This window comes from Hordeum vulgare, chromosome 3H (genome assembly GCF_904849725.1).
Source record: "Hordeum vulgare subsp. vulgare chromosome 3H, MorexV3_pseudomolecules_assembly, whole genome shotgun sequence".
Taxonomy (NCBI): domain Eukaryota; kingdom Viridiplantae; phylum Streptophyta; class Magnoliopsida; order Poales; family Poaceae; genus Hordeum; species Hordeum vulgare.
In genome coordinates this window covers 358,026,572-359,180,004 of record NC_058520.1, presented here as the reverse complement: position 1 = coordinate 359,180,004, position 1,153,433 = coordinate 358,026,572, and the positions used below count along the sequence as shown (strand labels likewise).

The window sequence follows — 1,153,433 nt, the reverse complement described above, 5'->3', positions numbered from 1 at the left end:
GCAATCCACCCAGATGTGTATTTAAGTAGCCACCTTAAGTGAACCATTAATTAACAATACTCACATCTGTCATGGAAACAGTCACCCAATCCACGTCTATGAGCATAACATAGCAATATAAGCATAACGTAGAATTAACTCCCAAAGGTTTGATAATAAACAGGACAATAGGTTCTACCTCATCATCTACTTCCCAAAACCCACATGTTAATCAGATCCTAACCATGCAATGTTTGAGGGTTGATCTAATGCAATAAAACTGGGTAGTAAAGAGGTATGATCAAAGTGTTACTTGCCTTGTTGATGGTCCGCAAAACCTAGAGACTCGTAGTAACACGCTTCGCACTCCGGATACTCTATCGTAAACAAACAATAACAAACGTAAGCACGCAAACTGGATGTACGAGTAAAACTCAAATAAGAGATCTAACCAGAAAGTTCAATTGAAGAACTCTGGTTTGCAAAAATAAACAAAACAAACGAAGCGACGAAACTCAAACTGCGAAAGAAACAAGATCCGTTTACTAATTTCAACTAGAGTCAAATTTTACAGTACAAAAATCTTGTTCAAGTTGGTTAAACAGAAAGTGGGTTTCGATACGAAGATCTGGGCGTTTGAATCACCTGATTCCGATAAACGAGCGAAAAGATAAACTAAAACGAAGATCAGGGCAGAAATCGCGGTCGGAAATAATCGTGGAAAATCCCTGAAAAAAGAAAAATCTGACGAACAGGCTAACGAACGAACGTTCGCTGTTTGTGGCTAAAGGATGAACATCGTTCCTTAAAAAGAACTGACGAACGTACGCTAATTAAATAAACCGGGAATAAAAATAATAAAACCGATGCAAAAATAGATCTAGGGTTTTTTTAAAACGGACGGTTTTCTTGCAAATACCGGGGCTACCTTTGGCGACGGGGTCCAGCGGACGGCGGCGCAACGCGGCGGCGGGGTGAGGCGGCACGGCGCGGGAGGCTAGGCAGCGGCACGGGCGGCGGCGACTTAGGGTTTGAGGGCGGGGCCGGCTGCTTATAAAGGCCGTGGGCCGGAGTCCTAGTCGGACACGGTCCGTAGGTCGGTTCGTTTTTTTAAATAATTCTGATGCGCAGAAAATGAATAAAAAGAAATACTAAACGGACTCCAAAAATACTTAAATAATTTTTCTCCGTCCTCTAAAAATATGACAGACAAGGTGAACATTTATTTGGGCCTCTAATGCAATTTTGAAAAACACATTTTTTCCTAATTCAAATAAAATAGCAATAAAACTCCGAATAAAATTATTATATGATTTTTAATATTTTTCCTCAAATTTTTCTTTATTTTGGGGAAGTCATTTTATCCCTCTCTTCTATTTCATATTTAGAAATATTTGAGGAGAAAATAATTAAAACCAAATGATCCTCTTTTCAAAATTTGGGAAAACTCAATTATGAAAATAACGAAATTCCCAACTCTCTCCGTGGGTCTTTGAGTTGCGTAGAATTTCTAGGATCAACCAAGAATGCGATAAAATATGATATGCAATGATGATCTAATGCATAACATTCCAAATTGAAAATTTGGGATGTTATAATATTTAACAATTACAACATGATCATCTCATACATCAAATATATCATATCATGTATTTGGCCATATCAAATCACATGCATACCCTGCAAAAATAAGTTAGACGTCCTCTAATTTATTGTTGCATGTTTTACGTGGCTGCTATGGGTATCTAGTATGATCGCATCTTACTTACGCAAAGCCACATCGGTGATATGCAAATTGCTATTTAACCTTCTCCAAGGACCGCCTCGGTCAAATCCGATTCAACTAAAGTTGAAGAAACACACACCTGCCAATCATCTTTGTGAAACAAGTTGCATGTCAGTCGATGAAACCGGTCTCTCGTAAGCGTACGAGCAAAGTTGGTCCGTGCCGTTTCAATCCAACAATACCGCCGAATCAAGAAAAGACTAAGGAGGGCAGCAAATTGAGCATCAATGCCCACAAACTCTTTTATGTTCTACTCAAGATATCATCTACGCATGAACCTAGCTCATGATGCCACTATTGGGGAACGTTGCATGGGAAACAAAATGTTTCCTTTGCACACGCAATACCTATCCATGGTGATGATCATCTACGAGAGGGGAGAGTGAATCTACGTACCCTTGTAGATCGCTAAGTGGAAGCGTATATATCGCGGTTGATGTAGTGGAACATCTTCGCGATCCAAATCGAGCTCGTCCCGCGATCTCATCATGATCCGTCCCGCGATCCCATCACGATCCATCCCGATCTAGTGCCGAACGGACGACACCTCCGCGTTCGCCACACGTACAACTCGATGACGATCCCCGCCTTCTTGATCCAGCAAGAGGGGCAGAGAGGTAGATGAGTTCTCAAGCACGGCGGCGTGGTGGTGAACTAATCCGGCAGGGCTTCGCCTAAGCACCGCCAAACTAGACTAGAGGAGAAACAGATCTAGAGAGAAGTAGAGGGAGCACGTGGCAATTAGGGTTAGCCCTCACCTCTAAAACCTCTAGTATATATAGGAGGGAGGGAGGGGAGGAGGCAGCCTCAAACTCTCAAGGTTTTGCCGAAATTGGAGGTGGAGGATTCCTACTCCAATCCTAATAGGAGTAGGATTCCTCCTCTCCACTTGGAAACCCTTTACACCTTCTCCACCTTTGGGTTTCTTTCCTTCCTACCTCCAATCCGCCTTGGGATTTAGTGGGGGCTTCGGCCAGCCCACTAGAGGCTGGTCCATGTCCTCCCACAGCCCATGAGACCCTTTGGGGTGGGTGGGCCCACCTAGTTGACCCCCGAAACCCATTCGTCACACTCGGTACACTCCCGGAAATGCCCGAAACTTTTTCGGAGTTCAAAACGCGCATTCCTATATTTCAATCTTTACCTCAGGACCATTCCGGAGCTCCTCGTGATGTCCAGGATCTCATACGGGACTCCAAACAACCTTCCGTTACCAACACCTATAACTCAACCATACCAAAAACATCACCAACCTTAAGTGTGCAGACCCTGCGGGTTCAAGAACTATGCACACATGACCTGAGACACTCCCTGGTCAATAATCAATAATGGCACCTGGATGTCCATATTGGCTCCTATATACTCTACAAAGATCTCTATCGGTTGAACTCTGTGTCAAGGATTCAGTTAATCCCGTATGTTGTTCCCTTTGTTCTTCGGTATGTTAATCTCTGCCGGAAATGCCCAAAATTTTCAGGAGTTTGACACGTCTCCAACATATCTATAATTTTTGATGGTTCCATGCTATTACCTTGTCAAACTTTGGATGTTTTGTATGCCTTTTATATATTTTTTGGGACTAACTTATTAACTCAGTGGCAAGTACCACTTCCTGTTTTTTCGTGTTTTTGACCCTTCTCAGAGGAGAATATTAAACGGAGTCCAAACAGAATAAAACCTTTGAAAAGATTTTTTACGAAACAGAAGATACACAGGGAGCGTGAGAACCAAGACAGAGGGCACCAGGGGAGGCCGCGATCCCCCTAGCCGTGGCCAGGGGGGCCCGCGCCTAGCAGGCTTGTGGGCCCCCTGTGGCTCCTCTGCCCAACTTATTCCGCCTATAAATCCCTGGAAAATCCAAAACCACGGCAGAGATCCACGAAAATACTTTTCCACCGTCGTAAGCTTGTCTCTGCAAGATCCCATCTGGAGCACGAACTAGTGCCCTGCCGGAGGGGGATTCAGATACGGAGGGCTTCTTCATCAACACCATTGGCTCTCCGATGATGCGTGAGTAGTTCACCATAGACCTTCGGGTCCATAGCTAGTAGCTAGATGGCTTCTTCTCTCTCTTGGATCTTCAATACAAAGTTCTCCATGATCTTCATGGAGATCTATCCGATGTAATCTTCTTTTGCGGTGTGTTTGTTGAGATCCGATGAATTTTGGATTTATGATCAGATTATCTATGAATCTTATTTGAGTTTCTTCTGATCTCTTATATGCATGATTTCATATCCTTGTAATTCTCTTCGAGTTGTGGGTTTTGTTTGGCCAATTTGATCTATGATTCTTGCAATGGGAGAAGTGCTTGGTTTTTGGTTCATACCGTGCGGTGACCTCACCCAGTGACAGAAGGGGTAGCGAGGCACGCATCATGTTGTTGCCATCAAGGGTAAAAAGATGGGGTTTATATCTATTGCATGAATTTATCCCTCTACATCATGTCATCTTGCTTAAGGCATTAGTCTGTTTGTCATGAACTCAATACAGTAGATGCATGCTGGATAGCGGTCGATGTGTGGAGTAATAGTAGTAGATGCAGAAAGTATCGGTCTACTTGTCTCGGACGTGATGCCTATATGTATGATCATTGCCTTAGATATCGTCATGAGTTTGTGCGGTTCTATCAATTGCTCGACAGTAATTCGCTCACCCACCGTAATATTTGCTATTTTGAGAGAAGCCTCTAGTGAACACTATGGCCCCCGGGTGTACTTCACATCATATTTTCAGCCCTACACTTTTACTTTGTTGCACTTTTTGCTTGTCTGCTTGCTGAAGTCACCATGACTGAAAACACCAAACTTTGTGACTTCTCGAATACTAATAATAATGGTTTTGTTAGTATTCCGATTGCTCCCGCCACTAGTGCGCAATCATATGAAATCAATGCTGCTTTACTGACTCTTGTTATGAAAGAGCAATTCTCCGGCCTTCCTAGTGAAGATGCCGCATCCCATCTTAATACCTTCATTGAGTTATGTGATATGCAAAAGAAGAAAGATGTGGATAATGATGTGATTAAATTGAAGCTATTTCCGTTCTCACTGCGAGGTCGAGCAAAAACTTGGTTTTCATCTTTGCCCAAAAATAGTATTGATTCTTGGAACAAGTGCAAAGATGCTTATATATCCAAGTATTTTCCCCCGGCTAAGATTATCTCTCTCCATAATGATATCATGAATTTTAAGCAACTTGATCGTGAACATGTTGCACAATCTTGAGAGAGAATGAAATTGATGATTAGAAATTGTCCCGCTCATGCCTTGAGTCTTTGGATGATTATACAAATCTTCTACGCTGGTTTGAATTTTGTTTCTAGAAATATCTTGGACTCCTCCTGTGGTGGAACTTTCATGGAAATCACATTAGGAGAAGCCACAAAACTTCTAGACAATATCATGACAAATTATTCTCAGTGGCACACTAAAAGGTCACCTACTAGTAAAAAGGTACACGCTATAGAAGAAATTAACTTGTTGAGTGCTAAGATGGATGAGTTAATGAAATTGTTTGCTAGTAAATGTGCTCCTTTAGATCCAAATGATATGTCCTTGTCTTCCTTGATTGAGAGTAGCAATGAAAGCTTGGATGTTAATTTTGTTGCTAGGAATAATTTTGGCAACAACAATGCTTTTAGGGGAAATTATATTCCTAGGCCTTTTCCTAGTAATCCCTCTAATAACTTTGGCAACTCCTACAACAATGCTCATGGAAATTACAATAAATTACCCTGTGATCTAGAGAATAATATCAAAGAGTTTATCAACTCGCAAAAGATTTTCAATGCGTCCATAGAATAAAAACTACTCAAAGTTGATGATTTTCCTAGGAGCGTTGATAGAATGTCTCTTAATATTGATGCTTTGAAAGTTAGATGTGCTCCTCCCAAGATAATGGATGAAACTTTGACAGCTATGCGTGTTTCCATGAATGAGTAAAGAAAGAACCGCCCAAATTCGTGCTAGACAAGAATGGCTTAAAAGGGCGTGTTCTCGTGATGAGAATCATGAAGATATTAAAGTGCTTGGTGTGACTCCCATTGAATCCTTGTTTTGTAGTGTCAAACCTAATGATGATAGGGCTGGATATGAATCCACCTTGGTTGAAAAACGCCCCAGTGATTCGGAGTGTATCTATCTTGATGCTAAAAGCATTGAAAGTGGAGTAGAGGATATCAAAACTTTGAGTAGTAATGAAACTACTACCTTGAATTTCATGGAATTCAATTATGATAGTTGCTCTTTGATTGAATGTATTTGCTTGATGCAATCCATGCTAAACTCTCCACACGCTTATAGCCAAAACAAGGCCTTTACCGATCATATCGTCGATGCTATGATGAAATCTCTTGAAGAGAAACTTGAATTGGAAGTTTTTATTCCTAGAAAACTTCATGATGAGTGGGAACCTACTATCAAAATCAAGATCAAAAACTATGAATGCAATGCTTTGTGTGATTTGGGTGCAAGTGTTTCCGCGATTCCAAAGTCTTTATGTGATGTTCTAGGCTTTATTGAGATTGATGAGTGCTCTCTTAATTTGCATCTAGCGGATTCTACTGTTAAGAAACCCATGGGAAGGATCAATGGTGTTCTTATTATTGCAAATAGGAACTATGTACCCGTGGATTTCATTGTGCTTGATATTAATTGCAATCCGACATGTCCTATCATTCTTGGTAGACCTTTCCTAAGGACTATTGGTGCTGTCATCGATATGAAGGAAGGGAATAATAGATTTCAATTTCCATTAAAGAAGGGCATGGAACATTTTCCAAGAAAGAAAATAAGATTGCCTTATGAATCCATGATGAGGGCTACTTATGGTTTGAGTACCAAAGACGACGATACGTGATTCTATCACCTTATGCCTAGCTAAGGGCGTTAAACAATAGCGCTTGTTGGGAGGCAACCCAATGAATTTATCTTTGCTTTTTTGCTTTCTGTTTTGTTGCGTCTACACCATCATAATTCTGTTATGATTGTGTTTTTTGTGTCTCTTTTTGTGTTTGAGCCAAGTAAAACCTTTATGACTAGTTTGGTGATCGTTGTTTGATCCTGCTGGAAAGAGACATAAACTTTTTGCTCATGAAATTATTTTTCATTTTTATCCAGAAAGGTCTTTTGAGTTGATTCTTTTTGCTGCTGGTTGATATGCCAATTGCCCAAACTTTCTTAATTTTTCAGAATTGTTGAGATAATAGAAGCTTACGAAGTATACAGATTGCTACAGACTGGTCTGTTTTTGTGAGATTCTATTTTTGTTGTGTTGATTGCTTATTTTGATGAAACTATGGATAGTATCGGGGGTTACTAGTCATGGAAAAGTGAGAATACAGTAACCTAACACCAATATAAATAAAATCAAGTTTGCTACAGTACCTAAAGAGGTGGTAGTTTGTTTTCTTGTGCTAATGATATCACGAGTTTCTGTTTAAGTTTTGTGTTGTGAATTTTTCAAGTTTTGGGTGATGTTCTCTTGGACAAAGGGATAAAGAGTGGAAAGGACTCAAGCTTGGGGATGCCCATGGCATCCCAAGCGAAATTCAAGGACACTAAAAAGCCTAAGCTTGGGGATGCCCCGGGAAGGCATCCCCTCTTTCGTCTTCAATCCATCGGTAACATTACTTGGAGCTATATTTTTATTCACCACATGATATGTGTTTTGCTTGGAGCGTCGTGTATTATAGGAGTCTTTTTCTTTTTTGTTGTGTCACAATCATCCTTGCTGCACACCTTTTGAGAGAGACATGCACCCATCGTGAATTTGCTAGAATACTCATTGAGCTTCGCTTATATATTTTGAGTTAGACAATTTAGCTCACATGTGCTTCACTTATATCTTTTGAGCTAGATAACTTTGCTCTAAGTGCTTCACTTAGATATTTTAGAGCACGGCGGTGTCATATTTTGGAGAAATAAGAACTCTTGATCTTCACTTATATCTTTTTGAGAGTGCTCTCTCTGAGTAACTTGGTAGTTGGCTTGTGCTATGAAAGTAATCCCAAAGGTGATATGCACCCAAAGAGGATACAATAAAACTTTCATATTCATGTGCATTAATTAGAAAGAGAAGTTTGATTCCTCTCACATAGTTTTGAGACATGGATTTGGTAATATTAAGAGTTATGTTAGTAGGGTGTTGCGAATCTAGGAATACTTGTGTTGAAGTTAGTGATTCCCGTAACATGCACGTATGGTGAACCGCTATGTTAGGAAGTCGGAGCATAATTGATTTATTTATTGTCATCCTTTGTGTTGCGGTCGGGATTGCCATGGTTAATACCTACCAACCCTTCCCCTAGGAGTATGCGTTTAGCACTTTGTTTCGATTACTAATAAAAACTTTCGCAATAAGTATGCGAGTTCTTCATGACTAATGTGAGCCCATGGTATAGATGCACTTTCACCTTCCACCATTGCTAGCCTCTCTAGTGCTGCGCAACTTTCGTCGGTACACAAAACCACCATATACCTTCCTCAAAACAGCCACCATACCTACCTATTATGGCATTTTCATAGCCATTCTGAGATATATTGCCATGCAACTCCCACCGTTCCGTCTCATGACATGTGCCGTCACTTTCATATTGCCATTTTATGATTTTAAGATAGCCAGCGAGATGTTTTAACGTCATACGCCAAGCTAGATCGTTGCACATCCCGGTACACTGCCGGAGGCATTTCCTATAGAGTGATCATCATTCTAAGCATTGAGCTTTGAGTAAATTAAAGTGTGATGATCATCATTATTAGAGCATTGTCCCATGTGAGGAAATAAATAAAATACGGAAAGACGCCAAAGTTGCCCACACAAAAAATATATATGGAAAGAGGCCAAAGAGCCCAAACAAAAAAAGAGAGAGGGGACAATGCTACTATCTTTTTCCACACTTGTGCTTCATAATAGCACCATGTTCTTCATGGTTGAGAGTCTCTTGTTTTGTCACCACCATATGCTAGTGGGAATCTTCATTATATAACTTGGCTTGTATATTCCAATGATGGGCTTCCTCAAAATTTCCCTAGGTCTTACTGAGCAAGCAAGTTGGATGCACACCCACTAGTTCTCCTTTTGAGCTTTCACATACTTATAGCTCTAACTGCATCCATTGCATGGTAATCCCTACTCTTTCACATTGACATCTATTTATGGGATCTCCATAGCCCTTTGATACACCGAGTCGATGTGACCATCTCCTCCTTTTTGTCTCACAACCTCCATCACACTCTATTCCACCTATAGTGCTATATCCATGGCTCATGCTCATGTATTGTGTGAGAGTGGAAAAAGGTTTGAGAAAGTAAGAGTGCGAAAACAATTACTTGGCCAATACCGGCGTTGTGCATGATTTAAATTAGTTGTGTGGGGATAATGGAGCATAGCCAGACTATATGATTTTGTAGGGATAATTTTCTTTGGCTTTGTTATTTCGAAAGTTCATGATTACCTTGCTAGTTTGCTTGAAGTGTTATTGTTTTCATGTCAATAGCAAGCTATTGTTTTGAATCTTACGGATGTGAACATTCATGTCACATGAAAGAAGTTACAAAGGACAAACATGTTAGGTAGCATTCCACATCAAAAATTCAGTCTTTATCACTTCCCTACTCGAGGACGAGCATGAGTTAAGCTTGGGGATGCTTGATATGTCTCCAACGTATCTATAATTTTTGATGGTTCCATGCTACTATCTTGTCAAACTTTGGATGTTTTGTATGCCTTTTATATCTTTTTTGGGACTAACTTATTAACTTAGTGCCAAGTGCCAGTTCTTGTTTTTTCCGTGTTTTTGACCCTTTTCAGAGGAGAATACTAAACGGAGTCCAAACAGAATAAAACCCCCGAAAAGATTTTTTCCTGAATAGAAGATACACAGGGAGCGTGAGAACCAAGGCAGAGGGCACCAGGGGAGGCCACAACCCCCCTAGGCGCGGCCAGGGGGGCATGCCTAGCAGGCTTGTGGCCCCCCTATGGCTCCTCTGCCCTACTTCTTCCGCCTATAAATCCCCGAAAAATCGAAAACAACGGGAGAGATCCACGAAAATTCTTTTCCGCCGCCGCAAGCTTCTGTCTCCGCAAGATCCCATCTGGGGCAACTTCTGGTGCCCTACTGGAGGGCGGATTCGGATATGGAGGGCTTCTTCATCAACACCATTGCCTCTCCGATGATGCGTGAGTAGTTCACGATAGACCTTCGGGTCCATAGCTAGTAGCTAGATGGCATCTTCTCTCTCTTGGATCTTCAATACAAAGTTCTCCATGATCTTCATGGAGATCTATCCGATGTAATCTTCTTTTGCGGTGTGTTTGTCGAGATCCGATGAATTGTGGATTTATGATCAGATTATCTATGAATCTTATTTGAGTTTCTTTTGATCTCTTATATGCATGATTTCATATCCTTGTAATTCTCTTCGAGTTGTGGGTTTTGTTTGGCCAACTTGATCTATGATTCTTTCAATGGGAGAAGTGCTTGGTTTTGGGTTCATACCGTGCGGTGACCTCACCTAGTGACAGAAGGGGTAGCGAGCCACGCATCATGTTGTTGCCATCAAGGGTAAAAAGATGGTGTTTATATCTATTGCAAGAATTTATCCCTCTACATCATGCCATCTTGCTTAAGGCGTTACTCTGTTTGTCATGAACTCAATACACTAGATGCATGCTGGATAGCGATCGATGTGTGGAGTAATAGTAGTAGATGCAGAAAGTATCGGTCTACTTGTCTCGGACGTGATGCCTATATGTATGATCATTGCCTTAGATATCGTCATGACTTTGCGCGGTTCTATCAATTGCTCGACTATAATTCGTTCACCCACCGTAATATTTGCTATTTTGAGAGAAGCCTCTAGGGAACACTATGGCCCCCGGGTCTACTTCACATCATATTTTAAGCCCTACACTTTTACTTTGTTGCACTTTTTGCCTTCAGATCTCACCTTGCAATCAATCGTGAAGGGATTGACAACCCCTTTGTAGCGTTGGGTGCAAGTTTGCTATTTTTGCGTAGGTACATCGGTGCTTCATCTTGATACTCCTACTGGATTGATACCTTGGTTCTCAAACTGAGGGAAATACTTACTGCTATTGTGCTGCATCACCCTTTCCTCTTCAAGGGAAAAAACCAACGCAAGCTCAAGAGGTAGCAGAGTTCAAAACCCATGCGGAGACGACGCGGGTCCCGTGGAGGTTCTGGTCGGGCGCGAGGATATCACCACGGAGACCTTGCCGGTGGCATCATCATCTTCAAGCTCACGCAGAAGGATGGCCTGCGACGGGGGAGGCGCGTTCGCTGGGCAGTCTTTGACGGTCTTCTCCGAGTCATCCCCGCCGGAGGCGTCATCTGACGATACCTCCACCGGACCAGAGCCCTCGGCCGGGAAGAGCTCCCGCTCATTGAAGACATGCATCGCGGCGATCAGATCGGCTCGGTCGTCGCAACGGTATAGCGGACCCAGAGCCTCGGGCAGGTCTCCAGGGTCACCGCCCAGCAAGATCACCACAGCCATGTTCATCTCTTCGGTGGAAGGTCCTGGGACCGGAGCCTGAGCTCGTCATCACCAGCCCGGTATTTCCACAAGGGCCTGGAATGGGCCTGAAGGGGCACCAGGCGCTGCGCCAAGAATTCCTTCACTATCATTCCTCCAGCCAGCCTCCTGGCGCTGATGTCATGAGAGAAGCGCTCCAGGATGGGCACGGCCCGAGGGTCGGAGAGCTTCGCCGAGCTCCACGCAGAAGTCTTCTCCGGCAGCCCCTTCGGCTCCTCTAGTCGAGGGTTGGCATCCCTTAGACTCATGAGAACCCAGCGGTGCCTGAAGTTTTCCACCTTCTTTCCGGCCTTTAGGAGAAAATTGCCGCTCTGGGCCACTATGAAGGAGATGCACGTCGACAAATGGGCGCCGTCGTGCTGGCACGGGCTGAAGAAATGGCGGAAGAGGGCTACTGAAGGCCGCACGCCCATGAAGGCCTCCCAGTAGAAAGTGAATACAGACATAAGCAAGATGGAGTTGGGCTAGAGATGAAGGGCCTGGATCCTGTAGTGATTCATGATGGCGGTGAAGAATGAGGAGAAAGGTGGCACTAGCCTGGCGGAGATGCTATGGAGGAAGAAGGGGTATACCACCTTCGACGCGGGCCGCTTCTCTATGGCGCTAGGCCAGATCAGGGTATGCCCGTTCTCGTTGGACTCGACCGCAGTCCATGGAAGCATGGCGGCAAGATCCACATCCTTGGAGAGGGTGCACTCCAGGAGCGGAGGAGCCGGGGCAGGACCTTGCGCCTCTGGCTTCTGCTTGCAGGTGGACACCATCGTTGAACTGGCAAGGGAACGACGCGACGCTGGATCTGGGAGATGCCGGTTGGAGTTTGTGATCGAGGAGGAAGAGCGATTGTGGGAGAAGGGAAAGCAATAATGGACCAACGCAACAAGCCAGACTCCAGATAACTCAAGCGGAGGAAAAAGGCAAGTGGAACCCGACATAAGCCGCGTGACGCTGCCAGACCTGGCCTACAGGCGTTAAGGGCCTGCGGCACGTCGGGCCACCCTCAAGGCTTCACCAGGAAGTCAGACCAGGCGCGCCTTGGGCCCGGGGGATACTGTCGGCGTTCTGGGAATGGGGGTACCCAGACTTGACTGCTTGCGGGCCAGGGCTGGCACACTTCATCGGCCAAAACCAACAGGCCCGGCACCCCTCAAGGCAAGGCCCTCGTGAGGGGCCAAGCCTCGCGAGGAGGAGCAACTTCAAGACCCGCAGGGGGCCTCCTCAGGACCCCTCCGGAACGACAGATATTCCGAGGCGAGGCCCAGCCTTAGGAGTCAAGGATGACGTGTAGGAAGGATAGGCGAGCAGCAGGCAGCATGGCGGAGCACTTTCCCCTCTAGTGCAAAGGGGCAAGGACGTACCGGGGTTCCCAAGTCATCTTCCAAAGGTTTCCCTTCTGGTGTAACAAAGCCGTCGCCGCCCGCCAGCAGGACAGACATAATCCCTGGACCTGACCCTACAGCACCGACAGTCACTTTGCATGCGAAGACCACCTTTGGGCAGGGGGAGCATGTTCCCCTGATCCCCTTCAAAATTGGCCATTGTGGGATCCCTTCCCGCCGAAGCGATAAGGGAAGAGGACTCGGGCTGCCACTAAATATAGAGGATAAGATACTTCGTAGAGAGGCCCCCGATTCATTCATTTGCCCACCAGCACCACACTTAGGACACCTAGCCTCCGGAGGCCCTCGAAAACTGTACTAGTTCATCCACCAACCTCCACGAGAGGCAATCCACCAAAGCAGGAGTAGGGTATTACGCTTCCCAGTGGCCCGAACCTTGGTAAACTGCCATGTTCTGTGTCTTCCTCGCCATCGAGTGAGTTCCTTGCCATCCCCGACGAGTAGTGAGTTAGGTGGGGCGAGCCTATGAGAGACCTTTGTACACGTCCCTGAGTTTGAATCTTAAGGGTTTTGCGGAGCCCAAAATCCGACAATCACCTCCTCTCAGCAGCCGACATATTCGAGAGAAACAAAAAAAGATCTGGAGGAAGGCCACCTGTATTGAGTATTCACCATGACAGATCTGAGCAGCATGGTGTGCCGGCGTAGTGAAGAGCGGGCACCGATCTTGCCACTGGGAGAAGGAAGCAGTGGCAGGGATCTCATCTGTCCTCGTTAGTGCTGAACCGTGGAGGGTCGCTGAGAATAGGAGCGCAAGAACATGGTGGTGGTGCGGCGACCCTAAGACAGTGGAGGAGCCAAGAAGCAATGCTTGCATGCCAATGGAGGAGGCTAGGACTTCTTCGCAGGGTCTCGTGCGGGAGAGGGGGCCGATGTTGATCTCGACACACCGTCAGTGGTGCATAAGGGACGGGGCCGATGATTCAACCTCGCATGACAGAGGAGGCGACGTCGACCTCGATGCAATATGAGCCATCGACACCTATGAGGGTCTCATAGGTCGGCAGAGCAGATTGAAGGCGGATGGTGGCGGGGGTGGGAGTGGGGCAGCGGTGGCGATGGCGTTGATGTGTGAGAGGACAGGTGGATGAGGGTTCGATTTGGGAAGATCTATTTGGGTGGCGGCTATTTGGTGAAAACATTCCGCGGGCCTCTGACATGGTACACGCGCAACTGACGAAAGTTTTCGGTCTCGCGCCCTGCCATAGTGTCATTATGCGTACGGATACAATGTCCTTACAAATGAAAATCATTGCTGGTAGTCTGTGTGTCCTCGTTCCTATACTTTTGCCGACAGTTTTTTTTGCCCTTAAGTACTTCTACCAGCAGTGACAACATCCCCGACACATACTTTGCGCTTATTCTACTATTTATCCTATCCTACCCCTAATTAAGTGTTGCAATGTAGTGCCATAACTTGGGTGCGGTTCTCTTCAAGCTTCAAGAGTGGGCCGATCACCTCCAAGACCAAATCTATGAACTCCAAGGCCAAAACTATGAGTATGAATCTAGGTTTCAACGGATGAGCGTTGCTGACGGTTTCAGGACTCCCGCGACAAAATTTTATTTCTATGATGGGGAGTCTACGCCGTGGAGGACGGAGGACATCCCTACTAGACCACCACCATCACCTAAGGAGGATGCTTGAGCACATGGGTATGTTTGGCTTGTCCAAGCTTGGGGGAGGTGCCCCGGTATCGTATCACCATCACTTCCGTCATTACTATCTATCTTAGTTCATCCTTAGCTGTTTCGTGATTTAGAGAAATAAATTGCTGATTTTCTTTGCTTAGTATTTTGCTTTCAAGACCTACCTACCCTTGTAATCTAGGATGCGAGTTATATAATAAGATTAGTTGAGTTTTTGTGCTTTACATGTGTCCACCCATTATCATAGCATAGCAATAAAAAAATAAAGATCATATGCTCATCTTATGAGAAGTAATGAATTCACACAAAACGGTAAAAGTGATAAAAGTTGTTGATAGTAATCAAACATAGTATTGGTCATTGATGCAATCAAAGGAACATTATGATAGATGTGAGGAGACTCACATATAAATACACTATCCTGGACATCTTTTATGATTGTGAAATTTCATCAAATACTATATAATGATCAAGTGTTTATGTTGGACATGGAAGACAACATAATGATCATGGTAGTTTATATTCACATATAAGTTATATAGTCTTGAATCCTTCAACATGTGATGCTTTCTTTAGACCCTTTGCTAGCCCAAATCTCCGCACTATAGCCAGTTTCTTGCCATGAGAGTCCACTATACCTAGCCCAAATCTCCACACTATACCCAGTTTCTTGCCATGACCCTTCAAGTGTTTGTTCATCCATAACCTTGAAACCCATTTTCTTGCCATGAGAGTCCACTATACCTACCCATGGATAGAGAAGATCCTTCAAGTAAGTTATCATCGGTGCATCAATCAATACAAATTGCTCCTAAATATGTATGATCTTTTATTGCAAGTGAAAATAAACTTTGTACGATCTTGTGATGGCAAAGAAATAAAAGAGATGGAGTGCATAATAAAGTTTGCCATCATAAGGGGCATTATAAAGTGACATTCCTTTGCATTAAGAATTTGCACATTCAAACAAATGAAAAGCACATGACAACCTCTCATTCCCTCTGCGATGGGCCTATCTTTTATCTTCAGGAGTTCAATCCTGCACTTGAGTCAATAAATTTGTATTCCTCCTACTCATAAATTCTATAGTGGCAAGCATCATGAGTTGAGGAAAGATTCATAATTATATACCCAAGTGGATGTAGATGATCATAATTTATTATTGTTGACATTATCCTTCAGGTAAATGAGTTGGCGAAAAATCATTTAAGCCCCTATCTTCCTATGTGTCATATGGAAACATGAGCTCCAAAAATATGCCTTAAGCATGAGCAATCTTAGAATATTAAATGATAGTTGAGTATGTGCACTTGCCAAAAATAAAGCTCTGACATATACTATCCTCTAAATCATCATGAATTATGATTTCCCCAATGATTAAGAACATAGTTTGTTGTTTGTCAACATACGTTTATGCTTTATACTCCAACAGTCGTGAATGGATTGTTACCTGTTTATGAGAAGTTACATGCTAAAATACTTTCTTCTATGTTATTATTCATGATGCTCTCATGTCGTATTTTATTTTATCGACTCTTCCCTCTCAAATCATGAGGCCATTATTCTCGAGTTTGGCTTTCGCTTGAGGACAAGCGAGGTCTAAGCTTGGGGGAGTTGATACGTCCATTTTGCATCATGATTATTTATTGATATTTTTGTTATTCTTGTCCATTATTCCCTGTTATTATGTAATTCTTATTCATTTTCTCTCTAAATTTGCAAGTTACATCGCAAAGAGGAAAAATCTGGAAACTAGAATTCTCGACCGAGAAACCGAGAAAAATCCAGAAAAATCAAGTTGCTCTAAATGACCTGAAACTCCATGGAGAAGTTTTATGGAAGATTTGAGAATTTCTTGGCCAAAAATATACTAGAGAAGGGCCACCAGCTGGGAAGAAGCCAATAGCCCCTGGTCGCGCCGTGATGGCTTGTGGGGCCCCAGCTGGCCTCCTGACTCCCCTCTTCTCCTATATGCCGTCTTTTACCCTAGAAAAAATCATAAGTTATTTTCCATGACGAAAAGCCACCGTCTCGAGGTGGAATCCTGGGCAGGGCCCCTTTTGCTCTCCGACAGACAGATTTTCCCGGAGGAATTCATCTTTGGGAGGGGGGAATCAAAGACATCGCCATCACCAATGCTTCGTCCTTCGCTGGAGGACCAATCTTCTTCATCATCTTCACCAGAACCATCTCACCTCCAACCCTAGTTTATCCCGTGTATTCAATCCTTGTCTCAAAACCTCAGATTGGTACCTATGGGGTTACTAGTTATGTTGATTACGTCTTGTAGTTGATGCCTGTTCGATTACTTGGTGGAAGATATTATGTTTAGATCCTTAATCATTATTATCATACCTCTAATGTTGAACAAGAGTGAGTAGTCACTATTGTTGTTGAGGACATGGGAGAAGTCCTGTTATAAGTAATCATATAAATTTAGCATTTGTTCGATATTTTGATGATATGTATGTTGTTACTTCCTTTAGTGGTGTCATGTGAACGTAGACTACATGACACTTCACCATCCTATGGGACTAAAGGAAGTCACTGTGTATTAACAAGTAGATGATGGGTTGCGAGAGTGACAGAAGCTTAAACCCCTGTTTATGCGTTGCTTCATGAGGAGCTGATTTGGATCCACATGTTTCATGCTATCGTTAGATTTATCCTAATTCTTCTTTCGTAGTTTCGGATGTTTCCAAGAGGGTGTAATCATAAGTAGGTTGTTAGTTCAAGTAAGAACAAAAACTTAGCACCCGTCCACCCTCACAACGATATGATGTATATACTTCTCGCTCCTTGTTGGTTACCCCAAGTGGAAGATTGAGATGTAGTCAGCAGCAAGTTTTCCCTCACACAGAGACTGTAAGGTTTATCAAACCAGGAGGACTCCTAGGACCAACAAGTAGGTGTCTCCTGTCCTGGTCAGCAGAAGACGTCGACCTGCACATACACAAATAACTTTGCTCCCAACGAGTACACAGAGGTTGTCAATCTCTCTGGCCTTGTATTTGGAAAGGATCAAAACACAAGCGGGAAAGTAATAGTGATTGCAACGAAAAGTAAATGAAAGCGGTAAATGATGGTGATATGGACCGGAGTCACATGATCTTCACTAGTGATGTCTCTCTCCCAAAAGACGATAAACAACTATGCTTGCGTAAACAAATCACAGTTGGGCAATTGACAGAATTATGAACGCACCACAATGCTAATTATGCCACTTGATAGTTAGAGGTTCAATAGTAATGGGCAGTACGCCAAGACAAGTAGACCATTTATTCATCAGAATATACTTATTAATCATCCACCTTGAGATATCTATCCCGAATATCTCGCCGGTATTAAGTTGCGAGCCCCACCCAAAGTGTAAACTCAAAGCAACGGACAAGTGCATTAACGGACAAGGTAAACAATCCTTGCAACCGTGGTCACAAGCACCGTTGTTTTCTCCCTCGTGGCAACAACACATCCCCTAGTCTCATGTTTCTATCACTCAAGCAAGACATCGAGGGGCATGAACCCACAATCATGCATAACGCTCCCTCTTGGAGTTACAATCTACTACTTGGCCAAAGCAATAAATAGCAATGGACAACATGCATGAATCACTTAGGAACATAATATAAAATGATAATCAAATATATAACTCATAACAATCTGAACATAATCACAAAATCCATTGGATCCCAACAAACCGAGCATAGCAATAGGAAGAGAATTACATAGATGTCGTGATCATGTAAGGCGGCTCACAAGGATTAACCATTGAAGCACAAGATTGGAGAGAAGACATCACATAGCTACTACTCATGGACCCATGGTCCAAGAAGGACTACTCACGTCACGTCCGGGAAGCGTCCATGGCGGTGGAGAAGCTCCCGAAGGTCAATCCTCCCTCCGGCAGGGTGCCAGGAAGAGGTCTCCTGACGCTCTCGATCTCAGAAGCGATGCAGCGGCGGAACGATGGAGAAATTCGCGATTCTGGAAGTTGTGGAAGGGTTTTTCTCTCGGAGGACTAAATATAGGCCGAAGGAGGGCACCGGAGGAGGTGGGCCCCACCCAAATGACCTCCTGGCGTGACCAGGGGGGAGGTCGCGCCAGCAGGTCGCCTGGACGGCCCGTGTCCCCCTCTGGACCATCTTTGGTGATCTGGAAGCTTCCATTACGCTGTTTTTATATATTTTTCGTGGGATTTTTCGATTTTCAGAAAATTGGGTAAAAGCCCCTGCAAAATAGACATCAGCAGACAGAAACTGGCACTGGGTGCACTGAGTTAGTAGGTTAGTACAAATATGTGTAAAATGATATAAAAGTGTAGCAGAACATATAACGATGTCACCCAAAAGATCATGGAACAAGCACAAATTATAGGTACGTTTGGGACGCATTGATAACCCACAAGTATAGAGGATCGCAACTGTTTTCGAGGCTAGAGTATTCAACCCAAATTTGTTGATTCGACACAAGGGGAAGCAAAAGAATATTCTCTAGTATTAGCAGTTGAGTTGTCAATTCAACCACACCTGAAAGACTTAGTATCTGCAACAAAGTTTCAGTAGCAAAGTAGTGTGATAGCAACGGTAAGAGTAACAGCAGTGACAGCAGTAGCGGTAACAGTAGCAGCAATGAAAGCAGTAGCGGCAAAGTAAGGTAGCAAGGACCAATAGGAAAAACTCATAGGCATTGGATCGGTGATGGATAATTATGCCGGATGACATTCATCATGTAAACAGTTATAACATGGGGAGATATGTAACTAGCTCCAGTTCGTCAATGTAATGTAGGCATGCATTCTCTATATAGTCATACATGCTTATGGAAAAGAACTGGCATGACATCTATTGTCCATCCCTCCTATGGCAGCGGGGTCCTAATGGAAACTACGGGATATTAAGGTTCTCCTTTTAATATAGAACCGGAACAACGCATTAGCACTTGGTGAACACATGAACTCCTCATACTATGGTCATCTCCGGGAGTGGTTCCGGCTATTGTCACTCCGGGGTTGTCGGGTCATAACACATAGTAGGTGACTACAACTTGCAAGATAGGATCAAGAACACACATATATTGGCGACAACATAATAGGTTCAGATCTGAAATCATGGCACTCGAGCCCTAGAGACAAGCATTAAGCATGGCAAAGTAGTATCAACATCAATCTCAGAACATAGTGGATACTAGGGATCAATCCCCATCAAAACTAACTCGATTACGTGATAGATCTCATCCAACCCATCACCGTCTAGCAAGCCTACGATGAGATTACTCCCGAACGGTGAAGAGCATCTTGGAATTGGCGATGAAGGAAGGTTGGTGATGACGATGGCGACGATTTCCCCTCTCCGGAGCCCAGAACGGACTCTAGATCTGCCCTCCAGACGAAGAACAGGAGGTGGCGGCGCCTCCGTATTGTAAAATGCGATGAACTCTTCTCTTTGATTTTTTTCGGGCTAGACGGACTAAATAGAGCTGAGATTGGAGGCGGTGGAGCGTTGTGGGCCCCACGAGCCTACTAGGCGCGGCCAGGGGGGGCCGCGCCTGGTGGGCTTTTGGGCTCCACGCTCCACTTCCTCCGTTGATTCTTGCGCCAATATTTTTTATATATTCCACAAAAATTCTCCATAAATTTTTAGGTCATTCAGAGAACTTTTATTTCTGCGCAAAAACAACACCATGGCCATTCTGCTGAAAACAACGTTAGTCCGGGTTAGTTCCATTCAAATCATGCAAATTAGAGTCCAAAACAAGGGCAAAAGAGTTCGGTAAATTAGATACGACGGAGACGTATCAACTCCCCCAAGCTTAAAGCCTTGCTTGTCCTCAAGCAATTCAGTTGACAAACAGAAAGAGACAAAATAAAAACTTTTATGAACTCTGTTTGATGTTGTTGTTGCAACTATGTCTAAGTCATAACTATAGTTTCAGCAAGATTACAAGCTAACCACATAAGCAAATGAAATCTAGGTCTCACGGTAAACTCATATCAATGACATAATCAACTAGCGAGCAAATAATAATAAGTCTCAAACGTCAACACTTCAATCAAAACAATCATGAAGAAGTATGAACAGATGGTATCTCGCTAGCTCTTTCTAAGACCGCAAAACATAAATGTACATCACCTTCAAAGACCAAGGGCTGACTAAACATTGTAATTCATGGCAAAGAAGATCCAGTCACAGTCATACTCAATACAGTTAGAAGCAAAGCATAAAAATGACAGAGGTGCTCTCTAATTGGTGCTTTTGTAAGAAGAGGATGACTCAACAGGAACATAAATAGACATGCCCTTCGCGAAGGGAAGCATTGATTTGCAGAGGTGCGAGAGCTCAAGCTTTGAAAACAGAGATAATAATTTTGGGTGGCATGCTTTCATTATCAACGCAATGACTAAGAGTTTTCACCATCTTCCATGCTACACATGCTATAGGCGGTTCCCAAACAGAAAAGTAAAGTTTTGACTCCCCCACCACCGATCAATCACACTCCACGACTAACCGAATACTCGGGTGCCGTCCATACCAACATCAATCCAGGGGTAGTTTTGTTTGCAATTATCTTTTCGATTTGAGCATGGAACTGGGAATTCCAATTACCGGCCCCTTTCTCGTGAATGATAGTGAATAAACACATATCGAGGATAACACGCCTAGCATGACTGATAGCCCCCTGTCACCACATGAGCGGTCCGGGCATGCAAAACAGATTATTTCTTGAAGGTTTAGAGAGTGGCACATGCAAATTTACTTGGAACGATAGGTAGATACCGCATATAGGTAGGTATGGTGGACTCATAGGGAAGAACTTTGGGTTTATGGAAGTGCATGCACAAGTAGTATTCCAGCTTAGTACAAGTGAAGGCTAGCAAAAGACTGGGAAGCGACTAACTAGAGAGCGACAACAGTCATCAAAATACATTGAGATTAACTAACACCGAATGCAAGCATGAGTAGGACATAAGTCACCATGAACATGAATATCATAGAGGCTATGTTGATTTTGTTTCAACTACATGCGCGAACATGTGCCAAGTCAAGCCACTTGAATCATTCAAAGGAGGATACCATCCTATCATACTACATCATAGTCATCTTGAAATTCATGTTGGCATCCAAGACAAACCATTATAAGTTCCTAGCTAATTAAGCATGGCATCATAAAGTATGACCTCTAAGTTGTCATTGCAAACATGTTTCTCTCATAACAAAGCTGAATCAGGAGCGATGAGCTAGTCATATTTACAAAAACAAAATAGATCGAGTTCATACCAGCTTTTCCAGGCTCAGTCACTTCATCATATATCGTCATTATTGCCTTTCACTTGCATGACCGAATGATGTGAATCATAATGAGAGTGTTCGTGCATTGGACTAAGCTGGAATATGCAAGCAAACACAAAGCAGAAGGCAAAGGAATATGGCTCTTTGACAGATAAACATGTATGCATGCGAGAGTCACTAAACATTGTAACCATGGTCTTCTACCTTGACCCAAAGAAAAAGAAAACTATTTACACGGGAAAGCTCCCAACAAGCAATAGAAGAACGGGAAATCTTTTTGGGTTTTCTCAATCGAAACAAACACACGAGAAGAAAGCGAGAAAAAGAAATAAACTAGCATGGATGATACAGTGGCAAGGTGTGAACACCGATTATCAAAGTGAAAGTGTGAGAAAGAATATAAAGTCAGTGAGAAACACATACTCCCCCAAGCTTAGGCTTTTGGCCTAAGTTGGTCTACTCCATGGCTGGTCCGGGCGATATCCAAAATCATGATGGGGGTTGTACGTGAGCACGGCAGCTACCGCCTGAATAGCTGCCTCATGGATGCGAGCACCCTTTGCCTCCCTCTCATACTCCTATGCCTCTCCTCTGGTAATGTAATATCTCCATTTTACCTTAAAGTCAAAGAAGGCAGGAGCAGGAAGGGTAATGTGGAAAACACGCTGTCGGTTAAATATTAACCGGTATAGGAGGTATTCATTGTTCCTCTCAAGGAACTGATAACGTGTCATAGCGGCGCGATCAAGGAAAGCTGTATGGAGCGGGGGATCTCCTTCGCGGATAGGTACTCCAAGAAAATTTGCTATGTGAGTGGCATAGATCCCACCAAAGAAATCCCCTTCATTAGCATTATTATTTAGCCTCCTCGCGATTATAGCTCCCATGTTGAAACTTCTATGACTCGTTACTGCGCTCTTAAGAATACTAAGGTCAGGTGCGCAGAGGTGACAATGCTCAATCTTGCCGTTAATGCATCTACCTATGAAGAGGGCAAAGTAATGCAAGGCGGGAAAATGAATGCTCCCCATGGTAGCCTGCGTAATATCTCTAGTTTCTCCAAGAGTTATACTAGAGATAAAATCTCTAACCGAAGACTTAGGAGGATCAATGAGACTACCCCAGTCAGGTATCTTGCAAATTCTATTGAAATCCTCTAAATTCATGGTATACGATTTGTCATACAGATCAAACAGTATGGATGTGTCACGGCCAGCTGAAAATTTGAATCTACGAACGAAAGAGGTAGTGAGAGTAGTATACTGTTCACATTTATCGAAAATGAATTCTTCGAGCCCGGCGTTGTGAACAAATGTATGAAACTCGTCTTTGAAACCTTCATCAATCATGAATAAATCAGAAGGCCATTCACATGGTTGTACGTGTACGTTCCTTGGTTGGTAAGGATCGGACACCCGAATCGCGAGACGGAGACCCCTCTTGCTTGAGGAACCACCATGATAGTTTCTCCTGAACATCTTCCTTTTCTGAAATTTTTAGTGACTCAAGAGAAAAGTGAACAAGGCTCAACAAAACGCATAGCCTTTACTCCTTCAAGTGCCTAGAGGCAATATCATGCATCAAAACTACTTGAGACCAACTAAAATTAGCATGCAAAGCTCAAGAACAGGGTCACCAAGGCAGCAAAAATACGCAACGAATAAGGCACTAGAGCAAAAACTAATTGGACCAATGGAGGAGTCACATACCAAGGAACAATTCCCCCAAAACAGTTTGGTGAATGGGGCCTTGCACAAGGAGATCGAAAAACACAGCAAGAAGAGCAAGAACACGGGTTTGAGCTGTGGACTGATTTTTTCTAGAGGTAGGAGAAGGAGATGGGAGCTGGAATAAGTGGACAGGGGCCACGTGGGGCCCACAAGCCTGGTAGGCACGGCCAGGGGGGGTGCCCGCGCCTCCTAGGCTTGTGGCCCACTGGTGCATCCCCCTGACTAGCTCTTTGTCTCAGAATTTTTCAAAAATTCCAAAAAAAATTATACTTGATTTTCAGGGCACTTGAAGAACTTTTATTTTCCGGACACTTTTCTAAGGGACGCAAGAAGCAGAAAACAGGAAAAACTAAAGCAAAATTTATCATTTTTCTTCTAAACAACCGAAAGTAAAAGTTTCGAACACAGGGTTGTGACTCCTAGATTCATCCATCTCATGGTCATCAAAAGAAATCGGTCAATGAGGTGGATCAAGTCTTCTTGACAAACTTTTTTCGAATCACATAAAACCGGAGAATTTTCGAATAGCCACTAGGTTACCTCAATGGGGATGTGCATGTCCCCAACAAGCAAATCATACTTCATCTTAACAGTAGGTATAGGGCATTCAAAGCTCCCAATAAGAATCGATGAGGTTTCTTCAATAACATTGATGCAATGTACTCGATATTGTTTCTTCGGAAAGTGCACCATATGCTCATTACCATTGACATGGAAAGTGACATTGCCTTTGTTGCAATCAATAACAGCCCCTGCAGTGTTAAAAAGGGTCTTCCAAGGATGACCGCCATGGCATCATCCTCGGGAATATCCAGAATAACAAAGTATGTTAAGATAATAATGTTAGCAACTACTACAGGCACATCCTCGCAAATGCCGATAGGGTAAGCAGTTGATTTGTCGGCCATTTGCAAAGACATTTCAGTGGGTGTCAACTTATCCAATTCAAGTCTACGATAAAGAGAGAGAGAGGCATAACACTAACACCGGCTCCAAGATCGCATAAAGCAGTTCTAACGTAGTTTCCTTTAATGGAGCAAGGTATAGTGGGCACTCCATGATCACCTAGTTTCTTAGGAGTTCCACCCTTGAAGGTGTAGTTAGCGAGCATGGTGGAAATATCAACCTCATGTATCTTCCTTTTGTTAGTCACAGTATCCTTCATGTACTTCGCATAAGGAGACATTTTGAGCATATCTGTCAAATGCATTTGCAGAAAGACAGGTTTAATCATTTCAACAAAGCGCTCAAAGTCCTCATCATCCTTTTTCTTGGATGGTTTGGGAGGAAAGGGCATGGTTTTCCAAACCCATGGTTCTCTTTCTTTACCATGCTTCCTAGCAATGAAGTCGTTCTTATCGTATCTCTTGTTCTTAGGTTGCGGGTTATCAAGATCAACACTAGGTTCAATCTCCACATCCTTATCATTACTAGGTTGAGCATCGTCATGAACATCACTATCGGTATTAGCATTAGGCTCATGTTCATCACCAGATTGTGTTTCGGCATCAAAAACAGAGATATCATTTGGATTCTCACGTGTAACAACATCAGGTTTTCTTGCATGCAACTTCCTATCATCTTTCTTTTTCTTCCTATTACTAGGATGACTAAATGCCTCAGTGCTAACTCCTTGAGAATCTTGTTCAATTCTCTTAAGATGGCCCTCAGGATACAAAGGTTCCTGAGTCATTCTACCACCTCTAGTGGCGACTCTAACAGAATTGTCATTCAACTCATTGAGCAAGTCATATTGAGCCTTAAGTACTTGTTCTACTTGAGTAGTGACCATAGAGGCATGTTTACTCAAAAGCTTAAGATCATTGACATTTCTATCCACACAAGCACTTAAATGACTAAGCATACGAGCATTCTGTTCCAGTTGTCTGCTAACATAATCATTGAAACTTTGTTGTTTGACAAGAAAGTTATAAAATTCATCTAAGCATAAGCTAGCAGGTTTATCAAAAGGAATATCACTCTCATTGAATCTACGAAGAGAATTTACGTCTACTACCTGTGTCGGGTTATCAAGACCATTGATCTCTTCGATAGGTGGTAGATTCTTAACATCTTCATATTTAATACCTTTCTCTTGCATAGATTTCTTGGCTTCTTGCATATCTTCAGGATTGAGGAATAGAATACATCTTTTCTTCGTAGTTGGCTTCGGAGGTTGTTCGGGAATAGTCCAAGCATTATCATTGATCAAGATATTATGCAATAGAATTTCAGCTTGTTCCACAGTTCTTTCTCTGAAAACACAACCAACACAACTATCTAGGTGGTCCCTAGAAGCATCGGTTAGTCTACTATAAAAGATATCAAGTATTTCATTCTTCTCAAGAGGGTGATCAGGCAAAGCATTCAGTAGCTGGACAAGCCTACCCCAAGCTTGTGGGAGACTCTCTTCTTCAACCTGCACAAAGTTATATATATCCTGCAAGGTAGCTTGTTTCTTATGGACAGGAAAAATATTTCTCATAGAAGTAGTAGATCATATCCTCGGGACTACGCACACAACCAGGAGCAAGAGAAGTGAACATGGTCTTAGCGTCGTCCTTTAGCGAGAAAGGAAACAACTTAAGGATATAGTAATGGCGAATCTTTTCCTCACTCGTTAATAGGGTGGATATATCATTCAGCTTGGTAAGATGTGCTACAACCGTTTTAGACTCATAACCATGAAAAGGATCAGATTCGACCAAAGTGATTAACTCAGGATCGACAGAGAATTCATAATCCTTATGAGTCAGAAAGATGGGTGAAGTAGCAAACTTAGGATCATATTTCATCGTAGCATTCAAAGATTTCTCTTTCTACTTGCGCAATAAATTCTCAAGATCATAGCTATCCTTACAAGCAAGAAAGTCTTCAGCTACCTCTCCCTCCATAACATAATACTCAGGTATATCAGGCAATTCATATCTAGGAGAGCTATTCTAACAGGTGAAACAACAGGTTCTACTTCAATAATTTCAGCAGTTTCAGAAGTATCATCACATTCAGCAGCAACTCTAGCAATTTGTGCATCAAGGAATGCACCTAGTGGCAAAGCAGTATCAAGCAAAGCATCATCATAAGCATCATGGATAGCAGAAGTAGCATCATCAAGCATAGGCGACACATCAAAATTTCTAGTAGGCGGTGGAGCCGCAAACTTACTCATAACTGAAGGTGAATCAAGTACAGAGCTAGATGGCAGTTCCTTACCTGTCCTCATAGTTGAGGGCAAGACTTTAGTTTTTGGATCTCTCAGATTCCTCATGGTGATCAACAGACGTAAATCCCAAGTGACTCAGAGAATAGAGCTAGGCCTCCCCGGCGACGACGCCAGAAAATAGTCTTGATAACCCACAAGTATAGGGGATCGCAACAGTTTTCGACGGTAGAGTATTCAACCCAAATTTGTTGATTCGACACAAGGGGAAGCAAAAAATATTCTTTAGTATTAATAGTTGACTTGTCAATTCAACCACACCTGAAAGACTTAGTATCTACAGCAAAGTTTCAGTAGCAAAGTACTCTGATAGCAACGGTAACAGTAACACCAGTAGCGGTAACAGTAGCAGCAGTGACAGTAGTAGCGGCAAAGTAACGTAGCAAGGACCAGTAGGAAAAACTCGTAGGCATTGGATCGGTGATGTATAATTATGCCGGATGACATTCATCATGTAACAGTTATAAGATGGGGATATATGTAACTAGCTCCAGTTCGTCAATGTAATGTAGGCATGCATTCCGTATATAGTCATACGTGCTTATGGAAAAGAACTTGCATGACATCTATTGTCCATCCCTCCTGTGGCAGCAGGGTCCTAATGGAAACTACGGGATATTAAGGTTCTCCTTTTAATAGAGAACTGGAACAAAGCATTGACACTTAGTGAATACATGAACTCCTCATACTATGGTCATCTCCGGGAGTGGTACCGGCTATTGTCACTCCAGGGTTGCCGGGTCATAACACATAGTAGGTGACTACAACTTGCAAGATACGATCAAGAACACACATATATTGATGAAAACATAATAGGTTCAGATCTGAAATCATGGCACTCGGGCCCTAGTGACAAGCATTAAGCATAGCAAAGTAGTAGCAACATCAATCTCAGAACATAGTGGATTCCAGGGATCAATCCCCATCAAAACTAACTCGATTACATGATAGATCACATCCAACCCATCACCGTCCAGCAAGCCTACGATGATATTACTCACGAACGGTGAAGAGCATCATGGAATTGGCGATGAAGGATGGTTGGTGATCACGAAGGCGTCGATTCCCCCTCTCCGGAGCCCAGAACGGACTCCAGATCTGCCCTCCAGAGGAAGAACATGTGGTGGTGGCGGATCCGTATCGTAAAACGCGATGAACTCTTCTCCCTGATTTTTTTCTGAGTGAAAGATACTAAATAGAGCTAGAGTTGGAGGCGGCGGAACCCCGAGGGCCCTGATACGTCTCCAACGTATCTATAATTTTGATGATTTCATGCTATTATGTTGTCAAACTTTGGATGTTTTGCATGCCTTTTATATATTTTTTGGGACTAACATATTAACTCAGTGCCAAGTGTCAGTTCCTGTTTTTTCCATGTTTTTGACCCCTTTCAGAGGAGATTTTGAAATGGAGTCCAAATGGAATAAAATCCCCGAAAATGATTTTTCCATAACGGAAGAAGATTAGGAGACTTGAGAGCCAAGGCAGGGGGCCCTAGGGGCCCCACAAGCCCTCACCCCGCGACTAGGGGGGGAGGCCGCGGCCCACAGGCTTGTGGGCCCCCTGGACCTCCTTTGCCTAGGGTTTGCGCCTATATATCCCCAAAAATTCCACAAAAAATCAGGAGATCATCGAAAGTAATTTTCCGACGCCGCAAGCTTCTGTCTCCGCAAGATCCCAATTGGGGCACGTTATGGTGCCCTGCCGGAGGGGGCATTCGGAGGGCTTCTTCATCAACACCATGACGTCTCCGATGATGCGTTAGTAGTTCACCGTAGACCTCTGGTCCATAGCTAGTAACTAGATGGCTTTTTCTCTCTCTTGGATCTTCAATACAAAGTTCTCCATGATCTTCATGGAGATCTATCCGATGTATTCTTCTTTTGCGGTGTGTTTGTCGAGATCCGATGAATTGTGGATTTATGATCAGATTATCTATGAATCTTATTTGAGTTTCTTATGATCTCTCTTATGCATGATTTCATATCCTCGTAATTCTCTTCGAGTTGTGGGTTTTGTCTGGCCAACTAGATCTATGATTCTTGCAATGGGAGAACTGCTTGGTTTTGCGTTCATACCGTGCGGTGACCTCACCCAGTGACAGAAGGGGTAGCAAGGCACGCATCATGTTGTTGCCATCAAGGGTAAAAAGATGGGGTTTTCATCATTGGTTTGAGATTATCCCTCTACATCATGTCATCTTGCTTAAGACGTTACTCTGTTCGTCATGAACTTAATACACTAGGTGCATGCTGGATAGCGGTCGATGTTTGGAGTAATAGTAGTAGATGCAGAAAGTATCGGTCTACTTGTCTCGGACGTGATGCCTATATGTATGATCATTGCCTTAGATATCGTCATGACTCTGCGCGGTTCTATCAATTGCTCGACAGTAATTTGTTCACCCACCGTAATAATTGTGTCACATCCCTGACACCTTAATCAAGTTAGCCTTGTGCTCATGTTTTCTTTGCATTGCATCTAGGAAATTTTCAACAAGAACAAAGTAAGTGGTGAAGGAAAATTCAACAAACCCTAGCCACTTCTCAAATTAAAGGAAATTTCAAACTAGTTAAAATCAATGAACCCAAAATGGCCTCAAGAAAAGTTCAATCTTACTGATAAATCTTGGAAGTAAATAAGCAATGAAGAAAACCATTTTCTTGATACTTTAAGCATTTTAAATAAATGCAAAAAGCTACTGTTTTGAAGTTTAAAATTTGAAATCAGAAACTTTGAGTTTTCAAAAATATTGGAAACTCCAGGAATGGTTGGATATATTCCAACAAATATTCTGGTGTGTTCAAAATAGTTTTTACAAACTATTTGGGAGCTGAAATAAATAGTAATCAATGGTAGTAATTAAAACAGAAAGAAAACAGAAAGAAAATGAGAAAAGTCTTACCTGTCGCTCACCTGGCCCGGCCCAGCTTCTTCATGTCGTCTTCCTCCCCCGCGAGTGGGCAGCAGGAGGTGGCCGCCGCGTACTCCAGTGCGGCCACGCACCTATGCGCCTGCCTGGCCGCCGCTCTGGACTGGCACGCGAGGGGATAACCCTCCCGAGGCGTGCCCGAGCTCATCCTCTCCTCATTCTCCCCCTCTGCCTCGTTTCTTTCTGCCGCCATTGGAGCCCGAGCAGAGCTCGAGCTCGCCGTCATTCTAGCCTACCCTTGTCCCTCCTGAGCCGCGCAATAGGTCCGCCACAACTCCCTGAAGCTTTCTAGCCACGAGCCCGACACAGAGATGCAGTGAAACGATGAGACGCAGTCGTCTTCTTCCTCGGGTCACCGAAGTTCGTCGCCGGCGTTCTTCCTCTCCAGGCCATCCCCGAGCAAGCTACGCCACCACTGCACTCCCCGTGAGCTTGCACAGCTTTTCCCCAAGTTTCCCCCTTCGATTCCTTCCTCTAGCCATGATTTCACGGAGCCCGACGAGATCCGCTGCGGGAGCTCGTCGCCGGTAGCCCTCCGGTGATCAGCTCGTCCTTCTGAGGCCACCAGCAGCTTCAGGCCATCGTGTAGATGCCGTAGGAGCTGAGTTTGGTGCGTAGCTCCCTCTGTTTCGATGACCCCAATGACGCCCGAACTTTGGCCGCCGCCAAGCTCGTCGCCGGCGTCATCTCCGGCCAGATCAGCCCCGGCTAAGTGCAAAAATGAACCCGCGGGAGACGTGTCGTTCCTCTGGTGCTCTCCGCGCAGAGTTTGGCCCCCTGTGCGCCGTTTCCGAGCCCCTCCGCCGTTCTGGTGGTCGCCGGAGGCTCCCCGCCGGCGAGGACGACCTCGCAGCCGGTGGATCTTAGCTGGCCAGAGCCACTGACGCGTGGGGCCAGCCTCTGGGAGTTTAGGATTAACAGAAATAAATTTAATTAATTTGATAAGTCACTTACATGTGGGTCCAGAGAGGTAAATTAGCTAATTAAGATTAATTCTAATCTAAAACAGACCAGAGTCAGTGACCAGTGGGTCCCACTGGTCAGGTTTGACTTTCAACGGCTAGTTGGACCTGCTGATGTCATGTTGATGCAATAAAGAGTTTTCTGATTTAAAAGAATTCCAAAAAAATGCCAAAACTTCTAAAATTCATAGAAATTAATCTGTAACTCCAATGAAAATAATTTATATATGAAAAAGTATCAAAAAAATTCAAGGAATCTGAATATGTCATTTTCAAACATGTTTGAAAATGTTACAGAACCCAAACATGTAGATTAATGAATAAGTTAATTCTTATAAATACTTTGTAGGTGGAATTTGGAAAATATTTAAATTTCACAATAAATGACATGATCAAACACTGTCCTAATTACAAACCAACAACCTAACATGTCATCCCATGCATGTTAAAAGCAAGTTGATTTGAGCATCAGGTCGAATCAATTAAAATGGTATCCGAGAATACCTCGTTTGAAGTGATATTTGAATTTGATTCAAATCAACTTCAAACCTAATACATGTTAGCTATAATAGTATACCATCTTGCACTCTCATGCCATGCTCATGCATCATCTTGATTGCATATGTTTGTTATTGATTGTTGTCATTCCTTTTGGTAGGCTCCGCTCCCCCGGATTCCACCGAATATCCGTCTGACGGATATTGTCACTCCTCTGAGCAACAAGGCAAGCAACCATTTTTGATCATCCCGATAAATCCCATCTTCTTGCTCCTGCACTTACTTATTGCATTAGGATCAAATGCTTCAAATGCTTTTGCCAAGTTAGTTGAACCCACTTCCTTTGCATGACCTATCCTTGTCACAGTAAATAGCTGAACCTTGCAACCTAGCATACCTGGTAGTTGCTTGAGCCATGATGTGCCTTATCCTGCTATGCATGCTATGCTTAGAGTTGTGTATGGTCTGTCATCTGGGAGATGAACAGAATTGTGAGAATGTGTTCGGTAAGAAAAGGTTGTGTGTTGAACCTGATTTGGTAAAGGTGCCGGTGAAAGGCTGTGTAGGAGTACATGGCGGGTTGTTTCATTGGAACCGTCCTTAGGAACTGAGTTCCGTGTATGTAATCCAAGACGAGATACTACCACATGCTGGGCCCTGAAATATGACCCCGCTCGACTTATTAATCTCTTAGTACTCGGTCCACGAGTTGCAAGTAGTTTCTGGTGTTTATAGTCATGCTGGAGGCCGTGCATGGTGATGACCTGAGAGGTGGGCTGTGATGCGGTAGGCAGTGGAACGGTGTACCAAGTGGCACCCGGATGGTGGGCTTGGGAACCCTGCACACATCGTTTGAGGCCGTGGCGGAAACCTCGGCCGGACATCCGTACGGGTTACTCTTAGATAGGCAATAAACCTGGACTAGGTACTAATGTGGTTAACGGTCGTGGCCGACTCCCTCGCTGGGCTTCCGCTTGAAGGTTGCCGAGGTGCATGACGTGCACATGGCGATAAGTGGAGAGAGCGTGTCTGACGAAGTACACCCCTGCAGGGCTATGATCTATTCGAATAGCCGCGTCCGTGGATATGGACTACTTGGAGACATATGTTGTTCATAGATAACTTAAATGGCTACTCATAAAGTTGTCAAGATAAGCGTGAGTGTCATGGACGGCATTTCCGTATGGAGACGGAATGATTCCACGATGGTGTATTGTTGTGGTGTTAGTGGACTCGTGTGCGAGAAATCAAGTTGTCAAAATTATTAAAAAATGCAAGTTGTCTAGCCACGAGTCAAATGCTGGCTTTCCGCATGAAACCCCACCATACCTTGTTGATACATTGCATGAGTAGTTAGTTATCCTAAAGTCTTGCTGAGTACCTCCGTACTCATGTTTTCTTATTAAATGTTGCAGAGGTTGCTAATGACCCTAATGGAGGGTTCTTCATAGACATCGACGACGACGAGTAGCTGGTGTCCCAGCTACGATCTGGCCCTAGGTTGGGTCTGTAGTATAGTCAAGCCATGTGCCTTCTAGTTGCACCTGTCTGTACTCATACAGTTTTAAACACTTCCGCTGGCTTGTAACTGAATGACTGCTATTATGGGTCGTGAGACCCTTATTGTGTAATATTATGTGTGTGGCTCTTCCGAGCCTCTTAAATAAAGCTTGTATGTTTATGGTTATGTTGTGATGCCATCGATGTATCTATACATATCGGTATGCCATGCGTACGTGTGTCGTACTTGATATGTATGGGGTTCGATTACCTAGTCGTGAATTTTAGTAGCACTCCTTACAGGGAAAAACCCCTTTGTGATCCAACGAGCCATGGTAGCTCGCTACTGCTCCGGACACATTGGTTGACCGGCATGTGTCCTTCTTAGCTGTTGTGTCTGTCCCCTTTGGGGAAGTGTCACGCGATGTAATGGAGTCCTTGTAGCTTGCTACGACTCGTCTACACTCGCCGGTGACCGACACTTGCTTTGTTGGGTCATGTATGCCTGTCCTTGTGCGGTACTGCCACTTTGGTTTATGACTAGACTTGGCAATCCGGGTTCTTTGACATTGGAATGCTAGCGACACTATTGCATACGTGAGTCAAAAGACGCAAACGGTCCCGGCTAAGGTAAGGCTGCAGCCGTGGAGTTAACCGTGCGTGAGACCGCAAAGGGATGGGATGTGTTACAGGCTGTATTCCTATGGCTTAGGATCGGGGTCCCGACAAATTGCTATTTTGAGAGAAGCCTCTAGTGAAAACTATGGCCCCCAGGGTCTACTCCACACCATATTTTCAGCCTTACACTTTTTACTTCGTTGCACTTTCCGCCTTCAGATCTCACTTTGCAAACAATCTTGAAGGGATTGACAACCCGTTTACAGCGTTGGGTGCAGGTACTCTGGACTTGACGAGATTCTCCTACTGGATTGATACCTTGGTTCTCAAACTGAGGGAAATACTTACTGCTCCTGTGCTGCATCACCCTTTCCTCTTCAAGGGAAAAACCAACGCAAGCAAGCCTCCGTCAACGTGTCAATTTCTGGCGTTGTTGTTTGAGAAGTAGCAAAAGGATTTCTAGCGCTGTTGCTGAGGAAGAACTTTTGTTGCCGTAGCAGGCCCCACAAGCCTGCCAGGCGCGGCCAAGGGGGCTTGCCTCTTGGGCTTGTGGGCTCCTCGCTTCGTCCCTCCACGTAATTCTTGCGCCAGTATTTTTTATATATTCCACAAAAAATCCTCGTAAATTTCCAGGTCATTCCGAGAACTTTTATTTCTGCGCAAAAACAACACCATGGCAATTCTGCTAAAAACAGCGTTAGTCCGGGTTAGTTCTATTCAAATCATGCAAATTATAGTCCAAAACAAGGGCAAAAGAGTTTGGAAAAGTAGATACGATGGATATGTATCACGTATCAACATCCGAAAGCTTAATTTCCGCTCGTCCTTGAGTAGATAAATGACAACAAAATAATTTCTGTGGTGACATGCTAACACACATATAAGAACTTCAAAGTAAAGCAAGTAAGATATGCAATTCAAGTCAAGACAATAACAAGCAAGAGTTTATATCTACTCCCTCCGTTCCTAAATATAAGTATTTGTAGAGATTTCACTAATGAACTACATACGGATGTATATAGACATATTTTAGAGTATAGATTCAATCATTTTGCTTCGTATGTAGACCCTTAGTGAAATCGCTTAAAAGACTTATATTTAGAAACGGAGGGAGTATTATTTAAATTAGCAAAGTAAGAACATAAAGGTGCAAGAGCTCTCTCTGTCCGTGACTCGAATGTCTCCAAATGGTGTTTGCGTGCAAGAATTGGGAGATGGGTTGAGATCATAAAATATTTTTTAATTGATAACTCAATCTACTAAAATTTCACACTTGGTATCCTTTGGAATCTTATTTTGACTCATCCCAAGACTACTAGTCAGGCACAAGTCAAAATGATCCTCTCCCTTTTGACTTTGAGCACTTACGCAATGGATGAGTGTAAGCAAGATATGTTGGAACTTAGGATGTCAAATAGAATTAATGATGGGGAAGGAAGACAAAAAGGTGTGAAAGGCTCACATCAATGAGGACAACCATAGGCGAGAGAAAGCCAAATGATAGATATGATGTGAGGAGTAGGGATTGCCATGTAACGGATGCACATATGAGCTAAGGTAAGCTCTCAAGTGTAACTACTGGGGGTGCATCCAACTTGTTTGCTCATGAAGACCTAGAGCTCATTTGAGGAGGCTCGTCATTGAAATATGCAAACCAAGTTCTACAGTGTAAGGGTCCCCACATAGTTATGCATGAATGATAATCTCTTTGTAGTACAAATATAGCAATGGAGTACGAGTGTGGATCTTTCAAAGGAATAGTAGTGTTGCCCACTTCTCTCTTTTTTTATTTTTTTTATTTTTTTGTGGCCTCTTTGGCTCTTTCTTTTTATCTCTCATTTGTCCTCTTTGGGATCTTTTGTTTTGTCCTCTTTGGGATCTTTTCCTCACTTAAGGGCAACACTCTATGTTTTACATGAATAAAAAGAAGATCATCACACTTTATAAGAAGTACTCAACAAAAGACAAGTGAAAACTATCATGATGTATGCAAATGTATGCCTCTGCTAGTGTAGTAGGATATGCAATGATACTAGCGCGTCATGTGGCAATAATTGGGGCAAGTCCCAACTATCATGCGGCTCTACGATCAAGCAAAAGCATGTATGACATGAAGATCAAGTCATGAGATGGTGGATGTTGCATGGCAATGTAACTCAGAAAGGCTATGGAAATGCCTTAATAGGTAGGTATGGTGGCTATTTTGAGGAAAGATATAATGAGGCTTATGTATGACAGAGCGTATCATGTCATGGGTTTGGATGCACCAGTGGAGTTTGTGCCAACTCTCAATGTGAGAAAGGGTAATGCACGGTAGCGAAGAGGCTAGCAAAATATGGATGGTGGAAGTGCCATCAATCGAATACTCACATTAGTCCGAAGACCTCATACACTTATTATTGGTAACTCTCTATCTAGTTAGGAAATTCACAAAGAGAAAAGTACCCTGAGGAGGAGTGTTTGGGGGTTTGGTTATCCTTGCGCATCCTCGACTCATGGTAACGTGAGGGTACTCTATATATTCCAACCCCTCCACAGGTTAGCGATCAATTTAGTAGCTAGAGTTCTCAACTAATTTTTAGTTTTTGAAAAACACACGGATTTCCCAAAATACGACACCTATCACTAATAGTCTCGAGCTCTTGGCACCAATAGTCCAAACATTAGTCAAATCAATACCTCAAAACTATTGGAAGTTACTACTATACTTAAATAGCATCCTCAGTTACCTACTCATGCAAGACACACAACTCAGTGCAACGAGCCAACCCTCTAAACAAGATAAGCATGATAACTCAAGAGAGTTCCAAAAGCAACCTAAGTAAAAGCTCTTAAAAAGATAAGCATGAAAACTAAGAGCTAAGCTTGACAGTAGCTATCGAAAGATGAAGAACACACGAAAAAGATAAGCATGAAAACCTATGTTGTGTTCTAGAGTGGAATGGAGTGTGTGTATCTCCCAAACAAGGTAGGATATGTTCTAACTTGTTATGAACAGCAAGCAAAACTAAAACAAACTAAAGATTAAAGAGCGGGATGCTCCAAGCATAGCACATAACATATGAAGTGATAAAAATATAGCATGGAGATGGACAAACTGATGATTGTTGATAGGGAAGGGGATGCACGGGGGCATCCCCAAGCTTAGACGCTTGAGTCTCCTTGAATATTTCTTGGGGTGCATGGGGGCATCCCCAAGCTTGAGCGCTTGACACTCCTGTATCTTCTTTCATCATCTCCCATCGCATACTTGAAAACTCTCTTCATACGAAACTCTTCATAAGATGATTAGAGTGGTTAGTACCCATGATAAAATAATTCATTACCTACTGGAAAAAAAGATTTTCATGAAAATATACTGTTTCTCATGATTGCCAAAAGGTTTTTGCAAAGGAAAAGCAAGCTTAAGATTTGCAAAATGATGAAAACGCAGAACATGGCAGAATCTGTGAAAAAACAGAACAACATGTAGTAAATAATTGTTTCGGGGAACTTCTGAAACTCAAATCAAAAAACTCAGAACAGATGACAGAAAGGGAATTATATAGGGCATGCTGTCAAAAAAAATCAGATCAAAAAGATGAACTGGTGATTTTTGGCGGAGTGTTCCGTCAAGCACACAGAATCTGTTTTTGGACAGCATGTCACAACTTTTGAACTTTCTTGCAATCGGAGGCTAAAACTTGGCACAAATCTTGAAAATAAAGATACAATTATGTTTCTATAGTAGTAAAAAGCATCGAGATCACTAAAACTGAAAGTAAAAAACTCAAGGTAAAGATAACAAGGGTTGTCTCCCTAGAGCTCTTTCTTTATAGCCATAAAGATAGGCTTAGGATTTTAATGATGCTCTCGTAGGAATAAGAGTTGTAGAACAAAAGAGAGCATCAAGAAGCAAATACCAAACACATTAAAGTCTAACATGCTTCCTATGCATAGGAATATTGCAATAGAATAATTCATTGAAGCACAAAGCAATAAGGATAGGAAGGCAAAACAAGTGCAGCTTCAAAACCTTCAACATAAAGAGAGGGAACTTGATATTATTTAAATGTCTATAAGTATATGTTCCCTTCTCATAATAATTTTCAGTGGGATCATGAATAAACTCGACAATATAAGTATCACATAAAGCATTGTTACCATGATCCACATGCAAAAAGGTACTCTTACTCTCCACATAAGCATAATCTCTAGGGAGCCCATGGTTAGGACATTTTAGCATTAAAGTTTTCAGTCTCCCCCAAGCTTGCGCTATGCTCTCTCCGTCATGAGGATATAAATTATAAACATAATTCCTATTCTCATGGACTTCGTGAAGAGGATAAAACTTGGAGTAAAAGAGAGACTGAATCTCTTCCCAATCCCGTAGGTGAGAATCATCTAGTAGCCTATACCATTACAATGCTTTTCCTTTCAGTCACAAGGCAAATAATTTCCTCATGACTCCATCTCTTGTCAAACCTGAAATCTTAAACAACTCACAAAGTTTTGTAAGTTTCAACAAATGAATACTAGGATTGACTGTTCCATCTCATGCGTAACAATCATTCCTAATTATTTCAGTTATCCCAAGTGGTATTTTGAATGGGATACATTCAGTAGGTGGAGGAGACTTCTCTAGCACAGGTGTGGTAAAGCGGCCTTCCCCAAGCACAGAACTAAGAGTGCAGTTTTCCATAAGCCTAACTAGTGGACTCACACAACTTAGTGTTCTTAGTGGAACCCATAGAATCAGCAACAAGCAAGAACAAAGCAACTATTTTTTTTTATATAAGACTCTAAAGCAAAAACTAGAAAGCAAACTAAAAAGACTAAAAAACAAGGGTAAAGGATAGCGTGCAACTCCCCTATCTTCAAGACTGGAGGCCCCGACAACGGCGCCAGAAAACTTTGCTTGATGACGAGATGATGTATATACTTCTCGCTCCTCGTTGGTTACCCCAAGTGGAAGGTTGAGATGTAGTCAGCAGCAAGTTTTCCCTCACACGGACTATAAGGTTAATCGAACCCGGAGGACTAATAGGAACAACAAGTAGGTGTCTCCTGTCCTGGTCAGCAGAAGACATGGACCTGCACACACAACAAATAACTTTGCTCTCAACGAGTACAGAGATGTTCTCAATCTCTTTGGCCTTGTAGTTTGCAAAGGATCAAAACACAAGCGGGAAAGTAATAGTGATTGCAATGGAAAAGTAAATGAAAGCGGTAAATGATGGAGGTGTAAAAAATGATGGTGATATGGACCGGAGTCACATGATGTTCACTGGTGATGTCTCTCTCACAAAAGACGATAAACAACTATGCTTGGGTAAACAAATCACAGTTGGGAAATTACCAGAATTATGAACGCACCGCAATGCTAATTATGCTACTGGATAGTTAGAGGTTCAATAGTAATGGGCAGTACGCCAAGACAAGTAGACCGTTTATTCATCAGCATCTACTTACTAATCATCCACCTTGAGATATCTATCCACAACATCTCGCTGGTATTAAGTTGTGAGCCCCACCCAAAGTGTAAACTCAAGGCAATAGACAACTACATTAACAAACGATGCGTAAGGTAAACAATCCTTGCAACCATGGTCACAAGCACCATTGTTTTATCCCTGGTGGCAACAGCACGTCCCCTAGTCTCATGTTTCTGTCACTCAAGCTAGACATCGAGGGGCATGAACCCACAATCATGCATAACGCTCCCTCTTGGACTTACAATCTACTACTCGGCCAAAGCAATAAGTAGCAAGGGAGAACATGCATGAATCACTAAGGAACATAATATAAAAGTATATTCAAATATATAACTCATAACAATCTGAACATAATGTCATAATCCATCGGATCCCAGCAAACCGAGCATAGCAATAGCAAGAGAATTACATAGATGCCTTGATCATGTAGGGCAGCTCACAAGGACTAACCATTGAAGCACAAGATTGGAGAGAAGACATCACATAGCTACTACTCATGGACCCATGGTCCAAGGAGGACTACTCACTGGACGTCCGGGAAGCGTACATGGCGGTGGAGAAGCTCCCGGAGGTCAATCCTCCCTCTGGTAGGGTGCCGAGAAGAGGTGTCCGGACGCTCCCGATCTCGGAAGCGCTGCGGTGGCAGAACGATGGAGAAATTCGTGATTCTGGAAGTTGTGGAAGGGTTTTCTCTCGGAGGACTAAATATAGGCCGAAGAAGGGCACCGGAGGAGGTGGGGCCCACCCAGGCGGCCTCCTGGTGCGGCAAGGGGTAGGCCACGCCAGCAGGTCGCCTGGAGGGGCCCCGGCCCCCCTCTGTCCCATCTTCGGTGATCTGGAAGCTTCCGTTATGCTGATTTTTTATATATTTTTCCTAGAATTTTTCGTGCTTCAGAAAATTGGGTAAAAGGCCCTGCAAAATAGACATGAGCGGTCATAAAATGGCACTAGGTGCACTGAGTTAGTAGGTTAGTCCAAATATGTGTAAAATGATATAAAAGTGTAGCAAAACATATAACAATGTCACCCAGAAGATCATGGAACAAGCAGAAATTATAGATACGTTTGGGGCGTATCACACCAACATATCAAATCATCAAAGTAGCAAACGTGAATCAACTCAATATGATGAACATGACTAGACAGAAATTCCCATGTGTCCTCGGGAGCGCTTGCTTTACATAAGAGTACTTTCAGGCCTGTCCTTTGCTATAAAAAGGATTGGGCTACCTTTCCGCACCTTTTCTACTATTGTTACTTGTCACTTGTTACGAATTATCTTGCTATAAAACTATCTATCACTCTTACCTACAGCACTTGCATAGAATACCTTGCTGAAAATTGCTTATCATTTCCTTGTGCTCTTTGTTGGGTTTGACGCTATTACTTACTGAAAGGACAACAATTGATACCCTATACTTGTCGGTCATCACGTGCGCACAGTGCTTACCCACAGGTGCTAGACAGTTGATCAGAACCGTTGTATATATTCAGGGTTCGTTTGCCCTTTTCTATACATTATAATTAAGTTTTTCAAGCACTAATTTAATGTGCATAATTCAAATTTAAACTACAAATACATGATCCAGTGCACCAAAATGGCTACGAAAATCATATATGTGTCCTTTGGTGCTTGTTTACGTCACATGCAAGGAATGAGAATGAAATACAACCGTCTCGGCGTCGGGCTCGAACTCAAACATTGAGAATCTCAGTTTTTAAATCCCAGTAAATCCAAAACTCATCCAAAAATAATGAGACTTGGCATGGTGTCATGACATGGTACATATCTGCCTTGGAATTGTTTCTGTCCATTTTGGGGCAAGCTTTATTACAAGCCGCTTACAAACCGGAGCTTCTCTCCCAAGAAGCCTCATGGTTCCGATAGGGAAACATGTCCTCCTTGTGGGCAAAATGATAATCGCTGCCTCTTCTTGCATTGTATTATTTTCTACAGGCAACATGGAACAACATGGTATTTGTGTTGAGATTTGAAATTATTTTGGGTTTGTTTGGACTTTTTTATACATTAATTGAGTTTTCTAGGGATTTAATGTCCGTATGTAATTCAAATCTGAACTACAAATAAATGCCCGAGTGCACCAAAATGGCTAGAAAAATCATACATGTTTCCTTGGGTGCATGTTTAAGTCCCACGCAAGGAATTAGAATGGATTACAACCCTATCACTATCCTGGCTCGGCCTCAAACACTGGAATCTTGATTTTGAAGTCCTCGTAAATCCAAAGCTCACCAGAAAATCATGAAACTTGGTATGGTGTCACAACATGGAACATATATATGTCGTGGTAAAAAAGTTGTCCAATTTAGGCAAACTGGAGCTTCTCGCAAGAACCCACGTGGTCCCGATAGGGAAACGTGTCCCCCTTGTGGGCGAAACGATAATCACTACCTCTTCTTGCATTGTGTTGTTTTCTACAGGCAGTATGGAATAACAGTGTATTCATGCTGAAATTTGATATTATTTAGGGTTTGTTTGGCCTTTTTATACATTAATTGAGTTTTCTAGGGATTTAATGTCCATAATTCAAATTTGACCTACAAATACATGCTCCAGTGCACCAAAATGTCTAGAAAATCGTACATGTGTCCTTGGGTGCATGTTTAAGTCCCATGCAAGGAATGGGAATGGATTCCAACCGTATCAGTGTCCCGGCTTGACCTCAAACACTTGGAATTACGGTTTTTAGGTCCCCATAAATCCAAAACTCACGAGAAAATCATGAAACTTGGTATGGTGTCACAACATGGAACATATATGTCGTGGTAAAAGAATTGTCCAATTTGGCCAATCTTTATTACAAACCGTAGCTTATCGCAAGAACCCTCATGGTTCTGATAGGGTAACGTGTCCCCCTTTGGGCGAAACGATAATTGCTCCCTCTTCTCGCCTTTTATTTTTTTCCTACATGCAACATGGAATAACATGAGATTCGTGCTGAAATTTGAAATTATTCAGGGTTCGCTTGGCCTTTTTATACATTAATTGAGTTTTTTAAGCATTTAATGTCCATAATTCAAATATGAACTACAAATACATGCTCCAGGGCATTAAAATGTCTAGAAAAATCATACATGTGTCCTTGGGTGAATGTTTAAGTACAATGCAAGGAATGGAAATGGTTTAGAACCGTATGAGTGTCCTGGCTCGGCCTCAAACAGTGGGAATCGCGGTTTTTATGTCCCCATAAATCCAAAACTCACAGGAAAATCATGGAACTTGGTATGGTATCACAACATGGCATATATATGTCATGGTAAAATAATTGTCCAATCTGGGCTAGTCTTTATTACAAACCTCTTACAAATCGGAGCTTACCGCAAGAACCCTCGTGGTTCCAATAGGGAAACGTGCGCCCCTTGTGGGCAAAACGATAATTGTCGCCTCTTCTTGCCTTGTATTTTTTTCTACATGCAACATGGAACAACATGAGATTCGTGCTGAAATTTGAAATTATTCAGGGTTCATTTGGCCTTTTTTATACATTAATTGAGTTTTCTAGGCATTTAATGTCCATAATTCAAATCTGAACTACAAATAGATACTCCAATCCATCAAAATGGCTAGAAAATATTACATGTTTCCTTGGGTGCATGTTTAGGTCCCATGCGAGGAACGAGAATGGATTACAACCGTATGAGTGTCTTGACTCAGCCTCAAACATTGGAATCTCGGTTTTTATGTTCCTGTAAATGCAAAAATCACCAGAAAATCATGAAACTTGGTATGGTCTCACAACAAGGCACATATATGTCGTGGTAAATGAACTGTCCATTTTGGGCAAATCTTTATTACAAACCTCTTGCAAACCGGAGCTTATTGCAAGAACCCTCATGGTTCTGATAGGGAAACGTGCCCCCTTGTGGGCAAAACGATAATTGTTGCCTCTTCTCACCTTGTATTTGTTTCTACATGCAACATGGAACAACATGAGATTCGTGCTAAAATTTGAAATTATTCAGGGTTCGTTAGGCCTTTCTATACATTAATTGAGTTTTCTAGGCATTTAATGTCCATAATTCAAATCTAAACTACAAATACATGCTCCAGTACACCAAAATGGCTAGAAAAATAGTACGTGTGCCCTTGGGTGCATGTTTAGGTCTCATTGAAGGAATGGGAATGAATTACATAGGTCTCGTTGTCCTAAAACATTGAGAATCTTGGTTTATAAATCCCACTAAATCGCAAACTCACCCAAAAATCATGAAACTTGGCATGGTTTCTTGACATGGCACATATATGCCGTGGTAAAAAAATTGTCCAATTTGAGACAAGGTGCACACATTAATACCCAATGCAGTCCTTTGGAACAAATAGCTGATATGTTACTATCACAAACAATTGTATTATGTGAACCATGTGTGTTCCTGCATCGATTTAAGTGCAGCCACGCGTCCCTCTTTTTATAGGAGAGTACTACCCCGGTCCTGGTTCATTGGTCCTCTTTGTATTTTGTGCAAAAATTTAACAATAGTCGACGGCGTGTGATACGTCTCCATCGTATCTACTTTTCCAAATCTTTTGCCCTTTTTTTGGAGTCTAATTTGCATGATTTGAATGGAACTAACCTGGACTGACGCTGTTTTCAGCAGAATTGCCTTGGTGTTATTTTTGTGCAGAAATCAAAGTTCTCCAAACGTCCTAAAAATTTACCGGGAGCAATTTTGGAAAATATGAAAAATAACTGCGCCAAGTTCCACCTGAGGGGGTGGGCCAGTGGGCCACAAGCCCTGGCTCCGCCACCCCCTGGTGGCGGTGGGCCGGCTTGTGGGGCCCACACGGCTCTGCCGCCCTCATCATCATCAACCTTCTTCCCTCTCCAATTCCATGAAGCTCTTCATCGTTCGTGAGTAATCTATTCGTAGGCTCGCTGGGCGGTGATGAGTAGGATGAGATCTATCATATAATCGACTTAGTTTTGACGGGGATTGATCTCTAGTATCCACTATGTTCTGAGATTGATGTTGCTACTACTTTGCCATGCTTAATGCTTGTCATTAGGGCCCGAGTGCCATGATTTTAGATCTGAAATTATTATGTTGTCACCAATATATGTGTGTTTTAGATCCGATCTTGCAAGTTGTAGCTACCTACTATGTGTTATGATCCGGCAATCCCGGAGTGACAATAACCGGAACCACTCCCGGTGATGACCCTTGTTTGAGGAGTTCATGTGTTCACCAAGTGCTAATGCGTTGGTCCGGTTCTTTATTAAAAGGAGAACCTTAATATCCCATAGTATCCTTTTGGACCCCGGTGCCACAGGAGGGATGGACAATAGATGTCATGCAAGTTCTTTTCCCTAAGCACGTATGACGACACACGGAATGCATGCCTACATCACATTGACGAACGGGAGCTAGCCACATATCTCTCCATGTTATAACTGTTGCATAATGAATATCATTCAAACAAATCACCGACCCATTGCCTACGAGTTTGTCCCACTGCTGTTGTTACTTGTTTTTCTCTGCTCTTGTTACTACTGTTGCTGCTGTTGTTACTTGTCTTGCTCTGCTGCTACTGTTGCTACTACTGTCGCTTGCTACTGTTTCTACTTGCTACTGCTGTCACTACTGCTTTTCCTTGCCGCTGCTATTGCTCGTTACACTACTGCTACCTGCTACAATCTTGATCGCTGGTCGTTGACGGGAACTGACAATTTCCGTCCACGAGGCAACTTGGCGCCATTGATACAATCGTTAGAAATAGTCTGCCGTGTCAACAAATCGTTTCTGACACCGTTTTTATCATATTACTTTGGTGTTACTACTTTGCTTGCAGATACTAATCTTTCAGGTGTGGTTGAATTTGACAAATTCAACTGCTAATACTCGAGAGTATTCTCTCACCTCCTGTTTTGGCGATCAACAAATTTGGGTCGAATACTCTACCCTCGAAAACTGCTACGATCCCACGCACTGGTGGGCCGTCAACAAGCTTCTACTAGTTTCGATTGCCGGAGAGTGCTAGTAGCATTCTTCTGGTGTCGTTACAAGGGGAAGAACAGTTGACATCAGCGTGCGTGTAACTATTTGATTTGATGGGACGAGCGCGAGCAGTGCGCCATGCACGTTCGATGAGACGTGTGTGAGTAGTCTGAGCCATTGTTTAACATGCGGATAATTAAAGCACCTCGACAGAGGGTGTTTTCTTGTGATTCCATGGCCCCACTCATCCTTAAGCATTTTATTTTCTCATGCCTCGCTGAGAACGTGATTTTAGCTTGTTTCCAACTCTTATTCTAGATAATTTAAAATGCCACATGCGACAATGGATAATACGACAACAAAATAAAATGGCAACAGATAGTGTGAGGACAAATTTAACATGGCGCGGATAATAATTTTCATACATATTCCAAATAATTTTTAATGCCACACACGGCAAGGCAGGAAAGACACATGGGCAAGAGAAGAAGCAAACGCAAACAACAATCTGGGTCGCTACTGTCTCTACTCCTTAATGGATCCTCGGGTGACGAGTTCCTCCAGCTCCTTCTTCAAATCCTCACGACTTTGCTTGACAGTAGCCACGGATTCCTGCACCTCCTGCTTGCTCTCGATGTGGAGCTTCCTCTAGTCACCCATAATTTCCTCGACGACCGCTTCCAACATTATCCCCGAGGCACTGCTCTGCTCATGCAGCTTCATCCAGCCCGCGATCTCCTCCTCCTTCTTGGCGAGATCCTTGAGGAGCTTTGCATTGTCACCCATGAGTCACACGACGAGGTCTATTGCCTTCTAAACCAAGGCAACGTTAATCTTGAGTAGGTTCACCAATCTATCGACTAGCTCCTCCTACCTATCTAGGCGAGCGAGACTAGCATCATCGATGGCCAAGGATTTGACACCACCATTTCTTCGCGTTCGTCGATGCGGCAAGTGCACTTGCAAGAGCCCTCGCCTGTTAGTGAGAGCTAGTTTGAGGGCTCCACGACGCGCCATGACATCTTTGACACGTCTCCCATGCAGTGACAAGACCTATCTAGTGCTTCCGCGGCTTTGGTCCTTGCTCCTTGGTTGTATGTCTACCTGAAACTCCTCCTACCGGTCATGGCAGAACGACTTGACATTAAAGACCTATTTTGTGGGTGATGAGGAGGAAATGAGAAGTAATTTTTTAGTGGGTAGTTTTTACAGCCCGGGGCTAAGTGTGAACACATTTAGGTTTGATCGGTGTGAACAGATTTGCAATTACTTAGTGCATGGTAATCTGGAATGTGACGAGAAACAAGCTCAAAATATATTGATGGTTCTAGGCTCCAAGCCCGAAACACACCTTCATATGGCTACGTTCAAGAGCTATTTGCAATAATTATGCATGTGCTTGCTTGCCGTTTAGGCGGCTGCGGCATGCTCTCCTCGCGTCCCTCCACGCGCTCTGCTCACCGTGTAGGCCCCAAGGCACGCTCGGGTCGCGTCCCTGCGCACGCGCTTTGCTAGCGGTTGGGGCCTACGCACAACCAATCTTGTTAAGTTGAACCATTTCTGTTGTGTTACCTAATAAAAAACAGTTCGTCTGAGCGAACCATATGACGCTCTTCCAACGGTTGGGGCCTGCCCACAATCACGTTTGGGGCTCCATATGCATGCAGTTGCGCCACAAGCGTCTCCCGATGCGGTTATGTGCTCCACGACTGAATCATGTGCTGCAAAAACTGCCATCCGGATGTACCGGTTTTCGAGGACATCTGCCCCTCATTTATACCCGCGGCCATTAACCCTAGTCTCATCACTCTTTCCATCATGCCCCACAACACAATAAGCACACCCTCGACGATGCATATAGATAGGATATCCAACAGCGTTGCAATGGAGTTCAACATGCATCTTATGGAGACCCAGATGAGGAAGATAGACCTAACGGTGGTGTACACCAATGACCCGGTCATGGTGGGGGATTCCATCAACACTATGGAGCGACTGCTTGCTGAGGATGACAAGTACAAAGTGGTCACCTTCGACCTCACTTACACCGGCGATCATGCCGGGCATGATCAGAAGGTTGCCATTGCCCAGTTGTGCATGCACCATCATGTTCTCCTCTACCACTACTGCCTAGCCATAATGCCTTGCGAGAATTTCACCAGGTTTGTCAATAGCCCCAACTATAGTTCGGTACAGTGGACACCACCAATGATCAAGCTTGGCCTGCCAGAAGCTTGTCGACATCCACGTCCACTACAAGATCTGGGGCAGCAAGAAGGAGATGGACTCCCATGCTGACCTGGCTGAGGCCATCATCGACCCCTACTACAGAGGCATGAAGGCTGACTGCGACAAGAACAAGCCTATATGGCACATGACCTGGGTGAAAAGACTGAATGAACATCAACTGTAGACCACAGGCAAGGAAGGGTACACATGCTACGAGATGTTCACGCGGATCGTTGACATGAGGAACTACCTCCTACCTGAATACGTTGAGGGATTGAGCCACAAGCATAGTGATGGCGGCAAGCTTCACGAGAAGTAAATTATGTGTTGATCGTTTCCCATACTCACTCTGTGCCAAAATATTTATACTTTTAGTAGGCTAAGTTTATTATGCATCTAATAGTGTATTGAGGTGTGCGCCAATGTTATGTGTGTAGTCACTTATGTATTTGGATGCTTAAATTAGGTTATGCAATCATGTTGTCATGTGTGTAATTGTTTATTGAGCTATGTCAATGTTATGTGTGTAGTTAGTTATGTATTTGGATGTTTATTTCGGTTATGCAATCATGTTCTTCTTCATAGAGCATGGAGATGTTTGTGCGTGAGCAAATCACATCGCATATGGATTAAATTACCAAATCTGTCGATGAAATCATCATCAATCATTGACATGGTTGTCATTGCCTAGATGATTATTTCGGCGCCAAGGCACGCTCGGGTCGCGTCCGTCCACACGCGCTCTCCTAGCAGCTGGGGCCGACGTCCAACCCAACAGCCGTATGCAGTGTCAAGTGTTATCACACACGTGTTAACATAAGGAAACATATGTGTAACCTACTAATCATCGCACATGTGTACTCGCATGCTGCCACCTCTTGAGCTTGCGTTGGTTTTCCCTTGAAGAGGAAAGGGTGATGTAGCAAAGTAGATAAGTATTTCTCCCAGTTTGTTGAGAACCAAGGTATCAATCCAGTAGGGGGAACAAGCAAGGCCCCAATCGTAGTACCTACACAAACAATCAAACACTTGCACCCAACGCTAAAAAGGGGTTGGCAATCCCTTCAGAGTTATTTGCAAGGATGAGATCTGATAGAGATAGATAAAAGATTGCTCGAACTAAAAGTAAAACAAAAGTAAATAAATACCGGCAATATATTTTTGGTATTTTTGGTTTATAGATCTGAAAATATAATATGGAAAATAGACCCGGGGGCCATAGGTTTCACTACAAGCTTCTCTCATAAAGGAAAATAATACAGTGGATGAACAAATTACTGTCGAGCAATTGATAGAAAAGTGAATAATTATGAAGATATCCAAAGAAATGATTATGCATATAGGCATCACGTCCATGTCAAGTAGACCGAAACGATTCTGCATCTAGTACTATTACTCCACACATCGACCAACTCCTGCCTGCATCTAGAGTATTAAGTTCATGAAGAACAGAGTAACACATTAAGTAAGATGGCATGCTGTTTTCTATTGTCTCAAAAACCCTCAAAACCCTTAGTATATATAGGAGGAGAGGAGGGAGAGGGCTGCGCCCTAGGGCTGCCCCTTTTTTCCCTTGCGCAAGGAGGAGAGGAGGAGTCCTCCTCCAATCCTATTTGGAGTAGGATTCCTCCTTCCCACTTGGAAACTCTTTCCACCTTCTGTTTTTTCCTTCTCAAACCTTATGGGACTTAGTGGGAACTTATTCCAGACCACTAGGGGCTGGTTTATCTCTTCCCACAACCCACAAGGTCCCTTGGGGCGTGACACCCCTCCCGATGGTCCCCGGCACCCCTCCCGCACCCCCGGTACACTACCGATGAGCCCGAAACTTTTCCGGTAACCAAAACAGGACTTCCTATGTATCAGTCTATACCTCCAGACCATTCCGGAGCTCCCCGTGACGTCCGTAATCTCATCCGGGACTCTGAACAACCTTCGGTCACCAACACCTATAACTCAACTATACCGAAACATCACTGAACCTTAAGTGTGCAGACCCTGCGGGTTCGAGAAGTATGCAGACATGACCTGAGACATTCTCTGGTCAATAACCAATAGCAAGATCTAGATGTCCATATTGGCTCCCACATATTCTACGAATATCTCTATCAATTGAACCTCTATGTCAAGGATTCAGTTAATCCCGTATGTTGTTCCCTTCATCCTTCGGTATGTTACTTGCCCGAGAATCGATCGTCGGTATCTCGATACCTAGTTTAATATCGTTACCGGCAAGTCTCTTTACTCGTTCCGTAATAAAAGATCCCGAAACTAACTCTTAGTCACATTGCTTTCAAGGCTTGTTGTGATGTTGTAGTACCGACTGGGCCCCGAGATACCTCTCCGTCACACGGAGTGACAAATCCTAGTCTTGATCAATGCCAACCCAACACACACCTTTGGAAATACATGTAGAGCACCTTTATAGTCACCCAGTTATGTTGCGACGTTTGATAGCCCACAAGGTATTCCTCCGGTGTCTGGGAGTTGCATGATCTCATGGTCATAGGAACAGATACTGACATGCATAAAACAGTAGCAATAAACTAACACGATCATATGCTACGTTCATAGTTTTGGGTCTTGTCCATCACATCATTCTCCCAATGATGTGATCCCGTTATCATGTGACAACACTTGTCTATTGACACGAAACCTTGACCATTTTTGATCAACGAGCTAGTCAACTAGAGGCTCACTAGGGACAGTGTGTTGTCTATGTATCCACACATGTATTTGAGTTTATAATCAATACAATTCCAGCATGGATAATAAACTATTATAATGAATAAAGAAATAAAATAATAACCAATTTATTATTGCCTCTAGGGCATATTTCCAACAGTCTCCCACTTGCACTAGAGTCAATAATCTAGTTCACATCACTATGTGATTGCAATGAACCTAACACACATACAGTTATGGGGTTTGATCATATCTTGCTTGTGAGAGAGGTTTTTAGTCAATTGGTCTGAACCTTTCAGATCCGTGTGTGCTTTACAAATCTCTATGTCATCCTATAGATGCTGCTACCACGCACTATTTTGAACTATTCCAAATGACCGCTCCACTATACGAATACGGTTTATTAATCATAGTTATTCGGATTAGTGTCAAAGCTTGCATCGACGTAACCCTTTACGATGAACTCTTTAATCACCTCCATAATCGAGAAAAATTCCTTAGTCCACTAGTTACTAAGGATAACTTTGACCGTTGTTCAGTGATTCAATGTTGGATCACTCTTTGTACCCATTGACATACTCATGGCAAGGCACACACCAGGTGCGGTACAGAGCATGGCATACTTTAGAGCCTACGGCTAAGGCATAGAGGATGACCTTCGTCCTTTCTATTTCTTCTGCTGTGGTCGGGCTTTGAGTCTTACTCAAATTCACACCTTACAACACAGCCAAGAACTCCTTCTTTGTTGATCTACTTTGAACTCCTTCAAAAACTTTTCAAGGCATGCATTTCATTGAAAGTTTTATCAAGCGTCTTCATCTATCTCTATAGATACTGATGCTCAATTTTCTAGTAGATCAATCCAGGTCTTCCTTTGAAAAACTCCTCTCAAACAACCCTCCAACCATTTGTCGGAATCAGGGCCCACCATCGCTTCTCCATAGTTCGTAGGTTCATTGTTGTCCAATAACATGACCTCCAAGACAGGGTTGCCGTACCACTCTGGAGCAGTACGTGACCTTGTCGACCTACTAGGTTTGTAGTAACTTGATCCGAAGCTTCATGATCACTATCATCAGCTTCCACTTCAATTGGTGTAGGCGCCACAGGAACAACTTCCTGCGCCCTGCTACACACTGGTTGAAGCGACGGTTCAATAACCTCATCAAGTTTCCACCATCCTCCCACTCAATTCTTTCGAGAGAAACTCTTCCTCGAGAAAGGACCCGTTTGTAGAAACAAACACTTTGCTTTCGAATCTGAGATAGGAGCTATACCCAACTGTTTTGGGTGTCCTATGAAGATGCATTTATCCGCTTTGGCGTTGAGCTTATCATGTTGAAACTTTTCCACACAAGCATTGCAGCCCCTAATTTTTAAGAAATGACAGCTTAGGTTTCTACAAACCATAGTTCATATGGTGTCATATCAACGGAAATATGTGCTGCCCTATTTAAAGTGAATGCGGTTGTCTCTAATGCATAACCCATAAACGATAGTGGTAATTCGATAAGAGACATCATAGTATGCACTAAATCAAATAGGGTGCAACTGTGACGTTCAGACACACCATCACACGATGGTGTTCTAGGTGGCATGAATTGCGAAACAATTCCCTCATTGTCTTAACTGTGTCCAAACTCGCAACTCAGATATTCATCTCTATGATCATATCATAGACATTTTATCCTCTTGTCACGACGATCTTCACTCTGAAATAGCTCTGAACTTTTCAATATTTCAGACTTGTGATTCATCAAGTAAATACTCTTGTATCTACTCAAATCGTCAGTGAAGTAAGAACATAACGATATCCACTGCGTGCCTCAGCACTCATTGGACTGCACACATCAAAAATGTATTACTTCCAACAAGTTACTTTCTTGTTCCATCTCACTGGAAAACGAGGCCTTTAGTCATCTTGCCCATGTGGTATGATTTGCATGTCTCAACTGATTCAAAATCAAGTGAGTCCAAACGATCCATCTGCATGGAGTTTCTTCATGCGTTTATACCAATAGGTATGGTTTGCATTTCCCAAACGTTTCAAAAGTGAGCGAGTACAAAGATCCATCAGCATGGAGCTTCTTCATGCATTTTATACCAACATGATTCAAGCGGCAGTGCCACAAGTAAGTGGTACTATCATTACTACTTTGTATCTTTTGGCATCAATATTATGAACATGTGTAGCACTACGATCGAGATTCAATAAACCATTGAAGGTATTTATTCAAGAAAATAGAATAACCATTATTCTCTTTAAATGAATAATCGTATTGCAATAAACATGATCCAATCATGTTCATGCTCAACGTAAACACCAAATAACAATTATTTAGGTTTAACACCAATCCCGATGGTAGAGGGAGCGTGCGATGTTTGATCACATCAACCTTAGAATTACTTCCAACACACATCGTCACCTCACCCTTGCTAGTATCCTTTTAATCCGTAGCTATAATTTCGAGTTACTAAATCTTAGCAACTGAACCGGTATCTAATACCCTGGTGCTACTAGGAGTACTAGTAAGGTACACATCAATATCAGGTATATCCAATATACTTTTGTCGACTTTACGAGCCTTCTCATCTACCAAGTATCTAGGGTAGTTCCGCCTCAGTGACCATTCCCCCCATAGCAGAAGCACTTAGTCTCGGGTTTGGGTTCAACCTTGGGTTTCTTCACTAGAGCAGCAACTGGTTTGCCGTTTCATGAAGTATCCCTTCTTTCCCTTCCCTTCTTGAAACTAGTGGTTATACTAACCATTAACAATTGATGCTCCTACTTGATTTCTACTTTCGCAGTGTCAAACATTGCGAATAGCTCAAGGATCATCATATGTATCCTTGATATGTTATAGTTCATCACAAAGCTCTAGTAGCTTGGTGGCAGTGACTTTGAAGAACCATCACTATCTCATCTCGAAGATTAACTCCCACTCGATTCAAGCGATTGCAGCACTCAGACAATCTGAACACATGCTCAACAATTGAGCTTTTCTCCCTTACTTTGTAGACAAATAATCTTGTCGAAGGTCTCATACCTCTCAACAAGGGCACGAGCATGAAATCCCAATTTCATCTCTTGGAACATCTCATACGTTTTGCGACGTTCAAAACGTCTTTGGCACCTCAATTCTAAGTCGTTAAGCATTACACACTGAACTATCACGTAGTTATAAAAAACGAGTATGTCAGATGTTCGCAACATCCACACACGACGCTCGAGGTTCAGCACACCGAGCGGTGCATTAAGGAAATAAGCCTTCTGCGCAGCAATGAGGACAATCCTTGCTTTACGGACCCAGTCCGCATAATTGCTACTATCATCTTTGAACTAAATTTACTCTAGGAACATATAAAAATTAGTAGATCTACAACGCAAGCTACAACATAATTTGCAAAGACCTTTTGACTATGTTCATGATAATTGAGTTTAGCTAATCATATTACTAATAACTCCCACTCAAAATAGACATCCCTCTAGTCATTTGAGTGGCGTATGATCCAAATCCACTAACTCAAGTCCGATCGTCACGTGGGTTGAGTTCAGCTTCAATGGTGAACATCTCCATGTTGATCGTATCAACTATATGATTCATGCTCGACCTTTTGGTCTCTTGTGTTCCGAGGCCATGTCTGTACATGCTAGGCTCGTCAAGTTTAACCCGAGTGTTCCGCGTGTGCAACTGTTTTGCACCTGTTGTATGTGAACTTTGAGTCTATCACACCCGATCATCACGTGGTGTCTCGAAATGACGAGCTGTCGCAACGGTGTAAAGTCGGGGAGAACACAATTTTATCTTGAAATTTTAGTGGGGGTCACCTTATAATGCTATCGCCGTTCTAAGCAAAATAAGGTGCATAAAAGGATTAACATCACATGCAAATCTGTGACAGCCCGAGACCGACATTCCAGAAGATTCCCCCTTTATTCCGTTTCCGTCGTGTGATTATTTTTATTTGTCCAATCATCATGGCATCATGCGCATCATCCCCATTGCATCGGCATCCAGTTGCCGCCAGTTTTCAAACTTGCATCCATTAGTAGTTGCCGGTTCTCTCCGTTCTCGTCGTTGCCTGTGTTTAGCCCGATGATAACCCACAAGTATAGGGGATCGCAACAGTTTTCGAGGGTAGAGTATTCAACCCCAATTTATTGATTCGACACAAGGGGAAGCCAAAGAATATTCTGAAGTATTAGCAGTTGAGTTGTCAATTCAACCACACCTGAAAGACTTAGTATCTGCATAAAAGTATCAGTAGCAAGGTAGTGTGATAGCAGCAGTAGCAACAGTAACCAGTAGCAGCAAAGTGACAGCAGTAGCAGCAAAGTAACAGCAGTAGCAACAAAGTGACAGCAGTAGCAACAGAGTAACAGTAGGAGCAGTGACAGCAGTAGAGGCAAAGTAACGTAGCAAGGACCAGTAGGAAAAACTCGTAGGCATTGGATTGGTGATGGATGATTATGCCGGATGCTATTCATCATGCAACAGTTATAACACGGAGAGATATGTAACTAGCTCCAGTTCGTCAATGTAATGTAGGCATCTATTCCGTATGTAGTCAAACGTGCTTAGGGAAAAGAACTTGCATGACATCTATTGTCCATCCCTCCCGTGGCAGCGGGGTCCTTTTAAGGTTCTCCTTTTAATAAAGAACCGGACCAACGCATTAACACTTAGTGAATACATGAACTCCTCATACTATGGTCATCTCCGGGAGTGGTTCCGGCTATTGTCACTCCGGGGTTGCCGGGTCATAACACATAGTAGGTGACTACAACTTGCAAGATAGGATCAAGAACACACATATATTCGCGACAACATAATAGGTTCAGATCTGAAATCATGGCACTCGGGACCTAGTGACAAGCATTAAGCATGGCAAAGTAGTAGCAACATCAATCTCAGAACATAGTGGATACTTGGGATCAATCCCCGTCAAAACTAACTTGATTACATGATAGATCTCATCCAACCCATCACCGTCCAGCAAGCCTACGATGAGATTACTCACGAACGGTGAAGAGCATCATGGAATTGGCGATGAAGGAAGGTTCGTGATGACGATGGCGAAAATCTCCCCTCTCCGGAGCCCAGAACGGACTCCAGATCTGCCCTCTAGAGGAAGAATAGGAGGTGGCGGCGCCTCCGTATCGTAAAACGTGATGAACTCTTCTCCTTGATTTTTTTCGGACGAAAGGGACTTAATAGAGCTGAGATTGGAGGCGCTGGAGCAACGTGGGCCCCACAAGCCTGCCATGCGCGGCTAGGGGGGCCGCGCCTTGTGGGCTTGTGGGCTCTCAGCTCCACCCCTCCGGTTGATTCTTGCGCCCGTATTTTTTATACATTCCAGAAAAAATCCCCGTAAATTTCCAAGTCATTCCGAGAACTTTTATTTCTTTGCAAAAACAACACCATGGCATTTCTGTTGAAAACAGCGGTAGTCCGGGTTAGTTCCATTCAAATCATGCAAATTAGAGTCCAAAACAAGGGCAAAAGAGTTTGGAAAAGTAGATACGACGGAGACGTATCAACTCCCCCAAGCTTAAAACCTTGCTTGTCCTCAAGCAATTCAGTTGACAAACTAAAAGAGACAAAAGAAAAACTTTTACGAACTCTGTTTGATCTTGTTGTTGCAACTATGTCTAACTCATATCCAGAATTTCAGCAACATCACAAGCTAAACACATAAGCAAATGACATCTAGGTCTCACGGTAAACTCATATCAATGGCATAATCAACTAGCAAGAAAATAGTAGTGAGTTTCAAACGTCAACACTTCAATCAAAACAATCATGAAGCAGTATAATAGATGGTATCTCACTAGCTCTTTCTGAGACCGCAAAACATAAATGCAGAGCACCTTCAAAGACCAAGGGCTAACTAAACATTGTAATTCATGGCAAAGAAGATCCAGTCAGAGTCATACTCAATATCAGTCAAAAGCAAAGCATAAAAATGACAGAGGTGCTCTCTAATTGGTGCTTGAATATGAAAAGTATGACTCAACGGGAACATAAATAGATAGGCCCTTCGCAGAGGGAAGCATTGATTTGCAGAGGTGCCGGAGCTCAAGCTTTGAAAACAGAGATAATAATTTTGGGTGGCATACTTTCATTGTCAATGCAATGACTAAGAGTTCTCACCATCTTCCATGCTACAGATGCTATAGGCGGTTCCCAAACAGAAAAGTAAAGTTTTGACTCCCCCACCACCAATCAATCACACTCCATGACTAGCCGAATATTCGGGTGCCGTCCATACCAACATAAATCCAGGGGGAGTTTTGTTTGCAATTATCTTTTCGATTTGAGTATGGAACTGGGCATTCCAATTACCGGCCCCTTTCTTGTGAATGATTGTGAATAAACAAAAATCAAGGATAACACGTCTAGCATGGAAGATACTGATCGCCCCTTGTCACCACATGAGCGGTTCGGGCATGCAAAACAGATTATTTCTTGAAGATTTAGAGAGTGGCACATGCAAATTTACTTGGAACGGCAGGTAGATACCGTATATAGGTAGGTATGGTGGACTCATATGGAACAACTTTGGGTTTATGGAGGTGGATGCACAAGCAGTATTCCCGCTTAGTACAAGTGAAGCCTAGCAAAAGACTGGGAAGCGAGCAACTAGAGAGCGATAAAAGTCATCAAAATGCATTGAGATTAACCAACATTGAGTAAAAGCATGAGTAGGACATAAATCACCATGAACATGAATATCATAGAGGCTATGTTGATTTTGTTTCAACTACATGCATAAACATGCGCCAAGTCAAGCCACTTGAATCATTCAAAGGAGGGTACCATCCTATCATACTACATCATAGTCATCTCAAGATTCATGTTGGCATCCAAGACAAACCATTATAAGCTCCTAGCTAATTAAGCATGGCATCAGAAACTATGATCTCTAAGTTGTCATTGCAAACATGTTTCTCTCACAACAAAGCTGAATTTGGAACGATGAGCTAGTCATATTTTCAAAAACGAAATAGATCGAGTTCATACCAGCTTTTCCAGGCTCAGTCACTTCATCATATATCGTCATTATTGCCTTTCACTTGCACGACCGAGTGATGTGAACAATAATAAGAGTGCTCGTGCATTGGACTATGCTGGAATCTACTGGCAAACACAAAGGAGAAGACAAAGTAATATGGCTCTTTGACAAATAAGCAGATATGCATGCGGGAGCCACTAAACATTGTAACCATGGTCTTCTACCTTGACCCAAAGAACACGAAAACTATTTACACGGGAAAGCTCCCAACAATCAAAAGAAGAACAAGAAAATATTTTTGGGTTTTTCTCAAACTAGACAAACACACGAAAAGAAAACGAGAAAAAGAAATAAACTAGCATGGATGATACAGTGGCAAAGTGTAAACACCGACTAACAAAGTGAAAGCGTAAGCAAGAATATAAAGTCGGTGAGAAACACGTACTCCCCCAAGCTTAAGCTTTTGGCCTAAGTTGGTCTACTCCCAAGGAGGGATATAACCAGCTCCAGGGTACTCCGGAGTGTACTGAGTGTGCCACTACTGTGTGAGCTCCTCTGGCTCCCACTGATAAACTCGCGTCTGTTACTCGACTGGTGGCTCGGGCACAAGCACCTGTGGTTGGGCTATGCCCCAATATGCATGGATGTCCGAGGGCATAATAATGTACCTGTCTGTATGAAGATTAAACAAAGAAGGAGCAGGCAAGGTAATAGTCTCACGAGTACCCTGACTAAATATCAGGTTATAAATCATCCTCCTATTTATATCTTTATCAAGAAAGTCATGGCGAACCATGCTATTATAATCTAGATATCTCTCAGGAAGAAGAATCTCTTCTTCCTCGACCAGTCTAATAGGTATCTCAAAATGTCTAGCAAGACGAGTAGCATAGATACCTCCATAAACAACGCCTTTAGAACCGTTCGTGTTCAACCGTTGAGCTACTATAGCGCCCAAGCTATAAGTCTTATCATGATAAAGGGCTTTGCGCAAAACCGCAAGATCTGGGGAGCTAAGGGCCCCAGCTTTCCCACGGCCAATCAAACATTTTCCCACGAATAATGAGAAGTACCGAAGCACAGGAAAATGTATGCTAGCAGCTCTAGCGCAAGACACTCCTCTCTCCTCTCCTACAACAATAATATCTATGAAAGCCTCCAAGTCCCGTGGACGAGGTTCATGAATATCCCCAACATAAGGTAATTTGCAAACATTGCAAAAATACTGAAGTGACATGCGTTGGGGGATATCACATAATTTGAACTCAACCATAGGAGGACTCTTCCTTGGATAGAAGTTAAAGCTTTGCACAAAAATATTAGTGAGGAGGAGGTATTGCGGACACTTATCTTCAACGAAGGCGGTAAGGCCTGCGTTCTCCACCAAGTAGTAAAAGTCCTCATAAAGCCCGACGGCGCGTAAGAACACATTGCTTGGCCACTCGCACGCTCGAACTTCTGCAACTCGGGGGACCGGATACTTGGGTTTCTTCTTCTCATTCCCATCATCCTTGGGGCCACGGCTTGAAGAGCCTCTTAAGAACCTCCTCATCTTTTCCTTTTTCTAACTCTGAAAATTTCTGAAATTTTTAGTGACTCTAAGGAGAAGTGAACAAGGCTCAATGAAACTCGTAGCAACTACTCCGACAAGTGCCTAGGGGCCATATCACGCATCAAAACTACTTGGGACCAGCTAAAATTAGCATGCAAAGCTCAAGAACAAGGTCCCCAAGGCAGAAAAAATAAGCAACGTATAGGGCACTAGAGCAAAAACTAATTGGACCAATCGAGGAGTCACATCCCAAGGAGCAATTTCCCCAAAACAGCTTGGTGAATGGTGCTTTGCACAAGGAGATCAAAAATCACAGCAAGAAGAGCAAGAACACGGGTTTGAGCTGCGAAACGATTTTTTTTGGAGGTAGGAGAAGCAAATAGTAGCTAGAATAAGTGGAGGGGGTGCACGTGGGCCCCACAAGCCTGGTAGGCGCGGCCAGGGGGTGCCCGCGCCTGCAGGGCTTGTGGCCCACTGGTGCACCCCCTGACTAGCTCTCCGTCTCAGTATTTTTAAAAAATTCCAGAAAAAATCATACTTGATTTTCACGGCATTCGGAGAAATTTTATTTTTGGGGTACTTTTCTACGGGACGCTAAGAGCAGAAAACAGGGACAACTAAACTAGATCTATCATTTTTCTTCTAAGCTACCGAAGGTGAAAGCTTGGAACAGAGGTTTTTGACTCCTCGATTCATCCATCCCATAGTCATTGAAAGAAATCCGTCAATGAGGTTGATCAAGTCTCCTTGACAAACTTTTTCGAATCGCAAAAGGAAACGGATAATTTTTTGAATAGTCACTAGGTTACCTCAATGGGTATGTGCATATCCCCAACAAGCAAATCATACTTCATCTTAACAGTAGGTATAGGGCATTCAAAGCTACCAATAAGAATCGATGAAGTTTTTTCGATAGCATTGATGCAATGTACTCGATATTGTTTCTTCGGAAAGTGCACCGTATGCTCATTACCATTGACATGGAAAGTGACATTGCCTTTGTTGCAATCAATAACAGCCCCTGCAGTGTTTAAAAAGGGTCTTCCAAGGATGACCGACATGGCATCATCCTCGGGAATATCCAGGATAACAAAGTCTGTTAAAATAGTAACGTTCGCAACCACAACAGGTACATCCTCGCAAATGCCTATAGGGAAAGCAGTTGATTTATCGGCCATTTGCAGAGAGATTTCAGTGGGTGTGTGCTACGACGACAGAGTTCTTCTGTCGTCTCTTGAGATTGCGTTGGTTTTTCCCTTGAAGAGGAAAGGGCGATGCAGAACAGGAGCAGTAAGTATTTCCCTCAGTTTGAGAACCAAGGTATCAATATAGTAGGAGAATCTCGTCAAGTCCAGAGTACCTGCACAAACACAAAAGAACTTGCACCCAACGTTATAAAGGGGTTGTCAATCCCTTCAAGATTGATTGCAAAGTGAGATCTGAAGGCGGAAAGTGCAACGAAGTAAAAGAGTAAGGTTAAAAATATGGTGTGGAGTAGACCCAGGGGCCATAGTGTTCACTAGAGGCTTCTCTCAAAATAGAAAATATTACGATGGGTGAACAAATTACTGTCGAGCAATTGATAGAACCGCACAAAGTCATGACGATATCTAAGGCAATGATCATACATATAGGCATCACGTCTCGGACAAGTAGATCGATACTTTCTGCATCTACTACTATTACTCCACACATCGACCGCTATCCAGCATGCATCTAGTGTATTGAGTTCATGATGAACAGAGTAACGCTTTAAGCAAGATGACATGATGTAGAGGGATAATCTCAAACCAATGATGAAAACCCCATTTTTTACCGTTGATGGCAACAACATGATGCGTGCCTCGCTACCCCTTCTGTCACTGGGTTAGGTCACCGCACGACATGAACCCAAAACCAAGCACTTCTCCCATTGCAAGAATCATAGATCTAGTTGGCCAAACAAAACCCACAACTCGAAGAGAATTACAAGGATATGAAATCATGCATAAGAGATATCAGAAGAGACTCAAATAAGATTCATAGATAGTCTGATCATAAACCCACAATTCATCAGATCTCGACAAACACACCGCAAAAGAAGATTACATTGGATAGATCTCCATGAAGATCATGGAGAACTTTGTATTGAAGATCCAATAGAGAGAAGAAGCCATCTAGCTACTAGCTATCACTACAGGAATCAGCTTCTTTGCCGTCTGCCATCACAGACGGCAAAGACTAAATCCCGGACGGCAAAGACAAAACAACAGACGGCAAATAATCTCATGGCCGGCAAAATTTCTGCGTCAGCCTATGACGGCATAGGACCTTCTTTGCCGTATGTCCCCCCAAAGCGGACGGCAAAGCTCTTTGCCGTCAGCTTTCCATAGGAGCAGTCGGCAAAGTGCTCGAGATGGCAGCCGACAGGCGTTGCCTCCATTAGGGGTTAACGGAAGCTTTGGAGTCTGCCTCCCCCTTATTCTTTTCCATCTGCCTCCCCCTTATTCTTTGTCGTCTGCTCCCCCTTACTCTTTGCCGTCTGCCTCCTCCTCCTCCCCCCCCCTCCACTCTTTGTCGTCTGCCTCCTCCTGCCCCCCCTCCTCTGTGCCCTCTTCTTTGCCGTCTGCCCACCCTGGAGGCAGACGGCAAAGAGCCTATATAGACACCCCAGGATGCACAGCTGGGTGCCATGTGGCACCTTCGCCATCTGCCAGCTGATGGCACAGGTCTTTGCCATTAGCTAGCAGACGGCAAAGAGCCCATATAGTACCTGTTTTTTTTTGTTTCATATTATTTCACAGCACACACACACACACACACACATATATATATATTTGACAGCACATTTATATAATTCACCACACATATATGACATATAGTTCACCACACATATACTTGCCAACACATATATATAATTCACCACACATATATGATATACATATAAATCAATGTACATCCCCATATATCGAAAGAACCAACATACAAAGTATTGCACTGTTTATCCATACATACATATACATATAGTTCGACATTGTTCATCAACTCAAATGAAAACTAGATGATATACATATAAAGTTCATCCATCGACATTGTTCAACTCCATGAATGCGAGCTTCCGTGCATGTAGTATATCCAATATGCAAAAATGTGAATAAGAAAGTCAGAAGAAGAACAAAATATGATGTTTTTCAGCTAATTATGTCATTTTTAGCGGAAAACAAGCTAAGAATATAATATTCATGAGCTAACCAAGGTTCTTATGCCATTTTTAGCTTATTATGGCATTTTGGAGCTAAATGGGTTAATCAAAGCAAGGATAATATGAAAGAGGAGAAGAAAGAGGAGGAGGAGGAGAAGAATAAGAAATCAAGAAGGAGGAGGAGAAGGACTAGAAGGTCCTTGGCCTTCTCCTTCTCCTCCTCCTCCTCCTCCTTCTCCTTCTTCTCTTCTTCTTCTTCTTCTTCTTCTTTCTTTTCATTTTCCCTATTTCTTCTCCTCTTCTCCTCTTGTTGGAGCTAAATTACCTAATTATGTCTTTTTGGAGCTAAATGGGTTAATTATCCCCTTTTAGAGGAAAACAAGCTAGGTATATAATATTCATGAGCTAACAAAGGTTCTTATGCCATTTTGAGCTTATTATGGTATTTTGGAGCTAAATGGGATAATTATGTCATTGTTGGGGAAATTAAAGCAAGGATAATATGAAAGAGGAGAAGAAAGAGGAGGAGGAGGAGAAGAAGAAGAAATCAAGAAGAAGGAGGAGAAGGAGGAGAAGGAGGAGGAGGAGAAGGACTAGAAGGTCCTTGGCCTTCTCCTTCTCCTCCTCCTCCTCCTCCTTCTCCTTCTTCTCTTCTTCTTCTTCTTCTTCTTCTTTCTTTTCATTTTGCCTATTTCTTCTCCTCTTCTCCTCTTGTTGGAGCTAAATTACCTAATTATGTCTTTTTGGAGCTAAATGGGTTAATTATCCCACTTTAGAGGAAAACAAACTAAGTATATAATATTCCTGAGCTAACCAAGGTTCTTATGCCATTTTGAGCTTATTATGGTATTTTGGAGCTAAATGGGCTAATTATGTCATTGTTGGGGAAATTAAAGCAAGGATAATATGAAAGAGGAGAAGAAAGAGGAGGAGGAGGAGAAGAAGAAGAAATCAAGAAGAAGGAGGAGAAGGAGGAGGAGGAGAAGGACTAGAAGGTCCTTCGCCTTCTCCTCCTCCTCCTCCTCCTCCTCCTCCTTCTCCTTCTTCAATTCTTCTTCTTCTTCTTCTTCTTCTTCTTCTTCTTCTTTCTTTTCATTTTTACTATTTCTTCTCCTCTTCTCCTCTTGTTGGAGCTAAATTACCTAATTATGTCTTTTTGGAGCTAAATGGGCTAATTATCCCATTTTAGAGGAAAACAAGCTAAGTATATAATATTCATGAGCTAACCAAGGTTCTGATGCCATTTTGAGCTTATTATGGTATTTTGGAGCTAAATGGGATAATTATGTCATTGTTAGGGAAATTAAAGCAAGGATAATATGAAAGAGGAGAAGGAAGAGGAGGAGGAGGAGAAGAAGAATAAATCAAGAAGAAGCAGGAGAAGGAGGAGAAGGAGGAGGAGGAGAAGGACTAGAAGGTCCTTGGCCTTCTCCTTCTCCTCCTCCTCCTCCTCCTTCTCCTTCTTCTCTTCTTCTTCTTCTTCTTCTTCTTCTTCTTTCTTTTCATTTTTCCTATTTCTTCTCCTCTTCTCCTCTTGTTGGAGCTAAATTACCTAATTATGTCTTTTTGGAGCTAAATGGGCTAATTATCCCATTTTAGATGAAAACAAGCTAAGTATATAATATTCATGAGCTAACCAAGGTTCTTACGCCATTTTGAGCTTATTATGGTATTTTGGAGCTAAATGAGCTAATTATGTAATTGTTGGGGATATTAAAGCAAGGATAATATGAAAGAGGAGAAGAAAGAGGAGGAGGAGGAGAAGAAGAAGAAATCAAGAAGGAGGAGAAGGAGGAGGAGGAGAAGGACTAGAAGGTCCTTGGCCTTCTCCTCCTCCTCCTCCTCCTGCTCCTTCTTCTCTTCTTCTTCTTCTTCTTCTTCTTCTTCTTCTTTCTTTTAATTTTTCCTATTTCTTCTCCTCTTCTCGTCTTGTTGGAGCTAAATTACCTAACTATGTCTTTTTGGAGCTAAATGGGCTAATTATCCCATTTTAGAGGAAAACAAGCTGAGTATATAATATTCATGAGCTAACCAAGGTTCTTATGCCATTTTGAGCTTATTATGGCATTTTGGAGCTAAATGGGCTAATTATGTTATTGTTGGGTAAATTAAAGCAAGGATAATATGAAAGAGGAGAACAAAGAGGAGGAGGAGGAGAAGAAGAAGAAATCAAGAAGGAGGAGAAGGAGGAGAAGGAGGAGGAGGAGAAGGACTAGAAGGTCCTTGGCCTTCTCCTCCTCCTCCTCCTCCTTCTCCTTCTTCTCTTCTTCTTCTTCTTCTTCTTCTTCTTTCTTTTCATTTTTCCTATTTATTCTCCTCTTCTCCTCTTGTTGGAGGTAAATTACCTAACTATGTCTTTTTGGAGCTAAATGGGCTAATTATCCCATTTTAGAGGAAAACAAGCTAAGTATATAATATTCATGAGCTAACCAAGGTTCTTATGCCATTTTGAGCTTATTATGGCATTTTGGAGCTAAATGGGCTAATTATGTCATTTTTGGGGAAATTAAAGCAAGGATAATTTGAAAGAGGAGAAGAAAGAGGAGGAGGAGGAGAAGAAGAAAAATCAAGAAGAAAGAGGAGAAGGAGGAGAAGGAGGAGGAGGAGAAGGACTAGAAGGTCCTTGGCCTTCTCCTCCTCCTCCTCCTTCTCCTTCTTCTCTTCTTCTTCTTGTTCTTTCTTTTCATTTTTCCTATTTCTTCTCCTCTTCTTGGAGCTAAATTACCTAATTATGTCTTCTTGGAGCTAAATGGGCTAATTATCTCATTTTAGAGGAAACACAAGCTAAGTATATAATATTCATGAGCTAACGAAGGTTCTTATGTAATTTTGAGGTTATTATGGCATTTTGGAGCTAAATGGGCTAATTATGTATTTTTGAGGAAATTAAAGCAAGGATAATATGAAAGAGGAGAAGAAAGAGGAGGAGGAGGAGAAGAAGAAGAAATCAAGAAGAAGGAGGAGGAGGAGGACTAGAAGGTCCTTGGCCTTCTCCTCCTCCTCCTCCTCCTCCTCCTCTCCTTCTTCTCTTCTTCTTCTTCTTCTTTCTTTCTTTTCATTTTCCCTATTTCTTCTCCTCTTCTCCTCTTCTCCTCTTCTCCTCTTCTTGGAGCTAGATTACCTAATTATGTCTTTTTGGAGCGAAATGGGCTAATTATCTCATTTTAGTGGAAAACAAGCTAAGTATATAATATTCATGAGCTAACCAAGGTTCTTATGCCATTTTGAGGTTATTATGGCATTTTGGAGCTAAATGGGCCAATTATGTCTTTTTGGGGAAATTAAAGCAAGGATAATATGAAAGAGGAGAAGAAAGAGGAGGAGGAGAAGAAGAAGAAGAAATCAAGAAGAAGGAGGAGAAGGAGGAGAAGGAGGAGGAGGAGAAGGACTAGAAGGTCCTTGGCCTTCTCCTCCTCCTCCTCCTCCTCCTTTTGGAAGGACGTGGATGTCGTCTAGAGTGGGGGTGAATAGGCACTTTAAAATAATTAAGGTTTAGGCTTGAACAAATGCAGAATAAAACTAACGTTTAATGTGTCAAGCACAAAACCTCAAACAACTAGGCTCACCTATGTGCAACAACAACTTATGCTAAGCAAGATAAACAACTAAGTGATAGCAAGATATATGACAAGAGACAATATGGCTATCACAAAGTAAAGTGCATAAGTAAAGGGTTCGGGTAAGAGATAACCGAGGTACGCGGAGACGATGATGTATCCCGAAGTTCACACCCTTGCGGATGCTAACCTCCGTTGGAGCGGTGTGGAGGCACAATGCTCCCCAAGATGCCACTAAGGCCACCGTAATCTCCTCACGTCCTCGCACAATGCAAGATGCAGTGATTCCACTAAGGGACCCTTGAGGGCGGTCACCGAACCCGTACAAATGGCAAACCTTGGGGGCGGTCACCGAACCCGTACATGTGGCAACCCTTGGGGGCGTTTATCGGTACCCGTACAAATTTCTCGGGGCAATCTCCACAACCTAATTGGAGACCCCGACGCTTGCCCGGAGCTTCACACCACAATGATTGAGCTCCGAGACACCACCAAGCTTCTAGGACGCCAATATCTAGGGTACTAAGTACCAAAGGTAATAAGCTTCTCAAACTTCACTTCCACGTATCACCGTGGAGAACTCAAACCGATGCAACCAATGCAATGGCAAGAACACACGAAGTGGTCAAGTCCCTCACACTCAAATCCCTCCACAACAACGAAAGCTATGGAGAAATATGAGAGGAAGAACAAGGAGCTCACAAAGAACTCCAAGATCTAGATCCAAGGGGTTGCCCTCACATAGAGGAGAAAGTGATTGGTGGAGATGTGGATCTAGATCTCCTCTCTCTTTTCCCTCAAGAACAAGCAAGAATCATTGGAGGGACTGAGAGTAAGCAAGCTCTAAGAATGTCAACAACGGAGGTAGAACAAGAGCTCAACGGATAGATAAGGCCAAGGGGGAAGAAGACCCCCTTTATATAGTGGGGGAAGGAATCAGACCGTTACCCCCACTTACAGCCCGAGCCCAACGGTACTACCGCTGGCTGCAACGGTACTACCGCTGAGCCCATGGTAGCGCAAAGATACTACCGGGCCAACCACTGCCAAGAAAGTCTTCGCAAAAATGACTGACGCAGTACAACCGCAAAGATGACGGTACTAAACAATTGGAGCGGTACTACCGCTCGCCAGGGGCGGTACTACCGCTGGGACAGCGGTACTATCGCCAGGTCCAGCGGTACTACCGCTCGCCACTGAAACAGCCATAACTTTCGCATACGAGCTCCGAATCGAGCAAACCCAAGCTTTTTGGATTCAGGACGACAAGAGATATCCAATGATATAGGGATGTGAGTCCTCTATGAATGAAGAACCGGCAAAAACTCCAACATCGAAAACATCATAGTAGATGCATATGGACTCCGTTTTTGATGAACTCGAGCTTGTCACGAAGATGACCATAAGCTCTAAAACTCACAAAGAGAAACACCAAACAAGAACCAAGAAGTATGATGCAAGGATGCAAATGGTTTGAGCTCTCAACGAACGATACGATCAAGCTACTCACTTGAGAGCCCCCCTTGATAGTACAGCAATCTATCCTAAACAAAAAACCTATCAAGGGCAAACCTATACCTTGCACCTCGTCCTCTTGAGCTAGATGATGTTGATCTTGGCTTCCTCAAGATGGACCACCTTTCTTGATTGCGTTGGCTTGATGAAGACTAGTTGATTGCTCCCCCCTACTCACTATGGGTGAGCCACTCTTCAGCATATCTTCACAAGTCCATTGCCACCACAATGGACGGCAAGCTTCAAGCATGATATCTTTGTGTTGATCCAATTGAACTTGCACATCGCAATCTTGATGACGATCACAACTTGACGTCATACTTCATGGGTTGTATGAGATCTTCCCTTTGACGCAAGCCCATGGAAACACACCTAACCCACACATAGAACTCTCACGAAGACCATGGGTTAGTACACAAACACGTAATGGACAATGCTTACCATACCATGGGATCACTTGATCCCTCTCGGTACATCTTGTACGCTTTGTGTGTTGATCATCTTGATTTACTCTTTGTCTGCGATCTTGATCAACCATGTGTCTCTATGACCATTCTTTGGATAATACCTTGAATACCATCTTGGTCATCATATAAACTCCTTGAGCCCAAGAGATGGACTTCAAGAAGTGCCTATGGACAAATCCTATAAATGTAACTTAAGGCAACCATTAGTCCATAGGAATTGTCATCAATTACCAAAACCACACATGGAGATATATGCTCTAACACCTTCTCTTCTTCTTCTTCTTCTTCTTTCTTTTCATTTTTCCTATTTCTTCTCCTCTTCTCCTCTTCTCCTCTTCTTGGAGCTAAATTACCTAATTATGTCTTTTTGGAGCTAAATGGGCTAATTATCTCATTTTAGAGGAAAAAAGCTAAGTATATAATATTCATGAGCTAACCAAGGTTCTTATGCCATTTTGAGGTTATTATGGCATTTTGGAGCTAAATGGGCTAATTATGTATTTTTGGGGAAATTAAAGCAAGGATAATATGAAAGAGGAGAAGAGAAACTTACCGTAGTGGTCATCAAGGAGGAGAAACACCACGGTTGCTCGCGGCGGCTTCGTTTGGAGACGGTTGCCCTGGAGAAGGGTCGTGTGATGCCGCTCGGGAGTTATTCTGCAGAAAAGATATTTTGCAATGTCTCAGTTAGCATGATGACACTCAATTAGTAATACTAGTTTAGAATGAAATTCACCGTGCCAATCGAAGAGAAGACGGGCATCGGCGGAGGGACTTGACCGCTCTTCTCGCACAGACCCTGAAGAGTGGGTCGTATTAGTTAGTAATGAAACAGACATTACACACATGATTTGGCTAATGTGAAAAAAACATATCACAAAAAGCTCGTACAGGGCCCGTTGACCCGCCTCATTCCGGTCCCTCTCCTCCTCAATCAATCATGCCGTGGTCTGGTCCCTCTCATCAAGAGCAGCCTGAAGAGCAGCCTGGCTTGCCAATCTCTCTTTCTCAAGAGCAGCCTGGTTTGCCGCTCTCTCTTTCTGAAGAGCAGCCTGAAACACCATTCCTCGTTACCACAGTAATGATCTATGGTGACACACATAATGAAATGGATGAAAGTGTTCTTAGTCCGTACAACTAACCTCGATGGAAAGTTCAACTGGCCGTGGACGATGCGTTATCTCAGGACAGTTGCTCGACTGGCGCGCCTTGATCTCCGGAGGAGTGAGTGGACAACGTATTATCCCATCTCCAATGGCTATCGAGCCATGGGGCCTCTTGCCACCAGATATCATCACCAGCTCTGGATCCAAAGGTTCCTGGCTAGGGTTAAAGTCATCCCCTTTCGTAGCCTTCCCCGCGTCCCTGTATGCCACGAGCTTCTGGTGGGATGATATGTTGGTAAAGTTATTGGGATCATCTAGGTCAGACTTAGAGAATGCCTTCGCCTTCTTGTACGAGGCAGTATGGGCCATGGCATAAAGGTCGCACAAGTGTGGCATCTCAGTCTTATTGTGATGCGCCTAAAAGAGAGGAACAAAATATTAGCATCAAGAATGAATTGCATGAATCATGAAGCAAATCACATACCCAGTTTCGTCCAAACTGAAGTAAGTTGGCGCTGCCTTGATGGTGTGGCACACCAACCATTTGCCTACGCCGATCCTTCGCATTCTCGTGGACGGCTCGCCAGCTGCCTGTGCACCACTCATCAACCAACGCCTCCCAACAATCCATCATATCCGCACACCATCTCGGGGGCACCTGTAAGTTATTAGAAAGAATTTTCAGCGCTACACCTATGAATGAAATCAAGAAAACTACGTAGAAGGACTTAAGAATAGGTAATTACCTTCATGTATTGCTCCTTCTTCAGAAACTTTCCGCGGCAATCCTTCTTCTGCTTCTTAATACCACGCGTGGCGTAGTAATCTCGAATAGCCTGCGGCCGAGCCTCGTGGCGCAAGTTCTGTAGTAACCGCCTACACTCGGCCTCGAGAACCCTGGCCACCTCCTCCTCATATCCATCCTCACACCTATAGAAGGTCTGCAATCAAACGTGAAAACACCGATTAGTACAATAATTAGCTATATTGTTAATTTTATATTCTGTAAAAGGATAATTTACCCAAAAGCTCTTGATCTCCATCTCGGCCCTTGTGTGGCACAAGACACCATCTATAATCTCCTCCGGCAGGGCCTGCGCAGCCTAGTAGTGCTCCCAGGAATATCCTAGTGTAGGAACCTGACCCTCACCAGGCAACATGACAAACCCCGGGAAATTTGTCCGGCAAAGCACACAAAGGACGGAGTTCGGCCTGCGGACTCCAAGAGGGTGTACCCATCCCCTGCAGTATGATAAGGTCAACGCATTATATATTTGAACAAACTTGAAGGCAAAAGTTAAAAAAGGGTAAATGTACTTACCTATCTCCTTCAGGTTTAATCACCGGCCTCTGCTCGCGGGTAGCCGGGGCGACCGGGAGACGTGTACTACCACGCTTGTACACGGTGGCCCCGTCCACCTACACATCGCCCTCACTATCCGTAAGCTCATCCCCGCGATCCCCGCCCCCTGAGCCACCCGGACCCTCGGTCCAATCCGGCAACTCAGTACGATCCGGCCAGGTCTCCCATCCGGGCCTCTCCACGTCGGGTGAAGCCTCCGGAACCGTAGTCTCCTCCAGCTGCTCCTGGGCCGAATGCACCTCGACCGGAGGCTGCTCCTGGACCGGAGTCTCATGGGACGAATGCCCGTCAATACCAGGCTCCTGGAACGGAGTCCCCGTAGCCTCCTCCGCAAACGGGTCGACCATACTAGTCCTATGCTCGGGTGAATGAGCTGGTGGTGGTGGCGAGGACGGCTCAACAGTCCCCCTGGATCTTCCGCGGCCACCACCTCTCCCTATACCCTTCCCCTTCTTCCCTACCTGACCAGCACCTCTCCCAGTGGGCAATGCCGCCGACGAAGAAGAACCCACGGGTGGTGTCGACAGATTGTCTGCCAAGGCTCTACAGAGAGATAGGGGTGGAAGGGAAGTACCACCCCTCGTGCGGGGCGGCTGGGAAGAACCCGTCGAGCGCTCTGGACCAGCGCCCACCATCTTTCCACACCTGGTGACCTGCCATGATAAACATTAAAAGAAATTAGTACAACATAAAAAAATTGAATAACTGACATGAATAATAATATGTACATGAATAATAAAGATTAAAATATATATAATTTAACTTTTGAATCTTACAAACTAATAATCATCATCAAAAAATGCATCATCATCATCACTATCACGCATGTCTTCACGAATGACGTGCTCGTCGGGTTCAACGGCGTGAAGTTGTGAAAATCCTTCCTTTAATCGTTGAAGCATTGACAGGTCATCCGCATCAGTAACCTCTACGAGTTCCAGGTCTTCTGGTTCCGGCTCAGGGATGGAGTCGGATTCATTGTCGCTGTCTACTTCCATGTTCTTGGGTGAAGCACGGCGGTTCTTGAAACGTTTCTTGGAAAGTCGTGTTTCTTGGAAGAATTCTCCATCATATGTGTCTGGGTTAATGTGAGGTTCATAATCCTGTTCATTTGGGAGAGGTGGTCTGACATGTGGCGGCACTTCATAAACAACATACCAACCTTCCAGATTCTTATTCGTTTGGCATGCCCACGGTAAATAGAAAACTTGGGTCGCCTGTTGAGCCGTAATATAGACATCGGGAACATCTAAATGGGTGTTTGGATTGATTTCGACTAGTCCTATATGTTCATGAGTCCTTCTAGTCTCCTTCGGCTGGAACCAATAACATTTGAAGACTACGATGTTCGGTGGGTTTTCACCATAGAATTGAAGTTCACAAATTGCTTCAACTCTTCCATAATACTTGATAACACCTTCGCCGATAGTAGAGACACCACAATCTGTAGATTTTCGGTTGGGCATAGATAGCTCTTTGCCAAAGGTACGAAAGAGATACCCGTTGATGTTGTATTTCTCAAATGAACGGACCTTATAGTCAAAACCATTAGCGGCTTGTCTCAATTCGGCGTCCATAGACTCTGAATTAGGCTACAAGTTTAATGCGAAACGGTTGTTGCATTAGCCGCAAGTTAGACCAAGAATGAAATGATTATTGATAATTACCGTTTGTTTGAACCAACAGATGAAACCGGGATAGCCGCCTCCTGTCTTTGACAGAAGCTCATACTCTTCGACGTAACGGTTGTTTGAAATATCCGGGAATAAGAGCAGTTCAAATGAATTAGAAGTTACAGGAAAATGTGCCGAGAACTCACTCGATGTACGGCCGCACTTCTATTAGGTTGTTGAAGATATACAACGAAATGTTCCGCCATTCTTCGACATCCAACGTTATTGGTTTCGAAGCACCAGCTGGTGCGAGCTTCCCTTTGAATAGGCTGAGGTTGGACCCACCTTTTTTAGGGTCTCCATCATTGTGCCGAGGCTTCGGATTATGCAAATGGTGATTTTTGGCATCGTAGTGTGCTGTCACAAAGTTTGCCACCTCCTCAGTAATGAATGCCTCAGCCATCGATGCTTCAATTCTACGCTTATTTTTACATTTAGCTCGAAGGGTCTACTGCATCCTCTCAGTTGCATAGCACCAACGATCTTGCACGGGCCCACCCAATCTTGCCTCGGTCGGTAGATGTAAAATCAAATGCTGCATTGGATTAAAGAAGCCTGGTGGAAAGATCTTCTCTAACTTGCACAACAACTCCGGTGCAAACTCCTCCATGTCTTCTACCACGCCAGGCGACAATTCTTTCGCACAAAGAACATGGAAGAAATAGCTTAGCTCGGCCAGTACTAGCCATTCATCCTCAGGAATAAAGCCACGTAACATCACCGGCGTTACCCGCTCTAGCCATATGTGCCAATCATGACTCTTGAGACCAAAGATTTTTAATTTTTAAAGACTCGCTCCCCCTCTTTAGATTCGCTGCATACCCATCGGGGAACATCAAGTGCATTTTGACCCACAAGATAATTTCACTCATAGCTGGCCTTCCAAGATTGAACCAGGCCTTTGGCTTCGACCACTTCTGCTTTCCTTTCCCTTCTCGCATGTTTTGTAACGGTCTATGACATAGTGTCTCTTGATCGACTCCAGCCTTAATATTATCCTTTGTCTTCCCATCTATGTCGAACAATGTACCAAAAATAGCCTCTCCGATATTCTTTTCAGTGTGCATCATGTCGATATTTTGTGGAAGAAGGAGGTCTTTGAAGTAAGGCAGATCCAGAAGCATGGCTTGCGAGTCCAGGCTTGTTTTGAATTATACCCCTTGAAATACCGTGGATGCTCTGGATCAGGCTCGAGGGCGTATAACTGATCCAGGATCTGTTGGCCTGTGAACACAGGTGATGCCAAGTTTTTGACAACTTTACCTTTGGTAAAGTTCTTCTTATCTTTTCTGAACTGATGGTGAGGATCCAGGAATTGTCTATGCAAGTCAAAGCAAGAATGCTTCCGACCCTCCTGCAACCAATGAAACTGAAGAGCTGCCTTGCATTGGGGGCACGGGAACCTTCCATGCACACACCATCCAGAGAATAGCGCATACGCTGGCAAGTCATGCATAGAGTACATGTACCACACATGCATTTTGAAGTTTTCTTTTCTAGCGGCATCGTATGTCTTGACCCCATTATCCCAAGCTTCTTCCAATTCATCCTTAAGCGGTTGCAGGTACACATTCATATTCTTCCCCGGATAATTGGGCCCTGGAATTATCAACGTCAGAAATATGTTCTTTCTTTGCATAATCTGCCGGGGGGAGATTGAGTGGAATGACAAATGCAGGCCAACAACCGTATTGGGTTGCCGTCATGCCGAAGGGATTAAAACCATCCGTGGTGGCACAGACTCGAGGATTCCTTGGATCTGCCGCTTTATCCTGATGCAATCCATCCAAATGTTTCCACGCTTCCCCATCCGATGTGTGTACCATCATCTTATTCCCATCCGCATCTAGTTCGGTTCTTTTGCCCAATTTGTGCCATGTCATTTGTGTGGCTATCTCTTCGACCATGAAAATACGTTGAAGTCTTGGTACGATTGGCATATACCGAAGAACACTAACTACGATTTTGGTCTGCCTCTTATCACCCATACCGTTGTCTACCACAAGATACCTGCAAGACTCGCAATTGGGACAATAGTCCAAGTGTGCATACTCCTTCCTAAATAAGACACATCCTTTCTCACATGCATCTATCTTCTCATAGGGCATCTTAAGTACACGAAGTATTTTGTCCGACTCGTACAGGTTTGCAGGCATGACATGGCCTTTGGGTAGGAAATGTCCAAATAGTGTCATCATCGCGTCGTAGCATTCTCTTCCCAAGTTGAACTGAGCCTTCAGATCCATTACTTGTGCAATTGCATCCAGCTGACAGAGCACAGTGTGCTCATGGAGAGGACGTTTCGAAGACTCCAACATTTCATAAAATGCCTTTGCAGATTCCTCCATCTCATCTTCCGAATCTCGAGCATCATCAAAGTCTTGCACCATGTCTTCGATCCCGGTACCATGCTCGTCCGTGCGACGACGGACCACCTCAGCTCTTGTGTGTTGTATAGACTCACCATGAAATGTCCACACCGCATAATTAGGCTTAAAACCGCTCCTCTGCAGGTGTTTAATCATTACAGCCTCTGTCATCTTTTTATAGTTGTCGCATCCAGGACAGGGGCAATGGTTTCTTTCCTGGCCATTTGCGAATGCGGCTTTCACAAATTCCTTTGTTTTTACAAACCATTCTTTCATCATCTCTTTGTGACTAGAGTGACCGGTATACATCCACGCACGATCACTCATCTTGCGTAGCTACTAAAGACAGAAGAAATACATTTATATATAATTTAGCATTTATATTCATTGGTTAATCAGGTTCGCCATTTTTATTACGTCCAGGCAACCTACACGCTAATAGGTAAAGATAGGTCCTAATCCCACCCGAGTATGTGTAGATTGGGTTCGTTTTCCCATGCTCTGCTCCGGATCCAACACAAAATTTCGGCAGCACCTCCCCGCTGTTCACCTGATACACGTCTCCGCAATAAACAGAGAGGATGTGCATCCGGAGAACAACGGCGGAGGCACTGACAAAATTCCGCATCAGATCCAGAGCACAGCATACAGGAAAACGAACCCAATCTACACATACTCGGGCTGTCCATGGATAATGTTGGACAATTCGTAAGGATGGCGGTTATAAATATGCAAAGACATGCATATTTATAGATGTCGCCCTTTCGAACGGGAGACGCATACTGGTCACGCATACTCATGATTGAAGAAACCTATATATAGATAGCAAGTTTCATCGGCACGAAGACCGGGACAGAGCAAATTAAGGGGGTAGGAGGAGAAGTCATTTGTGCTCACCAACAAACGTAGGGGCGGAGCTCGTCCAACGCACGTGGAGGTCGTCGAACAACTTCACATTGAAATTCACCCGATCAACACAAATATGATGTTTTTATAAGATAATCAAAAAATATGTGACCTAACTCTTATTTTCTTTTTTCTTTTTTACACTTATTCTTCTTCTTCTTCTTCTTATTCTTATTTTCTTTTTTTCTTTTTTCCTCTTATTCTTCTTCTCCTTCTTCTTCTTTTCTTCTCTTCTTCTTCTTCTTCTTCTTCTTCTTCTTCTTATTCTTATTTTCTTTTTTATTTTTTCCTCTTATTCTTCTTCTCCTTCTTCTTCTTTTCTTCTTGTCTTCTTCTTCTTCTTCTTCTTCTTCTTCTTCTTCTTATTCTTCTTCTTCTTATTCTTATTTTCTTATTTTCTTTTTTCCTCTTATTCTTCTTCTCCTTCTTCTTGTTTTCTTCTTCTCTTCTTCTTCTTCTTCTTATTATTATTATTATTATTATTATTATTATTATTATTATTATTATTTTCTTTTTTCCTCTTATTCTTCTCTTCCTCTCCTATTTTTCTTCTTCTTCTTCTTCTTCTTTCTTCTCCTTCCCTTCCTTTTCCTTTTTCTTCTTGTTTTTTTTATTCTCCTTTCTCATTTTTCTTCTTCTTATTTCTCCTTCTTCTTCTCCTCCTTATTCTTTCTTCTCCTTCCCTTCCTTTTCCTTCTTCTTCTTCTTCTTCTTCTTCTTCTTGTTCTCCTTCCCTTCCTTTTCCTTCTTCTTCTTCTTCTTCTTCTTCTTCTTCTTTCTTCTCCTTCCCTTCCTTTTCCTTCTTCTTCTTTTCCTTCTTCTTCTTACTTTTTTTCTTCTCCTTTCTCCTTCTTTTCTTCTCCTTTCTCCTTCTTCTTCTTCTACTTTCTCCTTCTTCTTGTTCTCCTTTCTCCTTCTTCTTCTTCTCCTTTTCTCCTTTACTAAACAGGAAACTAACCTAACTAAACCTAAACTAAAACTGAACCTAAACTAAACTAATTTAACAACCTAACTAACTAGCCTAACTAACCTAATAAACTAAAAAACTAACTTAACTAATTTAACATAAATAAAAATAAGGGAAAACAAAAAAATGGGGGGACTCACCGGCGGGGGCGGCTGGGCCGTCGGGGGTGGCGAGGAGGACGGGTGCGACGGGGCAGTGGGGCGTCGCCGGGGGCAGTGCGGTGGCGGGGGGCAGTGGTGGCGGCGGTGAGGTGTTGTGCGGCGGCGGCGGGCAGTGGTGGCGGCGGTGGGGGGCAGGTGAGGGGGCGGCGCAGGGGGTGGCGCAGGGGTCGGCGTAGGGGGCGGCGCAGGTGTGGCCGGTCGCCGGTGGTGCAGGAGGGAGGCGCGCACGACGGTTGAGAGAGAGACAGAGTGGGGAGCGGGGTAGTGGAGCGAGGGGCTAGGGGATAACGGCTGTCAGCTTTGCCGTCTGCCCCCGGACGGCAAAGGGCCCAACGGCGGATGGCAAAGGCTAGGCGGACGGCAAAGAGCCCGTCCGTTGGACCTGGCCAGGCCCAAGGTCTAGTGGGACCCATCTGCCCTCTTTGTCGTCCGCCCTAGGTTTCTTTGCCGTCCGCAGGCAGACGACAAAGCCCTGGCCGATGGCAAACATTATTTTTACCATCAGTGAGCCCTTTACCATCCGCTTTAGGTCAGCTGACGGCAAAGAGGGTCTTTGCCGTCAGCCAGGAGATGGCAAAGAACTGGCTGATGGCAAATTACTGTTTTCTAGTAGTGTATGGACCCGTAGGTCTATGCTGAACTACTCACGCATCATCGGAGAGGTCATGGTGTTGATGAATAAGCCCTCCGTATTCGAATCCCCCCTTCGGCACGGCACCAGAACGTGCCCCAGATGGGATCTTGCGGAGACAGAAGCTTGCGGCGGCGGAAAAGTACTTTCGATGATCTCCTGATTTTTTCTGGGATTTTAGAGAATTTATAGGCGAAAGTCCTAGGGAAGAGGTGACCCAGGGAGCCCACAAGCCTGGGAGGCGTGCCCCCCTCGCCACGGCTAGGGGGCTTGTGGGGTCCCTGCAGGCCCCCTGCCCTGATTTTCAGGCTTCCCGATCTTTTTCTGTTTTGGAAAAAATATTTTTGGCAGTTTCGTTCCGTTTGGACTCTGTTTAAAATCCTCCTCTAAAAGGGGTCAAAAACATGGAAAAAATAGGAACTGGCACTTGGTACTGAGTTAATAAGTTAGTCCCAAAAAATATATAAAAGGCATACAAAACATCCAAAGTTTGACAAGATAATAGCATGAAACCATAAAAAATTATAGATACGTTGGAGACGTATCAAGCATCCCCAAGCTTAACTCTTGCTCGTCCTCGAGTAGGGAAGTGATAAAGAATAATTTTTTGATGTGGAATTCTACCTAGCATAGTTGTCCTTTTCAACTTCTTTCATGTGACATGAATGTTCTGATCCATAAGATTCAAAACAATAGTTTGCTATTGACATGAAAACAATAATACTTCAAGCAAACTAGCAAGGTAATCATGAACTTTCAAAATAACAAGGCCAAGGAAAGTTATCCCTACAAAATCATATAGTCTGGCTATGCTCCATCATCCTCACACAACTAATGTAAATCATGCACAACCCCGGTATTGGCCAAGTAATTGTTTTCACACTCTTACTTTCTCAAACTTTTTATAACTATCACACAATACATGAGCGTGAGCCATGGATATAGCACTATAGGTGGAATAGAGTGTGGTGGTGGTTGTGAGACAAAAAGGAGGAGATGGTCACATTGAATCAGCATATCAAAAGGCTATGGAGATGCCCATTAATAGATATCAATGTGAATGAGTAGGGATTGCCATACAAAGGATGCACTAGGGCTATAAGTATGTGAAAGCTCAAAAGGTAAAATAGTGGGTGTGCATCCAACTTGCTTGCTCACGAAGACCTAGGGAAATTTTGAGGAAGCCCATCATTGGAGCCAAGTTATATAATGAAGATTCAAACTAGCATATGGTGGTGACGAAACGAGAGGCTCTCAATCATGAAGAACATGGTGCTATTATGAAAGACAAGTGTGGAAAAGATAGTAGCATTGTCCCTTCTCTCTTTTTCTCTCTCTCTCATTTTTTGGGCTCTTAGGCCTCTTTTTTTTCTCTTCTCTTTTTTCTTTTTTTTTATTTGGGCTCTTTGGCCTCTTCTTCTTTTTTCCTCGCATGGGACAATGCTCTAATAATGATGATCATCACACTTTTATTTACTCACAGCTCAAAGCTTAGAAATGAATCTATAGGAAATGCCTCCGGCAGTGTACCGGATGTGCATAAATCTAGCTTGGCATATGACGTTGAAACATCTCGCTAGCTATCTTACGATCATGCAATGGCAATATGAGAGTGACAGCTCAAGTCATGAGACGGAACGGTGGGAATTGCATGGCTATATCTCGGAATGGCTATGAAAATGCCATAGTAGGTAGATATGGTGGCTGTTTTGAGGAAGGCATTAGGTGGGTTTGTGTACTAGCGAGAATTGCGCGGTACTAGAGAGGCTAGCAATGGTGGAATGGTGAAAGTGCATCTATACTATGGACTCACATTAGTCATGAAGACCTCACATACTTGTTGCGAAAGTTTTTATTAGTAATCGAAACAAAGTGCTAAATGCATACTCCTAGGGGAAGGGTTGGTAGGTGTTAACCATCGCGCGATCCCGGCGGCAATACAAAGGATGACAATCAATAGATCAATTATGCTCCGACTTCCTAACATAGCGGTTCACCATACGTGCATGCTACGGGAATCACTAACTTCAACACAAGTATTTCTATATTCACAACACCCTACTAACATAACTCTTAATATTACCAAATCCACGTCTCAAAACTAATTGAGAGGAATGAAAACTTCTCTTTCTACTCAATGCACATGAAGATGGAGGTTTTTGTATCCTCTTTGGGTACCTATCATATTTGGGACTACTTTCATAGCATAAGCCAACTACCAAGTCACGCACCGCCGTGCTCTAAAAGATCTAAGTGAAGCACATAGAGCAAAATTATCTAGCTCAAATGATATAAGTGAAGCACAACGAGCATTCTAGAAAAATCACGATGAGTGCATGTATCTCTCTAAAGGTGTGCAGCAAGGATGATTGTGACACAACAAAAAGAAAAAACTCCTAAGATACAAGACGCTCCAAGCAAAACACATATCATGTGGTGAATAAAAATATAGCTCCAAGTAATGTTACCGATGGATTGAAGACGAAAGAGGGGATGCCTTCCCGGGGCATCCCCAAGCTTAGGATTTTTGGTGTCCTTGAATTTGGCTTGGGATGCCTTGGGCATCCCCAAGCTTGATCTCTTTCCACTCCTTATCTCTTTGTCCATGAGAACATCACCCAAAACTTGAAAACTTTACAACACAAAACTTAAACAGAAACTCGTGATATCATTAGCACAAGAAAACAAATTACCTCCCCTTTAGGTACTGTAGCAATCTTGATTTCTATTTATATTGGTGTTGGGCTACTGTATTCTCACTTTTCCATGGCTATTACCCCCGATACTAACCATAGTTTCATCAAAACAAGCAACCAACTCAACAAAAACAGAATCTGTCAAAAACAGACCAGTCTGTAGCAATCTGTAGACTTAGTATACTTTTGGTACCTCACAAATTGTGAAAAATTAAGTATGCCTGGGAAAAAATCATATCAACCAGCAGAAAAAAGAATCAACTCAAAATCTCTTTCTGATTAAAAATGAAAAATCATCTCGTGAGCGAAACGTTTCTGTCTTTTTCCAGCGGGATCAAACAACCATTACCAAGACTAGTCATAAATGTTTTGCTTGGCTCAAACACAAAAAGAAACACAAAAGACACAATCATAACAGAATTATGATAGTGTGGACGCAACAAAACAGAAAGAAAAGAAATAAATTCATTGGGTTGCCTCCCAACAAGCGCTATTGTTTAACGCCCCTAGCTAGGCATAAGGCGATAAAATCATGTATTGTCGTCCTTGGTGCTCAAACCATAAGTGGCCCTCATCATGGATTCATAAGGCAATCTTATTTTCTTTCTAGGAAAGTGCTCCATGCCCTTATTTAAAGGAAATTGAAATCTAATATTCCCTTCCTTCATATCGATGATGGCACCGATAGGCCTTAGGAAAGGTCTACCAAGAATAATAGGGCATGTAGGATTGCAATCAATGTCAAGCACAATGAAATCCACGGGTACATAGTTCCTATTTGCAACAATAAGAACATCACTGATCCTTCCCATGAGTTTCTTGACAGTAGAATCCGCAAGATGCAAATTAAGAGAACACTCTTCAATCTCATTAAAACCCAGAACATCACATAAAGACTTTGGAATCGCGGAAACACTAGCACCCAAATCACACAAAGCATTGCATTCATAGTTTTTGATTTTGATTTTGATAGTAGGTTCCCACTCATCATGAAGCTTTCTAGGGATAGAGACTTCCAATTCAAGTTTCTGTTCAAGAGACTTTATCATAGCTTCGACGATATGATCGATAAAGGCCTTGTTTTGGCTATAAGCGTGTGGAGAGCTTAGCATGGATTGCATCAAGGAAATGTATTCAATCAAGGAGCAATTATCATAATTGAATTCCTTGAAATCCAAAGTAGTAATTTCATTACTACTCAAAGTTTTAACATCCTCTACTCCACTTTCAATGCTTTTAGCATCAAGATAGATGGACTCCGAATCATTGGGGCGTTTTTCAACCAAGGTGGATTCATATCCAGCCCCATCATCATTAGGTTTGACACAAGAAAACAAAGATTCAATGGGAGTCACACCAAGCACTTTAAGATCTTCGTGATTCTCATCACGAGTTTCAGGTTTAGCAGCCATTTTACTGACTAAGGTAGCCTCTTATCAGAGATCTGGCCTACCAACTTTTCAAGACGAGCAAACTGAGAATTTAGCGCAAGGAATTCTTTGGCCATATCATCAACTTCTCTACTCATAAAAGCCAGAAAAGAATTTTGCTCCTTCAGTTCTCTACGAAAGTAACTGTTGTATTCAAACTGTGTAGACATGAAGCCTTTAACACTAGTTTCAATCTCTTCCAACATTGCATAGTGAGCATCAAAATCCCTTTGTTGGGCCATGTTTAGCAGGCAGACAAGCGGACAGAAACCAAGCAAGAGAAAAGGGCGAATGAAAAGGCGAATGAAAAAGGCAAATTGGTGAAGTGGGGGAGAGGAAAACGAGAGGCAACTGTCAAACAAAGTAAATGCAAGAGATGAGTTTGCGACACTTACTTTGATGAGTTCTTGACTTGATCCTCCCCGGAAACTGCGCCAGAAATTGTTTTGCTATGGCGACAAAGTTCTTCTGTCGTCTCTTGAGCTTGCGTTGGTTTTTCCCTTGAAGAGGAAAGGGTGATGCAGCACAAGAGCAGTAAGTATTTCACTCAGTTTGAGAACCAAGGTATCAATCCAGTAGGAGAATCTCGTCAAGTCCAGAGTACGTGCACAAACACAAAAGAGCTTGCACCCAACGCTATAAAGGGGTTGTCGATCCCTTCAAGATTGATTGCAAAGTGAGATCTAAAGGTGGAAAGTGCAACGAAGTAAAAGAGTAAGGCTGAAAATATGGTGTGGAGTAGACCCGGGGGCCATAGTGTTGACTAGAGGCTTCTCTCAAAATAGCAAATATTACGGTGGGTGAACAAATTACTATCGAGCAATTGATAGAACCGCGCAAAGTCATGACGATATCTAAGGCAATGATCATACATATAGGCATCACGTCCGGGACAAGTAGACCGATACTTTCTGCATCTACTACTATTACTCCACACATCGACCGCTATCCACCATGCATCTAGTGTATTGAGTTCATGAAGAACAGAGTAACGCTTTAAGCAAGATGACATGATGTAGAGGGATAATCTCAAACCAATGATGAAAACCCCATCTTTTTACCCTTGATGGCAACAACAGGATGCGTGCCTCGCTACCCCTTCTCTCACTGGGTGAGGTCACCGCACGGTATTAACCCAAAACCAAGCACTTCTCCCATTGCAAGAATCATAGATCTAGTTGGCCAAACAAAACCCACAACTCGAATAGAATTACAAGGATATGAAATCATGCATAAGAGAGATCATAAGAAACTCAAATAAGATTCATAGATAATCTGATCATAAATCCATAATTCATCGGATCTCGACAAACACACCACAAAAGAAGATTACATCGGATAGATCTTCATGAAGATCATGGAGAACTTTGTATTGAAGATCCAAGAGAGAGAAGAAGCCATCTAGCTACTAGCTATGGACCCGTAGGTCTATGGTGAACTACTCACGCATCATCGGAGAGGTCATGGTGTTGATGAAGAAGCCCTCCATATCTGAATCCCCCCTCCGACAGGGCACTAGAACGTGCCCCAGATGGGATCTTGCGGAGACAAAAGCTTGCGGCGGCGGAAAAATACTTTTGATGATCTCCTGATTTTTTCTGGGATTTTAGGGAATTTATAGATGAAAGTCCTAGGGCAGAGGTGGCCCAGGGAGCCCACAAGACTAGGAGGCGCGGGCCCCCCTAGCCACGGCTAGGGGGCTTGTGGGGTCCCTGCAGGCCCCCTACCCTGATTTTCAGGCTTCCCGATCTTTTTCTGTTTCGGAAAAAAATCTTTTTGGCAGTTTCATTCCGTTTCGACTCCGTTTAAAATCCTCCTGTGAAAGGGGTCAAAACATGGAAAAAAACAAGAACTGGCACTTGGCACTGAGTTAATAAGTTAGTCCCAAAAAATATATAAAAGGCATACAAAACATCCAAAGTTTGACAAGATAATTACATGAAACCATCAAAAATTATAGATACGTTGGAGACGTATCAATGTCAACTTCTCCAATTCAAGTCTACGATAAAGAGAGAGATGCATAACACTAACACCGGCTCCAAGGTCGCATAAAGCAGTTCTAAAGTAGTTGCCTTTAATGGTGCAAGGTATAGTGGGCACTCCGGGATCACCTAGTTTCTTAGGAGTTCCACCCTTGAAGGTATAGTTAGCAAGCATGGTGGAAATCTCAACCTCAGGTATCCTCCTCTTATTAGTCACAATATCTTTCATGTACTTAGCATACGGAGACATTTTGAGCATATCTGTCAAACGCATTTGCAGAAAGATAGGTATAATCATTTCAACAAATCGCTCAAAATCCTCATCATCCTTTTTCTTGGATGGTTTGGGAGGAAAGGGCATGGGTTTCTGAACCCATGGTTCCCTTTCTTTATCATGCTTCCTAGCAATGAAGTCGTTCTTATTGTATCTCTTATTCTTAGGCTGTGGGTTATCAAGATCAACTGGTTCAATCTCCACATCCTTATCATTGCTAGGTTGAGCATCATCATGAACATCACTATCGATATTATCATTAGGCTCATGTTCATCACCAAATTGTGTTTCGACATTAGAGATAGAGACATCATTTGGATTCTCAGGTGTAACAGGGTTGCTAGCGTGCAAGTTCCTATCATATTTCTTCTTCTTCCTAGGATGACTAGGTGCATTAGTGCTAACTCCTTGAGAATCTTGTTCAATTCTCTTAGGATGAACCTCGGGGTACAAAGGTTCCTGGGTCATTCTACCACCTCTAGTGACGACTCTGACAGAATTGTCATTCAACTCATTGAGCAAGTCATTCTGAGCTTTAAGTACTTGTTCTACTTGAGTAGTAACCATAGAGGCATGTTTACTCAAGAGCTTAAGATCATTGACGTTTTTGTCCACACAAGCACTTAAATGCCTAAGCATACGAGCATTCTGTTCCAATTGTCTGCTAACATAATCATTGAAACTCTGTTGTTTGGCAACAAAGTTATCAAATTCATCCATGCATAAGCTAGCAGGTTTATCAAAAGGAATATCACTCTCATTGAATCTACGGAGAGAATTTACCTCTACTACCTGTATCGGGTTATCAAGACCATGGATCTCTTCGATAGGTGGTAGATTTTTGACATCTTCAGATTTAATGCCTTTCTCTTTCATAGAGTTCTTAGCTTCTTGCATATCTTCAGGACTGAGGAATAGGATACCTCTTTTCTTAGGAGTTGGCTTCGGAGGTGGTTCGGGAATAGTCCAAGCATTCTCATTGCACATGATATTATTCAATAGGATCTCAGCTTGTTCTAGAGTTCGTTCCCTAAAAACACAATCGGCACAACTATCCAGGTGGTCCTTAGAAGCATCGGTTACTCCATTATAGAAGATATCAAGTATTTCATTCTTCTCAAGAGGGTGATCAAGCAAAGCATTCAGTAGCTGGACAAGCCTCCCCCAAGATTGTGGGAGACTCTCTTCTTCAACTTGCACAAAGTTATATATTTCCTGCAAGGCAGCTTGTTTATTATGGACAGGGAAATATTTTTCAGAGAAGTAGTAGATCATATCCTAGGGGCTACGCACACAACTAGGAGCAAGATTAGTGAACCAAGTCTTAGCATCATCCTTTAGCGAGAAAGGAAACAGCTTAAGGATATAGTAGTGGCGGATCTTTTCCTCACTCGTGAATAGGGTGGCTATATCGTGGAGTTTGGTAAGATGGGCTACAACCGTTTCAGACTCATAACCGTGAAAAGGATCAGATTCGGCCAGAGTGATTAACTCAGGGTCGACAACAAATTCATAATCCTTATCGATCACAAAGATAGGTGAAGTGGCAAACTTCGAGTCGTATTTCATCCTAGCGTTCAGAGATTTTTCTTTCCACTTTCTCAGTAATTTCTCAACATCATAGCTATCCTTACAAGCAAGAAAGTCCTCAGCTATCTCTCCCTCCATAACATAACCCTCGGGCATATCAGGCAATTCATATCTAGGAGAGCTAGTTCTAACAGGAAAAATAGCAGGTTCTATTTCAATAGTATCAGCAGTTTCAGAAGTATCATCACATATAGCAGCAACTCTAGCAATTGGTTCATGAAGGAATGCACCAAGTGGCAAAGCAGTATCAAGCATAGCATCATCATAAGCATCATGGGCAGCAGAAGTAGCATCATCAAGCACAAGCGACATATCAAGATTTCTAGCAGGAGGTGGTGTCGCACACTTAGTCATAACTGAAGGTGAATCAAGTGCAGAGCTAGATGATAGTTCCTTACCTGCCCTCATAGTTGAGGGCAAGACTTTTGTTCTTGGATCTTTCGGATTCCTCATAGTGACCAGCAGATGTAAATCCCAAGTGACTCAGAGAATATAGCTGTGCCTCCCTGGCAACGGCGCCAGAAAAAGGCACGTTGACGGGAGAATATTCTTGACTTGGCTTCCCCGGCAACGGCGCCAGAAAAAGGTCTTGATAACCCACAATGGGGGATCGCAACAGTTTTCGAGGGTAGAGTATTCAACCCAAATGTATTGATTCGACACAATGGGAAGCCAAATAATATTCTCAAGTATTAGCAGTTGAGTTGTCAATTCAACCACACTTGAAAGACTTAGTATCTGCAGAAAAGTATCAGTAGCAAGGTATTGTGATAGCAGCAGTACCAACAGTAACCAGTAGCAGCAAAGTGACAGCAGTAGCAGCAAACTAACAGCAGTAGCAACAGAGTAACAATAGCGGCAGTGACAGCAGTAGCGGCAAAAAAAAAGTAGCAAGGACCAGTAGGAAAAACTCGTAGGCATTGGATCGGTGATGGATGATTATGCCGGATGCTATTCATCATGCAACAATTATAACACGGAGAGATATGTAAGTTGCTCCAGCTCGTCAATGTAATGTAGGCATGTAGTCCGTATGTAGTCATACGTGCTTAGGGAAAAGAACCTGCATGACATCTATTGTCCATCCCTCCCGTGGCAGCGGGGTCCTAATGGAAACTGCGGGATATTAAGATTCTCCTTTTAATAAAGAACCGGACCAACGCATTAACACTTAGTGAATACATGAACTCCTCATGGTATGGTCATCTCCGGGAGTGGTTCCGGCTATTGTCACTCCGGGGTTGCCGGGTCATAACACATAGTAGGTGACTACAACTTGCAAGATATTATCAAGAACCCACATATATTGGCGACAACATAATAGGTTCAGATCTGAAATCAGGGCACTCGGGCCCTAGTGACAAGCACTAAGCATGGCAAAGTAGTAGCAACATCAATCTTAGAACATAATGGATACTAGGGATCAATCCCCGTCAAAACTAACTCGATTACATGATAGATCTCATCCAACCCATCACCGTCCAGCAAGCCTACGATGAGATTACTCACGAACGGTGAAGAGCATCATGGAATTGGCGATGAAGGAAGGTTGGTGATGACGATGGCGAGGATTTCCCCTCTCCGGAGCCTAGAACGGACTCCAGATCTACCCTCGAGAGGAAGAACAAGAGGTGGCGGCGCCTCCGTATCATAAAACGCGATGAACTCTTCTCCTTGATTTTTTTCCGAACAAAAGGGACTAAATAGAGCTGAGATTGGAGGCGGTGGAGCAACGTTGGCCCCAAAAGCCTGCCAGGCGCGGCCAGGGGGCCACGCCTAGTGGGCTTGTGGGCTCCCAGCTCCACCCTTCCGGTTGATTCTTGCGCCAGTATTTTTTATATATTCCACAAAAATCCCAGTAAATTTCCAGGTCATTCCGAGAATTTTTATTTCTACGCAAAAACAACACCATGGCAATTCTGCTAGAAACAGCATTAGTCCGGGTTAGTTCCATTCAAATCATGCAAATTAGAGTCCAAAACAAGGGCAAAAGAGTTTGGAAAAGTAGATACGATGGAGACGTATCACCCGACCACACACGTACGCGCCCGCGGCATCGTCAAAACCTGTTTTTAAAAGTGTGTATAAAATATTCTCTGATTGAGTTGAAACTCGGCGTGCGCTCTTAATTAGTTGTTGCTAGGCCGCTTGTCAAATTTCGGCGCAATGGGAGTCTGTCTGGTACCTGGACGGTCGACCGTAGAGGCACTGTATTCGGTCTATCGTCGGACTTTTTTTGTTGTTTAAAAATCGTGTCGCCGCGCCGCGCTATTTACCTCTGACCTCCACGTAGCCACTCTACGCGGCCCACCTAGCCATTCTGCGTCCGTGGCCGTCCGATTGTGATCCCGTGGTCGAAAACTGATCCGAATTCGGATAACCCTAGCTACCCCAACTATAAAACGAAGGGTCTCCCCTTCCATTTCTGCCTCCCTCTCTCCTCCTCGAAAACCGTGCCACCAATCCTAGCCAGCACAGCAACCCCCCTCTCTCTCCTCCCACCAGCGCGCAGAGCCTGCCGAGCCCATCGCCGGCCCACTCGGGCCCATCTGGAGCCGTCGTTGCCTGCCCGAGATGCCCGTGTCTGCCGAGCCCGCGCCTGTGAAACTCGATCCAGCTGCCGCTCCCGATCTGGAGCGGGGGAAGCTCGATCCCCGCGCCTCCGGCGAGCTCCTGTCGTCGCCGACCTCTCAGTCCATCCCACCGAGACACCTTCCCTCTCCACCATCTCTCTTTTCCCTCTCTCCTCTAACCTCTCTCTCCCGTTCTCTGGTCTGGCAGGAGCCCCATAGCAGGCCTGAAGCTTGTCGCCGGCAGGAATGGATACATCCTCTTGGATCCGGCGACATCCGCCCCCTGCCGAGCTTCCCCGCCGTTTCGCCCTGATCTGGCCGAAGCCGCCCACCGCCAGGAGCCGCCGCCATCCGCCCTGTGTCCTCGGTCCCAGTCGGGACAGAGTACGACGACAGCCGAGGCCAGATCTAGCGCATCGCCAGCTCCTGGACCGCTCGCCAGCCGCTCTGGGCCGGCCTCACCCCGGCCCATCTCCAATCGCCTCCCAGGTCGAGCCACCCGCGCCACCAGCCCAGTGCCCAGGCCCAGCTCGGCCTTCCGCACCGGCCCATCTCCGTTGACCCAAGGTGAGAACCTCTCAATCCAGCGCCCATGCAATGTTTAGTTACCTTGCGCCCACGTATCCAGTAGTGGGTCACTCCCAGATTCGGCCCGATAGGTTTTTTTAGAGTTTTCGAAATAGTTATTTTCAGGGATATATATATATATATATATATATTAAAACGGCCGTAGTTTCTAAACCGAGCGTCGGATCGAGATGATCTATATATGTATCTTGTGTAGTTTTCCGCGTAGATTCGTAATTTGTAAATCGGATGCATGTTTGACATAGTTTGGCTTGCCATATGCCTAGTTTAGTGTGCTGTCCTAACAGGAGTTCATCCCGTGTTATTTTCCGTGCGTGTCTGGATTGTTCGGACACCGTAGATAAAATGCTCATGCTTTAGGGACCCTATTGCCATGTATTTTAGAGTAGTTGGTTGTATTTTTGCATGTAGGGTTTAGTCGCTAGTTTTTTATTTCGTGATTAGGACATATTCCCGCATATACGTGTGGATTTTTTTTATTTTGGAACCCCTCATGTTATATATGTCTTTGGGGTAGAAAAATCCATATAATTTAACTGTGCATTTAGTTTTAGCTTTTGAGCAAGTTAGTTCGCGTGATGTTTTGCCGTGATGCCCTTTTGTTTATTTTGTGGGATTTAATCCGTTCATCATATTAAGGAGTTGTCAACTAGAGATTTGCCCTTGGATGTGTAGGCTAGCCCCTAGTATTTTGGTTGCAATACAAATCCATGTTTAGGTGTGGTTTGCTTGCTCTCAACTAGCTAGGAAATAGTGCTGATTTGGAGATGCTGAAATATTTCTAAGTCTGAAATATGTTATATTTTGTTGCTGTCTTTGCATGAGTTTATCGGGTGATCTATAGCTCTTTTGAGGTTGATGCAATGGAGTTAGTTGTAGACTTTAGGATTCTCTAGCATGCTGTCAATTTTCATGTCATTTGGAGTCCTGTAGCTTATGGTTTTGCTGCTGTCAATATGCCTTCAGATCTAAAACTGCACTTTCATAAACTGTGGTTTTCACTAAGTCTGAAACTGTGTGTGAGAAGCCATTTTGTGACTTCTTTTCCTAGTGATCCATGCTTCCATGATAGTTGTTGTTAGTTGTATGTTGTAGTGCTTCTTGCCCTCTATTGTCTCATGCCTTGGTTGAGTATATTGGATTTGTGTAGCTCATAGTTGTGGGGTGTAGAAAATGCTATGTGGCTGATTTTGGCAGTTTGTAGTGATTTCTTGTTTAGCTCGTAGTTGTTGAACCGTTGCTCCGTTTTGATCGTGTCCTATATGAAACTTGCTTAGAAGCTCGTGTAGTTTCACATTATCTTGCTGGTTGTATGTTTTGAAATGCGTGTGACTGTCGTTGCACACATATTGCATTCATGCCATCATATATTGCGGTGCTCGTATCTCTTGAACCGTAGCTCCGTTCGAGATGTTCTCTATGTGTAAATTTCTTGTAACGATATCCATTCTTGCGAACCGACGAGATGCGCTTCCATCCCTGACGAGGCCCTCGTGCCAAATTGAGGATAGAATCGCATCTTGGGCGTTACAAAATCATAAGTGACATGATATGGCCATGATCTTGTGCTTCTTGATCTCCATCATCAAAGCATCGGCATGATCTTCATCGTCACCGGTGCCACACCATGATCTCCATCATCATTATCTCCATCATTGTGCCGCCATTGAGGTTATCATGCTATCTATGCTATTACTACTAAAGCTACTACCTAGCAATATAGTAAACGCATCTGCAAGCACAAACGTTAGTTTAAAGACAACCCTATGGCTCATGCCGGTTGCCGTAGCATCGACGTGCAAGTCGATATTTAACTATTACAACATGATCATCTCATACATCCAATATATCATATCATGTCTTTGGCCATATCACATCACATGCATGCCCTGCAAAAACAAGTTTGACGTCCTCTAATTTGTTGTTGCATGTTTTACGTGGCTGCTATGGGTATCTAGTATGATCGCATCTTACTTACCCAAAGCCACAACGTTGATATGCAAATTTCTATTTAACCTTCTCTAAGGACTGCCTCGGTCAAATCCGATTCAACTAAAGTTGAAGAAACAGAGACCTACCAGTCATCTTTATGCAACAAGTTGCATGTGAGTCGATGAAACCAGTCTCTCGTAAGCGTACGAGTAAAGTTGGTCCGGGCCGCTTCAATCCAACAATACCGCCGAATCAAGAAAAGACTAAGGAGGGCAGCAAATTGAACATCAACGCCCACAAACTCTTTTGTGTTCTACTCGAGATATCATCTACGCATGAACCTAGCTCATGATGCCACTGTTGGGGAACGTAGCATGGGAAACAAAAAAATTCCTACGCACACGCAATACCTATCCATGGTGATAATCATCTACGAGAGGGGAGAGTGAATCTACATACCCTTGTAGATCGCTAAGCGGAAGTGTATATAACGCGGTTGATGTAGTGGAACATCTTGGTGATCCAAATCGCAGCCCATCCCGCGATCTCATCATGATCCGTCCTGCGATCCCATCACGATCCTTCCCGATCTAGTGCCGAACGGACGACACCTCCGCGTTCAGCACACGTACAACTCGATGACGATCTCCACCTTCTTGATCCAGCAAGAGGGGGCGGAGAGGTAGATGAGTTCTCCAGCACGACGGCGTGGTGGTGGTGGTGGTGCTATTCTAGCTGGGCTTCGCCTAAGCACCGCTGAAACTAGAGGAGAAACAGATCTAGAGAGAGAGAGGGCAACACGTGGTTGTTTTTTGTTGTCTCAAAAACCCTCAAAACCCTTAGTATATATAGGCGGAGAGGAGGGAGAGGGATGCGCCCCAGGGATGCCTCTTTATCCCCTTGCGCAAGGAGGAGAGGATGAGTCCTCCACCAATCCTATTTGGAGTAGGATTCCTCCTTCCCACTTGGAAACTCTTTCAACCTTGTGTTTTATCCTTCTCAAACCTTATGGGCCTTAGTGGGAACTTATTCCAGCCTACTAGGGGCTGGTTTATCTCTTCCCAGAGACCATGAGGCCCCTTGGGGTGTGACACCCCTCCCGATGGTCCTCGGCACCCCTCCCGACACTCCTGGTACACTACCGATGAGCCCGAAACTTTTCCGGTGACCAAAACAGGACTTCCTATATATCAATATTTACCTCCGAACCATTCGGGAGCTCCTCGTGCCTTCCGGGATCTCATCCGGGTCTCCAAACAACCTTCAGTCACCAACACCTATAACTCAACTATACCAAAACGTCACCGAACCTTAAGTGTGCAGACCCTGCGGGTTCAAGAACTATGCAGACATGACCTGAGACACTCTCCGGTCGATAACCAATAGCGGGACCTGGATGTCCATATTAGCTCCCACATATTCTATGAAGATCTCTATCAGTTGAACCTCTATGTCAAGGATTCAATTAATCCCGTATGTTGTTCCCTTCATCCTTCGGTATGTTACTTGCCCGAGATTCGATCGTCGGTATCTCTATACCTAGTTCAATCTCGTTACCAGCAAGTCTCTTTACTCGTTCCGTAATACAAGATCCTACAACTAACTCCTTAGTCACATTTCTTGCAAGGCTTGTTGTGATGTTGTATTACCGAGTGGGCCCCGAGATACCTCTCTGTCACACGGAGTGACAAATCCCAGTCTTGATCCATGCCAACCCAACAGACACCTTTGGAGATACCTGTAGATCTCCTTTATAGTCACCGAGTTACATTACGACGTTTGATAACCCACAACGTATTCCTCCGGTGTACGGGAGTTGCATGATCTCATGGTCATAGGAACAGATACATTGACATGCATAAAACAGTAGCAATAAACTAACACGATCATCTGCTACGTTCATAGTTTTGGATCTTGTCCATCACGTCATTCTCCCAATGAATTGATCCTGTTATCAAGTGACAACACTTGTGTATGGTCAGGAAACCTTGACCATCTTTCATCAACGAGCTAGTCAACTAGAGGCTCAATTGGGACAATGTGTTGTCTATGTATCCACACGTGTATTTGAGTTTCCAATCAGTACAATCCTAGCATGGATAATAAACTATTATCATGAATAAATAAGTATAATAATAACCAATTTATTATTGCCTCTAGGGCATGTTTCCAACAAATTGAACTTAAAACTAAGCATTTCTCCCATTGCCAGAATTACCAATCTAGTTGGCCAAACCAAACCAATAACTCAAAGAGACTTGCTAAGATATGAAATCATGCATATAAGAATTCAAATAAGATTCAAATAATATTCATAGATAATCTAAACATAAACCCACAATTCATCGGATCTTGGCAAACACACCGCAAAAGAGTATTACATCGGATAGACCTCTATCAAGATCATGAAGAACATCGTATTGAAGAACAAAAATAGATAATAAGCCATCTAGCTACTAGCTATGGACCCGTAGGTCTAAGGCGAACTACTCACACATCATCGGAGGGGCAATGGAGTTGATGTAGATGCCCTCCATGATCAATTCCCTCTCCGACAGATTACCATAAAAGGCCCCCAGATTGGATCTCACGGGAACAGTGGCTCCCGACAGCGGAAAAGTATTTTTGTGGCTCCCTTCGGTAATGGGGGATTATTTGGGAATCTATAGGCCAAGGATTAGGGTTAGGAGAGCTGCAGGGGGGCTACAAGCCAGGGGGCGCGCCCTTGTCGCCTCCCGGCAGGTCTCGTGCCCCCTTCTCCAAGTCTGGCACATGTCTTCTGGTCCAAGAAAAATCATTCCGGAGATTTTATTTCATTTGGGCGTTGTTTAATATTCTTTATCTGCAATACTCAAATACATGAAAAAAATAGAAACTTGCATTAGGATCTACATTAATAGGTTAGTAACAAAAATAATATAAAATAGCATATTAATGCATATAAAAAATCCAAAACAGATAATATAATAGCATGGAACAATAAAAAATTATAGATAAGTTGGAGACATATCACATGCGCATCGTGTGCGATACTCCTAGCCTCCAAAATCAACTACTTTGCATTTTGCAAAGTTTTTTTACGCACGGAATCGCACACGAATTAACGGTAGTGACAGTCTGTCTTATATTTTCTCATCGCAAATAGTTCATCCGAGTGGGCTGTTTGCCGCGTATCACACACATCTTGTTTACATGACTCGTTCATGTTCTTTTGGCTCATTGCAAACAGTTCATCTATGTGAACTGGATGCCGCATATCACACACATCTTGTTAAACTAAACTGTTTCTATTGTGTTCCTAATAGAAAACAGTTCATTCGAGTGAACCGTATGCTGTATATCGCACAAAGCTTGATCTACCTAACTGTTTCTGTTGTGTTTCCTAATAACAAACAGTTCGTCCGAGTGAACCATATGCCATATATTGCACAGGCCTTCATGTGGCTGCCCATTTTTGTTGTTCCGCATCGTCGCAAACAGTTGATTGGAGTGAATCGTATGCCACACATCACACACGCAACTCTAATCTGAATCTTGTTTGATGTCTCCACCATTGCAAACGTTTTGCATCTTTTTTGATGGGTTTTTACATCATCGTTTGTGATTCATGCATTGCACACAATTTCATTGAAGGGTCTCTGATTGTAATGTCGCATTAGCAGCATCCTGCAGTAGTGTGGGTTCATGAATTACAGCTAATTCCTGACCAGATAGAGTAGGTATCTCATGATTTGATGATCTAGGCATATCCATCATAGAAAATATGTCCTCAAAGAAAGTCGCATCATTCGACTCCATAATTGTACCAACATGCATGTCGCATACCTCATATTTTCTAATAAAAATCTATAGCCAATGCTATGAAAGGCATAGCCCAGAAGAACACAATCCATGGTTTTTTGTCCAGGCTTGCACTTCTTGGGAATTGGTATATTGACTTATACCAAACAACCCCAAGTATGTAGATAAGAGAGTTTCATCCTTTTCCTTTCCTATTCTTCAAATGGAGTAATGGTTTTATGCTTTGCGGGAACTTGATTTAGGACATGACATGAAGTCATTAACGCCTCCCCCACCATGCCTTGGAGAGACCCGGTGTGTCTAACATGGCGTTAACCAAATCAGTTAGAGTTTTTTTCTTTATTTCGGCCAGCCCATTTGACTGAGGTGAGTAGGGAGGCGTCCTCTCATGGATTATACCATGTTCCGCACAAAACAAATCAAATTCATTGGGAGAATACTCTCCACCATGATCAGACCTAAGACTTTTAATTTTCCATTCAAGTTGGTTCACTGCTTTAGCTTTATTGTACTTTAGAAGCTAAAGGCCATATATTTTGATTTCTGAAGATACACATAACAATATCTAGTGGAGTCATCAAACAACATCATGAAGTATTTCTTTCCACCTTTTGTCAACACACAGTTCATTTCACAAAGATCATAATGTATAAGCTCTAGTGGTGCCAAGTCTCTCGCCTCTGCAGTCTTATGGGACTTGCGAGATTGCTCAGCTTGCACACACACTTGGCACTTGGAGCCCTTGACAATAGTGAATTTCAGAATTAAACTCATATTACCTAGCTGTGACATGTGATATGTCTCAACGTATTGATAATTTATGTAGTATGCATGCCATATTTTCCTATGTTTACAATACTTTTATATGGTTTTAATGCACTTTATGTGATTTATTTAGAACTAACTCGGACTGACGTTGTTTTCAGCAGAATTACAGTGGTGTTGTTTTTGTGCAAAAAATAAAAGTTTTGAGAATCGCTCGAAACTTTTTTATGATATTTTCTGGAGAAAATAAGAACTACTGGGGCGAAGAACCGCTAGAGGGGAGCCACTTGTGGTCCACAAGCCAACAGGGCGCGCCGACCCCTGGGCGCACCCTGGTGGCTTGTGGGGGCCACGTGGCTCCGTTTGGCATGATTCCAACCCCAAAAATTCCTATATATATAGGAGCCCTCACAAATAAATTGAGAACTTCCACTCCAACGCCGCAACTCTCTGTATCAATGAAAAATCCATTTAGAGCCTTTCGAGTACCTCATTGGAGGGGCAAAATCATCTCTAGTGCCATCTTCATCATCCCGGTGGAGACCATGACGAGGAGGGAGTAGTTCTCCTTCGGGGCTGAGGGTATGTACCAATAGCTATGTGTTCAGTCTCTCTCTCGTGTTCTTGAGATGTCCCGATCTTGATGTGTCACGGGCTTTGTTAATATAGTTGGATCATATGGTGTTCTTCCCTCACTATATTGTTGTGATGAATTGAATCTTTCCCTTTGAGATCTCGTTATGTTGAATTGAATATTGGATTTGAGAACACTTGATGTATGACTTGCATGCGGATACCCGTAGTGAGATTGGGGTATTCTATTGATTCACTTCATATATGTTATGGCATTAACTTGCGGATTCCCATGACCTTGGGGATATATGCATAGGGGTTGATTGCACGTTTTTATAATACGTTCTTTGATAGAAATGTTGGGGTACTATTTAAAGTTCTTTGTGCTGGATTGATATGTTGAATCTGAACTTATTTGATGCATGTCGAATAATTAACGCACATATTCTTTAGGTGACATTGGAGTATCTAGGTGACATTAGGGTTGATTGATCCGTATCATAGGGGTGTTATTCTAGTACAAACTCTAGGGCTGTTTGTGACACCTATAGGAATAGCCCAAAAGATTGATTGGCTAGAATAACTTTGAGGTGGTTAGCTACCTACAACAATTTCATCTTATGTTCTCCGCTACTTATGAACTTTGGAGTGATTCTTTGTTGTACGTTGAGGGATGCTCATATGATTCTTCCATGTTAGCACCGTTGAGAGATTGCACTAGTGAAAGTATGAACTCTAGGCCTTATTTCCAAGCATTTATACGCCATTTTGCTCGCTGCTTTCCACTTGCTACCTTGCTGTTTTTATATTTTCATATTACAAAAACCTATATCTACTATCCATACTACAATTGTATCACCATCTCTTCGCCGAAGTAGTGCACCTATATAATTTACCATTGTATTGAGTGTGATGGGGACACAAGAGATTTCTTGTATTTGATTGCAGGGTTGTTTGAGAGAGACCATCTTCATCCTACACCTCCCATAGATTGATAAGCCTTAGGTCATCCACTTGAGGGAAATTTTCTGTTGTCCTACGAAATCTGCACTTGGAGGCCCAACAACCTCTACAAGAATAAATTTTTGTAGTAGACATCAACATGCAACCAAAGTTAATATGACAAAGTCGTGAATGCCAAATATTAGATTCATTATCGTGGCAAACATTATTAATAACTTTAGTGCAAATATTTGCCAAAAATAGGTGGAACAAGCCTCCACACTCATAGCCTTTTCCAACAAATTGTCCATACTTTGAAATTACAACATTATTGGAGATGAAAACCAACTTAAACCATCTTCACATAAACGAGAACCATTGACGAGATTTTTATCGATGGAGGAAACATGATGAATGTTCTTTAGGCGCATGATCTTTCCCAAAGTAAACTTCAGATCGACCGTACCGACACCTCGAATAGTGGCATGTGACCCGCTCCCTATCAGCATGGGAGAATTCCCTGTGACGTGATAAGAATAAAACATGGAGGCATCAGCACAAATATGTACATTAGCACAAGTGTCAATTAACCAATCAGGAGAATGACATACTAAAAGGATGGTAGGAAAAATATCGTACCCAGATTCGTTCATATAAGTAGCACCAATTACAATGATACGTATCCAACATATCTATAATTTTTAATTGTCCCCTGCTATAATATTATCATTCTAGGATGTTTTGGGGTGTTTATATACCAGTTAATATTATTTTTGGGAACAAACATATTAACCCACTACCCAGTGACAATTATTGTTTTCTGCATGTTTTTGGCTTTTCAGGTTTACAGTACCAAACGAAGTCCAATTGCCCTGAAAAAAATTTTGTGATTTTTTCTGGACCAAAAGCAGACCTGAAAGCATCGGGAGGAGACAGGACGCGACATGAGGGAGGCAACACACATCAGGGGGGGGGTCACTTCCCCCCTCGGGTGTCTCATGGCGTACCTCTTCGTCCTATAAATTCTCAAATAACCCCAAAACCCTAGAGAGACACCCGAAACACTTTTTTTCATCGCCACAAGTCTTTGTTTCACTGGGAGACCATCTTGAGCCATTTTTCGGTGCCCTGCCGGAGGGGGGGTTGATTACATGGGACTTCTACATCAACCTTGTGGCTCCCATGGTGATGTGTTAGTAGTTTACCACAAACCTATGGGTTCATAGCTAGCAGCTAGATCTCTCTCTCTCTCTCTCTCTCTCTCTCTCTCTTGATCTTCAATAGAGTGATCATTTCATCTTCGCTTTGATCTATCCGATGTAATCCTATTGTGCGGTGCGTTTGTTAGGATCCAATAAATTGTGGGTTTATGTTCAGACTATTCATGATAAAGGTTTGAGTCTTCTCTGAATTCTAATTATAATTCTTATTTGCATGATTATTATAGCTTCGTAAATCTCTTCGATCTACTGAAATAGTTTGGCCAACTAGATTGATATTTCTTCAATGACAACGGTTCGTTGTAGTGGGTTCAATCTAACGGGTTTCTATATCCCAATGAAAGAAGTGGCAAGATATGTCTTTGTATTGTTGCCACTAAGGATAAAGCGATGGGGTTAATTCATATTGATTGATTTCTCTTTGTGTATATCATGTCATTGTTCTCCAAACATTACTCTGTTTGTCATGAACTTAATACCTAGAGAGGCAAGCATAGAAGCTCTCTTGAAGTGGAGTACTAGTAATAGGTGCACACAAGAGTCGACCTATTTTCTTATGGACATGATGCCTATATACATATGATCATTGCCGTCAATATCACATAACTATGTGCTTTCCTATTAATTGCCCAGAAATAATTTCTTTAGCCACTGTATGCCTACTACATGAGAGAAGCCATTAGGAAAAACTACGACCCCTAGGTCTATTCACTTATAAGTTTACAAACATTATAATTTCCTCGCTGCCTTAATTTACTTTTTATCTACTTTGCACTTTACAACTTCTACCTACACACTTTACTTTCTTGCAAATAACGAGTCCAAGGGGATTGACAACCCTCTTGCCCACGTTGGGTGCAAGTGTTTGTGTCTTTTGTGTCGATTCGCTGAAGATGTGGGTTGTTTGTTACTCCAATTGGTTTGATAAAAGTTGGTTCTCTACTAAGGGAAATACTTACCTATATTGTGTTGCATCACCCGCTCCTCTTCACGAATAACCCAACACAGATAACAAGCATCAAATAACATTAGCGGACTTGCTGCTCTTCTCAAGTTCACCCTCCTCATAGCGCTTAGGACATTTGAGAACCCAGTGATTAGGATCACCACAAACATGGCTATTATCGTCCCCTTATTATGAGAGTTCTTCTTGAAGTTGGTAGAGTGTGACGGCTTGTTCTTTGCATCAAACTTGTCTTTGCCCTGAGATTTGTTCTTGTTGTTTTTGGGCTTGTTGAGACGGAAGTTCTTCTATACCATGTGCGCACTAGAAGCTCCCTCAACAACTCGAGCACGTGTGTCTTTTGCTCGTGCCTTCTCTTCAACATTAAGAGAGCCAATGGGATCTGAAACGGAAAACCCGTGTCTCTTGTGTTTCACAGAGGTAGTAAAATTGATCCACGAAGGTGGAAGCTTGGAAAATATGTCTTCGGCAACAAACTTGTCCGGTAACACACACTTTAAGTACTCAAGCTCCTTCGCGAGTGACTATCTCGTGAGCTTGCTAAACAACAAGATGCTCATCAGTCATCTTGTAGTCATAGAATTGCTCCATGACGTACAACTTGTTGCCAGCGTCTGAGGCCCCAAACTTGGCCTCGACTATAGCCCACATTTCCTTGTCGTTGTCAACAAATATATACAAATCCACAATGGAATCGTCATGAACGCTCAGAAGGGCGCCCTTGAAGAGGGTATCGATCTTCTCAAAAGCTTTATGTTGTGTAGGATTAAGATCATCCTCGGGCTTGCCCTTGGTGGCGTCATAACAATACATGGTCTGAAACCAGTAAACTCCTCTTGTGCGCCACCTCTTATATTGCACCCTCTTGGAGGTGGGCGGATTCATATGCGTAGCAAAACCACTTGGAGTAAAATGCCTATGATCAGGTTTTCAGATTGTTGAGTATATGAGCAAATTACTACGAGATTTAATTCGAATAAACATTAAATAAACCATGATGATAGTATCAGAGAATAAACTAATCATGCGGACTAGTATAACAGAGAAATAGATCAAATGTAAGGCACAAAATGGAAACATAGATTGTAGCACGATCTCAAACAGAGAAGACATGATTGCGTACGGTGCAGCGGGAGCAGAACTGCCAGAGTTGGTATTGTCCGCCATGTCATTGATGAAGAGGTTCGTGAGGTTGGGGAAGAAGTCGTCGTCCAGGAAGTAGTTGTTGCCAGTAGTCGTGCGAGTGCGCTCCCCAAGAACCTGATCGCCCCTCTCCCATACAGGACCACGAGAGGTCGGGTTCCAAAGGTCTGCTGTCCCTTCTCGCATTTCATGTCGAAAGAATGGATGGAGAAGACTTGTGTGGAGGAGGAATTTTTTGGAGAAGTGTGAAACCATATGTTGTGGCGGCGGCTAGGGTAGATGTCTGCATGTTTATATAGTGCGGTTTAGGTAGGTCATTGGAGTAAACCCACGTCCTAGTCAGTAATAGCCCCACGATCCAAAAGAATCGGAAACTGCTTAATAATCAACGCATCCGTTAATTATTAATTAATGACATATTAATTTTCCCGAGTAGCAAAAATATAGACAACATGGATAGCTTTGTCCTCGGCTTGGCTCATTCCCAAAAACCGACACGGTGCATTGTGATGTGGCGAGGCGAGTGAGCATGATGAGCGCGCGTGTAGGTCTCCTCTTCTCATGCTCGTACAAGTGCTACAAGAGTTCACCTTATAAGGTGGTGTAACTCTCTTCCAACTAGCGGTATGGGACTAAACCTTAGTCCCACTCACACCACACAAAGCCATGCAAAATGGGCCATGAGAATTTCAGATTTTGCTGGGCTTTGGTCCAAAGGCCTACTAGCAAAAATCCAACATATTTGTGGTTGTTTGGAACTTTCAATTTATCAGGAATATGGTGATATGATGAGATGTTTTTGTAACTTTTGAATCTGTGGCGTGTCCACAACCACTGTCGTTCATCCTACAAGCATTGATGCTCTACAGCTCGCTCACCTCAAAAGTTGCTATGATTGGAGATGGGATTTGAGGTGCTAATGTATTACCAATCAAAAATTTGTGCAAGTGGTGCTCATCATAGTTCTAGTCAATTAATTTGGTAAAATCTTCAATGCTCATTCTTACCGAGCCCCCGACCTTCGATCATGTCCAATTGGTCAAACCGGGGGAGGAAAAAGCATGTCAGCATATGCGAGGCGACTGCCCTGACTAATCGATTTGGCGCAAAGTGATGCAACACTCGCTTTGGTTGGTTCTGCGGATGGAGGCAAGGGCCTCACCCGACTCTTCCGTGTAGTTGACACACAATGGATTTTCACACCCCTATGCACCTCCCCACCTCACTACTCCGCAAAAAATGAAGGTACTTCATTACCCCTTAAGTTTCAATTTTCATGCGTGGTTTGTGAGGATCCAGTTTTGATGCTTGATCCACTTTCTGATTGTTTGTAAGTGCAAACTTAATTTCTTGTTTACAAGGTTTAACATGACTTTTACATGGATTGATTGGTCTGTGTGGTTGAGGCGAGCACAACAAGAAGATATGCAACATGGAGTTCACTTAGCAAGTCATGTCGATGTGCTACATCAGTTGATCTATATCCGGCCTTTGAATGTTGTTAACTTTTACAATTGACGATCTTCTGATTCTATTGACATGTTTGAATAGACAGAAGTATCTTATCAAACATGTCGAGTCATAATATGCTTCTAGCAATGTCTTCTTGAGTGAGAAATTGCTCCATGAACTCGGTAATATTGAGAACAGATTTAGGATGCATGCTTCAGAATTTTTGTAAGAGCAGTTTTAACTGACACAAACTTGAGTACACTCTTTACTCCAGTAGGTAATCTAGGATAGTAAAATTGTAGCTTCTTCTAGATTTCTCACAACATTTTTCTCTATTTTGCTTTGAAGCCACCGACTAGTTCTATGTTGCTGCACGAATGGACTATGCTTTCTTGGACTTGATTTTGGGAATAAAATTGCATCAGTTCTTCTCAACGATATTCTATCTGCTCATTTTTGAACTCACGGAATGAAAAAAATTTGAATAGGCAAGTTTTTCCATTACCAATAAACATTCTCATCTCATATTTATGACAAAAACAAATATTCATTAAATTTCACCTTGCATGCATCCATACATAACTTCCTACTGTTCCATATATTTCATAAACTCCAATTCTTCAATTGATAAAATTGACGACAAACCTTAAGAGAGAATTTTTCTAGAAGAGTTGGCAACCCTGTGCATCCTCTTTTCTTATTTATTTTTTGCAGCAACGACAAGAGGCCCACTGCGTTTATCTATCAGCTCTTTGATGTGGGGTGCCCTTTGCATAACACCTTTCACGACTTCCTAAGAATGATACAACACTAATTCACCACCAAATTTTTGTTCAAAAAATATGTGAGACCTAGTTACGAAGCTTCTTCTTGATACATTTGTTGATGCTTTAAGGCAGTTGTGTTGGTTCAATGGATTGTACTATTAATATTTGCTTTTAGCATTTAATGTAATTTTACTGAGATTCTTGCGTATTTTTGCAGAAAAGGCACGCGCACTGACTTCAATTGTTAGGCATGGACAACCTTGAATGTGACGTCTCTTCTAAAATATTGTTTTTTACATGCTTTGAAGCTATTATCTTAACTGAATTTGTGTTGTCATCTCAATCAGTTGATTTGTTCGAGAATGTAATGGATTATAAATTTTGCGATACTGTTCTACTTACCATGAACAATTCATTTGCAACGCCATAACCATTTTTTTCTTTTGACTTGTTTTCACTCTTTAGTTTACAAAGTGCTATGGTATGGTATTTTCAGGTGTAGAATATAAAATGTAATGTAGGGCTACAACTGAGAGGTACCATATGTGCTGGTGTTCTTGGAAAGAGAAAACAATGCAAAACGGTAGAGACACTCTTGTTACATGTGTTGGTTCTCAATGTTTTTAGGCACAAACCATTGGTAAACACCATCATGGTCGCTTAATATCATCAAGTGTTGTGATGTACTTTTACACTTGAAATTATCATTTTTTCATAAAAGATTATTGTGTTATGGATTAGCTCTGTTTTTCATATTCAAATGCAAAACAAACTGGTCTTGTCCATTGGTTTAGCAAAAATGTTTTTCCTTAAAGTCTACACTCATGTGTGTTGTACACAAGCAATTGTCCCTTTCAGTTATTTATGTCGGAGACTTGTTGTAGGAAACTGGAGGACTATCACATGCTCTTTATAAAATCAAGAGCAGATATGTGTTATTATTACTCTTACTATTTTAGTTGCTAACAATGAATCACCCACTATAGTACCTTGGTAGTATTACTTAACAGAATATTAATATCTATACATATACTTACATCAATACATATGATCCTATTGGAAAAATGGACAAGCATAGCAACACATGCCTTCAAAGATTAGTATAGGGGTATTAGAGATCATATTTCCGTACCGACCCAATTTGTTCGATTTTGACACCTTCAAAATTGTTTAGAACAAATTATACTTGTACGCATTGGATGAAATGGACATGCTGAGAGGATTGTCCTTCTTTTGGTATTATATGACCAAACATGAGAAATACAAAGAAGTCATTATAAGAGATGCGGAATAACGTATATTGGCCAGGTATTGTTATGGTGGGGGTTGGGGGTGGAGTATATCAACCTATTAATAAGATAAGGTAAGTAAGGAAGTGAACTGAACAACCAAATTTTTTGAATCCCATTTATGAATTATTCATTTCACTATGATAACTAAAAAGAGGGAAAAGCGTACTGAGTATAGCTCGGATGGGTAGATCCTTGTAGTGGAACCAAGTCATCGGGATTTAAATCCTAGATTTAACACTCGTCCTGTCATTTTCCTGTATTTCATTCAAACATTTCGATGATGTTCATTCAGTGAAAGAACGTTTCTGTTAACTAATAGGTGCCTATGATGACCACCGCCGGCATGGAGTCGTAGAAAGTTTTTTTTTTGAAAGATCGAGCTGATGGCTGGCATATATTGGGATAGCAGATAGGAGGGCGGGAATACAAATAGGGGGGGTTGATCAGTAGATCAAAAGACATAACAGGAAAAACTTCCGAAAAAGAGGTGGAAAAAAAGGTAGCCTGGCACAGGCGCCGGACTCCTCACGTAATTTCCCCAAACGGGTGCTCAAGGAAAACTGCTCCTGCTTGCCTCCAAAACTCAAGTGTTGTTGTGATGGAGGTGGATATGTTTGCTGCCCTTGCTATTTTGTTTCTAAAAGTGCACTCATTTCTTTCCTTCCAAATTTCTGATAGGATCAACACGATCATTGTTCTGGTTCCTTTTTTGTACTCTGGTCTTGCCTTGCTTATCATCTTGGAAATGATCTCTCTGATGGATCTTTTGTGAGTCCAAATTGTTGGGCTTAGTGAGGCGCATCCGATGCGAGATGACGCCTCCATCCATACTGTTGTTGCCACGTTGCATTACCAGAAAAGATGAGCTGCTGATTCTAGATTTCTGAGGCATAGCTGGCAGAAGTAGTTGTTTTGCCATCCACTCCTCTGCAATCTGTCGTTGCACCAAAGCCTATTTTTTGTCAGCAGCCATATGAATATCTTGAGTCTTTGCGGTGCCCAAGTTTCCCATATAAACTTGCTGATTTCCGATGCTGTGCGTCCTAGGAATTGAGCTTTGTATGCTGAGTTGGCAGTGTAAATCCCTGAGGCCTCATGTCTCCATTTGATTTGGTCACTTGAGTGCTCTATGAGCTGGACGTCCGCGTCCTGAATCCACCTGTGCAGGCAGAGGACATCCGCCCAAAGGTGCATTGTATCTCCGTGCGCGAGGTCGGCTATCCATGTGTTGCCTTGTAGCGCCTCTTTTACAGACCTATTTTTTCTACGTGAGTGCCTGGACAGCGTTGGGTATGCCGTCTTTAGCGCCCCCGAACCCATCCAGGGGCAGTTCCAGAAGGAGGCCGTGGCCCCATCCCCCAGGGTGACTGTCGTGGAGGCGTTGAAAAGAGCTCTATCATCGTCATCGCATGGCAGCTGCATGCCGTTCCATGGCCTTTGCGGACTTGTCCATGACAGCCATAGCCATCTTAGACGGAGCGCTCTGGAGAAGCGATGTATATCCAACACCCCTAGCCCACCGCTCTCCGTTGGAGAGCATACTATTGGCCAGCTAACTTTGCATTTCCCTCCGCTGATATCTTTTTCGTGTGCCCATAGGAAGCGGCGCCTAACCTTGTCTATCTCGTCGAGGAATTTTTTGGGCGCTCGCAGGACAGCTAGGGCGAAAGTTGGCAGCGCGGTGAGTATGCTGCGAACCAGGACCCATTTCCCTGCGATGTTCATTAGCTTCCCTTTCCATCCTGCTAGATTAGCCCTAATCCTATCTAGGATGAATTGAATGTGTACCAATCTGATCCTGTTAAGGGTGAGTGGTAGTCCTAGATACTTTATTGGGAAACCTACCCTCTCCCCTCCGAAGGCTGCAAGCACAGCGTCTAGGTCTAGGTCTTCACAGCGTATTGCCGAGACAGTAGACTTGGCAGGGTTGATATGCAGACCCGTGGCATTTCCGAAGTCTCTTAGGATGCCCATAATCAAGTCGATTTCTTCCTGTATGGGGTTTGCGAAAATGACGGCATCATCCGCATAGGGGCTAAGCCGTAGCGAGATATCTCTGCCCGAAAGTGGCTGGAACATGTTCATCTCAGTGGCTCTACACAGGAGCCTGTGCATGGTGTCGATGGCTAGGATGAATAAGAGGGGGGACAGCGGGTCTCCCTGTCGCAGGCCCCTTTTGTGCCAGATAGGTCTGCTCGCGGAGCCATTTAGCATTACTGCAGACGATGCAGAGCTAAGGAGTAGTGCTATCCAATCCCGCCATCTTGCTGGAAACCCTAGATGCTGCAGTAGTTATAAGAGGTATTCCCAGGAGACGTTGTCAAAGGCTCTTGCGATGTCTAGCTTTAGCAGTAGCGCGGGGGTCTTCTTTCGATGGAGAGATCTAACGGCATTTTGTACGTAGAGGAAGTTGTCTTGCGTTGACTTGGCACACAAGAAAGCTGATTGTGCTGGCGAGATTATGCTGTCGATGACCGTAGCTAGTCTTCTCGAGAGGACCTTAGCTATAAGCTTGGAGATCGAATGAATTAGACTTATCGGTCTGTAGTCCTGCACCTCGGAGGCTCCTTCCTTTTTTGGCAGAAGGACTATCATGGCGGAGTTAAACTTGGAGAAGTCTCCTCTAGTCAGGTGATAGAAACTATGAAAAGCCTGCATCACATCGTCCTTAATTAGAGGCGAGCACGTTTTGAAGAAAATCCCCGTGAAACCATCCGGTCCCGGCGCCTTCTCCAAAGGTGATGCCTTGACCGCATCCCACACTTCCCCTTCTCTGAATGGGTTGTCCAAACCTCTCCCCTGAACTAATGGTAGATCTAATGAAGCCCAGTCTATTGTGATGGTGCGGGTAGCTTTTTTCCCTAACCCTTCGTTGAAATGCCTATAGATGACTTCTTCTTTGTGCTGGTGTGTCGTAGCTATGCCGTCGCCAACCTTTAAGGTGTGGATGAAGTTTTTTCACCTCCTTGCTCTCATCTTGATGTGGAAGAATTTTGTTCCCGCATCGCCTAGCCGCAGCCATGTGAGTCTAGATGCCTGTCGCCGTCGTGCACGCTCGACCGCGGCGAGGCCGAGCATACATAACTTGAGTAGCTTTCGAAGGTCAAACTCTGCGTCTGAAAGACGCCTGTTCTCTTGCGCGACGTCAAACCTCAAGACTAATTCTGCCGCCATGTGGAATTGTAGTTTTGCATCACTGAAAAAGGCTTTGCTCCAAATCTTTAGGTCCCGTGCAGTGCGCGTCATTTTTGTAAGGAGATGACGGAAAGCGCAGGTAGACTGCACTGGAACTGCGGGAACCTAGGCCAGAAATTTTCGAATTTGAACTTGGCTGGGCGTGGAGTTGCTGTTGTGTCAGTGAGAACTAGCGGGCAATGATCGGAGGTGGCCGTGGATGCCGCATGTAGTGACGCCGAGGGGAATCGGCATTCCCATGGAAGGTTGCAGAAGAACTTGTTGATGCCTACTAGCGTCGGGTTTTGTTGCTCGTTGCTCCACGTGTAGCGGCGGTTTGTACATCTAATTTCCTTCAAACCGGCAGTGTCGATGGCCTGCGTGAATTTTCCCATGAGCCTCCGGTTGAGGTTTAGGTTATTTTTATCCCTAGCCTCGTAAAAAAGGTTGAAATCGCCGTTTATAAGCCACGGCTCCGCAGGCGGTGGCGTAGAGAATGATAGCTCGCGGAGGAACGCCTCCTTCCTGGCGTCGTCCGCTGGTCCATAGACCGAGGATAGCCAGAAAGGCTGGCTCTGTCCTAGCAAGGTGACCTTGGCAGTGATAGCAAAAATTCCTACCGCATGCGAAACTATTGTAGCGAGCTCTCTATTCCATAGGATTGTCGCCCCGCCGCTCGTGCCGATCGCCGGTAGGGCGATGCATTCTGTGAGTTGGGTTCCTCCTATCTCCTGCACTAGTTGTGAAGTCCATGCGTCTATCTTCGTCTCCTGGAGGCACAAAATTGCAGCTCGCAATGATTTTGCCATCTCACACACTGATGCCCTCTTTGCTGGTTGGTTCAGTCCTCTTACGTTCCAGCACATGATCGGTAGTAGCTTATCACTCATGGGGGAAACTAACAAATCTTCGGTGACTACATCTATTTGGCCTTGGGCCCAGAACAAACACCTCCAACATAACCGGGGATCGCCGTCGCCCACCAATAGGCCCCAAGCTACGACGGCGATAGGATACGGCCTCGCTAACCTTACACAAAGAAATGAAACCTAGCTCTAACCGGCTATCTGCCGGTCACCACCGAAATAGTACAAAGATAACTCTTAACATAACTAGACTACGGCCTTCTCGGCCATTCCGTCGGGGCCAGCCATGCGAGCCATGACCGTCAGGGCCGGCCATGCGAGCCATGACCGTCAGGGCCTCCCCGTCGAGGCGGGTGAGCTTGGCGATGACCGCAATGTCACTGTCTGAGAGAGGCTCATCGAAGCGTCGAATATTGGCCTTTGCTACGTCTTATGTCATCTTCTCCTTCGGTCCTAGCAGCCCTAGCTCCTTCACGAGATGGAGGGAGGCACGCTGCGCGACCGGGACGGTAGACGTGTTCGCTGCCTGCCGCACGCTGTGCCTGGTCGGAGTAGCCTGCGCCCTGCTCTTCGGCGGAGGCACGGACCGCCTAGTGGGTGGCACGGCCAGTAGAGGAGGCCTGCATTCGCGGAAGAGGCGAGGCTCCTTGCTGCCGCTTGCCTCCACGAGCTCGAGCTGGCTCACACGGCTCGTCACTGCTCCCAGCTGAACCTCCATCGTGTGCGCGGAGGAGGGAGTTGCCCTGTTGAAGTGGTCGTAGTCCGACAGCGTGGGGCTGAAAGTGTCTAGTTGCAGCGCCTCCCCTGCTGCCTCGGGTAGGGATCCCTCGTCGAACTGCAGCGGCTCGGCCAGTACTGCGTCTGCGGCCGCCTGCACGTCGGCCGCCATGCCGTCGACGACGGGGGAGGTCATCGGCGGTTTGTTTGCCGTTTTGAAGAACTCGTCCACCGGGTCCTTGCCCGTGGTCTCGTCGTGAGCCTCTCGCGCCTGTGCTGGCCTGACAGTGGGTGGTGGCGGAGGCCTAGACCTGCCCCGCTGCGCGTGGTGACGCCTCCCCACCGAAGCCCTCCTCTCGCCGCGGCGTCGGCCGAAGGAGTCCCGCGACCGGCGTCTTGGCGCGGGAGAGCGGCTGCGCTGCCGTGGAGCCGGTGGTTGTGGGGGGACGACCAAAGTGCGGCTACGGCGGAGAAGAACGTCCTTCCAGGAGCGCTGCTCTCCCCCCTCGGGTCACCATCCCCGTCACCGTCTTGCTCCCGGCCGCCGCGAGCCATACCCCGGCAGCCGACGCTGGCCATCGGCGCGCGGGCCTGTGTCTTCTTCCTTCCCCCACGCTGGCCGTCCTCGGTCCCCATTGTCGAGGACGCGGGCGCGACCGCCGGGAAGGGAGCGGCCTCGCTATCCGAGTCGGAGGACGGGATTCCGCTCTGCTCGGAGTGGGAAGAACGGGGGGACGGCGGAGTCGAGTCTTCTACCCGATCGACGTGGATGAGCATGGAGTACTCGGCCGTGGCAGGGGGCGGAACTACTCTTCTGTCTGGTGGGGAGAACCCCACCATCTCCTCGACGCGGCCTGCTCCCCTCGGTAGGATCCCTAGGCAGTGCTTCATGGGAATGTTTCCGACATCGTCGGTCCAAACCCAGCACGCAAACGTCTTGGTGTGGCCGCGCTCGAGCGTCCTGCTGTCGAGGCGATCAACTCTTACCCGCCTCCCGAGGATCTCCTCCGCCCCCTCAACTGACCAGTAGTGCATGGGGACGCCCTCGATGACGACCCGGACATGGAGCAGCAGCGAGCCGAAAGAGGCGTGGTCGTGCTCGTGCCAGGAGGCGACGTTGAAAACGGTTTCGTCGACCCGGATGGAGGCCCGACGCAGTGCATTCACCTGGTGTGCCGGCTGGGTGAAGATCACCAAGTAGTGCTCCGGGTGGTGCGCCGTGACGCGCAGCGAGTGCTCGGGCACTGCGAGCTGCACCTCCAGGGCCCTTCCCACCGCCATGGGGGACGAGGCGTTGACGCCGTCGGCTGCAGACAGGGTGACAGCGTGGCTTCTAAGCAAGAAAATGGCCTGGTCTACTTCCGGCGAGGGGACGGCCACCGAGCGGCTCTCCCTAGGCCGCCTCGCAGGGTCGATGTGGTGCAGCATCGCAGGCTTCAGCGACGGCATGGGTGAAGCGACCGGAGGCGGTGGGAAACAGACGCGCGCTTGCAGCGGTTGGCCAGGAGCGGGTGGGCCGAGCCGGCTGCGAGCCGAGACGGGCGCCCCCGGAGGGAGGTGGCGCTGTGGGCAGCTCCTAGCTATGTGGCCAGCTCTTCTGCAGAGAACACAATGTATCGGGTCTCTGCACTCTGCCCTGCGGTGCTTTCTACTGAGGCACCGAAAGCACCTGCCCCTGAACTGGCGTAAGAAGGCGGACGGCGCTGCAGCTAGGCCCGAGGGGCGGTTGGGCCTATTACCCGCACTGTGCTGCCCGGCGACCATCGGGTCTGACGAGGCGCCGCGTCCCCTCCGGCGAACGACCTCTGACCACTTCCCAACCTTCCCAGAAATGGCAAGCGGAGGGGCGACGACTATGGACCTGAGGCGACGGGACGGCAGAGGTGCCGCAGCGACCGCGGGGTCCGAGCACGGCGCAGAAACGGCGGGCCCTGGGGAGTGCGCCATCGGCCGGACCGGCGGGTGCGAGAGCGCAGAAGGGGGGGGGCGCGCTAGGACCGGGGTGGAATGGGGGTGAGCTTGTCTGCACCGACAAGGAGCATTCACCCCTCAGCAGGATTCGCGGCGGTGTGGGTGGATATCGCGAAGACTCGGAAGTCGAAGAAGCCGGAGGAGACGCGGCCCGACCCGCGGATCCCGCCCCGCACGAGACGACCGCGCCTGCAGGCGAGCGACCGGGGGATCCCGACGAGCACCTCGGGGCCATAAAGGCTGGTGGTTGGCCGCCGCGGCCGGAGTCGTCGAGTCGTACAAAGTCATCCCACACTGAACTACGTTACAGCGAGGAGTTGGCATTCCGTGCCTATGATGACCTACTTGCAACCACAACCATCCAACCAGCCGTGGACCCGTAGCGCCGATGGCCGGCCACCGCAGGCACGGAATGCCAACTCCTCGCTGCCACGTTCCACATCCAGCAGAGAGCCTGACGCACACCGAGCACCCAAAGCCAAATCCGATAGGATATGCCCGGAGACCAACCTGCATATGGAGCTGCTTTTTTTTTAGAGTGTTGATATGGAGCTGCTACCACAATCAGGCATGCATCCCTAGCCATGGCGCTCTACATAGCATGGGCAAAATTAACAAATTTAATCCAGCAGCCAAAGGATTTCATAAACTGAGCTACGTTCGAAAAAATTTCATCCAACTGACATTTTTGTGTGACGTCTTTGTCTTAGGCTCCACACTACACTGTGCGACGTCCGACACTACGTTGTGTGACATCTGAAACCTAGTGTGACGCCTAAGGTATAGGCGTCACACTACCACATCGTCTAAGACAAAGACGTCACACAATATACTGTGGCGCCTGACTGTCGCACGCCACACAAAATGGGTCAGCTGGATGAATTTTTTTTAAACATAGTTCAGTTTATGAAATTCTTTGACTCATGGATCAAATTTGTCAATTTTGCCCATAGCATATCCCACTCCCGCGTGAAAAACTGGGCGTGCTCCAGGTTGCTGCAGTTCGGGACGTAGGGGTCCCATGGCGTCCCTATGACGTAGGTAGTTTTAAAATCAAGTGGAGCTTGTCATTGGCTCGTGTCAAACCTTTTGGTTCTCTGGTTTTGAGTACGGCTTGTCCTGTCTAAAATGTTACTTGTGCTATGATTTGAACCAGGGAGTCAAAACTCTAATGATCGAGAAAAAAAATCGTTTTTATATATCCTTAGTCGTTTTTTAATGGGTATACATGCAACTAATTTGCTCTTTTACTAAGAAAATGTATTTTCCAAAATGGGTATACATGCAACTAATTGCTCTTTTACTAAGAAAAAACAACAGGGACCACATCCATCCATTTCATTTCTTAAGTCCGTCCTTCTTTATTCTTTTCCCAACAGTGTTGCCCGCTGGATCCAGATTCTCCATCGCAACCACCATACCGGGGCCGTTCGAGCTGTGCTCGAGCCCACTCTTCAGCGCCATTAGTCTTTCCTTCTTTAGCAAAATTACGCCCACCTCTGCATGCATACACACCGCAGAAGCAAGACAATAAGAGATGGCTTAAAAAAGGTATGAGCATCAAACGGAACAGGAGTCTGGTGACGAAGGGAAACAAAGATTAAATATATCACCGATCGGCAGTACACGTTTATATTTATCTGGATATCCAAAGCAGTAATTGATCTCGGCGTTGAATCAGGGAAGAGTAGGGATGTGTGCATGTTTGCATGCGCATGTGTACATACCGGTGGGGTGAACGGGGGTGGTGGAGAGCGACCAGAGGAGAAGCCCGGAGAGGAGGACCACGATGGGGACGAGGTGGACGAGTGTGTGGGCAAGGTTGGCGCGGCAGGCGTCGAGGGCCTCTTTCTTGGCTGTGTCCGAGTGCGGGTCGTACGTCGGCAGATGGTCAGCGTCCAGCCCTGCATTCCCGCTTGGGCCACCGGTCACCGACGCCGCCCCCATCGATGACGACGAAGATGAAGAGGATGACAGGTAGTAGCTCGACGAACGATGCATCTCGGTCGATCTCTGACCGGCCGGCCTCTCCTCCTCGTTAGCTCTCGTGCATGGCTTGGCTGCCGACGAAGATTGAGAGATGCGCCATTAGCAATTGGCTTTATGTGGTGGGAGTGGTTTTGCGCTTTGTGCATGCAGTCGGAAGTTTCTTGATGGACAGCGCACGGTTGTAGCCCGCGTCATGCGCTGCGGCTGATATATCTATTTCTTTTACTTTTCCATATATAGAGATATTAGAAAAAACATATTTTTAACACAACACCATCGCAGATGCACACATACATACATTCCTATGAACGTAAGCATGCACGCGCTATACCTATGCACACCTTTGAGATACAGAAACTACACAATATCTTAAAATTGATGAAATTATTATAGTCGCAATCAACCAAAGTGTCTTCTTCTACTGAACGTACATCATTAAAAGGACTAAAATAAATACAGAAAAATGTATTTTTTAACAAAGACCAACATACGTGAGTATGTTGGACTGAATTCACCACAAACAACCTAACCATCTGAGCTATACTTAATTCACAAAACAAACACGCTTTTAGGATACATGTCTGATGGAAGTATTTATTAATATTAAATATAGACAATAAAAAACACATAACAAACAATCAATATCACAGTTGCCTTCGTGTCCTCCACAAACAGATGGCCATACACCCTCCAATTCATGTTTATCTCCTTTTCAAATACTCTCTCCGCTCGGGCTAATAGGATGGGTGGCATTTGTTTTTCCTCAATTTGACTTATATGATAAAAAAATATGCCATTCGATTATAGTCGAATAAAGTTTGTAAATATACCATTTTGGCGGCATATAACACATATATTGTCAACTCAAATCGAAATTACAAACCCCTCTTTTGTTCCTCTCGTTTAGCCATGTCAATTATTTGCCCTCTTTCTCTCATTATATTAGGTGGCACTACAGAAATCAGGAAATTTGCCATCAGACATTAACACACGACAAAGGCCTATATACAGATGTTAAAAAATTTATCATCAGCCAACAGACGACAAAGCTTGACGACATACTGTGAATAGGCAAAGAGGTACTTTGCCGTGAGCTTTCCACCGGGCACACGACAAAGATTTTGCTGTTAGTATAACCTCTTTGCCGTCTGCAAATAAGTAAAGACGGCAAAAAAAAAGTAACTCACGCAACTGACCAAACAGACGAAGTTAGTGCCTTTACCGTCAGCCTTCATGTGCACCAAACGACAAAGAAGAAACCTTTGCCATCTGCCACTAGACGACAAAGTCAGGTTTAGGGGTTTCTGTTAGCAGGCGGCCCCACGTCACTTTGTTGTCATCCTATTAGTCAAAAGACGACAATGACTATTTAGATAATTAAAAAAAATACGGCCGTGTGTGGTCGCCGTCCATGGCAACCAAGATCTCGCCAGAGCTGCCTCGCTGGAGCGGTCCGCCCCTCCCTACATCCATGCATCCAGCCATCGTCTCCCCATCTTCGCGAAGCTCGGCCTCAAGTATCGTTGCCGCTATCCTCATCTTCTCCGCCTTCGGCATTGGCTACCTCAGAGAGGACATAATGCGAGGGAGGAAAGAGAGGTCCTGAGGAGACCAGTAGCAGGGTTGTGGCCGCACGTGATGGGTCGATGGCGGCCGTGGTGGGGTGGTCGGCGGAGGCCACGAGCGTGGCGGGGCGGCGATGTTGTGGTCGTAGGTGATGGGATGACGACTCATGTGATGGGCCGGCGGCGTACATGGCGGGGTGGCCAGCGACCGTGGCGAGGGTGGCGGGGTGGCCGACAGGGGCCACAAGTGTGGAGGGATGGCCGACGGCGGCCATGAGGTTTTCGCACAGGTGATTGGACGGCAGTTTGTGTGACGGGCCGACGGCGGACGTGTCGGGGTGGCCGGCCGCTAGGAGGGCGGGGCGGGGAGGCCGGAGGTGGGCACAGAGAGGCACGAGAGAGAGAGAGAGAAAGAGAGAGAGAGAGAGAGATAGAGAGAGAGAGAGATGTACGAGAAAGAGAGGAACAAGGGAAGATACAGATCGTGAGTCCGCGTGGGCTCGTGCTGGGGTCGTGGGATAAGGGAGAGAAAGTGGTGAAATGGACAATCGATCATGGGGCTAATGATGTGTGGAGCAGATTATGCCATGTCATCGATCCGTGGGATCGATCCGCGTGGTGTGTTTCTTCTTTGCCATGTGTCTTTTCTTTTACAGATGGCAAAGAGCCTACTTTGCCGTATATAGATAAAAACTCAGACGACAAAGACTTTGTCGTCATCGTTTTTATCTACAAACGACAAACTAAGCTCTTTGTTGTGTGTAAATAAGAACACAGATGGCAAAGTATTTTTGCCGTCTGCATTTTTATTTATAGATGAAAAAGTGAGCTCTTTGCCATATGTAGAAAGAAATGTAGACGACAAAGTATTTTTGCGTCATCCATTCTTCTTCGTTAGCACCTGTCGTCAAAATTGCTCTCCGCCATGTGCCCCCAAAAAATGTTGACGGCAAATTTCATGTTTCCCGTAGTATGGTATTATTTACTTTAGATATATGAATCGTTTTGGCATTTGGTAGCAACATTTTGATCACAAGGCGTGCGTCTGTCGTTCGTCCTATCATCAGAACTATCGATGCTAAAATTAGTGGATCTCGGGTAGGGGTCCCAAACTGGTGATCTAGGAACAAAGGTAACGGGAGACAAGGGGGACAATGTTTTACCCAGGCTCGGTCCCCCTTAAAGAGGTAAAACCCTATGTCCTGCTTTCATTGAATTTATTGGAGGGGGTACAAAGTACAAGATGATCTATCTCAAGATCGTATGATTGCGTTCTATACCATAAGGCTTGTGTTCTTGTCCTTAAAGACTAAAATCTCTCAGCTTATATATGCATCGGGGGTACCAAGGTTACACGTATGGTCTGTTACCATCTAGGGATAAACATGTCGACTACTCAAACACTCCTTGATGCGCGTGCCAAGTCTTCGGAAGTTTCCATCTCGCCTACGCCGAGGATCTGGTAGTCCTTCTTTCTAGTGGTCGATGGGTCATATGTGTGACCCATAGACGATAGGTCATTAGGGTTACCCTCCCCCCTAGTCCAGTGCACTTTCAATAGCCCATGAACTTGTCTTGAAAGCCAAAGACTATGTCCCCTTCCTCGGAACGACTTCTTCTTCAATATCTTTGGCTCAGCAGGCTACTTCTTTCTTCGTTAGCTTGTATTCTGATGTATGGTCTTGCTTATCAACAAGACTTTGATTCTAACATATGATTCTTAGAAACCCGTTTTGAGGAATCATGGTTCAGGCCCACCAACAGTAATCCTAACCATACCTTTAAGGTGTTTCTTGATTTGCGTACCTTAAGAATTTGGGAAACAAGCGGATTGATGGTTGAATGCCTAAATGTCCCTTCTTCACTTGTTTTACAAGGGTATTTAATTGTCCATGGGTGCAACAACTTTCCAACCCACACCTTCTTTCATTCTATACCGACACAACCCCCCCCCCCTTGCCAACTCAAGAGTTCTTAGCAATGGCGATTGCCCCAAGTTCATTGAAGTGCCCCCATGGGTCTCTCCAAGGTGAATCGAAAAGCTGCTCAATCACCCGCGCACAATTGAGTCGGCTTGCAACTCAAGGCTATTGATACGTCTCCAACGTATCAATAATTTATGAAGTATTCATGCCATATTCACCTATGTTTACAATACATTTATATGGTTTTGATGCACTTTATATGATTTATTTAGAACTAACCCGGACTGACGTTGTTTTCAACAGAATTACAATGGTGATGTTTTTTGTGGAGAAAATGAAAGTTCTCGGAATCGCCCGAAACTTTTTAATGTTTTTTTATGGAACATATGAGTAATATTGGAGGGAAGAACCACCGGAGGGGACCCACCTGTGGGCCACAAGACAACACTGTGCGGCCAACCCCCTGGTCACACCCTCATGGCTCGTGGGGCCCACGTGACTCCATTTAGCGTGATTCCAATGCCAAAAAAATCCTATATATACACAAACCCTCAGAAATAAACAGAGAACTTCCGCTTCGTTGTCATAACTCTTTGTATCAACGAAAAACCCATGTGGAGCCTTTCTAGTACCCTGCCGTAGGGGGTAAATCATCTCTGGTGGCCCTCTTCATCATCCCGGCGGAGGCCATGACGAGGAGGGAGTAGTTCACCCTCGGGGCTGAGGGTATGCACTAGTAGCTATGTGTTAATCTCTCCTTTTCTCTCTCTTAATGTATCACGGGCGTTGTTAATCTAGTTGGATCATATGATGTTATTCCCTTGCTACTTTGTTGTGATGAATTGAATCTTTCCCTTTGAGATCTCATTATGTTGGATTGAATATTGGATTTGAGAGCACTTGATGTATGTCATGCATGCTGTCGGGACCCCGATCCTAAGCCATACGAATCTAGCATGCAACACATCATATCACTTTATAGCCTCACACACGGTAATCCCCATGGGTGCCACCTTACCTTGGCCAGGACCGTTTGCGCCTTTTGGTTCACATATATGATTATGTCGCTAGCAGTCATATGAGAGAGAACCCGGGTCAACATGAGTTGTTATAAGCCCAAGTCGCACAACCGTATAGAAACATGCATAGATAACCCAGCTGAAAGGGTCGATATGGTTGACTAGAGCGGGGGGGGTGAATAGGCAACTACTAATTTTTAGCTCTTCTTAACAAATTAGGGTTAGCAACAAAAGGTTTTCTAGATAAACAGCTAGCTGAGCAACCTATATGATGCTAACAACAACAACAACTAATGCAAGCGAGGAATACACCACAACAAATAAGGACAAGGTAAAGGTAAGAGATAACCACAAGTGGAACCGGTGGAGACGAGGATGTGTTACCGAAGTTCCTTCCCTTTGACAGGAAGTACATCTCCGTTGGAGAGGTGTGGAGGCACAATGCTCCCCAAGAAGCCCCTAGGGCCACCATATTCTCCACACACCCTCACACAATGCGAGATGCCGTGATTCCACTAGTGGTGCCCTTGAAGGCGGCGACCAGACTTTTACAAACAAGGTTGGGGCAAACTCCACACTAAGCTTGGAGGCTCACAAAAAGACCACAGACCTTCATCACAATGGAATGTGGCTCCGAGGTGACCTCAACCGTTTATGGTTCTCAAACACCCAAGAGTAACAAGATCCGCAAGGGATTAGTGGTGGAATCAAATATCTCTTGGTGGAAGTGTAGATCAGGGCCTTCTCAACCAATCCCTAGAAAATCAACAAGTTTGATTGGCTAGGGATAGAGATCGGGCAAAAATGAGCTTTGGAGCAACAATGGAGCTTGGGGAGGTAAGAGGTAACCTTCTTGAGGAAGAAGACCCCTTTATATAGTGGGGCAAAGAATCCAACCGTTACCCCCACTCACAGCCCGAGCAAAGCGGTATTACTGCTGCCAGGAGCGGTACTACCGCACAGTAGATCCACCAACCACGGAAGTAAAAAATTACTTCCGTGCCTACCATCGCTGAGGCTGCGGTTGTGCAAAAGTCGAAGAGAGCGGTAGTAAAAAACTACTACCGCCCATAGAGCGGTACTACCGCTGGCACGTGCGGTACTACCACTGCCAGCAGCGGTACTATTTCTAGCACCCGCGGTACGACCGCTGGCACTTTGCACGGACAGGGGGGAATGACGGGGGGATAACCCCGGGGTAGGTGTTGGGTGACGTAGCATAAATTCAAAAAAATTCCTACGCATATTCAGATCTTCCTATGGAGAGACCAGCAACGAGAGAGGGGTGAGTGCATCTTCATACCTTTGAAGATCGCTAAGCGGAAGCGTTACTAGAACGCGGTTGATGGAGTCGTACTCGCGGCGATTCAGATCGTGGTGTGATTCCGATCTAGTGCCGAACTACGACACCTCCGCGTTCAACACACGTGCAGCCCGGTGACGTCTCCCGCACCTTGATCCAGCAAGGAGGAGGGAGAGGTTGGGGAAGAACTCCAGCAGCACGACGGCGTGGTGTCGATGGAGAGACGAGGTCTCCCGGCAGGGTTTCGCCAAGCACCGGCAGAGAGGAGGAGGAAGAAGGGCAGAGCTGCGCCGAGAGAGAGAGAAAATCGTGTGTAAAACAGCCCCGAAACCTCAACTATATATAGGGGGAGAGGGAGGGGCGCAGCCCTTAGGGTTCCCACCCCAAGGGGTGCGGCAGCCCCATCTGCGCCAGGAGGTGGCGGCCACGAGGGAAGGAGGGGTGTGGCGCACCCCTGGTGGGCCTTAGGCCCACCTGACTTAGGGTTTGCCCCCCTTTCCCTCTCCCCTGCGCCTTGGGCTGAGTGGGGGGGGGGGGCGCACCAGCCCACCTAGGGGCTGGTTCCCTCCCCACTTGTCCCATCTAGCCTCCCGGGGTCGTTGCCCCCTTTCGGTGGATCCCCGGGGCCACCTCCGGTGGTCCCGGTGGTCCCGGTACGTTACCGGTGATGCCCGAAACACTTCCGATGTCCGAAACCATCCGTCCTATATATCAATCTTTACCTCCGGACCATTCCGGAGCTCCTCCTGACGTCCGGGATCTCATCCGGGACTCCGAACAACTTTCGATAACCTCGTATAACAATTCCCTATAATCCTAGCGTCATCGAACCTTAAGTGTGTAGACCCTACGGGTTCGGGAGACAGGCAGACATGACCGAGACACCTCTCCGGCCAATAACCATTAGTGGGGTCTGGATACCCATGGTGGCTCCCACTTTCTCCATGATGATCTCATCGAATGAACCACGATGTCAAGGATTCAATCAATCCCGTATACAATTCCCTTTGCCTGTCGGTATAGAACTTGCCCGAGATTCGATCATCGGTATACCTATACCTTGTTCAATCTCGTTACTGATAAGTCTCTTTACTCGTTCTGTAGCACGTCATCGTGTGACTAACTCCTTAGTCACATTGAGCTCATGTTGATGTTCTACGGAGTGGGCCCAGAGATACCTCTCCGTCACACGGAGTGACAAATCCCGATCTCGATTCGTACCAACCCAACAGACACTTTCAGAGGTACCCGTAGTGCACCTTTATAGTCACCCAGTTACGTTGTGACGTTTGATACACCCATAGCACTCCTACGGTATCCGGGAGTTCCACAATCTCACGGTCGAAGGAAAAGACACTTGACATTAGAAAAGCTTTAGCATACGAACAATACGATCTAGTGCTATGCTTAGGATTGGGTCTTGTCCATGACATCATTCTCCTAATGATGTGATCCTGTTATCAATGACATCTAATGCCCATGATCAGGAAACCATGATCATCTATTGACTAACGAGCTAGCCAACTAGAGGCTTGCTAGGGACACATTGTGATCTATTTATTCACACATGTATTACTGTTTCCTGTTAATACAATTATAGCATGAACAATATGCGATTATCATGAACAAGGAAATATGATTATAACCATTTTATTATTGCCTCTAGGGCATATTTCCAACAGTCTCCCACTTGCACTAGAGTCAATAATCTAGTTACATTGTGATGTATGGAACACCCATAACATTATGGTGTTTATCATGTTTGGCTCGTGGAAGAGGTTTAGTCAACGGGTCTAGAATAGTCAGATCCGTGTGTACTTTACAAATATGTATTACTCCACTCTGGACATGGTCCTGGATGGAGTTGTAGCGGCGTTTGATGTGCTTGGTCTTCCGGTGAAACCTGGGCTCCTTAGCAATGGCAATGGCCCCAGTGTTATCACAGAAGAGTGTCATTGGACCCGACGCGCTTGGAACCACTCCAAGGTCGGTGATGAGCTCCTTCATCCAAATTCCTTCATGAGCCGCTTCTGAAGCAGCTATGTACTACGCTTCACATGTAGATGCCGCCACGACTTCTTTCTTGCTGCTGCACCAGCTCACTGCCCCACCATTCAAAACATATACGTATCCGGTCTGTGACTTAGAGTCATCCGAATCAGTGTCGAAGCTAGCGTCGGCGTAACCCTTTACGACGAGCTCTTCGTCACCTCCATAAACGAGAAACATTTCCTTAGTCCTTTTCAGGTACTTAAGGATATTCTTGACCGCTGTCCAGTGTTCGATACCGGGATCACTTTGGTACCTCCCTACCAAACTTATGGCAAGGTTTATATCAGGTCTGGTACACAGCATGGCATACATAAGAGAGCCTACGGCTGAAGCGTAGGGGACATAACTCATCTTCTCTCTATCTGCAGCCGTGGTCGGTGACTGAGTCTTACTCAATCTCATACCTTGAAAAACTGGTAAGAACCCTTTCTTTGAGTTTTCCATATTGAACTTCTTCAATATCTTGTCAAGGTATGTACTTTGCGAAAGACCTATGAGGCGTCTCGATCTATCTCTATAGATCTTGATGCCTAATATGTATGCAGCTTCTCCAAGGTCCTTCATTGAAAAACTCTTGTTCAAATAGGCCTTTATGCTCTCCTACATTTCTGTATTGTTCCCCGTCAATAATATGTCATCCACATACAGTATGAGGAAAGCTACATAGCTCCCACTCACTTTCTTGTACAGACAGGCTTCGCCGTAAACCTGTATGAACCCAAACGCTTTAATCACCTCATTAAAGCGAATGTTCCAACTCTGAGATGCTTGCACCAGCCCATAGATGGAGCGCTGGAGCTTTCACACTTTGTTAGCACCCTTAGGGTCGACAAATCCTTCTGGTTGCATCATATACAACTCTTCCTTAAGGTTCCCGTTAAGGAACGTTGTTTTGACGTCCATTTGCCAAATTTCAGAATCATAAAAGGCGGCAATCGCTAACATGATTCGGACTGATTTCAGCTTCACTACGGGAGAGAAAGTCTCTTCGTAGTCAACTCCTTGAATTTGTCGAAAACCCTTTGCGACAAGTCGAGCTTTATAAACGGTTACATTACCGTTTGCATCAGTCTTCTTCTTGAAGATCCATTTATTTTCTATGGCTCGCCGGTCATAGGGCAAGTCCACCAAAGTCCATACTTTGTTCTCATACATGGATCCTATCTCGGATTTCATAGCTTCAAGCCATTTGTTGGAATCCGGGCCCGCCATCGCTTCTTCATAGTTCAAAGGTTCACCGTTGTCTAACAACATGATTTCCATCATTGTGTTGCCGTACCACTCTGCCGCGGAGTGTGCCCTCGTGGACCTTCGTGGTTCAGTAGTAACTTGATCCGAAGCTTCATAATCATTATCATTAACTTCCTCTTCAGTTGGTGTAGGCGCCACAGGAACAATTTCCCGCGCTGCGCTACTATCCTGTTCGAGAGGGGGTGTAATTACCTCATCAAGTTCTACCTTCCTCCCACTTACTTCTTTCGAGAGAAACTCTTTCTCTAGAAAGGATCCGTTCTTGGCAACAAAGGTTTTACCTTCGGATCTAAGATAGAAGGTATACCCAATAGTTTCCTTAGGGTATCCTATGAATACGCATTTCTCCGCTTTGGGTTCGAGCTTTTCTGGTTCAAGTTTCTTCACATAAGCATCGCAGCCCCAAACTTTAAGAAACGACAACTTAGGTTTCTTGCGAAACCATAGTTCATACGGTGTTGTCTCAACGGATTTAGACGGTGCCCTATTTAAAGTGAATGCTGCAGTTTCTAATGCGTATCCCCAAAATGATAGCGGTAAGTCGGTAAGAGACATCATATATCGTACCATATCTAATAAAGTGCGATTATGACGTTCAGACACTTCGTTGCGTTGCGGTGTGCCAGGCGGCGTCAGTTGTGAAACGATTCCACACTTCCTTAGGTGTGTGTGCCAAACTCGTGACTCAAATATTCTCCTCCACGATCAGATCGTAGACACTTAATTTTTCTGTCACGTTGATTCTCGACCTCACTCTGAAATTCCTTGAACTTTTCAAATGTCTCAGATTTGTGCTTCATCAAGTAGATATACCCATACCTACTCAAATCATCGGTGAGAGTGAGAACATAACGATAGCCACCGTGAGCTTCAACGTTCATTGGACCACACACATCAGTATGTATTATTTCCAATAAGTCGGTTGCTCTCTCCATTATTCCTGAGAATGGAGTCTTAGTCATCTTGCCCATGAGGCACGGTTCGCATGTGTCAAATGATTCAAAATCAAGAGACTCTAATAGTCCATCAGTATGGAGCTTCTTCATGCGCTTAACACCGATATGACCATGGCGGCAGTGCCACAAGTATGTGGGACTATCATTATCAACTTTACATCTTTTGGTACTCACACTATGAATATGCGTAACATCACGATCGAGATTCATCAAGAATAAACCATTCACCACCGGAGCATGACCATAAAACATATCACTCATATAAATAGAACAACCATTATTCTCTGACTTAAATGAGTAGCCGTCTCGCATTAAGCAAGACCCTGATACAATGTTCATGCTTAAAGCTGGTACTAAATAACAATTATTAAGGTTTAAAACTAATCCCGACGGTAGATGTAGAGGTAACGTGCCGACGGCGATCACATCGACCTTGGAGCCATTGCCGACGCGCATCGTTACCTCGTCCTTTGCCAGTCTCCGCGTATTCCGCAGTTCCTGCTTTGAGTTGCAAATGTGAGCAACAACACCGGTATCAAATACCCAGGAGCTACTACGAGCGCTGGTAAGGTACACATCAATAACATGTATATCACATATACCTTTAACGTTGCCGACCTTCTTGTCCGCTAAGTATTTGGGGCAGTTCCGCTTCATGTGACCTTTTCCCTTGCAATGGAAACACTCAGTCTCAGATTTGGGTCCATTGTTTTTCTTCTTCCCGACATCTGGCTTATCGGGCACGGCAATAGCTTTGCCGTCTTTCTTGAAGTTCTTCTTACCCTTGCCCTTCTTGAAACTAGTGGTCTTGTTGACCAGCAACACTTGATGCTCTTTCTTGATTTCTACTTCTGAGACTTGAGCATCGAGTACAACTCGGGAATGGTCTTCTCCATCCCTTGCATGTTGTAGTTAAGCACAAAGCCTTTGTAGCTTGGTGGGAGAGACTGGAGGATTCTGTCAATTATCGCATCATCTGGAAGTTCGACTCCAAGTGAAGTCAGACGACCGTGTAACCCAGACATTTTGAGTATGTGCTCACTGACATAACTGTTCTCCTCCATCTTACAGCTAAAGAACTTGTCAGAGACTTCATATCTCTCGACACGGGCATGAGCTTAAAAAACTAGCTTCAGCTCTTGGAACATCTCATATGCACCGTGTTGCTCAAAACGCCTTTTGGAGCCCCGTTTCTAAACTGTATAACATGCCACACCTAACTAGAGAGTAGTCAGCACTCCGCGTTTGCCAGACGTTCAGAATGTCCTGGGCTGCTGCGGGAGCAGGAGGGTCACCTAGCGGGGCATCAAGGACATAAGCCTTTTTAGCTGCTTCAAGGATGAGCTTAAAGTTGCGAACCCAGTCCACATAGTTGCTACCATCATCTTTCAGCTTGTTTTTCTCTAGGAATGCGTTGAAATTGAGGTTGACGTTGGCCATCTACAATATTTATAACGACAACTTTTAGACTAAGTTCATGACAATTAAGTTTATTTAATCAAATTAAGTATGAACTCCCACTTAAATAGACATCCCTCTAGTCATCTAAGTGATACATGATCCATGTTGAATAACCCGTGTCCGATCATCACATGAGATGGACTAGTCATCATGGTGAGCAACTTCATGCTGATCGTATTCAACCATACGACTCATGTTCGACCTTTCGGTCTCTTGTATCCGAGGTCATGTCTGTACATGCTAAGCTCGTCGAGTCAACCTAGGTGTTTCGCGTGTGTAAATCTAGCTTACACCCGTTGTATGCGAATGTTAGAATCTATCACACCCGATCATCACGTGGTGCTTCGAGACAACGATCCTTCGCAACGGTGCACACTTAGGGGAATACGTTCTCGAAATTTTAAGAGGGATCATCTTATTATGCTACCATCGTTCTAAGCAATAAGATGAAAAACATGATAAACATCACAATGCAATCATATAGTAACATGATATGGCCGTTATCATCTTTGCTCTTTTGATCTCCATCTTCAGGCATCGCATGATCATCATTGTCACCGGCGTGACACCATGATCTCCATCATCGTGTCTCCGTGAAGTCGTCACGCCAACTACTACTATCAGTACTACTATGGCTAACCGTTAGCAATGAAGTAAAAGTAGTAAGCACATGGCGTTGCATCTCATACCATAAATTAAGACAACTCCTATGGCTCCTGCCGGTTGTCATACTCATCGACATGCAAGTCGTGAAACCTATTACAATAACATGATCATCTCATACATCAAACATGCAACATCACAACTTTGGCCATATCACATCACATGTCAAACCCTCCAAAAACAAGTTAGACGTCCTCTAATTGTTGTTGCAAGTTTTACGTGGCTGATTTGGGTTTCTAGCAAGAACGCCTTCTTGCCTACGTGACAGCCACAACGATGATATGCCAAAGCTATTTACCCTTCGTAAGGATCCTTTTCTCCAAATCCAATCCGACTAGAGTGGGAGAGACAGACACCCGCTAGCCACCTTTATGCACGGTGTGCATGACTGTCGGTGGAACCTGTCTCACGTAAGCGTACGTGTAAGGTCGGTCCGGGCCGCTTCATCCCACAATACCGCCGGAAAAGAATAAGACTAGTAGCGGAATAAGACTAGTAGCGGCAAGAAATTGACAAATCATCGCCCACAACCTTTTGTGTTCTACTCGTGCATAGAATCTACACATAGAAAACGTGGCTCGGATGCCACTGTTGGGTAACGTAGCATAAATTCAAAAAAATTCCTACGCATATTCAGATCTTCCTATGGAGAGACCAACAAAGAGATAGGGGTGAGTGCATCTTCATACCTTTGAAGATCGCTAAGCGGAAGCGTTACTAGAACGCGGTTGATGGAGTCGTACTCGCGGCGATTCAGATCGCGGTGTGATTCCGATCTAGTGCCGAACTACGGCACCTCCGCGTTCAACACACGTGCAGCCCGGTGACGTCTCCCGCACCTTGATCCAGCAAGGAGGAGGGAGAGGTTGGCGAAGAACTCCAGCAGCACGACGGCGTGGTGTCGATGGAGAGACGAGGTCTCCCGACAGGGCTACGCCAAGCACCGGCAGAGAGGAGGAGGAAGAGGGGCAGGGCTGCGCCGAGAGAGAGAGAAAACCGTGTGTAAAACAGCCCCAAAACCTCAACTATATATAGGGGGAGAGGGAGGGGCGCAGCCCTTAGGGTTCCCACCCCCAAGGGGTGCGGCAGGCCCATCTGCGCCAGGAGGTGGCAGCCAGGAGGGGAGGAGGGGTGTGGCGCACCCCTGGTGGGCCTTAGGCCCACCTGCCTTAGGGTTTGCCCCCCTTCCCTCTCCCTTGCGCCTTGGGCTGAGTGGGGGGGGGAGCACCAGCCCACCTAGGGGTTGGTTCCCTCCCCACTTGTCCCATCTAGCCTCCCGGGGTCGTTGCCCCCTTTCGGTGGACCCCCGGGGCCACCTCCGATGGTCTCGGTGGTCCCGGTACGTTACTGATGATGCCCGAAACACTTCCGGTGTCCGAAACCATCCGTCCTATATATCAATCTTTACCTCCGGACCATTCCGGAGCTCCTCGTGTCGTCCGGGATCTCATCCGGGACTCCGAACAACTTTCGATAACCTCGTATAAGAATTCCCTATAACCCTAGCGTCATCGAACCTTAAGTGTGTAGATCCTACGGGTTCGGGAGACAGGCAGACATGACCGAGAAACCTCTCCGACCAATAACCATCAACGGGGTCTAGATACCCATGGTGGCTCACACTTGCTCCAAGATGATCTCATCGAATGAACCACGATGTCAAGGATTCAATCAATCCCGTATAAAATTCCCTTTGTCTGTCGGTATAGAACTTGCCCGAGATTCGATCGTTGGTATACCTATACCTTGTTCAATCTTGTTAGCGGTAAGTCTCTTTACTCGTTCTGTAGCACGTCATCGTGTGACTAACTCCTTAGTCACATTGAGCTCATGATGATGTTCTACGGAGTGGGCCCAGAGATACCTCTCCATCACACGGAGTGACAAATCCCGATCTCAATTCGTACCAACCCAACAGACACTTTTAGAGGTACCCGTAGTGCACCTTTATAGTCACCCAGTTACGTTGTGACGTTTGATACACCCAAAGCACTCCTACGGTATCCGGGAGTTGCACAATCTCATGGTCAAAGGAAAAGACACTTGACGTTAGAAAAGCTTTAGCATACGAACAATATGATCTAGTGCTATGCTTAGGATTGGATCTTGTCCATCACATCATTCTCCTAATGATGTGATCCCGTTATCAATGACATCTAATGCCCATGATCAGGAAACCATGATCATCTATTGACTAACGAGCTAGCCAACTAGAGGCTTGCTAGGGACACATTGTGATCTATTTATTCACACATGTATTACTGTTTCTTGTTAATACAATTATAGCATGAACAATAGACGATTATCATGAACAAGGAAATATGATAATAACCATTTTATTATTGCCTCTAGGGCATATTTCCAACAGTAGGCTCATCAAGCCTACTCCCCCACACTTCAACGCAGAGAGGGGCGAAAGCTTCCTCAACTGCCGGCTCCTCCTAGCCGGCTCTGTGGTCCATGCTGTCTGGAAGGCACCTAACGCATCGACCCCCACGATGTGATGGGGGCCTTCGATTGAAGGAGAAAGTACCTCAGCACGGGTACAATGGAGAAGTATACGCGTGGCTACAGTGGTGGCGGCCGTACCGCTGACTCGTGCCGGCTACGACCCGTCAACCGTGTACAGTACCTGCACGCCACCACCCACTCCATTACCCAGACCGGCGTGGCTACACTTGAGATAGCCGTACCGCTGACCGGCGCCGGATCCCACAAGAGGACGGCCTTCGTACGGCTCGTGCCCTACGTGGGAAGCACGCACTAATCCCGCAGGTCAGTCGGCGGGTCCCATGGCCAGATGGGACTTTGCAGCCAGCGGGCCCCTCCAGCGACAAGACAAATCATATGTGGGCCCTGTGGCCAGCCGGGCCCCTCATATTGTACCTATTATCCATTTTGTAGGACGAGGGTTCGTCTATTAAACCCCCTGGACCCCTCCATGCAGAGGGTCGGTCATTCTCACACCCACACACCTGTACAGGAGAGGCAGATAGCGAGCCGAATGGTCCATCTTCCTCCTGCATTGAACAGCTCAAGGAGCATCTTGTAATCCTTTGGGTTCATCAACCACTCCGGAAGGACTAGGGGCATTATCTCCCACGGAGAGCCCCGAACCTTGGTACATCGTGCGGCTTGCGTTGCTAGTTGCCAATCTCGTTCCCGGAGCCCGCCGGCGTCCCTTCGGTCCCAACCACTCTCGATAAGCCTACCCATGGCATCTGTCGTGAGAAAACAACGACAGTTGGCGCCCACCATGGGGCCGTCCGCGGCACCGGTCGGAGTTACACTCCAGACAGGACCCTTCGCCAACCCCACCAGATGCCTCGTGTCTGGACTAATCAGCACGCCCGTGGAGCCTGTCCATGTGGAGGTTTCCACGATGTTGATCGATGGCTCATCTTGCCCCACAGGCTCCGCCGTCGAGCTCACTAGTGAGCTGCTAGGCAACGGCGTTGCTCTTGACGTCATTCGCCTCTATGTCCTCTTTGAAAACCCGCGCCTTGATGACGAGCCTTGCCACCTTGGCGTGGACGTCGACATCGATGCTGTGTGCACACACTTCAGCAGACTTAGTCTTGAAGATGCGCCTACACCCAATGAGTACCCCAGCGATGTACTCGACTGCAGCCCGCTAGCGTTTGCGGGTTCTCTCGCCCCGCAAGATGTCGACATTTCCTCCGATCTCATGGATGTGATGGTTGCAGGCTCGAACACCAGTTCGGATCGTGGCAAGGCCACGATGGACGCAGCTGCGCTCCATCCGGACCCTTCTGACCCGCTTCATGTCACCCTTGCCGGGCTCACTGCTCCTATCGCTCCGATGGATAACCCAGCGTCGGCTAGGGCCGAGCTGGAAGAGGCTCGCAAGCAGCTACTGATGGAGGGCACCACCCTCTCCACCACCAAGCACCGGATGGAGGCTGCGCAACGCGAGTACAACTCTGCCTAATGCTTCACCCGACCGCTGACGGACCCAGCCGGCGTGGCGATGTCCGCGGTCGCGGTCGGGTTGTTGCCAAAATCCTAGGCGGCAAGCTACCCATGTACGACACTCATGCGGCCAACATGCTGGCCGCCCAGGCGGCCCTTGGAGAGATGGATGCCCTGGAGGGCGAGGAGCGTGTGCGCCAAGAAAAGCGCGTCAATGACCTCCTCGCTGCCGCCAACGAGCAACAAGATCGCCTCGATCCTGCCCGTGCTTTCTTCGTGTCTCCGAGTTTCGACCAACGAGCAACAAGGTTACCATGTCTCCAGCGGCCGTCAGCAAGCTCAACATTCTTCCTCCCTACGCGGTTGTGGCCGGAAGGCCGAGGGAAGCCACGAACGACGTTCCTAGCACCGAAGCAAGCATTAGACAGTATCTAGCCGGCTCCACGAAGCGGCTGGAAATGAAGGAGGCTCGGTTCATGAAGTTCCCTCGCGTGAGCGGCGGGAAAAGGCTAGCACACCCGTGCCCCCAATCTGGCCCGAGCTCTCGGATAGGCCCTCGTGTCCTTCGCAGCGAGAATGATGCTCACACCCGCATCGACCTTCTGGCTTAGTCGGCCCTCCTGGAGGAGGAGGGTCCCACCGGTTTGGCGTGCTTCAGCCCCCGGATCTGTGGGGAGCCATTCCCGTCGGGCTTCACCCTTCCCCGTGATACTCCAAATTACAACGGCTCCGCCAAGACGGAAGACTGGCTGATCGACTACACCACTGTAGTCGGCATCGCCCGAGGCAACAAGCGGGTAGCCGTACGCTACGTGCCACTCATGCTGACCGACTCGACAAGAACTTAGCTTAACAGCCTGCCAGCCGGCAGCGTCAACAACTGGGTTGACTTTGAAGAGGCTTTCGTCCGCAACTTCACCGGCACCTACAAACGCCTTCGCCGCCCCCGTGAGCTGCACGGTAGCCGTTCAGAAGCGTCAATAGCTGTTAGTTGTTCAGAAGCCCGACGAGGCCCTTTGCAACAACGTCACGCGCTAGACAGAGTTGCGCAACTCCTGCGGAGGAGTGCATGAAGTACAAGAAATTCAGTACTTCATCAAAGGCTGCCGAGACGGAACCCTTCTCAAGCACAAACTCATGTGATCCGAGCCCACCTCTTTGGCGGCACTCATGGCCAAGGCGGACAAGTACGCCACTGCTGACTTTGCAATGCGTATCAAGGTCAGCGCGACGGACAAATCCGTCCAACCGCCGGCTACAACTAGGCCGAATGGCCACAACCGAGGCAGGCAAAACAACAAGCGCAAGGCGGATCAGGAAGAACCGCGACCTGGGAGCAAGTAGGTGGCCAACGTGGAGGAAGAGCAACCGGCTGCGCAAGCCGGCGCTCAGCGACAACGAACTGGCAAGAATTCCTGGCAGCCCAAGCTCACCTTCGAGCAGATGCTCGACGCGCCCTGCAAGATGCATTTCGGGGCAAAGCCGGCCACCAACACGCTCCGGCAGTGCACCTTCTCAAAGCGCGTGGTCCGGGGCGAGGGTCTATCGGCTCCCCCGGGGGCGACTCCTCGAGGTCTGGACCCTGGGCCGAGTTCGTCTCCAGCTCCACCACCACCCAATGATGGCCATCTCCACGACCAATTCCCCGAGCAGGACGGGGCCTACGTCGTCTTCACCAACGAGGGCGATGGCAAGCACAACCAGTATCAGCGCCGGCATGAGGTGAATGCCTTGGTCCCCTCGGTTCCTTAGTACATGCATTGGTTCAAAAAGCCAATTACATGGAGCTAGGCGGACCATCCCTCGGTGATGCCGAACCCTCGCACATACGCACTCGTCCTCGACCGCACCATCGCCTCCAAGAGACTCACTTGCCGGTTCTCGCGGGTGCTAGTCGATGGCGGTAGCAGCATCAACATCATTTACCGCAACATCTAGCTCAAGCTCGGGATGAAGGAGAAGGACCTGCAGCCGACCCGGACTGTTTTCCATGGCATTGTGTCGGGGTAGTCATGCTCGCCTATCGGCAAAATCCAGTTGGACGTCCTCTTTGGCAACAAGTCGCACTTCTGTCGCGGGCCGGTGTGGTTCGAGGTGGTGGACCTCAACAGCCCATACCATGCGCCGCTGGGAAGGTCGGCGCTGGCCAAATTCATGGCGATCCCCCATTACGCCTACCTCAAGGTAAAGATGTTGGCTCCTAAGGGCATTATCACTGTTGCCGGCGACTAAAAGAAGTCGATCGAGTGCACACGCGACAACAGCCTGGCTGGCCGAGGCGCTGGTGATTGCAGAGGAGAAAAGGAAGCTCGACCGGTTCGTGGCTCATGCCACCAAGCAGACGGCCCTGTCCACTCCTCCATCCCAGTCGGCCAGCGACGCCTCATTCGAGCCGTACAAGGAAACCAAGCAAGTGCCACTCGACCCGGCCAACCCCAAGCAGCGTGTCACCATCGGCACCAACCTCAGCCCCAAATCGAAAGGCGAGCTCGTCGACTTCCTCCGTGAGAATCGAGATATCTTTGCATGGTCCCCCATGCTAGGAGTCCCAAGGAAGTACGCCGAGCACAAGCTTCATGTGCAGCCGGATGCAAAGCCGATCAAACAACCTTTGTACCGCTTCGCTGAGGGGAAGCGACGCACAATCGGAGAAGAGATCGCCTAGCTGCTTGCAGCCGGCTTCATCATGGAAGTTTTCCACCTGGACTGGCTGGCCAACCTAGTCCTGGTGTTGAAGAAAAACAAAACCTGGTGCATGTGTATCGACTACACAAGTCTGAATAAGGCATGTCCGAAGGACCCTTTCGCCCTGCCACGGGTAGATCAAGTGATTGAGTCCACGACCGGTTGCGATTTGCTGTCCTTTTTGGACGCCTATTCCGGCTACCACCAGATCAAGCTGGACCCGACCGACCGGCTCAAGACCACCTTTATCACCCCTTTGAGACCCTACTTCTACACGACGATGACGTTTGGCCTGAAAAACAGAGGCACCACCTTCTTGCGCTGCATGCAACGATGCCTCCTGCCGTAAATCGGCAAGAACATATACATGTCTACATCGACGACTGATACGTTCCAAACGTATCTATAATTTCTGCTTGTTCCATGATCTTTTGGGTCACAATGTTATACATTTTTCTACACTTTTATATCATTTTACACATATTTGGACTAACCTACTAACTCAGTGCACCCAGTGCCAGTTCCTGTCTAATGATGTCTTTTTTGCAGGGGCTTTTACCCAATTTTCCGAAGCCCGAAAAATCCCGAGAAAATATATAAAAATCAGCGTACCGCAAGCTTCCAGATCACCGAAGATGGGCTAGAGGGGGGTCACGGGCCGCCCAGGCGACCTGTGGGCGCGGCCTACCCCCTGGCTGCTCCAAGAGGCCGCCTGGGTGGGTCCCACGTCCTCTGGTGCCCTCCCTTGGCCTATATTTACTCCTCCACAAGAAAACACTTCCATCACATCCAGAATAGCGAATTTCTCCATCGTTTCGCCGCCGTAGTGCTTCCGAGATCTGGAGCGCCAGGAGACCTCTTCTCGGCACCCTGCTGGAGGGAGGATTGACCTCCGGGAGCTTCTCCACCGCCATGGACGCTTCCCGGACCTGTCATGAGTATTCCTCCTTGGACCACGAGTCCATGACCAATAGCTATGTGATGTCCTCTCTCCAATCTTGTGCTTCAATGGTTAGTCCTTGTGAGCTGCCTACATGATCAAGGCATCTATGCAATTCTCTTGCTATTGCTATGCTCGGTTTGTTGGGATCCGATGGATTATGAGATTATGTTTAGATTGTCATGAGTTATATATTTTAATATCCTTTTATATTATGTTCCTTAGTGATTCATGCATGTTCTCTGTTGCTATTTATTGCTTTGGCCGAGTAGTAGATTGTAACCCCAAGAGGGATCGTTATGCATGATTGTGGGTTCATGCCCCTCGATGTCTAGCTTGAGTGACAAAAACATGAGACTAGGGGTTGTCCTGTTGCCACCAGGGAGAAAACAAGGGTGCTTGTGACCACGGTTGCAAGGATTGTTTACCTTACGCATAGTTCGTTAATGCAGTTGCCCGTTGCTTTGAGTTTACACTTTGGGTGGGGCTCGCAACTTAATACCGGTGAGATGTTCTGGATAGATATCTTAAGGTGGATGATTAGTAAGTAGATGCTGATGAATAAACGGTCTACTTGTCTTGGCATGCTTCCCATTACCATTGAACCTCTAACTGTCAAGTAGCATAATTAGCATTGCGACACGTTCATAATTCTGTCAATTGCCTAACTATAATTTGTTTACCCAAGCATAGTTGTTTATCGTCTTTTGGGAGAGAGACATCACTAGTGAACATCATGTGACTCCGGTCCATATCACCATTATTGTTTACACCTCCATCATTTACTGCTTTCATTTACTTTTCCGTTGCAACCACTATCACTTTTCCCGCTTGTGTTTTTATCCTTTGCAAACTACAAGGCCTGAGAGATTGACAACCTCTCTGTACTCGTTCGGAGCAAAGTTATTTGTTGTGTGTGTAGGTCCACATTTTCTGCTAGCGCCAGTGTGGAAGACACTGTTGGAAATATGCCCTACAGGCAATGATAAATAGTTATTATTATATTTCCTGTTACAAGATAATCGTTTATTATCCATGTTATAATTCTATTGAATGTAAACATAGATACATGTGTGGATATATAGACAAAAAAATGTCCCTAGCAAGCCTCTAGTTGGCTAGCCAGTTGATCAAGGATAGTCAAGGTTTTCTGGCTATGTGCAAGTGTTGTCACTTGATAACTGGATCACATCATTAGGAGAATCATGTGATGGACTAGACCCAAACTATGAATGTAGCATATTGGTCGTGCCATTTTATTCCTATAACTCACTGGCACCGAAGGAATACCTTGTGTGTATCAAACGTCGCAACGTAATTGGGTGACTATAAAGGTGCTCTACAGGTATCTCAGAAGGTGTCGGTTGAGTTAGTATGGATCAAGACTGGGATTTGTCACTCCGTGTGATGGAGAGGTATCTCGGGGCCCACTCGGAAATACAACATCACACACAAGCCTTGCAAGCAATGTGACTAAGTGTAAGTCACGGGATCTTGTATTACGGAACGAGTAAAGAGACTTGCCAGTAACGAGATTGAAATAGGTATGTGGATACCGATGATCAAATCTCGAGCAAGTAACATACCGAAGGACAAAGGGAATGACATACGGGATTATAAGAATCCTTGGCACTGAGGTTCAACTGATAAGATCTTCAAAGAATATGTAGGATCCAATATTGGCATCCAGGTCCTGCTATTGTATATTGACCGAGGAGTGTCTCGGGTCATGTCTACATAGTTCTCGAACCCGCAGGGTGTGCACACTTAAGGTTCGATGATGTTTTAGTATAGTTGAGTTATATGTGTGGTTACCGAATGTTGTTTGGAGTCCCAGATGAGATCACAGACGTCACGAGGATTTCCGGAATGGTCCAGAAACGAAGATTGATATATAGGATGGTTTCATTTGGTCACCGGAAAGTTTTGGGCAATTCCGGCAATGTACCGGGAGTGAGGAATGGGTTTCGGGTGTTTACCGGGAGGGGCCCACCCACCCGGGAGTGAGACCAAGGCCCTAGGGTGGCGCACCAAGTCCTTAGTGGGCTGGTAGAGTCATCCCAAGAGGGTATGGCGCCACATGTAAAAATACGAAAGGAAAAGTAAAAAAGGAAAGAGGGAGGTGGGAAGGAAGAGGAGGACTCCTCCTTCCCAAACCGAATTGGAGGAGGAGTCCTCCTCCTCCCTGGCGGCCAACGCACCCTTGGGGCCCTTGTGCCCCAAGGCTAGCCCCTCCCCTCCTCCTATATATATTGGTGGTTTAGGGCTTTTTGAGACACAACTTTGCCACGTGCAACTCTAGCCTATTCCACATAGTTTTACCTCTAGATCGGATTCTGCGGAGCTCGGGCGGAGCCCTGCAGGAGTAGATCATCACCACCACCGGAGCATCGTCACGCTGCCGTAGAACTCATCTAATTCTCCACCTTGCTTACTAGATCAAGAAGGCCGAGATCGTCATCGAGCTGTACGTGTGCTGAACGCGGAGGTGCCGTCCGTTCGGCGCTTGATCGGAACCGTTCGTGGGACAGATCATGGGACGACGGTGATTTGAATCACGAAGCTATACCACTACATAAACCGTGTTTCTTAACGCTTCCCGTTGTGCAATCTACAAGGGTATGTAGATCTAATATCCTCTCAAATATGGACATCACCATGATAGGTCTTCATGTGTGTAGGAAATTTTTTGTTTCTCATGCAACGTTCCCTAACAGTGGTATCAGAGCTAGGTTCATGCGTAGATGTTATCTCGAGTAGAACACAAAAGGTTTTGTGGACGGTGATATTTGATTTGTTGCCCTCCTTAGTGTTTTCTCGATTCGGCGGTATTGTTGGATTGAAGCGGCCAAGACCGACATAACTCGTACGCTTACGAGAGACTGGTTTCATCGATTGACATGCAACCTCGTTGCATAAATATGACTGGCGGGTGTCGGTTTCTTCAACTTTAGTTGAATTGGTTTTGACCGAGGCGGTCCTTGGAGAGGTTAAATAGCAATCTTCACAACTCCGTTGTGGTTTTTGCGTAAGTTAGATGCAATCATACTAGATACCTATAGCAGCCACGTAAAACATGCAACAACAAATTAGAGGACGTCTAACTTGTTTTTGCAGTGACGTGATTTTATATATTGGATGTATGAGATGATCATGTTGTAATAGTTAATTCGACTTGCACGTCGATGCTACGACAACCGGCATGAGCCATAGGGTTGTCTTTAAACTAACATTTGTGTTTGCAGATGTGTTTACTATATTGCTAGGTCGTAGATTTAGTGGTAATAGCATAGATAGCACGACAACCTTGATGGTGACACGTTGATGGAGATCATGGTGTGGCACCGGTGACAAGAAGATCATGCCGGTGCTTAAGTGATGGAGATCAAGAAGCACAAGATGATGGCCATATCATGTCACTTATGAATTGCATGTGATGTTAATCCTTTTATGCACCTTATTTTGCTTAGAACGACGGAAGCATTATAAGGTGATCTCTCACTTAAATTTCAAGATGAAATTATGTTCTCCCCAACTGTGCACCGTTGCGACAGTTCGTCGTTTCGAGACACCACGTGATGATCGGGTGTGATAGACTCAACGTTCACATACAACGGGTGGAAAATAGTTGCACACGCGAAACACTCTGGTTAAACTTGACGAGCCTAGCATGTGCAGACATGGCCTCGGAACACATGAGACCGAAAGGTCGAGCATGAATCATATAGTTGATATGATTACCATAGAGATGCTTACCACTGAAACTATTCTCAACTCACGTGATGATCGGACTTGAGTTAGTGAATTTGGATCATGTACCACTCAAATGACTAGAGAGATGTACTTTTTGAGTGGGAGTTTATTAGTAATTTGATTAATTAAACTCTAATTATCTTAAACATAGTCTAAGTCCACTTTGCAGTATTTGTGTGATGGAGAGGTATCTCGGGGCCCACTCGGAAATACAACATCACACACAAGCCTTGCAAGCAATGCGACTAAGTGTAAGTCACGGGATCTTGTATTACGGAATGAGTAAAGAGACTTGCCGGTAACGAGATTGAAATAGGTATTCGGATACCGACGATCGAATCTCGGGCAAGTAACATACTGAAGGACAAAGGGAATGACATACGGGATTATATGAATCCTTGGCACTGAGGTTCAACCGATAAGATCTTCGGAGAATATGTAGGATCCAATATGGGCATCCATGTCCCGCTATTGGATATTGATCGAGGAGTGTCTCGGGTCATGTCTACATAGTTCTCGAACCCGCAGGGTGTGCACACTTAAGGTTCGATGATGTTTTAGTATAGTTGAGTTATATGTGTGGTTACCGAATGTTGTTCAGAGTCCCGGATGAAATCACGGACGTCACGAGGGTTTCCATAATGGTCCGGAAATGAAGATTGATATATAGGATGGTTTCATTTGGTCGCCGAAAAGTTTCGGGCAATTCCGGCAATGTACCGGGAGTGACGAATGGGTTCCGCGTGTTTACCGGGAGGGGCCCAGACACCCGGGAGTGATCCCAAGGCCCTAGGGTGGCGCACCAAGTCCTTAGTGGGCTGGTGGAGTCATCGCAAGAGGGCTATGGCGCCACATGTAAAAATACCAAAGGAAAAGAAGAAGAATAAAGGAAAGAGGGAGGTGGGAAGGAAGAGGAGGACTCCTCCTTCCCAAACTGAATTGAAGGAGGAGTCCTCCTCCTCCCTGGCGGCCGGCACACCCTTGGGGCCCTTGTGCCCCAAGGCTAGCCCCTCCCCTCCTCCTATATATATTGGTGGTTTAGGGCTTTTTGAGACACAACTTTGCCACGTGCAACTCTAGCCTATTCCACATAGTTTTACCTCTAGATCGGATTTCTGCGGAGCTCGGGCGGAGCCCTGCAGGAGTAGATCATCACCACCTCCGGAGCGCCGTCACGCTGCCGGAGAACTCATCTACTTCTCCGTCTTTCTTGCTGGATCAAGAAGGCCGAGATCATCATCGAGCTATACATGTGCTGAACACGGAGGTGTCGTCTGTTCGGCGCTAGATCAGAACCGTTCGTGGGACGGATCGTGGGATGATGGTGATTTGAATAACGAAGCTGTACCACTACATCAATTGCGTTTCTTAATGCTTTCTTCTGAGCGATCTACAAGGGTAGGTAGATCTAATCTCCACTCGTAGATGGACATCACCATGATAGGTCTTCGTGTGCGTAGGAATTTTTTTCCCATGCAACGTTCCCCAACAGACACCTACTTGTTTTTCCTAGGAGTCCTCCTGGTTCGATAAACCTTATAGTCTTCGTGTGAGGGAAAACTTGCTGCTAACTACATCTCAACCTTCCACTTGGGGTAGCCAACGAGGAGCAAGAGGAGGAGCTAAAGTGTGGCTTCAATCTTTGCCTAGGAATAGCATAGATTCTTGGGTTAAGTGCAAAGATGCTTTTATTGGGAAGTACTACCCTCCTGCTAAGATTATCCAATTAAGAAGTAACATTATGAATTTTAGACAATTGGATAATGAACATGTTGCTCAAGCTTGGGAACGCATGAAATCTCTTGTTATGAATTGCCCTACACATGGTTTGACTACTTGGATGGTTATCCAAACTTTCAATGCGGGATTGAACTTTACCTCGCGGAATCTGTTAGACTCGACAGCGGGAGGAACCTTTTTCTCAACTAAACTTGGTTCTTCCACAAAGCTATTGAAAGAGATGATGGTAAATTATTCTCAATGGCACACCGAGAGAACTCCAACAGGTAGGAAGCTAATATGAGGAGATCTCCTCCTTAATGATAAGGTTGACATGATCATGACTCTACTTACTAAGCAAGCTCCTATTGATCCTCATGATGTTCCTTTAAATTCTTTGGTTTCTCAACAAAGAGAGCAAGTTGACGTTAATTTTACATCTAGGAACAACTTCAATAATAGTGCCTATAGGAGTAATTTTGGTAGCAATCCTAGACCGTTTCCATCCAACAACTATGGGAACAACAACAATTATCCTAGCACCAAAAACTCCACTCCTGAATTAGAGAGCATGCATAGAGACTTTTTCACTTCTCAAAAAGCCTTCAACAAGAGTTCAGAAGAGAAACTAGAAAAATTAGATAGTCTCTCTTTGACGGTGGCCAACATAGCTCATGATGTAGAGATGCTTAAAATTAGAATCCCCCCCGAGGACAGAAACACCACATCCATGAATACTATCCAAGTCCAAATTAATGAGAACATAAGAATGTTAGCCAAACTTAAGGATAGATGGTGATACGTCCCAAACGTATCTATAATTTCTGCTTGTTCCATGATCTTTAGGGTGACATAGTTATATGTTTTGCTACACTTTTATATCATTTAACACATATTTGGACTAACTCAGTGCACCCAGTGCCAGTTCCTGTCTGGTGATGTCTTTTTTGCAGGGGCTTTTATCCAAATTTCCGAAGCCCAAAAAATCCCGAGAAAAATATATCAAAAATCAGCGTACCGAAAGTTTCCAGATCACTGAAGATGGCCAGAGGGGGGCTAGGGGCCGCCCAGGTGACCTGTGGGCGCGGCCTACCCCCTGGCCGCGCCAAGAGGCTGCCTGGGTGGGTCCCACCTCCTCCAGTGTCCTCCTTTGGCCAATATTTACTCCTCCGCAAGAAAACCCTTCGATCACATCCAGAATCGCGAATTTCTCCATCATTCCTCCGCTGCAGCGCTACCGAGAACGGGAGTGTGTGGAGACCTCTTCCCAGCACCCTGCCGGAGGGAGGATGGACCTCCGAAAGATTCTCCACCGCCATGGACGCTTCCCGGACCTGCCGTGAGTAGTCCTCCTTGGACCATGGGTCCATGACCAGTAGCTATGTGATGTCTTCTCTCCAATCTTGTGCTACAATGGTTAGTCCTTGTGAGCTGCCCTACATGATCAAGGCATCTATGTAATTCTCTTGCTATTCCTATGCTCGGTTTGTTGGGATCTGATGGATTATGAGATTATGTTTAGATTGTTATGAGTTATATATTTGATTATCCTTTTATATTATGTTCCTTAGTGATTCATGCATGTTCTCCATTGCTATTTATTGCTTTGGCTGAGTAATAGATTGTAACTCCAAGAGGGAGAGTTATGCATGATTGTGGGTTCATGCCCCTCGATGTCTAGCTTGAGTGACAGAAACATGAGACTAGGGGATGTGTTGTTGCCACCAGGGAGAAAACAACGGTGCTTGTGACCACGGTTGCAAGGATTGTTTACCTTACACATAGTTCGTTAATGCAGTTGCCCGTTGCTTTGAGTTTACACTTTGGGTTGGGCTCGCAATTTAATGTCGGCGAGATGTTGTGGATAGATATCTCAAGGTGGATGATTAGTAAGTAGATGCTGATGAATAAACGGTCTACTTGTCTTGGCGTACTGCCCATTACTATTGAACCTCTAACTATCAAGTATCATAATTAGCATTGCGGTGCGTTCATAATTCTGTCAATTGCCCAACTCTGATTTGTTTACCCAAGCATAGTTGTTTATTGTCTTTTGGGAGAGAGACATCACTAGTGAACATAATGTGACTCCGTTCCATATCACCATCATTGTTTACACCTCCATCATTTACTGCTTTCATTTACTTTTCCGTTGCAATGACTATCACTTTTCCTGCTTGTGTTTTGATCCTTTGCAAACTACAAGGCCAGAGAGATTGACAACCTCTCCGTACTCGTTGGGAGCAAAGTTATTTGTTGTGTGTGCAGGTCCACGTCTTCTGCTAGGGCCAGGGTGGGAGACACACACTTGTTGGTCCTAGGAGTCCTCCTGGTTTGATAAACCTTACAGTCTCCGTGTGAGGGAAAATTTGCTGCTGACTACATCTCAACCTTCCACTTGGGGTAACTATGAGGAGCGAGAAGTATATACATCATCTCGTTATCAAGCAAAGTTTTGTGGTGCCGTTGCCGGGGACTCCAATCTTCAAGATAGGGGAGTTGCACGCTATCCTTTACCTTTGCGTTTTAGTCTTGTTAGTTTGCTTTCTAGATTTTGCTTTAGAGGCTTATACCAAAAACCACAAAAAATTAGTTACTTTGCTTTTAGTTGTCAAGCATGTTAGGATTTGGTAATTTGAGGGAATCTGAGGTCCTAGATTTCCATAAAAGGGTTGGAGAAGATGTGAAGAAATCTTGGGATAGATTTTCTGAAGCACATAAAAGAATTATGCCTTGGATCCCTATGAAAATTTTGCTTAGAAATTTTTATCATGGTCTTTTTAGGTGGTGTCAACACTCTGTTGATAATAAAGTTGAAGGAAATTTTTTAGAGTGTGATGAGGCTAGAGCTTTTTATATTATACATGGTCTACTGAATTACTTTGTTTATGATCATGGATTTGACACTATTATTGATAAACTTGCTATCATTGAAAGAAGAATAGATGCTCTAGACTTAAGAGAAAGATAGAAACCCATGGTTGATAAGGGAATAATTTTGAAAATAGATGATGACTGGGAGCGTTTTGTTAGAATTAACATCTCTAACCAAGACTTCCTTGCTTATTGTGATATTGGATCCATGGTTTCTACAATGCGATCAGTTGTTTATGATTCTCTCTGGTTAGACATGGACACTTTTTCATATTATCATGAACACGCTAATGGGGATATTACTGAAATCCAGGGAAAGGTAAAAGATGTCCAGGTTACATTCTCTAAAATGAATGCAATGGTTGATTTCTTCATCATGAATCCAAGCCAAGGAAACATGGTGCTTGGAAGGGACTTCCTCCGAGCCATGAGAGGCTTCATTGATATATGTAAAGGACACATACACTTACGTGGGAAAGCGAAAGGTACGTATCCGTTCCCTAGGAAAAATAAGGATGAACTTGTTGAGGATCCGTTTGAAGGCTTTTATAATTCCAATGACCTCGGAGAATCTTGATCCTACTTCTTGCATTATGCCTAGCTCAAAGGCATAAAAGAAAGAGCTTGTTGGGAGGCAACCCAATTTGTTTTTCTTTTAGTTTTAGTGGTCTTGATGCTTGTTACTACTGTAGCAACATCATTGTATCTTTATTTTTAAGCTTTGTGCCAAGTTATAGCCTCTGATCACTAGTGAACATCATGTGACTCCGGTTCATATCACCATCATTGCTTACACCTCCATCATTTACTGCTTTCATTTACTTTTCCGTTGCAATCACTATCACTTTTCCCTCTTGTATTTTTATCCTTTGCAAACTACAAGGCTGGAGAGGTTGACAACCTCTCTGTACTTGTTGGGAGCAAAGTTATTTGTTGTGTGTGTAGGTCCACGTCTTCTGCTAGCTCCAGGGTGGGAGACACACACTTGTTGGTCCTAGGAGTCCTCCTGGTTCGATAAACCTTACAATCTCTGTGTGAGGGAAAACTTGATGCTAACTACATCTCAACCTTCCACTTGGGGTAACCAACGAGGAGCGAGAAGTATATACATCATCTCGTCATCAGATGGGCTAGAGAAAAGGAAAAGGAAGAGAGAATTAAGATCCTTCCTACACACACTACCATTGCTACTATACCAGTTGTTGAGGATCTCAAAACTTTTAGCACCCATCGCACTCCTAGTCCCAATGGACCTATTAATGGAGATGCTAATACCTCAACTGTAGGACAAGAAGGTCCTTTGAATTTAGAGACTACTAAAAGAATGAGCTTAGATGACATTACTATCACTTTAGTTAATGGTAGTAATCTTGATTTTGACAATTGTAGTCTTTCCGAAGTGATCACTTTTTTTGCAAAGAATGGCTAGAGACCCCCACACTAGTACACTTAATATTGCCTTCACCGAGCATATTACCAATGCTCTTATCAAAGCTAGGGCGGAGAAGCTCAAGCTAGAGACTTATATTCCTAGGAAACTAGAGGATGGTTGGGATCCCATGGTCAAAATTAAATTGAATAATATCTCTTGCTTTGCGTTGTGTGATGTTTGAGCTAGTGCCTCCGTTATGCCCAAAAGAATGTATGATATGCTTGACTGGAAACCTTATGATCCATGCTCTTTTGGTGTTCATCTTGTTGATTCTTCCATAAAGAAACCTTTAGGGAGAATTTATGATGTGCTTATTATTGTCAATGATAATTATGTGCCCGTTGATCTTCTTATTATGGACATTGAATGCGATCCTTCATGTCCAATTATTTTGGGACTACCTTTTCTCCGCACCGTTGGTGCTATCATAGACATGAACGAGGGAATCATTAAATTCCAATACCCCCTTAAAAAGGGAATGGAACACTTCCCTAGAAAGAATATTAAGTTACCTTATGAGTTCGTTACTCAGGCCAGTTATTCTTTAGGAGTTGATAACACTTGATCTTCTTGCATTATGCCTAGCTCAAAGGCATAAAAGAAAGCGCTTGTTGGGAGGCAACCCAATTGGTTTTTACTTTCAGTTTTTAGTGGTCTTGATGCTTGTCACTGCTGTAGCAAAATCATTGTATCTTTATTTTTAAGCTTTGTGCCAAGTTATAGCCTCCGATTGCAAGAAAGTTTAAAAATTGTGACATGCTGTCCAGAAACAGATTATGTGTGCTTGACGGAAAACTTCGCCAAACATCATCACATCATCTCTTTGATCTGAATATTTTTGACGACATGCTCTATATAATTGCATTTCTGGAATCTGTTCTGAGTTTTTTGATTTGAGTTGCACAAGTGCCCCGAATAAATTATTTACTACCTGATGTTCTGTTTTTCACACATTCTGCAATGTTTTCCGTTTTCATTGTTTTGCAAATCCTAAGCTTACTTTTTATTTGCAAAAACCTTTTGGAAATCATGAGAAACAGTAGCATTTCATGAAAATCTTTATTTCCAGTACGTAATGAATTATTTTATTAAGGGTACTAACCACTCTAATCAGCTTATGATGAGTTTCTTATGAAGGGAGTTTTCAAGTATGCGATGGGAGATGATGAAAGAAGATAGAGGAGTTAAGCGCTCAAGTTTGGGGATGCCCCCATGAACCCCAAAAAATATTCAAGGAGGCTCAAGCGTCTAAGCTTGGGGATGCCCCCGTTGTTAGAGCATATATCTCCATATGTTGTTTTGGTAATTGATGACTATTCCTATGGACTAATGGTTGCCTTAAGTTATATTTATAGGATTTGTCCATAGGCACTTCTTGAAGTCCATCTGTTGAGTTCAAGGAGTTTATATGATGACCAAGATGGTATTCAAGGTATTATCCAAAGAATGGTCATAGAGACACAAGGTTGATCAAGATCTCAGACAAAGAGTAAATCAAGATGATCAACACACAAAGCGCACAAGATGTACCGAGAGGGATCAAGTGATCCCATGGTAAGGTAAGAATTGTCCATTACGTGTTTGTGTACTAACCCATGGTCTTTGTGAGAGTTCTATGTGGGGGTTAGGTGTGCTTCCATGGGCTTGCGTCAAAAGGAACATCTCATACAACCCATGAAGGATGACGTCAATTGGTGATCGTCATCAAGATTAGGGTGTGCAAGTTCAAGTGGATCAACACAAATATATCATGCTTGATGCTTGCCGTCCATTGTGGTGGCAATGGACTTGTGAAGATATTCTGAAGAGCGGCTCACCCATAGTGTGTATGGGAGAGCAATCAACTAGTCTTCATCAAGCCAACACAATCAAGAAAGGTGGTCCATCTTGAGGAAGCCAAGATCATCGTCATCTAGCTCAATAGAACGAGGTGCAAGGTATAGGTTTGCCCTTGATAGGTTTTCTATTTTAGAATAGATTGTCGTACTATCATGGGGGGCTCTCAAGTGAGTAGCTTGATCGTATCGTTCATTGAGAGCTCAAACCATTTGCATCCTTGCATCATACTTCTTGGTTCTTGTTTGGTGTTTTCTCTTTGTGAGTTTTAGATCTTATGTTCATCTTCATGACAAGCTCGAGTTTATCGAAAACGGAGTCCATATGCATCTTCTATGATGTTTTCGATGTTGCGAGTTTTTACCGGTCTTATTCGAATAAGGGTTCTCACCATTTTCTTATGGGACTTTTCTCACTTGCTTCTTATTGATATTTATATCAAGATTGTGTTAGCCCATGTCGTTAGCTTTCCAACAAACTTGGTTTCGTTGAATTCGGAGTCCGTATGCGAAAGTTACAGCAGTTTCAGTATCCAGCGGTAGTACCACCCCCGGAGAGGTAGTACCGCCCCCGGAACGGTAGTAATTTTTTACTACCGCTCCCTAGCGGTAGTACCGCTCCGTCGGACCATTTTTGCATACTTTTTGGCCTCAGCATGGTTGGTGAACCTACCGAGCGGTAGTACCGGTCCATGAGCGGTAGTACCGCTGTGTGTGGGCTGTGAAGCATAACGGTTGGATTTTTCCCCACCTATAAATGGGGGTCTTCTTCCCCATTGAACCTAATCTCTTTAGCTCGTGTTCTTCCCCCATTGTTGACCTTCTTCGAGCTTGCTAACTCTCAATCCCTCCAATGATTCTTCCTAGTTCTTGAGGGAAAAGAGAGAGGAGATCTAGATCCACATTTCCACCAATCACTTTCTCCTCTAAGTGAGGGGAACCCCTTGGGTCTAGTTCTTGGAGTTCTTCATGTTCTTCTTCGTTCTTGCATCGTTTGAGTTCTCCACGGTGATACGTGGAAGTGAAGTTTGAGAATCTTATTAGCTTTGGTACTTAGTACCCTAGATATTGTTCTTCATGGATGCTTTGGCGTCCTAGAAGCTTGGTGGTGTCTCGGAGCTCAATCATTGTGGTGTAAAGCTCCGGGCAAGCGTCGGGGTCTCCAATTAGGTTGTGGAGATTGCCGCGAGCAATTTGTACGGGTATCGGTGACCGCCCCCAAGGTTTTCCATTTGTACGGGTTCGGTGACCGCCCTCAAGGGTCCCTTAGTGGAATCACGACATCTTGCATTCTGCGAGAGCGTGAGGAGATTACGGTGGCCTTAGTGGCATCTTGGGGAGCATTGTGCCTCCACACCGCTCCAACGGAGATTAGCATCCGCAAGGGTGTGAACTTCAGGATACATCATCGTCTCCGCGTGCCTCGGTTATCTCTTACCCGAACCCTTTACTTATGCACTTTACTTTGTGATAGCCATATTGTTTATTGTCATATATCTTGCTATCACTTAGTTGTTTATCTTGCTTAGCATAAGTTGTTGGTGCACATAGGTGAGCCTAGTTGTTGTAGGTTTTGTGCTTGACAAATTAAACGTTAGTTTTATTCCGCATTTGTTCAAGCCTAAACCGTAATTATTTTAAAGCACCTATTCACCCCCCTCTATGCGACATCCACGTCCTTTCAATTGGTATCAGAGCTAGGTATTTATTTATTAGGTTTAACCATCTAGAGAGTAAGGATGTCGACTAGGGGTTTAGGATTCACTGACACTCTTAGTTTCGATGGCACAAATTTTGATGTTTGGTTAATTCGCATGCTTAATCACTTTAGGGTCATGGACCCAAATTTAGAGCGAATTGTAGATATGGGTTTTCTCCTGCAAAGGATTCTCAAAATATATCTTTTGAGGATGAGAAAAACTCTTATCTCAATGCTCAAGCTTCTAATGTGCTTTTTGATGCTTTGAGCAATGTAGTTATATTTGAACTCATGCCATTCCGGGATGCTCATGAGTTGTGGACAAAGCTTCAAGATAAATATGGTATGTCCAAGATTTGTGGGAATAATTGTTCTCCCTCCACCTCCGGTCTTGTGGTCTTCTCAACTTCACCTACATATGGATTTCCACAAGGTAATGATATGGTGAGTAGTGGAGATCATTGCAATGATGATAGTGGGCTTATTGTTGATGATCCTTCATCACTATATTATTGTAATGCTTCATCTTTGGGCATTAACACTTCGAGCACTCTAAGTGTTTTGCATGCTTGTGTTGATAGTCCTTGCATATCATGTAAAAACTGCTTGACTAAATCTCATGATGATATGCTTCCTATATCTTGTTGCCATGATAAAAATGTATATATTTCCTCGAATTGTTGTGCTAACAATGTATAGGAAATTCATCACTCCATGGAACAAGATGTGGCCTTGAATGATGCTTCAAGGGATCCTACATCATCACTTATTGTGACTCACTTTTGCCTTATGGCTAAGGCTTCAAAGGTATCTCCTACTTTGAATCCCAGTATATCTCATGATGATGATGTTGATGATAATGGGGATGAGGATAATGATGAAGAGAGTGATAATATTGCATCCTTCAAAATTAAGGGTGAAATCATTTTTAAATCTCTTTATAAGAATAAACTTGCTTGTTCCAACTTCTTGTAAATCATGTATATTTCCACTGAGGGCAAGAAATACATTGAGGAGTTGGAAGCTCATCTTTAGGAGCATGAGGCCACCATTGAGACAATGGAAGGTCATGAGCGTGATTACGCTAATGAGATCGCACAGCTATCTCAAGCTCTTGAAAATGAACAAACCACCAAGGAATCTCTTGAGGAAACCTTTGCTCTAGAATTATCTAGATTAAAGGGATCCCATGATAGAGCTCTCAAGGTGGCTAATGATTTTAGAACTAAAAATGATAAGCTTAAAGTTGCACATGCTAAACTCCTTGAGGACTATGAGCACCTCGAAAATGGCTCAAGGGCTATTAAGAGTTCGCTCATCAAACTCACCGAGTCTCATGCTCAACTTGAAGCTTCATATGCTAAAGAGCTTGCCAAGGTGCCTTCTCCTCTTATTGCTAATGATGATGCTTGTGCTACTAACTCTACTTCTTGTGAAGCATCCATTTTAAAGGAGAATGTTGAGCTAAGGGCTCAACTTGAGTTGCTATCTAGCAATTATGGGAAATTGGAAGAAAGTCATGTAATGCTCACAAGCTCTCATGATGATCTTTTAGCATCCCATAATGCGCTAAAATTAGCTCATGAGGCTATTACTACCAAGGTAACATCAAGTGAGCCTCATGTGGACAATGGCACTACTTCTAGTCAAAATGCTATATTGCCATGTGCTAGTCCTCGTAATTCTTCTACTCATAATGTTGCTACCTCTTGTGATGAATTACTTTCCTTGCCTTTTTGCTCTAACAATGAAGCTTATACTTCCTCTAGTACTTGTGTTGATACTAACCATGTAGAGGAAATCGAAGAGCTCAAGGCCCAAGTCACTTCTTTGAAGAAAGACTTGGAAAATAGTCATGAAGGGATGTCCACACTCGACAATGTCTTGTGTGGGCAAAAATCCCTGAATGACAAAGATGGGCTTGGATTCAACTCCAACAAGAAGAAGATGTCCAAAAACATAAAGAAGAAGGGCCAAGAACAAGTCAAGAATTTGGCCAAGATTATTTGCTTCAAGTGCAAAATTGAAGGGCACCATGTTAGATCTTGCCCACTAAAGAAGAAGCCCCAAAGTCACAAGCAACAAGGGAAGCGGCCACAAGTTCAATCACATACTCAACTACAAGTTGAAGAAAGACCCCTTCCCAAGAAGACCCAAGCCAACACTCCTCATGTTGAGAAATCAATAGGGAAGAAATTAAAGGGTAGATGTTGCTACTTATGTCGTGAGAAGGGTCACTTTGCTTCTTCTTGCACGAGAGGTAATTTATCCAACTCAATCATTATTGTTGATATCTATTCTCTTGGGAAGGATAAGGTTGGCAATGTGTTTGCCAAGTTTGTTGGTACTCAAAGTGGTGTCAAGAAAAGTACTATTTGGGTTGCCAAGCCTATTGTGACTAACCTCTTAGGATCCAACGTGGCTGGGGACCAACAAGCTCAAACTTGATCAATAGGTGAATGTGTAGGACATTAGAGACTTGGATACATAATGAAGAATTAAGGGGTCTTCATCATTCATATTATCTCAAGCCAATTCATTTGGATTATTGAGTTTCTATCTTACATCCAATGTGCCTCCTTATGGTAACTTGTACTTAAACTATTTACATTGTTAGTTGCTTGCCCCTTTGCATGTTGTGGTTTTGTAACTTGCATGTGTTTGTATATGTTGTGCTTCTAACTTGCTTATCTTGAGTAATCGAGTATGTGTATGTTGGTTTGCATATCATGTACATGTGAGTCTTGTATTGAGCCTTTTTGCATCTTGTTTGTATCTTTGTTGGCTGTTGTGAGAGATGAATGGATTATCCCATTGTGGGGGAGTGATGTGCTTTGCACACGTCACAATCCTATAAATATGTATACATGGGGAATACCACTTAGTATTGTTATTTCAAGATTATCTAGTTTCTATGTGGTATGTCTTACTCATGAGAAATTCAAATTCTATATGGTCCATTAGTTATCTCTTGTTGGTTTTAATTTGCCACTTGTTAATATTGTTGGGTTATCACATTATGGGGGAGTAATATGCTATGTGCATATTACAAGCCTAGAAAATGTGTACATTTGAGGTATTGCCACTTAGTGTTGATATTGTAAATTATCTTGTTCCTAGGTGGCATGTTAGCTCTACAAGTGTCATTTGCTTGCGTTTTATGGGTAAAGATGATCTTGGATATATTTGCGATCTACCAATGAGTATCATTTCCAAAATACTTCTTGTCCTTGACAATTGGTATTCCCATCATGTGGTAGGAATTGCTAATCGTCTTTACATTGGATTTTGTGTTTTGTTTGTCTTCCTTGCCTCTTGTAGATCTTTTTTAACATGTCTAGTGTTTATATAGATATAGACAAAGTGATGATCCCATCTTGTGCATTTTGTATTTAAATGCAAATTCTATATAATGCACGTCCTTTGGGGGAGCTATCCTATTTTCCTTAGAACACTCTCTTTATTCACCCATCATAAAATCTTTTGATCCCCATCAAGTGTGTGTTGATGGGAGGCAAGTCTTGCTCTTTATGATGCTTTGTTCCATCATGAAAATTTGTCGAGGGTTTGGTTTGTTGGAACCTAGCTCTCTTTTGGAAATTAGATACCTCGTGTTTGTTTTCCTTCAATTGGTATCTTGTTTCCTTTTATTTCGCATGTGTCAATGGATATCTCGTTCCTTGAGGTATCTTTTAATTGATATCCTTCAAGTGATTGTTTTTTTTGTTTGGGATCTTATTATCACTTGATACCTTCTCTTTTGGTGACTTATCAACTTTGTGTTGAGTTGATTCTTGTGAGTCTCGAGCATGCATATCTACTATATACACCTCCTTTTGCTTGCTTGCTTTCTTTAACCCAATATATAGGGGAAACTCCACCTTGTCATAAATTGGCTAAAGTGTGCATGAAATTCAAATTCATATCTATATGCACATATGTATGTGGAGTTTGTCCTATGTATTGTTGGTTTTCTAACTCTTTGGTCCCAATGAGTTTGGGCACCATTTTGTTTGTTTTGATGTTCCAGGAACAACTGGAGATGCATTGGATGCTCGGCTCACCTATAAGGAAGGTGTTGAGACCATGTGATTATTGGAGCCAAGTTAGGATGATCACAGAACAACTATCTACTACATCAATCCAATGTTGTCTCGGTAACAAGTATCCACTTCATGCATCCTTTTCTTGCAAAGGCCCCAACCTATCTTTTCTTTTCCAGGTTGCATCATGGCATGAATCTCATTATTCGTTCTTGTAGTACTTGTTTCCTTTCTCAAAGCATCCGAACAATGATGTCTTACTACTATTTGGGATGTCTTTGATGTTCGTATGTTGGAAGTTCATATTGTACAATAAGAAAATATTAGGCCATGTGCTATGCTTCCAAGCAAAAGACCTTATTGATATATTTATGACTTCCTTTTGGATATCTAGTTTGTTCCTTCTTGTAACCATTTCGTGTGTACATCCTGCTTTGTGGATATATATCATCATGATTGTCTTCTACTTAGAATCTTTTACACATGACAGAAGTTCTTATTGATATGTTTTCTTTTCTTATTGAACTTCGGCGTCAAGATCAAACACATCAGGAGTGATAATGGAACATAATTCAAAAACACTGGTCTTGATGATTATCTTGATGAACTTGGTATTACTCACGAATTGTCTGCTCCTTATACTCCTCAGCAGAATGGCATCGTCGAAAGAAAGAACAGGACTCTGGTTGAAATGGCATGGACCATGCTCTAAGAATATCAAACTCCTCGTCGTTTCTGGCCTGAAGCAATCAACATTGCTTGCCATATCATCAACAGGGTATATCGTCACAAATTCCTCAAGAAAACCTCATATGAACTCCTCACTGACAAGAAACCCATGTAAGTTATTTCAAAGTCTTCGGTGCAAAATGCTGGATTAGAGATCCTCACCATAGCTCAAAGGTTGAACCTAAGGCACATGCGGGTTTTATGCTTGGTTATGGAAAGGACTCGCACACCTACAGAGTCTTCAACACCTATCACAACAAGGTTGTTGAAACTGTAGATGTGCGGTTCGATGAAACTAATGGCTCGCAAAGAGAGCAATTGCCTCATGATCCAGATCAATTATCTCCTCACGAAGCAATCAAGCACAAAGCTACTGAAGACATTGTTCCTACTGAGGAAATTACTGAAGAAATCACTCCCAATACTTATGAAAATCAAGAAGATGCTCCTGAGGAAATTGCTCCAGAACAAATTCCTCAGCCAAGACGAAATCCTCAACCAGCTCATCCGAGGATTGCAAATGAAATAGAACTTGACAAAGTTCTCAATGACATCAATGCGCCAGGTCCTCTCACTCGCTCAAAAGCTTCACACTTAGTTAACTTTTGTGGGCATTCTTCTTTTGTGTCAACCACAGAACGTTCAAAAGTTGTTGAGGCTTTCATGGAACCTAAGTGGATTCAAGCCATGAAATATTAACGTCTTCGATTCAAGCTAAATGGCGTGTGGGAGCTCGTCAAACGACCAGATCCTCGCAAGCACAATATCATCGGTACCAACTGGATTTTCCGAAACAAGCAAGATGAGGATGGTCAAGTGGTGAGGAATATGGCACGACTTGTAGCCCAAGGCTACACACATGTTGAAGGAATTGGTTTCGATGAAACTTTTGCACCTGTTGCTAGACTTGAAGCTATTTGAATACTACTTGCTTATGCTAATCATCATAACATTACCTTCTATCAAATGGATGTGAAAAGTGCATTCCTTAATGGTAAGCTTGAGGAAGAAGTATATGTTGCTCAACCCCCAGGTTTTGAGGATCCAAAGAATCCAGACAAAGTCTTCAGACTCAAAAAGGCACTCTGTGGTCTCAAGCAAGCCCCTCGGGCGTGGTACGATACATTGAAGGAATTCCTCATGAAGAACGGCTTCAAACCTGGTTCACTCGATCCAACTCTTTTCACAAAATCCTATGACAATGAACTATTTGTGTGCCAAATATATGTCGATGACATCATATTTGGCCGTACTGACAAACGTTACAGTGATGAATTTGCTTACATGATGAGTGAAGAACATCAGATGTTTATGATGGGGGAGCTGAAATTCTTCTTAGGTCTTCAAACTCGTCAACAACGCAATGGCATCTTCATATCACATGAGAAATACCTCAAGGATGTTCTGAGGAACTTCGACATGAATCAATGCAAAGGCGCCAAGACTCCCATGCCTACCAACGGCCACCTCTGCACTGACGAAAATGGTAAAGAACAAGATCAATAGGTATATCGCTCAATGATTGGCTCTTTACTGCATTTATGTGCATCTAGGCCAGATATAATGCTTAGTGTTTGCGTGTGTGCACATTTTCAAGAAAAACCAAAGGAATCACACTATAAGGCTGTGAAGCATATTCTTTGGTACTTAGCTCACACACCAACACTAGGATTATGGTACCCCAAGGGCTCAAATCTTCATCTTGTGGGATATTCTGATTCTGACTATGCTGGTGACCGTGTGGATCGCAAGTCAACTTCTGGCACTTGTCATTTCCTCGGAAGATCATTAGTCTGATGGTCCTCAAAGAAGGAGAATTGTGTTTCTCTCTCTACTGCCGAAGCTGAGTACATTGTTGTTGGATCATGTTGTGCTCAATTGCTATGGATGAAGCAAACCTTCAAGGACTATGGCATCAACGTGAAGAATGTGCCTCTCTACTGCGACAATGAGAGTGCAATCAAGATTGCATACAACCCAGTACAACACTCGAAGACTAAGGAAGACTAAGCACATCCAGATTCATCATCATTTTCTTCGGGAGCATGTCCTAAAGGGCAATATCATCATCGACCATGTGAAGACTGACGATCAACTAGTTGATATCTTCACTAAGCACTTGGATGAGAAAAGGTTTTGCAAGTTGCGGTGAGAGCCAAATATCTTAGAATCTTCAAATGGTTTGTAAAAACATGCACACCTCCTAACACTTATGCAAAATTGATGACTTAGATGTGAAACACACGAAGAATCTATTTTCTTCAACCAATGAAGAATATCACTCTTAGTGTGAGGAAATTAATGAAGAATTTGGTTCTCAGGGCCCTACGACAATTGTACGCGGCGCCTGAAATCATCATTCTTATACGGTGGGTCACGCCACCACCCAACTTTGAAATTCCTCAAGTTGATTTTCTTCAAAGTTGTTTTTCCTCAAGTTAATTTTCTTCAAAGTTGTTGTTCTTCAAAGTTGTTTTTACTCAAGTTGATTTTCTTCAAAGTTGTTTTTCTTCAAAGTTGAAATTCATCAACCTGACGCTTTGTCACAAAATCCTCAAGTTAATCAAAATCTTCAAAACACTTGATGATTTTCATTTGCCTAGATATATATATATATATAGACTGTGATTTCAAAGTCCTCAACAGCATTCACTTATATCTATTTCTTCAATTTGATATTTCATCTAAGTGAATGTGATCGGACCCTACTCCCCCCTATGCTTTACTCACCTAGTCTATTCAAATATTCATATGCGTTCTACTTGAAACTTTGTTCAAAATCCTCACTGTCTCCTTGTCAACTGATCATTTTGCAACGAAATCCTCAAATCCTCAAAAATAATTTTTATATTGTTACAGAGTAACAGAACCCCACTTCCCACAATCAGATAAGCACGATCTCCACCGCTTTAAACTCTGGCTACATGTGTCGTGCGGAGACGAATAGGCAAGGGCAGTTCGGTCCGAAAGTATCGGCCGGACAGTTTTCACCTGAGCTATAAATACGCCCTTACCCCTTCTGTCCAAACTCTTCGTTCTCTCTCGACCTTCTCTCCGCCACAAGCAAAACCTAGCGCCACTGCTAGAAATCTCGTCACCGGTGAGGAACAGCTTCATTGCATCGACCTCTCCATCGCCGAGCTCACGCCAGAAGAGAAACATCTTCATCCACCGCCGCCGTAGCCGTCTTCTGCCGCCAAGTTAGGGCGCAACGGACTCGAACCGAAGAGCATCCACTATTGCTGCCTCTGTTCTTCGTGCTTGCCATATAGGGTAAATAAAATCCTATTTTTACTATCCCTTTCGATCTACTCTTTTACCTTAGATACGATAAATCTGTTTTTCCTCAGTGTCTATCAGCTTCGCACACTCTATTCCTCAAACACTTGATGAATTTCACTAAGCCACAAAAATTCTTCACGTGATTCCTCAATTGTACAAATTTTCGAATCTGTACAACTCTGGAACCAAGATCAGAGTGCTTAGACAAGTTCCTCAACCCACTGGTCAAATTCCTCAACTTTTAAAATTTCAATTTCTTCAAATCTGAGAACGCATATGACCTCTCCAAATTCTTCGCACCTATACTCTGTTCACACGTACAAAATGTCAGCTGATGAATCTCTAGGTTCTCATCAACTTAACTCATTTACAGCATTCCTCAAAGAAACTTTGCTAGTATCATCAGAATCCGCAAGAGTGCAAATTCCTCAGCAAAAGCCTCAGCTGAAAAAAATGGAAGATGACAGAAAGCAAAAGGGTGGCACGAAACTTGAACAGAACACTGTAATTGATATCTGAAAGTGTGTTATATCGACTAGAGGGGGGGTGAATAGGCGATTTTTAGAATTTCATCACTGAGCAAATTCCTTTTGAGGAAATTCCTCACTGATGACTAACTTACAGCGGAAACAGTAAAGGATCAGACGTGCAAACGTTCACAACAGCAGTATTTCAGAGTGAAGAATGTGAAAACAGATTGCACAGTAAGCACGCACGCAGAATACAGATGATGATTAACTACTGTGAAGAATTTGGGGTTGAGGAAATTCAGAGAAAGTCTTCAGCAAATTCTTCAAACAGTCACAGTGAAAGTCATCAACACATAATATAGAGAAGGTAAAGAGTTGAGGAATTAGAACCCGATTCTTAGTGAAGACTGTTGTTGATGATCCAGTTCCAACTACTGTGACAGTTGTACATCTGGTTTGGAGCGGCTTGGTATTGAAACCAAAGGACACCCAGTCACGGGACACACAGTCCCTACCGTATTCTCCTTGAGCTAAGGACACACAGTCCTCGCCCAACACTCATGGTAAGTCTTCAGGGCAGACTTCCAAACCCTCACAAACTTGGTCATCCGGCGATCCACAATTGACTGCTGGATTGCTCTAGACCATGACACCTAACCGTCTGGAGGATGCACAGTCCTCAAAGGTAAAAGGCTTCAGTCCCACACAGGAACAACTTCTTCAGTGATGCTCAATCACTAGGTTTGGTTTGTGGTTTCGGTGTATGGGGTATTTCCTCACTTATGAATTGCTCTCGAAGGCTCTGAGGAATTTGGGTTGCTCTTATGACAAGTGTCAGTTTCTAACGGAGCAGCCAACCAGCTAGTAGTTGTGGGGGTGGTTATTTATAGCCTGGGAGCATCCCGACATGATTTGACACTAATGCCCTTAAATAATATGACCGTTGGAATGGATAAGACCAGTGACTTGGCGTGTCTATCGAAACGGTCGGAACCCTCAACTGTGAGAGTTCTCATGTCACTCATATTCCTCACTTGAGGCTTTTGGTAGGATTAGGCTTGGGTTGAGCATCATGAGAAAATTCATTCCATAGTGTTACTTTGACCCCCTTTAACAGTACGGTGTTCCTATTCATCAAATGCGAAGAAAGTAAAACAGAAAACGTAAATCTTCACACTTCAATTTCTTCAGAACAATTTTCTTCAGGAACCACCGATCTTCTTAATATCAAAATCTTCATGAGGAATATCAATTTCATCGCAGATTCCTCGCGATTCATTTCTTCAGCTTCAGAACAATTTCTTCAACTGAAGACATATATTTTTAGGGGTCGATATTCTTCAAATATCTCAAACTCCTCAATGACTTATAGATCCTGTGTACACTCACAAACACATTAGATACTTAACCTATAAGTCTTCAAACCACCAAAATCACTAAGGGGCACTAGATGCACTTACAATCTCCCCCTTTTTGGTGGTTGATGACAATTAGGTTAAGTCTTCAACAGGGATCAAAATGTGAAGTGTAAATACTCATTTGAGGAATCTGAAAACAAGATTCAGAGAGACTCCCCCTGAAGATGTGCATACCTTGATGATTTTGCTTTTATAGCAAATGCACATTGATGATTTATATCATGGAGATCTCCCCCTGAGTCTTGTAAATCGTGCATACATATAACATATCATACGAAGAAAATGAAGATGCATGATGGCAAATGGTATCTGACGAATTCCAGCATGCGTGCATTAAAACATGAGGAATAAGCATGCGAAGAAAAGCGTTCAAAAGTGTCAGAGTACCATCGGGCTTAAGTTACAACTCATTACATAAAAACTTCAGAAGAGCCAAGAGTTTGTAACTTAATATAGTTTGTAAGCCCCAAAAATTTCCCGCTTGAAGACTAACTCTCGAGTTTCTCCCCCTTTGTCATCAAGTGACAAAAAGGGACAAACTGAGGACTAACGCCCATGAAGACTTCATTTCTTGGCGGTCGAGGAAGAGTCGTGATGCTTCTTGGGAGTAGTCTTCTTCCTGGGGCCGGTTGCAGTGTCGAGTTGTTCCTCATCAGATTCAGTAGTGCGGAATGAAGAAAAGGAGTTGTCTTCAAGGTATGGCACTGGAATGGGCCTGAACTTTCTCTTGGGAGGACACGACCACTCAAAGTCCTACTCAAAGTTCATTTCTTCAAGCTCAGTCTGGGTCTTCAGATGTGCAAGTGTAGCCCAGGTGCAATCGAAAACCTCATGCAGATAGTGATGATTAAGCTTCACGGAGTTCAGTGTCTCGGTGAGGGTTTTCACAATGGCACCAAACTGGCGTTTGACCCATTTGTGGTTGCGATCCACCTTCTGGTGAAGACTGAGGAGGAGCTCTCTGGTATTCAGCACGCGAGGAGGAACTGGGCTTGTTGGACGAGTCTCAGTATCGTCCCATGAGGAATAAGCTTCTGGTTCTTTAAACTGGCCACCAAGGGGCCTGCTGCCTTCTTCAATCACAGATTTTCCTTTTCCCTCAATGGGCTCAAAATTCTTCTTGTTGACCCGGATAGGAGGCATATAACCAACATGGTTTTGGAAATCAGCGTGGAAGTTGATGCCTGTCCTTGTCCTGATGAATCTCATGATCCACGGGGCATATATCTTGTGATCATAGGGGCACATGGCATTGTCAGCCAAAGTCCTCAAGAAGAAATCATGAATATTGATAGGAATACCGTGAATGATGTTGAAGAGGATATTCTTTATGAGGCCGACAACATCTTCTTCATCGTCATGCCCTTTGATTGGCGCGAGCACACTGCAGAGAATTCTGTAGACAGACCGGGGTGTGTACTTGAGCTCATGGACGAGGAATGTGGTTCTTGAGGGTTTTCCTGCAGCCAAAGGCTTCATGAGGACTTCCATCATTCCATTTGGCAGCTCACGCTCACCATAAAGCTTCACTACCCCATCTGAGGGGATTGGTACGGGCAGTTCTCTGAGGAGTTCAGAAGCCGGAGCTTTGTAGTGAGTATTTTGGGACATCCAGTCGAACACCCAAGTGTTGATGTCATCAGCGTTGCCAGAGATGTGAAGAGTTGCATAGAACTGAAGAATAAGCTCACTATTCCAGTCTGATATGTCGGAGCACATAGGAAGCAAACCTGCATCATGGAGTACACTGAGGACTGGTTCCATGCAAGGGATTGCTTCAAGCTCAACATGAGGAATGTGCCTGTGCTGGAATATCTTGTTACGGCCACAGAGCACTGAGGAATAGTAGTTCATCTGAGTCCTTGTCCAAAATTTTAGATGCCTCATTTGAGGCTTTTCATATGGATTCTCTCCGATGAAATACATGTGTTCTTCAAAGAAATCTTCTTTCTGAAACTTTGGACGCTTGGAGAATGGCTGGCGCTGAACTGGCTTAAGATTCTGCTGAGGAATGAGAGGGGAGACAACCATGGCAGTCTCTGGGTTGAGCACAATGAATTCATTGTCTTTGGCAGGTACATTTTCTTCAGCTTTTTCCTCAAGTTGAGGAATTTCATCAGCTGGTACTTCTTGCTGGGGAGATGATGCTTGTTCTGGCTGAGCTTCAGGCTGAGGAATTTCTGCTTCTTTCTCAGCTTGAGGAGTTGGGTCAGCCTGTTCCTCATCTTGAGGAGTCTGCTCAGAATGTACATTTTCCTCAGCTTGTTTTTCTTCAGCTGGCTTTGTGGCAGAAGGAGTCTCATCAGCTGCTGCAGCTGATGCTTGAGTGGTCTCTGTCTGAGGAATGAGGGGTTGAGGACTGTCATCAATCTGGATTTCCTCATCAGTGTGTTCCTCCGAGGCGACATCCTTCATTTCCTCATCAGCCCTTGTAGCTGGGTCATCAATGACGACCATCTCATATGAGGGGGCGACATTTAGAGGTACTGGATCTAGAGGAGCAGTTTCTTCAGTTTCTTTGAGGCGCTTTGCCTCTGTCATTTCTACTGCTGAGAAGGCTTTTCTCTTCTTTGCTTCCTTTTCAGCAGCCCTTGTCTTCTTCGCGTCTGATGCAGACGGGATTATCTTCTTCACCTTTGAAGCTTTTGGTGAAGGTGTTCTTTCTGTAGATTCTTCAGCTGGTAGTGAGGAACCAGCTGGAACAGAGTCATCAGCCTGCTTTGATGAAGCAGCTGGATCAAGAGCAGTCTCATCAGTGGTTGCAATTTCATCAGTTGCAGTCTCCGTGTTGATTTCTTCAATGGCCGGTTCATCAGCACGGCGCTCCTGGTGTTCTTCCTCAGCTTGAGGAGTTTCCTCCTCATCAGGAGATGCATCTGCTAGCTGTTCAACCAGGGGCTGAGGAGTTGGTGCTGGTGGTGCGGTTCTCTTGTTGTAGTCATCCACAACACTAGTGGCTAGCTTGATGAAATTGCGTTTGATGCTTTTTCGATCTGACAGCTTGTCATACTTGTCAGTCAATATTTGCAGCTCTGCCTGGGTTGACACCAGTGCATCAGGAGTCAGCTTGAGGAGATTCTGCCTGAGGAATTTCTCCTTTTTGTCCTTTGCAACCTTTGCCTGCCGGGCCTGCTGTTCTTTCCACTTGGCTTCATTTATGAAGGTGGCCACCATGTGGCTGGTGCCAGGAGGAAGTTTCAAATCATCAATGGGTGTGTTTGGGTCCTCATACCATATATTGATGTAGTTGAGGAGGACCTTGGGGTCCATGGCCAGAGGAATACCACTGCCTGATGCTTGTGCTACCCGTTCTTGCTTGTTTGTGATGATGGCTTGCAGGGTTTCATCATCATACTCATCACTTCCGTCTGATGCAGTCGGGACTGCGATGATTTTGCTGGGGCTGGGCAGAGGTGCACGTTCAGCAGTTGCCAAAGTCTTCACAAGTGGTGTTGAAGACTTTGTCTCCGAGCTAGTTGCAGCTGGGAGTGAGGAGCTGGAGCTGGCGGTCGTAGGCTTCACGACATGCTTCTGTACTGGTTTTTCTTGAGGCTTTGGAGCTGGAGCTGAGGATTTTGATACTGAGGAGATTGGTGCTGAGGGCTTTGGCGCTGATGGTTTTGGTGTTGAAGGTTTTGGTAATGAGGGTTTTGGTGCTGAGGGTTTTGTGACAGAAGTCTGAGCAGAATTCTTTTGAGGCTTTGGAGCCTTTGGCTTTGATGGCGCAGACTGCATTTGAGGAATCTCTGAGCCTGAGGTTTCTGCAGCTGAGGAATGAGCAGCACCGGAGGCAGCAGCTGAGGATTCATTGAATTTCTTCACTGCAGCTTCTGCTTGCCTCTTGAGCTTGGCCAGATGCTTTTCTTTTTCATCTGGATAGTCATCAATGGTTTTGAGGCTTGATGGATGTGCTACTTGATGATCCTCAAGTGGGGCCCTTCTGCCAGGAGGCTTCAAAGCGAATTTCTTCGCATATTTGGGAGTCACAAACCTGTACTCCTTCCATTCCTTCGCCCATCGGCGTTCAATCTTCTGTAGCCTTATCTTTCTTTTCGACATTGTCTCATGTTCATCACGCGTACAATAGTCCATGTATATGTCCTCAGGAATATCAGCAGTTGTGTTCTACTCCAGTTTCTTTCCTCCCTTCTGTTTTCTCTCCTCCTCCATTTTCTTCAGTTGAGGACTTTGCTGATGATTTTGAACTCTTGAGGATTCTGAAGAGCCTTGAAGAGTTTCTTCCAGAAACGCTGCAAATGAGTTAATGTGATGAGAACCAAGAGATTCATCAGCTGACATGTGTGTACCTGTGAACAGAGTATAGTTGCGAGGAATTTGGAGAGGTCATATGCGTTCTCAGATTTGAATAAAATGAAAAAGTTTGACAGTTTGAGGAATATAACCAGTGGTTGAGGAATTTGCCTAAGCATACTGTTCTTGGGTTCCAGAGTTGTACAGATCCGAAAATTCGCACAATTGAGGCATCTCGTGGTAATCTTAGATGCTTAGTATAGTTCATCAATGATTGTGGTGATAGGTAGTGTTTGAGGAATCAAGTGTGCATCGTATCTTGAGGAGAAACAGATTTCGCATAGAGGATGTAAAATTTTAGATCTACTCTGCTGTAAAAATGGGATATATTTACCGGGGAAGGTGCGTACGAAGAACACAGAAAGTAGTGTTGGAGAGGCTCTTCGTTCGAGTGTCCAATGCACCCTAACTTGGCGGCAGAGGACGTCTACGGCGGCAGCGGACGAAGATGGTACGACTCCGACGTGATTCTGGCGACGAAAAGGTCGAGGCAGTGAAGCTCTTCCTCACCGGCGACAAGACTACCAGCGGTGGCGCTAGGGTTCGGTGGAGTGTGTTGTGGCAGGAGAGCGATGAGGCGAAGAAGAGAATACCGAGGGGGATAAGGACATATTTATAGCCCAAAAGTTACTATTTGGCACGAAAGTTTCGGACCGAATAGCCCCTCCCTCTACGTCTCCGCAGGACACGTGTAGCTCCCGTATGATGCGGTGGAGATAGTGGTGATCGTGGTTATCCGATCATGGGAAGTGGGGGTTCAGTTACTGTGCCTTAAAAGAAAACAATTTTTGAAGATTTGAGGATTTTCGTTACAAAATCATCAGCTGACAAGGATGCAGTGAGGATTTTGAACAAAGTTTCAAATAGAACGCATATGAAGAATTGAATACACTAGATAAGTATAGCATAGAGGGAAAGTAGGGTCCGATCACATTCACTTAGCAGAAACATCAACTTGAAGAAATAGCAATAAGTGAATGCTGTTGAGGACTAGAAATCACAGTCTACCTAGGCAAATGAAAGTCATCAAGTGTTTTTGAAGATTTTGTAATAGATCATCACAATGAAGAACAGCTGTTTTGAAGAAAAATGCATTGTGAGGAAATTTATCATTTGAAGAAAATCAACTTGAGGAATTTCACATTGGGCGGTGGCGTTACCCACCATATAAGAATGTTGATTACAGGCGCCGCGTACAATTGTCGTAGAGCCCTGAGAATCAATTTCTTCGTTAATTTCTTCACATTCAGAGTGACATTCTTCATCAGTTGAAGAAAATCATTTCATCATGTGTTGCACATCTAAGTCATCAACTTTGCATAAGTGTTAGGATGTGTGCATGTTTTTACAAAACATTTGAAGACTCTAAGATATTTAGCTCACACCGCAACTTGCAAAACCTTTTCTCATCCAAGGGCTTAGTGAAGATATCTGCCAGTTGATCATCAGTCTTCACATGGTTGATGAGGATATTGCCCTTGAGGACATGGTCCCGAAGAAAATGATGACGAATCTGGATGTGCTTGGTCTTCAAGTGCTGTACTAGGTTGTATGCAATCTTGATAGCACTCTCATTGTCACAGTAGAGAGGTACATTCTTCATGTTGATGCCGTAGTCTTTGAGGGTTTGCTTCATCCATAGCAATTGAGCGCAGCAATGTATTCAGCTTCGGCAGTGGAGAGTGATACGCAGTTCTGCTTCTTTGAGGACCAGCAAACTAGTGATCTTCCGAGGAAATGGCATGTGCCAGAAGTTGACTTGCGATCCACACGGTCACCAGCATAGTCTGAATCAGAATACCCTACCATATGAAGATTGGAGCCCTTGGGATACCATAAACCTAGTGTTGGTGTGTGAGCTAAGTATCGAAGAATATGTTTCACAGCCTTATGGTGTGATTCCTTCGGTTTTGCTTGAAAACGTGCACACATGCAAACACTAAGCATTATATCTGGCCTAGATGCACATAAATACAATAAAGAGCCAATCATAGAACGGTATACCTGCTGATAGAAATCTTTACCATTTTCATCAGTGCCGAGGTGGCCGTTGGTAGGCATTGGAGTCTTGGCACCTTTGCATTCGTGCATGTCGAATTTCCTCAGAACATCCTTGAGGTATTTCTCCTGTGATATGAAGATTCCATTGCTTTGTTGACGAATTTGAAGACCTAAGAAGAATTTCAGCTCCCCCATCATGGACATCTAATATTCCTCACTCATCATGTAGGCAAATTCATCACTATATGTTTTGTCAGTACAGCCAAATATAATATCATCGACATATATTTGACACACAAATATCTCATTATTATAGGATTTAGTGAAAAGAGTTGGATCGAGTGAACCAGGTTTTAAGCCTTTCTTCATGAGGAATTCCTTCAATGTATCATACCATGCCCGAGGGGCTTGCTTGAGGCCATACAGAGCCTTTTTGAGTCTGAAGACTTTGTCTGGATTCTTTGGATCCTCAAAACCTGGGGGCTGAGCAACATATACTTCTTCCTCAAGCTTACCGTTGAGGAATGCACTTTTCACATCCATTTGATACAAGGTGATGTTATGATGATTAGCATAAGCAAGTAGTATTCAAATAGCTTCAAGTCTAGCAACAGGTGCAAAAGTTTCATCGAAATCTATTCCTTCAACCTGGGTGTAGCCTTGGGCTACAAGTCGTGCCTTGCTCCTCACCACTTGACCGTCATTATCTTGCTTGTTTTGGAATATCCACTTGGTGCCGATGATGTTTTGCTTGCAAGGATCTGGTCGTTTGACGAGCTCCCATACGTCATTCAGCTTGAATTGAAGAAGTTTGTCTTGCATAGCTTGGATCCACTCTGGTTCCAGAAAAGCCTCAGCAACTTTTGAGGGTTCTGTGATGGATACAAAGGAGAAATGCCCACAAAAGTTAACTAAGTGTGAAGCTTTTGAGCGAGTGAGAGGACCTGGCGCGTTGATGTCGTTGAGGATTTTGTCAATTTCAACTTCGTTTGCAATCCTCGGATGAGTTGGTTGAGGATTTTGTCTGGGTTGAGGAAGTGGTGCTGATGCAATTTCCTCAGGAACATCTTCTTGATTTTTATCAGCGATCGGGATCGTTTCTTCATCAATTTCCTCAGATGGAACAATGTCTTCAGTAGGCTTGAGCTTTATTGCTTCCTCAGGAGACAGCTTATCTGGATCAGAAGGCAATTTCTCTCTTTGCGAGCCATTAGTTTCATCGAACCGCACATCTACAGTCTCAACAACTTTGTTGTGATAGTTGTTGAAGACTCTGTAAGTGTGCGAGTCCTTTCCATAACCGAGCATAAAACCTTCATGTGCCTTAGGTGCAAATTTTGAGCTGTGGTGAGGATCTCTAATCCAGCATTTTGCACCGAAGACTTTGAAATAACTTACATTGGGTTTCTTGTCAGTGAGGAGTTCATATGAGGTTTTCTTGAGGAATTTGTGAAGATATACCCTGTTGATGATATGGCATGCAATGTTGATTGCTTCAGGCCAAAAGCGACGAGGAGTCTGATATTCTTCAAGCATGGTTCTCGCCATTTCAACCAGAGTCCTGTTCTTCCTTTCGACAACACCATTCTGCTGAGGAGTATAAGGAGCAGACAATTCGTGAGTAATACCAAGTTCATCAAGATAATCATCAAGACCAGTGTTTTTGAACTCGGTTCCATTGTCACTCCTGATGTGTTTGATCTTGATGCCAAAGTTCGTCGAGGCCCTTGAAGAAAATCGTTTGAAGATTTCCTGCACTTCAGTTTTATACACTATGATATGCACCCAAGTATATCTGGAATAATCATCAACTATGACGAAGCCATATAAAGGTGCTGCATTGGTTAGTGTGGCATAGTGAGTAGGTCCAAATAAATCCATATGAAGCAATTCGAATGGTCGTGTAGTGGTCATGATGGTTTTGGAGGGATGCTTGGATCTGGTCATTTTCCCAGATTCACAAGCACCGCCGAGATGATTCTTGAGGAATTTGACTGATTCGATGCCGATGACATGCTTCTTCTTTGCAAGCGTGTGCAAATTCCTCAAGCCTGCATGACCTAGTCTTCGGTACCACAGCCATCCTTCTGAGGTTTTTGCTAGTAAGCAAGTGGCTGGTTGAGGACCTGTAGAGAAATCAACAATGTACAAATCCCCTCTTCTTACACCTTCGAAGACTTTGGATCTGTCAGATTCCATGATGACTACACATCTAGATCTACCAAAGATAACAGTCATATCAAGATCACAAAGCATCGAGACTGACATGAGGTTAAAACCAAGGGATTCAACAAGCATCACTTTGTCCATATGCCTATCCTTGGAAATAGCTACTTTGCCAAGTCCCAATACCTTGCTTTTACCTTTGTCAGCATATGTGATTTGCTTCAGAGGTGATGGAGTTAGTGGCATATTCATCAGTAAGCTTTTATCACCAGTCATGTGATGTGTGCAGCCACTATCAAGAACCCACTCAGTATTTTTGGGTTTGTCATCCTTTGAACCTTTTGCCATGAAGCAATAGGTTGGAGCGATGTCATCAGCATAGTCATCAGTATGGATGGTGCAATCATTTTCTTCAAGATTGAAGATTGACTTGCTGACGAAAGTGGTTGCTAGTGCAAGACTAGCCTGTCCTGATTCTCAGCCTTCATCAGAACCCTCTTCTTCATCACATTCCTCTGATTCTGCCTCGGAGTCCATTTCCTTGCCAATAAGTGCCCGAGATTTTCAGAAACTGGTCTTCTTGTGCGATGAGGGCTTTGAAGATGAGGATTTTGAATATTTCTTCTTCTTCTTCGAGTCATCAGAACTGTCATCCTTGTATTTCTTCTTCTTTGATTCCTTTCCCCAACGGGGACAATCAGCAATGTAATGACCTGATTTCTTGCACTTGTGACAGGTTCGTTTCTTGTATTCCTCAGATGCAGATTCTGCTTTCCTCATGTATCTTCTTGAAGATTTACTGAATTGGCCTCGTCGTGTAAATCTCTGGAATTTCCTCATAAGCATTGCAAGATCATGTCCAAATTCTTCAGGATCACAAATGTTGTCGTCTGTGTCTTCGTCTTCAGATGAGGAAATAGCTCTAGCCTTCAGTGCACGTGGTCTGGAATAGCTTGGTCCATATAGATCTCTCTTTTCTTCTAGCTGGAATTCATGAGTATTTAGCCTTTCTAGTATATCAGTTGGATCAAGCATCTTGTAATCTGGTCTTTCTTGAATCATCAGAACTAAAGTATCAAATGAAGAATCCAAAGATCTCAGCAGTTTCTTCACAACTTCGTGATCAGTGATGTCTCGAGCTCCTAGTGCTTGCAGTTCATTTGATATGTCAGTGAGGCGATCAAAGGTGTCTTGGCAGCTTTCATTGTCATGTTTCTTGAAGTGATTGAAGAGATTGCGAAGAAAATCAACACGAGAGTCACGTTGGGTTGATACTCCTTCATTTACCTTGCACGGTCTCTCCTAGATTAGTGTTGCAGAGCCCAAGGCACTTACTCTTCCAAACTGGCCAGGGCTCAGATGACCATAGATGATGTTCTTCGCTTGAGAATCGAGTTGCTTGAATTTCTTCACATCAGCCGCAGTGACACTCGCAGAGATGATGGGGACTCCATTTTCCACAATATACCAGAGATCATTATCAATAGCTTGTAAATGCATTTGCATTTTGTTCTTCCAGAAGGGAAAGTTCTTTCCTTCGTAGGTAGGACATGTTGCAGTCACCTTAAACATGCCTGCAGTCGACACAACTAAAACTCCAGGTGGTTAAACCAAAATCACACAGAACAAGGGAGTACCTTGCTCTGATACCAATTGAAAGTGTGTTATATCGACTAGAGGGGGGTGAATAGGATATTTTTAGAATTTCATCACTGAGAAAATTCCTCACTGATGACTAACTTACAGCGGAAACAGTAAAGGATCAGACGTGCAAACGTTCACAACAGCAGTATTTCGGAGTGAAGAAATGTGAAAACAGATTGCACAGTAAGCAGGCACGCAGAATACAGATGATGATTAACTATTGTGAAGAATTTGGGGTTGAGGAAATTCAGAGAAAGTCTTCAGAAAATTCTTCAAACAGTCACAGTGAAAGTCATCAACACATAATACAGAGAAGGTAAAGAGTTGAGGAATTAGAAGCTGATTCTTAGTGAAGACTGTTGTTGATGACCCAGTTCCAACTGTTGTGACAGTTGTACATCTGGTTTGGAGCGGCTTGGTATTGAAACCAAAGGACACCCAGTCCCGGGACACACAGTCCCTACCGTATTCTCCTTGAGCTAAGGACACACAGTCCTCGCCCAACACTCGTGGTAAGTCTTCAGGGCAGACTTCCAAACCCTCACAAACTTGGTCACCCGGCGATCCACAATTGATTGCTGGATTGCTCTAGACCATGACGCCTAACCGTTTGGAGGATGCATAGTCCTCAAAGGTAAAAGGCTTCAGTCCCACACAGGAACAACTTCTTCAGTGATGCTCAATCACTACGTTTGGTTTGTGGTTTCGGTGTATGGGGTATTTCCTCACTGATGAATTACTCTCGAAGGCTCTGAGGAATTTGGGTGGCTCTTATGACAATGTCAGTTTCTAACGGAGCAGCCAACCAGCTAGTGGTTGTGGGGGTGGCTATTTATAGCCTAGGAGCATCCCGACATGATTTGACACTAATGCCCTTAAATAATATGACCGTTGGAGTGGATAAGACCGGTGACTTGGCGTGTCTATCGAAACGGTCGAAACCCTCAACTGTGAGAGTTCTCATGTCACTCATATTCCTCACTTGAGGCTTTTGGTAGGATTAGGCTTGGGTTGAGCATCATGAGGAAATTCATTCCATAGTGTTACTTTGACCCCCTTCAACAGTACAGTGTTCCTATTCATCAAATGCGAAGAAAGTAAAACAGAAAACGTAAATCTTCACGCTTCAATTTTTTCAGAACGATTTTCTTCAAGAACCACCGATCTTCTTAATATCAAAATCTTCATGAGGAATATCAATTTCATCGCAGATTCCTCGCGATTCATTTCTTCAGCTTCAGACCAATTTCTTCAACTGAAGACATATATTTTTAGGGGTCGATATTCTTCAAATATCTCAAACTCCTCAATGACTTATAGATCCTGTGTACACTCACAAACACATTAGATACTTAACCTATAAGTCTTCAAACCACCAAAATCACTAAGGGGCACTAGATGCACTTACAATATCCCTGAGGATATATATACCTAGACTATTGTATGCCAGATGAGAAAGAACCTATGGCAAAAAGGAAAATCAGGATTCAAAAGATAGAACGTAGGTGGGCCAAGGAGTGGAAGGAATATCGCTTCGTCACTCCAAAGTATGCGAAGAAATTCGCCCTCAAGCCACCTGGCAAAAGGCCTCCTCTCGAGGATCATCAGGTAGCACATCCTTCAAGCATCAAAACTATTGATGATTATCCTGAGGAGAAATACAAACACTTGTCTAAGCTCCAGAAGAAAGCAAAAACTGCAGTGAGGAAATTCAATGAGGAATCTGATGCTGCCATTGCAGCCACCTATTCTGCTGCTGAAGCTTCTGGCACAGCTATTCCTCAAGTGAAGTCTATGCCACAGAAACCAAAGGCTTCAAAGCCTAAAGAGCAATTGCTTGAGAAGGCTGAGCCTGCGCCAAAACCCTCAACATCTACACAGGCTTCAAAGCCTGAACACAAGCAGATTGTCAAGCAACAGCCTGCTCACTCGAGCTCATGTGTACCATCTGCCACGAGCTCAGAGACAAAGTCTTCACCAACACCATTGAAGACTAAAATGACTGCTGGAAGAGGCATCAGACCCAGCCCAAGCAAAGTCATCAGAGTCCCTTCTGCATCAGAAGGAAGTGATGAATTTGATGATGAAACTCTTCAAGCCATCATCAGAAACAAGCAGGAACACGTCGCACAAGCTTCAGGCATCGCTATTCCTCTTGCCATGGACCCAAAGGTCATGTTGGACTACATCAATGTATGGTGTAATGACCCTAACACACCCATTGATGACTTGAAGCTTCCCCCTCGTATCAGCCATATGGTGGCCACATTCATCAATGAGGCCAAATGGAAAGAGACGCGAGCCAAGCAAGCAAAGGCTGCAAAGCTGATGAAGGAGAAATTCCTCAGGCAGAATCTCCTCAACCTATCGCCTAATGATCTTGTGTCAACCCAGGCTGAAATGAAGACTTTGACCGACAAGTATACCAAACTATCTGATCGGCAAAGTCTCAAGTCCAATTTCATCAAGTTCGCAACTAATGCAGTTGATGAATACAACAAGAAGGCTGCTCCTCCAGCAAAACCAAAGCAGCCTGAGCCCAGCTATTCTGTTCAGCTCACTTAGGAAGATGAAGAAGAAGAACCTCCTGCTGAGGAAATGCCTCAAGAAAGCCGTGTTGATGAACCGGTAATTGAGGAAATACCTAAGGACATTCCAACGGATGAATCTGTGCCAGCTGATGAATCTGCTCCAGCTGAAGAAAATGCTTCAGCTGAGGAAACTGCGAGGACTGATACTGCACCACCTCCTGAAGAGAAAATTCCTTCACCTCAATCCTCAAAGGTGAAGAAAATAGTTCCGTCTGCATCAGACGTGAAGAAAACCAAGGCTGCTGAAAAAGAAGCAAAGAAAAGAAAAGCTTCATTAACCCCAGAATCATCAGAGGCCAAGCACCTCAAAACACTTGATGAAACTGCTCCACTAGATGATGTGCCTCTGAAGATAGCTCCATCATACACTATAATCCCCTTTGGAATTGACTATATAATTCCTGAAGAAGATGAGGAGATTCTGATTGATGAGGAAATGAAAGACGTTGATTCTGACGAAACCATGGATGAGGAGATTCAAATTGATGATACTCCTCAGTCCTTCATTCCTCACAAGACGCCTGATGAACCTGCTCAAGGATCAACTGCAACAGTTGAAGATTTTGCCTCCTCCACCAAGCAAATTCCTCAACCTGAGGAACATCCTCAACCCGAGGAAAATCCTCAACCAGAGCAAAACCCTAAACCTGAGGAAAATCCTCAACCAGAGGAAAATCCTCATCCTGAAGAAAGTCCTCAACCTGAGGAACATGCTGAAGAAAATGCTCGTGCACCCAATACTGAAACTGCTATTGTAGTGGTCAACACTGAAACAGCAATGATAGTATCTCCCCAACAAAAGCAGCATAACCTTCAGCTAGTGCAAAATCAGTCGTTTTCAAAGAGGCCAAAGTTTCAGAAGGAAGCATTCTATGAAGAACGAATGTATTTCATTGGCGACAATCCATATGACAAGCTTCGCATGAGGCATAGGAAGTTTTGGACAAGGACTCAGCTCAACTACTATGCCTCTGTGCTCTGTGGAAGGAACAAAATAATTCAGCGCAGGCATATTCCTCATGTTGAGTTGGAAGAAATTCCTTGCTTTGCCCCAGTCCTCAACTTTCTTCATGAAGCCGGACCACTCCCTCTCTGCACTGATATCCGTGATTGGAACAGTGATATCATTCTTCAATTCTATGCAACTTTGCACATCTATGGAGACCCGAAGGGTATCAACACTTGGGTGCTGGACTCGATGACTCAGCACACACATTACAAAGTGCCTGCTACTGAGCTGCTGAGAGTCCTTCCGATTTCAATTCCCTCAGAACATGTTGTGATGATGTATGATGAACGGGAGTTTCCCAACAAACTGATGGAAGTCCTCATGAAGCCTTTAGCCAAGGATCAACCTCCAAGAATGACTTTTCTGGTTCAAGACTTGAAGTATAAACCTATGACTGTCTACAGGTTTTTGTGCAGTGTCATCGCTCCAATCAAGGGCCATGATGATGAAGAAGATGTTGTAGGCATCATGAAGAATATCCCCTTCAACATCATCCATGGCATCCCAATAAACCTTCACGACTTCTTCCTGAGGACTCTTGCTGACAATGCTATGTCACCCTTTGAACTGAAGATTTACGCTCCATGGATCATGAGATTCATCAGACGCAGGTCAGGAATCAACTATCATGCTGATTTCAGCAACCACATTGGATATATGCCTCCTATCAGAGTCAACAAGAAGACTTTTGAGCTTGTCGAAGGAAAAGGAAAATGTGTCATCGATGAAGGTAGTCGGCCCCTTGATGGCCAGTTTTGTGAACCAGATGCATATTCTTCATGGGATGATACTGAAACTCAGGAGCCGCCTAGCCCAGTTGCCCCAACGGTGATGACTAATAGAGAACTACTCCTCAGTCTTGATCAGAAGGTCGATCGCAATCACAAATGGGTCAAACATCAATTTCAGTGCCATTGGGAAAACCCTCAATGAGACTCAGAATGCAGTGAAGAAAAATCGCTACTATCTTCATGAGGTTTTTTATCGCACCTCGGCCACTTTGGCTCATCTGAAGACTCAATAAGAACTTCATAAATTGGAATTTACTCAGGACTCCGACTAGTCGTGGCCTCCCAAGAGGAAATGCAAGCCAATTCCAGTTCCAGATCTTGAGGACGGCTCCTTTTCTTCATTCCGCACTGCGGAATCTGATGAAGAACAAGAAGACACTGCCACTGGCCCAAGGAGGAAGCCCGTCACCAAGAATCCTCACGTGTCTTCTTCATCAGCCAAGAAGTGAAAGTCTTCAAGGGGCGTTAATCCTCAGTTCTGTCCCTTCTCATCACTTGATGACAAAGGGGGAAAAATCTGAGAGTTAGTCTTCATGCGGGATATATTTTGGGGCTTATGAACTTTATTAAGTTACAAACTCTTGGTTCTTCTGAAGTGTTTTATGTAATGAGTTGTAAATTAAGCCCGATGGTGCTCTGACGCTTTTGAACGTTTTTCTTCGCATTCTTATTCCTCCAAATATTAATGCACGCATGCTGAAATTCGTTAGATACCATTTCTCATCACGCATTCTCAAATTCTTCATGTTATATGTCATATGTATGCATGATTTACAAGACCCAGGGGGAGATCTCCATGATATAAATCATCAATGTGCATTTGTTGTGAAAAGAAAAATCCTCAGGATATGCACATCTTCACGGGGAGTCTCTCTGTATCTTGATTTCAAATTCCTCAAATGAGTATTTACACTTCATATTTTTTATCCCCGTTGAAGACTTAACCTAATTGTCATCAACCACCACAAAGGGAGAGATTGTAAGTGCATCTAGTACCCCTTAGTGATTTTGGTGTTTTTAAGACTTATATGTTAAGTATCTAATGTGTTCATGAGTGTACACAGAATCTATAAGTCGCTGAGGAGTTTGAAATATACGATGAATATAGACCCCTAAGAATGTATATCTTCGGCTGAAGAAATTGCTCTTCTGCTAAAGACTTTGATCGCGAAGAAATTCCGATGAAATTGATATTCCTCATGAAGATATTGAAGATGAGGAATTCGGTGTGTCCTCAAGAAAAACGATCCGAAAACTTTGAAGCGTGAAGATTTATTCTTTTTGTTTCATTTTCTTCACTCTTGAGTCATAGGAACACCGTACTGTTAAAGGGGGTCGAGGTAGCACTACAGAATGAATTTCCTCATGATGCTCAACCCAAGCCTAATCCTACCAAAAGCCTCAAGTGAGGAATATGAGAGACATGAGGACTCTCATAGTTGATGGTCTCTACCGTTGCCGCAATTCGCGCCACATCACCGATCTTATCCACACCAACGGTCACATTATTTAAGGGCATTAATGTCAAATCATGTTGGGATGCTTCCAGGCTATAAATAGCCGCCCACCCACAACCATTAGCTGGTTGGCTGCTTCGCAAGAAACTGACACTTGTCATTTAGAGCAACCCAAATTCCTCAGAGTCTTCGAGAGTAAATCATCAGTGAGGAAATACCCCAAACAACAAACCACAAACCAAAAACCAAGTGATTGAGCATCACTGAAGAATTTGTTCCTGTGTGGAACTGAAGCCTTTTACCTTTGAGGACTGTGCATCCTCCAGACGGTTAGACGTCATGGTCTACAGCAATCCAGCAGTCAAATTTTGTGAGGGTTTGGAAGTCTGCCTTGAAGACTTACCACGAGTGTTGGCGAGGACTGTGTGTCCTTAGCTCAAGGAGAATACGGTAGGGACTGTGTGTCCCAGGACTGTGTGTCCTTTGGTTTCAATACCAAGCCGCTCCAAACTAGACGTACAACTGTCGCAGTAGTTGGAACTGGGTCATCAACCATTGTCTTCACTGTGATACAGGTTCTATTTCTTCACCTCTTTCAATTCCTCAATATTGTATGTTGAAGATTTTCATTGTCACTGTTTGAAGTTTTTGCTGAAGACTTTCTCTGAAATTCCTCAACCTCAAATTCTTCACACGAGTTAATCCTCACCTGCTTTCTCCGTGCCTGCGTACTGTGCAAACTGTTTTTCATATTCCTCATCTTGAAAACTGTTGTAGTGATACTTTGCACCCCTGATCCTTTGCTGTTTCCGCTGCAAGTTAGTCATGAGTGAGGAATTTCCTCAAAAGCAATTTCCTCAGTGATGAAATTCTAAAAATCTCCTATTCACCCCCCCCCCTCTAGTCGATATAATGCACTTTGAATTTGTATCCTAGCAAGGTACTCCCTTGTTTTGTGTGATTTTGGTTTAACCACCTGCACTCTTAGTTATGTCGACTGCAGGCATGATCAAGGTTACTGGAGGATGTCCTACTTTCAAAGGAATGGACTTTCCCTTTTGGAAGACCAAGATGCAGATGCATCTACAAGCTATTGACAATGATCTCTCGTATATTGTGGAACATGGTGTTCCCCTCATCACTGCTAGTGTCTCTACCGCTGATGTGAAGAAATTCAAGAAAATTGATTCTCAAGCAAAAAATATCATTTGTGGCCATCTGAGCAAAGGTCGGTATGGTAGAGTGAGTGCTTTGGGCTCAGCAAAACTAATCTGGGAAAGGCTATCCAAAGTCAATGAAGGAGTATCAACTCAGCGTGACTCTCGTGTTGATGTTCTTCGCAATCCCTTCAATCGATTCAAGAGGCTTGACAATGAAAGCTACCAAGATACCTTTGATCGCCTCACTGACATATCAAATGAACTGCAAGCACTGGGAGCTCGAGACATTACTGGCCATAAAGTTGTGAAGAATCTGCTAAGATCTTTGGATTCTTCATTTGATACTTTGGTTCTGATGATTCAAGAAAGACCAGACTACAAGATGCTTGATCTGCTGATATACTCGAAAGACTCGATACTCATGAATTCCAACAAGAAGAAAAGAGATGTCTATATGGACCAAGCTATTCTAGACCTCGTGCACTGAAGGCCAAAGCAATTTCCTCATCTGAAGAAGAAGACTCGGATTGCAGCATTGGTGATCCTGAAGAACTTGGACTCGAGCTAGCAATTCTCGTGAGGAAATTCCAGAAGTTTACAAGACGTGGCCAGTTTGGTAAATCTTCAAGAAGAGATATGAGGAAATCAGAATCTTCATCTCAGGACTACAAGAAAAGAACATGTCACAAATGCAAGAAATCGGTCACTATATTGCTGACTGTCATCGTTGGGTGAAGGAATCAAAGAATAAGAAATACAAGGATGAAAGTCCTGATGACTTGAAGAAAAAGAAGAAATCTTCAAAATCCTCATCCTCAAAGTCCTCATTGCACAAGAAGACAAGTTTCAGAAAGGCTCGGCACTTATTGGCAAGGAAATAGATTCTGAGGCAGAATCTGACGAATGAGATGAAGAGGAGGGTTTTGGAGAAGACTCAGAATCTGGACACGCTAGTCTTGCACTAGCAACCACATTCGTCAGCAATTCAATCTTCAACCTTGAAGAAAATGACAACGCCATCCACACTGATGACTATGCTGATGACTTCGCTCCAACCTATTACTTCATGGCAAAAGGTTCAAAGGTACCGAATGATGCTTCCTCCTCTGATTCAAGTGACTGTGAACCTGATGATTATAAAAAACCCAATTACAGTAAACTTGCTATCATTGCAACTAAACAACAAACTGCCCTTGAAAAGCTTCAGAAACTGCTACACACAAGTGATGACCTGTTGAATGATGAAATGAATCGTACCCAAATCCTCAGTGAAGATATGAAAAGTCTTCAGTCTAGATTTGATAATCTTCAAGATCGTCATGGCACACTCCTCGCTGATCATGAGAAACTTTCCTATGAATTCCTTCAAAGGAAACTTGATATTGAAAAGCTGAGGTTGTCTCATGATGATCTTCGAATGGAAAATGATTCATTACTCACTCAACAGATCAGTGCCGCTCATGTTGAATTCATTCCTCCATGTCTTAAATGCATCGAACGTGAAACTTCCAATTCTTCACCAGAATCATCAAATGCTTCTATGGCTACAAATTCTTCAACTGCTCATGTGGTATCAAATTCCTCACTTGAGGAAACCACAAATGTTACTGATGAAAATGCAAGACGGAAGGAATTGTATGTGACAGGCATGTACAAAAGTCTCAAAGGGCACCAAACCCTTTGCGATGTGCTCAAAAAGCAGATTTTGAATAGGAACCCAAGGAAAGAAGGAATTGCCTTTGAGAGGAAACTGAATGTTGATGGATCATACTGGAAACCTGAGCAGTATCCCAAAACCTCATGGGTTGCTGCTAAAGGGCCTCCTGTTGATCCATCCAATCTAACAGGATTTGCATGTGAATTATCCTATTCCTCGGATGAGTCATTTGACTCCAACTATAAACTGTTCATAAATCAATCTGGTGAAATATTTGCTCGATATGTTGGAACTAACTGCAGGAATGGACCACCCCTGAGGAAAATCTGGGTCCCCAAAAGTTGCCTCGAAAATCTTCAGGTGAATGTCCTCATGACACCACCTATGAAGAATCTGAACCCCAGATCAAATTCCTCACGAGGACCAAAGTCTTCAAGAGGATCAAAATCCTCAACTGGTCAAAACTATGTTCGTACTCGTGCTAATGCTACTGAAATGCAGGGAAATTACAAGGGATATGAATATGAGCATTACTCCTCAAATCATTATGTTCATAAATCCTCAAAGAACTTCTCTGCCTATTCATTTGAGTACTCTAACCCCCCTAATTTAAAGAGAAGTGTATTAGCTTCAATGCCCCCTTTATCATATGGTGCTCGCGGGATGATGAATTCTTTACCACCCCTTCAGATGTGGGTGGTGAAGAAATTGAACTAATCACTTCTGCAGGACATGTCTCCAGATGAAAATCATCATCTGAAGAATTTTCTCGAGACCTGAGGAAAATGCTTGATAGGACGCAAGCTAACATTGATGAAATAAAAAACATTTCACACGTCCTCACAATTACTATTTATTATGAAATTCCTATCTGATGAAATTGATATCATATTCTTCAAGTCTGAAGCATATGAGATGGTAAGCTGTACTAATTCATCTGCAGGATGACAAACCCAACAGTACTGAGTGGGTTCTTGATAGTGGCTGCACACACCACATGACTGGTGAAAAAAGCTTGCTGATGAATATGCCACTGACTCCATCACCCCTGAAGCAAATCACTTATACTGACAAAGGTAAAAGCAAGGTATTGGGACTTGGCAAAGTGGCTATTTCCAAGGACAGGCACATGGACAAAGTGATGCTTGTTGAATCCCTTGGGTTTAACCTCATGTCAGTCTCAATGCATTGTGGTCTTGATATGGTTGTTATCGTTGGAAAATATAGATGTCTTGTCATCATGGAATCTGACAGATCCAAAGTCTTCGAAGGTGCTAGAAGAGGGGATTTGTACATTGTTGGTTTCTCTACAGGTCCTCAACCAGCCACATGCTTACTAGCAAAAACCTCAGAAGGATGGCTGTGGCTTGTGAGTTAAATTCCTCAAGGACCACCTTTGCGGGGCTTGTGAGTCTGGAACAATGACTAGATCCAAACACCCCTTGAAGACTATCATGACCACTACTCGTCCATTTGAATTGCTTCACATGGATCTATTTGGACCTAGTCATTATGCCACTCTAACAAATGCAACATCTTTATACGACTTTGTAATAGTTGATGATTATTCCAGATACACTTGGGTGCACATCATTATGTATAAAATTGAAGTGCAAGAAGTCTTCAAACGATTTTCCTCAAGGGCCTCGACGAACTTCGGCGTCAAGATCAAACACATCAGGAGTGATAATGGAACAGAATTCAAAAACACTGGTCTTGATGATTATCTTGATGAACTTGGTGTTACTCATGAATTGTGTGCTCCTTAAACTCCTCAGCAGAATGGCATCGTCGAAAGAAAGAACAGGACTCTGGTTGAAATGGCACGGACCATGCTTGAATAATATCAAACTCCTCGTCGTTTCTAGCCTGAAGCAATCAACACTGCTTGCCATATCATCGACAGGGTATATCGTCACAAATTACTCAAGAAAACCTCATATGAACTCCTCACTGACAAGAAACCCAATGTAAGCTATTTCAAAGTCTTCGGTGCAAAATGATGGATTAGAGATCCTCGCCATAGCTCAAAGTTTGCACCTAAGGCACATGAGGGTTTTATGCTTGGTTATGGAAAGGACTCGCACACCTACAGAGTCTTCAACAACTATCACAACAAGGTTGTTGAAACTGTAGATGTGCGGTTCGATGAAACTATTGGCTCGCAAAGAGAGCAATTGCCTCCTGATCCAGATCAATTGTCTCTTCACAAACCAATCAAGCACAAAACTACTGAAGACATTGTTCCTACTAAGGAAATTACTGAAGAAATCACTCCCAATACTGATGAATATCAAGAAGATGCTCCTAAGGAAATTTCTCCAGAACAAATTCCTCAACCCAGAAGAAATCCTCAACCAGCTCATCCGAGGATTGCAAATGAAGTAGAACTTGACAAAATCCTCGATGACATTGAAAGGATCGATATGGTTGACTAGAGGGGGGTGAATAGGCAATGACCACATTTTAATTCATCTTAGCAAGTTAGGGTTAGCAATATAAAGGTTCTCTAAAATGTCAACAAGGAGGTGAACCTATATGATGCTACCAACAAAAATAACTAAGACAAGTAAGAGATAGACAACAACAAAAGTACACACAATGTAAAGGTTAGAGATAACCGCAAGTGGAACCAATGAAGACGAGGATGTGTTACCGAAGTTCCTTCCCTTTGACAGGAAGTGCGTCTCCATTGGAGCGGTGTGGAGGCACAATGCTCCCCAATAAGCCCCTAGGGCCACCGTATTCTCCTCACGCCCTCACACGATGCAAGGTACCGTGATTCCACTATAGGTGCCCTTGAAGGCGGCGACCGAACCTTTAAAAACAAGGTTGGGGCAAACTCCACACAAAGCTTGGAGGCTCCCAACAAGACCACAGAGCTTCACCACAATGGAATGTGGCTCCGAGGTGACCTCAACCGTCTAGGGTGCTCAAACACCCAAGAGTGACAAGATCCGCAAGGGATTAGTGGGGGAATCAATTTTCTCTTGGTGGAAGTGTAGATCTTGGCCTTCTCAAACAATCCCTAGGAAATCAACAAGTTTGATTGGCTAGGGAGAGAGATCGGGCACTTTTGAGCTTAGGGAGCAACAATGGAGCTTGGGAGGGTCAAAGGTAGGGTTCTAGAGCAAGAAGAACCCTTTATATAGTGGGGGGGAATCCAACCGTTTTCCCACTCACAGCCCGAGACCGCTGGCTGCAGCGGTACTACCGCTAGCACTCCAGGGGTACTACCGCTGGCTGTAGCGGTACTACCGCTGGCTGTAGCGGTACTACCGCTGGCTGCAACGGTACTACCGCTGAGCCCATGGTAGTGTAGAAGCACTACCGGGCCAACCACCGCCAAGAAAGTCTTCGCAAAAAGTCCGATGAAGTACAGCCGCTAGGAAGGCGGTACTAAGTTCCTGGAGCGGTACTACCGCTGACCAGGGGCGGTACTACCGCCAGCACAGGGGTACTACCGCCAGTTCTAGCGGTACTACCGCTAGGGACAACGGTACTACCGCTAGGAGAACTTTTTGCAAGAAGAGATAAAACAGAGACGGGAACAGCTCCAAAGTTGCAGGGAGAGGGGAAGGAGATAAAGTGTGTGCGTGCAAAGTTGATTCCTCCCAAACCTTTCCACTATGGATCCCCTCTTAATAGTACGGCGTTCCTATGACTCAAAGAAAGAGAATTATAGAGGACACCGTGCTTCTGTTCCACGAAGGGTGCAGAATCGTCTTGTGTCGTTGACATCTGTTATCTGAAAGCTTAATGCACACGATTAGTCCTTTACGTTATTGTCATCAATCACCAAAATTACTTAGGCATAAATATGCCCTAACAATCTCCCCCTTTTTGGTGGATTGATGACAATACCGGATTTGCACAGTAGATAGCATGTGAACATAAAGATAAATAATTGAGATAATTGAAGAGCATATGACTCACAACATATGATAAAAATAGGTCTCACAATAAAACCAAGTCTCACATCACACGTAGCAAAGATAGCAAACACGATCAAACCAAGTTCAAAGCAAACACAATAAAGATAAGCAAAGCTAAAGCAGAACGCAAATCCAGCTCCTAGACTCTCTCCCTCTTTGTCACAAGACACCAAAAAGGGGCACACCTAACGACACAGGAGGTCAGTCCGCATCCTCATCATCCCCAGACGCGTCTGTGGCATCCGGATCCTGCTCGTCCTGCTCCTCCTCAATGCCTCCTCAGAAGCCTCCTCCTCTGCATCAGACCCAGTCCACTGATAACCTTGAGCCCGCATCCAATCAAACTATGCAGTGATGTCGTCCTCTGAGCCGCTTGAGATAGCTACATCAAGGGTCCTTAAGACACGCTTGTGCCTCTGACGGTTCTCCTTCTGGGCCACATGAGACTTATATTGTCCCTTGGCCTGCATACAAAAGAGAGTCTTCATTTGATCCTTCAGTTTCACTACCCAAGATGGCATAGCAGAAGAGCGGGTCTGTGAAGCAGGTCCTCCTCCAGCAGCAGTCTCTGTGTCCGTGTCCATGTGCTGAGAAGAAGTTGATGGGTTGGCCCATTTGTCTTTGATACGGAGCTTGACAGGATCATGCACAAAATAGTTAGCCTGAATAGGGAAGGGATCTACCACATAGACCTCGTGCCACCTCTTCTGAATATAGGCAAACAAGTAGGGCCCATAGATGGGAACCTTGCGGTTCATGATGCAGTTCCAGAGCTCATTGAACATCACGTGGGCAATATCGAGAGGCGCAGTATCCTTAGTCCTAGCCTCCTCACATAGCAGAAGCATCTCAGCTAGATGACCATGCACCTCGACAAAGTTGCCAATACGAGGGAAGAGAGAGTTGCGGAAGATCCGATGCATGATATCCAAATGCTTGGGGAGCACACCTTTCTTCACGTAAAGTTGTTGCAGCTTGTCCTTGGGGTGGCAATAGATGAAGAAGGAGCATGAGGACGCATCCCAAGAGCATTTTCGTCCCCCTGAAAGTCGACTTTGAGAAACTGCATGAACTCTCACCAGGAACCTGTCATCTTCTGAGTACCGGTCATCCAAGTCATGGTGTGCACGTCATCAGGTGCAAAGTGAACAATGACATAGAACTGGGCCACAACATCTGGATCAAAGTCTTGTCTAAAGATGATGATCTCTGTAAGGCCAAGATTTTCAATCAATGAGAGAACCTCACCAAAGTAGTCCGGATTCCGCCGAAGGTGAGCAAGGTCAATCCACTCCACTCGGACAAATATCTTCTTGAAGGGCTTGATGATGTCGTGATAGATCATGAAGTGATCCCGTGACCAAACATACTCGATGTTCTTGATCTGAGCTTTGTCTTCAAGATAGTGATTGCGGGTGCGAAATACCAGAAAACCCTTAGGGGGCATAGTGCGAACGTTGATCCCTTTGTTCTTGGTAGCAGTCTTCTTGAAGGACCTCTTCTTGGGAGTCAAACCGGAAGTGGCGGAACCCTCTGGAGCCTCTGAAGTGCGATACTACTTCAGTTGGGTGTTACGTGCGAGATTAGAGCGGCGAGCACCACCTGTGACACACAAGACACACACACCAAAAAGAGCGACAGGAGGAGTCAAGGCAATGGTGAAAAGAATCATAAGAAGAAACACACATTGCCAAAACACAAATAAAAAGAAACGAAAATAAGAAAAATATCCTCCTGGCGATAGTACCGCCACCCCTAGCGGTAGTACCGCCGGGGTCCGGGCGGTAGTACCGCTACCCCTGGCGGTAGTACCGTTGGGGTCCTGGCGGTAGTACCACTAGGGAGTTGACTTTTAGATCTGAATATGAAGAAACTCACAAAAACTGCTAGATTTGATTCAAGAGATCCACAGCTAGTACATAAACTCACTACAGGAAACACCACAGCCCTAACACATGGGGACCTCAAGAACATCTAGAACGAGACACGCCTAGTCAAAAGGATTCAAGTTTTAAATCTAATCCAAGAGAAGTATGATAAGAACTACTCGATCTAAAACATGAAGAACTAGGGAATGTCAAAATAAGTGCAATGAATCATAAACCCTAAACTCCCCTAATATATCTCCTTCGTTCCATCCAAAAACGAAGCACAAATCATGGCCATGGATCCAAATCACCAAGCTCCTATCCCTATAATAAGAAAATACCAATCAAGAGAACAAGGAGAGGAGCTTTACCGGCGTCCATGGCACTTGACGGAGGAAGAAGGAGAGGAGCAAGCTCTCCAACTCAAGGGAGAGAAGGGGCTCCGCAAAGAGAGATCCAAACAGGGGGAGTTCGGAGTAGAGGAAGGGAGATCCACGAGGAAGAAGACACACGGCAAAAAAGGGCTCCCCTCCTTTTTATAGCCAAGGGGTACGGGCCCAGCGGTAGTACCGCTGGGTCCTAGCGGTAGTACCGTTGTCCTAGCGATATACCGCTCCCCCTGGCGGTAGTACCGCCAGGGTCCTAGCGGTAGTACCGCTCCCCCTGGCAGTAGTACCGCTCCCCCTGGAGATAGCCCTAAAAAGCCCTGGTCAAGTCGTGATAGGCTCGGGTCCTGGCGGTAGTACCGCTACCCCTAGCGCTAGTACCGCTGGGGTCATGGCGGTAGTACCGCTACCCCTTGCGGTAGTACCGCTCGGATCCTGGCGGTAGTATCACTACCCCTGGCGGTAGTACCGCTCAAAATGACACAACGAGACATAGGATTTTGTGGAAATGACGAGGGCAACGACTAGTCAGTGTAATAAAAAGATAACACCAGCAAGGTATACTGACTAGTCATTTTGTATCCTTTCTTCCATATGAGAGAAAGGTGGGGGCGGTGGCCGAGGCCACCTATGTTTGAGGCAAAGGTATGACACCGCAAAGAATTATCCTTGGGTTCATGACCAACGCTCGTCTTTGAAGCACAAGTGCCATTTAGTAATGGCCAACGTGAAAGACTTGATCGATTTATGCATAATGGGGGGAGGGAAAGTTCATTGAGAGAACAACACTCCCCCTATGTCCATGCCTACACCTAGAACAAGATGTAATGCATAGTGAGGTGCAAAGTGCCTAGTTTCAATCCACACTACTTGAATCAATGATATTTAACTCATGCCTTAACTCCCGGAACCTTGCTTCATCTAGGGGCTTAGTGAAAATGTCTGCAAGTTGCTCTTCAGTGTTGATGAAGTGAACCTCAATATCACCTTGCTTGATATGTTCACGAATGAAGTGATGGCGAATATCAATATGCTTGGTCTTGCTATGTTGCACCGGATTGAGGGAAATCTTGATAGCACTTTGATTGTCACATAGAAAAGGCACTTTGTCACAAGTGACACCGTAATCCTTTAAAGTTTGCCTCATCCATAGCAACTGTGCACAACAACTTGCAGCTGCCACATACTCAGCTTCGGTGGATGATAGTGAGATACAATTCTGCTTCTTTGAAGACCAACTTACCAGTGAGTGACCAAGGAATTGGCATCCTCCAGAAGTTGACTTCCTCTCCACACAATCTCCTGCCCAATCTGAGTCAGAATAGCCCACTAGGTTAAAGTTTGCTCCTTTGGGATACCATAGACCAAAGTTTGGGGTATGATCCAAATATCAAAAGATTCGCTTAACAGCCATAAAATGACTTTCTTTTGGTGTGGATTGAAACCATGCACAAATCCCTACACTCAACATAATATCCGGTCTAGATGCACAAAGGTAAAGGAGGGATCCAATCATGGAGCGATATACCTTTTGATCCACTGCTTTACCATTGGGATCACTGTCAAGCTTGCATCTTGTTGGCATGGGGAACTTGACCGGCTTGACATCCTCTAGCTCGAACCTCTTGAGCATGTCTTGAGTGTACTTGGCTTGCTTGATGAAGGTCCCTTCTAAGCCTTGTTTAATCTCGAATCCGAGGAAGAACTTCAACTCACCCATCATAGACATCTCAAATTTCTCAATCATTAGTGCAGCAAATTCTTCATTGAAAGAAACATTAGGAGAACCAAAAATGATATCATCAACATATATTTGGCATATGAACAAATCCCCTTTAACCATCTTAGTAAAAAGAGTGGGATCTATCTTCCCAATTTCAAACCCACGATCTTGTAACAGCTCAGTAAGGTACTCATACCACGCACGTGGGGCTTGTTTAAGGCCATAGAGTGCCTTATTAAGTTTGTACACATGATTGGGGAGCTTGGGATGTTCGAATCCCGGGGGTTGTTTGACATAGACCAACTCATTTAAAGGAGCATTGAGAAAAGCACTTTTCACATCCATTTGTTGTAATCTGAAATTATGATGTGAAGCAAATGCAAGCAGCATGCAAATAGATTCTAGACGAGCAACAGGGGCAAAGGTTTCACCGTAGTCGATATCCTCGACTTGGGGGTAGCCTTGAGCCACCAATCTTGCCTTGTTTCGAATCACAATCCCATTGGCATCTTGCTTGTTTTTGAAAATCCATTTGGTCCCGATGACATTATGTTCCTCCTTTGGTCTTGGCACTAAATCTCATACTTGATTACGCTCGAAGTTGTTGAGTTCTTCATGCATGGCCAAAAGCCAATCCTCATCATCGAGCGCTTCCTGTACCCGTTGAGGTTCACAATACGAAACAAATGCGTGATGCTCACAATAATTCCAAATTTGTTGACGAGTGGATACTCCCCTTTTCAAACTTCCAAGCACATTCTTCATAAGATGTGACTTGACTCTTAGCTTGTTCCAATCTTGGCTGCGCGACGCTCCAAGAGTTCTGCACTGGATAACTGGGGAGCATCGACTTTATTACTTTGCTTGCCCTTGCGTTTTGAACCTCCCTTGGCACCAGTAGCCCTTTTTGGCGCAGCAGAAGGGAATTGAGAGACAATATCGTGATCAACTTGATTTTCGACTTGAGTAGGTTCAATGGTTTGTCCTTGTTCTTGTGGTTTCTCTTGATCTTGATCTTGTGCTTCTATTGGGTCTGGATCTTGTAGTTGCACTTGATCTTGATCTTGAGCAGCTTCGGAACCTTGGTTAAGCGCTTGTACATCATGGGACACATCACCATCTTTGGGAAATTGATCTTGTCCTTGAGCTTGTTCAACTGGTTGAGGGTCTTTTCTTTGTTCATCGGAAGCATGTGGGGCTTGTGAGGATGATGGCTCCACTTGAGTAGAGCATTGTCCTTCTCCTTTGGCCACAAGGGGTTCCTCAATGGGGAGTATTTGACCAATCCCCATTCTTCTTATGGCTTGGGGAGGAATTTCATCACCTATATCACAAAGACCACTTTGCTCCACTTGGGAGCCATTATTTTCATCAAACTCCACGTTACACGTCTCCTCAATGAGCCCGGTGGACTTGTTGAGGACACGATAAGCATGAGAGTTTGTAGCATAACCAACAAAGATGCCCTCTTGTGCTCTAGAATCAAATTTAGCTAAACTTGCACCTTTCTTGAGAATGAAACACTTACAACCTTTCTTGCAGTGTCCATTAACGTCCGGTTCTTCCTTTCCGCCACACCATTTTGTTGAGGGGTATATGGTGTTGAATATTGATGTTTTATTCCCTCATCACCTAGAAACTCATCCAAGGTGTAGTTCTTGAACTCGGTGCCGTTGTCACTTCTAATCATCAAAATCTTTGCTTCATGTTGACGTTGAGCTTCATTAGCAAAGTTGATGACATTTTGTTGAGTCTCACTCTTCCACTTGAAGAAATATACCCAGGTGTATCTTGAGTAGTCATCAAGAATCACCAAGCAGTACTTTCTACCCCCAAGACTATCAAATGATGGAGGGCCGAAAAGATCCATATGAAGGAGCTCCAACGGCCTCTTAGTGTAAATGAGAGTCGTTGGACGATGAGCAGTTTCATGAATCTTTCCTTCAATGCAGGCATTGCAAGCACGATCTCTGGCAAAACTCACATTCGTTAGTCCATGAATATGGTCCCCTTTGAGGATACTTCGCAAAGATCTCATATTGACATGAGCTAGTCGGCGATGCCAAAGCCAGCCCACATCAACTTTAGCCATTAGACAAGTCGCAGTCTTAGTGGGTCGCTTTGAAAAGCTTACCACATAGAGATCGTTTTCGACATATCCAACATAGGCTACTTTAAGAGTCTTGCTCCACAAAAGGACCGCAGTATCAAGATTAAAGAATGTGGAAAAACCCATAATTGCAAGTTGACGAACCGAAAGTAAATTGTAAGCAAGGGACTCAACAAGCATGACCTTCTCAATAGATAACTCTTGAGAGATGACCACCTTACCAAATCCCAATACCTTTGACGATGATGCATCGGCGAATTGGACATGGGTGGGCATAGATGGAGAAGGATGCACATCCACCACTAAGTCCTTGCTTCCGGTCATATGATTTGTTGCTCCACTATCGAGCAACCATGACACCCCACCGGAAGCAAACTCCTGCAATAGATCAAGGCTTGGTTTTAGGTACCCATTTTTGAATGGGTCCTTTAATGTTAGAGACAAGGGTCTTAGGAACCCAAATAGCCCATTCAATGGACTCATAGTAAGAACCAACAAATCTGGCATAAACATACCCATCACTAGCACGACATAAAACATAGGAAGGATTGAGTTTGCCGGCTGTGTTGGTAGGAATGGTTTTTCCCTTCTTGACGCTACCATCATCCACCTTGTTCCTGCTCACCTCCTGAGTCCCTTCGCCCTCTTTGACAAAGATGTCCATGAGGGTAGGGGATCGTTTGTTCCTGTTCTTCCTTTTTCTTTTTGACTTGGATGTAAGTCCAAGTCCCTCCTTTCCTACCACACCCTTTTGATTGCTCAAGAGGTCGTTCAGGCTCTTCTCACCTTGGATGCATGACACAAGGCCCTTCTCAAGTTTCTCCTTCAACTTGGCATTTTCCTCCACAAGATGTACATGCTCACAACAAGGGTTAGTTGTACAAGCATTATCAATTAAAATGAAAGGAGGACACGTAGAGATTTCCTTGGTAAGCTTTGCTTGGAGTTGATCATGAGACTCTTTCAGGGAGAAATGAGCACCTTTCAAGACCTTGTGAGCCTTGTCAAGTGTGTCAAACTCCACTTTGAGTCTGTCATGGCCAACGCCAAGAGCATCCTTTTCAGACTTAAGCATACGAGTAAGAACAGTAGCATGATCTAGTTTCTTTTGCACTTTAGCGCAGTCATCGTTGTATGACTCCTCAAGAGCCAAACAAAGAGTGCGCTCCTTTTCTAGTGCAATAGATAGTTCACCAATCTCATCGGCATAGTCACAACTATGTCCTTGAAGCTCGGAGATGGTCTCCTCATGAGACTCGATGAGGTCATTAGCCTCACCCGGTTGTTCCAAGAGAGCAACAAAGTGCTTCTTGGGTTCTCCGTTGATCGTGCACAGAAATTTGTCAAGATCATGTTCATTAAGTTCCACAACATCACTATCATCAACACAATTCAATAATGAAGGAGCAGTAGTGATGTTGGTCTTAATGATCAGGGTTACCTGATTGATACCTTTGGCCATGAGGCACTTGGCGATGTGGTTCTCGTTGGGGGCGTTGAAGAGAGACACCTTCTTGGGAGAAGGGGTGGCAATGGTGACAGTTGCAGTTGCCACCATATCGTCATCGTCATCATCATCGGAGGAGTACTCTTCAAGTGCCACCATACCCTTTGGGTGGGGTTTCTTCACAAAGTTCTTCTTGTTTGGGAATGACTTGGTTTTGTCTTTGCGAATGAGCTTGCCCCCGTTGTCTTCCCTCTTCTCATAGGGGCATTCTGCCACGAAGTGACTCACATTACCACAGTTATAGCATGTCCTCACTCGTTGCTTGGATTTGAACCCACTTGAGTTGTTCTTGGTGAAGTTGGGTCTTGAGTTCCTCTTGTTGCCCCAGAATTGCCTTGACGCAAGAGCCATGTGCTCGTGATAAGCATACTTAGTGTCTTCAGGGCAGCTCTCTTCTTCCTCATCCTCTTCTTCTTCTTCAGAAGCAGCTCTTGCCTTTAAAGCAAGGTTAGGTGAAGTTGTCTTTGAACGAACTCGAGCAAGTGCATTGTCGGCTGTCTCGTTCATGATTGACATTGCAATGATTTCATCCAACACCTCACTAGAAGACAAGGAGTGGAAATCTGGTCGTTGGCGAATGACTGATGACATGGCTTTGTTGAAAGGCATGATGGCCTTGAGAAACTTGCGCTTGACCCATGTATCATCCACATCCTTGCTCCCATGGTCCTTGAGAGTCACAGCAATAGTAGTCACTCTTCCATAGAGATCACGAGGGTCCTCATCTTCCTTCATCACAAACTCATCAGCCTTATCAAGTACCACTTCATAGTTGGACCGTTGAATGCTTTAGCTTCCCTTGTACAACACCATAATGTGCTCCCAACAGTCCTTAGCCAGAGTGAAGGGGCGCAAGTGAGGAAGATCTTCAGGAGGTACTGCGGACTAGAGAATAAACAAGGCGGAGTGATTATATTGATTGTCCGCTTCTTCTCTTGGGGTGAGGTTGCTTGGGTCATGGGGATAGTAGCCTTGCTCAATGATTCTCCATAAATTTTTTGAGCTGTGATTCAAATGAGACTTAATAGAAAATACCCAGTTAGCAAAATCACCCTTTACAAGCTTGGGAGGAGGGCCAACAGGGTCAAGACGCGGTGTGGGAACCGGTCCTCCATAGACCATGGGTGGTGGAACTGAGGCATAAGTTCCAGTCCCATCATTTTCGAGAGGAGGAGAAGGTTGCATACCTTTAGCTGTTTCCTTAGAGGAATTGGCCTCCGAATCTGTGTTGGCGGGTTTAACCACCAACGCCGGTTCGGGAGAACCTTTAATCCCCTCAATTAACTCTTTAAGCATGGTCCTGACTTCGTTCGTCAAGGACGTCTTGAGTGCGGCCATAGCCGTATTCAAGTCGTCCCTTGTGATCGAAGTCAAGTCCATGGCCTCGGGTTGCACACGGGGAACTCCCTCATCATCTTCCATACTCTTCGGGTGGTGAAACCCTAAATAAAGAGACGTGGCTCTGATACCAATTGAAAGGATCGATATGGTTGACTAGAGGGGGGTAAATAGGCAACGACCACTTTTTAATTAATCTTAGCAAGTTAGGGTTAGCAACATAAAGGTTCTCTAAAATGTCAACAAGGAGGTGAACCTATATGATGCTACCAACAAAAATAACTAAGACAAGTAAGAGATAGACAACAACAAAAGCATGCATAATGTAAAGGTTAGAGATAACCGCAAGTGGAACCAATGAAGATGAGGATGTGTTACCGAAGTTCTAAAAGTGCGTTATATCGACTAGAGGGGGTGAATAGGAGATTTTTAGAATTTCATCACTGAGGAAATTCCTTTTGAGGAAATTCCTCACTGGTGACTAACTTACAGCGGAAACAGTAAAGGATGAGAAGTGCAAAGTTTCACAACAACAGTTTTTCAGTATGAGGAATGTGAAAACAGATTGCACAGTGAGCAGGTACACAGAAAACAGATGAGGATTAACTAGTGTGAAGAATTTGGGGTTGAGGAATTTCAGAGAAAGTCTTCAGCAAATTCTTCAAACAGTAACAGTGAAAGTCATCAACACATAATCTCAGGAATGTAAGGAGTTGAGGAACTAGAACCCGTTTCACAGCGAAGACAGTAGTTGATGACCGAGTTCCAACTGTTGTGACAGTTGTACATCTGGTTTGGAGCGGCTTGGTATTGAAATCAAAAGACACACAGTCCCTACCGTATTCTCCTTGGGCTAAGAACACACAGTCCTCGCCCAACCCTCGTGGTAAGTCTTCAGGGCAGACTTCCAAACCCTTACAAACTCTGACATCTGTTGGTTTCGTTGTTAATGAAGCTGACAAATGTGTATACTATCGCCATGGTGGGGGCGAAGGAGTTATATTGTGCTTGGATGTTGATGACATACTGATTTTTGGAACCAACCTCAAAGTAATTGAGGAGGTTAAATCTTTTCTGTCTCAAAACTTTGAGATGAAGGACCTTGGGGTGGCTGATGTTATCTTGAACATCAAGCTGTTGAGAGATGATGAGGGTGGGATTACACTTCTGCAATCCCACTATGTTGAGAAGATTTTGAGTCGCTTTGGATATTCAGACTGCAAAATTTCTCAAACACCATATGATCCTAGTGTGCTTATTCGAAAGTTTAAAGGCACAGCTATAGATCAATTGAGATTCTCTCAAATTATCGGTTTGCTTATGTACCTAGCTAGCGCAACAAGGCCTGACATCGCGTTTGCTGTGAGCAAACTTAGCCGGTTTGTTGCAAACCCGGGCGATGTTCATTGGCATGATGTTGAAAGAACTATGCGCTACTTGAAAGGTACTGTCAACCACGGGCTTCACTATACGGGATACCCATCGGTACTTGAAGGGTATAGTGATGCGAATTGGATCTCTGATGCTGATGAGATGAAGGACACTACTGGGTATATGTTTACTCTTGGGGGTGGTGCAGTTTCCTGGAAGTCTTGCAAGCAAACGATCTTAACGAGATCGACAATGGAAGCAGAATTAACAGCATTAGACACATTTGGTGTCGAAGCAGAATTTCTTCGAGATATTTTGATGGACCTACCTGTGGTTGAGAAGCCGGTTCCGGCTATCCTTATGAACTGCGATAATCAGACGGTTATTGTCAAAGTGAAGAGTTCAAAGGACAATATGAAGTCCAACAAACATATAAGAATGAGATTGAAGTCTGACAGACGTTTGAGAAACTACGGAGTGATAGCGTTGGATTACATCCAAACGGCTAAGAATCTGGTAGATCCCTTTACTAAAGGGCTATCACGTGTTGTGATAGATAGTGCTTCGAGGGAGATGGGTATGGGAACCACGTGAGTTGCCATGGTAGTAACCCAACCTATATGATCGGAGATCCCGTGAAGTAGGACCTGGGAAAACAAGCCAGTGGTGAACTGAGGAGAGTAACTTTACTAACCCACTCCAAGATGCAATGCTCTCAGATCCCTATATGATCGGAGATCCCGTGAGCATTGGTCGGAGATCCCGTGAAGTAGGATGACTACTGTCTTAATGTGTTCTAAATCTTATGTGTAAGCAAGATGCTGTCCTACAGAGCGATCTTTGGAGGAACACACCTATATGAGCTTGACTGCTGGTCACAGTCTATGAGATTTGGGTGATCTCTAGTCAACTCATGAATAGGCGAGGAGTGTGACTAATATGCTCCACCCGAGGGGTCACCTTCGGCAGTCTAGTACTAGTAAGACTTGTGGTGAAGCTCCTTTACGCCAAACTGACAATTCAAGGCATAGTCCATTGTTCAGTTGTAAAGCAGTGTAGCTGCTTGATCTAGGTGAAGCTCAACCTTAACAGGTCTTCACTGAAATGCTGGTATATTAAAACAGTGATTGGAACGAAGGAACACGATGTGCCCTTGAGATCTGGTGGGGGATTGCTGAAATTAGTGATGGGCCTTAGGCCCATAAGACAATTTCAGAAAAATCTCCAAGGGCCCATGTAGGTGGTGGCATGACAAGGTGGTGGGAAGTTTAGTCCCACCCCGCTAGTGGAGGAGAAGTTGGACCCCTTTATAAGGGTCTCTCTTCCACATGCTATTGGAGAGTGAGAAGAGAAGGTGCCCTCGCGCACTCCTCCTCCACCGCCTGCCTCGCCACGCCACGCCTCGTCACGACGCGCCGCGCCGCGGGTTTCGGGAATGAGCCGAGCCAAGCTCATACCTACGCGCTTATTTTTGTCGGTCAGGAACGGAGAATACGTAACGGACACGGCATGATCCGAGAAATCGGATCGTGGGCTGTTACCGACTCGGACGTGGGTTCGGCCCACGTCTCTCCGTCCAGTCGCCTATATAAGCAGGCTAACGCCTACCCTAGCCGTCACGAGAATCATATCACATCTGCCTCACGCGTTCGTTCCTTTTGCTGCTACTGCCGCCGGCGACTCCGTCCCGTTTACCGCGTACATGGTCGACGGGAGAGCAGGCCTCCGAAACCTCGCCTCTCCGGTTCCTGTACGGGAGAGGGGCGATTAGGTTTTTGGGGAGTGATCACGCGACTGCTCGCCTCCGTCTGTGTGCTTCGTCTACGTCCACGTCGCCCTCGTCATCGCCATGTCTTCACCAAGCGAAGCTAACCGTCTCGTCCGCGAGAAGGCCGAAGCCGAGAAGAAGGCGGGAGAGGATGCTGCCGCCGCCACCGCTGCTGCTACGGCCAATTGGTCGATCGGAGGGTATGATATGTTTATCTCTCTCCTGTTTATGTCTGCACTAGTAGTACTGCCTATATGCGTAGATGTTTCTGCTATATGCGTAGTACTTGCTAGTATACTCCGTGATCAGTATGTCATGAACCTAGTCAATGCCATGTTAGTAATTATTTCATGGATTAATCTTCTCGGAAAATTGCCTATTTACTCAACAATCCAAAAACCTAATGTGTGTAGGAATTTTTCGATTAATGGTTTTGCTGCTGCACTGAAACCGGATAAGTTTACTGGTACTTATTTCAAGCATTGGAAAATGAGAACCACCTTATGGCTCACGGCTATGAACGTGTTCTGGGTAGCCGGTGTCACTCCTACGGAAACTATCACTCTTGAACAGGAGAAGATGTTTAAGGAGGCCACCGTCCTATTCCTTGGAGCAGTCATTAGCGTGATCGAAGATAAGCTGGTTGATGCATATTCACATATGCATGTTGCCAAGGACTTTTGGGAGGCGCTCGAATCTAAATTCGGGGCCACCGATGCTGGGAGTGAGATGTATGTTATGGACCAGTTCCACGATAACAAGATGGTTGACAACCGTTCTGTATTGGAACAGGCTCATGAGATAATATGCATAGCTAAAGAACTTGAGGTTCTTAAGTGCAATTTGCTGAGCAAGTTTTTCGCGGGTTGTATAATTTCTAAGGTCCCTAATTCTTGGAGGAACTTTGCTACTACTCTGAAACATGAGAGGCGTGAGTTCTCAGTAGAGGACATCATCGGCATCTGAGTGTTGAGCAGAACTCGAGAGCAAAGGACTCCAATGGAAAAGCGGTGGAAAGCTCTTCTGCTGCCAATATGGTACATCAGAGGAACCTCAATTCCCACAAGCCCAAGGGAAAGAATTCTGCCCAACAGAATACTGACTTCAAGAAGAAGGGAAAGAAGCCCTTCAAGAAGAATAAGAAGGGAGATGGTTGCTATACTTGTGGTTTAGAGGAACATTGGGCAAACAAATGCCCAAACAAGTACAAGAGGCCGACGCAGGACTCCAAGTCTGCCAATATGATTGTGGGCAACAATGAAAGTGGTGCATCTGGGTACGGTAATTTACTTACTGTATTTACAGTTTGTCAGTCCACCGATTGGTGGGTGGACACGGGTGCAAATATTCATGTGTGTGCTGACTTATCATTGTTCTCTTCTTATCAGGCCACCGGTCACGGGTCCGTATTGATGGGGAATGGCGCGAGTGCTTCTGTTCTTGGTGTTCGCACGGTCGATCTAAAGTTTACTTCGGGAAGGATCGTGCAGCTGAAGAACGTGCAGCATGTCCCCGCCATCAAGAAGAACCTCGTTAGTGCTTCCCTTCTGTGTAGAGAAGGGTTTAAGTTGGTATTCGAGTCTAATAAAGTAGTAGTTACGAAATATGGACTTTTTGTTGGAAAAGGTAATGAGTGCGGAGGTCTGTTCCGCCTTTCCCTCGCAGATTTTTGTAATAAAGTCGTGAACAATATTCATTCGAGTGTTAATGAATCTGAAGTTTGGCATTCACGTCTTTGTCACATAAGTTTCGGTGTTATGTCGCGGCTAGCAAAACTGAATTTAATCCCGACTTTCACTTTAGCCAAAGGTTCTAAGTGCCATTCGTGTGTGCAAGCAAGACAACCTCGCAAGCCTCACAAGGCTGCAGAGGAGAGACACTTGGCACCATTAGAACTCATACATTCTGATCTTTGTGAGATGAATGGTGTGTTGACTAAAGGTGGAAAGAAATATTTCATGACATTGATAGATGATTCCACTAGATATTGCTATGTGTATCTGTTAAATACTAAATATGAGGCTCTACACTACTTTAAAATCTATAAGGCAGAAGTTGAGAATCAACTTGAAAAGAAAATTAAACGAGTCTGGTCTGACCGTGGTGGAGAGTACTTCTCAAACGAGTTTGATTCCTTTTGTGCGGAACACGGCATTATTCATGAGAGGACGCGTCCCTATTCACCCCAGTCAAACGGGGTTGCCGAGCGGAAAAACCGTACTCTAACTGATTTGGTTAACGCCATGTTAGATACATCGGGTTTATCCAAGGCATGGTGGGGGGAGGCTATATTGACCGCGTGTCATGTCCTCAATAAGGTTCCTACAAAAGATAATGAAGTCACTCCTTATGAGGAGTGGTCGAAGAGAATGACGACGCTCTCGTACTTACGTACTTGGGGCTGCTTGGCGAAAGTCAATGTACCGATCCCCAAGAAGCGTAAGCTTGGACCAAAGACTGTGGACTGCGTTAATTTGGGATACGCTAAGAATAGCGTAGGCTATAGATTTCTAGTAGTGAAATCTGAGGTACCTGACGTGAAGGTCGGTACAATAATGGAGTCGAGGGATACTACATTCTTTGAGGATATATTTCCCATGATAGATATGCAAAGCACTTCTAGACAGGAATCTGAGATAACTCCTGAGCCTGCCATTCCTATCGAATACTATGAACAAACACATGATGAAAATCCTGAGGAGGATGACGAGGAAGCCCGTGGTAGGGGCAAGAGACAAAGGACTGCAAAGACCTTTGGTGATGATTTCTTCGTATACCTTGTGGATGATAATCCCACTTCTATTTCAGAAGCGTATGCTTCTCCAGATGCTGATTACTGGAAAGCTGCGGTCCATAGCGAGATGGATTCCATCATGGCTAACGGGACATGGGAAATCACTGATCGTCCCTATGGTTGTAAACCATTGGGATGCAAGTGGGTGTTCAAAAAGAAGCTTAGGCCCGATGGTACGATTGAAAAGTACAAGGCTAGGCTTGTGGCCAAGGGCTATGCCCAGAAAGAAGAAGAAGATTTCTTTGATACTTACTCACCTGTGGCTAGACTGACCACCATTCGAGTACTACTCTCATTGGCGGCCTCTCATGGTCTTCTCATTCATCAAATGGACGTTAAGACGGCTTTCCTGAATGGAGAGCTAAATGAGGAAATCTGTATGCAACAGCCAGATGGCTTTGTGATAGAAGGTCAGGAAGGAAAGGTGTGTAAGTTGCTGAAATCTTTATCTCGCCTGAGACAAGCACCTAAGCAATGGCATGAGAAGTTTAATACAACTCTGACATCTGTTGGCTTCGTTGTTAATGAAGCTGACAAATGTGTATACTATCGCCATGGTGGGGGCGAAGGAGTTATATTGTGCTTGTATGTTGATGACATACTGATTTTTGGAACCAACCTCAAAGTAACTGAGGAGGTTAAATCTTTTCTGTCTCAAAACTTTGAGATGAAGGACCTTGGGGTGGCTGATGTTATCTTGAACATCAAGCTGTTGAGAGATGATGAGGGTGGGATTACACTTCTGCAATCCCACTATGTTGAGAAGATTTTGAGTCGCTTTGGATATTCAGACTGCAAAATTTCTCAAACACCATATGATCCTAGTGTGCTTATTCGAAAGTTTGAAGGCACAGCTATAGATCAATTGAGATTCTCTCAAATTATCGGCTCGCTTATGTACCTAGCTAGCGCAACGAGGCCTGACATCGCGTTTGCTGTGAGCAAACTTAGCCGGTTTGTTGCAAACTCGGGCGATGTTCATTGGCGTGTTGTTGAAAGAATTACGCGCTACTTGAAAGGTACTGTCAACCACGGGCTTCACTATACGGGATATCCATCGGTACTTGAAGGGTATAGTGATGCGAATTGGATCTCTGATGCTGATGAGATGAAGGACACTACTGGGTATATGTTTACTCTTGGGGTTGGTGTTGTTTCCTGGAAGTCTTGCAAGCAAACGATCTTAACGAGATCGATAATGGAAGCAGAATTAACAGCATTAGATACATCTGGTGTCGAAGCAGAATTTCTTCGAGATATTTTGATGGACTTACCTATAGTTGAGAAGCCGGTTCCGGTTATCCTTATGAACTGCGATAATCAGACGGTTATTGTCAAAGTGAAGAGTCCAAATGACAATATGAAGTCCAACAAACATTTAAGAATGAGATTGAAGTCTGTCAGACGTTTGAGAAACTCCGGAGTGATAGCATTGGATTACATCCAAACGGCTAAGAATCTGGTAAATCCCTTTACTAAAGGGCTATCATGTGTTGTGATAGATAGTGCATCGAGGGAGATGGGTATGAGACCCACATGAGTTGCCATGGTAGTAACCCAACCAATATGATCGGAGATCCCGTGAAGTAGGACCTGGGAAAACAAGCCAGTGGTGAACTGAGGAGAGTAACTTTACTAACCCACTCCGTTGGAGATGCAATGCTCTCGGGTACTGTATGGTAGCATGACTACTGTCTTAATGTGTTCTAAAGCTTATGTCTAAGCAAGATGTTGTCCGACGGAGCGATCTTTGGAGGAACACACCTATATGAGCTTGACTGCTAATCATAGTCTATGAGATTTGGGTGATCTCTAGTAAACTCATGAATAGGCCAGGAGTGTGACTAATATGCTCCACCCGAGGGGTCACCTTCGGCAGTCTAGTACTAGTAAGACTTGTGGTGAAGCTCCTTTACGCCAAACTGACAATTCAAGGCATAGTCCATTGTTCAGTTGTAAAGGAGTGTAGCTGCTTGATCTAGGTGAAGCTCAACCTTAACAGGTCTTCACTAAAATGTTGGTATATTAAAACAGTTATTGGAACGAGGGAACACGATGTGCCCTTGAGATCTGGTGGGGGATTGTTGAAATTAGTAATGGGCCTTAGGCCCATAAGACAATTTCAGAAAAATCTCCAAGGGCCCATGTAGGTGGTGGCATGACAAGGTGGTGGGAAGTTTCGTCCCACCCCGCTAGTGGAGGAGAAGTTGGACCCCTTTATAAGGGTCTCTCTTCCACATGCTATTGGAGAGTGAGAAGAGAAGGTGCCCTCGCGCACTCCTCCTCCGCCGCCCGCCTCGCCACGCCTCGTCACGACGCGCCGCGCCGCGCCGCGTCGCGGGTTGCGGGAATGAGCCGAGCCGAGCTCATACCTACGCGCGTATTTTTGTCGGTCAGGAACGGAGAATACATAACGGACACGGCACGATCCGAGACGTCGGATCGTGGGTTGTTACCGACTCGGACGTGGGTTCGGCCCACGTCTCTCTGTCCAGTCGCCTATATAAGCAGGCTAACGCCTACCCTAGCCGTCACGAGAATCATATCACATCTGCCTCACTCGTTCGTTCCTTTTGTTGCTGCTGCCGCTGGCGACTCCGTCTCGTTTACCGTGTACACAGTCGACGGGAGAGCAGGCCTCCGAAACCCCGCCTCTCCGGTTCCTGTACGGGAGAGGGGCGATTAGGTTTTTGGGGAGCGATCACGCGACTGCTCGCCTCCGTCCGTCTGCTTCGTCTATGTCCGTGTCGCCCTCGTCATCGCCATGTCTTCACCAAGCGAAGCTGACCGTCTCGTCCGCGAGAAGGCCGAAGCCAAGAAGAAGGCAGCAGAGGATGCTGCCGCCGCCACCGCTGCTGCTACGGCCAATTGGCCGATCGGAGGGTATGATATGTTTATCTCTCTCCTGTTTCTGTCTGCACTAGTAGTACTTCCTATATGCGTAGATGTTTCGGCTATATGCGTAGTACTTGCTAGTATACTCCGTGATCAGTATGTCATGAACCTAGTCAATGCCATGTTAGTAATTATTTCATGGATTAATCTACTCGGAAAATTGCCTATTTACTCAACAGCTAGGCTGTTTTTCGGTTGTCTAACCATGCGTGGGAGCGAAGATAACTCCAAACACGTTTTCGTAGACGAGGGGAGACTTGCTGTATCCATTTCCCTCTCTGGCCAATGATTTGAGGACCTAGCATCAGATGGTCTATCGTGGCCTTTTTCTTGATAAAAACGTATAAAATAAAGCGTAGATGAGACAATGTTTAGCGAGGAACTTGTGGAAGGCCTGGGCTGAAGGCCGGTTTGGACCGCCGTTTTCCTTTGAAATATACGTGTAAATAATACACGTATCGCCCGTCGTTTCTTTTCCAGAGGTAAATTGCTTACACCGCGCTTGGATTGTTGGTGAAATCTTACAAACGTAGATACTTACAATTGTATATTATCAGTGTCCAGTAATATGCAACCGACGGTATTTTCCGCTTGTAAATTCCCATGTGTGGAGAGTTTTCTGAAATTTGATGCCGAAACTCTACCATCAAGACGATGACGCTGTAACAATCCTCCGCCGCCGACGACCTCCGCGCGGCCCTCTCCTCCTCAAGCTCCCGCATCGGCCTTCACTTTCGCTTCGCCGCCTACCTTCAGCCTTTCTGCCCCACCTGCCCATCGCGAACCCTGCCCAAGCCACCGCCGAAGAGGGCGACCAAGCAGGCCAAGCAGATGCAGCAGCCGCTGCGGCCCCCCGGTGCGGCTGTCGTCCGCCCCCTTGCGAAGCGCTTCCGCCCGTTCCTCTGCAGCATGCTCCAGCTCCTCCTGCCGCTCCTCCGCCTGAACCCTAGCGACGCAGGCGACGCGGAGGGCCTCGACGTGCGGTGTGGTGGAACGCCATCATGTCACCCTCTCGTGGACACCGACGCCGGCGCCTCCGGGCGGCAAAACCTCGATCTGGTCTTGAGCAAGGGCGAGGTGGGGAAAAGGAATCTCGATCTGGTCTCGAGCGAGAGGCGAGGTGGGGAAAAATGACGGACGTTGATCTGTATCAAATACCGGCCTAATCCGGGTGTAAACGAGAAAACTGATGTAAAGCTTACAGCCCAAAAACGACATGCCAACAAGCAACGTGAGGTCCATCCGTTTAGCTGTATTGGGCCTCAAAACGAGGAACCAAGCGGGGCCTTAGCACCTGGTGAGATACACGTGTAAGTGAAACACTTCTGTATCAAATTATATCCATTCTAAAGCGCGTTCTAAGACTACTCACAATGAGGAGTAACATAGAGTAGTAACATATATATGTTACTAGTCTAAGTTACTACCTCCAAAGTGGATAATAACATAGGGGTAATAACATTGAGCATATCATTTATTAGGCTATAGACTCATCTTGCCTTGATATCCGCTGTGTTACTCATAGAGGTAGTAACATGCTAAGTTACTCAATTTCTCTCTCTTCTCATTTATTAGTTGCCACATCATACTTTTTGCTTACGTGGCACTTATGTTACTACCTATGTTACTCCCATTTTGTGTAGTCTAAGGATGCGCGCTGCCGGAAAGACCCCGATCTTGCGCTCTCAATCGCCACCAGCTAATCCCGGTTAAGAGATCTCAAACAACAGCCGCACAATCGTTGCACGCATTAAAAATATTTTGCAACGTCGAAATAGCTATTTTTAGCGCGTCGAAGAGGGCTGGCTCCAACGACGGTCGCAAAAAAAATGCACACGCGCTGCAAAAAACGGCACGCCCGTCCATCAGAAACAACATATGACACTTCAAACAAAATTAATTAAAATCAAACACATAAAAATAATCAACAAGAAATAGTTCAATTTTGGACAAATAGTTTATCTTCCAATACAATAAATAGTTCAACACTACAACATCAAACATACAAATCATCATTCGTTTTTTCAACCATTCCATGTTCACCACTCCTCGATTAGATCCTTCTGCAGATCATTATGTGTTTGGTCACGTCGAATGGCATGATAGGAGGCAACAAATCGGGCCACCCTCGCAGTGTTGGGGAATGTCGCATGGGAAACAAAAAAAATTCCTACGTGCACGAAGACCTATCATGGTGATGTCCATCTACGAGAGAGGATTTCCGATCTACGTACCCTTGTAGATCACACAGCAGAAGCGTTAAGAAACGCGGTTGATGTAGTGGAACGTCCTCACGTCCCTCGATCCGCCCCGCGAACCGTCCTACGAACCGTCCCGTGATCCGTCCCACGATCTAGTGCCGAATGGACGACACCTCCGCGTTCAGCACACGTATAGCTCGACGATGATCTCGGCCTTCTTGATCCAGCAAGAGAGACGGATAGGTAAATGAGTTCTCTGGCAGCGTGACGGCGCTCCGGAGGTTGGTGGTGATCTAATCTCAGCAGGGCTACGCCCGAGCTCCACAGAAACGCGATCTAGAGGTAAAACCGTGGAGGTATGTGGTCGGGCTACCTTGAAAAAGTTGTCTCAAATCAGCCCTAATAGCTCCATGTATATAGGAGGAGGGAGGGGAGGCTTGCCTTGAGGCTCAAGGAGCCCCAAGGGTTGCGCACCAAGGGGAGGAGGAGTCCTCCTCCAATCCTAGTCCAACTAGGATTGGAAGGTGGAGTCCTTCTCTTCCTTCCCACCTCCTTTTTTTCTTTTCTCTTTGATTTTCTATCTATGGCGCATAGGGCCTTCTTGGGCTGTCCCACCAGCCCACCAAGGGCTGGTGCGCCACCCCCAAGGCCTATGGGCTTCCCCGGGGTGGGGTGCCCCCCCCCCCCCGGTGAACATCCGGAACCCATTCGTCATTCCCGGTACATTCCTGGTAACTCCGAAAACCTTCCGGTAATCAAATGAGGTCATCCTATATATCAATCTTCGTTTCCGGACCATTCCGGAAACCCTCGTGACATCCGTGATCTCATCCGGGACTCCGAACAACATTCGGTAACCAACCATATAACTCAAATACGCATAAAACAACGTCGAACCTTAAGTGTGCAGACCATGCGGGTTCGAGAACTATGTAGACATGACCCGAGTGACTCCTCGGTCAGTATCCAATAGCGGGACCTGGATGCCCATATTGGATCCTATATATTCTACGAAGATCTTATCGTTTGAACCTCAGTGCCAAGGATTCATATAATCCCGTATGTCATTCCCTTTGTCCTTCGGTATGTTACTTGCCCGAGATTCGATCGTCAGTATCCGCATACCTATTTCAATCTCGTTTACCGGCAAGTCTCTTTACTCGTTCCGTAATACAAGATCCCGCAACTTACACAAAGTCGCGTTGCATGCAAGGCTTGTGTGTGATGTTGTATTACCGAGTGGGCCCCGAGATACCTGTCCGTCACATGGAGTGACAAATCCCAGTCTTGATCCATACTAACTCAACGGACACCTTCGGAGATACCTGTAGAGCATCTTTATAGCCATCCAGTTACGTTGTGACGTTTGATACACACAAAGCATTCCCCCGGTGTCAGTGAGTTATATGATCTCATGGGCATAGGAATAAATACTTGACACGTAGAAAACAGTAGCAACAAAATGACACGATCAACATGCTACGTCTATTAGTTTGGGTCTAGTCCATCACATGATTCTCCCAATGATGTGATCTAGTTATCAAGCCACAACACCTTGCTCATAGCCAGAAGACCCTGACTATCCTTGATCAACTGGCTAGCCAACTAGAGGCTTGCTAGGGATGGTGTTTTGTCTATGTATCCACACATGCATCTAAGTCTTCATTCAATACAATTACAGCATGGATAATAAACGATTATCTTGACACATGAATTATAATAATAACTTATTTATCATTGCCTCTAGGGCATAATTCCAACACGTAGAACTCCACCGCACTCGCACGGGATGTACGGAGAGCTCATACTGAGAGTAGTATAAATCTTGGCCACGCTCATTCTCGATGATCATGTTATGCATGATCACACAAGCGTGCATGATGTACCAAAAGATCTTTTAATCCCAAAATCTAGCCAGTCCTCTCACAATAGCAAATTGGGCTTGCAAAATCCCAAAAGCTTTCTCCACATCTTTCCGAGCAGCCACCTGAGCGTTGTGGAAATCTAGATTTTTCTTACCTTCTTCACAAATGTTTGCCATTTTGGATAGATGCCATCCGAAAGATAGTTGCTATAGTTGTATGTATGGCCATTAGCGACAAACTTCACCGGTGACAGTTCACCATTTGCAATCTTATCCATGAGTGGTGACCGATTAACAACGTTGATCTCATTTACAGATCCAGGCATTCCAAAAGAAAAAGCATGCCAAATCCAAGTCTCTTGATCGGCCACCGCTTCAAGGATTATAGTGTAACCCTTTTTCTGACCGTGGAATTGCCCATGCCATGCCTTAGGATAGTTCTTCCAACTCCAATGCATGTAATCTATTGAGACAAGGATACCTGGGAACCCACGAGCTTTGTTCATCTCCAATAGCCTTGCGACGTCTTCAACATTGGGAGATCTCAAATACTCCGGGGCAAACACTTGCACAATTCGGACTGCGAAGCGCTTGACACACATGACGGCCTGAATCTCACCCATGGCCAAGTGGTCATCAACTAGATCAGCCGGAATACCGTATGCTAACATACGCAAAGCGGTTGTCACCTTTTGAAAGGTGTTATGCTCGAGTTCTCGGGCGGCATTCCTCCTTTGCTGAAAAAACTGATCATGGCTCGCCAGTTTCTGTGCAATGCGCCTGAACAACTCGGTGCTCATCCTAAAACGACGCCTGAAGTAGGACTCGGGGTATGTGGGATTCTCCACAAACTAGTGACTCAGCAATCTGTTGTGGGCATCACTATTATCCTTCCAAATTTTCTACCGACCCATAACCAAACCACCGTGCTCTGGCTTTTTGTTGATGTGCATAGCTAGGATCATTGCAAGGTCCTCCTCCTCTTCAATATCAAATTCTTCTTCGAAAGAATCATATGACGAACTCATCTACAATATTGAATTTAAACCAGTCTAAAAAACTACAAAAAATGTGCATCAAATTCATGTAAAAAGGATGAAGTTGAAGCAATACATACCTTGCAAGCGTTTTGTCGAACACCTTATGGGGGTCGAGCGGCAATGGGCGGCCGGACGTTGTTCAGCGGAGGAATGGCGTGTGCGAGGTGAGGCGGCAAGTAGAGGGAGACGAAGGAAGCAGCGGCGGCGCGGGGATAGGCCGGGGAAGCGTCGTCGGGTCGCCGGAGCAAATGAGGTGACGCGGGTGGCGACCCCAGCGCCTGGATCAAGTGATGGATGAAAGTCGCGCATGAGTCATTGATGTCCAGCGCACAAGAGCGGGCACTCGAAAAAAGAACGCGTGATGCCATTTCGCCCCGCGCGCTGAACCATTTATGATGCACACGCATTTTTTGCGCCTTCACTAGAACGACCCAAGCGGTTGCGCACGCGTAAAAAACTGTCTTTTTTCAGCACGCGCTTATATACCCGCGCTGAACCATTTATGATGCGCACGCATTTTTTGCATCTTTACTAGAGCGACCGACGTAAAAAACTGTCTTTTTTCAGCACAACTGTTTGGAGATGCTCTAAGAAGAATCGAACAGCAGCGAGAAAGTCACACGAGACGTGAGGGGGAATGAATAACACGCACACGTGGGCTGAATCAGATTTGTATTACACGTGATCTCATTACGGTGCAATCGAGCTAAGCATAAACTTAACGTATTCAGATCAGGGCGTAATCTCGAACCAAACACATCATCAATGCTGAGTTAAATGCTTATTCTCATGTTCAATGCTTTTATTCAATAGGCAGTCCACGTTCTGCAAAAGCAATAGCACCTACAAGATGATACCTGGCAGGCATACGGAGTCTTTACAGTAGGCACAGTATCTCTACGATCAGATACATCAAGCACCAAAATACGTGATTTACCAAAAATGTGCAAAAGAAAAAAGAATAGATAAGAAACAGTTGAATACATGTTGACATTTCAAAGGGTTTCACCCGAAATAATTTACAGAGATTCCCAGATGGATGGTATTAGACTTTCGTTGGCCATGTTGCTTGAGCTGACATGATTATACCCACGATCACTCCAAAGAGGCCCAAAGCACTGCCAAAGATCTCAATCACCAGGATCTTTACAAAGAGTGTTGAATTCTGGGCATCAGACAGTGCACAGCTGCTTCCGATTATTCCCACGCATACCCTGAAGATTCAAAATTTGATCATCTTCAGCAATGGATCATGATATGTATGAAAATAAAATGTGAATTCTACCACTTACCCGCAAACAAGATTAGCAAAGCCGACAATAAGACCTGAGGCAAAGATTGCATAACCAGCTCGCATAGACTCTGGATCATGCATTCGGGATGTTGGCACACTTTCAAGCTTTGTTTGGAGGATGATTGCCACGATTACACCATAAATTGCAACGGCCTCACAGAAGATGACACTGGCAAAGGAGATGCATACGTGTCGAAAGTTAAAAGGAATATCCATGATATGCAATCAGAAGAGAATTAACGTTAGATAAAATTCCAATATAAAGCTAGATGCAGGCATTAGCCAACCAGTTTTGCTAAAATTCCAATGTGGTTTTGGTTGCTTGCCTCGAAAGAAGCATGAATCAGCAGATGCAAGCATAAACCCATCAGATGTTTTCACAAGATCCACATGCAGCCATAAGCATTCTAGGCCAGACATGGAACTTATTTGAGAAACCAAACTTCAACAGCATCTTGGCACAATCAGGGGCCATCCTCGTATTAATTATAGAGGTCTAACCAATTTATCTGAGCTCGTTTATTACCAAATCCCAAAAACCAGTAATCCATGTGTGCATTGGCTCAGCCATTTACAAATAACCATGGTGAGTTGAAATGAGCAAACTGACTAAAAGGTTGTAGCTAAAAACAAATGTTTTCACAAGATCCAGATGCTGTCAATGCTGCAAAAGGATGGTTATATCGATGAAGATGTGAGCCATCGAATCAAAGTTGGATGGATGAAGTGATGCCAAGCTTCTGGCATCCTCTGTGACAAGAGTATGCCGTAAAAGCTAAATGGCAGGTTCTATAGGGCGGCGATTCGACCTGCACTGTTGTATGGTGCAACAGCGCATGGCCAACTAAAAGGCGACATGTCCAAGAGTTATGTGTAGCAGAGATGCGCATGTTGAGATGGATATGTGGCCACACAAGAAAGGATCAGGTCCGGAATGATGATATACGGGATAGAGATGGGGTAGCACCGATCAAAGAGAAGCTTGTCCAGCATCGTCTGAGATGGTTTAGGCATATACAACGCTGGCCTCCCGAAGCGCCAGTACATAGCAGGCGGTTAAAGTGTGCTGATAATTTCAAGACAGGTTGGGGTAGACCGAATATAACATGGGAGTCCGTAAAGAGAGATATTAAGGACTGGAATATCACCAAAGAACTAACCATGGACAGGGGTGCGCGGAAGTTAGCTATCCACATGCTAGTACCATGACTTGGTTTGTTACTGTTGTAATTGTTGTTGTTGTTGTTGTTGACTACATCTGTATTATTGGTTGGACTATACAGAATGTGAAATATGGTCTTGTCTACTGAAGAAATTGTGACACTGCAGAACTAACAGTCAACTAATATCTCCAATATTATTGAAGCGTATGACCTAGTGTATACATAATGGCAGTCTAGTTCCCTGATTACTATCAGACTAGTGTTTGTTGTTGAAGCATATGATCTAGTGTATACAAAATGGCAGTCTAGCTCCCTGGTTACTATCGGACTTGGTTTGTTATTGTTGTTGTTGTTGTTGTTGACTAAATCTGTATTATTGGTTGGACTACACAGAATGTGAAATATGGTCTGGTCTACTGAAGAAATTGGGACACTGAAGAACTAACAGCCAACTAGTATCTCCAATATTATTGAAGCATATGATCTAGTGTATACAAAATGGCAGTCTAGCTCCCTGGTTACTATCAGACTAGTGTTTCTCCAATACATCATATGAACTCACATCCTTCTTCCTCTAACGACATAGAGGGTGTTTGTGCTACATCCAATTGTAGATGTAGAGCCAAAACACTAGTTTTCCTTTGTTATACTGCCTACCATTCTAACGAACATGCCCTCCAACAAAACAAGAGAAGAATAAAAGCCACAAACACAGGTTCAATGACGAATCAAATTATAAAGACAAACTAAGGAACTAGACCAGATCCCACACGACCACTGTAAGAACTTGATGGGCCTAACATAACAGAGGAACCGCAAAACAAACAAAAGAAAATAAGCCTCCTGCTTTGACTTTCTATCTATCATGATTCCAGTAGAAGTTGATAGCAGTATCTGGCCTTCGTGCGTTGCCAGCATGCAGAGCGTTTGTCACGACTTACATAACGGTTAAATTGGTTTATTAAAACGAGACGGTTAAATTGGTTTATTAAAACGAGACTAAACAAGTGCGAAATGTGAGGATTCAGGATGGGTGACTGACACAACAATGGACATACGGACCTATATCCAAATTAGGCGTGTCTGACATAACCACGAAAATTTCTTCACAGGCAACAACAATTGCACGCCCTTGTCTTTGGCATTTGTTAGAATATCATCAGTGCATTTACCCATGGATAGTTTGCAATGAGATAATGTCCGATTCTTCCTACTAAGAGATGTAAGTCAACTAATCGTATAAACACCGAAAGTGATTCACCATGGAAGGAATATCAGCCCCTCCAAGCTAGTTGAATAATTTACCATCAGAAGCAAGGTGGTTTGCTCTACTCAAACATCGGACGCTTAATTTCATGTAACACAATGCTAACTAACAGAAGAAACAATGGCCAATCCATCTCCTGGACGCAACCACGCATCATCAAGTTTAAGGTAGACAAAAGTCAAGAGCTCACAGCCCAGAGCCCACCCACCAAGCAAGGCCAAATCTAGCTACCGCAGTGCAGAGGAGACGGCGTCGAGACAAATCAGGCCCACCAGGTTAGCAAGGCTCCAGAGATTCCCTCACCTGATGAGGTTCTTGGAGGTGATCCTGGGCGCCTTGATGGCGGCCCCGATGAGGCTGCTCCCCGTGATGAAGATCCCCCTGACAGCAGCAAAACCACAGTGGGGCAGTATGAGAAGATGCGCGCAGCAGATCCAGCGAGGCGATGCCCGGAAGGGGGGGAAGATTAGGTCTCACCATGCTGCGCCGAGGACAGAGACGCCGATGGAGACGGCGATGCCGATGGCGGAGAAGGTGTAGGGCGAGATATGCACGAGCGCGCGCGCCCACGACGACGAGTAGTCCGACGACATCCTCCCACCACGATCTCCACCGGTGCGCGCTCGGTGCTGGATCGGGGATTTTCTTTCTCTCTCTTTGGGATGGTTGGATCGGTGACTGGGGAAGGAGAGAGAGTCGGGGTGCGATGGAGGAGAAGATGTGTGCGTGGTCTGCACGGGGACCAACCAGCCTTGCTGGGGCCAGAAGGTATGCGCTCCGTCCGATCTGGTTATGGACGGCGCAGAGGAGATCGTATATTTCTTTATTGTTTTGCGGGAGAGGGGATCGTGTCAGTCCGGGTCACGTGCTAGTCTTGAGGGGGGCTCCTAATCACCGCATGGAGCGATGGACTGCGAGCAAACACGCAGCCACACTCCTGCGGCTCGCCCCGGACGCGGTCGCATTCCTTTTTTTTTTTTGCTTTTTATTTACTAAATTAATAAAATGTTTACCAAAGTTAATAATCATATAAGAATTTTAAAGAAAATATTCTAGAAATATAAAAAACGTTAGTGAATTTATAAAAATATTTCAAAAAGTTTTTGAAGATTCTGAAAATAGTTGAAAGTATGAAAATGTCCATGGTTTGAAAAAATAGGTTCATGAATTCATAAAATATTAGTAAAGTTGAAAAATATTCAGGAATTCAAATAAATTTAATAAATTTATTAAATAATCATGAATTTAAAAATGTTCAAAAGGTGTTCATGTATTTAATAAATGTTCATGAATACAAAATTTGTCACAAATTTCAAAAATGTTCATGATTTTCAAAAATGGTCATGGATTCATAAATGTTCATGGTTTCAAAAATTGTTCAAGAATTCCAAAAATATTCACGAATTTTAAAATGTTCGCGTTTCAAAAGAAGTTTGTGAATACAAAAAGTCTTCTAAGATTAAAAAATCACAAATTTTAAAATTGTTACTGAATTCAAAATATATTAGTGATTTCCTAAAACATTGAAGAACTTAAATTATATTCACGAATTCCAAAAATGTACGCCAATTTGAAAAGAAATCATGATTTAAAAAATATTCATTAATGTATTCATGATTTTGAATCACATATTTATAAAAATGTCTATACATTTAAAAATATATTTGTAAACATGGAAAATATTCACTATTTAGAAAAGTATTCAGAAATAAAAAAATGTTAGCAACTTCACAAAATGTTCACAAATTGAAAAAATGTTCACATATTCAAAAAATGTTCGTAATTTCAAAATATGTTTGTGAATCTGAAAAAGGATCATGCATTTGGTTTATATATTCAAAGATATTCCTCGAAAAAAATGTTTGTGAATTCATAAATTGTTCACGATTCCAAAATTAGAAAAAAAAATGGAAAAAATAAGTAAAAAAAATAAAAATAGAAAGAAGGATAAAAAAAGGCACGCAAGGTTATATAAGCTTCCTAAAACCAGTGTAAAACAAATATTAAAAGAGCATAAACTGGCTGGCCCATATAAGCATTGGAATATGTGTTACGTGCCTAACGAGCGACCTACACGGTAAATAGGAACCTTGAGACGCTGCAAGACCAATAGAAAAAGGCAAGCTTACATAGTTGGTGGACTCGTGGTGGTGAGTCGAGTAAGCATATCAATAAACCAATCTCCCTCTAAAAACAATTGACCAATCGATCGGGCCTGCATAAATAAGGAAACAAAATTGATCATATCTAGGAGTTCATCTCGGACGGGAAACTATAATCTATGTTAAGATTTGGTTGTGTCATTATTGATTACTAGTTAAATGCTCCGTGCGTTATTGATTACTAGTTAAATGTCCCGTGCGTTTTCACGAGACAACAAAACAATGTTTCTCTAATTGTATTTGTCCCACTTCATCTCTTTCCCACATGGTCCTATTTTCTCAAACATGCATACCCCACCTCCTCCCCTTTTATCTTGGTCTACTAATTTTCTCTAGCTTTGGTATCATCACTCTTCTTCGCTCCATATGGCTCGACCATAACATGTTAAGTTTGCGCTTATGATGCTTGTCATTTGTTTTTTATGGCGGCTGCTATGAATTGGCCGGAGAAATCATCTGGCTAGACGGCCATCTGATCAGCGCGCTGTGGCCCGTTGGATGACAGCAACGTCATGGCAGCAATAAGCGCATGGCTGCACCCCGACAAAAGTTGCACTACAACTTATGGCGCACCGCTGACGTCCGGCAGAACTCCAACGCAACATAAATGAATGCAAACTCCGACAGAACTTCAATGCAACACTGCCGGCTTCGGTAAAGCTCTGATGCGAATCTGACAGAGCTCCAATGCAGCATCGATGGCTCCGGTCAATCTCCAATCCAACTCCGGCAGAGCTCCAATGCAACACCAACGACTCGGGTCAAGCTCCAACGCTGCACTAACGGCTCCAGTGAAGCTCAAATGCAATGTATGACCGACGCTCATGGCAGCACCGCTGGCATGATGAAGCTCCATTGCAGCCAGAGTTGAGGGAGATGCCCCCGTCGCAACTGCAGAGGCCATGACGAGGATGAAACAACAGTTGTTGCGGCCATGGCGTGGATCGAGGATGAACCAAGAATGGTTGTGGCCATGGTGAGGAAGAAAAACCAGCGGTTGCGGCCATGGAGAGGATGCGACAACAACGTGTGCTACGAGGAGGAGTGGGTGAGGTAGTCAACCATGGATTTCAGTGGTTGGAAGGATCGTAGCAAAAGGCGTGTGGGTGTTGCATGTCGCTGGTTGGAGGAAGCCGACCCTAGCTGCAGGTTGTCGCCGGTCACTGCAAAGCCATCCCCGGCTGCTCCAAAAAGGTCCATGGCCATAAAAATATGCAGGTGCGCAGTGCAAAGTGGCCCCTGTAGCAGCAATAACAACAACTTCGTCAGCCGGGGTGGAAGAAGGCAGGAAGAGAGAGGAGAGCAATGTTTGAGAAGGGTTGAGGAGAGGGGGGCAGTGGGATTTACCCCCAATTCAAAGGAATAAGACAAGGGGAGAAGATGGGCAAAGGAAGGATAAGACCATGAGTAGCTGGGCATGGGCGGTGGTAGGGTCATGGATGCGTGTCGACACCTCGGGGAGGCTTAAGACGCGTTGTAATCGGTTAGTTGATTTTAATACTTTTCCTTTTTTCTGATGACACTCATGTGTAAATGTGTTTTTCTCTCTTTAAAACTTGTGCTAACCAGACCATTCAAATAAATGTTTCATCTAGATTTTCTATCATCTTGCACCATCTTCACATGTGCTCGTACTTGTACAAGACCTAGGTTGATGGTCATTGTTTGCTCAAAGCAAGTGTAGCCAAAGCATACTGAGTTGGAAAGATGAAACATAAAATATGGATGAAGTCTTACTGAAATCTAATAAGGACGTATAGAAACTTAATATAGTTTGCTCATGTAGTTGCCCACTGAACATAAAGAACCATAATGAGACATGTGAAAAATAACTAAGTGCATATCAGGTGTTTTTTAGACAATGGGTACACCCTTTCATTCATTCATAATATTTTATTTACAAACAATGGTCCTGATAACATCACGAACACTATTGTCGCAATAGGACCAACATCATGTTCAACCGATGTTGCCAAATCGTGGGTTGCCTCATTACTATAGTGATTACATGCTTGAAACTACAAGATAGAAATATTGATGATCTAATCTTGATATATTGGACAATGACGCCTTTTGAGGATATGTCAAAGTCTAAACTTTGCACCTTATGGGGGTCCATGGGGGTCGCCAAGAGCGGACTCTCCAGGTGCATGTCCATGAAGATCAAGTGGTGTCGATAGCCTTCCACCTTCTCATCAGCCTTTAGGTGAGAGCCCGCATCCGCGACATCAACAAAGGAGACGCACGTTGTGCACTGGTCCAGGGCGGTGAACCGCAGGCTAAAGAAATGACGAAAGAGCACCACTGAGGGCCTCATGCCCACGAAAGCCTCACACTAAAAGGTGAAGATAGCTAAGAGGAAGACAAAGTTGGGCTGAAGGTGCAGGGCCTGGATCTGGTAATGGGAAAGGATAGCGTAGAAGAAATCAGAGAACAAAAGGACGTGTCTGGCATAGATGGTGTGGAGGAAGAAGGGGTAGGCGGACTTCACCAGGCTTCTCGGCGCTACCGAGCCCGGCCATATGTCGGTCACTCGCCCTTCGTTCGTGTCGCGTGATACGTCCCAAACATATCTATAATTTCTTCTTGCTCCATGCAAGTTTTGGGTGATATTGCTATGTGTTTTGTACACTTCCATACCTTTTTCAACATATTTGGACTAACCTACTAACTCAGTGCACCCAGTGCTAGTTTCTGCCTGCTGATGTGTGTGAATTGCAGGTTTATACCCACATATACAAAGCCCGAAAAATTCCACAGAAAATATATAAAAAATCAGCATTTCAGAAGACTCCAGACGCCCGAATGAGAGCGAGAGGGGGGTCACCCCCACCCAGACGGCCACCTGGCGCGGCCTAGGGGAGGCCGCGCCACCAGGCCGCCTGGGCGAGTGGGACCTCCCCTGGTGCCCCCCTTTGGCCCTATTTTTACCCCCGTGGAGGAAACCCTGATTCCAGAACCCTTTTCTCCAGAAGCAATTCCGATCTCCGCCGCCATCGCCAACAAGTTTCGGGGAACCATAATTCCTATGTTGGCACCCTATCGGGATGGGGAAGTGCCCCCGGATTCATCTCCATCGACGTTGCTTCCTCCCTCCATGAAGCGGGAGTAGATCCTCCTCGAGGTTGATGTCTTCTACAGTAGCTATGTGGTTAATTCTCTCTCCGTGTTGGAAATATGCCCTACAGGCAATGATAAATAGTTATTATTATATTTCCTATTTAAAGATAATCGTTTATTGTCCATGCTATAATTGTATTGAATGAAAACATAGATACATGTGTGGATAAATAGACACAACAATGTCCCTAGCAAGCCTCTAGTTGGCTAGCGAGTTGATCAAGGATAGTCAAGGTTTTCTCACTATGTGCAAAGTGTTGTTGCTTGATAACTGGATCACGTCATTAGGGGAATCATGTGATGGACTAGACCAAAACTATGAACGTAGCATATTGATCGTGTCATTTTATTGCTATTGTTTCCTACGTGTCAAGTATTTGTTCCTATGACCATGAGATCATATAACCCACTTGCACCGGAGAGATGCCTTGTGTGTATCAAACGTCACAACGTAACTGGGTGACTATAATGGTGCTCTACAGGTATCTCCGAAGGTGTCCGTTGGGTTAGTATGGATCAAGACTGGGATTTGTCACTCTGTGTGAGGGAGAGGTATCTCAGGGCCCACTCGGTAATACAACATCACACACAAGCCTTGCAAGCAATGTGACTAAGTGTAAGTCACGGGATCTTGTATTACGGAACGAGAAAAGAGACTTGCCGGTAACGAGACCGAAATAGGTATGCGGATACCAACGATCGAATCTCGGGCAAGTAACATACCGAAGGACAAAGGGGATGACGTACGGGATTGCCTGAATCCTTGACACTGAGGTTCAACCGATAAGTTATTTGGATAATGTGTAGGATCCAATATGGGCATCCAGGTCCCGCTATTGGATATTGACCGAGGAGTACCTCGGGACATGTCTGCATAGTTCTCGAACCCGCAGGGTGTGCACACTTAAGGTTCGCCAATGTTTTAGTATAGTTGAGTTATATGTGTGGTTACCGAATGTTGTTCAGAGTCCCGGATGAGATCACAGACGTCACGAGGGTTTCCGGAATGGTATGGAGATGAAGATTGATATATAGGATGACCTCATTTGATTGCCGGAAGGTTTTCGGGCATTACCGGGAATGTACGAGGAGTGACGGATGGGTTCCGGATGTTCACCGGGAGGGGGCCAGCCCACCCGGGGAAGCCCATAGGCCTTAGGGGTGGCGCACCATCCCTTGGTGGGCTGGTGGGACAGCCCAAAAGGGGCCTATGCGCCAAGTATAGAAAATCAAAGAGAAAATAAAAAGAAAAAAAGAGGTGGGAAGGAAGGGAAGGACTCCACCTTCCAATCCTAGTTGGACTAGGATTGGAGGTGGACTCCTCCACCTCCTTGGCCAGCGCACCCTTGGTGTCTTGGACCCCAAGGCAAGCCTCCCCTCCCCTCCTCCTATATATAGTGGAGTTTTAGGGCTGATTTGACACAACTTTTGCCACGGCAGCCCGACCACAAACACCACGGTTTTTTCCTCTAGATCGTATTTCTGCGGAGCTCGGGCGGAGCCCTGCAGGAGTAGATCCTTCACCACCACCGGAGCGCCATCACGCTGTCAGAGAACTCATCTACTTCTCCGTCTTGCTTGCTGGATCAAGAAGGTCAAGATCATCGTCGAGCTGTACGTGTGCTGAACACGGAGGTGTTGTCCGTTCGGATGCGATCGCGGGGTGGATCGTGGGGCGGATCGCGGGACGGTTCGTGGGACAGTTCGCGGGGCGGATCGAGGGACGTGAGGACGTTCTACTACATCAACCGTGTTTCTTAACGCTTCCTGCTGTGCGATCTACAAGGGTACATAGATCCAAATCTCCTCTCATAGATGGACATCACCATGATAGGTCCTCGTGTGCGTAGGAAATTTTCTGTTTCCCATGCGACGTTCCCCAACAGTGGTATCAGATCTAGGTTCATGCGTAGATGTAATCTCGAGTAGAACACAAAGGGTTTTGTGGACGGTGATCTTCGATTTGCTGCCCTCCTTAGTCTTTTCTCAATTTGGCGGTATTGTTGGATTGAAGCGGCCCGGACCGACATTATAAGTACGCTTACGAAAGACTGGTTTCATCGCTTGACATGCAACCTCATTGCATAAAGATGACTGGCGGGTGTCGGTTTCTTCAACTTTAGTTGAATTGGTTTTGACGGCGGTCCTTGGAGAGGTTAAATAGCAATTTGCACATCTCCATTGTGGTTTTTGCGTAAGTAAGATGCGATCTACTAGATACCCATAGCAGCCACGTAAAACATGCAACAACAATTAGAGGACGTCTAACTTGTTTTTGTAGGGTATGCTTGTGATATGATATGGCCAATGACGTGATGTGATATATTGGATGTATGAGATGATCATGTTGTAATAGTTAATATCGACTTGCACGTCGATGGTACGGCAACCGGCGGGAGCCATAGGGTTGTCTTTAAACTAACGTTTGTGCTTGCAGATGCGTTTACTATATTGCTAGGACGTAGCTTTAGTAGTAATAGCATGAGTAGCACGACAACCCCGATGGTGACACGTTGATGGAGATCATGGTGTGGCGCCGGTGACAAGAAGATCGTGTCGGTGCTTTGGTGATGGAGATCAAGAAGCACATGATGATGGCCATATCATGTCACTTATGAATTGCATGTGATGTTAATCCTTTTATGCACCTTGTTTTGCTTATAACGACGGTAGAATTATGAGGTGATCTCTCACTAAAATTTCAAGACGAAATTGTGTTCTCCCTGACTGTGCACCATTGCTACAGTTCGTCGTTTCGAGACACCACGTGATGATCGGGTGTGATAGACTCAACGTTCACATACAACGGGTGCAAAATAGTTGCACACGCGGAACACTCGGGTTAAGCTTGACGAGCCTAGCATGTGCAGACATGGCCTCGGAACACATGAGACTGAAAGGTCGAGCATGAATCATATAGTTGATATGATTAGCATAGGGATGCTTACCAATGAAACTATCCTCAACTCACGTGATGATCGGACTTGAGCTAGTGAAATTGGATCATGTACCACTCAAATGACTAGAGAGATGTACATTTTGAGTCGGAGTTTAGCAAGTAATTTGATTAGTTAAACTCTAATTATCTTGAACATAGTCTAAGTCCACTTTGAAAATATTTGTGTAGTAGATCAATGGCTCACGCGACAGTCACCCTGAATTTTAATACGTTCCTAGAGAAAGCTAAGTTCAAAGATGATGGAAGCAACTTTGTAGACTGGGCTCGTAATCTTAAGTTGCTCCTGCAAGCTGGGAAGAAGGATTATGTACTTAATGCTGCACTAGGAGATGAACCACCCGCTACGGCTGACCAAGATGCTAAGAACGCTTGGTTAGCACGCAAGGAGGACTACTCAGTAGTTCAATGTGCAGTATTGTATGGCTTAGAGCCGGGGCTTCAACATCGCTTTGAGCGTCATGGAGCATATGAGATGTTCCAGGAGTTGAACTTTATCTTTTAGAAGAACGCCCGGATCGAGAGGTATGAGACCTCCGATAAATTCTATGCTTGCAAGATGGAGGAGAATTCGTCTGTCAGTGAACATGTGCTCAAAATGTCTGGGTACTCAAACCGTCTAGCTGAGCTGGGGATTGAACTCCCACAAGAGGCTATCACTGATAGAATTCTTCAATCACTACCACCAAGCTATAAGAGCTTTGTGTTGAACTATAACATGCAAGGGATGAACAACTCACCCGGCGAGTTATTCGCGATGCTGAAAGTCGCAGAATCAGAACTCCGTAAAGAGCATCAAGTGTTGATGGTGAATAAGACCACTAGTTTCAAGAGAAACGACAAAGGAAAGAAGGGTAATTCAAAGAAAAGCGGCAAGCCTGTTGCCAATCCGACGAAGAAGCCCAAAGGTGGACCTAAGCCTGAAACGGAGTGCTATTGTTGCAAGGGTATGGGTCACTGGAAGCGCAACTGCCCCAAGTATGTGGCTGATAAGAAGACGGCCAAGGAAAAATCAGGTATATCCGATATACATGTTATTGATGTGTACTTAACCAACTCTCGTAGTAGTGCCTAGGTATTCGATACCGGTTCTGTTGCTCATATTTGCAACTCGAAACAGGAACTGCGGAATAAGCGAAGGCTGGCGAAGGATGAAGTGACGATGCGTGTGGGAAATAGTTCCAAGGTTGATGCAATCGTCGTCGGCATAGTTTCACTTCAGTTACCATCAGGATTATTTATGAACTTAAATAAATGTTATTTAGTGTCTGCGTTAAGCATGAACATTATATCTGGATCTTGTTTATTGCAAGACGGTTACTCGTTTAAGTCAGAGAATAATGGTTGTTCTATTTCTATGAGTAATATCTTTTATGGTCATGCACCCAATGTGAGAGGATTGTTCATATTAAATCTTGATAGTGATAATACACATATACATAACATTGGTACCAAAAGAGTTAGAATTAACAATGACAACGCCATGTTTTTATGGCACTACCGCTTAGGTCATATTGGTGTAAAGCGCACGAAGAAACTCCATACTGATGGACTTTTGGAGTCACTTGACTTTGATTCACTTGACACGTGCGAACCATGCCTCATGGGCAAGATGACTAAGACTTCGTTCTCCAGAACAATGGAGCGTGCAAATGACTTGTTGGAAATCATACATACCGATGTGTGTGGTCCGATGAGTGTGGAGGCACGCGACGGATATCGTTATTTTCTCACCTTCACTGACGATTTGAGTAGATATGGTTATGTCTACTTGATGAAGCACAAGTCTAAAGTTCAAACAATTTCAGAGTGAAGTCGAAAATCATCGTAACAAGAAGATCAAGTTCCTACGATCTGATCGTGAGGGTGAATATCTGAGTTTTGAGTATGGTGCTCACTTAAGACAATGTGGAATTGTTTCACAGTTGACACCGCCTGGAACACCACAGCGTAATGGTGTGTCCGAATGTCGTAATCGTACTTTATTCGAGATGGTGCGATCTATGATGTCTCTTACCGATTTGCCGTTATCATTTTGGGGTTATGCATTAGAAACAACTGCATTTACTTTAAATATGACACCATCAAAATCCGTTGAGACGACACCATACGAACTGTGGTATGGCAAAAGACCAAAGTTGTCGTTTCTTAAAGTTTGGGGATGTGATGCTTATGTCAAAAAGCTTCAGCCTGAAAAGCTGGAACCCGAAGCGGAAAAGTGCGTCTTCATAGGTTACCCAAAGGAGACAGTTGGGTATACCTTCTATCTCAAATCCGAGGGCAAAGTGTTTGTTGCTAAAAACGGAGCTTTTCTTGAGAAGGAGTTTCTCTCGAAATAATTGACTGGGAGGAAGATAGAACTTGATGAGGTTGTCGAACCTCTAATTCCTCTTGGTGGTGGCGTGGGGCAAGGGGAAACCCCTGTTGCGGCGGCACCGGTTGAGGAACAAGTTGATGATGATGATCATGAAACTTTAGATCAAGTTTCTGTCGGACCTTGCAGGTCGACAAGATCACGTACTGCTCCCGAGTGGTACGGTAATCTTGTCTTGACGATTATGTTGTTGGACAACAATGAACCTGCGAATTATGAAGAAGCAATGGTGGGCTCGGATTCCAACAAATGGCTGGAGGCCATGAAGTCCGAGATAGGATCCATGTACGAGAACAAAGTGTGGACTTTGGAAGTACTACCTGAAGGCCGCAAGGCTATTCAGAACAAATGGATCTATAAGAAGAAGACGGACGCAGACGGTAATGTGACCGTTTATAAAGCTCGACTTGTGGCAAAGGGTTTTTTCACAAGTTCAAGGAATTGACTACGATGAGACTTTCTCACCGGTAGCGATGCTTAAGTCTGTCTGAATCATGTTAGCAATAGCTGCCTTTTACGATTATGAAATCTGGCAGATGGATGTCAAAACGGCGTTCCTTAACGGTTTTCTTAAGGAAGAGTTGTATATGATGCAACCCAAAGGTTTTGTCGATCCTAAGAATGCTGACAAAGTATGCAAGCTCTAGCGATCCATTTATGGACTGGTGCAAGCATCTCAGAGTTGGAATAAGCGTTTTGATCAGGTGATCAAAGCATTTGGGTTTATACAAGTGGTTGGAGAATCTTGTATTTACAAGAAAGTGAGTGGGAGCTCTGTGGCATTTCTAATATTATATGTGGACGACATATTGGTGATTGGAGACAACGTGGAGCTTTTGGAGAGCATAAAAGGTTACTTGAATAAAAGTTTCTCTATGAAGGACCTAGGAGAAGCTGCTTACATTCTAGGCATTAAGATCTATAGGGATAGATCGAAACGCCTGATAGGACTTTCACAAAGCACATACCTTGATAAAGTTTTGAAGAAGTTCAAAATGGATCAGTCCAAGAAAGGGTTCTTGCCAGTGTTACAAGGTATAAAATTGAGTAAGACTCAGTGCCCAGCAACTGTGGAAGATAGAAAGACAATGAGTTCCGTCCCCTATGCTTCAGCCGTAGGTTCTATCATGTATGCAATGTTGTGCACTAGACCAGGCATCAGCTTGGCCATAAGTATGGCAGGCAGGTTTCAGCATAATCCAGGAGTAGATCACTGGACGACGATCGAGAATATTCTGAATTACCTGAAAAGGACTAAGGAAATGTTTCTCGTGTATGGAGGTGACAAGGAGCTCGTCGTAAAAGGTTACGTCGACGCAAGTTTTGACACCGATCCAGATGACTCTAAGTCACAAACCGGATACGTATTTATTCTTAATGGGGTGCGGTAAGCTGGTGCAGTTCCAAGCAGAGCGTCGTAGCAGATTCTACATGTGAAGCGGGGTACATGGCTGCCTCTGAGGCGGCAAAGGAGGGTGTCTGGATGAAGCATTTCATGACAGATCTTGAAGTTGTGCCGAGCGCACTAGATCCATTGACTCTGCTATGTGACAACACTGGTGCCATTGCCTTAGCAAAGGAACCAAGGTTTCACAAGAAGACGAGACACATCAACTGACGCTTCAACCTCATCCGCGACTACGTCGACTTAGAGGACGTGAATATTTGCAAAGTGCACATGGATCTGAATGTAGCAGACCCGCTGACTAAACCTCTTCCATGGGCGAAACATGATCAACACTAGAACTGTATGGGTGTTCGATTTATTACAATGTAAATCGCATGGCGATGTGAGGACTAGATTATTGACTCTAGTGCAAGTGGGAGACTATTGGAAATATGCCCTAGAGGCAATGATAAATAGTTATTATTACATTTCCTGTTTAAAGATAATCGTTTATTGTCCATGCTATAATTGTATTGAATGAAAACATAGATACATGTGTGGATAAATAGACACAACAATGTCCCTAGCAAGCCTCTAGTTGGCTAGCCAGTTGATCAAGGATAGTCAAGGTTTTATAACTATGTGCAAAGTGTTGTTGCTTGATAATTGGATCATATCATTAGGGGAATCATGTGATGGACTAGACCCAAACTATGAACGTAGAATATTGATCGTGTCATTTTATTGCAATTGTTTTCTGCGTGTCAAGTATTTGTTCCTATGACCATGAGATCATATAACCCACTGGCACCGGAGGGATGCCTTGTGTGTATCAAACGTCACAACGTAACTGGGTGACTATAAAGGTGCTCTACAGGTATCTCCGAAGGTGTCCGTTGGGTTAGTATGGATCAAGATTGGGATTTGTCACTCCGTGTGACGGAGAGGTATCTCGGGGCCCACTCGGTAATACAACATCACACACAAGCCTTGCAAGCAATGTGACTAAGTGTAAGTCACGGGATCTTGTATTACGAAACGAGAAAAGAGACTTGTCGGTAACGAGATTGAAATAGGTATGCGGATACCGACGATCGAATCTCGGGCAAGTAACATACCGAAGGACAAAGGAAATGACGTACGGGATTGCGTGAATCCTTGACACTGAGGTTCAACCGATAAGTTATTCAGAGGATATGTAGGATACAATATGGGCATCCAGGTCCCGCTATTGGATATTGACCGAGGAGTACCTCGGGACATGTCTGCATAGTTCTCGAACCCGCAGGGTCTCCACACTTAAGGTTCGGCGATGTTTTAGTATAGTTGAGTTATATGTGTGGTTACCGAATGTTGTTTGGAGTCCCGGATGAGATCACGGACGTCACGAGGGTTTCCGAAATGGTCCGGAGATGAAGGTTGATATATAGGATGACCTCATTTGATTGTCAGAAGGTTTTCGGGCATTACCGGGAATGTACGGGGAGTGACGGATGGGTTCCGGATGTTCACCGGGAGGGGGCCAGCCCACCCAGGGAAGCCCATAGGCCCTAGGGGTGGCGCACCAGCCCTTGGTGGGCTGGTGGGATAGCCCGAAAGGGCCCTATGCGCCAAGGATAGAAAATCCAAGAGAAAAGGAAAAGGAAAAAAGAGGTGGGAAGGAAGGGAAGGACTCCACCTTCCAATCCTAGTTGGACTAGGATTGGAGGTGGACTCCTCCACCTCCTTGGCCGGCGCACCCTTGGGGTATTGGACCCCAAGGCAAGACTCCCCTCCCCTCCTCATATATATAGTGGAGTTTTAGGGCTGATTTGACACAACTTTTGCCATAGGAGCCCGACCACAAACACCACGGTTTTTTTCCTCTAGATCGTATTTCTGCGGAGCTCGGGCGGAGCCCTGCAGGAGTAGATCCTTCACCACCACCGGAGCGCCGTCATGCTGCCAGAGAACTCATCTACTTCTCCGTCTTGCTTGCTGGATCAAGAAGGCCGAGATCATCGTCGAGCTATACGTGTGTTAAACGCGGAGGTGCCGTCCGTTCGGCACTAGATCGGAGCGGATCGTGGGACGGATCGCGAGACGGTTCGTGGGATGGTTCACGGGGTGGATCGAGGGACGTGAGGACGTTCCACTACATGAACCGCGTTTCTTAACGCTTCCCGCTGTACGATCTACATGGGTACGTAGATCCAAATCTCCTCTCGTAGATGGACATCACCATGATAGGTCTTCGTGCGCGTAGGAATTTTTTTGTTTCCCATGCGACGTTCCCCAACACTCCCATGATGTGATCTTGATTGTGATCATAGGCTATGTTAATCTAGGGTGATCCCATGATATTTCCCCTTCTTCTATGTATTGGATTGATGTACTCACTTGATCTTATATAGCATAATCTCCGAGACCATGGTGACAACGGTCTATTGGACATGGATTGGAAGAATATTTTTGAATGGATCGATATGGTTGACTAGAGGGGGTGAGGGTGAATAGGCAACGACCACTTTTTAATTAATCTTAACAAGTTAGGGTTAGCAACATAAAGGTTCTCTAAAATGACAACAAGGTGATGAACCTATATGATGCTACCAACTATAAGCACTAAGGCAAGTAAGAGATAGTCAACAACAAAAGCATACACAATGTAAAGATTAGAGATAACCGCAAGTGGAACCAATGAAGACGAGGTTGTGTTACCGAAGTTCCTTCCCTTTGACAGGAAGTACGTTCTGTTGGAGCAGTGTGGAGGCACAGTGCTCCCCAATAAGCCACTAGGGCCACCGTATTCTCCTCACGCCCTCACACAATGCAAGGTGTCGTGATTCCACTATAGGTGCTCTTGAAGGCGGTGACCGAACCTTTACAAACAAGGTTGGGGCAAACTCCACACAAAGCTTGGAGGCTCCCAACAAGACCACAGAGCTTCACCATAATGGAATGTGGCTCCGGGGTGACCTCAACCGTCTAGGGTGCTCAAACACCCAAGAGTAACAAGATCCGCAAGGGATTAGTGGGGGAATCAATTTTATCTTGGTGGAAGTGTAGATCTAGGCTTTCTCAACCAATCCCTAAGAAATCAACAAGTTTGATTGGCTAGGGAGAGAGATCGGGCACTTTTGAGATTAGGGAGCAACAATGGAGCTTGGGAGGGTCAAAGCTAGGGTTCTTGAGCAAGAAGAACCCTTTATATAGTGGTGGTGGGGGGGGGGGAAATCCAACCGTTTTCCCACTCACAGCATGAGCCCAACGGTACTACCGCTGGCTGCAGCGGTACTACCACTACCACTCCAGCGGTACTACCGCTGGCTGCAGCGGTACTACCGCTAGCACTCGAGCAGTACTACCGCTGAGCCCATGGTAGCGCAAAGACACTACCGGGCCAACCACCGCCAAGAAAGTCTTCGCAAAAAGTCTGACGAAGTACAGCCACAAGGATGGCGGTACTAAAGTCCTAGAGCGGTACTGCGGCTAGGTCAGCGGTACTACCGCTAGGGCTAGCGGTACTACCGCCAGCTCTAGCGGTACTACCGCTAGGGCCAGCGGTACTACCGCTAGGAGACCTTTTTGCAAGATGAGAGAAACCAGAGATGGGAACAGCTCCAAAGTTGCAGGGAAAGGGGATGGAGATAAAGTGTGTGCGTGCAAGATTGATTCCACCCAAACCTTTCCACTACGGATCCCCTCTTAATAGTATGGTGTTCCTACGACTCAAAAACCACCAAAGAGAATCGTAGAGGACACCGTGCTTCTGTTCCACGGAGGGTGCCGAATCGTCTTGTGCCTTTGTTATGTATTATCTGAAAGCTTAATGCACACGATTAGTCCTTTAAGGTACTACCATCAATCACCAAAATTACTTAGGCATAAATATGCCCTAACAATCTCGCCCTTTTTGGTGGATTGATGACAATACCGGATTTGCACAGTAGAATGCATGTGAACATACAAATAAATAATAGAGATAATTGAAGAGCATATGACTCACAACATATGATAAAAATAGGTCTCACAATAAAACCAAGTCTCACATCACACGTAGCAAAGATAGCAAATACGATCAAACCAAGTTCAAAGCAAACACAATAAAGATAAAGCAAAGCTAAAGCAAAGAAAATCCAGCTCCTAGACTCTCTCCCCCTTTGGCACAAGACACCAAAAAGGGGGCACACCTAAGACACAGGTGGTCACTCCTCATCCTCCTCATCCTCCTCATCCCCAGACGCATCCGTGGCATCCGGATCCTGCTCGTCCTGCTCCTCCTCAATGTCCTCCTCAGAAGCCTCCTCCTCACCATCAGACCCAGTCCAATGGTAACCTTGAGCCCTCATCTAGTCAGACTCTGGAGTGATGTCGTCCTCTGAGCCGCTTGAGATAGCCACATCAAGGGTCCTTAAGACACGCTTGTGCCTCTGACGGTTCTCCTTCTGGGCCACATGAGACTGATACGGTCCCTTGGCCTGCATACAAAAGAGAGTCTTCATTTGATCCTTCAGTTTCATGGCCCAAGATGGCATAGCAGAAGAGCGGGTATGCGAAGCAGGTCCTCCTCCAGCAGCAGTCTCCGTGTCTGTATCCATGGGCTGAGAAGAAGTTGATGGGTTGGCCCATTTGTCCTTGATACGGAGCTTGATAGGATCATGCACGAAATAGTCAGCCTGAATAGGGAAGGGATCTATCAGATAGATATTGTGCCACCTCTTGTGAATATAGGTAAACACGTAAGGCCCATAGATGGGAACCTTACAGTTCATGATGCAATTCCAGATCTCATGGAACATCACATGAGCAATGTCGAGAGGCGCAGTTTCCTTAGTCCTTGCCTCCTCACACAACAGAAGCATCTCAGCCAGATGACCATGCACCTCGTCCTTGTTGCCAATACGAGGGAATAGAGAGTTGTGGAAGACCCGATGCATGATATCCAGATGCGTGGGGAGCACACCTTTCTTGATGTAATGTTGTTGCAGCCTATCCTTGGGGGTGGCAGTAGACGAATAAGGAGCATGAGGACGCATCCCAAGAGCATTTTCTTCCCCTTGAAAGTCGACTTTGAGGAACTGCATGAACTCCGTCCAGGAACCAGTCAGCTTCTGATTACCGGTCATCCAGGTCATGGTGCGCTCGTCATTAGGTTGAAAGTGAACAGTGACATAAAACCGGGCCACAATATCTGGATCAAAGTCCTGTCTGAAGGTGATGATATCTGTAAGGCCAAGCTTTTCAATCAAGGAGAGAGCCTCGCCAAAGTAGTTCGGATTCCGCCGAAGGTGAGCAAGGTCGATCCACTGCACTAGGACAAAGATCTTCTTGAAGGGCTTGATGATGTCACAATAGATCATGGCCTGTTCCCATGACCAAACATGATCGACGTTCTTAAGCTGAGCCTTGTCATCAACATAGGGATTTTGGGTGCGGAGTGCCAGAAAATCCTTAGGGGCCATAGTGCGAACGTTGATCCCTTTGTTCTTGGTAGCTGTCTTCTTGAAGGACCTCTTCTTAGGATTCATACTGGAAGTGGCAGAACCTTCTGGAACCTCTGGAGTGCGATATTGCTTAGGTTGGGTGTTACGTGCGAGATTCGAGCGACGAGCACCACCTGTGACACACAAGACACACACACCAAAAAGAGCGACAAAAGGAGTCATGACAATGGTCAAAAAATCATAAGAAGAAACACATATTGCCAAGAGAAATCAAAGAAAAAATAAATAACAATAACAATAAAAAAATATCCTCTTGGCGGTAGTACCGCTCGCCCTCGCGGTAGTACCGCTGGGGCCCTGGCGGTAGTACCGCTCCCCTGGCGGTAGTACCGCTCGGGGTCCTCGCGGTAGTACCGCCAGGCTGGCAGTAGTACCGCTAGGGGGTTGACTTTTAGATCTGGATATATTTGAACCCACAAAAACTACTAGATTCGTTTCAAGAGATCCACGGCTAATAAATAAACTCATTACAAGAATCACCATAGCCCTAACACATGTGGAACTCGAGATCATCTAGATGGAGACAAGCCTAGTCAAAGGGATCCAAGTTTTAGATCAAATCCATGAGAAGTATGATAAGAGATACTAGATCTAAAACATGGAGAACTAGGGCATGTCAAAATAATTGCAATGAAGAACACGAGACCTAAAATCCCCTAAGATATCTCCCTCGTTCCATCCAAAAACTAAGCACAAATCATATCCATGGATCCAAATCACCAAGCTCCTAACCCTAGAACCAAACACACCAACCAAGAGAAGAAGGAGAGGAGCTTTACCGGCGTCTATGGCACTTGACGGAGGAAGGAGGAGGGGAGCAAACCCTCCAACTCAAAGGAGAGGAGGGGCTCCATAGAGAAAGATCTAAACGGGGGGAGTTCGGTGTAGAGGGAGAGAGAGTCACGAGGAAGAAGAAGCAGTGCAAGAAAAAGGGGATCCCCCTCCTTTATATAGTCCAAGGGGTACGGGCCCAGCGGTAGTACCGCTGGGGTCCTAGTGGTAGTACCGCCGTCCTGGCGGTAGTACCGATGGGGTCCTAGCGGTAGTACCGCTCCCCCTGGCGGTAGTACCGCTGGGGTCCTAGCGGTAGTACCGTCGTCCTGGTGGTAGTACCGCTCCCCCTTGAGACAGCCCTAAAAAGCCCTAGTCAAGTCTTGATAGGTGGGGTCCTGGCGGTAGTACCGCTACCCTGACGGTAGGACCGCTGGGGTCCTGGCGATAGCATCGCTACCCGTGGCGGTAGTACCGCTCGGGTCCTGGCGGTAGTACCGCTACCCCTGGCGGTAGTATCGCTCAAAAAGACACAACGAGACATAAGACTTTGTGGAAATGATGTGGGCAACGACTAGTCAGTGTAACAAAAACATAACACCAGCAAGATATACTGACTAGTCATTTTGTATCCTTTCTTCAACACGAGAGAAAGGTGGGGGCGGTGGCCGAATCCACCTATGTTTGAGACAAAGGTATGACACCGCGAAGAATTATCCTTGGGTTCATGACCAACGCTCGTTTTGAAGCACAAGTGCCATTTAATAATGTCCAAAGTGAAAGACTTGATCGATTTATGCATAATGGGGGGAGGGAAAGTTCATTGAGAGAACAACACTCCCCCTATGTCCATGCCTACACCTAGAACAAGATGTAATGCAGAGTGAGGTGCAAAGTGCCTAGTTTCAATCCACATTACTTGAATCAATGATATTTAGCTCATGTATTAACTCCCGGAACCTTGCTTCATCTAGGGGCTTAGTGAAAATATATGCAAGCTGCTCTTAAGTGTTGATGAAGTGAACCTCAATATCACCTTGCTTGATATGGTCACGAATGAAGTGATGGCGAATATCAATATGCTTGGTCTTGCTATGTTGCACCGGATTGAGGGAAATCTTGATGGCACTTTGATTGTCACATAGAAGAGGTACTTTGTCACAAGTGACACCGTAATCCTTTAAAGTTTGCCTCATCCATAGCAACTGTGCACAACAACTTGGAGCTGCCACATACTCAGCTTCTGTGGAAGATAGCGAGAAACAGTTCTGCTTCTTTGAAGACCAACTTACCAGTGAACGACCAAGGAATTGGCATCCTCCAGAAGTTGACTTCCTCTCCACACAGCCTCCTGCCCAATGTGAGTCAGAATAGCCCACTAGGTTGAAGTTTGCTCCTTTGGGATACCATAGACCAAGTTTGGGGTATGAGCCAAATATCGAAAGATTCGCTTAACAGCCATAAAATGGTTTTCTTTTGGTGCACATTGAAACCGTGCACAAATCCCTACACTCAACATGATATCCGGTCTAGATGCACAAAGGTAAAGAAGGGATACAATCATGGAGCGATATACCTTTTGATCCAGTGCTTTACCATTGGGATCACTGTCAAGCTTGCATCTTGTTGGCATGGGAAACTTGACCGGCTTGACATCCTCTAGCTCGAACCTCTTGAGCATGTCTTGAGTGTACTTGGCTTGTTTGATGAAGGTCTCTTCTAAGCCTTGTTTAATCTTGAACCCGAGGAAGAACTTCAACTACCCATCATAGACATCTCAAATTTCTCGGTCATTAGTGCAGCAAATTCTTCATTGAAAGATTCGTTAGGGGAACCAAAAATGATATCATCAACATATAGTTGGCATATGAACAAATCCCCTTTGAACCTCTTAGTAAAAAGAGTGGGATCTATCTTCCCAATTTCAAACCCACGATCTTGTAACAACTCAGTAAGGTACTCATACCACGCACGTGGGGCTTGTTTAAGGCCATAGAGTGCCTTATTAAGTTTGTACACATGATTGGGGAGCTTGGGATGTTCGAACCCCGGGGGTTGTTTGACATAGACCAACTCATTTAAAGGACCATTAAGAAAAGCACTTTTCACATCCATTTGTTGTAATCTGAAATTATGATGAGAAGCAAATGCAAGCAGCATGCGAATAGATTCTAGACGAGCAACAGGGGCAAAGGTTTCACCGTAGTCGATATCCTCGACTTGGGGGTAGCCTTGAGCCACCAATCTTGCCTTGTTTCGAATCACAATCCCATTGGCATCTTGCTTGTTTTTGAAAATCCATTTGGTCCCGATGACATTATGTTCCTCCTTTGGTCTTGGCACTAAATCTCATACTTGATTACGCTCGAAGTTGTTGAGTCCTTCATGCATGGCCATAAGCCAATCCTCATCATCGAGCGCTTCGTGTACCTGTTGAGGTTCACAATACGAAACAAACGCATGATGCTCACAATAGTTCCAAATTTGTTGACGAGTGGATACTCCCCTTTTCAAACTGCCAAGCACATTCTTCATATGATGTGACTTGACTCTCAACTTGTTCGCAATCTTGGCTGCGCGACGCTCCAAGAGTTCTGCATTGGATAACTGGGGAGCATCGACTTGATTACTTTGCTTGCCCTTGCAATTTGATCCTCCCTTGGCACAAGTAGCCCTCTTAGGCACCGCAGAAGGGAATTGAGAGACAACATCCTGATCAACTTGATTTTCGACTTGAGGAGGTTCACTGGTTTGTCCTTGTTCTTGTGGTTGCTCTCGATCTTGATCTTGTGCTTCTATTTGGTCTGGATCTTGTAGTTGCACTTGATCTTGATCTTGAGCAGATTCGGAACCTTGTGTAAGCACTTGTACATCATGGGACACATCACCATCTTTGAGCAATTGATCTTGTCCTTGAGTTGGTTCAACTAGTTGAGGGTGTTCTCTTTGTTCATCGGAAGCGTGTGGGGCTTGTGAGGATGATGGCTCCACTTGAGTAGAGCATTGTCCTTCTCCTTCGGCCACAAGGGGTTCCTCAATGGGGAGTATTTGACCAATCCCCATTCTTCTTATGGATTGGGGAGGAATTTCATCACCTACATCACATAGACCACTTTGCTCCACTTGGGAGACACGGTAAGCATGAGAGTTTGTAGCATAACCAACAAAGATGCCCTCTTGTGCTCTAGAATCAAATTTAGCTAAACCTGCACCTTTCTTGAGAATGAAACACTTACACCCGAATACCCGGAAGTACTTGAGATTGGGTTTGTTTCCGGTGAGAATCTCATATGGGGTCTGTTGACGTGCAACTATTCCTGACTTGATGCCTCCACGGCAACGACGCCAGAAAAGAGCTGCTCCCCAGTTGCTCAACAATTAGCAATTGTCTTGCAATGGCCCACCAGCGTGTGGGGTCGCGACAGTTTTCGAGGGTAGAGTATTCAACCCAAATTTGTTGGTTCGACACGATGGGAATGAAAGGATATTCTCCAGTATTAGCAGTTGAGGCGTCAGCTCAACCACACCTGAAAGATTAGTATCTGCAAGCAGGATATAAGCAGCAAAGGTAGTATGATAGCAACGGTGCTAGAAACGATCTGTTGACAAGGCAAACTATTCCTAACCGTTGTATCAATGGCGCCAGAAAAGTATTGTAGCAGGTAGCAGCAGTGTAACGAGTAACAGCAGTGGCAAGGAACTACAGTAGTGACAGCAATGGCAAGTAGCAACAGTAGCAAGTAACAGCAACAACAAGTAGCTGTAGCAGGCAGCAACAGTAGTAACAGCAGCAGCAGCAGAGCAAGTAATAGTAGCAGCAACAGTAGTAACAACAGTAGCATCGGAGCAAGTAACAGTAGCAGCAACAGTAGTAACAGCAACAGTGCAAAGCAAGTAACAACAGTAGTGGGACAAACTCATAGGCAATGGATCAGTGATTTGTTGGATGACATTCATCATGCAACAGTTATAACACAGAGAGATATGTGACTAGCTCCCGTTCGTCGATGTGATGTAGGCATTCATTCCGTGTGTAGCCATACATGCTTAGGGAAAAGAACTTGCATGACATCTATTGTCCATCCATCCCGTGGCAGTGGGGTCCAAATGGATACTACGGGATATTAAGGTTCTCCTTTTAATAAAGAACCGGACCAACGCATTAGCACTTCGTGAACACATGAACTCCTCAAACTATGGTCATCACCGCGAGTGGTTCCGGTTATTGTCACTCCGGGGTTGCCGGATCATAACACATAGTAGGTAACTACAACTTGCAAGATCGGATCTAAAACACACATATATTGGTGACAACATAATAATTTCAGATCTGAAATCATGGCACTCGGGCCCTAGTGACAAGCATTAAGCATGGCAAAGTAGTAGCAACATGAATCTCAGAACATAGTGGATACTAGGGATCAATCCCCGTCAAAACTAACTCGATTACATGATAGATCTCATCCTACTCATCACCGCCTAGCGAGCCTACGAATAGATTACTCACGAACGATGAAGAGCTTCATGGAATTGGAGAGGGAAGAAGGTTGATGATGACGATGGCGACGATCTCCTCGATTCGGAGCCCAAAACGGACTCCAGATTAGCCCTCCAGGGCAAGAATGGGATGTGGCGGCGCCTTTGGATCGAAAACGCGATGAAATCTTCTCTCTTGATTTTTTCCGGGACGAAAGGGAATAAATAGCGCTGGAGTTGGGGGTGGCAGAGCCACGTGGCCCCCACAAGCCCTGACGGCGCGGCCTGGGGGGGTGGCCACGGCCACAGGGCTTGTGGCCCACTAGCTCACCCCCTCTGGTGGATCTTTTCACAAGTATTTTTCACCATGGCAATTCTGGTGAAAACAGCGTCAGTCTGGGTTAGTTCCATTCAAATCATGCAAATTAGAGTCCAAAACAAGGGCAAAAGAGTTTGGAAAAGTAGATACGATGGAGACGTATCAACTCCCCCAAGCTTAAAACCTTGCTTGTCCTCAAGCAACTCAGTTGACAAACTGAAAGAGAAAAAAAAACTTTGACAAACTCTGTTTGATCTTGTTGTTGCAACTATGTCTAACTCATAACCAGAATTTCAGCAAGATCACAAGTTAACCACATAAGCAAGTGACACATAGGTCTCACGGTAAACTAATATCAATAGCATAATCAGCCAGCGAGCAAATAATAATGAGTTTCATATACCAACAATTCAATCAAAACAAGCATGAAGCAATATGAATAGGTGGTATCTCTCTAGCTCTTTGTGAGACCGCAAAACATAAATGCAGAGCACTTTCAAAGATCAAGGGTTGACTAAACATTGTAATTCATAACAACGAAGATCCAGTCATAGTCATACTCAATATCAATCAAAAGCAAAGCATAAAAATGACAGAGGTGCTCTCTAATTGGTGCTTATATAAGAAGAGGATGACTCAACAGGAAAATAAATAGACAGGCCCTTCGCAGAGGGAAGCATTGATTTGCACAGGTGCCAGAGCTCAAGCTTTGAAAAACAGAGACAATAATTTTGGGTGGCATGCTTTCATTTTCAACGCAATGACCAATAGTTCTCAATATCTTCCATGCTACTCATGCTATAGGCGGTTCCCAAACAGAAAAGTAAAGTTTTAACTCCCCCACCACCAATCAATCACACTCCACGGCTAGCCGAATCCTCGGGTACCATCCATACTAACATCAATCCAGGGGGAGTCTTGTTTTACAGTTATGTTTTCGATTTAAGCGTGGAACTGGGCATTCCAATTACCGGCCCCTTTCTCGTGAATGAAAGTGAATAAACACATGTCGAGGATAACACGCCTAACATGGAAGGTACCAATAGCCCCCTGTCACCACATGAGCGGTTCGGGCATGCAAAACAGATTATTTCTTGAAGGTTTAGAGAATGACACATGCAAATTTACTTGGAACGACAGGTAGATACCGCAAATAGGTAGGTATGGTGGACTCTCATGGAAAAACTTTTGGGTTTATGGAAGCGGATGCACAAGCAGTATTCCGCTTAGTACAAGTGAAGGCTAGCAAAAGACTGGGAAGCGACCAACTAGAGAGCGACAACAGTCATCAAGATGCAATGAGTTTGACTAACATTGGGTGCAAGCATGAGCAGGATATAAATCACCATGAACACGAACATCATAGAGGCTATGTTTATTTTGTTTCAACTACATGCATGAACATGCGCCAAGTCAAGCCACTTGAATCATTCAAAGGAGAATACCATCCTATCATACTACATCATAGTCATCTCAAAATCTATGTTGGCATTCAAGACAAGCCATTATAAGCTCCTAGCTAATTAAGCATGTCATCAGAAACTATGATCTCTAAGTTGTCATTGCAAACATGGTTCTCTCTCAACAATGCTGAATCTGGGACCACAAGGTAGTCATATTTACAAAAACAAAATAGATAGAGTTCATACCAGCTTTTCCAGTCTCAGTGACTTCATCATATATCATCATTATTGCCTTTCACTTGCACGATTGAATGATGTGAACAATAATAAGAGTGCTCGTGCATTGGACTAAGCTGAATCCGCAGGCAAACACAAAGGAGAAGACAAAGTAATATGGCTCTTTGAAAGCTAAACAGGTATGCATGCAAGAGCCACTAAACATTGTAACCAATATCTTCTACCTCGACTCAAAGAAAAAGAAAACTATTTACACGTGAGAACTCCCAACAAGCAAAACAAGAAAGGAAAATCTTTCTGGGTTTTCTCAAAAGGACACAAAACAAGAAAACAAGAAAACGAAAATAAACTAGCATGGATAATACAGTGGCAAAGTGTAAACACCGACTAACAAAGTGAAAGCATAAGCATGAATGTAAAGTTGGTGCAAACACGTACTACCCCAAGCTTAGGCTTTTGGCCTAGCTTGGTCTACTCCCAAGGAGGGAAATAACCAGCTCCAGGATACTCCGGAGCAGACTATGGATGCCACTGCTGTGTGAGCTCCTCTGGCTCCCACTGATAAACTGGCGTCTGGTACTCGACTGGCAGCTCGGTTATGGGAACCTGTCGTTGGGCCAAGCCCCAATATGCGTAGATGTCCGAGGGCATAATAGTGTACCTCCCTGCATAAAGGTTGAACAAAGAAGGAGCAGGCAAAGTAATAGTCTCTCGAGTACCCTGACTAAATACCAGGTTATAGATCATCCGTCTACTAGCATGTAAGTGCATCTAGTGCCCCTTAGTGATTTTGGTGGTTTGAAGACTTATAGGTTAAGTATCTAATGTGTTCTTGAGTGTACACATGATCTATAAGTCACTTAGGAGTTTGAAATATTTGATGAATATCGACCCCTAAAAATGTATGTCTTCAGTTGAAGAAATTTGTCTGAAGCTGAAGAATTGAATCACGAAGAATCTGCGATGAATTTGATATTCCTCATGAAGATATTGAAATTGAGGAATTCGGTGTGTCCTGAAGAAAATCATTCTGAAGACTTTGAAGCATGAAGATTTACTCTTTCTGTTTTATTTTGTTCACACTTGAGTAATAGGAACATCGTACTGTTAAAGGGGGTCGAAGTTACACTTTGGAATGAATTTCCTCATGATGCTCAACCTAAGACTAATCCTACCAAAAGCCTCAAGTGAGGAATACGAGTGACATGAGGACTCTCACAATTGAGGGTTCCGACCGTTTCGATAGCCACGCCACATCATTGGTCTTATCCACACCAACGGTCATATTATTTAAGGGCATTAGTGTCAAATCATGTTGGGATGCTCCCAGGCTATAAATAGCCGCCCCCCACAACCATTAGCTGTTGGCTGCTCCGTTAGAAACTGACACTTGTCATAAGAGCAACCCAATTCCTCAGAGTCTTCGAGAGTAATTCATCAGTGAGGAAAAACCCCAAACCCCAAACCACAAACCCAGAACCAAGTGATTGAGCATCACTGAAGAAGTTGTTCCTGTGTGGGACTGAAGCCTTTTACCTTTGAGGACTGTGCATCCTCTAGACGGTTAGGCGTCATGGTCTAGAGCAATCCAGCAGTCAATTGTGGATCGCCGGGTGACCAAGTTTGTGAGGGTTTGGAAGTCTGCCCTGAAGACTTACCACGAGTGTTGGGTGAGGACCGTGTGTTCTTAGCCCAAGGAGTATACGGTAGGGACTGTGTGTCCTTTGGTTTCAATACCAAGCCGCTCCAAACCATATGTACAACTATCACAGCAGTTGGAACTGGGTCATCAACTACTGTCTTCGCTGTGAAACGGGTTCTAATTCCTCAACTCCTTACTTTCCTCAGATTATATGTTGATGACTTTCACTGTTACTGTTTGACGAATTTGCTGAAGACTTTCTCTGAAATTCCTCAACCCCAAATTCTTCACACTAGTTAATCCTCATCTGTTTTCTGCGTGCCTGCTCACTTTGCAATCAGTTTTCACATTCCTCACACTGAAAAACTGCTGTTGTGAAACTTTGCACTTCTGATCCTTTACTGTTTCCGCTGTAAGTTAGTCATTAGTGGGGAATTTCCTCAAAAGGAATTTCCTGAGTGATGAAATTATAAAAATATCCTATTCACCCCCTCTAGTCGATATAACGCACTTTCAATTGGTATCAGAGCAAGGTACTCCCTTGTTCTGTGTGATTTTGGTTTAACCACCTGGAGTTTTAGTTATGTCGACTGCAGGCATGTTTAAGGTTACTGCAGCATGTCCTACTTTCGAAGGAAAGAACTTTCCCTTCTAGAAGAACAAGATGCAAATGCATCTACAAGCTATTGACAATGATCTCTGGTATATTGTGGAACATGGCGTCCCCATCATCTCTGTTAGTGTCTCTGCTGCTGATGTGAAGAAATTCAAACAACTTGATTCTCAAGCAAAGAATATCATCTGTGGCCATCTAAGCCCACGCCAGTTTGGAAGAGTGAGTGCTTTGAGCTCTGCAACACTTATCTGGGAGAGACTCTGCAAACTAAATGAAGGAGTATCAACCCAGCGTGACTCTCGTGTTGATATTCTTCGCAATCACTTCAATCACTTCAAGAGGCATGACAATGAAAGCTGCCAAGATACCTTTGATCGCCTCACTGACATATCAAATCAACTGCAAGCACTGGGAGCTCGAGACATTACTGATCACGAAGTTGTGAAGAAACTGCTAAGATCTTTGGATTCTTCATTTGATACTTTAGTACTAATGATTCAAGAAAGACCAAACTACAAGATGCTTGATCCAGCTGATATACTCGAAAGACTCAATACTCATGAATTCCAGCTAGAAGAAAAGAAAGATCTATATGGACCAAGCTATTCTAGACCATGTGCACTGAAGGCTAGAGCAATTTGCTCATCTGAAGAAGAAGATTTGGATAATAGCATTGGTGACCCTGAAGAATTAGGACAGGAGCTTGCAATGCTCGTGAGGAAATTCGAGAGGTTTACATGACGTGGCCAGTTCGGTAAATCTCCAAGAAGAGACATGAGGAAATCATAATCTTCATCTGAGGACTACAAGAAAAGAACCTGCCACAAATTCAAGAAATCAGGTCATTACATTTTTGACTGTCCCCGTTGGGGAAAGGAATCAAAGAAGAAGAAATACAAGGATGACAGTTCTGATGACTCGAAGAAGAAGAAGAAATCTTCAAAATCCTCATCTTCAAAGCCCTCATCGCACAGGAAGACTAGTTTCAGAAAGGCTCGGGCACTTATTGGCAAGGAAATGGATTCCGAGGCAGAATCAGAGGAATGTGATGAAGAAGAGGGTTCTGATGAAGACTTAGAATCCGGACAGGCTAGTCTTGCACTGGCAACCACTTTCGTCAGCAAGTCAATCTTCAACCTTTAAGAAGATGATAACACCATCCACACTGATGACTATGCTGATGACTTCGCTCCAACCTATTGCTTCATGGCAAAAGGTTCAAAGGTACCGAATGATACTTCCTCCTCTGATTCAAGTGACTGTGAACCTGATGATTATAAAAAACCCAGTTACAATAAACTTGCTATCATTGCCACTAAACAACAAACTGCCCTGGAAAAGCTTCAGAAACTGCTAGATAGAAGTGATGATCTATTGAATGATGAAATGAATCTTACCCAAATCCTCACTGAAGATGTGAAAAGTCTTCAGTCTAGATTTGATAATCTTCAATATCGTTATGATACACTCCTCGCTGATCATGAGAAACTTTCCTATCAATTTCTTCAAAGGAAGCTTGATCTAGAGAAGCTGAGGATTTCTCATGATGATCTTCGTATGGAAAATGAATCATTACTAGCTCAACAGATCAGCACTGCTCAAGCTGATTCATTCCTCCATGTCTTAAATGCATTGAATGCGAAACTGCTAATTCTTCACCAGAATCATCAAATGCTTCTATTGCTACAAATTCTTCAACTGCACCTGTAGTGTCTATTTCCTCACTTGAGGAAAACACAAATGTTACTGATGAAAATGCAGGGTTGAAGGAATTGTATATGACATGCATATACGAAAGTCTCAAAGGACATCAAACCCTTTGTGATGTGCTCAAAAAGCAGATCTTGAATAGGAACCCAAGGAAAGAAGGAATTGCCTTTGAGAGGAAATCGAATGTTGATGGATCTTATTGGAAACCTGAGCAGTATCCCAAAACCTCATGGGTTGCTGCTACTAGGCCTCTTTTTGACCCATCCAATCTAACTGGCTTTTCATGTGAAATATCCTATTCCTCAAATGAGTCATTTGACTCCAACTATAAACTGTTCAAAAATCAATCTGGTGAAGTATTTGCTCGATATGTTGGAACTAACTGCATGAATGGCCCTCCTTTGAGGAAAATCTGGGTTCCCAAAGGTTGTCTTGAAAATCTTCAGGTGAATGTCCTCATGACACCACCAATGAAGAATCTGAACCCCAGATCAAAATCCCAGGAGGACCAAGGTGTTCAAGAGGATCAAAATCCTCAACTGGTCAAAATTATGCTCGTACCCGTGCTAATGCGTCTAACATGCAGGGAAACTACAAGGAATATGAATATGAGCGTTACTCTTCAAATCATTATGTTCATAAATCCCCAAACCAGTTCTCTGCATATTCATATGAGTACTTTAACCCCCCTACTATTAAGAGAAGTGCATTAGCTTCAATGCCACCTTTCTCATATGGTGCTCGCAGGATGATGAATGCTTTAGCACCCCTTCAGATGTGGGTGGTGAAGAAATCGAACTAATCACTTCTGCAGGTCAGGTCTCCAGATGAAAATCATCATCTGAAGAATTTGCTGGAGACCTGAGGAAATGCTTGATAGGATGCAAGCTAATATTGATGAAATAGAAATATTTCACAGGTCCTTTAATTCTGTTATGATGAAATTCTTATCTGATGAAATTGATATCATATTCTTCAAATCTGAAGCATATGAGATGGTAAGCTATACTAATTCATCTGCACGATGATAAACCCAAGAATACTGAGTGGGTTCTTGATAGTGGCTGCACACATCACATGAGTGGTGATAAAAGCTTGCTGATGAATATGCCACTAACTCCATCACCTCTGAAGCAAATCACATATGCTCACAAAGGTAAAAGCAAGGTATTGGGACTTGGCAAAGTGGCTATTTCCAAGGATAGGCATATGGACAAAGTGATGCTTGTTGAATCCCTTGGTTTTAACCTCATGTCAGTCTCGATGCTTTGTGATCTTGATATGATTGTTATCTTTGGTAGATATAGATGTGTAGTCATCATGGAATCTGACAGATCCAAAGTCTTCGAACGTATAAGAAGAGGGGATTTGTACATTGTTGATTTCTCTACAGGTCCTCAACCAGCCACTTGCTTACTAGCAAAAACCTCAGAAGGATGGATGTGGCACCGAAGACTAGGTCATGCAGGCATGAGGAATTTGCACACGCTCGCGAAGAAAAAGCATGTCATCGGCATCGAATCAGTCAAATTCCTCAAGGATCATCTCTGCGGTGCATGTCAATCTGTGAAAATGACCAGATCCAAGCATCCCTCGAAGACTATCATGACCACTACACGTCCCTTCGAATTGCTTCATATGGATCTATTTGGACCTACTCACTATGCCACACTAACCAATGCAACTTCTTTATATGTCTTCGTCATAGTTGATGATTATTCCAGATATACATGGGTGCATATCATAGTATATAAAACTGAAGTGCAGGAAATCTTCAAACGATTTTCTTCAAGGGCCTCGACGAACTTTGGCATCAAGATCAAACATATCAGGAGTGATAATGGAACAGAGTTCAAAAACACTGGTCTTGATGGTTATCTTGATGAACTTGGTATTATTCACGAATTATCTGCTCCTTATACTCCTGAGCAGAACGGTGTCGTCGAAAGGAAGAACAGGACTCTGGTTGAGATGGCAAGAACTTTGCTTGAAGAATATCAGACTCCTCGTCTCTTTTGGCCTGAAGCAATCAACACTACATGCCATATCATCAACAGGGAATATCTTCACAAATTGCTCAAGTAAACATCATATGAACTCCTCACTGATAAGAAACCCAATGTAAGTTATTTCAAAGTTTTCGGTGCAAAATGTTGGATTAGAGATCCTCACCATAGCTCAAAATTTGCACCTAAGGCACATGAGGGTTTTATGCTCGGTTATGGAAAGGACTCGCACACCTACAGAGTCTTCAACAACTATCACAACAAAGTTGTTGAGACTGTAGATGTGCGGTTCGATGAAACTAATGGCTCGCAAAGAGAGCAATTGCCTTCTGATCCAGATAAGTTGTCTCCTGACGAAGCAATAAAGCTCAAACCTACTGAAGACATTGTTCCCACTGAGGAAATTGATGAAGAAACCATCCCCATCACTGATGAAAATCAAGAAGATGCTCCTCAGGAAATTGCACCATGACCACTTCCTCAGCACAGACGAAATCCTCAACCAGCTCGTCCGAGGATTGCAAATGAAGTAGAACTTGACAAAATCCTCAACGACATCAATGCGCCAGGTCCTCTCACTCGCTCAAAAGCTTCACACTTAGTTCAGTTTTGTGGGAATTTTTTCCTTTGTATCTATCACAGAACCCTCAAAAGTTGTTGAGGCTTTCCTGGAACCGGAGTGGATCCAAGCTATGCAAGACGAACTTCTTCAATTCAAGTTGAATGACGTATGGGAGCTCGTCAAACGACAAGATCCTCGCAAGCACAACATCATCGGTACCAAGTGGATTTTCCGAAACAAGCAAGATGAGGACGGTCAAGTGGTGAGGAACAAGGCATGACTTGTAGCCCAAGGCTACACCCAGGTTGAAGGAATAGATTTCGATGAAACTTTTGCACCTGTTGCTAGACTTGAAGCTATTTGAATACTACTTGCTTATGCTAATCATCATAACATCATCTTATATCAAATGGATGTGAAAAGCGCATTCCTCAATGGTAAGCTTGAGGAAGAATTATATGTTGCTCTACCCCCAGGTTTTGAGGATCCAAAGAATCCAGACAAAGTCTTCAGACTCAAAAAGGCGCTCTATGGTCTCAAGCAAGCCCCTCGGGCATGGTATGCCACATTGAAGGAATTCCTCATGAAGAAAGGCTTCAAACCTGGTTCACTCGATCCAACTCTTTTCACTAAATCCTATGATAATGAGCTATTTGTGTGCCAAATATATGTCGATGATATCATATTTGGCTGTACTGACAAACGATACAGTGATGAATTTTCTTACATGATGAGTGAAGAATATCACATGTCTATGATGGGGGAGCTGAAATTCTTCTTAGGTCTTCAAATTCGTCAACAACGCAATGGAATCTTCATATCACAGGAGAAATACCTCAAGGATGTTCTGAGGAAATTCGACATGCATGAATGCAAAGGTGTCAAGACTCCAATGCCTACCAACGGCCATCTCGGCAATGATGAAACTGGTAAAGAATTTGATCAGCACGTATATCGCTCTATGATTGGCTCTTTATTGTATCTATGTGCATCTAGGCCAGATATAATGCTTAGTGTTTGCATGTGTGCACTTTTTCAAGCAAAACCGAAGGAATCACACCATAAGGTTGTGAAGCATATTCTTCGATACTTAGCTCACACACCAACACTAGGATTATGGTATCCCAAGGGATCCAATCTTCATCTCGTAGGATATTCTGATTTTGACTATGCTGGTGATCGTGTCGATCGCAAGTCAACTTCTGGTACATGCCATTTCCTCGGAAGATCACTAGTTTGCTGGTCCTCAAAGATGCAGAACTACGTATCACTCTCCACTGCCGAAGCTGAATACATTGCTGCTGGTTCATGCTGTGCTCAATTACTATGGATGAAGCAAACCCTCAAGGACTACGGCATCAACATGAAGAATGTGCCTCTCTACTGCGACAATGAGAGTGCAATCAAGATTGCATACAACCCAGTACATCACTCGAAGACTAAGCACATCCAGATTCGTCATCATTTTCTTCGGGACCATGTCCTCAAGGGCAATATCCTCATCGACCATGTGAAGACTGATGATCAACTGGCAGATATCTTCACTAAGCCCTTGGATGAGAAAAGATTTTGCAAGTTGCGGTGTGAGCTAAATATCTTAGAATCTTCAAATGTTTTGTAAAAACATGCACACATCCTAACACTTATGCAAAATTGATGACTTAGATGTGCAACACATGATGAATCGATTTTCTTCAACTCATGAAGAATATTACTCTAAATGTGAAGAAATCAACGAAGAAATTGATTCTCAGGGCCCTACGACAATTGTACGCGGCGTGTGTAATCAACATTCTTATATGGTGGGTCACGCCACCGCCCAACGTGAAATTCCTCAAGTTGATTTTATTCAATGTTCCATTTCCTCAAAATGTGTTTTTCTTCAAAACAGTTGTTCTTCATTGTGACGATTTATCACAAAATCCTCAAGTTACTCAAATCTTCAAAAACACTTGACGACTTTCATTTGACTAGATAGACTGTGATTTCATGTCCTCAACATCATTCACTTATAGCTATTTCTTCAAGTCGATATTTCATCTAAGTGAATGTGATCGACCCTACTTTCCCTCCATGCTATTCTCATCCAGTCTATTCGATTCTTCATATGCTTCTACTTGAAACTTTGTTCAAAATCCTCACTGCGTCCTTGTCAGTTGATGATTGTGTAACAAAATCCTCAACTCTTCAAAAATGTTTCTTTAATGCACAGTAACTGAACCCCACTTCCCACGTTCGGATAACCACAATCTCCACTATCTCCACCGCCTTGCTCGGGAGCTACACGTGTCCTGCGGAGACGTAGAGGCAGGGGCTGTTTGGTCCGAATTCTTCGCGCCAACAGTAACTGCCTGGCTATAAATATGTCCTTATCCCCCTCAGCAAACACTTCTTCGCCCCATCGCTCTCCTGCTACAACAAAAAGCACCAAACCCTAGCGCCACCGCTGGAAGTCTCGTCGCCGGTGAAGAAGAGCTTCACTGCCTCGACTTCTCCATCGCCGAAACCACGCCGGAGTCGGACCATCTTCGTCCGCCGCCGCCGTAGACGTCCTCTGCTGCCGGGTTAGGGTGCGTTGGACACGCACCGAAGAGCTTCTCTCTACAACTTTCCTGTGTTCTTTGTGCATGCCTTCAAGGGTAAATAAAAACCCTATTTTTACAGCAAGTTAGATCTACTATTTTACATCTGCAATGTGAAATCTATTTTTCCTCAAGAATCGATCTGCACTTGATTCCTCAAACACTGCCTATCACCACACCGTTGATGAACTTCACTAAGCATCTAAGATTTTAACGAGATTCCTAAATTGTGCGAATTTTCGGATCTGTACAACTCTGGAACCCAAGAACAGTATGCTTAGGCAAATTCCTGAACCACTGGTTAAATTCCTCAACTGTCAAACTTTTTCATTTTCTTCAAATCTGAGAACGCATATGACCTCTCCAAATTCTTCGCAACTATACTCTGTTCAAAGGTACACACATGTCAGCTGATGAATCTCTCGGTTCTCATCACATTAACTCATTTGCAGCGTTTCTTGAAGAAAATCTTCAAGTCTCATCAGAATCCTCAAGAATTCAATCTCATCAGCAAAATCCTCAGCTGAAGAAAATGGAGGATGACAGGAAACAGAAGGGAGGGAAGAAACTTGAGCAGAACACAACTTTGGATATCCCTGAGGATATTTACTTGTACTATTGCACACCTGATGAAAGTGAAACAATGGCCAAGAAAAAGATTCGGCTTCAAAAGATAGAACGTCGATGGGCTAAGGAATGGAAGGAATACAGATTTGTAACTGCCAAGTATGCGAAGAAATTCGCCCTGAAGCCTCCTGGCAAACGGGCCCCACTTGAGGCTCATAAAGTAGCACATCCCTCAAGCCTCAAGACCCTTGATGACTATCCTGATGAAAAGGAAAAGCACTTGGCTAAGCTTAAGAAACAGGCAGATGCTGCAGTGAGGAAATTCAATGAATCCTCAGCTGCTGCTTCAACTGCAGCTACTTCCTCTGCTGCTGAGACCTTTGGTTCAGCAATTCCTCAACCAAAGTCTGTGCCATCTAAACCAAGGGCTCCAAAGCCTCAAGAGAAACCAGCTCAGGCATCAGTTACAAAATCCTCAATGCCAAAATCCTCAGCACCACCATAGGTTTCAAAACCAAACTGAAGCCAGTCATGAAGCCACCGCCCGCTACCTCCAGCTCCTCACTCCCAGCTGCAACCAGCTCGGAGACAAAGTCTTCACCACCTCTTGTGAAGACTCAGGTGTCTGCTGAAAGAGGAACACAACCAAGCCCCAACAAAATCATCACACTCCCGTCTGCATCAGAGGGTAGTGATGAATATGATGATCAAACTGTGCAAGCTATAATCAGAAAAAAGCAGGAGAGGGTAGCTCAAGCTTCTGGTAGCGCCATTCCTCCGGCCATGGACCCCAAGGTCCTCCTAGACTACATAAACATCTGGTATGAGGACCCCAACACTCCGCTTGATGATTTGAAACTTCCCCCTGGCATCAGCCACATGGTGGCCACATTCATCAACGAGGCCAAGTGGAAGGAGCAGCAAGCCAAACAGGCCAAAGTTGCTAAGCTCAAGAAGGAGAAATTCCTCAAGCAGAATCTCCTCAACTTGACGCCTGATGCACTGGTGTCAACACAGGCTGAGTTGAAGACTTTGACAGATAAGTACTCCAAGCTATCTGATCGTTAGAGTCTCAAAAGCAGTTTCATCAAATTTGCCACTAAAGCTGTTGACGACTATAACAAGAAGGTTGCCCCTCCAGCACCAACTCCTCAGCCTCTGATTGAAGAGCCAGCTGATGAATCTCCTCAAGCTGATGAAACTCCTCAAGCTGAGGAAATACCCCAAGAAAGCCGTGTGGATGTACCGGCTATTGAAGAAATCACCACGGAAAATCCAGCTGATGAATCTGCTACAGCTGGTGAGACTGCCCCTGATCCAGCTGTTGCATCGAAGCAAGCTGATAACTCTGCTCCAGCTGGTTCCTCAAAGCCAACTGATGAATCTGTCGAGAGAACCCCTTCACCAAAAGCTTCAAATGTGAAGAAGATGACTCTGTGTGCATCAGACATGGAGAAGACTAGGGATGCTGAGAAGGAAGCCAAAAAGAGAAAGGCCTCCTCATCAGAAGAAGAAACGGAGGCCAAGCGCCTCAAAGCGCTTGAAGATAATGCTCCACTCGACCCTGTGCCCCTCAACGTCGCTCCGTCTTATGAAATGGTCACCTTTGCAGACCAAGAGAAAGGGACAGATGAGGAAATGAAGGATGTCGCATCTGAGGAACACACCAACGAAGAAATTCGTATTAACGACAGTCCTGAGCCCTCCATTCCTCAGGAAGACACTGCACAAGGATCAGTTGCACCAGCTGATGAAACTGCCTGTGTCACCAAGCAAGCCGAGGAAGAGCAAAGTGAAATTCCTCAAGCTGATGAAATTCAAAGTCCTGAGAAAAATCATCAAGATGAGGAATAGGCTGACCCAACTCCTCCACCTGAGCAAGATCTTCACACTGAGGCTCAGAATGAACCTATTACTTCTCCGGAGCAGAACCCTCAACACTATGCTCCAGTTGATGAAATTCCTCAGCCTGAAGCCCAATCTAATGAAATTCCTCACCCTGAGGACAATGCTGAGGAAAATGCACCAGACCAAGAAAATGCTTTTGTCGTGTTGAACCCAGAGACTGCAATTGTTGTCTCCCCTCCAGTTCCTCAGCAAAATCTTCAGCCAATGCAGCGTCAGCCATTCGCCAAGCGACCGCAATTTCAAAAGGAGAACTTCTTTGAAGAATGCATGTACTTCATTGGCGAAAATCCCTATGATAAGCCTTAAATCAGACATCTGAAGTTTTGGACAAGGACACAGCTGAATTACTATGCCTCTGTGCTGTGTGGAAGAAACAAGATATTCCAGCACAGGCATATTCCTCACGTTGAACTTGAAGCAATACCATGCCTAGCTCCAGTCCTAAATGTCCTTCATGAAGCTGGCCTGCTACCAATGTGCTCAGACATCTCTGATTGGAACAGTGAGCACATTCTTCAGTTTTATGCCACTCTTCACATATCTGGCCCTGAAGACATTAACACCAAATGTCCTTCATGAAGCTAGCCTGCTACCAATGTGCTCAGACATCTCTGATTGGAACAGTGAGCACATTCTTTAGTTTTATGCCACTCTTCACATATCTGGCCCTGAAGACATTAACACCTGGGTGTTTGACTGGATGACGCAAAACACTCACTACAAGGCTCCTGCAACTGAGCTCCTGGGTGAACTGCCAGTATCAATTCCCTCAGAGGAGGCTGTGAAGCTTTACAGTGAGCGTGAGCTACCCAACGGGATGATGGAAGTCCTCATGAAGCCTTTGGCTAAAGGGCAACCACCGAGAAAAACCTTCCTCGTCCACGAGCTCAAATATACACCAAGGTGTGTTTACAAAATCCTCTGCAGTGTGCTTGCGCCGATGAAAGGCCATGATGATGAAGAAGATGTCGTAGGCATCATGAAGAATATCCTCTTCAACATCATCCATGGTATTCCTATCAACATACATGATTTCTTCTTGAGGACTTTGGCCGACAGTGCTATGTGTCCATTTGATCACAAGATATATGCCACATGGATCATGAGATTCATCAGGACAAGGACAGGCATCAACTTCCACGCTGATTTCAACAACCATGTTGGTTATATGCCTCCTATCAGGGTCAACAAGAAGACTTTCGAGCCAGTTGAAGGAAAAGGCAAGTCAGTGATTGATGAAGGTCGTAGGCCCCTTGATGGCCAGTTCAGAGAGCCGGAAGCTTATTCTTCATGGGATAATACCGAGACTCACCCGCCAAGCCCTGTTGCTTCTCGCGTGATGAATACAAGAGAACTTCTCCTCAGTCTTCACCAGAAGGTGGATCGCAATCACAAGTGGGTCAAACGCCAGTTCGGCGCCATTGTGAAAACCCTCACTGGAACACATAACTCTGTGAAGCTTAACCATCACTATCTGCATGAGGTTTTTGATCGCACCTGGGCTACACTTGCTCATCTGAAGACTCAGACATAACTTGAAGAATTAGACTTTGAGCGAGACTTTGACTGGTCGTGGCCTCCCAAGAAGAAGTTCAGGCCAATTCCAGTTCCAGACCTTGAAGACAGTTCCTTTTCTTCATTCCGCACTGCTGAATCTGATGAAGAACAGCTCGACACTGCCACCGGTCTAAGGAAGAAGACTACTCCCAAGAAGCACCACGCATCTTCATCAACCGCCAAGAAGTGAAGTCTTCATGAGCGTTAGTCCTCAGTTTGTCCCTTTTTGTCACTTGATGACAAAGGGGGAGAAACTTGAGATTTAGTCTTCAAGCGGGATATTTTGGGGCTTAAGAACTATATTTAAGTTACAAACTCTTGGCTCTTCTGAAGTTTTTATGTAATGAGTTGTAACTTAAGCCCGATGGTACTCTGACGCTTTTGAACGTTTTTCTTCGCATGCTTATTCCTCAAGTTTTTAATGCACGCATGCTGGAATTCGTCAGATACCATTTGTCATCATGCATCTTCATTTTCTTCATACTATATGTTACATGTATGCATGATTTACAAGGCTCAAGGGGAGATCTCCATGATATAAATCATCAATGTGCATTTGCTGTGAAAAGCAAAATCCTCAAGATATGCACAACTTCAGAGGGAGTCTCTCTGAATCTTGATTTCAAATTCCTCAAATGAGTATTTACACTTCATATTTTTATCCCTGTTGAAAACTTAACCTAATTGTCATCAACCACCAAAAAGGGGGAGATTGTAAGTGCATCGAGTTCCCCTTAGTGATTTTGGTGGTTTGAAGACTTATAGGTTAAGTATCTAATGTGTTCTTGACTGTACACAGGATCTATAAGTCACCGAGGAGTTTGAAATATTTGATGAATATCGACCCCTAAAAATGTATGTCTTCGGTTGAAGAAATTGGTCTGAAGCTAAAGAATTGAATCGCGAAGAATCTGCGATGAAATTGATATTCCTCATGAAGATATTGAAATTGAGGAATTCGGTGTGTCCTGAAGAGAATCATTCTGAATACTTTGAAGCAGGAAGATGTACTCTTTTTGTTTTATTTTCTTCACACTTGAGTAATAGGAACACCGTACTGTTAAAGGGGGTCGAAGTTACACTTTGGAATGAATTTCCTCATGATGCTCAACCCAAGCCTAATCCTACCAAAAGCCTCAAGTAAGGAATACGAGTGACATGAGGACTCTCACAATTGAGAGTTCCGACCGTTTCGATAGCCACGCCACATCATTGGTGTTATCCACACCAACGGTCATACTATTTAAGGGCATTAGTGTCAAATCATGTCGGGATGCTCCGAGGCTATAAATAGCCACCCCCCACAACCATTAGCTGTTGTCTGCTCCGTTAGAAACTAACACTTGTCATAAGAGCAACCCAATTCCTGAGAGTCTTCGAGAGTAATTCATCAGTGAGGAAAAACCCCAAACCCCAAACCACAAACCCAGAACCAAGTGATTGAGCATCACTGAAGAAGTTGTTCCTTTGTGGGACTGAAGCGTTTTACCTTTGAGGACTGTGCATCCTCTAGACGGTTAGGCGTCATGGTGTAGAGCAATCCAGCAGTCAATTGTGGATCGCCGGGTGACTAAGTTTGTGAGGGTTTGGAAGTCTGCCCTGAAGACTTACCACGAGTGTTGGGTGAGGACCGTGTGTTCTTAGCCCAAGGAGAATACGGTAGGGACTGTGTGTCCTTTGGTTTCAATACCAAGCCGCTCCAAACCAGATGTACAACTATCATAGCAGTTGGAACTGGGTCATCAACTACTGTCTTCGCTGTGAAACGGGTTCTAATTCCTCAACTCCTTACTTTCCTCAGATTATGTGTTGATGACTTTCACTATTACTGTTTGAAGAATTTGCTGAAGACTTTCTCTGAAATTCCTCAACCCCAAATTCTTCACGCTAGTTAATCCTCATCTATTTTCTGCGTGCCTGCTCACTGTGCAATCAGTTTTCACATTCCTCACACTGAAAAACTGCTGTTGTGAAACTTTGCACTTCTGATCCTTTACTGTTTCCGCTGTAAGTTAGGCATCAGTGAGGAATTTCCTCAAAAGGAATTTCCTAAGTGATGAAATTCTAAAAATCTCCTATTCACCCCCCTCTAGTCGACATAACGCACTTTCATAGCATCTCTATCCAGAAAATCATGGCGAACCATGCTGTCATAATCCAGATATTTCTCAGGAAGAAGCATCTCTTCATCCTCCCCCAGTCTAACGGGTATCTCAAAGTGTCTGGCAAGATGGGTAGCATAGATACCTCCATAGACGACACCTTTGGAACGGTTTGTGTTCAACCGCTGAGCTACTATAGCACCTAGGCTATAAGTCTCATCGTTATAAAGGCCTTCACGCAAAACCGCAAGGTCTGGAGAGCTAAGTGATCCAGCCTCCCCACGGCCAATCAAACATTTTCCCACAAATAATGAGAAGTACCGAAGCACAGGAAAATATATGCTAGCAATTCTAGCGCGAGACACTCCTCTCTCCTCTCTCCTCTCCAACAGCAATAGTATCTATGAAAGCCTCCAAGTCCCGTGGACGAGGATAATGAATATCCCCAACATAAGGTAATTTGCACACATTGCAAAAATCCTGTAGTGTCATGCGATGGGGGATATCGTATATCATGAACTCAACCATAGGAGGATTCTTCCTCGGATAAAAGTTGAAGCTTTGAACGAAAATATTGGTGAGGAGGAGGTATTGTGGGCACTTATCTTCAACGACCGCGGTAAGACCTGCGTTCTCCACCAAGTAATAGAAGTCTTCATAAAGCCCAGCGGCGCGCAAAAAATCATCACTTGGCCACTCGCACGCTCGAACTTCTGTGACTCGAGGAACCATGTACTTGGGGTGGTTCTTCTCATCCTCCTTGGGGTTGCGGCTTGAAGAGCCTCTCAAGAACCTCCTCATCTTTTCCCTTTTCTAACTCTGAAAAATTCTGAAATTTTTAGAGACTTCGAAAGAAAAGTGAGTAAGGATTAACCCAACTCGTAGCAACTACTCCTACTAGTGCCTAGAGACCGTATCATGCATTAAAACTACTTGAGACCAGCTAAAATCAACATTTGAAGCTCAAGAACAAGGTCACCAAGGTAGCAAGAATACGCGAAGGATAAAACACTAGAGTAGAAACTAATTGGACCAACGGAGGAGTCACTTACCAAGGAGTAATTTTGTAAGTGCATCTAGTGCCCCTTAGTGATTTTAGTGGTTTGAAGACTTATAGGTTAAGTATCTAATGTGTTCATGAGTGTACACATGATCTATAAGTTGCTGAGGAGTTTGAACTATTCGATGAATATCGACCCCTAAAAATGTATATCTTCGGCTGAAGAAATTGGTCTGAAGCTAAAGATTTGAATCGTGAAGAATTTGCGATGAAATTGATATTCCTCATGAAGATATTGAAATTGAGCAATTTGGTGTGTCTTGAAGAAAATCATTCTGAAGACTTTGAAGCATGAAGATTTACTCTTTCTGTTTTATTTTCTTCACACTTGAGTAATAGGAACACCGTACTGTCAAAGGGGGTCGAGGTAACACATTGGAATGAATTTCCTCATGATGCTCAACCCAAGCCTAATCCTACCAAAAGCCTCAACTGAGGAATATAGTGACATGACGACTCTCACAGTTGAGGGTTCCGACCGTTTCGATAGCCACGCCACATCATTGGTCTTATCCACACCAACGGTCATATTATTTAAGGGCATTAGTGTCAAATTATGTCGGGATGCTCCCAGGCTATAAATAGCCGCCCCACAACCATTAGCTGGTTTGCTGCTCCGTTAGAAACTGACACTTGTCATAAGAGCAACCCAAATTCCTCAGAGTCTTCGAGAGTAATTCATCAGTGAGGAAATACCCCAAACACCAAACCACAAACCGAAAACCAAGTGATTGAGCATCACTGAAGAAGTTGTTCCTGTGTGGGACTGAAGCCTTTTACCTTTGAGGACTGTGCATCCTCCAGACGGTTAGGCGTCATGGTCTAGAGCAATCCAGCAGTCAATTGTGGATTGTCGAGTGACCAAGTTTGTGAGGGTTTGGAAGTCTGCCCTGAAGACTTACCACGAGTGTTGGGCGAGGACTGTGTGTTCTTAGCCCAAGGAGAATACGGTCGGGACGGTTTGTCCCGGGACTGTGTGTCTTTTGGTTTCAATACCAAGCCGCTCCAAACCAGATGTACAACTATCACAGTAGTTGGAACTGGGTCATCAACTACTGTCTTCGATGTGAAACGGGTTCTAATTCCTCAACTCTTTACATTCCTGAGATTATGTGTTGATGATTTTCACTGTCACTGTTTGAAGAATTTGCTAAAGACTTTCTCTGAAATTCCTCAACCCCAAATTCTCCACGCTAGTTATTCCTCATCTATTTTCTGTGTGCAATCCGTTTTCACATTCCTCATACTGAAAAACTGTTGTAGTGAAACTTTGCACTCCTGATCCTTTACTGTTTCCGCTGTAAGTTAGTCATCGGTGAGGAATTTCCTCAAAAGGAATTTCCAGAGTGGTGAAATTCTAAAATACTCCTATTCACCCCCCTCTAGTCGATATAACGCACTTTCAATTGGTATCAGAGCAAGGTACTCCCTTGTTCTGTGTGATGTTGGTTTAACCACGTGGAGTTTTAGTTATGTCGACTGCACGCATGATTAAGGTTACTAAAGGATGTCCTACTTTCGAAGGAAAGAACTTTCCTTTCTGGAAGACCAAGATGGAGATGCATCTACAAGCTAATGGCAATGATCTCTGGTATATTGTGGAACATGGTGTCCCCATCATCTCTGCTAGTATCTCTGCTGCTCATGTGAAGAAATTCAAGCAACTTGATTCTCAAGCGAAGAATATCATCTGTGGCCATCTGAGCCCAGGCCAGTTTGGAAGAGTGAGTGCTTTGGGCTCAATGACACTTATCTGGGAGAGACTGTGCAAAGTAAATGAAGGAGTATCAATCCAGCGTGACTCTCATGTTGATGTTCTTCGCAATCTCTTCAATCGCTTCAAGAGGCTTGACAATGAAAGCTGCCAAGATACCTTTGATCGCCTCAGTGACATATCAAATGAACTGCAAGCACTGGGAGCTCGAGACATTACTGATCACGAAGTTGTGAAGAAACTGCTAAGATCTTTGGATTCTTCATTTGATACTTTAGTCCTGATGATTCAAGAAAGACCAGACTACAAGATGCTTGATCCAGCTGATATACTCGAAATACTCAATACTCATGAATTCCAGCTAGAAGAAAAGAATGATCTATATGGACCAAGCTATTCTAGACCACGTGCACTGAAGGCTAGAGCAATTTCCTCATCTGAAGTAGAAGACTCAGATGATAGCATTGGTGATCCTAAAGAATCTGGACAGGAGCTTGCAATGCTCGTGAGGAAATTCCAGAGGTTTACACGACGCGGCCAGTTCGGTAAATCTTCAAGAAGAGATATGAGGAAATCAAAATCTTCATCTGAGGACTACAAGAAAAGAACCTGCCACAAATGCAAGAAATCAGGTCACTACATTGCTGATTGTCCCCGTTGGGGAAAGGAATCAAAGAAGAAGAAATACAAGGATGACAGTTCTGATGACTCGAAGAAGAAGAAATCTTCAAAATCCTCGTCTTCAAAGCCCTCATCCCACAAGAAGACTAGTTTCAGAAAGGCTCGGTCACTTATTGGCAAGGAAATGGATTCTGAGGCAGAATCAGAGGAATGTGATGAAGAGGAAGGTTCTGATGAAGACTCAGAATCCGGACATGCTAGTCTTGCACTTCCAACCACTTTCGTCAGCAAGTCAATCTTCAACCTTGAAGAAGATGATAACACCATCCACACTGATGACTATGCTGATGACTTCGCTCCAACCTATTGCTTCATGGCAAAAGGTTCAAAGGTATCGAATGATGCTTCGTCCTCTGATTCAAGTGACTGTGAACCTGATGACTATAAAAAACCCAGTTACAGTAAACTTGCTGTCATTGCCACTAAACAACAAACTGCCCTGGAGAAGCTTCAGAAACTGCTAGATAGAAGCGATGATCTGTTGAATGATGAAATGAATCTTACCCAAATCCTGACTGAAGATGTAAAAAGTCTTCAGTCGACATTTGATAATCTTCAAGATCGTCATGATACACTCCTCGCTGATCATGAGAAACTTTCCTATGAATTTCTTCAAAGGAAGCTTGATCTAGAGAAGTTGAGGATTTCTCATGATGATCTTCGTATGGAAAATGATTCATTACTAGCTCAACAGATCAGCGCTGCTCAAGCTGAATTCATTCCTCCTTGTCTTAAATGCATTGAACGTGAAACTTCTAATTCTTCACCAGAATCATCAAATGCTTCTATTGCTACAAATTCTTCAACTGCTCTTGTAGTGTCAAATTCCTCACTTGAGGAAAACACAAATGTCACTGATGAAAATGCAGGGCTGAAGGAATTGTATGTGACAGGCATATACAAAAGTCTCAAAGGACATCAAACCCTTTGTGATGTTCTCAAAAAGCAGATCTTGAATAGGAACCCAAGGAAAGAAGGAATTTCCTTTGAGAGGAAATCGAATGTTGATGGATCTTATTGGAAACCTGAGCAGTATCCCAAAACCTCATGGTTTGATGCTACTGGGCCTCCTTTTGATCCATCCAATCTAACTGGCTTTTCATGTGAATTATTCTATTCCTCAGATGAGTCATTTGACTCCAACTATAAACTGTTCAAAAATCAAGCTGGTGAAGTATTTGCTCGATATGTTGGAACTAACTGCAGGAATGGCCCTCCCGTGAGGAAAATCTGGGTTCCCAAAAGTTGTCTTGAAAATCTTCAGGTGAATGTCCTCATGACAGCACCAATGAAGAATCTGAACCCCAGCTCAAATTCCTCAGGAGGACCAAAGTCTTCAACAGGATCAAAATCCTCAACTGGTCAAAACTATGCACATACCCGCGCTAATGCTTCTAACATGCAGGGAAACTACAAGGAATATGAATATGAGCGTTACTCTTCAAATCATTATATTCATAAATCCTCAAACCAGTTCTCCGCATATTCATATGAGTACTTTAACCCCCTAATGTTAAGAGAAGTGCATTAGCTTCAATGCCACCTTTCTCATATGGTGCTCGCAGGATGATGAATGCTTTTGCACCCCTTCAGATGTGGGTGGTGAAGACATTGAGCTAATCACTTCTGCAGGACAGGTCTCCATATGAAAATCATCATCTGAAGAATTTGTTGGAGACCTGAGGAAATGCTTGATAGGACGCAAGCTAATATTGATGAAATAGAAATATTCCGCACATCCTTATAATCTTGTTATGATGAAATTCCTATCTGATGAAATTGATTTCATATTCTTCAAGTTTGAAGCATATGAGATGGTAAGTTGTACTAATTCATCTGCAGGATGACAAACCCAAGAGTACTGAGTAGGTTCTTGATAGTGGCTGCACACATCACATGACTAGTGATAAAAGCCTGCTGATGAATATGCCACTAAGTCCATCATCTCTCAAGCAAATCACATATGCTGACAAAGGTAAAAGCAAGGTATTGGGACTTGGCAAAGTGGCTATTTCCAAGGATAGGTATATGGACAAAGTGATGCTTGTTGAATCCCTTGGATTTAACCTCATGTCAGTCTCGATGCTTTGTGATCTTGATATGATTGTTATCTTTGGTAGATATAGATGTGTTGTGATCATGGAATCTGACAAATCCAAAGTCTTCGAAGGTGTAAGAAGAGGGGATTTGTACATTGTTGATTTCTCTACAGGTCCTCAACCAACCACTTGCTTACTAGCAAAAACCTCAAAAGGATGGCTGTGGCACCGAAGACTAGGTCATGCAGGCATGAGGAATTTGCACACGCTCGCGAAGAAGAAGCATGTCATCAACATCGAATTAGTCAAATTCCTCAAGGATCATCTCTGCGGTGCATGTGAATCTGGGAAAATGACCAGATCCAAGCATCCCTCGAAGACTATCATGACCACTACTCGTCCCTTCGAATAGCTTCATATGGATCTATTTGGACCTACTCACTATGCCACACTAACAAATGCAACATCTTTATATGGCTTCGTCATAGTTGATGATTATTCCAGATATACATGGGTGCATATCATCTTATATAAAACTGAAGTGCAGGAAATCTTCAAGGGCATCGACAAACTTCGGCATCAAGATCAAACATATCAGGAGTGATAATGGAACAGAGTTCAAAAACACCGGCCTTGATGATTATCTTGATGAACTTGGTATTACTCATGAATTATCTGCTCCTTATACTCCTCAACAGAACGGTGTCGTTGAAAGGAAGAATAGGACTCTAGTTGAGATGGCAAGAACCATGCTTGAAGAATATGAGACTCCTCGTTGCTTTTGGCCTGAAGCAATCAACACTGCATACCATATCATAAACAAGGTATATCTTCACAAATTCCTCAAGAAAACCTCATATGAACTCCTCACTGATAAGAAACCCAATGTAAGTTATTTCAAAGTCCTCGGTGCAAAATGTTGGATTAGAGATCCTCACCATAGCTCAAAATTTGCACCTAAAGCACATGAGGGTTTTATGCTCGGTTATGGAAAGGACTCACACACCTACAGAGTCTTCAACAAATATCACAACAAAGTTGTTCAGACTGTAGATGTGCGGTTCGATGAGACTAATGGCTCGCAAAGAGAGCAATTGCCTTCTGATCCAGATAAGTTGTCTCCTGAGGAAGCAATAAAGCTCAAACCTACTGAAGACATTGTTCCCAGTGAGAAAACTAATGAAGAAATCACCCCCATCATTGATGAAAATCAAGAAGGTGCTCCTGAGGAAATTGCTCTAGAACCACTTCCTCAGCCCCGACGTAATCTTCAACCAACTCATCCAAGGATTGCAAATGAAGTAGAACTTGACAAAATCGTCAATGACATCAACACGCCAGGTCCTCTCACTCGCTCAAAAGCTTCACACTTAGTTAACTTTTGTGGGCATTTCTCCTTTGTATCTATCACAGAACCCTCAAAAGTTGTTGAGGCTTTCCTGGAACCGGAGTGGATCCAAGCTATGCAAGACGAACTTCTTCAATTCAAGCTGAATGACGTATGGGAGCTCGTCAAACGACCAGATCCTCGCAAGCACAATATCATCGGAACCAAGTGGATTTTCCGAAACAAACAAGATGAGGATGGTCAAGTGGTGAGGAATAAGGCACGACTTGTAGCCCAAGGCTACACCCAGGTTGAAGGAATATATTTCGATGAAACTTTTGCACCTGTTGCTAGAGTTGAAGCTATTTTAATACTACTTGCTTATGCTAATCATCATAACATCATCTTATATCAAATGGATGTGAAAAGTGCATTCCTCAATGGTAAGCTTGAGGAAGAAGTATATGTTGCTCAGCCCCCAGGTTTTGAGGATATAAAGAATCCAGACAAAGTCTTCAAACTCAAAAAGGCGCTCTATGGTCTCAAGCAAGCCCTCGGGCATGGTATGATACATTGAAGGAATTCCTCATGAAGAAAGGCTTCAAACCTGGTTCACTCGATCCAACTCTTTTCACTAAATCCTATGATAATGAGCTATTTGTGTGCCACATATATGTTGATGACATTATATTTGGTTGTACTGACAAACGATACAGTGATGAATTTGCTTACATGATGAGTGAAGAATATCAGATGTCTGTGATGGGGGAGCTGAAATTCTTCCTAGGTCTTCAAATTCGTGAACAACGCAATGGAATCTTCATATCGCAAGAAAAATACCTCAAGGATGTTATGAGGAAATTCGACATGCATGAATGTAAAGGTGCCAAGACTCCAATGCCTACCAACGGCCACCTCGGCACTGACGTAAATGGTAAAGAATTCGATCAACAGGTATATCGCTCTATGATTGGCTCTTTATTGTATCTATGTGCATCTAGGCCAGATATAATGCTTAGTGTTTGCATGTGTGCACGTTTTCAAGCAAAACCGAAGGAATCACACCATAAGGCTGTGAAGCATATTCTTCGATACTTAGCTCACACACCAACACTAGGATTATGGTACCCCAAGGGCTCAAATCTTCATCTGGTAGGGTATTCTAATTCTGACTATGTTGGTGACCGTATGGATCGCAAGTCAACATCTGGGACATGCCATTTCCTCGGAAGATCACTAGTTTGGTGGTCCTCAAAGAATCAGAACTGCGTATCACTCTCCACTACCAAAGCTGAGTACATTGCTGCTGGTTCATGCTGTGCTCAATTTCTATGGATGAAGCAAACCCTCAAGGACTACGACATCAACATGAAGAATGTGTCTCTCTACTGCGACAATGAGAGCGCAATCAAGATTGCATACAACCCAGTACAACACTCGAAGACCAAGCATATCCAGATTCGTCATCATTTTCTTCGGGACCATTTCCTCAAGGGCAATATCCTCATCGACCATGTGAAGACTGATGATCAACTGGTAGATATCTTCACTAAGCCCTTGGATGAGAAAAGGTTTTGCAAGTTGCGGTGTGAGCGAAATATCTTAGAATCTTCAAATGTTTTGTAAAAACATGCACACATCCTAACACTTATGCAAAATTGATGACTTAGATGTGCAACACATGATGAATCGATTTTCTTCAACTAATGAAGAATATCACTCTGAGTGTGAAGAAATCAATGAAGAAATTGATTCTCAGAGCCCTATGATAATTGTACGCGGCGTCTGTAATCAACATTCTCATATGGTGGGTCACGACACCGCAGAACGTGAAATCCCTCAAGTTGATTTTCTTCAAAGTTCCATTTTCTCAAAATTTGATTTTCTTCAAAACAGTTGTTCTTCAAAATCATTTTTCTTCAAAACTGAATTTCATCATTGTGACGATTTATCACAAAATCCTCAAGTTAGTCAAATCTTCAAAAACACTTGATGACTTTCATTTACCTAGATAGACTGTGATTTCAAGTCCTCAATAGCATTCACTTATAGCTATTTCTTCAAGTTGATATTTCATCTAAGTGAATGTGATCGGACCCTACTTTCCCTCTATGCTATTCTAATCCAGTCTATTCAATTCTTCATATGCGTTCTACTTGAAACTTTGTTCGAAATCCTCACTGCGTCCTTGTGAGCTGATGATTTTGTAACAAAATCATAAAATCTTCAAAAATATTTTTTATGAACAGTAACTGAACCCCACTTTCCTCGTTTGGATAACCACGATCTCCACGATCTCCACCGCTTTGCTCGTAAGCTACACGTGTCCTGCGGAGACGTAGAGGCAGGGGCTATTTGGTCCGATTTCCTCGCGCCAACAGTAACTGCGTGGCTATAAATATGTCCCCACCCACCTCGGTAAACACTTCTTCGCTCCATCGCTCTCCTGCTACAGCAAAAGCTCCAAACCCTAGCGCCACCGCGGGAAGTCTCGACGCCGGCGAAGAAGAGCTTCACTGCCTCGACTTTTCCGTCGCCGAAACCACGCCGGAGTCGGACCATCCTCGTCCGCCGCCGCCATAGACGTCCTCTGCTGCCGGGTTAGGGCGCATTGGACACGCACCGAAAGACCTTCTCCCTGCTACTCTTCTATGTTCTTCGTGCGCGCTATCTAGGGTAAAAAAACCCTATTTTTACAGCAAGTTTGATCTACTATTTTACCTCTGAGATGTGAAATATGTTTTTCCTCAAGAATCCATCTGTTCCTTTTCCTCAAACATTGCCTATCACCACACTATAGATGAACTTCACTAAGCATCTAAGATTTTCACGAGATTCCTCAGTTGTGCGAATTTTCGGATCTGTACAACTCTGGAACCCAAGAACAATATGCTTAGGCAAATTCCTCAACTGTCAAAATTCAAATCTGAGAATGCATATGACCTATCCAAATTCCTTGCAACTATACTCTGTTCACAGGTACACACATGTCAGCTGATGAATCTCTCGGTTCTCATCAAATTAACTCATTTGCAGCGTTTCTTGAAGAAAATCTTCAAGTCTCATCAGAGTCCTCAAGAGTCAATCTCATCAGCAAAATCCACAGCTGAAGAAAATGGAGGATGACAGGAAACAAGAGGGAGGCAAGAAACTTGAGCAGAATACAGCCGCAGATATCCCTGAGGATATATACCTGGATTACTGCACCCCTGATGAAAATGAAACTATGTTCAAGAGAAAGATTCGGCTTCAGAAGATAGAACGCCGATGGGCAAAGGAGTGGAAGGAGTACAGATTCGTCACTCTCAAATATGCGAAGAAATTCGCTCTGAAGCCTCCTGGCAAACGGGCTCCACTTGAGGATTATCAAGCAGCAGATCCCTCAAGCCTCAAAACGCTTGATGATTATCCTGATGAAAGGAAAAACACTTGGCAAAGCTAAAGAAGCAGGCAGAGGCTGCTGTGAGGAAATTCAATGAATCATCTATTGTTGCTTCAACTGCCGCAACTTCCTATGCTGCTGAAACTTCTGGCTCGGTAATTCCTCAACAAAATTTTGTGCCACCAAAACCAAAGGCTTCAAAGCGTCAAGAGAAAACAGCTCCAGCATCAGCGCCAAAACCCTCAGCACCAAAATTCTCAGCACCACCACAGGCTTCAAAACCTGAACAGAAGCCGGTCATGAAGCCACTGTCCGCTACCTCCAGCTCCTTACTCCCAACTGCAACCAGCTCGGAGACAAAGTCTTCACCAACTACTCTGAAGACTAAGGTGACTGCTGGGAGAGGAACAAGACCCAGCCCAAGCAAAATCATCACGATCCCTTCTGCATCAGAGGGTAGTGATGAATTTCATGATGAAACTTTGCACGCAATGATCAGAAACAAGAAAGAGAGGGTCGCTCAAGCTTCTGGCAGCTCCATTCCTCTGGCCATGGACCCAAAAGTCCTCCTAGACTACATCAATATCTGGTATGAGGACCCCAACACTCCACTTGATGATTTGAAACTTCCCCCTGGCATCAGCCACATGGTGGCCACATTCATCAACGAGGCCAAGCGGAAGGAGCAGCAAGCTAAATAGGCCAAGGTGGCTAAGCTCAAGAAGGATAAATTCCTCAAGCAGAATCTCCTTAATCTGACGCTTGATGATCTTGTGTCAACACAGGCAGAGTTGAAGACTTTGACATATAAGTACTCCAATCTTTCTGACCGTCAAAGTCTCAAAAGCAATTTCATCAAACTTGCTACTGAAGCTGTTAACGACTACAACAAGAAAGCTGCCCCTCCAGTACCAACTCCTCAGCCTCTGATTGAAGAACCTGCTGATGAAACTGCTCAAGCTGAGGAAATCCCTCAAGAAAGCCGTGTGGATGAACCGGTAATTGAGGAAATCACCACGGACAAGCCAGTTGATGAATCTGCCACAGCTGGTGAGACTCAATCTGCTCCAGCTGTTGCTTCCAAGCCAGCTGATGAATCTATTCCAACTGCTTCTTCAAAGCCAGCTGATGACTCTGTTCCAGCTGGTTCCTCAAAGCCAGCTGATGTATCTGCTGAGAAAACACCTTCACCAAAAGATTCAAAGGTGAAGAAGATGTCTCCGTCTGCATCAGACGTGAAAAAGACAAGGGCTGCTGAAAAGGAAGCCAAGAAGATAAAGGCTTCTTCAGCAGAAGAACACACTAAGGCCAAGCGCCTCAAAGCACTTGAAGAAAATGCTCCACTGGATCATGTGCCTGTTAACATCGCTCCATCTTATGAAATGGTCGACCAGGAGAAAGGGCCTGATGAGGAAATGAAGGATGCATCATCTGAGGAACATACTGACGAAGAAATTCACATTGACGACAATCCTCAGCCCTCCATTCCTCATGTAGAAACTGCACAAGCATCAGCTACACCAGCTGATGAATCTGGCTCTGTCACCAAGCAAGCTGAGGAAGAACAAAGTGAAAATCCTCAAGCTGATGAAATTCAGAGTCCTGAGCAAAATCCTCAACCTGAGGATCAGGCTGACCCAACTCCTCCTCCCGAGCAAGATCCTCAAACTGAGGCTCAGGATGAACCCATTCCTCCTCCGGAGCAAAACCCTCAACAGGATGCTCCAGTTGACGACATTCCTTAGCCTGAAGCTCAGCCAGATCCCATTCCTCAGCCTGAAGCACAACAAGAGCATGCTCCTCAGCCTGAAGCTCAAGCTAATGAAATTCCTCACCCCGAGGACCATGCTGAGGAAAATGCACCAAACCAAGACAATGCTTTCGTCATGCACCCAGAGTCTGCAATTGTTGTATCCCCTCAAGTCCAACAGCAAAATCTTCAGTCAATGCAGCGTCAGCCGTTCTCCAAGCGGCCAAAGTTTCAAAAGGAGTCCTTCTTTGAAGAACACATGTTCTTCATCGGAGAAAATCCCTATGACAAGCCTCAAATCAGGCATCTGAAGTTTTGGACGAGGACACAACTCAACTACTATGCCTATGTGCTGTGTGGAAGAAACAAGATTTTCCAGCACAGACATGTTCCTCATGTTGAGCTTGAAGAAATACCATGCCTGGCTCGAGTCCTCAACGTCCTTCATGAAGCTGGACTCCTCCCAATGTGCTCAGATATCTGTGACTGGAACAGTGAGCTTATTCTTCAATTCTATGCCACTCTTCACATTTCTGGAGATCCCGCAGACATCAACACCTGGGTGTTTGACTGGATGACGCAAACAACACACCACAATGCTCCTGCCATTGAGCTCCTGCGTGAACTGCCAGTGACAATTCCCTCAGAGCAAGCCGTGAAGCTTTATGATGAGCGTGAGCTGCCCAACGGGATGATGGAAGTCCTCATGAAGCCTTTGGCTAAAGGGCAACCACCGAGAAAAACCTTCCTCATCCATGAGCTCAATTATGAACCAAGGACTGTTTACAGAATCCTCTACATCGTTCTCGCGCCGATCAAGGGCCATGATGATGAAGAAGATGTCGTAGGCCTCATGAAGAATATCCTCTTCAACATCATTCATGGTATTCCTATCAACATCCATGATTTCTTCTTGAGGACTTTGGCCGACAATGCAATGTGTCCTTTTGACCACAAGATATATGCTCCATGGATCATGAGATTTATCAGGACAAGGACAGGCATCAACTTTCACGCTGATTGCAACAACCATGTTGGTTATATGCCTCCTATCAGGGTCAACAAGAAGACTTTTGAGCCTGTTGAAGGAAAAGGCAAGTCTGTCATTGATGAAGGCCGTAGGCCCCTTGATGGCCAGTTCAGAGAGCCTGAACCATATTCTTCATGGGATGATACTGAGACTCTTCCTCCAAGCCATGTTGCTCCTCGTGTGCTGAATACCAGAGAACTTCTCCGTCTTCACCAGAAGGTGGATCAAAATCACAAGTGGGTCAAACGCCAGTTCGGCGCCATTGTGAAAATCCTCAATGAAACGCAGAATGTTGTGAAGCTCAACCATCATTATCTTCATGAGGTTTTTGATCGCACCTGGGCTACACTTGCTCATCTGAAGACTCCGGCAGAACTTGAAGAATTGGAGTTTGAGCGAGACTTTGACTGGTCGTGGCCACCCGAGAAGAAATTTAGGCCAATTCCAGTTCCAGCCCTTGAGGATAGTTCTTTTTCTTCATTCTGCATGACTGAATCTGATGAAGAACAACAACACACTGCCACCGGTCCAAGTAAGAAGACTGCTCCCAAGAATCCTCACGCGTCTTCATCAACTGCTAAGGAGTGAAGTCTTCACGGGTGTTAGTCCTCAGTTTGTCCCTTTTTTTCACTTGATGACAATGGGGGAGAAACTTGAGAGTTAGTCCTCAAGTGGGATATTTTGGGGCTTATGAACTATATTTAAGTTACAAACTCTTGGCTCTTCTGAAGTTTTTATGTAATGAGTTGTAACTTAAGCCCGATGGTACTCTGACGCTTTTGAACGTTTTTCTTCGCATGCTTATTCCTCAAAATTTTAATGCACGCATGTTGGAATTCGTCAGATACCATTTTTCATCATGCATCTTCAATTTCTTCATACTATATGTCATATGTATGCATGATTTACAAGACTTAGGGGGAGATCTCCATGATATAAATCATCAATGTGCATTTGTTGTGAAAAGAAAAATCCTCAAGATAAGCACATCTTCAGGGGGAGTCTCTTTGAATCTTGATTTCAAATTCCTCAACTGAATCTTTACACTTCATATTTTTATCCATGTTGAAGACTTAACCTAATTGTCATCAACCACCAAAAAGGGGGCGATCGTAAGTGCATCTAGTGCCCCTTAGTGATTTTGGTGGTTTGAAGACTTATAGGTTAAGTATCTAATGTGTTCATGAGTGTACACAGGATCTATAAGTCGCTGAGGAGTTTGAACTATTCGATGAATATCGACCCCTAAAAAGTATATCTTCGGTTGAAGAAATTGGTCTGAAGCTGAAGATTTGAATCGTGAAGAATTTGCGATGAAATTGATATTCCTCATGAATATATTAAAAATGAGGAATTCGGTGTGTCCTGAAGAAAATCATTCTGAAGACTTTGAAGCATGAAGATTTACTCTTTCTGTTTTATTTTCTTCGCACTTGAGTAATAGGAACACCGTACTGTTAAAGGGGGTCGAGGTAACACATTGGAATGAATTTCCTCATGATGCTCAACCCAAGCCTAATCCTACCAAAAGCCTCAAGTGAGGAATATGAGTGACATGAGTACTCTCACAGTTGAGGGTTCCGACCGTTTCGATAGCCACGCCACATCATTGGTCTTATCCACACCAACGGTCATATTATTTAAGGGCATTAGTGTCAAATCATGTCGGGATGCTCCCAGGCTATAAATAGCCGCCCCCACAACCATTAGCTGGTTGGATGCTCCGTTAGAAACTAACACTTGTCATAAGAGTAACCCAAATTCCTCAGAGTCTTCGAGAGTAATTCATCAGTGAGGAAATACCCCAAACACCAAACCACAAATCGAAAACCAAGTGATTGAGCATCACTGAAGAAGTTATTCATGTGTGGGAGTGAAGCCTTTTACCTTTGAGGATTGTGCATCCTCCAGACGGTTAGGCGTCATGGTCTAGAGCAATCCAGCAGTCAATTGTGGATCGCCGGGTGACCAAGTTTGTGAGGGTTTGGAAGTCTGCCCTGAAGACTTACCACGAGTGTTGGGCGAGGCCTGTGTGTTCTTAGCCCAAGGAGAATATGGTAGGGACTGTGTGTCCCGGGACTGTGTGTCTTTTGGTTTCAATACCAAGCCACTGCAAACCAGATGTACAACTGTCACAGCAGTTGGAACTGCGTCATCAACTACTGTCTTCGCTGTGAAACGGGTTCTAATTCCTCAACTCTTTACATTCCTCAGATTATGTGTTGATGATTTTCACTGTCACTGGTTGAAGAATTTGCTGAAGACTTTCTCTGAAATTCCTCAACCCCAAATTCTTCACGCTAGTTATTCCTCATCTGTTTTCTGCGTGCGTGCTCACCGTGCAATCCGTTTTCACATTCCTCATACTGAAAAACTACTGTAGTGAAACTTTGCACTCCTGATCCTTTACTGTTTCCGCTGTAAGTTAGTCATCGGTGAGGAATTTCCTCAAAAGGAATTTCCTCAGTGGTGAAATTGTAAAAATCTCCTATTCACCCCCCTCTAGTCGATATAACGCACTTTCAAATTTCCGCAAAACGGTTCGGAGAATGGTGTTTTGAGCAAAGAGATCGAAAATCACAGCCAAATGAGCAAGAACACGGGTTTGAGCTGCGAAACGATTTTTTCTAGAGGCAGAAGAAGAGGATGGGAGCTGGAATGAGTGGAGGGGGTCCCTGTGGGCCCCACAAGCTTGGTGGCCACGTCCAGGGGGGAGGCCGCGGCGTCAGGGGTGTGGCCCCCAGCTCTGAGTCCCAGTTTTTTTCAAAAAATCCAGAAAACATCATATTTGATTTTCAGGACCATCGGAGAACTTTTATTTTCGGAGTATTTTTCTCCGGGACGCTAAAATAGAAAACAGGAAAAACTAAACTAAATCTATCATTTTTCTTCTAAGCAAGAGAAAGTGAAAGCTTAAAACAGAGGTATGTGACTCCTTGATTCATCCATTTCATGGTCATCGAAAGAAATCCGTCAATGGGGTTGATCAAATCCTCATGACAAAACCTTTTCAAATCGCAAAAGGAAACGGAGAATTGTCGAATAGCCACTAAGTCACCTCAATGGGGATATGAATCTCCCCAACAAGCAAATCATACTTCATCTTAACACGAGGAATAGGGCATTCAAAGCTCCCAATAAGAATCGATGAAGTTTTTTCGATGGCATTGTTGCAATGTACTTGATATCATTTCTTCGGAAAGTGCACTGTATGCTCATTATCGTTGGCATGGAAAGTGACATTGCCTTTGTTGCAATCTATAACAGCCCTTGCAGTGTTTGAAAAGGGTCTTCCGAGGATGACAGCCATGGCATCGTCCTCGGGAATATCCAAGATAACATAGTCTGTTAAGATAGTGGTGTTAGCAACCACAACAGGGACATCCTCACAAATGCCGACAGGGAAAGCAGTTGATTTGTCGGCCATTTGCAGAGAAATTTCAGTGGGTGTCAACTTATCCAGTTCAAGTCTATGATAAAGAGAGAGAGGCATAACACTAACACCGGCTCCAAGGTCACATAAGGCAGTTCTTACGTAGTTTCCTTTATTGGAGCAAGGTATAGTGGGCACTCCGGGATCACCAAGTTTCTTAGGAGTTCCACCTTTGAAAGTGTAATTGGCGAGCATGGTGGAGATCTCAAGATCTGGTATCTTCCGTTTATTAGTCACAATATCTTTCATGTACTTGGCATATGGAGACATTTTGAGCATATCAATTAACCGCATCTGCAGAAAGACGAGTCTCAACATTTCAATAAAGTGCTCAAAATCCTCATCATCCTTTTTCTTGGATGGCTTAGGAGGAAAGGGCATGGGTCTTTGAACCCATGGCTCCCTTTCTTTACCATGCTTCCTAGCAGTGAAGTCATTCTTATCGTATCTCTTAGGTTGTGGGTTATCAGGATTAACCGTAGGTTCAATCTCTACATCCTTATCATTGATAGGTTGAGCATTATTATGAACATCGCTGTCCATATTGTCACCAGGTTCATGTTCATCACCAGATTGTGTTTCTGCATCAGGCGCAGAAATATCATTTGGTTCTTCAGGTGTGACAGTATTTGTGAACTGACATGTAGGTTTCTATCATCCTTCTTCTTCTTAGGATGACTGGGTGTATCAGCTTTAGTTCCTTGAGAATCTTTATCAATTCTCTTAGGATGGCCTTCAGGATACAAAGGTTCCTGAGTCATTTTTCCTCCTCTAGTAATGACTCTGACAGAGTTGTCATTTAATTCATTGAGCAAGTCATTCTAAGCTTTAAGTACTTGTTCTACCTAAGTAGTAATCATAGAAGCATGTTTACTCATAAGTTTCAGTTCATTGACATTTCTGTCCACACAAGCACTTAAATGACTAAGCATACGAGTACTTTGTTCCAATTGTGTGCTAACATAATCATTGAAACTCTGTTGTTTGGCAACAAAGTTGTCAAATTCATCAAAGCATGGGCTAGCAGGTTTGTCAAAAGAAATATCACTCTCATTGAATCTACGCAGAGAATTCACCTCTACTACCTGTGTCGGGTTATCGAGACCATGGATCTCTTCGATAGGTGGTAGATTTTTGACATCCTCAGATCTAATGCCTTTCTCTTGCATAGATTTTTGGCTTCCTGCATATCTTCGGGACTGAGGAATACAATACCTCTTTTCTTAGGAATTGGCTTAGGAGGTGGTTCGGGATTAGTCCAAGCATTATCGTTGATCAAGATGTTATTCAGTAGGATCTCAGCTTGTTCTATAGTTCGTTCCCTAAAAACACAACCGACACAACTATCTAGGTGGTCTCTAGAGGCATCGGTAAGTCCGTTATAGAAGATATCAAGTATCTCATTCTTCTTGAGAGGGTGATCAGGCAAAGCATTCTATAGCTGGATGAGCCTCCCCCAAGCTTGTGGGAGACTCTCTTCTTTGGGTTGAGCAAAGTTGTATATTTCCTGCAAGGTAGCTTGCTTCTTATGGGCAGGGAAATATTTCTCACAAAAGTAATAGACCATATCCTGGGGACTACTCACAAATCCAGGAGCAAGAGAAGTGAACCAGGCTTTAGCGTCATCCTTTAGAGAGAAAGGAAACAACTTAAGGATATAGTAGTAGCGGATCTTCTCCTCACTAGTGAAAAGGGTGGCTATATCGTGTAGTTTGGTAAGATGGGCTACGACCGTCTCAGACTCATAACCGTGGAAAGGATCAGATTCGACTAGAGAGATTATCTCAGGGTCGACAGAGAATTCATAATCCTCATCGATGATAAAGATAGGTGAAGTGGCAAACTTCGGGTCGTATTTCATCCTAGCTTTCAGAGATTTTTCCTTCCACTTGAGAAGTAATTTCTCAGCGTCATAGGCATCCTTACACGCAAGAAAATCCTCAGCTATCTCTCCCTCCATAACATAACCCTCAGGTATATCAGGCAATTCATATCTAGGAGAGCTAGATCTACTAGGAGCGAAAGCAGGTTCTATATCAATAGTATCGACAGTTTCAGAAGCATCACGAGCATTGGCAGTAACTCTAGCAATATGAGCGTCAAGGAATACCCCTAATGGTATATCAGGCAAAGTAGTATCTCTAGCAGTATCAAGCATATCATCATCAAGCAAAATAGCATCTCTAGCATCATCAGGCAAAGCAGTATCAAGCATAGCATCATGGATAGCAGTATCAGGCATAGCATCTCTAGCAGTATCAAGCATAGCATCATGGATAGCAGTATCAGGCATAGCATCTCTAGCAGTATCAGGCATAGCATCTCTAGTAGTATCAAACATAGTAGTATCATAAGAATCATCAAGCACAAACGACATATCAAGATTTCTAGCAGGAGGTGGTGTCGCAAACTTACTCATAACTGAAGGCGAATCAAGTGCAGAGCTAGATGGCAGTTCCTTACCTCCCCTCGTAGTTGAGGGCAAGACTTTGGTTCTTGGATCTTTCAGATTCTTCATACTGATCAGCAGATATAAATCCCAAGTGACTCAGAGAATAAAGCTATCCTTCCCCGGCAACGGCGCCAGAAAAATGATGTTGACGTGCAACTATTCCTGACTTGATGACTCCACGGCAACGACGCCAGAAAAGAGCTTCTCCCTAGTTGCTCAATAATTAGCAATTGTCTTGCAATGGCCCACCAGCGTGTGGGATCGCGGCAGTTTTCGAAGGTAGAGTATTCAACCCAAATTTGTTGGTTCGACACGATGGGAATGAAAGGATATTCTCCAGTATTAGCAGTTGAGGCGTCAGCTCAACCACACCTGAAAGATTAGTATCTGCAAGCAGGATATAAGCAGCAAAGGTAGTATGATAGCAACAGTGCCAGAAACGATCTGTTGACAAGGCAGATTATTCCTAACTATGGTATCAATGGCACCAGAAAAGTATTGTAGCAGGTAGCAGCAGTGTAACGAGTAACAACAGTGGCAAGGAACAGCAGTGGCAAGTAGCAACAGTAGCAAGTAACAGCAAGAGCAAGTAGCAGTAGCCGCAACAGTAGTAACAACAGCAGCAGCAGAGCAAGTAACAGTAGCAGCAACAGTAGTAACAATAGTAGCAGCAATAGTAGTAACAGCAGCAGAGCAAAGCAAGTAACAGCAGCAGTGGGACAAACTCGTAGGCAATGGATCGGTGATTTGTTGGATGACATTCATCATGCAACAGTTATAACACAGAGAGATATGTGACTAGCTCCCGTTCGTCAATGTGATGTAGGCATGCATTCCGTGTGTAGTCATACGTGCTTAGGGAAAAGAACTTGCATGACATCTATTGTCCATCCCTCCCGTGGCAGCGGGGCCCAAATGGATACTACGGGATATTAAGGTTCTCCTTTTAATAAATAACCAGACCAACGCATTAGCACTTGGTGAACACATGAACTCCTCAAACTATGGTCATCACCGGGAGTGGTTCCGGTTATTGTCACTCCGGGATTGCTGGATCATAACACATAGTAGGTAACTACAACTTGCAAGATTGGATCTAAAACACACATATATTGGTGACAACATAATAATTTCATACCTGAAATCATGGCACTCGGGCCCTAGTGACAAGCATTAAGCATGGCAAAGTAGTAGCAACATGAATCTCAGAACATAGTGGATACTAGGGATCAATCCCCGTCAAAACTAACTCGATTACATGATAGATCTCATCCTACTCATCAACGCCCAACGAGCCTACAAATAGATTACTCAAGAACGATGAAGATCTTCATGGAATTGGAGAGGGAAGAAGGTTGATGATGACGATGGCGACGATCTCCTCGATCCGGAGCCCAAAACGGAATCCAGATCTGCCCTCCAGGGCAAGAACGGGATGTGGCGGCGCCTTTGGATCGAAAACGCGATGAAATCTTCTCTCTTGATTTTTTCCGGGACGAAAGGGAATAAATAGCGCTTGAGTTGGGGGCGGCAGAGCCACGTGGGCCCCACAAGCCCTGACGGCGCGGCCTGGGGGGTGGCCGCAGCCACACGGCTTGTGGCCCACCGGCTCACCCCCTTCGGTGGATCTTTGCGCAGGTATTTTTCATATTTTCCAGAAATATTCTCCGTAAATTTTGAGGACGTTCCGAGAACTTTCAGTTCTGCACAAAAACAACACCATGGCAATTCTGCTGAAAACAGCGTCAGTCCTGGTTAGTTCCATTCAAATCATGCAAATTTGAGTCCAAAACAAGGGCAAAAGAGTTTGGAAAAGTAGATACGATGGAGATGTGTCAGGGTCTTGTTCAAGCCTTTGTGGATATAGAGCCGATTGGACGCATGACATGCTGTGTTGATGGCTTCGGCCCAAAAGTTATATGGAGATTTGAATTTCGCCATCATTGTTCTTGCAGTTTCCATTAACGTCCGGTTCTTACTTTGCGCCACACCATTTTTTTGAGGGGTATATGGTGCTGAATATTGATGTTTTATTCCCTCATCACCTAGAAATTCATCGAAGGTGTATTTCTTGAACTCGGTACCGTTGTCACTTCTAATCATCAAAATCTTTGCTTCATGTTGACGTTGAGCTTCATTAGCAAAGTTGATGACAGTTTGTTGAGTCTCACTCTTCCTCTTGAAGAAATATACCCAGGTGTATCTTGAGTAGTCATCAACAATCACCAAGCATTACTTTCTACCCCCAAGACTATCAAATGATGGAGGACCGAAGAGATCCATATGAAGGAGCTCCAACGGCCTCTTAGTGTAAATGAGAGTCGTTGGACGATGAGCAGTTTCATGAATATTTCCTTCAATGCAGGCACCGCAAGCACGATCTCTGGCAAAACTCACATTTGTTAGTCCACGAATATGGTCCCCTTTGAGGAGACTTTGCAAAGATCTCATATTGACATGAGCTAGTCGGCGATGCCAAAGCCAGCCCACATCAACTTTAGCCATTAGACAAGTCGCAGTCTTAGTGGGTCGCTTTGAAAAGTTCACCACATAGAGACCATTTTCGACATATCCAACATAGGCTACTTTAAGAGTCTTGCTCCACAAAAGGACCACAGTATCAAGATTAAAGAATGTGGAAAAGCCCATAATTGCAAGTTGACAAACCAAAAGTAAATTGTAAGCAAGGGACTCAACAAGCATGACCTTCTCAATAGATAACTCTTGAGAGATGACCACATTACCAAATCCCAATACCTTTGACGATGATGCATCTGCGAATTGGACATGGGTGGGCATAGATGGGAAAGGATGCACATCCACCACTAAGTCCTTGCTTCCGGTCATATGATTTGTTGCTCCACTATCGAGCAACCATGACACCCCACTGGAAGCAAACTCCTGCAATAGATCAAGGCTTGGTTTTAGGTACCCATTTTTGAATGGGTCCTTCAATATTAGAGACAAGGGTCTTAGGAACCCAAATAGCCCATTCAATGAAATCATAGAAGAACCAACAAATCTAGCATAAACATGCCCATCACCAGCACGACATAAAACATAGGAAGGATTGAGTTTGCCGGCTGTGTTAGTAGGAATGGTTTTGCCCTTCTTGACGCTACCATTCTCCACCTTGTTCATGTTCACCTCCTGAGTCCCTTCGCCTCTTTGACAAAGATGTCCATGAGGGTAGGGGATCGTTTGTTCCTGTTCTTCCTTTTTCTTTTTGACTTGGATGTAAGTCCAAGTCCCTCCTTTCCTACCACACCCTTTTGATTTCTCAAGAGGTCGTTCAGGTTCTTCTCGCCTTGGATGCATGACACAAGTCCCTTCTCAAGTTTATCCTTCAACTTGGCATTTTCCTCCACAAGATGTACATCCTCACAACAAGGGTTAGTTGTACAAGCAATATCAATTAAAACGAAAGGAGGACAAGTAGAGATTTCCTTGGTAAGCTTTGCTTGGAGTTGATCATGAGACTCTTTCAGGGAGAAATGAGCACCTTTCAAGACCTTGTGAGCCTTTTCAAGTGTGTCAAACTCCACTTTGAGTCTGTCATGGCCAACCCCAAGATCATCCTTTTCAGACTTAAGCATACGAGTAAGAAAAGTAGCATGATCTAGTTCCTTTTGTAATTTAGCGCAGTCATCGTTGTATGACTCCTCAAGAGCCAAACGAAGAGTGCGCTCCTTTTCTAGTGCAATAGATAGTTCAGCAATCTCATCGGCATAGTCATGACTATGTCCTTGCAGCTCGGAGATGGTCTCCTCATGAGACTCGATGAGGTCATTAGCCTCACCCAGTTGTTCCAAAATAGCAACAAAGTGCTTCTTGGGTTCTCCTTTGATTGTACATAGAAATTTGTCAAGATCATGCTCATTAAGTTCCACAACATCACTATCATCAACACAATTCAACAATGAAGGAGCAGTAGTGATGTTGGTCTTAATGCTGGGTGTTATCTGATCGATACCTTTGGCCATGAGGCACTTGGCGATGTGGTTATCGTTGGGGGCGTTGAAGAGAGACACATTCTTGGGAGAAGGGGTAGCAATGGCGACAGTCACAGTTGCCACCATATCGTCATCGTCATCATCATCGGAGGGGTACTCTTCAAGTGCCACCATACCCTTTGGGTGGGATTTCTTGACAAAGTTGTTATTGTTTGGGAAAGACTTGGTTTTGTCTTTGCAAATGAGCTTGCCCCCGTTGTTTTCCCTCTTCTCATAGGGACATTCTGCCATGAAGTGACTCACATTACCGCAGTTATAGCATGTCCTCACTCGTTGCTTGGATTTGAACCCACTTGAGTTGTTCTTGGTGAAGTTGGGTCTTGAGTTCCTCTTGTTGCCCCAGAATTGCCTTGCCATGTGCTCGTGATAAGCATACTTAGTATCTTCAGGGCATCTCTCCTCTTCCTCATCCTCTTCTTCTTCTTCAGAAGCAGCCTTTGCCTTTAAAGCAAGGTTGGGTGAAGCTGTCTTTGACCGAACGCGAGCAAGTGCATTGTCAGCGGTCTCGTTCATGATTGACATTGCAATGAATTCATCCAACACCTCACTGGAAGACAAGGAGTTGAAATCTGGTCGTTGGTGAATGACTGATGACATGGCTTTGTTGAAAGGCATGATGGCCTTGAGAAACTTGCACTTGATCCATGTGTCATCCACATCCTTGCTCCCATGATCCTTGAGAGCAATAGCAATAGCAGTCACCCTTCGATAGAGATCACGAGGGTCCTCATCTTCCTTCATCACAAACTCATCGGCCTTATCAAGTACCACTTCATAGTTGGACCGTTGAATGCTTGCGCTTCCCTTGTACAACACCATAATGTGGTCCCAACAGTCCTTAGCCAGAGTGAAGGGGCGCAAGTGAGGAAGATCTTCAGGAGGAACCGCGGACTGTAGAATAAAGAATGCGGAGTTATTATATTGATTGTCCGCTTCTTCTCTTGGAGTGAGGTTGCTTGGGTCATGAGGATAGTAGCCTTGCTCGATGATTCTCCGTAAATTTGTTGAGCTGTGATTCAAATGATACTTAATAGAAAACACCGAGTTAGCAAAATCACCCTTAACAAGCTTAGGAGGAGGACCAAGAGGGTTAAGACGCGGTGTGGGAACAGGTCCTCCATAGACCATTAGAGGAGGAACTGAGGCATAGGTTCCAGTCCCATCATTTTTGAGAGGGGAAGAAGGTCGCATACCTTTAGCCGCTTCCTTAGAGGAATTGGCCTCCGAATCTTTGTTGGCGGGTTTAACCACCAACGCCGGTTCGGTTGAACCTTTAATTCCCTCAATTAACTCTTTAAGCATGGTTTTGACTTCGTTCGTCAAGGACGTCTTGAGGGTGGCCATAGCCATATTCAGGTCGTCCCTTGTGACCGAATTCTAGGCCATGGCCTCGGTTTGCCCATGGGGAACTCCCTCATCATCTTCCATACTCTTTGGGTGGTGAAACCCTTAATAAAGAGACGTGGCTCTGATACCAATTGAAAGCATCGATATGGTTGGCTAGAGGGGGGGTGAATAGGCAACGACCACTTTTTAATTAATCTTAACAAGTTAGCAACATAAAGGTTCTCTAAAATGACAATAAGGTGATGAACCTATATGATGCTACCAACTATAAGCACTAAGGCAAGTAAGAGATAGTCAACAACAAAAGCATACACAATGTAAAGATTAGAGATAACCGCAAGTAGAACCAATGAAGACGAGGATGTGTTACCGAAGTTCCTTCCCTTTGACAGGAAGTACGTCTCCATTGAAGCGGTGTGGAGGCACAATGCTCCCCAGTAAGCCACTAGGGCGCCCGTATTCTCCGCACGCCCTCACACAATGCAAGGTGTCGTGATTCCACTATAGGTGCTCTTGAAGGCGGCGACCGAACCTTTACAAACAAGGTTGGGGAAAACTCCACACAAAGCTTGGAGGCTCCCAACAAGACCTCGGAGCTTCACCACAATGGAATGTGGCTCCGGGGTGACCTCAACCGTCTAGGGTGCTCAAACACCCAAGAGTAACAAGATCCGCAAGTGATTAGTGAGGGGAATCAATTTTGTCTTGGTGGAAGTGTAGATCTAGGCCTTCTCAACCAATCCCTAGGAAATCAACAAGTTTGATTGGCTAGGGAGAGAGATCGGGCACTTCTGAGCTTAGGGAGCAACAATGGAGCTTGGGAGGGTCAAAGGTATCCTACCGTTTTCCCATTCATAGCACGAGCCCAGTGGTACTACCGCTGGCTACAGCGGTACTACCGCTGCCACTCCAGCGGTACTACCGCTGGCTGCAGCGGTACTACCGCTAGCACTCCAGCGGTACTATCGCTGGCCGCAGCGGTACTACCGCTGGCTGCAGCGGTACTACCGCTAGCACTCCAGCGGTACTATCGCTGGCTGCAGCGGTACTACCGTTGAGCCCATGGTAGCGCAAAGACACTACCGGGCCAACCACCGCCAAGAAAGTCTTCGCAAAAAGTCCGACGAAGTATAGCCACAAGGATGGCGGTACTAAAGTCCTGGAGCGGTACTATCGCTGACGAGGGGCGGTACTACCGCTAGGTCTGCGGTACTACCGCGAGCTCTAGCGGTACTACCGCTAGGCCCAACGGTACTACCAGAGATGAGAGATGAGAGAAACCAGAGATGGGAACAGCTCCAAAGTTGCAGGGAAAGGGGACGGAGATAAAGTGTGTGCGTGCAAGATTGATTCCACCCAAACCTTTCCACTACGGATCCCCTCTTAATAGTACGGTGTTCCTACGACTCAAAAACAACCAAAGAGAATCGTAGAGGACACCGTGTTTCTGTTCCATGGAGGGTGCCGAATCATCTTGTGCCTTTGTTATGTATTATATGAAAGCTTAATGCACATGATTAGTCCTTTAAGGTACTGTCATCAATCACCAAAATTACTTAGGCATAAATATGCCCTAACAATTTTCATGAGTGATTTCCTCTTTTGTGAATTGATTGAAGATTGAGAGTCTCTTGGTGCTTGTCTTTGACTATCCTTAAGATATGTTGTGGTGATTGTGGTACTCTCTTTGGATGGCCGTGGTGACATTGGAAAATCCATAGATGAGAACTACGAACTATGAGGTGTGATTTTGTAGCCCTCCATAATTCTCGTCCTCCCTTGATCACAAAGGAATGACTTCCGAGTATGTCTCCATTGCATGTTTTAGTGGAAATATCATGTGATTAGACTATGTTAATGTTGTTGGGAGTTGCCACTAGTGAAAGTATGAAGCCTAGGCCTTGTTTCTCACCATTGTTACACCATTTGTGCTACTTTTGTTACTTGCTACCTTGCTGTAATTTTTTATTACATATTTATATTACCTTGCTTTGCCACACCTATCACCCATATTTTACCATCTCTCTGCTGAACTAGTGCACCTATACAATTTACCATTGTATTAGAAGTGTTGGGGACACAAGAGACTTCTTGTATCTTAATTGCAGGGTTGCTTGAGAGATACCATCTTGAACCTCTACTTCCCTGAGTTCGATAAACCTTAGGTCATCCACTTGAGGAAAATTATTGTTGTCCTACAAACCTCTGCGCTTGGAGGCCCAACATAGTCTACAAGAATAGAAGCGTGCGTAGACATCATCGCCGGCCACCAGCGGGAGCACCGGGCCCAAGTATTCCTCCTCGGAGATGTGGGAGGGCATGAGAGCAAGTCTGGCGACGGTAAAGCTAATGGCAGAGGCCGCAACCTTTCCCTTCTTGCTGGCAGGCGCTGTTGGAAATATGCCCTAGAGGCAATGATAAATAGTTGTTATTATATTTCCTGTTTCAAGATAATCGTTTATTGTCCATGCTATAATTGTATTGATTGGAAACACTGATGCATGTGTGGATGTATAGACAAAACAATGTCCCTAGTAAGCCTCTAGTTGACTAGCTCGTTAATCAAGGATGGTTAAGGTTTCCTGACCATAGACAAGGTGTTGTCACTTGATAACGGGATCACATCATTAGGGGAATGATGTGATGGACAAGACCAAACTATGAACATAGCATATGATCGTGTAAGTATACTGCTACAGTTTTATGCATGCCAATGTATCTATTCCTATGACCATGAGATCATGCAACTCCCGGACATCGGAGGAATACTTTGTGTGTATCAAACGTCACAACGTTACTGGGTGACTATAAAGGTGCACTACAGGTATCTCCGAAGATGTTTGTTGTGTTAGCATGGATCAAGAATGGGATTTGTCACTCCGTGTGACGGAGAGGTATATCGGGGCCCACTCGGTAATACAACATCACAAACAAGCCTTGCAAGCAATGTGAGTAAGGAGTTAGACACGAGATCTTGTATTACGGAACAAGTAAAGAGACTTGCCGGTAACGAGATTGAAATAAGGTATTGGATACCGACGATCGAATCTCGGGCAAGTAACATACCGAAGGATAAAGGGAATGGTATACGGGATTATATGAATCATTGGCACATAGGTTCAACCGATAAGATTATTGTAGAATATGTAGGATCCAATATGGACATCCAGGTCCCACTATTGGATATTGACCGAGAGGTGTCTCGGGTCATGTCTACATAGTTCTTGAACCCGCAAGGTCTGCACACTTAAGGTTCGGTGATGTTTAGGTATAGTTGAGTTATAGGTGCTGGTGACCAAAGTTTTGTTCGGAGTCCCGGATGAGATCCAGGACGTCATGAGGAGTTCCGGAATGGTCCGGAAACGAAGATTGATATATAGGATGACTTCATTTGGTTACCGGAAGGTTTTCGGGCATTACCGGTAGTGTACCGGGAGTGACGAATGGGTTTCAGATGTTCACCGGGAGGGGGGACCACCCACCCAGGGAAGCCCAGTGATCCTAGGGGTGGCGCACCAGCTGGTGGTACAGCCCAAAAGGACTCATGGCGCAGGAGAAGAAAAACCAAAGAAAAAAAAGGAAAGGTGGGAAGGAAGAGAAGGACTCCTCCTTCCAATCCTAGTTGGACTAGGATTGGAGGAGGACTCCACCTCCTCCTTGGCCGGCGCACCCTTGAGGGATTGGCCCTCAAGGCAAGTCTCCTCCCTCTTCCTCCTATATATAGTGGGGTTTTAGGGATGATTTGGGACAACTTTTGCCACGTGCAACTCAGATATAGACACCTCTACTTCTCCGTTTCTCGTTTAGATCGCGTTTCTACGGAGCTTAAGCGAAGCCCTGCAGGAATAGCAACACCACCACCACCGGAGCACCGTTAGGCTGCCGGTGAACTCATCTTCCTCCCCGCCCCTCTTGCTGGATCAAGAAGGCGGAGATCCTCATCGAGCTGTACGTGTGCTGAATGCGGAGGTGCTGTCTGTTCGACGCTTGATCGGGACGGATCGCAAGGCGGTTCGTGGGATGGATCGCTGGGCTATTCGTGGGACGGATATTTGGATCTCACAAGCGTACCACTACATCATCCGCATTTATTAACGCTTCCCGCTTAGCGATCTACGAGGGTATGTAGATCTAATATCCCTCTCGTAGATGATCATTACCATGATAGGTCTTCGTGTGCGTAGGAATTTTTTTTGTTTCCCATGCAACGTTCCCCAACAGGCACCATCCATGGGCCGGAGCCGCGAGAGGAGCAAGGAGGTGACTTGCGTGGAGATTGGATCTAGCGCGGTATTGCACGGAGGAAGAAGATGCAGAGAGGTGGGTGTGGCGTGAAGGCGAGTAATGAAGGCTCTACCTCGCGTGCATGCTTTATGTCAGTCGAGACAGATGTCAAAGCACTGTGGGAAGGCAAGGCACCCTCTGCCCTGTCGTGCACCATGCGTTTGTCCTGGCCCGCACGCGGTGAGAGCCCGCATCATTTTGCCTTTCGATTGGCCAGGTTGTGCACGCCGCGGGCTCGGGGGCTACTGTAGGGGTCCTAGGACTGGGGTATCCAGGCTCGCCTACCTGCGGCCGAGGGCACGACGCATGTTGTGGGCCCAGGAGTGCTCCACGCCAAGGCCCAAGAAGCCAACCCTCGTGAGGCCTCCTCCTCGCGAGGTGTAGACCATCAAAGGTTGCCAGGGACCGGCACAGTTCCCCTCGAGGCCATTTCCCCTGAGGTCCGCATCGTGAAGCGCCTCCTGACCCCCCCGGGCCCGCACAGAGCGAACTAACGAAGGCTACCTCCTCACGTGGGTGACGCGAGCCACGCAGGACGACGCTAGGGTCGGTGCCAGTGAGCATGGACACAGAGGCTTTCACATTTGGTGTTAAGGGAGCAGAGCCATCCCGCGGGTTCCCAAAGCACCCCCAAAGGTTTCCCACTTGGTGAAAGAGGACCAAGGTTGGGGGCTCGGCAGGAGGGAGGTCACTCCTGAACCCACCAGTGTGTCATGGCGAAGAGCTTTAGCACGCGAAGAACACCTTTAGCAGGATGGACTGCAGTCGTGTCTCCTTTGAAAATGGCCTTTGTAGCAACCCTTCCCACGAAGTGTGTGTTTTCGAGGGGAAGAGGACCAAGGCAAGTATAAGAGGGAGGCCCTACCTCCGTAGCGGGGACACATCGACTCCATTAGGATCCATCTACTCCATTGGGGCAAGAACCTGCCTTGTACTCTCTCTCTCTCGCGCGCGCGCAATCCACACAAGTAGGAATAGGATTTTACACCGCAAGGTGGCCCAAACCTGGGTAAACTATGTGTGTATGTGTTCTTGTTCGTCTTCCTTATCTCGTGCCACCGGAGAGTCGTCATGTGGTTGAGAGGCAGATCAAGGTAGGAGAGCGAGCGCACCCGAGTGTTCGAACCTTTCTGGGTCTGAGGAGCCCCGATTTCGACAAGCTAATATTATTAATTTCAATGTTTATATTCCATGTAATCAAATCTCACTGAAATATGTACAATAACTTGAAGTAACGCTCAGTTAAGGATAGTTTCATTGGAAAGTCATGTTCTGCTTAGGATGAATAGTAAATACTCACTCCGTTCCAAAATATAAAACCTTTTAAAGATTTCATTAGAAGACTACATACGAAGCAAAATGAGTGAATCTATACTCTAAAATATATCTATGTACATCCGTATGTAATTCATAGTACAATATCTAAAAGATTTTTGAATTTTTTTGGATGCAATCATTGACAAAAGTTCTCGGTGCTTGTAAAATTTGATCAAAAATAACATTCATAAAAGTCATAAAAAAAAATCAATACTCTAAAATGTTATTGAAAATAACACTTTTGAAGCATCAATTTTGTTATTTTTGCTACGACTTCTACAAATGTTGTTTTTAGCGAAATTTTGTAAGCACTGAAAGCTTTTGCCAATGTTTGCATAAAAAATCAGATTTTTTTAAACATTTTTAAAATATTTTTCGACGATACTGTTCGGCCGGACTCATTTGAGCTGGGGGCTCAAAAACATCACGTCCAGTTCCATTGCTCTATACTAACTCGCAATCCATAAATTGATGAAAGTAGTGCACACCGGCCATTTTTTTTTGTGTGAAAAGGGAAGACAGTGTTCGTTCGCCTTTTCAGTGTAGTACGTTCAAACCAGAAAAAGGCTCGCCCTGGTTCTACATGCACCTACTGCTATATGTGACCAGTGACCAGTCCACCTCGCCACTCGGTCAAGAAGTTTAGCAACGTTGATTAATTCATCGATCAAATCCGATGTCAACCATAAGAAAGTTTGACCACCTATTCCGCCACTGCCCCTAGCGACCTGTGATTGATCTTACACACTCGTTAACTGTTTTAGTCCGAACGTAATCCATGACCAGAGCACACTGCAGTCAAAACAGAGCCAAACAGTGGAGTGCAGTCATTTTTGTGAACTCTGAAAACGGGAAATGACGTGTTTAATCCTTCTTTTCTTTCCAAACAAAATATTCAATAATAGAATATGCGCAACGTTTCTGGGCATAATAATTCAAATCAGCAGCCTTGACTTTTCTGGGCAGCAGCTCTCTACCTACTGCATGCCTCCGTTGGTCAAGAAATTTTGCAGGGATGACCAGTTCGCCCTATCCATGTGTGCTCCTGGAAAATCTTGACCATATACCTGCCCTCCCCATCCTTCGACTTGATTTTAAAGCCTAGGTTGAGGCCGACGTTTTTTCTTTTTTGAGCCTTCTTGTATCCGTGAATATGGGCAGCCACATCGTTGGATGACAAAACAACATGCGTGGTGGACCTGAGAGGAACTTTTTTTGTTTACCGTTTCAGTACATTCGATCGAAGAAAATAATGACACAATTTTGCACTCCACGGTATGTTGCAGAAGCAATTGGGAAGAGCAACATCTTGCTGCACGTTGGGACGCTCTTTGCAGAATGTGCGACGTGCAGCCTGTGCGGCTTCGCCTTTCTGCTTTCGGTGTTGAAGAGTTCTCGCGCGCCTTTCTTTCTTTCCGGTCACCGTCAGCGTCAGGCTCTGCCGCTACGTCGACGTCTCTTACCTTTGCCTCTCAATAGATTGGAGTATTGTTCAAGAATTCGTTCAGTTCATGCAGTTTACGGACCGTACGTCGTTGTACAAACGAGCAGAAAGGAAAACAATGTCATGTTAATTAACTCCGTGATTCTTTGCGAACTTGTACCATCCCAGTTCGTTCCACTCCTTCCATCTTCGAAGAGCATGTACAACCAGACGCCCTAAATCCTGTTCAAACATTCGGCCAAACCGTTCGGTCACCGACCGGTTACGGAATTTCAACACAGCCGGCCGGTTTGAACGAACCTCAAATATTCGGGTTGACTGACACATCTCATATCTAGTTCAGATATGGGATGGATATGGGGGCGTCCGGACATGCTCGTCACTTTGGTCTGACCTGCGCTGGCCCACATCGATCCCACATATATCCGTCCTTATTCGCTCACTGGACCAAACTCTAACCACTTCACACTTCACTCTCCTTCACTTTCTCCGTCACCCAACCTCACCTTTGAAGATTTTCGGCCGTCTCCGACATGGCGGGCAGTGGATTTGACTCCGACCACTCCGGATCCGTCAAATGGGATGTCATCACGTGCAGGTTGGAGGAGCCAATGGCGGTCCGCATTGCACTCCACCGCTCCCGAGAGGACAACGCCCGGCCGACGGAAGGGTCTATCCGGTGTGACTCCGTAGCGTCGGCTCAACAGGCGCTCGGGTCCTCTGGGGCTGGATCATTGGGCGTCCAGCTTCGTGAACAATAAGGATAGCCGTGGATGATCTCCATCATAGTCAAACATGTCAATTTTTGGTAGTGTGATGGCATGTTAGTAGTGATGGAATAGCTGGACAATGTCTGTAATGCATGGACGTAGTTGCATACAGTTCCGACTGCCGTCCGTCGTGCTCCGGTTCACGCCAACCGCAGCACCTCGAGCTTCCCCAGCTGCTCCAGGATATCACCATGAGCCACCTCATCTTCTCCCCCCTTTGTCCCCGCTCTCCTGTGCCTCCTAGCGCTAGGCCGCCGAGGCCGAGCCGCTGCCGCGTCGCGCCTCGTCGCCGGCGCCTTCTCCGGTGCCTCCGCGACCAGCCGCACCTTCCCTTGGATCAGGCCGAGCCTAGGCTTCGCCTTGGTGCTCTCGGCGCCTCGATCCAATGCCCGTAGCAGATTCCGGCGAGCCTCCGCCGAGTCGGATGGTCGCCGACGGTCTCGTCCCGGCCGGTGCTGATCTGGCCGGCCGTTAGCACTAATTAACCCCCCCCACACACACAGCCACTGACCAGCGGGCCCCGCAGGTGGTCAAATATAGGTTGACGCAATAATTGCATTTCTGGATTTATTTAATTCCAAAAAATATCCAAAAACTTCAAAAATTCATAGAAATTCAACCATAGCTCCAAATGAAATAAATAATATATGAAAAATTATCATAAAAATGCAAGGAATCTGATGGTGGTATTTTCATGCATGTTTGAACAACTTAAACTTGCTGGATAGGACAATTTTACTAAAGGCATTTAAATGCTTATGGATGGGTTTGAAATTGATCTATATTGATCAAATAACTCCCATTTAACTTGTGACCACCTTCATTAGACAAAACCAACATCATGTTAACATGCCATGCTCATGCATCATTGTGAAGCATTTGTTGTGCTTAATTTGTTCCTTGTTTGGTCTTGTTGGTAGACTTGCGAGATGTAGTTATCACCGACATCGAAGAATAGCTGAGTTCTTCTGATCAACATGCAAGGAAACCCCCTTGAGCATTCAGATACAATCACACACTCTCTCTCTTGCTCTCATTTCAATGCATTAGGACAAGATGATTCAACTGCTACTTGTGTTACGGTAGATGAACCCATTCCTTTGCATGACCTGTCATTATCACAGTAAATAACTAAACCAAGCAACCTAGCATACTTGGTAGATGCTTGAGCCAAGTTGTGACACTACACTTTTATGCTTGCTATGATTAGAGTTGAGCTGGTCTGATCATCCAGATGATGAATTGGAATGATCATGTCCTACTGATGAGAGTTAAGTATGTGAACCTGTTTTGGTAAAGGTAGAGATGAGAGGCCATGTAGAAGTACATGGTGGGTTGTCTCATTGACGTCGCACTTAGGACCTGCGATCTTATGTTGGTGTTCCAAGACTAGCTACTACCGCACATTGGGTTCCGATAACTCGATCCCTCTCGGCCAATTAACTACTCTGTTCTCAGCCTAGGAGTCGTAGTAGTTTAAAACGTTCATAGGTTGTGGCACGACCTATTAACTGGATGAACTGCCCAATCGGGACCGGCTTGGGGCCCTCTCACATCGTTTGAGGCCATGTTGGAAACCTCGTCTGGACTTCCATTATGGGTTCCAACTCAAATAGGCGACTACCTTGGATGTGAGTCATTGTAGGTTAACGTCTGTGGCCGACTCCCTCGCTGGGCTTCCGCTTGAAGGTTGCCGAGGTGCTTGTTTTATGTGCACATGGCGATAAATGGCGGGAGCATGTGTGACGAAGTACACCCCTGCAGGGTAATTATCTATCCGAATAGCCGCGTCCTCAGATATGGACTACTTGGATACTTGCATGGTTCATAGATAACTTTAGCGGATAGTTTAAAATGGTCCAGATAAGTGTGAGTGCTATGCATGGCCTTCTCGTAGGATGACGAGAGAGGATCCATGGTGGTGTATTGATGTGGTGGATATGTGAACTCGTGTGCGCTCTCTCGTAGGGAGATGAGAGAGGTATGAAACATTGTTGTAGTCTAGGTTAGCCAAAGGTCAAAGCTGCCATTTCTGCAGTAAACCCCACAATCCCGTTCTTTGATACATAATGCATATGTAGTTAGTTCTGATGTAAGTCTTGCTGAGTACCTTCATACTCACTGTTGCTTATTTACATTTTTGCAGAGATAGACGTTGTTCTCTCTATGTTTTCCTCTTGACGTTAACATTGATGGAATAGCTTGGGAACCCAGATAGTGATCTGGCTCCTATGGTAGGGTCGTTGTAGATTTTCAAGCTCTTCCAACCACTTTTAATAGATGTGTGTACCCAAACATGTAACTTCTGCTTGATGGTTGTATGCTCTGAATGTTGGGTCATGTGACCCACTGTTTGTAACATGATTACTTTGTTGGCTCTTCGGAGCCTATTAAATAAATGATGTGTTGTAGAGTTATGTTGTGATGCCATGTTGTGTCTACACATATCGTGCATATTGTGTGTATGTTTGAAATGCATTGGTATATGTGGGATTCGACACCTAGTTGTGCGCCTTTAGTAGTACTCTTTACGGGGAAATGCCTCTCTGTGCTTCCACCGAGCCTTGGTAGCTTGCTGCTGCTCCGGACACATTGATTGACCGGCATCGATCCTTCTTTGATGTTGTGTATGTTCCCTTGGGGAAATGTCACGCAGTGTAATGGAGTCCCTGTAGCTTGCTATGACTCGTCTACACACGTTTTTGACCGAGACCTGCTTTGCTGGGTTATGTATGCATGTCCCAGTACAGATGTGCTACCTGGGTTTATAACTAGTCATGTCGACCCTGGTTCTCTCACATATGATTGCTGGCGAAATAGTGATATACGTGAGCCAAAAGGCGCAAACAATCCCGACCAAGGTAAGATGGCAGCCGTGGTGATTACCGTGTGTGAGGCCACAAAGTGATATGATATGTTACAAGCTGGAATTGTATGTATTAGGATCGGGGTCCCGACATGTAAGGCATCTTGTTTCTTATGAGCGGGAACATATTTTTCATAAATGTAATAAAGCATATCCTCGGGACTGTACATACAACGAGGAGTCAGAGAAAGGAACCATTCCTTGTCCTCGCCTTTTATTGATAAAGAAAAAAGCTTAAGGATATAATAGAAATGTGTATTTTCATCATTAGTAAACAAAGCAACAATATCATTCAGCTTCATGAGGTGTTCGACAACAGTTTCATTTTCATAACCATGGAAAGGATTAGACTCTACTATAGGAATCAATTCAGGGTCTATAGAGAATTCATAGTCCTTATCACTGACAAATATAGGAGAAGTAGCAAATTTAGAATCATGTTCCATTTTCTCCATTATAGATTTTTCTTTTAGTTCGCATAGTTGTTTCTTCAGATCATCTCTATCTTCACAAGCAATAAAGTCCCTAGCTACTTCCCCATCCATAACATAACCTTGAGGTACATAAGTCAAACCATATCTGTTAGGAGAGTGAGGTGTCACGGTCGATTCAAAATCTTCATCAGTTTCAGCATTTTCAAGTTCTCTAGCTTTACCAAGATGAGAATCAAGTAATTCATTCTGTGGCACAGTTTCAGTTCCATAAAATATAACATTAGTATCATCATTAATTTCATAAGTAGTATTATCAAGTTCATGTGACATATTAGGAAGAGCAACAGGCGGTGGTGTAACAAGCTGATTCAAAACAGTAGGTGAATCAAAACCAGAGCTAGATGGCAGTTCCTTACCTCCTCTCGTGCGAGAGGGTATGATCTTAGTTCGAGTATCTTTCAGATTCTTCCTAGTGGCAATTGGATACCCTCAAGTTAACATAATAAATATAGCTATGCTCCCCAGCAATGGTGCTAGAGAAAGGTCTTCATAAGCCACAAGTATAGGGGATCGCGACAGTCTTCACGGGTAGTATTTCACCCTAATTTATTAATTCGACACAAGGGGATCCAAAGAATATCTATAGGCCTTGATAGTTGAGTTGTCCATTCAATCGAACCTAGGGTATCTCTCTGCAGCAAAGGTTTAGTAGCACAACAAATAGTAGTAGCAACAGTAATAGTGATAGCATCAACTTTGGTAACAACAATAACAGTAGCAATTGAGTAGAAGGTGTGACAGGAACATCAGCAGTAGTAACCTAGAAAGATTCAGTATTTGTAAAGCATAGGCACATGGACCATCTATGAAAAGATATGGATGCCATCAATCATGTAACAGTTACACAATAGAGCGACACGGAACTAGCTCCAATTCATCAATATAATGTAGGCATGTATTATGTATATAGTCATACGTGCTTGCGATAAGAACTTGCATGACATCTTTTGTCCTACCCTCCCATGGTAGCGGGGTCCTATTGTAAACTTAGGGATATTAAGGCCTCCTTTTAATAAAGAACTGGAACAAAGCATTAACACAAAGTGAATACATGAACTCCTCAAACTACGACAATCACCAGAAAGAACCCTAATTATTGTCACCTGATGGTATGCAGATCAAGACACGTAATAGGTGCATACAACTTGCAAGATAGGATCCAAATCACTCTTATATTCATGAAAACATAATAGGTTCATATCTGAAATCATGTCACTCGGGCCCTAGTGACAAGCATTAAGCATAGCAAAGTGATAGCAACATCAATCTCACAACATAGTTGATACTAGGGATCAAGCCCTATCAAACTTAACTCGATTACATGATAAATCTCATCCAAACCTCATCACCATCCAGCAAGCCTACTAAGGAATTACTCACACCCGGTGGTGAGCATCATGGAATTGTTGATGGAGAAGGGTTGGTGATGGCGACGGCGACGGATCCCCCTCTTCGGAGCCCTAAACAGACTCCATATCAGCCCTCCCGAGGAAGAGCACGAGGTGTTGGCGGCTCCGTCTCGTAAAACATGATGAAATATTATCTCTTATTTTTTTCTCCGAAGATGTGAATTTATAGGACTAGAATTAGGGTCGGAGGAGCCACGTGGGCCCCACAAGCCATTAGGGCACGCCAAGGAGGGTGGGCGCTCCCAGTTGGTTTGTAGCCCATAGGCAGCCCCGTCCGGTGGATCTTCGGTCCAAAATTCATTATATATTCCAGAAATAATTCACAAAAAGTTTTGTACAATTCCGAGAACTTTTATTTCTGCACAAAAATAACACCAAGGTAGTTTTACTGAAAACAACGTCAGTCCCGATTAGTTCCATTCAAATCATGCAAATTAGAGTCCAAAACCAGAGAAAAGTATTTGGAAAAGTAGATATGTTGGAGACATATCACATCCACGTCACCCTCACCCGCACTGCCTGCCGGGGGAGCCAGTGTGCCCCCGCCAGGTCGTGCGAGGGTTGGAAAAGATGACCGCCGGCCGGAGGTTGAGGCGGGGTGCGCTGCAATGGAGGGGGAGCACGAGATGCCTCCCACCCCACACAAAGACTTGCCTCCTCCTCCTGAGGAGGGTCGGCCTGGGGATAAATACCCAAAGGAGGAGGAGGTATCTTCGGAGGCACGAGACACAGGCGGCGCCACCAGGATGGAGGTGGAGACTCAGGCGTACCCTCAGGCAAGCTCTATGCCTGCCGGGGGGACGATGCCCACAGAGAGGCTGTGACGAGCCCCCTGCACACGCCGCCACAACAGGGCGAGTAGGAGCCTGCACAGAGCCCCCAACACGTGGCTGGAGAGGAAGGAACCGCGCGGAGCCCCCAGCACGCGGCTGAGGAAGAAGCCCTCATCAGGGCAAGGGCCTATGGAGGAGGAGACCTCCACATGAACTTCACCGGTGGTGGCCTCGGGAAGCGGTATCAAAGAGCACCCGTGCGTGGCCCTGCACCGGGTCAGCAACAACGTCCTGGTCAGGTGTTGGGCCTTCTAGAGAGCTCGAGCCGCACTAGACATGCTCAAGGTCGACCTCCACACGAAGGATGCATGCCTCGCGGCTGAGTGCTTGGGCTGGCTGTCGGGTGGCACCAGCTCCACGTGGCCATCAGACTGGGCACCGGCAAGCAAAGTTGTCAGCATCGAGATTCTGAATCGGATCGGAGCTTCGTTGGTAGGATCGTGAAGCGTGGAATCATAACTAACATGATTGTAGAAACTTAGACTCTATGAGAAAAAATCGTAGAATCGGAGGGGCTAGTTTGGATCGTAAGATCGTAAGATTCTAAGATTTGAGTCGCGATTCTGACAACTTTGCTGGCAAGACGAGGCCACCAAGGAGAAAGAGGAACAAGGCCGACCATAATGCCAAGGAGCTCTAGGACAACACCAGCCATGACATGGAGGCAGCCAACCTGCTATGCCAGGAGGCAGAGGCCCATGCCAAGAAGATGGAGGAGTGTATCTCCCTCCGAGAGCAGGAGCTTCGGGCGCACGAGGACGTAGCCACGGCTTGCGAACGACACTAGGCCGCCTGAGAGGAGGAGTGGCCCAATAAAGAGGAGGCCCTGGCTAGTCGTGAGGGGGACCTGACGATCCAGGAGAGCGAGCTCGCCAGGACTACCTCCAACCAGGCAGAAGAGCGTGAGCACCTGATGACACTAGAACATTAGGTGTCTACCGCCCATGCTGCCCTCCAGGAGGAGCGCGCCAAGGCCAACCAATAGTCGTCTGCGAGGGAGGAGAAGGTCAAGGCCAACACCGAGGCCAAGGTCATGAGGGAGAAAAAGGCGCTCCTGAAAGACAACCGCGATAAGCTGGTGCAGCAAGAGTCTCGCTTCAAGGCTAGGCGCGTCGAGCTCCAGAAAGAGATCGACGAGGTCAAGAAGCAAATCCAGCAAGGTGAGACCGATATCTACTTTTCCCTCAAGGGAAAGGAAGATGTCGAGCGGGAGCTCAACTCGCTCCAGGCGCGGGTTAGTGATGTCTCCGAGGTTGTCAAGAGGGCCCAAGACAAGGCTGCGTCGTGAATAATGGAGTCGCATCATGCCAAGCTATTACTAGGGTGCGCGACGCACGCTCGTGGGGCGCTCAGCTGCTTCGTCGAGGATGTCATGGGCCTTCCCATCATCGAGTATGACACCGACTACCTCGACTTGTTCACCAAGATGGTGGAGACGTTGGAGCTGGGGGTCTCCATGCAGGATGCCACCGTCGAGGAAGGGGCCCGTGAGCTCATAAACCAGGTAGCAATGCACGTCTTCAACAACCTCATCCGCTATGACCCCACCTTAGACCTCGCTCATGTGGTGGATCCTGTGCCCAGGGATCTCCAGAGCGATATCATGAAGGAGGTGTGCAAGTACGTGAACTCCTTGATTGAGCGGTTCATGCATGTTGTCAAGACCTCTGAAGAAGCCCGCGACCCAAAGGCGACTGGTCCTGGCAATGAAGATGGTGCCTCCTCAATGTGAGGCCTTTATCTTTTGCTTTACTTCCTCTTGCATCATAGTTCGGAAGGCCCCATGGGGGCTTTAAAGACATTTTAATTTTTTAATTGTACTAAGTTTTAATCTTTTGTTGATATTCTTCCATTTTCTTGTGATATTTGCTTCCCTTTTTTACATTGTCCTTTTTTGTTCTACGTCGCTCGGACCCAACTCCCAAGTGTACTACGATCGCCGCTGGTATTTTGAGACATTGTCCAACAAGGATAGCAAGTGCAGGCTCCGACGGGGCAGTAAGGTCTCCTGAGGCATGATGCTGAGGAAGCCCCCTTTGACGTGCAAGCAGCTCATGCCAAGGAGGAAGCAAAGCTGCTCGACAAGATCACCGAGAAGAAAAGGTCACGAAGCTCCAAGGGAATTGCAAAGTATTTGGACTTAGCTTTTTTGAGGCGTGAACCCCGAGGTGTTGCAGTTTGCTGGGAGCGCGTGAGGCGTCAGCTCGTGAGGCCTCCTATTGGTGTCTCACAAATGCAGAGCGACGGGCTGTCCTCGTGAGGCAGGGCTCGTGCCTTGTTCCTGTAGTAATAATCAATCCATCACATCTTCGTAGGTGATGTGACAACACACGCTCATGAGCTCGCTTATGGGTGTCACGCGAGGAGATGGAGCAGCAAATACCTTGGTGAGGTGATGTGCATGGGAGCACGTCCACGAGCCAAAGCCGAGTCGCTTGGATTTCATGATTCCATGAGTACAGACACCATGCCCAACTCCTGCTCACATGATAGGCATGAGGGAGATCTCAAGCGCGAACTACTGCTGACTGCTGAGGATAAAACAATTATCCAACACATGAGACGCTTTGCGAAAATAACTTTATTGCTGCAAGAAGGAGAACATTTCACAACCAAAAATCCCCGTTGTCGTGATGGACATGTGTCATCTTGAGGATCATGCGACAAGGTGGCGTCGTTAAAGGATTTACAAAAATGATGTCATGTTAGACATGGGTCAGCTTGAGGATGATGCGACCACGTGGCGCCCTCAAAGGATTGACAAAAACATTGTCGTAATGGACACGGGTCAGCTTGATGATGATGCGTCCAGGTGGCACCCATAGGTTACATTCCCGTCATGTATGAGCATGGGGGGCCCACTGGGACGTGGGTGGGATCTCTCACAGCCTTGAGGCGACACATGAAGAGAGGCTTCGGGGCGTGTACGACCCCCTTGCATTCGTTCCCATGAGGTAACAGATAGAACTTGCGGAGGTATTGGATGTTTCATGTGTTTTGAACCATAACACCCTCCTCCATCTCTAGCCATGCTGCGCGAGGCTAGGAAATATGGACGACCCTGAACGGGCCTTCCCACATTGGCAAGAGCTTGTGGAGTTCGTCTCTAGAGAGGATCCTTCGTAGGAGAAGATCGCCAACCTCAAGCATACGGGGGCGTATGTTGCGGCTTTGGTAGGGACGCAGTGCGTGTTGATACCGAGCCACGCGGAGAGCAGCCTCGTGACATGCCTCCTCGAGGAGGAGCACACCAGCTTCCCTCATGTCACCCTAGTGCTCCTCGCTGTAGTCCAAGACCCGCAGATTCCGTGCTTGAGCTCAGTGGGTGTTGGGGATATTACACAGGATTTTACCCGCCAGGAGTATGACCCGGCCCATCATTTGGCGGCTCATGCAAGGCGTCGTGTTCACCAGGTCAACCGGGACGGCAGGGCCCAAGGCCCAGTGTGCAAGCCGACACAAGGCGGCTCACAGAGAAGGCCCAAGAAGAGGAGGAATTCCCTCCAAGAGAAGCAAGACCTGGATTAGGATACCAGAGGAACTAGTAGGACTCTATGTAAACCTACCCCTTCAAACTATTTAAGAAAGGGCAGGGCACCCCAAGAGGGACAAGTAAAACTAGGTCTAGACAAGACAAATCATGAGATAGACACATTAGACACCCTCGAGATTAGAGGTAGCGATTCTGCACCCTTGTAATCGAGATCATTTATACGTCTCCAACGTATCTATAATTTATGAAGTATTCATGCCATATTTACAATAATTTTATAGGATTTTGGTATGATTTTATTAGAACTAACCCGGAGTGACGTTGTTTTCAGCAAAACTACCGTGGTGTTGTTTTTGTGCATAAATAAAAGTTCTCGGAATGGGCTGAAAATTTATGGAGAATATTTTTGGAAAATATAAAAAATAGTGGAGCGAAGAGCTGGGCGAGGAAGTGGATGAGGAGGCCACAAGCCTTCTAGGCCGCTCCCCTGTGGCTTGTGGACTCCTCGAGCACCCCCTTGACGTGAGATCGCCACCAAAAATTCCTATAAATATCAAAAACCCAGAAAGAAACCTAGATCGGGAGTTCGGCCGCCACAAGCCTCCAAAGCCACGAAAAACCAATCAGGAGCCCGTTTCGGCACCCTACCAGAGGGGGAAACCATCATCGGAGGCCATCTTCATCATCCCGGCGGTCTCCATGACAAGGAGGGAGTAGTTCACCCTCGAGGCTGAGGGTATGTACCAGTAGCTATGTGTTTGATCTCTCCCCCTCATGTTTTTGAGATGGCACGACCTTTATGTATCGTGAGCTTTATTAATCTAGATGAACCATATAGAGTTTTCCCCTCTCTATGTTCTTGTGATGAATTGAGTTTTCCCTTTGAAGTTTTCTTATCGGATTGAGTCTTTAAGGATTTGAGAACACTTGATGTATGTCTTGCGATGGGATATCTGTGGTGACAATGGGATGTTCTATTGATCCACTTGATGCATGTTTTGGTGATCAACTTGCGGGTTCCGTGACCTTGGGAATCTATGCATATGGGTTGGCACATGTTTTCGTCTTGACTTTCCGGTAGAAACTTTGGGGCACTCTTTGAAGTTCTTTGTTTTGGATTGAACATGATGAATCTGAAATTATGTGATGCATATCGTATAATCATGCCCATGGGTACTTGTGGTGACATTGGAGTATCTAGGTGACACTAGGGTTTTCATTGATGTGTATCTTAAGGTGTTATTTTAGTATGAACTCTAGGGTTGTTCGTGACACTTATAGGGATAGCTCATAAGATTGATCAGAAAAGATAACTTTGAGGTGGTTTTGTACCCTACAATAATTTCTTCGTTTGTTCTTTGCTATTTGTGACTTTGGAGTGAACTCTTTGTCGCGCGTGAAGTATTTATATATGATTCAACTATGTTAGTATTATTGAGAGAACTTGCACTAGTGAAAGTATGGACCCTAGGCCTTGTTTCCAAACATTTATACAACGTTCTGCTCGTTGTTTACTATTTATTACCTTGCTGTTTTTATATTTCCAGATTACAAAAACCAATATCTACCATCCATATTACACTTGTATCACCGTCTCTTTGCCAAACTAGTGCACCTATATAATTTACCATTGTATTGGGTGTGTTGGGGACACAAGAGACTCTTTGTTATTTGATTGCAGGGTTGCTTGAGAGAGACCATCTTCATCCAACTCCTCCCACGGATTGATAAACTTTAGGTCATCCACTTGAGGAAAGTTTGCTACTATCCTACAAAACTCTACGCTTGGAGGCCCAACATGAGTCTACAAGAATAAGGTTGTGTAGTAGACATCAATCATCATCATCGCAATGAAACATAAGCAAGACATAGGCTTTTACCTCCATCGGAGGGGCGGAACCTGGGTAAACTCGCGTCTCCCGGTTCCGACCAACCCCTCTAAAGACGCCACATAGTGCGATGGCCCACACCAAAGTCCTTCACGAGGACATCTGCCGTGATAAAAACCACGATAGTGGGAACGATTGCTTTCGCCCCGTAGACGGTGAAAAAGGGTGTTTCGCGGGTAGGCTTCGTCGCCGTTGTGCGGATCAACCATAGCACATACTGGAGTTCGATGAGCCAACATTTGCCATAGGCTATGAGATTCTTGCTGGAGCTTCTTCTCATTAGGCCCTTGAGGACCTCGATGTTGGCACGCTCGGCCTAGTCGTTGCTTCACGGGTGCGCAACAGAGACATAGGAGATCTGCGTGCCAATGTTGATGCAGTACGACCTCAAGAGATCGCTGGTGAATTGTGTGTCGTTGTCGATGATGATGCGGTTGGGGACACCAAAGCAGCACACCAGTCGCTTTATGAACTTAACGACTAGTGTAGCTGGGATGGTGCAAACATGCTCCACTTGTGCCACTTGGTGAACTTGTCAATGGCGATCTAGAGGAAGTGGGAGCCACCTGCCGCACGAGGGAAAGGACCCAAGATGTCCAGCCACCAAACCATAGACTCAGTAGTTAACACGCCCATTGTTTATTTTAGTAACGTGCACTGCAATGAGATACATTTGTTTAATTAACATTTTCTACTTTTGGTTGATGTTAACTGTGTTGTATTTAACATGCCTTTCTATGTACTTATGTAGGGATACAATTCACGTTGTTGTTATTTACCATCGAGGTTAGTCACATCTCGTTATTTTATAATATTTTACATCATTTTTGCAATTATCTTAGCTTCTAACATGTATTTGTTGCTTGTAGGTACATATGTCAGCAATACTGGTCCACGCTTTGACCTCCTTTGCATATGGGAATAAGATAAACATGAACAAGCATCAAGTGAGGAAACTAAGAATAATTGTTAGGCACAAGAGATAGATGATTGGAATTAAACTCTTTGTTTACACTTTATCCAAGACATCAGTGAACTTTAGGATGGTAAGTAATCGATTGCCTTCGTTTCTAGCCCAGAATAAGTTACTCTATTAGATATGAATACCCGAAAGTTGTCTCTTTTCACTGGTTTCCGAAGGAATTTACTCAAGATCACCTTGCAAACTACCTGACGAGAGTGGAGGCAACGAAGGTTATAGTATATAATTCATGCTACCATGAAAATGGTCTAGAAGTCTTCGTGAATGCGGTGAAGGATGGAGGGGCGATCATCACAAGGGGTTGGAAAGAAAGTTGTGTGCACCTTTGGAATGGAGGAGGGCACATTATGGGTATTCTGCTTCTTCAACACCACCGATGGCCGAAAGGATTTGCAATTCTCTCTCCCCCTTTACTGCCTCTAGTACTATATATTGTGGTTCATCATATTTAATCTTCTGCCGAACTCTGTAACCATCGACATGTACTAAGTTGTTGATTTATGCATTGGCTGTTGAACCATAGTAATTAGGGTATGTATTGATGGATATGAAATCCACATTTCATAATTAAAATTTTAAAATTTCCAATTCGAATAATAAATTGACGAAATAGTTTATTAGGTAATAAATTATAGTGCACACAGTTAAAACGAATAAACCGTGTGCAATGGTGTCATACATTGCACACGATTGTTTGTAGAATAACGTATATGATTCTTAGCTTTACAACACAGGGTCACATATTTTGCGCGTGTGGGATGTGCGCAATGTCACACACGTTTGCACGCCATAAGCGTGTGCGGTTGGCGGAAATACCACAAGCGGTTACTAACATGTATGCTTGTGTAATATAGGACGATAAGAAGACGGTTGGCATATGAACTGCACGTGTTATCGGAATAACTATGGCACACGATTATTAAATTGACACAACAGCGATAGTAGAGCCATCGCGCATAGTTTAAAGTTTCTGACTATGTGTTATAATGTACCTATTCCAAACAGGTCATGGGATTAAATGTTTGCGATATCCATATTTTGCACATGAACATATCTATGGCATCGTCTCGTATGTATGGTCGATCACAAACATAACATAAAGGTGCAACGTGTGGGATAGGCTACGACTTTGCATATGATTACTTTAGGTGGATCGTCAGTAGGCGCTCCCCCCATCGCAAATGATGTTCAGTGTCGTGTGGGATGGAACCCCCCCTATCGCCCACACAGTCAAGGTGACAATTGGGAATTGCGTCACAGAAATGGGTTAAAACCGTTTGTATAGGAGCTAACGGTACTAGTCCACTGAAGATAAATCAATGTAGTTGGCCAAACCAAACCTATAGATCAAAAATAAATACAAAGTTGTAATAATCATGCATAAAGGAATTCAGGGAAGACTAAGTTTACATTCTTGAATAATCGGATAATAAAACCCACACTTCTTTGGATCCCAACAAACATAGTGCAAAGAAGATTACATGGAATAGACCACCGCAGGAATCACGATTAACTTTGTACTTAATATCATCGAGAGAGAGAGAGAGATATCCATCAGGTACTAGCTATGAACCCGTAGGTCTGTGGTAGACTACTCACACAACAGCATGGAAGCAACAAGGTTGATGTAGAGGCCCTCCGTGATTGATCCCCCTCCGGCAGGGCACCAAAACGGGGGTCCTGATGGGATCACGGCAGAACAGAGACTTGCGGCGGCGAAAAAAGTGTTTTGGATTGCTCTCTCGTGTTTCCTTGATTTTAAAAACATTATAGAGACAGAGTTAGGTAAGGAGGAGCCACGAGGTGGCCCCAAGGTAACTAGGTGCGCCTATCCCCCTTGGGCACTCCCTATTGCCTTGGCACCTCCTTATACGACATCTAGCCACCCTCTAAAGCTTCCATGCCTTATTTTTGTCTAGATAAAATCACCAAAAAAATTGTAGTGTTTGGACTTTTTTTGGTACTGGTTTCATGAAAATCCAAAAACAAGCAGAAAAAGCAACCGACACTAGGCACTGGATTAATAGGATAGTTACCAAAATTGATATAAAACAACATATAAATGCATATAAGGCATCCAAGATTGATAATATAATAGCATGGAACAATAAAAAATTATTGATACGTTGGAGGCGTATTAGCCTCAAGATGTGATCGTGGCAGAACAAAGACTTGCGGACGCGGAAAAATTGTTTTGGGGCTCCTTTTAGGGTTTCTGGAATGTATGTGAAATTTATAGTACAAAGAAGTGGCGACGGAGAGCTACGAGGAGCCCAGAAGGTCACATAACAGCGGGAGCGGTGGAGAACAACATCAAAAGACATCGCCGCAACACAGGAGAACAACGTCAAAAGACGTCGCCGCAATAGAGGAGAACAACATGAGAAGACGTCGCCGCGGCGGAGGAGAACTGCAACGGTGATGTCTTTTGACGTTGTTCTCCTCCTTGGAGGCGCAACCGAGGTCCCTCTTATCCACACCCTTCCCCGCCCCAGACAAAAATACAAAATCCGCCATGGAATGGGCGGCGACAATGCCATGTGTGTCTTACCTCCATGGAGGCACCCTCTTGGGAGGCTTGGGTACTCCGGAGAGGGTTGTTGCGGGCGATGGTTTCCGGGTGTGTCATGGTTTTGTCACGGCAGATGTCCTTGTGAAAGGACTTAAAGATGGAGCCATCGCACCTTGGTGGCAACTTGAAAGGGGTGAGCGAAAGCGAGACTCGGATTTACCCAGGTTCGGCCCCTCGTGAGGAGGTAAAAGCCTACGTCGTGCTTTGTGTGGATTAATGGCGATTTCGATTACAAGGAGGGCGTAACTCGCCTGACCTAGCTATCGATTCTCTCTAACTCGCCCTATCTTTCCACGGGACTTGCCTTTATATACAGGTCGAGGCCCTAGGGTTTACAGAAGTCCTGCCATGCTACTCCTTGTGGCTTTCCCTATCTCTAAGTCGCCGTGATCTCCACGATTGGGAACTCCCTTGGTAATCTACCATCTGTACGACCTCTTGAACCGCCATCCAGCTTCTGGGCCACTAGACACACTTTGAATGGTAAGTCGCCCCTTTGATGACCCGGCCCACTAAGGGTGGGTTATCCACAGGTAATATCCCCAACATTAGGCCCCAGATTGTCTTGAATTCATCCATGTCAACAAACCTTCACCAATTTGGGGTGACTCTTACCATTTCTATCTTTCGACGAACGATAAGTCGCCACTTGTTGTATTTTTATCTGACCCGCCGTGTAATCTTCGATGACATCACCTTATACCCCTAATTCCGGGGTTTTGAATACCGCAACCGCCCAATGGATCTTTTGCTCCACATTCACTTATCCCGAAAACATAGGCGCCATTATCGCAGATTCCGACTTGTCGCCTCGATCTCCGCCTTGACAACCTCGAATCCCGTTCCGGCCCTTTAAATGACTGCAGGAGAAATGGGGGGGGGGGAAGCTCCGTCACCTACCTCCATCTCTTCCTTCGTCTTCCTCGCGCTCTTCCTCTTCCTGCGCCAGCACCCCGGAGTCGTCACCGGCTCCTAAAGCTCCTCCGTCGACCGTGGTCTTCCGGGCACCTTCAACAAGAAGCACGAAGTTCTCCGCTTTCGTCCCCGGCACCGGTCTCCTTTCCTCAGGTACACACATTCCCTTATTAGGATTAAGTCGAGAATGCCATGGCCATTGTTCCCACGAGCTAGCTCCATGACGGACGAACGTCCCTTCCTGCTTTAGATCCGCTTTATATCTTCGTAGTAGATTCCGGCAGTGGAAAATCAGGGCCACTTTACCGTGTCCTTTTGTTATCTTAAGCCTTCACGTCGTGGATCCAATACCGCCGCTGCCTTATGTTCATAGACTTTCCTCATTTTTCCGAGCATTATTTTTTTATTTTGATCCACTCGTAGATCCATAGTTTACTTCTTGTTCTTAGAAAAATGTTTGCTCATCTCCCGAGAATATCCATAAGGAAAAAGGACCCTTGAGAGTCGCCATTTAGCTCCCGCTTCCATAGCAACTTAAATTTATCAGCATAGCTATGCCCCCTTCCTTTCCAATTGAAGAGCGAGTTACAATATTTCAAAGATACTTCTATAAACCGCCCGAGTAGCGAGTTATGATGTATGTCACCCATTGGTGAATCACCAAATCCTTCTTGAACATACTGTAGACCCACACTGGCGAGTTGGAACACTTCATAGTTTTTACTGAATCGCCTTGTTCCCCTCTCTTTTGTATTCATGGCTATTTCGAAGTGCAATTGGTTACCAAGAAAAATCGATGATGCTACTCTCAAGAAGTTTGTTAAGGCGGGTCTTCTTGACAACAAGGAAACCATTGGTTGGAGAACCGCCCCGGGCGAGTTGATTCCCAATCCCGCTGCAGGAGAAGTAGTCATCTTTACCGATTACCTTGAACGAGGTTTTAAACCACCCGGGTCAAAGTTTTTCTGAGATGTCTTGCATTCTCTTAATGTCCATCCTCAAGACCTGGGACCCAATTCCATCAGCAACCTTTGCCAGTTCCAGGTCTTCTGTGAGGTATACTTGCAGAGAGAGCCCACAGTTCCTTTGTTTTGGAACTTCTTGCATTTAAATCGCGAGACCGAGTTTACCAACGGTCCCAACCATGAACTTAGAGGAGTCAACATTCAAAGACGTCGCGATCGTGGATTTCCATCAGTCCTTCTGCCTAGCCATCCCAAGGGCTGGGCCGAGTCATGGTTTTATTGCCGAGACACCTCTCCACCTCGCGAAAACCCGCTCCCGGGTTTCAGAGAAGAGCGCCTGCCTATGGACTTCAAATTGCCCGAGAAACTCATAGAAGAGGAAGAGTCGGAATTTATCCCTGTTTTCTCTGAGTTACAGTCTTTGACCAACAACGGGCTCTTCGGGATCGATCTGTTCCGCTGCTGGGTGGAGTGGAATATTATTCCCTTGAGTCGCCGAGACGGGTTAATGTATGAATATGATGGTACGGTGAACCACCCACAGTGCTTCCACCACAAAAGACTCTCAGAGAGTGAAATTGTTGGAATCATCAAGAAGCTAACCGGTGAGCCTTTGGAAGAATGTGCCAAGATTGGGCTCCAGGCCTTCTACCGCTCCAACCCGGTGCCGCCAGTAAGAATCCAAGCCGCCTTTCGTTTCTTTATACTTACCAATGCTCTTGGTTTGAAATTCACTTCTATTCATCAAAAAAGTGATCCATTTTGGCGAAGGGGCCCCAAAGTGACCGCCCAAAAGGACATCAAGCCGCCACCAAAGAAGAAGAAGAAAACAAGCAAAGGTAAAGCCGCCGCCAAAGATTCATTTGTTGTCGGCGAGTCACGAGCTGACGAAGAGCACTCAGAGGTAAAACTTCCCCCTCACTCATTACCTGTGTATTCCGACTCATGCTTATACCATGCTTCTTTATGTGTAGGGCGAGGACAATGAGAGCCAAGATGATGCGGTCAAGGTAATTTCTATTTCTTCTGACTCACCTTCTCCTTCTCCTAGACCAGCCAGACGGATCTGTGGGAAAGTGCCCATGTCTCACCCATATGCTTATATGGACCCTGATTTCCTTTTGAAGAAAGCAAGATATACCCCCAAGCGCAAAACCCGTAGTCATTATGGCGACTTAATCTCCGGACTGCGTGAGAAGACAATCGGTCGGAAGCGCACCAGCGAGGTGCACTTTTGTTTTACCATACCCTTCCTTGTGTAAAATATGACTCGCAACTTCTTTAACTTTTAAGCTTTTAATCTACCAGACTTCTCCCCCTACATCTGGCGACTCAGCAATATCAGCTCTCTCGCCGATGGTTCGTGTGCAAGGGTGAGTCCGTTTGTTAATCCCAATTTATTCTAAATAACGATATGTGCTTTTAGTTTGGGTGCCTTTGTCTCAGAGCGCAAGCGAAGAGAAGGAAAACTGGCAACTTATCTTCTGCTCCTAAAACAACGGAAGCCTTAGGAACGAGTGCCTCTGTCCCAAAGATTGATGAGGAGCAAGCAGCGGCTCATGATATTCCTGTGGTCGATATTCCCGATGTCTGGGACGACTCGCCCGTAATTTTGAATGAAACTACTAACAAGGTTAACCCGCCAAGCCCTCTCAAGGCGATTGAAGATCCAGATGATGTCGTAGTCACCGGTACTGGCTACTCTACTCCTCCAGTTGCGGTACTGTCCAAGCATACCTCCAAAGAATCTCGTCCTTCCACTGATCAAGACACCAGTAAATTCCAGCTCCCCCATTATGAGAAGCTGGAATTTGACCAACTTTGACTGGCTTCGCAAGTCGCCTAGAGACGAGTTATGAGATGAACAAAAGCTTGATTCATCTTATGAAGGTTAAGCATGAGGTACGTCTACTTATGTATTCTCTTCCACCAATTAGCCTTCCAAGGGTCGGATCATCTTTTGAAAGATGAGCCGGGTCTCAAATATAATTAGAATCTTAAACCTGTAGCCCCCAAGGGCCGGGTCATCTTTTTGAAAGATGAGCCGGGTCTTGAATATAGTTAAAATCTCCAACCTGTAGCCCCCAAGGGCCGGGTCATCTTTTAAAAGATGAGCCGGGTCTTCAATATAGTTAAAATCTCCAACCTGTAGCCCCCAAGGGCCGGGTCATCTTTTGAAAGATGAGCCGGGTCTTGAATATAGTTAAAATCTTCAACCTATAGCCCCCATGGGCCGGGTCATCTTTTTGAAAGATGAGCCATGTCTTGAATATAGTTAAAATCTTCAAACTGTAGCCCCCAAGGGCCGGGTCATCTTTTGAAAGATGAATCGGGTCTTGAATATAGTTAAAATCTTCAACTTGTAGCCCCCAAGGGTCGGGTCATCTTTTGAAAGATGAACCGGGTCCTGAATATAGTTAAAATCTTCAACTTGTAGCCCCCAAGGGCCGGGTCAGCTTTTGAAAGATGAACCGGGTCTTGAATATAGTTAAAATCTTCAACCTGTAGCCCCCAAGGGCCGGGTCATCTTTTGAAAGATGAGCCGGGTCTCAATTATGGTATGACTTTGAATAAAATCATACATTAGCCCCCAAGTGTCAGGAGTATTGCTTGCAATAATGTTGAAACTTGTCTCCCCAAATTTTATGTGCAGGAGTCTGTGACCCAGACTGAGTCGACTTTAGTCGACTTAAGGAAGAATCTGGTTGAACAACAAGATGCACAATCTGAGTCGGAGAGGAAATACCACTTGATTCTAGCTGAGCTGGAGAGGATGAAAGCTGACCATCAAAAACTAGAGAAGAAAGCCAAAGCTGACCAAGCCGCCATCCTTAAGCGTGCTGAGTAAGCTGAGGAAAAATTGGAAGCCGCCCAGCAAGAGATTTCCGGCTTAAAAAAGCACATTTCCAACATGACTGTCTCTATGTTTGGTAAGCATTAACCCTTGCCTTTTGAAGAAATACTCTGGTCTCCCAAAAACTATCGAATACTGATGTGTCCTTTGTAGGTTCATGAGCCGCCAATCTTCTAGACGACTGCATGCTGAAGCTAAAGTCTATATATACCTTCACCGAGAAGCTATATACCGGGGGCGTGCTAACGATTAAGGCGGTGATGGGCAGCAAGGAGCCAGTCAGAACCATCAAGCACATGCTCAGCTATCTGTCCACATTGCCTCCTCAAATAGAGGAACTAAAAAGATCAGCCGCCCAGAAAGGAGTCCTGAACACCCTGAGTCGGTGTTTAGCCTATGCCCCGGAGCTCAAACCAAAAGAAATAGCCGCCGGCTACCCTGAGCTGAAGGACGACGGGTCAGAGTTCACCGAGGTGGACTACCACCGAGCTATCATAGAATCCCGCTTCGCGGCGACTCAACTGGCAGCCAGCTTGGATTTGAATAAATACCAAGCCGCCTATGACGAGAAGAAAAAGAAGGTGACGCCTCCCTCGTACGAAACTGCTAGCTTGATTCCTCGTCGACCCAAGAATCCTTTTGATCTTGAAATTGACCTATCCCTCTTCCTTGATGATGAAGATGAGTTCGTTGCCCTATCCAAGTGTAATTGGAAACTGGATGACTTACAAATCGAAGGAGGAGAGAGCTCAAGGCAATGTGACTTGGAGGCGGCTTGATTCATACACTGATCCTTTATTCACTAGGGGATGGCACCCATTTTGGCCATGCGAGCCATGTAATAGCTTGTTAGATTTTGTGGAACGGCAATCAGTCAGTAGTACCCTTTGATGGAACCTTTCCTGAACCACTTTTATTCCTTGAATCTATGCGTGAATCGCGTGTAAATTTGATGAACCAGGGAGTGTCTTAATTTGACAAAAAAGTCTTCACCTTATGTGTCAGGAAAAACATAAGCCGACTCAGTGAGTGCATGGCAAAGAATAGATCAGCCCCCCGGGTTATGGAAAATAGTGGTTAAAAAATGAGCCGGGGCGAGTTATAACCAAAAGCCGACTCAAAGATATTAGGAAACCTTGTGGTCTTGCTATCAAGAAATAAAATTTTATCGACTCAGTGAGTTACGATAGGATAAGACGAGTTTGCAAAACTCTAGTGTTACCCTTAGAAAGCCTTTGCAAAAAGCCTTGTTGTTTTAGACCGGCTGATCAGGCGCGAGTCAAGCTTCCGTGAAGCAGGTTCAGTGAACCAATGGTTTCTCTATTTCCCATGTGTGACTCTGGCCGATACCTTTTATGTTTTAACCAAGGCGAGTTCGGGGTCCAAGTGACGGATTGACTTGCCCTGAGTACATAGGCCCATGTGGCGACTTGTTCAACACATAGTCCAATAGAACCATTTGTAATGCGGTAATTTTTTGCTAGCCAAGAGGGTATTCAGGCTGAACTCAATGAGTGGAAGCCCCCAAGTGACCTATGATTCAGGAAAAAGCCGAGCATAGGATCACAAAAGCATATACGCTCTTACTGCGAAATGAATTAAGGACTGGTAGCCCCCAAGTAAGCCGGCTTAATTCTCAAAACCACATAAGGCGCCTATGTTTGAACCGTGCGACGTGACAACGTTGGTCCTCTTTGGCTTTATCAAGGCCCAGTTTTGAAGTAAGTGCAGCATGGCGACTTACGCTCTTTGACTTTGATAGCGTCCATGTTTGGACGACTTATAGAACAATAAAGACTCATGCTTTCAAAAGCTGAAACGGCAAAGGACCCCGAAATTCATGGGTGCCGGCTTTATTGCTTTCATAATTCATGGATTACAATTTTCTGAAACTGGTAAAAAAAGTGAGCTCATGGCTCTAAGTGTAGTAAGGCCGCAGATGGGCTATGTTCTAGGGGCGAGTTGTCTCAACCTGTGTAGTTGGCCGATCCGGGCGAAGATCCACCAAGTAATATGAGCCGTTCCAAAGATTCTTGCTGATGACAAACAGTCCTTCCCACGGAGGTCATAGCTTGTGCATACCAGTATGATCTTGTATCAAACGGAGCACCAAGTCGCCTTCTTGGAAAGTCCGGCTCTTGACCTGGCGGCTGTGGTAACGTCGCAAGTCTTGTTGGTAAATCGCCGATCGTGATGCGGCCAAATCGCGTTCCTCCTCCAAGGCGTCCAACGAGTCTTGTCGCGCCAGCTCGTTGTCCTGTTCCATATAGGCGACAACTCGTGGTGAATCATGTCTGATGTCACTTGGTAACACCACTTCTGCTCCAAAGGTACCATGAGCCGAGGCTTAATCCCCCGCAATATTTCCTGGTTCGCCCTTTCCGCCTGCCCATTAGACTGGGGATGTGCAACCGCAGAAACATCAAGCCGGTTATGCTCTCATGAACAAAACTCTTTCATTGCACCTTTTGATAGATTAGTACCATTGTCAGTAATGATACTATGGGGATATCTGAATCTGAAAATCAGTTTCTTCAAGAATTTGACGGCCGTATCTGCATCACAGCTGCTAATAGGTTCTGCCTCCACCCACTTGGTGAACTTGTCAACCGCCACCAATAGGTGAGTCTTTTTAGTGGAATACATCTTGAAAGGGCCAACCATATCAAGCCCCTAGACTGCTAATGGCCAAGTGATTGGTATCATCTGCAATTCCTGAGCCGGTACGTGCATCTAGCGTCCAAATTTTTGGCAGCCATCACATCGGCGAACGATCTCCTCTCCGTCTGCGTAAGCCGTCAGCCAATAGAACCCATGTCTGAAGGCCTTAGAAACCAAGGATGGGGACCTAGCATGATGACCACAATCGCCCGCGTGAATCTCATTAAGGATAATACATCCTTCTTCACGAGAGACGCATCTTTGAAATACCCCTGAGGTGCTTCGTTTGTGTAACTCGCCATTGTGTATGACCATGGATTTACACCGACGGACGACTTGGCGAGCTAATAACTCGTTGGCATGTAACTCGCCTCTGGTGAGATATGCCATGTAAGGAGTCGCCCAGTCTGGAGTAGCGTGAAGGGCCACCACGAGTTGAGACTCAGGGTCCGGTACCACTAAATCTTCTTCTGAAGGCAGTTTTATCGAGGGCTTATGCAATACATCCAAAAAGACATTGGGAGGAACTGGCTTACGTTGTGAACCAAGAAGGGAAAGAGCGTCCGCTGCTTCGTTAAGTCGCCGATCGATGTGATCCACTTGATAGCCATTGAAGTGACCCGCTACATGTGACACAGCTCATCTGTAAGCCGCCATCAAAGGGTCTCGTGAATCCCAGGTGCGAGAAACCTGCTCTGCCACTAGATCTGAATCACCTAGACACCTGACTCGCGTGAGGTTCATCTCTTTGGCGAGTCGCAAACCATCGAGCAAGGCTTCGTACTCCGCTGCATTATTGGTACATGGGAACATGAGCCAAAGGACATAGCAAAACTTGTCACCTTGAGGCGAAGTTATCACCACACCAGCCCCTGAGCCTTCCAATTGCCTGGACCCGTCGAAATGGATGGTCCAATAAGTATGATCGGGCCTTTCCTCCGGGATTTGTAACTCGGTCCAGTCATTGATGAAATCCACGAGTGCTTGAGATTTGATGGCCGTCCGAGGCATATACCGTACATGATGGGATCCGAGCTCGATGGCCCACTTAGCAATCCGTCCGGTGGCCTCTCGATTCTGTATGATGTCGCCGAGGGGGGCGGAACTGACGATCGTGATCGGGTGCTCCTGAAAGTAGTGCTTCAGCTTCCGACTAGCCATAAACACCCCAAAAACAAGCTTCTGCCAATGTGGGTAACGTTCCTTGGAGAGGGTGAGGACCTCGCTGACGAAATACACCGGTCGTTGGACCGGATACTCCTTTCTTTCTTCCTTCCGCTCGACAACTACCTCCACGCTGACTGCTTTGGAATTGGCTGCAATGTACATGAGCATAGGTTCCTTGTCCGTCGGAGCCGCCAACACTGGCGGGTTAACTAATTGCCGCTTCAAGGCTTCAAAAGCTTCGTCGGCTTCGTCCGTCCATACGAAACAATCAGTTTTCTTGAGCAACTGATAAAGAGGGGTGGCCTTCTCCCTGAGGCGACTTATAAAGCGGCTCAGAGCTGCGATTCGACCCGCCGTACGCTGTACCTGGTTAACGTTGGCCGGTTTCCCCAGTGAGGTAATTGCCTCAATCTTGTCCGGGTTGGCTTCAATGCCATGCTCCTACACCAAGAAACCCAATAACTTCCCCGCAGGGACACCAAAAATGCACTTGATGGGGTTAAGCCTCATCTGGTAAACACGCAGGTTGTCAAAGGTTTCCTTGAGATCCTCCAAGAGCGTCTCCTTTCGGCGAGACCTGACCACGATGTCATCCACATAAGCGTGGACATTGCGGCCTATCTGGTTGTGCAAGCAATTTTGGATGCAACGTTGATAACTCGCCCCCGCACTCTTGAGCCCAAACAGCGTAGACACATAACAGAAGGCCCCGAATGGGGTTATGAAGGATGTCTTCTCCTGATCCGCCACCGCCATCTTGATCTGATGGTATCCCGAATAAGCGTCCAAGAAACACAAATGTTCACAACCCGCCGTCGGGTCAATAATTTGATCAATGAGGGGAAGGGCGAAGGGATCCTTCGGACAAGCTCTATTGAGGTTAGTGTAGTCGATGCACACGCGAAAAGTGCCATTCTTTTTAAGCACCAGGACCGGGTTAGCCAACCATTCAGGATGGAAAACCTCGATGATAAACCCGGCAGCCAGAAGCCGGGCTACTTCCTCTCCGATCGCCTTACGATGCTCTTCATTGAAACTGCGAAGGTACTGTTGAACTGGCTTAACCTTAGGGTCAGTATTAAGATGGTGCTCAGAGAATTCTCTCGGTACACTTGGCATGTCAGAAGGTTTCCATGCAAAGATGTCCCGATTCTCATGGATGAATTCGATGAGCGCGCTTTCCTATTTGGGGTCGAGACCCGCCCCAATAGTGAACTGCTTGGTGGAGTCACCAGGTGTAAAGTCCATAACCTTGGTGTCGTCCGTCGGTTTAAACTTGAGGCGCGACTCAGAATTGATGGTTGGCCTCTTGAGCGACGTCATGTCTGCCGGGTCAACATTAGCTTGGTGAAATTTCAGCTCCTCAGCCGCGCAAGCCGACTTGACGTAAGCTGCGTCTCCTTCTTCACATTCTTAAGCTATCTTCCTATCTCCGCTGATGGTAATAGGACCCTTAGGGCCGGGCATCTTGAGTTTGAGATAGACATAGCATGGGCGGGCCATGAATCTGGCATACGCCGGCCGTCCAAACAACGCATGATAGGGGCTCTTGATTTTGACCACTTCGAACATGAGAGACTCGCTCTGTAATTTGACTCTATGCCAAAAGCCACGTTAAGTTTAATCCGTCCAATGGGATACGCCGACTTACCAGGGATGATGCCGTGGAAGACCGTGGATGATGGCATCAGTTCTTTCTCCAAGAGGTTCATCCGTCGGAAAGTATCAAAGTATAAGATGTTGATGCTGCTGCCTTCATCCATGAGGACCTTGGAAAGGGTGTACCCTCCGACTTGGGGAGCCACAACCAAAGCCAAGTCGCCAGGGTTGTCCACTCGGGGGGGGGGGGATGGTCTTCCCTGCTCCAGGTTATGGGCTGTTCAGACCAGTGAAGGTATCGAGGGAGTGCCGGCTCAGCTATGCTGAAGGTTCTATGCTTCACCTTATGATCCCGCTTGGAGGTGCTGGTGGTGAACACGTGATACTGCCCGCTGTTCAATTGTTTGGGGTTATTCTGAAACCCGCCACGATCTTCCTGTTGTTGGGGATCCCCTTGCGGGGGGGGGGGGGGTTGCTGGAACACTCCCGGTGGGTGGCATTGCTGATTGTGAACTTGGTACTTCCCAGCGTTGGGTTGTGACCCGCCCTGTGGCCCCGGGTTAGGAAAACCACCGAACGGGACCTGGCGTGATCCGGATGCGCCGGGTTCTCCCTGTCGCTGGCCCTGTTCACCACCTTGACCTCTTCTGAGCGCCTCAGCCCGGAATTCCTGCATCACGCAGCAATCCTCCCAAGAGTGAGTCGCCGGTCCCTCTACCGTGGCATGCTGTGGACAAGGGCCTTTGAGCATTTCGTGATAATTGCGCGGTTTCTTCTCACTAAAGCCCCGCTTCTTCTGGCGCGGGTTTCCGTTGCCGGTATTAGTATGAGCGACAAATTCCGTAGGCCCTTCCTGTTGTCTCTTTTTGCCGTGCCCACCAGAGTGGTGGTTGCCCCGGCCCTGAAACTGAGAATGGCCCTTGTGTAACTCGCCCTTCCTGGCGGTACTAACTTTGTCGTCATCCTCCCCGGGATCCTTGGTGTCATCTGACTCAACATACCTAGTAAGGCTATCCATTAATTCGCCCATGTCCTGTACTTTCCGCTTAAGTCGCCCTAGCTTTAGTACTATAGGTTTGTAATGGCAGTTCTTCTCCAGGATGAACACCACCTGACCCACCGAGATGCCTTCTCATGAATGAATAACTTCCGCGACTCGCCGGGTCCAATGGTGGGCCGACTCATCCGCCCGCTGAACGCAATGTTGTAGGTCGACGATGGTCATCGGGCGTTTGCAAGTCCCTCTGAAATTATTGGTAAAACACTCTTTTAGCTCTGCCCAGGTGTTGATGGAGTTGGGCGGTAAGTTTTTCAACCACGCACGTGTCGTCCCTTCGAGCATCATAGTGAAGTACTTAGCGCAAACCGCCTCATTTACGTCGAACATGTCCATCGCGAGTTCGTAACTCTCGATCCATGACCCTGGTTCGAGATCTGGCGAGTAATTGGGGACCTTCCGGGGCCCTTTGAAGTCCTTCGGCATTCGCTCGTTGCGTAGAACCGGTGCAAGACACGATACACCGATGTGCTTGCCTCCGACGTCCAGGGGGACGAGAGGTGATGATGTGCAAGCCGGGTAGACCTGACCCGCCGCGGCTGCTGTCTCTATTTGACGCGCAGCTCGTGCCGCGTCCACGATATCTTGAGCTCGCGTGTCGGGCATCCTGAGCGGGTTATGTTGAGGGAATCGCCGCGGCCCGCTGGTTACCGCGGGTAGGTCCTCGTGGCTACCCCTGGTGTGGCTTGCCTGAGGCGTGGAGTGCAGTCGATCAAGGCTATGATAGTACTGCGCGTGCTGTACCACGACCGTCTTTAGCATCTCGATGGCATTTCTGGCCTCTATCTCGGCCGGGGAGTTTCCGTAAATTGGCAGGGACTCCAAGTGGTGGGTTGCCGCCAGCACATTGTCCACGGGATTCGAGAAGTGACCCCGTGGCGTCTGGAACCGAGTCGCATGGGCATCCATTGGTTGAGGCGGCGGTGGATTGGGCGGTGGAACCGGACCTTCCCTCGGAACAGTTTGTAAAGGTCGATCAGGACCCACCCCGGGGGTGCGTGGGGTGTCGAAAAGGCGAGTTGGATGTAAGTAGGCCGGGATACGTCCATGGTGCCTCCTTTGGTGAACGGCATCGGACGCGTGCTGCTGTCTCTCGAGTCGCCAGCCTTCGGTGTTCAACCGCTCCATCTCTGCTGCGATCGCGGCCTGCTGCGTCTCCACCCTGGCGACTTCTGCTTCCATGTCCCGCTGCGGCTTGGCCACCGCCTCCAGCAGCTTTGCTAGCTCGGCGTTGATAGACTCCTGATTCTCGGACGTGATGGTGGTTGCCATCAGGTTGGCAACCTCCGCCGCTAATTCCGCCATGGTTTGTGCTAGGGGTTTGGACGTCCCACCGGTCTCGTTGTTGCCGGTTGGATTTTGTTGAGGCTGCATTGACCCCGCCATGTAGATGGCGATTTGTCAATGGAATCTCTCGAGGACCTCGGGGTCCATTGCCAACGACAACCCTCCAAGTTGTCCTTCCTGGAGAGGGTGGATTGAATCTGTCTCACCCATCGATGACTCGCCGTCAGAATTGACGGGGGTGATCTCCTGGACCGCCGCTTCGTCTTGTACGTCGTTTCCCTACGTAAAACCGACGAAAGCGTGGCGACTCCTGTCCCGCCGTGTGATGGGGAGGACGTACCTGGACGGCTCGACGATGTCGGTGGAGGTGTCCGGCTCAGGCACGGGCGTCCCAATCATGCCGATGAAGACGTTGATTTTACCGAAGGGGACTCGGTAGCCAGATTCGACTGAATCAGCTTCCGGCTCCCACAACGAGTTGTCGATGTAATACCTCCCGCGACGGCTCTTTGTGAGGATGTCGAACGCATAGCTTTCTAACCCCGGTAGGGCTTCCTTCGAGAACTCAACTCCACCGTGCGCTAGCCCCATGGTGGGCGCCAACTGTCGTGGTTTTGTCATGGCAGATGTCCTCGTGAAAGGACTTAAAGATGGAGCCATCGCACCTTTGTGGCGACTAGAAAGGGGTGAGAGAAAGCGAGACTCAGATTTACCCAGGTTCGACCCTCCTGAGGAGGTAAAAGCCTACATCCTGCTTTGTGTGGATTAATGGTGATTTCGATTACAAGGAGGGCGTAACTCGCCTGACCTAGCTCTCGATTCTCTCTGACTCGCCCTATCTTTCCCCGGGACTCGCCTTTATATACAGGTCGAGGCCCTAGGGTTTACAGAAGTCCTGCCATGCTACTCCTTGTGGCTTTCCCTATCTCTAAGTCGCCGTGCTCTCCACGATTGGGAACTCCCTTGGTAATCTACCGTCTGTACGACCTCTTGAACCGCCATCCAGCTTCTGGGCCACGAGACACGCTTTGAATGGTAAGTCGCCCCTTTGATGACCCGACCCACTAAGGGCGGGTTATTCGCAGGTAATATCCCCAACAGGGTGGCAAGGATTCGATCGACGACGGTGGTGCGGAAGTTGGCAGGTTTGACGCCCCCATATATCTCTTGGTTAGTGCTCCTCGGAGGCAATATACGCGGCTTAGCTCCGACGATGTAGCCTCTTTGATCCAAATGGAAGGGGAAAGGGTTTTCCTTCCCAATGGCGGTGTGCGCAGCTTGACTTCGATGGTGCGACGTCTTTGATCCATATAGAAGGGGAAAGAGTTCCCCTCCGTGACGACAACATCATGGTGGAAGCCGCGGGCTCATGCTCTTGCTTCTGAAGTCACTTCACTTATCTCTCTACACCCTAGGTTCATTATTTGTCTCTGTTGATCTTCTCATAAATTTTCCCCGGTAGCTTTCCTGTTAGATGTGAGTGCCATGGTTGCGGCAGTGCGGCCAGTGTCCTTCAAGCTCCAATATGATATTGTTCAAAGGTTGCTTGGGGCTTCGATGTTGGTTGTTTTACTTGCTCTCGGTGGGCCTCTACACAGACTGATGGCGCGGCACCCTTTGATTTAGGTTAGGGGGTAGAATCCCTCTTTGACGCTAGAAAAGGAACGTGTGAAGCTTATCCAACCTGTTGAAGACTTATCCTTTGGCTACAGGATTTTCCTCATCGTGATTCACCTCTTGTGAGCCCTTGGTTACTTGTGTGTGGTTGTCGTTGTCATCACAAGCGGAGCTCTTTAGTTCTTTTTTGTGCTTGTAATGTGCATCGATTTGTAAGCTATCTAGTTATCCCCTTTTGTATCATTTGGTTATTATCACTTTTGTTGTTGGTTGTAATTCATGACCTCTTGATGGCTTTGTTAATTCAAAGTCGGGCTTGTATCGAGCCTTCTCTCTAAAAATTCGAACATGTCTTGTCAAACTATTTTTGAAAATTCAAACGAACTTCAAAATAATACCAAATTTTTCTACAAATATTTATGTCGCCTGTTGATACGTCTCAAACGTATCTATAATTTTTTATGGTTTCATGTTGTTATCTTGTCATCTTTAGATGTTTTATGTACCTTTTTTATCTTTTTTGGGACTAACTTATTAATTCAGTGCCAAGTGCCAGTTCCTGTTTTTTCTATGTTTTTGGCTCTTTTCAGATCTGATTTTGGAACAGAGTCCAAACGGAATAAAATCCCCGAAATGATTTTTCCCAAACGAAAGAAGATGAGGGGGCTTGTGGGCCAAGCCAGGAGGGCTACAGGGAGCTCACAAGCCCCCATTCCACCACCAGGGGGGCGGCGGTGGGCAGGCTTCTGGCCTCCCTGGCGCCCCCTGACCTAGATCTTTCGCCTATATATTCCCTAAAATACAGCAAAAAATCAAGGGATCCACGAAAATACTTTTCCGCCGCCGCAAGCTTCCGTTTCCGCGAGATCTCATCTGGAGACCCTTCCCGGTGCCCTGCGGGAGGGGACTTTGGAGTTGGAGGGCTTCTACATCAACATCATCGCCCCTCCAATGACTCGTGAGTAGTTCACTTCAGACCTACGGGTCCGTAGTTAGTAGCTAGATGGCTTGTTCTCTCTCTTGGATATTCAATACAAAGTTCTCCATGATCTTCATGGAGATCTATCAGATGTAATCCTCTTTGGCGGTGTGTTTGTCAAGATCCGATGAATTGTGGATTTGTGATCAGATTATCTATGATATATATTTGAGTATTTGCTGATTTCTTATATGCATGGTTTGATATCCTTGTAAGTCTCTCCGAGTCTTGGGTTTTGTTTGGCCAACTAGATCTATGATTCTTGCAATGGGAGAAGTGCTTGGTTTTGGGTTCTTACCGTGTGGTGACCTTTCCCAGTGACAGTAGGGGCAGCAAGGCACACATCGTGTAGTTGCCATCAAGGGTAACAAGGTGGGCTTTGTCGTACATATGAGATTGTCCATCTACATCATGTCATCTTGCTTAAGGCATTACTCTGTTCTTTTGGACTTAATACACTAGATGCATGCTGGATAGCGGTCGACGTGTGGAGTAATAGTAGTAGATGCAGAAAGTATCGGTCTACTTGTTTTGGACGTGATGCCTATAGATATAATCATTGCCATAGATGACATCACGACTTTGCACGGTTCTACCAATTGCTCGACAGTAATTTGTTCACCCACCGTCTACTTGCTTTCATGAGAGAAGCCACTAGTAAACACTACGGCCCCCGGATCTATTCACACCTATCGTTTCCACTTTTGCTTTTACTTTGCTTTGTTACTTTGTTTCTTTCAGTTCTCACTTGGAAAACAATCTATAAGGGATTGACAACTCCTTCATAGCGTTGGGAGCAAGCTTTTGTGTTTGTGCAGGCACTTGTGATACTCCTTCACTGGATCGATACCTTGGTTCTCAAAACTGAGGGAAATACTTACCACCGCTGCGCTACATCACCCTTTCCGCTTCGAGGAAACACCAACGCAAGGCTCCTAGGCCACGGGGTAAATCCTTTGCATATTTGCCTAGGAAGTCCCTTAAGGCGTAGCCGTAGCAGAAGGATTCCTGGTGCCGTCAACACACCTATTTCAGGCGCCGTTGGAAGGTCTTTTGTTGCAGTAGCAGAAGTATTTCTGGCGCCGTTGCTGGGGAAGGAGAGATCTATCCAAGTAGGTCTCACGAACTCATCTCTCGCATTTACTTTTCTTGCCAGTTGCCTCTCGTTTTCCTCTCCCCCACTTCACATTTGCCATTTTCATTTGCCTTTCTCCTTTGTCATTTTCTTTTGCCTTTCTCCTTTGCCGTTTTCTTTTGCCCGTTTCACTCTCTCTTCCTGCTCGTTTGTGTGTGAGATAGTCCATCAATGGCTAGACCCACCACTCCAAACGATACTCCTGAGAATGATGTTCTCAATTTCAGGCAGAATGAGGAAGAAAATTTAAAGGACGCTTGGTACAGGATTTGCAATGCTCAAAGTAGATCTACTCGTAAGCAATCCATTACCGTCCTCCTTCGCAGTTTCTATGTTGGGATTTCTCCTTGGAATAGGTACATCCTTGATACCATTGTAGGCGGGAATTTTTTGGGGAGCCATACTGTTGACTCCTATGGAGCTATCATGAATTTGGTAGGCTTACCCCCCGCTCATGGTTAATGGAACTACCTTGACCTTGGAACACGTGATGCAAAGGCTTGACGCTATTGAAAACAAAATTTAGTTGAACTTATTGAGGGTTTGGATAGAAAGATCCACAATAAAATTACTTAGTACGGATCCAAAGTGGGATTTTTTTTGAAAAATTTAAGGGAGAAGGAACTTATAGTTAATGACTCCTCTAGAATTGGCAAACTAGAAGATGTCATTACCAACTTGGGTTCCGCTTTTGCCGATGTGCAAAATACTCCAAATCCCACTCTCAAAAAGACCGTCAAGCTTGTTTTTGTTCCTAAAGCTAGTGGTGAGTCATCCAATAAAGATGAAGATCTTAAGATGATAAATGATCACACTACTTATGGTTTGAGCACCAAAGATGACTATACGTGATTCCATCACCTTTTGCCTAGCTAAGGGCATTAAACAAAAGCGCTTGTTGGGAGGAAACCCAACAAATCTATCCTTTTTCTTTCTGTTTTGTGTTTTCCACACTTTCATAATTCTGTCATGATTGTGTTTTTTGTGTTTCTGTTTGCGTTTGTGCCAAGCAAAACCGTTATGATTAGTCTTGGGGATGATCGTTTGGTCATGCTGGAAAAGACAGAAACTTTCTGCTCACGATTTTTTTTTTCGTTTTGTTTCTGTAAGAGCTTTTGAGTTGATTCTTTTTGCTGCTGATTTCTACGCAAATTCTCCACACTGTCGTAGTTTTGTAGAATTCTTGAAGTAGCAGAAGTATACAAAATATACAGATTGCTACAGACTGGTCTGCTGTTAACAGATTCTATTTTTGTTGTGTTGGTTGCTTATTTTGATGAAACTATGGATAGTATCGGGGGGTATTAGCCATAGAAGATTGAAGATACAGTAACCCAACACCAACATAAGTAGAATCTAAGTTTGCTACAGTACGTAAGGAAGTGGTGGTTTGCTTTCTCATACTAATGTTATCACGAGTTTCTGTTTAAGTTTCGTGTTGTGAAGTTTTCAAGTTTTGGGTGAAGTTCTTATGGACAAAGAGATAAAGAGTGGCAAGAGATCAAGCTTGGGGATGCCCAAGGCACCCCAAGAGATTCAAGGATGCCGTAAAAGCCTAAGCTTGGGGATGCCCCGGGAAGGCATCCCCTCTCTCGTCTTCAATCCATAGGTAACGTTACTTGGGGCTATATTTTTATTCACCACATGTTATGTGTTTTCTGCTTGGAGCGTCTTGTATCGTAGGAGTCTTTTATTTTTGTTGTGTCACAATCATCCTTGCTGCACACCTAGAGAGAGAGACATGCACTCACCGTGATTTTGTCGAGCTTCACTTATATCTTTTGGTAGACAATTCAGCTCACATGTGCTTCACTTATATCTTTTGTGCTAGATACTTTTGCTCTATGTGCTTCACTTAGATCTTTTAGAGCACAGTGGTGTGTGGCTTGGTAGTTGATCTATGCTTTAAAAGTAGTCTCAAAAGGGGTAGTTATCCAAAGGGATACGAAAACTTCCACCTTCATATGCATTGAATAGTTAGAGAAGTTTGATTCATCTCAATTAGTTTTGAGTTGTGGTTTTGGTAATATTGAAGTCATGCTAGTAAGGTGTTGTGGATCTAGAAATACTTGTGTTGAAGTTAGTGATTCCCGTATCATGCACGTATGGTGAACCGCTATGTGATGAAATCTGAGCATGATTAGTCTATTGATTGTCATCCTTTGCGTGGCGGTCGGGATCGCGGGATGGTTTATACCTACCAACCCTTCCCCTAGGAGTATGCGTTGAATGCTTTGTTTTGATTACTAATAAAACTTTTGCAACAAGTATATCAGTTCTTCATGACTAATGTTGAGATCATGGTTTAGATGCACTTTTACCTTTCACCATCACTATCTTCTTAGTGCCGTGCAACTTTCGCCGGTGCATAAAACCCACCATTAGCCTCCCTCAAAACAGCCATCATACTTACCTACTATGGCTTTTTCAAAGCCATTCCGAGATATATTGCCATGCAACTACCACCATGACATGTGCCACCACGTCTACATTGCCATTGCATGATCGTAAGATAGCTAGCATGATGTTTTCATTAATGTCTATGCCATGTTAGATCATTGCCACGGTACACTACCGAAGGCATTCCATATAGAGTCATCGTTGCTCTAAGTTTTGAGTTGTAAGTGTGATGATCATCATTGACGGAGCATTGTCCCATATGAAGAAATAAAAGAGGCCAAAGAAGCCCACCAAAATAAAAAAAAATATATAAAAAGAGGCCAAAGAGCCCACCAAAAAAATAAAAAAAATGAGAGAAAAAGAGAGAAGGGACAATGTTACCACTTTTCCACACTTGTGCATATTAAGCACCATGATCTTCATGATTGAGAGTCTCTCGTTTTGTCATCACCATATAGCTAGTGGGAAATTTTCATTATATAACTTGGCTTGTATATTCCAATGATAGGCTTCCTCAAAATTGCCTTAGGTCTTCGTGAGCAAGCAAGTTGGATGCACACCCACTAGTTTTCTTTAAGAGCTTTCACATACTCTTAGCTCTAGTGCATCAGTTGTATGGCAATCCCTACTCATTCACATTGATATCTATTGATGAGCATATCCACAGCTCATTGATATGCCTAGCTAATGTGACCATCTTCTTCTTGTTTTGTCTTGCAACCTCCACCACACTCCACACCATCTATAGTGCTAAAACCATGGCTCACGCTCATGTATTGCGTGAGAGTTGAAAAAGTTTGAGAAAGTAAAGGCGTGAAACAATTACTTGGCCAATACCGGGGTTGTGCATGATTTAAATTCGTTGTGCAACGATGATAGAGCATAGCCAGACTATATGCTTTTGTAGGGATAACTTTCTTTTGGCCTTGTTATTTTGAAAGTTCATGATTACCTTGCTAGTTTGCTTGAATTATTATTGTTTCCACGTCAATAGAAAACTATTGTTTTGAATCTAATGGATCTGAACGTTCACTCACATAAGAGGAGTTACAAAGTACATCTATGGTAGGTAGCATGAAAGCATAAAAAATTCATTCTTTAAAACTTCCCTACTCGAGGGCGAGCAGGAGTTAAGCTTGGGGATGCTTGATACGTCTCAAACGTATCTATAATTTTTGATGGTTTCATGCTATTATCTTGTCATCTTTGGATGTTGTATGTACCTTTTTTTATCTTTTTTGGGACTAACTTATTAATTGAGTGCCAAGTGCCAGTTCCTGTTTTTTTATGTTTTTGGCTCTTTTCAGATCTGATTTTGGAACGGAGTCCAAACGGAATAATATCCCCGAAATGATTTTTTCCTGAACGAAAGAAGATCAGGGGGCTTGTGGGCCAAGCCAGGAGGGCTAGAGGGAGCCCACAAGCCCCCATTCCGCCACTAGGGGGGCGGCGACGGTGGGCAGGCTTGTGGCCTCCCTGGCGCCCCCCTGACCTAGATCTTTCGCCTATATATTCCCTAAAATACAGCACAAAATCAAGGGATCCACGAAAATACTTTTCCGCCGCCGCAAGCTTCCGTTTCCGCGAGATCTCATCTGGAGACCCTTCCCGGTGCCCTGCCGGAGGGGACTTTGAAGTTGGAGGGCTTCTACATCAACATCATCGCCCCTCCAATGACTCGTGAGTAGTTCACTTCAGACCTACGGGTCCATAGTTAGTAGCTAGATGACTTCTTCTCTCTCTTGGATCTTCAATACAAAGTTCTCCATGATCTTCATGGAGATCTATCCGATGTAATCCTCTTTGGCGGTGTGTTTGTCGAGATCCGATGAATTGTGGATTTGTGATCAGATTATCTATGATATATATTTGAGTCTTTGCTGATTTCTTATATGCATGATTTGATATCCTTGTAAGTCTCTCCGAGTCTTGGGTTTTGTTTGGCCAACTAGATCTATGATTCTTGCAATGGGAGAAGTGCTTGGTTTTGGGTTCTTACCGTGTGGTGACCTTTCCCAGTGACAGTAGGGGCAGCAAGGCACACATCGTGTAGTTGCCATCAAGGGTAACAAGGTGGGCTTTGTCGTACATATGAGATTGTCCATCTACATCATGTCATCTTGCTTAAGGTGTTACTCTGTTCTTTTGGACTTAATACACTAGATGCATGCTGGATAGCGGTCGACGTGTGGAGTAATAGTAGTAGATGCAGAAAGTATCGGTCTACTTGTTTTGGACGTGATGCCTATAGATATAATCATTGCCATAGATGACGTCACGACTTTGCGCGGTTCTACCAATTGCTCGACAGTAATTTGTTCATCCACCGTCTACTTGCTTTCATGAGAGAAGCCACTAGTAAACACTACGACCCCTAGGTCTATTCACACCTATCGTTTCCACTTTCGCTTTTATTTTGCTTTGTTACTTTGTTGCTTTCAGTTCTCACTTGGCAAACAATCTATAAGGGATTGACAACCCCTTCATAGCGTTGGGAGCCAGCTTTTGTGTTTGTGCAGGCACTTGTGATACTCCTTCACTGGATCGATACCTTGGTTCTCAAAACTGAGGGAAATACTTACCACCGCTGCGCTACATCACCCTTTCCGCTTCGGGGGAACACCAACGCAAGGCTCCAAGGCCACGGGGGAAATCCTTTGCATATTTGCCTAGGAAGTCCCTTACGGCGTAGCCGTAGCAGAAGGATTCCTGGTGCCGTTAACACACCTATTTCTGACTCCGTTGGAAGGTCTTTTGTTGCAGTAGCACCTGGATGGACCTTGCCAAGTGCACATAAAATATTCCACAAATTTTGAGCTTATATTCTATCCATATGAATATAGCCTCAAATTCAAATACACAAGTGATTTAAATTCAGAGTCCACAAATAATTCTTGTTAAGCCTTCACAAGTATTTGGAAGATTCTGATACTTATTTATTTAGTATAAGTCCTTGACCAAATTTCCAGGGTTTAACAAGAAATTTTGGATAATAATATCTCGGGTTTTAGCCCGTTATTTATTTATGATGCCTGAATTATTCCTTAATTCAAATTTATTTGAATTAAACATGGTGCATGGATAATTCAAAATGCAAATAATTACACCCAATTATTCTAGCGTTGTGGGAGCAAGCCACGAAGAGGCTAAGGGCAAGGAGACCGTGAAATGTTAGTGTGAACACGAGTGTTCAAAAGGTTTAGTATGTTAATACGGATCTTATCCTTGAAATATAAGAGGTGTAATCATTAAACGCATAATGATTTTTTTTTCTGATTTCTATCTTAATCACCGAGGCAACCCGTCATGCCGGCTAGGTCCATTCGGTTTGACAACTCACTCTTTATGTAGGACGCGTGTCGGTCAAGATGTAATTTGGAAACGTCTCCCACATCAATATGTTTCAAGCACATCTTCATTGAGGACTTCGAGGGCAGAAGCTAAGACTATAGTGACCTCGTTCACAAATATATGATTGTAAGGAAACTCTTTATACCCATGGGTATTTTTATTGTAAGTGTTTTTTAATTTTAACTTGATTTTGATCCGGTCAAAAGATGTAATTAACACTTGCAAAAGCTTGCTAGAAACCTTTAAGTTCAAGGGTGCCATTCTCTCGTGAGTTTGATAACTCAGTGTCACCTTTAAGAAAAAAAGATGAGAATCCTTGTTGCTACTTTGCCAGATCACTCAAGGACTAATCAACGTAGCACTCACATGCATATTGATGCACTGCTGGCATTTACGTGACACGGGGCCAGATGCTCACACGATGTTGATCGGCCAGCCACGCCCATGCCCGAGCGTGAGCAGACACACCATCATACCTTTCGGGATCCATGCATCCCACGCACTGGTCCGTGACGCGGCTGATCCTAACGGAGGTGGGAGTTGATGGAGTCCTTATTACTTATTAGATGAGGGCGACAACGGTACGCGGTGAGGCTAACTTGAGCTCCCGACCCCATCCGGTCCAGATGCATCCGTTTAAGGTAAAACAGATGAATAGCATAGTCCAACGCGCGGTTTTAACGGACAAATGTATATTTTTCGTTCGTTTTTGACACATTCCTAGCTCAAACTTGTGCGGCATTTGAGGAGAAACGGGCAACACGCGGATGGGCGGGACGCGCGCCCTTGTCCTCTCCTGGCCGGCCTGTCAGGGACTCTGCCGATTCATCCCCCCCAAGCCTCCATCGGCCTCTGCCCGCCCAACCCCGTCGACGGCGCCGCCACTATTATCCGGCCACCTCCTTGCTGCTCGCCATTGCCCATATAATGCCCATCGTCAACGGCAGCTTCCGTCGGGGATGCTACAGAGCGACCTGTAACCGGCCACCATCCGCTCCCGCTGCCTCGAGGTGATTCGCGGCCTCTTCTCCATCACGACCGCAAGGTGCTTGACACTTTGCTCACAAAGGTATGGACAGTGAAGATGATTTTTTCTTCAGCCACTTCATTTGTTCATCGGATGATTCGTCCTTGGATGACGAAGAACTTGTGGTGGCTACACTGGTCATTCATGACCACATTCAAAGGCAGCGACCTCGGCACAAGGGGTCAGTGCATGGCCGTGCGCACAACCTGAACCGCCAAAGAGAGATAGAGAGAGAGGCTACGCCTTGCTCTATGCTGATTTCTTTGAGAATACCGCACTCTTCAAACCGGAGAAATTCGGTCGCCGTTTTCGTATGTCAAGGCATGTGTTCAATCGCATCCGTGAGGGAGTGGTTCAGCATGACCCATTCTTTGAGTGCAAAACGGATGCCCTTGGCAAGCTTGGATTATCCTCCTATCAGAAATGCACCACCGCCATTCGCATGCTTGCATATGGAATTCGAGCCGATCTTGTGGATGAGTACGTGCGCATGAGTGAGTCAACATGTATGTTGTCAATGTACAACTTCTGCAAGGCCGTGGTAGCGGTGTTTGGCCGCGAGTACTTGAGGCAGCCAAATGCCGCTGTCACAGAAAGGTTGTTGGCGATCAACGCCGATAAAGGCTTTTCAGGCATGCTTGGCAGAATAGATTGTATGCATTCGAAGTGGAAGAACTGTCCATTTGCTTGGCAGGGCCAGTACAAGGGGCATGTGAAAGCGTGCACTGTCATATTAGAAGCGGTGGCTTCGCACTATCTTTGGATATGGCATTCTTTCTTCGGCATGGCCTGTTCTCAAAATGATATCAACGTGCTACATCGTTCCCCAGTGTTCGCTAGGCTTGCGGAAGGCCACTCCCCACCTGTCAACTTTGAGATCAATGGCCACCACTACAACAAGGGATTCTACCTGGTTAATGGTATATATCCTCAGTGGTCAACTTTTGTGAAGACAATCTCAAACCCCCAAGGAGAGAAGTAGAAGGTGCAGTGGTAATCCATTTGATTTTCAAGGTAACAATGTTGAGCCCCTGCACCAAGAACCGGCCATGTTTGAATAGTTTATCCAATTATATCGTGAAATCCATGATTCACACACTCATTTGCAGCTTCAAAATGACTTGGTTGAGCACATGTGGGATCACATTGAAAACCAATAGATGTATTGGTTAATTATGTTTATTCAAGACAATTTCGATTTGGTTGTAAAACTATCTTATTCGAGAAAATTTCGATTGGGTTGTAAAACTATATTGATTTGAGACAATTGATATTTGGACGTGCAAACTTGTTTAACATTGATAGATATGAATATATGGGCATATTGGCCGTGGCGGACACGATGCAGCAGAAAAATGCGTCCGTGCGTTGGGCGCACGGCCACCGCATCCCAGGATAGGCCCGAACACGACCACATCGCCCGTCCCAAACGGACAAAATTTGGGCTAAACAGACGTCCGGATGGGATCGCTCGCTGGAGTTGGCGTGAACGACGCGAGCCACACATATGCAAACGACGATCATTCCAGTCCGTTGCGTCAAGCAAGGCCGGGTAGTCGAGACGAAGTTGGGGTAGAGGCGTGCAAAGGTCGATGGACGGCGACAAATCTCGCAAACCGATTTTAGATCCACAAACCATAGAAACATAGATTAACCGAACAACAAGAGGGGAAAACCCTGATCAACCGATTGGGAAAAAAATATCTAGGACAATCGATCAATACGATTGGTGGACGAACCCTAGCTACGAATTGTGCAGCCTCCGAAGGAGATCAACCTTCTCGGAGATGGCGCGGCACGGAAGCGATGGTGAAGTTGGGTCTAGAATCTTGCGGCAGATGCAATGCGAGAGGAATACAGAGGGATTGGTTAAATCGTTTCTATGTATTGCGTGAGTCTCATGGACGTATATATATATAAATACATGATATTTTTGAAGTACACGACAAGGTAAAATAAATTCTATGTTATCTTATTTTTTGTTAAACAAGCACGATGCTCAACAAGTTGTGTGTAGTTGTCCTTGTTAACACAAACGGAGCTCTTATTTTCATACTTTCTTTTGTGCTTGTAATGTGCACCCATTTGTAAGCTCTATAGTCAGCCCTTTTGTATCATTTGGCCGTTGTGACTTTTGTAGTTGGTTGCAATTCCTTGTGTGTTGAACGCTTTATTAATTCAAAGCCAGGGTCGTTTCGAGCTTTCTCTCTAAACATTCGAATATGTCTTGTGAAACTGCAATCTGACCGTAGCCCAGCACTGCAAATAAAAAAAATCTAGGTCGCCAATCTCACGCATGGATTGCCATCCGTTTGTGGTTGCATGAATCTTGACAAGTTTTGTTAAAAAATTTATGCCACTTAGGACTGGGTTTGTGTGTGGACATTTCATTCGGTCGCCCACACGTTCATTCACGCACGTAGAGTGGCTGATGTGTGGGCGTTTATCTGTTCACCCACACGCCTGTTTTATACACACGTATGAGCTGGTGTGTGGGTGTTTATGAGTTTGTCCACACGCCTATTTCACGCCCACATGCCCGCATGATCGCCACCCGTCTCCTGTCCAACATCCCAAACCGTCAGTTGCCATGTTTTTTTGTAGTGGTACATGGCAACTCCTTAGTGTGCTTTAAGCAGATGGCAACTCTCTTTCTCTTACCCGAATATGTTAATTTTGCCATGTCTTTTTGATAGTGTTTGTGTGGCAACTGCCTAGTGTGCTTAGAATCATATGACAACTCCAAGATATTATCTTTTTGCCTTGTCTTTCAAGTGTTATATGGAAACTGCATAGTGTTAATAGGTGGCAACTTCTAAAGTTTTCAAATCATGGCAACTGTAGCAGACCAGGTCATACATGGCAAAAGTTGCAGTTGTCCATAAATGACAACTGCACTTGACCTGAGATGGAAACTGCAGTTTGTTCACACATGGCGACTGCAGTTGAACAACGATGGTAACTATAGTTGTTGAGACATGTCAACTGTAGTTGTCCAGACATGGCAACTGCAGCTCAGCAATCATGGCAAGTGTAGTTAAACAAACATGGAAGAGGGACAGAGTAGGTTCGGAGGTGAGGGCACGTGCTGACTGTCACGCGGGCGTGCGGGATCGTGGGGTAGGAGACCGTACGTGCGAGCGTGTGGGAGTTACCTATTTTTCCCACACATAGGCGTCTGGGTGGGACCGCGAGACAGGAGGCCGGACATGTGGGCATTATCTGTTTGGCCCACACGTAGGCGTGTGGGCTGGTTTTCTTAGATATCACACGAGACGTGTGACAAGACCCCTTAACGCCCACACGTGTGGGCGTTATCGCGACCCTAAAAGTATGGAATTAGTGAAAATACACATCAACAATACATGTGTACATGGAGGACCGTGTCTCGCGTCACCCCCTTGCGGGCAACTTGGGAGGTCCCAGCTGCCGCCGCCAAAACCTCCCCCCGCCATTGTTGGTGGTCGGCGCCGGGAAAAGCCCGTGCATGCGATGCCAGCGGCGGATGGTTTCTCCTCCCTCTCCCGTATCCGCTAGCGCCTAGATCCGTGGGGTGCGGCCCTCCCGACAGCGTGGCGATTCCGAGCGACGGCAGGCTTGCGGCGGTGCACGGGCGCCCAGATCTGAAGAGCGGAAGGTGTCCCGTCTTTTGATGAGGTGTGGCTATCGTTTTTGGTGGACTAGACTTTGACGATCGGACTACAAACGAGCGAGGATGTCGTGCCTTAGTAATCGCTAAACCAATTCCAAGAGATTATTGATCACACAGGGACACGATCAACCTAACTACGAGGGTCTATTTCCTGCACGCAAACGAAGAACAAGCAAGAAACTGAAATTGCAATTTGGATATTATGAATATAAGAGAAAAACTTTATTAAGTAAAGTGGAGTTCTATGACGTCTTGGTCTCTTCATAAACACAAATTAAGGACGCGAAGTTGCAGCTATGGAATACTTTTAATCTAAACAAAACTCAAAGTCCAAACGGTGCCTTAAGGGCTATATTTATAGGAAAAAGGAGGTATTTCGTTCACCCTTGGCAAGGTGGAACTAAAACACCTTCTGATTCCTTTCCCCTACAATACAAATTCTATAAACAGCCTAGGAAGTTGTATTTTGAAATTACATGAGACTCGCCTAAAATAAGGTGGCGCAACATCTATATAAATCTATGGATGAAATTTATGAAATGACATCTTGTATATTTCATCCACGTCCTTGTATGTCATCATGGGGGCTTCAAAGTGCTGAAATCTGCAATAGAAACACCGTTCTGGTTTCCTTCACGGTTTCCTTCACGCGCGCCTTCATATCCATGCTTGATCCTCCTCTAGCATTCATCCAATTTAAGCAGCATCATATTCACATGAACATTAGAACTATTACCAAGAAAAGGAAGTACCTGGTAAGTCAACTCACATGCGCGAGCTCTAATACATGGTCCAATATGTATAGTAGCAGGGGTTGTGCATGTAAAAATGGTATTGATGTCCCCATCATCCTCCCCTTCTTGAAATGAAGACGTCCTCGATGAAAGCTCATCTTCCTCACCCAAATAAGGCTTCAAATATGCAATGTTAAAAGTGGGGCTAACCCCAAAATCTGCAAGCACCTCAAGTTTATATGCATTATCATATATTATTTCTAACACCTTCAAAGGACCATCAACACGTGGCATTATCTTTGATTTGCGTAAATTAGGAAAACTATTCTTACACAAATGTAACCAAACAAGATCTCCAGGTGCAAAGAAAACATATTTTCTACCCTTATCTCCAGCATGTTTATATTTAACATCCATACGATTAATGTTTTCCTTAGTTAACTCATGCATTTTTAAGATCAATTCAACATGTTGTTTAGCATCAAAATTAACTTTCTTACGTAGGCATGTTGTTTAGCATCAAAATTAACTTCCTTCCGAAGATGGAAGAGACAACAAATCAATAGGTACACGAGGTAGGAAACAATATACAATTTCAAAAGAGCACATCTTAGTAGTATAATGCAGTAAATGATTATAAGAAAATTCAATATGAGGCAAGCGTTCTTCCCACATTTTTTGGTTATTCTTCGAAACAGCCCTAAGCATAGTAGACAATATTGTGTTGACTACTTCAACTTGTCCATCAGTTTGGGGGTGACATGTTGTATTAAAAAGTAGATTAGTCCCCAACTTAGCCCATCAAGATCTCCAAAAGTGGCTATGAAATTTAGTATCATGGTCTAAAACAATAGTTTTGGCACACCATGCAAGCGAATAATTTTACGAAAGAACAAACCACCAACATTAGCACCATCATCACTTTTATGACATGGTATAAAGGGTGCCATTTTTTAAAATGTATCCACGAGAACAAATAGGTTATCCCCTTCTATGTTTGAGGTAAACCTAAATAAATTCCATAGGTATATCCTCCTAGGGAACACTAGGTACACGCGAAGCCATATATAAACCATGAGGATTGAGTTGTGAGTTCTCTTTTTGACATCCAGTGCAGCAAGCAACAAAATGCTCAACATCATGTCTCATCTTTGGCTAAAAGAAAAATGTGTAGCAAGTACGTCCTTTGTCTTCTTCACACCAAAGTGTCACATTATTCTTCCTCCATGCACCTCCTACAACAACAAAAGATGAACAGAGCTAGCTCGAATGTATAGCTTGTTAGCATGGACCACAAATCCATGATTAATGACGAACTTTTTCCATGTTCTCCCTTCTTTACAATTCTGTAACACGTCTTTAATTTCAACATCATGCACATATTGATATTTGATGGTCTCCAAACTAAATATTTAAAGTCAAGTTTCGAAAGCATAGAATAATGAAGGGATAATGCATGATCAATAACATTTTATTTACCCTTCTTGCGATTAATGACATAAGGGAATGTCTCAATGAATTCAACCCTTTTAGCATGTCCATCGTTCAGTTTTCTTGACTTCTAATATGTTTCAAATATAAAAGATGAGAATGTATAACAAATTCTTCGGGACATAAATAATGTTGCCATGTTTCCAAAGTACGAACAAGAGCATCTAATTCCTTATCATAAGTGGAATAATTCAGACTAGGCCCACTTATTTTTTCAGAAAAGTATGCAAGAGGTTTACCATCTAGTAATAACACACCTCCTAATCCAATTCCACTAGCATGGCATACAAGCTCGAAAGTCTTATTAAAATCAGGAAGATGGATTAAGGGAGCGTGTGCTAACTTATCTTTCAATACCGTGAAGGCTTCTTCCCGTGCAGTACAACAAGCAAAAGGCACATCCTTCTTGGTAAGCTCATCGATAGGTGCAGTAATGGTGCTGAAATCTCTCATAGAACTCCTATAGAAACCAGCGAGGCCAAGGAAACTCCTCACTTGTGTGGCAGTTTTGCGCTACTGCCAACACTATATAGCTTCAATCTCGGATTTATCAACTTCAACTCCCTATGGAGTAACAACATAGCTAAGAAAAGATACTTGGTCGGTGCAAAAGGTGCACTTCCCAAGGTTATCAAACGAACATGCATCACCTAGAGCAATAAATACAACACATAAATGGTCCAAGTGTTCCTCCAAAGATCTGCTATAAATTAGTATATCATCAAAATAGACTACCACAAATCGACCAATTAAAGCATGTAAAACCTCGTTCATTAATTTCATGAAAGTGTGATGACCCAAAAGTATAGGGGATGAGTCGTAGTCCTTTCAATAAATAAGAGTGTCGAACCCAACAAGGAGCAGAAGGAAATGATAAGCAATTTTCAACAAGTTATTCTTTACAAGTGCTGTGAGTAGCAGCGATATATAGTTTTGTAGCAAGATAGTTCGTAACCGGTGACAAGTAACAATAGTAACAAAGGTGCAACATGGTATCCCAATCCTTTCTATAGCAAAGGACAGGCCTGAAAGTACTGTTATATACAGCAAGCACTACCGAGAACACATGGGAATATCTCTCAAGTCATGTTCATCATATTGAGTTGATTCACGTTCGCTACTTTGATAATTTGATATGTGGGTGGACCGGTGCTAAGGTGTTGTTCTTACTTGAACTAATAACCTACGTATGATTAACCCCTCTTGCTAGCATCCGCAACTACGAAAGAAGAAGTAATATAAATCTAACGGTAGCATGAAACATGTGGATCCAAATCAGCCCCTTATGAAGCAACGCATAAACTGAGGTTTAAGCTTCTGTCATTCTTGCAACCCATCATCTACTTGTTACTCCACAATGACTTCCCTTAGGCCCATAACATGGTGAAGTGTTAGGTAGTCGACGTTCACATGACACCACTAAAGGAAGTAACAACATACATAACATCAAAATATCGAACGAATACCAACTTCATATGATTACTTATAACCAGACTTCTCCCATGTACTCACGAACAATAGTAACTACTCACCCTCATCAACATGTTCAACATTAGAGGTATAATAATAATGATTAAGGATCTAAACATAATTTCTTCCACCAAGTAATCCAACTAGCATCAACTACAAGATGTAATTAACACAACTAGCAACCCACACGTACCAATATGAGGTTTTGAGACAAATATTGAATACACGATATGAACTAGGGTTGGAGATGACATGGTGTCCGTGAATCTGTTGATGAAAATTGGTCCTCCCACGAAGGAGGAAGCGTTGGTTATGACGATGGCTTCGATTTCCCCCTCCTAGAGAGGAATTCCTCTAGCAGAATCGTTCTGTCGAAGAGGAAAAGGGCCTTGTCCCAGGTTTCCGCCTCAAGACAGCGAAGCTTTGTCACGAAAGTTATCTCTTGATTTTTCTAGGGTAAAACACACCATATATGAGAAGAGGGGCATGAGAGGGCCAGCAGGGGCCCCACAAACCATCAGGGCACGGCCTCGGGGGCGCCCTGTTGGCTTCTGCCCAGCTCGCTTCCCTTCTCCGGTATATTTTTGGCCCAATAATTCTTATATATTCCAGAAAAATCTCTGTGAAGTTTCAGGTTATTTGGAGCAACTTGATTTTTCTGCTTTTTTCTCGGTTTCTCGGTCTAGAATTACACTTTCCACATACTTCCCTCTTTGTGATGTACCCTACATATTCATAGAGAAGAGGCATAATAATTAAATAATAACACGAAATAATGGACAATAATAAGACAATTATCAATAAAGATTCATGATGCAAAATGGATCCCCAAGCTTAGACCTCGGTTGTCCTCAATTGAAAGCCGAGCTCGAGAATAACGGCCACATGATTTGAGAGGGAGAAGTCAATAAAAATAAATTTGGACATGAGAGCATAAATAATATTAGCATAGCAACAAATATTTTATCATATATCTTCTCATTAACAAGTAACAATCTATTCACAAATATTGGAGTATGAAGCATAAACTTGATTTACAAACAATAAACTATGTTCTTAGTCAATGGGACAATCATAATTAAACATACTTTAGAGGAGAGTCTATGTAAGCGCTTTCTTATTAGCAAGTCCACATACTCAACTATCATTTATTCTTTTGTGATTGCTCATACTCAAGTCATACTTTTGGAGATAATGTTTTCATAGAACACATAGGAAGATAGGGGCTTAAATGATTGGCCACCCAACTCATTTACCTCAAGGATAATGTTAACTATAATAAATCATGATAATCTACATTCACTTGGATATATGAATCTGAATCTTTCCTCAACACAAGATGCTTGCCACTATAGAATTAATAGGTAGCAATAAGAATAAATTTAGTGACTCACGCACAAGAGTGAACTTCAAAGATCAAAGATAGGCCCTTCGCAGAGGGAAGCAGAGGTTGTCATGCACTTTTAGGTTTTTGAATGTGTAGACTCTTAATGCAAAGGAATGTCACTTTATATTGCCCCTTGTGATAGAAAATTTTATTATGTAGTCTGTTGCTTTTATTTATTTGCCATCACAAGATCGTACGAAGTTTATTTTCCCTTGCAATAAAAGACCATACATATTTAGGAGTAACTTTATATTGTTTGGTGAACCGATGACAACTTACTTGAAGGATCTTATTCAATCCATGGGTAGGTATGATGGACTCTCATGGCAATAAACTGGGTTTCGCGATTATGGATGCACAAGTAGTATCTCTACTTAGTGTGAAGTTTTTGGGCTAGGGAAAGGTCTAAAAGAAGCATCTCATGTTAAAGGATCCAGGACCATATAACTTCTATATGAATGTAAAATACCATCACCATTATGTTGTCTTCCATGCCCTACGTCAACACTTGATCATTATATAATATTTGATGAGGGCTCACAATCATAAAAGATGTCCAAGATAGTGTATTTATATGAGAATCTCATCTCCTCTTTCATAGTCTTGCTTAGTTTATAACCATGAATAATACTATGTTTGTTTAGTTTCAACAACCTTCATCACTTATACTCTTTACTATGTGAAGTCATTACTCTTCATGGGATAAGCATATGATCTTTCTATACAAAATATTTTTTTCTAATTTTATTGCCAAGCTATGATGATGGGTGTAATGATATCAAAGCAGACATACTCAACTAGTCTTTATTATATAACTCTCATACTCGGTTACAAAGGTAAATAGATCTCAAAGAAAAATACTAAGTAAAAGCAAACCTGGAATTTTAAATTTCTAATCCACGAAAACAAAAGATAAAACTAAGATAGATAATGGTGATGAAAGTGATGGTGATACGATACTGGGGCATCTCCCCCCAACTTGGAGTAAGCCAAGGGTGATGCTCATACCCATGTACTCAAGCGACCTCCTTAGGTGATGGTGGTGGTATAGTTGAGGTGTCTTGTGCCTTCGGACGTGTAGACTCCCCATCATAATAATAGAATTTTGTCTCGGGAGTCCTGAAACTGGCAGCAAAGCTCATCCTTTGAAACCTACATTCATACTCACATTATTGGCTTTGGACTTCATAGACTTGGTCTTGGAGGTGATCGACCCTTTCTTGAAGCTTGAAAAGAACCTACCCCACATTCTTGGTGTCCAGCTTGTCCTCCCGGATGAAGTACCTGATCATGGAGAGGTTAGCACTCAAACCACGTTCAATCATCCCCCGACACTTGACTATCTCCTGCTCCACCGCTGCGAGCCTGGCCTTCTCGCTTCATTCCTTCTTTGGCCCTTGGACGTCACGGACGTGAAGCATCCCCTCATGCATCTCGATGATCTAAGGGTGGTTCATCACCTCCGGGAGGTACGGGTTGACTACCTTCTCATAGAATTTGTCCTTGGAGGAGCTTGGTGTCGTCATGGCGATCTAGATTTGTCAAAAAACAGCCCAAAACAAGAACAGAGGAAAATATCGCGATGCGATAGTCAAAACAACTGGAAGTATATATGATGAATTTTTCTGGACTATAATACGTGCTCTGGAAGAAGTCGGAGTCCGGGAGGCACACGAGGGCTCCCCTAGCCGCACCGTGATGGCTTGTGCCTCCCTAGTGGGTCTCGTGGATAACTTTTATTTTGTAATTGTTCTAAAATACCAAAATCGACAGAATTTTTTCTTTGTTTTGGAATTTTTGGAGTTGGTTTACTTACCGTACCACGTCCCTGCCCATTTTCAGGTTTCTGGAGTGTTCCAAAAGACTTCCTTTATGTGCTCTTCTCATGTTATGACTTGGATGATATTAGTCTCCTCATTAATGGGTGCACCTCAAATATAATATTTTATTCTTTGCCCATTCACCACTCTCTTTTTTACCTTCGAAGTTATTAATTTCTATGGCACCGAAGCGATAAACCTCCTCAGCAACATAGGATCCTTCCCATTTGGAGAGGAGTTTACGTGCAAAGAATCTGAAACGCGAATTGAACAAAAGCACTAGGTCTCCTACATTGAATTCTTGTTTTTGAGCTCTCTTCTCATGCCATCTTTTAAATTTCTCTTTAAACAACTTAGAATTTTCATAAGCTTGCGTCCTCCATTCTTCTAATGATATAATATCAAATAACCTCTTTTCACCCGTAAGTTTGAAATCATAGTTAATTTCTTTAATTTCCCAATAAGCTTTCTGTCTAGCTCAAGAGATAAATGACAAGCTTTTCCATAGACCATTTTGTACGGGGACATCCCCATAGGATTCTTATAAGCATTCCTATAGGCCCAAAGGGCATCATCTAGTTTCTTAGACCAATTCTTCCTAGATCTATTGTCAATCTTTTACAAGATTAACTTTATTTCATGATTGCTCGGGTCAACTTGCCCACTAGATTGAGGATGATAAGGTGATGCAATCCTATGGTTAACATCATATTTAGCTAGAAGTTTACGAAAAGCACCATGAATAAAATATGAACCATCATCACTCATTAAATATCCAGGGACACCAAACCTCGGAAAGATAATATCTTTAAGCATTTTAATAGAAGTTCTATGCTCAACACTACTAGTTCGAATAGCTCCTACCCAATTAGTAACATAATCAAGAGCAACTAGAACATGAGTACATCAATTCGAGGAAGGAAAAGGTCCCATAAAGTCAAAACCCCACACATCAAATTGTTCAATAGCTTGTGAATAGTTCATACGCATTTGCTGACGTTTACCAATATTACCAACTCTTTGTCATTCATTACAAGAAAGGACATACTTACGAGCATCTTTAAAAATAATAGGCTAATAAAATAGGATTGTAATACCTTGTGTGTTGTTCTGTCACCAGCATGATGTCCTATATAAGCTTTAGAATGGCATTTCCTTAGGATATGTTCGTGTTCATGCTCACGTATACAACGTCTAATAATACCATCTACTCCTTCTTTATAAAGATCTGGGTCATCCAAAAATTAATTGCTTAATTCATAATTTTTTTTCTTGTTGATAGGTGAAACTAGGTGGAATATATTTTGCCACAATAAAATTATCATAATCAGCATACCAAGGAGAGCTACGAGAAGTATTAATAACAACCAGTTGCTCATGAGGGAAATTATCATCAATTTGTATTGGGTCATCAAGAACATTTTCCATTCTAGACAAGTTATATGCTATAGGATTATCAACTCTATTTCTATCAATGATATGAAAATCAAACTATTGAAGTAAAAGCACCCACCTAATGAGTCTAGGCTTAGCGTCTTTCTTTTCCATAAGGTACTTAATAGCAGCATGATCAGTGTGTATAGTTACTTTAGAATCAACAATGTAAGGTCTAAATTTATCACATGCAAACACAAGTGCTAAAAATTCCTTTTCACTAGTAGCATAATTTCTTTGAGTAGTATGTAGGGTCTTACTAGCATAATGAATAACAATCAATTGCTTGTCTATTCTTTGCCCTAGGACAGCACCAATAGCACAATCACTAGCATCACACATATTTCGAAGGGTAAATTCCAATCAGGCGGTTGGACGATAGGTCCAGAAATTAAGGCTTTCTTAAGTATGTCAAAGATTCTATACAATCATCATAAAAACAAAGGGAACGTCTTTTGAAGAATATTAGGTAATGGCCTACAAATCTATGAGAAATCTTTAATAAAACACCTATAGAAAGCAGCATGACCAAGGAAATTTCTTATACCTTTGATATCTTTTGGGCAAGGCATTTTCTCTATTGCATCAACTTTGGCTTTATCCACCTCAATACCTCGTTCGGAAATTTTATGCCCAAGCACTATACCTTCATTCACCATAAAGTGTCACTTCTCCCCATTCAAGAAAAGATTAGTTTCTTCACATCTCTACAACACTCGGTCAAGGTTGCTCAAGCAATCATCAAAAGAAGTTCCATAAACAGAGAAGTCATCCATGAAATCCTCAACAACCTTTTCACAAATGTTAGAGAATATAGCAGCCATACATCTTTGAAAGGTAGCAGGTGCATTGCATAGACCAAAAGGCATACACCTATAACCATAAGTTCCAAAAGGGCAAGTAAATGTAGTTTTCTCTTGGTCCTCTTTTGACACAGGTATTTGAGAAAATACCACAGTATCCATCAAGGAAATAATAAAGTGTGTGCTTAGACAATCTTTCTAACATTTGATCAATAAAAGGCAAAGGCTAGTGATCTTTCCTAGTATCTTTATTCAATTTCCTAAAATCGATCACCATCCTATAACCAGTTACCATCCTTTGTGGAATGAGGTCATTTTTTTCGTTGGGAACAACAGTTATACCACCTTTCTTAGAAACACAATGAATAGGACTTGCACATCTACTATCAACAATAGGATAAATGATAACTTCTTCTAGAAGTTTTAGTATTTTAGTTCTTACCACCTCCTTGATTTTAGGATTTAGGCGACATTGATGATCAACGACTGGTTTGGCATCCGGTTCCATGTTGATCTTGTGCTGACAGAGAGTGGGGCTTATTGCTTTAAGATCATCAAGAGTATAGCCAATAGCAGCCATGTGCTTCCTTAAGGTTTTGAGTAACCTCTGTTCTTCATGATCTCAAATGTTAGCACTAATAATTATAGGACATATCTTCTTGTCATCAAGATAATCATATTTCAAAGTATGAGGTAAAATCTTGAGCTCAAACACAGGGTCTCCTTTGGGTGGAGGAGGACCACCTGAAATTTCAACTCATAAGTTGTGCTTAAGAATAGGTTGCTGGTCAAAAAGTATCCTATCTAATTCATTCCTTCCATTTAAGCGCATGTCATTCTCATGGTCTAGCAGATATTGTTCTAATAGATCTGTAGGAGATACAACAATAGAAGCAAGACCTGTTATTTCATCTTTATTCGACAATTCCTTTTGATGTGATTGTTTACCAAACTTCGAAAAATTGTACTCATGAGGCATATCACCAAAGGTAACCTTGACCTTTTTGGCAGCACAATTAATTTCAGCACTAATAGTATTCAAGAAAGGTCTATCAATATAATGGGGAAAAAGTTATCTTGTTATGAACGAAGTAATAAGAAATCAGTGGGGTATTTGACTTTTCACACAATACTTCAACATCTCTAACAACACCAAGTGGCGATATAGTATCTCGGTTCGCAAGTTTAATAGTGACATCTATGTATTCAATCAAAACAGGTGTTATACATGCATAATTTCTTGATATAATGTAAAAGGTATAGCATTAATGCTAGCACCTAGATCACAAAGGCCGTGGTACCAATGTTCTGCAATCTTAGCCAAGATAATAGGTGTGCCTACCACTGGTTTATTTTTATCAAGTTCGTCATGTTTATTTCTAAGAGGCTTTGCAATTCTAGCAACTTCATCATAGAGGTAGCTAACTTTCCCATCAATGTTCTCATCTAGGAGATCTTTAACCATAGAAACCTTAGGCTCAACATTTATTTGCTCGAAAGGTTTAGGTGTCCTAACATGACTTTTATTAACCACTCTTGCAACCCTAGCATGCTCTCTAATCTTAACAGGAAAAGGGGGTTTCTTAATGTAAGCAATAAGAACAAGTGGATCCAAATGGTTAATAATTATTTCTTCCTTATTTATTTCAACAAGTTCCTTGGGGAGATCAACGTAAGTGGCAAAAGTTCCACAGAAGGTAGCTACTATCTCAGGATCAAGACCATATTTGTTGCTAAACTCATGAAAAGGAGAAGTTTCCATGAAAGAATTAACGCAATCAAAATTGAATATTATACCTAATGCTTTACCTCTATCGAGTTCCCAATCTTCAGAATTATGTTTAATATTTTTTGAACATTCCATATGAATTCAATAGTCTCCTTCATATAGGAACCAACCACACAAGCGTCGAGCAATGGTTGATCATCATGAGAAAGCCGAACATAAATTTTTTGTATGATCAATTCTCTTGAGAGATCAAGGTTGGGGCAAGTGTGCATCATATATTTAAGCCTCCCCCAAGCTTGAGCAATGCTTTATCCTTCACGAGGCTAGAAATGCTAAATAAAATTCCGATCATGATGAATCAAATGCATAGGATAAAACTTCTAATGAAATTCAAATTTCAAGCTTTTCCAATCCCATGATCCATTATCATCCAATAGCCTCTACCACAATAGTGCTTTTTCCCTCCAAAGATAAAGGGAGAACTTTCTTCTAGACTTTGTATCCGGGTAGACCTGAAAACTTAAACAATCCAAAAATCTCATTGACATACATTGAATGATAATCAGGATGAGTTGAACCGTTATAAGGATTAGCCAGCAATTTCTCTACCATACCCAAAGGAATATCATAATAGTAATTTTCACTAGGTTCAGCAGGTTGAGGGAGAATTTCCTCAACTTCCGTCCGAGGCGAAGATGCCCCGAACAAGCCACTAAAGGGGTGACCGTTCATAGTAACAAGCAACAATCAATTTCAGCACGTACCAAAAATGTCTCCTTACCAATTTCCACTTACCAAAACGCGCTTCATTCCCTGAGAACAGCATGAGAAAATAGTCTTCATGACCCACAAGTATAAGATATCAGTCATAGTCCTTTCAGTAAGTAAGAGTGTCGAACCCAACGAGGAGCAAAAGGAAATGACAAGCAATTTTCAGCAACCCATTTTGTGCAAGTTCTCTAAGTAGTAGTGATATATAGTTTTGTAGAAAGATAGTTCATAACCGGTGACAAGTAACAATAGTAACAAAGGTGCAGCAAGGTAGACCAATCCTTTTTGTAGCAAACGACATGCCTAAAAGTACTCTTATATAAAGCAAGTGTTCCCGAGGACACATGGGAATATATGTCTAGTCATGTTCATCATATTGAGTTGATTCACACTTGCTACTTTGATAATTTGATATGTGGGTGGACCGGTGCTAAGGTGTTGTTCTTACTTGAACTAAGAGCCTACTTATGATTAACCCCTCTCGCAAGCATCCACAACTACGAAAGAAGAATTAAGATAAATCTAGACAATAGCATGAAACATGTGGATCCAAATGAGTACCTTATGAAGCAACACATAAACTGGGGTTTAAGCTCCTGTCACTCTCGCAACCCATCATCTACTTGTTACTCTACAGTGACTTCCCTTATGCCCACAATATGGTGAAGTGTCATGTAGTCGACGTTCACATGACAACACTAAAGGAAGTAACTACATACATATCATCAAAATATCGAACGAATACCAACTTTATATGATTACTTATAACAAGACTTCTCCCATGTCCTCGGGAACAATAGTAACTACACATACCTCATGAAAATGTTCCACATCATAGGTATAATAATGATTATTAACGATCCGAACATAATTTCTTCCACCAAGTAACCCAACTAGCAACCCACGGGTACCAATCTGAGGTTTTGAGACAAAGATTTAATACACGATATGAACTAGGGTTGGAGATGAGATGGTGTTGGTGAAGATGTCGACGAAGATTGGTCCTCCCACGAAGGAGGAAGCGCCGGTGATAACGATAGCTTCAATTTCTTCCTCCCATAGAGCAATTCCTCCGGCAGAATCGCTCCATCGGAGAGCAAAAGGGCCCAGGTTTCCACTTCAAGATGGCGGCGCTTCATACCGAAAGTTATCTCTTGATTTTTTAGGGTAAAACACACCATATAGGAGAAGAGGGGCGTCAGAGGGCCAACCGGGGCCCCACAAGCCATCAGAGCGCAACCTGGGAGGCGCACTGTTGGCTTGTGCCCAGTTGGCTACCCCTCTCTGGTATATTTTTTGCCCCATAATTCTTATATATTTTAGAAAATTCTCCATGAAGTTTCAGTCATTTGGAGCAACTTGATTTTTCTGCCTTTTTCTCGGTTTCTCGGTCCAGAATTCCAGTTTCCAGATACTTCCCTCTTCTTGATGTACCTTGCATATTCAAAGAGAAGAGGCATAAGAATTACATAATAATAGGGAATAATGGACAATATTAAGACAAATATCAGTAAAGATTCATGATGCAAAATGGGTGTATCAAAGTGCTAGGTGCATTAGTTAACCCAAAAGGAACGACTAACCACTCATCTAATCCAATCTTAGTTTTAAATGTTGTTTTCCATTCATCTCCAAATTTAATATGAATTTGATGGTATCCACTACGCGATTTTTTGGAGAAAATGGTAGAGCCATTTAATTCATCAAGCATAACATCTAGCCTAGGAATAGGATGATGATAACGAATAGTAATATTATTAATGCCTCTACAATCAATACACATACGTGATGTACCATCCTTTTTTGACGCAAGAATAATAGTAACATCACAAGGACTACGAGATTCATGTATATAACCTTTCTCGAGTAGCTCCTGCACTAGACGCATAATATCAAGCGTTTCCTCTGGATCGGTACTGTATGGTGCATTGTTGGGTAGAGATGCACCCGGAGTTAAGTCAATATAATGGTCAATCCCTCTAATAGGTGGTAATCCCGATAGCACGTCTTGTGGAAATACATGAGTGAACTCTTGCAAAATGTTAGTGTCATCAGGGGACAAAGAGAAAGTCATGTCCTCGAATGAAAATAATACTTTTTTGGTCACAAAAGCATAGCAAATATATTTAGTAAAATCCCGATTTGTAATATCGGATTTAGTGGCAAGTAAACTTCCACTTTCAATTTAATTTCGGATGCAAAACTGGATGATGGTTTATTAGGCTTATTGTGTTGCTCCAATTATTTTGCCACAACCTGATTTCCACTCTTACTTTGCTCCTGTTTTGATTTACTAGCTCTAGCAATGTCATCTTTCATAATATGTTCAGGAGACATAGGAAGAAAGCTGTCAGAATCAAGATTCAAAATCGGATCAGAGCTCCATTCGTAGGATCATGAATCATAGGATCATAACTAACAGGATCATAGAAACTTAGATTCGATGAGAAAAATCATAGAATCGGATGGGCTAGTTTGTATCGTGATGTCGTAAGATTCTAGGACTTCAGTCGTGATTCTGACAGCTTCGCATAGGAAGGGTCGTAATAATTTTATCCTTATGAACAAGAGTATATTGATTCGTTCTACCATGATGTACATGATTTTTATCAAATTTCCATGGTCTACCAAATAAAATAGAGCATGCTTGCATGGGTACCACAACATAATAAACATAATCAGAATATGTAGCAATGCGAAAATGCACATGAACAATACATGTTACCATAACCTTGCCATTGTTGTTGAATCATTGGGTGTAATAAGGATGAGAATGTGGTCTGGTGGTGACAGACAACTTCTCCACCATCTCCATGCTAGCCAAGTTGTTGCAACTCCCTCCATTGATGATAACACAGACAAATCATTCCTTCACAACTCCCTTTGTATGGAAAAAGTTGCGCCTCTGATTTTTCTCAGTCTGTGTTACCTGCACACTCAAAACACATTGGACAACTAAACTTTCATATCTATGAGCGTATTCAACAACCATGTATTGTGTGTCTTGTTCAGTATCTTTGGCACCCTGTTCTTTACTTGCAATCAGAGCCAAAGTCTCCTCCTCATAATCACTAGCAGAGTCATGTCCACCATCTGCAATAACAATCATCACACGCTTGGATGTGCATTCTCTCGCAAAATGACCTCTACCCTTGCAACGATGACATATAACCACATGTGTTTTCCATGTTGATGCCATGGATGAAGAAGAGCTCTATGCATGCCCCGAACGTGTACCCTTACCGGAGGGTGGTGGATGTGCATATTTTCTTGTATATCTATTGGAGTTGGTGATGGAAGTAGACGGTGATGTAGCAGGACGCGTGGAAGTAGATGATGTACGTGGTGTCCATGATGGATATCGACCTGCAGAAAAATTAGCTCTCGCCAATGCCCGTCGATCCCGCACTTCACGTTTAGCTTTGCAAACAACATGACAAGTGATAATGGTATGCTCCTTAGACTCTAAAATAGTCTAATCTCTCTATTTAATCCACCCATAAAACGTGCAAGCATAGCTTCATTCTCCTCAACAATACCACATCTAATCATGCCAGTTTGTAATTCGTGATAATATTCTCCCATAGAATTTTGTCTGTGTCTTAAATGCTGTAAATTTTGAAGTAATTCACGTTGATAATATGGTGGAACCCAACGATTATGCATAGCGATTTTCAAAGAAGCCCAAGTACTTGAAATATTATCATGATGTATTCTACAATGTTTAGACCACCAAACAAAAACAAAACTAGTGAATGCACATACAACCGCATCAACACGTATATCGTCGGCAAATTGCAAGCATGTCAAATATTGTTCTATTTCTAACTCCCAAGTAAGATAGACATCAGGAATGTATCTACCCTCAATTGTTGAATATTCAATTTAAGATTAGGGAGATGGTCATGATCCCGTACCCGAGGCGATGGTGTAGCCCTACCGTTGCAATTGTATCCATGGGGATGACCTGGTGCTTATGCTGGTGGTTTCCCCTAGTTCTAAGTTGGAGCAACCTATTCTTCCTCATCGTACTCACCATTGGTTAATGTTCTGATCAACAGTAGTAGCAGCAACAACAACAGAATGTTCGCCTTGCTTGAGAGGCATACGTTGGGCTCATCCCGCAAAATTCATGCGATGTTGTTGTTATTATTATTGTTGTTGTTGTTGCACAGGAAGGATAGGTGCGTCTGGTGGTGGTAGACGTGCAAGCACCTCATTGCACTTGGCGTCCAGCTTGGTGTCTAACTTCTTGTCCAAGGTATCGAGTTTCTCCATGGTCTCTCCGAATCTGTTCATCACGTCTTGCACCTGTTCACCCATCATTTGTTGAAATTTATCATGGAGCTCCTTGTTGGTCATGCCCTCCCAGTCGATCTCGTCGCCTTGTGATCTTGTCATGGTTAGAAGCAATAGGAACACACAAGAATATGAACCTACAAACTACCAGGAAGTGGTGGTGGTGGTGGTGGTATGTCACAAATCCATCGTCTTACCAGTTCTTACCCAACAGCAGGTGGTGATCGGCAACCGTCGTAGTAAAAACTCTCGAAGCTTGGATAAAATGTTTGCCACATGGTGTCAAACGCACGAAGTAGTAGTATGTGGAGCTAGGATGGCTTATATTATTTGTAGCAAAAATGTCACTAATGATTATTTCAGAGATGCAAAGCCGAAGAAACGCTCAGCGATGGTACTGTGTTTGTCCTATGTTAGATTGTACTAGAGACACAAACCTAAAACACCAACACAATCATGGTGCAACACATAATAAAGGGAGAAGTACACTCGAAGTTTTTTCTCTTTTCTTTTTTTTGGGCGCCTCCTTTTTTGTGCTCTTTTTTTTCCATAAAATCACTATAATGGCAAGTGTCTCATAACTCTTCTGAAGGTCTAAAAACAAGATAGGCACGCAATTTATTGGCTAATTGTTTCTGGAACATTTAGGTGATGCAATGATAGAAAAGTGCAACATAAAATCACTATGGTGACGAGTGTCTCGTGATACGTCTCCATCGTATCTACTTTTTCAAACTCTTTTGCCCTTGTTTTGGACTCTAATTTGCATGATTTGAATGGAACTAACCCGCACTGATGCTCTTTTCAGCAGAATTGCCATGGTGTTGTTTTTGCGTAGAAATAAAACTTCTCGGAATGACATGGAAATTTACGAGGATTTTTTGTGGAATATATAAAAAATACTGGCGCAAGAATTACCTGGAGACACGGAGCCACGAGCCCACAAGCCCAGGAGGCGCCCCCCTGGCTGCGCCTGGCAGGTTTGTGAGGCCCTCGTGGCTCCGCAGCCTCCAACTCCAGCTCTATATATTCTCTCTCGCCCAGAAAAAATTAGGAGAAGGGTTCATCGCGTTTCACGATACGGAGCCGTCGCCACCACCTGTTCTTCCTCTGGAGGGCAGATCTGGAGTCCGTTCTAGGCTCTGGAGAGGGGAAATTGACGTCGTCGTCATCACCAACCATCCTTCATCGCCAATTCCATGATGCTCTTCACCGTTCATGAGAAAACTCATCGTAGGCTTGCTCGACGGTGATGAGTTGGATGAGATCTATCATGTAATCGAGTTAGTTTTGATGGGGTTTGATCCCTAGTATCCACTATGTTCTAAGATTGATGTTGCTACTACTTTGCTATGCTTAATGCTTGTCACTAGGGCCCGAGTGCCATGATTTCAGATCTGAACCTGTTATGTTTTCATCAATATATGTGTGTTCTTGATCCTATCTTGCAAGTTGTAGTCACCTACTATGTGTTATGACCCGGCAACCCCGGAGTGACAATAGCCGGAACGACTCCCGAAGATGACCATAGTATGAGGAGTTCATGTATTCACTATGTGCTAATGCTTTGTTCCGGTTCTCTATTAAAAGGAGACCTTAATATCCCTTAGTTTCCATTAGGACCCCGCTGCCATGGGAGGGATGGACAAAAGATGTCATGCAAGTTCTTTTCCATAAGCACGTATGACTAAATACGGAATACATGCCTACATTACATTGACGAACTGGAGCTAGTTACATATCACCCCATGTTATAACTGTTACATGATGAATGACATCTGACATAATTATCCATCACCGATCCAATGCCTATGAGTCTTTTCCTACTGGTCCTTGCTAAGTTACTTTACCGCTACTGCTGTCACTACTGCTACTGTTACCGCTGCTACCGTTACTATCACACTACTTTGCTACTGAAACTTTGCTGCAGATACGAAGTCTTTCAGGTGTGGTTGAATTGACTACTCAACTGCTAATACTTGAGAATATTCTTTGGCTTCCCCTTGTGTCGAATCAACAAATTTGGGTTGAATACTCTACCCTCAAAAACTGTTGCGGTCCCCTATACTTGTGGGTTATCAAGACCTTTTTCTGGCGCCGTTGCCGGGGAGGCATAACTCTGTTCTCTGAGTCACTTGGGATTTACGTCTGTTGATCACTATGAGGAATCCGAGATATCCAAAAACTAAAGTCTTGCCCTCAACTACGAGGACAGGTAAGAAACTGCCATCCAGCTTTGCACTTGATTTACATTCAGTTATGGGTAAATTTGCGACACCGCTACCTATTGGTAATTCTGATATGTCGCCTGTGCTTGATGATGCTACTTCTGCTATCCATGATGCTTATGATGATACTTTGCTTGATTATGTTTGCCACTTGGTGCATTTCTTGATGCACAAATTGCTAGAGTTACTACTGAATGTGATGATACTTCTGAAAATGATGAAATTATGGAAGTAGAACCTCTGTTACACCTAGCTCTCCTAGATATGAATTGCCTGATATACCTAAGGGTTATGTTATGGAGGGAGAGGTAGCTGAAGACTTTCTTGCTTGTAAGGATAGCTATGATCTTGAGAACTTATTGCGTAAGTGGAAAGAAAAACCTCTGAATGCTAGAATGAACTACGATCCTAAGTTCTCTACTTCTCCCATCTTTGTTACTAATAAGGATTATGAATTCTCTGTCGATCCTGAGTTGATCACTTTGGTTGAATCTGATCCTTTTCATGGTTATGAGTCTGAAACGGTTGTAGCACATCTTACTAAACTGAATGATATAGCCACCCTATTCACGAATGAGGAAAAAATTCGCCACTACTATATCCTTAAGTTGTTCCCTTTCTCGCTAAAGGGTGATGCTAATACTTGGTTTACTTCTCTTGCTCCTGGTTGTGTGCGTAGTCCTTAGAATATGATTTACCACTTCTCTGAGAAATATTTTCCTGCCCATAAGAAACAAGCTGCCTTGCAGGATATATAACTTTGTGCAAGTTGAAGAAGACAGTTTCCCACAAGCTTGGGGAGGCTTGTCCAGTTACTTAATGCTTTGCGTGATCACCCTCTTGAGAAGAATGAAATACTTGATATCTTTTATAATGGACTAGCCGATGCTTCTAGGAACCACCTAGATAGTTGTGTTGGTTGTGTTTTCAGGGAACGAACTGTGGAACAAGCTGAAATTCTATTGAATAATATCTTGACCAATGATAATGCTTGGACTATTCCCGAACCACCTTTGAAGCCAACTCCAAAGAAAAGAGGTATTCTATTCCTCAGTCCTGAAGATATGCAAGAAGCCAAGAAATCTATGCAAGAGAAAGGTATTAAATCTGAAGATGTTAAGAATCTACCACCCATCGAATAAATACACGGTCTTGATAACCCGACACAGGTAGTAGAGGTAAATTCTCTTCGTAGATTCAATGAGAGTGATATTTCCTATGATAAACCTGCTAGCTTATGCTTAGATGAATTTGATAACTTTGTTGCCAAAGAACAAAGTTTCAATGATTATGTTAGCAGACAATTGAGACAAAATGCTCGTATGGTTGATCATATAAGTTCTTATGTGGATAGAAATGTCAATGATCTTAAGCTTTTGAGTAAACATGCCTCTATGGTCACTACTCAAGTAGAACAAGTACTTAAGGCTCAAAATGACTTGCTCAATGAGTTGAATGACAATTCTGTTAGAGTTGTCACTAGAGGTGGTAGTATGACTCAGGAACCTTTGTATCCTGAGGGCCATCCTAAGAGAATTGATGTAGCGACCCGACTCAAAACGAGTCAAGCCTCTGTGTTTCTGTGCCATCCCTGGATCAGTATGCTGGCACACACAGTACATCAATGTATATATCAAAGTGCAATCACATGTAAATAGCGTAAAACTGATATATACCTTAAATATCTTAGCGGAAGCAGTCAAGGGAGTGGAGTCCCAATAAACACCAACGGCAAGTTGAGTGTAGACCGTAACCCTGAATCGTACTCTTACTCGTCGAAGAAAAATATCTGCAACATAAGACCTTGCAGCCGTGTAGGTCAGCATATAGAATATGCCGACAAGTCACATAAGAGAGGGGTGAAAAGTAATCATCTATACTATATGCATATATGGCAGGTGGGGTTATAAGTTTTTAGCGAAAAGCAAGTTTTCTCCTACATCAAGAGAGGGCTAAAAGCAAAATGTTACTACAAAGGTTGGTTGTTAACAAGATGGTTCCGCCAACCAGTTCTCGTACCCGAGTTGTCAATAATTACCCTCATCAAATATATATAATGGTGTTGAGAAAATCCAGATAACTTCAGTTCCTTTGGCTCAAGTTGTCCATGACCGTGGACACGGCTAATCGATTAGGTTTGAGTACTCTGCAGAGTTTTGCACACGTTCCCCACAAGATTTGATCGCCTCCGAGTATGTCCTCGCACTTCAAGGTGTTTGAAGACCGGATGATCAAAACATGGTCTTTCAACGGGTCCCTCAGAATCCCTGTCGGTGCCCATCCATTCCTACCTTTCTTCTACATCTGCTAGCACCGCCTGTCCAGAGTCGCCGCGTTGTCCAACCAAGCCAGAGCCCATAATGACTTGTGGCTGTGCAGGTAAGCCTTGGGTCGTGAAAATATCCGTCCGTCTCTTTGAGCCTGGGTGAAGCTTTCCGCAGGATGTCATGGCCTCTCCAGCATCCCGGGTCATCCACTGGGTTCTCCAGGGAGCCGATCAACCGTCCTTCACCCAGAGTTGCATTGCGTCCGAGGTCTTGAAAATCTTGTCTTAACCGGTCTTGATTATTTAATCAACCTCGCATCACTCGTGTTATGCACTCAACCGAAATCCCGTCTACTCAAGCATAGCAATATGAAATTTGTCGTCCCGGGGCCAAGTATCGGGGTTGTTGTGTGCCTACCACATGATACTACAATCTATACTAAAATTTCCAAGTACCTAAGCAGCATGCAATTTGGGCATAGGATGGTAGAACTACGATGCATAAAACATAGGTGATAGTATGATCAAAGTGACTTGCCTGGTGATGTTGACGAAGAAGAATTTCTCGAGAAATAAATTGATAGACTACTCGTCACTCTCCGATGAAATCTATATAACAAACATATCATTCACATAAGCAATCATACTAGCAATCATTCTAGCAATCAAAACAAAAGAGAGAGAGCGAATAGGAATCCGAAGGAAACTTCAAATAAGACTAGGGAGTCGTCTACTACATAAAACACTAAATAGTTTTCGTCCAACGGAAAATAATAACAGGTAACTAAGATTTAACTAAGATAAAATAAAGTATTTTTCACAAGACTATTTGAAAGTATTTCCGAACGGGATTTGAAACAGTGGAGAAACCAATTGCAAGTTACGAAGGAACTAGAATTGATTTCATGATAACAAATAAAAATAAAATCAACACTTGTTGCAAAACTACTGTTTAACTAACAGAAACAAAACATAATCTTTCTGAAATAATAAAGAAAATATTTTAAAAGCAAATATAGAAAAGGAATTAGTCATAATCCTAAAAGAGGTGAAACAAAAATTGTTTCACAAGAAACCATAAGCACATGTACTCAAACAAATCTGAAAATTTTACCACTTGTAAATAAGATCACTAGTGATCAGTAGAAAAAGGAATCAAATTAAAAGCTATTTTTAAACTCCTGGACTAGGCAAAACAAAGTTTAAACTAAATCTGATCTAATTCATATTTGAAAATTTTAAACACAGACAAATTATATGTTTTTATAAACTACAGAGAATTTGTGATCTACTGGAAAAAGAATCAACTCCATTGAAGTTGTGGATCAAAAGTTATGAGCAAAAGAAAACTGAAACTCTCTCTGTTTCAGAATTAAAACAGAAAAAAGGAAAAACTGATTTGTGGACAGGGGGTCCACGTGGCGCGTTGTGGTTGGCTCGGGGGTGTGAGCTGTTGAGGCTAACTAGCGAACGACCGTAATATAAATAAAAGTCCGTGGCTAAATCTTATGTGGAGAAAAACCGTTTCGGTTTTTCTCTAAAAACCGAAGGGGTACTCGGGATCTAATCTAACGCGTCGAATACAAATCGGACGGCTAAGGGGAGATGGGAGGGGAACTCACAAAGGGCTGCCGGTGTGCTCCTCTCCTCCGGCGAGCAGAGGCGAGGGTGAAGTCGGCGCGGGCTCTCCGGCGATCCCCGGCGTTGTCCGAAGGTCCAGGAAGATGCGGAGCTCCTTCTCCTTCGTTCGGTGGTGGCGGAGAGGGGCTCAGGGCGATGGAGCTCGAGCTCCTGGAGCTCCTGGTGGCGGCCGAGGCTCCGGTGAGGGAAGGCGGTGGCGTGGGGGCGGCGAGGGTGGCGAGGGAAATGGATTGCGGGGGTGGCGGCGAGGCTGCTGGTGGTCTCGGGTGGTGCGGGCGGCGAGGGGTGGTGCGACAGGGCGAGGGGGTTCCTCTGGAGTTGCTCCGGCGAGCAGGGGGCTCGGGTGTAGGGGTGGCGGAGGCTCGGGCTGGGGCAAGGGAACGGGAGCGGTGGCGGGGGGGGGGGGCTTTATAGGGGAGAAGGGGGGCCTCGGGAGGGAAGGAGGAGGAAGATCCCGGCGGATCCCGGCGAACTGGGAGGGGCTCTGGCTCGGGCTCTGGTTAGGAAGGGGAGGGGCGAGAGGAGGAAGGAAGGTGGCCGAGCGGGGTGCAGGGGCGGGCGCGGGCCCCACTGGCAGAGAGAGAGAGGGAGTCGGGGCAGGCTCGGTCGGCCGAATCCTAAGGGATTCGGTCCCGGGCTAAAAGGCATGGGCCGATTCGGCTATAAAGCGCCCAGGGCGCTTTCCTAATAAAAAAAAGATATCCTTCCCGATTTTGTATTTTTTTTTCAAAAACAGAAAGTAAAGATACAAAAAAGGAAATAAAATAAAATAATTTATATAGGGTATTATATACCAAAATTTTCAGAAAATAATCTCTACAAGATTAACATTTTTCCACGGGAAAATAAAAACTTCAGAAAAAATTACTTTCACAAAATTGCCTAAAAGATTTATTTTCTTTTGCGAATAATTTTCAAAAGACCCTATAAGTTTTAGGGTTCAAATAACTTTCAAAATGCCCGTGTGTTTGAGGGTCATGTTCCTCCTCTCTTTTCTGTTTCACAGAATCTATTTCCCGGCATTTCTTGCACGAAGAAAACAAATAGAAATGCAAAAGAATTCAAATGCAAATATCTCCGTTCAAATTCTTTATAGTTGAAGAAGTCATGTCATCTTCTCTCTTTGCTTTTAAAAGATTGAATTTGAATTCACCGGAGAAGGGGAAAGTCATTTTATTCCCTCTCATTCAAAAGTTTTTAAAAAGTTTCAAATTTTCCACTCAAGTTTCAATCACTCAAGCAAGCAAACAAACAAACTAATAATTATTTTAACATTCCAAAATTTGGGATGTTACAATTGAACAAGATTCTCAAGGAGTTAGCACTGATGGACCTAGTCATCCTGGTAATATGAAGAAAAAGAAAGATGATAGGAACTTGCATGCTAGCAAACATGTTGCTGTTACACCCAAGAATCCAAATGATGTCGCTGTTTCTGATGCCGAAACACAATCTGGTGATGAACATGAGCCTAGTGAGAATATTGATAGTGGTGTTCATGTCGATGCTCAACCTAGTAATGATAAGGATGTGGAGATTGAACCTGTTGTTGATCTTGATAACCCACAACCTATGAACAAGAGATATGAGAAGAACGACTTTATTGCTAGGAAGCATGGTAAAGAAAGAGAACCATGGGTTTAGAAACCCATGCCGTTTCCTCCCAAACCATCCAAGAAAAAGGACGATGAGGATTTTGAGCGCTTTGTTGAAATGATTAGACCTGTCTTTCTGCAAATGCATTTGACAGGTATGCTCAAAATGTCCCCTTATGCTAAGTACATGAAAGATATTGTGACTAATAAAAGCAAGATACCTGAGGTTGAGATCTCCACCATGCTTGCTAATTACACCTTCAAGGGTGGGACTCCTAAGAAACTAGGTGATCCCGGAGTGCCCACTATATCTTGCTCCATTAAAGGAAATCATGTTAGAACTGCTTTATGCGATCTTGGAGCCGGTGTTAGTGTTATGCCTCTCTCTTTATATCGTAGACTTGAATTGCATAAGTGGAGCTAGTGCCAACTTTATTATATTGAACATGAAGGTATATACATAGGTACGTACAACAATGTGGAGCTAGTGGCTCTATGTAAAATAAGGTTGAAGATGAGCAATATTCCTAGGCATGTTGGTCTCCTCTTTAGAGGTATGGGACTTCTGGTGTTCTCGTATGTTAACCAAGTAATTTGACCCGTTGTTGAAATTTTTTGCTGATGACAAAAGGACCTTCCCAAGGTGGTGAAAGCTTATGCATGCCCGTTTGGTCTTGAATCAAACAGAGCACTAAGTCACTTTCATGGAAAGTTCACTTGCGAAATCTACGACTATGATAGCGGTGTAGGTCTTGTTGATATATAACAGATCTGGATGTTGCAAGATCACATTGCTCTTCCAATGCATCCAAGGAGTCCTAACGAGCTTGTTCATTATTAACTTCGTCATAAGCAGTGACCCTGGGGCAATCATGTCAGATGTCACTTGGTACAACAACTTATGCTCCGTAAACCAAGAAAAACAGTGTATAGCTTGTGGACTTGTTTGGAGTAGTCCTTATGTTCCATAGTACCGTGCTACCTCTTGAGCTTGCGTTGGTTTTTCCCTTGAAGAGGAAAGGGTGATGCAGCAGAGTAGCAGTAAGTATTTCCCTCAGTTTGAGAACCAAGGTATCAATCCAGTAGGAGTATCAAGATCAGGCACCAATGTACCTGCGCAAAAACAAACAAACTTGCACCCAACGCTATAAAGGGGTTGTCAATCCCTTCACGATTATTTGTAAGGTGAGATCTGAAGGTGGAAAGTGCAACAAAGTAAAAGTGTAGATTTGAAAATATGATGTGAAGTACACCCGGGGGCCATAGTGTTCACTAGAGGCTTCTCTCATGATAGCAAGTATTACGGTGGGTGAACCAATTACTATCGAGCAATTTATAGAATCGCGCAAAGTCATGATGATATCTAAGGCAATGATCATACATATAGGCATCACGTCCGAGACAAGTAGACAGATACTATCTGCATCTACTACTATTACTCCACACATCGACCGCTATCCAGCATGCATCTAGTGTATTGAGTTCATAACAAACAGAGTAACGCCTTAAGCAAGATGACATGATGTAGATGGATAAATTCATGCAATAGATATAAACCCCATATTTTTACCCTTGATGGCAACAACATGATGCGTTCCCCGCTACCCATTATGTCACTAGGTGAGGACACCGCATGGTATGAACCCAAAACCAAGCACTTCTCCCATTGCAAGAATTATAGATCAAGTTGGCTAAACAAAACCCACAACTCGAAGAGAATTACAAGGATATGAAATCATGCATATAAGAGATCAGAGGAAACTCAAATAATATTCATAGATAATCTGATCATAAATCCACACATCATCGGATCTCAACAAACACACCGCAAAAGAAGGTTACATAGGATAGATCTCCACGAAGATCATGGAGAACTTTGTATTGAAGATCCAAGAGAGATAAGAAGCCATCTAGCTACTAGCTATGGACCCGAAGGTCTGTGGTGAACTACTCACGCATCGTCGGAGAGGCAATGGTGTTGATGAAGAAGCCCTCCGTGTCCGAACCCCCTCTCCGGAAGGGCACCAGAATGGTCCCCAGATGGGATCTTGCGGAGACAGAAGCTTGCGGCAGCGGAAAAGTATTTTCGTGGCTCTCTGTGGTGGTTTTGGATTTTTAGAGAATTTATAGGCGGAAGAAGTAGGGCAAAGGAGCCACGGGGGCCCCACAAGCCTGCTAGGCACCCCCAGGCCGCAGCTAGGGGGCTTGTGCCCTCCCCCGGGGTCCTTTGCCTTGGTTCTCAAGTCCCATGCGTATCTTCTGTTATGGAAAAAATCATTCCGCGGGTTTTATTCCGTTTGGACTCCATTTAATATTCTTTTCTGAAAAAGGTCAAAAACATGGAAAAAACAGAAACTGGCACTTGGCACTGAGTTAATAGGTTAGTCACAAAAAAAGATATAAAATAGCATATTCATGCATACAAAACATCCAAAGTTTATAAGATAATAGCATGGAACCGTAAAAAATTATAGATACGTTGGAGACGTATCAAGCATTCCCAAGCTTAACTCCTGCTCGTCCTCGAGTAGGGAAGTGATAAAGACTGAATTTTTGATGTGGAATGCTACCTAGCATATTTGTCCTTTGTAACTTATTTCTTGTGGCATGAATGTTCAAATCCGTAAGATTCAAAACAATAGTTTACTATTGACATGAAAACAATAATACATCAAGCATACTAGCAAAGTGATCATGAACTTTTGAAGTAACAAGGCCAAAGAAAGTTATCCCTACAAAATCATATAATCTGGCTATGCTCCATCATCCCCGCACAACGGATTTAAATCATGCACAACCCCGGTATTGGCCAAGTAATTGTTTTCGCACTCTTACTTTCTCAAACTTTTTCAACTCTCACGCAATACATGAGCGTAAGCCATGGATATAGCACTATAGGTGGAATAGAGTGTGGTGGAGGTTGTGAGGCAAAAAGGAGGAGACGGTCACATTGACTCAGCGTATCAACGGGCTATGGAGATGCCCATCAATAGATATCAATGTGAATGAGTAGGGATTACCATGCAACAGATGCACTTAGAGCTATAAGTGTGTGAAAGCACAAAAGGAGAACTAGTGGGTGTGCATCCAACTTGCTTGCTCACGAAGACCTAGGGCAATTTTGAGGAAGCCCATCATTGGAATATACATGCCAAGTTATATAATGAATATTCCCACTAGTATATGGAAGTGTCAAACCAAGAGACTCTCTATCATGAAGAACATGGTGCTATTTTGAAGCACAAGTGTGGAAAAAGATAGTAGCATTGTCCCTTATCTCTTTTTTTCTCTCTCTCTTTTTGGGCTCTTTGGCCTCTTTTCATTTTTTTGGTGGGCATCTTTGGCCTCTTTTTTGTATTCCTCACATGGTACAATGCTCTAATAATGATGATCATCACACTTTTATTTACTCACAACTCAATACTTAGAACAATGATGACTCTATGGGAAATGCCTCCGGCAGTGTACCGGGATGTGCAACGATCTAGCTTAGCGTATGACGTTGAAACATCTCGCTAGCTATCTTACGATCATGCAATGGCAATATGAAAGTGACGGCACAAGTCATGAGACGGAACGGTGGGAGTTGCATGGCAATATATCTCGGAATGGCTATGAAAATGCCATAATAGGTAGGTATGGTGGCTGTTTTGAGGAAGGTATATGGTGGGTTTGTGCACCGGCGAAAGTTACCGGCGAAAGTGCATCTATATCATGGACTCACATTAGTCATGAAGAACTCATATACTTATTGCGGAAGTTTCATTAGTAATCGAAACAAAGTGCTAAACGCATACTCCTAGGGGAAGGGTTGGTAGGTGTTAACCATCGCGCGATCCCGATCGCCACACAAAGGATGACAATCAATAAATAAATTATGCTCCGACTTCCTAACATAGCGGTTCACCATATGTGCATGCTACGGGAATCACTAACTTCAACGCAAGTATTTCTAGATTCAAAACAACCTACTAACATAACTCTAATATTACCAAATCCATATCTCAAAACTAATTGTTAGGAATCAAACTTCTCTTACTAATCAATGCACTTGAATATGGAAGTTTTTGTTATATCCTCTTTGGATGCCTATCATATTTAGGACTACTTTCATAGCACAAGCCAATTACCAAGTTACTGAGAGAGAGCACTCTCAAAAAGATATAAGTGAAGATCGAGAGTTTTTATTTCTTCAAAATATGACACCGCCGTGCTCTAAAAATATCTAAGTGAAGCGCTAGAGCAAAGTTATCTAGCTCAAAATATATAAGTGAAGCTCAATGAGTATTCTAGCAAATTCACGATGAGTGAATGTCTCTCTCAAAAAGGTGTGCAGCAAGGATGATTGCGACAAAACAAAAAGAAAAGACTCCTATAATACACGACGCTCCAAGCAAAACACATATCATGTGGTGAATAAAAATATAGCTCAAGCTTAAGCATTTTGGTGTCCTTGAATTTGGCTTGGGATGCCTTGGACATCCCCAAGCTTGAGCTCTTTCCACTCTTTATCCCATTGTCCATGAGAACATCACCCAAAACATGAAAACTTCACAACACAAAACTTAAACAGAAATCGTGATGTCATGAGTATAAGAAAACAAACTACCAACTCTTTAGGTACTGTAGTAAACTTGATTTCTATTTAGATTGATGTTAGATTACTGTATTCTCACTTTTCCATGGCTAGTATCCATAGTTTCATCAAAATAAGCAATCAACACAACAAAAACAGAATCTGTCAAAAACAGACCACTCTGTATAAATATGTATACTTTGTATACTTCTGTTATCTCAAAAATTATGAAAAATTATGAACATTACGAAAATTTTCATATCAACCAGATGCAAAAATAATCAACTCAAAAGCTCTTTCTGGATAGGAATTAAAAATTATTTCGTGAGCACAAAGTTTCTGTCTTTTTCAGCAAGATCAAACAGCCATCACCAAAACTAGTCATAAAGGTTTTACTTGGCACAAACACAAAAAGAAACACAAAAACACAATCATAACAGAATTATGATGGTGTGTACACAACAAAACAGAAAGCAAAAAGCAAAGATAAATTCATTGGGTTGCCTCCCAACAAGAGCTATTGTTTAACGCCCTTAGCTAGGCATAAGGCGATAGAATCAAGTATCGTCGTCTTTGGTGCTCAAACCATAAGTAGCCCTCATCATGGATTAATAATGCAATCTTATTTTCTATCTAGGAAAGTGTTCCACGCCCTTATTTAATGGAAATTGAAATCTAATATTCCCTTCCTTCATATCGATGATAGCACCAATAGTCCTAAGGAAAGGTCTACCAAGAATGATGGGACATGTCGGATTGCAATCAATATCAAGCACAATGAAATCTACAGGTACATAGTTCCTATTTGCAATAATAAGAACATCATTGATCCTTCCCATAGGTTTCTTAACAGTAGAATCCGCAGGATGCAAATTAAGAGAGCACTCATCAATCTCATTGAAGCCTAGAACATCACATAAAGACTTTGGAATAGCGGAAACACTAGCACCCAAATCACAGAAAGCATAGCATTCATAGTTTTTAATCTTGATTTTGATAGTAGGTTCCCACTCATCATGAAGTTTTCTAGGAATAGATATCTCCAATTCAAGTTTCTCTTCAAGAGATTTCATCATAGCATCAACAATATGATCGGTAAAAGCCTTGTTTTGGCTATAAGCATGTGGAGAGTTTAGCATGGATTGCATCAAGGAAATACATTCAATCAAAGAGCAACTATCATAATTGAGTTCCTTGAAATCCAAAGTAGTAATTTCATGACTACTCAAAGTTTTGATATCCACTACTCCACTTTCAGTGCTTTTAGCATCAAGAAAGATAGACTCCGAATCATTGGGGCGTTTCTCAACCAAAGTGGATTCATATCCAGCCCCATCATCATTAGGATTGACATTAGAAAATTAGGATTCAATAGGAGTCACACCAAGCACTTTAAGATCTTCGTGATTCTCATCACGAGAACACGCCTTTTTAAGCCATTCATGTCTAGCACAAATTTGGGCGGTTCTTTCTTTACTCTCATTCATGGAAACACACATAGCTTTCAAAGTTTCATCCATATTAATATTGGGAGGAGCACATCTCAATTTCAAAGCATCAATATCAAGAGACATTCTATCAACGGTCCTAGCCAAGTCATCAATTTTGAGCAGTTTTTCTTCTATGGACGCATTGAAAATCTTTTGCGAGTTGATAAACTCTTTAATATTACTCTCAATTTCAGAGGGTAGTTTATTGTAATTTCCATGAGCATTGTTGTAGGAATTGCCAAAGTTATTAGAGGGATTACTAGGAAAATGCCTAGGAATAAAGTTACCTCTATCAGCATTCTTGTTGCCAAAATTATTCCTACCAACAAAATTAACAGCCAAGCTTTCATTGTTATTATCAATCAAGGAAGACAAAGGCATATCATTTGGATCTAGCAAACAATTTCATTAACTCATCCATCTTAGCACTAAAAGAGTTAATTTCTTCTATAGCATGCACTTTTTTACTAGTAGGTGACCTTTCAGTGTGCCATTGAGAATAGTTTGTCATGATATTATCTAGGAGTTTTGTGGCTTCTCCTAATGTGATTTCCATGAAATTTCCACCGGAGGAGGAATCAAAGATATTTCTAGAAGCAAAATTCAAACCAGCATAGAAGATTTGTATAACCATCCAAAGACTCAAGCCATGAGCGGGACAATTTCTAATCATCAATTTCATTCTCTCCCAAGATTGTGCAACATGTTCATGATCTAGTTGCTTAAAATTCATGATATCATTACGGAGAGAGATAATCTTAGCCGATGGGAAATACTTGGATATATAAGCATCTTTACACTTGTTCCAAGAATCAATACTATTTTTGGGTAAAGATGAAAACCAAGTTTTTGCTCGATCTCATAATGAGAACGGAAATAGCTACAATTTAATCACATCATTATCGACATCTTTCTTCTTTTGCATATCGCATAACTCAATGAAGGTATTAAGATGGGATGCGGCATCTTTACTAGGAAGGCCGGAAAATTGCTCTTTCATAACAAGATTTAGCAAGGCAGCATTGATTTCATATGATTCCGCACTAGTGGTGGGAGCAATCGGAGTACTAATAAAATCATTATTATTAGTATTCGAGAAGTCACACAATTTGGTGTTTTCAGTCGTGGTGACTCAGCAAGCAGACAAGCACACAAGCGAACAGAAAGGAAGCGAAAGAAAAGGCCGAACGAAAAAAGGCAAATATTTTTGTAAATTTTATTTTTTCAGAAGTGGGGGAGATGAAAATGAGAGGCAAAAGGAAAATAATGTAAATACAAGAGATGAGTTTGCAATAGTTACTTGGATATGCTTCACTTTGAATACTCCGCGGCAACGGCGCCATAAATTCTTCTTGCTACCACTTGAGCTTGCATTGGTTTTTCCCTTGAAGAGGAAAGGGTGATGCAGCACAGTAGTAGTAAGTATTTCCCTCAGTTTGAGAACCAAGGTATCAATCCAATAGGAGTATCAATATGAGGCACCAATGTACCTGCGCAAAAACAAACAAACTTGCAGCCAACGCTATAAAGGGGCTGTCAATCCCTTCACGATTATTTGCAAGGTGAGATCTGAAGGTGGAAAGTGCAACAAAGTAAAAGTGCAGATCTAAAAATATTATGTGAAGTAGACTCGGGGGCCATAGTGTTCACTAGAGGCTTCTCTCATGATAGCAAGTATTACGGTGGGTGAACGAATTACTGTCGAGCAATCGATAGAATCGTGCAAAGTCATGATGATATCTAAGGCAATGATCATACATATAGGCATCACGTCCGAGACAAGTAGACCGATACTGTTTGCATCTACTACTATTAATCCACACATCGACCGCTATCTAGCATGCATCTAGTGTATTGAGTTCATAACAAACAGAGTAACGCCTTAAGCAAGATGACATGATGTAGAGGGATAAATTCATGCAATAGATACAAACCCCATCTTTTTACCCTTGATGGCAACAACACGATGCGTGCCTCGCTACCCCTTCTGTCACTAGGTGACGACACTGGACGTTATGAACCCAAAACCAAGCACTTCTCTCATTGCAAGAATTATAGATCAAGTTGGCCAAACGAAACCCACAACTCGAAGAGAATTACAAGGATACGAAATCATGCATATAAGAGATCAGAGGAAACTCAAATAATATTCATAGATAATCTGATCATAAATACACAATTCATCGGATCTCGACAAGCACACCGCAAAAGAAGGTTACATCGGATAGATCTCCATGAATGTCATGGAGAAATTTGTATTGAAGATCCAAGAGAGAGAAGAAGCCATCTAGCTACTAGCTATGGACCCGAAGGTCTGTGGTGAACTACTCATGCATCATCGGAGAGGCAATGGTGTTGATGAAGAAGCCCTCCGTGTCCGAATCCCCCTCCGGCAGGGCACCAGAATGGTCCCCAGATGGGATCTTGCGGAGAGAGAAGCTTGCGGCGGCGGAAAAGTATTTTCGTGTCTCTCTCTGGTGGTTTTGGATTTTTAGAGAATTTATAGGCGGAAGAAGTAGGGCAAAGGAGCCACGGGGGGCCCACAAGCCTGCTAGGTGCCCCCAGGCCGCGGCTAGGGGGTTTGTGACCTCCCCCGGGGTCCTTTGCCTTGGTTCTCAAGTTACCTGCGTATCTTCTGTTATGGAAAATATCATTCCGCAGGTTTTATTCCGTTTGGACTCCGTTTAGTATTCTTCTCTGAAAAAGGTCAAAAACACAAAAAAAAACAGAAACTGGCACTTGGCACTGAGTTAATAGGTTAGTACCAAAAAAAGATATAAAATAGCATATTCATGCATACAAAACATCCAAAGTTGACAACATAATAGCATGGAACCATAAAAAATTATAGATACGTTGGAGACGTATCATACCGTAGGAAGTTCTTCAACCCAAAACCCAGGAATCTTTCAAGGGGAACCCTAAGTCAAGGTTTGATTCCAAGCAATATCTACTGGTTGGCTCGCTGGGCTTGTCCATTAGACCGTGGATGTGCAACGGAGGCTAAATCAAGTCTGGTGTGCTCTTGTTGACAAAACTTTTCCATGGCTCCTTTGGACATATTGGTGCCATTATCTGTGATGTTTCTATGCATGTATCCAAAGTGATAAATTAGTTTTTTCAAGAACTTCACCGTGGTCTCTGCATCACAATTGTTGATCCGGTGTGCTTCAACCCACTTGGTGAATTGGTCAACTTCAACCAACAGGTGGGTCTTTTTACCTGATGATGGTTTGAATGGACCAACCATGTCAAGCCCCTATAATGCAAATGACCAAGTGATTGGAATCATTCATAACTCTTGAGCTGGCACATGAGCTTGCCGTGCAAAATTTTGGCCAGCATCGCACTTGCGCACGATGTCTTCTGCATCGTCATGAGCAGTAAGCCAGTAAAACCATGTCGACACGCCTTGGCAGCCAATGACCTTGAGTCGGCATGATGACCACAATCTCGAGCGTGAATCTCATTAATGATTTCTCGGCCTTCTACAGGAGAAACAAAACATTGAAATACCTCACTGGCGCTTCGACAGTGTAACTCCCCATTGACTATTGTGATGGACTTGTAAGCTTGAAAATTTGTCGGGCGATGATTTCCTCATCATGGAGCTCACCACGGGTCAAATAAGCCAAATAAGGGACAATCCAATCAGGGATTGCATGAAGAGCCGACACGAGTTGTGCCTCTGGGTGTAGAATAGCTATGTCCTCCTCTGTCGGTAATTTGATTGGCGGACTATGGACTACGTCAAGAAAAACATTGGGTGGAACTTGCTTACGTTGAGAGATGAGTCTAGATGAAGCATATGCACCCTCATTGAGTCGGCAATCAATGTAATCAACTTGGTAACCTTGAAAATGACTTGCAATAATCGTGATTGCACGTTGATAAGCCACCATGAGAGGGTATTTTGAATCCCAAGTCCTTGACACCTATTGAGCCACCAGATCTCAGTCAACCAAACATCTGACCCGACTATGGTTCATCTCCTTAGCCATGCGGAGTCCATGAAGGAGATATTTATACTCAGCTGCATTATTAGTGCAAGGGAACATGAGCCGTAAGACAAAATAAAACTTGTCACCTCGTGGGGAAGATAGAATAACTCCATCCCCTGAGCTTTCCAGCTGCCTTGACCCATCAAAATGTATTGACCAGTATGTGTTATGTGGAGTCTCCTCAAGGACTTGTAATGCAGTCCAATCATTAATGAAGTCCACCAAATCCTGAGATTTGATGGCTGTCCTAGGGACATATTTCACCTGGTGTGGTCCAAGCTCGATTGCACATTTAGCGATCCGACCGATGGCCTCCCTATTTTGTATGGTATCTCCAAGAGGAACTGAACTGACCACGATGATTGGATGTTCCTGGAAACAATGTTTATGCTTATGACTAGTGATATGTCCCAAACGTATCTATAATTCCTGCTTGTTCCATGATCTTCTGGGTGACATTGTTATATATTTTCCTACACTTTTATATCTTTTTACACATATTTGGACTAACCTACTAACTCAGTGCACCCAGTGCCAGTTTATGTCTGCTGATGTCTTTTTTGCATGGACTTTTACCCAAATTTACAAAGTACCAAAAATCCTGAGAAAACATATAAAAGTTAGCATGGCAGAAGCTTCACGAAGCATGAAGATGGGCCAGAGGGGAGCCAGGCATCGCCCAGGCGGCCTCCCTGCGCGGCCTACCCCCTGGTCGCGCCCACAGGTTGCCTGGGTGGAGGGTCCACCTGCTAGCGCCCTCCTTTGGCCTATATTTACCCCCCGTGGAGAAACCCTGATGCTGGAACCCTTTTCTCTAGAAGCAATTCCGATCTCTGCCGCCATCGCCAACAAGTTTCGGGGGACCAGAATTCCTGTGTCGGCACCCTGCCGGGACGGGGAAGTGCCCCCGGATTCATCTCCATCGATGTTGCTTCCTCCCTCCATGATGCGGGAGTAGTTCCTCCTCGGGGATGAGGTCTTCCAGTAGCTATGTGGTTAATTCTCTCTCCCATGATGTGATCTAGATTGTGATCATATGCTGTGTTAATCTAGGGTGATCCCATGATGTTTCCCCTTCTTCTATGAATTGGATTGATGTACTTACTTGATCTTATGTAGTATAATCCCCGAGACCATGGTGACAACGGTCTATTGGACATGGATTAGAAGAATTTTTTCATGAGTGATTTCCTCTTTTGTGAATTGATTAAAGATTGAGGGTCTCTTGGTGCTTGTCTTTGACTATCCTCGAGATACATTGTGGTGATTGTGGTACTCTCTTTGGATGGCCGCGGTGACATTGGGAAATCCATAGATGAGAACTACGAACTCTGAGGTGTGCTTTTGTAGCCCTACATAATTCTCGTCCTCTCTTGATCACAAAGGAATGACCTCCGAGTACGTCACCATTGCATGTTTTAGTGGAAATATCATGTGATTAGACTATGTTAATGTTGTTGGGAGTTGCTACTAGTGAAAGTATGAAGCCTAGGCCTTGTTTCTCACCATTGTACACCGTTTATGCTCACTTTTGTCACTTGCTGCCTTGCTGCCATTTTTATTTCAGATTTACAATACCTTGTTTTACCATCCATATGACTTGCCTTTTAACATCTCTTCGCCGAACTAGTGCACCTATTCAACTAACAATTGTATTAGGTGTGTTGGGGACACAAGAGACTTCTTGTATCTTAATTACAGGGTTGCTTGAGAGAGACCATCTTCAACCTCTACTTCCATGAGTTCGATAAACCTTAGGTCATCCACTTGAGGGAAATTGCTGCTGTCCTACAAACCTCTGCGCTTGGAGACCCAACATAGTCTACAAGAATAGAAGCATGCGTAGACATCAAGCTATTTCTGGCGCCGTTGCCGGGGAGGTGACTGCTTGAAGGTATATCTTTGGATCTTGCAATTAAATGTTTTCATTTCTTGTTTTTATTTTCACTAGTTAGGCTTAATGGAAAACAACAAAAATATGAGAGAGCTTTATAAACTTTATTTTGAACTAGGACATGAAGTGTTTGAGGATAAAATTTAAAAACCTATGGAGATTTATTATTTGCATAACAATTATGATGGTGACAATGTTATTAGTATGCTTTTTTGAATATCAATATTGCTAATGACATGGAAAGCTCTAACCTTGGGGATGACGGGTTTGATGAACATGATATTTTTAGTCCCCCAACTTTTGAGGAGAAAATTTGCTTTGATGATACCATGCTTCCTAAACATGATGATTACCATGATGATAATCATTCTTTTACTCCCACTATTACCAATGAGAAAGATTATGCTTATGTGGAGAGTAAGAGTACCTTTTTGCATGTGGATCATGGTAACAATGCTTTATGTGATACTTATATTGTTGAGTTTATTCATGATCCCACTAAAAATTATTATGAGAAGGGAACATTTGCTTATAGATATTTCAATAATATCAAGTTCCCTCTCTTTATGTCGAAATTTTTGAAGCTACACTTGTTTTGCCTTACTATGCTTATTGCTTTGTGCTTCAATGAATTATTATATTGCAATGTTCCTATGCATAGGAAGCATGTTAGACTTAAATGTGTTTGGTATTTGCTTGTTGATGCTCTCTTTTGTTCTACAACTCTTATTCCTACGAGAGCATCATTAAAATCTTAAGCCTATCTTTATGGCTATAAAGAAAGAGATCTAGGGAGACAACCCTTGTTATCTTTAGTTTGAGTTTTTACTTTCAGTTTTTAGTGGTCTTGATGCTTGTTACTACTGTAGCAACATCATTGTATCTTTATTTTCAAGCTTTGTGCCAAGTTTTAGCCTCCGATTGCAAGAAAGTTCAAAAGTTGTGACATGTTGTCCAGAAAAAGATTCTGTCTACTTGACGGAAAACTTCGCCAAAAATTACCAGATCATCTTTTTAATCTGAATTGTTTTGACAACATGCTCTACATAATTGTCTTTCTCGCATCTGTTCTGAGTTTTCTGATTTGAGTTGCAGAAGTGCCCCGAAACAATTATTTACTACCTTATGTTCTGTTTTTCACAGATTCTGCCATGTTTTGCGTTTTCATCATTTTGCAAATCTTAAGCTTGCTTTTACTTTGCAAAAACCTTTTGGAAATCTTGGGAAACAGTAGCTATTCATGAAAATCTTTATTTCCAGTAGAGAATAAATTATTTTACTATGGGCACTAACCACTCTAATCAGCTTATGATGAGTTTGTATGAAGGGAGTTTTCAAGTATGCGATGGAAGATGATGAAAGAAGATCCAGGAGTGTCAAGCGCTCAAGCTTGGGGATGCCCCCATGCACCCCAAGAAATATTTAAGGAGACTCAAGCGTCTAAGCTTGGGGATGCCCCCGTGCATCCCCTTCTCCATCAACAATCATCAGTTTGTCCATCTCCATGCTATATTTTTATCACTTCATATGTTATGTGCTATGCTTGGAGCGTCCTCCTCTTTACTTTTAGTTTGTTTTAGTTTTGCTTGTTGTTCATAACAAGTTGGAACCTAGCCTTCTTTGTTTGGGAGAGAAACACGCTCCACTCCACCCTAGAACACAACATAGATTTTCATGCTTATCTTTTTTTGTGTGTTCTTTATCTTTTCATAGTTGATGTCATGCTTAGCTCTTAGTTTTCATGCTTTATATTTTTAAGAGCTTTTATTTAGGTTGCTTTTGGAATTCTATTGAGTTATCATGCTTATCTTGTGTAGAGAGTAGGCTTGTTGCACCGAGTTGTGTGGCATGAGTAGGTAATTGAGGTTGCTATTTAAGTATAGTAGTAACTTGCAATAGTTTTGAGGTATTGATTTCAGTAATGTTTGGACTATTGGTGCCAAGAGCTTGAGCCTATTAGTGATAGGTGTCGTATTTTGGAAAATCCGTGTGTTTTTCAAAAACTAAAAAAAATTAGTTGAGAACTCTAGCTACTATATTGATCGCTAACCTCTCGAGGGGTTGGAATATATAGAGTACCCTCACGTTACCATGGGTCGAGGATGCGCAAGGATAACCAAACCCCCAATACTCCTCCTCGGGGTACTTGTCTCTTTGTGAATTTCTTGACTAGATAGAGGGTTACGATAATAAGTGTATGAGTTCTTCGGACTAATGTGAGTATTTGATTATTGGCACTTCCACCATCCATATTTTGCCAGCCTCTTCGGTACCGTGCATTGCCCTTTCTCACCTTGAGAGTTGGTGCAAACTTCGCCGGTGCATCCAAACCCTTGGCATGATATGCTTTGTCATCATAAGCCTCATTATATCTTTCCTCAAAACAGCCACCATACCTACCTATTAAGGCATTTCCATAGCTTTTCCGAGATACATTGCGATGCAACATCCACCATCTCATGACTTGATCTTCATGTTATACATGTTTTTGCTTGATTGAGGAGCCGCATGCTAGTTGGGCCTTGCCCTTATTATTGCTACATGGCGCGCTAGTTTCATTACATATCCTACTACACTCGCAGAGGCATACATTTTCATACATTATGATAGTTTTCATTTGTCTTTATGTTGAGTACTTCTTGTAAAGTGTGATGATCTTCTTTTTATTCTTGTAAAACATAGAGTGTTGCCCTTAAGTGAGGAAAATATCCCAAAGAGGACAAATTAAAAGATCCCAAAGAGGACAAATGAGGGATAAATAGAAAGAGCCAAAGAGGCCACAAAAAAGAAAAATAAAAAGAAATAAAAAGAGAGAAGGGCACAACGCTACTATTCCTTTTGAAAGATCCACACTCGTACTCCATTGTTATATTTGTACTCCATAGAGATTATCATTCATGCATAACTATGTGGGGACCCTTACACTATAGAACTTGGCTTGTATATTCCAATGATGAGCCTTCTCAAATGAGCTCTAGGTCTTCATGAGCAAGCAAGTTGGATGCACCCCACTAGTTCCATTGGAGAGCTTACCTTAGCTCATATGTGCATCCGTTGCATGGCAATCCCTACTCCTCACATCATATCTATCATTTGGCTTTCTCTCGCCTAGGGTTGTCCTCATTGATGTGAGCCTTTCACACCTTTTTGTCTTCCTTCCCCATCATTATTCTCTTTGCCATCCCAAGTGCCAACATATCTTGCTTGCTCTCGTCCATTGCATGAGTGCTCAAAGTCGAAAGGGAGAGGATCATTTTGACTTGTGCCTGACTAGCGATCTCGGGATGAGTCAAAATAAGATTACGAAGGAGACCAAGTGTGAAGTTTTAGTAGATTGAGTTCTCAATTAAAGTATAAACTATTTTTTATGCTCTAAACCCATCCACCACTTCTTGCACGCAAACACCATCTGGAGACATTCGAGTCATGGCAGCGAGAGCTCTTGCACCTTTATGTTCTTACTTTGCTAATTTCAATACTAAATATAGATTCCTGCTTGTTATTGTCTTGGCTTGAATTGCATATCTTACTTTCTTTACTTTGAAGTTCTTATATGTGTGTTAGGATGTCACCATAGAAATTATTTGCGTTATCATTTACGTACTCGAGGACGAGCAGGAATAAAGCTTGGGGATGTTGATACGCCCCAAACGTATCTATAATTTCTGCTTGTTCCATGATCTTTTGGGTAACATTGTTATATGTTTTGCTACACTTCTATATCTTTTTACACATATTTGGACTAACCTACAAACTCAGTACACCCAGTGCCAGTTTCTGTCTGCTGATGTCTTTTTTGCAGGGACTTTTACCCAAATTTACAGAGTCCCAAAATCTCAAGAAAAATATATAAAAATCAGGGTCACGGAATCTTCACGAAGCACAAAGATGGGCCAGAGGGGCGCGAGGCGTCGCCCATGCGGCCTCCCTGCGCGGCCTACCCCCTGGCAGCGCCCACGGGTCGCGTGGGTGGAGGGTACACCCCGTGGCGCCCTCCTTTGGCCTATATTTACCCCCCGTGGAGGAAACCCTGATGCCAGAACCCTTTTCTCCAGAAGCAATTCCGATATCCGCCGCCATCACCAACAAGTTTTGGGGGACCAGAATTCCTGTGTCGGCACCCTGTCGGGACGGGGAAGTGCCCCCGGATTCATCTCCATCGATGTTACTTCCTCCCTCCATGATGCGAGAGAAGTTCCTTCTCGGGGATGAGGTCTTCTACAATAGCTATGTGGTTAATTCTATCTCCCATGATGTGATCTAGATTGTGATCATAGGCTATGTTAATCTAGGGTGATCCCATGATGTTTCCCCTTCTTCTATGTATTGGATTGATGTACTTACTTGATCTTATCTAGTATAATCCCCGAGACCATGGTGATAGCGGTCTATTGGACATAGATTAGAAGAATATTTTTCATGAGTGATTTCCTCTTTTGTGAATTGATTGAAGATTGAGAGTCTCTTTGTGCTTGTCTTTGACTATCCTATAGATAGTTGTGGTGATTGTGGTACTCTCTTTGGATGGCCGCGGTGACATTGAAAATCCATAGATGAGAACTACAAACTCTGAGGTGTGCTTTTGTAGCCCTACATAATTCTTGTCTTCTCTTGATCACAAATGAATGACCTCCGAGTACGTCACCATTGCATGTTTTAGTGGAAATATCATGTGATTAGACTATGTTAATGTTGTTGGGAGTTGCCACTAGTGAAAGTATGAAGCCTAGGCCTTGTTTCTCACCATTGTACACCGTTTATGCTCACTTTTGTCACTTGCTTCCTTGCTGCCATTTTTATTTCAGATTTACAATACCTTGTTTTACCATCCATATCACTTGCCTTTTAACATCTATTTGCCGAACTAGTGCACCTATACAACTAACAATTGTATTAGGTTTGTTGGGGACACAATAGACTTCTTGTATCTTAATTGCAGGGTTGCTTGAGAGAGACCATCTTCAACCTCTACTTCCCCGAGTTCGATAAACCTTAGGTCATCCACTTGAGGGAAATTGTGTTGTCCTACAAACCTCTGCGCTTGGAGGCCCAACATAGTCTACAAGAATAGAAGCGTGCGTAGACATCAACTAGCCATGAAGATGCCAAAGACCAGTTTATGGCAATGTGGATATCTCTATTTTGATAAGGCCAAAACTTTGTTGACATAATAGACATGCCGTTGCAATAGATACTCCTTTCTTGCCTCCTTGCGCTCAAAGACAACTGCTACACTCACTGCTTTGTTATTTACAGTGATGTACATGAGCATAGGCTCTTTTACAATTAGAGGGGCTAGGACCGGCGGCTTGACCAGTTGCTTCTTGACTACCTCAGAAGCGTCGTTAGCAACATCAGTCGAGTAGAAGTTACTGATGACCCACAAGTATAGGGGATCAATCATAGTCCTTTCGATAAGTAAGAGTGTCGAACCCAATGAGGAGCAGAAGGCTCTGATAAACGGTCTTCAGCAAGGTAATAACTGCAAGCACTGAAAGTAGCGGTAACAAGTGACGGTGTAGTAAGGTGAAACGTAGCAGGTAAAAAGTAACGAGTAACAAGAGTAGCAATGGTGCAGCAAAGTGGCCCAGTCCCTTTTGTAGCAAGGGAAAAGCCTGAACAAAGTCTTATAGGAGGAAAAACACTCCCGAGGACACACGGGAATTTCTGTCATGCTAGTTTCATCATGTTCATATGATTCATGTTCGTTACTTTGATAGTTTGATATGTGAGTGGACCGACACTTGGGTACTTCCCTTACTTGGACAAGCATCCCACTTATGATTAACCCCTCTCGCAAGCATCCGCAACTACGAAAGAAGAATTAAGACAACGTCTAACCATAGCATTAAACTAGTGGATCCAAATCAACCCCTTATAAAGCAACGCATAGACTAGGGTTTAAGCTTCTGTCACTCTAGCAACCCATCATCTACTTACTACTCCCCAGTGCCTTCCTCTAGGCCCTAATAATGGTGAAGTGTTATGTAGTCGACGTTCACATAACACCACTAGAGGAAAAACAACATACAACACATCAAAATACCGAATGAATACCAAATTCACATGACTACTATTAGCATGACTTATCCCATGTCCTCAGGAACAAAAGTAACTACTCACAAAGCATAATCATAATCATGATCAGAGGTGTAATGAGTAGCATCAAGGATCTGAACATAAACTCTTCCACCAAGTAATCCAACTAGCATCAACTACAAAGAGTAATCAACACTACTAGCAACCTTACAAGTACCAATCAGAGTCGCGAGACGGAGATTGGTTACAAGTGATGACTTAGGGTTTGGAGATGAGATGCTGCTGATGAAGATGTTGATGGAGGCATGTCCCCTCCGATGAGAGGAGTGTTGGTGATGACGATGGCGACGATTTCCCCCTCTGGGAGGGAAGTTTCCCCGGCAGGATCGTCCTGCCGGAGCTCTAGATTGGTTCTGCTCAAGTTCCGCCTCGTGGCGGCGGAGAATCCACGAAAAAGCTCCGCCCTAATTTTTTTCCGGACGAAACCCTTCATATAGCTGAAGAGGGGGGCCAGTGGGCCACCAGGGTGCCCACAAGCCCTGTAGCCGCGGCTACCAGGCTTGTGGGCCCGTGGCAGCTCCCCTCTGGCACTTCTTTCGCCCAGTATTTTTATATAATGCCAAAAAATTCCATGTTGATTTTCAGGGCATTTGGAGTTGCGCAGAATAGATGACTCAGACTTGCTCCTTTTCTAGTCCAGAATTCCAGTTGCCGGTATTCTCCCTCTTCAAATAAACCTTGCAAAATAAGAGACAAAAGGCATAAGTATGGTACCACAAAGTATAATAACAGGCCATAAAGCGATAAATATCAACATTAAAGCATGATGCAAAATGGACGTATCAACTCCCCCAAGCTTAGACCTCGCTTGTCCTCAAGCGAAAACCAAGATCCATAAATATGTCCACATGTTTAGGGATCATGGTGTCGATAAAACATAATACGGACATGAGGGCATCATGATCACACATAGAACAACAATACATCATAAAAATTCTTATGGGAAAGTAACAATTCCTTCACAAAGCAAAGTATGAATCAAAAACCTTACCGAGAAGTAGCCAACAACAGTCCATAGTCATCGAAGCAATTGCAATTTATCATAACATCAGAAAGGGTCAAATAAGAGCTTGTAAAGCAAATCCACATACTCAATCATCTCTTTTGTTTTCCACAATTGTTACAACTCGCGTGGTACTCATGGTATCAAAGTTTCAGTTGGACACAGAGAAAGATAGGGGCTTATAATTTTGCCTCCCAACCATTTACCTCAAGGGTAAAGTCAACAATAATAAAGCATAAGTACTCATCTCCAAGTTGATATATGAATATAGATCTTTCCCTAGCATATGACGTTCACCAAGATGAAGACGAAAAAGGGGATTGGTGTTGATCACCATGACTTTCACAAGGACAAAAGGTAAAGGTACAAGATAGGCCCTTCGCAGAGGGAAGCAGAGGTTATCATGCGCTTTTGAGGTTTGGATGAGTGTCCTCTTAGTGCGGAGGAACGTCACTTTATATTGCCTCCTGTGATAAAGAACTTTATTATGCAGTCTGTCGCTTTTATGTCTTCCTGATCACAGGTTCGTATAAAGCTTACTTTCCACACACTAATAGATCATACATATTAGAGAGCAATTTTTATTGCTTGCACCGATGACAACTTACTTGAGGGATCTTATTCAATCCATAGGTAGGTATGGTGAACTTTCATGGCAAGACTGGTTTGAAGATTTATGGATGCACAAGTAGTATCTCTACTTGGTGCGGGAGTTTTGGCTAATATGAGGTGGAAGCAATCGTCACATGCTAAGGGATCTCTAATCATATAACATTGTTTGGAATCAAGCAGACACAATTCATTATGTTGTCTTCCTTGTCCAACTTCTACTTCTAAGCATGTAATAGTTTGGTGAGTGCTCACAATTGTAAAAAGTGCCTAAGAGGATATATTTATATGTGAACCTCTCTTTCCTTATTACTTCTTATTAATTGCAACAATGACTGGGGTCTATGTTAGTCTATTCTCAACAAGTTTCAATCATCATACTTGTTATATGTGAAGCTATCACTTTCCATAAGATCATCTCACGATCTTTCATGCTATCGTTCTTTTCATACTTTTGATCACGACACAAAACAAAGCCCTTGACTAAGATACTATTTATTATATAGCTCGCAAGCTCGAATACATCGGGGGAGACACAATGCAAAAGACTCAAACTAAACACTAAAGACTTATCCACTAAGAGAAGAAATAAAAACTGAAAAAGAAAGAACTAAAACAAAGGTAAAAGCAAAAGATATAAAGGTGATACGATACCATGGCAACTCCCCCAAGCTTGGCACAAGCCAAGGGAGTTGCCCATACCAATGCTTAGTTGTCTTCATTTGGTGGTGATGGTGGTGGAGTTGCAACATGAGTCTGATCCTCCGTTTTCCAAGGCATAGGTGCTCCATCATGACAGGATGAACGAGTCGCCGGAATCCTCAAATCTGCAGCCAACCATATTGATATAAATCTCTACTGATACTCACAGTTTTGGTTCTACAGGTCATAGATCCGGCCGTGGAGTTGATCAACCCTGTCATAGAGCCTGGAGAGGTGCTTCCCAATGTCATTGGCATCCATCTTGTGCTTGTTGGTGAACTCTGTGATCATCATGTGGTTGGCGTTGAGTCCACGCTCCATCATCCCTTGGCACTTGAAGACTTGTTGCTCCATAGTTTCGAGCCTCGTCTCCATGCTTCCGGTCTTCTTAGGCCCCTCAACATCACGGATGTGCAACATCCCTCACTCATCTTGATAGATTGAGGGTGCTGCAACACTTATGCGAGGTAAGGATTGATAACCTTCTCAAAGAACTTGTCCTTCAGAGCTTTTGGGGAAGCCATAGCAGTCGAGATCTGCAGCAGAAACAGGCTCGAAACGAAAAGAGAGGAAAACTGCGCGATATGGAGATCAAAACCCTCAGGCGTATATATAATGAGTTTTTTGGACCAGAAGGAGTGCTCCGCAAGAAAACGGAGTCCGGGAGGCACACGAGGTGCCCACAAGCCCTGTAGCCGCGGCCAGGGGGAGGCCGCGGCTACCAAGATTGTGGCCACCTCGTGCGCTCTCCGGACTGTCTTTTATTTTTGTATTTTTCCATAAATTCCAAAACGGAGAAAATTTCCTACTGGAAAAGTTTTGGAGTCCAATTACTTACCGAAACACATACCTCTTCGTTTTCAGAGTCTGAAACAGGCTGATAAACATCCCTTATGTACTCCTCTGGAGTTATGATATTGATGATATTGGTCTCAACATTTATGGGAGTACGAGAGATATAATGCTTGATTCTTTGTGTCGGGACCCCGATCCTAGGTCATAAGAACCCAGCATGTAACACATCACATCACTTTGCGGCCTCACGCACGGTAAACTCCACGGCTGCCACCTTACCTTGGCCGGGACCGTTTGCGTCTTTTGGCTCACGTATATGAATATGTTGCTAGCGTTCAAACGACAAAGAACCCGGTCGACATGACTAGTTATAAACCCAAGCGGTACATCCGTACAGGGACATGCATACATAACCCAGCAAAGCAGGTGTCGGTCATCAACGTGTGTAGACGAGTCGTAGAAAGCTACAAGGACTCCATTACACCGCGTGACATTTCCCCGAGGGGACAGACACAGCAGCAAAGAAGGATACATGCCGGTCAATCAATGTGTTCTGAGCAGTAGCAAACTACCAAGGCTCGATGGAATCACAAAGACGCATTTCCCTGTAAAGAGTACTACTAAAGGCAAACAAGTAGGTGTCGAATCCCACACATATAATGCATTTCAAACATACAGACATTATGCACGATATGTGTAGATACAACATGGCATCACAACATAACTCTATACCTCAAGCATTTATTAAAGACTCATAAGAATCAACATAGTGTGATATTATAAACAGGGGTCTCGTGACCCGACACTCAAGTCATACAAACAACAAGCGGAAGCAAATTATGTCTGGGTACAGACATCTACTGAAAGCGGCTGGAAAAGCCTGAAAAGCTACTACGACCCTACCAAAGGAGCCAGACCTCTGTCTGGGATTCCCAAGCTATTCCGGTCAACATCGAACACATCGCGTAGAACCTTTTAATGAGTCTAAGTCTTGTCTGCAAAAACATAAATAAAGCAACCGTGAGTACAAAGGTACTCAGCAAGTCTTACATCAGAACTATCTACATATGCATCATGTTTCAATGAAAGGATTGTGGGGTTTGATTGTAGCAAGCGAGCTTTGACTCTTGGCTAACTTGTACTACGACTACAAGTTCTTTCTTTGAGGTGGGATAACGCACATGAGTCCACATATTCACCAATTCAATACACCACTATGGATCCACTCTCGTCTCCCTGTGAGAAGGCCTTACATAGCACTCACACTTATCTTGCATGTTTTAGAGTATCCATTTAAATTGTCTATGTACCACGTAATGTTTCCAAGTAGTCCATATCCGAGGACACGGCTATTCGAACAGATTGAATCACCGTGCAGGGGTATACTTCTTCACACATGCTCCCACCACTAAGCACCATATGCACGTCATGCATCTCGACAACCTTCAAGCGGAAGCACTGGCGTGGGTGTCGGCCACGACCGTTAACCACACAAGACCCTAGTCCAGGTTTATCGCCTATTTGAGACTGAACCCGCAAGGAAGTCCGGCCGAGGTTTCCTCTATGGCCCCAAACGATGCGCGCAGGGTTCCCAAGCCCACCATCCGGGTGCCACTGTGTATCTACCGTAGAGAAGCCTACCCCGTCGGGCAGAGCTAAACACGGCCGCCAACACTTTTCCTACAAACACCAAAAACTAATTGCAACTCCTGGACAGAGATCTAGGCGATTAATAAGACGAGAGGGTCAATTAGGTATCCCAATGTGTGGTAGTATCTTGTCTTGGATAACACACACATAACTCAGTTCTTAAGGACGGTCCCAATGAGACAACCCGCCATGTACTCCTACATGTCCTCTCATCGTTACCTTTACCAAATCAGATTCACACCTTTACTCTCACACTGTAGGACATGAACACAACCATTCCGATACATCATTCAGATGGATCAGACCCGACACGACTCTAAGCATAGCAGGCATTGTAACAAGCATGGATGAGTAAGCACAACAAGGCTCAAGCAGTAGCTACTCATGCTAAGTGGTTTCAACTATTTACTATGACAAAATCAGGTCATGCAGAGGAATGGGTTCAACTACCGATAACATGTACAGTTGAATCGTGTTTGTCCTGATGCAGTAAAAGAGAGCAGGAGCGAGAGAGTGGGTTTATATCAATATGCTCAAGGGGGGTTTGCTTGCCTGACACGTCTAAAGATAGCAATGAGTCTTCATCAATGTCAACGCTCACATCGTCGGAAACATCGTTTACCGAGAGGGAACAACACCGGCAAACAAGAAAGAACAACAATTACTTCACGGAAATGCAACACTATGATGCATGCTCAAGACAAGAAATGAAAGGTGGCATGGCTAATGTGGCTATCATTTCTTAAGTTGAAGTTGGTTTGAATTAGGATTCAAACATCACGTCAAGCCAGGTATCTTTCCAAGTACCCATATAATTGATTCGACCTGATGCTCAAACAAATTATTCCAACATGTATGGAGTTAGTATTTTGAGGTACTGATTTGCATTGACCAATGTTTGGTCATAACAATTGAAGTGGAAATCAAATAAGTATCAATTTCCAACTCCAAACTATTTATTAAATTTACCATATTCATCATTTTGCCTATTTGGTGTTGTTAACTTTTTCAAACTTGCATGAAAATTCCATAATCATATTCCTTGGATTTTTTGATACTTTTTCATATATAAATTATTTTCATCTGAGTTATATTTTAATTTCTATGATTTTTACAAGTTTTAGCAATTTCCTGGATTTATTTTATAATAGGAAATTAATTACTGCGTCAGCACTGCATCAGCATTGCGTCAGCAGTCAACTACGCCTGGGCCAGGTCAAACCTGACTAGTGGGGTCCACTGGTCAGTGACCCACGGGCTAACCCCGCGCTGACCAGACCCTAATTGGGGTTTGACCAGGCGTGGGCCGTCTGGCAATGGCTCTAAGGCCTGATTAGTGGTGGGTTAAGGTGGCCACGTCGGCCCCCACCGGAGGGTGGTCGCCGGCGACCATAGCCACGGCGGAGGGCTCGCCGGAGACGACCTAAACGGCGCTACAGGGCACCAAATCGGGTGAGGTTTGCAGCTATGGGACGCTGGCGAAGCGCCCGATCTGGCAGGGGCATCAGGAGAGGCTAGGGTGGCCGGGAGAGGTGCCGGCGACGAGCGTGCACCGCGGCCGGAAGTCGGGCTCGTCGGGGAGGAGCTCAGGGGAACGCTATCGCGCGGGGAAGAGAGGGGAAGGAGCAGGGGCTCACTAGGGATTCATTTCTGGCATCGGGGAGGTCGGAGAGAGTCGCTGGCCGGCGAATCGAGGTGGGGAGCTCCGGCGACCGGAGGAGGAAGAAGGTGGCGATGGCGACGCTGCAGTGGCTCGGGTGCTCGGGGAGGTTGACGGTGAGGAGCTTCTCGGCGAGGCGGAGCTAATGAACCGGTCAGGAAGGCGAGGGGTGGCCGGAGACGAGCTGGAGGCGAGCTTCGAGATCTCGGCAATTGCGACAACGAGGGAAAGCAGAGAGAGAGAAGAGGGAACTCGTGAGAGAAGAGGAGGATGAGCTCGAGGGGGGTCTGGGGCATCCACGGGCGAGGAGATAAAGACGGGGACGAGTAGGAGGTGGCAAGCAGGAGGTGGAGCCGGCGCACGCGCTGCTGCCACGCAGCTCCTCGGGGAAGACAACGAGCAGGGGGAGGCCCTGGTGGGCTGGGCCTGCAGGGGCGACAGGTAAGCATTTCCTTTTTTTTCTTCTATTATTTTCTGTTTTGTTATTTCTAACATTTTTTTATTTGTTGTGGCTCCTACTAATTCAAAGAAAATAGGTAAACAACTCTGGGGTGTTATTTGGAATATTTCCAACCCCATGTGAAGTATTCAACATTTTATAAAACTAGGAAGTATTTGAAATCAATTATTTAATTGATTTGAGTGGCTTTTGAGTTTAAAATAAAATGCCAAAAGTATTTTGAAAATATAAATCACCCCTGATATTTTATTTCCAACATTTATCAAAAATGATGGACTTTTATGAAAACCATTTTGGTTCATTGATTTGTCACCACTTTTGAATTGTTTTGCATATAGAGTTGCTAGGGTTTTGTTTTGAATATAGAGTAGCTAGGATTTTTCTCTTGTTGAACCTATTTGGATGTTGTTTGGTGTTAGGGTTTGGTCATCCCCATTTGTAGATCATCCAAATTTGAATCAAATTAATTTGAATACATTCATGAATGCTTACTGATGCAACTAACTACAAGATATAATCTAGGGCTGTGACAACTCACCCCCACTAAACAAGAATCTCGTCCTGAGATTCAAGCGTAGTCGGGAAGAGGAAGAGGGGACACTAAACTATCACAATCTTCACGATCCATTTGCTCCTCTCGAGGACGTTGATTCATCGCCCCATGTTGATCTTGACATCTCTGTCCTTGAGGTCTTCATCTAGCTTGACGACAAAAGAACAGGGAGCCTACACAAGATTCGATCTCCTCGAAAATCGAGCAACTCAAGATCAACTCATAGAATGAGACGTAGGAACGTCCCTTGAGCTGAGACACAACACACATAACACGGACGAGGAAATGAGACATATGATAGAGGTTCAATGGGTAGGCAATAAATGCGAGCTTAAAGCAGATGCTGGCGAGGTTTCAAAGTAGCGAGGATTAAGTTGCCCTTCATACCACAACGGAGCACCTTAGAAAGGTGACTCTTAGAGTTATTCCCCTTAAGTGGCAAAAAGAATTACTTTTGATCCTAAGATCATTGAAACTCTTCATACCACGGTAAGGCAATTCACAATTGATTGTTTGAAGGAATTTGAAAGAATGGCATACTCAGTTTGAAAGAAACTAGAGTTATAGAACAACTCGGCGAACGGAAGGCACATTCCAAGTATTACTGAGGATATAACCTAGTGTCTGAGCGTGCTCTCAAGAACTTGAGCATTTCCATATTCATCAAGGTTTACCAACATCCGTTCCAAGGATCCTGGCGACACATCTTACTATTATGATGAACAGTGATGGAGGATGCAGATGCAAGGGAAGACAACACTTCCTCAGATTTCACCTTAGTTGTGCCAAGGGAACGAAATCTAGTTGATCGACCGGGAGACATTTAGCACTCCGCTTCTAATTTTCTCCTTGATATACTAGCACAACCTAGTTATAGATCATGCTTGATATCTAGCACATCAAGTATAGGTCGGAATTCGGGCATCAAAGGAAGTCCATGAGGAACAACTTCCAAAATAAGTCATACAAAACCTCACGGGGAGACGGCTAAGATTGCTGATACAAGATATTATAATACCAAGTCTTCCGGCTAGGTGTGTTAGCCATTTCACCACTTTACCGGGTTACATAGAGACCAATATTATAATTCTTGGGGAAGTTCCAACCATTATAACTGCCTGAGATTCAGCTCCGGTTGGTGCCATGATGCTTCAGACTCAGCATGTCCAAAAAGAAAGTTTGCAACACAAATCGACGAGATAACGTTGCATGATTCTCAGGAAATGAACTACGGAAGACAACTCCAAAACATGAGCTGGATCGCAAGACCCACGTGAACACACTGCCCAAGACAACTGTGAACACATTAAAAGTCTTACAATAAAACACTACCGAGTTCTGGATGGGAACCATCATTGCGGATAACGAAGACATGTGCAAGTCCGTCTGGTACCTTCAGGAATGGCACTTACCTTCTTTTCCTTGAACAAATCAATCAGTGGCTTGGTGTGCTAGGAGATACATATGGAGTGAAGATGATCAGTCTATCAAACCATAGAATACTTCGCACGTGCATGATTGACTTGGGATGATTCCGAAGAAACAAATTAACTTTTCTCGAATTCACGGCGGCAACTTGCATCAGATGGACATGAATTAGAGGAAGTCACTTCTTACACCTAACATATACCTCGTGTTCGAGACGCGAAGACAATGTCTACAAAGTTTCCAGCACTAGCTTGATGTCCAACATAGATCATGGAACAAATTAGAATGTTGCTGATGGGCTCAACAACAATTCATCAAGATACCCATATAAATGGATTTCCACAACTATGTGAGCAAGATAGTAGCATTAGTCAGATCAAAGAATATAATGGTGTAGGCTCAAGGAAAACCCTGAGTAGGACACCGTTACGAAAATCTTTGGCTCTGAGTTTGATTTGGCAATAGCCCATACTCAAATCAAAATTGGACAAGATAATATATGCAACAATTGATCGCATGAATCAACCGATGAAAATATCATTTTTCTTCAAGACTCACACAACAGAAAGATATCCCTTTTAAACGAGTTGAGTTTAGGCGAAGCTTTTATCTTCCAACTCTCCAAGTTGTTGTTTAGCTTAACCAACTAGCTCGGGGTATCCAATACGGATTCTTGGAGAAGGGGTTGGTTTATAGAAAAACCAACTTGATCACGAGCTCTATCATAACAGTCAGGAAACAACCTGGTAATACTTCCGAGAAGATATTCGGAAAATCACGAACACCGATATATTATTAAGCTCGGGAACAATCTCGCTTTTCAGGGCAAGATGATGTGATCAATAGAGCGAGGGATTGACACAATCCTAAACCATCGATCGAAAAGGTGCAGCATGAAACATGGACTAGGTAGCACACTCAATCTTAGGATGACGATTCAATCACCATCACCATAAGAGTGAAATTATTGTCCATTAGCTACCAATCAATAACATTGCTAGGAGTATTGATTTCACACATCATGGTTCACTTGTCGATATTCCGGTTACAACCAACATGAAAACCGAGGAATGAACAATGATAGAGAAAAGTATCACTACATCAAGAGCTCATAAGAGATGGTGCAATTCTCATAACACTCTTGACAAAAAGAGGGTAATACTCCAAGGATAGAACAGAGCAAAAGCTGGTTTAGCATTTCGATCTGCGGAATACAACTACTTAGACCCAATCCAAGAGATGGATGTGGTACTGGAGTTTGCTTCTCCCAGTCATTCGAGAATAGAACAACTTGATAGACTAAAAGAATAATAGGCATCGATGACATGGATGCACAACTACTCTTAACTATCCTCTCATAGATGAAGGTCAGAATCCAACTAAGGAGGGGCAACTCAAAGGCACATGATTTTCGGAGTTGTAGATGCATAGAGTAGCATGTCGAACGAGTTCAACATAATTCTTCCAGATAACCCATGCAGAAAGGCGGAGTTGACAGAGTCACAATATGGAGTGGGGAACTCATCACGAGCACTCTTATTATGATCTTTAGTTCACAAAGAACTTTTGACAGAGATGGTCCATGGTATTGGAAGAATGATATATCACGCACCTTGACGACTACAACAAGGTTACTAATCATCCTAGAGGAACTAGCAACACTATCAACAGAGATGAGCAGAATGATCATTGGATCCAGGAACCCAGAAATAGAGTACCTACAAGCTATTTAACATCAGAGATGTTTTTCAAAAATGATGGCCAGAACTATCACACTGGAAGACATACCACACATCTAGACTATTGGGTAGTTTTCGGGGTAACATGTTTTCCTAATACTTCAACAAAACATCGAGGTAATAAAGTACCTCAACACAATTATTAGTACGCTTTGTCCGGCCAAAAGACATTAGCTCAGGAGGAGGGAATTTGCAATTGCATCAGACTATTTGGGAACTTTGGAAAACTCGGACAACATAACGGCTGTACGGGCATGAATTATGAGGCAACCTGCAAGAAAACTAACAACATAACAATTGAATTCTTATGGAGACATTGATCCTTGAAGATATCAACTTTCCTATAAGTCTCCAACATAGTAACTCGTCATCCTAATGAATAGATGAGAAAGCCTAATTCTTAAACCCTGTAGAGTAAAGAAGAGGGTGACTCAGAATAAGAATGACACAAGGAAAGGAGTAAAAAGAGCCTTACGTTCCCTTCCACAAACAATTCCCTTATATAACTAAAGATTTGCTAGACTCAACATCGACCAGTTTGGCTTGGTTATCCTACAGGCAGTCAAGCTCTGATACCAAAGCTGTCGGGACCCCGATCCTAGGTCATAAGAACCCAGCCTGTAACACATCACATCACTTTGCAGCCTCACGCACGGTAAACTCCATGACTGCCACCTTACCTTGGCCGGGACCGTTTGCGTCTTTTGGCTCACGTATATGAATATGTTGCTAGCGTTCAAACGACAAAGAATCCGGGTCGACATGACTAGTTATAAACCCAAGCGGTACATCCGTACAGGGACAGGCATACATAACCCGGCAAAGCAGGTGTCGGTCATCAGCGTGAGTAGACGAGTCGTAGCAAGCTACAAGGACTCCATTACACCGCGTGACATTTCCCCGAGGGGACAGACACAGCAGCAAACGAGGATACATGCCGGTCAATCAATGTGTTCTGAGCAGTAGCAAACTACCAAGGCTCGATGGAATCACAAAGAGGCATTTCCCTGTAAAGAGTACTACTAAAGGCAAACAACTAGGTGTCGAATCCCACACATATAATGCATTTCAAACATACACACATTATGCACGATATGTGTAGATACAACATGGCATCACAACATAACTCTATGACTCAAGCATTTATTACAGACTCATCAGAATCAACATAGTGTGATATTACAAGCAGGGCTCTCGTGACCCAACACTCAAGTCATACAAACAACAAGCGGAAGCAAATCATGTCTGGGTACAGACATCTACTACAAGTGGCTGGAAGAGCCTAAAAAGCTACTACGACCCTACCAAAGGAGCCAGACCTCTGTCTGGGATTCCCAAGCTATTCCGGTCAACATCGAACACATCGCGTAGAACCTTTTAATGAGTCTAAGTCTTCTCTGCAAAAACATAAATAAAGCAACCGTGAGTACAAAGGTACTCAGCAAGTCTTACATCAGAACTATATACATATGCATCATGTTTCAATGAAAGGATTGTGGGGTTTGATTGCAGCAAGCCAGCTTTGACTCTTGGCTAACTTGTACTACGACTACAAGTTCTTTCTTTGAGGTGGGATAACGCACATGAGTCCACATATTCACCAATTCAATACACCACTATGGATCCACTCTCGTCTCCTTATGAGAAGGCCTTCCATAGCACTCACACTTATCTTGCATGTTTTAGAGTATCCATTTAAATTGTCTATGTACCACGTAATGTTTCCAAGTAGTCCATATCCGAGGACACGGCTATTCGAACAGATTGAATCACCGTGCAGGGGTATACTTCTTCACACATGCTCCCACCACTAAGCACCATATGCACGTCATGCATCTCGACAACCTTCAAGCGGAAGCACTGGCGTGGGTGTCGGCCACGACCGTTAACCACACAAGACCCTAGTCCAGGTTTATCGCCTATTTGAGACTGAACCCGCAAGGAAGTCCGGCCGAGGTTTCCTCTACGGCCCCAAACGATGCGCGAGGGTTCCCAAGCCCACCATCCGGGTGCCACTTGGTACACCGTGCCACTGTGTATCTACCGTAGAGAAGCCTACCCCGTCGGGCAGAGCTAAACACGGCCGCCAACACTTTTCCTACAAACACCAGAAACTAATTGCAACTCCTGGACAGAGATCTAGGCGATTAATAAGACGAGAGGGTCAATTAAGTATCCCAATGTGTGGTAGTATCTTCTCTTGGATAACACACACAGAACTCAGTTCTTAAGGACGGTCCCAATGAGACAACCCGCCATGTACTCCTACATGTCCTCTCATCGTTTCCTTTAGCAAATCAGATTCACACCTTTACTCTCACACTGTAGGACATGAACACAACCATTCCGATACATCATTCAGATGGATCAGACCCGACATGACTCTAAGCATAGCAGGCATTGTAACAAGCATGGATGAGTAAGCACAACAAGGCTCAAGCAGTTGCTACTCATGCTAAGTGGTTTCAAGTATTTACTGTGACAAAATCGGGTCATGCAGAGGAATGGGTTCAACTACCGATAACATGTACAGTTGAATCGTGTTTGTCCTGATGCAGTAAAAGAGAGCAGGAGCGAGAGAGTGGGTTTATATCAATATGCTCAAGGGGGGTTTGCTTGCCTGACACGTCTGAAGATAGCAATGAGTCTTCATCAATGTCAACGATCACATCGTCGGAAACATCGTTTACCGAGAGGGAACAACACCGGCAAACAAGAAAGAACAACAATTACTTCACGGAAATGCAACACTATGATGCATGGTCAAGACATGAAATGAAAGGTGGCATGGCTAATGTGGCTATCATTTCTTAAGTTGAAGTTGGTTTGAATTAGGATTCAAACATCACGTCAAGCCGGGTATCTTTCCAAGTACCCATATAATTGATTCGACCTGATGCTCAAACAAATTATTCCAACATGTATGGAGTTAGTATTTTGAGGTACTGATTTGCATTGACCAATGTTTGGTCATAACAATTGAAGTGGAAATCAAATAAGTATCAATTTCCAACTCCAAACTATTTATTAAATTTACCATATTCATCATTTTTCCTATTTGGTGTTGTTAACTTTTTCAAACTTGCATGAAAATGCAATAATCAGATTCCTTGGATTTTTTGATACTTTTTCATATATAAATTATTTTCATCCGAGTTATATTTTAATTTCTATGATTTTTACAAGTTTTAGCAATTTCCTGGATTTATTTTATAATAGGAAATTAATTACTGCGTCAGCACTGCATCAGCATTGCGTCAGCAGTCAACTACGCCTGGGCCAGGTCAAACCTGACTAGTGGGGTCGACTGGTCAGTGACCCACGGGCTAACCCCGCGCTGACCAGACCCTAATTGGGGTTTGACCAGGCGTGGGCCGTCTGGCAGTGGCTCTAAGGCCTGATTAGTGGCGGGTTAAGGTGGCCACGTCGGCCCCCACCGGAGGGTGGTCGCCGGCGACCATAGCCGCGGCGGAGGGCTCGCCGGAGACGACCTAAACGGCGCTACAGGGCACCAAATCGGGTGCGGTTTGCAGCTACGGGACGCTGGCGAAGCGCCCGATCTGGCAGGGGCATCAGGAGAGGCTAGGGTGGCCGGGAGAGGTGCCGGCGACGAGCGTGCGCGGCGGCCGGAAGTCGGGCTCGTCGGGGAGGAGCTTAGGGGAACGCTATCGCGCGGGGAAGAGAGGGGAAAGGAGCAGGGGCTCACTAGGGATCCATTTCTGGCATCGGGGAGGTCGGAGAGAGTCGCTGGCCGGCGGATCGAGGTGGGGAGCTCCGGCGACCGGAGGAGGAAGAAGGTGGCGATGGCGACGCTGCAGTGGCTCAGGTGCTCGGGGAGGTTGACGGTGAGGAGCTTCTCGGCGTGGCGGAGCTAATGAACCGGTCAGGAAGGCGAGGGGTGGTCGGAGACGAGTTGGAGGCGAGCTTGGAGATCTCGGCAATTGCGACAACGAGGGAAAGCAGAGAGAGAGAAGAGGGAACTCGTGAGAGAAGAGGAGGATGAGCTCGAGGGGGGTCTGGGGCATCCACGGGCGAGGAGATAAAGACGGGGACGAGTAGGAGGTGGCAAGCAGGAGGTGGAGCCGGCGCACGCGCTGCTGCCACGCAGCTGCTCGGGGAAGACGACGAGCAGGGGGAGGCCCTGGTGGGCTGGGCCTGCAGGGGCGACAGGTAAGCGTTTCCTTTTTTTCTTCTATTCTTTTCTGTTTTGTTATTTCTAACATTTTTTTTATTTGTTTTGGCTCCTACTAATTCAAAGAAAATAGGTAAACAACTCTGGGGTGTTATTTGGAATATTTCCAACCCCATGTGAAGTTTTCAACATTTTATAAAACTAGGAAGTATTTGAAATCAATTAATTAATTGATGAAAGTGGCTTTTGAGTTTAAAATAAAATTCCAAAAGTATTTTGAAAATATATATCACCCCTGATATTTTCTTTCCAACATTTATCAAAAATGATGGACTTTTATGAAAACCATTTTGGTTCATTGATTTGTCACCACTTTTGAATTGTTTTGCATATAGAGTTGTTAGGGTTTTGTTTTGAATATAGAGTAGCTAGGATTTTTCTCTTGTTGAACCTATTTGGATGTTGTTTGGTGTTAGGGTTTGGTCATCCCCATTTGTAGATCATCCAAATTTGAATTAAATTGATTTGAATGCATTCATGAATGCTTACTGATGCAACTAACTACAAGATATAATCTAGGGCTGTGACACTTTGCCCATTTACCACTCTAGGAAAATTACCTTCCGTGTTATTGATTTTGATGGCACCGTAACGATATACTTCCTCGACAACGTAGGGACCTTCCCATTTAGAGAGAAGTTTGCCTGCGAAGAATCTTAAGCGAGAATTGTATAGCAGGACATAATCACCTACATTGAACTCACGTTTTTGTATTCTTTTATCGTGCCATCTCTTAACCTTTTCCTTGAACAACTTGGCATTCTCATATGCCTGGGCCCTCCATTCATCTAATGAGCTGATATCAAACAACCGCTTCTCACTGGCAAGTTTGAAATCGAAGTTCAGCTCTTTGATTGCCCAATAAGCTTTGTGTTCTAGCTCAAGAGGTAAATGACAGGCCTTACCGTAAACCATTTTATATGGTGACATGCCCATGGGATTCTTATAAGCAGTCCTATAAGCCCATAGTGCATCGTCAAATTTGCTAGACCAATTCTTTCGAGATCTATTGACAGTCTTTTGTAAGATCAATTTGATCTCCCTATTACTCAACTCCACTTGACCACTAGACTGAGGATGATAAGGATATGGAACTCTATGGTTGACATCATACTTACCGAGCATCTTGCGGAAAACACCATGAATGAAGTGTGAACCGCCATCAGTCATCAGATATCTAGGGACTCCAAATCTTGGGAAAATGACTTCTTTAAGCATATTAATAGAGGTGTAGTGATCAGCATTTCTAGTGGGGATAGCTTCCGCCCACTTAGTGACGTAATCAACAGCAACTAAGATGTGAGTATACCCATTGGAACTCGGGAAGGGTCCCATATAATCAAAGCCCCAGACATCAAATGGTTCATTGCAAAGCGAATAGTTCATAAGCATTTCCTGACGTTTATTGATGTTCCCTATTCTTTGGCATTCGTCACAAGACAAGACAAACTTACGGGCATCCTTGAAGAGAGTGGGCCAATAGAAACCCGATTGCAATACCTTGTGAGCAGTTCTATCTCCAACATGGTGTCCTCCGTAGGCTTCGGAATGACACTTCTACAAGATCTGTCCCTGTTCATGTTCAGGCACACAACATCTAATAACACCATCTACTCCTTCCTTATAAAGGTGAGGGTCATCCTAAAAGTAGTGTCTCAAATCAAAGAAGAATTTCTTCTTTTGCTGGTAGGTGAAACTGGGTGGTATGTATTTGGCTACGATAAAGTTTGCGTAATCAACATACCACGGTGCACTATGTGAAGTGCAGATGACATTCAATTGCTCATCGGGAAAGCTGTCATCAATAGGTTGTGGGTCATCAAGGACATTCTCTAGCCTGGACAAGTTATCTGCTACAGGGTTATCAGCACCCTTTCGGTCAAGAACGTGCAAATCAAATTCCTGTAGCAGGAGAACCCATCTGATTAGCCTAGGCTTAACGTCCTTCTTCTCCATAAGGTACTTAATAGCTGCATGATCAAAGTGAATAATGACTTTGGAGTCAACTATATAAGATCTGAACTTTTCACATGCAAACACGACTACTAAAAATTCCTTCTCCGTAGTGGCATAGTTTCTTTGGGCACTGTCTAGAGTTACTAGCATAGTGAATGACATTCAACTTCTTGTCAACTCTTTGTCCTAGAACAACACCAACAACATAATCACTAGCATCGCACATGATTTCAAAGGGCAAGTTCCAATCAGGTGGTTGAACAATAGGTGCGGTTATCAAAGCCTTCTTAAGTATTTCGAAAGCTTCCTCACAATCCTCATCAAAAACAAAAGGAACATCCTTCTGCAAGAGGTTGGTAAGAGGCCTAGAAATCTTAGAGAAGTTTTTAATCAACCTTCTAAAGAAACCAACATGACCTAGGACACTTCGTATACCTCTGATATCTGTGGGGAAAGGCATTTTCTCAATTGCATCAACCTTAGCCTTATCAACTTCAATGCCTTTCTCAGAGATTTTGTGTCCTAAGACGATGCCTTCATTAACCATGAAGTGGCACTTCTCCCAGTTCAAGACGAGATTGGTATCTTTGCATCTCTGTAAGACTCGATCAAGGTTGCTGAGGCAAGCGTCAAAGGAAGAACCGTAAATGGAGAAATCATCCATGAAAACCTCAACAATCTTTTCACAAATTCGGAGAATATAGCCATCATACATCTTTGAAAGGTGGCAGGTGCATTGCATAAGCCAAAAGGCATACGTCTATAAGCAAAGGTACCGAAGGGGCAGGTGAAAGTGGTTTTCTCCTGATCAGATTGTGCAACAGGTATTTGCGAAAAACCTGAATAACCGTCTAGAAAGCAGAAGTGTGTGTGTTTAGATAGCCTTTCTAGCATTTGGTCGATAAACGGCAAAGGATAATGGTCTTTCCTGGTTGCCTTGTTCAGTTTCCGAAAGTCTATCACCATCCTATAGCCAGTAATAATCCTCTGTGGGATTAGTTCATTCTTATCATTAGGAACGACGGTGATACCTCCCTTCTTAGGTACGCAATGTAGTGAACTTACCCAATCACTATGAGCAACAGGATAAATGATTCCTTCTTCTAGAAACTTTAATATTTCTTTTCTCACGACCTCTTTCACCCTAGGATTTAACCTCCGTTGATGATCAACGACTGGCTTAGAATCAGGATCGGTTTTAATCTTGTGCTGACATAGAGTGGGACTAATACCCTTAAGATCATCAAGAGTATATCCAATAGCAGCACAATGCTTCCTCAAAGTTTTTAATAATGTCTTCTCTTCAAGATATATCTCCTTCTCATCAAGATAGGCATACTTAAGTGTATCTGGTAACTGTTTTAGCTCGAACACAGGATCATCCTTTGGTGGGGGAGGATCCCCAAGCAGTTCAGTAGGTAGATTATTCTTAAGAATAGGATATTGTTCTAAAACAATTTTATCTATCTCATCTCTTTCATCCATATGCATATCATTTTCATGCTCAAGCAGATATTGCTCTAAAGGATCCGTAGGAGGCACGACAATAGAGGCAAGAGCAATGATTTCATCCCTACCAGATGACTCTTTTTCATGGGGTTGTCTTCCAAACTTGGAGAAGTTAAATTCATGAGACACACCCTTGAAACTAATAGTGACAGTATGTTTAATGCAATCAATATGAGCGTTGATAGTGTTGAGAAAGGGTCTACCAAATATGATAGGACAAAAGCTATCTTGTGCAGTAGCAAGGACGAGGAAATCAGTAGGATACTTCGTCTTACTACACAGGACTTCTACATCTCTCACAATTCCCACAGGGCAGATAGTGTCTCTATTAGCTAGCGTAATAGTGACATCAATGGGTTCTAACTCAGCAGGTGCAATCTCATCTTTGATTTCATCATATAGGGACCGGGGTATTGCACTAACACTAGCACCCATATCACATAAACCATGATAACAGTGATCTCCTATCTTGACAAAATCAACGGGCATGCCAACTACAGGCCCGTATTTGTCTTTCGCATGAGGTTTAGCAATTCTAGCGGAGTCCTCACAGAATTTGATAACATGCCCGTCTATGTCTTCGGCTAAGAGATCTTTGATAATAGCAACACTAGGTTCAACTCTAATTTCCTTAGGGGGTGCAAGTGGTCTAATGTAACCCCTACGTATCACAGTTGGAGCTTTAGAATAATCCTTTTTCCTAGCAGGGTAAGGTGGTTTCTCAGTGTAGGCACAAGGAACAATAGGATCATTGTAGGCAATGACTTTCTCTTCAACTAGATTGCGTTTAACTATGTTGACTTCTACAGGAGGATGATACTTAAACCACTTCTCTTTGGGAAGATCAATATGAGCAGCAAAAGATTCACATAGAGAAGCTACTATCTCAGAGTCAAGTCCATACTTAGCGCTAAAATCTCTAGAAGTGTTTATTTCAGCAAAAGATTTAACGCGATCAAACTCGAAATTCATACCTGACTCCTTACCTTCTTGAAGCTCCCAATCTTCAGAGTTACGTTTGATTCTTTCCAATAAATTCCACTTGTGGTCAATATACTTCTTCATAAAAGAACCGGTACAAGAAGTGTCAAGCATGGTACGATCTTCATAAGAAAGCCGAGCATAAAAGTTTTGAGTGATAATTTCTCTCGAGAGCTCATGATTGGGGCATGAATATAACATTGATTTAACCTCCCCCAAGCTTGAGCTAAGATTTCCCTATCACGAGGCCAAAAGTTATAAATATAATTCTGATCACGATGTACTATATAGGATAAAACTTCTGATGAAATTCCAATTTCAACTGATTGTAGTCCCATGATCCAGTATCATCACATAGCCTATACCATGTCAACGCCTATGCAAGTCTGGATGTGATGATCCATCTCCTGTAAAAGGATTAGCCAGCAGTTTCTCAAGCATACCCGAAGGAATTTCATAAAAGATATTTTCTGTAGGTACCTTAGGTTGAGGAGAAACTCCTCGTGCTTCCGTTCATGGTGAAGATACCCCGAACAAATTCCTCAAAGGAACAATTTCCATAGTGACAAGTGACAATAAATTTCAGCACGGTATATACATGTTTCCTTACCAAATTCCACTTACCAAAGGCGCTTCACTCCCCGGCAACGCTGCCAGAAAAGATTCTTGATGACCCACAAGTATAGGGGATCAATCGTAGTTGTTTCGATAAGTAAGAGTGTCGAACCCAACGAGGAGCAGAAGGCTCTGATAAACGGTTTTCTCCAAGGTAATAACTGCAAGCACTGAAAGTAGCGGTAACAGGTGATGGTGTAGTGAGGTGAAACATAGCAGGTGAAAAGTAACAAGTAACAAGAGTAGCAACGGTGAAACAAAGTGGCCCAATCCCTTTTGTAGCAAGGGACAAGCCTAAACAAAGTCTTATAGGAGGAAAAACGCTCCCGAGGACATACGGGAATTTCTGTCATGCTAGTTTCATGATGTTCATATGATTCGCGTTCGTTACTTTGATAGTTTGATATGTGGGTGGACCGGCGCTTGGGTACTGCCCTTACTTGGACAAGCATCCCACTTATGATTAATCCCTCTCGCAAGCATCTGCAACTACGAAAGAAGAATTAAGACAACGTCTAACCATAGCATTAAAATAGTGGATCCAAATCAGCCCCTTACAAAGCAACGCATAGACTGGGGTTTAAGCTTCTGTCACTCTAGCAAACCATCATCTACTTACTACTCCCGAGTGCCTTCCTCTAGGCCCAAATAATGGTTAAGTGTTATGTAGTCGACGTTCACATAACACCACTAGAGGAAAAACAACATACAACACATCAAAATACCGAACGAATACCAAATTCACATCACTACTATTAGCATGACTTATCCCATGTCCTCAGGAACAAAAGTAACTACTCACAAAGCATAATCATAATCATGATCAGAGGTGTAATGAGTAGCATCAAGGATCTGAACATAAACTGTTCCACCAAGTAATCCAACTAGCATCAACTACAAAGAGTAATCAACACTACTAGCAACCTTACAAGTACCAATCGGAGTCGCGAGACGGAGATTGGTTACAAGTGATGAACTAGGGTTTGGAGATGAGATGGTGCTGATGAAGATGTTGATGGAGACGAGTCCCCTCCGATGAGAGGAGTGTTGGTGATGACGATGGCGATGATTTCCCCCTCCGGGAGGGAAGTTTCCCCGGCAGGATCGTCCTGCCGGAGCTCTAGATTGGTTCTGCTCAAGTTCCGCCTCGTGGCGGCGGAGAATCCACGAAAAAGCTTTGCCCTGATTTTTTTCGGACGAAACCCTTCATATAGCACAAGAGGGGGCCAGTGGGCCACCAGGGTGCCCACAAGCCCTATAGCCGCGACCAGGGGGGTAGGCCGCAGCTACCAGGCTTGTGGGCCCCTGGCAGCTCCCCTCTCGCACTTCTTTCGCCCAGTATTTTTTATATAATCCCAAAAAATTCCACGTTGATTTTCAGGGCATTTGGAGTTGCGCAGAATAGAGGACTCAGACTTGCTCCTTTTCTAGTCCAGAATTCCAGCTACCGGTATTCTCCCTCTTCAAATAAACCATGCAAAATAAGAGAGAAAAGGCATAAGTATGGTACCACAAAGTATAATAACAGTCCATAAAGCGATTAATATCAACATGAAAGCATGATGCAAAATGGACATATCAGTTACCAGTCTTTTTCAACAATTGACTACCTCAGAAGGCTACAATGCGACCCGCCATGCATTGTACATCATTGATATTTGTCAGCTTCGCTAGGGAGGTCACTGCTTTGATTTTATCCAGGTTAGCCTCAATGCCGTGCTGTGATACCAAAAATCCTAGCAACTTGCCTACATGAACACCAAAAATGCATTTGGTTGGGTTAAGCTTCTTCTTGTACACCCGATGGTTATCAAGTGTTTCCTTGAGGTCATCCAGCACAATCTCCTTCTTTTGAGATTTAACCACAATATCATCAACATAAGCGTGAACATTGTGTCCAATCTAATTGTGGAGGCAGTTCTGAACACAACGTTGATACGCAGCATCAACAACAACCATCTTTATCTGATGATAACCATCTTTATCTGATGATAACCATCTTTATCTGATGATAACCATCTTTATCTGATTATAACCAGAGGTAGCATCCAAGAAGCACAATTAAACGCTCACAACCGGCTGTAGAGGCAATAACCTAGTCGATACGAGGAAGCGCAAACGGGTTCTTAGGACATGCTTTGTTGAGGTATGTGTAATCAACACACATATGCCAGGTGTCGTTCTTATTTAAAACAAGCATTGTGTTTGCCAACCACTGTGGGTGAAATACTTCAATGATGAACCCCGCAGCTAGGAGACGGGCTACTTCTTCACCAATAGCTTTTCGTCTCTCCTCGTTAAAAGGATGGATGTATTGCCGAACAGGTTTCATCTTAGGATCAACAATATGGTGGTGCTTACCGAGTTATCTTGGTACACCAGGCATGTCAGATGGTTTCCATGCAAAGATGTCCCGGTTCTCACTGATGAACTCAATGAGTGTGCTCTCCTATTTGGGATCCAGTCATGTACCAATGGTGAACTATTGGGAAGAATCATCGGGAGTAAAATCGACCTGCTTGGTGTCCTCGGCCAACTTAAACTTGAGGTCGGGTTCAGATTATGTTGTGGGATTCTTGAGGGAGGTCATATCTGTTGGGTCAACATTAGCTGTGTAAAACTTCAGCTCTTCTGCCGCACAAGCTGACTCGACGTACGGTGCCTCTCCTTCCTCACACTCTTGAGCATTTTTATGATCTCCATCAACATTGATTGTTCTGCGTGGCCCAGGCATCTTGAGCTTGAGATGTACATAGAAAGGTCGTGCGATGAAACGAGCGTAAGCCGTCCGTCCAAAGAGGGCATGATAAGGGCTCTTAATTTTGACCACTTCGAAAGTCATGGACTCACACCGGTAGTTAAACTCTGTACCAAAAGCGACATTAAGCATGATCTGTCAAATTGGATATGCTAACTTCTCCGGCATGATTCCATGAAAAACGTGGTTGAGGACTGCAACTTGATCTCAGAAAGATTCATCCGCCAAAACATGTCGTAATATAAGATGTTGATGGTGCTACCCCATCCCTGAGTACCTTTGTGAGCGTATAACCCCCAACTTGAGGTGCCACTACCAGGGCAATGCCACCTGGGTTTTCAACTCGGGGAGGATGATCCTCTCCGCTCCAAGTGATTGGGTACTTAGACCAATTTAAGTATGTTGGGAGAGCCGGCTAAACCACATTGATGGCTCTATGCTGAAGCTTTCGATCACATATGTAGATAATTGTGGTGAGTACATGATACTGACCTCGTTCAGCTGCTTTGGATTACTCTAAAATTTGTCTTGGTCGTTCTGCTGGTGGTTGCCCTGCCTTGAGTATTAATGACCACCACTGTTGTTGCCATGACCATGGAAGTTGCCACCCAAGCCACGTGAACCTTGAAAACCTTGACCTACAAAACCACTGGATGAGCCGACACCGGGATGACCCAGATTCCATTGTTGCCACCTCCATGGTGACCTTAGAATGCTTGGTTGCAGAACTCCTGCATGATATAACAATTTTCCCACGAGTGAGTGGCCGGCTTATCTCGAAAGCCGTGTCTTGGACAAGGAGCCTTGAGCGCTTCCTCGTAGTTACGAGGCTTGCTCCCATTGTATCCCTTGCCAGAGTTATTATTTTTGGAAATATCCCCTAGAGGAAATAATAAATTAGTTATTACCATATTTCCTTGTTCATGATAGTTGTTTGTTATCCATGCTATAATTGTATTGATTGAAACTCAAGTACATGTGTGGATACATAGACAACACTGTGTTCCAAATGAGCCTCTACTAGACTAGCTCGTTAATCAAAGATGGCTAAGGTTTACTAGACATAGACATGAGTTGTCATTTGATAACGTGATCACATCATTAGGAGAATGATGTGATGGATAAGACCCAAACCTTAAGCATAGCATTTGATCATATCCAGTTTACTGCTATTGCTTTCTACATGTCAATGTATTTGTTCCTATGACCATGAGATCATGCAACTCACCGACACTCGCGGAATGCCTTGTGTGTATCAAACTTCACAACGTAATTGGGTGACTATAAATATTCTCTATAGGTGTCGCCAAGGGTGTCTATGGAGTTGGCATGGATCAAGACTGGGATTTGTCACACCGTATGATGGAGAGGTATCTCGGGGCCCGCTCAGCAATACAACATCATAATAAGCTTGCAATCAATGTGGCTAAGGAGTTAGTCACGAGATCTTGTATTACAGAGCGAGTAAAGAGACTTGCCGGTAACAAGATTTAACTAGGTATGGAGATACCGACAATCGAAACTCGGGCAAGTAATATATCGATGGACAATGGGAACTGCATACGGGATTAATTGAATCCTTGACATCATTGGTTCGACCGATATAGATGTTCGTGGAATGTGTGGCAACCAATATGGGCATCCAGGTCCCGCTATTGGTTATTGACCGTAGATGTGTCTCGGTCATGTCTCCATAGTTCTCGAACCCGCATGGTGTGCACACTTAAAGTTCGATGATGATATAGACATGGTTGAGTTCTCATGTTGGTGACCAAATGTTTTTCGGAGTTCCGGCTGGGATCCTGGATTTCACAAGGAGATCGAGAATGGTCCGGAGGTAAAGATTTATATATGGGAAGTCATATTTTGGCTACCGGAAAAGTTTCAGGTTTTTCCGGTATTGTACCGGGAAGCTTCTAGAAGGTTCTGGAAACTTCCGAAGGAGTCCGGAAGTCCAACAAGGATTCCACCATGTCCCAAGAGTTTGCATTGGGTTAGGGGAGGCACCCTGCTCTTATTGGGCCTGGCACATGATACGTCTCAAACGTATCTATAATTTTTGATGGTTTCATGTTGTTATCTTGTCAACTTTGTATGTTTTATGTACCTTTTATATCTTTTTGGGATTAACTTATTAATTCAGTGCCAAGTGCCAGTTCCTATTTTTTCTGTGTTTTTGACTCTTTTTTTGATCTGATTCTGGAAGGGAGTCCAAACGGAATAAACTCCCCGAAATAAATTTTTCCAGAACGGAAGAAGATCACGGGACTTGAGGGCCAAGGCAGGAGAGCCACAAGGGGCCCACAAGCCCTATAGCCGCCACCAGGGGGGCAGTGGCTACCAGGCTTGTGGCCTCCCTAGAGCCCCCCTGCCCTAGCTCTTTCGCCTATATATTCCCTAAAATCTAGAAAAAAATCAGGGCATCCACGAAAACACTTTTCCGCCGCCGCAAGTTTCCGTTTCCGCGAGATCTCATCTAGAGACCCTTCCCGGTGTCGTGCCGGAGGGGACTTTGGAGTTGGAGGGCTTCTACATCAACATCATCGCCTCTCCAATGACTCTTGGGTAGTTCACTTCAGACCTACGGGGTCGTAGTTAGTAGCTAGATGGCTTCTTCTCTCTCTTGGATCTTCAATACAAAGTTCTCCATGATCTTCATGGAGATCTATCCGATGTAATCCTCTTTGGCGGTGTGTTTGTCGAGATCCGATGAATTGTGGATTTGTGATCAGATTATCTATGATATATATTTGAGTCTTTGCTGATTTCTTATATGCATGATTTGAGATTGTCCATCTACATCATGTCATATTGCTTAAGGCGTTACTCTGTTCTTTTGGACTTAATACACTAGATGCATGCTGGATAGCGGTCGACGTGTGGAGTAATAGTAGTAGATGCAGAAAGTATTGGTCTACTTATTTTGGACGTGATGCCTATAGATATAATCATTGCCTTAGATAACGTCACGACTTTGCGCGGTTCTATCAATTGCTCGACAGTAATTCGTTCACCCACCGTCTACTTGCTTTCATGAGAGAAGCCACTAGTGAACAATACGGCCCCTGGGTCTATTCACAACTATCGTTTCCACTTTTGCTTTTTTACTTTGCTTTGTTTATTTTTGCTTTCTGTTCTCACTTTGCAAACAATCTATAAGGGATTGACAACCCCTTCATAGCGTTGGGTGAAAGCTCTTTGTGTTTGTGCAGGTACTTGTGACAATCCTTCACTGGATCGATACCTTGGTTCTCAAAACTGAGGGAAATACTTACCGCCGTTGTGCTACATCACCCTTTCCGCTTCCAAGGAACACCAACGCAAGGCTCCAAGGCCACGGGGGAATCCTTTGCATATTTGCCAAGGAAGTCCCTAAAGGCGTAGCCGTAGCAGAAGGATTCCTGGCACCGTTGCTGAGGAGTATGAAGACAAGAATAGTCTCCCGTCAACACGCTTGTTTCTGGCGCCGTTGGAAGGTCTTTTGTTGCAGTAGCAGCGCACAACTCCATCTACTTCTAATTCACCCAAGCTCGTTGGATCGAGGTGGTGGAGGCGTCATCAATCTATACGTGTGCTAAACACAGAGGCGTCGTCCGTTCTGCACTTGATCGGGACATTCGTGATTGGATCGCGGGACGGATCGTGATTGGATCGCGAAGACGTTTGACTACATCAACCACATTTCTCAATGTTTCCGCTTAGCGATCTACAAGGGTATGTTGATGCACTCTCCCTCTCGTAGTTGTTGATCTCTATAGATTGATCTTGGTGAGCATAGGATTTTTTTTGTTTCCCATGCGACGTTCCCAAACAGTGGCATCATGAGCAAGGCCTATACGTATATAACATGCACGAGCAGAACACAAAAGAGTTTGTGGGTTTTGATGTTCAAATTGCTTAATTCCTTAGCCTTATTTTGATTCGGCAGTATTGTGGGATGAAGCGGCATGGACCAACCTTACTCGTCCATGTACGAGAGACCGGTTCCATCGACTCACATGCAACTTGTTGCATAAAGATGGTTGGCGGGTGTCTTTCTCTCCCACTTTAGTTGAATCGGATTCGACAGAGGCGGTGCTTGTAGAAGGTTAAATAGCAACTTGAATCTCACCGTTGTGGCTTTGTGTAGGTAAGAACGGTTCTTGCTAGTTACCCACAGTAGCCATGTAAAACATGCAACAATAAAGTAGAGGACGTCTAACTTGTTTTTGCAGGGTATGTTGTGATATGATATGGCCAAGTACATGATGAGATATATGTGATGTATGAGATAATCATGTTTTGTATATATTATTGTAAGTGCATCTAGTGCCCCTTATTGATTTTGGTGGTTTGAAGACTTATAGGTTAAGTATCTAATGTGTTCATGAGTGTACACAGGATCTATAAGTCGCTGAGGAGTTTGAAATATTCAATGAATATCGACCCCTAAAAATGTATATCTTCGGTTGAAGAAATTGGTCTAAAGCTGAAGAATTGAATCGCGAAGAAATTGCGATGAAACTGATATTCCTCATGAAGAAATTGAAGATGAGGAATTCGGTGTGTCCTGAATAAAAACAATCTGAAGATTTTGAAGCACGAAGATTTATTCTGTCTGTTTTATTTTCTTCACTTTTGAGTCGTAGGGACACCGTACTATTAAAGGGGGTCAAAGTAACACGTTGGAATGAATTTCCTCATGATGCTCAAGCCAAGCCTAATCCTACCAAAAGCCTCAAGGGAGGAATATGAGAGACATGAGGACTCTCACAGTTGAGGGTACCGACCGTTACCGCAAGTCGCGCCACATCATTGGTCTTATCCACACCAACGGTCATATTATTTAAGGGCATTAATGTCAAATCATGTCGGGATGCTCCCAGGCTATAAATAGCCGCCCCCCACAACCATTAGCTGGTTGGCTGCTCCGTTGGAAACTGACACTTGTCATAAGAGCAACCCAAATTCCTCACAGTCTTCGAGAGTAATTCATCAGTGAGGAAATGCCCTAAACACCAAACCACAAATCGAAAACCAAGTGATTGAGCATCATTGAAGAAGTTGTTCCTGTGTGGGACTGAAGCCTTTTACCTTTGAGGATTGTGCATCCTCCAGACGGTTAGGTGTCATGGTCTAGAGCAATCTAGCAGTCAATTGTGGATCGCCACGTGACCAAGTTTGTGAGGGTTTGGAAGTCTGCCCTCAAGACTTACCACGAGTGTTGGGCGAGGACTGTGTGTTCTTAGACCAAGGAGAATACGGTAGGGACTGTGTGTCCCGGGACTGTGTGTCTTTTGGTTTCAATACCAAGCCGCTCCAAACCAGATGTACAACTGTCACAATAGTTGGAACTGGGTCATCAACCACTGTCTTCACTTTGAAACGGGTTCTATTTTTTCAACTCTTTAAATTCCTCATATTGTATGTTGATGATTTTCACTGTCACTGTTTGAAGAATTTGCTGAAGACTTTCTCTTAAATTACTCAACCCCAAATTCTTCACGCGAGTTAATCCTCGTATGTTTTTTCCGTGCCTGCATACTGTGCAAACTGTTTTTCATATTCTTCACCTTGAAAATTGTTGTAGTGATACTTTGCACTCCTGATCCTTTGTTGTTTCCGCTCCAAGTTAGTCATCAGTGAGGAATTTTCTCAAAAGGAATTTCCTCAGTGATGAAATTCTAAAAATCTCCTATTCACCCCCTCTAGTCGATATAACGCACTTTCAATTGGTATCAGAGCAAGGTACTCCCTTGTTCTGTGTGATTTTGGTTTAACCACCTGGAGTTTTAGTTATGTGGAGTGCAGGCATGATCAAGTTACTGTAGGATGTCCTACTTTCGAAGGAAAGGAATTTCCCTTCTAGAAGACCAAGATGCAGATGCATCTACAAGCTATTGACAACGATCTCTGGTATATTGTGGAACATGGCGTTCCTATCGTCACTGCTACTGTCTCTGCCGCTGATGTGGAGAAATTCAAGCAATTTGATTCTCAAGCGAAGAATATCATATGTGGCCATCTGAGCAAAGGTCAGTATGGCAGAGTGAGTGCTTTGGACTTAGCAAAACTTATCTGGGAAAGGCTGTCCAATGTTAATTTAGGAGTATCAACCCAGCGTAATTCTCGTGTTGATGTTCTTCACAATATCTTCAATCGCTTCAAGAGGCTATACAATAAAGCTGCCAAGATACCTTTGATCGCCTCACTGACATATCAAATGAACTGCATGCACTGGGAGCTCGAGACATTACTGATCACGAAGTTGTGAAGAAACTGCTAAGATGTTTGGATTCTTTATTTGATACTTTAGTTCTGATGATTCAAGTAAGACCAGACTACAAGATGCTTGATGCAGCTGATATACTCGAAAGACTCAATACTCATGAATTCCAACAAGAAGAAAAGAGAGATCTATATGGACCAAGCTATTCTAGACCACGTGCACTGAAGGCCAAAGCAATTTCCCCATCTGAAGAGGAAGACTCGGATGGCAGCATTGGTGATCCTGAAGAATTTGGAAAGGAGGTTGCAATGCTCGTGAGGAAATTCCAGAAGTTTACAAGACGTGGCCAGTTTGGTAAATCTTCAAGAAGAGATATGAGGAAATCAGAATCTTCATCTGAGGACTACAAGAAAAGAACCTGCACAAATACAAGAAATCAGGTCACTACATTGTTGATTGTCCTCGTTGGGGAAAGGAATGAAAGAAGAAGAAATACAAGGATGAAAGTTATGATGACTCAAAGAAAAAGAAGAAATCTTCAAAATCCTCATCCTCAAAGTCCTCATCACACAAGAAGACTAGTTTCAGAAAGGCTCGGGCACTTATTGGCAAGGAAATAGATTCCAAGGCAGAATCCGAGGAATGTGATGAAGAGGAGGGTTCTGATGAAGACTCAGAATCTGGACAGGCTAGCCTTGCACTTGCAACCACATTCATCTGCAAGTCAATCTTCAACCTTGAAGAAAATGATAACGCCATCCACACTGATGACTAAGCTGATGACTTCGCTCCAACCTATTGCTTCATGGCAAAAGGTTCAAAGGTGTCGAATGATGCTTCCTCCTCTGATTCAAGTGACTGTTAACCTGATGATTATAAAAAACCCAGTTATTTATCATTGCCACTAAACAACAAACTGCCCTCGAAAAGCTTCAGAAACTCCTAGACAGAAGCGATGATCTGTTGAATGATGAAATGAATCTTACTCAAATCCTCACTGAAGATATGAAAAGTCTTCAGTCCAGATTTGATAATCTTCAAGATCGTCATGTTACACTCCTCGCTGATCATGAGAAACTTTCCTATGAATTTCTTCAAAGGAAGCTTGATCTTGAGAAGCTGAGGATTTCTCATGATGATCTTCGTATGGAAAATGATTCATTACTAGCTCAACAGATGAGTGCTGCTCAAGCTGAATTCATTCCTCCATGTATTAAATGCATTGAACGTGAAACTGCTAATTCTTCACTAGAATCATCAAATGCTTCTACTGCTACAAATTCTTCAACTGCTCTTGTAGTGTCAAATTCCTCACTTGAGGAAACCACAAATGCCGCTGATGAAAATACAGGGCTGAAGGAATTGTATGTGACATGCATATACAAAAAGTCTCAAAGAACACCAAACCCTTTGTGATGTGCTCAAAAAGCAGATCTTGAATAGGAACCCGAGGAAAGAAGGAATTGCCTTTGAGAGGAAATTGAATGTTGATGGATCATATTGGAAACGTGAGTAGTATCCCAAAACCTCATGGGTTGCTGCTACTGGGCCTCCTTTTGATCCATCCAATCTAATAGGCTTTTCATGTGAATTATCCTATTCCTCAGATGAGTCATTTGACTCCAACTATAAACTGTTCAAAAATCAATCTGGTGAAGTATTTGCTCGATATGTTGGAACTAAGTGCAGGAATGGGCCTCCCCTGAGGAAGATCTGGGTTCCCAAAAGTTGCCTTGAAAATCTTCAGGAAAATGTCCTCATGACACCACCTATGAAGAATTTGAACCCCAGATCAAATTCCTCAGGAGGACCAAAGTCTTCAAGAGGATCAAAATCCTCAACTGGTCAAAACTATGCTCGTACCCGTGCTACTGCTTCTAACATGCAGGGAAATTACAAGGAATATGAATATGAGCATTATTCTTCAAATCATTATGTTCATAAATGCTCAAATAAGTTATGTGCTTATTTATTTGAGTACATTAACCCCCCTACTGTTAAGAGTACTGCATTTGCTTCAATGCCCCCTTTCTCATATGGTGCTCGGAGGATGATGAATGCTTTACCACCCCTTCAGATGTGGGTTGTGAGGAAATTGAACTAATCACTTCTGCAGGTCAGGTCTCTAGATGAAAATCATCATCTGAAGAATTTGTTGGAGACCTGAAGAAAACGCTTGATGGGACGCAAGCTAATACTGATGAAATAGAAATATTTCACACGTCCTTATAATTCTGTTTATGATGAAATTCCTATTTGATGAAATTAATATCATATTCTTCAAGTCTGAAGCATATGAGATGGTAAGCTGTACTAATTCATCTGCAGGATGACAAACCCAAGAGTACTGAGTGGGTTCTTGACAGTGGCTGCACACACCACATGACTGGTGACAAAAGCTTGCTGATGAATATGCCACTAACTCCATCACCCGTGAAGCAAATCACATATGCTGACAAAGGTAAAAGCAAGGTATTGGGACTTGGCAAAGTGGCTATTTCCAAGGATTGGCACATGGACAAAGTGATGCTTATTAAATCCCTTGGATTTAACCTCATGTCAGTCTCAATGCTTTGTGATCTTGATATGATTGTTATCTTTGGAAGATATAGATGTGTTGTCATCATGGAATCTAACAGATCCAAAGTCTTCGAAGGTGTTAGAAGAGGGGATTTGTACATTGTTGATTTCTCTACAGGTCATCAACCCGCCACTTGCTTACTAGCAAAAACCTCAGAAGGGTGGTTGTGGCATCGAAGACTTGTTCATGCAGGCATGAGGAATTTGCACACGCTCGCGAAGAAGAAGCATGTCATCGGCATCGAATCTGTCAAATTCCTCAAGGACCACCTCTGCGGTGCTTGTGAGTCTGGGAAAATGACCAGATCCAAGAACCCCTCGAAGACTATCATGACCACTACTCGTCCATTTGAATTTCTTCACATGGATCTATTTGCACCTACTCATTATGCCACACTAACAAATGCAGCATCTTTATATGGCTTTGTCATAGTTGATGATTATTCCAGATACACATGGGTGCATATCATTTTTTATAAAACTGAAGTGCAGGAAGTCTTCAAACGATTTTCTTCAAGGGCCTCGACGAACTTCGGCGTCAAGATCAAACACATCAGGAGTGATAATGGAACATAGTTCAAAAACACTGGTCTTGATAATTATCTTGATGAACTTGGTATTACTCACGAATTGTCTTCTCCTTATACTCCTCAACAGAATGGTGTCGTCGAAAGGAAGAACAGGACTCTGGTTGAGATGGTAAGAATCATGCTTGAAGAATATCAGACTCCTCGTCGCTTTTGGCCTGAAGCAATTAACAGTGCATGCCATATCATCAACAGGGTATATCTTCACAAATTCCTCAAGAAAACCTCATATGAACTCCTCACTAACAAGAAACCCAAATTAAGTTATTTCAAAGTCTTCAGTGCAAAATGCAGGATTAGAGATCCTCACCATAGCTCAAAGTTTGCACCTAAGGCATGTGAGGGTTTTATGCTCGGTTATGGAAAGGACTCGCACACCTACAAAGTCTGCAACACCTATCACAACAAGGTTGTTGAGACTGTAGATGTGCGGTTTGATGAAACTAATGGCTCGCAAAGAGAGCAATTGCCTCCAGATCCAGATAAGTTGTCTCCTGAGGAAGCAATAAAGCTAAAAGCAATTGAAGACATTGTTCCCAATGAGTAAATTGATGAAGAGATCATCCCTAGCATTGATGAAAATCAAGAAGAGGCTCCTGAGGGAATTGCTCCAGAACCAATTCCTCAGCCCAGACGAAATCCTCAACCAGCTCATCCAAGGATTGCAAATGAAGTAGAACTTGACAAAATCCTTGATGACATCATTGCACCAAGTCCTCTCACTCGTTCAAAAGCTTCACACTTAGTTAACTTTTGAGGGCATTTTTCTTTTGTGTCTATCACAGAACCTTCAAAAGTTGCTGAGGCTTTCATGGAACCGGAGTGGATCCAAGTCATGCAAGACGAACTTCTTCAGTTCAAGCTGAATGACGTATGGGAGCTCGTCAAACGACCAGATCCTCGCAAGCACAATATCATCAGCACCAAGTGGATTTTCCGAAACAAGCAAGATGAGGATGGTCAAGTGGTGAGTAATAAGGCACGACTTGTAGCCCAAGGCTACATACAGGTTGAAGGAATAGATTTCGATGAAACTTTTGCACGTGTTGCTATACTCGAAGCTATTAGAATACTACTTTCTTATGCTAATCATCATAACATTATCTTATATCAAATGGATATGAAAAGTGCATTCCTCAATGGTAAGCTTGAGGAAGAAGTATATGTTGCTCAGCCCCCAGGTTTTGAGGATCCAAAGGATCTAGACAAAGTCTTTAGACTCAAAAAGGCGCTCTATGGTCTCAAGCGTTCCCCTCGGGCGTGGTATGATACATTGAAGGAATTCCTCATGAAGAAAGGCTTCAAACCTGGTTCACTCGATCCAACTCTTTTCACTAAATCCTATGATAATGAAATATTTGTGTGCCAGATATATGTCGATGACATCATATTTGGCTGTACTCACAAACGTTACAGTGATGAATTTGCTTACATGATGAGTGAAGAATATCAGATGTCTGTGCTGGGGGAGCTGAAATTCTTCATAGGTCTTCAAATTCGTCAACAACGCAATGGAATCTTCATATCACAGGAGAAATACCTCAAGTATGTTCTGAGGAAATTCGACATGCATGAATGCAAGGGTGCCAAGACTCCAATGCCTACCAACGGCCACCTCTGCATTGACGAAAATGGTAAAGAATTTGATCAGCAGGTATATCGCTCCACGATTGGCTCTTTACTGTATTTGTGTGCATCTAGGTCGGATATAATGCTTAGTGTTTGCATGTGTGCACGTTTTCAAGAAAAACCGAAGGAATCACACCATAAGGCTGTGAAGCATATTCTTCGATACTTAGCTCACACACCAATACTAGGATTATGGTACCCCAAGGGCTCAAATCTTCATCTTGTGGGATATTCTGATTCTGACTATGCTGGTGACCGTGTGGATCACAAGTCAACCTCTCGCACATGTCATTTCCTCGGAAGATCACTAGTCTGCTGGTCCTCAAAGAAGCAGAACTGCGTTTCACTCTCCACTACCGAAGCTGAGTACATTGCTGCTTAGTTGAAATTGACCAACGAAGATTGCAAACGAAGTTGAAATTGACATTGCTGCTTAGTTGATTGCTTAGTTGAAATCAAAATCCTCAACCAACTCATCCGAGGATTGCAAACGAAGTTGAAATTGACAAAATCCTCAACGACATCAACGCGCCAGGTCCTCTCACTCGCTCAAAAGCTTCACACTTAGTTAACTTTTGTGGGCATTTCTCCTTTGTATCCATCACAGAACCCTCAAAAGTTGCTGAGGCTTTTCTGGAACCAGAGTGGATCCAAGCTATGCAAGACAAACTTCTTCAATTCAAGCTGAATGACGTATGGGAGCTCGTCAAACGACCAGATCCTTGCAAGCAAAACATCATCGGCACCAAGTGGATATTCCAAAACAAGCAAGATAATGACGGTCAAGTGGTGAGCAGCAAGGCACGACTTGTAGCCCAAGGCTACACCCAGGTTGAAGGAATAGATTTCGATGAAACTTTTGCACCTGTTGCTAGACTTGAAGCTATTTGAATACTACTTGCTTATGCTAATCATCATAACATCACCTTGTATCAAATGGATGTGAAAAGTGCATTCCTCAACGGTAAGCTTGAGGAAGAAGTATATGTTGCCCAGCCCCCAGGTTTTGAGGATCCAAAGAATCCAGACAAAGTCTTCAAACTCAAAAAGGCTCTGTATGGCCTCAAGCAAGCCCCTCGGGCATGGTATGATACATTGAAGGAATTCCTCATGAAGAAAGGCTTAAAACCTGGTTCACTCGATCCAACTCTTTTCACTAAATCCTATAATAATGAGATATTTGTGTGTCAAATATATGTCGATGATATTATATTTGGCTGTACTGACAAAACATATAGTGATGAATTTGCCTACATGATGAGTGAGGAATATTAGATGTCCATGATGGGGGAGCTGAAATTCTTCTTAGGTCTTCAAATTCGTCAACAAAGCAATGGAATCTTCATATCACAGGAGAAATACCTCAAGGATGTTCTGAGGAAATTCGACATGCACGAATGCAAAGGTGCCAAGACTCCAATGCCTACCAACGGCCACCTCGGCACTGATGAAAATGGTAAAGATTTCTATCAGCAGGTATACCGTTCTATGATTGGCTCTTTATTGTATTTATGTGCATCTAGGCTAGATATAATGCTTAGTGTTTGCATGTGTGCACGTTTTCAAGCAAAACCGAAGGAATCACACCATAAGGCTGTGAAACATATTCTTCGATACTTAGCTCACACACCAACACTAGGTTTATGGTATCCCAAGGGCTCCAATCTTCATATGGTAGGGTATTCTGATTCAGACTATGCTGGTGACCGTGTGGATCGCAAGTCAACTTCTGGCACATGCCATTTCCTCGGAAGATCACTAGTTTGCTGGTCCTCAAAGAAGCAGAACTGCGTATCACTCTCCACTGCCGAAGCTGAATACATTGCTGTGCTCAATTGCTATGGATGAAGCAAACCCTCAAAGACTACGGCATCAACATGAAGAATGTACCTCTCTACTGTGACAATGAGAGTGCTATCAAGATTGCATACAACCTAGTACAGCACTTGAAGACCAAGCACATCCAGATTCGTCATCATTTTCTTCGGGACCATGTCCTCAAGGGCAATATCCTCATCAACCATGTGAAGACTGATGATCAACTGGAATATATCTTCACTAAGCCCTTGGATGAGAAAAGGTTTTGCAAGTTGCGGTGTGAGCTAAATATCTTAGAGTCTTCAAATGTTTTGTAAAAACATGCACACATCCTAACACTTATGCAAAGTTGATGACTTAGATGTGCAATACATGATGAAATGATTTTCTTCAACTGATGAAGAATGTCACTCTGAATGTGAAGAAATTAACGAAGAAATTGATTCTCAGGGCTCTACGACAATTGTACGCGACGTCTGAAATCAACATTCTTATATGGTGGGTCAGCCACCACACAACTTGAAATTCCTCAAGTTGAATTTCTTCAAAGCTGAATTTCTTCAAAGTTGATTTTCTTCAAAGTAGTTATTCTTCAAACTTGTATTTCTTCAAAGCTGAAATTCATCATCATGACGCTTTGTTACAAAATCCTCAAGTTAATCAAAATCTTCAAAAACACTTGATGATTTTCATTTGCCTATATATATATATATATATATATATATATATATATATATATATATATATATATATATAGACTGTGATTTCAAAGTCCTCAACAACATTTACTTATAGCTATTTCTTCAAATTAATATTTCTTCTAAGTGAATGTGATCGGACCCTACTTTCCCTCTATGCTACCCACACCAAGTCTATATAATTATTCAGATGCGTTCTACTTGAAACTTTGTTCAAAATCCTCACGGTGTCCTTGTCAGCTGATGATTTTGTAAAAAAATCCTCAAATCTTCAAAAATGATTTTTATATCGTTACACAGTAACTGAACCTCACTTCCCACGATAAGATAAGCACGATCTCTAGCGCTTTAAACGGTTGCGACACGTGTCATGTGGAGACGAAAGGGCAGGGGTAGTTCGGTCCGAAAGAAACGGCCAGACAGTTTTCACCTGGGCTATAAATATGTCCTTACCCCCTCCGGTCAAAACTCTTCGTTCTCTCTCTCGACCTCCTCTCCGCTACAGCAAATCCCTAGCGCCACCGCTGGAAGTTTCACCACCGGCGAGAAAAAGCTTCACTGCCTCGACCTCTCTGCCGCCGAAATCATGCCGGAACCGGATCATCTTCGTCCGCCGCCATCGTAGATGTCCTCTATTGCCAAGTTAGGGCGCAGTGGACTCGCACCGAAGAGCATCTACTGCTACTTCTTCCCGTGTTCTTCGTACGTGCTATATAGGGTAAATAAAACCCTATTTTTACAGCCCCCTTTTGATCTACTATTTTACCATAGATTTGTGAAACTTGTTTTTCCTCAAGTGTCTATTAGTCTCTATTCCTCAAACACTGCTCATTCCTCAACTATTGATGAATTTCACTAAGCATCTAAAAGTCTTCAGGAGATTCCTCAATTGTGCAAATTTTCGAATCTGTACAACTCTGGAACCCAAGATCAGAGTGCTTAGACAAATTCCCCAACCCACTGGTCAAATTCCTCAACTTTAATTTTTTTCAATTTCATCAAATCTAAGAACGCATATGACCTCTCCAAATTCCTCGCAACTATACTCTGTTCACAGGTACAAAATGTCGGCTGATGAATCTCTAGGTTCTCATCAACTTAACTCATTCGCAACGTTTCTTGAAGAAAATCTGCAAGCTTCATCAGAATCCTCAAGAGTTCAATTTCCTGAGCAAAAGCCTCAGCTGAAGAAAATGGAAGATGAAAGGAAGCAAAAGGTTGGCAAGAAGCTTGAACAGAACACTGCCATCGATATTCCTGATGACATATACCTGGAATACTACACACCTAATGAGCAAGAGACAATGCCCAAGAGGAAGATAAGGCTTCAAAAGATAGAACGCTGGCGGGCTAAGGAGTGGAAAGAATACAGATTCGTCACTCCCAAGTACGCGAAGAAATTCGCTCTTAAGCCTCCTGGGAAACGGCCTCCTCTCGAGGATTATCAGGATGCACACCCCTCAAGCCTCAAGACAATTGATGACTATCCTGAGGAAAAGACAAAACATTTGTCAAAGCTTCAGAAGCAGGCAGAAGCTGTAGTGAGGAAATTTAATGAAGAATCTGCTGCTCTTGCTACTGCCGCCACCTCCTCTGCAACTGAAACTTCTGGCACGTCCATTCCTCAAGTGAAATATGTGCCGCCAAAACCAAAGGCTTCAAAGCCTCAGGAGAAATTGTTTCAGAAAGCTGCACCAGCATCCGCACCAAAACCCTCAGCACCACCAAAGGCTTCAAAGCCTGAACACAAGCAGATTGTGAAGCAGCTGCCAACTGTTTCCAGCTCCTCTGTTCCTTCTGCAACTAGCTCAGAAACAAAGTCTTCACCAACTCCAATGAAGACTAAGGTGACTGCTGGGAGAGGAACCAGACCTAGCCCAAGAAAAATCATTACAATCCCTTCTGCATCAGAAGGCAGTGATGAATATGATAATGAGACTCTGCAAGCCATCATGAGAAACAAGCAGGAGAGGGTAGCACAAGCTTCAGGCAGCGCCATTCCTCTGGCCATGGACCCAAAAGTCCTCTTGAATTATATCAATATATGGTATGATGACCCCAACACACATATTGATGATTTGAAGCTTCCCCCAAGCATCAGCCACATGGTGGCCACTTTCATCAACGAGGCCAAGTGGAAGGAGACGCAAGCCAAACAAGCAAAGGCTATGAAGCTGAAAAAGGAGAAATTACTCAGACAGAATCTTCTCGGTCTGACGCCTGATGCACTTGTGTCCACTCAGGCAGAATTGAAGACTTTGACAGACAAGTACACCAAGCTATCTGATCGTCAAAGTCTCAAGAACAATTACATCAAGTTGGCTACTAATGCCGTTGATGAATACAACAAAATGTTGCCCCTCCAGCAGCACCTCAGCAGCCTGAGATTGAAGAAGAACGAACTGCCCCTGCTGAGGAAATGCATCAAGAAAGCCGTGCTGATGACACGGCTAGTGAGGAAATCACCAAAGAAACTCCAGCTGATGACTCTGATCCAGCTGATTAAACTGCTCCAGCTGATGCTGCTAAGCCAGCTGATGACTCTGCTCCAGCTGAAGAAACTCCTTCAGCTGAGGAAACTGCCAGGACGGATATAACTCCGCCTCCTGAAGAGAAAATGTCTTCACCAAAACCTTCAAAGGTGAAGAAAATGACTCCGTCTGCATCAGACGTGAAGAAAACAAGAGCTGCTGAAAAGGAAGCTAAGAAGAGAAAAGCTTTCTCAACAGAAGAATCAACTGAGGCCAAGCGCCTCAAATCTCTTGATGATAATGCTCCTCTGGATCCTCTGCCTCTAAACATTGCTCCATCCTATGAAATAACTCCCTTCGAAAGCGAAGACAAGGAGCATATGACTGATGAGGAAATGAAGAATGTTGTGTCGGAGGAACACACTAATGAAGAAATTTAGATTGATGATAGTCCTCAGACCTTTATTCCTCCTAAAGAACCTGCTCAAGGATCAGCTGTACCAGCTGAAGAATTTGGCTCTCCCACCAAGCAAACCCCTCAAGCTGAGGAAAACCAAGGAGAAAATCCTTAGCCTGAAGAAAATCCAAATCCTGAGCAAAACTCTCAACTTGAGGCTCAGGATGAAGAAATTCCTCCTCCTGAGCAAAATCCTCAACCACAGGCTGCAGTTGATGACATTCCTCACCCAGAGCAAGATCCTCAACCTGAGGCACAAGCAGATGAAATTCCTCATCCTGAGGAACATGCTGAAGAAAATGCCCCTGCACCAAATCCAGAGAATGCTCTAGTCATCATGAATCCAGAAACTACGATGATTGTCTCCCCTCAAGGGAAGAAGCAAAACCTTCAGCCGATGCAGCGTCAGCCGTTCTCCAAGCGGCCAAAGTTTCAAGAGGAATCCTTCTTTGAGGAACGTATGTATTTCATCGGAGAAAATCCTTATGACAAGCCTTGCATCACGCATATGAAGTTCTGGACCAGGACTCAGCTCAACTACTATGCATCAGTGCTTTGTGGAAGAAACAAAAAAATCAGCACAGGCATATTCCTCATGCTGAGCTTGAAGAAATTCCTTGCTTTTCCCCAGTCCTCAACGTTCTTCATGAAGTAGGACTGCTCCCTCTATGCTCTGATATCTATGATTGGAACAGCGACATTGTTCTTCAATTCTATGCAACTTTGCACATCTTTGAAGACCCAGCAAATATCAACACTTGGGTGCTGGATTGGATGACGCAGCACACACACTTCAAGGCCCCTACAAATGAGCTGTTGTGAGAACTTCCTGTGTCAATTCCTTCAGAGCAGGCCATGAAGATGTATGATGAAGGGGAGCTGCCGAATAAGCTGATGGAAGTCCTCATAAAGCCTTTGGCCAAGGGGCAACCACCAAGAACAACCTTCCTGGTCCATGAGATGAAGTATGAACCCAGGACTGTTTACAGAATCCTCTGCAGTGTTCTTGCGCCAATCAAGGGCCATGATGATGAAGAAGATGTCGTAGGCATCATGAAGAATATCCTCTTCAACATCATCCATGGCATTTCCATCAACACTCATGATTTCTTCTTGAGGACTCTGGCAGAAAATGCTATGTCCCCTTTTGACCTGAATATTTACGCTCCATGGATCATGAGATTCATCAGACGCAGGTCAGGCATCAACTATCACGCTGATTTCAGTAATCACCTTGGATATATGCCTCCAATAAGGGTCAACAAGAAGAATTTCGATCCTGTTGAAGGAAAAGGAAAGTCTGTGATTGATGAAGGCAGTTGGCCCCTTGATGGCCAGTTCTGAGAACCAGATGCATATTCATATGGGATGACACTGAAACCCAGCCACCAAGTCCTGTTGCTCCAAGGGTGATGAATACCAGAGAGCTTCTCCTCAGTCTTCATCAAAAGGTAGATCAAAATCACAAGTGGGTCAAACGCCATTTCGGCGCCATTGTAAAAACCCTCACCGAGACCCAGAATGCCGTGAAGCTTAATCATCATTATCTTCATGAGCTTTTTGATCACACCTGGGCCACACTGGCTCATTTGAAGACTCCAGCAGAACTTGAAGAATTGGAGTTTGCACATGACCTCAACTGGTCATGGCCGCCAAAGAAGTAATTCAGGTCAATTCCAGTTCGAGACCTTCAGGAGAGTTTGTTTTCTTCATTCTGCACTGCAGAATCAGATGAAGACCAACAAGACACTGCCACTGGTCCAAGGAGGAAGTCTTCTCCCAAGAATCCTCACGCGTCTTCCTCAACTGCCAAGAAGTGAAAGTCTTCACGGGGCGTTAGTCCTCAATTTTCTCCCTTTTCGTCACTTGATGACAAAGGGGGAGAAATCTGAGAGTTAGTCTTCACGCGGGATATATTTTGGGGCTTATGAACTTTACTGAAGTTACAAACTCTTGGCTCTTCTGAAGTGTTTTATGTAATGAGTTGTAACTTAAGCCCGATGGTACTCTCATGCTTTTGAATGTTTTTATTTGCATGCTTATTCCTCAAAATATTAATGCACGCATGCTGGAATTCGCCAGATACCATTTCTCATCATGCATTCACAATTTCTTCACACTATATGTCTTATGTATGCATGATTTACAAGACTCAGGGTGAGATCTCCATGATATAAATCAAAATCCTAAAGATATGCACATCTTCAGGGGGAGTCTCTCTGAATCTTGATTTCAAATTCCTCAAATGAGTATTTACACTTCATATTTTTATCCCCATTGAAGACTTAACCTAATTGTCATCAACCACCAAAAAGGGGGAGATTGTAAGTGCATCTAGTGCCCCTTAGTGATTTTGGTGGTTTGAAGACTTATAGGTTAAGTATCTAATGTGTTCATGAGTGTACACAGGATCTATAAGTCGCTGAGGAGTTTGAAATATTCGATGAATATCGACCCCTAAAAATGTATATCTTCGGCTGAAGAAATTGGTCTGAAGCTGAGGAATTGAATCGCGATGAAATTGATATTCCTCATGAAGAAATTGAAGATGGGGAATTCGGTGTGTCCTGAAGAAAAACAATCTGAAGATTTTGAAGAATGAAGATTTATTCTGTCTGTTTTATTTTCTTCACTTTTGAGTCATAGGGACACCGTACTGTTAAAGGGGGTCAAAGTAACACGTCGGAATGAATTTCCTCATGATGCTCAAGCCAAGCCTAATCCTACCAAAAGCCTCAAGTGAGGAATATGAGAGACATGAGGACTCTCACAGTTGAGGGTCCCGACCGTTACCGCAAGTCGCGCCACATCACTGGTCTTATCCACACCAACGGTCATATTATTTAAGGGCATTAATGTCAAATCATGTCGGGATGCTCCCAGGCTATAAATAGCCACCCCCCACAACCATTAGCTGGTTGGCTGCTCCATTGGAAACTAACACTTGTCATAAGATAAACCCAAATTCCTCAGAGTCTTCGAGAGTAATTCATCAGTGAGGAAATACCCTAAACACCAAACCACAAACCGAAAACCAAGTGATTGAGCATCACTGAAGAAGTTGTTCATGTGCGGGACTGAAGCCTTTTACCTTTGAGGACTGTGCATCCTCCAGACGGTTAGGCGTCATGGTCTAGAGCAATCGAGCAGTCAATTGTGGATCGCTAGGTGACCAAGTTTGTGAGGGTTTGGAAGTCTGCCCTGAAGACTTACCACGAGTGTTGGGCGAGGACTGTGTGTTCTTAGACCAAGGAGAATACGGTAGGGACTGTGTGTCCCGGGAGTGTGTGTCTTTTGGTTTCAATACCAAGCCGCTCCAAACCAGATGTACAACTGTAACAGCAGTTGGAACTGGGTCATCAACCACTGTCTTCACTGTGAAATGGGTTCTATTTCTTCAACTCTTTAAATTCCTCATATTGTATGTTGATGATTTTCACTGTCACAGTTTGAAGAATTTTCTAAAGACTTTCTCTGAAATTCCTCAACCCCAAATTCTTCACGCGAGTTAATCCTCATCTGTTTTCTCCGTGCCTTCATACTGTGCAAACTGTTTTTCATATTCTTCACCTTGAAAACTGTTGTAGTGATACTTTGCACTCCTGATCCTTTGCTATTTCCGTTGCAAGTTAGTCATCAGTGAGGAATTTCCTCAAAAGGAATTTCCTCAGTGATGAAATTCTAAAAATCTCCTATTCACCCCCCTCTAGTCGATATGACACACTTTCAATTATCATGACTTGCATGTCGATGAGTACGGCAACCGACAGGAGCCATAGGGTTGTCTTTAATTATTTGTGCCTTTTGCTTTACTTGATCGCTGTGGGTTAGGAATAGTGGTAGAAGCATAGTTGGCGCAACAACCTCAATGGAAACACGATCATGAAGATCATGGTGATGGAGATCATGGTGTTATGCCGGTGACGATGGAGATCATGTCGGTGCTTTGGAGATGGAGATCAAAAGCACAAGATGATGGCCATATCATGTCACCGTTTTGATTTGCATGTCATGTTAATCATTTTATGCATATTATTTTGCTTAGGACGACAATAGCATTATAAGATGACCCCTCACCAAAATTTCAAGATAAAATTGTGTTCTCCCCAAGTGTGCACCATTGCAAAGGTTCGTCGTTTCGAGGCACCATGTGATGATCGGGTGCGATAGACTCTACGTTCGCATACAACAGGTGCAAGCCAGTTTTGCACATGCAGAGCACTTGGGTTAAACTTGATGAGTCTAGCATGTACAAACATGGCCTCGTAACATAGGAGACCGAAAGGTCGAACATGACTCATATAGTAGATACGATCAACATGGAGATGTTTACCATTTGTGTTGGTGGATTTGGATCATGTAACACCTAAACAACCCGAGGGATGTTGAGTTGAGTGGGATTTCTTCAGTAATACGATTAATTCAACTCATTATCATGAACAAGTCTAAGTTGTATTTGCAAAGTATGTTGTAGAACAATAGCTCACGTTGTATCTCCCTTGTATTTTTGATGCATTCCTAGAGAAAACTAAGTTGAAAGATGATAGTAGCAATTATGCACACTCGGTCTGTAAACTAAGGGTTGTCCTCATTGCTGCACAGAAGGCCTATGTCCTTGATGCACTGCTTGGTGTGCCACCCCTCAAGCGTCGTATGTGGGTGTTGTGAACATCTGACAAACAAATTTTTGATGACTACTTGATAGTTCAGTGTGTCATGCTTTAAGGCTTAGAATTGAGGCTCCAAAGACATTCTTAATGTTACGGAAGATATGAGACGTTCCAAGAGCTGAAATTGGGATTTCAGGATCGTTCCCGTGTTGAGAGGAATGAGACCTCCGACGAGTTCTTTACCTACAAGATGAACGAGAATAGCTCAATCGGTGAGCATGTGCTCAGATTGTCCGGGTACTACAGTCGCTTGAATCAAGCGGGAGTTAATCTTCCAGATAAGATAGTGATTGACATAGTTCTACAAAGTCACTGCCACCAAGCTACTGGAGCTTCATGATGAATTATAGCATACCAGGGATGGAGAAGATGATCCTTGAGCTATTCATGATGTCTGACACTGCGAAGGTAGAAATCAGGAAGGATCATCAAGTGTTGATGGTTAGTAAAACCACTAGTTTCAAGAAGAGTAAGGGAAAGAAGGGAAACTTCGAGGATGACAAGCCAGTTGTCACTCCAGTGAAGAAACCCAAGGTTGAACCCAAACTCGAGACTAAGTGCTTCTGTGATGAGGGAAGTGGTCACTCGAAGCGAAACTGCCCCAGATACTTGGCAGATAAGAAGGCTGGCAATGTCAACAAAAGTATATTTGATATATATGTTATTGACATGTGCCTTACTAGTGCTCATTGTAGCCCCTGGTATTTATACCGGTTCAGTTGCTAATATTAAGTAACTCAAAATAGGAGTTGTGTAATAAAACAGAGACTAGCTAAGGGTGAGGTGCAGGTGTGTGTTGTAAGAGTTCCAAGGTTGATGTGATCACCATCACATGCTCCATCTACCTTTGGGATTAGTGATAAACCTAAATAAATGTTATTTGGTGTCTACATTGAGCATGAAAATTATATTAATTTTTTATTGTGAGACAATTATTTATGTAAGTTAGAGAATAATGGGTTGTTCTGTTTACATGAATAATATCTTATATGACCCAAGATGAATTGTTTATTGAATCTCGATCGAAGTGATACACATGTTCATAGAATTGATGCCAAAAAAATGTAAAGTTAGTAATGATAGTACCACTTACTTGTGGCACTGTCGCTTAAGTCATATTGGTGTAAAAATGCATGAAAAACTCCATGTCGATGGATCTTTGGACTCACTCGATCTTGAATCGCTTCACACACGCATACCATGCATGTTGGTGTAAAACGCATGAAGAAACTCCATGATGATGGATCTTTAGATTCACTCCATTTTGAATCGCTTGAGACAAGCGGACCATGCCTCATGGGTAAGATGACTAAAGACCTTGTTTTCCAGTGAGATGGGACGGGCGAGTTACTTATTGGAAATAATACATTTTGATGTATACAGTCCAATGAGTGCTGAAGCATGTAGTGGATATTGTTGTTTTCTTACTTCACAAATGATTTGACTAAATACAGGTATATTTACTTGATGAATCAAAAGTCTGAAATGTTGAAAAGGTCAGGCAATTTTCAGTGTGAAGTTGAAGATCATCGTGACAAGAGGATAAAATGTCCATGATGTGATCTTAGGGGAGAATATCTGAGTTATGAGTTTGGTACACATTTAAGACAATGTGGAAATTGCTTCACAACTCATGCCACTTGGAACACCATAGAGTGATGGTGTGTCCGTACGTCGTAGTTGTGCTCTATTAGACATGTTGCATACTATGATGTCTCTTACCGATTTGCCACTATCGTTTTGGGGTTATGCATTGGAGACAACCACATTCACTTTAAATAGGGCACCATATAATTTCATTGAGATGATAATATATGAACTATGGTTTGTCAAGAAAACTTTGGGGCTCTGATACTTATGTCACAAGGCTTCAGCCTGATAAGCTCGAACCCAAAGCGGATAAATGCATCTTCATAGGATACCCAAAGGAACAAGTAGGGTATACCTCCTATCTTAGATCTGAAGGCAAAGTGTTTGTTGCTAAGAACGGATAACTTCTCGAGAAAGAGTTTCTCTTGAAAGAATTGAGTGGGAGGATGGTGGAACTTGATGAGATTTTTGAACTGTCAGTTCAACCACAGAGTAGCAGGGCACAAGAAGATGTTCCTATGGCGCGTACCCCAGTTGAAGAGGAAACTAGTGATGGTGATCATGAAGCTTCAGATCAAGATACTACCAAACTTCGTAGGTCGACAAGGACACGTACCACTCTCCAGAGTGGTACGGTAATCATGTCTTGGAGGTCATGTTGTTGGACAACAATGAACCTATGAGCTATGGAGAAGCGATGGTGGGCCCAGATTCCGACAAATGGCTTGAGGCCATGAAATCCAAGATAGGACCCATGTATGAAAACAAAGTGTGAACTTTGGAAGAAGTACCTGATGGTCATAAGGCTATTAAGTACAAATGGATCTGTAAAAGGAAGACAGACGATGATGGTAAGTGTTACCATTTAGAAAGCTCGACTTGTCGCAAAGAGGTTTCCCACAAGTTCAAGGAGTTGACTACGATGAGACTTTCTCACCCATAGCGATGCTAAAGTTTGTTGAAATCATGTTAGCAGTTACTACATTTTTCAATTATGAAATCTGGCAGATGGATGTCAAAACATTGTTTCTTAACGGTTTCCTTGAGGAAAGGTTGTATGTGATACACACAGAAGGTTTTGTCGATCCTAAGGATGCTAAAAGGCATGCAAGCTCCAGCGATCCATTTATGGACTGGTGCAAGCATCTCGAAGTTGGAATAAGTGCTTTGATGAGTGATCAAAGCTTTTGGTTTATATAGAGTTTATGAAGAAACATGTATTTACAAGAAAGTGAGTGGGAGCACTATAGAATTTCTGATAAGTATATGTGGTTGACATATTGTTGATCGGAAAGGATGTAGAATTTCTGGAAAGCATATAGGGTTGTTTGAAAGGAGTTTTTCAAAGGAAAACCTGGATATAGCTACTGAAAATATTGGGCATCAAGATCTATAGAGATAGATCAGGACGCTCGATAAAACTTTCAAAGCCCGACCACAGCAGAAGAAAGAGAAATGATGAAGGTCGTCCTCTATGCCTTAGCCGTAGTGTGACAGCCCGAGACCGACGTTCCAGAAGATTCCCCTTTATTTTCCGTTTCCGTCGTGTGGTTAATTTTATTTGTTGCATCATCATTTAGTTTGCATCGTCCCATCATGCATGGCATCTTGCATCGCCTGTCGCGTGCGGTGTTTTGAGTGTGTGTGCTTCGAGTGCTCACCGAGTCTTAGTGCGGTAGAAACTCCCCTCCTCTCTTCTCTTTTATTTGTTTTGGGGTTGTGTAAAAGTTTCCGTTTTAACCCCTTTTAAAAATCGTCTTCATTTAAAACTCCTTTTGTTAAAAGGTGGGGGCAACCCCTTGGGTTTTTCTCTTATTTCTTCTTTTGTTTCATTTCTAAACTAGAGTTGCATTTTATTTATAAAAGGGGTTTGATTTTATTTTCTTGTTAAAAAGGGTTTTATTTTAATTCTTCAGAAGGTTTTATTTTTTATTCGTTTAAAAAAATGCCCAACTATTTCTTATAGTTGGGGTATGGTTTTTAAAGGAGCCCAAAGGCATTTTTCTATTTTGTTTAATCTTTTTCTTTTAGAGTGTGTTTTTTGTTTTTTTAAAAGGAGAAAAAAACGAGTTTGAGGGAGGGAGCTTGTGGCCGAGCCGGCCCAGGGCCCAGCCAGCCCCCCAACCCTAGCGATAAGAGGGAGATCGCTCGATCCCTCCTCCCATCTCCCTCTTCGAGCCTGTGCGCCGTCCTCCCATCCTCCGCCCGATCCCCTTGCCTTCCGAGCGCCGCCGGTCCCGCGTGCCTCCCCTCATCCTGCCGACACCGCCTTTGGCCTCCCGTCGCCGGCGCGCCGCCCGCGTGCTGCGTTCCCCGCCGCCGCGCCGCCATGACCGCTCTCCCCGCACGCCCATGCTCTGCCATGCCCGAGGTGCCCAAGCCCCTGGTCATCCGTGCCCCGCGTCGGCATGCCGTCTCCGCCATGCTCGCCTCCGGCAAGCCCCGCCGCCTACGCTCTCTGCCGCTGCGCCGTTCTCCTCGCCTCCCCGCGCCGGCCGCCGTGCTCGCCATGGCCGCCTCCGTCCCCCGAGATCTCGTCCTGCGCCAGGGCCCCTCGCCTCCTCTCGTCGGAGCGCCTCCCTGCCATGGCCGGTCTCCTCCTCCTCGTTGCGCCTGCTGCCGCCGATCCCCCGCACCGCGAAGCCGTTTTGGCGCTGCTTGCTGTTGCCTGCCAGGATGCTGCCGCTGCGTGCATGCTGGTTGCCGTTGCTTATTGTTGTTGCGAGCTACTGCTTGGAGATGCTCTTGCTGCCCATGCCGCTGCTAGATAGCTTGCTTGCTTGCCTGTAGCTGCTCCTGCTAGCTAGCTTGTGCCGCTGTTGCCTGATGCTGTGTTTGCCTGCTGTGCTTCCATGTTGCTAGTAGCAGGTGCATGTTGTTGCTGCTCCTGGCACCGTTCCCCGCCGAGTGCTCGTGAGCTGCTTTCTTGTGGTGTAGCCGTTGCGTGCCGATTGATGCTGCTGTGTTGGTTGCGCTAGCCGAAGCTTCCTTGCGTGTTGCTGTAGCTGTTGCTATTAGCTGCTAGATAGCTTTTTGCATGGCCTTGCTAGCTGCTACTTGCTAGTTGCTTGCTGCTGTAGTAGCTTAGTGCGTTGCTGGCCGTTGCTTAGTTGTTATTGCCCTTGCTGCAGGTAGCTAGCTGCTATAGTTATTGTTAGTTGCTTTTGCCGTTAGATGCTAGGCTAGGTTGCTATGCTGCTTGCTGGCCTTGCTGTAGATGCGAGTTAGATGTAGATGCTAGGCCAGGTTGCTAGTTGCTTGCAGTTTGCCTGCTTTCGCTAGCCGTGTTGCTGCCGCTTGCCATCTCCGCGTGCACCATCCCTGCCGCCGTGCAATCGACAATTCGCTGAGCACCACGTCGTCCTCGACAACCCCCGGACATCTTCGGAAGACGTGTTCGACTACCGATGCGAAGACCCGTGAACCACAACGCCAAGAGAACGACTACCGTCAATGAGATGATGACCACGACTTCCACGATGTCCGCTACGAACCGATCCGCTCTGTTGTGCACGCTTCGAAGGTATACCGTTGGAACGTGTTGTAGTACCGCCCCTGTTCAGCGGTAATACCGCTGGAGTGCCAACGGTAGTACCGCTGCAGCCAGCGGTAGTACCGCTGGAGCTCGGGCAGAGAGTGGGAAAACGGTCTGATTTTCCCCCCACTATATAAAAGGTTCTTCTAGCTGAGGAACCCTATCTCTTACCTCTCTAAGCTCCATTGTTGCGCCCCAAGCTCAAAAGTGCCTGATCTCTCTCCCTAGCCAATCAAACTTGTTGATTCTTTAGGGATTGGTGGAGAAGGCCTAGATCCACACTTCCACCAAGAGAAAAGTTGATTCCCCCACCAATCCCTTGCGGATCTTGTTACTCTTGGGTGTTTGAGCATCCTAGACGGTTGAGGTCACCTCGAAGCCATATTCCATTGTGGTGAAGCTTCGTGGTTTAGTTGGGAGCCTCCAAGCTTTGTGTGGACTTGCCCCAACCTTGTTTGTAAAGGTTCGGTCGCCGCCTTCAAGGGCACCTATAGTGGAATCACGGTACCTTGCATCGTGCGAGGGCGTGAGGAGAATACGGTGGCCTTAGTGGCTTTTTGGGGAGCATTGTGCCTCCACACTGCTCCAACGGAGACGTACTTCCTGTCAAAGGGAAGGAACTTCGGTAACACATCCTCGTCTCCATCGGTTCCACTTGTGGTTATCTCTATCCTTTACTTTGTATTTGCTTATGCTTGTGACTATATCTTACTTGTCTTAATAGCTCTCGTTGTTAGATTCTATAGGGTTCACCTCATTGTCGTATTATTTGTGAACCCGTATGGTGTTTACCTTAACTTGCTAAGATTAATTAAAAAGTGGTCGTTGTCTATTCACCCTCCCCTCTAGCCAACCATATCGATCTTTCAATTGGTATCAGAGCCACGTCTCTTTATTAAGGGATTAACCACCCGAAGAGTATGGAAGGCGGAGAGGAAGTTAACCATGGGCAACCCGAGGACATGGACTTGACTTCGGTCACAAGGGACGACTTGAATACGGCTATGGCAGCCCTCAAGACGTCCTTGACGAACGAAGTCAAGACCATGCTTAAAGAGTTAATTGAGGGTCTTAAAAGTTCACCCGAACCGGCTTTAGTGGTTAAACCCACCATCACCGATTCGGAGGCCCACTCCTCTAAGGAAGCGGCTAAAGGTATGCGACCTGCTTCACCTCACGAAAAGGGTGGGACTGGAACATATGCCTCAGTTCCACCCCCCTGGTCTATGGAGGATCCGTTCCCGCACCTCGTCTTAATCCTGTTGGTCCTCCTCCTAAGCTTGTGAAAGGTGACTTTGCTAACTGGGTATTTTCTATTAAGTCTCATTTGAATCACAGCTCAACAAACTTGTGGAGAATTATCGAGCAAGGATATTATCCCCATGACCCAAGCAACCTCACTCCAAGAGAAGATGCAGACAATCAATATAATCACTATGCGTTGTTTATTCTCCAGTCTGCTCTGCCACCTGAAGATCTTCCCCACTTACGTCCCTTCACGTTGGCCAAGGATTGTTGGGAGCATATTATGGTGTTGTACAAGGGAAGCTCAAGCATTCAACGATCCAACTATGAAGTGATACTTGATAAGGCCGATGAGTCTGTGATGAAGGAAGAGGAGGACCCTCGTGATCTCTATCGGAGGGTGACTGCTATTGCTGTGGCACTAAAGGATCATGGGAGTAAGGATGTGGATGATACATGGGTCAAGCGCAAGTTTCTCAAAGCCATCATGCCTTTCAACAAAGCCATGTCATCTGTCATTCGTTAGCGGCCAGACTTTCCACTCCTTGTCTTCCAGTGAAGTGTTGGATGAGTTCATAGCAATGTCAATCATGAACGAAACAGCCGACAATGCACTTGATCGTGTTCGATCAAAGACAACTTCACCCAACCTTGCGTTGAAAGCAAGAGCAATGCTTGAAGAAGAAGAAGAAGATGAGGAAGAGGAGAGTTGCTCTGAAGACACAAAGTATGCCTATCATGAGCACATGGCTCTTACATCAAGGCAATTCCGGGGCAATAAAAGGAACTCAGGACCCAACTTCACCAAGAACAACTCGAGTGGATTCAAACCCAAGCAACGAGTAAGGACATATTATAACTGTGGCAACGTGAGTCACTTCGTGGCAGAATGTCCCAATGAGAAAAGTGAAGACAACGGAGGCAAGCTCATTCGCAAAGACAAAACCAAATCATTCCCAATCAAGAACAACTTTGTGAAGAAACCTCACCCAAAAGGGATGGTGGCCCTGGAAGAGTATCCTTCCGATGATGATGGTGATGATGATGATACAGTGGCAACGGCAACTGTTGCTATTGCCACTACCTCTTCCCAGAAGGTGTCTCTCTTCAACGCCCCCAACGAGAACCACATCACCAAGTGCCTCATGGCAAAAGGTATCAATTAGGTAACTCCCATCATTAATACCAACATTGCTTCTGCTCCTTCATTGTTAAATTGTGTTGAAGATAGTGATGTTGGGGAACTTAATGAGCATGATCTTGATAAGTTTCTGTGCACTATTAAGGGAGAACCCAAGAAGCACTTTGTTGCTCTCTTGGAACAACTGGCTGAGGCCACTGACCTCATTGAGTCTCATGAGGAGACCATCTCCGAGCTTCAGGGACATAGTCGTGACTATGCCGATGAAATTGCCGAATTATCTAGTGCTCTAGAAGAAGAGCGCACTCTTTGTTTGGCTCTTGAGGAGTCATATAACGATGACTGCGCAAAAATGCAAAAGAAACTAGATCATGATGTTGTTCTTACTCGCATGCTTAAATCTGAAAAGTATGCTCTTGGGGTTGGCCATGACAGACTCAAAGAGGAGTTTGACATACTTGACAAGGCCCACAAAGCCTTGAAAGGTGCTCATTTCTCTCTGAAAGAGTCTCATGATCAACTCCAAGCAAAGCTTACCAAGGAGATCTCTACTTGTCCTCCCTTTGTGTTAATTGATAATACTTGTGCAACTAACCCCTGTTGTGAGCATGTTCATCTTGTGGAGGAAAATGCCAAGTTAAAGGAGAAACTTGAGAAGGGCCTTGTGGCATGCATACAAGGTGAGAAGAGTCTGAACGATCTCTTGAGCACTCAAAAGGGTGTTGTAGGAAAGGAAGGACTTGGACTTACCTCCAAGTCAAAAGGTAAAAGGAAGAACAAGAACAAACGATCTCTCACCTCATGGACATCTTTGTCAAAGAGGGTGAGGGGACTCAAAAGGTGAACAGGAACAAGGTGGACTATGGGAACCCCAAGAAGGGCAAAACCATTCCTACTAACACAGCCGGCAAACTCAATTCTTCTTATGTTTTGTGTTGTGCTAGTGATGGGCATGTTTATGCCAGATTTGTTGGTTCCTATGATGAAGATATTGAATGGGCTATCTGGGTTCCTAAGACCCTTGTCTATAACATGAAAGGACCCATTAAAAAATGGGTACCTAAAACCAAGCCTTGATCTATTGCAGGAGTTTGCTTCCGGTGGGGTGTCATGGTTGCTCGATAGTGGAGCAACAAATCATATGACCGGAAGCAAGGACTTAGTGGTGGATGTGCATCCTTCTCCATCTATGCCCACCCATGTCCAATTCTCCGATGCATCCTCTTCAAAGGTATTGGGATTTGGTAAGGTGGTCGTCTCTCAAGATTTATTTATTGAGAAGGTCATCCTTGTTGAGTCACTTGCCTACAATTTACTTTCCGTTCGTCAACTTGCAATTATGGGTTTTTCCACATTCTTTAATATTGACACTGTGGTCCTCCTAAGGAGCAAGACTCTTAAAGTAGCCTATGTTGGACATGTCGAAAATGGTCTTTATGTGGTGAACTTCTCAAAGCGACCCACTAAGACTGCGACATGTTTAATGGCTAAAGTTGACGTGGGCTGGCTTTGGCATCGCCGTTTAGCTCATGTCAATATGAGATCTTTGCAAAGTCTTCTGAGAGGGGGCCATGTTCGTGGACAAACAAATGTGAGCTTTGCTAAAGATCATGTTTGCAGTGCTTGCATTGAAGGAAAGATGCATGAAACTGCTCATCGTCCAACAACTCTTATCTACACTAAGAGGCCATTGGAACTTCTCCATATGGATCTGTTTGGTCCTCCATCATTTGATAGTCTTGGAGGCAGAAAATATTGCTTAGTGATTGTTGACGACTACTCAAGATATACCTGGGTATATTTCTTTAAAACGGCACCGAGCAACTTTGCTAATGAAGCGCAACGTCAACATGAAGCAAAGATCTTGATGATTAGGAGTGACAACGGCACCGAGTTCAAGAACTACACCTTAGATGAGTTTCTAGGTGATGAGGGAATAAAGCACCAATATTCTGCACCATATACCCCTCAGCAAAACGGCATGGCAGAAAGGAAGAACCGGACCTTGATAGACGCTGCAAGGACAATGATGGCAGAATTCAAATCTCCATATAACTTCTGGGCAGAGGCCATCAACACAACATGTCATGCATCCAATCGGCTCTACATCCGCAAAGGCTTGAACAAGACTCCGTATGAGATTCTAACTGGAAACAAACCCAATCTCAAGTACTTCCGGGTATTTGGTTGTAAATGTTTCATTCTCAAAAAAGGAGCACGATTAGCTAAATTTGATTCTAGAGCACATGAGGGTATCTTTGTTGGTTATGCTACAAACTCTCATGCTTACCGCGTCCTCAACAAGTCCACCGGACTAATTGAGGAGACGTGTAACGTAGATTTTGATGAAAATAATGGCTCCCAAGTGGAGCAAAGTGGTCTTTGTGATATAGGTGATGAAATTCCTCCCGAATCCATAAGAAGAATGGGGATTGGTCAAATACTCCCCATTGAGGAACCCCTTGTGGCCGAAGGAGAAGGACAATGCTCTACTCAAGTGGAGACATCACCCCCACAAGCCCCACACGCTTCCGATGAACAAAGAGAAGACTCTCAACAAATTGAACAAGCTCAAGGTCAAGATCAATTGCCCAACAATGGTGATGTGTCCCATGATATTGAAGCACTACCCCAAGACTCCGAACCGGCTCATGATCAAGATCAAGTGCAACCCCGAGATTCAGACCAAGTAGAAGCACAAGATCAAGATCAAGAGCAACCACTAATACAAGAACAAACTAGTGAACCTGCTCAAGTCGAAGGACAAGATGATCAGGAGACTGTCTCACAATTCTCGTCTGGAGCTCCAACAACTGGCTCAAGATGCAAGGGCAAGCAAAAGAAACAAGTCGATGCTCTAATGAAGAACTCTTGGAGCGTCGAGCAGCCAAGAATGCGAACAAGCTCAGAGTAAAGTCACATCTTATGAAGAATGTACTTGGCAGTTTAAAAAGGGGAGTATCCACCCGTCAACAGCTTTGGAATTATTGTGAGCATCACGCGTTTGTCTCGTATTGTGAACCTCAACAGGTACAGGAAGCGCTCGATGATGAGGATTGGCTTATGGCCATGTACGAAGAACTTAACAACTTCGAGCGCAACCAAGTCTGGGATTTAGTGCCTCGGCCAACGGAGGAACATAATGTCATCGGGACCAAATGGATATTCAAGAACAAGCAAGATGCCAATGGAATTGTGATTCGGAACAAGGCAAGATTGGTGGCTCAAGGCTACTCCCAAGTCGACGGTATCGACTACGGTGAAACCTTTGCCCCTGTTGCTCGTCTAGAATCTATTCGCATGTTACTTGCATTTGCTTCTCATCATAACTTCAAATTACAGCAAATGGATGTGAAAAGTGTTTTTCTTAATGGTCCTTTGAATGAGTTGGTCTATGTCAAACAACCCCCGGGATTCGAACATCCCAAGCTCCCCAATCATGTGTACAAACTTAATAAGGCACTCTATGGCCTTAAACAAGCCCCACGCGCATGGTATGAGTATCTTACTGAGTTGTTACAAGATCGTGGGTTTGAAATTGGGAAGATAGATCCCACTCTTTTTACTAAGAAGGTTAAAGGGGATTTGTTCATATGCCAACTATACGTTGATGATATTATCTTTGGCTCTCCTAACATTTCATTCAATGAAGAATTTGCTGCACTAATGACTGAGAAGTTTGAGATGTCCATGATGGGAGAGTTGAAGTTCTTCCTCGGGTTCGAGATTAGACAAGGTCTAGAAGGGACATTCATCAAACAAGCCAAGTACACTCAAGACATGCTCAAACGGTTCGAGCTCGAAGATGTCAAACCGGTCAAGTTCCCCATGACAACAAGATGCAAGCTTGACAGTGATCCCAATGGTAAAGCAGTGGATCAAAAGGTATACCGCTCCATGATTGGATCCCTCCTTTACCTTTGTGCATCTAGACCGGATATTATGTTGAGTGTAGGGATATGTGCACGATTTCAATCCGCACCAAAAGAAAGTCATTACATGGTTGTTAAGCGAATCTTTCGGTATTTGGCTCATACCCCAAACTTTGGCCTCTGGTATCCCAAAGGAGCAAACTTCAATCTAGTTGGCTATTCTGACTCAGATTGGGCAGGAGATTGTGTGGAGAGGAAGTCAACATCTGGAGGATGCCAATTCCTTGGTCGCTCTTTGGTAAGTTGGTCTTCAAAGAAGCAGAATTGCATCTCCTTATCATCCACCGAAGCTGAGTATGTGGCAGCTGCAAGTTGTTGTGCACAATTGCTATGGATGAGGCAGACTTTAAAGGATTATGGTGTCACTTGTGACAAAGTGCCTCTTCTGTGTGACAACCAAAGCGCTATCAAGATTTCCCTCAACCCAGTGCAACATAGCAAAACCAAACATATTGATATTTGTCATCACTTCATTCGTGAACATATCAAGCTAGGTGATATTGAGGTTCACTTCATCCACACTGAAGAGCAACTTGCAGATATTTTCACTAAGCCTCTAGATGAAGCAAGGTTCCGGGAGTTAAGGCATGAGCTAAATATCATTGATTCAAGTAATGTGGATTGAAACTAGGCATATTGCACCTCACTTTGCATTCCATCTTGGTCTAGATGTAGGCATGGACATAGGGGGAGTGTTGTTTTCTCAATGAACTTTCCCTCCCACCATTATGCATAAATCAATCTAGTCTTTCACTTTAGCTATTGTCAAATGGCACTTGTGCTTCAAAGACGAGCATTGGTCATGAACCCAAGGATAATTCTTCGCGGTGTCATACCATTGTCTCAAACATAGGTGGCCTCGGCCACCGCCCCTCCATCCTTTCTTGCGTATAGAAGAAAGGATATACAATGACAAGTCAGTACATTTTCCTAGATGCTATCTGTTTTTACTCACTTGTCATGTGCCCAAGTTCATTCTTTTCCTTAGCCGCGTTGCGACATTTACAGCGGTACTACCGCCAGTGTAGCGGTACTACAGCCAGGACCCCAGCGGTACTACAGCCAGGGGTAGCGGTACTACCGCCAGGACCCCAGCGGTACTACCGCCAGGGGTAGCGGTACTACCACCAGGACCCCAGCGTTACTACCGCCAGGTATGGCGGTACTACCGCCAGGATTCCCATCTAACACGACCGGCTAGGAAATTTTTAGGGCTGCCTCAAGGGGGAGCGGTACTACCGCCAGGGGGAGCGGTACTACCGCCAGGACCCCAGCGGTACTACCGCTGCATCTGGCGGTACTACCGCCAAGTAGCGGTACTATCGCTAGGTCCTCAGCGGTACTATCGCTAGGTCCTCAGCGGTACTACCACTGGCCCGTACCCCTCGGGCTATATAAAGGAGGGGGAGCCCGTTTTTCTCAGTCTGTTTCTTCTTCCTCGCGGCTCCTCCCTCCCCTAGCCCGAAAACTCCCTGTTTGGATCTCGTTTCGTGGAGCTCTTTCTCCCCGTTGGTTTGGAAGGGTTGCTCCACCTCTCCTTCCTCCTCCAAGAGCCATGAATCCCGGTAAAGCTCCTCCCTTCTTCTGTTTGGTTGATGTTCTTGTTCTAGGGATAGGAGCATTGGGGATTGAATCCATATCTTTGATCTTATGGCTAGTTCTTGGATGGCATGAAGGAGATATTTGAGGGGAGTATAGGTCCTATGGATTGTTGTTGATTATGTTGCCATGCCCTAGGATTTACTTGTTTTAGATCTAGCACTTGAACTATGTTTGGATTAGATCTAAAACTTGCTCTCTCTTGCCTAGGCATGTACTTATTTCGGTGTTACTAGTGTTCCTCATGTAAAGTAGGGCTGGGGTGGAGTTCTTAGTGTTCATATACAGCCCATGCCCTCGTAACGATTTTTATCTGTCAGATCTGAAAATCAAACCCCAGCGGTACTACCGCTAGGGGTAGCGGTACTACCGCTATGACCCCCAGCGGTACTACCGCCAGGGGTAACGGTACTACCGCTATGACCCCCAGCCAGCGGTACTACCGCCAGGGGTGGCGGTACTACCGCCAGGAGCATTCAGTGTGTATTCTTTCTATGTGCTTAGCAATGCGTGTTTATTTCTTCTGCGTTTTCAAGATTCGTTTCTTTGACTCTTTTTGTCGCCTCTTTTCGCTGTGTGTTCTGTGTCACTGGTAGCTCTCGCCGTTCGAACCCCCCTCGTGACACGCAGTCAAAGCAGTATCGCAACCAAGAGGTTCCCGAGGGGTCTGCCACCTCAGGTCTGCAACCCAAAAGGCAGTCCTTCAAGAAGGTCGCACACAAGGAGAAGAGGGTCAATGTCCGAACAATGTCCCCCAAGGACTTTCTGCAGTTTCGCACTCAGAACCACTATCTCAACGAGAGGGCTATGATCAAGGATGTTGACCATGTCTCGGCAAGGGATCAGTGCAGGATCTACCATGATGTTGTCGCACATTTCAAGAAAAACTATGTCTCCGTTCAGTGGATTGACCTAGCTCATCTTCAGCGGAACCTGGACTATTTTGGTGATGCCCTCTCTCTGATTGACAAACTGGGCATCAAGGACATCATCACTTACAAGACAGATTTTGATCCCACTGCTGTTGCTCAGTTCTATGTCACGGTCCACTTCTCTCCTGATGCAGAGCGCTCTATGGTGTGGATGACTGGGACTCACAAGATGACCGGTACCTGGCGTGAGTTCATGCAATTCCTCAACATTGACTTCCAGGGAGCTGACACTCCACTTGGGCTGCGTCCTCATGCTGCAGCCCCCACCGATAGGGCCCCCGCAAAGGACAGATTGCAGAAGCTCTATGTAAGGAAGGGTGTGCTCCCCAAGCATTTGGACATCATGCACCGGATCCTTCGCAACACCCTCTTCCCTCGCATTGGTAACTTCGACGAGGTTCATGGCTCCTTGGCTGAGATGCTGCTGCTTTGTGAGGAGGCTATGTCTCAGGAGTCTGCCCCTCTGGATATTTCTGATGTGATGTTCACGGAGCTCTGGAACTGCATCATCATGCGTAAGGTTCCCATCTACGGGCCCTATCTGTTCGCATATATTCGCCATAAGTGGCAAGAGGCTTTTCCGGAGGAGGTGCTTTACGCTCAGTCAGACTACATTGTGCACGCCCCGATCAAGCTTCGCGTCAAGGACTAATGGGCCAATCCATCCACTTCCTCTCAGCACATGGATACTGACACTGAGACTGCTGCTGACAGAGGAACCGCCTCTCAGTCCCGCTCTTCTACCATGCCATCTTGGGCCATCAAACTGCAGGACAAGATGAAGACTCTATTCTGTATGCAGGCTAAGGGTCAGTACCAGACGCACGTGGCTCAGAAGGAGAGCCGCCAGAGGCATAAGCGTGTTCTCAGGACTCTTGATGTGGACATCTCCAGCGGATCAGAGGACGACATCACTCCAGAGGCTACTTGGATGTAGGCTCAAGGATACCAGTGGTCTGGTGATGAGGCGGACGAGGAGGAGCAGGCTGATCAGGAGGAGACCGATGAGTCTGGCGATGCTGAGGATGAGGAGTAGCTACCTGTGGCATTAGGTGTGCCCCTTTTTGGTGTCTTGTGCCAAAGGGGGAGAGAGTCTAGGAGCTGGATTTGCTTTCATATTCGAACTTTGCGTTGCTTTGCTTTATTTCGTATGGTTTGCTTCGAACTTGGTTTCTTAGTTTGCTATCATTTGTGAGACATGAACTTATGTGAGATTTATTTCCATCATATGCTGTGAGTCATATGCCCCGTATTGTCATATATCTCTATCCTTTTGTTCTCATATTATTCTCTGTGCAAATCCGGTATTGTCATCAATCCACCAAAAAGGGGGAGATTGTTGGGGCATAGTTTATGCCTAAGTAATTTTGGTGATTGATGACAGTACCGTACAGGACTAACCGTGTGTGTTAAGGTTTCAGATAACACACGTCAACGGCACAAGACGACACGTCTCCTCATTCATGGAACGGAAGCACGGCGCTCTCTACGATTCTCTTTATTTGAGTCCTAGGAAAGCCGTACTATTAAGAGGGGATCCGTAGTGGAAAGGTTTGGGTGGAATCTATCTTTGCACACGCACACTTCACATTCTCCCTTTCCTTCATCTTTGGAGCGGCCCCCGCAACTTTGTTTCTCGCATCTTTGCAAAATGGTCCCCAGCGGTAGTACCGCTGGCTCTAGCGGTAGTACCGCTGCAGCCAGCGGTAGTACCGCTAGCTGGTGGTAGTACCGCCCCTGGTCAGCGGTAGTACCGCTCCAGGAGCTTTGTTCCACCTGCCTAGCAGTAGTTCATGGACGGACCTTTTTGCGAAGACTTTCTTGGCGGTAGTAGTGCTTTTGCACTACCAAGGGGCCAGCGGTAGTACCGCTGGTGTCAGCGGTAGTACCGCTGGAGTCCCAGCGGTAGTACCGCCAGGCGGCGGTAGTACCGCTGGAGTGCCAGCGGTAGTACCGCTGTAGCCAGCGGTAGTACCGCTGGAGCTCGGGCAGAGAGTGGGAAAACGGTCTGATTTTCCCCCCACTTTATAAAAGGTTCTTCTAGCTGAGGAACCCTATCTCTTACCTCTCTAAGCTCCATTGTTGCGCCCCAAGCTCAAAAGTGCCCGATCTCTCTCCCTAGCCAATCAAACTTGTTGATTCTTTAGGGGATTGGTTGAGAAGGCCTAGATCCACACTTCCACCAAGAGAAAAGTTGATTCCCCCACCAATCCCTTGCGGATCTTGTTACTCTTGGGTGTTTGAGCATCCTAGATGGTTGAGGTCACCTCGAAGCCATATTCTATTGTGGTGAAGCTTCGTGGTTTAGTTGGGAGCCTCCAAGCTTTGTGTGGAGTTGCCCCAACCTTGTTTGTAAAGGTTCGGTCGCCGCCTTCAAGGGCACCTATAGTGGAATCACGGTACCTTGCATCGTGCGAGGGCGTGAGGAGAATACGGTGGCCTTAGTGGCTTTTTGGGGAGCATTGTGCCTCCACACCGCTCCAACGGAGACGTACTTCCTGTCAAAGGGAAGGAACTTCGGTAACACATCCTCGTCTCCATCGGTTCCACTTGTGGTTATCTCTACCCTTTACTTTGTATTTGCTTATGCTTGTGACTATATCTTACTTGTCTTAATAGCTCTCGTTGTTAGCTTCTATAGGGTTCACCTCATTGTCGTATTATTTGTGAACCCGTATGGTGTTTACCTTAACTTGCTAAGATTAATTAAAAAGTGGTCGTTGTCTATTCACCCCCCCCCCCTCTAGCCAACCATATCGATCCTTTCAACGACGATATGCGCTTCTATCCCTGACGAGGCCCTCGTGCCAAATTGAGGATAGGGTCGCATCTTGGGCATGAAAAGTTGGTATCAGAGAAGTACCGACCTAGGAGCCCCCTTGATTGATCGAACTTGGCCGAGTCGAGTCTAGTGAAAAACTACTTTGAGTCTAGTTAATCGGAGAGTAGGATTGTTTTTTCTCCTCTTCTATGCTCTGGTGAGGAATCTTGACGTAATATTTGAATTCTACTCCTCTTCTCACTCAAATTTTTTTTAGGATCACGCGGATATTTTTGGAATCTATATGATACCGATGTGACGGAGTTCTGTCTTGGTGCCTCCTGTCTGACTTGATTTTCTTCCGAGGAGTTGAGCTCCAGGGGATTCTTGAGCACATCGTTATCATTCAGATTTCTTAGTATCTCAGAACGAAGCATGTTCGTAATTGCTTCAATACTAGTAGTGGCGAGATAACCCCGATGTCCCGAGTACTGGTGCAGATTGTTCGGGAGTACTGCCATACTTTGTATCCTTGTGATCACGAGGGTATGTTGTAGATGAAGGTCTGAGATTCTGGTTGTGTGTTGATGGATGTGATACAGGTAACGGGTTAGTATAGGAGTTGTGTGATATTACTCCTTGTATCCGTGTACCAGATTGCATGACCAGATATTTCGGGAATTCTTAGGTGGGAATTCAAGTAGTTACTTATAGGACAATCTTCCAACAAATGCATGATGTTAGGTTGGGGTTCGACATCTAGTGGATTCCTTTGTTGACGGTCGACTTACAGCGGTTCTCGTTGTGTCTTAAAGAGTCATTTTAGCTTGCTATGACTCGGGGACACTTTGTATGTCGGGTGCACTGCCTTGCACTTGATGTCTACTGTAAGGTTCGAGCCCGTGCTGTCCTGTCCACGAAAATATGAGACGAAATCTCTCTCATGAGTTTGTTATGGCTAATTTGCAAGCCTCACCCCTTGTTTTATTGGAATATGGTAATTCAAGTTGCTTTGATGGCAATTGGTCAATTCATTTCGTTCCAAGAGTTGTTCTCATATTTCTATGGGAATGCTCATTAATCCTTCTGCTTAATCAACTTATCTTTTCATTTCTTGTCAACCGGAGTTGTCTTGTCAATTCTTTTCAACCTCTGTGCTTATCTTCAAGTGAATTCAATCCTCTCCAATAATTGCAGATCATTCTCTAAATTCTTTCCGGAGTTGTCTCATCTGTCTCAAGTTGTCTTTGTTTTTCCCCGCCCTCCCACCCTTTTTCTGAGTGATTCAATTTTCATCCAAGAGTTTTCTCTTCTTTGTGCTTTCGTTGTCTGTTCTTTCTCTCTTACCCGGTGATTCATGGTGAAGATTCTCAGGAGATTCGTGTCATATTTGTTCATTCTTGTCATCCTTACCGGTGAATTTAATACAGCTATCCGTGTTCATCATGTCCTTTTCATCCTTGAAAATTCTTTCCCATGTTATAGATTCTTATCAGCCTATCCTGTCATTCATTCATCTCTTTCCTATCCGGAGTGCTGAAGATATCTCTGAGTTTCGTGTTTTCAATTCTTTTAATTATTTTGAGGCGCTAACCTCATCTAGTTTTCTTTTTACTGGTGCAATATCTCTCTTCCAAGTAATCTTTTCTAACGGTGATTTCTTTGAGTGGGCCCATAGCCCACAGGTTCTTTCCCACGATCTCTCGAGGCTCTTTTAATCTTTTCCCGGAGATCATTAATTCTTTTCAACTACCGCTCTTTATTCAAGAGAAGAACATGGAAGTCCCGAGTCGCCGCAAGCAATCGACCCGTCACTTGGAGGTTACACTATTCAGATCATAATTTCTAAAGTCCCAGGTTTCTGCAGGCAAGACAACCCGGCCCTTGGGGGTTACAGCACTAAGTTGTTTCATAGATCATGAGGTTCAAATTGAAGACCCGGCCCATCACACACTGATGACCCGGCCCTTGGGGGCTACACGTAATATGGATATATCAAAAAATTGAAGAGCACATTTCATTCTGTCATGGAGGTGAAGTATTGGGAGACCGGTTCAGGATACTTTTATCTAGTTGAAGCACTGAAAGACCGGCTCAACATCACACGGATTTGTTAATTGGAGTTCAGTTGTTTGACGTGGCACTACTAATAACGATGACCCGCCATTGTCAATCATAACCCGCCGAAGCAAGAGAGGCTAGTTCATCATTGTTTGGATTTCTTATTTCCCAAATTTTCATCAAGCCAGAGCATTGGAAGCCGACTCAATGGCATATGTACTTTATTACAAAGGACACGTACCAACAAGATGATTGTGAAGACGGCTCGAAGAAACCCGGATTTTTCAAGGAGCCACTTTAGTAAATCAAGCCGGCCAAAGGAGCAAGCCGGACCCTTAACTTATTTATTATTCTTATTTCAGGAGCTTACCATGAATAAATTCAAGCTAACCTTGGGGGCTAATGTCGGGGATATACCCCGCAGTGTAACCCGGCTTGGAGTATGACCCACCAAGGGACTTGGCGCTTCACCGACGACTCAGCAGTGACCTGGCAGGCGACTCATACTTGTCCCCACAGGCGACTTAGATAAATGACGAAGGCCCAAGGCCCAGCGTGCACCCTGGCATAAGGCGACTCATAGAGAGGCCAGGAGGGTCGACTCACAAGAGAAGGCCCAAGAAGAGGAAAGACTCCCACAAGAAGGAAACAAGACCCGGATTAGGATTCAAGAGAGACTAGTCCTATTCCTACTCCTAGTAGGACTCTACATGTAAACCTACCCCTTCCACTTATATAAGGAGGGGTAAGGCGACCCAAGAGGGAGGGAAACAACTTAGGTCTAGACAAGAAAAATCTTGAGATAGACATATTAGACACCCACGAGATTAGAGGTGGCGGGTCTACACCCTTGTAATCGAGATCATCATCTTCATCAATGCAACACAAGCAGGACGTAGGCTTTTACCTCCATCGGAGGGGCCGAACCTGGGTAAACTCGCGTCTCTCAATTCCGACCAACCCCTTTAAGCCGCCACATGGTTGCGATGGCCTCACACCTAAGTTCTTTCACGAGAACATCTGCCGTGAAAAAACCACGACAGTTCCCGTCCACTATGCATAGACGGTGTGTCCTGAGAACGAGATACGCGGCTCCTATCGGGATCGTCGACACACCGGGTGGCCTTGTTGGATTAGTTTTACCTTTGACGAGATATCTTGTGCATCTGGATTTCGGTGATGCTTTGAGTAATCTCAGAGTTGAAGTTTTCCACTAAGGAGTCCGACCAGATTGCGAGCTTGCGGCGGCGGAAAAGTATTTTCGTGGCTCTCTCTGGTGGTTGCAGATTTTTGGGGAATTTATAGGTGGAAGAAGTAGGGCAAACGAGCCACGGGGAGCCCACAAGCCTGGTAGGCGCGGCCCCCCAGGCCGTGGCTAGGGGGCTTGTGGCCTCCCCCGGGGTCCTTTGCCTTGGTTCTCAAGTTTCGTGTGTATCTTCTGTTGCGGAAAAAATCATTCCGAAGATTTTATTCCGTTTGGACTCCGTTTAATATTCTTCTGCGAAAAGGGTCAAAAACACGAAAAAAACAGAAACTGGCACTTGGCACTGAGTTAATAGGTTAGTCCCAAAAAAGATATAAAATGCATATAAAACATCCAAAGTTGACAAGATAATAGCATGGAACCATCAAAAATTATAGATATGTTGGAGACGTATCAAGCATCCCCAAGCTTAACTCCTGCTCGTCCTCGAGTAGGGAAGTGATAAGGACTGAATTTTTGATGTGGAATTCTACCTAACATATTTGTCCTTTGTAACTTCTTTCTTGTGACATGAATGTTCAGATCTGTAAGATTCAAAACAATAGTTTACTATTGGCATGAAAACAATATTACTTCAAGCAATCTAGCAAGGTGGTCATGAACTTTTGAAATAACAAGGCCAAAGAAAGTTATCCCTACAAAATCATATAGTCTGGCTATGCTCCATCATCCCCACACAAGGAATTTAAATTATGCACAACCCCGGTATTGGCCAAGTAATTGTTTTCGCACTCTTACTTTCTCAAACTTTTTCAACTCTCATGCAATACATGAGCGTGAGCCATGGATATAGCACTATAGGTGGAATAGAGTGTTGTGAAGGTTGTGACGCAAAAAGGAGGAGATGGTCACATCGACTCGGCGTCTCAAAGGGCTATGGAGATGCCCATCAATAAATATCAATGTGAATGAGTAGGGATTACCATGCTACGGATGCACTTAGAGCTATAAGTGTGTGAAAGCTCAAGAGGAAAACTAGTGGGTGTGCACCCAACTTGCGTGCTCACGAAGACCTAGGGAAATTTTGAGGCAGCCCATCATTGGAATATACAAGCCAAGTTATATAATGAAAATTCCCACTAGTATATGGAAGTGTCAAAAAAAGAGACTCTCTATCTTTAAGAACATGGTGCTATTGTGAAGCACAAGTGTGGAAAAAGATAGTAGCATTGTCCCTTCTCTCTTTTTTTTGTTTGGGCTCTTTGGCCTCATTTTTTTGGTGAGCATCTTTGTCCTCTTTTTTTCCCTCACATGGGACAATGCTCTAATAATGATGAACATCACACTTTTATTTACTCACAGCTCAATGGTTAGAGCAACGATGACTAAAGGAAATGCCTCTGGTAGTGTACCGGGATGTGCAACGATCTAGCTTAGCGTATGACGTTGAAACATCTCGCTAGCTATCTTACGATCATGCAATGGCAATATGAAAGTGACGGCACAAGTCATGAGACGGAACGGTGGGAGTTGCAAGGCAATATATCTCGGAATGGCTATGAAAATGCCATAATAGGTAGGTATGGTGGCTGTTTTGAGGAAGGTATATGGTGGGTTTGTGCACCGGTGAAACTTGCGCGGTACTAGAGAGGCTAGCAATGGTGGAAGGTGAAACTGCATCTATACCATGGACTCACATTAGTCATGAAGAACTCATATACTTATTGCGAAAGTTTCATTAGTAATCGAAACAAAGTGCTAAACGCATACTCCTAGGGGAAGGGTTGGTAGGTGTTAACCATTGCGCGATCCTGACCGCCACACAAAGGATGACAATCAATAAATCAATTATGCTCCGACTTCCTAACATAGCGGTTCACCATACGTGCATGCTACGGGAATCACTAACTTCAACGCAAGTATTTCTAGATTCACAACACCCTACTAACATAACTCTAGTATTACCAAATCCATATCTCAAAACTAATTGAGAGGAATCAAACTTCTCTTTACTAATCGATGCACATGAATATGGAAGTTTTTATTATATCCTCTTTGGATGCCTATCATCTTTAGGACTACTTTCACAGCACAAGCCAATTGCCAAGTTACTCAGAGAGAGCACTCTCAAAAAGATATAACTGAAGATCGAGAGTTCTTATTTCTCCAAAATATGACACTGTCATGCTCTAAAAAGATCTAAGTGAAGCACTAGAGCAAAGTTATCTAGCTCAAAAGATACAAGTGAAGCACATGCGAGCTAAATTGCCTAACTCAAAACGATATAAGTGAAGCTCAATGAGTATTCTAGCAAATTCACGATGAGTGCATGTCTCTTTGAAAAAGGTGTGCAGCAAGGATGATTGTGACACAACAAAAATAAAAGAATCCTATAATACACGACGCTCCAAGCAAAACACATATCATGTGGTGAATAAAAATATAGCTCCAAGTAACGTTACCGATGGATTGAAGACGAAAGAGGGGATGCCTTCCCGGGGCATCCCCAAGCTTAGGCTTTTTGGTGTCCTTGAATTTGGCTTGGGGTGCCTTGGGCATCCCCAAGGTTGAGCTCTTTCCACTCTTTATCCCATTGTCCATGAGAACATCACCCAACACTTGAAAACTTCACAACACAAAACTTAAACAGAAACTCGTGATATCATTAGCACAAGAAAACAAACTACCAACTCTTTAGGTACTGTAGCAAACTTGATTTCTATATATATTGGTGTTAGATTACTGTATTCTCACTATTCCATGGCTAGTACCCCCCGATACTATCCATAGTTTCATCAAAATAAGCAATCAACACAACAAAAATAGAATCTGTCAAAAACAGACCAGTCCGTAGCAATCTTTATACTTTGTATACTTCTGGTATCTCAAAAAATTTGAACAATTATGACAATTAGGGAAATTGGCATATCAACCAGCAGGAAAACGAATCAACTCAAAATCTCTTTCTGGATAGGAATTAAAAATAATTTCGTGAGCGTAAAGTTTCTGTGTTTTTCAGCAAGATCAAACAATCATCACCAAAACTAGTCATAAAGGTTTTACTTGGCACAAACACAAAAAGAAACACAAAAAACACAATCATAACAGAATTATGATAGTGTGGACACAACAAAACAAAAAGCAAAAAAGCAAAGATTAATTCATTGGGTTGCCTCCCAACAAGCGCTATTGTTTAACGCCCTTAGCTAGGCATAAGGCGATAGAATCAAGTATCGTCGTCTTTGGTGCTCAAACCATAAGTAGGGTGTACACTCAACATTTTAAGATCTTCATCTCTCTTACTAGAGGGTTCACCTGTAGCGACCCGACTCAAAACGAGTCAAGCCTCTGTGTATCTGTGCCATCCCTGGATCAGTATGCTGGCACACACAGTACATCAATGTATATATCAAAGTGCAATCACATGTAAATAGCGTAAAACTGATATATACCTTAAATATCTCAGCGGAAGCAGTCAAGGGAGTGGAGTCCCAATAAACACCAACGGCAAGTTGAGTGTAGACTGTAACCCTGAATCGTACTCTTACTCGTCGAAGAAAAATATCTGCAACATAAGACGTTGCAGCCGTGTAGGTCAGCATATTGAATATGCCGGCAAGTCACATATGAGAGGGGGTAAAATATCATCTATACTATATGCATATATGGCAGGTGGTGTTGTAAGTTTTTAGCATAAAGCAAAATTTTGTCCTACAACAAGAGGGGCTAAAAGCAAAATATTGCTACAAAGGTTGGTTGTTAACGAGATGGTTCCGCCAACCAGTTCTCGTACCCGAGTTGTCAATAATTACCCTCATCAACTATATATAATGGTGTGGAGAAATCCAGATAACTTCAGTTCCTTTGGCTCAAGTTGTCCATGACCGTGGACACGGCTAATCGATTAGGTTTGAGTACTTTGCAGAGTTTTGCACACGTTCCCCACAAGATTTGATCGCCTCCGTGTATGTCCTCGCACTTCAGGGTGTTTGAAGACCGGATGATCAAAACATGGTCTTTCAACGGGTCCCTCTGAATCCCTGTCGGTGCCCATCCAATCCTATCGCTCTTCTACATCTGCTAGCACCGCCTGTCCAGAGTCGCCGCCTTGTCCAACCAAGCCAGAGCCCATAATGACTTGTGGCTGTGCAGGTAAGCCTTGGGTCTTGAAAATATCCGTCCGTCTCTTTGAGCCTGGGTGAAGCTTTCCACAGGATGACATGGCCTCTCCAGCATCCCGGGCATCCACTGGGTTTTCCAGGGAGCCGATCAACCGTCCTTCACCCAGTGTTGCATTGCGTCCGAGGTCTTGAAAATCTTGTCTTAGTCCGGTCTTGATTATTATATCAATCTCGCATCACTCGTGGTATACACTCAACCGATAACCCGTCTACTCAAGCATAGCATTAAGAAATTGTCGTCCCGGGGCCAAGTGTCGGGGTTGTTGTGTTCCTACCACATGATACTACAACTTACACTAAAGTTTCCAAGTACCTAAGGAGCATGCAATTGGGCATAGGATAGTTGTACTACAATGCATAAAACATGGGTGATAGTATGATCAAAGTGACTTGCCTGTGATGTTGACGAAGAAGAATTCCTCGAGAAAAATAACTTGATAGACTACTCGTCACTCTCCCATGAAATCTATATAACAACCATATCATTCACATAAGCATTCATGCTAGCAATCATTCTAACAATCAAAACAAAAGAGAGAGCGAAAAGGAATTCCGAAAGAAACTTCAAATAAGACTAGAGAGTCTTCTACTACGTCAAACACTAAATAGTTTTGTCTAACAAAAAATAATAGCAAGTAACTAAGATATAAATCTAACCAAGATAAAATAAAATATTTTTCACAAAACTTTTTGAAAGTATTCCCAAACGGGATTTGAAACAACGGTGAAAACGATTGCACGTTGCTACGGGACTAGAATTTTTTTCATAAAAACAAATAAAACTAAAATAAGAACTTGTTGCAAAACTACCGTTAACTAACATAAACAAAACAATAATAATCTTTCTGAAATAATAAAGAAAATATTTTAAATAAAAGTAGAAAATGAATTAGCCGAAAACCTAAAAGCGGTGAAACAGAAATTGTTTCACATGAAATAATGAGTTAATGTACTCAAACAAATCTGAAATGTTTACCACTGATACTTAAGATCACTAGTGATCCGTACCAAAAGGAATCAACTTAAAAGCTATTTTTAAACTCCTGGAATAGGCAAAACAAGGTTTAAACCAAATCTGATCTAACTTATAATTACAAATTTCAAACATAGACACATTATATGTTTTTAAAAACTACAGGAAATTTGTGAGCTACTGGAAAAAGAATCAAAGTCATTGGACTTCGGGATAAAAAGTGGTGGTCAAAACAAGATTGAAAGTTTCTGTTTTTGCTATTTTTGACAGAAAAACTGCAGCTACTAGTGCTAAAAGAGGGGTACACGTGGCAAGCTGCGGTGGTGTTTGTTGCATGGCTTCGGGCAAACGGCCGAGTTCTAACAAAAGTGCTGGCTAAAGTCATAAGTGGAAAAATAAACCACTGGTTTTCTGGGATAAACCGAAGAGGTATAGATGATCTAATCCTGGCCGTTGCATGAAGATCTAAGGGCTAAAGGAGATAACATGCAATATAGTAGAGAGAGGGGAAGGAGAGACTACCGGCTGGGACAGCAGCTTGCTCCGGCGAGGGGCTGGCCGGCGAGGGAGAGGGGAGGCGGCGGCGGCGTGGGAACGGGGCGGCGGTGGAGGGCTTCCAAGGTGGGGTGCAGGGGTGGCGACGGGGAGAGGGAGGCGGCGGCGGTAGGGTGAGAACGGGGTGGCGCTGGGCAGGGGCTTTTATAGGCCATGGGGGAGGGTGTTAAGGAAGGAGAGGGGGAGGCAAGGCAGGAGGAGAGGGATGGATCCGTACTGGGGAGGAGCTGCTCGGTTTCGGTTTCTGTCGGGCTGAAGAAGAAGGAAGGAGGCGAGGGAAGAGGAAGGGAATCGCGAGGTACTCGGGCGGCTCGGTTTCTGGCATGGAAAAGGGAGGAGAAGGAAGGAGATGGGCGGCGGCGGTGGCTAGGTTAGGGCAGGGGTGGACTTCGGCCAGAGAGAGAAGGGGCGGCGGTGGAGTTAAGGAAGGGAGAGGGAGTACTCAGGGGAAGGAAAGCTCGGTCCCTGGGAGAGCTCGGTCGGTGCAGAGAAAGAAAGAGACGAGGGAGTAAGGAGACCGACGTGGAGAGAGGGGCTCGGCCAGGGTGGGTCCCTTGGGCAGAGAGAGGGGGAGGAGAGGGCTTGGGGTCGGTCCCGATTTCAAGGGATCTGAGATCCCTCGTAGTGGGGAGATGGCCGAGGCTAAGAAAAAAAACGCTCGGGGCAAGATGTTAAGAAAAAAAATAACCTTCCTAATCTCTAAGTTTTTCCAAAACAGAAAATAAAAACGACAAAAAGAAAGTAAATCAAAATATTAATATATGGTATAATACATCAAAAAAATCAGAAAATAAATCTCTACCCAAATAACATTTTTTTAAAGCCAAAATAAAACTTGAAAAAATGTTTTTTCAGAAATTCCCAAATTTGCTATTTCTTTTTGCAATTATTTTTGCAAAAGAATTTTGGGTTTTCTTTGCTCAATTATTTCAGAGATTTGCCCGCACTTTGGAGTGTCATTTTCCTCCGCTCTCATCTTGCGTGCAAGAGAGTTTTCTCCGGGCTTTTCTCGCGCGATGGAAATGCAAAACAAAAGACGAAAGAATTTCCCGGCATTTCTTGCACGAAGAAAACGAATGGAAATGCAAAAGAATTCAATGCAAATATATCCGTTCAAATTCTTTATAGTTGAAGAAGTCATGTCATCTTCTCTCGTTGCTTTTAAAAAATTGAATTTGAATTCACCGGAGAAGGGGAAAGTCATGTTATTCCCTCTCGTTCAAAAATTTCGAAAAGTTTCAAATTTCACACAAGTTTCAGTCACTCAGCAAACAAACAAACAATCAATCTAGTAATTATATTAACATTCCAAAATTTATAATTTTGGGATGTTACAAACTACCACACTTAAAATGAATCTCGTCCTCGAGATTCGAAGAGGCTAGAAAGAAAGGTTAGGGTTTGGGGGTCTTCTAACAATTCCAATCTCCGGCAAGGTGGGATGCTACCACACTTAAAATGAGAGGTACTGGTCCCTCAAAATGCTTTAACGATCCTCTGGGGTTTTGGCAACTGACATCGCACAGTCTTCATATCTTCCATCACTGGGTCTTCTTAACTGACAAGTCTCGTGACCATTCTAAATAACCTATCGATGATTCTCATGGTGGTCTACCATTTGTGGTTGTCCTGCAGAGAGAGGGGTCTTGGTTTCATCCTCACCGTAAAATTTTCTACGTGTGACAACAAGTGCCATGTACATGGGCTTTCATTATACCATTCTATGGCTCAAACAAAAGCTTCAAAGGACGTCGTCTCTCACTATGGGTAAGTCTCTTAGATTTACCATTCCGAATAGCAAGATAAATGATACGAGTAAGTCGTCATGGTGATCAACCCATTCCGCACCCAAATCATTTCTCTGTATAAGGTTTAGCAAATCTCGCATTCTAACACTTGGGAATCCTCACAAGTGTTGCAGAATTTCTCTTGTCCACGAACGAAGTTCGGATAATCCATTGGTTCTGCAAGCTGAACGAAACATCTATCGTATCTTCACAACTCTCAGGTTTTCGTATGCTCCTAAGAAAACGTTTGCTGATCCATCATAAATCATATTCATTTCATAATCAATCCTTTATTACATCCTTAATTTATTATCAAAAACTCCAATTCAAAAGTACTCTATTACAATTGCTGCCATCCACATGGTTCGGTATGGTCGAGCATTTCTGCCAACTTTATTCATCTGTCTCTCTTGGAGGTACTTTAGTTCCACTGGAACTTTCTGAGGTGCTCCTTGAAATCATCCATCTTTTGCTTCATCATGGTGGTCATGAGCTTCATCTCCATCATCTCCGCACATACTTCACTCAGGTATTCCTGGGTATGACGGAGTCTTGCTTCAAGTATTTCTCCAATCTGACGTATGGCTTCCATGGCAGCTTCACGAACAACATCAAAGAAGGTTGCTCGTGGTACACGTGAAATGAAAAAGTATTGACCCATAGTCTTTGGACAAACTCCTTTCACATGGTGGAGGTGTACTTCCACGTACCAAAGTTCCACTCCATTTTCCACAAATGGGTAGCCTTTGTAGACAGCATCTCCTTCAAGATGAATGTGCTTCCTCATGTCCTTCAGGATTTTCGGGTAATCCTGATCACTGGTCAGGGTTATGATCGTTTCTGGGCCCTTGAGGAATGACTCGTGGAGAGTTGTCATCTGCAGGTGTCAGTAAATAGGTACTCAAAGGAATGTATGTGTCTCCTTGGTAATCATGGTACATTCCTACTCAGTGGATCCTGTGGGTTTACCGATTACTACCACACTTAAAATGAATTATACTCATGTCTGCATAGACCATATTTTCTCATATCCTCATAATTGTTCTGAGAGCTTTGCTCGTAGAGAAACAACGCAAACATTTTCAACATAGGCAATCATGAGACAATAAATTCCATTTATTCATGATGTTATTACAATCTCAGGGACTTCTGTTACAAAAATTTCACTCCATGATCTCATGAAAAACAAGAGTGCTTCGGATTACACTTATTGCCATGGTCAAAACTTAACTACTCCATTCTAGCTTTCTTCCTTTGTGGACAATCGCTGGCAAAATGTCCTGCTTCCTTGCAACAAAAGCAAATGATTTCTGACAAGTCTCGAGGCTTCTTAGCTTCTGCTTTTGCTCCTTGGATTCCCAGCTTCCTTCCTGGTCACATGTATTTGTGGTGGCCAAATTTCATACACTTGTAACATCTGACATGACTCAGGTCTTTGTCTGCAGAGATTTGGTTCTTCTGAGGGTACTTTTTCTTCTTTCCGGACTCCTTTATTTTGGCCAGTTCTTCTATTTCAAGAGGATCAAACTCCACTTCTTCCGTCGGGAAGTTTCCCAGATACTCTTGGCTTCCCTTCGTGCAATCCTGTGAATAATGTCCTTCTTCTCCACATGAGTAGCATGCATTGGAGAAAAATCTGGTCAGACCTTGTCCATCAGGGTCTTCAATATTTTCGTTCATCACAGGTTCTTCTAGAATCTTCTTCTTGAGTGTTTCCTTCATTGCTTCTTTCTGCTGCTGGACAACTTGTTGCACCTTGGGGTAAATGTGACACTGGGTAGTGGGTGGTTCCTTCACACAAGAAACAAGTCACCTGACTAGTTGGACATTCCTCAGCTGGGTGATTTTCTTCACAATGAGTGCATCCATCCTTGTGTTCCTCCTGGGTGTGTCCTATTTCTCCACAGATCTTGCATGCACAAGTCTTCTCCTTCGGATTATCATAGCACTTCCGAATGAGATGGGATCTTAACAGAGTCTTCTTGAATTCTTCCCAACTTTCTGCTCCACTAAATCCTTGTATGGCATGATGCATTTTCCACCATATTGCAGCACTTTGTGTAAAGTACTGAAGAGCGTGTTCCACTTCATACTTCCTTGAGATCAAGTTGCTCCCTAAGTGGTTCTCCATGTTCTGAATCCATATCTCAGCTTCCAGCTGGGTCATTGGTCCAGAGACTACAAGTCCAGCTTCAAACTCCATCTGGTAGGGTTGAGGTTTTGGGGATGAGACGGTTAAGAGAGGGAGGAAGATACACACAATACAAACAATATTTTTTTGAGATAGGTTTTATTTGTGGCCGTCGGAAAACACACACCAATGACGGCTCACAAATCATCGTATCTAACGTGGGTACATAACATGGGTTTGGACTTCTAATGGTCATATAATTATTCGAACACTTCACGGTCTTCGAGTTCTTCGGGTCTTGAGAGTCTACTGTTGGTGTAGCTTCAATTCTTCAAATGCATGATGAAATCCTCTTTACTTTGAAGTAGAACTCCATTGATTCTTCATGAGGTCAAAGGGGTAAGGGGATTGTATAACTATTTGTGGTGAGAGAGAACATTTGATGAAATCAGAAGAGATGAGAAGTGAAAGGTGTTCTCAAAAATAAGATTTTTGAGAGATCCTATCCTAGGAAGTTTCCAGTTTCTAGGGTCACGTCCTACAGTCAACATGTGCTATGATACCATCTCTGTAGCGACCCGACTCAAAACGAGTCAAGCCTCTGTGTATCTGTGCCATCCCTGGATCAGTATGCTGGCACACACAGTACATCAATGTATATATCAAAGTGCAATCACATGTAAATAGCGTAAAACTGATATATACCTTAAATATCTCAGCGGAAGCAGTCAAGGGAGTGGAGTCCCAATAAACACCAACGGCAAGTTGAGTGTAGACCGTAACCCTGAATCATACTCTTACTCGTCGAAGAAAAATATCTGCAACATAAGACGTTGCAGCCGTGTAGGTCAGCATATTGAATATGCCGGCAAGTCACATATGAGAGGGGGTAAAATATCATCTATACTATATGCATATATGGCAGGTGGTGTTGTAAGTTTTTAGCGTAAAGCAAAATTTTGTCCTACAACAAGAGGGGCTAAAAGCAAAATATTGCTACAAAGGTTGGTTGTTAACGAGATGGTTCCGCCAACCAGTTCTCGTACCCGAGTTGTCAATAATTACCCTCATCAACTATATATAATGGTGTTGAGAAATCCAGATAACTTCAGTTCCTTTGGCTCAAGTTGTCCATGACCGTGGACACGGCTAATCGATTAGGTTTGAGTACTCTGCAGAGTTTTGCACACGTTCCCCACAAGATTTGATCGCCTCCATGTATGTCCTCGCACTTCAGGGTGTTTGAAGACCGGATGATCAAAACATGGTCTTTCAACGGGTCCCTCTGAATCCCTGTCGGTGCCCATCCAATCCTATCGTTCTTCTACATCTGCTAGCACCGCCTGTCCAGAGTCGCCGCGTTGTCCAACCAAGCCAGAGCCCATAATGACTTGTGGCTGTGCAGGTAAGCCTTGGGTCTTGAAAATATCCGTCCGTCTCTTTGAGCCTGGGTGAAGCTTTCCGCAGGATGACATGGCCTCTCCAGCATCCCGGGCATCCACTGGGTTTTCCAGGGAGCCGATCAACCGTCCTTCACCCAGTGTTGCATTGCGTCCGAGGTCTTGAAAATCTTGTCTTAGTCCGGTCTTGATTATTATATCAATCTCACATCACTCGTGGTATACACTCAACCGATAACCTGTCTACTCAAGCATGGCATTAAGAAACTGTCGTCCCGGGGCCAAGTGTCGGGGTTGTTGTGTTCCTACCACATGATACTACAACTTACACTAAAGTTTCCAAGTACCTAAGAATCATGCAATTGGGCATAGGATAGTTGTACTACAATGCATAAAACATGGGTGATAGTATGATCAAAGTGACTTGCCTGTGATGTTGACGAAGAAGAATTCCTCGAGAAAAATAACTTGATAGACTACTCGTCACTCTCCGATGAAATCTATATAACAACCATATCATTCACATAAGCATTCATGCTAGCACTCATTCTAACAATCAAAACAAAAGAGAGAGCGAAAAGGAATTCCGAAAGAAACTTCAAATAAGACTAGAGAGTCTTCTACTACGTCAAACACTAAATAATTTCGTCTAACAGAAAATAATAGCAAGTAACTAAGAAATAAATCTAACTAAGATAAAATAAAATATTTTTCACAAAACTTTTTGAAAGTATTCCCAAACGGGATTTGAAACAACGGTGAAAACGATTGCACGTTGCTACGGGACTAGAATTGTTTTCATAAAAACAAATAAAACTAAAATAAGAACTTGTCGCAAAAATACCGTTAACTAACATAAACAAAACAATAATAATCTTTCTGAAATAATAAAGAAAATATTTTAAAATAAAAGTAGAAAATGAATTAGCCGAAAACCTAAAAGCGGTGAAACAGAAATTCTTTCACATGAAATAATGAGTTAAAATACTCAAAAAAATCTGAAATGTTTACCACTGATACTTCAGATCACTAGTGATCAGTAACAAAAGGAATCAACTTAAAAGCTATTTTTAAACTCCTGGAATAGGCAAAACAAGGTTTAAACCAAATCTGATCTAACTTATATTTAAAATTTTCAAACATAGACAAATTATATGTTTTTAAAAACTACAGGAAATTTGTGACCTACTCGAGAAAGAATCAAAGTCACTGGACTTCGGGATAAAAAGTGGTGGTCAAAACAAGATTGAAAGTTTCTGTTTTTGCTATTTTTGACAGAAAAACTGCAGCTACTAGTGCTAAAAGAGGGGTACACGTGGCAAGCTGCGGTGGTGTTTGTTGCATGGCTTCAGGCAAACGGCCGAGTTCTAACAAAAGTGCTGGCTAAAGTCATAAGTGGAAAAATAAACCACTGGTTTTCTGGGATAAACCGAAGAGGTATAGATGATCTAATCCTGGCCGTTGCATGAAGATCTAAGGGCTAAAGGAGATAACATGCAATATAGTAGAGAGAGGGGAGGGAGAGACTACCGGCTGGGACAACAGCTTGCTCCGGCGAGGGGCTGGCCGGCGAGGGAGAGGGGAGGCGGCGGCGGCGTGGGAACGGGGCGGCGGTGGAGGGCTTCGAAGGTGGGGTGCAGGGGTGGCGACGGGGAGAGGGAGGCGGCGGCGGTAGGGTGAGAACGGGGTGGCGCTGGGAAGGGGCTTTTATAGGCCATGGGGGAGGGTGTTAAGGAAGGAGAGGGAGAGGCAAGGCAGGAGGAGAGGGAGGGATCCGTACTGGGGAGGAGCTGCTCGGTTTCGGTTTCTGTCGGGCTGAAGAAGAAGGAAGGAGGCGAGGGAAGAGGAAGGGAATCGCGAGGTACTCGGGCGGCTCAGTTTCTGGCATGGAAAAGGGAGGAGAAGGAAGGAGATGGGCGGCGGCGGTGGCTAGGTTAGGGCAGGGGTGGACTTCGGCCAGAGAGAGAAGGGGCGGCGGTGGAGTTAAGGAAGGGAGAGGGAGTACTCAGGGGAAGGAAAGCTCGGTCCCTCGGAGAGCTCGGTCGGTGCAGAGAAAGAAAGAGACGAGGGAGTAAGGAGACCGACGTGGAGAGAGGGGCTCGGCCAGGGTGGGTCCCTTGGGCAGAGAGAGGGGGAGGAGAGGGCTTGGGGTTGGTCCCGATTTCAAGGGATCTGAGATCCGTGGTAGTGGGGAGATGGCCCAGGCTAAGAAAAAAAACGCTCGGGGCGAGATGTTAAGAAAAAAAAATAACCTTCCTAATCTCTAAGTTTTTCCAAAACAGAAAATAAAAACGACAAAAAGAAAGTAAATCAAAATATTAATATATGGTATAATATATCAAAAAAATTAGAAAATAAATCTCTACCCAAATAACATTTTTTAAGCCAAAATAAAACTTGAAAAAAATGTTTTTTTAGAAATTCCCAAATTTGCTATTTCTTTTTGCAATTATTTTTGCAAAAGAATTTTGGGTTTTCTTTGCTCAATTATTTCAGAGATTTGCCCGCACTTTGGAGTGTCATTTTCCTCCGCTCTCTCTCTTGCGTGCAAGAGAGTTTTCTCCGCGCTTTTCTCGCGCGATGGAAATGCAAAACAAAAGACGAAAGAATTTCCCGGGATTTCTTGCACGAAGAAAACGAATGGAAATGCAAAAGAATTCAATGCAAATATCTCCATTCAAATTCTTTATAGTTGAAGAAGTCATGTCATCTTCTCTCGTTGCTTTTAAAAAAATTGAATTTGAATTCACCGGAGAAGGGGAAAGTCATGTTATTCCCTCTCGTTCAAAAGTTTCGAAAAGTTTCAAATTTCACACAAGTTTCAGTCACTCGGCAAACAAACAAACAATCAGTCTAATAATTATTTTAACATTCCAAAATTTATAATTTTGGGATGTTACATCACCACTGTTTTTAGGAACAAAAACAAACTTGATGGCGTTATTGTGGGCAAAATTTGGAGTGTTCTGAACAGCGGCAAAAGCACAACCCAAGTTGGTTATAACATCCTCTAGCTTGCCAATTCTAGCGGAATCATGACCTAGTTTTTCGTTAACTGTGGGTTCCCTCTCCTTTAAATTTTACAAAGTCATTCCCACCTTGGATCCATACTGAGTGATTTGATTGTGGATCTTTTTATCCAAACTTTCAATGAGTTCACTTGTAGCCACTTTTGTTTCAATGATATCCAGCCTACGCATCACATGTTTCAAGGTTAAGGTAGTTCCATTAACCATGAGTGGGGGTGAGCCTACCAAAATTATTAAGGCACCGTAAGAATCAACGGTATGGCTACCCAAGAAATTTCCACCTACGATTGTGTCAAGAACATACCTATTCCAAGGGGAAATACCCACATAAGATTGCTTACAAGTAGATCTATTCTGAGCATTGCAAATCCTATACCAAGCATCCTTTAAATTTTCTCCCTCATTCTGTTCGAAATTAAGAACTTCGCTCTCGGGAGTATCGTTCAAAGCGATAGGACTATCCATAAGGATAGGTAGACTATCCCGCACAAGCAAACAGAAAGCAAGCGAAAGAAAAGGGCGAACGAAAAAGGCAAATATTTTTGTAAATTTTCGTTTTTCAGAAGTGGGGGAGAGGAAAACGAGAGGCAAAAGGCAAAAAAAGGTAAATGCAAGAGATGAGTTTGCGATAGTTACTTGGATAAGCTTCACTTAGAATAGTCCCCGGTGCCAGAAATTGACACGTTGAAGGAAGACTATTCTTGACTTGATACTCCCCGCCAACGGCGCCAAAAATTCTTCTTGCTACCTCTTGAGCTTGTGTTGGTTTTTCCCTTGAAGAGGAAAGCCTGATGCAGCACAGTAGCAGTAAGTATTTCCCTCAGTTTGAGAACCAAGGTATCAATCCAGTAGGAGTATCAAGACAAGTCACCAATGTACCTGTGCAAAAACAAACAAACTTGCACCCAACGCTATAAAGGGGTTGTCAATCCCTTCACAATTAATTGCAAGGTGAGATCTGAAGGTGCAAAGTGCAACAAAGTAAAAGTGTAGAGCTGAAATTATGATGTGAAGTAGACCCGGGGGCCATAGTGTTCACTAGAGGCTTCTCCCATGTTAGCAAGTATTACGGTGGGTGAACGAATTACTGTCGAGCATTTGATAGAACCGCGCAAAGTCATGATGATATCTAAGGCAATGATCATACATATAGGCATCACGTCCGAGACAAGTAGACCGATACTGTCTGCATCTACTACTATTACTCCACACATCGACCGCTATCCAACATGCACCTAGTGTATTAAGTTCATAACAAACGGACTAATGCCTTAAGCAAGATGACATGATGTAGAGGGATAAATTCATGCAATAGATATAAACCCCATATTTTTACCCTTGATGTCAACAACACGATGCATGCCTCGCTACCCCTTCTGTCACTGGGTGAGGACACCGCGCGGTATGAACCCAAAACCAAGCACTTCTCCCGTTGCAAGAATTATAGATCAAGTTGGCCAAACAAAACCCACAACTCGAAGAGAATTAGAAGGATACGAAATCATGCATATAAGAGATCAGAGGAAACTCAAATAATAATCATAGATAATCTGATCATAAATCCATAATTCATTGGATCTCGACAAACACACCGCAAAAGAAGATTACATCGGATAGATCTCCATGAAGATCATGGAGAACTTTGTATTGAAGATCCAAGAGAGAGAAGAAGCCATCTAGCTACTAGCTATGGACCCGAAGGTGTGTGGTGAACTACTCACGCATCATCGGAGAGGCAATGGTGTTGATGAAGAAGACCTCCGTGTCCGAATCCCCCCTCCGGCAGGGCACCAGAACGTGCCCCAGATGGGATCTTGCAGAGACAGAAGCTTGCGGCGGCAGAAAAGTATTTTTGTGGCTCTTTTTGGTGGTTTCAGATGTTTGGGGAATTTATAGGCGGAAGAAGTAGGGCAAAGGAGCCATGGGGGACCCACGGGCCTGGTAGGCGCCCCTAGGCCGCGGCTAGGGTGCTTGTGGCCTCCCCCGGGGTCTTTTGCCTTGGTTCTCAAGTTCCGTGCGTATCTTCTGTTACGGAAAAAATCATTCCGAAGATTTTATTTCCTTTGGACTCCGTTTAATATTCTTCTCTGAAAAGGGTCAAAAACACGAAAAAAACAGAAACTGGCACTTGGCACTGAGTTAATAGGTTAGTCCCAAAAAAGATATAAAATGCATATAAAACATCCAAAGTTGACAAGATAATAGCATGGAACCATCAAAAATTATAGATACGTTGGAGACGTATCACCTACACTGGAGGAATGCCTTGTGTGTATCAAACGTCACAACGTAACTGGGTGACTATAAAGATGATCTACTTGTATCTCCGAGGGTGCGTGTGGAGTTGGCATGGATCGAGACTGGGATTTGTCACTCCGTATGATGGAGAGATATCTCAGGGCCCACTCGGTAATATAACATCATAATAAGCTTGCAAGCAATGTGGCTAAGGAGTTAGTCATGGGATCTTGTATTACGGAATGAGTAAAGAGACTTGCGTGTAACGAGATTGTAAACATAGTTGAGTTGTTGTGTTGGTGACCAAATGTTCTTCGGAGTCCCAGATGAGATCCTGGACGTAACAAGGAGCTCCGGAATGGTCCGGAGGTAAAGATTTATATATCTGAAGTCATATTTCGGCTACCGGAAAAGTTTCTAGAAGGTTCCAGAAACTTCCGAAGGAGTCCGAAAGTCCACCAAGGGTTCCACCACGTCCCAAGGTTTTGCATGGGCTGAGAGGAGGCTACCTGGTCTTATTGGGACATGCACACAACTCCCTCAAGGCACATGTAGTTGGGAAAGGTGGAAAGTCCACCTTTGTATGGAAGGGAAGGAGGAGGACTAGGATTCCACCTCCTCCCACCTTGGTTGCGCCCTAGGGCTTGGAGGGGCTGTTCCCCACGCCCCCCCACCTATATATAGAGGGGAGGGGGCGCCCCAAGAGGACACACCAATCCCTAGACTCCCCTCACTCTCCCTAGATCGTTTTCTCCTCCGTGGGCGGTTCCGGTAGCGCTCGACATAGCCCTGCCGGAATAGTACCATCACCGCCACCACCATGCCGTCGTGCTGCGGGAGAACTCAACTACTACTTTACCCATGCTCGCTAGATCGAGGTGATGAAGGCTTCATCGAGCTATACGTGTGCTGAACGTGGAGGTGTCTCCGATCGGCACTTGCTCGGGACGTTCGTTACTGGATCGCGGGTTGCAACGTGATTGGATCACGAAGAAGTTCGACTACATCAATCATGTTTCTCAATGCTTTCACTTAGCGATCTACAAGGGTATGTAGATGCACTCTCCCTCTTGTAGTTGTTGATCTCCATAGATTAATCTTGGTGAGCTTAGGAATTTTTATGCTTCCCATGCGACGTTCCCCAACAATTATTCCACGAGTGATTCTTGAAACTAGTATTTGTTGGAAATATGCCCTACAGGCAATAATAAATTAGTTATGATTATATTACCTTGTTCATAATAATCGTTTATTATCCATGCTAGAATTGTATTGATTGGAAACTCAAATACATGTGTGGATACATAGACAACACACTGTCCCTAGTAAGCCTCTAGTTGACTAGCTCGTTGATCAAAGATGGTCAAGGTTTCCTAACCATAGACAAGTGTTGTCACCTGATAACGGGATCACATCATTAGGAGAATCATGTGATGGACAAGACCCAAACTATGAACGTAGCATATTGATCGTGTCGTTTTATTGCTATATTTTTCTGCGTGTCAAGTATCTGTTCCTATGACCATGAGATCATATAACTCACTGACACCGGAGGAATACCTTGTTTGGATCAAACGTCACAATGTAACTCGGTGACTATAAAGGTGTTTTACAGGTATCTCCGAAGGTGTGCGTTGAGTTAGTATGGATCAAGACTGGGATTTGTCACTCCGTGTGACGGAGAGGTATCTCGGGACCCACTCGGTAATACAACATCACACACAAGCCTTGCAAGCAATGTGACTAAGTGTAAGTCACGGGATCTTCTATTAAGGAACGAGTAAAGAGACTTGCTGGTAACGAGATTGAAATAGGTATGCAGATACCGATGATCGAATCTCGGGAAAGTAAAGGACAAAGGGAATGACATACGGGATTATATGAATCCTTGACACTGAGGTTCAACCGATAAGATCTTCGGAGAATATTTAGGATCCAATATGGGCATCCAGGTCCCGCTATTGTATATTGACCAAGGAGTACCTCGGGTCATGTCTACATAGTTCTCGAACCCGCGGGGTCTGCACACTTAAGGTTCGGTGACGTTTCGGTATAGTTGAGTTATAGGTGTTGGTAACCGAAAGTTGTTTGGAGTCCCAGATGAGATCCAGGACGTCACGAGGAGCTCTGGAATGGTCTGGAGGTAAAGATTGATATATAGGAAGTCCTGTTTTGGTCATTGGAAAAGTTTCGGGCTCATCAGTAGTGTACCGAGAGTGCCGGGAGGGGTGCCGGGGACCATCGGGAGGGGTGTCACGCCCCAAGGGGTCTCATGGGCTATGGGAAGAGATAAACCAGCCCCTAGTGGGCTGGAATAAGTTCCCACCAAGGCCCATAAGGTTTGAGAAGGAAAAAAGACAAGGTGGAAATAGTTTCTGTGACAGCCCGAGACCGACGCTCGAGAAGATTCCCCCCTTTATTCCGTTTCCGTCGTGTGCCTATTTTATTTTGTTTGTTGCATCATCATTTAGTTTACATCGTCGCATCATGCATGGCATCTTGCATCGTCTGTCATGTGTGGTGTTTTGAGTGTTGTGCTTCGAGTGATCACCGACTCGTAGTGCGATAGTAACTCCCCCTCTCCCCTCTCTTTTCATTTTTTTGGTCTTGCTGAAGTTTCCGTTTTATCGCCTTTAAAAAAGCGTCTTCTTTTAAAAAGGTCCTTTTATTAAATGCGGGGGCAACCCTTGGGTTTTCTTTATTTTTCTCCTTTGGTTTTATTTTAAAACCGTCTCATTTACTTTTCTCTTTTAAAGGGCTTTTATTTTATTCCTTAAATAAAAAGAGGTTTTATTTTATTCTTCAAAAGGGTTTTAATTTTAAATTCTTTAAAAGGTTTTAGTTTTTATTCGTTCAAAAATGCCAATCTATTTTTAAAGTTGGGTATATTTGTTTAAAAGGAGTAAAAGGCATTTTCTTCATTTTGTTAAAACCCTATTTTTTTTTCTTTATGTTTGTTCTCTGTTTTTTATTTAAAGAAAAAAAACCAATCAGGGAGAGGAGGCCCACTTGGGCCAAGGCCCACCTACCCCCGCTACCCTAGCGAGCACGATCCCTCGCTCGGCTCGATCCCTGCCTTCCCCTCGCGCCGTCCAGCGCTCCCTCCCCGTCTCGATCCCCTCCTCCCTCTCGTCGCCTGCGCGTAGCCTCCCTGCCGCAGGAGCTCGCCGCACCGCCAAAACTCCGCCACCACAGCCTCGTCGTGGCTCCCAGTTCCTTCTCGCCGACAGCGCCCTGCGCCGTTCCCCGCGCCCGCCTCGCCGCCTCTTCGCGTTCCATGCCGTCGCGGCGCCTCCGGTCGCCAGCAGCTCGCCGCGCCGCCGTTCTCCGTCGAGCTCGCCGGTGTCGCGCCGCCTCTGGCAGCCCCGCGCACTGCCCTCGTCCCGTGCCGCCCGCGCTGGCGTCGCGCGCCGTCGACCTGCCTGCCCCGAGCTGCACTGTACCCGCCGCCGGTTGCCATGGTCGTTCCCCTGCCCGAGGTGCTCCAGGGCCCCTACCTCCTCCTGCCGTTTTGTGCTGCCGCTGCCGAGCTGCGTGCTGCTGTCGCTGTTACCTGTGTTGTTTGCTGCCGCTTACCTTGTGCCGTGGCCGATGGTGCTGCTTTGCTTCTGCCTGATTCTGCTGGCATAGGTGTTGTCGGCTGTAGTTGCTAGTTGTTGTTGTTGCTAGCCGGAGCTAGATGTTGCTAGTTGTGGTTGCTGCCAGTTGCTTTAGGTGATGCTTGCCCTGCCTGCCATGTGTTGCTGTTGGTAGTTGTCGTGTTGCTTGCTAGCATGTTGTTAGCGTTGCTTGTTGATGGACTCCGTGTTGTTGCCATTGCTATGTTGCTTGCTTGCTGCCGTCGCCGACGACCGTCGCTTGCTTGTGCTCCCATTTGCCGTCACTGCGTGCACCATCCCCTCCTTCATGGAACCGACAAGTTCGCCGGGAACCACGACATCCTCGACGAACCCCGAACATCGACGACGATGTGATCGACTACTGATGTGAAGAACCGTGAACCACAACGCCGAGCGAACGACTACCGTCGACGAGACCGTGTACCACGACTTCCTCTACTTCCACTACTTCCACGACGTCCGCTACGAACCGATCTGCTTCGAATCGCACGCTTCGAAGGTATACCGATGAGACGTGTCGTGTAACGAACGAATGTGATGTATGAGTTGTATCGTGTGTTGCACCGTATGTTGCCCGTGGCACGTTGTGTTCCTTTTATGTTGTGCCCCGACACATGGGAACCCGATAGCGGGATCACCCCATCTTTATTTACCGTTCCCGCACGCTTCCTAAATGTTGGCACGATATCTCGACGAGTTATCGGGATAGGAATGTTGCCGTGGCATCGTTTCTGTCTTGCCGCCATGGTTCCCTCTCGCTCGCCGTGACGACACATGTTTCCTTCTCTTCTTGCCCGTGATGTTTGAACTCGCATGCATGACGCATTCATGGCATATATATCTTGTGTTGCAAATTCTTGTGCCATAGCTCCGTTCTTTGCTCCGCGAGTTAACCGTCGAGGATGACTTGTAGGACCATCGCTTCACCCTTGCCATGATAACAACAATGTAATATTGCCGTGATAATTAACGGGAGTGAATTAAATAATTAAACGTGGAGTTTCGTCTATATGCGACTCGTTGCATATCGAGCTTCATTTAATGTGTAGTGTTTGCGTGAGGTGATTTGCCATGCCATCCCTTGCATCTTTGATCTGTTCATGCATCATAGTAGGTTATGCATCATGTTGTGCATCGTGTGGTGAATATTTGTGTTGATGTTTGTTTCCGGTTTGCTCCGTCTCGATAGAGTTCCGCAAGCGTGTCGGAATGTGAGGACCCGTTCGACTACGTTGGTTCACCGACTCCGCGGAGTCATTCTTCTTCCAAGCGGGATCTCAGGCAAAATGACCATTTCCCCAGATACCATTACTATCATTTCCATGCTAGTTTATCGCTTCTATCGTTTATGTCTCGTTGCCTACCACATGTTAAATATCAGCCTCTCTACAATGCCATGATAACCTTCAACCTGTTCGACCTAGCAAACCACTGATTGGCTATGTTACCGCTCGCTTAACCATGTTGTTAGGGTTGCTAGTTGCAGGTGTAGTTGCTTCCATGTGATAACATGGGTTCCTTGTCATATCACCATATATTAATGCTATTTATTTTAATGCACCTATATACTTGGTAAAAGGTGGAAGGCTCGGCCTTTCTAGCCTGGTGTTTTGTTCCACCTTTGCCCCCTTAGTTTCGGCTACCGGTGTTATGTTCCATAAACGAGCGCTCCTAACACGATCGGGGTTGTTATGGGGACCCCCTTGATAATTCGTTTTAGATTAAAGCTGGTCTGGCAAGGCCCAACATTGGTACTACATTTGCCCAACATAATAATTTTGTTAATACTGAAAGCATAGGGCATCATGAACCCGAGGAGTAATTTCACATAATACAGGGAGGGCCAGTGTTGATGGTGCTGGTCCAAAACGGAGCACCGTGCGGGGCCAACCCGAGGCAACTCGGGTGATGTCTATCAGGCCACCGTACGCTTCGCTTATCCGCCGTGTCCTGAGAACGAGATACGCGGCTCCTATCGGGATCGTCGACACGTTGGGTGGCCTTGCTGGATTAGTTTTACCTTTGACGAGATATCTTGTGCATCGGGATTCCGGTGATGCTTTGGGTAATCTCAGAGTTGAGGTTTTGCACTAAGGAATACGACGAGATCGCGAGTGTCGTGATTGAGGATTTCTATGCGGCTTGTGGTAATTTGTGATGGACTAGTAGGAGCACCCCTGCATGGTTAAATCTTTTCAGAAAGTCGTGCCCGTGGTTATGTGGCATCGTGGAAACTTTGTTTAACACTGGTTCTAGATAACTTGAAGTTAACTTAATTAAAACTTGCCAACTGTGTGCGTAACCGTGACTGTCTCTTTCGGTAGTTCCTTCTCCGATCGAGGACACGGTGGGGTTATGTCTGACGTAGGTAGGTGTTCAGGATCATTCATTTGATCATCAGTAGTTCACGTCCGCTATGCGTAGATCTTCCCCCTCTTATTTCTGGTACTCGTAAGTTAGCCACCAAATATATGCTTAGTCGCTCCTGCAATCTCACCACTTAACCGTGCCTCACCCATTAAGTTTCCTAGTCTTGATACCTTTGGAAATGAGATTGATGAGTCCCCTGTGGCTCACAGATTACTACAACACCAGTTGCACGTACAGGTAAAGGTTACTTGACGCGAGCACGTTGATTGTTCATTTGGAGTTGCTTCTTCTTCTTCTTCTTCTTCATCGATCTAGGATGGGTTCCAGGCCGGCAGCTTGGGATAGCAAGGATGGACGTCGTTCTTCTTTTGTCGTTTGTTTTCGTCTGTAGTCGGACCCTGCTCTTACTCTTGATGATTATGCAATGTAATGATGTGACTCTGATGTAGCTTGTGGCGAGTGTAAGCCAATTCTATATATATATATATATCTCTTCTTTTCGGTACATGTACTTGTAACGATATCCATTCTTGCGACACGACGAGATGTGCTTCTATCCCTGACGAGGCCCTCGTGCCAAATTGAGGATAGGGTTGCATCTTGGGCGTGACAAGTTGGTATCAGAGTAGTATCGACCTAGGAGCCCCCTTGATTGATCGAACTTGGCCGAGTCAACTCTAGTGAAAAACTGCTTTGAGTCTAGTTATATATCGGAGAGTAGGATTCTTTTTTCTCCTCTTCTATGGTCTGGTGAGTAGTCTTGACATAATAATTTATTCTACTCCTCTTCTCACTCAAATTTTTTTGGGATCACGCGGATATTTTTGGAATCTATATGATGCTGATGTGACGGAGTTCTGTCTTGGTGCCTCCTATCTGCTTTGAGTTTCAAGGGAGTTGAGCTCCAGGGGATTCTTGAGCACATCGTTATCATTCAGATTTCTTAATATCTCAGAACAAAGGATGTTCATAATTGCTTCAATACTAGTAGTGGCGAGATAACCCCGATGTCCCCAGTACTAGTGCAGATTGTACGGGAGTACTGCCATACTTTGTATCGTTGTGATCACGAGGGTATGTTGTAGATGAAGGTCCGAGATTCTGGTTGTGTGTTGACGGATGTGATACAGGTGACGGGTTAGTATAGGAGTTGTGTGATATTACTCCTTGTATCCGTGTACCAGATTGCATGACCAAACATTTCGGGAATTCGTAGGTGGGAATTCAAGTAGTTACTTATAGAACGATCTTCCAACAAATTTGTGTTGCTTCGATGTCAAGTGTTGATTTCAGATCTTTCCTAATCTGTGTTCTCATATTTTGATGTGAATGCAAATTCTTTGCTCAATCAGATCGTCGTATCAATTCTTTTCCAACCGGTGTGTTTCTCTCCAACTGGATTCAATCCTCTCCAATTTTTGCAGGATCATTCTCTCATTTTATTCCGGAGTTCATCTCATCTAGCCCAAGTTGTCTTTGTTTTTCCCCGCCCTCCCACGCTTTTCTTCAGTGTTTGGATTTCATCCAAGTGCCTTCTTATTCAGTGACGCTTCCGCTATCTTTTATTCCATGTCCTATCCGGTGGTTCATTGTGAAGATTCTCACGAGATTCGTGTTCATCTTTATTCAATCTTGTCATCTTTTCCGGTGAATTTAATTTGATTGTTCGTGTTCATTATATCCTATTCATCCTTGTATTTTTTTTCCCATGTTGGAAATTCTTATCAGTCTTCTTGTTATTCATTCCCCTCTTTTCTATCCAGAGTGTTGAAGATATCCTAGTAGTTTCTTCTTTTCAATGCCTTAATTATTTCGGGGTGCTACCTCATCTAGTCTTCATTTGTACCGGTGCAATATCAATCTTTCCAACAATCTTTTCTAACAGTGGTTTCTTTGAGTGGGCCCATAACCCACAGGTTTTCCCAGGATCTTATTTGGCTCTTTTAATCTTTTCCCGGAGATCATTAATTCTATTAACTATGACGTAAGAATGATTTCCATCAGTCATATTACTTCTTCAAGATCTATTTGAGTTAATTCTCATATTTGGCTCAACCTTGCATTCTTCTTTATTTCGGAGTGTCTCAGTATTCTTGGTGGTGTTCTCCTCATCATTTCAGCTTTGAAGATTCGAAGGAGTGTTTCTCTCATTCTTGTCCATTCTCTTGCAGATTCATCATTTCAGCCTTGTGGCATCATCTTCAATTTTGTCAATCATGAGTAATCCCTTTCGTGCTATTCGGTGCTTCTCTGAGTTGTTTTTATTTCTCGTTCCTCCGAAGGCCATCATTTTAGAAGATTCTTCGTTCTCAGCTTTCGGCTTTCGTCCTCAATTCTTCTTCATTGTTGTCTCTTCGTTCGTCTTTCGGTTATTCCGGTGCCTTGTTCTAGTTTTTTTCTCAGGTGTCTCATGATCTCTTCGTTCTCATGTTTCTTCATTGATTCGTGGTGTTCCCATTCAGTTGTGAATTCTTACCGGTGCATCCTTCAATCATGCCTCAAGTGATGCTTATCTCTCTCCTCAATCATTTTTAGAAGAAGAAGTGCTACGCTAAATCCGTTGCTTGTCATCATTTAAACTTGATGAAGGATAAGCATAACATAATTCTTATTCTTGTTCATAGTAATCTGAATTCTTCTTCCAGAGTGGCTCATGATATCAATTCTTTTCTCAAGTGTTCTTATCTTTTCTTTCCGGAGTTCCAAGTTTTGTCAAGTATCTCTTTGTGAGGCTTCATCTAAATCTTGGCAAGGTCATAATCTTATTCTTTTCTACCTTCATATCGTTGCATCATTCATTTGTATACGGAGGTCCTTCATGGTGGTTCATCAAGGTTTCAATCAATTCTCAAGTGTTCTTCAAGATTCTTGTTGGAGAACCTCAAGTATCCGTTCTCTTGCATTCCCAAGTGCATTTGTTCTTCCTTTATCCTTTGAGGTGGTATTATAGCCTTCTTGTTAGTATAGGAGCCTCTAAGAGTTTTCCTTTCAAGAATGAGATAATTAAACCCACCAATTCTATGATCATGAGATATTTTCAACCCATGAATTATTCATTGAGCTATCTTGGTTTAGACTTCACCTAAAGCTTTTCCTATGGATTGTGCTATCATGGTGCTTGTCATTAATCCAAGTTCTTAGTGTATCCTCTTGGTGTAAGAAGTTTTGATATCTTGTTGCTCCCAATCAATCCTTGTTTCTGTTAGTGGCTGGTTGTCACTTCATTAGTTTGAAAGGTGTCCATAAGCCCACTATTGTCTTGTTCTTTTCGTTGTTGTTTTTCCAACAACTCCGTTCAATTCTTCTTGCAAGGATGCTTGCCAAGTTCTTTGGAGTTAGTAGTTGTCATTCTTTTCTTCATTCTCTTCTTCTGCTTGAGTTAGTTCCTATTCTATAGTTCCGGAGGCATTGTGATGTTGCTCTTTTGGGTCAATCTTGTTGTTCTATCAAGATCATGGTGTTCCCTTGCTCTATTTACTTGTTTGTTATGAATATTGTCTAATTCTCTCTTCTTATCGATTTTTTTTGTCCCATTTTCCTACCGAAGTGCTGTCGAAATTTTCCGTGAATTCTTGCTTCTTTCCCATATCATTCCTCATCGATTTGCAACCTTCAAGGATCGTTGGTTTCTCTCGTTTGTCAAAGAAGCGACTAAGTTTTTACCTCTTGTTCTTTCTCATCCTCTCCCCCTTTCATTCTTGTATCTCGGGGCGAGATCCTCTTGTAGTGTAGGAGAGTTGTGAAAGCCCGAGACCGACGCTCCAGAAGATTCCCCCTTTATTCCGTTTCCATCGTGTGGCTATTTTATTTTGTTGGTTGCATCGTCATTTAGTTTGCATCGTCGCATCATGCATGGCATCTTGCATCGTCTGTCACGTGTGGTGTTTTGAGTGTTGTGTTTCGAGTGATCACCGAGTCGTAGTGCGATAGTAACTCCCCCTCTCCCCTCTCTTTTCATTTTTGTGGTTTTGCTAAAGTTTCCGTTTTATCCCCTTTAAAAAAAAGCAACTTCTTTTAAAAAGGTCCTTTTATTAAATGCGGGGGCAACCCTTGGGTTTTCTTTATTTTTCTCCTTTGGTTTTATTTTAAAACCGTCTCATTTACTTTTCTCTTTTAAAGGGCTTCTATTTTATTCTTTAAATAAAAGAGGTTTTATTTTATTCTTCAAAAGGGTTTTAATTTTTAATTCTTTAAAAGGTTTTAGTTTTTATTCGTTTAAAAATGCCAATCTATTTTTAAACTTGGGTATATTTCTTTAAAAGGAGTAAAAGGCATTTTCTTCATTTTGTTAAAAACCTATTTTTTTCTTTATGTTTGTTCTCTGTTTTTTATTTAAAGAAAAAAACCAATGAGGGAGAGGAGGCCCACTTGGGCCAAGGCCCACCTACCCCCGCTACCCTAGCGAGCACGAGCCCTCGCTCGGCTCGATCCCTACCTTCCTTCTCGCGCCGTCCAGCGCTCCCTCCCCGTCTCGATCCCCTCCTCCCTCTCGTCGTCTGCGCACAGCCTCCCTGCCGCAGGAGCTCGCCGCGCCGCCACAGCTCCGCCGCCACAGCCTCGTCGTGGCTCCCAGTTCCTTCTCGCCGACAGCCCCTGCGCCGTTCCCCGCGCCCGCCTCGCCGCCTCTCCGCGTTTCATGCCGTCGCCGCGCCTCCTGTCGCCAGCAGCTCGCCGCGCCGCCATTCTCCGTCAAGCTCGCCGGTACCGCGCCGCCTCCGGCAGCCCCGCGCACTGCACTCGTCCCGTGCCGCCCGCGCCGGCACCGTGCGCCGCCAACCTGCCTGCCCCGAGCTGCTCTGTACCCGCCGCCGGTCGCCATGGCCGTTCCCCTGCCCGAGGTGCTCCAGGGCCCCGACCTCCTCGTGCCGTTTTGTGCTGCCGCTGCCGAGCTGCGTGCTGTTGTCGCTGTTACCTGTGTTGTTTGCTGCCGCTTACCTTGTGTCGTGGCCGATGCTGCTACTCTGCTGCTGCCTGATGTTGCTGCCATAGGTGTTGTCGGCTGTAGTTGCTAGTTGCTGTTGCTGCTAGCCGGAGCTAGATGCTGCTAGTTGTGGTTGCTGCCAGTTGCTTTAGGTGATGCTTGCCCTACCTGTCATGTGTTGCTATTGGTAGTTGTCGTGTTGCATGCTAGCATGTTGTTAGCGCTGCTTGTTGATGGCCTGTGTGTTGTTGCCATTGCTATGTTGCTTGCTTGCTGCCGTCGCCAACGACCATCGCTTGCTTGTGCTGCCGTTTGCCGTCGCCGCGTGCACCATCCCCTCCTTCATGGAACCGACAAGTTCGTCGGGAACCACGACATCCTCGACGAACCCCGAACATCGACGGAGACGTGATCGACTACCGATGTCAAGAACCGTGAACCACAATGCCGAGCGAACGACTACCGTCGATGAGACCGTGTACCACGACTTCCTCTACTTCCACAACTTCCACGACGTCCGCTACGAACCGATCCGCTTCGAATGGCACGCTTCGAAGGTATACCGATGAGACGTGTCGTGTAACGAACGAATGTGATGTATGAGTTGTATCGTGTGTTGCATCGTATGTTGCCCGTGGCACGTTGTGTTCCTCTTATGTTGTGCCCCGACACATGGGAACCCGGTAGCGGGATCACCCCATCTTTATTTACCGTTCCCGCACGCTTCCTAAATGTTGGCACGATATCTCGACGAGTTATCGGGATAGGAACGTTGACGTGGCATCGTTTCCGTCTTGCCGCCATGGTCCCCTCTCGCTCGCCGTGACGACACATGTTTCCTTCTCTTCTTGCCCGTGATGTTTGAACTCGCATGCATGACGCATTCATGGCATATATATCTTGTGTTGCAAGTTCTTGTGCCGTAGCTCCGTTCTTTGCTCCGCGAGTTAACCGTCGAGGATGACTTGTAGGACCATCGCTTCACCCTTGCCATAATAACAACAATGTAATATTGCCGTGATAATTAACGGGAGTGAATTAAATAATTAAACATGGATTTTCATCGATATGCGACTCGTTGCATATCGAGCTTCATTTAATGTGTAGTGTTTGCGTGAGGTGATTTGCCATGCCATCCCTTGCATCTATGATCTGTTCATGCATCATAGTAGATTATGCATCATGTTGTGCATCGTGTGGTGAATATTTGCGTTGATGTTTGTCTCCGGTTTGCTCCGTCTCGATAGAGTTCCGCAAGCGTGTCGGAATGTGAGGACCCGTTCGATTACATTGGTTCACCGACTTCGCGGAGTCATTCTTCTTCCAAGCGGGATCTCAAGCAAGATGACCATTTCCCTAGATACCATTACTATCATTGTCATGCTAGTTTATCGCTTCTATCATTTATGTCTCGTTGGCTACCACATGTTAAATATCAGCCTCTCTACAATGCCATGATAACCTTCAACCTGTTCGACCTAGCAAACCACTGATTGGCTATGTTACCACTTGCTTAACCATGTTGTTAGCGTTGCTAGTTGCAGGTGTAGTTGCTTCCATGTGATAACATGGGTTCCTTGTCATATCACCATATATTAATGCTACTTATTTTAATGCACCTATATACTTGGTAAAAGCTGGAAGGCTCGGCCTTTATAGCCTGGTGTTTTGTTCCACCTTTGCCCCCTTAGTTTCGGCTACCGGTGTTATGTTCCATAAACGAGCGCTCCTAGCACGACCGGGGTTGTTATGGGGCCCCCCTTGATAATTCGTTTTAGATTAAAGCTGGTCTGGCAAGGCCCAACATTGGTACTACATTTTCCCAACATAATAATTTTGTTAATACTGAAAGCATAGGGCGTCATGAACACGAGGTGTAATTTCACATAATACAGGGAGGGCCACTGCTGATGGTGCTGGTCCAAAACAGAGCACCGTTCGGGGCCAACCCGGGGCAACTCGGGTGATGTCTATCAGGCCACAGTACGCTTCGCTTATCCGTCGTGTCCTGAGAACGAGATACGCGGCTCCTATCGGTATCATCGACACGTCGGGTGGCCTTGCTGGATTAGTTTTACCTTTGACGAGATATCTTGTGCATCGGGATTTCGGTGATGCTTTGGGTAATCTCGGAGTTGAGGTTTTGCACTAAGGAATCCGACGAGATCGCGAGTGTCGTGATTGAGGATTTCTATGCGGCTTGTGGTAATTTGTGATGGACTAGCTGGAGCACCCCTGCAGGGTTAAATCTTTTCGGAAAGTCATGCCCCTGGTTATGTGGCAACGTGGAAACTTTGTTTAACACTAGTTCTAGATAACTGTAAGTTAACTTAATTAAAACTTGCCAACTGTGTGCGTAACCGTGACTGTCTCTTTCGTGAGTTCCTTCTCCGATCGAGGACACGGTGGGGTTATGTATGACGTAGGTAGGTGTTCAGGATCATTCATTTGATCATCAGTAGTTCACGTCCGCTATGCGTAGATCTTCCCCCTCTTATTTCTGGTACTTGTAAGTTAGCCACCAGATATATGCTTAGTCGTTGCTGCAACCTCACCACTTAACCATGCCTCACCCATTAAGCTTTGCTAGGCTTGATACCTTTGGAAATGAGATTGCTGAGTCCCCTGTGGCTCACAGATTACTACAACACCAGTTGCAGGTACATGTAAAGGTTACCAGGTAAAGGACAACACCTCCAGGCTGGGCTGGCTCCCTCTCCCTCTCACTTGAATTCCTTTTTTTATAAAAACAGAAAACAACCACAAAAGAAAATGTTTTTAACAAAATAAAAAAAATCCATTTTACTCCTTTAAAAATACACCCCAACTCTAAAAATAGTTTGGGCATTTTAAACGAATAAAACTAAAACCTTTTAAGAATCAAAATAAAACTCTTTTAACAAGAGAATAAAATAAAACCCTTTTCTTACAAAAGAATAAAACCAAACCCCTTTTATTTAAAGAATAAAATAAAGGCTCTCTAAAGGAGAAAAGAAAAGAGTCTGTTTTTAGAAAATAAACAAAGGAAAAAAATAAAAGAAACCCAAGGGGTTGTCCCCACATTTAATAAAAGGACTTTTAAAAGAAGACGAATTTTTAAAAAGGGGGGGTTAAGTCTGAAATCTTTAGCAAACCACGAAAATGAAATAAGAGGGGAGAGAAGGTTTTAGGTCCGCGGTGCAACAGGGTTTGAGCGGCTCTGTTGCACCCACTCTCGTCACGCCAGCGAACAACGCCACACTCACAAGCACTCACAAGCAACAACACGGAGCAACAAGCAACACCGACAAAACACAGTTGACATGATGCCATGCATGATGTGATGATGCAAACTAAATGACGATGCAACAAATAAGACTAATCACACGACGGAAACGGAAATAAAGGGGGAATCTTCTGGAACGTCGGCATCGGGCTGTCACACAAGAAGATCGTGTCGGTGCTTTGGTGATGTCGATCAAGAAGCACATCATGATGGCCATATCATGTCACTTATGAATTGCACATGATGTTAATCCTTTTATTCACCTTATTTTGCTTAGAACTATGGTAGCATTATGAGGTGATGTCTCACTAAAATTTCAAGACAAAATTGTGTTCTCCCCGATTGTGCACCGTTGCTACAGTTCATCGTTTCGAGACACCACGTGATGATCGGGTGTGATAGAATCAACGTTCACATACAACGGGTGCAAAACAGTTGCACACGCAGAACACTCGGGTTAAACTTGACGAGCCTATCATGTGCAGACATGGCCTCGGAACACAAGAGACCGAAAGGTCGAGCATGAATCGTATAGTTGATATGATTAGCATAGAGATTCTTACCACTGAAACTATTCTCGACTCACGTGATGATCGGACTTGAGATAGTGGATTTGGATCATGTACCACTCAAATGACTAGAGAGATGTACTTTTTGAGTGGGAGTTCTTAAGTAATATGATTAATTGAACTATAGCTCTACTGTTTTTATATGTTCCTAGAGAAAATTTAGTTGAAAGTTGATAGTAGCAAGTTTGCGGACTGAGTCCGTAAAACTGAGGATTGTCCTCATTGCTACGCAAAAGGCTTATGTCCTTAATGCACCACTCGGTGTGCTGCACCTCGGGCGTCGGCTGTGGATGTTGCGAACATCTGACATATACGTCTTTGATGACTACATGATAGTTCAGTGCGCAATACTTAATGGCTTAGAAGCAAGGCGCCGAAGACGTTTTGAAGACGTCGCAAAACATAAGATATGTTCAAAGAGATGAAATTGAGATTTCATGCTCGTGCCCTTGTTGAGAGGTATAAGACCTCCGACAAGATTCTTTGCCTACAAAGTAAAGGAGAAAAGCTCAAATCGTTGAGCATGTTCTCAGATTGTCTGAGTACAACAATCACTTGAATCAAGTGGGAGTTAATCTTCCAGATGAGATAGTGATGGTTCTCCAAAGTCACTGCCACTAAGTTGCTAGAGCTTCATGATGAACTATAACATATCAAGGATAGATATAATGATCCTTGAGTGATTCGCAATGTTTGACACTGTGAAAGTAGAAATCAAGAAGGAGCATCAATTATTGATGGTTAGTAGAACCACTAGTTTCAAGAAGGGCAAGGGCTAAAAAGGGATACTTCATGGAACGGCAAACGAGTTGTTGCTCTGATGAAGAAACCCAAAGATTGAACCCAAACCCAAGACTAAGTGCTTCTGTTATGAGGGGAACGGTCACTGAGGCGAAGCTACCCTAGATACTTGGTAAAAAAGAAGGCTGGCAAAAGTCGACAGAAGTATATGTGATATACATGATATTGATGTGTGCTTTACTGGTACTCCTAGTAGCACGAGGGTATTGGATACCGGTTCGGTTTGCTAAGTAATTAGTAACTCGAAATGAAAGCTACGGTATAAACGGAGACTGGCTAAAGGCGAGGTGACGATATGTGTTGGAAGTGTTTCCAAGGTTGATGTGATCAAACATCGCACGCTCCCTCTATCATCGGGATTGGTGATAAAACCTAAATAATTGTTATTTGGTGTTTGCGTTGAGCATGAATATGATTGGATCGTGTTTATTGCAATATGATTCTTCATTTCAAGAGAATAATAGTTATTCTATTTGCTTGAATAATTACCCTCAATGGTTTATTGAATCTGGATCGTAGTGTTACACATGTTCATAGTATTGGTACCAAAAGATATAAAGTAATAATGATAGTACCACTTAGTTGTGGCACTGCCACTTGAGTCATGTTGGTGTAAAATGCATGAAGAAGCTCCATGCCAATGGATCTTTGTACGCACTCATTTTTGAAATGTTTGAGACATGCAACCATACCTGTTGGTATAAATGCATGAAAAAGCTCCATAGAGATGGATCATTTGGACCAACTTGATTTTGAATCACTTGAGACATGCAAATCATGCCAGATGAAACAAGAGAGTAACTTGTTGGGAGTAATACATTTTTGATGTGTGCAGTCCAATGAGTGCTAAGGCACGCAGTGGATATCGTCATGTTCTTACTTCACTAACGATTTGAGTAGATACGGGAGTATTTACTTGATGAATCACAAGTTTGAAATATTGAAAATTTCAATGCTATTTCAGAGTGAAGATCGTCGTGACAAGAGGATAAACTGTCTACAATATGATCATAGAGATGAATATCTGAGTTGCGAGTTTTGGTACATAGTTAAAGACAATGTGGAAATTGTTTCGCGATTCATGCCACCTTGAACACCATAGTGTGATGGTTTGTCCGAACGTCATAGCTACGCCCTATTTTTATATGGTGCATACTATGATGTCTCTTATCGAATTACCACTATCGTTTATGGGTTATGCATTAGAGAAAACCGCATTCACTTTAAATAGGGCACCGCATATTTCCGTTGAGATGACACAGTATAGACTATGGTTTAGAGAAACCTAATCTGTCATTTCTTGAAAGTTTGGGGCTGCGATGCTTATGTGAAAAGGTTTCAGTCTGATAAGCTCGAACCCAAAGCGGATAAATGCATCTTCATAGGATATCCAAAACAGTTGGATACATCTCCTATCTCAGATCCGGAAGCAAAGTGTTTGTTTCTAGAAACGGATCCTTTCTCGAGGAAAGGTTTCTCTCGAAAGAATTGAGTGGGAGAGTGGTGGAACTTGATGAGGTTATTGAACTGTCACTTCAACCAGTGTGTAGCAGGGCGCAAGAAGTTGTTCATGTGGCGCCTACACCAATTGAAGTGGAAGCTGATGATAGTGATCATTAGAGCTTCGGATCAAATTACTACAAAACTCGTAGGTCGACAAAGGTCACGTACTACTACAGAGTGGTACGGTAACCCTGTCTTGGAGGTCATGTTGTTGAGCAACAATGAACCTACGAGTTATGGAGAAGCAATGGTGGGCCCGGATTCCGACAAATGGCTGGAGGCCATGAAATCCGAGAGAGGATCCATGTATAAAGCAAAGTGTAGACTTTGGAAGAACTACTTGATCGTAGTAAGACTATTAAGTAAAGATGGATCTTTAAAAGGAAGACAGACGATGATGGTGATAAGTCACTATTAAGAAAAGCTCGACTTGTCGCAAAGATGTTTTCGACAAGATCAAAGAGTTGTCTATGATGTGACTTTCTCACTCGTAGGGATGCTAAAAGTCTGTTGGAATTATGCTAGTAGTTGCTGCATTATTTGTGAAATATTGCACATAGGAACACAAAACATTGTTTCCTCGACGGTTTTTGAGGAAATATTGTATGTGATACAATCAGAAGGTTTTGTCGATCCTAAGGATACTAAAAAGTATGAAAGCTCCAGCGATCCTTTTATGGACTGGTACAAGCATCTCGGAGTTGGAATATACGCTTTCATGAGATTATCAAAGCTTTTGGGTTTGTACAAGGTTTATGAGAAACTTGTATTTCCAAAGAAGTGAGTGGGAGCACTATAGTTTTTCTGATAAAGTATATGTGGTTGACATATTGTTGATCAGAAGTAATGTAGAATTTCTGTAAAGCATAAAGGTTGTTTGAAAGGGATTTTTCAAAGGAAGACTTGGATAGAGCTACTTAAAACATTAAGCATCAAGATCTATGGAGATAGATCAAAATGCTGAAACAGAACTTTCAAATGAAATGCATACCTTGACAAGTTTTTGAAGGAGTTCAAAATAGATCAACAAAGGAGTTCTTGGCTGTATTGTAAGGTGTGAATATGAGTAGGACTCAAAAGCCCGACCACGGTAGAAGAAACAGAAAGGATGAAGGTCGTCCCCTCTGCCTTAGCCGTAGACTCTACAGTATGCCATGCTGTGTACAACACCTCATATGTGCCTTGCCACAAGTCTGTTAAGAGGTACAGAGAGTGATCCAGGAGTGAATCACTGAACAACGGTCAAAGTTATCCTTACTAACTAATGGACTAAGGAATTTTTCTCGATTATGGAGGTGGTTAAAGAGTTCGTCGTAAAGGGTTACGTCGATGCAAGCTTTGACACTAATCTGAATAACTATGAGTAGTGAAACGGATTCGTATAGTAGAGTAGATATTTGGAGTATTTCTGAATAGCACGTAGTAGCAGCATCTATAAGATGACATAAATATTTGTAAAGAACAAACTGTTCTGAAAGTTTCAGAACCGTTGACTAAAACCTCTCTCACGAGCAAGACGTGATCAGACCCTAGAACTATATGGGTGTTGGATTCGTTGAAATCACATGGTGATGTGAACTAGATTATTGACTCTAGTGCAAGTGGGAGACTGTTGGAAATATGCCCTAGAGGCAATAATAAATTAGTTATTATTATATTTCCTTGTTCATAATAATCGTTTATTATCCATGCTAGAATTGTATTGATTGGAAACTCAAATACATGTTTGGATACATAGACAACACACTGTCTCTAGTAAGCCTCTAGTTGACTAGCTCGTTGAACAAAGATGGTCAAGGTTTCCTAACCATAGACAAGTGTTGTCACTTGATAACGGGATCACATCATTAGGAGAATCATGTGATGGACAAGACCCAAACTATGAACGTAGCATATTGATCGTGTCGTTTTATTGCTATAGTTTTCTGCGTGTCAAGTATTTGTTCCTATGACCATGAGATCATATAACTCACTGGCACCGGAGGAATACCTTGTGTGCATCAAACGTTACAACGTAACTGGGTGACTATAAAGGTGTTCTACAGGTATCTCCGAAAGTGTGCGTTGAGTTAGTATGGATCAAGACTGGGATTTGTCACTCCGTGTGACGGAGAGGTATCTCGGGGCCCACTCGGTAATACAACATCACACACAAGCCTTGCAAGCAATGTGACTAAGTGTAAGTCACGTGATCTTGTATTAAGGAACGAGTAAAGAGACTTGCTGGTAACGAGATTGAAATAGGTATGCGGATACCGACGATCGAATCTCGGGCAGGTAACATACCGAAGGACAAAGGGAATGACATACGGGATTATATGAATCCTTGACACTGAGGTTCAACCGATAAGAACTTCAGAGAATATGTAGGATCCAATATGGGCATCCAGGTCCCGCTATTGGATATTTACCGAGGAGTACCTGGGTCATGTCTACATAGTTCTCGAACCCACAGGGTCTGCACACTTAAGGTTCGGTGACGTTTCGATATAGTTGAGTTATAGGTGTTGACAACCGAAAGTTGTTTGGAGTCCCATATGAGATCCACGACGTCACGAGGATCTCCGGAATGGTCCGAAGGTAAAGATTGATATATAGGGGGTCCTGTTTTGGTCACCGGAAAAGTTTCGGGCTCATCGGTAGTGTACCGGGAGTGCCGGGAGGGGTGCCGGGGACCATCGGGAGGGGTGTCACGCCCCAAGGGGTCTCATGGGCTATGAGAAGAGATAAACTAGCCCCTAGTGGGCTAGAATAAGTTCTCACCAACCCCATAAGGTTTGAGAAGGAAAAAACACAAGGTGGAAAGAGTTTCCAAGTGGGAAGGTGGAATCCTACTCCAAGTAGGATTGGAGTAGGGCTCCTCCACCTCCAATTTCGGCCAAACCTTGCAGGTTTGAGGCTGCCTCCTCCCCTCCCTCCCTCCTATATATACTAGAGGTATTGAGGGTTTTTGAGACACAACTTTGCCACGTGCTGCTCGACCCTATACCACGCAGTTTTTCCTCTAGATCGTATTTCTGCGGAGCTTAGGTGAAGCCTTGCCAGAGTAGATCATCACCACCACCGACGCGCTGTCATGCTGCCGGAGAATTCTTCTACCTCTCCACCCCCTCTTGCTGGATCAAGAAGGTGGAGATCGTCATCGAGCTGTACGTGTGCTGAACGCGGAGGTGTTCTCCGTTCGGCACTAGATCGGGAAGGATCGTGATGAAGTTCGCGGGACGGATTGTGATGAAGTTCGCGGGACGGATGATGATGAAGTTCGCGGGACGGATCGTGATGTGATAGTACGACTACGGTGATCTGAATCGCGGAACATTCCACTACATCAACCGCGTTTCTTAACGCTTCCTGATGTGCGATCTACAAGGGTACGTAGATCCAAATCTCCTCTCGTAGTTGGACATCACCATGATAGGTCTTCGTGCGCATAGGAAAATTTTTGTTTCCCATGCGACGTTCTCCAACAGTATTGGTGTTAGCAACAAAATTTGACCCGCCATCAAGATGTTTGCGCTTTCAACCATTGCCTTGATTGTTATGATTGCCACTGTGCCCAGAGTTGTGTTACTGATGTCCCTTACTATTATCATGTTTCTTTCCTATGCCAGATTTATCATCATCTGAACTAGGATCTTTCATGCTATCTGACTCAACATACCTAGTAAGGACATCCATGAGATCTCCCATGTCTTGGACCTTCCGCTTGAAGTGCCCAAGCTTCTGAACAAGAGGTTGGAAATGACAGTTTTTCTCCAAAATCAAAATGGCTTGGGTTGTTGTAATACTGTCTAAAGAGTGAATGAACTCTGCGACCCGACAAGTCCAATGGTGGGCAGATTCATCCGTGCGTTGAATACAATGTTGTAGATCCACAATCGTCATCGGGTGTTTGCATGCACCTTGGATTTTTTGATGAATCACTCCTTCAACTCTGCCAAGTGTTTATCAAATTGTGTGGGGGGGTAAGTTTTTCAACCACGTGCGAGTTGGCCCTTCTATCATCATGGTTAGGTACTTGGCACACACCACGTCGCTGACATCCAACATATCCATGGATATCTCATAAATCTCGATCCACGCAACCAGCTCAAGATCATTCGTGTATTTTGGGACCTTGCAAGGACCTTTGAAATCCTTGGCATACGCTCATTATGTAGAGCCGACGCGAAGCACGGTAAGACAATCGTCCTGCTGCTCACACCCGTTCTTGATGAGGCTGGCTGGGGTGTGGAGGGTGGCATCTGACCCACTGATGCCGCTGATTCTGCTTCATGTAAAGCCCGATTGAAAGGATCGATATGGTTGACTAGAGGGGGGTGCATAGGCAACTACCAATTTTTAGCTTTTCTAAATAAATAAGGAGTAGCAATCATAAAGGTTCATTAACATGACACTAGGAGGACAACCTATATGATGCTACTTAGCAACGAGTAAAGAAGCACGTAGGAGATACTCTACAACAGCAACAAATACAAAGTAAAGGTAAGAAATAACCACAAGTGGAACCGATGAAGACGAGGATGTGTTACCAAAGTTCCTTCCCTTTGACAGGAAGTACGTCTCCGTTGGAGCGGTGTGGAGGCACAATGCTCCCCAATAAGCCACTAGGGCCACCGTATTCTCCTCACGCCCTCGCACAATGCAAGGTGTCGTGATTCCACTATAGGTGCCCTTGAAGGCGGCGACCGAACCTTTACAAACAAGGTTGGGGCAATCTCCACACAAAGCTTGGAGGCTCCCAACAAGACCACGGAGCTTCACCACAATGGAATGTGGCTCCGAGGTGACCTCAACCGTCTAGGGTGCTCAAACACCCAAGAGTAACAAGATCCGCAAGGGATTAGTAGGGGGAATCAAATATCCTTTGGTGGAAGTGTAGATCAAGGCCTTCTCAAGCAATCCCTAGAAAATAAACAAGGTTGATTGGCCAGGGAGAGATATCGGGCTAAAATGAGCTTGTGGAGCAACAATGGAGCTTAGAGGGGTTAAAGGTAAGCTCTAGGAAGAAGAAGATGCCTTTATATAGTAGGGGGCAGATCCACCCGTTACCCACCTACCACATAAATGCACGAGCGGTACTACCGCTCCTGGAGCGGTACTACCGCTACCCAGAGCGGTACTACCGCTCGTGGGAGCGGTACTGCCGCTCAGCTTCTCACCAACCACGGTAGTACCGGGATACTACCGTGCCACCACCTCCGTGGAAAAGTATGCGAGAAAAAAGCCCGTCGGTGCGGTAGTAAATTAATACTACCGCACTGAGGGCGGTAGTACCGCCCTTGGAGCGGTAGTAAAAAACTACTACCGTACTTCGGGCGGTAGTACCGCTCCTGGAGCAGTAGTAAAAGTTTACTACCGCACCTGGGACGGTAATACCGCTCCTGGAGCGGTAGTAAAAATTTACTACCTCTCTCAGAGCGGTACTACCGCTGTGCGAGCGGTACTACCGCTGGTATAGCGGTACTACCGCTTACCCTTTTTCGCATAGGCATAAAAACGCATTGGTGCTCCATTGAAGCCAATATATGGGTGGGTGCATGAGGTGTGTGCGTGAGGATTCCACCCAAATCTTTTCGACGCGGACCCCCTCTTGGTAAGAAGACTTTCCTATGACTCAAACTAGGAAGAGAAATGTAGAAGAAAATCTGTCTTCGAGAACCTCCAAGGGGTGTCGAGTCATCTTGTGCCTAGAAGAGAATATTCTGAAATGCTCAGGACACAAGATTAGTCCGCACAACAATTGTCATCAATTACTAAAACTACTTAGGAGAAATATGCCCTAACAATCTCCCCCTTTTTGGTGGATTGATGACAATGTTGGATTTGCACAGAATAATAGAGATATGCATATGCAAACTCCAAAGATATCACAAGGGGACTAGTTTCCTCTGGGTATGTGCAAACCAACAACTAACCACAGAGAGAACACTCCCCCTAGATTATATAGACTAAGCCATCCTTACTACATACGTACGAGAGATGAAGAATATTGAAGCATGGCAAAGCATGTGAGCAAAGGAATACTGGCACAAGATACTATGTCTCACAGGTTAATAATAATATGGATAAAACTGATAATACTGAGACAAAAGATAAGGAAGATAAAACATATATCTCACATCAAGATAGGGTCTGACGACTCATAGTCTCAACCATAAAGAAAAAGCAGCGAATGAAAGCAACAAAGTTTTATCAAACCAAATAACCAGAAAAACTAGAGAACGAGAAAATCCTACACTCTCTCCCCCTTTGGCATCGGAACACCAAAAAGGCAGAGAGGAGCCCTACGACCCAGGTGGTAGAAACATCAGTCGGTGTCCTCCTCATCACGATACTCCTCATCTGAGTCATTGTCGGTGTCCTCCTCAGATGCAGCCCACTGAAGTCGGTGCTTCTCCATCCATTCAGCCTCGAGGGTGATCTCGTGCTCACAACCGCTGGAGAAGGGCAGGTCAAGCTTCCTCATGATCAATTTGTTGCGCTGGCGACTCTCCTTCTGAGAAACATGTGTCTTGTACTGGCCCTTGGCCTGCATGCAGAACAGGGTCTTCATCCTGTCCGTGAGCCGTGTGGCCCATGATGGTTCCGCAGAGGTGTGGGAACCCTCACCCTATCGGTGAGCCTCTGGAGGGGCCTCATCCTCAGCGTGTGGCAGATCGTCATCAGAATCCCTTGGCGCAGCAGGACGAGAGGAGGTGTTGGCCCATTTGTCCTTCTGACGCACCTTGATGGGCTCATGGCGGACCCAATCAGGAGCAAGAAACTCAGCCCCAGGGAAAGTCTTGGTCCAAGTGGCCTTGATGAAATAGAACAGGTAGGGACCGTAGATTGGGACCTTACGGTTAATGACTGCAGAGTAGAGCTCAGTCCACATGACATGAGAAACATCAAGGGGCTGGCACTGACGATTCTTCGCTTTCTGACACATGAGAAGCATGTCTACCAGGTAAGAGTGAACCTGGTCCTTGTTGCCAACCCCGGGAAAGAGCGCGTTGCGAAAAATCTGGTGCATCACACCCAAGAAGGGGTTCATGACATAGGATACCTCGTCGGCTGGGGTGTGCTTCACAGAGAGGTAAGGGTGCAGCTTCTCCTTTGGAGCAGCTTGAGGCTTGGCATGGGGGCACAAGCCAACGGGAGTAGTGAGGCCCTCATCCCTGACCTGAAGAAGATCCATGAAGTCTTTCCAGGTAGCAGTCAGCTGCACTCCATTTGTCAACCAAGTCATAGTACGAGCCTCATCATGGTGAAAGTGCACGGTAGCAAAGAAGTGAGCCACAATGGAAATATCAAAATCCTGGTGAAACGAGATGAGGTCCGCAATCTGAAGTTGTTCCACCATAGCAATGGCCTCCCCAAAGTAAGACATGTCCTTCCTCAAGTGATCAAGATCAATCCACTGCACCAGGACATATAGGTTCTTCTTCGATCTGAGAACGTCTTCATAGATTAAGAATTGATCACGTTTCCAAAACAGTTCACCGCCAGGGAAAGTATCCCTATTGTTGGCATAGGGGTTGAGCTTGCGACGGTGTTGGAACTCAGCAAGCGGCATGGTGTTCCAGTTGAGTGAGGGCTTCTTTGGAGCAGGCTTCTTGAAAGTGCGCTTGGGGGCATTGGAGCCTTCAGAGGGATCAGAGAAAGGTCGCTTGGAGCTGGCAGTGCGAGACAGGTTGGAACGTCGGGAACCACCACCTGGGACACGCAAACAACACACAAAACACGAAAGAGAAGAGAAACAAGTCAAGGCAAAGATCAAGAAAGACCGGAAAACCCATAAAACACAAGAGAGAAGTGTGTGTGCACAAAGGAGAGCGGTAGTAAAATTTTACTACCGCTCTACGAGCGGTAGTACCGTGCCACGAGGGGCAGTAGTACCGCACGGGGCGGCCTAATCACAGATATATGCATATTTGAAAGGAAAAACTTGTGAAGGAAGATTTAAAGCCTCAGATCTGGATCCTATGCACGCCTAGACACACACACCGCCTATGCAAGGAATCATACTACCAAAAAGCTGCCACTAAATCCCAATCACGGTGCCATGAGACCATATGACCTAACCCTAGATTGAATCAACAACAAAGCATAAGAGTGCAGATGAGGGGCAGTACCGGTGTCCATGGCGCGTGGGGAAGAGTCCCACCGGTCGGAATCGGAGGATGATGGCCGGATAGGGAGATCCGGCGATGCCTTAGGGCAGTTTTTGAGGAGAGGAGAGAGAGAGACAGAGAAGAACTCGAGGCTGAGGGGAAAAGAGAAAGGCCTCCCAGCCCTTTAAATAGTCCCCTGGTCGAGGCGGCGCGGTAGTACCGCGGTCATCGCGGTAGTACCGCTCCTCATGCGGTAGTACCGCGCCCACAGCGGTTGTAAAAAATTACTACCGTGCTGGGGAGGTAGTACCGCTTGGTGAGCGGTAGTACGGCTCCCCCAGCGGTAGTAAATTTTTACTACCGTGCTGGGGGCGGTAGTACCGTGCTCGAAGTCACAAAATAGGCACAAAATGAACTCTCTATTCCTTAGGTGGTGGAAAAACTTGATCAAGCCAAGAGAAAACAAAACACGGAAGCAAGAAAGAATCACCGAAAGAAAAGAAACAACACAGAGTCTCCAGCGGAGAGGACGGTGGCCGAGGCCATCTATGTTTGAGACAAATGGTATGACACCGTGAAGAATTATCCTTGGGTTCATGACCATATCTCGTCTTTGAAGCACAAGTGCCATTTGGTAATGGCCAAAGTGAAAGACTCGATCGATCTATGCATAATGGGGGGAGGGAAAGTTCATTGAGAGAACAACACTCCCCTATGTCCATGCCTACATCTAGAGCAAGATGTAATGTAGAGTGAGGTGCAAAGTGCCTAGTTTCAATCCACATTACTTGAATCAATCATATTTAGCTCATGCCTTAACTCCCGGAACCTTGCTTCATCTAGGGGCTTAGTGAAAATATCTGCAAGTTGCTCTTCAGTGTTGATGAAGTGAATCTCAATATCACCTAGCTTGATATGTTCACGAATGAAGTGATGGCGAATATCAATGTGCTTGGTCTTGCTGTGTTGAACGGATTAAGAGAAATCTTGATAGCACTTTGACTGTCACATAGGAGAGGAACTTTGTCACAAGTGACACCGTAGTCCTTTAAAGTTTGCCTCATCCATAGAAACTAGGCACAACAACTTGCAGCTTCTACATACTCAGCTTCGGTGGAGGATAGTGAGACACAATTTTGCTTCTTTGAAGACCAACTTACCAGTGAACGACCAAGGAATTGGCATCCTCCACAGGTTGACTTCCTCTCCACACAGTCTCCTGCCCAATCTGAGTCAGAATAGCCCACTAGGTTAAAGTTTGCTCCTTTGGGATACCATAGACCAAAGTTTGGGGTATGAGCCAAATATCGAAAGATTCGTTTGACAACCATGTAATGGCTTTCCTTTGGTGCGGATTGAAACCGTGCAAAAATCCCTACACTCAACATGATATCTGGTCTAGATGCACAAAGGTAAAGGAGGGATCCAATCATGGAGCGATATATCTTTTGATCCACTGCTTTACCATTGGGATCATTGTCAAGCTTGCATCTTGTTGGCATGGGAAACTCGACCGGCTTGACATCCTCTATCTCAAACCTCTTGAGCATGTCTTGAGTGTACTTGGCTTGTTTGATGAAAGTCCCTTCTAAGCCTTGTTTGATCTCGAACCCGAGGAAGAACTTCAACTCACCCATCATAGACATCTCAAATTTCTCGGTCATCAGTGCAGCAAATTCTTCATTGAAAGATTAGTTAGGAGAACCAAAAATTATATCATCAACATATAGTTGGCATATGAACAAATCCCCTTTGACCCTCTTAGTAAAAATAGTGGGATCAATCTTCCCAATTTCAAACCCACGATCTTGTAACAACTCAGTAAGATACTCATACCACACACGTGGGGCTTGTTTAAGGCCATAGAGTGCCTTATTGAGTTTGTACACATGACTGGGGAGCTTGGGATGTTCGAACCCTGGGGGTTGTTTGACATAGACCAACTCATTTAAAGGACCATTAAGAAAGGCACTTTTCACATCCATTTGTTGTAATTTGAAATTATGATGAGAAGCAAATGCAAGTAGCATGCGAATAGATTCTAGACGAGAAACAGGGGCAAAGGTTTCACCGTAGTCGATAACCTCGACTTGGGGGTAGCCTTGAGCCACCAATCTTGCCTTGTTTCGAATCACAATCCCATTGGCATCTTGCTTGTTTTTGAAGATCCATTTGGTCCCGATGACATTATGTTCCTCCTTTGTCCTTGGCACTAAATCCCAGACTTGATTGCGCTCGGAGTTGTTGAATTCTTCATGCATGGCCATAAGCCAATCCTCACCATCGAGTGCTTCCTGTACCTATTGAGGTTCACAATACGAAACAAACGCGTGATGCTCACAATAATTCCAAAATTGTTGACGAGTGGATACTCCCCTTTTCAAACTACCAAGTACATTCTTCATAAGATGTGACTTGACTCTCAGCTTGTTCGCAATCTTGGTTGCGCGACGCTCCAAGAGTTCTTCATTGGATAACTGGGGAACATCGACTTGATTGCTTTGCTTGCCCTTGCGTTTTGATCCTCCCTTGGCACCAGTAGCCTTTTTAGGCGCCGCAGAAGGAAATTGAGAGACAGCATCCTGATCAACTTGATCTTCGACTTGAGCAGGTTCACTAGTTTGTCCTTGTTCTTGTGGTTGCTCTTGATCTTGATCTTGTGCTTCTCTTTGGTCTGGATCATGTGGTTGCACTTGATCTTGATCTTGAGAAGGTTCAGAACCTTGGGTGAGTGCTTGTACCTCATGGGACACGTCACCATGTTTAGGCAATTGGTCTTGTTCTTGAGTTTGTTCAACTTGTTGAGGGTCTTCTCTTTGTTCATCGGAAGCGTGTGGGACTTGTGAGGATGATGGCTCCACTTGAGTAGAGCGCATTTTCCTTCTCCTTCGGACACAAGGGGTTCCTCAATGGGGAGTATTTGACCAATGCCCATTCTTCTTATGGCTTGGGGAGGAATTTCATCACCTACATCACAAAGACCACTTTGCTCCACTTGGGAGCCATTATTTTCATCAAACTCCATGTTACACGTCTCCTCAATGAGTCCGGTGGACTTGTTGAGGACACGGTAAGCATGAGAGTTTGTAGCATAACCAACAAAGATGCCCTCATGTGCTCTAGAATCAAATTTAGCTAAACGTGCACCTTTCTTGAGAATGAAACACTTACACCCGAATACCCGGAAGTACTTGAGATTGGGCTTGTTTCCGGTGAGAATCTCATATGGGGTCTTGTTCAAGCCTTTGCGGATATAGAGCCGATTGGACGCATGACATGTTGTGTTGATGGCTTCGGCCCAAAAGTTATATGGAGATTTGAATTCCGCCATCATTGTTCTCGCAGCGTCCATCAGTGTCTGGTTCTTCCTTTCCGGCACACCATTTTGTTGAGGGGTATATGGTGCCGAATATTGATGTTTTATTCCCTCATCACCTAGAAACTCATCCAAGGTGTAGTTCTTGAACTCGGTGCCGTTGTCACTTCTGATCATCAAAATCTTTGCTTCATGTTGACGTTGAGCTTCATTAGCAAAGTTGATAACAATTTGTTGAGTCTCACTCTTCCTCTTGAAGAAATATACCCATGTGTATCTTGAGTAATCATCAACAATCACCAAGCAGTACTTTCTACCCCCAAGACTATCAAATTATGGGGGACCGGAGAGATCCATATGAAGGAGCTCCAACGGTCTCTTAGTGTAAATGAGAGTCGTTGGACAATGAGCAGTTTCATGGATTTTTCCTTCAATGCAGGCACTGCAAGCACGATCTCTGGCAAAACTCACATTTGTTAGTCCATGAATATGGTCCCCTTTAAGGAGACTTTGCAAAGATCTCATATTGACATGAGCTAGTCGGCGATGCCAAAGCCAGCCCACATCAACTTTAGCGATTAGACACGTCGTAGTCTTAGTGGGTCGCTTTGAAAAGTTCACCACGTAGAGACCATTTTCGACATGTCCAACATAGGTTACTTTAAGAGTCTTGCTCCACAAAAGGACCACAGTATCAAGATTAAAGAATGTGGAAAAGCCCATAATTGCAAGTTGACGAACCGAAAGTAAATTATAAGCAAGGGACTCAACAAGCATGACCTTCTTAATAGATAACTCTTGAGAGATGACCACCTTACAAATCCCAATACCTTTGACGATGATGCATCAGCGAATTGGACATGGGTGGCATGGATGGGGAAGGATGCACATCCAGCACTAAGTCCTTGCTTCCGGTCATATGATTTGTTGCTCCACTATCAAGCAACCATGACACCCCACCAGAAGCAAACTCTTGCAATAGATCAAGGCTTGGTTTTAGGTACCCATTTTTGAATGGGTCCTTTAATGTTAGAGACAAGGGTCTTAGGAACCCAAATAGCACATTCAATGTACTCATAGTAAGAACCAACAAATCTAGCATAAACATGCCCATCACCAGCACGACAGAAAACATAGGAAGGATTTAGTTTGCCGACTGTGTTGGTAGAAATGGTTTTGCCCTTCTTGATGCTCCCATTTTCCACCTTGTTCCTGTTCACCTCCTGAGTCCCTTCGCCCTCTTTGAAAAGATGTCCATGAGGGTGGGGGATCGGTTGTTCCTGTTCTTCCTTTTTCTTTTAGACTTAGATGTAAGTCCAAGCCCCTCCTTTCCTACCACACCCTTTTGATTGCTCAAAAGGTCGTTCGGGCTCTTCTTGCCTTGGATGCATGACACAAGGCCCTTCTCAAGTTTATCCTTCAACTTGGCATTTTCCTCCACAAGATGTACATGCTCACAACAAGGGTTAGTTGTACAAGCATTATTAATTAAAACAAAAGGAGGACAAGTAGAGATTTCCTTGGTAAGCTTTGCTTGGAGTTGATCATGAGACTCTTTTAGGGAGAAATGACTACCTTTCAAGACCTTGTGAGCCTTGTCAAGTGTGTCAAACTCCATTTTGAGTCTATCATGGTCAACCCCAAGAGCATCCTTTTCAGACTTAAGCATACGAGTAAGAACAGTAGCATGATCTAGTTTCTTTTGCAATTTAGCGCAGTCATTGTTGTATGACTCCTCAGGAGCCAAACGAAGAGTGCGCTCCTTTTCTAGTGCAATAGAAAGTTCAGCAATCTCATTGGCATAGTCACGACTATGACCTTGCATCTCGGAGATGGTCTCCTCATGAGACGCGATGAGGTCATTAGCCTCACCTAGTTGTTCCAAAAGGGCAACAAAGTGCCTCTTGGTTTCTCCTTTGATAGTACACAGAAATTTGTCAAGATCATGCTCATTAAGTTCCACAACATCACTATCATCAACACAATTCAACAATGAGGGAGCACTAGTGATGTTGGTCTTAATGTTGGGTGTTACCTGATTGATACCTTTGGCCATGAGGCACTTGGCGATGTGATTATCATTGGGGGCGTTGAAGAGAGACACATTCTTGGGAGAAGGGGTGGCGATAGCGACAGTCGCAGTTGCCACCATATCATCATCATCATCATCATCATCATCGGAGGGGTACTCTTCAAGTGCCACCATACCCTTTGGATGGGGTTTCTTGACAAAGTTGTTCTTGCTTGGGAATGACTTTGTTTTCTCTTTGCGAATGAGCTTGACTCCGTTGTCTTCCCTCTTCTCATAGTGACATTCCGCCATGAAGTGGCTCACATTGCCGCAGTTATAGCATGTCCTCACTCGTTGCTTTGGTTTGAACCCACTTGAGTTGTTCTTGGTGAAGTTGGGTCTTGAGTTCCTCTTGTTGCCCCAGAATTGCCTTGACGCAAGAGCCATGTGCTCGTGATAAGCATACTTAGTGTCTTCAGGGCATCTCTCCTCTTCCTCATCCTCCTCTTCTTCTTCAAAAGCAGCCTTTGCCTTCAAAGCAAGGTTAGGTGAAGCTGTCTTTGACCGAACTCGAGCAAGTGCATTGTCAGCGGTCTCGTTCATGATTGACATTGCAATGAATTCATCCAACACCTCACTGGAAGACAAGGAGTGGAAATCTGGTCGTTGGCGAATGACTGATGACATGGCTTTGTTGAAAGGCATGATGGCCTTGAGAAACTTGTGCTTGACCCATGTGTCATCCACATCCTTGCTCCCATGATCCTTGAGAGCAACAACAATAGCAGTCACCCTCCGATAGAGATCACGAGGGTCCTCATCTTCCTTCATTACAAACCCATCGGCCTTATCAAGTATCACTTCATAGTTTGACCATTGAATGCGAGAGCTTCCCTTGTATAGCACCATAATCTGCTCCCAACAATCCTTGGCCAGAGAGAAGGGGCGCAAGTGAGGAAGATCTTCAGGCGGTACTACGGACTGTAGAATAAACAATGCGGAGTGATTATATTGATTGTCCGCTTCTTCTCTTGAAGTGAGGTTGCTTGGGTCATGAGGATAGTAGCCTTGCTCGATGATTCTCCATAAATTTGTTGAGCTATGATTCAAATGAGACTTAATAGAAAACACCCAGTTAGCAAAATCACCCTTAACAAGCTTAGGAGGAGCACCAACAGGGTTAAGACACGGTGTGGGAACAGGTCCTCCATAGACCATGGGAGGTGGAACTGAGGCATAGGTTCGAGTCCCATCCTTTTCGAGAGATGAGGAAGGTCGCATACCTTTAGCCACGTCCTTAGAGGAATTGGCCTCCGAATCGGTGTTGGTGGGTTTAACCACCAACGCCGGTTCGGGCAAACTTTTAATTCCCTCAATTAACTCTTTAAACATGGTCTTGACTTCGTTCGTCAAGGACGTCTTGAGGGCGGCCATAGCCGTATTCAAGTCGTCCCTTGTGACCGAAGTCAAGTCCATGGCCTCGGGTTGCCCATGGGGAACTCCCTCTTCGCCTTCCATACTCTTCGGGTGGTGAAACCCTTAATAAAGAGACGTGGCTCTGATACCAATTGAAAGGATCGATAAGGTTGACTAGAGGGGGGTGAATAGGCAACTACCAATTTTTAGCTTTTCTAAATAAATAAGAAGTAGCAATCATAAAGGTTCACTAACATGACACTAGGAGGACAACCTATATGATGCTACTTAGCAACGAGTAAAGAAGCACGTAGGAGATACTCTACAACACCAACAAATACAAAGTAAAGGTAAGAGATAACCACAAGTGGAACCGATGAAGACGAGGATGTGTTACCGAAGTTCCCTTTGACAGGAAGTACGTCTCCGTTGGAGCGGTGTGGAGGCACAGTGCTCCCCAATAAGCCACTAGGGCCACCGTATTCTCCTCATGCCCTCGCACAATGCAAGGTTTCGTCATTCCACTATAGGTGCCCTTGAAGGCGGCGACCGAACCTTTACAAACAAGGTTGGGGCAATCTCCACACAAAGCTTGGAGGCTCCCAACAAGACCACGGAGCTTCACCACAATGGAATGTGGCTCCGAGGTGACCTCAACCGTCTAGGGTGCTCAAACACCCAAGAGTAACAAGATCCGCAAGGGATTAGTAGGGGGAATCAAATATCCTTTGGTGGAAGTGTAGGTCAAGGCCTTCTCAAGCAATCCCTAGAAAATCAACAAAGATGATTGGCTAGGGAGACAGATCGGGCTAAAATGAGCTTGTGGAGCAACAATGGAGCTTAGAGGGGTTAAAGGTAATCTCTAGGAAGAAGAAGATGCCTTTATATAGTAGGGGGCAGATCCACCCGTTACCCACCTACCACATAAATGCACGAGCGGTACTACCGCTACCCACAGCGGTATTACCGCTCCTGGGAGCGGTACTACCGCTCAACTTCTCACCAACCACGGTAGTACCGGGATACTACCGTGCCACCACCTCCGTGGAAAAGTATGCGAGAAAAAAGCCCGTCGGTGCGGTAGTAAATTAATACTACCGCACTGAGGGCGGTAGTACCGCCCTTGGAGCGGTAGTAAAAAACTACTACCGTACTTCGGGCGGTAGTACCGCTCCTGGAGCGGTAGTAGAAGTTCACTACCGCACCTGGGACGGTAGTACCGCTCCTTTAGCGGTAGTAAAAATTTACTACCGCTGTGAGAGTGGTACTACTGCTGTGCCAGCGGTACTACCGCTTACCCTTTTTCGCATAGGCATAGAAAACACATTGGTGCTCCATTGAAGCCAAAATATGGGTGGGTGCATGAGGTGTGTGCGTGAAGATTCCACCCAAACCTTTCCGACGCGGACCCCCTCTTGGTAAGAAGACTTTCCTATGACTCAAACTAGGAAGAGAAATGTAGAAGAAAATCCGTCTTCGAGAACCTCCGAGGGGCGTCGAGTCATCTTGTGCCTAGAAGAGAATATTCTGAAATGCTTAGGACACAAGATTAGTCCGCACAACAATTGTCATCAATCACTAATACCACTTAGGAGAAATATGCCCTAACACCGATCCATGTCAACAATTGATTGAGCATCTCACACAACAGACCGAGTTGGGGAATTCCGAGGCTGTTGTTAGCGACCACTGCTAGAAATTGTTGGTGAATCATGTTGGATCTTACTATGACTTGCGTAAGGAGTAGAGTGAACCCGGTCTCGACTATAAGAATATTGTGCATGTTGGGTGATCGCAGTTTTCAACATCCCAATGGCTTTCTTGGCTTCAACTTCAATCGGGGTGTTTCCAGTGATCGATAGTGCTTCGAGGTTACGAGTCGCCGCCAACATGTTGTCTACCAGATTCGAAAAGTGACCCACCGGTGCATGGAAACGACAAGGTGGCGATTGATGCGGCAGTGGCTGATCCATCTGGCGCTACTGAGTTGGCTGACGGGGTTGATACTCCCGAGGTTATGCAGTCCCTGGTGTGTGTTGCAGAGTGTCGAATAGGCGTGCCGGCTCAAGATTAGGGGGTATGCGGCTCTCGTGTCTCCTATGGTGAACAACCTCTAAGGCGTCTCGATGAGTACCCATCTGCCAGGCTTCTTCCTTTAGGTGTGCATCCTCAGTGTGGATATGAGCATGTAAATTCGCCAAGCGAGTGTTCTTGGCATCAATCTCCTCCTGAATCTTGGTCATGTGTGCATGAAGTTTATTCAACTTTGTATTATGCTCCTCCTGATTTTCTGGGGTCACTGGTGAATCCAGGAGTTTCGTCATCTCTGTCATTAAGTCGTCCATGGCCCGAGCCGGCGTTTTGCTTGACCCGGCGGTGTCTGAAGCTGGTGTTGAGCTGCCGGATCCATTAGCTGCTCCAGCCATAATGGAATTGTGATCCTCGTGGTCCCTCCCATCTAAACGGAGGCTTGATGTGGTGGCTCAAGGAATTCTAGATCGTCTTTGTCATCAGGACAGGCCCAAAGTCCACCATCAAAAAGCGGGCAGATCGACTCGGTGTCACCAACCGATGACTCGTCGTTAGAATAGACGAGAGTATCCCTGCTAGTTATGGAATTATCTGTGAGCTCAACCCCTTGAGTGAATCCAACGAAGACATGCTTCCGACCTGCTTGAGGTCGGTTGGGTTGAGTGTATTGAGACGGCTCGACGATGTCGGTGCAAATGTTTGGCTCGGGTCCTAACGTGCCAATCTTGCCGATGAACACGTGGATCTAGCCGAAAGAGACCCGATACCCATACTCGATTGAGAGCCTGAACCATCGATGTAGAGCTTGCCGCGACGAATTTTGGTCATTTGGCTGATCTCGTATCCCTCAATACCTAGGAGAGCTCCCTCCAAGAACTCAACATCATCGTGCGTTGGCCCCATAGTGGGCGCCAACTATCGTGCTTTTGTCACGACAGATGCCCTCGTGATAGGACTAAGTCTAGGAGCCATCGCAACTAGGTGGTTGCTTGGATGGGGTTGATCGGGAACGAGTGGCAAGAGTTTACCCAAGTTCGGCCCTCCGATGGAGGTAAAAGCTTATGTCCTGCTTTTGGTGTTATTGATGATGATCTCGATTACAAGGGTGCGGAATCGCTAACCTAGCTCTCGAGGATTTCTAGCATATCCCTTCTACCCCAGGGGCTTCCATTTATATATAGGTGGAGGCTCTCAGATTACAATAGAATCCGGATCGTACTACAACCCGTGACTTAATCTAACTCCTACCTATCTTGTCTTCCAAGCAGGAAATAACTCTTTACGTCAAGTGCAATGAGCGACCCGCTAGGTGATTGGATAACCCACACTTCAAGAGGAGCCGCTCCTTAGGCCTTGTGTTTATACATGTCTTGTTCTTGGGCTAGACTTTAAAAGGTCGGGTAAGGCCCGGGGTTATATCCTCAAGACTGGACGTCGTGGTGTCGTCGACGACAAATAAGCCTCACAAGGTTGACGCATGAGTACAACTCTGAAGATGGATATGTGCAAGACGACGACGGCAACCTATGAGAGTGCGCCGGACCGGTGTGTGCCCCATATCCGACAATGTGGCTTGGTTGGGGCCTTCGGTTTTAGATGTTAGCCTATGATGCGAGGTTTGTTTGATATTTGGCTCACACTGTGGCACCCCTTTATCAAGTTGATAGGAGTAACGATAAATGTTGTCAAGACGATGGCTTCAGACTTACTAATATATTATTTTATAATTTTTTTGTAAATTATTAATAAAATAATTGCATGCATCGCCGAGATGACCGGTCTTTCTCCCTTTAAAACATCAATATATAAGAAAAGGCAAGTAGACCAATGGACGAAGAAAATTTCGACCAACCGGCTCAAGGATTCGCCTGAAAAGACTTTTCTACACGGATGGGATTTAATAATGAATGGGTCACTGCTCATGTCGACACCCCTAACGAAATGAATGGGCGGATCAATCTCTGGTGAGCCGTTGGATGGACGCAGCCGCCGTTGTCGTCGCCCGGCCTCATCGTCCTGGCTGGACACGATTTTTTTAACCACACCCATCCAAAGTAGACACTATTGTTAACAATCAGAGACCACCAGTACTAGTCGTAGTAGTATACTCTTGCTCCTACTCTGCATCTGCAAGTGGTTGCAGGCGGCTGCCCTCTTCCTAATATCATACTATCCCTGGCCAAACGAACCTACCGCGGGGGGAGAGCAGCCTCTAATCGAATAATCCCGAGACATGCATGCATGTTGACCACTGCCCGCCTCGGCCACGACGCAGAGACAAAACCCCCGCTGATGCCAGGAAGCTCCCCCCCGCGCGCGGTCAGGTGTAAACACGCGCGTGAAAAATGAAGAGCTAGCTCGAAAGCGTAGTTTCATTATCTTGTAGGACGACGACCACATCCCGTGCCGGGTCCAAGCTCGCACAGTGCAGCGGACCTGTACGAAATGTGTCGAGGTCAAGGACCCGCTCAAGGTAGGTGAGGTGAAACTCGATAATGTGGCTGCCGTGGTCTTCCTCCTCACCAGCTTCTTCAACCATTCCCTTCTCCTGGGCGTATATATAGGGACTCCTTCGTCTGCTCCCTTCGTACTAGCTCGTACCCCAAGCCAAACCAGTGAGTCCCCTGTCGGAAGGCAAGGAGGAGCTGCGCAACAGAGCTAAGCCAGGGCAGGCCAGGCCAGTGCACTGTGCACAATACTCCTAGAATAGAGTGATCAACGGAGGAAGAAGACGAAGATAAGTAAGTAAGTAAGTAAGCAATCAATCAAGCAGAGGCGAGGATGGATCGAGAGATCCACCGGGTGACGAGCCTGCGGCGGGACAGCTCGCTATGGCGGCGCGGCGACGACGTGTTCTCGCGGACGTCGTCGCGGTTCCAGGAGGAGGAGGACGACGAGGAGGCGCTGCGGTGGGCGGCCCTGGAGCGGCTGCCCACGTACGACCGGGTGCGGCGCGGGATCCTCACGGTGGAGGACGGCGGGGAGAAGGTGGAGGTGGACGTGGGGCGGCTGGGCGCCCACGAGAGCCGTGCGCTCATCGAGCGGCTGGTTCGCGCCGCCGACGACGACCACGAGAACTTCCTCCTCAAGCTCAAGGAGCGCATGGACAGGGTCGGCATCGACTACCCCACCATCGAGGTGCGGTTCGAGAAGCTGGAGATCGAGGCCGAGGTGCGCGTCGGCAACCGCGGCCTCCCCACGCTCATCAACGCCGTCACCAACACACTCGAGGTACATCATTCCTTCTCCTTCCGCTCCAAAACAGATGCGACAAGTCCATGCATGGCGGCTTACCTTCAATTTGCATTTGTTTTTTGTTTTCCCCCCACACCACTCGAACAAGCATGTTGATCATAGTTAATGATAACTAATCAGTCCTGGCTTGGCTGCGACAGTACATGTACATGGTAGGGCCAATTAGTCGATGAGGATGGGCTGCTTTTGCGTTTTGGTGCAGCTGGTTCCGCGATGGAGGCGAGCGACGGTGCTCTCTCGTTTATCATATGGTTATCGACAGCGACGCTGCGAAAATTGAAGCCAAGTAGGGGCTTTGTTTTCTCGTTTTTGCGATTGCAACTTGCCAGCGAGCTGTATGCCTTTTGGCCCATCGGCAAGCAATGCGGTAGGTGAGTCGCCTCTCGGCGCGTGATATTTTCTTGGCTTCACAAAAGACCAAGCACACGCTGCAGCTTGATTGCCGTTTCGGCCACTTGTCCGGCAGAAAGTATTACTCTGACCGTGTCTCGCTTTCGAGGCTTTTTTTTTCTCCACGTGACTTCGGAATTCGAGATTTATTAAACCTAGCCGCCACCTAATATTCAGGTCCTCATCCTTTCTTCTTTCAATTGCACCAAGTACTAGTAACAATTTTATATTACTCCGTATTATACAAAGATAAATGTTTATTTAAACAAGAAATGTGATCTTTTAGGAGTAGTACAAAATTTCCTAGCATAAAGTAGCCCAACAAGAGCCCAAACTGTCGCGACGCCGGGCTCGGCCCGCAACGGAGCCTGCCGCTCCTGCCCGACTTCATCACTTACAAAAAAACAAATAACAAATACCGACCGTGTCCCACCAACCTCCGCCTATGGCCACCGGCACCGGCACGGCGTCGCGACGGTCGTTCCCTACCTCCGGCCACCTCCACCGCATCCCCATCCACGCCACGGAATCGTCCGACCTCCACCCCATGGCATGCGATGTTGGCGCATCGGCCGCGCGGCTCTGCGGCATTCCGCCGAGCGAATGGCGTGCGCGTCCACCTCGTTTCGCCAGCGACACCGCCATTGGAAGAAGAAGAACCGTGTCCTTTCTTTCGATATCTCTCTCTAAGCATGTGAATTGCTCGGTGTGCTCCAGGCCGTCGGGAACGCGCTCCACGTCATCCCCAGCCGGAAGCAGGCCATGACCGTCCTCCACGACGTCAGCGGGATCATCAAGCCCCGGAGGATGACGCTGCTGCTTGGGCCTCCTGGCTCGGGAAAGACGACGCTGCTGCTGGCGATGGCAGGGAAGCTGGACAAGGACCTAAAGGTCTCCGGGAAGGTCACCTACAACGGCCACGGGATGGACGAGTTCGTCCCGCAGAGGACCGCCGCTTACATCAGCCAGCACGATCTCCACATTGGGGAGATGACCGTGAGGGAGACGCTGGCCTTCTCGGCCCGGTGCCAAGGTGTTGGCACTAGATATGGTATGCTATGCTCATGCTGCCTAATTATTGGGGCTATGTTATGGATTTGATATGCTTATCTATCTTATACGTATGTCGTAGTGGCGATAATCTCTGATGTTTTTGCTTTTTTGCTTGTTCTAGAGATGCTTACTGAGCTGGCGAGAAGGGAAAAGGCAGCGAACATCAAGCCAGATCATGATATCGATGTCTACATGAAGGTGAGGATGTTATCACATTTTAGAGCACTTTATGCTTCTTAGTGCTGTTTATGTGACTAGCTTAGGATTGAAGACAATCATTTGAACAATGCTTGTTTATCAGTAAATTAGCTAACACTTGTTTCATTACTTACGCCCCTCTAGGCCTCAGCTATGGGAGGGCAAGAATCCAGTATTGTGACAGAATACATACTCAAGGTATAGTCGTCTGCTACCTGTGGGTCCAGCTGAAGCACTGCAAGGATGATTCTTATGGGCATATGTTTATTAATGGAATGATGACTTCTCATGTCTGTTACTCTTGTATGAACTGCAGATACTAGGACTGGATATTTGTGCTGACACGTTGGTAGGCAATGAGATGCTAAGGGGTATATCTGGTGGACAACGCAAGCGTGTCACAACAGGTATATTTTCAATCCTAGACTTGCAATTTTTTTCATTACAATGAAATACTCTTGTTTAAGAAATTCCTAATCGACTCATGTATCTTCAATGCACAGGTGAAATGCTTGTTGGCCCTGCAAAAGCTCTGTTCATGGATGAGATATCCACTGGACTGGATAGCTCAACCACATACCAGATTGTCAATTCTCTCAGGCAGACTATCCACATCCTAGGCGGAACTGCTGTCATCTCCTTGCTCCAGCCAGCTCCTGAAACATACAACTTGTTTGACGACATTTTACTCCTCTCTGACGGGCAGGTTGTGTACCAGGGCCCCCGAGAAAATGTGCTTGAGTTCTTTGAGTTCATGGGGTTCAAATGCCCTGGCAGAAAGGGTGTTGCCGACTTTTTACAGGAGGTGTGTGTATTATCTATAAATTCTCATTACAGCTGCGATTCTGTTTTTTCTTAAAGAGAATGATACTGAAATCTCTGAATAACTGAAAAGGTGACATCAAAGAAAGACCAAGAGCAATATTGGTACAGGGGTGACAGGCCATATCGTTTTGTACCTGTGAAGCAATTTGCGGATGCATTCCGTTCCTTCCATGTGGGAAGATCGATAGAGAACGAGCTTAAAGTGCCATTTGATAGGACCAGAAGCCACCCTGCTGCTCTGGCCACTTCAAAGTTTGGTGTCAGCAGGATGGAGTTGCTCAAAGCCACTATCGATAGAGAGCTTCTACTAATGAAGAGGAATGCATTCATGTACATATTTAAAGCTGTCAATGTAAGTTCATATCTTTAATGTGTTTTCTTTGATTATTAGGATGGAGATTATTAGGCAGCATCAATCTGAACTTCTCCATCATTGCAGCTAACTCTGATGGCGTTCATTGTGATGACCACATTTTTCCGTACCAACATGCACCGCAATGTTGAATATGGAACGATCTATTTGGGGGCGCTGTTCTTTGCTCTCGACACGATAATGTTTAATGGTTTTGCGGAGCTTGCGATGACCGTCATGAAACTTCCTGTCTTCTTCAAGCAGAGGGATCTTCTTTTCTTTCCTGCATGGGCCTACACCATACCATCGTGGATTCTTCAGATCCCTATCACGTTTGTTGAAGTCGGAGTTTATGTTTTCACCACGTATTATGTCATTGGATTTGATCCCAGTGTAAGCAGGTACGAGACTGATGCAGACATCAATTTTCTTACACAATTATATTGCTTCTTACGCAGTTATGTATTTTTATGAGCAAGTATTTTAAATTATTGCTCCACAAGAAATGAACTAGCTCTGTGAAGTCTGAATGATTTCTTGTGCTCAGGTTCTTTAAGCAGTATCTGCTGCTCCTTGCGATCAATCAGATGTCATCTTCACTGTTCCGCTTCATTGCTGGAATTGGAAGAGATATGGTTGTGTCCCACACCTTTGGACCTTTATCATTGTTGGCTTTTGCAGCATTGGGTGGCTTTATCCTTGCAAGACGTAAGTTACTGGCTTGGCCATGATAAAATGGATGTTTTTGCCATCTTTAAATCACAATGATGGAACTAAATGTTAATTGTTGCTTACATGATACCATCTTATTTGTCTTTTGCAGCTGATATCAAAAAGTGGTGGATTTGGGGTTACTGGATATCTCCCCTGTCATATGCACAGAATGCTATTTCAACAAACGAATTTTTGGGGCCCAGTTGGAACCAAGTAAGTACCATCTGTCTTGAGAAGAAATCAAAGTCACCACGGCACCCATATAGAAAATTTAACATGTATTCATATTTTACAGATTGTTGCTGGAACAAATCAGACCATTGGAGTTACCGTGCTTAAGAATCGTGGCATCTTTACGGAAGCTAAGTGGTATTGGATTGGGCTTGGTGCCATGGTTGGATACACTCTCCTCTTCAACCTGCTCTACACCGTAGCACTTTCAGTTTTGAGTCGTAAGTATATTTAGAAAACTACTTATTTATCAAGGATCAGATAATCAACATTTGCAGGTTATAACTTGGGCATTTAACTTTTAGGATAATAACTGTAGCCACTTTCTCTTTGCAGCATTGACAGACTCTCACCCATCAATGTCTGAAGAGGAACTGGAAGAAAAACATGCAAATTTAACTGGTAAAGCTCTAGAGGGTCATAAGGAAAAGAATTCTAGGAAGCAGGAACTGGAATTAGCTCACATTAGTAACCGAAACTCGGCGATTAGTGGCGCGGATTCTAGTGGCAGCAGGAAGGGACTGGTGCTTCCATTTACACCACTGTCACTTACCTTTAACGACACAAAGTACTCGGTGGACATGCCAGAGGTAAATTTCCTATCAATAAACAATGAGGGCACAAGTATGACTGTATACCTACTACTCAAGTTTGCTTACCCAGTTATATTGCTTTATATTCACAGGCAATGAAAGCACAAGGAGTAACGGAAGACCGCTTGTTGCTTTTGAAGGGTGTCAGTGGTTCTTTTAGGCCAGGAGTACTTACTGCATTAATGGGTGTGAGTGGTGCTGGAAAGACAACCCTGATGGATGTTTTAGCCGGTAGGAAAACCGGAGGATACATAGAGGGGGAAATCACCGTATCAGGCTATCCAAAGAAGCAAGAGACCTTTGCACGTATATCAGGATACTGTGAGCAAAATGATATTCATTCTCCACATGTGACAATATATGAATCACTCGTATTTTCTGCATGGCTGCGGCTTCCCGCAGAGGTTTCTTCAGAAAGAAGAAAGGTTAGTTAGCTTTAATCTAGGCAAATTATCAGTTCTTGATGTAGTTCCTATACGCTAACGGGTTAATCTTTGCCCTGCTTCCTTGGCATTGAGGCTTCTTTTTTCTCATCTGATTGGAGATCTTACCGGCTGAACTGTGATGACAGATGTTCATCGAGGAAATCATGGATCTTGTAGAACTCACATCATTGAGGGGTGCACTTGTTGGGCTTCCTGGAGTGAATGGTCTATCAACTGAGCAACGCAAGAGGCTCACAATTGCCGTGGAGCTTGTTGCTAACCCGTCGATCATTTTTATGGATGAGCCAACATCTGGTCTTGATGCTCGTGCAGCTGCAATTGTGATGAGGACTGTTAGGAACACTGTTAACACTGGCAGGACCGTTGTTTGCACCATCCACCAGCCAAGCATTGACATATTTGAAGCATTTGATGAGGTGGTTATTCATTATTCTCTATTTCAGTTATCATGCTTAGCTTTATTAAGGTCATATATTGACTATGTATGGCTGCAGCTTTTCTTGATGAAGAGAGGGGGAGAAGAAATTTATGTTGGTCCTGTTGGCCAAAATTCAGCAAATTTGATTGAGTATTTTGAGGTAAGAAGATCAAAACCAGCAGTTGTACCATATTTTGTAATTCTTGTTGCCAGCTAGATCACATCGAACATTCCTTGTGTACGTTTATTCAGGAAATTGAAGGCATTAGTAAGATAAAAGATGGATATAACCCAGCGACATGGATGTTGGAAGTGTCCTCTAGTGCGCAGGAGGAAATGCTTGGTATTGATTTCGCTGAAGTTTACAGACAATCAGAACTATATCAGTAAGCTTCCCCACAAGCCATTCATATACAGTGCAGCATGAGTGACACTTCTAACTACTTTTCATTTTCGCAATTTCAGAAGGAACAAGGAACTCATAAAGGAGCTAAGCGTGCCACCTCCTGGCTCTAGAGATCTCAACTTCCCTACGCAGTACTCTAGATCATTCGTCACACAGTGTCTAGCTTGCTTGTGGAAGCAAAAGTTGTCATATTGGAGAAACCCATCCTACACAGCAGTGAGATTACTCTTCACCATCGTCATTGCGCTAATGTTCGGAACAATGTTCTGGGACCTTGGAAGTAAAACGTACGTCTCCTAACTGATATTATAACTTCATTTTTGGACATACAACTGTTGTTATAACCGTTTCTATACTTTGGATAAAGTTTCTGCTTCATGTAAGATATATCTGACGCCTTACTTATTCCGTGATGCAGTCGAAGATCACAGGATCTATTCAATGCCATGGGATCAATGTATGCTGCAGTACTATACATCGGAGTGCAAAATTCTGGTTCTGTTCAACCAGTTGTCGTAGTGGAGCGAACAGTCTTTTACCGGGAAAGGGCAGCTGGCATGTATTCAGCTTTTCCATATGCATTTGGACAGGTAATTTCTTAGACTCCTATTTCAGGGCATATGTACGAATGACCTTTGAGAATGCAACTTGTAATCTAAGTCACAGCCGTGGTTAAAGTAACCGAACTGGCAGTTTATCATGGCTCAGTTTATCAACATTATTGGTTATCTCAGTCCTCGAACCTAACAATGTCAAGTTATCCCTTTTCTAGGTTGCTATCGAATTTCCATACGTCATGGTTCAGGCTTTGATATATGGCGGGCTAGTCTATTCCATGATTGGATTCGAATGGACAGTTGCCAAATTCTTGTGGTACTTGTTCTTCATGTACTTCACCATGCTATATTTCACGTTCTATGGAATGATGGCTGTTGGCTTGACACCGAATGAGAGCATAGCAGCTATCATTTCATCAGCATTCTACAACGTATGGAACCTCTTCTCAGGATATCTTATCCCCCGACCTGTAAGTTACACTCTCGATACATTTTTTATTTCTTTTGTGTAAATTTAGTACTACTTACCAGTGCCCCTTGTCTTTCACATTACTCATCCATTGAACTTCTACTTCAGAAACTTCCTATTTGGTGGAGGTGGTACTCGTGGATATGCCCGGTGGCCTGGACGCTATACGGACTGGTCGCCTCCCAGTTTGGTGATATCCAACATCCGCTCGATCAGGGAGTCCCAGGCCAACAGATAACTGTGGCCCAATTTGTCACGGACTACTTTGGCTTCCATCATGACTTCTTGTGGGTTGTGGCTGTGGTGCACGTTGCTTTCACCGTGCTGTTCGCCTTCTTGTTTAGTTTCGCCATCATGAGGTTCAACTTCCAGAAGAGATGAGGAGGACGGCATTCTTTCAGATTCCTTGTACGTAGTGCCATACTGCTGTCCAACAGCCAGTGCGGATGGATTGAACAAAGTATAGTTGTTTCTGTAGATGATATAGAGGTTATTTTGTATTTCAAGCATGTAGAAAATTCGCACAACTATGCTCTGTAGGACTTGTAGGAAAGGCTAATTAGTCTTGTCGAGCCTCCAGCTTCTTCACCAGCTCTAGCTGAGTAACTGCTAATTTACTCGTCGGAGAATGTAAACTTGACCAGTAATGTTGTCATTTCTGACGAGTTAATGGAGGCAGAAAATTTGTTGATTCTTCAATCCCTTGCGAAACTTCTAATTGCTGCCTAAATATCACAAAGCAATTGTTTTATCTCCAGTTTTGTTTGATTACCTTTTTGTTGAAAGAAGTTTTGTTTGATTACTTAGTGGCAGTGCCGCAGTGCATATGTTTCCTAGGATAACTATTACTCTACTTAGTTCTGCAAAAAACCATCGTTTGTATGTTAATTGGTTGATTGCATATCCTCTTCCTGTGTCGTAGCAACGTCTCTACGCATGCGTTTGATTGCTCGTACTCATATGAACGCACGCTCCAATCTTTCACCACAAAAAGAGAAATGGTTATATTTTGATGTTTGGTTTGAGGGATGGAATGAGATGGATTTGTTCATCTCACTAAGCTTTTTTTTTTTTTTGAAAAATCACCGGGGGGAGGGGGGGAGCTCCCCACCTGAATATATTTCTCAAGTCTGTAACCCAGTGTCAGATTACATAGTGAATTACATAGGTACGTGTAAACGTGATAAGAAGTAAGATCGCCAAGAGTAGGCGGCCTCTTTATACCCTCGTTTCTTCATCCTATTTGTCCAGAGTGTGAGATCATCAATGATTCGCTTGAGGGTGAAGATACTATGATGATTTTCCCGTCTGAAGGTCATGGCATTCCTGGAGTCCCAAATCTTCCATAGAATAATAAGAAGGATTGAGTGCCATATTACCGTGCCTACTTGGGGAGGTAGACAACAATCCCAAAGGTTGTCGATGTCATCCGAGGGAGAGAGGCCCAGTCGTCGCCGTATACGCTGCTAGAGCGGGCAGTGGATGAATATGTGGGCGCAATTTTCTCCATGGAACCCACATCGCTGGCAAAGTGAGTCTGAGACGATGTGCTTGCGAAGGAGGTTGCTTTTGGAATTGAGTCAGTCACGAAAAAGTAGCCACGCAAAGATCTTCACACGGGTGGGGACGCAAGAAGACCATATGGACACACAGTGCATGTCGTTGTCATCTGACATGGTTAGCTCATATGTTGCCTTGGTGGTTAATGGGATTCCACCATTTAAGGTGCGCTCATCCGGCCCTGGAGACACCTCAAAATCCCGCAGGAGAGACAACAAGGAGCACAACTCGGTAGCCGCATTAGAAGTTAGGCGATTCCAAAGGATTGATTCTAAACCATAATTCAAAACAGTAGCCACACGAGCAAGAGGTGAAGTGGTGTGGGAGAAAAGACAAGGGTATACAGAAGCAAGGGTTTCCTGGTGAAGCCAGGTATCTAGCCAGAAGTATGTGTGAGTGCCAGAATTGGTGAGGACAAAAGAGATGGCATGAAGTGCTGGGAGTTGTTGGTTTATGATTCGGCCAAGGACGGAGTGGCTGTTTTGTGGAGCAGTGAAAATATTTGGGTGTTGTAGGTCTGGCCAATCTAGCCATGGTGTTTGAGCGGGAACAAGTGCTTTTACAACAAATTTCATTAGGAGGCAATTGTTTTTCTCATGAAGGTTTTTTAGTCCTAAACCACCAAACTTTTTTGGTTTGCACACATTTTTCCAGGCAACTAAGCATTGGGCACCAGTGCATGTTTCGTCAGCAGACCAGAAGAAGGCTCGTCGAATGGAGTCAATGGTCTTAAGTACACTTTTGAGAATGAGAAAGACAGACATAAAATATACCATGATAGAATCAATGACGACCAACAGTAGGATTAGTCTGTCCCCTTTGGAGAGGATTCTTGCGCGCCAACCTGTTATTTTTTTTACAACGTTCGATAATGGGAAGAAAGGCGCATGCAGGAAGGTGGGTTGGAGCTAGGGGAACGCCTAGGTAGATCTGGGGAAATTTTGAGATTGCGCATTGCAGAGCGGATGTGATTGATTCGGTCATGCCGGGGGTCACATGCATAGGAACAAACGTTGTTTTTGAGAAATTTATAGAGAGGCCGGTTGCCATGGCGAAATTGTGGAGAATACTTTTGAGTTGGTGGGCACCGTCCTGAGATGCCTTGGCGATAATGAGAGTGTCATCCGCGTATTGTAGGATGGTTGGAGGAAGATGAGAAAACAGTGGGTGGCTTAAGTGTAGTAGGTCGCAGTCTTGTTGGATCATTTGCTGAAGAAGATCAGCAACGTTTATGAAGAGATACGGAGATATGGGGTCGCCTTGCCTCAGTCCGTTTTTACAATTAATCCAATTTTCGGGAACCCCGTTTAACATAACAGTTGTTTTTCCGGTGGATAGTAAGTCGTGGGTCCATGATAGAAATTTTGGCGGGAATCCACAACAGCGAAGGATAGCTAAGAGGGAGTCCCACGATAGCGAATCGAAGGCTTTGCTGAAGTCTAGTTTAATGACCATGGTGGGTGCTTTTCTGTTGTGGCACATTCCAACGAGGTCCGCAGCATAGACAAAATTGTCCGCGATGCAGCGTCCAGAGATGAATCCAGTCTGGTTTTCGTGGACGAGCAGAGGGATTAATGGTTTTAGTCTGTTGGTTAGAACCTTTGCGACGACTTTTATTGGGCAATTTTGGAGGGAGATTGGGCGGTAGGCGTCAGGTGTGTTTGCATGGTCTTTCTTGGGCAGAAGGACGAGGTGTGCTCAGTTTAGACATTTAGTTTGGGTTTTTTGATCTTGGAAATCCGTCATGAATGAATTGATGTGGGTTTTAACGAGGCTCCAGAATTTTCGGTAGAATTGTGGCCCAAATCCATCCGGCCCAGGGCTGGCTAGGGGGTTCATTTGGAAGAATGCATCTTTGATTTGTTCATTTGAGAAGGGGGAGTCAAGGGTGTGTAGTTGGGGAAGCGTGTGAGGGTAGAATTGTTGTGGTTGGAAAGACCATGATGTGTTTGGGGGGCGATTATTTTTGTGAAGTGGTCTTTTAGAATTTCCGCTTTTTGGGCATGGGAATGGAATTCAGCCCCCTCAGAAAGGAGTGGTGAGATAGTGTTTTTACGAAGCCGCTGAGAGGCTGCAGCGTGGAAATATTGAGTGTTTTCCTCACCTTCGATCGCGGCGCCTACCTTTGCACGCTGTTTCCAGAAGGCCATTTTTTCCAAAATAGCGGAGTGCACAGCGTCCGTGACGACAAATCATAATTTTTTCTCGGCTTTTGAGAGTGGTCTAGCTTCTTCTTTTAAATCAATGAGATTGATGACTTGTTTGGCAGCCGCCCCACGAGTGCGAGCAGATGATCGAGTGGAGGTCCACTTTTTAAGAGCGCAACATGTTTTCTTTAGAGCGTTTGTTAGGGCAGCAACGGAGTTTTGTGGTTGGGGCGTGCGGTGTTGATTAGTCCGGCATTTTTTAATTATATCATGACAGGCTGTGGAGGTAATCTAGGATGATTCGAACCTAAAATGGGACGGGCGTGGAATAGATGTTTGAATGCTGAGGATGAGTGGAACATGGTCTGAGATGATACAAGGCATAGATGACAGGGTTGTATTAGGGAAGCAAGTATTCCAGGCTAGGTTAAAAAAGGCTCGGTCTAGACGTTCTAATGTTGGAGTTGATCGTTTGTTGGACCAAGTAAAGCGTCTATCAAGAAGGGATATTTCAATTAATGCTAGCTCATTTATCAAGTTATTGAACGTATCAGCTTCTCGTTGGTGGAAATTGCGATTATTTTTTTCGTGAGAGAAGCGGATTAGATTAAAATCTCCAATAATGAGCCAAGGTGTGGCGTCGTCAACCTTTATTGATTTTAGTTCGTCTAAGAATGCATGTTTAAGGATTCGGTTGGATGGTGCATAAATATTAGTGATGACAAACGGGAGGGGGTGGGTGAGGGATGATAGGGTAATGGATGTGGCAAAAGTATGCTGAGAGTGGGAGAGAACCGAAAGATGGTTTGAGTTAAAAGCGGAAATGATTCCGCCGGCCGAGCCATTGGCTGGTAGACTTATTCTTTGGTCTAGAGAGTGTGGTAAGAAGGATTTAAATTTTCGTTCGAAGATGTTGTTTAGCTTTGATTCTTGTAGAAGGGCGCAGTGAGGCTTGATACTGATTAGTTCAGAGAGAATATCGGTACATTTTGATTCATCGCCAAGTCCTCTTACATTCCATGAACAAATAGATAAAGTTGCACTACTCATACTGGTAGTTTTGCCATCTGTGAGAGGACAGGATACTAGTTGGGGAAGAAAACCTGTGGGAACCTAAGTTTACGGTGGAAATTAAAAGGAAGACAAAGCAGATCACGAGATCGCTCGAGACACACGTGCAAGAAAATATATAGACCCACGATATGGGGCCATGGTAGGGACGGCGAGACGCCATCCGGGCGCCATGAAGGCGTCACTAAGCTTTGTTTGATAGCAAAATATTATATGAACCAAAGTATCAAAAACTACAATAATTTTGTTTGTAGGTATGCGATACCATGGTTTTATCAAAACACAATATTTTGATGTATCCACAATACATAGAACCTGTTTGGTTGCTGCCGCACAACGCTGTAAATTGGCTACCTAGCCGTTGCGTTCAAACACTCAGCAACTACCTTGCCATTGTGTAAGATATATGTATCAATTAGACTAACTATGATTCGCGGCAGCGGAGTAATTAGGCAGATGTCGCTCGTCCAAGGAGTCGACTGGGCGACGACAGGGGGCCGGGAGGGCCCCCTCGATGGCTCGGCCACAACCCCAGCAACAGAGGGAACGGCCTCCACCCCCGCCTCCCTCTGATAGGAGGGCCACATCGGAGGCCTTTGTCAGCAGGGAGGGCTCTGTCGCTGACGTAGGACAGAGAGGGAAGGACCCTGTCGATGATTTTTTCAAGACGGCGTCGAAGCCCACGATCACCTCCACCACCGTCAACAGCATGGCGACCGACGTCCACGCTGCTGCGGAAGCTGTGGTCAATACGCCTCTAGAGTTTGATGAAGAGCTGCTGATCAACGACCCTGCCGAAGCGGTGCAGCTTGACGCCTTCAGCCCTACTCTATCCGCCGCGGCATCGGACCTAGGCCAGTACAACAGGGCTACCCCAAGACCGGCTTGTACGATGGAACTGCAGCTTGGAGCGGTCACTAGCCGGGTCAGCAAGCTGCAGTTAGGAGCGGCCGTCGATCGGCCAGAGACGCGCGGCCTCTTCCGCGCTAGCAAGCAACCCCTCATCACTGCTGCTCCTGCTCCTGCTCGACGCCCCGCAGCACCACCCAAGAGCAGGGCATCTTCAACCCCGACGAGGCACAACGCCAGGCAGGCGGCCAACGGCTCGACGGTGCTAGTAGCACAGCGTGCTTCCCTGCGCCTCGTAAAGGAACTGGGCCTGCTTGGCCCCCGTGACAAGATGACTGACGAGGTGGCACGAGCACTCCTGCAGCGTTTCGACGAGCCGCTGTCCGACAACGATTTAGCGGTGATTGCAAAGCTTACCCTTTTGGATAGTGAGGCCCTGCGGGTCATGGCTAGCATGATCGGTCCTGAGGGAGTAGCCGAAGAGGCCAAGGTGTAATTATGTTAGTCACCTTGCGTTTCTCACTCCGGAGGAAACCGAGTTTCGATCGGTTTAAGCTTAAGTTAGGTTCGTTTAGAGTCTGTATGAGCAGAGGGACTGTAACTCTTTGCCGGCGCGTCTTGGGGACTGTTGGTGGGCGCCGGGGTTCCAATATTAAGCTCGTTGTGTGTTTCATGGGCCTGACGCCAATTAGTTCTTTCCTTCGGAGTAAAAAAGGTGTTCCAAATGAGTGACAAATTCCCACCAATAATGTGCTGGAATGTCCGTGGTTTAAACAACCCAGCAAAGAGGGCAGCCGTCGCTGAGATGGCGAGCGCCCACCGTGCAGCCATCTTATGTCTTCAGGAGACCAAGATCTCAGGATGGTCTGCAGAACTAGTTAGGGAAATTGAGGGAGTGCATCTCACCGAATGCATAGCGCTCTCGGCAATCGACACTAGTGGGGGGGGGGGGCAGTTATCCTTTGGGATAAAGACTTCGCCACCGTCACCTCCCACGCTATTGGAGTTTTTGCCATCATGGTAAGGTAAACCTTGTGGGGCAGAATCATAGCTTCTGGTTATCATCAGTCTACGGTCCGGCGGACGATGCTAGAAAAGACAGTTTCCTCCGGGAAATTTCCCTCTCTACACCTCCGGCGTCCGAACCATGGCTCATTAATGGGGATTTTAACCTCATCTACGAGGCACGTGACAAGAACAACTTAATCCTCAACCGTAGCAGGCTGATGGGTAGGTTCAGATCAGCAATCGACTCTGCGGGGCTGAAAGAGATTAGATGCAGAAACCGCAGATACACATGGAGAAACGAGCGCCGGGATCCTACCCTAGTAAGCATCGACAAGTTTTTCTGCAACATTCCTTGGGAACACTGCTTCCCCTCGGTCTCCCTGCACACGGCATCCACGGCTACATCGGATCACTGCCCGTTAGTTCTAGTTGACACCACCGCCGCCCCTCGCCCCACTAGCTTCAAATTTGAGAATTTCTAGCCAAGCTTCCCACGTTTCCACGTCACGGTGGAAAGGGCATGGAATAGACCGGTGCAATCTACTTGTTCTTTCCATAGACTGAACACAAAGTTGATAAGGACGACGCACGATTTGAATACTTGGAGTAAGGTTTTTTTCAGCCAGGCAAAGCTACAATTCCATCTGGCTGCGGAAATTGTGCTTCGGCTGGACGTAGCACATGATAGTCGACGCCTCTCAGACGCAGAATTCAACCTTCGCAAGCTTCTCAAGCTCCGGCTACTAGGGCTTGCGGCACTAGAACGAGCTCGCCAGCGCTAAACATCACGTCTTACTTGGGTCAGACTCGGAGATACGGGAACGAAATTCTTTCATGCCAAGGCCACGGCCCGAAAGCGTAAAAATTTCATCCACTGCCTACAAGTAGGTGCCGGGGTAGCCTCTTCTCACGAGCAAAAGGAAGAGGCCATTTTCAATCACTTCGAGCAGAACTGGGGTACTAGGGCCGATAGACCCATATCTATTGATTGGATTAGTCTCGATTTGCCGTTAGTTCAAAATAGAGGGCTAGACAACCCCTTCTCAGAGGAGGAGGTTTGGGAGGCGATAAAATCATCACCGGCAGAGAAAGCCCCAGGCCCGGACGGTTTCACAGGAACCTTCCTCAGGTCCTGCTGGTCAATAATCAAGGAGGATATCATGAGTGTCTTCAGTAGTTTCTACAACTTATCGAGAGGGGACTTCGGCAGACTCAACGCAGCTATGGTCGTGCTCCTCCCAAAAAAAGAGGGCGCCACAAGGGTGGAGGACTTCAGACCCATTAGCCTAATCCACTCCATAGCGAAGCTCATTACCAAGGTTCTACCCCGACGACTATCTACACAAATTAACACCATCATCTCCGCGGCGCAATCAGCTTTCTTGCGCTCCAAGTCTACTCAGGATAGCTTCCTCTATGTGCAAAATGTAGTGAGATCACTACACAAGAAAAAAGTGCCTTCTCTGCTACTTAAACTAGATATAGCAAGGGCCTTCGACAACGTCTCATGGGAATATCTGTTAGAAGTGCTGCAACAACTAGGTTTCCCAGCACGTTGGCATGACTGGATGGCACTACTTTTTAGCACCGCCTCTTCGTCGATTATGCTCAATGGCACGGTCGGCCGCACGTTCAACCACCTAAGGGGACTTAGACAAGGGGACTCTCTATCGCCCCTCCTCTTCATCATCGCAATAGACACCCTTCACCGCCTGCTTGAAAAAGCAACGGAGTTGCACCTGCTAGCCCCGTTGCCGGGGAGGGACATCTCCCTCCGGGTCAGCCTCTACGCCGACGACGCGGTCATCTTCGCTAACCCGACCAAAACAGAGATAGACGCCTTGATGGAGATACTACGACATTTTGGACACACTTCTGGTCTCCACATCAACCCGGCTAAGTCTACCGCCTCGGTCATCCGTTGTGAGGGGATCAACCTCCATGAGATCCTAGCTAACTTCGGTGATGACGTGAAGGGCTTCCCGTTGAAGTACTTGGGACTGCCGATCACCCTCTCCAGACTTCGTCTAGTTCACATACAGTTCATTTTGGATAGAATTAGGGCGAGACTAGCAAGATGGAATGGTAGACTCCTGAGCATCGTTGGCAGGCGCGTCCTGGTTCGCAGCGTCCTAACCGCCTTACCAACTTTTGCGCTATCGGTGCTTAGGACGCCTAAGAAATTCCTCGACGAAGTAGACAAGGCTAGGCGACACTTCCTTTGGGCACATGACGATGAACCTACCGGAGGAAAATGCAAAGTCAATTGGCCGACAGTTTGCTCCCTTGTGGATAACGGAGGATTGGGAATCCTAGATTTCAATCGCTTCAGTAGATCACTTAGACTATGTTGGTTATGGCTATCATGGACAAGCCAGGATAGACCATGGCATGGCATGGCTCTACCATGTGACGAGGCCGACATGGCACTTTTTCATGCCTCCACGACGGTCACCCTCGGCAACGGCGCAACGACATCCTTTTGGCACTGCTCATGGACGGGCTCTGGAAACCTAAAGACGTCCTTCCCAAACCTCTTTAGACACTCCAGGAGAAAGAATAGATCAGTTCACGAGGCGCTCGCAAACAGCACCTGGATAGCTGACCTCGCCCATGGGGACACAATGCAGTTGTGGGAGGAGGCAATTAGGCTACATATATGGATCCAAGACATGGACCTCCAATTACAAGAGGGGATTCGAGACACAATCAAGTGGAAACTTGAGCATCACGGGTGTATTAAGCCAGCTCTGCTTACAAGGCTCAGTTCCAAGGATACCTAAGATCTGATTACAAAAAGATGATATGGACAACATGGGCACCTGCACGGCTAAAGATCTTCACCTGGCTGCTTCTCAAGAACAGACTTTGGTGCAACGACCGTCTTCAGCGCAGGGGATGGCCCAATGGCTACTTCTGTCAATTATGTCATCGGAATCTGGAATCAGAGAATCACCTGTTCTAGCAATGCCTGTTGTCCCTCCAAATCTGGACACACGCGACATCACACCTCGGATGTGAGTCACTGCACTCGGGAGCATGCGAAGAAAAAGGAAACTCATCAGATATAGTAGCTATGATGATCAACAAAGCTTTACAAAAGCACAAAAAAGCCGTCAAGACAATGATCATCTTGATCCTGTCTGAGATTTGGAAGGAGAGGAATGACTGCACTTTGAGGAACAAACATGCGAATCTTCAAAACATGAAGAATGCAATCAAAAGCACCGTTGAATTTTGGAGACAGGCTGGAGCCACTTTTTTCGAGCCCCCATTCTGGGATCCACCATGAAATATCGCCCTCTGTAACCCCCATCCCTCTTTTGTTTTCCTTCTTTCTCTTTTCTCCTTGATCACTCGGATCACATCGACATGTTGTTTTCCCCGCATTGCTACCTCCTTTTGAATCAATGTATGCCAGCCATGGGCTGGGTCTTTAAAAAAACCTATGAGAAATCAGAATCAAGCTTTTTGCCTGCTCTGATGAAAAAGCGGTGTGTTGTACTGCAGCCGGAGGTAAAGAATAACTAGCATACCTCAGCTCACACAATTTGTATTTGCCGACATGGATGCTTACAGCCTAAGCTCCGTCCCTACTCAATCCCTCAGCCGCAGCAGCATCTCATCATGCTTTGGAGATAGCAAGAACCAAATAGATCTAGTGCCCTGGCCTATTCCATCGCGGGTGAAGGAAGGAACTCGCGACCGGCGTGGAGATGCGAGAGGATGAAGGACAGTGTATTTGCTTTTGGTCTCTCCATCGTTGTCTCTTTGTTTCCCATGACAGACAAGGAAAATATCTTTAAAGGTGACAGGGCAGCGCGGTGGCGGCGTAGGAGCGCGGCCAGAGCAAGTTGTCAAGCAAAACAAGGAAGAATAACGACGCGAGTATTTTCTTTGCCTGCTCTGTTTTTTAAAAGGTTTGAGGTTCTTGTGTTTATACAGAGAAAAACTACAGTTTTGCCAATACTACAATATTAAAACCACAGTTGTTAGGGGCAATCGCACAGGTCATCGTAAATAAAATTAAGGTAATCTTAAAAACTGTAGTATTCTTTGAATACTTCAAAAATACTTTGCTATCAAAGTGTAGTATTTTCTTAGAGTTGGATTGAATTCCAGTCAAAAAAATGTTGAGTAAAATGGTCATCTATCAATCCATCCATGCAACAAAGCCTTGAGCACCCTCGACGATAAACAAATCGCACATAACCGAAGGAGCGTGAGCAATTGGATTTCATCAATCCATGCATGCATCAATTACTCCCTCTGTTTCATAACATTTGTCGCTGGGAGTTTTCACTACAAAATTCATCACGCACAATATCTTATGTTGTTTCCTAAATTACCCCTCTCACCTCTCTCGCTCGTTCACTCTGTCGCTCACTCACCCACTCTCTGCCTCGCTCAGCCGAATCCCTAGGTCACCGCCGCCTCTCCCTTGCACGCCTTGTCGACGCCTCTCCCTCGCCCGTGTCGCCAGCGCCTCTCCCTCGCCCGCGTCGCCAGCACCTCTCCCTCGCCCGTCGTCGCCGCCTCTTCATTGGCCCCGTTGCAATCGCCTCTTGCAAGACCTCAATTTTACTCTCCGGCGGGTGGATCCGAAGGGCCGCGACTCGATCTGCAACGACAGCAGTTGCGGTATGCCGCTCTGCCCCTGCTCGATCCACCCCCTCTCCTCTTCTTCTTCCTTCCTTCCTTTCCTTCCCTCATGTGGTTTCCTCTTCCCTGATGTGCCGCGGCGCCGTGACCCGGCCTCACTGGCACGACCAGGGCGACGACAGCTCCCCGACGTCACCGCCATCCGCAAGGAGCGACGACAGCTCGAAGATCTGCGTCACAACATGCGCCGTGGGGGCCCCGCCCGTCCACGTCCCCACTGCTGCCGCCGATCGGCCACACGATGTCGCTCTTGTCCATCTCGGAGCACGCGTTTGTCGTGGCCCACCTACGGCTGCTTCAGCAGGCCAAGAGACCATAGCGCCCCATGCCCGACGACCCCTGTTGAGTAAATAGGCAATTTCATAAACACGGCGCCCCCATGAGTAAATTACTAGCATGGCATTGACAGAGACATAAACATGCTGATATTTGACCAAGCAAGCACATACTACGGTAACATCAGATTCATCCACGTATAACACTAGTAGTGCTACAACAGAAATAAATAGGAGCGGGATAAGCATTTTATACCCTCCAATTGGCCAGTTGGCCGTAGCAGCAGAAGTGGCAGCGACAACATCATCGGCCGCCTTTTTGTCGGCTTCAACCTTCTCGCGAGCGAGACGATCGACGTTCATTGGTGAAGACATGGCGACGACGAAGGCGACGTGAACATAGAGGAAGCAGACGAACAGAGGCGAGCAGCCGTGTAGTCACTCCCCAAAAAACCTAATTGCCCCTCTCCCGTACAGGATCCCGAGAGGCAGGGTTTGAGAGGCCTACTTTCCCGTTGACTATGTACGCGGTGAACTGGACGGAGTCGCCCATGACAACAACAACAAAAGGAACGACGGGCGGTGTGCGTGGAGGTAGATGTGTTCTGATCTCGTGGCGGCTAGGGTTGGCCGAAGCCTTGCTTATGTAGGCGCGTCCGGGTGGAGAGACATGGGTTGGACCCATGTCCGAGTCGATAATAGCCCACGATCCGACGTCTGAGATCGTGGCGCGTCCGTTACGTATTCTTCGTTTCTGTCCGACAAAAATAAGTGTGTGGGTATGAGCTCGACTCGGCTCATTCCCGCAACCCGCGACGTTGCGCGACGCGTTGTGACGAGGCGTGTCAAGGCGGGCGGCAGAGGAGGAGTGCACGATAGACTCTTCTCTTCTCTTGCTCCAATAGCATGGAGAAGAGAGACACTTATAAAGAGGTCCAACTCCTTTTCCACTAGTGGGGTGGGACTAAACTTCCCACCACCCCTTGTCATGCCACCACCTACATGAGCCCTTAGAGATTTTCTGAAATTGTCTTATGGGCCCTAAGCACATGCCATATTTTAATAACCCCCCACCTGATCTCAAGGGCACATTATGTCCTCTTGTTCCAATCACTGTTTTTATATACCAACATTTCAGTGAAGACTTATTAAGGTTGAGCTTCACCTAGAGCAAGTAGCTACACTCCTTCACAACTAAACAGTGGACTATGCCTTGAATTGTCAGTTTGGCGTAAAGAAGTTTCACCACAAGTCTTACTAGTACTAGGATGTCGAAGGCTCGCCTCTCGAGTGGAGCATATTAGTCACACTCCTGGCCTATTCATGAGCTTACTAGAGATCGCCCCAATCTCATAGACCGTGACGAGCAGTCGGGCTCATATAGATGTGTTCCTCCAAAGATCTCTTTGTAGGATAGCATCTTGCTTACACATAAGCTTTAGAACACATTAAGACAATACTCATCCTACCATACAGTATCCGAGAGTATTGCATCTCCAACGGAGTGGGTTAGTAAAGTTACTCTCCTCAGTTCACCTCTGGCTTGTTTTTCGAGGTCCTACTTCACGGGATCTCCGATCACATAGGTTGAGTTACCATCATGGCAACTCATGTGGGTCTTATACCCATTTCCCTTGATGCATTATCTATAACAACACATGATAGCCCTTTAGTAAAGGGATATGCCAGATTCTTAGCCGTTTGGATGTAATCCAATGCTATCACTCTAGAGCTTCTTAAACGTGTGACAGCTTTCAATCTCATTCTTATATGTTTGTTGGACTTCATGTTGTCCTTTGAACTCTCTACTTTGGCAATAACTGTATGATTATTGTAGTTCATAAGGATGGTCGGGACCGGGTTTTCAACCAGAGGCAAGTCCATAAAAAAATCTCAAAGAAATTCAGGTTCGACACCAGATGCGTCTAATGCTGTTAATTCTGCTTCCATTGTCGATCTCATTAAGATTGTTTGCTTGCAAGATTCCAGGAAACAACACCCCCTCCAAGGGAAAACATATCCCCACTAGTGGCCTTCATCTCATCAGCATCAGAGATCCAATTTGCATCACTATACCCTTCAAGTACCAATGGGTATCCGTTATAGTGAAGTCCATGGTTCATAATACCTTTTAGATAGCGCATAATTCTCTCAACAACATGCCAATCAACATCACCCGGATTGGCAACAAACAGGCTCAATTTGCTCACAACAAACGCGATGTCAGGCCTCGTTGCGCTAGCCAGATACATAAGTGAACCAATAATTTGAGAGTATCTCAATTGATCTTTAGTTGTGCTTGTGAACTTTCGAACGAGCACACTAGTATCATATGTTGTTTGAGAATTTTTGTAGTTTGAATATCCAAAGCGACTCAAAATCTTCTCAACATAGTGGGATTGCAGGAGTGTAATCCCACCCTCATCATTTCTCAAAAGCTTGATGTTCAAGATAACAACAGCCACCCCAAGGTCCTTCATCTCAAAGTTCTGAGAGAAAAAGACTTAACCTCCTCAATTACTTTGAGGTTAGTTCCAAATATCAGTAAGTCATCAACATACAAGCACAGTATAACTCCTTCGCCCCCACCATGGTGATAGTATACACATTTGTTAGCTTTGTTAACCACGAAGCCAAGAGATGTTAGAGTTGTATTAAACTTCTCATGCCATTGCTTAGGTTCTTGTCTGAGGCCATATAAAGATTTCAGCAACTTGCACACCTTTCTTACTGACCATTTATTACAAAGCCATCTCGTTGTTGCATATAAATATCCTCGTCTAGCTCTCCATTTAGGAAAGCCGTCTTAACATCTATTAATAAGAAGACCACGCAAGGTTGCCAGTGAGCGTAGTACTCGAATTGTAGTTAGTCTGGCCACAGGTGAACAAATGTCAAAGAAATCTTCTTGTTTCCGGGCTTAACCCTTGGCAACAAGCCTAGCCTTGTACTTTTCAATTGTACCATCGGTCCTAAGCTTCTTTTTGAACACCCACTTATTCCCAATGGTTTGCAACCATAAGGACGCTTAGTAATTTCCCATGTCCCATTAGCCATGATGGAATCCATCTCGCTACGGACCACACCTTTCCAGTAGTTAGTGTTTGGAGATGCATAAGCTTCTGCAATAGAAGTGGGATCATCATCCACGAGGTACACGAGGAAATCATCACCAAAGGTCTTTGTAGTCCTTTGTCTCTTGCCCCTACCAAGGGTTTCCTCATCCTCCTCCTTAGGATTTCCATCATGTGTTTCTTCATCGTATTCCATAGGAATGGCAGGCTCAGGAGTCTCCTCATATTCCTGTCTAGAAGTGCTTTGCATATCTCTCATGGAAAAAATATCATCAAAGAATGTAGCATCCTTAGACTCCATAACTGTACCGACTTTCACGCCAGGTACCTCAGATTTCACTACTAGAAATCCATAGCCGACACTATTCTTAGTGTATCACAAATTAAAGCACTCCACGGTCTTTGGTCCAAGCTTACGCCTTTTGGGGATCGGCACATTGACTTTCGCCAAACAGACCCAAGTACGTAAGTATGAGAGTGTTGTTCTTCTCTTCGACCACTGCTCATAAGGAATGACCTCATTATCTTTTGTCGGAACCTTATTCAGGACATGACATAAAGTCAATATAGCCTCCCACACCATGCCTTGGATAAACCCTATGTATCTAACATGGCATTAACCAAATCAGTTAGAGTACGGTTGTAATGGCATTCTCCAGCTTAAGTGTTTTGGTGATGATGACAACTCACTATGTTATCTAACCGGGTGTTAAGCATGCAGATATCATATGTAAAGCACAAGACGGTTAGGTATTCACTCCAAATGGAAAAGATCGAAAACGTGTTCCCTACATGTTTATTCTCTTTGGTCGTAGGTATCCCACACTATTAAGAGGGAATCCATATTGGAAGTCTATGGGTGAATCAATTCTTCTCTCACACTTTTTCACCCATCTCGTTCCATCACATCATTGAGAGAGAGAGGCCCCTATTTTTCTAAATAACTCGTTGTATCACTGCCATGGGCGGTTGTACTGCTCAACACCTGGGCGGTTGTACCGGCCCGACACCGGTCCACAACCGGTGACGACTCTATTTCACTATGGTTGTTGGGCGGTGGTGGCCCGGTTGTACCGTTATATTAATTATAGCCGGTACTACAGGTGTTCCAAGCGGTTGTTCCGCTTGGGACTTAGCCACGACCGCTAGGGCCAACTATGTGTTTTGGCCCGGTTGTTGGGCGGTGCTTGGCCGGTTGTTCCGCTAATATAGGAAGACCGGTTGTACCTCCATGGCAACCGGTTGTACCACCCACTGTAGAAAGTAGATGTAACGGTTAGAAATCTGGGGGGCCTATATAAGGAGGTATTTCTTCCTGCTCCCTCTCATCTCTTACCTTTGTCACTCCACCATTTATGTACTCAAGCTTTCTTGCTCGATCTCTCTCCCTAGACACCCAAACTTTTTGTCTTGCTAGGGATTGAAGGAGGAGACCTAGATCTACACTTCCACCAAAGGAAAATTGATTCTCCCAAGTTCTTGTGTGTATTTTGTTACTCTTGGGTGTTTGAGCACCCTACACGGAAGCGATCACCTCACAGCCACATTCCATTGTGGTGAAGCTCCGTGGTTTTGTTGAGAGCCTCCAATTAAGTTGTGGAGAGAACCCCAACCTTGTTGTAAAGGTCTGGTTGCCACCTACAAGGGCACCACTTAGTGGAATCACGTCACTTCGCATTGTGTGAGGGCGTGAGGAGAATATGGTGGCCTTAGTGGCATCTTGGGGAGCATTGTACCTCCACACCGCTCCAATAGAGACTTACTTCCCCTTAAAGGGAAGGAACTTTGGGAACACATCCTCGTCGTCATCGGTTCCACTTGTGGTTATTTCTTACCTATACTTGTATTTATTTATTGCTTATTATTGTTGTTGTTAGCATCATATATGTTGCTCACCTAGTTGCATATCTAGACAACCTATTTGTTGCTAAACCTAATTTGTTAGTTGCCTATTCACCCCCCTCTGGTCAACCATATTGATCCTTTCAACTGGTATCAGAGCCTCGTCTCTTTATTAAGGGTTTCACCACCCAAAGAGTATTTTTGACGACGGAGAACGGGTTGATGAGGTGCTTGAGGGAGTTGCTGCAAACTTGGTCACCTGAGAGGAATTAAATGAGGTCATGTCCACACTTAAATCCCCACTCGATATCGAAGTCAAAAACATGCTTAAGGATTTCCTTGATGTTTACAAAAAGCCTACCGACCCTCTATTGGTGGCTAATCATATTGGAAATATTCCCTAGAGGCAATAATAAATTGGTTATTATTATATTTCCTTGTTCATGATAATTGTCTATCATTCATGCTATAGTTGTATTAACCGAAACCGTTATACATGTGTGAATATATAGATCACTATGTGTCCCTAGTGAGCCTCTAGTTGGCTAGCTCGTTGATCAATAGATGATCATGGTTTCCTGATCATGGACATTGGATGTCATTGATAATGGGATCACATCATTGGGGAATGATGTGATGGACAAGACCCAGTCCTAAGCATAGCACTAGATTGTATTGTTCGTGTGCTAAAGCTTTTCTAATGTCAAGTATCATTTCCTTAGACCATGAGATTGTGAAACTCCCGGATACCGTAGGAGTGCTTTGGGTGTATCAAACGTCAGAACGTAACTGGATGATTATAAAGGTGCACTACAGGTATCTTCGAACGTGTGTGTTAGGTTGTACGAATCGAGACTGGGATTTGTCACTCCGTGTGACGGGAAGGTATCTCTGGGCCCACTCGGTAATACACCATCATACTGAGGTCAATGTGACTAAGGAGTTAGCCACATGATGATGTGTTACGGAATGAGTAAAGAGACTTGCCGGTAACGAGATTGAACAAGGTATAGGGATACCGACGATCGAATCTCGGGCAAGTATCATACCACTAGACAAAGGGAATTGCATACGGGATTGATCGAATCCCCGACATCGTGGTTCATCCGATGAGATCATCGTGGAACATGTGGGAACCAATATGGATATCCATACCCCGCTGTTGGTTATTGGCCGAAGAGGTGTCTCGGTCATGTCTGCTTGGTTCCCGAACCTGTAGGGTCTACACACTTAAGGTTCCATGATGCTAGGGTTATATGGGAATAGTGTACATGGTTACCGAATGTTGTTCGGAGTCCCAGATGAGATCCCGGACATCACGAGGAGTTCCGAAATGGTCCGTAAAGATTCATATATAGAAGTGAGTATTTGATCGCCGGAAATGTTTCGGGCGTCACCGATAATGTACCAGGACCACCGGAAGGGTTCTGGGGGTCCATCGGGAAGGGCCACCAGCCCCAAATTGCTACATGGGCCAAAAGGTGCATGGGAACCAGCCCCTAAGTGGGCTAGTGTGCCATCACCATCGGCACAAAGCAGCAAAGGGGTAAGGGGCCAAACCCTAGAAGTGGAGAGGCTGCCTTGGGCCCAAAGCCCACCTTGGTGTGCCACCTCTCCTCCACCATCTAGGGCTGCCGCACCCTTTGGGGTGGAAACCCTAAAGGGTGAGCAACCTCCTCCCTCTCCTCCTATATATAGTGGACGGTTTTTGGGGGCTGCAACATAAAATTCATCTCTCTCGGCGCAACCCTACTCCTCCTCCTCCTTGTCCTCCGTAGTGCTTAGCGAAGCCGTGTCGGAGTACCACACAGCTCCACCATCACCACAACGTCGTGCTGCCGGAGCTCTCCCTCAACCTCTCCCCCCTCCTTGCTCGATCAAGGCATTGGAGACGTCATCAAGCTGCACGTGTGTTGAACGCGAAGGCACCGTTGTTCGGTGCATAGATCGGAATCCACTGCGATCTCAATCGCTGCGAGTACGACTCCATCAACCACGTTCTAGCAACGCTTCCGCTTAGCGATCTTCAAAGGTATGAAGATGCTCTACCCCTTTAATCGTTGCTGGTTTCTCCATAGATAGATTCTTGTGTGACGTAGGAATTGTTTTGAAATTACTACGTTCCCCAACAGTGGCATCCGAGCCATGGTTCTATGCGTAGATTCTATGCACGAGTAGAACATAAAAGTTGTGGGCGCTGATTTTGTCAATTGCTTGCCGTTACTAGTCTTATCTTGATTCAGCGGCATCGGGGGATGAAGCGGCCCGGACTAACTTTACACGTACTCTTACGTGAGACTGGTTCCGCCGACCGACATGCACTTGTTGCATAAGGTGGCTAGCGGGTGTCTGTCTCTCCCACTTTAGTCGGATCGGATTTGATGAAGAGGGTCTCATACGTCTCCATCGTATCTACTTTTCCAAACTCTTTTGCCCTTGTTCTGGACTCTAATTTGCATGATTTGAATGGAACTAACCTGGACTGACGCTGTTTTCAGCAGAATTGCCTTGGTGTTGTTTTTGTGCAGAAATGAAAGTTCTCCGAACATCCTGAAAATTTACGGAGATTATTTCTGGAAAATATAAAAATACCTGCGCAAAGATCCACCGGAGGGGATGGGCTAGTGGGCCACAAGCCCTGTAGCCGCCACCCCCTGGTGGCGGCTAGCAAGTTTGTGGGGCCCACGTGGCTCTGCCGCCCCCAATCTCAGCTCTATAAATTCACTTTCGTCCGAGAAAAAAAAAACAGAAGATATCGTCGCGTTTGCGATACGGAGGCGCCGCCACATCCCGTTCTTCATCTGGAGGGCCGATCTGGAGTCCGTTTTGGGTTCCGAAGAGGGGAAATCGTCGCCATCGTCATCATCAACCTTCTTCCCTCTCCAATTCCGTGAAGCTCTTCGTCGTTCGTGAGTAATCTATTTGTAGGCTCGCTGGGCGGTGATGAGTAGGATGAGATCTATCATGTAATCGAGTTAGTTTTGATGGGGATTGATCCCTAGTATCCACTATGTTCTGAGATTGATGTTTCTACTACTTTGCCATGCTTAATGCTTGTCACTAGGGCCCGAGTGCCATGATTTCAGATCTGAAATTATTATGTTGTCACCAATATATGTGTGTTTTAGATCCGATCTTGCAAGTTGTAGTTACCTACTATGTGTTATGACCCGGCAACCCCGGAGTGACAGTAACCGGAACCACTCCCGATGATGATCATAGTTTGAGGAGTTCATGTGTTCACCAAGTGCTAATGCGTTGGTCCGGTTCTTTATTAAAAGGATAACCTTAATATCCCGTAGTTTCATTTTGGACCCCGCTGCCACGGGAGGGATGGACAATAGATGTCATGCAAGTTCTTTTCCCTAAGCACGTATGACGACACACGTAATGCATGCCTACATCACATTGACGAACGGGAGCTAGCCACATATCTCTCCGTGTTATAACTGTTGCATGATGAATATCATCCAAACAAATCACCGCCCATTGCCTACGAGTTTGTCCCACTGCTGCTGTTACTTGTTTTGCTCTGCTGCTGTTACTACTGTTGCTGCTGCTGTTACTTGCTACTGTTACTACTTGCTGCTGCTGCCACTAGTGTTACTTTGCTTCCAGATATTAATCTTTCAGGTGTGGTTCAATCTGACACATTCAACTGCTAATACTCGAGAGTATCCTCTCACTTCCTTTGGCGAATCAACAAATTGAGTTGAATACTCTACCCTCGAAAACTGCCTCGATCCCACACGCTGGTGGGTTATTGCAAGACAATTTCTAATTGTTGAGCAATCGAGAATAGCACCCATCTAGCAATTGCCAGAGAGTGCCAGTCAGCATTTTTCTGGCGCTGTTGCCGGGGATTGCAGTCAGCATTTTTCAGGCGCCGTTGCCGGGGAGGTATTGCTATATTCTCTGAGTCACTTGGGATTTATATCTGCTGATCGCTATGAAGAATCTGAAGGATCCGAAGACCAAAGTCTTGCCCTCAACTACGAGGGGAGGTAAGGAATTGCCATCTAGCTCTGCACTTGATTCACCTTCACTTATGAGTAAGTTTGCGACATCACCTCCTGCTAGAAATCTTGATATGTCGCCTGTGCTTGATGATGCTTATGATACTGCTAGAGATGCTATGCCTGATACCGCTTTGCCTGATACTGCTAGAGATGCTATGCCTGATACTGCTTTGCATGATACTGCTAGGGATGCTATGCCTGATACTGCTTTGCCTGATGATGCTAGAGATGCTATTATGCCTGATGATGCTATGTGTGATATTGCTAGAGATACTACGTTGCCTGATGTTCCACTAGGTGTGTTCCTTGATGCTCATATTGCTAGAGTTACTGCCAATGCTCGTGATGCTTCTGAAACTGCCGATACTATTGAGATAGAACCTGCTTTTGCTCCTGCTAGATCTAGCTCTCCTAGATATGAATTGCCTGATATACCTGAGGGTTACGTTATGGAGGGAGAGATAGCTGAGGGTTTTCTTGCGTGTAAGGATGACTATGACGCTGAGGAATTACTTCTCAAGTGGAAGGAAAAATCTCTGAAAGCTAGGATGATATACGACCCGAAGTTTGCCACTTCACCTATCTTTATCACCGATAAGGATTATGAATTCTCTGTCGATCCTGAGATAATCTCTCTAGTCGAATCTGATCCTTTCCACGGTTATGAGTCTGAGACAGTCGTAGCCCATCTTACCAAACTGCACGATATAGCCACCCTTTTCACTAGTGAGGAGAAGATCCGCCACTACTATATCCTTAAGCTGTTTCCTTTCTCTCTAAAGGATGACGCTAAAGAATGGTTCACCTCTCTTGCTCATGGATGTGTGACTAGTCCCCAGGATATGGTCTATTACTTCTGTGAGAAATATTTCCCTGCCCATAAGAAGCAAGCTGCCTTGCAGGAAATATACAACTTTGCTCAACTCCAAGAAGAGAGTCTCCCACAAGCTCGGGGGAGGCTCGTCCAGCTACAAAATGCTTTGCCTGATCACCCTTTTAAGAAGAACGAGATACTTGATATCTTCTATAACGGACTTACCGATGCCTCTAGAGACCACCTAGATAGTTGTGCCGGTTGTGTTTATAGGGAACGAACTGTAGAACAAGCTGAGACCCTACTGAATAACATCTTGATCAACGATAATGCTTGGACTATTACCGAACAACCTCCTAAGCCAACTCCAAAGAAAAGAGGTATTCTATGCCTCAGTCCCGAAGATATGCAAGAAGTCAAGAAATCTATGCAAGAGAAAGGCATTAGATCTGAAGATGTCAAAAATCTACCACCTATCGAAGAGATCCATGGTCTCGATAACCCGATACAGGTAGTAAAAGTGAATTCTCTGCGTAGGTTTGATGAGAGTGATATTCCTTTTGACAAACCTGCTAGCTTATGCTTTGATGAATTTGACAACTTTGTTGCCAAACAATAGAGTTTCAATGATTATGTTACTAGACATTTGGAACAAAGTACTCGTATGCTTAGCCATTTAAGTGCTTGTGTAAACAGAAATGTCAATGATGTGAAGCTTGTGAGTAAACATGCCTCTATGATTACTACTCAGGTAGAACAAGTACTTAAAGCTCAGAATGACTTGCTCAATGAATTAAATGACAACTCTGTCAGAGTCATTACTAGAGGAGGCAAAATGACTCAGGAACCTTTGTATCCTGAAGGCCATCCTAGGACAATTGATCAAGATTCTCAAGGAATTAATGCTGATACACTCAATCATCCTAAGGAGAAGAAGAAGGATGATAGAAACCTACATGCCAGTTCACCAAATACTGTCACGCCTGAAGAACCTAATGATATTTCTGCGTCTGATGCAGAAACACAATCTGGTGATGAACATGAACCTGGTGACAATATGGACAGTGATGTTCATAATAATGCTCAACCTAGCAATGATGAGGATGTGGAGATTGAACCTGCGGTTAACCCTGATAACGCACAACCTAAGAGATACGATAAAAATGACTTCACTGCTAGGAAGCATGGTAAAGAAAGGGAGCCATGGGTTCAGAGATCTATGCCCTTTCCTCCTAAGCCATCCAAGAAAAAGGATGATGAGGATTTTGAGCGCTTCGTTGAGATGATAAGACCCATCTTTCTGTAGATGCGGTTAACTGATATGCTCAAAATGTCTCTGTATGCCAAGTACATGAAAGATATCGGGACCAATAAACGGAAGATACCAGATCTTGAGATCTCCACCATGCTTGCCAATTACACTTTCAAGGGTGGAACTCCTAAGAAACTTGGTGATCCCGGAGTGCCCACTATACCTTGCTCCATTAAAGGAAACTATGTAAGAACTGCCTTATGTGACCTTGGAGCCGGTGTTAGTGTTATGCCGCTCTCTCTTTATCGTAGACTTGAATTGGATAAGTTGACACCCACTGAAATTTCTCTGCAAATGGCTGACAAATCAACTGCTTTCCCTATCGGCATTTGTGAGGATGTGCGTGTTGTGGTTGCTAACACCACTATCCTAACAAACTTTGTTATCTTGGATATTCCAGAGGACGATGCCATGGCTGTCATCCTCGGAAGACCCTTTTTAAACACTGCAGGGGCTGTTATAGATTGCAACAAAGGCAATGCCACTTTCCATGTCAACGGTAATGAGCACACAGTGCACTTTCCGAAGAAACGATATCAAGTACATTGCATCAATGCTATCGAAAAGACTTCATCGATTCTTATTGGGAGCTTTGAATGCCCTATTCCTCGTGTCAAGAGGAAGTATGATTTGCTTGTTGGGGAGATACATATCCCCATTGAGGTGACTTAGTGACTATTCGAAAATTCTCCGTTCTCTCTTGCGATTCGAGAAGGTTTTGTCATGAGGACTTGATCAACCCTATTGACGGATTTCTTTCGATGACCATGAAATGGATGAATCAAAGAGTCACATACCTCTGTTTTGAGCTTTCATTTTCTGTTGCTTAGAAGTAAAATGATAGATTTAGTCTATTTTTCCCTGTTTTCTGTTTTAGCGTCCCGGAGAAAAATACCCCGAAAATAAAAGTTCTCCGATGGTCCTGAAAATCTAGTATGATTTTTTCTGGAATATTTGAAAAATACTGGGCCTGAGAGCTGGCCTGGGGGCCTGACTAGTGGGCCACAAGCCCTGCAGCCGCCGCCCCCTGGTGGCGGCTAGCAATCTTGTGGGGCCCACAGGGACCCCCTCCACTCATTCCAGCTCCCATCCTCTTCTTCCACCTCCAGAAAAAATTGTTTCGCAGCTCAAACGTGTGTTCTTGCTCATTTGGCTGTGATTTTCAATCTCCTTGCTCAAAGCACCATTATCCGAACCGTTTTGGGGAAATTACTCCTTGGTAAGTGACTCCTCCATTGGTCCGATTAGTTTTTGCTCTAGTGCTTTATCCTTCGCGTATTCTTGCTACCTTGGTGACCCTGTTCTTGAGCTAGAAATGTTGATTTTAGCTGGTCCCGAGTAGTTTTAGCGCGTGATACGGTCTCTAGGCACTAGTAGGAGTAGTTGCTACGAGTTGGGTTAATCTTTATTCACTTTTCTTTCGAAGTCTCTAAAAATTTCAGAATTTTTCAGAGCTAGAAAAAGGAAAAGATGAGGAGGTTCTTGAGAGGCTCTTTAAGCCGTAACCCCAAGGAGGATGAGAAGAACCATCCCAAGTACGTAGTTCCTCGAGTCACACAAGTTCGAGTGTGCGAGTGGCCAAGTGATGAATTTTTGCGCGCCGCTGGGCTTTATGAAGACTTTTATTACTTGGTGGAGAACGCATGTCTTACTGCGTTTGTTGAAGATAAGTGCTCACAATACCTCCTCCTCACCAATATTTTCGTTCAAAGCTTCAACTTTTATCCGAGGAGGAATTCTCCCATGGTTGAGTTCATGATATACGATGTCCCCCAGTGCATGACGCTACAGGATTTTTGCAATATATGCAAATTACCTTATGTTGGGGATATCCGTGACCCTCGTCCACGGGACTTGGAGGATTTCATTGGTACTATTGCTGTTGGAGAGGAGAGAGGAGTGTCTCGCGCTAGAATTGCTAGCATACATTTTCCTGTGCTTTGGTACTTCTCATTATTTGTCGGAAAATGTTTGATTGGCCGTGGGGAGGCTGGATCACTTTGTTCTCCAGACCTTGCGGTTTTGCGCGAAAGCCTTTATAACGATAAGACTTACAGCCTAGGTGCTATAGTAGCCCAGCGGTTGAACACCAACCCTTCCAAGGGTGTAATATATGGAGGTATCTGTGCTACCCGTCTTGCCAGACATTTTGAGATACCCATTAGACTGGGAGAGGAAGGAGAGATGCTTCTTCCTGAGAAATATCTGGATTATGACAGCATGGTTCGGCATGATTTCCTGGATAGAGATGCTAGTAGACGGATGATTTATAACCTGGTATTTTGTGAGGGTACTCGATAGACTATTACTTTGCCTGCTCCTTCTTTGTTCAACCTCATGCAGGCAGGTACACTGTTATGCTCTCGGACATCTACGAATATTGGGGCTTGGCCCAACCACAGGTGCCCGTGCCCAAGCCGCCAGTCGATTACCAGACGCGAGTTTATCAATGGGAGCCAGAGGAGCTCACATAGCAGTGACATCCACAGTCTGCTCCAGAGTATCCCGGAGCTAGTTATTACCCACCTTGGGAGTAGACCAAGCTATGCCAAAAGCCCAAGCTTGGGGGAGTACGTGTTCTCACCGACATTACATTCATGCTTATGCTTTCACTTTGTTAGCCGGTGTTTACACTTTGCCACTGTATTATCCATGCTAGTTTATTTTTGTTTTCTTGTTTTGTGTCCTTTTGAGAAAACCCAAAAAGATTTTCTTTCTTCTTTTGCTTGCTGGGAGTTTTCCCGTGTAAATAGTTTTCTTTTTCTTTGGGTCAAGGTAGAAGATATTGGTTACAATGTTTAGTGGCTTTTGCATGCATACCTGTTTAGCTTTCAAAGAGCCATATTACTTTGTCTTCTCCTTTGTGTTTGCCTGCAGATTCAGCTTAGTCCATTGCACGAGCACTCTTATTATTGTTCACATCGTTCGATCATGCAAATGAAAGGCAATAATTATGATATATGATGAAGTGACTGAGACTGGAAAAGCTGGTATGAACTCTATTTATTTTGTTTTTGTAAATATGACTAGCTTGTCGACCCAGATTTAGCTTTGTTGTGAGAGAACCATGTTTGCAATGACAACTTAGAGATCATAGTTTCTGATGCCATGCTTAACTAGCTGAGAGCTTATAATGTTTTGTCTTGATTGCCAACATAGATTTTGAGATGACTATGATGTAGTATGATAGGATGGTATTCTCCTTTGAATGTTTCAAGTGGCTTGACTTGGCGCATGTTCATGCATGTAGTTGAAACAAAATCAACATAGCCTCTATGATGGTCGTGTTCATGGTGATTTATATCATGTTCATGCTTGCACTCAATGTTAGTCAAACTCATTGCATCTTGATGACTGTTGTCGCTCTCTAGTTGGTCGCTTCCCAGTCTTTTGCTAGCCTTCACTTGTACTAAGCGGAATACTGCTTGTGCATCCACTTCCATAAACCCAAAAGTTTTTCCATGAGAGTCCACCATACCTACCTATTTGTGGTATCTACCTGCCGTTCCAAGTAAATTTGCATGTGCCACTCTCTAAACCTTCAAGAAATAATCTGTTTTGCATGCCCGAACCGCTCATGTGGTGACAGGGGGCTATTGGTATCTTCCATGCTTGGAGTGTTATCCTCGACATGTGTTTATTCACTGTCATTCACGAGAAAGGGGTCGGTAATTGGAATGCCCAGTTCCATGCTTAAATCGAAAACATAACTGTAAAACAAGACTCCCCCCGGATTGATGTTAGTATGGACGGTACTCGAGGACTCGGCTAGCCGTGGAGTGTGATTGATAGGTGGTGGGGGAGTTAAAACTTTACTTTTCAGTTTGGGAACCGCCTATAGCATGAGTAGCATGGAAGACATTGAGAACTTTTGGTCATTGCGTTGACAATGAAAGCATGCCACCCAAAATTATTATCTCTATTTTCAAAGCTTGAGCTCTGGCACCTCTGCAAAATCAATGCTTCCCTCTACGAAGGGCCTGTCTATTTATTTTCCTGTTCAGTCATCCTCCTCTTATATAAGCACCAATTAGAGAGCACCTCTGTCATTTTTATGCTTTGCTTTTGATTGATATTGAGTATGACTATGACTGGATCTTCGTTGCTATGAATTACAATGTTTAGTCAGCCCTTGATCTTTGAAAGTGCTCTGCATTTATGTTTGCGGTCTCAGAAAGAACTAGCGAGATACCACCTATTCATATTACTTCATGCTTGTTTTGATTGAAGTGTTGGTATTTGAAACTCATTATTATTTTCTCGTTAGCTGTTTATGCCATTGATATTAGTTTACGTGAGACCTTTGTGTCACTTGCTTATGTGGTTAACTTGTGATCTTGCTGAAATTCTGGTTATGAGTTAGACATAGTTGCAACAACAAGATCAAACAGAGTTTGTCAAAGTTTTTCTTTCTCTCTCAGTTTGTCAACTGAGTTGCTTGAGGACAAGCAAGGTTTTAAGCTTGGGGGAGTTGATACGTCTCCATCGTATCTACTTTTCCAAACTCTTTTGCCCTTGTTTTGGACTTTAATTTGCATGATTTGAATGGAACTAACCTGGACTGACGCTGTTTTCAGCAGAATTGCCTTGGTGTTGTTTTTGTGCAGAAATGAAAGTTCTCCGAACGTCCTCAAAATTTACGGAGATTATTTTTGGAAAATATGAAAAATACCTACGCAAAGATCCACCGCAGGGGATGGGCCAGTGGGCCACAAGCCCTATAGCCGCCACCCCTGGTGGCGGCTAGCAAGGTTGTGGGGCCCACGTGGCTCTGCCGCCCCCAATCTCAGCTCTATAAATTCACTTTCGTCCCAGAAAAAATAAAAAGAGAAGATTTCATCACGTTTGCGATACGGAGGCGTGCCACATCCTGTTCTTCATCTGGAGGGCAAATCTGGAGTCCGTTTTGGGCTCCGGAGAGGGGAAATCGTCGCCATCGTCAACATCAACCTTCTTCCCTCTCCAATTCCATGAAGCTCTTCGTTGTTCGTGAGTAATCTATTCGTAGGCTCGCTGGGCGGTGATGAGTAGGATGAGATCTATCATGTAATTGAGTTAGTTTTGATGGGGATTGATCCCTAGTATCCACTATGTTCTGAGATTGATGTTGCTACTACTTTGCCAATGTTAGTGCTTGTCACTAGGGCCCGAGTGACATGATTTCAGATCTGAAATTATTATGTTGTCACCAATATATGTGTGTTTTAGATCCGATCTTGCAAGTTGTAGTTACCTACTATGTGTTATGACCCGGCAACCCCGGAGTGACAATAACCGGAACCACTCCCGGTGATGATCGTAGTTTGAGGAGTTCATGTGTTCACCAAGTGCTAATGCGTTGGTCCGGTTCTTTATTAAAAGGAGAACCTTAATATCCCGTAGTTTCCTTTTGGACCCCGCTGCCACGGGAGGGATGGACAATGGATGTCATGCAAGTTCTTTTCCCTAAGCACGTATGACGACACACGGAATGCATGCCTACATCACATTGACGAACGGGAGCTAGCCACATATCTCTCCGGGTTATAACTATTGCATGATGAATATCATCCAAACAAATCACCGACCCATTGCCTACGAGTTTGTCCCACTGCTGCTGTTAGTTGTTTTGCTTTGCTGCTGTTACTACTGTTGCTGCTGCTGTTACTTGCTCTGCTGTTACTTGCTACTGTTACTACTTGCTGCTGCTGCCACTACTGTTACTTTGCTTGCAGATATTAATCTTTCAGGCGTGGTTGAATCTGACATATTCAACTGCTAATACTCGAGAGTAGCCTCTCACTTCCTTTGGCGAATCAACAAATTGGGTTGAATACTCTACCCTCGAAAACTGCCTCGATCCCACACGTTGGTGGGTTATTGCAAGACAATTTCTAATTGTTGAGCAATCGAGAATAGCACCCGTCTAGCAATTGCCAGAGAGTGCCAGTCTGCATTTTTCTGGCGCCGTTGCCGGGAATTGCAGTCAGGCTCCTTATGAAAGGTAAATAGCATTGGCATATCAACGTTGTGGTTGTCACGTAGGTAAGAAGCGTTCTTGCTAGAAACCCTAATCAACCACGTAAAACTTGCAACAACAATTAGAGGACGTCTAACTTGTTTTTGCAGGGCATGCTATGTGATGTGATATGGACAAAAGGATGTGATGTTATGAGATTGATCATGTTCTTGTAATAGGATTCACGCCTTGCATGTCGATGAGTATGACAACCGGGAGGAGCCATAGGAGTTGTCTTAATTTATTGTATGAGATGCAACGCCATGTGATTACTTTACTTTATTGGTAAATGTTAGCTATAGTAGTAGAAGCAATAGTTGGCATGACGACTTAATGGAGACACAATGATGGAGATCATGGTGTCATGCGGTGACAATGATGATCATGGTGCCCCGAAGATGGAGATCAAAGGAGCAAGATGGTATTGGCCATATCATGTCATTATATGATTGCATGTGATGTTTATCATGTTTTTCATCTTATTGCTTAGAACGATGGTAGCAAAGATAAGATGACCCCTCATTAAAATTTTGAGATATGTATTCCCCTAAGTGTGCACCGTTGCAAAGGATCGTTGTCTCGAAGCACCACGTGATGATCAGGTGTGATAGATTCTAACATTCGCATACAACGGGTGTAAGCCAGTTTACACACGCAAAACACTTAGGTTGACTCGACGAGCCTAGCATGTACAGACACGGCCTCGAATACGGGAGATTTAAAGGTCGAACATGAGTCGTATGGTTGATACGATCAACATGGACATGCTCACCATTGATGACTAGTCCGTCTCACGTGATGATCGGACACGGGCTAGTCGACGTGGATCATGTATCACTTGGATGACTAGAGGGATGTCGATATGAGTGGGAGTTCATTAAATAATTTGATTAGATGAACTTAATTATCATGAACATAGTCAAAAGGTCTTTGCAAATTATGTTATAACTTGCGCTATAGCTCTATGGGTTTTGACATGTTCCTAGAGAAAACTTAGTTGAAAGATAGAAGTAGCAATTATGCGGACTGGGTCCGTTAACTTAGGATTGTCCTCGTTGCTGAGCAGAAAGGCTTATGTACCTAATGCACCGCTCGGTGTGTTGAACCCCAAGCATGGTCTGTGGATGTTGCGAACATCCGACATACACGTTTTTGATAACTACGTGATAGTTGAATGCATATTGCTTAAACGACTTATAATTGAGGCGCTAAAGACGTTTTGAACATCGCGGGACATACGAGTTATTCCAAGAGATAAAATTGGGATTTCATGCTCATGCCCTTGTTGAGAGGTATGAGACCTCTGACAAGATTCTTTGTCTACAAAGTAAGGGAGACAAGCTCAGTCGTTGAGCATGTGCTCAGATTATTTGAGTACTACAATCGCTTGAATCGAGTGGGAGTTGATCCTCCATATGAGATAGTGATAGTTCTCCAGAGTCACTGCCACCAAGCTGTTGGGTAACGTAGCAAAATTCAAAAAAATTCCTACGCCATATTCAGATCTTCCTATGGAGAAACCAACAATGAGAGAGGGGTGATAGCATCTTCATACCTTTGAAGATCGCTAAGCGGAAGCATTGCTAGAACACGGTTGATGGAGTCATACTCGCTGCGATTCAGATCGCTGTGTGATTCCGATCTAGTGTCGAACCATGGCACCTCCGCGTTCAACACACGTGTGTCCCGATGACGTCTCCCGCACCTTGATCCAGCAAGGAGGAGGGATAGGTTGGGGAAGAGCTCCGGCAGCACGACGACGTGGTGGCGATGGAGCGACGAGGTCTCCCGGCACGGCTTCGCCAAGCACCGTGGGAGAGGAGGAAGAAGAGAGGGAGGGCTGCGCCGAGAGAGAGAGAAATTGCCGTGTCTCCAGTGGCCAAAACCCCCACTATATATAGGGGGAAGAGGAGGGTGGCGCACCCCTTAGGGTTCCCACCCCTAAGGGGTGCGGCAGATCTAGATGGCACCAAGAGGTGGCGGCAAGGAGGGGAGGAGGGGGTGGCGCACCCCCTGGTCGGCCTAAGGCCCACCTAACTTACGGTTTCCCCCCTTCCCTCTCTTGGGCGCCTTGGGCTGGGTGTGGGGAGCGCACCAGCCCACCCAAGGGATGGTTCCCTCTCACACTTGGCCCATGTAGCCTCCTGGGGCTGCTGGCCCCTCCCGGTGGGCCTCCGGAACCCTTCCGGTGGTCCCGACACGTTGCCGGTGGTGCCCGAAACATTTCTGGCGTCCAAACCCATCCATCCTATATATCAATCTTTATCCGCGGACAATTCCGGAGCTCGTCGTGACGTCCAGGATTGCATCCGGGAGTCCGAACAACCTTAGGTTACCTCATATAACAATTCCCTATAACCCTAGCGTCATCGAACCTTAAGTGTGTAGACCCTACGGGTTCGGGAGCCATGCAGACATGACCGGGACACCTCTGTGGCCAATAACCATCAGCGGGGTCTGGATACCCATGGTAGCTCCCACATGTTCCACGATGATCTCATCGGATGAACCACGATGTCAAGGATTCAATTAATCCCGTATACAATTCCCTTTGTTTGTCGGTATAGAACTTGCCCGAGATTCGATCGTCGGTATCCCTATACCTCGTTCAATCTCGTTATCGGTAAGTCTCTTGACTCGTTCCATAGCACATCATCCCGTGACTAACTCCTTAGTCACATCGAGCTCATTATGATGATGTTCTACCGAGTGGGCCCAGAGATACCTCTCCGTCACAAGGAGTGACAAATCCCGATCTCGGTTCGTGCCAACCCAACACACACTTTCGGAGATACCCGTAGTGCACCTTTATAGTCACCCAGTTACGTTGTGACGTTTGATACACCCAAAGCACTCCTACGGTATCCATGAGTTGCACAATCTCACGGTCGAAGGAAAAGATACTTGACATTAGAAAAGCTTTAGCATACGAACAACACGATCTAGTTCTATGCTTAGGATTGGGTCTTGTCCATCACATCATTCTCCTAATGATGTGATCCCATTATCAATGACATCCAATGTCCATGATCTGGAAACCATGATCATATATTGATCAACGAGCTAGCCAACTAGATGCTTGATAGGGACGCACTATGATCTATTTATTCACACATCTATTACTGTTTCCTGTTAATACAATTATAGCATGAACAATAGAAGATTATCATGAACAAGGAAATATGATAATAACCATTTTATTATTGCCTCTACGGCATATTTCCAACAGAAGCTGCCAGTGCTTCGTGATGAACTATAAATTATCAGGGATAGATATGATGATCCTTGAGCTATTCGCTATGTTTGACACCGTGAAAGTAGAAATCAAAAAGGAGCATCAATTTTGTGGTTAGTAAAACCACTAGTTTCAAGAAGGGCAAGGGCAAGAAGGTATACTTCATGAAATAGAAAACCTGTTGCTGTTGTAGTGAAGAGACCCAAGGTTGAACCCAAACCCGAGACTAAGTGCTTATGTAATGCAGGGAACAATCACTGAAGAGGAACTACCCTAGATACTTGGTAGATCAGAAGGCTGTCAAAGTCGACAAAAGTATATTGGATATACATGATATTGATGTGTACTTTACTAGTGCTCCTAGTAGCACCAGTGTATTAGATACCGGTTCAGTTGCTAGGTGTTGGTAACATGAAATAAAAGCTACAGAAAAACAGAGACTAGTTGAAGGCGAGGTGACGATGTGTGTTGGAAGTGTTTCCAAGGTTGATGTGATCAAACATCGCACGCTCCCTCTACCATCGGGATTAGTGTTAAACCTAAATAATTGTTATTTGGTGTTTGTGTTGAGCATAGACATGATTGGATTATGTTTATTGCAATACGGTTATTCATTTAAACAGAATAATGGTTAGTCTAGTTATTTGAATAATACCTTCAATGGCCTTGCACCTAAAATGAATGGTTTATTGAATCTCGATTGTAGTGATACACATGTTCATACTATTGTTGACAAAAGATACAAAGTAGTAATGATAGTACCACTTACTTGTGGCACTGCAGCTCGAGTCATATTGGTATAAAACGCATGAAGAAGCTCCATACAGATGGATCTTTGGACTCACTCATTTTTGAATCGTTTGAGACATGCGAACCATGCTGATGACCCACAAGTGTAGGGGATCTATCGTAGCCTTTTCGAGAAGTAGAGTATCAAACTCAATGAGGAGCAGAAGGTACTGATAAGTGATCTTGAGCAAGGAATAACTGCAAGTACTGAAAGGTAACTTTCTATGGGTTTTCTAGTAATATCAACACGGAAATAAATGCAAGGAAAGTAAATGGTGCCGATGTGCAGCAAGTGGCCCAATCCTTTTGAACACAAAGGATAAGTCGGGGGACTAAACTTATAAAGACTAAGGCATTCCTGAGGACACACGAGAGAGATAGTCAAGTGCTTTCGCCATATTCCGTCTAGTACTATGTTTTGTATTGATAAGTGTTATGTGGGTGGATCTTAACTAGTGCATCATCTAGGCTAAGACAAGTACACTCTTATGATTAATCCCACTTGCAAGCATCCACAAATACAAGAGAGAAATTAAGGCAAAGCCTAACCATAGCAATAAGCTTTAGGATCCAATACTCCCTCATGCAAAAGTATGCGAACAAGGGTTCAGGTTTCTGTCACTCCGACAACCTATAATAAGCATTCTTTATACACGATGCATTCCCCTAGGTCCTTAAAAAGGCAAAGTGTTATGTAGTCGACGTTCACATAACACCACTAGAAGAATAACTCCATAACTTAAGTATCAATCAACACATATTACTTCAACATCATATGACTACTAGCATCTAGACTTTTCCCATGTCCTCAAGAACTAATGGAACTACTCACAAGACATAAAAGAGATCATGATCAGAGGTGATGAAAATATGATTAAAAATCTGGTCATAACAATAATCCTCCAACAAAACTCTATAGCATTCACCAGAAAAGAGTAATCAACACCGGTAGAGTAGAGGGGATGAATAGTGCAAGGTACAACTCCGATTGCAATGATGAAGTGAGATGGGATGAAGATGGAGATGGTGCTGGTGATGGTGATGATGGTGATGATTATCTCGATGATGCCCGTGACGATGGTGATGACAATGAGGACGATATCCCTTCCGGGAGGAGTTCTCCCCGGCAGAATCTGCCCGCCAAAAAGGTATTTTCTTCTATGTAGGTTGCCGCCACGGAGCGGTGGTGGAACTGCGAAAAATCTTCTGCCCCCGTAACTTTTAGGTCAAGATGATCATATAAGCCAAAGGAGAGCGCTGGAGGCGGTACCCACCACCCAGGCGGCCTCTGGGCGCGACCTAGGGGTGGTCCGCGCGAGTAGGTCGCTTGGGTGACTTGTGGCCCCCTCCGGCCCTTCTTCGGCCTGTCTTCGGGATCTGTTCGGAAACTCCTTCCCTCAAATTTTTCAGCGCAGTTGGAGATGTTCTGATATGGTAACTCTTCGTCCTATTTTCTTCGCAGAATCCTGCATCTGCTATTTCGGCACCGGAATGTTGTAAACTGTGTATAATAAGCCAAAACACTATAAGTACATCATCATAATGTGAAATATATCAATGTATAGAGACACATTATGATACAAAGTAGTGATGCATTTTGGACGTATCAACTCCCCCAAGCTTAGACCTCGTTTGTCCCCAAGCGAATACTGAGCTCGGTAAACCTGTCCACAAGTTTAGAGAGTGAAGTGTCAATAAATAATAATACGGACAAGAAACATCATAATTTCGCTACTAAACTCAACCGTCCTCAACAAAAATCTCAACTCATAAGGCTCATATGAAAGAGTAACATCAATCACAATCAAAAGTATATCTAAGAAAACTCATCAAACCATGGCAAACATGTCTTTGGTCAAAGAACAACTAATAACTTTTAACTTTTGCTCTTCCTCTTATATTTTGATGAGATCAATTGAAGCTTTTTGAAAGAACATGTTATTAGTCAAGAAGTGAAAATGCTAACACAAAGGAAGATGTTTGCTTTAGCTAGGCTTAACAAACAACTTACTCATCTTAATGATACTGTCAACAAAGTTGCGATATGGCAGTTCTCAATGAAACAATATAAATGCATGCATCCATGTCAACATAAAGTGTGTGCTCTTTTAAGGGATAGAAATAAGTAGGTTTACTGACTCGACATAAAAGTAAAAGATTAGCCCTTCGCAGAGGGAAGTAGGGAAAACTCATGTGGTAGAGCTTTTAGAGATTTTGAAATCAACAAGATTATGAAACAAGCTTTTGAGGGGTGCATAATTTGTCAACGAATGCTAGCAGATAGCCCAATACTTCTCATGCTGGACAAGTTTTGAGGAACGGATCCCAAAGTGGGGACGATCACATCCCCTTGGTCTCCTTTTTTTATCACTACCAAAGTTTTGTGATTTCTCATCAACAAAGCGTGAAGGAGGTTTTGTTTGTTGTTATTATCTTTTACGAGCTGGGTGCGCTCATGCCAGTCCCTTCTGGTATTAGGGGTTCGCAGATTAAACATGCAAACCAAGGATAAAACTTGTCTAGTATGAGAAGATCATGAAATATATACTACTTCCTCATGAGCTAAAATAGAGGCACAAAAAGGGAGTAATATTTGAAGGTTTAATGATAGCACATGAGTAATATACTTTAGGAGTGGTAGTGAAGTACCACGTATAGGGAAGGTATGGTGGACTCTTGGGAAGGTTGAGGTTTCAGGGTATGGATGCACAAGCAGTATTCTCGCTTAGTGCAACGGTTGGCTAGCAAAGGCTTTTGAGACTAGACAAATAATGTTGAATTGGATGCAAAACAATATAAAGTTTAACATAAAGAATTGGCATAAAACATCAAGTTGTCTTCCTTGTCAGCATAACACTTCAAGCATAAGAACATAAATGTTTTGCCTATGTCGCTACTAGAAGAAAACTCATGCTTGTTGTTATGACCAATGCTACGTTTGCTAAGATTAAATTAAGTTTTCAAAGCCATACATGATATGAAAGGTCAATACTCCCATAAGAATCAACTTACAAGGTTTGTTGCATGAAGAGAATACCAGGTGCAGCAAAGAAACTAATAAACTTCTCATTAATATTCCATCATCGACAACTGCACACTCACGGATACAAGACTCTCCACAAAGGAGGGATAGACCTCAATGCAAACACCTATTTCATAAGATAACTTCCCTAGACATGATACGACACTAAACTTGACCATAAAAGGTAAAGGATAAAAATAAAGATACTGGGCACTCCCCCAAGCTTGGAACAAGCTACGGGAATGCCATTACCCATGAAGATTTCACTCTTCATCCTACTTGTTGTTCTTCAAGTCCGTTATTATGCGCCCAAGGGTTTGGTTTTCAGCTTCCAATATGTCCACTTGTACTTTAAGAACACGGAAGTCTTCACATAAATGGTTAGTGACTCTGTAAGCTCCGAATATAGCAGATGACATAGGTGGAGCTCCCGACGGAGGGACAATTTATGAAAGGTTGAGAGAAAGATCATGTTGAGGGTTAATAAACCCCACGAGGATGGGGTTCTTGGAGCTGGATACTCGTAACAATGAATCTCCTTCTTCCTGGGTGGTGACCATCTTGACTTTCTCTCTCACAAAGTGCTCCATCTCCGCTCGTCTTGCGGCAATTTCTTCATTAGTAGCGCATCCGGTGACCCTCCCTTGATTGATATCTTGCTGGACACGGCGGAGACGACGACCCGTGTAGTCTTCTCGGCTTGAGTCGCAAGAAGACATCTCAAACAATAGCTTATTAGCCTGGCAGAAAAAGATCGAAAGAGAAAACGCACAGAATCGCAAGATACAAAGCTGGGATGATCCGGGAGAATATATAGGAAAACTTTTTTGCATCAAAAGGAAGGTAACAAGCCAAAGTGGGGTCGGAGACGGACCCCGGGTGGTCCAGGCGGCCCGCGTCCACAGGTTTCCCTGAGCACCTAGAGTTCCTCTCCGGCTCCACTTAGGCTCGAAATTTTCCTAATTTTGCAAAAACACATAATTCAGAACTTTTATTGATGTTCGTGAAGTTTCCTTATCGTATTTCATACGTATTCTTATTTTGCTTCTGCCGGTGTCTGATACAGTGTTGGAATTTGTTCTTCATGAGTGGCTACTTGTATCACATCCACGTCTACATTAATGGGGTCTCCAGCCATGTAATGCTTGAGTCTTTGCCCATTCACAACATGTGGTTTTGTGCCTTCATAATTATTAATCTTGATTGCACCGGAGCGGTAGACTTCTTCGATATGGTACGGTCCTTCCCACTTGGAAAGTAATTACCTGGAGAAAACCTGAAACAAGATCTATAACAAAAAACTTTATCACCAACATTAAATTCACGTTTTAAAATTCTCTTGTCATGCCACTTCTTTACCTTTTCTTTGAACATTTTTGCGCTCTCGTAAGGTTCACTTCTCCACTCGTCTAGAGAAGTCAAGTTCATGAGACGCTTTTCACCAGCAAGCTTTGGGTCAGCATTAAGCTCTCTAACAGCCCAGAAAGCTTTGTGCTATAACTCTAAAGGTAGATGGCATGCCTTGCCATAGACCATCTTATACGGAGACATCCCCATGGGATTTTTGTAAGCAGTTCTATACGCCCACAAGGCATCTCCTATCTTATTAGACCAATCCTTTCTAGAACTGTTCACTGTCTGTTGCAAGATCAACTTGATCTCTCTATTTGTGAGATCAACTTGCCCACTTGTTTGAGGGTGGTAAGGTGAAGCAATTCTATGATTAACATCATATTTTGCTAGAGCTTTCCTAAAATCACCGTGTGTAAAATTTGATCCTCCATCGGTCATGAGGTACCTAGGTACACCAAACCTAGAGAAGATTACATCCTTGAGAATTTTCAAAGATGTCTTGTGATCAACACTTTTAGTGGGGATTGCTTCAACCCACTTGGTCACATAATCAACAGCCACTAAGATGTGAGTGTATTTGTGTGAAGGAGGTAAAGGACCCATAAAATCAAAGCCCCAGCAATCAAAAGGCTCAATGACTAGAGAATAATTCATAGGCATCTCATTCCTCCTACTAATATTACCAACTCTCTGGCACTTATCACAAGATAAAACATAATTTCCAACATCTTTAAAGAGAGTAGGCCAATAAAAACCTGACTGGAGAACCTTGTGTGCGGTCCTCTCACCGGCATGATGTCCTCCATAAGGACTGCTATGACATTGTCTCAAGACATCCTTCTGCTCATGCTTCGGTATACATCTCCTCACAATTCCATCTGCACCTTCTCTAAAAAGATGTGGGTCATCCCAAAAGTAATACCTCAAGTCGTGGAATAACTTCTTCCTCTGCTGGAATCTTAAACCTGGAGGCAAAAACTTTGCAACAATAAAGTTAGCATAATTTGCATACCATGGATCGGAATTAGATTGTACTTTCAAAACAGCTAACTATTCCTCAGGAAATCTATCGTTGACCGGAATATGATCATGTGGTATGTCCTCCATCCTGGAAAGGTCGTCTGCTACAGGGTTGTGTGCTCCCTTCCTATCAACAATCTGCAAATCAAATTCTTGAAGAAGAATGACCCATCTAATAAGCCTTGGTTTGGCATCCTTCTTTTCCATAAGATACTTAATAGCAGCATGATCAGTATGAATGATGACCTTAGAATCAACAATGTAAGGCCTAAACTTATCACAAGTAACCACTACCCTAAAAATTCTTTCTCAGTAGTAGCGTAATTCTTTTGAGCACTATCAAGGGTTTTGCTAGCATAATGTATAACATTCAATTTCTTAACAACCCTTTGTCCTAACACAGCTCCAACAACAAAATCACTAGCATCACACATGATTTCAAAAGGCAAATTCCAATCAGGTGGTTGGACTATAGGGGCGGTTATCAAGGATTTATTAAGAACTTCGAAGGCTTCCTTACAATCTTCATCAAACAAAAAAGGAATATCCTTATGGAGGAGATTTGTGAGGGGTTTCAAAGTCTTAGAAAAGTCTTTAATAAATCTTCTATAGAAACCAGCATGACTGAGGAAACTACGAATACCTCTGATGTCCATTGGATAAGGCATCCTCTCGATTACTTCGACTTTTGCCGTGTCCACCTCGATTCGCTTTTCAGAAATCTTGTGGCCAAGAACAATTCCCTCATTGACCATGAAATGGCACTTCTTCCAGTTGAGTACCGAGTTCGTCTCCTCACATCTCTGCAAAACTTTATTAAGGTTGTGGAGACAATGATCAAAAGAGGCTCCATAGGCGGAGAAATCGTCCATGAAGACCTCCACAATTTCCTCACAAAAACCATGAAAGATAGCAGACATACACCTTTGAAAAGTAGCAAGAGCATTGCATAAACCAAAAGGCATACGTCTATAAGCATAAGTACCAAATGGATAAGTAAAAGTGGTCTTCTCTTGATCGGCAGTGTTAACATGAATTTGAGAGAAGCGAGAGTACCCATCAAGATAGCAAAAGTGAGTGTTTTGGATAACCTTTCAAGCATTTGGTCGATGAATGGCAGCGGGTAATGGTCCTTCCTGGTTGCCTTGTTCAGCTTCCTGTAATCAATACACATTCTACATCCAATAATAATTCTTTGAGGTATTAGTTCATTCTTATCATTAGGAACCACAATCGTACCTCCTTTCTTGGGAGCATAGTGTACCTGACTTACCCACTTACTATCAGCTATAGGGTAGATAATACCTGCGGATAGAAGCTTGAGGATTTTGGTCCTCACAACATCCTTCATCTTCGGATTCAACCGTCGTTGATGATCAACAACCGGCTTAGCACCAGGCTCAAGATTGATAGTATGCTGACAAATAGATGGACTGATCCCCTTAAGATCATCAACGGTATATCCAATAGAGTCTCGGTGTTTACGAAGGACTTCCAATAATTGCTCTTCTTCATATCCTGAAAGGTTAGAATTGATAATAACATGATATACTTTATTTTCATCTAAATAAGCATACTTGAGCGTACTATGAAGAGGTTTAAGATCAAACACCGGGTCTTCTTTTGGTTTTGATAAAATTCCCAAAGGCTCAACCGAAAGGTTGTGCTTCAGGACATCACGGTGTCTGAAGAATATGTCATCTAGCTCATTCCTTTCGTGCATATGCATATCATTCTCGTTGTCCTCCATAAATTACTGCAAAGGATCTTTAGGAGGAATAGCAATAGAAGCAACGTCTTCAATAATTTTATCATTACTAGGCAGATCAGTACCACGAGTTTGCTTCAAGAATTTAGAAAAGTTAAATTCATATGTCTCACCATTAAATTCAACAGATACTCTTCCTTTCCTGCAATCTATAATAGCTCCACAAGTTTTGAGAAAAGGCCTACCAAAGATACTAGGGCAAAAACTATCTTGCACTGAACCAAGTACAAGAAAGTCGGTAGGATATTTTACCTTTCCACATAGAACTTCAACATCTCGCACAATTCCAATAGGAGAGATAGTTTTTTTGTTTGCAAGATGAATAGTAACATCAACTTCTTCAATTTCACATGGTAGAGTCTCATTCATGATCTCTTGATAAAGTGAAAAAGGAATAACACTAGCACTGGATCCCAAATCACATAACCCATAATAATTATGATCTCCTATTTTAACATATACAACTGGAGTACCTGAAATTGGGCATTTATTCTTGGCCGTAACAAGGTTAGTAGAAACAACAAAATTTTTTATATTGGAATCCTCAATATTACTAGTAACAAGATCCTTGACTAATGCAACTTGAGGATAAACCTTAATCTGGTCCTCATGCTCGTCAGTCGTTCTTTCACTTTTATTCAATATGCCTGTGACAAAAGAGTGCTACCTCATCCTTGTGGGAATAGGGGTTTTTTTATATAAAACTGCAGGCAAGACAGGGTCGACAACATTGATATCAATAGGTAAAACTTAAAAGGTTTATGGTGTTGATCCTCCTTAGAAGAGTCAATATGAGAGGCAAAGTCTTTCCAAAAATCAATTAAGAGCTGGGAATCAAGACCAATCTTAGCGCAAAAGGTATCGAAGTAGTCAGTTTTCACATAGCTCTCAATGTAGTCATGCTCATAATTTATAACGGGTTCAATACCTTTATCAAGCTCCCAGTCTTTAGTGTTCTTCTGGATCCTTTCAATAAGATCCCACCTAGCTTCAATGCTTTTGTTGGAGAATTCCCCACTAGAGGAGGCTTCAAGCATCTCTTTATCTTGACGAGAAAGCCTTGCATAAAAATTTGTAAGAATAATTTCTTTGGAGAGCTCATGATTGGGACATTTGAGCATTAAGGACTTCAATATCCCCCAAGCTTGAGCGATGCTTTCTCTGTCACGAGACCAAAAGTTCTAAATATAGTTCCTGTCTTGATGTATTTCATGAAGAGGATAAAACTTTGCATAAATGAGAGGCATAATATCTTGCCAATTTAGTAAATGAGAGTCATCAAGAATCCTATACCAATCCAAAGCCTTTTCTTAATGATAGACAGAATAGCTTTCTCATAACAAAATCCATCGATATACCTGCAAACTTGAATAAGGAGCATAGTTGTGAAAGATATAGCAAGTGTTTACCTGGATGTCTATCTCCTGCATATCGGTTAGCCAAGACACAATCAATAATACCAGTTCGTATTTTAAAGGGAACAATTTCAGTATTTGGGGGAGGCTTCTCCACCAAAATAGCGTTGGGGCGGTTTGCCACAAGCAACAAACCAAGAGATGAGTTGTCCATAGGGACAAAAAGCGGAAACAGTAAAATAAAAACAACACGTACATCGTAAAGGTTTCCTTACCAATTTCACTTACCAATAGCGCTACACTCCCCGGCAACGGCCCCGGAAAAAGGTCTTGATGACCCACAAGTGTAGGGGATCTAGCGTACCCTTTTTCGATAAGTAAAGTGTCGAACCCAACGAGGAGTAGAAGGTACTCACAAGTGATCTTGAGCAAAGAATAACTGCAAGTACTGAAAGGTAACTTTTTATGGGTTTTCTAGTAATAGCAACAAGGAAATAAATGCAAGGAAAGTAAATGGTGCCGATGTGCAGCAAGTGGACCAATCCTTTTGAACACAAAGGATAAGCCGAGGGACTAAACTTATAAAGACTAAGGCGTTCCTGAGAACACACAGGAGAGATAGTCAAGTGCTTTCGCCATATTCCGTCTAGTATTATGTTTTGTATTGATAAGTGTTATGTTGGTGGATCTTAACTAGTGCATCGTCTAGGCTAAGACAACTACACTCTTATGATTAATCCCTCTTGCAAGCATCCGCGAATACAAGAGATCAATTAAGGCAAATCCTAACCATAGCAATAAGCTTTAGGATCCAATACTCCCTCATGCAAAAGTATGCAAACTGGGGTTCAGGTTTCTGTCACTCCGGCAACCCACCATAAGTATTCTTTATACACGACACATTCCCCTAGGTCCTTAAAAAGGCGAAGTGTTATGTAGTCGACGTTCACATAACACCACTAGAACAATAACACCATAACATAAATATCAATCAACACATATTACTTCAACATCGTATGACTACTAGCATCTAGACTTTTCCCATGTCCTCAATAACTAACGGAACTACTCACAAGACATAAAAGAAATCATGATGAGAGGTGATGAAAACATGATTAACAATCTGGTCATAATAATAATCCTCCAACAAAACTCAATAGCATTCACCACAAAAGAGTAATCAACACTGGTAGAGTAGAGGTGGTGAATAGTGCAAGGTAGAACTGTGATTGCAATGGTGAAGTGAGATGGGATGAATATGGAGATAGTGCTGGTGATGGTGATGATGATATCGATGATGCCTGTGACGATGGTGATGACGATGAGGACGATCTGCCCTTCCGGGAGGAGTTCTCCCCGACGGAATCTGCCCGTCGGAAAGGTCTTTTCTTCTGTGTAGGTCTCCGCCGCGGAGCAGCGACGGAACTGCGGAAACTCTTCTGTCCCCATAACTTTTAGGTCAAGAGGATCATATAGGCCAAAGGAGAGCGCTGGAGGCAGGACCCACCACCCAGGCGGCCTCTGGGTGCGTCCTAGGGGTGGCCCGCGCTAGCAGGTCGCCTGGGTGACCAGTGGCCCCCCTCCGACCCTTCTTCGGTCTGTCTTCGGGATCTGTTCCGAAACTCCTTCCCTCAAATTTTCAGAGCAGTTGGAGATGTTCTGATATGGTAACTCTTCGTGCTATTTTCTCCGCTGAATCCTGCGTGTGCTACTTCGGCACCGGAAAGTTGTAAATTGTGTAAAATAAGCCAAAACACTATAAGTACATCATCATAATGTGAAATATATCAATGTATAGAGACAAATTATGATACAAAGTAGTGATGCATTTTGGACGTATCAACTCCCCCAAGCTTAGACCTGCTTGTCCCCAAGCGAATACTGAGCTCGGTAAACCTGTCCACAAGTTTAGAGAGTGAAGTGTCGATAAATAAGAATATAGACAAGAAACATCATAATTTCTCTACTAAACTCAACCATCCTCAATAGCAATCTCAACTCATAAGGCTCATATGAAAGAGTAACATCAATCACAATCAAAAGTAGATCTAAGAAAACTCATCAAACCATGGCAAACATGTCCTTGGTCAAAGAACAACTAATAACTTTTAACTTTTGCTCTTCCTCTTATATTTGGATGAGATCAATTGAAGGTTTTTAAAAGAACATGTTATTAGTCAAGAAGTGAAAATGCTATAAAAAGGAAGATGTTTGTTTTAGCTAGGCTTAACAAACAACTTACTCATCTTAATTACATTGTCAAGAAAGTTGCGATATGGCAATTCTCAATGGAACCATATAAATGCTTGCATCTATGTTAACATAAAGTGACTGCTCTTTTAAGGGATAGAAAGAAGTAGGTTTACTGACTCGACATAAAAGTAAAAGATTAGCCCTTTGCAGAGGGAAGTAGGGAAAACTCATGTGGTAGAGATTTTAGAGATTTTGAAATCAACAAGATTATAAAACAAGATTTTGAGAGGTGCATAATTTTTCAACGAATGCTAGCAAATTGCCCAATAATTCTCATGCTGTACAAGTTTTGAGGAACGGCTCCCAAACTGGGGACGATCACATCCCCTTAGTCTCCTTTATTTATCACTACCAAAGTTTTTTGATTTCTCATCAACAAAGCATGAAGGAGGTTTTGTTTGTTGTTATTATATTTTACGAGCTGGGTGCGCTCATGCCAGTCCCTTCTGGTATTAGGGGTTCGCAGATCACACATGCAAACCCAGGATAAAACTTGTCCAGTATGAGAAGATCATGAATTATCTACTACTTCCACATGAGCTAAAACATAGGCACAAAACAGGGAGTAATATTTGAAGGTTTAAATATAGCACATGAGTAATATACTTTAGGAGTGGTAGTGAAATACCATGTATAGGGAAGGTATGGTAGACTCTTGGGAAGGTTGAGGTTTCAGGGTATGGATGCACAAGCAGTATTCCCGCTTAGTGCAAGGGTTGGCTAGCAAAGGATTTTGAGAGCAGGCAACTAATGTTGACTTGGATGCAAAACAATATAAAGTTTAACATAAAGAATTGGCATAAAACATCAAGTTGTCTTCCTTGTCAGCATAACACTTCAAGCATAAGAACATAAAGGTTTTGGCTATGTCGCTACTAGAAGAAAACTCATGCTTGTTGTTATGACCAATGCTATGTTTTCCAAGATTAAATAAAGTTTTCAAAGCCATACGTGATATGAAAGGTCAATACTCCCATAAGAATCAACTTATAAGGTTGATTGCATGAAGAGAATACCAGGTGCAGCAAACAAACAAATAAACTTCTCATTAATATTCCATCATTGACAACTGCACACTCACGGATACAAGACTCTCCACAAAGGAGTGATAGACCTCAATGCAAACACCTATTTCATAAGATAACTTCCCTAGACATGATACGACACTAAACTTGACCATAAAAGGTAAATGATAAAAATAAAGATATCGAGCACTCCCCCAAGCTTGGAACAAGCTACGGGAATGCCATTACCCATGAAGATTTCACTCTTCATCCTACTTGTTGTTCTTCAAGTCCGGTATTATGCGCCAAAGGGTTTGGTTTTCAGATTCCAATATTGGCACCTGTACTTTCAGAACACGGAAGTCTTCACAGAATAGGTTAGTGACTTTGTAAGCTTCGGATATAGCGGATAAAACAGGTGGAGCTCCCGATGGAGGGACAATTTCTGAAAGGTTCAGGGAAAGATCATGTTGAGGGTTAATAAACCCCACGAGGATGGGGTTGTTGGAGCTGGATCCTCGTGACGATGGATCTCCTTATTGCTGGAAGTAATACATTTTGATGTGTAACTTGTTGAAAGTAACTTGTTGGAAGTAATACATTTTGATGTGTGCAGTCCAATGAGTACTGAGACACGTAGTGGATATCATTATGTTATTACTTCACAAATGATTTGATTAGATACTGTTATATTTACTTGATGAAACACAAGTTTGAGTTATTGAAAGGTTCAAGTAATTTCAGAGTGAAGTTGAATATTATCGTGACAAGAGGATAATATGTCTACGATGTGATCGTGGAGGTAAACATACATATCTGAGTTACGAGTTTGTTAAACATTTAAGTCAATGTGAAAATTGTTTCACAACTAATGCCACCTAGAACACCATAGTCGGATGGTATGTTCGTATGTCATAGTCGTGCCCTATTAGATACAGTGCATACTATGATGTCTCTTATCAATTTACCACTATCGTTTATGGGTTAGCCATTAGAGACAACCGCATTCACTTTAAATAGGGCAGCACGTAATTCCGTTGAGATGACACCGTATGGACCATGGTTTGGAGAAACCTAAGCTGTCATTTCTTAAAAGTTTGGGGCTGCGATGCTTATGTGAAAGAGTTTTAGCCTGATAAACTCGAACCCAAAGCGGATAAATGCGTCTTCATAGGACACCCAAAAATAGTTGGGTATACCTCCTATCTCAAATCCGGAACCAAAAGTGTTTTTTCTAGAAATGGGTCCTTTCTCGAGGAAAAGTTTCTCTCGAAAGAAGTAAGTGGGAGGATGACGGAAGCTTGATGAGGTTATTGAACCATCACTTCAACTAGTGTGTGTGGCAGGGCACAGGAAGTTGTCCCTGTGGCGCCTACACCAATTGAAGTGGAAGCTAATGATAGTGATCATGAAGCTTTGGATCAAGTCACCACCAAACCTCATAGGTCGACAAGGACGCGTACTACTCCAGAGTGGTACGGTAATCCTGTCGTGGAAGTCATGTTGCTAGTCAACAATGAACCTACGAGCTATGGATAAGCGACGGTGGGCCCGGTTCCGACAAATGGCTGGAGGCCATGAAATCCGAGAGAGGATCCATGTATGAAAACAAAGTGTAGACTTTGGAAAAATTACTTGATGGTCGTAAGTCTGTTAACTACACATGGATCTTTGAAAGGAAGACATATGATGATCGTGAAAAGTCACCATTAAGAAAAGCTCTACATGTCGCAAAGATGTTTCCGATGAGTTCAAAGAGTTGACTACGATGAGATCTTCTCACTCGTAGCGATGCTGAAAGTCTGTTGAAATTACGTTAGCAGTTGTTGCACCATTTATGAAATCTTGCAGATAGGATGTCAAAATATTGTTTCCACGACGGTTTCATTGAGGAAAGGTTGTATGTGATGCAACCAGAAGATTTTGTCGATCCTAAGGATGCTAACAAGTATGCGAAGCTCCAACGATCCTTCTAAGGACTGGAGCAATCGTCTCGGAGTTGGAATATACGCTTTGATGAAATGATCAAAGTTTTTGGGTTTAAACAAGGTTTATGAGAAACTTGTATTTCCAAAGAAGTGAGTGGGAGCACTATAGAATTTCTATTAAATATATGTGGTTGACATATTGTTGATAGGAAATGATGTAGAATTTCTGGAAAGCATACAGAGTTGTTTGAAAAGTGTTTTTCAATGGATAACCTGGATTGAGCTACTTGAACATTGAGCATCAAGATCTATGGAGATAGATCAAAGTGCTTAATAGAACTTTCAATGAAATACATGTCTTGACAAGTTTTTGAAGGAGTTTAGAATAGATCGGCAAAGAAGGAGTTCTTGGCTGTCTTGTAAGGTGTGAATTTTGAGTAAGACTCAAAGCTCGACCACTGCAGAAGAAAGAGAAAGGATGAAGGTCGTCCGCCATGCACCAGCCGTAGGCTCTATAGTATGCTATGTTGTGTACCGCACGTGAAGTGTGCCTTGCCATGAGTCAGTCAAGGGGTACAAGAATGATCCAGGAATGGATCATTGGACAACAGTCAAAGTTATCCTTAGTAAACTAGTGGACTAAGGTATTTTTCTCGATTATGGAGGTGATTAAAGAGTTTGTCGTAAAGGGTTACGTCGATGCAAGCTTTGATACTAATCCGGATAACTCTGTGTAGTAAACCGGATTCGTATAGTGGAGCAGTCATTTGGAATAGTTCCAAAATGGCGCATGGTAGAAGCATCTACATGATTACATGGAGATTTGTATAGCACACATGGATCTGAAATGATTAGACCTGTTGACTAATAAACTTGTCTCACAAGCAAGACATGATCAAACCCTAGAACTGTATGGGTGTTGGATTCATTGCAGTCACATAGTGATGTGAACTAGATTATTGACTCTACTGCAAGTGGGAGACTAATGGAAATATGCCCTAGAGGCAATAATAAATTGGTTCTTATTATATTTCCTTGTTCACGATAATTGTCTATTATTCATGCAATAATTTTATTAACCAGAAACCGTAATACATGTGTGAATATATAGATCACAATGTGTCCCTAGTGAGCTTCTAGTTGGCTAGCTCGTTGATCAATAGATGATCATGGTTTCCTGATCATGGACATTGGTTGTCATTGATAATGGGATCACATCATTGGGGAATGATGTGATTGACAAGACCCAATCCCAAGCATAGCACTAGATCGTATTGTTTGTCTGCTAAAGCTTTTCTAGTGTCAAGTATCATTTCCTTAGACCATGAGATTGTGCAACTCCCGGATACCGTAGGAGTGCTTTGGGTGTATCCAACATCATAACGTAACTGGGTGATTATAAAGGTGCACTACAGGTATCTTTGAACGTGTCTGTTAGGTTGTACGAATCGAGACTGGAATTTGTCACTCCGTGTGACGGGAAGGTATCTCTGGGCCGACTCAGATCCAATACTCCGTGGAACGTGTTTGCTAAAGCCTCGAAGATTTTTTCTTTCAAGAATGAGATAATTAAACCCACCAATTCTTTGATCATGAGATATTTCAACCCATGATTTCTTCATTGAGGTATCTTGGTTCAGGTTTCACCTAAAGCTTTTTTTAGGATTGTGGCTATTATGGTGTTATCATTGATCCAAGTTCTCAAGGTTTCCTCTTGGTGTAAGAAGTTTTGCTTGTCTTGTTTCCCGAAACTATCCTTGTTTCTTTTAGTGGTTGGTTGTCACCTCATAAATGTTGAGATGATTTTCATAAGTTCACTATTATCTTGTTCTTTTCGTTGTTGGTTTTCCAACTACTACGTCAATTCTTCTGTCCGGAGGCCCTTCAATTCCATTGTGATAGTAGTTGTCATTCTTTTATTCATTCTCTTCTTCCGCATGAGCTAGTTCCTATTCTATTGTTCCGGAGGCATTGTGATGTTGCTCTCTTGGGTCTAGCTTCTTGTTATATCAAGATCATGGTGTTCCCTTGTTCTATTTAGTTGTTTGTTATGGATATTGTCTAATTCTTCCATCTTATCGGATTTTTTGTGCCTTTTTCCTACCGAAGTGCTGTCGAAATTTTCTGTGATTTCTTGCTTGTTTCTCATATCATTCCTCATCGCTTTGCAACCTTCAAGGATCGTTGGTTTCACTCGTTTGTCAAAGAAGCGACTAAGTTTTTACCTCTTCTTCCTTCTCATCCTCTCCCCCTTTCATTCTTGGATCTCGGGGCGAGATCCTTTTGTAGTGTAGGAGAGTTGTGACAGCCCGATGCCGACGTTCCAGAAGATTCCCCTTCTATTCCGTTTTCGTCGTGTGATTATTTTTATTTGTCGCATCATGCGCATCATCCGCATTGCATCGGCTTCTCCGTCACCACCAGTTTTCAAAACTTGCATCCGTTGTTAGTTGCCGGTTCTCGTCGTTGTCTGTTCTGAGCCCGACCACACTCGCACGCGCCCGCTGCATCGTCGAAATCTTGTTTTCTAAAGTGTGTATAAAACTTTCTCCGATTGGGTTGGAACTTGGCGTGCGGTCTTAATTAGTGGTAGCTAGGCCGCCTGTCAAACTTCATCGCAATCGGAGTCCGTCTGGTAACCGAACGGTCGACCGTAGCGGCACCGTATTCGGTCTATCGTCGGACGTTTTTTTGTGTTTAAAAAAACCCCGATGCCGGGCTGCCCGTTTTTCCCTCTCTTTCCTTCCTAGCCCCTCTACTGTAACGACCAAGATGCGGTCCTTTCCGATCTGGGGATCGAGGCCCCGAATTGGAAAGGAGCGCATCTAAGCGTCTCGCAAACTGGTAACACAACACATACATAATAATAAAAGATAGACAATCAGGGGTTCAATTGCCTTCTCATAAATATATCAGAGTACATCACGCATACAACCAAAGTAGTTCCGCTATGGACTACAAAACAGAGAAAAGGCTATGCTACCCTGCCTGCAGGCCCACGATCACGACCACGCCTCAATCTTCTGGATAGTTCACGTACAAGCGGTCTGTCTCCTCATCGTACTACCACGCCAGCTGCGTGCCGTCGGGATCATCTGTATCTGGGGTACCTGAACCTGTTGGTATTGTGGAGGAATCCGCGAGCCACGGGGACTCAGCAATCTAAGACCTTGGTGCCAGAACTAATCAAGTTATTAGGTTGGAAAGGGTAGAGTGTTTAAGGTTGCAGCATCCTAAGCTTGCTTTGGTGGCTAACTTACGTAGAGCATTTATGAAGGTGTACTATGCTAGCGGTCGTGAATACTTGATCACTAAGTGATCCTGAACACCTACCTACGTCAAACATAACCCCACCGTGTTCCCGATCGAAGAGAGATCTTCGAGGGGACAGTCACAGTTAAGCACACGGTTGGTAATTTTATTAGCTTTTGTATAAGTTATCTAATACCGGATGTTAACAAAATATTCCAAGTTGCCACATAACTGCGGGCACGGCTTTCCGAAAGATTAAACCCTGGAGGGGTGCTCCAACTAGTCCATCACAAAAGTACACAGGCCGCAAAGTAATCCTCTATCACGAATCTCGTGATCTCGTCGGATTCCTTAGAGGAAAACCTCAACTCTGGGGAAAACCTCAACTCTGGGGAAAACCAAAGCTTCACTGGGATTCCTATATGCAAGATATATCGCTAAGGTAAGGCAAGACTAGTAGGACCTCCCGACGTGTCGACGACCCTGATAAGAGCCGCCTATCTCAGTCTCAGGACACGCCGGATAAGCGAAGCGTACAGTGGCCAGAGAAATCTCCCGAGTTGCCCCGGGATGGCCCCGCACGATGGTCTAGTTTGGACCAACACTCATGAGGAGCACTGGCCCGGGTTGTTGATTAAATTCCTCGGGTAGGCCATTCCCTATGCAGATTATTATTAAGTGATTAGCAAATTAACACCAATGTTGGGTCCTGCCGGACAAGCCTTAGCACTACGCGATTTATCGAGGGGGTCCCCATAACAACCCCGAACGTGTTAGGAGCGATCATTATGGAATCAAACACCGGTAACCGGTAACTATGGCGGCAATAACGGAACAAAGCACCCGACAAAAGGCTAGGCCTTCCGTTATTTACCAAGTATATAGGTACATTAATTAAATAACAGAATTTAAGATAATGATATCAAGCTCATGTTATCACATGAGTCAAAGCACCTGCATCTAGCAATGCTAACATTAGTAGCCGGGCAAAGCCTACTTAGCCATTCAAGTTTGCTAGGAAGGGATCAGTGTTTGGGTTCATGGCATATCAAGAGGCAAATATTTCAGTGGTAGGCAGCGAGCATATGACAAAGGAAACGTAATCTAGCATAACAAGTCTAGAGATGGAATCAAGGTCATATCATCTTGCCTGTGAGATCGTCAGCTTGGAATGGTTCTTGATCGTCCTGCACGTACTCTCCTGACTCCACGTATTCGTTCTCCGATCCCGGTGCTACCCAACATAAGAATAACATCCAATGAACAACAGCACCTCAATATGCAACAACACATGATGCATGAGATGAAAATGAGCATGCATCACTATTTCTATCACTAACACAAGCTTAAGAAGCTAAAACAAGTTCCTGGACAGAACTTCATGCTAACCTATTTTGACATGCATGAGAATGACATGATCAGATACGTCTCGTGAAAATGATGCAAAACCATATAACGAACAATACAATCGGAGCTATGGATCAACGGGAATCAACGAAACAAGATATGAAGCCCTACGTGTCAAAATCATCACCACACACACAAATGGCACAAATCTGGTATTCCCAGGTTGCCAAGACATAAAACAACCCAACATGAATGGGTTGGATCAAGGAAGAACACCACAATATCAACTAAGCACTCACAATCATCAAAATGACAAAACTACACAATCTGTCATAAACTGCATCATAGCACTTTGTGAGCTACATGCAAAGCACCTACAGCCACCCAACTATGACAAATAATATATGTGGCTGTAGCTAGCCAAGAATACTACCAGCACAAGCAAGAATCACACAAAAAGGAATTAAACACAGGAAGATACAAGGCTGCAAACTTGCCCAAAACCATCAGATTACAGGGACTTGGTGAAAATTCATGCACCTAACTTTCTGTCTTTGCTCTGAATCTTTTTGACAGCAGCCAAAACAATACCTACAGGGGTCCAAATGACATGAAATTTTACAGGGCAATAGACAAACATATGAGGTCCAAATTTCTAGTTTAAAGCTAGGGCTAGATCACAACACAATGACCAGCACAACCTCATCTACAAGAGAATAAAATATAAACTAATCTGGAATTTCAGCCACATGCCTACTTTGGATGGGCACAACTTCCACACATGGATTCCAAATCAGGAATTGAAACCAACATGTGGTAGAGGGGGTCACCCTCTACTACCACAATCAAGAAACAAATACAAGAGCACATCACAATTCATGGAACCAAGCTCTAAACTTAGAAGAAAATGTAAATATGACTTTTCCAGAAAATGATCCAATGGCAAAAATGATTTCACCAATGGATTCTTGGGATCTTTCTACCCCAAAACCATATATAAAACACATTCACTTACTTGGAGCAAGTGAGCTCAAACTCGGAAGGAAAAACTACATAGAATCCAACATAGTGAATAGACATCATCACATGTGATTCCACTAGCTCAACACCTACCCCATGAACATACAGACACTCACAAGGAAGGGTTCACACTCACACATATGGACATGTGTTGGTGCACCTTGTTTTAGTAGGTGGAGTGAACCCACATACACCCACACAACTACACACACACACAAATATTACACCACATCCAATCAAGGTGCACAAGCATGTCACCCTTGGTGATTGCGCCACACTCTTGCACATGAACTCTTGTTCATGTGTGTGAGATGCAAACACACACATCCATCTCTTGCATGTGTGCTACCACACACTCACAACACAACACCACATCTACACTCACACACACACACACACACAAGGCATGTGAGAAGGGGGAAAACCCATCTATACTCACACCACACTCTTGAGATCACAAGCAAAAATCACATCACTTCACTATATCTCATGAGAAGTAACTACACCATCTCATCACACATGTATGTGTGATACATCACACACTCACACCACATGACTACTTATATATTCACATGAACCAAACAAGGACACACCAGAGGAAAATGAAGCCTAGTCTAATACAATCTGAATCACCTGCACCTGCAACCTACTGTTGCTAGCAGCAAAACAATCCACAGCAAAGAAAAATAATACAGGGGAAGAAAGAAATAAAGAGGCTTGGGGGGGGGGGTTCGATCCGAAGCCCTCTCTGCACTTCACCGCTGCTGTTGCCACTCTGCTACTATCTTGGCTTTGACAGAGAGGGCTCAGCTAGCAAGGTGTACTTCTACTGCTACATCTACTTCGAACAAGGAAAAGAAAACCCAAAAGGGGGTGCACCATAGGGGACTCGAACCCTGCACCTCAAGGAAACAAGCAGAGACATACACCAACGCGCTACGACACGGCTACTGTTAGCAGGAAGTTTTTTCTAGGAATACCATCACAACACCTGTCTTTGCTCAGCCTCGCGCGCCGGCGACAGAGAGGCGGCCGGAGCAGAACGGCTGCTGTTGCTACGCCACGGGAAGATACCTTCCTCCACAGTGATGCAACACGAAGGGGAGAGATCCCCTGCTACTGCTACACACATGCATGGCGCACCTGACAGAGAAGATACACACACAACATCTCTGTGCTGCTTGCTTCGACAAAGGAGCACGACGACAGACAGATCGCCGGCTGCCTCGTCGTGCTGCTGCTACTACTGCGCCACCGGAGGTCTACCACTATGCTACCTCTCCGCTGCTGTGTGGTGCTAGCCACGATCACCTCTGCTGCACGAGCACACCTCACACAAATCTCCACGCACACACAACACAACTCGAGCAGGGAGGTACAGCAACTACGGCTAGCCGGACCCAACTAGGGAGAAGGGAGGAAGAAGGAAGGGGGTGAGGCAGCACACCTTGGGGAAGGAAGGAGAGGGCCCCACGGCGACGAGGTGACGAAGAGGAAGAAGAATGATCTGCTACTGCCGAACCGAAGAAGACGAAGAAGAGCTCCTGGTTCGAGGTGAAGACGAGCTCGGCCCCGTCGGTGTGGTCGCTCCCTGACCCTACCGATGATGGAAATGGAACGCGGGGTCGAACCCCGATCTCATGGACATGGCCGCCGGTGCCGGAGACGACGGGAGGCAGGGGATCGACGCGGTGGTCGGCTCTCTCTCTCTCTCTCTGCTACCCTAGTCTACAGAGACTTACCAGAGAGGGGAGGAAGAAGAAAGGAGAAGGTGGCGGCGCACAGGAGGAGGAGAAGGAACCCTACGGAGGAGGAGGAAGACCTGGGGCTTTATTCACCTCGGGGAACGCGCTTGAGCCGCTGGATTGGGGGGAAGGCGATCGGGAGGTGGAGTGAGGTTCGTACAGGCGTGACGTCGCCAGGAGGAAGACGAGCGACAGTGAGGTGGGCTCCTGGCGCGAAGAGGAGGAGAAGATCGGCCGGCCTAGGTGGGAGGAAGCCCACTGGCTCTACTTTAAAGGAAAAGAAATCCCTATGGTTTTCTATTCAAAGAAAAATCCAGAAGGAAAAGAAATAAGAAAAACGAACTAGTGGGGATAAAATCAAAAGAAAATACCCCCTGGTCATAGAAAAATATGACCTATCTAAATAAAACAAGAACAAGATTTTTAGGAGCAAGCAATATTTCACAAAACAGAATTAATGCCTCTGTTTTGTTTTTATTGCACCTGTTTTAAAACACTTCTGAAATCACCAAACTTGCACAACTTAACACCCACAATATCCCCTAAATAAAAGACATTTTTAAAACAGCTTAGGAGCAAGCTAATATTTGAACTAGGGAATTAAAAGAGAGAGAGGGGTTTTGTAACCAAAGGGTTTGCAAACCAACTATCACCACAACACTACTACTACTCACCACAACACATATGCACCAACATCACATGAAATCACAAGACACCACATCATCACCACCACACTTGCAATCACAAAGTCTCAATGAAACATGGAAGATATGATAATACATGCATGCATGCAAGGAAGAAAATACAAGGGACATCACATGAAGTCATGGCACAAATGATATCATCATATCCCTCACAAGGTGGACCCACTTGCAATAGGTTCCAAATAGGGAAGGTTTACACTTGGGGCACTACAAACTCTCCCACACTACAAAGAAGATCTCGCCCTCGAGATCTAAGATTGAAAGAAATCGGGAAATTCGGAACGGAGGTGATCCTCGCGTTCCCAAGTCGCCTCTTTATCGGAATGGTGTGACCACTACACTTTGAGAAACTTGACAGTCTTGTTACAGGTCTTGCGCTTAGTCGCCTCGAGAACCGCAACTGGATGATCACGATAAGAAAGGTCAGGCTGAAGGTTGATGTCTTGAAGATGCACAGTGCGCTCGGGGGTCTTGAAACACCTCCGAAGCTGAGAAACATGGAACACATCATGGACATTTGCAAAGGTTGCCGGGAGCTCAAGCTGGTACGCAAGGTCGCCTCTCTTGCCAACCACTCTGAACGGACCAACGAAATGAGGCGCAAGCTTGCCTTTGATGCCAAAGTGCTGCATACCCTTCATAGGCGACACCTTGAGATAGACAAAGTCATCAAGCTCATAAGATATGTCACGGTGCTTACTATCATAGTAGCTCTTCTGACGGGACTGAGCTGCTCTGAGGTTGTCGCGAATGATCCGACACATCTCCTCAGCTTCTTCTATCATATCATTGCCAAGGATCTGACGCTCGCCGGTCTCGGACCAGTTGAGCGGGGTACGACACTTCCTGCCATAAAGAATTTCAAACGGAGCCTTGCCAGAACTAGCTTGATAACTGTTGTTATACGAGAATTCCGCGAAAGGCAGACAATCTTCCCACTTCATGCCAAAAGAGATAACACAAGCTTTCAACATATCCTCAAGAACTTGATTCACTCTCTCCACTTGACCACTAGTCTGAGGATGGAACGCTGTGCTGAAGCGGATCTTCGTGCCCATAGCAGACTGAAAGGAGTCCTAGAACTTGGAAGTGAAGATACTTCCGCGATTTGAAGAGATCATCATAGGCACGCTGTGCAAAGAGACAATCCTGGAGGTGTACAACTCTGCCAGCTAAGCTGCTGAAATGGACTCCTTGACTGGAAGAAAATGAGCCACTTTACTCAACTTGTCGATGACGACGAAGATAGCATCATTACCCTTCTTGGACTTCGGAAACCCGGTGACGAAATCCATCTCAATGTGATCAAACTTCCACTCGGGAATCGGAAAAGGATGCAAGAGGCCTGCTGGGCGTTGATGTTCTGCTTTCACCCTTAGACATACATCACACTCGTTTACGAACTGAGCAATCTCACATTTCATACGAGTCCACCAGAATGTTTGCTTCAAGTCATGGTACATTTTGGAGCTTCCAGGATGAATAGAGAGCTGAGAGTTATGAGCTTTTTCCATGATTACCTTTGTGAGATCACCTTTCGGGACGACAAGGCGATCCTCGAAAAACAACGTGTCCCTAGCATCAACAGTGAAGCACTTATACTTGGGGAGACTCTTTCCCACGCCAATCTTGAGCTTTTTCACCATAGCATCAAGAAGCTGAGCTGCTCTGACCTGATCTTCCAAGGTAGGAGAGATCTGAAGGTTCGCAAGAAATCCCTGAGGTACTAACTGAAGGTTGAGCTTCCTGAAAGACTCACAAAGATCCGGCTGGAGAGGTTGCAGAATCAGACTGTTGCAATATGCCTTCCTACTCAAAGCATCTGCCATGACATTTGCCTTGCCTGTCGTGTACTCAACACTCAGATTAAAATCCTGGAGCATTTCTACCCAACGTGTTTGCCGAAGATTCAAGTTAGGCTAAGTGAAGATGTACTTGAGACTCTTGTGATCGGTGAAAACTTCAACCTTACGTTCCAACAAGAGATGTCTCCAAGTCATCAAGGCGTGTACCACAACTGCTAGCTCAAGATCATGCACATGATAGTTCTTCTCTGCTGGCTTCAACTGCTTGGAGGTATAAGAAACCACCTTCTTATCTTGCATCAGGACTGCACCAAGACCCTGGAGAGAAGCGTCGCAAAAGACCTGGTACGGCTTGGAATCATCCAGAGGGACCAAGACTGTAGTGGAGGTAAGCTTCTCTTTCAGTGTATCAAAGGCCAGTTGAAACTCTGGAGACCAAGCATACTTAACACCCTTCTGAAGAAGACTTGAGAGCGGCTTGGCGATCGTGGAGAAGTTCTCAGCGAACCTTTGGCAATATCCAGCAAGCCCGAGAAAGCTTCGAAGCTGCTTCACATTCTGCGGAGGCTCCCATTCAACAATGGCCTGAACTTTGGACGGATCAACTTTAATTCCCTCGGCAGAGATAATATGCCCAAGATAAACCACTTCTTTCAGCCAGAACTTGCACTTGGAAAACTTGGCATACAGCTTGTACTCCCTCAGTTTATCAAGCACCAACCTGAGATGTTCTTCATGTTCTTCCTCAGTTTCAGAAAAGACCAGAATGTCGTCGAGATAGAGCAAGACAAATTCATTCTTGAACAGAGAGAAAATGTAGTTCATCAATCGACAGAATGTTGGAGGAGCATTTGCAAGACCAAAAGACATGACCGTATACTCACACGAGCCAAAACTAGTCCTGAAGACAGTCTTCGGAATGTCTTCCTCGCGAATGCAAATTTGATGATAGCCCATTCTGAGATCAAGCTTGGAGAAGACCTTAGCACCTTTCAACTGTTCGAACAACTCAGTTATGTTCGGAAGTGGATATTTGTTCCTGATTGTCTTCTTATTCAATGGACGGTAATCGACACATAGCCGGTGTTGGGGATAGTACGTGTTGATAACCCGCCCTAGTTGGGTCGGGTCACCAAATCAGGCGATTCATCTAAGCATGGTTCGGGCCTTGGCCTGGCAAGACCGAAGGTTGTATGGTGGTTTATAACTTCGGGAGGGTCTCCAAGCTTTGGAAGATGGCGACTTGGAGATCGTAAAAGTCACGGTTTGTAGAAAGGAAAGACCCTTGTAAACCCTAGGGACTCGACCTGTATATAAAGGCGAGTCCCAGGGAAGAGGAGGGCAGGTTAGAAATCATCGAGTGCTGGGTCTCGCGAGTTACGCCCTCCTTGTAATCAAAACTCCATCAATACAACTCAAAGCAGGACGTAGGCCTTTACCTCCTCACGAGGGGCCGAACCTGGGTAAATCGCCGTCCCTCTCCTGTTCAATCCCTTTGAGTCGCCACCAAAGTGCGATGGCTCCAGTACTAAGTCCTTTCACGAGGACATCTGCCGTGACAAAACCACGACAGTTGGCGCCCACTGTGGGGCCTGTGCACGGTGGAGTTGAGTTCTCAAAGGGAGCCCTACCAGGGTTTGGGAGCTACGCGGCGGGGCTCATGACCCGGAGCCGCCGTGGGAAGATCTACATCGACAACCTGCAATGGGGACCCAAGGCAGATTCAATCGAATCTGGCTACAGGGCCCCCTTCGGCAAGATCAACGTCTTCATCGGCATGATCGGATCATCCGTGCCTGAGCCGGACATCTCCACCGACATCGTCGAGCCGGCCAGGTACGTCCGCCCAGTAGTGACGCCAAATCTGACTCGCCCGGTCTTTGTTGGGTTCACGCAGGGATCGGAGGAACCAGAACACTCGGCGTCCCAGGAAACTACACCAGTCAACACTGATGACGAATCATCCATGGGCGATTCAGATTCAATCCGGTCTCTACATGGGGATTGTCTTGGGGGCTTGTTGCTGGCCATGGACCCCGAAGTCCTTGACCGAACCCGCCGCCAGATCACCATTTATATGGCCGGGGCGACTCAACCCTCGCAAAACCCAACAGGAGGCGACGGAACCGGCGAGACGTCTAGAAGCCCGGCCGCTGTCTTGGTGGAATTAGCGGCGGAAATCACAAGGCTGATGGCGACTCCCCTCACACCAGAAAACCAGGAGGCAGTAAACGCGGAGTTGGCGAAACTCAGAGAAGCAGTGGCAAAGGCTCATCGGGATGCCGAGGTGGAGGCCGCCAGGATCGAGACCCGGCAAGCTCAAATTACCGCCGAAAGAACTCGCTTAAATACTGACAATAGGCGGCTCGAAAGACACGAGCGCGCATCCGACGCCGTCCATCAGCGGAGACACCAGGGTCGCCTGCCCCCTGATCTCAACCCGACCCGCCTGTTCGACACTCCATGAACTCCTGGGGCGGGAGCCGCCCCAGGGGGAGGACCGGGTCAACCACCTAACCCACCTAATCAGCCAATTGAGGATCGCATTCCCCGATTCCGGACACCTCAAGGTCACTTTTCCAACCCAGTGGACAACGTCCTTGCTGCAACTCGCCATTTGGAATCTCTTCCTATCACGACAACACTCCTGCTGAGATAGAAGCAAGGAACGCCATTGAGATGTTGAAGACGGCGGTGGTTCAAAACGCCCAGTTCTCACATAGCCTAGGTAGGCTGCATTCCACTCCCCAGGCGAGTTACACCAGGAGTCGGCCAGAGGACCAGCCCGCCATAAACAACGGGCCGCTACTCGTCCCCCAGGACAACCCGCTTGATCATCAAAACCCGCCAGGCCGGGATCTCCCGAACATCCAAGACGCCCCGGTCCCTCTCGTCGGGAGCGGTGGACGAGTGGGGGTGCCGTGCTTGGCCCCCGCCCTTCGCAATGAACGAATGCCCAAGGATTTTAAGGGACCAAGAAAGGTGCCTAACTACACCCCGGACCTTGAGCCGGCATCGTGGGTCGAGATTTATGAAATCGCCATGGACATGCTCGACGTAAACGAGGCAGTTTGCGCCAGATACTTCACGATGATGCTCGAGGGGTCAGCACGTACTTGGTTAAAAAACTTACCCCCCAACTCCATCCAGACGTGGGCTGAATTGAAAGAGCGTTTCATCAAAAACTTTCGAGGAACCTGGAAACGTCCAATGACGATCGTCGATCTGCAGCACTGCGTTCAACGCCCCGATGAGTCGGCCCACCATTGGTCACGGCGGGTTGCGGAAATTATCCATTCATCAGACGGTATTACGGCGGCTCAGGCTGTGTTGATCCTCGAGCAGAATTGCCATTACGAACCCCTGGTACGAAAATTGGAGCGACTCAAGCAAAAGGTCCAAGACATGGGGGAGCTGATGGATACCCTCACTAGGTACGCTGAAGTGGATGACACCAAAGATCCCGGTGAGGACGGTAAAGCTAATTCGCCCAAGAAGGGCGAGTCATCCAAAAATCATACCCGGTTCCAGGGACGAAACCGCCACAATCAAGGAGCCAATGGCAAGAGAAGGCAGCAAGAGGAACCTTCGGATTTAGTCGCCAATACCAACACCAACAGTGGCAACCTACGCCAGAAGAAAAACAGGGGATTTAGTGGTAAGAGGCCGCGTAACTATGAAGAGTTACTCAAGGGCCCTTGCCCGCATCATGCCACGGCAGACGGATCGGTGACTCACTCCTGGGAGAACTGTTTCATAATGCGGGAGTTTCGGGCGGAGGCGATCAAGAAAAGCCAAAATGATGACCCGGACCAACGGCAGGAGCAGTTTGCTACACCCAAGCAACGACAGAACCCCTTTGGCGGTTTTCCCGAACCGGGGGCTCAGGGAGGGTCGCAGCCGAGCAGCGGCCAGTATCCGGTGCATCACCAACGGTGGTATAACCCGCCAGGAGCCTTTTAGCAGCTGCCCCCACAGGGGGCTCTGCAGGGTCAGGATGACAACAGAGGCTTTCGCAACAATCCCAAACAGTTAAGCAATGGGCAGTATCACGTTTTCACCACCAATGCTTGCAGACGTGATAAGAAGGTGAGTCACCAGGCGTACAGTGTGTCTGAGCCGGCGCTTCCCAGGTACCTCCACTGGTCTGAACAGACCATATCATGGAGTAGGGAGGATCACCCGCCAAGAGTTGACAATCCTGGCGACTTAGCGTTGGTCGTAGCTCCCCAAGTTGGGGGTACATCCTGTCCAAAGTGCTAATGGATGGTGGCAGCAGCATTAACATCTTGTATTTTGACACTTTCCAAAGGATGAACCTATTGGAAAAGGACTTGATGCCTTCAACCACGGTTTTCCACGGAATCGTCCTGGGCAAGTCGTCGTACCCCATAGGCCGAGTCAGACTCACAGTGGCATTTGGAATGGCACATAACTACAGGTCCGAGTCGCTGATGTTTGAGGTGGTCAAATTGAAAAGCCCCTATCATGCGCTATTTGGGCGGCCGGCTTATGACCGTTTCATGGCTCGCCCATGCTATGTTTACCTTAAGCTCAAGTTGCCTGGTCCTAAGGGACCCATCACGGTTGATGGTGATAGAAGGATTGCAAAGGAATGTGAAGAAGGGGACGCGGCTTATGCGGAAGTCGCCTGCGCTGCAGAGGAGCTCAAACATCATCGGGCCAATGTTGACCCGGCGGACATGTCACCCCTAAAGAAGCCAACAACAGATGCTGAGTCGCCCCTCAAGTTCAAACCAACGGATGACACTAAAACGGTCGATTTCGTTCCCGGCGATTCATCCAAGCAGTTCACCATTGGGACGGGTCTGGATCCCAAATAGGAAAGCGCTCTCATCGAATCCATCCGTGAGAATCGGTACATCTTCGCATGGAAACCTTCTGACATGCCTGGTGTACCGAGAGAATTCGCTGAGCACCATCTTAATGTTGACCCAAAGGCAAAACCTATCCAGCAGTATCTTCGCAGGTTTAACGAGGAGCGACGCAAGGCAATCGGGGAAGAGGTTGCCCGTCTCTTAGCCGCCGGATTCATCGTGGAAGTTTTTCACCCCAAATGGCTGGCTAACCCGGTTTTGGTACTCAAGAAGAATGGTACCTTCTGTATGTGCATTGATTACACGGACCTCAACACAGCTTGTCCGAAAGACCCTTTCGCTCTTCCCCACATCGACCAGATCATTGACTCGGTGGTGGGATGCGAACGTTTGTGCTTTTTGGACGCCTACTCAGGATATCACCAAATCAAGATGGCTGTGGAGGATCAAGAGAAAACAACTTTTATAACCCCCTTTGGGGCTTTTTGCTATGTGTCCATGCCATTTGGGCTCAAGAGTGCGGGGGCGACTTATCAGCGCTGCATCCAGAATTGCCTCCGCAGCCAAATCGGGCGCAACATCCATGCCTATGTCGACGATATTGTGATCAAAACCCGCCAGGGGGAGACGCTACTGGAGGATCTCAAGGAAACTTTCGATAATCTGTGGGTATATCTGATGAAGTTGAATCCCACCAAGTGTGTTTTTGGTGTTCCTGCAGGGAAATTGTTGGGCTTCCTGGTGTCTGAGCGTGGCATTGAAGCTAACCCGGACAAAATCGAAGCAGTTACATCCCTTGGAAAACCAGCAAATGTTAATCAAGTTCAACAAATGGCGGTTGACATTGCGGCTCTAAGTCGTTTCGTAAGCCGCCTGGGAGAAAAGGCGATTCCCCTTTATAAATTACTAAATAAGTTTGACCATTTTGTTTGGACAAATGAAGCAGACGAGGCGTTCGAAGCTTTGAAACGACAACTGGTCAACCCGCCGGTCTTGGCCGCCCCGACTGAGAAAGAACCCATGCTTCTGTATATTGCGGCAAACTCCAAAGCAGTAAGTCTGGCAGTGGTCATTGAAAGAAAGGAGGAAGGGAAGGAGTACCCAGTGCAACGCCCGCTGTATTTTATCAGCGAAGTGCTAACCCTTTCCAAGCATCGGTACCCACATTGGCAGAAGTTAGTGTACGGGGTGTTTATGGCGAGTCGGAAACTTAAGCATTATTTCCAAGAGCATCCTATCACAGTGGTTAGTTCCGCCCCCCTCGGGGACATCATCCAGAATCGGGAGGCAACAGGGCGGATTGCCAAGTGGGCGACTGAACTTGGGCCGCATCACGTACGATACACCCCTCGCACAGCCATCAAGTCTCAAGCCTTAGTTGATTTTGTCAATGACTGGACGGAGTTGCAGGCCCCAGAGGACATGCCTGATCTTACATACTGGACTATTTATTTTGATGGATCCAGATAGCGGGAAGGCTCGGGGGCTGGTGTGGTATTGGCATCCTCTCAAGGAGATAAATTCTGTTATGTCCTCCGACTCATGTTTCCGTGCACTAAAAATGCTGCGGAATACGAAACTTTTCTTCATGGCTTGCGGCTCGCCAAGGAGATGAACCTGACGCGAGTCAGATGTTTTCGCGACTCTGATCTGGTGGCGCAGCAAGTTTCAGGTACCTGGGATTCTCGAGACCCCGTGATGGCGGCTTACAGAAGAGCTGTGTCTGACGTGGCGGGTCATTTACATGGCTATCAGGTTGACCACATTGATCGGCGCCTCAACGAGGCAGCTGACGCCCTTTCACGTCTTGGTTCCGAGGGAAAGCCGGTTCCCCCCAATGTTTTTCTGGATATTTTGCATAATCCATCCGTGAGTTTACCATCGGAGGAGGAGTTGGCAATACCGGATCCTGAGTCTCAATTCGTGGCGGCTCTCCACGTCATGCCGGATTGGGTTCTTCCCTATCTGGCTTATCTCGCCCGGGGTGAGTTACCAACAGACAAAGTTTTGGCCCGTCAAATCGTTTGGTGGAGAAAATCCATGGTAATCATCAATGGCGAATTATATAAACGGAGCGCCTGTTTAGTGTTTCAACAATGCGTTTCCTCCGAAGAAGGATGCATAATCCTAAATGACATTCATTCCGGGGACTGTGGGCATCACGCCGGGTCACGATCTTTGGTGTCGAAGGCATTCCGTCATGGTTTGTTTTGGTTGACGGCTCACACAGATGCAGAAGAGATAGTTCGTCGGTGCGAGGGATGCCACCGTTATGGACGACAGGCTCATGTGCCGGCTCAAGAACTAAGAATGATTCCCATCACTTGGCCTTTCGCGGTCTGGGGGCTAGACATGGTCGGCCCTTTAAAATGTCATCCAACAAGAAAACCCATTTGCTGGCGGCGGTTGATAAGTTCACCAAGTGGGTTGAGGCAGAACCTATTGGAACTTGCGATGCGGAGACAGCGGTCAAGTTCTTGAAGAATCTGATCTTTCGGTTTGGATATCCACACAGTATGATTACTGATAATGGCACTAACCTGTCCCAAGGGGCGATGCAGGAGTTTTGCCGTCAAGAGCATATCCGGCTTGATGTTTTTGTGGTTGCTCACCCACAATCTAATGGGTAGGCGGAACGGGCGAATCAGGAGGTTTTACGAGGAATCAAGCCCCGACTCATGGTTCCCTTGGAGAAAACCCTGGGATGTTGGGTCGAAGAATTGCCTTCAGTGCTATGGAGCATCCAGACCACCCGAACCGGTCCACGGGTTTCACCCCTTTCTTTCTGGTCTACGGAGCAGAAGCTGTTCTTCCTACTAACATAAGGCATGACTCGCCTAGAGTCGTCGCATATGTGGAGCAAGACAACAAATTGGCGTGTCAAGACTCCTTGGACGCTTTAGAGGAAGCACGTGACTTGGCGACGGCCCGCTCGGCCATCTATCAGCAGGATCTACGGCGTTATCACAACCGCCGGGTTAAGAGCCGAACCTTTCAAGAAGGCGACTTAGTGCTTCGGTTGATACAGGATCGTGCTGGCATGCATAAGTTGTCGCCGCCATGGGAAGGACCGTTTGTCGTCAGCAAGAATCTTTGCAATGGCTCTTACTATCTGGTGGATCTCCGGCCTAACCGGCGAACCACGGAGGCTGAGTCAACTCGCCCCTGGAATATTGCCCACTTGCGGCCTTATTACACTTGAGCTTTTAAGCTCTGCATTTTGTAAGTTTTTCAGTTTTTATTATGAAGCAATAAAATTAAAACACCTCCCGACTTGGGGGCTTCCTCATTGAGATCAATTTTGTCATCCTGTCGTGACCTTATGAGCCGACGAAATCATTATTTAGGGTGGCGCTTGAGCTTTCTAACTCGCCCCATCGTGTCGCGACCTTATGAGCCGACGAAATCATTATCTAGGGTGGCGCTTGAGCTTTCTGACTCGCCCCATCCTGTCGCGACCTTATGAGCCGACGAAATCATTATTTAGGGTGGCGCTTGAGCTTTCTGACTCGCCCAATCCTGTCGCGACCTTATGAGCCGACGAAATCATTATCTAGGGTGGCGCTTGAGCTTTCTGACTCGCCCCATCCTGTCGCGACCTTATGAGCCGACGAAATCATTATTTAGGCTGGTGCTTGAGCTTTCTGGCTCGCCCCATCCTGTCGCGACCTTATGAGCCGACCAAATCATTATTTAGGGTGGCGCTTGAGCTTTCTGACTCGCCCCATCCTGTCACGACCTTATGAGCCGACGAAATCATTATCTAGGGTGGCGCTTGAGCTTTCTGACTCGCCCCATCCTGTCGCGACCTTATGAGCCGACGAAATCATTATTTAGGGTGGTGCTTGAGCTTTCTGACTCGCCCCATCCCGTCGCGACCTTATGAGCCGACGAAATCATTATTTAGGGTGGCGCTTGAGCTTTCTGACTCGCCCCATCCTGTCGCGACCTTATGAGCCGACGAAATCATTATTTAGGGTGGAGCTTGAGCCTTCTGACTCGCCCCATCCTGTCGCGACCTTATGAGCCGATGAAATCATTATCTAGGGTGGCGCTTGAGCTTTCTGACTCGCCCCATCCTGTCGCGACCTTATGAGCCGACGAAATCATTATTTAGGCTGGTGCTTGAGCTTTCTGGCTCGCCCCATCCTGTCGCGACCTTATGAGCCGACCAAATCATTATTTAGGGTGGCGCTTGAGCTTTCTGACTCGCCCCATCCTGTCACGACCTTATGAGCCGACGAAATCATTATCTAGGGTGGCGCTTGAGCTTTCTGACTCGCCCCATCCTGTCGCGACCTTATGAGCCGACGAAATCATTATTTAGGGTGGTGCTTGAGCTTTCTGACTCGCCCCATCCCGTCGCGACCTTATGAGCCGACGAAATCATTATTTAGGGTGGCGCTTGAGCTTTCTGACTCGCCCCATCCTGTCGCGACCTTATGAGCCGACGAAATCATTATTTAGGGTGGAGCTTGAGCCTTCTGACTCGCCCCATCCTGTCGCGACCTTATGAGCCGATGAAATCATTATCTAGGGTGGCGCTTGAGCTTTCTGACTCGCCCCATCCTGTCGCGACCTTATGAGCCGACGAAATCATTATTTAGGGTGGCGCTTGGGCTTTCTGACTCGCCCCATCGTGTCGCGACCTTATGAGCCGACGAAGTCATTATTTAGGGTGGCAGTTGAGTTTTCTGACTCGCCCTATCCTGTCACGACCTTATGAGCCGACGAAATCATTATTTATGCTGGCGCTTGAGCTTTCTGACTCACCCATGCTGTCGCGACCTTATGAGCCGACGAAATCATTATCTAGGGTGGTGTTTGAGCTTTCTGACTCGCCCCATCCTGTCGCGACCTTATGAGCCGACGAAATCATTATCTTGGGTGGCGCTTGAGCTTTCTGACTCGCCCCATCCTGTCGCGACCTTATGAGCCGACGAAATCATTATCTAGGGTGGCGCTTGAGCTTTTTGACTCGCCCCATCCTGTCGCGACCTTATGAGCCGACGAAATCATTATCTTGGGTGGCGCTTGAGCTTTTTGACTCGCCCCATCGTGTCGCGACCTTATGAGCTGACGAAATTGCTATTTTTATTTACCTTCCTGGCACTGCCACAAGGTTTTCCAGTCTTTTTTCTGATTCATCTTGAAATATTTGTTATCACTTATTATTCATTAAGATGATTTCACATATGTTTTTCAAGCTTAGAATAGGTTGATGATCAAAATCACTTTATCGATGGAGGATTAAGCATCAGAAAGAAGCTTCAAACGACGGATCAAGTATTTCAAATCGCCTTAAGGGCGACATAAGGATTCTTTTTGAAGGTATCACAAAAGCAGTACCGATTCCTAAAGGAGACCTATTACATGGCTCTTATGGCCAATTCAATGAAGTTTATTCTGCTGACGCCCTTGGACCAGCTTGCTGCGAGCTTTGGCCAACCTCAATCTGCAAGTCGCCCAGTACCCAGTTACACTTGCCCAAAGCGGCAAAGTAATCTTCATCGGATTGATGAAAGATCTGCGTCCAAGTCAAAAGGGTTCTTGGGTCGCCGTGGAGTTAAGCTGGTCGTCACAAAGGTTGGCGGGTTGACCTTCTTGCTCTTACTATCATAAGCAGCCTGGTACTTTGATAAGTCCAGACTTGCAGCAAGTTGAGTCGCCGCCAGACGGGAGGCCTTTGACGACACGCTGGTAGTCCTCTTTGGCGAATTCTGACCCGTCATCCTTGATTTGAGGAAAGCCCGCCGCTACTTCTTCTGGGTTGATCTCTGGAGCATATGCTAAGCAGCGACTTAATGTAGTCAGCACTCCCTTCCGAGCGGCTGACCGATTCAACTCGCCAATCTGGGGAGGAAGTGTGGATAGGCAGCCAAGCATCTTCTTTATGGAGGTTATAGGCTCCTTGGCGCCCATCACTGCTTTCACAGCCAGTACACTGCCGTTATATAGCTGCTCTGTCAGCGTGTAAATCGCCTTCAGCATCAGCACGCAATCATCCTGAAGGTTGGCGGCTCTCGGACCTGTACAAGGGGTAATGATAATCAGCGACTCAAGATAAGAGTTATTTGTTTAAAGAGGTCAAAGGTTTAAGTATTTTACCAAAGACGGCTTGCGCCATGTTTGAGATATGACATTTCAAACCGGACAGCTCTTGTTGCACAGTAGCTAGCTTGGCTTCAGCTTTCTCTGCTCGCTTTGTTGAAGCATCTTGGTCAGCTTGAGCCCTTTTTAAATCGGCTTTTAGTTTTTCCATCTCAGCTAAGACCAGTCGATACTTCTCCTCCGATTTAGCTCGGGCATCCTGTTGATGAGATAAGCTTTTCTTCAAGTCGCCAAGTGCTGATTCAGTTTGGATAAGAGATTCCTGTTGAAGTACATGATAAGGGGGAAGTCTCAGAACTATTGCAAGCAATATCCCTGACACTTGGGGGCTAATGTATAATTTTTTCAGACAAAATTATACAGCATCAAGACCCGGCTCATCTTTTTACTGATGACCCGGCCCTTGGGGGTTACTGGTCGAAAGTTTTTTCTAGTCATCAAGACCCGACTCATCTTTTTACTGATGACCCGGCCCTTGGGGGTTACTGGTCGAAAGTTTTTTTTTCTAGTAATCAAGACCCGGCTCATCTTTTTACTGATGACCTGGCCCTTGGGGGTTACTGGTCGAAAGTTTTTTCTAGTCATCAAGACCCGGCTCATCTTTTTACTAATGACCCGCCCCTTGGGGGTTACTGGTCGAAAGTTTTTTAAAGTCATCAAGACCCGGCTCATCTTTTTACTGATGACCCGGCCCTTGGGGGTTAATGGGGATAATATAGTATACAACAAAATTTACCTCATGTTTATTTTTTAGCATCCGAAGCAGGCTTTTCTCCATCTCATAACTCGCCTCCAGGCGACTTGCCAAACCAGAGCAAAGTTCTTTGAATTCCAGATGTTCATATTCAGAGAGCTTAGCCTTGGAGAGTCCAGACTCAGGAACGGTTTGAGATGATGATGGCACATGCTTTGATAAAACCGCTGTGGCCGGTTTAGAGAAGCTGGTACCAGTGATAATTACAACGTCAGGGTCTTCTGCTGTTGTCAATGGACTTGGCGGCTTGGGGGCATCCATAGTTTCCTTGGGCGAGCTAGGAAGATCCACTTGATCCTCATGATTGTCTTGGTCCGGGTTATCTTGGATCGGCGCCGGCTCTTTGATGGGCTCTGAGATTATGATAGGAGTTGACCCGCTCGTTTTCCTCTTCTTCGCCTGTGCCCTGAAAGAGGGAAGAGGCGCGTTGAAAGACTGAAAATTTATCACCATCAGATTCAAAGTAAATTTATCAAAGGACTTACCCAGGGACACGGATCATTGGCGGAAGTGTCGACATTACTGAGTCACCAGATGTAGGAGGAGAATTCTGCAAGAGTTGTACGACAAAGATATAAGTGGGTTACAAGTGCGATCCAAAGAAACATGAAGAAGTGTTGTTCATGGGTACCTCATTTGGCCTTTTCTTGTTCTTTGTTGGTAAGCCCGACACCAGATCACCGGAATGACTTCGGGTCTTCCGATTTGAAGTCTATTGTGCTTTCTTCAGAAGAAAATTTGGGTCCAAACAAGCATTTGGATGTGAGAAGGGAACTTTCCCACAAATTCGCGTGGCCGGCGTAGGTGGAGAAGGAGATGAATCAGAGGAAACAGAAATTACCTCAACGAAATCCTCCTGGCTTTCGTTGTCTTCATTCTATTCAAGAGAGGCAGAGATATAAATACAAAGTTAACAGTAATGGATGGCGAGTGAAAAGAAGATAGGTTTTTACCTCCGAAGGTGCGTCGCCGACTTGAGATTCATCGGCCTCGGATGGTTCGGCCACAGCAGCTTTGCCCTTGCCCTTGGTTTTCTTCTTTGGGGGCGGCTTAGCCTGCTTCATGGCTGGCTTCTTGGGCTTCTCGGACCAAAATTTATCACCTTTCCGAAATGGCATATGTTATAAAAGGCCATAATTCAAATGAAACATAAGGAGTAAAGACAAAAGGCGGGTTAAAGTTGCTTACCTTGGGCGCCGGATTAATCTTGCAGAAGGGTTTAAGGCCTATTTGGCCGCATTTTCCCGCGGGCTCGCCGGTCAGCTTCTTGATGATGGTGACAATATAATTTTCCGTTAAAGCCGTGCGGAAGTAACATTGAGGATGATCTAGGGTACCGTCAAATTCACAAATTAACCCGTCCCGGCGACTTAAAGGGAGGATGCGCCATTCGACCCAGCAGCGGATCAAGTCAACCCCAGTAAGGCCGTAGTTTGTCAAAGATCTTAACTCGGACAATACTGGGATAAAATCTGATTCCTCCTCTTCGGTGAGCTTGTCCGGAAGCTTGAAATTTGTTGGAAGGCGATCTTCCCTATAACCCAGAAGCTTGTTTTCACCTACAGGCGAAGTCTCTTGACAATAGAACCAAGACTCGCCCCAGCCTTTGGGGTGGCTTGGCATGGCGAGTGACGGAAATGGGCTATCCCTGTGGCCTTGAACATTTACACCGCCGAGCTCCAGGCTGGTGCCGTTGTGAAATTCCGTTTGGCGATTTAAGTGGAAGAAATACCAGAATAAAGGAACTGAGGGTTCCATCTGCAGGTAAGCCTCACAAAACACTTGGAACTGGCACATGTTGCTTATCGAATTGGGCCCTAGATCCTGGAGGCGGACGTTCATGAAAGCCATGGCGTCTCTAAGGAACTTCGATCCGGGCGGCTTAAAACCCCGCTCAAGGTGTTCGACAAAAACAACTATCTCCCCTTCTTTGGGATTGGGGATTTCCTCTCCGAACCTGGTACGCCAACCGATAACATCGTGAGGGTCCAAATTTCCCGTTTTCACATAATCCTCTAGTATGGTATCATTGACCTTGGTAGGGAGCCAGTCACTTTTGAAGACGGTACCCATGCTACAAAGGAATAAAGTACGGGTGAATTGACACGCCTGAACATCTACTGTAAGAGGTGAAACAATTTCATTTGACTTGCCAAGTAATTCGTCCGCGGGTTGAGGAGGAATCTTGACCCGCCCAATAAACGCCCGAGTCAGGTTGCTATGGCGACTTACGAAGTTTGGCTACTCACAAGAGTTGTGTCTTAAGGCGTCAGAGGCATTTATCCAAAATGGTGAAGTATGAAGACTACAAACAGCTTTCACGTAACGAGCGGTAGATTATGGATCTACTGGACAGCTGAAAATAAATAAGGAAAATGACTGGATACGACAACCTACAACCAAGATGAGATAATGCTGTTGGTTTGATGAAGTATTACTCTAAGCATGCAAATCGAGGGCGGACAAATAAAGGTATTAGAGACATTGGTTTTCTCGTCGTCGTCAATACCAACTAATCGGGAAAGCATCAAGAACATGGCAGTGATGAACTTCGAAAAAGAATGGAGATCTGCTCTTGAGTAAACGGTGACCTAACCTGGTGGGTTCGTCCGGAGATGGTCGACGGCGACGAAGGCTTGTGGAAGGGCGTGAAAATCTCGGTCGGGCGCGGAGATCTTCGGCCGCGACGAAGTGCCTAGCAGCAGCGAGGTGGTCGATGACGATGAGATGGTCGATGGCGGCGAGCAGCTCGGCCGCGGTGAAGTGCTTGACGGCGACAAGATCTTTGGGCGGCACCAAAGCTTTCAGGCAACGGCAAGAACTGCGGTCGGTGGCGGAGCTCTCGGAAGGCAATAAGGGTTTTCTCTGTGACAATGGGGAGAAGGTTGACGAGACTGGTGGGTGGAATGCACCAGACCTGTTCCCCCCCACCTATTTAACAGGGCAGGCGCTGGAATCGAGGCGCCGTGAGCGGGAACCGCCAAAGGATAAAAGATTCGCCATAATGGCGCTCCAAAAATTTTGGGATAGCGATACCAAAGGATCCGTTCGGATTACGTCATTGTCTTTTCCGGAATTTAAGGGATAAGAAGATACCAACGAGAAATGGTTTGGCGATTTAAGTTTTTCCACGACAGATGGAGGGTTAAGTTCATGATGTATGGAGAGGGATGAAAAATGAATCGCCCTTAACTGAGCAAGAATATTGGCGTGAAGAGAATTCAAGTCAATCTGGGGCCTAATGTTGGGGATATTACCTGTTGATAACCCGCCCTAGTTGGGCCGGGTCACCAAATCAGGCGATTCATCTAAGCATGGTTCGGGCCTTGTCCTGGCAAGACCGAAGGTTGTATGGCGGTTTATAACTTCTGGAAGGTCTCCAAGCTTTGGAAAATGGCGACTTGGAGATCGTAAAAGTCACAGTTTGTAGAAAGGAAAGACCCTTCTAAACCCTAGGGACTCGACCTGTATATAAAGGCGAGTCCCAGGGAAGAGAAGGGCAGGTTAGAAATCATCGAGTGCTAGGTCTGGCAAGTTACGCCCTCCTTGTAATCGAAACTCCATCAATACAACTCAAAGCAGGACGTACGCCTTTACCTCCTCACGAGGGGACGGACCTGGGTAAATCGCCGTCCCTCTCCCGTTCAACCCCTTTGAGTCGCCACCAAAGTGCGATGGCTCCAGTACTAAGTCCTTTCACGAGGACATCTGCCGTGACAAAACCACGACAGCCGGTCCGTGCCATCCTTCTTCTTGACAAACAGAACACCACAGCCCCACGGAGACGAGCTCGGTCTGATCAAACCCAAACGCTCCTGCTCATCGAGTTGCCTCTTAAGTTCCTTCAATTCTTTTGGACCCAGCTTGTACGGTCGTTTGCACACTGGCTCTGTGCCTGGCTCAAGCTCAATGACAAACTCAACTTCACGGTGCAGAGGCATGCCTGGCAGCTCTTCAGGAAACACATCTTCATATTCGCAGACCACTGGAACTTGCTCAATAGGATTGATCTCACCCTTTTCATTCAAGGAGAACAGACAGATTGTATCATCACGCGCTGCGAATATAATCACATCCTCCGAAGAGTGGGTAAGCTTCACTTCTTTGGCTTCACAATCAATTGATGCCTTGTTCATGGCCAACCAGTCCATACCCAGGATCAAGTCAATGTCGGAATTGCCCAAGACATAGGGAGAGGCCAGAAAAGAATAGCTTCCTATCTTGACATTGACATCAGGAACTCTACAATTTGACCTCATGTGAGCACCCGGAGAAACAACACCCAAAGGTCTATGCAAACTTGTCGAGCGAAAATCATGCTTGATGAAAAATGACTTTGACATAAAGCAATGCGAAGCAGCAGAATCGAACAAGACTTTAGCAGGAAAATCATTGACTGAAAGATTACCCATGATCACATCAGAGGAGTTGTCTACTTCAGCTGTGTTCACCATGTTGACTCGAGATGATCTGGGGTTGAACTTGACAAGAGCATTGCTTGGAGGTTTGCGTGGAGGAGGAAGCGGCACTCGGAGGTGAGAAGTACATTTGTTGGCATAGTGACCCTTCTGCCCGCACTTGTGACAAGTGACATCTGCTGGCTGCCGGTACTGAGTCTGTGGAGGCCCTTGATTCTGATGCTGGTATCTCTGCTGGAAGCCAGGGTTGGGTGCGTGGGAAGAACCACGACCACCTGAGTGCTTCAGCTGCTGTGAGTGCCGAGGAGGAGGAGGAGAAACCCAAAACTTCTGTTGCTTCTGAACCACGTGAGTCGAGGAAGAGCTGGAATCTCTGAAGAGCTTCTTAGAATTTTCCACCCTGAGCAAGGCTCCCTCTGCTCTGAGAGCTAGGTTGTAGAACTTGTCGAACTCCTCAGGATCGTGCAAGGCAAGAGCTAACTACAAGTATTCTTTCAAGCCACCCCTGAACTGATAAACCTTGCTCTTCTGATCCGGGATATCCTGCAGCGCGTAACGGGCCAGCTTGTGGAACTCAACATTGTACTTGTACACGGAATTGCCGCCCTGCTTCAAACGCCTGAACTTCTCATGCATCTCCTCCACAAAACTAGAAGGGATGTAGTGGGACCTGAAGTCACGACATAACTCATCCCAAGAAATCACCCTGGCGCCTCTGGAGTCTTTGAGCTATTGCCACCAGATAGAAGCCTGCCCCTTCAAGTGAAACGTTGCAAACTTGACATAATCCTCCGGACGCACATTAATACACTCGAAATGTTTGTTCATATCACGGATCCAATCTTCTGCATCATATGGCTGGTCGCATGAAGTGAACTCTTTGGCTGGTTTGACAGGAACTGACTCAGACTCGCAAACTGATTTCCACCATGTTGAAAATTGCCTTGCTGTTGGTTGGCTCTCTCTTGCAGCAACTGTATCAGCATCTGGGTGTTTGCATTAGTAGCTGCCATCACCGCTTGCCAGGCCTCTGCAGGAGGAGGCGGCGGCGGCGGAGGGTTCTCCGGAGGAGGAGGTGGAGGCGGCATATCCTCACGGCCTGGGTTCTGACGAGTCGGTGGAGCCATCCTGAAGACGGACAACATATTAGTCCACAGAATAATTGAAGATATTGCTGAATCAGAAGACAGGAATATCTGAACAGGAATAAGCAACTGCACTCGAACAACATAGCAAGAATGCATCCTCAAAGTGACGGACGACAAAATTCCGATAAGAACCACTGCAAACAAGTGTGAGCTAGAATTGCTTGGAACAAACATATGATCGAGATTTCCCCAACCTCAATCATGCGTCTGTAGGAAGATAGTCCTATAAGATACTACTTGATATCCCACCTATGAATTCCCGAAATAACTGGTCATGCAATCTGGTACACGGATACAAGGAGTATTTCACACAACTCCTAAACTAACCCGTCACCTGTATCACATCCTTCAACACACAACCAGCATCTCGGACCTTCATCTACAACAAACCCTCGTGATCACAACGATACCAAGTATGGCAATTCTCCCGAACAATCTGCACCAGTACTGGGGTCATTGGGGTTATCTCGCCACTACCAGTATTGAAGCAATAACGAACATCCTTCGTTCTTAGATACTCAGAAATCTGAATGATGGCGATGTGCGCAAGAATCCCCTGGAGCTCAACTCCCCTGAAACTCAAAGCAGATAGGAGGCACCAGGACAGGACTCCGTCACATCGAAATCATATAGATTTCACAAATATCCGCGTGATCCTAATTTTTTTTTGAGCGAGAACAAGGAGTAGAGTTAAAGATTTCCTAAGCCGGGAACCTCACCAGAGCATAGAAGAGGATAAAAAAGAATCCTACTCTCCGATATAACTAAGACTCAAAACATTTTCTAGACTCGACTCGGCCAAGTACGATCACACAAAGGCTCCTATGGTCGTAAGGCTCTGATTACCAACTTTTAGTGACCAAGATGCGGTCCTTTCCGATCTAGGGATCGAGGCCCGAATTGGAAAGGAGCGCATCTAAGCGTCTCACAAACAGGTAACACAACACATACATAATAATAAAAGATAGACAATCAGGGGTTCAATTGACTTCTCATAAATATATCAGAGTACATCACGCATACAACCAAAGTAGTTCCGCTACGGACTACAAAACAGAGAAAAGGCTATGCTACCCTGCCTGCAGGCCCACGATCACGACCACACCTCAATCTTCTGGATAGTTCACATACAGGCGGTCTGTCTCCTCATCATACTGCCACGCCAGCTGCGTGCCGTCGGGATCATCTGTCTCTGGGGTACCTGAACCTGTTGGTATTGTGGAGGAATCCGTGAGCCATGGGGACTCAACAATCTAAGACCTTGGTGCCAGAACTAGTCAAGTTATTAGGTTGGAAAGGGTAGAGTGTTGAAGGTTGCAGCATCCTAAGCTTGATTTGGTGGCTAACTTACGTAGAGCATTTATGAAGGTGGACTATGCTAGCGATCATGAATACTTGATCACTAAGTGATCCTGAACACCTACCTACGTCAAACATAACCCCACCATGTTCCCGATCAAAGAGAGATCCTCAAGGGGATAGTCACGGTTACGCACACGGTTGGCAATTTTATTAGCTTTTGTATAAGTTATCTAATACCAGATGTTAGCAAAATATTCCAATTTGCCACATAACCGCGGGCACGGCTTTCCAAAAGATTAAACCCTGCAGGGGTGCTCCAACTAGTCCATCACAAACGTACACAGGCCGCAAAGTAATCCTCTATCACGAATCTCGTGATCTCGTCAGATTCCTTAGAGGAAAACCTCAACTCCGGGGAAAACCAAAGCTTCACTGGGATTCCTATACGCAAGATATATCGCTAAGGTAAGGCAAGACTAGCAGGACCTCCCGACGTGTCGACGACCCTGATAAGAGCCGCGTATCTCAGTCTCAGGACACGCCGGATAAGCGAAGCGTACAGTGGCCAGAGAAATCTCCCGAGTTGCCCCGGGATGGCCCCGCACGGTGCTCTAGTTTGGACCAACACTCATGAGGAGCACTGGCTCGGGTTGTTGATTAAATTCCTCGGGTAGGTCATTCCCTATGCAGATTATTATTAAGTGATAAGCAAATTAACACCAATGTTGGGTCCTGCCGGACAAGCCTTAGCACTACGCGATATATCGAGGGGGTCCCCATAACAACCCCGAACGTGTTAGGAACGATCATTATGGAATCAAACACCGGTAACCGGTAACTATGGCGGAAATAACGGAACAAAGCACCCGACAAAAGGCTAGGCCTTCCTTTATTGACCAAGTATATAGGTACATTAATTAAATAAGAGAATTTAAGATAATGATATCAAGCTCATGTTACCACATGAGTCAAAGCACCTGCATCTAGCAACGCTAACATTAGTAGCTGGGCAAAGCCTACTTAGCCATTCAAGTTTGCTAGGAAGGGATCAGTGTTTGGGTTCATGGCATATCAAGAGGCAAATATTTCAGTGGTAGGCAGCGAGCATATGACAAAGGAAATGTAATCTAGCATAACAAGTCTAGAGATGGAATCAAGGTCATATCATCTTCCCTGTGAGATCCTCAGCTTGGAATGGTTATTGATCGTCCTGCACGTACTCTCCTGACTCCACGTATTCGTTCTAAGATCCCGGTACGACCCAACATAAGAATAACATCAAATGAACAACAGCACCTCAAGATGCAACAAGCACATGATGCATGAGATGAAAATGAGCATGCATCACTATTTCTATCACTAACACAAGCTTAAGAAGCTAAAACAAGTTCCTAGACAGAACTTCATGCTAACCTATTTTTACATGCATGAGAATGACATGATCAGATGCATCTCGTGAAAACCATATAAAGAACAAGACAATCGGAGCTACAGATCAACGGGAATCAACGAAACAAGATATGAAGCCCTACGTGTCAGAATCATCACCACACACTCAAATGGCACAAATCTGGTATTCCCAGGTTTCCAAGACATAAAACAACCCAACATGAATGGGTTGGAGCAAGGAAGAACACCACAACATCAACTAAGCACTCACAATCATCAAAATGACAAAACTACACAATCTGTCATAAACTGCATCATAGCACTTTGTGAGCTACATGCAAAGCACCTACAACCACCCAACTATGACAAATAATATATGTGGCTGTAGCTAGCCAAGAATACTACTAGCACAAGCAAGAATCACACAAAAAGGAATTAAACACAGGAAGGTACAAGGCTGCAAACTTGCCCAAAACCATCAGATTACAGGGACTTAGTGAAAATTCCTGCACCTAACTTTCTGTCTTTTCTCTGAAGCTTTTTTACAGCAAACCACAACAATACCTACAGGGCTCCAAATGACATGTAATTTTACAGGGAGCTAGACAAACATATAAGGTCCAACTTTCTAGTTGAAAGATAGGGCTAGATCACAACACAATGACCAGCACATCCTCATCTACAGGAGAACAAAATATAAACAGATTCTCAGACTTTGTGAAAATCTCAGATTTTCACTAATCTGGAATTTTAGCCACATGCCTACTTTGGATGGGCACAACTTCCACACATGGATTCCAAATCAGGAATTGAAACCAACATGTGGTAGAGGGGTTCACCCTCTACTACCACAATCAAGAAACAAATACAAGAGCACATCACAATTCATGGAACCAAGCTATAAACGTAGAAGAAAATGTAAATATGACTTTTCCAGAAAATGATCCAATGGCAAAAATGATTTCACCAATGGATTCCTGGGATCTTTCTACCCCAAAACCATATATAAAACACATTCACTTACTTGGAGCAAGTGAGCTCAAACTCGGAAGGAAAAACTACATAGAATCCAACATAGTGAATAGGCATCATCACATGTGATTCCACTAGCTCAACACCTACCCCATGAACATATAGACACTCACAAGGAAGGGTTCACACTCACACATATGGACATGTGTTGGTGCACCTTGTTTTAGTAGGTGGAGTGAACCCACATACACCCACACAACTACACACACACACAAATATTACACCACATCCAATCAAGGTGCACAAGCATGTCACCCTTGGTGATTGCGCCACACTCTTGCACATGAACTCTTGTTCATGTGTGTGAGATGCAAACACACACATCCATCTCTTGCATGTGTGCTACCACACACTCACAACACAACACCACATCTACACTCACTCACACACACACAAGGCATGTCAGAAGGGGGAAAACCCATCTATACCCACATCACACTCTTGAGATCACAAGCACAAATCACATCACTTCACTATATCTCATGAGAAGTAACTACACCATCTCATCACAAATGTATGTGTGATACATCACACACTCACACCACATGTCTACTTATATATTCACATGAAGCAAACAAGGACACACCACAAGAAAATGAAGCCTAGTCTAATATAATTTGAATCACCTGCACCTGCAACCTACTGTTGCTAGCAGCAAAACAATCCACGGCACAGAAAAATAATACAGGGAAAAAAATAAAGAGGCTTGGGGGGGGGGGTTCGATCCCAAGCCCTCTTGTGCACTGCACCACTGCTGTTGCCACTCTGCTACTGTCTTGGCTTTGAGAGAGAGGGCTCAGCTAGCAAGGTGTACTTCTGCTGCTACATATGCTTCGAACAAGGAAAAGAAAACCCAAAAGGGGGTGCACCATAGGGGACTCAAACCCTGCACCTCAAGGAAACAAGCAGAGAAATACACCAACGCGCTACGACACGGCTACTGTTAGCAGGATTTTTTTTTCTAAGTATACCATCACAACACCTGTCTCTGCTCTGCCTCGCACGCCGGCGACAGAGAGGCGGCCGGAGCAGAATGGTTGTTGTTGCTACGCCACGGGAAGATACCTTCCTCCATGCCGATGCAACATGAAGGGGAGAGATCCCCTGCTACTGCTACACACATGCATGGCGCACCTGACAGAGAAGATACACACACAACATCTCTTTGCTGCTTGCTTCGACAGAGAAGCACGGCGACAGAGAGATCGCCGGCTGCCTCGTCATGCTGCTGCTGCTACTGCGCCACCGGAGGTCTACCACTACGCTACCTCTCCGCTGCTGCGTGGTGCTAGCCACGATCACCTCTGCTGCACGAGCACACCTCACACAAATCTCCACGCACACACAACACAACTCGGGCAGGGAGGTGCAGCAACTACGGCTAGCCGGACCCAACGAGGGAGAAGGGAGGAAGAAGGAAGGGGGTGAGGCACCACACCTTGGGGAAGGAAGGAGAGGGCCCCACGGCGATGAGGTGATGAAGAGGAAGAAGTATGATCTGCTGCTGCCGAACCGAAGAAGAGGAAGAAGAGCTCCTGGTCCGAGGCGAAGACGAGCTCGGCCCCGTCGGTGTGGTTGCTCCCCGACCCTACCGATGATGGAAATGGAACGCGGGGTCGAACCCCGATCTCCTGGACATGGCCGCCGGTGCCGGAGACGACGGGAGGTAGGGGATCGACGCGGTGGTCGGCTCTCTCTCTCTGCTACCCTAGTCTACAGAGACTTACCAAAGAGGGGAGGAAGAAGAAAGGAGAAGGTGGCGGCGCACATGAGGAGGAGAAGGAACCCTACGGAGGAGGAGGAAGACCTGGGGCTTTATTCACCTCGGGGAACGCGCTTGAGCCGCTGGATTGGGGGGAAGGCGATCGGGAGGTGGAGCGAGGTTCGTACAGGCGTGACGTCGCCAGGAGGAAGACGAGCGATGGTGAGGTGGGCTCCTGGCGCGAAGAGGAGGAGAAGATGGGCCGACCTAGGTGGGAGGAAGCCCACTGGCGCTACTTTAAAGGAAAAGAAATCCCTGTGTTTTTCTATTCAAAGAAAATGCCAGAAGGAAAAGAAATAAGCAAAGCGAACTAGTGGGGATAAAACCAAAAGAAAATATCCCCTGGTCATAGAAAAATATGACCTATCTAAATAAAACAAGAACAAGATTTTTAGGAGCAAGCAATATTTTACAAAACAGAATTAATGGCTCTGTTTTGTATTTATTGCACGTGTTTTAAAACACTTTTGAAATCACCAAACTTGCACAACTTAACACCCACAATATCCCCTAAATAAAAGACATTTTAAAACATCTTAGGAGCAAGCTAATATTTGAACTAGGGAATTAAAAGAGAGAGAGAGGTTTTGTAATCAAAGGGTTTGCAAACCAACTATCACCACAACACTACTACTACTCACCACAACACATATGCACCAACATCACATGAAATCACAAGACACCACATCATCACCACCACACTTGCAATCACAAAGTCTCAATGAAACATGGAAGATATGATATGACATGCATGCATGCAAGGAAGAAAATACAAGGGACATCACATGAAGTCATGGCACAAATGATATCATCATATCCCTGACAAGGTGGACCCACTTGCAATAGGTTCCAAATAGGGAAGGTTTACACTTGGGGCACTACATCTACACACTGCATCGACCTGCGTGCAGCCTAGTTCGAAAACCTCTCAGAACCCGGACCGGGCGGTCGTGACCATTGGGTCCGGATCAACCCCGTTTTACCGCAAACAGTCATCAGTTTGTCCATTGGACTCCCTAGCCTATTCGTACTCGACCGTCCGATTTATATCGGAGGGTCCAAATAACCCCTAATCTAACCCTAGCCAAAAGAGTCAAGCCCTGAATTCTAGGAGATTTGTCCCCCTGCCGCCGTCGAGTCACTCTTCTTCCTCGGGATCCTTTCCTCCCTGAGTTTCAACCACCATCCAATCCCCAGATCCACTGCAGCCAGACGAAGCTAGCCACCCATATCCAGCCATCCATCCAAGCGTCGGCTTCCCGCGCTCGACCTCGTCTCCAAGCCTCCTCCCATGCTTCAATCCACGGGGATCGGGAGTAGCACTTGGAGGTCCTCCCGTGCCTGAGCTTCAAGCCCCAAGCCACCTCCTTCTCAGCCACCGGAGCTCCAGTTCGTCCCAGGCTCATCTCGTGTGTCTAGCGTGGCGCCGGCATGCAGCAACATCAGCGCATCCAGGCCAGTGCCCTGCCATGCTGTTCTCTCATCCTTCCTCCTGTTCTTTCCTCTGCTTTGAAACTCCTGTTGTTTGTTTCCCGTTTGTCAGCAGCCCATGTGTTGGTGCGCAAGCTGTGGCTATCGGAGCTTCGTTGAGCGCCCCCAGCACCGGGAATGGGACTCCCTCGCCATCCCTCTCCTCACGTGCTCTCGTCTCTTCCTCTGGTTCTCACCCTCTCTCTCTCTCTCTCTTGTTTCCTCTCATAGGGAATCGACCATGGCCTTGGCGTCTCCACCAGGCCGGATCGTCCCCTCCTCGACCGGATCCAGACTCCGGTGCTTGTCCCGGAGTAGCCCCACGACCATCCCCACCTCCATCCTCGTCATGCGCCTCGCCCCCTCAAGGAAATCGTGCCGCCGCAACCTGCATCCCCAGCCTAGCAACTCTGTATCATGTTTCAGGTTCGTCAGATTCACCAGGGGGTATAGTTCATCTTGCGCAAACCCATTGCTTTTGCATCACTGTTCGCTTGTATCCTAGTGGTCAGCGCGCTCGGTAGAAACCGTGAGGTCCATGGATCAAATCCCGTCGGTGCCCCCTTTTGTTTAATTCGTTTTCCCCCTGTTGCAGTAGCAGTAGAGTGAGTTTAGCTATGTTAAGTCCCCATCTGTTGTGAGCTGCGCCGCAGTAGCATAGTTGTGTGGAGTTGTGCATAGGGTACCCTAGGTTCAGGGTTCGATTCCCCCTGCACCCTATTTTATTTTTTCTTTTAGGTGTGTGGTGCAGTAGTTGGGGTGTGTGTGTATTGTGGGGGTATGGCCCACTTGCATACACCCATTAGGATCCCTGGTGAGTATGACCAGTGGGACCCCCTGATGTTTATATTATTTTTGTTTTGTTTAGTTTTGTGATGTATTTCCAAATCTGGGATATTCCAGAAGAGGAATATGCCAAATCTGGCATATCAAGAACATCCCCTGTTCTTGTTATTAGCGTAGTTTGATCCTGTGTAGTTTTCCTTTGTTGTTTCTGGTGTTTTTCCGCACGCATATATAGCAGTGTTATATATGGTTTTGGGATAGGAGAACCCAATGAATCCAATGGTGGCACTGGATTCCAGTTGTGAGCAGTTATGCAGAAGTGTCACTTTGTGATGAGGTGACACTTGTTGACCTCGTAGGTTGGTATAAGTGCATAGTTAGGGATTGAGCATACATGCATCATTTTAGTTAGTGCTTCCTGTTGTGCATGTCTCTTGAATGTAGCTCCGTTCTATGTTCCACGTGTTAACCGTCTAGGATGACATGTAGAATCACCGCTTCACCCCTTGCCATGTTAACAACATTTTAATATTGTCGTGTTCCTAAACGGGAGTGAACTAAACAATTAAATGTGGAGTTTCGTCGATATGCAACTCGTTGCATATCAAGGTTCACTTAATGTGTAGTGTTTGTGTGAGGTGAATTGTCATGCCATGGCGTGCATATTTGATCTCATCATGCATCATATTAGGTTGTGCTTCTTGTCGTGCTTTGCTGTGGTGAATATGTGTGTTGATGTTTGTTTCTGTTTTCCTCTGTCTCGATAGAGTTCCGCAAGCGTGTCAGAAAGTGAGGAACCGTTCGACTACATTGGTTCGCCGACTTCACGGAGTTAATCTTGTTCCAAGCGGGATCTCAGGCAAGATGACCATTTCCCCAGATACCACTACTATCATTGTCATGCTATTATTACCGATTCTATCGATTATGTCTCGTTTCCTACCACATGTTAAATATCAACCTCTCAACAATGCCATGAAACCTTCAACCTGTTCAACCTAGCAAACCACTGATTGGCTATGTTACTGCTTGCTTAACCCTGTGTTAGCGTTGCTAGTTGCAGGTGCTTTTCTTCCATGTGAAAGCACGGGTTCCTTGTTATATCACCATATTAATGATATTTATTTTAATGCACCTATATACTTGGTAAAAGGTGGAAGGCTCGGCCTTTCTAGCCTGGTGTTTTTTTCCACCTTTGCTTCCTTAGTTTTTGGCTACCGGTGTTATGTTCCATAATTGAGCGCTCCTAACACGATCGGGGTTGTTATGGGGACCCCCTTGATAATTCGTTTTAGATTAAAGCTGGTCTGGCAAGGCCCAACTTTGGTACTACATTTGCCTAATAACCTAATAAAATTGCATAGGGACTTTCCGGACCCTGAGGATAATTTAATCAACCCCCCGGGCCACTGCTCCGCATGAGTGTTGGTCCACCCACCTAGCAGTTGGCGGTGCCACCTCGGGGCAACTCGAGGTTTGGCTACCGTCCACTATGCATAGACGGTGTGTCCTGAGAATGAGATACGCGGCTCCTATCGGGTTCGTCAACACACCGGGTGGCCTTGCCGGATTAGTTTTACCTTTGATGAAATATCTTGTGCATCGGGATTCCGGTGATGCTTTGGGTAATCTCAGAGTTGAGGTTTTCCACTAAGGAGTCTGACGAGATCGCGAGCTTCGTGATCGAGGATTTCTATGCAGCTTGTGGTAATTTGTGATGGACTAGTTGGAGCACCCCTGCAGGGTTAAATATTTTCGGAAAGCCGTGCCCGCGGTTATGTGGCAACGTGGAAACTTTATTTAACACTGGTTCTAGATAACTTGAAGTTAACCTAATTAAAATATGCCAACCGTGTGCGTAACCGTGACTGCCTCTTTCGTGAGTTCCTTCTCCGATCGAGGACACGGTGGGGTTATGTCTGACGTAGGTAGGTGATCAGGATCATTCATTTGATCATTAGTAGCTCACGTCCGTTATGCGTAGATCTTCCCCTCTTATTTCCTGCACTCGTAAGTTTAGCCACCGAATATATGCTTAGCCACTGCTGCAACCTCACCACTTATCCTTACCTCACCCATTAAGCTTTGCTAGTCTTGATACCTTTGGAAATGAGATTGCTGAGTCCCATGTGGCTCACAGATTACTACAACACCAGTTGCAGGTACAGGTAAAGGTTACTTGACGCGAGCGCATTGATTGTCCATTTGGAGTTGCTTCTTCTTCTTCTTCTTCTTCGATCTAGGATGGGTTCCAGGCCGGCAGCCTGGGATGGCAAGGATGGACGTCGTTCTTCTTTTCTTGTTTGATTTCGTCCGTACTCTGACCCTGCTCTTCTTCATGATGTTAATGTATTGTACTACTGTGCCTCTGATGTAACTTGTGCCGAGTGTAAGCCAATTATATATATATATATATATATATCTTCTTTTCAATACATATACTTGTAACGATATCCATTCTTGCGACATGACGAGATGCGCTTCTATCCCTGACGAGGCCTTCCTACCAAATTGAGGATAGGGTCACATCTTGGGCGTGACAGTTACAGAACGAGTAAAGAGACTTGTCGCTAACGAGATTGAACAAGGTATAGGGATGCCGACGATCAAATCTCGGGCAAGTATCATACCAGTAGACAAAGGGAATTGCATACGGGATTGATCGAATCCCCGACACCGTGGTTCATCCGATGAGATCATCGTGGAACATGTGGGAACCAACATGGATATACAGACCCCACTGTTGGTTATTGACCGGAGAGGTGTCTCGGTCATGTCTGGATGGTTCACGAACCCATAGGGTCTACTCACTTAAGGTTCGATGAAGCTAGGGTTATATGGGAATAGTGTACGTGGTTACCGAATGTTGTTAGGAGTCTCGGACGTTACGAGGAGAGGTGTCTCGGTCATGTCTGGATGGTTCACGAACCCATAGGGTCTACACACTTAAGGTTCGATGAAGCTAGGGTTATATGGGAATAGTGTACGTGGTTACCGAATGTTGTTAGGAGTCTCGGATGAGATCCCGGATGTTACGAGGAGTTCTGGAATGGTCCGGAGGTAAAGGTTCATATATAGGAAGTGAGGATTTGATCGCCGAAAATGTTTCGGGCGTCACCGGTAATGTACCGGGACCACGGGAAGGGTTCCGAGGGTCCACCGGAAAGGGCCACCAGCCCCAAATTGCTACATGGGCCAAAATGTGCATGGGAACCAGCCCCTAAGTGGGCTGGTGCGCCACCACCATCAGCCCAAGGCAGCAAAGGGGTAAGGGGCCAAACCCTAGAAGTGGAGAGGCTGCCTTGGGCCCAAAGCCCACCTTGGTGCACCACCTCTCCTCCACCATCTAGGGCTACTGCACCCTTTGGTGTGGAAACCCTAAAGGGTGGGCACCCTCCTCCCTCTTCTCCTATATATGGTGGAGGGTTTTTGGGGGCTGCAACATACAATTCATCTCTCTCTCGGTGCAACCCTACTCCTCCTCCTCCTGATCCTCCATAGTGCTTGGCGAAGCCCTGTCGGAGTACCATGTAGCTCCACCGTCACCACGCCATCGTGCTGCCGGATCTCTCCCTCAACCTCTCCTCCCTCCTTGCTGGATCAAAGCGTTGGAGACATCACCGGGCTGCACGTGTGTTGAACACGGAGGCACCATTGTTCAGTGCATAGATTGGAATCCACCACGATTTCAATCGCCACGAGTACGACTCCATCAACCGCGGTCTAGCAACGCTTCTGCTTAGCGATCTTCAAAGGTATGAAGATGCTCTACCCCTTTACTCATTGCTGGTTTCTCCATAGATAGATCCTTGTGTGACATAGGATTTTTTTGAAGTTACTATGTTCCCCAACAAACCCCACAACTTCGGATTCGGGGGGCAATTTTGAAAAGAAAAATGCTAGTAGTGAAAGGATAAAACGCCTCAAGGAACAAGTGGGGCAAATGCCTTTGCCTTTGTTCCTCCTCCCATGGTCTATGGATGACTGGTCCACCCGCCGCATATTATTTATCTAAGTCCTTCACTAAAGCTTGTTAAGAATGATTTTGCTAACTGGGTTTTGGATCAAGTCTCATTTGAACCAGAACTCAACACAACTTTGGAGAATCGTTGAGCAGGGATCCTACCCACATGATCCACGAAATCTCATGCCAAGGGAAGAGGCCGACAATCAGCTTAGCCAGCCCGCCGTGTTCATTCTGCAAGTAGTTGTACCTGTTAAAGACCTTCCTCACTTGCGTACCTTCACTAGGGCCAAAGACTGTGGTTCTTGATGAGGCCGATGAATTTTCCATGATCGAGGATGAGAACCCTCTTGAACTATATTGAAGAGTTACAACTCTTGTTGTTGCTCTTTAGGATCATGGAAGCAAAAATGTGGATGACACTTGGATTAGGCGTAAATTTCTCACGACTATCATGCCTTTCAACAAGTCCATGTCCTTCGTCTTCCGTCAAAGGACGGACTTTCAATCCTTGTCCTCAAGTGATGTGTTGGATGAGTTTATTGCGGTGAACATTCTGAACAAGACCGCTGACAATGGTCTTGCACAAGTTCAACGGTTAAGAATAGACTCTCCCAACCTTGCTTTGAAGGACAAGGCTACTTTGCAGGAAGATGAGGAAGACGAAGAAGAAACTTGTCCTAAAGACACCAAGTATGCCTTCCACGAGCACATGGCTCTTGCATCAAGGCAGTTTTGGGGCAACAAGAAAAACTCAAGGCCCAACTTCTCGAAGAGCAACTCAAATGGGTCCAAGGGAAAGCAACGTGTGAGGACTTTCTACAATTGTGGCAATGTGAGTCACTTTGTGGCAGGTTGTCCCTATGAGAAGAGGGATGACAATGGTGGCAAGCTCATTGCAAAGACAAGACCAAGTCTTTCCCAAACAAGAACAACTTCCTCAAGAAGATGATCCCTAAGGTGTTTGTGGCTCAAGAAGAGTACCTCTCCGATGAGGATGATGACGATGAGACAAGTGGTGAAGCAATGGGAATGACCACAGTGGCTATTGCATCTTCATCCCCAAGCAAGGTGTCTCTCTGTTGGGTAACGTAACAAAAATTCAAAATTTTCCTACGCCATATTCAGATCTTCCTATGGAGAAACTAGCAACAAGAGAGGGGTGAGAGCATATTCACACCTTTGAAGATCTCTAAGCGGAAGCGTTGCTAGAACGCGGTTGATGGAGTCGTACTCGTTGCGATTCAGGTCTCGGTGTGATTCCGATCTAGTGCCGAACCACGACACCTCCGCGTTGAACACACGTGCAGCCGGTGACGTCTCCTGCACCTTGATTCAGCAAGGAGGAAGGAGAGGCTACGAAAGTGCTCGGGCAGCACGACGGCGTGGTCGCGATGGAGCAACAAGGTCTCCCAGCAGGGCTTCACCAAGCACCGTGGGAGACGAGGAAGAAGAGAGGCAGGGCTGCACCGAGAGAGAGAAATTGACATGTCTCCAATGGCCAAAACCCCCACTATATATAGGGGGAAGGGGAGGATGGCGCCCCCCCTTAGGGTTCCCACCCCTAAGGGGTGCGGCAGCCCTAGATGGGGCACGAGGTGGCAGCCAGGAGGGGAGGAGGGGGTGGCGCACCCCAGGTGGGCCTAAGGCCCACCTGACTTAGGGTTTCCCCCCTTTACCTCTCTTGGCGCCTTGGGCTAGGTGTGGGGGGCGCACCAGCCCACCCAGGGACTGGTTCCCTCTCACACTTGGCCCATGTGGCCTCCCGGGGCTGGTGGCCCCTCCCGGTGGGCCTCCGGAACCCTTCCGGTGGTCCCGACATGTTGTCGGTGGTGCCCGAAACATTTCCAGCGTCCAAACCCATCCATCCTATATATCAATCTTTACCTCCGGACCATTGCGGAGCTCCTCGTGACGTCCGGGATCTCATCTGGGACTCCGAACAACCTTCGATAACCTCGTATAACAATTCCCTATAACGTCAGCAAACCTTACGTGTGTAGACCCTACGGGTTCGGGAGTCATGCGGACATGACCGAGACACCTCTCCGGCCAATAACCATCAGCGGGATATGGATACCCATGGTGGCTCCCACATGTTCCACGATGATCTCATCGGATTAACCATGATGTCAAGGATTCAATCAATCACGTATACAATTCCCTTTGTTTGTCGGCATAGAACTTGCCCGAGATTCGATCGTCGGTATCCCTATACCTTGTTCAACTCGTTACCGGTAAGTCTCTTTACTCGTTTCGTAGCACATCACCCTGTGACTAACTCCTTAGTCACACTAAGCTCATTATGATGATTTTCTACCGAGTGGGCCCAGAGATACGTCTCCGTCACACGGAGTGACAAATCCCGATCTTGATTCGTGCCAACCCAACAGATACTTTCGGAGATACCCGTACTGCACCTTCATAATCACCCAGTTACATTGTGACATTTGATACACCCAAAGCACTTCTACGGTATCCGGGAGTTGCACAATCTCACGGTCGAAGGAAAAGACACTTGACATTAGAAAAGCTTTAGCATACGAACAACACGATCTAGTGCTATGCTTAGGATTGGGTCTTGTCCATCACATAATTCTCCTAATGATGTGATCCCATTATCAATGACATCCAATGTCCATGATCAGGAAACCATGATCATCTATTGATCAACGAGCTAGCCAACTAGAGTCTTGCTAGGGACACATTGTGATCTATTTATTCACACATGTATTACTGTTTCCTGTTAATACAATTATAGCATGAACAATAGACGATTATCAAGAACAAGGAAATATGATAATAACCATTTTATTATTGCCTCTAGGGCATATTTCCAACACTCTCTTCAAGCCATGAACGAGAACCACATTGCCAAGTGCCTGATGGCCAAGGCATCCAACAAGGTAACATCTAACGCTCAAACTACCAACATCAAAGCTACCATTTCCACTACCATGGATAACGGAGATGAAAAGGAAGAGGTAGAGGAGGAGGAAAACTCATTTGGTGAATTCATGAGAAAACTCAAGGGTAAATCCAAGAAGCATTTTGTTGCTCTCTCGGAACAACTCGGTGAGGCTAATGCCCTCATCGAATCTCATGAAGAAACTATCTCTACATTACAAGGTCATAGTCGTGACTATGCCGATGAGATTGGGGATCTTTCTATTTCTCTTGAAAAAGAGCAAGGACTTCGTTTGATTCTTGAGGAGTCACCTAACGATGACCTTGCTAAGTTAAAGAAAGATCTTGATCAAGCTCTCGTTCTTACCCGTGTGCTTCAATACGAAAAGAGTGCACTTGGGCTTGATCATGTTAGACTCAAGAAAGAGCTTGAAACACTTGACAAGGCTCGCAAAGCCTTGAAGAGTGCTCATGTCTCTTTAAAAGAGTCTCATTCTCAACTCCAAGTAAAACTCACTAAGGAAATAACCACTTGCTCTCCGTTTGTTTTAGTTGATAATGTCCATGCAACTAACCACTCTTGTGAGCATGCACATCTTGTGGAGGAGAACTCCAAATTAAAAGAGCAGCTTGAGAAAGGCCTTGTGACATGCATCCAAGGTGAAAAGAATCTCAATGACATTTTGAGCAGTCAAAAGGAAGTGGTTGCAAAGGAAGCAGTTGAGTTTGCACCCAAGTCCAAGAAGAACAACAAGAAGTAGAAGACCAAGCAACCTCCCCAGCTTATGGAAACCTTTGTTAAATCTGGGGAGGGTACTCATGGGAAGAAAAAGGGACCAAGCTAAGGGTGGTAATGCCATGAAGGGCAATACCCCTCCACCCAACACAGCCGGCGACTTTAACTCCTCGTATGTTTTGTGTCGTGCCAGTGATGGGAATGTTTTTGCTTAGCTTGTTGGTTCTTATGATGAGTACATTGAACGGTCTATTTGGGTTCCTAAGAACCTTGTTACTGACATAGAGGACCCATTAAATAATGGGTACCTAAATCGAAGCATTGATCTTATGCAGGAGTTTTCTTCCGGTGGGGTGTCATGGTTGCTTGATAGTGGAGCAACAAATCATATGACCGGAAGCAAGGACTTGCTGGTGGACGTTCATCCCGACTCATCCATCGCCACCCAAGTCTCCTTTGGTGATGATGCGATTTCAAAGGTATTGGGTCTCAGCAAGGTGGTAATTTCTCCGGAACTTACCATTGAAAAGGTTATGCTTGTTGAGACCCTCACATAAAATTTAATTTCCGTTCATCAACTTGCAGTTATGGGCTTTAGTACTTTATTTGGCATTGACTCTATAGCCCTTTTCTGGAGCAAGATTCTTAAAGTAGCCTTTGTTGGGCATGTCAAAAATGGTCTCTATGTGGTTAACTTTTTGGAGCGACCCACTAAGAATGCGACTTGCCTAATGACTAAAGTTAATGTGGGGTGGCTTTGAGATCACCAGCTAGCCCTTGTCAATATGAGATGTTTGCAAAGTCTCCTCAAAGGGGATCACGTTCTCAGGCTAACAAATGTGAGTTTCGCTAGAGATCGTGCTTGCAGTGCGTGTATTGAAGGAAAGATTTATGAGACAAGTCTTCGCCTCACGACTGTCATCTACACGAAAATGACCTTGGAGCTCCTCCACATGTATATCTTTGGTCCTCCATCCTATGATAGTCTTGGGGGAATAAAGTATTACTTAGTGATTGTGGATGATTACTCAAGACATACCTAGGTATAATTTTTCAAGCGGAAAAGTGAGACTTAACAAACCGTCATCGACTTCGCTAATGAAGTTCAATGCCAACATAATGCAAAGATATTGATGATCAGAAGTGACAATGGCACCGAGTTCAAGAACTACACCCTAAATGAATTTCTGAGTGATGAAGGAATCAAGCATCAATACTTTCCTCCATACACTCCTCAACAAAATGGTGTGGCGGAAAGGAAAAACCGGACGTTGATGGATGCGGCAAGAACCATGATGGCGGAGTTTAAGTCTCCGTATAACTTTTGGGTGGAAGCCATCAACACCGCATGTCATGCATCCAATCGGCTCTACCTTCGCAAAGGCTTGAACAAGACTCCGTATGAAATTCTTACCGGCAACAAGCCCGACCTCAAGTACTTCCAAGTGTTTGGTTGTAAGTGTTTCATTCTTAATAAAGGTGCTTGTTTGTCTAAATTTGAACCTAGATCTCAAGAGGGCATATTTGTTGGTTATGCTACAAACTCTCGCACTTACCGTGTCCTTAACAAGTCCTCACGACTCATTGAGGAGACATGTAACATGGAGTATGATGAGAATAATCGCACCTAAGTGGAGCAAAGTGGTCTTTGTGATGTAGGTGATGAAATTTCTCCCCAAGCCATAAGAAGAATGGGCGTGGGATAATTCCTACCCATTGAGGGACCCCATGTGGCTGAAGGAGAAGGACAATTTTCCACTCATATGGAACCATCACAGACGCAAGACCCACATGCTTCCAAAGAATGCTCTGAAGGCCCTCATCCCCGTGATCCCGACCAAGGAGAAGATGAACCTCAAGATGATCCTGCAACAAATGATGTCCTTGATCCTACTCACACCTTTGAGGATGCTCAACATCAAGAGCTAGCTCAAGGTCAATACCAAGTTCAAGATCTATAGCAAGAACAAGAAAAAAAATCAATCTCAAGGTCAAGGGCAAACTTGAAAAGGCAGAAAAAGTCTCAAACATGCTCCCCAGCTTACCCCTGAGGAGATTCAAGAATGACGTGTTGACAACACTGCCAAAACGCTAAAAAAATATTCTCATGTGCTGGAGAATGTCTACGGCAGCTTAGAGAGAGGGGTAACCACACGTCGTCAATTATCAAACTTTAGTGCCCATCATGCGTTTGTTTCTTGCATTGAACCACTAAAGGTACAAGAGGCTCTCAAATACATGGATTGGGTTGAAGCCATGCATGAGGAACTCAACAACTTCGAGCGCAACAAAGTGTGGCGACTGGTGCCAAGACCAAAGGAGAACCACAATGTCATTGGGACAAAGTGGATCTTTAAGAACAAGCAAGATGCGAACGGTGTTGTCACTCGGAACAAGGCAAGATTGGCAGCACAAGGCTACTCCCAAGTCGAGGGCTTCGACTATGGTGAAACCTTTGCTCTTGTTGCTCGCCTTGAGTCTATTCACATGTTGCTTGCATTTTCTTCTCATCATAACTTCAAATTATACCGAATGGATGTGAAAAGTGCATTTCTTAATGGTCCTCTTAAGGAGGTTTTTTTATGTCAAGCAACCCTCGGGATTCGAGGATTCCAAATTCCCTAATCATGTGTATGTTCTCGATAAGGCGCTCTATGACCTTAAACAAGCCCCACGTGTGTGGTATGAGCACCTTACCGAGATGTTACATGACCGCAAATTTGAAGTTGGGAAAATTTACCCCACTCTTTTTTACTAAGAATGTCAAGGGGAGCTTGTTCATATGTCAATTATATGTTTATGATATTATCTTTGGTTCCCCTAACAAAACTTTTAATGAAGAGTTTGCGACACTAATGACTAAAGAGTTTGAGATGTCCATGATGGGAGAGTTAAAGTTTTTCCTTGGATTAGAAGTCAAGCAACAAAGTCAAGGAACCTTCATCAATAAAAAAAAAACTCAAGACATGCTCAAAAGGTTCAAGATGGATGATCTAAACCTGTGAAGGCTAACACTCCCATGCCTCTCAACTGCCACCTTGAACTTGATCCCAATGGTAAAGTTGTGGATCAAAAGGTATATCACTCTATGATCGGTTCTCTACTTTATCTTTGTTCATAGACTGGATATTATGTTGAGTGTGGGAATTTGTGCATGATTTCAATCCACACCTAAGGAAAGCCACTATGTGGTAGTCAAGTGAATCTTTTGATATTTGGCTCGTACCCCAAACTTCCGCTTATGGTATCCCAAAGGTGCTTCATTTGATCTCACAGGAATTTCAGACACAGATTGGGCGGGAGACCGACTTCCGGAGGTTGCCAATTCCTTGGCTGCTCTCTGGTAAGTTGGTCTTCTATTTCTCTCTCGTCCATCGAGGCCGAATATGTAGCTACTGCTAGTTGTTGTGCTCATTTGCTCTGGATGAGGCAAACTTTAAAGGATTACGGTGTCACTTGTGACAAAGTGCCTCTTTATTGTGATAATAATAGTGCTATCTCAGTATCCAACAACCCAGTTCAGCATTGCAAGATGAAGCATATCAATATTCGCCACCATTTCATCTGAGAGCACATCAAACGTGGGGAAATTGATCTCATATATCTGAACACTAATGATCAACTTGCAGATATATTCACGAAGCCTTTGAATGAAGCAAGATTTCGCGATTTAAGGCATGAGCTAAATATAATTGATTTGAGCAATGTACATTGAAATTAGGCACATCCCACCACTCTCATCATTATATTCTATTTAGATGTAGGCATGAATTAGGGGGAGTGTAGTTCCCCCAATGAACTACCCCTCCTCCTATTATGCATAAAACAATCAGATCTTTCACATTCACCATTTTTATGGTATTTGTGTCTCAAAGACAAGTTTTGCTAATGGGCCCAAGGTTAAAATCTTTGAGGTGCCATACCAGTCAACTCAAACATAGGTGGCCTCGGCCACCGCCCCCTTCTAGTGAAATACTTGGCTTTGGTGTTTCTTAAGGTTGCATATTTTTGGTCCTTATTTGTGCCTCTTCCTTCAGTCGTAGGTGTAGGTATCCTTCAAGGTTTGCATTTCTGTGTTTCTTCTCGTTCACCTTGGAGCTTACCCCACCATACTACATTGTATGTTTTCTGTCCCAAGATCTCTTCACCTCGAAACCCTCTCATAATCCAATTGTACGCTTTTAATCTCTTGTGGTGGTGAATGTGGTAGGGCGGTACAACTGGTGGTAACAGCGGTACAACCGCTAATCCCGGGTTGTCTCACCCCAGCGGTACAACCAGTCCTTGTTTGCGGTTATACCGCTAACTCCCAGGTTGTTTTGGGCGGGTACAACCAGTCTTCATAGCGCTACAACCAGCTACGACAACCGGTGCCTAAAAGTAGGGCCAGGCCAAAGGGGTACTCAATTTCCCCGTCGTGCCCAACCCCTCCTCTCGGTGCCCTAGTCGCAAGCCGCTGTCACCACCACGCCGGAGTGCCTCTAGCACTCTGGATCTGGTGCCTCCCTTTGGATTCGCTCCGTGGAGGTCCTTCCTCCCCTAACCTCCTACAATGGACACTGGTAATGCCCTCTCCCCTTCTTGTTCTTGGTTCCTCTTCTTTGGATCCGCTTTTTCATAGGGCATTTCTAGGATCCTGCATTTTCGGACAAATAATTGATAGGAGGAGGTCCTATATATAATTCTTATCAAGTTATGTTGTGTAGAACCTATAATCGTTGGCATAGATCTCATATTCGGATGTACCGGCCTCCCCAAAGCAGCATTTCAATCGCTTGCAACTGCGGTACAACCGCTCCGGTGACTGGTACAACCGGCATGCCTAGTTCCTATGCCACAATTTCTTTGTTCTTCTCTGCATACCTCATCTATTCCTCTTTTTACGTACAATCCTCTCATCTTTTCTGGGTTTCTTTTTGTGTGCTTTTCTGGTGTGTGTCTACAGGTGGCTCTAGTTCTTGCTCTGCTCCTCGGAAGAACACCAAGAAATGTGCTCGTAGGTGTAGGCTCGTGGATGACTCTGAGCACGAGGAAGTTGTGATCCCTACCAATCCCTCTCATCGTGCAAAAGCCTTGGCTGCCAAGCAGAAAACAGCCAAGCAAGTGCACTCATGGAAGCAAGCTGATTCGGAGCAGGTTCGTTTTTAGAATCCGTATGAGGTACCTGTTGCTCCCACCTGGACCACCCGTCAGTTCTGGAATGCGCTTCAGATGCGAATTGCGCATGAGCTTTATGATCATGATAAGAACAAGTTTGCCAAGCAATGTACTATTGACACTGAGCATTGGCAGAACAACATGGACTACTTTGGAGAAGCCTATACTCTCTGTGACGAATTTTACTTGCTCAAGCTCATGACTCTCAATTGTCCCTTTGGTGCATAGCTCATTCACCAGTTCTATGCCACTGTTCACTTTGGCACTGATGACGCTCGCACCCTTACCTTCATATGTCGTGATGAGCTTTTGGCGGTCCCATGGCGTGCCTTCTGCAATGCTCTTGGGTATGATGATATCGGTCTCACTGGGAAGGGCGGAATTCGTCCTCATGATCCGTCTCATCCTATGGATAAGGTGAATCTTGCCCCCTTGTACATTCTCGACCATGGGATTCCTAGCTCTTCTAAATATGTGCAACCGGTTTATGATATTCTCCACCGTGCTTTCCGGAATGTTCTCCTGCCCAAGGTGGGCAATCAAGATGAGATTCATGGTTACTTCGTTGATCTGCTTGTTGTCATGTGGGAGAAGGCTGGCACTGTGGCTACATTTGATGCTTCCAAATGGTTATGGGAGGAGCTCTACTCCATGGTCTTCTACAAGTTGGTCCCCAAGTATGCTCCATTCATATGTGCTTCCTCAACTCTGTGTGGGCAGTTTGTAGGACTGGCGAGCCTCTCTCTTCTCGTGAGAATCTCACTGAGCATGAGGTCAAGAAACTCCAGAAGAAGAAGCATGCTGCTCCTCGCTTCCTCGAGGCCGCACCTGAGGATGTTTTTGCTACTTGCAGTGACAGTGACTTTGAGCTTCCTATGGCTTCCAAGCCATCTTGGGTCTCCAAGTTCTTAGATAAGTTAAAGAAGACCTTCTGCCTCCGAGCTCATGTTCAGTAGAAGCTCTATGAAGCCCATGTCAACGAGAAGCTTGATAGGTGCAGACAGATTCAGATTATGCGGGCTCTCAAGCTTGAGGCAGCCAGTGGTTCAAAGAACTCCATCGCTCCTTAGGAGAAGTGGATCTATGGTCATAGCACTTGGACTAATGATGAGGTCTCGAGTCAGCCTGTTACCTCTTGTGCTGCTGCTGCTCAGGATGTGTCTGATAGTGATGATCATGATGGTGATGATCAGTCTGCTAGCGGTGATTCCGAGGAGTTTGACGGATCTGACAAGATCTACTGAGCACCATGGCGATATCATCGCTCTTTTCCTTTTTGGTATCCTGATGCCAAAGGGGGAGAGAGCTATATCATGACGCGATTTGCATGGGGGGCTTTGGCTGTCGTTTCGTTGTATCTTTCGTTTTGCTGTCGAGTTGAACTTTTATTTGCTTGTTAGTTGGTCTTGAACCTATCTTGTGGAGACTATTTGAGTTTCATTGGAGACTATGTTTATTATTTCCTGTATCAATTAAACTATACTCGTTATCTCGTACATATGCTCCTTAATGTTAATTCCTCTATGTACCTTGTGGATGATCTCTAAAACCAAGGGGGAGCTTCAATTCCTGTTCCTGTCTCATCTGGGGCACACAGCGAGGGGGAGCTCCACTTTTACTTTAGAGACCATTTATGCAAATCTTGTTGTTGTCATCATCCACCAAAAAGGGGGAGATTGTAAGGGCATTCTCCAGCTTAAGTGTGTTGGTGATGATGACAACTCACTATGTTATCTAACCGGGTGTCAAGTATGCATATATCTTATGTAAAGCACAAGACCGTTAGGTATTCCCTTCGAACGGAAAAGATCGAAGACGTGTTCCCTACGTGTTTATTCTCTTTGGTCGTAGGGATCCCGTACTATTAAGAGGGAATCCACATTGGAAGTCTATGTGTGAATCAATTCTTCCCTCACACTTTTGCACCCATTTGTTCCATCGCATCATTGAGAGAGAGGCCCCTATTTTTCTAACTGACTGGTTGTACCGCTGCCATGGGCGGTTGTACGGATCAATACCTGGGCGGTTGTACTGGCCCGACACCGGTCCACAACCGGTCACGGCTCTGTTTCACTGCGGTTGTTGGGTGGTGGTGGCCCAGTTGTACCGCTATATTAATTATAGCCGGTACTACTCGTCTTCCAAGCAGTTGTATCGCTTGAGACTTAGCCACATCCAGCAGTCATGGCTGGTGGAACCTCAAGGCCAACTCTCTGTTTTGGCCCGGTTGTTGGGCGGTGGTTGGTTGTTCTGCTAATATAGGAAGATGGGTTGTACCGCCCAGTGTAAAAAGTGGCTGCAACGGTTAGAAATCTGGGGTGCTATATAAGGATGGTTTTTTTCCTCGTCCCTCTTATCTCTTACCTCTGTCTCTCCACCATTGATGCACCCAAGCTTTCTTGCCCGATCTCTCTCCCTAGCCACCCAAACTTGTTGTCTTGCTAGGGTTTGAGCACCCTAGATGGAAGAGGTCACCTCGGAGCCACATTCCATTGTGGTGAAGCTCCGTGGTTTTGTTGGGAGGCTTCAATTAAGTTGTGGAGAGAGCCCCAACCTTGTTGTAAAGGTCTGATTGGCACCTTCAAGGGCACCACTTAGTGGAATCACGTCACTTCGCATTGTGTGAGGGCGTGAGGAGAATACGATGGCCTTAGTGGCATCTTGGGGACATTGTGCCTCCACACCACTCCAACGGAGACGTACTTCCCCTCAAAAGGAAGGAACTTCGGGAACACATCCTCGTCTTCATCGGTTCCACTTGTGGTTATTTCATACCTTTACTTGGATTTACTTGTTGTTTCTTATTTTTTTGTTAGCATCATATAGGTTGCTCACCTAGTTGCATGTCTAGACAACTTATTTGTTGCTAAACCTGATTTGTTTAAAGAAATTTTAAATTTTGTTAGTTGCCTATTCACCCCCCTCTAGTCAACCATATCGATCCTTTCAACGGTTTTTCGATTCGGCAACCCAGTTTGACTAGGGTGAATATGGAGACGTCCTCTCATGGATAATGTCGTGTTCCGCACGAAAAGAATCAAGTTCATTTTGGAAGTACTCTCCACAACGAGCAGACCAGACTCATTTAATTTTCTTTTCAAGTTGCTTCTCAACTTCTGCCTTATTGATTTTAAAGTAGTGTGGAGCATCATATTTAGTATTTAACAGATACACATAGCAATATCTAGCAGACTCATCTATCAGTGTCATGAAGTATTTCTTTCCACCTTTAGTCAACACACCATTCATCTCACAAAGATCATAATGTATGATTTCTAACGACGCCAAGTGTCTCTCCTCCACAGCTTCGTGAGGCTTGCGAGGTTGCTTTGCTTGCACACACGAATGACACTTATAACCTTTGGCTAAAGTGAACCTCGGGGTTAAATTCAGTTTCGCTAGCCGCCACATAACACCAAAACTAATGCGACGAAGAAGTGAATGCCAAACTTTAGATTCATTAACACTCGAATGAATATTGTTCACAACGTTATTACAAAAATCTACAAGGGGAAGGCGAAACAGTCTTCCGCATTCATAACTTTTTCCAACGAAAATTCCATATTTCGTAACAACTACTTTATTAGACTCGAAGACCAACTTAAACCCTTCTCTACACAAAAGGGAACCACTAATGTGGTTCTTCTTGATGGTGGGGACATGCTGCACATTCTTCAGTGCATGATCCTTCCCAAAGTAAACTTCAGATCAATTGTAAAAACACCAAGAACAAAAGCACTCGCACCATTCCCCATCAATACGGACCCGCGTCGTGTGATCTGGTAAGAAGAGAACAATGAGATGTCAGCACACACATGAGTATTTGCACCTGTGTCCACCCACCAATCGGTGGATTGACAAACCGAAAATACAGTAAATAAATTACCGTACCCACATGCACCACTTTCATTCTTGCTCACAATCATATTGGCACACTTGTTGTCCTGTCCTGCCTTCTTGTACTTGTTTGGGCACTTGTTGGCCCAATGTTCCTCTGAACCACAAGTGAAGCAGCCATCTCCCTTCTTGTTCTTCTTGAAGGTCTTATTTCCCTTCTTCTTGAAGTCGGTATTCTGTTGGACATAATTATTTCCCTTGGGCTTGTGGGAATTGAAGTTCCTCTGGTGCACCATATTGGCAACAGAAGGACTTTCGCCTCCTTTTCCATGCGAGTCCTTTGCTCTTGAGTTATGCTCAACACTCAGATGGCCCATGACATCCTCTATTGAGAATTGACGCCTATGATGTTTCAGAGTGGTAGCAAAGTTCCTCTAGGAACTAAGGAGCTTAGTGAATATACACCCCGTGATAAATTTGCGTGGTAAATCGAACTTAAGAACCTCAAGTTCCTTAGCAATACATACTATCTCATGAGCCGTTCCAACACAGAACGGTTCTCACCATTTTGTAATCATGGAACTGCTCCATAACATACATCTCGCTCCCAACATCCGTAGCCCTGAATTTAGATTCGAGTGCCTCCCACAAGTCCTTGGCAACCCGCACATGTAAATATGTGTCAACCAGCTTATCTCCAATCATGCCTAGAACTGGTCCAAGAAAGTAGACGGTGGCATCTGTGAATGCCTTCTCCTGTTAGGAGTGATCGTTCCTGAAGGAGTGACACCGGCTACCCAGAACACGTTCATAGCCGTGAGACATAAGGTGGTTTTGGTTTGGCAACGCTTAAAATACGTACCGGTGAACTTGCCCAGTTTGAGTGCAGCAGCAAAAACACTACTCGAAAAATTCCTACACAAATTAGGTTTTTGGATTGTTGAGTAAATAGGCAATTTCTTGATTAAACTAATCCACGAGTAAATTACTAGCATGGCATTAACACAAACATAAACATGCTTATATTTGACCAAGAAAGCACATACTACGGTAACATCAGATTCATCCACGTATAACGCTAGTAGTGCTACAACAGAAATAAACAGAAGCAGAGTAAACATGTTATACCCTCCAATTGTCCAGTTGGCCGTAGCAGCAGCAGTGGTGACGGCAGCATCCACGGCCGCCTTCTTGTCGGCTTCGACCTTCTCGTGGGTGAGACAATTGACATCAGTTAGTGAAGACATGGCGATGACAAAGGCGGCGTGGACGTGAGGAAGCAGATGAACACAAGCGAGCAGTCGCGTAGTCGCTCCCAAAAAACCTAATCGTCGCTCTCTCGTACAGGATCCTGAGAGGCGGGGTTTCGGAGGCCTGCTCTCCTGTCGACCATGTATACGGTGAGCAGGACGGAGTCGCGAGCGGCAACAGTAGGAAAAGGAACGACAGGTAGTGTGCGCGGAGGCATATGTTTTCTGATCTCGTGGCAGCTAGGGTTGGCCGAAGCCTCGCTTATGTAGGGGCGTCCGGGTGGGAGACGTGGGATGGACCCATGTCAGAGTCGGTAATAGTCCACGGTCTGAGACGTCTCGGATCGTGGCATGTCTGTTACGTATTCTTCATTTCTGATAGACGAAAATAAGTGCGTACATATAAGCTCAGCTCGGCTCATTCCCGGAATCCGCGGCGCGTCGCGTCGTGACAAAGCTGGCGGCAGAGAAGGAGTGCGTGACGATCTCTTCTCTTCTCATGCTCCAATAACATGGAGAGGAGAGACCCTTATAAAAAGGTCCAACTCCTTCTCCACTAGCGGGGTGAGACTAAACTTCCCACCACCCCTTGTCATGCCACCACCTACATGGGTCCATAGAGATTTTCTAAAATTGTCTCATGGTACCTAAGCCCATGTCATATTTCAACAACCTCAGTATCTCCATCGACCATCTCAGCAATCGCTACCTTGCCCGGCTTCCGCGTAGGTGTTGGTAAGCCCCTCCTTTGCTCTATTGGCCTGCTTGGTTGCTTGTGAGCCCCTCCTCTGAATTTGGTTGGTTGGTTGCTTTCTTTCTTCAGCTAGCCAAGAAACAAGGAGTGCCGGGAGTAGTACTCTGAACCATCAATACAACTGAATTCATCAATGTGAATCAAGTTGAGACAAATATCTCTGCATGCTTAATACACTCAGTTTGTGTTGTAGCAGGAGTAGTTGGTGGAAATTTACTGAACTTTGTTTCCAGTAGATGTACTGAATTTCATAGAAAGAGTACTCGAGGAGTAGATGGAGTTGATACACTGAATTTTGTTTGTAGTAGATGCACTGTGATGATCTCTGCATCACCACAAAAGCGCAGATACAAAGCGAGATGAATTGCTTATTATACTGAACTTTTTGTGAGTAAGTCATACGATCTGCTTTTGCTATCTTGTAGGCAAGTACTCCCTCTGTTCCTAAATATAAGCCTTTTAAGCGATTTCACTAAGGGTCTACATACGGAATAAAATGATTGAATCTATACTTTAAAGTATGTCTATATACATCTGTATGTAGTCAACTAGTGAAATCTCTACAAAGACTTATATTTAGGAACGGAGGGAGTAAATATGAAATCAATGTTCAGTAAATGGCTGCTCCAAATGTTCGGTATTTATTCAGTAAATGTTCAGTAAATGGCTTCTCAAAATGTTCGGTAAATGGCTGCTCCAAATGTCGAGGATTTGTGTTAACACTGAATTAGTGTAAACTGAATTACTGTCAAAGAAATTACTGAACATTTGTTAAACCTTTTTACTCGAGTACAGCTAAATGATTTTTTTCAGTATTTAAATGAATCTTTTGCTGTTACTTTTTGGAGTGCTTAAATGAAAGGTGTGCATAAGTATTGTTTAGTTAAAACTAAACAAATCTTTTGCATTAATTAAATCTGAATGAAACCTCTTCAGTTAATTTTAAGAGATAGATTGCAGTGAAACTTTACTGTTTTGGAATTTTCAGTAGCTTAAAATTCTTGTTATGTGTTCCAGAATTTCTAGAATATGAGTACACCAGTGCATATTTACTACTCCCTCCGTCCTAAAATTCTTGTCTTAGATTTGTCTAAAAATGAATGTATCAAAAATACTAAAACCTGACTAGATACATTCATATCTAAACAAATCTAAGACAAGAATTTTAGGACGGAGGGAGTAGTTAATTAGCCATATTTGGATGGCTGATGGAAAATGTGGGCTGCACGATCCACACTAGACCTGTTGCCGCACATACACTTGCCTCCTTTTTTTCAGTTAGCTCCTGAATTTCAAATTCTAGTGACTCCTCAAATTCTGTTGTATTGTTTAACTGAATCAATTTTGTGTTGTTAATTTCTATAATTTGAGGTGAGGACTATCTATGTGGACTGTTGTGTGTTGTGATGACCAGGCGGGGGCGCAACAACGATCAGGCTGGGCAGCAGGGCGAGGACCAAGCTAGGACGACGACGACCAGACTGGGGTAGAGGAGGAGGAGGTTGGGCCTGCCGCTGGCGATGGGGATGAGCAACCGGACAATAGGGAGGAGCCTGGTGGAGGGTTCTGCTGGTGAAGGGTGGCGGAGTAGGAGGGGCCTGCTGCTGGCGAGGGGACGAGCAGCTGGATGACAAGGAGGAGCCTGTCAGAGGCTCCTGCTCGTGGAGGGCCGAGGAGGAGGAGGAGGCGGGGTCTGCTAGTGGCCAGGACGAGTAGCTAGAGGAGGAGGATGGCCCTGCTGCTGGTGACGGGAGGAGCCTTGCGGTGGCTCCTGCTGGTGGAGGGCGGAGGAGGAGGAGGGGCCTGTTGTTGGCCCGGATGAGCAACAGGAGGAGGAGGAGGGCCCTGCTGCTGGCGTGGACGAGTAGCTGGAGGAGGCAAGCGCTGGCTTGCAGGGAGACGACGATCCGATTTCAAATTAGGGGTAGTTCTATACTTTTGTTCGTTTTCACCTGGTTGGCGTGTAAGACAAATGGTTTGGGGGAACTGGCTCAACCCTCTAGGGGTGGCCTATCACATATATTTATAGATGGTGTACCAAGGGTACGTTACAATATACACGTATAGGTACAGATAACTATACAGTCTAACACCCTCCCTCAATCTTAACTACTTCCTAAAGAATCTAAAAGAGTAAGATTGCGCCTACAGGCCTCGAACTGTGGCAGAGGCAATGGCTTGGTGAAGATGTCTGCAAGTTGATCTTTTGAAGGGATGAACTTGATCTGTAATAGCTTCTGAGAAACACGTTCCCTCACAAAGTGATAGTCAACTTCGATGTGTTTTGTTCGAGCATGGAATACCGGATTCACGGAGAGGTATGTAGCACCGATGTTATAACACCAAAGTATAGGAGGCTGCGGTTGGGAAATCCCCAATTCCTGAAGCAAAGACTGTACCCATAAGAGCTCTGCAGTGGCATTGGACACAACCTTATATTCAGCTTCAGTACTGCTACGTGACACAGTAGCCTATTTGCGAGCACTCCAGGTGATCAAGTTGGAGCCAAAGAACACAACATAGCCACCTGTGGATCGCCTGTCATCCGGACTGCCAACCCAGTCCGCATCAGAATACGCCGATAGCACCCCAGTAAGGTTCGGCCGAAGATGGAGCCCGTGAGACACTGTGAGTCGCACATAGCGCAAGATGCGCTTAACAACAGACCAATGAGTGTCACGAGGCACCTGAAGATACTGGCAGACTCTGTTGACAGCAAATGATATATCTGGCCTCATGATCGTCAGATACTGAAGACCACCAACAATACACCTGTACATAGTAGCATCAGCAGAGGACAGGAGCTCACCATCAACAACAGTGATCTTGTCAATAGTACACATAGGCGTAGTGGTCGTCTTGCACTTAAGCATCCCAGCTCGCTGCAACAAGTCCAATGAGTACTTCTTCTGTGTCATAACAAGACCATCAGCACGAGGAGCCACTTCCACACCCAGAAAGTAGTGAAGTCTCCCAAGATCTTTGACAGCAAAATCAGTACCAAGAGCACGAACAAGGGCGTCAACAGCAAGTTGTGAAGAACTGAGCAAAATGATATCATCTACATAAACCAGCAAGTACATAGTGACCTCAGGCTTCTGGAGAAGAAATAATGATGAATCAGCATTAGACGGTGCAAAACCATGAGCACGAAGAGCTGTTGCAAGGCGGGCATGCCAGGCACGAGGATCTTGCTTCAGACCATAGAGTGCTTTGGTAAGGTGACATAGATAATCAGGGCGACCAGAATAAAAAAACCAGGAGGCTGTCGCATATAAACCTCCTCCTCCAATAAGCCATGAAGGAAGGCATTCTGCACATCAAGCTGACGGAGAGACCATCCTCGAGTAACTACAAGGGACAGAAGAAGCCTGATAGTAGTAGGCTTCACCATAGGGCTGAAAGTGTCCTCATAATCAAGACCATAGCGCTGCCGGAATCCCCTTGCAACAAGACGCGCTTTGTAGCGCTCAATAGACCCATCAGAATGCTTTTTCACCTTGAAGACCCATTTAGAATCAATGACGTTGACCCGAGGTGGTGGAGGAACAAGAGTCCACGCCTCATTGCGAAGAAGAGCGTGGTACTCCTGCTCCTTGGCCTCTCTCCAATGAGGAATACTCATAGCAGCCTGATATGTACGCGGCTCCAAGGATGGATCCGCAAGGGCAGAAGTCATGCAAGAGGCATACCACGCAATAGTACCATCAGTGCGCTTTAGAGGGCACACAACACCACTACGACTGCGCGTGTGTGGACGGGAGACCACATGAGTCGGCAAGGACCCAGCCGGCGAGGGACTGGGCGGCGGCAAAGAAGGCCCAGCCGGCGAGGGGCGTGGCGTCGGCGAAGAAGACCCAGCCGGCGAGGGGCTGGGCGTCGGCGAAGGAGGCCCAGCTGGCGAGGGGCTGGGCGTCGATGACGCAGTAGACGACGTAGAGCACACGGGCGAAGCAGGGCTGGTGCCTGCCATGGGCGACGCGGGAGATGACGCCCGCGTGGGCGAGGCGGGGCTAGGGCCCGCCTAGGGTGACGCGGGCAGAGAGACCGGCGGCGAGAGCAAGGGCGCGGGCGATTCGACCGGTCGGACCGGCGGCAGTGAGGCCGGTCGAACCGGCGGGTCAGCTGGTCGTACCGGCGTCTCCAGGAGACCGCGAGCGTCGGCCGGTCAAATCGGCGGGGCAGCTGGTCGTACTGGCGTCTCCAGGAGACCGCGAGCGTCGCTCCCAGTAGCAGCCGGTTCAGCCGGGCTGACGACTGCAGGCTCGTCCAGGAGCTCAAGACGAGCACCTCTACCAACACCTGCACCAGGGTTAGGCAACAAAATAGGAGCATATGCAACATCATCAAATTGGTCAGAGGCAAGAAAAGATGTATGCATAGAGGGCGACTCATTGGTGGACACAGGTAAATTGGTAAAGGGAAAAACATGTTCATCAAACACAACATCCCGAGATATATAGACACGATGTGTGGGAACATGAAGACATTTGTATCCTTTATGAAGGGAACTATAGCCAAGAAAGACACACTTCTTGGATCAAAATTCCAGTTTACGTTTATTATAGGGGCGTAAATGTGGCCAGCAAGCACACCCAAACACCTTAAAAAAGGTATAATCAGGTTGTTCGTTAAGGAGGAGTTCAATGTGAGTCTTCATGTCTCAAACACGAGTGGGAGTACGGTTGATGAGGAAACACGCGGTGGTAAAGGCATCACTCCAAAACTGAAAAGGAACAGATGCATGGGCCAAAAGAGTAAGACCAGTCTCAACAATATGACGATGCTTACGTTCGACAGAACCATTCTGCTGATGTGTATGTGGACATGCTAAACGATGTGTGATCCCAAGCGAACTGAAAAAGGAATCAAGGTTGCGATATTCGCCACCCCAATCTGACTGCACATAAACAATCTTATGCTTGAGAAGGCGTTCAACATGCTTTTGAAATTGAACAACTATATGGAACATATCAGATCTACGCTTAATAAGATAAAGCCAAGTAAAGCGACTGTAAGCATCAATGAAGCTGAAATAATAATTATGACCACTGGTAGAAGTCTGGGCAGGACCCCATACATCTGAAAAGACAAGTTCAAGAGGATGTTTGACCTCATGATTAGACTCTGAAAAAGGAATTTGATGACTCTTCCCTTGCTGACAAGCATCACACACTGCTACATCTTTATTACTAGACATGCTAGGAAGCTCATGACGACGCAAAATATGACGGACGATAGGAGTGGCAGGATGACCAAGGCAAGCATGCCACTGTGATGACGAGACGCGAACTCCACTAAAAACCCGAGAGACGCCAGGATGCTCCACACGATAGAGACCCTGGCATAGCCGTCCGCTAAGAAGAACGTCTCTCGTGGCCCGATCCTTAATAAAAAGATCAAAAGGGTGAAATTCACAAAAAACATTGTTATCAGCATTAAGCTTAGGAACTGAAAGGAGATTACGCGTCACAGCAGGAACTCTAAGGAAATTATGAAGCTGAAGACTCCTATTTGTATGGCTAGTGAGAAGAGATGCTTGACCAATATGAGAGATGCGCATACCTACTCCATTGGCGGTGTGAACCTTGTCGGTGTCGTGGTAGGCCTCACAAGAGTGGAGCTTGCCGAGCTCGCTCGTGAGTTGCTCCGTAGCCCCACTGTCCATGTACCAGTGGGGGTCGACGGGATAGGACTACGTGTGTCCCTGCTGCTCCCGAGGTGCTGGCTTATCAGCCAACTGTGCCTGACACTCGTTATTGCGCGAGTCCTTTCCGTCGTTGTAGAGGCCGAGGAAACTCTTCTGGAAACGGCGGTGACACTTAGAGGCATAGTGACCTGCACGTCCGCAGAGCTGGCACTCCCGGGAAGGATGACCCCCCCAGAGGGTGATGCAGGAGGGGGGGGGCGAAAAAGGCGACGTGGTGGGGACCTTGCTCGAGGGAGCCGAGGGGACACCAGGGCCAGGAGCGCCACGTCCCGCCTTGTAGGCGGCGTTCGCCGAGGGAGCACCTCGGCCACGGGTGCGGCGGGCCTCCACGCGTTGTTCGGTGAGAAGAAGGCGCGAGTAGAGCTCGTGCGCCGATATCGGAGACGTGTTGCCATGCTCATTGATGATCTCCACAAGTCCATCATACTCCTCGTCAAGGCCGTTGATGATGTAGGAGTTTAACTCGGTGTCGGTGAGAGGCTGGCCAATGGAGGTCAGAGTGTCGGCGATGGACTTGACCTTGTTATAGAAGGCCGTGGCCGTGCCATCGAGCTTCTCGCACTCCCCAAGTTGGCGACGAAGAGCACTGGAACGCGCCTGCGACTGTGATGCGAAGGAGCGCTCTAGGATAGTCCAGGCCTCGTGAGAGGTCTTGGCGAAGACGAGCATCCCGGCAACCTCCGGTGTAAGCGACCCCTAGATAGCCGAGAGGTTCGCCTGGTCCTGCCCTGTCCAGACGCGATGCGCCAGATTGTAGACGGGTCCATTGACACTGTCCACGACCACAGGAGGGCACAAATAGGAGCCATCGACGTAGCCGAGGAGGTAATGACTCCCAAGGAGCGGAAGAACCTGCGCACGCCAGAACACGTAATTATTGAAGATAACTTGGTGGTGATGAGGTGGCCGAACTGGAACGGCGCAGGTAGACTCCCCGGCGTGAAGACAGCAGGCGGCGTATATGCCGCAGGAGACGCGGCCACAGCCGCCGGGGACACAGAGGCGGCCGCGGCAATGTGGGTACCGATCGGCCGCGGCATGTGGGCAGCGTTGGCGTCGAAGGAAGGCGCCATAACGGGCGACGTGGAGGCGGCGATCAGCGGCGCCGAGAGGGCGGCGACCAGAGCGGATGCCGAGGGGGTCCCCGAGGAGGGCACCAGGGGCAGCAGAGGCACCGGAGGTGCGGCAGCCAGGGGCGGCGGCGAGAACGACGCCGCCGAAAAGAGAGAGCCGACACTGCGGGTGCTGATCGGAGCCGCCACAACAGCGACTTCGGTAGAGCGAGAGAGGAGCGCAGCGAGGGCGGCCGGAAGGAAGCCGGCGTAGGCAGAAGCGGTGGAGGTGGTCATCATCGCAGCGACCGGAGGAGCGGAAGGCGCGCGGCAGCAGCGGCGGCCCGACGCGGGGCGACCACGGCGACGGCGAGGAGATGGGCGGCGGCTACGTAGAGGAAGACCTAACCTAGTCTGATACCATGTAAGACAAAGGGTTTGGGGGAACTGGCTCAACCCTCTAGGGGTGGCCTATCACATATATTTATAGATGGTCTACCAAGGGTACGTTATAATATACACGTATAGGTACAGATAACTATACAGTCTAACACGGAGATTTCTCCCAGCGACAACTATTCTGAAACAGAGGGAGTAGATTGGAGAACAAATTGAAGGCTACATGCTCGTAGAGAACCAGAAAAAAAACCAACTAGACTTAAATCACAGAGATCAACAACAACCAACACAAGATCCAGGCATGCTTAGGCACGGTTAACGGCCAGCGCTGGGAGCAGCTGCTCCGTCAAGCACGACGACGCGGAGCTTGCCGACATGAGGGTTGGCGCGATGCAGTTTGCCGTCACCCGCGTGGACCCAAGTTCATTCACCCCGACCCACACCATGTCCTCCACGGCTGCTTTGGATGCTCATCGATGAGGGTACGCAGGGCCGCGAAGTTGGGTGCCTACAGCGGGGTTGTTTGGATGAGGTGGTGCATGCTCCTGGGGACGACGACGGTGGTGGTGTGTGCTTTCGGCGGCAACGGCTCCTAGCAACGTCGCGGGAGGAAGGGAAGGAGGGAACACGAGCTACAGTCGGGGGAGGAAGAAGAGCAGTTCCGCGTGGCCCGTTCGATCTGGAGAGACTGTGCAGAATGGCCTAAACAACGAATATGCCATTTGAGGAAGATCAACCAAACATGAGAATGGTCCCTAGAAACCGAATGGACTTGTCCCATTTCACTTCATGACATGAACCATACACATCCTAAATTGATCTCTCGGTGTCTAGATACTCAGGCATCGGCAAGCCCAACGACTGATCGGAACTCATGTCATGCTTGTCGGTTGTCAGCCCGAAGGAGAAGATCTACTACATCTGGTGGTTGTTATGGATGGACGTGTTGAGGAATTTTGCATCCTTGGGGTGAGCCTAAAAAACATGACATAGTGGTTAGTTAGGATGGCAAAGGTTCATAGTCTTAAACAACTGGTTGTTAGATTTGCATGGTTTATGAGCTAATCATGATGTGGCCTTAGTAATGCTCTCTCTCCAAAAGGGTCAAGAAAGTGTCCTGATCCCATGAAGCACCACTCAAGTCCTTAAGCTTGGACGCACTGATCCAGCTCGCTCTCCATTTTCTGAGGTGTTTGTAGATGATAGATCAAGAATTTGTGATATTTTTTATAGTAATTCTTGCTAGGATTCATTGGATTTTCATCATCTTCTCATATTTTTAACACTAATTATTCAAAAGAGAAGAAAATCTATTTTTCCCAATGTTTGGCAGGAAATTGCAATAATGGAAGGAAACTAAGAAGGATTGCTACAAATCAAGTCAGATGGAGCAAGGTATATGTTCTCCCTTGATAGTTTTTCTATTTTACCGGTCTCATGGTGGTAACCGGGAGACCGGGTTCTAGGATCAAATGTTGTACTATCAAGGGGGCTCTCAAGTGAGTAGCTTGATCGTATGGTGCTTTGAAAGCACAAATCCTTTGCATCCTTGCATCATCTTTCTTGGTTCTTTTTTAGTGCTTCTTTTCGTGAGTTTTAGAGCTTATGGTCATCTTTATGACAAGCTCAAATTCATCGAAAACGGAGTCCATATGCATCTTCTATGATGTTTTTGGTGTTTGAGTTTTTGCCGGTTCTTCATTCATAGAGGTTTCACATATCTATATCATTGGCACTTTTATACTTCATCTTCTTATTATTGGAGCATTCGGAGTCAGTATGAAGTAGGTACACTTGTTTTAGCACTGGAGCATTCTTCGGTTTTGCGTGGGCTGTTTTTCAGCACTAAGCGGTAGTAGTGCTCCCCCGAGGAGTAGTACCTCTTATAAGTGGTAGTACTACTCCTTCGATCGGTAGTACCTCTCAAGCGATACTACCTCTCCCCGGAGCGGTACTACCCCTAGAGTGGCACTACCTCTCTCGCAGAACTACACTCGTGTTATCTTTCTCGTTAGGCTTTTTTGAGTGTGCTAAGCGGTAGTACCGCTTGAGCACGACTTTGGGGCATAAAGGTTGGATTTGGGGGAGCCTATTTAAGGGGGCCTTCTTACCCAATGGTCCCTATCCTTTGAGCTCGTATTTGCCGCCCATTGTTGATCGTCTTTGAGCTTGCTAACTCCCAATCCTTGCATTGATTCTTGCTAGTTCTTGAGGGAAAAAAAGGAGGAGATCTAGATCTACGTTTCCACCAATCACTTTTTCTTATATGTGACTGCAACCCCTTGGATCTAGATCTTGGAGTTCTTTGTGAGATCCTTGTTCTTCCTCTCATATTCCTCCATGGCTTTTGTTTTTGTGGTGGAATTTTGGAGTGAGGGACTTGACAACTTTGTGTGTTCTTTCCATTGCATTAGTTGCATCGGTTTGAGTTCTCCATGGTGATACGTGGAAATGAAAAGTTGAAAAGCTTATTACTCTTGGGTGCTTGGTACCCTAGAGCTTGTTCCTTTTGGGTGCTTTGGTGCCCTAGACGGTTGGTGGTGCCTCGGAGCTCAATTATTGTGGTGTAAAGCTTCAGGCAAGTATCAGGGTCTCCAATTAGGTCATGGAGATTGCCCCGAGCAATTTGTACGGGTTCCGGTTGTTGAAAATATGCCCTAGAGGCAATAATAAATTAGTTATTATCATATTTCCTTGTTCATGGTAATCGTTTATTATCATTGCTATAATTGTATTGACTGGAAACTCAAATACATGTGTGGATACATAGAAAACATCGTGTCCCTAGCGAGCCTCTACTAGACTAGCTCGTTGATCAAAGATGGTTAAGGTTTCCTAACCATAGGCATGAGTTGTCATTGGATAACGAGCTCACATCATTAGGAGAATGACCTGATGGACAAGACCCAACCGTAAGCATAACATCTGATCGTATTAGTTTATTGCTACTGCTTGATCCATGTCAATGTATCTGTTCCTATAACCATGAGATCATGCAACTCCCGGACACCATAGGAATGCCTTGTGTGTATCAAACGCCAGAACGCAACTAGGTGGCTATAAAGATGCTCTACATGTATATCCGAGGGTGTGTGTGGACTTGGCATGGACCAAGACTGGGATTTGTCACTCCGTAAGACAAAGAGATATCTCGGGGCCCACTCCGTAATGCAACATCACAATAAGCTTGCAAGCAATGTGGCTAAGGAGTTAGTCATGGGATCTTGTATTATGGAACGAGTAAAGAGACTTGTCAGTAACGATATTGAGCTAGGTATGTGTAGGATCGAAAGTATGTCTAGAGGGGGGGGGGTGATTAGAGTACTTGACAATATTTTTTTGCCTTTTCCCAATTTTAGTTGAGAGGAAACTATGGGAGTTATATCAAGTCAAGTATACCCTACACATGCAGTTCTAAAAGTATAGCAGCGGAATGTAAAACATGCAAATGTAAAGTAGAGGAGTAAGGTTGGGAGATCAAACGCATGAGGTTGACACGGTGATTTTTGGCATGGTTCCGATAGGTGGTGCTATCGTACGTCCATGTTAGTGGAGACTTCAACCCACGGAGGGTAAAGGCTGTGAGAGTCCACAGAGGGCTCCACCCACAAAGGGTCCACAAAGAAGTGGCCTTGTCTATTCCACCACGGCTTCCGTCCACGGAGGACTAGCCTTACTCATGGTAGATCTTCACGAAGTAGGTGATCTCCTTGCCCTTACAAACATCTTGGTTCAACTCCACAACATGAAGTAGGAGGCTCCCAAGCGACACCTAACCAATCTAGGAGGCACCAGCCTCCAAAAGGTAATATATGTGGTAGATCAATGAATTCCTTGCTCTTGTGCTTCTAAAGATATTGTCCTGAACAGAAAATCACTCTCTCACAGTATATGCATGGGTAGGAGAGATTGATTTGGTGGCAAGCCGTTTGGGGAGGCTAGCGATCAAGTTTCAAATGATTGGATTGGAATATCTTGGTCTCAACACATGAGTAGGTGGTTCTCTCTCAGAAAATGGATCTGGCAATGAAGTGTGTGTTCTGAGTGCTTCTCCCACGAATGAGAGGTGGGTGAAGGGGTATATATAGGCAGCACACAAAATCCAACCTTACACACAAAGTGGCAAACTCGGTGACACCAAAGTGAAAAACTCGGTTGTACCGATTTGCACAAAGGTTGTAACTTTCGAATCTCGGTGGGACCGATATATGAAACTCGGTGGCACCGAAAAGGTGACTAACACTGAGATGGCCAAACTCGGTGGCTCCGATACTCAAACTCGGAAATTCCAATTTTGTGTACCGAGGCACCCGAAAGTTGGTCACGAAACTCGGTAGCACCGACATGGATTCGATTGCACCGATTCGGTGGTAATGGCTAGGGTTTCTGTTTGAGGTCAAACTCGGTGGGTCCGAAATGTGGAAGTTGGTGACACCGAATTTGTGTATATGGAATTTGACAGAGTGGATATGTGGGAAAAATGATTGAGTACTTTGGTGGCTAACTTTGAGCATTTTGAGCAATCAGTTCATTTTACTACCTCACCCACTTTTAATATTATTGGCTTTCTTATGGACTCAAAAGTGATTTCTCACAAATATAAAATGAAGAGTCTCGTAGCTTGAAGCTTGAGCCAATATTATTCCTTTCTTGCATCAAGGGGCATCTCCACATAAGCATTTGGCCATAGCATCTTTTGAACTTTTCTGAAATATGCTTGGAAAACATATTAGTCCAATGATGCATATGTTTTCATCAATTATCAAAACCACCCTAGGGAGAAATTGTGCTTTCAATCTCCCCCTTTGTGGTAATTGACGACAACATATAGATCAAAGCTTTGACAAAAGATATAACCAATGATTAGCATCAACACTTTTAGAAGTATGTGAAAAGCAAGAGCTCCCCCTAAATTTGTGCATTATTTAAAATTTGTGTTTGAATGCAAATGCACGATCGATTAGGATCATGGGTCACTCTTCCATGTCATATATATCTTGGTGGTGTGCATAGAAGATAAGAATGAATAGCAATGCACGTGACACCAACAAGATAAGTGAATGATCATCACATAAATAGCTAAAAGGATAATAGTGTAGCATCAATCAAGCAAAGCATATGATCAAACACACATAACGGGATAAAGTCATCCAAAAGACCCAAGTTTTTGAAACCAAATGAGAGCAAATAAAACCAAAATCTCTCTCTCTGTCTCGAAGTCTATGATCTATAAATTTCTCCCCCTTTGACAACAAGTTACCAAAAAGTTCAAAAAGTATAGAACTACTCGTCTCTTTGGGCAACTGATGACGGAGTCGACAGAAGAGCGTCCATGAAGGCATCTGCTGAGTGTACTAGAGCTCGAGGAGTTGATACTGGAGGTGCTTGAGCTACAGCTGGTGCTGAAGGTGCTGATGTTTGTGCTAAAGATGTTTGTCTTGTCTTCTGAGCACGAACAATAGCTGATCTAGGCTGAGTGCTGGACCGTTTGGTAGTGAGAAGAGGTGACTCTTCTTCATCGTCATCATCTTCATCATCTTCATCATCTAAGTGCATCTCCACTGAGTCAACTTCATGTTGAATCTGTTTGACTATGGTGGTCAAGTCAGTAACCTTCACATCCATGTCACAAAACTTTGTTTCCACGACTCTCTCAAGGCTTTTCTGACTATCTTCTGAACCAGACATCTCTAACAAACAAGAAAAAACTCAGTAGCAAACAACAAAACATGTGAAGTAGATATAGGAAAGACAAAAGGGTTGACATCACAAAATTCAGATGTTTTCGAAAAAATTTGAACAAAGAAATCCTTAATTTTAGCTTTCTGCAGATCACATTTCGGTAGCACCGAGTTTGAACTTTTGGAGTCATCGAGACACATGAACTCCTTTACAGAAATTTGGTCATCATTTCGGTGGAACCGAAATCGGCAACTCGGTCTCACCGAGTTCATTCTCAAGAACCCTAGGTTCAAAATCGGTGGAACCGGCTTTTGCAAATCGGTGTCACCAAGATGAGGCACGCGAACAGCTAAACCTAAAAACTTCTCGTCCGCTAATTCTACGGGAACTTCTGGTGGAAGAGGGGTTTGCACGAGATGGCTTGTAGATAAAACATCCCAATGCGTAAGATTTGGATAGATGAACGCAAAAGGAGATCCGAACTACACCCTAATTCGACAGCGGTCCAGCTATGGCGGTGAAGAATCCGTCGATGGCGGCAACTCCCAGCGGAAGAGACGCACAGGGAGTCAAGGGCGACGACCAGGGGTCGAGGGGAGGTAGCTTAGGGCTTGAGGCGAAACACCTTTGACTATTGGAAATCAAAGATTCGGTCTGCTGGAATATATACCCTTGCGCTGTCGATGTCACCGAGATGACGAAATCGGTGTCACCAAGTTCCTCTACTGTCTGTTGAAAGGGAAACTCGGTGTACCCGAGTTTGTTATTTGGTGGTGCCGAGATGGAAAACCAGATCAACTTTGTAAATTCGGTGGAACCGATTTTGTAAAGTTGGTCTCACCGATATTTTCAAAGAGGTTTTGCAAGTTAGCCATTGACGATACGGTACTCTTAGTGCACCTTCACATAGAGGGATCAACAAGTGCTTGTTCAAGTTTTGTGAAGAAGCATGAATAGAACTTGAGATGAGATAGCATAGATAGCTAGAGAAGGGTCCTAGGAATTCTTGTCCATCCAATTGGCAAAACATAAATCAAGGGCCAAATAACAACAATTTGATGTCCTCGAATGATCAAACACATGCAGACCAACATGCTCACACAATAAGAATGACAGATAAAACATGGTGAATATGCACAAACATCCTAATAGCTCTCAAGCACTTGGGTGATGACAAAAGTCATCTATATATGAGTATATTGACATAGGAGCCAAGTACGAATACTTGATCATAAGTCATACTCATCGTTAAGCACAAGTGGGGTTACCACTTTTACATAAGCATTAATGTGTTCATATCCTTAGGAGATGCTTATACTAAAGCTTAGAGTAAAGCTCCCCCTTGATATGACTTCCCCCCTAAGAGGGATCAACTAACCTTGGGTTTTGTCATAGAGGACTTCAAGTAAGTGAAGTAGTAGTGGATGCTCAAAGTTGATGAAGATCATCTTGAGTTGGGAGCAATCCTTGTTGTTTTCTTACTCTTCTCACCTACATGGGTTAGTCCCAAAGCACGAGGAGCATATGCAAGAATATCCATGGACATGGAGTGAAACACAAATGGGATGATGTCCAATGATGCATTAATTACCTTGTTTCTTGCTTACCTTTGAGGGAATGTGTGACTCCTTTAACTAATGCACATGGTTGAGGTTGATTGCAAATAGTTCTTGCCAAAATGAATAAGAGTGAGTTTGATTGGCGGAGTCACCCCTCAAGAACTTTTTAGTTCTTCCTCTTGGGAATCACATCAACTTGATGGGGATTCTTGGAGTTGCGGTAACACTACATGAGGTAGTGCTAGAAGAGTCCTTGGGAATCCACCTAACTTTGAGTGGGGTTCTTCTTCAAATAGGTCAATGTCATCTTGAAGCTTTCCCTTGCCTTTGTGGTCTTGTGGTAGAAGGCCATCTTTGTGAGCTTGTTTCTTCGGGAGGAGTAGGATCATACTTCTCTTCTTGGGGAAAAAACTTAGGAATGGGGTATGGACCTTCTTCCCAATCATCTCCGTTGACGTTGAAGTAGCCAACACCTTGCTTCTTCCGATGTCCTTCTTGCTTGCACACAATTTCCTCGAATTGCTTACTTCTTACAAGACTCTTGAAGACACATCTCTCTATAATACCTTTCAATAAATCATTTTCTTGCTCAAGTGTAACTTGGCTAAGAGAATCATGAGTGGAATCAATAGAGCTACTAGCAACAACATTTTTGGATTTAGCTTTAACATTGTTGTTACTAGATGAAGAAACTTTCTTGCCTTTGTTACTAGTGTTCCTAGGTTTAACTTGTGAACAAAAGTAGACAAGAGTAATCGTTTGGCTAGATAAGAAGAAATCTTCTTTCGAAGATCATCATTGATCACTTTTAGGAACTCATGCTCTTGCTCCAAATTGAGCTTCTCGAAGCATAGCTTCTCATGAGTTCTTGCAAGATCTCTATGATCTTCTAGAGTAGTCTCATGAGCTAACTTACGAGTGTTTAATTCTTCAGTTAGTCGTTCAATCTCTTTCTTACCATCATCATTCGATTTCTCTTGACTAGCATGATAATTATCAAGTTCATTTATAGTGCAATCACTAGTTTTGTCAAAGAGCAAGTCATCTTCTCCTAACAAGTCATCTTCATCACTACTGAAATCAAGATACTCGGGGTGTGATACCTTGGGGACTTTAGCCATGAAGCAGTTTCCGACTCCCTCATTTGGTGAATCAAATAAGTCATAGGAGTTGGAGGAAACAAGTGCTATGCCGACAACACCTTCATCTTGATTATAGTCGGAGTTGGAGGGAGAGCTTCTCTCGAAGTGATGATCAGACTCGGAGCCAGAAACCCATTCACCAACATGAGCTTGATGTATTCTTCTTGAGCTGCTCTTGGTGTATTTGTCCTTCTTCTCCGATTCCTTGCCTCTCCGTGAGTGTCTTCGTTCATAGCGATCTTCTCTACTCCTTCTCTCTCTGTGAGGTGACTCATCTCTTGAGCTTCATCTTTGAGGTGACTCTTCTCTTCTTTTGTAGGGATTAGAGAACTCATTGGAGTAGTGTCCGGGCTTCCCACAATTGTAGCAGTTTCGATCACGACTGGATGGACGCTTCTCATCATATCTTGAGCTTGAGCTTCTCTCTTTGCCTCTACTCTTGTAGAACTTGTTTAATTTTCTGACCATGAGGCTTATCTATTTATCAATGAAAATATTGTCCTTTGAAGTAGCGGGAGTATCACATGACGCTTTGTAAGCACCGCTTGACTTGTTGTGCAACTCATCTTTGTCCTTGAGTGACATCTCATGCGCGACAATCCTACCAATGACTTCGGTTGGCTTGAGAGCTTTGTAGTTTGGCATCATTTGGATCAATATGCACACTGTGTCATACTTACCATCGAGAGCTCTAAGTATATTCTTGATGATGAATTTTTTGGTCATCTCTTTGCTTCCTCAGTCGGCAATCTCATTGCTGATGAGAGCTAGCCTAGAGTACATTTCAGTGACACCTTCACCATCCTTCATCTAGAACTTGTCAAACTGTCTTGAAGCACATACAACTTAGATTCTGTGACACAATCAGTACCTTCGTGCATATCGATCAAAGTATCCCAAATTTCTTTTGCATTCTCAAGACGACTGATTTTGTTGGATTATTCAGGGCATAGACAATTGAAGATGATGTCGCGGGCTTGAGCATTGAGTTGCAACATGTAAGTGCATCTAGTGCCCCTTAGTGATTTTGGTGGTTTGAAGACATATATGTTAAGTATCTAATGTGTTCATGAGTTTACACAGGATCTATAAGTCGCTGTGGAGTTTGAAATATACGATGAATATCGACCCCTAAAAATGTATATCTTCGGCTGAAGAAATTGGTCTTCTGCTGAAGACTTTGATCGCGAAGAAATTGTGATGAAATTGATATTCTTCATCAAGATATTGAAGATGAGGAATTCGGTGTGTCTTGAAGGAAAATGATTCGAAGACTTTGAAGCGTGAAGATTTATTCTTTCTGTTTCATTTTCTTCACTCTTGAGTCATAGGAATACCGTACTTTTAAAGGGGGTCGAGGTAACACTTCAGAATGAATTTCCTCATGATGCTCAACCCAAGCCTAATCCTACCAAAAGCCTCAAGTGAGGAATATGAGAGACATGAGGACTCTCACAGTTGAGGGTCCCGACCATTGCTTCAATTCACGCCACATCACCGATCTTATCCACACCAACGGTCATATTATTTAAGGGCATTAATGTCAAATCATGTCAGAATGCTCCGAGGCTATAAATAGCCGCCCCACAACCATTAGCTGGTTGGCTGCTCCACGAGAAACTGACACTTGTCATTGAGAGCAATCCATATTTCTCAGAGTCTTCGAGAGCAAATCATCAGTGAGGAAATACCCCAAACACCAAACCACAAACCAAAAACCAAGTAATTGAGCATCACTGAAGAATTTGTTCATGTTTGCAACTGAAGCCTTTTACCTTTGAGGACTATGCATCCTCCAGATGGTCACGCGTCATGGTCTAGAGCAATCCAATAGTAAATTGTGGATCGCCGGGTGACCGAGTTTGTGAGGGTTTGGAAGTCTGCCCTCAAGAATTACCACGAGAGTTGAGTGAGGACTGTGTGTCCTTAGCTCAAGGAGAATACACTAGGGACTGTGTGTCCCGGGACTGTGTGTCTTTGGTTTCAATACCAAGCTGCTCCAAACAAGACGTACAACTGTCACAACAGTTGGAATTGGGTCATCAACCACTGTCTTCACTGTGTTACGGGTTCTATTTCTTCAACTCTTTAAATTCCTCAATAATGTATGTTGAAGATTTTCATTGTCACTGTTTGAAGAATTTGCTGAAGACTTCCTCTGAATTTTCTCAACCTCAAATTCTCCACACAAGTTAATCCTCACCTGCTTACTTTGTGCATGTGTACTATGCAAACTGTTTTTCATATTCCTCATCTTGAAAACTGCTGTAGTGATACTTTGCACCCCTGATCCTTTGCCGTTTCTGCTGCAAGTTATTCATCAGTGAGGAATTTCCTCAAAAGGAATTTGCTCAGCGATGAAATTCTAAAAATCTCCTATTCACCCCCTCTAGTCGATATAACGCACTTTCAATTGGTATCAGAGCAAGGTACTCCCTTGTTGTGTGTGATTTTGGTTTAACCACCTGGAGTTTTAGTTATGTCGACTGCAGGCATGATCAAGGTTACTGCAGGATGTCCTACTTTCAAAGGAAATAACTTTCCCTTCTGGAAGACCAAGATGCAGATGCATCTACAAGCTATTGACAATGATTTGTGGTATATTGTGGAACATGGTGTTGCCCTCATCACTGCTACTGTCTCTGCTGCTGATGTGAAGAAATTCAAGCAACTTTATTCTCAAGCGAAGAATATAATTTGTGGCCATCTAAGCAAAGGTCAGTATGGCAGAGTGAGTGCTTTGGGCTCAGCAAAACTAATCTGGGAAAGGTTGTCCAAAGTCAACGAAGGAGAATCAACTCAGCATGACTCTCGTGTTGATGTTCTTCGCAATCTCTTCAATCGCTTCAAGAGGCTTGACAATGAAAGCTGCCAAGATACCTTTGATCGCCTCACTGGCATATCAAATGAAGTGAAAGCACTGGGATCTCAAGACATTACTGACCATGAAGTTGTGAACAAACTGCTAAGATCCTTGGATTCATCATTTGATACACTCATTTTGATGATTCAAGAAAGACCAGACTACAAGATGCTTGATCCTGCTGATATTCTCGAAAGACTCAATACTCCTAAATTCCAACAGGAAGAAAAGAGAGATCCACTAATGGAATCAGAGAATTTGCCATCTGCGGATTCTTTGCGGTCTGCTGGCTGATGGCAAAGACACTCTTTGCCATCAGCTACCCAAAACCAGCCGGCAAAGAGCACGCTGATGGAAAACATCCTCTTTGCCGTCTGCCAGCTGACGGCAAAGCACATGCAGGAAGACAGCAAAGAACCCACCCCACACCGCCCTCTAACCCATAACGGTCCAACACTTTGCCGTCAGCCTATTACCACTTTGCCGTCGGGGGCAGACGGCAAAGAGGCAACTAGACCTAACGTCGTCAACCCCCACCCCACTCCCTCTCTCTCCCCCATAACGGTTCACCATAGCCCCCTTCTCTCTCCCCGCGCCGCCGCTGGAGCTCGCCTCCTCCTCCTCCCCGTGACCCGCCGCCGGAGCTCGCCCTTCTCCCCGTGACCCGCCGCCGGCGCTCACCCCTCCTCCTCCCGGCGACCCCCTCCTCCACCACCGTGCCCTTGCTCCACCACCGCCCCTCCTTTCCTTGCCCCTGCTCCAACACCGCCCTGGTGCCCTCCTCCCCGCAACCCCCTCTCATCCACCATTGCGCCACCCCTCACCCTGGTGCTCTCTCCTCCCCACGCCCCCCTCCTCCACCAGCTCCGGCCAGGTCACCCACCGCCCCGACCGTCACCGCCCCGGCTGCCCACTACTAACCAAGGTGATTTCTTTGTTAATTAATAGATTTAGTGGTACATATAGTTTAGTTGGTAGCTTAGTTAATTAGTAGATTTAGTGGTAGTTTAGTTAGTTGGTAGATTATCTTTAGTTAGTTGGTAGTTTAGTTAGTTGGTAGATTTAGTTAGTTAATTAGTAGATTTAGTAGGTAGTTTAGTGGTAGATTCTGTTTTCTTAATTAGTGGTAGCTAGATTCTTTTTCAGTTACTTAGTGGTAGATTATGTTTTTGTTATTTTTTTGCTGTTTAGTGTTGTATAGGTTTAGCGATAGGTTTAGTTAGCTTGGTTAGTTAGGTTAGTTAGTTAGTTAGCTTAATAGAAAGAAGAGGAAGAAGTAGAAGAAGAGGAGGAGGAGAAGAGGAGAGGAGGAGGAGGAGGAGAAGAAGAAAAAGAAGAAGAAGAAGAAGAAGAGAAGAAGAAAAACCAAGAAGGAGAAGAAGAGAAGAACAGAAGAAGACATAATTAGCCCATTTAGCTCCAAAATGCCATAATAAGTCCAAAATGGCATAAGAACCTTGGTTAGCTCATGAATATTATATTCTTAGCTTGTTTTCCTCTAGAATGACATAATTAGCCCATATAGCTCCAAAAAGACATAATTAGATAATTTAGCTCCAACAAGAGGAGAAGAGGAGAGTAAATAGAAAAATTAAAAGAAAGAAGAAGAAGAAGACGAAGAAGAAGAGTAGAAAAATACCTTCTCCTTCTTCTCCTCCTTCTCCTCCTCCTCCTTCTCCTTCTTCTTGATTTCTTCTTCTTCTTCTACTCCTCCTCTTTCTTCTCCTCTTTCTTATTCTCCTTACCTTATTTTCCCCAACAATGAGATAATTAGCCCATTTAGCTACAAAATGGCATAAAAATCTTGGTTAGCTCATGAATATTATATTCTTAACTTGTTTTCCTCTAAAATGACATAATTAGCACATTTGTGTTGATCGGGTGGATTTACATGTGATAGTTCTCTCGTCGCTGTGAGGTGTGCTGTCGAAGACCTCCCCGTGCGTTGTACAAGCTCCGCCCCTGCATTCGTGGGTTAGTACAAATTTCATCTCCTCCTCGCCCCTTCATTTACTGTGGCTCGATTTCTGGATGAAACTTTCTAGATTTAGGTAATTAAATTAATTTATCAGTATGCGTGACCAATATGCGTCTCCCGTTCGAAAGGGCGACATCTATAAATATGCATGTCTTTGCATATTTATAACCGCCATCCTTTCGAATTGTCCAACATTATCCATGGACAGCCCGAGTATGTGTAGATTGGGTTCGTTTTCCCGTATGGTGTGCTCTGGATCCGATGCGGAATTTCGTCAGTGCCTCCCTGTTGTTCTCCGGATGCACATCCTCTTTGTTTATTGCGGAGACGTGTATCAGGAGAACAGCGGGGAGGTGCTGCCGAAATTTTGCGTTGGATCTGGAGCAGAGCATGGGAAAACGAACCCAATCTACACATACTCGGGTGGGATTAGGAGCTATCTTTACCTATTAGCGTGTAGGTTGCCTGAACGTAATAAAAATGGCGAACCTGATTAACCGATGAATTTAAATGCTAAATTATATATAAATATATTTCTTCTGTCTTTAGTAGCTAGGCAAGATGAGTGATCGCGCGTGGATGTATACCGATCACCCTAGTCAGAAAGAGATGACGAAAGAATGGTTTGTAAAAACAAAGGAATTTGTGAAAGCCGCATTCGCAAATGGCCAGGAAAGAAACTATTGCCCCTGTCCTGGATGCGACAACTATAAAAAGACGACAGAGGCTGTAATGATTAAACACATGTAGAGGAGGGGTTTTAAGCCTAATTATACGGTGTGGACATTTCATGATGAGTCTATACAACGCACAAGAGCTGAGGTGGTCCGTTGTCGCACCAACGAGCATGGTACCGGGATTGAAGACATGGTGCAAGACTTTGATGATGCTCGGGATTCGGAAGATGAGATGGAGGAATCTGAAAGGCCTTTTATGAAATGTTGGAGTCTTCAAAACGTCCTCTCCATGAGCACACTGAGCTCTGTCAGCTGGATGCAATTGCATAAGTACTGGCTCTGAAGGCTCAGTTCAACTTGGGAAGAGAATGCTACAACGCGATGATGACACTATTTGGACGCTTCCTACCCAAAGGCCTGGTCATGCCTGCACACCTGTACTAGTCGGACAAAATACTTTGTGTACTTAAGATGCCCTATGAGAAGATAGATGCATGTGAGAAAGGATGTGTCTTACTTAGGAAGGAGTATGCACACTTGGACTATTGTCCCAATTGCGAGTCTTGCAGGTATCTTGTGGTAGACAACGGTATGGGTGAGAACAGGCAGACCAAAATCGCAGTTAGTGTTCTTCAGTATATGCCAATCGTACCAAGACTTCAACGTCTTTTCATGGTCGAAGAGACAGCCAGACGGATGACAAGGCACAAATTGGGCAAAAGAATCGAACTAGATGCGGATGGGAATAAGATGGTGGTACACACATCGGATGGGGAAGCGTGGAAACATTTTGATGGATTGCATCAGGATAAAGCGGCAGATCCAAGGAATCCTCGAGTCTGCATCGCCACAGATGGTTTTAATCCCTTCGGCATGACGACAACCAAATATAGTTGTTGGCCTGTATTTTTCATTCCACTCAATCTCCCCCCGGATAGCTTATGCAAAGAAAGAACATATTTCTAACGTTGATAATTCCAGGGCCCAGTTATGCGGGGAAGAATATGAATGTGTACCTGCAGCCGCTTAAGGATGAATTGGAAGAAGCTTGGGATAATGGGGTCAAGACATACGATGCAGCTAGAAAACAAAACTTCAAAATGCATGTGTGGTACATGTACTCTATGCATGACTTTCCGGCGTATGCACTATTCTCTGGATGGTGTGTGCATGGAAGGTTCCCGAGCCCCCAATGCAAGGCAGCTCTTCAGTTTCATTGGTTGCAGGAGGGTCGGAACTATTCTTGCTTTGACTTGCATAGACAGTTCCTAGATCCTAACCATCTGTTCATAAAAGACAAGAAGAACTTTACCAAAGGTAAAGTTGTCAAAAACTTGGCACCACCTACGTTGACAGGCCAGATCCTAGATCAGTTAAACGCCCTCGAGCCTGATCCAGGGTATTTCGAGGGGTATAATTCAAAACACGCCTGGACTCACAAGCAATACTTCTGGGATCTGCCTTACTTCAAAGACCTCCTTCTTCCACACAATATCGACATGATGCACACTGAAAAGAATATCAGAGAGGCTATTTTTGGTACATTGTTCGACATAGATGGGAAGACAAAGGATAATACTAAGGCTAGAGTCCATCAAGAGACACTATGTCATAGACCGTTACAAAACATGCGAGAAGGCAAAGGAAAGCAGAAGTGGTTGAAGACAAAGGCCTGGTTCAATCTTGGAAGGCCAGCTATGAGGGAAATTATCTTGTGGGTCAAAATGCACTTGATCTTCCCCGATGGGTATGCAGCGAATATAAAGAGGGGAGCGAGTCTTGAAAAATTAAAAATCTTTGGTATCAAGAGTCATGATTGGCACATATGGCTAGAGCGGGTAATGTCGGTGATGTTACGTGGCTTTATTCCTGAGGATAAATGGCTAGTACTGGCGGAGTTGAGCTATTTCTTCCGTGTTCTTTGTGCGAAAGAATTGTCGCCTGACGTGGTAGAAGACATGCAGGAGTTTGCACCGGAGTTGTTGTGCAAGTTAGAGAAGATCTTTCCACCAGGCTTCTTTAATCCAATGCAGCATTTGATTTTACATCTACCGACCGAGGCAAGATTGGGTGGGCCCGTGCAAGATCGTTGGTGCTATGCAACTGAGAGGATGCATAAGACCCTTCGAGCTAAATGTAAAAATAAGCGTAGAATTGAAGCATCGATGACTGAGGCATTCATTACTGAGGAGGTGGCAAACTTTGTGACAGCACACTACGAAGCCAAAAATCATCATTTGCATAATCTGAAGCCTCGGCACAATGATCAGACCCTAAAAAAGGTGGGTCCAACCTCAACCTATTCAAAGGGAAGCTCGCACCAGCTGGTGCTTCGAAACCAATAATGTTGGATGTTGAAGAATGGCGGAACATTTCGTTGTATATCTTCAACAACCTAACAGAAGTGCGGCCGTACATCGAGTGAGTTCTCGGCACATTTTCCCGTAACTTCTAATTCCTTTGAAATGCTCTTATTCCCGGATATTTCAAACAACCGTTACGTCGCCAAATTCTCGAATGGAGCGATGATCGAAAATGATTCCGTCGAAGAGTATGAGCTTCTGTCAAAGGCAGGAGGCGGCTATCCCGGTTTCATCTCTTGGTTCAAACAAACGGTAATTATCAATAATGAACCATTTCATTTCTTGGTCTAACTTGCGGCTAATGCAACAATCGTTTCGTATTAAACTTGTAGGCTAATTCAAAGTCTATGGACGCCGAATTGAGACAAGTCGCTAATGGTTTTGACTATAAGGTCCGTTCATTTCAGAAATACAACATCAACGGGTATATCTTTCATACCTTTGGCAAAGAGCTATCTATACCCGACCGGAAATCTACAAATTGTGGTGTCTCTGCTATCGGCGAAGGTGTTATCGAGTATTATGGAAGAGTTGAAGCAATTTATGAACTTCAATTCTATGGTGAAAACCCACCGAACGTCGTAGTCTTCAAATGTTATTGGTTCCAGCCGAAGGAGACTAGAAGGACTCATGAACATATAGGACTAGTCGAAATCAATCCAAATACCCATTTAGATGTTCCCGATGTCTATATTACGGCTCAACAGGCGACCCAAGTTTAAAATCTATCGTGGGCATGCCGAACGGATAAGAATCTGGAAGGTTGGTATGTTGTTTATGAAGTGCCGCCACATGTCAGACCACCTCTCCCTAATGAACAGGATTATGAACCTCACATTAACCCAGACACATATGATGGAGAATTCTTCCAAGAAACACGTCTTTCCAAGAAATGTTTCAAGAACCGCCGTGCTTCACCCAAGAACATGGAAGTAGACAGCGACAATGAATCCGACTCCACCCCTGAGCCGGAACCAGAAGACTTGGAACTCGTAGAGATTACTGATGCGGATGACCTGTCAATGCTTCAACGATTAAAGAAAGGCCTTTCACAACTTCACGCCATTGAACCCGACGAGCACGTCATTCATGAAGACATGCGTGATAGTGATGATGATGATGCATTTATTAATAATGATTATTAGTTTGTAAGATTCACAACTGAAATTATATATATTTTAATCTTTATTATTCATGTACATATTATTATTCATGTCAGTTATTCAATTTTTTTTATGTTGTACTAATTTCTTTTAATCTTTATCCTGGCGGGTCACTAGGTGTTGAAAGATGGTGGGCTATGGTCCAGATTGCTCGACGGGTTCTTCCGAGGCGCCCCGCACGAGGGGTGGTACTTCCCTTCCACCCCTATCTCTCCGTAGAGCCTTGGCAGACAGTTTGTCGACACCACCCATGGGATCTTCTTCGTCGGCGGCATTGCCCACTAGGAGAGGTGCTGGTCGGGTAGGGAAGAAGGGGAAGGGTACAGGGAGAGGTGGTGGCCGCGGAAGATCCAGGAGGACCGTTGAGCCGTCCTCGCCACCACCACCAGCTCATTCACCCGAGCATAGAAATACTATGGTCGACCCGTTTGCGAAGGAGGCTACGGGGACTCCGGTCTAGGAGCCTGGTGTTGACGGGCATTCATCCCATGAGACTCCGGTCCAGGATCAGCCTCGGGTCGAGGTGCATTCGGCCGACGAGACTACGGTTCCGAAGGCTTCACCCGACGTGGAGAGGCCCGGATGGGATGCCTGGCCGGATCGGACCGAGTTGTCGGATTGGACCGAGGGTCCGGGTGGCTCAGGGGGCGGGGATGGCGGGGATGAGTTTACGGATAGTGAGGGCGATGTGCAGGTGGACGGGGCCACCGTGTACAAGCGTGGTAGTACACGTCTCCCGGTCGTGCCGGCTACCCGCGAGCAGAGGCCGGTGATTAAACCTGAAGGAGATAGGTAAGTACATTTACTCTTTTTTTTAGCTTTTGGCTTCAAGTTTGTTCAAATATCTAATGCGTTGACCTTATCATACTACAGGGGATGGGCACACCCTCATGGAGTCCGCAAGACGAACTCCGTCCTTGGTGTGCTTTGTCGGACAAATTTCCCGGGGTTTGTCACGTTGCCTGGTGAGGGTCAGGTTCCTACACTAGGATTTTCCTAGGAGCACTACCAGGCTGCGCAGGCCCCGCCGGAGGAGATTGTAGATGGTGTCTTGTGCCACACGAGGGCCGAGATGGTGATCAAGAGCTTTTGGGTAAATTAACCTTTTACACAATCTAAAATTAACAATATAGCTAATTATTGTACTAATCGGTGTTTTCACGTTTGATTGCAGACCTTCTATAGGTGTGAGGATGGATATGAGGAGGAGGCGGCCAAGGTTCTCGAGGCCGGGTGTAGGCGGTTACTACAGAACTTACGCCACGAGGCTCGGCCGCAGGCTATTCGAGACTACTACGACACGCGTGGTATTGAGAAGCAGAAGAAGGATTGCCGCGGAATGTTTTTGAAGAAGGAGCAATACATGAAGGTAATTACCTATTCTTAAGTCCTTCTACGTAGTTTTCTTGATTTCATTCATAGGCATAGCGCTCAAAATTCTTTCTAATAACTTACAGATGCCCCCGAGATGGTGTGCGGATAAGATGGATTGTTGGGAGGCATTGGTTGATGAGTGGTGCACAGGCAGCTGGCGAGCCGTCCACGACAATGCGAAGGATCAACGTAGCCAAATGGTTGGTGTGCCACACCATCAAGGCAGCGCCAATTTACTTCAGTTCATACGAAACTGGGTATGTGATTTGCTTAATGATTTATGCAATTCATTGTTCATGCTAATATTTTGTTCCTCTGTTTTAGGCGCATCACAATAAGACAGAGATGCCACACTTGTACGACCTTTATGGCATGGCCCATACTGCCTCGTACAAGAAGGCGAAGGCATTCTCTAAGTCTGACCTGGATGATCCAAATAACTTCACCAACATATCATCCCACCACAAGCTCGTGACATATAGGGACACGGGGAAGGCTATGAAAGGGGATGACTTTAACCCGAGCCAGGAACCTTTGGATCCAGAGCTGGTGATGATATCTGGTGGCGGGACGCCCCATGGCTCGATAGCCATTAGAGATGGGATAATACGTTGTCCACTCACTCTCCCGGAGATCAAGGCGCGCCAGTCGAGCAGCTGTCCTGAGATAACGCGTCGTCCACGGCCAGTCGATCTTGCCATCGAGGTTAGTTGTACGGACTAAGAAAACTTTCATCCATTTCATTATGTGTGTCACAATAGAGCATTACTGTGGTAACGAGGAATGGTGTTTCAAGCTGCTCTTCGAAAAGAGAGAGCGGCAAACCAGGCTCCTCTTGAGAAAGAGAGATTGCCAAGCCAGGCTGCTCTTCAGGATGCTCTTGATGAGAGGGACCAGACCACGACACGATTGATTGAGGAGGAGAGGGCCCGGAATGAGGTGGGTCAACGGGCCCTGTACGAGCTTTTCGTGGTAAGTTTTTTTTCACATTAGCCACATCATTTGTGTAATGTCTGTTTCATTACTAACTAATATGACCCACTCTTCAGGGTCTATGCGAGAAGAGCGGTCAAGTCCCTCCGCCGATGCCCGTCTTTTCTTTGATTGACACGGTGAGTTTCATTATAAACTAGTATTAATAATTGAGTGTCATCATGCTAACAGAGACATTGCAAAATATCATTTCTGCAGAATAACTCCCGAGCGGCATCGCGCGACCCTTCTCCAGGTGTTTCTCCTCCTTGATGACCACTACGGTAAGTTTCTCTTCTCCTCTTTCATATTCTCCTTGCCTTAATTTCCCCAACAATGACATAATTAGCCCATTTAGCTCCAAAATGCCATAATAACCTCGAAATTGCATAAGAACCTTGGTTAGCTCATTAATATTATATACTTAGCTTGTTTTCCTCTAAAATGAGATAATTAGCCCATTTAGGTCCAAAAAGACATAGTTAGCTAACTGAGCTCCAAGAAGAGGAGAAGAGGAGAAGATATAGGAAAAATGAAAAGAAAGAAGAAGAATAAGAAGAAGAGAAGAAGGAGAAGGAGGAGGAGGAGGAGGAGGAGGAGGAGGAGAAGGAGGAGGAGGAGGAGAAGGAGGAGAAGGCCAAGAACCTTCTAGTCCCTCTCCTCCTCCTCCTCCTTCTCCTCCTTCTTCTTCTTCTTCTCCTCCTCCTCTTTCTTCTCCTCTTTCATGTTCTCCTTGCCTTAATTTCCCCAACAATGACATAATTAGCCCACTTAGCTCCAAAAAGACATTATAAGCTCAAAATGGCATAAGAACCTTGGTTAGCTCATTAATATTATATACTTAGCTTGTTTTCCTCTAAAATGGGATAATTAGCCCATTTAGCTCCAAAAAGACATAGTTAGCTAACTGAGCTCCAAGAAAAGGAGAAATGAAAAGGAAGAACAAAAAGAAGAAGAGAAAGAAGAAGAGAAGGACAAGGAGAAGAAGGAGGAGGAGAAGAAGAAGAAGAGAAGGAGAAGGAGGAGGAGGAGGAGGAGGAGAAGGAGGAGAAGGCCAAGGACCTTCTAGTCCTTCTCCTCCTCCTCCTCCTTCTTCTTTATTTCTTCTTCTTCTCCTCATCCTCCTCTTTCTTCTCCTCTTTCATATTCTCCTTGCCTTAATTTCCTCAACAATGACATAATTAGCCCATTTAGCTCCAAAAGGACATTATAATCTCAAAATGGCATAAGAACCATGGTTAGCTCATTAATATTATGTACTTAGCTTGTTTTCCTCTAAAATGGGATAATTAGCCCATTTAGCTCCAAAAAGACATAGTTAGCTAATTGAGCTCCAAGAAGAGGAGAAGAGGAGAAATAAAAAGGAAGAACAAAAAGAAGAAGAGAAAGAGAATAGAAGGAGAAGGAGAAGAAGAAGAAGAAGAAGAAGAAGAAGAGAAGAGGAGAAGGAGGAGGAGGAGGAGGAGGAGAAGGAGGAGAAGGCCAAGGACCTTCGAGTCCTTCTCCTCCTCCTCCTCCTCCTCCTTCTCCCCCTTCTTCTTTATTTCTTATTCTTCTTCTCATCCTCCTCTTTCTTCTCCTCTTTCATATTCTCCTTGCCTTAATTTCCCCAACAATGACATAATTAGCCCATTTAGCTCCAAAAAGACATTATAAGCTCAAAATGGCATAAGAACCTTGGTTAGCTCATTAATATTATATACTTAGCTTGTTTTCCTCTAAAATGACATAATTAGCCCATTTAGCTCCAAAAAGACATAGTTAGCTAACTTAGTCCAAGAAGAGGAGAAGAGGAGAAATGAAAAGGAAGAACAAAAATAAGAAGAGAAAGAAGAAGAGAAGGAGAAGGAGAAGAAGGAGGAGGAGAATAAGAAGAGAAGGAGGAGAAGGAGGAGGAGGAGGAGGAGAAGGAGGAGAAGGCCACTAACCTTCTAGTCCTTCTACTCCTTCTTCTTTATTTCTTCTTATTCTTCTCCTCCTCCTCTTTCTTCTCCTCTTTCATATTCTCCTTGCCTTAATTTCCCCAACAATGACATAATTAGCCCTTTTAGCTCCAAAAAGACATTATAAGCTCAAAATGGCATAAGAACCTTGGTTAGCTCATTAATATTATATACTTAGATTGTTTTCCTCTAAAATGGGATAATTAGCCCATTTAGATCCAAAAAGACATAGTTAGCTAATTGATCTCCAAGAAGAGGAGAAGAGGAGAAATGAAAAGGAAGAACAAAAAGAAGAAGAGAAAGAGAAGAGAAGGAGAAGGACAAGAATAATAATAGTAAGAAGAAGAAGAGAAGGAGAAGGAGGAGGAGGAGGAGGAGAAGGAGGAGAAGGAGGAGAAGGCCAAGGACCTTCTAGTCCTTCTCCTCCTCTTCCTTCTCCTCCTTCTTCTTTATTTCTTCTTCTTATTCTCCTCCTCCTCTTTCTTCTCCTCTTTCATATTCTCCTTGCCTTGATTTCCCCAACAATGACATAATTAGCCCATTTAGTTCCAGAAAGACATTATAAGCTCAAAATGGCATAAGAACCTTGGTTAGCTCATTAATATTATGTGCTTAGCTTGTTTTCCTCTAAAATGGGATAATTACCCCAGTTAGCTCCAAAAAGACATAGTTAGCTAATTGAGCTCCAAGAAGAGGAGAAGAGGAGAAATGAAAAGGAAGAAGAAAAAGAAGAAGTGAAAGAGAACAGAAAGAGAAGGAGAAGAATCAGGAGGAGAAGAAGAAGAGAAGAAGGAGAAGGAGGAGGAGGAGGGGAAGGAGGAGAAGGCCAAGGACCTTCCAGTCCTTCTCCTCCTCCTCCTGCTTCTCCTCCTTCTTCTTTATTTATTCTTCTTCTCCTCCTCCTCTTTCTTCTCCTCTTTCATATTCTCCATGCCTTAATTTCCCCAACAATGACATAATTAGTCCATTTAGCTCCAAAAAGACATTATTAGCTAAAAATGGCATAAGAACCTTGGTTAGCTCATTAATATTATATACTTAGCTTGTTTTCCTCTAAAATGGGATAATTAGCCAATTTAGCTCCGAAAAGACATAGTTAGCTAATTGATCTCCAAGAAGAGGAGAAGAGGAGAAATGAAAAGGAAGAACAAAAAGAAGAAGAGAAAGAGAAGAGAAGGAGAAGGAGAAGAAGAAGAAGAAGAATAAGAAGAAGAGAAGGAGAAGGAGGAGGAGCAGGAGGAGAAGGAGGAGAACGCCAAGGACCTTCTAGTCCTTCTCCTCCTCCTCTTCCTTCTCCTCCTTCTTCTTTATTTCTTCTTCTTCTCCTCCTCCTCCTCCTCTTTCTTCTCCTCTTTCATATTCTTCTTGCCTCGATTTCCCCAACAATGACATAATTAGCCCATTTAACTCCAAAAAGACATTATAAGCTCAAAATGGCATAAGAACCTTGGTTAGCTCATTAATATTATATACTTAGCTTGTTTTCCTCTAAAATGGGATAATTAGCCCATTTAGCTCCAAAAAGACATAGTTAGCTAATTTAGCTCCAAGAAGAGGAGGAGAGCAGAAATGAAAAGGAAGAAGAAAAAGAAGAAGAGAAAGAGAACAGAAAGAGAAGGAGAAGAATGAGGAGGAGAAGAAGAAGAGAAGAAGGAGAAGAAGGAGGAGGAGGAGGAGAAGGAGGAGAAGGCCAAGGACCTTCTAGTCCTTCTCCTCCTTCTTCTTTATTTCTTCTTCTTCTTCTCCTCCTCCTCTTCATTCACCTCTTTCACAATATCCTTGCCTTAATTTCCCCAACAATGACATAATTAGCCCATTTAGCTCCAAAAAGACATTATAAGCTCAAAATGGCATAAGAACCTTGGTTAACTCATTAATATTATATAATTAGATTGTTTTCCTCTAAAATTGGATAATTAGCCCATTTAGCTCCAAAAAGACATCGTTAGCTAATTGAGCTCCAAGAAGAGGAGAAGAGGAGAAATGAAAAGGAAGAACAAAAAGAAGAAGAGAAAGAGAAGAGAAGGAGAAGGAGAAGAAGGAGGAGGAGAAGAAGAAGAGAAGGAGGAGGAGAAGGCCAAGGACCTTCTAGTCCTCCTACTTCTCCTCCTTCTTCTTTATTTCTTCTTCTTCTTCTCCTCCTCCTCTTTCTTCTCCTCTTTCATATTATCCTTGCCTTAATTTCCCCAACAATGACATAATTAGCCCATTTAGCTCCAAAAAGACATTATAATCTCAAAATGGCATAAGAACCTTGGTTAGCTCATTAATATTATATACTTAGCTTGTTTTCCTCTAAAATAGGATAATTAGCCCATTTAGCTCCAAAAAGACATAGTTAGCTAACCGAGCTCCAAGAAAAGGAGAAATGAAAAGGAAGAACAAAAAGAAGAAGAGAAAGAAGAAGAGAAGGAGAAGGAGAAGAAGGAGGAGGAGAAGAAGAAGAGAAGAAGGAGAAGGAGGAGGAGGAGGAGGAGGAGAAGGAGGAGAAGGCCAAGGACCTTCTAGTCCTTCTCCTCCTCCACCTCCTTCTTCTTTATTTCTTCTTCTTCTCCTCATCCTCCTCTTTCTTCTCCTCTTTCATATTCTCCTTGCCTTAATTTCCTCAACAATGACATAATTAGCCCATTTAGCTCCAAAAGGACATTATAATCTCAAAATGGCATAAGAACCATGGTTAGCTCATTAATATTATGTACTTAGCTTGTTTTCCTCTAAAATGGGATAATTAGCCCATTTAGCTCCAAAAAGACATAGTTAGCTAATTGAGCTCCAAGAAGAGGAGAAGAGGAGAAATGAAAAGGAAGAACAAAAAGAAGAAGAGAAAGAGAATAGAAGGAGAAGGAGAAGAAGAAGAAGAAGAAGAAGAAGAAGAAGAGAAGAGGAGAAGGAGGAGGAGGAGGAGGAGGAGAAGGAGGAGAAGGCCAAGGACCTTCGAGTCCTTCTCCTCCTCCTCCTCCTCCTCCTTCTCCCCCTTCTTCTTTATTTCTTATTCTTCTTCTCATTCTCCTCTTTCTTCTCCTCTTTCATATTCTCCTTGCCTTAATTTCCCCAACAATGACATAATTAGCCCATTTAGCTCCAAAAAGACATTATAAGCTCAAAATGGCATAAGAACCTTGGTTAGCTCATTAATATTATATATTAGCTTGTTTTCCTCTAAAATGACATAATTAGCCCATTTAGCTCCAAAAAGACATAGTTAGCTAACTTAGTCCAAGAAGAGGAGAAGAGGAGAAATGAAAAGGAAGAACAAAAATAAGAAGAGAAAGAAGAAGAGAAGGAGAAGGAGAAGAAGGAGGAGGAGAATAAGAAGAGAAGGAGGAGAAGGAGGAGAAGGAGGAGGAGAAGGAGGAGAAGGCCACTAACCTTCTAGTCCTCCTCCTCCTTCTTCTTTATTTCTTCTTATTCTTCTCCTCCTCCTCTTTCTTCTCCTCTTTCATATTCTCCTTGCCTTAATTTCCCCAACAATGACATAATTAGCCCATTTAGCTCCAAAAAGACATTATAAGCTCAAAATGGCATAAGAACCTTGGTTAGCTCATTAATATTATATACTTAGATTGTTTTCCTCTAAAATGGGATAATTAGCCCATTTAGATCCAAAAAGACATAGTTAGCTAATTGATCTCCAAGAAGAGGAGAAGAGGAGAAATGAAAAGGAAGAACAAAAAGAAGAAGAGAAAGAGAAGAGAAGGAGAAGGACAAGAATAATAATAGTAAGAAGAAGAAGAAAAGGAGAAGGAGGAGGAGGAGGAGGAGAAGGAGGAGAAGGAGGAGAAGGCCAAGGACCTTCTAGTCCTTCTCCTCCTCCTCTTCCTTCTCCTCCTTCTTCTTTATTTCTTCTTCTTATTCTCCTCCTCCTCTTTCTTCTCCTCTTTCATATTCTCCTTGCCTTGATTTCCCCAAAAATGACATAATTAGCCCATTTAGTTCCAAAAAGAAATTATAAGCTCAAAATGGCATAAGAACCTTGGTTAGCTCATTAATATTATGTGCTTAGCTTGTTTTCCTCTAAAATGGGATAATTACCCCATTTAGCTCCAAAAAGACATAGTTAGCTAATTGAGCTCCAAGAAGAGGAGAAGAGGAGAAATGAAAAGGAAGAAGAAAAAGAAGAAGTGAAAGAGAACAGAAAGAGAAGGAGAAGAATCAGGAGGAGAAGAAGAAGAGAAGAAGGAGAAGGAGGAGGAGGAGGGGAAGGAGGAGAAGGCCAAGGACCTTCCAGTCCTTCTCCTCCGCCTCCTCCTTCTCCTCCTTCTTCTTTATTTATTCTTCTTCTCCTCCTCCTCTTTCTTATCCTCTTTCATATTGTCCATGCCTTAATTTCCCCAACAATGACATAATTAGTCCATTTAGCTCCAAAAAGACATTATTAGCTAAAAATGGCATAAGAACCTTGGTTAGCTCATTAATATTATATACTTAGCTTGTTTTCCTCTAAAATGGGATAACTGGCCAATTTAGCTCCGAAAAGACATAGTTAGCTAATTGATCTCCAAGAAGAGGAGAAGAGGAGAAATGAAAAGGAAGAACAAAAAGAAGAAGAGAAAGAGAAGAGAAGGAGAAGGAGAAGAAGAAGAAGAAGAATAAGAAGAAGAGAAGGAGAAGGAGGAGGAGCAGGAGGAGAAGGAGGAGAACGCCAAGGACCTTCTAGTCCTTCTCCTCCTCCTCTTCCTTCTCCTCCTTCTTCTTTATTTCTTCTTCTTCTCCTCCTCCTCCTCCTCTTTCTTCTCCTCTTTCATATTCTTCTTGCCTCGATTTCCCCAACAATGACATAATTAGCCCATTTAACTCCAAAAAGACATTATAAGCTCAAAATGGCATAAGAACCTTGGTTAGCTCATTAATATTATATACTTAGCTTGTTTTCCTCTAAAATGGGATAATTAGCCCATTTAGCTCCAAAAAGACATAGTTAGCTAATTTAGCTCCAAGAAGAGGAGGAGAGCAGAAATGAAAAGGAAGAAGAAAAAGAAGAAGAGAAAGAGAACAGAAAGAGAAGGAGAAGAATGAGGAGGAGAAGAAGAAGAGAAGAAGGAGAAGAAGGAGGAGGAGGAGGAGAAGGAGGAGAAGGCCAAGGACCTTCTAGTCCTTCTCCTCCTTCTTCTTTATTTCTTCTTCTTCTCCTCCTCCTCCTCTTTATTCACCTCTTTCACAATATCCTTGCCTTAATTTCCCCAACAATGACATAATTAGCCCATTTAGCTCCAAAAAGACATTATAAGCTCAAAATGGCATAAGAACCTTGGTTAACTCATTAATATTATATACTTAGATTGTTTTCCTCTAAAATTGGATAATTAGCCCATTTAGCTCCAAAAAGACATCGTTAGCTAATTGAGCTCCAAGAAGAGGAGAAGAGGAGAAATGAAAAGGAAGAACAAAAAGAAGAAGAGAAAGAGAAGAGAAGGAGAAGGAGAAGAAGGAGGACGAGAAGAAGAAGAGAAGGAGGAGGAGAAGGCCAAGGACCTTCTAGTCCTCCTACTTCTCCTCCTTCTTCTTTATTTCTTCTTCTTCTTCTCCTCCTCCTCTTTCTTCTCCTCTTTCATATTATCCTTGCCTTAATTTCCCCAACAATGACATAATTAGCCCATTTAGCTCCAAAAAGACATTATAATCTCAAAATGGCATAAGAACCTTGGTTAGCTCATTAATATTATATACTTAGATTGTTTTCCTCTATAATGACATAATTAGCCCATTTAGCTCCAAAAAGACATAGTTAGCTAATTTAGCTCCAAAAAGAGGAGAAGAGGAGAAATGAAAAGGAAGAACAGAAAGAAGAAGAGAAAGAGAAGAGAAGAGAAGGAGAAGGAGAAGAAGAAGGAGGAGAAGAAGAAGAGAAGAAGGAGAAGGAGGAGAAGGAGCCCTCCTTATTCTCCTTGTTCTTCCCTCCTTCTTCTCCTCTTCTTCAACTTCTTCTTCTCCTATTCTCCTCCTCCTTCTCCTCATCCTCCTCATCCTCCTCCTCCTTATTCTTGTTTTTTCTTCTCATTCTTCTCTTCTTGCTTCTTCTCTTTTTTTCTACAATTTAGCTTATTTGTCATATATATGTTGTTGTTCTTCTTCTTCTGACTTTATTTTTCCCACTTTGCAGATTGGATGTACTACATGCATGGAAGCTGGCATTGGAGTGCTTTAGTTCTCGTTTTTATTTGAGTTGATGAACAATGTGGAACTATATGTATATGTATATATGGATGAACAATATATGTGCAATTATATGTATGCATACATGGATGAAACTTTGTATGTGTTGGTTCTTTGGATATATGTGATGTACGTTGATGAACAAATGGCATTTATGAGCTTTATATGTATATCATATATGTGTTGCGACCTATTTATCATATATGTGCTTTGTATTATATATATATATGTGCTGTGAAATAGAAAAAATAAACAAAAATGTGACAATATAGGCTCTGTGCCATCTGTCAGCTGGCAAAGGCCTTTGCCATCAGCTGACCGCCGGCAAAGGTGCCACATGGCACCCAGCTGTGCTCCCTGGGTGTCCATATAGTCTCTTTGCCATCTGCTTCTTGGGGGGGGGGGCAGACGGCAAAGAAGAGGGCATAGAGGAGGGGAGGAGGGGTAGGCGGACGACAAAGAGTGGAGGGGGGGAGGAGGTGGAGGCAGACGGCCAAGAGTGGAGGTGGAGGGAGACGGCAAAGAGTGGAGGGGGGGAGGAGGTGGAGGCAGACGACAAAGAAGAGGGCAAGGAAGACGGCAAAGCCTCCGTTAGCCCCTAACGGAGGCAACGCCTGTCGGTTGCCGTCTCGACATCTTTGCCGACTGCTCTTATGAAAAGCTGACGGCAAAGCTCTTTGCCGTCAGCTTCGTTGAGGCTGACGACAAAAAGCTACAATGCCGTCGTAGGCTGACGCAGAATTTTTGCCGACAGGAGTTTTCTTTGCCGTCTGTGTATTACTCTTTGCTGTCGATGGATTACTCTTTGCCGTCTGTGATGGCAGACGGAAAAGAAGCTAATTCCTGTAGTGATCTATATGGACCAAGCTATTCTAGACCTCGTGCACTGAAGGCCAAAGCAATTTCCTGATCTGAAGAAGAAGACTCAGATTGCAGCATTGGTGATCCCGAAGAACTTGGATAGGAGCTTGCAATGCTCGTGAGGAAATTCTAGAAGTTTACAAGGCATGGCCAGTTTGGTAAATCTTCAAGAAGAGATATGAGGAAGTCAGAATCTTCATCTGAGGACTACAAGAAAAGAACTTGCCACAAATGCAAGAAATCAGGTCACTATATTGTTGATTATCCTCGTTGGGTGAAGGAATCAAAGAAGAAGAAATACAAAGATGAAAGTTCTGATGACTCGAAGAAAAAGAAGAAATCTTCAAAATCCACATCGCACAAGAAGACTAGTTTCAGAAAGGCTCGGGCACTTATTGGCAAGGAAATAGATTCTGAGGCAGAATCTGAGGAATGTGATGAAGAGGAGGGATCTGAAGAAGACTCAGAATCTGGACAGGCTAGTCTTTCACTAGCTACCACATTCATCAGCAAGTCAATCTTCAACCTTGAAGAAAACGACAACTCCATCCACACTGATGACTGTGCTGATGACTTCGCTCCAACCTATTGCTTCATGGCAAAAGGTTCAAAGGTACCGAATGATAGTTCCTCCTCTAATTCAAGTGACAGTGAACCCGATGATTATAAAAAACCCAGTTACAATAAACTTGCCATCATTGCAACTAAAAAACAAGCTGCCCTTGAAAAGCTTCAGAAACTGCTAGACAGAAGCGATGACCTGTTGAATGATGAAATGAATCTTACCCAAATCCTCACTGAATATATGAAAAGTGTTCAGTCCAGATTTGATAATCTTCAAGATCGTCATGGCACACTCCTCGCTGATCATGATAAACTTTCCTATGAATTCCTTCGAAGGAAACTTGATCTTGAGAAGCTGAGGATGTCTCATAATGATCTTCGAATGGAAAATGATTCATTACTCGCTCAATAGATCAGTACCGCTCATGTTGAATTCATTCTTCCATGTCTTAAATGCATCGAACGTGAAACTGCCAATTCTTCACAAGAATCATCAAATGCTTCTATTGCTACAAATTCTTCATCTGCTCATGTGGTATCAAATTCCTCAGTTGAGGAAACCACAAATGTTACTGATGATAATGTAGGACTGAAGGAATTGTATTTGATAGGCATGTACAAAAGTCTCAAAGGGCACCAAACCCTTTGCGATGTGCTCAAAAAGCAGATTTTGAACAGGAACCCAAGGAAAGAAGGAATTGCATTTGAAAGGAAACTGAATGCCGATGGATCATACTGGAAACCTGAGGAGTACCCCAAAACCTCATGGGTTGCTGCTAAAGGGCCTCCTGTTGATCCATCCAATCTAACAGGCTTTGCATGTGAATTATCCTATTCGTCAGATGAGTCATTTGACTCCAACTATAAACTGTTCAAAAATCAATCTGGTGAAGTATTTGCTCGATATGTTGGAACTAACTGCAGGAATGGACCACCCCTGAGGAAAATCTGGGTCCCCAAAAGTTGCCTTGAAAATATCTAGGTGAATGTCCTCATGACACCACCTATGAAAAATTTGAACCCCAGATCAAATTCCTGAGGAGGACCGAAGTCTTCAAGAGGATCAAAATCCTCAACTGGTCAAAACTATGCTTGTACCCGTGCTAATACTTCTAATATGTAGGGAAATTACAAGGGATATGAATATGAGCATTACTCTTCAAATCATTATGTTCAAATCCTCAAAGAACTTCCCTGCCTATTTATTTGAGTACTCTAAGCCCCCTACTGTAAAGAGAAGTGCATTAGCTTGATTGCCCCCTTTCTCATATGGTGCTGTAGGATGATGAATTCTTTACCACCCCTTCAGATGTGGGTGGTGAAGAAATTGAACTAATCACTTCTGCAGGACAGGTCTCCAGATGAAAATCATCATCTGAAGAATTTGCTGGAGACCTGAGGAAAATGCTTGATAGGACGCAAGCTAACATTGATGAAATGAAAACATTTCACACGTCCTCAAAATTACTGTTTATGATGAAATTCCTATCTAATGAAATTGATATCATATTCTTCAAGTCTCAAGCATATGAGATGGTAAGTTGTACTAATTTATCTGCAGGATGACAAACCCAAGAGTACTGAGTGGGTTCTTGATAGTGGTTGCACACACCACATGACTGGTGACAAAAGCTTGTTGATGAATATGCCATTGACTCCATCACCACTGAAGCAAATCACTTATGCTGACAAAGGTAAAAGCAAGGTACTGGGACTTGGCAAAGTGGCTATTTCCAAGGACAGGCACATGGACAAAGTGATGCTTGTTGAATCCCTTCGGTTTAACCTCATGTTAGTCTCAATGCTTTGTGATCTTGATATGGTTGTTATCTTTGGAAAATATAGATGTGTTGTCATCATGGAATCTGATAGATACAAAGTCTTCGAAGGTGTTAGAAGAGGGGATTTGTAGATTGTTGATTTCTCTACAGGTCCTCAACCAGCCACTTGCTTATTAGCAAAAACCTCAGAAGGCTGGCTATGGCATCGAAGACTTGGTCATGCAGGCATGAGGAACTTGCACATGTTGGTGAACAAGAAGCATGTAATTGGCATCGAATCAGTCAAATTCCTCAAGGACCACCTCTACGCTGCTTGTGAGTCTGGAAAAATGACCAGATCCAAACACCCCTCGAAGACTATCATGACTACTACTCGTCCATTTGAATTGCTTCACATGGATTTATTTGGACCTACTCATTATGACACTCTAACAAATTCATCATATCTATATGTCTTTGTTATAGTTGATGATTACTCTAGATATACTTGGGTGCATATCATTCCGTATAAACTGAAGTGCAGAAAGTCTTCAAATGATTTTCCTCAAGGGCCTCGACGAACTTCGGCATCAAGATCAAACACATCAGGAGTGATAATGGGACAGAATTCAAAAACACTAGTCTTGATGATTATCTTAATAAACTTGGTATCACTCACGAATTGTTTGCTCCTTATACTCCTCAGCAGAATGGCATCATCGAAAGAAAGAACAAGACTCTGGTTGATATGGCACGAACCATGCTTAAAGAATATCAGACTCCTTGTCGTTTCTAGCCTAAAGCAATCAACACTGCTTGCCATATCATCAACAGGGTATATCTTCACAAATTCTTCAAGAAAACTTCATATGAACTCCTCATTGACAAGAAACCCAATGTAAGTTATTTCAAAGTCTCCGGTGCAAAATGCCGGATTAAAGATCCTCACCATAGCTCTAAGTTTGCTCCTAAGGCACATGAGGGTTTTATGCTTGGTTATGGGAAGGACTCGCACACCTATAGAGTCTTCAACACCTATGTAATGCCCCAAGAGTGTATCTTTCCCTTTTTGGAACCTTCCCCATGTGGGTCCACATTGTCATTGATATGAGAGAGTTCTATGCATATATTTTCATGTGATGCTACCCTTGTTTTATTCTATTTTGCTTGCATGCATACATGCCATCCCATTCATACCATGTCTTGTGTTATTGCCTTGTGAGCTTATGTGTTGGTGTGATCCTTGTGATGTGGTGATGTGATGTGGTATGATGTGTTGATGCTAGGTATGAAGTGGGTGTGCTTGTAGTAGGAAGTATCTAATTTTCTTTGCATTAGAGTTTCAAAAAACCATCTCCCTCTCTTTTACCTCAAGCCCAAATATTCTTTTGCTCCTTCTCTGTTTTAAAAATGCCCATGGGTTAGGATATTTTGTGAAGGATTTGAGATGTGGATTTGCTGGTTTGAAAAGGTGTTTTAAAAGGTGCAAATAATTACAAACAGATCCAAACAATACTGTTTTGTAAATATTAACTTGCTCCTAAAATCCTTTTTCAATTTTTATTTAATAGGTCATACTTTCTTATGACCAGGGGTATTTTTACTTTTATTTTTGGTGCCATAGGTTTTCCTGGGAGTTATTTGCTTTCTAGTGTTGATTTTTAAACAGAAAACCTTCCCAGGATTCTTTTCATCTATCTGCCGCCACTCTTGGGCCACTTGCTCCTCCCGTGGCCCAACTCCTCGCTGCCTCCCACCTAGAGCCCACCTGGCGCGACCCTCCTCCTACCTGACACCGTTTCGCCCCGCGCCTGCTTTCCGTCCTGCTCCCGAGAGAGAGAGGAGCCGCCGTGAGGGCTCGGACGTCGAGGCCCCCTCTTAAAACGTTGGCATCCGTGCCCCCCTCTTCCCTAGGGTTCCTCCTCTTCACATCCACCACCGCCACTCCTTCCCCATCTCTCTTTCTCCCCTCAAGGTAGGTCCTGCAGCATCTAGCAGAGAGAGAGAGAAGGACCCCGCCGGCGTCTACCCCGCTGATACGTCTCAAACGTATCTATAATTTTTGATGATTTCACGTTGTTATCTTGTCAACTTTTGATGTTTTATATACCTTTTATATCTTTTTTGGGACTAACTTATTAATTCAGTGCCAAGTGCCAGTTCCAGTTTTTCTGTGTTTTTGACTCTTCTCAGATCTGATTTTGGAACGGAGTCCAAACGGAATAAGATCCCCGAAATAAATTTTTCCAGAACATAAGAAGATCGGGAGGCTTGAGGGCCAAGGCAGGGGGCCCACAGGGAGCCCACAAGCCCTGTTGCCGCGGCCAGGGGACATGTGGCAACCAGGCTTGTGGCCTCCCTAGCGCTCCCCTGCCCTAGCTCTTTGGCCTGTAAATACCCTAAAATCCCGGAAAAAATCAGGGCATCCACGAAAACACTTTTCCGCCGCCGCAAGCTTCCGTTTGCGCGAGATCTCATCTGGAGACCCTTCCCGGTGCCCTGCCGGAGGGGACATTGGAGTTGGAGGGCTTCTACATCAACATCATCGCCTCTCCAATGACTCGTGAGTAGTCCACTTCAGACCTACGGGTCCGTAGTTAGTAGCTAGATGGCTTCTTCTCTCTCTTGGATCTTCAATACAAAATTCTCCATGATCTTCATGGAGATCTATCCGATGTAATCCTCTTTGGCGGTGTGTTTGTCGAGATCTGATGAATTGTGGATTTGTGATCAGATTATCAATGAATTATATTTGAGTCTTTGCTAATTTATTATATGCATGATTTGTTATCCTTGTAAGTCTCTCCGAGTCTTGGGTTTTGTTTGGCCAACTAGATCTATGATTCTTGCAATGGGAGAAGTGCTTGGTTTTGGGTTCATACCGTGTGGTGACCTTTCCCAGTGACAGAAGGGGCAGCAAGGCACGCATCATGTTGTTGCCATCAAGGGTAACAAGATGGGCTTTTATCGTAGATATGAGATTGTCCATCTACATCATGTCATCTTGCTTAAGGCGTTACTCTGTTCTTTTGGACTTAATACAATAGATGCATGCTGGATAGCGGTCGACGTGTGGAGTAATAGTAGTAGATGCAGAAAGTATCGGTCTACTTGTTTTGGACGTGATTCCTATCGATATAATCATTGCCTTAGATAACGTCACGACTTTGCGCGGTTCTATCAATTGCTCGACAGTAATTCGTTCACCCACCGTCTACTTGCTTTCATGAGAGAAGCCACTAGTGAACACTACGGCCCCCGGGTCTATTCACAACTATCATATCCACTTTCACTTTTACTTTGCTTTGTTTACTTTGTTGCTTTCAGTTCTCACTTTGCAAAAAATCTATAAGGGATTGACAACCCCTTCATAACGTTGGGTGCAAGCTCTTTGTGTTTGTGCAGGTACTTGTGACTTGAACGCTCCTCCTACTGGATTGATACCTTGGTTCTCAAACTGAGGGAAATACTTACCGCCGCTGTGTTACATCACCCTTTCCGCTTCAAGGGAACACCAAAGCAAGGCTCCAAGGCCGAGGGGAAATCCTTTGCATATTTGCCAAGGAAGTCCCTATAGGCGTAGCCCGTGACAGAAGAATTCCTGGCGCCGTTGCCAGGGAAGGTCTGTTGTCGTAGTAGCACCCGCTCCCGTCGTCATCCGCCGCCGCCGCCATGTCCAGGGGCTCGGGGATGCACCCCGCGCTCCATTCCCGCCGTCGCTGAGGTCGAGGAGCGACCTCACCGACGGGCAGGAGCTCGCCATCATCGTGCACCCGGTGGTCTCCGTCCTTCTTCTTTGGTTCGGCACAACGTCATCTTCTTCCCCTTCAGATCGACTCCAGGGTACCCCTTCTTCCCGATCGGCGCTCCTTCTCCTTCCCTAGGTGAGCAACCTCTCCTCCTTCCTTCCTCCTCGAATAGCTCCGCGTAGATCAGCTCCGGCGTGTCTCTGTCCCGGGAGTAGATCGGCCTGATGCATGTGTTGTTGTGATCTATGTGGTTTGCTCGGTAGAGGTAGGTGCAGAGCAGAGGCTCTCCTTGTAGTAGCAGCACGTAGCCTTAGTGGTTCCCCTCGCTGTAGCCAATGCAGTAGAGGAGACCAGCCTCGGCGGCCTCTCTGTTGTCCCCGGTGTCTCTGCGTGCAGCAACAGCGCATCTGGTTGCCTGGTAGTATACCTTGCTGTAGTTCCCTTCTCTGTCGAGATCCCGTGCATAGCCTAGTGGTAGAGCAGTGCTTGTGTTGTTGACAGGTTGTGGGTTCGATTCCCCCTCGACCCCCTTTTTGCCTTATTTCGGCACAGTGGCAGATACAGTAGAAGCAGAGCAGTTATCTTGCTTAGCTATCCTTCTCTGTTGAGCTCGTATGTAGTAGTGCAGTGGTGTAGTTGTAGTGTAGTGTAGCAGGAGGTGCAGGGTTCGATCCCTCACCCCACTTCTTTTATTTTTTTGTTCTTTCTTTTGTATTACTGTCTTGGTTGATGATGTATGTTTGTATTTTTGCTGTAGCTACTTGGATGGCTTATGTGGCATTTGTTTATGGCCTCAACCAGCATGTGTTGCAAGTCATTGCTAGCTTGGTAGTTATTATTTGCATGTGCTGTTGGAGTGGTGTAAGTATATGCAAGTGAGTGTATGTGAGTTAGTTGCCTTGTATGTGTGAGTGTATAGCATGTCTGATTTGCTTAAGTCTAGTGAGTTATGTGGGTTGTTGATCATCCTCATGGTAAAGGTCTTGTGCATGTGTGTGTATGTGTGTGGAAGGGTTTTCCCCCTCCCCACATACCTTGTGTATATGTATGTGGTTCAAAGTCATATGCATGTGTTTGTGATGGCACTAGGAGTGCATGTGTAGCTATATCAGGTGTAGGAGTGCATGTGTAGGATTGGGTGCATGAAGATATATGTTGCTAGATCATGTGTGTAGTTGGGGTATCCATGTGGTGCAAGTGAGTAGAATATGTGGGTATTTTCCCCATGAGCATGTTAGATGTGATGTATGTGAGTGTGTGTGTCTCTCACATGTCATGGCATGATGTGCCATGATAAGCACATGAGTTGTATGTGTAGGTGTTTTAGTATGTTGTGCTTGACACATGTGAGTGTGTGGTGGTGTGCTAAGGCACATGGGCATGAGGTCTACCCCTCATGTGCCCCATTGATGTTGTGGACATGTGCAAGAGCTTGTGTAGGTGTAGCTCTAGTGAATAGTACATGTGATGATGCACTATTCACTACATATGATTCCATGTAGTTTTTCTTTTCTAGTTTGTGCCCATTTGTTCTATACAAGTGCATAGGTATTATATATGTTTTTTGGGGTAGAATCATCCCAGGAATCCATTGGTGAAGTCAGTTTTTCCATTGGAACACTTTCTGGAGATGACTTATTTCAGTTTTATTCTATGTTTGGAGCTTGGTTCCATGAGATGTGGTGAGCCCAAGAGTTTGATTCTTGGTTGTGGCAGTAGAGGGTGACCTCCTCTACCCCATGTTGGCTTTATTTCATGCTTAGTAGCTCATATGTGCAAGTGGTGCTTAATCAAAGTAGGCATGTGGCTGAAATTCCAGATTAGTGAAAATCACAGATTTTCACTAAATTTATGCCGTTGATGAGCTTGTTGCATCTTGAGGTGATGTTGTTCATTGGATGTTATTTTTATGTTGGGTAGCACCGGGATCGGAGAACGAGTACGTGGATTCGGGAGAGTACGTGCAGGACGAACAAGAGCAGTTCCAAGCTGAGGACATCATAGGCAAGATGATATGACCTTGATTCCATCTCTAGACTTGTTATGCTAGATTCACGTTTCCATCGTCATGTGCTCACTGCCTACCACTGAAATAATTGCCTCCTTAATTGCCATGAAACCCAAACACTCATCCCTTCCTAGCAAATCTTGAATGGCTAAGTAGGCTTTGCTCAGCTACTAATGTTAGCGTTTCTAGTTGCAGGTGCAATTGTCTCATGTGATAACATGAGTTTGTTATCATTATGTTAAATCTGTTATCTGTTAATGCACCTATATAATTGGTCAATAACGGAAGGCCTAGCCTTTTGCCAGGTGTTTTGTTCCATTATTGCCGCCATCGCTCCAGGCTACCGGTGTTTGATTCCATAATGATCGCTCCTAACATGTTCGGGGTTGTTATGGGGACCCCCTTGATAAATCGTGTAGTGTTAAGACTTGTTCGGCAGGACCCAACATTGGCGTTAATTTGCTAATCACTTAATAATATTCTGCATAGGGAATAGCTACCCCGAGGAATTAATCAACAACCCGGGCCAGTGCTCCTCATGAGTGTTGGTCCAACCTAGAGTCGTGTGCGGGGCCAACCTGGGGCAACTCGGGAGATGTCTATCAGGCCACTGTACGCTATGCTCATTCGACGTGTCCTGAGACTGAGATACGCGGCTCTTATCAGGGTCATCGACACGTCGGGAGGTCCTGCTAGTCTTGTCTTACCTTAGCGATATATCTTGCATATAGGAATCCCGATGAAGCTTTGGTTCTCCCCAGAATTGAGGTTTTCCTCTAAGGAATCCGACGAAATCACGAGATTCATGATAGAGGATTACCTTGCGGCCCGTGTACGTTTGTGATGGACTAGTTGGAGCACCCCGGCAGGGTTTAATCTTTCGGAAAGCCGTGCCCGCGGTTATGTGGAAACTTGGAATATTTGTTAACATCCGGTAATAGACAACTTAAAAATAAGCTAATAAAATTGCCAACTGTGTGCGTAACCGTGACTGTCCCCTTCGAAGTTCTCTCTTCGAACGGGAACATGGTGGGCTTATGATTGACGTAAGTAGGTGTTCAGGATCACTTAGTGATCATCTATCATCGACTGCTAGTATAGACCACCATCAATACTGTTCTACGTAAGTTAGCCACCATATAAAGCTTAGGATGCTGCAACCTAAAAACTCCACCTTTCCAACCTAATAACTTGACTAGTTCTGGCACCGAGGTCCTATATTGCTGAGTCCCCGTGGCTCACAGATTCCTTCACAACACCAACAGGTCTAGGTACCCCCGAGACAGGTGATCCCGACGGCACGCAGCTGGCATGGCAGTATGATGAGGAGAACGACCGCTTGTACGTGAACTATCCAGAAGACTAAGGCGTGGTCGTGATCATGGGCAAGCATGCGGGGTAGCATAGTCATTTCTCATGTTTTGTAGTCTGTAGCGGAACTACCTTGTTTGTATGTGTGATGTAACTCTGATATATTTATGAGATGATAGTTGAATCCCTTATTGTCATTCTACTATATTTATGTATGTGCTATGTTACCGTGCTTGCGAAACGCTTAGATGCGCTTCTTTCCAATTCGGGGCCTCGTTCCCCAAATTGGAAAGGACCGTATCTTAGTCGTTACAACCTATCACAACAAGGTTGTTGAAACTGTACATGTGCGGTTTGATGAAACTAATGGCTCGCAAAGAGAGCAATTGCCTCTTGATCCAGATAAATTGTCTCCCGAGGAAGCAATAAAGCTCAAAGCTACTGAAGACATTGTTCCTACTGAGGAAATTGCTGAAGCAATCACTCCCAGCACTGATGAAAATCAAGAAGATACTCCTGAGGAAATTGCTCTAGAACAAATTCCTCAGGCCAGACGAAATCCTCAACCAGCTCATCTGAGGATTGCAAATGAAGTAGAACTTGACAAAATCCTCGATGACATCAATGCGCCAGGTCATCTCACTCGCTCAAAAGGTTCACACTTAGTTAACTTTTGTGGGCATTCTTCTTTTGTGTCTATCACAGAACCTTCAAAAGTTGCTGAGGCTTTCATGGAACCTGAGTGGATTCAAGCCATGCAAGATGAACTTCTTCAATTCAAGCTAAATGATGTGTGGGAGCTCGTGAAACAACCAGATCCTCGCAAGCACAATATCATCAGCACCAAGTGGATTTTCCGAAACAAGCAAGATGAGGATGGTCAAGTGGTGAGGAATAAGGCACGACTTGTAGCCCAAGGCTACACACTGGTTGAAGGAATTGATTTCGATGAAACTTTTGCACCTGTTGCTAGACTTGAAGCTATTCGAATACTACTTGCTTATGATAATCATCATAACATTACCTTATATCAAATGGATGTGAAAAGTGCATTCCTCAATGGTAAGCTTGAGGAAGAAGTATATGTTGCCCAGCCCCAGGTTTTGAGTATCCAAAGAATCCAGACAAAGTCTTCAGACTCAAAAAGGCGCTCTATGGTCTCAAGCAAGCCCCTCGGGCGTGGTACGATACATTGAAGGAATTCCTCATGAAGAAAGGCTTCAAACCTGTTCACTCGATCCAACTCTTTTCACAAAATCCTATGACAATGAACTATTTGTGTGCCAAATATATGTCGATGACATGATATTTGGCTGTACTGACAAACGTTACAGTGATGAATTTGCTTACATGATGAGTGAAGAATATCAGATGTCTATGATGGGGGAGCTGAAATTCTTCTTTGGTCTTCAAATTCGTCAACAATGCAATGGCATCTTCATATCACAGGAGAAATACCTCAAGGACGTTCTGAGGAGATTCGACATGCATGAATGCAAAGGCGCCAAGACTCCCATGCCTACCAACGGTCACCTCTGCACTGACAAAAATGGTAAAGAATTCGATCAGCAGGTATATCGCTCAATGATTGGCTCTTTACTATATTTACGTGCATCTAGGCCAATTATAATGCTTAGTGTTTGCATGTGTGCATGTTTTCAAGCAAAACCGAAGGAATCACACCATAAGGTTGTGAAGCATATTCTTCGATACTTAGCTCACACACCAACACTAGGATTATGGTACCCCATGGGCTCAAATCTTCATCTTGTGGGATATTCTGATTCTGATTATGATGGTGACCGTGTGGATCGCAAGTCAACTTCTGGCACCAGTCATTTCCTTGGAAGATCATTAGTTTGGTAGTCCTCAAAGAAGCAGAACGGCGTTTCTCTCTCCACTTCCGAAGCTGAGTACATTGATTCTGGATCATGCTGTGCTCAATTGCTATGGATGAAGCAAACCCTCAAGGACTACAACATCAACATGAAGAATGTGCCTCTCTGTTGCGACAATGAGAGTGCAATCAAGATTGCATAGAACCCAGTACAACACTCGAAGACTAAGCACATCGAGATTCGTCATCATTTTCTGCGGGACCATGTCCTCAAGGGCAATATCATCATCGACCATGTGAAGACTCACGATCAACTAGCTGATATCTTCACTAAGCCCTTGGATGAGAAAAGGTTTTGCAAGTTGCGGTGTGAGCTAAATATCTTAGAATCTTCAAATGTTTTGTAAAAACATGCACACATGCTAACACTTATGCAAAATTCATGACTTAGATGTGCAACACACGAAGAATCGATTTTCTTCAACCAATGAAGAATATCACCCTTAGTGTGAGGAAATTAATGAAGAATTTTGTTTCTCACGGCCCTTCGACAATTGTACACGGCGCCTGAAATCATCATTCTTATACGGTGGGTCACGCCACCACCCAACTTTGAAATTCCTCAAGTTGTTTTTCTTCAAAGTTGTTTTTCCTCAAAATTGAAATTCATCAACCTGACGCTTTGTCACAAAATCCTCAAGTTTTTCAAAATCTTCAAAATCTTCAAAACACTTCATGATTTTCATTTGCCTATATATATTTCAAAGTCCTCAACAACATTCACTTATAGCTATTTCTTGAACTTGATATTTCATCTAAGTGAATGTGATCGGACCCTACTCCCCTCTATGCTATACTCACCCAGTCTATTCAATTCTTCATATGTGTTCTACTTGAATCTTTGTTCAAAATCCTCACTGTGTTCTTGTCAGCTGAGGATTTTGCAACGAAATCCTCAAATCTTCAAAAATGTTTTTTATATTGTTACATAGTAACTGAACCCCACTTTCCACGATCAGATAAGCACGATCTCCACCACTTTAAACTCTAGCTACACGTGTCGTGCGGAGACAAATGGGCAAGGGTAGTTCGGTCCGAAAGTATCGGCCAGACTGTTTTCACCTGAGCTATAAATACGCCCTTACCCCTTTTGTCCAAACTCTTCGTTCTCTCTCGACCTTCTCTCCACCACAAGCAAAACCTAGCGACACCGCTAGAAATCTCATCGCCGGCGAGGAACAGCTTCACTGCCTCGACCTCTTCGTCGTCGAACTCACGCCGGAAGCGGAACATCTACATCCACTGCCACCGTAGCCATCTTCTGCCGCCAAGTTAAGGCGCAGCGGACTCGAACCGAAGAGCATCTACTATTGCTGCCTTTGTTCTTCGTGCTCGCCATATAGGGTAAATAAAATCCCATTTTTACTGTCCCTTTCGATTTACTATTTTACCTTAGATTCGAGAAATCTGTTCTTCATTAGTGACTATCAGCTTCGCACACTCTATTCCTCAAACACTTGATGAATTTTACTAAGCCACTAAAATTCTTCACGTGATTCCGTAATTGTGCAAATTTTCGAATCTTCTCAACTCTGGAACCCAAGATCAGAGTGCTTAGACAAATTCCTCAACCACTGGTCAAATTCCTGAATTTTTTTAAAATTCAATTTCTTCAAATCTGAGAACGCATATGACCTCTCCAAATTCCTCGCACCTATACTCTGTTCACAAGCACAAAATGTCAGCTGATGAATCTCTAGGTTCTCATCAACTTAACTCATTTGCAGCGTTCCTCGAAGGAACTTTGCCAGTGTCATCAGAATCCTCAAGAGTTCAAATTCCTGAGCAAAAGCCTCAGCTGAAGAAAATGGATGATGACAGAAAGCAAAAGGGTGGCAAGAAACTTGAACAGAACACTGCAATTGGTATCCCTGAGGATATATACCTTGACTATTGTACGCCAGATGAGCAAGAACCATTGGCAAAAAGGAAAATCAGGCTATAAAAGATAGAACGCAGGTGGGCTAAGGAGTGGAAGGAATATCGCTTTGTTACTCCAAAGTATGCGAAGAAATTCGCCCTCAAGCCACCTTGCCAAAGGCCTCCTCTCGGTGATCATCAGGTAGCACATCCTTCAAGCATCAAAACTGTTGATGATTATCCCGAGGAGAAAGACAAACACTTGTCTAAACATCAGAAGAAAGCAGAAGCTGTAGTGAGGAAATTCAATGAGGAATCTGCTGCTGCCACTGCATCCACCTCTTCTGCTACTGAAGCCTCGGGTACAACTATTCCACAGGTGAAGTCTGTGCAACAGAAACCAAAGGCTTCAAAGCCAAAAGAGAAAATGCCTCAGAAGGCTGCTCCAGCTCCAAAACCCTCATCAACCACACAGGTTTCAAATCCTGAACACAAGAAGATTGTGAAACACCAGCCTGCTCACTCCAACTCCTCTGTACGTTCTGCCACAAGCTCAGAGACAAAGTCTTCACCTACACCCCTGAAGACTAAAATGACTGCTGGAAGGGGCATCAGGCCAAGCCCAAGCAAAGTCATCAATGTCCCTTCTACATCAGAAGGAAGTGATGAATTTGATGACGAAACTCTTCAAGCCATCATCAGGAACATGTAGCAACGAGTTGCACAAGCTTCAGGTAGCTCTATTCCTCTTGCCATGGATCCAAAGGTTCTGCTGGACTACATCAATGTCTGGTATGATGACCTAAACACACCCATTAATGATTTGAAGCTTCCCCAGGAATCAGTCATATGGTAGCCACATTCATCAATGAGGCCGAATGGAAATAGACGCAAGCCAAGCAAGCAAAGGTTGCAAAACTGAAGAAGGAGAAATTCCTCAGGTAGAATATCCTCAGCCTAATGCCTGAAGATCTTGTGTCCACCCAGGCTGAACTGAAGACTTTGACCGATAAGTACTCAAAACTATCTGACCGTCAAAGTCTCAAGTCAAATTTCATCAAGTGTGCTACTAATGTTGTTGATGAATATAATAAGAAAGCTGCTCCTCCAGCAAAACCAAAGCGGCCTAAGCCCAACTATTCTATTCAGCTCACTGAGGAAGATGAAGAAGAAGAACCTCCTGCTGAGGAAATGCCTCAAGAAAGCCGTTCTGATGAACCGGTAATTGAGGAAATACCTAAGGATATTCCAGGTGATGAATTTGTGCCAGCTGATGAATCTGCTCCAGCGAAAGAAAATGCTTCAGCTGAGGAAACTGCGAGGACTGATACTTCACCAGCTCGTGAAGAGAAAATCCTTCACCTTAATCCCCAAAGGTGAAGAAAATGGTTCCATCTGCATCAGACGTGAAGAAAACCAAGGCTGCTGAGAAAGAAGCAAAGAAAACAAAAGCTTCTTTAACCGCATAATCATCAGAGGCCAAGCGCCTCAAAACACTTGATGGAACTGCTCCACTGGATGCTGTGCCTCTGAAGATAGCTCCATCATACACTATGACTCCCTTCGGAATTGACTATGTCATTCCTGAAGAAGATGAGGAGATTCCGATTGATGAGGAAATGAAAGATGCCGATTCTGACGAAACCATGGATGAGGACATTCAAATTGATGATATTCCTCAGTCCTTCATTCCTCTCAAGACACCTGATGAACCTGCTCAAGGATGAGCTGCAACAGCTGAAGATTTTGCCTCCTGCTCCAAGCAAATTTCTCAAGCTGAGGAAAACCCAGAAGAAAATCCTCATCCCGAGGAAAATCCTCAACCTGAGGAAAATCTTCAACCTGAGGAAAACCCTCAACCTGAAGCAAATCCTCAACCTGAGGTACAAGCTGAAGAAAATCCTCAACCAAAGGTACAAGCTGAAGAAAATGCTCCTGCACCCAATACTGAAACTGCTATTCTGGTGGTCAACACTGAGACTACAATGATAGTATCTCTTCAAGAGAAGCAGGATAATCTTCAGCCAATGCAAAATCAGCCTTTCTCAAAAAGGCCAAAGTTTCAGAAGGAAGCATTTTATGAAGAACGGATGTATTTCATCGGCGACAATCCATATGACAAACTTTGCATCAGGCACAGGAAGTTTTGGACAAGGACTCAGCTCAACTACTATGCCTTTGTGCTCTGTGGAAGAAACAAAATATTTCAGCACATGCATATTCCTCATGTTGAGTTGGAAGAAATTCCTTGCTTCACCCTAGTCCTCATCGTTCTTCATGAAGCCGGACTGCTGCCTCTCTGCACTGATATCTGTGATTGGAACAGTGATATCATTCTTCAAATTTATGCTACTTTGCACATCTCTGGAGACCCAAAGGATATCAACACTTGGGTGCTGGACTGGATGACTCAGCAGACACATTACGAAGCCCCTGCTACTGAGCTGCCGCGAGTGCTTCCTATTTCAATTCCCTCAGAACATGCTGTGATGATGTATGATGAACAAGATTTGCCCAACAAACTGATGGAAGTGCTCATGAAGCCTTTGGCCAAGGATCAACCTCCAAGACCGACTTTTCTGGTTCAAGACTTGAAGTATGAACCTAGGACTGTCTATAGGATTCTGTGCAGTGTCATTGCTCCAATCAAGGGACATGATGATGAAGAAGATGTTGTAGGCATCATGAAGAATATCCTCTTCAACATCATCCATTGCATCCCAAAAAACCTTCACGGCTTCTTCGTGAGGACTGTGGCTGACAATGCTATGTCACCCTTCGACCTGAAGATTTACACTCTATGGATCATGAGATTCATCAGACGCAGGTCAGGCATCAACTATCATGCTGATTTTAACAACCACATTGGATATATGCCTCCTATCAGAGTCAACAAGAAGACTTTTGAGCCTGTTGAAGGAAAAGGAAAATCTATCCTCGATGAAGGTAGTCAGCCCCTTGATGGCCAGTTTCGTGAACCAGATGCATATTCTTCATGGGATGATACTGAAACTCAGGAGCCGCCTAGCCCAGTTTCCCCAAGGGTGATGACTAACAGAGGACTACTCCTTAGTCTTCATCAGAAGGTCGATCACAATCAAAAATGGGTCAAACGTCAATTCTGTGCCATTGGGAAAACCCTCAATGAGACTTAGAATGCAGTTAAGAAAAATCACTACTATCTTCATGAGGTTTTTGATCGCACTTGGGCCACTCTGGCTCATCTGAAGACTCATGAAGAACTTGATGAATTGGAGTTTACTCGGGACTTCGACTGGTCGTGGCCTCCCAACAGGAAATTCAATCCAATTCCAGTTCCAGACCTTGAGGACAGTTCATTTTCTTCATTCCGCACTGCAGAAACTGATGAAGAACCAGAAGACACTCCCACTAGCCCAACGAGGAAGCCAATCGCCAAGAATCCTCACGCGTCTTCTTCATTAGCCAAGAAATGAAAGTCTTCAAGGGGCGTTAGTCCTCCGTTTTGTCCCTTTTTGTCACTTGATGACAAAGGGGGAGAAATCTAAGAGTTAGTCTTCACGCGGGATATATTTTGGGGCTTATGAACTTTATTAAGTTACAAACTCTTGGTTCTTCTGAAGTGTTTTATGTAATAAGTTGTAACTTAAGCCCGATGGTACTCTGACGCTTTTGAACATTTTTCTGTGCATGCTTATTCCTCAAAATATTAATGCACGCATGCTGAAATTCGTCACATACCATTTCTCATCATGCATTCTCAAATTCTTCATATTATATGTCATATGTATGCATGATTTACAAGATACAGGGGGAGATCTCCATGATATAAATCATCAATGTGCATTTGCTGTGAAAAGCAAATTCCTCAAAGTATGCACATCTTCAAGGGGAGGCTGTGAGTATCTTGATTTCAAATTCCTCAACTAAGTATTTACACTTCATATTTTTACCCCCGTTGAATACTTAACCTAATTGTCATCAACCACCAAAAAGGGGGATATTGTAAGTGCATCTAGTGCCCCTTAGTGATTTTGGTGGTTTGAAGAATTATAGGTTAAGTATCTAATGTGTTCATGAGTGTACACAGGATCTATAAGTTGTTGAGGAGTTTGAAATATACGATGAATATCGACCCCTAAAAATGTATATCTTCGGCTGAAGAAATTGGTCTTCTGCTGAAGACTTTGATCGTGAAGAAAATGCGATGAAATTGATATTCCTCATGAAGATATTGAAGATGAGGAATTCGGTGTGTCCTGAAGAAAAACGATTCGAAGACTTTGAAGCGTGAAGATTTATTCTTTCTGTTTCATTTTCTTCACTCTTGAGTCATAGGAACACCGTACTATTAAAGGGGGCCGAGGTAACAATTCGGAATGAATTTCCTCATGATGCTCAACCCAAGCCTAATGCTACCAAAAGGCTTAAGCGTGGAATATGAGAGACATGAGGACTCTCACAATTGAGGGTCCCGACCGTTGCCGGAATTCGCGCCACATCACTGATCTTATCCACACCAACGGTCACATTATTTAAGGGAATTAATGTCAAATCATGTCGAGATGCTCCCAGGCTATAAATAGCCGCCCCCACAACCATTAGCTGGTTGGCTGCTCCATGAGAGACTAACACTTGTCATTGAGAGCAACCCAAATTCCTTAGAGTCTTCGAGAGCAAATCATCAGTGAGGAAATACCCCAAACACCAAACCACAAACCAAAAACCAAGTGATTGAGCATCGCTGAAGAATATGTTCCTGTGTGGAACTGAAGCCTTTTACCTTTGAGGACTATGCATCCTCCATACAGTTAGGCGTCATGGTCTAGAGCAATCGAGTAGTCAATTATGGATCGCCGGGTGACGGACTTTGTGAGGGTTTGGAAGTCTGCCCTGAAGACTTACCATGGCAGTTGAGTGAGGACTGTGTGTCCTTAGCTCAAGGAGAATATAATAGGGACTGTGTGTCCTTTGGTTTCAATGCCAAGCCGCTCCAAACCAGACGTACAACTGTCACAGCAGTTGGAACTGGGTCATCAACCACTGTCTTCACTATCATACGGGTTCTATTTCTTCAACTCTTTAAATTCCTCAATACTGTATGTTGAAGATTTTCATTGTCACTATTTGAAGAATTTGCTGAAGACTTTCTCTGAATTTCCTCAACCTCAAATTCTTCACACAAGTTAATCCTCACTTGCTTACTCTGTGCCTGCATACTGTGCAAACTATTTTTCATATTCCTCATCTTGAAAACTGCTATAGTGATAATTTCCACCCCTGATCCTTTGTCGTTTCTGCTGCAAGTTATTCATGAGTGAGGAATTTCCACAAAAGGAATTTCCTCAACGATGAAATTATGAAAATCTCCTATTCACCCTCTCTAGTCGGTATAACACACTTTCAATTGGTATCAGAGCAACGTACTTCCTTGTTTTGTGTGTGATTTTGGTTTAACCACCTGGAGTTTTAGTTATGTCGACTACATGCATGATCAAGGTTACTGCAGGATGTCCTACTTCCAAAGGAAAGGACTTCCCGTTCTGGAAGACCAAGACGCACATGCATCTACAAGCTATTGACAATGATCTCTGGTATATCGTGGAACATGGTGTTGCCCTCATCACTGCTACTGTCTCTGCCGCTGATGTGAAGAAATTCAAGAAACTTGATTCTCAAGCGAAGAATATCATTTGTGGCCATCTAAGCAAAGGTCAGTATGGCAGAGTGAGTGCTTTGGGCTCAGCAAAATTAATATGGAAGAGGCTGTCCAAAGTCAATGAAGGAGTATCAACTCAGCGTGACTCTCGTGCTGATGTTCTTCACAATCTCTTCAATCGCTTCAAGAGGCTTGACAATGAAAGCTGCCAAGATACCTTTGCTCGCCTCACTGATATATCAAATGAACTGCAAGCACTGGGAGCTTGAGACATTACTGACCATGAATTAGTGCCATCGAAATATGGTCCTCTATGATGATAGTTTCCCTCACTAGACACCATACTCTCCTAGGTTGTTAAACCAATGAAATGGATACGGAAGCTCTGATACCACTTGTAGGATCGAAAGTATGTCTAGAGGGGGTGGGTAATTAGACTACTTGACGAGATGAGTTTTTTTCATTTTCCCAATTTTAGTTTAGAGGCTGCTATGTGAGTTATAGAAGTCAAGTACACCCTACACATGCAGTTCTAAAAGTATAGCAGCGGAATGTAAAACATGCAAGTGTTAATTAGAGGAGTAAGGTAGGGAGATCAAATGCATGAGGTTGACATGGCGATTTTTGGCATGGTTTTTATAGGTGGAGCTATCGTACGTCCATGTCAATGGACACTTCAACCCACGTAGGGTAACAACTACGAGAGTCCATGGAGGGCTCCACCCATGGAGGGTCCACAAAGAAGCGGCCTTGTCTATTCCATCACGGCTTCCGTCCATGGATGACTAGCCTTACTCATGGAAGATCTTCGCGAAGTAGGCGATATCCTTCCCCTTACAAACATCTTGGTTGAACTCCACAACACGAAGTAGGAGTCTCCCAAGCGACACCTAACCATCTAGGAGGCACCACCCTCCAAAAGGTAATATATGTGGTAGATCAAGGAACTCCTTGTTCTTGTGATTCTAAAGATAGTCTCCTCAACACAAAATCACTCTCTCACATAATATGCATGGGTAGGAGAGATTGATTTGTTGGAAAGCTGTTTGGGGAGGCTAGAGATTAAGTTTCAAATGATTGGATTGGAATTTCTTGATCTGAACATATGAGTAGGTGGTTCTCTCTCAGAAAATGGATCTGGCAATGAAGTGTGTGTTTTGAGTGCTTCTCCCACGAATTATAGGTGGGTGAAGGGGTATATATAGGCACCACAAAATATCCAACCATTACACACAAAGCGGCAAACTCGATGACATCAAAATGAAAAACTTGGTGGTATCGATTAGCACAAAGGTAGTAAATTTTGAATCTCGGTTAGACTAATATATGAAACTCGGTGGTACTGAAAAGGTGGCTAATGGTCAGATGGCCAAACTCGGTAGCACCGATACTCAAACTCAGAAATTCCAATTTTTTGTACTGAGGCACCAGAAAGTTGGTCACCGAAACTCGGTAGCACCGACATGGATTCGGTTACACTGATTTGGTGGGAATGGCTAGGGTTTCAGTGTGAGGTCAAACTCGGTGGGTCCAAAATGTGGAAGTTGGTGACACGAAATTTGTGTATATGGAATTTGACAGAGTGAATATGTGGGAAAAATGACTGAGTATTTTGGTGTCTAACTTTGAGCATTTTGAGCAATCAGTTCATTTTACTCCCTCACCTCCTTTTAATAGTATTGGCTTTCCTATGGACTCATATGTGATTTCTCACAAATATAAAATGAAGAATCTTGTAGCTTGAAGCTTGAGCCAATATTATTCTTTTCTTGCATCAAGGGGCATCTCCACATAAGCATTTGGCCATAATATCTCTTGAACTTTTCTGAAATATACTTGGAAAACATATTAGTCCAATGATACATATGTTGTGATCAATTATCAAAACCACCTTGGGGAGCAATTGTGCTTTCAGTATGGAGATACCGACAATCGAATCTCTGGCACGTAACATGCTATTGAACAAAGGGAAATGCATATGGGATTTATTGAATCCTTGGCATCATGGTTCGACCGATGAAGATCTTCGTGGAATATGTAGGAACCAGTATGGGCATACAGGGCCTGCTATTGGTTATTGGCCGGAGAGGTGTCTCTGTCATGCCTACATGATTCTCGAATCCGTAGGGTCCATACGCTTAACTTTTGGTTACGCTAGAGTAGTATTGGGATATGTATGTTGGTGAACGAATGTTGTTCGGAGTCCTGGATGAGATCCCGTACGTAGCAAGGAGCTCCGGAATGGCCCGGAGGTAAATATTTATATATGGGACGTCATATTTTGGCTATTGGAAAAGTTTTGGGTTCTATCGGTATTGTAGCATGAAGGTTCTGGAAGGTTCCAAAGGGTTCGAAAGGAGTCCGGAAGGGTCCCTCCAGCCCCTAGGACATGCATGGCCTGTAAGGGGACATCCAAGCCTCGTTGGGCTAGCCCCCAAGAGCCCATGCATCTAGGGGGTAGGAAATCTTAAAGGGTAAGGCACCTAGGAGGTGCCTTGGGGAGGGAGGACTCCTCCCTCTTGGCCATCACCCCTCCCTTGGAGGAGGGGTTAGGGTTGCGCCCCCTAATGCCCCTAGTCTCGTATAAATAGTGGAGGGGAGGGGTGGGCCGAACACAACAAGCCCTCTCCCTTGAGGCATCCCTCTCCCTCCCATCTCTCTCGTTCTTCCTCATTCGTAGTTCCAGAGGCGTTTGGCGAAGCCGTGTTGGCACTGCTCCACCACCATCTCCACCATGCTGTCATGCTGGTCGAGATCCCATCTACTTCTCCACCGTTGCTTGCTGGATCAAGGAGGCGGAGACGTCATCGAGCCGCACATGTACTAAACGCAAAGGTGTCGTCCGTTCGACACTAGATCGGGAAGGATCACGATTGGATCGTGAATCCGTTCGACACTAGATCGTCCGTTCGACACTAGTCCGTTCAACCACGTCATATCTGCTTCCACTTAGTGATCTACAAGGGTATGTAGATGCACTCCCCCCGTTGCAGATGTTAGTCTCCCTAGATTGATCTTGGTGAGCGTAGGAAATATTTTGTTTCCCGTGCGAGGTTCCCCAATAGTGGCATCATGAGGAAGGTATATGCGTAGATAACATGCACAAGTAGAACACATAAGAGTTTGTGGACGTTGATGTTCAGATTGCTTACTTCCTTAGTCTCATTTTGAGTCGGCGGTATTGTGGGATGAAGCGGCCCGGACAAACCTTACTCCTCCACGTACAAGAGACGGTTCCATGGACTGACATGCAATTTGTTGCATAAAGATGGCTGCCAGGTGTTTGCCTCTCCCAGTTTAGTTGAGTCGGATTCGACAGAGGCGGTCCTTGTAGAAGGTTAAATAGCAACTTGAATATCACGGTTGTGGCTTCGCGTAGGTAGGAACGGTTCTTGATAGTTACTCATAGCAGCCACGTAAAACATGCAACAACAAGTATAGGATGTCTAATTTGTTTTTGCAAGTTATGTTGTGATATGATATGACCAATGACATGATGAGATATATGTGATGTATGAGATGATCATTTTTTTGTATAGAATTTTCACGACTTGCATGTCGATGAGTACGGAAACCGGTAGTAGCCATAGGGTTATCTTTAATAACTTGTGCCTTTTTGCTTTACTTGATCGCTATGAGTTAGCAATAGTGGTAGAAGCATAGTTGGTGCGACAACACCAATGGTGACATGATAATGGAGATCATGGTTTCATGCCGGTGACGATGGAGATCATGTCGGTGCTTTGGATATGGAGATGAAAAGCACAAGATGATGATGGACATATCGTGTCACTAATATGATTTCATGTGATGTTAATCCTTTTATGCATCTCATTTTTCTTAGGACGAAAGTAGCATTATAAGATGATCCCTCACTAAATTTTAAAGATAAAATAGTGTTCTCCCGAAGTGCACAACATTGCAAAGGTTCATCGTTTCAAGGCACCACGTGATGATCAGGTGCGATAGACTCTACGTTCGCATACAACGGGTGTAAACCAGTTTTGCACATGGGGAACACTTGGGTTAAACTTGACAAGCCTAGCATGTACAAACATGGCCTCGGAACATAGGAGACCAAAATGTCGAATATGAGTCATATAGTAGATATGATAAACATGGATATGTTCACCATTGAAACCACCTCATCTCACGTGATGATCGAACTTGGGTTACTGGATTTGGATCTTGTCACACTCGAACAACCCGAGGGATGTTGAGTTGAGTGGGAGTCCTCAATTAATATGATTAATTGAACTCATTATCACGAACATAGTTCAAATTATCTTTACAAAGTATGTTGTAGAAGAAAAGCTCACATTGTAGCTCCCCTGTATTTTTGATGCGTTCCTAGAGAAAACTTAGTTGAAAGATGATAGTAGAAATTATGCAGATTGAGTCCGTAAACTGAGGATTATCCTCTTTGCTGCACAGAAGGCTTACGTCGTTGATGCACCGCTCAGTGTGCCACCACCTGAAGCGTCATATGTGGATGTTGTGAACATCTGATAGACACGCTTTTGGCGACTACTTGATAGTTCAGTGCGTCATGCTTTACGACTTAGAACTGAGGCTCCAAAGACATTTTGAACAAAAGGGAGCATATGAGATGTTCCAAGTGCTGAAATTGGTATTTCAGGCTCGTGCCCGTGTTGAGAGGTATGAGACCTCCAACAAGATTCTTTGCGTGCAAGATGAAGGAGAATAGCTCAATCAGGGAGCATGTGCTCATATTGTCTGGGTACTACAATCACTTGAATCAAGTGGGACTTGATCTTCCAGATAAGATAGTGATTGACATAGTTCTCCAAAGTCACTGCCACCAAGCTGCTGGAGCTTGGTAATGAAATATAGCATATTAGGGATGGAGAAGATGATCCCTGAGCTATTCGCGATGTTTGACACCGCGAAGGTATAAATCAAGAAGGAGCATCAATTGTTGATGGTTAGTAAAACCACTAGTTTCAAGAAGGGTAAGGGCAAGAAGGGAAACTTCGAGGATGACAAGCCAGTTGTCGCTCCAACGAAGAAACTCACGGTTGAACCCAAGCCAGAGACTGAGTCCTTTTCTTGTGAGGGGAACGGTCACTGAGAGCGGAACTACCCGAGATGCTTGGCAGATAAGGAAGTTGGCAATGTCAACAAAAGTATATTTGATATACATGTTATTGATGTGTGCCTTACTAGTGCTCATTGTAGCTCCTTGAGTATTCGATACTGCTTAAGTTGGTAATATTAGTAACTCAAAAAAGTATGGAAGTGTTTCCAAGGTTGATGTGATCACCATCACACGCTCCATCTACCTTCAGGATTAGTGGTAAACCTAAATAAATGTTATTTGGTGTCTGTGTTGAGCATGAACATTAAATTGATTTCGTTTATTGTGAGATGATTATTCATGTAAGCTAGAGAATAATGGGTTATTCTATTTACATGAATAATATCTTTTATGATCATGCACCCAATGTGAATGGTTTATTGAATCTCAATCGTAGTGATACACATGTCATAGTATTGATGCCAAAAGATACAAAGTTAGTAATGATAGTACCACTTACTTGTGGAACTGCCACTTAGGTCTTATTGGTATAAAACGCATTCAAACACTTCATGCTGATGGATCTTTGGACTCACTTGATTTTAGATGGTTGAAGACATGCGAACTATGCGACTGGTGTAAACGCATGAAGAAACTCCACGCCGATGGATCTTTTGGACTCACTTGATTTTGAATCGCTTGAGACATGCAAACCATACCACATGGGCAAGATGACTGAAGGCCTCATTTTCCAGTGAGATGGAACGGGCAAGTGCCTTATTGGAAATTATACATTTTGATGTATGCCGTCCAACGAGTGTCGAAGCACGAAGTGGATATCGTTATGTTCTTACTTCACAGATGATTTGAGTAGATACGAGTATATTTACTTGATGAATCACAAGTCGAAAATGTTGAAATGTTCAAGAAGTTTCAGAGTGAAGTTGAAGATGATAGTTACAAGAAGATGGAATGTCTACGATGTGATCGTAGATGTAAACGTGTGAGTTACGAGTTCGGTGTATATTTAAGACAAACGTGGAAATTGTTTCACAAGTCATGCCACCTGGAACACCATAGTGTGATGGTGTGTCCGTACGTTGTAGCCGTGCCCTATTGGATATGGTGCGTACTATGATGTCTCTTACAGATTTGCCATGATCTTTTTGGGGTTATGGATTAGAGATAACCACATTCACTTTAAATAGGGCACCATATAACTCCGTTGAGATGACACCACATGAATATGGTTTGAAGAAACCTAAGCTATCATTTCTTGAAGTTTGGGGCTGCGATTTTTATGTCAAAAGGCTTCAGCGTGATAAGCTCGAACCCAAAGCGGATAAATGCATCTTCAGAGGATACCCAAAGGAAACAGTTGGGTATACCTCCCATCTCAGATCCGAAGGCAAAGTGTTTGTTGCTAAGAACGGATCATTTCTCGAGAAAAAGTTTCTCTCGAAATAATTGAGTGGGAGGATGGTGGAACTTGATGAGGTTACTGAACCTTCACTTCAACCAGTGAGTAGCAGGGCGCAAGAATATGTTCCTGTGGTGCCTACACCAGTTGAAGAGGAAGTTGATGATGGTGATCATGAAGCTTCAGATCAAGTTACTATCGAACCTCATAGGTCGACAAGGACACGTACTACTATAGAGTGGTACGGTAATCCTATCTTGAAGGCCATGTTGTTGGACAATGATGAACCTATGAGCTATGGAGAAGCGATGGTGGGCAAGGATTCCGACAAATGGCTGGAGGCCATGAAATCCGAGAAAGGGTCCATGTATGAAAACAAAGTGTGGACTTTGGAAGAACTACTTGATGGTCGTAAGGCTATTAAGTACAAATGGATCTTTAAAAGGAAGACACACGATGATTGTAAATGTCACCATTTAGAAAGCTCGACTTGTCGAAAGGAGTTGCCGACAAGTTCAAGGAGTTGACTACGATGAGACTTACTCACCTGTAGTGATGCTAAAAGTCTGTTGGAATTATGTTAGCATTTGCTGCATTTTTCAATAATGAAATCTAGCAGATGGATGTCAAAATATTGTTTCCTTAACGGTTTCTTTGAGGAAAGGTTGTATGTGATACAACCAAAAGGTTTTTTTCGATCCTAAGGATGCTAAAAGGCATGCGATCTTAAGTGATCCATTTATGCACTGGTGAAAGCATCTCGGAGTTGGAATAAGCGCTTTGATGAGTGATCAAAGCTTTTGGTTTATACACAGTTTATGGAGAAACTTGTATTTACAAAAAAATGAGCGGGGGAACTATAGAATTTCTGATAAGTATATGTGTTTGATATATTGTTGATCAAAAATGATGTAGAATTTCTGGAAAGCATAAAGGGTTGTTTGAAAGGTGTTTTTCAAAGGAAAAACCTCGATAATGCTATTTAAAATATTGGGCATCAAGATCTATAGAGATAGATCAAGACACTTCATAATAATTTCAATAAAGACATACCTTGACAAGATTTTGAAGGAGTTCAAAATGGATTAGTTAAAGAAGGAGTTCTTAACTGTATCATAAGGTGTGAGTTTGAGTAAGACTTAAATCTCGACCACGACAGAAGAAAGAAAAAGGACGAAGGTCGTCCCCCATGCCTTAGCCGTAGGCCCTATAGTATGCCATGTTGTGTACCGCACCTGATGTGTGACTTGCCATGAGTCTGGTAAGGGGTACAAGATTGATGCAGGAGTGGATAACTGGACAACGGTCAAAATTATCCTTAGTAACTAGAGGATTAAGGAAATGTTTCTCGATTATGGAGGTGATAAAAGAGTTTGTTGTAAAAGGTTATGTCAATGCAAGCTTCGACACCAATCCGGATGATTCTGAGTAGCAAACCGGATTCATATAGTGGAGCAGTCATTTGGAATAGATCCAAGTGAAGCGTGGTAGGAGCATCTATTGTATGACATAGATATTTGTAAAGTACACACGGATGTGAATGATGTGGAACCGTTGATTAAAACCACTCTGACAAGCAAAACATGATCAAACCCGAGAACTTATTGGGTGTTAATCACATGGTCATGTGAACTAGACTATAGAATCTACTTCAAGTGGGAGACTGTTGGAAATATGCCCTAGAGGCAATAATAAATTAGTTATTATCATATTTCATTATTCATGATAATCATTTATTATCCATGATAAATTGTATTGATTGGAAACTCAAATACATGTGTGGATACATAGACAACACCCCGTCCCTAGCGAGCCTCTACTATACTACCTCGTTGATCAAACATGGTTAAGGTTTCCTAACCATAGACATGAGTTGTCATTTTATAATGGGGTCACATCATTATGAGAATGATGTGATGGACAAGACCCAATCGTAAGCATATCATCTGACTGTATTAGTTTATTGCTACTTATTTATCCATGTCAATGTATGTGCCCCTATAACCATGAGATCATGCAACTCCCCGACACCGGAGGAATGCTTTGTGTGTATTAAATGTCACAACATAACTAGGTGACTATAAATATGCTATACATGTATATCCGAGGGTGTATGTGGAGTTGGCATGGATTAAGACCGGGATTTGTCACTCCGTATTACAGAGAGGTATGTCGGGCCCCACTCGGTAATGCAACATCACAACAAGCTTGTAAGCAATGTGGCTAAGGAGGTAGTCACGGGATCTTGTATTACGGAACAAATAAAGAGACTTGCTGGTAACGAGACTGAACTAGGTATGGAGATACCGACGATCGAATCTCGGGCATGTAACATACCGCTGAAGAAACGGAACTGCATATGGGATTGACTGAATCCTTGGCATCGTGGTTCAAGCGATGAGGTTCTTCATGGAATATGTAGGAACCAATATGGGCATCTAGGTCGCGCTATTGGTTATTGACCGGAGAGGTGTCTCGGTCATTGATACGTCTCCAACGTATCTATAATTTTTCATGGTTTCATGTTATTATCTTGTCAAACTTTGGATGTTTTGTATGCCTTTTATATATTTTTTGGGACTAACTTATTAACTCAGTGCCAAGTGCCAGTTCGTGTTTTTTCCATGTTTTTGACCCCTTTCAGAGGAGGATTTTAAACGGAGTCCAAACGGAACGAAACTGCCAAAAAGATTTTTTCCGAAACAGAAAAAGATCGGGAAGCCTGAGACCCCACAAGCCCCCTAGCCGCGGCCAAGGGGGGCCGCGCCTCCTAGGTTTGTGGGCTCCCTGGGCCTCTTCTTCCCTAGGTCTTTCGCCTATAAATTCCCTAAAATCCCACAAAAAATCAGGAGATCATCAAAAATACTTTTCCGCTGCTGCAAGCTTCTGTCTCCGCAAGATCCCATCTCGGGCATGTTCTGGTGCCCTGCCAGAGGGGGATTCGGATACGGAGGGCTTCTTCACCAACACCATGACCTCTCCGATGATACGTGAGTAGTTCACCATAGACATATGGGTCCATAGCTAGTAGCTAGATGGCTTCTTCTCTCTCTTGGATCTTCAATACAAAGTTCTCCATGATCTTCATGGAGATCTATCCAATGTAATGTTCTTTTCGGTGTGTTTGTCGAGATCCGATGAATTGTGGATTTATGATAAGATTATCTATGAATCTTATTTGAGTTTCTTCTGATCTCTCTTATGCATGATTTCATATCCTTGTAATTCTCTTCGAGTTGTGGGTTTTGTTTGGCCAGCTTGATCTAGGATTCTTGCAATGGGAGAAGTGCTTGGTTTTGGGTTCATACCGTGCGGTGACCTCACCCAGTGACAGAAGGGGTAGCGAGGCATGTATCGTGTTGTTGCCATCAAGGGTAAAAAGATGGGGTTTTCATCATTGGTTTGAGTTTATCCCTCTACATCATGAACTCAATACACTAGATGCATGCTGGATAGGAGTCGCTGTGTGGAGTAATAGTAGTAGATGCAAAAAGTATCGATATACTTGTCTCGGACGTGATGCCTATATGTATGATCATTGCCTTAGATATCGTCATGACTTTGCGCGGTTCTATCAATTGCTCGACAGTAATTTGTTCACCCACCGTAATATTTGCTATTCTGAGAGAAGCCTCTAGTGAACACTATGGCCCCCGGGTCTACTGCTCACCATATTTTCAGCCTTACACTTTTTCTTCGTTGCACTTTCCGCCTTCTGATCTCACTTTGCAATCAATCTTGAAGGGATTGACAACCCCTTTATAGCGTTGGGTGCAAGCTCTTTGTGTTTGTGCAGGTACTCTGGACTTGACGAGATTCTCCTACTGGATTGATACCTTGGTTCTCAAACTGAGGGAAATACTTACTGCTCCTGTGCTGCATCACCCTTTCCTCTTCAAGGGAAAACCAACGCAAGCTCAAGAGACGACAAAAGGTTTCTGTCGACGTAGCACAAGGATTTCTGGCGCCATTGCTGGGGAGGATTTCTGGCGCCGTTGCCGGGGAGGATCAAGTCAAGAACTCATCCAAGTAATTGTTGCAAACTCATCTCTTGCATTTACTTTTTTGCCTCTTGTTTTCTTCTCCCCCACTTCTGAAAAACAAAAATTTACAAAAAAGTCTTTGCCTTTTTCGTTTGCCTTTTCGTTCGCCCTTTTCTCTCGCTTGCTTTCTGTCCGTTTGTGTGGGATAGTCTACCTGTCCTCATGGCTAGATCCACCACTTCGAACGATACTCCCGAGAACGAAGTTCTCAATTTCGAACAAATTGAGGAAGAAAACTTAAAGGACGCTTGGTATAGGATTTGCAATGCTCAGAGTAGATCTACTCATAAGCAATCTACTACCGTCCTGCTTCGTAGTTTTTATGTGGGTGTTTCTCCTTGGAATAGGTATCTTCTTCACACTATCGTAGGTGGAAATTTCTTGGGCAGCCATACCGTTGATTCTTACGAAGCATTAATAAATTTGGTAGGCTCACCCCCACTCATGGTTAATGGAACTACCTTGAATCTGGAACATGTGACGCGTAGGCTGGATGTCATTGAAAATAAGATCGCCACAATCGAACTTATTGAGAATTTGGATAAAAAGATCCGCAATCAAATCACTCAGTACGGATCCAAGGTAGGAATGGTTTTGAAAGGTTTAAAGGAGAAGGAACCCACAGTTAACAAAAAATTAGGCCATGATTCCTCTAGGATTGGCAAACTAGAGGATGTTATAACCAACTTGGGTTCCGATTTTCCCGCTGTGCAGAATACTCCAAATTTTGCCCACAATAAAATTACCAAGTCTATTTTTGTTCCTAAAAGTAGTGGTGAATCATCTAGCAAGAAATATGAAAACCTTAAGATGATAAGTGACCACGCTACTTATGGTTTGAGCACCAAAGACGACGATACGTGATTCTATCGCCTTATGCCTAGCTAAGGGCATTAAACAATAGCGCTTGTTGGGAGGCAAACCAATGAATTTATTTCTTTTTCTTTCTGTTTTGTTGCGTCCACACCATCATAATTCTGTTATGATTGTGTTTTTTGTGTTTGAGCCAAGCAAAACCTTTATGATTAGTCTTGGTAATGGTTGTTTGATCCTGTTGGAAAAAGACAAAAACTTTTCGCTCACGAGATGATTTTTCATTTTTATTCTAAAAGAGATTTTTAGTTGATTCTTTCTTCTTCTGGTTGATATGCCTTTTGCCCAGGCAGTCGTAATTTTTCAGAATTTTGGAGGTAAGAGAAGTATATGAAGTATACAGATTTCTACAGATAGCTCTGTTTTTGACAGATTCTGTTTTTGTTGAGTTGGTTGCTTGTTTTGATGAAACTATGGTTAGTATTGGGGGGTACTAGCCATGGAAAAGTGAGAATACAGTAGCCCAACACCAATATAAATAGAAATCAAGATTGCTACAGTACCTAAATAGGTGGTAGTTTGTTTTCTTGTGCTAATGATATCACGAGTTTCTGTTTAAGTTTTGTGTTGTGAAGTTTTCAAGTTTTGGGTGATGTTCTCATGGACAAAGAGATAAGGAGTGGAAAGATCTCAAGCATGGGGAATCCCAAGGCATCCCAAGCCAAATTCAAGGACACCAAAAATCCTAAGCTTGGGGATGCCCCGGGAAGGCATCCCCTCTTTCGTCTTCAATCTATCAGTAACATTACTTGGAGCTATATTTTTATTCACCACATGATATGTGTTTTGCTTGGAGCGTCTTGTATCTTAGGAGTCTTTTATTTTTTTTGTGTCACAATCATCCTTGCTGCACACCTTTAGAGATAGATATGCACTCATCGTGATTTTGCTAGAATGCTCATAGTGCTTCACTTATATCTTTTGAGCTAGATAATTTTTCTCTATGTGCTTCACTTAGATCATTTAGAGCACGGCGGTGCGTGACTTGGTAGTTGGCTTATGCTATGAAAGTAGTCCCAAATGTGATAGTTACCCAAAGAGGATACAAAAACCTCCATCTTCATGTGCATTGAGTAGAAAGAGAAGTCTTGATTCCTCTCATTTAGTTTTGAGACGTGGATTTGGTAATATTAAGAGCTATGCTAGTAGGGTGTTGTGAATCTAGAAATACTTGTGTTGAAGTTAGTGATTCCCGTAGCATGCACGTATGGTGAACCGCTATGTTAGGAAGTCGGAGCATAATTGATCTATTGATTGTCATCCTTTGTGTTGCGGTCGGGATCGCGCGATGGTTAACACCTACCAACCCTTCCCCTAGGAGTATGCGTTTAGCACTTTGTTTCGATTACTAATAAAAACTTTCATAACAAGTATGTGAGTTCTTCATGACTAATGTGAGTCCATGGTATAGATGCACTTTCACCTTCCACCATTGCTAGCCTCTCTAGTGCCGCGCAATTCTCGCCGGTGCACAAACCCACCATATGCCTTCTGATGTTTGATGTGTATCCCTTGCAACGGCGCGAGAAATAGTTGTGTCGATGGCACCAGGAATCCTTCAGCTACGGCTACGCCTTAAGGGACTTCCTAGGCAAGTATGCAAAGGATTTCCCCCATGGCCTTGGAGCCTTGCATTGGTGTTCCCTCGAAGCGGAAAGGGTGATGTAGCACAGCGACGGTAAGTATTTCCCTCAGTTTGAGAACCAAGGTATCAATCCGGCGGAAGAGTATCTCAAGATCCTGCACAAACACAAAAATCTTGCACCCAACGCTATGAAGGGGCTGTAAATCCCTTATAGATTGTTTGCCAAGTGAGAACTGAAAGCAACAAAGTAAGAAAGCAAAGTAAAAGCGGAGTTGTACACGATGGATGTGAATAGACCTGGGGGTCGTAGTGTTTACTAGTGGCTTCTCTCATGAAAGCAAATAGACAGAGGGTGAACAAATTACTGTCGAGCAATTGATAGAACTATGCAGAGTCATGAAGATATCTATGCAATGATTATTTCTATAGGCATCACGTCCGAAACAAGTAGCCAATACTTTCTGCATCAACTACTACTACTTCACACGTCGACCGCTATCCAGCATGCATCTAGTGTATTAAGTCCATAAGAACAGACTAACGCCTTAAGCAAGATGACATGATGTAGAGGGATAATCTCAAACCAATGATAAAAACCCCATCTTTTTACCCTTGATGGCAACTGCTTGATGTGTGCCTTGCTGCCCCTACTGTCAGTGGGAAACGTCACCACATGGCAGAACCCAAAACCAAGCACTTCTCCCATTGCAAGAATCATAGATCTATTTGGCAAAACAAAACCCAAGACTCGGAGAGACTTACAAGGATATCAAATCATGCATATAAGAAATCAGCAAAGACTCAAATATATATCATAGATAATCTGATCACAAGTCCACAATTCATCGGATCTTGACAAACACACCGCCAAAGAAGATTACATCGGATAGATCTCCATGAAGATCATGGAGAACTTTGTATTGAAGATCCAAGAGAGAGAAGAAGCCATCTAGCTACTAACTACAGACCCGTAGCTCTGAAGTGAACTACTCACGAGTCATTGGAGGGGCGATGATGATGATGAAGAAGCCCTCCAGCTCCAAAGTCCCCTCCGGTAGGGTGCCGGTAAGGGTCTCCATATGAGATCTCGCGGAAACGGAAGGTTGCGGCGGCGGAGAAGTATTTTCAAGGCTCCCCTGATTTTTTGCGGAGTATTTGGGAAATTATAGGCAAAAGACCTAGGTCAGGGGGTGGCTAGGAAGGCCACAGGCCTGCCCACCGCCGCCTCCCCCGTGGTGGCGGAGTGGGGGCTTGTGGGCTCCCTCGAGCCCACGTGGCTTGGCCCAAAAGCCCCTGGACTTCTTCCGTTTGGGGAAAAATCATTTCGGGGTTTTTCTTCCGTTTGGACTCCGTTCCAAAATCAGATCTGAAAAGAGTCAAAAACACGAAAAAACATGAACTGGCTCTTGGCACTGAATTAATAAGTTAGTCCCAAAAAGATATAAAAAGGTACATAAAACATACAAAGAAGGCAAGATAACAGCGTGAAATCATCAAAAATTATAGATACGTTTGAGACGTATCACCTTCCTCAAAACAGCCACCATACCTACCTACTATGGCATTTTCATAGCCATTCCGAGATATATTGCCATGCAACTCCCACCGTTCCGTCTCATGACTTGTGTCGTCACTCTCATGTTGCCATTGCATGACCGTAAGATAGCTAGTGAGATGTTTCAACGTCATATGCCAAGCTAGATCGTTGCACATCCCGGTACACTGCCGGAGGCATTTCCTATAAGAGTGATTTCTAAGGTTTGAGATGTGAGTAAATAAAAGTGTGATGATCATGTTTATTAGAGCATTGTCCCATGTGAGGAAATAAAAAAAAAGAGGCCAAAGTGCCCAATAAAAAAAAGGAGAGAAAAAAAGAGGCCTAAGAGCCCAAATAAAAAAAAGAGAAAAGGAGAGAAGGGACAATGCTACTATCTTTTTCCACACTTGTGCTTCAAAAAGCACCATGTTATTCATGATTGAGAGCCTATCATTTCGTCACCACCATATGCTAGTGGGAATCTTCATTATATAACTTGGGTTGTATATTCCAATGATGGGCTTCCTCAAATTGCCCTAGGTCTTCGTGAGCAAGGAAGTTGGATGCACACCCACTAGTTCTCCTTTTGAGCTTTCACATACTTATAGCTCTAGTGCATCCTTTGTATGGCAATCCCTACTCATTCACATTGATATCTATTAATGGGCATCTCCATAGCCCTTTGATACGCCGAGTCAATGTTACCATCTCCTCCTTTTTGTCTCACAACCACCACCACACTCTATTCCACCTATAGTGCTATATCCATGGCTCATGCTTATGTATTGCGTGATAGTTATAAAAAGTTTGACAAAGTAAGAGTGTGAAAACAATTACTTGGCCAATACCGGGGTTGTGCATGATTTACATTTGTTGTGTGAGGATGATGGAGCACAGCCAGACTATATGATTTTGTAGGGATAACTTCCTTTGGTCTTGATATTCTGAAAGTTCATGATTACCTTGCTAGTTTGCTTGAAGTATTGTTGTTTTCATGTTAATAGCAAACTATTGTTTTGAATCTTACGGATCTGAACATTCATGTCACACGAAAGAAGTTGCAAAGGACAACTATGCTAGGTAGCATTACACATTAAAAATTCAGTTTTTATCACTTCCCTACTCGAGGACGAGTAGGAGTTAAGCTTGGGGATGCTTGATACGTCTCCAACGTATCTATAATTTTCGATGGTTTCATGCTATTATCTTGTCAAACTTTGGATGTTTTGTATGCCTTTTATATATTTTTTGGGACTAACTTATAAACTCAGTGCCAAGTGCCATTTCCTGTTTTTTCCATGTTTTTGACCCCTTCTAGAGGAGGATTTTAAACGGAGTCCAAACGGAACAAAACTGCAAAAAAGATTTTTTTCCAAAACAGAAAAAGATCGGGAAGCCTGAGAATCAGGGCAGGGGGCCACCAGGGACCCCACAAGCCCCCTAGCCGCGGCCAGGGGGACCCGCACCTCCCAGGCTTGTGGGCTCCCTGAGCCTCCTCTTCCCTAGGTCTTTCGCCTATAAATTCCCTAAAATCCCGGAAAAAATCAGGAGATCATCGAAAGTACTTTTCCCCCGCCGCAAGCTTCTGTCTCCGCAAGATCCCATCATGGGCCCGTTCTGGTGCCCTGCTGGGGGGATTCGGATACAGAGGGCTTCTTCATCAACACCATGACCTCTCCGATGATGCGTGAGTAGTTCACCATAGACCTACGGGTCCATAGCTAGTAGCTAGATGGCTTCTTCTCTCTCTTGGATCTTCAATACAGAGTTCTCCATGATCTTCATGGAGATCTATCCGATGTAATCTTCTTTTGCGGTGTGTTTGTCGAGATCCGATGAATTGTGGATTTATGATGAGATTATCTATGAATCTTATTTGAGTTTCTTCTGATCTCTCTTATGCATGATTTCATATCCTTGTAATTCTCTTCGAGTTGTGGGTTTTGTTTGGCCAGCTTGATCCATGATTCTTGCAATGGGAGAAGTGCTTGGTTTCGGTTTCATATCGTGCGGTGACCTAACCCAGTGACAGAAGGGGTAGCGAGGCACGTATCGTGTTGTTGCCATCAAGGGTCTACTCCACACCATATTTCCAGCCTTACACTTTTTCTTCGTTGCACTTTCTGCCTTCAGATCTCACTTTGCAATCAATCTTGAAGGAATTGAGAACCCCTTTATAGCGTTGGGTGCAAGCTCTTTGTTTTTGTGCAGGTACTTTGGACTTGACGAGATTCTCCTACTGGATTGATACCTTGGTTCTCAAACTGAGGGAAATACTTACTGCTCCTGTGCTGCATCGCCCTTTCCTCTTTAAGGGAAAACCAACGCAAGCTCAAGAGATGACAGAAGGTTTCTGTCGACGTAGCAGTCGTGTCTACATGATTCTCAAACCCGTAGGGTCCGCATGCTTAACGTTCGGTAACACTAGAGTAGTATTGGGATATGTACATTGGTGACCGAATATTGTTTGCAGTCTCGGATAAGATCCCGGACGTCACGAGGAGCTCTGTAATGGTCCATAGGTAAAGTTTTATATATGGGAAGTCATATTTTGGCTACCAAAAAAGTTTCAGGTTTTATCAGTATTGTACCGGGAAGCTTCTGGAAAGTTCCAGAAGGTTCCTTAGGGTTCCGAAGGAGTCTGGAAGTGTCCCTTCAGCCCCTTGGATGTCATGTTCTGTAAGGGGGGGGGGGTCCAAGCCTTGTTGGGACAGCCCCAAGAGCCCATGCGGCTAGGGGGTTGGAAACCTTAAAGGGGAAGGCACCTAGGAGGTGCCTCAGCGAGGGAGGACTCCTCCCTCTTGGCCGCCGCCCCCTCCCTTGGAGGAGGGGTTAGGGCTGATTCCCCCTACTACCCCTTTCCTCCTATAAATAGTGGAGGGGAGGGGAGGGATGAATACAAGATGTCCTCTCCCTTGAGGCAGCCCTCTCCCTCCCATCTCTCCCGTTCTTCCTTGTTCGTAGTTCCGGAGGCGCTTGGCGAAGCCCTGCTAGCACTGCTCCACCACCATATCCACCATGTCGTCATGCTGGTTGAGATCCAGCCTACTTCTCTGCCCTCGCTTGCTGGATCAAGGAGGCAGATACGTCATCGAGCCGCACATGTGCTGAACACGGAGGTGTCGTCCGTTTGCCGCTAGAACGGGACGGATCGTGATTGGATCGTGAAGACGTACGACTACATCAACCGTGTTATATACGCTTCCGCTTAGCTCTCTACAAGGGTATGAAAGTGCACTCCCCCTCACATAGATGTTAGTCTCTGTAGATTGATCTTGGTGAGTGTACGGAATTTTTTGTTTCCCATCTGACGTTCCCCAACACTGGTGACCGCCCCAAGGGTTACCAAAGTGTACGGGTTCGGTGACCGCCCCCAAGGTTTGCAAATTGTACGGGTTCGGTGACCGCCCTCAAGGGTCCCTTAGTGAAATCATGGCATCTTGCATTGTGCGAGGCCATGAGGAGATTATGGTGGATCTAGTGTGTTCTTGGCGATATTGTGCCTCCACACTGCTCCAAACGAAGATTAGTATCTGCAAGGGTGTGAACTTAGGGATACATCATCGTCTTCACGCGCCTCGGTTATCTCTTACCCGAGCCCTTTACTTATGCACTATACTTTGTGATATCCATATTATTTGTTGTTATATATCTTGATATCACTTAGTTGTTTACCTTGATTAGCACAAGTTGTTGGTGCACATAGGCGAGCCTAGTTATTTTAGGTTTTGTGTTTAACTAATTAAATGTTAGTTTATTTCGGATTTGTGCAAGCCTAAACCATAATTATTTTAAAGCGCATATTCACCACCCTCTAGGCGACATCCACGTCCTTTCAATTGGTATGAGAGCTTGGTCTCTCATTATTAGGCTTTACCCCATAGAGAGTAAGGATGTCGACTAGGGATTTAGGATACTTTGACACTCTTAGTTTCGATGGCACAAATTTTGATGTTTGGGTAATTTGCATGCTTAATCTTTTTAGGGTCATGGACCCAAATTTAGAGCGAATTGTAGATATGGGGGTTTCTCCTCCAAAGGATTCTCAAAACATGTGTTTAGAGGATGAGAAAACTCTTATCTCAATTCTCAAGTTTTAATGTTCTTTTTGATGCTTTGAGCAATGTAGTTATATTTCAACTCATGTCGTTCCGGGATTCTCATGAGTTCTGCACAAAGCTTCAAGATAAATATGGTCTATCCAAGATTTTTAGGGATGATTGTTCTCCCTCCACCTTCAGTCATGTTGTCTTATTAACTTCATCTAGTTCACCTACATGTGGATTTCCACAATGTAATGATACGATGAGTAGTGGTGATCATTGTAATGATGATAGTGGTCTTATTGTTGATGATCGTTCATCACTATCTTATTGGAACACTTCATCTTTGGACTTTAACAACTTGAGCACTCTAAATGTTTCACATACTTGTGTTGTTAGTCCTTGCATATCATGTAGAAATTTCTTGACTAAATCTCATGATGATATTCTTGCTATATCTTGTTGGCATGATACAAATGTATCTTTTCCTCAAGTTGTTGTGCTAACAATGTAGAGGAAACCCAACACTCCATGACACAAGATGTGTTCTTGAATGACGCTTCAAGCGATCCTACATCATCACCACTTGTTTCTCACTTTTGCCTTATGGATAAGGCTTCAAAGGTATCTCCCACTTGGAATCCCAATATATCACATCATGATGATGTTGATGATAGTGAGGATGATGATAATGATTAGGAGAGTGATAATATTGCTTCCTTGAATATTAAAGGTCAAATGATTTTTAAATCTCTTCATAAGAATAAACCTGCTCATTCCAACTTCATGGAAATCATGTCTATTGCCATTAAGGGCCAACTAATATATTGAAGAATTGGAAGGTCATCTCGAGGAGCATGAGGCCACCATTGAGAAAATGGAAGGTCATGAGCGTGATTACACTAATGAGATCGCGGAGCTATCTCAAGCTATTGAAAATGAACAAACCACCAAGGAATCTCTTGAGGAGTCCTTTACTCTAGAATTATCTCGATTAAAGTAATCCCATGATAGAGCACTCGAGGTGGCTAATGATTTTAGAACTAAAAATGATAAGGTTGAAGTTGCACATGTTAAACTCCTTGAGGACTTTGAGCACCTCGAAAATGGCTCAAGGGTCATTAAGAGTTCGCTCATCGAACTCACCGAGTCTCATGCCCAACTTAAAGCTTCTTATGTAAAAGAGCTTTCCAAGTTTCCTTATCTTCTTGTTGTTAATGATGATTCTTGTTCTACTAACTCTATTTTTTGTGAAGAGTCCATATTAAAGGAGAACATTGAGCTAAGGGCTCAACTTGAGTTGTTATCTAGAAATTATATATAGGTAATTGGAAGAAAGTCATGAAAAGCTATCTAGCTCTCATGGTTATCTTCTCGTATCCCATAATGTGCTAAAGTTAGCTCATGAGGCTATTACTAACAAGGTAACATCAAGTGAGCCTCATGTGGACATTAACACTACTTCTAGTCAGAATGCTATATTGCCATGTTTTAGTCCTCACAATTCATCTATGCATAACATTGGTACATCTTGTGATGAATTACTTTCCTTGCCTAGTTTCTATAACAATGATGCTTATACTTCCTCTAGTACTTGTGTTGATACTAATCATGTAGAGGAAATCAAAGAGCTCAAGGCCCAAGTAATTTTTTCGAATAAAGGCTTGAAAAGGAGTCATGAAGGGATGTCTACACTTGATAATATCTTATGTGGGAAAAAATCCGCAAATGACAAGGGTGGACTTGGATTGAACTCCAACAAGAAGAAGAAGTCCAAAAGCCACAAGAAGAAGGGCCAAGAGCAAGTCAAGAACCGCCGAATACACCAGCTACACCTAACATGTGGAATGGATGCATAAGGATGTTGTGCTCTGCCTGGAATACAATCATAAAGTTGAAAGTACCAGAGATTCCTAAAGGCATACCATCAGAAAAGCTTCCTTGACCAATAGGGTAAATCAAGAAAACAGCAGTAGCAGCTGCAACAGGAGCTGAATATGCAACAGCAATCCAAGGACGCATACCCAGACGGAAACTAAGTTCCCACTCACGACCCATATAAGGGCACCATGTAAGATATTTCCCACTTAAGAAGAAGCCCCATAGTGACAAGGAACAATGGAAGTGTCCACAAGTTCAATCACACGCTCAACCACAAGTTGAAGAAAGGCCTTTTCCCAAGAATACCCAAACCAATGCTCCTCACATTGAGAAATCAATTGAGAACAAAGTAAATAGTATATGGTGCTACTTATGTTGTGAGAAGGGTCACTTGACTTATTCATGCATGAACGTACCTTATCCAACTCTATTTTAATTCATGATATATACTCTCTTAGGAAGTTATGCTGGCCATGTGTTTGCCAAAGTTGTTGGTACTCAAAGCGGTGTCAAGAAAATATCCATTTGGGTAGCCAATCCTATTGTGACTAACCTCTTAGGATGCAACTTTGTTGGAGATCAACAAGTTCAAACTTGATCAATAGGTGACGTTGGAGGGCATTGGAGACTTGGAAACATCATGAAAAATTAACGGATCTTCATCATTTATATTATCTCAAGCCAAGTCATTTGGATTATCAAGTTTCTATCTTCTATCCAGTGTTCTTCCTTACAGTAACTTGTACTTAAATTGTTTACATTGGTAGTTACTTTCCCCTTTGCATGTTGTGGTTTTGTACCTTGCATCTGTTTGTATATATTGTGCTTCCTATTTTTTATCTTGACTAGTCAAGTACGTATGGTGGGTTGCACATCATGGATGTGTGAGTCTTGTGTTGAGACTTTTTGCATTTTGTTTGCATCTTAGTCGACTCTTTTGAGGGATTAATGGATTATCTCATTTTTGGGGAGTGATGTGCTTTGTGCACTTCACATCCTAAAAATGTATGCACATGAGTAATACCACTTAGTATTGATATTATAAGGTTATCTATCTTCTATGTGGTGTGCCTTCTCATGAGAAATTAAAATTCTAAATGTTGCATTAATTATGTTTTATTGGATTTCATTTGCCATTTGTAAATTATTCTGGATTATCACATTATGGGGGAGTAATATGCTATGTGCATATTACAAGCCTATCAAATGTGTATATTTGAGTTATTTCCACTTAGAATTGATATTGTAAATTATCTTGTTCATTGGTGGCATGTTAGCTTTACAAGTGTTATTTGCTTATGATTTAGGTGTCAAGATGGTGTTGGATATCTTTACAAATTACAAATGGGATAACTTCGAAAATATTTCTTGTACATTGACAATTGGTATTCTTTTATGTGGTAGAAATTTATAATCATCTTCATTGGATTTTGTTTATCCGTTTCTCTTCCTTACCTCTTGTGTATCTTTTTGGACATTTCTAGTGTTTCTATAGATATAGAGAAAGTGATGATCCCATATTGTGCATTTAGTATTCAAATGAAGATTCTATATAATGGACATCTCTTGGGGGAGCTATCCTATTTTCTGTAGAACACTCTCTTTATGCGTTTATCATAAAATCTTTTGATCCCTATCAAGTGTGTGTTGGTGGAAGGCAGGCCTTTTCTTTTTGGTGCTTTGTTACATCATGAGAATTTACCGAGGGTTTGGTTTGTTTTGAACCTAGCTCTCTTTTGGGAACTTGATACCTCTTGTTTTTTTCCTTCAATTGGTATCTTGTTTCCTTTTATTTGGCATGTGTCTCATTCCTTGATGTATCTTTTTATTGGTATCCTTATAGTGATAAATTTTCATTTGGTATCTTGTTCTCACTTGATACCTTGTATTTTGGTATCTTATGAACTATGTGTTGATTTGATTCTTGAAAGCCTTGAGCATGCATATTTACTATATGTACTTTCATAGGCATGCTTTCTTTCTTTGACCCAACATATAGGGAAACTCCACCATGTCATAAATTGGCTGAAGTGTGCATGAAATTCAACTTCATATCTATATGCACATATTTATGTGGAGTTTGTCCTATGTATTGTTGGTTCTCTAAATCTTTGGTCCAATGAGTTTGGGAACAATTGGAGATGCATTGGATGCTTGGCTCACTTACAAGAAAGGTGTTGATACCATGGGCTTATTGGATCCAAGATAGGATGATCGATGAACGTTTATCTACTACATCAATCTAATGCGATCTCGGTAACAAGTATCTACTTCATGCATACATTTCTTTCATCCAACCTTTTGTAGGTTGCATCATGGCATCAATTTCTTGATTCATTCTTGTGGTCTTTGTTTCCTTTCTCAAAGCATAGCAATGATGATCACTTGTTGCTATTTGTGATTTCTTTGGTGTTCGTGCGTCGGAAATTCATTTTTGAACAATAAGAAAATATTAGGCCATGTGCTATGCTTTCAAGCAAAGATCTTATTGGTATATTTATGACTTCCTTTTGGATATCTTGTTCGTTCCTTCTTGTAACTATTTAGTGTGTACATCCTTCTTTGTGGATATATATCATCATGATTGTCTTCTACCTAGAATCTTATACACATGATATAAGTTAGATCCCTAGTTGATATCCTCTTTTATTTCATGTCCACCATTGCATTCCCTTTTTTTATTTCCATGGTGGTTTCGTGAACGGATTTGTCTTGAGTGCGGATCTTATGCCCTTGCATCTTGATGCACTAATTGGTGCTGAATATTATTTTCCTCATGCTTGTCTTGACGAGGCTTTGCCATTTCGATTGGTATCCCTCCTCTTGACAAGCGTATTATCGTATATCTTCACCATGGGTTGTTACAAGCTTTGGTTTATAATTTGTTTATTAGTAAGCTTGTGAACCAATTTGCTAGTAGTGTGTGTGTGTTGGAAGGATATGTCTTGCACTTTGTGTCTCATCTCATCAAGATTATGTTGATGCTTAATGCTCATCCTTATATTATTCTTCTCAAGTGCTTTGCCATAACTCACACACATCATTTTGGTTGGGCCTACTCTTAAGTTGCCTCTTCTACATGTTGCTCAACCATATGTTTGGTCCAAGTGCTATGATTCTTCCCTTATCTACGTGCTTGCACTTGTTGTGTGTTTTTATTAATTTTAGGGGAGTGATGATCCTATTTTGTGCACTTTTATCCAAATACAAAAATTCTCAATAGTGCACAAATCATGGAGAGCTTGTATAGTTTTGATAAAACACTCCTTTGCCCATATCTTAATATATTTTATTCATGTGGCTTGTAAGATCATGTGATTGTTTGTTCCAATTGGTATCTTTTGATTGCATCATTTTCTCTTTTCTATGTCTTTGCGCCATTTGATCCTTTTTTGTAGTATTTGTGTCCTCAATATAGTTTGTTTTCCTCCAACTCCTTATCATTGGATATTTGTATTTATTAGCACTCATATTTTGAGAATTACACACTTTTTGGAGGAACACCTATTATATTTGCTTTCTAAGTTGTTCATCCATTTTGTCAATCGATGCCAATGGGGAGAAGTTTAGAGAGTTTAGTTTGGAGAAGTTAAGAGAATTTTGCTTTTGTTGCTTAAGCATTTGCATCACATACCCATGCATTATTGCTTTGCATGTGTGTGCTTGGTTGTGCTTATTTCCTTATATAAACTCTCTTGAAAGTGATTGTCATCCATTACCAAAACATGGGAGATTGTAAGAGCATATTTATCCATGTGTGGTTTTGGTAATTGATGATAATCCCTATGGACTAATGGTTTTCTTGGGTTATATTCGAAGGATTTGTCCATAGACACTTCTTGACGTCCATTTGTTGGTTTCAAGGAGTTTATATGGTGACCAAGGTGGTATTCAAGGTTTTATCGAAAGGTTGGTCTTGTGAGAGTTGAGCTTATTGCAAGCATGTCTTGAAGAAGAAGATTGTGTGATCATTCATGTTTACCTTCAACATGTCATCTTCATGAAGAGAGAAGATAAGGTACAAGGTTTATCAAGACCAAGTCAAAGACTCAATCAAGTTCATCAAGACACAAACGTAAAAGATGTACTGAGAGGGATCAAGTGATCCCATGTTATGATAAGCATTGCCCATTACACTTTGTATACTAACCCATGATCTACGTGAGAGTTCTATGTGGGGTTAGGTATGTTTCCATGGGCTTGCGTCAAGAGGAAGATCTCATATAACCCATGGAGGATGACATCAAGTGGTGAACGTCATCAAGATTGCGGTGTGCAAGTTCAAGTGGAGCATCACGAAAAGATCATGCTTGAAGCTTGTCGTCCATTGTGATAACAATGGACTTGTGAAGTGTGCCAAAGAGTGGGTCTCCATAGTGGAGCATGGGGGAGCAATCAACTAGTCTTCATCGAGCCAACGCAATCAAGAAAGATAGTCCATCTTAAGGAAGTCAAGATCGTCATCATCTAACTCAAGTGGATTATGTGCAAGGTATAGGTTTTCCCTTGATAGGTTTTCTGTTTTACGTGTCTCATGGTGCTAGTTGGGAGACCGTGTTATAGGATCGATTGTCGTACTATTAAGGGGGCTCTCAAGTAAGTAGCTTGATCATATCATTCGTTGAGAACGCAAACCATTTGCATCCTTGCATCATCTTTCTTGGTTCTTGTTTGGTGTTTCACTTTGTGTTTTCTAGATCTTATGGTCATATTTATGACAAGCTCGAGTTCATCAAAAATGGAGTCCATATGCATCTTCTATGATGTTTTCGATGTTGGAGTTTGTGCCGGTTATTCATTAATAGAGGTTTCACATCTCTATATGATTGGCACATTTATACTGCCTCTTCTTATTAAAACCAGTAGATGTTGGATAGCTCTTGTCGTCCTGAATCCAACAATCTTGAGTTTGCTCAATTTGGAGTCTGTATGCGGTAATTAGAGTTGTTTCAGTATTAGAGCATTCTTCTGTTTTGCTTGGGTAGGTTTTTAGCTCTAAGCAGTAGTACTGCTTCCCCGAGCGGTAGTACTTCTCCCCGAGCGATAGTACATCTCAAGCGGTACTACCTCTCCCCCGAGCGGTACTACCTCTCCCCTGAGTGGTACTACCTCTTGGGCAGAGCTACACTCGTGTTTTTCTGTCTCGCTAGGCTATTTTGAATGTGCTAAGCAGTAGTACCGCTCTCCCAATTGTTACTACCGCTTAAGCACGACTTGTGGGCATAACATTTGGGTTTGGAGGGCCTATTTATGGGGGCCATCATTCCCAATGGTCCCTATCCTTTGAGCTTGTGTTTGCCCCCCCATTGTTGACCTTCTTCGAGCTTGCTTACTCTCAATCCCTCCAACGATTCTTGCTAGTTCCTAAGGGAAAAAGGAGAGGAGATCTAGATCTATGTTTCCACCAATCACTTTTTTCTCTATGTGAGGGGAACCCAGCTCCTTGTTCTTCCTCTCATATTCCTCCATAGCTTTTAATGTTGTGGTGGAATTTGGGAGTGAGGGATTGTACCACTTTGTGTGCTCTTGCCATGCATTAGTTGCATCAATTTGAGTTCTCCATGGTGACACGTGGAAGTGAAAAGTTGAGAAGCTTATTACTCTTGGGTGATTGGTACCCTAGAGCTTGTTCCTCTTGGGTGATTTGGTGCCCTAAACGGTTGGTGGTGCCTCGGAGCTCAATCAATGTGGTGTAAAGCTTCGGGAAAGCGTCATGGGTCTCAAATTAGGTTGTGGAGATTGCCCCGAGCAATTTTTATGGGTCCCGGTGACCGCCCCCAAGGGTTACCAAAGTGTACAGGTTCGGTGACCGCCCCCAAGGGTTGCCAATTGTATGGGTTCGGTAACCGCCCTTAAGGGTCTCTTAGTGGAATCACAACATCTTGCATTGTGCGAGGGTGTTAGGAGATTACGGTGGCCCTAGTCGCTTCTTGGGGAGTATTGGGCCTCCAAGCCACTCCAAACGGAGATTAGCATCCGCTAGGGTGTGAACTTTAGGATACATCATCGTCTCCGCTTGCCTCGGTTATCTCTTACCCAATCCCTTTGCCTATGCACTTTACTTTGTGATAGCCATATTGTGTCTTGTTATATATCCTGCTATCACTTAGTTATTTACCTTAATTAGCATAAGTTGTTGGTGCACACAGGTGAGCCTATTTTTTTTAGGTTTTGTGTTTGACTAATTAAATGTTAGTTTTGTTCCGCATTTCTTCAAGCCCAAACCATAATTATTTTAAAGCGCCTATTCTTCCCCCTCTAGGCGACATCCACATCCTTTCAACTTGTTTGCCGGTAACCCAGGACAATAACAATATTTGCATAAGCTCAAGTAATTACTTCACACAAGGGTTGTGACAACTTGTGTCTGATAGAAGCGCCACTATAAATACTCTCCTCCGCTCTTTGTTGGGATGATTACCTATTGGGATACTTCTATGGAAGTGCTATGCCACCCTCTTTAGCTTGCATGCATCAGTAGACGTGGGTCGAGCTGATCTCAACTACTACAGGATGGTCCAAAGACGACACATCAATCAGAGACCCTTCGACGAAACTTTGTGCGATGTATGAATCACAAACGATATAATTATAGCCCCGATGCCAATAACAAAAACTGGGTGTGATAGCGGATCCATCAAACGCGATTTAGAAAAGGTTGCATATGTGATTGGTGGCAAACAATTCATCAAGATAAACTATTTGCGATGAGGCAAAATAACGCAAATAGTTAACAAAATAAAAGTGTGTGTGACGTACATCATATAGTTAACCCTGATAAACTATTTACACTGATCCAATAGAACACAAATGATTGGCCAGATGATTACGTGTGCGATATACAACATACAGGTTAGCCGAACAAACCATTTGCAATGACATAAAATAACACAAACGATTACCCAGATCAAGATGTGTGAGATAGACAACAAACACGTTGCCCATATGAACTGTTTTCGATGAGACAAAGTAACACAAATGGTTGCTCACACGAAGATATGTCAGATGTACAATGTACAGGTCACTCTCGTATGTGTTGTTGGCAAACGGTTCCTAGTAAAGAATTGTCAGCTATTAATGAAATCATCACCGACAGATTTGGTAATTTAATTCATATGCGGTTTGATTTGCTCAGTTTCCACACAAACATCTATGCTCCGTGTAGAAGAATGTGATTGCATAACAAAATTAAGCATCCAAACACATAAGGGACTACACACATAACATTGGCACACCTCAATAAACAATTACACACATAACAACATGATTGCATAACCTAATTATGCGTCCAAATACATAAGTGACTACCCACACAACATTGGCGCACACCTCAATAAACTATTACATGCATAATAAACTTAGCCTACTAAAACTAGAAATATTTCGGCACAGAGTGATGGGAATACGATCATCAAATCATCTACTTCCTATGACACTTGCCGCCACTTCTATGCTTGTGGCTGGATCCCTCGACGTATTCAGGTAGGAGGCAGTTCCTCAGGTCAACGATCTGCCTGAACATCTCGTAGCATGTGTACGCTTCCATGGTCGTGGTATGGATGTGATGTTGATCCAGTCTCTTCACCCAGTTCATGTGCCAGACAGGCTTGTTCTGGTCGCACTTAGCCTTCATGCCTCCGTAGGAGGGGTCGATGATGATCTCGGCCAGGTCAACATGGGAGTCCATGTCCTTCTTGCTGCCCCGGATCGTGTAGTGTCCGCGGATGTCGACATGCTTCTAGCAGGCCAAGCCCGAAGTCTTGAGCACCTTTGGATCGTTGGTGATGTCCACCATAACGAATGTATAGTCGAGGTTGTTGACAAACCTGGTGCAATGCTCGCAAGGCATTGTATCCAGACAGTAGTGGTAGAGGAGTACGTGATGGCACACACAAAACTGGGTTACGACAACCTTATGATCATGCCCGTCGGTGTAAGCGAGATTGAAGCCGACCACTTTGTACTTGTCATCCTTAGCAAGCAGTTGCTCCATAGTGTTGATGAAGTCCTCCACCATGACCGGGTCATTGGTGTACACCACTGTGAGGTCTGTCTTCCCCAGTTGGGTCTTCACAGGATGCACACCGAACTCCGTTGGAGCGCCGTTGGATATCCTCTCTGTATGCGGCATTGAGGGTGTGCTTATTGTGTTGTGGGGCACGATCGAAAGCATGGAGAGACTATGGTTAATGGCGGAGAGTATAAATGGGGGCCAGACTCTTGGAAAACTGGCACGTACGGATGGCAGTTTTGGAGCGCGTGATTCAGTTGTGGAGAACATAACTGCATGGGCAACACGCATGGCGCAACCACATGCATATGGTGCCCCGAACGTGATCATGGGCAGGCCCCAACTGCTCGTAGAGCATGCACGTAGGGGCGCAAGAATAGAGCACGCAAAGGGATGCAAGAGAAGAGTGCCAGGAGGGACGTGAGATCGAACTAGACCATATTGTACCTATCATCGTCAAGCAACAGGTCCATAACATTGGAGTTCTCCATCGAAATCAGATTGGTTGGTGTACACCACTGAGAGCCCCATACGTGAAACTTCTATGCGTGTCCACTACGACATGCGTGGTGAACCATCGCTCATCGTGGGCAGCCGCTGGGAGCGCCATCGGGGCCGTGCAGGATACTCTCTGTCATGGTTGTGATGCTTAAGGTCCAGATATAAATCATCAATTTCATATTAAGGTCTAGATATTAATCGTCCATTGCATACTTTGGAAAAAATGGTACTACCAAAATACGAGTCTCATATGATGCCAGTTGAATGATTGTATCAAAAATGACAGAAATAGTACAAAGATTATAATTCGAGCATTACAAGGCTCAAATTCTAAGATTACAAGGTTCAAACTCATAATAGAAATGAAATTCAACTTATGCAGAAACTTTGTCATGTAGCTCTAGACGCCCATGCTGATCAGCTAAACATGAACATATGAGAGGTTCATGCTGATATTACAACTAATATCACAACTTCAATATTTATGCAAAGGGATCCACCACTGACAAGTCATGTATGAGTTTGACATAAGGACTTTCGAATAGTTTGTCAGCTGAAGTTACACAAATGAAATTGAGCTTTTGCAGAGCCTTTTCCATTTTGTCCTAGTCTTTGGAGTTGATCATAAAACCATTCTTTTCCACGGAGTAAATCTAGGGAAAATCCCATTATCTTTAGGACACTTGCTCTCACAACAGAGAACCTGGCGAATATAATCTCCTGAAAGGTCCCTCAATAGGATTTCAAAGTAATTTCTGAGAGATGGAGACCGAGGCATTTGCTAGGATTTTTATATTGTATTACATTATCCACTAACCATCCTAATCGTATGTACAAAAGAAGAGAAGGTATAAGTTCTTGGACACACAAGGGACCTATTTGATTTGCAGGGATTCCAAAATTGAACTCCAACTAGTTAACATTTGACATGAAAGGATTATCACCTTGATATATAGCTTATCCAGGCACGGAAGTCATCTCAGGAATCTGACAACTTAGTCGAGCTCGGGGCCGATAGATTCTAGTGTTAAGACCTTCAGTGTGCGCAGATATGGGGTCGAGCTTGTCGGAATCATTTTCTGGATGACAGACGAACATACATCTTGAATAGAGAAAAATAAATGTTAATTTCAAGAAGGAGAAGAATACGACTATTGTGCCTGGAGGGTTAAGGATCCAATAACAAGTTCATTGAAGTTGCCGGGCGAGCAACCAAACACTATAAACTTTGGTGCAAAATAACCCTAATTCTTGTTGGACCTTGCTCATAAACTACAAGTAATCTCTCAAGTAAAGGCGTGTCCTCAACGACCATTTGGTGATTCACCTTGTATGATCTCTTGTTGCAGCACCAACAATACACACAAATTGTCCGGAGACCCATGGAGGCGATGTGGAGGCTACTTGTCGGTGCACTAGAGACTCGGGTCCCTTGTGCCCCAGACTTGTGCACGGGCACCGGCAACGCCGTTGGTAAGCCCTACTTGCCGGGATGATTTGCAAGGCCCGGACAAGCCCTACTTGCCAGGAAGACTCCCGAAGATTCGCAAGACCCCGGCAAGCCCCCCCCTTGTCGGGAAGACTCACAAAGACTGGCGGGGCCCCCGGTAAGCCCTCCTTGCCAGAAAAGTGTTCAAGCCCCCCGGAAAGCCCTCCTTGCCGGGAAGATAATCAAGTCATCCGACAGGGATGCCAGGCCAACAAGCTCCTTTCACTCGCCAGGTCTCCTCCCCCGTTTCTACCACAATCCAACCACTCGAGCGCATCCTTCATGCGCCAGCGCAAGACCCAGGTGTTGATTCACCTGGGTACATGTCGCAACCACCTTGCTGCAGGTTAGGGGTCAGACAAGGCATTTACTGCCCCTGACACCACCGTAGAAGAAGAGCGGTGAACATTGTTCACTATGCAACCCGTGAGCACACTGTTGGTGACCCCTTTGCCTATAAAAGGATGCCCAAGGCTCATTCTCGGGATTTGAGACTCCCTAATCACCAGCTAAGTTACTGTAGCAAATCACCCTACAGTAAGCACCGAATACAAACTAAGAAGGAGTAGGGTTTTACGTGCCAAGCGGCCCGAACCTGGGTAAAGGACCTTACCGGTGTTGATCGCTAGCTCCGCTCTCGACGCCACCTCTCTCCCCTCGCCGAACGATCAAGGAACTCTTCAAGATTCCTATAGGTGTCGATTTCCCCAACATCTTTGCCACGCCACGTAGGGGGAAGGTGGTTGAGAGCTTTTTCGCGGATTCAAGCAAGTTCCGCACCAGATCCTCGGAAGTTGAACGCACCACTGCGGTCCCTCGGAGCAGGGTGCAACGGTGGTCGCTCTACTTCACCATGACCTCCTAACGCCTGCGCGAGCGCCCCGCTGCGCACGCGCGGGCTAGGGAGACGGAGACCTCGAGCTTGAAGGAATCAGGTTGATGCGCCACTCTAGGACAGTGCGTTGCTGTCGAGGGTGTGCCTGGGGGCTTCGGCAAGGCCTACGGCGCATACTCTGGCTGACGCACCTCTGCGAAGAGATGCATAGCCGTCGAGGATGCGGCAACAGGCCATGAAGACCAGGCACGCACTCCAGGGGAAACACTTTCCCCTTGGAAGCGTCGCGTCACCGCTGAAGATGCGCTTGGGGGCTCCGCTAGCACGACCTGGCAAAAGAGGAAAAGGAGTTATACTCCGGAAACCCCCTTATATATAATAGCCAAGGACTATCGGCAAGGACCTTGCCGAAGGGGAAGTTGCCGGAAAAGTGTAGCCTCCTGCTTGCCGGGGATCTAAGGCCCTCGCAAAGGAACCAAACACCATGGGGAGAAGTGCCGCGACATGATAGATAAGTTATAGATATTCCATATGAAATTTTAGAGTAGATAGGTTGTTTCCTTTCTGGAGATCCCAACTTTGTTTGAGAAACTTGCACGTAGATGGAACCTTGTCAAGATCAGTGCACCTTGGTTCTATTTCGAACTAGTTTAATGACCTGAACGGCCACAGAGCACCTTCACACTGTTTCAAACCTTTTGAACAGACCAAGTGGCTACACAACGCCTTATTTCGCCTCGAGCCATGCTCGATGATCTAACGGTTGCATTGAGTGTGGCAATGAGCTTTGCCGGTAACGACCCCTCCAGTGAACTGCTAAGGATCCGTTCCTCAAAGCACTAGCGGCAGGACCAGTCACGCCGACAAGCTTCCAGAAAATGCAAACGGTGTATCATGCAAGGGGAAGGATCCTACGCAAAGGAAACAACATTTCATTCATTTGTTTGAAACAAACGCAGACATATTACATTGATGATTTTTACTACTCTAACCTATGATACCATCTTTTGGCGAGGGACATGCTTGTCGGACAGAAGTTCAACAATATAAAAAGCGGCTAGACCCCCAACGCAACCAGGGCTGGCCCTTTGATGACCCACAAGTATAGGGGATCAATTGTATTCCTTTCGATAAGTAAGAGTATCGAACCCAACGAGGAGCAGAAGGCTCTGATAAACGGATTTCAGCAAGGTAATAACTGCAAGCCCTGAAAGTAGCGGTAACAAGTGATTGTGTAGCGAGGTGAAACGTAGCAAGAAAAATGTAACAACTAACAAGTAGTAGAAACTGTGCAGCAAGTGGCCAATCCCTTTTGTAGAAAGGGACAAGCCTGAACAATGTCTTATAGGAGGAAAAACTCTCCCGAGGACACACGGTAATTTCTGTCATGCTGGTTTCATCATGTTCATATGATTCACGTTTGTTACTTTGATAGTTTGATATGTGGGTGGACCGGTGCTTGGGTACTGCCCTTACTTGGACAAGCATCCCACTTATGATTAACCTCTCACGCAAGCATCCGCAACTACAAAAGAATAATTACGACAAAGTCTAACTATAGCATGAAACTAGTGGATCCAAATCAGCCCCTCACGAAGCAACGCATAGACTGGGGTTTAAGCTTCTGTCACTCCAGCAACCCATCATCTACTTAATACTTCCCAATGCCTTCCTCTAGGCCCAAATATGGTGAAGTGTTATGTAGTCGACGTTCACATAACACCACTAGAGGAAAAGACAACATACAACATATCAAAATACTGAACGAATATCAAATTCACATGACTATTATTAACATGATTTATCCCATGTCCTCAGGAACAAAATTAACTACTCACAAAACATAATCATAATCATGATCAGAGGTGTAATGAATAGCATCAAGGATCTGAACATAAACTCTTCCACCAAGTAATCCAACTCGCATCAACGACAAAGAGTAATCAACACTACTAGCAACCTTACAAGTACCAACCGTAGTTGCGAGATGGAGATTGGTTACAAGAGATGAACTAGGGATTGGAGAGGAGATGGTGATGATGAAGATGTTGATGAAGATGCCTCCCCTCCGACGAGAGGAGTGTTGGTGATGACGGTGGCGACGATTTCCCCCTCCGGGAGGGAAATTTCCCCGGCAGGATCGTCGTGCCGGAGCTCTAGATTGGATTTGCTCATGTTCCGCCTCGTGGCGGCGGCGAAACCACGAAAAATCTCCCGTATGATTTTTTCTGGACCAAGACGCTTCATATAGCAAAAGAGGGGGGCTAGTGGGCCGTCAGGGAGCCCACAAGCCCCCACTCCGCCACCAGGGGGTGGCAGTGTCAGGGCTTGTGGTGCCCTGGCAGCCCCCCTCTGGTAGTTCTTTCGCCCATTATTTTTTATATAATCCCCAAAAAATCCACGTAACTTTTCAGGGCATTTGGAGATGTGCAGAATAGTGGACTAGCATTTGCTCCTTTTCCAGTCCAGAATTCCAACTGCCTGAATTCTCCCTCTTCAAATAAACCTTGCAAAATAAGAGAGAAAAGGCATAAATATGGTACCACAAGTAATATAAAAGCCCAAAAAGCAATAAATATCAACATGAAAGCATGATGCAAAATGGACGTATCAACTCCCGCAAGCTTAGACCTCGCTTGTCCTCAAGCGAAAACCAAGTTCCATAAACATGTCCACATGTTTAGGGACGAAGGTGTCGATAAAACACAGTACGGACATGAGGGCATCATGATCACACATAGAACATCCATATATCATAAAGATTCTTATGGGAAAGTAACAATTCCTTCACAAAGCAAAGCATGAAGCAAAAACCTTACCGAGAAGTAACCAACAATAGTCCATAGTCATTGAAGCAATTGCAATTTATCATAACATCAGAAAGAGTCAAATAAGAGCTTGTAAGGCAAACCCACATACTCAATCATCTCTTTTGTTTTCCACAATTGTTACAACTCATGCGGTACTCATGGTGTCAAAGTTTCAGCTGGACACAGAGGAAGATAGGGGCTTATAGTTTTGCTTCCCAACCATTTACCTCAAGGGTAAAGTCAACAACAATAAAGCATAAGTACTCAACTACAAGTTGATATATGAACATAGATCTTTCCCAAACATGTGACGATAGCCAAGACAAAGGCAAAAATAGGGAATTGGTGATGATCACCATGACTCTTACAAGGGCAAAAAGTAAAGGTACAAGATAGGCCCTTCGTGGAGGGAAGCAGAGGTTTTCATACACTTTTGAGGTTTGCATGCGTGTCCTCTTAGTGCGGAGGAACATCACTTTATATTGCCTCCTGTGATAAAGAACTTTATTATGCAGTTTATTTTCCACACACTAATAGATCATACATATTAGAGAGAAATTTTTATTGCTTGCACCGATGACAACGTACTTGAAGGATCTTATTCAATCCATAGGTAGGTATGGTGGACTCTCATGGCAAAACTGGTTGGAGGTTTATGGATGCACAAGTAGTATCTCTACTTGGTGCGGGAGTTTTGGCTAATATGAGGTGGAAGCAATCGTCACATGCTAAGGGATCTCTAATCATATAACATTGTTTGGAACCAAACAAACACAATTCATGATGTTGTCTTCCTTGTCCAACATCTACTCCTAGGCATGTAATAGTTTAGTGAGTGCTCACAATTGTAAAAAGTGTCTAAGATGATATATTTATATGTGAACCTCTCTTTCCTTATTACTTCTTATTAATTGCAACAATGACTGAGGTCTATGTTGATTTTTTCTCAACAAGTTTCAATCATCATACATGTCATAAGTGAAGTTATCACTTTCCATAAGATCGTCTCATGATCTTTCATGCTATCGTTCTTTTCATACTTTTGATCATGGCACAAAGCAAAGCCCTTGACTAAGACAGTCTTTATTATATAGCTCATAAGCTAGAATACAACGGGAGAGAGACAAAAGCAAAAGACTCAAACTAAACACTAAAGACTTATTCCTCTAAGAGAAGAAATTAAAACTGAAAAGGAAAGAACTAAAACAAAGGTAAAAGCAAAAGATATAAAGGTGATACGATACCATGGCAACTCCCCCAAGCTTGGTAGAAGCCAAGGGGATTTCCCATACCAATGCTTAGTTGTCTTCCTTCGGTGGTGATGGTGGTGTTGTTGGAGCAGTCTTGAGCTTGTCTAATTTCCACTTGAGCAAAAAGTTCTGGTCCCTTAGATCGTCATTTTCTTCCTCAAGTTTCAACACTCTATGGCAAAGTTCCTGCTTACTCTCCTGCAAGAAACGAGGGGGTATAAATATGGTCTTAGGCTTCTTCCTGGAGTTGGGGAGGCTTGACTTCTTGAACTCCACATAGGTGTTTGCAGGTTGAGGTAGAGGAGCCTCCTCTTCATCGGAACTCGTTTGTTCCTTCCCCTTGGGCTCATAGTCTTCTTCCTCATCAGTAGTCCAGCCATATGGTTCCAAGTCCCCATTAATCCTAGAGTTAGCACGATCATCAGCCACATAGATCTCTTCTTCTGAATCTTGAGAAGACATCTTGACCTAAATTTGCGGCAGACAACAAGTTCGAAACGAAAATAGAGGAAAACTGCACGATACGGGGATCAAAACCTTCGGGCGAGTATATATTTATTTTTTCTGGGCCAGAAGGTGTCCTCCGCAAGAAAGCGGAGTCCAGGAGGCACACGAGGTGCCCACAAGCTTGCCCTCCGCCACCAGGGGGTAGGGGCGGTGGCAGGGCTTGTGGCCACCTCGTTCTCTCTCCGGACTGCTTTTTATTTTTCTAATTTTCCAAAAATTCCAAAACGAAAGAAATTTCCTATTGGAAAAACATCGAAGTCCAATTTCTTACCGAAACAGATACATCTTTGTTTTCAAGGTCTGAAACAGGCTGATAAACATCCCTTATGTACTCCTGTGGAGTTATGACATTGATGATATTGGTCTTAACATTTATGGGAGTACCAGAGATGTAATGCTTGATTCTTTGCCCATTTACCACTCTAGGAAAATTTCCTTCCGTGTTATTGATTTTGATGGCACCGGAACGATATGCTTCCTCGATAACATAGGGACCTTCCCATTTAGAGAGAAGCTTGCCTGCAAAGAATCTCAAACGAGAATTGTATAGCAAGACATAATCACCTACATTGAACTCTTATTTCTGTATTCGTTTGTCGTGCCATCTCTTAACCTTTTCCTTGAACAACCTGGCATTCTCATATGCCTGGGTTCTCCATTCATCTAACGAGCTGATATCAAACAACCGCTTCTCACTGGAAAGTTTGAAATCAAAGTTGAGCTCTTTGATTGCCCAATAAGCTTTGTGTTCCAGCTCTAGAGGTAAATGACAGGCCTTACCGTAAACCATTTTATAAGGCGACATGCCCATGAGATTCTTATAGGCAGTCCTATAAGCCCATATTGCATCGTCAAGTTTGCTAGATCAATTCTTTCGAGATCTATTGACGGTCTTTTGTAGGATCAACTTGATCTCCCTATTACCCAACTCCACTTGACCACTAGACTGAGGATGATAAGGGGATGCAACTCTATGGTTGACATCATACTTAGCTAGCATCTTGCGGAAAACACCATGAATGAAGTGTGAACCGCCATCAGTCATCAAGTATCTAGGGACTCCAAATCTTGGGAATATGACTTCTTTAAGCATCTTAATAGAGGTGTGGTGATCAACATTTTTAGTGGGGATATCCTCTACCCACGTAGTAACGTAATCCACAGCAACTAAGATGTGAGTGAACCCATTGGAACTCGGGAAGGGTCCCATATAATCAAAGCCCAGACATCAAATGGTTCAATGACAAGTGAATAGTTCATAGGCATTTCCTGACGCTTACTGATGTTCCCTATTCTTTGGCATTCGTCACAAGACAAGACAAACTTACGGGCATCCTTGAAGAGAGTGGGCCAATAGAAACCTTATTGCAATACCTTATGGACAGTTCTATCTCCAGCGTAGTGTCCTCCATAGGCTTCGGAATGACACTTCTGCCAGATCTGTCCCTGTTCATGTTCAGGCACACAACGTCTAATAACACCATCTACTCCTTCCTTATAAAGGTGAGGATCATCCCAAATGTAGTGTCTCAAATGAAAGAAGAATTTCTTCTTTTGCTGATAGGTGAAACTGGGTGGCATGTATTTGGCTACAATATAGTTTGCATAATCTACATACCACGGTGCACTATGTGAAGTGCGGATGACATTTAATTTCTCATCAGGAAAGCTATCATCAATAGGTATTGGGTCATCAAGGACATTCTCTAGCCTAGACAGGTTATCTGCTACAGGGTTAACAGCACCCTTTCGGTCAACAACGTGCAAATCAAATTCCTGTAGCAGGAGAACCCATCTGATCAGCCTAGGCTTAGCGTCCTTCTTCTCCATGAGGTACTTAATAGCAGCATGATCAGAGTGAATAGTGACTTTGGAGTCAACTATGTAAGATCTGAACTTTTCACATGCAAACACGACTGCTAAAAATTCCTTCTCCCAAGTGGCATAGTTTTTTTGGGCACTGTCTAGAGTTTTACTAGCGTAGTGAATGACATTCAACTTCTTGTCAACTCTTTGTCCTAGAACAGCACCAACAGCGTAATCACTAGCGTCGCACATGATTTGAAAGGGCAAGTTCCAGTCAGGTGGTTGAACAATAGGTGCGGTTATCAAAGCCTTCTTAAGTATTTCAAAGGCTTCCTCACAATCCTCATCAAAAACAAAAGGAACATCCTTCTGCAAGAGGTTGGTAAGAGTCCTAGAATTCTTAGAGAAGTCTTTAATGAACCTTCTATAGAAACTAGCATGACCTAGGAAACTTCGTATACCTATGATATCTGTGGGGCAAGGCATTTTCTCAATTGCATCAACCTTAGCCTTATCAACTTCAATGCCTCTTTCAGAGATTTTGTGTCCTAAGACGATACCTTCATTAACCATAAAGTGGCACTTCTCCCAATTCAAGACGAGGTTGGTTTCTTCGCATCTCTGTAAGACTCGATCAAGGTTGCTGAGGCAATCATCAAAGGAAGACCCGTGAACGGAGAAATCATCCATGAAAACCTCGACAATCTTTTCACAAAAGTCAGAGAATATAGCCATCATACATCTTTGAAGGATGGCAGGTGCGTTACATAAGCCAAAAGGCATACGTCTATAGGCAAAGGTACCGAAAGGGCAGGTGAAAGGGGTTTTCTCTTGATCAGATTGTGCAACACGTATTTGTGAGAAACCTGAATAATCGTCTAGAAAGCAGCAGTGTGTGTGTTTTGATAGCCTTTCTACCATTTTGTCGATAAATGGCAAAGGATAATGATCTTTCCTGGTTGCCTTGTTCAGTTTCCGGAAGTCTATCACCATTCTATAGCCGGTAATAATCCTTTGTGGGATTAGTTCATCCTTATCATTAGGAACGACGGTGATACCTCCCTTATTAGGTACGCAATGTACTGGACTTACCCAATCACTATGAGAAACATGATAAATGATTCCTGCTTCCAGAAGATTTAATATTTCTTTACTAACGACCTCTTTCATCTTAGGATTTAATCTCCTTTAATGATCAGCAACTGGTTTAAAGTCAGGATCGGTTTTAATCTTGTGTTGACATAGAGTAGGACTAATACCCTTAAGATCATCAAGAGTATATCCAATAGCAGCGTGGTGCTTCCTCAGAGTCCTTAGTAACTTCTTCTCTTTGTGCTCTCAGAGGAGAGCACTAATAACGACAGGATATATCTCCTTCTCATCAAGATAGGCATACTTAAGAGTATCAGGAAACTGTTTAAGCTCGAACACAGGATCACCCTTTGGTGGGGGAGGATCCCCAAGCAGTTCAACATGCAGATTATTCTTGAGAATAGGATATTGTTCTAAGACAATTTTATCTATCTCATCTCTCTCCTCCATATGCATATCATTTTCATGCTCAAGAAGATATTTCTCTAAAGGATTCGTAGGATGTACGGCAATAGAGGCAAGAGCAATAATTTTATCTCTACCAGACGACTCTTTTTCATGGGGTTGTCTTCCAAACTTAGAGAAGTTAAATTCATGAGACACACCCTCGAAACTAACTGTGACAGTCTGCTTAATGCAATCAATGTGAGCATTGACAGTGTTGAGAAAGGGTCTACCGAATATGATGGGACAAAAGCTATCTTGTGCAGTACCAAGGACGAGGATTTCATCATATAGTGTCTTACCACACATGATTTCTACGTCTCTCGCAATTCCCAGAGGGCAGATAGTGTCTCTATTAGCTAGCATAATAGTGACATCAATGGGTTCTAACTCAGCAGGTGCAATCTCATCTTTGATTTCATCATATAGAGAACGGGGTATTTCACTAACACTAGCTCCCATATAACATAAACCATGGTAACAGTGATCTCCTATCTTAACAGAAACAACGGGCAGGCCAACTACAGGTCCGTGTTTGTCTTTCGCGTGAGGTTTAGCAATTCTAGCGGAGTCGTCACGGAATTTGATAACATGCCCAGCTATGTCTTTGGCTAAGAGATCTTTGATAATAGAAACACTAGGTTCAACTCTAATCTCCTCAGGGGGTGCAAGTGGTCTAATGTAACCCCTACGTATCACAGTTGGAGCTTTAGAATAGTCCTTTATCCTAGCAGGGTCTGGTGGTTTCTCAGTGTAAGCACAAGGAACAACAGGATCACTAAAAGCAATGACTTTCTCCACAACTAGATTGGTTTTGGCTCTGTTGCTTTCTACAGGAGGATGATATTTAAACCACTTCTCTTTGGGAAGATCAACATGAGCAGAAAAAGATTCACATAGAGAAGCTACTATCTCAGAATCAAGTCCATACTTAGCGCTAAAATCTCTAGAAGTGTTTGTCTCAACAAAAGATTTAACACAATCAAACTAGAAATTCATACCTGACTCCTTACCTTCCTCCAGATCCCAATCTTCAGAGCTGCGTTTGATTCTCTCCAATAAATTCCACTTGTGATCAATATCCTTCTTCATAAAAGAACCGGTACAAGAAGTGGCAAGCATGGTACGATCTTCAAGAGAAAGCCGAGCATAAAAGTTTTGAGTGATGATTTCTCTCGAGAGCTCATGATTGGGGCATGAATATAGCATTGATTTAAGCCTCCCCCAAGCTTGAGCTATGCTTTCCCTGTCACGAGGCCAAAAGTTATAAATAAAGTTCCGATCATGATTTACTAAATGCATAGGATAGAACTTTTGATGAAATTCCAATTTCAACCGATTGTAGCCCCATGATCCAGTATCATCACATAGCCTATACCATGTCAATGCCTTATCCTTCAAAGGTAAAGGAAATACTTTCTTCTTTACCTCATCCTCGGGCAAACCTGCAAGCTTAAATAAACCACAAACTTCATCTACATAGATTAGATACAAGTCTGGATGTGACGACCCATCTCCTGTGAAAGGATTAGCCAGTAGTTTCTCAAGCATACCCGAAGGAATTTCATAAAAGATATTTTCAGTAGGTACCTCAGGTTGAGGAACAACTCCTCGTGCTTCCGTTCGTGGTGAAGATACCCCGAACAAACTCCTGAAAGGAACAGTTTCCATAGTGACAAGTGACAATAAATTTCAGCACAGTATAAAAATGTTTCCTTACCAATTTCCGCTTACCAAAGGTGCTTCACTCCCCGGCAACGGCGCCAGAAAATAGTCTTGATGACCCACAAGTATAGGGGACCAATCGTAGTCCTTTCGATAAGTAAGAGTTTCGAACCCAACGAGGAGCAGAAGGCTCTGATAAACGGATTTCAGCAAGGTAATAACTTCAAGTTCTGAAAGTAGCGGTAACAAGTGATTGTGTAGCGAGGTGAAACGTAGCAAGTAAAAATTAACAAGTAACAAGTAGTAGCAACGCTGCAGCAAGTGGCCCAATCCCTTTTGTAGCAAGGTACAAGCCTGAAAAAATCTTATAGGAGGAAAAACGCTCCCGAGGACACACCGGAATTTCTGTCATGCTGGTTTCATCATGTTCATATGATTCGCGTTCGTTACTTTGATAGTTTGATATGTGGGTGGACCGGCACTTGGGTACTGCCCTTACATGGAAAAGCATCCCACTTATGATTAACCTCTCTCGCAAGCATCCGCAACTACAAATGAAGAATTAAGACAAAGTCTAACCATAGCATTAAACTAGTGGATCCAAATCAGCCCCTCACGAAGCAACGCATATACTGGGGTTTAAGCTTCTGTCACTCCAGCAACCCATCATCTACTTACTACTTCCCAATGCCTTCCTCTAGGCCCAAATATGGTGAAGTGTTATGTAGTCGACATTCACATAACACCACTAGAGGAAAAGACAACATACAGCATATCAAAATACCGAACGAATATCAAATTCACATGACTATTATTAACATGACTTATCCCATGTCCTCACAAACAAAAGTAACTACTCACAAAGCATAATCATAATCATGATCAGAGGTGTAATGAATAGCATCAAGGATCTGAACATAAACTCTTCCACCAAGTAATCCAACTCGCATCAACTACAAAGAGTAATCAACACTAGTAGCAACCTTACAAGTACCAATTGGAGTTGCGAGATGGAGATTGGTTACAAGAGATGAACTAGGGATTGGAGAGGAGATGGTGTTGATGAAGATGTTGATGAAGATGCCTCCACTCCGACGAGAGGAGTGTTGGTGATGACGATGGCGACGATTTCTCCCTCCGGGAGGGAAGTTTCCCCGGCAGGATCGTCCTGTCGGAGCTCTAGATTGGATCTGCTCAAGTTCCGCCTCGTGGCGGCAGCGAAACCACGAAAAAGCTCCCATATGATTTTTTCTGGACCAAGATGCTTCAGATAGCAAAAGAGGGGGGCTAGTGGGCCGTCAGGGAGCCCACAAGCCCCCACTCCGCCACCAGGGGGGTGGCGGTGTCAGGGTTTGTGGCGCCCTGGCAGCCCCCCTCTGGTTGTTCTTTCACCCAGTATTTTTTATATAATCCCAAAAAACTCCACGTAACTTTTCAGGGCATTTGGAGATGTGCAGAATAGTGGACTAGGATTTGCTCCTTTTCCAGTCCAGAATTCCAGCTGCCTGAATTCTCCCTCTTCAAATAAACCTTGCAAAATAAGAGAGAAAAGGCAGAAATATGGTACCACAAGTAATATAACAACCCAAAAAGCTATAAATAACAACATGAAAGCATGATGCAAAATGGATGTATCACCCTTCCTCGACCAGCATTGCACAGTGGAGAACGGGGCCAAGAGGGACTGCAGAGATGGGAAGCAAGCGCTTCCCGCAATATGCGGCAGCGTCGCTTCTTCCGACTCATCGGTCCCAGCTCGAGAGGAGGAGGACCGCGGACTGATGGTGATGGTGCGACCGACGGTTAGTCTGAGGTTAGATCCTCGTACCCAGGCTTAGCCTGCCGAGGGTCTGACCCATACCCGCCGTCGCTACTATCTGACATGTCCGCGTCGCTCTCGCGCGAGGAAGGGCTGTAAGTCCCGCTCGAGCTCTCTTCGCAGCAACCAAGGCGCACACCTGAGCTGTCGTATATCTTGACGGAGAGCAGGTTGTCCGCCATCATCTTGAAGCGAAGAGCATGCCCATCCCAGAGGTTATGGGCACGGGCGAAGCTCTTCCACCCGTGGCCGAGGAACAGGAGCCGAGGCCCCGGTTGCTCCACGGTCACCGGAACCGCGCCATTGTCGCAGCCATGCACCTGAAGCCACAACATCGGTTGCTTCTCTTCGCGCATCACCTTGGCAAAGGCGATGGGGAGTTGAAGCTGGGTCCTGATGCGACCTTGCAGTCTGACAAAAAACATCAACGGAGTCCTTTCAACATGAGTTCCCGCAGGAACAAGCCTGAGACAAGATGGACGTACTGGAGTAGCACTCCACCTTCCCCAGCCATGGCCTCCACGGGGACTGCGGCCCCTCGCCCCTCCACCACCTCGGGCGCTCGTTCTGCCCTCCACAGCTGCGACCCCTGAAGCTGTGGCATGATCCAAATGGGATCCCCTTGCCGCCCTGGCAGCCGATGGTGGCCGCCCTCGTCCCCTAGCCATGGTTAGGGGCGATCGCCACCTGGAACTAGAGATGACTACGCTGTTGCAAGCCGGGGGGGTGGCTGAATGTTTCGGGAGTTGGATGGATGAGAAAAACACCCTCGCAAACTTCCTAATTTAGAGGGCGAGGCGCGGGGGCTAGCTCTCCTCACTCCAGAAACCACCTCCCCTCTCGCCCAATTACCCATGATCACGGGCTAACAGGGAACCACCCTGCTGCACCAAGGCATGCGGGGGCGGGCCCTACCTTGACTGCAGCCTTTAGGGCCACGAACGCCACTTGCCTGACCGTTACTGCGCATGCCTCACGTGTGGCAGTAATGCTTCGGGAGGTGGGGAGGCCACTGTGCGCACACTTCTCCACCTCGCGCGCTCGATGCACGACGTGGGAAAGTGCCGCTCACAACGGCTCCAAATCTACATAGTGCCCTGCCACGGAAACCCATGCACCACATTGGGCCTAGCCTAGCAACGCCCCACACACGTGCGTGGCCCAGCCCCGGGGGCTCTTGTCGGTGCACTAGAGACTGGGGTCCCTTGTGCCCCAGACTTGTGCACGGGCACTGGCAACGCTCCTGGCAGCAGCGCACGAGGAAGACTAGCAGGAAGGAAAACCAAGACCCACCGAGGGCACACCCTTCCCTCTCCGGGGGCGTGGAGTACGAGAGCTCGAGATACAAGGCCCCGGCAAGCCCTCTGATAACCCACAAGTATAGGGGATCGCAACAATTTTCAAGGGTAGAGTATTCAACCCAAATTTATTGATTCGACTCAAGGGGAAGCGAAAGAATATTCTCAAGTATTAGCACTTGAGTTTTCAATTCAACCACACCTAAAAGATTTAGTATCTGCAGAAAGTATCAGTAGCAAAGTAGGGTGATAGCAGCAGTAGCAACATAACCAGTAGCAGCAAAGTAACAGCAGTAGCAACAGAGTAACAGTAGCAACAGTGATAGCAGTAGCAGCAAAGTAACGTAGCAAGGACCAGTAGTAAAAGACTCGTAGGCATTGGATAGGTGATGGATGATTATGACGGATGTGATTCATCATGCAACAATTATAACATGGAGAGATAAGTAACTAGCTCCCGTTCGTCAATCTAATGTAGGCATGTATTCCATATGTAGTCATACGTGCTTAGGGAAAAGAACTTGCATGACATCTATTGTCCATCCCTCCCGTGGCAGCGGGGTCCTAATGGAAACTACGGTATATTAAGGTTCTCCTTTTAAGAAAGAACCGGACCAACGCATTAACACCTGGTGAATACATGAACTCCTCATACTATGGTCATCCCCGGGAGTTGTTCCGGCTATTGTCACTCCGGGGTTGCCGGGTCATAACACATAGTAGGTGACTACAACTTGCAAGATAGGATCTAAAACACACATATATTGGCCACAACATAATAGGTTCAGATCAGAAATCTTGGCAATCGGGCCCTAGTGACAAGAATTAAGCATGGCAAAGTAGTAGCAACATCAATCTCAGAACATAGTGGATACTAGGGATCAATCCCCGTCAAAACTAACTCAATTACATGATAGATCTCATCCAACCCATCACCATCCAGCAAGCCTACGATGAGATTACTCACGAATGGTGAAGAGCATCATGGAATTGGCGATGAAGGAAGGTTGATGATGACGATGGCGACGATTTCCCCTCTCCGGAGCCCAAAACGGACTCCAGATCTGCCCTCCAAATGAAGAACAGGAGGTGGCGGCGCCTCCGTATCGTAAAACGCGATGAACTCTTCTCCTTGATTTTTTTTCCGGGCGAGACGGACGGAATAGAGCTGAGATTGGAGGCGGTGGAGCGTCGTGGGCTCCACAAGCCTGCCAGGCACGGCCCGGGGGGGGGGGGGGTAGAGCCTGGTGGGCTTGTGGGCTCACGGCTCTACTTCCTCCGCTGATTCTTGCACCAGTATTTTTCATAAATTCTAGAAAAATTCTCTGTAATTTTTTAGGTCATTCCGAGAACTTCTATTTTTGCGCAAAAACAACACCATGGCAATTCTGCTGAAAATAGCGTTAGTCCGGGTTAGTTCCATTCAAATCATGCAAATTAGAGTCCAAAACAAGGGCAAAAGAGTTCGGAAAAGTAGATACGACGGAGACGTATCAACTCCCCCAAGCTTAAAGCCTTGCTTGTCCTCAAGCAATTCAGTTGACAAACTGAAAGAGACAAAAGAAAAACTTTGACGAACTATGTTTGATCTTGTTGTTGCAACTAGGTCTAACTCATATCCAGAGTTTCAGCAAGATCACGAGCAAACCACATAAGCAAATGGCATCTAGGTCTCACGGTAAACTCATATCAATTGCATAATCAACTAGCGAGCAAATAATAATAAGTCTCAAACGTCAACACTTCAATCAAAACAATCATGAAGCAGTACGAACAGATGGTATCTCGCTAGCTCTTTTTGAGACCGCAAAACATAAATGCAGAGCACCTTCAAATACCAAGGGTTGACTAAACATTGTAATTCATGGCAAAGAAGATCCAGTCACAGTCATACTCAACACAGTTAAAACCAAAGCATAAAAATGACAGAGGTGCTCTCTTATTGGTGCTTTTATAAGAGGAGGATGACTCAACAGGAACATAAATAGACAGGCCCTTCGCAGAGGAAATTATTGATTTGCAGAGGTGCTAGAGCTCAAGCTTTGAAAACAGAGATAATAATTTTGGGTGGCATGCTTTCATTGTCAATGCAATGACTAAGATTTCTCACCATCTTCCACGATACACATGCTATAGGCGGTTCCCAAACAGAAAAGTAAAGTTTTGACTCTCCCACCACAAATCAATCACACTCGACGACTAGCCGAATACTCGGGTGCCATCCATACCAACATCAATCTCGGGGGAGTTTTGTTTGCAATTATCTTTTCGATTTGAGCATGGAACTGGGAATTCCAATTACCGGCCCCTTTGTCATGAATGATAGTGAATAAACACATATCGAGTATAACACACCTAGCATAGAAGATACTGATAGCCCCCCTGTCACCACATGAGCGGTTCGGGAATTGAAAACAGATTATTTCTTGAAGGTTTAGAGAGTGGCACATGCAAATTTACTTGGAACGGCAGGTAGATACCGCACATAGGTCGGTATGGTGGACTCATATGGAACAACTTTGGGTTTATGGAAGTGGATGCACAAGCAGTATTCCCGCTTAGTACAAGTGAAGGCTAGCAAAAGACTGGGAAGCGACCAACTAGAGAGGGACAACAGTCATCAAAATGCATTGAGATTAACCAATAATGAGTGCAAGCATGAGTAGGACATAAATCACCATGAACATGAATATCATAGAGGCTATGTTGATTTTGTTTCAACTGCATGCGTGAACATGCGCCAAGTCAAGCCACTTGAAACATGCAAAGGAGGATACCATCCTATCAGACTACATCATAGTCATCTCAAAATTCATGTTGGCATCAAAGACAAACCATTATAAGCTCCTAGCTAATTAAGCATGACATCAACAACTATAATCTCTAAGTTGTCATTGCAAACATGTTTCTCTCACAACAAAGCTGAACTAGGAACAGTGAGCTTGTCATATTCAAAAACAAAATAGATCGAGTTCATACCAGCTTTTCCAGGCTCAGTCACTACATCATATATCGTCATTATTGCCTTTCACTTGCACGACCGAACGATGTGAACAATAATAAGTGTGCTCGTGCATTGGACTAAAGCTGGAATCTGTAGGCAAACACAAAGGAGAAGACAAAGTAATATGGCTCTTTGACAGCTAAATAGGTATGCATGCGAGAGCCACTAAACAATGTAACCATTATCCTCTACCTTGACCCAAAGAAAAAAGAAAACCATTTACACGGGAAAGCTCCCAACAAGCAAAAGAAAATCTTTTTGTGTTTTCTTAAAATAGACAGACACACGAAAAGAAAGCGAGAAAAAGAAAATAAACTAGCATGGATGATAAAGTGGCAAAGTGTGAACACCGACGAACAAAGTGAAAGCATAAGCAAGAATGTAAAGTCAGTGAGAAACACGTACTCCCCCAAGCTTAGGCTATTGGCCTAAGTTGGTTTACTCCCAAGGATGGTCCGGGCGATACCCAAAATCATAATGGGGGTTATACGGGAGCGCTGCAGCCACTGCCCAAATAGCTGCCTCACGGAGGCGAGCAACCTTTGCCTCCCTCTCATACGCCTCTACCTCTCCTCTGGTTATGTAATATCTCCGTTTTACCTGAAAGTCAAAGAAGGCAGGAGCAGGAAGGGTAATATGGAAAACACGCTACCGATTAAATATCAAACGGTATAGGAGGGATTCATCACCCCTCTCAAGGAACTGATAGCATGTCAAAGCGGTGCGATCAAGGAAAGCTGTATGGAGAGGGGGATCTCCTTCGCGGATGGGTACTCCAAGAAAATTTGCTATGCAAGTGGCATAGATCCCACCAAAGAAATCCCCTTCATTAGCATTATTATTCAGCCTCCTTGCTATAATAGCTCCCATGTTGCAACTTCTATCACCCGTTACTATGCTCTTAAGAATACTAAGGTCGAGTGCATAGAGGTGACAATGCTCAATCTTGCCATTAATGCATCTTCCTATGAAGAGGGCAAAATAATGCAAGGCAGGAAAATGAATGCTCCCCATGGTAGCCTGTGTAATATCTCTAGTTTCTCTGACAGTTATACCAGAGAAAAAAATCTCTGACCGAAGATTTAGGAGGATCATTGAGACTACCCCAAATAGGTATCTTGCAAATTCTATTGAAATCCTCTAAATCCATGGTATACAATATGTCATAGAGATCAAATAGTACAGATGTATCACGACCAACTGAAAATTTGAATCTACGAACAAAAGAGGCAGTGAGAGCAACATATTGTTCACATTTATCGGAGATGAATTCTTCGAGTCCGACGTTGTGAACAAGTGTGTCAAACTTGTCTTTGAAACCTGCCTCAATCATGAATTCATCAGAAGGCCATTCACATGGTTGTACCTGTGCGTTCCTGAGTTGTTAAGGATCGGACTCCCGAATCGCAAGACGGGGACCTCTCTTGCTTGAGGAACCACCATGATAGTTTCTCCTGAACATCTTCCTTTTCTGAAATTTTCAGTGACCTAAAGGAAAAGTGAACAAGGCTCAACCAAACTCGTAGAAACTACTCCCACACGTGCCTAGATGCCATATTACGCATCAAAACTACTTGGGACCTGCTAAAATTAGCATGCAAAGCTCAAGAACAGGGTCACGAAGGCAGCAAAAATATGCGAAGTATAAGGCACTAGAGCATAATCTAATTGGACCAATGGAGGAGTCACTTACCAAGGAGTAATTTCCCCAAAACAGTTCGGAGAATGGTGCTTTGAGCAAGGAGATCGAAAATCCCAGCAAGAAGAGCAAGAACACGGGTTTGAGCTGCGAAACGATTTTTTCTGGAGGTAGGAGAAGAAGATGGGAGCTAGAATGAGTGGAGGGGGTGCACGTGGGCCCCACAAGCCAGGTAGGCGCGGTCAGGGGGTGCCCGCGCCTCTAGGGCTTGTGGCCCACTGGTGCAGCCCCCAGACTAGCTCTTCGTCCTAGTATTTTTCAAAAATTCTAGAAAAAATCATACTTGATTTTCAGGACGTTCGGAGAACTTTTATTTTTGGGGTACTTTTCCATGGGACGCTAAAAGCAGAAAACAGGGAAAACTAAACTAAATCTATCATTTTTCTTCTAAGAAACCTAAGGTGAAATCTTGGAACAGAGGTTTGTGACTCCTCGATTCATCCATCTCATGGTCATCGGAAGAAATCCGTCAATGAGGTTGATCAAGTATCCTTGACAAACTTATTCGAATCGCAAAAGAAGACGGAGAATTTTCGAACAGTCACTAGGTCACCTCAATGGGGATGCGTATCTCCCCAACAAGCAAATCATACTTCATCTTAACAGGAGGAATAGGGCATTCAAAGCTCCCAATAAGAATTGATGAAGTTTTTTTGATAGCATTGATGCAATGTACTCAATATTGTTTCTTCGGAAAGTGCACCATATGGTCATTACCGTTGACATGGAAAGTGACATTGCCTTTGTTGCAATCTATAACAGCCCCTGCAGTGTTTAGAAAGGGTATTCCGAGGATGACCGCCATGGCATCATCCTCAGGAATATCCAGAATAACAAAGTCTGTTAAGATAGTGACGTTAGCAACCACAAGAGGCACATCCTCGCAAATAACGATAGGGAAAGCAGTTGATTTGTCGGCCATTTGCAGAGAGATTTCAGTGGGTTTTAACTTATCCAGTTCAAGTCTATGATAAAAAGAGAGAGAGGCATAACACTAACACTGGCTCCAAGATCGCATAAAGCAGTTCTAACGTAGTTGCCTTTAATGGAGCAAGGTATAGTGGGCACACCGGGATCACCTAGTTTCTTAGGAGTTCCACCCTTGAAGGTATAATTAGCGAGCATGGTAGAAATCTCATCCTCAGGTATCCTCCTTTTATTAGTCACAATATCTTTCATGTACTTAGCATACAGAGGCATTTTGAGCATATCTGTCAAATGCATTTGTAGAAAGACGGGTCTGATCATTTCAACAAATCGTTCAAAATCCTCATCATCCTTTTTCTTGGATGGTTTGGGAGGAAAGGGCATGGGTTTCTGAACCCATGGTTCCCTTTCTTTACCATGCTTCATAGCAGTGAAGTCATTCTTATCGTATCTTCTATTCTTTGGCTGTGAGGTATCAAGATCAACAGGTTCAATCTCCACATCCTTACCATTGCTAGGTTGAGCATCAACATGAAGATCACTATCGATATCATCGTTAGGCTCATGTTCATCACCAGATTGTGTATCGGCATCAAAGACAGAGAGATCATTTGGACTCTCAGGTGTAGCAGCAACAGGGTTGCTAGCGTGCAAGTTCTATCATCTTTCTTCTTCTTTTTAGGATGACTAGGTGCATCAGTGCTAACTCCTTGAGAATCTTGTTCAATTCTCTTAGGATGACCCTCAGGATACAAAGGTTAGTGGGTCATTCTACCGCCTCTTGTGACGACTCTGACGGAATTGTCATTGAACTCATTGAGCAAGTCATTCTGAGCTTTAAGTACTTGTTCTACCTAAGTAGTAACCATAGAGGCATGTTTACTCAGAAGTTTAAGATAATTGACATTTCTGTCCACACAAGCACTTAAATGACTAAGCATACGAGCATTCTGTTCCAATTGTCTGCTAACATAATCATTAAAACTTTGTTGTTTGGCAACAAAGTTATCAAATTCATCCAGGCATAGGGTAGCAGGTTTATCAAAAGGAATATCACTCTCATCAAACGTACGCAGAGAATTTACTTCTACTACCTGTATCGGGTTATCAAGACCATGAATCTCTTCGATAGGTGGTAGATTTTTGACATCTTCAGATTTAATGCCTTTCTCTCGCATAAATTTCATAGCTTCATGCATATCTTCAGGACCGTGGAATAGAATACCTCTTTTGTTTGGAGTTGGCTTAGGAGGTGGTTCGGGAATAGTCCAAGCATTCTCGTTGCACAAGATGTTATTCAATAGGATCTCAGCTTGTTCTACGGTTCATTCCCTAAAAACACAACCAGCACAACTATCTAGGTTGTCTTTAGAAGCATCGGTAAGTCCATTATAGAAGATATCAAGTATTTCATTCTTCTCAAGAGGGTGATCAGGCAAAGCATTCAGTAGTTGGACGAGCCTCCCCCAAGCTTGTGGGAGACTCTCTTCTTCGACTTGTGCAAAGTTGTATATTTCCTGCAAGGCAGCTTGCTTCTTATGGGCAGGGAAATATTTTTCAGAGAATTAGTAGACCATATCCTGGGGGCTACGCACACAACGAGGAGCAAGAGAAGTGAACCAGGTCTTAGCATCAACCTTTAGCAAGAGAGGAAATAGCTTGAGGATATAGTAGTGGCGGATCTTTTCCTCACTAGTGAATAGGGTGGCTATATCGTGCAGTTTGGTAAGATGGGCTACAACCATTTCAGACTCATAACTGTGAAAAGGATCAGATTCGACCAGAGTGATTAACTCAGGGTCGACAGAGAATTCATAATCCTTATCGGTCACAAAGATAGGCGAAGTAGCAAACTTCGGGTCGTATTTCATCCTATCATTCAGAGATTTTTCTTTCCACTTGCGCTGTAAATTCTCAACATCATAGCTATCCTTACACGCAAGAAAATCCTCAGCTATCTCTCCCTCCATGACATAACGCTCAGGCATATCAGGCAGTTCATATCTGGGAGAGCTAGTTCTAGCAGGCAAAATAACAGGTTCTACTTCAATAGTATCAACAGTTTTAGAAGTATCATCACATCTAGCAGCAAATCTAGTAATTTGTGCATCAAGGAATGCACCTAGTGGCAAAGCAGTATCAAGCATAGCATCATCATAAGCATCATGGGCAGCAGAAGTAGGATCATCAAGCACATGCGACATATCAAGATTTCTAGCAGGAGGTGGTGTCGCAAACTTACTCATAACTGAAGGTGAATCAAGTGGAGAGCTAGATGGCAGTTCCTTACCCGTCCTCGTAGTTGTGGGCAAGACTTTAGTATTTGGATCTTTCAGATTCCTCGTAGTGATCATCGGACGTAAATCCCAAGTGACTCAAAGAATAGAGCTATGCCTCCCTGGCAACAGTTTTCGAGGGTAGAGTATTCAACCCATATTTATTGATTCGACACAAGGGAAGCCAAAGAATATTCTCAAGTATTAGCAGTTGAGTTGTCAATTCAACCACACCTGAAAGATTTAGTATCTGCAGCAAAGTATCAGTAGCAAGGTAGCGTGATAGCAACAGTAACCAGTAGCAGCAAAGTGATAGCAGTAGTAGCAGAGTAACAGCAGTAGCAACAGAGTAATAGTAGCAGCAGTGACAGCAGTAGTGGCAAAGTAACGTAGCAAGGACCAGTAGGAAAATACTCGTAGGCATTGGATCGGTGATGGATGATTATGTCGGATGCTATTCATCATGCAACAGTTATAACACAAAGAGATATGTAACTAGCTCTAGTTCGTCAATGTAATGTAGGCATGTATTCCGTATGTAGTCATACGTGCGGAGGGAAAAGAACTTGCATGACATCTATTGTCCATCCCTCCCGTGGCAGCGGGGTCCTAATGGAAACTACGGTATATTAAGGTTCTCATTTTAAGAAAGAACCGGACCAACGCACTAACACCTGGTGAATACATGAACTCCTCATACTATGGTCATCTCCAGGAGTGGTTTCGGCTATTGTCACTCCGGGGTTGCCGGGTCATAACACACAGTAGGTGACTACAACTTGCAAGATAGGATCAAGAACACACATATATTGGCGACAACATAATAGGTTCAGATCTGAAATCATGGCACTCGGGCCCAAGTGACAAGCATTAAGCATAGCAAAGTAGTAGCAACATCAATATCAGAACATAGTGGATACTAGGGATCAATCCCCGTCAAAACTAACTCAATTAGATGATAGATCTCATCCAACCAATCACCGTCCAGCAAGGCTACGATGAGATTACTGACGAACGGTGAAGTGCATCATGGAATTGGCGATGAAGGAAGGTTGGTGATGGCGATGGCGACGATCTCCCCTCTCCGGAGCCCAGAACGGACTCCAGATCTGCCCTCCAAAGGAAGAACAGGAGGTGGTGGCGCCTCCGTATCGTAAAACGCGATGAACTCTTCTCCTTGATTTTTTTCCGGACGAAAGGGACTAAATAGACTTGAGATTGGAGGCGGTTGAGCAACGTGGGCCCCACAAGACTGTCAGGCGCGGCTAGGGGGGCCCGTGCTTGGTGGGCTTGTGGGCTCCACGCTCCACTTCCTTCGTTGATTCTTGCGCTCGTATATTTTTATATTCCACAAAAATTCTCCGTAAATTTCCAAGTCATTCTGAGAACTTTTATTTCTGCGCAAAAACAGCACCGTGGCAATTGTACTGAAAACAGCGTTAGTCTGGGTTAGTTCCATTCAAAGCATGCAAATTAGAGTCCAAAACAAGGGCAAACGAGTTTGGAAAAGTAGATACGATAGAGACATATCAGGAAGCCATTCATGGGCCTGCATGGATGGCCGTCACATTGAGAATGAGAGAGTGGTTACCACGATGGATTCTTCTTGGTTTGTGTTATGGTATATATATTTGGTCAATGAGTCTCGTAATTATCCAAGTCCGAGCGCATGGCTAGGTATGCGTGAATTGTTCCCATCGACTCTCGACACACTAGCTTTATGTGCCATGGACCCTTGCTCTAGTGTGTGTGTGGGGGGGGGGGGCTTTTCGGTTCCAAAGCATGTGACATCTAAGTTGTGTACCAGGTATATATATTAATTAATTCAAAAGCAACATAACACTTTCGTACATATGTTTGTGCCACATGCATGTGACTTTTGTCTTCGAACAATTTACCGCGTGGTTATCGGCGACACGCCCCATTCATGGGCCTCAATGGATGTCCATCTCTTCGATCGACGGGGAGAGAGGTTTGACCAAGGTTGATTATTTGGTCCGTGATAAAGAAAGTCTTGGTGAGATGCCCTCCAACCGACTCTAAGTCTCTCTTTGTCTTTCTTTGTGTTTGTGTTGGGATATAATGCGTGTACGTCATGAACCTTAGTGGGGCCAGGGATGTCCGTGTTGCGAGCCGCATGTGCCACCGTCCACCTTTGAACAAAAGCAAGACAGGGTGGTTTGACCATGCTAGATTCATGTAGGTTTCATTTTTGTGTCACGACAGGGTGAGACATGAGACCTAGTTGTGGGCATGTATTCGTAGCTATGATTCTGTCTCGCCGACACGAAGTGGCAGCACACGAGACATGTGCCACATCAAAGTTATGCATTGGGTATTGGAACATATCAAACCACCCTTTGCATGCATATTTTTTGTTCCACACGCAGGTTTGTTTGTGTTCTGACCCATTTCCTGCATTTTTTTAATGAAATGCTCATTTACATTATTATTATAGGCGTAAACAGTAGACGATTTCAACAAAACGACCATTTGCGATTGTACACTCAACACACACCATTCCTGTGAGGCTCCCACTACCCATGTGCCACGGCCATGCCCTGTCAATCAGCACGGTCATACGATTGGGCTCCATGAGACCTCCCTCACAATCTCAAAAATATGTACCGCCTTGAGCGATTTGGGAAATGGCGGTTCTGTGGGTTTTTACTATTTGATAGCACACACTTATTATGTTTGGTCCATGTGCGATGTTTGTTGCTCCCTCGTGGGCCACACCACTTCAATTTCGTAATCTAAATTTTTAGTAGCCACGACATCCCGTCATTACACTCCCGCCTAGTAAAATTTTCAGTAGCCGTGACATTTCCTCAAACACTAATTGCCCCCTTCCCCCTCCCCTCCCCGCATGACAAAAACTTTGCTCAGATTACACCAAAAAGAAGAGAGGAAAACCTTCACTCACACACACTAATCCTCCCTCACTCGAACCCTAGCTAGCTTGCCACGGCTGCCCGGTCCGACTGTCCTCATGAAGATCCATCACAATGGGTTGAATTAGAATGGTGAGTGCATTCAACAGTAGTATTCAACCATGTTGGATTCACGTACGACTCGGGTCCACCCCCTTGTCTAGGCGTGCAAAACACCCCCTTTCCCACCAATCCCCATCCCCATCCCCACCACAACTCCAGAGCGTTCTAGCCCGGGTACGCTTCCCGGGGAGCTCAAGGAGCATATGATAAAAAAGTGGTATATCAAGGCCTGTCGACTGGACGACGGCGAGATGGCCGCCTGTCACGCCGAAGATGCGATCCTATCCTTATTTTGGCACGAGGGCCTCGACAGGGATAGAAGCGCATCTCGTTGTTTTGCAAGAATGGATATCGTTACAAGTACATGTACTTAAGAGATGAGTATATGGAATTGGCTTACACTCGCCACAAGCGATAACAAGTTCACATCAATACATCAACATATTCAATCACCATGTCGAAGAGCACGATCCGATTACGAACGAAAACAAACAATAAAATAACGACGTCCGTCCTTGCTATCCCAGGCTGCCGGCCTGGAACCCATCCTAGATCGATGAAGAAGAAGAAAAAGAAACTCCAAATAGAACAATCATCATGGTCACGTCAAAGATGCAGCTCTTTTCTTATTTCGGTGCGATGCCTCAAAAGGGGAAAGGGGCGCATCTAAGCATTTCGCAAGAATGATAAACATTGCAATACATACAAGAGGGATGAGTAATAAGATTTGGCTTACACTCGCCACAAATTTAAGTATAAGATTCACACAAACTTTATTCAAATCATTCAGAAGGTAGGGTCCGACTATGGACAAGATAAATGATAAAAGCAATGTTCCCGCCTCGCTAGGCGCACGATCACGTCAAAGGACCTCTAGTCACCGGGATACGTCACGTACAGCCGGCCATTGTCTTCGTCAAACTCCCACTTCAGCTGGGTATCATCGGAAGCAGCTGTATCTACAATACCTGTACCTGTGGGTGGTTTGCTGGTTTGGCACAATGAGGAGAGGTAGGTGGGTGGCGGCGCTGCTCGGGAATTGAGGGAGTTTGTCTCCCTGGGGCTAGGGTTGGGCTGATCTAGCTAGGGTTCATTTGCTATTTATAGCAGGTAGCTAACAGTAGGGATTTTTTCACCATTTTTGGACCATCGGATCTCGATTGGAGGGTATAGAACGGAGGGGTAGGCTAGGTGGGTGGTGTTGGGCTGTGTAGAATAGGTTGGGCTAAGATGAGAGGGATATTTGCGGTACGGAACAAGATTTTTAAGCACCAAAAAACATCCACCGATAAATCAATGACGGTGCCGCTACGGTCTACCATTCGTGTATCAAACCGACTCCGATTGTGATGAAATTTGGCAAGCGGCCTACGTATATTAAAATAAGACCGCACGCCAAGTTTCAACCCAATCCAAGAAAGTTTTATACACACTTTTAAAATCAAGATTTTATCGATGCCGCGGCCGCGTGCGAGTGTGGTTGGTCCTGGAACGGTCAACGACAATAACGGAGAGAACCGACAACTAATAACGGATGCAAGTTTTGGAAACTGGTGGCAACGGAGTGCTGATGCAATGCGGATGATGAGAATGATGAGAGAATCAAATAAGTCACATGACGAGAAGGAAATAATAGGGAATCTTCTGGAGCGTTTGTCTCGGGCTGTTACACCATCGAGGCCCTCACGGAAGCTCACTATGATGACTCTTCTAGGCTTTAAATAAGTGGGCTCGTGCATGTCTATATGCCGTGGCAGCCGGCTACGACATCGAGTTCGTCGACAGTGATGGCTTGACGCGGGATATGCCACACTTTAAGTGGCGCACCCTCACCCCTCGGGTCCAACCCCCGTGGATCTCCTTCATGGCCCCGCTGCTGATCTACACTAATTTGTTGTTAGGAATATGTCTTCATTTCAGAAGGTCACGTTCAATGGCGGTGTCTCAACATCGTCAGCTGCCAAGTCATGCCTGACTCACGATGACAACAAAGACAAGGGCGCATGTCCATCTCTTCCAAGGGGAAATAGCCCATCCATGACATTAGTGAGGGCACCCTGCAGCCATTCTCTTCCAATGGGAAGGAGCCAAGCTGCAATAACACGGAGCGCACGGTACACACCCACTGCCCGGGCTCTTCCAAGGGGTGAGCATATACATTGTTTAGATGTTTTTGGTTGTCAGTAGTGAGCATATACATTGTTTAGCTGTTTTTGGTTGTTTGTAGTGAACATAGCTCTAGTTTCAATTGCTAGATTTGGTTGTTCAATCATACATTAGGTTTTGGTTATAGTTGGTGTAGTTAACACGCCCCTCTTCATTTTTAGTTTTCTCACAATGTGATGTTCAATCATACAATTTGATGTTTAAGCACGTGGTACATTCTAGGAATTCTCAACAATACCTATATGAATGACTATTTGGTTGTTGTTAAGTCTGTTGTAGTGAGCATATGCCCCCTTTATAGGGTTATGGTTGTTTGTGGTTAGCATCTGTCCAGTTTCAATTGCTATATTTGGTTGTTTGTAGTATGCCTTGTTTACTTAGTTATTCACAATATGCAGTACAATTCGATCAATACCAGTTCAATGGCCATATTTCTTTCCTGTTAAGCTTGGTGTAGGTAAAACATCTCTTGTTTTTTTCACTTTGTGATGTTCAATTATACAATTTGATGTTTAAGTACAAGCTTTGTTATATGCAATCTCAACAATACCATTATGAATGACTATACTTGGTTGGTCTTAAGACTATTATAGTGAGCATATGCCTATTTTGGTTTTTGGTTCCCATGGCTATATTTATTACCCATGTTATACTCCCTTCGCCCCATAACATAAGATGTTAATACATCAAATATGTTAGTGTATTGGATGTAATTAGATCTTATATAGTGGTTCAGAGAGAGTATTGTACGACATCATTGTGCAATTGCAGTTTAGCTTCCAATATTACTTGTTGCTTGTAGGTACATATGTCATTGGTAAATATCCGCGCTTAGACCCTTTTTGCGTATGGGGGAATGAGGTATTCATGAACCAGCATCATGCGAGGTAACTAATAAAGATTGTTGGTACAATGGGTCAAAATGTGGCAATTAAACTATTTATTCATAGTTTGTCCAAGACAACACTGATCTTCTGTATATGAACTCACAACTCTGTAGCCTTTTTACTGCCCATAATGAGTTGTTAGCTGACAATGCCCGTATCATTTTCCTTTGCAGCGGTAAGCAATTTACTCAAGATCACCTCTCAAACTACATGATTGTTTGACATGCAAATGTACATGTATTCCTCCCACATTACAGTGACTATCTCGAAGTCCTCAAGAAGATATTGAAGGATGGGCGGTTGGCCATCACAAGGGGTTGTATTAGAGTCGTCTGTGCATTCTACATAGAGTAGGGCACACTATGTTGATTTTTCTTCACCTTTTGGAGCAACCGGAATATCTTTGGCCTCTTTCTTTATCGTCTTTAATACAAGTAATCAATTGTCATTCATCATTCTTTATTTGGTGCTTATGAAATTCTTTTTTTGACGTAATTCTTGAACTCTATACGTGTCAATCGAATAATACATTGGTTGTTGAACCTATCCATCTGTGGATATATAGAAAGCTATTCCCAAGTTTAAATACAAATTATGTAAAATTTTAAATTGTAGCGATCAAAATAGAAAAAGGTGCTATGTGGTTCATTACGCTGCACAAGGTTTGTAAATTTCATCATTTGTGAAATAACTAATAACCCGACACGTTTCACAGATAGGAAACGTGTGCGGCCACACACTCAATTGCCATCTGCAAATCGTGTGTTATGAAAGACTACTACAAATGGTGCAATCGAATTCAGTGTTTATGGTAGAACGTCTATCGCACACAGTTTATAAGTATAAACCGTTTGTTATATATACGCATCTTAAACTGTACACCATAGAATTGTCCGTGCGATATTTAACCTATCCTATACGAGTACGACATTGAGAATTTCTTAAACTTATCCAACACTCCTACGACAGTTAAATTATTTTCTTAGGAAAATTGTAAACGGGTCATAAAATGTGTGTGTTTGTGATATACTCCTTATCATACATGCTTTATAATCTTGAGCTGTTTGTGATTCGGTGCACATCGTAAATAGTGCGCCATAGAATAACACGTGCAATGTTAGTTTGATCTCACACAAATTGCAAGGATGGGATCTCACACGAATTGCAAGGATGGGCCGTATGAGAAGTCCATCATATCTCAAATGGTTGACCGATGACTCTCGTTTGCAATAGATGCAGACATCCCATACACTTAGTTTTGCCAAACGTTTCCGTTCGTTGGTCACCATCGCTGACAATTTTTCTCCGTCGTTCGTTCGTTGGACCCCCCTATCGACCACACATGCAAGGACATGGTTTCAAAGTACGTCGTGGAAAGGGGTTAAAAACCGTTTGTATAGCACGTCGCTGCACCAGTGCTCCTATCCACAAAACTTGAACACCTACTTTGCAACAGTGTTCAAGTGCACCTCCTTGAAGCCATTGTCACTCCTCACCCCACTAGCTATGATATCACACATCATGTTCAGAATGAATGTTGACAGAAATGGCTGCCACTTCATGTTGTCCCCCCTACCATCCTTCTTTTCCTTTAAGGAAGCTACTAGTGCAACAACATGAGTTGTAGGATTGGGCTGAGCCAACACAAATGGAGACACCGTTGGCGACACCTTAAAATGTATGAATCACAAGCCATCTAGCCAATGGGAGGCTGTGAATCCTCAACAAAAGATAACTGGAACTGACTATTGGATAGGAGGATAACCTAATTAAACTCTTGTGTGCTCATATCCAATAAACGAGCATCATCAAGACCACAACACACTACACATCGACAATCTGAACTGCGAGTAAACATGGACAAACCGACTAGCACTAACATGCGCACACCTGGTTGATCTAGTTCAACATGTACTCATGGATGACGTAGTTCAACAACACAACACAACAGAGCACATCAATAAACATGGACACATGCATGATACTTCAACACTTCCGCACTAGCATACCACATATCAAAGCATACTAAAAATCCATCCATGGCCACTAGCTATCAATCCTTCTCGAGAAACAACTCCTATCATGCTTAAAATCCATCATACCTAGCTACTAGAACATCTCAGTCACACATATCGGAAGACATGAGGGGTGATTGACTTGCCGAACGCCATCAAAGTAGGCATATAGGAGGCACGCAGGAGGTGATGGAAACATCAAAGAAGAAGAGTTGTTGGTTCACCGTCATCGTCAACTGGTCGCTAGAGCAGTTGTGCCGCTTACCTCGTCCTCGATGTGGACCATGCCGGAGGCAAATCTCGAGAGCGGTAATGGTATGTGATATTTGTGATTTGCATTGGTTTTTTCCTGAAGAGGAGGGGATGATGCAGAGCACTATAGATTAGTATTTTCCTATGTGAGAACCAAGGTTATCATACCAATAGGAGAACCACACAACTCCCGTGTTCAGCGCCTACACACAAAAGAGCAAACACTTGCACCCAACGCAGGTAAGAGGATTGTCAATCCCCTTAAATTCGTTACTTGCAAGTAACAAGTAGTGAGAGATATATAGATGAAATATATTAAATATAAAAATTAAATGCAAATAATAAAAGGCAACAAGGTTCTTTAGTGCCATCTCTCTTGAAGAAGGCATATGATGGGTAAACAAATTACGGTTGGGCAATTGATAGAAACGCACATAGTTATGCAATATTTATTCGCGGCGATGATCATATGTATATAGGCATCACATCCATAAGCAAGTAGACCGACTCTTGCCAGCATCTACTACTATTACTCGACCCATCGACGGCTAGACGTCATGCATCTAAAGTATTAACTAAAACAGAGTAATGCTTGCAGAACAATGGCATGATGTAGACAAAGTAAACTAAATTATTATGAATGATCCCCATCGTTTTATCCTTAGTGGCAACAATAAAAATACATGACATGCCCCTTTCTATCACTCGGATTGAGCACTGCAAGATTGAAACCCACTATAATGTACCCCTCTCACTTAAGATAGATCGATAGATCAATCTAGTTGGCCAAGCCAAGTCAATAGATCAGAGAGATTTATGAAGCTATAACAATCATGCAAATAAGAATCATATAATAATTCAGAGAAGTCTCAAATCTTTATCATGAATAATCTAAACATAAACTCACAATTCATCGCATCCCAATAAACACACCGCGCAAAGTGATTACATCGAATAGATCATCATGAAGATGTGATAAACTTTGTATTGAACAATATATATATATATATATATATATAAAGAGAGAGTGACTAGTTATGGACCCATAGGTCTATGGTAGACTACACACACATTGCGATGGGAGCAACAATGTTTATGTAGAGGCCCTCCGTGATCGATCCTTCCTCCAACAAGGCACCGAAACATGGCTCAAGATGGAGACATGATGGAACAGAGACTTGTGGCGGTGGAAAAGGTGTTTCGAGAGCTCCCCTAGTGTTATTTGGAATATATGAAAATTTATAATCCACAGAACAAGGTTGGGAGAGCCGAGGGGGCCCACAAGCTAACAGGGCGTGCCCTGTTGGTATGTGAGGGCTCTCGTATGGCCCCCGGACCTCTCCGGAAGCTGCCAGGTCTTCTTTTGGTCCACAAAAACTCATAAAATTTGTTTAGTGGTATTTGGATACCATTTGGTTCCGTAAACCTGAAAAACCCAAAAATGCAAAAAACAACAAATGGCACCTGGCACTTGGTTAGTAGGTTGGTGCTCAAAAATAATATGAATCAACAAATAAATGCCCAAATAATATCCTAGAATGATAATAATACAACATTGAACAATAAAAAAAATTAGATACGTTGGAGACGTATCGACATCCCCAAGCTTAATTCCTATTTGTCCTCGAGTAGGTAAATGATAAAAACAATTTTTTTGATGTGACATGCTATCCAACATGTAATCTATTGCAGGAGTGATAATTGAGAGACAATGAATTAACAAACATCAACATAGTAATATACGTGAACATAAGTAACATTATCACCAATGTTCAAAATATATGATCTTTAAAGAATGTTTACCACCCATTCATTCTATCATATTAGCATGGCATCTCTCCGTCTTCACCACATAAATACAAATGTCAAGCACCACGGTGTTAAGCCAGGCAATTGGATCATACTTTTTAATGTGCTTCAACTTTTTATTACTGACTCAATACATGCGCATGAACCATGGACATAACATATAGGTGGAATAGAATATGGTGGTAGGTTTCAAAGGGGTAAAAGTAGAGAAGAAAGTCTCGCATCAACTAGGTGTATCAACAGGCTATGGAGATGTCCATCAATAGATATCAATGCGAGGAGTAAGGATTGCCATGCAACGTATGCACTAGAACTATAAGTGTATGAAAGCTCGACTAAAGGTAAGTAGGTGTGCATACAACTTGTTTGCTCATGAAGACCTCGGGCATTTGAGGAAGCCCGTCATCGGAATACACAAGCCAAGTTCTATTATGAAAAATTCCCACTAGCATATGAAAGTGACAAAACATGAGACTGTCTATATGAAAAACATGGTGCCCCTTTGAAGCACAAGTGTGGAAATGAGGTAGTAGCAATATCCCTTCTCTCTTTTCTCTATTTTTTTTCCTTTTTTATTTTTATTTTTCCTTTTTCTTTTTTATGTTTCCTTTTTTTGTTTTTTTTGTCCGGAGTCTCATCCCAAATTGTGGGGAATCATTGTCTCCATCGCCCTTTCCTCAATGAGACAATGCCCCAAATAACGAGTAGCATCACACTTCTATTTACTTACCACTCAATATGACAAACTACTAAACAATATGACTCTATACAAATGCTTCTAGCAGTGTATCAGGATGTGCAATGATCTAGTGTAACATGTATGATAATGGTAAACAATGACTTTCCCACAAATACTATCTCAGCTACATGATCATGCAAATCAATATGACAATGTGAGTAGTAGTCATATGACATGATGGTGGAAGTTGCATGAATGGAAATGGAAATGCCATGATAGGTAGGTATGGTGGCTGTTTCGAGGAAGATATAAGGTGGATTATGTGCAACGGAGTGTATCATGTCTCATGGGTTTGGATGCACCGTAGAAGTTTGCACCGATCCTCGAGGTGAGAATGGGTAATGCACTGTACCGAAGAGGCTAGCAAATATGAGGTGATGAGAGCACATACATCCATGGATTTCATTAGTCATAAAGAACTCACAAACTTACCACAAGGTTTTATTAGCTCTCTCGAAGCAAAGTACTACTTGCATGTCCCTAGGGGAGGTTGGTAGGATTTAAGCACCCCCGCCCCCGACCTAACGAGCACACAATTTCAATGAGGAATAAGAATGCTCACACATCATCACCATGCCATAATTCATATTTAGATGAACAATAAATTAACATCCTTCTACTATCGATATTTTTACTAACCAACAGTCATGCACTCATACCCTTTCGTATTACCACATAGCAGTAGCGTCAACTTCTACATCTACCGGAGAGAAGAGGGGGAGGAAACAATAAATAAAGGCAGACACGTGCATCACGATGCATGACATGGAAATTTGCACAACTAGGGAGGAGCGAACACAGTACTACACGTCATGGATGGAGCGGGAAAATGTGGGACGATATTTCTCGGGTCTGTGGCTACTACTAGACAGGTGATGCTAAAGCCAAAATGTCCATGCTCGTCATGCTAGGGGCATGTGGTAAACAAACGGACATCATATTCGGGTTCGTGGGATTTTCCTGATCAACTTTCATGTACAATGTATTTTCATCTCACTTACATATTAATTTATATTAATTTTTAAAATTTTATTATTATTCTGGAATTATCTGATTTTATTTAATTCAAAATACAAATATAACATCAACATTACATCATGCTGATATCAGCACTCAACAACCTCTTTGACTCGTCAAACTGCCCTTTGGGACCTTAACCAATGTTTGATCTTACATTAAGGCAAATTAATTATTTTAATTTATCTAACCCATGCAATTAGTGCTAATGGCCTCGGTCCCACAAGTCATACTCCATTTACTTAAGAGAGAGATTAATTAACCTAATTAAGTCTAATTAAGTTAATTAGTTAATTGGTTAATTAATTAAGTAATGTAAATACTTTTTTTAATTTTTTTACATTTACGTTTCCTAGGGCATGGGCCCCTTGTGTCATAAGACGAGGTAAGCACCGGGCTAACGGGCGGCGAAATGCGGGCGTGGGCACTGGGGCTTCAGTCGTTGCCCCGTACAGGCGCCCGAAGGGTGGGTGAGGGAGTCGAGGATTATGGGGTCCTTGGGCCGCCTACCTGTCCTCATGGGTCGGACTCTGGCCCATTCGAACATTGGCAAAAGTGTTGGATTCTAGATGGACTCTTACGACAACTTAACTAATAATCCAAGGAGATGTAGTAATCGGCATATTCCTTCTTTGTTGTAATCGACCTTGTGTAAACCCTGACACCCCACGCATCTACATAAGCCGGGGGGTCGTAGCTCATAGGACAGATCAAGCTCATTAAAATTATGGTTTATACCATTACATAAATCTCGCAGTAGATCAACCATGTACTCTGTACTACCTCATCAATAACAATAAGAGCAAAACGTAGGGTTTTACCTCCATCAAGAGGGCCCGGACCTGGGTAAAACATAGTCCCCATTGTCTCTTGTTACCCATCAACCCTAGATCCATAGTTCGGACCCCCTACTCGAGATCGGCCAGTTTTGACACCGACATTGGTGCTTTCATTGAGAGCTCAGCTGGAGTATCACAAGAAGGATGGATGGCTCGCGTCATCATGGAGAACTAAATCCGCACAGGGGATATCTTTGTCCCCGGGAAGATCTTCGCGTTCGGTAGCATTGTGCTACATGTCGACCCCCGCCATTCACTTGGAGAAGGTCGGGAGTTTCGCCACCAATTACGAGATTCAGTTGGGGAAGTTGCAGTTCGTCGCCAATCCCCCTGGAGACCTTATTTTGACAACTTCCCTCCCCAAAGATGCTTTAACATGAGAGGAGGTGGGTTTCGTCCTTGAAACAATTCATGCTCAAGCTCCGTTCTTGGATCCCGAACCCGAAGCGCAATGCAAATCACCAACTCGTGACCGCACCCGAGGCCCAGCTCTGAATACCCCGAAGGTAGCAACCCGCCCGGTTGATCCTGCAAGCTCTGGACTCATGAACGCTATGGATATCAAGAAATTAGATGAGCTACTTGGCCATATACATGCCATGTGAGTATCCCATGACCAACCACCGGTCTATGACAGGGAAATTTATGTCCCACCCATTCCTCACATCATCACCACGATCGAGGAACTGACAGGGGGGCTCGCCCTTCCGACCACCGGAACTCAGGACCATGTGCATCCCAATATCCGGTAACCTAGATTTTCTGATGATCAAATTGCCCCTAATTCAATTTGAACTGTGAGTTGCCATGTCCGGTCAGCCATACACGCCCCAGGCCTAGCACTCCAAGCTCTATAACGGGTTTCGATACAACCAGTAATACAGGAGGAATACGTGTTGTCAAAAGACCGAAATTTTTCCCACCACCTCCTAGTTTAGGAATCATTTGAGCATCAAAGAAGGACCTAGGATACAGGACCGCCATCATCTTAGGCAGGTTCCAGGAGAGTTATTTCAACACTTCAGGCCTAGATTCCTGCTAAACACAAATCGGATACCAGATTAGAACTACCAGGACATCATAAACATATTTCGGCATAACTTCCATGAAGAGGGAATCTTGAATGCTCTCCCTCATCGCCGCATCAAAAGCCTCACTCAGATTTTGGCTCTCGTACATAAATACCGTGACATGGAAAGTACCTGGCAGTCCCAGCAGCTGCGTGCGAAGTCAACCCGCACTTAGCATCCTAGAGAAGCTTCGAAAAAATGCATATTTCGGCAGGAACCAAGCAAATACGGGCTGTCAAAAAAGAACAAGCCCCTTGACGAACCTCAAACCATACTGGACATGCTATTAGATAGTCCTTGCCCCATTCACTCTGCGTTACCCCACACCGTCTAAACTCACATGCTTCGAGCATGTTGGGTCCTCAGGAAGGTGGCTAAAAGCGGAGAAGCTATTCTTGAGGACGAGTCACAGCAAGGGCGTTTACTTGACCCCCCCATAAAAGTGTCAATGTGCTCATGATTTATGAGCCTTTCTCCTCAAATAATCAAAGGAAAAGAGCTCTTCGGGAAGCCGACTACTACTTCTTGAGCTTGTGTTGGTTTTCCCTTGAAGAGGAAAGGGTGATGCAACAAAGTAGATAAGTATTTCCCTCGGTTTGTTGGGAACCAAGGTATCAATCCAGTAGGAGGAACAAGCAAGGCCCCAATCGTAGTACCTACACAAACAATCAAACACTTGCACCCAATGCTAAAAAAGGGGTTGTCAATCCCTTTAGAGTTATTTGCAAGGTTGAGATCTGATAGAGATAGATAAAAGATTGCTAGAACTAAAAGTAAAACAAAAGCAAATAAATAGCAACAATATATTTTTGGTATTTTTGGTTTATAGATCTGAAATTATAGCATGGAAAATAGACTCGGGGCCATAGGTTTCACTAGAGGCTTATCTCATAAAGGAAAATAATACGGTGGGTGAACAAATTACTGTTGAGCAATTGATAGAAAAGTGAATAATTATGAAGATATCCAAGGCAATGATTATGCATATAGGCATCACATCTGTGTCAAGTAGACCGAAGCGATTCAACATCTACTACTATTACTCCACACATCGACCGACTCCTGCCTGCATCTAGAGTATTAAGTTCATGAAGAACAGAGTAACACATTAAGTAAGATGACATGATGTTGAAGGATAAACTCAAGAAAAATGATGAAAACCCAATCTTTTTATCCTCGATGGAAACAATGAAATATGTGCTTTGCTATCCCTACTTTGTCACTGGGTGAGGACACCGCAAGATTGAACCCAAAACTAAGTACTTCTCCCATGGCAAGCATTACCAATCTAGTTGGCCAAACCAAACCAATAACTCAAAGAGAGTTGCTAAGATATGAAATCATGCATATAAGAATTCAGAGAAGATTCAAATAATATTCATAGATAATCTGAAAATAAACCCACAATTCATCGGATCTCGACAAACACACTGCAAAAGAGTGTTACATCGGATAGATCTCCATGAAGATCATGAAGAACATGGTAATGAAGAACAAAGAGAGAGAAGAAGCCATCTAGCTACTATCTATGGACCCGTAGGTCTGTGGTGAACTACTCACGCATCATTGGAGGGGCAATGGAGTTGATGTAGATGCCCTCCATGATCAATTCCCTCTCCGGCAGATTACCGAAAAAGGCTCCCAGATTGGATCTCACGGGAAAAGAGGCTCTCGACGGCAGAAAATTATTTTTTGTGTCTCTCTTTTATTATGGGGGAATATTTGGGAATTTATAGTCCAAGGATTAGGGTTAGGAGAGCTGTAGGGGGCCCACAAGCGAGGGGCGCCCCCTAGGGTGTGGCCTGCAGGATTTTCGCCTCCCGGCAGGTCTCCTACCCCTTCTCCAAGTCTCGCAGATGTCTTCTGGTCCAAGAAAAATCATTTGAGAGATTTTATTCCGTTTGGACTCCGTTTAATATTCCTTATCTCCAATACTCAGAAACATGAAAAAAGCATAAACTAGCACTAGGCTCTAGATTAATATGTTAGTCCCAAAAATAATATAAAATAGCATATTAATGCATATAAAACATCCAAAACAGGTAATATAATAGCATGGAACAATGAAAAATTATAGATACGTTGGAGACGTATCACTGACCAAGTGTTTATGGTCGTAGCAACACACCCATGGACAAACACACCCATCACATTTATGGAGGAAGACTAGCCTGGAATACGGTCCAACCAAACACCAGCCACGTTAGTTCTCAACCCCATTATAGAAGGTTTTAAACTAGCTAAGGTGCTAATGGATGGAGGCGGTGGCCTAAACCTCATCTTTGAGAATACATTGGAGAAAATGTAATTCGAACGATCCCGCATAAAATGCAGTAGCACAATTTTTTGAGGAATCATCCATGGAAGAGAAAGCTTGATGCACGGGTCAGGTCTCCCTAGATGTGGTCTTTGGTACCCATAAGAATTACAGGTCTGAAGAGCTCACCTTCCATATCGTACCCTTCAAAAGAGACTTTCTCGCCCTTCACCAGATTCCAGGTCGTACCCCATTATAAGTATATGAAACTAAAATTGCCCAGACCCAATGGTTTAATTACCGTGACAAGTGATCGGGATAGACCCCTACGAGTTTAAGATAAAACCGCTGCGCTCGCCCTCGAGGAATTCTCAAAAGCCCTTGCAGCCGAAGGACTCACCAAACCGAGATCAGTGGTCGACGGGGATGGTGTGACTCTTAGTAAGAGGCCCAAGTCAACATCTTTCAAGCCTACCGACGAGATAGTCAAGTTTTAAGTGCACCAGATGGACCCTGCCAAAAGACCATCCATCAGAACACAGCTTGACCCTACGATCGATGAAACACTATGCAGATTCTTGCGAGAAAACTGGGATATGTTAGCTTGGCACCCCTCAGCCATGCCAGGAATCCCGCGAAGACTAGCCGAGCACATATTGAACATCATAGATGGATTCAAACCTGTCAAGCAAACACTACATCGTTTTTCCGACCCCAATCGTCAAGCCATGGGCACAAAACTAGCAAAGATGCTCGAAGCCGGATTTATCCGGGACATCAAACATCCCGAGTGGCTAGCGAACCTGGTCAAAGTCCCAAAAAAGGAAAAATCTTGGCGATTGTGTGTCGATTTCAAAGACCTCAACAAGGCATGTCCTAAGGATCCGTTTCCTTTGCCTCGCATCGACCAAATCTTCGATGCCACCGCACGACAGGACTCACTCTGTTTCCTCAACGCTTACTCCGGATACCATCAAATAAAGATGAAGGAATCCGACCAGGTGGCAACTGCTTTCATCACTCCCTACAGGCCACTCTACTTCAACACAATGCCATCTGGGTTAAAAAATGCTGGTGCCATGTAGCAACGCATGATTCAAACATGTTTAGAAACACAAATTGGCAACACAGTTGAGGCATATGCGGATGATGTGGTCATCGAAAATAAACATGTCAGCCAGCTAGTGGACGACCTCTGACAATCTCCGACAATACGACATACGACTCAACCCTGAGAAGTGTGTCTTTGGTGTCCCTATAGGTAAACTACTTGGATTCATCGTCACTCATAGGGGAATAGAGGCCAATCCGGCAAAAGTCCGAGCCCTATCCCAATTGGCGATCCAAACGAAGGTGAAACATGTCCAAAACCTAGTAGGTTACATGGTGGCATTAAGACCATTGATCTCTCGCCTCGGCAAAAAGGCACTAGCACTCTATCACCTGATCAAACAAACCGAAAACTTCGAGTGGACAAAAGAGGTAACAAGAGCCCTCGAAGAAAACAAAACATTACTTGCCAGCAACCCAATACTGAAAGCACCCACAATAGGGGAAACAATGCTATTTTACATATCTGCCACGAACTTGGTTGTCAGCGCAGTATTCGTGGTCGAACAAGAAGGGGCACACAAGAAATTATGTGTACATAAGTGATAACCCACAAGTATAGGGGATCGCAACACTTTCCGAGGGTAGAGTATTCAACCCAAATTTGTAGATTCGATACAAGGGGAGCGAAGGAATATTTGCAAGTATTAGCAATTGAGTTGTCAATTCAACCACACCTGGAGATTAATTATCTACAACAATAGTATCAGTTGCATAGTAATATGATAGTTTTGATGGTAGTGATAACAGTAGCAGCAATGGTAACAGTGATAGCAGTAATTTTGTAAAAATTGTAACAGTAGCAGTGACAGTAGTGATGTAGCAAGAACAATACAGCGGAAAATCGTAGGCATTGGATCGGTGCATTCGTTGGATGATATTCATCATACAACAGTTATAACCTAGGACGATACCAAACTAGCTCCACTTCATCAATGTAATGTACGCACGTATTCCGTAAATAGTCATGCGTGCTTATGGAAAGAACTTGCATGCCATCTTTTGTCCTACCCTCCCGTGGGAGTGGGGTCCATAAGGAAACTAAGGGATATTAAGGCCTCTTTAATAGAGAACCGAAATAAAACATTAACACATAGTGAATACATGAACTCCTCAAACTACGGCCATCACCGGAAAGTATCCCGAATAATGTCAGTCCGGGGTTTACGGATCATAACACGTATTAGGTGACTATAACATGCAAGATTGGATCTAGAACATAGATATAATGGTGATGACTTAAACGGTTCAGATCTGGAATCATGGCACCCGGGCCCAAAGTGACAAGCATTAAGCATGGTAAAGTCATAGCAACATCAATCTAAGAAAATAGTGGATACCAGGGATCAAGCCCTAACAAAACTAACTTGATTACATGATGAATCTCATCCAACTCCTCATTGACCAGTGATCCCACGAAGAAATTACTCACTCTCGATGGGGAGCATCATGGTATTGGCGATGGAGAAGGGTTGGTGATGACGAAGACGGAAGATTCCCCTTTTCGGAGCCCCAAACGAACTCCACATCTCGCCTCCCGATGAAGAGGAGGAGGTGGCGGCGGCTCCGTCTCGTGAAATGCGATAATTCTTTCTCCTTGATTTTTTCTCTCAAAATAGGATTTTATAGCATCTGAGATGAGGCGATTGGGGTCACCAGGTGAGGAACACCCACCAGGGCGCACTAGTATGGGGAGTGCGCTCTGGTGGGTGATGCCCTCCTAGGTGGCCCCCTCCGGTGGTTCTTGGCTCCAGTAATTCTCTTTTATTCCAAAATAAATCTCCAAGAAGTTTCGTTCCATTTCGAGAACTTCTATTTCTACACAAAAAACAACACCATGGTATCATCCAAATCATGCAAATTAGAGTCCAAAACAAGGGCAAAAGCGTTAGGAAAAGTAGATACAATAGAGACGTATCAACTCCCCCAAGCTTAAACATTTGCTTGTCCTCAAGCAGTTTACTTGATAAAGTGAAAGTGAGAAAGAAAAACTTATACAAACTCTTTTGCTAATAAGCTTATGTAGCACCTTGGTTTTCACCAAAGATTGTGACTAACCATGTCAACAATAACTCTTAGAAACTATATTAACTCATATCAATAGCACAAGCAACTAGCGAGTAATAATAAAATATCTCAAACAACAACACGTAGTCAAAACGATCATGATATAATATGACAATAGTGGTATCTCGCTAGCCCTTTCTAAGACCGCAAAACATAAATGCAGAGCACCTCCAAAGTTCAAGTAGCGACTAAACATTGTAATTCATGGTACAAAAGATCCAGTCATGATGCATACAACATTAATTATACACAATGCATGAGGATGAATTAGTGCTCTGAGATCTGGTTCATATTAAAAAAGGTGATGACACAACATAAACGTAAATAGATACTCCCTTCTCAGAGGCAAGCAGCGATTTGCAACGGTGCAAGAGCTCATATTTTTAAAACAAAGGTAAATGTAATTTTGAGAAGTACACCCTTCTTCTTTACTTCACAACTATCAGTCATCTCTATATTCCATGCTAAACACACTAGTAGTGGTTCCCAAGCGATAATGTAAAGGTTTCCTCCCCCCACCAACAATCACACTCCACGGCTAGCCGGATCCACGGTTACTGTCCATACCAACATCAATCCTAGGGGAGTTTGTTTAATTATTTGTAATTTTCTTTTGGTTTCGGGACTGGGAATCCCTTTTACCGCCCTTCACGTGCAAGGACGAGTGAATAAACACTCATCATGAGAATAACCCGCTTAACATGGAAGATATCAACTACCTCCTCTCACTCTATAAACTATCCAGGCATACAAAAGCGAAAATTTATTTGAAGTTTTTAGAGGTGGTAGTTGCAAATTTACTTAGTTCGACAGGTTAATACCGCATACAGGTAGGTATGGTGAAATCATATGGAATAACTTGGGTTTTACGATTTTGATGCACAAGTAGTATTCCCGCTTAGTACAGGCGAAGGCTAGCAAAAATCTTGGGAAGCGACTAGCAAGAGAGCGAAAATGGTCATGAACATGCATTATGCATAAGTAAAATCGAATACTAGCATGAGTAGGATATGAACACCATGAACATAAATATCATAGAGGCTATGTTGGTTTTGATTTGAACTACATGGATGAACAGGTGCGAGGTCAAGCCACTAGAAACATTCAGAGGAGGATACCATACCATGCATCATACTACATCACTACCATTTTAATACATGTTGATATCCACGATAAATCATTATCCACTCCTAGCTACTTAAGCATGGCATGGGAAACTATAATATCTAAGGGTCATTGCAAACATGTTTGATCATAATATGTTGAATCATGGATACTAGGATAAACTTATTTACAAAAACAGAACAAGTCGAGTTAATATCCATTTCTCTCTGCCACAACCAGTTCATCGAATATCGTCATTATTGCCTTTCACTTGCACAACCGAATGCTGTGAAAATAATAATATTGCAAGAGTGTCGTGGACTAAGCTGGAATCTGCAAACATTTTATTCGAAAGGAGAAGAAAAGGTAATTTGAGCTCTCTATTAGATAAATAATAGTACATATAAGAGCCACTCCATATTTTCATCGTGGTCTCCTCCTAGGTACAACTCAACAAAAGAAAAAGAATTTAAAAGAAACACACTAAACATTTTTGGAGTTTTTAGTTTTTCTTACCTACAGCAATTCAAAGAAGGAAAGGAAAACAAAAACGAGAAAACTATTTACACGGGAGAGCTCCCAGCAAGCAGAAGAAGAACAAGGAAATATTTTTGGGTTTTCTTTTAACAATACAACTATATTAAACTTAGAAAGAAAAACCGAAAAGAAGAAAGAAATATAATTTTGGATTCTCTCAAAGTTTTTCAAACGCACAAGAAGAAAATGAGAAAATAAATCTAACATGGATGATACAATGAAAAGGTGTGAAGACCGACAACTGGAATGAAATGTGCGAACATGAGTGTAATGTCGGTGGGAATACATACCCCCCAAGCTTAGGATTTTGGCCTAGCTCAGTTCATGGCCGTCCGTTGTAGCCATCCGGTCCTATGTCAAGGTGTTGTGGTGCTGGCACCTGAGCGCCCCACTCCTGAAGCTCCTCCTCCATAGTTGCATAGGTGTTCCGGTAGGCAACAATGTCGTCTGGCATAATTCTATATCCTTTCCTAGCAACAGGATCAAACAAAGCAGGTGCGGGCAACAGAATAATATCACGGGTTACCACACTAAAAACCAGGTTATAAGGGACATTATCATCTAGATTATCACTATCAAGGTACTGATGATACTCCATGGACTTACGATCCAGATAAACCTTGGGAAAACGGGGGTCATGTTGGCGTATTATAACTTCAAAATGATTCACCAAGCAATGGCGTAAATACCACCATGAATTTTACCCTTATTCATATTAAGATGTAAACACCATGCAATAATGGCCCCAAGGCTAATGGTAGTATCACCGTACAATGCATGGCGTAAGACAGCTAAATCTAAGGTACTAAGTGAACTTGCCTTCTCTATAGCAAGCAAGCATTTCAAAATGAAAAGAGCAAAATAATGCAAAGTAGGAAAATGCAAGCTAGTGGCTGTGACGTGTGACACTCCTCTCTCATCTATCACTAACAGAGTACGATAGAAGTCCTCGAACTCTGTGGGCTTAGGCTCTCTAAGTTCCCCACTAGTGGGAATCAAGCACATGCCGCAAAATTCAGTGATCAGTATTTGATGGGTTTCAACATATATGTCAAACTGCACTTCAGGGGGTTATTCCTACTCAAAAAATGAAAACTTTGCACAAAGGAATTGGTAAGGAGATGGTATTGTTCACACTCAGTTGCAATGAAGTCGGTGAGACCAGCATTGGCCGCAAGTTGTGCAAACTCCCGACAGATTCTGACCTGCTCCATGAAGGGATTATGCAGCCATTCACACGGTCGCACCTCCACCCTTCTTGAAGTATGGAAATCATTATCCGGCGATTCCGCCATAACTCCCTTGGAAGCCTTCTTTAAAGCAAACTTCCTAAAGAAGCTCCTCTTATTCCCATGAATAAAATTCTGGAAAAAAATTAACCCACTAAACTTTTGTCAACAAAACTTGGCAAGGTTGTAACAACTACTCATAGGGATGCATAGAGGCTATATTAAACATTCAAACTACTTAGAACTCTAGGAATTCAACATGCAAGCTCATCTACAACAACACCAGGAGTAGCTAATTATTCAAAATATAAACCACTAAAACAGAAACTAACTGGATGAACGGAGGAGTCACATACCAAGCAGCAATCTCCTAAAACAGTTTCGGAAACATAGCTTCGAGGAAAGAGATCGAAATCCGTGGGTTTGAGAGCAAGAACACCACAGAGAAAGCAATAGTGATTTTTTTTCTAGAGGTAGGTCATGACTTGGGCTAAAGAGATAAGAGAGAGGGCCCAAGTAGGGACCACCACCCACCATGGCGTGCTTGGGGTGCTAGTGCGCCCAGGTGGGTGGTGCCCACCAGGTACAGCTCCATGTGAAGTTATTTGTACTGGAAATTCAGAATTATTCAGGAAAAAATCGTATCAAACTTTCATAAATTCTGAGCACTTCTATTTTTGGGTCATTTTTTTATTGCACGTGAAAACAGAAAACACAAAAAGTATGGAATTTTATTATACTTAACTAAATAAAATAGAAAATAAACTTAGGACAGAAAGTTTGTGCTCATTAGATTCATCAACTTCATACTCTCTCAAAAATGATTCATTAATAAGGTTCATCAAGTCTTATCAACAACAACCTTCGATTAGCATGAATCTGAAGAACTTTCATGAAACACTTAGTTACCTCAGTGGGGATATGCGTGTCCCCAGAAACAAGCATTTCATATTTATTTTTGGCACTAGGTAGAGGTAGGTGAAAACTTCCAATAGTGAGTGTCGGAAATTTTTCAATAACGTTTATACCATTCACTTGGAATTGTCTCTTTGGAAAGTGCACCGTATGCTCATTACCATTGATATGAAAAGTGACCTTGCTTTTATTGCAATCAATAAGAGCCGCTGCAGTGTTCAAGAATGGTCTACCATGGATAATAGACATGTTGTTGTCCTCGGCCATCTCAAGTATAACAAACTCAGTTAAGATAGTAACATTAGCAACAACAACGGGCACATCGTCACAAATACCGATAGGTATGGTAGTTGATTTGTCAGCCATTTGCAAACATAATTTAGTAGGTGTGAGTTTATTCAAATCAAGTATTTTATATAAAGAGAAAGAGATAACACTAACACCAGCTCCTGAATCACACAAAGCAGTTTTCACATAATTTCTTTTGATGGAGCACGGTATAGTCGGTATTCTCGGATCTCCAAGTTTTTTATGTACTCCATCCGTGAAAGGGTGATTAGCAAGCATAGTGGAGATTTCAGCTTCCGGTATTTTCCTCCTATTAGTGATGATGTCTTTCATATATTTTGCATAAGGGTCCATCTTTAATATGTCAATTAAGCGGGTGCGTAGAAAGACTAGCCTAATCATTTTAGCAAAGCGTTTAAGTTCTTCATCATACTTTTTATTAGTAGACTTATGTGGAAAGGGCATGGGTTTCTGAACTCATGGTTCTCTTTCTCTTCCATGTTTTCTAGCGGCAAATTATTTTTTGTCATATCTTTTATTTTTGGGTCGTGGGTTATCAAGATCAACAACTCGTTCTATCTCAACATCATTATTTGGTTCTTTATCTTTGTCTGATTGAGTACTTTCATGAACATCTTCATTATCTTTCTCATTATCACTAGATGAATGTTCATTACCATATTGAGTTTTTGCATCGGAGATAGAGATATCATTATCATTGTCATTATCGGGAGGTCAATCTATTTCAGGTTCACTAGAGGTATGCAAAGTCCTACCATTCTTATTTTTCCTTTTCTTTTTAGAAGGAGTAGGTCTATCAGTGTTAACTCTTTGTGAATCTTGTTTAGTTCTTTTAGGATGTCCCTTGGGATAAATTTGTCCCTGAGTCATTGTACCTCCTCTAGCTATTACTCTAATAGCATGATCGTTCATATTTTCATTCATATCATTAAGCAATTCTCTCTAAGATTTAGCAACTTGTTCTAAATGAGTTTGAACCATAGAGGCATGTTTTCCTACACCTCTAATATCATTCATGATTCTAAATAACAAGTCACTCAAGCGAGCAAGCATATCGGAGTTATGTTTCAATTGTTTCATGACATTGACATTGAAGTGATGTTGTCTCATCATATAGTTATTAAACTCATATAAGCATTGGCTAGGATGTTTATCATAGGGGATATCTTTGTCATTAAACTTTAATAAAGAATTTACGTCTACCACATGTGGGGGTGGTGCATCAATTAATTACTTGTATTTCTTCAATAGGTGGTAAATTCTAGACATCCTCAGCTTTAATAGCTTTTTCCTTCATAGATTTCTTTGCCTCTTGCATATCTTTGGGACTGAGATATAAAATACCCCTCTTCTTTGGAGTGGGCTTGGGCGGTGTGCCAGGAAGAGTCCAATCGTCATAGCTTTTCAATATATTTTTCAATAGTTCCTCAGCTTGTTAAACAGTTCATTCCCAGGGGACACAACCAACACAACTATCTAGGAAATCCCTAGAAGCATCTATTAGTCCATTATATAAGATATCAAGTATTTAATTTTTCTTAACTGGATGATCAGGCAAAGCATTAAGCAATTAGAGAAGCCTCCCCCAAGCTTTTGGGAGACTCTCTTCTTCAATTTTCACAAAGTTAGATATCTCCTCTAAGGAAGCTTGTTTCTTATGATAAGGAAAATATTTTTCATAGAAGTAATAAATCATATCCTGGGCACTACACACACATCCATGAGCAAGAGTATTGTACCAAGCTTTAGCATCACCCTTTAATGATAACGAAATAATTTGAGGATACAGTAATAGCGGATCTTCTTATCATGAGCAAATAGGGTAGCTATATCATTCAGTTTAGTAAGATGCGCCACTACGGTTTCAGTTTCATAACCATGGAAAGGATCACATTCAACCAAAGTAATTCATAATCCTTATTAGTAACACAGATAGGTGAAGTAGCAAACTGAGGATCACATTTCATTCTAGCATCGAAACATTTTTCTTTCAATATGCATAATAATTTCCTTGGATCATCTCTATCTTTGCAAGCAAGACTATATCAGGATATATCTGCATTCCATAACGTAACCTTCAGGCACCTTAGGCAATTCATATCTAGGAGCAGTAAATATAGCAGGGGTTTCAAGATTTTGAACTTCAATCACTTCATCAGTTTCAACAATTTCGTCAAAATGGGCATTCTCAATATTTTTAAATCTAGCAGGTTGTTCATCAAGTAGTTCGCCTAATGGCACAGTCTTATCAAGCAAGGTACTAGCATCATCATAAGAATCATAAGCATCATTCATAGCAGAAGCATCATCATCATTAACTTGCGACATATCACGATTAGAAGCAGATTGTGGTGTTGCAAGTTTACTTATAATCGAAGGAGAATCAAGTGCAGAGCTAGAAGGCAATTCCTTACCTCCCCTCAACTTCGAGGGAAACATTTTTTTTCTATCGTCCTTCAGATTCTTCATAGTGATGAATAAATAATATTCCCAAGTAACTCAACAAATATAGTTATGCTCCCCGACAACGGCACCAGAAAAAGTCTTGATAACCCACAATTATAGGGGATCGCAACAGTTTTCGAGGGTAGAGTATTCAACCCAAATTTGTAGATTCGACACAAGAGGAGCCAAAGAATATTTGCAAGTGTTAGCTATTGAGTTGTCAATTCAACCACACTTGGAGATTAATTATGTGCAGCAATAGGATCAGTAGCACAGTAATATGATAGTTTTGATGGTAGTGATAGCAATAGAAGGAACAGTAACAGTGATAGCAGAAATTTTGTAGTAATTGAAACAGTAGCAGCGATAGTAGTGACTTAGTGAAATGACGTGGATGTCGCCTAGAGAGGGGGTGAATAGGCGCTTTAAAATAATTACGGTTTAGGATTGAATAAATGAGGAATAAAACTAACATTCAATTTGTCAAGCACAAAACCTAAAAAAACTAGGCTCACCTATGTGGACCAACAACTTATGCTAAGCAAGATAAACAACTAAGTGATAGCAAGATATATGACAAGAAACAATATGGCTATCACAAAGTAAAGTGCATAAGTAAAGGGTTCAGGTAAGAGATAACTCAGCCACATAGAGACGACGATGTATCCCGAAGTTCACACCCTTGCGGATGCTAATCTCCGTTTGGAGCAGTGTGGAGGCACAATGCTCCCCAAGATGCCACTAAGACCACTTTAATCTCCTCACGCCCTCGCACAATGCAAGATGTTGTGATTCCACTAAGGGACCCTTGAGGGCAGTCACCGAACCCATACAAACAAGGTTAGGGCAATTCCCAGAACTTAATTGGAGGCTCCCAACAACACCATGAAGCTTCACCACAATGGCATATGGCTTCGGGGTGACCACAAATGCTCGGGACAATCTCCACAACTTAATTGGAGACCCCCAACGCTTGCCCGGAGCTTTACACCACAATGATTGAGCTCTGAGGCACTGTTAGAGCATATATCTCCATATGTGGTTTTGGTAATTGATGACAATTCCTATGGACTAATGGTTGCCTTAAGTTATATTTATAGGATTTGTCCATATGCACCTCTTGAAGTCCATTTGTTGGGTTCAAGGACTTTATATGATGACCAAGATGGTATTCAAGGTATTATCCAAAGAATGGTCATAGATACACTAGGTTGATCAAGATCTTAGACAAAGAGTAAATCAAGATGATGAACACACAAAGCGTATAAGATGTACCGAGAGGAATCAAGTGATCCCATGGTATGGTAAGCATTGTCCATTACGTGTTTGTGTACTAACCCATGGTCTTTGTGAGAGTCCTATGTGGGGGTTAGGTGTGCTTCCATGGGCTTGCGTCAAAAGGAAGATCTCATACAACCCATGAAGGATGACGTCAAGTGGCGATCGTCATCAAGATTGTGGTGTGCAAGTTCAAGTGGATCAGCACGAATATATCATTGAAACTATTGTTAATGATCATGTGTTGATAAGGACAAGCTCATGTGCTAACAAGGACAAGATCAAGATAAGCATTCCTGAGCACTACATGCTTGATTCTTGTGGATGTTCACATGGTGGACAAATGAAGATGAATACATAAGCTAGGCTTTCCACATTGTGTATGGGAGAGCTACTTGAAGACTTCATCATGCCTTGCTTTCAACTTGAGCCAAGAAGGAACAACAACATCAAGCTCAAGTGAAAGGGCTAACTCAAAGGTATCAATTCCTTTGACGTTAGTTGTGCGGAGTGATGATCAGTGAATAAAAGTATACACTCAAGTATGGATCATCAGTACCCCTTTTATGATTCTTGAGTCTTTAGGGATCCCGCACTATTAAGAGGGGATCACAGGTTTTGCGATGAACTTGCTCAAACTACATCTCCATTGTTCTGCTCTGACCACATCTCCACTACTCTGCTGTTATCTGAAAATAGAACCAGTGCCTCGGACATCCGGCTTCCTCCGGACGTCCGAGGGCCGGACGACCGACTGCTTTGGAAATCCGGAATCCTATACCAGAGAAATCAGAGCCATATAACTCGGACTTCCGGCTCCCTCCGGAAGTCCGAGGCCCGGATATCCGACTAGCTTCGAAATTCCGGAACTATGCACCAGAGAAACTTGAGCCATATAACTCGGACTTCCGGCTCCCTCCGGACGTCCGAGGGCCGGTCAAGGGTCGGACGACCGACAGCTTCGGAAATCCGGAGCCCTGCACCAGAAGAACATGAGCTCTATAACTCGGATTTCCGGCTCCCTCCGGATGTCCTAGGGCCGGATGTCCGTCCCCTTTCGGAAATCCGGAACCTCGCACGAGAAGAAGTTGAGTCGAATAACTCGGATTTCCGGCCTTCTCCGGACGTCCGGTCGCTGTTCAATTCACAATATTTTCAGTGATATCTACAGGCCTCGGACGTCCGACCCCTCGCGGTCGCCCGGACTTCCGGAAACTGTCGGACGTCCGGACCCTGTGTGACTTAAAGTGTCCCCAACGGCTGTTTTTCTCTCCCCACTATAAATACCCCTCTCCCACTTCGTGAGAGGTTGCCCAACACAGCCTTATCCTCATAAGAACACACTTCTACCTCACACACATTTGCTCACACCAAATCTTAGATCCCAAGAGCATTTGTGAGCCCCTTTGAGAGGTGTTCCACTCAAAAGATAGATCGTCTCCCTCTCCTCCTCTCAACCCAAGCTATTTGAGATTTGAGCAAGTTTTGAGCATTCCCCGTGATCTTGTTACTCTTGGAGGTTGGAGACTCCTAGGCGGTAGGAGTCCTTCGGAGAGGAATCAATTCGTGTGATTACCCCCCGGAAAAGTTTGTGAGGGTTTGGAAGCCACCTCAAAGGCTTACCACTAGTGGTTGAGAAACGCCTTCGTGGTGTTATCTCAAAGGGAGAATAGGGTGAGCCTTCGTGGCGTTGGTGTGCCTTTGTGGTAACATCCACCTCTCTAACGGTGACTAGCTTCCCTCCAAGGAAGTGAACATCGGGATACATCTTCGTCTCAGTGACCTTGGTTATCCTTAACCCTAACTCCTTACTTGTGGTTTACTTGTGTTACTTGAGCATACATACATTGCATATTGTTTGTGCTCATTATATTGTATTGGCTATTTCTTGTACAAGATTAATCATTCAAGCATACCTCTATATCCACACGTTCATACTTGCAGCCCTTGATATATCGTGTGATATAGTGTGATCTAGTATCTTGTGTTGTTCACCTACTTGTCGTGTGATATAGCTCAAGTAAGTTTGTGTAACTTACTTGTGCTTGTTAGTAACTGTATTGTGTCCATCTTGGTAGATCGTGTTGTTGATACACGTTGCAGTGCTTAGTGCACTTAGGATTTGTGCTTCACAAGTACCCTCTTAGTTTATTACCGCATTAGTTTCAAGCCAAATCTGAATAAGTTTTTAAATACCCTATTCACCCCCCCTCTAGGCGTCATCGAGGTCTTTTCAGGCACCACCAAGCTTCTAGGGGTACCAAGTACCCAAGGGTAATAAGCTTCTCAGCTTCTCACTTCCACGTATCACCGTGGAGGACTCAAACCGGTGGAACTAATGCAATGGGAAGAACACACGAAGTGGTCAAGTCCCTCCACAACAACAAAAGCTATGGAGCAATATGAGAGGAAGAACAAGGAGCTCACAATGTCGGTGTTTACTCACGACATCAGCCATGGGTAGGCCAAACATGAGTGGTGGGAACTGTGAGGACAACAACGCGCTCCGAGAACGGGATTGGTACAAGCGAGAGAGACGCACGATGTACCCAGGTTCAGGGCTCTCCGTAGATATAACACCCCTAGTCTTGCCAGAATGGTTGATGCACCAAAGGGATTACATTGTGCTTCTTGAGCTGTTCGATGGAGAAGAAAGAAGGAGCTGACGGCTCGCGTCTACCTCTCTTGTTTTGGTGTGTGTGTGCGCAGTTGATCGACCCTCTGCATGGAGGGGGATCGGGGGGTTTTACAGACGAACCCACCAACCTACAATATGGATAAAAGTGGAAAAGAGGGGCCTTCCTGGAAGCCTCGCCGGCTGGCCAGGGGACGTGCAGTAGTCTGGTCTTGTCGTTGCAGGGCCCCGCCGGCTGCGAGGTCCCATCTGGCCATTGGACCCGTCGGCCAGCCAATGGAGCTCTCGCTTAAGGCCGAGACATGACACATGTAGTACGTCTAGCGTCGTCTTGCGAGATTCATCATGGGTCGCCAATACGGTCGTCTCCACTATTACCACACCAATCTAGGTAATGGAGTGGGTGCTGACGGGACGGTACTGTGCTAGGTTGATGGATCGGAGTCGTCCTAGGTCAGCGGCATGGACGCTGACAATGTATCTGCCGTGCGCCCCAACCTTCAGCTTTATTCATAGAGTCTAGTCATAGCCTAGGGTTCGATGTGACTAGGAAAACCCAGCCGGCTGGCGGCCTTGCTAGCCAGCCTTGTAGTTTCCGTCTCGGTCCTAGCAGGCACGCGCCTCCCAGCTGGCCAGAAGGAGTTGTCACCTCGCCCCTAGTTGGCAGGAGCTTCCTAGCCGGCCAAGAGGAGTTGGCCGTCTGGAGGAAACTAATGACTCCCTTTATTCTTGGATACAAGGGAGTAGGATCGATGAGCGTACCCCGGGATTATCTCCTCGTCACACAAAGAACTCCAAGATCAAGATCCAAGGGGTTCCCTCACATAGAGGAGAAAGTGATTGGTGGACATGTGGATCTAGATCTCCTCTCTCTTTTCCCTCAAGAACTAGCAAGAATCATTGGAGGGATTGAGATTTAGCAAGCTCTAAGAAGGTCAACAATGGGGAAGAACACGATCTCAACGGATAGATAAGGTACAATGGGGAAGAAGACCTCCTTTATATAGTGCGGGAACGAATCCAACCATTACCCCCACTCACAGCCCGACTGGAGCGGTACTACCGCTGGTCGGAGCGGTACTACCGCTCCCAGAACGTCCGAGGGAGCGGTAATACCGTCCGGGATCGGTAGTAAAAAAATACTACCGCTCGCACGAGGAAAGGTACTACCGCTGGATACTGAAGCTACTCCAACTTTCGCATACGAACTCCGAATCGAGCAAACTCAAGCTTGTTGAATTCACAACGACAAGAGCTATCCAACAGCGACATAAAATCTTAGGAACATGCAGTTAGAAAATTCCAATGATATAGATAAGTGAGACAACTATGAATGAAGAACCAACAGAAACTTCCAGCATCGAAAACATCATAGAAGATGCATATGTACTCCGTTTTCGATGAACTCGAGCTTGTCATGAAGATGACCATAAGATCTAAAAGTCACAAAGGGAAACACCAAACAAGAACCAAGAAATAGGATGCAAGGATGCAAATGGTTTGAGATCTCAACAAATGATATGGTCAAGCTACTCACTTGAGATCCTCCCTTGATAGTACGACAATCTATCCTAAAATAGAAAACCTATCAAGGGGAAACCTATACCTTCCACCTAGTCCTCTTGAGCTAGATGATGATGATCTTGGCTTCCTCAAGATGGAATACATTTCTTGATTGCCTTGGTTTGACGAAGAATAGTTGATTGCTCCCCCATACTCACTATGGGTAAGCCACTCTTCAGCACATCTTCACAAGTCCATTGCCACCATAATGGACAGCAAGCTTCAAGCATGATATCTTTGTGATGCTCCACTTGAACTTGCACACTGCAATCTTGATGACGATCACCACTTGATGTCATCCTTCATAGGTTGAATGAGATCTTGCTCTTGACACAAACCCATGGAGACACACCTAACCCCACATAGAACTCTCACATGGACCATGGCTTAGTACACAAAAGCGTTATGGACAATGCTACCATACCATGTGATCACTTGATCCCTCTCGGTACATCTTGTACACTTTGTGTGTTGATCATCTTGATTTACTCTTTGCTTAGTATTGATCAACATTGTGTCTTTATGACCATTCTTTGGATAATACCTTGAATACCACCTTGGTCATCATATAAACTCATTGACACGAACAGATGGACGTCAAGAAGTGCCTATGGACAAATCCTTCAAATATAACTTAAGGCATCCATTAATCCATAGGGATTGTCATAAATTGCCAAAACCAAATATGGAGAAATATGCTATAAAAATCTCCCCCATTTTGGTAATTGATGACAATCAGTACAAGAGAGTTTATATAAGGAAATAAGCATAACCAAGCACACACATACAAAGTTATAATGCATGCGTACAAGATGTAAATGCTTAAGCAATAAAAGCAAAACCCTCTATGCATCACCAAACTAAACTCTCTAAACTTCTCCCCCATTGGCATCGATTGCCAAAATGGACAAAAAATTTAGAAAGCCAATATAGTAGGTGGTCCTCCAAAAAGTGTGTACTTCTCAACAATAGTGCAAAGAAATACACAAATACAATGATAAACGTTGGAGGAAAACGAACTATATCGAGGACCCAAAGATTGAAGAAGGATCGTATGTAACATAGACATACAAACGAGAGAAGCACAAATTCAAAAGATATCAATAAGAACAAGCAATCATATGGTCCTTCGAACCACATGAATAAAAGATATTATGATAAGGATAATAGTGTGTTTTATCAAAACTAGAGAAGCTCCCCATGATTTGTGCACTAATATTATTTTTTTATATTTGATACTAGTGCACAAAATAGGATCGTTGCTCCCCCAAAATTAATAAAAGCACACAAAGAGTGCAAGAAAAGAGATGAGACAATAAGTATATCACTTGCACAAAACATATGGTTGAGCAACATGCAACAGAGCCAACTTAAGAGTAGGCTCAACCAAAATGATGTGTGTGAGTCAAGGCAAGGCACTTGAGAAGACTAAGGTGAGAATGAGCATTACTCATCAATATAGTCTTGAAGAAATAAGAACAAAGTGCAAGACATATCCTTCCCACACACACACTACTAGCAAATAGGTTCACAAGCTTACTAATAAACAAATTGAGAACCAACGCTTGTGACAACCCATGGTGAAGAAAGGAAATAATAACCCTGTCAAGAGAATGGATACCAGCCAAAATGTCAACACCCTTGTCAATACAAGTATGATGAAAAATAATCTTCACCACCAATGAGTGCATGAAGATGCAAGGATAAAAGATCCGCACTCAAGACAAATCTTTTCACGAAGCCACCAAAAAATGAAAAAGGAAATGCAAAGGTGGACATGAAAGAAAAGAGGATATCAACTAGAGATGTAACTTCTCTCATGTGTAGAAGATTCTAGGTAGAAGAAAATCATGATGATATATATCCACAAAGAAAGATGTACACACGAAATGGTTACGAGAAGGAACAAACAAGATATCCAAAAGGGAGTCATAAATATACCAATAAGATCTTTGCTTGAAAGCATAGCACATGGCCTAATATTTTCTTATTGTACAATATGAACTTCCAACTTATGAACATCAAAGACATCCCGAATAGCAATAAGACATCATCGTTTGGATGCTTTGAGGAAGTAAACAAGTACCACAAGAATGAATCAAGAAATTCGTGCCATGATGCAACCTACGAAAGGTTGAATGCAATAAATGTATGCATAAAGTAGATACTTGTTACCGAGGTAGCACTGGATTGATGTAGTAGATAGTTGTTCGTTGATCATCGTAACTTGGCTCCAATAAGCACATGGTGTTAACACCTTCCTTGTAGGTGAGCCGAGCATCCAATGCCTCTCCAGTTGTTCCTAGAACAATAAAACAAGCAAAATGGTGCCCAAACTCATTGGGACCAAAGAGTTAAAAAACCAACAATACATAGGACAATATCCACATAAATATGTGCATATAGATATGAAATTGAATGTCATGCACACTTTAGCCAATTTATGACAAGGTGGAGTTTCCCCTATATATCGGGTCAAGGAAAGAAAGCATGCACAAGAAACTATATGTATATAGTAAATATGCATGCTTAAGGCATTCAAAAATCAAATCAACATGTAGTTGATAAGACACCAAAAGACAAGGTATCAAGTGAAAATAAAATACCAAATGAAAAATTATCACTTGAAGGATACCAATTAAAAGATACATGAAAGAATGATATCCATTGGCACATGCCAGACAAAAGGAAACAAGATACCAATTGAAGGAAAACAAACACAAGGTATCTAGTTTCCAAAAGAGCTAGGTTCCAAGCAAACCAAACCCTCTACCAATATTCTTGATGGCACAAAGCATCATAAAGAGAAAGACTTGCCTCCCATTAACACACACTTGATGGGGATCAAAAGATTTTATGATAGACGTATAAAGAGCGTGTTCCAAAGAAAATAGGATAGCTCCCCCAAGGGATGTGCATTATATAGAATTTCCATTTGAATACAAAATGCACAAGATGGTATCATCACTTTATCCATATTTATAGAAACACAAGACATGTTCAAACTAAGACATGTTCAAACTAATCCACAACAGGCAAGGAAGACAAACGATACATAAAATCCAACGTAAAGATGATTAACAATTTCTACCACATGAAGGGAATACCAATTGTCAAAGGACAAGAAGTATTTGGAAACAATTTCCATTGGTAGATTGCAAAAATATCCAACATTATCTTTACTCCTAAAACGCAAGAATATGGCAGTTGTAGAGCTAACATGCCACCTAGGAACATGATAATTTACAATATCAACACTAAGTGGCAGTACCTCAAATATAGACATTTTCTAGGCTTGTAATATGCACATAGAATATTACTCCCCCATAATGTGATAACCTAACATTATTAACAAGTGGCAAATGAAACCCAACAAGAGATAATTAATGGACTATTTAGAATCTAAATTTCTCATGAGCAGGACATACCAGCTAGAGACTAGATAAACTTGTAATATCAATACTAAGTGGTATTACTCATGTATACACATTTATAGGATTGTGAGGTGCGCAGATCACATCACTCCCCCACAATGGGATAATCCATTAATCTCTCAAAAGAGCCAACAAAGATACAAACAAGATGCAAAGAGGCTCAATACAAGACTCACATGTACATGATGTGCAAACCAATATACACATACTTGATTACTCAAGATAAGTAAGTTGGAAATACAACATATACAAACATATCCATGGAATAAAAGCACATTATGCAAAGGGGAAAGTAACTAACAATGTAACCAATTTAAGTCCAAGTTACCGTAAGGAGGCACATTGGATATAAGATAGAAACTCGGTAATCCAAATGACTTGAAATGAGATAATATGAATTATCCAGGTCCCTTAATTCTTTGAGATGAAACCAAGTCTCCAATGTCCTCCACGATCACCTATTGAGCAAGTTTGAGTTTGTTGGTCCCCAACCACAGTGGGTCCTAAGAGGTTAGTCACAATAGTCTTGGATACCCAAATGGTTTCTTTCTTGACAACACTTTGAGTACCAACAAACACATTGCCAACCTTATCCTTCCAAAGATAATATATATCATCAATAATAATTGGGTTGGATAAATTACCTCTCATGCAAGAAGAAGCGAAGTGACCCTTCCCACGACATAAGTAGCAACATCACCCTTTACTTTCTTCCCAATTGATTTCTCAACTTGAGGAATGTTGGCTTGGGTCTTCTTGGGAAGAGGCCTTTCTTCAAATTGAAGTTGAGTATGTGATTGAACTTGTGGCCGCTTCCCTTGTTGCTTGTGAATTTGGGGCTTCTTCTTTAATGGGCAAGTTCTAACATGGTGCCCTTCAATTTTGCACTTGAAGCAAACAATCTTGGCAGAATTCTTGACTTGTTCTTGGCCCTTATTCTTGAAGCTTTTGGACTTGTTCTTATTGTTAGAGTTGAATCCAAGTCCACCTTTATCAATTGGGGATTTTTGCCCACACAAGATATTGTTGAGTGTGGACATCCCTTCCTGACTCTTTTCAAAATCTTTCTTCAATGAAGTGATTTGGGCCTTGAGCTGTTCGATTTCCTCTACATGGTTAGTATAAACACAAGTACTAGAGGAATATAAGCTTCATTGTTAGAGCAACAAGGCAAGGAAAGTAATTCATCACAAGATGTAGCAACATTATGAATAGATGAATTACGAGGACTAGCACATGGCAATATAGCATTTTGACTAGAAGTAGTGTTAATGTCCACATGAGTCTTACTTGATGTTACCTTGGTATTAGTAGCCTCATGAGCTAACTTTAGCACATTACGGGATACTAGAAGATCATCATGAGAGCTTGTGAGCATTACATGACTTTCTTCCAATTTCCCATAATTGCTAGATAGGAACTCAAGTTGAGACCTTAGCTCAACATTCTCCTTTAAAATTGATGCTTCACAAGAAATAGAGTTAGTATCATTATTAACAATAAGAGGAGAAGGCAACTTGGCAAGCTCTTTAGCATATACGCTTCAAGTTGAGCATGAGACTCGGTGAGTTTGATGAGCGAACTCTTAATAGTCGTTGAGCCATTTTTGAGGTGCTCATAATCCTCAAGGAGTTTAGCATGTGCAACTTCAAGGTTATATTTTTTAGTTCTAAAATCATTAGCCACCTTGAGAGCTCTATCACGAGATTCCTTTTATCTAGATAATTCTAGAGCAAAGGTCTCCTCAAGAGATTCCTTGGTGGTTTGTTCATTTTCAAGAGCTTGAGATAGCTTCGCGATCTCATTAGCATAATCACGCTCATGACCTTCCATTCTCTCAATGATGGCCTTATGCTCCTCGAGATGAGCTTCCAACTCCTCAATATATTTCTTGCCCTCACTGGCAATAGACATGATTTCCATGAAGTTAGAACAAGCAAGTTTATTCTTATAAATGTATTTAAAAATCATTTCACCCTTAATTTTTAAGGATGCAATATCATCACTCTCTTCATCTTTATCCTCATGCTCATTATCATCAACATCATCATCATGAGATATATTGGGATTCAAAGTAGGAGATACCTTTGAATCCTTAGCCACAAGGCAAAAGTGAGAAACAATAGACGATGATGTGGGATCCCTTGAAGCACCATTTAAGGCCACATCTGTTCCATGGAGTGATGGATTTCCTCTACATTGTTAGCACAACAACTTGAGGAAATAGATAGATTTTTATCATGGCCACAAGATATAGAAAGCATATTATCATGAGATTTAGTCAAGCAGTTTTTACATGATATGCACGAACTATCAACACGAGCATGTAAAACATTTAGAGTGCTCAAAGTGTTAACGCCCAAAGATGAAGCATTACAATAATATAGTGATTAATGATCATCAACAATAATCCCACTATCATCATTGCAATGATCACCACTACTCACCATATCATTACCTTATGGAAATCCACATGTAGGTGAAGTAGATGAAGTTGAGAAGACCACGCGACCAGAGGTGGAGGGAGAACAATCATTCCCACAAATCTTGGACGTACCATATTTATCTTGAAGCTTTGTCCACAACTCACGAGCATCCCGGAATGGCATGAGTTGAAATAGAACTACATTGCTCAAAGCATCAATAAGCACATTAGAAGCTTGAGCATTGAGATAAGAGTTTTTCTCATGCTCTAAAGATATATTTTGAGAATCCTTTGGAGGATAAAAACCCATATCTACAATTCGCACCAAATTTGGGTCCATGACCCTAAAGTGATTAAGCATGCGAATTACCCAAACATCAAAATTTGTGCCATCAAAACTAAGAGTGTCACAAAATCATAAACCCCTAGTCGACATCCTTACTCTCTAGGTGGCTAAACCAAATAAAGAGAAACCTAGCTCTGGTACCAATTGAAAGGACGTGGATGTCTCCTAGAGGGGGGAGGTTGAATAGGCGCTTTAAAATAATTATGGTTTAGGCTTGAACAAATGCAGAATAAAACTAACGTTTAATTTGTCAAGCACAAAACGTAAAACAACTAGGCTCACCTATTTGCACCAACAACTTATGCTAAGCAAGATAGACAATTAAGTGATAACAAGATATATGACAAGAAACAGTATGGCTATCACAAAGTAAAGTGCATAAGTAAAGGGTTCAGGTAAGAGATAACCGAGGCACGCGGAGACGACGATGTATCCCGAAGTTCACACCCTTGCGGATGCTAATCTCCATTCAGGTAAGAGATAACCGAGGCACGCGGAGACGACGAAGACGGTGTAATCTCCTCATGCCCTCGCACAATGCAAGATGTCATGTTTCCACTAAGGGACCCTTGAGGGAGGTCACCGAACCCGTACAAACAAGGTTGGGCAATCTCCACAACTTAATTGGAGGCTCCCAATAACACCCTCAAGTTTCACCACAATGGCATATGGCTTCGAGATGACCACAAATTCTCGGGGCAATCTCCAAAACTTAATTGGAGACCCCAACGCTTGCCTGGAGCTTTACACCACAATGATTGAGCTCCGAGGCACCACCAAGCTTCTAGGGGTACCAAGTACCCCAAGGGTAAAAAGCTTCTCAACTTCTCACTTCCATGTATCACCGTGGAGAACTCACACCGGTGCAACTAATGCAATGGCTAGAACACACAAAGTGGTCAAGTCCCTCATGCTCAAATCCCTCCACAACAACAAAAGCTATGGCGAAATATGAGAGGAAGAACAAGGAGCTCACAAAGAACTCCAAGATCCAAGGGGTTCCCCTCACATAGAGGAGAAAGTGATTGGTGGAGATGTGGATCTAGATCTCCTCTCTCTTTTACCTCAAGAACTAGCAAGAATAATTGGAGGGATTTAGAGTTAGCAAGCTCTAAGAAGGTCAATAATGGGGGAAGAACACGAGCTCTATGGATAGATAAGGTCCAATGGGAAGAAGACCTCCTTTATATAGTGGGGGAACGAATCCAATCGTTACGCCTACTCACAGCCCGACTGGAGCAGTACTACCACTGATCGGAGTGGTACTACCGCTCCTAGAACGTCCGAGGGTGCGATACTACCGCCCGGGAGCGGTAGTAAAAAATTACTACCGCTCCAGAGGCGGTACGACCACTGGCACCAGGAGCGGTACTACCGCTGGATACTGAAACTGTTCCAACTTTCGCATACAAACTCTGAATCGAGCAAACTCAAGCTTGTTGAATTCACAATGACAAGAGAAATCCAACAACGACATAAAATCTTAGAAACATGCACTTAGAAAATGCCAATGAAATAGAGAAGTGAAACCTCTATTAATGAAGAACCGGCAAAAACTTCCAACATCGAAAACATCATAGAAGATGCATAAGCTCTAAAACTCACAAAGAGAAACACCAAACAAGAACCGATGAATATGATGCAAGGATACAAATGGTTTGAGATCTAAACTAACAATACGATCAAGCTACTCACTTGAAAGCCCCCCTTGGCAGTATGACAATCTATCCTAAAATAGAAAACCTATCAAGGGCAAACCTCTACCTTGCACCTAGTCCTCTTGAGCTAGATGATGATGATGATCTTGACGCACACCCATGGAGAGACACCGAACCCCACATAGAACTCTCACTAGTACCATGGGTTAGTACACAAAAGCGTTATGGACAATGTTTACCATACCATGGGATCACTTGATCCCTCTCGGTACATCTTGTACACTTTGTGTGTTGATCATCTTGATTTACTCTTTGCTTAGTCTTGATCAACCTTGTGTCTTTTCGACCAATCTTTGGATAATACCTTGAATACCACCTTGGTCACCATATAAACTCCTTGACACCAACAGATGGACTTCAAGAAGTGCCTATGGACAAATCCTTCGAATATAACTTAAGGCAACTATTAGTCCATAGGGATTGTCATCAATTACCAAAACCACATATGGAGAAATATGCTCTAACACTTAGCAAGAACAATATAGTGGAAAATCGTAGCATTGGATCGGTGGATTCGTTGGATGATATTCATCATATAACAATTATAACCTAGGGCAATACCAAACTAGCTCCAGTTCATCAATATAATGTAGGCATGTACTCCGTAAATAGTCATACGTGCTTGTGGAAAGAACTTGCGTGACACATTTTGTCCTACCCTCTCGTGGCAGCACGGTCCACAAGGAAGCTAAGGGATATTAAGGCCTCCTTTTAACAGAGAAGCGGAACAAAGCATTAACACATAGTTAATACATGAACTTCTCAAACTACGGTTATCACCGAAAAGTATCCCAAATAATGACAGTCCGGGATTTACGGATCATAACACGTATTAGGTGACTCTAACTTGCAAGATTGGATCTAGAACATAGATATAATGGTGATAACATAAACGGTTCAGATCTGGAATCATGGCCCCCGGGCCCAAAGTGAAAAGCATTAAGCATGGCAAAGTCATAGCAACATCAATCTAAGAACATAGTGGATACCAGGGATCAATCCCTAACAAAACTAACTCGATTACATGATGAATCTTATGCAACTCCTCACCGACCAGTGATCCAACGAAGAAATTACTCACTCCCGGTGGGGAGCATCATGGAATTGGCGATCGAGAAGGTTGGTGATGACGAAGACCGAAGATTCCCCTCTCCGGAGCCCCAAACGGACTCAAGATCTGGCCTCCTGATGAATAACAGGAGGTGGCGGCGGCTCTGTCTCGTGAAACGCGGTAATTCTTTCTCCTCATTTTTTCTCAAAAAATAGGATTTTATAGCGTCGAAGATGAGGCGATTGGGGTAACCAGGTGAGGACCACCCACCAGGTTCCACCAAGAGGGGAACTGCGCCCTGGTGGGTGGTGCCCTCCAAGTTGGCCACCTCCGATGGTTCTTGGCTCCAGTAATTTTCTTATATTCGAAAATAATTCTCCAGAAAGTTACGTTCCATTCCGAGAACTTTTATTTATACACAAAACGCAACACCATGGTAGGTGTGCTCAAAACAGCGTTAGTCTGGGTTAGTTTCATCCAAATCATGCAAATTAGAGTCCAAAACAAGCGTAAAAGTGTTAGGAAAAGTAGATATGACGGATATGTATCAAGAAGCTAGTCTACTGTGTGTCCGAAGTCCTCACTCCCTGCAATACTCGCTACCCTCACTACCAAAAGATAGCCTATACCATCTTCATGGCATCATACAAGCTCCGACACTACTTTCAAGAGTGTTCAGTAATGGTAGCATCTGAGGTACCTTTGAACGACATAAAAAAAAATAAGGACGCCACTGAACTCATAACTAAATGGGACATAGAACTATTACGCTTTATACTTATATAAAAGTAACATCGAGCTATTAAATCTCATGTGTTGGCTGACTTTCTAGCAAAATGCACGGAAGCCGAACTACCTAAAGAGTATAACAGCTACTCCCATTGGACGATGTACTTTGACAGCTCAAAGACGCTCGCTGGCCTAGGGGATGGTGTTATACTTACATCCCCCACTGGCGATAACATTCGATACGTTTCGCAAATCATATATACTGATTCCAATACCGTGGCCAAATACGAAGCTATGTCACATTGCTTAAGAATGGCAACCTCGATGGGTGTACAAAGGATGGAGGTACAAGGATACTCGAGCCTCACTATCTCCCAAATCGATGGTGAATTTGATGCCAAAAATCCAATTATGGCAGCTTATAAGAATGTTGTCCTCAAAATATCATCTCGGATCGAAGGCTTAGAGTTCCATCACGTCTCTAGGGACAATAATCAGGTCGATGATATCCTCGCTCGCATGGGTGACAAACATGACCTTGTCCCTAAAAATACATTCTACGAACAACTGTTTAAGCCTTCCATGGTATGGCATGACAAGCATGGGGATATCGAAACCACAAAGGAAGAGCATAGTGCTCACCCTATAGTCGATCCAGGTGATCAAACCATTGGTGGATCCCCATTAAAGGAAACATTCTCAGCTCATGCAATCATGGCTATAATTGCACCATGGAATGAACATTTTCTAGATTACCTCTTTCACCAGGAACTCCCTGATGAACAAACCAAAGCAGGACGAATAGTTCGAGGATCCGAATCTTACAACGTTCACAAAGGGGAACCATATAGAAAAAGCACTACCGGTGTCCTCCAGCGATGCATATCCAAAGAGGAAGGTAAACAACTCTTGGCTGAAATATACGTAGGTATGAGTGGCCATCACACGACGGCTAGAGCCCTGGTAGGCAAGGCAGTCCGAGTTGCCTTCTTATGGCCAACAGATTGAGCAGACGGTCATGCGCTTGTCTAGGATTGTGTTGGATGTCAACTCTATACAAACCAGAGCCACATGCGTGCAACAGATCTTGGGACAATACCGATCACTTGCCCGTTCGTGGTGCGGGGGCTGGATATGGTGGGGCCTCTGAAATGAGGGTCCAAGAATTAGTACTTAATGGTCATGGTTGATAAATTCACAAAGTGGATCGAAGACAAACCGGTAACTTCTGCCAAATACGAGCCGATCATTGAGTTTATATCCGACGTGGTTCATCGTTATGGCATTCCGCATAGTATGTTCACAAATAATGGGTCCAATTTTACACCCCACGAGGTTAAGGACTGGTTCGTGAATTTGGGTATCAAGCTCGACTACACCTCTGTCTACCACCCGCACACTAATGGACAGGTCGAACGAGCTAATGGTCTGATTATGAGCGACATTAAGCCTCGTCTAGTTCACTATCTTAAAGAGTCTGATTGCCACTGGGTAGATGAGCTCGACTCTGTATTGTGGGGCCTCCGAACAACTTCGAATAGGAGTAAGGGTTACACACCATTTTTATGGTGTATGGGGCGGAGGCAGTCCTCCCGTGCGACATTATCCACGATGCACCTAGAGTGCACATGTACAAGGAAAAATAATCCGAGTAAGATTGGCAGGATGACTTGGACGTATTAGAAGAGGAGCGCGACATAGTCCTGACATGTGGGGACCCTGAATTTCAAGTCGTGATCATCGAACACACGTGTAAAGTGATCCCAGAGATCAATGCTCACCGAACACACAGAAGCTGAATAACAAGAGTCGTACATCCATACATACTGTCTAATACAATTAAGGACCATTAAGGCGAAGTCTTACATCAATAGTGCCTCTAATGCCGACACACCAACCACAACTAACTGCGTATATCTTGATCGAAAGCATGAACCCATGCCATCTGCCTTAACCTACAGTGAGTTTGACTCGGAAGTGTCCTAGTTCACATGTTCGTCACCGACGAACTCTTCTCCAAACTCGTGTTCTTCCATGCATGACCAATTAAATAACTAGTGGCAAGCCAATGGGTACTTTGAATGTACTCGCAAGGAACCCATAATATGGAACAAGGCAATAATGAAGTATGACCTAACATAGATCAACTCTTTAACCATTGTCCCCATCAATATAATCAAGCGGGATGGCGACTCCCACCTCCCACCACCTCCATCGGTGACTCCATGGCGATCTGGATATCTAGCCGGCGCTCACATCTCTCCCTTTGATCATCAACTCAGATGATTACCCACGATCCTCGACGTGCTTTTCTCCATGGATCCCTCTGGTGGCTCCACCCTGGATTTGGATTTCTCCCCTCGCGCGGCTTTTGCGGATGATGTGTTTCGACACTCTTGTCTTTGTGTGTACCCGATGGATCACCGACACTCCTTCATCATGGTGGTCTCATTTAGTCATCATGCTTTCCATTTAACTGATGATTCTGTTATTGCCGCCCTTGAGTCAGCTATTGGGGGTTCGGCTATTGATCTCATGGTTAAGCACGTTAAAAATACGGTTTTCTCATTCAGGGTTTCTTGCAAACAAGTTGGATTTCATATTCTGGAGTTGTGTTCTTATAAATGCACTAGTTTCAAATGTTTCTTCCGTCTCTGGGGTAATGGTGGACCAAGTTGGAGACGTGAATTTACTCTATGGAGGAAACAGTGTGAGGCTGAGTGGATTCTAGTATGCCCATCCAAGCGGCGAGCGGCTTTAGGTCTGGTGGCAATGCATTCTAGCACACAAAAGTCTTCGTTCAAATCTAGATCATCAATACTCAAAAAGCTTTATTTTGCGTCTCTTCAGCAATATGATGTTTCCAAATGATATAGGTGTCCTGTTACCCAAGATGAGCTTGTTATGCTTCGTAGTGCGGGTTACTCTCTGTCTCAGCACGAACGCGTGGTCATCAGTGCACCTCCACCGGCTGAACTCCGATGGACGATGGCGTCGCCACACATCACATTCGGGACGGTTTCTCAACCATCTTGCCTTGCGAAACCTCCGGGATTCAGGATCACCTACACGATAATCAAGGAATTTCTTCCACACTTGGCAAAGGTTCTATTACTCCCTCAACTACTGGCGGGATTTCTGGAATTTTCAAATCGGTGCCAGACGCAAGTTTGGCCCATGGGCCTTGCTCTCTGCGGATTGATCAGAATGAGACTAGCGGGCTGGCTGGGGGAGGATCTTCACCACTTGGGCCTGGCATTCGAATACCTTCTTCCCAGGAGGCCCATGAGCTCTTTGAGGACATGGTAAATGATATGGTCACTCAGATTTTTTCCTGTTCGATTTGTTTAAATCAAGGGCATGTGGCTTCCAACTGCACATATATAGATATTTGCTCTTTGTGTTGTCGTGTGGGCCACATCAAATCTAGGTGTTCTTCTTTTGCGTTAGAAAATTGTCTTACTTGGAAATGGAAGAGTCCCACCCCTGTTTTAGCTTTTTCGGGAACCTCTACCGGTCTGGGGCATACCACGCAACCTGCAGAGTTTCTCTCTCCCATCCCATCACATTCAACCTCTCCTCGGACTCCATCTGAGCCGCCTCCATTGACACCACCTCCCCCAGCTTCCCTCCCTGTAATGGCTAACTTCGAGCTTGACCCCGAGCGATACACGCCTACGGGACACCACATCATCGACAGCGGTCCACATCACCTACCACGGTCCTTTGTCACTTCGGCGGCTCCCATTAACTGCCCGAAGACATGAGCAGTTCTTGGTGGCTGAGGTCATGCCTCTGCCGCCGGCCAACTAGTTAGGCCAGCTACGACAGGCGGTCTTTGAACTTTTAACAAATAGGGGTTTTCATGTCCGTTCTGCCTAGCCTTGGATTGCGGGGGTAGGCCTTTTTGAACTTAGGGATGCTGGGGATAGGTTTGCTGCTGTTCAAATGGTTCCTCAAGACTTAGGGAATGACTCCTTTGTGAGATCTACGAAGCACAATGAAGGCGAGGGTTTTCGCGGTGCTACAGGGTTTCTTCAGTGTTGTCTGATGTTTTTGGGGGTACCGCTGGATTTACGCAATACATAGGATGTTCGTGCGGCGGTAAATACCTTTGGTAAATTCCATCATTGGGTCAGTGACGACCCGTACCTTGTCTGCTCCATTGTCTTTGCTTCCTTTCCAGACGATACTCTGGTGCCTCGCAGTGTTACATTTTCTGAATATGCTGCTTGGGGAGGATCAAGGGTTTCTTGGTCCAGACCTCTTTACATCTTATGGGCGAATTTTGCTGATGGCAACCCCCATGCCCCTCAATGGCAACCCCCACCCAATGTTGGGCCAGCTTGAGCAGGATAACCTGATGTTTGCCCTGCCACACTACCCTGCTCTGGGTTGGAATGATGTTCCCCCACCACCAATGCAAGAGTAGCCCGAGGAACCTCTGCATGAGCATGAAGACGATGGTTGGGGTTGGCATGCTGAGGTGTCGGTAGCTCAGCTAGCAGTGCCTGATCAAGATCAAGAATCCATGGTTGTTGATCAACCTGCTTCTTCAGATTCAGTGCAAGAGGTAGAACATGTGGACCCTCAGCCAGACAATGTTGATGCCGATGATGAAGATCATGAGGATCAACTTCAGTTTAATTCTCTGGAAATTGTTCCCTACCAGCACCCCATCATTCAGGCAGTCAACTTGATGATCGGATCGGTCCGGATGGTTTATGGTCCACCACTCCCCCTGTTATGACTTGGACAAGATCTTTTGAATCTGTGATGGGGGTCTTCAGCGCACATCACATTCCACGCAATCTTCCAATGGTTGCCGCTGCACCTGTTATACTCTCTAAGCACTCCTGGTCCATTGCTTTTCATGAAGCCAATGGGGAGTCCAGTATTGTTTAAACTGACTCCACCCCTGCTCCTCGCATTCTGATGGCTGGAGTGCTTCACGCTGATGATATCAGTTTGGCATCCAAAGAGAGTATTTTCTCCTTCTCAACCCCAGGTGCCAAGAAGAAGATGCAACGAAAAAAGTCCACTCCTCTTGTTGACTCGGCGGTTTGGAGGTGCACGAGAGGGTCGGTGAAACGAGATGGCTTTAAACCTGTTCTGCAGGAACTGCCAATGCCAAAGCCAAAGAAGCGAAAGCCTCGCGCTAAGCCCCTGGAGGTGCCTGCTCACAACGAAGAGGTGACGCCACCACCGCAGAAGGAATCCATCCCACCAGCAATGCATGTTCATGTCATCCAAGCTGTCGGCAAGAGTCTTGGCAAAGCTCCTCAGAAGCTGGCGATGGATCTTCTTATGGAAGATCCTGCTGGCACGAAGCCCGCACCCAAGGATGATTAGAAGATCATTTATGTATTGGGGCTTTATATGGTGTTCTCAATATTTTTTTGTTGGTTGTTCTGTGCTACAACCTTTTGAACTTTGTTTGTGTCAGTTATTATGTAACTACACCTCTCCTTTTGAACATGGTTCCTATGGATATTCAATCTAAGAGAAGCTGGCAGGTTCTTTGCTGGAATGTACGTGGGTTAAATTTAGATGTGCGTCGAAGAGTGGTGCGAAACAAAATTGATGAAATCCTGGCTTCGGTTGTTTGTCTCCAGGAAACTAAAATGCAACATATTGATCATTGAAGTATTAGGAATTTTTTGCCCCAAAACATTTGATCACTTTGCATATAGTCCGTCGCGTGGAACCTCTGGTGGACTGATGACTCTCTGGAACTCTTCGATCTTAAGTGGTACCCTGATTGACTCCCAAAGTTTTGGAATAATTGTGTCTTTCACCTGCAACCACAATAGTGAAACCTAGACTTCGGTAAATGTTTATGGACCCTGCCATGGTGAGGCGAGAGACCAATTCGTAAGTTGGCTTTATAACCTAATTATACCTGTCAATGAAAACTGGTTGCTACTAGGAGATTTCAATTTTATTTGCTCTCCATCCAATAGAAATCTTCTTGGTGTTGATGTCAATGATATTGTCATCTTCAATGATATTGTCGGTCACCTTGGTCTTATTGAATTACCCCTCAAGGGTAGGTCATACACCTGGTCAAACATGTAGGATACTCCCCTCCTAGAGCAGTTAGACTGTTTTTTCACCGCTGCCAATTGGATATCTTACTATCGCCTTACACATGTGCTGCCTTTGGCTAAAACTGCATCAGATCATGTTCCATGTGTAGTGTGCATAAACAAAACCATTCCCAAGTGCAACCTTTTTCGTTTTGAAAATTATTGGGTGGAAATGGTTGTTTTCTTGACTCTATGGAGAAATCTTGGAAGGTGCCCTCTCGAAAAGGTCATACCACTACCATTATAATGGATAAGTTTAAAACTTTGAGACAGGCACTAAAAGGATGGAAGACCAGTCTTTCTAAGATCAAAGCACTTATAGGTAAATGCAATGAGGTTATCTTACTTTTGGACAATCTTGAGGAACTGAGACCCCTGTTTAGATCTGAATCCAATTTCAGGGTGATTGTAAAGCTGCACTAAGAGCACCTTCTCCACTTGCAGTTTCTTTACTAGAAAAAGAGAGCCACTATGACATTTCTCAAAGTTGGAGAAGAAAACACAAAAACATTTCATGCCATGGCCACTGAAAGATATAGAAGGAATTCTATTTCATCTCTAAAGCTTAATGATGGAACTGTCATCACTGACCATGAGGAATTTGCTGGTTGCTTTTGGTCAGCCTTTATGTCACATCCCTGACCCCTTAAGCAAGTTAGCTTTGTGCTCATGTTTTCTTTGCATTGCATCTAGGAAATTCTCAACAAGAACAAAGTAAGTGGTGAAGGAAAATTCAACAAACCCTACCCACTTCTCAAATTAAAGGAAATTCAAACTAGTTAAAATCAATGAACCCAAAATGGCCTCAAGAAAAGTTCAATCTTTCTGATAAATCATGAAAGTAATAAGCAATGAAGAAAACCTTTTTATTGACACTTCAAGCATTTTAAATAAATGCAAAAAGCTACTGGTTTCAAGTTTTAAATTTGAAATCAGAAACTTTAAACTTTCAAAAATGTTGAAAACTTTGGGAATGGTTGGAAATATTCCAACAAATATTCTGGTGTGTTTAAAATAACTTTTACAAAATATTTGGGAGCTGAAATAAATAGCAAGTTAATGAAATAGAAAAACAGAAACAAATCACAAAGAAAATGAGAAAAAACCCTTACCTGACGCTCACCTGGCTCGGCCCATCTGCTCCTGTCGTCTTCCTCCTCGCCAGTAGGAGCAGGAGGTGGCCGCCGCGTCGCCGCGCGCCTCCACGCAGCTCCCTGGCTGCCTGGCCGCCGCTTCGCGCTGGCAAGCACGGGGATAACCTCCCCGAGCTCGTAGCTATCCGTTCCCCAGCTCATTCTCCCCCTCTGCCTCGTTTCTTTCTGCCGCCATTGGAGCCCGAGCAGAGCTCGAGCTCACCGTCGTTCTAGCCTACCCTTCTCCCTCCTAAGCCGCGCAATAGGTCCGCCGCAACTCCCTGAAGCTTTCTAGCCACGAGCCCGACGCCGAGACGCAGTCGTCTTCTTCCTCGGGTCACCGAAGCTCGTCGCCGGCGTTCTTCCTCTCTAGGCCGTCCCCGAGCAAGCTAGCGCCACCACTGCACTCCTCGTGAGCTTGCGCATCTTTCCCCTAAGATCTCCCCATCGATCCCCTCCTCTAGGCCTAGTTCCATCGGAGCCCGACGAGATCTGTCGCGGGAGCTCGTCGCCGGTAGCCCTCCAGTGATCAGCTCGTCCTTCTGAGGCCACCAGCAGCTTCAGGCCGTCGCGTAGATTCCGTAGGAGCTAAGTCCCGTGCGTAACTCCCTCTGTATCGAAGACCCCGATGACGCCCGAACCTTGGCCGCCGCCAAGCTCGTCGCCGGCGTCATCTCCGGCCAGATCAGCCCTAGCCAAGTGCAAAAATGAACCCGCGGGAGAAGTGTCGTTCCTCTGGTGCTCTCCGCGCCGAGTTTGGCCCCATGTGCGCCGTTTCCGAGCCCTCCGACGTACTGGTGCTCGCCGGAGGCTCCCCGCCGGCGAGGACGACCTCGCCTCTGGTGGATCTCAGCTGACCTGAGCCACTGACCTGTGGGACCAGCCTCTGGGAGTTTAGAAATAATAATAATAAAATCAAATAATTTGATAAGTCACTGACATGTGGGTCCAGTGAGATTAATTAGCTAATTAAGTTTAATTTTAATCTAAAAATGACCAGAGACACTCACCAGTGGGTCCCACTGGTCAGGTTTGACTTTCAACTGCCAGTTGGACTTGCTGATGTCATGCTGATGCAGTAAAGGGATTTTCCAGTATAAGAATAATTCCAGAAATGTTTAAAACTTCAAAAATTCATAGAAATTAATCTGTAACTCCAATGAAAATAGTTTATATATGAAAAAGTATCAGAAAAATCAAAGGAATCTGAATATGCCATTTTCAAACATGTTTGAAAATGTTACAGAACCAAATCATGTAGATTAATGAATAAGTCAATTCTTATAAATACTTTATAAATGGAATACGGAAAATATTTAAATTTCACTATGATTGACATGATCAAATACTGTCCTAATTACAAACCAGCAACCTAACCTGTCATTCCATGCATGTTAACATCAAGTTGATCTGAGCATCAGGTCGAATCAATTAAAATGGTATCCGAGAATACCTCATTTGAAGTGATATTTGAATTTGATTCAAATCAACTTCAAACCTAATACATGTTAGTTATAATAGTATATCACCTTGCATTCTCATGCCATGCTCATGCATCATCTTGATTGCATATGCTTGATATTGATTGATGTCATTCTTTTCGGTAGGCTCTGCTCCCCCGGATTCCACCGAATATCCGTCTGATGGATATTGTCACTCCTCGGAGCAACAAGGCAAGCAACCATTTTGATCATTCCGATAAATCCCATGTTCTTGCTCCTGCACTTACTTATTGCATTAGGATCAAATGCTTCAACTGCTTTTGCCACGTTAGTTGAACCCATTTCCTTTCCATGACCTATCCTTGTCATAGTAAATAGCCTAACTTTGCAACCTAGCATACCTGGTAGTTGCTTGAGCCATGATGTGTCTTATCCTGCTATGCATGCTATGCTTAGAGTTGTGTACGGTCTGTCATCTGGGAGATGAACAGAATTGTGAGAATGTGCTCGGTAAGCAAAGGTTGTGTGTTGAACCTGATTTGGTAAAGGTACCGGTGAAAGGCTGTGTAGGAGTACATGGCGGGTTGTTTCATTGGAACCGTCCTTAGGAACTGAGTTCCGTGTATGTAATCCAAGACTAGATACAACCACATGCTGGGCCCTAAAATATGACCCTGCTCGACTTATTAATCGCTTACTACTCGGTCCAGGAGTTGCAAGTAGTTTCTGGTGTTTATAGTCATGCCGGAGGCCGTGCATGGTGCTGACCTGAGAGGTGGGCTGTGATGCGGTAGGCAGTGGCACGGTGTACCAAGTGGCACCCGGATGGTGGGCTTGGGAACCCCGCGCACATCATTTGGGGCCGTGGCGGAAACCTCGGCCGGACTTCTGTGCGGGTTACCCTCAGATAGGCGATAAACCTGGACTAGGTACTAGTGTGGTTAGCGGTCGTGGCCGACTCCCTCGCTAGGCTTCCGCTTGAAGGTTGCTGAGGTGCATGACGTGCACATGGCGATAAGTGGCGAGAGCGTGTGTGACGAAGTACACCCCTGCAGGGTTATGATCTATTCGAATAGCCGCGTCCGTGGATATGGACTACTTGGAGACATATGTTGTTCATAGATAACTTAAATGACTACTCATAAAATTGTCAAGATAAGCGTGAGTGTCGTGGACGGCATTTCCGTATGGAGACGGAATGATTCCACAATGGTGTATTGTTGTGGTGTTAGTGGACTCATGTGCGAGAAATCAAGTTGTCAAAATTATTTTAAAATGCAAGTTGTCTAGCCACGAGTCAAATGCTGGCTTTCCGCATGAAACCCCACAATACCTTATTGATACATTGCATGAGTAGATAGTTATCCTAAAGTCTTGCTGAGTACCTTCGTACTCATGTTTGCTTCATAAATGTTGTAGAGGCTGCAAATGACCCTAACGGAGGGTTCTTCATAGACATCGACGACGACGAGTAGCTGGTGTCCCAGCTACGATCTGGCCCTAGGTTGGGTCTGTAGTATAGTCAGGCCATGTGCCTTTTAGTTGCACCTGTCTGTACTGAGACAATTTTAAACTCTTCCGCTGGCTTGTAACTGAATGACTGCTATTATGGGTCGTGAGACCCTTACTGTGTAATATTATGTGTGTGGCTCTTCCGAGCCTCTTAAATAAAGCTTGTATGTTATGGTTATGTTGTGATGCCATCGATGTATCTATACATATCGGTATGCCATGCGTACGTGTGTCGTGCTTGATATGTATGGGGTTCGATTACCTAGTCGTGAACTTTAGTAGCACTCCTTACAAGGAAATGCCCCTTTGTGATCCAACAAGCCATGGTAGCTCGCTACTGCTCCGGACACATTGGTTGACCGGCATGTGTCCTTCTTAGCTGCTGTGTCTGTCCCCTTTGGGGAAATGTCACGCGATGTAATGGAGTCCTGGTAGCTTGCTACGACTCGTCTACACTCGCTGGTGACAGACACCTCCTTTGTTGGGTCATGTATGCCTGTCCTTGTGCGGTGCTGCCACTTTGGTTTATGACTAGACTTGTCTATCCGGGTTCTTTGACATTGGAATGCTAGCGACACTAGTGCATACGCGAGTCAAAAGATGCAAACGGTCCCAGCTAAGGTAAGGCTGCAGCCGTGGAGTTAACCGTGCGTGAGACCCCAAAGGGATGCGATGTGTTACAGGCTGGATTCCTATGGTTTAGGATCGGGGTCCCGACACTTTAAGGGCAGGATGGGTTCCTCACAAGGAATAAACCTGGCTTTTGACCTTCAGTCTCTACTTCATAGGGCAGAAGGGTTAGTTGTTCTTACCCTCCCTTTCACCAAGGAGGAGATGGACAGAACTGTCAAAGAAATGCCCACTGATAAAGCTCCAGGCCCAGATGGGTTCAATGGTTTATTCTTCAAAAAATGTTGGGATATCATCTGTGATGACTTTTATAAGCTTGCAAATGAATTCCATGGAGGGACTTCAAAGCTTGAGATTATGAATTCTTCTTACATAACCCTGCTTCCCAAAAAGAGATCCCCTCAGCAAGTTGGATACTTTAGACCAATTTCTCTCATTGGGATGGGTCTCAAATTCTTGTCCAAAATGGTTGCCAATAGGTTGCAGTTACAAATCATGAAATGCATTCACAAAAATCAATATGGTTTCATCAAATCCAGGACTATTCAAGACTGTGTAGGTTGGACCTTGGAGTACCTACACCAGTGTCATCACTCAAAGAGACCTATTGTCATTCTCAATATTGGTTTTGAGAAAGCTTTTCACTCTATTGAACATGAATTTATCTTTCAGGTTCTGAGACACAATGGGTTCAATGAGAAATGGATCTTATGGGTACAACTGCTGCTCTCCTCTGGATCTTCCTCGGTATTAATAAATGGGGTGCCTGGCAGAAAATTTATGTGCAAGAAGGGTGTCAAGCAGGGAGATCCTATGTCCCCTCTCCTCTTTGCTATTGCTGCAAATTTCCTTCAAACCTTGGTAAATCAATTGTTGAGGAGTGGAATCATTAAGCTACCCATTCCTTGTCATGATAAGGACTTCCCAATTGTGTAATATGCAGACGACACTCTTATCATATTACCTGTTGTGGAGTCCCAATTACTTGAGTTCAAAAAAATGCTTATGATGTTCTCACAGTCTACTCGCCTTCAAGTAAACTACCATAAATCTGCCCTATTGCCAATCAACATTGATCATGTGGAGCTACAAAGGCTAGCCGACTCCATTGGGTGTAAGGTCGGTACCTTACCTTTCACATATCTGGGTTTGCCTGTTGGGACAACCAAGCCAAGAATTATAGACTTTCTGCTAGCTCTTCCTTCTTGGCTCAAGGCAGTAGACTTCAATATCTAAACTCTGCACTATCTTCTGTACCCATCTTCTTCCTCTGTAGTCCGGACATACCTCCAGGAATTCTCAAGCTTTTAAAAAGGATATAAAGGCAATGCCTTTGGAGAAGAAATGGTCAAGATCATGCACCTGCTCTTGCTGCTTGGGACTTAGTATGGAGACCCAAGATGAAAGGAAGCTTGGGTATTATGAATGTGTAGGTCCAAAATGATGCTCTTCTAATTAAACATGCAGATAAGTTTTTTAACAGAGCAGAAGTGCCATGGGTGGACTTAATATGGAACACAAACTACCATAACACAGTACCACAGGGCACATCAGTATGTGGATCTTTCTAGTGGAAGGATATTTGCAAGAGGATGGACACTTTTAGAGCTCTCACTTACATTCAACGAAATAGAGGGGATACTTTCCTCTTGTGGTCTGATTTTTGGGCACTGGGTGACTCAACTTTGCCCCTGGCTCATAGGTTCCAAAGACTGTTGTCTCTTGCTGTTGACACCTTCTGCACTGCTGAGGTGGTTTTCAAAGCTTTTGAGACAAGCACCATGACAAGTCTGTTCCATCGACCACTTTCTAACAAAGCCTTCCAGGAATTGCAAATAGTTTGGATCCTTCTTAAGAACCTGCATAGGGAGCAGTCAAGCAAGGATGTCTGGCTTTGGAGTGGGGACAGTAAGGGTTATTCTGCCAAAAAGTATTACATGCATGTCCATCAACCAATTATTACCAACCCTCTTCTCAGTTGAGTTTGGAAGAGTTGTTGTACCATGAAAATTAAGATGTTTGCCTGGATGCTCATTATGGACAGACTGAACACTCGAGACATGCTTGAGAGACGCCATTGGAATGTTTCAGACTCCAATTTGTGTGTTCTGTGTCATGCAAGGATCAAAGAGGACATGGATCATATTTTCTTTACATACATGTTCAGCACCAAGGTTTGGAACTATCTTAAAATTTCATGGCAGGGAACCTTCATGTGGGACATTACTCTAAGAGCCAAAACAGAATTCCATCATCCATTTTTCTCTGAAGTGGTTTTTACTGCATGCTGTAATATATGGATCACCAGAAATGCAATGGTCTTCAACAATGAGCGTCCAAGATTCAAGAGATGGAAGTCCAACTTCGTTCATGACATTTCCCTTTTATCTTATAGAATTAAGCCTAGATTTAAAGATGATCTCCTCGAATGGATCTCCTTTTTACCTCCCTGAGGTTTGTATACCCACACCCCTTGTATATTCTTGTCCTATCTTGTACATAAACCTCTTGTGAGTTGAAATAAACGAAAAGGCTGTGGGGTGTTTACCCTATAGTTGTTGGTCAAAAAAAAGTATGACCTAACACTAGTATGCTATTTTGCGGAAAGCAGATTTTTCCCTAGTGCAATAACATGATCCACTTTCGTGTGGCATGCATCATAAGGTATACGGTAGCCAAGTGAACAGGTTATTGATATCAATATCAACTCAGGGTTCAACAGGTCATATTCACCAATAATGCCAAGTCATCCGACTTAGCTCATTATTCGTACTGCCACTATCCCCCCCCCCCCACACAAAATTGGTTTAAGTGAAAACTCCTCGACATAGTTTAAGCAACACCACCCAACTGTCCTTGACCATGGACACACTATTCGAATAGTTTTACACTCTGCAGTGGTTGCACACTTTACCCACAAGACTCGGGAAACTTCTATGTCACAACACGACTCACGGTATTTATCATACCCAAGATAAGTACATGAACATCACTTTTCCCATGACGATACTAGCAAAGAGTCCACTCGTTGGTGACTATCCCTCGTGATATACATCACACGTATCATCCATGAGGGGCACGTAACAGTGTGCCCGGTGTGTGTAAAAATAGCCCATGGTCGCCCTTTTTCCTGGCACGACCCTGTCTCGAGAGTGACCATGTCACTCCCGTCACTAGTAATGAGGGCTCTCTACTAGCACCGACCATTGTAGTCAGCAAAGCCCCATCGCATAAGGGGTATTGTTGCGTACATGTATGGTTGGGATAGTCGACAACTCTTAAATTTATTCCGATTTTTAGAAACCACTCACACAACTAGCCTCAGTATACCACTTCGTCATCAAGTGTTTACCTAGCTCAACACATCACCCTCGGGCATTAGTGGTAGCTGACGGGGTTTTTGTAAAACATCCGAAATCACCTTCATTTACCGTCTCCATGCAGGTACCCAATCCCATGCGTAGCACTACCAGCAACCTAACTACTTCCCACCCGCACAACCCTCATGGGAAGGTAGGGTCATGCCCAAGTGGAAGTATAAATGAGGAGTTACCGGAAACCACCCACCAAGGTGGTCACCGAATTAACATGATTCAATGCATCGAAACAAAGTGTTATTTGTCATGCATAAAAGTAGTTTCTTACACATGGTCAAAGGGCTGCTTGCCTTGCTCAATAAAGGCTCTGGGACCTTCAACGTCTTCTGGTCCAAGCCCCTCGTCAGCAACGCAATTTATTGCTACAATATAAATGGGCAAAAATAAGCACTCAACCAAAAACAGGGAAATTATACTATTGAGAAAAATGTCACACCATTTTTGTAAAATACTAGGATGAGTATAGATTCTGTAGAAAGTATTGGGTTTTCTATTTGGACTGCAAAAAATTGCACAAACTATTTTAACAGAGTGTTAAAATGCCTAAAACAGGGTTTTAAAATAATACATTACATGCAAACTTTCGTAAAAAATGCACAAGTAGCACCCTAAAATTCTAAATAATATTAAAATATTTGTGGTGGAGGGATATGTGAATTTGGATAAATATTCAATCCTCTAGGATTTTTACAAAGTAGAAATAAAAAGGAAAAAAGAAAAGGGCCAAAGTTCCTGGGCCAGAAGCTGTTGGTCGAATTGGCCTAGCCAGCGAAACCAGCCCAAGCGGGCCAGGCACGCGCATCCGTGAGGGTTTAAACCCGACAGGTGGGAGCCAGCCACGAGTGGCAGCAAGGGTAGGCATGGGAGAGGTGAGGATGACATGTGGCCCCCCACCTATCATCTTCAACCTTGGGATAGAGAGTGCGGCAAGCTCACCGGTGACAGTAGAGGGTGCAACGAGGGCAGCTAGGGGTGGAAATGGGTCCATGGGCAAGCCGTCGTTCGACTAGGGGTGGAAAGAGGAGCCGAGGTGCAGGGACTTGCTGGCGACGAGGTCCCGCGGTGGAGGTGCTTTGGGAGGGTGATCGCCGGGGCAGAATCCTATAACAAAAGAATAGGGGAGAGACGGGGAGCATCAGGAAGCTGTTGCAGTTCCATTGGAAACGAAATGAGAGCCGGAGCGGCCTTGTACCCTTGGATTGATGAAATCCTGATGCGGCAGATCCAAAGCTCGATCTCGATCTCGGGGGCTCCTGGCGATGATTGGGTGGCTCACGAGTACAATTAGGTGTAGAAGGAGGTCGAAGGGAGGGAGAGGGAGGCACGGGGTGGTATCATATAGAGGGGGCGCGGTTCACCAAATGTTCATGCGCCGACGACACCTTTGCAACGGCCAAGGGAGGAGAGAGGACTTGGGAACGCGTTTGTGGTCTTCGTGGACGCGATCTGGGGTTGGGACAAGGTCGAGGAGGAGCCAGAGCTAGCTCCTCGCGTGCCGTGGTGGTGGGCTCCATCTGGCCGAATCGACCGCCGAGGGCACGCGTCGTAGGGGGAAGGATAAGGTGAGAAAGGAGGGGCAAGACGTGGCGCAGGACTCCTGATATCGAGGGGGCGCGGGGGACAGCCGGAGGGGTCCAAAGCTGGTTGGGGCTGGCCTCCCAAGGTGCGGGTGCGCACTGTAGCGCGCCCAGAGCGCAGTTTTGGCAAGCCATTGCATGCAATCGTGCTCTGGCGCGTCCCACCTTGTCCTCTAGTATGTGGGGGATATGGGGATGCTTCTAGGTTGCTTGGGAGCCAAGAAGGGAGACTGTGGTCAAAGGGAGAGAGGTAAAAGGCTTCTCCCAGGGTCGACCGGAGTGGTAATTGGTTTTTTCTGTCTAACTCCATGGTTGAACCAGGGCTAGATCTTGCTACTGCAGGTGTAGAGTGACTCTCACGGTTTGTGGTAAAAATTTGGAGTGAAAGAGAATAGTGTAAGGGGTGAATGTAGCAGTTTTACCGAATCACCAGAAGGTGTTTGATGTTGGTTTGAGCAAGATCAACCTCACCACTTGCAGTGATATTTAACAGGATTAAGTTATGAGCAAAATAAATAGGATCCACCAAGTTTGAGCTCATTTGAGCAAAGTTGACAATGTAGACATGAAAAACCCCAGAACTGGACAGATCGGATTTCTGTTGACCAAGGTGATCAAATAAACTCCCACAAATGCACAACTAGGTGTGGCATCCTTATTGGGGGGCTGGATCACTCCCGTAAAGTTTGAGATCGATTGGATAAAGTTGGCAATGTAGAGTTGCTTAAATTTGGTTCTAGACAAGAAGGGTTTTGGGATTAATAGGTGGATCAAATCAACTTTAATTGAGATGAAACTTTGAAGGATCACCACATTTATCATGTGTGACTTGCTAGAATTTTCTAGGAATTTATTGAGAATATTTACTTTGGAAATATTTCAAAAGCTTTAAATAGGCAAAAAGGGTTTCGAGGGGTTTTGTCCAATATTTTGAACATGACTGTGTGTTGAAACTCTTATGTATTAAAAATATATGTCCATTGAGTTTCCCAAAATTTTCTCAAATATTTTGAAGCAATAAAATATGTTTTCCCTATGAAATACCATTTCTAGCCTTAGAAAAAGGTATTTAAATAAAGTACGAAAATAACTTTCAAACTAATTATTTTGTGGTTTTGGGGAGTCTTCTTAATAATTGGATTCAAATAAAATATTTGATGTAAAACATCCCTCCTAATTTAGGGACTTGCATTGCAAATCCCAATCAGGGGTTTTGGAGAACTTGAAATGATTAATTGTCTTTTGTTAAAAATAATAATTTATAAAAATAGTTTTCTGGTTCTATTCGCAAGGCATGATCATTGGGCAAGGTCTTGGCGTCAAGGAGGTACGATTTAGAGAGGAAAATAGCTATAGTGATTCAAAAATGCAATCAGTCACACAAGCAAGTTGCAACACAAATAGATCATCACAAACGTGCAAAACGTTTTAATTGGTTCCAAATTTCATGAAAACAACATGTGGCAAAAGTGGTACAAACATAGGGTGTGACAGACCTATCGCCTTTACAAGAATCTCATCCCCGAGATTCCTAGGCTAGGCGCTAAAAACAGAAGGAAACTCAGATCCGAGGTAGTCTTCACACTCCCATGTTGCTTCTGCTTCAGTGTGGTTGCTCCACTGGACCTTGAAGTACTTGATGGTGCGGCTTCTGGTGCAACGCTCGGCTTCATCCAGCATGCGGATTTGTCTCTCACGTTAAGTGAGATCTGGCTAAAGATTGATGGCTCGATGATCGATATCCTTGGAGAGCTCATGGCGGTTGGGAACTTGGAGGCAGTTCCGGAGTTGCCACACGTGGAAGACGTTGTGCACACTGAAAGTTCGGATGGTAGCTCCAACGTGTAGGCAACTTCTCCCCGTCTTGCGGTGAACTTGAAGGGGGCAATGTACCTTGGTGAAAGTTTGCCATTGAGTGGAAGCGCTTTGTTTCCTTGAGAGGCGTGACTCGAAGAAGACATAGTCCCCAAAATGGAAATTCATGTCTCGGTGATGGGAATCGACGTAGCTCTTCTGTCTTGATTTGGCTACCTCTAGGCGTTCCCTGACGAGTTGAACTTGCTCCTCTACTTGACGGAGGACATCTGGTCTGAAGACCAGGCCTTCTCCGGTTTCTGACCAGTTGAGGGGAGTGCGGCACTTGCGACCATACAACACCTCAAATGGTGCCACCTAGAGGCTGGACTAATAGTTTTTGTTGTAGGAGAACTCGGCAAAGGTCAAACAATCTTACCATGTGGCTCCACATGCCAAGACCCGCGCACATAGCATGTACTCGAGTATCTGATTTACTCGTTCCATCCGCCCACCGGTCTGAGGGTGAACAACGGTGCTGAAGGATAGCTTGGTTCCCCTAGCTTCGTGAAAGTTCTTCTAGAACATCGAGGTGAACTAGGTGCCACAATCTGATATGATCTTCTTAGGAACTCCATGAAGCCTCATGATGTGATTGATGTAGATGTTTTCTAGCTGGCTCCCACTGATGTCAGCTATGTATCCCCGGCAACGGCGCCGGAAATACTTCTTCTACTGCAACAAAAGACCTTCCAACGGCGCCAGAAATAGGCACGTCGACGGGAGAATACTTGGCTTGATCTTTCTGGTGCGGCTACGTCTTAAGGGACTTCCTAGGAAGTATGCAAAGGATTTCCCCCGTGGCCTTGGAGCCTTGCGTTGGTGTTCCCTCGAAGCGGAAGGGTGATGTAGCGTAGCGGTGGTAAGTATTTCCCTCAGTTTGATAACCAAGGTATCAAACCAGTGGAGGAGTATCTCAAGATCCTGCACAAACACAAAAACTTGCTCCCAACGCTATGAAGGGGTTGTCAATCCCTTATAGATTGTTTGCCAAGTGAGAACTGAAAGCAACAAAGTAACAAAGCAAAGTAAAAGCGGAGACGTAAACGATGGATGTGAATAGACCCGGGGCCGTATTGTTTACTAGTGGCTTCTCTCATGAAAGCAAATAGACGGTGGGTGAACAAATTACTTTTGAGCTATTGATAGAACCACGCAAAGTCATGACGATATCTATGCAATGATTATTTCTATAGGCATCACGTCCAAAACAAGTAGACCGGTACTGTCTGCATCTACTACTATTACTCCACACGTCAACCGCTATCCAGCATGCATCTAGTGTATTAAGTTCATAATAACAGAGTAACTACTTAAGCAAGATGACATGATGTAGAGGGATAATCTCAAACCAATGATAAAAACCCCATCTTTTTACCCTTGATGGCAACTACTTGATGTGTGCCTTGCTGCCCCTGCTGTCACTGGGAAAGGTCACCACATGGCATAAACCAAAACCAAGCACTTCTCCCATTGCAAGAATCATAGATCTAGTTGGCCAAACAAAACCCAAGACTCGGAGAGACTTACAAGGATATCAAATCATGCATATAAGAAATCAACAAAGACTCAAATATATATCATAGATAATCTGATCACAAATCCACAATTCATCGGATCTCGACAAACACACCGCCAAAGAAGATTACATTGGATAGATCTCCATGAAGATCATGGGGAACTTTGTATTGAAGATCCAAGAGAGAGAAGAAGCCATCTAGCTACTAACTACGGACTCGTAGGTCTGAAGTGAACTAGTCACGAGTCATTGGAGGGGCGATGATGATGATGAAGAAGCCCTCCAACTCCGAAGTCCCCTCCGGCAGGGTGCCGGGAAGGGTCTCTAGATGAGATCTCGTGGAAACGGAAGCTTGCGGCGGCGGAAAAGTATTTTCGAGGCTCCCTTGTTTTTTGCGGAATATTTGGGAATTTATAGGCCAAAGATCTAGGTCAGGGGGCGGCCAGGGAGGCCACAAGCCTGCCCACCCCCGCCTCCGCCCTGGTGGCGGTGTGGGGTCTTGTGGGCTCCCTGCAGCCCACCTGGCTTGGCCCAAAGGCCCCCTAATCTTCTTCCTTTCGGGAAAAAATCATTTCGGGGTTTTTCTTCCGTTTGGACTCCGTTCGAAAATCAGATCCGAAAAGAGTCAAAAACACGGAAAAAACAGGAACTGCCACTTGGCACTGAATTAATAAGTTAGTCCCAAAAAACATATAAAAGGTACATAAAACAACCAAAGAAGACAAGATAACAGCGTGAAACCATCAAAAATTATAGATACGTTTGAGACGTATCAAGCATCCCCAATCTTAACTCCTGGTCGTCCTCGAGTAGGGAAGTGATAAGAATGAATTTTTTATGCTTTCATGCTACCTAGGATAGGTGTCCTTTGTAATTCCTCTTATGTGACGTGAATGTTCAATTCATTAGATTTAAAACAATAGTTTGCTATTGACGTGGAAACAATAATAATTCAAGCAAACTTGCAAAGTAATCATGAACTTTCAAAATAACAAGGCCAAAAGGAAGTTATCCCTACAAAAGCATATAGTCTGGCTATGCTCTATCATCGTTGCACAACGAATTTAAATCATGCACAACCCCGATATTGTCCAAGTAATTGTTTCACACCTTTACTTTCTCAAACCTTTTCAACTCTCACGCAATACAAGAGCGTGAGCCATGGTTATAGCACTATAGATGGTGTGGAATGTAGTGGAGGTTGCAAGACAAAAAGGAGAAGATAGTCACATTAACTAGGCATATCAATGAGCTGTGGAGATGGTCATAAATAGATATCAATGTGAATGAGTAGGGATTGCCATACAATTTATGCACTAGAGCTATGAGTATGTGAAATCTCTTAAAGAAAACTAGTGGGTGTGCATCCAACTTGCTTGCTCACGAAAACCTAAGGCAATTTTGAGGAAGCCTATCATAGGAATGTACAAGCCAAGTTATATAATGAAAATTTCCCACTAGCTATATGGTGGTGACAAAATGAGAGACTCTCAATCATGAAGCTCATAGTGCTTAATATGCACAAGTGTGGAAAAAGTGGTAGCATTGTCCCTTCTCTCTTTTTCTCACATTTTTTTTGGTGGGCTCTTTGGCCTCTTTTTTTTGGTGGGCTTCTTTGGCCTCTTTTATTTCCTCACATGGGACAATGCTCCATTAATGATGATCATCACACTTTCAACTCAAAACTTAGAGTAACGATGACTCTATATGGAATGCCTTCGGTAGTGTACCGTGGCAATGATCTAGCATGGCATAGACATCAATGGAAACATCATGCTAGCTATCTTATGATCATGCAATGGCAATGTAGACGTGGTGGCACATGTCGTGGTGGTAGTTGCATGGAAATATATCTCGGAATGACTTTGAAAAAGCCATAGTAGGTAGGTATGGTGGTTGTTTTGAGGGAGGCTAATGGTGGGTTTTTTGCACCGGCGAAAGTTGCACGACACTAAGAAGATAGTGATGGTGGAAGGTAAAAGTGCATCTAAACCATGGAATCAACATTAGTCATGAAGAACTCATATACTTGTTGCAAAAGTTTTATTAGTAATCGAAACAAAGCATTCAACGCATACTCCTAGGGGAAGGGTTGGTAGGTATAAACCGTCGCGCGATCCCGACCGCCACGCAAACGATGACAATCAACAGACTAATCATGCCCAGATTTCATCACATAGTGGTTCACCATACATGCATGCTACGGGAATCACTAACTTCAACACAAGTATTTCTAGATCTACAACACCTTACTAACATGACTTTAATATTACCATAACCACAACTCAAAACTAATTGAGATGAATCAAACTTCTCTAACTATTCAATGCACATGAAGATGGAAGTTTTCGTATCCCTTTGGATAACTACCCCTTTTGAGACTACTTTCAAGGCATAGATCAACTACCAAGCCACACACCGTTGTGCTCTAAAAGATATAAGTGAAGCACATAGAGCAAAAGTATCTAGCTCAAAAGATATAAGTGAAGCACATGTGAGCTGAATTGTCTATCAAAAGATATAAGTGAAGCTCGACAAAATCATGGTGTGTGCATGGCTCTCTCTCTAGGTGTGAAGCAAGGATGATTGTGACACAACAAAAATAAAAGACTCCTACGATACAAGACGCTCCAAGCAAAAACACATAACATGTGGTGAATAAAAATATAGCCCCAAGTAACGTTACCGATGGATTGAAGACGAGAGAGGGGATGCCTTCCCTGGGCATCCCCAAGTTTAGGCTTTCATGGCATCCTTGAATCTCTTGGGATGCCTTGGGCATCCCCAAGATTGACCTCTTGCCACTCTTTATCTCTTTGTTCATAAGAACTTCACCCAAAACTTGAAAAATTCACAACACGAAACTTAAACAGAAACTCGTGATAACATTAGTACAAGAAAGCAAACCACCACTTCCTTAGGTACTGTAGCAAACACAAAATCTACTTGTGCTGATGTTGGGTTAATGTACTGTCAATCTTCCATGGCTAATACCCCCCGATACTATCCATAGTTTCATCAAAATAAGCAACCAACACAACAAAAACAGAATCTGTTAACAGCAGACCAGTCTGTAGCAATCTGTATATTGCGTATACCTCTGGTACTTCAAAAATTCTGGAAATTATGACAGTCTGAAGAATTTGCGTAGAAATCAGCAGCAAAAAGAATCAACTCGAAAGATCTTACATAAAAAAATAAAAATTCTTTTCGTGAGCAGAAAGTTTCTGTCTTTGCCAGCATGACCAAACGATCATCCCCAAGACTAATCATAACGGTTTTGCTTGGCACAAACGCAAAAAGAAACACAAAAACACAATCATAACAGAACTATGAAAGTGTGGAAAACACAAAACAGAAAGAAAAAAGATAGATTCGTTGGGTTGCCTCCCAACAAGCGCTTTTGTTTAACGCCCTTAGCTAGGCGAAAGTGATGGAATCACGTATAGTCATCTTTGGTGCTCAAACCATAGGTAGCCCTCATCATAGATTCATAAGGCAATCTTATTTTCTTTCTAGGAAAATGCTCCATGCCCTTCTTTAAAGGAAATTGAAATCTAATATTCCCTTCCTTCATATCGATGATAGCACCAATAGTCCTTAGGAAAGGTCTACCAAGAATAATGGAACATGAAGGATTGCAATCTATGTCAAGTACAACGAAATCCACGGGTACATAGTTCTTATTTTCAACAATAAGAACATCATCGATCCTCCCCATTGGTTTCTTGACAGTAGAATCTGCAAGATGCAAATTAAGAGAACCCTCTTCAATCTCATGAAAACCAAGAATATCACATAAAGAATTTGGAATCGCGGAAACACTAGCACCCAAATCACACAAAGCATTGCACTCATAGTTTTTTATCTTGATTTCGATAGTGGGTTCCCACTCATCATGAAGTTTTCTAGGTATAGAGACTTCTAGTTTGAGCTTCTCTTCAAGAGATTTCATCATAGCATCTACGATATCTGCGGTAAAGGCTTTTCTTTGGCTATAAGCATGTGGAGAGTTTACAATGGATTGCATCAAAGAAATGCATTCAAACAAGGAGCAATTATCATAATTGAATTCCTTGAAATCCAAAGTGGGAGTTTCATTACTACCCAAAATTTTGACTTCTTCTACTCCACTCTCCACACCTTTATCATCAAGATAGGTGGACTCCGAATCATTGGGGCATTTTTCAACCAAAGTGGATTCATATCCAGCCCCTCCATAAGTATGTTTGACACGCGAAAACATAGATTCAAGAGAAGACACACCAAGCACTTTAAGATCTTCGTGATTTGCATCACTAGAACACACCCTTTTAAACCATTCATGTCTAGCGCGAATTTGGTTGGTTCTTTCTTTGCTCTCATTCATGGAGATACGCATAGCTTTCAAATTTTCATCCAAGTTGACCTTGGGAGGAGCGCATCTAACTTTCAAAGCATCAATATCACAAGACATCCTATCAACGCGTTTAGCCAAATCGTCTATTTTGAGTAGTTTTTCCTCTATGGACACATTGAAAATCTTTTGAGAGTTGATGAACTCTTTGATATTACTCTCTAAATCATTGGGTAATTTTTTGTGATTTCCATAAGTGTTGTTGTAGGAATTGCCATAATTGTTAGAGGAGTTACTAGGAAAAGGCCTAGGAACATAGTTTCCTCTAAAAGCATTGTTGTTGCCAAAATTGTTCCTACCAACAAAATCCACGTCCAAACTAGCGTTGCTACTCTCAATCAAAGAAGATAGTGGCATGTCATTAGGATCTACGGTAGCGTTTCTACTAGCAACCAAATTGATCAACTCGTCCATCTTAGCACTAAGCGAGTTAATCTCTTCTATAGCGTGCACCTTTTTGCTAGCAGGCGACCTTTCAGTGTGCCACTGAGAGTAGTTGGTCATGATATTGTCTAGGAGTTTTGTAGCATCTCCTAACGTGATTTCCATGAATTCTAATCATATTGTGAGAAGAGAAATTCAAGCCAGCGTAAAAGATTTGTATAATCATCCACAAACTCAAGCCATGAGCGGGACAATTTCTAATCATATTGCGAGAAGTGAAATTCAAGCCAGCGGAAAATACTTGGATATGTAAGGATCTTTGCACTTATCCCAAGAATCGATACTATTTTTAGGCAAAGAAGAAAATCAAGTTTATGCACGATCTCGCAACGAGAAAGGAAAAATCTTCAACTTAATCACATCATTATCCACATCTCTTTATTTTTGCATATCGCAAAGCTCAATGAAGGTATTGAGATGGGATGCAGCATCTTCACTAGGAAGGCCAGAGAATTGCTCTTTCATAACAAGATTCAGCAAAGCTGCGTTGATTTCATACGATTCCGCACTAGTGGCACGAGCAATCGGAGTACTAATAAAATCATTATTATTAGTGCTCGAGAAGTCGCAAAGTTAGGTGTTTCAGCCATGATGACATCAACAACAAACAAGCACACAAGCAAGCAAGAAAACCGGCAAAGGCAAAAGAAAATGGCGAAGGCGAATGAAAACGGCAAATGTGAAGTGGGGGAGAGGAAAACGAGAGGCAACTGGCAACAAAAGTAAATGCAAGAGAAGAGTTTGTGAGACCTACTTGGATAGATCTTGATTTCTCCTCCCCGGCAACGGCGCCAGAAATACTTCTGATGTCAGCTATGTATCCCCCGCAACGGTGCCAGAAATACTTCTGCTAGTGCAACAAAAGACCTTAGAACGGCACCAGAAATAGGCACGTCGACGGGAGAATACTTGGCTTGATCTTTCTGCTGCAGCTACGCCTTAAGGGACTTCCTAGGCAAGTATGCAAAGGATTTCCCCCGTGGCCTTGGACCCTTGCGTTGGTGTTCCCCCGGAGCAGAAAGGGTGATGTAGTGTAGTGGTGGTAAGTATTTCCCTCAGTTTGAGAACCAAGGTATCAATCCAGTGGAGGAGTATCTCAAGATCCTGCACATATACAAAAACTTGCTCCCAACGCTATGAAGGGGTTGTCAATCCCTTATAGATTGTTTGCCAAGTGAGAACTGAAAGCAACAACGTAACAAAGCAAAGTAAAAGCGGAGATGTAAACGATGGATGTGAATAGACCCGAGGGCCGTAGTGTTTACTAGTGGCTTCTCTCATGAAAGCAAATAGACGGTGGGTGAACAAATTACTGTCGAGCAATTGATAGAACTGCGCAAAGTCGTGTCGATATCTATGCAATGATTATTTCTATAGGCATCACGTCCAAAACAAGTAGTCCGATACTGTCTGCATCTACTACTATTACTCCACAAGTCGACCACTATCCAGCATGCATCTAGTTTATTATGTTCATAAGAACAGAGTAACGCCTTAAGAAAGATGACATGATGTAGAGGGATAATCTCAAACCAATGATAAAACCCCCATCTTTTTACCCTTGATGGCAACTACTTGATGTGTGCCTTGCTGCCCCTGCTGTCACTGGGAAAGGTCACCACATGGCAGAACCCAAAACCAAGCACTTCTCCCATTGCAAGAATCATAGATCTAGTTGGCCAAACAAAACCCAAGACTCGGAGAGACTTAGAAGGATATCAAATCATGCATAAAAGAAATCAGCAAAGACTCAAATATATATCATAGATAATCTGATCATAAATCCACAATTCATCGCATCTCGACAAACACACCGCCAAAGAAGATTACATCAGATAGATCTCCATCAAGATCATGGAGAACTTTGTATTGAAGATCCAAGAGAGAGAAGAAGCCATCTAGCTACTAACTACGGACCCGTAGGTCTGAAGTGAACTACTCACGAGTCATTGGAGGGGCAACGATGACGAAGAAGCCCTCCAACTCCAAAGTCCCCTCTGGCAGGGTGCCAAGAAGGGTCTCCAGATGAGATCTCGCGGAAATGGAAGCTTGCGGCAGCGGAAAAGTATTTTCGAGGCTCCCATGATTTTTTGCGGAATATTTGGGAATTTATAGGCCAAAGATCTAGGTCAGGGGGCGGCCACGGAGGCCACAAGCCTGCCCACCGCCGCCTCCCCCTGGTGGCGGAGTGGGGGCTTGTGGGCTCCCTAGAGCCCACCTGGCTTGGCCCAAAGGCCCCCTGATCTTCTTTCGTTCGGGAAAAAATCATTTCGGGGTTTTTCTTCCATTTGGACTCCGTTCCAAAATCAGATCTGAAGAGAGTCAAAAACACGGAAAAACAAGAACTGGCACTTATCACTGAATTAATAAGTTAGTCCCAAAAAAGATATAAAAGGTACATAAAACAACCAAAGAAGACAAGATAACAGCGTGAAACCATCAAAAATTATAGATACGTTTGAGACGTATCACCCACCATAAGTGGTACTGACGGGAATGAAGTGGGCTACCTTGGTCAGGTGGTCCACAATGACCCAAATGGAATCATGTCCTCTGCTTGATCTCGATAGACCAGTGATGAAGTCCATCCCAACTTTGTCCCACTTCCATTCAGGCACTTGGAGAGGTTGAGCAGTACAGCGGGTCACTGATGCTCAGCCTTGACCCTTTGGCATACATCGCATTTAGCTACATAAGAGGCTATCTCCCTCTTCATGCCATGCCACCAGAATCTTGAGTTGAGGTCTTGGTACATCTTGGTTCCTCCAGGGTGGATGGAATATGGAGTGTCATGTGCTTCTTGCAAGACCAGGTTCTCCAGCTTAGCTTTGTTGGGTACGCAAATGCGGTCCCCAAACCATACAACTCTTTGTTCATCCATGGAGAATCATGGGGCCTTGCCATCCTTGATCTTCTTCTTGATACCTTTGATGCTCTCATGTCCCTTCTGAGCTTCCTTTATATAGTCCATCACTGTAGGCTTCGCTTCGAGGTTGGCCAGAAATCCTGGTGCGACTAGCTCCAATCCGAAACTGTCAATCTCCTCATACAAGGCGGGTAGCCTTTCCTTGATCATAGCATTAAAGGAACAAGCCTTTCTGCTCAAGGCATCTGCTACCACATTGGCCTTTTCGGGGTGGCATTCACTACTGAGGTCGTAATCTTTGATCGGCTCCAGCCTTCTTCGTTACCCCATGTTCAATTCCTTCCGAGTGAAAATATACTTCAAACTCTTGTGGTATGTGTATATCTCACATTGCTTCCCAAGAAGGTAATGCTGCATGTCTTCAAAGAATGAACCACTGCTACCAGCTCAGGATCGTGAGTGGTGTAGTTCTCTTCGTGAGCACGCAGCTGTCGGGACAAATATGACATGTCTCTGCCCTCTTGCATCATGACACCACCAAGCCCGGTCCTTGATGCATCAAAATATATCACAAACTCTTTGTGAATATGAGGTGTGCCCAGAATCGGGGCCGTTGCCAAACTCTTCTTGAGCTCTTGGAAAGTTTCCTCGCACTTTGGTTTTCATTCAAACTTCTTGTCCTTCTTCAAGAGTTGAGTCATAGGTCGGGTGATGCTTGAGAATCCTTCGACAAACTTGTGGTAGTATCCCGCAAGTCTAAGGAAGCTTCTGACTTCATTCACATTGATCGGTGATTTTCCGTCACGGCTTCAATCTTGGCAGGGTCAACTGACAATCCATATGCTACCATCACATGGCCCAAAAACCAAACTTCATGTGGCCAGAATTCATACTTGCTGAACTTGGCATAAAGCTGGTGCTCTCGAAGATTTTCCAGCACCATCCTCAAGTGTTGGTCATGCTCTTCTTTAGACTTGGAGAAGACAACATGTTGTCGAGGAAGATAACGCCAAACTTGTCTAGATAATCGATGAAGACTTTGTTCATGAGGTACATGAAGTAGGCCGAGGCATTGGTTAACCCAAATGACATGACCGTGTACTCATACATGCCGTATTTGGTCACAAACACCGTCTTCGGGATATCCTCGGGTTCGATCTTCAACTGGTAATACCTAGACCTGAGATCAATTTTGGAGAACACCTGGGCACCATTCAGCTGATCAAACAGGTCTTCAATCTTGGGGAGCGTATACTTGTTCTTTATTGTGACTTCATTGAGAGAACGGTAATCAACACAAAGCTAGATGGTTCCATCCTTCTTTGTCACAAATATAATAGGCAATCCCCAAGGAGAGGCGCTAGGACGAATAAATCCTTTTCTAAGATGCTCAGATAGTTGCTCCTTCTGTTCAGCCAACTCTTCGGATCCCATTCTATAGGGCATCTTATTGATGGGTCCTGCTCCAGGCATTACCTCAATAATGAACTCAATTTCCCAATCAGGTGGCATTCCGGGAAGTTCATCAGGAAAGACATCTGGGTATTCACATACCACTGGAACTTGATCCTTCCCAACTACCGGAAGGGAATAAATCTAAGGGGCTCGATTGGAGGTAGGGTTGGGAATGTACTTGACCTTGACTCCTTGGCTATTGGTCATCGTAATATCCCTCTTGGCACAATCTAACAAGCCTTGGTGCTTGTGTCGTGGGTATAAGTCTGACAGTAGATGTGTAGGGCACGAAAGGATGGGCAGAGCCTTAGCTACGGCAAGGTTGTATGAGTTCAGGCCCCTCTATGGTGGAGGTAATAGCCCTACGTCTCAGTGCTCTGGGAGCTTGTTGTCGAGTGGAATATAGATTACAGTGAATTGCTAACCCTTGCACTAGTGGGGAAGGGCGGCTTATATAGAGTGCGCTGCCCTCCACAACGGTTCGGTGCACAGGGGTGGAGTACTAGCGAATAAATGCCTACGTTACAGGTAACGTATGTCTTAAATGCTAATAAAGGCACATGGAAACGTATGACCGTTGCCCTCCAGGGGGGTAACGATGTACAGAGTGGAACCCAGTCGGTAAGTTTGGTACGCTCCGAATGCTCATCTCCGACTGGATGATGGAGGGATCGCCACCGACTGGATGATGGGAAGTCCTTAATTCAGTCGGAACTGACTAAGGGCCTTGTCCCTTATGAGGGGTAGTCCTTGGGTAGGACCTATAGGGCAGGCCTATGAACCTACCCTAGGACTATAACCCCATCATTAGTCCTTGAATGGATTGAGGTTGGAACGACGAAGCGATGCTTGGAGTACGGATCCGACTGGTATGGATGCGACTTTGGCGTTGTTTGCCTCGATCCATTTTATCTTCTTTGACCAATGATCCGAGTGGATGTATTTGTGAAACGTACCGTCACGGACCGAGTGCTTCCGTGGTATCTTTTGACGTGACGAGTCAACTGACAACGGCGGATTTTCCGGGATCTCCAAATTTCGGTTGCCGCGCGCTCAGCGGGGATGACGACATCGCGATCGAGTAGTATCTGACGCCTTGATTCCCGCGCCTTCATCTTCTCCACTAATATCGCAGCAACCGGTCGGGGGATAAGATTTCGGGGCCACCTGCTAGTGACCCAGTCGGAACCTTATTTAAACCTCTGCGGCAAGGGTTTTTCGTTTCACTCGCCGGATAACTTAAACTTGCCCCGCTTCTCTCGCCGTCCCCTGCGCATCCCAAGCTCCTTCCTTCTGCTTCTCCCTCGCGGATCTACAACCTCCGCCATGACAAAGGGGCAGACTAGCAAGCTAGAGGCGCGAAAGAAGAAGGGGAAGGCGGCGGCCCCTGCTCAGCGGCGGCAGCGAGCGCTACCAGCGGGTTGGATCCAGGGGGATTTCCTCCCCTCCACGGTGACGGAGGAGAACCTACTAGATTTGGTGGAGCACGGGATGATTGCGCACAAGTCGCGGAGGTTGCCGGCGGAAGGCGAGACCGAGCCGGCGCCCCGAGAGGGGGAGCGCGTCTTGCTACTGAGCCACGTGCACCGAGGTTTCTCTCTGCCTCCTCATCCCTTCTTGAAAGGTATAATGATCCACTTCGGGGCGCTGCTCCACCATTTTCCTCCCAATGCCATCGCTCATCTCTCTGCCTTCGTCGTGCTGTGCGAGTGTTTCATCGGCCGTCCTCCCCATTGGGGGATTTTCAAACAAATCTTCTCTGCTAGATCCCAAACCATCAAACGACTTAACCAGTCGGATGATGAAACTCACCTCCTCCAGCTCTGCGGAGGCTTAGGCTTCCAAAAGAAAAGTAAAAGTAGCTATCCTGCTCTCCAGCTGAGTAAATCTGTTAGGAACTGGCAATCAACATGGTTCTACTGCCAGGACGTTGCTTGCCCGAATGCTACCACAGGACTGCCTCCTTTTAGCTTAGACCGACCGGCTCCGCCTAGGCAGCTCGCACTCACGAAGGCGGAGAAGACCCAGATCCAGCCTCTGGTCGATGCGCTTGTAGAGGTCGTCCGAAGGGGAGTCACCGGCATATCCAGCCTCTGCAAGCTTGAGACCACACCATGTGGCACTACACGGGGCCTGAGGACTCCACTCGGACCAACGTCGAGTGCGTGTCCGGGGAGACGGTGGCGTCGTGGGTCCTCAACATCACAGGCGCCTGCGAAAACCCTAGAGGAGCCCGGCGAGTGAAGACCTTCCGTGCAGACAACCCTCCTCCGGACGAAGTGAGTATAACTTGTCGAGTGCGGACAACTGTCTTAGATTTATCGCTTTCTTGAATCACTGTCTGACGTCTAATGTTGTCAACTGTATCTTGTGCAGGAGTGGACTAACTGGTTTTCTCCTGTCTCGAATGGGAATCCGGCCGAGGAGGAGGAAGGTAGCTAGGAGGGCAGCGTGGAGAGCGTCGAGTACGTCTCCGACAGTGAGGAGACGGAGGAGGAGTCCGCAGAAGAAGAAGAGGCAGATGAGGAGCAGAACTCGCCACCTCCACCGCCAGAGCCTTGGACTAAGCGCCGTCATGAACCTGTGGCTCCTTCGGCTCCTCCAGCATCCTCGAGTGCGCAGCCAGCTCCGCCAACTGCTCCCGTGGTACCGAGTGCTTCGCCAGCCGTTCCAGTGGCTCCGAGTGCTCGGAGCACAAAGAGGACCAGGGACTCTGCTGCTGAGCCTGCGGGTCAGCCCTCTAAGGTGGCTAAACTGAGTGGATCTAAGCCTCGGAAGGCTTTGCCGCGGATGAGGGTCATAGTTCCCGTCACCTCAACGTAAGTGCATGGTTCTTCTATCTTCTTTCAGTATTTGATCGAACTCCTGCTTATTGGTCGAATGAATTTTACTCGACAGAGTTGCCACCTCTGCCACCTCTCCGGCACGCCAGGGGGACGATCACATGGACTTGGACAACGTTGTCACATCCCAGCCAGGTGCGTCATGGCGATTCCGAGAGTTTACATTATTGCATCACGAATTCTGTCTTTGGTCTTGCCTTTTTCCTGCGGTCTCACGCCGTTCGGTCGGGTTTCCCTCAGGGGTGATTTATGTGGAGGAGGGCGACCAGAGGAGGTCTGAGCAAGCTGCGGTGCTTGTCCTTGAGGCTGTTCTGCTGGTTACCACTCTCTACATGGACGCGCCACCGACTGAGACGATGTCGTCGACTGAAACGGCGCTGATCGTTGCTGAACCGACTGGAGCAGGCCTTGGGATGCCCAAGGAGCCTCCTACGATGCCAGGCCCATCGACTGTCGAGTACAACATCCAGCGCCTCCGAGAAGATCAGGTGGGAGCTGCCAAGGGGGCCATGGTGCAGGCAGAGTTGATGGCGGGAGAGGCCAAGAAAGCCTACGACTCCATCGCATCCGTGTACAAGCGAAGCTTGGAACTGTGGGACGATATCCGAGTAAGTGGGCTAGTAAGTATTTACTTTCCTCTTGTAACCGACTAGGTGTTTGAGCAATGCACTCGCATATTGTATGATTATTTTGCAGTGGGTTCACGCTTAGTGAACCCAGTGGGTGTAGTCCCCGAGACTTTTGTCTAGTGCTTGCACCGGCACTTGTCTTTATACACATTTTCTTTAACTTGATCAGATCAAAAACTAATCTGTTCGAATGTTAGCAGTGGGGGCACTCCGAGTGCACCTACTGGATGAGTCCCCGAGAGTAATTTTACTCAGGTCGGGTAGTAGTAACCTCATAGGCTTGTTTGTTGTCATGTATCTCAATAGGGCGGACCTGGTTGAGCTTCATGCCAGTGGGGTCACTCTTAGTGAACCCAGTGGGTGTAGTCCCCGAGACTTGTGTCGAGTGCTTGCACCAGCACTTGTCTTTATACACATTTTCTTTAACTTGATCAGATCAAAAACTAATCTGTTCGAATGTTAGCAGTGGGGGCACTCCGAGTGCACCTACTGGATGAGTCCCCGAGAGTAATTTTACTCAGGTCGGGTAGTAGTAACCTCATAGGCTTGTTTGTTGTCATGTATCTCAATAGGGCGGACCTGTTTGAGCTTCATGCCAGTGGGGTCACTCTTAGTGAACCCACTGGGTGTAGTCCCCGAGACCGCTGTCGACTGCTTGCGTCGGCAGGGGTCTGAAGAACTTAGAATTTTTATTGTTGTCCTTGTTGAATTTGTCTGATCGTCTCTTGGCGCTGACTTGTAGAAAACTTGCGAGATGGGAGCAGCGTACGAGACTCTGAGGGCTGAAAAGGTTCAGTTTGCTGGGGAACTGGATGCAGCAATGGTTGCCTTGGCTGGTATGAAGGATGTTCTGGCTGAACGAGAAAAGTCCTTGGAGGAGGCCCGTGAGGCAAACAAGGCATTGACTGCTGAAGTGGAGAAAATGGGGAAACAAAGGACCGAGCTGATGGGACAGATGAAAGTGTTGAACAGGCGGTGCATAGCACAGGAAAATTACGTAGGTGATTGGGCCCGGAAGATGATAGCGCTTCTCGGTGGTAAGTTCTGTTTTTCCGAGTGCTTGTGGACTGTGCATTTCATTATGTGCTTACTGTTTGCTCGTCCTGTCTTTGCAGATTTTTGCATGGACGTTGAGGTTGAAGCAGCTGACGTTGAGCGGTCGATTCTCGAGAACATTTCACTCGGCGAGGATGCCAATCGAAATATGCTCCGAGCGCACATTCGCCTGGGCAAAGTTGGACCTTTCATCGGTCGACTGAGAGAGGTCGTCGGCCGAATCGACAAGGAGCTTTGGCCTGAAGACGAGTCTCGGCACGAGATAGAAGGCTTGATGACTCGGCTGGAGGAGGTCCCGAACCGAGTGCAGGCGTGGAAGAAGTCTCCGGCTCACTGTGGTGCGGACGTCGCTCTGTCGCTGGTCCGAGTGCACTGCAAGGAGGCTCGCGAAGAGAAGCTGAAGGCGTTGCAAGTTTCTAACACCAAAAAGCTTCGATTCGAAGACTTCATGGAGACCTTCTTTGAGAGCGCCACTCGCATAGCCGACGGGATCGACCTCGACACATTCGTGGAGCCTGCCAGTCCCAGCGCCAGTCCTGACGATGTTTAAGAAAAGTTTTACCTCGAAGAAATTGTCAGTGGTCGTTGCTGTTGGCCATCACATGCCGAGTGTTGGTTGTAAGAAACTTTGGCCATTGCTGTTGGCCGTCACATTCGTGGTTCGGTGTGGATAAGCTTGATCTACACCGAGCCAACTATCCTTAGGTGAACTTTGAATTTGAATCGAATCTTTTTCTCTTCTTTTGCCAAAGAGTTGTTGATACGATTTTGGCTCGTGGTTTTTGTTTGGCGTTTCTTGGTGAAGCCAATGGCAAACATGCGGAGCATGTAATTGTCAGTTGTCTTGACATCTGCATGAGCCTCACTGAGGGTCTGTTGAGTCTCCGAGTGAATCTGTGGGATACACTCGAAGGCAATAGAGTACTTAGGCGATTCGTGATCGCGGCTAAGTCTTCGAGTGTGACTGTCAGGTCGTACTCGGAGCGAGTTGTTACTCATGTAATTGTCAGTGGTCTTGACATCTACATGAGCCTCAATGAGGTTCTGCTACTCATGTAATTGTTAGTGGTCTTGACATCTACATGAGCCTCAATGAGGTTCTGCTACTCATGTAATTGTCAGTGGTCTTGACATCTACATGAGCCTCAATGAGGGTCTGCTAAGCCTCCAAGTGGATCTGTGAGATACACTCGAAGGAAGCTTTCTATTTAAGCGATTCTTGATCGCAGACAAGTCTCCGAGTGCGACGTTAAGTGCACACTCGGAGAAAGTGTGTAGTTTAGGCGATTCGTGATCGCAGTTAAGTCCTCGAGTGCGACGATTAGTGCACACTCGGAGAAAATTTGTACTTAGGCGATTCTTGATCGCAGCTAAGTCCCCGAGTGCGACGTTAAGTGCACATTCGGAGAAAGTGAATACTTAAGCGATTCTTGATCGCAGCTAAGTCCCCGAGTGCGACGTTTAGTGCACACTCGGAGATAGTTTGTACTTAGGCGATTCTTGATCGCAGCTAAGTCCCCGAGTGCGACGTTAAGTACACACTCGGAGAAAGTTAATACTTAGGCGATTTTGGATCGTAGCTAAGTCCCCGAGTGCGACGTCTAGTGCACACTCGGAGAAATTTAATACTTAGGCGATTCTGGATCGTAGCTAAGTCCCCGAGTGCGACGTTTAGTGCACACTCGTAGGAAGTTAGTACTTAGGCGATTCTTGATTGCAGCTAAGTCCCCGAGTGCGACGTTTTAGTGCACATTCGGAGAAAGTTAGTACTTAGGCGATTCTTGATCGCAGCTAAGTCCCCGAGTGCGACGTTTTAGTGCACATTCGGAGAAAGTTAATACTTAGGCGATTCTGGATCGCAGCTAAGTTTTTTTTTTGAGACCGGAGTCTGCGACCACGGAAGAATTTTGAATCTGCAAAAACTCAATCTTCTTTGTATTATTTCACCGATACTTGTTCTTTATATTGCTTCAATCGACGGTCACGTGTAGAAGCGCTTCAGGAGATCTTCGTTCCCTGATCGCGGCTTGTCCGTTTCCCTGTCGATGTTGTAGAGTCGGTATGCTCCGTTGTTCAGCACCTTGGAGACGATGAAGGGTCCTTCCCAGGCGGGAGCCAACTTGTGAGGTCTTTGCTGATCCACTCGGAGCACCAGGTCGCCTGCTTGGAATGTACGACTCCTGACGTGTCGCGCGTGAAAGCGCCGCAGATCTTGTTGATAAATGGTTGAGCGAGTCAGTGCCATCTCGTGCTCCTCCTCTAGAAGATCCACTCCGTCTTGCCTTGCTTGTTCTGCTTCAGCTTCGGAGAAGAGTTCAACTCGTGGAGTGTTGTGAATCAAGTCACTCAGAAGGACCACTTCTGCTCCGTAAACGAGGAAGAACGGGGATCGCCCTGTAGATCTATTTGGGGTTGTGCGGAGACCCCAAAGCACCGAAGGTAGCTCGGTGACCCATGCGCCAGCAGCATGTCCCACCTCTCACAGGAGTCGAGGCTTCAAGCCTTGCAGAATAAGTCCATTCGCCCGCTCTGCTTGCCCGTTTGATTGGGGATGCGCCACAGATGCAAAATCCACTCAGATACCTTGGCCTGTACAGAAACCTTTGAATCTGTCCGAGTCAAAGTTTGTTCCGTTGTCAGTGATTATGCTGTGAGGTACCCCGAATCTGGAGATGATGTCCCTGACAAACTTGATGGTCGTTAGGGTGTCGAGCTTCTTGATGGGCTTGGCTTCGATCCACTTCGTGAACTTGTCGACTGCCACCAACAGATCTGTGAATCCTCCCTGGCCTGTCCTGAATGGACCGACTGTATCTAATCCCCATACTGCAAACGGCCAAACAAGAGGGACTGTCTTCAACGCAGATGTTGGCTTGTGGGACTTGTTAGAGTAGAACTGACAGCCTTCACATCGGTCAACCATTTCTTTCGCCATTTCATTCGCCTGCAGCCAAAAGAAGCCAACTCTGAATGCTTTGGCGACGATTGCTCTTGAAGAGGCGTGATGACCGCAGGTTCCCGAGTGAATTTCTTCCAGGATTAACTGTCCCTCCTCAGGGGAGATGCATCGTTGAAGAATGCCTGAAACGCTTTCCGTGTACAACTGGCCATCAATGACAGTGAATGACTTTGACCTACGGACGATCTATCTGGCTTGGACTTAATCTTCTGGTAATTCTTGCCTCGGGATGTATGCAATGATCGGCACAGTCCAATCGGGGATGACAGCAAGAATCTCCATGATCAAATCAACCACAGCAGGTACGTCGACTTCAGTCGGATCTGTCAAGCTCTTTGGTTGTACTGGTTCCTCTGTGAAAGGATCTTCTTTAACAGAGGGAAGGTGGAGGTGCTCGAGGCAGACGTCACTCGGGACTGGTCTCCGAGTGGATCCGAGTTTTGCCAACTCATCGGCTGCCTGGTTCTTCAGTCGCGGAACATTGTGGAGTTCTAGACCTTCAAACTTTTTCTCAAGCTTCCTGACGGCATTGCAGTATGTGGTCATGGTGGGGTTCCTGACGTCCCACTCCTTCATCACTTGATTAACCACCAAATCCGAATCGCCATAGACCATCAGGCGACGGACGCCGAGTGCGATGGCCATGCGCAGTCCATAAAGGAGAGCTTCATACTGTGCCTCATTGTTGGAGGAATCAAAGTGTATCTCCAGCACATACTTGAGTTTGTCGCCCTTTGGCGATACGATCACAACGCCAGCGCCGGAGCCATTCAACATCTTGGACCCATCGAAGAACATTGTCCAATGAGCCGAGTAGATGTGGGTTGGTTGCTGTTGTTCTATCCATTCTGCTATGAAGTCAGCCAGAGCTTGAGACTTTATAGCTTTCTTGGCCTCGAACTTGATGTCGCATTATAACATCTCCATTGCCCTCTTCGCCACTCGACCCGATGCGTCCCGATTGTAGAGGATTTCCGACAATGGAGCATCAGAAACGACAGACACCAAGTGGTCTTAAAAATAATGAGCCACCTTCTTCGCAGTCATGTAAATCCTGTAGGTAAGTTTTTGATAGTGGGGATACCTCTGCTTGGAAGGACTCAGGACTTCGGAGACGTAATACACTGGCCGCTGAACTTTGTATGCTTTGCCTTCTTCTTCTCGTTCGACTGTGAGAACAATGCTAACGACTTGATTTGTAGCCGCGATGTACAGAAGAAGGGGCTCTTTACTGAGTGGAGCAGTAAGAACCGGCTGGGTGGAAAGTAGGACTTTGAGGTCGTCGAATGCGACTTGGGCTTCGTCTGTCCACTCGAAAGTATCTGATTTCTTTATGAGTCGGTACAGAGGAAGCGCCTTCTCGCCGAGTCGACTGATAAACCTGCTCAAAGCCGCTAGGCAACCTGTGAGCCTTTGAACATCGTGTATTCTGACCGGCCGCTCCATTCGGACGATGGTCCCGATCTTTTTGGGGTTGACGCCGATCCCTCGTTCAGAAACGAAGAAACCGAGTAACTTTCCGCTGGGAACACCGAATGAACACTTGGCTGGGTTGAGCTTGGTATCGTACCTACGAAGGTTGGCGAATGTTTCTGCCAAGTCAGTCAGCAGGTCGGAACCTTTGCGTGACTTGACTACGATATCATCCATATACGCCTCTACATTCCAACCGATCTGGTCGAGGAGGCATTTTTGGATCATGCACATAAAGGTTGCTCCTGCATTCTTGAAACGAAATGGCATAGTGATGTAGCAGAAGCACCCGAATGGGGTGATGAAGGTTGTTTTTATTTCGTCGGGGCCATACAGACGGATCTCATGATAGCCCGAGTAGGCATCAAGAAATGACAAACGCTCGCAACCCGCAGTCGAATCGACAATTTGATCGATGCGGGGGAGCGGAAAATGGTCTTTCGGGCAGACCTTATTGAGATGCTTGAAGTCGATGCACATTCGGAGCAACTTGTCCTTCTTCAGCACCATGACAACATTGGCAAGCCACTCGGAGTGGTGTACCTCGCGAATGAAGTTGGCTGCCAAAAGTTTGGCCACCTCTTCTCCGATTGCCTTCCTCTTGTGCGCGACGGACCGACACAGGCGTTCTCGGACAGGCCGAGCGGCGGGATCCACATGGTAAAGAGGTTCTTCTTTACCGTCTGTTTTTTGCCAACACACGGTAAAGAGGTTCTTCGCCGTCCGCTGGCTGACGGCAAAGATTTGGCGGACGACAAATATAGGAATTCCAGTAGTGCACATGCAGTCGGTGCTCAACCAACTCCCTGGGTACACCTGGCATGTCAGAAGGTTTCCATGCGAAGATGTCCCAGTTCTCACGGAGGAATTGGATGAGCTCGGCTTCCTATTTAGGATCGAGGGTGGTGGAGATGTTCGTCGGGGCAGCGGCGTCATCCGTCGGGTGGATGCTGACCTTCTTCGTCTCTCCCGCCGACTGGAATGCGAACTCCGAAGTTGGCTTCTTCGAACGCATCAAGTCAGCGGGGCCGACTGTTTTCTTGTACTCCTCAAGCTCGAGGACGGCCATCTCCTGATCGGCGATCCTTGATCCCTGCTGCAGACAAACCTCGACCTGCTGTCGATTGCCTGTGATAGTGATCACACCTTTCGGGCCTAGCATCTTCAGCTTCAGGTACACGTAACATGGACGAGCCATGAAACGCGCATACGTCGGGCGACCCAGAATTGCGTGGTAAGCACTCTGGAAGTCCACCACCTCGAACGTCAGCTTTTCCTTGCAGAAGTTCTTGTCGGAGCCGAAGACGACGTCCAACGCGATCTGGCTGAGTGACTTGGCCTTTTGTCCAGAGACGACTCCATGGAACTGCATGCTGCTCTCGCTGAGTTTGGACAACGGAATGCCCATCCCCTTGAGAGTGTCGGCGTACATGATGTTCAAGCCACTGCCGCCGTCCATGAGGACTTTGCGCAGTCGGGCTCCTTCCACCACCGGGTCGACGACCAGAGCCTGCCTCCCTGGGGTGGGTGCGTGTGCTGGATGATCCGAGTGGTCAAAGGTGATCGTAGTGTGAGACCATTTGAGGAACGTGGGGTTGGTCGGCATGGCCATGTTCACCTCCCTGTTCACCAGCTTCAGTCGACTCTTGCTCTCAACGTCAGCAAAAATCATCAGTGTTGCATGGACTTGGGGGAACAGATCCTCCTTGTCCTCCTCATCCTGTTCGTCAGGAAAGACATTTGGGTATTCACATACCACTGGAACTTGATCCTTCCCAACTACCGGAAGGCAATAAATCTAAGGGGCTCGATTGGAGGTAGGGCTGGGAATGTACTTGACCTCGACTCCTTGGCTATTGGTCATCGTAATAGCCCTCTTGGCACAATCTAACAAGCCTTGGTGCTTGTCTAACCAATCCATGCCAAGGATCATGTCCAAGCCTTGCGACTTAAGGACCATGAGATCTGCTAAGAAGTCTACCCCGTTGATGTTGATCCCAACTCCTGTACACCCTAGCCTGGTCCTTAATACTGCACCCAAGGTTTGTACCGTAATGTGACCAATCAATAGTGTAGGCTTCAAGCCACTCTCTAGCGCAAACTTTTGGGTAACAAAAGAATGTTAAGCACCACAATCAAACATAACTGTTGTTGGGGTTGAGTTTACAAGGAATCTAGCCAATATGACTTCCGGGTCCTCCTGGGCTTCCTCCGTGGAGAAGTGATTCACACGACCCTTGCCATTGTTGGGAAGGTTGCAGGGAGCTTGGTTCCTAGGTGGCGTTCCATGACCTTTGTCCCTGGTTTGGCGCATTGGGGTGCGGTGCATCTGGCTGCTTATTGGGGCACTACCTTGAGATGTGTCCAGGATGACCACACCCAAATCAAGTTACATGCCCGATGTTGTTGGTCTTGCCTCCATTGTTGTTGTTGGGAGGGTTGTATGCCGTCTTGGGATTGGCATACAGCTGAGGTTGGTAGCTCGAACTAGGTGCAAGAGTCTTGGGTTGCTGAGGCTAATAGCTTGGCTTCACTGGGGCTGATTGCCATTGGCGAGCCTTCTGGTTGGTGGAACCATCGATGTTGATCATCTTGCGCTTGTGTGTGTCTTCCATGGCATGACACTTACGTTCAAGCATGAGGTCGTTGTTTACCATCTCGAATAAGGTTCGGTAATCACAAACAACAAGTTGATACTGCAGGGATTGCTGAAGCCCATCCATGAAGCGTTCTATCTTAGCTGCCTCAGTGCCGACGTCATCATATGCATACCATGATAATAGATTGATCTTCTGAGGAACTCCTTGACAGAGGCACTTCCTTGCTTCAGCGCTCAAAACTCGCGCTTCTTAATGGCTATAATCCCATAAGGGATATGGGCACTACGGAGTCCTTGCTTGAAATCATCACAGGTGATAACACGCTCGCCTTGCATGATTTTGAATCCATCGCACCAAGCTCTGGCGGTACTCATTGCAGTTGACCCATGCAAGGAGGTCCTCGATGGTGCAGATCTACTCATCAGCATCCAAAGGTTCAGCTATCTTGGTGATGGTCGGGGGCGAAGACCTCATGAACTGTCACAGAGTGGAATGACCCTTGCCGTTCCAGCCCTGCCGAGGGTTGTTCATGAGAACCTGAGTCATCTGCTGGATAGCAGTAGTGTTGGCTTGGCGTTCCTCCCACAAAGCATAGAGAAACTGAGCAATAGTCATGGACGTAGTTTAAGAAGCACCACCCAACTGTCCTTGACCATGGATATGGCTATTCGAATAGTTTTACACTTTGCAGAGGTTGCACACTTTACCCACAAGACTTGGGAAACTTTCATGTCACAACACGACTCACGGTATTATCATAACCGAGGTAAGTACCCAAACATCACCTTTCCCATGACGAGACTAGCAAAGAGTCCACTCGTTGGTGACAGTCCCTCGTGATGTACATCACACTTATCATCCACGAGGGCACGTAACGGTGTGCCCGATGTCTATAAAAAAAGCCCATGGTCCCCCTTTTTCCTGGCACGACCTTATCTCGAGAGTGACCATGTCACTCCCGTCACTAGTAATGCGGGCTCTCTACTAGCACCAACCATAGTAGTCAGCAAAGATCCATCCCCTAAGGGGTATTGTGCTCATATATGTAAGGTTGGGACGTTCGACAAACCTTAAATCTAATCTGGTTTTTAGAAACCACTCACACAACTGGCCTCGGTATACCACTCCCTCATCAAGTGGTTACCTAGCTCAACACATCACCCTCGGCCACTAGTGGCACCTGACGGGGTTTTCGTAAAACATTTGAAATCACCTCATTTTACCGTCTCCATGCATATACCCAATCCCATGCATAGCACTACCATCAACCTAAGTACTTCCCACCCGCACAACCATCATAGAAAGGTAGGGTCATGCCCAAGTGCAAGTATCAACGAGGAGTAACTGGAAACCACCCATCAAGGTGGTCACCGATTCAACATGATACAATGCATCGGAACGAGGTGCTATTTGGCATGCATAAAAGTAGTTTCTTAGACATGGTCAAAGGGCTGCTTGCCTTGCTCAATAAAGTCTCTGGGGCCTTCAAGGTCTTCTGGTACAATCCCCTCGTCAGCAACGCAATCTATCACCACAATATAAATGAGAAAAAAAAGCACTCAACCTAAAACAGGGAAATTATCCTTCTCAGAAAATGCCACACCATTTTTGTAAAATACTAGGATGAGTATAGGTTCTGTAAAAATTATTGGGTTTTCTATTTGGACTGCAAAAAATTGTAGAAATTATTTTAACGGACTGTTCAAATGCCTAAAATAGTGTTTTAAAATAATAAAGTGCATGCAACCTTTTGTAAAAAATGCACAAGTGGCACCCTAAAATACTACATAATAATACAATATTTGTGGTGGACGAATATTTGAATTTGGATAAATATTCAATCATGTGGGATTTTTACAAAACATAAAAAAGGGCCACCGTTCCAAGGGGAGAAGGTGATGGCCGAATCGGCCCAACCAGCGAAACCAGCCGAGGTGGGCCAGGTGCGCGCACCCGCCACGGTTTAAACCCGGCAAGCGAAGCCCAACCTCTAGTGGTGGCGAGGGGAGGCGAGGGAGAGGTGAGGATGACAAGTGCCCTCAACCTGTCATCTTCAACCTCAGGACAGGGACGGCGGTGAGCTCACACGCGATAGTAGAGGACACATCGAGGGTAGCTAGGGGTCGAAATGGGTCAAGGGGCAAGCCGGTGTTCGACTAGATTTGGAGAGAGGAGCCGGGGTGCATGGAGTTGCCGGTGACGTGGTCCCACGGAGGAGGCACTTCGGGAGGGTGGTCGCCCATGCAGAATCCTGCACCAAAAGAACATGGGAGAGAGGGGGAGCATCAAGTAGCTATTGCGGTTCCATTGGAAGAGATATGAGAGTCGGAGCGACCTTGTACCAAGGGATTGCCGGAATCTCGATGCGGCGGATCCGGAGCTCGATCTCAAGCTCGGGGGCTCCTGGTGATGATACGGTGGCTCAGGGGTGCGATTAGGTGTAGTAGGAGGTCGAAGGGAGGGAGATGGAAGATTGGGGTGGCATTACGGGGAACGGTTCACCGAAAGTTGTTGCACCACACAGACAGTGGCGATGGCAAGGGGAGGGGAGAGGACTTGGGAATGCGTGTGCGGTCTTCGTGGACGTGGTGTGGGGTTGGAACAAGGTCGAGAGGAGCGAGAGCTAGCTTCTGGCTTGTCGCGGTGGCGGGCTCCATCTAATTGAATCGGCAGCCAGGGGCAAGCATCGAAGGGGGGAGGATAAGGGTAGAAAGGAGGGGCACGACGTGGCGTAGGACTCCTGCCGTCGAGGGGGCATGGGGGACACATGTTGGGTTCCAAAGCTGGTTAGGGCTAGCCTCCCAAGGTGCTGGTGCACACTGTAGCGAGTCCAAAGCGCAGTTTTGGCATGCCATGACATTCTGGTGTGCTCTGGCGCGTTACATTGTCCTCTAGCATGCGGGGGATTTCGGGATACTTGAGGGATGCTTTGGAGCCAAGAAGGGAGACTGTGGTCAAAGGGAGAGAGGTAAAAGGCTTGTGCCAGGGTGGACCAGAGGGGTAATTGGGGTTTTTCTCTATCTCCATGGTTGACCCAGGGCTAAATCTTGGTATTGCAGGTGAAGAGTGACTTTATGGGCTTGTGGTAAAAATTTGGAGTGAAGGAGAATAGTGTAAGGGGTGAAAGTAATAGTTTTACCAAATCAACACAAGGTGTTTGATGCTGGTTTGAGGAAGTTAAACCACACCACTTGAAGTGATATTTAATAGGATTAAATTATGAGCAAAATCAATAGGATCCACCAAGTTTGAGCTCAGTTGAGCAAGACAATGTAGACATGAAAAACCCTAGAAATGGACAGAATCAAATTTGTGTGGACCAAGGTGATCAAATCAACTACCACAAATGCACAACTAGGTGTGAAATCCTTATTTGTGGGCTGGATGACTGTTATTAAGTTTTAGATCAATTGGGTAAACTTGGCGATGTAGAGTTGCTCAAATTTGCCTTAGACAGGAAATGCTTTGGGATTAATAGGTGGATGAAATCAACTTGGATTGAGATAAAACTTTACAGGATCCCCACATTTATCATGTTTGACTTGTTAGAAATTTTCTGGAATTTATTGAGAATATTTCCTTTGGAAAATTTTCAAAAGGGTTTTGAGCGGTTTTGTCCAATATTTTCAACATGACCATGTGTTCAAACTCTTATGTGTGGAAAATATATATCCACTAACTTTCCCTAAATTTTCTCAAATATTTTTGAAGCAACAAAATAATTTTTCCCTATGAAATACCATTTGTGGCCTTAGAAAAAGATATTTAAATATAATAGGAAAATAATTTTGAAAATAATTATTTCATGGTTTTGGGAAGTCTTTTGAATAATAGGATTCAAATAAAATATATGGTGTAAAACGTCCCTCCTAATTTAGGTACTTGAAGTGCAAATCCCAATCAGGCATTTTGAAGAACTTGAAATGATTGATTTCCTTTTGTTAAAAATAATAATTTAAAAAATGGTTTTCTGGTTCTATTCACATGGCATGATCATTGGGCAAGGGCTTGGGTTCAAGGAGGTAAGTTTTAGAGAGGAGAACAACTATAGTGATTTAAAAGCTCAACTAGTCACACAAGCAAGTTGCAACATAAATGAATCATCACAACCATGCAAAAAAGTTTCAATTGGTTCTAAATTTCATAAAAACAACATGTGGCAAAAGTGGTACAAACACAGGGTGTGGCACAACAGCAGGCTTGGTACTATCAGAGCAGGGAAGTTTGGGCAAAGACTTACAACGTGGGCGAGTGTCGGTGCACTAAAGACTGGTGTCCCTAGTGCCACAGACTTGTGCACGGGTGCAAAGAGCCCTTGCCAGCAGGGCATGGCAGGACCCAGACAAGATGCATCCCCCAAGATAATCAAGGCCTCGGCAAGCCTGCCTTGGCGGGAAGATAATCGAGGCCTCGACAAGCCTGCCTTGCCGGGAAGATGACCAAGGCCACGCCCATTTGGTGGGCGTGATGAACTCACCAAGTACAAGACCTCGGCAAGCCTCCCTTGACAGGACGATGACCGAAGCCCCCGGCAAATTTCCTTGCCAGGACGAATATCCAAGGCCTCGGCAAGCCCCCTTTGCCGGGATGACGGGACTAGGCACTGGAGGACAACCGCCCTTGCCATAGTGCCACCGCCCCCCAAGTTCCAGCGCATTTCGCATGCGCCAGCGCAACGTCTAGGTGTCGAAACACCTGGATACGTGTCTTCACCAGCACATTGCTCACAAGGACAAGACGTGCATTTAATGCACCTAACAGCGGTAAATGGATAAGCACCGCTCTAGGTTCACTGTAACTTCTCGTGAACCTACCACCAAGCACTGTAGGTGACCCCTTTGCCGATAAAAGGAGGCCCTTAGCTCACTCACAAGGGGTTAGACTCTTTGGACATTGGCCGAGAAGATGTTTATCAACAGTCACTGTAGCAATCAACAACAAAACGCTTAAATACAACCAGACAAGCAGGACGTAGGGTTTTACGCATAAGCGGCCCGAACCTGGGTAAAAAAGCTTGCCGGGTGCTGATCGTTAGCTGTGCTCTTGAGGTCACCTTTCCTCGCCTTATGATCACAAGGGTTTCACTATGATTCCCACAGGTATCGACCTAGCATCACTGAAATCTTTGGCGCGCCACGTAGGGGGTGCCGAGTTGTGCGTGAATCAGAGCAAACTGAGCACCATATTCTTTAAAGTTTGGGTGCTACGCCGCGTTCCCCCGGAAACGGGGTACCGCGGCGGACGCTCTATTCTGCTATGGCTTCCCAAGGCCTGCGCTAGCGCGTTGCTATGCGAACGCGGGGTAGGGAGGCGGAGGCTCCAAGGGCAGCGTCGTCAGGCCGATGCATTGCTAAGGGCCAACGCGAAGTTGTCGAGGGCATGCATGGGCGCTTCACAGAGGCCTCAGCGCATACTCCGGCGAACGCACCTCTGCAGAGTGATGCATAGTCGTTGAGGATGCCCCACATGGTCCTGAAGCCCCAACACGCACTCCAGTGCCAGTGTTGCGCCCCTGAGAGCATCGCATCATCGCACAAAGACACGCTCGGGGGCTCCGCAAGCATAGCCTAGCAAGAGAAAAGCAAAGGGGTTACACCTTGGCTGGCTTTTTCTCCAAATGACGGTCACGGACCGTCGGCAAGAAGACTTTGCTGGAGGAAAAAGGCGACAGGAGCGGTGATTTCTTGCTTGCCGAGGGCTCCGACGCCTTGGCAAAAGACTCAAGCGCCATGCAACCGCAGCTTGATCAAATAAGTTTTCAAGTTTAAGATTCGAATCTGAAGTAGATAGATTCGCTGCCCCCTTTTGAAAGTTTCCAATCTTTGTGTGTCGAGTTTGCGCATATTGGGACCTTTCCAAAGATCAATGCACCTTGTCTTTGTTTCGAACTCGTTCAAACGACCTGAACGGCCATAGAACGCCTTCAAACCGTTACAAACATGACCAACAGAGCAAGCGGCTACGTAGCACCCAATTTTGTCTCCAGCTGCGCTTGGAAATTTCCATGGTTGCACTGAACGCGGCAAGGAGCCTTGCCGGTAGTTGCCGGCAAGCTCCCAGATTATGCAAAGGCGAATCATACAAAGAACGGAGTCGGAAAAGGGGAAAACAGTCTTTCCATTCACTTGTTTGGGGTATTCTCAAAAATATTACATGGATGATATGATCTACTGTAACCTAGAACTTTTGTCTTTGGCGAGGAACTACGCTCGCCGGAGTGAAGTTCAAGAAGACAATATGGCGGAGCCCGTGGCACGGCCAGGGCTGGCCCCCCAGGTCCAGCACTGTGCTGACAAGAATGGGATCGGCCCCGGCGAGCGCCACCTGGCCCCCTCTGGCCGAGGAGTAGAGCACAGGGCACAAGAAGGGGTGAAGGATCCGGAGTCCGCGGTGCGCTTCCTCGTGGAGCCGGGGAGCCAATACTCGCTCTGGTGAGGTGGCCCAAGCAGAGAGCCTGGAGAAATCAGAGCTGGCGGAGGTGCCTCCTCCTCAAACACGAGGCACCGACACCCCCGCCAAGAGGGGGCGAGCCGTGGTCTAGCCGCGGCGGTGCGGTCTACGTCCAGTTGGGGCCCGGGGAGTCGACCTCCAACTTGACACGCCGTGGCCCTAACCAAACACGGACCTCGCCACCACCGATGTCTTCCTCGTCGGTATCGCTCGAGGTAGGACAGCCGGCGTCACTCAGGCTCTCTTCGCAGCGGCCGAGAAGCACACGTGGGCACCCCTAGAGCAACATGGAGGACCGCCACAGGAGCAAGCCCCGAGGAAGGCGGAGGCGTTAGAGTAGCGTGCCGCCTCCCCCGGCATCGACCTCCACAATGACCGTGGCCCCTCGCCCTTCCTCCACCACACGCGCTCGAGCCGTCTTCCGTTGCAGTGCCCCGAGAAGTTGTGGCATGATCCGAACGGGATACTCTCTCCGTCATGGCAGCCAACGGTGGCCAACCTTGTCCCCTAACCATCGTTAGGGGCGAGTACCACCCGCAGACAGAAGCAGATTCTTAATACCAAGGCTGGGGAGTTGGTGGATTCAGAAGGAGTTGGGTGAGCAAAACCCCTTGCTAACCCTCCCAATTTATAGGACGGGGCGTAGGGGCTAGTCTCCCTTGCTCCAGAAGCCACCACCCCTCACGCCCAATCGCTCGAGTTCGCGGGTGGACAGAGAACCGCCCTGCTACACCAATGCATGCACAGGCTGGCCCAGCCACTACTGCGCCTTTCAAGGCCACGTTTGCCACCTGTCCATTCATAACTGCGCATGCCACGCGTGTGGCAGAGGCGTTTCAGGAGGCGGAGAGGCCACTCCGTGCACGACCTCCCACTTCGCGCATCCGATGCATGCCGTGGGGAAATGCAACCGCCAGCGAATCCAGCCATGAAGGCCTGTGCACCTCTTTGGGCCTCGCCCAACAACGCTTCGCATGTGTGTGTGGCCCAAGCCCGGCGGCTCCTGTCGGTGCACTAAAGAATGGGGTTCCTAGTGTCCCAGACTTGTGCACGGGCGCAAAGAGCCCCTGCCAGCAGGGCATGGCAGGACCCGGACAAGATGCATTCGCCAAGATAATCAAGGCCTCGGCAAGCCTGCCTAGCCGGGAAGTTAATCGAGGCCTCGGCAAGCCTACCTTGCCGGGAATATGACCAAGGCCACGCCTATTTGGTGGGCATGATGAACTCACCAAGTACAAGACCTCGGCAAGCCTCCCTTGCCGGGACGACGACCGGAGCCCCCGGCGAACTTCCTTGCCAGGACGAAGATCCAAGGCCCCGGAAAGCTACCTTTGCCGGGATGATGGGGCTAGGCACTGGAGGACAACCGCCCTTGCCATAGTGCCACCGCCCCCCAAGGTCCAGCGCATTTCGCATGCGCCAGCGCAACGTCTAGGTGTCGAAACACCTGGATACGTGTCTTCACCAGCACATTGCTCACAAGGACAAGACGTGCATTTAATGCACCTGACAGCGGTACATGGATAAGCACCGCTCTAGGTTCACTTTAACTTCTCATGAACCTACCACCGAGCACTGTAGGTGACCCCTTTGCCTATAAAAGGAGGCCCTTAGCTCGTTCACAAGGGGTTAGACTCTTTGGACATTCACCCAGAAGAAGGTTATCAACAGTCACTATAACAATCAACAACAAAACGCTTAATACAACGAGACAAGCAAGACGTAGGGTTTTATGCGTAAGCGTCCCGAACCTGGGTAAAAAGGCTTGCCGGGTGCTGATCATTAGCTCTGCTCTTGACGTCACCTTTCCCCGCCCTACGATCACAAGGGTTTCACGTTGCTTCCCATAGGTGTCGATCTAGCATCGTCAACAGCGAGCTTGTGCGATGCCTCCCGAGAAGAAAAAGAACAAACTTGCACTCAAATGGAAGGGCCCCGTCATCATCGACGACGTACTTACCGGAGGGGCATATCATCTTTGTAATGTGTCAGACAATCGTCTTGAACCAAACCCCTGGATTGTGGCTCATCTTCGGCGGTTCTACTGCTAAGCTTGTGTAGTTATATTTATCGATTTCCTCATTATATTTTTTTTTCCTTTTTCCGCTGTCAAAGGGGCTTAGCGTATCCGAGTTGATGTTTGGATTAAACGAATTATGTCTATGAAATATGAAATTTCTATAGGGACTTGGGGGCTTTGTAAACCCTATAATAATATATTTTTTGCATTATTTGTCTATAATGTGTGTTTTCTTCCTTTACTTAAAAGCCTCAATATGTACTAAATTTTACTTAAGATTTTTCCAAGCTGGGTTGCCTAGCTCCTGTGTTTACCCTCTACATTCCCGATTGTTCGGCTAGAGGATAAAGGGAGGACCTCTGCGATTGTTACGACCGGGTAATCCAGATACGCACCTCAGACGGATGAAGCCGAAAGCTAAGGTTCTTAAATGACAAAATCAGTGTGCCAAAGGAAGGTAAATAACAACAATTCGGTGGCTAACATCAAGGGTTAAAATCCCTGACATACAGTAGATCCATATAAAGCGGATGCTCACAAAACCCCGGGAAAGAAACCTAAAAAGGAATTGTTTTCTTGGGAAGATGTTTCTTGCTAAAGTAAAAAGTAATATAACACTACTCCATGATAATTGTATATCTAGTAGCACCAATTGAACGGATTGCCTGGTTCCCGAACTGTTTAGTGATTTTACAGGTTATACAATACGGAACACTTCTTGATGATTATCCGGGAGGGTAGAAGCAGATGGTCAGTTCAGATAGCATTTTCACATCGGACGGAGAACTACAAAACTGAGTTGCATCCAGTCACGTGTTAGGTTGTCGGTCTAAGTTATCTATTACTGCATCTAGACGACAATCTTGCTGCGACAAACATGCAGTTGGCATCACTTGGCCATAAACCAGGTGAAGTGGCACCTCTTTACCGCCGGGCCCAGCCGGCCAGACTAATGCCAGTTCTTCGAGATTGAGCCTTGTAAACCTTGTTTTCATCATCGACCACACTTCCCGAGCACCCTCTTGGCAGGCCTAAGTCTTCCACGGCTCAAATAGGCTTCAAGCCCCTTTAAGGCGCTCGAGTAGTTTTGGCATCCTTTCCAAGGGTGTCTCGGCCGGCCATAAGGCCTTTAGCATGCTTCACATCGCCTTGTGGCAACACTCATAGCTCAGGAAATCTTTTAAAAGATCATCATTAAACGAGTTGGCTTCTTATTCACGATGCCCGATTAAGAGTGTTGCGCAAAGGGAATGGGATCGTTGATCAGATTTCAAAAGTCCTGTCAATATATTCACATAGTTCGGCATATTACTTACCGAACATTCCACCTTTTAGATTCTTGTTTTCATAAGTGACTTGTCCCAGTTAAGCCTTTGACCTTTCAATCTGGTTTATATATTCTTGCTTTTCTACCTCAAGCTTCTTATTCTCGTTTACACTTCGGAATAAGGACTTGTAGTTGGCCTCATTTTGAGATTCGACTAGTCTTTGCAATTCTTTGGACGTTTCGAGATCTTTTTGTAATTGGCCTATAGATTCAGCTGCTACAAAATATGGTTTCATTTTAAACAAGGGCATAATAGGACAACTAGGCATATGAGGTCAAGACAAAACCTCTTACCATGTGCTTGTCCGGTGAAACTTTTCACTTGTTCTACCTCAGCTTTTGTAGCTTCTAGTTCTGACCGGTGAGTCCCGATCTCCTGGGATAGTTCTTTGTTTTTGTCCCTCGCAACTTATAAATGTGCCGACAAACAAGGTTAGACCCTTAGATCGTTCATGCTGCCCAATCGAGGATCATGGGCTGGTAGCTGGGAATTTATATGCAAAAAATAGCAAAACATCTGAATACATACCTTGAGGCTTGCTAACATATGGCTGGCTACTCCTTCTAGTCATGTTCGGTTAGTTCTGAGGTGCGCGTTGACCGAACTGAAGGCATTAAACTCTTATTCAGTAAAATCAGGATGGCGTATGGATTCTTTCCTTCGATGATGGTTCATCACACTCTCCACTTCAGAATTAGTAAGTGAAACATCATCATACTCCTCGGCGGCTTGAACCACAGGAGCGATTTCCACATTTCCAATACCATCGAAGGGGGTGGCTGAGTTCGGGTCCTATCGAATACAGTGACAGGTGTAAATATATGCCATTTATTGGAAAAAAAACAATGCTTATTCTTAAAATAGTACCTCTTGGGATCAGAGGGAGCGGTGGGAGTAGTCCATGTGGAATGTCCGTGTCAGGAGGGCCGGCTAGTATTTGACATAGAATCAGCAAGCCCTATAACAATGGGTATTCGGCGCATGGAGCAACAACGTGTTGTAACAGGAGGGGCCGTTGGGATAGCCGAACGACCTTTTCACAAAGGCGCTTTCTTCTTTTTCTCCTTGTTCGATGATGGAGGTATCCTCGGATAATTAGCGATAAGGGTGACCTCATTGTCATTTATATTCTTGTGATAAAAGAACCCATATACAAAAATTATTGAGATATCCGGATCATCGTGGAATCCGGGGTCATCGTCCTTGGCATAGTTCTGTGGCTGAGGAGGAGGGCATGTGATCTTTTCTACCATGCCCCTCCAATCCTGTTTGAAGAACAAAATTTCAGAAACTTAGTCAACCCTGGCACAATGTAGGGATCCGAATTGAGGGAATTAAACTGAATTAACCCATTCGATAGGATTGTTCTTCCAATAACCATCCTTGGTGTTCTGGATGATAAAGCTTTCCTTCTCACCCTTATAAAGATCGGCTAGCACGACAGCTAATGTCATCTGATCTGCCGGACCTTCCTGCTTGTATCGAGTGGCATCATTTGCATCGTTGAATTGAGAGAGAGGATGGGATTTCTGTTGGAGAGGCTAGATGCATCGCCTTATGGCTTCCGCCATGAGATTGATCATGGTAAGCACGTAGTGTGTCAGCAGCTTTACCTTGGCGACTAGCTGCCTCACCTACGAGTCATCTTTGTTATACGGGCTTCTTGGGCGCCAATTAGACCTCTTCTTAAGAGAAGCGGTTGAGAATTCGGGCATACCCAGTCGAACGGGGTCAAAAAAAGGTACATCTACAATATAAAACCATTCGGAGGTCCAATTTTCAGGATCTTCCTTCGGGGTACCTACCGGATACCCGACCCCGGCTATGCGACATGCTTCAGCTCCTCCAACTTCATAAATAGTTCTGCCCTCTATTAGAGAGACGAAGCAAAAAAAATTCTTCCATCATTCAAAATGGGCTTCACAACCTAAGAACATTTTGCAAAGAGCGACGAATCCCGCAATATGGAATGTATATCTAGGGGTGAGATGGTGAAGTTGGATTCTATAGTATTCCAGCAGGTCTGCAGAAAGGGATGGATTGGGAAACCTAGGCCTCGTGAGAGGTAGCGAATGAAGCATACTCTCTCCATTTTATTGGGTGAGAGAAACCTCTCTGCAAAGGCCTGACCATTGGTGGAGGTTAACCCAGGATGGGAGGGAGCTAGATTTGAGTCGGGCAAATACCCCTGCACATCGATCTCGCACAGACTAAGGCACGAGATAGAGCAGCTCGCCCAATATCCGGGGGGAGATCCATGAGGACCTGAGGAGGGGCCAGCGGCGGTTGCCATGATGGTAAGGGATGGGAAACATTGCTGGGGGCACGTGTGTGGTATATGGTGTGTGATTCCTTTTCTTTAGGGAAGGTACCACCCATTTACCATTGGTGCACAAGAATCGAGGGGTGGTAAACTATGCGGAAAGAAAATATCTGCTCTTTGTGGGCCCTGTGGCATTTCGTCAATCGCGGATGAAGAAATAATGCAGAAGAAGAGGTTAACTCGATAAAATATGAAACTCGCCTCGCAAGCCGAAGAACAAAGAAACGAAGAAGCGGTGGACCTAAACTACGACATTGGAGGCTAGTTCGGGGGCTACTAAGGGAGTCCAGGATTAGGTGGTCCTTGGGCTGCCCACCTGCCCTAATGGGCTGGACTGTGTGGCCCATTCGATCATTGGTAGAAGTGTTGGATTCTAGATGGATGATGTCAGCTATGTATCCCAGGCAACGACGCCAGAAATACTTCTGCTACTGCAACAAAAGGCCTTCCAACGGCGCCAGAAATAGGCACGTCGACGGGAGAATACTTGGCTTGATCTTTCTGTTGTGGCTACGCCTTAAGGGACTTCCTAGGCAAGTATGCAAAGGATTTCCCCCGTTGCCTTGGAGCCTTGCGTTGGTGTTCCCTCGAAGCGGAAAGGGTGATGTAGCATAGCGGTGGTAAGTATTTCCCTCAGTTTGAGAACCAAGGTATCAATCCAGTGGAGGAGTATCTCAAGATCTTGCACAAACACAAAAACTTGCTCCCAACGCTATGAAGGGGTTGTCAATCCCATATAGATTGTTTGCCAAGTGAGAACTGAAATCAAGAAAGTAACAAAGGAAAGTAAAAGCGGAGATGTAAACGATGGATGTGAATAGACCCCGGGGTCGTAGTGTTTACTAGTGGCTTCTCTCATGAAAGCAAAAAGACGGTGGGTAAACAAATTAGTGTCGAGCAATTGATAGAACCTCGCAAAGTCGTGACGATATCTATGCAATGATTATTTCTATAGGCATCACGTCCAAAACAAGTAGACCGATACTGTCTGCATCTACTAATATGACTGCACACGTCGACTGCTATCGAGCATGCATCTAGTGTATTAAGTCCATAAGAATAGAGTGTCGCGTTAAGCAAGATGACATGATGGAGAGGGATAATCTCAAACCAATGATAAAAACCCCATCTTTTTACCCTTGATGGCAACTACTTGATGTGTACCTTGCTGCCCCTGCTGTCACTGGGAAAGGTCACCACATGGCAGAACCCAAAACCAAGCACTTCTCCCATTGCAAGAATCATAGATCTAGTTGGCCAAACAAAACCTAAGACTCGGAGAGACTTACAAGGATATCAAATCATGCATATAAGAAATCAACAAAGACTCAAATATATATCATAGATAATCTGATCACAAATCCACAATTCATCGGATCTTGACAAACACACCGCCAAAGAAGATTACATCTGATAGATCTCCATGAAGATCATGGAGAACATTGTATTGAAGATCCAAGAGAGAGACGAAGCCATCTAGCTACTAACTACGGACCCGTAGGTCTGAAGTGAACTACTCACGAGTCATTGGAGGGGCGATGATGATGATGAAGAAGCCCTCCAACTCCAAAGTCCCCCTGGGAGGGTGCCGGGAAGGGTCTCCAGATGAGATCTCGCGGAAACGGAAGCTTGCGGCGGCGGAAAAGTATTTTTGAGGCTCCCCTGATTTTTTGCGGAATATTTGGGAATTTAGAGGCCAAAGATCTAGGTTAAGGGGCGGCCAGGGAGGCCACAAGCCTACCCACCGCCGCCTCCCCTGGTGGCGGACTGGGGGCTTGTGGGCTCCCTATAGCCCACCTGGCATGGCCCAAAGCCCCCCTGATCTTTTTCTATTCGGGAAAAAATCATTTCGGAGTTTTTCTTCCGTTTGGACTCCGTTCCAAAATCAGATCTGAAAAGAGTCAAAAAAAAGGAAAAATCAGGAACTGGCACTTGGCACTGAATTAATAAGTTAGTCCCAAAAAAGATATAAAAGGTACATAAAATAACCAAAGAAGACAGGATAACAGCGCGAAACCATCAAAAATTATAGATACGTTTGAGACGTATCAAGCATCCCCAAGCTTAACTCCAGCTCGTCCTCGAGTAGGGAAGTGATAAGAATGAATTTTTTATGCTTTCATGCTACCTAACATAGGTGTCCTTTGTCATTCCTCTTATGTGACGTGAATGTTCAGATCCATTAGATTCAAAACAATAGTTTGCTATTGACGTGGAAACAATAATAATTCAAGCAAACTAGCAAAGTAATCATGAACTTTCAAAATAACAAGGCCAAAAGAAAGTTATCCCTACAAAAGCATATAGTCTGGCTATGCTCTATCATCATTGCACAACGAATTTAAATCATGCACAACCCCGGTATTGGCCAAGTAATTGTTTCACACCTTTACATTCTCAAACCTTTTCAACTCTCATGCAATACATGAGCGTGAGCCATGGTTATAGCACTATAGATGGTGTTGAATGTAGTGGAGGTTGCAAGACAAAAAGGAGAAGATAGTCACATTAACTAGGCATATCAATGAGCTCTGGAGATGCTCATCAATAGATATCAATGTGAATGAGTAGGGATTGCCATACAATTGATGCACTAGAGCTACGATTCACTACTGAAATTCATAAATTTGCCGTCCGCCAAAGCTGACTGCAAAGGCTTTGTCGTCGGTCAGCAGACTGCAAAGTAGACGGTAAAAAAAATCCGGTGAAGAGGTTCTTTCCCGTCAGCTTTCCCAAAGCGGACGGCAAAGAATCTTTGCCATGAGTGGGCTGACGGAAAATTAGCTGGGACGGAAAAGGGTGCAACGTCCCCATTAAGTGTTAACGGCAGGCCGTCTGCCTTTGCCGTCTGCCTCCCCTCCTTTGTCGTGCGTGGGCAGACGGCAAAGAGGGGAGAGAGAGGGGGCAGATTCCCCCCTTTGCCGTCTGCCTCCACCCCTTTGCCATGTGGGGGCAGACGACAAAGAGGGGAGAGAGAGGGGCAGATTCCCCCCTTTGCCGTCTGCCTCCCCCCCTTTGCCATGTGGGGGCAGACGGCAAAGAGGGGAGAGAGAGGGGGCATATTCCCCACTTTGCCGTCTGCCTCCCCCCCTTTGCCATGTGGGGGCAGACGGCAAAGAGGGGAACCAGCCCCTTTTTTATTTATTTTTTGTTATATCCAGCATTTTTAACAATAATCAGGATATATATATATATATATTTGACATAAATAAATTTCTTTCCGTACTCATAACCATATTAAAATAACCTCTTATATCCAGCTATCAAGTGGCATCCACGTGCATACAAAGTTTCATATATTACACCAGTTTCATCCACGTGCATACAAAGTTTCATATATTCATATACTACAATAGTTTCAATACAACCCATGTTACAAGAAATCATCTTCAAGCATTCCATCAATATTTGCCAAGCTTCCCATGAAGTGAAGGTAATCTGCAAAATGACAAATAATAAAGTTAGAAGAATAATAGTAGATGAAGTAGTGTATATATAGGTTATTTCGGAGAGAAATTAGCTAAGTATAGACCATTTAGGAGCTAACTAAGCTAATTATGTCATTTAGGTGGAACCCTAGCTAACTATAGGTCGTTTCAGAGCTAACTTGGGTAAAATAGGTCATTCCGGAGCAAACTATGCTTATTAAGCCATTTTTGATCTAGCTAGGCTAATTATAGGCCATTTAATACCTAAGTTAGGGGGAATAGGTCATGTTGCAGCTACGTAAGCCTTATTATGTCATTTCGACGATAATTAGCTAAGTATAGGTCATTTTTTATTAAATAGACCATTTAGGAGCTAACTAAGCTAATTATGTCATTTAGATGGATAATTAGCCAATTTAGGCTTTGTTGGATAAGTCTAAGCTATGTAGAATAAGAGAAAGAGAAGAAGAAGTAAAAGAAGGAGGAGGAGGAGGAGAAGGAGACGGAAGAGGAGAAGAAAAGAAGAAGGAGAAGGAGAAGGAGGAAGAAGGAGGAAGAAGGAGAAGGAGGAGCTCCTTCTCCTTCTTCTCCTCCTTCTTCTTATCCTCCTCCCTCTCCTTCTTCTTCTTCTCCTCTTCTTCTTCTTCCTTCCTTTCATTTTTCCTCTTTCTTCTCCTCTCGTCTCCTTCTTCGGGCTAAATTGGCTAAGAATGCCTTTTTGGAGCTAATTATGTCATTTCGAGGATAATTAGCTAAGTATAGGTCAATTTTATTAAATAGACCATTTAGGAGCTAACTAAGCTAATTATGTCATTTAGATGGATAATTAGCCAATTTAGGCTTTGTTGGATGAGTCTAATTAAGCTACGTAGAATAAGAGAAAGAGAAGAAGAAGTAAAAGAAGGAGGAGGAGGAGGAGGAGAAGGAGACAGAAGAGGAGAAGAAGAAGAAAAGAAGAAGGAGAAGGAGAAGGAGGAAGAAGGAGGAAGAAGGAGAAGGAGGAGCTCCTTCTCCTCCTTCTTCTTATCCTCCTCCCTCTCCTTCTCCTTCTTCTCCTCTTCTTCTTCTTCCTTCCTTTCATTTTTTCTCTTTCTTCTCCTCTCGTCTCCTTCTTCGGGCTAAATTGGCTAAGAATGCCTTTTTGGAGCTAATTATGTCATTTCGAGGATAATTAGCAAAGTATAGGTCATTTTTTATTAAATAGACCATTTAGGAGCTAACTAAGCTCATTATGTCATTTAGATGGATAATTAGCCAATTTAGGCTTTGTTGGATGAGTCTAATTAAGCGACGTAGAATAAGAGAAAGAGAAGAATGAGTAAAAGAAGGAGGAGGAGGAGGAGGAGGAGAAGGAGACGGAAGAGGAGAAGAAGAAGAAAAGAAGAAGGAGAAGGAGAAGGAGGAAGAAGGAGGAAGAAGGAGAAGGAGGAGCTCCTTCTCCTCCTTCTCCTCCTTCTTCTTATCCTCCTCCCTCTCCTTCTCCTTCTTCTCCTCTTCTTCTTCTTCCTTCCTTTCATTTTTTCGCTTTCTTCTCCTCTCGTCTCCTTCTTCGGGCTAAATTGGCTAAGAATGCCTTTTTGGAGCTAATTATGTCATTTCGAGGATAATTAGCTAAGTATAGGTCATTTTTTATTAAATAGACCATTTAGGAGCTAACTAAGCTAATTATGTCATTTAGATGGATAATTAGCCAATTTAGGCTTTGTTGGATGAGTCTAATTAAGCTACGTAGAATAAGAGAAAGAGAAGAAGTAAAAGAAGGAGGAGGGGGAGGAGGAGGAGGAGAAGGAGACGGAAGAGGAGAAGAAGAAGAACATAAGAAGGACAAGGAGAAGGAGGAAGACGGAGGAAGAAGGAGAAGGAGGAGCTCCTTCTCCTCCTTCTTATTATCCTCCTCCCTCTCCTTCTTCTTCTTCTCCTCTTCTTCTTCTTCCTTCCTTTCATTTTTCCTCTTTCTTCTCCTCTCGTCTCCTTCTTCGGGCTAAATTGGCTAACAATGCCTTTTTGGAGCTAATTATGTCATTTCGAGGATAATTAGCTAAGTATATGTCATTTTTTATTCAATAGACCATTTAGGAGCTAACTAAGCTAATTATGTCATTTAGATGGATAATTAGCCAATTTAGGCATTGTTGGATGAGTCTAATTAAGCTACGTAGAATAAGAGAAAGAGAAAAAGAAGTAAAAGAAGAAGAAGGAGGAGGAGGAGGAGGAGAAGGAGACGGAAGAGGAGAAGAAGAAGAAAAGAAGAAGGAGAAGGAGAAGGAGGAAGAAGAAGGAAGAAGGAGAAGGAGGAGCTCCTTCTCCTTCTTCTCCTCCTTCTTATCCTCCTCCCTCTCCTTCTCCTTCTTCTCCTCTTCTTCTTCTTCCTTCCTTTAATTTTTCCTCTTTCTTCTCCTCTCGTCTCCTTCTTAGGGCTAAATTGGCTAAGAATGCCTTTTTGGAGCTAATTATGTCATTTCGAGGATAATTAGCTATGTATAGGTCATTTTTTATTAAATAGACCATTTAGGAGCTAACTAAGCTAATTATGTCATTTAGATGGATAATTAGCCAATTTAGGCTTTGTTGGATGAGTCTAATTAAGCTACGTAGAATAAGAGAAAGAGAAGAAGAAGTAAAAGAAGGAGGAGGAGGAGGAGGAGGAGGAGAAGGAGACGGAAGAGGAGAAGAAGCAGAAAAGAAGAAGGAGAAGGAGAAGGAAGAAGAAGGAGGAAGAAGGAGAAGGAGGAGCTCCTTCTCCTTCTTCTCCTCCTTCTCCTCCTTCTTCTTATCCTCCTCCCTCTCCTTCTCCTTCTTCTCCTCTTCTTCTTCTTCCTTCCTTTCATTTTACCTCTTTCTTCTCCTCTCGTCTCCTTCTTCGGGCTAAATTGGCTAAGAATACCTTTTTGGAGCTAATTATATCATTTCGAGGATAATTAGCTAAGTATAGGTCATTTTTTATTAAACAGACCATTTAGGAGCTAACTAATCTAATTATGTCATTTAGATGGATAATTAGCCAATTTAGGCTTTGTTGGATGAGTCTAATTAAGCTACGTAGAATAAGAGAAAGAGAAGAAGAAGTAAAATAAGGAGGAGGAGGACGAGGAGGAGACGGAAGAGGAGAAGAAGAAGAAAATAAGAAGGAGAAGGAGAAGGAGGAAGAAGGAGAAGGAGGAGCTCCTTCTGCTTGTTCTCCTCCTTCTCCTCCTTCTTCTTATCCTCCTCCCTCTCCTTCTTCTTCTTCTCCTCTTCTTCTTCTTCCTTCCTTTCATTTTTCCTATTTCTTCTCCTCTCGTCTCCTTCTTCGGGCTAAATTGGCTAAGAATGCCTTTTTGGAGCTAATTATGTCATTTCGAGGATAAATAGCTAAGTATAGGTCATTTTTTATTAAATAGACCATTTAGGAGCTAACTAAGCTAATTATGTCGTAGCATTCTCTGCCTAGGTTGCATTGAGCCTTCAGAGCCATTACTTGTGCGATGGCATCGAGCTGACAAAGCTTAGTCTGCTCGTGGAGAGGACGTTTTGAAGACTCCAGCATTTCATAGAAGGCCTTTGCAGATTCCTCCATCTCATCGTCTGAATCACGAGCATCATCAAAGTCTTGCACCATGTCTTCAATCCCGGTACCATGCTCGTTGGTGCGACGACGAATCACCTCAGCACTGGCACATTGGTCAGACTCACCATGAAAAGTCCACACCATATAATTAGGCGTAAAACCCCACTTCTGCAGGTGTTTACCCATTTCAAACTCTGTCTACTTTTTCCAGTTGTCGCAGTTGGGACAGGGGCACCATGTTTTATGCTGGCCATTTGCAAATGCGGCTCTCACAAACCCCCTGGTTTTTGTTAACCATTCATGGATCATGTCTTTCTGACTAGGGTGACCAGTGTACATCCAAGCACGACCACTCATGTTGCCTAGCTACCTATGGGGGCACAAGAAATAAATATATAATTCATCATCTATATTCATACACTAATCAAGTTTGTCAGTTTTATTATCCATGCAACCTACAAGCTAATAGGTAAATATAGGTCCTAATCCCACCCGAGTATGTGTAGAGTGGGTTCGTTTTCCCATGCTCTGCTCCAGATGCGATGCAGAATTTTGGCAGCACCTCCCCGCTGTTCTCCTGATACACGTCTCGGCAATAAGCAGAGAGGATGTGTACCCGGAGAACAACAAGGGAGGCACTGACGAAATTCCGCATCGGATCCGGAGCACAGCATACGGGAAAACAAACCCAATCTACACATACTCGGGCTGTCCAGGGATAATGTTGGACAATTCGAAAGGATGGCGGTTATAAATATGCAAAGAAATGCATATTTATAGATGTTGCCCTTTCGAACGGGAGACGCATACTGGTCACGCATACTCATGATTGAAGAAACCTATAGCTAGCAAGTTTCATCGGCACGAAGACCGGGACAGAGCAAATTAAGGGGTAGGAGGAGAAGTCATTTGTGCTCACCAACAAACGCAAGGGCGGAGCTCGTCCAATGCACATGGAGGTCGTCGAACAACTGCACATTGAAATTCACACGATAAACACAAATACGATGTTTTTATAATTAACATAATCGGAAAATATGTGACCTAACTCATAATTTACAAAACTATGACCTCGTGGGCCTCTGGAAGGCCGAAAAGCACCTTCTCGTTCAAAAGAAGGCAGAAGAGGTGTCGGGGGTCGGGGCTTAGTGGCCTCGGAGTCAGTGTCGTTGAGGGTCGATGGTGTCGGGTGTCGGTGGCATCGGGGTCGGGGGGTTAGTGGCGTCGGTTGTGGCGGGTCAGTGGCGTCGGGGTCCAGGGTCAGTGACGTCGGGTGTCAGTGGCGTCGGGGGTCGGGGGTTGGTGGCGTCGAGCGTCGGGGGTCGGGAGTCGTGGGCCGAGGGTCTGGGTCGGGGGTCGAGGGTTAGTGGCGTCGGGGGTCAGTGGCGTTCGGGGTCGGGGGTCGGGGGTCAGTGGCGTTCGGGGTCGATGGTCGGGGGTCAGTGGCGTCGGGCGTCACGGGTCGGGGGTCGAGGGTCAGTTTCGGGGTGCCAGGGTTCCCTTTTCCTCTTCTTTCTTCTTCTCCTCTATCCTCTTTTTCTTCTTCTTCTTCTTTTCTTCTTCTTCTTCTTCTTCTTCTTCTTCTTCTTCTTCTTCTTTTTTCTCTTCCTACTCCCCCTCCTCTTTTTCTCCTACTATTCTTTTTCTTGTTCTTGTTCTTGTTATTGTTCTTCTTGTTCTTCTTCTTCTTCTTCTTCTTCTTTCTCCTCCTCTTCCTCCTCCTCCTCCTCCTCCTCTTCTTCTTCTTCTTCTTCTTCTTCTTCTTATTCTTCTTCTTTTTTCTCCTCCTCCTCCTCATGTTCTTCTTCTTCTTCTCCTTCTTCTTTTCTTTCTTCTTCTAATTATTTTCTTCTTTTCCTTTTTCTTTTTCATTTTTTCCTTCTTCTTTTCCTCTTTTTTTCTTCTAACCTAACTAACTAACCTAATTAGCCTAATAACCTAACCAAATAAACTAACTAAATTACCATATATATAATAAAAAACTAACCTAATAAACTAACTAAATTAATTAAATTTTTTAAAAAGAAAAGGAAGAAGAACTCAACTCACCGTGGTGGACGACGGCAGGGGGCGGCGGCGGCGGTGGATGACGGCAGGGGGGCAGGGGGCGCGCGGCAGGCGGCCGACGGGCGGGGAGGAGGGGTGCCGCGGGCGGGAGGGCAGGCGGCCGGCGGCCGGGGAGGAGGGGTGCTGTAGGCGGGAGGGCAGGTGGCCGGCGGGCGGGGAGGAGGGGTGCCACGGGCCGGAGGGCAGGCGGCCGGCGGGTGGAGAGGAGGGGTGCCGTGGGCGGGAGGCGAGGCGACCGGTGGGCGGGGAGGAGGGGTGCCGCTGGCGAGCGCGGGGAAGAGGCCGCGGGGAGGAGGCGGCGGGAGGGGAGGTGGTCGGTGGGCGGGGAGGAGGGGTGCCGCGGGAGGAGAGGAGGGGGCGGGGGAGGAGGCGGCCGAAGGGAGGGGAGGCGGTCGGCGGGCGGGGGTCGAGCGGCAGAGAGTAAGGAGGAGACGGATGAGAGTGAGAGGGAGAGGGAGACGGCCGGTGAGTTTTTCTTCTTCTTCTTCTTCTTCTTCTTCTTCTTCTTCTTCTTTCTCCTCCTCCTCCTCCTCCTATTCCTCTTCTTCTTCTTCTTCTTCTTCTTCTTCTTCTTCTTCTTCTTCTTCTTTTTTCTCCTCCTCCTCCTCGTCCTCTTCTTCTTCTTCTTCTTCTTCTCCTACTTCTTTTCGTTCTTCTTCTAATTATTTTCTTCTTTTCCTTTTTTCTTTTTCATTTTTTTCCTTCTACTTTTCCTCTTTTTTCTTCTAACCTAACTAACTAACCTAATTAGCCTAATAATCTAACCAAATAAACTAACTAAATTACCATATATGTAATAAAAAAAACTAACCTAATAAACTAACTAAAGTAATTAACTTATGAAAAAAGAAAAAGAAGAAGAATCACCGGCGGGGTGGTGTGGGCGGCGGTGGACGACGGCAGGGGGTGGCGGCGGCGACGTTGGATGACGGCAGGGGCGGCGACGGCGGCGGTGGTCGACGGCACGGGGGCAGGGGCGCGCGGCACGGGGCGCGCGGCAGGCGGCGCGCGGCACGGGGCGCACGGCAGGGGGAGGCAGTGCCGCGCGGTAGGGGCGCGCGGCAGGGGGGTAGGGGCGTGCGCCGGGGGGCGGTAGGGGGCGCGCGGCAGGGGCGGGACGGCTCCGACGGCGGCGGCGGGAGGTGGGCACACGAGAGAGAGAAGGCAGGGCGAGAGAGAGAGAGCGGGCAGTGGGCACGAGAGCCGTTAGGGGAGGGGGTGGGGGGCTACGTGCCGTTAGAGAGGGAGCCCCCTTTGCCGTCTGCAAAGGCTGGGTGGCAGACGACAAAGGGGTGGGTGGGGTGGGGAGGCCTCCGGCCGCTAGGGTGGCACCCCCTTTGCCGTCCGCCTGCGGTTCCTTTGTCGTCCGCTGGCCGACGACAAAGGGAAGGCCGACGGCAAAGAAAACTTTTGCCTTAGGTGTTGTCTTTGCCGTCTTCTTTGTGCTAGCTGACGGCAAAGAAGCTCTTTGCCATGTGTCAGCAGACGGCAAAGGAAAGCCAGACGGCAAATTTCTGAATTCCAATAGTGATTATGTGAAAGCTCTTAAAGAAAACAAGTGGGTGTGCATCCAACTTGCTTGCTCACGAAGACCTAAGACAATTTTGAGGAAGCCTATCAGAGGAATATACAAACCAAGTTATATAATGAAAATTTCCCACTAGCTATATGGTGGTGACAAAATTAGAGACTCTCAATCATGAAGATCATGGTGCTTAATATGCACAAGTGTGGAAAAAGTGGTAGCATTGTCCCTTCTCTCTTTTTCTCTCATTTTTTTTATTTTGGTGGGCTCTTTGGCCTCTTCTGTTTTTGGTGGGATTCTTTGGCCTCTTTTATTTCCTCACATGGGACAATCCTCCATTAATGATGATTATCACACTTTCAACTCAAAACTTAGAGTAACTATGAATCTATATGGAATGCCTTCGGTAGTGTACCGTGGCAATGATCTAGCATGGCATAGACATCAATGGAAACATCATGCTAGCTATCTTACGATCATGCAATGGCAATGTAGACGTGGTGGCACATGTCATGGTGGTAGTTGCATGGCAATATATCTCGGAATGACTTTGAAAAAGCCATAGTAGGTAGGTATGGTGGCTGTTTTGAGGGAGGCTAACGGTGGGTATTATGCACCGGTGTAAGTTGCACGGCACTAAGAAGATAGTGATGGTGGAAGGTGAAAGTGCATCTAAACCAGGGACTCAACATTAGTCATGAAGAACTCATATACTTGTTGCAAAAGTTTTATTAGTAATCGAAACAAAGCATTCAACGCATACTCCTAGGGGAAGGCTTGGTAGGTGTAAACCATCGCGCGATCCCAACCGCCACGCAAAGGATGACAATCAATAGACTAATCATGCTCAGATTTCATCACATAGCGGTTCACCATACGTGCATGCTACGGGAATCACTAACTTCAACACAAGTATTTCTAGATCCACAACACCTTACTAACATGACTTTAATATTACCATAACCACAACTCAAAACTAATTGAGATGAATCAAACTTCTCTAACTATTCAATGCACATGAAGGTGGAAGTTTTCGTATCCCTTTGGATAACTACCCCTTTTGAGACTACTTTCTGAGCATAGATCAACTACCAAGCCATGCACTACTGTGATCTAAATTATATAAGTGAAGCACATAGAGCAAAAGTATCTAGCTCAAAAGATATAAGTGAAGCACATGTGAGCTGAATTGTCTACCAAAAGATATAAGTGAAGCTCGACAAAATCACGGTGTGTGCATGTATCTCTCTCTTGGTGTGCAGCAAGGATGATTTTGACACAACAAAAATAAAATACTCCGACGATACAAGACGCTCCAAGCAAAAACACATAACATGTGGTGAATAAAAATATAGCCCCAAGTAACGTTACTGATGGATTGAAGACGAGAGAGGGGATGCCTTCCCGGGGCATCCTCAAGCTTAGGATTTTACGGCATCCTTGAATATCCTGGGGTGCCTTGGGCATCCCCAAGCTTGACCTCTTGCCACTCTTTATCTCTTTGTCCATAAGAACTTCACCCAAAACTTGAAAAATTCACAACACGAAACTTAAACAGAAACTCGTGATAACATTAGTACAAGAAAGCAAACCACCACTTCCTTAGGTACTGTAGTAAACTTAAATTCTACTTGTTCTGATGTTGGGTTACTGTACTTTCAATCTTCCATGGCTAATACCCCCCGATACTATCCATAGTTTCATCAAAATAAGCAACCAACACAACAAAAACAGAATCTGTTAACAGCAGACCAGTCTGTAGCAATCTGTATATTTCTTATATCTCTGGTACTTCAAAAATTCTGAAACATTGCGACAGTCTGAACAATTTGCATAGCAATCAGCAGAAAAAAGAATCAACTCAAAATATCTTACAGAAAAAAAACGAAAATTCTTTTCGTGAGCAGAAAGTTTCTGTCTTTTCCAGCATGACCAAACGATCATCCCCAAGACTAATCATAACGGTTTTGCTTGGCACAAACGCAAAAAGAAACACAAAAACACAATCATAACAGAATTATGAAAGTGTGGAAAACACAAAACAGAAAGAAAAAAGATAGATTCATTGGGTTGCCTCCCAACAAGCGCTTTTGTTTAACGCCCTTAGCTAGGCGAAAGTGATGGGATCACATATAGTCATCTTTGGTGCTCAAACCATAGGTAGTGTGATCATTTATCATCTTAAGATTTTCATCTTTATTAGATGACTCACCACTAGCTTTAGGAACAAAAACAGGCTTGACGGTCTTTTTGGGAGTAAGATTTGTAGTATTTTGCACAGCGGCAAAAGCGGAACCCAAGTTGATTATGGCATCTTCTAATTTGCCAATTCTAGAAGAATAGTTAACTATAAGTTCCTTGTCCTTTAAATTTTTCAAAAAGTTTTCCACTTTGGATCTGTACTGAGAAATTTGATTGTGGATCTTTCTATCCAAACCCTCAATAAGTTCAACTGTGGTAATTTTGTTTTCAATAGCGTCAAGCCTTTGCATCACGTGCTCCAAGCTCAAGATAGTTCCATTAACCATGAGCGGGGGTGAGCCTACCAAATTAATGATAGCTCTATAGGAGTCAACAATATTGGTCCCCAAAAAGTTCTTGCCTACAATGGTATCAAGGATATACCTATTCCAAGGAGAAATTCGAACATAGAAACTGCGAAGAAGGACGGTAGTGGATTGCTTACGAGTAGATCTACTTTGAGCATTGCAAATCCTCTACCAAGCGTCCTTCAAATTTTCTTCATCATTCTGCCTGAAATTGAGAACTTCATTTTCAGGGGTGTCGTTTGGAGTGGTGGGTATAGCCATTGATGGACTATCTCACACACAAACGAGCAGGAAGAGAGAGTGAAACTGGTAAAAGAAAACAACAAAAAAGCAAAAGAAAACGGCGATGGAGAAAGGCAAATGAAAATGGCAAATGTGAAGTGGGGGAGAGGAAAACGAGAGGCAACTGGCAACAAAAGCAAATGCAAGAGAAGAGTTTGTGAGACCTACTTGGATAGATCTTGATTTCTCCTCCCCGGCAACGGCGCCAGAAATACTTCTGATGTCAGCTATGTATCCCTGGCAACGGCGCCAGAAATACTTCTGCTACTGCAACAAAAGACCTTCCAACGGCGCCAGAAATAGGCACGTCGACGGGAGAATACTTGGCTTGATCTTTTTGCTGCGGCTATCCCTTAAGGGACTTCCTAGGCAATTATGCAAAGGATTTCCCCCGTGGCCTTGGAGCCTTGCGTTGGTGTTCCCTCAAAGCGGAAAGGATGATGTAGCGTAGCGGTGGTAAGTATTTCCCTCACTTTGAGAACCAAGGTATCAATCCAGTGGAGGAGTATCTCAAGATCCTGCACAAACACAAAAACTTGCTCCCAACGCTATGAAGGGGTTGTCAATCCCTTATAGACTGTTTGCCAAGTGAGAACTGAAAGCAACAAAGTAAGAAAGCAAAGTAAAAGCGGAGATGTAAACGATGGATCTGAACAGACCCGGGGGCCATAGAGTTTACTATTGGCTTCTCTCCTGAAAGCAAATAGACGTGGGTGAAAAAAATTTCTGTCGAGCAATTGATAGAAACGCGCAAAGTCATGACGATATCTATGCAATGATTATTTCTATAGGAATCACGTCCAAAACAAGTAGACCGATACTGTCTGCATCTACTACTATTACTCCACACGTCGACTGCTATCGAGCATGCATCTAGTGTATTAAGTCCATAAGAATAGAGTATCGCCTTAAGCAAGATGACATGATGTAGAGGGATAATCTCAAACCAATGATAAAACCCCCATCTTTTTACCCTTGATGGCAACTACTTTATGTGTGCCTTGCTGCCCCTGCTGTCACTGGGAAAGGTCACCACATGGCAGAACCCAAAACCAAGCACTTCTCCCATTGCAAGAATCATAGATCTAGTTGGCCAAACAAAACCCAAGAATCGGAGAGACTTACAAGGATATCAAATCATGCATATAAGAAATCAACAAAGACTCAAATATATATCATAGATAATCTGATGAAAAATCCACAATTCATCGGATCTTGACAAACACACCGCCAAAGAAGATTACATCTGATAGATCTCCATGAAGATCATGGAGAACATTGTATTGAAGATCCAAGAGAGAGAAGAAGCCATCTAGATACTAACTACGGACATGTAGGTCTGAAGTGAACTACTCACGAGTCATTGGAGGGGCGATGATGATGATGAAGAAGCCCTCCAACTCCAAAGTCCCCCCGGGAGGGTGCCGGGAAGGGTCTCCAGATGAGATCTCGCGGAAACGGAAACTTGCGGCGGCGGAAAAGTATTTCTGAGGCTCCCCTGATTTTTTGCGGAATATTTGGGAATTTAGAGGCCAAAGATCTAGGTTAGGGGGCGGCCAGGGAGGCCACAAGCCTGCCCACCGCCGCCTCCCCTGGTGGCGGACTGGGGGCTTGTGGGTTCCCTGGAGCCCACCTGGCATGGCCCAAAGCCCCCCTAATCTTTTTCTGTTCGGGGAAAAATCATTTCGAGGTTTTTCTTCCGAAAATTATAGATACATTTGAGACGTATCAATGGACTCTTCCGAAGACTTAATGTGTAATCCAAGATGTTTTAGTACTCGACATATTCCATCTCTATTGTAACCAACTTTGCTTAAACCCTGACACCCCAGACATCTATATAAGCTGGAATGTCGTAGCTCGTAGGACAGATCAAGCTCATTTTAATTTGGGTTTAGACCATTACATCGATCTCGCAGTTATACCTGGGCATGGGAAGCATGGCCCAGATGGCCCGACACGACCCGGTCCAAAAATCCCGGGCCGGGGCTAGCCTAAACTTGCAATCGGATCGGGATCAGGCTAGAAATGTAAGCCAAGTGGTCAGGCCGGGTCGTGCTCGGGCTTGAGAAATATCGATTTTAAGCCGCGTTCGGTCCGGGCCGGCCGGGCCTAGTCAGGCTTTTTCGGGCTCGGGTTGGGCTTGGGACCAATTTTCAAGCCCGACGGTCAGGCCGGGCTGAGCTTGGGCCTGGGTTTCAGCACCGAGCTTTTTTTGGCCCGGACTGAAACTCAGCCCGGACCGAAGAATGCCTAGTTATACTCGCATTAGATCAACCATGTACTCTGTACTACCTCATCAATAACAATAAGAGCAGGACGAAGGGTGTTACCTCCATCAACAAGGCCCAAACCTGGGAAAAACATCGTCCCCATTGTCTCTTGTTATCCAGCAACCCTAGATCTACGGTTCGGACCCCCTACTCAAGATCGGCCAGTATTGACACTAACACTGGGCAGGCACGACACCGATGGCGTGGCCCGACGACAGAGGCGAGTGCGATGGGGAGCGCGGCGTGCGCATGCTGCGGGGGGCATGGGAGCGCCTGGTGGGCGTGCGTGGGTGGCGTACGCGAGCGGTGTGTGTGTGTGGCACACGTGGCACAAGGGAGGTGCTGAGCATGGTGTATGGGTGGCCGGTGCATGTGGCGTAGGGGTGCGGGTGCGGCATGGGGAGGGCGAGCGGGGCGGCGTCGGAGGGGTGCCCCAGATCTACATGGGAGGGAGGAGGAGCAGGGGGTCGGGGGGAAGTGGCATCGAGGGGTTGCTAGGGTACAAGCATGGTGGCTAGGTGGGCCGAGGCCTAGTGGGGGGTCCCTTTCTTTATTTTTAAAAAACTTGGCTATTTTATTTTTAAAGCAATTCCTATTTTGTATTATTTTTAATACCAAAATACCTTTGTAACATTTGTAACTTGGTCCATTATTCATATTTTATTCCTTGGCTGTGCCAAAAAAAGTTGGGCAGCCAATTGAAAATATTTGGAAATGCTATAATTTAAAAAGGCATTTAATAAATGATTTGGCGTCTGTTTTATTTATTTTGAGGCACCAAAACATTTTATAAAATATGGGTTACAATTTTATAATTCCTTATAGAATATTTGCAACCCATCCATGATTTTTGTTTTTATGTTTGCAAAACTATTAAATCCACTTTTCAGATGAACTTGAATTGCAATGGAAATTGAACAAAGCATTGATGCCAAAGGTGATAAAACTTGGATTAGCAAAATGGATAGCATATCCCTTGTGGTTAGTGTAGCTTAATTACATTGATCAATATAGATTAATCCAAGGGTGTCACAACTTCCCCAACTGAAACAAATTCTCGTCCCAAGAATTAAGAGGTAGAAGGAAAGATCTCGGTGTATTCATCACGAAGATGATCCCCGCATTCCTAAGTGGCTTCATATTCAGAATGATTTGACGACTGCACTTTGAGGAACTTGGTGACCTTTTGACGAGTCTGACATTCAGTTTGATTGAGAATGCAGATCGGTGCTCTTTTATAAGAAAGGTCTTGTTGCAGCTCAAGCATATCATGATCCACTCCTCGAAAACGAGATTTGAAGCAGCGGTGAAGCTGTGACACATGGAAGACAACGTGAACCTCAGAAAGGTTCGATGGTAGTTCCAATTGATATGCCACATTTCCATGCCTTTCGAAAATATTGAATGGACCAATATAGGGAGGAGCTAGCTTGCCCTTGATCCCAAAACAGTGTGCACCTCTCATTGGCGTGACTCGAAGATAAGCCTTTTCGCCAGGTTGATAGACCGTATCTTGATGATGACGGTCATACTGTTTTTTTTATGAGACTGACAAACCTTCAGATTCTCACGAATAACACGGACTTGATCTTCAGCATGTTGGATAATATCCGGACAGAAGAGTGATCGTTCCCCAGTTTCTAACCAATTCAGAGGAGTTCGACACCTTCGTCCATACAACACTTCAAAGGGGGCCATCTTGAGACTAGCTTGATAGCTGTTGTTGTAGGAGAACTTCGCATACGAGAGAGATTCCTCCAATTTCTTGCCGAAGGAAATGACACAAGCTCGAAGCATATCTTCAAGAATTTGGTTAACTCGTTCAACTTGTCCCTAGGATTGAGGGCGAAAAGCAGTGCTAAAGGACATGTGAGTTCCCATAGCTTTCTGGAAACTTTCCTAGAATTTGGAAGTGAATTAGCTGCCACATTCCAATCTAATACCAAATGGAATACCGTCGAGTGAAACAATTCTGGACATAAATAGATCCTCCAACTGACTAGTTGTGATTGATTCCTTGACGCCAAAAAATGTGCAACTTTGGACACACATTCTATGACAACAAGAATAGTATCATTACCTTTCTGCGATGTGGGAAAACCAGTGACGAAGTCCATCTCAACATGGTCCCATTTCCATTTAGGAAGAGAGATAGATTGTAGGGTTCCAGCAGGCCTTTGATGTTCTGCTTTTATTCGACGGCAACTTTCACATTCTGCAACATAACGTGCAATATCTTTTTCATATTTGACCAACAGAATCTTTGATGGATGCCTTGGTACATCTTGGTACTAACTGGATGAATAGACGGTGGTGTATCATGAGCTTCTTTCATCACCCTTCTAGTCATATTCAAGTTTCCCTCTTACTTGGAACGAATGGGCGAACCTTCAAGTACAAGGCGCCATCATCAGCAACACTGAAGCAAGAGGTTTTATCATCTACAAGATATTTTTAATTTCTTTCGACGTCATCGTCACAAAGTTGAATAGTTTTGATGTCTCCCACGAGATCTGGTTCAGCTACCAGGTTACTAAGGGAACCTTGATTAACAACAGAGAGGTTCGTCTTGCAAAACTCTTTAGGAGGGGGAACAAGATAACCCTGAGGAACAATATGGAGGTTTAGCTTATTGAATTATTCTTAAATACGGGCCTGAACCTTATGAACCTGGAGGTGGTTGTAGCGTGATTTGCGGATCAAGGCATCAGCCATTACATTAACCTTGGCAGGTGTATAAGAAATACCCAAGTTGAAATCTGCTATGCCCTTCATCCACCTCTGTTGACGAAGGTTCCGATCTGGCTAAGTAAACATGTACTTCACACTTTGGTGATCTATGAAGATCTCGCAACGGTTACCAAAAAAGTAATGCCACCACTCTTTCAGTGAATGTACTACTACCACAAGTTTGAGGTCATGAAGTGGATAGTTCTCTTCATGGGCACGCAACTGACGAGAGGCATAAGCAATCACTTTGCACTCTTGCATTAGGACACAGCCTATTCCTTGACGAGAAGCGTCACAATATATGAGAAAATCCTTTTTGGTATTCGGAGGAGCAAGTACTGGATCAGATTTCAGTTTTTTTAGAGCTTGGAAAATTTCCTGACATCTATCTGTCCACTCATACTTAACACCTTTCGGTAGCAGATTGGTTAAGGGCTTTGCAATCTTGGCAATAGGTGGAGAGTCCGAGAAAACTTATGACTTGCTTAACATTCTTCAAGGGAGTCCAGTCAAGAATAGCCTGAAATCATTCAGGGTTTCCCACAATAAAATCCTTGGAGATCACATGACCAAGGTAGGTCACTTCGTCCAACCAGAATTCACACTTCGAATACTTGGCAAAAAGTTGATGCTCCCGAATCTTATCCAGTACAACACAAAGATCTTCAGGATGCTCTTACTTATTCTTGGAGTACACAAGGATATCATCCAGATAAACCATGATGAATTTGTTGAGGAAATCCATGAATATATAATTCATCAGGCGAGAGAATGTCATTGGAGCATTGGTCAAGCCGTAGGGCATGACAATGTACTCATATGAACCATAGCGAGTAACGAAGGCAGTTTTTGGGATATCCTCTTCGCGAACACGGATTTGATGATATCCCAACCTCAAGTCAAGTTTAGAGATGATCGAGGAACCAGCAACTTGATCATATAGATCATTTATTCGAGGATGAGGATACTTGTTCTTAATGGTGACCTGATTGATAGGACGGTAATCTTGGACCAAATGATTCATTCCATACTTCTTCTTAACAAAGATAGAAGGTGATCCCCAAGCATAGGAACTCGGACGAATGAATCCACATCGAACAAATTTGTCAATTTCCCCCTTAAGTTCAAGGAGTTCATGTGGTTTTATTTTGTAGGGTCGTTTGGCGATAGGAGTGGTGCCTGGTACTAAGTCGATGACAAAATCGACAGCTCTCACAGGGGGAATCCATGGGAGTTCTTCTTGAAAGACATCTGGGAAGGCACGAACAATGGTAATGCTTTCAATCCCCTCAAGAGGTGATGCATTTAATACATTCAGGGCATATAGCCGGGCTTCAATATGTCGAACAAGATGAGCATGGTAGCTTATTATTTAATTTGAAGGTTGTAGGAGGTGGACGGTTTTGGTGGCGCAAATGATTGAAGTTGTATGAGCTTTCAACTAGTCCATTCCCAGAATGAGGTCAATATTGGAAGACTTCAGCAATATGGGAGCAGCAAAGAATTATAACCCTTCAATTTCAACGGAGACATTAGGGAAAACCATGGACGTTCTACATTGGCCCGCGGGGGTGTTTACCATGACTGGAATGCCTATCTCTTCGCTTCTAATGTCGTGCATGTATGCAAAAATTTCTGACACAAAGGAATGTGATGCTCTTGTATCAAACAATATAGAAGCTAGTACCGAGTTACCAAGAAGTGTACCCATTATGGTAGCAGGCTGGTCTTGAGCTTGACTTGTTATTAGCCTGACCACGAACATAAGCAGGCTTGGCATTGTTGTTGTGGTTCTGGTTGTTAACACTAACGATTGAGGGTAGGACCAACTGATTCTGATTCTGCCTCCATTCTATGGCACGGTGACCTCGACGGCAACACTTGAAGCACAACCCATACGAAGGACGGGAAGGAGGATCTTAGGGTGGTGGAGCTAGAAGTCTCGGCTGCCTAGGTGGTGGAGGAGGCAGACGACGTGCAACATAAGATGGCCTCAGAGCAGGAGCAGGTACATGGTACATGTTGTGGGGAATCCAGATCTTCCGCTTCTGTGTAGATGAGCCCATGTCATGGTTGGGCCTGTTACCATCCTTGTATTCCTGCACATGAGTTTCAACCTGAATGGCCTTGTTCACCAAGGTGACAAAATCAGGATAGTCTTGAACAAGGAGTGCAAGCTTGATATTAGGATGAAGGCCACAACAGAACTTCCCATGTCTGCGTGCATTAGTAGTAACATTTTCTTTAGCATAGAGGGATAAGTCCAGAAATTTCACTGATAAGCATCCACAGTTTTGTTTCCGTGAACGAGGTTGCGGAACTCATGTTTCTTCCGGTCCATGATTCCCTGAGGAATGTAGTGAGCACTGAAAGCAACTTGGAACTCATGCGAGGTGATGATGGTTCTAGTAGGCTGAGTGCGCCTCTGACTGTCCCACCATTGAGCAGCAGGGCCTTTCAGGAAGTATGCCGCAAAGAGGAAATAGCTTGCGAGAGGAACATTAGCAGACTCCATCTCATAAGTGATGCCGCGGAGCCAGTTATCAACATCGAGAGGCTAAGTTGAGCAACGGTAAAATGTTGGATTGAGACGACAATAGTATTGCATTGTCAGTGCTTGCTATTGGTGCATATTCGGCATTGGGAACTGGTCCATGAGCCATTGCATAAATTGGCGATTCAGCTGAAACCGTTGGATCATTCCAACCAAATATTTAGGGGGGGGGGGTTGGTAGCACCACTCGGGCGGCCAGCTGGTCTAATATTTAACATGGATAGTTTAGCATAGTGTAATTGCAAGGGTATGGAAGCATTCATGAAGTAATCAAGCATAACAAAAGGGAAATCGATAGATACTTCATAGTAACCAAGTTCGACATACACGTTCGTACCTAAGTTCAATTACAGACCAGTGATTACATGTGTGAAATTTGACGATATCCTAGACCCACTAGGCAGCACGCAGGCACGCGGTGGAGAGATACAACAACGCGACATAGCGATAGTACTACATCAATGTTAGGGACAACCACTGAAACTAGGTAACTGATAGTGACCCTGAACGGAAAACCCACGGGCAGGATTCTACATCCCGTGAATACTCATGTGCACGTACTGGCTCCGAATGGGGAGGACAGGTCCAAGTGTAGGGGTACGTGTTGGAAATATGCTCTAGAGGCAATAAGAAAATATTTATTATTATATTTCCTGTTTCAAGATAATCGTTTATTATCCATGCTATAATTGTATTGAATGAAAGCATAGATACATGTGTAGATATATAGACAAAACAATGTCCCTAGTAAGCCTCTAGTTGACTAGCCAGTTGATCAAGGATGGTTAAGGTTTTCTGACCATATGAAAGTGTTGTCACTTGATAACTAGATCACATCATTAGGAGAATTATGTGATGGACTAGACCCAAATTATAAACGTAGCATGTGATCGTGCCATTTTGTTGCTCTTGTTTTCTACATGTCAAGTATTCATTCCTATGACCATGAGATCATGTAACTCACAGATACATGAGGAATACCTTGTGTGTATCAAATGTCACGACATTACTGGGTGACTATAAAGGTGCTTACAGGTATCTCCGAAGGTGTCCGTTGAGTTAGCATGGATCAAGACTTGGATTTGTCACTCCGTGTGACGAAGAGGTATCTCGGGGCCCATTCGGTAATACAACATCACATACAAGCCTTGCAAGCAATGTGACTCAAGTGTAAGCCACGAGATCTTGTATTACGGAACGAGTAAAGAGACTTGCCGGTAACAAGATTGAAATAGGTATAGGGATACCGACGATCAAATCTCGGGCAAGTAACATACCGAAGGACAAAGGGAATGTTATACAGGATTATATGAATCCTTGGCACAGAGGTTCAACCGATAAGATATTCGTAGAATATGTAGGATCCAATATGGACATCCAGGTCCCTCTATTGGATATTGACCGAGGAGTGTCTCGGGTCTTGTCTGCATAGTTCTCGAGCCCGCAGGGTCTGCACACTTAAGGTTCAATGACGTTTTAGTATAGTTGGTTTATATGTGTTGGTGACCGAAGGTTGTTCGGTGTCCCAGATGAGATCACGGACGTCACGAGAGTTTGCGAAATGGTTTGGAAACGGAGATAGATATATGATGGTTTCATTTGGTCACCGGAAAGATTTCGGGCATTCTCGGAAGTGTACCGGGAGTGACGAATTGGTTCCGGGTATTCACCGAGAGGAGCCCACCCACCCGGGAGTGAGCCCAGTAGCACTAGGGTGGCGCACCAGCCCTTAGTGGTCTGGAGAGGCCAGCCCAAGTGGGCTATGGTGCCACAAGGAGAAAATACCAAAGGAAAGATAAAAAGTAAAGAGGGGGGTGGGAAGGAAGGAGTGGACACCTTCCCCCAAACCGAATTGGGGTGGGAGTCCACCTCCTCCCCTTCGGCTGGCGCCCTTGGGGCTCCCTTGAGCCCCAAGGCTAGCCCCTCCCCTCCTCCTATATATATTGGTGGTTTTAGGGCTTTTGAGACATACCTTTTGCCATGTGCAACTCAAACCTATACCAAGTAGTTCTTCCTCTAGATCGGATTTCTGCGGAGCTCGGGCGGAGCCCTACAGGAGTAGATCATCACCAACACCGGTGCGCCATCACGCTGCCGGAGAACTCATCTACTTCCCCGTCTCTATTGCTGGATCAAGAAGGCGGAGATTGTCATCGAGCTATACGTGTGCTGAACGCGGAGGTGCTGTCCGTTCCGCGCTAGATCGGAACGGATCCTGGGACGGATCGTAGGACGACGGTGATTTGAATCACGAAGCTATACCACTACATCAACCGTGTTTCTTAATGCCTCCCGCTTAGCGATCTACAAGGGTATGTTGATCCAGTCTCCCTCTCGTAGATGAACATCACCATGATAGGTCTTCGTGTGTGTAGGAATTTTTTTTGTTTCCCATGCAACGTTCCCCAATAGTACGACCTCCCATAGCTGACCACTCAAGGCCTACTGGTAGCTCTCTCTTGCGCGAGTAAAGGATGTACTTTGCATGTATCCTCGCGCTGACTGCTCGTAGCAACTGTGTCATCATGTGGTAAATACGGCTATGTGTGGCATACATCTCAATAGTCAGATGTCGGAAAGCACGATCCAGCACCTCAGTGTACCATACCAGAACCTATGTCTCATAGCGACAACTCATGTAGGGGTACAACCAATGGTGTAGAATCGATCGTTACGCTGCTGCACGAAAGCAGTGTAGGAAGTGATGTTAGATCGAGTCTCATTCCCAACGGGAGCATACATGATGTATGTGAATCCAGCCTCCTCCACGGAGGCGGGTGATAGCGATATAGGCAACATCATGGACTTCCATATCAATTGTCACCCCAACACCGCAGAAGGTGTGCAGCTTAGTGATGGAGCGGTCCCGTTGGTCGAAGATACGAACCTCAGCCTGGAACTGCTCCTGGTTGAACTCGTGGTATTCCTCGCAAACTGTGTACTCGGGGTACAAGCGATATCCCAGCCTGGTCAAGAGGTCAACCAGAATGGTCGGGAACCCAGTCGCATCGACATCCATAGTTAGGCGTATGAGGTGTCTTGTAGGACACATGTGAAAATGAAGGTTCAAGGCTATTGAGTGACAGTGTGTGCAATATATTTTCAGAATAATAGAAGTAGATAATCCAGCTCTCTGGGTAGATGTGATCATGAGAACCTAATGTCAGAGTTAGTAATATTTAACCTGAATGAGAAGAGAGATCAGAACCTAGAGTATAGACGAGGAGTAAAAGATGCTAATACCACCCAATTGAGATGTGGGCCCGTAAGCCACACAACAGTATTAGTAAAAGTTTTTCAAGTACTAGACTCAACTTCGGCTAAGGAGTTGGAAAGGGGGCTACCTACAAACAGTTGGCTCTGATACCAATTTGTGACGCCATCAATTTGATCGTACGCTAATCATGCACGCAAATGTGTACAACCAAGATCAAGGACTCACTAATTTAAAGCACGTATGCTCCCTTGGTTGTTTTGATAATTCATGACAACATACATTGTCTCTTGGACTAACACTTTTACCTAGTATAATTCATGTATAATCCACAAAGAGCTTTGGCTATAGGATTGAGTGGAGAAGCCCCTTGATGAAGGAATAGGATTGGATCAAGCTTCAAGGAAGAAGACTCTATATATTATATTTGTGAGAAATCACTTTGAGTCCACCAAAAGTTGGTTGCTCAAGTGCTTAGAGTTAGCCACCAAAAATACTCAGCCACTCTTCCACAAAATATATAGGTCCCAAGCCAAATATCCAAAATCGGTGCTACCAATATTTATCACTCGGCCATACCGATTTTAGGCTTAGACAGGTCCCAGCCAAACCCTACCTTTTTGGTGCAACCGAATGTGCATCGGTGCTTCCGAGTTCGAGTGACCAACTTTCTGTTGCCTCGATACACAAAATCGGAATTTCAAAGTTTGAGTATCGGTGTCACCGAGTTGTGTCATCTAACCGTTAGTCACCTTTTCAGTTCTATCGAGTTTTGTACATCGGTTCCACCCAGATTCAAAGTTGCTACTGTTTGAGCAAGTCAGTACCACCGAGTTTGTAACTTCGATGTCATCCAGTTGGTCAAGTTTGGTGCAACGGTTGGATTTTGGATGTTGCCTATATATACCCCTCCACCTACCTCTCATTCATACAGGAAGCAGTCAGAACACACTTACACTTGCCATATCCATTTTTCCCAGAGAAAACCACCTACTCATGTGTTGAAATCAAGAGATTCCATTCCAATAATTTGAACCTTGATATCTAGCCTCCCCAAGTTGCTTTCTACAAGATCAATCTCTCCTACCCCTGCCAAATCTGAGAGAGAGAGATTGAATGTTGAGGAGACTATCATTCGAAGCACAAGAGCAAGGAGTTCATCGTTCTACCACATCTTTTACCTTTTAGAGGGTGGTGCCTCCTAGATTGGTTAGGTGTAGCTTGGAAGGCTCCTACTTCGTGTTGTGGAGTTGAACCAAGATGTTTGTAAGGGCAAGTAGATCGCCTACTTCGTGAAGATCTACCGTGAGTGAGGCTAGTCCTGTGGGGACGAAAGCTGTGGTGGAATAGACAAGGATGCTTCTTCGTGGACCCCTTGTGGGTGGAGCCCTCTGTGGACTCGCAGTTGTTACCCTCTGTGGGTTGAAGTCTCCACTAACATGGATGTAGAATAGGGCCACCTATCAGAAGCATGCCAAAAATCGATGTGTCAACTTCTTCGCGTTTGATCTGCCTAAACTCTATTCCTTACTTCATGTGCAAATTATTTACTTTCCACTGCCATATTTGTTAACTAGCATGTGTAGGGTGCACTAGACCTGTTAGAATCGCTAAAATATGCCAACCATTAAATTAGAAAAAGGCTAGGATTTTAATTTATGCAAGTAAGATATTCACCCCCCCCCCTAGCCTCTAGATACCTCTTCTATCAATCTCTCACTAATGAATATCACAACACAACTATAAACACAAATAAAAGTCATACATGCTTCATATTACATGCCAGAGGACTCGAGGGATCGAATACATAAGCTCGGAAACAAACGAGTCAGCGGAAGAAAAATAATATCTGAGTATACATGTAAATCAACAAGTTTCTGCCTTAGAGAAGGCTAGCACAAAAGGTACATCGATCGAAAGAGGCGAGGCCTCCTTCCTGGTAACCTCCTAAACTACTCTTGGATGTCAGCGGCCTCCATGTAGTAGTAGGCTCCGTCGGGGTAGTAGTCATCGTTGGTGGTATAAGCCATCTCCTGGGCTCTATCATCTGGTCGCAGCAAACGTATCAAGAGGAAAAGGGGGAGCAAAGCAATGGTGAGTACTCATAGAAACTACCGGCAAGACTAACATTAGAACTATGCTAAGTATCCATCATTATCGAAGAAATGAGGCTATATCTAGACTGACTCCAACAATGCAAGAATAGAGAGAAGGGACTAGTCCTATCGAAGACTAGCATGTTCAGTGTCTTGCAGCATTAGAAGAGTACATATGAGTAACACAAAAGATAGTCATATTGTTGCAGCAATCTAAATCAAGTCACGCCCGGAGACTCTTCCTCGACTCCCTGTGAGAAATCAATCTCGAAGACAATCATTCAAGTTAAGTCACAGTTCTGGTTGTATTAGATCGGGATGCAATTCCAAGTCGTCATGTTACCATGAACACGACTATTCGAATAGTTAATTTCATTCCTGCACTGGTGCACCACATTAACCAACATGTTTGATCAACTCTGGTCAGACACACTTTCCTGGGTCATGCCCGGCCTCGGAAGATCAACACGCCGCAACCCTACCTAGGCTCAACAAAGAGGTGAGCCTGCCGATCTAAATCCTAAGCATGCAGGGGTCATGGGACCATCACCCTTTGCACTTTTGCATGATGTGTGGGCGTCCAAGGTCAGTTCTAGCACCTCTAATACAAGATCAATGCTTACGCACACCTCTCAGGCGCACGCCGCTCCATTGCTGACGTCCAAAGAGCTTCGGCTGATACTACGGCGCTCAGTACCTGATACGTCTCCAACGTATCGATAATTTATGAAGTATTCATGCCTTGTTTGCCTATATTTACAATACTTTTATATGGTTTTGCTGCACTTTATATAATTTATTTATAACTAACCTGGACTGGCGATGTTTTAGCAAAACTATTGTGGTATTGTTTCTTGTGTAGAAATAAAAGTTCTCAGAGTTGGAGAAACCTTTTTGACAATTTTTTTGGAGTAAAATAGAAATATTGGAGCAAAGAACCACTAGAGGGGGTCCCCCTAGTGCCCACAAAACACCAAGGTGCGCCAGCCCCCTAGGCATTGTGTGGTGTCTAGTGGGCCACTCGTTGCCCATCTTAACATGATTCCAACACCCAAAAATCCAATAAATATAGAAACCTCCAGAAATAACCCTAGACGAGAAGTTTCGCTGCCCCTGGCCTCTGTATCCACTAAAACCAATCTGGAGACATTCCAGTACCCTGTCGGAGAGGGGAAATCATCTCCGGTGGCCATCTGCATCATCCCGGTGGAAGACATGACGAGGAGGAAGTAGTTGTGATAGCCTGGCTTATTAGGGATGATAGACTACTCATATCAATAAGGAATTCCTTCTTTTCTGGGAGGTCATTCGAACAGAACTCTCGGGTTAAGCATGCTCGACTTGGAGTAGTTCTAGGATGGGTGACCGACCGGGAAGTTGATCCGGGTGCACATGAGTGAGGACAAAGTGCGCAGAAAAGACTAGTATTGATATGTGGGCCAGTCTAGATCCCGCCAGGAGTAACGACCGCCGGTGCGTGTGTTCGAGGCGTTACAGTAGTCCACACTGGGAGCTGAGGGTTTGTACCAGTAGCTATGTGTTTAATCACCTATTCCTGAGGTGACAATGGGGTAATCTAGGCATAGGGGTTGATTGCATATTTTCATACTATGTTCTCCGGTAGAAATCTTGGTGTGCTCCTCGAAGTTCTTTGTGTTGGATTGAGTATTATGAATATGAATTTCTTATGGTGTTATTTTAGTACAAACTCTTGATAGATCGGTCGGAAAGGACAACTTGTTATCTTAGTACAAACTCTTGGAAAGATTGATCGGAAAGAATAACTTTGAGGTGGTTTCGTACCCTACAAAAAATTTCTTCTTGTGAACTCCGTTAGATAGGAACATGGGAGTGATTCTTCATAACACATTGAGGGATTGTTATATGATCTAACTATGTTAGCATTGTTGAGAGATTGCACTACTGAAAGTATGAACCCAAGGCCTCATTTTCAAGCATTGCGATACCGTTTATGCTCACTTTTCTTACTTGCTACCTTGCTGTTTTTTATATTTACATATTACAAAAAATCTATATCAACTATCATTACTACACTTGTGCCACCATCTCTTCGCAGAACTAGTGCACCTATACAATTTACGATTGTATTTCACGTGTTGGGGACACAAGAGACTTTTTATTATTTGGTTGTAGGGTTGCTTGAGAGAGAACATTTTCATCCTACGCCTCCCACGGATTGATAAACCTTAGGTCATCCACTTGAGGGAAATTTGATACTATCCTACAAAATTTTGCGCTTGGAGGCCCAACACGAGTCTACAAGAACAAGTTGTGTAGTAGACATCAAACTCTTTTCTTGCGCCGTTGTGTGGGAGGTGAGTGCTGAAACGTATATCTTTAGATCATGCAATTAAATATTTTAGTTTCTTGTTTTTCACTAGTTTAGTTTTATAAAAATAAAATTACAAAAAAATGGAATTGAGGTGGTCTCATATTGTTCATCTCTATCATGTCTTTCTTGAAAATGATGGAAAGGAAAATTGTTCTCAATTTCTAGAGAAGAATGTTGTAAAATATTTAATGAGAATTCCTTGAATGATGAGCATGATAGTAATATTGTTAGTCTGAATTCTCTGAATATCCATGATGCTAATGATATGCAAAGCCACAAGCTTGGTGATGCTATGTTTGATGAAGATGATATATTTAGTCCCCCAAGTTTTGATGAGAAAATTTATTATGATGAAAGCATGCCTCTTATTTATGATGATTATATTGATGAAAGTGGGTTTGGAAGAGTTTCAACTCTAGAAACTAATGATCCTACTATTTTGGAGGGTGTTGAATCTTTTCATAATGATAAAAGTGGATTTGGAGAGGTCATGACTTTATTTACTTATGAGTCCACTATGTTGGAAGAGGTTTCAATTGACTATGACAACAAAGTCGCTATATATGATGATTATTGTGATAACATTTATTCTATAAATAATAACAATAACCACGAAAAATTACATCATGATTTTATTTGTAACTGGATTATGCCAACCAAGTGTCTCATGATAGTTATTTTGTTGAGTTTTCTATGAATGAGAAGAAATTTGCTTATGTGGAGAGTAGCAAAATTATATGCATGTGCATCATGAAAATAATGATGTATGTGATAGTTATATTGTTTAATTCATTCATGATTCTACTAAAAATAATTATGAGGGATGAACATATGCTTGTAGGAATTGCAATAATATCAAGTTTCCTCCCTATGTGTTCAAAGTTTTGAAGTCATGCTTGTTTTGCCTTCCTATACAAATTGATTCTTGCTCCCATAAATTGTTTTCTTGAAAAATCCCTATGCATAGGAAGTGGGTTAGACTAAAATGTGGTTGCCATGTGATTCATGATGCTCTCTTGCATGTTTCAACTATTATTCCTATAGGAGCACCATTGAAATCATCATGCCTAGCTAAAAGGCATTAAAGAAAAGCGCTTGTTGGGAGATAACCCAATATTTACCCTTTATATTTTTGTGTGTTCACATGATTAAGATACTGTATTAATCATGTTTTGTGTATTTTATTTCAATAAAGTGCCAAGTAAAGCCTTTGGGATAGTGTGGATACTTGCTTGTTTGATTCAGTGCAAAAATAGAAACTTTTACGTCCAGTGCAGAATATCTATGATTTTACTAGAGCGTCAAAAAATTCTGAAATTTGTACACAGTTTTTGTATGCAAATTTTATACGCTTTACTAATTTTTCAGAATTTCTAGAGTCAGGTTAAGTATCGTTTTAATACAGATCTTCACAAAGTGTTTTGTTTTAGACAGATTCTGGTCTGCATGCATAGTTTGCTTGTTTTAGTGTGTCCATAGCTTATATTGAGTGATATAAATTATGGGAATGATAGAATACAGTAGGTATTATGTGATAACAATTATGAATCTTTTCATGGCAGTACCTAAGTGAATGATCTATATTTATCATATTAACTCATCTCGCGAAGTATCGTTAAGTTTTGTGTAATTAAAGTTTTCATGTTTTGGATGAGATACCAATATGAGGAGAATAAGGAGAAGCAAGAACCTAAGCTTTGGGATGCCCAAGGCACGCCCAAGTTAATATCCAAGGAAAACTCAAGTGTCTAAGCTTGGGGATGTCCTGGTAGGCATCCCCTCTTTCAAATCCAACATTATCCGTATATCTTACTTGGAACTATATTTTTTTCGTCACATGATATGTGTTTTGCTGGGAGAGTCATTTTTATTTCTGTTTTACTCTATTATATGTCATTTATAATCTTTTTTTAATAAAAAGTTCCAAGAATTGCCTTTAGAATCCTTGAATTGCATCTGTGATATGTGATGTATAAAAACAGAAACGTTTGCTGAAGTATTTGAATTATCATATCTCACTGGAACGTGGAAATTTTCTGACATTTTTACACATTACTTAATACAAATTATTTATCACGTGCTAAAGTATCAGATTTTTAGAGATACGTATATAGATTACTACATATTGTTCTATTTAGACAGATTGATGTCATAGTTTTGTTATCTACTTATCCTATAGTTTCCATAGATTGTATTGGTAGATATAAATTTTGGAAATGGTATTATACAAACCTAATGTTTAAAAATTATTATGCAAATTTTCTTGTAAGTACATAAAGATTTGATTTATTCTTATGTGTACTAACCTATCTCACGAGTTCTTTTCAAGTATTATGTGGATGAAGTTTTTGAGACTTAGGTGAAACCGAGATATGAGAGGATTGAATCAGATACAAAAGCTCAATGTTGGGGATGACCAAGGCACCCCAGTTAGATATTTCTAGAATTCTCAAGCATCTAAGCTTGGGGATGCTATGCATCCCACCTCTCTTCATCAAAACTATTAGTTAGCCAATGTTGAGCCTAAATTTTTATTTGTCGACATGATATGTGCTATTCTATGGGGACCGGATTTTCAGGGATTTTAATTTCCCTTCAAATGGCCCTTAATTATACCAGCCCCAGGAATACTATTAGCAGGCACACCTTTCCTTGATACAAATTTCCAAGCAAAAATACAAATTGTGGTACAAGACCAAGGTGGTCTAATGAGTAAATCAAAAGGTTTCTAGTGGTTGATGGCGGAAGCGGTTCAGGGATCTCCAACATCTATGGGACTCCGTATCCCACAGGAACAGCTGACCGAGTTAATTCCTATCCCATGCGACTGCTGTCCTAAATGCCTATGCTCCAAGCTTATTGCCAAGCTTATCCTCTCCAAGCTCGCAATCTGGCCAAGACAATAGCCAGGGACAAGCCAGTACGTACTTTGAATATACTCGCAAACATCAATGAACAAACATATAATTGCAGGGTTAATTATACACTTATAATGATGCCACAATACTTTGCCATCCGAGAAGTACTACTCAAGTATTAGTAGTAAAATTATAATCATACTAAAATTTAATAAGCAATCATTAAGGGTAATAATAACAAATGTAATATAAAACATGCCACAGTCAGGCGTCTTAGCAACACCACATAAGGGGCTTATATGAAATAATAAACATGCCACAGTCGGGCATCTCAGCGACACCACATAAAGGGCTTATATGAAATAATAAACATGCCACAATCGGGCATCTCAGCGAGACCACATAAAGGGCTTATATGAATAATAAACATGCCACAGTCGGGCGTCTTAGCAACACCACATAAATGGCTTATATGAAATAATAAAGAATATCCAGGATGTTGAACCGTCCCAGGGATATTCAACAATCAATATCATAAGGGTTAGTCGACAGAAAATAATGTTTAGAATCATCCACCGTATTTCCTGATTAGTCTCATATTCCTCTAACTACCTCCGAAGACCGACACTTAGACCGACACTTGACTAGTCAACCAATGTCCTTGACCACGGACACGGCTACTCAAATAGTTTTGACTCTGTAGAGGGTGTACTCTTTACCCATGGCTCACAGTTTTCGATAGTCATCATGACTAATCCCGCGTATGGCAATTTAGAAGAGGACACTCAGAACAAGCACACACCCATTTTACCTCCGCGAAGCCTGGCTTCCCCGGACTACGCTGCCAAGGCAAAACCATAAGACGGGGAGGCTCCGACCTCGACTACCATGGGATCAAAAATATTTATACCGCACGCTCACGGGGAGTGCCATCCCTTTTCGGTCCTAGACCGGAAACACCCATGCCCCCTGACCATATGACTGGATTTAGACCACGGCCGTGGATACCTTCATCCCGGCCCCTCTGCTGGTGTGTGACTGATAATAGGTCTGCAACTGACTATACCAAATCCATTATCCAGGAAGCTATGGTAGCACGCAAATAAGGAGACATACTCACAAGACTCGATCTATGGTCGACTCAGGAGGTTTAAGTATTACCTGCATGATTAGCACAAACCATATGCAGACAGACTCACTACCCGCCTAACATGCCTTGCTGACCACTCTCGTCCATGAGATCTCAATCCCACGGTCATGTCTCCACAAGACACCGACTTTCCCAAATTCCCATCTGGTCGACATGTAGGGTAGGAAAGGTTGACCACTGTCCATGCATCATAATGCAACAATCTTTGCTCATAAATTATGAAACCACATGCATGATTGCCACATGAAATAACACCACATATATAACATAACCCTATGTAATTTTCAGCAAGCAAACCACACATAACCAAGATAAATGTAGGTTTAAGATGCTTTCCTTCCAAGTGTAGAGAGGTGGGGTTTCACCACAAAACTTTTGCAAGTTTTGACTCCTCTCTTCAAAGCCTATTTAAAAATATACTAATTAACAGACAATATAAAAACAGCACAAAAAGTTGTCTTAGACAATTTTCAAATAAATAGTAAAATAAACTAGACAGAATTTGAAACAGGAGAGAAAAAGAATCAACTCATTTAGAGTTTTATTTTAGAAGTTATAGCCAGTCAAAAATATATTTTAAAAGTAAACATAAAAAAGAAAGTGTTTCGGTTAGAAATACGCAAACGCAGAGTGGAAGGCGTACTTGACCGAAGGCGCCTTCACTCGCGCGGGCTGTGGCTGGGGATGAGACGCCAACGCGCGGGGCCCACGCGCAGGTTTGACTACGGTCTTCTTCCTCCTTTGGCCAAATGGAGGAGAGACCTCCGGCAAGGCTCGCCGGTGACAGGGACCTCCATTCCAGGAACCGAGGGCATTGGCATGCTCAGGGGATCGAGGTGCATCCATTCCATGGGCTTGGAGCTGCGGCGGATGCCGGGAGCGAGCAGCCCTTCCTCCACGGTGGAGGAAGCTTCGGGTCCGGCGAGGAGCTAGCTAGGAGGGGCTCTAGGCGCAAAACGAGGGGTGGGGAAGCTCTAGGAGCTTGAGGGGAAGCTGATGGTGGTCTTATGTGGAGCAACAGAGCTTTGGCTCGTCTGAATTGACTCAAGGCACGTCAACGGAGAAGACCACCGGAGCTGGAGAAGGAGGGGGCCTCGGTCCAAATTAGAGCTGATGAGGATGGCTACGGCTTTGAGGGAAGGCTTGGGTTGCACTGAGGCCACTAGGGGTCCTATTTATAGCCCCAGAGGGTCGCTTCCGCGACGGAGCTGGATAAGATCGTCGGGGACAGCTCCTGACGGCGGCAGATGAGCGGCTGATGAAGCAACATGGCTGGGGAAGCACTGGTTCAACACAGAGGAGCGGTCCAAGGACACGTGGCGCTAGGTGGGCGCTTGGGCGGTGTTGCATCGATGCGCAGCTTTTGCAGCCATCGACGGTCGATGATATGTCCATTTTCCATCATGCTTTTATGTTGATATTTATCGCGTTATGGGCTGTTATTACACATTACGGTACAATACTTAGGCCTTTTCTCTCTTATTTTATAAGGTTTACATGAAGAGGGAGAATGCCGGCAGCTGGAATTCTGGGCTGGAAAAGGAGCAATTTTGAGATACCTATTCTGCACAACTCCAAAATCCGTGAAAATCAACGAGGAATTATTTTGGATTTTATAAAAAATACTGGGCGGAAGAAGTACTGGAGGGGAGCCACCAGGAGGCCACAAGCCTGCCAGGCACGGCCTACCCTCCTGGCCGCGCCTAGGTGGCTTGTGGGCCCCCTGTTAGCCCTTCGGCTCCCATCTTCTGCTATAAGGAGGGTTTCGTTCCAGAAAAAACTAGGAGAAGGCTTTCAGGAGGAAACGCCGCTGCCACGAGGCAGAACTTGAGCAGAACCAATCTGGAGCTCCGGCAGGGTCGTCCTGCCGGGGAAACTTCCCTCCCGGAGGGGAAATCGACGCCCTCGTCCTCACCAACACTCCTCTCATCAGAGGAGACTCATCTCCATCAACATCTTCATCAGACCCATCTCATCTCCAAACCCTAGTTCATCTCTTGTAACCAATCTCCGTCTCGCGACTCCGATTGGTACTTGCAAGGTTGCTAGTAGTGTTAATTACTCCTTGTAGTTGATGCTAGTTGGATTACTCGGTGGAAGCTCATATGTTCAGATCCTTAATTCTATTCAATACCTCTCTGATCATGAACATAATTATGCTTTGTGAGTAGTCACTTTTGTTCCTGAGGACATGGGATAATTCTTGCTATAAGTAGTCATGTGAATTTGGTATTCGTTCGATATTTTGATGCGTTGTATGTTGTCTTTCCCCTACTTGTGTTATGTGAACATCGACTACATAACACTTCACCATTATTTGGGCCTAGAGGAAGGCATTGGGAAGTAATAAGTAGATGATGGGTTGCTAAAGTGACAGAAGCTTAAACCCTAGTTTATGCGTTGCTTCGTGAGGGGCTGATTTGGATCCACTAGTTTAATGCTAGGGTTAGACTTTGTCTTAATAATTCTTTCATAGTTGCGGATGCTTGCGAGAGGGGTTAATCATAAGTGGGATGTTTGTCCAAGTAAGGACAACACCCAATAACCGGTCCACCCACATATCAAACTATCAAATTAGCGAACGCGAATCATATGAACATGATGAAAACTAGCTTGACAGAAATTCCCATGTGTCATCGGGAGCGCTTTACCTCATATAAGAGTTCGTCCAGGCTTGTCCCTTGCTACAAAAGGGATTGGGCCATCTTTCTGCACCTTTGTTACTATTGTTACTTGTTACCCGTTATGAATTATCTTAGCACACAACTATCTGTTACCGATAATTTCAGTGCCTGCAGAGAATACCTTGCTGAAAACCACTTGTCATTTCCTTCTGCTCCTCATTGGGTTCGACACTCTTACTTATCTAAAGGACTTCGATAGATCCCCTACACTTGTGGGTCATCAAGACTCTTTTCTGGCACCATTGCCGGGGAGTGAAGCGCCTTTGGTAAGTGGAATTTGGTAAGGAAATATTTATATAGTGTGCTGAAAATTATTGTCACTTGTCACTATCGAAACTAATCCTTTGAGGAGCTTGTTTGGGGTATCTTCACCTCGACCGGAAGCACAAGGAGTTTCTCCTCAACCTACTGCACCTATTGAAAATATTTATTATGAAATTCCTTCGGGTATGCTAGAGAAACTGTTGGCTAATCCTTTTACAGGAGATGGAACATCACATCCCGACTTGCATCTAATCTATGTAGATGAAGTTTGTGGTTTATTTAAGCTTGGAGGTTTGCCCGAGGATGAGGTCAAGAAGAAATTCTTTGCCTTATCTTTGAGGGATAAAGCATTGACATGGTATATGCTATGTGATGATATTGGATCATGGAACTACAACCGATTGAAATTGGAATTTCATCAAAAGTTTTATCCTATGCATTTGGTACATCGTGATCGGAATTATATCTATAATTTTTGGCCTCGTGCTAGAGAAAGTATCGCTCAATCTTGGGGGAGGCTTAAGTAAACGTTATATTCATGCCCCAACCATGATCTCTCGAGAGAAATTATTATTCAGAACTTTTATGCTCGGCTTTCTCTTGATAATCGCACGATGCTTGACACTTCTTGTACCGGTTCTTTTATGAAGAGAGATATTGACTTCAAATGGAATTTATTGGAAAGAATTAAACGCAACTCTGAATATTGGGAGTTCGATGAAGGTAAGGAGTCAGGTATGAATCTTAAGTTCGATTGCGTTAAATCCTTTGTTGAAACAAATACTTTTTGTGATTTTAGCGCTAAACATGGACTTGACTCTGAGATAGTAGCTTCATTATGTGAATCATTTGCTGCTCATATTAATCTCCCTAATGATAAGTGGCTTCAATATCATCCTCCCATAGAAGTCAATGTAGTTAAACCCAATCCAGTTGAAGAGAAATTCATTGCATATAATGATCGTATTGTTCCTAGTGCTTACATTGTGAAACCACCTTTCCCTGTTAGAATAAAGGATCATGCTAAAGCTTCAACTGTGATACGTAAGGGCTACATTAGAAGACCTACACCCCCTGAGCAAATTAAAGTGGAACCTAGCATTGCTATTATCAAAGATCTCTTGTCCAACAATGTTGATGGGCATGTTATTCACTTCTGTGAAGATGTTGCTAGAATTGCTAAACCTCATGCTAGAGACAAACATAAGCCTGTTGTTGGCATGCCTGTTGTTTCTGTTAAGATAGGAGATCATTGTTATCATGGTTTATGTGACGTGGGTGCTAGTGTTACTACAATACCTCGATCTTTATATTATGAAATTAGAGACGAGATTGCACCTGTCGAGATGGAATCTATTGATTTTACTATTCAGCTTGCCAATAGAGATACTATCTGCCCTTTGGGAATTGTTAGAGATGTTGAAGTCTTGTGTGGTAAAACTAAGTATCCTACTGATTTTCTCGTTCTTTCTACCACACAAGATAGCTTTTGTCCCATCATATTTGGGAGACCTTTCCTCAATATTGTTAATGCCCAGACTGATTGTGAGAAACAAACTATCACTATTGGCTTTGAAGGTGTGTCACATGTATTCAATTTCTCCAAGTTTGGTAGACAACCTCATGGAAAAAAATTGTCTAGTAAGGATGAAATTATTGCTCTAGCTTCTATTGTTGTGCCTCCTACTGATCCTTTAGAGCAATACTTGCTTGATCATGAAAATGATATGCATATGGATGAAAGGAATGAGATAGATAGAGTTATCTTTTAACAACATCCTATCCTTAAAAATAATTTGCCTGTTGAATTACATCGAGATCCACCTCCGCCAAAGGGTGATCCTATGTTTGAGCTTAAACAGTTACTTGATACTCTTAAGTATGCTTATCTCGATGAAAAAGAGATATATCCTATTATTATTAGTGCTAGCCTTTCAGAGCATGAAGAAAAGAAATTAGTGAAAACTCTGAGGAGGCACCGAGCTGCTATTGGATATACTCTTGATGATCTTAAAGGCATTAGTCCCACTCTATGCCAGCATAAAATTAAAACTGATCTTGATTCCATACGAGTTGCCGATCATCAACGAAGATTAAATCCTAAGATGAAAGAGGTGGTAAGAAAAGAAATACAAAAGCTCCTGGAAGCAGGTATTATCTATCATGTTGCTCATAGTGATTGGGTCAGTCCGGTGCATTGCGTCCCTAAGAAGGGAGGTATTACCGTTGTGCCTAATGATAAAGATGAATTGATCCCACAGAGAATTGTTACTGGCTATAAGATGGTAATTGATTTTAGGAAATTGAATAAAGCTACTCGGAAAGATCATTACCCTTTGCCTTTTATTGACCAAATGCTAGAAAGATTGTCTAAACACACACACTTTTTCTTTCTAGATGGTTATTCTGGTTTCTCCCAAATACCTATTGCACAATCTGATCGGGAGAAAACCACTTTTACCTGCCCTTTCGGTACCTTTGCTTATAGATGTATGCCTTTTGGCTTATGTAATGCACCTGCTACCTTTCAAAGATGTATGATGGCTATATTCTCTGACTTTTATGAAAAGATTGTTGAGGTTTTCATGGATGATTTCTCCGTTTACGGGTCTTCTTTTGATGATTGCCTGAGGAACCTTGATCAAGTTTTGCAAAGATGTAAAGATACCAACCTTGTCTTGAATTGGGAGAAGTGCCACTTTATGGTTAATGAAGGCATCGTCTTAGGACATAAAAATTCTGAAAGAGGTATTGAAGTCGATAAGGCTAAAGTTCATGCGATCGAGAAAATGCCATGCCCTACGGACATTAAAGGTATAAGAAGTTTCCTTGGTCCTGTTGGTTTCTCTAGAAGGTTCATTAAAGAATTCTCTAAGATTTCTAGGCCTCTTACCAATCTCTTGCAAAAGGATATTCCATTTGTTTTTTATGATGATTGTGAAGAAGCATTTGAAATACTTAAGAAGGCCTTGATAACTGCACCTATTGTTCAACCACCTGATTGGAACCTACCTTTTAAAATTATGTGTGATGCTAGTGATTATGTTGTTGGTGTTGTTCTAGGACAAAGAGTTGATAAGAAATTGAATGTTATTCATTATGCTAGTAAAACTCTAGTCAGTGCCCAAAGAAACTATGCTACTACTGAAAAGGAATTTTTAGCAGTCGTGTTTGCATGTGAAAAGTTCACATCTTATATTGTTGATTCCAAGGTTACTATTCACACTGATCATGCTATTTTTAAGTATCTCATGGAAAAGAAAGTTGCTAAACCTAGACTTATCTGATGGGTTCTCTTGCTACAAGAATTGGATTTGCATGTTGTTGATAGGAAGGGTGCTGAGAACCCCGTAGCAGATAACTTGTCTAGGTTGGAGAATGTTCTTGATGACCCACAACCTATTGATGATAGCTTTCCTGATGAACAATTGAATGTCATCAATGCTTCATGTAGTACACCATGGTATGCTGATTATGCAAATTATATTGTTGCTAAATATATATACCACCTAGTTTCACATACCAACAAAAGAAGAAATTCTTCTTTTATTTGAGACATTACTTTTGGGATGATCCTCACCTTTATAAAGAAGGAGTAGATGGTGTTATTAGACGTTGTGTACCTGAGCATGAATAGGGACAAATCCTACAGAAGTGTCACTCTGAGGCTTACGAAGGACACCATGCGGGAGATAGAACTGCACACAAGGTATTGCAATCCGGTTTGTATTGGCCTACTCACTTCAAGGATGCTCGTAAGTTTGTCTTGTCTTGTGATGAATGTCAAAGAATAGGCAATATCAATAAACATCAAGAAATGCCTATGAATTATTCACTTGTCATTGAACCATTTGATGTTTGGGGTTTTGATTATATGGGACCTTTTCCAAAGTCCAACGGGTATATTCATATTCTAGTTGTTGTTGATTATGTTACTAAGTGGGTAGAAGCTATCCCAACTAGTAGTGCTGATCATAACAAACACCTCTATTAGGATGCTTAAAGAAGTTATTTTCCCTAAGTTTGGAGTCCCTAGATATTTAATGACTGATGGTGGTTCACATTTTATTCGTGGTGCTTTCCGTAAAACACTTGCTAAGTATGATGTCAACCATAGAATTGCATCTCCTTATCGCCCTCAGTCCAGTGGTCAAGTAGAGTTAAGCAATAGAGAGATTAAACTAATTCTTCAAAATACTGTTAATAGGTCTGGGAAGAATTGGTCTAAGAAGCTTGATGATGCAATGTGGGCTTATAGAACTGCCTATAAGAATCCCATCGGCATGTCTCCGTACAAAATGGTTTACGGTAAAGCATGTCATTTACCTCTTGAGCTAGAGCATAAGGCTTATTGGGCAATCAAAGAGCTCAACTTTCATTTCAAACTTGCTGGTGAGAAGAGGTTATTTGATATTAGCTCACTTGATGAATGGAGAACTCAGGCATATGAAAATGCCAAGTTGCTTAAATAAGAAGTTAATAGGTGGCATGATAAAAGGATACAAAAACGTGAGTTCAATGTAGGTGATTATGTCTTGCTATGCAATTCTCGTTTAAGATTTTTTGCAGGCAAGGTTCTCTCTAAATGGGAAGGTCCTTACATTGTCGAAGAAGTGTTTTGTTCCGGTGCCATCAAAATCAACAACACGGAAGGGGATTTTCCGAGAGTGGTAGATGGGAAAAGAATCAAGCATTATATCTCAGGTACTCCCATAAATGTTGAAAGCAATATTATTAATACCATAACTCCGGAGGAGTACATAAGGGATACTTATCAGCCTGTTTCAGACTCGAAAAACGAAGAGGTATGTGATACTATAAGTAAACCGACTCCAAAACTTTTCGAGTAGCAATTTCTCTCCGTTTTGGAATATTTAGAAAAATAGAAAAAATTAAAGTAGTCCGGAAAGCGCACGAGGAGGCGACAAGCCTGCCAGGCGTGACCTACCCCCCTGGTCGCGCCTGGTGGGCTTGTGAGCACCTCGTGTGTCTCCCGGACTCCGTTTTCTTGTGGAACACTCCTTTTGGTCGGTAAAAATTCGTTTTATATTCTCCCGAAAAGTCTGACCCTCGTATCACGCAAATATCCCCTGTTTTCGTTTCAAGCTGTTGTGCAGACAGATCTAGATTGCTATGGCGTCCCCAAAAGTTCCGAAGGACAAGTTCTTCGAGAAGGTCATTAATCCCTACCTCGCAGGACTGCTGCAACACCCTCAATCTATCGAGATGCATGAGGGGGTGCTGCACATCCGTGATGTTGAGGGGCCCAAGAAGAGCGGAAGCATAGAGGTGAGGCTCAAAGCAATGGAGCAGCAAGTCTTCAAGTGCCAAGGGATGGTGGAACGCGGACTCAACGCCAACCACATGATGATCATGGAGTTCACCAACAAGCACAAGATCGATGCCAATGACATCGGGAAGCACCTCTCCAGGCTCTATGACAGAATTGATCACCTCCAAGCCCAGATCTACGACCTGCAGAACCAAAACTGTGAGTATGAGTATAGATTTAAATCAATACGGTTGGCTGCAGATTTGAGGATTCCGGAGACTCGATCATCTTTCCATGATGGAGCACCTATGCCTTGGAATACGGAGAATCAACCCCAGACTGCAACAACTCCACCACCATCACCTTCGAAGGAAGACAATTAAGCACGGGTATGGGCACTCCCCTTGGCTTGTGCCAAGCTTTGGAGAGTTGCCCCGGTATCGTATCACCATCACATCTTTTGCCTTTACCTTTTTATTAGTTCGCTCCTTTTTGGTTTTATCTTTTTCTAGTAAAATAAAGTTCTTAGTATGATCTAGGCTTGAGTTTTGCTTTGTGTTACCCCCAATGTATTCGAGTTTGTGAGTCATATAATAAAGAGTGTTTTAGCTAAGGGCCCTGCTTCATGCCATGATCTAAAGGAAGAATAATAAAAGAACAAAAGCATGAAAGATCATGTAATGATCTTATGGGAAGTGATGGCTTCACATATAAAAGAATGTTGATTGAAACTTGTTGTGGGTGGACAAACGTAGACCTTGGTCATTGTTGCAATTAATAGGAAGTAATAAAGAAAGAGAGGTTCACATATAAATATATCATCTTTGGCACCGTCTATGATTGTGATCACTCATTAAACTATTACATGATTAGAAGTAGATGTTGGACAAGGAAGACAACATAATGAATTATGTTTGCTTGGTTCCGAACAATGCTATATGACTAGAGATCCCTTGGCATGTGACACTTGCTTCCACCTCTTATCAGCCAAAACTTCCGCACTAAGTAGAGATACCACTTGTGCATCCATAAACCCTCAACCCAGTTTTGCCATGAGAATCCAACATACCTACCTATGGATTGAATAAGATCCCTCGAGTAAGTTGTCATCGGTGCAAGCAATAAAAGTTGCTCCCTAAATATGTATGATCTATTAGTGTGTGGAAAATAATCTTTGTATGAACCTATGATGAGGAAGACATAAAACCGACATATTGCATAATAAAGTTCTTTATCACAGGAGGCAATATAAAGTGACGTTCCTCCACACTAAGAGATCACACATCCAAACCTCAAAAGCGCATGACGACCTATGCTTCCCTCTGCGAAGGGCCTATATTGTACCTTTACTTTTTATCTTTAAAAGAGTCATGGTGATCGACACCAATTCCTTTTTTCGCCATTATCTTGGCTAACATCATGTGCTAGGTAAAGATCTTTATTCATATATCAAGTTGGAAGTAAGTATTCATGAATTATTATTGTTGACATTACCCTTGAGGTAAATAGTTGGGAGGCAAAACTGTAAGCCCCTATCTTTTTCTGTGTCCAACTGAAACTTTGATCTCATGACTACCACGTGAGTTTTAGCAATTGTAGAAGACGAAAGGATGATTGAGTATGTGGATTTGCTTTACAAGATCTTATTTGACTCTTTCCGATGTTATGATAAATTGCAATTGCTTCAATGACTAAAGGCTATTGGTTCTTAATTCTCAATAAGGTTCTTGATCCATACTTTACATTTTGAAGGAATTGTCACTTTAGAATAAGAGATTATATGACGTTGTTGCTGTTCTAAGTATAATCATGATGCCTACATGTCCGTATTTTGTTTTATCGACACCTCTATCTCTAAACTTGTGGGCATATTTATTGATCTCGGCTTCCACTTGAGGACAAGCAAGGTCTAAGCTTGGGGGAGTTGCTACGTCCATTTTGGATCATGCATTTATGTTGATATTTACCGCATTATGGGCTGTTCTTACACATTACAGTATAATAATTATGCCTTTTCTCTCTTATTTTATAAGGTTTACATGAAGAGGGAGAATGCCGGCAGCTGGAATTCTGGGCTGGAAAAGGAGCAAGTTTGAGATACCTATTCTGCACAACTCCAAAAGTCGTGAAAATCAACGAGGAATTATTTTGGATTTTATAAAAAATATGGGCGGAAGAAGTACTGGAGGGGAGCCACCAGGAGGCCACAAGCCTGCCAGGCGCGACCTACCCCTCTGGCCGCGCCTGGGTGGCTTGTGGCCCCCCTGTTACCCCTCCAGCTCCCATCTTCTGCTATAAGGAGGGTTTCGTTCCAGAAAAAATTAGGACAAGGCTTTCAGGAGGAATCGCCGCCACCACGAGGTGGAACTTGAGCAGAACCAATCTAGAGCTCCGGCAGGGCCGTCCTGCTGGGGAAACTTCACTCCCGGAGGGGGAAATTGTCGCCCTCGTCATCACCAACACTCCTCTCATCGGAGGGGACTCATCTCCATCAACATCTTCATCAGCACCATCTCATCTCCAAACCCTAGTTCATCTCTTGTAACCAATCTTCGTCTCGCGACTCCAATTGGTACTTGCAAGGTTGCTAGTAGTGTTAATTACTCTTTGTAGTTGATTCTAGTTGGAATTACTCGGTGGAAGATCATATGTTCAAATCCTTAATGCTATTCAATACTTCTCTGATCATGAAAATAATTATGCTTTGTGAGTAGTCACTTTTGTTCCTGAGGACATGGGATAAGTCTAGCTATAAGTAGTCATGTGACTTTGGTATTCATTCGGTATTTTGATGCGTTGTATGTTGTCTTTCCCCTAGTGGTGTTATGTGAATGTCGAATACATAACACTTCACCATTATTTGGGCCTAGAGGAAGGCATTGAGAAGTAATAAGTGGATGATGGGTTGCTAGAGTGACAGAAGCTTAAACCCTAGTTTATGCGTTGCTTCGTAAGGGGCTGATTTGGATCCACTAGTTTAATGCTAGGGTTAGACTTTTCCTTAATTCTTCTTTCGTAGTTGTGGATGCTTGCGAGAGGGGTTAATCATAAGTGGGATGTTTGTCCAAGTAAGGACATCACCCAAGCACCGGTGCACCCACATATCAAACTATCAAAGTAGCGAACGCGAATCATATGAACATGATGAAAACTAGCTTGACAGAAATTCCCATGTGTCCTCGGGAGCGCTTTACCTCATATAAGAGTTTATCCAGGCTTGTCCCTTGCTAAAAAAGGGATTGGGCCATCTTGCTGCACCTTTGTTACTATTGTTACTTGTTACTAGTTACGAATTATCTTATCACACAACTATCTGTTACCGATAATTTCACTGCCTGCAGCGAATACCTTGCTGAAAACAACTTGTCATTTCCTTCTGCTCCTCGTTGGGTTCGACACTCGTACTTATCTAAAGGACTACGATAGATCCCCTACACTTGTGGGTCATCAGCCGGCGCGGCTGTAGTGCTCCAGGGGGCAGCGGTGTGGGGATCCCGACTTACTAGTCGAGATCGCCGTGCTCAGTGATCCCAGAGATCAATGCTCACCGAACACAAATACCGAATAAAAGAGTCTTACATCCAAGTAACGATTATTACAACACATGACCGAAGGGTCAAGTTCACAAGACAGGGCCTAAGGCCAAATCACTCAGATACACTAGTAGTGGACAACATAGGGGTTAGGCGGCTGCCCATTCCATCAAGCCTACTCCGACAGGCATTCTGACTCAGAAGCGTCCAAGTTCGCAGGGGCGTCTCCGAAGACATACTCATCTCCAAACTCCGGTCCTCCCATGTCTGGTCAATAACATAACCAGTGGCAAGCCAATGAGTACTTTGAATGTACTCGCAAACAGCCCATGATATAATCAACGAAAGTGAAGGATAACAATATCATACATCTTTGGTGTAAGTCATCTAGGTGGAATGATCAAGAATATGCATCAAGTTAAAGAATTACTTTTGAAGAACAAGTTAGAGATATCAATATATCTATTCAGGGCTGAACCATCTGGGTTCACCCTATATGCCAAGTCACCGATCATTGCCTTTCCCCTGACGATACTAGACAAAGAGGTCCACTCAATTGGTACCCAGCCCACATGTTGTACGTCTTACGAGCACCAACTCTGGACAGTACCAACCATGCGGGGACCAACGGTGTGACTGGAACTCATAAAAATGGCATAGTCGTCCTACCTGGCACGACCCCATCACGAGACTGACCACACATCACTACCACCACTAGTAATGTGGCTCTTTGCTAGCACCGACCAGAGTAGTTAACATAGCCCCGTCCCACGAGGGGTAACGTGGTCGTACTGGAAAGGTCGGGGCGGTCGACACATCAGAAATCTAATCCCATTTCCGAAACCATACTCACACAAATACCGGGTGCATCACTTCACAAAAAGTGACCACCTAACTCATCATCACCCTCGGGCATTAGTGGCACCCGACGGGGTTTTAGTAAATTCTTGCTTTATGTCAACAACATGCTCATGATAATACTACTTCTATCTTTACTTGTCAACATGGTATTAGCATGACCCTCAAGGGGAAGGGTCAAGCTCAATGCATGTGCTCCGGGGGAGCCTTTGGTAAAATCATATCAAATGATTACCGGCACTTATCATCATATGCAACGGGAATACTTGCTATTTTAACATGCAAAGTAACATATGCTTAGTCATGGTCAAAGGGCTGCTTGCCTTGGTCAGCTAAGTATCCAGGGTCTTCGAGGTCTTCCACTCCGATTCCCTCGTCACACGGATTTTCTATCGTCGATATATCAATAAATAAGAAATAGCTCACACAGAAATAGATCACAAAATCATTTTAAAAATGTTCTTTATTACAGATAAGTCTAAGGTGTTATTTTAAAAATACTTGCCTAAATTTTCCTTGAAGGAATATTTTTGAAATCAACCAAACAGAAGCAAAACTATTTCATTTCAGTCCTTTTTGTTAATGAAAAATAGAATAGTTGTTGAAGAATTTGATCCAATCATATCATTAAATACTACATATTTTTAGAAGAATAACAGCGGAAAAATTATATTTTTACACTGGTTAAATGTTTTATAAAAATCTTAGAAACCAGGGTTTAAAAATAAAAGAAAACCGGCTAAAACTCCCGGCCTGGCTCGGCCCAGAGCTGGGCTGGCCCATGGCCAGCCGACAACCTGCTGAGGCGCGCGCGCCGTCAGGTTTGAACCTGACATGCGGGGCCCTGCGGTCAGTGGCTGAGGACAGCGTGGGGGAGGAGGCTGGGCCACCGACAGGTGGGGCACACCTATCGGGGCCGTCTCCTACCTCTGTCCAGAGAGGAGGTGGAGGACGCCGGCGTGGTTGTCGACGCTGTCATGCCCCAACGAGGACTGGAATGGGTTCGCCTTACTGTCTCCTACCTTCTGGTGGTCGGAACAACGACGGGGAGGCAGGGGTTCATTGGCGACGAGGAGGCCATGGTGGAGGAGTTTCGGGAGGTGGTCGAGGGGGTGGCTAGAGGCAGGGAACTGCTTGGGCGAGTTGGGGGAAAGCTTCCTGGGGTTTAGAGGGTTAGTTTGATGGGTCGAGGGGCACATGAGCCGTCATGTAGCCAGAGATCGACCGGAGCTACGAGGCGGAGGGGCCTCAGTAGACCTTGAGCACCGGGGCTCTGCTGGTTTGCTCGGGTGGCTAGGGAGGTACTAGTGATCATGGTGAAGCTATCTGATGGGTGCTGGAGCGAGGGGAGGGCTATTTATAGGCCCGCGATGGTGAGTAGATTCGGGAGCAACGGTGACTCACCGTGGCGCGCATGGGGGTGCAGAGAGAGGCCGGGGTCGAAACCATGGTCTCAGGACGTGGTTTTGGACTACCCGAACTATCTACAGCAGAGGGAGAGAGAGAGAGGAGTCGAGGATTCATGGCCGCGCAACCTTGGCCGGTTCTGGTGCGCGCGGGCACGCATCGCCCAAGCTCTAGCACGGGAGAGGAGGGGCCCTGAGGCTTGCTCGATGCAGGAGGGTTGTTGGGGAATAGGTTGGACATCTCAGGGGAGGCTGGAACTGGCCGAGAACGTCGCCCCCACCTCGGTGACTCCCTGTAGCGCGCCAGAGCATAGTTTTGACATGCCACGGCATGCCGGCGCGCTCTAAGGCACTTTGGACGTGTCTAGCATGTCCAGGAACTGGTTGGGAGAGTAGCTAGCCGTCTGGTCCTTGTGGGAGCTTCGCCTGGTCAAGGGAGGCAAGGAATACTAGTGCTGTCAGTCATGAACTGAAATCTTAATTGGGGTTTTTGGCCTTTCCACTTTGAACCAGTGAGGGGCCAGTTGACTAGGGTTAGACACAGATGCTGGCCACTTAATCTATGAGTTTGAAGCAATGGGGTTTAGTTTAGCTATGGCTAAGGTGGCTTTTTCCTAACTGCCAGAAGGTGTTCGACAGTGGGTTAAGGGGTTTGCACCCCACCTCTGGTGCTGCAACTTAACATGTTTGGGTTTGGTGGTAAACCATGGGGTTTCACCAAATTTGAGCTCCAAAGGACAAGTTTAGCTTTGTAAACTTGAAAATACTCCAATATGACCAGATTTGTCCCTTCCAAAGGGAGTGTGGGCAAACTAAGTCCCACAAATCCCATTTTTGGTGTGGAACCCTTATTTGAGGTATTAGGCACTCCTGCAAAGTTATAACTTCATAGGACAAACCTTGCTATGTAGAGTTGCTCCAACTTGATTCTGGGCAGGAAGGGTTTTTGGGTTATTTGGGGTCTTTATTCACCTTGTATCAAGGTGAAACTTTATGTGGACACCAAATAGAGCTTAGGGATATTACTGAAATTTTCTAGGAATTTATTGAGAATATTTCCTTTGGAAATATTTCAAAATGCCAAAGCAGACACAAATAGCTTTCATAGTTTTAATCAATCATTATAATATAAAATGGGGTTTAAAATCCTATTTATGGAAAATATATGTCCTTCTGATCATCTCCAAATTTAATCAGGTTTTTCTAAGGCAAAAAGTATTTTTCCATGTTGGAATACCATTTCTGGCCTCACAAATGGACATGCTATTTAATTAGGAAAATAATTACAAAAATAATTATCTTTGTCGTTCTGAAATATAAAGATAGGTGAAAATCAGATTACCAACTATGAGTAGAAGCACTACTTGCTATCAAGGGCATGTAGTGCAACTTAAGGTAGGGTTTTACCTTGATTAGAAATAAGCAAAGGTTTTTTGGAAATCAGTGTTATACAAAAAGAATTTTAGGGTTTTATCCTCACATGGTCAAGCATACAAGCATACAATGTCAATCATGGCATTCACAACATTAGTTTTTGAAAAAGTTTTAACAAGCTCGGAATTTCACAATACGGACAAGAGATAGTAAAAACAGGGTGTGACACACCTATCCCCCTTACAAGAATCTCTTCCCCGAGATTCCTAAGCTAGGTGCTAAAAAGGTGTGGGAACTCAGATCAGAGATATTCTTCACGCTCCCATATAGCTTCAGCTTCGGTGTGGTTGCTCATTGAACCTTGAAATACTTGATACTGCGCTCCTGGTGCATTGCTCTGCTTCGTCCAGAATGCGGATTGGCCTCTCGCGGTAGGTGAGATCAGACTAAAGGTCAATGGCCTGGTGGTCAATGCCCTTGCAAGGATCGGGACGACTTGGTGCGTGAAAATACTTCCGTAGTTGTGACACGTGGAAGACGTTGTGCACACCCAAAAGTTCCGGAGGTAACTCCAACTGATAAGCGACCTCTCCACGCCTTACTGTGATCTTAAATGGTCCAATGAACCTTGGAGCGAGTTTCCCCTTAACGTGGAAACGCTTGGTTCCCTTAAGAGGTGTGACACGGAGGTACACTAGGTCTCCGGGTTTGAACTCCACATTCTTTCGGCGAGAGTCCGCATAACTCTTTTGTCGTGACTTGGCTGCTTTCAGATTTTCTTGGACTAGTTGCACCTTCTCTTCTGTCTTGTTCAAGATTTCTGGACCAAAAATCAGCCCGTCTCCGGTATCCGACTAGTTGAGCAGGGTGCGGCACTTCCGTCCGTACAATACTTTGAACGGGGCCATCTGGAGACTGGACTGGTAGCGGTTGTTGAATGAAAACTCAGCGAACGGCAGACAGTTCCCATTTGGCTTCGTGCGCTAGGATGCATGCGCAGAGCATATCTTCGAGTATCTGATTCACCCTTTCCGTTTGTCCTCCCGTTTGTGGCTGGAAGGCGGTGCTAAAAGAGAGCTTGGTACCGAGGGCCTCTTGAAGTTTCCTCCAAAACCTTGAGGTGAACTGCGTGCCTCGGTCAGATACAATCTCCTTGGGAACTCCATGAAGCCTTACTATACGCTCAATGTAGAGACTAGCCAACTTGTTCCCATCATAAGTGGTGTTGACAGGGATGAAATGGGACACCTTGGTGAAATGGTCGACAAGAACCCATATCGAGTTATGGCCCCTACTAGACCTTGGTAAGCCAGTAACAAAATCCATGCCTACCTTGTCCCACTTCCATTCCGGCACCTTGAGAGGTTGTAGCAGCCCTGCGGATCGCTGATGCTCAGCCTTAACTTGCTGACACACGACGCACTTGGCCACATACAACGCGATTTCCCTCTTCATGCCGTGCCACCAGAACCTTCCTCGGAGATCTTGATACATCTTGGTACCACCGGGGTGAATGGAGTAGGGTGTATCATGTGCTTCCCGTAGGATTAAATCCCTGAATTCACCCTTGTTGGGTACGCATAAACGTTCCCCAAACCACACCACTCCTTGATCATCCTCCAATAATACTGAGGCCTTGCCTTCTTGCATCTTCTTCTTGATACCTTCAGTACTCTTGTGACCCTTCTAGGCTTCCTTGATGTCGTCTACCAGCGTTGGTTTGACTTCGAGGTTATCTAGGAATCCAGATTCCACTAGTTCCAACCCAAAGTTCTTCAATTCTTCATATAAGGGGGGCTCCCTTTCCTTAAGCATGACGTTTAAGGTGCTGGTCTTCCGGCTCAAGGTATCAGCCACTACATTAGCCTTACCAGGGTGATATTGAATGCTGAGGTCGTAGTCCCTGATCAACTCTAACCATCTTCGTTGCCTCATATTCAATTCCCTTTGGGTGAAGATATACATTAGACTCTTGTGGTCGGTGTATATTTCACATCGCTTCCCCGGAAGGTCATGTCGCCATGTCTTCAGAGTATGCACTACTGCTGCCAATTCGAGATCATGTGTGGTGTAGTTCTCCTCATGCGGGCACAGGTCCCATGACAAGTATGCCACGACTCTGCCATCCTGCATTAGAACCCCACCTAGCCCGGTCCTTGAGGCATCGCAATATATCATGAACTCCTTGTTGATATCTGGAGTGGTCAAAACCGGGGCGGTGGTTAGCCTCTTCTTCAACTCTTGGAAGCTTGCTTCACATTCCGGCGTCCATTCGAACTTCTTGCCTTTCTTCAAGAGCTGAGTCATAGGTCGCGCGATGCGGGAGAATCCTTCTACGAACTTGCGGTAATATCCCGCGAGTCCGAGGAAGCTCCCGACTTCCTTCATGTTGATGGGAGATTCCCAGTTGGTTACCGTGGTAATCTTAGAGGGATCAACTGCCAATCCACTTGCTGTCATGGTATGACCCAAGAATCCAACTTCGTTCAGCCAAAATTGGCATTTGCTGAACTTGGCATATAGTTGGTGCTCTCGAAGCTTCTCCAATACTAACCTCAAGTGTTGCTCATGCTCTTCTTCACACTTGGAAAAGATTAATATGTCATCAATGAATACGACGACAAACTTGTCCAGGTATTACATGAAGACCTTATTCATGAGGTACATGAAGTAAGCTGGGGCATTAGTCAATCCAAAAGACACGACAGTGCATTCGTACAGACCGTACCGGGTCACAAATGTTGTCTTCGGTATGTCTTCGGGTCGGATCTTTAGCTGGTAATATCTAGATCGGAGGTCGATCTTGGAGAATACCTTAGCTCCATTTAGCTGGTCGAACAAGTCTTCGGTCTTGGGGAGTGGGTACTTGTTCTTGATCGTGACCTCATAGAGAGAATGGTAATCGACGCAAAGTCTGATTTTCCCATCCTTCTTGGACACGAAGAGAACAGGTGATCCCCAAGGTGACGCACTCGAACGAATAAACCCTTTCCTGAGTTGCTCATCCAGTTGCTTCTTCAACTCCGCTAGCTCTTTGGATCCCATCCTGTAAGGCTTCTTATAGATAGGCCTTGATCCGGGCATGAGTTTGATGATGAACTCGATGTCTCGGTCACGAGGCATCCCTGGTAGCTCTTCAGGAAAGACGTCCGGGTATTCATAGACTATTGGCACTTGGTCGAGTCCTTCTTATGACAGGTTGTTAACTCGTGGTACTCGAGCGGGTACTAGCTCACAGACATACTTGACTTTGACCCCTTGGTCACTTGTCATGGTAATGGCCCTGTTGGCACGGTCCAAGATGCTTTGATGCTTGGCCAACCAGTCCATGCCGAGAATTACTTCTGGGCCTTGAGACTTAAGCACAATGAGATCCGCTGAGAAGCTCGTCCCATTGATAACTATCCCGACCTTCCTACACCCTAGGTTGGTCCTCAAAACTACTCCTGGGGTTTGAATTGCCATATGCCCACGAAGCAAGGTAGGTTCTAGATCACACTTTTCCGCAAACTTTTGCGTAAAAAAAGAATGCGAAGCACCACAATCAAACAATACTGTTGCTGGGGTAGAGTTGACGAGGAACGTACCCAGAATGTAGTCCGGGTCTTCGTGTGCCTCTTCTACGAAAATGTGTTTGATCCGCCCCTTGCTGTGATACTACTGATTGCGGGGAGCCTGGTTCCTGCCTGGTGCTCCTTAGCCTGAATTTGGTGCATTGGGGCAAGGACCATCGGGTTTCTTGTTGGGGCACTGCCTGGAATATTGCCATATTTGTCCACACCCGAAACAGGTAACTTGCGCTGGAAGATTGGTCTTGCCCCCACCGTTGTTTGGCGGAGTGCTCGCTGGCTTGGCGTTGACTTACTACTAAGGCTAGTAATTCTGGTGAAATGTCGGATACTTGTATTGTTGCTGCTGATAGTTGGGTGTTGCCGGGGCTGACTTCCATGGTTGTGGTTTCGTGCTACTCGGTCCTCCACTACCCATTAGCTTGCGCTTACGGGTGTCGTCCATTGCACGATGCTTGCGTTCCAACATGAGAGCCTTATTAACTAGGTCGCTAAAGGTCTGGCATTCACAAACAACCAGCTGATACTGGACTGACTGCTGCAGTCCTTCCATAAAGCGTTCCACTTTGGCAGCCTCAATGCTGACGTCTTCAGGTGCATATCTTGATAGGAGGTTGAACTTCTGCAAATACTCCTTGACAGATCCACTGCCTTGCCTTAAGGCTCGGAATTCTCGCTTCTTAATGGTCATCATTCCTAGAGGGATGTGAGCAGCGCGGAATCCATCCTTGAACACGGCCCAAGTGATGACTTGCCCTGCTCGCATGATCTGAAATCCACCCCACCAAGCTCTGGCTGTGCTTCCGAGATAGTGAGTTGCATAGAGGACTTTCTCGTGGTCATCAGTGCACTTGACCAGCGTGAGAAGGTCTTCAATAGTGCGGATCCAGTCATCGGCATCCAATGGTTCAGTCGTCTCCGTGAATATGGGTGGCGTGGTTCGCATAAACTCACAGAGAGTTGAGCGACCGTTGCCAATCCCATTCTGCGGTGGGTGGTTCACCAAGGTTTGAGCCAGCTGCTGGATAGCGGCATTATTGGCTTGACGATCCTCTCGGAGGGCTTGAAGGAACTGAGCCATGGTCAAGCTTTCAGGAGGAGGTGATGGCGGTGGAACATCGTCTTGCTGCTTGTGGTTATCTCCAGCTTGAGCTTCCCCTCCGGTTCCCTGCTGCTGTCCTGAAGAGGCAGAGTCGGGGTTGCCAAAGGTGTTATTACGAGTTGCACTCACCATCCTGTCAGAGGAGCAGACATGTCAATTCGCCGAACTGGTTGCACTCGAAAGGGATGATGTTCTAGTAAGGAGGGGGGGTCTGGTGTCGTGCTAGTGTGCAAGATTTTGAAGACAATGATTTTGAAAATAACTACTGCATTAAATTTGAAACAAGCAATGTAGTCGCTCACAAGCTGCCTAAGGCAGAATGCGACTTGCATCCAACAGGCTTACACAACATCTGGGGTCATACAATCCTGATACAAGAACTCCTATGCTCGGTACACCCTTAGTTGCCTACACTGCTAAGCGATCGGCTGCGCGGTCTCATAAGCCGGCTCTATGGGATCTTCGTCTTCGTCTTCCTCTCTATCTTCATCTTCTTTAGTGCTTCCCTTCCTTGAAGGATTAGGGGAAGGAACTGGACCATCTCGACGTATCTTGGTTGGCGAGGTGGCGAAGAGTTCGCTGTACTCTTCTGCGGTTAAGCGACGACTCTGAAGAGGAACGGCCTGAAGCGGGGGTATTCCTCGTCGGAAAGCGAAGCCAGGTGATATTATGGGTGCTCCTTCTTTCTTCACCTTGCGGTTCTTCATCTTATCCATGCAAAGTAGGTCCTTGACTTGGTGGAGCTCTTGGCGGATCCTAGTCGACTCCTTGATCAAAAGATGCGTCAAGATATCTGAGGAGAGACTGAAGTAGGTCTGAAACCTCAATGGCGTCCAGTCCTTGGATGAGGGGTTGAGTGTCCAACTCCTATCTACCTTATCTTTAACAAAAGGTAGGTGGCGAGTAGCTGGCTCATCAGCCATCTCAGGAAGGATGTCGCGGAGTCGCACGAGTGCCTCTCACGCCGCAGTCTCCACGGCCAACATAAGATTCTCCATCTGTGGCCCTTCAAAGAACCAACTAGTTGGGGAGTCGTTAGCCTTCACTATCACGTCCATGTGATACTCCTTGGTGTCGGCGTTGACCCAGTGTTTGTGGTAGAGGAAGATGGCTGTGTGACGTACTTGACACTTCTAGAGGCTATCACTCAAAAGCAGAGGAAAACCCGTCTCCAAAAGCATCTCAGGTACGACGGCGATCTACAAGGTGTAGAGGAGAGGGTTAGAAATTTTTAGTGGGTGCAGGTTCTCGGGTCAGGCTTATGTGCACTAATTGTTTCGGCTATCATCCATGCTACCTAAGGCTTCCTATAGTTACAATGGCTCTGATACCAGCTCTGTGGGGACTCCGATTTACTAGTCGAGATCGCCGTCCTTAGTGATCCCAGAGATCAATGCTCACCGAACACAAATACCGAATAAAAGAGTCTTACATCCACGTACCGATTATTACAACACATGACCGAAGGGTCAAGTTCACAAGACAGGACCTAAGGCTAAATCACTCAGATACACTAGTAGCGGAAAACATAGGGGCTAAGCAGGTGCCCATGCCATCAAGCCTACTCCGATAGGCATTCTGACTCGGAAGCGTCCTAGTTCGCAGGGGCGTCTCCGAAGACGTACTCATCTCCAAACTCCGGTCCTCCCATGTCTGGTCAATAACATAACCAGTGGCAAGCCAGTGAGTAATTTGAATGTACTCGCAAACAGCCCACGATATAATCAACGAAAGTGAAGGATAACAATATCATACATCTTTGGTGTAAGTCATCTAGGTGGAATGATCATGAATATGCATCAAGTTAAAGAATTACTTTTGAAGAACAGGTTACAGATATCAATATATCTGTTGAGGGCTGACCCATCCGGGTTCACCCTATATGCCAAGTCACCGAACTTGGTCATATCATTACTGTCACAACAACACCTTTTTCCAACACCACACACACTCACACTTGGTTTATGCGGAAATAACTGGACGTAGTTTAAGCAGGATTATCCAACTGTCCTTGACCGTGGACACGGCTATCCGAATAGTTTACAATGTGCAGAGGTAGTACACTGGACCCATGAGATCCGGGAAACTTCCGTGTCATCCACGACTCGCGGTATATAACATACCTGAGGTAAGTTCCCGATCACTGCCTTTCCCCTAACGAAACTAGACAAAGAGGTCCACTCGATTGGTACCCAGCCCACATGTTGTACATCTTACGAGCACCAACTCTGGACAGTACCAACCATGCGGGGACCAACGGTGTGACTGGAACTCATAAAAATGGCATAGTCGTCCTACCTGGCACGACCCCATCACGAGAGTGACCACACATCACTCCCGCCACAACTAATGTTGCTCTTTGCAAGCACCGACCAGAGTAGTTAACATAGCCCCGTCCCACGAGGGGTAACGTGGTCGTACTAGTAAGTTTGGTATGGTTGACACATCATAAATCTAATCCCATTTCCGAAACCATACTCACACAAATACCGGGTGCATCACTTCACCAAAAGTGACCACCTAACTCATCATCACCCTCGGGCATTAGTGGCACCCAATGGGGTTTTAGTAAACTCTTGCTTTATGTCAACAACATGCTCATGATAATACTACTTCTATCTTTACTTGTCAACATGGTATTAGCATGACCCTCAAGGGGTATGGTGAAGCTCAATTTATGTGCTTCGGGGGAGCCTTCGGTAAAATCATATCAAATGATTACCGACACTTATGATCATATGCAACGGGAATACTTGCTATTTTAACATGCAAAATAACATATGCTCAGTCATGGTCAAAGGGCTACTTGCCTTGTTAGCTAAGTATCCGGGGTCTTCGAGGTCTTCCGCTCCGATTCCCTCGACACACGGATTTTCTATTGTCGATAAATCAATAAATGAGAAATAACTCACACAGAAACAGATCACAAAGTCATTTTAAAATTTTTCTTTATTACTGATAAATCTAAGGTATTATTTTAAAAATATTTGCCTAAATTTTCCTTGAAAGAATATTTTTGAAATCAACCAAGCAGAAGCAAAACTATTTCATTTTAGTCCTTTTTGTTAATGAAAAATAGAATAGTTTTTGAAGAATTTCATCCAAGCATATCATTAAATACTACATATTTTTAGAAGAATAAACATGGAAAAATTATATTTTTACACTGGTTAAATGTTTTATAAAAATCTTAGAAACCAAGGTTTAAAAGTAAAAGAAAACCGGCTAAAACTCCCGGCCTAGCTCGGCCCAGAGCTGAGCTGGCCCATGGCCAGCCGACAGCCTGCCTAGGCGCGCGCGCCGTCAGGTTTGAACCTGACGTGCGGGGCCCTGCGGTTAGTGGCCGTGGACAGCGCGGGGGAGGAGGCTGGGCCACCGACAGGTGGGGCACACCTGTCGGGGTCGTCTCCTACCTCTGGCTAGAGAGGAGGAGGAGGACGCCGGCGTGGTTGCCGACGCTCTCATGCCTTAGTGTCGCCTACCTGCTGGTGGTCGGAACAACGACGGGGAGGCAGGGGTTTGCCGGCGACGAGGTGGCCATGGCGGAGGAGTTTCGGGAGGTGGTCGAGGGGGTGGCTAGAGGCACGGAAATGCTTGGGCGAGTTGGGGGAAAGCTTCTTGGGGTTGAGAGGGTTAGTTTGATGGGTCGAGGGGTGCAGGAGCCGTCGTGTAGCCGGAGATTGACCGGAGCTCCGAGGCGGAGGGGCCTCGGTCGATCTCGAGCACCGGGGCTCTGCTGGTTTGCTGGGGTGGCTAGGGAGGTACTAGTGATCGTGGTGAAGCTATCTAAGGGGTCCTGGAGCGAGGGGGAGGGCTATTTATAGGCCCGCGACGGTGAGCAGATTCGGGAGCGCCAGTGACTCACCGTGGCACGCATGGGGGTGTAAAGAGATGCTGGGGTCAAAACCATGGTCTCAGGACGTGGTTTTGGACTGCCCGAACTATCTGCAGCAGAGGGAGAGAGAGGAGTCAAACATTCGTGGCCATGCAACCTTGGCTGGTTCTAGTGCGCGCGGGCACGCGTCGCGCGAGCTCTGGAGCGGGAGAGGAGGGGCCCTAAGGCTTGCTCGACGCAAGAGGGTTGTCGAGGAAGAGGTTGGACATCTCGGGGGAGGCTGGAATTGGCCGAGAACATCGCTCCCACCTCGGTGACTCCCTGTAGCGCGCCCAGAGCGCAGTTTTGGCATGCCACGGCATGCTGGCGCGCTCTAAGGCACTTTGGACGTGTCTAGCATGTCCTGGCACTGGCTGGGAGAGTAGCTAACCGTTTGGTCCTTGTGGGAGCTTCGGCTGGTCAAGGGAGGCAAGGAATACTAGTGCTGTCAGTCATGAACTGAAATCTAAATTGGGGTTTTTGGCCTTTCCACTTTGAACTAGTGAGGGGCCAGTTGACTAGGCTTAGGCACAGATGCTGGCACTTAATCTATGAGTTTGAGGCAAAGGGGTTTGGTTTAGCTGTGACTAAGGTGGATTTTTCCTAACTGCCAGAAGGTGTTCGACAGTGGGTTAAGGGGTTTGCACCCCACCACTCGTGCTACAACTTAACAGGTTTGGGTTTGGTGGTAAACCATGGGGTTTCACCAAATTTGAGCTCCAAAGGACAAGTTTAGCTTTGTAAACTTGAAAATACTCCAATATGACCAGATCTGTCCCTTCCAAAGGGAGTGTGGGCAAACGAACTCCCACAAATCCCATTTTTGGTGTGGAACCCTCATTTGAGGTATTAAGCACTCCTGCAAAGTTTTAGCATCATAGGACAAACCTTGCTATGTAGAGTTGCTCCAACTTGATATTGGACAAGAATGGTTTTTGGGTTATTTGGGGTCCTTATTCACCTTGGATCAAGGTGAAACTTTATGTGGACACCAAATAGAGCTTAGGGATATTACTGGAATTTTCTAGGAATTTATTGAGAATATTTCGTTTGGAAATATTTCAAAATGCCAAAATAGACGAAAATAGCTTTCATAGTTTTAATCAATAATTATAATATAAAATGGGGTTTAAATCCTATGTATGGAAAATATATGTCCTTCTGATCATCTCCAAATTTAATCAGGTTTTTCTAAGGCAGAAAAGTATTTTTTCCATGTTGGAATACCATTTCTGGCCTAAGAAATGGACATGCTATTTAATTAGGAAAATAATTACAGAAATAATTATCTTTGTGGTTTTGAAATATAAAGATAGGTTAAAATCAGATTACCAACTATGAGTAGAAGAACTGCTTGCTATCAAGGGCATGTAGTGCAACTTAAGGTAGGGTTTTACCTTGATAAGAAATAAGCAAAGGTTTTTTGGAAATCAGTGTTATACAAAAAGAATTTTAGGGTTTTATCCTCACATGGTCAAGCATACAAGCATACAATGTCAATCATGGCATTCACAACATTAGTTTTTGAAAAGTTTTAACAAGCTCAGAATTTCACAATACAGACAAGAGATAGCAAAAACAGGGTGTGACACAGCAGGGGCAGCAGGGGCAACAGGACCCCACAGGAAGCTCGTGCGAGTAAGATCACGCGCTATGGCCCCTTCGGACATCAAGGGGGCGGCAGGACTGGGACATGGCGGCTCGGATACACTGGTTGCAATGTGCGTGCTCCACAGCACGCTCTGGCATGCCTGCCAGGTGCTCGATGAAATGCCAACGCTAGCTAGGGGCTTAGGCTGGAGGTGAAACTCTCCAGGATGGTTAAGGGCTCTACTACAACTCAGCTAGACATGCTGATATGGCCATTGGGGCAAGTCCCTCACACAAACAAAACAACATGCCAATTCTGGTCACGCACACAGGGTGCTCGACAGATTGCCATGGGCACCTAGGAGCACTTACTAGCCATAAGAATTACGAGATGGGAGTCTCATTGGATGCAAACAAATGTGGTATGGTTAGATTTAGCAACCAAACAACTTCATAATGCAATTTTAGCAAAAGTCCATTTCTGGACAGAAACAAGATGATGATGCAACAGGGGTCAAAACAACTCAAATGGGGCTGAAATTTGATACTTAAGGGTTTTATAGCGTGGACTATAAGCACAAAAAATTTCAAGGTCATTGGGAAAGAAAATAAAGGATTGTAGTACAAAATGCCAATCTAGTCCACAACATAAAACAAGAAGGGGTGCTCAAATTTTTCAAAAGACCAACAAATATTTTTGCACAAAACTCATTTATATGAACCCCTTGTCCACTACAGATGTTTGTAGGATTTTTGGAGACTTTGATTAAGGGGTTGCTGTACAAAACTCCAATTGGACCAGAAAGTAAAATCAATTAATTTGCTTAAATTTTCCACGATCATAGTAGGTAACTGCCAAGTTTATTGTGGAATTTTAGAAGAATTTAACAGGTGTTTGTAGTTTAAAACTGGGTCCTCACAAAAATTAAAACCAGTTTTGGATATATAGAACTTAGAAGATAAAAATTATAGAAAAAGCCTTCTCTGCAATATTCAGTGGAGGAAAAAAATATTTGAGTCAACACTCAAATCACCAATAAATTTTCAAAAAGCTCTAGCTCATAGAAAGAGTCTTTCGCAAAACCAAGAATAAGAAAGATTTGCGATTAGTAGAAAACTCAGAAATAAAAATTTCAAAATAATCCTGGACAAATTCAATAAATAAAATTGTGGCAAAATTTTTGGGGTGTTACATATTCTTAGAGTGTCTTTTGTCTTATTTGCAGTTCGAAATAAAATATTAGATATGTAAATCTTTATTGAGAGAGAGTCCTCACATAGCTACTTGATTGTTTAACTACTCATTGATCTTCACTTATATCTTTTGAGAGTAGTTTCAGTGAATTGCTCTAAAACTTCATTTATATCTATTTTTAGCACGGTGGTGCTGTTATTTTAAAGAAATATGATCTCATACTTCACTTAATTATTTTGTGAGTTAGTAGAAATTTTTAAGAAATCCTCTCTTGCTTCACTTATATTATTTTGAGAGTTGAAAACTTTAAAGAAACTTGTGCTCTTATTGTTCACTTATATTTCTTTGAGAGCTTGTTATTAGCAATGTCAATTTGCTTTAAATGAAATTGGTCCCAAAGTGATAGATATCCAGGGGATATATAATAAAACTTTCATGAAGATCATTGGATGTTAAACTTGTTTTCTTGCAATAGTTTTGCGATATGGAGATAATAATATATGAGTCATGTTGGTGAGTAATTGTGCTTTAGTAAGAATATTGGTGTTAAGGTTTGTGATTCCCTATGCATGCACGTGAACTCAATAATTATGCTATCAAATTACATCCTACTTGTGTTGCATTATTCGGTGTTAGTTAAGTTTAATATTCGCTTATGATGGTTTTCGTTCCTTGGTGGGGCGCTTCTCAATCTATTTGCTAGCCTTCACTTGTACTAAGCGGGAATCCTGCTTGTGCATCAAAATCCTAAACCCAAAGTTGTGCCAAATGAGTCCACCATACCTACCTATGTGTGGTATTTCAACATTGTCCCAAGTAAATTTGCAAGTGCCAACTCTAATGTTCAAAATAAATTTCTGTTTTGTGTGCTCGTACCGCTCATGAAGCGGCGAGGGGTGGCCGGTATCATTTATGTTAAATAGGTTATTCTCAAGATCAGTGTTTATTCACTTGTCATTGCATGAGAGTATGGCAGTAGGGATGCTCCATCCAAAAATGCAAAGGGAATTTATTTTATGTTGTCAAATAATAAATTCCTTGGAAAGTGTTGGTATGGACGGTACTCGTGGATGCGGCTAGTCGTGGAATGTGAAAGAATGGTGGAAAAAGGAATAAACTTTATTTCCAGTTTGGGAACCACCTATGTTTTTTCCAGTTTGGAAACCGGATATGATTTGTTTAGCATGGGGATATTGGAAAATCTGTGTCGTTTTGTTTATAGGAAAAGCATGCCACCCAAAATAATTGTATCTGTCAGTTTAAGCTTAGAGCAGTGGCACTATACAAATCCCTGCTTCCCTCTGCGAAGGGCCTATCTATTTAGTTTATGCAATTTTTATTTTGAATTTGAGTCTCCATCTTCTCTTATAAAGGACCAATTACGGAACACTATTATCATACGTGAGCATTGGATGTAGCTAATGTTTGGGTGTGTTGCATGAATGGATCAATGGTTGAGCATGATGGGCTAGGGATAGCGTTCTTTAGCGTTGATATTTTGGAAGAGTTGGTTTCTTGTTGATATGCTTGAATATTAAAGTTTTCATGTCAAATTATAGAATATTGCTTTGAATCATCTACACGTCCACTTGTCCATGCTATAAAGAAAAGAATATGATGAATATGATAGTTTTCAATTACCACTCTATGATGATGAGTTTTATAAGAAAGAGGTGTTGCTATGATACTAGTAAAAGTGATTGAAATTATCATTGATTGAACTTATGCACTATGCTAGCATTCACACTTCATAAATTATTTCTTTTATCATTTACCTACTCGAGGAGGAGTAGGAATAAAGCTTGGGGATGCTGATACGTCTCCAATGTATCGATAATTTATGAAGTATTCATGCCATGTTTGCCTATGTTTACAATACTTTTATATGGTTTTGCTGCACCTTATATGATTTATTAAGAACTAAGCCGGAATGCCGTTATTTTCAAAAGAACTACCATGGTGTTGTTTTGTGCATAAATAAAAATTATCAGAATTGGACGAAACTTTTGATGATTTTTTGGAGGAAAAGAGAAATATTGGAGCAAAGAACCACCACAAGGGAGGCCTGGTGGCCAGTAGACACCAGGGAGCCAGCCCCCGCCCCCCCCCCCCCCAGGCGTGGCATCGTGTCTAGTGGGACACTCATGGCCCATCTTGGCATGATTCCAACACCCAAAAAACATATAAATATGGAAACCTCTAGAAATAACCCTAGACGAGAAGTTTCTCCACCGCGGGCCTGTGTATCCAAGAAAAACCAATCTGGAGACGTTCCAATACCCTGTCGGAGAGGGGAAATCATCTCCGGTGGCCATCTTCATCATCTAGGCGGAGGACATGACGAGGAGGGAGTAGGCCACCCTCAGGGATGAGGGTTTGTACCAGTAGCTATGTGTTTAATTTCTCTATCTCTCTCTCTCTCTCTCTCTCTCTCGTGTTCTTGAGATGTTATGATCTTGATATATCACGGTCCTTGCTAATATAGTTGGATCATATGGTGTTTGTCCTATGCTATTATCGTGATGAATTCAATCTTTCGCTTTAAGATCTTGTTTTGTTGGATTGAACATTCAAGTTTGAGAGCACATAATATATGTCTTGCATGAGGATACCCGTAGTTACATTGGGGTATTCTAGTGATTCACTTGACATATGTTATGGCATCAACTCACAGATTCGCCATGTGACAATGGGGTAATCTAGGCATAGGGGTTGATTGCACATTTTCATACTATGTTCTCTAGTAGAAATCTTGGTGTTCTCCTTGAAGTTCTTTGTGTTGGATTGAGTATTATGAATCTGAATTTGTTATGGTGTTATTATAGTAAACTCTTGATAGATCGGTCGGAAAGGATAACTTGTTATCTTAGTACGAACTCCTGGAAAGATTGATCGAAAAGAATAACTTTGAGGTGGTTTCGTACCCTACAAACAATTTCTTCTTATGTTCTTTGCTAGATAGGAACTTTGGAGTGATTCTTCATCGCACGTCAAGGATTGTTATATGATATAACTATGTTAGCATTTTTGATAGAATGCACTAGTGAAAGTATGGACCCTAGGCCTCATTTTAAAGCTTTGCAATACCGTTTATGCTCACTTTTGTTACTTGCTACCTTGCTGTTTTTTATATTTTCAGATTACAAAAAACTATATCAACTATCATTACTACACTTGTATCACCATCTCTTTGCTGAACTATTGCACCTATACAATTTACCATTGTATTTGGTGTGTGGGGGACACAAGAGACTTTTTATTATTTGGTTGAGGGTTGTTTGAGAGAGACCATCTTCATCCTACCCCTCCCACGGATTGATAAACCTTAGGTCATCCACTTGAGGGAAATTTGCTACTGTCCTACAAAACTCTGCGCTTGGAGGCCCAACACGAGTCTACAAGAACAAGTTGTGTAGTAGACATCAATGCCCGTAACTGTCCCGGCGTGAAGGTTAGTGCGAAAAAAGGTCAATCGACCAACTCAGCTCAAACACCCAAAACCCATTAACATTTTAATTAACTTGCATCGATGATCTGCAATCTACGATATGTGGTACCGTCGCCCCGTCTCGAGGATGTGTGGCAAGGGCAAAGAATGCCCGGTCACGTCTCGTCACAATCACATGGGAATCCACTGGCAACATACCTTTCATCATGTTCCCAGTAGTAAGGTCAAGTAACCACGTGGTTGTAACATCATAGAATCCAAAGTATGACCCTCGATGGATTCCAATCGATGTAACCATCAAGGTGACCAGGGAGGAATCACCCTCGATCGTCCACGCTTGAGGGGTTGCACAACAGAGTCGTTATCAGAAATGGTGGAGAAGAAATCACCCTCCATTAACCACCACCGGTTAACTACACTATAGAGCTGACATCAGGAGTACGTAACGATTTGTCACCCTCGGTACTCAATAGTAGTTCTACAGAGTCGTACAACTAAGGTGGTGTGAGTAATGTGATGGGTCATGGCTCGTCGATTAATTGATCGAGTCTTCGATGATAAAGCAGGGACAACTAGGACTAAGGGGTCAATGGGGATCGCTGTCCACCTATACTAAACATTTAATATTCAGTAGGGCTCAATAACAGTTTAACAGAAAAAGGCTATGCATCAAAACAGGAACTATCTACAACAGTAGCAAAATCTAATGCAGGCATGAGGGAGAAAGAATGGGCGATATAGGGATGATCAGGGGGTTTGCTTACCTTTTTGCTCTACCACAAAAGGTTGGTCGTCGGGAGGGTAGTCGTACCCAACAACTACGTTAGCTTCAGCGTCTACCGGAGAGAAGACGTGGAAAGAAACAATAAACAAAGGCACACACGTGCATCACGAATTCGCAATGCATGACATGGAAATATGCAAAGCTAGGGATGAGCTAACGCAGTACTACACGTCATGGATGGAGAGGGAAAATATCTGACGATATTTCCCGGGTCTTCGGATACTACCGGACGTGTGATACTAACGCCAAAATGTCCATGTTCGTCATGCTAGGGGCATGTGACAAACGAACGGAGAGCGTATTCGGGTTCGTTGGATTTTTGTGATCAACTTTCATGTACAAAGTATGTTCATTTGAATTACAGATTATTTTATATTATTTTTTAAAGTTTTATTAATATCATAGAATGATCAGGTTTTATTTCATACAAAAATACAAATATGACATCAGCGTGACATCATGCTAACATCATGAGCCAATAGCATCTTTGAGTGGTCAAAGTGACCTATGAGACCCATCTGTTATCCATAGTGGGTTAATCAATGTTTAATCTTAAATAAAATAGGTTAATTTAGCACGGCGACCCACATGTCATTGTCCCATTAAGACAAATTAATTATTTTAATTTATCTAACACTTGCAATTAGTGCTAATGGCCCCTACCCCACAAGTCATACTTTGTTTACTTAACATAGAGATTAATTAACCTAATTAAGTCTAATTAAGTTAATTAGCTAATTGGTTATTTCGTTATTTATTTATTTTAAATAATAATTTATTTATTATTTATTATTATTATTTTTACATTTTCGTTTCCTAGGGGCGTGGGCCCCTTCTGTCATAGGCCGAGGTCACGTGCGGGCTAAGTCACGACGAAATGCGGGCGCGGGCGCTGGGGCTTCGCACGTTGCCACCTGCGGGCGCCCGAAGGGTTGGCATGCATGGCGCTGGCGTGGCCTAGCGACGAGGGTGAGCGGGGTGGGGAATGCAATGGTGCGGTGTGCGCAGGTTGTGGGGGCATGGGTGCCCGTGGCGGGCGTGCGTGGGTGGCATGCGCGGGCGTCGTGCGTGTGTGGCGCACGCGACACAGGAGAGGTGGTTAGTGCAGTGCATGGACAACCGACACATGTGATGTAGGGGTGCAGGCACGACATGGGGAGGGCGAGCGGGGCGGCACCGGCAAGGCATCGAGCGGCGGTGGGGCGCCTCAGATCTAGAGGGGAGGGAGGAGGAGCAGGGGGTCACGGGAAAGTGGCGTCGTGGGGTGGCTAGGGTTGACCAGTTGGACAGAGGCCAAGTGGGGGTTTCTTTTCTTTGTTTTTATAAAGCTTTTCTCTTTTATTTTTTAAAGTAGTTTCTGTTTTGTATTATTTTTAATACCAAAATACCTTTGTAATATTTGTAACTTGGTCCATTATTCATATTGTATTCCTTATGTGTGCCACAAAATTTTTGGGAGCCAATTGAAAATGTTTGGAAATGCTATAATTTAAAAAGGCATTTAATAAATCATTTGACCTTTGTTTTATTTATTTTGAGGCACCAAAACATTGTATAAAATATGGGTTAAAATTTTAATATTGTTTATGGAATATTTGCAACCATCCATGATTTTTGTTTTGATGTTTGCAAAACTATTAAATCCACTTTTCAAACGAACTTGAATTGGAAAGAAAATTAAACTAAGGATTGATGCCAAAGGTGATCAAACTTGGATTAGCAAAATGTATAGCTTAGCCCTCATGGCTACTGTAGCTTAATTATATTGATCACTGCAGTTTAATCCAAGGGTGGCACGCAGACCAAGTCACATACCTGTCTCAAAACGTTAACAACATTTTCATACAGACTCCGAATTAGGTGATTCTTTTTTCTTGGAAATTTGATTTTATGTACGTTCCAGCCCAATTGGAATCACCTAAAAATTCGTGTGAATTATCGATATATTGATGAAACAATCGGACATTGCACCAGAATCCGAGTTAAACTATAAGTTTAATGGTGTTGCATCACCTCCACTTGGGCCATAGCTCTTCTACGACCTAGGGTTGGTTTTAGGCTTCCTTTAGACGTCCTCCCACCTCCTTGGCCACCACCCCTTGCTCCTATATAAGTAGATCAATCTAGTAATTTTTTGGTTTGGTTTTGTTTAGTTAAAAGTTAGCCATTGCAACTTCGTGTAGTTTGTCTGTTTCGAAGGACCAGACCAAGATCGCTTTTGGAACCCCACATATTTATCTGTATTTCACCTATATTTGCAATATTCGAATTGCATTATCATATTCTTGCTTGTTCTTCAATTGCATACAGGAATAGACCTTTGTGGTCAGGTTGATCGTGCCCCGGTGTGGTCAATAACCTAAAGGAGATAGGTTTAGTGATTGCTAAGGCGCAACATCGCGCATGTTTGTAGTCAGATCATCAAAGGCATCTCCACCAAATCGATAGTTATCATCTCAGCAAAAGATCGGGATGCCCTCACCTCTACCAAGTGGTATAAATTTTTAGGTTTCTCGAAGAGAATTTTAAGTTATCCCTAGATTAGATTAGTTTTGCTTACCTATTGCCCAAGAAAAAGCCACAAAAAAGTTAGATCTATTCATCCTTTGTCCAAGGCACTCTGAGCCTTTGCAAATTTCTTTTTAGTGCTTGCATAGTTGAATGATTGATTGCATCATTGTGTCGAGTTGTTGGTCTTAGTGTCTAGTCCTGTAGAGTTTCGAGTTTTGTTCATATTAGTCATGCCATCGCTGGATCATCACCCCGTCCATTGTCGTCCAACACCATCCATCAATTTTCACCACGTACTCACATTGTTCATTGTCCTTATCATGTTCTAAATATGCCCTAGAGGCAATAATAAAATAGTTATTATTATATTTCCTGTTTCAAGATAATCGTTTATGATCCATCCTACAATTGTATTGAATGGAAACACAAATACATGTGCGGATATATAGACAAAACATGAGCCTCTAGTTGACTAGCTCATTGATCAAAGATGGTTAAGGTTTCCTAGCCATAGACAAGTGTTGTCACTTGATAACGGGATCACATCATTACGAGAATGATGTGATGGACAAGACCCAGACCATAAATGTAGCATGTGATCGTGTCTTTTTATTGTTATTGTTTTCTAGATGTGAAGTATACATTCCTATGACCATGAGATCATGTAACTCACTTACATCAGAGGAATGCCTAGTGTGTATCAAACGTTGCAACATAACTGGGTGACTATAAAGGTGCTCTACAGGTATCTCCGAAGGTGTCCGTTGAGTTAGCATGGATCAAGACTAGGATTTGTCACTCTGTATGACGGAGAGGTATCTTGGGGCCCACTCGGTAATACAACATCACAAACAATACTTGCAAGCAATGTGACTAAAGAGTTAGCGACGGGATCTTGTATTACAAAACGAGTAAAGAGACTTGCCGGTAACGAGATTGAAATAGGTATGGAGATACCGCCGATCGAATCTCGGGCAAGTAACATACCGAAGGACAAAGGGAATGTTATACGGGATTAACTGAATCCTTGACATAGAGGTTCAACTGATAAGATCTTCGTAGAATATGTAGGATCCAATATGGGTATCCAGGTCCCGCTATTGTATATTGACCGGAGAGTGTCTCGGTCATGTCTACGTAGTTCTTGAACATGCAGGGTATGCACACTTAAGGTTCGGTGACGTTTCAGTATAGTTGAATTACTAATGTTGGTAACCAAAGGTTGTTCAGAGTCCCAGATGAGATCTCGAATGTCACGAGGGTTTCCGTAATGGTCTGTAGATGAAGATTGAAGCAATATCCATTTACCTTCCGGAAGGTTTTCGGGCATTACCGATACAATACCGGGAGTGACGAATGGGTTCCGGAGTTCTACCAGGAGGGGCCACCCACCCAGGAGAGAACCAAAGAAGCCCAAGGGTGGCGCACCAACCCTTAGTGGGCAGGTGGCCAGCCCAAATAGGCCTACTCGACCAAAGGGAGAAAGGAAATGAGGGTGGGACCAAAACCGAATTGGGGAAGGAGGACTCCTCCTTCCAAGTTGTGTTGGAGCAAGACTCCTCCCTCTCCTCTTGGTTCGGCCAAACCCTAGGGCCTTGCCCTAGGGCGCCACCCCTCCCCTCCCTCGTGTATATAGTGGAGGACTCCTCCCTCCGAAAGCTTAGCTTAAAGATGATGGAAGCAACTTTGTTGACTGGGCCCGTAATCTGAGGCTTATCATCACAGTTGACCAAAAGCAATATATTCTTGATTCACCGCTAGGTGATGCACCACCCAAAACGGCGTTGCCAGAAGTTATGAACGTCTATTAGACGCGCAAGGATGACAAATTAGTTCATTGTGCAATTTTGTATGGCTTAGAACTGGGACTTCAAAGACGTTTTGAACGTCATGGACCATATGAGATGTTCCACGGGTTGAAGTTTATCTTTGAGAAGAATTCTTGGATCGAGAGGTATGAGACCTCCGATAAGTTCTATGCTTGCAAAATGGAGGAGAACGGGTTTGTCAGTGAATGTGTGCTCAGAATGTGTGGGTACTCTAACCGTGTGGCTGAGCTGGGAATTGCTCTCCACCAGAGTCTATCACTAACAAAGTTCTTCAATCACTGCCACCTAGCTACAAAGGCTTTGTGTTGAACTATAACATGCAAGGGATGAATAAGTCACTCACCGAGCTATTTGCGATGCCGAAAGTCGCATAAGTCAGAAATACAGAAAGAACATCAAGTGTTGATGCTCAATAAGACCACCAGTTTCAAGAAAAACAACAAGGGAAAGAAGGGTAACACCAAGAAGAGTGGCAAAGTTGTTGCCCCTCCGACAAAGAAACCCAAGTCTAGACCCAAGCCGGAGACTGAGTGTTATCATTGCAAAGGGACTGGTCACTGGAAGCGGAACCGCCCCAAGTATCTGGACAATAAGAAGGCGGCCAATGCCAAACAAGTTATATTTGATATACATGTTATTGATGTGTACCTCACCAGCTCTCAGAGTAGTGCCGGGGTATTTGATTCCAGTTCTGTTGCTCACATTTGCAACTCAAAAAAGGAACTATGGAATAAACGAAGGTTGGCCAAGGACAAAGTGACGATGGATGTGGGAAATGGTTCCAAGGTTGATGCATGTCTCTCTCTCTCAAAAAGGTGTGCAGAAAGGATGATTGTGACACAACAAAAAGAAAAGACTCCTAAGATACAAGATGCTCCAAGCAAAACACATATCATGTGGTGAATAAAAATATAGCTCCAACTAATGTTACCGATGGATGGAAGACGAAAGAGGGGATGCCTTCCTGGGGCATCCCCAAGCTTAGGCTTTTTGGTGACCTTGAATTTGGCTTGTAATGCCTTGGGCATCCCCAAGCTTGAGCTCTTTCCACTCCTTATCTCTTTGTCCATGAGAAAATCACCCAAAACTTGAAAACTTCACAACACAAAACTTAAACAGAAACTTGTGATAACATTAGTACAAGAAAACAAACTACCACTTCTTTTGGTATTGTAGCAAACTTGAATTCCATCTATATTGATGATGGGCTACTGTATTCTCGCTTTTCCATGGCTAGTACCCCCCGATACTAACCATAGTTTCATCAAAATAAGCAACCAACTCAACAAAAACAAACCAGTCTGTAGCAATCTCTATACTTCGTATACTTCTGGTACCTCATAAAATCTGACAAATTACAACGGCCTGGGGGAAAAGCATATCAATCAGCAGAAAAAAGAATCAACTCAAAAACTCTTTCTGAATAAAAATGAAAAATCATCTCGTGAGCGAAAAGTTTGTGTCTTTTTCCAGCAGGATCAAACAACCATTACAAAGACTAGTCATAAAGGCTTTGCTGGGCTCAAACACAAAAAACACAATCACAACAGAATTGCGAAAGCGTGGATGCAACAAAACAGAAAGAAAAACATAAATTCATTGGGTTGCCTCCCAACAAGCGCTATTGTTTAACGCCCTTAGCTAGGCATAGAAGCGATAGAATCACGTATCATCCTCTTTGGTGTTGAAACCATAAGTGGCCCTCATCATGGATTCATAAGGCAATCTTATTTTTTTCTAGGAAAGTGTTTCATGCCCTTCCTTAAAGGAAATTGAAATCTAATATTCCCTTCCTTCATATCGATGATAGCACCGATAGTCCTTAGGAAAGGTCTACCAAGAATAATGGGGCATGTAGGATTGCAATCAATGTCAAGCACAATTAAATCCATGGGTACATAGTTCCTATTTGCAACAATAAGAACATCATTGATCCTTCCCATGGGTTTCTTAACAGTAGAATCAACAAGATGCAAATTAAGAGAACACTCTTCAATGACATAAGGACTTTGGAATCGAAGAAACACTAGCACCCAAATCACACAAAGCATTGCACTCATTTTTTTGATTTTGATTTTGATGGTAGGTTCCCACTCATCATGAAGCTTTCTAGGGATAGAGACTTCCAATTCAAGTTTCTCTTCAAGAGCTTTTATCATAGCTTCGACGATATGATCGGTAAAGCCTTTGTTTTGGCTATAAGCGTGTGGAGAGTTTAACATGGATTGCATCAAAGAAATGCATTCAATCAAGGAGCAACTATCATAATTGAATTCCTTGAAATCCACGGTAGTAATTTCATTACTACTCAAAGTTTTAACGTCTTCTACTCCACTTTTAAAGCTTTTAGCATCAAGATAGATGGACTCCGAATCATTTGGGCACTTTTCAACCAAAGTGGATTCATATATAACCCCATAATCACTAGGAGTCACACCAAGCACTTTAAGATCTTCGTGATTCTCATCACGAGAACACGCCTTTTTAAGCCATTCATGTCTAGCACGGATTTGGGCGGTTCTTTCTTGGCTCTCAATCATGGAGACACGCATAGCTTTCAAAGTTTCATCCATGTTGATTTTGGGAGGATCACATCTAACTTTCAAAGCATCAACATCACAAGAAATCCTATCCACGCTCTTAGCCAAATCATCAATTTTGAGTAGTTTTTCCTCTATGGGCGCATTGAAAATCTTTTGAGAGTTGATGAACTCTTTGATATTACTCTCTAGATCAGAGGGTAATCTATCGTAATTTCCATGAGTATTGTTGTATGAGTTGCCAAAGTTATTAGAGGAGTTACTAGGAAAAGGCCTAGGAACATAGTTTCCTCTAAAAGCGTTGTTGTTGCCAAAGTTATTCCTACCAACAAAATTAACGTCCAAGCTAGCGTTGCTACTCTCAATCAAAGAAGACAAAGGCATATCATTAGGATCCAAAGGAGCACTTCTACTAGCAACCAAATTCATTAACTCATCCATCTTAGTACTCAACGAGTTAATTTCTTCTATAGCGCGTACCTTCTTACTAGTAGGTGACCTTTCAGTGTGCCATTGAGAGTAGTTTGTCATGATGTTGTCTAAGAGCTTTGTGGCTTCTCCTAACGTGATTTCCATGAACGTTCCACCTGAGGCGGAGTCCAAGATATTTCTAGAAGCGAAATTCAAGCCAGCGTAAAAGATTTGAATAATCATCCAAAGACTCAAGCCATGAGCGGGAGAATTTCTAATCATTAATTTCATTCTCTCCCAAGCTTGTGCAATATGTTCATGATCAAGTTGCTTGAAATTCATGATATCATTACAGAGAGAGATGATCTTAGCCGGCGGAAAATACTTGGATATATAAGCATCTTTGCACTTATCCCAAGAATCGATACTATTTTTGGGCAAAGAAGAAAAACCAAGTTTTTGCGCGATCTCGCAACGAGAAAGGCAAAAGCTTCAATTTAATCACGTCATAATCCACATCTTTTTTATTTTGCATATCGCAAAGCTCAATGAAGGTATTGAGATGGGATGCGACATCTTCACTAGGAAGGCCAGAGAATTGCTCTTTCATAACAAGATTCAGCAAAGCGGCATTGATTTCGTATGACTCCGCACTAGTGGCGGGAGCAATCGGAGTACTAATAAAATCATGATTATTAGTATTCGAGAAGTCACAAAGTTTGGTGTTTTCGTTCATGGTGAATTAAGCAAGCAAGCACACGAGAAAACAAAGAGCAGGCGAGAAAAAGGGCGAACAAAAAGGTGAACGAAAAAGGCAAATTCAAGAGGCAACTGGCAAACAAAGTAAATGCAAGAGATGTGTTTGCGACACCTACTTGGATGAGTTCTTGACTTGATCTTCCTCCCCGGCAATGGCGCCAGGAATTCTTCTGCTGCGGCAACAAAAGTCCTTCCCTGGCGCTTAGGAATTCTTCTTGTTACTTCTCTGGTTTGCGTCGGTTTTTCCCTTGAAGAGGAAAGGGTGATGGAGCACAGGAGCAGTAAGTATTTCCCTCAGTTTGAGAACCAAGGTATCGATCCAGAAGGAGGACCTCGTCAAGTCCAAAGTACCTGCGCAAACACAAACAAGCTTGCACCCAACGCTGCAAAGGGGTTGTCAATCCCTTCAAGATTGTTTGCAAAGTGAGATCTGAAGGCGGAAAGTGCAACGAAGTAAAAATTGTAAGGCTGAAAATATAGTGTGGAGTAGACCCTGGGGGCCATAGTGTTCACTAGAGGCTTCTCTCATAATAGCAAATATCACGGTGGGTGAACAAATTACTGTCGAGCAATTGATAGAACCGCGCAAAGTCATGACGATATCTAAGGCAATGATCATGCATATAGGATCACGTCCGAGACAAGTAGACCGATACTTTCTGCATCTACTACTATTACTCCACACATCGACCGCTATCCAGCATGCATCTAGTGTATTGAGTTCATGACAAACACAGTAACGCTTTAAGCAAGATGACATGATGTAGAGGGATAATCTCAAACCAATGATGAAAACCCCATCTTTTTACCCTTGATGGCAACAACATGATGCGTGCCTCGCTACCCCTTCTGTCACTGGGTGAGGTCACCGCACAGTATGAACCCAAAACCAAGCACTTCTCCCATTGCAAGAATCATAGATCTAGTTGGCCAAACAGAACCCACAACTCGAAGAGAATTACAAGGATATGAAATCATGCATAAGAGAGATCAGAACAAACTCAAATAAGATTCATAGATAATATGGTCATAAATCCACAATTCATCGGATCTCGACAAACACACCGCAAAAGAAGATTACATCGGATAGATCTGCATGAAGATCATGGAGAACTTTGTATTGAAGATCCAAGAGAGAGAAGAAGCCATCTAGCTACTAGCTATCGACCCGTAGGTCTATGGTGAACTACTCACGCATCATCGGAGAGGTCATGGTGTTGATGAAGAAGCCCTCCGTATCTGAATCCCCCCTCTGGCAGGGCACCAGGACGTGCCCCAGATGGGATCTTGCGGAGACAGAAGCTTGCGGCGGCGGAAAAGAGATTGCGATGATCTCTTGATTTTTCTGGAATTTATGGGATTATATAGGCGAAAGACCTACAGGTCAGGGGACCTCCAGGGGGCCCACAAGCCTGGATGGCGCGACCCCCTGGCTGCGGGGTGGGGGCTTGTGGGGCCCCTAGAGCTCCTCTGGCTTGGCTCCCAAGCTCTCCGATCTTCTTCCGTTCCAGAAAAATCTTTTCGGGGATTTTCTTCCATTTGGACTCCGTTTCAAAATCTCCTCTGAAAGGGGTCAAAAACACGGAAAAAACAGGAACTGGCACTTGGCACTGAGTTAATAAGTTAGTCCCAAAAAATATATAAAAGGCATGCAAAACATCCAAAGTTTGACAAGATAATAGCATGAAACCATAAAAAATTATAGATACGTTGGAGACGTATCAATAACCAAACCCCCAAACACCCTCCTCGGGGTACTTGCCTCTTTGTGAATCTCCTAACTAGATAGAGTGTTACCGATAATAAGTGTATGAGTTCTTCGGACCAATGCGAGTATTCGGTTATTGGCACTTCCAGCATCCATATTTTAATAGCCTCTTCGGTACCATGCATTGCCCTTTCTCATCTTGAGAGTTGTTGCAAACTTCGCTGGTGCATCCAAACCCTTGGCATGATACGCTTTGTCATCATAATCCTCATTATATCTTTCATCAAAACTGCCACCATACCTACCTATTAAGGCATCTCCATAGCCTTTCCGAGATACATTGCCATGCAACATCCACCATCTCATGACTTGATCTTCATGTCATACATGCTTTTGCTTGATCGAGGAGCCGCATGCTAGTTGGGCCTTGACCTTATTATTGCTACATGACGCGCTAGTTTCATTGCATATCCTGCTACACAGGCAGAGGCATACATTTGCATACATCATGATAGTTTTCATTTGTCTTTATGTGGGTACTTCTTATAAAGTGTGATGATCTTCTTTTTATTCTTGCAAAACATAGAGTGTTGCCCTTAAGTGAGGAAAAGATCCCAAAGAGGACAAAGTAAAAGATCCCAAAGAGGACAAATGAGAGATAAATAGAAAGAGCCAAAGAGGCCACAAAAAATTAAAAAAAGAGAAAATAAAGGAAATAAAAAGAGAGAAGGGGGACACACTACTATTCCTTTTGAAACATCAACACTCGTACTCCATTGTTATATTTGTACTCCATAGAGATTATCATTCATGCATAACTATGTGGTGACCCTTACACTATAGAACTTGGCTTATATATTCCAATGATGAGCCTCCTCAAATGAGCTCTAGGTCTTCATGAGCAATCAAGTTGGATGCATCCCCACTAGTTCCATTGGAGAGCTTACCTTAGCTCATATGTGCATTCGTTGCATGGCAATCCCAACTCCTCACATCATATCTATCATTTGTCTTTCTCTCGCCTATGGTTGTCCTCATTGATGTGAGGCTTTCACATATTTTTGTCTTCCTTCCCCATCATTATTCTATTTTCCATCCTCAGTGCCAACATATCTTGCTTGTGCTCATCCATTGCATGAGTGCTCAAAGTAGAAAGGGAGAGGATCATTTTGACTTGCGCGTGATTAGTGGTCTGGGAATGAGTCAAAATAAGATTCCAAAGGAGACCAAGTGTGAAGTTTAGTAGATTGAGTTCTCAACTAAAAAAAATATTTGTATGCTCTAAACCCATCTCCCACTTCTTGCACGCAAACACCATTTGGAGACATTCGAGTCACGGACAGCGAGAGCTCTTGCACCTTTGTGTTCTTACTTTGCTATTTCCAATACTAAACATAGACTCTTTCTTGTTATTGTCTTGACTTGAATTGCATATCTTATGTGATTTACTTTGAAGTTATTATATGTGTGTTAGCGTGTCACCACAGAAATTATTTGTGTTATCATTTACCTACTTGAGGACGAGCAGGAATTAAGCTTGGGGATGTTGATACGTCCCAAACGTATCTATAATTTCTGCTTGTTCCAAGATCTTTTGGGTGACATTGTTATATGTTTTCCTACACTTTCATATATTTTTACACATATTTGGACTAACCTACTAACTTAGTGCACCCACTGCCAGTTTCTGTTTGCTGATGTCTATTTTTGCAAGGACTTTTACCCAAATTTCCAGAGTCCCAAAAATCCCGAGAAAAATATATAAAAATCAGCATGACGGAAGCTTCTGGAGCACCAAAGATGGGCGAGAGGGGAGCCACGGGCTTCCTAGGCGGCCTCCCTGCGCGTCCTGGCCCCTGGCCGCGCCCACAGGTCGCCTGGGTGGGCCCGACCTCCTTTGCTGCCCTCCTTTGGCCTATATTTACCCCTCCGATTGGAAACCCTTCAAGCATATCCAGAATCGCGAATTTCTCCATCGTTCCGCCGCCTCAGCGCTTCCGAGATCGGGAGCGTTAGGAGACCTCTTCCAGGCACCCTGCCGGAGGGAGGATTGACCCCCGGTAGCTTCTCCACCGCAATGGATGCTTCCCGGACGTGTCGTGAGTAGTCATCCTTGGACCATGAGTCCATGACCAGTAGCTATGTGATGTCTTCTCTCCAATCTTGTGCTTCATTGATTAGCCCTTGTGAGCTGCCCTACATGATCAAGGCACCTATGTAATTTTCCTGCTATTGCTATGCTTGGTTTGTTGGGATCCGATGGATTATGAGGTTATGTTCAGATTGCGATGAGGTATATATTTTATTATCCTTTTATATTATGTTCTTTAGGGATTCATGCATGTTCTCCGTTGCTTTTTATTGCTTCAGTAAAACAGGTGTTCTTTAGTGTTCAGTAAAACGGGTTTATATTTCCTCATATGAAGTCTTCTTTGGCTCCACCGGTACTCAAATTCAAGCTATTAACGAGCCTCATCTAAATAGTTCATCAACCTAGTTTTTTATTTTCACCTCCAAATCGACTACTAAATAGGACTTTTGCCCTCCGAAGGTCACAAACACAGTTTGTCAATATTTTCCAGGTATGTTCTTGAATTTTTTTGACTCCTCATACGAACTCGGGATTGAGTGATTCTTTTTGCATTGGAAATCTTGAGTGAGTAGCACTATTGAGAAAAAATATCAGAAATTTGACATAATATTTTTCAGAGAAAATTGTAGAGACAGTTTTGGTATATCCATCTTGGCGGTATTTTATCATCATTATCTTTACTACCATTGTGGTCTTCACTTATATGTTGCTATTCGGAGGTACTTCATATCACCCATTGCTGCTACTTGTGGTACACTGTGACTCCATTAGTACTCTAAGCTCGCCTCTCTAGTACGGTCTAGCCTAGGACCAGCACAGTACCGTTGTTGAGCTTTTATTCAACATTGCATCTCTGAATTGATTATTGCTAATCTTTTGCTATCATATATTAAGCCTTCCAAGATCCACACATCTCTACACTTGTATACATATGTTCACGTGGTAATCGCTTTACTCAATCTTCGGAGATATTGACACCGTCAGTTGTCGATCACCACCTGCTGCATGGTAAGAATTTGTAAGACATTGATATTTTCTCTGCTGTGAGCGCTTTACCACCACATCATAGTAATTTATAGGAACATTATTCTCGGGTTTTGTTACTAGTTTTCTACTAATTATGACAGGTTTTGGAGTTGGAAGTTCTAGGACGACGGACACATCTTCACCCTCACGAGAGGTGCGACTAAACGCACAAGCATATGACGATGTTATCTCTCTACCTCCTTTTCAGGGTAGATTTAATCATGTTATGTATCTTAATTGGGAGCTTGAGATAGAACAAGTTTTTAGTCGCTATAATTTTTCTCAACTTGAGAGAGTACGAGCTGTCACTCGAGAATTTACTGGTTTTGCTTCCCTTTGGTGGAGTATGTATTGTAAGAAAAACATTGATATTCAACCCACAACATGGAACAATTTGAAAGCTATAATGAGACATAAATTTGTTCCTACTTACTATCATGGTGAGTTTCTTCGCAAATTAGAACAATTAAAACAAGACAATAACAATGTTAATTCTTACTACCAGGAGTTCAAATCTTATATGCATCATTGTGACATAGATGAATCCGAGAATAAAACAAAGAATACTTATTTTATGGATCCAAACCATGAGATTCGTGCAAAAGTTTATTATATTCCATGTTCCATTGTTGGTATGTATGTTCGTGCTTGTACCTTTGAGAGACAAATGCAGGAAGATGCGTTGGGAGACAACGACAACTACTATTTCAGTTCATGCTCACCACTGTTGGTTGTATCGTCCACTGATGCACCTGCGGCCACATCTCAGATTGTGTGCGTGATATCGCCTCAATTCTATGGAACATTATTATTGTCCATACCTACATCATCTGAGTCATTCCATCAAGGTAACAGTAAATGTATTGATGAAATAACGTCACATGAGAATGATGAATGCCTAGTTGACTTGAATACATCATTTGTTGAGTTACCCATTGATTTGAGCACAACACCTATTTTAGAGAATTATGTTACTGTTATGAATGTGTCATGTGATCAAACAACTAAAGTACAAACAATTTTGGGTGAATCCATTGAATTTGTTGATGATGAAGAACCATGTGAATCGGTGAATAACTCAGATTTGGATCAAATACTTTTAAAAATAATTGTGCCAATGTTTAATCATTTTGATATGACCTATAATCTTGGTGATGATTCTATGTCAAATGACTTGTTGCATGTTTGTTTATTTAAGCATGTTGTAGCATGTAAATTTGAAACAATGAAAGTGTATTCATCAATGTTAGGATGGTTTAATGATGCACATTGCCAACCTTTTGATATGAATAACAGCTTCACTTTTACGTGCAAACTGATTTGCAATATTTTCGTGCCTTCTACTTCTTGTGATGATATTTTGGCTTTATGTTTCATAACATATGAAAGTTACTCATGTATACATATATCATATGTGAAAAAAAGAAGGGAATTAAAAATGATGACATGTACATATATGACATGTATGCCTTCTCTCTTTTGTTGGCCATATTTCAGATTAATCAACGCCGAGGACATCTTTGTTTTCAAGAAGGGGAGGATGATAAGGACATGTCTACCTTGGATACGACCAAAACTATTTCATATTTCCATATTTGTGAGGTTATTTCTTATAATAATTATGCAATACTTTATTTATGTTATCCGGATCAAAAAGACTTCACCTATTTTTACTCCATGCCTAAATGCAGAATTGTCGAACGTTTGCACGAAGCACGTGCGAAGATAAATGAAGAGGAAATGATTATGTGTTATTCAAGAAGTCCTATCACATCAAGGAAATGATTATGTGCTTTTCAAGAAGTCCTCTCACGTCACTTTTTCGCCCAAGAGAAGATAGAGACCAAGTCACCCACGTTCTGGACTCATATTCGGACTGCACAGACATACGTGTCTCAAAATGTCAACAACATTTTCATACGGATTCTAAATCGAGTGATTCTTTTTGTGTTGGAAAATAGATTTTACGTACGTTCCAGCCCAATTGGAATCACCTAAAAATTCGTCCGGATTATGGATATATTGGTGAAAAATCTGACCATGCAAGAGAATCTAAGTCAAACTATAAGTCCAAAGGTGTTGCATCATCTCCACTTGGGCCCATAAGCCTTGTACGACCTGGGGTTGGTTTTAGACTGCCTTTGGACGCCTCCACACATCCTTGGCCACAACTCCTTGGTCCTGTATAAGTAGATCAATCTAGTAACTCTTTGTTTGGGTTTTGTTTAGTTAAAGGATAGCCATTGCAACTTCGTGTACTTAGTCTGTGTCCAACGACCAGACCAAAACCGCTTTTAGAACCACACATCTTTATCAATATTTCATATATATTCGCAATATTCAGATTGCATTATCATATTTTTTTTCTTGTTCTTCGATTGCATGCAGGAATAGACCTTTGTGGTCAGGTTGATCGTGCTCCGGTGTGGTCAATAACCTCTAGAAGATTTGTTTGTGATTGCTAAGGCGGAATGTTGCACATGTTTGTAGTCGAATTGTCAAAGTCGTCTCCACCAAATCAATAGTTATCATCTCATCAAAAGATCAGGACACCCTCCCCTCTATTAGAACCATAAACATTAGCTATTGTTAAAATTTGGTTCATATTTTATTATTACGTAAGGTACTATATTATAACTTCTTGATGACTTATACCCCCCGATATAATCCATGGTATCATCAAAACAAGCAAATTATGCAAGCAAAAAACTGAATCTCTCCAAAACAGAACAATTTATAGTCATGAGCAAAGACACCCTACTTGTGTAACTCCATAAATTCTGACAAATTAGGACAGCTTGAGGAACTTGTTTAACAATAATGTGTAAAATATTCAGACCAAAAGGATGTTACAATAAAATCAGATAAATTCTCCACTAGCTGTTAAAGTTTCTATTTTTGCACTCTATCAATTCTAATTATCATTAAAATCATCCCAAAGGCTTTACATGGCACAAACAATAATTTACACATAAAAACACAATAATTATAGTAAAAATCATGTTATCTCACACAAATATAAAGTAGAACAAGAAAAATAAGATAGCTATTGGGTTGCCTCCCAACTAGAGCTATTGTTTTACGCCCCTAACTAGGCGTAATGCATATGTCTCGAGTGACATCATACACCTTAGCCACTTTGGCGGGACCCTTATCGGGTCCCGGAGGCTCCTTTATTTATTTTATAACCTCTAAAAGTGAAGTCTCCAATTTCTTAAGTGCCTCAAGTTTTTAATGGAGGTGGTAATGAAGGAATTCAAACGATGAAGGCTAGTGCCTAAATATTTAATAGGTTCATTAACCTTTTGTATCGCACTAATATTTTTCTAAAAATCTCCCAACTTCTAATATTTGGACTGCCTCATGAGTAAAATATGATATTTGAGGTAAATGAGGAGTTCCCACCATCCCTTTTACTATTTCCAAAGCAGCATTAGGATCCAATTCAATAAAATTCCCTTTTGTGGCAAGGTCAAGAACTTGTCTATTGGACATTCCTAATCCTATGTAAAAGTTACGAAGGAGCATCTTCATATCATTTTTTGTAGTTGCATTACGATGAGACTCAATTATACGATACCAACCATACTTCATACACTCACCATGTTTTTGTTTTAAATAGAGTACTTCAAAATCAGGTGAAACATTAACGGGTGGTGCACACATTGTAAGCAGCAAGCAGGCAAGAAAACTAACAAACATAATTGTTTTTGCATTTTTTATTTTTATAGAAAGAAAAATATAAAAGAAAATAAAAGGTAGAACAAGTGAATGATAATTTGTGAGAAGGTATTTGATAGTAAGTTGGTGATACTCCCTGGCAACGACGCCAAAAATCCTTCCTAATACTTGTGATATGCGTTGGGTTTTTCCCCAAACAGGAGGGGGTGATGTAGCATAGTATAGATACGTATTCCCCTCAATGAGAAACAAGGTTATAGAACCAATAGGAGGATCACATAACTCCCATCTTCAGTGTCTACACACAAAAGAGCAAACACTTGCACCCAACACGGGAAAGAGGGTTGTCAATCCCCTTGAACTCATTATTTGCAAGTAATAAGTAGTGATAGATAGATACCTGAAATATATTAAATATAAAAAGTAATTGCAAATAATAAAAGGAAACAAGTTATTTTGTGTTTTTGTAAATATATTTGTGAATAGACCCCGGGGCCATAGTGTTCTCTAGTGGCATCTCTCTTGAAGAATGCATACGGTGGGTAAGCAAATTACTATTGGGAAATTGATAGAAAAACGCATAGCTATGCAATATTTATCCACGAAAATGATCATGTGTATATAGGCATCACGTCCATAAACAGCAGAGCGACTCCTGCCTGCATCTACTACTATGACTTCACCCATCGACCACTATCCAACATGCATGTAGAGTATTAAATAAAATAGTGTAATTCTTGGAGAACAATGACATGGTGTAGGAAAAGTAAACTCAATTTATATGAATGAAACCCATCGTTTTATCCTTAGTGGCAAAAATACAATTATGGGTCATGTCCCTTTCTGTCACTTGGATTGAGCACCGCAAGATTGAACCCACTATAACGCACCCCTCTCAATGAAGATAGATCAATCTAGTTGTCCAAACAAAATCAATAGATCGAAGAGATTTATGAAGCTATAATAATCATGCAAATAATAATCATAATAATTCAGAGACGACTCAAATCTTTATCGTGAATAATCTGAACATAAACCCATAATTCATTGGATCCCAACAAATGCACTACACAAAGTGATTACATCGAATAGATCACCGCGAAGATGCGATGAACTTTGTATTGAAATATATATATATATATATATATATATATATATATATATATATATATATATATATATATATATATATATATATATATATATATATATATAGAGAGAGAGAGAGAGTCATAAAGATACTAGCGATGGACTCCTAGGTCTATAGTAGACTACTCACACATCACTATGGGAGCAATAAGGTTGATGTAGAGGACCTCCGTGATCGACCCCTCATTCGGCAAGGCACCAAACAGGGATCCAGATGGGCACACGATGGAACAGAGACTTGTAGCGATGGAAAAAGTGTTTTAGGAGCTCCCCTAGGGATTTTGGAATATATTAGAATATATGGGCCATTGAACGAGGTCGAGAGAGCCGAGGGGGGCCACAAGCTAACACGGCATGACCACCCCCTAGGCGTGCCTTGTTGGCTTGTGGGCCCCTCGAGTGGCCCGTTGTCTTCTCCCGAAGCTTCCAGATCTTCATTTGGTCCTAAAAAAATCATCAAAAATTTCATGGTATTTGGACTCCTTTGGTACTGTAAACCTGAAAAGCCAAAAACATGCAGAATATAGCAAGTGGCACTTGGCACCGAGTTAATCTGTTAGTGCTCAGAAATAATACTCCCTCCATTCCTTTATGTAAGGTGTATACTTTTTGGCACGGTGATCAAGGAACATAATTATAGAGGTGTTAAGACAAAATTACCCTTGACAAATTTATTGGTTAGTGGCAAGTAAATCAACGAGTCTAGGAAAGCAAGACATACACATAATTGTGAGAGATATTCCTTTTTTGATACAATTAGAGATACATGCAATCATGAGAGAGATACCTTCCTTTTTTTTGGAGAGCTAATAAGGGAATTACAATGATTTACAAGAAATGCACCTTACATTGTGGAATCTTATGAAAAAAACAAATACACCTTATATAAAGGAATCGAGGGAGTATGAATCAACCAATAAATGCCCAAAATATATCCTAGAATAATAATATTCTAGCATGGAACAGTCAAAATTTATAGATGGAGATGTATCACTATGCCAAATCAACATCAAACCATGGCATACCATCATATGGCGTCTCATTCCCTACATGATTATGAATAAGCAACAAATGAAATAGATTCTAATGAACACAACTTGAAAGGTAAGCAAACAATTATAAAGAAGGTCTGGGTGAACCATGTAGCCAACGTGTGTGAAAGTAGGATGCTAACCTATGTGATGTTAGTCGGTTTTGCGAGACGGGTAGAAAAGGACCAAACCACGACAACCCCACCTAAATACAAGCCGAGTAGGCAACAAAAAGGCAAACTGATTTTAGGAGGACAGACCATGAACCAAATACATCACTAGTGGCTCAATATTTTTTGCATTTTTAGAGCTCATTGTTCCATGTTCTCTCCATCTATCATGTCCCACTGAACCAAACATATGTTCGTTATGCATGATTTCCATTTTGATCTTTTCACTTTGAGCATTGCATAATTAGTGTTTTTATTTGTTTTTTATTAGTTTCCTTTTGTTGTGTCTACACATGTGTTTAGAGCAACCTATGATCAAGCGTGATCAAAAGGCAAAGCAAGGGTTCAATACTGAGGATTACCAACACCAAACTTAGGCATTTTAGAAGGTCACAAATGTAAAAAAGGGAAGTGCTCGAAATCAAATCTAATACCACATGTGCATTTGCGTTGTTCTCGCGATTCCACCGAGCCCAAGAGCGTGAAGACTGGAATGCGTATGAGAAAGCTATGATGTTTTATGAAAGGAGTCCACACCGTAGGACGACCTTTGGTACGACAGAGGCTACCCGGGCGGCAGGAGGTGTCTACGACCTGCTCCCACACGGTATGGATCTGGAATTGCAAAATCTGAGGGGGGATGGTTGATACACTCTCATGTGGTGTGTGTCGGAAGTTGTCTCCATGTCCAGAACTCGGCGTGCCTCTGTAGGGCAGTCGTTGCAGCGACTTTGGCTTCCTTTCGTTCTTCTATAGTGTTGGAGTTTCAAAGTATGGGTGGAAGGTATCTGCTTCCCTTCCTCGTGGGTGTTGTCAGCGCATTTTGTCGTGGGTGAAAGATTCAACACTACATGCACGAGATGGGGTGGTTGGCTACACGGTTTACTATCAGTCGGGCTCCATGGTGTCAGTGGTGGCTACGCATCCTGGTCATGTAGGGACAAGGGGTTTAGCGATGCGTGGCCCTAGATCACTCTCTTTATTGGAACCCAGATCTTATTTGAGTGGGTTAGAATTTGTTGCAACGTCGACCTAGATGCGTAGTAGTGGTGTGTGTGTGTGTGAGAGAGAGAGAGTGTGTTAGTTCTAAGAGGAAGCTTCGCGCTTTGGCGGCAACACCGACGACGCCCATGGGTGCCGTGTTCCTATTCAGGATATCGACCTAGGCCTCTTCCCAAGTCCAAGGCCCTCGGTAAAATCCTAGGTCTATTCCGACTCATCAGCGTTGTCACGTTGCATCATAGGGCGTTGTCACACGGATCACACACGTTTTTGCACCGTGTGTATCTTTTGTTTCTCTTTCTATTCTTCGTCTATTGAAAGCCTAATTGAAGATTGTACAACGCATGTATCTTTCATTACTATTATAGTTCAACATATACTACCTTCATTCCGATTTATAAGACTTCATGTATTCATAAATTAATAATTTGATCCACATAATATGAGTTGCATAGTCTAAAAATTATACCATTACAAAGTATACGGTTTGAAGTTTTTAATGATGTATTTTCTTGTGATATATATCTTATATTACGTTGGTCTATTTGTTATCCTAATGATACGTGCAAATCTTATGAATCGGGAAGGAGGTAATATAGGTTTGGTCAACTCCTAATTGGCCCTTTAGTTTTCTCACTTGGAAACTAGATGGATCAATGACATCATGCATGTTCATGTAAGAGATGACGATGGATGTCATTACGGCCATGGCCATGTCACGGAAATCACTCGAGCAGTAAAATTAAGAGTGCATATTATCAGTATAAGGGCATCTTTAATACGAATCCTTCAATTTTTACTATATGTTTGGATTGCAGTGTTCGAATTACATCATTTTTGCCATCCAATGAAAACATGTATATGTTTGCTTAATAATCCAGATGCGGTATCTAAGAGAGAAATGTAGAGAGTTTTATCAGAGTTCACACATGCACTTCATCAATTACATGCATGCCCCTCTATTATCTCTCTTTCCCAACCGCAAATCATGATCTTTCTCTTCTGACTTTCTTTCCAATCGGATGTTAAACCATAAACATGCCACCATATGCATGATACTCATCTATTTTTTTTTCCTTTCAATCAAATACTTTGTAATTAAGGCATAACTCACTATCATATTATGTTTGTGGATCATATTCGGACATAAAAACAAATATATACCAAAAACATTTACATATCAACGTTGGAGATGCGCTAAGCTTCTCGAAGAAGCAGGGATTTTCGAGTTCAAAAGTTAGAAAAGCAACTAATCATACAAGTCACATAGACAAATTGCGAAGAAAATCCGTAACAGGTCACGTCGCTATATATGGCGTCGTTTGTCCTCTTTCCGAGGTCAATTCTCTAGAAGGCCAGGCAAACACAGGTACCGGCCGTTTGACCCGACTCCATACGCCATAACTTATTGCTCTTGGCTCTTGCCACCCTCTGCTTCGCCCAGATATATCCACGTTGTGCACAAGGGACAAGACTCGGGAGAATCTTCTACCCGCAACAACCAGCTGATAGTGACGGCATGGGACGGCGTGGCTGCCGGTCAATTAATGAATTCTCCCCTTGGCTTTGATCAGACATGGTATCCTGTTTTTACGTTTCTAATTTTGTTCATGTAGATCTGGCCATCTGGTAAGGATCCATAAAACGGGAACGACAAAACAAACATAAATGGTGTGACGTCCATGGAGCTTCATGTTTCTTTCTCAAAAGAAGCAACGCTCCCGCCTCTACATTATTGCAATGCACACATGTATTAGACCATCTACTCCTACAACCGAATCCCTTAAATGACCCCATGTATGTCCGTGGACGCATCCGTCTGTGATCGAACAAAAAAAAAGAAAAAAATGACCCAGTCGGATTCTTCATATTGTCCCTGTATGTTCGCGTTGTCCGCAAACCTTCATATCCGTTTTAAACATGGAAAGGATATGAGGGTTTCTAGACGCATGCGCCCGATCAGTCCATGGTATAGGACGTGACCCTACCCCGGACCACATTTTCTTTTTCTTTATTTATTATTTTCTTTCATTTTCTTTCTCTCCACCAATCACGTGCAAATGACCGGACATATGAGAAAGAAAATAAGGAGTGTGGTTGTGCGGACGGACAAATAAGAAACACGTCCGGTCAATGTTCTGCGGACGGATAAATAAGAAACACGCCGGTCACTAACAGGGCGCTTTCGCGGGTGTTTGAGGGCCTGAATTTGCAAGTCGTGGCTGAAGATGCTCTTATGATTGTTTTGCAGATGCAAGCAAACAGAATTCCAAATCTAACAGAACTAACAAACAAATTTTACACAACAAACATGACACTCCGGCACATCAACCATCATGATAAATCTCAAACAATTACAGTATAACACTAGTAAATCAATAATGTATATGTGTTAGAATCCACTCATTCGTTGTCAGCCTAGAAAGGAATAAGTTTCCATTTTTTATAGACTTTAATTTGAACTCTAGATGAAGCAATGAGTGCATGTAGGCGAATAAACTTACTGCTCCCTCCATTTTTATATACAAGACCATAAACTCATATTAATATGTGTTATGCAAGTCAGTTATTCTTTTCGTTTACTGGGATCATTAATATGCCACATGCATGCAAGGAAACTGAGTGGAGGAACTAGCTCAGTGTCATTATGGATGCATGCATGCAAGTATTAAATAGGTAGCTAGTACGAGAAAATATCATTAGTTTTGCCTCGATTTTTGTTGGTGGCCTTCTATATATGCAAAATGTATATTTCATAGTGGCCTTTATAAGTAAATGGAGAAAGTAGTTCAGAAAATTAGTAATCGAACTAAAACCAGGTCACTTATTATGGATTGGATTGGAGGGAGTATAACTTGCTCTTTGAAATAGGTATTGACTATTCCTAGATAGACATGGATGACAATGAGTATCCATTACCGATGTACCCGGTGAGTAAAAACAAGAGTATGGGATAAAAAGTTACCATGATATATCAATAGGAAATCTTAAACCCATTGGGTTGTGTGGGTACCGCTATGAGATAGTATAACTCATACCCTCGTACACCCATGTACTTGTATAAACTTTAACAAGTACATACAAGTTACCTTTATGCTTTTCTGTTAGTTTGTGAACTTCAAATGTATGGCTACGTGCTAGTGTTTATGACCGTGTGTGGTTGTTTAGATCTATTATTATTGTTTATAGGGTGTGGTGTCGTTTATAATGTGTTATTGTTTATAAGTATGTGTTGTTATTATGATGTTTTGTTGTTTATGCATTACGATTATATGTTGTTGTTCATGATTATCTGCTGCTCAAATTGATGATTTGCAAACGTGGGTATTTTTATCCGGGGATACCCGTTTACCCTGTCAAGTAACACGTATGGAGAAAATGTACCCGTTGTTGGGTATGAGTACGGCTTATGAGTAGGCTCACTGGGAACACACCAAGGTATCGGGTGGATCCACGTGTACCATAAATCGGTGGGTACCATCCCTATACATATGGAGGTTTTTCTTAATAGAATGTAATATATTAATATCAAGATGATACCAATTATACCTGGTTTCTACAATGATACAATATCAAGACCTGGTTGGAACATTTCTCTAAATAAGACCTTGTTGATGCATTGAAAATACACACAATCAAACAAAAGAGAAGGAGAAGCAAATAAAGCCGACACAACCAACGACTTGCAACATACCGGCAAAGACACTACGGAGCATCCTTGGAAACAGATGAGCTACGGGAAAGGTTCTTAAAAAATAACGCCTTCAAGAAGATAATGACGCTCAAGTGTTGCTACCGCAGGATCCAACCACAATAGGCCAGATCTTAGATTTTCACACCGGAGAGCACATACGAGCAGAATCCAAAGCAATGCCTTCAACAAGGACATGCCATGTGAAACACCACACTACTAGGAGAGATCTTAGTAGTAGCGCTGGAATTACCCATACCAGTAGCGCTAGTGGCAGCGCTACTGCTAAGATGCTACAACTAAGTTTTAGCAGTAGCGCTGGAAAACCAGCGCTACTGGTAAGTATGCTTAGTAGTAGCACTCGAAGGCAACGAGCGCTGGTGCTAAATGAGCGCTACCGCTAGACACCTACCGGCGCTACTGCTAATATTACTTCTTTCAAGAATTTCGTTCCCCTCTTTGTATTTGTGCCCGCTCTACGTATTTGTGCATGCTGAATACAGTAGTTTCATCATATCATAATAAACATACATTATTCTCATCATATTATACACATATAGTAGTCTCGTCATACCACCATCATCATTATCATTATTATCCAACACAAATATCATCACATCTCGAAAATAGCGATACACAAGTCATGTATCGAATAAATGCAACTGCATGGTCATGGAACACACCCACAAGTTTCATCATCTCTATCTAAACCATGATGTAGAAGAGAAGAGCGATCAGTATGAGAAAGAGCGCTACTATGTAGTACTTCTTGAGGCACCGGTTTCGTTCCCTCTCTTGCCGTAGCATCCACCTCAAGTACCTATTTTCCTCTTCGACTCTGCGGTCGAACCCTCCATGGCTAGCGCCTGGGTACCTGTTCACCGGGGCGTGAGCATCTGACCAGTGGTCGTACACTCCTGGAACCCTCCCAATGAATACGGTGTAGCAGTCATTCGCCATCTTCGAAATATGTACCTGCACCATAAGTTGATGAATTCACCGATAATATGCAACATAATGTACTTGAGAAACACAAAGAGGCATAGTTAGCAAAATACAAGCAACCTATAGTAAACATTAATAACCAAGTTCCTCATACCCAAACTAATTAACTAGAGCGATCTATGCTAGTTCACAGAAAGACAATAGTACTAATTAAACATACACATTATCATCGTCAATCACTCCTTCGTGTCGACGCTTTAATCGTCATAGTTAGGGAGGAAGCACCCGAGCTCCGTGAATGGATTTAGGTCCAGACGCTGAGCGACTAGCAGTGTTCGGACATTCTCCCGCCTCATTGGCCCATGGTAGAACATCCTTGTGTGTTCGAGGACCTCCTTCATGATCACTTGGGCAAGTTCACACTGTACGTGATAAAACTCAGCTCAGATTCGATGATCCGGTGTCCTTCCTATGCTTGTGGCCCAGTTGACTATCTCAGCATCGTTGGAAGCAACTGACATGAGAAGGTGTTGATTATCCCTTGTGAACTCGATCATGTGATGCATGAGGTAGAATCCATCAGCGTGACTATCGTTTGGTTGTTGGATGCAACACAAGTCGGTCTTATGGCCCTTTATTTGTGTACTTTTTCACCTTGATATATCCACCGGTAAGGCTGAAGGTTAAAATGGCATTATCGAGAACACTCTTTATGTGCGTGTAATCCCTTTTGTTGATATTCTTCGATGAGTCCAAGTACAGAGCATGGGAGTATTGTGGGTACAGACATATGAGGGTCCCCCCCGCTGTGCAAAATAAGTACACCTCAAATTAGCCTTCGTGCTTGCAAAGGAATGATTAAAACTTACGAAAGGATATCCGCGGGTGACTTACATGGGATGATAAGGCAGGATAATTGTGTCCTTGTCCTTATTAGCAATCATGAACTCGCCGATGTACATGCTCGCATAGTCACTGTGCTCTTTGCAGACTGCCAAGAAGCTCTCGTGCATATAGTATGGGTCTGTGATGTAGATATATTCTATGTTCTCGCACGTGATGATGTAGTTGAGATATAGCGCATACAAGCGGATGAACTGAAAATCCAGCTTCGTTTTGTGGAACATGCCATAGATGTAGTCAAATCATAGGATGAACTTATCCTGGGCCATGTAGCGACGTATGACCTCGAACCCGGAACCTTGTCCGGATAAAGCCGGTATCCTAGTTTTTCTGAGATGAGAAGGATTTTCTCTATGGCTAGCACATCATCATGAAGTCTCCTTAGATAATTGTTTAGTATGTTCTCTACAACTTTTTGAGGTGGGATCGGGTGGCCGACGACATAGAAATGCTCCACACCTACAACACGTATTCTGTCTACCTCCCGGGGCTTCAAAGGCGGCTAGATGCTTGAAGCAGCTCTGGCGCCTTTAGAGCCTTTCTTGTCCGGTCTCCTCCTTTTCTTCTTGGCGGGTGGCGGTAGTGAGCCCGCCATACCTTCCCTAACCACCAACCCCTGGTGCCGTCCGGCTAATCAGTGGACGACCCTCGCGTTGTTCTTGATGGGTAGAGGCGGCATCTAGAGGCGTCTCTTGCAAGGATCGCACGAAGAGAGAATTTTTGCAATTAGCCTTAGGACGTTCCGACTCCGGCAAATCAGGCGGCATCAAGTCATCTCCACACTCATAGCCTAAGTCATAGGCACGAGCATCGTCATAGCCGATATTGATATACTGGTTAGGGTCATCATCCTCCTCCTCCATGACATCATCACCATTTGCTTCTTCGATGGGGGCGATGTCATCTGGCACTAATGGAGGCTCTCCCTCGCCGGGTCGTCTCCTATCACCCGCCACGATAGGTGCAGGTAATTGGGTAGGTGGGGTAGTGTTCATACCTTGTTGAGGAGTTGTTGTTGGTGTGCTACCGAGTGCCTCGACACGCAAAAGAGTCTTCGGCCAAGGCAAGAACCAACTCTTGCATGCTCCAATCCGTTTAGGGGTCTCGTCATCATCGAATGATACCGGAAGAGTCAAATCCCCGAACCGCGCTTTGACACTGGCCACACAAACTTTGAAGACGCTATGGGGCATCTGTCAGTTGTGGAGCATGTGGTCCTTCGTCTTCATGATTGTTTTCTTTCCCACGTCCACCTTCTAGCTTTTGATGTCGTGCAATAGGGTGCATGGGATTTCGTCGGCTTGCAAACACATGTCTACGATGTCACACATCCAAAAGGCAACTGAAACGGAAGACTATAGATATGTTGGTTTAGAGTGTATGGCGCTTAATTACCGCGATGGCGTTGAGCTCAGCCAAAGACGAAGCCCTTCCGAGCACGCCAGAGATGGAGGACATGCTGCCATGAACAGGAGCGAGACTAGGTATGGAAGCATGTGCGGTTGCGTGAGCAGGTGCTATTGGTGTGATGTTCACCAAATTGCTCCCCACAAAGCTGGGAAGGGGAAAGTCCTTTGGCCCTTTTTCTGGATTCTTCTTCGTCGAATCCCAAACTGTCGGAACAAAGCTGCTAAAGGAAGCTTCCAGAGGTGCATTGACCCTTTCTTCGACTAAATTGAACAATTCTTCTTTGGTCTCAGCTTTGCTCTTATCGACTGCAAGCGCGACCTTCTCGTTGATGGTCAGTTGAGTAAGCATCCATCTCTGCCTTTTTTCCTCAGGTTTCTCGTGGTAGCACTGCTTCCACGAGGTTTCATCCCCGACCCGTGCACGCATCCATATGATGGAGGTTTGTCCGTCGAGACATTTTCAGTATGTTCAGGGCCCAGTTGTACGGGTTGTCCCACTTAGGGCTCGCCACGACTGAGATGACTCGTCGCTTTCGGCTGCCTTTTGGTGCTGCTCTTTCTGCAAAAGGAACGTGGATGGTTTACAAATGTGACAAAACTTGTTGTCAAATTCATTGGAAGCTAATATAAGGTGGTAATATAACAATTACCAGTAGTCTCATGAACTCCCTCGTGTTCGGATCCATGTAAAAGATCTTATTGACGGGGTCCCACTTGTACCGGGCCCTGATCCAGTCATGCTCCTGTGGGTTGGTGAACTCCGCCAAGGGGTTCGGGATTCCATGACTTTCACGATCAACGTCCTCCTTGGCCCATACGTGCCTCTTACCCTCGTAACCATGGCTTTCGAGGCGATAGGGAGGCATGTTCCTGCCGTGGAGCGCCTTCATCTTCTCTAACGTTTTCTTGACTTCTTCTGTAGCGCAAGTCTCCTTGAATTTTTTTGAAGTCCTCTTCTGTTAGTGTCGGATTGTCAGCATGAATCTTGGACCATGGTTCATTCTTCACAAGCGGTTTTTTCACCCTTACTTTCCAGGTGGACAAGGCGTTGGTGAATGTCACCATTGCCTTGCTGTTTATCTTCATCATGGGTTCGTCACTCCATGGAAGTTTGCTTTCAATCCGCCCGGGGAACAAGAACCTATTGTGCAACTTCGTTAGGAACATGTGCTCAATATGTGGTATCTTCCTTAACTCTTCGTTGTTGATGTTGGCGGTTTCCCTGAGGATGCATCCTAGTTGATTGTCATAGCACGCACGCGCTTCCTTCGCTGCCGTTGGCTCTAATTTCCTGGGGTGCATCGCTGTGACCACAATTTTTCTTATGCCAAACCCATTTGGTTTTGTTGCCCTCTTCGGCTTTGGTCCTTCACCGGCTACGTCAGCATCGTTGCCAGTCTTGGGCGTGGTGTCGGTGCTGGTGCCACTGTCGGTGCCGGTGTCAGGGTTGGTCTCACTACCACCCTGCACCCGCAACTAGTGTTCGTCTAGGTAATCGAAATAATGATTTGCTACCTCAAAACGGTCTTCTTCGAGGCGACCAGAACCCCCGGCTTCGTCGTGGCTAGACATATTTCCTACGAGTATTTAAGTATGCTAGTTTAATTCTAGGACGAATAAAATGAATAATAAAAAGGGGCCTATATTTGGTCGGAATGTTGATTCATTCCCCTTCCGACAAATCCCGGTCACTCGATATGTCCTAGTTTCTAGCAGAAGTCATGCCGAAATTCATGGAAATTTTCGGCATGACCTTTGCTAAAAAGCGGAAATATGGAGCACCTGAAATTTGCTGGGATGTAAATGAATCAACATTCCAGCAAATCATAGGCCACTCAGATATAGCAACAATGAACAAAGGTACGGTAGATCCAAAATGCGCGACAATTTTATACAAGTACAAGAGATGGGCTAAATCAGAGAATATTATGAACTACCAGCAATCATTTTACTCATAACAAACATTTTGACAAAAAATTCTTGTGATGAAGATGCATAAATGTCCATACAAAAAAATCTGGTTTCTACTTTCAATATTCAAGTTGTGTTTTTCTCAAAACAGAAGTTTTGCAAGGTTCCATTCTTTTTATATATAAGCAGGGTGTTCCATGTATAAGTTGGAAACATAATTTTGTGTATGTCCTCCAATTTTGCAGAAACAAGAGTTGACCACTCTACTACCCTAGTTTGTGTTTTAGAAACTAACACAACGGGCACAAGGCAAGGCATGAGGCCATGGCCGGCGAGTGGCTGCTCTGGAGTGGTTGGGATGCGGCAGCAGGTGAGCGGGGAAACAACACGGGCGTTGCGCGGCAGCAAGCAGTAGTGGAACCAAAGTGGGGTCGACACGATGGGCTGCACATAGTCATGGCCAGGGAACGACCCGGGCACAGCAGGGGCGCGACATGGGTGTGGCGAGGCGCATCCAGGGGGCGGCTAGCATGCAGGCGGGCGCGGTGAGCGTGCGCGACGGCGGGGGTAAGCGCGGCGACGAGGTGGGGCATCGGAGGGTGTGCCCTGCGACGTCCGGCGTGGCACCGGGAGCTTGGAAGGAATGGGGTAGGGGAGGATCAGGGTGGAGGTTCATCCTTCCTTACCTTGGCGGAGCACAAGAAGAGTTGCGGCAGCGAAGGCGAGGGAGGAGGAAACGGCGAGGGAGGCGGCGATGACGACATAGGAGTGGGGGTGAGGAGGAGTGAGGGGAGAGTGGGAGGTAGGAATTTTTGAGCCCGTGTGTGTGGGGGGGGTTAACTCAACGTAGCAGTAGCGCTGGGCTAGTACCAGCGCTATTGCTAACTTAGCAGTAGCGCTGGTACTAATCCAGCGCCACTCCTAACCTTATGCTAACTTAGCAGTAGCGCTGGTACTAATCCAGCTCTACTGCTAACATTTCTTTTTTTATTATTATTCTCTTATTATTATTTTTCTTTTATTTTTATTATTTTCCTTTCCATTTTTGTTTTCTTTTCTTTTCCTTTTGTATTGCTTTCTTCCTTCTTTTTTTTGTTTTTTGTTTTTATCCCTACGGCCTCACACGTAGTAGTCGATGAGAATGTCGCCCTCCCACATTGCGCAAATATCACCGGAACCATGTGGTGGTAATTGAAGGGGATACGATGTATACATCATTTGACCGATAACAATTACTTAAGTGCGTACACAAAATACATACATATATGTAAATGATTGGTTCTTAGCTGCATCAAAGACATTTCACATTGAGCTTCTTCTTGTTCGTTGTCTTGATTCTTCTTTTCCGACACCATTGAGTCCGGTCTTTCTTATGTAACGTAGTCTTGATTCTTGTTTTCGCGTATGCTTCATCATCATCGTTATAGTCCCTCGTCGGGTTGTCGTATTGGTCGTAGTCTTCCTCATTGGCGACTCCATCCATTCCGATGTTGTTCCTTTCGCCTCTCCTCACGACAACACGGCTGGTATTGGTCGGGTCGGTTATGAAGAAGCATTGTGTCACATGCTTAGCGTGTACCCATGGCTCAGTTTTGGCGATGACTTTAATGTTCACGGTAGCGCTCTTTGCGTCGGGTATAGACATGGTAGTGAAATATTTGTTTTCTCTTACGATGGCCTTAGCCCATTTGACACGACACATCATTGTATCGTGCATTCCAGTGTAGTTAAGCTCCCAGATCTCTTCGAACCTTCCGTAGAGTCTTTTAGTTGTGTCCCCGGAGTCGGTCACGCATTCAATTGTCACCCCTGAGTTCTGGTAATCACTGTCCATGTCTTTGGCCTCCATGTAGAACGTGTACCTCTTGATATTGTATGCCTCATAGGACACGAGTTCGGGTGCGGGGCCATGTGCTAAGGCATGTATGAGAAACCTGTATGAAGTGCCCTCTTTCGGGGGATTAGCAAGAACTTGCTCTTTGAACCAACGCAAGAAAGTGGCATTGTGCTCTACAGTAACTTCGCCGTCCATCTTGCGCATCCCCTAATCATGGTACTTCTTTGCGATGATTTATTTGTGTAGTGTCACATAATCATCTACCACATCTAGGTGTTGTAGCACTAGTAAGTTAGCCCTGTCGAAGTCATCCCGTCGATCCGAGTAGTCCACGTGCAATTCCCTCCGGTCGTTGTTGTGACCTTCTCCTCCGAGCCTCCCATGGTGCTTCTTGATGGGCAAACCAACAACAGGGTCTCCGCAACATATATCACTCTCGCAAAAGGAGATGCACTCTTATGTCATATACCCCTGGATGATGCTCCCCTCGGGACGGGACATGTTGCGGACGAATCCTTTGATGACCCCATTCATCCTCTCGAATGGCATCATCCTGTGAAGGAATGTCGGCCTGAGGTCAATGATGTCGTCCATGATGTGGACACACAGATGCACAATGACGTCAAAGAATGTGGGCGGGGAGTACATCTCAAGCTCACATAGTATGACAATGATCTCTTCCTGTAGCCTTCGGAGCTGCTTCACACTCATGGACTTTCGAGAGATAACGTCGAAGAAGTTGCAGAGACAAATAAGCGTCTCATGAATGTGCTTTTCCATTATCCCTCTAATGGCAACCAGGAGTATCTGCATCATCATCACATGATAGGCTTGAGACTTCATCCCGCTGAACCTTTTCTTCTTGGTGTCTAGGAATCTGCTTATCTTCCCATAGTAACCAGAATTGACTTTGATTCCCGTAAGATACTTGATGAATTGGTCGATCTTCTTCACACTTATGGTGAAGCAATAAGGGGGCAATAATTCTCCTCTTTCTTGGTAACTTTTCTTCCCCTTGGCCCCGTGGCCACCATCATCTTCTCCTCCGTTGACTTTTTACGGGGCATGTGGAGATACCTCCTGATCTCCAAATCTTCCAAGTCTTTCCTTGCCTTCGGCTCATCCTTGGTCTTCTCCGGCATGTTCATCAGTGTGCCAAGTAAGATCTCGAGGACCTTCTTCGTGATATGCATTTGATCAAGGCAATGAGTCTTGTCATGATTGGGCCAGTATTCCAAGTCCTCGAAAATAGACCTCGTTTTTCATACCTTTAGGAGTGGCTCCGACGCCGTTTCCATCTTTCCCGGTGCTGGGCATTGTTCCCTATTATTCAATAGATCGTTGATTTCGGTGCCGCTCCTCTTACATGGAGGTCCTCGATGCTCAGCCAAACCATTGAATAGATCTCCATGTTTTCTCCATGGGTCATCCTTTTCGATCCATCTATGATGCCCCATGTACACAACTTTCCCAGACCCGCCATCTTTCATTGACGTAAGCTATTGAGATGTTGTATCATCCATGCATCTCGTGCATCCGCACAATCCGTGGCACACCTAGCCTGAGGTGTACCCGTAACCGAGATAGTCGTGCACCATCGTGATCAGCGCGACTCTCATATAGAAATAGTCTCCTATGCTGGCATCCCATGTTTTGACCGGCGATTTCCAAAACGTGTCTATCTCCTCTTTCAAAAGCCCAATATACATGTTAATATTATTTCCCGGTTGTTTCAGCCCTTGAACCGGCATGCTCATGTGTATGTACTTTATCTTCATGCACTTCCATGGGGGGGAGATTGTACATCCATACAAAGACGGGCCATGTGTTGTGGTTGGTGCTCAAGTTTCCAAACGGATTCATACCATTGACACTCGCACCAAGCACAATGTTCTTTGCATCTTCTCCAAAAAATCAATATTCGGTGTTGAATGCTCTCCACTAGCTAGCATCTGCGAGGTATCTTAGCTTCGGATCATCTCCATCATCAGGCTTCTTCCTCTAGCATGCCAGCGCATGAGCTTTGTTTCCTTAGGATCTTTGAAATACCGCTGCACACACGGAGTGATGGGAGAGTACCATACAACTTTTTGATGAGCTTTCTTTTCTGCCTTCTTGTATCGAGAAGCATTGCACACTTGGCACCTGGTTTTTACCACGTGCTCCCCCCCCCCGCCCGATAAATGATGCAATTGTTGATGCATGTGTGGTATCTAATGCCCGACATATCTAGATGGCAAACGATTTTCTTTTCCTCCTCGACACTAGTAGGACACATGTTCCTCGTGGGAAGAACTTAATTATGTAGATACTTCGAATGCACATCGAGGCTTTTGTTTGTCCATTTGTTTTTGGCCTTCGTCTTTAGAAGTTCGAGCGTGAAACTCAAGCGGGCCACCTCGGGATCGCAACCTTCATACAATGGAGTCTTCGAGTCTACTTCAAGTTGTGCCAGCTTGGCCTCCTCTCTAGAAGCAACTCTATTGCTAGCAGTACTCTTGCGAAGGAGGTCCCGACCATGAGGGTCCTGCACGACTGAACTTAGTAGCGTCGAAGCCTGCAGCGTGTCCGTCGCCTCTTCTCCGCCATGTCCGGACTCTTCTTTGTCGTGCACGGAATCTTATCCGCCGCCTGGTCCGGACACTTCCCCGCCGCCATGTCCGGACTCTTCCCCGCTGTCGTGTCCAGAGTCTTCCCCGCAGCCATGTCCGGCGCCATCATCTTTATGTCGATCAGTCATCTCTTCGTCTAGCCCCATGTTGTTATTCCCTGCCATGTGGACATCCTCATCATCATCTTCACTTATCCACCTAGTATAGCCATCCATGAAACCATTCATCATCACGTGCGCCTTCAAACTACCACGATCGAAAGGGTCCAAAACTACTCCTCTTTGCATCTTGTACACGGACATCTAATCCCAGTCCGATTATTTGCATACATGTCCATCACCGCGGATTGCAAGTATCGCTCCACCTTCCTTGCACTCCCCTTCGTGACTGCATGGTATAAAAAGCAAAAGGGTTATAAACAAAATACATGCATGCATCAAAGTCATATAAAAATTTAGCATGATCATGCCTAAAAATAGGACATATCGAGTTTGCTCGAAATTCACCAAAAAGGAAATAAATCGACATTTCGGCAAAACATAAGCAACTCACGGGGCATGTCACTCACACAAATCCCTTCATATCGCAAACACACATATTCCTATTCTTTAAATGCACAACCTTTTACTCACCTGTATCCCGAGAGATACTGTGCACGGTTAGATCATTAGGCCTTCGCGACCTATAGGGATCGAAAGTGGATGGCTAAATAGCTAGCTAGATCTAGTTGTTGGGAGGAGAGATGACTCTATCTAACTAATTGAGAGGGAGAGAGATGATCTAGCTAGATCTATATGTATGGAAGGAGAGACAACCAAATAAATGTGGAAGATAGAGCTGGAAGAGGCCATTTATGGAGGAGAATTATGGTGTAGGGGGCATTAATGGTGAAAGAAGAGAGGTGGAAGGAAGACAGAAGAAGGGCAACAATGGTGGACAAGTAACTTAGAGAGGGGAGAGGGGAAATGAGGGGAGACGGCAAATGGAGGAAGGGGGAGAGGCGGTGTGGGTGAAAAGGCGCCACTAGCCACGAGTAGCAGTAGCGCTGGTTTCCTGAGGGCGCTACTGCTATTGGTCTTGCTAGTAGCACTTGTATGGAGAAGCGCTACTACTAACTTGGGCCAAATAGCAGTAGTGGTGTTCTCGCAGAAAGCGCTATTGCTAGAATCTTAGCAGTAGTGTTGTTTATAAGCGTGCGTTGCTACTACAGCTAGCGTCGGTGGGCTCGTTGGGTCCCGCTTAGCAGTAGCGCTCTTTCTCTTTCCACCGCTACTGCTAAGGCCTTACTTGTAGCGTTGTGGAAAGCCGAGGCTACTGCTAAGTAGCAGCAACACTTGCTCTTTTCCAGGGCTGCTAATAATGTCCTACCCATAAGGTTTTTCCTACTAGTGCCATGATTCCTAGATATAACCATTGAATGTTGGATCTAGAGTTCAAGAGCTCGAAGAGCACCACCAAGCCGAACACACCATGTGTTGCCACCACTGTAAGAAGATGAAGCTACATGGAAAGGCACCCACTCATGAAAAATTAAAATCTGAGTCGTTCCGTTCTCATTCATGCCCTAAGGTAGCAGCTCGCATGCACATCCTTGGCATGCATATCATCACGCCATAAAATCAATGTATGCAAACACATAACTATTAAATAATGTAGAGAGCCAAACATTGTTGGGGTCCATCTCCACTCGCATGTGCTTCGAAACCTTGTGGCAAAGGTTAAAGACGAGAACTACACCGAGATGTAGCGACAATTATGTAGCTGCCGCAAGCCATATAGTCAACCACTCCCATCCAACTGATGTACATCTTTGCATAGAGGTCGCTAGCTGATCGTTGAAGGCCAATGTCACAACCCGTGACCAACTACATCCTATGGCCCTGAGGCTGCTAGTTACAATAGCCCCTAGTGGTCCAAAATTTCTCGAGTAGGAATTCTAAGATTCCATTCTTTTATCGCGTTGGGATATTTTCAATTCTTCAATAAAGAAATTCCAGAACAATTGGATGCTGACAAAATCATCAAAGAGTTGTATCCTTTATTTTGATTCAACAAAGTTCCAATAGCTTCTTGGTGTTGGCTAAGTGATTCAATCTTTTCCTTGGAAAAAATGATATTGTCAGAATCTAACCTATTATGGGGAAGATGTACATGTCGACATTCCCCAATATTCAAGCTACATCAATTATGGCGTGCTGCATGGGCCGATATGTTGTGCTAATGGAAAGCTCCTTGCACGAGAGATGAACACACGAGAAGGCATCCCCGACGCTACAACCGACCAATCAGGACTTTGACACTTGTGATCCGCGTTGGGTTTTCCATGAAGAGGAACGGGTCATGCAGCAATATAGGTAAGTATTTCCCTCCTTATAGAACTAAGGTTTTTCCAACCAACAGAAGTAACAACCAACCCCTATCTTCAGCGACTACACACAAAAGAGTAAGCACTTGCACCCAACATGGGCAAGAGGGTTATCAATTCCCTTGGACTCATTATTTGCAAGCTTGTAAGTAGTGTGGTTGGTAGTAGAAAATTCCAAATTTCAAAATAAAATACATAATAATAATAACAGCAAGGTATTGTAGAGTTTGTAGACTTATAAGTGAATAGACCCGGGGACCATAGTTTTCCGTAGTGACATCTCTCATGAAAGTAAGCATACGGTGGGTAAACAAATTACTCTTGGGAAATTGATAGAGAAGTGCATAGTTATGTGATATTCACAAGAATGATCATCTGTATATAAGCATCATGTCCATGAGCAAATAGGCCGACTCCTGCATGCACCTATTACTATTACTCCACACATCGACCTCTATCCAGCATGCATCAAGAGTATTAAGTGAAACGGAGTAATGTTTGGAGAACAATGACATGATGTAGATAAAGAGAATTCAAATAATATGAACTAACCCCATTGTTTTATCCTTAGTGGCAACAATACAAATACGTATCATGTCCCCTTTGTGTCACTGGGATGTAGAAACCCGTCAGATTGAACCCACTAGAACGCACCCCTCTCACTGAAGAAATATCAGTTTACTTGGCCAAAGCAAATCAATAGATCGGAGAGATTTATGAAGCTATAATGATCATGAATATAAGAATCATATTTATAATTCAGATAAGACTCAAATATTTATCATGAATAATCTCAACATTAACCCACAATTCATCGGATCCCGAAAAACGCACCGCACAAAAGAATTACATCAGATAGATCAAAGTGAAGATGCGATGAACATTGTATTGAAGATCAAGAGAGATAGAGAGATAGATAGATAGAGAGAGAGAGAGAATCTAGGTACTAACTATGGACCCGTAGGTATGTGGTGAACTAGTCACACATCACCACGGGGAGCAGCAAGGATGATGTTGAGTCCCTCAGCGATCGATTCCCCCTCCGTTAGGGCACCAGAAAAGGGCTCCAAATGGACACATGGTGGAACAGAGACTTGCAGGGATGGAAAAAGTGGTTCGGGAGGCTCTCTAGGGTTTTTAGAACATATGCGGATTTATAGGCACAGAGGGGCACCGGGAGGCAACCGAGGGGAGTGAGGGAGTGCGGTACTAAGGGGTCCTCGGGTTGTCTTCCTATTCTCATGGGCCGGACACTCGGTCCTGTTCGACTGTGAGTAGAAGCATTAGACTCAAGATGGACTCTACCGAGGACTTTGCGTACAATCCAGGGCAATGTAGTAATCGGTATATTACTTATCTATTATAACCGACCTTGTGTAACCCTAGCATCCCTCGCATCTATATAAACGAGGGGGCCATAGCTCGTAGTATACATTAGGCTCATTAGGATTAGGGTTTAGACCACAACATCTGATCTCGAAGTAGATCAACTCTGTACTCTGTACTACTCCATCAATAACAACAAGAGCATGACATATGATTTTATATGCATCAAGAGGGCCCGAACCTGGGTAAAACACCGTCTTATTCGTCTCTTGTTACCCATCATCACTAGATCAACAGTTCAGACCCGCTACTCAAGATCAGCCGGTTTTGACACTGACATTGGTGCTTTCATTGATAGCTCCACCGTGGGATCACAAAAAGAATTGATGGCTCGCTTGATTACCATCAATAACATCAAGGCCGGAGATATCTTCATCTCCAACCAATCCCCTACTTTTAGTAGTACCACCCCGCACATCAAGGCGGTTCATCATCAGATCAGCGGGCTTGCCCCGGGCCAAGGATTCAAGTTTGGAAGTTTGGAATTCGTTACTGACACCGAGCGTGATCTGATCCTCTCCAAGGTCTTGGCTTTCACCGAAGATCTCAAAAACTCGGAAGCCTTGACTTCGGGTCTTCTTCCTAACCTCGAGTTTGGAATAGATTCTAACATCAATTCAGCCTCGAGCCAAGATTTGACCATGGCGTTCGGAGGCTCAAGGGTAATCCCACTCGAACACATTCCCTGTGCTAAAGGACCGAAGTGTAGCTCTGTCGGGGCTACAAGCATCGGCCTGACAAATCTCTCGTGGTCGAACAATACGATGAGTTAAACCCAAACCGTTGACGGTTCGGATAGACCAATCCCGACCCAGGACCCTCCCAGCCCAGGGGCTAAGTGTGGGGAACTGTATTCCCCACCCACCACCCACTTCATCGCCACGATCATAGATCTAATCGATCTGTTAGACTTCTCTTGTGAAGAAGCCGAAGATATGGACACGGCTATTAAATCACCCAGTCCTCCCGTAATGGAACGATGGCCACCACCTCCATGTACGACGTCTACGTGGTGGACACCCCTAGGGACAAGGGTGCTATCGGGAAAAGCGACGATGACACCCCAATCAAGAACAGTGGCGACCAACCCATCAAGCGCCTTCGTCAGCGCAAAAGTCCTAAAGATCATAAGGGCAAGGAAAGCAATGCACGCACACGGGAAAATCTAGACCCTGAGGATACGGGAAATCTCGTCAAATCCCCAAAACCTTCCGACCCTGAATATGATCCCGACCCACACGATACATGGACACACACAAACCTGACGACCTCGGTGATTTTGAAGACATCAAGTATGTCCCTCCGATCAAGGAGGAGGACAACCTGGGTGACAAGGATTTCATCGTCCCCGAAGTCCCATGGGATCAGTAAGTATTAAGGCGGCAGCTCATAGCCACTACTCAGAGCCTTAAGCTAAAGTAGAGGCAGCTCAAAGCCGGACAAGACTCCATTAATGAAAGATGGACAAAGTTCTTGGCTACCAAAGAGGGGTACGCACAGGAGCGATAGGGGCAAACCAAAATTTACCTGAGTCGGCGCCACCCAAATTCGCACAATAAGATCAACCAAGCCGTCCTCCTCGAGGACGAGACAAGAGAAAGGAACCAGTTCAACCCGGAGACCTATATGATGTGCGGTAGACCATTAAATCTAAAGCAAGACAAACTAGGTCCATTTACGGATTCATAAGTCGCACTCCCTTGAGACAAGACATATAGCAAGCTCAACCGAATCAGAATGATGGAGTTTGGGATAAGCAGCACAGTAGGACCTTTTTTGATCTCAAACATGACACAACCCGGATAAGGGGAGCCGATCACCCAATGTGCCTCACATATGAAGTAATGCGGCATCAGTTCCCCAAAGGGTTTAAACCCTTAAATATCAAACAATATGACGGGACAACAAATCCGTACGTATGGATCAATGATTTCCTCCTCCACATTCACATGGCCCGTGAAGATGATCTCCAAGCCATCAAATACTTACCACTTCAGCTCAAACGGCGGGCTAGTTGATAAACCACAAGTGTATGGGATCGTTTGTAGCCTTTTTTGATAAGGAAGAGTGTCAAACCCAATGAGGAGCTACAGGTGGATTTAATAATATCACAAGTTCTATCGACGATCGATACAACTCTTCGCACACAATGCTTACTTTACGTAGAACAAGTATGAAACTACATTGCAGGAAAGAAACTAGAAATACTTAGTAGGTGTAATAGATGGTTTTGCGAGAAAATAAAGAGCAAGAAAATAAAAGTTATTTGGTGGTTTTTAGATAAATATTAATTTACTTAGTTGTTTAGTAGAAAGATTTTTGTGTAAGGCAAGAGAAAGATTGTCCATAGGCAATTGAATATAACATGATAGATACTTATCATATGCAATGAGGGAGAGGCATACGCTAACACACTTTCCATACTTGGATCATATGCACTTATCATTGGACCTCTAGCAAGCATCCGCAACTACTATAAATCATTAAGGTAAACCCATCCATAGCATTAAACATCAAGTCCTCTTTAGTCCCATATGCGCACAACTCTTTTACTTGGGTGTAATTTTTTGTCACTCTCGCCACACACTATAAGTGAATAATGAATATATTTCAAACCCTCCAGCATGTATCCTTCACGTGTGCACCTCTCGGAAGGCACCTTAAGACAACACGATATCAACACACCACTCATATCAATAACATCATATCACAATTAACCCGTAGGACAAAAGAAATCTACTCAAACATAATAGGATAGCCACACATCATTGGATAATAATATATAGCGTTAAGCACCATGTTCAAGTAGATATTATAGCGGGGAACAAAAATTTTGCACCGCTGCATAGAGGAGGAGAGAGTTAATCGTGACGGCAGCGAAGTTGTTCGTGTAGATCATCGTCATGATGGTTGCCCCAGCGGCTCTATGACGCCACCGGAAGAGAGGGGGACAAAGCCCCCCTCCTTCTTCTTCTTCCTTGTCCTCACCCTTAGCTGGGAGGAGGGTTTATCCTCTGCTCCATGGCACCCGAAGGGTAGCAGCCCCTCCGGGATTGGATCTCTCTCTCTCTCTCTGTTTCTCTCTTGTTTCCGCGACTTGTTTTCTCGCCCTTTACCTTTTCATAAATATCCGAATATCCGTAACTCCGATCGGGCTTAAATTTTGAGGGGAGTCTTATGGCGAAAATATATTTCTTGCGACAGAAGGAGAGAAACAACTGACTTAAGGGGTGGCCACAATCCATCAGGGTGCGGCCCCACCCCCAGGACGCACCAAGTTGTCTTGTGCCTCCCTCGGGCATCGTCTAGCATTGATTTCAACACCCAAAATTCACATATATTCCAAAATAAATCTCCATAAATTTTTATCATGTTTGGATTCCGTTTGATATGGATTTTTCGTGAAACAAAAATACACAAAAAACACGAACTCACACTCGGCACTTGTTAATAGGTTAGTGATCAAAAGTAATATAAATTGGTAAATAATTACTCAAAAAGTATCCTAGAATGATAATATAATAGCATGGAACAATAAAAAATTATAGATACGTTGGATACCTATCGAGCATCCCCAAGCTTAATTCTTGCTCGTCCTCGAGTAGGTAAATGATAAAACACATAAGTTTTGATGTGACGTGCTACCCAATGTGTAATCTTTTGCATGTATGTTCATTAAAAAATCTTGAATTAACAAACATTAACATAGTAATACTTATAAGCACAAGCAACAAAATCATCAATCTTTCAAAGCTTACGATCCTCAAAGAATGTTTACCCTCATTTATTTTATTATATTAGCATGCCATGGCTCCGTCTTCACCACATTAATACAAATGGAAAGCACCAAGGTGCCCAAGTCAGGCAATTGGGTCGTAGTTTTTCAATATGCATCAACTTTTTATTCTTTATGCAATACATGAGCGTGAACCATGGACGTAGCATATAGGTGGAATAGAATGTGGTGGTAGGTTTAAAACAGGTAAAATTGGAGAAGAAAGTCTAGCATCAAGTTGGCGTATCAACGGGCTATGGAGATGCCCATCAATAGATATCAAAGCGAGGAGTAGGGATTTCCATGCAACAAATGAACTAGAGCTATAAGTGTATGAAAGCTCGACTGAAGCTAAGTGGGTGTGCGTCCAATTTGCTTACTCATGAAGACCTCGATCATTTGAGAATGTGCGTCATCGGAATATACAAGCCAAGTTTTATAATGAAAAATTCCCACTAGCATACGGAAGTGAAAAAACAAGAGACTCTCTATATGAAGAATATGTTGCCACTTTGAGGCACAAGTGTGGTAAAGGATAGTAGCAAAGTCCCTTCTCTCTTTTTCTCTCATTTATTTGTTTTTTATATATTTTTTTCATGGTGGGCTCTTTTTTATTTTTCTTTTTTCGCCTCCCCTATTTTTTTTATGTTGAGCTCATTTGGCCTTCCCCAATTTTATTTCCTCACTAGGACAATGCTCTAATAATGATGATCATTACACTCCTATTTACTTACAACTCGATATGAAAAACTGATAGGATGATATGACTCTATATGAATGCCTTTGGTAGTGTACTAGGATGTGGAATGATTTTGCGTAGAAAAAGATATCAAAAAACGGACAAGCCACATAAATATCATGCTAGCTATCTTACAATCATGCAAATCAATTTGACAATGGAGGTACATATCATAGGAAATGACGGTGGAAGTTGCATGGCAATATATCTCAAAATGGTTATGGAAATGCCATGATAGGTAGGTATGGTGGATGTTTTTAGGAAGATATAATGAGTCTTATGTGCAGTAAGTGTATCATGTCGCGGGGTTTGGATGCAGCGGCGAAAGTTGCACCAATCCTTGAGGTGAGAATGGGCAATACACGGTACCGAGTAGGCTAGAAAATATGAGGAGGTGAGATTGCGTATGTCCATGGTGTCACATTAGTAATAAAGAACTCATATACTTATTGCAATTTTTTATGATTTTATCACAAATGGAAGTACTACTCGCATGCCTCGAGGGAGAGGGTTGGGAGGAGTTAACCATCGTGACCCCGACTCGAAGCAACACTAGGATTTCAACAAAGAATAGAAATGCTCACACATCATCACCATGCCTTTTTAATTTTTAGACAAACAAGGATTTAACATCTCTTAATACCGACACTTCTACGAATCAAGAATGATGCACTCACACCCTTTCACATTACCACATCAATATCATTAACCCATAATTTATATTTAATGTGCTACATGAAGGTTTTGATTATCTCTCCTTAAATAACTATTATATTTGGACTAGTCTTATAACCCATGCAAATTACAGTCACCGTTTATTAACTCTCAAACAAATATAAGTGAAGAACGAGAGTTTAATTCTGTCTACAAAGACCTGGATATGTTGTAATAGATATAAGTGAAGCAAAGGAGCATTCTACAAATAACAATTTTCTATATGTAGAGAAAGAGGCATCCAACTTCAAATGATATAAGTGAAGCACATGAAGTATTCTATAAAGCCATACTCAAAAGATATAAGTGAAGTGCAAAGAGCATTATATAAATCAACCATGGACTTTCCCATACCAGCATGGTTAATTGCTAAAAATAAAATAAAAGGCACACGACGCTTCAAGGATTTACATGTATCATGTGAACAAAAAACCCGAGACATACCGATAGTTGTTGAAGAATAAAGATGGGATGCCTTTCGGGGCATCCCCAAGCTTAGACGCTTGAGTCGCATTGAATAATTACTTGGGATTCCTTGGGCATCCCCAAGCTTGACCTCTTGCCTCTCCTTAATCTACTGATATCAATACCTCTATGGTCTTCGAAGAATTCATCCACACAAAACTTAACAGAACTTTCATTGGAGAGGTAAATTCATATAATATGAAATGTCATCATGTCCTACCATAAAATTATGGCATAATTATAAGCTAACATTACCCACTATGTACTATCACAATTCAATGGCTCCCAAGTCAATGGGGCTCAACAAGAACTCAAACAATATCATGCAAAGCAACTATAACAACAATCTGTGAAAAAAAGGATAGTCTAGAAATATGGAGATGAAACGTATACTTGTGTAACTCAGAAAATTTTGAGAAAATTTAGGATGTGGTAAACAATTTGTATAATAGTACTATGTAAAAAATTCAAATATGAAATATCAAATGCTACAACCAAAGTTTCTGTTTTTACACATCACATCAAATATCAAACAAGCAATTTAAATATCCTAAAGGCAATTCTTGGAATTTTTATTGAAAAACAAGATTATAAATGCCATCTAATAGAGAACAACAAAATAAAATGATGCGCCATGGAAAACACATATTATGTGATGAATAAAAATATAGCTCGAAGTAAGATGTACCGATAGTGTTCAAGACGCAAGAGGGGATACCTTTCGGGGCATCCCCAATCTTGGATGCTTGAATCTTCCTTGGATATTACCTTGGGGAGGACTTGGGCATCCCCAATCTTAGGTTCTTGTTTCTCCTTATTCTACGCATATCGGTGTCTCACCAAAAACTTGAAAACTTCAATCACATACAACTCAACAAAACTTCATGAGATCCGTTAGTATAAGAAACATATCAAATACTTTAGGTACTGTTGTAAGTTGATTATTATTTTATTTTACCATAAGGTATTGTATTCTAACTTATACATGACTTATACCCTCTGATACAGTCCATAGCATCATCAAAACAAGCGAACTATGCAAGCAAAAACAGAATTTGTCTAAAACACAACAGTCTGTAATGATACATTTAATTCCCAAACTTCTGTAACTCAACAAATTCTAAAAAATTAGGATGAACTAAAGAATTTGTATATCAGTACTGTGTCAAAAATTCAGATTAAAAATGACGTTCCAGTGCAATCAGAGAAATTATGCACTGGACATCAAACTTTTTAGTTTTTGAACCATATCAATTCTATTCCTCATACAAATCATCCTAAAGGCTTTACTTGGCACATTATTTTTATAATACAAAAGGATTTATACAAGGGGATAATTATTTTTGTTGAAAAGTTTCTATAATCAAGATTCACAAAGGTTTCATGGGCATGAACAAAGTTCAAGGCTAGCCCCCCCTTCAATGGTGCTCTTCTTTCTCACTTTCACCTTTCTTTTTGAAATCGTTTTAGGTTTGCTTCTTTAGTTTTTTTGTTTATAATTATGTTAAAAGCACACACCAGAATAAAATTACTCCCTAAAATTCTCAGTTGTCTCCCTGGTAGCGCTTTCTTTAAAGCCATTAAGCTAGGCATATAGTGCTCAAGTAATGGATCCACTCGGATCCCAAGGTATATCAAAGCTAATTTTAATTAAGTATGATTTGTAGTTTAGTAGTGAGCAAAAATTGATATATTTACCTACTAATAAAGAAAATAGTGCTTCTTCCGTACGTCATCCAAATTGCCCTTAAAGTTGAATAAAATTACCCACCAATGCCACCTATAAGTCATAAAAAACGTTTCAAACAGGAAAATATCCGGACTGAGCCGGCCCATGTAGGCACCTCCTACATTACGGTTTGGGCGTTGAAAAAAGATGCACCACACCTGTTTTGGCCGGCCCATGCGTGGGTGCCTGTTTTTTAGTTTATTTTATTATTTTTCTTTTCAGTTCCATTTTTTTCTACTTTAAATAATTTAGAACTTCAAACAACTTTTCTCAATTTTAAGAAACTGAGAATTTCAAAATAAATTATTCAAGAAATCATTTTTTGAGAATAAAAAAACTACTCGGGAGTTTTGAAAAATGTATAAACTTTGAAAAAATGTCCATAAAATAAAAAAAGTCAACGATTTTAAACAAAAGTCCGTGTAAAAATCTTAAAAATTGTTCGTGCCTCTGTTTTTAGTCTCATTTTTTATTTTCATTTTTCTGTTCCATTTTTTAGTTTAAATAATTTAGAACTTTGAAAAACTTTTGCAATTTATAAAACTGGGAATTTTGAAATAAAAGTTTGAAGAAAATATTAAATGTTTGTGAATTCAAAAATGCTTGGGATTTTTGTAAAAATATTCGCATATTCAGAAAAATGTTCATGATTTTGAGAAGAATGTTGGTGAAAACAATAAAAGTCCAGGATTTTGAAAAAAAGTTTGTGTGTTATTTTTTGAGTGCAATTGAAAAAAATGTTTGCTAATTCAAAAAATGTTCATGCATTTCAAGAAATGTCCTAAAATTTTAAAGACATAATATAATCAGCATCATTGGAGATTATTATTGTTTTTCTCCCGTTGCAATGCACGGGTCCTTTTGCTAGTATATATCATGTAGCAATTAAGTCTAACTCTCTTCCTATGCATTGGCATGTCATAAGCGAACAATTCATTCACGCAAAGTAAAGGCCAATACATAGTATAAGTAATTTCTTGCAATTTCATTGTATGGGAAACAAAGAAAGGTGAAGATTTGGTTACTCTATCGTAATAATTGCGAGTAGGAGCAGTAAGAGCATGCATATTATATCCTTCAAAATCATCATGTTTAGTGGTAAAACGCAACCCATCAATATAATCCTTAATAAGTGCAAACTTATCCTATATGGTGTATTTGGAAGAATTCAAAAAGATAATAGGACTATCACGTGTGGGCGAAATAGCAACAATTTCATGCTTAATATAAGGAACTACGACAAGTTCATATCCATATGCATAATTCATATTGGCATCATGGCCACAAACATAGCAAGCATCAAGTTCATCAAAAAGGGATATTTCAAACGAATCCAAGGGATCATAGCAATCATTATAGCATTCATCCCTCGGTAAGCATGAAGAGAAATTAAACAATGTGTAAGTTAAAGAGTTACTCTCATTAGAAGGTGGTCACGGGTAGCTAACCCGCTCTTCCTCCTTTTGTTCTTCGCTCTCCTCCTCATCTTTTTCATCTAAAAAGCTCATAGTTTCAGCAATTTCTTCTTCCATAGATTCCTGTGAAATATTAATCTCTTCAAAGGTAGCAGCCATTCTTTCAATAAATTCTTTAACATAAGCATTAGAAGTATAGTTTTCATAGCAATATTTAAGTATGGCAAAATTTCAGATTTGTAAAGAGTAGAACCACACTTTTTAATCAAAGTAGCAATTCCATAAGCACCCTTAAAAGCAACAAATTCTTCAATTTGTTCAAAATCATAATAACAATAGGCCTCCTTGGCATAAGAAGGTAATATTTCATTATCATTAAAGACACATTGGTAAGGAAGGTGTTTTTTAGTTTCCTTAAAACAACAAGTAAAATCATATATTTCACATAAATTCCAAGCATAGGAACAGAAAGTATTAATTTGATGCCACAAGAGTTTCCCTTTTTGAAATAAGTGATGTCGCACATAGCAAGCATGCTCATTTAATGGTTTTCCCTCAACTAAGATAGTTGGGTTTTTAGCATGACCACAAAGGGATCAAAGATGATCCAACTAAAAGGCTTCAACAGAAGGATACATTTTGGGTGTTTCCTCGACTTTTGGAGCAGCAAGTAGATCTAATGTTTTTGGTGTTTTTTGTTTCCTACCCATAACTAAAGATAGAACACAACTAATAACAGAAAATAAAAATTACTTAGTGATAAAGCAAACAAGCACACACGAGAATATCAACCACTATGCTATTGCTCCCTGGCAACGACGCCAAAAATGATCTTGATAACCCACAAGTGTAGGGGTCGTTTGGAGCCTTTTTCGATAAGTAAGAGTGTCGAACATGATGTCTACTATACAACTTTATTCTTGTTGACTATGTTGGGCCTCCAAGCTCAGAGTTTTGTAGGAGAGTAGCAATTTTCCCTCATGTTGATGACCTAAGGTTTATCAATTCGTGGGAGGTCTAGGATGAAGATGGTCTCTCTCAAAAAATCATGCAATCAAATACAAAAATCTCTTGTGTCCCCAACACACGCAATACAACGGCAAATCGTATAGGTGCACTAGTTCGGCGAAGAGATGGTGATACAAGTGTAGTATGGATAGTAGATATTGGTTTTTGTACTCTGAAAATATAAAAACAGCAAGGTAACAAGTGTAAAAAGCGACCAATACGTTGTATAAATGCTTGGTAATAAGGCCTAGGGTTCATACTTTCACTAGTGGAATCTCTCAACAATGCTAACATAGTAGAATCATATAATCTTCGCTTAATGTGCAACAAAGAATCACTCCAAAGTTCCTATCTAGCGGAGAATAATAAGATGAAATTGGTGTAGGTAGTAGAACTACCTCAAAGTTGTTATTTTTTATCAATCTTTTGAGCTATTCCTATAAGTGTCACAAATAACCATAGAGTTCGTACTAGAATAACACCCATGATACATATCAATCAACCCTAATAGAAACCTAGATACTCCAATGTCACCTCAAGTATCCGTGTCTAAATTATACGACATGCACCAAACAATTTTAGATCTATCATATTCAACCCAACACAAATAACTTCAAGGAGCACCCCAAGGTTTCTATCGGAGAACATAGTATGAAATTATGCAATCAACCCCTATGTATAGTTTCCCAAGGTCACTAGAATCCGCAAGTTGATGCCATAACATATATCAAGTGAATCACTTGAATACTCTTATGTCACTACAGGTATCCGCTTGCAAGACATACATCAAGTGTTCTCAAAACCAAAATATTCAATCCAACATAATGAGATCTTAAAGGGAAAGATTCAATTCATCACAACAATAGCAAGGGACAAACACCATATTATCCCACTATATTAACAAAGCCCATGATACATAAAGATCATGCCATCTCAAGAAGACGAGAGAGAGAGAGAGGGAAAGGGAGATTAAACATATAGATACTCGTCGAAAACCTCAACCCCGAGGGTGAACTACTCCCAACTCGTCATGGCCTCCGCGAGGATGATGAAGATGGCCACCGGAGATGATTTCGCCTCTCCGGCAGGGTACTGGAACATCTCCAGATTGGTTTTTTGTAGATACAAGGAGTTGTGGCGGCGGAGCGGAAGTTCTCCTTTTACTTCTAGGGTTTCATGTATATATGGGATTTTTCAGCATTGGAATCACGCCAAACGGAGCCACGTGGGCCCCACAAGCTATCAGGGCATAGCTTAGGGGGCGTACCATGTTGGCTTGTGGCCCACTGGTTGCTTTCCTCGGTGGTTCTTAGCTCCAATATTGTGTGGGTTCTACCATAGGCGCATCGCATGCAAATTAAATTTTTCCTACGCGAAGAACGACCAAGAACATGCTATGGAGATGGATCATAGATTGTTACCACTAGACGTGCAGCGCATCCGCGTGGTCCTTCTCCAACTCGTCTGATCTCCCTGGAACAGCCGGTCATCGGATCCCTCTCCCACAAACAGTCGGTCGCCGGATCCCATGTATAGGTTTGCCGAAGCGGCGCAGGTCCACCGACTCTAACTGTATCCGTGCGTGTAGGAGGAACACCGTGCGGCGGACTGCTAGGTCTGGATCACACAGTTGGCGGTGGTGAGTGGAGGTGGCTCGGTGCAACACATTCACAGCCCTAACCACGGCACCGAATCGATCAACTCATAAAGTGTGCCACACCTCCACTATATATAGGCGTCCGGCGCACACTCAACTCCTGGTCCTCGCACGGACCATAAAACCCATGTGTTCCTTCCCTTAAACGCGCGACCCCTTAGCTTCTCATTCGCTTGGTCACCAACTTGGCTAGTCGGTAGCGGCCTCTAGCAAGATGTGTTGACTCCAAGTGTCCGATGAAGTTGGTTAGGCGAACTTGTACTTCATACATCTGTTCCCTTTGCCACATGGTATACATTGTCATGCTCAATGCAATATGGTCATCCTTGTTGCCGCACGACCTCTTTCTCATTCTTGGTGAATCTAACCAACATTTCAGATTATCTCATAATCCTCATCGCATGGCCATTCTTATCCAGGTCAGATCACCCAATGGTCCCACAGTATATCTCTTCTGATCGGAGAGGCAAATCCCATCTTGCTTGACCACGTCTCGTAGCATGGGTCTGAACAAGCCTCAAACCTACTTTTGTAACTACCGAGTCACAGAGTAGCGTTTGGTCGGCCCAAAGAAAGTCTGTCACCACCCCGAGTACATGCGCCAGCTCAGGTCTTAGGACATAGAACGTATATTGTATTAGAGACTCACAGATGACCTATCACTTCGTCTCATAGTTGGGTCTGTCCAACTTAGACCTTATCTCGACTCGGATCTGACTACGTCGAATCCAACCAAATCTTTCGGAGTCCATATTATCCGGCTAGCATCCAAAGCTACATGGTCAGTGAGACCGGACCATACACCATATCATATCCTAGTCTAGTTGGTTGCGCGCCCACACAACTCTTTAGACTAGGACAGTCATACTACAATTTATAGTCTCACAAACAAGTCATGTACCTGTTAATACACATCATTGATAATGTCCAAGGACTATCTTTATTCATAAACACATAGGAAATATCATCATACATGATCGCCTCTAGGGCATATCTCCAACATATTGCTTATTTTCTCTAGAAAAAAATATAAACAAGTTTCATGCGATTTCTAGAAATTTAAAAAAAACAACACCACGGTAATTCTGTTGAAAACAGCGGCACTCCCGGTTAGTTCAAAATAAATCATATAAAGTTCATCAAAACCATATAAAATTATTGGAAACATAGGAAAACATGGCATGAATACTTCATAAATTATCGATATGTTGGGGACGTATGAGAATCCAACAAGAAGCTAAAGATAGAATTAATAATCTCTCAAGTTCTATCGACCACCGGTACAACTCTACACACGCTAATGCTTACTTTACCTAGAACAAGTATGAAACTACTTTGCGGGAAATAAACTAGAAATACTTAGTAGGTGTCATAGATAGTTTTGCAAGAAAATAAAGAGCAAGGAAATAAAAGTTAGTTGCTGGTTTTTAGATAAATATTAATTTACTTAGTTGTTTAGTAGAAAGCTTTTTGTGTAACGCAAGAGAAGATTGTTCATAGGCAATTGAATATAACGTGATCGATACTTATCATATGCAATGAGGTAGAGGCATATGCTAACACACTTTCTGTACTTGGATCATAGACACTTGTGATTGGACCTCTAGCAAGCATCTACAACTACTAGAAATCATTAAGGTAAACTGCTACCTCTTGCTTGCTTTGGTTTTTCCTTAAAGAGGAAACGGTGATGCAGCAAAGTAGATAAGTATTTCCCTCACTTTGTTGAGAACCAAAGTATTAATCCAATAGGAGGAAGAAGCAAGGCCCCAATCATAGTACCTACACAAATAATCAAACTCTTGCACCCAACGCTAAAAAAGGGTTGTCAATCCCTTCAGAGTTATTTGCAAGGATGAGATCTGATAGAGATAGATATAAAAGATTGCGTAAACAAAAGTAAATAAATTGTAGGAAGATATTTTTGGTATTTTTGGTTTATAGATCTGAAAGTATAATATGGAAACTAGACCCGGGGGCCATAGGTTTCACTAGAGGCTTCTCTCATGAAGGAAAATAATACAGTGGGTGAAAAAATTACTGTCGAGCAATTGATAGAAAATCGAATAATTATGAAGATATCCAAGGCAATAATTATGCATATAAGCATCAAGTCTGTGTCAAGTAGACCAAAACAATTCTGCATCTATTTCTATTACTCCACACATCGACCGACTACTGCCTGCATGTAGAGTATTAAGTTCATGAAGAACGGAGTAACACATTAAGTAAGATGACATGATGTAGAGGGATAAACTCAAGCAATATGATGAGAACCCCATATTTTTATCCTCGATGGCAACAATACCATAAGTGCCTCGCTACCCCTACTATGTCACTCGGCGAGGACACCGCAAGATTGAACCCAAAACTAAGCACTTCTCCATTTGCAAGAATTACCAATCTAGTTGGCCAAACCAAACTAATAACTCGAAGATACTTGCTAAGATATGAAATCATGCATATAAGAATTCATAAGAGATTCAAATAATATTCATAGATAATATGAGCATAAACTCACAATCCATTGGATCTTGACAAACACACCGCTAAAGAGTATTACATCGGATAGATCTCCGTGAAGATCATGAAGAACATGGTATTGAAGATCAGAGAGAGAGAGAAGAAGCCGTCTAGCTACTAGCTATGGACCCGTAGGTCTGTGGTGAACTACTCACGCATCATAGGAGGGGCAATGGAGTTGATGTAGATGCCCTCCATGATCAATTCCCTCTCCGTCAGATTATCGGTAAAGGCTCCTAGATTGGATCTCAGGGGAATAGAGGCTCCCGTCAGTGGAAAAGTATTTTTGTGGCTCTCTTTTGCAATGAGGGGATATTTGGAAATTTATAGGTCAAAGAATAGGGCTAGGAGGCCTGTAGGGGACCCACAAGCCAGGGGGCGCGGAACCCCCTAGGGCACGCCCTACAGGCTTGAGGCCTCCTGGCCAATGCCCTGCCCCCTACTCCAAGTCTTCCGGATTTCTTCTGGTCCAAGGAAAATAATTTCGGTGACTTTATTCCGTTTGACTCCGTTTAATATTCCTTATCTGCAATACTCAAAAAGCATGGAAAAAACAGACACTGGCACTAGGCTCTAGATTAATAGGTTAGTCCCAAAAATAATATAAAACAACATAGTAATGCATATAAAACATCCAAAACACATAATATAATAGCATGGAACAATCAAAAAATATACATACGTTGGAGACGTGTCAAGCATCCCCAAGCTTAATTACTGCTCGTCCTCGAGTAGGTAAATGATAAAAACAGATTTTTTGATGTGGAATGCTACCTAACATATTTATCCATATAATATTCTCTAATGTGGCATGAATATTGAAATCCATAAGATTCAAAACAAAACTCTAATATTGACATAAAAACAATAATACTTCAAGCATACTAATAGGGCAATTGCTTCCTTTCAAAGTAACATGGTCTTAGAAAGTTATCCCTACAAAATCATATGGTGTGGCTATGCTCCATCTTTACCACACAAAGTATCTAAAACATGCACAACCCCGATGAAAATCAAGCGTTTGTTTCACACTTTTGATGTTCTCAAACCTTTTCAATTCTCACGCAATACATGAGCGTGAGCCATGGATATAACACTATAGGTGGAATAGAGTATGGTGGGTGTTGCAAAAAAAAGATAGTCTGACATCAAATATGCATATCAACGGGCTATGGAGATGCCCATCAATAGATATCAATGTGAGTGAGTAGGGATTGCCATGCAACAAATTCTCCAGAGCTATAAGTGTATGAAAGCTCAAAAAGGAAACTAAGTGGTTGTGCAAAAGATGTAATTCCACTAGTTATATGAAAGTGACAAAATAGGAGACTCTCTATGAAGAACATGGTGCTACTTTTAAGCACAAGTGTGAAAAAAGATAGTAGAATTGTCCGTTCTCTCTTTCTCTCATTTTTTTTTCTCTTTTTTCTATATTTTTTTCCTTTTTTGGAGGGCTTCTTTGCCCTCTTTTATTTTTTTATGGTCTTCGTTGGCCTCTTTTATTTTTTTGTAAAGTCCGGAGACTCATCCAACTTGTGAGGGAATCATAGCTTCCATCACCCTTTCTCACACGGGACAATGCTCTAATAATGCAAATCATCACACTTCTATTTACTTACAACACAAAGATTACAACTTGATATATTGAACAAAATATGACTCTATAAGCAATATGGAAGTGATGGTGCGTGTCATAAAAATGGGACGGTGGTCTTGCTTGGCAATATATCTCGGCATGGCTATGAAAATGCCATAATAGGTAGATATGGTGGCTATTTTGAGGAAAATATATGGTTGTTGTTTTAAGGAAGGTGGGTTTAATATACCGGCGGGAGTTGGGCGGTACTAGAGACGCTAGCAAAGGTGGAAGGGTTAGAGTGCGTATAATCCATGAACTCAACATTAGTCATAAAGAACTCACCTACTTATTCCAAAAGCCTAATAGTTATCGAAGCAAAGTATTAGATGCATGCTCCTAGGGGAAGGGTTGGTAGGAGTTAATAACCATCGCGTGATCCCGACCTCCACACAAAGGCTGACAATCATTAAACAAATCATGCTCCGACTTCATCACATAACGGTTCACCATACGTGCATGCTACGGGAATCACAAGCTTTAACACAAGCATTTCTTCTAATTCACAGTTACTTACTAGCATGACTCTCATATTACCATCTTCATATCTCAAAACTATATGCCAGTAATCAAACTTCTCATCATATTCAATGCACTTAATAAGAAAGTTTTCATTATATCCCTCTTGGATGCCCATTATATTAGGAATAAATTCATAACCTAAACCAATTAACCTGTTGTTTAAATAAATCTCAAAATAATATAAATGAAGTACAAGAGTTTAATAATTTCCATAAAACACCACACCGATGTACTCTAAAAGATATAAGTGAAGCACTAGAGCAACATTGCCTAGCTCAAAAGATATAAGTGAAGCACAAAGAGTATTCTAATAAATTCATGATTCAGCGTGTCTCTATCAAAAGATGTGTGCAGCAAGGATGATTGTGGAAAACTAAAAAGTAAAGACTCATATCATACAAGACGCTCCAAGAAAAACACATATCATGTGGTGAATAGAAATATAGCCTCAAGTAAATTTACCGATGGATTGAAGACGAAAGAGGGGATGCCTTCTGGGGCATCCCCAAGCTTAGGCTCTTTGGTATCCTTGAATTTGTCTTGGGGTGCCTTGGGAATCCCCAAGATTAGGCTCTTGCCACTCCTTATTCTGTAATCCATCAAATCTTTACCCCAAAACTTGGAAACTTCACAACACAAAACTCAACAGAAAACTCATGAGATCCGTTAGTATAAGAAAAATAAATCACCACTTTAGGTACTATTGTGAACTCATTCTTTATTTGTATTGATGTAATATTTACTGTATTCCAACTTCTCCATGATTCATACCCCCGAGACAACCCGTAGATTCATCAAAATAAGCAAACAACACAAAGAAAACAGAATCTGTGAAAAACATAATAGTCTGTAGCAAGATGTTTACTTCGAATACTTCCGTAACTCCATAAATTCTAAATAATTAGGAAAATCTGGGAAATTTGTAAATAAATCTTGCTTAACAATTTCAGATCAAAAGCATGTTCTAGTGAATTTATACAATTCCTAGACTATGAGCAAAAGTTTCTATTTTTCAGCAAAATCAACTTGCAAGCACCGACCATCCCAAAGGTCTTACTTGGCTCAAACAGTAATTAAAACTAGAAAACACAATTAGTACATAGGTAATAATGTGTGTAGTACTAAAAAACAGAAGCAAAAAACAAAAGCATAAAAATAAAATTGGATTGCCTCCCAACAAGCGCTATTGTTTAAAGCCCCTAGCTAGGCATAACGATTTCAATGATGCTCGCATAAAGGTAAAGAACTGAAACACAAACACAGCATCATGAATCACATGGAAAGAATATTTAAGTCTAACCCACTTCCTATGCATAGGTATTTTGTGAGCAAACAAATTATGGGAACAAGAATCAGTTTGTATAGGAAGGCAAAAGAAGAATAACTTCAAAATTTCTAACACACAAACAAGAAACTTGATATTATTGCAATATGTAAAAGCATATGTTCCTCTCTCATAGTAATTTTGAGTAGCATCTGTCGGATTTCGGGCTCTGCAAAACCATTAAGATTCAAACTCAGGGGCGTGTACGAAAATCTCTCTCGGGCTCACCCCGCCTAGCTCGCTACTCGCTGTGGATGGCAAAGAACTCACTCGACGGTGAGAAGGACACATAACACAGTAGTTTACCTAGGTTCGGGCCGATGAGGAGTGTAATACCCTACTCCTTCTTTGGTGGATTGCCTCTTGTGGAGGTTGGTGGATGAACCAGTACAGTGTTTGAGGGCCTCCGGAGGCTGGTGGCCTTTGTATGGCATTGGTGTGTGGATGAATGGATCTCCCTCTTCTACAAAGTAGCATGTCCTCTATATATAGTGGCGGCCAGGGTCCTCTTCCCTTATCGTTTCGATGGGAAGGGATCCCACAAAGGCCAATCTTTGAAGGGGAACATGGGAACATGCTCCCCTGCCCCAAAGGTCGTCTTCGCCTGCAAAAGTGGCTGTCAGCACAACAGGGACGGGTCCAGGGTGACACCCGTCCTGTCGGCTGGCGGCGATGGCCTTGTTGCACCAGAATGGAAACCTTTGGGAGATGCCTTCGGCACCCGTGTACGTCCTTGCCATCTTTGCACTAAAGGGGAAACTGCTTGTCCTGCTATCCGTTGCACGCATGTCCTTTCCCGCGTCATCCTTGACTCCCGAGGTTGGGTCTTGCCTCGGAATATCCGCCGCTCCGGAGGGGTCGTGAGGAGGCCGCCTGCGGGTCTTGAAGTTGTTCCTCCTCGCGAGGCTTTCCCCTCGCCACGGACTTGCCTTGAGTGGTACCAGGCCTATTAGTTTTTGGTTGATGAGGTGGGCTAGCCCTGGGCCGTACGCAGGCAGGTTTGGGTACCCCCATTCCCAGAACGCTGACACTATCCCCCATCCCAAGGCGTGCCCGGGCTGGCTTCTCGGTGGAGCCTTGAGGGCAGCCTGAAGCATTGTGGGACCTCATTGCCTGCGGGCCAGGTGGCACACGTGTCCAGCAGCCATGTTGTGACGTTCTCGCTTCTCGAGGCATTCGGGGTGCGCCGGACCATGATGGCATGATCTCCAAGAGTCACGACGACCATCATTGTTCTCATTGATTGGCATCGGTGTGGCCTAACCACACCCAACGGCCCTCACCGACGTAACCGCTCGGTTGACAGTTGAAGCTACGTGGGCGGTCACTCTCCCGTTGGCCCACCTCGTGGCCCCTGAGGGGCGCACGATGCTCGCGCTCCCACGACGGTTGGTGGCTGTGGTTCGCCTATAATTCTTCCCCGGCCATGGCAAGGGGGAGGCACCGCGATCCTGACCTTCCTCTTTGCCTCCCTTGCTCCGCCGAGAAAAACCTCTTCTCCCCTTCGTTTCTTTGGCTTCCATGGCGTCCCCCGGAGGCGATCCAGGCAGGGGGAAACACACGGCTCTACCCGCGCCCTCGTCAGCCCACGGGAGCAGTGGCGGACCACCCTCAAGGTCGCCGCGTGTCCGCCGCCGCTGGACTCTAGCCAACGAGTAAGTTCCTCGCTCGCACTCCCTTTGCTTGTTGTCCCGTCTGCTGCTTGGTGGTTGATCTCCCCTTTTCTCCAGAGCACCCACCGCCAAGAAGCCCAAGCTTGGAGAGCTTTAGGAGGAGGTGGAAGGGCTGCGGGCCCAGCTCGAGAGCGCCAAGTTCGCCCTCCAGGCCGCCCACCAGGGCGAAGCGGGGGCCAATGACAAGCTAGTGTCACTGCGGTGGCAAGTTCAGGAGGCGGCCGACGCCGGTTAGGCCATCCAGGACGAGGCGTCGTATACCCGGATGCTGGAGTCCTAGCGAGTGAAGCAGTTCGAGGGCATCGCCGACCGGGTGGTGTGCGTGATGCAACAATTCGTGGGAGATACTCCGGCGCTGCCAAATGTGTGAAGCGACGGCGGCTACCTCGCCTTCTTCTAGAAGGTGGTGGAGACGCTGGAGGCTAGCATCTCCCGCCTGGAGGAGGAAAACACGTCCGACACGCGCGAGCTTCTGGGCCTTGCCTTGACGCTCGTCTTCTCCAACTTGTGTCGCCTCGTCCCGGAGCTTGATCTCCAGCTAATCGTCGAGCCGGTGCCTACTGAGGCCCAGCGTCTTCTCCGGGACGAAGTCCGCTTGCGCGTGGATGCCCTGGTGGAGAGGTATGTCCAGGTGCCCGTCTCTAGTGAGGAGGAGGGTTCCGACGCCGAGCCTGCCGGTGCGAAGGGCGGCGTCAGCAACCTCTCCCCCTAGATGTCCCTTAGCTTCTGTTTCCCCGCTCCTGTAATAGTGGACCATGAACTTTGCCCTGTCAGGCATTAAACTTTTGCATGTTACCTTCTCCGTTCTCCCTTTTTCCTTTCGCTCTTGAAATGACAACTTGCACGATGGTAGTCGTTGCGGCTTGGCTTACTTGCATAGGGTCCGTCGATGATCCAGTCGTTGCTCTGGGGCAACGGAAGCCAGGGCCCTCAGGAGGTCCCATCCTCCTGAGGCATCATTTGTGCTGTTGCACGCTTGGCCGGTGGCCTCGTTCTTTGCCGCAGCTTAGTCCTTAGGCCCTGCATCCTTTCGTTAGTACGCGTGGTTCTAATTCATGGTTACTTTGTCGCGAAACCAGATGACCCCCGTATGGGCATGTGGGGTACTTAGCTCGTGGGTTTGCATTGATCCCTTCCGTAACTCCTCCTGAGTAGCTCCTGCTTTGTAGATAGGATGGGGTGGAGACCCTTTCGGCACTCTGTGTCTGCAGGTCCCCATCCCGCAAATTTACCAGTCGCCGTGAGGCGCGACCCGTTACCAAGCTTGTTCCTCACGGGACGAGGCCCAGATGCCGTGGGTGCCGATAAGGGCGACACGTGGGTGGCCGAGTGGCTTTGCGACCAATAAGGCCCGTGACACATGCTGCTCAGGAGCCCCCCTCGACACTCAAGCTGCTCTATGTCGAGATGCCCTGGTCATGACCGGTAAGGCTCCTGAGGATCTTTGCTCAGGAGCCCCTTTTGGAGCTCGAGCCATTCCTCCTACCGTTCCTTTGGTCATCGCCCCAGGACGCCCTGCAGCCTCCTGAGACTCTTTGTGGTGGTATCGTGCGTCGATCTGGACCCCCGAGCGGGGGTTGATTGCCGAAAATGTTTGCTCCTGGGACGGCAAGTCCTTGCTTTCGCTCTTGGACCCTAGGCGCGGTGCAGAGCATTCAGCTCCTCAGAAAATGTCATCCAGAAAAAGAGGCTTCAAAACCGGCGAAACAAGAAAGCGCAAGAGAAAGTCCCACCCTTTTATTTTTCAAACATCATCTCTTAAAACTGACAGATTTAAGTCCGACAGAAGATAGTCTGAAATCCAGGAAGAAGCAAGCAAACGCCGCGTCCGACACCTAGGCTGGCAAAGTCATTGGTGGACTGTGTTGATTTGCTTGCCAGCTGCCGGCATAGTCATTGGTGGACTGAGTTGATTGCCTCTGTCTTCTCCCAGCACGGAGCGTAGGGCTTCCACTAGGCGTGGGATGGACCCCTTCCGCGTCCTCGGGGGGCCCTAGGCGTATACAGCCTTGGCTCGTTATTATGTGAGAGTGTCACGATGGGGGTGTATATGGGAGGTTGCGAGGACACTTTGGCCTCGCGAGTGTCCCTACCCCTGAGGCATAGGCGCCTGATTCCGGAAGTCTTTGGTGGACTGTGTTGATTGCCTCCGTCTATACCTAGCGCGGGGCATAGGTCTTCCACTAGGCATGGGGTGGACCCCTTCCGCGTCCTCGGGGGGCCCTGGGCGTATACAGCCTCGGCTCATTATTATGTGAGAGTCTTACGGGATGAAGTAGGTTCCGGAAAGATTGAAGGTCGATGAAGAGGTGTCGCGGGTTGGTGCAGGTCCTGTGGGGATTGTAGGACGAACACGAAGGCGCTCCGGCTCAGTGATGTTTCCTCATTCTCTTGAGGCTGGTTGACGGCTTTTCTATTGCTCTACGTCGGCATGTCCCAGTCCCACACATTTCCCTGCCATCGTGAGGTGCCTCACGAGGTAAGGCCCAGACACCCCCCCGATACTGACCGATTGTTCATGGACGGCACCAAGGTGGTCAAGTGGCTTTGTGACCAGTAAGGCTCCTGAGGTGCGATGCCCACGAGCCCTCTTTGACGTTCGAGCGACTCTGCGTTGCCAAGACCCGGTCCCACACATTTCCCTACCGTCGTTGCTTGCGACTGAATGGACGATCTCAGCTACGAGGTCAAGCCCTGCCACCCCTGATAATGACCGAATGTCTGTGGACGATATCAAGGGCGGCAGGTGGCCTTATGATCGGTAAGGCCCCTGAGGCTCGATGCTCAGGAGCCCCCCTTTGACCCTCCAGTGGCCCCCATTTCATCCTGTTGATTGTGGGCCTCGGGAGCCACGGGGCCTCCCCAGTTCCCGCGACAGGGCGACGCGCACCGGCCGCAGCCCCTGAGTGGGGGGGGGTGGATCGCCGAAAGATGCAAGCAAGGCAAGATGTCAGTTCGCTGAGTGGATGGCACAGAAGTTACGGAAGCACGCATAAATGATATGATGGGAAGAGGTGTGCCCTGAACACTTGAAGTTCATGCGGCCAGCAGGCACTCCCGTAGAGCAGTGAACAAAAATATTACCTTGCATAGCTTCTTCGCGCCTGAGGGGCGCCTCGTGAGGCCCGGCCCTTGGAGACCACACCAGCATCATAGTCGCCTCGGGTGACCCGCGCCACTTGTGTCTCGTTGCTTTCCCCGTCTCGTCCTCCTGAGGCTGGGGATCCGGTCCTTCGCAGTTCCTCCGTGGGGGCACCGGCTAGCGTTATGCCCCGCGGCTTGGGGGCGCCTCCTCCATCGGGAGTCCTAGGGTGCAGCTCAGGGGGAACCCCAAGGGCGTCCCTTACTCCTGAGGAGGACTGGCGTCTCAAGTCCATGCGTGAGGCTCTTCCTCATCAGGAGGGTCAAGTGGTGTTACATAATACGGTATGTAAGGCTCCGCGTAGGTGTTCGATCGACCTCCAAAGCCATTCAGCAGCGCGACGGTGGCGGTCCCTCTCGGCGACGGGGGAGGTCCCCCCGGTCGCGTTGCTCGGAGTTCTTCCTGCGGTGGGCCTCCACACGAAGTCGCTTGTTCCTGTTGCCGCCGTTGGGTGACCCTGGCATTTCTCGGTGCAGACTCCTCCCTTGGTACCTTGGTGTTTCTCCATCGCCGTGGTTCGCCCAAACCGGCGCCTCCGCCGCCCGCTGCTGGCTGCGCCTCAGGGAGCGCTCCTGCCTGGCCGCCCTGGGTTGTCGGGGGTCGACCTGGTCTTGGTGATGCGCGGTGGTGTGTGCATCGAACGTCCTACCGTTCTCATTGCGACTCTGGTGGTTGCCGGCATGTTGTGCCTCGAGGCCGGCCACCGGAATCTGGAGGAGGAGGAGGGCAACATGTGATGCGTCTTTCTCAGCCCCGTCCAGCGCAGGAGGGCCCCCGCCGCCTGCAGGCCCGAGGGCCGATAGGGGGTTCGAGCCGCCGAGGCCTGGCGCGTGCAGCCCTGGAGAGGGGTGGGGTCGCTTGGCCTTCTGGGCGATGGCGATCAGCTCCATGATGTGGTCCACCCAGGCATCGAAGACCCCTTGCGTTGATCGGTAGCAGATCATCTCGCTCGCCATATGCAGCGCGTCGTGTGCGCCGAGGTAAACCAGGTTGATGCGACGCGTCGTGGATACCGGGGGCACCTCCCAGCCGCCTTGCGCCTGGCGGCGCTAGTGGTTGCGGCGGTGGAGACGATGTTGACGATCTGGTACGAGCCGCGTGGGACCATAACACCGGTACACGTGCTTCCGGCCGCTATGGTATGACGGTTGGAAGCTAGCTCGACGAAGCTCGAAGAAGGTTGTTGGGCGCCTGCCATCGGAGCAGCAGGGCTTAGGGAAGATCAAGCTCGGAGAAGACCTTGACATGCCCCCTACCTGGCGTGCCAAATGTCGGATTTCGGGCTCCGCAAAACCCTTAAGATTCAAACTCAGGGGCGTGTACGAAGATCTCTCTCGGGCTCACCCCGCCTAGCTCGCTACTCGCTGTGGATGGCAAAGAACTCCCTCGATGGTGAGAAGGACACAGAACATGGTAGTTTACCCAGGTTTGGGCCGCTGAGGAGCATACTACCCTACTCCTGCTTTGGTGGATTGCCTCTCGTGGAGGTTGGTGGATGAACCAGTACATTGTTTGAGGGCTTCTGTAGGCTAGTGGCCTTTGTGTGGCCTGGGTGTGTGGATGAATGGATCTCCCTCTTCTACGAAGTATCCTGTCCTCTATATATAGTGGCGGCCAGGGTCTCTTCCCTTATCGTTTCGGCGCGAAGGGGTCCCACAACGGCCAATCTTTGAAGGGGAACGGGGGAACATGCTCCCGTGCCCCAAAGGTGGTCTTCGCCTGCAAAAGTGGTTGTCAGTACAACAGGGACGGGTCCAGGGTGACGTCCGTCCTGCCGGCGGGCAGCGATGGCCGTGTTGCACTAGAATGGAAACCTTTGGGATATTCCTTTAGCACCCGCGTACGTCCTTGCCCCCTATGCACTAAAGGGGAAACTGCTACGTCCTGTTGTCCGCTGCTTGCTTGTTCTTTCCCATGTCATCCTTGACTCCGGAGGTTGGGTCTTGCCTCGGAATATCCGCCGCTCCGGAGGGGTCCTGAGGAGGCCCCCTCCATGTCTTGAAGTTGTTCTTCCTCAAGAGGCTTGGCCCGTCTCGAGGGCCTTGACTTGAGTGGTGTCGGGCCTATTGGTTTCTGGTCGATGAGGTGGGCCAGTCCTGGGCCGCACGCAGGCAGGTCTGTGTACCCCCATTCCCAGAACGCCGACAACATCATGAATAAATTCAACAATATAGCTATCACATAAAGCATTATTTTCATGATCCACATACATAAAAGTCTTACAATCTTCCAAGGTAGTGGGATTAACATTAAGAAACGTCACGACCTCTCCAAACCCATTTTTATCAAAAAATTCAAAAGATTGAACACTCTCCAAATATGTGAGATTCATCAAGAGTATTAAATAAATTATCAAGATCATAAGAAGGATTATCACCCCAATCATGATCATTGCAATAAGTAGTGGTCATGGCAAACTCATGAGATATAGCATCCCCAAGCTTGTGGGTTTGCATATCATTAGCACAATTGGTATTAATAGAATTTATAACAATATCATTCCAATCATGCTTTTAATTCAAGGAAACATTGTGAATCACTTCACCACAATTTTCAGATTCGCGAATATCAAGCAAAACTTCATGGAGATAATCAAGTACACTCAACTCACTAGCAATTGGTTCATCATAATTGGATCTCTTGAAAAGATTACCAAGTGGATGAGGATCCATATCAATAGATTTTTAGCAAGCAAAGATGCAAGCAAATAGAAGGCACATGATAACACAAGTAGACAAAAAGAGATCCAGCGAGAAAAAGGCGAATAAAACGGCAAATTGGTGAAGTGGGGGAGAGGAAAATGAGAGGCAAATAATGTAAATGCAAGAGATGAGATTGTGATGGGTACTTGATAGGCTAGATCTTGCTATGTATCCTCCCTGGCAACGGCGCCAGAAATCCTTCTTGCTACCTCTTGAGCTTGCGTTGGTTTTCACTTGAAGAGGAAAGGGTGATACAGCAAAGTAGATAAGTATTTCCCTCGGTTTGTTGAGAACCAAGGTATCAATCCAGTAGGAGGAACAAGCAAGGCCCCATACCTACACAAATAATCAAGCTCTTGCACCCAACGCTAAACAGGGGTTGTCAATCCCTTTAGAGTTATTTGCAAGGATGAGATCTGATAGAGATAGATATAAAAGATTGCAGAAACAAAAGTAAATAAATTGCAGCAAGATATTTTAAGTATTTTTGGTTTATGGATGTGAAAGTATAACGTGGAAAATAGACCCGGGGGCCATAGGTTTCACTAGAGGCTTCTCTCATGAAGGAGAATAATACGGTGGGTGAACAAATAACTATCGAGCAATTGATAGAAAAGCGAATAATTATGAAGATATCCAAGGCAATGATAATGCATATAGCCATCACGTCCGTGTCAAGTATACCAAAACGATTCTGCATCTACTACTATTACTTTACACATTGATCGACTTCTGCGTGCATCTAGAGTATTAAGTTCATGAAGAACGGAGTAACACATTAAGTAAGATGACATGATGTAGAGGGATAAACTCAAGCAATATGATGAAAACCCAAGCTTTCTATACTCAATGGCAACAATACAATACGTGCCTCGCTACCCCTACTATGTCACTAGGTGAGGACACCGCAAGATTGTACCCAAAACTAAGCACTTCTCCCATTGCAAGAATTACCAATCTAGTTGGCCAAACCAAACCAATAACTCGAATATATGAAATCATGCATATAATAATCCAGAAGAGATTCAAATAATATTCATAGATAATCTAAACTAAACTGACAATTCATCGGATCTCGACAAACACACCACAAAAAATATTACATTGCATAGATCTCCATGAAGATCATGAAGAACATGGTATTGAAGATAAAAGAGAGAGAACAAGTCGTCTAGCTACTAGCTAGGACCCGTAGGTGTGTCGTGAACTACTCACGCATCATCGGAGGGGCAATGGAGTTGATGTAGATGCCCTCCATGATCAATTCCCTCTGTGGCAGATTACTGGAAAAGGCTCCCAGATTGGATCTCAAGGGAACAGAGGCTCCCGGCGGCTTAAAAGTATTTTCATGGCTCTTTTTGCAATGGGGGAATATTTGGGAATTTATAGGCCGAAGAATAGGGTTAGCAGGCCTGCACGGGACCCACGAGCCAGGGGGGTGCGCCCCCCTAGGGCGCGTCGTGCAAGCTTGTGGCCTCCCGACAGGTGCCCTGTCCCTTACTCCAAGTCTTCTGGGTTACTTCTGGTCCAAGAAAAAAAATCCGGAGATTTTATTCCATTTGGACTCCATTTAATATTCCTTATCTGTAATACTCAAAACATGGAAAAAAACAAAAACTGGCGTAAGGCTCTAGATTAATAGGTTAGTCCCAAAAATAATATAAAACAACATATTAATGCATATAAAACACCCAAAACAGATAATATAATAGCATGGAACAATCAAAAATTATAGATATGTTGGAGTCATGTCATAAACCCAACCTTATTAACATCAATTTCTCTTTACTCCCATACGTGCACAACTCCCTTACCCGGGTGTAAGTTCATGTTACTCTCGCCACCCACTATAATCGAATGGACCATAGTCGCCATGCCACCCAGAGGGCAACAGCCCATCCGGGATTGCATCTCTCTCTGTGTTTCTCTCTTGTTTTTGCGACCTGTTTTCTGGCCCTTCACCATTTCTTAAATATACAGATATCCGTAACTACGATCGGGCTTAAATTTTGAGGGGGTTTTTATCGCGAAAATATCTTTCTTGTGGCAGAAGGAGAGTATGAAGCGACTTAAGGGCTGGCCACAAGCCATGAGGGCGCGACCCCACCCCCAAGCTGTGCCCTGTTGGCTTGTACCTCCCTCGGCCATCGTGTTGCGTTGATTCCGTCTCCCAAAGTTCACATATATTCCAAAAAAACTTCGTAAATTTTTATCGCGTTTGGAGTATGTTTGATATAGACATTCTGCAAAAAAACACAAAAAAACAGGAACTGACACCGGGCATTAGGTCAATAGGTTAGTTCTCAAAAATAATATAAATTGGTAAATAATTATTCGGAAAGTATCCTAGAAAGATAATATAATAGCATGGGACGATCAAAAATTAAAGATACGTTAGAGACGTATCATCAGGCAGTGGTTGAATAGCCTTTGACAAAACTCCATTGGGACTTGGGAGGATTTTGAAGACGCTTTTCGAGACAACTTTTAGGGCACTTATGTTCAGCCACCTGGGTCCAATGACTTAAGCCACATAATCCAGTAACCCGATGAGTCATCTTGGCAATTCTGGAGCAAATTCCTCACCAAGAAGAACAGATTGTTGATTGTTCGGATGCTGAGGCACTAGCTTCCTTGTGCAACAACATACAAGACGAATGACTAGCCCGGACGCTTGGTTATGAAAGGCCAAGGACAACGACCGCCCTTACTTCTCTCGTGACCCAACATTGTGTGGGTGAGGATACTTGGCTGGCTCGTTGGAGTAATCCTCCCTCAAACCCTGACACTTCTAAAGTCCGGGACAGTAATGGAAAGCCACGACGCAATAAGAATAAGCATCGGCACAACAGTTGTGAGTCCGATAACACGACAGTTAATGCCGGATTGAGCAACTCCAGGCTTGGACCCAAGAAGAAGCCTTTCAAATGAAATCAGGATGGGCCAACCGCGTTGGACAAGATCCTAGCGAGGCTGTGTCAGATACACGACACTCGGAACAAACCCGCTACTCACACCAACCGTAACTATTGGGTGATCAAGGCGGCAAGCAAGAGCATCGCCGAGGACGATGCCAAGAGCCCGCACAGTGAGGATAACGAAGAACCTCGTCACCTGAATAACGGGGGCCAAAAGCAGTTTCCCCTGAAGTAAAAATGGTGAACATGATCTATGTCACCCACTTGCCAAAAAAGGAGACGAAGCGGGCACTTCGGGATGTATATGCTATAGAGCTAGTAACCCCGAAGTGTTGGAGATATACCCTAGAGGCAATCATGTATGACGATATTTCCTATATGTTTAAGAATAAAGATAGTCCTTGGACATTATCAATGATGTCTATTAACAAGTACGAGACTTGTTTGTGAGACTATACATTGTATGATGACTGTCCTAAATGGTCCCTAGTCGAAAGAGTTGTGTGGATGCGCAAGCACCTAGACTAGCATATGGTACGGTGGATGGTCCGGCCTCACTGACCAGGTAGCATTGGATGCTAGCCGGATAATATGCACTCAGAAAGATCTAGTCAGATTTGACGTAGTCGGATCCGAGTCGAGATAAGGTATGTGACGTAGCGATAGGTCATCTATGAGTCTCTAGTACAACATACATTCTATGTCCTAAGACCTAAGCTGGCGCATGTACTTGGGATGGTGACAAACTTGCTTTGGGCCCACCAAACACTACTCTGTGACTAGGTAGTTACAAAGGTAGGTTTCGGGCTTGTCGAAACCCATGTTGCGAGACTTGGTCGAGCAAGATGGAATTTGACTCTCCGACCAAGAGAGATATACTCTGGGCCCCTCAGATGATCTCACATGGATAAGCATGGCCATGCGATGATGATTATGAGATAACCGAATGTTGGTCAGATTCACCGGAACAAGAAAGAGGTCGTGCGGAAACAAGGATGACCATGTCACCTTGAGCACGAAAACATATATCATGTGGCAAAGGGAAAAGAAGTATGAAGTACATGTTGGCCTAATCAGCTTCATCGGACACTTGGAGTCGGAGCCTTGCTAGAGGCTGCTACCGACTAGCCGAGTCGGACGTGGTCTGACTCGCGACCAAGTGAACGAGAACGTAAGGGGTCACACGCTTAAGGGAAGGAAAACATGGGCATTAGGGTCCGTGCAAGGCCCAAGAGTTGAGACTGCATCGGACGCCTATATATAGTGGAGGTGCAACACTCTTATCGAGTTGATCGCTTCGGCACCATCGTTAGGGTTGTGCATGTGTTGCACCTAGCCACCTCCACTCACCACTCTAGGTTTTCGGGCTCCGCAAAACCCTAAAGATTAGAACTCAGGGGTGTGTACGAAGATCTCTCGCGGGCTCGCCTCACCTAACTCGCTACTCGCTGGGGATGGCAGAGAACTCACTCGATGGTTAGGAAGACATAGAACACGGCAGTTTACCCAGGTTCGGGCCGCTGGGATGCGTAATACCCTACTCCTGCTTTGGTGGATTGCCTCGCGTGGAGGTTGGTGGATGAACTACTACAGTGTTCGAGGGCCTCCGAAGGCTGGGTGGCCTTTGTGTGGTGCCAGTGGGCGAACGGATCAATCGGGCCCCTATGAAGGAACCTACTCTCTATATATATAGTGGCGGTCCCGGTCCTCTTCCCTTATCTTTTTGGCAGGAAGGATCCCACAACGGCCAATTTTAAAGGGGGCACGGGAACATGCTTCCCGTGTCCAAAAGTAGTCTTCGCCTGCAAAGTGGCTCCCAGCGCTCCAGGGACGGGTCCAAGGATGACGTGTGTCCGGCTGGCAAGCGGCGATGGCCTTGTTGCACTAGAAAGGAAAACTTTGGAAGATTCCTTGGGAATATCGGTTCATCCTTTCCCCCTTTGCACAAAAGGGGAAACTGCTCCATCCTGTTGTGTGCTACTCGCCTGTCCTTCCTCCTGGTCATCCTTGACTCCTGACGCCGGGTCTCGCCTCAGAATATCTGCCACTCCGAGGGTTCCTGGTGAGGCCACCTGCGGGTCTTGATGTTGTTCCTTTTCGCGAGGCTTGACCCCTCGCGAGGACCTTGCCTTAAGTGGTGTCCCGCCCGATTGTGCTTGTTTGATGAAGTGGGCCAGCCTTGGGCCACAGGCAGGAAGGTATGGGTACCCCCATTCCCAGAACGCTGACAGTAGCCCCCGGGCCCATGGCGCGCTCGGGTTGGCTTCTGGGCGAAGCCTCAAGGACGGACCGAGGCGTCGCAGGCCCTAATTGCCCGCGGGCCAGGCGGCACACGTGTCCAGCCGCCGTGCGGCGATGCTCTCTCTCCTCGAGGCATCCGGGTGAACTAGACCACGATGGCACGATCTCCAAGAACTGCACGGGCCATCATTGTTTCATTGAATGGCATCGGTGCGGCCGACCCACACCCAACGGCCCTCACGGACGTGACTCTTCGGTTCTCACGTGAGGCGACGTGGGCGGCAATGCGCCTGCCGGCCCATCTCGCGGCACCCGAGGGGCACGCAAAGCTCATGCACCCACGACACTTGGTGGTCGCGGTTCGCCTATAAATCTGCCCCGCCCCTAGCAAGGGCGAGGCACTGCAATCTTGAGCTTCCTCATTACTTCGTTTTCTCCGTCGAGAAAAACATCTTCTCCCCTTCATTTCTTCGTCTTTCATGGCGTCTCCAGGAGGCGATCCTGGCAGGGGAAACACATGGCTCCGTTCGCGCTCTCGTCTGCCCCTCGGAGCAGAGGCGGAGGGCCCTCAGGGTCGATGCGCATCCGCCGCTACTGGGCTGTGACTGATGAGTAAGTCCCTCATTTGCACCCCCTTTCATTGTTGTCCCGTCCGCTTCTTGGTGGTTGATCTTCCCTTTCCTCGAGAGCGCCCGCAGCCAAGAAGCTCAAGATCGGCGAGCTTCAGGTGGAGGCGGAGGGGTTGCGGGCTCAGCTCAAGAGTGCCGAGGCCGCCCTCCAGGCCGCCCGCCACGGCGAAGCGAAGGCCAAGGCGGAGATGGCGTCGCTAAAGAGAAAGGTTGAGGAGGCGGCTGACGTCGTTCAGGCCGCCCAGGACGAGGCGGCGTACGCCCGGATGATGGATTCCCAGCGCAGCAAGCAGTTCGAGAGCATCGCTGGCTGGGCGGCACACGCGAAGCGCCGATTCATGAGGGATTCCTCGACGCTGCGAAGGGTGAGAAGCAACGGGGGCTACCTCGCCTTGTTCCAGAGGGGGGTGGAGACGCTGGAGGCCAACGTCTCCCGCGTGGAGGAGGACAACGCGTCCGACGCGCGCGAGCTTCTGGACCTTGCCTAGACGCTCGTCTTCTCCAATCTGCGTCGCCTCGTTCCGCAGCTTGATCGCCAGTGCATCGTCGAGCCGTTGCCCGCTCAGTTCCTGCGTCTTCTCCAGGACGAAGTGCCCCACGCTGGACGCCCTCGTGGAGAGGTACGTCCGGGTGCCTGTCTCCAGTGAGGAGGAGAGCTCCGACGCCGAGCCTGCCGGCGCCAAGGGCGGTGTCGGGGGCCTCTCCCCCTAGGCGTCCCCCAACTTTTGTTTTCTTGTACGTGTAATGTTGGACCATGAACTCTGCCCTGTTGGGCGTTAGACTTTTGTATGTTACCTTCAATGTTCTCCCTTTTTCCATTCGCTCTTGAATCGATGGCTTGCTCACTGGTAGTTCTTGCATCTTGGGTTCCTTGCATAGGGCCCGTCGATGACCCAGCTGTTGCTCGGGGGCAACACCGGCCAGGGCCCTCAGGAGGTCCTATCCTCCTGAGGCATCGCTTGTGCCATTGCACGCTTGGACAATGGCCTCGTTCCTTGACGCAGCTTAGTCCTTAGGCCCTGCATCCTTTCGTTAGTACGCGTGTTTTTAATTCGTTCTTGGTTTGACGTGAAACCAGATGGCTCCCAGTTGGGGCTGTGGGGTACTTAGCTCGTGGGTTTGCACCGGTCCCATCTGTAGCTCCTCCTGGGTAGCTCATGCTTTGTCGGTGGGACGGGGTGGAGACCCTTTCGGCACTCTATGTCTGCGGGTCCCGGTCCCGCACATTTCCCTGCCACCATGAGGTGCAACCCGTTACCAAGGTTGTCCCTCACGAGGCAAAGCCCCAGCGCCCTGGGTGCCGACATGGACGACACCTGTGTGGCCGAGTGGCTTTGCGACCAGTAAGGCACCTAAGGCATGTTGCTCAAGATCCCCCCTTGACACTCAAGCCGCACTACCTCAACATGCCCCAATCCCGCACATTTCCCCACCGCTGTTAGGTTCGATGCACTTCACGGGGCGGGGCCCCGCCGCCCCCGACACCGGACGGAGCTCCAGGATGGCACGAGGGGTGGCGAGTGGCCATATGACCGGTAAGGCTCCTGAAGCGGTGCCCAGGAGCCCCCTTTGGCGCTCGAGCGATTCCCCATTCCGTCCCTTTGGTCATCGCACAGGGCGCCCTGAGGCCTCCCGAGACTCTTTGTGGTGGTATCGTGCTTCGATCCGGGCCCCCGAGCGGGGGTCGACCGCTAAAAATGTTTGCCCCTCGGACGGCAAGTCCTTGCTTTCACGCTCCTTCGTGCCTAGGGGCGGTGTGGAACGTCCAGCTCCTCAGAAAATGTCATCTAGAAAAGGAGGCTTCAAAGCCGGCGAAACGAGAAAGAATAAGAGAAAATTCCCCCGTTATTGTTTTTCAAACATCAACTTTTGAATTTGACAAATTTAAGTTCGGAAAGGATAATTCAAGCTCCAGTAAGATGCAAGCAAATGCCTCCTCTATCACCTAGGCTAATCTCCGCCGCCATCTCCCCCCAGCGCGGAGCATAGGGCTTCCACTAGGCGTGGGAGGGACCCCTCCGCATCCTCGGGTGGCCCCGGGCGTATATAGCCGCAGCTCGTTTTTACGTGAGAGTGTCACGGGGGGTGTATCTGGGAGGTCGCGAGGACACTTTGGCCTCGCGAGTGTCCCTACCCCGAGGTATAGGCGCCTGATTCCTTTTGGGTCTTCACCCAGCGCGGAGCATAGGTCATCCACTCGGCGTGGGAGGGACCCCTCTGCATCCTCGGGGGGCCCCAGGCGTATACAGCCACAGCTCGTTATTACGTGAGAGTGTCACAGGATAAAGTAGGCTCCGGAAGGATTGCAGGATGATGCAGAGGTGCCACGGATTGATGCAGGTCCCGCGGGGACTGTAGGGCGAACGTGAGGGCACTCCAGCCTCGTGATGTTTCCTCCTTAGGGTCGGTTTTCCCCTGATTCCTTTTGTAGATGGGGCCTTTCAAGGCCCCGCCCACTCCTTCTCCTAAGACTGATTGAGGGCTTTTCTACTGCTCTACCTTGGCAGGTCCCAGTCCGGCGCATTTTCCGACCACTGTTGCATACGTCCGAATGACGTACGCAACTACAGGGTCAAGCCCTGCCACCCCTGATAACGACCGAATGTCCGTGCACGAAATCAAGGGTGGCATGTGACCTTATGACCGGTAAGGCTCCTCAGGTTTGATGCTCGGGAGCCCCCTTTGACGTTTGAGAAGCTCTGTGTCGCCAAGACCCGGTCCCGAACATTTCCCAACCACCGTTGCTTGAAATCGAATGGACGAACGTAGCTACGGGGTCAAGCCCTGCCACCCCTGATAACGATCAAAAGTCTGTGGACGGCATCAAGGGTGGCAGGTGGTCTTATGACCAGCAAGGCCCCTGAGGCTCAATCATCAGGAGCCCCCTTTTGATGCTCAAGCGGCCCCCATTTTGTCGTGTTGATTGTGGCCTTGGGAAGCTGTGGGGCCTCCCCAGGTCCCGCGACGGGGCGACGCGCACCAGCCGGATCCCTCGAGCGGGGGGTAGATCGCGCAAAGATGCAAGCAAGGTAAGATGTCAGATCGCTGAATGGATGAACCAGAAGTTACAAAGGCATGCATAAATGATATGATGGGCAGGGGTGTGCCCTGAACACTTGAAGTTCATGCGGCCAGCAGACACCCCCTAGAGCAGTGAACCCAAAAATTTACCTTGCATAGCTTCTTCGCGCCTGAGGGGCGCCTCGTGAGGCTCGACCCTTGGTGCCCACACCAGCGCCGTAGTCTTAACGGGTTACCTGCGCCACTTGTGTCTTCTTGCTTTATCTGACTCGTCCTCCTAAGGCCAGTGACCCGGTTCCTCGCAGTTTCTCTGCAGGGGCGGCGGCTGGCGTCGTGCCCCGTGGCTTGGGGTGCCTCCCTGCCCGTGCCTCCTGAGCCTAGTGCTCTGATAGTGGGAGCCCTAGGGCCGGCTCGAGGGGGACCCCTAGAGCGTTCCTTACTCCTGAAGAGGACTGGCGTCTGTGGTGGATGCTTGAGGCTCTTCCTCGATGGGAGGGTCAGGTGGTGTTACATAGCACGGTACGTAAGGCTCCACGTAGGTGTCTGATACGTCTCAAACGTATCTATAATTTTTGATGGTTTCACGATGTTATCTTGTCTTCTTTGTATGTTTTATGTACCTTTTTATATCTTTTTGGGGACTAACCTATTGATTCAGTGCCAAGTGCCAGTTCCTGTTTTTTCCGTGTTTTTGACTCTTTTCAGATCTGATTTTGGAACGGAGTCCAAACGGAATAAAATCCCCGAAATGATTTGTTCCCGAACGAAATAAGACCAGGGAGCCTTTGGGCCAAGCCAGGTGGGCCCCAGGGAGCCCACAAGCTTGCACCACGCCACCAGGGGGAGGCGGCGGTGGGCAAGCTTGTGGCTTCCCCAGCCGCCTCCTAACCTAGGTTTTGCGCCTATATATTCCCAAATAGTCCGCAAAAAATTAGGGAATCCTCGAAAATACTTTTCCAACGCCGCAAGCTTCCGTTTCCGCGAGATCTCATCTGGAGACCATTCCCGGCGCCCTGTCGGAGGGGACTTCGGAGGTGGAGGGCTTCTTCATCATCATCATCGCCCCTCCAATGACTCGTGAGTAGTTCACTTCAGACCTACGGGTCCGTAGTTATTAGCTAGATGGCTTCTTCTCTCTCTTGGATCTTCAATACAAAGTTCTCCATGATCTTCATGGAGATCTATCTGATGTAATCTTCTTTGGTGGTGTGTTTGTCGAGATTCGATGAATTGTGGACTTGTGATCAGATTATCTATGATATATATTTGAGTATTTGTTGATTTCTTATATGCATGATTTTATATCCTTGTAAGTCTCTCCGATTTTTGGGTTTTGTTTGGCCAACTAGATCTATGATTCTTGCAATGGGAGAAGTGCTTGGTTTTGGGTTCAGCTATGTGGTGACCTTTCCCAGTGACAGTAGGGGCAGCAAGGCACACATCAACCAGTTGCCATCAAGGGTAAAAAGATGGGGTTTTTATCATTGGTTTGAGATTATCCCTCTACATCATGTCATCTTGCTTAAGGCATTACTCTGTTCTGATGGACTTAATACACTAGATGCATGCTGGATAGCGGCCGACGTGTGGAGTAATAGTAATAGATAGAGACAGTATCGGTCTACTTGTTCCAGACGTGATGCCTATAGAAATAATCATTGCATAGATACCGTCACGACTCTGCACAGTTCTATCAATTGCTCGATAGTAATTTGTTCACCCACCGTCTTCTTGCTTTCATGAGAGAAGCCACTAGTAAACACTACGGCCCCTAGGTCTATTCACATCCATCGTTTACACCTCCGCTTTTACTTTGCTTTGTTACTTTGTTACTTTGTTACTTTCAGTTCTCACTTGGCAAACAATCTATAAGGGATTGACAACCCCTTCATAGCATTGGGTGCAAGCTTTTGTGTTTGTGCAGGATCTTGAGATACTCTTCCGCCGGATTGATACCTTGGTTCTCAAACTGAGGGAAATACTTACCACCGCTACGCTACATCACCCTTTCCGCTTCGAGGGAACACCAACGCAAGGCTCCAAGGCCACGGGGGAAATCCTTTGCATACTTGCCTAGGAAGTCCCTTAAGGCGTAGCCGCAGTTGAAGGATTCCTGGTGCCATTGCTGATGAGTATCAAGCAACACTCCTATTTCTGGCGCCGTTGGAAGGTCTCTTGTTGCAGTAGCAGAAGAATTTTTGGCGCCGTTGCCGGGGAAGAGAAATCAAGATCTATCCAAGTAGGTCTCACAAACTCTTCTCTTGCATTTACTTTTGTTGCCAGTTGCCTCTCGTTTTCCTCTCCCCCACTTCACATTTGCCGTTTTCATTTGCCTTTCTCCTTCGCCGTTTTCTTTTTCCTTTTTGCCGTTTCCCTTTGCCGGTTTTCTTGCTTGCTTGTGTGCTTGTTTGTTTGTTGAAGACATCATGTCTGAAAACACCATACTTTGCGACTTCTCGAGCACTAATAATAATGATTTTATTAGTACTCCCATTGCTCCCGCCACTAGTGCGGAATCGTATGAAATCAACGCAGCTTTGCTGAATCTTGTTATGAAAGAGCAATTCTCTGGCCTTCCTAGTGAAGATGTCGCATCCCATCTCAATACCTTCATTGAGCTTTGTGATATGCGAAAGAAAAGAGATGTGGATAATGACATGATTAAGTTGAAACTTTTTCCTTTCTCGTTGCGAGATCGCGCAAAAACTTGGTTTTCTTCTTTGCCTAAAAATAGTATCGATTCTTGGGATGGGTGCAAAGATGCTTACATATCCAAGTATTTTCCGCCGGGTAAGATCATCTCCTTACGTAACGATATCATGAATTTCAAGCAACTTGATCATGAACACGTTGCACAATCTTGGGAGAGGATGAAGCTTATGATTAGAAATTGTCCCGCTCATGGCTTGAGTTTGTGGATGATTATACAAATATTTTACGCTGGCTTGAATTTCGCTTCTCGCAATATCTTGGACTCCGCCTCAGGTGGAACGTTGGAAATCACGTTAGGAGAAGCTACAAAACTCCTAGACAATATCATGACCAATTACTCTCAGTGGCACACTGAACGGTCGCCTGCTAGCAAAAAGGTGCACGCTATAGAAGAGATTAACTCGCTTAGTGCTAAGATGGACGAGTTGATGAATTTGGTTTGTAGTAGAAACGCTACCGTAGATCCTAATGGCATGCCACTATCTTCTTTGATTGAGAGTAGCAACGCTAGTTTGGACGTGAATTTTGTTGGTAGGAACAATTTTGGCAACAACAATGCTTTTAGAGGAAACTATGTTCCTAGGCCTTTTCCTAGTAACTCCTCTAATAATTATGGCAATTCCTATGGCAACACTTATGGAAATCATAACAAATTACCCTCTGATCTAGAAAGTAATATCAAGGAGTTCATCAACTCTCAAAAGATTTTCAATGCGTCCATAGAGGAAAACCTACTCAAAATAGACGATTTGGCTAAGAGCGTTGATAGGATGTCTTGTGATATTGATGCTTTCAAAGTTAGATGCGCTCCTCCCAAGATCAACTTGGATGAAACTTTGAAAGCTATGCGTATCTCCATGAATGAGAGCAAAGAAAGAACCGCCCAAATTCGTGCTAGACATGAGTGGTTTAAAAGGTGCATTCTAGTGATGCAAATCACGAAGATCATAAAGTGCTTGGTGTGTCTCCTCTTGAATCTTTGTTTTCACGTGTCAAACCTACTTATGGAGGGGCTGGATATGAATCCACTTTGGTTGAAAAACGCCCCGATGATTCGGAGTTCACCTATCTTGATGATAAAGGTGTGGAGAGTGGAGTAGAAGAAGTCAAAATTTTGGGTAGTAATGAAACTCCCACTTTGTATTTCAAGAAATTCAATTATAATAATTGCTCCCTGTTTGAATGCATTTCTTTGATGCAACCCATTGCAAACTCTCCACATGCTTATAGCCAAAGCAAAGCCTTTACCGCGCATATCGTAGATGCTATGATGAAATCTCTTGAAGAGAAGCTCGAACTAGATGTCTCGATTCCTAGAAAACTTCATGATGAGTGGGAGCCTACTATCAAAATCAAGATCAAAAACTATGAGTGCAATGCTTTGTGTGATTTGGGTGCTAGTGTTTCCGCGATTCCAAAGTCTTTATGTGATATTCTTGGTTTTCATGAGATTGAAGAGTGTTCTCTTAATTTTCATCTTGCGGATTCTACTCTCAAGAAACCCATGGGAAGGATCGATGATGTTCTTATTGTTGCAAATAAGAACTATGTACCCGTGGATTTCATTGTACTTGACATAGATTGCAATCCTTCTTGTCCCATTATTCTTGGTAGACCATTCCTAAGGACTATTGGTGCTATCATCGATATGAAGGAAGGGAATATTAGATTTAAATTTCCCTTAAATAAGGGCATGGAGCACTTTCCTAGAAAGAAAATAAGATTGCCTTATGAATCTGTGATGAGGGCTACCTATGGTTTGAGCACCAAAGATGACTATACGTGATTCCATCAATTTCTCCTAGCTAAGGGCGTTAAACAGAAGCGCTTGTTGGCAGGCAACCCAACGAATCTATCCTTTTTCTTTCTGTTTTGTGTTTTCCACACTTTCATAATTCTGTTATGATTGTGTTTTTTGTGTTTCTTTTTGCGTTTGTGCCAAGCAAAACCGTTATGATTAGTCTTGAGGATGATCGTTTGGTCATGCTGGGAAAGACAGAAACTTTCTGCTCACGAAAAGAATTTTCATTTTTTCTGTAAGAGCTTTTGAGTTGATTCTTTTTGCTTCTGATTTCTAGACAAATTCTTCAGACTTTCGTAAGTTTTTAGAATTTTTGAAGCACCAGAGGTATAGAAACATACAGATTGCTACAGATTGGTCTGCTGTTAACAGGTTCTGTTTTTGTTGTGTTGGTTGCTTATTTTGATGAAACTATGGATAGTATCAGGGGGTATTAGCCATGGAAGATTGAAAGTAGAGTAACCCAACATCAGCACAAGTAGAATTTAAGTTTGCTACAGTACATAAGGAAGTGGTGGTTTGCTTTCTTGTACTAATGTTATCACGAGTTTCTGTTTAAGTTTCGTGTTGTGAAGTTTTCAAGTTTTGGGTGAAGTTCTTATGGACAAAAAGATAAAGAGTGGCAAGAGCTCAAGCTTGGGGATGCCCAAGGCACCCCAAGATATTCAAGGATGCCGTAAAAGCCTAAGCTTGGGGATGCCCCGGGAAGGCATCCCCTCTCTCGTCTTCAATCCATCGATAACGTTACTTGAGGCTATATTTTTATTCACCACATGGTATGTGTTTTTGATTGGAGCGTCTTGTATCGTAGGAGTCTTTTATTTTTGTTTTGTCACAATCATCCTTGCTGCACACCTAATGTTGAGTCCATGGTTTAGATGCACTTTCACCTTCCACCATCACTATCTTCTTAGTGCCCTGCAACTTTCGTCGGTGCAAAAAACCCACCATTAGCCTCCCTCAAAACAGCCACCATACCTACCTACTATGGCTTTTTCAAAGTCATTCCGAGATATATTGCCATGAAACTACCACCATGATATGTGCCACCACGTCTACATTGCCACTGCATGATCGTAAGATAGCTAGCATGATGTTTCCATTGATGTCTATGCCATGCTAGATCATTGCCACGGTACACTACCGAAGGCATTCCATATAGAGTGATAATTGCTCTAAATTTTGAGTTGAAAGTGTGATGATCATCATTATTGGAGCATTGTCCCATGTGAGGAAATAAAAGAGGCCAAAGAAGCCCATAAAAAAGAGGCCAAAGAGCCCACCAAAAAAAATGAGAGAAAAAGAGAGAAGGGACAATGCTACCATTTTTTTTCCACACTTGTGCATTTTGAGCACCATGATCTTCATGATTGAGAGTCTCTTGTTTTGTCACCATCATATTGCTAGTGGGAAGTTTTCATTATATAACTTGGCTTGTATATTCCAATGATAGGCTTCTTCAAAATTGCCTTAGGTCTTCGTGAGCAAGCAAGTTGGATGCACACCCAATAGTTTTCTTTAAGAGCTTTCACGTACTTATAGCTCTAGTGCATCATTTGTATGGCAATCCCTACTCATTGACATTGATATCTATTGATGAGCATCTCCACAGCTCATTGATATGCCTAGTTAATGTGACTATCTTCTCCTTTTTGTCTTGCAAACTCCACCACATTCCACACCGTCTATAGTGCTATAACCATGGCTCACGCTCATGTATTGCGTGAGAGTTGAAAATGTTTGAGAAAGTAAAGGTGTGAAACAATTACTTGGCCAATACCGGGGTTGTGCAATATTTAAATTCGTTGTGCAATGATGATAGAGCATAGCCATACTATATGCTTTTGTAGGGATAACTTTCTTTTGGCCTTGTTATTTTGAAAGTTCATGATTACTTTGCAAGTTTGCTTTAATTATTATTGTTTCCACGTCAATAGCAAACTATTGTTTTGAATCTAATGGATCTGAACATTCACGTCACTTAAGAGGAATTACAAAGGACACCTATGCTAGGTAGCATGAAAGCATCAAAAATTCATTCTTATCACTTCCCTACTCGAGGACGAGCAGGAGTTAAGCTTGGGGATGCTTGATACGTCTCAAACGTATCTATAATTTTTGATGGTTTCACGCTGTTATCTTGTCTTCTTTGTATGTTTCATGTACCTTTTTATATCTTTTTGGGGACTAACCTATTGATTCAGTGCCAAGTGCCAGTTCCTATTTTTCCGTGTTTTTGACTCTTTTCAGATCTGATTTTGGAACGGAGTCCAAACGGAATAGAATCCCCGAAATGATTTTTTCCCGAATGAAAGAAGACCAGGGAGCCTTTGGGCCAAGCCAGGTGGGCCCCAGGGAGCCCACAAGCTTGAACCACGCCACCAGGGGGGAGGCGGCGGTGGGCAAGCTTGTGGCTTCCCTGGCCGCCTCCTGACCTAGGTTTTGCGCCTATATATTCCGAAATATTCCACAAAAAATCAGGGAAGCCTCGAAAATACTTTTCCGCCGCCGCAAGCTTCCGTTTCCGCGAGATCTCATGTGGAGACCCTTCCCGGCGCCCTGCCGGAGGGGACTTTCGAGGTGGAGGGCTTCTTCATCATCATCATCGCCCCTCCAATGACTCGTGAGTAGTTCACTTCAGACCTATGGGTCCGTAGTTAGTAGCTAGATGGCTTCTTCTCTCTCTTGGATCTTCAATACAAAGTTCTCCATGATCTTCATGGAGATCTATCCAATGCAATCTTCATTGGCGGTGTGTTTGTCGAGATCCGATGAATTGTGGACTTGTGATCTGATTATCTATGATATATATTTGAGTCTTTGCTGATTTCTTATATGCATGATTTGATATCCTTGTAAGTCTCTCCGAGTCTTGGGTTTTGTTTGGCCAACTAGATCTATGATTCTTGCAATGGGAGAAGTGCTTGGTTTTGGGTTCTGCCATGTGGTGACCTTTCCCAGTGATAGTAGGGGCAGCAAGGCACACATCAAGCAGTTTCCATCAAGGGTAAAAAGATGGGGTTTTTATCATTGGTTTGAGATTATCCCTCTACATCATGTCATCTTGCTTAAGGCATTACTCTGTTCTTATGGACTTAATACACTAGATGCATGCTGGATAGCAGTCGACGTGTGGAGTAATAGTGGTAGATGCAGACAGTATTGGTCTACTTGTTTCGGACGTGATGCCTATAGAAATAATCATTGCATAGATATTGTCACGACTCTGCACAGTTCTATCAATTGCTCGACAGTAATTTGTTCACCCACTGTCTACTTGCTTTCACAAGAGAAGCCACTAGTAAACACTACGGCCCCCGGGTCTATTCACATCCATCGTTTACACCTCCGCTTTTACTTTGCTTTGTTACTTTGTTGCTTTCAGTCCTCACTTGGCAAACAACCTATAATGGATTGACAACCCCTTCATAGCGTTGGGTGCAAGCTTTTTTGTTTGTGCAGGATCTTGAGATACTCTTCCTCCGGATTGATACCTTGGTTCTCAAACTGAGGGAAATACTTACCACCGCTACGCTACACCACCCTTTCCGCTTCGAGGGAACACCAACGCAAGGCTCCAAGGCCACGGGGGAAATCCTTTGCATACTTGCCTAGGAAGTCCCTTAAGGCGTAGCCGCAGCTGAAGGATTCCAGGTGCCGCTGCTGAGGAGTATCAAGCAACACTCCTATTTCTGGCGCCGTTGGAAGGTCTTTTGTTATAGTAGCAGTGTACGATGGACCTCCGAGGCCGTTCAGCAGCACGACAGTGGCGGTCCCTCTCTACGGCGGGGCGAGGTCCCCCCGGTCATGTTGCTCGGAGATCTTCTTCTGATGGGCCTCCGCACGAAGTCGCTTGCTCCTGTTGCCGCCGTTGGGTGGTCTCGACAGTGCCTGGTGCAGACTCCCCCCTTAGTACGTTGGTGTGTCTCCATCGTCGTAGTTCGCCCACACCGACGCCTCCGCCACCCGCTGGCTGCGCCTGAGGGAGCGCTCCCGTCTGGCCGCCCCGGGTTGTCGGGGGTCGACCTGGTCTTGGTGATGCGCGCTGGTGTGTGCATCAAACGTCCCACCATTCTCTCCACGCCCCTGGTGGTTGCCGCCATGCTGCGCCTCGAGGCCGGCCACCGGAATCTGGAGGAGGAGGGTAGCATGCGATGCGTCTCTCTCGGCCCCGCCCAGCGCTGGAAGTGCCCCATCGCTTGCAGGCCCGGGGACCGGCACGAGGTGCGAGCCCTCGGTGCCCAGCGCCTGCGGCCTTGAAGAAGAGTGGGGTCGTATGGCCTTCCGGGCGATGGCGATCAGCTCCATGATGTGGTCCACCCAGGCGTTGAAGCTCCCTTGCGTTGGTTGATGGCGGAGCATCTCGCTCGTCATTTGCAGCGTGTCGTGTGTGCCGAGGTCCCCCAAGTTGATGCGGCGCGTCGTGGATGACGGGGGCGCCACCCAGCCGCCGTGCACCTGGGTGGCGCGGGTGGTCGCGACGGTGGAGGTGATGTTGACGATCTCGTACGAGCCGCCAGGTACCACAACGCCGGTACACGTGCTTTTGGCCGTTGTGGTACGACGGTTGGAAACCAGATCGACGAGTCTCGAAGAAGCTTGTTGGGTGCTGGTCATGAGAGCAACGTGGTTTTGGGAATATGAAGCTTGGAGAAGACCTTGACAAGCCCCCTACCTGGCGCGCCATATGTCAGATTTCGGGCTCCACAAGACCCTAAAGATTCGAACCCAGGGGCGTGTACAAAGATTTCTCGCGGGCTCGCCTCACCTAACTCGTTGGGGATGGGAGAGAACTCACTCGATGGTGAGGAAGACACAGATCATGGCAGTTTACCCAGGTTCGGGCCGCTAGGAAGCGTAATACCCTACTCCTACTTTGGTGGATTGCTTCTCGTGGAGGTTGGTGGATGAACTAGTACAGTGTTCGAGGGCCTCCGGAGGCTAGGTGGCCTTTGTGTGGTGCCAGTGGGCGAATGGTTCAATCGGGTCCCTATGAAGTAACCTACTCTATATATATATAGTGGCGGCCCGGTCCTCTTCCCTTATCGTTTCGGCAGGTAGGGATCCCACAACGGCCAATTTTAAAGGGGGACAGGGGAACATGGTTCCCCTATCCAAAAGTAGTCTTCGCCTGCAAAGTGGTTGCCAACGTTGCAGGGACGGGTCCAGGGATGACGTATGTCCGGCTGGTGGGCCGCGTTGGCCTTGTTGCACCAGAAAGGAAACCTTTGAAAGATGCCTTGGGAACCCCGGTTCGTCCTTGCCCCCTTTGCACAAAAGGGGAAACTGCTCCATCATGTTGTCTGCTGCTCGCGTGTCCTTCCTCCGCGTCATCCTTGACTCCTGAGGCCGGGTCTTGCTTCGGAATATCCACCGCTTCAGAGGGATCCTGATGAGGCCCCCTGCGAGTCTTGATGTTGTTCCTCCTCGCGGGGCTTGGCCCCTCGAGAGGACCTTGCCTTAAGTGTTGCCACGCCCGATTGTTCTTTCTTGATGAAGTGGGCCAGCCCTGGGCCACATGCAGGCAGGTCTGGGTACCCCCATTCCCAAAACACCGACAACCATCACCAACTGTGTGATCCGGACTTAGCAGCCCACCACATGGTGTTCCTCCGGCACACATGGATACCATTAGAGGCGGCGCACCTGCGCCACTCCGGTGAACCTGTATGTGGGATCCGGCAACCGGTTGTTCGAGGGAGATGATCCGGCAACCGACAGTCCGAGGGAGATCGGACGAGGAGGAGACGAACTACGCGGACGTGCTGCCCCAACTCTACTTCCGCTGCACGGCACCACGTGTCTAGTGTAACAATCTGTGATCCATCTCCGTAGCATGTACATGGATGTTCTGTGCGTAGGAAAATTTTAGTTCGCATGCGATGCACCCATGGTAGAACCCAACACGAAGTACAATCCATTGTCGGTATGCCCGATCACTTATGATCGCACAGACCACCCTACCAGTATTCGGCATGGGGGTCAACACCCTTGGCACTTTATCAAATCATTGATAAGTACCATCTCACACGGGCACTCATGAATGGAGGTAGCAGCCTTAATTTCATCTACGAAGATACAGTGCAAAAAATTGGCATTGACCCATCAAGAATCAAACCGAGCAAAACCACATTCAAGGGAGTAATTCCTGGCGTCGAGGCTCGCTGTTCGGGCACAATAACCCTAGAGATAGTGTTCCGCTCACCCGACAACTTTCATAGTGAAGATTTGATCTTCGACATTGTCCCTTTCTGCAGCGGGTATCACGCACTCCTCGGTCGTACGACGTTCGCTCGCTTGAATGTCGTCCCCCACTATGTTTACCTCAAGCTCAACATGCCAGGACCTAAGGGTATCATTACAGTAAATGGTAACACCGAGTGATCCCTTCGGACTGAAAAACACATTGTGGCTTTGGGAGCCGAAGTACATGATGTTGATGCGTCTCTCAAGTCAAAGCTAATCGTCAAGGAGCATAAATGAGCTCGCGCCCCGGTGCAGTCCCATATCACGACAACTAAATAGGGATACACCACTCATTGCAGCACCTTGCATCCAGCAAAGTATGTCCCTCGAGGAAACAACTTTGTGCTCAAGATACCAGGGGCATCTATGGGGATTAATAATATACAACTTATTGTTCGGGTAAATCGAATCATGTTTAATATAATCTCCGGACACACATCGATATCATCAAGGACCAATCTCGGCTTCAAGCAAACCCATACATCGACAGCTTCTCAAGACCGCCATTATTCAAAAAAAGAGTTGTTCATTGAAGTTCTCTCCTGTCAAGGAATATTCTTCGAAGAGTGAAGGCGTAGATGTTCAGTAGGGTGTTTATAGGAACATCAAGCTAGTTATACCAAACCCTATGTAAACCTCTACTATGTACACTTCTATTCCTCTCTATATATACAGTTTCTTGTTGAGTTTGAATTATATGATACAAAAAAATTAGAAGTAAGGAACGCTCTTTATGATTTACAAACTTTGCAATGTCTTTTGCCTCCTACTTTTCCTGAACTATTTTTAGAACACATATACATGCTTGTTTTCATGCATATCTTTGATATTGGTTGAATTGATAGGGGGCTTGGCCGTCACGACCACCCCTTTGAACAATCAAAATAATATTTGGCATTTCACATGTATGGAGTCTTGGATTAGAATTATATGCACCGGTTCCGAATTTTATCTTTGGTCAAATGTTGGGTTGCCCGCTCCTGTGTTTACACATTTACGTTTCGCTAGTTTGGCTAAAAGGGTAAAGGGAGAACCACTGTGATTGTATTTCTAGCAGGTCTGGTTAAGTACCTCAATGGAGAAAGACAAGTGTTAAACTAAAGAACCGATGGAGGTAAATTGTGTTCTGCGAAAGGTTTGAAATCATTCAGGCCAAGTGATTATAGATTTTTACACCATGGCATAAGCCTAATATCACAAAAGGGTTCTACTTAGCACCCACAGTCAAGCTCTTATGGTTAAATGAAAGCATTAAATAAGAATAGTCTGATTGTGTGGTTTTCTCCCACATTATCGCCTTAGGGTGCCAAGACATTGGTTGAAGGTAACAACCCGAAAGCCGGAACACCCCCACTAGTCTCTGGCGGGGGATCAAGCCGACGAGTGGAAACTTTTAGTTTAAGAACAACCAAAACAAGAGTTGCAGTTAAAAATACATGGTATGCCATGCAAAAAAATCAAACACGCATTGTATTATACAACCACTTTTATAGGATAGAATGCTTTACTGAAAGACTAATTCTTTGGAACATTGTGCTTCTACAGCCCAGGCACCTTCCCGAGCGACGGATGCATGGTGGCCATCTTCAAAGGCTCTACCTTTGGCCAGTGCGTCATTGTCCTCGCAAAAGGCCATCCGAGCTCCCTCGATATAGACCGAACCTTCATAACATAAAGTTGACACGCAACAGAAACCACCTTTTGCACCAGGATGAAGTAACTACTGGACAGCGGCTCGGTCGGCCATAACCTAATGCACAAGTCTTTCATGGTTAGCTCGGTCATCTTGTGTATCTCTGTTAGTTGTTTTAACTGATCGGGAACAAGCTAAGGATGCTCTAGATTTTGGAATCGTGCCCAGAACAGCCTTTGCTACGTCGTGCCCTCCGGGGAAGTATAGTACTTCCGAGCTTCTGCCGCACTCTTCGGAAGATCTGCAAACGCACCTCGAGAGCTCCACATTCAAGTAAGCAACACAAATCTTCGTTCGCCAAATGTACATTGTAGTAGATATCGCTTACCATCTGCGATTTGCTTGATCTGGTTGACTTCTTTCCGAAGATTGTGTGCCTCCTTATGCACTTCTTGGAGCACGGTAGTCACCGATGTCAATTTGGAAGTTTTTCTTTATCTTTCTACTCAAGGGCCTCATTCTTCATGATGGCTCCTTGAGCGCTTGTTGAACTTCGTTGATCCAGGCTTCGGATTTATCGCTGCCATCTTTGGCTTGTGCGGCTACCGCCTTCTGTTCGGTGGCCTCTTGTTTGGCCTTGCCCAGTTCGGGTTTAAGCTGATCAACATCAACAGCAAGAGTTGTGGTAGTCATTCAGACAAGACACACTTAGAGATAAAGATAACAAACAATTCCGTATGAGAGCTAAGGCTTGAGCACTTACTTTGAGCGTCTTCAAAACGCTTGTTCATGCGGTCCAGCTCCTCTTCAAAAACCTTCAGTTTCCGATTCATTTGCACCAAATCCAAGGAGTTGGGTGCCGTGGCTAATGTAGAAGCCCGCAGCAAAGCATTTTTTAAACTTTTGTAAGTTTTCTAAATTTTGTTGACATACTTTGCTAGGGTGTGTTTCATCAACACACCAGAGCCATGGGGGGTACACGCAACTTTTTCTGAACTATGTCGACCTCCGCGTGAGTTTTTCTAAATCACACAAGGCTCGGGGGATACTGAGCATAATATTGTTTTTAGATAATATACAACTATAAAGGGAAAAGTATGTGAATCTGCCAGTAGCGCGTCAAAAGTTTATTTCAGACGGTTGTCAACGGACTGAATGGAAGGATCATTGAGACCTTCCTCCCTTAAGATTGGCCATCCAGTTCGGAGTGGCTCCATCATAGATGGATCCGGATGCGCCATAGCAGTATCCCTTCACCGAGAGACTACAACATATGGCTCCGAAGAGGAACCCTCGAAGTTGTCTTCGGGGGGTGGGGGGCACAAGGTCCGGACATTGTCAAACGGTCGGCCTGGAAATTAAATTTTATTTATATACGCCTTTGTCTATACATTTTAAAGGAGGGGAAGTCATCAGCAGCCGAGGTGTCATCGGTTAAAGGAAGAGAGGAACTCACCTTGCAAGCTAGAGTCCCTATGAAGTGACCGACGGAAGAAGGTTTCGGCATTGAAGGCCAGTTCGGGGGCTAGTGAGGGAGTCCGGGAGTACGGGGTCCTCGGGTCGTCTACCTATTCACATGGGAGGACTCCCGGGCCTATTTGACCGTTAATAGAAGCATCGTAATCAAGATGGACTATTTTGAAGACTTGGCATACAATCCAAGGCGATGGAATAATCGACATATTCCTTCTCTATTGTAACCGACTATGTGTAACCCTAGAACCCCTGGCATCTATATAAGCCAGGGGCCATAGCTCGTAGGACACATTAATCTCATTACAATTAGGGTTTAGACCACAACATCTGATCTCGAAGTAGATCAACTTTGTACTATGTACTACTCCATCAATAACAACAAGAGCAGGACGTAGGGTTTTACCTCCATCAAGAGGGCCCGAACCTGGGTAAAACACTGGCTTGTTCGTCTCTTGTTACCCATCGACCATACATCCATAGTTTGGACCCCCTACTCGAGATCATCCAGTTTTGACACCGATAGGGAGCACGAGGCAACAAGGCACGCCCTACCCCGTGGTTGCAACCTGTTGGCTCGTGCCTCGCTCATGAGGCCTCGGGTATGGTCCCGGAGCTTCTAGGTCTTCTTTTGGTCCAGAAAAAATCATTTTGAAGTTTCTTGTCAATTGGGCTTCGTTTGGTACTATAAACCTGAAAAGCCAAAAACATGTAGAAAAAAGCAAGTGGCACTGGGTTAATAGGTTAGTGCTCAAAAATAATATTAATTAGTAAATGAACACCCAAAAACTATCCTAGAATGATAATATAATAGCATGGAATAATCAAAAATTATAGATACATTGGAGACCTATCAGCATCCCCAAGCTTAATTCCTGCTCGTCTTCGAGTAGGTAAATATAAAAACAATTTTTTTATGTGACATCCTACCCAAGATGTAATCTATTGCAGGTTTGATCATTGAGAAATGATGAATTAATAAACATCAATGTAGTAATGCTTATAAACATGAGCAACATAATCATCAAGTTTCAAAGCATACAATCGTTAAAGAATATTCACCCCTATTTATGTTATCATATAAATATAGCATGGCTCCGTCCTCACCACATAATTACAAATGTTAAGCACCACAATGTCAAGTCATGCAATTGGATCATTCTTTTTAACAAGCTTCATATTATTATTACTTGCGCAATATATGAGCGTAAACCATGAATATAGCATAAAGGTGGAATAGAATATGGTGGTAGGTTTCAAAGGGGTGAAAATGGGGAAGAAAGTCTTGTATCAACTAGGCGAATCAACGGGCTATGGAGGTGCCCATCAAAAGGTATCAATGAGAGGAGTAGGGATTGCCATGCAACGGATGCACTAGATCTATAAGTGTATGGAAGCTCAACTGAAGCTAAGTGGGTGTGCATCTAACTTGCTTGCTCATGAAGACCTCGGGAATTTGGGGAAGCCCGTCAACGAAATATACAAGCCAGTTCTACAATGAAAAATTGCCACTAGCATATGGAATAAGTGGTAGTAGCATTGTCACATCTCTCTTTTCTCTCATTTATTTAATTTTTTCCTTCTTCTTTTTTGTGTTTTTTTTTCTTTTCCACCTTTTTTTATTTTAAAAACAATTGTCCACAGTCTCTTCCCGACTTGTGGGGGAATCATTTTCTCCATCATCCTTTACTCACTGAGATAGTGCCCTAAATAATGACGATCATCACAATTTTATTTACTTCCAACTCAATGTGCAAAACTGATAGGATGATATGACTTTATATGAATGCCTCTCGCAATGTACCAGGATGTGCAATGATCTAGTGTAGCAGAAGATATAAAAAACTGACAAGCCATGTAAATATCATGCTAACTATCCTACGAACATTCAAAGCAATATGAAAATGGAAGTATAAGTCATGTGATGTGAAGGTGGAAGTTGCATGGCAATATATCTCGGAATGGTTATGGAAATTTCATGATAGGTAGGTATGGTGGCTGTTTTAAGGAAGATATAATGAGGCTTATGTGCAATAGGGCATATCATGTCACGGGGTTTGGATACACCGGTGAAAGTTGCACCGATTCTCGAGGTGAGAATGGGCAATGCACGGTACCGAAGAGGCTAGAAAATATGTGGAGGTGAGAGTGAGTATATCCATAGATTCTCATTAGTAATAAAGAACTCACATACTTATTGCAAGGTTTTAGCTCTCTCGGAGCAAAGCACTACTCGCATGCCCCTAGGGGGAGGTTTGTAGGATTTAACCATCGCACGCCCCCGACTTATACAACACTAGGATTTCAACCAGGAATAGGTATGCTCACAGATCATCACTGATACGTCTCCAACGTATCTACTTTTCCAAACTCTTTTGCCCTTGTTTTGGACTCTAATTTTCATGGTTTGAATGGAACTAACCCGGACTAACGTTGTTTTCAGGAGGTTTGCCTTGGTGTTATTTTTGTGCAGAAATAAAAGTTCTCAGATTGACCTGAAAATTTACGGAGAATACTTTTGGATTTAATAAAAAAAACCGGCGAAAGAATCTACGTGAGAGGGGCCACCCCCAGGACACAAGCCTCCAGCCCCCCCCCCTAGGTCGCGCCCCTGGGCTTGTGAGGCCCTTGAAGCTCCACCGACCTATTTTCCACTCCTATATATTCCCATCTGCGGAGAAAAAAAATCAAGGATAAGAAATCATTGCATTTTACAATATGGAGCCGCCGCCACCTCCTGTTCTTACTCGGGAGGGCAGATTTGTTGTCTGATTTGGGCTCCGGAGAAGGGAAATCGACGTCGTCGTCATCACCAACCATCCTTCATCACCAATTTCATGATGCTCTCCATCGTCCGTGAGTAATTCCATCGTAGGCTTGCTGGACAGCAGATGGGTTGGATGAGATATATCATGTAATCGAGTTAGTTTTGTTAGGGTTTGATCCCTAGTATCCACTATGTTCTGAGATTGATGTTGCTATGATTTTGCTATGCTTAATGCTTCTCACTAGGGCCCGAGTGCCATGATTTCAGATCCGAACCTATTATGTTTTCATGAATATATATGTGTGTTCTTGATCCTATCTTGCAAGTTATAGACACCTATTATGAGTTATGATCCGCATCCCCCATGGTGACAATAACTTGGATTCTTTCCGATGATTATCATAGTTTGAGGAGTTCATGTATTCACTAAGTGTTAATGCTTTGGTACGGTTCTCTACTTAAAGGAGACCTTAATATCCCTTAGTTTCCATTAGGACCTCGCTGCCACGGGAGGGTAGGACAAAAGATGTCATGCAAGTTCTTTTACGTAAGCACGTATGACTATATATGGAATACATGCCTACATTATATTGATGAATTGGAGCTAGTTCTGTATCACTCTATGTTATGACTGTTGCATGATGAATACCATCTGACATAATTATCCATCACTGATCCATTGCCCACGAGCTTTCCACATATTGGTCTTTGCTAAGTTACTTTTCCTCTCCTATTATTACGATCACTACAAAACTGCTAATGTTATGTTTGTCACTATTACCGTTACTTCCATACTACTTTGCTACTAAATACTTTGCTGCAAATATTAAGTCTTTCAGGTGTGGTTGAATTGACAACTCAGCTGCTAATACTCAAGAATATTATTTAGCTCCCTTGTGTCGAATCAATAAATTTGGGTTGAATACTGATACGTCCCAAATGTATCTATAATTTCTTCTTGTTCCATGATCTTTTGGGTGACATTGTTATATGTTTTGCTACACTTTTATATCATTTTACACATATTTGTACTAACCTACTAACTCAGTGAACACAGTGCCAGTTTCTGTCTGCTGATGTCTATTTTGTAGGGGCTTTTACCCAATTTTCCGAAGCCCGAAAAAATCCACAAAATATATAAAAAATCAGCAAAACAGAAGCTTCCAGATCACCGAAGGAGGGCCAGAGGAGGGGTAGGGGCCTCCCAGGCGGCCTGCTGGCGCGGCCAGGCCCTAGGCCGCGCTAGGAGGTCGCCTGGGTGGGTCCCACCTCCTCCGGTGCCCTCCTTTGGCCTATATTTAGAGTCCTGAGAGGAAACCCTCGGAGATTTTCTAGAATCGTGAATTTTTCCATCATTCCGCCGCCGCAGAGCTTCCAAGATCGGGAGCGTCACAAGACCTCTTCCCAGCACCCTGCCGGAGGGAAGATTGACCTTCGGGAGCTTCTCCACCACCATGGACGCTTCCCGGACGTGCCGTGAGTAGTCCTCCTTGGACCATCAGTCCATGAACAGTACCTATGTGATGTCTTCTCCCCAATCTTGTGCTTCAATGGTTAGGCCTTGTGAGCTTCCCTACATGGTCAAGGCATCTATGTAATTCTCTTGCTATTGCTATGTTCGGTTTGTTGGGATCTGATGGATTATGAGATTATGTTCAGACTGTTATGAGTTATATATTTGATCATCCTTTTATATTATGTTCCTTAGTGATTTATGCATGTTCTCCATTGCTTTTTATTACTTTGGCCAAGTAGTAGATTGTAACTCCAAGAGGGAGCGTTATGCATGATTGTGGGTTCATGCCCCTCGATGTCTAGCTTGAGTGATAGAAACATGAGACTAGGGGATATGCTTGTTGCCACCAGGGAGAAAACAACGGTGCTTGTGACCATGGTTGCAAGGATTGTTTACCTTACGCATAGTTCGTTAATGCAGTTATCCGTTTCTTTGAATTTACACTTTGGGTGGGGCTCGCAACTTAATACCGGAGAGATGTTCTGGATAGATATCCCAAGGTGGATGATTAGTTTATAGATGCTGATGAATAAACAGTCTACTTGTCTTGGCATACTTCCCATTACTATTGAACCTCTAACTATCAGGTAGCATAATTAGCATTGCGGTGCGATCATAATTCTGTTAATTGCCCAACTGTGATTTGTTTGCCCAAGCATAGTTGTTTATCGTATTTTGGGAGAGAGACATCACTAGTGAACATCATGTGACTCTGGTCCATATCACCATCATTATTTACACCCCCATCATTTACTGCTTTCATTTACTTTTCCGTTGCAATCACTATTACTTTCTCGCTTGTGTTTTGATCCTTTGCAAACTACAAGGCCGGAGAGATTGACAACCTCTATGTACTCGTTGGGAGCAAAGTTATTTGTTGTGTGTGCAGGTCCACGTCTTCTGCTTGTTGATCCTAGGAGTTCTACTGGTTCGATAAACCTTACAGTTTCTGTGTGAGGGAAATCTGCTGCTGACTACATCTCCACCTTCCACTTGGGGTAACCAATGAGGGGTGAGAAGTATATCCATAAACTCGTCATCAAGAAAATTACTGGCGCCGGTTTCGCGGACTCCAGTCTTCAAGTTAGGGGAGTTGCACGCTATCTTTTACCTTTGCTTTTTAGTCTTGTTAGTTTGCTTTCTAGTTTTTTCTTTAGGGTCTTATACCAAACCACCAAAAAAATAGTTGCTTTGTTCATGCTTGTTGCTGCTGCTATGGGTTCCACTGAAAACATCAAGTTGTGTGACTTCACTAGTTAGTCTTATGGAAAACTGCATGCTTAGTTCGCTGCTTGGGGAAGGCCGCTTTACCACACCCGTGCAAGAGAAGTCTCCTCCATCTACTGAATGTATCCCGTTCAAAATACCACTTGGGATAATTGAAATAATTAGGAATGATTGTTATGCAGGATATGGAATAGTCAATCCTAGTATTCATTTGTTGAAACTTACAAAACTTTGTGAGTTGTTTAAGATTTCAGGGTTGACAAGAGATGGAATCATGAGGAAATTATTTGCCTTGTCACTGAAACAAAAAGCATTGGAATGGTATAGGCTACTAGATGATTCTCACCTACGGGATTAGGAAGAGATTCAGCCTCTCTTTCACTCCAAGTTTTATCCTCTTCATGAAGTCCATGTGGATCATGGTAACATTGCTTTATGTGATACTTATATTGTTGAGTTTATTTATGTGATACTTATATTGTTGGATCATGGTAACATTGCTTCAAAATTATTATGAGAAGGGAACATATGCTTATAGATATTTCAATAATATCAAGTTCCCTCTCTTTATGTTGAAGGTTTTGAAGCTGCATTTGTTTTGCCTTCCTATGGTTATTTCTTTGTGCTTCAATAAATTATTCCATTTCAATATTACTATGCATAGGAAGCATTCTAGACTTAAATGTGTTTGGTATTTTCTTCTTGATGCTATCTTTTGTTCTACAACTCTTATTCCTACGAGAGCATCATTAAAATCTTAAGCCTATCTTTATGGCCATAAAGAAAGCGCTTGTTGGGAGGCAACCCAATTTGTTTTTACTTTCTATTTTAGTGGTCTTGATGCTTGTTAGTACTATAGCAACAACATTGTATCTTTATTTTTAAGCTTTGTGCCAAGTTATAGCCTCCGATTGCAAGGAAGTTCAAAACTTGTGACATGTTGTCTAGAAATAGATTCTGTCTGCTAGACGGAAAAATTCACCAAAAATCTCCAGATCATATTTTTGATCTCAATGTTTTTGATAGCATGCTCTACATAATTGCCTTTCTGGCATATGTTTTGAGTTTTTTGATTTGAGTTGCAGAAGTGCCCCGAATAAATTATTTACTACCTGATGTTCTGTTTTTCACAGATTCTGCCATGTTTTGTGTTTCCATTGTTTTGCGAATCCTAAGCTTGCTTTTCATTTGAAAAAATCTTTTGGCAATCATGAGAATCAATAGCTGTTCATGAAAATCTTTATTTCCAATAGGTAATGAATTATTTTATTAAGGGAACTAACCACTCTAATCAGCTTATGATGAGTTTCGTATGAAGGGAGTTTTCAAGTATGCAATGGGAGAGATGATGAAAGAAGATACAGGATTATCAAGCGCTCAAGCTTGGGGATGCCCCCATGCACCCAAAGAAATATTCAAGGAGACTCAAGCGTCTAAGATTGGGGATGCCCCCGTGCATCCCCTTATCTATCAACAATCATTAGTTTGTCCATCTCCATGCTATATTTTTATCACTTCATATGATATGTGCTATGCTTGGAGCATCTCGCCCTTTACTTTTTAGTTTGTTTTAGTTTTTCTTGTGGTTCATAACAAACCTATCTTACCTTGTTTGGGAGAGAGACATGCTCCATTCCACTCTAGAACACAACATAGGTTTTCATGCTTATCTTTTTGTGTGTTCTTTATCTTTCCGTAGCTACTATCATGCTTAGATCTTAGTTTTCATGCTTATATTTTAAGAGCTATTATTTAGGTTGCTTCTCAAACTCTCTTGAGCTTTCATGCTTATCTTTTTTAGAGCGTTGGCTCATTGCACTGAGTTGTGTGTCTTGCATGAGTAGGTAATTGAGGTTGCTATTTAAGTATAGTAGTAACTTGCAATAGTTTTGAGGTATTGATTTGAGTAATGTTTGGACTATTGGTGCCAAGAGCTTGAGCCTATTAGTGATAGGTGTCGTGTATTGGGATCCGTGTGTTTTTCAAAAACTAAGAATTAGTTGAAAACTCGAGCTACTAAATGGATCACTAACCTCTGGAGGGGTTGGAATATATAGAGTACCCTCACGTTACCATGAGTCGAGGATGCGCAAGGATAACCAAACCCCAAACACTCCTCCTTGTGGTACTTGTCTATTTGTGAACCCTAACTAGATAGAGATTTATCGATAATAAGTGTATGAGTTCTTCGGACTAATGTGAGTATTCGATTGTTGGCACTTCCACCATCCATATTTTGCTAGCCTTTTCGGTACCGTGCATTGCCCTGTCTCACATTGAGAGTTGCTGCAAACTCCGCCGGTGCATCCAAACCCATGACATGATACGCTGTGTCATACATAAGCCTCATTATATCTTTCCTCAAAAAGCCACCATACCTACCTATTAAGGCATTTCCATAGCCTTTCCGAGATACATTGCCATGCAACATCCACCGTCTCATGACTTGATCTTGATGTAATACATGATTTTGCTTGATCGTAGAGCCGCATGATAGTTGGGCCTTACCCTTATTACACCTACATGACGCGCTAGTATCATTGCATATCCTGCTACACTGGCAGAGGCATACATTTGCATACATCATGATAGTTTTCACTTGTCTTTATGTTGAGTACTTCTTATAAAGTGTGATGATTTTTCTTTTCATTCATGTAAAACATAGAGTGTTTCCCTTAAGTGAGGAAAAGATCCCAAAGTGGACAAAACAAAAGATCCCAAAGAGGAATAATGAGAGATAAAAAGAAAGAGCCAAAGAGGCCACAAAACAATAAAAAAAGAAAAGGAAAAAAAAGAAAAAAAGAGAGAGAAGGGGGCAACACTACTATTCCTTTTGAAAGATCCACACGCGTACTCCATTACTATATTTGTACTACATAGAGATTATCATTCGGGCATAACTATGTGTGGACCCTTACACTATAGAACTTGGTTTGCATATTCCAATGATGAGCCTCCTCAAATGAGCTCTAGGTATTCATGAGCAAACAAGTTGGATGCACCCCCACTAGTTCCATTGGAGAGCTTATCTTAGCTCATATGTGCATCCATTACATGGCAATCCCTACTCCTCACATCATATCTATCATTTGGCTTTCTCTCGCCTATGGTTGTCCTCATTGATGTGAAGCTTTCACACCTTTTTGTCTTCCTTCCCCATCATTATTCTATTTTCCATCCTAAGTGCCAACATATCTTGCTTACGCTCATCCATTGCATGAGTGCTCAAAGTCGAAAGGGAGAGGATCATTTTGACTTGTGGCTGACTAGTGGTCTGGGGATGAGTCAAAATAAGTTTCGAAGGAGACTAAGTGTGAGGTTTAGTAGATTGAGTTATCAATTAAAAATATATTTTATGATCTCAACCCATCTCCCACTTCTTGCATGCAAACACCATTTGGAGACATTCGAGTCACGGACAGCGAGAGCTCTTGCACCATTTTGTTCTTACTTTGCTAAACTCAATAGTAGATATAGACTCTTGTTTGTTATTGTATTGACTTGAATTACATATCTCACTTGCTTTACTTTGAAGTTCTTATATGTGTTTTAGCATATCACGACAGAAATTATTGTGTTATCATTTATCTACTCGAGGACGAGCAGAAATTAAGCTTGGGGATGTTGATGCGTCACAAACGTATCTATAATTTCTGCTTGTTCCATGATCTTTTGGGTGACATTGTTATATGTTTTGCTACTTTTATATCATTCTACACATATTTGGACTAACCTACTAACTCAGTGCACCAAGTGCTAGTTTCTGTGTGCTGATGTCTATTTTGTAGGGGCTTTTACCCAATTTTCCGAAACCCGAAAAATACAGAAAAAATATATAAAAAATCAGCGAAACAGAAGCTTCCGGATCACCGAAGGAGGGCTAGATGGGGGCCAGGGGGCTCCGAGACGGCCTGCTGGCGCGGCCACGCCCTAGGCCATGCTAGGAGGTCGCCTGGGTGGGTCCCACCTCCTACGGTGCCCTCCTTTGGCCTATATTTAGAGTCCCGAGAGGAAACCCTCGGAGATTTTTTGGAGTCGCGAATTTCTCCATTATTGCGTCGCCGCAACGCTTCCGAGATCGGGAGCGTCAGGAGACCTCTTCCCGGCACCCTGCCGGACGGAGGATTGACCTCCGGGAGCTTCACCACCGCCATGGACGCTTCCTGGACGTGTCGTGAGTAGTCCTCCTTGGACCATGAGTCCGTGACCGGTAGCTATGTGATTTATTCTCTCCAATCTTCTGCTTCAATGGTTAGTCCTTGTGAGCTGCCCTACATGATCAAGGCATCTATGTAAATCTCTTGGTATTCCTATGTTTGGTTTGTTGCGATCCGATGGATTATGATATTATGTTCAGATTATTATGAGTTATATATTTCATTATCCTTTTATATTATGTTCCTTAGTGATTCATGTATGTTCTCTGTTGCTTTTTATTGCTTTGGCCAAGTAGTAGATTGTAACTCCAAGAGGGAGCGGTATGCATGATTGTGGGTTCATGCCCCTCCATGTCTAGCTTGAGTGATAGAAACATGAGACTAGGGGGTGTGCTTGTTGCCACCAGGGAGAAAACAACGGTGCTTGTGACCACGGTTGCAAGGGTTGTGTACCTTACGCATAGTTCGTTGATGCAGTTATCCGTTGCTTTGAGTTGACACTTTGGGTGGGGCTCGAAACTTAATACCGGAGAGATGTTCTGGATAGATATCTCAAGGTGGATAATTAGTAAGTAGATGTTGATGAATAAACGGTCTACTTGTCTTGGCGTACTGCCCATTACTATTGAACCTCTAACTATCAGGTAGCATAATTAGCATTGCGGTGCCATCATAATTCTGTCAATTGCCCACCTGTGATTTGTTTACCCAAGCAAAGATGTTTATCGTCTTTTGGGAGAGAGACATCATGTGACTCCGGTCCATATCACCATCATTGTTTACACCTCCATTATTTACCGCTTTCATTTACTTTTCCGTTGCAATCACTATTACTTTTCCGCTTGTGTTTTGATCCTTTGCAAACTACAAGGCCAGAGAGATTGACAACCTCTATGTACTCGTTGGGAGCAAAGTTTTTTGTTGTTTGTGTAGGTCCATGTCTTCTGCTAGCGCCGGGGTGGAAGACACCTACTAGTTGATCCTAGGAGTCCTACTAGTTCGATAAACCTTACAGTTTCTGTGTTAGGGAAATCTCCTGCTGACTACATCTCCACCTTCCACTTGGGGTAACCAATGAGGGGCGAGAAGTATATCCATCAACTCGTCATCAAATACTCTACCCTCGAAAACTGTTGCGATCCCTTATACTTGTGGGTTATCAATCACCATGCCATAAAAACTTTGGATGAACAACAAGTTAACAACCTCTAATTTATGATACTCTTATTAACCAATGATAATGCACTCGTGCTCTTTCACATTACCACATTAATATCATTAAGCATGATTTCTCTTTTATGTGCTATATGAGGTTTTGATTATGCACTCATTGAATAATTATTATTTTTGAACTAGTCTTATAACCTATGCAAATTACTGTCGCTATTTATTAACTCTCAAAGAAATATAAGTGTGGATATAAGTGAAGTACTAGAGCAACTGCTAAGCTCAAAAGATATAAATGAAGCACCAACAGTATTCTAATAAATCATGGTGATAGTGTGTCTCTCTCAAATAGGTGTGTCCAGAAAACAATGATTGTGGGACACTAAAAAGAAAAATCAAACTGAAGCAAACGACACTCCAAGCAAAACTCATATCATGTGATGAAGAAAAATATAGCTCCAAGTGACATACCATTGGATTGAGATGAAAGAGGGGATGCCTTCCCGGGGATCCCCAAGCTTAGACGCTTGAGTTTTCCTAAAATATTATCTTGTGCTGCCTTGGGAATCCCCAATCTTAGGCTCTTGTCGCTCCTTATTCCTTCGTCCATCACGATAACACCAAAAACTTGAAAACTTCAGCACACAAAACGTAACATAAATTTCGTGAGATCCCTTAGTATAATAAACATATCAAATACTTTACATGCTATTATAAATTGATTCATATTTTATTATTGCATAAGGTACTTTATTCTAGATTCTCCATGACTTATACCCACTAATATAATCCATAGTATTATCAAAACAAGCAAACTATGCAATCAAAAAACAGAACAGTCTCTAAAGATATACTTAAGTACCATAATTCTGTAACTCCAAAAATTCTAAAAAAGTTGAGTGATATGGAGAATTTGCATCTAAATACTGTGGAAACATTTCGTATCAAAAAGGCATTCCGGTAAAATGAGAGAAATTCTGCACTCCATGCTAACGTTTTTGTTTTTGCACCGTATCAATTCTACTCATCATGCAAGTCATCCCAAAGGCTTTAGTTGGCACACATACTAATTTAAACACAAAAACAGAATCATTACAGTAGCAATAATCATGTTATGACACACAAATAGAAATAAAAAAGCAAAAATATAAAGATAACTATTGGGTTGCCTCCCAACTAGCGTTGTTGTTTTATGCCCCTAACATGCATATGATCAAGTTTTTTCATATTTGACAAGCCATCTCAATTTGTCATTAAGGACTTTAATTTCAACTTTTTAAACACTAAGAGCATACAGCTTTTGATCCGAAGTGTCAAATATTTTTTTTTTGCAGCACCACATTCCCATTGATTTTTGTAGTCATGTTGTAAAGTCCCCTAAAATCAGTTTCCATGATGGCCTTAGTTTCCTTTATTAGCTCAAATGGTGGCTAGCCAATACGGTAGGTTCAATAGTTTCTATATTGGGTTGACTAAATACAATTTTCATCTTTTTGTAAGTATGAAAGGCTTTATTCCCAAGAAAATCATTTTCAAACATGGAATCGAGGACACATCTATGGAACATAGGTAAGCCAACGTAAAAACTCCTCAGAAGTAATTTAACGTGACAGTTGGGATTAGCTATACTCTATATCACTAGCAACCTATACCAAGCTTCCTTTAAAGACTCATTACCCAAGTACTTCAAATTGAAAACTTCGAAACCTTCTCCCAAGTAGGGAGGAAAGGGTAGGTCCAAAGGAGAACTATACAAGGTAGCAAGCAAACAAGTAAACAAGCAAGTATAACAAGCAAGGAAGTAAACTGTCAACAAGCAAAGATAAATATTTTTGTATTTTTGATTTTTATGAATCAAGAAAAATATAACAACAAATAAAAAGAATAGCAAGTGAATGATAATTTTTGTGAAGTTACTAGATAGTAGGTTGATGATACTCCCCGGCAACGGTGCTAGAAATCCTTCCTGATACTTGTGATGTGCGTTGAGTTTAAAATGAAGAGGAACGTGTGAAGCAGCACAATACGGGTAAGTATTTACCTTATTAGAGAACCAAGGTTTATCCAACCAATAGGAATAACAACTAACCCCAGTCTTCTAGTGGATACACACAAAAGAGCAAACACTTGCACCCACCACGGGCAAGAGGGTTGTCAATCCCCTTGGACTCGTTATTTGCAAGCTTGTAAGTAGTGTGGTTGGTAGTAGATAATTGTAAATTAGAAAATAAAAATAAAATTAAATAATAACAACAAGGTATTGTGGCTTTCGTAAACTTATAAGTGAATAGACCCGGAGGTCATAGTTTTCCCTAGTAGCATCTCTCATGAAAGTAAGCATACGGTGGGTGAACAAATTAGTGTTGGGCAATTGATAGAAAAGAGCATAGTTATGTGATATTCACAGCAATGATCATGTGTATATCGGCATCACGTCCATGAAAAAATAGGCAGACTCCTGCATGCACTTATTACTATTACTGCACCCATCGACCTCTATCCACCATGCATCTAGAGTATTAAGTGAAAGAGAGTAATGCTTGGAGAACAATGACATGATGTAGACAAAGATGATTCAATTAATATGAACAAACCCCATCATTTTATCCTTAGTGGCAGCAATACAAAGACGTATTGTGTCCCCCTTGTGTCATTGGGATATAGAAACCCGTCAGATTGAACCCACTACAACGCACCCCTCTTACTCAAGAAAGATCGGTCCACTTGGCCAAAGGAAATCAATAGATCGAAGAGATTTACGAAGCTATAATGATCATACACATAAAAATCATATTTAGATTTCACAGAAGACTCAAATATTTATCATGAATAATTTGAACATAAACCCACAATTCATAGGATCCCAACAAATGCACCGCACAAAAGAATTACATCGGATTGATCGAAGTGAAGATGCAATGATCATTGTACTGAAGATCAAGAGAGAGAGAGATAACCATCTAGGTACTAACTAAGGACCCATAGGTCTATGGTGAACTACTCATACATCACCATGGGAGCTGCAAGGATGATGTAGGGGCCCTCCATGATAGATCCCCCTCCGGTAGGGCACCGAAAAAGGGCTCCAGATGGGCACACGGTGGAATAGAGACTTGCGACAACGGAAAAAGTGTTTCGGAAGGCTCTCTAGGGTTTTTGGAATATGTGTGAATTTATAGGCCACAAAGGGGCACCATGTAACAGCCCGGAACTGACGCTCCAGAAGATTCCCTTTCTATTCCATTATCGCCGTGTGACTTATTTGATTTTCGCGTCCATCATCGCATCATTCGGATCACCCGCATTCCATCGGCAACCCCATTGCCTTCATTTTTTAGAACTTGCATCTGTTATTAGTTGTCGATTCTCTCTGCTTTTGTTGTTGACCGTTTCGAGACCAGCCACACATGCACGCGCCCGCGACATCGTTTAAATATTTTTATTAAAAGTTTGTATAAAACTTTTTTCGATAGGGTTGAATATTGGCATGCGGTCTTATTATCGTGTACGTAGACCGCGTCCCCAATTTCGTCGCAATCGGAGGTCGTTTGATTACCCATCGGATAAACCTATAGCGACACTATAGCTGGTTTAATTGTCGGGTGTTTTGGTGTTTTAAAAATCTTGCCATGGGCCACAAACCTCCCTCTCATCTTAGCATATCCCTCTAACACAGCCCAACAGCCCACCAAACCTTGCCCCTCCGATCCTTCCATCCGATCGCGATCGCACGGTCGAAATCGGCCCCGAAAAACCCTAACCCTAGCCCCTAGCTATAAAATTAAGGCGTCCCCTGCCAGATTTGGCCTCTTAGCCCCCTCCTCCTCATTTTCCGGGCCACCCAGACACCAGCTGCCACCATCCCCTCTAAATACGGCACCGAGAGCACCTGCCCGCCACTTGGCAACCCCTACCGAGCCCCACCGCCGCGAGCCGCCGCACGCGGCCATTCCTGCGCCGTCACATGGCCTCCCCGTCGACTTGGCCTCCCCACTAGCTACCGCAGGGCCGCCGAGGAGAGCCGCCCGAGCTTCCATGGCCAACTCACCGGCCGGTCGTGGAGGACCCATCGCCAGCATCCAGTAGGTCAAGACCCCCGCCGCCGATCACACCCTCTCTCCCCACTCCTTCTTCCTCCTCTCTCCCTCCCTAATCTCTTTGCCCTTTCCTTCTTCGCGCACAGGCTGCCGCCATGGACGCCATCATCAGTGTCCGCCTTGCCAGACATCCATGCATCGGGAATCGCCGGTTTCGACTGCCCCCTTGCCAGATCTGATCGTTCCCGCCGTGCTCTCGCCAGATCCTGTCCCGGTGGACTCCTACGCGCCGCCATCTCACCGCCATGGCCTCCTGCGTATGGGAGCCTGAGGGAGATGCTCGCCTTGATCGCTCGTGCATGGGCCTCTACAATCGGGAGCCGACCTAGCCTCACATAGTGCTCCGTGGCCCAGCCCGCCCCCGACCTGCCCGTGCTGACCAAGCCCAGCCAGCTGGACCAAGCCCACATGGTGAGCACTCCCGAGATCCCGCAATCCCTCGACTATGCACTTTGTAGCTATCTTGCACTCATGCCCGTGTAGGCCAGTTTATTCTAGATTCGTCCCGATAACTTTTTTTCAGTTGCCACGAATTTAACAAATTATCCAGGAAATTCCTTTTTTACAAAAAAAAGTCCCTCGTGATCATGCAATTAATAACTCTCAAACCGTGCATCGCATGTAAAAACTTTATATATGTAAAATGTGTAGAATTTCGTGTAGATTCATAATATCACTCTTTCACACATATTAAAAATATTGAAACATGTTTTTTGCATTGTTTTGTGTGATGCCATATTAAAATGATTTAATTCATAGCAAAAATAATCGTGCATCGGATTTAAAAACTGTATACATGAAAAATGCTTAGATTTTTGTGTAGATTCACAATATAAAACTTTCATGCATGTGTAGAATGTTTAACTATTTGTTTGAATTTAATTTGGATTCATGCATATTAAAATGGTTTTATCATAACTAATTAACCGTAGCTCCGATTAAAATGTTTCATATATGCAATTTGACTAGAAAAATGTGTACAATAACATGGTGGCATTTATTTTGGTGTTTAATAACTCTAAAATTGTGTTATAGGAAGAATAGTACCAAAATCTTAATTTGCATATGGGGACTTGCCAGAATTGTTAATCTTTTTTCCAACCTCATTTAAACTTACCTAGAATTTCATGTCGTTTCATAATATCTTGTTGCATCCATGATTTAAAAATGCTTATGGTTGTCATTTGCATACATTTACATCCATGGCATATTATCTTGTGTTGGTCATATCTTTTAGACCGTAACTCCGTTTTAGATTATCTATACATGTAAATCGACTAGAATGACCATAACTCTGTTTTGCTATTTAATATATATATAATGTGTTTAGTGCAATCTGGACCAATTTCGAAATTAATATATGGGGTCATTCTAGAAATGTTATATGTTGTTTATGACCTCATTTAAAATTCCTACATAGTGTAGTTTCTTTATGCTTCACCTCTTGCCATGTTTAACAACATTTAAACTTTCCGTGTAAATAAACGGGAGTGAACTAAATAAATTGATTGTGGAGTTTCGTCAGAATGCAATTCGTTGCATATTGAGCTTCATTTAACGACTAGAATTTGATGTTTTGTTTTGCCATGCCATGCATAAATTAAATGGACATGCATCATATTTGTTTGTGCATGATGTCATATGTTGTGGTGTTTATCGTGTGTTGATTGTTGTTCTGGATTGTTTATTCTTGATATAGTTCTAAAACCGCTTTGGAATCTGAGGATTCGTTTGACTACGTTGCTTCGTCTACTTCACGGATTCGTTCTTCTTCCAAGTTGGATCTCACGCAAGATGATCATTTCCCAAGATACCACTACTATCATTGCTATGCTAGTTGTATCATTTCTATCGCTATGTCTCGCAGCCAACCACCCGTTATGTTAAGCCTCCCAACATTGCCATGAAAAGCCTCTTGTAACGACTAAGATGCGGCACTTTCCTTATTTGGGGGCGAGGCCTCAAATGGGGAAAGAGGCGCATCTAAGTGTCTCGCAAGCAGGATAAACATTGCAATACATAATAGATGGAAAAGTAATAAGATTTGTCTTACACTCGCCACAAGCCAAATTACAGATCTACACAGTCATACATTATTCAAACGGAAAACAAGGTCCGACTATGGACAAGATAAAGGACAAAAGCTAATCCTACCCCGCCTTGCTAGTCCTCGGGATACGTCACGTACAGCCTGCCACTGGCCTCGTTGAACTCCCACTTCAGCTGGGTATCCTTGGAAGCATCGGTATCTGGGGTACCTATACCTGTGGGTGGTTGTAGTAATCTGTAAGCCACAGGGATTCGGCAATCTCATGACCTTGGTATCGAGTCTAACTAATTTAATCGGTGAGGTTGGGGTATGTGCTTGAGTTTGCTGCAACCTAAGCATATATGGTGGCTAACTTACGTTGAATAAGAAATAAAGATATGGTGGTCTACCCATGATGGTCGTAAACTAATATAATCACTAAGTGATCTTTAACCCCTACTTACGTTAGTAATAACCCCATCGTGTTCTTGATCAGAGAAGGAGCTCTGAAGGAGATGGTCACGGTTACACACACAGTTGGCAGGTTTTTTTAAAAGTTACTTTAAGTTGTCTAGAACCGGATGTTAATAAAGTATCCATGGTTGCCACATAACCGAGTGCTCGGCTTTCCGAAAGATTTAACCCTACAGGGGTGCTCGAACTAATCAATCACAAATTACCACAGGCCGCATAGTAATCTTCTACCATGAAACTCGCGAGCTCGTAGGATTCCTTAGAGGAAAACCTCAACTGTGAGAAGACCCAAAGTCTCATCGGAATCCCAATGCACAAGTTATATCGTTAAGGTAAGACAGGTCCAGCAAGACCACCCGACGTGGCGACGTCCCTGATAAGAGTCGCGTATTTAAGTCTGAGGACACGTCGAATAAGCGATGTGTACGGTGCCCTGATAGAAATCACCCAAGTTGCCCTTGGTTGGCCACGCACAATGCTCTAGTTTGTTCCAACACTCATGAGGAGCATTGGCCCAGGGGGTGATTAAATTCCTCAGGGTAGCTATTCCCTATGCCTTTTATTATTAAGTTGGTAGCAAATTAATACCAAAGTTGGGTCTTGCCAGACAAGCCTTAACACTAAACGATTTACCAAGGGGGTAACCATAACAACCCCAAACGTGTTAGGAGCGCTAATTTATGGAATAAAACACCGGTATGCGAAACTAAGGCGGCAATAGCCGAACAAATCACCCGACAAAAGGCCAGGCCTTCCGCCCTTTACCAAGTATATAGGTGCATTAGTTAAATAACATTTAAATAAGATGATATCAAATTGCCCATGTTATCACATGGATCGTCTTGCACCTCCAACTAGCAATGCTAATAAAATGGTTCAGCAAGCCTAAACTAGCCAAGCAATATTTACTAGGAGGGGAAGTGTTAGAGGTTTCATGGCAATGTTTGATGGCCTATATATCAGGAGGTAGGCAGCAGAGTATAACGATGGAAGCGAATCACTAAACATAAAAAAGCTAGAAACGTTGTCAAGGCCACGATCATCTTGCTTGTGAAATCTTCAGAGTAGAACTGCTCCTGATCTTCCTGAATGAACACACGGGACTCCTCGAACTCGTTTCCCATACCCGATGCTACCCAAAAAATAACAGCAAATAAAAACCAGCAAAAGATAATGCAATAATCAATATGATGCATGTATGCACAAACTTCTAAATATGCACATAACCAATCCTACTTAAGACCAAGTGCCACCTCATCACAAAATGAGAATTTTGCAGAACTGCTCAAAAGTGAAATCCAGTGCCACCATTGGATTCCTGGGTTTTTTTATCCCAAATCTATATATCATACCTATATAATTGCATGCAGAAAAACACCACAAAACAGTGGGGAAAATCTAACCAGAATCAAAATCTACTCATGTCAAGAACAAGGACTGTTCTTGTACCTGCCAGATTTGGTATATACCAGATTAGGCAAATTCCATTGAGGGAACTATTCCAAAAATGGAATTTAACACACAAGCAGAATAAAATAAACCACAAACCTATATGCTTGCTCGCATAAAAATACCTAAAACTAAAAAGGAAATCTACATAGAATCCAATCTACATATAAGTCAAATCATACCTAGTTGGGTATATGTCAGATTTGGATAATCCCCTTTCTGGAATATTCGACAAGTCACAAAAATAACAGGGGGCCCCACTGGTCATAGGAATCAGGGGCCCCTATTCCACAAGTCACAAAAATAACAAGGGCCCACTGGTCATAGGAACGAGGGGCCCCTATTCCACAAGTCACAAAAATAACAAGGGGCCCCACTGGTCATAGGAACCAGGAGCCCCCTATTCCACAAGTCACAAAAATAACAGGGGGCCCCACTGGTCATAGGAACCAGGCTAGAAGTATGCCACGTGGGCCCTACACACCACAACACAGAATTGACATGCGTAAATAAAAGGGGTCTGGTGGGGGATCGAACCCACCACCTCTGCCTCCACGCGCACACACCGAGCTGCACTAAGAGAGGGGGTAATTTAGATATGCGGACCCTGCAAATTAACACACAGATAAATAAAACCTAAGAAAAGGGGGCCGCCAGGAGGGGCTCGAACCTAAGACCAAAAGGTCTTTGCATGCACGCTCTGCTAGTTCGACTACTAAGGGGGGTCTGCTCGAGAGGGGTGCTCACCCAGGAAAACATAGCAAGGGGCGTTTTCCTCTATTCACGGAGAAATGCAAGCGATGAACTGTCGGTGCACACACGTCACTCTACACGCACGGGCACACCACAGGGAAACGCTAGTGGGGGGGTTGCGCGCTCGAGCATGCTGCTACTGTTGCTGCGAGACGCTACTGGTGCGCTATGCGAGGCCTTGCTGCTACTCCGACGTGAGTCACTATTGCGGCTTGCTTTACACACCTGCCGGTGCAACTCCGGCACGCATCAATCTCTCGCACTATGCGGCTAGCAGAGAGGAAGCGGAGGAGAGTGGGGGTGGCGCGCTCACGGAGAGGCGAAGAGAAGTGGAGCCGCACGACGAGGAGGAGGAAGTGACGACGAGGTGCTGCAGAAGTGGTCTGTCGGAGTAGCCGTCGTAGAGGACATCGGGGACGTCGTGGAAGAAGCCTTGGTGTCGGATCTTCTGGAAACTGGAACACCCGACGTGTCGTCTTGCTCCTGCCACTGTTAGGGAGGAGGAAGACGCGGCCCTACACCAGCGACAAGCTTGGACCGAAGCCTCCCATGGCGACGCGGTGCTCTGGTGGTCTCCCTAATAGCATGAGGGGAGAAGGAGGGGTAGAATGGAGAGGCTAGGGCAAGAAGAGGGAAAGGGGAAACTTTATGGCTCACACCCCAAGGCATAGAGTCATCGATGTGCTAGGAAAAGAACGATCGGTGATCTCCATGGCGTCATACCACGATGAAAATAGCGAGGAGGGAGAAGGGCCGCGCTACTGGGCTGTGGGCCTAAAGATACAGCTACTGGGCCTGGCTCTCTTCCTCTGAAATTAAATTCCCTTCACAAATAAAACTTGAAGCTGGTTTGAAAATAATGCCAGAGGCAAAAGAAAAAGAATTTAACTAAAACAAAAATACTTTAGGACTTCTAAAATCATGCTCCAATTTATAAAAATAAATTCGGCATTTTGAAGAGTAAAATTTCTATGCCTTTTATTTAATGAGACTCTTTTTTTTAAATAAAACAAAAAGTAAAATAAAAATAAAACCATAGGGGTTTCCTCCACAATTTACAAGAAGTATTTTTGAAAAGGAGGAGCTTTTTTAATGGGCCAAAACAGCAACTTTTAAATCTGCCTGAAAAATGGAAAGAAAGGAGTTTTAAAACCATGGTGCAACAAGAGGTTTTGAGATGAACCATGTTACACCCACATCACATAGCAAACACCAAGGCACCTCACACCATGCACTTCACACTTCATACCATGGTGCCACAAGCAACACATAACAAGAACAAGAACAAGAATTGATGTTATGCATGATGCCATGATGCACATGAAATGAAGACACCATTACTCATACCACTTGGTCATCATAACAAGGTTGCCATACAGGGAAAGATATTACAAGAGGGCGAAGGAATGCATTGGGGCTTTCACAACTCTCCCACACTACAAGAGGATCTTGACCCGAGATTTGTGACTCGAAGAACTCTAGGAATTCAGAACGAAGGTGGTCCTCGCGCTCCCAAGTGCTTCTTTGTCTGAATGATGTGATCATTGCACTTTGAGGAACTTGATTGACTTATTGCGGATCTTGCGCTCAGTCTCTTCTAGAATTGCTATAGGATTCTCATGGTAGGATAGGTCGGGCTAGAGATCGATATCTTGGAGATCAACTGTGTGCTCGGGAGTCTTGAAGCATCTCCGGACCTGAGAGACGTGAAACACATCATACACATTGGAAAAGTTGGATGGAAGCTCTAATTGATATGCAAGATCACCTCTCTTGCCAACAACTTTGAAAGGACCAAAAAATCGGGGAGCGAGCTTTCCTTTGATGCCGAAGCACTGAGTGCCCTTCACGAGAGACACTTTGAGATACACAAAATCATCGAGATGAAAACTCATGTCATGATGCTTGCTATGGTTGTAGCTCTTCTCACGGGACTGAGCTGCTTTGAGATTATCCCGAATGACATGACACATTTCTTCTGCTTGAGCAATCATGTTATTCCCAAGAATCTGACGCTCACCAGTCTCTGAGCAATTGAGAAGGGTACGGCACTTCCTGCCATATAGAATCTCGAATAGAGCCTTGCATGACCTTGCTTGAAAGTTATTGTTGTATGAGAACTCGGCAAACGGTAGGCAATCTTCCCACTTCATGCCAAAAGATATAAAACAAGCTTTGAGGATATCTTCAAGGATTTGATTGACTCTCTCAACTTGACCACTTGTTTGAGGATGTAAAGCTATACTGAAACAGATCTTAGTACCCATCGCAGTCTAAAAGGAATCCCAGAACTTGGAAGTAAAGATGCTTCCACGATCTAAATAAATGAGCATAGGAACACCGTGCAAAGAGACTATCCTTGAAGTATACAACTCTACAAGCTGACCTGTCGAGATAGATTCTTTGACCGGGAGGAAATGAGAAACTTTGTTCAACTTGTCGACGATGACGAAGATGGCATCATTGCCTCTCTTGGACTTCGGAAACACAGTAACAAAATCCATTTCCACATGATCGAATTTCCACTCAGGTATAGGCAAGGGATGAAGGAGGCCTCCTAGACATTTATGCTCCGCCTTTACTCTGCGACACATATCACAATCATTCACAAACTGAACAATTTCGCGTTTCATGCGAGTCCACGAGAAGGTCTGCTTCAGATCTTGATACATTTTGGAGCTTCCTGGATGTATCGAGAGGAGGGAATTATGGGCTTCATCCATGATAACTTTCCTGAGCTCTCCTTTAGGAATGACAAGGCGGTCCTTGAAGAACAAGGTATCTTTGTCATCAACACGGAAGCACTTATATTTCAGAATGCTCTTTGCCAAGCCGATCTTTACTTTCTTCACCATCGCATCAAGAAGTTGACCTTGGCAGACTAGGTCTTCCAAGGCAGGAGAAATCTGGAGATTAGCAAGAAATCCCTGAGGTACTATCTGAAGGTTGAGCTTCCTGAAAGATTCACAAAGATCAGGCTGGAGAGGCTTCAGAATAAGACCGTTGCAGTAAGCCTTTCTGCTCAAAGCATCTGCAATGACATTTGCTTTGCCTATAGTAAAGTCAATGCTCGAATTGTAATCTTGGATCATTTCTACCCAACGAGTTTGCCGAAGATTGAGACTAGGTTGGGTGATGATGTATTTGAGACTCTTGTGATCGATGTAGACTTCAAGTTGTCTTCCCAACAGGAGGTGTCTCCAAGTCATCAAAGCATGGACCACTGCCGCCAACTCAAGATCATCAGTGGGATAGTTCTTCTCACTTGGCTTCAACTACCTCGAGGTATAAGCTACCACTTTCTTCTCTTGCATCAGGACTGCACCAAGACCTTGGAGAGAGGCATCACACAACACTTGATAAGGCTTAGAATCATCAGGACGAGTCAACACTAGAGTTGAGGTGAGCTTCTCTTTGAGTGTATCGAAAGCCAATTGACACTCTAGAGACGACACGAACTTCACACTCTTCTGAACGAGGTTGGACGGAGGCTTAGCAATCTTGGATAAGTTCTCAACGAACCTTCTGCAATAGCTTGCAAGCCCGAGAAAGGTTTGAAGCTGCTTCACATTCTGAGGAGGTTCCCACTCAACAATGGCCTACACCTTTGTAGGATCAACTTTGATGCCCTCGGCAGAGATGGTGTGCCCAAGGTACACAACTTCCTTCAACCAGAATTCACATTTGGAAAACTTAGCATAGAACTTATGCTCTCATAGCTTATCAAGCACAAGCCTAAGATGTTCTCCATGCTCTTCCTCGGTTTCATAAAAGACCAGAATTGCATCACGATACACCAAGACAAATTCATTCTTGAATGGGGAGAAGATATAATTCATCATCCGAGAGAAGGTCGGAGGAGCATTGGCGAGACCAAATGATATCATTGTGTACTCATAAGAGCCAAAGCTTGTCCTGAAAGCAGTCCTGGGAATATCTTCTTCGGGAATGCGGATCTGATGATAGCCCATCCGTACATCAAGCTTGGAGAAAATCTTGGCCCCTTTCAATTCCTCAAACAATTCATTGATGTTGGGAAGTGGATACTTGTTTCTGATTGTCTTCTTGTTCAATGGACGGTAATCGATACACAGTCGGTCTGTACCATCCTTCTTCTTGATAAATAGAACACCACAACCCCAAGGAGATGAACTTGGTCTGATCAGACTCAGATGTTCTTGCTCATCAAGTTGCTTCTTCAACTCTTTCAGCTCTTCGAGGCCAATTTTATACAGACGCTTGCAGACCGGTTCAGTTCCAGGTTCAAGTTCAATTACGAACTCAACTGGTCGGTGCGGGGGCATTCCTGGCAATTCTTCTGGAAAGACTTCTTCATACTCACAGACCACTGGAACTTGAGAAATGGGAGAGATTTCACCCTTCTCATTGAGGGAAAAGAGACGGACCGTGTCATCGCGAGCAGCGAGAATAATCACGTCCTCCGAAGGATGAGTCAACTTGACTTCTTTGGCTTCACAATCAATATATGCATTGTTCATCGCCAGCCAATCCATGCCAATGATCAGATCAATATCCGACTAGCCAAGGACAATTAGAGAAGCTAGGAAGGAATAGTCACCCATCTTGATAGAGACATTCGGAACGACCTTGTTGGTGCTCATGAGAGAGCCGGGTGAAACAACACGCACGGCTTTGCTCAAATACTCAGGATCAAAATCATGCTCGGAGAAGAACATTCTAGGCATGAGTGGATGAGATGCACCAGAATCAAACAAGACCTTTGCAGGAATAGAATTAACCAAGAGATTAGCGATGATCACATCTGAGGAGTTCTCTGCTTCAGCTGCATTCACCATGTTTACCCTTGCGCACTTGGGGTTAAACTTCACCATTGCATTGCTTGGAGTCCTGACTAGAGGAGGCAGAAGACGATGTTTGTTGGTGCACTTGTTAGAGTAATGAACCTTCTGACCACACTTGTGACAAGTCACCTCTGATAGCGGACGGAATTGCACTTGAGGATTTCCTCAGTGCTGCTGCTGAAATCTCTGCTGGAAAGCTGGGTTGGGTGGGTGGGAAGAACCACGACCACCAGACTGCTAGAACTGTTGAGCCTGCCGAGGAGGAGGTGAAACCCAATATTTTTGTTTCTTCTGAACCACCTGAGTTGAGGAAGAGGAACTAGAATCTCTGAAACGCTTCCTTGAGTTCTCAACTTTGAGCAAGACTGCCTCAGCCCGAAGAGCCAAATTGTAAAACTGGTCGAACTCGAGAGGATCGTGTAAGGCAAGGGCGAGCTGCAAATCTTCCTTCAGACCACCACGAAACTGATAAATCTTGCTCTTCTGATTTGGAATATCTTGTTTAGCATAACGAGCCAGCTCCTGGTACTCCACGTTGTAATTGTATACGGACGAACTTCCTTGCTTCAAGCGCGTGAATTCCTCACGCATCTCTTCCACAAAACTTGCTGGAATATAGTGAGCCCTGAAATCCCTGCAGAAATCATTCCAGCTGATCACTCTGTCGCCTGTGGAATCCTTCAATTGCTGCCACCATTCTGCTGCCTGCCCCTTGAGCTGAAATGTTGCAAAGTTGACAAAGTCCTCTAGTCGTACATTACTGCAATCGAAGTGCTTGTTCATGTCACGAATCCAGTCCTCCGCAACGAATGGCTGGTCACAGGAGGTGAAGGACTTCGGCTAGTTCACCAGGAATTGATTCAGAGATGCAAAGTGCTGACCACCATTGTTGAAATTACCATAATGCCCTTGGTTCCTCTCTTGCAACAGCTGGAGCAAGATCTGAGTGTTTACATAGGTTGCCGCCATCACAGCTTGCCATGCCTCTTGAGGAGGAGGAGGTGGCGGAGGGGGTGGTGGAGGGTCAGCATTCTCAGGACCCGGTTTCTGGCGAGTTGGTGGAGCCATCCTAGAGACGGACATAAACATTAGACCAGAGATGAAAATTTGAAAGATTAAGCCGATTCAATGGACAGAAGTATCTCAACAAGAATTCTTAGCAAATGCACTCGAACTATAATTAGTAAGAATGCTTCCACAAAATAACTGCTGACACCATCTGATTCAAAGCCACATGTAAATGCCAAGTATGAGCTAGAATTGCTCAGAACAAATGTATATTCACAACATACATATGATGAAAGAATTCCTAGGTTACTAATGGAATTTCCACCTAAGAACTTCCGAAATTTCTGGTCGTGCAATCTGGTCCACGGATACAAGGAGAAATTTATCAATCAACTCCTATACTAACCCGTCGAGTGTATCACATCTGTCAACACATAACCAGAATCTCGGAACCTCATCTATCTCAGACCTTCGTAATCACAACGATACTAAGTGCGGCAATACCCTCGAACTCCCTACACCAGTATTGGGGATGTCGGGATTATCGCGCGACTACTAGTATTGAAGCAATTTCGAACATCCTCTGTCCTGAGATACTAGCAAATATGAATGATAACGATGTGCTCAAGAATCCCCTAGAGCTCAACTCCCTGGAATAAAATCAACACAGCAGGAGGCACCAATACAGAACTCTGTATAGATTCCAAAATATTCGCGTGATCCTATTTTTTTTTGAGCGAGAAGAGGAGTACAATTAAAATTTCCTAAGTCGTGAACCTCACCAGAGCATACAAGAGCATAAAAAAGAAACGTACTCTCTGATATAACTAAGAATCAAAATAGTTTTCACTAGACTCGACTCGGCCAAGTTCGATCAATCAAAGGATCCTATGGTCGTAAGGCTCTGATTGCCAACTTGTAACAACTAAGATGCGTCACTTTCCTTATTTGGGGGCGAGGCCTCAAAAGGGGAAAGAGGCGCATCTAAGTGTTTCGCAAGCAGGATAAACATTGCAATACCTAATAGATGGAAGAGTAATAAGATTTGGCTAACACTCGCCACAGGCTAAATTACAGATCCACGCAGTCATACATTATTCAAATAGAAAATAGGGTCCGACTACGGACAAGATAAACGAAAAAAGCTAATATTATCCCTCCTTACTAGTCCCACAATCACGACGAAGTGCCTCTACTCCTCGGGATATGTCACGTACAGCCTCTCACTAGCCTCGTCGAACACCCACTTTAGCTGGGTATCCTCGGAAGCATCGGTATCTCGGGGACCTGTATGTGTGGGTGGTTGTAGTAATCTGTGAGCCACACGAGCCCATCAATCTCATGACCTTGGTATCGAGTCTAACTAAGTTAATAGGTGAGGTTGGGGTATGTGTTTGAGTTTGCAGCAACCTAAGCATATATGGTGGCTAACTTACTTTGAACAAGAAATAAAGATATGGTTGTCTACGCTTGACGGTCGTAAACTATTATAATCACTAAGTGATCATGTACCCCTACTTACGTCAGACCTAACCCCACCGTGTTCTCGATCAGAGACGGAGCTCTGAAGGAGACAATCACAGTTACACACACAGTTAGCAGGTTCTAATTAAGTTACTTTAAGTTTTCTAGAGGCGGATGTTAGCAAAGTATCCATGGTTTCCACATAACCGCGTGCACGGCTTTCCGAAAGATTTAACCCTGCAGGGGTGCTCCAACTAATCCATCACAGATTACTATAGGCCGCATAGTAATCATTGACCACAAAACTCGCGATCTCGTCGGATTCCTTAGAGGAAAACCTTAACTATGAGAAGACCCAAAGTATCACTGGAATCCCAATGCACAATATATATCCTTAAGGTAAGACAAGTCCAGCAAGAATACCCGACGTGGTGACGTCCCCGATAAGAGTCGTGTATCTCAGTCTCAGGACACGTCAGATAAGTGACGCGTGCGATGGCCTCATAGAAATCACCCAAGCTGCCCTCGGTTGGCCCCGCACAGTGCTCTAGTTTAGACCAGCACTCATGAGGACCATTGGCCCGGGTGGTGATTAAATTTCTTCGGGGTACCTATTCCCTATGCCTTTTATTATTAAGTTGTTAGCAAGTTAACACTAAAGTTGGGTCTTGCCAGACAAGCCTTAACACTAAATGATTTACCAAGGGGGTCCCCATAACAACCTCGAATGTGTTAGGAGCGCTCTGTTATGGAATAAAACACTGGTAGCCGAAACTAAGACGGCAACAGCGGAACAAATCACCTGGCAAAATGCCAGGTCTTCCGCCCTTTACCATGTATATAGGCGCATTAATTAAATAGCATTTAAATAAGATGATATCAAATTGCCCATGTTATCACATAGACCAGCTTGCACCTGCAACTAGCAACGCTAATAAAATGGTTCTGCAAGCCTAACCTAGCCAAACAATATTTTCTAGGAGGGGAAGTGTTAGAGGTTTCATGGCAATATTTCATGGCCTATATATCAGGTGGTAGGCAGCGAAGTATGACGATGCAAATGAATCACTTGTCATAACAAAGCTAGAAATGGTGTCAAGGTCACGATCATCTTGCATGTGAAATATTCAGAGTGGAACTGCTCCTGATCTTCCTGAATGAACACACCGGACTCCTCGAACTTGTTTCCCGTAACTGATGCTACCCAAAGAAATAACAGCAAATAAACACCAGCAAAAGATAATGCAACAATCAATATGATGCATGTATGCACAAACTTCTAAATATCCACAGAAACAATCCTACTCAAGACAAAGTGCCACCTCATCACAAAATGACACTTTTGCGGAACTGCTCAAAACTGAAATCCAGTGCCACCATTGGATTGTTCTGGTTTTTCTACCCCAAATCCATATATCATACCTATATACATGCATGCTGAAAAACACCACAAAATAGTAGGGAAAATCTAACCAGAATCAAAATCTACTCATGTCAAGAACAAGGACTGTTCTTGTACCTGCTAGATTTGGTACATACCAGATTAGGCAAATTCCATTTAGGGAATTATTCCAAAAATGAAATTTAACACACAAACAGAATAAAATAAACCACAAACCTATATAATTTCTTGCATAAAACTACCTAAAACTGAAAAGAAACTCTACATTGAATCCAATACTACATATAACTCAAATCATACCTAGTTGGGTATATGCTAGATTTGCAAATCCCCTTTCTGGAATATTCCACAAAAGGGAATATCACACAAGTCAGAAAAATAACAGGGGGCCCAACTGGTCATAGGCACTGCTACTTCCTTAGCTTGTGTTGGTTTTCCCTTGAAGTAGATAAGTATTTCCCTCAGTTTGTTGAGAACCAAGGTATCAATCTAGTAGGAGGAACAATCAAGGCCCCAGTCCTAGTACCTACACAAACAATCAAACACTTGCTCCCAACGCTAAAAAGGGGTTGTCAATCCTTTCATAGTTATTTGGAAGGATGATTTATGATAGAGATAGATATGAAATATTGCGGAAACAAAAGTAAATAAATTGCAGCAAGATATTTTTGGTATTTTTGGTTTATAGATCTGAAAGTATCATATGGAAAATAGACCCGGGGGCCATAGGTTTCACTAGAGGCTTCTCTGATACAGGAAAATAATATGGCGGGTGAACAAACTATTGTGGAGCAATTGTTAGAAAAGCGAATAATTATGAAGATATCTAAGGCAATGATTATGCATATAGGCATCACGTCCGTGTCAAGTAGACCGAAACGATTCTGCATCTACTACTATTACTCCACACATCGACCGACTCTTGTCTGCATCTAGAGTATTAAGTTCATGAAGAACAGAGTAACGCATTAAGTAAGATGACATGATGTAGAGAGATAAACTCAAGCAATATGATGAAAACCCCATCTTTGTATCCTCGATGGCAACAATACAATGCGTGCCCCGCTACCCCTACTATGTCACTGGGTGAGGACACTGCAAAATTGAAACCAAAACTAAGCACTTCTCCCATTGCAAGAATTACCAATCTAGTTGGCCAAACCAAACCAATAACTCGAAGAGACTTGCTAAGACATGAAATCATGCATATAAGAATTCAGAAGAGATTCAAATAATATTCATAGATAACCTGAACATAAACTCACAATTCATAGGATCTCGACAAACACACCACAAAAGAGTATTAGATCGAATAAATCTCCATGAAGATCATGAAGAACATGGTACTGACGATCAAAGAGAGAGAAGAAGCCATCTAGCTACTAGCTATGGACCCGTAGGTCTGTGGTGAACTAATAACGCATTATCGGAGGGGCAATGGAGGTGATGTAGATGCCCTCCATGACTAATTCCCTCTCCGGCAGATTATCGGAAAAGGCTCCCATATTGGATCTCACGGGAACAGTGGCTCTCGACAGCGGAAAAGTATTTTCCTGGCTCTCTTTTGCGATGGGGAATATTTGGGAATTTATAGGCCGAAGAATAGGGTTAGGAGACCTGCAGGGGACCCACAAACCAGGGGCGCGGCCCGCCCTAGTGCGCGCCCTGCACGCTTGTGGCCTCCCGGCAGGTGTCCTGCCCCCTACTCCAAGTCTTCTGGGTTTCTTCTGGTCCAAGAAAAATCATTCCGGAGATTTTATTCCATTTGGACTCCATTTAATATTCCTTATCTACAATACTTAAAAACATGGAAAACAGAAACTAGCACTTGGCTCCAGATTAATAGGTTAGTCCAAATAATAATATAAAACAACATATTAATGCATATAAAACATCCAAAACAGATAATACAATAGCATGGAACAATCAAAAATTATAGATACGTTGGAGACGTATCAAGCATCCCCAAGCTTAATTCATGCTCGTCCTCGAGTGGGTAAATGATAAAAACAGAATTTTTGATGTGGAATGCCACCTAACATAGTTATCCATGTAATATTCTCTATTGTGGCATGAATATTCAGATCCATAAGATTAAGAACAAAAGTCTAATATTGACATTGTCGGGGTTCTGGGAATGGGGGTACCCAGACCTGCCTGCCTGTGGCCCAAGGCGGTCCCGCCTCACCAGAACAAACCAGCGGACCCGCCGTCATGCATAGTAAGGCCCTCGTGAGGGGCCAAGCCTCACGAGGAGGAGTAGTGCCAAGACCCTCAGGGGGGCCCTCAGGACCCCTCGAGAGCGGCGGACATTCCGAGGCAAGGCCGGGTCTGAGGAGTCAAGGGTGACGCTAGGAAAAGACGGGCAAGCAACAGATGGCAGGACGGGGCAGTTTCCCCTTTCGTGCAAAGGAGGCGGGAGCGTACAGGGTTCCCAAAGGCATCTTCCAAAGGTTTCCCTTCTTGTACAACAAAGCCACAGCTGCCCGCCAGTAGGGCTATCGTCACCCATGGGCCCGTCTCTGCAGCGCGGACAGACACTTTGCAAGCAAAGACCATATTTGGGCAGGGGAGCATGCTCCCCTGTTCCCTTTCGAAATTGGTCACTGTGGGATCCCTTCCCGCCGAGGCGATAAGGGAAGAGGACCCAGGCCTCCACCATAAAAAGATAAGGTAAGATACTTGGCAAGGGGATCGGATCATCAAAACCCTAGAGCAACACACCTAGCCACTCGGCCTCCGGAGGCTCGGGAGCATGGTACTACTTCATTCATCAACCTCCGTGAGAGGCAATCCACCGAAAATCAGGAGTAGGGTTTTACGCTTCGCGGCGGCCCGAACTTGGGTAAACTACTGTGTTCTGTGTTCCCCTCACCATCGAGTGAGTCTTTTGTTGTTCCATCGAGTAGTGGACTAGGCGAGACTAAGCAGGGAAAGACCTTCGTACACGCCCCAATATTCGAATCCTTAGGATATTGCGAAGCCCGAAATCAGACATTTGGCGTGCCAAGTAGGGGCATATTGAGGTTTCTTCCAAGCTCCGCCTCCACCAAGATCCACGGCTCTGATGGCTGACGCTCGCAGGGTTCGCTCGGAACACCGCGCCACCCGCATCGCCCAGACCGTGCCCGTGGGTGTCACCGGCGTGCGCCAGTCACCGTCACCCGTGGTGAACGCCACCACCGGCCCCGAAGCCCAAGAGCAACAAGGCTCCTCCCAGTTGGCGACCGAGCCCGGCCGGAGGTGCCCCACGACCGGCGCGCGCTTGCCATGGCCACGGAGTTGCTCCATTACCGGCTCGATCCTGACCGCCACGACTAGTGGCTCCAGCGCATCGAGGAGCTCATCGCTGCCGCCGGTGAGTCAGCGGTGCTCTCCTGCTCCCTCTGACCCCAGCCATCCCTTGCGAACAACGAGGAACAAGACGCGCCACCACCACCGCCGCGGCGAGTCGCAGACCCGGAGCGGGACCCGGAGATGAAGCAAGCTCCCAGATGATCCCCCGGCCCCGCGCCAATGCATGTGCGCCCCCGGTGCTGCAAATCTCGCGTCATGAGCCCGCCCCGCTCGAAGCAGACCCCGTGGATTGACAAGACCCAACGGCACCTGCGCGCATCGCACATGTTGGACCGGTGGGGTGCCTTGCCATCGCCCCAGAGCTCTACCCTGCTGCGTGGCCCTGCAAGTTCAAGCCCAACCTACCCCCGCGTTACGATGGCACCCAAGACCCGACTGAGTTCCTACAACTCTACACGCTGAGCATCAGGGCGGCAGGAGGAGGCGAGCAGATCATGGCGTGTTGGTTCCCAATGGCGCTCAAAGGCGGTGCGCTCTCGTGGCTCCTCAACCTCCCAAAGGCTCCCATCACCTCCTCAGATGGACTACGCGAGCACTTCATCGCCCACTTCCAAGGCACCCGCGACCATGCCCCCATTGTGAACGACATGTGGCGCGTCAAGCAGCAAGAGGGAGAGACCCTGCACAAGTTCATGCAGCGCTTCATGGTTATGCGCCTCGAGATCCCCAAGGCGTCGGACGAAGCCGTCATCTCGGCCTTCTCCGACGGAGTCCCAGACCTCAAGATGAAGGAAGAACTCACCATGAATGATGAAATGAGCACCGCACTGGAGATGTTCAACTTGGCGAGCCAATACGCCAAGGCTGAAGAAGGACGCTTGTCGCTCCTCGGGCCCCAGGCGGTGGACCCAGAAGAGAAGAAAGCCAAAGCCAAGTAGGTGAAGCGCAAAGCCTCGGTGGTGCTCGCCACCGAGCCTGAGACGAAGCATGTCCTAGGGGGAGAGCGCCCGTCCGGAGGGGGCCAACGTGCATCTTCCATCGCACCAGCGGCCATGATACCTCTGAGTGTTAAGAACTCCGTCTGGCCCGTGCGGAGCACTTCAACAGGCGCCCCGGACAGTCCGACAGAAGCCCCGCCCACGGAGGAGGCCGCAGTGGGGGCCGCTGGGATGAGCGTGAGCCACGTCAGGGGTGGCGTGAACAGCCTCAAGAGGACCCCTGGCGTGGCCAGCCTCAGGAGGACCACTGGCGTGACAACCCTCTGGAGGGGCAGTGACGTGGCCAGCCTCGTGAGGTTCACCCTCGGGAGGCCGGGCTGCCCCCGTTGCCTCCGCCACCTAGGAGGAGGGATGAAGACATGCAAGACGATGGGGCTGGGGGCTTCCAGGAGGCGAGGGTAGTCGCTTCCATCCTGGGCGGCGCCCAGACCCCAGCCTCCAACCGCGCCTTCAAGCAGTTTCCCGGGAGGTGAATGTCGCCCTCCCGAGGCCTGAAGCTATGCGTCCCCTCAACTAGTCCCAGACCACCATTGCCTTTGACCCAAGCGACCAACTCAGGTGCTCGTTCATGGTCGGCAAGCTCCAAATGATGTGCACCCCAACAATCCGCAACGTCCTCTTCACCAAGACCCTCATTGACAGTGGAGCTAGGCTCAACGTCCTCTCAGTCGGGATCTTCGAGAAACTCCAGCTGTCGTATGAGCAGCTCATGCCGACCAAGCCCTTCTCAGGGGTAACAAAGGGATCCACCATACCCATTGGGTAAGTGCATATGTCCATCACCTTCGGCGAGCGCCAGAACTACCACACTAAGATCATCGCCTTCGACGTCGCGCACTTCCACCTGCCATACAATGCCATCCTCGGGTACCCAACGCTCGCCAAGTTCATGGCAATGGTCCACCATGGATACAATGTCCTCAAGATGTCAGGGAGAGGCGGCATCATCACCATCCCTTGCCACGAGAAGGATGTCGTCTGTGCACTAGATCGTGCCTACTACGCGGCGGCGGCGGAGCGCTCGGACGATGAAGAAGATGAGATGCCCCGTGAGGACCCACGCAAGAAGAAGGAGCTTCTCCCCTCGGAGTGCCTCGGGGATTCGACCTTCGTGCCCGGGGATGGGGCCCTGCCCCCCCCCCCATCGCATAGGGATGCGCTCTCGGTGCCCCTATTGGGCTAGAGCTGGGGGCTCCCACTAGGGAGGCCCCTAGTCTGATCAGTGAGGCACAGGTGGCATTCGAGCACATCCCGAGGGCGCGCTCCAGAGCACGCCGGACCAGCTCTCGCGGGTCTGTCATCAGAGCAATCCAAGAACTTCGAGAGACCCATACAGTGTGACGCGGTGACTGCCCTGCACCACTAGTCGTGGTCGCCTTCGTCGGCATGGTTGACCGACCCCGCATCTGCATCAACACGTCCGCAATCAACCTAGCCGCGACACATGGCCCCTTCTGGCCTACGCTGGCTAGCTACTGGTGGGAGTACCCGGGCGCCAATACCTTCATGCCCTTCGGGCTGGGGAACGCGACTTCCACCTACCAGAGGCTCCAGCAGGCCAGGCTTGTACCCCGCCTGCTAGGACGCCACGAAGAAGACGGGGAGATGCTCGGGCCGGGAGGAGGCCCCAAGCCTCGGGAGGCGGCGGACCCATGAGGGTCGCAACTGCGGAGACAAGAGAACAAGCAACGATAGAGCCTTCGACACTTCAGCGGCACGACCGCGAGGTGACTTTTTGTTGGCCGCAACCAGGTAACTTTTTAGTTCATCCCATCTGAGGGCATCCCCGGGGCTATGCGGCTTCCCCGAGCAGAGGACGTTCCTCCGGCTGCTACTTTTGTTTATGCATCGTTTGGTTGTTCGGTTTTCACCTATTCGGAATCCTAACGTTCTGCCTTGCTTATATTGTCGGGCGGGCGGTCTCCCGCTTGGGGGCTCCGGTAGAAGTTTGTCCATGCAGATACGCAGCCTCGCACCCAGAGAAGAAGAAGTCAGCAGTGTCTGCCAATGACCTAAACAAAATCAGCTCAGTCCGCCAATGACTCTAGAAGCTCAGGCCCCAATGCCTTGGGGGTAGGGACACTGACGAGGCTATAGAATCCTCGCGACCTTCCATATACACCCCCACCATGACACTCTCACATAATAACGAGCCGAGGCTGTATACGCCCAGCCCCCCCCCCCAAGGACGCGGAGGGGTCCATCCCACGCCTAGTGGCAGCCCTATGCTCCGTGCTGGGGAGAAGATCAGGCCCCAATGCCTCGGGGGTAGGGACACTCGCGAGGCCAAAGCATCCTCGCGAGCTCCCAGATACACCCCCACCGTGACACTTTCACATAATAATGAGCCGAGGTTGTATACGCACACCCCCCCCCCCCCAGGATGCGGAGGGGTCCATCCTACGCCTAGTAGAAGACCTATGCTCCATGCTGGGTACATATAGGGGCAACCAACATAGTCCGCCAATGACTACGCCCTCAACCGACACCAATGCAGTCCACCAATGACTACACCCCCAGCTGGCACCAACATAGCCTGCTAATGGCTACACCCTCAGCCATCAAAGAGATCAGCGCAGTCCACCCGCAACTTCGCCCACACCCAGTGTGTGGGGCAAACGGCTGAAGCTACGAAGCCGTTCGCACGTCAAGGGGGACCCCTGAGCATCGTGACTCAGGGGCCTAACTATGACCGTAGCCCCTTCCCCCCTTGGGCCGTCCTTGGACGGTTCAACCGCGGGATGGTATGCACGGGGTGGGCCCTGCAGAAGCACAACCTAGTGCGCTCAACAAACCACTTTGGATCCCTAGAGAAGAACACTGAATTCACTCGTACATCAAGGGGGGGATCCTGAGCATCGCGACTCAGGAGCCTCAACTGCACCCGTAGCCCCTTTCCCTTTTGAGCCGTCCTTTCCGGTCGGTTCAACCATGGGGGGTACGTGCGGGGCGGGCCCTGCAGACCCAGAGTGCTGAAGGAGTTCGAGAGTTTCATACCATCAGTTCCTTAGGAGGAGCATCGGAGTCGCTCGCACGTCAAGGAGGACCCGTGAGCATCGCGACTCAGGGGCCAAACTACGCTCGTAGCCCCTCTCCCCTTTGTGTCATCCTTGGTTTCCGGTCGGTTCTATCGTGGGGAGGTATGCGCGGGGCGGGCCCTGCCAACCGGAGTGTTGAAGGTGTTCCAGGTTTCGAAATCTTTGCCGCGTTCTCCTCATGAGGGCAGCTCGTGCGTCCAGGGGGACTCCTGAGCATCACGACTCAGGAGCCTAACTACGCTCGTAGCCTGGGTTGTCCTTGGTTTCCGGTCCATTCAATTGAGGGAAGGTACGCGCGAGGCGGGCCGTGCAGACGCAGAGTAACACAGCAAACATGATAGGAACAAGGCGGGGAAAACATTCAAGCATTCAATTATTACACACCACGACCAAGTTCATAAAAACGCAAATAAGTTTAACGCCTCCACGAGGCACAATGTGCAATGCAGGAAAATAACAGGGATAAGGAATCAGAAGGAGCCACCGCCGGTCACCCCCTCCGCATGGGACTGGTCGTCAACGTCAGAAGCATTGTCATCCCCATCATCGGCCCCAGCGGTACCTGGAGATGAAGGAGCCGCGACGCGGGCGAACCTCCTCACCAGCGCCTCCACCGGACCCTTCACCCCCTCCGCGGCACTGTCGCGGGCCTCAGCAGGGACCGGCATGATCACGGAGCTCAGATCGAACCCGGGGTCACGAAGATGAAGGTGACTGAAGACGCGGGTCGTAGCCGCGAAGAAAAGGTCACGGCACTCGCTGTCGAAGATCTTGTCCATCTGTGTGACGGCAACCTCCAGCACCACGACGAGCCCCTTCGTGAGCATGGCGAAGCCATCCTCCGGGGTGGCCAGAGGTGCATCGAACTCGTCCCAGCAGAGGGAGCGGAGCGGCTTGCGAAGCCTGAGCTCAACATCGGGGAAACAAGCCAGCTCAGCGACCTTCCTTTTCTCGGCCACGGTGACGGTTTTCTCTCAGGCTTCAAGAAGAGCCGTCTTCACGGGGACATCCTTCTCCCACTCCTCCAAGAACGCGTGCTCGGCAGCCAGGTGGCTCGTCTCCCGGGACAGTTCTTCCTCCCGGGCGGTGAATTTGGCCTCGCGGACATTAAACTCCTCCTCCTGCGAGTGATGCTGCTCGACCAGCTCGGTGTGTTCCCCCTGGAGGGCCTTCAGGCGGGCTTCCACCTCTTTGCAACGCTCAACAGCCGCCCTGGCCTCCTTCAGCGCCTTCTCACGTGCGACGCGCGCGGCCTCGGCCCCTCCCTCGACCTTCCTCATCTCGGCCGTGACATTGCCCAGGGCGGTGAAGGTCGCATCCCCAACACTTTGGGTAGGCATCAAGGTCTTCTGGGCCACCTCCTCATGTGCCTTAGACGCTGGCATGGGTAGTGTTGCCGGAGGAGCAACGCCTCGAAGAACAAGGGGCCTCGATGACTACTTAGCAATTGCAGGCATAAACGCCTCAGGAGCCTCAGGACCCTCGCAGGCCTACCCCTCAAGCAGCGGTATCCCTACAGTCGCTTCAGGATGCTTTGGGGGCTCGGGGGGCTCGACGGCCAAGGTCCGTGAGGCCGCCCCATGAGCCCCCTCCTCCTCCCTACCCGCAGGCGGGGACACGCCGACGAGAGCACAAGGAGTGTCCGGAGTCGCCTTCGGCTTGACGATCGTCTTCTTCTTCTTTGCCCCCGATGAGAGAACATCCCTGGACGTCAAGAAAGGGAGTAAATCAGCCAGGCACGGACAATAGACGCACAAGGCGCGCTAAAGCAGGTGACTTACTCTTCAACATCGCGCCACCTCTTCCTCCTCTCCACCCCGGAGACAGCAGAGGAAACGGGGGCCCCAACGGAAGGAGGCGAGCTCGACGCCTTGGATCTCCCGCCGGCACAGGCGGGGTGCGCCGAGGACGGCTCGGCCCCGAGCTTCCGGGAAGCACGCACGCATGCAGACCGCGTGGCGCGCGGAGTCGGCACAGGCCCTCTGGAGGCCGTGGCCAGGCGCGAGGGGGAACCGGTGGAGGTATCACCAGTGGTGCCATCATCCTCGAGCTCGCGCACAAGGACGGATTGCATGGGTCAGCCTGGGCGATTGGGTATTTTGGTTATTTTGGTTCGGGTAGTTCGGTTTATGGGTAATTTGGGTATTCGAAAATGGGAACCAAAATTGTTTCCTTCAAAAAAATACCCGAACCTAAATTACCCAAAATACCCAAAACATTCGGAGCATACATCAACTTTTTATATGAATAACTCGGATATTATGGGTACTTTTGGTAATATGGGTATTTTAGTTAGTATGGGTAACAAGTTAGTGTAATAATAGCATGAAAATTTTGGACAATATGAATAATTTGGGTAGTATGGGTATTTCGGGTTTTCCAGACTAGAACACGAACCCTAACCCGAAAATCGAATAGTCAAGAAATGAGAATCGAACCCTTACCCGAGACCCGAATTACCCGACAATTCGGGTAATTCGGTTCGGTTCGGATTCGGGTAACGGGTTTGGGTACCCAAACGCCCAGGGTGAGCGATGGGAGAGGCACGCTTACCGCGCGGTCGTCAACGGTCTTCTCCGAGCCCCCTTCACCGGGGTTGTCGCAGGATGACACCTCCACCGGACCGGAGCCTTCAGTCGGGAGGAGCCCCCGCTCGTTGAAGGCAGGCATCGCAGCAACCAGGTCGGCCCAGTCGTCATGATGGTACAACGGACCCAGGGCCTCGGGAAGGTCGCCAGGGTCGCCGCCCAGCAGAATTGCCACGGCCCTCCTCAGGTCCTCTGTGGGGAGGCCCCGGGACCGAAGTCGGAGCTTGTCGTCGCCAGCCCGGTACTCCCACAAGGGCCGGGAATGTGCCTGGAGAGGCACCAAGCACTGCGCCAGGAACTCCTTCACTATCATTCCCCCAGTCAGCCTCTTGGCGCTGATGTCGCGGGAAAAACACTCCAGCACGGGCACGGCCCGAGGGTCGGGGAGCTTCGCCGAGCTCCATGCAGAGGTCTTCTCCGGCAACTCCTTCGGCTCTTCCAGCCGAGGGTTGGCATCCTTGAGACACATAAGGACGCAGCGGTGCCTGAAGTTCTCCACCTTCTTCCCGGCCTTCAAGAGCACGTTGCCACTTTCGGCCGCCATGAAGGAAACGCACGTTGAAAAATGATGCCCGTTGTGCAGGCGCAGGCTGAAGAAGTGGCAGAGGAGGGCAACCGAAGGATGCACGGCGACAAAAGCCTCACAGTAGAAGGCAAAGACGGACAAGAGCAAGATGGAGTTGGGCTGGAGATGAAGGACTTGGATCCCATAGTGGTCCAAAATAGAGGTGAAGAACCGGGAGAATGGCGGCACCAGCCCGGCGTAAATATTGTGAAGGAAGAAGGCGTATACCGCCCCAGGCGCGGGCCGCTCTTCTACGACGCCAGGCCAGGTCAGGGTTCGCCCGTGCTCGCTGGACTCAGCCGCAGTCCATGGAATCACGGGGACGAGATATGCGTCCTTGGAGAGGGCGCAATCCATGAGCGGAGAAGCTGGGGCCAGACCATGCCCCTCTGGCTTCATCTTGCGGGCAGGCACCATTGCTGAACTAGCAAGGAACTATGCGGCGCTAGATCTGGGAAGCGCCGGTTGGAGACGGAGACCTAAGAGGAAAGGCGAGTACAAAAGGAGGAAGGTAATAAGACACCGTAGCTACATCCAGGGCATCTAATAAGGGGGGCAGAAATAGAAAACAAGGAGGACCCGACACATGCCGCGTGACACGCGCCAGACTGGCCCACATGCATTTGAGGGCCCGCGGCATCTCATACTATCCCCCGTGGCTCCGCCCCGGAGCAAGCCCAACCACTCCACGGGCCCGGGGGCTACTGTCGACATTCTAGGAATGGGGGTACCCAGACCTGCCTGCCTGTGGCCGAAGGCGGCCCCGCCTCTCCAGAACAAACCAGCGAACTCGGCCCCGTGCATAGTAAGGCCCTCGTGAGGGGCCAAGCTTCACGAGGAGGAGTAGTGCCAAGACTCACAGGGGGGCCTCAGGACCCCTCCGGAGCGGCGTACATTCCGAGGCAAGGTCGGGCCTCAGGAGTCAAGGGTGACGCCAGGAAAGGACGAGCAAGCAGCAGATGGTAGGAGGGGGCAATTTCCCCTTTGGTGCAAAGGAGGCGGGAGTGTACAGGGTTTCCAAAGGCATCTTCCAAAGGTTTCCCTTCTAGTGCAACAAAGCCGCAGCAGCCCGCCAGTAGGGTTATCCTCACCCACGGGCCCGTCGCTGCAGCGCGGACACGCACTTTGCATGCGAAGACCACCTTTGGGCAGGGGAGCATGTTCTCCTGTTCCCCTTCGAAATTGTCACTGTGGGATCCCTTCCCGCCGAGGCGATAAGGGAAGAGGACCCAGGCCTCCACTATAAGTAGAGAAGGTAGAATACTTGGCAAGGGGATCGGATCATCGAAACCCTAGAGCAACACACCTAGCCACTCGGCCACCGGAGGCTCAAGAGCACGGTACTAGTTCGTTCATCAACCTCCGTAAGAGGCAACCCACCGAAAAGCAGGAGTAGGGTTTTAAGCTTCGCAGCGGCCCGAACCTGGGTAAACTACTGTGTTCTGTGTTCCCCTCACCATCGAGTGAGTCTTTCGCTGTTTCCATCGAGTAGTGGGCTAGGAGAGACTGAGCAGGGAGAGACCTTCGTACGCGCCCCAGTGTTCGAATCCTTAGGGTTTTGCGGAGCCCGAAATTTGACAGACATAAAAACAATAATACTTCAAGCATAATAATAAGGCAATTCCTTCCTTTCGAAATAACATGGTCTTAGAAAGTTATCCCTACAAAATCATACGGTCTGGCTATGCTCCATCTTCACCACACAAAGTATCTAAATCATGCATAACCCTGATGAAAATCAAGCAATTGATTCACACTTTTTATGTTCTGAAACCTTTTCAACTCTCATGCAATACATGAGCGTTAGCCATGGATATAGCACTATAAATGGAATATAGTATGGTGGAGGTTGCAAAAAGGAAGAAGAAGATAGTATCACATCAACTAGGCATATCAACGGGCTATGGAGATGCCCATCAATAGATATCAATGTGAGTGAGTAGAGATTGCCATGCAACAAATGCACTAGAGCTATAAGTGTATGAAAGCTCAAAAAGGAAACTAAGTGGTTGTGCAAAAGATGTAATTCCACTAGGTATATGATGACAAAATAGGAGACTCTCTATGAAGAACATGGTGCTACTTTGAAGCACAAGTGTGGAAAAGATAGTAGCATTGTCCCTTCTCTCTTTCTCTCATTTTTTTCTAATTTTTTCTCATTTTTTATTTTTTGGTGGGCTTCTTTGGCCTCTCTTTTTTATGGACTTCATTGGCCTCTTTTATCTTTTGTAAAGTCCGGAGACTCATCCCAACTTGTGAGGGAATCATAGCTTCCATCATCCTTTTCTCACACGGGGCAATGCTCTAATAATGCAAATCGTCACACTTTTATTTACTTACAACTCAAAGATTACAACTCGATATTTAGAACAAAATATAACTCTATAAGCAGTATGGAAGTGATGGTGCATGTCATAAAAACGGGACGGTGGCTGTTTTGAGGAAGGTGGGTTTAATGCACCGGCGAAAGTTGCGCAGTACTTAGAGAGGCTAGCAAAGGTGGAAGGGTGAGAGTGCGTATAATCCATGAAATCAACATTATTCATAAATAACTCACATACTTATTGCAAAAGACAATTAATTATTAAAGCAAAATATTATACACATGCTCCTAGGGGAAGGGTTGGTTGGAATTAACCATCGCGCGATCCCAACCTCCACACAAAGGTTGACAATCATTAAACAAATCATGCTCCGACTTCATCACATAACGGTTCACCATACGTGCATGCTACGGGAATCACAAGCTTTAGCACAAGTACTTATTCTAATTCACAATTACTTACTAGCATGAGTCTCATATTACCATCTTCATATCTCAAAACTATATGCAAGGAATCAAACTTCTCATCATATTCAATGCACTTAATATAAAAGTTTTTATTATATCCCTCTTGGATGCCCATTATATTAGGACTATAATCATAACCTAAACCAATTACCATGGTGTTTAAAGAACTCTAAAAATAATATATGTGAGGTACGATAGTTTAATAATTTCTACAAAACACAACACCGTCGTGCTCTAAAAGATATAAGTGAAGCACTAGAGCAACATTGCCTAGCTCAAAATATATAAGTGAAGCATAATCAGTATTCTAATAAATTCATGATTCAGCTTGTCTCTCTCAAAAGATGTGTGCATCAAGGATGATTGTGTCAAAATAAAAATCAAAGACCCATATTATACAAGATGCTCCAAGAAAAACACATATCATGTGGTGAATAAAAATATATTCTGAAGTAAATTTACCGATGGATTGAAGAGGAAAGAGGGGATGCCTTCCGGGGCATCCCCAAGCTTAGGCTCTTTGGTATCCTACAATATGGCTTGGGATGACTTGGGCATCCCCAAGCTTAGGCTCTTGCCACTCCATATTCCATAGTCCATCAACTCTTTACCCAAAACTTGAAAACTTCACAACACAAAACTCAAGAAAAAACTCATGAGATCCGTTAGTACTGGAAAACTAAATGACCACTTTAAGTACTGTTGTGAACTCGTTCTTTATTTATATTGATGTAATATTTACTGTATTCCAACTTCTCCATGGTTCATACCCTCCGATACAACCCATAGATTCATCAAAATAAGCAAACAACACAAAGAAAACAGAATCTGTCAAAAACAAAACAGTCTATAGCAATCTGTTAACTTAGAATACTTCTGTAATTCCAAAAAATCTGAAAAATTAGGACAATCTGGGATTTTTTTAGATCAATCATGTGTAATAAATTCATATCAAAATCACGTTCCAGTGAATTTAAAAAATTCCTGGACTGAGAGTGAAAGTTTATGTTTTCCAGCAAAATCAACTTGCAAACACCGTAGACCATCCCAAAGGTCTTACTTGGCTCAAACACTAATTAAAACATGAAAACACAATTATTACAGAGTTAATAATGTGTGCAGCACTCAAAAATAGAAGCAAAAAACAAAAGCATAAAAACAAAATTGGGTTGCCTCCCAACAAGCGCTATTGTTTAACGCCCCTAGCTAGGCATAATGATTTCAATGATGCTCGCATAAAAAGTAGTAATTGAGATATGCAAAAGAGCATCATGAATAGCATGAAAACACATTTAAGTCTAACCCACTTCGTATGCATAGGTATTTTGTGAGCAAACAATTTATGGGAACAAGAATCAACTAGCATAGGAAGGCAAAACAAGCATAACTTCAAAACTTTAAACACATAGAGAGGAAACTTGATATTATTGCAATCCCTACAAGCATATGTTCCTACCTCATAATAAATTTCAGTAGCATCATGAAGGAATTCAACAATATAACTATCATATAAAATTTTGTCTTCATGGTCCACATGCATGCAAAGTTTACACTCTTCCGAAATACTGGGATTATCATTAACTAAAGTCATGACGTCTCCAAACCCACTTGTATTAAAAAATTCATAAGATTGAGCACTCTCCAAAATAGTGGGGCCAATAATGCCTAAAGTTGATATTTATCTCTGTCTTCAAAGCTTGAGCTCTGGCACATCTGCAAATCAATGCTTCCCTCTACGAAGGGCCTATCTATTTATGTTTCTGTTGAGTCATCCTCTTCTTATAAAAGCACCAATTAGATAACACCTCCGTCATTTTTATGCTTTGCTTTTAATTGTTATTGAGTATGGCTGTGACTGGATCTTCTTTGCCATGAATTACAATGTTCAGTCAGCCCTTGGTCTTTGAAGGTGCTCTGCATTTATGTTTTGCGGTCTCAGAAAGAGCTAGCGAGATACCATCTGTTCATACTGCTTCGTGATTGTTTTGATTGAAGTGTTGACGTTTGGAACTTATTATTATTGCTCGCTAGTTGATTATTCCATTGATATGAGTTCCTCTTGAGACCTAAATGTCATTGCTTATGTGGTTAGCTTATGATCTTGCTGGAAATGTGAATATGAGTTAGACATAATTACAGCAACAAGATCAAACATAATTCATAAAAGTTTTTTCTTTTGTCTCTTTCAGTTTGTCAACTAAATTGCTTGAGGACAAGCAAGGCTTTAAGCTTGGGGGAGTTGATACGTCTCCATCGTATCTACTTTTCCAAACTCTTTTGCCCTTGTTTTGGACCCTAATTTGCATGATTTGAATGGAACTAACCCGGACTAACATTGTTTTCATCAGAATTGCCATGGTGTTGTTTTTGCGCAGAAATAAAAGTTCTCGGAATGACCTGGAAAATTACGAGGATTTTTTGTGGAATATATAAAAAATACTGACGCAAGAATCAACCGGAGGTGTGCAGCGAGGAGCCCACAAGCCCAAGAGGCGCGGCCCCCCTAGTCGCGCCTAGCAGGCTTGTGGGGCCCTCGGGACTCCGACGCCTCCAACTCCAGCTCTATTTAGTCCCTTTCGTCCGGAAAAAAATCAAGGAGAAGAGTTCATCATGTTTTACGATACGAAGGCGCCGCCACCACCTGTTCTTCCTCTGGAGGGCAGATCTGGAGTCCGTTCTGGGCTCCGGAGAGGGGACATCATCGCCGTCGTCATCACCAACCTTCCTTCATCGTCAATTCCATGATGCTCTTCACCGTTCGTGAGTAATCTTATTGTAGGCTTGCTGGATGGTGATGGGTTGGATGAGATCTATCATGTAATCGAGTTAGTTTTGATGGGGGTTGATCCCTAGTATCCACTATGTCCTGAGATTGATGTTGCTACTACTTTGATATGCTTAATGCTTGTCACTAGGGCCCGAGTGCCATGATTTCAGATCTGAACCTATTATGTTCTCGTCAATATATGTGTGTTCTTGATCCTATCTTGCAAGTTGTAGTCACCTACTATGTGTTATGACCCGGCAACCCCGGAGTGACAATAGCCGGAACCACTCCCGGAGATGACCATAGTATGAGGAGTTCATGTATTCACTAAGTGCTAATGCTTTGTTCCGGTTCTCTATTGAAAGGAGAACCTTAATATCCCGTAGTTTCCATTAGGACCCCGCTGCCACGGGAGGGATGGACAATAGATGTCATGCAAGTTCTTTTCATAAGCACGTATGACTATATACGGAATGCATGCCTATATTACATTGACGAACTGGAGCTAGTTACATATCTCCCCATGTTATAACTATTGCATGATGAATGTCATCAGGCATAATTATCCATCACCGATCCAATGCCTACGAGTTTTTCCTACTGGTCCTTGCAACGTTACTTTGCCACTACTGCTGTCACTACTGGTACTGATACCGCTACTGATGTCACTGCTGCTACAGTTACCATTGCTACTGTTGTTATCACACCACTTTGCTACTGATACTTTGTTGCAAATACTAAGTCTTTCAGGTGTGCTTGAATTGTCAACTCAACTACTGACTCGAGAATATTCTTTTGCTTCCCCTTGTGTCGAATTAACAAATCTGGGTTGAATACTCTACCCTCGAAAACTATTGTGATCCCCTATACTTGTGGGTTATCACTTATCTGAGAGATGACACGATGGGTTTATGTTTGACGTAAGTAGATGTTCACGATCATTTCTTGATCATTATTAGCTCACGCCTGTTTATGCCCAGATCACCCCCCTCTCATTCTTGTACTCATAAGTTAGCCACTCAAATAAATGCTTAGTGCTAGCTCCAACCTCACCACTTAACCATACCTCACCCATTAAGCTTTGCTAGTCTTGGTACCTCTAGAACTGAGATTTCTTAGTCCTTGTGGCTCACAGATAACTACAACAACAGTTGCAGGTGCCGGTAATGCAATATTTTGACGTGAGCGCGGTGATTGTTCTATTTGGACTTCTCCTCCTTCTTCTTCATCATTGCTCTAGGATGGGTTCCAGGCCAGCAGCCTGGGATAGCAAGGATGGACGTCATTCTTTTATTGTTTGATTTCGTCTGTAGTCGGACCCTGCTCTTCTATATCGTGATTGAATTTATTGTTGTTCTGAGATCCTCATGTTGTAGCTTATGGCAAGTGTAAGCCAATTCCATATACTCATCTCTTATATACATGTACTTGTAATGATATCCATTCTTGTGAAATGACGAGATACACTTCTATCCCTATCGAGGTCCTCGAGCCAAAACAAGATAGGATCACATCTTGGGTGTTACAAGTTGGTATCAAAGCAGTACCGACCTAGGAGCCCCCTTGATTGATTGAACTTGGCCAAGCCAAGTCCAGTGAAAAACTACTTTGAGTCTAGTTGTATATCAGAGCGTAGGATTCTATTTACTCCTCTTTTATGCTCTCTTGAGGAATTCTGATGTAAGTATTTTAATTCTACCCTCTTCTCACTCAATTTTTTTAGGATCACGCGGATATTTTGGAACCTCTATGATGTCAATGTGATAGAATTTTGTATTTGGTGCCTCGTGTCTGAATTGAATTTATTCTAGGGAGTAGAGCTTCAAGGGGTTCTTGACACATCGCTATCGTTTAGTTTCCTTAGTATCTCAGGACGGAGGATGTTCGAAATTGCTTCAATACGATTTGTGACTAGAGGAGTTTGGCGTCATCCAGTACTGGGGAGAGCGTCGAGATTTAGTGCCATAATTGGTATCATTGTGATTATGACGTTCTAAGGTGGATGAGTTTTTGAGATCCCTGGTTATGTGTTGATGGATGTGATCCACTGGACAAGTAGTATTATAGCTAGGAGATGAGTGATTATTTAGTAATTACTACGTGTATCTGTTGGACCAAATTGCATAACCAGGAAAATTCCGGAAGTTCTTAGGTGGGAATTCAAGTAGCTACCTAGGCTATCTTCCAACAAATGCATGATGTGAGGTTGGGGTTTGACATCTAGTGGTTCGTTTGTTCATGGTCTTTCTTATAGAAGATAGTCTCGGTATGCTTCGTCAAGCCTTGTAGCTCGCTACACCTAGGGAGCATATTTGAGCATCATTTCAATATGACAATCCAATGTAAGATCGAGCCCGTGCTAATCTTACCAAGAAAATATCAAGCGAAATCGTTGTCATATATTTGTTTCTGGCTTAATTTGCAAGCCTCATCCTTTGTTTTGTTGGAGTATGGTAATTCGAGTTGCTTCAGTGTCAAATGGTGATCTCATATCTTTCCTAAGTGGTGTTCGCGTATTTTCCAGGGAAATTGATAATCCTTTTGTTCAACCGAAATTGTCATGTCAATTCTTTTCCATCCGTGTGCATTTCTTCAAGTTAATTCAATCCTCTCCAATATTGCAAGATCAATCCTCTTATTTCTTTCTGGAGTTCATCTCATCTGTCCCAAGTTGTCTTTCTTTTTTTGCACCCTCCCTCCTTTTTCTTCAATGATTATATTACCATTCTAGTGCCTTTCTTTCATTATTGCTTCATCTATCTTCTCTTCCGTTTGTATCTGATGATTCGTTATGAAGATGCTGAGTGCTAAGTTCGTCATTACTTCATCTTCGTGTTCTTCTCTGGTGGATTTAATTCAGCTTTCAGTATTACTTATATCATTTTCATTCGTTGAATGCTTCCTGTGTTGGAAATTCTTATTCAAGCCTCTCTTGTTTATTCATCCCTCTGTATTCTATCCGGAGTGCTCAAGAAATCACTTAAGAGTCATGTTTCCATTTAGATCCTTTCAATTATTTCGGGGCTCTCAACCCAATCAAGTTCTTAATTTGTACCAGCACAATATCTCATTCTAAGCATTCTTTTCAACGGTGTTTCCTTTTAGTGGGCCCATAACCCATGGGTTTTCCTAGGATCTTACCTCGCTCTTCTAATCTTTTCCGAAGATCTCTAATTCTTTTCAAGTGTGATGTAAGTATGGATTCCATCAGTAATATTCCTTCTCCAAGATTGCTTCGAATTATTATCATCATTGGCTAAACCTTTCATTCTTCATTGTTCAAGAGATCTCGATAATTCATGGTGGTGTCTCTTGTGATCATTCTCATCTAGGAAGACCGAAGAGTTGCTTCTCTTAAATCTTGATTCATTCTCTCAAAGATTCATGGTTTCAACTAGTTGCTATCCTCTCAAATTGTTTCTAGTCATGAGAAATTCATTCCATATCTATCCAGTGCATTTCAAAGTAGTTTGTTTCTCGATCCTCCGAAGGCCATGATTTCAGAAGATTTCTTCGTTCTCACCTTTCAACTTCCATTCTCAAATTCTTCTCAATTGATGTCTCTTCGTTCGTCCCTCAATTATTCCAGTGCCTTGTTGAAGTTTTCTTCTAGGAGCATCATGATCTGTTCGTTCTCATGCATCTCCATTCATTTGAAGTATTCTCATCTTCAAGTTTGTGGTATCTCTCTCTTCAATATTTCAAGAAGAATAAGTGGTATGCCAAATCTGTTGCTTGTCATCAATTTAACATGTTGAAGGATAAGCATAACATAATTCTTATTCTTGTGTCATCAAAGTGATTTCAATTCTTTTCCGGAGTTGTTCATTATATCAAATTCTTTATCCCAAGTGCTTCATCTATTCTATTTTGGAGTTCCAAGTTTTCTCAAGTATCTCTTCACGAAGCTTCATCCAAATCTTTGCAAGGTCAATCTTATTCTTTTAACCTTCATTTATTTTCATCATTCTTTTGTTACACAGGCGTTGTGATGTTGCTCAACACTGATAATGTAAATTTGGGGTTGTTCGGCCCAAAACATGACTCCAACAACACATCTATGTGGACCAATTATTTTTGGTGGCCACCTAAATTTTACTACCTAGTACCAATATTTGAGTCCTTACTACACCACCAAAAGTACCAAAAAGTGGCGCCAACCAACCACCCTTTGGTGTTTTCACCGCTACCGCACCGACCCAGCGTACGTCATCCTCTACGATTTTGGCCGCCGCCAGACCATCGGCCACTCCGAGCTCCGTCGCTCAAGGTCGATAATCGACCCCCACGACGGTCCTGAGTTTGTGAAGCCACTACCCAGTCCCGTCCAGCTCCTTCCTCTCACGCACAATTTCGGTCGGGTGTCACTGGGTCAGCCCTCCCCTCCCCTCGCCCAAGTTCAGATAGTCTCGGAAAGTCCATATTAAAATAGAAAAAACATTAATTTTCACTTTGAATTATTTTACTTACAAAAAAGTGTAAATCTCCTTTTTCTTTTCGCTTAGAGCATCTGCAACAAAGAGAACTAAAATTTTGCTCAAGACCGAAAATGTAAATTTGGGGTTATTTGGCCCAAAAATGACTCCAACAACACATCCATGTGGACCAATTTTTTGGTGGCCACCAAACTTTTACTACCCAACACCAATATTTGAGTCCTTACTACACCACCAAAAGTACCAAAAAGTGGCGCCAACGAACCACCCTTCGGCATTTTGACCGCTAACGCACGGGCCTAGCCTACGTCAGCATCTACGATTTTGGCAGCCGCCACACCGCCGGCCACTCTGAGCTCCGTCGCTCAAGGTATATCACCGACCCCCACGATGGTCGCTGCATTTGCGAAGCCACCACCCAGTCCCGTCGAGTTCCTCCCTATGATGCTCAATTTTTGCTCGCTGTCGCTGGGTCAGCCCTCCCCCCTCCCCTAGCCCCAAGTATGAGGTAGTATTGGAACACCCATATGTAAAATAGAAAAAACATTAATTTTATCTTTGGATCGTTTTATTTCAAAAAAAAGTGAAAGCCTCCTTTTTCTTTCTTCTTAGAGCATCTCCAATAAAGAGAACTAAAATTTGCCTCGAGACCGAAAATGTAAATTTGGGGTTTTTTGGCCCAAAAACGACTCAACAACACATTTAAAATTGTTGCATGTGGATATTGGGGAACGTTGCATAGGAAACAAAAAAAATTCCTGCCCAAACGAAGACCTATCATGGTGATGACCATCTACGAGAGGGGAGATCGGATCCACAGACTCTTGTAGATTGCTAAGTGGGAAGCGTTCAGAAACGAGGTTGATGTAGTCGAACGTCTTCGCGATCTAAATCACCGCCGTCCCACGATCCATCCCGATCTAGCGCCGAACGGACGGCACTTCTGCGTCCAGCACACATACAGCTCGACGATGATCTCGACCTTCTTGATCCAGCAAGAGGGGCAGAGAGGTAGAGGAGTTATCCGGCAGCGCGACGGCGTAACGACGATGGTGGTGGAGCTATTCCAACAGGGCTTCCCCTAAACGCTGCTGAAACTATACTAGAGGAGAAACGGATCTAAAGAGAGGGCAACACGTGGCTGATTGTTGTATACAAAACAATCAAAAACCTCTAGTATATATAGGAGGAGAGGAGAGGAGTCAGCCTTGGCCCCTACTCCATGGAGAAGGGGTCGGCCGAACCAAGTAAGAGCCCACCTTCCCACAAGGGAGGTGGATAACTTTGGGAGGACTCCTCCTTCCCTTCCTTTTAAAGGCCTTTTGCCTTTTATCTCCTCTCCTAGCCGCATGGGCCTTTGAGAGAGGCTTCGACCACCCCACCAGGGGCTGGTCTACCTCCTCTCACAGCCTACAAGGCTCTTGGGCCGTCACACTGCTAACTCTTGAGCTTGCGTTAGTTTTTCCATTGAAGAGGAAAGGGTGATGCAGCATAGTTGCAGTAAGTATTTCCCTCAGTTTGAGAACCAAGGTATCAATCCAGTAGGAGTATCAAGATGAGGCACCAATGTACCTGCGCAAAAACAAACAAACTTGCACCCAACGCTGTAAAGGGGTTGTCAATCCCTTCACGATTATTTGCAAGGTGAGATCTGAAGGTGGAACGTGCAACAAAGTAAAAGTGTAGATCTGAAAATATGATGTGAAGTAGACCCAGGGGCCATAGTGTTCACTAGAGGCTTCTCTCATGATAGCAAGTATTACGGTGGGTGAACGAATTACTGTCGAGCAATTGATAGAATCGCGGAAAGTCATGATGATATCTAAGGCAATGATCATACATATAGGCATCATGTCCGAGACAAGTAGACCGATATTGTCTGCATCTACTACTATTACTCCACACATCGACCACTATCCAGCATGCATCTAGTGTATTGAGTTCATAACAAACAGAGTAACGCCTTAAGCAAGATGACATGATGTAGAGGGATAAATTCATGCAATAGATATAAACCCCATATTTTTACCCTTGATGGCAACAACACGATGTGTGCCTCACTACCCCTTCTGTCACTAGGTGAGGACACTACATGATATGAACCCAAAACCAAGCACTTCTCCCATTGTAAGAATTATAGATCAAGTTGGCCCAACGAATCCCACAACTCGAAGAGAATTACAAGGATACGAAATCATGCATATAAGAGATCAGAGGAGACTCAAATAATATTCATAGTTAATCTGATCATAAATGCACAATTCATCGGATCTCGACAAACACACCGCAAAAGAAGGAGATCATGGAGAACTTTGTATTGAAGATCCAAGAGAGAGAAGAAGCCATCTAGCTACTAGATATGGACCCGAAGGTCTATGGTGAACTACTCACGCATCATCGGAGAGGCAATGGTGTTGATGAAGAAGCCCTCCATGTCCGAATCCCCCCTCCGGCAGTGCACCAGAACGGTCCCTAGATGGGATCTTGCGGAGACAGAAGCTTGCGGTGGCGGAAAAGTATTTTCGTGGATCTCTCTGGTGGTTTTGGATTTTTAGAGAATTTATAGGCGGGAGAAGTAGGGCAAAGGAGCCACGGGGGGCTGATACGTCTCCAACGTATCTATAATTTTCGATGGTTTCATGCTATTATCTTGTCAAACTTTGGATGTTTTGCATGCCTTTTATATATTTTTGGGACTAACTTATTAACTCAATGCCAAGTGCCAGTTCCTGTTTTTTTTCATGTTTTTGACCCCTTTCAAAGGATATTTTGAAACGGATTCCAAACGGAAGAAAATCCCCGAAAATATTTTTTTGGAACAGAAGAAGATCGGAGAACTTGGGAGCCAAGCCATAGGAGCTCCAGGGGCCCCAGAAGCCCCCACCCCACGGCCAGTGGGGCCGCGCCATCCAGGCTTGTGGGCCCCCTGGAGGTCCCCTGACCTAGGTCTTTCTCCTATATAATCCCATAAATTCCAGAAAAAATCAGGAGACCATCGCAATCTCTTTTCCGCCGCCGCAAGCTTCTGTCTCCGCAAGATCCCATCTGGGGCACGTCCTGGTGCCCTGCCAGAGGGGGATTCGGATACGGAGGGCTTCTTCATCAACACCATGACCTCTCCGATGATGCATGAGTAGTTCACCATAGACCTACGGGTCCATAGCTAGTAGCTAGATGGCTTCTTCTCTCTCTTGGATCTTCAATACAAAGTTCTCCATGATCTTCATGGAGATCTATCCAATGTAATCTTCTTTTGCGGTGTGTTTGTCGAGATCCGATGAATTGTGGATTTATGATCAGATTATCTATGAATCTTATTTGAGTTTCTTCTGATCTCTCTTACGCATGATTTCATATCCTTGTAATTCTCTTCGAGTTGTGGGTTTTGTTTGGCCAACTAGATCTATGATTCTTGCAATGGGAGAAGTGTTTGGTTTTGGGTTCATACCGTGCGGTGACCTCACCCAATGACAGAAGGGGTAGCGAGGCACGCATCATGTTGTTGCCATCAAGGGTAAAAAGATGGGGTTTTCATCATTGGTTTGAGATTATCCCTCTACATCATGTCATCTTGCTTAAAGTGTTACTCTATTCGTCATGAACTCAATACACTAGATGCATGCTGGATAGCGGTCGATGTGTGGAGTAATAGTAGTAGGTGCAGAAAGTATCGGTCTACTTGTCTCGGACGTGATGCCTATATGCATGATCATTGCCTTAAATATCGTCATGACTTTGCGCGGTTCTATCAGTTACTCGACAGTAATTTGTTCACCCACCATGATATTTGCTATTATGAGATAAGCCTCTAGTGAACACTATGGCCCCCAGGGTCTACTCCACACCATATTTTCAGCCTTACACTTTTTACTTCGTTGCACTTTCCGCCTTCAGATCTCACTTTGCAAACAATCTTGAAGGGATTGACAACCCCTTTGAAGCGTTGGGTGCAAGCTTGTTTGTGTTTGCGCAGGTACTTTGGACTTGACGAGGCCCTCCTTCTGGATCGATACCTTGGTTCTCAAACTGAGGGAAATACTTACTGCTCCTGTGCTGCATCACCCTTTCCTCTTCAAGGAAAAACCGACGCAAACCAGAAAAGTAACAAGAAGAATTCCTAAGCGCCAGGGAAGGACTTTTGTTGCCGCACCAGAAGAATTTATGGCGCCGTTGCCGGGGAGGAAGGTCAAGTCAAGAACTCAACCAAGTAGGTGTCGCAAACTCATCTCTTGCATTTACTTTGTTTGCCAGTTGCCTCTCGTTTTCCTCTCCCCCACTTCAACAATTTGCCTTTTCCGTTCGCCCTTTTCTCTCGCTTGCTTTCTGCTCGTCTGTGTGGGATAGTCTATTCTTATGGCTAGTTCCACCACTTCAAACGATACTCCCGAGAGCGAAGTCCTCAATTTCAAACAAATTGAGGAAGAAAACTTAAAAGACGCTTGGTATAGGATTTGCAACGCTCAGAGTAGATCTACTCATAAGCAATGCACTACCGTCTTGCTTCGCAGTTTTTACGTGGGTGTTTCTCCTTGGAATAGGTATATTATTGACACCATCGTAGGTGGAAATTTCTTGGGTAGCCATACCGTTGATTCTTACGGATCTGTGATAAATTTGGTAGGCTCACCCCCACTCTTGGTTAATAGAACTACCTTAACTCTAGAACATGTGATGCGTAGACTGGACGTTATTGAAAATAAAGTTGCTACGATTGAACTCATTGATAATTTGGATAAAAATATCCACAATCAAATCACTCGGTACGGATCCAAGGTGGGAATGGTTTTGAAAAACTTAAAGGAGAAGGAACCCACAGTTAACGAAAAGCTAGGTCATGATTCCGCTAGGATTGGCAAACTAGAGGATGTTATAACCAACTCGGGTTTCACTTTTGCCGCTGTGCAGAATACTCCAAATTTTGCCCACAATAAAATCACCAAGCCTGTCTTTGTTCCTAAAAGTAGTGGTGAATCATCCAGAAAGAAAGATGAAAACCTCAAGATGATAAGTGATCACGCCACTTATGGTTTGAGCACCAAAGACGACGATACGTGATTCTATCGCTTCTATGCCTAGCTAAGGGCGTTAAACAATAGTGCTTGTTGGGAGACAACCCAATGGATTTATATTTTTCTTTCTGTTTTGTTGCGTCCACGCTTTCACAATTCTATTGTGATTGTGTTTTTCATGTTTCTTTTTGTGTTTGAGCCAAGCAAAGCCTTTATGACTAGTCTTTGTAATGGTTGTTTGATCTTGCTGCAAAAAAGACAGAAACGTTTCTCTCACGAGATGATTTTTCATTTTTATTCAGAAAGATATTTTGAGTTGATTCTTTTTGCTGCTGATTTATATGCTTTTTTCCCAGGCCGTCGTAATTGTTCAGATTTTTGGATGTACCATAAGTATACAAAGTATGCATATTGCTACAGACTGGTCTGTTTTTGACAGATTATGTTTTTGTTCAGTTGGTTGCTTGTTTTGATGAAACTATGGTCAGTATCGGGGGTACTAGCGATGGAAAAGTGAGAATACAGTAGCCCATTATGAATATAGATGGAATTCAAGTTTGCTACAGTACCAAAATAAGTGGTAGTTTGTTTTCTTGTACTAATGTTATCACAAGTTTCTGTTTAAGTTTTGTGTTGTGAAGTTTTCAAGTTTTGGGTGATGTTCTCATGGACAAAGAGATAAGGAGTGGAAAGAGCTCAAGCTTGGGGATGCCCAAGGCATCCCAAGCCAAATTCAAGGTCACCAAAAAGCCTAAGCTTGGGGATGCCCCGGTAAGGCATCCCCTCTTTCGTCTTCAATCCATCGGTAACATTACTTGGAGCTATATTTTTATTCACCACATGATATGTGTTTTGCTTGGAGCGTATTGTATATTAGGAGTCTTTTCTTTTTGTTGTGTCACAATCATCCTTGCTGCACACCTTTTTGAGAGAGACATGCACTCATCGTGATTTTGCTAGAATGATCATAGTGCTTCACTTATATCTTCTGAGCTAGATACTTTTGCTCATAGTGCTTCACTTATCTTTTGAGCTAGATATTTTTGCTCTTTGTGCTTCACTTATATCTTTATAGCACGGCGATGCATGACTTGGTAGTTGGCTTATGCTATGAAAGTAGTCCCAAATGTGCTAGATACCCAAAGAGGATGCAAAAACCTCCATCTTCATGTGCATTGAGTAGAAAGAGAACTTTTGATTCCTCTCAATTAGTTTTGAGACATGGATCCTTAATAGTGAGAGTTATGTTAGTAGGATGTTGCGAATCTAGAAATACTTGTGTTGAAGTTAGTGATTCCCGTAGCATGCATGTATGCTGAACCGCTATGTTAGGAAGTCGGAGCATAATTGATCTATTGATTGTCATCCTTTTGTTGAGGTCGGGATCGCGCGATGGTTTACACCTACCAACCCTTCCCCTCGGAGTATGCGTTTAGCACTTTGTTTCGATTACTAATAAAAACTTTCGCAATAAGTATGTTAGTTCTTCACGACTAATGTGAGTCCATGGTATAGATGCACTTTCAGCTTCCACCATTGCTAGCCTCTCTAGTGTCGCGCAATTCTCGCCGGTGCACAAACCCACCAAATTCCTTCCTCAAAACATCCACCATACCTACCTACTATGGCATTTTCATAGCCATTCCGAGATATATTGCCATGCAACTCCCACCGTCCGTCTCATGACTTGTGTCGTCACTCTAATATTTCCATTGCATGATCGTAAGATAGCTAGCGAGATGTTTCAACAGCATACGCCATGCTAGATCGTTGCACATCCCGGTACACTGTCGGAGGCATTTCCTATGGAGTCATCATCATTATGATCTTTGAGCTGTGAGTAAATAAAAGTGTGATGATCATCATTATTAGAGCATTGTCCCATGTGAGGAAATAAAAAAAGGAGAGGCCAAAGAGCCCAAAAAAACAAAAAAAAGAGAAAAGAAAAGAAAAGAAAAAAAAGAGGCCTAAGAGCCCAAATGAAAAAAAAGAGAAGGGACAATGCTACTATCTTTTTCCACACTTGTGCTTCATGTTAGCGCCATGTTCTTCATGATTGAGAGCTTCTTGCTTTGTCACTACCATATTCTAGTGGGAATCTTCATTTTATAACTTGGCTTGTATATTCCAATGATGGGATTCCTCAAAATTGCCCTAGGTCTTCGTGAGCAAGCAAATTGGATACACACCCACTAGTTTTCCTCTTGAGCTTTCACATTCTTAAAGCTCTAGTGCATCTCTTGTATGGCAATCCCTACTCATTCACATTGATATCTTTTAATGGGCATCTCCAGAGCCTATTGATACGCCGAGACAATGTGACCATCTCCCCCTTTTGTCTCACAACCACCACCACACTCTATTCCACCTATAGTGCTATATCCATGGCTCGCGCTCATGTATTGCGTGATAGTTATAAAGGGTTTGAGAAAGTAAGAGTGCGAAAATAATTACTTGGCCAATTCCGGGCTTGTGCATGATTTACATTACTTGTGTGAGGATGATGGAGCATAGCCAGACTATATGATTTTGTAGGGATAACTTTCTTTGGCCTTCTTATTTTGAAAGTTCATGATTACTTTGCTAGTTTGCTTGAAGTATTACTGTTTTCATGTCAATAGCAAACTATTGTTTTGAATCTTACGGATCTGAGCATTCATGTAACATGAAAGAAGTTGCAAAGGACAACTATTCTAGGTAGCATTCCACATCAAAAATTCATTCTTTATTACTTCCCTACTCGAGGACGAGCATGAGTTAAGCTTGGGGATGCTTGATACATCTCCAACGTATCTATAATTTTTGATGGTTTCATGCTATTATCTTGTCAAACTTTGGATGTTTTGCATGCCTTTTATATATTTTTTGGGACTAACTTATTAACTCAATGCCAAGTGCCCGTTCCTGTTTTGTCCATGTTTTTGACCCCTTTCAAAGGAGATTTTGAAACGGAGTCCAGACGGAAGAAAATCCCCGAAAAGATTTTTTTTTGGAACGGAAGAAGATCGGAGAACTTGGGAGCCAAGCCAAAGGAGCTCCAGGGGCCCCACAAGCCCCCACCCCGCGGCCAGGGGGGGCACGCCATCCAGGCTTGTGGGCCCCCTGGAGGACCCCTGACCTAGGTCTTTCGCCTATATAATCCCATATATTCCAGAAAAAATCAGGAGATCATCGCAATCGTTTTTCCACCACCGCAAGCTTCTGTCTCCGCAAGATCCCATCTGGGGCACGTCCTGGTGCCCTGCCGGAGGGGATTCGGATACGGAGGGCTTCTTCATCAACACCATGACCTCTCCGATGATGCGTGAGTAGTTCACCATAGACCTACGGGTCCATAGCTAGTAGCTAGATGGCTTCTTCTCTCTCTTGGATCTTCAATACAAAGTTCTCCATAATCTTCATGGAGATCTATCCGATGTAATCTTATTTTGCGGTGTGTTTGTCGAGATCCAATGAATTGTGGATTTATAATCAGATTATCTATGAATCTTATTTGAGTTTCTTCTGATCTCTCTTATGCATGATTTCATATCCTTGTAATTCTCTTCGAGTTGTGTGTTTTGTTTGGCCAACTAAATCTATGATTCTTGCAATGGGAGAAGTGTTTGGTTTTGGGTTCATACCGTGCAGTGACCTCACCCAGTGACAGAAGGGGTAGCGAGGCACGCATCATGTTGTTGCCATCAAGGGTAAAAATATGGGGTTTTCATCATTGGTTTGAGATTATACCGCTATATCATGTCATCTTGCTTAAAGCGTTACTCTGTTCGTCATGAACTCAATACACTAGATGCATGCTAGATAGCGATCGATGTGTGGAGTAATAGTAGTAGGTGCAGAAAGTATCGGTCTACTTGTCTCAAACGTGATGCCTATATGCATGATCATTGCCTTAGATATCATCATGACTTTGCGCGGTTCTATCAATTTCTCGACAGTAATTTGTTCACCCACCTTGATATTTTCTATTATGAGAGAAGCCTCTAGTGAACAATATGGCCCCCAGGGTCTACTCCACACCATATTTTCAGCCTTACACTTTTTACTTTGTTTCACTTTTCGCCTTCACATCTCACTTTGCAAACAATCTTGAAGGGATTGACAACCCCTTTGAAGCATTGGGCGCAAGCTTGTTTGTGTTTATGCAGGTACTTTGGACTTGACGAGGCCCTCCTTCTGGATCGATACCTTGGTTCTCAAACTGAGGGAAATACTTAGTGCTCCTGTGCTGCATCACCCTTTCCTCTTCAAGGGAAAAACCGACGCAAACCAGAGAAGTAACAAGAAGAATTCCTAAGCGCCACGGAAGGACTTTTGTTGCCGCAGCAGGGGCCCACAAACCTGCTAGGCGCCCCCCCAGGCTGCAGCTAGGGGGCTTGTGACCTCCCCCAGGGTCCTTTGCCTTGGTTCTCAAGTCCCCTGCGTATCTTCTGTTATGGAACAAATCATTCCGCGGGTTTTATTCCGTTTGGACTCCGTTTCATATTCTTCTCTGAAAAGGGTCAAAAACACAGAAAAAACATAAACTGGCACCTGGCACTGAGTTAATAGGTTAGTCCCAAAAAAGATATAAAATAGCATATTCATGCATACAAAACATCCAAAGTTGACAAGATAATAGCATGGAACCATAAAAAATTATAGATACGTTGGAGACGTATCACACACCCTTCCCGGTGGCCCCCCGGCACCCTCCCGGCACTCCCGGTACACTACCGATGAGCGTGAGAATTTTCTGATGACCAAAACAGGACTTCCTATATGTCAATCTTTACCTCCAGACCATTCCGGAGCTCCTCGTGACGTCCAGCATCTCATTCGGGACTCCAAATAACCTTAGGTCACCAGCACCTATAACTCAACTATACCGAAACGTCACCGAACCTTAAGTGTGTAGACCCTGCAGGTTCGAGAACTATGTAGACATGACAAAGACACTCTCCGGACAATATCCAATAGCGGGACCTGGACGTCCAGATTGGATCCTACATATTCTATGAAGATCTTATCGGTTGAACCTCTATGTCAAAGATTCACACAATCCCGTATGTCATTCCCTTTGTACTTCGGTATGTTATTTGCCCGGGATTCGATCGTCGGTATCACCATACCTATTTCAATATTGTTATCGGCAATCACTTTACTCGTTCTGTAATACAAGATCTTGTGGCTAACTCTTTAGTCACATTGCTTGCAAGGCTTGTTTGTGGTGTTGTATTACCTAGTGAGCCCCGAGATACCTCTCCGTCACACGGAGTAACAAATCCCAGTATTGATCCATGCCAATCAACGGACACATTTGGAGATATAGCGACCCGACCTGAAACGGCCAAGTCTCTGGTGTTTCTGTACCATCCCAAGATTATGTTGGTACACACACAGTACATCAATGTATATATCGAGAGTTCAATCACACGGCTTTATTAATCGGATCTCATATCGAGTACTTTATTAGAATAATGATTACAATAAACAGGCTTAAGGCCAAACTCGTGAGATAACTAAACGAAGACTAGCGGAAGCTTCAAAAGTAGTAGAGTCCATCTGACTCCAGCGCATATCACGGAGCGTAGATCGTGGCCTCACTCCTGGTCAGAAAAGTACTCTGCAACATGACACGTTGCAGTCGTGTAGGTCAGCATATTGAATATGCTGGCAAGTCACAAAAGAGAGAGGTGAAATAGTATCATCTATTCTACATGCATATATGGCAGGTGGGGCTTGTAAGTTTTTAGCGTAAAGCAAGGTTTTCTCCTACAACAAGAGAGGGCTAAAAGCAAAATATTACTAAATTGTTGGTTGTTAATGAGATGGTTCCACCAAAAAATTCTCGTACCCAAGTTGTCAATCATACCCACATCATTATTAACTGTGTTGAGAATTACAGATAGTTTCAGTTCCTTCGGCTCAAGTCGTCCATGACCGTGGACATGGCTAATCGATTAGGTTTGGGTACTCTGCAGAGTTTTGCACACGTTCCCCACAAGATTTGATCGCCTCCGTTGAATGTCCTCGCACTACAGAGTGTTTGAGGACCGGATGATCAAAACATGGTCTTTCAACGGCTTCCTCTGAGCCTCTGTCGGTGCCCATCCAATCCTAACGTTCTTCTACATCTCGTTGCACCTCCCGTCCAGATTCGCTTTGTTGTCCAACCAAGCCAGAGCCCATAATGACTTGTGGCTGTGCAGGTAAGCCTTGGGTCTTGAAGCATCCATCGATCTTCCATGCCTGGGCGAAGCTTTCCGCAAGATGTCATGGCGCTTCTCCATGCATCTCGGGTCCTCCGCTGGTTTATCCCAGGGGCCATCAAGACCGTCCTTCACCCAGAGGTATATTTCATCACGAGGTCTCAAATGTCTTGACATATCCGGTCTTCATTATTAAAATTTTCTCACAACACTCGTGATAGACTCTCAACCAAAACCCCGTCTAGTTAAGCATAGAAAAATAAGATGTACCGTCCCGGGCCAAGTAACAAGGGTGATGGGTGCCTACCACATGATACTTCATCAAGAACCAATTTTTCGAGTTCCTACTTAGCATGCAATAGGTGAATAAAGGTAGATCTACAATGCATATAAAACATAGGAAATATGATCAATGTGACTTGCCTTGCTGAAGACTGTCGAACTGTTGGAATTATGCCCTAGAGGCAATAATAAATGTATAGTTATTATTATAATTCCTGCATCAAGATAATAGTTTATTATCCATGCTATAATTGTATTGAATGAAGACTCATTTACATGTGTGGATACATAGACAAAACACCGTCCCTAGCATGCCTCTAGTTGGCTAGCCAGTTGATCAATGATATTCAGTGTCTTCTGATTATGAACAAGGTGTTGTTGCTTGATAACTGGATCACGTCATTGGGAGAATCACGTGATGGACTAGACCCAAACTAATAGACGTAGCATGTTGATCGTGTCATTTTGTTGCTACTGTTTTCTGCGTGTCAAGTATTTATTCCTATGACCATGAGATCATATAACTCACTGACACCGGAGGAATGCTTTATGTGTATCAAACGTCGCAACGTAACTGGGTGACTATAAAGATGCTCTACAGGTATCTCCGAAGGTGTTAGTTGAGTTAGTATGGATCAAGACTGGGATTTGTCACTCCGTGTGACGGAGAGGTATCTCGGGGCCCACTCGGTAATGCAACATCACACACAAGCCTTGCAAGCAATGTAACTTAGTGTAAGTTGCGGGATCTTGTATTACGGAACGAGTAAAGAGACCTGCCGGTGAACGAGATTGAAATAGGTATGCGGATACTGACGATCGAATCTCGGGCAAGTAACATACCGAAGGACAAAGGGAATGACATACGGGATTATATGAATCCTTGGCACTGAGGTTCAAACGATAAGATCTTCGTAGAATATGTAGGATCCAATATGGGCATCCAGGTCCCGCTATTGGATATTGACCGAGGAGTCTCTCGGGTCATGTCTACATAGTTCTCGAACCCGCAGGGTCTGCACACTTAAGGTTCGACGTTGTTTTGTGCGTATTTGAGTTATATGGTTGGTTACTGAATGTTGTTCGGAGTCCCGGATGAGATCACGGATGTCACGAGGGTTTCCAGAATGGTCCGGAAACGAAGATTGATATATAGGATGACCTCATTTGATTACCGGAAGGTTTTCGGAGTTACCGGGAATGTACCGGGAATGACGAATGGGTTCCGGGAGTTCACCGGGGGGGCAACCCACCCCGGGGAAGCCCATAGGCCTTGAGGGTGGCACACCAGCCCTTAGTGGGCTGGTGGGACAACCCAAAAGGGCCCTATGCGCCTAGGAAAGAAAATCAAAGAGAAAAGAAAAAAAAAGAGGAGGTGGGAAGGGAAGGAAGGACTCCCACCCACCAAACCAAGTCCAACTCGGTTTGGGGGGGAGCCTTCCCCCTTGGACTCGGCCGACCCCTTGGGGCTCCTTGAGCCCCATGGCAAGGTCCCCTCCCTCCCACCTATATATACGGAGGTTTTAGGGCTGATTTGAGACGACTTTTCCACGGCAGCCCGACCACATACCTCCACGGTTTTTCCTCTAGATCGCATTTCTGCGGAGCTCGGGCGGAGCCCTGCTGAGACAAGGTCATCACCAACCTCCGGAGCGCCGTCACGCTGCCGGAGAACTCTTCTACCTCCCCGTCTCTCTTGCTGGATCAAGAAGGCCGAGATCATGGTCGAGCTGTACGTGTGCTGAACGCGGAGGTGCCGTCCGTTCGGTACAAGATCGTGGGACTGATCGTGGGACTGATCGCGGGATTGTTCGCGGGGCGGATCGATGGACGTGAGGACGTTCCACTACATCAACCGCGTTCACTAACGCTTCTGCTGTACGATCTACAAGGGTACGTAGATCACTCATCCCCTCTCGTAGATGGACATCACCATGATAGGTCTTCGTGCGCGTAGAAAAATTTTTGTTTCCCATGCGACGTTCCCCAACAATGTCAACAATAATAATTCATGAATACTTACCTCCAAGTTGACATATGAATATAGATCTTTCCCAAGCATATGACGGTAGCCAAGATAAAGGCGAAACAAGGAATTGATGAAGATCACCATGACTCTTTCAAGGGCAAAAAGTAAAGGTACAAGATAGGCCCTTCGCAGAGGGAAGCAGAGGTTGTCATGCGCTTTTGAGGTTTGGATGTGTGTCCTCTTAGTGCAAAGGAATGTCACTTTATATTGCCTCCTGTGATAAAGAACTTTATTATGCAGTCTGTCGCTTTTATGTCTTCCTCATCACAGGTTCGTATAAAGCTTATTTTCCACACATTAATAGATCATACATATTAGAGAGCAATTTTTATTGCTTGCACCGATGACAACTTACTTGAGGAATCTTATTCAATCCATAGGTAGGTATGGTGGACTCACATGGCAAAACTGGGTTGATGGTTTATGGATGCACAAGTAGTATCTCTACTTGGTGCGGTAGTTTTGGCTAATATGAGGTGGAAGCAATCGTCACATGCTAAGGGGTCTCTAATCATATAACATTGTTCGGAGCCAAGCAAACACAATTCGTTATGTTGTCTTCCTTGTCCAACATCTACTTCTATGCATGCAATAGTTTGGTGAGTGTTCACAATCATAGATGGTGTCAGAGATGATATATTTATATGTGAACCTCTCCTTCTTTATCACTTCCTATTAATTGCAACAATGACCAAGGTCTACGTTTGCCTACCCTCAACAAGTTTCAATCCTCATTCTTTTTATATGTGAATCCATAACTTCCCATAAGATCATTACATGATCTTTCATGCTTTTGTTCTATTCTCACTCTTTTGATCATGGCAGGAGGCAAAGCCCTTCAACTAAGACACTCTTTATTATATGGCTCACGAGAAATAATACAACGGGGGTGACACAAATCAAAACTCAAGACTAAAACACTAAGGCTTTTAAACTACTAGAGAAAAAGAAAAAACTGAAAAGGAACAAACTAAAACAAAGGTAAAGGCAAAAGATGTGATGGTGATACGATACCGCGGCAACTCCCCCAAGCTTGGCACAAGCCAAGGGGATTGCCCATACCCATGTTTAGTTGTCTTGCTTTGGTGGTGATGGTGGAGTTGTTGCAATCTTTGACTCCAAGAGGGCCATTAATCTTTGTTTTATACCTTGGAGATCTGCGATATGTTTTTCTAGCAAAACAACTTCACGAGTGAGACAAGTATTGCGAGCACGAGTTGTTTCACAAAACCTCAAGAGTTCAATCAAAGATGGAGACGGTAGGTGGAGGTAGGGTTGGAGGAAATCCACTTCTTCAACTTCTTCCTTGTTGAGCACAGATTGCACTTCGTCCCATGCCTGATCCTTCTCCTTAGCTTTGCCCTTGGTTTCTTTAGGTAGCCTCTCCTTAGCCTCCATGACCTCCATCCTTTTTAGATCAGCATGAACTTCTCCATAGACTTGATGGAGGTTGTTCTCCCCCACAGATTCCTGGGACGACATCTTGACGTAGATCTGCGGCAGAAAACAGGCTCGAAATGAAAAACAGAGGAAATCTGTGTGATGCAGGGGTCAGACCAAACGGAAGTATATATAATGATTTTTTTCAGACTATAAGGAGTACCCTACATGAAAACGGAGTCCGGGAGGTGCACGTGGTGGCCACAAGCCCTCATGGCGCGGCCAGGGGGTGGGCCTGCGCCGTGTCGGCTTGTCGCCTCCTCGCGCACTTTCCGGACTACTTCCAATTTTTGTATTTTTTCAAATATTCCAAAATAGAGAAAATTTCCAACTAGAAAAGTTTTGGACTCTGTTTTCTTACCGAATAACATACTTCTTCGTTTTCGGAGTGTGAAATAGGCTGATAAATATCCCTTAGGTATTCTTCCAGAGTTATGGTATTGATAATATTGCTTTCAACATTTATGGGAGTACCTGAGATATAATGCTTGATTCTCTACCCATTTACCACTCTCGGACAATTACCTTTTGTGTTGTTGATCTTGATAGCACCGGAACGATATACTTCCTCAACAACATAGGGACCTTACCATTTAGAGAGAAGCTTGCCTGCAAAGAATCTTAAATGAGAGTTATATAGCAAGACATAATCACATACATTGAACTCACACTTTGTATCCTCTTATCATGCCACCTCTTAACCTTCTCTTTGAACAGCTTGGCATTCTCATATGCGTGAGTTCTCCACTCATCAAGTGAGCTAATATCAAATAACCTCTTCTCACCGGCAAGTTTGAAATCAAAGTTGAGCTCTTTGATTGCCCAATAAGATTTATGCTCTAGCTCAAGAGGTAAGTGACATGCTTTCCCATACACCATTTTGTACGGAGACATGCCCATGGGATTCTTATAGGCAGTTCTATAAGCCCACAATGCATCATCGAGCTTCTTAGACCAATTCTTTCTAGACCTGTTGACAGTCTTTTGCAGATTTAGTTTAATCTCTCTATTACTTAGCTCTACTTGACCACTGGACTAAGGGTGATAGGGAGACGCAATTCTATGGTTGACATCGTACTTAGCAAGCGTTTTACGGAAAGCACCATGAATGAAGTGTGAACCACCGTCGGTCATTAGATATCTAGGGACTCCAAATCTAGGGAAGATAACTTCTTTCAGCATCTTGGTAGAGGTGTTGTGATCAACACTACTAGTGGGGATAGCTTCTACCCACTTAGTGACATAATCAACACCAACTAGGATATGAGTATACCCGTTGGATTTTGGAAAAGGTCCCATATAATCAAAGCACCAAACATCAAATGGTTCAATGACAAGTGAATAGTTCATAGGCATTTCCTGACGTTTGCTAATATTACCTATTCTTTGACATTCGTCACAAGACAAGACAAACTTACGGGCATCCTTAAAGAGAGTGGGCCAATAGAAACCTGATTGCAATACCTTGTGTGCAGTTCTATCTCCCGCATGGTGTCCTCCGTAGGCCTCGGAGTGACACTTCTGTAGGATCTGTCCCTGTTCATGTTCAGGTACACAACGTATAATAACACCATCTACTCCTTCCTTATAAAGGTGAGGATCATCCCAAAAGTAGTGTCTCAAGTCAAAGAAGAATTTCTTCTTTTGCTGCTACGTGAAACTAGGTGGTATGTATTTGGCAATGATATAGTTTGCATAATCAGCATACCACGGTGCACTACGTGAAGCATTGATGAAATTCAGTTGCTCATCGGGAAAGCTATCATCAATAGGTTGTGGGTCATCAAGAACGTTCTCCAACCTAGACAAGTTATCTGCTACTGGGTTATCGGCACCCTTTCTGTCGACAACGTGCAAATCAAATTCTTGTAGCAAGAGAACCCATCTGATAATTCTAGGTTTAGCGCCCTTCTTCTCCATGAGGTACTTAATAGCAGCATGATCAGTGTGAATAGTGACTTTGGAATCAACTATGTAAGACTTGAACTTTTCACATGCAAACACGACTGCTAAAAACTCCTTCCCCGTAGTAGCATAGTTTTTGTGGGCACTGTCTAGAGTTTTACTAGCATAGTGAATAACATTCAACATCTTATCGACTCTTTGCCCTAGAACAGCACCAACAGCATAATCACTAGCGTCACACATGATCTCAAAAGGTAAGTTACAATCAGGTGGTTGAACAATAGGTGCAGTTATCAAAGCCCTCTTAAGTATTTCGAAGGCTTCCTCACAATCATCGTCAAAGACAAAAGGAATATCCTTTTGCAAGAGATTGGTAAGAGGCCTAGAAATATTAGAGAAGTCTTTGATGAACCTTCTATAGAAACCAGCATGACCAAGGAAACTTCTAGTACCTTTGATATCTGTGGGGTATGGCATTTTCTCGATTGCATCAACCTTAGCCTTATCAACTTCAATACCTCTTTCAGAAATTTTATGTCCTAAGACGATGCCTTCATTAACCATAAACTAGCACTTCTCCCAATTCAAGACTAGATTGGTGTCTTTACATCTCTGCAAGACTCGATCAAGGTTGCTGAGGCAATCATCAAAGGAAGAACCATAAACGGAGAAGTCATCCATGAAAACCTCAACAATCTTTTCACAAAAGTCAGAGAATATAGCCATCATACATCTTTGAAAGGTGGCAGGTGCATTACACAAGCCAAAAGGCATACGTCTGTAAGCAAAGGTACCGAAAGGGTAGGTGAAAGTGGTCTTCTCCTGATCAGATTGTGCAACTGGTATTTGGGAGAAACCAGAATAACCGTCTAGAAAGCAGAAGTGTGTGTGTTTGGACAGCCTTTCTAGCATTTGGTCGATAAAAGGCAAAGGGTAATGATCTTTCTTAGTGGCTTTATTCAATTTCCTAAAATCGATCACCATCGTATAGCCAGTAATAATCCTCTGTGGGATCAATTCATCCTTATCATTAGGGACAACGGTAATGCCTCCCTTCTTAGGGACGCAATGCACCGGACTCACCCAATCGCTATGAGCAACAGGATAGATAATACTCGCTTCCAGGAGCTTTAGTATTTCGCTTCTTACTACTTCTTTCATCTTAGGATTTAATCTCCTTTGATGATCAGCAACTGGTTTGAAGTTAGGATCAGTTTTAATCTTGTGCTGGCATAGGGTAGGACTAATGCCCTTAAGATCATCAAGAGTATATCCAATAGCAGCACGGTGCTTCCTCAGAGTTTTTAGTAACTTCTTTTCTTCATGCTCTGAGAGGCTAGCACTAATTATAACATGGTATATCTCTTTTTCATCAAGATAGGCATACTTAAGAGTATCAGGTAACTGTTTAAGCTCGAACACAGGATCACCCTTTGGTGGGGGTGGATCCCCAAGCAGTTCAACAGGCAAGTTATTCCTAAGGATAGGATATTGTTCTAAGACAACTCTATCTATCTCATCCCTTTCATCCATATGCATATCATTTTCATGCTCAAGCAAGTATTGCTCTAAGGGATCAGTAGGAGGCACGGCAATAGAAGCTAAGGCAATAGTTTCATCCCTACTAGGAAACTCCTTTTCATGAGATTGTCTACCAAACTTGGAGAAGTTGAACTCGTGTGACACGCCTTCAAAGCCAACAGTGACAGTTTTCTTCTCACAATCAATATGAGCATTGACGGTATTGAGAAAAGGTATGCCAAATATGATGGGACAAAAGCTATCTTGTGCAGTAGCAAGAATGGGGAAATCAACAGGATACTTCGTTTTACCACACAAGACTTCAACATCCCTAACAATTCCCACAGGGCAGATAGTATCTCTATTGGCAAGCTGAATAGTGACACCAATAGGCTCTATCTCAACAGGTGCAATCTCATCTTTGATTTCATCGTATAAGGATTGAGGTATTGCACTAACATTAGCACCCACGTCACATAAACCATGATAACAATGATCTCCTATCCTAACAGAAACCACAGGCATGCCAACAACAGGCCTATGTTTGTCTCTAACGTGAGGTTTAGCAATTCTAGCAGCATCTTCACATAAGTGAATATTATGTCCCTCAACATCGTCGGACAGAAGATCTTTGATAATAGCAATGCTAGGTTCAACTCTAATTTGCTCAGGGGGTGTAGGTGTTCTAATATAGCCTCTACGTATCACAGTTGAAGCTTTAGAATGATCCTTTATCCTAACAGGGAAAGGTGGTTTCTCAATGTAAGCACTGGGAACAACATGATCATTATAGGCAATGACTTTCTCTTCAACTCGAGTGGGTTTAACTACATTGACTTCCAAAGGAGGATGATATTTAAACCACTTCTCTATGGGGAGATCAATATGAGCAGCAAAAGATTCACACATTGAAGCTACTATCTCAGAGTCAAGTCCATACTTAGCGCTAAAATCACTAAAGGTATTTGTCTCACCAAAGGATTTAACGCAATCAAACATGAAATTCATACCTGGCTCGTTACCTTATTCAAGCTCCCAATCTTCAGAGTTGTGTTTAATTCTCTCCAATAAATTCCATTTGAAGTCAATATCTCTCTTCATAAAAGAACCGGTACAAGAAGTGTCAAGCATGGTGCGATCATCATGAGAAAGCCGAGCATAGAAGTTCTGAAAGATAATTTCTCTCGAGAGATCATGATTGGGACATGAATATAGCATTGATTTAAGCCTCACCCAACCTTGAGCGATGCTTTATTTGTCACGAGGCCAAAAATTATAAATATAATTCCGATCACGATGTACTAAATGAATAGGATAAAACTTTTGATGAAATTCCAATTTCAACCGATTGTAGTCCCATGATCCAGTATCATCACATAGCATATACCATGTCAACGCCTTATCCTTCAAAGATAAAGGAAAGACCCTCTTCTTGACCTCATCCTCGGGCAAACATGCAAGCTTAAATAAACCACAAACTTCATCTGCATAGATTAGATGCAAGTGTGGATGTGATGTTCCATCTCCTGTAAAAGGATTAGCCAGCAGTTTCTCAAGCATACCGAAGGAAATTCAAAGCAAATATTTTCAGTAGGTGCACCAGGTTGAGGAGCAACTATTTGTACTTCCATTCGAGGTGAAGATACCCCGAACAAGCCCCTCAAAGGATTAGTATCCATAGTGACAAGTGACAATAAATTTCAGCACACTGTATGAATGTTTCCTTACCAAGTTCCACTTACCAAAGGCGCTTCACTCCCCGGCAACGGCACCAGAAAAGAGTCTTGATGACCCACAAGTATAGGGGATCAATCGTAGTCCTTTTGATAAGTAAGAGTGTCGAACCCAACGAGGAGTAGAAGGATCTGACAAGTGGTTTTCAGCAAGGTCAAATCTACAGGCACTGAAATTGTCGGTAACAAGTGATTGTGTGGTGAGATGATTCGTAGCAAGCAACAAGTAACAAAAGTAGAAACAGTGCAGAAAAGTGGCCCAATCCATTATGTAGCAAGGGACAAGCCTGGACAAAGTCTTATAGGAGGAAAAACGCTCCCGAGGACACACGGGAATTTCTGTCATGCTAGTTTCATCATGTTCATATGATTCGCGTTCGTTACTTTGATAGTTTGATATGTGGGTCGACCGGCGCTTGGGTACTGCCCTTACATGGACAAGCATCCCACTTATGATTAACCCCTCTCGCAAGCATCCGCAACTACGAAAGAAGAATTAAGACAAAGTCTAACCATAATACTAAACTAGTGGATCCAAATTAGCCCCTTACGAAGCAACGCATAAACTAGGGTTTAAGCTTCTGTCACTCTAGCAACTTATCATCTACTTACTACTTCCCAATGCCTTACTCTAGGCCCAAATAATGGTGAAGTGTTATGTAGTCGACGTTCACATAACACCACTAGAGGAAAAACAACATACAACATAACAAATTACCGAACGAATACCAAATTCACATGACTACTATTAGCATAACTTATCCCATGTCCTCGGGAACAAAAGTAACTACTCACAAAGCATAATCATATTCATGACCAGAGAGGTAATGAGTAGGATCAAGGATCTGAACATAAACTCTTCCACCAAATAATCCAACTAGCATCAACTACAGAGAGTAATCAACACTACTAGCAACCTTACAAGTACCAATCGGGGTCGCGAGACAGAGATTGGTTACAAGTGATGAACTAGGGTTTGGAGATGAGATGGTGCTGATGAACATGTTGATGGTGATGAGTCCCCTCCGATGAGAGGAGTGTTGGTGATGACGATGGTGACAATTTCCCCCTCCGGGAGGGAAGTTTCCCCGGCAGGATCGTCCTGCCGGAGCTCTACATTGGTTCTGCTCAAGTTCCGCCTCGTGGCGGCGGCGAATCCACGAAAAAGCTCCGCCTCGATTTTTTTCCGAACGAAACCCTTCATATAGCAGAAGAGGGGGGCAAGTGGGCCAGCAGGCTGCCCACAAGCCCTCATGGCGCGGCCTGGGGGGTGGTCGCGCTGTGCAGGCTTGTAGGCACCCCCTGGCGCCCCTCTGCCACTTCTTTGGCCAAGTATTTTTGATAAATCAGGAAAAAAATCCTTGTTGATTTTTACGGCGTTTTGAGTTGCGCAGAATAGGTATCTCAACTTTGCTCCACTTTCAGGCCAGAATTCCAGTTGCCGGCATTCTCCCTCTTCATGTAAACCTTGCAAAATAAGAGAGAAAAGGCATAAGAATTGTACCGTGAAGTGAAATAACAGTCAAAGAACCGATAAATATCAACATGAAAACATTATGCAAAATGGACGTATCAATGCGGTAAGGCATGCGTTCTCCACCAAGTAATAAAATCCTCATAAAGACCGGCGGCACGTAAAAACACATCGCTTGGCCACTCGCATGCTCGAACTTCTGCAACTCGGGGGACCGGATACTTGGGTTTCTTCTTCTCATTTTCATCTTCCTTGGGGTCACGGCTTGAAGAGCCTCTTAGGAACCTCCTCATATTTTCCTTTTTTCTTTCTCTGAAAAAACCTGAAATTTTTAGTGACTCAAAAGAAAAGTGAACAAGGCTCAACAAAACTCATAGCAACTACTCCTACAAGTGTCTAGAGGCCATATCATGCATCAAAACTACTTGGGACCAACTAAAATTAACATGCAAAGCTCAAGAACAGGGTCACCAAGGCAGCAAAAATATGCAACGAATAAAGCACTAGAACAAAAACTAATTGGACCAATGGAGGAGTCACATACCAAGGAACAATTCCCCAAAACAGTTTGGTGAATGGGGCTTTGCACAAGGAGATCGAAAAATGCAGCGAGAAGAGCAAGAACACGGGTTTAGGTGTGGAATGATTTTTTCTGGATGTAGAAGAAGGAGATGGAAGCTGGAATAAGTGGACGGGGGCCACGTGGGACCCACAAGCCTTCCACGTGTGGCCGGGGGGGTGCCCGCGCCTCCTGGGCTTGTGACCCACTGGTGCATCCCCCTGACTAGCTTTTTATCTCAGAAATTCTCAAATATTCCAGAAAAAATCATACTTGAATTTCAGGGCATTCGGAGAACTTTTATTTTCGGGTCACTTTTCTAAGGGACGAAAAAGGCAGAAAACAGGAAAAATAAAGCTAAATTTATCATTTTTCTTCTAAACAGCAGAAAGTAAAAGTTGGGAGCAAAAGGTTGTGACTTCTAAATTCATCCATCTCATGGTCATCAAAATAAATCCGTCAATGAGGTTGATCAAGTCTCCTTGACAAACTTTTTCGAATCACATAAAACCGGAGTATTTTCGAATAATAACTAGGTTACCTCAACGGGGATGTGCATATCCCCAACAACTAAATCATACTTCATCTTGACAGTAGGTATAGGGCATTCAAAGCTTCCAATAAGAATTGATGAAGATTTTTCAATAGCATTGATGCAATGTACTCGATATTGTTTCTTCGGAAAGTGCATTATGTGCTCATTACCATTAACATGGAAAGTCACATTGCCTTTGTTGCAATCAATAACAGCCACTGCAGTGTTTAAAAAGGGTCTTCCAAGGATGACCGCCATGGCATCATCCTCGGGAATATCCAGAATAACAAAGTCCGTTAAGATAGTAACGTTCGCAACCACAACAGGCACATCCTCGCAGATGCTGATAGGAAAAGCAGTTGATTTGTCGGCCATTTGCAAATACATTTCAGTAGGTGTCAACATATCCAATTCAAGTCTACGATATAGAGAGAGAGGCATAACACTAACACCAGCTCCAAGATCACATAAAGCAGTTCTAACATAATTTCCTTTAATGGAGCAAGGTATAGTGGGCACTCCGGGATCACCTAGTTTCTTAGGAATCCCACCCTTGAAGGTGTAATTAGCAAGCATGGTGGAAATCTCAACCTCAGGTATCTTCCTTTTATTAGTCACAATATCTTTCATGTACTTAGCATAAGGAGACATTTTGAGCATATTTGTCAAACGCATTTGCAAAAAGACAGGTCTAACCATTTCAACAAAGCGCTCAAAATCTTCATCATCCTTTTTCTTGGATGGTTTGGGAGGAAAGGGCATGGGTTTTTGAACCCATGGTTCCCTTTCTTTACCATGCTTCCTAGCAAAAAAATCATTCTTATCATATCTCTTGTTCTTAGGTTGTGGGTTATCAAGATCAATCGTAGGTTCAATCTCCACATCCTTATCATTACTAGGTTGAGCATCAACATGAACACCACTATCAATATTATCACTAGGCTCATGTTCATCACCAGATTGTGTTTCAGCATCAGAAACAGAGACATCATTTAGATTCTCGGGTGTAACAGCAACAGGTTTGCTAGCATGCAAGTTCCTATCATCTTTCTTTTTCTTGCTAATACCAGGATCACTAGGTGCATCAGTTTTAACTCCCTGAGAATCTTGTTCAATTCTCTTAGGATGGCCCTCAGGATACAAAAGTTCCTGGGTCATTCTACCTCCTCTAGTGACAACTCTAACAGAATTGTCATTCAACTCATTGAGAAGTCATTTTGAGCCTTAAGTACTTGTTCTACTTGAGTAGTGACCATAGAGGCATGTTTACTCAAAAGCTTAAGATCATTGACATTTCTATCCACACAAGCACCTATATGATCAATCATAAGAGCATTTTCTCTCAATTGTCTGCTAACATAATCATTGAAACTTTGTTGTTTGGCAACGAAGTTATCAAATTCATCTAAGCATAACCTAGCAGGTTTATCATAAGGAATATCACTCTCATTGAATCTACAAAGAGAATTTACCTCTACTACGTGTGTCGGGTTATCAAGACCATGTATTTCTTCAATAGGTGGTAGATTCTTAACATCTTCAGATTTAATACCTTTCTCTTGCATAGATTTCTTGGCTTCTTGCATATCTTCAGGACTGAGGAATAGAATACCTCTTTTCTTCGGAGTTGGATTCGGAGGTGGTTCGGGAATAGTCCAAGCACTATCATTGCTCAAGATATTATTCAATAGAATTTCAGCTTGTTCCACAGTTCATTCCCTGAAAACACAACCAGCACAACTATCTAAGTGGTCCCTAGAAGCATCGGTTAGTCCATTATAAAAGATATCAAGTATTTCATTCTTCTCAAGAGGGTGATCAGGCAAAGCATTAAGTAACTGGACAAGCCTCCCCCAAGCTTGTGGGAGACTCTCTTCTTCAACTTGCACAAAGTTATATATATCCTGCAAGGCAGCTTGTTTCTTATGGGCAAGAAAATATTTCTCAGAGAAGTAGTATATCATATCCTAGGGACTACGCACACAACCAGGAGCAAGAGAAGTAAACCAAGTCTTAGCATCACCCTTTAGCGAGAAAGTAAACAATTTAAGGATATAGTAATGGCGAATTTTTTCCTCATTCGTGAATAGGGTGGCTATATCATTCAGTTTAGTAAGATGTGCTACAACCGTTTCAGAATCATCACCATGAAAAGGATCAGATTCAACCAATGTGATCAACTCAGGATCGACAGAGAATTCATAATCCTTATCAGTAACAAAGATAGGTGAAGTAGCAAACTTAGGATCGTATTTCATTCTAGCATTGAGAGATTTTTCTTTCCACTTGCGTAATAAATTATCAAGATCATAGCTATCCTTACAAGCAAGAAAGTCTTCAGCTACCTCTCCCTCCATAACATAACCCTTAGGTATATCAGGCAATTCATATCTAGGAGAGCTAGGTCCAACAGGCGTAACAGCAGGTTCCATTTCAATAATTTCATCAGTTTCAGAAGTATCATCACATTCAGCAGTAACTCTAGCAATTTGTGCATCAAGAAATGCACCTAGTGGAAAATCATTATCAAGCAAAGCATCATCATAAGCCTCATGGATAGCAGAAGTAGCATCATCAAGCACATGCGACATATCAGAATTACCAATAGGTGGTGGTGTCGCAAATTTACTCATAACTGAAGGTGAATCAAGTGCAGAGCTAGATGGCAGTTCCTTACCTGTCCGTGTAGTTGAGGGCAAGACTTTAGTTTTTGGATCTCTCGGATTCCTCATAGTGATCAACAGACGTAAATCCCAAGTGACTCAGAGAATAGAGCTATGTCTCCCCGGCAACGGCGCCAGAAAAAGGTCTTGATAACCCACAAGTATAGGGGATCGCAACAGTTTTCGAGGGTAGATTATTCAACCCAAATTTGTTGGTTCGACACAAGGGGAGGCAAAGAATATTCTCGAGTATTAGTAGTTGAGTTGTCGATTCAACCACACCTGAAAGACTTAGTATCTGCAGCAAAGTTTCAGTAGCAAAGTAGTATGATAGTAACAGTAGCAACAGTAACAATAGCAGTAGTGACAACAGTAACGGTAAAGTAACTTAGCAAGGACCAGTACGAAAAGCTCGTAGGCATTGGATCAGTGATGGAAAACTATGCCGGATGACATTCATCATGTAACAGTTATAACATGGGGTGATATGTAACTAGCTCCAGTTCGTCAATGTAATGTAGGCATGTATTCCGTATTTAGTCATACGTGCTTATGGAAAAGAACTTGCATGACATCTATTGTCCATCCCTCCCATGGCAGCGGGGTCCTAATGGAAACTAAGGGACATTAAGGTCTCCTTTTAATAGAGAACCGGAACAAAGCATTAGCACATAGTGAATACATGAACTCCTCATACTATGGTAATCTCCGGGAGTGGTTCCTGCTGTTGTCACTCCGGGGTTGCCAGGTCATAACACATAGTAGGTGACTATAACTTGCAAGATAGGATCAATAACACACATATATTGATGAAAACATAATAGGTTCTGATCTGAAATCATGGCACTCGGGCCCTAGTGACAAGCATTAAGCATAGCAAAGTAGTAGCAACATCAATCTTAGAACATAGTGGATACTAGGGATCAAACCCCATCAAAACTAACTCAATTACATGATAGATCTCATCCAACCCATCACCATCCAGCAAGCCTATGATGAGATTACTCACAAATGATGAAGAACATCATGGAATTGGCGATGAAGGATGGTTGATGATGACGATTGCGTCGATTCCCCTCTTCGGAGCCCAGAACGGACTCCAGATCTGCCCTCCCGAGGAAGAACAGGTGGTGGAGGCGGCTCCGTGTCGTGAAACGTGATGAACTCTTCTCTCTTAATTTTTTCCGGGCGAGAGAGAATATATAGAGCTGGAGTTGGAGGCTGCGGAGCCATGAGGGCCTCACAAGCCTGCCAGGCGCGACCTAGAGGGGGCGCGCCTCCTGGGCATGTGGGCTCCTAGCTCCGCGTCTCTAGGTAATTCTCGCGCCAGTATTTTTTATATATTCCACCAAAAATCCTCGTAAATTTCCAGGTCATTCCGAGAACTTTTATTTCTACGCAAAAACAACACCATGGCAATTCTGCTAAAAACAACGTCAGTTCGGGTTAGTTCCATTCAAATCATGCAAATTAGAGTCCAAAACAAGGGCAAAAGAGTTTGGAAAAGTAGATACGATGGAGACGTATCAGGCATCCAATAGGGTCTCTTGGATATTGGGGCTGTTCTGGGTAATAGCTCAATCAGGAACTCAATCTCCCTATCTCGTGGCATGCCCGGCAATTCCTCCAGAAATACATCTGGGAAGTCTTGTACAATCGGCACTTCCTCCTGAACTACTCGCATGAGAGAATTTACCCGTTTACTCTGTGACGGTCGTTGGGATACGTACTTAATCCGTTTTTGCTCGGGGGTGGTGAGCAAAATAGACTTAAGGGCACAATCAATCTTTCCTTCATACTTGGCCAACCAATCCATGCCTAGGATTACATCCAATCCCTGAGACTCTAATACGATGAGGTTGGTGGGAAACTTATGGTTCCCAATGTTGAGACTCAATGCATGGCATCCTATCCCGGCTGTCATCATGCCTCTTGGGGAACTGACCTTAATGGGTTGGCTCAGGGTTCTAGTTGGTAAACTATACTTTTCCACAACTACCCTTGATATCAATGAATGTGTTGCACAAGAATCAAAAAGTACCAATATTGGACGTGAATTTAGCAAAAACTTACCAACCACTATGTCGGGGTGATCATAGACCTCTTCAACATCAATGCGGTTCACCCGAGCTCGGGGAAAAGGGTTGGGCTTCCTTGCTGCTGAGTTTCCATTGCCGTTTCCATTTCCCTGCTTGTTGTGGGGACATTCAGTAGCATAGTGTCCCGTCTTCTGGCACTTGAAGTAGGTGATATGGTTCAGATCCTTCTGAGCTGGAGCGGAATGATTCTTGAAATTCCCGCCATGGAGGTTGTTCCCATTTCCTTCATGGTTGTGGCCTCCATGGTTGTGCACTGGATGGTTATGCTGGACGTGTCCTCCAAACTTACCTGCTCCTGCTCCGGTGTTCCCTGGATAGGGGGTGTAACGAGGCTTCTGCTGAACGCCAGAATTGAACTTCCCATGTCCATACTTCCGTTTGCGGTTCTCCATTTGTTGTTGTTTCCCCTCCAAGATGAGGGCCTTATCTACCAGCTCCTGGTAGTTGTTGAAGTTGGCCACAGTCAGCTGAATGCTCAACTCATCGTTGAGTCCTTTCATGAATTTCTCATTCTTGGTCGCATCATCGGCCACATCTCCAGGTGCATATCGTGCAAGCATGCTGAATTCATCATACTTAGCCACAGAGCGAGTTCCCCGGCGTAAGTTGCGAAACTCACGCTTCTTCTTACTCATGGCTCCAGCTGAGACATGAGCGGTGTGGAAGGCTTGCTTGAACTGTTCCCAGGTGACACCAGCGATGGGATAAGTGGTGGTGTAGTTCTCCCACCAAGAAGCTACGGGTACTTCGAGTTGGTGCGTGGCAAATCATACCTTCTCAGCTTCAGTACATCCAGCAGTTATTAGTTATCTCTCCATCTTGCGGAGCCAATCATCTGCCACAATGGCCTCAACGCTACTGGAGAAGGTCTGAGGGTTCAACCTCAGAAAGCGGGTGAGATTGTCGGCCTGGGGTGGTTGATGGTGGTTGTTGTTGTTCCGGTTCTGAATGAGCAACTGCATCAGGGTGTTCTGCTGTTGGATCAACTGAGCAAGTTCCGGCGGGAAGTTGGAAGCAGGGTCACGTCTCGGAGGCATCTGGTGTTTGTAGAGGGGTGGGATTAGCATAGAACAAGGGTCTAAAGAGTAATTACACTACCCATATGAAATGCAACAAACAATTATCACACCACACACTTTATTCATTAACACCACAAAAGGTTCAAACACGGGGATGCAAGTGGCGATATCCTAGACATCGGCCTAAACGTTTGACGATAAGATAAATTGGTGGACTTGTCTATGTGTCCTCCTCACAAAAGCATGGTGGTGCGTTCGTCGGTAGAGCTTGCTTCATAGTCCTCCTCATTGCTGATCAAGGGGGCTACGTCTCCTTGAGGGTGAAGGTTCTCGCCCATGTCCAATTCTTCCTCCAGATATGCGACACGAGCCTTCAGCTTCTCGATCCTCTCCAAGAAGTCCTTCACCTCCAATTCGTGCTCGTAGTGGGCTTCATCTTCGAGGTCGAGTTCGCGAAGCGACAGTTGCTTGATCCTCTTCGTGTCCTTGCCAACACGAATCTCCAGAGTTCTAATATGTGCCTCCATGGTCTGGGCATAGGACAAGAGAGCATCGTCAGTCTTGGTCAGAATGATTTCTCCATCAGCTCCTCTCCGAGAGACCGTGAATAAATTCAGGTGAGATGGGACAGCCTCTGTACTCCTCCTTGATTCTTTCGAGCGCACAGTGAACCGCTATGTCCCTGCCGAGAATCCAGCTGGGTGCGATGAACTTGAACTCCACAGGTTATGTGCACGGCTCGAAAGTTCTTCCGAGGATGTGCACCTCAATCATGTAGCGTGAATCTTCCGGGTAATACGAGGTAGGCTTCCCGGTGATGGCTGGTAGAGCAATCCTCAAGTCCTTGGTGATCTACACCATCTCCTTTTCGAAGGGCATTGAGGTGTCGGGCTGGCAAAACTCTGTGATCATAATGGGGATGAAGGTGGCCATCTAGAAAATATTGGAAGATCGGAGAGAAGTCAGAAATGAGCATAAGAGAAAATATAGAAGATTTAAATATATAATAAAATAGTTTTGTTCCTAAGGCTTTTTCAATCCTAGAGGTTACGTCCTACGGTCAGCGTGTGCTCTGATACCATATCTGTAGGGACCCGACCTGAAACGGCCAAGTCTCTGGTGTTTCTGTACCATCCCAAGATCATGCTGGTACACACACATTACATCAAAATGTATATCGAGAGTTCAATCACATAGCTTTATTAATCAGATCTCATATCGAGTACTTTATTACAATTATGATTACAATAAAGAGGCTGAAGGCCAAACTCATGAGATAACTAAACGAAGACTAGCGAAAGCTTCAAAAGTAGTAGAGTCCATCTGACTCCAGGGCATATCACCAAGCATAGATCATGGCCTCGCTCCTGGTCGAAAAAGTACTCTGCAACATGACACGTTACAGCCATGTAGGTCAGCATATTGAATATACTGGCAAGTCACAAAAGAGAGAGGTGAAATAGTATCATCAATTCTACATGCATATATGGCAGGTAGGGCTTGTAAGTTTTTAGTGGAAAGCAAGGTTTTCTCCTACAACAAGAGAGGGCTAAAAGCATAATATTACTACATTGTTGGTTGTTAATGAGATGGTTCCACCAACCAATTCTCGTACCCAAGTTGTCAATAATACCCACATCATTATTAATTGTGTTGAGAATTCCAGATAGTTTCAGTTCCTTCGGCTCAAGTCGTCCATGATCGTGGACACGGCTAATCAATTAGGTTTGGGTACTCTGCAGAGTTTTGCACACGTTCCCCCACAAGATTTGATCGCCTCCGTTGAATGTCCTCGCACTACAGAGTGTTTGAGGACCGGATGATCAAAACATGGTCTTTCAATGGGTTCCTCTGAGCCTCTGTCGGTGCCCATCCAATCCTACCATTCTTCTACATCTCGTAGCACCGCCCGTCCAGAGTCGCCGCGTTGTCCAACCAAGCCATAGCCCATAATGACTTGTGGCTGTGCAGGTAAGCCATGGGTCTTGAAGCATCCATCCATCTCTTCGTGCGTAGCTGAAGCTTTCCGCAAGATGTCATGGCGCTTCTCCATGCATCCCGGGTCCTCTGTTGGTTTATCCCAGGGGGGCCATCAAAACCGTCCTTCACCCAGAGGTATATTGCATCACGAGGTCTCGAAAGTCTTGACATATCCGGTCCTGATTATTAAAATTTTCTCACAACACTCGTGATAGACTCTCAACCAAAACCCCGTCTACTTAAGCATAACAAAATAAGATGTATCGTCCCGGGCCAAGTAACAAGGGTGATGGGTGCCTACCACATGATACTACATCAAGAACCAATTTTTCGAGTTCCTACTTAGCATGTAATAGGTGAAGAAAGGTAGATCTACAATGCATATAAAACATAGGAAACATGATCAACGTGACTTGCCTTGCTGACGACTGTCGAACTCGAACGCTTCTAGATAACAAGCTTCGCACTCCGCGTGATCTATTGACACAAACAAATTCACACAATAAGCACCACAATGACAAGTAATCAAAATAAAACAACAAACAAAAATAGCTATAACATGTGAGATGAAAAATTGTCTTTCGTGAACCAAAACAGAATCTATTTTGTTGAAAACCCCAAGATAAAATACTCTAAAAATTCTTAAATTAAACCTACTCATAAATAAGATCACTAGTGATCAGTAGCAGAAAGAATCAATTAAAAATCTGTTTTTAAACTCCCGGTATGCAAAAAATAATATTTAAACTAAATTTGTTCTAACTCGAATTTTATAATTTCAAACATAGTTATATTTTATATTTTCGGAAACTAAATGAAATTTGTGATCTAATGCAAGACGAATCACCTTAATTGGATTTGTAGATTAAAAGTTATTAAGAAAACAAAAACAGAACTATTTGTGTTGCAGATTTTAAAATAGAAAAGAATACGGTGACGTGGCACGCTCTGACTGGCTGAATCCGTGCGCTGCTAGAGCTAAACTAACAAACGGCCGATATGTAAGAAAAATGTTTTGGTTAACTTAACAGGTTGACCAGTTCTTTTTAGAAAACTGAAGGGGTAAGTTCCTTCTAATCTACACCCTACGATCTAGATCTAACGGTGAAAAGAATAGAAAGAAGAAGAAAAAGAAAAAAAGGAAGTTACCTGAGCTACCGTGACTAGCAGCGACGGCAGGAAGGAGCAGCGGCAAGGTGGGGCTGCTCCGGCGAGGGGGACCGCCGGCGGGGAGGTGGAACGGCGAAGGGGTCTCGGCGCTGAGGGGGTGGCGTCAGGGGCGAGGAGGTGGCGGCAGGGGCTCCTGGTGAGCTTCTGCTCGTGCTCTTGGCGATGTCCACAGAGGTGACGGCGGGGTGGCGGTGAACTCCAGGGGAGACGAGGTGAGGGGTGGCGTGGGGCGCAGCAGGGGAGTGGGGAGATCCCGGCGGGGTTCCAGGGGAGTGGGGAACTTGCCTGACGATGGGGTGGCGTCACGAGAGCTCATGTTGCTTCGGTTATGGTAGGGAAGGTGAAGGTGGTGGCGTCGTGGCTATGGGCAGGGAGAGGACAAGCTAATGGGGAAAACGAAACAAGGAGGGACGGCGCATTCTTATAGGGGTGGTGGGAGGCTCGGGAAGGAAAGAAATCTCACGAAAACGGGGGAGGAAATTTCCAGGAAGCTTCTGCCATGGCGAGAGAAGGCACGTCGTGAGGAGGAAGAAGAAGGTATGGATTTGGGCCTGATGCGTTTCCAATTGTGGACCAGGGACTTTCCAAAAATAAAAGATTCCTTTCCTTTTTATTGAAAACAGGAAATAAAGCCTATAAAAGGAAAATAAGATATCCACGCAATATAGGGATATTATATATTAAAATTATCAGATAAATAATTCCAAAAAGATGGACATTTTTCCACGGCCAAAATAAATACTTCAGAAAAAATGTTTTTCAGAAAATCCCTAAATTGGTTTATATTCTTTTTGAAAATATTTTTCAAATAAACCTTGGGTTTTATGGTTCAAATATTTCAAAGAAATACCCCTCGTTTGGAGGGTCATGTTCCTCCACTATTTCTGGCTTGGCAAGATAATATTCCCGGCACTCCGTGAGTGAAGAAATAAAATGCAAAGTAAAAAATCGAAGGAAAATTCAAATGCTACTTTTATTTCAAACAAAATGCATAGTTGATTAGCTACAATTGTAAAACATTTCAAATTATGAAATTGGGATGTTACAGGAAATACCTGTAGAGCACCTTTATAGTCACCGAGTAACGTTGCGACGTTTGATACACATAAGGCATTCCACCAGTGTTAGTGAGTTGCATGATCTCATGATCATAGGAATGTATACTTGACATGCAGAAAACAATAGCAACAAAATAACACGATCACATGTTACGTTTATAGTTTGGGTCTTGTCCATCGCATCATTCTCCTAATGATGTTATCCCGTCATCAAGTGACAAGACTTTTCTATGGCTAGGAAACCTTAACCATCTTTGATCAACAAGTCAGTCAACTAGAGGCTTACTGGGACAGTATTCTGTCTATGTATCCACACATGTATTTATATTTCCATTCAATACAATTATAACATGGATAATAAATGATTATTATGAACAAGGAAATATAATAATAACCAATTTATTATTGCCTCTAGGGCATATTTCTAACAGTCTCCCACTTGCACTAGAGTCAATAATCTAGTTCACATCACTATGTGATTGTAATGAATCTTACACCCATACGGTTCTGGGGTTCGATCATGTCTTGCTTGTGAGAGAGGTTTTTAGTCAACGGGTCTGAACCTTCAGATCCGTGTGTGCTTTACAAATCTCTATGTAAACATATAGATGCTGCTATTACGCGCCATTTGTAACTATTCCAAATGACTGTTCCACTATACGAATCCGGTTTACTACTCAGAGTCATCCGGATTAGTGTCAAAGTTTGCATCGACGTAACCCTTTACGACAAAGTCTTTTGTCACCTCCATAATCGACAAAAATTCCTTAGACCACTAGTTACTAAGGATAACCTTTGAGCGTTGTCCAGTAATCCACTCCTGGATCATTTTCGTACCCCTTGACATATTCATGGCAAGGCACACATCAGATCCGTGTGTGCTTTACAAATCTCTATGTAAACCTATGACTAATGCATAGGGGACGGCCTTCGTCCTTTCTCTTTCTTTTGTCGTGGTCAGGCTTTGAGTCTTACTCAAATTCACACCTTACAACACAACTAAGAACTCCCTTCTTTGATGATCTATTTTGAACTCCTTCAAAAACTTGTCAAGGCATGCATTTCATTGAAAGTTCTATTAAGCATTGTGATCTATCTCTATAGATCTTGATGCTCAATGTTCAAGTAGCTCTATCTAGGTTTTCCTTTAAAACTCCTTTCAAACAACCCTTTATGCTTTCTAGAAATTCTACATTATTTCCGATCAACAATATGTCAATCACATATTCTAATTAGAAATTCTATAGTGCTCCCACTGACTTCTTTGGAAATACAAGTTTCTCATAAACTTTGTATAAATTCAAAAGCTTTGATCATCTCATCAAAGCGCATATTCCAACTCCGAGATGCTTGCCCTAGTCCATAGAAGGATCGATGGAGCTTGCATACTTGTTAGCATCCTTAGGATCGACAAAACCTTCTGGTTGTCTCACATACAACCTTTACTCAAGGAAACTGTCGAGGAAACAATGTTTTGACATCCTATCTGCAAAATTTCATAAATAATGCAGCAACTGCTAACATAATTCGAACAGACTTTTAGCATCGCTACGAGTGAGAAAGTCTCATCATAGTCAACTCTTTGAACTTGTCAAAAACATCTTTGCGACAAGTCGAGCTTTTCTAATGGTGACTTTTCATCATCATCGTTTGTCTTCCTTGTAAAGATCCATCTGTACTTAATAGTCTTACGACCATCAAGTAGTTCTTCCAAAGTCTACACTTTGTTTTCATACATGGATCCTCTCTCGGATTTCATGTCCTCCAGCCATTTGTCGGTATTCGGTCCCACCATCGCTTCTCCATAGTTAGTAGGTTCATTGTTGTCCAACAACATGACCTCCAAAACAGGGTTACCGTACCACTAGGTTTGTAGTAACTTGATCTGAAGCTTCATGATCACTATCATCAGCTTCCACTTCAATTGGTGTAAGAGCCACAGGAACAACTTCATGCACACTCCTACACACTGGTTGAAGTGACGGTTCAATAACCTCATCAAGTTTCCACCATCCTCCCACTCAATTCTTTCGAGAGAAACTTTTCCTCGAGAAAGGACACATTTCTTGAAACAAACATTTTGCTTCCGGATCTGAGATAGGAGGTATACCCAAGTGTTTTGGGTGTCCTATGAAGATGCATTTATCCGCATTGGGTTCGAGCTTATCAGGCTGAAACTTTTTCACATAAGCGTCGCAGCCCCAAACTTTTAAGAAACGACAGCTTAGGTTTCTCCAAACCATAGTTCATACGGTGTCATCTCAATGGAATTACGTGGTTCCCTAATTAAAGTGAATGTGGTTTTCTCTAATGCCTAACCCCAAAATGATAGTGGTAATTCGATAAGAGACATCATAGTATGCACCACATCCAATAGGGCGTGGCTATGACGTTCGGGCACACCATCACACTATGGTGTTCCAGGTGGCATTAGTTCTGAAACAATTTCCACAATGTATTAATTGTGTACCAAACTCGCAACTCAGATATTCATCTCTATGATCATATCGTAGACACTTTATCCTCTTGTCACGACGATCTTCAACTTCACTCTGAAATTACTTGAACCTTTCAATAATTCAGACTTGTGTTTCATCAAGTAAATATACTAGTATCTACTCAAATCATATGTGAAGTAAGAACATAATGATATCCACTGCGTGCCTCGGCACTCATTGGACTGTACACATCAAAATGTATTACTTCCAACAAGTTACTTTCTTGTTCCATATCACTAGAAAACGAGGCCTTCATTCATCTTGCCCATGTGGTATGATTTGCATGTCTCAAGTGATTCAAAATCAAGTGAGCCCAAATGATCCATCTGAATGGAGTTTCTTCATGCGTTTATACCAATAGACATGGTTTGCATGTCTCAAACTTTTAAAAACGAGTGAGTCCAAAGATTCATCAGCATGGAGCTTCTTCATGCGTTTTATACCAATATGACTCAAGTGGCACTGCCACAAGTAAGTGGTACTATCATTACTACTTTATATCTTTTGGCATCAATATTATGAACATGTGTATCACTACGATCGAGATTAATAAACCATTCATTTTAGGTGCAAGACCATTGAAGGTATTGTTCAAATAAACATAGTAACCATTATTCTCTTTAAATGAATAACCGTATTGCGATAAACACAATCTAATCATGACTATGCTCAATGCAAACACCAAATAACAATTGTTTAGGTTCAACACAAATCCCGATGGTAGAGGGAGTGATGACCCACAAGTGTAGGGGATCTATTGTAGCCTTTTCGATAAGTAAGAGTGTCGAACCCAACGAGGAGCAAAAGGTATTGACAAGTGATCTTGAGTAAGGAATAACCACAAGTACTAAAAGGTAACTTTTTATGGGTTTTCTAGTACAAGCAACAAGGAAATAAATGCAAGTAAAGTAAATTGTGCCGAGGTGCAGCAAGTGGCCCAATCCTTTTAAACACAAAGGATAAGCCGAGGGACTAAACTTATAAAGACTAAGGCGTTCCTGAGGACACACGGGAGAGATAGTCAAGTGCTTTCTCCATACTCTGTCTAGTACTATGTTTTGTATTGATAAGTGTTATGTGGGTGGATCTTAACTAGTGCATCGTCTAGGCTAAGACAAGTACACTCTTATGATTAATCCCTCTTGCAAGTATCCGCAAATACAAGAGAGAAATTAAGGCAAAGCCTAACCATAGCAATAAGCTTTAGGATCCAATACTCCCTCATGCAAAAGTATGTGAACTGGGGTTCAGGTTCCTGTCACTCCGGCAACCCACCATAAGCATTCTTTATACACGTTCTTTATACACGATGCATTCCCTAGGTCCTTAAAAAGGCGTCGTGTTATGTAGTCAACGTTCACATAACACCACTAGAAGAATAACACCATAACTTAAATATCAATCAACACATATTACTTCAACATCATATGACTACTAGCATCTAGACTTTTCCCGTGTCCTCAAGAACTATTGGAACTACTCACAAGACATAAAAGAGACCATGATCAGAGGTGATGAAAATATGGTTAACAATCTGGTCATAACAATAATCCTCCAACAAAACTCAATAGCATTCACCACAAAAGAGTAATCAACACCGGTAGAGTAGAGGGGATGAATAGTGCAAGGTACAACTCCGATTGCAATGGTGAAGTAGATGGGATGAAGGTGGAGATGGTGCTGGTGTTGGTGATGATGGTGATGATGATCTCGATGATGCCCGTGACAATGGTGATGACGATGAGGACGATCTCCCCTTCCGGGAGGAATTCTCCCCGGTGGAATCTGCCTACCGAAAAGGTATTTTCTTCTTTGTAAGTTTCCGCCGCAGAGCGGCGGCGGAATCGTGAAAACTCTTCTGTCCCCGTAACTTTTAGGTCAAGAGGAACATATAGGCCAAAGGAGAGCACCGGAGGCGGGGCCCATCACCCAGGCGGCCTCCTGGCGTGTCCTAGGGGGCGCCAGCAGGTCACCTGGGTGACCTATGGCCCCCTCAGGTCCTTCTTTGGCATGTCTTCGGGATCTGATCGGAAACTTGTTTCCTCCAAATTTCAGCGCAATTGGAGATGTTTTGATATTGCAACTCTTCGTGCTATTTTCGCAGTTGAATCATGCGTGTGCTGTTTCGGCAGCGGAAAGTTGTAAAATGTGTAAAATAAGCCAAAACACTATAACTACACCATCATAAAGTGAAATATATCAATGAATAGAGACAAATTATGATACAAAATAGTGATGCATTTTGGACGTATCAGGGAGCATGTGATGTTTTGATCACATCAACCTTGAAATTTCTTCCAACACACATCATCACCTCACCCTTGCTAGTATCCTTTATTCCGTAGTTTTTATTTCAAGTTACTAACACTTAGCAACCAAACCGGTATCTAATACCCTGGTTCTACTAGGAGTACTAGTAAAGTACACATCAATATCATGTATATCCAATATACTTTTGTCGACTTTGCCAGCCTTCTCATCTACCAAGTATCTAGGGTAGTTCCGCTTCAGTTACCATTCCCCTCATTACAAAAGCACTTAGTCTTGGGTTTGGGTTCAACCTTGGGTTTCTCACTAGAGCAACAACTCATTTTCCGTTTCATGAAGTATCCCTTCTTGCCCTTGCCCTTCTTGAAACTAGTGGTTTTACTAACCATCAACAATTGATGCTCCTACTTGATTTCTACTTTCGCGGTGTCAAACATCGCGAATAGCTCAAGGATCATCATATTTATCCCTGATATGTTATAGTTCATCAAGAAGCTCTGTAGCGTGGTGGCAGTGGCTTTGGAGAACTATGTCAATCACTATCTTATCTAGAAGATCAACTCCCACTCGATTCAAGCGATTGTAGTACTCAGACAATCTGAGCACATGCTCAACGATTGAGCTTTTCTTCCTTATTTCACAGGCTAAGAAACTTGTCGGAGGTCTCATACCTCTTGACGTGGGCACGAGCCTGAATTCCCAATTTCAGCTATTGGAACATCGCATATGTTTTGTGACGTTCAAAACGTCTTCGACGCCTCAATTCTAAGCCGTTAAGCATTACACACTGAACTATCACGTAGTCATCAAAACGTGTATGTCAGATGTTTGCAACATCCACAGATGATGTTCGAGGTTCAGCACACCGAGCGATGCATTAAGGACATAATCCTTCTGTGCAGCAATGAGGACAATCCTCAGTTTACGGACCCAGCCCGCATAATTGCTACTTTCATCTTTCAACTAAGTTTTCTCTAGGAACATATCAAAAACCAGTAGAGCTACAACTTCATTTTTTACCGAACACTGCAAGGGCAAAGCCCCCCACAGCCACAAAGCTTTATTCAAAAGAGATTACAATATGTACACGGTTACCTACAACATAATTTGCAAAGACCTTTTAACTACATTCATGATAATGAGTTCAATTAATCATATTACTTAAGAACTCCCACTCAAATTGATATCCCTCCAGTCATTCGAGTGGTACATGATCCAAATTCACTAACTCAAGTCCGATCATCACGTGAGTTGAGTTTAGCTTCAATGGTGAACATCTCCATGTTTATCATATCCACTATATGACTCATGCTCGACCTTTCGCTCTCCTGTGTTCCGAGGCCATGTCTGTACATGCTACGCTCGTCAAGTTTAACCCAAGTGTTCTGCATGTGTAACTGTTTTGCACCCGTTGTATGTGAACGTTGAGTCTATCACACCCGATCATCACGTGGTGTCTCGAAACGAAAAACTGTCACAACGGTGCTCAGTCGGGGAGAACACAATTTTATCTTGAAATTTTAGTGAGGGATCACCTTATAATGCTACCTCGTCCTAAGCAAAATAAGGTGCATAAAAGGATTAACATCACATGCAAATCGTAAGTGACATGATATGGCCATGAACTTGTGCTTATTGATCTCCATCACCAAAGCACCGACATGATCTCCATCGTCACCAGTGCCACACCATGATCTCCATCATTGTGCTGCCATCGAGGTTGTCGCGCTAACTATGTTGTTATCACTAAAGCTACTACTAGCGATAAAGCAAAGCATCACCAAGCGCAAAATAATAAAAGACAACCCTGTGGCTCCTGCCGGTTCCTGTAGCATCGACGTGCAAGTCAATATTTAACTATTACAACATGATCATATCATACATCCAATATATCATATCATGTCTTTGGCCATATCACATCACATGCATACCGTGCAAAAACAAGTTAGACGTCATCTAATTTGTTGTTGCAAGTTTTACGTGGCTGCTATGGGTATCTAGTATGATCGCATCTCACTTACGCAAAGCCACAACGGCGATATGAAAGTTGCTATTTAACCTTCTCCAAGGACCACCTCGGTCAAATCCGATTCAACTAAAGTTGAAGAAACAGACACCCGTCAATCATCTTTATACAACAATTTGCATGTCAGTCGATGAAATGGTCTCTCGTAAGCGTACGAGTAAAGTTGGTCCGGGCCGCTTCAATCCAACAATACCGCCGAATCAATAAAGACTAAGGAGGGTAGCAAATTGAACATCAACACCCACAAACTCTTTTGTGTTCTACTCGAGATGTCATCTACGCATGAACCTAGCTTATGATGCCACTGTAGGGGAACGTTGCATGGGAAACAAAAAAAATTCCTATGCACACGAAGACCTATCATGGTGATGACCATCTACGAGAGGGGAGATCGGATCCACATACGCTTGTAGATCCCAAAGCGGGAAGCGTTAAGAAATGCAATTGATGTAGTGGAACATTTTCGCAATCCAAATCGCCGCCGTCCCACGATCCATCTCAATCTAGCGCCGAACGGACGACACCTCCGCGTTCAGCACACGTACAACTCGATGATGATCTCCGCCTTCTTGATCCAGCAACGGAGGCGGAGAGGTAGATGAGTTCTCCTATAGCGCTACAACGTGATGGCAATGGTGGTGGTGCTATTCCAATAGGGCTTCGCCTAAGCGCTGCTGAAACTAGACAAGAGGAGAAACGGATCTAGAGAGAGGGTAACACGTGGCTGATTATTGTATACAAAACCCTCAAAAACCTCTAGTATATATAGCAGGAGAGGAGAGGAGGCAGACTTGGCCCCTACTCCAAGGAGAAGGGGTCGGCTGAACCAAGGAAGAGTCCACCTTCCCACAAGGGAGTTGGACTACTTTGGGAGGACTCCTCCTTCCCTTCCTTTTTAAGGCCTTTTGCCTTTTATCTCCTCTCCTAGCCGCATGGGCCTTTGAGAGAGGCTTTGACCAGCCCACCAGGGGTTGGTCTACCTCCTCTCACAGCCCACAAGGTTCTTGGGTCGTCACACCCCTCCCGGTGGCCCCCCGACACCCTCCCGGCACTCCAGGTACACTACCGATGAGCCCGAAACTTTTCCGGTGACCAAAACAGGACTTCCTATATATCAATCTTTACCTCCGGACCATTATGGAGATCCTCGTGACGTCCAGTATCTCATATGAGACTCCTCACAACCTTCGGTCACCAGCACCTATAACTCAACTATACCGAAACGTCACTGAACCTTAAGTGTGCAGACCATGCGGGTTCGAGAACTATGTAGACATGACCAAGACACTCTCCGGTAAATAACCAATAGCGAGACCTGGACGTCCATATTGGAGCCTACATATTCTACGAAGATCTTATCGGTTGAACCTCTATGTCAAGGATTCACACAACCACGTATGTCATTCCCTTTGTCCTTCGGTATGTTACTTGCCCGAGATTCGGTCGTCGGTATCGCCATACCTATTTAAATCTCGTTACCGGCAAGTCTCTTTACTCGTTCCGTAATACAAGATCACGTGGCTAACTCTTTAGTCACATTGCTTGCATGTTTGTGATGTTGTATTATCGAGTGGGCCCCAAGATACCTCTCCATCACACGGAGTGACAAATCCTAGTATTGATCCATGCCAACTCAACGGACACCATCGGAGATACCTGTAGAGCACCTTTATAGTCACCCAGTAACGTTGCGACGTTTGATACACACAATGCATTCCTCCGGTGTCAGTGAGTTGCATGATATCACTGTCATAGGAATGTATACTTGACATGAAGAAAACAATAGCAACAAAATAACACGATCACATGCTACGTTTATATTTTGGGTCTTGTCCATCACATCATTCTCATAATGATGTGATCCCGTCATCAAGTGACAACACTTGTCTATGGCTAGGAAACCTTAACCATCTTTGATCAATGAGCCAGTCAACTAGAGGCTTACTCGGACAGTATTTTGTCTATGTATCCACACATGTATTTATGTTTCCATTCAATACAATTATAGCACGAATAATAAACGATTATTATGAACAAGGAAATATAATAATAACCAATTTATTATTGCCTCTAGGGCATATTTCCAACAGTGGACACTTTTTTTTGGTGGCCACCTAAATTTTACTACCCAACACCAATATTTGAGTCCTTACTACACCACCAAAAGTACCAAAAGGTGACGCCAACACGACCACTCTTTGGTGTTTTCACCGCTACGGCACCGACACATCCTACGTCAGTGCCTACGATTTTGGTCGCTGCCACACCGCCGGCCACCCCGAGCTCCGTCGCTCAGGGTCGATCGCCGACCCCCATGACAATCGCTGAGTTTGGGAAGCCACCGCCCAGTTTCGTCGAGCTCCTCCCTCTGACACTAAATTTCGCTGGCCGTTGTCGGATCAGCCCTCCCCTCCCCCTCCCCCTCCCCCCGCCCCAAGTTTCGGATACTCTCGGAAAACCCATATGTAAAGTAGAAAAAAAGATTACCTTTAACTTTGAATCATTTTATTTACAAAAAAGTGAAAACCTTATTTATCTTTCCACTTAGAGCATCTCTAACAAAGAGAACTAAAATTTTGCTCAAGATAGAAATTGTAAATTTGGGGTTGTTTGGCCCAAAAAACGACTCCAAGAACACAACTAAAGTTGTTGCATGTGGACCAATTTTTTGGTGTGCGCCCAAATGTTACCCAGTACCAATTTTTTACTCTTTGCGACACCTCCAAAGTACCAATAAAGTGGCACCAACCCACCGCCCTTCGGTATTTTCACCGCTACTGCACTGGCATGCCTACGATTTTGGTCACTGCCATACCGTCGGCCACTCCGAGCCCCTTCGCTCAGGGCAAATCACCGCCCCCTACAATGATAGCTGAGTTTGCGACGCCACCACCCAATTTCAATGACAAAGAAAGTGAAATTACATTTATCTCACGCGCAAAAGAAAAGGAAAAAAGAAATGACACGTAGAGTATCTCAGTTCCTATTGGAAAAGATATGTCATTTGATGCATAGGATAAGATTTTCTTCATCGAGTATAGCCTAATGTAGTATAACCTCTAGAGGAGGAGTCATGACGATGACGTATGCGTGTTGTCTCACCATGACCCTATTTAAGTAGTATGCGGGCTTTTTTATGTGTGCCGCTCAACCGTTGTAACAGTTTTCGTCCAGTTTTCCATAATTAACTGGACAATCTAGTTTTTCTGGATTTTTCCTGATAAACTGAGTAACTCTTTTCTTCTTAATGAATGCATGATAATTGTCATTTCAAAAAAATATATATGGTATAGCCTAATGTATTTCTCATTTGAAATATAAAGGTTGGTTCCTACCCACGTAGGAATGGAACTTAATTCCTACAACCAAAAGGGCGCTAGAATTATTTTTTTCCCTATAGGATTACCTACTAAATTACTGTGAACAAAGAAGGCCGAAAATAGACTGTACAGAGGAGAAAAAATGTTGGCTAATAAATACTCCTACTTACTCCTTTTGTTTTTAAATATAAGTTTTTAAAAATATTTCACTAGAATCTACATATGAACATATATAGAAATATTTTAAAGTATAGATTTACTTATTTTGTTTTGTATGTACTTCCTTCTTTTTAAATATAAGACCTTTTAGATATTTTAGTATGAACCACATACGAAGCAAGATAAGTGAATGTACACTCTAAAATATGTCTATATACATCTGTATCTAATTCATAATGAAATATGTAGAAGGTCCTATATTTAGAAACAAAATGAGTAGTCGATTCTAAAATCTTAGAAAACTTATATTTAAAAATTGGAAGGAATACTCTTTAATCAAGCCCGCATTCCCCGCAGGAAATGCTGGCAAAATAAATGCTGGCCCGCCAATCCTGCGGGAAGGGAAGGACACGCTGTTCTAGAGGACTGCAGCCCTGGTTGAGCCTCGGAGTACGGACTAGGCTTCTAGAAGCGACCAGCGGCCGCACGGTATAAAGGAATGGACGGGGATTTCCTTGGTAACCAAGCCGTCACCCGTGTTCTCACTTTCCCCGCTTCCCCTTCCCGTTCCCGTTTCAGGCACACAACTCTGACTCGCAATCGCGAGCCACCACCTTCCCAACGGATTCCCACACCTTACAAAACCCCCGTCGCCCCAACTCACCAGCATAAACGCACCTGAGGCTTGAAACACACCCGAGAAGCGAAAAGCCCTTGGAAGTCACGCCGACGGCGGGGGGAGATGGACGCGACGGCGGAAATCCACAAGGTCGCCAGCATGCGGCGCGGGGACAGCGGCTCCATATGGCGGCGCGGGGACGACGTCTTCTCGCGGTCGTCGAGGGACGACGACGACGAGGAGGCGCTGCGCTGGGCCGCCCTCGAGAAGCTGCCCACCTACGACCGCGTCCGCCGCGCCATCCTCCCGCCTCTCGACGGCGGCGAGGGCGCGGCGCCGGGGAAGGGGGTCGTCGACGTGCACGGCCTCGGCCCGCGCGAGCGGCGGGCCCTCATCGAGCGCCTCGTGCGCGTCGCCGACGAGGACAACGAGCGCTTCCTGCTCAAGCTCAAGGACCGCCTCGAGCGGTGCGTGCTACTACCCGTTTCCGTTTCCTGGCCGGAGCTCGTCGCCATGCCTGCCGGGTGTTTGATGATTTGTGCGTGTTTGGTTGCGCAGGGTTGGGATTGAAATGCCCACGATCGAGGTGAGGTTCGAGCACCTCGTGGCGGAGGCGGAGGTCCGCGTCGGCAACAGCGGCCTCCCCACCGTCCTCAATTCCATCACCAACACGCTCGAGGTGATCGTCGCAGCCAGACACCAAGGACGTTTGTGTCTCTGCGTGTCAGTTGAAGAGATATTGATTTGTTCTCGGTGTGCTTGGTGCAGGAAGCGGCGAACGCGCTGCGCATACTCCCCAACAGGAAGCGGACCATGCCCATCCTCCACGACGTCAGTGGCATCATCAAGCCCCGCAGGTAGTCAAAAGATCTCTCTCAGCCTTTTTGGCCACAGAAAACATGCTCATGCTCATGCTCATGCTCATGCTCATGCTCTGCCTGCCGAGTACACACTACACAGTACACTTGTCACCTGATTGAACCTGTAGACTTTGACCCGCGGGTCTTTTGGAACTTGGCTTCATAGCTTCTTCCACCTCACGCTCTTTTCGTTCGCGCAGGATGACACTCCTGTTGGGTCCACCTGGGTCCGGCAAGACCACATTGCTGCTCGCGCTGGCCGGGAGGCTCGACAAAGACCTCAAGGTCTCAGGCAATGTTACCTACAACGGGCACGGGATGGAGGAGTTTGTGCCGGAGAGGACGGCGGCCTACATAAGCCAGCACGACCTCCACATAGGGGAGATGACTGTGAGGGAGACGCTCGCCTTCTCCGCACGCTGCCAGGGTGTTGGCACCCGCTTTGGTACAATTCTCTGCAACTGTCACATGCACTTGCTCATGCATTCATTTCTGCTGCTTTCAGATCCTTTGGGATTGGCTGAGTTTGCTTCAGATACTATGCTTATCAAGCTTCCTTTTTGTTACATTGTCAGATATGCTCACGGAGTTGTCCAGGCGAGAGAAGGCCGCAAATATCAAGCCAGATGCTGATATCGATGCATTTATGAAGGCAAGACTTGCAAATCTGAAATAAACCAAGAATATTATAGTGGTTTCTGTGTGTTCTTCATGATATCTAATCCGAAATTATGTTTATCTTCATTAGGCGTCTTCAATGGGGGGTCTGGAGGCCAATGTGAACACAGACTATATATTGAAGGTAGTACATGAAATTTGAGCTACAGCTGCGATTACCTTCACACTGAATCACCCAAATCTGTTTTTGCTCACCGTTTGGACGTTACTGTATTTTACAGATATTAGGACTAGAGATGTGTGCAGACACGATGGTTGGGGACGAGATGCTGAGGGGCATCTCTGGTGGACAACGGAAGCGTGTTACAACTGGTAAAAAAAGATAGAACTCCAGCTCCATTTCAGTATGTATGTCAACATCAGCTATTAATGAACAGTTACATGAATAATTTTACGTTGATATGTCCTGTAGGTGAGATGCTGGTTGGGCCGGCCAAGGCGCTCTTCATGGACGAGATCTCAACTGGGCTTGACAGCTCAACTACATTCCAGATTGTAAACTCACTCAGGCAGTCTGTGCACATCCTTGGCGGCACAGCCGTCATCTCCCTGCTGCAGCCAGCCCCTGAAACATACAACTTATTTGATGACATCATCCTCCTCTCTGATGGCCAAGTCGTGTACCAGGGCCCTCGTGACGATGTGCTTGAATTCTTCGAGTCTGTGGGGTTCAAGTGCCCTGAAAGGAAGGGCATCGCTGACTTCTTGCAAGAGGTACTTTCGACTTTCTGTAATTGAATCCTAGCTTTTTCAAGTTGCTCAACGGTCCCTCTATGCAATTCTTCTGAATTTCGAATAGTACTCAAGATCCTCTGTTTTTGATTATCTAATAAATCTTTTAATGAAAGTAGATTATTTTGTAAGTTTACAACTTTTATGATCTCTTCCCGAACCAAAGATGAATCTTTCGATTCATTTGGTTCTCACGCTCCTTTTTTTCTTTTTCCCTTGGGGTTATCCTGCACTTGGAAGAAGAACTAGGAAAAGGAAAAAATATAGCGATACTTTTATTCTTCGTCGTCGTAAGTAAATACGTAACTAGGAATATGGAAATTTGCATTTTTAGAATTTGCAATAATGCGATGGACATTGCCATTGCCATTGCCACCACCTTCTTATGTACTGAATGGGTGCTTTTATTAAAGACGCGTCTCTGTGCGAATAATGGATAGGTGACTTCGAAGAAAGATCAAAAGCAATATTGGGCGCGGAGTGACGAGCCCTACCGGTTCGTGCCGGTTAAGGACTTTGTGTGTGCATTCCAGTCATTCCACACTGGGAGAGCTATAAGAAAGGAGCTCGCTGTGCCCTTTGACAAGAGCAAGAGCCATCCAGCAGCATTGACAACTACGAGGTATGGTGTGAGTGGCACGGAGCTGCTGAAGGCAAACATTGACAGGGAGATCCTCCTCATGAAGAGGAACTCTTTTGTCTACATGTTTAGAACCTTCCAGGTAATTGCCATTAGTACAAACAAATATATTGGTTGGTGTATAATGGAATGAGAAGCAACATAGGCATAACAGATTCCCTTATGTTCTGGCATTACAGCTGATCCTCATGTCATTTATTGCAATGACGCTCTTTTTCCGTACAAAGATGAAACGCGACTCTGTGACCAATGGGGGCATCTACATGGGGGCACTCTTCTTTGGTGTGCTCATGATCATGTTCAATGGCTTCTCTGAGCTTGCACTCACCGTCTTCAAGCTACCTGTGTTCTTTAAGCAGAGGGACCTCCTTTTCTACCCAGCATGGGCCTACACAATACCCTCATGGATCCTGAAGATCCCAATAACATTTGTTGAGGTTGGCGGTTATGTTTTCATAACATACTATGTCATGGGGTTCGACCCAAATGTAGGCAGGTGAGATTTATGGGGGTCCTCTTTTTGGTTAACAACAGCGCATCTTGTTTTGATGCTTTTTGGAAATGTTCTGACAGTACCTGCTATCCATTAACCAGGTTCTTCAAGCAATATCTTCTTATGTTAGCAATCAATCAGATGGCGGCATCACTCTTCCGATTTATTGGTGGAGCAGCAAGGAACATGATTGTTGCGAATGTCTTTGCATCATTCATGCTGCTCATTTTTATGGTATTGGGTGGATTCATTCTAGTAAGAGGTAAATATTCATCCGTCTTGCCTAATAGTCCTTGGCAATACAGATTTTTTCATATGTAAGCCTTCCTTCTGCCCAACTTGCAGAAAAAGTGAAGAAATGGTGGATTTGGGGCTACTGGATCTCCCCACTAATGTATGCACAGAATGCCATCTCAGTGAATGAGTTCTTCGGTCACAGCTGGGATAAAGTATTGAATAGCACGGCCTCAAACGAGACCCTTGGCGTGCAAGTCCTGAAGTACCGCGGAGTGTTTCCAGAAGCAAAGTGGTACTGGATCGGTTTGGGTGCAATGCTCGGGTACACCTTGTTGTTCAATGCTCTCTTCACTCTTGCCCTTACATACCTGAAGGGTGAGTACATGCAGAACTAGTTTGCTTATTTTTAGTGGATTTGGTTATTATATATTCCTGAGAACGGTTTCATATTTTGGTTTTCCAGCATACGGTAACTCCCGTTCGTCGGTATCTGAAGACGAACTGAAGGAAAAGCATGCCAACCTGAACGGTGAGGTTCTGGACAATGATCACCTGGAATCACCAAGCAATGATGGACCAACAGGAATGAACTCTGGAAATGACTCAGCAATTGTCGAAGAGAATTCTAGCCCCATACAAAGGGGAATGGTTCTTCCATTTCTTCCGCTTTCTCTCACGTTTGACAACATCAGATACTCTGTTGACATGCCACCGGTAATTGATAAATAAAATGCTTCTATTGCAGTGTCATCGTAGGACATTGTCCTAGTTCCTAACCATGAGTACGAAATTCGTTTCAGGAAATGAAAGCACAAGGCGTAGTTGAAGACAGATTAGAGCTCCTCAAAGGTGTTAGTGGATCTTTCAGGCCAGGGGTACTGACTGCGCTGATGGGTGTCAGTGGTGCTGGCAAGACTACTCTGATGGATGTGTTGGCAGGGAGAAAGACAGGTGGGTACATTCAAGGAAACATCAGCATTTCAGGATACCCGAAGAAACAAGAGACCTTTGCACGCGTATCAGGATACTGCGAACAGAACGATATCCACTCTCCGCAGGTGACAGTCTACGAGTCGCTTCTTTTCTCAGCGTGGCTCCGTCTCCCCGAGGATGTTGATTCAAACAAAAGAAGGGTCAGTCAACCGAAATAGCTATTGTTAGCTTTAGTTAATACACGATCGACTGTTTCTTACCTCTGTGTATGCAGATGTTCATCGAGGAGGTGATGGAGCTTGTGGAGCTCAAGCCTCTGAAAGATGCATTGGTTGGTCTACCGGGAGTGAATGGTCTGTCGACTGAGCAGAGGAAGAGGCTGACCATTGCTGTGGAGCTCGTTGCTAATCCTTCTATCATTTTCATGGATGAGCCAACCTCCGGACTTGATGCCCGAGCAGCCGCAATCGTGATGAGGACAGTGAGGAACACTGTTGATACTGGCAGAACTGTGGTTTGCACGATTCATCAACCTAGCATTGACATATTTGAAGCATTTGATGAGGTGAGTGAGATTTCACAGCGGAGATTTCTACCAGCTTTCCTGTGGACATTCTTTACTGTAGAAGTGTCATCTGCACGATTCATTAGCCTGGTTTGACCGCTTGGTTATGGCTGGTTATCCAAACCTTGAGTTATCCCCGGAGATCTAAACTTCCTGATCAATGCTTGCAGCTATTCCTGATGAAGCGAGGCGGAGAAGAGATCTATGCTGGTCCATTGGGCCATCATTCTGCAGACTTAATTAATTACTACGAGGTACCCCAATCTAATTTCCTTGCTGATCGGTTTTCGCCCAGTTTTCCATTAATTAACTAGGCAATTCTCTTCTGCTTAATTAATCGATGAAACAGATCTTTTGCCTCCGTTTCGAAAAATAATAATTCCTTAATGATAAGCACATGCTTTTGTTTTGCTCAGGGAATTCATGGAGTCCGCAAAATTAAAGATGGCTACAATCCGGCAACATGGATGTTGGAAGTGACAACGATCGGTCAAGAACAGATGCTAGGCGTTGATTTCAGTGACATATACAAGAAATCTGAACTCTATCAGTGAGTAACTTATTTGCCATCCTAGACATAGTCATTTGGAATCACCTTAGATGGTCAAGGAAACAAAGTTATTATAAGTATGCTACAGATGAAGTAACTTAGCAGACTACAGGTAAATAGGTAGATTTATTTATGGTATGTCACAACCTTAGAAGTTTGCTACAGGTAACTCAGCATACTAATACAAGTAAGGTATGATAACAAACTGAAGAACCACCCGTTGTAATAACTAATGCTCTTTGACTTGGACTTAGATTTGCAAAGGCGGACTTCCAATAGGCCAGCTTTTTTCCGAAATGAACAACAGGCCAGCTTTCCGTTCTCCAATGCATTTTTGCTATGGCAGATGTGGATGTAATATTGCTATGTTACCTTTTGCAGGAGAAACAAGGCATTGATAAAGGAACTAAGCCAACCTGCGCCGGGTTCAACTGATCTGTATTTCCCTACCCAGTACTCACAGTCTTCGATCACACAATGCATGGCTTGCCTGTGGAAGCAGAACCTGTCATACTGGAGGAACCCTCCTTACAATGCCGTTAGGTTCCTTTTCACTACTGTAATTGCTCTTCTCTTCGGCACCATCTTCTGGGACCTTGGTGGCAAAATGTATGTCATGACAAACATATTCTAATATAGCAAGCAAGCAGCCAACCTTCGAAACTTTATTTATCTCTTTTTGCTTCTTATTCCAGGAGCCAGTCACAAGACTTGTTCAATGCCATGGGGTCAATGTATGCTGCAGTGCTGTTCATCGGTATCATGAACTGTACTTCGGTTCAACCAGTGGTGGCTGTGGAGAGGACAGTCTTTTACCGTGAAAGAGCAGCCGGCATGTACTCAGCTTTCCCGTACGCATTTGGCCAGGTGAAAGTTGTTCTCTTATTATTCAGTGTTCCGGGTGCTCATGTTCTAAGCTGGTGGTTGCAATACTGAGAGCCAGAGTCTGATTAGTGTTAAACTTCTCTATTGTAGGTTGTCATTGAACTCCCATACACACTCGCTCAGGCTACCGTATACGGAGTCATAGTTTACTCCATGATTGGGTTTGAGTGGACAGCTGCTAAATTCTTTTGGTACCTCTTCTTCATGTACTTCACGCTGCTCTACTTCACATTCTACGGCATGATGGCTGTTGGCCTGACGCCGAACTACCACATCGCCTCGATCGTCTCATCAGCATTCTATGCCATCTGGAATCTCTTCTCAGGTTTCATCATCCCCCGACCGGTAAGTGCCATCACCTATGGCAGTCCACGTCTACTCCTTTTTCAGCATTTCGTAGCTTAACTATTTCCTGTTTTACCATGAAACAATGTACAGAAAGTTCCAATCTGGTGGAGATGGTATTGCTGGGTATGCCCAGTCGCGTGGACACTGTACGGGCTAGTTGTCTCACAGTTCGGCGATGTCATGACGCCGATGGATGACGGCACTCTCGTGAAAGACTTCATAGAGGGCTACTTCGACTTCAAGCACAGCTGGTTAGGTTATGTTGCTATGGTGGTCGTGGCGTTTGCGGTGCTGTTTGCCTTCTTGTTCGGCTTTGCCATCATGAAGCTCAACTTCCAGAAGAGGTAGATGATGACGATATGAGGCATGTTCTAGAAAGAAATTGCATTATTTGCCGGCAAATATGAATCGATGTGTACATATCATTTGACCACACGAAATGTTTAGGTTCATTAATTATCTTGTACCTATGTACTAGTGCATCATAGATGTTTATCTTTTGGAAACATTTTCACCACATGAATGTTTTTTTTTATAAATGGCAATATATATTAATATCAAGAGGATATCAAGTACACCCTTCCCTTGTATATGATGTCCTTTTTCGCCATACCAAGGGGTGTACTTAAAAAATTAACTATTTCCATTCTAGATTTTACTCTCAGAGTGATGATCAAAAGAACAAATACAGATTGGTTAAATGGAGCATTTTGTGCCGTCCTAGAGAGCAAGGGGGTCTAGGAATTCATGATTTGGACATGAAGAATGTTGCCTTGCTAAGCAAGTGGTTGTTTAAGCTCGAGACAAGTGATGGAATGTGGCAACAGTTGATACGCAATAAGTACTTATGTAGTAGGCCTTTGTCACAAGTCGAGTGGAGAGTTGAGGATTCGCACTTTTGGGCCAGCCTCATGAAAGTGAAGGAAGATTTTCTTCACTTTGGTACTTTCACGATAAAGGATGACACCCAAATCAGGTTTTGGGAGGACAAGTGGTTGGGTAATATCCCGCTGTGAGAACAATATCCAAATCATGTGGAATAAACAGTCTATTGTGGCAGACGTCCTCCAAAGTTACCGCCCGATGTTACAGTGGAGGAGAGACCTTGCGGGGCCGAAATTAGTAGCTTGGAATAATTTACTTCCTTGACTTGTTAATATTGTTCTCACACATGAGCAAGACGTTTTTCGCTAGAACTTAACTCCTGATGGGGTGTTCTCGGTCAAGCCTCATTATCTTGCTCTTGTGCATTGTGATATTCCCAATATCAACAAAAGCCTATCGAAAATTAGGGCGTTGCTCAAAGTTAAGATATTTCTTTGGTACTTACGACGTGGAGTAGTTCTAATAAGGTATAACTTGGCTAAACGTAATTGGCAAGGCAACAAAAGTTGTTACTTTTGTCATAAAGATGAGACTATCCTGCACCTTTTCTTTGAATGTCGCTTTGCAAGGGCCGTTTGGTCTATTATACATGCGGCTTCAGGGTTGTTCCCACCTCAAAGTATGTCACGTATGTTCAGTGCTTGGCTCCGGGGCATAAGGAATGGCCTAAAACGACAAGTCCTGTTAGGGGCGGCCGCTACTTGTTGGTCACTTTGGTTATGCAGGAATATGTGGTTTTTAACAAGAAAAAGAAATTCATCTCCTCTACAGGTTATATATTCAGTTACCCACTGGCTCTGTACCTGGGCTATTCTTCAGAAGCTGGGTTCTCAGGAGTTGGTTGCAGCGGCGTGTCAAGGAGCGGGTGGTCAGGGAGTGTTTTACCCAGGAGCATGGGTGGCGGTCTAGTCTAAGGATTGACGGGCCATACCATTTTTCTGGTATTCCACTTGTTACAAAACTCGTGTGTGTGTGGGCGGGTGCATTCTAGTTATGCAAAGGTCGGGAGTGATCTCAGCATGATTGCATCATCTTGATGTAATGATCCGAATTCAATAAAAGCTTCCTTTGTAAAAAAATCAAGTACACCCGGCCTCTTCAACAACTCAATGCCACGAGCAACTTGAGATATCGATGATGCACACATCCAAATTATTAGAAGGGAAAAGGAACAAAAGAAAATACCAAGATCTTAGGCACGTAGTAACCAAAAACGACATCAACCGCTACCCTGACCCACAAGTTGTTATTTTCTTCATAGCCTTCGAAGACAGACTTGGATCCATCACTCCTAGTCTCCTACCCACAATCATTTGCAACTTCAGAACATGGTCTTAAGCACTAATGATTTACATGATCTGGAATTTCCTCTCAACAAAGAGAAGATCGATTTCGTTATTAAACACATGCCTGCTCACAAAGCCCTTTGACCAGATGGTGTCACTGCAGCATTCTCAAAGCTTGTTGGCGCATTGTAGCTCCGGACTTCTACAAACTCATTGAGGATTTTTATCAGGGTCATATAAATATGCAGAGTGTCAATTATTCCTTCATCACCCTCATCCCTAAGAAAGATAATCCTCTCCTCTCACGGGATTGCAGACCTATCTCACTTCTCAAAGCACTGATAATTCTCACCAAACTTCTACAAACATACCACAAAGGATCATTCTTAAATTGGTGCATAAGAATTAATATGGATTTGTGCATAACGGAAGTATCCAAGATTGTCTGGCATGGGCTTTTGAATATCTACATCAATGCTATCACTAAAAGATTAAAATGGTGATTTTTGTTGGAAATATGCCCTAGAGGCAATAATAAAATGGTTATTATCATATTTCCTTGTTCATGATAATCGTCTATTGTTCATGCTATAATTGTATTAACAGGAAACAGTAATACATGTGTGAATAAATAGATCACAATGTGTCCCTAGCAAGCCTCTAGTTGGCTAGCTCGTTAGTCAATAGATGATCATGGTTTCCTGATCATGGGCATTAGATGTCATTGATAACGGGATCACATCATTGGGAGAATGATGTGATGGACAAGACCCAATCCTAAGCCTAGCACTAGATCGTATTGTTCGTATGCTAATGCTTTTCTAATGTCAAGTATCTTTTCCTTCGACCGTGAGATTGTGCAACTCCCGGATACCGTAGGAGTGCTTTGGGTGTATCAAACGTCACAACGTAACTGGGTGACTATAAAGGTGCACTACGGGTACCTCCGAAAGTGTCTGTTGGGTTGGTACGAATCGAGATCGGGATTTGTCACTCCGTGTGACGGAGAGGTATCTCTGGGCCCACTCGGTAGAACATCATCATGAGCTCAATGTGACTAAGGAGTTAGTCACACGATGACGTGCTACGGAACGAGTAAAGAGACTTACCGGTAACGAGATTGAACAAGGTATAGGTATACCGACGATCGAATCTCGGGCAAGTTCTATACCGACAGACAAAGGGAATCGTATGCGGGATTGATTGAATCCTTGACATCGTGGTTCATCCGATGAGATCATCGTGGAGCAAGTGGGAGCCACCATGGGTATCCAGACCCCGCTGATGGTTATTGGCCAGAGAGGTGTCTCGGTCATGTCTGCCTGTCTCCCGAACCCGTAGGGTCTACACACTTAAGGTTCGATGACGCTAGGGTTATAGGGAATTGTTATACGAGGTTACCGAAAGTTGTTCGGAGTCCCGGATGAGATCCCGGACATCACGAGGAGCTCCGGAATGGTCCGGAGGTAAAGATTGATATATAGGACGGATGGTTTCGGATACCGGAAGTGTTTCGGGCATCACCGGTAACGTACCGGGACCACCGGGACCACCGAAGGGGGGCAACGACCCCGGGAGATAAGGTGGGCCAAGTGGGGGTGGGAACCAGCCCCTAGGTGGGCTTGTGCGCCTCCCCACTCAGCCCATAGCGCAAGGGAGAGAAAAGGGGGGGGCAAACCCTAGGCCAGGTGGGCCTAAGGCCCACCAGATGGTGCGCCACCCCTCCTCCCCCTCTGGCCGCCGCACCTCCCATCTGGGGGGCTGCCGCACCCCCTAGGGTGGGAACCCTAGGGGTGGCACCCCCTCTCCCCTCCCCCTATATATATCGGGCACTTTTGGCCATTGAGACACACGGTTTTCCCTCTCTCTCGGCGCAGCCCCGCTCTTCCTCCTCCTCCTCTCTGCCGGTGCTTGGCGAAGCCCTGCCGAGAGACCTCGTCTCTCCATCGACACCATGCCGTCGTGCTGCTGGAGTTCTTCCCCAACCTCTCCCTCCTCCTTGCCGGATCAAGGTGCGGGAGACGTCACGGGGCTGCACGTGTGTTGAACACAGAGGTGCCGTAGTTCGGCACTAGATCGGAATCGCTGTGAGTACGACTCCATCAACCGCGTTCTAGCAACGCTTCCGCTTAGCGATCTTCAAAGGTACGAAGATGCTCTTACCCCTCTCTCGTTGCTGGTCTCTCCATAGGAAGATCTGAATATGCGTAGGAAAATTTTGAATTTATGCTACGTTACCCAACAATTTTAAAACTTGATTTTGAAAAAGGCATTTGATCTAATTGACCATAACACTCATGGAACTGCTTACTACGAAAGGATTTGGACAAAGGTGGAAGACCTGGATTAGTATGATTTACATCACTGTTTTCTCTTCCGTGGTGCTTAATGGTAAACCTGGAAAAGAATTTTGTGCACCATAGGTGTGAGACAAGGAGATCCACTTTCACCCCTCATTTTTGTGTGAGTTGTTGACCTCCTATAGTCTATTTTCAACGAACCTATGCACACTTATTAGGTCGACCCCCCTTTAAGACATACATCTTCTCATTATCCAATTATTCAGTTTTCACTTGACACATGCTCATCTCCGTGCTAAAGATGAGAGCATTTTACATAGTAAAAACCTTTTGCAATATTATCTCGACTATACTCGCTGAAGGTCAATTATTACAAATCTTTCTTGGTGCCCATTAATCTCTTTGCACAAAGAACTCAATTTCGGGCTGCTTTTCTTGAGTGTCAAACGGGTAAACTTCCATTCACATACCTTGGGCTTCCTCCAAATACCCAAAAGTCCAATTTCTCTGCACAAAGAACTCAATTGGCTCCTTTGCTTGAGTGGCAAGGGGGTAAACTTCAATGCACATACCTTCCGCTTCCTCTAAATACCCAAATCCCAACACTAAAGACTTAATCCATATGTTGCAAAGGATTGGGAGAAGGCTCTGTGGCTGCTCCACACTTTTATCCCATGGAGATAAACTAGTACTTCTGAAAGCTGTGTTCGCTAGTATGCCAACTTTCACCATGTCTTGCTTTGCATTGCCCATGTCAATAATTGAGTTGATCAGTAAATACCTAAGCTGGTATTTCTATAGAAAATATGTGATGGAAGAAAAAGGTTGTGCACTTATAGCATGGGATAAAGTTTGCAAACCTAAAAGTCAAGGAGATTTGGGTGTGTTGGATTTGATTACCTGTAACAATGCACTTATGATGAAGCATCTTCACAAATTCATGAACCAACATGATCTACCCTGGGTTAGTATTATTTAGGAGTCTTACTACTCACATGGACCACCACCTGATAGAAAAACGGGATCATTCATGTGGAAATCTATTATTAAGCCCCTCCCTCTATAAACAAATTGCCTCTTGTGATGTTGGTAATGGCAAGACTGATTTGTTTTGGGAATACAAATGGAGGCAACAATAATTGACACTAACATATCCGAAATTGCACTCCTTTAGTTAACATGACATGATCACTCTTCGAAAAGTCACGACACAAGCATAGTTTGAAGATTTATTCCATAGACCACTTTCCACTCAAGCATACACCCAATTTTTGCAGCTTCAGACTTTCCTCCAGGAAAGACAAGTTTTGGCTCATAATGACAATTGGACTACCCTTGGGGTCATACTTCTTGTGCCAATAAAATGTATATTCATCTCAAGGGACCAGATAAGGCTCATAGCATGTTCTCTCAACTATGGAAATGTGGCTACACTTAGATACAAAGTCTTCTCATGGATTGTACTTTTTCTCAAAGTTGCTGACAGAAGAGCATACCGATAAGCACAAAGGCATCTCATTCTTTGATGAAGTTCATGTTTCTCTTTTGGAACTTCCCACTACTATCAGTTTGGATATTGTCATCATGGGCTGTGGGAGCACATGGATTCAATGAAATTATTAAATCTTTAGGAATGCCTCCTAGAAATCCAACTCCTCGAGCCAATCTCAAAGAATTGCTCAAAGTTCACATTGTTGCGTATGAAACCTCAGAAAGCTGACCAACTCAAGAATTGGTGTTCAATATATCTTTGGTCAGTCCAATTATATAATACTCCCTCCATCCTGAAATTCTTGTCGGGCACCCAGTTCATTGGTAAATTTGCAAAAAAATCCTTGCCAGCTAAAAAGTGTCTCAAACAGAGCCCTCCGCCCGTCTTCTTCCTCCGCTCATCACCCGCGCGTTGTGTGACAGCCCGGAACCGACACTCCAGAAGGTTCCCATGTCATTACGTTATCACCTTGTGTTTTCTTTGTTGTCGCATTTATCATCTCACCATATGCATCATGCGCATTGCATCGACACTCTATTGTCGTCATTTTTCAAAACTTGCATTCGTTATTAGTTGTCGGTTCTCTCCATTTTTGTCGTTGACCGTTTCGAGACCAACCACACACGCACGCGCCCGCGACATCATTAAAATATTGTTTTAAGAAGTGTGTATAAAACTTTTTCGGATTGGGTTGAAAGTTGATGTGCGGTCTTATTATAGTGTAGGTAGGCCGCCTGCCAAATTTCATCGCAATCGAAGTCCGTTCGATACCCGAGTCGTTAAACCTATAACGACACTATAACCGATTAGATCGTCAAACATTTTGGTTTTATAAAAACCTGCTGCCGGGCTGCCCATTTTCCCTCTCATCTCCGCCTAGCCTCTCTGCACAGTGCACCCGACGTGCTCGCAACCTAGTCCGAAACTCCTCCCCAAAACTGAAACATATGGTTGTGACTGTTGGGTCCGGATCAACCCCGTAATATACCTAAGCCATCATTAGTTTGTCAATTGGACTCCATAACTTAGTTATTCTCAACCATCTGATATAATCTGAGGGTCCATATGGCCCTAAAACTAATCAACTTGCTATATATAGTCCACCCCTAGTTCATTTTGGACAAACCCTAGACCCTAGTCAGACCAGCTACCTTCAATCCCGAACGTGCCGCCGCCCACTTGGTCTCCCCTTTATTTCAGCGCGAGTGAGCCTAGGGATGTAAATGATGATGGGACCCACTAATCTCACATATGCCATTCACCAAAAAAACGTTAAGTGGCGTTTGTGAACACCCACGAAAACTGACTGGCGTAAATGGGCAGCCCAGAAAAGCCCATCGAGCAAGCAACAGCCAACGTCTACAAATCTCCTTCCTCGCTCCTCAGTCAATCGTCACGCCCTACGCTAGGGCGCCATCGCCGCCGCCGCCATCTCCACCGCACCACCTCTCGCTTCCAATGGCGCCGCCGTCGCGCCCTTTGAATGGAGCTAAAGAGGACATCACCGGCGACCGAGCCGAGCCTTGCGGGGATGCTCCTCTGCTCTCTCCCTAACTCGCGGATGTCCTCTTCAGCTCTTGCTCCGCGGCCACAGTCAAGGGGAATAGCCAGAGACGAAGTCGACCCCTGCGTGACTGCTCCCTTCCCAATCCCAGCGACGGCCTCTTTGGCCCCTGCTCCCCCACTTCCTCCTCTTCTCCCCCAGGTATGCAAACTCCTCTCCTCCTCCTCCAGATTAGCTCAGGATGTAAATGGCGCTGGGCTCTGGATATGTGCTCGTGTGATGAATCTGCTTGACTGCACGGTGAATGGTAGATAGCAATATCATCCGAATTACTTGTGTTTTGCTTTACTTGTACTAGCACACAAATCAGTTATAAGACAGTGATAATCTTTTTATACGGAAACAGTTAGAAAGGTCTATGAAAGGGTGAGATCTTGTGTTTTGCTATGTCGTGTTGAAATCAGTTATGTATGCACCTTCAGTCTATCTATCTGTAATCCATATCAATTCATCTTTGAATTAGTAGCACCTGGATACACAGAGTGTTTCAGAATTGTTCGCTGATTCAGCGTCCAAATTTTGCTTCAAGGATAATCTCGAGATGCATTTGATTCAAACTTGTTTCTAGGGCTGTAAGTAGATGTGTGATTGTTTCATGGAAAAGCTAGCTAGTACTGAAGATTGTGGAGATGAGGGAGGGACGGTCTGCTGAATTCCTGACATATAAGTAGTTAGAGTAATGGATTGTATTTTTGGTCATACATGTCTCAAGGTTGCCTGAAAATATAATCTAATTCAAGTGTGCAATTTATCTTTCTCGACTCAGATTCACACTGTTTGAATTTGTTTTGCTGTTTAAATCTTTTGTAAAAAATTGTCCAAACCTGTCGACGCGACTATAGAAGTAGACTGAACAACAAGACTGTCGAAGCCTTGATCTGCCTCCAAAATTGGTATAGATCTGATGTTCAATGTCTAGACTCTAGAATATATTTACCGAACTTGAATTTTCTTTCCATGCTTCTAAGCAAGTACGTGAAAACTGAAGAAGAGAAAGATTGAGTCTATTTGCTCTGCTTGGCTGCACTATTTGAGTCTTTGAAAGCAGTTAATTTAGTTTCACTGCCCAGCAAAGTTTGATAGGTATATGAACTGTAGTTTAATTGTGTGAACCATGCCAACTTTTGCAGATGCAGACTCAGGTTGAGGCATACATGATAGGATGGAAGAGTTGCTGGAGTGGTAGATCGAAGCATACATTTCATCTGCAAAAAAATGTTTGATTCATGGTGCAAGTTGCTGTTGCTTTATGGATTTTGCTCCTTCTTCTACTATGAAAGTATGAATTTTATCCTGTAGTTTAATTATTATCTGAGAGAGTGTAAGCTGCAGATAAATGTTTAATCTCAAGAGAGATTCGGAGTATTTTTATCTGAAAAGGTCTATTTTGTTGCAGTATATGGACAGTATTTTTATCTCAGAAAGTATATTTTTTTCTGAAGAGATATTTAGAGTATTTTAATATGAGAAAGTATGAATGTTGCATTATATGAACAATATATGAACACCATCAGTCCCATATAAAAATTAACTGCGCTACCATTTAATCCCACGTAAAAAGTGATGGACAATGTGGCCAAGTCCAAGAGTGTCAACGAGCCGCCCACTTACATCCTGAAGCGAGCCAAACCCCCATCCCGATTCATCCAAGTAGCAAGCTCCTGTGTGCCCGAGCCAACTCCATTGCACCACCACCCACAAATACTGGGTTCGAATCCTAGGCTAGCCCAAATTTTTGTCATATTTTTGGTTTGCACACGCACAGCCGTTTGGGCCAGATCTGTGACTGGGCTTGCCTAGTGCAGTACTTTCGGCCCATGTAGTTTATATTGTCCCAGCGAATTTAGCAATTAATCAAATCATGCATAGGTGCACAAATGCTATCATATTGAAATGCCAATAACTAATTATCCGTGTATCGCATGTAAAAACTTTAAACATGTGAAATGCTTAGCATTTTGTGTAGCTTCGCAATATGCAACATTCAACCATGTTAAAAATATTTAACTTGTTGTTTTCATGTAATTTCCATTAATGCCATATTAAAATGGTTTAATTCATAGATATTAAACCGTAACTCCGATTAAAATGTTTTATATATGTAATTTGACTAGAAAAATGTGTAGAATAACATGATGACATTAATCTTGTTGTTTAGCAACTCTAAAAATATGTTATAGGCAGAACAATACCAAAATCTTAATTTGCATATGGGGACTTTTCAGAATTGTTATTCGTTGTTTCGGCCTCATTTAAACTTGACTAGAATATCATGTAGCTTCATAATATCTCGTTGCATCCATGCCTTAACATGTTTGTTTTGTTGTTTGCATGCATTTTGCATCCATGTCATATCATCTTCTGATGATCATATCTTTTAAACCGTAACTCCGTTTTAGTTGTATATATATAGAAACTCTATTCATCACCCAGGGTGTAGATTAAATTATTCCTCACCCGAGGTAATTTTACGACCATTTCATAAATAAATTAAATTTGAAATGCAAATAGATACGTTTATATTGATTCATTACGAAAAATTTGACATAAGAAAACAAAAATATAGGTCATAAGACCAGAAAAATCACATTTTATGTATAATTTGCAGTGCGTTTTTATGATTGTAATTTTACGTGAAATAAAATATTTTTTACAGTGACTATGTATTTTTTACGGTCTTTTTTTACGTATGAGATAAGATTAAAATTTCAGAAACGTAAAATTACGGTGTATTGATGTAAAAATAGAGGGGGTGAAGAATAACTATTCCTCACCCAGGGTGACAAATAGCGCAACCCTATATATATATATATATATATATATATATATATATATATATATATATATATATATAAGTAAAATACCTGGGGCACCTAGGTGACTGGGCACCTTGTTTGGTTCCAACCCGTTAGTGCATTTTCTACATATAAATAATCACTACTGCCTTTTACATAATTCGCTTTCCATTTATTGCTTACATGCGCTAGTAGTCACGGTTATTGATTGTAGATGGATTTCCAAAACAAATGCATGCAATTGATTGCCTCATAAATGACTTATTTCCTTAATAAACAATTATACTATAATCTTGTTAAAAATAAGCTGAACACTCGTACTTAGGTACGTATATACCCAATAATTTGTTCTAGACTTTAGATACCTATAAACATAGTCTAATATATTTTAAAGTTTATATACTCAAATACCCGCAAACAAATAGTGCATACCTTGATGTGAATTTTATTTATAAAATACGGCTACGTATCTACCCGACTATATAAAATATAACAACGTATATACCAGGTTACATAAAATATGCCTAAAATATCAGCCCGACCACGTAATATATACTCAATAAACTCCTAGTATACCCACAAATTTACACGACATACTCACATAAATACACGTATAAATCCGACTACATGGAAAAGGGTAAAAAACTATTGTAGGTATCACGTCAATGTATATAAAGTAAAATATGGCTATGTATATACTCAACTACGTGAATTGTGACATACATATGTATCTGAATACTCGGGGGGGGGGGGGGGGGGGGGGGAATCACACATTTGAGGGTATATAGAGAAATACAATGGGTATGCACATACCCAAAAAAATATCCTTTTTTAATACAAGTATATGTTTGATGACATACCAAAGTATTTTTACAAAAGGTAACCATACCTTTTATACCCAAGATGATAATATACCTGCGTATCAAAATGTCTATATAACTTCCTATGTTAAGTACACAAAAAATGCACGTCTAAGAACTAAATTTGGGCACGTACCATGGAGCATGCATGGCCTTAATTAACCATTAATTGCTGATTTTATCTATCTTGTCTAATCTAGGCATTAAGTATCCATTTGAAGCAATAATTCTTTCCTAATAAAGAGCTAATTGGTTGACCCATTATTGTTAATACTAATTACACATGCACACATCTCAATGTAATCCAACGGTTTCTAGTCAAGTTGCCCAGGCACCTAGGTGCCCCAAACGGACCTGGGGCACCTAGGTGCCTGGGCACCTTGTTTGGTTCCAACCCGTTAGTGCATTTTCTACATACAAATAATCACTACTGCCTTTTACATAATTCACTTTCCATTTATTGCTTACATGCGCTAGTAGTCACGGTCAGTGATATATATATATATCAACTAGAATGACTTGTAGAATCACATTGTCCACATTATTTTGATGTTTAATAAAAATAAAATATGCTTTGTTCAGATCTGGACCAATTTCGAAATTAACATATGGGGTCATTTCGGAAATGTTATAAGTTGTTTCCGACCTCATTTAAAATGCCTAGATAGTGTAGTTTATTTATGCTTCACCTCTTGCCATGTTTAACAATTTTTAACACTATCGTGTACCTAAACAGGAGTGAACTAACTTAGTGAAATATGGAGTTTTGTCAATAATATGCAACTCGTTGCTAATTGATCTTCATTTGATGTGTAGGAGTTGATTGTTGTGCTTTGCCACACCATGCATAATTAACCGGACATGCATCATATGTGTTTGTGCATCATGTCATGCATATGTTGTGGTGTTTATTGTGTGTTGATTGTTTGTTTCTTCTCGATAGCATTCCGAACGCTTTGAAGTGTGAGGATTCGTTCGACTATGATGGTTCGTGTACTTCACGGATTCGTTCTTCTTCCAAGCGGGATCACACACAAGATGATCATTTCCCTAGATACCACTACTATCATTGACATGTTAGTTGTATCGTTTTTACTCTATGTCTCACCGCCTATCACCTGTTATGTTCAGCCTCCCAATATTACCATGAAAAGCCTCTAACCCCCTCCACATCCCAGCAAATCTCTGTTTGGCTATGTTATCGCTTGCTCAGCCTTCTTATAACATTGGTAGTTGCAGGTGCAGTTTCTTTCCATGTGACAACATGGGTTCCTTGTTATATCACCATATTATTGCTATTTAATTTAATGCACCTATATACTTGGTAAAGGGTGGGAGGCTTGGCCTTCTAGCTCAGTGTTTTGTTCCACCTTTGCCGCCCTAGTTACTTGTGTACTGGTGTTATGTTCCATAATTGAGCGCTCCTAACATGCTTGGGGTTGTTATGGCCCCCCCTTGATTTTCGTTTTGGGATAAAACTCTTCCGGGAAGGCCCAACATTGGTACTATATTTGCCAAACATAATAATACTGATAATTGATTTGATGCATAGGGAGTTAGCGCTACCCGAGGTTCGTTATTCAACCTAATACAGGAAGGGCCAGTGCTGATGGTGCTGGTCCTAAATAGAGCACTGTGCGAGGCCACCTTGGGGCAACTCGGGGGATTTCTGTCAGGCCACCGTATGCATAGCTCATCCGGAAAATGTCGTGAGAAAGAGATACGTGTGGCTCCTATTGGGATCTGGTCTGCTGGGCGGTCTTCCTGGATTTGTTCTACTCTTATCGAAGGTCTTGTGCACTGGGATATCGAGGATACCTTGGGCTATCTCGAGGTTGAGGTTTTCTCTCCAGGGAAGCTTGTGGTAGTTTGTGATGGACCAGTTGGAGCATGCTTGTAGGGTTAAATCTTTCGGAAAGCCGTGCCCAAGGTTATGTGGCAACTTGGAAACTTTGTTTAAGACCCGGTCATAGCAAACTTGAAGTAAACTTAATTAAAATATGTCAACTGTATACGTAACCGTGACTGTCTCTTCTCATGAGTTCTACATCCGAGAGAGGACACAATGGGGTTGTGTTTCTCTCGTAAGTAGGTGTTCAAGATCATTTCTTGATAATTATTAGTTCACGTCCGTTTATGCGTAGATCACCCCCTCTTTTTCTTGTACTCGTAAGTTAGCCACTCAAATAAATGCTTAGTTGCTTGCTGCAGCCTCACCACTTAACCATACCTCATCCATTAAGCTTTGCTAGTCTTGATACCTTTGGAAATGAGATTGTTGAGTCCCTGTGGCTCACAGATTACTACAACAGTTGCAGGTACAGGTAAAGCGATACTTTGAAGTAAGCACAATGATTGTTCTATTTGGAGTTTCTTCTTCCTCTTCTTCATCGATCATAGGATGGGTTCCATGCCGACAGCCTGGGATATCATGGATGGACGTCGTCTTTTATCGTTTTCTTTCGTCCATAGTTGGACCCTGCTCTTCTACATGGTGATTGAATATATTGTTGTATTGTGTTGTTCATGATATAGCTTGTGGCGAGTGTAAGGCAATTTCATATACTCATCTCTTCTATCACGTACTTGTAACGATATCCATTCTTGTGAAACGACGAGATGCGCTTCTATCCCTGTCGAGGCCCTCATGCCAAAATAAGGATAGGATTGCATCTTGGGCGTTACAATTTGGTATCAGAATAGTACCGACCTAGGAGCCCCCTTGATTGTTCGAACTTGGCTGAGTCGAGTCTAGCAAAAAAGAGTACTTCGTGTCTAGTTATATATCAAATAGTAGTTTTCTTTTTACTCCTCTTCCTTGCGATGGTTACGAATTACGACCTAGGAATTTGAATTCTACACCTCTTCTCGCTCAAAAAAATAGGATCACGCGGGTATTTTGGAATCTCTATGATGCTGATGTGACGGAATTTTGACTTGGTGCCTCCTGTTATTGAGGAGTAGAGCTCCAATGGGTTTTCGACACATCGTGATCATTCAGCTTCCTTAGTATCTCAGGACACGGACAACGAGACACATCTATACTTTGCATGGTGTCAAATAGTGTCATGACTTTTCCCTAGTAGTGGTGGTGATAGCTCAAATGATCTACCAGGTCTAGTGATGACCCACAAGTATAGGGGATCAATCGTAATCCTTTCGATAAGTAAGAGTGTCGAACCCAACGAGGAGCAGAAGGATCTGACAAGTGGTTTTCAGCAAGGTAAAATCTGCACGCACTGAAATTGTCGGTAACAAGTGATTGTGTGGTGAGATGATTCGTAGCAAGCAACAAGTAACAAAAGTAGCAACGGTGCAGCAAAGTGGCCCAATCCCTTTTGTAGCAAGGGACAAGCCTGGACAAAGTCTTATAGAAGGAAAAACGCTCCCGAGGACACACGGGAATTTCTGTCATGCTAGTTTTCATCATGTTCATATGATTCGCGTTCGTTACTTTGATAGTTTGATATGTGGGCGCTTGGGTACTGCCCTTACTTGGACAAGCATCCCACTTATGATTAACCCCTCTTGCAAGCATCCTCAACTACGAAAGAAGAATTAAGACAAAGTTTAACCATATCATTAAACTAGTGGATCCAATCAGCCCCTTACGAAGCAACGCATAAACTAGGGTTTAAGCTTGTGTCACTATAGCAACCCATCATCTACTTACTACTTCTCAATGCCTTCCTCTAGGCCCAAATAATGGTGAAGTGTTATGTAGTCGACGTTCACATAACACCACTAGAGGAAAAACAACATGCAACATATCAAATTACCGAACGAATACCAAATTCACATGACTATTATGAGCATGACTTATCCCTTGTCCTCAGGAACAAAAGTGACTACTCACAAAGCATAATCATATTCATGACCAGAGAGGTAATGAGTAGCATCAAGGATCTGAACATAAACTCTTGCACCAAGTAATCCAACTAGCATCAACTACAAAGAGTAATCAACACTACTAGCAACCTTACAAGTACCAATCGGAGTCGCGAGACGGAGATTGGTTACAAGTGATGAACTAGGGTTTGGAGATGAGATGGTGCTGATGAAGATGTTGATGGTGACGAGTCCCCTCCGATGAGATGAGTGTTGGTGATGACGATGGCGACGATTTCCTCTCCGGGTGGGAAGTTTCCCCGGCAGGATCGTCCTGCTGGAGCTCTAGATTGGTTCTGCTCAAGTTCCGCCTCGTGGTGGCGGTGAAACCACGAAAAAGCTCCTGCTTGATTTTTTCCTGGACCAAACCCTTCATATAGCAAAAGAGGGGGGCAAGTGGGCCAGCAGGTTGCCCACAAGCCCTGGCTTGTGGCCAACCCCTAGCGCCCCTCTGGCGCTTCTTCAGCCCAGTATTTTTTATAAATCCGGAAAAAAATCCTCGTTGATTTTTACGGCGTTTGGAGTTGCGCAGAATAGGTATCTCAAACTTGCTCCACTTTCAGGCCAGAATTCTAGTTGCCGGCATTCTCCCTCTTCATGTAAACCTTGCAAAATAAGAGAGAAAAGGCATAAGAATTGTACCGTGAAGTGAAATAGCAGCCCAAGAAGCGATAAATATCAACATGAAAACATGATGCAAAATGGACGTATCATCTAGTATCGTTGTTTTTTTTACCAATGCCCGAGGTAGATGAATTTGCGGAACTTCTTCTATATGTGTTGACAGTTGCAGGAAAGGTTTGTAGCTGATTCCATTGAGTAGGTTCTCAACCCGCAACTTGATGGGATAACTGTCGGTGCACTAATAATGGGGTACCCAGTGCCCCTGACTTATGTGCGGGCGTCGGAAGCATCACCTCTCAAGACCAACACCAACAGCCCAAGACGCTCCAAGAACCCCTGGCATCTACCGGGGGCGAAGGTGTAATCATCCTCACTAGGACCCGGCAAGGCGCCTCCCCGGCAGGCGTGGACCATCATGCCACAGCTCCACCTCATCGCTACACGAGTCACTTGTCGATGAGGTGTCGAGCCTCTAGATGGCTAGGTGGATCTCACTAGCTATGTGGCGCCGAGTCGAAACACAAGTTGCAACCTGTTGACACCCGTCTAGAGGCATGTCAAGACTTCAAGCCGTGGCCAGCTCATAGGCAGCAGAGGCCTGCCAGGAACGCACCCCGCTCGCCACCTAGGGCCGCATTTATGGTGCTCTGTCTTAAGTGTCAGAGTTAGGTATGATAGCACTTTTAGCTATCTGATCATGTCAGTTGCCACTGTGGATGCCCCTTGAACTATAAAAGGAGTCTCGAGGCAACCTAGCAAAGGATTTGGGTCTTTGGGCATTCGAGCGCTTAGAGATTTGACACTTGGTAAATTAGGCCCCCTTGGGATTAGAGCCAAGTGTAAGCATACACACATGCTAGCTCTCCCCGGCAACCCTTGTCGGGGAATAGCTCCATGTGAACTTCATCTTCCCCAATCAATCCATCAAAGCAGGAGTAGGGTTTTATACTTCACAGCGGCCCAAACCTGGGTAAAAATCCCGAGTCTCATCACTGTGTTGTTTCATAGTCTCCGCTTTTTGTGTGATACAACCTCCCCACCGAACCACATGGAGCCCGAAGGTCCCATAGGTGACCGTGTGCACACCTGCACCGACAATAACCAAGAAAGATTTCGAAAGTTCTCAGGTGGGAATTCAAGTAGTTACCTAGGCTATATTCCAACAGATGTATAATGTGAGGTGGGATTCGACATCTAGTGGATTCGTTTGTTTACGATCTTTCTTATAGAGGACAACCTCAATATGCTTTGTCACATATGCTCCGTCAACCCTTGTAGTTCACTACGCCTAGGGAGCATATTTGAGCATCATTTCAATATGACAATCCAATGTATGATCGATCCCATGCGAACCTTACCACGAAAATATCGGACGAAATATGTGCCATGAATTTGCTTCCGGCTTGTTTACTAAGCCTCATAATTTGTTTTGTTGGAATATGGTAATTCGAGTTGCTTCGACGTAAGTGTTAATTTCATATATTTCCTAAGTGGTGTACTCATATTTTTATGGGAATGCTAATCCATTTGTTCAACTGGAGTTGTCATGAAATTCTTTCAATCTGTGTGCTTCTCTTCAAGACAATTCAATCCTCTCCAATATTTGCAAGATCAATCCTCATATTTCTTTCCGGAGTTTGCCTCATATGTCCCAAGTTGTCTTTATTTTCCCCACCCTCCAACCTTTTTTCTTAAATGATTAAGTTACCATCCAAGAGAATTTATTTTCATTGATGCTTCCGCTATTTATTTTCTTTCTTCCATATTGTATCCGGTGATTTATTGTGAAGATGCTCAAGTGTTAAGTTCATCATTCTTCATTATTGTTTTCTTCTCCGTTGGATTCAATTCAAGATTTCGGTGCTCATCATATCCTTTCCATTTGTTAAATGATTTCATGTGTTGGAAATTCGTATCCAAGCCTCTCTTATTTATTCATCCCTCTCTTTCTATTCGGAGTGCACAAGATATATCAGAAGATTCGTGTTTTCATTCAATCCTTCAATTAATTCAAGATCTCTTCTCATCAAGTTTCATTTACCGGTGCAATCTCTCTTTTCTTAGCAATCATTTCAACAGTGTATTCTTTGAGTGGGCCCATAACCCACATGCTTGTCCCAGGATCTTACCCGACTCTTCTAATCTTTTCCGGAGATATCTAATTCTTTAAAGCATGACGTAAGTATGGATTCCATCAGTCACATTCCTTCTCAAGATCGCTTCAAATTATTTTCATCATTGGCTCAAATTTTTCCTTATTCATTGTTTCGGAGTGTCTGAATAATTCTTGATGGTGATTCTTGCCATCATTCTCAGCTCGGAAGACCGAAGGAAAGTTTCTCTTAATTCTTAGTCTGTTCTTTTGAAGATTCATGTTTCAGCTTGTTGCTATCCTTTCAAATTGTTTCCAATCATGAGTAATTCCTTCCATATCTATCTAGTGCATTTTAGTGTCGTGTTCATTTCTCGATCCTCCGAAGGCCAGAATTTCAGAAGACTTCTTCATTCTCAGCTTTCAGCTTTCATTCTCATATTCTTCTCAATTGTTGTCTCTTCGTTCATATCTCAATTATTTCGGTGCTTCGTTTAAGTTTTCTATTAGGCGGATCGTGGTCTATTCGTTCCCATGTATCTTCATTCATTCTTGGTATCCTCATTCATTTGTGAATTCCTCCGGTGTTGTCGTTGAAGACTTCTTCAAGTTTGTGCTCTTATCTCTCTTCAATCTTTTCAAGAACAATAAATAGTGTGCTTAATCCGTTGATTGTCATCAATTTAACTTGGTGAAGCACAAGCGCAACATAATAACACTAATAATTAATTTGATGCATAGGGAGTTAGCGCTACCTGAGGTTCGTTATTCAACCTAATACAGTGAGGGCTAGTGTTGATGATGCTGGTCCTAAATAGAGCACTATGTGGGGCCACCCCGGGGCAACTTGAGGATTTCTATCACGCCACTATACGCGTAGCTCATCTGGTAATGCCCTGGAAAAAAGATACGTGCGGCTCCTATTGTGATCTGGCCAGCGAGGCGGTCTTGTTGGGTTTGTTTTACTCTTATCAAAGGTCTCGTTCAGTGGGATATCGAGGATACCTCGGCTATCTCTAAGTTGAGCTTTTCTCTCCAGGGCAGCTTTTGGTAATTTTTGATGGACTAGTTGGAACACCTCTAGAGGGTTAAGTCTTTCGGAAAGCCATGCCCGCGTTTATGTGACAACTTGAAAACTTTGTTTAACATCCGGTCATAGTGAACTTGAAGTAAAATTAATTAAAATATGTCAACTGAGTGTGTACCCGTGACTGTCTCTTATCGTGAGTTCTGCATCCGAAAGAGGACACAGTGGGGTTGTGTTTGACTCATAAGTATGTGTTCAGGATCATTTCTTAATAAATATTAGTTCACGTCCATTTATAAATAGATCACCTCCTATTATTCGTGTATTCGTAAGTTAGCCACTTAAATAAATGCGTAGTTGCTTGCTGCAGTCTCACCACTTAACCATACCTCACACATTAAGCTTTGCTAGTCTTGATACCTTTGGAAATGAGATTGCTGAGTCCCTGTGGCTCATAGATTACTATAACAACAGTTGCAGGTACAAGTAAAACGATACTTTGACGTGAGCGCGGTGATTTTTCTATTTGGAGTTTTTCTTCCTCTTCTTCATCGATCATAGGATGGGTTCTAGGTCGGCAGCTTGGTATAGTAAGGATGAACATTGTTCTTTTATCATTTGTTTTCATCCATAGTCGGACCATGCTCTTCTACATGATGATTGAATATATTGTTGTATTGTGTTGTTCATGTTGTAGCTTGTGACCCGTGCAAGCCAATTCCTTATACTCATCTCTTCCATACATGTATTTGTAATGATATTCATTCTTGCGAAACGACGAGGTGCGCTTCTATCCCTGTCGAGACCCTCGTGCCAAAATAAAGATAGGATGAGTTACACATTGCCAGGGCCGGCGCCGGTCAGTCACGTCTAGCTATAGCCACGATTCCTCATGACCCGGTCTGCCGCCGCCCAGAACAGCTTCGGTGCCATCGCCCAGACCTATGCCACTGCGGCCCTCTCCTGCCGCCTAGAAGTGCTCTCCCGCCGTTCCTCAGACCTGCTGTGCCACCTCCGGCCAAACCTATGCCACCGCCAAAAACTGCTCTCCTATGTGTCCTCGAGCTCCCACTTCTACCTCTCCTCGAGCTCCGACTACACCTTCTCCTTGTGCTCCGGCTGCTGCTTCTCCTCGAGCTTCCACCGTTAGAGCTCTGCTATCTTCTGTCCTTCTCCCGTGCCCCTACTGTTGCTGCTCCTATGCACTCTGAAGGGAAGGTACAAAGTAAGTTCAATCAAATTCACTCTTAATTTTAGAGCAAATCAAAGTGAGACAAGATTGTTGGGACTCCTCGGATGTTTGATTACTTTGGTCAGTTTGCTTCTCCTAGACATCAACTAGAGTTGAACAAAATGGTGACTGAACAAATCTTTTTCAGTGAGTTTTCTGAACAAAATGTATGATAACTACAAAATTCAGAATGGTGACTGAATTTGACTTAATTCAGTATGCCGAGGAGTAGATGGAGTTAGATGGAGCTGTATGAAGCAATATCAAAATTCAGAATGGTGACTGAATTTTAACTGAATTTTTAGTAGGCAAGTATAATTGAATTTTCAGCACATATACAGATGAACTTTATACAACATGACCATTTTAACCATAGGAGTATTTTAAAAATACTCCAGCAAGGAGTAATGTGTAAATTTGGAGTAAATTTTGAGTATGAAGTAAATGAAGGTACCTCAAAAAATATGGAGTAATGCATAAATTTGTACTCTAGCAAGTTTACTTCATACCCAGTTTAAAATTCAGATTACTGTTATATGACAGTAATTCAATTTACATTTCAATGACAGTACTCCAACAAGGAGTAATTCAGTACTTGGATTAGCTTGGACTAACACCGATCATGCAAACATCAGCACCCATTGTTAAAAAAATCCAATTATTTGTCTTTTTTCCTTCGGTAAGCAAGTATAGGCCCTGAACCCAGTTGCACTTGGGGTTATCTAGCTGATGGATAAGCTGATCAGCTTCACGTTTCACTTTCTTCCTCCTTTGCTGTGGACTTGGGGTTATCTAGCAGATTTGCATGCATCGTTGGTTGGTTAGAAAAATAACTAACCTAGCAAGGTATCATGTGGCTCTAGACTAGCAGTAAGTTTGTCAAAATGTTGGTCAAGGTGGCAAAATTTTGCGAAAGGAAGTTGGCACATCTATCATGTGAATAATTACAGAAGGAAGTTAATCTTCTCTTAGCAAACATAGCAGAAAGTAAGAAGCAAAACAAATGGGTAAACTGCATTTGGTAAAGATGGTAGTAAATTCAGTTAACTACTATGTCAAAATTCAGTTAACTCACTTGTGAAATGAGTTTTAAATTTCCTTGCAATAAGAAGTACACTTTGAGCCTGTTGGGCAACCATCCAGCTCCGTAAAATAGGGGAGCGAACGGTGCACCACTTCCGCGACTCCAAGAAAATAGGCTATAGTCTGCTCCGCTCCGGCCGCTTCACGAGCCAAGGTGCAGGGCGAAGAGTTGCCGAATAGGTCTTTTGTATTCAGAGAAGTATAAAATACTAAAATTTTAGCAACATAACTAAATCTGTTGAGCAAGATTCAGTTTGACAAAATCTAGCTCTAAATTTACACTGTTGAGCTGATTGCACAGTGGCTATCTGAGATATATCTTGCTGCAAAATTATGCTCTAAGTTTGAGAAAATCCTGCTGCATATTCAGAAGAATTAACAGATGAGCAAGTAATTCGCCTTGTGCAGCCGGAAGATCTTGGGGTGTTGGGCATGGAGGGTCGTCCGAAGGGAGCAAGACGGCTCAGCTTTGTCCCTCGTCCTGCTGCTACCCTCCTTCCCATCCAGGTCGCTCGTTCTGCTCCAGGACATCGCCGTTGTCGTACTCCTCATTTGACCTTGCAAGGGGGAGACTTTAGCTTGCTGTCGTTGTTGGGTCCCCCGGTTCTCGCAGCATCTGTGGCTCCCATCGTCTTTGGTTGGTGGTGGTCCGGATCCGGTGCGTCGGGCCTCGCAGCCGCCGTCAGCCTCGCCGGATCCGATGCAGGCGGAGCAGAGTGCCATAGCCCGTGGGAAAATGAAGGACTTTTTCTCGATAAAGGGAGGGAAAGCTGGGGAGGCAAGTGAGTGGGAGCTGCGCGAATAGGAGGGAGCAGCGGAGGAGGCACCTGCACCGGTGGAGGAGGATGCAGTTGCGGCGGGAAGCACCGGAGCTCCGGCGGAGGGGGCCAGGGCAACTAGGGTGGTGGACTCCTCGTTGTGTGAGATGAGGCGGACTGTGACTTTTGTCGGGAGAAGTTGGAGTTAAAAAAAAAAAAATCCCTAGCGACAAGAATTACAGGACGGAGGGAGTATATTATTCGTTATGTGGCCTAGAAAAGAAATCGATTGAGTTATATATACTCTTTTCTTTTTTTCCTTTCTTTTTTTTTGTAAATACTACTCATGATAATATAAAATTATCATATAATTCTTGTTCTTCGGATTCGGGGTAAAAAACTCAATACAAAACACATGCGATGTGAGAAGTTCTCCAAAAATAAAGCCTTCACGAAATTAAGGACACACAATGTCACCGTTGTCGGATTCAGTCAAAGACTAGATCCTAAGTATTCATCCTGAGAGTAGAATTGAGCAAATTCTGTGCAATACCTTCAACAAGGTAATGATGACAAAACACCGCCATTGTTAGGTATGACTAACAAAGGTCCAACCAAGGTTTTTCACTCTAAAAACTCTGGTCCTTGTACTAAAGTAGCACCACCAAAACTCAAGCACGACGTGTTGTCACATTTGCTTGACCACCATTGTCATTCGGTCTATCCTTGACAAGTCGAACACACACAAACCACCATACTTTGTGTCGTGTCCTAGACCACTCCGCAACAAATATACGTAAGCCTCATGCACGAGGACCACCAAACATGACCTCTCAAAGCGTGTGAGGGAGTATGGGACTAAGGGGTCCTCGGGCCGCTGGCCTATCCCTATGGTCCGGACAGGTGGGCCTCTCTATGACCATCACTGAAGGACCGAAGATTATGATGACACCGTGTCCAAGATGGAAACCTCCTAAGTCGTGGCATGTCCTCCAAGTCACGATGATGGGTTCAACATGTTTACTCCCTCATGTAATCGACCATAAGCAACCCTAGGTATCCATGGTGTTTATATAAACAAGAGGGTTTTAGCTCGTAGGGCAGATTAAGATCATTACTCCTAGGGTGTTAGACCACATCATACGATCTCGAGGTAGATCAACTATGTACCGGATACTTCATCATCAATACAAACAAATCAAGACGTAGGGTATTACCTCCATCAAGAGGGACCGAACTTGGGTAAATATCGTCTCCCGTGTCTCCTTTTACCCACCGATCCAAGATCCATAGTTCGGCCCCCCCTACCTGTGATCTGCCGGTTTTGACACTCGCATTGGTGCTTTCATTGATATGTCCACTATAGGTTCGCCAAAGGATCGATGGCTCGCCTAATAATCATCGACCACATCTGCAACGGGGACGTTTTCGTTCCCAAATAGATCTTCGCGTTCGGTAGCATCATGCTGCACGCTGATCCGACCAACCACCTTGGCCTGGTCAGAAACCGCGTCCCTGATCAGGAGATCAGGTTTGGGAACCTATAGTTCATCGTCGACTCCCGGGGGGCCTTGTTGTGACAAAGCTTTTGACTCCCCTTGAATAGCTCTCGAGCCCCAACACCTTAACATCGGGAGTACTGGACCACGCCATCAAGGCGGCCTCCACCATGGGTCCGGCCCAAGAGTTTGAACGAGTCGATACATCCGAATCATCTTCGGATGAACATTGTCCTGATGCGACTCTAAGCACCCCTGAAATGGCGATATCGTGGATCAACCCCATGTACTCTAAAAACATGGATTCCACAGATGTCACGACATTAAATATGTTGCTCGTCTGGATCCAGGCCATGGGGATATCAAACGAACAACCTTCGGTCTACGATGAGATCGGCTCAAACCGACGACAAGGAAATTTATTTCCCACCTATCACACATTTGGTTGCCACCCTTGAGGACCCGACTGAAGGTTCGCCTTCCCAGCCACCAGAGCTTAGAACGGTCTATGTCCGGGTCCCCAATAATATGGATCGTCCCTCTAATTCGGAATCTGACCTTCGACTCGAACTCGATTCTATGCGCGACTTAGATTCTCTATGGCAGTGTCCGGCTGATAATCCAGATCCCAAACCCAGTGCCTTGGATTCCATGATGGTACTAGATACAACCGCCAAAACTTGGGATTCAGTTCCCGTCGGGATGCAAAAAAATTCCCACCCACCTCCCAAGTCAAATACTCTCCCAATAATTCAGGGAAGCCCAACATACGGGACCTATTGTGCGTCAAGCAACGGCAAGGGGAAGCAGCCCAACACTTCTAGGCTAGATTCCTCCTAACCAAATATAAGATAGCGGACTGCAGCGACCAGGAAATCAAAGAAACCTTCTAACATAACTGCCATGATGAAGGAATCCTAAACGCCCCCGCCCGCTGTCACATCAACGACTTCACCAAGCTATCGACATTGGTATGCAAATACCCGCCATGGAAATCATCTCACAGACTCAACAAATGCACACGGATTCAATCTATGCAGAGCAACCCAGAGGAGCTCGGAGGAAGCACATACCCTAATGTCGATCGGCCGAACACGAGCCCACCAAGAAAAGAATAAACCCCTCGAAGGATCCAGAACTATGCTTTATAAACTATTGGACAGACCATGCCCCATATACTCCGCCTTACTAAACGCAAACCCGAGGCATAACCTTCAAGCTTGCTGGGTCGTTAGGCAAGTAGCAAAAAGCGGAGAGGCGATCCTTGGGGTCTCATCCTCCAACAAACATCTAGCAACGCCTCCTGATAACAACGTTGAGATCTTAAAAATCTATGAGTCGTTTCCCACAAAAAATTAGAGGAAGAGAGCTCTTCAAGAACTCGACCAAATATTCCAGGTGCGAGCGACGAACTCATGGCCAAAAACACCCATAACTTTCGGCGAGGAAGACCAGCCGAGAATCCGCTCCAGCCGAACACCTGCCGCTCTAGTTCTCAACCCCATTGTAGACGGCTTTAGGCTCCGCAAGGTACTAATGGATGGCGGCAGCGACTTAAACCTCATTTATGAGGATACTTTGGACAAAATGCAGTTTGATAGATCTTGCGTCAAACAAAGCCGCACCACCTTTCGAGAAATTATCCCCCGAAGAGAGGCGTGATGATAGGACGAGTTTTTCTCAATGTGGTATTCAGCACCCTTGAGAACTACAGGTTGGAGGAGCTTGGCTTTCATATTCTCCCCTTTCGTAGCGGTTATCATACCCTACTGAGGCGTGATACCTTCACAAGATTTCATGCCATACCGCATTACGTGTATATGAAGCTCAAAATGCTAGGGCCCAATGGTGTCATGACACTTACAAGTGACCCAGATACAGCTCTTCGGGCCGAAAACAAAACTGCATCGTTCGCCCTCGAGGAACTATCCAAATCTCTCGCGGTTGAAGAATTAACCGCACTTCGCTCAATGGTAGATAAGGATGATGTAATCCTCACCAAGGGGCCTAAGTTCACATCCTTTAAACCAGCAGACAGAATAGTCAAACTTCACTTACATCCAATGGACCACAACAAAATAGCATCCATTGGAGCTCTGCTGGACCCTGCGGTCGATGAAGCATTGCACACGTTCTTGCACCAGAACTGGGACATATTCTCCTGTCACCCCTTAGATATGCGAGGAATCCCATGAAGACTAGCACAACATATACTGAATATAATTGCAGGCTTTAAACCAGTCAAACAGGTGTTACGCTGATTTTTCAAACCCAGCCGTCAAGCCATGGGTACCGAACTAGCAAAATTACTTGAGGCCAGATTCATCTGAGATATCAAACTATCAAACACCCTGAGTGGTTGGAAAATTTGGTCATGGAGCCAAAGAAGGATAAATCATGGAGGTTGTGTGTTGATTTTAAAGACCTAAATAGAGCCTGCCCTAAGGATCCCTTTCCCTTACATCGCATAGACCACATAATTGATGCCACCACCGGACACGACTCATTGTGCTTCCTTGATTCCTACTTTGGATACTATCAAATCAAAATGAAGGAGTCCCACCAACCAACAACCGCCTTCATCACTCCATACGGGCCATTCCGCTTCAATACAATGCATTTTGGGTTAAAAAACATAGGCGCCAAATAACAACGCATGATTCAAACATGCCTAGAAAATGAAATCGGCATAACAGTCGAAGCATATGTGGACGACGTAGGCATCAAAATCAAACACGTCAGCCAGCTGGTGGACGACCTCCGACAAACCTTTGAAAATCTGTGGGCTTACGATATGCGAGTCAGTCCAGACAAATGTGTCTTTAGAGTTCCTGCAGGTAAAGTGCTCGAATTCATCATCTCCCATAGAGGAATAGAGGACAATACAGCTAAAATCCGATCCCTATCCCAACTAGCGATCCTGACGGAATTGAAGCATGTGCAAAAACTGCTGGGCTGCATGGCGACTTTAAGCTGCTTCATGTACCGCCTAGGTGAAAAGGCACTACCGCTTTACAGACTACTTAGACGGACCAAAAACATTGAGTGGACCGATGAGGAAATAGCCGCACTGAAAGAAATTAAAACACTATTAGCTAGTAATCCCATACTTGCAGCACCTGCTACACATTAACCAATGTTGTTGTACATCTCGGCCACCAATCAATTGGTCAGCGCAATTCTTGTTGTCGAACGAAAGGCTGAAGGCCACAAGCTCCGGTTGTAGAAGCCAATCTACTACGTGCCAGAAGTACTCACCCCGTGCCAGTCTACTAGGTATCCGCACTACCAAAAGATAGTCTATAGAATTTTTATGGCACCTCAAAAGCTCCGACACTACTTTCTAAAGTACCCCTAAATGATATAATCAACAACAGGGACGCCACGGGCCGCATAGCCAAATGGGCCATTGAGCTCCTACCTTTTGAAATCATCTACAAGCCACGTCGAGCTATTAAATCTCAGGTGTTGGCTGATTTTCTTGCCGAATGGACGGAGGAAGAGCTCCCTAAAGAGTAGAGTACATACTCCCATTGGATGATGTACTTTGACGACTCCAAGACGCTTGCCGGACCGGGGGCTAGTGTTATTCTTACATCCCCACCGATGACAACATCTGGTACGTACTACAGATCATGTACACCTATTCCAATAATGCGACCGAATACGAGGTTGTGTTGCATGGACTTCAGATGAAAACTTCAATGGGCATACAACGGCTTGAGATACGAGGAGACTCCAACATCGGCATCTTCCAAATCAACGGTGAATTTGACACTAAAAAACCCAAAAATGGTGGTATGTAGAAATGGTGTTCTCAAAATATCAACACGGTTCATAGGCCTCGAATTCCAGCATGTCTTCACAGATAACAATCAAGTTGTTGATGTCCTTGCTTGCATGGGTGCCAAACATGAGCCTGTTCCTAAGAATACCTTTATGGAATGGCTCTTCAAGCCATCCATGGTACGGTAGGACGAGGACAATGACGTTGGAGCCCGTGGTCACGAACAGGTCACCCCTCATGTAACCGAACCAGATGAACAAATTATTGGCACCTCAGCATTTCAAGAAACGCCTTTGGCTCACAAAGTCATGGTAGTAATCGCGCCATGGACTGAGCCCTTTATCGCCTATCTTCTCCGCCAAGAGCTCCCCGATGACCATACTGAGGCAAGCCAAATAATTCGGTGATTGAAGGCCTACATGGTCCATGAGGGTGAACTATACAAGAAAAGCACCACCAGAGTCCTCAAGCGGTGCATATCCAAAGAAGAAGGTAAACAACTCTTCACCAAAATACACGCACGTATGGATGTCCATCACGCAGCAGCTCGAGCCCTGGTAAGCAAGCGGGGCTGGCTTCTTTTGGCCCACGACTCGTGCAGACGCTCAGACACTCGTCCAACAATGCATTGGCTGTCAGCTCTTTACATATCAAAGCCACATGCCCGCAATGGCTCTTTGGAAGATACCGATCACCTGGCCTTTTGAGGTCTGGGGGCTGGACATGGTCAGACCACTTAAATGGGGACCAAGAAAAATAAATAACTACTAGTTATGGTCGATAAATTCACTAATTGGATTGAAGCCAAACCAGTAACTTCAGCTAAGTCCAGACTGGTTATCGATTTTATATCCGACGTGATTCACTATTATGGTGTCCCACATAGTATAATAATGGACAATTGATCCAATTTCACAGCTCAGGAGGTGAAGGACTGGTGTGCTAACTTGGGCATCAAGCTTGATTACGCCTACTTATATCACCAACAAACCAATGGACAGGTTGAACGTGCCAACGGTCTTATTATGAGCGGTATCAAAACTCGACTAGTCCGTTCTTTGAAGGAATTTGATTGCCATTGGGTAGAGGAGCTCGACTCCGTATTGTGAGGTTTGCACACCACCCCGAACGAAACAACGGGACATACACCATTTTTTATGGTGTACGGAGCAGAAGCAGTCATCCCCTGCGATATCATCCATGACGCACCTAGAGTGCACATGTATGAGGGAAAGGAAGCCAATCTAGATCGACATACGACTTAGACACCATGGAAGAAGAGCGCGGTATAGCTGTGGCATGTTCCACCTTTTATCAATTACAGGCTCGACACTACCAGAGCAGGGAAGTTTGGCTTTTAGTTTTTGCTCCGCTTTTTCTCTTTTAGATTGATTAGCATATCCTAGGTTATGTTTGGCTAAACTAAGCTATGATCAAGATTTCTTCGACATACATCTTCAAATGTATTATCCGGTAGCACCTAGGGGCTTCTTAATAAAGCCAATCAATATTTTTTTATGCATCTATTTTCACCTTTATCGTGTATCCATCCTTCCTATATTGTTTTAAAGACATCATATGCATCAATTTGACTTAATATTTGTCCAAGCTAGGTTGCCTTGCTCCTTTGCTTACCCTCTACGTTCCTGATTGTCTGGCTAGAGGGTAAATGGAGCACCTCTGCGATTGTTACGACCGGGTAACCTGGGTACGTACCTCAGACGGGTGAAGCCAAAATCTAGCATTCTTAAGAAGACAATTGGTCAGCCACAAAGGAAGTGAAAATAATTAGGTGATCATCACCAAAATCCATGGTTATTTCCTTAAGTAACCACCACACGCATACTGCGGATATCCGGTTATTGCGTCTACGATTAGCGTAGCAACACGAAGAAAGGAACCCATAAAAGAACTATTTCCTTTGGAAGATGTTTCTTATGTTAAACAAGTAATATGACATAACTCTCCGATCATGTTCTGTCTGTTAGCACCATATGGACGGATTGTCTAGTTCTTCGAAATGCTTTCGTGTTATTACAGGTTACATAGTACGGAACACTCCATGACCATTGTCAGGGAAGGTAGAAGCTGATGGCCGGTTAAGACAATGTTTACAGTTTGGATGGAGTAATATTTGATGTAAAGTACATAGTGACATAGAATCAAACACATGGCTGCTAATCAAGATTACCTATTATAGCATCCACGTTGTAGTCTTGTTGTGAGATACGTGCAACAGGAATCACTTGGTCATATACCAAATGGAGTGGCACCTCTTGACCATGTGGCCCTACTGGCCCAAGCCAAACACTCTGGGTCAAGTTTGTGAATCTTGTCTTCACCATTTCCCATGCCTCTCGTGCACCTTATTGATAGACTGACGTTTTCCATAGCTCAAACCGATGTCGAACTCCTTTAAAACAATCTGCTAATTCGTCCATGCCTTCCGGAGGCTTCTCGGTCGGCCATAGCGCTTTAATCATGATCTTCGTCGCCTTTCGACCTTGCTCATGCACGATGGATAGTTCCTTCAAAAGGTTCCCTCCAAATGAATTGGCCTCTTCTTCGGGACGTCCAGTTAGGAGAGCTACCAAGATATGTGGTATGCTTGTTAGTTCGGTATAGTATGTATACGGAACTACAAGCTCAGAATTCCACTTACCGAACATGCCACCTTCCAAGGTCTGGTTCTCTTCGTGGATGTGTGCCTGTTGAGTTTTTAAGCTCTCAATTTCTCCGACCTGCCATTGATTTTCCGCCTGGAGTTTTTTTTTCTTTTCATCAAGATTACGGGATAATACCCAATGACCGGCCTGGTGCCGTGATTCGGCATATCTTTGTGATTCTCTAGGTGCATGCAGATCTTTTTGCACCTGACCTATAGACTCGGCTACTATAAAGCAAACTTTTATTAGAAAAGAGTGCCTTGGGCAACTATGTATTATGCAAAATTTATTACTCACCGTGTGCCTCTCTCGTGAATTTCTTCACTTCCTCCAGTTCGGCCTTTGCAGCCTCCAGCTGTGTTCGGTTTATCTCAGGGTCCTCGGGAAATTTCTTTTTTGATCCCTCGAGTACTACAAAATATCACAACAAGATTATTTAGACACTTAACTCGATCATCCCGGCCAAATTAAGGCTGAGGGGCTACTTGGTTAGGTTTTGTGTTCGGTTGTTAAAATCAAACACTTACAACTCCTTCAAGTCCTACTCGGGCGGCTCTAAGGTATGCATCCACCGAATTAAGAGAATTAAACTCGTGTTCGAAAAATTTAGGGTGATGAAGTGACTCCTTCCGTCGTCGATGAGTCATCATGCTTTCAACTTCAGAATTGGTGACACAAACTTCCTCGGGATGCTCTTGAAGGTGGTCTACGACATGAACCTCTGCATTACCTCCTGTCGTTGTCGAATGCCTATGTTTGGGGAAACCTCCTTGAACCTTATCGATGTCTTTGGACGAAGGTGGCTGTGTCTGGTTCCTATAGAGCTCGGCAAAATTATGAATACTCACAAGCGGCCATAAACAATACCCAAACTATGAATTTGATTCATTATCTCTTGGATGGAGGTGCGATCGAGGTAGTCCCTGTGTCTGCTGAGTGCTTAGAGGACCTACCACTGTTTGGCGTGGGTTCGGTCGGCGCTATTCTTGCCGGTGTTCGGCGTGGTGCGACGACCCTTGGGAGTAGAAGTCGGTGTACCCAAAACGTCGGGGGACCTTAGAGCCATCAATACTCTCCTGGAAAAAGACTCCATCCTCAAACATGATCGACGTATCTGGGCCGTCATGAAATCCCGGGTCATCATTGTGAGAGTAATTCTCTATTTCCGGAGGAGTACACTTGACCATCTCAATCCAACATCTCCAGTCCTATTTGGAGAACCCCAAAGATTCAATTAGCCAAGACTAATATAGCATCCAAAATATAAAAATGGGACTCGACTCACCCATTCGATGGGATTATGAATCGAGTTGTCGTCCCTGGTACTCAGGCGGGAAAACTCTTCTTTTTCTCCTCTAAAGAGATCGGCCAATATGACAACCATTGTTGCCTGGTCGGCGGGACCTTCTGGTTTGTAGCGGGTCACGTCACCTAAACCATTATAACGCCATAAGGGACGCGTCCTTTGTTGAACAGGCTGGATGCATCGCCTAATGACCGTGTCAATCACCTCAATGATGGTTAACTTACGGTGCACTAACAACCTCACCTTGTTGACCAACTGTTTCACTTCGGCACCATCCTCCTAGGAAGGGCGCTTCAAAAGTGAGTTGAACCATTTATTTAAGGGATCAGTTGAGAATTGTGACAGACCCCTCCGAGCTGGATCAAATAGGGGGACGTCCTCAATATAAAACCATTCAGACGTCCATTCTTTGGAGTCCTTCTTTGGCATCCCCACAGGGTACCCCGTCCTGGCTATACGCCATACTTTGGCCCCACCGACTTAAAAAATCGTCCCTCCTTGGGTACGGTGGACGAGGCAGAAAAAAATTCGTCGACAGATCAAAATGGGCTTCACAGCCGAGAAACGTCTCACAAAGGGCAACAAAGCCTGAGATGTGAAGAATGGATCCGAGAGTGAGATAGTGGAGCTGAATCCTGTAAAATTCTAATAAACTCCTTAAGAAAGGGTGAATGGGAAAGCCCAAACCTCGTAAGAGGAAAGGAATGAAGCATACCCTCTCTTCCTCGCGTGGAGTAGTGGATTTCTCTGCAAAGGCCACACCGTTTGCAGAAGTTAATCCAGAGCGGGAGGGCGCTAGATCTAAGGAAGGAAGATATCCTTGCACCTCTAGATCGCGCAGATGGAGGCGAGAAACGGAACAACTTACCGAGTCGCCTGGGAGAGGGCAATGAGGGCGTGAGGAGGAGCTTGGAACGCTCGCCATGTCTCCAGGCTCTCACATGTTCTTCTCGACGGTTGGGAAACAAGATGTGTTGCTTTAAGCATGCCTAACTTATTTAATAGGTGGTTTTCCCCCTAACTAGCAAAGGTCATTTTGGTAAAATATTATTGGAAGTGCATGTATCCTATTGGTGCAAAGGAATCAAGGGGTGTCAACAACCTTGAAGAAGAAAAGTCAATATTGTGGGCCACATGATGCGTTGACAATCGAGAATGCACCATGGGCCGAATTGGAGTGAGCCGAACATTGGAGAAGAGGGGAACTCGCCGTGTCTATGGGTCGGATAGGTGGACCGCTTTGTGACCATCACTGAAGGACCGAAGATTATGATGACGCCATGTCCAAGATGGAAACCTCTTAAGCCATGGTGTGTACTCCAAGTCACGATGATGGGTTCGGCATGTTTACTCCCTGATGTAACCGACCATAAGCAACCCTAGGTATCCCTGGAGTCTATATAAACCAGAGGATTTTAGCTCGTAGGTCAGATTATGATCATTATTCCTAAGGTTTTAGACCACATTATACGATCTCGAGGTAGATCAACTTTGTACCGGATATTTCACCATCAATACAAACAAAGTAGGACGTAGGATATTACCTCCATCAAGAGGGCCCAAGCCTGGGTAAATATTGACTCCCATGTGTCGTGGTACCCATCGATCCAAGATCCATAGTTCGGGACCCCTACTCTAGATCTGCCGGTTTTGACACCGACAATGTCTTCAGCCTAAATGTTAGGCTTACCAATCACCACACACACGCAAAGTTCTGAGATGATCAACACCATGCGACCAGAAATTACAATATGCTCTTATTACCTTGTTGACGGGCAAGGATGTAACTACTAGGCATCATAAAAACCCATATTAAGAGCCCCTCTAGCATACCCATGTTGTCCTTGTCATCACTAGTTGACAAACTTCGAAAATGGAGACCCCCTTCGGAAAAATCCCTTTTGTTGTCCAGTTGCAACGACGGTTGCGCATCTACCCGTACACCGAGTGGTATATACCCGTTGGCTTCCTCCAGCATCAGCACGGTATATGGAGGGGAGGGAATACGGGGTGGTGGTGGCTATGGTTTTACCCGTTCCGCCCCTAGGAGCGGAGCGGGCTCCATTTAGTAAGAAAGGTGGACATGAATGCTACACATGTTTGTATTTTCAGCACTCCCCTCCTGCATATATTTATTACTCCCTTCAACACCTAATTTAAGAGCAATTTTAGTCAAAAACGCTCTTATATTATGGGACAAAGGGGGTATTTTTTAAATAACCACTATGTAAATTGTATACCCATCATATCTTGATGTGATAATCTATACTCACTACTGAAATTCAGAAATTTGCCGTCTGCCAAGGCGGACGGCAAAGGGGGCTACCACGGACGGCAAAGGCTTTGCCGTCGGTCAGCAGACGGCAAAGTAGACGGTAAAAAAAAATCCGGTGAAGAGGCTCTTTGCCGTCTGCTTTCACAAAGCGGACGGCAAAGAATCTTTGCCATGAGGGGGCAGACGGCAAAATAAGTGGGACGACATATATTGCAACGTCCCCGTTAAGTGTTAACGGCAGGCCTCCCCCCTTTGCCGTCTGCCTCCCCCCCTTTGCCATGTGGTGGCAGACGGCAAAGAGGGGAGAGAGGGGGGGCAGATTCCCCCCTTTGCCGTCTGCCTCCCCCCCTTTGCCATGCGGGGGCAGACGACAAAGAGGGGAGAGAGGGGGGCAGATTCCCCCCTTTGCCGTCTGCCTCCCCCCCTTTGCCATGTGGGGGCAGACGGCAAAAAGGGGGGAGAGGGGGGGGGGGCAGATTCCCCCCTTTGCCGTCTGCCTCCCCCCTTTGCCATGCGGGGGCAGACGGCAAAGAGGGGAGAGAGGGGGGCAGATTCCCCCCTTTGCCGTCTGCCTCCCCCCTTTGCCATGTGGGGGCAAACGGCAAAAAGGGGGGAGAGGGGGGGGGCAGATTCCCCCCTTTGCCGTCTGCCTCCCCCCTTTGCCATGCGGGGGCAGACGGCAAAGAGGGGAGAGAGGGGGGCAGATTCCCCCCTTTGCCGTCTGCCCTGGGGAGGGGATCTCGCCGGCAGGGCGTCGCCGCCGTGGAGAGAGAGAGAGTGGTCGGGGTGAGAGAGAGAGAGAGAGACAGTGAGCGAGGTGGGGGGTAACGGCCGTTATAGGGAGGTCCCTTTGCCGTCCGCCCCCCGACGGCAAAGGGACGTAAGGCAGACGGCAAAGGGCCGTATGGCAGACGGCAAAGGCCCCCGGACGGCAAAGGCCCCCGGATTTCGGACACGGCAGGCATGGGGCCCACGCGTCCCCTTTGCCGTCTGCCCTGGGGCTCTTTGCCGTCTGCTGGCAGACGGCAAAGGACCCACACATGGCAAATAGTATTTTTGCCATGTGTCAGTTCTTTGCCGTCTGTATTGTGTCAACTGATGGCAAAGAGGTTATTTGCCGTCAGCCAGCAGACGGTAAAGAACTGGCTGACGGCAAATTTCTGGATTCCAGTAGTGACTATACCAATATGAAAAGACTCAAAGGAGTAGATTCAACTAATCTGAGCTATCAAACCATATTAATCCAACAAACTATGTTGCTCTAATGACGAGCACTTGACATGTTTAACATGCAACTAATCCTCTATAACACTAAGCTTCCTAAGTTTTAAGCCATCACAACCAATTATGGCTATAAATTTCGATTCTTGTCTCTCAATTTTGACCAGGTCGTCTCCCACTAGGCGGGTCCCTTGGTAAATGGGATGGCTCATGTGGGCCTTGGTGGTCAGTGATGGAAAATGACCGATGGACCATAGTCGAACATTATCCTACAAACCACTTCTCTCTCGTCAACCCCTTCCTCCCGTACCATGTATGCCGCTGGGATTGGAGGATTTGTCCCATTTTATAAGGGTTGGATGATTTGTCTCACAGTTGTTTCAATGACTAGTGCCCCTCGCCTCACCCGTCAATTTTGGGGTGGGGGTGCAAATTATGAAATGGAAAAGTAAAGTCTGGCTTATGATACATTTTCTTGTATGCCACTGCCCATTTCTCTCCTAATTCTATACGTCTCCACCCGCTCTCAATCCCTCGCCATCACCGCACGATACTACGCCCGTATTATTTGCTCCTTCCTATGTCGCGCTACCACAAAGGCCGACCTCGGGAAACGCATCGGCTGTGCTTCCTGACCCCCAAAGACATGTTAGATTCACCCTCCTTCATGCTCCATGTCCAACATGCCCCTTGTTGTTGGAATTATGCCCTAGAGGCAATAATAAATGTATAGTTATTATTATAATTCCTGTATCAAGATAATAGTTTATTATCCATGCTATAATTGTATTGAATGAAGACTCATTTACATGTGTGGATACATAGACAAAACACCGTCCCTAGCATGCCTCTAGTTGGCTAGCCAGTTGATCGATGATAGTCAGTGTCTTCTGATTATGAACAAGGTGTTGTTGCTTGATAACTGGATCACGTCATTAGGAGAATCACGTGATGGACTAAGACCCAAACTAATAGACGTAGCATGTTGATCGTGTCATTTTGTTGCTACTGTTTTCTGCGTGTCAAGTATTTATTCCTATGACCATGAGATCATATAACTCACTGACACCGGAGGAATGCTTTGTGTGTATCAAACGTCGCAACGTAACTGGGTGACTATGAAGATGCTCTACAGGTATCTCCGAAGGTGTTAGTTGAGTTAGTATGGATCAAGACTGGGATTTGTCACTCCGTGTGACGGAGAGGTATCTCGGGGCCCACTCGGTAATGCAACATCACACACAAGCCTTGCAAGCAATGTAACTTAGTGTAAGTTGCGGGATCTTGTATTATGGAACGAGTAAAGAGACTTGCCGGTAAACGAGATTGAAATAGGTATGCGGATACTGACGATCGAATCTCGGGCAAGTAACATACCGAAGGACAAAGGGAATGACATACAGGATTATACGAATCCTTGGCACTGAGGTTCAGACGATAAAGATCTTCGTAGAATATGTAGGATCCAATATGGGCATCCAGGTCCCGCTATTGGATATTGACCGAGGAGTCTCTCGGGTCATGTCTACATAGTTCTCGAACCCGCAGGGTCTGCACACTTAAGGTTCGACGTTGTTTTATGCGTATTTGAGTTATATGGTTGGTTACCGAATGTTGTTCGGAGTCCCGGATGAGATCACGGACGTCACGAGGGTTTCCGGAATAGTCCGGAAACGAAAATTGATATATAGGATGACCTCATTTGATTACCGGAAGGTTTTCGGAGTTACCGGGAATGTACCGGGAATGACGAATGGGTTCCGGGGGTTCACCGGAAGGGGGCAACCCACTCCGGGGAAGCCCATAGGTATTTGGGGGGGGTCACACCAGCCCTTTGTGGGCTGGTGGGACAGCCCACAAATCCCCCATGCGCCAAGATAGAAAAATCAAAGGGAAGAAGAAAAAAAAGGAAGAAGTGGGAAGGGGGAAGGACTCCCTCCCACCAAACCAAGTAGGACTCGGTTTGGGGGGGGGGGGAGAGTCCTCCCCCCTGGCTCGGCCGACCCCTTGGGGATCCCTTGGACCCCAAGGCAAGGTCCCCCTCCCTCCTCCTATATATATGGGGCTTTTAGGGCAGATTTGAGACGACTTTCTCACGGCTGCCCGACCACATACCTCCATAGTTTTTCCTCTAGATCGTGTTTCTACGGAGCTCGGGCGGAGCCTTGCTAAGACAAGATCATCACCAACCTCCGGAGCGCCGTCACGCTGCCGGAGAACTCTTCTACCTCTCCGTCTCTCTCGCTGGATCAAGAAGGCCGAGATCATCGTCGAGCTGTACGTGTGCTGAACGCGGAGGTGCCGTCCGTTCGGTACTAGATCGTGGGACTGATCGCGGGATTGTTCGCGGGGAGGATCGAGGGACGTGAGGACGTTCCACTACATCAACCGCGTTCTCTAAACGCTTCTGCTGTGCGATCTACAAGGGTACGTAGATCACTCATCCCCTCTCGTAGATGGACATCACCATGATAGGTCTTCGTGCGCGTAGGAAAATTTTTGTTTCCCATGCGACGTTCCCTAACAGTGGCATCATGAGCGAGGTTCATGCGTAGATGTCTTCTCGAGTAGAACACAAAAGGTTTTGTGGGCGGTGATGTGCGTTTTGCTGCCCTCCTTAGTCTTTTCTTGATTCCGCGGTATTGTTGGATTGAAGCGGCTTGGACCGACATTACTCGTACGCTTACGAGAGACTGGTTTCATCGTTACGAGTAACCCCCTTTGCTCAAAGATGACTGGCAAGTGACGGTTTCTCCAACTTTAGTTGAATCGGATTTGACCGAGGAGGTCCTTGGATGAGGTTAAATAGCAACTCATATATCTCCGTTGTGGTGTTTGCGTAAGTAAGATGCGATCCTACTAGATACCCTTGGTCACCACGTAAAACATGCAACAACAAAATTAGAGGACGTCTAACTTGTTTTTGCAGGGTATGATTGTGATGTGATATGGCCAATGATGTGATGTGATATATTGGATGTATGAGATGATCATGTTGTAATAGAAATATCGACTTGCACGTCGATGGTACGGCAACCGGCAAGAGCCATAGGGTTGTCTTTATACTAACATATGTGCTTGCAGATGCGTTTACTATTTTGCTAGGATGTAGTTTTAGTAGTGATAGCATAAGTAGCACGACAACCCCGATGGCGACACGTTGATGGAGATCATGATGATGGAGATCATGGTGTGGCGCCGGTGACAAGAAGATCGTGCCGGTGCTTTGGTGATGGAGATCAAGAAGCACGTGATGATGGCCATATCATGTCACTTATGAATTGCATGTGATGTTAATCCTTTTATGCACCTTATTTTGCTTAGAACGACGGTAGCATTATGAGGTGATCTCTCACTAAAATTTCAAGACGAAATTGTGTTCTCCCCGACTGTGCACCGTTGCTACAGTTCGTCGTTTCGAGACACCACGTGATGATCGGGTGTGATAGACTCAACGTTCACATACAACGGGTGCAAAACAGTTGCGCACGCGGAACACTCGGGTTAAGCTTGACGAGCCTAGCATGTGCAGACATGGCCTCGAAACACATGAGACCGAAAGGTCGATCATGAATCATATAGATGATATGATTAGCATAGGGATGCTTACCACTGAAACTACTCCCGACTCACGTGATGATCGGACTTGGGATAGTGTAGGTGGATCATGAACCACTCAAATGACTAGAGAGATGTACTTTTTGAGTGGGAGTTTAGCATGTAATTTGATTAAGTTGAACTCTAATTATCTTGAACATAGTCTAAGTCCACCTTGAATATATTTGTGTTGTAGATCATGGCTCACGCAAGTGTCATCCTCAATTTTAATACGTTCCTAGAGAAAGCTAAGTTGAAAGATGATGGAAGCAACTTTGTAGACTGGGCTCGTAATCTTAAGCTAATCTTACAAGCTGGAAAGAAGGATTATGTCCTTAATGCTGCGCTAGGAGATGAACCACCCGCTACGGCTGATCAGGATGTTAAGAACGCTTGGTTAGCGCGTAAGGAGGACTACTCAATAGTTCAATGTGCAGTCTTGTATGGCTTAGAACCGGGACTTCAACGTCGCTTTGAGCGTCATGGAGCATTTGAGATGTTCCAGGAGTTGAAGTTCATCTTTCAGAAGAACGCACGGATCGAGAGGTATGAGACCTCCGATAAATTCTATGCTTGCAAGATGGAGGAAAACTCGTCTGTCAGTGAACATGTGCTCAAAATGTCTGGGTACTCAAACCGTCTAGCTGAACTGGGGATTGAACTCCCGCAAGAAGCTATCACTGACAGAATCCTTCAATCACTGCCGCCAAGCTATAAAGGCTTTGTGTTGAACTACAACATGCAAGGGATGAACAAGTCTCCCGGCGAGTTGTTTGCGATGCTGAAAGTCGCAGAGTCTGAACTCCGTAAAGAACATCAAGTGTTGATGGTGAGCAAGACCACTAGTTTCAAGAGAAACGGCAAAGGCAAGAAGGGCCATTCGAAGAAGAGCGGCAAGCCTGTTGCCAATCCGCTGAAGAAACCCAAGGCTGGACCTAAGCCTGAAACAGAGTGCTTCTATTGCAAGGGTATGGGTCACTGGAAGCGCAATTGCCCCAAGTATCTGGCAGATAAGAAGGCGGGCAAAGAAAAATCAGGTATATTTGATATACATGTTATTGATGTGTACTTAACCAGCTCTCGTAGTAGTGCCTGGGTATTCGATACCGGTTCTGTTGCTCACATTTGCAACTCGAAGCAGGAACAGCGGAATAGACGAAGGCTGGCGAAAGACGAAGTGACGATGCGCGTAGGAAACGGTTCCAAGGTTGATGCAATCGCCGTCGGCACAGTGTCACTTCAACTACCATCGGGATTAGTGATGAACTTAAATCATTGTTATTTAGTGCCTGCGTTGAGCATGAACATTATATCTGGATCTTGTTTATTGCGAGACGGTTACTCTTTTAAGTCTGAGAATAATGGTTGTTCTATTTCTATGAGTAACATCTTTTATGGTCATGCACCGAATGTGAGAGGATTGTTCATATTGAATCTTGATAGAGATACGCATATACATAACATTGAGACCAAAAGAGTTAGAGTAAACAATGATAGCGCCATATTTTTGTGGCACTGCCGCTTGGGTCATATTGGTGTAAAGCGCATGAAGAAACTCCATGTTGATGGACTTTTGGAGTCACTTGACTTTGATTCACTTGACACGTGCGAACCATGCCTCATGGGCAAGATGACTAAGACTCCGTTCTCCGGAACAATGGAGCGTGCAAGTGACTTGTTGGAAATCATACATACCGATGTGTGTGGTCCAATGAGCGTGGAGGCACGCGGCGGATATTGTTATTTTCTCACCTTCACTGACGATCTAAGTAGATATGGTTATGTATGCTTGATGAAGCACAAGTCTGAAACATTTGAAAAGTTCAAGCAATTTCGGAGTGAAGTGGAAAATCATCGTAACAAGAAGATCAAGTTCCTACGGTCTGATCGTGGGGGTGAGTATCTGAGTTTCGAGTTTGGTACTCACTTAAGACAATGTGGAATTGTTTCGCAGTTAACACCGCCTGGAACACCACAGCGTAATGGTGTGTCCGAACGTCGTAATCGTACTTTGTTAGAGATGGTGCGATCTATGATGTCTCTTACTGATTTGCCATTATCATTTTGGGGTTATGCATTAGAAACAGCTGCATTCACTTTAAATAGGGCACCATCAAAATCCGTTGAGACGACACCATACGAACTGTGGTATGGCAAAAGACCAAAGTTGTCGTTTCTTAAAGTTTGGGGATGTGATGCTTATGTCAAAAAGCTTCAGCCTGAAAAGCTGGAACCCAAAGCGGAAAAATGCGTCTTCATAGGTTACCCAAAAGAGACAGTTGGGTACACCTTCTATCTCAAATCCGAAGGCAAAGTGTTTATTGCTAAGAACGGAACTTTTCTCGAGAAAGAGTTTCTCTCGAGAGAATTGAGTGGGAGGAAGATAGAACTTGACGAGGTTGTCGAACCTCTCATCCCTCTGGATGGTGGCGCAGGGCAAGGGGAAACCTCTGTCATTGCGACGCCAGTTGAGGAGGAAGTTAATGATGATGATCATGAAACTCCAGTTCAAGTTTCTGTTGAACCACGTAGGTCGACGAGATCACGCGCTGCTCCAGAGTGGTACGGTAATCCCGTCTTATCAATCATGTTGTTAGACAACAATGAACCTGCAAATTATGAAGAAGCAATGGTGGGCCCAGATTCCAACAAATGGCTAGAAGCCATGAAATCCGAGATAGGATCCATGTATGAGAACAAAGTGTGGACTTTGGAGATACTACCTGAGGGCCGCAAGGCTATTCAGAACAAATGGATCTTTAAGAAGAAGACGGACGCTGACGGTAATGTGACCGTTTATAAAGCTCGACTTGTGGCAAAGGGTTTTTCACAAGTTCCAGGAATTGACTACGATGAGACTTTCTCTCCCGTAGCGATGCTTAAGTCCGTCAGAATCATGTTAGCAATAGCTGCATTTTTCGATTATGAAATCTGGCAGATGGATGTCAAAACGGCGTTCCTTAACGGTTTCCTTAAGGAAGAATTGTATATGATGCAACCCGAAGGTTTTGTCGATCCTAAAAATGCTGACAAGGTATGCAAACTCCAGCGATCCATTTATGGACTGGTGCAAGCATCTCGGAGTTGGAACAAGCGCTTTGATGAGGTGATCAAAGCATTTGGGTTTATACAAGTGGTTGGAGAATCTTGTATTTACAAGAAAGTGAGTGGGAGCTCTGTGGCGTTTCTAATATTATATGTGGATGACATATTACTGATTGGAAACAACGTAGAGCTTTTGGAGAGCATAAAAGGTTACTTGAATAAAAGTTTCTCTATGAAGGACCTAGGAGAAGCTGCTTACATTCTAGGCATTAAGATCTATAGGGATAGATCAAAACGCCTGATAGGACTTTCACAAAGCACATACCTTGATAAATTTTTGAAGAGGTTCAAAATGGAACAGTCCAAGAAAGGGTTCTTGCCGGTGTTACAAGGTACGAGATTGAGTAAGACTCAGTGCGCAGCAACTAATGAAGATAGAGAGCATATGCGCTCCGTCCCCTATGCTTCAGCCATAGGCTCTATCATGTATGCAATGCTGTGCACAAGACCGGATGTTAGCCTGGCCATAAGTATGGCAGGTAGGTTCCAGAGTAATCCAGGAGTGGATCACTGGACGGCGGTCAAGAATATCCTGAAGTACCTGAAAAGGACTAAGGAGATGTTTCTCGTGTATGGAGGTGACGAAGAGCTCGCCGTAAAAGGTTACGTCGATGCAAGCTTTGACACAGATCCGGACGACTCTAAGTCGCAAAACGGATACGTATTTATTCTTAATGGGGGTGCAGTAAGCTGGTGCAGTTCCAAGCAAAGCGTCGTAGCAGATTCTACATGTGAAGCGGAGTACATGGCTGCCTCGGAGGCGGCTAAGGAGGGTGTCTGGATGAAGCAGTTCATGACGGATCTTGGAGTGGTGCCAAGTGCACTGGATCCAATAACCTTGTTCTGTGACAACACTGGTGCCATTGCCTTAGAAAAGGAACCAAGGTTTCACAAGAAGACCAGACACATCAAACGACGCTTCAACCTCATCCGCGACTACGTCGAGGAGGAGGACGTAAATATATGCAAAGTGCACACGGATCTGAATGTAGCAGACCCGCTGACTAAACCTCTTCCACGGCCAAAACATGATCGACACCAGAACTGTATGGGTGTTAGATTTATTACAATGTAATTCACATGGTGATGTGAGGGCTAGATTATTGACTCTAGTGCAAGTGGGAGACTGTTGGAATTATGCCCTAGAGGCAATAATAAATGTATAGTTATTATTATAATTCCTGTATCAAGATAATAGTTTATTATCCATGCTATAATTGTATTGAATGAAGACTCATTTACATGTGTGGATACATAGACAAAACACCGTCCCTAGCATGCCTCTAGTTGGCTAGCCAGTTGATCGGTGATAGTCAGTGTCTTCTGATTATGAACAAGGTGTTGTTGCTTGATAACTGGATCACGTCATTAGGAGAATCACGTGATGGACTAAGACCCAAACTAATAGACGTAGCATGTTGATCGTGTCATTTTGTTGCTACTGTTTTCTGCGTGTCAAGTATTTATTCCTATGACCATGAGATCATATAACTCACTGACACCGGAGGAATGCTTTGTGTGTATCAAACGTCGCAACGTAACTGGGTGACTATGAAGATGCTCTACAGGTATCTCCGAAGGTGTTAGTTGAGTTAGTATGGATCAAGACTGGGATTTGTCACTCCGTGTGACGGAGAGGTATCTCGGGGCCCACTCGGTAATGCAACATCACACACAAGCCTTGCAAGCAATGTAACTTAGTGTAAGTTGCGGGATCTTGTATTACGGAACGAGTAAAGAGACTTGCCGGTAAACGAGATTGAAATAGGTATGCGGATACTGACGATCGAATCTCGGGCAAGTAACATACCGAAGGACAAAGGGAATGACATACAGGATTATACGAATCCTTGGCACTGAGGTTCAGACGATAAAGATCTTCGTAGAATATGTAGGATCCAATATGGGCATCCAGGTCCCGCTATTGGATATTGACCGAGGAGTCTCTCGGGTCATGTCTACATAGTTCTCGAACCCGCAGGGTCTGCACACTTAAGGTTCGACGTTGTTTTATGCGTATTTGAGTTATATGGTTGGTTACCGAATGTTGTTCGGAGTCCCGGATGAGATCACGGACGTCACGAGGGTTTCCGGAATAGTCCGGAAACGAAAATTGATATATAGGATGACCTCATTTGATTACCGGAAGGTTTTCGGAGTTACCGGGAATGTACCGGGAATGACGAATGGGTTCCGGGGGTTCACCGGAAGGGGGCAACCCACTCCGGGGAAGCCCATAGGTATTTGGGGGGGTCACACCAGCCCTTTGTGGGCTGGTGGGACAGCCCACAAATCCCCCATGCGCCAAGATAGAAAAATCAAAGGGAAGAAGAAAAAAAAGGAAGAAGTGGGAAGGGGGAAGGACTCCCTCCCACCAAACCAAGTAGGACTCGGTTTGGGGGGGGGAGAGTCCTCCCCCCTGGCTCGGCCGACCCCTTGGGGATCCCTTGGACCCCAAGGCAAGGTCCCCCTCCCTCCTCCTATATATATGGGGCTTTTAGGGCAGATTTGAGACGACTTTCTCACGGCTGCCCGACCACATACCTCCATAGTTTTTCCTCTAGATCGTGTTTCTACGGAGCTCGGGCGGAGCCCTGCTGAGACAAGATCATCACCAACCTCCGGAGCGCCGTCACGCTGCCGGAGAACTCTTCTACCTCTCCGTCTCTCTCGCTGGATCAAGAAGGCCGAGATCATCGTCGAGCTGTACGTGTGCTGAACGCGGAGGTGCCGTCCGTTCGGTACTAGATCGTGGGACTGATCGCGGGATTGTTCGCGGGGAGGATCGAGGGACGTGAGGACGTTCCACTACATCAACCGCGTTCTCTAAACGCTTCTGCTGTGCGATCTACAAGGGTACGTAGATCACTCATCCCCTCTCGTAGATGGACATCACCATGATAGGTCTTCGTGCGCGTAGGAAAATTTTTGTTTCCCATGCGACGTTCCCTAACAGTGGCATCATGAGCGAGGTTCATGCGTAGATGTCTTCTCGAGTAGAACACAAAAGGTTTTGTGGGCGGTGATGTGCGTTTTGCTGCCCTCCTTAGTCTTTTCTTGATTCCGCGGTATTGTTGGATTGAAGCGGCTTGGACCGACATTACTCGTACGCTTACGAGAGACTGGTTTCATCGTTACGAGTAACCCCCTTTGCTCAAAGATGACTGGCAAGTGACGGTTTCTCCAACTTTAGTTGAATCGGATTTGACCGAGGAGGTCCTTGGATGAGGTTAAATAGCAACTCATATATCTCCGTTGTGGTGTTTGCGTAAGTAAGATGCGATCCTACTAGATACCCTTGGTCACCACGTAAAACATGCAACAACAAAATTAGAGGACGTCTAACTTGTTTTTGCAGGGTATGATTGTGATGTGATATGGCCAATGATGTGATGTGATATATTGGATGTATGAGATGATCATGTTGTAATAGAAATATCGACTTGCACGTCGATGGTACGGCAACCGGCAGGAGCCATAGGGTTGTCTTTATACTAACATATGTGCTTGCAGATGCGTTTACTATTTTGCTAGGATGTAGTTTTAGTAGTGATAGCATAAGTAGCACGACAACCCCGATGGCGACACGTTGATGGAGATCATGATGATGGAGATCATGGTGTGGCGCCGGTGACAAGAAGATCGTGCCGGTGCTTTGGTGATGGAGATCAAGAAGCACGTGATGATGGCCATATCATGTCACTTATGAATTGCATGTGATGTTAATCCTTTTATGCACCTTATTTTGCTTAGAACGACGGTAGCATTATGAGGTGATCTCTCACTAAAATTTCAATACGAAATTGTGTTCTCCCCGACTGTGCACCGTTGCTACAGTTCGTCGTTTCGAGACACCACGTGATGATCGGGTGTGATAGACTCAACGTTCACATACAACGGGTGCAAAACAGTTGCGCACGCGGAACACTCGGGTTAAGCTTGACGAGCCTAGCATGTGCAGACATGGCCTCGGAACACATGAGACCGAAAGGTCGATCATGAATCATATAGATGATATGATTAGCATAGGGATGCTTACCACTGAAACTACTCCCGACTCACGTGATGATCGGACTTGGGATAGTGTAGGTGGATCATGAACCACTCAGATGACTAGAGAGATGTACTTTTTGAGTGGGAGTTTAGCATGTAATTTGATTAAGTTGAACTCTAATTATCTTGAACATAGTCTAAGTCCACCTTGAATATATTTGTGTTGTAGATCATGGCTCACGCAAGTGTCATCCTCAATTTTAATACGTTCCTAGAGAAAGCTAAGTTGAAAGATGATGGAAGCAACTTTGTAGACTGGGCTCGTAATCTTAAGCTAATCTTACAAGCTGGAAAGAAGGATTATGTCCTTAATGCTGCGCTAGGAGATGAACCACCCGCTACGGCTGATCAGGATGTTAAGAACGCTTGGTTAGCGCGTAAGGAGGACTACTCAATAGTTCAATGTGCAGTCTTGTATGGCTTAGAACCGGGACTTCAACGTCGCTTTGAGCGTCATGGAGCATTTGAGATGTTCCAGGAGTTGAAGTTCATCTTTCAGAAGAACGCACGGATCGAGAGGTATGAGACCTCCGATAAATTCTATGCTTGCAAGATGGAGGAAAACTCGTCTGTCAGTGAACATGTGCTCAAAATGTCTGGGTACTCAAACCGTCTAGCTGAACTGGGGATTGAACTCCCGCAAGAAGCTATCACTGACAGAATCCTTCAATCACTGCCGCCAAGCTATAAAGGCTTTGTGTTGAACTACAACATGCAAGGGATGAACAAGTCTCCCGGCGAGTTGTTTGCGATGCTGAAAGTCGCAGAGTCTGAACTCCGTAAAGAACATCAAGTGTTGATGGTGAGCAAGACCACTAGTTTCAAGAGAAACGGCAAAGGCAAGAAGGGCCATTCGAAGAAGAGCGGCAAGCCTGTTGCCAATCCGCTGAAGAAACCCAAGGCTGGACCTAAGCCTGAAACAGAGTGCTTCTATTGCAAGGGTATGGGTCACTGGAAGCGCAATTGCCCCAAGTATCTGGCAGATAAGAAGGCGGGCAAAGAAAAATCAGGTATATTTGATATACATGTTATTGATGTGTACTTAACCAGCTCTCGTAGTAGTGCCTGGGTATTCGATACCGGTTCTGTTGCTCACATTTGCAACTCGAAGCAGGAACAGCGGAATAGACGAAGGCTGGCGAAAGACGAAGTGACGATGCGCGTAGGAAACGGTTCCAAGGTTGATGCAATCGCCGTCGGCACAGTGTCACTTCAACTACCATCGGGATTAGTGATGAACTTAAATCATTGTTATTTAGTGCCTGCGTTGAGCATGAACATTATATCTGGATCTTGTTTATTGCGAGACGGTTACTCTTTTAAGTCTGAGAATAATGGTTGTTCTATTTCTATGAGTAACATCTTTTATGGTCATGCACCGAATGTGAGAGGATTGTTCATATTGAATCTTGATAGATATACGCATATACATAACATTGAGACCAAAAGAGTTAGAGTAAACAATGATAGCGCCATATTTTTGTGGCACTGCCGCTTGGGTCATATTGGTGTAAAGCGCATGAAGAAACTCCATGTTGATGGACTTTTGGAGTCACTTGACTTTGATTCACTTGACACGTGCGAACCATGCCTCATGGGCAAGATGACTAAGACTCCGTTCTCCGGAACAATGGAGCGTGCAAGTGACTTGTTGGAAATCATACATACCGATGTGTGTGGTCCAATGAGCGTGGAGGCACGCGGCGGATATTGTTATTTTCTCACCTTCACTGACGATCTAAGTAGATATGGTTATGTATGCTTGATGAAGCACAAGTCTGAAACATTTGAAAAGTTCAAGCAATTTCGGAGTGAAGTGGAAAATCATCGTAACAAGAAGATCAAGTTCCTACGGTCTGATCGTGGGGGTGAGTATCTGAGTTTCGAGTTTGGTACTCACTTAAGACAATGTGGAATTGTTTCGCAGTTAACACCGCCTGGAACACCACAGCGTAATGGTGTGTCCGAACGTCGTAATCGTACTTTGTTAGAGATGGTGCGATCTATGATGTCTCTTACTGATTTGCCATTATCATTTTGGGGTTATGCATTAGAAACAGCTGCATTCACTTTAAATAGGGCACCATCAAAATCCGTTGAGACGACACCATACGAACTGTGGTATGGCAAAAGACCAAAGTTGTCGTTTCTTAAAGTTTGGGGATGTGATGCTTATGTCAAAAAGCTTCAGCCTGAAAAGCTGGAACCCAAAGCGGAAAAATGCGTCTTCATAGGTTACCCAAAAGAGACAGTTGGGTACACCTTCTATCTCAAATCCGAAGGCAAAGTGTTTATTGCTAAGAACGGAACTTTTCTCGAGAAAGAGTTTCTCTCGAGAGAATTGAGTGGGAGGAAGATAGAACTTGACGAGGTTGTCGAACCTCTCATCCCTCTGGATGGTGGCGCAGGGCAAGGGGAAACCTCTGTCATTGCGACGCCAGTTGAGGAGGAAGTTAATGATGATGATCATGAAACTCCAGTTCAAGTTTCTGTTGAACCACGTAGGTCGACGAGATCACGCGCTGCTCCAGAGTGGTACGGTAATCCCGTCTTATCAATCATGTTGTTAGACAACAATGAACCTGCAAATTATGAAGAAGCAATGGTGGGCCCAGATTCCAACAAATGGCTAGAAGCCATGAAATCCGAGATAGGATCCATGTATGAGAACAAAGTGTGGACTTTGGAGATACTACCTGAGGGCCGCAAGGCTATTCAGAACAAATGGATCTTTAAGAAGAAGACGGACGCTGACGGTAATGTGACCGTTTATAAAGCTCGACTTGTGGCAAAGGGTTTTTCACAAGTTCCAGGAATTGACTACGATGAGACTTTCTCTCCCGTAGCGATGCTTAAGTCCGTCAGAATCATGTTAGCAATAGCTGCATTTTTCGATTATGAAATCTGGCAGATGGATGTCAAAACGGCGTTCCTTAACGGTTTCCTTAAGGAAGAATTGTATATGATGCAACCCGAAGGTTTTGTCGATCCTAAAAATGCTGACAAGGTATGCAAACTCCAGCGATCCATTTATGGACTGGTGCAAGCATCTCGGAGTTGGAACAAGCGCTTTGATGAGGTGATCAAAGCATTTGGGTTTATACAAGTGGTTGGAGAATCTTGTATTTACAAGAAAGTGAGTGGGAGCTCTGTGGCGTTTCTAATATTATATGTGGATGACATATTACTGATTGGAAACAACGTAGAGCTTTTGGAGAGCATAAAAGGTTACTTGAATAAAAGTTTCTCTATGAAGGACCTAGGAGAAGCTGCTTACATTCTAGGCATTAAGATCTATAGGGATAGATCAAAACGCCTGATAGGACTTTCACAAAGCACATACCTTGATAAATTTTTGAAGAGGTTCAAAATGGAACAGTCCAAGAAAGGGTTCTTGCCGGTGTTACAAGGTACGAGATTGAGTAAGACTCAGTGCGCAGCAACTAATGAAGATAGAGAGCATATGCGCTCCGTCCCCTATGCTTCAGCCATAGGCTCTATCATGTATGCAATGCTGTGCACAAGACCGGATGTTAGCCTGGCCATAAGTATGGCAGGTAGGTTCCAGAGTAATCCAGGAGTGGATCACTGGACGGCGGTCAAGAATATCCTGAAGTACCTGAAAAGGACTAAGGAGATGTTTCTCGTGTATGGAGGTGACGAAGAGCTCGCCGTAAAAGGTTACGTCGATGCAAGCTTTGACACAGATCCGGACGACTCTAAGTCGCAAAACGGATACGTATTTATTCTTAATGGGGGTGCAGTAAGCTGGTGCAGTTCCAAGCAAAGCGTCGTAGCAGATTCTACATGTGAAGCGGAGTACATGGCTGCCTCGGAGGCGGCTAAGGAGGGTGTCTGGATGAAGCAGTTCATGACGGATCTTGGAGTGGTGCCAAGTGCACTGGATCCAATAACCTTGTTCTGTGACAACACTGGTGCCATTGCCTTAGAAAAGGAACCAAGGTTTCACAAGAAGACCAGACACATCAAACGACGCTTCAACCTCATCCGCGACTACGTCGAGGAGGAGGACGTAAATATATGCAAAGTGCACACGGATCTGAATGTAGCAGACCCGCTGACTAAACCTCTTCCACGGCCAAAACATGATCGACACCAGAACTGTATGGGTGTTAGATTTATTACAATGTAATTCACATGGTGATGTGAGGGCTAGATTATTGACTCTAGTGCAAGTGGGAGACTGTTGGAATTATGCCCTAGAGGCAATAATAAATGTATAGTTATTATTATAATTCCTGTATCAAGATAATAGTTTATTATCCATGCTATAATTGTATTGAATGAAGACTCATTTACATGTGTGGATACATAGACAAAACACCGTCCCTAGCATGCCTCTAGTTGGCTAGCCAGTTGATCGGTGATAGTCAGTGTCTTCTGATTATGAACAAGGTGTTGTTGCTTGATAACTGGATCACGTCATTAGGAGAATCACGTGATGGACTAAGACCCAAACTAATAGACGTAGCATGTTGATCGTGTCATTTTGTTGCTACTGTTTTCTGCGTGTCAAGTATTTATTCCTATGACCATGAGATCATATAACTCACTGACACCGGAGGAATGCTTTGTGTGTATCAAACGTCGCAACGTAACTGGGTGACTATGAAGATGCTCTACAGGTATCTCCGAAGGTGTTAGTTGAGTTAGTATGGATCAAGACTGGGATTTGTCACTCCGTGTGACGGAGAGGTATCTCGGGGCCCACTCGGTAATGCAACATCACACACAAGCCTTGCAAGCAATGTAACTTAGTGTAAGTTGCGGGATCTTGTATTACGGAACGAGTAAAGAGACTTGCCGGTAAACGAGATTGAAATAGGTATGCGGATACTGACGATCGAATCTCGGGCAAGTAACATACCGAAGGACAAAGGGAATGACATACAGGATTATACGAATCCTTGGCACTGAGGTTCAGACGATAAAGATCTTCGTAGAATATGTAGGATCCAATATGGGCATCCAGGTCCCGCTATTGGATATTGACCGAGGAGTCTCTCGGGTCATGTCTACATAGTTCTCGAACCCGCAGGGTCTGCACACTTAAGGTTCGACGTTGTTTTATGCGTATTTGAGTTATATGGTTGGTTACCGAATGTTGTTCGGAGTCCCGGATGAGATCACGGACGTCACGAGGGTTTCCGGAATAGTCCGGAAACGAAAATTGATATATAGGATGACCTCATTTGATTACCGGAAGGTTTTCGGAGTTACCGGGAATGTACCGGGAATGACGAATGGGTTCCGGGGGTTCACCGGAAGGGGGCAACCCACTCCGGGGAAGCCCATAGGTATTTGGGGGGGTCACACCAGCCCTTTGTGGGCTGGTGGGACAGCCCACAAATCCCCTATGCGCCAAGATAGAAAAATCAAAGGGAAGAAGAAAAAAAAGGAAGAAGTGGGAAGGGGGAAGGACTCCCTCCCACCAAACCAAGTAGGACTCGGTTTGGGGGGGGAGAGTCCTCCCCCCTGGCTCGGCCGACCCCTTGGGGATCCCTTGGACCCCAAGGCAAGGTCCCCCTCCCTCCTCCTATATATATGGGGATTTTAGGGCAGATTTGAGACGACTTTCTCACGGCTGCCCGACCACATACCTCCATAGTTTTTCCTCTAGATCGTGTTTCTGCGGAGCTCGGGCGGAGCCCTGCTGAGACAAGATCATCACCAACCTCCGGAGCGCCGTCACGCTGCCGGAGAACTCTTCTACCTCTCCGTCTCTCTTGCTGGATCAAGAAGGCCGAGATCATCGTCGAGCTGTACGTGTGCTGAACGCGGAGGTGCCGTCCGTTCGGTACTAGATCGTGGGACTGATCGCGGGATTGTTCGCGGGGCGGATCGAGGGACGTGAGGACGTTCCACTACATCAACCACGTTCTCTAAACGCTTCTGCTGTGCGATCTACAAGGGTACGTAGATCACTCATCCCCTCTCGTAGATGGACATCACCATGATAGGTCTTCGTGCGCGTAGGAAAATTTTTGTTTCCCATGCGACGTTCCCCAACACTTGTACCCCCCGCTCCTTGATGCTACGGGATTCCGTCACCCCAATATGAAGCTCCACCGTATTTTTCACACCGCCTCTGTACCACCAAATCGGCACCTGACTGGTGGCAATGGGAGCAGGGGGTCCTGCTGCAGAAAGAGGTGGAAGAGGAAGATGACGACAAGGGGGAGATGGCTGGGAGTGAAATACCTTAAAGCAGATCCTTCACTTCAATTAGCTATAACTAACCAGGATGAGGGTGAAAGCACATATGCTCCCTTGGTTATTTTGATAATTCATGACAACATACATTGTCTCTTGGACTAACATTCCTACCTAGATATTTCAGGAATAGTCCATGGAGAGCTTTGGCTAAAGGTTTATGTGGAGATGGCCCTTGATGCAAGAAACCAATAATATTGGCTGAAGGTTCAAGCTAGAAGACTCTTCATTTTCTATTTTGTGATAATTCACATTTGAGTCCATAGGAAAGCCAATACTATTAAAAGGGGGCGATGCAGTAAAATGAACTGATTGCTCAAAGTGCTCTAAGTTAGCCACCAAAATACCCAGTCATTTTTCTTAGAAAACCATTCTGTCAAATTCCACACACACAAATTCGGTGTCACCAACTTTCGTATTTCGTACCCACCGAGTTTGACCTCAGACAGAAACCCTAGCCACTGCCACCAAATCGGTGCAACCGAATCCATATCGGTGCTACCGAGTTTGGGTGACCAACTTTCGGGTGCCTTGATACACAAAATCGGAATTTCCGAGTTTGAGTATCGGTGCCACTGAGTTTGGCCATCTGACCGTTAGCCACCTTTTCGGTGCCATCGAGTTTCATATATCGGTCTCACCGAGATTCAAAAGTTCACACCTTTGTGCTAATCGGCACCATCGAGTTTTCAACTTTGGTGTCACCGAGTTTGCCACTTTGTGTGTAACGGTTGGATTTTGGTTGTTGCCTATATATACCCCTTCACCCACCTCTCATTCGTGGGAAAGCACTCAGAACACACATTTCATATCCAGATCCATTTTCTGAGAGAGAACCACCTATTCATGTGTTTAGACCAAGATATTCCACTCAATTCATTTGAATCTTGATCTCTAGCCTCCCCAAACTGCTTTCCACCAAATCAACCTCTCCTACCCATTCATATTCTATGAGAGAGTGGTTTTGTGTTGTGGAGACTATCTTTATAAGCACAAGAGGAAGGAGTTCATTGATCTACCACATCTATTACCTTTTGGAGGGTGGTGCCTCCTAGATTGGTTAGGTGTCGCTTGGGAGTCTCCTACTTCGTGTTGTGGAGTTGAACCAAGATGTTTGTAAGGGCAAGGAGAACGCCTACTTCGTGAAGATCTACCGTGAGTAAGGCTAGTCCTTCGTGGAAGGAAGCTGTGGTGGAATAGACAAGGCCGCTTCTTTGTGGACCCTCCGTGGGTGGAGCCCTCCGTGGACTCTCGCAGACGTTACCCTCCGTGGGTTGAAGTCTCCACTAACATGGACGTACGATAGCACACCTATCGGAACCATGCCAAAAATCGTCGTGTCAACTTCTTCGCGTTTGATCTTCCAAACCTCTACTTCTTTACATGTGCAAATTCTTTACTTTTCCGCTGCCATATATCTTGACTAGCATGTGTAGGGTGCACTAGAGTTGTCAGTATTGCTGAAATTCTGCCCTCTATCAAAATTGGTAAGGCTAGAATTTTTATCGTGACAAGTAGTCTATTCACCCCCCTCTAGACATGTCTTCTATCGATCCCTCAATTGGAATTAGAGCAAGGTCTCCAAAACCTTGGTTTAATCGCCATTGGAGGAAGATGAATGTGACTAGTTCAGGGATTTTTAGTTGTAGAGTGCCCATTCTCAATGGTGAGTATTTTACACAATGGATAGATGAAATTCTTGATATATTTGATGAGTTCCATTTGTGCAAGTATGTTGAATATCCCTATGCGCCTCACATTGATCCCATACATCCTTCTCATGATGATGAAATTGATATGCTTGGTAATCTTAACACTGTCAATCTAATCATTAGAGGATTACCAAGAAATGTCCTTAATCAATTGCAAAACTTTGAGTGTGCTCATACCTTGTGGAAATACTTAGAGGAAAGATATCAAAATTATTCTTTGAAGAATCTTCATATCATTGTCGATGAATACATTGCCTTTCACAAAATAAAGTCAACCGATCCTAATTTTGATAAATGCCTATTTGAGCTTCGTGACCTCATGCGTGCCAAAGGAGATGTCATTACTATTAACAATATCATTGTTGAAGCCATTTGAATGGATAAACATGAACATTGCCATAGACAAAATTCTGATGAAACTCTTGTCTCTTATGAGGGAACTTCATCCGATGATGGTTATGCACAACATGGCTACTACGATGAAGATGAGGACTTTGACATCGAGTATGAGAAGACCATGAGGAACCTTAGTCTTATGGCGAACCTTAGAGACTACATGGTTGGTGGTAAGGAGTGGGTTCTCGACAGTGGATGCACCGATCATATGACCGGAGATAAAGACATGTTCGATGAGATTACACCAAACCGTGGACCTCGGAAGTATGTGACTTTGGAGACAACTCCAAAGGTAAGGTACTTGGTATTGGTAAGGTGGTCGTATCTCATGATAGTTACAAATGTCATGCTTGTTGAGTCCCTTGTCTACAATCTTCTTTCTGTATCTAGACTAGCAGACTTTGGTTTCAATGTGCTATTTACGAAAGTTGACTACTGAGTGTTTCACAGCGACAACCATAAAATTGTCTTTAATGGTTTTCGTAGAGGTGATCTATACATTGTTGATTTCTCTAAAATATCCAAACCCCGTACATGTCTTATTGCAAAATCTTCTAAAGGTTGGTTATGGCATAGAAGGTTAGGACATGTAGGTATGCGTAACCTTGACAAACTTATCAAAGGTGATCATATTCTAGGTGTTAAAGATGTTATCTTTGACAAAGATAGACTTTGTAGTGCTTGTCAAGCAAGAAAGCAAGTTGTTGGAAGTCATCCGATGAAGAACATCATGACTACAAGAAGACCCCTCGAGCTACTTCAGATGGATCTCTTTGGTCCCAATGCTTACAAGAGCCTTGGTGGAAATTCTTATGGTTTAGTCATTGTTGATGATTTTTCCAGATTTACGTGGGTATTCTTTCTTAATGACAAGTCGCAAGTACGAATGATCTTCAAGAACTTTGCTCGAAAAGCTCAAAATCAGTTTGAAGTGAAGATCAAGAAGATTCGGAGGGACAATGGAATGGATTTCAAGAAAACGAATGTGGATACTTTTCTTGATGAAGAAGGTATCTCACATAAGTTCTCAACGACTTACACACCTCAACAAAATGGAGTTGTTGAGAGGAAGAACCAGACTCTCATAGAGATGGCGAGAACGATGCTTGACGAATACAAGACTCCAAGACACTTTTGGGTAGAAGCCGTGGAAACAGCTTGCTGTGCCATAAACCGACTCTACCTCGACAATCTTCTCGATAAAATGGCATACGAGCTACTCATCGGTAACAAACCCCAAGTTGGATATTTTCGAGTATTCGTCTCTAAGTGCTATATTCTTGATAAGCATCGTCGATCTAAATTTGCACCTAAATATTATGAAGGTTCTTACTTGGTTACTGATCAAACTCTCACACTTACCTTATGTAGAACAACTTCTCTCGAAAAGTTGAAGAGACGGTAGATGTGAAGTTTGATGAGACTAACGGTTCACAAGTCGAACAATTGCCAATTGATGTAGGAGATAAGGAACCTTCGGAAGCTATCAAATACTTGTCCATTGGCAAGATTCGTCCCATGGAGGTGAAGGAAAGTACTTCATCAACTCAAGTGGAAGCTCCTACTTCGTGTCAAGGCAAACCAAAAAAAGACATGGAAGCATCCACAAGCGGTACACGACATGATGAAGAAGAGGAAGAAGTACATCATGAAGACACACCTCAACCTTCCTCAACACCACGTCAAGGAGATTATGACGTCAACGACAACGTGCAAGATGATGATGATGATGAAGAAGAAGAAGAAGCTCCACCATCCAACAAGAAGAAGTTGTCAAGAGTTAGAGCAAGAGTGGACAGAGATCATTCGTTGAATCAAATCTACAGAGATATAAAAAAGATAGAATCACTTGCTCTAAATCTTGTTTAGCTAACTTTTGTGAGAATTATTCTTTCATCTCTAGCATTGAACCTTTGATGCTTGAAGAATCCCTTCAAGACCCGAATTGGGTGAATGACATGCACGAAGAACTACACAACTTCGAGAGAAACAAAGTGTGGACACTTGTTGAAAAGCCCGAAGGCGAGGAGAACATCATTGGTACAATATGGGTGTTTCGGAACAAGCAAGATGAAGATGGACAAGTTGTACGCAACAAGGCACGTCTCGTAGCCCAAGGATACACGCAAGTCGAAGATATGGACTATGGTGAGACTTATGCTCGTGTTGCTAGACTTGAAGCCATTCACATTGTTCTCGCTTATGCCAATCATCATGATATTACTCTTTAACAAATGGATATCAAAAGTGCTTTTATCAATGGAGAAATTGAGGAGGAAGTTTATGTTAAACAACCTCCCGGATTTGTGAACCCTAAGAAACCTAATCATGTTCACAAATTTTGAAAAGCTTTATATGGTCTTAAACAAGCCCCTAGAGTTTGGTACAAATGCCTAACGAAGTTTCTCATTGAAAGGGTTTTGAGATTCGGAAAATAGATGCAACCTTATTCACTAAAAGAGTTAATGGTGAACTATTTGTTTGTCAAATCTATGTGGATGATATTATCTTTGGTTCTACTAACCCACATTTTAGTGAAAAGTTTGGAAAGTTGATGTCAGACAAGTATGAGATGTCCATGATGTGTGAACTAATGTTCTTCCTTGAATTGCAAATCAAACAATCGAGAGAAGTTACGTTTATCTCTCAAACCAAGTACACCAAGTACTTGATAAGGAAGTTCAACATGCAAGAATACAAAGGTATGAGAACCCCCATTCCTACTAGTGGACATCTTGACCTCACTAAGGAGGACAGACCCGTTGATCAAAAGGTTTATCGATCAATGATTGGTTCATTGCTATATCTATGTGCCTACCGTCCTGACATCATGTTGAGTGTTTGCATGTGTGCCCGATAACAAGCAGGACCAAAAGTGTGTCATCTATTGGCTGTGAAAAGGATAGTGAGATACCTCATACATACACCAAACTTTGGCATATGGTATCCCAAGGGATCTTCTTTTAATCTTGTTGGCTATTCTGACTCGGACTCTACCGGAGACAAGGTTGACAGAAAATCCACCTCGGGTACATGTCAATTTCTTGGGAGATCTCTTGTGTCTTGGTCATCCAAGAAACAAACCTCAGTATCCTTATCAACTGACGCAGCTGAATACATTGCCGCTGGATCATGTTGTGCACAATTACTTTAGATGACTGAAACTCTTAAGGATTATGGCATTCATGTTAGAAAAGTTCCACTATTATGTGACAATAAAAGTGTTATTAAGATTGCCTATAATCCCGTGCAACATTCTAGAACAAAACATATCCAAGTGCGACATCATTTCATTCGTGATCATGTTGCTAAAGGAGATATCGATCTCAAGCATGTTTGTACCGACAAACAACTAGATGATATCTTTACCAAACCACTTGACGAGAAAGTGTTTTGCCATTTGAGGAGTGAGTTGAACATCATTGATGCTTCAAACTTGAGCTAGACTCACTCGGATGCGTGCAAGGGCATGAGCTTGATTGACTATACCTTGCTGCCATTGATATGACTATCTTATGTCTTGGAAACTATGCTCCCTTGTATTGCACCTAACCCTTTTGTAGGTACTTGGAAGAAATACACCTCAAAAGATTGCGACCAACTCACACCAACAGCAATCTTTCTGTTCTTTTCTTCCATTATATATTGTTTTCTCCTCTTTTCTTCCTCAATTGGTATCCTTTACCATTGGTACCTTATTTTCTCTTCTTTTCTTCCTCAATTGGTATCCTTTACCATTGGTACCTTATTTTCTCCTCTTTCAAAAGTTTGGAAAAACTTTCTATTCATTTTTTTAAGGAGTTGATTTTCTTTGCAACTCACTTTCACCGATTTGGGAAACTTGGACCAACCGATTTCTCTTAGAGGCCTGGATCTCATTCTTGGTTCTACCGAACCACTTTGCCTCGGTGACTCTGACATTTTCATTACCTTTGGTTTTCTTCTATTTTCTGGCCATTTGTCTTAGGAGGAGAAAAATTATCGATGATCCCATGTTTCATTGCGCTATATGTGTTACAGAATCTTTCTTGAAACAAAATCACACTTAGCATTGATTTCTGGGGGAGACAACTTCTCTAGGGGGAGAAATCCTCAGTGATCCCATACATTATAAGAGGGAGAATTATCTAGGACTCCTATTGTAGGAGGAGATAGTTGAAGGAACTCTTACTTAGAAATATGGGGGAGAAACTTCAATGAACCCTGACCTACTATTAAGGGGGAAAAAGTCAAATTCAAGGAACCCTTATCAAAGAGAGAACTATCAAGGATCCCTTTCTCTCGATGAGCCCTTACCCTCTGACCTTTTTGGCAACTAATGTAAAAGGGGGAGAAACATCAAAGCTTCCAATGAACCTATTTATAGGGGAGAAATATCATAAATAAGCTTACTTAAAGAGGGAGAAATATCTCGAAGGAGAGATATATGTTCCTAAGGGAAGGTCTACCCAAGGGGAGATCTATCTACGGGAGATGTATCAAACCTTACATATTAAAGGGGAGAGGGGTAAATTTGTTTCTGTTTTTTCTCTTAAGAGATTAAACTTATCTTACCCTACCTACTCCCAATATCTACACACTATGATTCAAAGGGAGATGTAATCCTACATATTCATTCTCAGGGAAGAACGTTCTTATTTCCTTTTGGAGACATATCCATCATCAAATCCTATTTGAAATATGTCTTCAATCTCATGGTATTTTTGAAGCTCTTTACATCTTTACAATGGAGACTCTTGTGTTTTGTAACATTTATTTTCCCATTTGTACTCCTACTTCTAAGATGCTCAAGATCCTCAAGGTAAGTATATGCATCATATCCCTGTCCATGATGATCTCTTGTTTCTTGCACATGTTGTTTGCAAGAGGGAATCTTGAACATGGAAGCCCTTCATTCACACATGTTTGATGCATATAGCCAAGATCTATATGACTTGCTTTGTCCTTCTACTATGTGTGTGCCCATGCATTCCAAAGCAACTATCCTTTAAAGAGGGATTGCACACATTTAGGGGGAGCTTGCACTAGTCATATATCTTTCAAAGCTATCATATTCTAATGCCTATCTTTATTTGAAGCTTTATTCTACGTTTTCATCAATTACCAAAAAGGGGGATATTGAAAGAACATATGCTCCCTTGGTGATTTTGATATTCGTGACAACATACATTGTCTCTTGGACTAACATTTTTACCTAGATATTTCAAGAATAGTCCATGAAGAGCTTTGTCTAAAGGTTTATGTGGAGATGTCCCTTGATGTAAGAAAGGAATAATATTGGCTCAAGCTTCAAACTAGAAGACTCTTCATTTTCTATTTTGTGAGAATTCACATTTGTGTCCATAGGAAAGCCAATACTATTAAAAGGGGGTGAGGTAGTAAAATGAACTAGTTGCTCAAAGTTCTCTAAGTTAGCCACCAAAATACTCGATCATTTTTCCCACAAAACCATTCTGCCAAATTCCACATACACAAATTCGGTGTCACCAACTTCCATATTTCGGACCCACCGAGTTTGATCTCACACAGAAACCCTAGCCAGTGCCACCAAACCGGTGCAACCGAGTCCATAGCGGTGCTACCGAGTTTGGGTGACTAACTTTCGGGTGCATCGATAAACAAAAATCAGAATTTCCAAGTTTGAGTATCAGTGCCACTGAATTTGCCATGTGACCGTTAGCCACCCTTCTGGTGCCACCGAGTTTCATATATCGGTCTCACTGAGATTCAAAAATTCACACCTTTGTGCTAATCGATACCACTTAGTTTTCAACTTCGGTGTCACCGAGTTTGCCACTTTGTATGTAATGACTGGATTTTGACTGCTGCCTATATATACCCCTTCACCCACCTCTCATTCGTGGGAGAAGCAATCAGAACACGCACTTCATACCCAGATCCATTTTCTAAGAGAGAACTACCTAATTATGTGTTGAGACCAAGATATTCCACTCAATTCATTTGAATCTTGATCTCTAGCCCCCAAACTGCTTTCCACCAAATCAACCTATCCTACCCATTCATATTCTTTGAGAGAGTTATTTTGTGTTGTGGATACTTTCTTTAGAAGCACAAGAGCAAGGAGTTCATTGATCTACCACAACTATTACCTTTTGGAGGTTGGTGCCTCCTAGATTTGTTAGGTGTCGCTTGGGAGCCTCCTACTTTGTGTTGTGGCGTTGAACCAAGTTGTTTGTAAGTGCAAGGAGCAAGGTTGTCAGAATCGCGATTCTGAATCAAATCGGAGCTTCCTTGGTAGGATCGTGAATCGTAGAAACATAACTACTAGAATTGTAGAAACTTAGATTCTATGAGCAAAATCGTAGAATCGGAGGGGCTAGTTTGGATCATAAAGTCATAAGATTCTAAGACTTGAGTCACGATTCTGACAACTTTGGCAAGGAGATCGCCTACTTCGTGAAGTTCTACCGTGAGTAAGGCTAGTCCTTCGTCGAAGGAAGCCGTGGAGGAATAGACAAGGCCGCTTTGTAATGCCCCAGATGTAATCCTTGCCATTTTGGGATCCTTTCCTTTTGTGGAACCATGTTGTGGTTGTTATAAAGTCATCATTTCATGCGGATCATTTCATGTCATCATCTTTGCATCATGCCATCATCCATTTCATTTGTTTTGCTTTCACTCTGGTGTTGCTAGTTGTTCCATCTTGTTTGATAGCTTGCTTGTAGACATGTGATGTTGTGGTGTTTTCAAACCATTGGGTTGAAACAATGCTTCTCAAACTATGCTTTTGAAACAAGGCAAAGCCCCTTTTGATATTTCTAAACTTGTGTGTCAAACCTTGCTAGAACCTGTTTTAAAAATGTTATACATTCAGAGTTTTAACTTGTGAATGAGGGGGTAATGGACTTGTTGTTTTTAAAGCTTTAGTCATTTGGGGTTTTAATAAAACAACATATTAAATCCCTATTTTGGAATATAATTTAGTTGTACTAAAAATCAGATTTATATTTTATTTAAATAGGGCATAATTTCGTCATGCCCCAGGTGTTATTATTTTTATTTTCAAAACCCTGTGTTGCTCTGGGTATTTTGATTTGCTGTGTTGTTTATTTTAAAAGCAAAACCCTTTTCTCCTATTTCAGAGAGACCGAGGTGGGCTGGCTCCCTCCTCTCCCCCTGGGCGTCGTCCCTTTTCTTTCTTTCCTTCGCTAGCGCCTGGCCCGCTCGGCGACCCTCTTCCACCTCGTGACGCCGTGCCTTTTCCCCTCCTTTCCGTCAGAGAGGGAGCCGCGCGTGTGAGAGAGAGTGCTCGACGCCGTCGTCTCATGGACGTCGAGCCGTCCCATCCGCCTCTATTTAGTGCCTCCTCCCTCGTCTAGGGTTCCTCTCCCCGCCGCCACCTCGTTCCCATCTCTCTCCCTCTCCCTCTACAGGTAAGCTCCAGAGAGATTCAGAGAGTTCAGAGAGAGCGCCGCTCGATCCCGCCGTCCTCCTCGTCGCCGACACCCTCCTCCGCAGCATCCAAGGCGTCCGCGGGGATGGGGGTTCTCCCCCCGTTCCAATTCCATCGCCAGCAGGGCTGCTCCCCCTCCCTGGCGCCTCCTCCACGACGGCATCGCCGGAGCGGAGCTTCGGGTCGTCGCAGGCGGCCTCCCCTTCTTCCTCTTCTCGGTAGCGTGCGCTTCTCCGAGCACACCAGGGTGAGCAGCTCCTCCCCCTCCTTCCTCTTCCCCTCGCCTAGAGTCTCCGAATGCGCATAGCATCACCATAGTCCCGTGCTATCTCCGCCGTCGCCGTAGTTAGGTGCACCGTTGCGCCGCCGCCATGGGTCTCCTCTTGCTGCGTTTAGCTCGGGAATGGAGCCCCAATAGACCCCATGTTCCGCGCCGTAGCCTGCCGGCCCGATTAGATCGCCGGATGGTTGCCGGAGCGTTTCCCCTGTTCCGGCCACCGCGTGGTTGTGCTAGTTGCAGAGGGGCTTCTCAAAAGAGCATGCTCCCCCTCTGTGTTAAGCTTCTCCCCCATAGCGCAGTGGCAACCGAGCCTGGGCACGCGCAGCGAGTCGTGGGTTTGATCCTCCGTAGGCCCCATTTTTCTTTTCCTGTTTTCGCTAGTAGGAGAGCAGCGCAGAGAAGCTTAGCTTGCTTATTTCCCCTTCTTTGTCAAGCGTCGTAGCAGTAGCAGGGTGGTGTGGGTGCCTGTGTTGTAAGGAGGAGGGTGTGGGTTCGATCCACACCCAACCCCTTTTTATTTTTTGCTTTCATTTTTCTTTCTTTTACTGATTTGTGTGGATTTTTTCCACACTGGTGTATGTGTTGGTGTTGTTACTATTTTGAGGCCTTGATTGCATGTGTGTGTGTGTGTGCATATATGAGTGTGTGTGATGCACATGAGTGTGTGTGGTGCACATGAGTGTATGTGTGTGTGCTCATGTATGTGAGTGTGTGTGCATGGATGCATATGCACTTATACATGAGGGCCTAACCCCTCATGTTTGCCACTATGTTGGTGGTGTTTTGTGAGAGTGCTTGTGTGTGTGCATGTGTAGGTGTAGGTGGTGTGTATATGAGTTGCACATGTGTGTGTGTGGATAACCCCATATCTATATGTTTGTGTGACCATATAGTGTTTCCATGCCATGCCTAGTTAGATTGTTTTGCCCTAGTGATGTGCATGTGTAGGTGATGCAATGTGTGCTAGTTTTTACATGTGATGATAGTCATTGTAGCTAATAGGATTCTATGTGATATTTTCTCGAGCTAGCTTTGTGCCTTGTTGTCACATGCAAGTACCCATGTATTATATATGATTTTGGGGTAGAATCATCCCAGGAATCCATTGGTACAATCATATTTCACTTTAGAGAAACTTCATAAAACTGTTATTTTATTTCTTGATGCCATGTTTAGTGCTTTGTATTAGGTGGTGCCTTGACCCTTTGAGGATGATTCCTTGATGTAGTGGTAGTGGGTGAACCCCTCTACAACATGGGGTCTTTGTTTTATTCTTAGGAATTTGTATGCACCTATTGTGCCCTGTCAAAGTGGACACTTGGCTGAAACTGGCAGATTTGTGAAACCTTGTGATTTTCACAAAGTCTGGGAATCTGATGTTATTTTCTTCCCCTGTTGTCTTGGATGAATTAGCTCCTGTGTTGGGAATCATCCCATACAACAAACTAAAGTTTGTGAGCTTTTATGTTTGTTTAACTCCCTGGTAAATTTCATGCTTATACACTTCCTGTAGATATCATTTTGGAGGCTGCCAAAATGCTTCAGAGCATAAGCAGGTGGTGAAAATGTGAGATTTTCACTAAGTCCGAGAATCTGTGATATTTTGTCCAAGTTAGTGCATGTAGATCTGCTCATGGGTGATTCCTTTGCATTAGCTTCTTGCACAGGGTTGTAGAGCTTTTGGATGGCTTCTGTCTCATATCTTGTTTGGCTCTTTTAGATGGCTGTAGCTACTTTAAATATTGTAGACAAACTGTTATGGTGCTGTTGAAAACAGATTGCGTGATTGTGTTGATTCGAGGCTTGTGTGGGCATTGTTGATGGTGTGGTGTGTTCACATGCACCACCCCACTTATATTTTGTTGCTTGATCTTTTGGCAACCTGGTAACACCAGGGAGTGCCCATTGGAGTGTGTTTGTGGCTGGTTTGAACCGTAGGTCTCCATATCTTGTTTTGTAGTTTCTGGTTGATCCGTGGCTCCGTTTTCTATGTTCTTTATATGTTTTGCATCGTTTTCTCGTAATGCACATGTTCATGCCATATTCATGAATGTCAAGATAGCTTAATATGAGGTTCTGTCCAGAATTCAATTAACTCAACTAATGCATATAAAAGTGACTAGTATAGTGATGTATGCTTCCTTCTTCTCACATGCATCATATTGCTTGTTGCATTATGTTGTGTTGGTGTTCATTGACTGTTATATTATCTTGGGTAGCATCGGGAACGGAGAGCGAGTACGTGGATTCTGGAGAGTACGTGCAGGAAGATCAAGAGCAGTTCGAAGCTGAAGACATCACACGCAAGATGACCGTGACCTTGACACCGTATCTAACTTTGTTATGCTTAGAATCACGTTCCCTTCATTACATGCTCGCTGTCTACCACTTGATATAAATGCCACTTGTCTTTGCCATGAACCCCAAACACTTCCCTCTCCTAGAAAATGTTGTTTGGCTAAGTAGGCATCCTAAACCTCTAATGAGTAGCTTTGCTAGTTGCAGGTGCCACGTGTCTCATGTGATAACATGAGTATTTTGATATCATTATGCTTAAACTGCTATTTAATTAATGCACCTATATACTTGGTAAAGGACGGAAGGCCTAGACTTTTGCCTGGTGATTTGTTCCGTTGTTGTCGCCTTAGTTTCGGTTACTGATGTTTGATTCCATAACTGATCGCTCCTAACACGTTCGGGGTTGTTATGGGGACCCCCTTGATAAATCGTATAGTGTTAAGGCTTGTCCGGTAGGAACCACCATTGGTTTTAATTTTCTAATCACCTAATAATAATTTGCATAGAGAATAGCTACCCCGAGGATTTAATCAACAACCCGGGCCAGTGCTCCTCATGAGTGTTGGTCCAACCCAGAGCAGCTTATTACGCTCCCCGGGGTAACTCGGTGTTTTGGCGTGGTAACCATCGCTCATCCGTCATGTCCTGAGACTGAGATACGTGGCTCTTATCGGGGTCGTCGACAGGATGGGAGGTCCTGCTAGAGTTGTCTTACCTTAGCGATATATCTTGCGCATAGGGATTTCGGTGAAACTTTGGGCCTCCTCAAAGTTGAGGTTTTCCTCTAAGGAATCCGACGAGATCACGAGTTTTGTGATAGAGGATTAACTTGCGGCCCATGGCAGTTTGTGATGGACTAGTTTGAGCACCCCTGCAGGGTTTAATCTTTCAGAAAGCCGTGCCCGCGGTTATGTGGCAAATGTGGATATTTTGTTAACACACGGTTCTAGACAACATGAAGTAACTCTAATAAAACTGGCAACTGGGTGCGTAGCCGTGACCGCCTCCTTCGGAGATCGTTCTGTGATCGAGAACATGATGGGGTTATGTTTGACGTAAGTAGGTGTTCAGGACCACTTAGTGGTCATCTGGTCTTCGATTGCTTGCGTAGACCACCATATGATACTCTGATCATCGTAAGGTAGCGACCATATATGCTTAGGTTGCTGCAAACCCATACACTAAACCTTCCTCACCTAATAACTTGGCTAGATTCAGTACCAAGGTCATTAGATTGCTGAGTCCCCGTGGCTCACAGATTCCTACAAACCCCAACAGGTACAGGGACGCCCGACGCAGGAGATCCTGATGACAACCAGCTGAATTGGGAGTTCGATGAGGACTCTGGCCGTCTGTATGTGAACTATCCAAAAGACTGAGGCCGTGGTCGTGATCATGGGCCAGCATGCGGGATGTCTTAGTTTATTTGTTTTCTGTTTAAGTCCGTAGCTGGATGATACGTCTCCAACGTATCTATACTTTTTGATGGTTCCATGCTATTATCTTCTCAACTTTGGATGTTTCATATGAATGAATATGCTATTTTATATCTTTTTTGGGACTAACCTATTAACTCAGTGCCAAGTGCCAATTTCTGTTTTTTCCTTGTTTTTGACCTTTTCCAGAGAACAATATTAAACGGAGTCCAAACGGAATAAAACCTGCGAGATGATTTTTTTCCATAACACAAGATACGCACGGGACTTGAGAACCAAGGCAGGAGACCTGGGGGGAGATCACAAGCCCCCTAGCCGCGGCCTGGGGGGTGGCCACGCCTGGCAGGCTTGTGGGGCCCACGTGGATCCTTTGCCCTACCTCTTTCGCCTATAAATTCTCTAAAATCCCGAAACCAAAGAAGAGAGCCATGAAAATACTTTTCTGCCACCGCAAGATTTTGTCTCCGCAAGATCCCATCTGGGGACCGTTCTGTTGCCCTGCCGGAGGGGGATTTGGACACGGAGGGCTTCTTCATCAACACCATTGCCTTTCCGATGATGCGTGAGTAGTTTACCACAGACCTTCGGGTCCATAGCTAGTAGCTAGATGGCTTCTTCTCTCTCTTGGATCTTCAATACAAAGTTTTCCATGGTCTTCATGGATATCTATCCGATGTAACCTTCTTTTGCGGTGTGTTTGTCGAGATCCGATGAATTGTGGATTTAAGATCAAATTATCTATGAATATTATTTGAGTCTCCTCTGATCTCTTATATGCATGATTTCGTATCATTGTAATTCTCTTCGAGTTATGGGTTTTGTTTGGCCAACTTGATCTATAATTCTTGCAATGGGAGAAGTGCTTGGTTTTGGGTTCATACCGTGCGGTGTCCTCACCTAGTGACAGAAGGGGTAGCGAGGCACGCATCGTGTTGTTGCCATCAAGGGTAAAAAGATGGGGTTTATATCATATTGCATGAATTTATCCCTCTACATCATGTCATCTTGCTTAAGGCGTTACTCTGTTTATTATGAACTCAATACACTATATGCATGCTGGATAGCGGTCGATGTGTGGAGTAATAGTAGTAGATGCAGAAAGTATCTGTCTACTTGTCTCGGACGTGATGCCTATATGTATGATCATTTCCTTAGATATCGTCATGACTTTGCACGATTCTATCAATTGCTCGACAGTAATTCGTTCACCCACCGTATTACTTGCTATCATGAGAGAAGCCTCTAGTGAACACTATGGCCCCCGGGTCTACTTTACATCATATATTCAGATCTACAAAATTACTTTGTTGCACTTTTCACCTTCAGATCTCACCTTGCAAATAATCGTGAAGGGATTGACAACCCCTTTATAGCATTGGGTGCAAGTTTGTTTGTTCTTGCGCAGGTACATTGGTGCCTCATCTTGATACTCCTACTGGATTGATACCTTGGTTATCAAATTGAGGGAAATACTTATCTCTACTTTGCTACATCACCCTTTCCTCTTCAAGGGAAAAACCAATGCAAGCTCAAGAGGTAGCAAGAAGGATTTCTGGCGCCGTTGCCGGGGAGTATTCAAAGTGAAGCACATCCAAGTAACTATCGCAAACTCATCTCTTGCATTTACATTATTTGCCTTTTGCCTCTCGTTTTCCTCTCCTCCACTTCTGAAAAAACAAAATTTACAAAAATATTTGTGTCGGGACCCCGATCCTAAGCCATAGGAATCCAGCCTGTAACACATCGCATCCCTTTGTGGTCTCACGCACGGTTAACTCCACGGCTGCAGCCTTACCTTAGCCGGGACCGTTTGCGTCTTTTGACTCACGTATGCGATAGTGTCGCTAGCAATCCAATGTCAAAGAACCCGGATCGACATGTCTAGTCATAAACCAAAGTGGCAATACCGCACAAGGACAGGCATACATGACCCAACAAAGCAGGTGTCGGTCATCAGCGAATGTAGACGAGTCGTAGCAAGCTACAAGGACTCTATTACATCGCGTGACATTTCCCCAAAGGGGACAGACACAACAGCTAAGAAGGACACATGCCGGTCAACAAATGTGTCCGGAGCAGTAGCAAACTACCAAGGCTCGTTGGATCACAAAGGGGCATTTCCTTGTAAGGAGTGCTACTAAAGTTCACGACTAGGTAATCGAACCCCATACATATCAAGTACGACACACGTACGCATGGCATACCGATATGTATAGATACATCGATGGCATCACAACATAACCATAAACATACAACCTTTATTTAAGAGGCTCGGAAGAGCCACACACATAATATTACACATTAAGGTCTCTCGACCCATAATAGCAGTCATACAAATACAAGCCAGCGGAAGAGTTATAAACTGTCTGGGTACAGACAGGGCAACTAGAAGGCACATGGCCTGACTATACTACAGAGCTGACATAGGGCCATATCGTAGCTAGGACACCAGCTACTCGTCGTCGTCGATGTCTACGAAGAACCCTCCATTAGGGTCATTAGCAACCTCTGCAACATTTATTAAGCAAACATGAGTACGAAGGTACTCAACAAGAATTTAGGAGAACTAACTACTCATGCAAGGTATCAAAAGGTATTGTGGGGTTTCATGCGGAAAGCCAGCATATGACTCGTGGCTAGACAACTTGCATTTTGAAATTAGTTTTGACAACTTGATTTCTCGCACAAGAGTCCACTAACACCACAACAATACACTATCGTGGAATCATTCCGTCTCCGTACGGAAATGCCGTCCACGACACTCACGCTTATCTTGGCAATTTTGTGAGTAGCCATTGAAGTTATCTATGAACAACATATGTCTCCAAGTAGTCCATATCCGCGGACGCGGCTATTCGAATAGATCATAACCCTGCAGGGGTGTACTTCGTCACACACGCTCTCGCCACTTATCGCCATGTGCACGCCATGCACCTCGGCAACCTTCAAGTGGAAGCCCGGCGAGGGAGTCGGCCACGACCGTTAACCACACTAGTACCTAGTCCAGGTTTATCGCCTATCTGAGAGTAACCCGTACGGAAGTCCGGCCGAGGTTTCCGCCACGGCCTCAAACGATGTGCGCAGGGTTCCCAAGCCCACCATCCGGGTGCCACTTGGTACACCGTGTCACTGCCTACTGCATCACGGCCCACCTCTCAGGTCAGCACCATGCACGGCCTCCAGCATTACTATAAACACCAGAAACTACTTGCAACTCCTGGACCGAGTACTACGCGATTAATAGGCCGAGCGGGGTCATATTTCAGGGCCCAGCATGTGGTAGTATCTAGTCTTGGAATACATACACGGAACTCAGTTCCTAAGGACGGTTCCAATGAAACAACCCGCCATGTACTCCTACACAGCCTTTCACCGGTACCTTTACCAAATCAAGTTCAACACACAACCTTTGCTCACCAAACACATTCCACAATTCTGTTCATCTCCCAGATGACAGACCATACACAACTCTAAGCATAGCATGCATAGCAGGATAAGGCACATCATAGCTCAAGCAACTATCAGGGGAGGCTAGGGTCACCGGAAGAGGCGCCGGCGACGAGCCGGAGCGGCGACCGAAGCTCGGCCTTCTATGAGGGACGGCTCTAGGGCACGGGGAGGGAAGCTGGAGGGCTCGACACGCTCCTGGAGGCTCCAGGAGCTCGAATCCTAGCTCGAGCGTGTGGATCGGACACCACAGCGACGGCGACGACATGGCCGGCGGCGAGGAGCTCTCGGCCTTGGTGGGGAACTAGGCTACGATGCACAAGAGAGCGTGGGGCGAGAGGGCTCACGACGGTTCCGATGGTGCTGAAGAGGGGCTCGGGGATGCGCCGGAGGGAGCGAATCGATGGGAGAGGTCCGGCGGCCGGAGGTGGAAGACGACGGCGTTGGGGGCGATGCAGAGCTTGGGGAGGCTTCGGCTTCTACATAGATGACCAGGGCGACGAGGCGGAGCTAACAGACTACTCGGAGGCGGGATCCCATGGCTAGAGGTGCTGCGGCTCGAGCTCGAGCTCGGCTCCAATGGAGGCAGCAGGAGGGAGGGCGAGATCCGAGAGGTGAGGAAGAACGGTGCTGGGGAATGGATAGGGGAGGCCTCAGGGGGCTTATCCCCGGCCTTGCCAGCGCGAGGCGGCGGCCAGGCAGGCGCACAGGTGCGTGGCCGCGCCGGAGGAGGCGGCGGCCACCTCCTGCTGCCTACTGGCGCGAGGGAGGGGACGAGCAAGGGAGATGGGCCGGGCCAGGCTAGGCGACAGGTAAGGGTTTCCCATTTTTTTTCTGTTTTTGTTTTTCTGTTTTGCTAACTATTGTTTTTCTAATTATTTCAGCTCCAAAACAAAAAGTAAAAACTATTTTAGAACTCCTGAAATATTGTTATAACGTTCCCAACCATTTCCAAAGTTTTCAATATTTTAGGAAATTTATAGATTCTGATTTCAATTTTAAAGTTTGAAACCAGTGGCTTTTGCATTAATTTAAAAATGCTTAAGGTGTCAAGAAAATAGTTTTCTCCAATGCTCATTTACTTTCATGATTTATCAGAAAGTTTGAACATTTCTTGTGGCCATTTTGGGTTCATTGATTTGAACTAGTTTGAGATTTTCTTCAATTGAAATAGTGGCTAGGGTTATGAGTTTTTACTTTGCCACTTTGTTGTTTTTGTTGAAACTTCTTAGATGCAAATGCAAAGAAGACATGAGCACAAGACTAACTTGCTTAAGGGTTAGGGATGTGACAACTTGCCTTTTTTCGTTCGCCCTTTCTTTCGCTTGCTTTTCGTTTGCTTGTGTGGGTTGGTCTACCTATCCTTATGGATAGTCCTATCGCTTTGGACGTTACTCCCGAGAGCGAAGTTCTTAATTTCAAACAAAATGAGGGAGAAAACTTAAAGGATGCTTGGTATAGAATTTGCAATGCTCAGAATAGATCTACTCGTAAGCAATCTACTACCGTTCTACTTCGCAACTTTTATGTGGGTATTTCCCCTTGGAATAGGTATGTTCTTGACACCATCGTAGGCGGAAATTTCTTGGGTAGCCATACCGTGGTGCTTTAATAAATTTGGTAGGCTCACTCCCACTCATGGCTAATAGAACTACCTTAACTTTGGTACATGTGATGCGTAGGTTGAATATCATTGAAAAGAAAGTAGCTACGATAGCACTCATCGAAAGTTTGGATAAAAAGATCCACAATCAAATCACTCAGTATGGATCCAAGGTGGGAATGACTTTGAAAAATTTGAAGGAGAAGGAACCCACAGTTAACGAAAAACTAGGTCATGATTCCGCTAGAATTGGCAAACTAGAGGATGTTATAACCAACTTGGGTTCCGCTTTTGCCGTTGTTCAGAACGCTCCAAATTTTGCCCACAATAAGGCCACTAGGTTTGTTTTTCTTCCTAAAAACAGTGATGAACCATCTAGTAAGAGAGATGAAGATCTTAAAACGTTGAGTGTTCACCCTGCGAGTGGTTTGAGCGCTAAAGACGACGATACTTGATTCTATCGCCTTATGCCTAGCTAAGGGCGTTAAACGATATCACTTGTTGGGAGGCAACCCAATGAATAAATTTATTTTGTCTTTTTGCTTTCTGTTTTGTTGTGTTCACACCATCATAATTCTGTTATGATTGTGTTTTTTGTGTTTTTTAGTGTTTGTGCCAAGTAGAACTTTTATGATCACTTTTGGTGATGGTTGTTTGATCATGCTGAAAAAGACAGAAACTTTGTGCTCATGAAAGTATTTGTAATTCCTATCCATAAAGAGATTTTGAGTTGATTCTTTTTTGTGCTAGTTTATATGCGAATTTCCCTAATTTTCATAATTTTTCTGAATTTTTGGGATACCAGAGGTATACGAAGTATACAGATTGCTACAAACTGGTCTGTTTTTGACAGATTCTATTTTTGTTGTGTTGATTGCTTATTTTTATGAAACTATGGTTAGTATCGGGGGGTACGAGCCATGGAAAAGTGATAATACAGTAATATAACATAAATCTAAATAGAAATCAAGTTTACTACAGTACCTAAGGAGTTGGTGGTTTATTTTCTTATGCTAATGATATCACGAATTTCTGTTTAAGTTTTGTGTTGTGAAGTTTTCAAGTTATGGGTGATGTTCTCATGGACAATAGAATAAAGAGTGGAAAGAGCTTAAGCTTGGGGATGCCCAAGACATCCGAAGCCAAATTTAAGGACACCAAAAAGCCTAAGCTTGGGGATGCCCCGGGAAGGCATCCCCTCTTTCGTCTTCAATCCATCGGTAATGTTACTTGGAGCTATATTTTTATACACCACATGATATGTGTTTTGCTTGGAGCGTCGTGTATTATAGGAGTATTTGCCTTTTGTTTTGTCACAATCATCCTTGCTGCACACCTTTTTGAGAGGGACATGCACTCATCGTGAATTTGCTAGAATACTCAATGAGCTTCACTTATATCTTTTGAGTTAGGCAATTTAGCTCGGATGTGCTTCACTTATATCTTTTGAGCTAGATAACTTTGTTCTAGTGATTCACTTAAATCTTTGTAGAGCACGACAGTGTCATATTTTGAAGAAATAAAAACTCTCGATCTTCACTTATATCTTTTTGAGAGTGCTCCCTCTAAGTAACTTGGTAATTGGCGTGTGCTATGAAATTAGTCCTAAATATGATAGGCATCCAAAGAGGATATAATAAAACCTTCCATATTCAAGTGCATCGATTAGTAAGAGAAGTTTGATTCCTCACAATTAGTTTTGAGATATGGTTATGGTAATATTAGAGTCATGTTAGTAGGGTGTTGTGAATCTAGAAATACTTGTGTTGAGGTTAGTGATTCCCGTAGCATGCACGTATGGTGAACCGCTATGTTAGGAAGTCGGAGCATAATTGATTTATTGATTGTCATCCTTTGTGTGGCGGTCGGGATCGCGTGATGGTTAACACCTACCAACCTTCCCTTAGCAGTATGCGTTTAGCAATTTGTTTCGATTACTAATAAAACTTTTGCAATAAGTATATGAGTTCTTCATGACTAATGTGAGTCCATGGATTATACGCACTCTCACCATTCCACCATTGCTAGCCTCTCTAGTACCATGTAACTTTCGCCGGTGCACAAACCCACCATATACCTTCCTCAAAACAGCCACCATACCTACCTATTATGGCATTTTCATAGCCATTCCTAGATATATTGCCATGCAACTCCCACTGTTCCGTGTCATGACATGTGCCGTCACTTTCATATTGCCATTGCATGATCGTAAGATAGCTAGCCAGATGTTTCAATGTCATACGCAAAGCTAGATCGTTGCACATCCCGGTACACTGCCGGAGGCATTTCCTATAGAGTCATCATTGTTCTAAGTATTGAGTTGTAAGTAAATAAAAGTGTGATGATCATCATTATTAGAGGATTGTCCCATGTGAGGAAATAAAAAAAAGATGCCAAAGATGCCCACCAAAAAATATATGAAAAAGAGGCCAAAGATCCCAAACAAAAACAAATGAGAGAAAAAGAGAGAAGGGACAATGCTACTATCTTTTTCCACACTTGTGCTTCAAAATAGCACCATGTTCTTCATGATAGAGAGTCTCTTGTTTTGTCACTTCCATATACTAGTGGGAATTTTCATTATATAACTTGGCTTGTATATTCGAATGATGGGCTTCCTCAAAATTGCCCTAGGTCTTCGTGAGCAAGCAAGTTGGATGCACACCCACTAGTTTTCTCTTTGAGCTTTCACACACTTATAGCTCTAGTGCATCCGTTGCATGGCAATCCCTACTCATTCACATTGATATCTATTGACGGGCATATCCATAGCCCATTGATACGCCGAGTCAATGTGACCATCTTCTCCTTTTTGCCTCGCAACCTCCACCACACTCTATTCCACCTATAGTGCTACAGCCATGGCTCACGCTCATGTATTGCGTGAGAGTTGAAAAGGTTTGAGAAAGTAAGAGTGCAAAAACAATTACTTGGCCAATACCGGGGTTGTGCATGATTTAAATTCATTGTGTGGGGATGATGGAGCATAGCCAGACTATATGATCTTGTAGGGATAACTTTTTTTGGCCTTTTTATTTCAAAAGTTCATGATTACTTTGCTAGTATGCTTGAAGTATTATTGTTTTCAACTCAATAGTAAACTATTGTTTTGAATCTTACGGATCTGAACATTCATTCCACAAGAAAGAAGTTACAAAGAACAAATATGTTAGGTAGCATTCCACATCAAAAATTCAGTCTTTATCACTTCCCTACTTGAGGACGAGCAGGAGTTAAGCTTGGGGATGCTTGATACGTCTCCAACGTATCTATAATTTTTGATGGTTCCATGCTATTATCTTGTCAACTTTGGATGTTTCATATGCATGAATATGCTATTTTATATATTTTTTGGGACTAAGCTATTAACTTAGTGCCAAGTGCCAGTTTTTGTTTTTTCTGTGTTTTGACATTTTCCAGAGAAGAATATTAAACGGAGTCCAAACTGAATAAAACCCGCGGGATGATTTTTTCCATAACAGAAGATACGCAGGGGACTTGAGAACCAAGGAAGGAGATCTCGGGGGAGATCACAAGCCCCCTAGCCGCGGCCTGGGGGGGGGGGGTCGCCGCGCCTGGCAGGCTTGTGGGCCCCACGTGGCTCCTTTGCCCTACCTCTTTCGCCTATAAATTCTCTAAAATCCTGAAACCAAAGAAGAGAGCCAAGAAAATACTTTTCCGCCGCCGCAAGCTTCTGTCTCCGCAAGATCCCATCTGGGGACCGTTCTGGTGCCCTGTCGGAGGGTGATTCAGACACGAAGGGGTTCTTCATCAACACTATTGCCTCTCCGATGATGCGTGATTAGTTCACCACAAATCTTCGGGTCCATAGCTAGTAGCTATATGGATTCTTCTCTCTCTTGGATCTTCAATACAAAGTTCTCCATGGTCTTCATGGAGATCTATCCGATGTAACCTTCTTTTGCGGTGTGTTTGTCGAGATCCGATGAATTGTGGATTTATGATCAGATTATCTATGAATATTATTTGACTCTCCTCTGATCTCTTATATGCATGATTTCGTATCCTTGTAATTCTCTTCGAGTTATGGGTTTCGTTTGGCCAACTTGATCTATAATTCGTGCAATGGGAGAAGTGCTTGGTTTTGGGTTCATACCATGCAGTGTCCTCACCTAGTGACAGAAGGGGTAGTGAGGCACGCATCATGTTGTTGCCATCAAGGGTAAAAATATGGGGTTTATATCTTATTGCATGAATTTATCCCTCTACATCATGTCATCTTGCTTAAGGCGTTACTCTGTTTGTTATGAACTCAATACACTAGATGCATGCTGGATAGCGGTCGATGTGTGGAGTAATAGTAGTAGATGTAGAAAGTATCGGTCTACTTGTCTCAGATGTGATGCCTATATGTATGATCATTGCCTTAGATATCGTCATGACTTTGCGCGATTCTATCAATTGCTCGACAGTAATTCGTTCACCCACCGTAATACTTGCTATCATGTGAGAAGCCTCTAGTGAACACTATGGCCCCCGGGTCTACTTCACATCATATATTCAGATCTACAAAATTACTTTGTTGCACTTTTCACCTTCAGATCTCACCTTGCAAATAATCGTGAAGGGATTGACAACCCCTTTATAGCATTGGGTGCAAGTTTGTTTGTTTTTGTGCAGGTACATTGTTCCTCATCTTGATACTCCTATTGGATTGATACCTTGGTTCTCAAACTGAGGGAAATACTTATCCCTACTTTGCTGCATCACCCTTTCCTCTTCAAGGGAAAAACCAACACAAGCTCAAGCGGTAGCACTGGACCGTGTGCAACTCTGAATAATGTGTGTTTGTAAGATACATGATATATTCTTAATAGATGGCAAGTGTATGCCCTACTCGTTACTCTTTCAATTATGTATTGTGATGATTATCCCGTTTGTGAAATGCATAGATGCGCCCTTTCCCCTTTTGAGGCCTCGCCCCCAAATAAGGAAAGGGCCGCATCTTAGTCGTTACAAGTTGGTAATCAGAGCCTTACGACCATAGGAGCCTCTATGTGATCGAACATGGCCGAGTCGAGTCTAGTAAAATGTTTTGAGTCTTAGTTATATCAGAGAGTAGGTTTCTTTTTTCTCCTCTTCTATGCTCTGGTGAGGTTCTTGACTTAGGAAGTCTTAATTCTACTCCTCTTCTCGCTCAATTTTTTTAGGATCACTCAGGTATTTTGAAATCTATATGATATCGATGTGATGGAGTTCTGTCTTGGTGCCTCTTGTCTGACTTGATTTCTTCTGGGGAGTTGACCTCCACGGGATTCTTGTGCACATCGCCATCATTCAGATTTCTTAGTATCTCAGGACGGAGGATGTTCGTAATTGCTTCAATACTAGTTGTGACGAGAGGAGTCCGGCTTCCCCAGAACTAGTGCAGAGAGTTCCAGATGCATCGCCACACTTTGTATCGTTGTGATTACGAGAGTCTGTAGTAGATGAAGGTCCGAGATTCTGGTTATGTGTTGACGGATGTGATACACTGGACGGGTTAGTATAGGAGTTGTGTGACATATTACTCCTTGTATCCGTGTACCAGATTGCATGACCAGATATTTCAGAAATTCATAGGTGGAATATCAAGTACTGACTTATAGGACAAGCTTCCAAAAGATGCATGGTGTGAGGTTGGGATTCGACATTCAGTGGGTACGTTTGTTCACGGTCGTCTTACGGCGGTTCTCGTTGTGTCTTAAAGAGTCCTTGTAGCTTGCTACGACTCGGGGATGCTTCGTAAGTCGTGTGCACTGCCTTGCATAGGATGCCTACTGTAAGTTCGAGCCCGTGCGATCATATCCACGAAGATATCGGATGGAATCTCTGTCATACGTTTGTTCCGAGCAGTTCTAGCTCATACTTGGTTTGCAAGTGGTCTTTAATCAGATTTTGTCGACAGCCACTTTGAGGAAGCATTCTTACTGTTTTGTTCGAGTGCAATTGCTAGATATTGTTGTTTAGATATTCCTGCCTTTTTGATTCAGATTTACCTTGAATGTTATTCTATGGGCTAATGTGTTGTCCGTCTTGAGGATGGCTCCACCAACTCGCCAGAATCCAGGTCGCGAGGGTGCTGATGCTCCGCCACCACCTCCTTCGCCTCCTCCTCCGCCGCCGCCTCCTCCTGCAGAGGCTTGGCAAGCTGTGATGGCTGCAACAAATGTTAACACCCAAATGTTAATCCAGCTATTGCAAGAGGGGACCAATCAACAGCAGGGCAATTTCAACCATGGTGGTAATCAGTTTGCATCTCTGAATGAATTCCTGGCGAACCAGCCGAAGACCTTCACGTCGTGTGATCAGCCGTTTGACGCCGAGGACTGGATTCAGGACATGATCAAACAGTTTGAGTGTATCAATGTCCGTCCAGAGGACTTCGTCAAGTTTGCAACGTTTCAGCTCAAGGGGCAAGCAGCAGTTTGGTGGCAGAAGTTGAAGGACTCCACAGGTGGCAGAATGATGAGTTGGGACGAGTTCTGCAGAGATTTCAGGTCTCACTATATCCCGTCTAGATTTGTGGAAGAGATGCGTGAGAAGTTCACGCGCTTGAAGCAAGGTGGTTCCTCTGTGTACAAGTACAACGTCGAGTTTCATGAGCTCGCTCGATATGCTTTGCAGGACATTCCAGATCAGAAGAGCAAGATCTATCAGTTCAAAGGTGGTCTGGGAGAGGACTTGTAGCTGGCCCTTGCCTTGCACGATCCCAATGAGTTTGATAAGTTCTATAACTTGGCTCTCAGGGCTGAGGCAGCTTTGCTCAAGGTGGAGAATTCGAGGAAGCGTTTCAGAGAGTCCAGTTCGTCGCCCTCAACTCAGGTGGTCTAGAAGAAGCAGAAATACTGGGTGTCTCCTCCTCCTCCTCAGCAGACTCAGCAGTTCAAGCAATCAGGTGGTCATGCTTCTTCCCACCCACCCAACCCAGCTTTCCAGCAGAGGTTTCAGCAGCAGAAGCAAGGGAATCCTCAGGTGTAGTTCCGCCAGCCGGCAGATGTTACTTGTCACAAGTGTGGGTAGAAGGGTCACTATGCCAATAAGTGCACCTCTCAGCTGCGTCTTCTACCTCCTCCTCGAGGGAAGCCTCCAAGCAATGCTATAGTGAAGTTCAACCCCAGGTGTCGTGGTAACGATTCCGACAATAGAAAGGGGGTAAGATAACGGAGCATGATCTATCAAGATGCACATGGGTGACACAGTGGTTTTAGCGAGTTCGGGCCTCTCACAGTGGAGATAACAACCCTACGTCTCGTGGTCCGGAGAGGCTTTATTTTATCTGTCATGGACATGAGTTACATGGTATAGAGAGAGAGCTAGAGCTCTAGGGAAAGAATGAGCCCGAGGGGGAGAAGTTTCCCCCTAGCTATGTGGAGGGGGGTGGCTTATATAGAGTGCGCCACCTCCTCACCTCTTATGTTACAAGATGGGGCATTGATGCCATAATGTCAGCCCACTACAGATGTCCTGCCGACTGTTGGTATTTGCATGACCGAGTGAGTCATACGGCCGAGTGGTTGACTGTCATCCGAGTGAATGGAATGTACTTGTCTGAGTGGATCCGTACCGAGTGGATTAGATGTTGTCACGATCCAGTAGGAATTTACCTTGTAGTCCTTAAACTAATAATGAGGTGCCCTTGGGTAGGACGTATTGGTCAGACCTATGACCCTACCCTAGGGCTATATCCCCGTCATTAGCCCCCGAATGGATCAGGGTCCGATTGGTGAAGGTGTCGATGTAAATCTTGTAGCAGCAGACCGAACTTGAACGTGCTTCAGGGCCTTGCAAAATTATGCGCTGATTGAAGTCTTCATCATTCGCCCTGATCGATTCCGCTGAGTAGTACGTCCGAGTGAACTTAAGAATTGAAATATATCCAAGTGACCAACAGGATCTTGAGACTCTGACTGACTGCTGGTAGTCGGTTGGAATCTGTTGAATCTGTTGAACTTGGATGTTGTTGGTGGACCTGACCAAGCAGAATGTTTCTTTTTTGTTTTTCTCTTCTAGTGGGGGCACGCTAAGTGCACCCACTCGGTGTAGTCCCCGAGCCTCTGTCGGACTAGATGAGTCCGGCAGAGGGTTTAAGTCATCCAAAGCTCGTCATGTTGAATGTTTGTTGTATCTGCATTATATGATTTCTAAATCAAAGTCAAGTCTCTAAGAGTGGAGAGGCGATACAGAGTCGCAACTAAGTCCTCAAGTGTGGAGCATGTCCGCACTCGGAGTTGTTTTTAACTTAGGCGATACGGAGTCGCATCTAAGTCCCCGAGTGTGGAGCATGTCCGCACTCGGAGTTGTTTTTAACTTAGGCGATACGGAGTCGCAGCTAAGCCCCTGAGTGTGGAGCATGTCCGCACTCGGAGTTGTTTTTAACTTAGGCAATACGGAGTCGCAACTAAGTCCCCGAGTGTGGAGCATGTCCACACTCGGAGTTGTTTTTAACTTAGGCGATACGGAGTCGCAGCTAAGTCCTCGAGTGTGGAGCATGTCCGCACTCGGAGTTGTTTTTAACTTAGGCGATACGGAGTCACAGCTAAGCCCCCGAGTGTGGAGCATGTCCGCACTCGGAGTTGTTTTTAACTTAGGCGATACAGAGTCGCAGCTAAGCCCCCGAGTGTGGAGCATGTCCGCACTCGAAGTTGTTTTTAACTTAGGCGATACCGAGTCGCAGCTAAGTCCCCGAGTGTGGAGCATGTCCGTACTCGGAGTTGTTTTTAACTTTGGCGATACGGAGTCGCAGCTAAGTCCCCGAGTGTGGAGCATGTCCGCACTCGGAGTTGTTTTTAACTTAGGCGATACGGAGTCGTAGCTAAGCCTCCGAGTGTGGAGCATGTCCGCACTCGGAGTTGTTTTTAACTTAGGCGATACGGAGTCGCAGCTAAGCCCGCGAGTTTGGAGCATGTCCGCACTCGGAGTTGTTTTTAACATAGGCAATACGGAGTCGCAGCTAAGTCCTCGAGTGTGGAGCATGTCCGCACTCAGAGTTGTTTTTAACTTAGGCGATACGGAGTCGCAGCTAAGTCCCCGAGTGTGGAGCATGTCCGCACTCAGAGTTGTTTTTAACTTAGGCGATACGGAGTCGCAGCTAAGTCCCCGAGTGTGGAGCATGTCCGCACTCAAAGTTGTTTTTAACTTAGGCAATACGGAGTCTCAACTAAGTCCCCGAGTGTGGACCATGTCCGCACTCAGAGTTTTTTTTAACTTAGGCGATACAGAGTCGCAGCTAAGTCCCCGAGTGTGGAGCATGTCCGCACTCGGAGTTGTTTTTTAACTTAGGCGATACAGAGTCGCAGCTAAGCCCCCGAGTGTGGAGCATGTCCGCACTCGGAGTTGTTTTTAACTTAGGCGATACAGAATCACAGCTAAGCTAAGCGGTGGCGCGCGGGGCAGCCGAATGATGAAGACGTGCCACACGGAGTGGCGATGCTCGGGGCATCCGAGTGAGGTAGATGAGTCCGGCTGAGTGGCAACGCGCGGGGCGGCCAAGTGGTGTATGTCGAGGAGGCGTCCGACCCACTGACGGCACGCGGGGCGGCCGTGTCCACTACGTCATCGAAGGGGCTTCCGAAGACGTGAAAACGCACGAATGATCGTTGCGGTGACCGAGCTTGAGTAGCGACGAAGATGGCGCACAGATGCGTCGAGTGATCGCGTAACCTGTGTATGAAAAATAGCACAAACCAACATAAAAAATTATCAAAGTAATATGAGTTTGCTAAAATAATTTGTGTAAATAACACCCATTGACACCCGCTGGGTGCGCTAGGTTCTTGTTGGTTCGGGATCAACAAGGGTCTAACAGAGTGCAGGATCCGACTGAACTTGTTTGAGTACTGGACCCAAACAAAGCGAAATTGAAGTGTTCTCACATAAAAATAAACAACCGAGCACGGAGGTACACTCGGTGGCGTGGCCTCCAAGTGAACGTCATGTGCGACTTCCTCGACACTCGGTGATGCAGAAACAACTATTCAATTGAATGCAACATATGAAGAATGACTTAGTTGTTTGATGGCACAGGAGCGGCCGAGTGACGAAGGAGCGTCCAGTCGAGTGACGATGCATGGGGCGGCCGAGTGATGACGACGCATCCAATAGAGTGGCGACGCGCGGGGCGTGTGAGTATTCTAGAAGCATCCATGGGAATGGGATGCGCGGGGTGTCAGAGTGCTGTAGAAGCATCCGTCGGAGTCGCGACGCGCGGGGCGTCTAAGTACTGTAGAAGCATCCCTTGGAGCGGCGACCTGCGGGGTGTCTGAGTGTTGTAGAAGCATCTCTCATAATGGTGACGCCTGGGGCGGCCGAGTGACGAAGACGTGGATAGCCGAGTCAAGAATGTTGTCGTGGAGGCCCCCGACCAAGGGACGGCACGCGGAGTGATCGAGTCTAGGATGTCGTCAAGAATGGCGCACAGAGGCGTTCAGGTAGCATCGGACGTGGAACCTGCTCGTTGGAGGTGGGCAGCTCTATTCGGCTTCCAGCCTTGCATGCAAACATGACCCCGCGACCTTGACCAACGCATTGAAGGAACTGCACACGTTTAGGACCTGCATGCAAAAGGCGTTAACGCTTAGCAGCGCTAATTAAGCAAGATTTCAAGCCGCGCTACTCATTGCAATGGAAGTTTCCTTCTTCCACGAGCCATTTATCTTCATGCATCTCGTTTATTGCCAAATCATGGGAGGTCCACTATTCGTTTAAGTCCAGCGATCTGGATCAGGCGACGTCGCTGGAGATGACCTGTAGTCAGCTTCTCAAACGGAATTTAAATTAGGAGACTTGTAGAGGCAGCCTGGAGTCCGGAAAGCTCTGCTGCGGTGGAAACTGCCGATCTGGCCGGAACCAGTCCGCAGCTGAGAGGCGACGACGAGGACGAGAGGCAGGCCGCAGTCCAGGCGCCGGTGATGTGTGCCGGCGCAGCCAAGGGTAAGGCAGATGCTTCACTGTCGCGGAGCCGGAGCTGTGTGCCAGTCGGACTCACACTTCGACACTGGTGGAGCGGGCCGGACCGGGCACCGAAGATGGAGACGGGCGGACGGCGTCGATGGCCGTGACGGCTCGACGGCGTCGTATACGAGGCTGAAGACGAAGGGATGACCGCGTCAGTGGCCTTTTTGCGGCCATCACTGATGATGATCCCGTGAGAAGGCAAGAAACATGGGGAATGATTTGTCCATGTCCCTTTTTCTCTTCTTCATGAATGATTCATGTATTATATTGATGTGTCTGATCCTACAGGAGGAAAAGACAAACTCATTGTTAAATAATTTATTGCAAAACAAATATATGAAATGGATACCTCCCTCATCCTTTTGAATGGCGCGATTGTCGGAATTCCAACAGACGATCTCTCTCGCGATTGTCGTCGATCTGCTGCCAAAGATTGAACAAAAAACCATTTGCATCATAGCTCGATAGACGCCATGCCCCACGGTGGGCGCCAACTGTCGTGGTAACGATTCCGACAATAGAAAGGAGGTAAGATAACGGAGCATGATCTATCAAGATGCACATGGGTGACATGGTGGTTTTAGCGAGTTCGGGCCTCTCACAGTGGAGATAACAACCCTACGTCTCGTGCTCCGGAGAGGCTTTATTTTATCTGTCATGGACATGAGTTACATGGTATAGAGAGAGAGCTAGAGCTCTAGGGAAAGAATGAGCCCAAGGGGGAGAAGTTTCCCTAGCTATGTGGAGGGGGGTGGCTTATATAGAGTGCGCCACCTCCTCACCTCTTGTGTTACAAGATGGGGCATTGATGCCATAATGTCAGCCCACTACAGATGTCTTGCCGACTGTTGGTATTTGCATGACTGAGTGAGTCATACGGCCGAGTGGTTGACTGTCATCCGAGTGGATGGAATGTACTTGTCTGAGTGGATCCGTACCGAGTGGATTAGATGTTGTCACGATCCAGTAGGAATTTCCCTTGTAGTCCTTAAACTAATAATGAGGTGCCCCTGGGTAGGACGTATTGGTCAGACCTATGACCCTACCCTAGGGCTATATCCCCGTCACCAGGTCTGCGAGAGTTAATATGGTGAATGCAGCTGAAGCAGAAAACTCCTCAGACGTGATTATGGGTAATCTCTTAGTAAATGATATTCCTGCTAAGGTTTTATTTGATTCTGGTGCATCACATTCATTCATTTCTAGGCCTTTTATTGCTAAGCATGGCATTCCCGCAATTCATTTGGATAGTCCTTTCGCGTGGTTTCTCCGGGAATGCGTATGAGTTCTCATATGATGGTTCCAGATGTTTCTGTCAAGATGGGCCTATTGACCTTGGCAACTCTGATATTGATTTGATCCTCGGAATGAATTGGTTGGCTATGAACAAGGAATCTATTGATTGTGAAGCTAAAGAAGTGAAGCTAACTCATTCTTCGAAGGACGTGATTATCTTTGCAGCGCGTGATGACACGATCCGTCTGTCTTCCTTGAATGAGAAGGGTGAGATCTCTCCAATTTCCCAAGTCCCAGTGGTCTGCGAGTATGAAGATGTTTTTCCGGAAGAACTGCCAAGAATGCCTCCACACCGAGCAGTTGAGTTCGTAATTGAGCTTGAACCGGGTACTGAGCCTGTGTGTAAGCGGCCGTACAAACTGGGTCCAGAAGAGCTGAAGGAGCTGAAGAAATAACTTGATGAGCAAGAGCGTCTGGGTTTGACCAGACCAAGCTCATCTCCTTGGGGCTGTGGAGTTCTTTTCGTCAAGAAGAAGGATGGTACGAAACGACTCTGTGTCGATTACCGTCCATTGAATAGAAGACGATAAAAACAAGTATCCACTTCCTAACATCAATGAGTTGTTTGAGCAATTGAAAGAGGCTAAGATCTTCTTGAAGCTTGATCTCAGGATGGGTTATCATCAGATTCGCATTCGCGAAGAGGACATTCCAAAGACTTCTTTCAAAACAAGCTTTGGCTCGTATGAGTACACGATGATGTCTTTCGGTCTGGCCAATGCTCCACCGACCTTCTATCGGATGATGAATTATATCTTCTCCCCATTCAAGCATGAATTCATCTTGTTGTATCTTGATGATATTCTGTTCTTTTCGGAAACTGAGGAAGAGCATGAAGAACATCTCAGGCTTGTGCTTGATAAGCTAAGAGAGCATAAGTTCTATGCTAAGTTTTCCAAATGTGAGTTCTGGTTGAAGGAAGTTGTCTACCTTGGGCACATCATCTCTGCCGAGGGCATCAAAGTTGATCCGTCGAAGGTGCAGGCCATTGTTGAGTGGGAACCTTCGCAAAATGTGAAGCAGCTTCGAAGCTTTCTCGGGCTTGCAAGCTATTGCAGAAGATTCATTGAGAATTTCTCCAAGATTGCCAAGCCTCTCTCAAGTCTTATTCAGAAGGGTGTGAAGTATGTCTGGTCTCCAGAGTGTCAGTTGGCTTTCGACACACTCAAAGAGAATCTCACTTCTACTCTAGTCTTGGTTCCTCCTGATGATTCCAAACCTTATCAAGTGTTCTGCGATGCCTCTCTTCAAGGTCTTGGTGCAGTGTTGATGCAAGACAAAAAAGTGGTAGATTATACCTCGAGGTAGTTGAAGCCAAGTGAGAAGAATTACCCCACTCATGATCTTGAGTTGGCGGCAGTGGTACATGCTCTGATGACTTGGAGACACCTCTTGTTGGAGAGAAAGGTTGAAGTGTTCACCGATCACAAGAGTCTCAAGTACATCTTCACCCAGCCTAACCTCAATCTTCGGCAAACTCGTTGGGTGGAAATGCTCCAAGATTAATCCGAGCGTTGAGTACACTCCAGGCAAAGCTAATGTCGTCGCAGATGCCTTGAGCAGGAAGGCTTACTGCAACAGTCTCATTCTGAAGCCTCTCCAGCCTGACCTTTGTGAATCTTTCAGAAAGCTCAACCTTCAGTTAGTACCTCAGGGATTTCTTGCTAATCTTCAGATTTCTCCTACCTTGGAAGACCAGGTCCGACAAGCTCAACTTCTTGATGCAATGGTGAAGAAAGTTAAGATTGGCTTGGCAAAGGGAGTTCCCAAATATAAGTGCTTCAGTGTTGATGCCAGAGATACATTGTTCTTTGAGGATCGCCTTGTCGTTCCGAAAGGGGATCTTAGAAAGGTTATCATGGAAGAAGCTCATAACTCTCTTCTCTCGATACATCCAGGAAGTTCCAAGATGTATCAGGATTTGAAACAGATCTTCTGGTGGACTCGCATGAAGCGTGAGATTGCTGAGTTCGTAAATGAATGTGATGTATGTCGAAGGGTGAAAGTAGAGCATCAACGTCCAGCAGGTCTTTTGCATCCATTGCCCATTCCCGAGTGGAAGTTCGGCCATATTGAGATGGATTTCATCACCGGGTTTCTGAAGTCCAAGAAGGGTAACGATGCCATCTTCGTCGTCATCGACAAGTTGAGCAAAGTCGCTCATTTCCTTCCAGTCAAGGAGACTATCTCGGCAGCTCAGCTTGCAAAGCTGTATACGTCAAGGGTAGTCTCATTGCATGGTGTTCCAATTCAGATCTCTTCGGATCGAGGAAGCATCTTTACTTCCAATTTTGGGATTCATTTCAGTCTGCCATGGGTACTAAGATTCGATTCAGTACAACCTTTCATCCTCAAACTAGTGGGCAAGTTGAGAGTGTCAATCAGGTCCTCGAGGATATGCTAAGAGCCTGTGTCATTTCCTTTGGCATGAAGTGGGAAGACTGCCTACCTTTTGCTGAGTTTTCATATAACAACAACTATCAGGCAAGTTCAGGAAAAGCTCTGTTCGAGATTCTCTATGGCAGGAAGTGCCGTACCCCGCTCAATTGGTCAGAGACTGGTGAGCGTCAGATTCTTGGGAATGACATGATTGAAGAAGCTGAAGTGATGTGTCGTGTCATTCGGGATAATCTCAAAGCAGCGTAGTCCCGTCAGAAGAGCTACTACGATAGCAAGCATCATGACATGTCTTATGAGCTCGATGACTTTGTCTATCTTAAAGTGTCTCCTATGAAGGGCACTCAGCGCTTTGGCATCAAAGGGAAACTTGCTCCTCGTTTTGTTGGGCATTTCAGAATTGTTGGCAAGAGAGGCGACCTTGCATATCAATTAGAGCTCCCTTCAAACTTCGCAAATGTGCATGACGTGTTCCATGTCTCTCAGCTCCGGAGATGCTTCGAGACTCCCGAGCGCACAATTTATCTTCAGGATATCGACCTTCAACCCGACCTATCCTATCGTGAGCATCCAATTGCAGTTCTTGAGACAACTCAGCGCAAGACCCGCAATAAGTCAATCAAGTTTCTCAAGGTGCAATGGTCACATCATTCCGATAAAGAGGCCACTTGGGAGCGCGAGTATCACCTCCGTTCTGAATTTCCAGAGTTCTTTCAGTCCTAGATCTCGGGTCGAGATCTTCTTGTAGTGTGGGAGAGTTTGTAATGCCCCAGATGTAATCCTTGCCATTTTGGGATCCTTTCCTTTTGTGGAACCATGTTGTGGTTGTTATAAAGTCATCATTTCATGTGGATCATTTCATGTCATCATCTTTGCATCATGCCATCATCCATTTCATTTGTTTTGCTTTCACTCTGGTGTGTTGGTAGTTGTTCCATCTTGTTTGATAGCTTGCTTGTAGACATGTCACTACTGGAATCCAGAAATTTGCCGTCAGCCAGTTCTTTACCGTCTGCTGGCTGACGGCAAAGAACCTCTTTGCCATCAGTTGACACAATACAGACAGCAAAGAACTGACACATGGCAAAAATACTATTTGCCATGTGTGGTTCCTTTGCCGTCTGCCAGCAGACGGCAAAGAGCCCGAGGGCAGACGGCAAAGGGGACGCGTGGGTCCCATGCCTGCCGTGTCCGAAATCCGGGGGCCTTTGCCGTCCGCGGGCCTTTGCCGTCTGCCATACGTCCCTTTCCGTCTGCCATACGGCCCTTTGCCGTCGGGGGGCGGACGGCAAAGGGGCAGCCCTATAACGGCCGTTACCCCCCCCCCCTCGCTCACTGTCTCTCTCTCTCTCACCCCGACCACTCTCTCTCTCCACGGCGGCGACCCCCTCCCCGCGGCGAGCCCACCCCCCCGGCGAGCCCACCCCCCGGCGACCCCCTCCCCGTGGGATCCCCTCCCCGAGAGGGCACCTCCCCTGCGGCGCGCCCCCTGCCGCCGCCGCCCCCTGCCGCCGCCCCCTGCCGCCACCGCCCCCTGCCGCGCGCCCGCGCCACCTGCCGTCGCCGCCCCCTGCCGTCGCCGCCCCCTGCCGCCGACGCCCCCAGCCGCGCGCCCCCTGCCGCCGCCGCCCCCTGCCGCCGCCCCCTGTCGGTGAGTTTTTCCTGTTTTTCTTTTTAAAAAAGTTAATTACTTTAGTTAGTTTATTAGGTTAGTTTTTTTATTATATATAGGGTAATTTAGTTAGTTTATTTGGTTAGATTATTAGGCTAATTAGGTTAGTTAGTTAGGTTAGAAGAAAAAAAGCAGAAGGAAAAAAAGCAGGAGAAGAAGAAGAAGAAGAAGAAGAGGAGGAGGAGGAGGAGAAAGAAGAAGAAGAAGAAGAAGAAGAAGAAGAAGAAGAAGAAGAGGAGAGGAGGAGGAGGAGAAAGAGGAGGAGAAAGAAGAAGAAGAAGAAGAAGAAGAAGAAGAAGAAGAAGAAGAAGAAGAAGAAGAAGAAAAAGAATAGAAGGAGAAAAAGAGGAGGGGGAGTAGGAGGAGAAAGAAGAAGAAGAAGAAGAAGAAGAAGAAGAAAAAGAGGAGAGAGGAGAAGAAGAAAGAAGAGGAAAAGGGAACCCCGACACCCCGAAACTGACCCTCGACCCCCGACCCCTGACGCCCGACGCCACTGACCCCCGACCATCGACCTCCGACGCCACTGACCCCCGACCCTCGACCCCCGACGCCACTGACCCCCGACGCCACTAACCCTCGACCCCCGACGCCACTGCCCCCGACCCAGACCCTCGGCCATGACTCCCGACCCCCGACGCTCGACGCCACCAACCCCCGACCCTCGACGCCACTGACACCCGACGTCACTGACCCTGGACCCCCGACGCCACTGACCCTGGACCCCCGACGCCACTGACCCCCCACAACCGACGCCACTAACCCCCCGACCCCCGATGCCACCGACCCTCGACGGCACTGACTCCCGACGCCACTAAGCCCCGACCCCCGACACCTCTTCTGCCTTCTTTTGAACGAGAAGGTGCTTTTCGGCCTTCCAGAGGCCCACGGGGTCATAGTTTTGTAAATTATGAGTTAGGTCACATATTTTCCGATCATGTTAATTATAAAAATCGTATTTGTGTTGATCGGGTGAATTTCAATGCGCAGTTGCTCGACGACCTCCACGTGCGTTGGACGAGCTCCGCCCTTGCGTTTGTTGGTGAGCACAAATGACTTCTCCTCCTACCCCCTTAATTTGCTCTGTCCCGGTCTTCGTGCCGATGAAACTTGCTAGCTATAGGTTTCTTCAATCATGAGTATGCGTGACCAGTATGCGTCTCCCGTTCGAAAGGGCGACATCTATAAATATGCATTTCTTTGCATATTTATAACCGCCATCCTTTCGAATTGTCCAACATTATCCATGGACAGCCCGAGTATGTGTAGATTGGGTTTGTTTTCCCGTATGCTGTGCTCCGGATCCGATGCGGAATTTCGTCAGTGCCTCCCCTGTTGTTCTCCGGGTACACATCCTCTCTGCTTATTGCCGAGACGTGTATCAGGAGAAAAGCGGGGAGGTGCTGCCGAAATTCTGCGTCGCATCTGGAGCAGAGCATGGGAAAACGAACCCAGTCTACACATACTCGGGTGGGATTATGACCTATCTTTACCTATTAGCGTGTAGGTTGCATGGACGTAATAAAACTGACAAACTTGATTAGCGTATGAATATAGATGATGAATTATGTATTTATTTCTTGTGCCCCCATAGGTAGCTAGGCAACATGAGTGATCGTGCTTGGATGTACACTGGTCACCCTAGTCAGAAAGACATGACCCATGAATGGTTAACAAAAACCAGGGGGTTTGTGAGAGCCGCATTTGCAAATGGCCAGCAAAAAACATGGTGCCCCTGTCCCAACTGCGACAACTGGAAAAAGCAGACAAAGTTTGAAATGGGTAAACACTTGCAGAAGTGGGGTTTTACGCCTAATTATACGGTGTGGACTTTTCATGGTGAGTCTGACCAACGTGCCAGAGCTGAGGTGATTCGTCGTCGCACCGACGAGCATGGTACCGAGATTGAAGACATGGTGCAAGACTTTGATGATGCTCGGGATTCGGACGATGAGATGGAGGAATCTGCAAAGGCCTTCTATGAAATGCTGGAGTCTTCAAAACGTCCTCTCCACGAGCAGACTGAGCTTTGTCAGCTGGATGCCATCGCGCAAGTAATGGCTCTGAAGGCTCAATTCAACCTAGGCAGAGAATGCTACGACGCGATGATGACGATATTTGGACGCTTTCTACCCAAAGGCCATGTACTGCCTGCAAACCTGTACCAGTCAGAGAAAATCCTCCGTGTACTTAAGATGCCCTATGAGAACATACATGCCTATGAGAATGGATGTGCCTTATTTAGGCTTGAGTATGCGGCCTTGAACTATTGCCCCATTTGCAATTCTTCCAGGTATATTGTGGTAGACAACGACATGGGTGAGAAGAATCAGACCAAAATCCCCATTAGTGTTCTTCGATATCTGCCAATCGTACCAAGACTTCAACGTCTTTTCATGGTCGAAGAGACGGCCAGACAGATGACATGGCACAAATTAGGCAAAAGAACCGAACTAGATGCGGATGGGAACAAGATGCTGGTACACACTTCAGATGGTTTTGCGTGGAGGCACTTCGATGCATTACATAAGGATAAATCGGAAGATCCAAGGCAACCTAGAGTTGCCATCAGCACGGATGGGTTCAATGTGTATGGTATGACGGCAGCACAATACAATTGCTGGCCTGTATTTGTCATTCCACTAAATTTGCCACCCGGAGAGATTATGAAAAGAAAGAACATTTTCCTGACGTTGATAATTCCAGGGCCCAACTATTCGGGGAAGAATATGAATGTGTACATGCAGCCGCTTAAGGATGAGTTGCAAGAAGCCTGGGATAATGGGATCAAGACCTACGACGCGGCTACCAAAACAAATTCCAAAATGCATGTGTGGTACATGTACTCGACGCATGATTATCCGGCGTTTGCGCTATTCGCTGGCTTGTGTGTGCATGGAAGGTTCCCGTGCACCACATGCAAGGCAGCTCTTCAGTTCCGTTGGCTGCAGGCTGGTTGCAAGTATTCTTGCTTCGACATGCATAGACAATTCCTGGATCCTGACCATAAGTTCAGAAAAGACAAGAAGAATTTCATCAAAGGTAGAGTTGTCAAAAACACTGCACCAGCTGCGTTGACAGGCCAACAGACCCTTGATCAGTTAAACGGTCTCGAGCCCGATCCTTTGCGTCCAGGATACTTCAAAGGGTATAATACGGAACACGCCTGGACTCACAAGTCATGCTTATGGGATCTCCCTTACTTCAAAGACCTCCTTTGCCCACACAACATTGACGTGATGCACACTGAAAAGAATATTGCGGAGGCCATTTTTGGTACATTGTTCGGCATAGAGGGGAAGTCAAAAGATAATCCTAAGGCTAGAATCGACCTGGAGGCTCTATGTGATAGACCGTTGCAAAACTTGCGACAACGGAAAGGAAAGAAAAGCATAGCGAAGCCAAAGGCATGGTTCAATCTTGAAAGGCCAGCTATGAGGGAAATGCTATCGTGGGTGAAAATGCGGTTGATGTTCCCCGATGGGTATGCTGCGAATCTAAAGAAGGGAGCAAGTCTTGAGAAATTGAAAATATTTGGGCTCAAGAGTCATGATTGGCACATATGGATTGAGCGGGTAATGCCGGTGATGTTGCGTGGCTTTATCCCTGAGGATGAATGGCTAGTACTGGCAGAGCTGAGCTATTTCTTCCGTTCTCTTTGTGCGAAAGAACTATCGCCTGGCGTGCTAGATGAAATGGAAGAGTTGGCGCCGGAGTTGGTCTGCAAATTAGAAAAGATCTTTCCACCGGGCTTCTTTAATCCAATGCAACATTTGATTTTGCATCTCCCGACCGAGGCAAGAATGGGGGGGCCCGTTCAAAATCGATGGTGCTACTCAACTGAGAGGATGCAGAAGACGCTTCGAGCTAAGTGTAAAAATAAACGTAGAATTGAAGCATCGATGGCCGAGGCATTCATTACTTAGGAGGCGACAAACTTCGTGACAGCACACTACGAAGCCAAAAATTATCATTTGCATAACCCGAAGCCTCGGTACAATGATGGCGATCGAGAAAAAGTTCGATCCAACCTCAGCCTATTCAAAGGTAAGCTCGCACCATCCGGTGCTTTGAAAGGGAAATCGTTGGATGTCGAAGAATGGCGGACCATTTCATTGTATATCTTCACCAACCTAACAGAAGTGTGGCCGTACATCGAGTAAGTTCTCGGTAATTTATTGTTCCGCAACTTCTAATTGCTTTGAACGACTCTTATTCCCGGATATTGATATAGTCGATACGTCGCCGAATTCTCGGATGGAGCGGTCATCGAAAAGGATTCCGTCGAAGAGTATGAGCTTCTCGCAAAGCATGGAGGCGACTATCCTGGTTTCATCTCTTGGTTCAAACAAAGGGTAATTAATTACCATTAAGGGCCCATTTGACTTATTGGTCTAATTTGCGGCTAATGCATCCATTCTTTCGTATTAAACTTGTAGGCTGATGCAGAGTCTATGGACGCCGAGTTGAGACAAGTCGCTAATGGTTTTGACTATAAGGTCCGTTCATTTGACAAATACAACATCAACGGGTATCACTTTCGTACCTTTGGCAAAGAGCTATCTATGCCCGACCTAAAGACTACAAATTGTTCTATCTCTGCTATCGGCGAAGGAGACACCGAGTATTATGGAAGGGTTGAAGCAATTTATGAACTTCTATTCTATGGTGAAAACCCACCGACCGTCGTAGTCTTCAAATGTTATTGGTTTGAGCCGAGGGAGACTAGAAGGACTCATGAACATATAGGACTAGTCGAAATCAACCAAAACACCCACTTAGATGTTCCCGATGTCTATATTACGGCTCAACAGGCGACACAAGTTTTCTATCTACCGTGGGCCTGCCAAACTGATCCAAATCTCAAAGGTTGGGATGTCGTTTATGAAGTGCCACCACATTTTAGACCACCTACCCTCAATGAAGAGGATTACGAACCTCACATTAACCCAAACACATATGAAGGAGAATTCTTCCAAGAAACACGTATGTCCAAGAAACGTTTCAAGAACCGCTCTACTTCACCCCAGAACATTGAAGTAGACAGCGACAGTGAATCCGTCTTAACCCCTGAGCCCGAAGAGGAAGAGCTGGAAGAAGAAGAGGTTACTGCTGCGGATGACCTGTCACTTCTTGACCGATTACATAATGGTGGCCTTCCACATGTTCTTCTAGATAGTGATGATGATGATGCATTTATTGATGATAGTGATGATCATGATGCATTTATTGACCCCGAAGCATATATAGACGAGGACGATTGTTATTAGTTCATGTCAGGTATTCAACTATTATACTATATATAAATTTTGAGTTCATGTTAGGTATTCAATTTTTATTAGTCATGTTGGTATTTATGTTGTACTAATTTCATTTACTCTTTGTCATGACAGGTGTTGAAAGATGGTGGGAAAGGGTCGAAAGCATGCCGCGGCTGCTTCTTCGTCGGCGGGTGATGGGATGGGTACTTCCATTCCTGCCTCGCCTCTTCGGAGAGTGTTTCTCTCTACTATGCAAGGAGCGGCCCCCGTGAGAGGAGGTCGACCACCCGCGAAGCCGAGAGGCACTAAAGGTACACGTTGTATTCATGTTGGTATTTATGTTGTACTCATGTTGTATGCATATTGGTATTTATATACATTTTATTACTCATGTTGGTATTTATGTTGTACTAAAGGTACACGTGGCCGCGGGAGAGGTAGGGCTACACGGTCTCCGCCACCACCCCAAGTTGATTCACCTGAGCACAGGAGGACTTCTAGGGTGGATTCGTATGAGGTGGAGGCTACACGGTCTCCGGTTCACGAGCCTTGGGTCGACGAGCCTCAGGTCGACGAGCCTTTGACCCACGAGACTCGTGTCCCAAAGGCTTCCTTCCACACGACTGCGGAGCACAGCAGGGATGAGGGTACGTCCCAAGAGACCCAGTGGGATCCCTGGCCAGAGCCAACTGGCCATGCTCGTAGCGACGAGGAGCTGGGTGAGGGGGATACCGTCTACCAGCGTGGTAGTTCGGGGCTCCCGCTCGTGCCAGCGACCCCCGAGCAGAGGTGCTCGATTAGGCCAAATGGGGACAAGTAAGTTAATTTACTCTTATTTAACCTTTTGCCTTCGCGTTTTCTCAAATATCTAATGTTTTGGCTTTAATTTGTCATACTGTAGGGGTTGGATTGTTGCCAAGGGTGTCCGCAAGCCCAACAGCGTCCTCGGTGTTCTTTGCCGTCAAAACTTCCCAGGGTTTGTTACGTTGCCCGGTCGGGAGCGAGAGGTAGGGATGACCTGGGAGCACTACTTGGGTGCCCCGACCCCGCCGGAGGTGGAGATCGACGGTGTTTTGTGTGCCACGAGGGCGGACATGGTGATCCGAAAGTTCTGGGTAATTTCTCTTTCACACAATTATAAATTAACCATAGCTATTTATTGTACTAATCGGTGTTGTCTCGTTTGCAGACCTTCTACAGGTGTGAGGAGGGATACGAGGACGACGCGGCAAAGGTTATCGAAACCGAATGTCGCCGCCTACTTCAAAACTTCCGGCACGAGGCTCGGGTGCAGGCTGTTCGAGACTACTATGCCACGCGGCGTATTAGGATTGATAAGGCGAAGTGCCATGATGCTAAGATGGAGAAGGAGCATTACATGAAGGTAATTACATATTATTAAGGCTTTGTAGTTAGTTTCCTTGATTTGGTTCTTACGCACTCAAATTTCTCTTTATTAACTTAGGTGCCCCCTAGATGGTGTGTGGATAAGATGGATTGTTGGGAGGCCTTGGTGGAGCAGTGGTGCTCCGAAACGTGGGAGACCAGCCACAACAACGCCAAGGAGAGGCGTGGCAAAATGGTTGGCGTGCCACACCATCAAGGGAGCGTCAACTTAATCCAATTTGGCGAGAACTGGGTATGTGGTTTGCTTCATGCCTCATGCAATTCATTCTTAATGCTATCTTGAGCCCTTTACCAATACAATTTTCTGCTCTCTCTCTTTTAGGCGCGTCACAATAAGACGGAGGCGCCATAGATGTACGACCTGTATGCGATGGCCCATACTGCCTCGTACAAGAAGGTCAAGGCATTCTGTGAGTCTGACCTCGAGCATCCAGAAAACTTCACCAACATCTCCTCCCACGACAAGATCGTGAAGTATAGAGATCACGGGAAGGCGAGGAAAGGGGAGGACTTTAACCCGAGCGAGGGGCCTATTGATCCAGAGATGGTGATGATAGCTGGCAACGGGAGGCCCCATGGCTCGATCGCCATTGGAGACGGCCTTATACGTTGTCCTAGCACTCTCCGGCAGATAAAGGCACGCCAAACGAGCTCTTGTCCGGAGATAACACGTCGTCCACGGCCAGTCGAGCTCGCCATCGAGGTTAGTTTAATGGACTCAACTATCTTTCCGCATTATGTTGTGCGTTGGAACCAATATGATTACATTGCTAACAATGAGTTGTGTTGCACGCTGCTATTCAGAAAGAGAGAGCGGCAATGCAGGCGGCTATGGCGGAGAAGGATAAGGAAATTAGGGAGCTGGAGGAGAGGGCGACTGCATTGGTGGAGGCGGAGAGGGCACGGAATGAAGCGTCTACCAGGGCCATATACGAGCTCTTCGTGGTAAGTTTCTTCTTCATGTTATTTCAAATCTTGCATTTGAATGTCCGTTTCATTAATAAATAAAAAGTTTGACTTGTCGAAACCAAATGTACAGTCTATGTGCGAGAAGAACGGCCAAGTCCCTCCGCCGATGCCAGTCATTAACGTGGCGGGGACGGTGAGTTTCATTTCAGTGGAGTGATCTTAAGAGTGTCCTCATGCTAACTACACATTGCAAACGATGTTTGGTGCAGAATATGTCCCGAAACGCATCGCACGACCCTTCTACAGTCGAGCCTTCTCCAGGGCAGCCTTCTCCAGGTGAAACAAGCCAGAACCACCGTGCTTCACCCTAACTTAGGTATGTTATTTCTAGTGTTTTAATAAAAAATAGCTAGACTTCCATCTAATGACATAATTAGCTTAGTTAGCTCCAAAATAGCTAGACTTCCATCTAATGACATAATTAGCTTAGTTAGCTCCAAAATGGCCTATTTAATAAAAAATGACCTATACTTAGCTAATTATCCTCGAAATGACATAATTAGCTCCAAAAAGGCATTCTTAGCCAATTTAGCCCGAAGAAGGGGACAAGAAGAGAAAAGGAGGAAAAATGAAAGGAGGGAAGAGGAAAAATGAGGAGAAGAAGGAGGAGAGGGAGGAGGAGAAGAAGAAGGAGAAGAAGGAGAAGAAGGAGGAGAAGGAGAAGGAGCTCCTCCTACTCCTTCTTCTTCCTCCTTCTCCTTCTCCTTCTTCTTCTCCTTCTCCTTCTTGTTTTCTTCTTCTTCTCCTCTTCCTTCTTCTTCTTCTTCTCCTCCTCCTCCTCCTCCTTATTTTACTTCTTCTTCTCTATCTCTTCTTCTACGTAGCTTAGACTCATCCAAGAAAGGCTAAATTAGCCAATTGTCCTACGAAATGACATAATTAGCTTAGTTAGCTCCAAAATGTCCTATTTAATAAAAAAAGACCTATACTTAGCTAATTATCCTCGAAATGACATAATTAGCTCCAAAAAGGCATTCTTAGCCAATTTAGCCCGAAGAAGGGGACCAGAAGAGAAAAAGAGGAAAAATGAAAGGAAGGAAGAGGAAAAATGAGGAGAAGAAGGAGGAGAGGGAGGAGGAGAAGAAGAAGGAGAAGAAGGAGGAGAAGGAGAAGGAGCTCCTCCTTCCCCTTCTTCTTCCTCCTTCTTCCTCCTTCTCCTTCTGCTTCTTCTTCTCCTTCTCCTTCTTCTTTTCTTCTTCTTCTCCTCTTCCTTCTTCTTCTCCTCCTCCTCCTCCTCCTCCTCCTCCTCCTCCTTATTTTACTTCTTCTTCTCTATCTCTTCTTCTACATAGCTTAGACTCATCCAAGAAAGGCTAAATTAGCCAATTGTCCTACGAAATGACATAATTAGCTTAGTTAGCTCCAAAATGTCCTATTTAATAAAAAAGACCTATACTTAGCTAATTATCCTCGAAATGACATAATTAGCTCCAAAAAGGCATTCTTAGCCAATTTAGCCCGAAGAAGGGGACCAGAAGAGAAAAAGAGGAAAAATGAAAGGAAGGAAGAGGAAAAATGAGGAGAAGAAGGAGGAGAGGGAGGAGGAGAAGAAGAAGGAGAAGAAGGAGGAGAAGGAGAAGGAGCTCCTCCTTCCCCTTCTTCTTCCTCCTTCTTCCTCCTTCTCCTTCTCCTTCTTCTTCTTCTTCTCCTTCTTCTTTTCTTCTTCTTCTCCTCTTCCTTCTTCTTCTCCTCCTCCTCCTCCTCCTCCTCCTTATTTTACTTCTTCTTCTCTATCTCTTCTTCTACGTAGCTTAGACTTATCCAAGAAAGGCTAAATTGGCTAATTATCCTACGAAATGACATAATTAGCTTAGTTAGCTCCAAAATGTCCTATTTAATAAAAAATGACCTATACTTAGCTAATTATCCTCGAAATGACATAATTAGCTCCAAAAAGGAATTCTTAGCCAATTTAGCCCGAAGAAGGGGACCAGAAGAGAAAAAGAGGAAAAATGAAAGGAAGGAAGAGGAAAAATGAGGAGAAGAAGGAGGAGAGGGAGGAGGAGAAGAAGAAGGAGAAGAAGGAGGAGAAGGAGAAGGAGCTCCTCCTTCCCCTTCTTCCTCCTTCTTCCTCCTTCTCCTTCTCCTTCTCCTTCTTCTTTTCTTCTTCTTCTCCTCTTCCTTGTTCTCCTCCTCCTCCTCCTCCTCCTCCTCCTCCTCCTCCTTATTTTACTTCTTCTTCTCTATCTCTTCTTCTACGTAGCTTAGACTTATCCAAGAAAGGCTAAATTAGCCAATTGTCCTACGAAATGACATAATTAGCTTAGTTAGCTCCAAAATGTCCTATTTAATAAAAAAAGACCTATACTTAGCTAATTATTCTCGAAATGACATAATTAGCTCCAAAAAGGCATTCTTAGCCAATTTAGCCCGAAGAAGGGGACCAGAAGAGAAAAAGAGGAAAAATGAAAGGAAGGAAGAGGAAAAATGAGGAGAAGAAGGAGGAGAGGGAGGAGGAGAAGAAGAAGGAGAAGAAGGAGGAGAAGGAGAAGGAGCTCCTCCGTCCCCTTCTTCTTCCTCCTTCTTCCTCCTTCTCCTTCTCCTTCTCCTTCTTCTTCTCCTTCTCCTTCTTCTTTTCTTCTTCTTCTCCTCTTCCTTCTTCTTCTCCTCCTCCTCCTCCTTATTTTACTTCTTCTTCTCTATCTCTTCTTCTACGTAGCTTAGACTTATCCAAGAAAGGCTAAATTGGCCAATTATCCTACGAAATGACATAATTAGCTTAGTTAGCTCCAAAATGTCATATTTAATAAAAAATGACCTATACTTAGCTAATTATCCTCGAAATGACATAATTAGCTCCAAAAAGGCATTCTTAGCCAATTTAGCCCGAAGAAGGGGACCAGAAGAGAAAAAGAGGAAAAATGAAAGGAAGGAAGAGGAAAAATGAGGAGACAAAGGAGGAGAGGGAGGAGGAGAAGAAGAAGGAGAAGAAGGAGGAGAAGGAGAAGGAGCTCCTCCTTCCCCTTCTTCTTCCTCCTTCTTCCTCCTTCTCCTTCTCCTTCTTCTTCTCCTTCTCCTTCTTCTTTTCTTCTTCTTCTCCTCTTCCTTCTTCTTCTCCTCCTCCTACTCCTTATTTTACTTCTTCTTCTCTATCTCTTCTTCTACGTAGCTTAGACTCATCCAAGAAAGGCTAAATTAGCCAATTGTCCTACGAAATGACATAATTAGCCTAGTTAGCTCCAAAATGTCCTATTTAATAAAAAAAGACCTATACTTAGCTAATTATCCTCAAAATGACATAATTAGCTCCAAAAAGGCATTCTTAGCCAATTTAGCCCGAAGAAGGGGACCAGAAGAGAATAAGAGGAAAAATGAAAGGAAGGAAGAGGAAAAATGAGGAGAAGAAGGAGGAGAGGGAGGAGGAGAAGAAGAAGGAGAAGAAGGAGGAGAAGGAGAAGGAGCTCCTCCTTCCCCTTCTTCTTCCTCCTTCTTCCTCCTTCTCCTTCTCCTTCTTCTTCTCCTTCTCCTTCTTCTTTTCTTCTTCTTCTCCTCTTCCTTCTTCTTCTCCTCCTCCTCCTCCTCCTCCTCCTTATTTTACTTCTTCTTCTCTATCTCTTCTTCTACGTAGCTTAGACTTATCCAAGAAAGGCTAAATTGGCTAATTATCCTACGAAATGACATAATAATTTACTTAGCTCCAAAATGTCCTATTTAATAAAAAATGACCTATACTTAGCTAATTATCCTCGAAATGACATAATTAGCTCCAAAAAGGCATTCTTAGCCAATTTAGCCGAAGAAGGGGACCAGAAGAGAAAAAGAGGAAAAATGAAAGGAAGGAAGAGGAAAAATGAGGAGAAGAAGGAGGAGAGGGGGGAGGAGAAGAAGAAGGAGAAGAAGGAGGAGAAGGAGAAGGAGCTCCTCCTTCCCCTTCTTCTTCCTCCTTCTTCCTCCTTCTCCTTCTCCTTCTTCTTCTCCTTCTCCTTCTTCTTTTCTTCTTCTTCTCCTCTTCCTTCTTCTTCTCCTCCTCCTCCTCCTCCTCCTCCTCCTCCTTATTTTACTTCTTCTTCTCTATCTCTTCTTCTACATAGCTTAGACTCATCCAAGAAAGGCTAAATTAGCCAATTGTCCTACGAAATGACATAATTAGCTTAGTTAGCTCCAAAATGTCCTATTTAATAAAAAAAGACCTATACTTAGCTAATTATCCTTGAAATGACATAATTAGCTCCAAAAAGGCATTCTTAGCCAATTTAGCCCGAAGAAGGGGACCAGAAGAGAAAAAGAGGAAAAATGAAAGGAAGGAAGAGGAAAAATGAGGAGAAGAAGGAGGAGAGGGAGGAGGAGAAGAAGAAGGAGAAGAAGGAGGAGAAGGAGAAGGAGCTCCTCCTTCCCCTTCTTCTTCCTCCTTCTTCCTCCTTCTCCTTCTCCTTCTTCTTCTCCTTCTCCTTCTTATTTTCTTCTTCTTCTCCTCTTCCTTCTTCTTCTCCTCCTCCTCCTCCTCCTTATTTTACTTCTTCTTCTCTATCTCTTCTTCTACGTAGCTTAGACTTATCCAAGAAAGGCTAAATTGGCTAATTATCCTATGAAATGACATAATTAGCTTAGTTAGCTCCAAAATGGCCTATTTAATAAAAAATGACCTATACTTAGCTAATTATCCTCGAAATGACATAATTAGCTCCAAAAAGGCATTCTTAGCCAATTTAGCCCGAAGAAGGGGACCAGAAGAGAAAAAGAGGAAAATGAAAGGAAGGAAGAGGAAAAATGAGGAGAAGAAGGAGGAGAGGGAGGAGGAGAAGAAGAAGGAGAAGAAGGAGGAGAAGGAGAAGGAGCTCCTCCTTCCCCTTCTTCTTCCTCCTTCTTCCTCCTTCTCCTTCTCCTTCTTCTTCTCCTTCTCCTTCTTCTTTTCTTCTTTTTCTCCTCTTCCTTCTTCTTCTCCTCCTCCTCCTCCTCCTCCTCCTTATTTTACTTCTTCTTCTCTATCTCTTCTTCTACGTAGCTTAGACTTATCCAAGAAAGGCTAAATTGGCTAATTATCCTTCGAAATGACATAATTAGCTTAGTTAGCTCCAAAATGGCCTATTTAATAAAAAATGACCTATACTTAGCTAATTATCCTCGAAATGACATAATTAGCTCCAAAAAGGCATTCTTAGCCAATTTATCCCGAAGAAGGGGACAAGAAAAGAAAAAGAGGAAAATGAAAGGAAGGAAGAGGAAAAAGGAGAAGAAGAAGGAGGAGAGGGAGGAGGAGAAGAAGAAGGGGACAAAAGGATAAGAAGAAGAAGGAGAAGAAGGAGAAGAAGAAGGAGAAGAAGGAGAAGAAGAAGGAGAAGGAGAAGGAGGAAGAAGGAGGAAGAAGGAGATTTGTCATCTAGTATTATTTTTCTAACTTTCTTATTTGTCATTTTGCAGATTACCTTCACTTCACGGGAAGCTTGGTTGATGGAATGCTTGAAGATTATTTCTTGTACCATGGGTTGTATTGAAACTATTGTAGTATATGAATATATGAAACTTTGTATGCACGTGGATGAAACTGGTGTAATATATGGTTTGGTACGGATGTAATATATGCTTGAAGTTATTTTAATATGGTTATGAGTACGGAAAGAAATTTATTTATGTCAAATATATATATATATATCCTGATTATTGTTAAAAATGCTGGATATAACAAAAAATAAATAAAAAAGGGGCTGGTTCCCCTCTTTGCCGTCTGCCAACACATGGCAAAGGGGTGGAGGCAGACGGCAAAGGGGGAATCTGCCCCCTCTCTCTCCCCTCTTTGCCGTCTACCCCCACATGGCAAAGGGGGGAGGCAGACGGCAAAGAGGGAATCTGCCCCCTCTCTCTCCCCTCTTTGCCGTCTGCCCCCACATGGCAAAGGGGGGAGGCAGACGGCAAAGAGGGAATCTGCCCCCTCTCTCTCCCCTCTTTGCCGTCTGCCCCCACATGGCAAAGGGGGGGAGGCAGACGGCAAAGAGGGAATCTGCCCCCTCTCTCTCCCCTCTTTGCCGTCTGCCCCCACATGGCAAAGGGGGGGAGGCAGACGGCAAAGAGAGGAGGCCTGCCGTTAACACTTAACGGGGACGTTGCAATATATGTCGTCCCACTTATTTTGCCGTCTGCCCCCTCATGGCAAAGATTCTTTGCCGTCCGCTTTGTGAAAGCAGACGGCAAAGAGCCTCTTCACCGGATTTTTTTTACCGTCTACTTTGCCATGAGGGGGCAGACGACAAAGCCTTTGCCGTCCGTGGTTGCCCCCTTTGCCGTCCGCCTTGGCAGACGGCAAATTTCTGAATTTCAGTAGTGTGTGATGTTGTGGTGTTTTCAAACCATTGGGTTGAAACAATGCTTCTCAAACTATGATTTTCAAACAAGGCAAAGCCCCTTTTGATATTTCTAAACTTGTGTGTCAAACCTTGCTAGAACCTGTTTTAAAAATGTTATACATTCAGAGTTTTAACTTGTGAATGAAGGGGTAATGGACTTGTTGTTTTTAAAGCCTTAGTCATTTGGGGTTTTGATAAAACAACATATTAAATCCCTGTTTTGGAATATAATTTAGTTATCCTAAAAATCAGATTTGTATTTTATTTAAATAGGGCATAATTTCCTCATGCCCCAGGTGTTATTATTTTTATTTTCAAAACCCTGTGTTGCTGTGGGTATTTTGATTTGTTGTGTTGTTTATTTTAAAAGCAAAACTCTTATCTCTTATTTCAGAGAGACCCGGGTGGGCTGGCTCCCTCCTCTCCCCGTGGGCCTCGTCCCTTTTCTTTCTTTCCTTCGCTAGCGCCTGGCCCGCTCGGCGACCCTCTTCCACCTCGTGACGTCGTGCCTGTTTCCCTCCTTTCCGTCAGAGAGGGTGCCGCGCGTGAGAGAGAGAGTGCTCGACGCCGTCGTCTCACGGACGTCGAGGCCGTCCCATCCGCCTCTATTTAGTGCATCCTCACTCGTCTAGGGTTCCTCTCCCCACCGCCACCTCGTTCCCATCTCTCTCCCTCTCCCTCTACAGGTAAGCTCCAGAGACATTCAGAGAGTTCAGAGAGAGCGCCGCTCGATCCCGCCGTCCTCCTCGTCACCGACAGTCTCCCTCGCGGCGTCCGCAGGGATGGGGGTTCTCCCTTTGTTCCATTCCCGTCGCTAGCGGGGCTGCTGCCCCTCCCTGGCGCCTCCTCCACGACGGCATCGCCGGAGCGGAGCTTCGGGTCGTCGCACGCGGCCTCCCCTTCTTCCTCTTCTCGGTAGCGTGCGCTTCTCCGAGCACACCAGGGTGAGCAGCTCCTCCCCCTCCTTCCTCTTCCCCTCGCGTAGAGTCTCCGGATGCGCGTAGCGTTGCCGTAGTCCTCTGCTGTCGCCGTCGTCGCCGTAGTTAGGTGCACCATTGTGCCGCCGCCATGGGTTTCCTCCTGCTACGTTTAGCTCGGGAATGGAACCTCCATAGACCCCGTGTTCCGCGCCGTAGCCTGCCGGGCCGATTAGATCGCCGGATGGTCGCCGAAGCGTTTCCCCTGTTCCGGCCTCCGCGTGGTTGTGCTAGTTTCAGAGGGGCTGCTCAAAAGAGCATGCTCCCCTCTCTGTTAAGCTTCTCTCCCATAGCGCAGTGGCATCCGAGCCTGGACACGCGCAGCGCGTCGTGGGTTCGATCCCCCGTAGGCCCCCTTTTTCTTTTCCTGTTTTCTCTAGTAGCAGATCAACGCAGAGAAGCTTAACTTGCTTCTTTCCCCTTCTCTGTCAAGCGTCGTAGCAGTAGCAGAGTGGTGTGGGTGCCTGTGTTGTAAGAAGGAGGGTGTGGGTTTGATCCACACCCAACCCCTTTTTATTTTTTGCTTTCATTTTTATTTCTTTTACTGATTTGTGTGGATTCTTTCCACACCAGTGTATGTGTTGGTATTGTTACTATTTTGAGGCCTAGATTGCATGTGTGTGTGTGTGCATATATGAGTGTGTGTGGTGCACATGATTGTATGTGTGTGTGCTCATGTAAGTGAGTGTGTGTGTGTTTCCATGCCATGCCTAGTTAGATTGTTTTGACCTAGTGATGTGCATGTGTAGGTGATGCAATGTGTGCTAGTTTTTACATGTGATGATAGTCATTGTAGCTAATAGGATTCTATGTGATATTTTTTCGAGCTAGCTTTGTGCCTTGTTGTTACATGCAAGTACCCATGTATTATATGTGATTTTGGAGTATAATCATCCCAGGAATCCATTGGTGCAATCAGATTTCACTTTAGAGCAACTTCATAAAACTGTTATTTTCTGTCATGGTGCCATGTTTAGTGCTTTGTATTAGGTGGTGCCTTGACCCTTTGAGGATGATTCCTTGATGTAGTGGTAGTGGGTGAACCCCTATACAACATGGGGTCTTTGTATTGTTCTTAGGAATTTGTATGCACCTATTGTGACCTGTCAAAGTGGACACTTGGCTGAAAATGACAGATTTATGAAACCTTGTGATTTTCACTAAGTCTGGGAATGTGATGTTATTTTCTTCCCGAGTTGTCTTGGATGAATTAGCTCCCGTGTTGGGAATCAGCCCATGCAACAAACTAAAGTTTGTGAGATTTTATGTTTGTTTAACTCCCTGTTAAATTTCATGCTTATACACTTCCTGTAATATCCTTTTGGAGGCTGCCAAAATGCTTCAAAGCATAAGCAGCTGGTGAAAATCTGAGATTTTCACTAAGTCCCAGAATCTGTGATATTTTGTCCAAGTTAGTGCGTGTAGATCTGCTCATGGGTGATTCCTTTGCATTAGCTTCTTGCACAGGGTTGTAGAGCTTTTGGATGGCTTCTGTCTCATATCTTGTTTGGCTCTTTTAGATGGCTGTAGCTACTTTAAATATTGTAGACAAACTGCTATGTTGCTGTTGAAAACAGATTGCATGATTGTGTTGATTTGAGGCTTGTGTGGTGTGGTGTGTTCCCATGCACTACCCTACTTATATTTTGTTGCTTGATCATGTGGCAACCTGGTAACACCAGGGAGTGCCCATTGGAGTGTGTTTGTGGCTGATTTGAACCGTAGGTCTCCATATCTTGTTTTGTAGTTTCCGGTAGATCCATGGTTCCGTTTTCTACGTTCTTTATATGTTTTTGCGTCGTTTTATCGTGATGCACATATTCATGCCATATTCATGCATGTCAATATAACTTAATATTAGGTTCCGTGCAGAATTCAATTAACTCAACTAATGCATATAAAAGTGACTAGTAGAGTGATGCATGCTTCCTTCGTCACACATGCATCATATTGCTTGTTGCATTATGTTGTGTTGGTGTTCATTGGCTGTTATCTTATCTTGGGTAGCATCGGGAATGGAGAGTGAGTACGTGGATTCTGGAGAGTACATGCAGGATGATCAAGAGAAGTTCCAAGCCGAAGACATCACATGCAAGATGACCGTGACCTTGACACCGTATCTAGCTTTGTTATGCTTAGAATCACGTTCCCTTTGTTACATGCTTGCTACCTACCACTTGATATAAATGCCACTTGTCTTTGCCATGAACCCCAAACACTTCCCTCTCCTAGCAAATGTTGTTTGGCTAAGTAGGCATCCTAAACCTCTAATGAGTAGCTTTGCTAGTTGCAGGTGCCAGCTGTCTCATGTGATAACATGAGTATTTTGATATCATTATGCTTAAACTGCTATTTAATTAATGCACCTATATACTTGGTAAAGGACGGAAGGCCTAGCCTTTTGCCGGGTGATTTGTTCCGTTGTTGCCGCTTTAGTTTCGGTTACCGGTGTTTGATTTCATAACTGATCGCTCCTGACACGTTCGGGGTTGTTATGGGGACCCCCTTGATAAATCGTATAGTGTTAAGGCTTGTCCGGAAGGACCGAACATTGGTTTTAACTTGCTAATCACCTAATAATAATTTGCATAGGGAATAGCTACCCATAGGATTTAATCAACAACCCGGGCCAGTGCTCCTCATGAGTGTTGGTCCAACCCAGAGCAGCTTATTACGCTCCCCGGGGCAACTCGGTGTTTTGGCGTGGTAACCATTGCTCATCCTTCGTGTCCTGAGACTGAGACACGCGGCTCTTATCAGGGTCGTCGACACGACAGGAGGTCCTGCTAGAGTTGTCTTACCTTAGCAATATATCTTGCGCATAGGGATTCCGGTGAAACTTTGGGCCTCCTCAAAGTTGAGGTTTTCCTCTAAGGAATCCGATGAGATCACGAGTTTCGTGATAGATGATTACTTTGCGGCCCGTGGCAGTTTGTGATGGACTAGTTGGAGCACCCTTGCAGGGTTTAATCTTTCGGAAAGCCGTGCCCGCGGTTATGTGGCAAATGTGGATATTTTGTTAACATCCGGTTCTAGACAACTTGAAGTAACTCTAATAAAACTGCCAACTGTGTGCATAGCCGTGACCGTCTCCTTCGGAGACCGTTCTCCGATCAAGAACACGGTGGGGTTATGTTCGACGTAAGTAGGTGTTCAGGACCATTTAGTGGTCATCTAGTCTTCGATCGCTTGTGTAGACCACCATATGATACTCTGATCAACGTAAGGTTTCCACCATATATGCTTAGGTTGCTCCAAACCCATACACTAAACCTTCCTCACCTAATAACTTGGCTAGATTCAGTACCAAGGTCATTAGATTGCTGAGTCCCCATGGCTCACAGATTCCTACAAACCTCAACAGGTACAGGTACGCCCGACGCAGGAGATCCTGATGACAACCAACTGAAGTGGGAGTTCGATGAGGACTCTCGCCGTCTGTATGTGAACTATCCGGAAGACTAAGGCCGTAGTCGTGATCGTGGGCCAGCATGCGGGATGTCTTAGTTTATTTGTTTTCTGTTTGAGTCCGTAGCTGGACTGTGTGCAACTCTGAATAATGTGTGTCTCTAAGCTACATGCTATATTCTTAACAGATGGCAAGTGTATGCCCTACTTGTTACTGTTTTAATTATGTATTGTGATGATTATCCCTTTTGCGAAACGCATAGATGCGCCCCTTTCCCCTTTTGAGGCCTCACCCCCAAATAAGGAAAGGGTCGCATCTTAGTCGTTACACGCTTCTTTGTGGACCCTCCGTGGACTCTCGGAGCCGTTACCCTCCATGGGTTGAAGTATCCACTAACCTGGACGTACGATAACGCCACCTATCGGAACCATGCCAAAAATCATCGTATCAACTTCTTCGCGTTGGATTTTCCTAAACTCTACTTCTTTACATGTGCAAAGTTTTTACTTTTCCGCTGCCATATATGCTGACTAGCATGTGTAGGGTGCACTAGACTTGTTAGTATTGCTGAAATTCTTCCCTCTATCAAAATTGGTAAGGATAGAATTTTTATCGTGACAAGTAGTCTATTCACCCCCCTATAGACACGTCTTCTATCGATCCCTCGGAGGGCGATGATGTGGGAGAGGTGACGAGTAACAATGGTGGCAAACTGGAGGCGGCCATGGCGCAGCCAAGTGAGATGTTTGAGTGGCACTGAAAGAGATGGAGGATTCATGGACCGCTCCCTCGAGGCTTGAAAGAAGGTGTCATGCATGCTCTAGGCCACTGTCCATGTACGGGACCTCAAAGGTCTCACCTTTATTGCATTTCCCTAACTTAACTTGCCTTGATTTTTCTTTACCACTACAACTTCTGTTAACAATACACCCTCTATTCCTCATCAATGGAGATTACAACCATAGATTTCCTCAACTCTATCAACACAAGGAAGAAGGGAAACACAAGAGAAGAGGAAGGCACAAGCAGAGGAGGCCGAAGCCGTCCCGTTCCGACTTCCAATCCACCTTGTCTATTGCCGATTGCCTTGTATATATAGTTGATTCCTTGCCAGGCCTCCATGCAGACCAAGCCGAGCAGCATATGGCCCACCCCAGCAGACCAGTAGGGTTCGCTAACATTTTCCCACTCCTTAAAATTCAGCTTGACCTCAAGTGGATGCCATGGAAAACGTCCTAGATCCCATGGTACTTGATGCTTCATGACTTCGTTGAGGTTGTGGTGGGTGCGGTAGTTGAGGCGGAACCTGGCAAGGTTGAGGTAGCAGATGATACTGACTTGCTCAAGGAAGTAGTCGTTGTTGATGTTCACTTGGCCGAACGAAGCGTCGAGGTAGTAGTGTTTGGTTAACATAGACTTGGTTGAAGTAGTAAGCCTGGTCGAGGTCCTGGTCGCAGCAGTAGGATGGAGCTGCATCATTTCTCCTTCCTTTTGATCCCGCTTGTTTGTTGTGTCTAGCAAGTTCCAGGAGCAATTGAACATCTAGCGTTCTTGAGAGAAAAGTCACTTGTCTAGAATCACAATATCATAGCAAGTAATCCAGTAGGGAGGGACTATTTTTGTCCATGACTGAATTTGTTGCATGAACAAGTGCCCACAAGATGCATGACCAAAGTGCAGATGTGTTTTGAATCACCCGCAAAATGTCAATCCAGCTAGACCATGCAAATTTCCATAGAGAAACAGAACCATAGGGAAAAATCATTCCATAAGTTACAGGTGCACAGTAGTAAAACTGAATCTGCTGCCGATGAAAATGGTGGAGATCGCCAACATCAGTCATGGAGAACTCGCGATGAAGCTGCGAGATAATGTGGCAGAGCAGGGATATGGAGCTAGCAGTCAAGATAATGTCATGGACATAGAGGAGGAGGTAAGTGGTGTCACCATCACGGTTGAGGATGAACAATGATGTGTCGCACTTGGAGGCGGCAAAGCCGAGGAGAGCGAGGTGGTTGGTGAAGCGCTGGAACCACGCGCGTGGAGCCTGTTTGATCCTGTAGAGCGAGCGATGCAGGCAGCACATATGGGACAGCCGTGAGGCATCGACAAAGCTGGGCGGTTGTTGGCTATAGACGATGGCGTCGAGGTGGCCGTGAAGAAATGCGTGCTTCAAGTCGAATTGGTGAACGGGCCAGTCAGTGGAGGCGACGAGGCGAAGGATGACGCGGATTGTTTCCGGCTTGACGACGGGGCAGAAGGTCTCCTCGAAGTCGACGTCATGTTGTTGTGTGAAGCCGCGGAAGACCCATTGTGCCTTGTAACGAGCGAGAGATCCGTCGAGGTTCATCTTGTGGCGAAAGATCCACTTGTCCGTCACTAGGTTAACACCTGCAAGAGGAGACACCAACGACCAAGTATCTTTTTGTAACAAAGCATTATATTCCTCCAACATCGCATTGTACCAATTTGGATCCTTAAGGGCCTGTTTGTAGGAGGAAGGGAGCGGGGATATGCGATCGGTTGTGATGGAATGGTGGAACAGTGCTTTGGGTTGGAGGAAACCGGACTTGGCTCGGGTACACATGCTGTGGTTGTTTTTGGGCGGGACAGCTGGGATGGCGCGAGGCGGAAGAGGTGAAACGGGTGGAGAGGTAGGCGGGGACACAGCCGGCAAGCTCGCACGCGTGGGAGCGGACATGGGTGTGGCACGAAGGGGGTGCATGAGGTGGGAGGTGTTGGTTGGTTGCATGGCGAGCTCTGAGCGGAGTGGCTCCATGAGTCGGGCGGGGAGTACGAGTCGGACGCATCACGGTTGGGTGGTGGGGGCAGCTAGAGAGGGTGCGGTGTGTAACACCCCAAAAATTTAACCATGATTTTATTACAAAAATTTGGTCATAATTATTTAAATATTTATTTCTGGGTTTTCAGTTGATTTCAGATCCACTTCATTCCTCTGGATTATAATAATTTCTCCTCCTAGTAGAAGTTTTTGAAAAGTATGATATGACTTGAGTGCTTGCCTCATTAATTTTCCTTTCATTTGGCAAGTCTAGTGAAGGCCTTTTTATAAATATTTTTCCAAGCTTCACTTATTCAAAAATTGCTCTTTAATTCTTTTAAAGACCTAATTTGCACTACAAACATTTGGTAACTTATTTTAAAAATTTCACAAAAAATTGTAGATGACCTAGGATGTCCATGGATCAATTTTATGCAAAAACCTAGCCAAGTGTTTTGAAAAACTTGAGCATATTATCTTCTTTTCTTGTCTGGTCCAGTTGGTATTTTGAACTACAACCACTAGACCTAATCTTTCAAAAATGCTACAAAAATTGGGAGATTTCAAGGGAAGTATGTAAATCACTTTTATGCAAAAAACCCACTTTGGTGTTTTGAAAATTTTGATCACCACATCTCCTTTTCTATTCTCGACCTTTTAGCAGTTTGCACTGCAACCCTTTTATTTTCGTCCCCGAAGCCTTTGAGATTTTTACTGCTTGTAGAGCACCATACCAAACCCTTAATCCAGAAGTTTAGCCCCATTGGCATTGTTTGAAACCATCCTAAAACCCCATTTTGTTTTTGTAAAGAAAGTAAATTTTGCAAAACTTGCACTAGGAAGTTTTTATTTTGCCCAAACCAACCATGCCATCATTCTCATCATTCAAAGAGACCCCAACCTGAGAATTTTGAACACCAACAAGGTTGTCTTGATGCCCATGGCATTCTATCGAGCACTTAGTGTGCGTGGATAGAATTGACATTATTATAGAATTGCATTATGTATTTGCCCCAGTGACCAAACCACCATGTCCACTAGCCCTAGATCACCCTCGTCAATGGATCTGGTAAATTTCATTGGCATCCTAAGACATTAGTTGCCCCGGGCCTTTAGTTGAGCACTTGGTGGGCATGTCTAGAGCACGGCGAGAGCACGCATTTTGCACGTGCTGCACAGGAGCCGCCGCACCCACCTGCACTCTTTCTGTGACGCCCCCATAGTGACAGCCGCAGTCTTCCCTCGCTGGCACTGCTGACCTCCCTTGTTGCGCGCCTACAGTGTGTACCGCGGCAATGGCAGCACCACCAAAGCCGCTACTCCCGCCAGCTCGCCCCTGCGCCCGTCCTCTCCCCTCGTCCGCTAGCTCAGCCCCAAACTGGACACCCCCTCGACCTTCCCGTGCGTCGCCACATGCTTGTAGCGCCAGAAACGGTCGGCCGTCGAGTTCATCCACGGCCACGGCAGAACCGACCTCGATGCGCTATAAATAGGGTGCCCCAAGCTCGCAGCCGAAGCACGAGCCCTCCATTAAACCGCAGGAGCCCTCGAGTTGAGCCAATTGAGACCGAGAGGGCCATCCCCTTCGTCTCTGATACAAATGGCCGCTGGCACCATTAGGTCAAATTCGCCCTGACCGAAGCGCATCCCCTTCCCTCTCTTGCTCCTATAGCCCCGTGGAGCTCCCATGGATCCATCCTAATGCTGATTTTAGCGAGGGGAGCACCAAAGAGAGATGCCCGCTTTTGGTTCCGCCGGAGCTTCTCCGGCGAGCTCGCTACCGGCGATTCAGCCCCCTCTCGCGACCTCGCTGCCCCTCCGCAGGATCACCGTGACCTCCCAAGCACCCCCATGTACTCGCCCCCCCTCGAGGGAAGCCTCCCCTCACCGGCGTTGGTTGTCGAAAATCCGTCCTGGTTCTGTCGCGGAAGGAGGAAACCAGTCAAACCTGACCTCTGGGCCAGGCGGGCCCACTTTTAGTGAGTTGTGAGTCATGCGTGCGCTGGATAAGTGGAGAGGCCTTTCCGTAGAGTACGTTTTCTCCATGCGTTTGCATACTCCTCTCCGAACCGTTTTTATTTTCTGATTTATTTTGAACAGAACTTTGACCAAACTTTGACTTGCCCTAACTTCTAAAATAAAACTCCAAATGAGTTGATTCTTTTTCTCACTTCTTTCAAATTTTATCTAGTTTATTTTATTATTTATTTGAAAAGTTTCTAAGATAACTTTTTGTACTGTTTTTAAATTATGTGTTAATTAGAATATTTTCAAAAATAGGATATTGAGAGAGGAGTAAACTTTCAAAAGTTTTGGAGTGTAACCTACCTCTCTACACTTGGAGGCAAGCATTGTGATCTTGGGTATATTATGCTTGTGTGTGAATTGTTGTCATGGAGGAATATTGCTGTCATGTTAAAATAGTAATGATATTTCATGTGGTGATATAATGATGCACATGAGTACATGGTGAGAAATTATTTGTGGTACATATAGAGATACATGTGATAGTAGTCACTCCTTCCCGCCATGCATGCCTACAAGATGGGATCTGAGAAGAGTCGGTGTGTCGGAAAGACATGACCCTGGGGACTGACATCTTGTAGGACGAGGATGGTCAACGAGGCATGTTGGGGTATGAAAGGTGGTGATTCTGTTTGGAATCCTGAAACACTTTTGTTGTGCTAATCATGTAGGGAATAACTTAAACCTCCTAAGTAGATCGTAGATCGAGTCTTGTCAGTGTGTCACCTTACCCTTTCATGCCACCATAGGTCTTCCTAAAAGGGAATATGGTTCAGTAAGTCGTAAATCTATTATCAGTTACACACTAAGTAGAGGGCTGGGATGAAGGTATCCGGGGCACTGGAATAAAACCAGTCGTCCAATCAGGGGGCATGGGCGTTTCTAGTCTGGGACCGAGAGGGGAAGAGCTCTCCCCTTGTAGCGCGCGGTATAAATTCGATCCCATGCTAGTCGAGGTTGGAGCCTACCGTCTTATGATTTTTCTCTCGCAGCGTAGTCCGAGTGATACCGGTCTTAGCAGGGGAAATGGGTGTGTACTGGTTGTGAGTGTTTACTTCTGAGATACCATACGCGGGATTATTCTGAGTGAATATTGAAACCCGTGGGTTGTGGGTAAAGAGTACACCCTCTACAGAGTCAAAACTATTCGAGTAGTCATGTCCATTGTCAAGGGCGACTGGTTCACAGGTCAAGTGTCGGTTTGAGTGTTGGTCTTGAGAGGAAGTTAACCTGATCATGAGAAAATCGTGAAATATGGTGGATGATAAAAATTATTATTTTAGCATGGATTAACATTTATGATACATGAGTGTTGAATATCCCTGGGACGGTTCTACCTCCTCGATATTCATTGTTATTATTTCTTATAAGCCGTTTATGTGGTGTCGCTCACACGCCCGACTGTGGCATGCTTGTTATTATTTCATATAAGCCCTTTATGTGGTGTCGCTCAGACGCCCGACTATGGCATGCATGTTATTATTTCTTATAAGCCCTTTATGTGGTGTCGCTAAGACGCCCGATTGAGGCATGATTTATATCTTATCATTTTGAGGCGTCGCTCCACACACCCGATCGTACTATTTTCTTGTTCTTGGAAATATTTGGGAGGACTAGCACCCGATGTTCCAATAAATATTTATTTCATTGATTTCTTATTAAATTCTCGGTATGGTTAAAATATGTGTATACCTACACTTAGGAGTTGGCTTATGAGTAACAAAATATCATTGAATTATTTCAAGTGCATATCAACCACCAGCTATTTTATGTCTGGTTTCATGATGTTTGCGAGTACATTCAAGGTACTCACTAGCTTGTCCCTCGCTATTGTCTTGGCCAGATTTCACACTAGAGAGGAGGATCCCGACGATAGCCCCGAAACCTAGGCACCTAAGACAGCAGCCACGTAAGATAGGAATTATCCAGGTCAGTTGTTCATGTGGGAAATGGAGTCCCATAGACACTGGAGATCCCCGAACCGCTTCCGCCATCAACCAGTAGCAATCTTTTGATGTACTCCATAGACCATCTTGGTATTGTACTTCAAATTTGTAATTTGCTTGGACGTTTCTATCAAGGAATTGTGTACCAGCTAACAGTATTCCCGGGGCTGGTATGCACAAGGGTCATTTTGATGGGAATTTAAAATCATAGAAAAACCGGCACTAACACGGTGATTGTGGGGATGGGGCGGATCCCGAGGAGAAGCTCGTGGGCCGGACCAGGCAGGGAGGAGGTGGGATGATGCGGCGGGTGTGGATGGATTTGCGGCGGGCGTGGGTGGATTTTCTATGTTAGGCATGGGTGTGGTGAAGAGAAAATGGGTTTCGTCAAAGATAACATGCCTGGAGGTGATCACTTCTCGTGTGTCTAGATCGAGTCACCGGTAGACTTTGTGTTCGAGGGGTAGGCCAAGGAGGACGCAAGGGGTCGATCGGGGTGAAAATTTATGTGGGGTGGTGGTATACAAGTGGGGTAGCACAAACATCCAAAGGTGTTTATGTGGGCATAGTTTGGGTGCGTGCCATAGAGCATGAAATATGGAGTGTTATGGTGGATGGCGCGAGAAGGGCAAACATTGAGAAGGTACGTGGCGGAGTGAAGGGCTTTGACCCAAACCTTGGGCGGCATGCTGGCATGAATGAGGAGCGTGTGAAGGATGTCATTACTGGAGCGGATTGCATGCTGGGCCTTCCCTTTTGGGTGATGTGTGCGGGCAGGAGAGACGAAGAGAGGTGCCACGATCATAAAGGAAGGAACACAGGGATATGTTGAAGAATTATCCACCGTTATCGCATTGTACACATTGTATGAGGACGTGAAATTGGGTGAGCATGACTGAAAAAGTGTTTGAGAACATCGACAACATCGGATTTGGCACGTAGGGGAAACGTCCATACAAAGTGGGAAAAATCATCCATTATTATTAAGTAATATTTGTAGCGAGAACAACTAGGGAGGGGAGGCGCCCAAAGATCACAATGAACTATTTGAAACGAAAAAGTGGTAAAAGAACTAGAGGATGAAAAAGGCAGCCGCACTGCTTCCCTAATTGACACGCCTTGCACGAAGTGGAGGTGGCAGGGAGTTTATTACAACCGGGAAGAAAATTAAGCGATATGCAGGAAAGATAGGCATTGTTGGGGTGTCCCAAGCAGTGATATCACAGGTTGACGGTGCCAACGAAGGACGTCGAGGAGCTGGGTCCGCCGCTCCGATAGAGGGGACCGAAAATATTGTCTCATTAGGGGGGTCTGTGTGGACCAGTCCTTCACGCAAAAACCGAGAGGATCAAACTCAACAGATAAAAGATTGCCATTGGATAATTGACGTACAGAGAGAAAATTTTGGACGATGTCAGGTGTAACGAGAACATTATTGAGGTGTAAAGGACGAGAGTGGGTGGGGATGTAGGCGGTTCTAGTAGTAACTACGCGCAGACGGGTGCCATCGCAAATGATGATGGGAGGGTGTTGCTTGGAGACACGAAGGGAAGTGGCGAGGTTACCCGCGTTACAAGTGACGTGCCCCAAAGCCCTAGTATCAAAGACCCAGTCACTAGCGCCTGGCTGCTGGACCGTGAAATAGTTCATGGCGGAGTAGCGGGCTGTTGGGCCCCAAGAGGTCTGTCGCCTAGCTGCGTTGGGAGGTGCGGGGTGCCTGCGCCCACCGTTGTGGTTGCGGCCACCGCGGCCACGCCCGCGGTCACGTCCACCAAAGCCCCCACGTCCAAGAAGAGGACCACTGTTGTTGTCACCGTACTCCATCGACGCCATGCTGCGGTCGATGCTGTGGTCGTTGCCGGACCAAGAGGTGTCATCGCCGATGTTGTTGGAGAGGGTGCTGGAGCCGCCGGTGTGGTCGCGAGCGTCCTAGTTTAGTTCCACAAGGAGAAATCGGGACCAAGCTTGATTGAAAGTGGGGGAACGGGTTCTGCATCGGGAGTACCATGGCGATCACCTAATACCAGTGCGAGAGGCCATGCAGGAGCTATAGAGTTAAGGTTTGGTCTGTGACCGGCTGAGCGAGATCCGCGAGCGCAGCCGCCAAGTATTTGAGGCGACCGCGCTACTCCACCATCGGCATGTCGTTGTCGGATTTCGGGCTCCATAAAACCCCAAGGATTCGAACACAGGAGCGTGTACGACGATCTCTCCCGGCTCAGCCTCACTTAGCCCCCTACTCGATGGAAACGACGAAGGACTCACTCGATGGCGAGGGTAGCACGGAACATAATAGTTTACCCAGTTTCGGGCCGCTGCGAAGCGTAAAACCCTACTCCTCCTTTTGGTGGATTGCCTCTCGCGGAGGTTGGTAGATGAACTAGTACAATGCTCTCATGTCTCCGGAGGTCAAGTGGCTACGTGTGTTGCCCTGTGGTTGGAATGAACCGATCCCCCTACCAAGTATTCTACCCTCTCTCTTTATAGCGGGGGCAAGAATCCTCCTCCCTCATAGCTTCGGCGAGAAGGGATCCCACAACGGAAAAATTTGAAGGGAAACAGGAGAACATGCTCCCCTGCCCAAAGGTGGTCTTCGCGTGTAAAGTAACTGCCTGCATTGTAGGGACGGGCCCGAGGATGATGTCTGCCCTACTGGCGGGCGGCGGAGGCTTCGTTGCACCAAAAGGGAAACCTTTGGAAGATTCCTTTGGAACCCCTGTACGCTCCCGCCTCCTTTGCACTAAAGGGGAAACTGCCCCGTCGTGCCATCTGTTGCTTGCCTGTCCTTTCCCGACATCACCCTTGACTCCTGAGGCCCGGCCTTGCCTCGGAATATCCGGCGCTCTTGAGGTGTCCTGAGGAGGCCCCCTGCGGGTTTTGACGCTGCTCCTCCTCATGAGGCTTGGCCCCTCAAGAGGGCCTTACTTTGAATGGTGTCGGGCCCATCGGTTTGTTTTGGCGAGGTGAGCCTGCCCTGGGCCATAGGCAGGCAGGTCTGGGTACCCCCATTCCGAGAACGCCGACAATAGGCCCCGGGCCCGCGGAGTGCTCGGGTTGGCTTCGAGGAGGAGCGTCGGGGGGCAGCATGAGGTGCCGTGGTCCCTCAAATGTCTGTGGGCCAGGCCGCGCGCGTCATGCGGCTAGTGTCGGGTCCTCCTTGTCCTCTATCTATGCGCCCATTATTAGGTTCCCTCCTTGTAGCTTCGGTGCCTTATTGCTTTCCTTCTTCCCTACTCTCCCTTCCTCTTTGGTCTCCGACTCCAACTGGCGTCCCCAGATCCAGTGCCGCATCATTCTTTGCCAGTTCAGCAATGGCGCCCGCGAGCAAGCAGAAGCCAGAGGGGCATGGTCCGGCCCAGGCTTCTCCGCTCCTGAAGTGCTCCCTCTCCAAGGACGTGGATCTCGTCCCCGTGCTTCCATGGACTGTGGCCAAGTCCAGCGAGCACGGGCGAACCTTGATCTGGCCTGGCGCCATAGAGGAGCGGCCCGGGTCTGGGGCGGTATACCCTTCTTCCTTCATAGCATTTATGCTGGGCTAGTGTCGCATTTCTCCCGGGTTTTCACCGCCGTCTTCGACCACTATGGGATCCAAGCCCTTCATCTTCAGCCCAACTCCATCTTGCTTCTGTCCGTCTTTGCTTTCTACTACGAGGCTTTCGTTGGCGTGCAACCTTCGCTTGCCCTCTTCCGCCACTTCTTCAGCTAGCGCCTGCACGACGACGCTCATTTGTCGGCGTGTGTCTCCTTCGTGGCGGCCCAGGGCGGCAATGTGCTATTGAAGGCCGGGAAGAAGGTGGAGAACTTCAGGCACCACTGGGTCCTGATGTGCTTCAAGGATGCCGACCCTTAGCTGGAAGATCCAAAGGAGTTGCCGGAGAATACTTCCGCATGGAGCTCGGCGAAGCTCTCCGACCCTCGGGCTGCGCCCGTGCTGGAGCGCTTTTCCTCCGACATTAGCGCCAAGAGGCTGACAGGGGGAATGATAGTGAAGGAGTTCCTGGTGCAGCGCCTGGCGCCTCTCCAGGCACACTCCAGGCCCCTGTGGGAGTACCGGGCTGGTGACGACGAGCTCCGGCTCTGGTACCAGGATCTCCCCACTGAGGACCTGAGTAGGGCCGTGGTGATCTTGCTGGGTGGCGACCCTGGCGACCTTCCTGAGGGCCTGAGTCCGTTATACTGCCGCAATGACCGGGCCGACCTGGTCGCTACGATGCCTGTCTTCAACGAGCGGGGGCTCCTCCAGGCTGAGGGCTCCGGTCTGGTGGAGGTGTCATCCGACGAGACCTCCGATGAAGGGGACTCAGAGAAAACCTTCGACGACCGCCCGACGATCGTGCTTCTCCAGTCGCAATCCGTCCTTTTGTGCGAGCTCGAGGATGATGACGCCACCGGTGATACCCTGGTCGGGACCTTATCGCACCTAGTCAGGGCCTCCAAGGGGCCCGTGTTGACCCTGCACACCACGCGGTCCGCGTGCGTGCTTCCTTCCCGGAAGCTCGGGGCTGAGCCGTCCCCGGCGCACCCCGCCTGTGCCGACGGGAGGCCCAAGGTTCCGAGCTCGCCTCCCTCCGTGGGGGGGGGGGGGCTGTCACCTCTGCTGTCGCCGGGCGGAGAGGAGGAAGAGATGGCGCGATGTCGAAGAGTAAGTTAACTGCTTGGGCACGCCTTGCGCGTCTATTGTCCGTGCTTGGTTGATTTCCCCCTTTTACTTGATGTCCAAGGATGTCGTCTCGCCGGGGCCGAAAAGGAAAAGACGGTCGTCAAGCAAAAGGCGACTCCCGACGCTCTGCCTGCTCTCGTCGACGCGACGCCGTCTGTAGGTGGGGAGGAGGAGGATCGTGGGATGGTCTCCTTGGACTTGGTCGCCGTGCCCCCCCGAGCCCCCCGAGCCCTTGAAGCATCCTGAAGCGACCGTGGGGACGTCATTGCCTGGGGGGCAGGCCCGCGAGGGCCCTCAGGCTCCTGAGGTGTCATTACTCGCGATCGCTGAGCAGTCTCTGGGGCCCCCTGTTCTTCACAACGCTGTCCCTGTGGCGGCACCACCCACGCCTGCGCTGGAGGCTCTTCAGGAGGAGGTCCAGAAGACCTCAGTGTTCACCCAAGGTGTCTTGAATGCGGCCTTCACCGCCCTGGGTGATGTCGCAGTCAAGATAAGGAAGGTCGAGAGGGAGGCCGAGGCCGTCCGCGCCGCGAGTGAGAAGGCGCTGAAGGAAGCCAAGGCGGCTTTCGAACGTTGTGAACAGGTGGAAGCCCGCCTGAACGTCCTCCAAGGAGAACAAGCCAAGCTGGCCGAGCAGTGTCGCTTGCAGGGGAATGAACTTAAGTCCCGCGAGACCAAGCTCGCCGCCCGGGAGGGAGAGCTTTCCTAGGAAGCGAATAGACTGAGCACAAAGCAGGCGTGCTTGTAAGAGCAGGAGAAGGAGGCCGCCTCAAGGAAAGCCCTCCTTGATGCCCAGGAGAAAGCTCTCGCCGCGGCCGAGGAGAGGAAAGCTGCAGAGCTGTCGTGATTCCCCGACGTTGAGCTCAGGCTTCGCACGGCGCTCCGCTCCCTGTGCCGGGACGAGTTCGATGAGCCGCTGGCCACCCCAGAGGACGGCTTTGCCATGCTCGCGAAGGGGCTCGTCGCGGCGCTGGAGATTGCCGTCGTGCAGGTGGACAAGATCCTGGACTGCGAGTGTCGTGACCTCTTCTTCGCAGCTGCGACTCGCGTATTGAGCCATCTTCATCTTCGCGAGCCGGGATTCGATCTAAGCTCAGTGATCGTGTTGGTCCCCGCCGAGGCCCGCGACCGCGCCGCGGAGACGATGAAGGGCCCTGTGCAGGCGTTGGTGAGGAGGTTTGCCCGCGTCCCAGCTCCTTCGTCTCCAAGTGCGGCCGAAGCCGACGGTGGGGAAGATGATTCCTCTGACATCGACGACCAACCCCCTGCAGAGGGGGCGACCGGCGGCGGCTCCTCCTGATTTCTAGTCCCTGTTATTTTCCTGCAATGCACATCGTGCCTCATGGAGGCGTTAAACTTATTTGCGTTTTTATGAACTTGGTCACGGTTTGTAATAACTAAATGCTTGAATGTTTTTCCCGCCCTGTTCCTGTCATGTTTGCTGTTTTACTCTACGACGGAGGGCCCGCCCCGTGCGTACCTTCCAGCGATTGAACCGACCGGAAACCAAGGATGGCCCAAAGGGGGAAGGGGCTACGAGCGCAGTAAGGCTCCTGAGTTGCGATAATCAGGAGTCCCCCTTGACGCGCGGGCTACCCTCATGAGGAGAACACGGCAAAGATTTCGAAACTTGGAACACCTTCAGCACTCCGCGTCGGCATGGCCCGCCCCGCACGTACCTCCCCGCGATTGAACCAACCGGAAACCAAGGATGGCCCAAAGGAGGGAGGGGCTACGAGCGCAGTTAGGGCCCTGAGTCCCGATGCTCAGGTGTCCCCCTTGACGTGCGAGCGACCCCGATGCTCCAGCCAAGAAGCCGATAATTTAATACTCTCGAACTCCTTCAGCACTCTGCATCGGAAGGTCCAGCACTGTGCGTACCTCCCCACGGTTGAACCGATCGGAAAGGACGACTCAAAAGGGAAAGGGGCTACAGGCGCAGTTCAGGCTCCTGAGTCGCGATGCTCAGGAGTCCCCCTTGACATACGAGTGACTCCAGTGTTCTTCCTAAGGGATCCAAAGTGATTTGTCGAGCGCACTAGGCTTTGCGTCGGCAGGGCCCGCCCTGCACGTACCTTCTCGCGGTTGAAACAACCGGAAACCAAGTACGACCCAAAGGGGGAAGGGGCTACGACCATAGTTAGGCCCCTGAGTCGTGATGCTTGATATGTCTCGATCGTATCTACTTTTCCGAACCATTTTGCCCTTGTTCTGGACTCTAATTTGCATGATTTGAATGGAACTAACGCGGACTAACACTGTTTTCAGCAGAATTGCCATGGTGTTGTTTTTGCGCAGAAATAAAAGTTCTCGGAATGACCTGAAAATTTATGGAGATTTTTTGTGGAATTTATGAAAAATACTGGCGCAAGAATCAGCGGAGGAAGTGGATCTGTGAGCCCACAAGCCCACCAGGCGCGGGCCCCCCTGGCCGCGCCTGGCAGGCTTGTGGTGCCCACAACGCTCCACCGCCTCCAAATCCACCTCTATTTAGTCCGTCTTGCCCGGAAAAAAATCAAGGAGAAGAGTTCATCGCGTTTTAAGATACGGAGGCGCAGCCACCTCCTGTTCTTCATCTGGAGGGTAGATCTGGAGTCCGTTCTGGGCTCCGGAGAGGAGAGATCATCGCCATCGTCATCGTCAACGTTCCTTCATCGCCAATTCCATGATGCTCTTCACCATTCGTGAGTAATCTCATCGTAGGCTTGCTGGACGGTGATGGGTTGGATGAGATCTATCATGTAATCGAGTTAGTTTTGACGGGGATTGATCCCTAGTATCCACTATGTTCTGAGATTGATGTTGCTTCTACTTTTCCATGCTTAATGCTTGTCACTAGGGCCCGTGTACCATGATTTCAGATATGAACCAATTATGTTGTCGCCAATATATGTGTGTTTTAGATCCTATCTTGCAAGTTGTAGTCACCTACTATGTGTTATGACCCGGCAACACCAGAGTGACAATAGCCGGAACCACTCCTGGAGATGACCATAGTATGATGAGTTCATGTATTCACCAAGTGTTAATGCGTTGGTCCGGTTTTTTATTAAAAGGAGAACCTTAATATCCCATAGTTTCCATTAGGACCCCGCTGCCACAGGAGGGATGGACAATAGATGTCATGCAAGTTCTTTTCCCTAAGCACGTATGACTACATACAGAATACATGCCTACATTAGATTGACGAACTGGAGCTAGTTACATACCTCTCCATGTTATAACTGTTACATGATGAATAGCATCCGGCATAATCATCCATCATCGATCCAATGCCTCCGAGCTTTTCTTACTGGTCCTTGCTACGTTACTTTGCCGCTACTGCTGTCACTGCTGCTACTGTTACTCTGTTGCTACTGCTGTTACTCTGTTGCTACTGGTTACTGTTGCTACTGCTGCTCTCACACTTCTTTGCTACTGATACTTTACTGCAGATACTAAATCTTTCAGGTGTGGTTGAATTGACAACTCAACTGCTAATACTTGAGAATATTCTTTCGCTTCCCCTTGAGTTGAATCAATAAATTTGGGTTGAATACTCTACCCTCGAAAACTGTTGCGATCCCCTATACTTGTGGGTTATCAAGACCTTTTTCTGGCGCCGTTGCCGGGGAAGCACAGCTATATTCTCCGAGTCACTTGGGATTTACGTCTGCTGGTCACTATGAGGAATCCGATAGATCCAAGAACTAAAGTCTTGCCCTCCACTACGAGGACATGTAAGGGACTGCCATCTAGCTCTGCACTTGATTCACCTTCAGTTATGAGTAAGTTTGCGACACCACCTCCTGCTAGAAATCTTGATATGTCGCCTGTGCTTGATAATGCTACTTCTGCTGCCCATGATGCTATGCTTGATACTGCTTTTCTTGATGATGCTATGCTTGATACTGCTTTGCCACTAGGTGCATTCCTTGATGCACAAATTGCTAGAGTTGCTGCTAGATGTGATGATACTTCTGAAACTGCTGATAGTATTGAAGTAGAACCTGCTATTTTGCCTGCTAGAACTAGCTCTCCTAGACATGAATTGCCTGATATGCCTGAGTGTTATGTTATGGAGGGAGAGATAGCTGAGGGTTTTCTTGCTTGTAAGGATAGCTATGATGTTGAGAAATTACTACTCAAGTGGAAAGAAAAATCTCTGAACGTTAGGATGAAATACGACCCGAAGTTTGCTACTTCGCCTATCTTTGTGACCGATAAGGATTATGAATTCTCTGTCGACCCTGAGTTAATCACTCTGGTAGAATCTGATCCTTTTCACGGTTATGAGTCTGAAACGGTTGTATCCCATCTTACCAAACTTCACGATATAGCCACCCTATTCACGAGTGAGGAAAAGATCCGCCACTACTATATCCTCAAGCTGTTTCCTTTCTCGCTAAAGGATGATGCTAAGACCTAGTTCACTTCTCTTGCTCCTGGTTGTGTGCATAGCCCCCAGGATATGGTCTACTACTTCTTTGAAAAATATTTCCCTGCCCATAAGAAGAAAGCTGCCTTAAAGGAAATATACAACTTTGCTCAAGCTGGAGAAGAGAGTCTCCCACAAGCTTGGGGGAGGCTCGTCCAGCTACTGAATGCTTTGCTTGATCACCCTCTTGAGAAGAATGAAATACTTGATATCTTCCATAATGGACTTACCGATGCTTCTAAAGACCACCTAGATAGTTGTGCTGGTTGTGTTTTTAGGGAACGAACTATAGAACAAGCTGAGATCCTATTGAATAACATCTTCTGGAATGAGAATGCTTGGACTATTCCCGAACCACCTCCTAAGCCAACTCCGAAGAAAAGAGGTATTCTATTCCTCAGTCCTGAAGTTATGCAAGAAGATAAGAAATCTATGAAAGAGAAAGGCATTAAATCTGAAGATGTCAAAAATCTACCACCTATCGAAGAGATCCATGGCCTTGATAACCCGATACAGTAGTAGAAGTAAATTCTCTGCGTAGGTTTGATGAGAGTGATATTCCTTTTCATAAACCTCCTAGCTTATGCCTGGATGAATTTGATAACTTTTTTGCCAAACAACAGAGTTTCAATGATTATGTTAGCAGACAATTGGAATAGAATGCTCGTATGCTTAGTCATTTAAGTGCTTGTGTGGACAGAAATGTCAATGATCTTAAGATCCCGAGTAAATATGCCTCTATGGTTACTACTCAGGTAGAACAAGTACTTAAGGCTCAGAATGACTTGCTCAATGAGTTGAATGAAAATTCTGTCAGAGTCGTCACTAGAGGCGGTAGAATGACTCAAGAACCTTTGTATCATGAGGGTCATCCTAAGAGAATTGAACAAGATTCTCAAGGAGTTAGCACTGATGCACCTAGTCATCCTATGAAGAGGAAGAAAGATGATAGGAACCTGCACGCTAGCAACCCTGTTGCTGCTACACCTGAGAGTCCAAACGATGTCTCTATATCTGGTGCCGAAACACAATCTGGTGATGAACACGAGCCTAACGATAATATCAATAGTGATGTTCATGTTGATGCTCAACCTAGCAACAATAAGGATGTGGGGATTGCACCTGTTGATCTTGATAACCCAGATCCTAAGAATAGAAGATACGATAAGAAATGCTTCACTGCTAGGAAGCATGGTAAAGAAAGGGAACCATGGGTTCAGAAACCCATGCCCTTTCCTCCCAAACCATCCAAGAAAAAGGATGATGAGGATTTTGAGCGATTTGTTGAAATGATTAGACATGTCTTTCTGCAAATGCGTTTGACAGATATGCTCAAAATGTCCCCCTATGCCAAGTACATGAAGGATATTGTGACTAATAAAAGGAGGATACCTGAGGTTGAGATTTCCACTATGCTCGCTAATTATACCTTCAAGGGTGGAACTCCTAAGAAACTAGGTGATCCCGGTGTGCCCACTATAACTTGCTCCATTAAAGGTAACTACGTTAGAACTGCTTTATGCAATTTTGGAGCCGGTGTTAGTGCTATGCCTCTCTCTCTTTATCGTGGACTTGAACTGGATAAGTTGACACCCACTGAAATCTCTCTGCAAATGGCCGACAAATGAACTGTTTCCCTATTGGCATTTGCGAGGATGTGCCTGTTGTGGTTGCTAATGTCACTATCTTAACAAACTTTGTTATTCTGGATATTCACGAGGACGATGCCATGGCGGTCATCCTTGGAAGACCCTTTTTAAACACTACAGGGGCTGTTATTGATTGCCACAAAGGCAATGTCACTTTCCATGTCAACGGTAGTGAGCATACGGTGCACTTTCCGAAGAAACAATATCGAGTACATTGCATCAATGCTATCGAAAAAACTTCATCGATTCTTATTAGGAGCTTTGAATGCCCTATACCTCGTGTCAAGATGAAGTATGATTTGCTTGTTGGGGAGATACACATCCCCATTGAGGTGACCTAGTGACTATTCCAGAATTCTCCGTTCTCTTTTGCGATTCGAAAAGGTTTGTCAAGAAGACTTGATCAACCTCATTGACGGATTTCTTTCGATGACCCTCAGATGGATGAATCGAGGAGTCACAAACCTCTGTTCCAAGCTTTCACCTTCGGTTGCTTAGAAGAAAAATGATAGATTTAGTTTAGTTTTCCCTGTTTCCTGTTTTAGCGTCCGGGAGAAAAGTACCCCGAAAATAAAAGTTCACCCAACGTCCTGAAAATCAAGTATGATTTTTTCTGGAATTTTTGAAAAATACTGAGACGAAGAGCTAGTCTGGGGGCTGCACCAGTGGGCCACAAGCCCTGGAGGCGCGGGAACCCCCTGGCCACGCCACCGAGGCTTGTGAGGCCCACATGCACCCCCTCCACTCATTCTAGCTCCCATCTAGTTCTCCTACCTCCAGAAAAAATCGTTTTATAGCTCAAACCCGTGTTCTTGCTCTTCTTGCTGGGATTTTCGATCTCTTTGCTCAAAGCACCATTCTCTGAACTATTTTGGGAAAATTACTCCTTGGTAAGTGACTCCTCCATTGGTGCAATTAGTTTTTGCTCTAGTGCCTTATACTTCGCGTATTTTTGCTGCCTTCGTGACCATGTTCTTGAGCTTTGCATGCTAAATTTAGCTGGTCCCAAGTAGTTTTGATGCGTATTATGGCCTCTAGGCACTTGTGGGAGTAGTTGCTACGCATTTAGTTGAGCCTTGTTCACTTTTCCTTAGAGTCACTGAAAATTTCAGAAAAGGAAGATGTTCAGGAGAAACTATCATGGTGGTTCCTCAAGCAAGAGAGGTCCCCGTCTTGCGATTCGGGAGCCCGATCCTTACCAACCAAGGAACGCACAGGTACAACCATGTGAATGTCCCTCTGATGAATTCATGATTGAGGCAGGTTTCAAAGACGAGTTTGATACACTTGTTCACACTGTTGGACTCGAAGAATTCATCTCCGGTAAATGTGAACAGTATGTTGCTCTCACTTCCTCTTTTGTTCGTAGATTCAAATTTTCAGCTGGCCGTGATACATCTGTACTGTTTCATCTCTATGACAAATCATATACCATGGATTTAGAGGATTTCAATAGAATTTGCAAGATACCTATTTGGGGTAGTCTCAATGATCCTCCTAAATCTTTGGTTAGAGATTTTTTGTCTGGTATAACCGTTGGAGAAACTAGAGATATTACGCAGGCTACCATGGGGAGCATTCATTTTCCTGCCTTGCATTACTTTGCCCTCTACATAGGCCGATGCATTAATGGCAAGATTGAGCATTGTCACCTCTGCGCACCCAACCTTAGTATTCTTAAGAGCGTAGTAACGGGTGATAGAAGTTTCAACATGGGAGCTGTAATAGCAAGGAGGATGAATAATAATGCTAATGAAGGGGATTTGTTTGGTGGGATCTATGCCACTCGCATAGCAAATTTTCTTGGAGTACCCATCCGCGAAGGAGATCCCCCACTCCATACAGCTTTCCTTGACCGCGTCGCTTTGACAGGCTACCAATTCCTTGAGAGGGATGATGAATCCCTCCTATACCGTTTAATATTTAACCGACAGCGTGTTTTCCATATTACCCTTCCTGCTCGTGCCTTCTTTGACTTTCAGGTAAAACAGAGATATTACATAACTAGAGGAGAGACAGAGGAGTATGAGAGGGAGGCAAAGGCTGCTCGTCTCCGTGAGGCAGCTATTCAGGCAGTGGCCGCAGTGCTCCCGTATAACCCCCATTATGATTTTGGGTGTCGCCCGGACCATCCTTGGGAGTAGACCAACTTAGGTCAAAAGCCTAAGATTGGGGGAGTACATGTTTCTCACCGACCTTATATTCTCGCTTATGCTTTCACTTTGTTAGTCGGTGTTCACACTTTGCCACTGTATCATTCATGCTAGTTTATTTTATTTTTCTCGTTTTCCTTTCGTGTGTCTGTCGAGTTTGAGAAAACCCAAAAAGATTTTCTTGTTTTCTTTTGCTTGTTAGGAGCTTTCCCGTGTAAATAGTTTTCTTTTTCTTTGGGTCAAGGTAGAAGACCATGGTTACAATGTTTAGTGGCTCTCGCATGCATATATGTTTATCTGTTAAAAGAGCCATGTTACTTTGTCTTCTCCTTTGTGTTTGCCTGCAGATTCTAGCGTAGTCCAATGCACGAGTACTCTTATTATTGTTCACATCGTTCGGTCGTGCAAGTGAAAGGCAATAATG

The 1,153,433-nt window shown here is 44.4% G+C and overlaps 5 protein-coding genes and 2 long non-coding RNA genes across 7 annotated transcripts; 4 read left to right on the top strand and 3 right to left on the bottom strand.

Moving 5' to 3' along the window:
- Positions 1 to 109,818: 109,818 nt before the first annotated feature.
- On the bottom strand, positions 109,819 to 110,684 carry LOC123439958. Its single transcript, XM_045116568.1, has 2 exons — positions 110,369 to 110,684; positions 109,819 to 110,140 (listed from the first exon to the last, which is right to left on the bottom strand). Exons 1-2 carry the CDS (start codon positions 110,640 to 110,642, stop codon positions 109,980 to 109,982), a joined length of 435 nt encoding a protein of 144 aa, XP_044972503.1. The 5' UTR covers positions 110,643 to 110,684; the 3' UTR covers positions 109,819 to 109,979.
- Positions 110,685 to 199,990: 89,306 nt separating this feature from the next.
- Positions 199,991 to 203,676, bottom strand: LOC123443856 (V-type proton ATPase subunit c''2). The gene is made up of 4 exons (XM_045120394.1): positions 203,426 to 203,676; positions 203,252 to 203,329; positions 200,517 to 200,687; positions 199,991 to 200,438 (listed from the first exon to the last, which is right to left on the bottom strand). The coding sequence occupies exons 1-4, from the start codon at positions 203,539 to 203,541 to the stop codon at positions 200,270 to 200,272; spliced, it is 534 nt and encodes a 177-aa protein (XP_044976329.1). The 5' UTR covers positions 203,542 to 203,676; the 3' UTR covers positions 199,991 to 200,269.
- Positions 203,677 to 474,349: 270,673 nt separating this feature from the next.
- Positions 474,350 to 482,413, top strand: LOC123443854 (ABC transporter G family member 37). The gene is made up of 20 exons (XM_045120393.1): positions 474,350 to 475,038; positions 476,170 to 476,503; positions 476,627 to 476,703; positions 476,848 to 476,901; positions 477,020 to 477,110; positions 477,207 to 477,508; positions 477,599 to 477,880; positions 477,968 to 478,281; positions 478,428 to 478,588; positions 478,704 to 478,807; positions 478,890 to 479,046; positions 479,162 to 479,415; positions 479,511 to 479,843; positions 479,990 to 480,280; positions 480,359 to 480,442; positions 480,535 to 480,668; positions 480,748 to 480,975; positions 481,107 to 481,278; positions 481,461 to 481,715; positions 481,823 to 482,413. The coding sequence occupies exons 1-20, from the start codon at positions 474,589 to 474,591 to the stop codon at positions 482,093 to 482,095; spliced, it is 4,350 nt and encodes a 1,449-aa protein (XP_044976328.1). The 5' UTR covers positions 474,350 to 474,588; the 3' UTR covers positions 482,096 to 482,413.
- Positions 482,414 to 1,021,539: 539,126 nt separating this feature from the next.
- LOC123443853 (ABC transporter G family member 36) lies at positions 1,021,540 to 1,029,134 on the top strand. The gene is made up of 21 exons (XM_045120392.1): positions 1,021,540 to 1,022,090; positions 1,022,182 to 1,022,302; positions 1,022,392 to 1,022,480; positions 1,022,684 to 1,022,928; positions 1,023,059 to 1,023,135; positions 1,023,232 to 1,023,285; positions 1,023,383 to 1,023,473; positions 1,023,574 to 1,023,875; positions 1,024,334 to 1,024,615; positions 1,024,713 to 1,025,029; positions 1,025,128 to 1,025,288; positions 1,025,372 to 1,025,638; positions 1,025,727 to 1,025,977; positions 1,026,064 to 1,026,396; positions 1,026,471 to 1,026,761; positions 1,026,932 to 1,027,015; positions 1,027,178 to 1,027,311; positions 1,027,693 to 1,027,920; positions 1,028,007 to 1,028,178; positions 1,028,287 to 1,028,541; positions 1,028,635 to 1,029,134. The coding sequence occupies exons 1-21, from the start codon at positions 1,021,747 to 1,021,749 to the stop codon at positions 1,028,890 to 1,028,892; spliced, it is 4,356 nt and encodes a 1,451-aa protein (XP_044976327.1). The 5' UTR covers positions 1,021,540 to 1,021,746; the 3' UTR covers positions 1,028,893 to 1,029,134.
- Positions 1,029,135 to 1,035,856: 6,722 nt separating this feature from the next.
- On the top strand, positions 1,035,857 to 1,037,442 carry LOC123439957. The gene is made up of 2 exons (XR_006630233.1): positions 1,035,857 to 1,036,212; positions 1,037,202 to 1,037,442. It is a non-coding gene; the product is annotated as an uncharacterized LOC123439957 (long non-coding RNA).
- A 10,703-nt stretch (positions 1,037,443 to 1,048,145) lies between these two features.
- On the bottom strand, positions 1,048,146 to 1,050,096 carry LOC123439955. Its single transcript, XR_006630232.1, has 2 exons — positions 1,049,664 to 1,050,096; positions 1,048,146 to 1,048,564 (listed from the first exon to the last, which is right to left on the bottom strand). It is a non-coding gene; the product is annotated as an uncharacterized LOC123439955 (long non-coding RNA).
- Positions 1,048,384 to 1,050,800, top strand: LOC123439954. Its single transcript, XM_045116567.1, has 2 exons — positions 1,048,384 to 1,048,582; positions 1,050,080 to 1,050,800. The coding sequence occupies exons 1-2, from the start codon at positions 1,048,384 to 1,048,386 to the stop codon at positions 1,050,247 to 1,050,249; spliced, it is 369 nt and encodes a 122-aa protein (XP_044972502.1). The 3' UTR covers positions 1,050,250 to 1,050,800.
- Positions 1,050,801 to 1,153,433: the final 102,633 nt, after the last annotated feature.

Coding starts and splice junctions, on each gene's coding strand:
- LOC123443856 (XM_045120394.1), bottom strand. CDS start 203,541: ATGTCGTCGGACTACTCGTCGTCGTGGGCGCGCGCGCTCGTGCATATC. Junction 200,688..203,251: donor ACCTCCAAGAACCTCATCAG/GTGAGGGAATCT, acceptor CTCCTTTGCCAG/TGTCATCTTCTGTGAGGCCG. Junction 200,439..200,516: donor TTTGCTAATCTTGTTTGCGG/GTAAGTGGTAGA, acceptor TTGAATCTTCAG/GGTATGCGTGGGAATAATCG.
- LOC123439958 (XM_045116568.1), bottom strand. CDS start 110,642: ATGCATCGTTCGTCGAGCTACTACCTGTCATCCTCTTCATCTTCGTCG. Junction 110,141..110,368: donor CACCCCCGTTCACCCCACCG/GTATGTACACAT, acceptor GTATGCATGCAG/AGGTGGGCGTAATTTTGCTA.
- LOC123443853 (XM_045120392.1), top strand. CDS start 1,021,747: ATGGACGCGACGGCGGAAATCCACAAGGTCGCCAGCATGCGGCGCGGG. Junction 1,023,286..1,023,382: donor ACACAGACTATATATTGAAG/GTAGTACATGAA, acceptor TGTATTTTACAG/ATATTAGGACTAGAGATGTG. Junction 1,026,762..1,026,931: donor TATTTGAAGCATTTGATGAG/GTGAGTGAGATT, acceptor CAATGCTTGCAG/CTATTCCTGATGAAGCGAGG.
- LOC123439954 (XM_045116567.1), top strand. CDS start 1,048,384: ATGCCACCGCCAAAAACTGCTCTCCTATGTGTCCTCGAGCTCCCACTT. Junction 1,048,583..1,050,079: donor CTCTGAAGGGAAGGTACAAA/GTAAGTTCAATC, acceptor CGCCTTGTGCAG/CCGGAAGATCTTGGGGTGTT.
- LOC123443854 (XM_045120393.1), top strand. CDS start 474,589: ATGGATCGAGAGATCCACCGGGTGACGAGCCTGCGGCGGGACAGCTCG. Junction 476,902..477,019: donor TGACAGAATACATACTCAAG/GTATAGTCGTCT, acceptor TATGAACTGCAG/ATACTAGGACTGGATATTTG. Junction 477,881..477,967: donor ACATATTTAAAGCTGTCAAT/GTAAGTTCATAT, acceptor CCATCATTGCAG/CTAACTCTGATGGCGTTCAT.